The 1,095,708-nt window shown below is 39.6% G+C and overlaps 3 protein-coding genes and 5 long non-coding RNA genes across 16 annotated transcripts; 7 read left to right on the forward strand and 1 right to left on the reverse strand.

Annotated features, from left to right (window-relative positions):
* The first annotated feature begins 108,325 nt into the window (after window positions 1–108,325).
* Window positions 108,326–147,672, forward strand: KL (klotho). Its single transcript, XM_020873562.2, has 5 exons — window positions 108,326–109,220; window positions 135,360–135,870; window positions 136,866–137,134; window positions 143,725–144,826; window positions 145,372–147,672. Exons 1-5 carry the CDS (start codon window positions 108,399–108,401, stop codon window positions 145,707–145,709), a joined length of 3,042 nt encoding a protein of 1,013 aa, XP_020729221.1. The 5' UTR covers window positions 108,326–108,398; the 3' UTR covers window positions 145,710–147,672.
* A 29,710-nt stretch (window positions 147,673–177,382) lies between these two features.
* On the forward strand, window positions 177,383–181,001 carry LOC139036361 (uncharacterized). Its single transcript, XR_011489151.1, has 3 exons — window positions 177,383–177,709; window positions 178,003–178,111; window positions 180,650–181,001. It is a non-coding gene; the product is annotated as an uncharacterized lncRNA (long non-coding RNA).
* A 93-nt stretch (window positions 181,002–181,094) lies between these two features.
* Window positions 181,095–676,269, reverse strand: STARD13 (StAR related lipid transfer domain containing 13). 7 transcript variants are annotated; one of them, XM_070471789.1, is made up of 17 exons: window positions 676,173–676,269; window positions 625,586–625,662; window positions 562,290–562,425; window positions 487,402–487,435; window positions 239,122–239,193; window positions 236,345–236,426; window positions 217,585–217,648; window positions 205,501–206,891; window positions 203,264–203,437; window positions 201,967–202,183; window positions 194,188–194,386; window positions 189,903–190,113; window positions 189,186–189,300; window positions 188,135–188,356; window positions 187,200–187,417; window positions 183,492–183,668; window positions 181,095–182,775 (listed from the first exon to the last, which is right to left on the reverse strand). In XM_070471789.1, the coding sequence occupies exons 3-17, from the start codon at window positions 562,317–562,319 to the stop codon at window positions 182,658–182,660; spliced, it is 3,324 nt and encodes a 1,107-aa protein (XP_070327890.1). In that variant the 5' UTR covers window positions 562,320–562,425; window positions 625,586–625,662; window positions 676,173–676,269; the 3' UTR covers window positions 181,095–182,657. The 7 variants fall into 7 exon arrangements, with proteins under 7 accessions (XP_070327890.1, XP_070327887.1, XP_070327889.1 ...); XM_070471786.1 differs by lacking the exons at window positions 487,402–487,435; window positions 562,290–562,425; window positions 625,586–625,662; window positions 676,173–676,269 and adding an exon at window positions 402,806–403,170; XM_070471788.1 differs by lacking the exons at window positions 487,402–487,435; window positions 562,290–562,425; window positions 625,586–625,662; window positions 676,173–676,269 and adding an exon at window positions 402,806–403,169 and having other exon boundaries at window positions 201,967–202,126.
* Window positions 247,144–248,087, forward strand: LOC110124857 (uncharacterized). The gene is made up of 3 exons (XR_002309899.2): window positions 247,144–247,261; window positions 247,435–247,511; window positions 247,955–248,087. It is a non-coding gene; the product is annotated as an uncharacterized lncRNA (long non-coding RNA).
* On the forward strand, window positions 256,587–265,511 carry LOC139036360 (uncharacterized). 2 transcript variants are annotated; one of them, XR_011489150.1, is made up of 3 exons: window positions 256,587–257,014; window positions 257,111–257,165; window positions 257,281–265,511. It is a non-coding gene; the product is annotated as an uncharacterized lncRNA (long non-coding RNA). The 2 variants fall into 2 exon arrangements; XR_011489149.1 differs by having other exon boundaries at window positions 257,111–265,511.
* Window positions 278,010–286,207, forward strand: LOC139036359 (uncharacterized). Its single transcript, XR_011489148.1, has 3 exons — window positions 278,010–278,088; window positions 285,190–285,280; window positions 285,964–286,207. It is a non-coding gene; the product is annotated as an uncharacterized lncRNA (long non-coding RNA).
* Window positions 336,617–383,746, forward strand: LOC139036358 (uncharacterized). Its single transcript, XR_011489147.1, has 4 exons — window positions 336,617–336,674; window positions 348,195–348,297; window positions 377,717–377,796; window positions 380,720–383,746. It is a non-coding gene; the product is annotated as an uncharacterized lncRNA (long non-coding RNA).
* Window positions 581,669–797,024, forward strand: RFC3 (replication factor C subunit 3). Of its 2 annotated transcripts, XM_070471791.1 has the most exons (10): window positions 581,669–581,848; window positions 588,175–588,275; window positions 786,098–786,235; window positions 786,673–786,740; window positions 787,969–788,066; window positions 790,058–790,239; window positions 791,235–791,371; window positions 791,462–791,560; window positions 795,457–795,526; window positions 796,731–797,024. In XM_070471791.1, exons 3-10 carry the CDS (start codon window positions 786,167–786,169, stop codon window positions 796,920–796,922), a joined length of 915 nt encoding a protein of 304 aa, XP_070327892.1. In that variant the 5' UTR covers window positions 581,669–581,848; window positions 588,175–588,275; window positions 786,098–786,166; the 3' UTR covers window positions 796,923–797,024. The 2 variants fall into 2 exon arrangements, with proteins under 2 accessions (XP_070327892.1, XP_020729220.1); XM_020873561.2 differs by lacking the exons at window positions 581,669–581,848; window positions 588,175–588,275 and adding an exon at window positions 783,760–783,978.
* The last annotated feature ends 298,684 nt before the right edge of the window (window positions 797,025–1,095,708 follow it).

Here is a 1,095,708-nt window from a genome sequence, read left to right on the forward strand (position 1 = left end):
TGCTCCTGGTTCAGTCAGACTGCTTTAGTTCTGTTTTTTCCCCCGCCAATCATTTTTCTTTAATTTCTCTTTGCTCTTTACCACAGTGATATCCAGTAAGCTTTTCCCTTTTCTTTCATGTCCTCCCACCTTCTAGTATCTCTATCACCCTCTCCTCCTTTCTTTTTCTGCTGCTGTGTTCCAAAAGGCTTCTTTGAGTTTTGAATATTGATGTCCCTAAAATCAAATGAGAAATTTTGGGAGTCATGATCATCTGAGGTAATCACACTTAAGGATTTTACCAGCTACTGTTTGCTGTTCCAAGAGAATTTTGCAGCTATGGTCGTTCTCTGATTTCCTTATAGTATTATGCAGTCTGACTTTTAACTCTATAAACATGTTGGGTAAAAGTGGAATTTGTGAAGAAGTGCAAATTCTAGGGCATAACTGAGGTAGAGCAGTGGAGACCACTCGAGCCTGTGAATATCATTTGTTTGTTGTTGTTTACTCTCTAAGTCATGTCTGAGTCTTTGCGACCCCATGGACTGCAGCACACCAGGCTTCCCTGTCCTTTACTATATCCTGGAGTTTGCTCAGGCCGATGTCCATTGAGTTGATGATGCCACCTGACCATTGCATCCTCTTGTCGCCCGCCTTCTCCTCCTGCCCTCAATCTTTCTCAGCATAGGATCTTTTCCAATGAGTTGGCTCTTTGCATCAGGTAGTCAAAGTAATGGAGCTTCAGCATCAGACCTTCCAATGTCAGGGTTAATTTCCTTTAGGATTGATGGTTTGAGCTCCTTGCAGTCCAAGGGATTCTAAAGAGTCTTCTCCAGCACCACAGTTTGAAAACATCTGTTCTTCGGTGCTCAAGTTTCTTTGTGGTCCAACTCTCACATCCATACATGACTACCAGAAAAACCATAGTTTTGACTATGTGGACCTTTGTCAATGAAGTGATGTCTCTGCTTTTTAATACGCTGTCTAGGTTTGTCATTGCTTGCCTTTCAAGGAACAAGCATCTTTAATTTTGTGGCTGCAGTCACTGTCATTTGTTTACTACACATTTTACCAACCTCCATTGAAGAGGCATGTGAAATTTTAAAGCACTGAGCTAAGGACTATAAAGGGAGATAAATTACCTTGTGCACAAAGGTGTCATATTTGGAGCTTTTATAGAGGAGGAGCAGGCAGGAGCAGTAAAAGGAAAAATCTCCACTTACAGCAAGACATGCCCAAGGAGATATCAAGATTAAAAGTATGCTTCATCATAACTGATTCTAACCAGCTGAAGTAAACCCAAACACCAAACTTCTACTGGACCCATGTAAAGACTGGACATTAGAAATGGATTTGTGTGAACCCACCAGGGACAGACCTTTAGATTAATTTCCAGAGTGATTAATTTCCAGAATGCTGGTTTTCAAGCTTTAATCACTGTGAACTTCACTTTCTAGATTTATCGCTGACTTTCCCCCTCTCAACTCACTGTTCAGTGAATTTCTTACCTTGTGTGTGCTTCTTTTTGCCTGGCAAGTCAATAAACTGAGCTTTGTGGGTTTTATTTTATTATTTATAGTTCTGGTAATCTTCATTTTATTATTTTCCAGAATATAGGCTGCAGGAAAGTCAACTAATGCTTAACATCTGGCAGCAGCACGTACAAAATTCTGAATAGCAAGAACAACTAAAAGAAAAACAACCAAAGCAAACAGTAAACCAACAACAGCAGCAATAGCATAATTACAGCAAATCTCACTCATTGGACAGGGCCTTGCTGGAAATGAGACCCACAGTAACTTCCCAGCTCGGGTAATTTCTAACCAGGCATTGGTTTCAACTGGACTATGCCAGTTTCATCTGTGAAACTGTTCAATATCTAGACCTGAGTATTGCTTCTGGGTGTTTGTGTGGCCTCTTTGGTTTCACATTCAAAGTTTTCCAGATGATAAGGAACAAAGCCCATCATTTTAACAAAAATTACTTGCCTGCTACTTTTTAATGACTCAGCAGATATTGCTGTGAGATTTGTTTGTTTGGGTTGTACATCTTTGACTCTTGTGTATTGATACTTGTTTTTTCTCAAAAGAATCCAGAACCTGAGTTCATTTTGTTTTGCCATTTTCTTTAAGAAACTCTGGAGATTTCCAGTTGCAAGTGGTGATCTGCAGCACAACTTTCAAACTCTGAAAATTATTGGAGTCCTGTACATCATTCTTCATGAAAAGAAACAGCTGGCCTTTTCCCCATAAGTGTACTTTCCTCCTACATCAAGATGCTATTACGATTTGTTTTACACCTCATGGAATATTACTAAAGTACTACATATTTGTGAAGGGAATTTATTGAAAATGTAGCAGAATCTATTGGATGTACTCCTTGCTGTAGCCTTAAAGTGTAGTTTAGTTGCTAAGTCATGTCCAACTCTTTGTGACCCCATGGGCTGTAGGTCACAGGCTCCTTTGTCCATAAGATTTTCTAGGCAAGAGTACTGGAGTGGGTTGACATTTCCTTCTCCAGGAGATCTTCCTCACCCAGAAATCAAACCTGGGTCTCGTGCATTGCAGGCAGATTCTTTACCAACCAGGGAGCCCAATTGGTTTTCTACCTCTGGCTGTGCCTGTCTTTTAGAGGGTTTGGTCTGTGGTATAAAGTACTACATAGTGCTTTGCTTGTCCTAAATACAATGAGCACCCGATGTCTTTTATGGCGACCTTCCTTGTTCCTCCCTTACTGTCATCTTTAAATATTACTAAGTGTTTATATATGCCTACCACCCAGGGCTTTATCTTGGGCATGCATGAAATGTTTGAGTGCATTCCTTCTGAATTCTGGCCCTATTCCTCCCTCCCTTCCTTAAACATTTGTTAGCAGGCAGGAGAATGAATGTCAAAGGATCCTTGGATAATTCAGGACTCAAGTCAGAGCAAAGGCCCCACTCAAGAGTGAATACTGTGGCATGTTTCCAGAATACAGAGAGCAGGACAGTGTAAGCAGAGTGGTAGGAGGAGGTCATAGGAAGGAGGGGAAATAATAGTGATTTCTCTTCCTTTTAGAGAAACTTTCCCATGAGACATGGTTTTTTGGAGGATCTGTTATCAAATTTAATTACCACCCCAAATTTTGTGGCTTAAGACAGAAATGATTTATTAGCTATCAAAATTCTTAGGGTTGGAAATCTGGATGGTTCTCTTGCTTGTCTTGCCGTAAGAATTGAAATAGGGCCTGGAGAGTCTAGGATGGCCTCACTCACCATTAGGAGTTGATGCTGACTCTATGCTAGAATTCTATGCTGGCTCTGTTCTCTTTCACATGACCTCTTGTCCTCCACTAGATTAGAGGGGGCTTGTTCACAGAACAGTGGTCTCAGGATCCTAAGGCCTAGGCTCTGGAATTTGTACAATGTCACTTTCTACTGGTTCAAGCAGGTCCAGATTCAAGGCATGGAAAAATAGATTCCATCTTTTAATGGGAAGACCAAAGGGATATAGACCCAGGGAGACACGATTCACTGGGAACCTTTATTAAAACAACCTATCACAGCAGAAGTGGGTCAAAAGAGTGGGGATGAGGGTGGGACTGGGGAGTAGGAGGAGGCCAAATTAAGAATTAAAGATGAAGGGCTCCTCTGGTGGCTCAGTGATAGAGAATCCACCTGCCAATGCAGGAGACATGGGTTCATTCACCTGCCTGGGAAGATCCCACATGCTGCAGAGCAAGTAAGCCCATGTATGGCAACTGTTGAGTCTGTGCTCCAGAGCCTGGGAACTGCAGCTACCGAGCCTGCGTCCTGTAACTGCAGTAGCCTGTGTGCCCTAGAGTCCATGCTCTGCAGCAGGAGAAGCCATTTCAGTGAGAAGCTCTTGCATGGCAGCTGGAGAGTAGCCCTGGCTCCCCACAATGGGAGAGAAGCCCTTACAGCAGCAAAGATCCTGAATAGCCAGCGGCTGAAGACAGTCAAGACTGGAAGATGGAGTCTTCCTTGGAATCTTTATTCTTGTCTTCAGTTATGCAGTTCTCTGGGTCAGCAAAGGGTGAATTGTCCCCAGTTGTTTGTTTCTGAGGATATAGACTCAAAGGCATGTATTAGTGAACGAAAACATGATAGATGCCTGGAATTTTATGAAAATTTGGCATTTAGGGGATAATTTTATATATATATATATATGTGTGTGTGTGTGTGTGTGTGTGTGTGTGTGTGTGTGTTATATACATACACACATGTGCTTATATATATATATAAGCAGAAACAATTAGAATGTCAAGGATATGGAGGGAAACACAAGATTTTATCAAGCAGTTACATGCACATTCCAGGTTATATGTACATACTCAAACATATGAAATGCTTTCTGTTGTCAGATAACTTTAATTTTATGGTTGGAAGTTTTAAAGATGGTTTTCTTTTCTATAACCCTGTGATTAGGCTTTCACCAAGCTATGGGTGTGTGCTTTAACTGGGAGCCATGTAGGTTCTTTAAGTCAAGTCTCTTAGAGTCTTATGAATTTCTTATATATAATCAGGAAACATGCAAATCTTTATTAAAGGAATTGAACTTCAAAGCCATTTTTAGCTGATTTTTTTAAAGAAGTTGAATTTTAGAAGTAATTCTCGTAGTACAATTTTTATCCTTTTCATCAGTCTTCAACATTCCCTTTTTTCGATTTGCTCTGAAACTAATTTCCATAGTCTTTCCGAATAGTTCCTCTTTTAGTAGATACTGTTATCTTTCTGCTGGAGCCATAGGAACACTGAAGAGGTTGTTGGACTCAAAGACTGGCTTCAGTTTACCTTTTCACATACTGTGTGTCTATTTCTTTATCTACATGCAAAGTGGGAGAATGTAAAATAAAGCATGGAAATAAGATGCCACAGAGATCATAGTTGTGTCTTCATTTGCTGCTAGTTTACACTGAGTTTTGTTTTTGCGTTACTTCCTCATCTTTCTCTTCTCTTAACTTCTTGAGCTGGAATCAGCATGGCCTACAAGAAATATAGTCAGCTTAGTCTTTCCTTCCATTGTAGTAAACAGTCACGTCCTTATAAATTGCTGTAGCTTTAGGTTTCTATAGAAAATTTCCTGGTACACCTACAATAATTTTTTAAATTAAAATTTAAAAGTTTAAATTTTTATTGAAGTGTGTTTGAGACCAACAACATTTTTTGACAGTTCGAAAACTAATCTTTGAAGATTTGCATAGTGACTTACACCACATTTATCATATAAACACCATTTTTATTTCTTGAACCAAGACAGCTCAGATAAACAAACAAACACGTGAAGAACAAGAAAATAAAAATCACTTGCTTAGAGATTATCACTCTTAACTATGTCCCAAGCTGAGTTATCCTTTTGAGAAGTATTCTTTGTTGTTGTGGTTCAGTTGCTAAATTGTGTCTGACTCTTTGTGTTTGATAGCATATTAAAAAGCAGAGACATTACTTTGCCAACAAAGCTCTGTCTGGTCAAGGCTATGGTTTTCCCAGTGGTCATGTATGGATGTGAGAGTTGGACTGTGAAGAAAGCTGAGTGCCAAAAAATTGATGCTTTTGAGCTGTGGTGTTGGAGAAGACTCTTGAGAGTCCCTTGGACTGCAAGGAGATCCAACCAGTCCATCCTAAAGGAGATCAGTCCTGGGTGTTCATTGGAAGGACTGATGCTGAAGCTGAAACTCCAATACTTTGGCCACCTCATGCGAAGAGTTGACTCATTGGAAAAGACCCTGATGCTTGGAGGGATTGGGGGCAGGAGGCGAAGGGGACGACAGAGGATGAGATGGCTGGATGGCATCACTGTCTCGATGGGCATGAGTTTGAGCAAACTCCGGGAGTTTGTGATGGACAGGGAGGCCTGGCATGCTGCGATTCATGGGGTCGCAAAGAGTCGGACACGACTGAGCGACTGAACTGAACTGAACTTTGTGACGCCAAGGACTGCAGCTCACCAGGCTCCTCTGTCCTTCACTGTCTTTTGGAGTTTGCTCAGATTCATGTCCATTGAGTCAGTGATGCCATCTAACCATCTCATCCTCTGCTGCCCTCTTCTCCTTTTGCCATAAATCTTTCCCAACATCAGGGTCTTTTCCAATGAGTAGGCTCTTCTCATCAGGTAGCCAAAGTGTTAGAGAAGTATTCTAGTGTGGTTCTAGATTAGCCTACCTGATCCTTTTCCCCTTACAGTCCCTTCAAATTACTCAGACATTTGCCCTCTTCACCTCTTAACCAAAGGCAGCAGTGGCTGTTCATCTCAAGTTGTCCCCTCATTCTGCATTGGCAAGGTTTTTCTCTCCAGCTTCCTCTGTGTGGGTGTGGAGGATGCTTCTCATCTCCCACTTTTCCAGAGGGAGTCTTGGGTGTAGTCACCCTCAGCTGAATCTCAGTAAGAGAGTACAAGATCAAAAGCCCGAATTGGCCCAATACTCAAATACTGAAGTTGCTTGAGAGTGAAATTATTACTGGATGCCACATCTGGTCTTTGAGTCCCAAGGCCACAAGCAAAATGTTACAGCCTCAGAAGCCTAACAATTTCAGCATTTCATGTAGCAGCTTAAATTTTCCACAGCCTGAACTCAATTAATCTCCAGTCCACTGGGAAGGTCACCATGGAAATGCCACAAGTTTCTGCAATGGATACAATATCCTACCAGTGCTGGAGGTGTAAGAGACGCAAGTTCAATTCCTAGGTCGGGAAGTTTCCTTGAAGAGGAGGGCATGGCAAACCCCTGCAGTTCTCTTGCCTGGAGAATCTCCTGGACAGAGGACACTGGTGGGCTGCTGTCTAAAGTGTTGCAAAGAGTTGGACTTGACTGAAGTAACTTCACACACACACTCGCACCCTGTACCTGGGGTCAACTTCCACAAGCTGTGTCTGTGGGATTAGGAGTTAAGGCTGGGGGCTGGTAGCAGTTCTGGCCTCTTATCCTGAGCCTCTCTTGAGGGGCCCCACAGTCCAGAGCCTGGGAAGTCAGCCTAGCATGTCCTGTCTGCAATACTCTTCAGCCCAGTGTATGCAGAGGAAAAACTCTGGAAGGGAGAAAGGCAGCCCTAGCTTTTCAGGGGAGTTAGGAAATCTCACCAAGGCTCTGTCTCACAGAAAAAACAATCTCAAAATACAAGGGTGCTTGATAGTTTTTAGTTCTGATTTCTATCTCAGTCATTAGAAATCAAGCTTTAAAAATAAGACCCTATCCACCATGTTTTAATAATTATCACTGGGGCGTAAAGTGATTAATAGCAGAAGGCTTTTGTTTAAATATTAAACATTAATGGTTTTGTTCTGCTCTTGAGAACTGGAGGCAGACAATTGGAAATGGGTTCACAACAGGCTCTGCCCCTGGGATCTGGGTTGATGACAAAGGTGACCCTTGAGAGATGGTGCCTGTAATCAGAGGACCCTTCCAGCCCACCGTGGTCCTGGGCAGCACCTTCACCTGGGAAGTATGTGACTTCACAAAAGTCTTTTGCAAGTTTTGTTTCCCAAATGACTGATGAGTCTATTGGAGAGGAATTTTATTGTCAGTTGCTTCTTTTGTATGATGTCACATGACTACACTGAGGCTCAAAAAGCCAAATCCCTTATCTTAATAAGAATAGCTATCAACTGGCACTGAGCTGACATTTTATATGCATTATTCTATTTGAAGTTGATAGTACCCCAAGGGGTATGTAATATTATTCCTATCCTTAATAACCATGAGGATATTGAGTCTTAGAAATGTTGGATAACTTTCCAAGTACACCCAGCTTGTAAGAAAGATTTGGAAACCATCCTTGGGTGCATGCTAACCCTCTTCAGTCATGTCCAGCTCTTTGCAACCCTATGGACTGTAGCCGGCCAGGCTCCTCTATCCATCAGAGTCTCCAGGCAAAAATACTGGAGTGGGTTGCCATGCCCTTTTCCAGGGAATCTTCCTGATCCAGGGATCAAACCCACGTCTCTTGCATCTCCTGCATTGGCAGGCAGGTTCTTTACCACTAGCACCACCTGGGAAGCCCCAGAAACAATCTTTATCTGATTCCGAGTAACAGTCTTTTGCTTGCTGTAGCGCACCTAACTTAATACTATTAAATACCTAGTGCAGCTCTCTTGAGACACGACTGCCTCCCAGACCTTAGACCATCTTCTTTTCATTTTTGAGTGAGCTGCGTGTCAGGATGACTTCAGAGCATGGAAGTAGAGGCACGAATATAATAGAAGACACTGGCCCTGGCCTTTACTGAGTGCTGGACACTGTTCTGAGTACTTTGTGACACTAAATCATTGAAGCCTCACAACAACCATCAGGTATCCCTGCGCTCAACTCCTGAGTCACGGAGATTGTCAGATAACCAGCACGCAGGGGAGCAAGGACCAGGTGGCCGGCACCAAAGTAACCTGTGCTGTTACTCATAGGTGTAGGGCCACCTGGACTAAAATGGGGAGCAGGGAGATTTCAGGGCAGGATGAGGACCGGTGGCTATCAAGAGTTCTGCTTGAGCATGTTATATTTGAGGTGGAGTGTTAGGTGTCTGAGTGGAGCTATCGAGAGGGCATTTGGGTATTAATGCAGCAAACAGGTGGTATGTAAAGCCCTAGGTAAGATGAACTCACCTCTAGAAAATGTACAGGTGAGAGGAGAGGCCCATGGCCCCTTCCACATCCCAAGGGTGGGCAGAAGAGGCAGGGTTGGCAAAGGACCCAAGGACCCCTCTCTTTCTCTTACACCTTACATCCCACCCCTCAGTGGGACCTGTGGATCCTTGCCACCCCTCTCTGTGCCCTAGAATAACTCAACAGCATGGCTCACTCCTACAGTCTAGAGTCCCTGCTGACAGGATGCTCTGGTTGCCCCACCCTCCTCAGTAAGGTCTGGCCACTCCAGCCTTCTTGTTTTGGGGTGCAGGCAGGCTCCCCTCAGGGCCTCTGCACGGCTCTTCCCCTGCAGGCAGTGCGCTCCCCTAGATGGTCCCAGGGCCCATCCACTGCTTTGTCCACTTGTCGCTCAAATGCCATCTCCTCATAGGGGTCTTTCCTGACCATCTTATCCAAAAGCGTGCATTCCCCACCCCCCTTCCCCTATGACCTGCTGTAGTTTCCTTCATAGCCCTCTTTACTACCTACATTGTATTACATGCTCAGTGACAACCTCTTCTCTGTGATGGTCAATTCCATGACACTCTATTGATTCTGTGCTGTGTTCCCAATGCCCAAAAGAGTGCCTGGCCCCATGGGAAACATAACAAATATCTGTGAATGAATGAATGATTGAAAAAAAAAATTAAGCAGTGGTTGAGGAACACAAGGAGAAATGTGCTATCACTGAAGGAACTGGAGAAAGTGTTTCAAGAAGCAGAATGTCCATCCATATCTGATGGTGATGATGGTCAAAGGGATGCAGTACTGACCTTGGGTTTGGGCACTGGTGTTCCTCCCATTTCACTTTTATTGGTGTGACAGAGACTCCTCTGCAGGGATGGTCATTGTAGCCTTGAGAGTAACAGCAAAACATTGACACAAAGGAAGATGGATAGGCATCATTAACTTAATGGTTGAATACATTTTTTTTTTCATTTTTTTCTTCCAGGTTTATTGAGAAATAATTGACATATGGCATTGTGTGAGTTTAGGGTATACAGCATACTGATTTTATTTACATATATCATGGAGTAATTATCACAATAAGTTTAGTGAACATCCATCATCTCACTTGGTACAAATTTAAAGAAATAGAAAAAAATTTTTTTCTTGTGATGAGAACACTTAGGATTTACTCTTTTAGTAGCTTTCATATGTAACTTACAGCTGTTAGTTATATTTATCATGTTGTACAACACATCCCTCATACTTTTTATCTTACAAAGTTGAATATATTGTGACATTCTTACTATGGAATATTATGCAGCCATCCAAAAAGAGGGAAATGAAAGTGAAAGTTGCTCAGTCATGTCCAGCTCTTTACAACTCCGTGGACTGTATAGTCTATGGGATTTTCCAGGTCAGAATACTGGAGTGGGTAGCTGTGCCCTTCTCCAGGGGATCTTCCCAACCCAGGGATGGAACCCAGGTCTCCCACACTGCAGGCAGGTTCTTTACCAGCTGAGCCTCCAGGGAAGCATAAAAGAGGGAGCTCTGTAGCATTTTCTGGAAAGGTGTCCAGATACATAAAACGAAGAAAGCAGTTGGAATTCAGTTTGCAGTATGAGAAACTAGTTGTTAGAAAAGATATATATCTACTAAGAGAAAATGGGGATGGATAAACAACAAATTATTTCAGAAATTTTCTCTGTGGGGTTTGATACCTGGGGAGATTGTCACTTCTTATTTTATACAGCTGTTTTTTAAGTGGTAGGATTATGGGATTTTTTTTTTTCTCTTTGCAATTTGCACATATTTTCCCAGGTAATTTTAAAGACAAGAAATCCATAGGCTGGTTTTATATCTATTTAAATAATTAGATGAAAAAGAAGTGGAGGGTAAAGGTTGGAGACTCTGGGCCAGACAAGAGCCAGACGTCCCAGAAAGAGAGCTCCAGACATGAAAAGAAAGCTTTCTGCCCATCTGCCCCTGCTCTGAATACTTGAGAGGCCTCAAACAGCTGGGCTGCTGGACAGCAGTTGTCATGAAGTGTATTGGTCTTGAGCTGGTCACCCTACCTCTCCCGTAGGGAGAACTCTGTGGTATGTGCCAGTCAAGAGGCCTATGAAGAGTTCACCTAGCTTATGTTGAAACTTCGTCACTGGCACCGTCACTTATTTTACTTAAACTTTTTCTTTTTTCTCCCCAAGACACCTAGAGTCTGTGAAGTGCACTCTGGTGAGAACAGGGCATGCAGATCCAGTTCTCCCTTCTTCAGGGTGCATCGTACATCTGGCTTGCTTTGACCGCTGAGCAGAGGGAGGTACTTGGCTTGCTTCCTAGAGATGTCAAAGCAGAGCAAAATCCATGCTTTTTCAATAGGTAAATGAGAGTCAAGGTCATCCTCTAAAACAGAGTTTCTTGAAAACTAGAAACTAGTAACTGACTCCATGGATTATATATCTATGTATATTTTATAATTTTATTTATTTATTATTTTGGCTGCTGGGTCTCTGTTGCTGTATGGGCCTCTCTCTAGCTGCAGTGAACTGGGGCTCCTCTCTGTTAATAGTTGTGGTGCATGGGGTTCCCACTGCAGTGGCCTCTCCTGCTGTGGAGCACAGGCTCCAGGGTTAAGGCTCACTGGCTGTGGTTCGTGGGCTCTGCGGTTGTGGCAGCTGGGCTTTGTTATTCTGTGGCATGTGGGATCCTCCTGGACCAGAGATCAAACCCGTGTCCCCTGCATTGGCAGGAGGATCCCCCACCACTGAGCCACCAGGGAAGCCCCATTGAATATTTTTAAAAAATTAAATTCTACTTCACTAATGGGAATTGATGAAGGATGTTGATGCTCTTCCATCTTCACTTTGTTCAGGAGTCTGGATGGAGGCCAGCTGTGTGTGTTAGAGACTCAGCAAGATCTCTATCTCTTTTGCAGCCAGACTTCTTCAGAGAGGAGCCCGTATTCTCGTCCCTTCCTCACTTCTCCGTCTTCCTCAGCTCCCTGTATTATGACTCTTCCCCTGGCTTCTCACTGGTGTCTCCATCCGCTCCCTCTCCTTGGTCACCCACATGCCAGGAGACTGTCTCGTGTCTTCAGAGCCCAGCCGGGCCCTCCCTGTACAACACGCCCCAGGGCCCCAGGCTCTCACTCACCCTCTGCCTTCACCTCGGTTGTTCCTTATGCCTGGCTCACTTTCCCCTCATTTCTCCACCTTCTGTGACAAACTCCACAGTCTCTCCCTTGGAGAATCTTCACTGGCCACTTCCTCCCACCCCCGAGGATACCGGGGTCTTCCCCAGGCTGTGTCCTCACAACTGTGAGCAGACTGCAGGTACAGAGCTCCCTGTGCAGTGTCGTCATGAAGCTCACGTCTGCCTCTTTGTTAGAATGTGCGCTTCTTCATCCTTAGATCCTAATACAGTCCTTGGGGCAGGGTAGGTGCCCTGCTTGTGTTGGCTGAATAAATGAATGAATGATTCCCATGGGAATATGAAAGGCAAGCCCCGCGATTTTGCTGGGATTCATTGTCCTGAGGATAATACTAAAGGGCCACATGCACACAATCCCCCCATCCAGGTACCATCTTGACTCCCCTTCTTCCAAGTTCACATAGAAGGTGGCCCAGGAGTTTTAAATTCCATTCCCAATTCTGTTTCTGACTCACTCTAACCCTTTAAATTACTCACTTCCTGTCTGTGATGGCATTTGCTCATTTGTAAAACAAGGTGACCTTTGACAAGTAACAACTGAGAGCTTAGAAAAGATTTCAGAGCACCATGAGCTATGTGAATGCTAGATGTTGTGATGAATCAGTGAAGTGAGTGAGTGAACTGCTAAGCTCCCCATTGCATCGATAACTACCTTTGGTCAAATAAAAAGTACTAGAACCACCCCAAGGGGAGGAGAGTCTTGATAGTCACTCTTCCTCATGAGTAATTTCTTATGAGGAACAACAAAAAGGACACGAAGCCAGGATTATGGATGAAGGGGAGTGGGGTGGGAGGGGCGCTGTCTCTCTTATTCTAATTCCCATTTTCAGTGTATTTAAGTGTATGCCTATAAAGAGAAGGATGCACAAATTATTAGTGCCCTGAACGTGGTGCCTGTGAAGGGAAGAGAATTTATAAATGTTGCTATGACATTTCCTTCCGAGGGGTGCTGAGTGGATCCAAGGTCGTTGTGGATGTTTACCCCTGATTTCCCCTGCGGGGAGAAGTGTCCACTCCAGCGTCATTTATCGGCATCTTTGCAATCCCCCAGGGTGGAGGAGGGCCTTCCCTCTCTCGTCCAGTCAGGCCGGGGTGAGCAGCGAGTGCTGCTGCATCATTGGCCTCCCTCATGAGTACCTTACAGATCAGAAATAATTAGCTGATTCATTCCAGGCCAGAGGAGTGAGACAATGCCAAATGCCAATTAGCCTGGCATATAAACATGTCGCTTCCCAGCAGTCAGGTCTAATGTTGAGACAAGCACTAAAAAATGACAGGCGGTCCGGGGAGGAAGCTTCCTTTTTTAGAACGTGATTGGCTTCAGGCCTAAATGTGAGAACCTTGCTATGTTAGCTTTTCTCTTGTGCTTTCATAATAATATATGGCATGTTGCCCAATATCATGGATTTGAGTTAAGCCTTTTATCTTTCTGGTTGTAGGGGGAAATGGTCAAGTGGGGGTGGAACACTCTTGTCCCTGTCTCCCTTAAAGATGAAGATGGTGGACTTCTCCCTGTCACGCTGTTGGGTGTTCAGGGGTCCCCTTTGCACTTACAAGTGTCCTGAGAGCCTTGGGGGTGGAGCCCATGCTGGTGGCAGGGCAGGGTGGACCAACAACTCATCCTGCAGGGCTTGGTGGGCGTGAGGGAGGAACAGTCCAGCGTGTAAAGACCAGATGGTCCACAGCTGCAGGTCTGGGATCTGGACCGTGTACAGTTCTCATTCAGGGAAAAGGTTTTCATTCTCTCCTGGGAAGAGCCAGGTGTTCCCTTCCAGTGTTGAAAAAGACCAAAAAGCTATAAAGCTGTATTCAGACATTTCTAAAAAGCTCAAATATTCATATGTAGCCAAATATATAAAATATGTATCCACAGTGTATAACCATTTACAATATGTGTATATGTGTGTGTTATATTTTGTTGTTGTTCAGCTATTCAGTCATGTCGGACTCTTTTGTGACCCCATGGACAGTAGTCTGCCAGGCTCCTCTGTCCGTGGGATTTCTCAGGCAAGAATACTGGGGTGGGTAGCCATGCCCTCCCCTCGAGGGGATCTTCCCAACCCGGAGACTGAACCTGTGTCTCCTGCGTCTCCTGCATCGGCAGGCGGATTCTTTACCACTGAGCTGCCAGGGAAGTACACACACACTTACAGGTATTTATACATATTATACATATATTGATATATGTGTGTGTATTCTCATATTCTCAAGATAATACCATATCTTGAGAAGCTCTTTCTCTAACCACAGGTTTCCTGGGCAGTATGGAAATCCTTCTTAGTATCTGCTATCAAAGACTATCACATAGGAGAAAAGCAATTCTTTCCAGCTAATGGTAGCCTGCACGAAATTAAAACTGGAATAGGCCACTTGAGATTTTCACTCAATTGCTATTTCTTTGTAAAAGTTAATTTTTACTAGAGTATAGCCGCCTTACAACATTGCGCTCATTTCTGCTCTACGTCACAGTGAGTCAGCTGCCTGGCTTCCCTGATGGCTCAGCCGTGAAGACGCCGCCTGCAGCGCAGGAAACACAGGAGGCCCAGGTCTGATCCCTGGGTCGGCAAGATCCCCAGGAGGAGGGCATGGCAACCCACTCCAGTGTTCTTGCCTGGAGAATCCCATGGACAGAGGAGCCTGGTGGGCTACGGCCCATCGGGTCACAAAGGGTCCGACCCGACTGAAGCGATTGAGCACACATGCACCCATACATAGCTCCCCTCCTTTTGGGATTTCCTTCCCATTCAGACCACCACAGAGCATTGAGTAGAGTTTGCTGTGCTATACAGTAGGTTTTTACTGGGCATCTATTGTATATGTAGTAATCCCAGGGACGGGGGAGCCTGGTGGGCTGCCGTTGATGGGGTCGCACAGAGTCGGACACGACCGAAGCACTTAGCAGCAGCAGCAGCAGCAATAATGTATATATGTCAATTCCAATCTCCCAGTTCAGCACCCCTCCCCTTACTCCCTTGGTATCCATAGGTTTGTTCTCTACTTCAGTGTCTCTGTTTCTGCTTTGCAAATAAGATTGATTTATATTTCATCTTGAAACTTGTATTATATTAATATCTTGGAAAAGCAAGAGCCTGGGTTTGGTCTTCTGGCTTGGTGCTGTGATTACATTTTGGGACGCGTCTACTGACATATGAGGTGGGTTGAGGCTAATTAACTCCAAGAGACTACCACCCTCCTCTCGTATCCAGTCCAGGCTAAATGTCTGTATGTTTGTACATTCCACCTTTATGACTGCACCCCAGAACACATTGCTGAGTCCGCCATCCCTCCCCTGACAAATATCATACGCTTAAACAACCACAACTTACTGAAGCTATGTGAAGCACTAGGGGAAGATCTCAGATCTTCAGAATATTTAGGGACCTCTGTGATTGGTGACCTTAAAACACTGCCTGTTTACTTACCTTTTGCATTCTATAGGCACGATCCCAGAAGGCTGGTCCCCAAATGTAGTCTGTCCCCATATTTTAAAGGGCAACTCTTTGCTCTGACAAAATTATCAGCCTCTTAACTTCTTGGATATTCTATTTAAAATTATAATTGTTTCCTAATCTTCAAGTCTGACCTTCTAAGGGTAATATTTTACATAGCAAGTAAGATCCTTGGACATGGCTATCATATGCACAAGCACATTGTACATTGAATAACTTTGTGAACAAATATGTTAGGAATTGCATATAATTATGCGATTATATCCTACTGTCTATAGATAGTAATTGGTTAGGCTGCAGAGCTCAGGAGAATTCCTTGGTGAATGAATATAGTGAATATATTTCTATATAAACTGTTTCTAAGTTCTTTTGACAGGTAAAGCAACAATTTTTAAGGTGAGACAGAGATGTACTCTCACTGCCCTCCTTTAAATTTGTTGTTTAATGACTTGAAAACATACACACACACCAGGGACAGCAAATAGGTGTTATTCTTTTTATTTTTTATTTTTTTGGCTTCACAGAGCAGCATTTAGATCTTAGTTCCCTGACCAGGGATTGAACCTGTGCCCCCTGCAATGGAAGCAGTCTTAACCACTGAACTTCCAGGGAAGTCCCAGTAGGTGTCATTTAGGAATGCCAACTGATTGGTGGAGACCACTCTGAGTGCTGTATTTCATAGACTTGTGAAGTGGTTAATGGAAAAACATGATAGTTGATTACATATCCACTAAGGGCACGGTGAGTGGCAGGGGCTGAGGGTAATTTTCTGTATAAATGTGAGAGCTCTTTTTGTGGGGAGAAGCTAATGTAGATGAAGAATCAAATATCACGTTGACCTGGTGTTCAGTCTGTTGGTGGTATTTTTTATTTGTTTTTTTATTTTTGGCTGTGCTGGGTCTTTTTTGCTGCACGGGCTTTTCTCTAGCTGTGAGTGGGGGCTACTCTCTCGCTGCAGAGCAAGGCTGTAGGGTGCATTGGCTCAGTAGTTGTGGCTTCTGGGCTTTAGAGCACAGCCTCACTAGTTGTGGTGCATGGGCTTAGTTGCTCTGTGTCATATGGGATCCTCCCAGATCAGGATCGAACCCATGTCCCCTGCACTGGCAGGCAGATTCTTAGCCACTAAGCCACCAGGGAAGCCCCTGTCCGGTGTATTTTTATTTCATCCGAGCTTGTTAAAACAACTGCAGCAGTCATTCAGAACATAGTAATAGCCACCTCAAAACATCGAAAGTTCAACTAGAAATTGCATAGTGAGTGTAAAGCAAGTGACTCAATTTAAGGCAGGAAATGGGAAAGAAAATTGGTAAGTTCATCATAAGCTAGTTATATATGAAACAAGTTAAATTCATACACTGTCCTTAAACTCACATTTGCCATGTTTCATGAGTCCTACTATTAACCAAAACATGTTTCACAAACCTTAACCTTCACAAACACAGAAACTATGCATTTTAATTGGGTAAAGATATGCTTTGTAGTAAAATAATTTTATAAGAGGGCCCTTATCTCTTTGCTTTGTATAGCAAGGAAGAAATCTCTGACCTGCGAAGGAAAAGAGAGAAGAGCCAAATATATATTCCTTGAGACCTTTGACTCAATCTGATTAGTCCGCAAATAGTTTCCTTTTAATTGTTTAGTTCACTCGGCCATAAATTCGGCTTCCTTATCAGCACAGAGCAAGGCATTTTCTAGCACAGCATCCAGAATAAACAAAAGCTCTCTAAGCCCAAGTGATTTGCCTCATAGTTTCCCTGTGAGAGAGACTCATAATTAAAGTTGACTCTCTTCTTAAATAGAAGCTCATGTTTCTGATTTCCTAGTTCCCCCCTTTCAAGAAGGGCTTGTATTGTTCTATTCCTCCATAGAAAAAGAAAACAAATAACAAGATGCTTTTGGGCAGTGATTCTAAATGCATTTAGAAATTGCATTTGGCTGCCGGTCACACAGACCTGACTATAGTGACTTAAGCAGATTAGATTATTTTCTCTGTCATTAGAGAAGGATGGGCGTTGGCAGATGCACAGTGGCTCTGTGCACTGTCAGGGACCTGGGCTCCTCTTGACTCCGCTTCCATCTTTGGTATGCAGCTTTCCTCTCAGACTTGACTCATGGTGCAGGATACAAGGAGCTACAGCAGCCATTGCACCTCCATTCCAGGAAGGAAGTAGGAGAAGAGGTAATTGAATGTTTTTCTAGAAACCTTCCAAGAAGTCATACCTAACAGATTACTGAATTCCAGATGACTCCTCACCTCAGCCGTCTCCATGACCCTCGGCCATTGGATCAACTCTGCATTAGGCTGGACACGGCGTGCCAGCAGCTTACCTCCTGCCTGCCCGCAGTGGCTCTGGTCCCCAAGCTTCATCATTGCCACCCTGGCCCAAGGAACAGCGAGGCAGCCTGGCACCCATGCTTTTGTGACTGTGAGGGGGGAAGAGTTAGTCTTCCATGGGTGAGGCTTGACTAGGGGAGTGAGAGCTGTCAGATCGACTGGTCTTAGAAGATCTTGGCTGCTGCTCTTGTGAAGTGACTCAGGAGACTGCAGAGCTGGGACTGGAGCCCATTTCCCCAAAGCACTCAGCCATGTGGAGGAGCCTGGTTACCTGATGAAACTCACCCTTTCGGAGCCTCAGTTCATCTGTAAACTTCACGGATTGGTTGTGATGAATAAATAATGCAATGGGCATGAGATGTTAGCCACACAGTGAATGTGCTGTAAGTGGTCTTAAGAGTATTTTCCATTCCTGGACTTCGATTCTAGAACACGGATTGCTTCTGCCGTGGACGAGAGACAGTACAGAGGGAGGAGTGCAGCTGCAGCGCCGCTGCTCTTAGGGAAGGTGCTCGTTCTCTGTTTGGTGCTAAAGCTCGAGTCCTGGCTCCTTTGTCAGAGCTGCAATCAGCCATCTTCCTGCAAGGGTTCAGGGATATTTCACCACACCGGCGTTATAATTCTCTCTTTGTCAGCACTGCTACAACAGATGATACCTGGGCTGCAGAATTTAGACAGTAAATTAATGGAGGATTAGGCATGCAGACTCTGGGATCTCAATCACTACGACTGCGAGGCTCCATGAGCTGGCCTGGCAGATAAAGACCTTTCAGTTTCTGACTGCTTTCAGCATAGATCCTTGGGGACAGGGCTGCAGCTACCCAGTGACTACTCTGTTACCACCTCTGGCTTCTCCAGGTCAGGACACAGAGTGGTATGGCTAGTGGAGGAGGGTTTTTAGAGTCAGATGATCCAATCTGCAGGCTTCCCTTGTAGCTCACTCAGTAAAGAAACTGCCTGCAGTGCAGGAGACCCGGGTTTGATCCCTGGGTTGGGAAGATCCCCTGGAGAAGGAAATGGCAACCCACTCCAGTATCCTTGCCTGGAAGGTCTCATGGACAGAGGAGCCTGGTGGGCTGCAGTCCATGGGGTCGCAAAGAGTCAGGCACGACTGAGTGACTCACACTTAATCCAATCTGCATTTGAACACTGGCTCAGTCACTTGTTAGCTGTGTGTCCCTGCGGAAGTCACTGAATACCTCTTCAGCTTAGTTTACTTATTTTTTCATCTGGAAAGAAAGTGCTATGGCCCAGCTGTCATGGAACATACATTCAGTGAGCCATAACTACTATTACTATTATACAGGGTTCATCTTTGCTATACTCTCTATATATGTAACTAAGTAAGTAAAAGTAGCTTTATTCAGGTTTAATTTGGATACAATAAAAATTAATTCATTTTAAGTGTATGGTTTGAGGAGTTTTGGCAAATGTATATCCATGTAATTGCCACCACAATCAAGACATAGAACCTTTTCATCATCACCCATCCCCAAACTTTCTTTATAGTCAATTCCTGACTCCTATCCCCGGCCTCAGATAATCAGTGGTTTGCTGTAATTACAGCTTTTGCCTTTTTGAGATTACATAAAATGGAATCACATAGTATGGTCTTTTGTGTTGGGCTTATTTCTCCTTGAATAATGTTTTTTAAGTTAATTAGTTATTTATTTGGCAGCACTGGGTCTTTGTTGCTACACATGGGCTTTTTCTAGTTGTAGTGATGGGAGCTACACTCTAGTTGCATTGTGAGGGCTTCTCACTGTAGTGGCTTCTTTTGTTGCAGAGCATGGGCTCTAAAGTATGCAGGCTTCAGTGGCTGTGGCTTGCAGGCTCAGTAGTTGCGGCTCAAGGGCTCTAGTTGTGGTGCATGGGCTTAGTTGCGCATGACATGTGGAATCTTCCCAAGTCAGGGATCAAACCTGTGTCCCCTGCATTGGCAGGCAGATTCTTAACCACCAGGGAAATCCTTTGAATAATGTTTTTAAGATTTATCCGTATGGATATATTAGTAGTTTTTATTGCTAATGAGAATTTCATTTAACAGTTGTTGGACTTTTGGGATATTTTCAGTTTCAGTTCAGTTTCGTTTCAGTTCAGTTCATTTCAGTCACTCAGTCATGTCCGAATCTTTGCCACCCCATGGACTGCAGCACGCCAGACATCCCTGTCCATCACCAACTCCTGGAGTTTACTCAAACTCATGTCCATTGAGTCAGTGATACCATCCAACAATCTCATCCTCTGTCGTTCCTTTCTCCTCCCGCCTTCAATCTTTCCCAGCATCAGGGTCTTTTCCAATGAGTCAGTTCTTTACATCAGGTGGCCAAATTATTGGAGTTTCAGCTTCAGCATCTGTCCTTCCAATGAATATTCAGCTTTTAGGATGGACCGGTTGGATCTCCTTGCAGTCCAAGGGACTCTCAAGAGTCTTCTCCAACACCACAGTTCACAAGCATCAATTCTTTGGCGCTCAGCTTTCTTTATAGTCCAACTCTTACATCCATACATGACTACTGGAGAAACCATAGCCTTGGCTAGATGGACCTTTGTTGGCCAAATAATGTCTCTTTTTAATATGCTGTCACTTTTAATGAAACTTTCTAATATGGTGTCTGGGTTGGTCATAACTTCTCTTCCAAGGAGTAAGCGTCTTTTAATTTCATGGCTGCAGTCACTCTCTGCAGTGATTTTAGAGCCCCCCAAAATAAAGTCTATCATTGCTTCCACTGTTTCCCTAGCTGTTTGCCATGAAGTGATGGGATTGGATGCCAAGATATTAGTTTTCTGAATGTTGAGTTTTAAGCCAACTTTTTCACTCTCCTCTTTCACTTTCATCAAGAGGCTCTTTAGCTCTTCTTCACTTTCTGCCATAAGGGTGGTGTCATCTGCATATCTGAGGTTATTGACATTTCTCCCAGCAATCTTGATTCCAGCTTGTGCTTCATCCAGCCCAACATTTTTCATGAAGTACTCTGCATATAAGTTAAATAATCTGGGTGACAACATACAGCCTTGACGTACTTCTTTCCCAATTTTGAAAAAAAATCAGTTGTTCCATGTCTGGTTCTTTGCTTCTTGACCTGCAAACAGATATCTCTGGAGACAGGTTAGGTAGTATGGTATTTCCATCTCTTTAAGAATTTTCCACCCTTTGTTATGATCCACACAGTAAAAGGCTTTAGTCTACTCAATGAAGCAGAAGTAGATATTTTTCTGAATTCCCTTACTTTCTCCATGATCTTAAAAATGTTGGCAATTTGATCTCTGATTCCTCTGCCTCTTTAAAACCCAGCTTGTATGTCTGGAAGTTCTCAGTTCATGTACTGCTGAAGCCTGACTTGAAGGATTTTTAGTATAACCTAGCTAGCATGTGAAATGAGTGCAATTGTACAGTAGTTTGAACATTCTTTGGCATTGCCCTTCTTTGGGATTGCAATGAAAACTGACCTTTTCTAGTCCTGGCCACTGTTGAATTTTCCAAATTTGCTGACTTATTGAATACAGCACTTTATGTGCACATATGCTTTAATTTCTCTTGGGTGAATACCTAGGACTGGTGATACTAGGTCATATAGTATATTAAATTTGACTAAAATAAAATAAAAAAAGACCAACTGTCTTCCAAAGTGGCTGTACCATTTCACATTTCCACCAACACATAAGATTTAGAGTTGATTTAACTTCTCACCAGTCCTCAATATTGTTATTTCTTTTCATTTTGGCTGTTCTAGTATGTGGATAGGGATATCTCATTGTTGTTTTAATTTTTTATTTCTCTGATAAATAGTGATGGCTGAATATCTTTTCATATACTCATTGGCCATTAGTACATATTCTTTTGTGAAATGCCCAATTTTTTGGATCCATTTAAAAAATGGATTCTTTGTCTTCTTCTTGTCCTGATATCATGGGTCTATTTCTGGACTCTCTATTCTTTTCCATTCGTCTATATGCCTGTGCTTATGCCAAAGTGATACCTACTTAGGTTTATCACAAGTATGAGGTCAGATAGTGTAAGTCTTCTGTTTTTTTCTTAAAGTATTTTGGTATTTTTAGGTCTTTTGTGTTCCCAAATAAATTTTAGGACCAGTTTGTGATTTTTGACACAATGTCTGCTGGTAATTTGATTGAGATTGAATTGAGTGGATAGGTTAATTTGAGGAGAAATGGCATCTTAATGAGACTGAATCTTCCAATTCACAACATGATATACTTACCCATTTATTTAGGTCTTCTTTAATTTTTCTCAGTAATGTTTTATAGTTTGCAATATAAAGATACAGTGCAAGTTTGATTAAATGTATTCCTAAGTGTTATATTTTATTTTATTTTTTTTGATGTTTTGATGTCTATTGTTTGATGGGGCTTCCAAGGTGGCACTAATGGTAAAGAACCTGCCCACCAATGCAGGAGACTGAAGAGATGCAGGTTCAATCCCTGGGTCAGGAAGATCCCCTGGAGAAGGGCATGGCACCCCACTCCAGTATTCTTGCCTGGAGAATCCCATGGACAGAGGAGCCTGGTGGGCTACAGCCCATGGAGTTGCAAAGAGTTGGAAATAACTGAAGCAACTTAGCATGAATACATAGATTTTCCCCCTAAATTTCATTTTCTAGTTGTTTCTTGCTGGTATATAGAAATGAAATTGATCTTTTCATGTTTACCTCAATCCATGTGAACTTACTAAATTCACTTGTTAGTTCTAGTAGCAGTTTTGCAGATTATTTGGGATTTTACATACATATGATATGATTATCTTAAAAATGTAGATGATCTAATTTCTTTCCAAACCGCATGCTTTTGTTTCCTTTTCTTGTCTACTGCAGTGACTAGGACTTCCAGTAAGTCACTGAATAGAAGTAAAGGGAGCAGAAACGCTTGCCTTGTTACTGCTTTTAAGCAGAAAGCATTCAATCCTTCATTATTAAGAACAATGTCAGTTGTAGGTCTCTCATAAATTCTCTTCACCAGTTTGAGAAAATTTCCTTCTATTTCTAGTTTGCTTAAAATTTTTAACATGGATGTGTGTTTAATTTTGTCAAATAGATTACGTGCATCTTTTAAGATAATCAAGGTTTTCCTACCTTACTGGATTAATATGGTGAATTATAGTAATGATTTTCAGTTATTAAACTAACATTGCACCCCTAAAATAAAACTTACTTGATTTTAATGCATTATTCTTTATATATATTGCAGAATTCAGTTGCTAATATATTTTAAAGCATTTTTGTTTTTATATTCTTGAGTAATATTCTTTTCTTCTCCAAGCCAGGCCTCAACAGTATGTGAACTGTCAATTTCCAGATGTTCAAGCTGGATTTAGAAAAGGCAGAGGAACCAGAGATCAAATTGCCAACATCTGCTGGATCATCAAAAAGCAAGAGAGTTCCAGAAAAACATCTATTTCTATTTTATTGACTACACCAAAGCCTTTGACTGTGTGGATCACCACAAACTGTGGATAATTCTTAAAGAGATGGGAATACCAGACCACCTGACTTGCCTCCTAAGAAATCTGGAGGTATGCAGGTCAAGAAGTAATAGTTAGAACTGAACATGAAACAACAAACTGATTCCAAATTGGGAAAGGAGGACCTCAAGGCTGTATATTGTCACCCTGCTTATTTAACTTATATGCAGAGTACATCATGAAAAATGTTGGGCTGGATGAAGCACAAGCTGGAATCAAGATTGCTGGGAGAAATGTCAATAACCTCAGATATGCAGATGACACCACCCTTATGGCAGAAAGTGAAGAAGAACTAAAGAGCCTCTTGATGAAAGTGAAAGAGGAGAGTGAAAAAGTTGGCTTAAAACTCAACATTCAGAAAACTAAGATCTTGGCATCTAATCCCATCACTTCATGGCAAACAGCTAGGGAAACAGTGGAAGCAGTGATAGACTTTATTTTTGGGGCCTCTAAAATCACTTCAGGTGGTGACTGCAGCCATGAAATTAAAAGACGCTTACTCCTTGGAAGAGAAGTTAAGGATCAACCTAGACAGCATATTAAAAAGCAAAGACATTACTTTGCCAACAAAGGTCCATTTAGTCAAGGCTATGGTTTTTCCAGTAGTCATGTGTGGATGTGAGAGTTGGACTAGAAAGAAATGCTGAAGAATTGATGCTTTTGAACTGTGGTGTTGGAGAAGACTCTTGAGACTCCCTTGGACTGCAAGAAGATCCAATTAGTCCATCCTAAAGGCAATCAGTCCTGAATATTCATTGGAAGGACAGATGCTGAAGCTGAAACTCCAATAATTTGGCCATCTGATGTAAAGAACTGACTCATTGGAAAAGACCCTGATGCTGGGAAAGATTGAAGGCGGGAGGAGAAGGGGACGACAGAGGATGAGATTGTTGGATGGTATCACCGACTCAATGGACATGAGTTTGAGTAAACTCCAGGAGTTGGTGATGGACAGGGACACCTGGTGTGCTGAGGTCCATGGGGTGGCAAAGAGTCGAACATGACTGAGAGACTGATCTGAATTGAGTGTTTTTTGTAATAGTACTATAGGTTAATAAAATAAGTTGGGGAGTATGGTAAGCTAAATAAAATCCCCATGGACTATAGCCTGCCAGGATCCTCTGTCCATGGAATTCGCAAGGCAAGAATAATGGAATGGAATGAGTTCCCTTCTCCAGGGGATCTTCCTAACCCAGGGATCAAACCTGGGTCTCCTGCATTGCAGGTGGATTCTTTACTATTTGAGCCACCAGGGAATCCCAAATAAAGTCCTCAAAGATGTGCTAATCCCCAGAATCTCTGATTTGTCACCTTAAATATAAGTAGAATTTTGCTAATATGATTAAGTTGAGGGGATGGGGAAATTGTCTTGAAAAGGGAAAATTGTCTCAGATTATCAAGATGTCTCTAAATGCAATCATTAAATGTCCTTACAAGTAAGAGGCAGAGGGAGATTTCACACAGATGGAAAAGGAGAAGAGAAGGAGGCAGTGAGACCATAGAGGCATAGATTGGAGTAACAGGTCACATGCCAAGGAATGCTGATAGCTACTGGAAGCTGAAAGAGTCCAGGAAAGGGTTCTACATAGAGCCTCTGAAGGAAGCACAGTCCAACTGACACCTTGATTTTGGCCCAGTCATGCCATTTGGATTTCTGGCATCCAGAACAGTGAGGGAATAAATTTCTGTTGTTTTAAGCCAGCAAATTTATGTTAAATTGACACACCAGCCTCAAGGCAATGAATAGAGGAAGTATTCCCTTCTATATATTCTGAAAGCTTTTGTGTAGGATGGGTACTATTTCTTCTTTAAATGTTTATTAGAATTCACCTGTGAAGTTCTCCAGACATACATTTTTTAATGCAAAGAGTATAAATTATAATTTCAATTTTAAAGAATTAATATAGAATTTAGATTTTCTATTTCATCCTGAGTTAGTTTTTGCTGTTTGTGTATTTCAAAGACTTTGTTGACTTCATCTATATAGTTGGGCTTATTGGCCTAAATCTATCAGTAATATTTGCTATCATCCTTTTAATTTCTATGAGATGTGTGGTAAAGTTCTCTCTTTCATTCCTGATATTGGTAATTTATTTCTTGTCTCTTTTGTTCTTGTTCAGTGTAGGTAGGTATATATCAATTTCATGAATTTTTTCGAAGAAGTTTTGTTGATTTTCTTTATTGTTTAATTTTTATTTTTAAACTTATAATATTATTTATATTTTCCTTATTTTGGGCTTTACTTATTCTTTTATCTCTTAAAAAGGGAATTTTAGATAATTAATTTTAGGCTTTCCTTCATTTCTGTTATTAACATTTGAAACTATATTTTCCTTTAAGCGTTTCTTTCACTAAACTCCATTAAGTTTTGATATCTTATGTTTTCAGCTAAATTTAGCTCTGAATATATTCTAATTTGTTTTGTGATTTATTTCTCTGATCCTTCAATTACTTCGAAATATATTGCTTAATTTCCAAATATGTGGATATACCCAAATGCATTTCTGTTATTAAGTTCTAATTTTATTCTTTTGTGGGTCATAAAGCACATGCTATGTGAGTTCAGTCATTTTGTGTTTACTGAGATTATTTTTTTTTTGGTCTGGCATATGGTCTATCTTGATGAATGTTTCACATGCACTTGAAAATACTGCCGTTGTTAGGTGGAACATCAATAAATGTCAATTTAGTCATGTTGGTTGATAGTTTTATTCAAATTTTTCATATTTTTACTGATTTTATGTCTACCTGTTCTATCAATTACTGAGAGGACTGTGAAAATTTTGGCCCAGATTGTTGTCTATTTCAGTTTAGACAGCTCTTGCTTTATGTATCATGCTGTTCTTTTAGTAGGTGTTGTACATGTATGACTGTTATATCTTAACTTTTCTTTTTTTGTCTCTGGAAAGTTTCCTTGTCTTCAAGTCTTTCTTATCTGATATTGATAGAGTCTCTATATCTTCCTTATGCTTACTATTTGCATGATATGTCTTTTTTATTTTACTTTCAATTTATTTATACCTTTGTATTTTAAATGCTTCTGTGATAGAGCACATACAGTTGAGTGTTGTTTTTTATATGATATAAATATTTCTAATTTTAATCAGAGTATTTAGTCCATTACACTCAAAGTAATTAATCGTGTGGTTGAATTTAGGTCCACTATTTTGCCATTTTTTTCAGTTTGCATCATTTCTTTTTGTTCCTCTGTATCTCCTTGCCTGTCTTCTTTCTTTGTACATGAAATGTTTTTAGTAACATTTTGATTTAATCTACTGGCTCTTTAGGTATATTTATTTGCATTTAAGGGGGTTTCCCTGATAACTCAGTTGGTAAAGAATCCTCCTGCAATGCAGGAGACCCCAGTTTGATTCCTGGGTTGGGAAGATCTGCTGGAGAAGGGATAGGCTACCCTCTCCAGTACTCTGGCCTGGAAAATTCCATGGACTGTATTTGCATTTAGCACTTGCTCTAGGGATTACAACATGGATCTTTTATTGATCACAGCTTATTTAAATTACAATAGGGACCTTACCTCAGTACATGGATCCACACACATTTGTATTTTAATATTCTTTTTGGTTTTTATTTGATGAAATGCTGTTAATTTTTTTTTTTTATAGATGCTAGTTACATAACCAAATGATTGACCTGTTTTAAACATGAACTTACTGAGGCATTTGCCAAGAGAAAGTCTGAGGAGGAAATTAGAACGAGGTGTCAAGTGGTGTAACATCATACATATAGATTATAAGAGGCAGAGGGGCTTCAAAGAGATTGTGGCTGATGGAGAATGGGAGAGAGGAACATTGTTGCAGAAGGTAGGATAGATCTGAAGTTCAGCCATCCATGAGCTATGGCTTCTGAAAGATAAGGAAAGTTGGAGAGTGGGTGGGTGGGTGATATTTGGAAACTCAGTTGAGACACTTAGTTTTTTTTAAGATTTTTTTTATGCAGACCATAAAGACTTTTTAACAGTCTTTATTGAATTTGTTACAATACTGCTTCTGTTTTAGGTTTTGATTTTTTTGGTGGTGAGGCATATGGGATCTTATCTCCCCAGCCAGAAATTGAACTCACAGCTCTCTGCGTTGGAAGGTGAAGCCTTAACCACTGAACTGCCAGGAAAGTCCCTTGGCGCTTTTAAATCAAGAGATTAAATTAACAAAAAAATGTGTTAATATGCAAAAGTATATTTTACTAGCACCTCGACTATATACCTGAAAGTAAGCTGAGCTAGGAAAACCAGTGAAAATTCTTGAAGAAATTTTTAGAAAAAAAAAGAAAAAAGAATGAATTGAACTTGAATGCTGCCCTAATTTAGAAATCTATTTATTAGCCTCTCTTTAAAGATGAGAAAAATGACTCTTCATGTTTTTACATAGTATGTAAATTTAGGGTAAATTAACAAATTCTTTTTTTGTTGTTGTTATATATATAAAAAAATTTCCCCTGTAAAACACTATCAAGTGAATTGTATTCTACCCCGTTTTTGTCTGTATGTGTGTGTGTTTGTCTCTTCCTGAGGAAATCTTAACTATTGCACCTGTTCTGATTCTCAAAAAAGCATCTTTAATCACCCGACAGATGCGCCAGTGGCAAAGGAAAACATGAGGTCTTCAGCAGCTCATTAGATGAACCCTAGGATAGGATTGGTTACATTTAATTCCCAAAGCCCTCATATTATATTTCTCTTTAAGGACTGTTGCAATATAGTTTTTATGAGCTGGAAGGTTGTCATATCTTGGGAAATTTTAATATTTCATCTTGTCCTTTAATGTGCCTGCCAAAGTATTTAAAGAGTTGAGTAAGAATTATATGTATTAGGATGATGAAAAATGTTTTAACCACTTTAAATGATTTAAACCATTTTCCATTGGAAATAAATTCAGAAAGATAAAATTAATAAAGAGGCCCAGATATGCTGCCACGTGGTATTGACATGGTTGAAATTGGACATGATGAAACTCCAGCATTTAATGGTTGACAGTTGAGTATAATCAGCTGCCTCATGTAGATTTTCAAGACTCATCAGCCAGTGACACTCAGGGCCTTCATCTCAATATTTCATCATCTGTTGTTCTCACCTGCTTACAGAGGACCTCCCACCCTTGCAAATTCTTCTCAAAGTATGTTAGGGTGTTTCTGGGGTTTTGCGGTGTGTTCCTGATGAGTTTCTCCTAAGTTTGCCATGCTGCCTCCTCTTCTGTGTCAAAGCCTGATGTGCAGGGAGGGAAGGGGGAGTGCCGTCTTTCCGCACATAGCACACTCTGTGAGTCTTAGTGGGATGCTGGGCCGTTTGTCCTCTCCGTGTTTTTCAGAGGCTGCAGGGAAGCAGCACTTTTATATTCCTTGCAGTCCTCTCTCTTTCTGGGATGCAGTCCAGGAAGATGAACATGGGATAGTCTGTAGGACAAATACTGCTGTACTCTAAATAGCTGTTCTCAGTTTCTAAGGATTGATTACTTGGCCAAGTGGGATGTTTTCTTGCTTCTTGGCCCTTTAAGGGGTATTTCTACAGAGTTAGGTTCTCTGTTCTGGGAAGGCAGAGATCACACTTGACTTATTCCTCTCTTTGTCGCCAGAGTAGGCAAATAATAAAAACTTGTTCTCTCTCTACCTGGGGCTCTTAGGTATTTCAGCAAAGAGAATTATTTGGGGGCTGACCCCGCACTACTTTTAAAATATCTCATAAAGTATCTCATTGTAGTTACTGGGCTAAATTGCCTTCTTCTTAAAGAGCTTGGAAATTGTGACAAAATTTTATTGCCCATATTGATATCATTTCAACTCAGGTGTCTATTTCTCTTTTTTTTTTTTGTTAAATTATAGACTAATGTGGGCATTTCAACAATTTGATTATGATGAAATGATTTCCTTTTGCCTGTTAGCAAAATCTATTGGTCTAGGGTTGCCAGAGAAAACAGAAAATATTCAGTTAAATTTTAATTTCTAGTAAATATAATGAACAATTTTTTAGTATTATTAAATCCCATGCATTTTGGCAATGGAGCATAGTCTCAAATTTACCCTAGAGTTTATTTATTGTTTGTCTGAAATTCAATTTTAATTCAGTTCAGTTCAGTTGCTCAGTCGTGTCCGACTCTTTGCAATGCCATGGATTGCAGCATGCCAGGTCTCCCTGTCCATCACCAACTCCTGGAGTTTACTCAAACTCATGTCCATTGAGTTGGTGATGTCATCCAGCCATCTCATCCTCTGTTGTCCTCTTCTCCTCCTGCCTTCAATCTTTCCCAGCATCAGGGTCTTCTCCAATGAGTTGGTTCTTTGCATCAGGTAGCCAAAGTATTGGAGTTTCAGCTTCAGCATCAGTCCTTCCAAGAATATTCAGCACTGATTTCTTTTAGGATGGATTGGTTTGATCTCCTTGCAGTCCAAGGGACTCTCAAGAGTCTTCTTCAACACCACAGTTCAAAAGCATCAATTCTTCAGTGCTCAGCTTTCTTTATAGTCCAACTCTCACATCCACACATGACTACTGGAAAAACCGTAGCTTTGACTAAATGGACCTTTGTTGGCAAAGTAATGTCTCTGCTTTGTAATATGCTGTCTAGGTTGGTCCTTAACTTCTCTTCCAAGGAGTAAGCTTGGCTTACTCCTTTCATGGCTGCAGTCACCACCTGAAGTGATTTTAGAGGCCCCCAAAATAAAGTCTATCACTGCTTCCACTGTTTCCCCAACTGTTTGCCATGAAGTGATGGGATTGGATGCCAAGATCTTAGTTTTCTGAATGTTGAGTTTTAAGTCAATTTTTTCACTCTCCTCTTTCACTTTCATCAAGAGGCTCTTTAGTTCGCTTTCTGCCATAAGGGTGGTGTCATCTGCATATCTGAGGTTATTGACATTTCTCCCAGCAATCTTGATTTCAGCTTGTGCTTCATCCCGCCCAACATTTTTCATGATGTACTCTGCATATAAGTTAAATAAGCAGGATGACAATATACAGCCTTGAGGTACTCCTTTCCCCATTTGGAACCAGTCTATTATTCCATGTCCAGTTCTTCTTCTTCTTTTTTTCAAAATTTATTTTAATTGAAAGCTAATTATTTTAAAATATTGTAGTGGTTTTTGCTGTACATTGGCATGAATCAGCCGTAGATGTACATGTGTCCCCCATCCTGAACACCCCGCCCACTTCCCTCCCCACCCCATCCCTCAGGGTCATCCCAGTGCACCAGCCCTGAGCACCCTATCTCATGCATCAAACCTGGACTGGCAATCTGTTTCACATATGATAATATACATGTTTCAGTGCTATTTTCTCAAATCATCCAACCCTCGCCTTCTCCCACAGAGTCTGTGTCTCTTTTGCTGTCTCGCATATAGGGTCATTGTTACCATCTTTCTAAATTCCATATATATGCGTTAGTATACTGTGTTGGTGTTTTTCTTTCTGACTTACTTCACTCTGTATAATAGGCTCCAGTTTCATCCACCTCATTAGAACTGATTCAAATGTATTTTTTTAATGGCTGATATTCCATTGTGTATATGTACCACAACTTTCTTATCCATTCATCTGCCGATGGACATCTATGTTGCTTCCATGTCCTGACTATTATAAACAGTGCTGCAATGAACATTGGGGTACACGTGTCTCTTTCAATTCTGGTTTCCTTGGTGTGTATGCCCAACAGTATACAGGATTGCTGGGTCATGTGGCAGTTCTATTTCTAGTTTTTTAAGGCATCTCCACACTGTTCTCTATAGTGGCTGTACTAGTCTGCATTCCCACCAACAGTGTAAGAGGGTTCCCTTTTCTCCACACCCTCTCCAGCATTTATTGTTTGTAGACTTTTGGATAGCAGCCATTCTGACCAGCATGAGATGGTACCTTATTGTGGTTTTGATTTGCATTTCTCTGATAATGAGTGATGTTGAGCATCTTTTCATGTGTTTGTTAGCCATCTGTATGTCTTCTTTGGAAAATGTCTGTTTAGTTCTTTGGCCCATTTTTTGATTGAGTCGTTTATTTTTCTGAAATTAAGCTGCAGGAGTGGCTTAATTATTAATTATTTTTCAGTTGCTTTGTTTGCTATTATTTTCTCCCATTCTGAAGGCTGTCTTTTCACCTTGCTTATAGTTTCCTTCATTGTGCAAAGGCTTTTAAGTTTAATTAGGTCCCATTTGCTTATTTTTGCTTTTATTTCCATTACTCTGGGAGGTGGGTCATAGAGGATCCTGCTGTGATTTATGTCAGAGAGTGTTTTGCCTATGTTTTCCTCTAGGAGTTTTATAGTTTCTGGTCTTAAATTTAGATCTTTAATCCATTTTGAGTTTGTTTTTGTGTATAGTGTTAGAAAGTGTTCTAGTTTCATTCTTTTACAAGTGGTTGACCACTTTTCCCAGTACCACTTGTTAAAGAGATTGTCTTTTCTCCATTGTATACTCTTGCCTCCTTTGTCAAAGATAAGATGTCCTTAGGTGTGTGGATTTATCTCTGGGCTTTCTATTTTGTTCCATTGATGTATATTTCTGTCTTTGTGCCAGTACCATACTGTCCTGATGACTGTAGCTTTGTAGTATAGCCTGAAGTCAGGCAGGTTGATTCCTCCAGTTCCATTCTTCTTTCTCAAGATTGCCTCGGCTATTTGAGGTTTTTTTGTATTTCCATACAAATTGTGAAATTATTTGCTCTAGTTCTGTGAAAAATACCGTTGGTAGCTTGATAGGGATTGCATTGAATCTATAGATTGCTTTGGGTATTATACTCATTTTCACTATATTGATTCTTCTGATCCATGAACATGGTATATTTCTCCATCTATTTGTGTCATCTTTGATTTCTTTCATCAGTGTTTTATAGTTTTCTATATATAGGTCTTTTGTTTCTTTAGGTAGATTTATTCCTAAGTATTTCATTCTTTTCGTTGTGATGGTGAATGGAATTGTTTCCTTAATTTCACTTTCTGTTTTCTCATTGTTAGTGTATAGGAATGCAAGGGATTTCTGCATGTTAATTTTGTATCCTGCATCTTTACTATATTCATTGATTAACTGTAGTAATTTTCTGGTGGAGTCTTTAGGGTTTTCTATGTAGAGGATCATGTCATCTGCAAACAGTGAGAGTTTTACTTCTTCTTTTCCAATCTGGATTCCTTTTATTTCTTTTTCTTCTCTGATTGCTGTGGCTAACACTTCCAAAACTATGTGGTGAGAGTGGTCACCCTTGTCTTGTTCCTGACTTTAGGGGAAATGCTTTCAATTTTTCACCATTAAGGATAATGTTTGCTGTGGGTTTGTCATATATAGCTTTTATTATGTTGAGGTATGTTCCTTTTATTCTTGCTTTCTTGAGAGTTTTTATCATAAATGGATGTTGAATTTTGTCAAAGGCTTTTTCTGCATCTATTGAGATAATCATATGGTTTTTATCTTTCATTTTGTTAATGTGGTGTATTACATTGATTGATTTGCAGGTACTAAAGAATCCTTGCATTCCCGGGGTAAAGCCCACTTGGTCATGATGTATGATCTTTTTAATATGTTGTTGGATTCTGTTTGCTAGAATTTTGTTAAGGATTTTTGCATCTATGTTCATCAGTGATATTGGCCTGTGGTTTTCTTTTTTTGTGGCATCTTTGTCTGGTTTTGGTATTAGGGTGATGGTGGCCTCATAGAATGAGTTTGGAAGTTTATCTTCCTCTGCAATTTTCTGGAAGAGTTTGAGTAGGATAAGTGTTAGGTCTTCTCTAAATTTTTGGTAGTATTCAGCTGCGAAGTTGTCTGATCCTGGGCTTCCGTTTGCTGGCAGATTTCTGATTACAGTTTCAATTTCCGTGCTTGTGATGGGTCTGTTAAGATTTTATATTTCTTCCTGGTTCAGTTTTGGAAAGTTATACTTTTCTAAGAATTTGTCCATTTCTTCCAAGTTGTCCATTTTATTGGCATATAGTTGCTGATAGTAGTCTCTTATGATCCTTTGTATTTCTGTGTTGTCTGTTGTGATTTCTCCATTTTCATTCTTCTCCCTTTGTTTCTACATGTCCAATTCTAACTGTTGCTTCCTGACCTGCATACAAATTTCTCAATTTTATTTGGTTGTCTTCTTTTTCTTTTTTTCCCCAGAACAAATCATTTCTCTTTTCTTTGTTTCCACTTCTTCATCTACAAAATGGAGCATCAACCTGTGTACCTAATTAAACTAAAGCTTAGATAACATTAAGTACATTAATATTCTTTGTTAAGTAAGAACTTGCCATAAAAATGAGACTTTCCCAGCTGTTTGTTCAACAAATGTCTTTTGTGTATCTGATATTTGCTCTGGCTGATGTTAGCACACATTTGCTAATAGTGGATTCAAAACAAGTGGAAGACAGGTTTTGCTTTCAAGGAGTTTTCTATCTAGAAAACAAGCTCCATGATCTTTTCTTTTAAACACTACAGAAGAGGAACAAGTTAGTAAAATGTAGTGAGGACTGTGGCATAGCATCCTAGAGGATGCTGAGAACAGAGTCTTGAGTTGGATCCAAGGACCTAATGGCTTCTTGCTGAGAATGGATCCCTTGCTGGGATACTCAGCAGGCCTGTGAGTGCTCCTGTAGAATGCCAGTAACAAAGGAGGCATTTGGAAGTTCAGAAGAAAGACTTTAAAATGAGGAGGAAATTTCTCCTGTAGCATTTCAGATCTAGGTTCCAAGTTCCAGTATGAGTTAATATGTTCCTATTTTTAATTTTAATTTGAGCTTAAATAACATCTGGATGTGAGAGTTGGACTATAAAGAAAGCTGAGCGCCAAAGAATTGATGCTTTTGAACCGTGGTGTTGGAGAAGACTCTTGAGAGTCCCTTGGACTGCAAGGAGATCCAACCAGTCCATCCTAAAGGAAATCAGCCCTGAGTATTCATTGGAAGGACTGATGGCTGAAGCTGAAGCTCCAACCCTTTGGCTACCTGATGAGAAGAACTGACTCATTGGAAAAGACCCTGATGCTGGAAGAGATTGAAGGTGGGAGGTGAAGGCAACGACAGAGGATGAGATGGTTGGATGGTGTCACCGACCTGATGAACATGAGTTTGAGTAAGCTCCAGGAGTTGGTAATGGACAGGGAAGCCTGGCATGCTGTAGTCCATGGGGTTGCAAAGAGTCAGGCACAACTGAGCAACTGAACTGAACTGGGTATCTGGAAAACACACTAACGTAATTTTCTTTTCAAATGAGAAAGCCCTCTAGTATTCCATACAATCCATCTTCTAAGTACATATTCAATATGGAAGATTATTGTTTTTTAGTTCTTTTCTAATTCACTCAATAAGCACATATCAAGCATGTACTATGTAAAATAGACAGTGTGCTAGGAATATAGAGTAGAGATAAAATAAAAGGAATAATCTCATTGAGATGCTCACTTTACATGCTTCTATAAATGAACCCTGAGATCTTGTTAGAGGTTCTAGTAGAACAGATAAGCTTTGAGTGTGCCCTTGACCTAGGAACCATCTTTCTTGCTCAGAGGAATATCTTTTCCCAATGAACATGACATTTGGGTAGGATCACATGATCCAGATGAGTTGACCAACTTTGGTCTCCAAGAAAGTGAGTGAGATTATAGTCAGACAACCCCAAAGAATCTTTCTTTTTATTAATTATTTGTCTGTGCTCGTTCTTAGTGGTAGCATGTGGGATCTTTGATCTTTGTTGTGGCACGTGGGCTCTTTAGTTGTGGCCTATGAACTCTTAGTTGCTGCACGTGGGATCTAGTTCCCTGACCAGGGATTGAATCTGGGCCCCTTGCATTGAGAGTGTGGTAACTTAGCTATCGGACCTCCAGGGAAATCTCAGATGAACCTTATTTTTTAAAACAAATCAAAATCTAGTGGGGAAGACAGACATGTAATACATAGAGTTAATCGTTTCATGAGGGGAATATGTAAGGTGCTGCAGAAGCAGAGGAGAAAGTGGCAGAGAAGGGTTTCTGGTTGGCTCCTTAGAGTAGGCGGCCCTGGGCTTTAGAAGAGCTGGGAGCTCACCAGGGTGTGAACGTGGGCGAGCATTGCTGGCAGGATGAACATCTTGTGCCTCCGAATAGCATTTATCACTTTCTTCCTTATGGCTTCTGCCTTCCTGCCTCAAACTGTGGGCTCCTCCAGGCCTGATGGGGCTGTGTCTTAATTGTCTTTGCAGCCCATCATCTAGCAGTGTGTTTTTCAAATTGCTATTTTAACTTGATGGACTAAAGTTGCATCGAAAACCTTTTCAAGTAGACTCTAATGGTAAGAATGGAATATGCAGAATATTCCCTCCTCAATATGAATTGGGAAGTGGGAAGTCAAAGACGTTTTGGTTCAAACCCTGGTTTACCCCTCATTGGGTTGTATAATCTGTAGTATGACACCCTCGCTGAAACTTTTCCATATAAGAAAAATGAGAAAAATGTTATCTACTTTATATGTTGGTTTGAAAACTGAAAGAGATAATGTGTATGGTGTGATTGGCATAATCACATATTCACATATTAATTCCCCATACCCACTTATAACACGCTTCTTAAGCTGATTTTGAATTTAGTTGCTACTTTTGTTGGAAGATAAAATTTAAGGGCCTGACATACAGTCCACCAAAAAGAATAAAAATTCTACTAGTGTGAAAAAATAATTGTGTTTATAACCTCATACACTTTCATACATATTGCTACATATCCACATATTGCAAATAGATTGTGTTTAGATGATTCTTTCAGGGAAGATGCTTTAGTTGGCTGATGGTTGTATGTGAGTCCCAGATGTGCTCTGGTGAGATGGCATCTGGAAAACCAGGAGGCTATTTGCAGGATGCCATCAGCATTTTAAATGTTAAATTTAAAAATCCTGAATATACATTTTGCTGCAGAATCTTTACACATAAATAATAACCCAGGAGAAGTGTTTAAGAAAAAATTTTTTTGAGAAAAACACCTAAATATTCTCTCCATGAATCTCTGTGAATTAGGAAGAGCAGGCTGTTTGATTTCAGGAATGTGGTGTGCACCCCTGTTCCTTGTCAGCAGGGTTTGACTACCTCTGGTCTGTTAGACTGAGCAATTTCAGTGCAAACAAGTTCTAAATTAATATATATATTTCTTAAACTGATATCATTCTAAATATAGACCCAGCCTTGAGAGAGGTGGGTCATTTGGGGGAACAGTCAATTTCTGGAATAATAATAGAAGACTTAGCTTAAGCACTCAGCATGCATGTGTCACTAAGTCACTTCAGTCATGTCCAACTCTTTGCTCTGTAGTCCTCCAATCTCTTCTGTCCGTGAGATTCTCCAGCAAGAATAGTGGAGTGGGTTGTCATGCCCTCCTGCAGGGGATCTTCCCTACCCAGGGATCAAACCCACGTCTCTTATGTCTCCTGCATTGGCAGGTGGGTTCTTTACCACTATTTTTGTTGTTGTTCATTTGCTCAGTCATGTGTCCGACTCTTTGCGACACCATGGACTAAAGCATGCCGGGCTTTCCTGTCCTTCACCATCTCCTGGAGCTTGCTCAAACACATGTCCATTGAGTCAGTGATGTCATCCAACCATCTCATCCTCTGTCATCCCCTTCTCCTCCTGCCTTTGATCTTTCCCTTTTATGTGTTTCCCTTGATTAAAACACCCAGGACAGAGGGTTTTTTAAAAGTATTCATTTATTTAGCATTGGAAGCTCAGAGTCTTAACCACTGGACCACCAGGCAAGTCCCTGGACAGAGGGTTAAAATGGCTTGATCTGTATGAGAGAGTTAACACTCATGGGAAAAATTCCCATGTAAGAAGGGGTGAGTGGATCCTTTGGGACAGTCAGCTCAGTTCAGTTCAGTTGCTCAGTCATATCCGACTCTTTGCGACCCCATGAACCGCAGCACGCCAGGCCTCCCTGTCCATCTCCAACTCCCAGAGTCCACCCAAACCCATGTCCATTGAGCCAGTGATGCCATCCAGCCATCTCATCCTCTGTCGTCCCCTTCTCCTCCTGCCCTCAATCTTTCCCAGCATCAGGTTCTCTTCCAATGAGTCAGCTCTTCGCATCAGGTGGCCAAAGTATTGGAGTTTCAGCTTCAACATCAGTCCTTCCAATGAATACCCAGGACTGATCTCCCTTAGGATGGACGGGTTGGATCTCCTCGCAGTCCAAGGGACTCTCAAGGGTCTTCTCCAACACTACAGTTCAAAAGCATCTTTCTTTTGCAGAATGTTACAGCATAACTTCCAGTTTTGTCCTCTTCTCCAGCCACATCTTCTGGTACATCTCCTTTCTCCAAATACATTCCACAATGCAGACACGTTGAGCTGTTAGTGATAGATTTAGGAGGAATTCACAGAGCTGCAAAAGAGAAATACGCTGCAACATATGTTGTCTTAGCACATGCTATTGCTTTTGCCTGGAATATCCTTCACCCTGGTGTCTGCAGTAAAGCTTTTGTTCATCCTTTAAGATTCTCTTTAAATGATACTTGTTCACTGAAGTTTGCTTCAACATCCCAAAGCAGTTAGTTGATTTTTTCCCCCCTCTGGGCTCTACTGGAACATTTAATATCTCAGTCTTAGCACTTACCACACTATTTTGTAATTTACCTGTTTATCTGTCTGTCTCCTTGGGACACACTTTCTTAGCTGTCTACCAAAATCTTTACTCCATCTCTTCTCCTTCTTACTGACAGAGTCTTAATGTTGTACAGATATCCAGCTTTAAGGAAAACTAGGCTTCCTCCTCAGCTTCTGGGAGTCAATTTTGATTAGCCTAAGCCTATAATGGTAATTCTAACCTGCCTGCCAGTAACTGGTTTTAGTTTGAGTATGTGATACAATTCTGACCAAGGATGGGAAATCAGTGGTGGAGGTATATCTGAAGCTTGATTGCACGTGTGAATCGCCTGGGATTTTTCTACAAGGCAGATTTTGAGTCTATTGGTCTGGAGTGGAGCTGAGGAGCCACCTAATAAGTCCCTAGGGGCGGCAGAGCCACAAGCTTCCAGTCTGAGGACCACACTGAGTAAGTAGTAAGCTAAGGGGGCTTCTAGGTTAAGTTTCTTTTCTTAAAAAAATTTTTATCAGTATTTTTTTTATTGAAGTATAGTTGATTTGCAATGTTGTATTAATTTCTGCAGTACAGCAAAGTGATTTATATAGATATATATATATGTATATATATATATATAACATATATAACGGGCTTCCCTGCTAGCTCAGCTGGTAAAGAATCCACCTGCAATGCAGGAAACCCTGGTTTGATTCCTGGGTTGGGAAGACCTGCTGGATAGGCTACCCACTCCAGTATTCTTGGGCTTCCCTGGTTATATATGTAAATTCTCTTTAAAATATTCTTTTCCATTCTGGTTTATCATAGGATACTGAATATAGTTCTCTGTGCTATACAATAGGGCCTTGTTGTTTATCCATTCTATATTTAAGAGCTTACACCTGCTAACCTCAACCTCCTACTACATCCCTTCCCCAACCCCTTCCTCCTTGGCAGCCACAAGTCTGTTTTCCATATCTGTGATTCTTTCTGTTTCATAACTATTATCACAGGTCATTTGTGTCTTATTTTAGATTCTACATATAAGTGATATCATATTGTATTTGCTTTTCTTTTTTTATTTACTTTACTTAGTGTGACAGTCTCTAGTTGTATCAGTGTTGCTGCAAATGACATCATTTTGTTTTTTATGGCTGAGTAGCACTCCGTTACATGTATGAATTACATATTTTTACTTATTTATCTGTCAATGGACATTTAGGTTGTTTCCATGTCTTGGCTATTGTGAGCAGTGCTGCTGTGAACACAGAGGGGCATGTATCTTTTGAATTATACTTTTGTCTGGATATATGGCCAGGAGTGAGATTATTGGATCATACAGTAATTCTTAGTTTTCTGATGAACCTCCACAGTGTTTTCCATGGTATCTGCACCAGCTTATATTCCTACCAACAGTGTAGGAGGGTTCCCTTTTCTCCACACCCTCTCTAGCCATCATTAAAGAAGTCTACAAGTTTCTTTACTTCTAAAAAAAGACCTGAGAGAAAAACAGGTGCTTTGATATCCCTGAAATCAGCTGTGTGAAGTGTTTCCTGGAGCAGGTGTAGTGTGATGTCAAGGAAGTATCCAGCGTACTGAGGATGACAGAATGAAAAGATGGAGATGGGACTTCCCTGGTGGTCCAGTGGTTTAAGACTCCAGGTTTCCATAGCACAGGACACGCATTTGCTTTCTGGTTGGGGTGCTAAGGTCCATCTGCTGCCCAGTGCAACAAAAAGAAAAAAAAAAAGTAGAGAAAAACCAGTTCTTTCTTTTTCTTTCTGTAAATAAATCAGTTATTATCCTGTGCTGTTCTTAGTCACTCAGTTGGGTCCAACTCTTTGTGACCCCATGACTGTAGCCCACCAGGCTCCTCTGTCCATGGGGATTCTACAGGCAAGAATATTGGAGTGGGTTGCCATGCCCTCCTCCAGGGGATCTTCCCAACCCAGGGATCAAACCCAGATCTCCTGCATCACAGGTGGATTCTTTACCATCTGAGCCACCGGGGAAGCCCAAATTAGTTATCAGGTGTACAATATACACTATTTTTCTTGGTCATAGACTTTTTTAAATTTTATTTTTATTTTTTTAACACCAAAAACATTTTGTTTGGGGTATAGCTGATTAACAGTGTTGTAATAGTTTCAGGTGAACAGGGAAGGAACTCAGCCATACATATACCTGTATCCATTCTCCCTCAAACACTCTTCCCAAACCCAGTTCTAGAGCTGATGTTGTAAAGTCTGGAATGGAACTGCACAACTACAACACATTTTATTGTTTATGTTCCAGGAAGAGTTATTTTACAAAATGTTTATTTCAATCTTGTATATGTATATAGTATATGTATGGAGTCATGATGTAAAATATCTTTCTAACTCTGGGTCATAAAAGTTCAAAAACACTAGCCTGGTGAAAGGGCCACTTTTCCCTCTGGGGAACAAAGCATGTACTTTGCATTCCTGCAGGAGGCAAAGCTGTTCCCAGAGCCCCACCTACCAACCAGGCTTCTGTGACATCCCCTACCCATTCTGTCTCCCTGCAGTCACCAAGCCCCATGCTCAGAAGCCCAGCCTAGGAGCTGTCTCCTTTCCAAACTTTCCTGACTCTGAGGAAACAGCACTCACTGGTGGCTCAGTGGTAAAAGAATCTGCCTACCAGTGCAGGAGATGTGGGGGTTCTGTCCCTGAGTCAGGAAGATCCCCAGGAGATGGGCATGGCAACCCGCTCCAGTGTTCTTACCTGGAAAATCGCTTGGACAGAAGAGCCTGGCAGGGCTACAGGCCATGGGGTCGCAAAGAGTCGGACGCGATGGAGTGACGGAGCCCTGTGATCGCCTCGTTCAGCTGCTGCCTGTACTTGGCAGCAACTTGCCTTGTTGTGGCCTGGCCTCTTACTTGCTGGCTGGCTCCATGCCAGATCACAGAGATCCCAGACAGGGCTGTTTGACCCTTGGGTCCAGATGTCTGTGCTCTGTCCCAGTGGAAAATGGACTGGGTCAGCATTTGGGGCTCAAGGTGCTTTGACAAGTTAACCACCTGGAGTTTTGAACCAGATCTTGCTTTGTCTGCTTCTTGGAGTGCTGAGGGAGGGGCACCTTTGAAGATAGGACTTTGGTCCCGATGCTGAAGCATCACTCTGGAGACTGTTGGGAGGCACGCCAGCCCTGCAAAGCCACTCTAGGAAAGGGGATGTGGAAACTCACCTCCCCATTGCTTTTCCTCCCTTTCTGTCCCAAGCTCAATCAGCATCCCTGTCTTCACTAGCTCTGCAAATCCATGTCTGAGGTGCTAGCACGAGAAACGTTAGCACCTTTCATTTTTTCTATATACACCCAGCTCTGCATCGGGAAATCCAATCCCAACGCCAAGAGAGAGCTTTAGAAACTCCCCGTGCTATGAAAACCTTCCCAGTCTCCCTGCTGGAATTCACTCTGCTTTCCTCCAGGCCCCTCTGGGTTTTGTTTGTGCTTCTATTTGAGTGCATGTCACATGCTGCCTCACTGTAGTTATTTGGCTTTCTGTCTGTACTTCCGAGCTCCTTGAAACTGTGTTTTATTCATCTTCACTCAGCAAGCTGCTGTGCATGCAGTGGGTGCTACACACACTGTACGGCTGGTTTGCTATTGTTTTCAGGGTTAAAAGTGGTCAGTGACTTTGTGGTCAATGACAGGGGTGTCAAGACTGTTCAGTGGGGGGAACAGCAGCCTTTTCAACAAATGGTGTTGGGAAAAATGCATATCCACATGCAAAACAAATGAAGTCGGATCCTTGGTTTGGTGGTTTAGTCACTCAGTCGTGTCCAACTCTTGCAATCCCATGGACTGTAGCCCACCAGGCTCCTTGTCCATGGGATTCTCCAGACAAGAGTACTGGGGTGGGTTGCCATTTCCTTCTCCAAGTTGGATCCTTACCTTATGGTATATACAAAACTCAAAATGGGTCAAAGACCTAAATATAAAAGCTAAAGCTATAAGACTCTTTGAAGAAAACATAGGGAAAAAGCTTCATAACACTGGTGTCAGTTCAGTCAGTTCAGTCCCTCAGTTGTGTCCGACTCTTTGTGTGACTGCCTGCTAAGTCGCTTCAGTCATATCTGACTCTTTGTGACCCTATAGACGGTAGCCCACCAGACTCCTCTGTCCATAGGATTCTCCAGGCAAAAATACTGGATTGGGTTGCCATTTCCTTCTCCAAGTTGGACCCTTACCTTATGGTATATACAACTTAAAAAATGGGTCAAAGACCTAAATATAAGAGCCAAAACTATAAAACTCTTTGGAGAAAACATAGGGAAAAAACTTCGTAATATTGGTGTGCCTGCATGCTAAGTTGCTCCAGTCATGTCTGACTCTTTGTGACCCTCTGGACTGTAGCTGGCCAGACTCCTCTGTCCATAGGATTCTCCAGACAAGAATACTAGAGTGGGTTGCCATGCCCTCCTGCAGGGGATCTTCCTGACCCAGAGAGGGAACTTAAGGGGTTTCTTAAGTCTCCTACATTGGCAGGTGGGTTCTTTACCGCTGGTGCCACTTGGGAAGTCCATTTATAACATAGGATTTGGTGATAAATTCTTGGCTATGGTACCAAAGGCACAGGTAAAAAAAGAAAAAAACAGACAAATAACTCCCTCACTCTAAGAGTGTTTAACTTGCAGAATGGGAACTATGCTCCAATTAACCACAATTCCCCGCCACTGCTCCCCTCGGTCTCTGACAACCACTGTTCTATTTTCTGTTTCTACAAATTTGACGACTTTAGACACCCATAGAAGTGGAGTTCAAACCACTGTTTGTGGTTGGCTTATTTCACTTAGCATGATGTCCTCAGGTTTACCCGTGTTATAGCATAATAGCATATGTCAGAATTTCCTTCCTTTTAAGGCTGAATGTATTTTTTGGACTTTTAATGTATATTTTATGTTCTGTTTCCACCTCCCTCGCTCCCCACCCCCGCCAGTTTCAAACAGGCTTTTGTACTCTTTGTTATCTTCCTCATCTCAGGCATTTTTGCATTTGCACTACATTTTCAAGTCAAATCAAGCTGTTAATAGGCTGAAAAGTCAGTACACAAAAGTTTTCAATGAAAATTACATGAAGACACTAAAATATCATTAGTGAAAATCTATTTGTAATTCAGTTTTTTAAAAAATTTTATTTTATTGAAGTATAATTGATTTACAATGTGTACTAATTTCTGCTATACAGAAAAGTGATTCAGATATATATATATGTTATATATATGTATATGCATTCTTTTTTATATTCTTTTCCATTATGGTTTATCACAGGATGTTGAGTACAGTTCCCTGTGCTATACAGTAGGACCTTGTTGTTTATCCATTCTATACATAATAGTTTGTATCTGCATCTGCTAATCCCAAACTCCCAGTCCATCCCTCCCCTGCCTCCCACCCCCTCCTTGGCAACCGTGAGACTGTTCTCTGTGTCTTAAATATGTTTCTGTTTTGTAGATAAGTTCATTTGTGTCATATTTCCAGTTCCATATATAAGCAATATTATATGGTATTTGTCTTTCTCTCTCTGACTTCCTTCAATTAGTATGATAATCTCTAGGTCTATCCATATTGCTGCAAGTGACATTATACCATTCTTTTTTATGTTTGAGTAGTATTCCGTTCTATATATGTATCACTTTTTCTTTATCCATTCATCTGTTGATGGACATTTAGGTTGCTTCCATGTCTTTACTATTGTAAATAGTGCTGCTATGTACATAAGGATGTATGTTTCTTTTTGAATTATGACTTTGTCCAGATACATATTCAGGAATGGTGTTGCTGGATCATATGGCAACACAGTTTTTAGTTTTTTGAGGAACCTCCATACCGTTCTCCATGTGGCTATACCAATTTACATTCCCACCAACAGTGTAGGAGGGTTACCTTTTCTCCACATCTTCTCCAGCATTTTATTTGTAGACTTTTAAATTATGGCCTTTCTGACTGATGTGAGGTGATACCTCATTGTAGTTTTGATTTGCATTCCTCTAATAACTTGAGATGTTGAGCATCTTTTCATCTGCCTGTTGGCCATCTGTATATCTTCTTTGGAGAAATATCTATTTAAATCTTCCATCCATTTTTTGATTGGGTTGTTTGTTTTTTTGTTATTGAGTTATAGCAGCTGTTTGGATATTTTGGAAATTAAGGCCTTGTTGGTCACATGTGATTCAGATTCTTGAGAACAAATAACTGGTGAAACTCAAAAGAAGAACCAGTTGGAGATTATTGCTTTTGCATTTTCCTGAAATTTAAGCCATTGAAGACGTAACTTAAGACTGGTGGGGATAGAACATATTGGGGGAGACAGAAAAGAAGAGCAGTCTTGGCTGTAGCGAAGGAAAGATGACTTTCTCAGGACAGAAAGGGATGGGGATCAGAGGGTGAAGGGGCAGCAGGGACCTCAGAGGTGAGGCTATTGGAGGCTTGAGGTCTCTGGAATCCAGGACTTGGCAAAGATTCCATGCCTCACCTGTGAGGTGGAAGGCAAGAGCTTCAGTGGACTACGTGAGCTTGGATCTGAGAAAACCACAGCAACTACCCCTTGACTAAGGGTAAGCGGTCTTTGCTCCATTTTCCAGGTACTTCCCAAGCCTTCTGGGTTCTAGTGAGATAATGACTGATATTGAATTTCTTCAAATTCATTGGGATGGGTCTTAATTCCAAATTAAACTGACCTAAGTACAGTGGCATTTCCATTGTACTTGAGTTTGTGGACTGAATTTCATTTCCACTATGCTCTACAGTTTTCTTCAATCTTTCTCCTAAATGAAAAGCATTGTAATTAACTTTTGTGCATCAGAGCATAGGGGTTTATAGAACAGTGGGTTAATAGATGTGAAAACACTTTGAAAAGTTATTAACGGGGTTTATAGAACAGTGGGTTAATAGATGTGAAAACACTTCGAAAAGTTATTAACACTGAATAAATGAAAAAGGAGAAACAGTGAAGCCTGGCTCAGAGTGAAAACTTTCATTTCATTAATCCAGAAAGCTCCAGTAATCCTGAGACCTGGCAAAACTAGAACGAGTAACTCTTTTTAATAGTGTATGATCAACAATATTAGCTTGAATAGCTTACTATCTTTTATCATCCGAGGTTCCTAGAGAGCAGGAACTAGTAAGGAGACCAGCTAAATAGGTCACCACTTTTGTATTACAGTTTTTGATAAACAGAAGGGAAGAGAGGGAAGAAAGGAGAGCAAAAATTGCTCTCTCTTCGTTCTTCCTGCAGTTCTACTTTACATCTTAATAATGTAGGCACTCTTGGGATGAGTAAGCTAGGGTAAGAGTAAGCTGCTGTCAATCATTTACATTTGCACTCAGCTCTTTCACCTGACCTGAACAGACTTGCTGGGGAGAGTGAACCCTGTGAATAAGCAGAGTAAGCCCCCTGCTAGTGAATAACAAACCCCTTTCTCCAGATAGGGCGATGAGAATAGACTTGGGTGTCTTTGTAGTCTGACTGAGGACAGTCTCAAACGTACCAGACCAATCTGCTTTTGATGCAGATAGTAGTTTGATAATTTCTACAAGAAATGGTTCAGATTCTTGCCCTTCACTCCAGAGTTTCAGGCTTCAGTCTCCTAACAGTTTAATTCTTAGAGGGTCATTTTTTTGTTTGTTTTGTTTTGTTTGCTGGGAGGCATTCTATAGTTTGGCAGCCAGGTTTGCTTGAGCACAGGCAGTCCTGCACGTCGCAGTGCCCTATCCAAATGGAAAGAAGTCCAGAGGACACATTAATCAGGTGTGAATCTCACAAATGAGAGAATTGTGAGGGGTGGTGGGGTGGCGGAGGAGCAGCATCTGTCTAGTGTTTGCTAGAGCACCAAGCCCAGGAGGATGGGTTGCCTAGCAGCTCCAGTCACTTCAGCCAGTGCTAGGCAACAAGATGCAATCTGTCAGTTGCAGCCCAGCCTGGTTTTCTCTTGGTTTCTAGAAGACATGTAGGTATTTCAGAAGTGTCTAATTAGCTTCAACCTCATCCACTTTACTGTCTGCATCAGGTATCCTCTTTCTATCTCCTCTCTACCTTCCACCCCGCTTTATCTGATGTTCAAATGCTCTTCCCACTAGGAGGGGACCTAAACCTTGCAGGGAAATTTCATGCATTTCAGAGAACAGAAAAATGAGAATTTGTCACTTGAATTACATTAGGCATTTCCCCGCTTTTCATTCAGCCAACTCTCTGCGGTCATTTTCAAGGCTTCTTACTGACATGCAAATTGTTCAACACACAAATAGAAATTTGCTGATGGATACCAAGGAAACCAGGGCCTATATTTTATGATGCAAGCAGCCATTCTATTGCCTTCTTACTCCTTCACTACACGGAGAGAAGAGTTTTGTGGTGGTGCTGGATTTGTCTGATTTCTGCAGCCCATTGTCTTCAGTGTGCACTTTCTACATGTTAATCCGTGTTTTGCTGATTACTTTCATGATTATTATTATTATTTCTGCTTTGCAGTTGGGGAAACAGAGGCTTGGGAAGTTCAAGTCTCTAAGACACAAAGTCCCTTAGTGGCCCTAAGTGTCACCTGATGCCTCCATGAAGTTGTTGAGACATGATCTCTGTTCACTTGGAAAATTCTAATCTAGTTGAAAAAATTGTAGTGATTCTGAAATATATTATATATTTAAATCTGAGACCATATATAATTTAGAGGGATTCAGGCATGTGGGAGTCTGTGATGTGGCTTCTTGCAGGGGATGAGGCCCGAAAAAGGCTTCAAGGAGCGAGGAGGGGTTTCAGACTCTCCTGAATCTTCTTCCAGGGAAGCCACTAAAGGGCAAGGCATCTTTGGGTTCTGCATGCCAGTCTTTAATTTTCAGATGGCAGCACAAAAACTGGAAGCCAGGGGGAACCTAGATTGTACTCTGTTCTCTGTTTTGTTTGATCTTGAACTCACAGTTTCACAAGCCTTGTTATGCCTGGATTTTCATCACACCCACCACTGCAGACAGTCCTGGGGCTGAGCACACTGCCATGTATCCAGAAGCTGAGTTGAAAATGGGATAAAGATTAATCCTTCTTGGCACTGCAGTGCCCAGTTCCCCAAAGAGGAAACTAAAAAACAAATAGGGGAAATCAAGTGGCTCAGACAGCAGAAAGGGAAAAACGAATCAGCAAGCTTGGTTCAAGTTCAAAATAAATAAGATGACGATTTATAAATGTATGAGCTCTCCCTTCATTTTTAGAGTAGCCCACTCAAAAGTCAATTGTTTCTGGAAAGAAAAGGAGGTTTATGACATCTGAATGCTCTAATACCTAGGCACTCTCCCCACCTACACACACACACACACACACACACACACACACACACACACACACACAACGGCTTTGCTAAGTTATTGATTCTCAGACCATCTATGAAGGGTATTATGTAGGGCAATGATCTTAAACTTTAACATACATATAAATCATCTTGTTAAAATTCAGATTCCTGGTTGAGGTATGTAGATTGATGGTAGGGCCCGAGGGTTTGCATTTCTAACAAGCTCCTGAGTGGTACTGGTCCTGGGGGCCCAAGAACCTTTCTTTGAGTAGCAAGGCTGTCAGGGCTTCCCGATTCAAGTAAGACAATAGGCCAGAGCATCACACATGTCCTTTCTGGCTGTTACTTAAGATCAGAGTATGATTTAAACTGAAACTATCAAAGGTACAAAAACTGACAGACTCATTAAATTTCCCTCTCTTTGTTCTCTGAAAAATTCCCCATCAACATAACCTAATTTTCTCCCCCAGCAGCAATTAGATTTGAAGTGATTGCTTGACGTCACGGTATACCATCTCTCAGCATCTTTGCCGTAGCACTTGCAGTAGGTGTTACTACCTTTGTATTCATGGTGAGAAAGTTGATAGTAAGTGCTGAAGTCAAGGCTAGCACCTGAGATCGTTTGCCTTCAAACCCTAGAGCATACCTCTAAACCATGTATAAACACCTCACAGACCCCTGAGAAGGTGAGAGGGGGCAGGTATTTATAAACTCAGCTGTGCCCCATCTGCTGGGGTTGTCACGGATACTTTAGGGGGAGGGAGGCATGGGTTGCAGGGAGAAGGAGTGTTGGATCAGTCAGCTCTGGGAGAAGATGGGGGATTGTGTTCGGTGTGACTTTCTCTACCTGGTGCCTCCTTTCTTCCTTTTTTAAAATCTTCTCTTCCTTTTTACTCCCTCTATAGCCATACCCAGGCAGGCTGCTCTCCCTCACCTGGCCTGGTGGACCCAGAGAAATATGACTGAAACACATTTAAAAAATGGGATATATTTAATCTATCAGTTTCCTTGTTCCAGAAGTAAAGACATTAATAACAATATGCACTTCCTCCATCACCCTTTCCAGGGTGGCTAGGAAGATTTTTGAGAAGATTGTTTAACTTCAAGAATAGAATTTCTTTCTCTCTCTTCTTAAACAGGGAGGATTTCTTTTGCCTTCTTTTCTTCTTCTTCTTTTTTTAATAGTTATTTATTCAGCTGCACTGGGTCTTAGTTGAGGCACATGGGATCTTCAGTCTTTGCTGTCGCATGCAGGATCTTTTTAGTTGTGGCATGCAGGATCTTTTTAGTTGTGGCATGCAGAACCAACCAGGGATTGAACCCAGGCCCCCTGCATTGGGAGCGCACAGTCTTAGCTATTGGACCCCCAGGGAAGTCCCAAGGGCAGAATTTCTAACCATGGATTTGGAGAGATTTTCATTTGTGTGTGTGGGAGAGGGGTTAGTGATGGAGGAGAATATGGAGGAGGGGGCATCTCTGTCCACAGGTGCTCAGATCCACCCCTAGAAGTGCCAGCTGAGGTATGGGGAGAGGGCACATCCCCACTCAGTGCCACCATGTGCCATGGTTTTTAAAAGGTACTTGACACTGTTTAAAAGAAAACAAAACAAAGTCATATTAGGTGAGTTTATTCAACTGGTTTAGAAATGGCCCTGAAGTATGAACACAGGCTGTGGAGACATAAACAATGATTAATAGCAATGTCTGCTGGGCTGCTCGAGAGACCTTTATTACATTTTATCTAACAGCCTCATTAATGGTCTAGAAGAGGTAGACGCTAACAGAACTTTAATTAAATTCATGGTAGATATTAAATTGGGAGTGATTGTGAATCTCAGGAAAGGCAGAAAGGCAACCTAAGAGGACACAAGAAGGAGAAGATAAAATAAAATCCAACGTTAAGAGGTGAAGAGAAAGGCCTTCCAAATACGACTTTCATTGAAATGACAAGGGTTTTCAGGTTGGCGTGTTGTATGTCCAACACTGTCCTGGGTGCTTTGGGGGTGTTAGCTCGTTTGTTCTTTCCAGTAACCTTGGGACAGGTGCTGTTGTAGTTCTTATCTTGCAGGTAAGGAGACTGAAACCACTGAAAGTGGTTTGCACAAAGCACCAAGTGACAAGTGGTCTAGAAATTTAAAAAAAATCCCCTTGAGACTTTTTGTCTTTTATTTCTTCTAGGGTTATAAAGCAGTAGTAAAACCATGCTTTAAAAATATTTCTGTTCATGTGGTTTTAGTGGAAATGTATATTTTGTGTATTAGTTTAAGGATAACCTATTTAAAGAATTGCTTTTCAGACAGAGATGTTCATAGTATCCATCTCATTATCACCATGAATTTGGGCATCCGGTCTGCCTTCTCTGAAAGGGGCAGTGACCATGAGCTCTGCCCTTCATCAGAAAGTGTACTGTGTGGTTGGGGCCCTGATGGGCTTGCTACTGCCGTGTCACCCAGCTTCTAGATGAGAGCCTGGCACTCAGGTGATGTTCAAGAAATAATTATTAAATGCATTTCTAATAGGTCACATCAATTTTGCCCCAGCTTCCATTTCGAATTCAGAAAGCACTAGATAGTGGTTTTAATGGCAGAGAGAAGAGCCGTGGATGCTAGAGAGTGACACACTTCTCTTCTGTGCCCTTAGGGCTTTGAGCTACGGCTCAACAACTGCCATTCCTAACATGTAGCCAGAGTAAGGAACTCATCCCGGTGTCCTTGCTGGTGCTGAGGTCTCGTAGCTAGGCTCTATCTCCTGCCTTCACGGGGTTGGGAGAAGCAAACGAGAGCAGGGCTAAGAAGGTATGTGTCAACTATGAGGAACAGCATAAATGCTAGTTGCTTTCTTACAGCTAGGACCTTACCTGGTGCTTATCAAGTTTCATATATCCCCAGGCCACTGTTTGTAAAATAGTTAAGCTCGTTTAACAACTCAAATAAATTTACTGTAACTCAGAGAGGCCAGGAGAGTGTGGCTCATCTCTAAAGAACAGGTTGCAACAGACCATGCTTTCTCTCCAGGTGAATTCGGGGCTAGGGCCCAGGAATGTTGTTCTTCAAATGTTTCATGTGATTGTCGTGCTTCGCCAGGTTTGAGAATAATGACACATTCATAAGAAAAACTGTTTTCTACAGGGTTGGTAGGAAAGGGTAGGGCTGGGAGAGCAATTGGCTAGAAGGGTTGGGGAATTTGGGGGAACCTTGACTTATACAGGAGAAGAGGTCATAGGAAATAGTGTCAAAGTCAAGGTCAGGGTGAATGTAGGGCCTCCTGTTGCCCAGCTAAGAGTCAGTGGAGTGTTCAGTGTCTGTGTCGGGAGTGAGGTGAAATCAGTAATTAATAGTCCTGGCAACTGAAAATCATCTTGCCGATAGAGGGGAGTTGTTTCTAGGGTCAGCCTTCAGCCATGGATGGAACTCCTCCTTTAACTAGAGCTGCTAACTAGATCCCCTTTCCACGGTACCTTCTGACCCACCTATTTCCCGAACACCAGCAGTGGGTGAAAGTGAGAGAGAGAGAAAGTGAGCGAGAGAGATTCTCAGCTCTCTAGTCTGCTCCAGCTGCCATGGCTAAATACTGCAGACCTGGTGGCTTAAACAGCAGAAATTGATTTTCTCATGGTTCTGGAGGCTACAACCCTGAGATCAGGTTGTCAGCAGGGATGTCTTCTCCCAAGGTCCCTCTGCTTGGCTTGGAGATGGCTGTCTTCTCCCTATGTTCTCACTTGGTCTTTCCTCCGTGTGTGTCTGTGTCTGCACAGCCTCTTCTTATAGGGACACCAGTCATATCAGACCAGGGTCCACCCTTATGATCTCATTTTACATTCATCTCCTCTTTAAAGGCCCTGACTCCAAATACAGTCATATTCTAAGGTCCTGGAGTTTGGGGTTTCAACAGAGAAATTGGGGGTATGAAGCATGATTCAGTCTGTAACAGAAGTGATGGCAGATTTAGGTTTTAAAAGGCTTCTCTGGCTCCAGAGTGGAGAATGAATGAAGGCCAAGACTGAAAGCCAGAGGCCGTATGAGGCTCCCGTGATAACCCAGGTTTGGCTTATGCCTCACACTGAGACAGCTGACTCCTGTCTCTGGCGGGGTTTCCACCCTCCGTCCTGTCTCCCATCATGACTTTATTGCATTTTCATGCAGAATATTCTAATGCTATGAAAATCTAAACACTGATTTACAAGTTATATTTTTAAAAAATGGTCAAAGGAAGCACTACAAAATTTTACATTGGAGAGTACTCTGAAGATTGAGTTTTTAAAAAAGCAAAAACAAATCTAAAAAGTTCCCCAATCATTTAAAGGCAAGAGGGAATCGTTTTTGTAAATTAATTATGAAAACATCAGATAAATTAAATCATTTTATATTATCACATTTTTTGCTGAAATGTCACTTGAAATAAAAATAAATGAACAAATACTAGCGGTTCTTTAAAATGTACTTGTCTGACTTGTCAGAGTTTTAAAGAATGAAAGATGAGGGAAAATGATGTCATTTAACTATTGAAAATTCATTTTATTTTCTAGTACTTGAAAATATAAGAAAATCTGGAAGAGCAAATTAGAACAAATCAGAATCATATCCCAGTTCAAATCATCATCATCATCACATATTCACCATAAGGAAATGCTTTTTAAAGCTTTGAAAGGCAGCAGTCTTGAAGAAGCACACTGAGAAAATAAGCCATGACCTAGAATGGAGACAATGACAGATATCAGATTTGTTAGTCACTCAGCAATATGTATTTTGTACCCACTGTGTGCAGTAGATAATCTCAAATGTGGTGATGGGCTACCTGCATTAGAAACACCTGGGAAATGTGCCACAAATGCAAATTCTTGAGCCTCATTCCAGACCAAACCCAAACACATGGACAGAAGGCAGAGGCATCAACAACTTGAGGACATTATAAGTCACTTCAGGTGGTTCTTCAGCCCAGCAAAGTTCGAGGGCCGCTGTCAGAGATAAATGTATATTGTGTTACGTGGGTGGGAAAAGAGAAATCAGTTCCACATGTCTGCCCTGAGGATATTTTTTTGCTGCAACATGTGCATGTGGGATCTTATTAATAGTTCCCTGAACAGGGATCGAACCAGCGTCCCCTGCAGTGGAAGCCCAGAGTCTTAACTACTAGACCGCCTGGGAAGTCCCTGCCCTGAGAATTTATTGTTGGGTGGGGAAGTCTACTTGGAAACATGAAATCATTAGGAAACACATCATAGCACAAAATTTCTTAACTTCAAGAGAACACCGCTGTCATGTAGCCTAATCCTTTCAATTTGCAATGAGCATCTAATACTGAGAGGACTGACCCAGCCAGGCTCATGCTTGGGGCATGTGCTGGGGTGAATCCTGGCCTCTGGCTCAGTATTTTGTCTACTCTGTGGTGACACATTGACCCTTAACCAGCTCATCGCCTCTAATACATTCAGACAAATACAGATGGGGGGTTGGTTTTATTCTTTAAGGGGACACATAATCCTTGCTTGTTTTCCACTTTGAAATAATAAAATCTTGCAAGCATTCTTCAAAACATGGCTCTGGGAAAAACTCACCATCTGTGCTTGTTGTTGACTGAACATGGACTGGAGAAAAAAAAAAGGGCCACTCAGGCAGTTTTCATGCCTGTTGAGCTTCACTGATTCCAGGAATTCTGAAGTCATCTCCTGGAATTAATTTTTAACTTATCTAGGTATGTTTCTTAAAATAAAATTTTTATCTTGCTGAGGAAGAAAGTAAAGGGATCAGAGATTATTTTGTCCTAAAAGATTGATGAGGGTTTGCTATCATTGAGGAAGCAAAATGTTTTATGAAACAACCATAGAAGAAATAATTCTATTACATTGTGAGGGATATAAGCGCTAAAGAGGGGAACTACCACCAATAAGAAATTATTGCCATCCTCTTGTTGGATGGGTTTTGAAGACAAATGGATAATCCCCTCTCTTGTACTTTTCTTTCTGTTTGTTTTTTAATCCAAGGCCACGGCTTCCATCACCCTTTACATTCTAAAGCCCTCCAAATCCTGATTCCCAGCCCCTACTGCATCAAGGATGTGCTGGAGGTCTTCTCATTGCCTGTTGGTCCCTTGGCATCGGGTCCAAAGTTCCCAGATGGCAGACATGGTTGAAAGTTCCGTGAGACTCTTGCTGTGTTCACTAGCAGGTTTATTCCACTTCAAAAGCCAGAACCTGTTAACCTGCAGAGCTCAGAGATGCAGGGATAAAAAGCAGAGCTTTCCCATGTGGTAACAAGTGGGGCTACCCTGGCTCACGAGGCTTCCCAGGTGGCTCAGTGGTAAAGAATCCATCTGAAAGCAGGAGACACAGGGTCGACTCCTGGGTTGGGAAGGTTCCCCTGGAGGAGGAAATGGCTACCCGCTCCAGTATTCTTGCCTGATATATTCTAATCCCATGGACAGAGGAGCTGGCGGACTACAGTCCATAGGGTCATAAAAGAGGCCAGCATGACTTAATGACTAAACAATCCTGCTCACATCCCTTGGTTTCTGGATCCATGCCTTTTTTTTTTTTTTTCCTACTGGGGACATATCATCATCCATTGGTCACTGGTTTAGCAAGTCTACTGTGTCCTGCAGGATACACTGCATCCTAATTGGTTGTTCAACTCCTCCTCCAGCAGATAATTTTGTCCCTCTGTTAGGTCAGCAGCTTCTGGGTGATGTGATATGTAAGAGACCACAGGGTTCCCTGGTTGGGTGTTCTCCATCACGTCTCCTAGTTGTAAAGTGTGGCTGCTGATGTTTGTTTTGCAGGCAGCAGTGTTATGAGGACTGTGAGAATGTGAATCAGGCACTCTGGAGCCTTTAGACAGCAGTGCTGGCTGGGGCCCTGGGAGCAAAGGAGGTAAGTTCATATTAGGAATATGTCAGTTCTACACTACCATGAGTGACAGGATAGCTAGTGGGAAGCTGCTGCAAAGCACAGGGAGCTCAGCTCAGGGCTCTGTGATGACCTAAAGGGGTGGGATGGGGGGATGTCGGGGGGAGGCTCGAGAGGGAGGGGACATGTGTACACGGATAGACAGTTCACATTGTTGTACTACAGCAGAAACTAACACGACATTGTAAAGCAATTATACTCCAATTAAAAAAATAAATTATGATGGTATGAAATATTAAAAAAAAAAGAATATGTTAGTGCTGTCAAGAGGAATTGCACCACATGGAAGAAGTGCCATATAGTTATTCTCCCACCAATGTGCCGGTTGGTCATCTCCTTTAGGGAGGTGCCACCATGGGATTTGGTGCTAGTTAGTTTTGTTGGTGGCAAAACAAATTTTAAAATACTTATGTGTTTATTTTATTGAACCAGTAGTCATGTGAATGGAGTAGCCACAGGGCAGGGGTGGAGGCCACACAAGGGCCCAACAGCCTGGTTTTGGGCTGGTAAGAGTCAGCTCAGTTTTGTCAGAGGAAGGCCAGGTTGCTGAGCCCATGCATGGCCACCACCCCTGCCCTGCACCTACTCCATCCAAAGGACTATTGGGTCAGTACAATAAACACATAAGTATTTTAAAGTTTCCTCATTTTGGGAAACCTGGTGTGCTGCAGTCCATGGGGTCACAAAGAGTCGGACACGACTGAGTGACTGAACATTTTAATTATCAAATACAGTAAATATTTATAAATATAACTCAGAAAATCGAAAGTTCTTGGGATCGTCCATAATTTTTAAGACTGTAAGGAAGTCTTGAGGCAAGAATGTTTGAGAAGCACTGCCTTTGACCAATCACTGTGTCTCTGGCTGGTCAGAGCTTCCTCGTTGTGTGCCTATACCCACCTAAGGGTTGGACACTGTCAGTTCAGTTCAGTCACTCAGTTCAGTTCAGTCACTCAGTCGTGTCCAACTCTTTGCAACCCCATGAATCGCAGCACACTCTAGGCCTCCCTGTCCATCACCAACTCCTGGAGTTTACCCAAACTCATGTCCATCGAGTCAGTGATGCCATCCAGCCCATCTCATCCTCTGTTATCCCCTTCTCCTCCTGTCCCCAATCCCTCCCAGCATCAGGGTCTTTTCCAATCAGTCAACTCTTCGCATGAGGTGGCCAAAGTATTGAAGTATCAGCTTCAACATCAGTCCTTCCAATGAACACCTAGGACTGATCTCCTTTAGGATGGACTGGTTGGATCTTCTTGCTGTCCAAAGGACTCTCAAGAGTCTTCTTCAACACCACAGTTCAAAAGCATCAATTCTTTAGCGCTCAGCTTTCTTTATAGTCCAGCTCTCACATTCATACATGACCACTGGAAAAACCACAGCTTTGACTAGATGGACCTTTGTCGGCAAAGTAATGTCTCTGCTTTTTAATATGCTGTCTAGGTGGGTCATAGCTTTCCTGCCAAGGAACAAGCGTCTTTTAATTTCATGGCTGCAGTCACCACCTGAAGTGACTTTGGAGCCAAAGAAAATAAAGTCTGTCACTGTTTCCATTGTTTCCCCATCAATTTGCCATGAAGTGATGGAACCGGATGCCATGATCTTAGTTTTCTGAATGTTGAGTTTTAAGCCAACTTTTTCACTGTCCTCTTTCACTTTCATCAAGAGGCTTTTTAGTTTCTCCTTGCTTTCTGCCATAAGGGTGGTGTCATCTACATATCTGAGGTTATTGATATTTCTCCCAGCAATCTTGATTCCAGCTTGTGCTTCATCCAGCCCAGCATTTTTCATGATGTACTCTGCATATAAGTTAAATAAGCAGGATGATAATATACAGCCTTGAGGTACTCCTTTCCCAATTTGGAACCAGTCTGTTGTTGCATGACCATGTCTAACTGTTGCTTCTTGACCTGCATACCTCCAGATTTCTCAGGAAGCAGGTCAGGTGGTCTGGTATTCCCATCTCTTTAAGAATTTTCCACAGTTTGTTGTGATCCACACAGTCAAAGGCTTTGGTGTAGTCAATAAAGCAGAAGTAGATGTTTTTCTGGAACTCTCTTGCTTTTTCTGTGATCCAACAGATGTTGGCAATTTGACCTCTAGTTCCTCTGCCTTTTTTAAATCCAGCTTGAACATCTGGAAGTTCACAGTTCACGTACTGTTGAAGCCTGGCTTAGAGAATTTTGAGCATTGCTTTGCCAGCGTGTGAAATGAGTGCAATTGTGTGGTAGTTTGAACATTCTTTGGCATTGCCTTTCTTTGGGATTGGAATGAAAACTGACCTTTTCCAGTCCATTGTCAGGCCCCTCAAAACTCTGTAAGCCATGAATGGGGGACAAGTGGTTCCTCCGCCCCCCAAACCAAAAATAATCTAGGAGCTACTTTCCACAAACGGGAGAGTGCATATTGTGCTCCAAACCAAACAAACTGAGAAATCAGATAATCTACTGTATTAAGGATCTTGGTTTCAGTGCTTTTGATCCCTCAGAGCCTGGTACCATGTAGAACAATTTTGTTCAGTGACTGTATGACTGAATGAATGAAGAGTGGATGAGTAAATGAATGAGTGAATGAGTGAGTGAATAAAGGCTGGAGAATAGCCTAGATAACCTCTTGAGGTCTTTCCAACCCTATGGTTTTATATACCTCCTGTGAAACAGTGTTCTGAGGTCTGCCTTTGTGTGTGTGTGCGTGTGTGTGTGTGTTACATAAGCAGGAGGAGGATGGTAAGCATGACCTGGAGGTGGCAAATTTCAAGCTGCCGCAGCCAAGGGACACTCAGAAAGTCAGAGCAGCGGTAACTGGGAACCCGGAATGGATGGAAAGATGGGGCGTCAGCAGCCTGTCCACTGCCTGCCTCCTTCCCTTCCCTGTCAAGACCCAGGTGGATCAATCAGAAAGCTGAAATGCTGGTGGGAAGAACTTGGGCACCTTGATGCTTGTCTGAAGGGAGGCCCCAGTGTTTATAGGTAACAGAGAAGGTTGAATATGATATTTACAGATGACATGGCCAGTCCACAGGACAGTGAGCTGTAGGCATGCATTTGGGAGCAACTGCTATTTGGGATTGACTGGGGACACTGTTCCATGTACCCAAATATAAGACACACATTTAGGAATGTTCTTACAGGAACCTGGAAAAGAGAATGACTCATAGAGCCTCACAGAACTGGGTAGAACTAAAAGAGCTATAAGGGGGAATGTGACAGAAATACTTTTAACAGATAATTGCACTGGGGTTGCCCAGGGCTGGGAGATGCTGAAATGAATCAGAGCATCATGCCAACTTTGTTTAGAGCACGGATCATGTGAAGGCTCCAAGCCCTGTGCTCCATGCCTCATTGGTGCTGCTTGCTGCTGGAACTCTGAGAAAGTCAGCACCACCTGCCTATGGATTTCTCTTTCTTCTTAGAGAGAAGGGCCAATGGCTTGCTATCTTCCAAATGTCTAAAATTGAAATGTGTGAGATTGGGAATTGCCAACAGATTTACTGAAGCCTGGCAAAGTGTTTTGAAATTCTAGTGGGGACTTCATCACCCAGTAGAGATGAGTGACTTGTTTTTATTGTAGGGATGGCTCACATGACAGATGAACCCAAGAGGACTGGGAGTAGAGGGGGTGTCGCTGACAGAGCATGGTGTCTATATCCCATGTGGCCTGACAACCTGGGGAGCGCTGGAGCTTGATAGCCGGGATGTGCAGTGAGATAAAGAGATTTCTTTTTCCTTGATCTGTCCTCAAGGAACACATGTTTAAGAATCACCCCATGTCAGAACCTAAGAGGTATCATTCAAACAGTCTGTACGTGGCAGCCTGTAGAAACTTAATGTCTTCCAATGCTATGTCTTGGACTATTATAATTTTCTTTGGATCTGATGAGCCACACTTACCTGAATAGGAAAAGTTTAAAGTAAAAAGTGAAAGAATAAACAAGTCATAGATAGTTACTAATACCATTTTAGTGTGCATGACTTTTTTGGTGTGCATTTATATATATAAAAAATAAAATGATAATTGTAGTTTAAATAAGCAGCAAACTAACAGAAAGATGATGAGGAAATACACACAAATGCATACATCCATAAAGTGATGCTAGCTGAGAGATCAGTAGCTCATTCTAAGGGTAACTGCTTGGAGGACAAGGTCTTTGAACTGGAATTTAGATTTTCAGTATAAAAGTGTCCTAGATCCTCAAGTTATCTGTCAAAAAACCAACCCCCGCCCCCCAACAAAAGGCCTTTTCTTTAGAATGATGGGTGGACAACTTTCTGTATGTGTACAGAATGTATATTTTTAAAGGCAATAAAGTTCACAATTAAGAGTAGGGATGTATTATCTCACATGTTCGGAGTTGAGAAAGCTGAAGCCAACAGAAAAGAATTAGATGAAATAGGCTGGTGGCAGTGAATGCCGGCACCTTGACATAGGGGACAGTGAGTGAGCGAGACCATAAAGTGGAGGCTTGAGGGCAAGCACTTGTTAGAAATGCTAGGATTGAATAACCAGTGTGTGAAGAGAAAAATGGGTTAAGAAACCTAAACAGGGCCATTGTTTTTTTTAAATTGAAATATAGTTGATTTCTCCTGTGGCTCAGTTGGTAAAGAATCTGCCTATAATGCAGGAAACCCAGGTTGGATCCCTGGGTTGAGAAGATCCCCTGGAGGAGAAAATGACAACCCACTCCAGTATTCTTGCCTGGAGAATTCCATGGACAGAGGAGCCTGGCAGGCTACAGTCCATGGGGTTGCAAAGAGCTGAACAAGGCTGAGAGACTTTCACACACACACACACACACACACACACACGCACACACACAGAGCTGATTTACAATGTTGTGTTACTTTCAGCTGTACAGCACAGTGATTCAAACATATATTTGTACCTATGTGTCTATTTATTCCTTTTCATATTCTTTCCTCCTGTGCCGAGTCACTTCAGTCGTGTCCGACTCTGTGCGACCCCATAGACGGCAGCCCACCAGGCTCCCCCATCCCTGGGATTCTCCAGGCAAGAACAATGGAGTGGGTTGCCATTTCCTTCTCCAATGCATGATAGTGGAAAATGAAAGTGAAGTCGCTCAGTCGTGTCCGACTCTTAGCAAACTTATGGACTGCAGCCTGCCAGGCTCCTCTGTCCATGGGATTTTCCAGGCAAGAGTACTGGAGTGGGGTGCCATTGTGTTCTCCGTCTTTCCTCCTATAGGTTATCACAAAATATTGAGTGTAGTTCCCTGTGCTATACAGTAGGTCCTTTTTGGTTTATCTATTTTGTATGTAGGAGTGTGCATATGTTAATCTTAAACTCTCAATTTATACCTACCTCCCACCCCTTGCTTAAATAGGGCCATTGTTGGAAATGAAGAAATGAATGAAGCAGGAAGGGACAACAGAGACAATAATCGATGGTCAGTGGCCTCCTCTGCCCTGTGATTTTTACATGTGGTCCATCCTCATTAATGCTTGTTATTGTAAATAATGGCAGTATCGTTAATGATTCCACCAGGAAGAAAGAGAACACTGTCAACCCCAGGAGATGCTGCTACGGGTTGGTATCCTACCGTATTTGTGAGCATTTTCTGGTAACCCACAAACACTTGTTCTGCCATTAAAGTCTAGTTAAGGGAGTGCAGACACAGGCAATAGGATAACTATAACTTCAGGCAACATGCAATAGATACCAAGTGAAAGGTCCAGTGGGTGGTGTGAAGAAGTTCATGGTGGGAAAAGACCTTGTGGTCAATGCAGCTCAAGGCAGGGACCCAAATGCTTGGGCTCCCAAAGACAGAGGGAACCTGTGCAGAAAGACATTTTTTACAAACTAATTTTTATTGGAGTCTAGTTGATTTACAATGTTGTGTTAGTTTCTGCTGTACAGTAAAGTGAATGAGTTATGCATATTCGTATATTCTCTCTTTTTTAGAGTCTGTTCCCAAATAGATCAGTACAGAGTACTGAGTAGGGTTCCCTGTGCTATCCAGTATAGAAAGACATTTTGAAGAAGACAGATTTGGTTGCAGATTAGAGCATGAAAAAACAGAGGAAAGGCTTTGAGGCAGAGACATGAGTCAGGAGATGATGGGAAAATGCCAAACGGAAGGCACAGAGGTGGTGATGGGAGGGTTAGAAAGAAACAAGTGGAAGTATTCACAGAACCTGGTAGCTGACTGGATGCTGGAGTCCAGAGAGAAGTTGTAATCAAAGGTGGCTTCAAACCTGGGAGTCAGAGAGAACCATGCTCATCTTGGCAGAATACATGCTAGATTTAAAAATCAAGTAATGAACTTGAGATGTGGCAAGTTCCAGGTGCCAGGAGGCGTTCCAGGAGAGGCGTTTGGCAGGCATTTGGTGGTGGTGTCTGGTGATAGTTTGGAACTGAATGGTGATGTGGGGGTTGTGTGAATTTAAGTCTTTGTAATTGAAAACTGAAGGTGGGTTTGGAGAGAAAGATGACTGAAGAGAACCCCGGAGGGGTGAGCGTACAGCAGGTCTGTGAAAGGAAGCAGCAGCGGTGGTGGATATGGACAAAGAAGGTGCCGTTAGAGAGGGATGCAGACTCAGAATGGCGTGGCACAGAGAGCCAAGGGTTGCAAGGAGGGATGGGTGGGAGACATGAACTATTACAAAGAGCTCGGAGACAATCTGGACAAAATATTTCATAACTTCCTGCTTACAAATTGAGCTTCGGCCCTATTTATTACTGTTTTTAAAATATAAGTTCTTACTTTTAGAGCAGTTTTGGGGTTGAAGCAAGTAATAAACTGAAAATTTCTCAGTCGTGTCCGACTCTTGGCAACCCCATGGACTATAGTCCATGGAACTCTTCAGGCCAGAATACTGGAGTGGGTAACCTTTCCCTTCTCCAGGGGATCATCCCAACCCAAGGATCACACCCAGGTCTCCTGCACTGCAGGTGGATTCTTTACCAGCTGAGCCACAAAGGAAGCCCAAATATAGAGTTCCCGCAACCTGCCTGTCCCAACACATGCACAGCCTTGCCCACTATTAACATCCCCACCAGAGCGGCATACTTGTTATATTAGAGGAAGTTACGTTGAAGCATCATTGTCACCCAATGTCCAAAGTTTAATTATGGCTCACTCTTGGTGTTGTATGTTATATAGGTTTTCACAAATGTATAATGACATGCATCCATTGTTATAATATACAGAATAGTTATATCGCCCCGAAATCTACTGTATTCCATCTTTTCATCCCTCCTTCTCTCCTTACCCTTAGCAACCTATTGACTCCAGAATTTTACCTTTTCCAGAATGTCATATAGTCAGAATCACAGAGTATATAACCTTTTCAAGTTGGGCTTTTCCATTTAGTAATGTGCATTTAACGTTCCTCCATGTCTTTTCATAGCTTGATGCCTCATTTCTTTTTAGCACTAAATAACATTTCTTTGTTTGCTGTACCACAGTTTATTTATTAATTTACCTACTGGATGACATCTTAGTTGCTTCCAGGCTTTTTTTTTTAAAATATTTTGGGATATATACCTAAAATATAGGAATTTAGGTATTGCTAGATCATATGGTGATTCCATATGCAGTTTTTTTTTTTTGGTTTGGACATGTTTTCAATTCATTTGGGTAAATATCAAGGAGCACAATGGCTCCACCATATGGGAAGAGTATGGTTTAGTTTTGTAAGAAACTGTCAAACTGTCTTCCAAAGTTTTGCATTCCTACAGGCATCTTGCATCCCTATGGGAAGTATCGTTCTGCATTCCCGCCAGCAATGAATGAAAGTTCCTATTGCTTCTCAGCCTCGCCAGCATTTGGTGTTGTTAGTATCTTGGGTTTTTGCCATTCCAATAAGTGTAGTGATATCTCAATTGTTGTTTTAATTTGTAGTTATCTAAATGGCATATGATATTGAGCATCCTTTAATATGCTTATTTGCCATTCTTACATCTTCTTTGGTGAACTGTCTATTTAGATCTTTTTTCCACTTAAATCAGGTTGTTTATTTTCTTACTGTTTCATTTTTAAAGGTTTTCTTTTTTTAAACATTTTGGATAACAGTCCTTATATATCTTTTATTAAAAAGTCCAGATATGTCATTTACAAAAATAATATCTTTTACAAAGATTTTCTCTCACTCTATACCTTGTTTTTTTCAAATATTTTGGGATTTTCCAGCTATCTTTCGCTTTTGATTTTTAGTTTAATTCCATTGTGGTCTGAGAGCAGATATCATATGATTTCTATTCTTTTAAATTTGTTGTGTCTAATGGCCCAAAACATGGTCGGCTTGGTGAATGTTCTATGGGAGCTTGGTAAGAATGTGTGTTCTGTTGTTGTTGGATGAAGTAGTCTATAGATGTCAATTATGTCCAGTTGATGGATGGTGCTGTTGAGTTCAACTATGTCCTTACTGATTTTCTGTCTGCTGGATCTGTGCCTCTCTGTGAGAGGGGTATCGAAGTCTCCAAATGTAATAGTAAATTTACCTGTTTTTCCTTGAGTGCCTTCAGTTTTGCCTCATGTAGTTTGACACTCTGTTGTTAGGCACACACACACACATATTAAGGACTATTATATCTTTTCCAATAGAGTGCTTAGCATATAAGTCAGTTGGTTTACATTCCTGGAATGATAATTTCAACATTTCTGTCATAATCAGACTCCATCTCTGATGCTCGCCCTATCTCTTCAAGCTGCATTTTAGGATACCTTGTAATTTTTGTTGAAAGTTGGACATAATGTATTGGGTGAAAGAAGGCATCTCCAAGACATCTCCCCAAATATTCTGATTAACTAGTTTTACAGTAGGGTCCTGAAAACTGCATTTTGCAAGTTTTCAGGTGATTATGATCCATGAACCCTGTGAACCATAGTTTGGGGAAGGTTGACTCAGTCTGGTGAAGTCTCAGGCCTTGCCTTCATACAATGAGGCAGTGACACCTGCTCCATGGTTTGTGTGTGGAAAGCATCTGGCTGTGAATCTGGTCTATTGAGGGTGTTCAGAAATGTTGGCTCCTTTCCATCTAGGTATCATTGATTTCATTCAACCATGTGCATCCAGTGTCAGAGAAGAGACCAAAATCCCTAGAATGTGCTGGAAGTTGACAGAAATCAGCTAACAAATTAAGGAGCATCAAACGGCAAAGGGTAATAAGAGTCTGTGAAACACAATAGATGTGTTTTGAAGAACATAGGCTGCTAACAGAATGGATTCCCACTGCCTCCCCACAAGTCAGCCATGTATGGAAATCAAAAATTCCACTCCAATGAGCGCATTTCCCTGCTCTCAAATGCCAGAAACCATGGAGCAGCAAGCAGGGCTGTACTATTACCACTGGCAGCAAGCAGTTTTATAATGAGTTTTGGAAATTTGACTACTTGCCAGCCTCTGATTCATTAATGTAATATTAGAAGAAAATTAACAGGGGAAATTGACCTCAGAGGACATTTGGGGAGAAGGACAAGTCCATGCTGAACCGAGTCAGCTACCAAGAAAGTGAAACCGGTTTGCCCATGAGCACGGGAGCTTTCCAGGTTCTTGCTTGCCATGTGTACATTCCATCGTCTTAGCTGGTGACTGCTCCTGCTGTTGCTATAGAGTAGAACTTTGAAGCACTGATGTCTATAATAAGCTAGATGAGCTCACTTGTTAATGCTTTTTCCTTCCTGTTATACTTTTCAGTATGTTAAGCTGCTATTTAACTTTGAATTGTCACAATCTGTGGCATTATATAATGCTATAATTTCTTTGCTATATAATTGGTAAAGAACTTTGCGATACTTCTGGTTGGAGGGGGATTAAAAACTATAGAGAAACATAAGGCTGTGTTTATTTAAGAGCATAAAAAAATTCCATCAACTCTTCCCAAAATAAGTTGGGCAAAAACCATTAAGACTTCTTTATTCCTTTTTTTTATTTCATGCAAAGAGTATACTTTAAACTGAAAAAACTTCCCCCTTTTCACCCATTGTTTGTGGACATAGGATATATAGCAGCAGGGGAAGAGATGAGAAAAATCTACTGAAAGCTGGCTCTGTTTAACAGCTTAAATTCAAATTTGTTTTTAAAAAGAAAGAGTCTGTAATGTTTTATTCAGGTTCAGCAATGGCAACATTGTCAGAGTTGAAGCCTCTCTTATGGAAAGAATTTTTAAAATTATGAACTACTAAATAAAGCTTTGAAATAGAATCTGATTTGTCTATGGGGAGGGTTTGTAAAATTTTTTAAATTTTATTCTTACATTTGTTCATTCATTCAACAAACACTGGCTGCTGCCATCTGTGCTGGACAGTGGGAAGAAGGAGGGGAGACCGTTGTGTCCTTCAGTAACTCTCTGCTCTCCCTTGAGTCAGCTTCCATGGAGTTCTCTGTGTGCTCCGCCACAGCGTGTTGGATATTTTATTGAAACCAGTGATTCAGCAAATACCTGATGAATATTTCCTTTGTGTTGAGTGAGGGGCTACAGAGTTCCTGCCTACCCCATGGGGCTCTTGTGGGGATTAAGTGAGTTAATGCAGGTAATGTTTATCACCTGGAGCCTTGGAGGTGTTTAATAGATATCTGAGGAATTGAGTCAGTCAACTTAATGCCCAGTGGGAAACTGTTGCTGGGAAAAGATTGATAGTGACCCTGTGGTGTAGACTTTAGTAGGGTGAGATGATGGAGAAAGGAGTTTACTATCTTGGGGAGGCAATAATTCTGCATATCTCTGGCAGTCATGCTTTTTGACCTTCTGGTCTACCCACTTTTGCTTAGGTTTCTTTCTTTGGTTTCAGCTGCTTTGTGACTTCTTTCCTCCCTCCGTCTCCTGCTTCCTTCCTAGCATCTTTCCTTCCACCCCTCCCTCCTTCTCTCCAGGCTTCCTCATATTCATTCTATTCACACTGCTGTCATAAAACCCCACCAATATTACTCCGTACAATTTACTCAGGTTAATGAAAGAGCAGCCACTGTGGGGCAGGCTACCCAGGAGGATCCATAGGAACACTGAGTCATCGATCGGTGAGAGTTGGGGCAGGGGGCCAGGCTCAGCCTCTAGCGGTTGGGCTGACCTGAGAATGGAGTCCTATCATAGTTTAAAGTGCCTAAATACAGCTGACCCTTGAACAACCCAGGTTTGAACTGTGCGGCTCCGCTTATTTCAATAGTAAATACTATAGTGCTACACCATTTGTAAATGCAGAGGAACTGTGGATATGGAGGGCCAACTATAAACTATACTCAGATTAACCTCACCACTGTTCAAGGGTCAATTGTACATACACAGCTATTACTATTAATGTATACACCTACATATGAATCTGTCAGGTGAGTTCTTTACCATTAGCACCACCTGAGAAGCCCTGCACACATGTAAAATCTTTTTCAGGGGAGTTTTGATATTCTGAATTATGGAGCAAAAGTGGATGACTCCTCTGTTTAGGAGCACTGAGACTAGGATGAGTGCCTGGGCTATTTGAAATAAAATGAACGAGGAGTTATTGATTCTTAATAGTGGTGGTGGTGTGGGGTGTGGGGAATACCACTTGAAGAGTTCAGCTGTCATTTCCTCAGTGTTCATTTAGGTATTTTAAGTATGCAAGATTTTAGACAAAGAAAATATGTATCTTCTACACTTACAAAAAATTTTTTACACAGACCTTGTAAATAAAACCTTGTTTATTGCTTCCCAAAGGGTCAATCCCTAAACATACTCTCTGCCTTCCATAAGGGCAGTGCCTCTCCTACAGGTCAGTAAGCTCATGAGGGCAGGGCATGTTTACTTTCGGTCCCCATAAGTCCCCAGAGCCTGGTATACCGCCTGGTGCCCAAAAGTGCTCAGTCTGCATCTATCCATGTAAAATTGTCAGGTGTGTGAAGTTGTTTTGAAATGCTGCATTTTATAGCTCAGATACTCTAAATGAAAAGTGATGATTCCTCTGATGAGAAGCACTGAGACTAGGATGAGTGACTGGGATGTTTGAAATAAAAGAAATGAAGCATTATTGATGTTTCGCGGTGGTAGAGTGAGTGGGGTGCAGGGAAAACACTAAATGGGATTCTTGACCAAGTGACAAACTAGAAACCCTAGGAGAATCAGGAGAACTTATATAGCAAAGGAATAGTTCTACTAGTGGGGTTTTAAACCCTTGGTGCAAATTTCAGTAACATATCCTGCTTTCAGGTAGTAATTGTTTGAGGAACTGAGAATCTACAGGATGACACCCACACTTCTACAGCGAAATTCATGGTGGGGGCCCAAGGCTGGCTGTTACTGTGATGATGTAAACACTCACTGTATAAGTGGGTTCAGTCTTCTGACTAGGGGAGGAATCATGTATAAGGAAGATGTGAGAAAAATGAAACAAATCCTGACTTTACCTTCCAAAGAATAAGTTTATAGTTTAGCATCCACAACAATGACCAGACTTAAGCCATTTGAGTAATCCCTGGTTATATGGAACCCAAACAGGTGAACTCAGCAGGACTGGTTTATTGACTAGAATCACTACCCAGTCTGCACAATTAGTGGCAATCAGTTTTAAATGAGATCAAAATATGCATGAGGGGCAAAGAAGTTGACTCAGTGGCTTACCTAAAACATAGTCACTTTCTAGGGATGAAAAATATATGTAGTTAAGCACACAAAAAAATCAGGGTACAATGGAAAATAAAATCTCAGTATAGTATCTGTTAATGAATTATTGGATTACATTGATATACTTTTGATAAGAGCTGACAAACATTCTGATCTATTTGATGTATTTTCTTCCTTACCCACAGCAGCATTTTTCATGATATTATGTTATTAATACAGGATTCCAAACCTTCACTAACTATTAATTGCTTCCTGTGTTGAAGATAATGACTTCATATAGCAGGAAAGTTTGTTTTAGCAAACTGGCAGAGTATGTCTGCAAACAGGCAGCTGAATTGGACACAACTGAAAGATTTGGTTTTCAAATTTGCTATGGCTCATTAGGATAGTATTTGGAGCAGAGGGACAATTATTTCTTGGATCCCGGTGCTTGCATAGTTGTTTAAACAGGCCACAGAGGAATGGAACGACCATATCTTTTCCTCGAATCCATTTAACCATGCATGTATGCATATGATTATTGTCTTTGGTGCCAGTGAACCCAAACATAAGAATATTATTTCTAAATGTTGCCAATATCCTTAATGGAACTACTTATAAAATGACATTATATGAGGTAATTTTGCTATTATGTTGTTTTTAACTCTTTTTTTGTTTAGTGTCAATCTCTAGCAGTTTCCTTTATTGCTAACTACTGCTGAAATGTACTCAGAGGTGCAACTCAGAACTGTCAAACCTGGATCCAGAATCTCGACTGAAACTGTCATGAGTGCTGACCTGGTCCTAGTCTCCTCTTCTTATTCAAAACTGGTCTCTCAGTTTTGAAGACCCAAACTGGGAGGGTCTTCACTCGCAATTTTATGAGGACAATAGAAATAGCTGAGGAAGACTAAAATCATACTGTAGATTAGAATGAAAACTATACACAGTTTATCAGTAACTCAAGTAATATCATATATAATGGAATCCCTCAATGGGGGGGCCTTCCAGAGCCCAATTTATAATTAAAAAAAAATTAGGTAAATCTGCCAGCAGTTTTCCTGTATAAGCAGGAATGAGACCTAGGAGCATAAATACATGTGTGTGTGCTCAGTTGCATACGATTCTTCGCGACCCCATGGACTGTAGCCTGCCAGGCTTCTCTGGCCATGGAGTTTTCCAGGCAAGATACTGGAGTGCGTTGCCATTTCCTACTCCTGTATATATGCTGTGCTGTGCTTAGTCACTCGGTTGTGTCCAACTCTGTGACCCCATGGACTGTAACCCATCAGGCACCTCTGTCCATGGGGATTTGCCAGGCAAGAATACTGGAGCAGGTTGCCATGCCCTCCTCCAGGGGATCTTCCCAATGCAGGGATTGAATCCAGGTCTTCTGCATGGCAGGCAGATTCTTTTATTAATTTTTTAATTAATTTATTTTAATTGGAAGATAATTACTTTGCAATACTGTGATGGTTTTTGCCATACATCAACATGAATCAGCCGTGGGTGCACCTGTGTCCCCCGTCCTGAACTCCCCTCCCACCCCATCCCTCTAGGTTGTCCCAGAGCACCGGCTTTGAGTGCCCTGCTTCACGCATCCAACTTGTATTGGTCATCTGTTTCACATGTGGTAATATACATGTTTCAGTGCTATTCTCTCAAATCATCCCATCCTCGCATTCTCCCACAGAGTCCAAAAGTCTGTTCTTTACCTCTGTGTCTCTTTTGCTGCCCTGCATGTAGGATTGTCATTACCATCTTTCTAAATTCCATATATACACGTTAATACACAGTATTGGTATTTCCCTTTCTGACTTACTTCACTCTGTATAATAGGCTCCAGTTTCATCCACCTCATTAGAACTGACTCAAATGTGTTCCTTGTATAGCTGAGAAATATTCTATTGTGTATATGTACCACAGTTTCCTTACCCATTCATCTGCCTATGGACATCTAGGTTGCTTCCATGTGCAGGCAGATTCTTTACCATCTGAGCCACCAGGGAAGCCCACTCCTATATATATACATACATGTATATGTATATATATATTAAATGTGTATGTATATTATGTATATATGTAATTGTGGTAAAATATATATAACATAAAGTTTACCATTTTAATTATTATGTGTATAGTTATTGACATAAGGTACAGTCACAATGTCATACCACCATCACCATTATCAATTTCCAGAACTTTTTAATCATCTCAAGGTGAAACTCTGTATCCTTTAAGCAATAACCCCTCACCCCTTCTTCCAAACCCTGAGAAGCATCATTCTACTTTCTGTTTCTATGATTTTGAGTACTCTCGGTATCTCATGTAAGTGGAATCATACGATATTTGTCCTTTTGTGTCTGGCTGATTTCATTTAGCATAATGTTTTCAGTTTTCATCCATGGGATTATATGTATCAGAGTTTCCTTCCTCTTTAAAGCTGAATAATATTCCATTGCATATCTTACTACACTTAGTTCATCTATCAATAGACACTTGATTTGTTTATATCTTTTGTCTGTTGTGAATAGTGCTGCTTTTAACACATGTGTACAATTATCTCTCCAGGACAATGCTTTCAATTTTGGGAGTATATACACAGAAATTACTGGATCATATGGTAATTCTATTTTTAAGTTTTTAAGGAGCCTCCAAACTGCTTTCCATAGTGACTGTATTATTTTGTATTTGGAGTATGTATATATATTTTTGTATATAATTCATTTATTGGTTTTTGGTTGTGCTATGTTTTTGTGGCTGTGTGAGGGCTTTCTCTAGTTGCGGAGAGTGGGGGCTTGCTCTTGGTTGTGCTTCTCATTGTGGTGGCTTCTCTTGTGAGGCATGGGCTCTAGGCGCTCAGGCTTCAGTAGTTGCTGCATAGGGTCTCATTAGTTCTGGCTCGCAGGCTCTAGAGAAAGGGCTCAATAGCTGTGGCGCACAGGCCTTAGTTGCCCCGTACCATGTGGGATCTTCCCAGACCAGGGATCGATCTCACGTCCCCTGCATTGGCAGGTAGACTCCCATCCACTGTACCACCAGGGAAGTCCTGGAGTATATCTTTTGTGATGCAATCTCTTTTTCACATGAAAATGTAAGGCAAGCAGTTCCTCTGTCCTGGAAGAAGATGTCGGAAGTCTCTCTTCCTTTAGTGTTCAGAGCAGGGGGCAAAGAGGTGGATTAATGGGGCCTTATTGATGCAAAAGGGTCTATATCTTAGTCCCTTTATCATTTGTGTTATCCACTAGTGCTTTCTGCACTGGGCAGAAAGGGGAACACCTCGACACTTCCCATGCTGCACCGTTAAACTCTATGGCTGTAGAATCCCAGAGAGAAACTGTTAACATTTCCTATTATCCCATGGGCTCTGGTATAGAAAAGTTGGCAGGGCACAAAATTAACATCTTTTCTTGATGAAAAATAGTGTGGCAACATTAAGTTCCATATTAATGGAAGAAATACTTTGGCACTCATTGGAACAGTGCTTTGGGTATAAAAAATGACATGAGGAATAGCGTTGCATTCTGAATCCTATTTGAAACAATGATGCCACCATTTCATTTGTCTGAATGGAACCTAACATGGTAGAAAAGAGATTAGGAAGGAGATTTCTATTCATTTTTAGGTCCTTCTTTTAAAATTGAGTCATTTTATCTCTTTTAAATGAAGATCCCCATCCCAGTGCCCCCTACCCTCCCCACACACCAGAGTCTCATAAAATAGTTTTTTCTACATGAATGATTAGTTTTCTTCTCTATACAGATTTTGGGGGAATTGTCATTTTGTGCCTATGAAACAAAAGAAAATTTGATTCAGAAGATTAAAAACACATGCCTGCTCTAATTATAAAGATTAAAAGCATCGGGTCTCATCTAAACAGTGAACTTAGAGGATAAATATATGTTTGTCCAGATCTTTACCAAGCTCGAGAGAGCACATTTCATTTGTTCTAAACCCATCCACACGGAGCCTTCCACACGCTGGGTCCTGACGCCCTCATGCTGCGCCTCTGTGCTGTCTGGTTTGTGTGGAAGGACAGTGACACAACTCCAGGATGAGGGCTTTGTTGGTGTCAAGAGGCTCTAGACTTGAGCTATTTAAGTGGCACAAATAAAAAACATAACGTGTGTCTTTTTGTGAGTGTTTATGTTTGTGTTTCATTCTACTCAGATGAATGAAAGACTTCTTTTCCACAACTGAGTAAATGAAATGATCAAGCAAGAATGTGCCCCACATATGTTCAAGAGCCAAGGAAATAGCTAGCTATATTTAGGATGCTATTCACTGTAATAACACTAAAAATACTTTTTAATTGGCCCAGTTACTTCCTGATTATTGAGATCTCCTATATAGTTTTTTAATTATCTAGGTCCTCGTGATGGTTAATTTTATGTGTCTACTTGGAGGTGTTCTGGGGTGAGATTAACATCTAAATCGATGAACTTTGCATGGAACAGGTTGTCCTTCATGTTACAGGTGGGCCTCACTCACGCAGTTGAAGGCCTAAGTGGAACGAAAAGATTGATGTCCCTGGGCAAGGGGGAATTCTCTGGAAGATTGCCTTTGGACTTCATCGGCACCATCTTGGGTCTGCAGTCTGCCAGCCTACACTGCAGATTTTGGGCTTGCCAGCCTCCATAATCATGGAACTAATTTTTTTTTTATAACACATAAACCTCTCTCATTCTTTCTTTCTCTCTCCCTCTCCTACTGGTTCTGCTTCTACAGATAGCCCTGACTAGTATGCTTCCTTTCCTATATTTACATTTCCCTTCTATCCCTGAATTTCTACATTTTGTAAAGTAACTCAGATCAATATTTTATGCTTTTTCTTCTTTTAGTGGTAAACTAAGATGACTTGTTCTATATAATAAAAAAAATAGATGTAAGACTATATAGGGATAAGTAGATGAGAATGTATCAGTCAGGGTTCTAGCAAGAAATAGAATTCTACCCCAAAGAATTTAACCAAAAAATGATTATTTACAGAAGTGTAGACATGGTTAAGGGAACTATAACTAAGAATAGTGAAACCCTCAGGGAACCAACATTAGCAGGAAGTGGTTACCACCCAACAGCCTGAAGGGACAAAGGCCATGTTTCCAGAGCTCATGAGTCTTGGAGGGGCTGCCTGGCAGCAGCTGCTATCTGAGGAGGAGGTGGCCACAGTCAGACTATGACTGAAGCAAGGAGCAGAGGAAGAAATACCCTGATCTTTCTCCCATCCTTTCTCTGATCTCCTGCCACTGCCTCTTGTTGTCTGAACCCAAGCAGATGTCAATGGCCAGGAACTGGGAGATGCAGTCTAGAGAGCCCAGCCTCCTGGGGCACATGACAGTATAGAGGGGATAGGTCTGGGGAGACAAACGGGATAGCTTGCAGATCTTCAAAACAGCCCAAAAGATTTTGCTAAGGACTGAAGAATAATCACCCTTCACCTCCAGCTGACCTCCCAGCTTTGATGACTGAAGAAAGCCTCTCCCAGCTCTGTGCATGAGCTTTTTCTTTCTGGAAACTTGCTCTTTTCCAGAGGGATCAGTATGATTCTACTCACTGGATGTAACAGGAAAATTTATAAACCATGGAAAGAACTTTCTGGAACAGCTGTGAGTGATAAGACTGGATGGAATCAGCAAGAGGCCTATTTGCAGAGCATGAGAGAGGAGCCTGAGGAGCTCAGAAGTTGAGCCTGATTCTGAGGCTTCAAGTATTTAATTGAAAACAGAGCAGGCAGTCAGTGAACACAAATGAGTACAAAGGAAAGAAATGCTGATTACTTACAAAGATGCCCCGATGTCCTAAATCCCAATGTTCATCCACTCCTTTGTGTAAAAGCATCTTATTTTAAAAAGCAGGCACTTTGTGTAAGTTGCAGAAGAGTGGGTAGTACAGTTGTGTGGCCAACTCTGTCTTAGGAATTAACTGTTGAGATTATTTGCCATAAAAGAGGAGGTCGGAATTGATGAAGGTACATTTTGTATTCTTCACAGAATATTCTCCCAAGGTCCCCCAAGGTCAGCATGAGATTACAAATGCTCCAATCAGCTGGTGAGACTTGGCCTTATTTGCTTCTCAGTGTGGGACTTCATATGTAAAGCAGAGAGAAAGTAGCTGAAGAAATAATTGCTGAATGTATCCGTTCAGTCCCTATGGTTATCACCAATCACATGTCTTAGTCTGCTCAGGCTGTTATAACAAAATACTGTAGATCAGGTGATGAGATGATTAGATAGCAAAATTGAGTTTAGCTAGTGAAGTTGAGGTAAGACTGCCGATTCCATCCAATCTTATCACCCACAGCTATTCCATCACCGACTCAACAGATGTGAGTTTGAACAAACTCCAGGAGACAGTGAAGGACAGGGAAGTCTGGCATGCTTCAGTCCATGGTGTCACAGAGAGTCAGACACCACTAAGTGACTGAACACTGAACAACAAATAGATCAGGTGGCTTAGACAACAGACATTGGTTTCTCAGGATTCTTGAGGCCAGAAAGTCCAAAGTCCAGGTGCCAGTCAATCTGGTTCCTGGTGAGGACTCACTTCCTGGTTTGCATCTGACTGCCTTCTTACCATGTCCTCATGTGGTAGGAGGTCTGGTATCTCTTTCTCTTCTTCAGTTCAGTTCAGTTCAGTCACTCAGTCGTGTCTGACTCTTTGTGACCCCATGAATCGCAGCACGCCAGGCCTCCCTGTCCATCACCAACTCCCGGAGTTTACTCAAACTCATGTCCATCAAGTCGGTGATGCCATCCAGCCATGTCATCCTCTGTCATCCCCTTCTCCTCCTGCCCCCAACTCCTCCCAGCATCAGGGTCTTTTCCAATGAGTCAACTCTTCGCATCAGGTGGCCAAAGTATTGGAGTTTCAGCTTCAGCATCAGTCCTTCCAGTGAACACCCAGGACTGATCTCCTTTAGGATGGACTGGTTGGATCTCCTTGCAGTCCAAGGGACTCTCAAGAGTATTCTCCAACACCACAGTTCAAAATTATCAATTCTTTGGCTCTCAACTTTCTTCACAGTCCAACTCTCACATCCATACATGACCACTGGAAAAACCATAGCCTTGACTAGACGGAACTTTGTTGGCAAAGTAATGTCTCTGCTCTTTAATATGCTATCTAGGTTGGTCATAACTTTTCTTCTGAGGAGCAAGTGTCTCTTAATTTCATGGCTGCAGTCACCATCTGCAGTGATTTTGGAGCCCCCCAAAATAAAGTCTGACACTGTTTCCACTGTTTCCCCATCTATTTCCCATGAAGTGATGGGACCAGATGCCATGATCTTAGTTTTCTGAATGTTGAGCTTTAAACCAACTTTTTTTAAGTGAAAAAAGCCTCACTTTCATCAAGAGGCTTTTTAGTTCCTCTTCACTTTCTGCCATAAGAGTGGTGTCATCTGCATATCTGAGGTTATTGATATTTCTCCCAGCAATCTTGATTCCAGCTTGTGCTTCTTCCAGCCCAGCGTTTCTCATGATGTAATCTGCATATAAGTTAAATAAGCAGGATGACAATATACAGCCTTGATGTACTCCTTTTCCTATTTGGAACCAGTCTGTTGTTCCATGTCCAGTTCTAACTGTTGCTTCTTGACCTGCATATACAATGACACTAATCCCATCACGAAAGCCACAGCCTCATGACATCATCTTGCCCTAATTTCCTCCCAAAGGCTCCCTCTGCAAACACCATCCTGTTGGGAGTTAGGATTTGAACATATAAATTTTTGGGGAGACACTAACATTTGGTCCTTGATGAGATGGTACAAGTCAAACACTGTGAAGATGTTTGCAAAATTGCTGCTAGGAGTATTGTTAAAATGTTAGCCTTTTTCCTTCAACTTGACTTTGATCCATTATTCTAGTGTTTTAAATCATTGGTTTTACACATACAGAGATTAAATGTATTGCATCTTATTTCTCTGGCAAAGGAAGAACGTGGTCCTCCAGCTCAGTGACAGATGGCTAAAGTTTACAAAACGACTAAGAAAACATCAATGCATTAAAACAAAGTTCACTGCTAACACTGAACTGTTTCTTTTATATTTTGATCCATAAAGTAACAGCTCTCTAATCTGAAAAAAGAAAACACTGAACATTATTTGAAAAGAACCAACACCCTCTTTAGCTGTTCAGACCAGTTTCTGTTTTTGGATTAAAAGGCACTAAGAAAAATACTTCTAAGGGAACAGTTACATGAGGCAACCTTGAGGAGAAAATTGCTGACATGAATGGTATTCCACTGTATTCAGTGTGATTAAAATTGAATTATCTTCCTTATAATACTTTGTGACTAAAAATTTGCTAGGCAACATGACATTAATGAAAAATCTGGAAAAGAATTAGAAAATAATTACTGTTTATGTGAAAGCTATTCAATTATTTATGCAAGAAAATCTCTCAACTTCACTATGCTGTCATTCTCCAAAGTGAAAATGTACACTTGAATGTCTGTTGTCGGTCTATAACTCTATCCTTATATCTACATCTCTCTCCCTTATAGATGTTATTCTCATGGTTAATCAGAATGTCTCACTCAGGATTTGTAGAAGTAAGAAATCTAGGGAGAGGGACTTCCCTGGCAGTCTAGTGGTTAAGACTGGTCCCTCTTCCAGTGTGTGGGGGACAGGTTTGATCCCTGGTTGGGGAACTAAGAGAACACATGCCACATGGTGTGGCCAAAAATTTTTTTAAAAAAGAAAAATATTCTAGGGAGAAAATATCTTCCTGACATCACAATCAATTCATTTGTTTATTTACATGTAATTGATCAAAGTAAATTTTTGAGAGAGATTAAAACGATTATTCTCTGTGTCTGCAATAGGGTGATCAGAAGCTCTAGGCAGAGAACACAAGTATGTCTGTGATTCCCTTTGTACACTGTCTGACCCACTGCCACGACTGCAGGTATTTTCATTATTATAGTGAAGGTTAAGAACAAGGGCACCAAGTGAAGTGGGAGTCATGGTTCGGAGGCAAAGGAGTGGCTCTACAGAAGGGCCTGAGGGTCCACGTGAAAGAGATGAAACAAGCAACCTTTCTGGTAGACACTTCTGTCCTTGACGGAAGGCTGTGTTTCCAGAGATTGAATTGAAACCTCTACTTGGGGAATTTAAAGGCAGGAACAGATCACATTGCCTGTGAAATTTTTTAACATGATAATGACTCTTAGTACATAGAATAAGGAAATAAGAGGTCACATTGAAGTAACACAAGAATGGAGAATCAGGGAGACTAAAGCAATGAAACAGACAGACTGACATCATGCCACAGGGTATATATTCTTTCTTAAAAGTTCAAAGATGCTACAATTTCTGTGGCAGATATAACCCTCCTAATAATCCCTAAGAGGGCTTCCCAGGTACTCAGTGGTAAAGAATCTGTCTGCCAAGCAGGGAACCCAGTTTTCAGTCATTTGAATGTATCCTAAGGCAATTATGCTAGTTAGATCATATGAGGTGATTTCATATGAGAAACACACATTTGAATTAAATACAGTGATGATAACAATGATATGCATTGAATACTTAACATATGCCAGACTTTTCTAAGTACATTACTTCTATCAACTAATTTCATCAAGGAGAGAGAACAAGCATCACAAAAATATAAATTTTATTGTTGGCAAAGTAATTCACTTAAAAAATGTATCTGCTAAATAAAATAAGGTGAAAATAAAACACTGTGGTCCCATGGATCACTGGTGACACAAAGAGGTATGATATTTATAATGTCTACCTTGGACAAGGGATTAACATCTGGAATATATCAGAGAAACTTCTGCATGTCTACAACAACAAAATAATCCAATAGAAAAATGGGCAAAATGTGGAAGAGGATGTTTACACAAGAGGAAACTCTTCGAGGTAAAAAATAGATGGACAGATGCTCTAACATTATTAATAAAGGAAATGAAAATAAAATAATGAGATATCACATTGTGCCCATTAACTAGGCAATAACCAGAGAGATGGATGTTGCCTACTGTTGTGAGGATTGTGAGATTAGGAGCATCCTGGCCTTCTGGTGAGAGAGTAGATAGACCGGGCAGCCATCTGTGTGGCAGTGACACTCCTCAGCCCAGCTGAGTGCATGTCTAGCGTGTTGAGGCAGGAGGCGCCCTGATGTCCTTCATCAGAAGCAGATGGATAGAATGTGAGGGTGAACGCCCTGGAGGACCATACTGCACTAGACGCGCGGATTCAGTTTTCATGGAGGAGCATGGGTAGATCTTAAGGTTACAGCACTGAATGAACAAAGTAAGAAACAGACGAGATATATGGCATAATTGTATTGCTATAAATAAAAGATACATCCTAAACTACTTAACACTTAGAAAAAATATAATGAAAAAGCTTCCTGATATTACATTTGGCAATAATTGTTTGGCTCTGACATCAAAAACACAGGCCATGAAAGAAAACAGTTGATAACTTGGACTTCATAAAATTATAAACTTTTGTGTACCAAAGGACACTATCAAGGGAGTGAAAAGGCAACCCATGGAATGGGAGAAAATATTTGCAAATCATATATATCTGATAAGGCGTTAATACCTGGGATATGGAAAAAACTCCTACAACTCAACAACCAAAAAACAAACTACATAATTTAAAAATGGGCAAAGAAATGGAATAGACACAATGCCAAAGGAAATATGCAAATAGCCAATAATCATATTTAAAAATGCTCAATATCACTAGTTATTAGGGAAGTGCACGTTCAAACCATGGTAATAAATCACTTCACACCTATTAGGAGGGCTATTATTAAAAGAAAAACAAACCAGAAAATAGCAAGTAGTGGGGAAGATGTGGAGAAATTGGAAACCTATGTATCACTGGTGGGAATGTAAAGTGGTAGATCCATTGTGAAGAAAGAGTATGGTGGTTCTTCAGAAAATTAAACGTAGAATTGCCATTCGACTCAGCAATTCCCCTTCTGGGTATATACCACAAAGAAGTGAAAGCAGGAACCTGATCAGATATTTGTATACCTATATTCATAGCAGCATTATTCACAATAGCCAATCAGTGGAAACAATCTAAGTGTCCATCAACAGATGAATGAATGAACAGAGTGTGGTACAGACATAAAACAAAATATTACTCAGCCTTAAAAAGGAAGGAAATTCAGACTCATGCTACAATGTGGATGCACCTCAAAGATGTTATATTAAGTGAAATGTCAGTCACAAAAGAACAAATGTTGTCCGATACCACCTCACCTACGTGAAGGACCTGGAGTAGTCGGATTCATAGAGAGAGAAAGCAGTATGATGGTTGTCAGGGTTTGGAGGGAGGGGAAATGGGGAGGTATTATTTGATGAATGCAGAGTTTCACTTTGGTTTGATGGAAAAATTATGGAGATGGATGGCTGTGATACTTGCATCACAAGTATATGTATCACAGATACTCTAATTTATATTGCAAATGCATTTACTGCAACTGAACTATACACTTAAATTAGTTAAAATGGTAAATTTTAGGTTATGTATATTTTATCACAATTTGAAAAGTGAAAAATAAATTTAAAAAGACAGGAAGATTCTGCACTTCCAATTCAGGGGGCACAGGTTCAATCCCTGGTCGGAGAAGATCCCACATGACACGTGGTGTGGTCAAAAAGAAACAAAAAAATGTAGTTTTGATAGTTTCAGAGAAGAGTTTCAGGGAAGTGTTTCAGAGGTTTCAGAGAAGAGTAAAACAATTTTTTTAAGAAGATGGGAGAAAATGGGAGTTTATGTCTTACTGATATGAAGCAGTCAAAACATGTAATAATTAAGTGGTTGATGTTACACAGATTTTAAAATTAATGAATTAATTAGTTCAAGAATAATTTTTAAGAGAAAATATATATTCACACAAAAGAGCAAATACCCATTTCAAGGTATTTCTAAAACACACTAGGATGTTTGATGTGGGGAGGGGAAATGGGTTGGTTACAAGGATAAAAGGGAATAAACCAATAAATAGAAAAGGAGACTGGAAACATACTTGTAATCTCTCAACTCAATTCAGTTTAATAAATACTTATTAAGCCTCTACTTTTCCCAGACACTTTATTTGCTCTTTCTGATGGTATCCAAGCCTAAAAATGATTTATGAACATGGAGTAATGAGACTGTTTATTAATTTTAGTCAGAGAATTTCATGTGCCACAAGAATAGAGATAAAAATAAAAATTTATTACTGGAGGAAAGTTCCTTCTGAGATCTCTTATCCTTTTTATATGGAAAGATAAACTGACATATAATAAATGAGATTCTATCTTCAATGTAGCTTTTATCTCAAGCAATGATATTAAACCATTAAAAGCTAAGAAATTTAATTAAAAATAAGCCATAACATAAAAAATATGATAGATTTGGGGAAGATGAAATGTTATTTGGATTATTTGGTATCAGTCTTTTATAAAAATTAAGCCTTAGAAGTACAGTTATTTATTTCTAAGCCCAATTACTAAAAATTCAACATGCCCTAATAAAATTCATCCTTAATAATTCTCAACCATTCATTAAGTCAGAAAACATTTATTAAAATTCCTACCATGTGCCAGACACGGGGGCTCAATTACCATTCTACACCATTACTTTCAAACTTATATCTCTACCCCAGGTTTCTCTGAATTTCAAACCCATAGCACAACCTTCTTTATATGACTTAACTCTATCAAAAGAACTTTAAACCCAACATGTAAAAAAAAAATCCCTTGTTATTCAGCCCCAGGAAATGTTCTTTCAGTTATTTTTCTCTAGAAGAATAGTTCCACAATCCATCTCATTGGCACAAGCCAGAATCTTGGTGATTCTGGAATCATGATAAGTGATTATCCTGATCACTCTGTCATTTGTCTTATTCAATCAGTTACCATGTCATATTGATTTTACTTTTTGAGTATTTCCCCAATATATTCACTTTCCTCCACCTTCAGTTGCCATCACAGTCCAAGCTACATTATTATCTCTGATTTCTTGATGGGACTCTATGCCAAAAATATACCCAGCCTTCCAAATCATTTTCTACATTGAAACCAAATCTGGTCACATCACTTAAAAATCAATGTTTCTTAAATTGGAAAAAAACAGTCTTTAAGGTGACCAGTGATGCATTCATAGTATGTTCCTACCTTCTCTTTGTCCTCTCATCCTACTCTCTCCTTCATTCTCTTTGCCCTTCCACAATGGCCTTCAAGTTAAGTCCCTTGTATGCACCATGCTCCCTCCTGCCATAGGATCTGTGGATGTGATCTTCTCATAGACTGGATTATTATTCCGCTTCTTCTTTCTCCCCTTTTCCTTTTCCTTGCATAGTTCATCCACTCACTTATGAATGCTTATTGAAAACCTACTGCTTGCAGGCACTAATTCAGGTGCCCCTGACTCAGTGATAAAATAAACTCCCCACCCTCTTGAAGGTTTCATTTTAGTGAGTTGAATTTAAGACTCTGGTGTATTAACTCTGACTGAGCTCAAAATTCCTTCTTCAGAGAAGTCTGATCAAAGTCTGAACAAAGAGATCAGGTCTCTTTGTCACAAGTTCTCAAAACCCCATGTACTCCTGCTAGTACTAAGTCAACTCAAAATGCATTAAAGACTTGAAAGTAAGATCTGAATCCATTAAAAGTTCTAGAACAAGACATAAGCTCCTTGACATCAGTCTTGGCAATTATTTTTTAGAGTTCAAAGCAAAAGCAAAGGCAGAAAAGCAAAAGTAAACAAGTGGGACCACCTCAAACTAAAAAAGCTTTTGTTTAGCCAAAGAAACCATCAACCAAATAAAAAGGCAACATACTGAATGGGGTAAAATACTTGCAAATCATGTATTTGATACAGGAGTTAATATCTAAGATTCAGGACTCTTTGTTACAGGTTCTCAAAACCCCATGTACTCCTTGCTAGTACTTAAGCACAGACAGAAGGGTAACTTCCCTGGAGGATTATGGGGCCCAGAGCTCCATGGAGAGGCGGATGTGTATGGTGGTCATGCCTGGGGAGCTCTCTCTGATGGTCTCAATTTCTTTGTGAGTCATAGTCTAGACCTGCTTTGTCTAGGACAGTAGCAGCTTACCACATGGGACTACCGAGCCCTTTGAATGTGGCCAGTCTGAAGAGACAGGTTATAAGTGCAAAATTCACATCAGATTTTGAAGACTTTTAATTACAAAAAGTAATGTGATATATCTCATTTTATAAAGTTGCAGTGAACACTGCATTGTTCAATACTGAACCATTGCTTCTAGGGGAAATACTGGGTTGGGTTCCTGAGAACCTCTGGTTATGACATTTCCACCAATTGATCAACACATAATCTTGATTTATGTGTGTTCCTATGTAAAGACACTTTATTTAATATCTCTTATCTCATTAAGATTAAACTCATGGCCAACAGCACTGTAACTCATGATGAATTAAGCTTATCTAACACACATATTTTTTCCATAGGCACATCACAGTCTTCTTGTGTTCAGGAACAGTAGACAGCACTTCAAATTATGCTTAGGAGTCAGTTTAGACAAGAGACTCACCAACAAAAAAACCCCACAAATATAAAAAATGTGGCAGTGAGTAGACTGCAAAAAGGACACTGTTTATGTAGGATGAGAGCTGAGACAGAAGGCAGAGCATTGCCTTGTTTGACCTCAGTTGGCATGTGAGTCAGGTGATTCAAATTTTTTACCACTCTTCACATGCACAGAAATTGAGGTTAAAACAAATTTTAATGAGTAGGCAAATTTACAAAAACTGAATCAGTGATCCACCAAAAACTTGTTTGAATTAATAAATGATTCACTAAAGTGACAGGATGCAAAATCAATATACAGAAATTTGTTGCATTTCTATACAAATAACAAACTATCAGAAAGATAAATTAAGAAAACTAGAGTTGGACATGACAGCAATTGAACAACTATCCATTTATGATTGCATCAAAAGAATAAAATACCTAGAAATAAATGTAATCAAGTAGCTGAAAGACCCCCTACACTGAAAACTATAAAACATTGATGAAAACATTAAAGAAGATACAAATAAATGGAAAGATACTTCATGCTTATGGTTTGGAAGAGTTAATATTGTTAAATATTCATGCTACCAAAGCAATCTATAGATTCAGTACGATCTCTGTCAAAATTCCAATGACATTTTTCACAGAAGTAAAATTGATGCTTTCGAACTGTGGTGCTGGAGGTTCTTGAGAGTCTCTTGGACAGCAAGCTCAAACCAGTCAATCCTAAAGGAAATCAACTCTGAATATTCATTGGAAGGACTGATGCTGAAGCTGAAGCTCCAGTACTTCAGCCACCAGATGTGAAGAGCTGACTCATTGGAAAAGACCCTGATGCTGGGAAAGATTGAAGCCAGGAGGCGAACAGAGGATGAGATGGTTGGATGGCATCACTGAGTCAACAGACATGAGTTTGAGCAAACTCTGGGAGATGGTGAAGGACAGGGAAGCCTGGCGTGCTGGAGTCCGTGTGATCACAAAGAGTTGGACATGACTTAGCAATTGAACAACAAGAACAAAAAGTCCTAAAATTCATAGAAAACCACAAAATCCCCAAATAACCAAAGCAGTTTTGAGAAAGAAGAATAAAGCCAGAGGCATCATACTCCCTAACTTCAAGTGATATTACAAAACTACAGTAATCAAAATAGTATGATGTTGGCATAAAAACAGACACATAGATCAATGGAACAGAATAAAGAGCTCAGAAATAAACCCACACATATGTAGTCATTTAATTTATAACAAATGAACCAAGAATATATAGTGGGGAAAGAGCAGTCTCCAATAAATTGTGTTGGGAAAACTGAACAGCCCTTAGCAAAAGAATGAAACTGGACCACTATGTAACACCATAGACAAAAGAAAACTGAAAATGCATTAAAGACTTGAAAGTAAGACCTGAAATCTTTAAAAGATATAGAACAAAACATAAACTCCTTGACATCAGTCTTGGCAATTATTTTTTGGATTTCAAAGCAAAAACAAAGTCAAAAAAGCAAAAATAAACAAATGAGACCATCTCAAACTAAAAAAGCTTTTGAAAAGAACCTGTATCCACCAATGGGTGGACAAAGAAAATGTGATAAATATAGATATCAGTTAAGTTCAGTTCAGTCTCTTAGTGGTGTCCAACTCTTTGCAACCCCATGGACTGCAACATGCCAGGCTTCCCTGTTCATCACCAACTCCCAGAGCTTGCTCAAACTCATGTCCGTTGAGTCTGTGATGCCATCCAACCATCTCATCCTCTGTTGTCCCCTTCTCCTCCCGCCTTCAATCTTTCCCAGCATCAAGGTCTTTTCCAATGAGTCAGTTCTTCGCATCAGGTGGCCAGAGGATTGGTGTTTCAACTCCAGCATCAGTCCTTCCAGTGAATATTCAGGACTGATTTCCTTTAGGATTGACTGATTTGATCTCCTTGCAGTCCAAGGGATTCTCAAGAGTCTTCTCCAACACCACAGTTCAAAAGTATCAGTTCTCTGGTGCTCAACTTCCTTTATAGTCCAGCTCTCACATCCATACATGACTACTGGAAAAACCATAGTTTTAACTAGATGGACCTTTGTCGGCAAAGTAATGTCTCTGCTTTTTAATATACTGTCTAGGTTGGTCCTTAGCTTTTCTTCCAAGGAACAAGCATGTTTTAATTTCATGGCTGCAGTCACCATCTGCAGTGATTTTTGAGCCAAAGAAAATAAAGTCTGTCACTGCTTCCACTGTTTCCCCATCTATTTGCCATGAAGTGATGGAACTGGATGCCATGATCTTAGTTTTCTGAATGTTGAGTTTTAAGCTAGCTTTTTCACTGTCCTCTTTCACTTTCATCAAGAGGTTCTTTAGTTCTTCTTTGCTTTCTGCCATAAGGGTGGTGTCATATGCATATCTGAGGTTATTTATATTTCTCCTGGAAATCTTGATTCCAGCCTTTGCTTCATCCAGCCCAGCATTTTGCATGATGTACTCTATATAGAAATTAAATAAGTAGGATGATAATATACAGCCTTGATGTACTCCTTTCCCAATTTGGAACCAGTCTGTTGTTCCATGTCTGGTTCTCACTGTTGCTTCTTGACCTGCATATAGATTTCTCAGGAGGCAGGTCAGGTGGTCTGGTATTCCCATCTCTTTAAGAATTTTCCACAGTTTGTTGTGATTCACATAGTCAAAGGCTTTTGTGTAGTCAATAAAGCAGAAATAGATGTTTTTCTGGAACTCTCTTGATTTTTTGATGACCCAGTGGATGTTGGCACTATGATCTCTGGTTCCTCTGCCTTTTCAAAATTCACCTTGAACATCTAGAAGTTCTCAGTTCATGTACTATTGAAGCCTGACTTGGAGAATTTTCAGCAATACTTTGCTAGCGTGTGAGATGAGTGCAATTGTGCAATAGTTTGACCATTCTTTGGCATTGCCTTTCTTTGGGATTGGAATGAAAACTGACCTTTTCCAGTCCTGTGGCCTCTGCTGAGTTTTCCAAATTTGCTGGCATATTGAGTGCAGCACTCTCACAGCATCATCTTTCAGGATTTGAAATAGCTCAACTGGAATTCCATCACCTCCACTAGCTTTATTCATAGTGATGCTTCCTAAGGCCCACTTGACTTCACTTTCCAGGATGTCTGGCTCTAGGTGAGTGATCACACCATCATGATTATTTGGGTCATGAAGATCTTTTTAGTATAGTTCTTCTGTGTATTCTTGACACCTCATGTTAATATCTTCTTCTTCTGTTAGGCCCATACAATTTCTGTCCTTTATTGTGCCCATCTTTGCATGAAATGTTCCCTTGGTATCTCTAATTTTCTTGAAGAGATCTCTAGTCTTTCCCATCCTATTATTTTCCTCTATTTCTTTGCATTGATCGCTGAGGAAGGCCTTCTTATCTCTCCTTGCTATTCTTTGGAACTCTATATTCAAATGGGTATATCTTTTCTTCTCTCCCTGGCCTTTAGCTTGTCTTCTTTTCTCAGCTATTTGTAAGACCTCCTCAGACCATTTTGCTTTTTTGCATTTCTTTTTCTTGGGGATTGTCTTGATCACTGCCTCCTGTACAATGTCACAAACCTCCGTCCATAGTTTTTCAGGCACTCTGTCTATCAGATCTAATCCCTTGAATCTATTTGTAACTTCCATTGTATAATTGTAAGGGATTTGATTTAGGTCATACCTGAATGGTCTATTGGTTTTCTCCACTTTCTTCAATTTAAGCCTGAATTTAAATATACATATATATGGAATATTAGTCATAAAAATGAATAAAATCATTCACAACAACTTGGGTGGACCTTGAGGGCATTATATTAAGTGAAATAAGTCAGACAAATACCATATGATGTCACTTACATCTGAACTCTAAAAACAAACAAATCTCCCCCAAAACCCAAGCTCACAGATACAGAGAACAGTTTGGTAGTTGCCAGAGGCAGGACTGGATGGTGGGTGAAATGGTAAAGGGAGTTAAAAGATACAAACTTCTAGTTATATAATAAATAAGTTATGGGATGTAATGTATAGCATGGGGACTACTGTTAATAATACCATATTGCATATTTGAAAACATATGCAAATCCTAAAAGTAAATCTTAAAAGTTCTCATTGCAAGAATAAGAATTCTTCAAGTGTGGTGAGAGACATTTTGCAACATATACAAGTATCAAATCATTTTGTCATATAGTTGAAACTAACATAATGTTGTATGTTAATTGTACCTCAAAGAAAATATTTAGAAAACAGAATCAGTGGATAATAAGGGTCCAAGTTATATTGGATATATTGGACTAAACAAAAAATATTATTAAAATTAATTTCACCTGTTTCTTTGCACTTTTTAATTTGGCTGCTAGGTAACTTGAAGTTATTCAAGTAACTCACATTACATTTCTATCCGACTCACTGCACTAGATCATCTGTTAAGAGAGGGCGTCAGAAAAGGGTCTTGAGCACCTTCTTTGAAATTTTCTAAGGTCCCTTGAGTATCTGCGAATAGCCAGATACACACAAAAGGCTACAAACAAGGTCAACAGAAAGCTTAGAGTTCTGGCTGAATTTACAGAGCTTGACAAGAGTTATAGAATAAAGTCAGAGGAAAAGTATTTTTCTTATCCTACAAACTATCCTTGAAGCTTCAAGTCCATCAGGAACCATTAATAACCAGCTCTGGGTCTGGTTCATCACCCTGGGCCAAGTTCCTCCAGCTTGGCTCCAAATCCTCCAGGTACCTCAGGTGTGAGAAGGAGGTGGGGATGGATCTGTGTCCCTCCCACCTCTCAGGAGTGTTCTGAGCAAGAATTGTTTAATATATAAGGCTCCTTTTATTTATTTTAAAGCATTTTTTTTGCTTGTTTTTAGATTAATTAATTTATTCTTTGGCTACCTTGAGCCTTCATTGCTGTGTGCAGGCTTTCTCTAGTTGCAGCGAGCAAGGGTTTCTCTCTTGTGGAGCATGGGTTCTAGGCACATGGGCTCAGTAGTTGTGGCTCATGGGCTTAGTTGCTCTACGGCACGTGGAATCTTCCCAGAGCGGGAATCAAACCTGTGTCCTACGCATTGTCAGGCAGGTTCTTAACCACTCGACCACCAGGGAAGTTCTAGAAGGCACCTTTTAAGGGATGGGATTCTGCAGCTAAAATCAAGTTTGAAAGCCATTGCCCTAAGTCCTGATAGTGAAAACTGAAGAGGCATACGGGAGAGGCTGTCAGGAGGCCTGAGGTTTAGGTGGCAACCTAGGACAGCAGCAGGCCTCTTCCCCTGGGGCAAGGTGACCCTGAAAGGAACACACTTTGCATTAGGTGACTAACTCAAGTGTTTATGCCTTGGAAAAGCAGGGTAGATTTTAAGTGTGTCTGAAAATAACTGTTTTCATTATCAGCCATTAGATACTCGAGAACAGAATGAAACTTCCAAATTAGATTCCCACTCACATTTACTTCTTGACTCCCTTCAACATTGCTGGAGGTATATTCTACAGACAGAAGACTACCATATGCCGAGATGGTATTTATCTTGAGTTTGATGAGCAGAAAAGAAAATTAAAGGATAAGATTATCTGTTTTATTTTATTTTTTTTTAAGATGGCTACTTTAAAACACAGGTCGATACACAATACCAATTTCTCCATGTTATTCCCTCTTTTGGAAATACCTATTCTACCTTCCTCCAGTCCCTTTTTGGTTTGCAATGTAACATGATTTAAGGAAATTTACTTGGAATGTAAGTTGCTGAAAATTTTGTACATACTGAATAATAGTGGTCACGATTTTTATTCTTCTTTCTGTATTTGCAGAATTCTACACTTGCTATAATGAGTTTTAAATTTCCTTGTATTCTTATGTCTGTAAGTGGTTTACATTTCCATAACAATAGCCCAAATAGTGAATTTAACAAATTGTAGACTGTAAAAAGGAATTCACTTCTTACCAGACTTAAAGAAATATTCCAATTGTCTCATTGGGTACTATTGTGTTCTTTCCTGTACTAGAGGAAAATTCTATATTGCATATAATGTGAGGTGCATGCATCTTTATAAAATGTCATTCTATACCTTTTTAAGGAAACTCATCACATCCTTGCTGAATTATTATTTAATGTATACATCACAACCTTGATTTCTCAGTGCTTATTTTCTAAAAGGACACAAAATAACTATGACCCATACTCTCCTTATTTTAACACATATGGATCATGTTTAACTTAAAAGTCACTGTAAAGTTTGTTTTGCCAATGTTTTGCATGAACACTATTATTCTACAAGCCAACTTGCCTCCTTTTGTCTCTGATGCTTCGGTCAGTTCCTGCTCATTACTGCACGCAGCACTCTTTTAAGTTTTTCATAGCAATTCTCTATACTCTCTTTGTAACATGGTCTGAATGTCTTGTTAGGTTTCTGGCCAAATTTCTCTATTCGGCAGATGTCTTCATTAGCCTGCCTCCTATAGCTTTCCCTGTGAGGTTTCCGCTAATTTCAGAGCTATTGGTACACATGAATGGCTTACATCTTTTTTCCCTTACAATGAACTTCTTTGCCTTTGTGAATCTTGAGACTCATCAGGCAACAAGCCAGCCAGGAATCAGTTTTGGTGTGTGCTTTTTACCCTTAATGAACTAAGATAATGGAGGGACCCTGGCAGATTCTGACACTTCCTGGGACATGAGCTTTCTGGCTGGATTTTATGCGGATCAACCCTGCAATGCCAACACCTCTGTGTCCACTTCATGGTTTCCTCATTCAACTTGCTGACTTCTGCAGGGGTTCTCACAAGAGCAGCTCTCTGGCTATCTTGCAGGCTTGATATAGATGTTTTTAATCAACACTTTTTTCTGATGATAAACTAATAATCTAGAAAATCTGGAGATTATAAAAACATCCAAGAATTAAAATTACTTGGAATCTTACTCCACAGAGGGAATAAATATTAATATCCTGGTGCATTTCCTTTTAGTCTTTTTGTTGAAATACATACACACACACACACACACACACACACACATACACACGTGTGTATATATATGTATATTGTTGCTGTTTAGTCGCTAAGTCATGCCAGACTCTTGCAACCCGATGGACTGTAACCCACCAGGCTTCTCTGTCCATGGGATTTCCCAGGTAAGAGTACTAGAGTTCGGTTGCCATTTCCTTCTCCAGAGGATTTTTCCAACCCAGGGTTCGAACTTGCGTCTCCTGCTTTGACAGGCAGATTCTTTTTCAGTGAGCCACCTGGGAAGCTGTATGTCACAGGGTGCCACCATTGAGCCCATACTGTGTCCTTCTGAGTTAGACCTTGGAAATTGACTGGGCTTCTGACCTCTCTAGGCATAAATGTGTGTTCGATGTGCTTGAAGGCACAGCTCTCCAGAGGGGTTTAGAGAGAGGAGTGTGTTGGATTTTGTTGTGTCTCTGATGGCCCAAGTGAAGACAGAGATGAGGATCAAGGCAGCAGGGAGAAAAGTGTGGCATCTCTTTCCCACCAGGCCCTCCAGATAGACTCACAGCCTTTTGGGAGAGAGGAATTGAAATAGCAACAAGATGGCCTGCTTTTATGGACTTTTGAGTTTAGAGACACAAAAAATGTAGCTTTGGGGTATAGGCAACAACATACTGGAGCCGGAGAGAAGGCCATTGCTGTGTTTCCAGGTACTGCAATGTGATGTCTCCAGGGACAGAGCTCACCTTGGTCAGACATTGGCATTTCCTGCTGGGCATTATTAGCCCTTCATGTGGCTTCACAGCAGTGGACAGCATTAGGGGAACACACTGGATGCCAGGTAGCATCCTGTACCTGAGTGTCACATATGATCACGTGGGGGTCCCTTTTGGAGAGTCTTTTAAGGAGGAGTCCCAGTTTCTGCAGGTGGGAATGAGAACAGAAACTTTGGCATCTAAATACTAGTGTGATGCCATTTGCATTTATACTCTAGTGACGTCTGGATCTTCCAATGACATATTTGTTCCTATTAAAATTGGGATATATTCTATGCATACTTCTGTGTATCCTGCTCTCTTCCCCTTAATAGAATAATTTCATGTGCCATTAAATGCCTTTTAAAGAAAGGCTTATGCTTATAATGCAGCAGGGATATCATCTTTGTCAGCAATCTCAGTTCAGTTCAGTCGCTCAGTCGTGTCCAACTCTTTGCAACCCCATGGACTGCAGCACACCAGGCTTTCCTGTTCATTACCAACTCCCAGAGCTTGCTCAAACTCATGTCCATAGAGTCGGTGATGCTATCCAACCATCTCATCCTTGCATCCCCTTCCCCTCCTGCCTTCAATCTTTCCCAGCATCAGGGTCTTTTCCAGTGAGTCAGTTCTTCGCATCAGGTGGCCAGAGGATTGGAGTTTCAGCTTCAGCATCAGTCCTTCCAATGAATATTCAGGACTGATTTCCTTTAGGATGGACTGGTTGGATCTCCTTGCAGTCCAAGGGATTCTCAAGAGTCTTCTCCAACATCACAATTCAAAAGCATAAGTTCTTCGGTGCTCAGATTTCTTTATGGCCCAACTCTCACATCCATACATGACTACTGGAAAAACCATAGCTTTGACTGGATGGACCTTTGTTGGCAAAGTAATGTCTCTGTTTTTTAATTTGCTGTCTAGGTTGGTCATAACTTTTCTTCTGAGGAGCAAGTGTTTTAATTTCATGGCTGCAGTCACCATCTGCAGTGATTTTTGGAGACCCCCAAAATAAAGTCTGTCACTGTTTCCGTTGTTTCCCCATCTATTTGCCATGAAGTGATGGGACCAGATGCCATGATTTTAGTTTTCTGAATGTTGAGTTTTAAGCCAGCTTTTTCACTCTCCTCTTTCACTTTCATCAAGAGGTTCTTTAGTTCTTCACTTTCTGCCATAAGGGTGGTGTCATATGCATATCTGAGGTTACTGATATTTCTCCTGGAAATCTTGATTCCAGCTTGTGTTTCATACAGCAAGGCATTTCCTATGATATACTCTGCATAGAAGTTAAATAAGCAGGATGACAATATACAGCCTTGATGTACTCCTTTCCCAATTTGGAACCAGTCTGTTGTTCCATGTCTGGTTCTCACTGTTGCTTCTCGAACTGCATATAGATTTCTCAGGAGGCAGGTCAGGTGGTCTGGTATTCCCATCTCTTTAAGAATTTTCCACAGTTTGTTGTGATCCACACAGTCAAAGGCTTTGGCATAGTCAATAAAGCAGAAATAGATGTTTTTCTGGAACTCTCTTGCTTTTTTCATGACCCAACAGATGTTGGCAATTTGATCTCTGTTTCCTCTGCCTTTTCTAAACCCAGCTTGAACATATGGAACTTCTCAGTTCATGTACTGTTGAAGCCTGGCTTGGAGAATTTTGAGCAGTACTTTGCTAGCATGTGAGACAGTACAATTATGCAGTAGTTTGAGCATTCTTTGGCATTGCCTTTCTTTGGGATTGGAATGAAAACTGACCTTTTCCAGTCCTGTGGCCACTGCTGAGTTTTCCAAATTTGCTGGCATATTGAGTGCAGCACTTTCAAAGCATCATCTTTTAGGATTTGAAATAGCTCAACTGGCATTCCATCACCTCCATTAGCTTTGTTCGTAGTGATGCTTCCTAAGGCCCACCTGACTTTGCATTCCAGGATGTCTGGCTCTAGGTGAGTGATCACACCATCATGGTTATCTGGGTCATGAAGATCTTTTGTATATAGATCTGTATATTCTTGTCACCTCATGTTAATATCTTCTTCTTCTGTTAGGCCCATACAATTTCTGTCCTTTATTATGCCCATCTTTGCATGAAATGTTCCTTTGGCATCTCTAATTTTCTTGAAGAGATCTCTAGTCTTTCCCATCCTATTATTTTCCTCTATTTCTTTGCATTGATCACTGAGGAAGGCCTTCTTATCTCTCCTTGCTATTCTTTGGAACTCTATATTCAAGTGGGTATATCTTTTCTTCTCTCCCTTGCCTTTAGCTTGTCTTCTTTTCTCAGCTATTTGTAAGACCTCCTCAGACAACCATTTTGCCTTTTCCATTCCTTTTTCGTGGGGATTGTCTTGATCAATGCCTCCTGTACAATGTCATGAACCTCTGTCCATAGTTTTTCAGACACTGTGTCTACCAGATCTAATCCCTTGAATCTATTTGTCACTTCCATTATATAATCATAAGGGACTTGATTTAGGCTATACCTGAATGGTCTATTGGTTTTCTCTACTTTCTTCAATTTAAGTCTGAATTTGGCAATAAGGAGTTCATGATCTGAGCTGCAGTCAGCTCCCAGTCTTGTTTTTGCTGACTGTATAGAGCTTCTCCATCTTTGGCTGCAAAGAATATAATCAATCTGATTTCAGTGTTGACCATCTGGTGATGTCCATGTGTAGAGTCTTCTCTTGTGTTGTTTGGAAGAGGGTGTTTGCTATGACCAGTGTGTTCTCTTGGCAAAACTCTGCTAGCCTTTGCCCTGCTTCATTTCGTACTCCAAGACCAAATTTGCCTTTTACTTTAGGTATCTCTTGACTTTGAACTTTTGCATTCCAGTCCCCTATAATGAAAAGAACATTCTTTTTGGGTGTTAGTTCTAAAAGGTCTTGTAGGTCTTCATAGAACCTTTCAACTTCAGCTTCTTCAGTGTTACTGGTTGGGGCTTAGACTTGGATTACTGTGATATTGAATGGTTTGCCTTGGAAATGAACAAGATCATTCTGTTGTTCTTGAGATTGCATCCAAGTACTGCATTTCGGACTCTTTTGTTGGCTATGATGGCTACTCCAATTCTTCTAAGGGATTCTTGCCCACGGTAGTGGATATAATGGTCATCTGAGTTAAATTCACCCGTTCCAGTCCATTTTAGTTTGCTGATTCCTAAAATGTCGATGTTCACCCTTGCCATCTCCTGTTTGACCTCTTCCAATTTGCCTTAATTCATGGACCTAACATTCAGGTTCCTATGCAATATTGTTCATTATAGCATCGGACTTCACTTTCATCAGCAGTCACATACACAGCTGGGCATTGTTTTTGCTTTGGCTCCATCTCTTCATTCTTTCTGGAGTTATTTCTCCACTCTTCTCCAGTAGTATATTGGGCACCTACCGACCTGGGGAGTTCATCTTTCATTGTCATATCTTTTTGCCTTTTCATACTGTTCATGGGTTCTCAAGGCAAGAATACTGAAGTGGTTTGCCATTCCCTTCTTCAGTGGACCACCTTTTGTCAGAACTCTCCACCATGACCCGTCCATCTTGGGTGGCCCTATGTGGCATGGCTCATAGTTTCACTGAGTTAGACAAGGCTGTGGTCCATGTGATCAGTTTGATTAGTTTTCTGTAATTGTCCCAATAGACTTTCTTTAATGTAATCACACACACCACTCAGTAACTGTTATCTTCATGTTGAATGTATTGCCTTAAAAACTGATATCTTACAACTAGTGGCTGTCTGTAGTCTGATGGAACACCTTTTAAAGTCCTGGGGTCTACAGGGAAAATGCAGAAACCAATGTCCCGAGGAAATGATGAGGGTCAAGGAGGCTCCTGCCTGGCCTCTGCTTTCCTGTCATGTTACTTGTCTGTGTTCCTTTCCATTTCTCTCCTGGAGTGTCTCCTTTCACATTTTGCAGTTATGATTTGAGACATGTTCATTCTTTGAAACTCAACTTCTGCTCTTTGGAGAAATAACTAAATGCCCGAACAGAGCAGCGGTGTGGAAGGAAAGGAGGAAGGAACAAAAGCAAGAACTGTTTTGAAGAAAAAACCAACCCATTCTATCTGAACACTGTGCATCAGAGGCAAGGGAAAAGAGAAATGAAAGCTGACTCCAGGGTTTTAAGCCTGGAAAGGAAAGAGTATCCAATATCATCACCACCGAGAGAAAGAGAAATGAGCAGGAGGGTTCAATTTGAAAGCAAGATAATATTCTCATTTTTAAAGATATAGTTTAAAGCAACACATAGTCATTGTGTCCTTGTATGATAAAATATTGGGAAATAAAAAGAAAAGATAATTAGAGGTAAATTTTTGGTATACATTTTCCTGATTAGCATCAATATGTGTGTTTTAAAGTATAAATTGTATCATAATTTACCTAAAATTGTATAACCTGCTCTTTTAACACTTAACAATAAGTGGTAAACCTTCTAGGTCATTGCATGGCCTATTACAGTGACATTTTGAATAACCACATTAAAGTCCATCATGCGTATAATTTATTGTACCAACCGTCTCTTGTTGAATATTAAGGTTGTTTCAGTTTTTTCGCTACATTCAATTATTTTGCAATAGCTATTCTTGTAGCTAAATATTTGTTCATACTCATGATTTTTTCTTTATTCATTTATTTTTCAAATACATATTGTGTGTTGAACCCATGGGATCAAAACCAAATATGAAACTACCCCAATCCTCAAGATTCACACATTTTAGGGCAGGGAAACAGACAAGTAAATAGGCTTAAACTTATGAGGCAAGTGTTAGACTCTAATTCTCTGATTCCCTAGAATGTTGTATAGTTTAGAATTTAATTTAAAATGTATATCCTCAGCACTGGGTAAAATATCATGATGACTTCCTTAGGTTAATTTTTAGAAGTGAAGTTGTGATTCAACATTTCAAAGTTTTCAATCCATCTTGCTCAGTTGCTTGTGGGAAACGCATCATCAATTTTGCCCCTGGTGATGGTACAGCAGAGGTGGCTGAGTCTCTTCTGATGTCCATGCTTCCCCCTGTCTCAGGGTGATAGATCTCCTCAAGTTGCAGCTGGCACCTAGCCTTCCAGCTGCGGATTAATTTCCTAGCATCCTTGCGACTAGGTATGGCCATAAGATTTGTTCTGGCAAGTGGGATGTGCAGGGAAGGATGTGTTTGCAACTCTGGGTCCTTACTTGATAGATCTGTACTCTGGACATCCTCCTATTAATTTCCTTGTTGACGGCTGAGAAAAGGTGATAACAGGAGAACCTGGGAAACATGCTGGGGATGGCAGAGCCAGGACAGACTCTGGGGTATCTTCTCCTAGATTGTCACAGGAGTGAGAAATAAACGTCCATACTGTTTTTACATATGTGTTGGGTCGGCCAAAAAGTTTGCTTGGGTTTGCGTGACTTATTATGGAGAAATCTGAATGAACTTTTTGGCCAACCCACTATTTTTGTTGTTGTTACCTTGTGGCTCAGATGGTAAAGAATCTGCCTGCTATGTGGGGGACCTGGGTTTGATCCCTGGGTTGGGAAGATCCCCTGGAGGAGGGCATGGCAACCCACTGCAGTATTCTAGCCTGAAGAACCCCCATGGACAGAGAAGCCTGGTGGGCTACAGTCCATGGGGTCTCAAAGAGTCGGACACGACAGTGACTAAGCACACATACGCAGTGTAGCTACACCTGCACCCAGTTCATATAAGCAGCATATAGGAGAATCTCCCCCCTAAATCCTCAGCAGCACTTTGCAACCTAAGACCCAAACTCTTCTCTCTGTTAATTTGTATTTCTTTAATGACTACCCAAATTCTATCTCCTTTTATTTACATGTTTAATGGTAATAGAATTACTTTGAATTTGTTAATTGGAAGTTTAACAAGCTATTCCACGTTTTGCTTCTAATTTAACCCAATTTAACCTAATTTACCCTGAATAAGGAAATAGCAACCCAATCTAGTATCCCTGCCTGGAAAATCCCATGGACAGAGGAACCTAGTAGGCTATAGTTCATGCGGTCTCAAAGAGGCAGACATGACTGAGTGAATAACATTTTCACTTTTTCAACCTAATTTAACTCTGGAGTCACCCTTTACTTCTCTTTCTCAAAGTCACTTCTAACCGTCAAGAAATGTTTTGTCTTTACTTTCCAAATAGATTCAGAAATCTGACTCCTTACTTCCACAGCTACCAGCCATCCTGTTCCCAGCCCCCTTACCTCTCCCATCTTTTCCCAAAAGAGCAGGCAAGGTGGGGTCCTGTAGAAGCAACACGAGTTCATGTCATGTCTCTGCTCAAACCTTCCTGCTTCCCATCTCACCCAGAGCAAGAGCCAGCATTCTCTGCTGTGGCCTCAACGGCCTACTTGCTGGTCCTGAATGGGTTAGGCACACCCTGAACAAAGCCCTTTGCACTGGCTCTTCCCTCTGTCATTTATTCTCTGGCCAGATATATTCATGGCTCACTCTCACCTCCTCCAGATCTCTGCTGAAATGCTGCCTCAACAAAGCTCATCCTGACCACACTGTTTAAAACTGCAAGCAGTCTTGTCAGCCTGGCAGTCCTGTTCTCTTCGCTGTTTATTTCCCTATAGCATGTACCTTCTCCGAATATACTAAATACTAAAAAACATTTACTTAATAAGCTTGTTGTTTATTTTCTGTCTCCTTTCACTAGGATATACATGGCATGAGAATAAGGACTTTATTGCTGCTCTATGTGAAATGCATAGGACAACACCTGGCACATAGTTGGTGTTTGTGTTTCCCATCATTGCTGTAGCAAATTACCCCAAATTTGGTGGCTTAAAACAACACATTAATTATCTTACAGCTCTAATGTTAACTTGTCAGCAGAATTGTGTTCCTTCCTCTGGAGGTTCTAGGGAAAATATGTTCCCTTGCTTTTGCCCCTTCGAAAGGCTGCTGACATTCCTTGCCTCATGGCTGTGCTTCATGACAACCCCTGCTTCCATCATTACATCTTCTCTGATGATGTAATGGACATCTTCTATTCTTTTCCTCCCTATTTCCTTATAAGGACATGTGATTACATTGGGCCCACCTGGTATATTAGTTTGGGCTTACTATCTTACTCCTTGAAAGGAAAGTTATGACCAACCTAGACAGCATATTAAAAAGCAGAGACATTACTTTGTCAACAAAGGTCCATCTGGTCAAGACTATGGTTTTTCTAGTGGTCATGTATGGATGTGAGAGTTGGAATGTGAAGAAAGCTGAGCGCTGAAAAATTGATGCTTTTGAACTGTGGTGTTGGAGAAGACTCTTGAAAGTCCCTTGGACTGCAAGAGATCCAACCAGTCCATCCTAAAGGAGATCAGTCCTGGGTGTTCACTGGAAGGACTGATGCTGAAGCAGACCACTCCAATCCTTTGGTCACCTCATGCGAAGAGTTGATTTGTTGGAAAAGACCCTGATGCTGGGAGGGATTAGGGGCAGGAGGAGAAGGGGACGACAGAGGATGACATGGCTGGATGGCATCACCGACTTGATGGACATGAGTTTGAGTAAACTCCAGGAGTTTGTGATGGACAGGGAGGCCTGGCGTGCTGCGATTCATGGGGTTGCAAAGAGTTGGACATGACTGAGCGACTGAGCTGAACTGAACTGAGTAACCAAATACCTAAACTGGGTGGCTTCAACAACATAAATGAATTTTCTCCCAGGTCTGGAGGCTGGAAGTCTGAGATTAGGGTACAAGCTGGGTTGGGTTTGGGGGCTTCCCTGGTGGCTCAGTGGTAAAGAATCCACCTGCCAGTGCAGGAGATGTGGATTCGATCCCTGGGTAGGGAAGATCTGCTGGAAGAGGAAATGACAAACCACTCCAATATTCTTGCCTGGGAAATCCCATGGACAGAGGAGCCTGGGGGACTCCAGCCCATGGGGTCGCCAAGAGTTGGACCTGACTGCGCTCAGCACTGCACAGGGATGGGTTCAGGGGAGAGAACTCTCTTTCTTGTTGAATGAGTGAATAAATTCCTTGGAATATTAAATAAGTTTCAGGTTTTGGTCTGGTTGCTGTACATTTAATTTTAGATCAGGCCAGACTGACCTTGCCTCTGGCATTCTACTGGTTGTTCCCAGAGGATCTTGGTGGTGGAAGCTCACCACCCCCATTCTGATGACACAGCCCCGGGTCAGTTCCCCTGAACTCTTGCTTCAGCTCTCCTCCCGTGGAGGCTCAGTCAGCTCGTTGGATAGTGCAAACTGGTAACGGCTCCCATTTCATTCCTGTTTCTGCTTTCCAGGTTTCTCAAGCCTCAGAATGCGCTGTAGCCCATGCCACAGGATTGCCCTCTCAGCACTTCCGGTTCATCTCCTCTAACACCATCCCCAGGTCACACTTCCTACAAGGGTGCTGGGGGTCTCTCCCTTCCTTCCGCCATGGGGAGCAGGACTGGGGGGCCAGTATTTCAGTGGCCATAGGTTGGAGTTTTGTAAGGATTGGTCACAAGCTCAACTATACTATAGTTGCTACAGCGCCTAAGGGGAGATATTAAACTGCTGCTCATTTGTTTATTCATTCCACCAGTGTTTACTGAGCACTTTGCAAGGCAGCAGGGCACCAGGCTCTGCCCTTGAGAAGTCCTCTAGAGAAAATGCCACAGGAGCACAGAGAGAGAGAGAGAGAGAGAGAGACCTGTTTCCTCCAAACCACAAAGACGCTGCTGCCCTCCACCAGCGGTGTGGCTCCTGGGGACAGAGCCAGACTCTTGGGTAGGAGGTGCAGCAAGGCAGACTCTGTGGGAGGGGTGATATTTGATATGCTGTGTCTTCACAGGTAGCGATCTCCCCATCACAGTCACAGGGAATGTTTAGGCAGAAGACTGACAGGATTGGAGGAGACTCCTCCACCGGTGGGAGTTTAGATCATATGACTCCAAAGCTTTCTTCCAAGATTCCAATTTTTTTTTTTTTTTTCTGTTAGGGTGGAGTCCCAGCCTGGATAAAGCCATAAGATTAGGTATACAGGTCAGGGTCAGCATCAAACGTCAGAACCCACTCTGGCCGGTTTAAGCAGAAAAAAGATTTGTTTATGAAAGGATGTTAAGTCACTCACACAATGGTTGGGATGCTTTTCAAAACACGGTGGAGGCTGTGCTTCCAGGAACAGGAAACCACTCCCGCTCTTGTTGCCGCCAAGCACTGGGAGGTCACCAGGGGGTGATCAGTAGATGACCACAAGAATGATTGCTGAGACCTGGCTTCCCTGTCCTTCTTTCCTTCCTTCACTGCCCTTTCTCTGTCATTACCATCTGCTCCTCAAGATGCAGCTCTTTCTTTTTTTGACGTAGCCTTCAAAAGAATATGGGTTACTTGTTTGGAATTTCATTTTATCTTATAGCACAGCTTCTCCTCGCGCCCCCCCCCCCCCCCCCCCGCCCCGAACCCGGGGAGATATAGTTGAGAAAGAAAAGAATTAGGGAGAAGAAAACGCTTAAATCAGAGATCATTTCCATTCACATAGCATCAATCCTTGTTGATCACTGCACCCACAGATACTTCAAAACTGAGTTAATCCTAATGCAGTTATTTAGCTGACGTGTTCCCTTTTCTCTCTCTTCCTGTCCTTTTTCTTTCTCTTCTGGGGTAAGGGATGGAGAGTTACTATTTATAAAGTAAAGACAAAAGGAAGAAAATTCCCTCTTCTGATTCCATGTCTCAAAGGTAAGTATTTTCAACCACAAGATATTTTTTTTTTTTTTAATCTAAAATTGCAGCATAATTTATGTAACATTCTCTGGTTGGGGATTTCCGTATCATCTGCTGTTGCAAACATCACTGCAATGGGTGTGTGTGCATGTATATCTTTATGCATCTGTTGCTACTATTGCTATAAGATAGAATCCCTGAAGTGGAATTTCTGGATCAGATGGCCTGGGTATGTGTATTTTTTATTGATGATGATAAATTACCCTTTCCCAAAGTTGTAAGATTTACACAGGTTGACCAGGCTCCGGAACAACAGTTTCCCTTGAGGGCAAGCCTTGCTGAGGAGGACAGAGAGTGATTTTATTTAGAGAGTGCATTTTATTTAGTTATTAATTAAGTTTTATTGGATAGAGTTGCTTTACAAAGTTGTGTTAGGTTCTACTTTACAGTAAAATGAGTCAGCCCTCCATGTACATAAATCCCCTCCCTTTTGACTTCTGTCACCACAGTGCATTTAGTAGAGTTCCCTGTGCTATAGAGTATGTTCTCAAACCCTTTATCTCAAATCTCTAAATTTTCTTATTGACTCCTAAAACCCTATAAAATTTCTCTCAACAAAGTATATTGGATATTCCCCTGCCCCTTTTGTGTTTTATTTGTTTCCTGGAGACATTTCTCCTGAAGCCGTCTTTCCTCCTTCTCCCATCTGGAAGGAGGGAATGTGTGTTAGTTGCTCAGTTGTGTCTGACCCTTTGCGACCCCATGGACTGTAGCCCACCAGGCTCCTCTGTCCGTGGAATTTTCCAGATGGGAGTACTGGAGTGGATTGCCATATCCTTCTCCAAGGGATCTTCCACACGCAGGGATCGAACCAAGGTCTCCTGCATTGCAGGCACATTCCCTGAGCCACCAGGGAAGTCCCCCACCTCTGCCCCAATCTGGAATGCTTTGCCCTAAATTGGCTGCATCCTGAGATTTCCTTTTGCTATAATCCTACAAATTCCCTTTGTATTTATCTTGCCTTCTATTCTCTGTTTCATGCAATCTACATTTTCTCTTTTTGGGGATTTACTTCCTTGTTTTCATGGAACACATTTTTATAACTTCAGGTACCTGGAAAGCACTTTTAAAAAGACCTTTAATGTTTGAAATGTCTATTTTGCTGTCACTTGTGATTATTAGTTTGGTGGGGTACAGAATTCTAGGTTGAAAATAATTTTCCTACAGAATATTGAAGGTGTTTCTCCACTGTTCTCTAATTTTCAGTGTTTCTTTTGAGAAGTCCAAGGCTACTAGAAAATCTTTATCTTTGGGATTCTGAAGTTCTGCAATGGTGTGCCTTACTTTGGCTTCTTTAAAAAAAAAAATCATTATTGTGTTTCTCAGACCTACTTTAAGTAGAAATGCATGTCCTTAAACACCAAGACACTTTACATTTTCTCCATTCTCTCACTTGAACACCTAGAAGTTGGATGTTTGATTTCCCAAATTTTCCTTATTTTTTATTTCCTCTTTTCCAGTGCTTTATTTATTTATTTATTGTACTGGTTTCTGAGAGATTTTCTTATTTTCCAATACTTTTGCCAATTTAAAAATTTTATTTTTACTTGTTAGCATATTCTTAATTTTCAAGGGTTCTTTTTTTGGCTCTCCATTGTCCTGGGAGTTGGTGATGGACAGGGAGGCCTGGTGTGCTGCAGTCCATGGGGTCGCAAAGAGTCAAATACGACTGAGCGATTGAACTGAAATGAATTGTTCAATATTTATCCTTATCCTTTTCTTGTATCATAGGTGCAATGTTTTCTCTTGATTGAAATTATTAATGATGGCTTTTGGACTCTTCCATGAGGAGGTCCCCTTCACCTATCTGGTGCTTCCTAGTTGTGTTCTTTATATTTAAGAATGAATCACTACACTTAGGACATGGAAGCAACCTAGATGTCCCTCAACAGATGAATGGATAAAGAAGTTGTGGTATGTATATACTATGGAATATTACTCAGCCATAGAAAGGAATGAATTTGAGTTAGCTATAGTGAGGTGGATGAAACTAGAGTCTGTTATTCAGAGTGAAGTAAGTCAGAAAGAGAAAAACAAATATTGTATATTAATGCATATATATGGGATACAGAAAAACAATAATGATGAACCTATTTACAGAGAAGAGATGGAGACGCAGACATAGAGAATGGACTAGTGGACACAGCAGGGGAAGGGGAGGGTAGGACAAATTAAGAAAGTAGCATTGACAGATACACACTATCCTGTGTAAAACAGATAACTAGTGAGAAGCTGCTGTATCACACAGGGAGCCCAGCCTGGGGCTCTGTAATGACCTCGAAGGGTGGGATGGGGCCGGAGGGGGGCTCGAGAGGGAGGGGGTATGCGTACAGTTATGGTTGATTTGCATTGATGTATGGCAGAAACCAACACAACATTGGACAGCAATTATCCTCCAATAAAAAAGGAAGATATTAGTTACATTACTATATTAAATATAAATATATATTATATATTAAATAGAAAATATATTATATATTAAATATAAATATATTATATATTAAATATAAATATATTATATATTAAATATATTTAATATATAATATAAAATAAGATTTATATATTTATATATAAATATATGTATATATTTATAAACATTTATATTTAATATAAAATATTTATATTAAATATATTTATATATTATATAGAATAAATATATCTTAATATAAATGTATTTATATATTATACATATATAAAAGAATAAATCACTAAGAAGCTGTCTGGAATCTTTATGTGCACAGGCAGAGCTTGTAACAGGTGGAGTGTTACTACCCGTTACCCTGATGGAGTCGGGAACTAGCCTGGGAGAACATTGGGGGTCCCACTGCTGGCTATACAGAATTTGATTTACTTAGTTAATTTTTAGTTTCCTGTTTCACCCACGTTCTTCTCCATGCATGCTGTTCCCAAGGCAGTAGGCTCTCTGGATCCATTTCCCCAGAGAGAATAAGTTTCCTGTGGAGCTAGCAGATGCGTAGAGCCAGTCTGTGCTAAGGACGGAAAGCTGGGATCTACTGGCTCCATTTCCAGCCCTCCAGCTGCCCGTCTCTTTGCACAGTATCCCCACTCTTGATCTTTTCTGGAGCATGTTAGGTACACCATCTTGCTTCTCATGCACCTCTCCCTCGGTTAACTCATTCACCAGCCCTTCATCTTCATTTCCTTCATGTACACTAACCTCTCTCAATTTTACTGAGATGGCTATGTCTCTCCTTGTTGTACTGGGGTGGGGGGAGTTGAGGAAAAAAAGGAAGTAGAAACATTTTCACTCTAGCAGGGCAATGCCCTAAGTCCCTAATGGCCATGCTCTTTGCTTCTAGACATGAACCTGGTGTCAGCACATGTTTAGTTGGTGTAGCAAGATAGTTCCAGGCTAGAGAGGCAGTGAGTGGTGTTACTTAGGAGGATAAGGGGAGGATCTGAGCCTTCGGACTCCCTGCTCCACTCAGAAGAGTTGAAAGCGTAGATATGTCAGAAACACACAGCGCCCAAAATAGTGTCTCCAAGGTCTTCTTGAGCCCCAGGGAGCTCAATAGAGCTGCAGCTTCCTGGGAACACGTTTGCTGTTGTCTTGACGTTACAACAACAAGATCCTCCTGTATAGCACAGGGGACTGTATTCAATGTCCTGTGACAAACCATAACGAAAAAGAATTATGAAGAAGAGTGTATAAATATGTATAACTGAGTCACTGTGCTGTACGGCAGAAATTAACATTGTAAATCAAATCTACTTCAATAGCATTTTTAAATATGCATATTTTTTGCAAAAAAAAAAAAAAAAGACTTCACAGAGCTCCTTTTTGTTGCTTTTTAGTGATTTTTTTTTGTCTACCATTCCTTGTCTTTTGCTCCTTCCCCACCATTCCAGCATTCTAGGTGCACAATCTTGTTTTTCTTCTTTTCTTAATGTCTTCATGTTTAATATTTTGGGACCTTCAGTTCAGTTCAGTTCAGTTGCTCAGCCGTGTCCGACTCTGCGACCCCACGAATCGCAGCACGCCAGGCCTCCCTGTCCATCACAAACTCCTGGAGTTTACTCAAACTCATGTCCATCGAGTCAGTGATGCCATCCATCTCATCCTCTGTCGTCCCCTTCTCCTCCTGCCCCCAATCCTTCCCAGCATCAGAGTCTTTTCCAATGAGTCCACATTTCGCAAGAGGTGGCCAAAGTACTGGAGTTTCAGCTTCAGCATCAGTCCTTCCAATGAACACCCAGGACTGATCTCCTTTAGGAGGGACTGGTTGGATCTCCTTGTAGTCCAAGGGACTCTCAAGAGTCTTCTCCAACACCACAGTTCAAAAGCATCAATTTTCTGGTGCTCAACTTTCTTCACATTCCAACTCTCACATCCATACATGACCACTGGAAAAACCATAGCCTTGACCAGACGAACTTTTATTGGCAAAGTAATGTCTCTGCTTTTTAATATGCTATCTAGGTTGGTCATAACTTTCCTTCCAAGGAGTAAGCGTCTTTTAATTTCATGGCTTAAAAGCCCACAATCAGCTGCCTTAGATCACAGCTGTGACTGTACACTTATGTCATCTTTTTCCCAAAACTTCCAATTCTCCTTCTCCTTCGCCTTTACTCTTCTGTGTACAAAGGTGTGCAGGGTTTCTCATCTTGAAAATACTTCCTCTGAACTCTGAGAAACCCATCGTTTCTCATTTGCTCTCCTGGCCAGCTTGTCAGAAGATAATGTGCTTGTGGCCTTTATTTTTTCATCTCTCACAGACTCTCACTTAATGCCTTACACTGTAATCTGGCTTAAGCCCTGTTACAATCTAAAACATCTGTCTCCAAAATCTCCGAATGATCTAATTTCTAGGTCAGTTGTCTTTTCTCACCAAGTTTGATCATCTTTCCTTTTTGAAATGCTTACCTCCTTAGCTTGAAAAACCCTTTACCCTAGACTTGCGGCCCACCCTGTGGGCTCTTTTTATTCTTTTCTTTTAATTCCACCCTGTCCACTCCCTACAAATGGAGGCAAGGCTAGCCCTTGGCTTTTAGTTGTCCTTGGATTTTTTTTTCAATATATATATATATTTTTTTATGTGGACCATTTTTTAAAAGTCTTTATTGAGTCTGTTACAATATTGCTTTTGCTTTATGTTTTGGTTTTCTTGGTCAGGAGGCATGTGGGATCTTAGCACTCTCTGCAATGGGAAGTCTTAACCAGTGGACCATCAGGGAAATCTCAATTTTGATTTTTGAATGTCCTCATCCACTATCCTGGGATCAAAATTTCTGATCCTAATCTCCAATCTATAACTGCCTTCTGAGCTTCAGAGTGATAACTCCAATTATTTGCTTAATACCTGGCTTACAAATTTGACTAACACTTCAAATTTAACATATTTAGCACCGAAGTCATCTTTCATCAGATATTAATTACACCTCCTGATGTACTCAAGAACATCAATGGTGGTGTCGTTTTTATTTTCAGCTCATCTCAAAACATTTAAATCAGCATTTACTTTCCCCTCTCACCTACCTGTCACATGCAATCAGTTTTCATTTTTGGTACTGTCGCTCATCTCTCTCTCTCTCTCTTTTTTTTTTTTTTTTTGCATTTTTTTTTTTTTACCATGCTAGGCAGAAGCCTTCCTTAACTCATTATGTACTTTACTATAGTAGCTTTTAAAGTGATCTTTCAGAATCTAGTATCTCCCCCTCAATTTACTGACAAATCAATTGACTAATATTGTCCCCTTTCTTAAAATAAATTGAGGCAACTTGCTGTTTGCCCTTGTAGCTCCACTACAAAAACTTTCTGTGGCTCCTGAGTTGGCTGACCACAAAAGCCCTACAGATTTGAAATTAAGCTACTGGATTGTAAATCAAGTTTAGCTTTGTTTCAATGACAAATAAGCAGAACAAGGATAAAGCAGGTGGGAACAGAGCCTTGTTGCATTCCTAGTTCTTTAGGAAGCTGCATCTGATACTTAGTGGCTCTGAAAACCTCTGTGAAATGAAGAACTTACCTTTCCAGGTCAGAGAGCCCTAGGCTCAGTGCCTTTTCAATCTTTTGGAGCTTGTCAGAGGTGTGCCAGGGGAAGTGGGGATGTTGGCAGTTAAACTATTCCACAGTGACATTGTTTTGTGTTCTTTTTCCTATTGTAGCATCAGACTTATCTACAGTTTTAGTGGAGTGGGCCTGGGCTATTGCCCCCTGAAATACACCTAGATGCAGGATGTCAAATATGGCCTTTGCTGTGACCACTTCTCCTGCCTGTGCTAAGACAGACATTACTAATCAATCTCTTGGTTGATTAGTACACATTACTAATCAAGGCTCTTTTGTAAGCTGGGATGTGGCTCCAGAATTCTCAGCATGTGCTTCAGCCCTCTCTCTTACTAATGGTTTCATTCATTCATTCCATAAATATTAGTGTAGCAGCTATAATGGATAGACATTATTCAAGGTGTTCCAGGTACTGCAAAGAAAAAGCCCCATGCCTTTCCTCACTGGGCTTATATTCTAGTTGAAGATAAAGGAGAAAAGTAAGCCAACAAGATAATCTGGGTTAGTCCTGAGCTCGATAGGAAACAAAAACAGGACAATGTGATTGAGAGTGACTGGGGGTAACTACTCTGGACAGAGAGTTAAAGAAGGCTGCTCTCAGAATGTGACTCTTGTTCTTAGACCTGACTGAGGAGAAGCAGGTGGTTCTGAAAAGCATTCCAGAGAGAAATTGCCTTGAGGTTGGGAGCCAGTTTGGCTAGTTCCAAGGACAAGCAGGAGGTGTGTGTGGCTGGAACAGAGTAAAGAGTGGTATGACAAAAAAGCAAGGGTTGCTGGTCTGTTTTGTTAACTGTTAACTGTTGCATTCCCAGTGTCTAGAATAGTGCTCAGCACAAAACAAATATTTATTTAATGAGTAAAAGCAGCTCTGATGTGATATAATAACAAAACCTATTAAAGACTGTTTATCCCTACCTGCATTTTCAGCCCACTATTTCCTTGCACTGTCAAATAGACTTTTTTTTTTTTTTTTTTACCATGAATACACTGAGGACACTTTTTTCTTCCATAGTTTGCTTCCCCATATCCTTACATCCCAGACTTTTTGCAAATTTTACTATGTAACCCCAGATAGTACCATGTCTTATCTGTGAAACTTTTCCAACCAACTCAAAATAGAAAAATTTCTCCTTCTGAATTCTTCAAATACCTGTCATAGGTGTCATTTGTTAACACTCAATGTAATAAACTGAACAACAGTATTACCAACTTTCTTTGTCCTGTTTCTTCCAATCACTACTGTTCTTTTTAAGATTTTTTTTTTGATGTGGACCATTTATAAAGCCTTTATTGAATTTGCCACAATACTGCTTGTTTTATATTTTGAGTTTTTGGCTGTGAGGCATGTGAGATCTTACCTCCCTGACCAGGGATTGAACCTGCATCCTTTGCATTGGAAGGTGAAGTCTTAACCACTGGACTGCTAGGGAAGTCCCCATCACTACTGTTTCTGACGATGGGGTTTGTCACCTGTTTTGAAGGCTTGAACTCCTTGTGGTTGCTTTGCCCATGGTGGTTGCTGAGAGAGATTGTTTTGATGATCTCAGTATCTCCTCAGAGAAGCTAGTGTCTGTGACTGGTGAGCTGAGAGCCCCCCATTGGGTTGATGTTTTGTTTAGGCCCACGTGAGTCAGTGAACCCCTTTCTGCTCCCTTCGCAGGCAAGGGCTCTGCTGGTCCCAGGAGCAGCCAGGAGAAGGGATGGGATGAAGGATGTTGGTCACCTTGACGACTCCCTTTAGGCTGTTGAAAATCATCATCACGACAAAAGTCAGTAAGTAAATTTAAAAATCTCCTCCAATCTGTCCTCTGTACCTCAGAAAGAAAAAAAAAATCTCCTTTCCTTCGATGCATCAATAACTTTACCTTCATATTCAAAGCACAGCAAGTAATTAATCTCTTGTTTGTGGGAGAACAAAGCATTGAATGAAACCCACATTTTAGATGTGAAAGAATCAAAATAAAACTGAACAAATGCAAAGCAGCAGCAGCAATTATTTACACTCCAGGAATCCAGAATTTAATAACCATGAACAGAACCTTGATAAACAGCAAGTTCTGGAAATAAAGTTTAATTATCATGCAATCTTTATCATTGGGTTGAATTAACCATCACCTGGAAACATCCTTGCAAAAACTGAAAGCTATGATGTTCAACTGGAGATACATAGGCTTTATGTATCCCTCAGAGAGAGAACTTCAAATGTGAAGCATTTATTAGTCACCTTGGTTCTATTTTTTAATCACTGCTTTAAAAATCCATCTCTTTAAATCTCTCTCTCTCTTTCTCTCACTGTTGGTTAAATGAAAGTAGCAATAAATACAATCTGCCCTGAGCAAACAGACCATACATCAATAAGTGAACACTTAGCCTAAGCTATTTTCCATGAGACCCATGAAGCATTTCTAATTGAAACTTAACAAGCTACAAGAAGCAGACACTCTAATCATCAGTTCTAGAAGGGAAATGTGAGCCTGGGTGCAGACATAGAAGCTTTTTAATTTATCTGGAAGAGAGTGTGACTGTATGCTTGCATGGTATAATTTTTTTTTAATTGCTGGAGTGTCATTGTTTGTTATTTCACATTTATTGAAAAATGTAGATGCCACATGTAACAGAATAGTAATGTCTTGTTCCGACTTGATGGCTTAATCTTACTAAACCACGATAATATATGCTGGCTAGAGTTGGGAATATTTAATAAAACACTGGAATAAATTTGTTGTGCTTACATTTTAAGGAAATTAATAGAAGCACCTTCATCTGCAAAATTTCAAGCTTTATTGATTTTAAGTTTGTATGAAACAGCAGTGCAGGGTGATAACTAGGTAAGAACAGATGTACCTCTATGAGGATCTTAGTCCTTGATCATAGGAGCAGGTGGGCCATGGTGGAGGCACACCTGCTCTGCGTGCACATTTTTTTCATTTGAGCTTCACAAGTGTCTAAGGTGGCAGGGCAGACATGACCATCTCCATTTTATAAATAAGAATCCTAAGGCTTGGAGAGACTGTCCCGCCCAAGATCGCAAAGGAGGTGGAGCCCAGAGTGTCCAGTCCCCAGTTAGTCACAGATCAGGTCTACGCACACTCACAGTGCCTCCACAATTTGTCAAAAGGGCTCTTTGGTGACCGGAAAGGCGTCATGATTCTATTTTGTCGTAGAAGGTGCTTGGGCTAAACCCCTCCTCCCTTTTCTCTTCACTGATTAGGGATCCAGAGTCCGCCCACTCCAGCTGCAGCTGCGTGCACGGTTTGTTCAGATAAATTACTTGCCAAGCCAGAGCTGAAAGCTAAAACATGTGACTATTCAAAAAACAGATGCAAAAGGACAACAGAGGTGAATGAGAACTATTCAAAGTCCAAACCTTGGCGTTTCTCTTTCTTCTGGAAGAACAACCAACAACTGTCATTAGACATTCAACAAGTCATTCTGCACGATCCAATTAAAGAACAAGTACAGGTTTGAAATGGTTAAAAGATAACCGTAAGAGGGAGATGAAAGCAAAGTTCAAGGGAACCCATGCGTCTCCCTTGTCTTCCTCGAAGGCGTCCTAGACTGGGGCCTGCGGAAAGCGCCACTCGGGCTGCGCGCGTGGGGCGGCTCTTCACGCGAGCATCTTCCTTAGAGACCGCAATGCAAAGTCCACCTCGGGTCCTTCTCTCCCAACATTTCAAGTTCCAACCTAGCTCTCCCCACCCTGCCCTCCCAATACAATTTCGGCCAGTTCCTAATCGACTCCAGTCTCGTCAGTCGCTCTTCTCGGCCTCGAGTAGGGAGAAAAGCAGGTGCTTTTCTTGTGGGCGCACCCCGCTCCCCCAGATCCCGCGCCGAACTCGGGAAAGTTGGGGTGGCTGCCTCCCTTCCCGGGCTCGGCGGCTTCTTCCAGGAGGGGCGCGGATGTGGTGTAGAAGCTCGCAGGGAAAGTCCTGCGGCGGAAACATCCCTGGCTGCCCCTGGGCGCAGAGAGGCACAGGTGCATTTTCTCCGACGTCCGCGAGCCGCGCCCGCTGCGCCGGGCCCACGATCGCGCCCCCTGCGCGGGCTCCCGCTCGCCCTTTGCGCCCCCGTCGCCCCCGCCCTCCCCTCATCCAGGGAGGCGGGGGGAGGCGCGGGGCCACAGGTAATCATTGCCAGCGGGGCCCGCGGGGGGAAGCGGGGGAGGGCGGCGCGGCGGGGCGCGGGCATAAAGGGGCACGGCGCGGCGCCCGTGCGCCCGGCTCCCGCGCAGCATGCCCGCCCGCGCCCCGCCGCGCCGCCTGCGGGCGTTGCCTCCGCCGCCGCCGCCGCTGTGGCTGCTGCTGCTGGCCCTGGGCGGCCGCCCCCTGAGCGCCGAGCCCGGCGACGGCGCGCAGACCTGGGCCCGCTTCGCGCGCCCTCCGACCCCCGAGGCCGCGGGGCTACTCCACGACACCTTCCCCGACGGCTTCCTCTGGGCCGTGGGCAGCGCCGCCTACCAGACGGAGGGCGGCTGGCAGCAGCACGGCAAAGGCGCCTCCATCTGGGACACGTTCACCCACCGCCCCCCGGCGCCTCCAGGCGACCCCTCGGCTGCCGGCTGGCCGTCGGGCGCCCCGTCGCCGCCCCCGCCCGCCACCGGGGACGTGGCCAGCGACGGCTACAACAATGTCTTCCGAGACACGGAGGGGCTGCGCGAGCTCGGGGTCACCCATTACCGCTTCTCCATCTCCTGGGCGCGGGTGCTCCCCAATGGCAGCGCCAGCGCCCCCAACCGGGAGGGGCTGCGCTACTACCGGCGTCTGCTGGAGCGGCTGCGGGAGCTGGGCGTGCAGCCCGTGGTCACCCTGTACCACTGGGACCTGCCCCAGCGCCTGCAGGATGCCTACGGCGGCTGGGCCAACCGCGCCCTGGCCGACCACTTCAGGGATTACGCCGAGCTCTGCTTCCGCCACTTCGGCGGCCAGGTCAAGTACTGGATCACCATCGACAACCCCTACGTGGTGGCCTGGCACGGCTACGCCACCGGGCGCCTCGCCCCCGGCGTCCGGGGCAGCCCGCGACTCGGGTACCTGGTGGCGCACAACCTCCTCCTGGTGAGTGCGAGGGGGCCAGGCGGAGGGCCACGCCGGGGAGAGGGCCTCTGGAGACGCCAGGGGCAAGAGGGGTGCCAGTCAGAGGAGGCTCCACTGGAGCACACCTGTGCGGTTTCCTGGGGTTCACGCCCAGGGAGGGTGGGGGGCGCTGAGCTTCTTGGGCTTCCCAGGAAATCCTGGAGTCGGGAATGGGAGGGAAGCCCCGCCGTGGGCGCGCCAGGGGACTGTCTTTTTTGAGGCCATCGCCAAAAAGAAATGGGGATTCGTTTCTCCCATGAGAAATGGGAGCGCCTTTCTCGTGAGGGTAGAGGATTCCTAGAGGTGAAATAGGTCTAGAAACGGCCGCCAGAGCACGAGGAAAGAAGTTTGCTCGGAAGCCACACAGACAGCATTGCTCTCTGCTAGAATTTGTGGAGATGTCACGAGTTCAGTTTTAATCCAATAAGATCTGTCTTGCTTGTGGCACAAGTTCACACTGCAGCAAACTCGAAGATGTTAAAATCGCATCTCCTACAGAGCAGAGGTTCAACTGTCTTTGGAAGTTCTTTCTGTGGCAGGATTGAGAACTACATCAGCCAACCTTACTTAATCAGCAGGAGTATGAAGACCCCTTGTACAGTCTTAAACAAGATACAGAAACTACTAAAGGGCGGTATAGATTGTGTCCTACAACAACTGTATGTCTGTGATGCTGTCTTCAATTGGAAGGATTCCTCAGGGATGAGATTATTAGCCTGACAAAATTGATTTTAACACCCTTGTGCAAAAGGCTTAATACATTTTGACAGAGGAGGAATTAATGTGCCATGATGAAGTTGTCTTCCAAAGAATTCTTTCACCCTTTTCTCCTTTACTTTACTCAAGTTTAGGTTCATCAGTTTGAGGGTTCCTTTATAACATCAGTTGTTCATACACTTCGTAGTTTTGTATCATGAGAAAATATTTTAAATGTATATGTGCAAACATTTTAATAAATAGATTTAAATGTATAACATTTGGCAAAGTATTTTGGTGACTTATGCATCTACTGGAAGACCTATTTTTAAATTTAGAATTAAGCCACATATTTTGAACAAAGTCAAGATGAAGACTTGCTTCTACACACTTTTATTCGAAGCCATAGGTAATTGAGGCAGAACAGTTCCTGGGTCATCGAGTTGACTTACCACTCAGAGCTGCTGATTGTGTTGTAATAAGGGCTAATTAGATTGTGTGTCAGCTCCAAAAAGCCCTGCTTGCTACCACAGGTCATAAAAGAATGTTGAGTTTGTTTGACCAAAACTTGTGATTTTAGTGATTCCATATTGATACTTCAGTAAGATACTTTAGAGCAGTGGTAATAAACTTGTTCAGTCTGTCAGTTCTTTTAAGGAATCAGAAGACCCAAACCGCACCTGTTCATGATTAGTGATAGAAAACAATGGAAAAAACTGGTCCCTCTTTTGAAGAAAACATAGCAGATTTCAGTTCATACCAGAAACAAGAGATTTGTGGACCAACTGAAGGACCAAATAGACCATTCCTGCAAAATTACTATTGTAGATTTAAATCATATGAGTTCTATTTTTAGAATGCATGTAATAAACTCTATGAATACAAAACTCATCAATTGTTATTATAACCACTTACCCATTCATTTCATACATAAGATAAGGAACTGGGACTGCAGGAGCTTTCTGGTACTCTGGTAGATTAAATAGTCAACATGCTTTTGACTCTTGTGCCCACTTTTTGCCTTCCAATTAACTCCCCAGTTACATTTTTGTCTCCTTACCCAAAAACTTGCCAAGCACTCACCCTCCTTCCCAGTGGACTTTGTGTTCATAAGAAATTAGTAACAAGTGGACAGTTGCTTTTGCTGACGCTGCAAACATAATTACAGTTGGTGTAAAAAATTAATTTTGCTTTCACATATCTTTGGTTCAGAGTGTAGTCATTCTTGGATCTTATGAAGAAGTAAGTTGTTATGATCAAATATGATATCTTTAATTATTTCCTATGAGATATTTTCATTCTGATGTTAATATTCTTTCTTTGTGTTACAGGGAGGGGGTTATGGAAGTTTTGATCTTATTTGAAAAGATAAATCATATTCTCAGATTTTGGTAATGGAACATTTTGGTGATATTAATAGAACGTTTCAGCTAGGTTTCAGGTATTCCTGGTAGGGGCTACTGAGCCCTTAGCACATTTATTTACATTTGGGGATCTAATGCTGGTGAAGGATCAGTCTGGCCAGCACCCCTCTCCTCCCCCATTCCGTGTTTCCACTAATTTACAAGTAGACTAAGGAGACACCTTAGGGAGACTGGAAATTTGATGTTCCGCACCCCCACCCCCATCCCCTGGCACCAGATACATAAGAATCATTGTCTGATGGCCTGGAGGACAGAGGCAGACCAGACTAACTGCAGGATGAATAGTGGGATGGGGAAGCTTTGCTCAGAATGGAGGTCTTCCTGTTTTTTGTGGGGTTTTGGTACTGAGGTCCCCTAGATAAAAATAGCCTCTGTGTGTGTCGGTATGAGAGACAGAGATGGAGACTGACAGAGCCAGAACTGACAGAAGGATTTCCCTGCAGAGCCCATGGAATCCAGACTGCTTTGCTCTTCCAAATATAACCCGGAAAGAAGACGTAGCTTCTTCTCTCTGGCTTGAAGAGGGACTGCTGTGCCTTCACAGCTCTAGAAAGACGGGTCTTAACGGCCCCTGAAGAACTAGTGTTAAGGCTGGTAGTTGGAGTCCAGCTCCAACGGTGCCTGTGAGTTTTGTTCTGCCCATGGGATTCTGGGGAGGACCAGGACCAAGTTGGGACTCCCAAGGAGTCTTGCAAATGTCTGTTCAGGGAACCTGTGACAAAAAGACAACTTCTTTTTTGGGGGGCAGGGGGGATATTTATTTATTTGACAGTGTTGGGTCTTAATTGCAGCACGTGGACTCTTAGTTATGGCTTGTGGGATCTAGGTCCCCAACCAGAGGTTGAACCTGGGCCCCCTGCCTTGGAAGCACAGAGTCTTAGCCTCTGGACCACAAGGAAGTCCCAAAAGACAACTTCTTTCGCTTAAAGAGGTGGGGCTGGGAGATATTACTTTGCGCATTACATATAGTGCAGACCTGACTTGTGCTGACCATCAGTGCTCCTGTCAGCTGATCTGTCCACAGCATCTGTCCAGCCGCTCTTCTCTTTCTTGACACGCTTTCTTAGCTTGGCTTCCAGAACCCCACTGTCTCTCCCTTCTCCTCTCAGCTCACTGCAACTTCTTCCCAGTTCCCTTTGCTTATTCCTCCCTATCATGTCTCTAAATGTTGGAGTGCCGGGGGCTGCCTCCTGGGGCCTCTGCTCTAGATTCACTCCAAATGAGTTCTTTGAAGACTCTATATCCTGATGACTCCAAATTTTGGGTCTCCAACCAGAACTTCTGCCCTGAGCTCTATACTCAGAGAGAGTGTAGAACTTATCCTTTTTGATGTCAAATAGACATGTAACATTTAATATCCAAAAGCAAATTCCTGTCTTCCCCATTTCCATCATGGTAGTTTTGCTCTTTCAGTTGGTTGGACACCAAAGCTTAACTTCTTCCTTTCTTTTAAATCTTACATTCAATCCATCAACCAATCCTATAGCTCTGCTTACCTTCAAAATGTATACAGAATCCAGCCACTTCTCTCTTTATCTAAAACTCCAGGCCCAAGATTCTGCCTGGATCACTGGAACAGCCTAATGACTGATGTCCTTGCTTCTGCCGTTGCTCCTTGCAGTTTGCCATGGCAGATATTCCCAAGGATATCATTATGTATGAACAGGATAAAGTCCCCTGTTTATTAAAATCACATTTTTTCTTTAAGAACTAGCTCACATGCTCCCTTTGGCCCTACACTCAAGTGCCATCTGTTCCTTCTGTGGAACCCACAGTGCTTCTCTCTGATGCCCCCTACCGCACTTTTTTCTTTCATTTAATCATTTGCTTCCCTAGCCGGGTAGTTCCTTAAGTGAGGAAAACACGTTCACTTCCTCTATCCTAAAATGCCATCTTGCCCTTGTTAAGTGCTCAGTAAGTGACTTCTGGCTATTTAACAGCCTGACTTTGCCCTTATAAACTCATGTTCCTAGGATCTGTTCTCTTCATCAATTTTCTAGCCACTTTCTTATGGGACAGGGAGTATTAAATCCTAATCAGAGAGTAAGATCAGTAACTATAATGGTGCAGAATCTGACATTTTCAGTAAAAATTTAAGGTTCATCATCACGTGTATGATTCCACTGTAGAAGTTTCCAAACAACTGAAAACTGTTTATAATCACTATGAAACATTATGACAAAGTTTTCAGAATGGGAGATGGGGGAATGCTCCTGGCTGGTTTTAGGAGAATGTATTGGAAGTGGCTTTGTTATCTGGTTGAGCTGTCCTTCCCCAAGTAATAGTGGAGGCAATTTATTTATTAGATATATGTTTGAGTTATAAGGCTATGTACTTTTGTGAAGCACTTTACCAATTTTCCACTCATTAAAATTTTTTGGTACATTGCTGGAATAATCAACTGAGTTGAATGTTAATATATTTTATAGACTACTGAATTCAATAGTGTATTTAATCAGAAATGGTTAAAATATCTCCTGAAGAGCTTGACTCACTCTTCTTTGAATATCTGATTGAACACAATGTTTTTTGAAGGTCACAGTCAAGTCCAAGAAAAAATTTAAGAATAGGAAAGAAACTAATAAAATAATTTCAAAATCAAAGTAGTATTTAACAATGTCAATTCTTTTGAGTTGAAGAGGGAATACTAAGCATTCAAATAATGTCAATGTGCATTTCTCAAGTGCAAAATAACCAAATGCATAAGCGTGTTACCTGAATATAGTAGTTAGTCATGAAGTTTGCACACAGAAGTCTTCTGAGTTATCTTAATTTTTCAAACAATATGATGTTCCAAGCCAGAATTTTAAAATTAATTTGTACAAAAAGTATGTTTCTTTGTAATTATTTCAGCAGCATTTGACTAGATTTTCAAATCAGTTTTGAAATCATCTACTTTACATAAAACATATTACCAAATACCTTTTCTGGATGTTTAAAAAGAATGTTATCTTTTTAAGGCATAAAGGAAATTTTAGGTCTAGGAAGAGTAAAAAACAAAATTGGGAGGACAAGAAATAAAGAGAGGGTAAGTAAAAAAGTTTCTGAATCCTTCAAGATCCACATCTTAGGAAACTACAAAGTGATACTTGTAATCTCAGTTGCTCAGTTGTGTCCAGCTCTTTGCGACACCATGGACTGCAGCACTGTAGGCTTCCCTGTCCATCATCAACTCCTGGAGCTTGCTCAAACTCATGTCCATCAAGTCAGTGATCTATAAACAGATAAGCGTAATTTAAATATATAATTATGCTTTATTTATATAATTATGTATTTATGTGCTTAAAAATAATTTAAGCATATATTTAAACAGATAAGCATAATATATTTAAATAGATAAGCTTAATCTACCTTTTATATGCTCTATCTTGATATATTCTGGGTACAGAGATAAACTAAAGTATCACTATAGCTCTTCTATCTTGGAATAAACTCTTATTTATCCTTCAAAGACTTAACTCAAGTACTCCCCTTTTGCAGTAACAAGAGGCAGAGAATCATTTACTCATTTATGGCTCTTTGAGGCCACAGACTGTATACCATATTTATTTTTAAGTTTTTAGCACTTATCTCAGTCCTTGGAGCAGAGGAAATACTGATACCAGTTTTAATGAATGAATAAACACAGATGTAAAATAATCTTTACTTATTTCAGTATGTCCTTCTTTTCTTTTTTGTAAACTGAATATCTGCAATCTGCTTTCTCACCCAGTATCTGGGAAGGAGTTTTAAAAAGCGAGGAAGAACAAGGGAAACAATTTCTACCCAGACAGGAATGTGACCTTTGTGCATTTCCAAGGCAGATGATAGCTCCATTTTCATCCAGTGGATGGGGTGATAGGGAAGGAGGAGTATGTGACCTTGTGGGAGTTTCACCTGAAGGCTGCACCGTCTCTTGCACTCACCTCCCATTGACAGAATTCAGTCACGTGGTGCAAGGCGCGGAGGCGAACTGCAGCTGTGGAGCTGTGTGCTCAGCAAATCAATTGGGAACAGGTCATGAAGGACAAGCAGTGATCTCCCCTACACTGTCCACCTCTCAGATACATTGTGAGAATCAAAACAAAATCAGGTATGTCATCATGTTCTGCAAAATGTAAAGAGCTCTACAAGGGTGAGGTATGAATCTTTATAGTCAATAAAAGCAAAAGAACTTGAGAAGTGATCCTCTTGAGCTGTTTAGATGAAAGGAATTAGACAAATGCGTTAGAAATTGTTGCCTCACTTAACTTCATTCGTAACCCTCAGCATTCAGTGGAACAGTCTTTGCAGTTATTTCAGCAGCATTTGACTAGATTTTCAAATCAGTTTTGAGATGACCTGTTTTACATAAAACCTATTACCAAGTACCTTTTCTTGATGTTTAAAGGAAATTTACTAAAATTTATGACTGATATAACTTGTTATATTGACTTAAGATAAATGTTTAGTTAACCTGAATGGCCCCAGTCTGAATAGATATTTTTTTATTAATAACATTATTGTTTGCAGTATGGATGTCAGAACATCAGCCATGAACCAGTATCATTTATAGTTTGATAAAATAGTCAAGATAAACTGAAACCAGTTTTATACATTAAGCCTTTCTTGGTGGCTCAGATGGTAAAGAATCTGGCTGCAATGCAGAGATTGCAATGCAATCCCTGGGTTGGGAAGATTCCCTGGAGGAGGGAATGGCAACCTGCTTCAGTATTCTTGCCTGGAGAATCCCATGGACAGAGGAGCCTGGCGGGCTATAGTCCATGGGGTCATAAAGAGTCAGACACAACTGAGTGGCTAATGCTTTAAATATAATGGTTGAAGAGATATTATTTCCATGTCTGTGAATGCACTATTATTTGATAATTAGAATAAAAAGGCAACAGAGGAATCTTAGGTCAGATTTCTTCTCTGGACCAACTCCTTGCAGTTATCCTGGGATCCTCTGGCTTCTGCTCGACGATTTCTAGCAAAAGCAACCCAGCTTCTCACAAGTAGCCCACTTGATTTTATCTTTTATATTGATTAGAAACCTGCCTCTACAGAGGACTCACCCCTGGTTGTCTCTGCCTTCCTTGTGTCAAAAAATAAATTGCTTTTTGTGGAGACAGCTTTTCAAATATCTGAAAAGGCCACTATGTTCTTCTCAAGTATTTTCTCCTTTATTCACATTCAGGGTCACGCCTCCAAGAAGAATTAGAGGGAGCTACCATTTAGTCAGGTCTCCTTCTTGGGGAGATGCAGTGGGGCAGATAGGAAGATAGATGAATTCTGAGAAAGCAAATGTGACCCTTGAGAGGCCTCTTTATCTTCTCACCCTTGAGGAGAAGGTGGGGAGGGAGAAGGAACAGTTGACCTCTCTGTTAATATCTCCCCAGGGGGTTGTGGCTTTGAACAGTGCAGAAGAGAGTTGGCTGTCGTGGGACCTGCCCATGGCCATCGTCCTTACCAAGGGGCTGCGGATGGTGGAGATGACTGAGGATACCCGGGTTGGAAGGGTGTTCTGGGTTCTGTGTCCTGGGGGCCAGCTGTGCATCCACACCGGGTGAAGCGATGCCCAGTTCACAGGATCAGTGGCTGGAAGGGCAAAGAGAGGGACGTGGAGGCTTCTCTTAAGATTCAATGTGCAAACCAAGTTTCAGCTGCCCCCAGGATTCAGCGCATATTTCTTGTTCTGCACACTGGATCCTGGCCCTGCCGTCCAAGACTGCATTGCTGGCTTTGGCTGTCACCTTCCTGCGGACTCGGGTTGACTTGAGGTCAGCTAAAACCTCTCAGGCTTTAACATTTTTCCGTGTGTGAATTGCTCTTAAACCAGATTTTCCCTGTCATTTCCTTTTGTTTTTTATTTTTAAACTTTTAATCTTATTAAATTTCATCCTCAATATGTAAAGGTGAGAAGAGGATTATGACAGATGGTGAATACTTCTTAAAAATTGAACATCACCTAAATATATTAGGGCGAGCAGTTAAAGGAGTAGCAGTGCACAGGCATAGTGGAATAGTGTTTGGCCGTAAAAAGTTAATGTATGGTGGTTAAAAAGCTGCACATGGTATGTTATTAAGAGAAAAATGCCATTTGCTGTATTATGCTTCTTACATATCTTAGCTGCGTGAGTGTGAATGAGTAGAGAGCATTCTCCAGATGCTGCCCTTTCCCCCAGCTTTTTCCCTGACATGCCAAGCCTAGATTTGCTATCCCTGCTTTCTGCTTCATAAAATTCTGTCCTGCCCTTCTTATAATATTTCACACATTTTATTGAAATGATTTTTTTCTTGGTCTTCCCCTGCAAAGATCTCAGCTTTGTGATGCCAGGAGTCATGTTTATATCACTTGCCATTTGGGGGTATTTCTAGATAGTAGTGTTACAGGTAATTTTTTTTTTCTCTGATTGTCTGGATTTTTTCTAATTGTTCTCTAAGCAAAATGTGATACTTTTGTGGTGGAGAAGTCATAAGTAGTGTTTCTGGGAAAAGATGGCAGATTGAATTTACCCATCAAATTTTTCTCTCTTGAAACCCCATTAAACTTCAGTAACTGTTACTTGCTCAGTTGTGTCCAACTCTTTGTGACCCCATGGACTGTAGCCTGCCAGGCTCCTCTGTCCATGGGATTCTCCAGGCAAGAATACTGAAGTGGGTAGCCATTCCCTTCTCCAGGGGATCTTCCTGACCCAAGGATAGAACTTGGGTCTCCTGCATTGTAGGCAGATTCTTTACCATCTGAGCCATGAGGGAAACCCTTTAATAAGGTAACCATTAGCAAAGAAACAGTTATAGAAAGGGGAATGGGCAAGGGGAGGGAAGGAGGAAAGGAGGGAAGGGAGATGGAGGAAGACCCAGAGTGGAGAGAATAGGGTGGAAACAAAACTTTAAAAGCTGAGAAGCAGATGGTGGCGTATGCCTGACTCAGTGGATCCAAACAAGCTGACTACTAGATTGGCTGTGGGAGAAGCCAAGAACCAACCCTACGATTGCAGAATCCCAGAGAATAGCAAGACCAGGTACTCTGGAATGGGTGCTGAAGGGCGTGGGTACTAAAGTGAGAACTGGTTGAAAGCTGTGTAAGAAACTAGATTTCTGGATCTCTTCCCCATCATCCCCACTGTTGGGCGTATGCCACCTCTCCACTCAAGGAGAAAACTCAAAGTGAATTTTTTGGAGCGTATAAAATGGACAGTGTCTGGACTGAGGGACCTCAGGCATCTTTGCGGGCATGAGCACCACGCTGAAAAGAGGGACTAAGTGAGCATATAGCCTGGCTTGGAGACCCGCACCCCTTTCCCAGCCCCTCCTTTTATTCCACCCCCAGCTCTTCTTGCCCAACAGGCTCTTGGAATGTTGGCCATGTGACTTCTGCTCTCCAGATAGGGACTGGAAGTATCTTCTCCTGCGAATCTGATGAGCTCATGCAGAAAGACCTAAGATGCTGGTCCTAAAGTTTCCACAACAAAATGGCAGAGACAGATCACTCCACAGTGAAGCTTGAAGTCAACACACCCCACCCATATGCTCAGATCTTCCAGTCAGGGTTGTTGTTTCTCATTCTTAAACATGAGTAGACAATTAGGAATCAACAGGATCTGAGGAAAGTGTCTAATGTGAAAGACTGAGACCAACTTAATTAGAGAGGAAAAAAAGCAACTTTTGGGGGAGAAAACTTGGAGGAAACTGAGAATATATGTGGAGAAAAAAAGATAAAAAGAAAAAAAAAGGACAGTCAAAAGATACAGAGTTCTAGTTATACAAATAAGGAAGTCATAGGATGTAGTGTACAGCTTTGTGATTATAGCTAGTACTGTATTGTATATTTGAGAATGCTAAGGGAGGTTAATCTTAAAAGTTCTTGCAAGAAAAAAAAATCTGTAACTGTGTTTGGTGATAAATGTTGACTAGACTTATGGTGATGGTCATTTCATAATATATACAATCTATGTTGTGTACCTGAAGCTAATATAACATTATATGTGAATTATATCTCAATAAAGAAAAATAAATTTTAAGAAACCTCAGTAAACTCTTAAAGAGTTAAGAGAATATGTTGCATCTAGAAAGTAGGAATAGGATGATACAATAAAATAGGTAGGGGGAAAGAACACATGGAAATTAAATATAGCAGAATTGAAAAATTTAATAGATTGGAAAATACAGGTGATAAAATCTCTGTAAGAATAGAGCAAGAAGGCAAAAAGATGGACAATTGTAGAATAAAAGTAAGAAAATTAGTGAACCATCCAGAGGTCCAACATTGAGATAACAGGAGTTCTGGAAAGAGAAGGGTGCAATAGTGTTGTGTCTGGGGACCTCATTGAACTATGCTTCTCAGCTCTGTATACTGGCATCCCACATAGTCTATGGGCTAGAACATGTGACTTGTTTTATTCAATGGGATAGTAACAAGTGTGATGCAAGCAAAAACTTGATAACTACTTTCACACTGGAAATTTTCTCTTTCTGGATCACTCCCTCTTGAAAGTACCAGAGATAAGGGCCATCTGTAGGCCACCAATCAGACCTTCTGGCTCTCATATCTCTCCGTAAGGACCTAATACAGTATAGCAGGAACCAGTTCATGCTTCTCTTTTCATAGGAATTGGAATGCTTGAATCATTGCATCTGTAGCAGCATTCCTCCCAACTAAGACATTCCCCCTGGTTACTGCTGGTGAAATAATTAGCAATTAGGGCACCATCTTGTGATAGAGGTCAGTCTGCCCCCTTGAATATCACTCAGAATGGCATTCGCTTTGCCTTCTGGGAAGTCAAGCCTCAGTTGGGTTTAGTTGGTCTTCAGAAGCAGATGTCAAGACAGCATTAGATGTGCAGGACATTTATTAATGGCCAACAACAGTAGAGTGAAAAGGGGGAGGAGCCAGAGAAGGCAGGTGAGCCTTTAGGACATGATGGCTGTCTGACACATGAGCGTGGGAAGGAGGGGGCACGGGACGAGAAGAGTCTCAGATGGCAGTATAGGTCTAAGAACAATCCAACCAGGCCAACGAGGAGTTCTGAGCCATCATTCCAGTTGGAGGAGTCCATGGCTTGCAGGAACAGGTCTGCTTAGTACCCCTGGCTTGTTTCAGTCATAAGGGAGTAGGCATTGAGAAGCATGGCCTCGGGGCCAGTGCGGTGGAGGGTGACGGGGGTAGCAACTGGTGCAATCCGTCAATTATGCTTCTCACGGCAGGAAAACTGAGTGACACATTTTCACCGCTACCAAAAACGCCAGCGAGTTATGCCATTTAGAAGAAAGGAATGAAAATTACTTCCAACCAGAATGTATTTACCTCTACTATCAGTCATTCATGAGGGTAGAATAATGAGATTTCAAGACATCCAGTCTCAGATAATACATCTTGAACGCCTTATAGAGAAGTTATTGGAGGAAAAACTCCATGTAGCATGATACAGATGAGACGGAAGAAGACATAGAATGTTCAGAACAGTAGATATAACTTGGGGGCATGATGATGAATTGAAAATCTGCTGTGCAGCAGACCTAAGAGCAACCAGTCTGGAAGAGGGGAAGATTTCAGAAGTGTGTCTCCAGGAAAAATATTGGAGGCCAATGTGACCTTGCAGAAGTTTGTGCTGTTGGAAAGTGTGAGAAGAATTAGCCATAGGTGCAAAGAAAACCAAGGAAGTAAAAAAGCAATGCAATGATTAACTTCAAGGAAAACAAAAATAAGAATGGAAACTTAGTCTTAATTACCACATTAGAATGCCCAGCTGTGAGTCATAGTCGTGTTGGCAGAGTAACGTCAGTACTGAATATTATTCAACCAGATCCTGCTGTATAATGAAATTGCCTGTGTGAGTGAGCTAAATCTTTATCTACCCTACCAAGAAGTCAACGGATCCTGTCTAAAGTAGGGAAGTGTGGAAATGTGCTGTGTGCTTAGTCGTGTCCAACTTTTGCAACCCCGTGGACTGCAGCCCGCCAGGCTCCTCTATTCATGGGACTCTCCAGGCAAGAATCCTGGAGTGAGTTGCTGTTTCCTCCTCCAGGGGATCTTCCCGACTCAGGGATGGAAGCCATGTCTCTTCATTGGCAGGTGGGTTCTTTACCACTGAGCCACCTGGGAAGCCCCTTGGAAATGTGTGGATATCAAAAGGAAATGTCATAAAAGTCATAGATGGCTACCTCTGGGGAGGTAACTGGGGACAATGGGGTGGGGAGTAGGGCAGGAAACTATGATTATTATTTTAAGTTGCCTAAAAATTTAAAAAAGAAATATTTTTTTTACCATCACTTAATTTTGTTGTTATAGCACATATTTGCAGCGTTTCAGCCTGGAGAATTATTTTTGAATCAAGCTTTGAGATATTTCCCAACTTTCAAATTAATTCTGTCTGATTTTCATCCTTTCAATAAAATAATAAAAATGTTGAAAAGAAACAGGGCCATGAGTAAACCCTATAGGGTATTGTTAGTCACATTCTCCCAAGTGGACTGTCTCCCACTAATCATGTTTCAAACATCTATCAGTGTTTGACACCTAACAACAAATCTGTAAATTTTTGTTTAATCAATAAACACTCTTAAAATATGGCCCTTCGAGCCTTACTCATATATCTACAGTAGTATCCTTGCATATGTTCGACTTTTCTTCTTCTTGACCCCAAGAATATTCCAAGAAGATCTGACAGTTGTCAAAACTATTTACATTGAGAGCCTATTGTGTTTTCAGATAAGCTATAAAACTAAAAAAAAATTAATTGGGTGATGGTTTGGCATTTATTTTATGAATCCATGTTGCTTCCTCATTTTCCTCTCTTCCTGCACTGATGTATTTTTATTAAGCTGTTATGTAGTTTTTCTCATGGGTCTGTTGTTTCTGAAATGCATATTTTATTCCTTGTTAAAAATTAAGAACATTTTCAGTCTTCAAGCACCTTATGTTCGGTGATCCCTCAAAGTTTCATAATTTCATAGTTATAACTGCAAATCCTTTTGGTAGGTCCTTTTCGGTGATGATGAATTTGGAATGGCATGTAGTCTCCTGGAGTGCTTTCCTCCTGCTGTGATTAGGAATCCAAGTCTAGAATGTAGTCTGAGAATAGATATGATAGAAGGGCAAGAGGCAACAGAGTCAAACATGCTGGTGACAGTAGTTAAAAGGACTCTCCAGGATAGATAAAGACAATCTAAGAAAGATCTGGAAGATTAGAACAGGCCTGGTGGTCTTCAGGAGACACAACAAAGGCAGTGGATTAAGGAAGTTAGATAATTAAAATGATCAGTCAATCTCACAATGCAGTGCTGATGGCCAAATCAACTTTATTATGTTGAGGGTAATAAACTGATTTTTAGAAATAGATGTCTTTTGTGCATATAAGCTCAACCACTTGAATATTATTGTTTGTGCCTGTTGTACAAGTCATGTGCTGTATATGCAGCTTGTAATCCTAGATTTTATTTCACATAGATACAGTTCTGCTGAACAAGCTCAGAGTAACATGGGGGTTGATATCTTGATGAATTCATGCCTGGTTGGGTGACCTGCTGAGAAGTGTAATGCCTAACAGGGCAAAGAGGTTGTTTCACTCGAGTGAAGTGGGCTGATGTGGGGGAAGTTGTGGCCCTTGGGGAGTATGTACCCCAAGTAAACCTCTGTCAGGAGGGATGAGGGATGGTCCTGCGAGATTCTCTGATTGTAAAAGAAGCTAGAAATTTAGAATTTTGAGTGAAATTTCTTGATTTTTAAAGGTCATCTCAAAAAAATAAAAATAAGCATGACATGGGTTTCCCAGGTGACACAGTGGTAAAGAATCTGCCTGCCAGTGCAGGAGATGCAAGTGACTCGGGTTCGATCTCTGGGTCGGGAAGATATTCTAGAGCAGGAAATGGCAACCCACTCTAGTATGCTTGCCCAAATCCCGTGGACAGAGGAACCTGGTGGGCTGCAGTCCATGGGGTCGAGCAACTGAGCACATACACAAGTCCCTAATGAAGTGACTGACTTCCTGGTAAATCAACATAGGGGATAGCTTGTTCCCCGTAAGGTGTTCCCATGCCTATAATTTTGGCCAGTTTTTAAGTATTTTTCTCTTAAATATGAATAGATGGCAAGTCATCAAAAGATATTTAAGGAAAGTGCTCAACATGAAACAGTGAGAATAAAATAAATACCCAGAAAAACAAACCAGGAAAAAACACATTATGCAGGAAATTGAATACACACAGACTAAAAAAGGAAGAATCAGAGAATATTAAAACATTCTTGAACATCAACAAGGTGATTGCTGATATAAAATGCTTAGTAAAAAGATTGAAAGATAGAGGAAAAGAAATGCCTCCAAAGTAGTACAAAATGACCAAGAACTGGAAATATTAAAGAAAGGGGAAAAGATTTAAAATATGAAACACACAAGTCCAACGTCAAAGTAATAGGAGTTCCAGGAAGAAGATAAGGCAACGGAGAGCAGGAAATTAAGAACTAATATAGGAAAATCCTCCAGAACTGAAGAACACAAGCCTTTAGCTTTAAAGATCCTTCTGAATTCCTAGCACAATGGATGCACAGTTCTATTAGGGGTTTATAAAGCTTGTCTTCTGTGTAATCTATCCCAAGAAGCTAAGGCATGTATCAACAAAATTACAGAGTTAAATGGGGAGAAATCGGATCTAGAAAACTATGACTATCTTGAGTAAGAAATAAAGAAAAATCCTAGGATGAGAGCAGTTCTAGACAGCATCTAGTCCAGGTGAAACCAAAAGGATACAAGAGAAGGAAGAACTCTAAGTGAAAAAGCAGAATCAGTAGAATAGAGGTATGGTAGTGAATATGATGGAGAATCACAAAAACATTAAAACACATAGGAAATATTACACAGATTTAATAATGAGGTGATTATTTATTCAAGGGAAAACAAGAAGCTGTACAAAAGAAAGGGAAATGTTATAGACTCCTCTTTGGCTCTGCAGTGAACAATATTTATATGAGATCCTGGGTATGGCTATTGATTAATGATTTGAATAAGAGCAAAGATTTGGAAGAATGAGGGAAGAAAATTGAGAGGTGTGAAAGTTGGCTTTTCTATTACTATGATGAATTATTAAATGTTGGAAGAAGCATATTATTTAGAAATATGGTAGTAATTACTAAAAGAAACAGCAAAAAGTTAAATGTAGTTGTCTGCAGGGAGCAGAAGTGGGAGTTTGAGATGGGGTAGGAAAGATGTTTCCTGTTTTTCATAAGCCTCTGATTTTTAAACTACATGAATGGATTTATTAAAATGATTTTGAAAAAACCTGTACCACTGAATAATGCTTTAAAGTTTCTGAAATGCTTTTGTGTATTTTTTTTTTTGGGGGGGGCAGGTAGGTAAATGAGTTGAGAGGCTCAGAGTTTAGGGATCTAAAATACCAAGGGATTGAGTTGGAATCAGAACCCAGGTTTTCTGAACTCCTGTTTCCAGTGCTCACTGCCTTACTCCAAGACTGAGTTCCCTCCTTGTCCTCACATGCAGTGCTCAGAAATGGAGGCATCACCAATGCCTTCATTTATTTGGTTGTTTGTCTATTTTTTGGCTTGCTGGGCATCATGTGGGATCTTAAATCTGCGACAGGGGATCGAACCTGTGCCCTCTTCAGTGGAAACATGAAGTCTTAATCATGGGACCACCAGGGAAGTTCCAAGTCATCAATGTCTTTAACCTTTATTAATGTCTGGAGACTCATCACTGCTAATAACAAAACAAAACAACACTACTAACCTGTAGACAACTGTTCTCCTTACTATTGCTGTGTAATATTCCCAAACTTCTTGGCTTTAAGAAAACATTTAATTTTGTGGGTCAGAATTGGGGAAAGGTGCATCTGGGCAGTTTTTCAATGGGATGCAAGTCATTTAGGGTTTGTCCAGGCTGGGCGTCCAAAATGACCAGACGTTGCAGAGCCTTACCAACACGGTGGTCTCAGGTTAGTTTAGACTTACTGTGCGGCAGCTGGCTTCCCCCAGCAAGCATCCCCAGAGAGCTAGGAGGACGTAGTGTTGACTTTTGATTAGCCTCGATGTCATGCAGTGTCAGCTTCTGGCAGAGAAGTCATAACACCCCCTCCCCCCCGACCCCCCACCCCCTGTGAGGAGTGGCAAGGTCACAATGTTGAGAGCCATGGGGGATGTGTTATCTTCAAAAAAAACATTTTGGCTCAGCATCTCAGGCTTTCTAGCTCACTGTGATCTGCTGGGAATGCCTTTTTTCTATCTCCCCAGGACCTACACATCTTTCAATATGTGGTTTAGAAACTTCCTCCTCCATGGAGACTTCTATGATGTCCCTCAACAAGAAGCACTTTTTATTTCTCTGAATCCCTGTTGTATTTTTAATTTTTAATTTCTTTTTGATGTAGACCATTTTAAAAGTCTCCATTGAATTTGTTACAATATTGTTTCTGTTTTATGTTTTGGTGTTTTTGGCCATGGGGCACAGGGAATCTTAGCTCCCTGACCAGGAATTGAACCCACACTTCCTGCACTGATCCACCAGGGAAGTCCTTCCCTAATGTTTTTTTTTTAAATCCTTCTTATGACACTTTAATTCTGGTGTCATCATCATCACGTTGTATACCTGTGCTGCGATCTCTGTATATTCCTTGCATAATAACTTGCCTGTTGTGTAAATATTTGCTTAGTGAGATAATGATTCCATGATAATTCAAATAATAGTCATGAAAAAGCGCATTTCAATTCAGAGCTCTTTTTTTTCCCCACCATTCTCATTTCTGAAAACAGAAAGAAACCAAACAGTCTCTCAGGAGGAGTTACAGCAGGAACTGTATGTGGCTGTTTCCTGGTGTTTATTGCTACTCTGTGAGAAATAAAGAAGATGAGGGAATGAAAACCATGTCATTTACAATTTGATTAAAAAGATTTTCTTCTTTTTTTCTCTTTTCCTTTCATGTTTAAGCCCTGTGGTTTTGAATTTCCCCTTTCGTCATAGAGGAAGACAGATCAAGCAGTTAGGATTCCAGTTCCCTGTGCTGGAAGCATCCTTACTTCACAGCTGTTTAACACATCTGGCCTCAGCTCAGTTCCCTGTCCCCTCACCCACTGCTTTCCAGAGGCAGGAAGGACTTGCTCCTGTGACTTGGGGCCCTTTTATCTGGTTCTTCTCTTTGCCTGGAATGTTCTTCCCCACCACCCCACCTCCAGATCCATAGCTCCCTCACCTCCTCTAAGTCTGTGCTCAGAAACCACTTTCTCAAATGAGGCATATCCTGAACACCCCATTTAAAATGCTTCTCCCAGCACCCCAGACTTAACGGGGACCGCTTCCTGGCTCAAGAAGCGCTTCCTGGCTCAAGACGCACTTCCTGGAAACCTCGAGGAGAGAGGAGTTCATCAGCTTCGTAGGTACGGCAGATAAAATGTGTGAACATGAATTTCTTGGGTTTGGTTTTTAGCTTCAGAATAGAAGACCCTAGAAGAGCAATTAAAAACAAAACAAAAACAAATGCACAGCCTCTGGCATCATAGTGGCTATTAAGAAGGCAGGCTGCGATTCCTTATGCAGCCCCCAGAAAGAAGCTCATTCTTTGCATTTAGTAGGTGAGCAACACTGCAGGGGCAAGAGGCTTATGTGGGTTAATTAACACCCTTGATGAACATTGGTAAATGAATCTGACGAAAGCCCGAGTGGACCCGCTTTTTTTGTGTGTGATAAAGAATAATCTTTGGGGATTATTTATGATCACAAAGGGAGACTGTAAGGAACATTTTTCCTAGACTTGGAAATGGGGCAGAAGGATTACTGGTGTCCTTCTGAGCGCCTGCCCAGGTTAATCCCGTTCTCTGACTCTGCGGGTAAAGAAGAGAGTGGACCTTTGTTAGGCGTGCTATTTACTGTGGATCAGGGTATTTTAGGTTCTATAAGGTTAGATGTTTATGGAAAGGATTCTTGCCTCATAGACAATCCATATATGGATTTTGTCTTATTGAGATGGAAAATGAAAAGATTAAAACAACGGCATAGTCAATGAAAGAAAAAGGAATACTTTTGTGAGTGTCACTAAAAACAATTGCATCTCCTCTCCTTGGCACCAGGCCTCCCTTGTTTTCATACCATTTATCACCTATTTAAAAAAAATTATCTTCTTGTTTTTGGCTCTGCGGGGTCTTCATTGCGGTACGCGGGCTTTCTCTAGTTGCTGCAAGCAGGTGATACTCTTTATTGTGGTGTGCTGGTCTCTCATTGAGGAGAAGGCAGTGGCACCCCACTCCAGTACTCTCGCCTGGAAAATCCCATGGACGGAGGAGCCTGGTGGGCTGCAGTCCATGGGGTCGCTACGAGTCGGTCACGACTGAGAGACTTCACTTTCACTTTTCACTTTCATGCATTGGAGAAAATGGCAACCCACTCCAGTGTTCTTGCCTGGAGAATCCCAGGGACGGGGGAGCCTGGTGGGCTGCCGTCTATGGGGTCGCACAGAGTCGGACACGACTGGAGCGACTTAGCAGCAGCAGCAGTCTCTCATTGCGATGGCCTCTTGGGTTGTGGGCACGGCTCTAGAGCACGGGCTCAGTAGTTGCGGCGCACAGGCCCAGCTGCTCCGTGGCACTGGGATCTTCCTGGACCAGGGATCGAACCCACATCCCTTAATAGGCAGGTGGACCCCACAACCACCAAACCATCAGGCAACTCCCCACTTATCACCCTTTAACATTCTTTTTAATTCACATTTGTTATGTTTGTGGTTTGTTGTCCTTCCTCCTCCTGAAAGGGAGGCTCCATGAGGACAAATGTTTTTCTCTGACTTGTTCACTGTCGGATCCTTAACACCACCAAGCCTATAGTTGTTGCTGGTTAGTCACCAAGTCGTATCCAACGCTTTCGCCCAGTGTCCAACTCATGGACTGTAGCCTGCTAGGCTCCTCTGTCCTTGGGATTTCCCAGGCAAGAATATTGGAGTGGGTTTCCAAATAGTAGGTGCTTAATAAATACTTGCAGAAGGAAAATATTCCTTAATGTAGATCAGTGACTTTCAAACTGTTTTGACCTTGACTCCCAACAGTAAGAAAGGCATTTCACATGTTGACACATACACAACAGAGAAGTTTCACAAAGCAATACGTAGCCTTATGACGTGTGGTGTGCTTTATTTTTTTTTGTTTTTTTAAAAAAATATTTGTTTATTTTGGCTGCGCTGAGTCTTAGTTGTAGTACATGGAATTTTCAGTCTTTGTTGAGGCCTGTGGGATCTTGCATTGCAGCATCTAGGATCTTTGATTGTGGCATTTGAATTCTTAGTTGTGGCACTTGGGATCTAGGGATCAAATCCAGGCCCCCTGCATTGGGAGTGCAGAGTCTTAGCCACTGGACCACCAGGGAAGACCCCTGATGTTTTCAAATTAGTTCTATTTTATTTTCATTTTGAAAATGGTTGTGGCTACACAGAACTTGATTTCACAACTGGAATCTGTGGTATGAAAAACTTTTAACTTAAAACCGTGTAGAAACTGCAGCCACGTAAGGCAGATGGGAAAAAGAGGGGAAAGGGGGCAGGCAGATTACTTTCATTATTGGCTAAATATTTCCTATTTCTATAATCTTATCCTGTCTCACAGTATAGAAGCCCTCGTGACACATCCACATGTCACTTTTTCTTTAGGTGAAAAGTGTTCTCTCCTGCAATAAAGATTGAGTTATTTCCAAAGCAAAGAGCTAGAAATGAGCCTGGGAGCTGAGAAATTATCTTAAAGTCTCAGAGAGAGTCAGTTGGTTGGCACCTGCTGTTGATAAGTCAAAGAAGGAGAATTAGAGGAGCAGGCAGAGGTAAACATTTAGAAAGTAAAGGTGACTGTTAACGGGAAAAAAAAAACCCACTTTTCTCAACTTTGTTGAAATCAGAGAGTAGCTGTTTCATGAGGGTATTATAGGATTACTTCGGTGATTATAGTGATAGATGTTTATTGAAAAGAGCCTGGTTGACTGATGGAACTTCTGATGCTTTTGCTGATCTTGTGAATATATCCCTTATCTGAGTCCTTGATTTTCTTGTCGCTTTTTCTCATCTAGCCTAATGTCTCCCCTACCTGTTCCTTTCTCAGCTCTCATTTTGTTGCTGTTAGAAAAACAGATGCAAACACCAGGAACTGGAACTCCTCTGTGTCTCTGATAACTCTGTGATTAATGGACCAGACAGATTCTGGTCATAAGCCAGATATTTTGTTAACAACCTAGTATCAGTGATTTAGAAGGATTTGGTAGCAGCATGATTTAGTATTAAATAGAATGATTTAACTGATGTTGATTGGTTCTGTACAGATAAATTAATGAGGCAAAAAACCTAATCTCTGATTTATTGACATATTTTCCCAGAGTGAGTTATGAAATAATTTTTAACTTCATTTGAAGTAAAACAAATGAATAAGGTCTTTTCTGTAACCTACTTTGGAAAAATCCAGACAAAATGATCATAAGTAACAAAACTCCAAAACTACATCACGGTTTTAAAAAGTCTACCTTGATCTCTATCTTGTCTAGATGTAAAAGCATGCCTTTGAGTGAGTTCTTATAGACTCTCATTTGGTTACATGTATATTAAGGACTTCTATATTTGCAAATGACTAAGCCCAACTAGATCCAACCAGTCCATCCTAAAGGAGATAAGTCCTGGGTGTTCACTGGAAGGACTGATGCTGAAGCTGAAACTTCAATACTTTGGCCACCTCATGCGAAGAGTTGACTCACTGGAAAAGACTCTGATGCTGGGAGGGATTGGGGGCAGGAGGAGAAGGGGACGGCAGAGGATGAGATGGCTGGATGGCATCACTGACTCGATGGACATGAGTTTGAGTAAACTCTGGGAGTTTGTGATGGACAGGGAGGCCTGGCGTGCTGCGATTCATGGGGTGGCAAAGAGTCAGACTGAACAACTGAACTGAACTGAAGCCCAGCTAAAACTAGGTTAAAGAGGCAAAGGAACTTTATTAGAAAGATGCTGGGACGAGTCACAGAACTGAGCTCCAAAGACTTTGGAGGCTGATCTTGTAAAGTATCATTACCATCAAAGAAGTAATAACCAGGGAAAGCAGCAGTAGAGTGGCAGAGGTGATGGTGGTTTAGGTGCTAAGTTGCATCCAACTCTTGCTTTCTTGTGGTCTGTAGCTGCCAGGCTCCTCTGTCCATGGAATTTCCCAGGCAAGAATACTGGAGTGGATTACCATTTCCTTTTCTGGGGAATCTTCCTGACTCAGGGATTGAACTCAGGTCTCCTGCATTGGCAGGCAGATGCATTACCACTGAGCCGCCAGGGAAGCCCAGCAGTAAGAGTGATCAGGATTAACGAGGGACTGCTTCTGGGAAGAGGCAAGTCTAAACAGAAGGCAGAAAGGGATATAGATGTAGAGGAAAAAGTAGAATGTTGTTTCAGGATTGACAAATTGTCATCCAAGTTAGGTACAGGCCTGGATGAAGGGTGCTGAGAAACTGACCTGACTGTAACCAAAGAACCAAGTTGGGGAGTGATGAGGTATATGTTGATAGGAAAGTGTTAATTTGTGGGAGGCTGTATGTTTTGGTGATTGAGCTAGAAATTCTACTTGTTTTATTGCCTAAGAGGGCTCTCAAGTGGCTCAGATGGTAAAGACTCTGCCTGCACTGTGGGAGACTCAGGTTTGATCCCTAGGTCAGGGAGATCCCTGGGAGAAGGGAATGGCCTATGAAGTACAAAATGAAGTCAAGCCAGCTCAGATGCTTCCTATATCCATGATTTGTGTGACAAGGTGTCAGGGAGGGTGACACCCTGAGGCCCTGGGCACAGGTTAGGGCCTGGGTGATAGAAGCAGGTTCCAGGAATCTTTTGACAAACTGAACACAGAGCTACTGGCTATTTGGGGGGATAAAAGCTATAGATGGCTTTTTTGGAAATTATTTATGTGCACTATTAAATGGTTCTTTTGGGGGGAGGCTGCTTGAAATTCTATCTCAATAAACTTCAGTTTACAATCCATGAGGCTGTGCTGATAGAAGAGTAATAATTTGGTCTACAATCATGAATATTAGGCTAGTTGGTGTACTTGTATAACAGTGCAGGGTAGCTATGACTTTTAAGAAAAAGTCCTTAGCTGTGTAATTGTGATACTGTTCTTAGTAGTAAGAGGATGCCAAATGGGGGAAAAAAAATCTCCAGTGCTCTCTGAAATCTGTCTGTTCCTTTGACCTTTCTCAGAAGAGTACACCTTTATTTTAGAACCAAAACAACATCTTGAGGGCTCTTCCTGGGTAGGGAGTGGACACAAATTAGCCATCAGAATGATTTACTTTGGCCACCTGATGCGAAGAACTGACTCATTTGAAAAGACCCCTGATGCTGGGAAAGATTGAAGCCAGCAGAAGGGGACGACAGAGAATGAGATGGTTGGATGACATCACCAACTCAATGGATATGAGTTTGAGTAAACTCTGGGAGTTGGTGATGGACAGGGAGGCCTAGTGTGCTGCAGTTCATGGGGTCACAAAGAGTTGGACATGACTTAGCGACTGAACTGAACTGAATGATTTTCTGCTTATGGCCTGCATTTCAGTTATTTCACCATTGGTCTCAGTTCATTTAATTAAGATTATTTGTAGGATTAAATTAATCCTTTAAGAATTATTCCATTTCAATTTTTTAAAATTTAAAGAATGATTTTAAAAAGTGACCCATTCAGTATTACCTCTGAAGTACATTTGAGTGATTAATATCACCCATGTTTTCTCCAACTTCAGACTTATTTACCCAGCTGCCAACCAGGCATCTTCATTGAGATGAACCCATGACCTAAACAGAACTTAATTTGTTAAGTGGAACACAGGGTGCCTAAGCTGAGCCTTGGTTTAATAATAGATCAAAAGAGAAATTGAAATAGAGATGTCTGTCACCTACAGGTCCTGGAGGAAGTACGTGGACCCCTTGAGGGACCACACAGGATGACAGAGAGAGAGAGAGAGACAGGACCCTGGACACATGCCTTTAAGAGGGTCCATGTGTGAGTGCTTCGGTGTTCCTGGGCCAGATGGGTCAATTCAAATCAAAAGCGGGCTTTTGGTAAGCCCCAGGGGAGTCTCACCTCAGGGGTGCATAAGGCATGTAGGTGGTGGGAGACAGGGGAGAACTGTTGATCACAAGGGCTGGTGGGGAAGTCATATTAGGAACTCATAGTAATTTGTGACTGTGGGCTGTTATCCAGGGCATGTGCTACCTTGATGGGGCTAGTGGCCACAAGGTACCTGCAGGACACAAGGTTCAACAAAAGGGATGCCAAGGCAGAACACCAAGAAGTAGCTTAGTTAAACTCTTGACACATATTTTACCAGCACTCTGGTTGGGTCCCTTAGCCCAGTCAATCAACACATAAAACTAATCATCACACTTTCCAGTGCTACAAATTTCTACTACACTTTTCTAAGATAATTGACCACTAGAAAAACACTTTGAATTGTATCATATAATTTAATCCTTGCCACATTTCTGCAGGAGAACACATGCTATTCCCATTTGTACAAAGAAGCATGAGACAGGGTGCTCGGGGCTGGCGCGCTGGGATGACCTTGAGGGATGGGAAGGGAAGGGAGGTGGGGGGGGGGGTTCAGGATGGGGGACACATCTACACCCATGGCTGATTCATGTCAATGTATAGCAAAAACCACTACAAGATTGTAAAGTAATTAGCCTCCAATTAAAATACATTAATTAATTTAAAAAAAAAGAAAGAAATACCTGAGGCTCATACTGATAATGGGAAGAGGATTTGGGAGCCCAACCTAAGAGTCTTCTAACCCAGACTACAGGTCGTATCATGTCACTGCTATGGGCTGAATTCCTTAGCAGGTGGACTTTCCTTTGCCTTAATGTGTTTTTCTTTTTGTTCTGTTGATCCTTTAGGGAAAGAAAAAATAAGCATTCATGGAGACCCTACCGTATGGAAATTCTATTAGGTGTTTTACATGAAGTGTTTCATTTAATCCTCATTATAGCCTATGAGTGGAGAAGGAAATGGCAACCCACTCCAGTATTCTTGCCTGGAGGATCCCAGAGACAGAGGAGCCTGGTGGACTGCCATCTATGGGGTTGCACAGAGTTGGACATGACTAAAGCAACTTAGCATGCATGCATAGCCTATGAGAGACACATGAAAGTTAGTCTTACCTACTCAAGTTAGGGCATATGGTCAAAGGCACACACAGAAAGTGGTGGCACAGGAATTTTATCTGCCATCAAATACCACATATGCACTTTCCTATAGCCAAGGTCATTTGTTTCCTTGCTAAACCTCCTCTGAGCCATGTCAAAGCACTCAAGGTTAGAAGAGTGGTATGTGATTGTAGATGTTCTACTGTATGGCTCTGACTCAGCTACCTGCTGAATGGACCCAGATTGGGAAATTCTTGGCTACTCACACTTCTCCCTGGCCTTCTAACTTTCCCCATCACAGCACTTGTTCTGTGGAGGTATGTCTGTTAGGTTTAGATGACTCTCTGTAGGATTCATACCAGCCAAATTAGGAAGTCTTCTAGTCTAACATTCTGCCTACTGTAGCCTGAATTTCTCCCCTTCTGTTCTGTTTAACTCTTTAACTGATGAGATTTCTTCTCAGCTGGGAAGGGTGAGCTAGGATGATAGAGGTGAGGAAGACAGAGATGGGTGGGACAACTCACAAATCCAGCAGCATCGTACAATCAAATCCTAGTTCCTTGAATCACATGGGCAAAGGCCATTATTCTTCTGATCAATATTTTATTCTCTTTTTTCTTCTTAGCATATAGATAGCTGCCTCAGGTCATAAATAAAATATATTTCATTAAATGAAGAATAGCAGGTATTTACTAAGAAAATAAAAATGAAAGAATGCATTATTTTATTCCATTGAAATGTTTGGCTGAACCCATAAGAATGAGGATAAGGCCATTCTTGGACACTTGCACTGAAATGAACCAAGAGAAAAATATTAAAGGACAAGGAAGAGGATATTTGGCATATGAGTGCGAGAGCTTCTTCAGGGCCAGGGAGTGGAATGAAAATTGGCAAGATCATTGGGAGAATGTGAATCAAACAGAATTAGAATGGGGTTTTCTAAGAGAATATGTTAGGGGAGCAAAAGGCTGATAAATAGTTCTTGTATTTAGATACAAACAGGGGGAGTAGATCAGGAATTCAAAAGTAAGAGAAATTTAAGGAAGGAAAAAAACACTATTCTTTGTAAACAGAAAGGAAACAAATGAAAATAAGATATCAGAAGTCAGCAGGATCTTATGGGAGTCTTCAGCTGATCTTATGGAAGCAAAGCCCATTTCACTGCTGTAGGAAACTCCCAGCTAAGTGCTGACTGTGGACATCTGATTTCCTTGAAGCTGCATTTAAGTGTTTTCTGATTTTGGCTTGTGTCTTGTACTCTGCAAGGGTTGGCAATAAGCCAGCAGTGTCCCAGAGTTCTGGAGAGTGGGCCAAGGTTAGATATTGGAGTTGGTTCTTTAATTTAATGCACTGATTCTTCTTAAAGAGAAGAACAAAGATTGTGAGAACACGTGTTAGAATTTTGTTATGAGAGATGAATACAAAATATTAAATTGACTCCAACAACTTGTGTCAACTTGAAAACTCCCTGTCTCTTAGGATAAAAAAATTATAATCCTATTTAGAAATTCCTGATGTAATCACAGATGTGGAATTGGGTTCTTTTCATGAAACCTATTAATTAAAAAGTACATAATCCAAAGTCAGTTAAGTAGTAAGATATTACAAGTTCTTATTCCATTAACTTTTCAAAGTACGAATAATAACAACACATTCAATACTAGAAACTCATATTTTTTCCATGGGCTTCTGAAAACCATGACAATGATTCCAGTTATGGGAGCAGCTCACTGTGGCCTGAATCACCGCTGGAATTCTTTATTGGCTTCAGGTGACTTTTACATTGAGGGATTAGTCATTAGTTAGACTCCATGAGAAACAGGACTAGAACTGGACTTTCAAATATGTGTTGTTTTTCTGCTCACAGTCGAAGATAAATTCACCATGGTTTTTCTCTTTATAGGCTCATGCCAAAATCTGGCATCTCTACGATACTTCTTTCCGCCCCACTCAGGGAGGCCAGGTGTCCATTGCCCTAAGCTCCCACTGGATCAGTCCTCGAAGAATGACTGAACACAGCATCAAAGAATGTCAAAAATCTCTTGACTTTGTCCTGGGCTGGTTTGCCAAACCCATATTTATTGATGGAGACTATCCTGAGAGCATGAAGAATAACCTTTCATCTCTTCTGCCTGATTTTACTGAATCTGAGAAAAAGTTCATCAAGGGAACAGCCGACTTTTTTGCTCTTTCCTTTGGCCCAACCTTGAGTTTTCAACTGTTGGACCCTCAGATGAAATTCCGCCAACTGGAATCTCCCAGCCTGAGGCAACTCCTTTCCTGGATTGACCTTGAGTATAACCACCCTCAAATATTTATTGTGGAGAATGGCTGGTTTGTTTCAGGGACCACCAAGAGAGATGATGCCAAATATATGTATTACCTCAAAAAATTCATAATGGAAACCTTAAAAGGTAGGCTTGAAGATAAAATCCTAAGTTCCTGTCAAAATCCACTGGAAAAACAATCCTTAAGATGATCTTAATAAACTGTGTGAATTTATAGTTTTTAATCAGAATGTAGAAATTCATTTTGGCAATAGTAGGAATGCATTTATATAGCACCTTTCTCATCTGGGGACTTGAGGAGCTTACTTTTTAAAGTTCATTTCATAAATGAGAAATGTTATAATGTTCATATAACTATAAAGGTTATAATGTTTGAAATTAGTTGACTTTCAGAGTTACTACTCCAGATTTTTACATTATATTAAAGATTAAGTAAATCCCAAGATATCTAGCTTCCTGTACACATTTTTCTGGCTTAGATTGCTTGTACTGAATAAAACACTTTGTATTTGTTTTTTTTTTTTTAAAAAGGAATGTCAGTACTTTCTGGCAAAGAGTAAGTAGTTCATGTCTTTAAAGACTTAATTCACTTACTGCATCAAGCACAAAGGTAGGTACTTAGGATAGAAAAGTAGAACAAGAAGCCTTGGCCCAAAGAGCGCCCATTAGAAAGAAGGGAAATCCAAGTAAAAATTTTTGGAGATAAGCCTATTTTTGAGGACATTTGCAGAGTTCTCTAGGTTCTATTGGCTTCCCAGGTGGCACAGTGGTAAAGAATCTGTCTGCCAATGCAGGAGCCATGTGTTTGATCCCTGGGTCAGGAAGATCCCCTGGAGTAGGAAATAGCAACCCACGCTAGTATTCTTGCCTGGGAAATCCCATGCACAGAGGAGCCTGGAGGACTATAGCCCATGGGGGTTGCAAAGAGATGAACATGACTGAGCATGCATGCAATAGGTCCTATCAGAGCCTTTCATCAGTGAGAAAGGTCATCAGTTTACCAAACAATAAACATTATACTTAATTTATTTCCTGAAATAGTAAAATCCTCAAATGCTCTTGAATCATGTGGCAGGTGCCCATCACAGGGTCACGATGCTCTTGTCCTCTTTCCTTTGCAGCCATCAGGCTGGACGGGGTGGATGTCATTGGGTACACGGCCTGGTCACTCATGGACGGCTTCGAGTGGCACCGGGGCTACAGCATCAGACGTGGACTCTTCTACGTCGACTTTCTAAGCCAGGACAAGAAGTTGTTGCCGAAGTCTTCAGCCTTGTTCTACCAAAAGCTGATAGAGAACAATGGCTTCCCTCCTTTACCTGAAAACCAACCCCTAGAAGGGACATTTCCCTGTGACTTTGCTTGGGGAGTTGTTGACAACTGCATTCAAGTAAGTCAGCTGACAAAATCAGTCCGCAGTCTCACCAGCCCTATCTCTAGTAAGTAGTGCTTCCTTATTAGGTTGTCATGGCACGTGGTCCATTCCTCAGGCCAAACATGGTTCCGTAGTGAGTGCACGGAAGGCATCATGTGGAACACTGCACACCTCTCTCCAAAAATCTTCCTGGGTTCATCTTGCACTTTAAATCAGCTCTGAAAGGGAACAGATTTAAAATATATCCATCTTTAAGATCTGATAAGATAGTAAAAGATAAAACACTCTCTTTTAATACCGTGGTTTTCAATCCCTTTTAAAGTGGTTGTTGAGTTCTTCCATAAACAAGATGTAATACAGAATTCCACACTATCTGAGATCTCATTGGAGCTGCTGAGATGGAGGCGGGGACATTAGGCAGAGCCCTCTGACCATAACTGTGGAACCCCCAAGATTGTGGAAATATCTCTGGAATGAGAGCCCTTGCTCAGTGATGCACTGGTCAGAATGCCATTTCTAACAACAGTTTTTGAATTGAAATAGTAAGGAAGTTCTTCAAAATGGTCACCCAAATATTTATTGAGCATCCTATATGCAGTTAGCCCTCAACATCTTTCTTCATTTTTCCAGCTTCAAAAGCATCTGTTTTCTAGGTTTGATTAAATACTTTAGTGAGCACTTATTGGGAGCTTCGTGTGTATATTGTTAACTGTTGGAGGGAAGAGGGCTCAGTTGAGGGGAGTACACAGTGAGATGAGTAAGATATGATTCCTGCTTTCAGAGGAGTCTATTGAGGGGAAACGATGGGTCACAAATAGTATAAGAGTGTGAACAGAGCATGCTGGCAAGTGAGCAGGGTGGTAGGGGATGGAGGTGTTGCTGAACAGAGTCTGTGTGTGAAAATAGAGACCAAGATAGAAACGAAGTTTGGTGGCCACAGACAGACAGAGCGTTTTTAGCATGTTGGGTGCTTCTAGACAACTTGTTGGTTTTGCAGGGGAGGAAAAATAACTTCCCCTGTACCCTTATGAGTGTTTAACTGAGACCCCAGTAGTAAGAGATAGATTCACATGAGAAAAACAAACAGAAGTTTATTAGTATGTATACCTCATGTATATATGGGAGATACCCTGAGAAGAATGAGTAACTCACCAAGGTGGCTTAAAATTTCAGGCTTAAATAGCATCTTAATTGGAAAAGGGGAAAAGTAAGTGATTTTTAGGAAAGATGAATAGGCCCTTAAAAGAAGACATGAGAGCTCTGATAGCTCCTGACAAAATTTGCCTGAATGTGATGTTGACTTCGAATGCCCTCCTCTGTGATAACAGTCAGCCTTCCCTCATTGGCAAAACTCCCACAAGGGGATTTATGACAGTCCTTTTGAGTTTCTTTTGGAGGATTCATCTATAGGAAGATAAGGGGAATTCAGAGAAAGCCTTTCCCTTGGATTTGCTATTTTTTCAAGTGCCTGAAGCTCAAAATAATATACTGAAGGGGCATTTTAGGGGTGGCATGCCTTGACTTCTACAGTTGTATTTTGGGGCATCATATTCTGTTACTTTTTGGTTCAAAAGAGGTATTTGGAGAGAGTGCTTGGATCTGGGGAAAGGCATTCTAGTTGAGATGAGTTGCTGTTTCCTGGTAAATATGTAGTTGAAATCTTTGATTCATTAGGAAATAAATCAACACGATCCTTTATATTCCCCACCCCCCCCACCACTGAGTCATATTATGCTTACATCTTATTCAGACCTCCAGTTAGTTTTAAGGACAATCTTGACTTTAATCCCTTCCTTTGTTGTTGTTGTTCAGTAGCTAAATCATGTCTGACTCTGTGACCCCATGGATTGCAGCGTGCCAAGCTTCCCTGTCCTTCACTATCTCTCAGAGTTTGCTCAAACTCATTTCCTTTGAGTTGATGATGCCATCCAACCATCATAATCCCTTCCTTATGATTGTTTAAGATTTTAAAAAATATGAAGCATTTTAAAAGTCTTCAATGAATTTGTTACAATATTGCTTCTGTTTTATGTTTTGGCTATTGTGGCCATGAGACATGTGGTATCTTAGCTCCCTGACCAGATATCAAGCCCCACCCCTCGTATTGGAAGGCGAAGTCTTTTTTTTTTTTTTTTTTAATTTTTATTAGTTGGAGGCTAATTACTTTACATCATTACAGTAGTTTTTGTTATACATTGATATGAATTAGCCATGAGGGAGGTGGGAGGGGGGACTGGGATGGGGAGTACATGTAAATCCATGGAAGGCGAAGTCTTAACCACTAGACGGCCAGGGAAGTTCCCCTACCTTACATTTCAAAGGCAACCAAGAACGCTATGTTCTCAAGGATATCTGAGTCCAGTAGCTTGTCTTCATAGCTCTACCTGGTTCTGTTTGGGGTTTTCCTCACTCCTCCATCTCCCTCAGTTCAGTTCAGTAGTCGCTCAGTCGTGTCTGACTCTTTGTGACCCTATGAATCGCAGCACACCAGGCCTCCCTGTCCATCACCAACTCCCGGAGTTTACCCAAACTCATGTCCATCGAGACAGTGATGCCATCCAACCATCTCATCCTCTGTCGTCCCCTTCTCCTCCTGCCCCCAATCCTTCCCAGCATCAGGGTCTTTTCCAATGAGTCAACTCTTTGCATGAGGTGGCCAAAGTACTGGAGTTTCAGCTTCAGCATCAGTCCTTCCAATGAACACCAAGGACTGATCTCCTTTAGGAGGGACTGGTTGGATCTCCTTGCAGTCCAAGGGACTCTCAAGAGTCTTCTCCAACACCACAGTTCAAAAGCATCAATTTTTTGGCGCTCAGCTTTCTTTACATTCCAACTCTCACATCCATACATGACCCCTGGAAAAACCATAGCCTTGACTAGATGGACCTTTGTTGGCAAAGTAATGTCTATGCTTTTTAATATGCTGTCTAGGTTGGTCATAACTTTCCTTCCAGGGAGTAAGCGTCTTTTAATTTCATGGCTACAATCACCATCTGCAGTGATTTTGGAGCCCAGAAAAATAAAGTCTGACACTGTTTCCACTGTTTCCCCATCTATTTCCCATGAAGTGATGGAACCGGATGCCATGATCTTAGTTTTCTGAATGTTGAATTTTAAGCCAACTTTTTCACTCTCCTCTTTCACTTTCATGAAGAGGCTTTTTAGTTCCTCTTCACTTTCTGCCATCTGCATATCTGAGGTTATTGATATTTCTCCTGGCAATCTTGATTCCAGCTTGTGTTTCTTCCAGCCCAGTGTTTCTCATGATGTACTCTGCATGTAAGTTAAATAAGCAGGGTGACAATATACAGCCTTGACATACTCCTTTTCCTATTTGGAACCAGTCTGTTATTCCATGTCCAGTTCTAACTGTTGCTTCCTGACCTGCATACAGGTTTCTCAAGAGGCAGGTCAGGTGATCTGGTATGCCTATCTCTTTCAGAATTTTCCACTGTTGATTGTGATCCACACAGTCAAAGGCCTTGGCATAGTCAATAAAGCTAGCCCACTGCTATTTAGAAACTCCCCATTCTAACTTCTCTCCTGCAAGTGGGATCCATGGTAGGGTTCAAGTAGGATCTGAAGGGACAGAAGAGGTGCTAGTGATGGAAGAGAGAGGAGGAAGGCGATCCCGCAGTCCGTCCTGGTTGGTCCCGCATCCCTGTTCTGCCTCTCGACCTTCTGCTGAGCCCTGCTTCCTGCTGGGTCCTGGGCCACCCTAGGGCTTGTGCTCTGTCCTATCTCCAACAGCAGCCCAGCCAGGGCTGATAACTCCCAGCTTCATCCTTCGTGAGGAGAAGGCTCCACCAGTGTTTCTGTGCAGGCGGTGTAACTCGGGGAGCAGTGGGGATGTTGTGGGGAGGTCTTTTACTTCTGCTCTGTTCCCCATCCAGGGATTGTGTTTGTCTTGGGAACTGGTCAGCGGTGAGAACATTTTAAGAATACAGCCTGTTTCCTCCAGAGAGAAGAAAACTGATCAGAAGCAACAAGTATGGCAGCAAAGAGGAAGGGAGATGAGGAGAGAATTCGTTTTTCTGCTTCCTAGAAGCAGTTGTTTAGACTTTGATCCAATGCCAGCCACTCATCAGACCTGGGGCTTTGCTCTCGGGTTGCACCACCCAGGGTCGTGGCTGCCTCCACCTCGCAGAGCCGCACAGTCACCTGCTTCGCTGACCCAGCCAGACACAAACCACCGTGACCGTGAACTCCTCCAGGAGCTCTCTAGTGGAAAAAGGCTGCAGTTGCTATTTTATTCTCTCTGCTTTTCACCTTGAGTTTTGTACTGTTTTGGCAGTGTGCTTTCCAAGCTAACTTCCTAATTGACAAAGCAAAAATGAGTTTTTTTTTTAGGGAAGTTCTGATAAGTGTATGGATAAGTTTTAATTTACAAGTGGGTCTCTATACTTTTAATGCATTGTATTAGAGTTCTGAAAAGTGAATTTTAAACCATTGAAATTTATCTTTTCACTTCTGGCTAGTATTTCAAGAATTCCTAATATGAATGAGGCATGCATTTCACCTGAAAAAAATTTTAAGTTATATCTCATCTGTCTGAGATGACAGACCTGTCTGAAGTCTGATCTTAGGCTTATTCACACAGATTATCATTGCCTTTGGACCTAATTTCTCAGCTGAGAGGTTTGTTTTTCCATAACCACTAATGTTCATAGTAAATACAGAATCTGCTATGTACTGGGGACGGACAGCTTTTTTTTAACATTGGCTACTGTTAGGGAGAGATTTCTTCCATAATATATAAACACATAACATCATACCCTTCTGAAAGGTTTGACTTAATTATTTTTTATTAATAAGTAAGTCAAACAAATTAATGGAGATTCTATAGAATTTTGCCTAAACACCCATTTATAAATGACCTGTATTTTTGAGAACTAGACTTTTTGCTCAGAAATTACACCTTTGTCTCTCACATTTGTTTTCAGATGGACTGAATAAGAGCTGTTGTTTTGGAACTGTTATGGTAGAAAAGTTATGAATTTTGTCAACTCAGAGCTGTATAAAAATAATCCAGAGAATTCCTTCAAGCTATGAACAGTTTCACTTCCAAAGAGCATGCAAATATTTTTCTTGTGAAGCTGAGGAAACATGATTTGTGGGTGCATCACAGTGGAAAAATACTTCTGACAGCATTCCCACAAATTAGAGGAAATGTATGCGTGGGTGATCTACACGGGACAATTCTCCAGAAAAAGCAATTTCCCTCTGACATGCTATATTTTATTACTTTCCTTTGTAAACACAGCACTGACCCTGCTAGAGAAACAGAAGCTTATTTGCAACAGGCCTGAAAAGTGCAAGGAAACCTCTGCTAGAGATTCAAAACCAGAGTTTGACCTTTGCTTTTATACAGAGGGTCAAACCCAGGAACCAACTCTGACAGGATTATTTCTGAGGAGAAAACTGGCTTAGGTGATGGGTCCTTGGGAATAACAGCTTCCCTGATAGCTCAGTTGGTAAAGAGTCTGCCTGCAATGCAGGAGACCCTGGTTCGATTCCTGGGTTGGGAAGATCCCCTGGAGAAGGAGTAGGCTACCCACTCGAGTGTTCTTGGGCTTCTCTTGTGGCTAAACTGGTAAAGAATCCACCTGCAATGCAGGAGACCTGGGTTCGATCCCTGGGTTGGGAAGATCCCCTGGAGAAAGGAAAGGCAACGCACTCCAGTATTCTGGCCTGGAGAATTCCATGGACTATATAGTCCATGGGGTCGCAAAGAGTCAGACATGACTGAGCGACTTTCACACACACACACCTTGGGATAAACTTAAAGTTTTATTTGCAAGTGGAGGGAGGATTTTGTGATTTTGATTTTGCAGTTTGTCCAGGTTTCCTAAATACTTATTTTCATTTTGTAGTCTTACAGATCAGAGATTGAGAATCATCATTCTCATGATCATCACAGAAAAATAATTTAGAAATTTTTAAAAGCGACGTTAAAATATCCCATTATATGTGGATGACAGTATCATTTCCACATTCTCTGTCTTTTTCTACCGTCAGTCAGAGTGAATTTGCTAAATTCTGTTATGGACACTAATGCCAATAAAAGGCAATAGTTTTGCATACTTCCCATGTCCGTGACCTTTAGCAAACCTCCATTTAGAATGTGATTTTAAGAAACACAATTTAATTTTAAGTATCATTTCATTTTCTAACTCTCAGGTTTTAAGCTTTATCATTTTTTTGGTCTTTTTTTTTTTTAATTTGAAAGTCTCATATCATTGGTGAGTTCTTATTCTAAAAGAAAAATGTCCAAAATACTCTGCTTGCTTAACACAGACCAGAGATGTGTGAGGATTATTAATGCTTGTTATCTGAAGTGACCTCCAAAATTCAGATTTCTTAAAGTAACAGTTCCAGGCTTACAGAGAACTGTGGGTGAAACAAACGTGCACCGAGCAAAGTGGAATATTTTCTTCCCCAGGAACTTAACTATTTATGAAAAACAGTTTAAAAATTCAGCTAGGAAGGTTTCTACAGTATTTTTGCCCACCGTGCTGGCTGGTTTTGTTGACAGAACCAGAACCGCGCTGGACGACTTTCCAGGACGGTCCAGGCGAGGCTAACGCTTCCTCTCCTCCTGACAGGTGGACACCACCCTGTCTCAGTTCACCGACCCCAACGTCTACCTGTGGGACGTGCACCACAGCAAGAGGCTCATCAAGGTGGACGGGGCTGTGACCAAGACGAGGAAATCCTACTGCGTGGACTTCGCCGCCATCCGACCCCAGATCGCCTTACTCCAGGAAATGCATGTGACGCACTTCCACTTCTCGCTGGACTGGGCGCTGATCCTGCCGCTGGGGAACCGGTCCCAGGTCAACCTCACGGTCCTGCGGTTCTACCGCTGTGTGGCCAGCGAGCTGGTGCGCGCCAACATCACCCCAGTGGTGGCGCTTTGGCGCCCGGCCGCCCCCCACCAGGGACTGCCAGCCCCCCTGGCCCGGCAGGGCGCCTGGGAGAACCCCCACACCGCCCTGGCCTTTGCCGAGTACGCCAGCCTGTGCTTCCAAGACCTCGGCCGCCACGTCAAGTTCTGGATCACGATGAACGAGCCGTCCACGCGGAACATGACCTACAGCGCGGGGCACAACCTCCTGAAGGCGCACGCGCTGGCCTGGCGCACCTACGATGAGAGGTTCAGGCGCTCACAGAAAGGAAAAATATCCATCGCCCTGCAGGCGGACTGGATAGAACCCGCCTGCCCTTTCTCCCTGGAGGACCGCGAGGTGGCCGAGCGAGTTCTGGAATTTGACATCGGCTGGCTGGCCGAGCCCATTTTCGGCTCTGGCGATTATCCACGCGTGATGAGAGACTGGCTGAACCAGAGAAACAATTTCCTCCTCCCTTATTTCACTGATGAGGAAAAAAAGCTAATCCGGGGTTCCTTTGACTTTCTGGCGTTGAGCCATTACACCACCATCCTTGTAGACTGGGAGAAAGAAGATCCCATAAAATACAACGATTACCTGGCCGTGCAAGAAATGACCGACATCACCTGGCTCAACTCCCCTGGGCAGGTGGCCGTGGTGCCCTGGGGCTTACGCAAGGTCCTGAACTGGCTGAAGGCCAAGTACGGAGACCTCCCCATGTATATCATATCCAACGGCATCGATGATGATCCGCATGCAGCCCAGGACAGCCTGAGGGTGTATTACATGCAGAATTATGTGAACGAAGCTCTGAAAGGTAAGGCGCCCCCAGTACGGAGGTCTCTTGGGGTTTACACCACCTGAGAACCTGATCCATAGAAACTCTCAAACATATACACAGACTGTCACCCACAGAGCAAGTGCTAGCCATTCCTTGATAACACTGAAAAAGTCCAGGTCCTAGCTAGTTTCCCTGAGGAAAGAGAAGTTTGACTAAAAGTGGAAGATGAAAAAAATTCCTCAAAACTATTCTAGGTGGCTAAGAGCCCGGACCATCTCTTCTCCACATCAGATGGCTTCATAGCAGTCTCGCCTACTTCATGCACTTAAAGATTGAACCCAAGTACATCAAAGTAGGTTTAAAGTATGTAAAACCTACTACCTTAAATGTAGCTAAGTATTTGACTTGGTGGTTGCCACTTTGTCTTCCGATAAAAGGAGCTTTATGGATGAAATCTAATTTAATCAGAAGTTGTTTGAAATGGTATTGACAATTTCTCTGATACACCAGGGCTCGGTAAAGGCAAAATGTTGTGGGCAAAATATTTTAATAACTTTTCTCATGTCCTTTTGTTTTTCTAGCCTATATATTGGATGGTATCAATCTTTGTGGATACTTTGCTTATTCATTTAACGATCGCACAGCTCCGAAGTTTGGCCTCTATCGTTATGCGGCAAATCAGTTTGAGCCCAAACCGTCCGTGAAATATTACAGGAAAATTATAGACAACAATGGCTTTCCAGGTCCTGAAACTCTGGGAAGATTTTGTCCAGAAGAATTCACCCTGTGTGCAGAGTGCAGCTTTTTTCATACCCGAAAGTCTCTACTGGCTTTCATAGCTTTTCTACTTTTTGCCTTTGTTATTTCTCTTTCTCTGATTTTTTACTACTCTAAGAAAGGCAGAAGAGGTTACAAATAGTCTTGATATTTTTCTTATTTGAAATAATTATACACACACATCAGCTGTTAACATTTGCACTTCTCAGTGTTGTGAACTGTAGATTTTATATATCTGACTTCTAGAAAACCTTTTCATGCCATGTGATAGGTTTTGAAATGAGTGTGATTGTAAAATATTGAATAATGTGAATAGTGCCTGAATTTGTTCTATTTCCAGGGGAGGTATGTTAAAAAAGATTGATAAGGGCCATCGTTTCTGCACACATTCTATAACAAAGCATGAAGAATGGGAACCATCTCATAACATTTCTATATACATCAAGATTAAGAATATTTTTATCTGTGCCCATTCCTGTGTGTAATGTTTGTCTTGAAATCGTAATTGCAAGTATTGGAATCAAATGTTAAGTCCTGAATAACCATTCTGAACTGCCATGATATGCCTGATGGTCTTTGTGGAACCAAGTTTCCCTTGAAAAAGAAGATGGCAGAATATAGAATAGATGACAAGGGCCCTAGGTTGGAATGTTCTTTTTAAAAGCAAGGTTTCTATCAAATACTGTTAATATTAATTTATATATCTTTTTAATGATATTCTTAGCAGAGCAAATTACAGAATTCTGTATCTTATATAAGTATAAAATATATTTCTTTGTATTTTGAGACACTCTCTAAGCCCCAAGCCCTTGAGGGATTTGTGTCACTATTGAGGGCCTGCACATAGGGGACTTTTACTAAATGTGTGCAGAAAAATAAGCATGCATTATGCAATATTGGGTCCTTAAGAAAGCATAAACTGACTGTGAAATGCATTATTGCGCAGTGGTTGGAGGGGACAGAAAGGAGGAAAAAGTCCTTGTTATGAGCAACATTGCAATTAATTTGATTACAAACTCTTTTATTTAGAGCAGACCTTGGAATGAATGAGGTGACCTTTTCTGAAAGAATAAGAACGAAACAATAACTCATTTTATGAGGAGTGACTCCACTTTCTGTTCTTTAGAATGTGCCATCATTTCTTTGAATTGAGTTTTAAAAATTCTTAATAGGTTCAAAAGCATTTGGTCTAATAACACTGGAAGGTTTGTTTCTATAATTGCTGAGGTCCATTTTATAATTTTTGCTGCTACTTCTGTGGAGCTAGCTTAACATGAGTTTTGCTTTGAACTTTTATACTGAAACTGGCTACTGATTTTTAGAAAGGGCTAATTGGGTCTTATCCTTTAATGCCCCTTAAATAAATCTTGCTGATTTTCAAACAGGGAAGTCTATTACACTGGAGTTGAGGATGATTTTATAGATAAGCCAAAATGATATCAAGCAAGATAAACCAATATCATATCTGGCATAACTAATCTTGCTGACACAGGGTTCTAGTGAATTTAAAAAAACTGTACTGTATTATATATCATCTTTAGAGGTGATATGATTTTTTTCCATGAAAGATAAGCTTTTTGGTGGTACTCTTTTAAAAATCAGACTTACTGTTAAAATCACAAACTAGGGAATAATAGTTTATTTTATGTGTATATTTTTCTGATTATAATAGTAATATATGCTCATTGTAAAAAATTTAAAATCACAGAAACTATATGTAAAGAAAAAATATTACCTGTAATTTCACCACCTTGAGGTAGCCACTGTTAACATAGTGTATGTATGATATTTTGTATAGTCAGATCTTATTGTAAATAGTTATGTGTCTTTATTAAATTTCATTGTGTGCATTTCCTTTTTCATTAGTCTTCAAAAGCATGATTTTTAATAGTTATAGAGTAACTCCACTATGTGAATTTATCACAATTTATTTAATCATTCCTATTTGTTGGACCAGTTTCTTATTGTTAATTGCTGTGAAATAATGGATGTTGTTTAAAAATAATTTTCCTGCTACAATATTTAACTTCCTTGAGTGTAGAGAGAAGTAATCCTGTCCCTTGATAAAGTCTTGTAATAAATCTACTCTCAACTTTGTCTTCTTACATGATCAAATGACTAGATAAATTTCTTAAGTGTTTTTCTTTTGAGTTACTTAAACCACATAGAATATGATCTGAGTCGTGAAGAAGGGGGTCTGAAAACAGGAGGAGTGAACTTCGAGGCTGGAATAAGGTAAGGGTGAAGAGGGTGCCCCAGGCTAGTCCCTACGGCTGATCTGAGAGGGAATTTCAGAGCCTGAAAGAGACGCCAAAGAACCAAAGGGAAATGACCCCCCAGCACCACTCAGCCAAGTTATCAGCTGAGCATCAGGCTAACTTTGAGACCCTTTGGTCCCCAGTGGGAGACTGGTGGTTCCCCGCGGGCGGCAAAGAAGACAGGGCACTTCCCAGACGAGGCTGGAAACTGGGGGCAGTGGGAGGGGCTAGAAGGCCTTTCTGGTCCAATGGGGTGAATCCTCATCTCTTCACCGGATTCTCCAGGCCTTACATTCTTCACTGATGCTTTACTTTCATAAATACTGGGTTTTTCACCACTTTACATGTGTTTTAAAACATATATATATATATATATATAGAGAGAGAGAGAGAGACAGAGACAGAGACAGAGACCATTCTCCTGGAGCCCTGCACCCCTTAGTACTTTTTGGGGTCAGCTCTGCAGGGGCATTAGTGGCAAGCTGTGGCTCCCAAGGTCTCTGGGCTAATTTCTGTCATATTTACTTTTCCCCCATATTGCCCCTGGTTCCTTCCTTTGAACTGACAGTGGGGTGGGGAGGAAATGGAGGTAGGGGGCCCTGCACTTATGCCCCATTCATTTTGCCTTAGTTTGGAAGGATGGACTTTCAGATTCATTTAAGGTCATTTTTCATTTTATTTTTTGACTCCACAGATAGTAATTAGAATCTACTAATGCCTCAGAAGCATTTCTTTTTTCTTTTAAATTTTTTATAGAGCCCTCCAATGGAGATATAATACAGGCCACATATTTTAAATTTTCTAGTAGTCACATTAAAAATATAAAAAGACACTATTAGTTCAAAAGATATGGGAAGGAATGATGGAGTTAATGAATGAATAGAATCAGCTCTCTGATAGCACCTTTGTCCAGAGACTGATTTAGTATGGACCATCTGTCAAGAAAGAAAAACTGCTGTGTATTAGGTGACACACAGCTCAGTTCTTTGTATTCAGAGGAGCGAATGATGACTTACTTGTAATAACCTTTGATAACCTGTCTTTCTAGGTGGCAAGGCAGTAAATAGCTATCCTGTCATCACCTCTAGACTAATAACTAGTTGAGAGGATTATAGCTCTTTTCTTCATCATTCACACTGTCCCTCAATTAGTCAGTAACCTTTTTTGTTTGTAAGACTTGTTATCAGGTTAAATTCTTTATCTGTAAATAAAAATAGGGAGCTCATTTGGAAGGAATCTCTTTACATCCTCTGTGGATACTTGTAATCTCCTAGAACATGTAGCTTTTTGCTCAGACCCATTACCTTTATCAGTTTTTATAACCATTAAATACTGTTGGAGTTTTGTTTGTTATAGTGCATTTCCTAAACCATTTTTGTTTCATACCTTTGTGGTAAATACCCTTTGATATCAAGTAGAAAGAAGTCAAGAAAAACTACAAGGAACCTTGAATAAAGAGTGGAAATGCCAGTGACAAGACACCTAAAATATGGTGAAATCCCATTTCACGACATGACTGTGACATGGTGATTGATATTCAGCTCCTTTTTTGATCCAATAGGTTAGAGAAGAAAAAACACTTCAACCTACATATTAATGGAGTCAGAAATAGGGGAGTCAGCAAGACCCATGTTCAAAATTCACTGAGCTTCAGTTTCCTCATCTGTAAAATGGGAATAACCTGCTGTAGCACAGTGGTGAACATAGTAAGTATTCAGTAAATAAAGCACCTACCCTAGAAGTATTTTTTCCTAGACTAATTTCACTTACTGTTAACATGTGTGTGTTTTCTTGTTAATCAGATTTTTAGAGCTCAGTAACATAAAACCAGGGCCTATTACAGTCAAATGATACACCCAGAAGCCCTTTAGTTATTTTATTTGTGGCTTTAAATATAAATCTTCATAAAATGTCCTTGGTAAAACTAGATAAACAAAAACCAATCCCCACATTTACTTAATAATACTAGATTCTTTTCTTGGATTTGAATTTTACAAATGTTGGATTGATAGAATCCTGAAGATAATTTGGCAAAAGATGTTTCTATATCAGTTTGTTGTGCCATCTGCTCTTTTGAAATAATCTAATGACACAGGCAAAACTCTGAAATTTGTTTATTTGCTATTTAGTTGGTAATAATTGGAGGCCCATTAGCTGAATTTTTATGTGATTCAAAAATGTTTGGTGAATTTCAGATTTTGGTATAGTATTCAATATGTTTATTTATGGTAATGCTAATTAATTTTAACTGCGTTTACTTATTTGATATAAATTATTTGCAACTGAAACATTACCCCTTAATAAATTGCTGGAATAAGCCGACATTTTTTTTCTTTTGAAAGGCTCAATTGATTAGTTTGTAAAATTCATTTTTCTTTCAATATTATAGTGGTTGTCTAATTATGGCTGTAAGCATAAATGTTGCCTAAAGCATTTCAGCCTGTTTTGATCTCCATCTGTATGTGAATCAAAGCTTTAGCTAATTTAGTTTCAAGTTGTTAGATTTGAAGGTTCTATAGTGTTTCAAGGCTGTTGCTGTTTCATTTAAGACATGAAGGCTTTGTAAGTTTTTTTTTCTTTCCCCTCTTTAAATTATGGGTATTATAAGTCTCTGGCAAGTAGTCCAAATACTTCAGAATAAAACATTTCAATCGACAGGGGCAGTAGTGGTAAGCCACGGAGCGGTGAAATGGAGATATAATTAGAGCTAAAGATTGACGAGTCAGGTGAAAATATTCCATTAGCAAAGGACAACACGACCAGATTTTCTTCCAAAGTGGTACCATTCTAAAATGTCCGTATTTTATCTGACTGTCTTGGGTTTAATGAACCAACAAAACAAACACAGTGGGGGTTACTGGTCCACCTGACTGACAAGATTAGAGCTGCAAGCTCCTTGCGGCGCGGGGGTCTGGGCAGCAGTGGTTCATAGACAGGACAGGCTGAGGTGAGGGAAGCCAGGAAGCCTGGGAAGGCTTGCAGGACTGGGGAGAGCCTGTGGGTGGAGCTGGGCCTCAGAATCAAGGGGTGCGATTTCAAAATGCAGGTGACTTTTACTACAGTCCCCACTCTCTGAAGTGCCCTTGGGAAGATGGCTGCAGCACCTGAGGTCTGGCAGAGGGGCTCCCCCAAGAGAAGTGGGTGCAAGAAGGTGAGGGAGACGGAAGGAGAAAGGGACTGAGCCAGTCCCTGGAATGTCAGAACTCACTCTGAGTTTTGGGTTTGTATCAAGAGGGTCATGTGGAGAAGCAATGCCATTGGAGGTGATGTTGCCCAGAGAATGTTAGTCCAGGATACAGGGAAGGGCATTTATTTACAGAGAGGCAGGAAAGTCTGAGAATGATTTCAGTGCTTATGAGAGTGGGCCCAGTGGAGGACGGGAGGGATGCAAAACAAAGATGAAAACTGTGAGAGAGGTGACATCTCATTGTAGTTTTGATTTGCATTTCTCTAATAATGAATGATGTTGAGCATCTTTTCATGTGTTTATTAGCCATCTGTATGTCTTCTTTGGAGAAATATCTGTTTAGGTCTGTTTCCCAGTTTTTGATTGGGTAGTTTGTTTTTCTGGTATTGATTTCTATGAGCTGCTTGTATACTTTGGAAATGAATCCTTTGTCAGTTATTTCATTGGCTGTTATTTTCTCCAATTCTGAGACTTGTCTTTTCACCTTGTTTATAGTTTCTTTTGCTGTGCAAAAGCTTTTAAGTTTAATTAGGTCCCACTTGTTTATTTTTGTTTTTATTTCCATTACTCTGAGGTGGGCCACAAAGGATTTTGCTGTGGTTTATATCATAGAGTGTTCTGCCTGTGTTTTCCTCTAAGAGATATATATGGAATCTAGAAAGATGGTACTGATGAAATTATTTGCAGGGCAGCATTGGAGACACAGACATAGAGAATAGACTTATGGATATGGAGTGGGGTGAGGGGGAGGAGAGGGTGGGATGTATGGAGAGAGTAACATGGAAACATATATTACCATTTGTAAAATTGATTGTCAGTAGGAATTTGCTGTATGACTCAGGAAGCTCAAATGGGGTTCTGTAACAAGCTAGAGGGGTGGGGCAGGGAGGGAGGTGGGAGGGATGATGCAGAGGGAGGGAGCACATGTGTACCTAAGGCTGATTCATGTTGATGTTTGGCAGAAACCAACACAATACTGTAAAGCAATTATTCTTCAATAAAAAAAACAAAAACAACAACGGTGAGAGGGCATTAAGGTGTGTCCAGAAAGCCAGACCAACAAAGGTCTGTCTAGTCAAAGCTATGGTTTTTCCAGTAGTCATGTACAGATGTGAGAGTTGGCCCATAAAGAGAGCTGAGCGCCAAAGAATTGGTGCTTTTGAACTGTGTTGTTTGAGAGGACTCTTGAGAGTCCTGTGGGCTGCAAGGAGATCAAACCAATCAATCCTAAAGGAAATCAACCCTGAATATTCACTGAAAGGACTGATGCTGAAGCTGAAGCTCCAATACTTTGGCCACAGGCGCAAAGAGCTGACTCAGTGAAAAAAACCCTGATGCTGGGAAAGATTGAGGGCAAAAGGAGAAGAGGGCAACAGAGGATGAGATGTTTGGATGACGTCACAGACTCAGCTGGCATATGAGTTTGAGCTAACTCTGGGAACTTTGTGAAGGACAGGGAAGCCTCATGTGCTGCAGTCCATGGGGGTTGCAGAGAGTTGGACATGACAGCAACTGAACAAGAGCAAGAAAACGAGAACATTCCTAAGATGAGAGACAGGAGCAGGTGAATGGAGATGCCTCCGGGGAACAAGGGTCACGCCAGCTCCTCAGCTGGGAACAGAGGCCTCAGTGTGGAAGGAAAGGGCTCCAGGAGGGTGGAGGCAGCCCCAAGCCAGATTGGGATTTTCCAGTTTCTAGTCCTGCTCTTCAATTTGCTTATAACCTGGAGCAAGCCACCAAGTCCACGGAGTCTTACTGTTCTTGTATGTTTAGAGCGGGAGTTATCAGCACCCGTAGATTTCAGCCTTGGTTACACATTAGAGTCACATGGGAGCTTTAAAATATCCCAGACTGATTAAATCCGATTCTCCTGGGGTGGGATGCAGACAGCGGTATTGTTTAAAGCTCCCAGGTGATTAAAATGGAAAGTTAAAACTGTGAACCAGAAATCTCTGAGCTTGAGAATATCTCAATAGAAACCTCCAGCAAACAGGAACAGAACAAAACAACAACAGTACCCCTCCAACGTTATTATTAAAGACAAATGACTAGGGATCGTGATTACTGCAATAGAGGATTGAGATTGGGCTCAGCTCCAAATAGGTGAAGAAGGCAGGGCGTCATGGTCGTCAAGCAGAGTGGCGGGGGTCAGGGATTTTGGAATTATCAGGCCAGGAATTTAAAACAGCTACGATTAATATTCTGAGGACTCTAGCGGATAGAGAAGGCAACATACAGGGACAAATGGGCAGGGTAAGGAGCGAGATGGGAGTCTCAGAAGGAACCTAAAAGAAGTGCTAGAGATCAAAAACACTGTATCAGAAATGAAGACCGCCTTTGATGGGCTTTAAGCCTGTCTATAAAGTAGACTGGACACAGTTAAGGAAAGAATCTAAAATGATGATACAAATGATACTTGCTCTTCAAATTATGCTTTATTAAATTTAATTTTTCTATTACATTGGGGTATAGTTGATTTACAATGCTGTGTTATTTTCAGGGATACAGCAAAGTGACTCGGTTATACAGAGACGTAGATCCATTCTTTTCCAGGCTCTTTTCCCATGTAAGTTATTCCAGAATGTTGAGTAGAGTTCCTTGTGCTGTACAGTAGGGTCTTATTGCTTATCTATTTATATACAGTAGTGTATATGTGTTGCTCTCAAACTACATCCATCCCTCAAACCACCATGTGGGAACCTCCCCTCCAACATCTATTAAACCAGTTCGTAAGAATCCCAAGCTCCTAATCGATCCCCCCCGACCAATCTTTCCCCTTTGGTAACGGTAAGTTTCTGCTTAGCATCTGTGAGTCTGTTTCTGTTTTATAAATAAGTTCATTTGTATCATTTTTTTTTAGATTCCACATAAAAGTGATACAATACGATATTTGTCTTTCTCTGGCTGACTTTACTTAGTATGAAAATATCTAGGGTCATCTATTTTGTTGCAAATGGCATTATTTTACTTGTTTTTATGCGCGAGTAATATTTCATTGTATGTATTTACCACACCTTCTCTATCCATTCCTCTGTTAATGGACATTTAGGTTGCTTCCATGTCTTGGCTATTGTAAATAATGCTGCAGTGAACACCGGGGTGTATGTATTTTTTGAATTATTTTAAGTTTAATTAGGTCCTATTTGTTTATTTTTGTTTTTATTTTCATTACTCTAGGAGGTGGATTCAAAATAGAAAGTGGATCCATTCTTTCTATTTCTGTCAAGGAATGTTCTGCCTATATTTTCCTCTAAAAGTTTTATAATTATCTGGTCTTACATTTAATATGCCAGAGTGCTCTGGCATGTTTCAAAATAATTTCTTTTCTCCTATGACAGGGTCTGCCTGGAGTTTTTTGTTTGGTTGGTTAGTTTTTGGCTGCATTGTGTGGCATGATCCCGACCAAGGATCAAAGCCGTGTTCCTGCAGTGGAGGTATGGAGTCTTAACTACTGGACCGCCAGCAAGTTTTTATCTCTCAGTTGTCCACACGGAACCTCTGGCAATTCATGAATTACAGCTCAGGTCTTCTTACCCTGTATTGACTCCTGAGGTGGTTTCCGTTTATGAGCCTCTTCCTGGGAAGCCTTGATGTCCTTTGTGTGTCTGTCTTATCTCTCCAGTTGGGGGCAGCAGTGTGCCCCGTGTCCTACCTGTCTTATGGACCCCAGAACAACTATTGATTTTTCAGTCTGTTCAGCTTTTTAACCTGTTGTTAGGATGGAGCAATGACTTGCTGCCCATCATCACTAAAGAGTTAGAGAAAGAAAGGAAAGAGTCCGTGAAATGCTGTAGAGTTTATAAAGCAAACTGGGAGACCATTGTCAACTCAACTGCAGTACAATTGGAAAATACAATCCCGACCATCTCAGCAAAGATGGGCACAATTCATGCAAGATGGGCACGACTAATGACAGAAACGGTGTGCACTTAACAGAAGCAGAAGCTATTAAGAAGAGGTGGCAAGAATACACAGAAGGACTGTACAAAAAAGATCTTCATGAGCCAGATAACCATGATGGTGTGATCACTCACCTAGAGTCAGACATCCTGCGAGGTCAAGTGGGCCTTAGGAAGCATCACTATGAACAAAGCTAGTGGAGGTGATGGAATTCCAGCTGAGCTATTTTAAATCCTAAAAGATGGTGCTGTGAAAGTGCTGCACTCAAATATACCAGCAAATTTGGAAAACTCAGCAGTGGCCCCAGGACTGGAAAAGGTCAGTTTTAATTCCAATCCCAAAGAAAGTGAAAGGTGAAAAAGTCGCTCAGTCATGTCTGACTCTGCAACACTATGAGTTGTAACCCACCAGGCTCCTCTGTCCATGGAATTCTCCAGGCAAGAATACTGGAGTGGGTTGCCATTCCTTTCTCCAGGGGATCTTTCCAACCAAGGGATCAAACCCAGGCCTCAAAGGCAACACCAAAGAATGTTCAAACTACCACACTATTGTATTTATCTAACATGATAGCAAAGTAATGCTTAAAATTCTCCAAGTGAGACTTCAACAGTCTATGAACTGAGAACTTCTGGGTGTTCAAGCTGGATTTAGAAAAGGCAGAGGAACCAGAGATCAAATTGCCAACATCCATTGGATCACAGAAAAAGCAAGAGAATTCCAGAAAAACATCAACTTCTGCTTCATTGACTAAGTCAAAGACTTTGACTGTGTGGATCACAACAAATTGTGGAAAATTCTTCAAGAGCTGAGAATACCAGACCACCTTACCTGCCTCCTGAGAAATATGTATGCAGGTCAAGAAGCAACAGTTAGAATTGGACATGGAACAACAGACTGGTTCCAAATTGGGAAAGGAGTATGTCAAGGCTGTATATTGTCATCATGTTTATTTAACTTCTATGCAGAGTATATCATACAAAATGCCAGGCTGGATGAAGCGCAAGCTGGAATCAAGATTGCCAGAAGAAATACCAATAACCTCAGATATGCAGATGATACCACCTGTATGGCAGAAAGTGAAGAAGAACTAAAGAGCCTCTTGGATGAAAGTGAAAGAGAAGAGTGAAAAAGTTGGCTTAAAACTCAGCATTCAGAAAACTAAGATCATGGCATCTGGTCCCATCACTTCATAGCAAATAGATGGGGAAACAGTGGAAGCAGTAAGAGACTTTATTTTTTTGGACTCCAAAATCACAGCAGATGATAACTGCAGCCATGAAATTAAAAGACACTTGCTCCTTGGAAGAAAAGCTATGACCAACCTAGACAGCATATTAAAAAGCAGAAGACAGTACTTTGCCTATAAAGGTCCATTTACTCAAAGCTATGGTTTTTCCAGTAGTCATGTATGGATGTGAGAGTTGGACCATAAAGAAAGTTGAGCACCGAAGAACTGATGCTTTTGAACTGTGGTGTTGGAGAAGACTCTTGAGAGTCCCTTGGACTGCAAGGAGATCAAACCGGTCTTACAGGAAATCAGTCCTGAATATTCATTGGACGGACTGATGCTGAAGCTGAAACTCCAATCCTTTGGCCACCTGATGCAAAGAGCTGACTCATTTGAAAAGACCCTGATGCTGGGAAAAATGGAAGGCAGGGGGAGAGGACAGAGGATGAGATGGTTGGATGGCATCACTGACTCAATGGACATGAGTTTGAGTAAGCTCTGGGAGTTGGTGATGGACAGGGAAGCCTGGCGTGCTGCAGTCTATATGGGGTCAAAAGAGTTGTATGCCACTGAGTGACTGAACTGAACTGAACATCTCAGCAATCTCTCCAACCCTGGCAGTAAAGCACAAATCTACGAAGTCCACCAAGGATCGTAACTGTTTATATGATGGACTTCTGAACAGTTGGATCTGGTTCTCTTCAACATCCATCATCATGATTCACCCTTGTGATTTTGTTAAAGTTAAGTGGAAACTGCATATGTGATGCATGTAAAGATCACTTGTGGGCTGTCCAGGTGGCTCAGTTGTAAAAAAAATCTGCCTGCCCAGCAGGAGATGCAGGTTCGATCCTTGGATCGGGAAGATTCCCTGGAGGAGGAAATGGCAACCCACTACAGTATTCTTGCCTGGAGAATCCCATGGACAGAGAAGCCTGGTGGGCTGCAGTCCATGGGGTCACAAACAGTTGGATATGACTGAGTGACTGAGCACACAGACAAAGATGACTTGCACTGATGTCTTTAAAAGTCTTTAAGAATATTGTGCTAACATGAATTTATAGTTTTATCCACAATATTTTGGAACGCGAATGACAAGTGCATATTTTATTTCTGGATACCGTTACACAATGTCAACATCATCATAAAATGACTTTGCAAACAGTGAGTGTTCTCCATGCATTCATAGTGGATGTCTCTTGTTGGATGTCTCTGTAGCCTTCTATTCATTTTCTTTTCCTTCCAGTGAACTCTCTCTTTTGTTTTGTTTTCTCCAGTCAGCCAGTGGAGACATTCAGGTATGAAATTCTATGGATTTTTTTCATTCTGATATTTCTAGCATCCACCTTCATTTGGATACTTGCTACCATTGTCCTCTTTGAACTTTTCACTTAGATTTTTCCAGTAATCCCTAAATGGTTTCCTGGCGTGTGTCCATTTTGCACATCACTTTGATTCGGTCACTTTTCTCTTCACATACTTTTAATGTGTGTCATGATTCCCCACAGTCAGCTGACATTTGCTGCCCAGTCTCTCTTCTCGCGTCCTCTGGCTCGTTCACCCTCAACCTTGCTGAAGGTTAGAATCAGCACCTACCACCTCTTACCAGGACTTGCGCGGTTGTCTAATCACTTCCATTAGATGATAAAATGCTCTGAGGAAGGGACTGCATCTTAGTTGACTTGTTATTCCCTAGCATGTATATTAGTTGCTTAAGAAATACTTCTTACATGAATAAATACTTAATGAAAAGGGATGGAAATGCATTATAGATGGTTATTTGAAAAGAGTTCACTTTTTTTTTCAGTTACTGAGGCTCAGTTGAACTCTATTACCTGGAGTTTTGCCAATCAGACTTCTTTTTAGTAATATTTATAATGATAATTGGTGTTCGTAGTGATTACCCCAGGGCTGTACAAAATCTTGAAATGACTTCTCAGTTATTTAAAAGAAGATCATATTAAGATGTTTGTTTCTAGTTAACAGATTCATTATATGTATCATCATGGGTTATCCATTTAAAAAGAATTAAAATGCAATTAAAATTCATAATAATATCACACTGAACACTAATCTTCCTTTGATGATTAGTTCATTCAACAAATAATTAGCACACACTAAATATGTACACATTAATAGAGTTATGAAGCAGGATGTTCTACTTTAGTCAGTTTATGTGTATTGGAAATGCCTTGTGCTTCCATTGTGCTAGATAATGGTTTGCTGTAATTGATGCACAGTGCGATATCTAATCACTTTTTTCGGTAGCCATTAAACAAAATATGGCTCTGTAAAACTGTATGTTTTAGGGGCTTCCCAGGTGGCACTAGTGGTAAAGAATCCTCTTGACAATGCAGGAGATGCAAGAGACGCAGGTTTGATACCTGGGTTGGGAAGATCCCCTGGAGAATGAAATGGCAACCCACCCTAGTATTCTTGCCTGGAGAATCCCATGGACTGAGGAGCCTGGCAGGCTACAGTCTACGCGGTCACAAAGAGTCGGACATGACCAAGTGACTAAACAACAACAACATCTATTGGCATATTACCAATTACCATCTAATGTTGGTTACCCTTTCAGTACGTAGTGGTAAAGCTGAAAACACCTAACTGTGAATTTCCTTTTAAATTCAGAATTCCTTTTTACCAAACCCTGCTGTTGGCTTATGCTTGGAATACGTGACCAAATATCAGGTGTTTGAAAAGGCTCATCCCAGTTTAAAAAAAAAGAAGTCAACTTCAGAAAATGCCTGTTGTTTGTCTCTGTTTGTATCACTTCCGAGTGTTGTCCCTTTGGAACTCTGCCTATAGCTGCCACATCACCCAGTGGAGCAATCGAAGACATCAAAGAAAAGCCATCTGTGTTTCTTGGTTGTATACACGGACACTCAAAGCCTGTTTTCAAGTAAACACAGGGCTGATCACATGCAAACTCATGGTCACACACACACACACACACACACCCTCCACACCCTCAGCTGATTCTGCAGTAGCTTCTCCCAGCTGTACTTTCTGAACGACCTTCCTAAACTAGATTCTGTCTCTGCTCCCCTGTGGACTCTTTCAGAAAGTAGTAGTGAATATCCTCTATGTTTTACCAAAACTTTGTTCGTCAAAGCTAGCCCTTCTGTCCTCTTAGGAGCATCCCTGCTGCAAGCTAAGAGACTGAGCCCCGCTAATCTAGAATGAATAGTAATAATAAACACTTGTCAAGCTTTATCTCTAAAAGCATGCCATTACCCCTGTTTTATAAATGAAAGGACCGGAGCTCGCAGAGGTTAATCGCCTGCCTAAGGCTCACAGCAGGAAGGTGGAGGATTTGAACAGGCAGGATTATTCCAGAACTTGCACACCGAATTATCGTATGGACTGGATTTATTTCCATCACGTGGCAAATGGCTGGAAGAATCCAGAACTTCCCTAGGCCTGAGCTAATTAGTCTCAGGGAAAATGAGGGGCTCAGAAAGAGACAGCCACTAATTTAAGTCATTAGTGACTATTTAGAATTAGGGTTCACATTGGTTTCCTAGAAGAGGTGCCAACTGATTTACAAGAAGAGAGATGATTGCTGGCTTAGAGAGCTGCCGAAAGCCTCTAGTAGGACAGACTGTAAATGGCAGATTTATGAGACAAATTACTGACTAGATTGGCAATAAAAAGTGCATTAAACACTCCAATCCAAACCACCAGTGGGTGGAAAACCAGAAATCACCATTGCTATGTGTCTGGATTCCCGGGCAGGGCCTGTGTTGAGAAGGGCCCAGCACTTGGTTTGATGTTCTTCTGGGACTGTCTCGGAATCCCTAATATAATTTAACTTTGAACTTGTGTTTTGTGAGGAGGCTGATGGGCCAGTGCTCCACACAGGCCATGGAGATGCGCCAGGCGGCAGTGTACAGAGGTGGGTAGTTGGGGTGCAGGGAGCAGTCTGGGCTCCGCACGTTTGGCTCCGGACGCCCATGCCTGACTCGGGCAGCTCAGGGTCCCCAGGGAGTGGCCAGGTCGGCACAGGGGCCCACTTAGTGGCAGTAACAGGGGCAGCGGCAGAACTGGCAACAGGCAACTCCACAAGTCGGAGGAAATGTTAGAGGAGATATTAAAACAACACTGTAAGTCCACATTTAAAGTGAACTTCAGACTTATATGAAACACATTTGTACAGAGTGAAATTTTCTAGAAAAATCATTCCTCAACAATCAGTTCTAGATGTAACAAAATGGACATTTTGACAAATATATCAGAAATTTATCCCAATGTAATATCCCCAAATAATCCCAACAATGTTGTCACAGCCTAAAAGTTACTCTTCATAGCTCCAGTAAGAGTTGCATATGCAGAAAAGACCTCAAAATTGAAAACTGTCAGAAAGTATTTATAATCTTGTATTTGTAAGAGCAACCAATATTGCTTTCAAGTATATTTACTAAAAATTAAATTGCTGAAAATAAAGATTTTAATGATCTAGTAAATTTTACAGAAAAGTGAGCCAGAAAAAAGAAATCTTGAGATCAAAATATCACACTAATAAAGTATTATGTATTATATAAGATTATGACACCAAAATATTATTTTGAAAATTTCTAAAATTTAGTTGCTTCTCATGTATCACGATCACCACTATTATTCTTCTGAAAGTAACAAAATATTTCTAAAGGAAAAAATCCTTTTGTTTTAGTACCTTTATATTAGCACATTTCCTTGCTTTTTAAACAAGGGGATTTTATTGTCATTTTGTACTGACTCCTTCCAGCATGCAGCCCTGCTCTCAGGAGAAAGAGGTGATATTATAGAGAACAAAGAGGGTAAGGTTTTCTACCAAAAGTCCCAGGTTCCTTTTTACCCTAACAAAAAAATACAACCCAAAGCAGAGGTATTGGTCAGCTTGGGACAGGGATGAGAGTCAGTCGGAGGGACCAGGTGAACCTTCCGGCATCTGAAGGGCAAGGCCGGGCTTGGAAGCAGTCTGTGCTTTTTTTTCTTGTTGCCACAGCAGCACATTAGGTGTGGAATGACATTAAAGAGGAAGAAAGCCTGAGGAGAATGGATTGGTTTTTCTGCTTATTTCACCACTCTGGTGAAAAGTACTGGTATATTTTATGTTTATTTTTATTTTCATCTTCTTTTTCTTCTCTCCAGAATTAGAACTGGTTTACTCAGGGCTTCCCTTGTGGCTCAGCTGGTAAAGAATCCGCCTGCAATGTGGAAGACCTGGGTTCGATTCCTGGGTTGGGAAGATCCCCTGAAGAAGGGAAAGGCTACCAACTGCCGGTATTCTGATCTGGAGAATTCCATGGACTATATATCCATGGGGTCACAAAGAGTCAGACATGACTGAGTGACTTTCACTTCACTTTACTCAGAGGAGGGGGGTCACAGAAGAGCCAGGTGTCTGACCCTAGGCTTGAGATTTTTACATGAGTCCAGCTTTGCCTTTTATTGCAATGAGACCTTTACAAACCACGGAAGGCCTTCCATCCTTCAATTTTCTCATGTGTGGTGGTGAAGGGGCGATGACAGCTGATACGTTTTTGGTGACACTGCTTTGATTCCTGCTAAGGAAGCAGCCGTTTTACCTACTATTGCTTTTGTGTTTGTCAGAGCAAATGTCAATACAGGGGAAAAACACACATACCATGTTGGTATTATTATGAAAGTGCTTTGATCTTATTGATCCCCTGAGAGAGTCTCAGGGATTCCAGAGCTTGGCAGACTACCCTTTGAGAACCACTGTTCCCTGGTGTCATTTGGAGACCTCCAACAGCTGATCCTAAGGTCTAGCATTCAGAGCGGGGCCAGAAAGCTGAGAGAGGAAAATAAGGGAAACACAGGACAAGCCCTGACATGAAAGAATTAAAACTTGATCCAAAATATAGAAACATGTAAGAGTAGTCAGTCATATTTTTTAAAGACTTTCTACATGATTTGTGAATAAAATAAATGCTAATGAACAGATTGAAAGACAGCAGAAATCAGTGTTGGGACTTGACTTAGTGGCCTACAAACTCAACTGGAAGTAATATTTTTAAACATAAAAAATACAAGGAGAAAATAATCATGAGTTAAAAGAAAGACTTTTGGAGGATGTATTTGGAAGAACTAACCTGTGAATAAAAGAAGATCCAGAGAGTAGAAAAGGAACAGGAGAAGAATAGGCACTAATGAAACTAATAAAGAAGAAAACGTCCTTGAGATTAAGAATGACCTGAAGGTGCAACTTGAAACTACTCACCAAGTTCCAAGTAGAAGGGGCAAGAAAAAGAAAAAGTCCCCCAAGTTTGTCTGGAAAATTCTTCAACTACCAAGAATGAAGAGAAACCATAAACAGAGATAACCAGCTACTTAAGGAATGAAACCGCCATATCGTTTTGTATGAAATGCCTTAGCTGGAAGATGACAGAATGGCGGCAGAGACAAAAGGACTGCAACCTGGCTTCCTGTATCCACTCAAGATGTCTTTCCCCTTTCAGAACAGAGGAGTGTGTGATGTGTGACAATCCATAAAATACATCTCTTGTGCATATCAGTACCAGAGGAAACTACTAGAGGGAGGGCTATGTAACTAACCAAATAACTGTCCCATAACCAATGCTCTGCCACCCTCTACCTGCCCCACCACCAAAGACAGGAGAACATGAAGAGAAAAAAGGGAGTGCTCAGCAAGGAACGTTCGTGCATGCTCAGTCGCTAAGTCATGTCTGACTCTGTGACCCCATGGATTGCAGCCCATCAAGGTCACCTGTCCATGGAATTCTCCAAATGAGAATACTTGAGTTTGTTGCCACTTCTTCCTCCAGGGGATCTTCCTGACCCAGGGATCAAACCCGCCTCTCGCATGTTTCCTGTGTCCCCTGCATTGGCAGGCAGTTTCTTTGCCACTGTGCCACCTGGGAAGCCCCATGCACATACTGTTAAATTTACGTGGACAGTAATAGACCAGGAATGTATGCTAGCTACGCCGAAGAAGAATTCTTAAAATAGAAAGGAACTATGTAAGGGTAATTCTAATAATAATCTTGGACGAAAAGTACTGAACTATCTCAGAGAAATCTAGAAGTTAGGGGTGAATGGAGAGAAAAGTTATGAAGCAAAGTATGTGAAAGATTTTATTTTGGTCTGGATGAGGGCACATTTGAGAAGGACAGCAGTGAAAAAATTCTAAAAGTTGACCTTATTAGTTAGGCTAGCTGAGTGAAGGAAAGAAATTAAATCTTTTTTAAAAAAAAAATTACAGAAATAAGTGTTTCGTTATGAGGTCCTAGGAAGGGGATGCAAGCATTTAAGGTATAGAAAGTTACAAAACAACAGCACTAACAAAATTTAAAAAGACAGTGAAAAGAAACCCAGCCCCCCCCCCCCCCCCAAATAGCAAAAGAGAAAAGAGGAGACAACAAAGTAAACCAAAGTGAATAAAAAGTAAACATAAAATTAGAAGGAATAAAATAAACCACACAAAAAAAATAAGAGGAGTAAAAACAAGGAAAGACTGAGAAACACTAATAGCCAGGAGAAGTCTGAGGGGCATGAGAACTAAACCTAACGCTATGTCCTGGATGGCATCTTGGGAGAGCAGATGGACATTAGGAAGAAACTAAGGAAATCTGCTTTTGTTTTTCGCTTCAGCAAAAAAGTGGAATTACGAGGCTCCAGCAGGTCTCACGACCCCAAGGACTGAGGTGCAGTGGGGACTCTGATTCACTGATGTGGTCTCATGAGCCAGGGTGTTTTCTTTTCATCCATCTCTCAACTCTGCTTCTTTCTTGAATGTCTGCTTTAAGGCTCGTTGTTGTGGCAGCCTGGGTTTCCAACCACTGGGTGGAAAACTGCCAGTGATGGTTCCTGATTTTTATCTCCTCTAATTAACAGGCCATTCATTCATTCATTCAGTCAGTCATATAAGAAATATATATTGCACACTTACTATGTGCCAGGCACTTGACTGTGTTCAACTATGTTTTGAGGATAAGATAAAGCAAACATTATCCCATCCTCGTGGAGGTTACTAGATAGGAGGATATTTCTTTATTTTGTATACAAATACAAGGTAATGACAAATAAGACAACTTCCAAGAAGAAAACATTCTTTGAATTGTCAATGTTTCACAATCGAGTCTAGGGTATGAAGGAGGATTTCCTGGGGGAAATGACATAAAACTGAGACCTAACTATAAATACAAGTTACCCAGCCACTGGGGACATGTGTGGTGAACACCTTTATAAAAAGTTGAAGATGGGCAAAGGGAGAGAGGTAGAAATTTAGCCTATTTCTCCTAAGCCTATAGCTATTGTAAACAACAAGGTGGATTCAGTAAATTTCTGTTTATTAAACACAAATTTATTTATGTATTGAATCCTAAAGTACATGTAGTGTTTTAGTGTCTATATAACATTTACAAAAATAGTTGATCATGTTTTTGACCTCACAGAAAATCTTAATCTCAGTAAGGTAATTTGGAAATCTAGGTAACATCATTGATTTCCTAAGAAAATATAAATTGTTAAAATTCAGTGAAGAAGTAGAAATTTTGAATAGTTCAAGAACCATAGGAGAGATTAGAAAAGAGATTAAAAATGTATTATTGAAGAAGTTAACAGAATTTGAGAGTTACATAACAACACTATTTAATCTTAAAGGGCAAACAACTCTGATGTAATTTAAAGACTGTAGAAGAAGACAGACAAGTTCTCATTGTATTTATGAGGCCAGTCTTATTATTAATACTTTGTTGTTATTGTTTAGTCATTAAGTCATGTCTGACTCTTTGCGACTCTAGCCTGGACTCTAGCCTGCCAGGCTCCTCTGTCCTTGGGATTTCCCAGGTAAGAAAACTGGAGTGGGTTGCCATTTCCTTCTCCAGGGAATCTTCCTGATACAGGGATCAAACCTGTGTCTCCTACATTAGCAGGTGGATTCTTTACCAGCGAGCCACCAAGGAAGCTCAATCTTATTGCTATAACATGGTAAAAATAATACTGCAAAAAAAATTGATAGTACACTAGATGCAGAAAATTCTGAATATGATATTAGCTACAATAATCCAGCAATGTATTAACAGACTGATAAACTATGGCCAAGTAGCTTATTGCAAGCATGCAAGGTTGCATTAGTACCAGGAAATCAAGCAATGTGACTCATTACATCAACAGATGAAAGCAGAAAAATAAGTGAACATGTCAATAGATGTCGAAAAGTCTTGATAAACATTCAGCAGCTATCCTTAATAATAACCTTAGGAAGATACGTACAGGAGGAACTTTTGTAAATAAGATAAAGTTTATAAAACATTGGCAAGTTCAGTTCAGTCTCTTAGTCATGTCCGACTCTTTGTGACCCCATGGACTGCAGCACACCAGGCCTCCCCGTCCATCACCAACTCCTGGAGTTTACTCAAATTCATGTCCATTGAGTCAGTGATGCCATCCAACCATCTCATCCTCTGTCGTCCCCTTCGCCTCCCGCCTTCAATCTTTCCCAGCATCAGGGTCTTTTCCAATGAGTCAGTTCTTCAGTCCACCTTGTCAGGTGGACAAAGGATTGGAGTTTCAGCCTAAGCATCAGTCCTTCCAATGAATTTTCAGGACTGATTTCATTTAGGATTTACTGGCTGGATCTCCTTGCAGTCCAAGGGACTCTCAAGAGTCTTCTCCAACACCACAGTTCAAAAGTATCAATTCTTCGGAACTCAGCTTTCTTTATAGTCCAACTCTCACATCCATACATGACTACTGGAAAAATCATAGCTTTGTCTAGATGGACCTTTGTTGGCAAAGTAATGTTTATGCTTTTTAATATGCTGTCTAGGTTGGTCATAACTTTTCTTCTGAGGAGCAAGTGTCTTTTAATTTCATGGCTACAGTCACCATCTTCAGTGATTTTGGAGCCCCCCAAAATAAAGCCTGTCACTGTTTCCACTGTTTCTCCATCTATTTCCCATAAAGTGATGGGGCTTGATGCCATGATCTTAGTTTTCTGAATGTTGAGCTTTAAGCCAACTTTTTCACTCTCCTGTTTCACTTTCATCAAGAGGCTCTTTAGTTTTTTTCACTTTCTGCCATAAGGGTGGTGTCATCTACATATCTGAGGTTATTGATATTTCTTCTGGCAATCTTGATTCCAGCTTATGCTTCACCCAGTCCAGGTTTTCTCATGATGTACTCTGCATAGAAGTTAAATAAGCAGGGTGACAATATGCAGCCTTTCCTAATTTGGAACTTTTCTGTTGTTCCATGTCCAGTTCTAACTGTTGCTTCATTGACAAATGTGATTCATAGCAGACCATGAAAATCACTTTAATTATTGTCAAGAACTAGATAAGACTGCTTATTCTTGCCACTATTACTCAACGTTATTTTCAAAGTTCTAGCAAACACAGTGAGAAAAGACAGTAAATAATTTGTCTAAACATTGGAAAAGAAAGGAAAGAACTCTTTTTTTGATGATACTATATTCTTGGAAAATCCAAAAGACATAAGAAAAAACACTTGAATGGTAACATGGATAGGTATAAAATTACATACAACAATCAATAGCAAAATATGACATAAACATGAAAATGGGAAAAAAGAATCTGTGGTTATAATAAAATGAAAAGAAATACGGTAAGAGGAAAACTGTTCTGAAAACAAGACTCAAACAAATGGAAAATCATACTAAGTTCTTACGTGTATAGGCTGAAAATAACAAGTGTTAGAGTTTCTCAAATTCACTATATGCATATATATAATATTTATATATAAAATTAATTATGATATATACTGCGATTCCAATTAGAATCATATAACATTTCAAAATAATATAAAATGATCTTCAAGCTTATTTGGGAAAATAAAAAGCCCAAGAATAAAATGTATAAAAAAGACTAATGAGTGCAGATATTAATGGCTACTATTAAGTTAGTATAATCAAATAAATAAGGCATTTAAAAATTATTTTTATTGAAGTATAGTTGGATTATCATGTTGTATTAACTACTACTGTACAGCAAAGTAACTCTGTTATATATATGTGTATATATACACACACACATTATTTTTCATATTCTTTTCCATTGTGATTTATCACAGGATATTAAATATAGTTCCCTGTGCTATATGGTAGGACCTTGTCGTTTATCCATTCTGCATATACCAGTTTGTGTCTGCCAATCCCAAACTCTCACTCCTATCTTCTCCCATCCCTCTCCCTTTGGCAACCACCGGTCTATCCTGTTTGCCTCTGATTTTGTTTCTGTTTCATAGACAGGTTCATTTGTTTCATATTTTAGATTCCACATATAAGTGATATTGTATGGTATTTGTCCTTATCTTTCTGACCTTCTCTACTTTGTATGATAATCTCTAATTGCATCCATGTTGCTGCAAATAGCATTGTTTCTTTCTTTTTAATGGTTGAGTAGTATTCCATTGTATACACATGTAACATATCTTCTTTATTCATTCATCTGTTAATGCACATTTAGGTTATTTCCATGTCTTAGCTATTGTAAATAGTGCTGTTATGAACATAGGGGTGCATGTATCTTCTTGAATTACAGTTTTGTCTGACTATAAGGGTATTGGTTTTTTAAATAAATAAAGATGGTAGAGGAATTTAAAGAAAAATCCCAATCTAGATTTCACAATATACACTATTTTAATCTATTATGAAGTTGACATTTCAATTCAGTGGGAAAAGGAAGATGCAGCCTCGGCTGACCATCCATCTGGAAGAGAATGGAAGTGTACACATCTCAGCATTTGTAGAAGTAGATTCTACAGATAATTGAAGACTTTAAAGCAAATAATTAAATATAAATATAAATCAATTAACAGATAGATGAATAAATTACTAATAGAAAGAAATCTGGGAGCCTATACATACAATGTAGGGTTTGTGGAGATTGTTCTTAAGTAAGACAAAAACCCAAAAACTACAGAAAATTTAAATAAGGTCAGTGGGAAATTATAAAGTTAAAAATGTATTTGCATCACAGGTGATTAAAATAAAGCTAACATCTTGAAAATACTGAGTTCCTACTAAGGGGCAACAGATAATAGAAAATAGATATGAAAGAATAATTTATCCAAAAGTAGGTATAATGGCCATAAACATATGGACACTCAAAATTATCAGTAATCAGGAAATGCAAATTAAAGTAACAATGAATTTTTCCTTTATAACCATGTATTTAATAAAAGCATAATAGAAGGATAATACCATCACTCCCTTAAGAGGTAGGGATGCAGAGGAAAAGGGACTGTCATACTTTGCAAATTAAATGTTAGTTGCAGTATGTCAATATCTTCTGAAAATAAAAGTTCACATACAGTTGGATGTACCAGTCTCATTCCTGAGAAGCTATTCCAAAGAAATAAAAACACAATATAATTTCATAAAAATATATGGACCATGATGTTTATTAGAGCATTGTTCGTACAATTAAAGTTCTGAAACAAAGAGAATCTCCATAGAAGAGTGGCTGAATTGATCTTCAAAAGAAACTTTAGAAAAATTTCATAAAATAGTATGCAGCCATTACAAAGGATACATTTTAGCAGAGTCTATACACTTGGCTAGGATTTCTATGAAGTATTTTTGAGTGACAAAAATCTCGTTATGGAGATGTATGGTATTCTATTTCTGTAAGTAATACTAATATACAAGGAAAAATATGCATGTACATATATATGTGTGTATGTGTTTGTGAATATGGACATATGTTTACAGTACTAGGTTGTTAACCAGGACGCTTAGTGTGGTTTAGGAAGAAAGGAAGAAATAAATAAGGGTGGGGGAAGAGCTAAACTATTTAAAGAGCCAGCATGATCCCCATTTATGTTCTCTTTGTGGAATAATAGAAAGTAAAGAATGCCAGGCTCCAATAGTCGGACTTTCAGTCAGTTTTCCTAAGACCTGACTTTTCTACCTTGTTCTTGTGGCTGCTGTTGTTCTGTCAGCAATTATGCTCCAGTTGGCCCACTGGGCAGAGTTCTTTTTCATCTCTGCAGCCTAAGTAAACACGGGAGCTTCACGTTTCTTTATCGTTCCATTTGTCAGGCTGTGTTCCAGCCACAGAGAAAGACAGAGCATTGCACAGATGTTCTGTCATGCTTGACTTTTTAATGGACCTGCCAATTGTCGCCCCAACTTCATGGTATTAAATATTTTAACTAAACTAGAAATCTATACAAGGGAACTTCTGGAGAGCTAAAATTCTCTTAATTCCTGGAGTTATAGCATAGTGGGAAGAGAAGCAGGAATTGTGCCTGTAAAAGGCTTTGCATGATAACTCCTGACACTGGAAATGCCGGTAAAACCCTGAGACCAGCTCTTCAAGGCCAGCCACTCGGGTAATAAAGTGCATCGGCAGGGGGTGTTACTGACATCTCCAGGGTGGTCCTTCCGTACAGTTACTCCCTCCCTGATTTTCTCCTTCCTGTTGGGTGGTTCTTTCTTGTCTGGGGCCAGCATTATCTCCCTGGTTTCCTCGACTTTTGTCTAATGATCTTTTTGAAGACCCACCATGTCTCCTTACTGATAGATCACATGGTTAGTTTAAACCTTTTGTTATATTAACTACCCTTTAAGGCAAATGTACTTTTTAAGGACCCTTGATACAGATCTTGGAAGAGAAACTCAGGCTCTCAAAGCTAATGGATCCAGACCACACTGACTTGTGGAGGGGGGTGGGGTGGGGGTGCTCCTTTCTGCTTACGGGAAGTGCTGCGTTGTTTTCCAGGACAAATGCTCTCATAGCAGACTTGTACCTTACTCCCTCCTTGCCTGTTTGTAGCCTGAGTGTCCCGTGATGAACATCTTTTGTGTGTGTTAGAAAAAACTCATGGAATTACTTTGGTGCTCATACTAATGTGGAAAGGTGGAGGGTTAAGTCAGAATATTGGGGAATAAACCTTTCATAGTTTGTCCTAAAAAAAAAAAAACCAAAAAACAAACAAACCAAATGTCCAAAAAACAAGTTTTAGGAATTTCAGGTTTCTCAGAAACTGCACTTGACATGCTGCTTAGAACTGTTGTGTTCCTGTAGAGATGGGAAATTATGGGGAAAGTATTTCTGGGAGCATGGCCACATTAAACACCAGCAACAAAAGACTCCTTGTGGGCTTTGCTACTTTGCATGACCCGCCCCTTAATCTGAATTTCGTAGATGTTCAAATACCACCGAGAAGAATGGCTGCCTCAGTTTTAAATGTACATACAGCATGATGCTTTGAGCATCTATTCTTTGAAAACTGCCAGATTTTGAGGCTGTGGTTATGGCGGGGACTCAGTGTTTGTGAGTTCTTTGTAACTCCCAAGATGTCCACTCTTGAAGACTCTACCTTAATTTGTGGGCTCTGATTTTTGAGGATCTGTAATCATGCGAATGTCCTCCCGGAGTGGAAACAGTGATTCTCTAAAGCTTCCCGTGCCCTGCTAGGCACTGCCTGATGTCTCAGTGCTTGGATGCTGGGGGAGGCACTGGATGGAGAGGAGCCGGTGGGATGATGCTTTTGGGGACCTGGAAGCTCTTTCTCAGGGTTTTTTCCCATTCTTTCTTCTCCCCAATCCCTCTGTTCCCATTTGGAGCTGTGACTCTAATCTGAGGACCAAAACCAGCCTCCCGCACTGGGTGTGATCTCCCCCTGAGGCTCCACTTTGGGGCAGGAAAGTTGGGCACAGAACAGAATTCAGTGAGATGGGGGACGGGCTGCTGGTGGCCCGTGTGTCCTCCGGGAGAGGCCACTGGATGGGGGAGGGAGGCTCTGCAAGCCCACTGCCCCGATGCCATCTTTCCCAGGCAGGCCCATCTGATGGGCATTGCCAGAGTTCACCTCTGAACTTCCCTTTCTTTTGGTTCCAGGGCTGACCAGCTGTCCCTCTGGGCAGAACATTCCTCCTGGTTTTATAGAACTAGCTTCCAGTCACTTTGAGCCTTTTGGTTGTCTTCAGGTGTCTGTACTGTTCTGCGTGGACCCGAGTGTGTTTCTCAATGGTGTTCCCCTCATGCGTGCCTAAGATTGAAAGGTTCCCCAGAATAGACCCGGCCCCCCCGTCCCCCCGCACTCTCCCGCCTGCACCGTCTCCCACAGCACTGGAAGGAATGCTTTTGACTTTCTTCACTCCTTGTTCTTCTTAATTCAGTCTCTTGACTGTGAGGTCCCAGTGAAGATGCGTTCATTTAGTGTGTTTCCCTACTCACAGGAAGGGCTTCCCTGATAGCTCAGTGGGTAAAGAATCCACCTGCAATGCAGGAGACCCTGGTTCAACTCCTGGGTCAGGGAGATCTGATAGAGAAGGGATAGGCTGCCCACTCCAGGATTCTTGGGCTTCCCTGGTGGCTCAGCTGGTAAAGAATCCACCCGCAATGCGGGAGACCTGGGTTCGATCCCTGGGTTGGGAAGATCCCCTGGAGAAGGGAACGGCTACCCAATCCAGTATTCTGGCCTGGAGAATCCCATGGACAGTCCATGGGGTTGCAAAGAGTTGGACACGACTGAGTGACCTTAACTTTGACTTTCCTACTCACAGAATGACATGCGGAAGGGGATTTCCAGCGAGGGAGGCAAGTACAGAAACATGCTCTGTCTCACCCTTGCCCCTGCTTCTTAAACAAGTTGTCAATCCTTTGGTGATTTATAAAGGCAATAACTTACAGTTACAATTCATCCTTGGCTTTAAAATGTACCCGTCAGTAAGAAGATAGTGTTCCCACCTCTGCCCATCTTCCTCCAGGACTGGTGGGGAGTGGCCCCCAGCAGTGGGCTACCTAAAGTGGGTGGTGGGAGCACAAGCAAGTGCGGGGTCATTATTGCATCTCCTGTGGGAATTTAAAAACTGAGAGACTGACAAAAATTGGATCTTTTTATTATCACCATGAGCTGGCAGTTCTAAATAATTTTAGTGAGATATTTTATTTTTCTACGTTCTAACCAATCACCATGGTTACTGCTGAGTTTTAGTAAAATATATGTAAACTTTTAGTTAGCATATTTGATTATATATCCTTTAATAAGCCTTTTAATTTATAAGACATTTAATTCAGAGGACTCTTAGCTACAGTCAGCCCCTGACACAGGCAGACTTGGCTCCTTGGGTTTGTTCTGATAGTAAGAAAATCAGAGCAAGACCAAGTGAGAGTCTGGAATTGTTCTACCTTGCTTTGGGCATGATTCAGTTCCTGTTTCCAACCCTGTGATTGTTTGGACTGTAGATTTGAAATAAACAATGAGTGATTGTTAAAAAAAAAAAAAAGAACCAGAGCTTGAGTTAATTGAATTCTATCATTTCCTGTGATCTATTAGAACTTCTATTTTTGCTTAAAGTTTAAAACAGTGACCAACATTTAAAACTGAATGACTTCATACCCACTTAGATGGATAAAGTCCAAAAGATGGACGGGCACAAGTTGATAAAGATGTGGAGAAACTGGAATTCTTGTGTGCAGCCACTTTGGAAAATAGTTGGTAGTTTCTTAAAATGTTAAACAAAGATATACTATGTGAGCATCAATTCTAGGTAGCTAGTGAAATCACACTAGCATCTCCCCTCCCCTGTGGTTCAGCTCCTAGGGTCTACCCATGAGAAATGAATCACTCTCTGTTATTTCTATCACATCCTATTCCTTAGAAGGAGTCACGGAATACAGATCACACTCAGAGAGAGGAGAATTAAGCTCCAACTCTTGAAGGCAGGAGTCACATAATTTGTGGACGTATTTTTAAACCACCCTCTGAGCTAGGTATCGTTCTACACTTTTCAGGAGGGAGATGTTTACTGTTGGCAAGTTGATGTTGTAAGGAAGAAATATTTATGCTTTCCTTTTGTCTTCTACTGATATAACATCATCTGTGTTAAGCACAGACCTATCCTTTATTCTTTTTATTCTCTTTATTCTTTATTTATGTTCTCTTTATTCTTGCACTCAATATGCCTTCCACAAGTCTTCATTGTTACTGTTTATTTTTTGCTGTCCTCAATACATTCTGAAAATCTCCATACATGCTGGGTTTCAGACTTCCTGACACCTCTGCTAGGTGTTATACCCATCTTTTCAATCTGTTCTTGGTGTTTTGGTAATTTTCATGCCATTAGATATTATTATTACCAGGGCCCTTGAGAATGCTGAGATCTTGATCACCTCTTATGGATGTTCCTTCCCAGCAGGCTCGGAAGGCTCTCTGTGCACAGGAACAAAAGCAGAAAGGAATCAAAAGACATCTTGATTAACAGCTGTGCAAATGTCTGAGAATTATAGTCAAGAGCAAGGGCTCCCCCTTGCCTCTGAACCTAAACCTTAGGACTGAGCGGGCCCCCTCACACCACAGGGCTCGTTGGGGATCCATCCATGCATCTGGTTGCACTTATTGGGCCGGCTGCGTGCACAGAGGAGGGGGCACTGGTCTGGTACCACTTGGCTATGCTGTGACCACGTCCAAACAGGGTCACATGGCTCAGTGATCACACTCCCATCTCCCCTCCCCTGGGAGGTGCTGAGAGGGGCTGGACAGGGTGGCCTGGCTGGAGAAGGGGTGTATGTTGTCCCTACCTCACGTGCCCTTCGCCGTTTCCAAGCCTTAGTCTTAGTGGGTTGCCATTTCCTATTCCAGGGGATCTTCCCAACCCAGGGATCAAACCCACATCTCTTGTGTCTCCTGCATTGGTAGGCGACTTTTTTACCACCCACGCTACCAGGAAGCCCTCGTGATGGAGGCTATTTTCAATTATACTCAAAATGTCACTCTTTAGAAAGTCTGCTCAGCCAATCCCTCTGGGTGTTCTCACAGCCAACAGAGCTTCCTGACTTGCACGCTTGGTCCCTGAGTTCATCATCCTGTCCCAGAGGGACCCTCCTCATTAAGGGGAGAAGCAGAGCAAAGGTCAGGTCGCAAGTGTCTCAGTCCTGGCTGGGTGATTTCAGGAAGGTCTCTTGTTCTTTCTGAACCTCAACTTACTCCTGCAAAAAAGAGAGATAGTGGTATCTATTTCGTTGGGTTGTGGTGAGGTTGATGCCTACTATATTGTATATACATGTATTCATGTATGTGAGTATGTATGAAAACTCCTTGTAAACAGCAAGACCCCGATGATGCATTCAGCTGTCATTGTTTTACCACTTTTTACTTAGTGGGAAGTTTATTCCGTGTATGGTGATGATCTGAAGTAGGAAGACAAAGAGCCTATAGCATACGGGGCATCAGGAAGTTCCCCAGATGTTTGTATTTCTAGGTTTGAAGTTCTGGTTGACTGTGGTTCCCTCTCACTAGGCGTCAAAATTCCACTTGGAATTGTGTCCTGGGAATCGCCGCTGCGGGAGAGTCTTTTCCCCATTTGCGTGGCTCACAGGATGTCCCCTTGGGTCTGTTTCCAATCTCTGCACAGCATCTTGACCCTGGAATGTGGGAACATGAGGAGGTGTTTGTTTTAAACTCCCTAATCCTTGAACAAAAATTACAAAGAGTTCTGCCTTCTCAGAGAAAGACTGTCCCCATCTTGTTCTTATTCAGTTTGGAGAAGCGACAGATGTTGCTGTGTTTATGATTGGTTAAAATTCTTTCATTTCATGTAAAGGCATGCTAAATGCTTGCTTTGTGATTATCTGAACCCTGAACGGTGACTGTCTGAAAAGTAAACAAGGCAGCCAAACTACAATACTGAATCACTGCTTTAATGTTCTTTATGCTTCGTGCATACGCTGCTGGGTTTATACTGGAACACTGCAAACTGATAGAAAACTGAGAATACATCTGTTCTCCTTTGCCACTTTCAAGTGTTTTTTAAAAAATAATTTTATTTATTTATTTTTTATTTTTTGTCTTCACTGAGTCTTCGCTGCACACAGTACGTGGGCTTCTCATTGTGGAGCACAGGCTCTAGGCACTCAGACTTCAGTAGTTGCAGCCCGTGGGTTCAGTAGTTGTGGCTGCCTTGTGGCATGTGGAATCTTCCCAGATCAAGGATCAGACTTGTGTCCCCTACACTGGCAGGCGGATTCTTCATCACTGGACCACCAAGGAAGTCCTCAAGTCTTATTTGAGTTGAACGTTCAGTTTCATGCAGTTCTAGGAGAGGAACCGTATTCTGGAGTACGTGTTTCTTGTGTGTGGGGTCCCAGAGGGTGGCTCCAGTAGATCCCAGTGGTGGGCAGTCTCCTCCCCAGTAACTGCTCTTTGGAGAGCACATTTAATTTCAGACAACGGAATATTTCTCCACAATAACTCGAACTGCCTATCTCTGTGGAAGTTAGCACACTCTACCTGTGGCTCAAATAGAATCAATAGCCAAGCCTGTTTCCTTTTATTGTTCTCTGTAGATGAGGGAACCGAAGAGAAACTGGAGGACCGTGATAAAACCAATGATACCCCCATATCTCCAGTGGTCTTTTTTTTGGTCCAGTGCTCCCCTTGTCTCCTTGTCTGGCATCAGAGCCTTTCTTTCCTGTTATAAGGATTTCAGACATTAGCAGGTGGGTGGGAGCTATTTTTGGAATGGTCTTCCCTGGTGGCTTAGATGGCAAAGAATCCACCTGCAATGCAGGAGACCTGGGTTGGATCCCTGAGTTGGGAAGATCCCCTGGAGAAGGGAATGGCAATAAGGAGGAGCCTGAAATGATACTACCACATTAAAAAAAAAAAAAAAGCCTAACTCTGAAAATCATCTGATCTTGTTCTTAGATGGTTAAAGTGGGTGGACTTCCTAACCAACTCTTGTCCATTTGGAGTGTGTGAGAATCCAGCCCCCAGAAAGGCAGGGTCCCTTCTCCCTGGCTGGCACCTCAGGATATGGGTGCTTCCTTGGGTAAAAATTTCCTGACAAAGCTGTGCATTACAGGATTGAGACAAAGCGGATACTACACACCACTTTGGAAATTTCTTCAGAAGTGCTTGGAAACAAAGGAGTGGGGGGTGGGGCATCTCAGAGAAGAAAAGATGAGAGATGAGGTTTAGACAGCTTTGAAAGTAGTGGAGGGAAGAGAGACAGGGGGAAGGCAGGGGCAGGTGGGAGGAGGCTCCATGGAAGAGCCCTCCTGAATTTAGGCAGAGCTCCCACCCCTGACTGTCCAGGGGCGCAGCACCCAAGCCTCCCAGAGAAGCTGTGACCACGTGGGGGAACAATCCTGCCCGCTTTAACCATCTAAGAACACCAAGATCAGGTGGCTTTTAGGGTTAGTTTTTTTTTTTTTTAAATGTGGTAGTATCATTTCAGGCTCTTCCTTAGTGCCATTCCCTTCTCCAGGGGATCTTCCCCACTGAGGGATCCAACCTGGGTCTCCTGTATTGAAGGTGGATTCTTTACCATCTGAACCACCAGGGAAGCCCATTCCAAAAATAGTTCCCATCTACCTGCTGATACCTGAAATCCTTGTAACAGGAAAGCCCCTGATGCCAGGCAAAGAGATTAAAGTCTTCATTATGCAAATCTCCAGTGGAGCAGCTCCATCTGAAACTCATTCACATGAAAATGTCCTCAACCAGCTTTTCAGCAGATGGGGTGACTGATAACCCACGGAGATGGCAGAGGCGTCTGCCACCCTTGACTTGAGGACAGGCACGGGAAAGGGAAGGTGAGGAAGCCCTCACACAGCTCTGGCACCACTGTGCCCGCAGGAACCGCCTGTGGTTTCCCGAGGTGGCTCAGGGTTAGAGTACATCTGTGAGTCCATGGTGTCTTGATCTTCTGGGTCTTAGGGTGGAGCCATGCGGTCAGCGTGCAGATCAAGTGCTGGGTCCTCAGCTCGGTGAGTTCCTGTTTGTTGTCAGCGCTGGTTGTTCATCACACCCCAAACCTGGGGACCCGGGCGTGAGAGTGAGGCGACCTGGCATCTCTCCACCCCTTCCCTGTGGGAGGCTGAGTAAGCAGCCCCTGCGGAAGGGGAGCGCCTCTGGGGTCAGGTTTGGGTCTATGAGCGGGAACCCGAGCCCCTTGTGGCTGAAGCTTTAAGTTACATCTTACCTGGTCCTTTCCCTGGTGTGTGTGTTGTCTTAGCACAAGTGACGCCTGGTCTCAGGTGTGCTGTGGGGATTTAGGAAAGCACTTGGGCCAGCTCCGGAAGGAGGCATCAAGGGGGAGAACTGGGTCTTCTTCAGGAGAGCTCCTCCCGGATTCTCAAGCCAGTGTGGGGCCCAGCAGTGGGCTGACAGGTCACGGTCAAGGTCAGCAGGGGTGGGTGTGAGGACAGCCAAGCCTGTGAGCTCACAGGCAGGGGGCGCTCCTCTCGAGAACACCCCTAAGTATCTGGGGGACCTTGGAGACGGGCTCCGATCTGGAACTCAGAACGGGGAGGACTTGATCGTCTAGACCTGAGGACTGAGCGTTCCCGGCTGGGACAGGCAGGCGTCCAGCACGTCTGCGATGCTTGTGGGAGGCCTGCCTTCCTCCAGGGGGTGTGGGAGAAGGGGCCCACACCGAGCAAGCCTAGCTCTCAGAGGCGCCGTTTCCTCCCGTCACTGTGTTCTTTTCCTTTACAAGGAAGAGGTCTTGGCAAACTGATGAACTGATCATTCCCACCGGTGTAATTTTAGCAGCTCCGGTGGAGCCAGAGGGAAGATAATCAAACAGCGCGTCCTTTTGAGTAGTTCTTTACTCCAGGCCCTTGGTAAGTGTTTCCCTGACTATCTAATCTGTCTCCTTCCTCTAATTTTATTTTCCTCTGTGGAGCTCCCCTGGTCAATTATTTATTTGTTTCTCGGCTGTTTTCTCCTCTAGACCATAAGTTCTGTGAGGACAGGGGTTTTTTTTGTTTGTTTGTTTTTGGTCTGTTTTGTTCACTGATTTTATTCACTGTTTTATTTACTGAATGCCTAGAACAGTGTCTGGCACATCTTGAGTTCTCCACGCATACTTGCCAAATGAATGAACTAATCAAACTGTCCTATTTTCTGCAAGCAGATGTTCAGCATTTGCTAATTTCGGAAACAGCCACATTTAACTTCTTGGAAGACCAGCTCAGGTGCCATTCTCAGTGCTATAGGAGAGCTGAAGTAGCCAAATGCAAAATGTGAGTTATTTCACTAGCTTTGGAATACTCCACACTAGGTTATGACTTCCAGAATGGCTTCTGTCATCTTTATGCCCAGTTTTCAGATGCCCAGTTCATTTTAAATACTTATAGAATGGTGTAGCATAAAGTGTCCTAAGAGATAGATGGAGTTTCAGAGCCAAGACATGGTCCATGTCCCTAAGAGCTCACAGTCTAGTGGGAGAGTTAGATTTATTGCCAAATGATGTGGTTCATGCAATAAGAGTACTGTTAAGGAAGCAGGTGGATTTCAGATGGGTGGTCAGCAAAGCCCATGGAACAAATGATGCCCAAATAGGGTTCTGAGAAATTGATAGGCTATCACATGACCAACAAGATGGGGAGAAGGTCCATGCCAATTCACAAGAGATGTGGAAGAGTGGCTTGGTGTCACTGGACCATTCTGTGCTTGTCAGGAGAGGCAGGGACAGCACAACTGAAGTGAACATGGGTTGTACCTCTAGCTGTGGGTCCTGGTCACTCTCAATGTCTCAGACACGTCCTGCTGGTGGCTGGGCACCGCCACCCGGGCAGTTCAGAGTCATTGCAAGCACTGGGTGAACAGACTTACTCCACTTGGCCAGGGTCTGTTTTATCCCTTCACGTTAACTTTCTGAGAAGAAATCAGATGACTGATTTTGTGTGTGTGTGTGTGTGTGTGTGTGTGTGTGTTGCCAGATATCAAAAGACAGAAGTAGAACAGTTTCACACCAAAGAATTTCATGAGGTAGACTCAGAATGAAGTTTGAATTCATATGCTCTAGGGTCCCTGAAAGACACTGGTTGTGTGTGGCTGCTAGAATGACGACCATGTTCTTTTTTCACAAAGAGGAGGGAAATGGACAGTAGGAATTCCTCCTTTTGCCTATGAAAGCAAAACTTGCAAGTAATGGGAAAAAGCATGAAGGAGAGGAGCAGAGGGCAGAGTTTATATCATTTCTATGGGGGCATATGGTCTTTTGGGGCTGCTGTGACTTTTTTAGCCTTAGTGGAGACTGAGAGCTCCTGATTGCTTAATTAGAGGCTACCTTTGTCATCTTTTAGAAGTAAAGCTTAGAACAAGTACAGTGATCCCTCAGTGTCTGCAGGAGATTGGTTCCAGGACCCCCTTCAAGTACCAAAACCCAGGGATTGCTCTAGTTGTTTATATAAAGAGGTATTATTTTTCGTTGCTCACTCAATAATGTCCAACTTTTTGTGACCCCATGGAGTGCAGCACGCCAGGCCTCCCAGTCCTTCACTGTCTCCCAGAGTTTTAGCTCAGACTCATGTCCATTGAGTCAATGATGCCATCCAACCACCTCATCCTCTGTCGTCCCCTTCTCCTTCCACCTTCAATCTTTCCCAGCATTGGGGTTTTTCCAGTCAGTCGGCAATTTGCATCAGGTGGCCAAATTATTCGAGCTTCAGCTTCAGCATCAGTCCTTCCAATGAATATTCAGTGTTGTAGTATTTGCATATAACCTACAAACATCCTCCCATATACTTTAAATCATCTCTAGATTATTTATAATACTTAGCACAATGCAAATGATATGTAAATAGTTGTAAATACAATGGAAATGCTATGTAAATTGTTGCCAGTGCACAGCAAATTCAAGTTTCATTTGGAACTTTCTGAAATTGTTTTTCATTTTTTGGAGTATTTTTGATTCGTGGTTGGTTGAATCATTGGACACAGAACCCGCAGATATGGAGGGCTGACTGCACTGTACAAGGATGCAAAGCCAGAGGCTTAGACTCAGGTTTGGCTACTCTTCATGGTCCAGTGGTGCTGCCATAAGTTGCATCATCAAGTCTCAATTTCTTGTGCACTCAGAAAAAAGGGAATATAGCTAGAGCTCACAGAATCCTTCCTAAAATACTATAAAGGTGTTATTATAACTCCAGATTTTAGAACAGTGAAATGTAAAAGAAATCTCTACTCATCACTGTAATGGTTTAGATACAGGTTAAGACACCCATACTGCTAGTGAAGGTCTGTAGATAACAATCTATACTTTTATATAAATCTTTATATTCGGGAGAGACTTGACTACAGTACAGAGGTGTCAAACTCATGGTGAGCTTTTTTCTTTTCTTTTTTTTTATGGCATGCAATTTTATAGAGAAATCTTCCTCAGGAAGCAGGTTTTCCATTTATATGATGAAGCATGAAACTCAACATGTATTATAGAGAAAAGAGGGGTATATTTAATGTATATAAATTTATTTGCCTTGGCAATTAGTTATTTACAATTGATGATTGATACCAACAATTGAGGTAAAGATATACATGAGGTATAAATATATTATTTAAAGGCAGTATATTTTATTTCCATTGGCAAGATAACAATGCATAAAATACTGTGGTATTTGACAACAAGCTTGATGCATCTTTCTCCTCTTTTTTTGTTTTTTTTTAAGATGCACTGTGTTGTAGGCAGCAGGGGTGTACCTAGTATGTGCATAAAAAATAAAAAGGTAATTTGAAGAAAAAGGGAGTCAGAAATCAAATCACGTTGTTTTTATTCTAAGTGTCCTCTAGATCTCGGCTTCTCAGGCTGTGGTCTTTGCCCTGAAGCTGGTTCAGAATCCAGAATCTCAGGCCTGCCTGAGACTACCTGAATCAGAGGCTCATTGGAACAAGATCTCCAGGTGATCCGTGTGCTGCTAAGGCTGGAAAAGCCCTGCTCTCGGTGACCCGACACCGGTCATCCTTTGTGCCCGTCACACCTCCTGAAAACACGCGAGCCCATCTCTGGAGTGGGACCAGCATTAAGCTAAATTAAAATTCACTAACAATCCTGTCTGTAATCTGGCATGTGTGGTTAAATTTAGGATGTGGATTTGTTTTGCTCGCAGAGCAGTGCGCAAATGGAAAACTACAGGTTTGCCGCCACCTTCTTCGGTAGGCAAGGGAACAAAACAAATTCCTCGATTACAATTCAGACAGTATGATTTTACTCGTACCATCCAGAACTCATTTATAGCATTTTTATTCCTCTCAATAAAAGAATTGCACATCGCTGATAAAAGAAAACATTACATAAACATACAATATAAAAAGAAAACACTGTTTTTTTCCCCTCCAACACCAATTGCTAAATTATGATACCAATCTCTCCCTGAAATCAAACACAATAAATTATCTTCCTCTCTAGAGTTGCTGAATTACAATTAAAAAAACCCAACTTAAAATCCATCAGCAATTGGTTAAGGATAGTCAATTTGCTTAGTCCATACAATAATAAATAAGGTTCAGTCAAATGCATAGCTAGCTTGACTGACTAATGAAGAAACATGGACTTAACAAACCTGTTTATATTTTCTAAAGCTAATTGAAGAACACAGTTTTGGTCTTAATGTTAGTTTAAAACCCTGTCTTTCATATTGCGGAACTTTAACGAGTAATATCTTAAGAGCATCATACGTAGCAATATTAGAACTCCCTGAAGCTGTAAGGGTCCAGGACTCTTCAGTGACCAGCATCTCCCTTTATCTGGTGTCCAGAGTTAAATTCAGTGCAAGACGTTGGTAAGAAAATGTCAATTAACTGTGACCGTTAAATAGGCCACTGGTCAAACAGAATGACATTTAAGAACATTATGCAATGTATCTATGAAACCTCAACAAAACACAGAGGCTCCCTTTGGCTGTGAATATGCCAAGGCTATTATATTCAGCTCTAATCAGCAGGGAAATACAGGTTCTGTTTCAGTCACTGGCGCTGACTCCAGTGGTCCATGGGTGTCTGGCATTTCACTGAAACTGTATCTGCCGGCCCCATGGCAACTGGTAAGATAGTCTTAAATCTGGTAACGACTGCTCACCCACTTCTCTGCTTTAAAGAGGGCTATTATTTTCCTTGCTTTATCCAACACCCCACTTTCAGGTTTTGAATGATACAAACTGACAAGACGTGAGAACCATTTAATGTGTTTTCCTTTGGTTGGCTAATCTTTGGTAAAACATCAGGGCGGACAACTTGTTTTCACACTTTGGTGTTAGCAGCAGATTCTGCTCAGCTTACAGGGCAGTGGGGACACAGGGCCCAGAGAGACTCGGAAAGAACCATGTGGGGAAGGGACTCACCTGGTCAGATGCATTCCTTTTCAAAATACGCAATTATATATAAAGTTGATATTTTACATATATACAGTAAAGATAGAGATATACACACATATGTACATATGCTATACATACATTTATTTACAGTTAATGATAATGCTTCTTAGAAGCCTTTAAATAGCAAAATTAGCAAATGCACAAGGAATAATCCATTTAATCTTAAGTAACATAGATAAATGTTCTGATTTTTAAAAATATTATATTAGTAGGGATGTAGCCGTCTCCAGGAAGGCTAGGAAAAGTTCTCAGAAATTCTTGCATCTTTGACATTCCGACTTCTCAGTGCTTCTGCTTTTGAGCATTAACTTTGTCAATCGGTTTTCTCTCTCTCTTGCTTTCTCACTCTCACACTCTCTCCCACAATTGTTTGCTTCTGCTTCCTCTTCCCTGAGTTTGATGTCACACTTGGGAAAACTCAGATTTTAGTTTCTGGACCCTCAGCAATGAGGGGCTGAAAAGAGTTTCTAATCCTGGCAACTTCCGCCGCACACAGGTGTCCAAAGCCTTTATTGTACCATTCTGGGGAGTGACCTCTGTGGGGACAAAAACGGGGAGGGAAGTGGGAAAGCCTCTTCCACATCACAACAGTTTGTCACGGTCGACACGGCTGCGCCTGTGCCCTGCCTGTCAGTGCGCCTGCCTTCCCCGAGGGGCTGCTGCTCCGAGGATCTGAGAACCTCATTCTGTCAATGGGGGCCCGTGAAAATGCCTTCCTGGCCAAGGATTCAGTCTGTCTTTGCAGGATTCACTGGGTGCTTTCAAATGATAGCGTCCTCTCAGGGACGAGTCTGACTTAACAAGAATTTATGGAGAAAACCCAGTTTATATCCACCCAGACCAAGAACTCAGTTTAGCATCATGAATGCGTTGAAAAAGGTTGGATTTCAATTAGTTCCTTCTCATAGGAGGGCAACTGGAGGGAGCAGAAAAGAGACAGGCTGGAAAGAAACATAAGAGGACTCGTATTTACTGAGCATCCACTATGTGCCAGGCTCCAGTGCTGGCGTTTGCCCCGTGAGAGAGGCACAGGAGTACAAGTGGGACAAAATGGAAAATAAAGACGGGCATGGGACCCTCTCCTGAAAGTCAGAATTTTAGCAAGGCTAAAGGCTGGAAAGAGAAGTGAGGGGAATGATTCATAATCATCGAGACAACGTGTTAATGGTCAGGAGGAGAAAAGGACAGAGCAGTAAGGGATCAGATGGGAAAGAGGGCCCTGTGCCTGCCACCTCCAGGAGCCCACACTCACCTCAGGTCCACCCTGCAGATGTGGGTCAGCCGCGACTTGCCTGAACCACACGGCTCTATCAAGTACTGAGAGTCCATCACCACAGCCCGCACGCCGCCCATGAGCTGGGCTTCCTCGTGTTCCACGGACAGGGACACTAGGGCACACATTCCTTTGGGCAAGTCAGTCTTCCAGGTTCTGCAGCAAAACAAACCCACATGTGGGAACTATGGCCGAGAGAGAAAGGAAACCCAAGCACAGTGCTGAGGCTTACACTGACATTTTCTTGCTCAAATTCCAAGCCCAGTTACTTGGATTCAGTTAATGGTTCTCACAAGTGTGTGTAAAGTTTACACAGTGCGGTGCAAAGCAGGGTTCTCATCCCTCCGAACCAGAGGTCAGAAACGACTTTGCAGTTTTTAAGAGATTCTTTCCAAATCCCAACTGAGGCTGGAGAGACTCCTGCACATTCCTGAAGGGCTCACTGGTCCCACTATTTGGGAATCGGGACTTGCTCATTCAGTTCTTTCACCAAACATCTACTGGATGTGCCAAGCCCTATGAGAAGCCACTGAAGACACAAAGATCTAATCAGGAGGAGAAACAGACCTCCAGAGAGAACTCTAAAACACTCTGACAAGCACAGTGATAGACTGTGCAAGGAGAGTTCTGAGATCATGCACACGGGAAGGCTTCCTGGAGGAGGTGATGCTCCACTCAAGTCTGAAAGGATACATGAGCTGATGATGCTCAGTTAGAAGAAAACTAGACACATGTGGACTGCTAACTGCCTTCAAATCCTTGAGAGGCTCCTGAGTGGGAGAAGAAATAAATACAGTTGATTTGACTCCAGAAAGCAGAGATAACGAAGGCATGTTTCAATCCAGTGCAGAGAAGAACTGTCTCACAATGTGCACTCTTCAAAAATGGAATGGACTGAATAAGGAGTAGTGAGCTCACTGTTACTGGAGCTATTCAAACATAGAAGGGGGTACCATTTGGGAAAAGGTTGTAGATGGAAGTCAGGAACCATGAGAGCATCTCTGTAGCAACCATTTCTACCACAGGATATAGGTTTGATTATTATAATTTCAGTTATTATGTCACAAATCCTATCCCCTTGCTTGATAGTTATCTCATCTATAACTTCATCCTCTTCTACCACACAAGAAACATATTACCAGGAAACTTGGGAATAAACAAGCCCAACACAAATTTCTTAGCAACTTCTGCATGGGTATGACCATTCTCTTTTCATGCATGATGCTGTGACTAAGAACAAAGACTGAAAGTTGCATAGATTTGTGGGGATAAAATGGAAAAAAGGCTTCAGTGACTATCACTGGAACCTCCTGAGGAACTAGAGAAAGGGATGACATAGACATGAACATGGTAATCCTGAAAGGAGACCACCCATGGCACTTTCTACCTCTCGTATCATAACCACAAGGAATTCCTGCTGCAAGCAACATGTCTGGTTTATTATTCATCTTCTTGGGTGCTGAGTTCTCCTCCCTCAGCCTCATGGTCCACCCACCTTCTCCTTTAAGTCTTGCATCAAATATCAACACAGTGAGACTCTACTCTGACCACTATATTTGAAATTCTACCCCTTTCTATCCCTCTATCTTACATATCACCCTAAGATAAGTAACCCCTTCATGGATCACAGCTTTGTGAGAGCTAGGTGATAAGGAAGGTTGTGCACCAAAGAACTGATGTTTTTGAACTAGGGTGCTGGAAAAGACTCTTCAGAGTCCCTTGGACTATAAGGAGATCAAATCAGTCAATCCTAAAGGAACTCAACCCTGAATATTCATTGGAAGAATTGATGCTGAAACTGAAGCTCCAACACTGTGGCCATCTAATGTCAACAGCAACTCAACAGAAAAGACCCTGATGCTGAGAAAGATTGAGGGTGGGAGGAAAGGGGGTGGCAGAGGATGAGATGATTAGATAGCACCACCGACTCAATGGACATGAATCTGAGCAAACTCCACGAGACAGTGAAGGACAGGAGAGCCTAGTAAGCTGCAGTCCATGGGGTTACAGAGTTGGAAATGACTTAGCGACTGGACAACAACAGAAAAGATAAGAAATCCTAGTCCTCTTGCTTATTCTTTATTGATTCTTCCTAATAAAATAGAAATCTCAAGATAGCAGGACTGTGGTCTGTTCACAGTAGTATCTTGAGTATCCACAGTGCCTGGCACAAAGCTGGGATGGAATGAGACTCTAGAAATGGCAGGTGGGTGGCACTGCAGGAGGAGTGGAAGAAAGGCTGTTCCATTAATGGACTCTGGCCCTCAGCCTCCTCTAAGGGGAGTGGAGAGTGGGCCATGGCGGGGCTCCAACCCACCAGTTCCCAGGGCTGCCATCCTGGAACTATTTGACTTCTTGCTTGCAGCAGTGAAGGTGTAAAATTTAAGTTCCAATGAGATGAGTAATGTCCCAATAACTGTGTTAATAAGCCATGCTTACAGTTGCCCACATTCTCCACTAGGATCCCATCGTGGCTAAGATGAACACGTATACTTGGGGGGAAAAAAAAATGATGCTTGAAATTCAAAGGCACAAATAGCCCATGTGAAAAGTAATCTTTAGTTTGCTATCAAGACTAGTTTAATAAAGAAACTATTTTAAATATAGATTTGGGGATTTCACTAGTGATTTTTTTAAATACCGCTAATATATGAGAAAAGATGGTATTCACCATCAGTTATCAATAAAAAAAAGAATTTACTTAATTATATATTTTTTTGGGTTTGTCAGTATCCTCCATCCCCATTCTTTCTGATTCAGTACAGACTCACCAGCCAACACACACAGCTCCACTGTTCCATTGCCTATTGTTAGTTGAGCATCCCACTCTAAACCCTGAGAACAGGGGTCTGGAACTCAACTCACAAATCTATTAGAAGCAATATTTCAGTGGATGAGCTCAGAGTCTCAAGCCTTGTCAGGCCCTGAAATCTTTCTGGACATTCTAATGTCTCAGCATAGTTGGACCTTCAGGGCTGGGCCAAGGTTTCCATGCATGGGGATGACTTATGAACACGTGAGGGCTTCCCTGGTGGCTCAGAGAGTAAAGAATTCGCCTGCAATCCAGGAGCCCTGGATTAGATCCCTAGGTCTGGAAGATCCCCTGGAGGAGATCAAGGCAACGCACTCCAGTATTCTTGCCCGGAGAATTCCAGGGACAGAGGAGCCTGGAGGGCTACAGTCCATGGGGTTGCAAAGAATTCACACGACTGAGCGACTGAGCACACTCTGAACGTGTGAAGTTATACAGATGAATTCTGAAGTTGCACACGCTCCAGATGGAGAGCCACACCACCGAAGACTTTCGGAGAAAGTCTCCCAGGCAGAGAAAAACAAAATCAAGAGAAAAGTCAGTGAGATTCAATTTGCATAATTTGGCAGAAAGTACAGCTGGACAAACAGCAGCTCTTCTTGGGACTCTGTTCTGAGGAAATGAACGATATTTATGGCCTAATAAACCGTGTGCTCCACAATGAAAGGAGCCATAAGAGAGCGTGGCAGAACTGTAAATTGGGTGAAAGAAGCAGGAGGTCGGGCATGAATAAGGCAGTCAGTTTTCACCGAGGGAAATGAACTCAGGGCCGGCCCTAGTGTTCCCAGCGGAGGCTGAACTTAGGTGGGAGAACGCAGCGAAATGCTTCCATCTGCAGCTCTCATCCTGCTTTTGGAGCAGAGGGTCAGGCTCACCTGAGAACCACGAAGTCCCGGGAGGGGTGGGGCGCCATGCTGTTCAGCACGTACTGATAGACTTCCGTCTGTTTGTCCAGCGTTTCCACCACCTTCCACTGCACGAAGTCCTCGTCCCACAGGTGGCGCTCCCTCAGCACGCGGTTCAGAACCACCGAGGGGGGCGCCTCCACCTCCGCGGAAGCCTTCCACAGCCTCAGCGGGGGCCCGTCTCCCACCTGGGGAAAGACACCCGCAGCGGCTGAGACGTTGCTGGTGCCAGCAGAACCTACCAAGCTTCACTGCGTGTTCAAAGAGCCTCATCGACTATGGAGCTTTAAAGTGATTCTGTAACCTCAGGTGTTTCGTTCACCCTTAAGCTTAAGAGAAGAAGAGTGGTAATAAAAACGATAACCAGCAGCACACAGTGCTCCCTGTGGGCTAAGCATTGTTCTGATTTTTAGTTTTTTATTTCCCATTTTTAAAATTAATTTTTATTGGAGTATAGTTGCTTTCTAGTGTTGCCTTAGTGTTTGCAAAGTGAATCACCTATATACATGTATCTCCTCTCTCTGGATTTCCTTCCTACTTAGGTCACCACAGAGCACTGAGTTCCCTGTGCTACAGGGTTATCTCATTAGTTATCTATTTTATCCGTAGTATCCATAGTGCATATATGTTCTCTGGTGGTGGTCCTGTTATTATGTCTGTTATGCAAATGAGAACACGGAGGCACAGACAGGTGTGTGACTCGCCCAGCGTCACACAGCTCGGGGGCAGAGCCAGGCCTGGGTCCAGAAGGGTGGCTCCACAGTCTGCCACCTGATGACACAGTCAGGCTCTGGTGCAGAGCTTTGCCCAGTTCCCGTGTGTCACACACCCTGGAGACAGAGGGGCCACTTTCGGAGGCGGTCCGCTGCGGCTCCTCAGGAGTAACTTCCCAAGACCCGAGTTACCTTTCTGAAGGCCAGCTCTGTGTTGTCTGTGCTGGGACACGTGACCCATCCTCTGAACTTCTCCTTGGCTTCCTTCTGGAGGCCCTGCACGAGGTGTTCCAGGTACGTGTGGAAAGTGGCCCCGGTGTCCTCCAGCTGGGCCCCCAGCTCTTCCAGAGTTGGCGGGTGGATCTCAGCCTCCACATACGAATTATGAGACTGGGCCACCATCTCGAGCGGGACCTGAACCAACGGGTACACAGAACAGCAACACAGAAATGCTGAGACTAATAGAGAGAGTGAAGGAGCGTCACTGAAAACCACGGTACTGTTGACAGGCCGGGTGCCACGGGGCAAGAGATGTTTGTCTGAGATCAGTGACAGCGGTCGGGAGAAAGGGCTTCTGAAAGTCAGGAAACCCAGATATGTTTGAGGCTATATTTATTATTCAGAACATTGCCACGACTTCCCATTCATCCTTTCCATTTTTCTTTGATTTTACTTGTCATATATTTTTATTCAGTTTGGCAAAACTTGGACTCAGGAAACTTAAAAAGTGCACAGACTTAAGGGGAACATCAAACATGACTCAGAAAATAGCTTTACCTTTTTAGCACACTTTTCCTTTTGCAAATGCCAGTTTTGCCACAAAAAGGATGCCAGAAGTCTAGTTCACTTACTCCTTTAGCATGTCTGTGTCTGTATTCATAAGCTGTCACTGATTCAAAGTTAACAGCAATTGTTCAGTATCCCACACACATCCATTGAATCTAATCAAGTCCTGAGGTCACATCAAATATACTATAGTTGGCTGGCCTAGGACCTGGCATGGGAACTTGATGCAACCGTTTTTATAAACATTATCATCATGGTAAACCCAAGTGTCTTTAACTGTCAAAGCCTCAACTTTGGGGTTGTCTCCTCATATTTCTGGGAGGCACTATTCAGTGTACCATTGTCAAAAAAAAAAAAAAAAAACAAACCAGAAATAAGCCATAAATTCAGTAACCATTCCAAGTGTCTTATCGAGTTCCAAGAGCTATAAGGAAGGCGGTTGGAGCCTTTCACTCACCTCAAAAAGTCTGTCACATTCCATGATCATGTGGGCCAGGCCCTGAGCCGCGGCCAGATTCTCACTGAGGTCCTTTTGATCTGGCTTCCCGGCCGCATATTTTTTCTGGATGACTCTGTAATTGAAGGGGACAATCCTCAGCGGATCCCAAACCCGAGAGCATTTCACAGGACCCAGTTCACCCCTCTGCTATCTCCTCATGCCCGGATGCCATCTAGATTCCAGACTTTCTCATTTCCAAATAAAAACAGTGACCACACATCTTAGATATCCCGACACAGGTTAAGAGCCTGACAAATGAAAAACCTTGGAAAAACACAAGGGCAGGAATAACTGTTGGGGGAGAAATTAATCCATTTTTCCCCAAGTTTGAAACTACTTCACCGCAAGCTGCTGTGCTTGGGCCTGAAATCCAGTCTTTTCAAATTGAAGATTTTGTAAAATACCACCTTGTGTACTTTTTCCTTCCTTCTCACTCACAAACACACAAAACAGAACAGGATTCCAGGTTTTCCGGATCACAGAGGACACTCTTCAATGCTACCTGGGTAATTCTCTGACCCTGAGCCGCAAGAATCAGGTTCCTCCAAACATTTTCTGATTATAAATGAAGTGCTAACAGATCCCCAGGTTGAAGTGCAATGCATGTAGTTTTTTTTTAAGTAGCCCTGGGGAATACCTGGTTTAGGATTAGCATTCCTGTTGAGAAAAACCCACCTGGGGGAGCTTTCTTTCTTCAGTAAATTCAGGTGGAAGAGGGAGGGGGCCAGACACACGGCCAAGTTCATGGCCGTCATCTGATTCTCTTCCACCGCATGGACCACGTCGTTGAGGAAGCACAGCAGCGTCTGCAACACCTCTCGGCTCTCATCAGCAAGCAGCAGGATGGCCGCCTGCACTGCCTGCAGCCGCTGCTCCTTGGGGACATCTGTGAAAAAGTGGGTGCCAGGCCGTCAGAGGGCCAGCAGCAGAAGGAGCCGGCGGGGGAGGGGGAGAGTGTGCTACCTTCCTGCAAACATGCTCGGGGTCCTCGTCATCATCAACGGTGACCGTGAGGACAGCTGGGGGCACAAAGAAGTCATTGCTTTGGACCCAGCATCGGAACCCCCAGTCTCACTCCAGAACTCACGGTCTTAATGACAAGGCTGGACTCTCAAGGAGCACCCTGTGCTGGCTTTTCATATGCACCTGTCTGCCACCTCAGCTGTTTCAAACCTCTTGCCCATTTCCCTCCCTCCCCAGCTTGTGAAGTATCTCTCAGGATGCACAGGGCTTGTGGGAAGGGGAACCAGGTCCCCCCCTCCTCTCAAGCTGTTCTCCTTCTGGGTGGTCCCTGTGGTGAGGACGGTGGTGGTGGTAGTGGTGGGGGAGGGGGGCCCTGGTCATGCAGGCTTGAAAGAGAATTGGCTTGAACAGTAGGAGGTAACTAAGAGGGAAAATCCTAGAAAAATGGGTGCTCCGTGCTGCATTTTGCTGCCCCCTGGCTGTGTCTGTTAGTGATCTTTTAGGACTGCTGCTGCTGCTAAGTCGCTTCAGTCGTGTCCAACTCTGTGCAACCCCATAGACGGCAGACCACCAGGCTACCCCGGCCCTGGGATTCTCCAGGCAAGAACACTGGAGTGGGTTGCCATTTCCTTCTCCAATGCATGAAAGTGAAAAGTGAAAGTGAAGTCGCTCAGTCGTGTCCGACTCTTAGCAACCCCATGGATTGCAGCCTACCAGGCTCCTCCGTCCATGGGATTTTCCAGGCAAGAGTACTGGAGTGGGTTGCCATTGCCTTCTCCACTTTTAGGACGGACTCACTGCCTTATTCCCCTCACTGTGAAAGATACTATCAGGAACTCACTTGAGTTAAGCAGTGTGAAGTGTTAATAGCTTAGTCATGCCCTACTCTTCCTGACCCCATGGACTGTAGCCCACCAGGCTCCTCTGTCCTTGGATTTCCCAGGCAAGAATACTGGGAATGGGTTGCCATATCCTCCTCCAAGGGATCTTCCCCACCCAGGGATTGAACCCATGTCTCCTGCATTGTAGGCAGATTCTTTACTGTCTGAGCCACCTGGCAGGAGTGGCCTCTTCCCCACAGTCATTGGAAAACTCTTGACTCCAGAGTCTATCCCTGGAATGTTGTTATTTCTAGTCTGGCTACTAGAAGTCACCGCAGGTCACTCAGAGCCTCAATCAATGTGCTGGCTACCTGACCCTCCATTCCTGTCCCGTTCGGTAGCTCCTGTTCACCACTTCCGGATTCATGGATCAAATAAGCAGTTCTGATGGACACTGGCCCTGCAGCACAAGCTTGGCTGCCTGGGAAATACTTGCTCTCTCTTTCGTCTCTAAGAAAGGCCATGTTCTGTTCAGGTTTGGGCTGTATTGTGCTCAGGGAGGTTGGGCCCTTCCCTCCAACCCACACTGGCCTAAACCAAAAATGGTAACCCCGTTCTTCTCTCCAGTGATTGATTTAGGTATACATTTAGAAAAATGTATACTTTCTGGCCTGTGGGACCGAGATAACTGCTAGGTAGGTGCTTCTGTAAATTTATCTCCCTGACAGAAACAGACACATGCCTGAGGAGATCCCGTCTGCTGGCCTCTTGCCTTTGGATGTGATTTTGGGAAGACATGATAACGCTAAGTTGTGGTAAGTCCTATTGTGACCTTAAGGGGATAATCAAGAGAGGCGCACTTCAGCCATGGTGTCCCTGAATTAACCAACTCTGGAATTATTCAACTCCAGATTTTCTGTATTGTGCGATTATATAATGTCTTTATTGTTTAAACAACTGTTTGTTGGATTTTTGGGCCTGTGTTTATAGCTGAGAGCATCATAACTGGTCATCTTCCTCAACAACACCCAAAGGTTCTCCAGTGATTAATGAATCAAATATAAGCCCTCTGCTCTAATGTTCAGTGCCCTTCCTGGGTACGGGCCTCAGTCTAATTTTTGGAGTCATTTGATGCTTCACTGGACAGCTACCCTTCTGCAAGCCAGATGGAAATCCTATAATCGCCTGACACATGTGCTGTTTGCTTCACTCAGCATGTGTTCCTTGTGTATCTCAACCTTTAGTTGTCACCTCTCCATCAAGTCCTTATTCCTCATCTCAACCCCCTTGGGTGCTCTTTGTAACTTATCATGGAATGTCTCCAGTCTTGCTGTATTGCAGTTATCTATGTACGTCTTGTCTCCCTAAGTTGTAAGATGCTTAAGAGCAGAGTTAAGTCTTACTCATCCATGTGCTCTGCAGTGCTCAGCACAGTGCCCTGAACATAAGCTGAAGTCAGTAAATGTTTGCTCAGCGAAAATAAACCCTGCTTTGATCTTTTTTTTTTTTTTTGCTTGTGAGTCTCACAAAGAGCTGAAAGCATTTATCTCTTGGAAATAATCTGGCTTTAACCTTATACTAATGTCAACCATAACCCAAGAACTGATTTCATGTAAAGGCCCATATATGCTACTTCCAAACCACAAGGGAGGTTTTCCTGAAAAAACACAGCTCAACCTCTTATGAAAACCTCTTATGGCAGAAACATGAATTCCCTGTATTTAGGCTTCAGCAACGTGTATCACTAACTTGACCTATTCATTTTGACAAGATAATATTTATTTAGTGGGTCACTACTTTATCCTGTTTTAACAAGTGGTACTTGTTATAATCCTTTTTGTTTGCAATATTGCAAACTCCTAAAATACATTTAGTACAGAATTCTTAATAAGCAGGAATCTTCTTCGAGTTGGATCAGTTTCATGACAAGGTCCATTTCATGCATATGTTGCTAAAAACTCAAAAATCCACAGGCTGTGTTTTTTTCCTGAAGAAATGAGACTTGGGTCATTAAATACTTATAGCTGACCCTTGAACAACATGGTTTGACCTGCACAGGTTCACTTAACAGGCGAGTGCTTTTTCCTGATAAATACACAGTCAGCTCTTCCTATACTTGGGTCTTGAATTTGCAGATTCAATGAACTGTGAATCCTGTACTGTGTTTATGACCTGAAGTTGTCTGAATCCTTGGATGCCCAATTGAGGATACAGAAGGAAAACTGATGGTGGGACCTTAGTATCCTTGGGGAGTCCTGAAAGGAAGCCCATGCGAATGCTGTATAAACATAACAGTGCCGCTAGGAAAAAGCCACGTGTTCATTTCTCCTCCTGCCCTTAGCAACTACCTTTAGCAGGGTACGCCTTTAAATCAGTAATTGCTATTTTCAATTATTAATTATAGGGGCTTCACTGAGCATTATCAACTTCACATCACTTAAAAAGTTCTAAGTGAAAATATAAATTAGTTGAATTAAGCTTAAGCCTTGATTTGCTTTGCTTACTTATCACCAGTTAAAATGCATGGTATTAAAATACAGTTTGCCCTTGATTTCTAGTCATTTTAACACATCTGGATTTCACATATACCAAGGAAATGGTTTCTTTTGAAAAACACCTGTATGTAAAATAAGTTCTATTGTGTCCCTTTTTACTTTAAGTTTATTAAAATTACATTGAAAGTTAGTTTTTTTTTTTTTTTTAATATATCTTACACAAACCCCTATTGAGAGAAGGAAGATTTTTATGTCAAAAGGTATTTTCAAATGCATAAAATACAGCCTGGAGATTTTCATATCAAAGTGTGAACAAAGTTTACTCCTGTAACTTTTATATACTTCATGCATTGCTTGTAGGGTTTCCCTGGTGGCTCAGTGGTAAAGAGCCTGCCTGCAATGCAGGGGCCACAGGAGACGTGGGTTCGATCCTTGGGTGGGAGATTCCCTGGAGAAGGGCATGGCAACCAACTCCAGTATTTTTGTTTGGAGAATCCCATGGACAGAGGTGCCTGGTGGGCTATAATCCAAAGGGTTGCAAAGAGTCAGATACAACTGAGGCAACTTAGCACGCACGCATGTATTACCTGTAGGATTAAAATTCAATCTATGCACCTTTTTTTTTTTTTTTTTTAGGTGAATGGATGCACTTAAGAGCAGGCTGGGCACTGTACCACTTACACTGGTAGATGTGGAGGAAGGTCTCACTGAGCTTGTTGGTGAAAAGAGGCTCGGGAAGGTCCCGGAAGAACTGCTTCACCATGTCTGCTACGTCGTAAGCGGACTGGTCCTCATAGCTGACATTCTCAGGGAAGTTCTCATTCATTTGACGTAAGGCATGTATTCGAGATTTCACACCTGATTTTCGAAAAAGACCCACCTGAAACAAGCCACAAGGATGTGTCAGTGAGGCTGCCTTTGGCCCCAGATATTTTCTTCCTACGGCAAGCACCTGGAGGGTGATGGGAAGGCAGTGGGACCAGGACTCGGTGAGCTGGAATTGTGGCCAAACTAGTAAATTCTAAATTACTAATTTAGCTACTCTGGGCAGTAGCGGAACACTGACTTCCTCTCCCACAAAATGAAAATAATAATAGTACCCCACCTTACAGGGCTATGGAGAAAATAGATGTGATTGTGCTTTGTAACCTGTCAAGTTTTATAACACCACCGATGTTGTTATTGTATTCATTTAGTTAACAAGTAGTGATTAAATACCCATTATGTATCAGGCATACTTATAACTTCCTGGAGTCATCATGAGCAGACCAGACAAAATTCCCTGTCCTCTGGTTGTGTACACTTTAGTAGGGGTTTTGAAAAAGTTCCGTCAATGGAAGGTTTGATGGATACCAGATAAGTAACCATATCCAATGCCCCTTTGAGGGAAAGGTTTATTGGGAATGTGTTCATGAAACAAAATAATATCACAAGCATGTATTTTGATCGAAAAGTCTTACTTCTATGCTTTTCCTTCTCTAGAATCCTTGTGACATATATATGCTTCTCATATGACGTACCTACTACTCTAGCTGGTTAGCTGTTACGTGTGTAAGTCATGGCTCTGGTGAGAATGATTCCTGAGTGGCTTTTCTTCAGATGTCAAGACGTTGTCTTATGCCTTTTTCATTCTTAGCACTTAAGACTCCTCTGCTTGACAAATAAATGGAGCAGTAGGGCACCATGGGGATGATGCCCCAACAGGAACGAGCAAGGGGGAGCAGAGCCCCGTGGGGATGGAGGGTCCTGCAGTGGTTTCCAGGTTATGCTGTAGGCTCCCCTCGAGGGGACCTGCTGCCACCCCAAAAGAACTGAGCTTCTCTGGGAGCCCAGGCTTACAGTGCATTAGTATGTCTGTTATTTTTAAATGCCTGCAGGGCACTGAGTTTCTCAAGACTGGTTCCTCAACCCTCCATCTGCACGCTTCTCACTGCCCAAGGGCTCCCTGGTTGGCCGGCTTCCACGCTCCCAGCCGTCAGAGAGGTGGGCAGCGGCCGGACCGGGAGTCAGCGCTGGCCGCTCTTCCCCTGCTCTGGAGTCACGCCTCCCTGGCCGCTCCGTGTGCCGGGCAGGCCTCCACCCGAGCTCCCGCGTCTGAGCAGAGCTCTCAGTCGCTGCTATAAATGGAGAGCAGCCCTCACTCTTTCGAACTGCAGTAACAGCAAGGGAAGAATTCCAAGCAGTTAGGGAATACTCGGGGTTTTGTTAGACGTCAGAGGCACGGAACGCAGGGGAAATTATACACCGCTACTTTTTGTGGCAATAAAGACAGAATCCTTAGTAATCCTTCTCTGCATTCCAAGGCTTACCACCCCAATTCCACAGAATTGGATATTCAGGCAGAGTGTCACTTAAAACATTAATCGCTTTCTTTTTGATTCTTAAGGTTTGGAACGCCTAGAAAACGCAGGAACATTGCCAAGAAGAATCTAAAGAACATTTCTATTCCTCTGGCGACTACTCCAAATTTTATTAAAAGGCAAGAGAAGAAAGCATGTACTGTCAAAAGAAAAGTTCAAGGTGTCAGATAAGTGATTATCGGAGTGAGACCCGGCCTCAAAGTGTGTTTACATCTCTAGTTCTGGAAGGAGGCCCAGGACCAGGCCTCAGGGCCGTGATGCACACGAGTTCTCAGAAGCCAAGTGCCCTGGAGGTGAATTCCTCAGCGTGACTCACAAACAGGGCTCCTCCTGTGAGTTGGGAGTATTCCATCTGAGAATTCCTGTTATTATTGTTTTTGACAGTGGAGAAATACTGATCGTGTTCTATAAAAAGAATAAAGCTGACAACTGTGTGTGTGTGAGTATGTGTGTGTGTGTGTGTGTGTGTGCATGGCAGGACCAGGTTCCTCATTGTCCTCTGTGTCTCGCCGGCGTGGATTCTGGTGCATATGAGATGCAGGTACACACACATCCCAGGAACACTTTCTTTGCACTGTTCTGTCTCCAAGTTTCTTTCTAGTTTCAGCAGATACTGTTATTTTAACGATTTGAGACGTGTCTGGAGCTCCCCAGCCGCCGGGCTTTGCACTGCTCGCTCCGACTTCAGATCTCACAGGATGTCCAGAGGGTTGTCAGGTATTTATTTGTTCTGCCTCAAATTCTGACAGTAATCTTCCTGTCCCACCCTTATCTTCCAGGGGACGTGGGAAATATCTGTGGATTCTGTGGATTTTTGTTGGAAGCACCAAAGGAATTTTTTTTTCTCCTAAGTCTAGTAAAAGTAAAGGTGGTCTGAAATCAGATTCCAGATGGAGTACTGAGGATGGCAGAAGAGAGAGATGGGAAGGGCCCCTGTCTTAAAAAATGGCACTGAGCTGATGGAAGAACTGCCCTACTATCTGCCTTTTATGTGACCGTGGGAATTTTCTATTGTTTAAGCATTTGGGGGTGGGGCTTCAGGTCCCTGCAATGGACAACTCCCGGGTGAGGTAAGTAGAAGCTTTTTCTGGGACCAGAGGGAAGAGCTTTTCTTATCCATCATTGTAGAGCAGCCAGGGCTGGGGGTTCCCAGGATTGCCAACCATCACTTCCTCTTCAAAAAGCTTTCAGAACTGTGATAACATGTGTATTTCTGACTAATTTCTTTTTGCAGGTAAAAAGTGGAGGACCAAAGAAACCACTGAAAATGTGTTCCTTCTAAGGGCACCATGGTCATTGTGGCTGATGGGAGGCAACCCCAGGCCCTTCAGCTTCATTATGAAGAAGACCCAAGATGTGTGAAATGTCTCTCATTTGCTTCTGTGTCTGTTGCTGGTGGCCTGGTGACCTGGGTAGTCACATGTGGACCCACGATTAGTTTAACGCACTGTGGTCGCCATTTTGAAATTCTTCGTGATCTCCATGCACTTTTCATTTTGCACAAGACTCCACAAATTACACAGCAGGGCCTGCTTTTACATACCAGAAAGCATGGCTCCAACATCCTCTCTTAATAGGGTAGAGTAGTGGTCAGCAATGCAAAATCCATTTCATAAGCTTCTCTCTTGCACGTCATCTCTCATTTTCAGGGTAAAAGGATGAATGATGAGTGCCCCTCTGGTCTGGTTTTACTGTTCTCTCTCTTTAGTCTTCCACCTAAACACTCAGCTTTGAAAAGCAAGGACTCAACGTGTAATTTAAAAAGACAGACCCAGGAACATCACTCATTTTATGATGTTAGGTAGGCAGCAGGTTGAGGACACTTGTACTGAGTATGAAGTGTCTTCACGGCATAATTGGGCTTTTAAAACTTACTACTCCATTAGAAGGAGAGCGCGGGCATGAGTGTTACATTAGAATTCAAGTTTCATCTAAATAATGTTAAATCTCCTACTTGGCATCCTGCTTATGCTAATGCTTTCAGCACTTAATGATGTTTATCAGGACTTGTGTTTCCTCTTCTTGAGGGATGTGCACCACTAATGAAGAAAGGTTGGTTTTATCCAGAAAGAGAAAGGTGCCTGAGAGCAGTATGTAGCGGGTTCTAATGTGGAGCCTTGTAGGTTTGGCCACTCACTGCCATGACTCTATACTCATCAGGAGCTGGGTATAACCTGGGTATCATCTACCCTTCTGTGCAGCTGATTTAGGGCAGAAATAAAAGCTCAGCCAACAGAGCCTGGTTCCTTTCACATACTGCCATGTCTGAAATGATTCATAATCAAAGGTAAACATCTGTATTTCATCTCCAGCCAACTGCTCAGGTGAAAATGGATACACTGTGTTTTATCACGAAGAAGATGTTCTGTACTTGGGGATGTAGGTGGCCCTGTTTCAGGGCTCTGTCGGGCTGTCTTCAGCTGTTTGTGATGTCCTTCTGTTTGAGAAGAATGCTTAGCCTGAGGGGAAGGGGCGGAGCAGGGAGGCAGCCTCCCTCTCTGGGGTGAGAGGCTGAGCCTTGGGACAGCCCTAGAAGGTGGTTGGAGGGGACCACGTAAAAGGAGGAGCAGAGAAGTCAGTCAAGTGTGCTTCAGAAGAAGGGTATCCTAGACCCTTTGGTCCTGCACAGTCGTGGGGCTGGGGTCTCATGATCCTGTGTAGACCTGAGTCTTTGATTCAGAGGAGGTGCCGTTGGTGAAGGAAGAACACTTATCTGGCAGGTTCTCCTTCCTTGTTCTTTGGTCCCTCTTTCTTTTCTGATTCACTGGCTTTTATTTGCTTGAGTTGGCTCTTAAATCTCTAGGAGAGTCTTCCTCCTGAGCCTGGTTTTCCTATTATGTTTCTCTACGTCCCCCTTATCGCTTACTGTTGCTGCCTGCCTTCTCTGCAGGGGCCAGAGGGGGCCCTCTGTGTGCCCCCCCCACACTCTTTGCTGATGAAGGTGGGGGGTCATTGCCAGCATGGAGTGCCTCCTAAGAGAGAGCCTGGCTAAGGCAAAAGTCCCTTTGACATCTGACAGATTCTTTCTTTTGACGGAGACAAGAGAAGGGTTGACCTGTTCATTGTGTTTATATTTACAGTCAGTATCCATGTCCACGAAATGAGCCTTTTTCTTATAAAGCTTTGCCAGCATGCTGTTTTTCAGGGTGGTGTTCATCCAGATTAAAAAAGAAAGAAAGAAAATAGTTACAGGCCTGAAACGGAGACAGGGAATAAGCATGAGCCAGGGAGCAGGGGTTGAGGGGGATTTGGTTCCACTCTCCTTCTCTCCACGTGGATGACTTTTGCTTCAAACAGGAGACTGGCGTCAATAACAGCAGCAGTGCTGGTGACACATGTTTATTTGGAGTCTACAGGGGGCAGGACTGGTTTCTGTTCTACATAAAGACTATGTGGTGAGTAGAGTGGTGATATTACAATGCGTGTGTAGCCAATCTTGTTTAGGAAAGAATTCAAAGTGACTGACAGTGATCTATAAATTAAGGATCATAGATGAGACCATCAGAGCAATAGGAAAATAAAGATAGAAAAGGAGAGCAGGAAGTAGGAATGAGGTTCACACACAAAATTCACACATGCCCTCACGTTACATATATTAACTACAGGCAGAATGTGCATTTGGCCTCAATAATTCTTGCAGCCAATGTAGAGAGGAAAACATATCCAGCTGAATGAGCCTGCTGTAACTAATACAGACAGGTCAGTTTTCCCCAAAATAACAATGCTTTCAGGTGCTGGGGCCTGAGGAAGAAAAATTCTTTGGTTCTTACAGGGAAGACACCACATGATACAACGAATAGCATCATCAACACAATCCTGACACTGAATCCATCAGTGAGTTGTTTAGGGCCACTTCTCAAAGTGTCCCTCAATGCCAGAGGTGGCATCACCCCAAAAGCACTGGGGACAAGCAATTCTAACAGGTAGTAGTGAAATGCATTTGTTAAAAACTTGGACCCTGGAGAAAGATTTTCAAGCAAATGTTGGCTCCACCATTGCCACCTGGGGGCTAACCCTGCCCTGGGTGGATACGGGATTGAATGAGGCAGTGAGCGCAGGATACTTAATATCCCTGAAACATGCTGGGCACTTAAGAAAGGTTATAGTTATTGAGTGAAGATGAACTGTGGCATTTACTTTAAGCATTCCAGAACAAACCCTGTTTTCTCTTAATAGAGCATTTGCTGATAAGCACTAGAGTCAAAGACTCGAAGAGAATCAGCCAAGAGGGAAGATGGGTCTCATATACCTTTATGAAAATTGAGAAGTTTGGAAAAATGTGTCTGAATAGCAGGCTACTGTCCACATAATACAATCCTGGGTCTATACTAATAGTCCAATAAAAGTACAGTTGAAGCTTCAAAGTCCTGTGCTGAAGGGCATGGTGGCAATGCTTTCAGAACTGCAAAAGAGATTAATTAGAATGAAAAGTGGAATCACTCAGTTGTTTCCAACTCTTTGTGACCCCATGGACTGTAGCCTGCCAGGCTCCTCTGGCCATGGGATTTTCCAGGCAAGAATACTGGAGTGGGAAGCTATTTTCTTCTCCAGGGGATCTTCCTGACCCCGGAATTGAACCTGGGTCTCCCGTACCACATTGCAGGCAGACTCTTTCCCATCTGAGCCACCAGGGAATTCCCAGGGTATGGGCAAATGTTGGAGCCTACCTCTCCAAAAATTTTTCTCAATAAAATACCCATAGACCTTCTACTTTTGATTAATGTGTGCCTTTGGTTAAAAGTTCTAAAATTAAAAAAAAAATCTAATGCTTAACTATCAGCTTCATTGGATTGCTCTATTGGGATGTTACTCACAAATCAATTAATGTTGGGGCATCTGCCAAAAATGAGTGCTATTAGTTTTAGACAAGTGATCTGTTGTTTTTCTTTCTGAGAAATAACAGGGAAACCATCCAGGCCATTTCTCAAACAAAGCAGCCATCACCAACACAACGGTAACAGCAAACATGTTTACCCTCACGGTAACATCTAAATATGAAAAAATGTAGATGTGTGTATTATCTAAGTTAAGAGTGGGAAAGGAAAAGGGAATAATGCATTGAGTTCAATCAGTGATGGCACTGATTGTAGAAGTTACTCCTGTTCTTTTCCATTGAAAACTGCTATCTGATTCATCAAGAGACCATCCTGATTCTAAGTATGATCTCAGCACTGGGGTGGAGATGACACTAATTCATGAGTTTGGGCAGCTTAGCTCATTTCTGTCCACTTAGCTTAAGGCCAAGGGTAAATCAATGAAAAGTGCAAATAACCTTAGTTTGGCACAGATTCTTCACATGGTATTAAAGAGTAAGATGAATAGAATCCATTATAGGATAGTTGCCTGAAAATACCCTCACTACTCAAGGTTGCAATTGATGAAGTGGAAACATGGCTTTTATTTTGGACAGAATGTCTAATAGAGAAACTAATGAGTATTAATTTGGAGGAGCAAAGGCCTGGCCTGGTTAATCATAGACTAGGCTGCACTCTGGGCCATTCATTGTCCACCACTGTGGTGGCCCCCACAGTCCTGGAGACAGAAAATGGTCTCCAAAAATTTTGTTCACCTTGGGTTTTTTAATCAACTCCATAAGATGATGGGACATTTAACTTAGCTGATATTTTCATGTTTTACTTGCACATTTAAAAATATATAAATAAATTAAAAAATATAAACAGTTACAGTGCTGCTTCGAAAAAATTAATAACGGGAGATATAAACACCTAATTCTAGTATAAAAACAAACAAACAGGGATAAAAGAATGCTGTGAAATCAATGGTGGCATTGAGACCGTAATTAAAAGGAAACGCAGTAGATAGCTTTACTCCCAGTTTCCGGGGAACACAAATTAGCCATCACAGGTACAAATGATCAACGTTAGCTTTCTGCAGTCACTCCAGAGTGGCCTTCAAGTTGCCAGTGAGGAAACATCTTCGCATGCCTTGACGAGGATGTCACCTGGTCAAATTAAACAGTGACCTCTAAAGACGACAGTGCCTTTTCTTTCCGAGAGGCATGTCTTGTCTGACCCTGGACAGATCTGGTCTGACTGCCGCTCTGTGCTGCCTGGCCTGTGCCTGGGACTGACGACCCTACCTGATCGAGGCAGTTGCTGCGTAGATACCTCAGCGCTTGCTGGATGCTCTGTGGCAGGGGCTGCCCAGTTCTCTGGACGTGAACGATGAGGGGAACGCCAAAGACCATCTTGTCTCGATAATCGGGAACTTTCATCCTCTTCATGAACTTTGGAACTGCCCTAGAATTCACAGAAACCAGGTCATGCACGCCTCGTGGAGCACACTGCGGGGAGAGGCTGTGAAAGCAAGAGGGAAGCCAAGCTTTTGTTGGAACATCTGACAGGCACCAGGGAATTCAACATCTCCCTTGATTATTCACATTACATTGGAAGGACTGTGTGTGCCCTGTGCCTATAACTGTTAAACAGGGTGATTCACGTTAGCAGAATGGATTTATGGCCCTGCTTTCAAATCAAGTGCTTGACATTCCAGTTTAACTGTGATGGACACACTTCTAAGTGATAAACACTTTGAAGTCCCCAATAAGACAAAACAAAACAAAATTAAAAACTACATCAGGAAGAAGAAATTTGGTTGGGGTTGGGGGAGAAAGAAGAGAAGATAAAATATTATGTTAATATCTTCCCTTACTTTTCTAGACCCAGTTGTACTTTATAAAGAAAAATTTAATATACAAGCATATGTTGATTTGACCACACAATCTATAACTTTCTTATTATATTTTATAAAAGCACTGCCGATTCTTCTTTGTGCATAATATATAACACATGACAATTAGCAGCACATCTTATGTTTTTCCAAATCCATCAAATTGTCTAAAATCGGTCCACATTCAAGTTCCAACATGTGCTTTTGTGAGTTCCTTATTCCAAAGGTTTACTGCATAGTCTTGTTTTTATTAGCCAGTGAAATAAGAGCGGAACTGTATTTGAAGAGTTCGGTGCTCTCAGAATGAAGCAATGCTCTAAGTGTGGAGCTCTGCATTGGGCCAGGAGGTACAAGAAACAGATGTTTTCTTTGCAAACTGCCAGAATTACTTTATGGCAAGTTTATTTTTAATGTCTCTGTTCACAACTGATCACTCTTTACTTGGAGCCTGACTGCCTTCCCTGGAAACTGACAGAGAGCTACAAATAAAGCAATGCTTCCTGCAGGCTACATCTCATCCAGGCTTTGGCAGCCCAGAGGCAGACACTGAGGAAGAACTCTGGGCATTTTTTTTTTTTCCCCAGGAGACTGGCAGTGAAGGCAACAAACAGATTCCTCAGAACTCAGAAAGCAAACACTGAAGTGCTTGCCATCACACACTGAGCCCTGGAACGAATGGTCCCCTCCAAGGCGGATGGGCTACGCACCACGTCCAGCCATGCTTGTTGGACATGGAGTGCTTCTCCATGATGGCCGTGAGGCGGAGCAGCGAGAAGCGCTGGAGCAGGTTCAGCTGGCCGGCTGTCTGTCCGCTGATGTGGGGTGACGCCGTAGATGGCTGCGGCTGGTGTGAGAGCTGGAAGCTGTTCCACCGGAGTCGCCTTTACCGGAAAGACCATCAGAGAAGCCAGTCACAAAGGGGATGGGTTTGTCAGAAAACATGGGATGTTACCGATTTTTAAGTAGCTAATCAAAATAGTTTCCGAGCCAAGAGAATCACAGAGCAAATGGAGCAGAAAGACACAAAATGCACAGAACAAACAGAAGAAACTACTTTGAAAGAAGTCACTATCTGTTTCATTGGTGGTGTTAGTTGCTCAGTCGTGTCCAACTCTGCGACCCCATGGACTGTAGCCTGCCAGGCTCCTCTGTCCCTGGGATTCTCCAGGCCAGAATGCTGGAGTGGGTTGCCATTCCCTTCTCCAGGGAATCTTCCTGACCCAAGGATCGAACCCAGGTCTCCTGCATTGCTGGCAGATTCTTTACCATTGGAGCCACCGTTAGGAGGCTTAAATAAGTGATATAAGGTACCATTACACGCCAGTCAGGATGGCTGCTATCCAAAAGTCTACAAGCAATAAATGCTGGAGAGGGTGTGGAGAAAAGGGGACCCTCTTACACTGTTGGTGGGAATGCAAATTAGTACAGCCACTATGGAAAACAGTGTGGAGATTTCTTAAAAAGCTGGAAATAGAACTGCCATATGACCCAGCAATCCCACTTCTGGGCATACACACCGAGGAAACCAGATCTGAAAGAGACACATGCACCCCAATGTTCATCGCAGCAGTTTATCATAGCCAGGACATGGAAGCAAGCTAGATGCCCATCAGCAGACGAATGGATGAGGAAGCTGTGGTACATATACACTATGGAATATTACTCAGCCATTAAAAAGAATTCATTTGAATCAGTTCTAATGAGATGGATGAAACTGGAGCCCATTATACAGAGCGAAGTAAGCCAGAAAGATAAAGACCGTTACAGTATACTAACACATATATATGAAATTTAGAAAGATGGTAATGATAACCCTATATGCAAAACAGAAAAAGAGACTCAGATGTATAGAACAGACTTGTGGACTCTGGGAGAAGGTGAGGGTGGGATGTTTCAAGAGAACAGTATCGAAACATGTATATTTATCTAGGGTGAAACAGATCACCAGCCCAGGTTGGGTGCATGAGACAAGTGCTCGGGCCTGGTGCACTGGGAAGACCCAGAGGGATTGGGTGGAGAGGGAGGTGGGAGGGGGGCCTGGGATGGGGAATACATGTAAATCCATGGCTAATTCATTTCAGTGTATGACAAAAACCACTGCAATGATGTAAAGTAATTAGCCTCCAACTAATAAAAATAAATGGAAAAAAAAAAATAATAATAATAATTTTTTTGTGTTGGTTTATTCCTAAATCCATTCCCACAGTGTTGAAAGCACCTGAGACTGTGTGTGTAAGAGAGAGAGAGACGTTCAGATTGACAGAGGTGGAGACGGAGAGCACACACATTTAGGAGCTGGAGAGTACCGTCACACTGCCGTCCTGACTCCACACTCTTGACTTGTGACAGGTGCAGATGAAGCTCTCCTGACATGACCGCACAGCAGTGAGCCCGAGAGACATCACTGCCTCAGGAGAGACCCTACTGGTTACCCCCTTCCAGGGCCATTTATCTAAGGTGCTTGTGAAATGGTCATAGTAAAACAGCTTTTATAGTAGTAAAAGCAGCTTTGTAATCTGCATTTTAAAGTCAAAATAAACATATGAAGTACTGTATACACCGTAGATCTCAGAAATTTCTCATAGAACTTTTTAATTTAAGATTTGGCAAAAGAGATGCTCGGCAAGGTCATGGGAAGAGCCTGTGCACAGGCAATGGGCTCGTCATCAGTGCTTTGCACATAAGAAGCTCAATTATTATTATTATTTTTTTGCATAAAACCAAGATTGAATTAAAGGGTAAACACTTGGAGAAACAAATATGAGTTAACATGGATTCAATCTGTACAAAAGACATACTACTGTTCAAATAATTCCCAACCGCATACATCGCTTAGACCAGTGTTAAACATTTAGAAGGTACTCTATAAATGTTTGTTAAATAAACAGACCATAATTATTATGAAATGGATTTAAACCTCATTTCACAAAGCCATGCCACCAACCTGTTTGGCCTGGTCAGAGAGGCCCCTACTCCCGAGTCCCTCCTTTCTCTGACCCCAGCGGCCTCTGACTCAGTAAGAGACGCTCTGTCTCTTTCCACGTCACTGGGTGTGGTCCGACCTTCGGAGACAGAGTTGCCTTCAAAATCCAAGGTGATCTGATTGGGAGAGGGGAAGGGGGAGAAGCCAGCCTCTCCGGCGCTGTGTGTCTGTGGTTCGGGTAACATGTTTCTTGACCAGTCATCCACTACCTCCTGGAGCCCGTTGACATGATGGAGGATGTCATCCAGGTGAGGGAAGAGGTCATCCTTCTCCAAGTCCAGAAGGTCCCCGGTGCTGGCGTACAGGTGGGAGCCGGGGACGTTGTCGTAGATGCTGACCCGACTTGCCCTGTGGCAGGACCCCATGAGCCTGGGCTCTCTGGCCCCCGGGCTGGGCTCTCTGCCCAGGGAGATGCTCCCGGTCCTCCAGTTCGCCCCGTGGCTGTTGTCTGTTGGCGAGAGGCTCTCGATAGAGAGTGCCTTGGGGAAGGTTCCTGGCTTGTGGTCCTTGGGGACATGCACCACCAAGTTCTCTTGGGAGTGAAACTCATGCGCGTGGTGGTTTCGGTCCCCCGAGTCCCGCAGCGCTGTCCCCGAAAGCACGTCCAGGTCTTCGAGGTACATGCCCCCGCGCTTGTGGGCCTCCTGGCACCTCCGCTCCTTCAGGCCAAGCGTGCTCCCCCCAGTGCTGCTATTCTCTGAGGGGCTGCCCTCAGCACCCCACTTGGTGGGGCCAGGAAGCCCGGCAGTGCCGGTGGCGGGGGGCGAGTTCTGGAGGTGTCCGTTTGGGATCTGGACGCACTGCATGGCCTTGAAGGACTCGGGCTCCTGCTGCAGCACGGGACCGCTGATCACCAGGCCCCCGGTCCGCCCCTTGTGCCTCCCCTGCGCGCCTTTCCCTCGCAGCGTTTCCATGCGTTTCAGGAACGATTTGGCTCTGGCCCGGCTGGGCTTCTCATTCTTTGGGTGCAAAGGGTGCTGGAGCCCGTCTTTGGGGGATGGCAGGAGGCTGTGGCCCACCAGCGCGGCGTCCAGCATGACCGGGCCGTCGGCGCAGTACTGCCCGGGGCCCTCGAAGGCCTCCTGGCCGGCGCCGTGCCCGCCCAGCTGGCTGCGGCCGTCGCTCCCGCCGCTGCTTTCGCTGTGAATGGAGCAGACCTCGGGCTCGCTCAGATCCGTGAGGACGCTTTCACTGCTGGTCGTGTTTCTCATCCTAATGTCTCCCGACAACCCATTTCTGTCTCCTCCAGGAAACAGTGTGTGGAGGTCGTCCACGCGAGACCACCGGCGGCTGGTTCTTTGGAAAGTCCATTTGTTGCTGAGGCAGAGATCTTCCTCATCGGAGTCGTCACCCTGGAAAACAGCAGCAGGATGCTAATGTAAGGGTGGCAGGGGTGGAGAGGGCAGTCCAGGGAGCGTGGGCACAGCACCGCCGCCTCCCTCCCTCTCACGGGTGGACCCTTTTGCTGGTCCCTCCCCCATCTTTATTGTCCTGGATGCCCGCTTCCTTCCCAGTAGCTGGAAGATCCCTTCCCAACCCGTCCAGCGCTCTTCCCTTCAGTTTTCCTTCCCTCCTCTATAAGAAGCTTCATGGACCGATTATAGAGGATGTAATTACCATCTGGCTAGACAGGCTAAATATAAAACACCTGCAGTTCTCCCTTTTTGAGTAGAAACTTAATCTTACCATAGAAGGCACTTACTTCTTTCCATCTCTTTATGGAGCCCTAGGACCATATTTCTAGCTTTCCTCTTCTGAGCCTCAGAGTCACTAGATCTCAAAGCCAATACTCCTTAGTCTCCCAGACTTGATTCTTAGCATATGTTCCCATGCAAGTTAACAGCCAAATTATCTCCAAATTCCTGGAAGTGGAAATTTGGGAGCCATTCTAGAGATTCCTGGCGGAGGAAGGTCCCATCCCAGCCAGCACCACCAGGCCAGCCTTCTTGTTTTTAGTCAGCCCTGGATCCGAGTTCCTTCCTGGGACATGGGTATCTGGGTGCTATGGCCCCACCATTTTGCTCTGTCATACACCTCACACATTTCTCTTACGTCTGGGTTCTGCCTGAATTTGTAACCCCTGAGACAGAAGAGTCTGGGTTCCCTGAATCCAGAGATGGCTTTGTTTATCTTTGCAAATCCCTGGGCCCGGCCCAGCACAGACATATAAATAATTTCCTTTCCAGATGAACTGGATCATCCATTCCTTCCTCCTCTTCATTATGTGTATTACCAAGACCCGACTCTGACATGGTTCTCAAATCTGCTCCCTCGTTCATATCTTCACTCTTATTCCCCAGTGCGGGCCCTTGGTACCTCTGGCTGGGTTATTACAGTAAAAACCGGGCCAACATCCTCTCCATCTAAACGACTTTCCACAGTGTAATCCAAATGCAATCACAGGGTTTCCCAGTTTAGACACTTTTCGTTCCCCTTAGCTCTCTGAAGTCTGGGTATGGCATTTTCAACCTGACTTTCAACCTGAAGCTCTTTCAACCTGACTCCAATGTGCTTTTCTTATTTTAATGCTTCCTCCCCATCTTCCTGCATTCTGCTCCCTGACCTGCAACTAGGTCCAATACCCAGCTCTGTGACAGGATTAAGATCCTAAAAGGTTTATATGGTTCCCTGTCCTTCCCTGGTCCCTGACCATTCTTGGGTACTCAGCTTCATGAGTCTCTTTGATGCATTCCTGACAGCCCCAAGGCAGTGACTACGCTTCCACTGTGCTCCTGTAGCATTTAGATCTTTATTGTAACATTTATTATAATGCTATCTTAATCTCATGTCCCATGCACCTACTCTCAACTGTTACAGATAAACTCATCAGGTCCAGGGCCTGCGTTTCTGTGTCATATTCATAATTATATCCTCCCCAATGCCGAGCTGAGAGTAACTGCTCTCTTTCTCTCTCTGTGTGTATATATATATTAATTGGACTAAGTGTTATTTCACTTGACCTTGGCATCCGGTTCTCAGACCTGGTTGCCAGTGCAAGCAGTACCACTTAGACTTAGGTGACTGTCTGAAAGTTGCTTACTCTCTCCAAAGTGCATTTCTATTATTTATAAAATGGCATTTATAAAATAGGACTGAAAATTGGTTCTGCATCATAGGTTTGCTTTGGGGATTACATGAAATAATGCACTGACTAATCCTTCATTGAGGGATATTTTGGCTTATTTGTTATTTTCTCGTGTTTGTTCAGCTGCATCTGTGCTTCCTGTCTGTGTAAGATCTTATCCATCTTTCTATATATCTGGCAGCTACCTTAACTCCTCTGGACATCGCAATATATTGTCTTCAAGGAAAAATAAACAGATGCTTAGCCAGTGAATGTGGGATCCTTCCATTCTTATTCCCTGAAAATCTAGGTTCACAGGGACTAGACTACATAACAAATTTGAACTTTCAAGTATAAGGTGGAAGAAAGTAGAAAACCATGGCAATCACAGAGAATTTCATAGCTGTGGCAGCATGGTGGGAAATTAGCTTTGAATTTTAAGAAAGTTGCATAAAACTTTGGCGAAAGAGCTTAAAAAGTTGCACAAATGGAAAAAGGTCAAGACTCTAGGATGAAGACTCAAAAATATCCTTTCTTCATAGCATTTTCTACCTCCTCTTTCCCTGCGATGGATACAATAAACCCTGACATCTAAGGGCTATTTAAATATCAGGTACTGTGACAGTTTGAAGGTTGAGTTTATTGGATTTTCATGTCATATTTCAGGAAGCTAGGAGAAGTTGATATTAAGTAAACATTCTGAAAAAAACCTTTTAGCAAACAGTTTCTGAGAAGGCAAAAGAAGGATATGCTTTTAAAGAAAATACAGATTTTCAAAATAGAAACTACAACATCTAGTGTTGGCTCCAATGAGCTCTCTAAAGCAATCCCAAACTTGGTTACTGATGCTAGCAAACCACATACTAGTTGGAGAAGGACTTCTTTATGTTGGTTTAGAAAAGATGCCAAGCTGGGCACTGTGGGCTAGGGATGGAAAGCCCGCTCCTGTTTGCTGGGCTCTAAGAGCTTATTATACTGGCTCTGGGCAAAAAGAGATATTTACAACCCAACCGAAGCATGTGAAAAAGTGGTAAACTCCTGGGGAAAAAGGCAAACAGTTCAGGGAAATTTTGCAGTATTTAGATGGATTGAATCAAAACAAACAAAAATCAAAGCAATAAAAAACAAAAATAAAACAAAGAAAAAAGGAAAAGATACCTATCTTCTTTAGTATGCAATTATCAGAGTACGTCCAGAGGGTACTGACATGATTCTGTGTCTGTTTTTTCCCACTGGTGCAGGATCTTTGAAACTACTGATAGTGACATACAATAAGAAATACATTTTTTTTAGTTATAAATGGGTACTAGAGATGCAAGGTAAAACACCACAGATATAATGAACACTGTGTATGTTATATATGTAAGTTGTTAAGTGAGTAAGTCCTTAGAGCTCTCATCACAAGGAAAAACATTTTTTTTTCCTATTCTTTAGCATTGTATCTCTGGGATGATGATGATATTCACTGAACTTACTGTGGTAGTCATGATGTATGTCAGTCAAATCACACTGTACACTTTAAACTGATACAGTGCTATATGTCAATTATATCTCAATAAAACTGAGGAAGGAAAAAAGGAAGTAATACAGCACTGATAACAGTATATGGAACATACTAAATGCTCAATACATGTTAACTGCTCATAAAAAAGAAAAATTCCAGCACAACTCAAGGCACATATACAAATTACACTAAAGCTAAATAAATAAATACATAAATTTATGCTATCACAGTTATCTTTATCCTCTGATATTTTATATTCTAGTTTAGTCCGTTTCATTTTTTTTAAATGTTGTTTGCAACCCATTAGCTTCATCTGATAATCTACCAATGGGCCTTGATTCACAGCATGAAAAACACCATAGTTTTAGTTTTTTATATACTCAGGGACCAACAGATGGTCAGGGACATAGCAGACTCTCCAATAGTAAATGTAAGGTGTACTCTTTAGGAGATGATCAGATTTCATCTTTTTTTTTTTTTTTGAGGCTAGACACAAATAGTTTGTGATTATTTAGAAATGCAAAATGGAAACCTCTAGGAGTCAGATGTTTTTATGATAAAAAGACACACCAAACTAACTTTATTCTCTCAGCAATTTAGTAAACCAGGGAAATACTAGGGACACGTGTGTCTGGATTTCAGCCAGGAACTCACAAAAGGCCAAGACGCCAAACTGCTGGAGGCTACAGAGCGTTTTGTGAGTAGCTGGTTGAGTAACTCCACCAGAGAGGGTGATGGAAAGACTGAAAGCAAATGACGCAGGACGCCTCCAGGCTGTGTCCATTTTAAGAATAAGTTGAATGAGTCAGAAGGATCCATGTTTTTAAACTGAGAAGATGGCACAGATTATTCACTAGGTGCTCTTTTTGCTGTTGTTTATTTTTAATTGGAGGATGACTGCTTTACAGTGCTGTGTTAGTTCCTGCTGTGCAATGAAGTGAATCAGCTGTAAGTACACGTCTGTCTTCTCACTTCTGGACCTCCCTTCCACCCCGCCCCCATCCCATCCATTCAGGTCTCACTAAGCCATCTTAAGTAAGGCACTCACTTTGAGACTCAATTTTCTCAGCTGTAAAATGGAAATGATAACAATCCACATCCGGCATGGTTTGCCAATAGAATCAAATGAGAGTATATGGGAAAATGCCAGATAAATCTTAAGGTGCAAGATGAAACTAATTATTGATGTTAGAGAATACTGATTTGAGATGCATAACAATCTTAACAGAATTGAAGGATGGCCTGTTAATAAGATGAAATTTCATGAAGTTAAACACGAAGAACTTAACTTTACAAATCTATTGCAGGATGTGTGGGATGGAACAGTCTTTGTTCCTATCAATAGTCTTGAGAATTGTACCAGATTTAGGCTTAATGTGAGTTAACCATGTAATGTGGTAACCAAACCAAGACACTCACCTTAGGATATTTGCCCAAAAGCATGGATCTCAGCACTTGGGAGGTGCAGTCCCATTGTATTCCGCACCGGTAACACACATTAGGAGCATCAGGCCACAGCTTAAGGGGCCCGTGGAATGGGATATATTTCTAGAGTAGAGTAATCAGGTTGGCCAGTGATCTAGACATCACAACCTTCTATGAAGGATGATTGAAAGGACTAATGGTTTGGTTTAGAAAAAAGGAACTCAAGGACATTACAACTCAAAGTGTGGTCAAGGGGCTGACAGTCCCCTAACCAGTCTTAAGTGAGGTGAGTTCAGACACTGAGAGTAAGCATTAAAACCATTTGTCACTATTTGGCATGGCTGTGCTATCCAAGTTCATGATCACTGGACTTGTCTTACTAAACAGGGTTGAGACCAGTTTGTGTGCTGGGCTCACAAGGTCCATGTTACATGTGACATTTCAAGATCAGTTTATCTAACATAACCCAAAGTGTATAACGTACAGGATTCACTGTTTTACAGAAAGACTATTGTAGAAACTAGCTGGTGACTGTGGATTAGAGATGAATTTTGACAATATAGCATCACTTCATTTTGGTAAAAGTAAAAAAGAATAGCCAAAACTTTTAAAAATTACTTTAAAAACCTCTTTATTTTTATTTTTTTAATGTGTATCATTTTAAAAGTCAGTATTGAATTTGTTACAGTATTGTTTTTGTTTTATGTTTTGGTTTTTTTAGCTGCAAAGCATGTGGGATCTTAGCTTCCTGACCAGGGATCGAGCCTGAACCCCCCAATTTGGAAGGCAGAGTCTTAATCACTGGACCATCAGGTAAGACCCACTCAACATATTCTGTGGGACTGGCTTCTTTATGATGGTTAATATTAAAACAAAGAAGTATTTGAGATACCCATTTTCCCCTGTGAGTGGTTTCTGTCAATCAAACCTAAGTTAGATAACAAACAAAACTCACCATCGGGAATACTCATAGTGTTTGACCGAAATGTTGTATAGACATTTAATATGGGGAATTGATATTTCAAAGTAAACTTTTTGTTTAGTTCTGACAGCTGAACAACAGGAAAAAAGTTGCAAATGCAATCTTGATTCTTCATATTAATTGCCTAAGTGTACACTTTTAGTAAAAATATGAACAATTTTTTAAATTCTTTTCTGTTTCCTGTTATATTTGTTTCAGTTATATTTATTGGAATGCAATTTTGTATCTTCAAAGTCTAATAAAACATTTAGTCTTGTATTTTCTCTAGTACAATCATTAGAGATTATCTAATGATTGTATCATTCATATTTCTAATATCACTCATGTTTCTAATAATTGTTTTGTAATGAATTTTACAAAAGTATCTTGGTCGGTGGCAGGCTGGGAATTTTTAAAAAAATTGATCATTCACTGTAGACAGTTTAAGAAACTTTGTTCTAGATTGAACAGAGGTTAGAAAAGTTTCTGTAAAGGGCCAGATAGTAAATATTAGAACATTACAACTACTCAACTCTGCCTTTGCAGCCAAAAGAATGGGTGTGGCTTTATTCCAGTACAACTTTCTTTACCAAAGCAGGAGCAGTAGCTTGCTGAGCTCTGGTCTAGACAAAGAAGAAATCTGTATTCTGTGCCTCTCCAGAGAGAAGAGCTGGAATCAGACGGGCACGTTTACATCAAGTCAACTTTTAGCTTATTATATGGAAGACTTCCAGTGCTTAGGAAAAAATAAATTGCCTTGCATTTTAATGAACTCAAGTCTAGATGCTTATAAACAGAGGCTGAGTGAATTGTTGGATGCTCTGAAAGTAAATCCTGTGCTGCATAAGAGGTTGGAAAAGATGAGAGAAGAGCTTCTCTCACTCAAAGATCCAGGTTCGAGGATATTCACACATAACACTCTTCAATGTAAGATGTACTACTCTCCAGCCAAGGGAATGATGGAATGAAATGTAACTTCTCTCATTTGACTCTGCTGTTTGGAGCTGCCAGGTGGTGTCTTATTTGGTGGGACATTTGAGGTTATGAAAGGCAATGGCGGGGAGGGTGCAGGCAGAGGCTCAGACCAGCCCCCCTGACAACAGCTGCAGCTCCTCTGAAATGCCCACGGCATCCAGGCCAGGAGGTACTGGCTGCAACGTGGCAATTAGTCATGGTTTCTGTGTTGCTTTCCACCTTGGGGTCATGATTTCAGAGAACTTTATTAAAACTATGACTTTAACCAGGACCTTCTTTTGAAGCCGCTTGTCTTCCCTCAGGAAATCTTAGGTAGGAGTCCTGTGAATGCATCTCACTCTTTCCTCATTTAACAGAGATCCTTATTGGAGTCTTCAGTCTCTGACTTTAACTTTTAATAGAACCCACATCACACTAACACTGACTGTAATGAGAGGATTTCAGTGTCATCATAAAGCAAGTATGAATTCTGTAGGTCATAATGAAGAAACCGTTTTCTGAGAAAGAGTAGCTTTGCATGTGCCTTGGTGTTTTTAATTTAGAGGAAACTTCAAACTTCTTTTGGCTTTTTCTAAAAAAGTGAGAACATTTGTAGCTGAAATTATATATGCTTCAGAGACAAATGCCAAAAACAGACACTGGAAACAGGAGCCCATACGAGCCCACAGATGTAAGAGGTGGCTACTCCACAAGTACATGGAAATTTAGACATGTATCTCCCATTAAAGTTGACTGGAGCTGAGTGTCTGAGCCCTCCTGTTCAGAAGCAGGGCCCTGCCACTTGCAGCATTGCAAGAGGAAGAGCCTGAGGCCAGAGGTGGGCAATGGCTGGGTCCTCAGGCTCTCAGAAATGCAGGGGTTTAGTAAGTCTTTCAGTGAGATGCATGGCCAAGATTGAGGACACTCTACCTGCTTCTCATGGGGAAAGTAATCTTGAATCTTTAGAGGGCTGCTTTTCTCTTCTGCAAAGTGGCAAGGTGCGATTTCAGTTGTCCTGGTGCTTTACGAGTGAGTGGCATTTGATGTACAAGGAAGGTGCATGCCTAAGTAAGTATGAATGAGGCTTCACCACTGTCATCTATTTGTGGATTTTGTTTTGTTTTTTTTTCCCCTATCTTGGGTCAACCCACCAAATTCTTCAGAATTAAACAAAATCAGGTGAGAACCAAATTCAAAGCAGAGCAATGAAATTCATGGCTCTTTTAACCACGAGAGATCCAAAGGTAAATTTCCATGAAGACATTAAATAAATTGTGGACTTGAGTACAAAAAGCAAGAAATATCCCTCTTCTAAAACAACAATAAAAATACCTAATTGTATATATTGCTGAGGAAGCCCTTCTGGGTCTCAGGCCAAGGGCCAGAAGCTCATGACAATACATTTCTGAATCTCTCTCAAGGGCCAGGAGGGGCAGAACAGCTGGGTTCAGATCCTGACTGTGCCGTTTCTGAGTGGCTCTGGGCAAGTTACTCGGCTTCCCTGTCCTTCAATCTCTGCATCTGTGATGTGCGGTTAGTGATGAGCAGCGGTACTGGGTGTGGCACCTGCTCACCACGCCACAGAGTTCTAAGAAGCACACACAGCCTTCTGGGGCCCTGGAGGGAGAAGCATGACTGTGTTCCCAGGTGGTGAAGCCATTTGGGGATGACATTCTGGGGAATTTAACATGTCTGGGCCTCTGCAGATTAGAGGTGAACATTGTGTTTCTGTTTCTTGGATTGATTAAAATAGGGACAAACCCAGAGGAAACGCTACTGTCTTTTTTCCCCTTCTGCCAAACAAACTAATTCCACAGTTGGATGAAGCTCCTGTGGTGCTTGGCTCTCAAGTTTCACTTTCTGCTTTTGATCATTTAGCCTGGTCCTAGTCTGCATTTAGTGTTTTTTTGCAGTAAAATAAAAGATTGGCTGAAGCTCCAATACTCTGGCTACTTGATGCAAGAGCCAACTCATTGGAAAAAGACCCTGACGCTGGGAAAGACTGAAGGCAAAAGGAGAAGGGGGTGACCGAGGTTGAGTTGATTGGATGCTATCACTGACTCAATGGATGTGGGTTTGAGCAAACTCCTGGAGATAGTGAAGGACATGGAAGCCTGGTGTGCTGCAGTCCATGGTGCCATGGAGAGTCGGACACAACTGAGAGACTGAACAACAACAAAGGACTGGTCTGTGACTTTGTGTAAGGAGCAGATCACAGGGACACATGCCACCACCAGGGTCTCCTATGTAGTTGCTTAGACCACAGCCTCCAATGCGCGTCACGACTAAGATTCACAAGTGGGTGGAGACCACTCACTGGATTTATTTATTTCAAAATTCAGGCCACGAGTCCCTACATTACAATGTGGAAAGCCCTGTTTTATCCAAGTGCCTGCATCCGTGGGGCCCACAGCTAAGTAGGGACTGTAAGGGTATATACCACCATACCCAACGAAAGGCATAAATTAAGAATGTCAGAATGCCGAAGGGACCAATTTACAGAGGAGCTTCTGTGAAGGTAACACGGCCTAATGCATGTTATTCAAGCCTGTCCCACATGTGGGTTTTGAAATGCTGGTGATAAGGGAAGAATTCAATCATACCACTTGTTTGAAAACAAATCATGCTGTTAGTTTTTGGCATTTGTGTTTGTGATACATAGCAGCTAAGGATCTGCACTGGCAGCCGGACAGACCAGCCACACAGGCGTGGCTGCGCGTGGTTTAATAAGAACCATGTGTTACAACCAAAACAACATCTGACCTTCCTGCTTCAGTGTATGTACTTCTCAAGGGCTCTATTCAGCCAGACAGCTGTTGGGACGTTTATTCCCACATTTTTCATTTTTCTTTGACCCGGACAAATTGCCCATTTTTAATATATTCTCTGGATATTGTTTTTCACTATTTTACCTCCTTAGCTTGAATCTTTGGTTCCTAGCTCAAACTCCAAATTGTTTTGAAGGTGAGGTCAACCAAAATTCATTTGCGCTTCTTTTTGGGTGCTATTTTAGAGCAGAAAGTCAGGCTAAAGTTATTTTTAAAGATTTGGTTACTCGGGAGTGACTTAAAATCCATGGGTTGTAATGACTTCTCTGTGTAGGCCAGAATAAAGAACACTTTCTTACAACTCAGGGATGTTTTCTCTGCTTCTTCAAAATATAGTGAGGCTTGACTTGTTATATACTGAAGATGTGAAATGAAAAAAGTAGCTAACGATTTTAATTCTGAGTTTCCTAAAAGGATCAATTCAGTGAGAAAGAGAGGTCTTTCAGCACAGTGGTTATGGGCCTCAGTTTTGGAGTCAGACACACCTGAAGTTGAAACCCTGCTCCTCCACCATCTAATAGATCACAGGCAAGGGACTTAGTCAGTTCAGGTTTTATTTTCCTTCTCTAGAAAACAGAGACCCTCTGCCACAATGCATGAAATGCCATAACATAGCTTGTGGAAAACAGTAAGTGCTCAATAGAGTATAGCTTTGTTTCAGAACTGAAATTGCCAGCCTTACACCTACAGAGAGAAAAATGCCTGCAAAGTCCTATAAGAGAGAGGAAGTGTAGTGCCTCAGGAAACTGAAGGACGTCCCCTGTAACTAGAGAAAAGGGTAAGGGGTGAGAATGGAGAGATGGGGCGAGTTCTGAATCCTGTTGTTACCCTCTCCCTCCACCCGCTCAACCACGATGAAATGAACCAGCCTGACAATGAACACATCCTGAACTGCACTTGAAATAAAATGCCATAGGAAAGAATAAAGCAGAAGACACCTGGCATGACCCGCCCCATAGATTCTGTTCTTCATTCTCTTAATCTACAAATCACTGGAGAACTTAAGTCTAATATGGAGTGGATATTTACAGCTAAACAAACTTCTGAAAGATGATCACAAACAAGGCATTTTATGTTTGTATGCAAACCCTCTGATCAAAACTAAAGCAAAGTGAAACAGATGTTAGCCTAGGTTCCTATCAGGCTTTTTCATGATGCTTATGATAAGACGAGATATTTGGAGAATAAACACATAGATGGTCAGTCATTTCAGAATTTTGGTTAGGTTCATGTTGTTTTTAATCTGTGAATGCAGCTTGTCCTGCTGGTAGAGACATAGTCTTAGTAAGGTGTAGTAAGTTATACCTACCTTTTTCCTTTGGAAGTTCACATCAAGTTTCATTGAGGCACACTTGTTCAATGTATTTAGTCGTCTAAAAAGAAAGAAAAATGTGATCATTGCTATCACTAATGAACCTAAATCTTTCCAGTTTGATGATTCTCATTGGTTGCCAGTGAAGTTGAAAGTGCAGAAACAACCAATCACATCCCAAGAAAGGACTCTACCCAGAGATGGTGCATGATAAAGGGTTCCCTTTTGTTCTCCAGCCTCCAGACCTGAGAGGACCTTCCATGAAGCTTACCAATCCTTGCTGCTTCCCTTTCCATCATTCTTGGAACCCATGGGAAATAATTTTAAGCCATATTTTCACCAGCCCCTCATTTCATCTGCCACTTTGACCTCTCCAGTCTATCCTGCTAATCCCCAAATTTGGATCAACTCAACCATCTCTCTTTTCTCTTGCTCTTGTGTATAAATGGGAAAAGAACTCACATTATAGTGCTGAATTATATATGCCACGAACTGAATTGTGTCCTCCCCAAACTCACAGTTTGAAGCCCTAAACCCCAATGTGATTGTATTTGGAATAAGAAGTGATTAAGGTTAAATGAAGTCATAGGTAGAGCCTTAATCCAATAAAATTAATGTGTTAAAGGAAGAGACTGATTCAATGGACATGAACTTGGGCAAACTCCGGGAGATGGTGAGGGACAGGGAAGCCTGGCATGCTTCAGTCCACGGGGTTGCAAAAAGTCAGACACTACTTGGTGACTAAACAAAGGATGAGACACCAGAATACTCCCTCCCTCTCTCTCAATCAGCCATGGGAGGACACGGCAAGAAGGTGGTTGTCTGCAAGCTAGGAAGAGAGTCCTCACCAGAAACCAAACCTCACTGGCACCTTGATCTTGGACTTCCCAGCCTCCAGAACTGTGAGAAAATAAACTTCTGTTGTTTAGACACCCAGTCTGTGGTATTTTGTTCTAGCGGTCTGTGATGACTAGTACACAGCAATGCTTACATTTTGAAATTCTCCCTCAGCTGGGCTCCTCAAATTGCTAACCAGCATTTATTTCATTTTTTTCCCTCTGTTGGAATTCATTCTCAGATCATGAAAAATATCACAATTCCTCAACAGACCATTGCCAGTGAGAAAATACAGCTTAAGTCATTAATTCTTTTAACATTTCTTTCCTTCATCATAAGAAATGTTCATATTCTTTTAAAAAAATATTTTTCTTTATTTATTTGACTGTATGTCATGCAAACTCAGTCATAGCATGAGGGATCTAGTTCCCTGACTAGGGATTGAATCCAGGTTCCCAGCATTGGGAGCATGGAGTCTTAGCCACTGTACCACCAGGGAAGCCCAAGATGTTTATACTCTTTTTCAAAGCTAACCCTTTATCATGTGTTTGACTGTAACATCCACCACATCATCTGGGTTCTTTTTACTCTGCATAGGAATAAAGAGATATCAGCTCTTAAACTAGATTCTGATGACAGTTATCTTCTTTCTCTAGCCTGGACACCCCACCTGAGCTCCAGAACTACATTTGTCAGCTACTTACTAGTCTCATTCATCTGTGGGGTCCTCCTGGCCCTTCACTCACCTATGAAACTCACCTATGAAACTCACCTATGAAAACTGAACTCACTGTATTCTCTTCAAACCCTGTTTTTCCTGTTTAAAGTCTTGTCCTGATTAACAGCATCACCAGTAAGTCACCCAAGCTAGATAACAGAGTCATCTTCCTGTTAATTAGACCGCCACGATGTCTGTGAATTTTGCCTCTTCTTGGTCATACTCAGCCCCTTCTCATCTTTTACTTAGAGGCAGGAGACAGACAGCCTGTTAAACTGGTTTCACTAATGCTTCACATTGAAACTAGTTCTTTTTGTCAGCTTCATATTGCGATATTTACTTAAAGTCAGCCATCTCCAGTTTACCCACTTATTAGATATTTATCAGTGTCAACTATGACAGGCAGTTATAGACTAGAAGCTGATCACCTAGTCTGAAGCTATCTTTCCTCAGGTCCTTTGCTCCTGTACCTGATGGCCAGTTCCAAATGTGTTAAGGTCTCTACCTAACAGCTAAAAGTGTTATCTGAGGTGCATTATGTACAGTTGACCTTTGGGCAACATAGGTTTGAACAGTGTGGGTTAATTCAAACACACATTTTCATTTTCAATGAATATACTGGAGGGCCTTTCCTGGTGGTCCAGAGGCTAAGACTCCATGTTCCCAATGCAGGGGACCCGGGTTTGATCCCTGGTTAGGGAACGAGATCCCACATGTCGCAACTAAATATCCTCCATGCTGTAACTAAGATCTGATGGAGCCAAATGAAAAAACAAATAGGAAATTTTTTTCTAGATTTGCAATATTTTGAAAAAAGCTTGCAGATGAACCAACACAATACTGAAGTAGAAGAACAACGTTGGAGAATTGACACTACCAAACTTTTAGACTCACCATAAAGCTATAGTAATCAAGACAGTATGATAGTGGTGAAAGAAGAGACAAATCATCAGTGGAATAGAATAAAGAGCCCAGAAATAGACCCACACAAATATAGCTAACTAATCTTTGACAAAGGAGTAAAGGCAACACAATGGAGAAGAGATAGGTTTTCAACAAACAACGTTGAAAAAACTGTACATCCACATGCAAAAAAAAGTCAGTCTAGACACAGGTCTTATACCCATCACATAAATTAACTCAAAATGGATCACAGATCTAAATGTAAGCACAAAAGTGTAACACTTCCAGAAGATATCATAGGAGAATATCTAAAAGACCTTAGGTTTAGTGATGATTTTCTAGATACAACATCAAAGGCATAATCTACAAAATAAATACTTGACAAATTGGATTTCATTAAATTAAAAACTTCTGCTCTGTGAAAGACACTGTCCAATGTATGAAAGGATATGCCATAGGCGTGGAGAAAATATGTGTAAAGATCACATCTGATAAAGGACTCTTATCTAAAAAATACAAAAAACAACTTAAAATCAAAATAATAAAATAATCCAATTAAAAAAACAGACAAAAATTGGGATACCTCACCAAAACAAGATACACTGGTCGCAAATAAGCATATAAAAAATGTTCCACATCATATATCATTACAAAATTGCAAATTAAAACAACCGTAAGTTACCATAACATACTTATTAGAACAATAACATTCTAAAACATTGGTATTACCAAATGCAGGCCAGGATGAGGAATGACAGAAACTCTCATTCATTGCTAGTGGGAGTGCAAAATGGTACAACCCCTTTGGAAGACAGTTTGGCAGTTTCTTATAAAACTAAACATCTTCTTACTATATATTCCAGTAGTTATACTCCTAGCTGTTTACTCAAAGAGTTGAAAACTTATTGGACACAAAAACTTGCAAAGGAGTTATTTTTTAATCCATAAAGATAAATATTGTATTTCTAAAGGACACATACACTTAAAATATAAAACAATGTGACCAAACTTTTGCAGCCAACATGTCCACAATAGCAGTGGGTGTGAGGTGCTACTGCACAGGGATGTTTAGAGCAGCTTTATTCGTAATTGCCAAGACTTGGAAGTGACCAAGAGGTTCTTCAGTAGGTGAACCGATAAACTGTGGTACATCCAGACAATGGAATGTTATTCAGCGCCAAAGAAACGAGCCATCAGCCCATAAAGAGACATGGAGGAACCTTAAATGCATATTACTAAGTGAAAGAAGCCAATCTGAAAGGCTACATACTATATGATTCCAACTATATGGCATTCTGAAAGAGGCAAAACAGTAAAAAGATCAGTCAGTATAGGGACAGTAAAAAGATTAGTGATTACTATTGGTGAGGAGGGAGAGAGGAATCACAGGATGGACAGAAAGGGAAGAGGATGGTTAGAGCAGTGAAATATTCTGTATGATACTATAATGGTGGATACATGACACTATACATTTGTCAAAACCCATAAAATGTATAAGACCGGGAGTGAAGCCTAATGCAAACTACAGACTTTGGGTGACAATGATGTGTCAATATAGGTTCACAGTTGTAAGGTATCACTTGGGTGGGGGATGTTAATGGTGGGAGAGGCTGTGCATATGTGGGTACGGGTGGTAGATGAGAACTCCACATACTTTGTGCTTAATTTTGCTGTGTATCTAAAACTGCTCTAAAAATAAAACCTATTATTTAAAAACGTAATCTTTGTTTTATTCATTTAAAAGTCTTTATTTCTTGGAGTTTGAAATTACTGATGTAAAGTGATCTGCATTTCTTTTGCTCTGAATCTACTTTGTTATTAGTACTCAATTCTATCTACAAAATTGTCATGATTAAAAACATCTTAGAAATTCTGGATACAATTTCAAATATCATATGCACAACTATTCAGTTCTTCCTCTCACGACAGATACATTTATCCAATCATCATGCCATGTACTTTAAATATCTTATAATTTTATTTGTCAGTTATACCTCAATAAAACTGAAAAAACGCAACTGATTTTTTAAGCTGGGAACAAAAGACAAAGAGGGAAAACACTCTTTTTGGTGATCTGAGACTAGGCAGACATTCCCAGCATGGTGTAGCATCAGTCTGTATTTATCTTCTATAAGGTAAACAATGGCTAGACTCTCCAAGAATACAAAATGGATAAAACACACACCCTGGAGAGATGGAGGTGCCTCTTTAAGGACTGGCTGCTTCAGGTAAGAGAACATGTCATGTAACAGAAGGATTCACAGCCCTTTATCAAAACCACCATGAATTCTGCTATGACTACAGCCAGGCTGCATTTAGGACAAATATGAGCATCAGCATCTGTTTCCCTCTAACTTAATGATGGGGCTTCCTAGGTGACTCAGTGGTTAAGAATCCACCTGCCAATGCAGGAGACGCGGGTTTCATCCCTGGGTCGGGAAGATCCCCTGGAGGAAGTGGCAACCTGCTCCACGGACAGAGGTGCCTGGAGGGCTACAGTCCCTGAGATCGCAAAGAATTGGACAGACTGAGCAACTAAACAACAAACAACAAAAACCACTTAATGATAAGTAACATAAAACCCTTCAGAAAACCTCAGTTGGTCTGTCACTGGTGGCCTGGAAAACTATCCCTGCATGAACAGGAATTATAAAATGTGTTTTCTTTGCTGCATGAACAGTGTGTCTTCCACTGGATTAGAGCCTCTTTTGAGAGGAACCATAATTTATTCTTCTAATCCACCTAAAACCTAGCAGGAAATTTTATACATGATAGACTCTGTAGGTTTTTCTTTTAAACTGAACATACTTTGTTTACATTGGTCCAATCAGCGACTGACTTTAGTCACAATAGACCTTGTGTAGTCTGAAGAACAGAATTACTCTCCCCACTGAATGACAGGCTGAGAGCTGCACCTCATTTGCATCTCTAATGCCCAGCACAGGCACTGGTTCAGAGAGAATCCACTGGGTAAATATTTGCTAAGGAAATACTAGAACCTGGCAGGCTCTGGGGACCGATTGGCCTGACCTCTTTTATTTTCAAATGAAGAGACTAAGGCTCTGAGAGAAAACACTTGCTCAGGGGAACCATGCATCAGCTAGACAGCTGGACTCTGCCCCATCCAGAGATTTCTCCGCTCCAGCCTCCTCAAGGAAGATCCAGGAGGCATGGGAGATGACAGCCTATGTCCTGGACCTTGCACAGGCTGGTCAATAAATGACAGTTTCCTTCCCCTCACTACATTTTCCATGGAAAGTGGAAACACATGACGCATATTGAAGCTGTGCAGTTTGTGCTTTGGGCAAACTGGATTTAAATGTTGACATAAGCAAAGCAGTTTGACCCTTTCAGACGGACCGCCCACAATGTCCACGGCTACCAGAACCTGTTAATTTCTACTGTTGTCTTCAGAAGGCTTTAGAAGGGTTCATACATTAGTAAAGGAGAAACAGTCAGAAGTCTCATTTTAAAGTGAAACTTGAAGTTCTGGAGGGAAAGTCAACAGGAAGAGAAGAAGCTGAGATACAACCATCTGACAGTGGGCACCGCGTTCCTGAAACAAGTCGAGGGGCTGGGAATGCAGAGGTGAACCAGATGTGGTCCCTGCCCATGAGGATCTCACAGTCCTGAGTGGGATATAAATATGATGAACAAAAGGCAAAGCAATTAACTCTCAGGACGCAGAAGGACAAAGCCTCCCAGAGGAGGCAGTATTTGAGCAAGACAATGAAGGACTGAGAGAAATTCGCTGCCCAGATGAAAAGGACTATAGGCAAAGCCAGCAGTCATTAACTGGAGCTCCCTAGTCTTGGAACTGCAAGGATGTGAGCAGGAATCACTGGTGGGATGGGCAGAGGTCAGATTACGAAGAACCAAAATGAAGATGTTAGAGCAATCTGCAGCAAAGGGGAGCTACTGAAGGAGTTAGGAGAGTAATGTAATGCCACTGCATGCTGGAGACAAACCTGGGGGCAGGAAGGAGAAGGAACTGAAGAATGACTGTGGAAGACAGTTACAACAGTTTAGGTGAGAGAAGGCGAAGAGGAGCAGAAGGGGAGTAAGAGCAGATGAAGACTTGGCCACTGATGTAGAAGCGTGGGGGCAGGGGAGAAATAGAGGGTGACTTCTGGGTTTCCGGCTTTTGCCAATGTGTCAGTCAGCAGAGAAAATCGTGAGGTAGGGAGGGGCCAGGAACTGGGAGTCAGGGAGGAGACACAAGGTCATGCTGGGATGCCTTGTGACATCCAGACCCACTTCGGAATGATCAGCAAGTAGAGGATATACACAGAGGATACATAATTATTAAACCCATCTTCCAGGGAGAATTCAGTGCCCTGGAAACTCCCATGCTCAAGGCCTGGATGGAGCAGGAGGAGCTGGGCTGGGGGAAGATGTAGTCAGAAATACAGGAGGTCAAGGGAACCAGTTCAAAGTGGTCCTGGAAGCCACAGAAGGAGCATTACAGAGAGAAGGGAGCAGTTGGTTCATTGTATCAAATATTTAAGAGTAAGTGATACAAAACAAAAAATATGCCTCTTGGGTTAGCAGTCATCGCAGGCAGCAGCTTCGGAGAAGCCTGAGTAGAGGGCTGAGCTGTGAGTGATTGCCGTGAAGAAGTGTAGCTCTGGAGGAGAGAGATTTAGGGCATTTGAGGAGAAAATGAATAATTTATTGCCACACAATATCCTCTTGCAGGTAGAAGTGTTAAAATAATTCGTGAACTGACAGGTTATTTTCTTCCAGGTTCCAATGCAATTTAACAAGCATGTATTGAATTCCTGCGCAACACATGGCCACAGAGCAGTGGGAGCCCATGATGTACTGAACAAGATATGGCTCCTAGCAGTGAGCACTGTGGCACCTGGAGGGCGTCCCTCGCCTCCCCAGCTAAACACATGTGACAGTGGGGTCAGCGTGTAGCGAGCTGTGCCCGGGCTGCCCTGACTGACGAGGGGACACCCGGGAGGAGAATGAGGGAAAGGCAGGCAGGGTGCCTGCTGGGGGCGTGGGGACCAGAGGGAGATGGGGAGGGTGGTCGGGGCCCCGTCCGAGCGGTGTCCCACTCGGTCACTGTGACAGAGCCTGGGAGACACAGAGAGGCCCTCTGCACTTGGCGCATATACGGGAGCAGTGGCGCCCTTTCCTTCTCCTCTTAGATGCATATTTTACCTTTAAACTACCAGACTCTAGACTGCTCATGAGGTCTTCCATGCTGACTTAATGGTCAGTTTCCTGGGCTATTTTTCTAATATTCCTGCCAAAAGCTCAAGAGGAATAACAGGCAGGGGTGCGGGTTCATCTCTGACGTGCGATTCTGATTAAAGCTGCAGCCTGAACTTCTCACCCTCCTCGCCAGGGTCAGAGATGAAAGGTCTCCAGCCCTGTCTGCGGAGGAGTGCCCCAGGAGTGGCCCTCAGAGACGGTCAAGAGCAAGTCACCTGGTTCAGGGCCCAGAGGCGAGCGCCCCCGGGAGCGGCGGCTCCTCCTTGCGGGGCCTGGGAAAGGTCCCCTGTCTGTATGGTGGTTCACAGAACAGACTCCGCAGAGCAGGGTGGAGAGCTCTGCCACAGACACGTGTCTGGTGTGTTCTCGGCCAGGGCGAGGCCTTTCAGATACCACAGGCCATCCAGCGGGACGACTTTCTGGTGTCTGAGGGGGAAAGAAAGGTGTCATCGGAAGTCGCAAGGGGCTGTCACCAGGCCACAGCTGAGCCAGGGGAGGCCACGCCTCCCCCTTCCCGAGCTGTTCACTCTGGCTGTTCTTCTAGCAAGTGGTCCTGGGGCAGCAGAAACCCTGGCTCCTCACAAACTGGCCCTGGATATCAGTGGAGGTGTGGGAGAGGAATGGTAAAGCATGGACTGATCTTGCTATATGATGTCGTTCAAGGGGGAGGGGATGTACATGTGGCATGGCAATGTATGAGTTGCATAATATATATTTTTAATTGACTTACAGTTGACAGACAACCTCAGGTAAGTTTAAGGTGTATGACATAATGATTTGATATTTGAAATGATCATCATAATAAGTTTAATGTCCATCATCACACATAGTTACTATCTTTTTTTTTCCTGTGATGAGAATTCTTAAGACCTACTCTTTCAGCAACTTTCAACTATGCAATACAGTATTGCTAACTATAGTCACCATGCTGTACATTACATCCCCAGAAAATAATTTGAAATCAACAATAGCCTCTAATGATGAGAGGGAAGAGTGCAAGCTCCCTCCGCAAATTGATCAAGGACATTAGCCACAGTGGCCCACAAGTAAAGAGCTAAAAACAAAATAGGGGCCTCCCAGGTGGCGCTTGTGGTAAAGAATCCACCTGCCAATGCAGGAGACGCAAGAGACGTGAGTTCCATCCCTGGGTTGGGAAGATCTCCTGGAGAAGGAAATGGCAACTCACTCCAGTACTCTTGTCTGGGAAATTCCATGTACAGAGGAGCCTGGTGGGCTACAATCCACAGAGTCACAAGGAGTTGGACCCCACTGAGCAACTAAGCACACAAAAACAAAAGAACAGGTTTCCTTGGACTTCTTCAGTTTGTGGATTTCAAAGTTTAAATTCACGTACGTCTGTACTAGAGAAGTCAGACGGGGTGTCCTCAGCTTTTTAACTTTTCACAAATTGCATCTAATCCAAATAAAATTTCTCCAGTGAGAATTAGGCCGGGTTGAAGCAAGGGTCATACCAGAGATTTCTGAGAAAACTGAAAGAAAGCAAAACCCCCGGGGGGAAGCGGGTGGGAAGAAACATTCACTCCCAGGTGCGGAGGGGCGTCTCTTGGCTCCTCCCCGGCCTGCCGGATAGACGTGGGGTCCCCCTTGGTCAGCCCCGGTGCTCTTCTCCTCTCTTTACTGTCTCACTCTCAGGACCTCATACCTTCCGTGGATGACATTTCATCTCTGTCTCCAGCTGAGGACCCTGTCCAGCTCCAGACCCACATGCCCAGCCGCACACTCGACACCTTCCCGGGCACCTGCAGCTCCTCAGCGCATCACCCCTCCCCACTTCACACCCTGGCTGGACTCCTCTCGCCTCTCTCCTCGCTGTTTCCTGACTCAAGGAAAGGCATCACCGCCACACAGCTACTCAAACCTGGAGGAATCTGGTGCCCCTGAACCCCGAACAACAACAGCATAATAACAGTACCCGTTATTCATAGGTTCTGGTGAGAATAAAATGAAGTCAATGTCAAGAACATAGTATACTAGTCAGCACACAGTAAACACTCCCAAAGTGATAGCCATGGTCACCTATTTTTGATGTGGCAAAGCAAGGCATTTTTAAAAAATGTTGCTAATGTTTTTTATATAATGCAATACAAATATCTAAACACACATATGTATAGAGAGAAATGAATAAAATTAAAGATATAAACTCCTTCTTTAGCCCTGCTGTTCTACTTTGTAGCTTCTTGGGTATTCTTCCTAAAGTTATTTTGAGTAGGTGGCTGGAAAAGTTTATATAAGAAACCATTAAAAATAGAAAAATCAATTTTTATAAATTTACACATGTATATATGAAATCCCTACCTTAGACTTTTCTATATCTGTACCTGTCTTGGCTGCCCCCATTCTATATGGTCTACCTTGGGGTGAGGTTTGTGATGGAAAGTGGGGGTGGGGATGCAGATGCCTTTTCTGCACATTAAATTAGTCAAATGAAACAAAAGTGAAAGTTCAAAATAACCACATCAAAATTTCATGTGTTCTTGTCTGAGTAATGCCTACTGGCCTTTTAGGGTCATTTTTCCAGGAAGCTCTCTCTAAAACTCTCTCGCCCTTAGCTCTCCTGCACCTGTACTTATAGCGATCATACCATCTGTCCACATAAGTCATAGCTTACTCAGTTCTCCACCTAGGTACTATGGGCATCTGGGGACAGATAATTGCTTGTGTGGGGGGTACATTGTGCCTTGTGGGAGGGAGCAGCATGTCCGGCCTCCACCCATTAGACACCAGGAGCATCGCCACAGTAGTGACAAGCAAAACTATTCCCAGGCCTCGAGACAGGATCAAATGCTGCCCCCACCTCGAATTGAGAACCACAGCACTGGACTGAGACTTCAGGTGAAAATTCTGTCTTATTTGTCTCCACAGCAAAGTAAGGCCCTCAAGACACAGCCTTGATGAAGTGACCTTAAGGAAGAGATGACACAGTGCCACTACTCTCGACGTTAAATCAGTTCTAAACTCTTCACAAGAGGACTGAGTGTGCTTTAAACTCTTACTCTAATTATTATTATTTTTAAAAGTTGAGGTCCATGATGGTACAAATGCAATCAGAATTTCTAACCTTGGGACTTACAAGTTAAATTCGGAAGGATCACAAGGCAACATAGACATCTTGGGAAGAATTACCTTTAAAGGAAAAAATTAAAAACAAAACAAAAAACACTCCAAATCGTGTTTCACAAAAAGACCTAAGCTTTCTTTGGAAAATGCCAGAAGCAGCCTGTGTGGCTTTGAATCCTAGCACTGCTATTTACGAGCCATAAATGGGCAAGTTATTTCATACCTCTGTGCCTCTGTTTCCTCATTTGTAAGATGGGAATGATATTATAGTCTATTTTATAAGATTATTATGGGAATTTAATGAGTAAATATTTATAAAATGCTTAGAGGAGTGCTTGCCAAGCACTTTGTGGCTTATTTATTTATTTATACTTTGGCTGCTTTGGGTGCTTAGGCGCGAGGGCTTCTGTTGGGGAGCTCAGGCTCTAGAGCCTATGTGCCCCATAGTTACAATGCACAGGCTTAGTTGCTCTGAGGTATGTGGGATCTTAGTTTCTCCATCTGGAGTTGAACCTATCTGTTGCATTGGAAGGAAGATTCTTAACCACTGGACTACCAAGGAATTCTCCAGGACTTTGTGTTTTGAAGAAATGAAATCACTGCTTATTGGGATTTGTAGTTAACTTATAGAGTTAGAATTTCAAAGGTGGAAGTGACCGTGATTATTATGTAATCATCTATATTCTTCTCCCCATGATTTGTCTGTGGTTTCTTTCAGGTAATTGTCACAAATTATTATGTGCCATAACACAACAATATGGGCTTCCCTGGTGGCTCAGATGGTAGAGAATCTGCCTGCAATGCAAGAGACCTGAGTTCGATCCCTGGGTTGGGAAGATCTCCTGGAGAAGGGAAAGGCTACCCACTCCTGTATTCTAGGCTGGAGAATCCCCATGGACAGAGGAGCCTGGTGGGCTATGGTCCATGCGGTCACAAGGAGTCGGACACAACTAAGTGACTAAGCATAGCACAGAAACGCAATATACAGAATATTGTACATTTTGTATGATATTCTTAAAGAGAAAATTTAAAAGTATATTATCAATTTTCATAAAGATTACTATAATTTAAAATTATTAATGTTATTTAATTTACTCAAATCAAATGGTGTGCCTTTGTGTGTAGAAGTAGACTGTAAAAAGCATTTTTGTTGGCACTCTCTCCTACAGTCTCCCTGTCCCACATGATATGCATTGCCATGAGCTGTTCTTTTAAGTGCAAAGGGCAGTGACAGATGAACTGTAACCTTAGTCAATTCCACATCTTCACGAAACAGCACTGAACAAGGTGAATGCCTTTGTTTTATACATGTTATAATTACTATTTATTAACAGCATAAGTTAGGCAGATCTAATATTAAGTTAGAAATTCAGAGATCATCTTGGGCAACAAAGCTCTATGTTATTAACAGCAGTCTGAACAAATACCCCAAACCAAAATGCTAACAGAACATGCTACTTCTGGAAAGTCTCATCTGGGAGCTTTGATGTGCTGCAGTTTGCCTTAAAGGTGACAAACCTAGCAAGGTAGTGCGATACCTTGACTATGCCTACATTCTGATACTGTTACAGTTTCCATTAGCTCATCCAGCTATTTTAGATTTGCAATTAGCTTTTTATTACTCACAGGGGAAATTATTTTTCAATTAAAAATTCAATCAAAAACCATCAAAACAGAATTATAATGTGGTTGCTAAGATAACAGAGACTGCAGTACTATTCTGACTGGCAGTAACAGATATTTACAGACTCCTTCTGTGCACTGGTGCTGGCAGAGTTGCAGAAGCAATGGTGAGGGGTGATCACCCTTCCGGAGATTCACACCTTCACTAAAGACGGCAAACCCATCTGGCTTCCAAGGCCTGAAAATGGGAGCCACATACCCATGTGTGCCCAGTCAGGCGTGAACCCTCCCTGTCAGCAACATCCTTACTACCACCCACAATTTCTTCATAAATCTCTAAAAAGCTAACACTACTCAACAACTCTCAAAGTGTAAATGGGGACCCAGGACATTAACTGTCTGTCCATAGATGAGAGAAACTTTCAGAAAACTAAAGGTGAACAAAATTCTTGTGGGTAACATTTACAGTAGGAGACCTTCAGCCCTCTGGTCTCTGTTTATCTACCTGGCAGAAGCTACCTGCCCTCTGGCCATGGTTCCCTGTTCCCTTTAGGATTCTGCATTGGCTCAGCGTTTCAAATACGCATGAGGAATGTGGAGCCCACAAAGTTTTAAAACTAAAACATGAGACCAGCTCCACCACTGTGTCTGCTGTGCATGAGGAAGAAAACGAAAAAAATCACAGCCCCTTACTGCTCTCTAGGCGTCAATCATAACATACCATATAAGTGGGTGAGTGTCTAATTAACCACTCATCAAACTCAAAATTTTAAAAGTGCTGTCACTTCCCTCAGGCTGGAAGTATTCCTTCTGCCTGCTTTCAGGAAATCTGTGTCTTGAAGGAATTCATAAGTAAGGCAACGAAATTCTGTGTGTGTTCCTTTAGCCAACCTACCTCCATCTCTGCCTTCCTATTCCACTGGTATCCTTTGGTCCACCTGCTGAGAATACTCCTTTGGCCTCTGCTCTATCCACTGCTTCTATGCCCTGAGAATCTCAGCTCACACACCGCCAGAAAAACGCTTTCCTTATATCATACTAAGGACGACACAGCTGCCTAAGAATTATTCCAACGATAACAACCTCTTGCCACTCAATGCAAGCTGGGCCTTATCAAGGGCACTGTGGTATCTGGTGTTGTTGCATCCTGCTCAGTCCTTCAGTTGTGTCCGACTCTCTGTGACCCCATGGGCTGTAGCCCACCAGGCTCCTCTGTCCATGGGATTCTCCAGGCAAGAATACTGGAGTGGGTTGCCATGTCCTTCTCTGGGGAATCTTCCCGACTCAGGGATCTCCTGCATCTCCTTCATTGGCACATGGATTCTTTACCACTAGTGTCACCTGGGAAGCCCTCTATAATAGAAGGCTTTCTGATTTTTCTGGCTGACACAGCTATTATTATTCACAACTCTATATCTTGAAATGACTCCTGTACTGGCTAATCTATAACATGTCTGAAAGGCATGTTTTTTTTTAAGTAGACTTCAATGGAAAAGTCCAGAACTTAGTCAAAGGACCTTAGACCACATGCAGCAGTGAGCAGATAAGGATTTATCACCCTCATGTTTGACACTTAAAGTGTGGCCCACTCAGCCACATACATCATCAAATGAACAGAACTGCACATTTAGAAGCAAGGTTCACCCCTGCAATCCTGAGTTAAAAATATGTAGCAGAATTTTCATTCTTGGTTTATAATGTAATCTTTGATTTATATTTCACAACAAAAATTTGAGAATCTATGTGTAAATTACTAGAACTAATGAGTAATTTTAGAAAGACTGCAGAATACAAGTGAACAACAATATCATATATATATTAGCAGTGAATAATGGGAGACTGAAATGATAAAAAAAAAAACAACACCTCAAAACATAAAATAACTTAAGTACCTTCAAGTATGTATATTACCCATATGCTGAAAATGACAAGTCAGGGTTAAAAAGAAAGAAATCAAAGGAGACCTAAATAAATAGGTCTGTGTGTATGAATCAAAAGATTTGTCTGTTAAGATATCAATTCTCCCCAAATTGATCTATAGAGTCTACACAATCCAAATCAATACCCCAGAGGATTTTAAAAACAGATATCCATGAAAGGTTTCTAAATTTATATGGAAAGGCAGAGGATCTAAAATAGACAAAATAATCCTGGCAAAGAACAAAGTTGGAGGACTTACACTATCGGATTCCAAGACATACATAAAGCTAAGTAATCAAGTGCATATTGATAAAAGAATGGATACGTGGATAAATGGGACAGAATAGAAAGTCTAGAAACAGACTCATGCATAAATGGTCAATTGATTTACAATATAAGCGGAAAGCCAATTCAATGAGGAAAGTATAGGCTTTTCAACATGGTGGTCAACCAATGGCATACTGATAAGCAAAAATATGAATCTTGATCCATACTTTGTACCTTATAAAAAATTAATGGATCACCTTACACATAAAACACAAAACTGAAATTTCTAGAAGAAAAACAAAGGAGAAAATAGTGACCTTATGTGAGGCACTATTTCTTATGTGTGACATTAAAAACATGAAAAAATTAATAATTTGGACTCCAATAAAACTTAAAACTTCTTCGAAAGACATTGTTAAGATTGAAAAAACAAGCTACATGCTAGCAGGACATTTCAAAACTCAGTAAAAAAACAAACAACCAAATTTTAAAAATGGGCAAAAGACTTGAACAGACAAAAGAAGATATATGAATGACAAAGAAGCACAAGAAAAGACATTCAGCATCATTACTCATTCCAAACATGCAAGTTTAAATCGTGAAAAGGAAACACTAGACACTTATTAGAATGCTTAAAAACAGAACTAAACAAAACCAAACAATACCGAGTACCAACAAAGCTGTGGAGCAACAGGAACGCTCATACATCACTGGTGGTTATACAAAATGGTACAGTCACTTTGGAAATGTTTGGTGGGTTTCTTATGAAGTTAAAATATACTTATCATATACACCCCAAAAGCCCCATTCCTAAGAAATTACTCAAAAGAAATGAAAACTTATGTTTACACAAAAACTTGAATATGAATGTTTATAAGGGCTATATAATCACCTAGAATAAGACAGAAAGAAAGTGAAGTCGCTTAGTCGTGCCCGAATTTTGTGTAGCTCATGAGGCTCCTCCGTCCATGGGATTTTCCAGGCAAGACAACTGGAGTGGGCTGCTATTTCCTTTTCCAGGGGATCTTCCCAACCCAGGGATTGAACCCAAGTCTCCTGCATTGCAGACAGACGCTTTACCATCTGGGCCACCAGGGAAGCCCATATAATCACCCAAAGTGGTGACAACCCAAATATTCATTTGGTGAATGGACAAACTGTAGTAGGATATCCTCACAGTGGAAGACTATGATTGATACACACAGCACAGATGAATCTTAGGTGTATTAAGTAAAATGAAGCTAGACTCAAAAGGCTACATACTGTTTGATTTCACTTACATAGCATTCTAGAAAAGGCAAAACACTAGGCACAAAAGTCAGATTAGTGGTTTCTAGGGGTTGGAAGCAGGGGTAGAAGTTGATGACAAAGGTGAACCTGGGAGTATTTTAGGTGATGAAGCTGTTTTATATCTTGGTTGTGGTGGTGACTACATGATTGTAGGCATTTGTCAAAACTCAAAGAACTGAAAACAGTGAATTTTACTTTAGATATATTCAGAACACCTTGACTCAAAGAAGATATAGATTTAAAAATTCAATTGAGATGCTTTTAAATTGAATTTAAAAATTTAATTGTATAGATTTCATTTATATGTGGAACCTAAAAAACAAAAAATAATATATCTAAATAGAAACAGAGTCAAAGATACATAAAGCAAACAGGTTGCCAGATGGGAGGGGTGGAAGGAGGAGAGAAATAGGTGAGGGAGATAAAGGGGTAAAAATCTTCATTTACAAAATAAATGATCACAGGTATAAAATGTACAGTGTGGGGAACAGAGTTAATAATTATGTAATATCTTTGTATAGTGATAGATGACAACTAAACTTACTATGGTGATCATTTTGAAGTGTATAGAAATATAGAATACCAGGAACTAACATAGTGTTGTAAGGCTAATATTTCAAAGACAAACAAACAAACAAACTTACAGAAAAAAAAGAAATCAGATTTGTGGCTACCTGAGGTGGGAGGAAGGGGCAACTAAGTGAAAGTGGTCAAAAGGTACAAACTTCCAGTCATAAGATAAATAAGCAGTAGAGATGTAAAGTTCAAAATGATCAAGATAATATATACCGCTGTGTGTTTTATATCTGAAAGTTAAGGAAGTAATTCCTAAGAGTTTTCCTCACAAGGAAAAAAAGGTTTTTTTCCCTACTTCTTTAATTTTATATCTATATGAGATGATAAATGTTCACTAAAACAACTGTAAACATTTCATCATGTATGTAAGTCTAATCATGCTGTACACCTTAAACATAAACAGTGCTATATGTCAATTATATCTCAGTGAAACCAGGGGAAAAACAACAAAGGGCATAACTTGGCAATCACGTAAATATCTATAAGTATGCAAGAACATGCAATTGGGAAAAAGATAATTAATGTAATACAATTAACAATAAGAAATATTTCTTTTAAAAGTGCCAACTCATGGGCTTCTCTGGTGGTCCAGTTGTTAAGAATCCGCCTTGGCAATGTAAGGGACACGGGTTTGATCCCTGATCTGGGAAGATCCCATACGCCGTGGGGCGACTAAGCCTGTCCACCAAACCACCGAGCCCGTGCTCGAGAGCCCGCAACACAACTACTGAGCCCACAGGCTGCAACTACTGAAGCCCGAGCCCCTGGAGCCTGTGTTCCTCAACAAGAGAGGCCACCGCAATGAGAAACCTGCACACCGCAGCGAAGAGCAGCCCGCGTTCGCTGCAATTAGAGAGAAGCCCACACAGCAAGGAAGACCTAGCACAGCCAACAAATAAATAAACCTTTTTTTTTTTTAAAAATGTCAACTCATTAGTAAAAATACTCTTGGTTAAAATTAAGAGGGAAAACTCAGGATGAGCCGCTGGTGTGCATCAGACATCCTGCGGAGAAAACATTGCTTTTCCAATTCATTGCCTTTAAAGAATTACAACAAAACTATCCATTCCTCTTATAAATGCTCACAAATGGCATTTTGTGCTTGTTTATTTTCAAGTCCAAATAGCCCATCCCTGCAATTTGTGATTTGAAGAGTTCTCTTCTCGTTACCCACACAAGCAAACCCGAAGCAATGCTTTCCTTGAATATTCAGAGACCATTTCCTAATGCGACTCTATTTTCTCTTCATATAGCAACCCTCGAGAAAGCAGCTATGAACACAAAAATATAAATATACGTCTAAAGAATCATCAAGTCTATGATTATTTCACAATATTCTAACATACATTTGTCTCTCCTATCTTGACAAAAGTTTCCTCATCACTACTTTCTTCTTAAACTGCTATCTTTTGTATGTCAAATGCAGAATGTACAAGAAAGAACACTGGACTACAAGTGACAAAAACTTGTTTAAGGTCAGTTCAGCCATTACTAGCTCTGTAGCCTTGGAAAAATGACTCGCCTCCTGAAACTAATATTTATTTCCAGCTCTGACTTCTCTCCAGGGCTTTAGTTAAAAAACTTCCAAGCTAATTTCCTACAGACACACATGACCTCTTATGCACATTTAATTGTTCAGAGATATTTGATTGCATTGGCATCTTTCATTATCACTCAAATTACAATTGTTTTATTTGCTCATGTATGCTTCATTTCTTCAATTAGATTTCTTCAACCAGATTATATATTCTTTGAGGGGAGGAAATTATTAATATATACATCTTTGTCTCCTTTTATCACCTATCACATAGTGAAGGTATAAATTATTTCTGAAAGCAGATATAATTACTTGAGCTTACATATTTCAGTTTGCTGATATAATCATGTCTTAAAAAATACAGCTAAGTTTGACATACTCACAGAGTTTAACAAGGCCTTCTCTGACCACTCATACTCTGGTCCCTCATGCTTCCTCCTCCCAATAACCCACTCACACTCTATCACCGTCTATAGCCTCAGCTTGTTTTACATTTTTAAAAATAGAATTTAACACTCTGTGAGATAATCTCTTCTTCTCCTCTCTTTTTCTCTCACTCACCCTCTCTTTGACTCAATCTGTAGTCTGAAGCTTCAAACTAGAACTCAAATTCCATGAAACCAGGGACTGATCATGCTCACAGTAAGATACTTATAGCCTGGCATATAGTAGGCACTCAATAAGGACTTACTGAATTATTGTTGAACTCGCCCCTTAATACAGTGACAACTATTATAGACATTTAAAAATGGAAAGAAACAAAAATATTTCACATGATTTACCTGTAAAGAGGTTCTACAAGGTCCTTTTCAAGAAAATCATGATCGTTCTTGACAGCCACAATGTTGATGGGAAATTGCGAATCTGAAAGAGAGACAATGGAGTTTATGAGGCTTGTTTTATCTGAATCAGCAACGATATCTTCAGACCATCACATTTCTGTACTCAGGGCTAATCTTAACTGCAGTTACTCTCCACTGACGGATGTGTTGGTAATGTTTAGAGAGCAGGCTGCTTTAACCCCAATAAATGCTTTTAAGGATACAAAAAAGCATGCAATATGAAAATAACCAAGTGCTTGACCTTGGATAGGATTGCTAAATGTCTGTATTTTTATCTGTGTGTGCGTCAGTTGCTCAGCCTTATCTGATTCTTTACGACCCCACTGTCCATGGGATTTTTCAGGAAAGACTATTAGAGTGAATTGCCATTTTCCTCCTTCAGGAGATCTTCCCAATCCAGGGACTGAACCCGAGTCTCCTATGTCTTCCGTACTGCAGGTGGATTCTTTACCTGTTTGTAGCTCATCATTATCATAGACATTTGCCTGCATGGAGAACTTCTACACTCTCACCATCTACCTAAGGTGGAGGTTGCTGACTTCTCTCCTGATCAGTTCACGAGATACTGATCAGGATAGAAGTTTGGCAGATTTCTTTTTTGAAGTTTCCAAAAATACCTGAAGCTCAATGGTCTCAAGTATTTTATTTTGTAGCAAAACCTTTTTCTTTTTTTAAAAAAATTATTTATTTATTTTTGGCTGTGTTGGGTCTTAGTTGCAGTGAGTAGGCTTCTCTCTAGTTGTGGCACACAGGTTCCAGAGTGCACAGGCTCAGTAGTTGTGGTCACAGGCTTAGTTGCATGTAGGATCTTAGTTCCCGGACCAGGGATTGAACTCTTGTCCCCTGCATTGGAAGGTGGATTCGTAACCACTGGTCTACTGGTCCACCAGAGAAGTCTCTGTAGCAAAATCCTGTTCCAAACTTGTAACTTTTCTGTAAAAGTATTTGTTCTAATTTTTATTACATTTATAAAAGGCATATGAATGACTGGGATTTTAATTCTGACTCTTCCATTTTATAAGCTTGTAAAAGTCACTTAACCTTTTTGGGCCTCTCTTTCATAATCAGTGAGTTGGTAGTGGAGGGTGGGAATAATGGTTGCTTAGACCAAAACTGTAAGACCCTCCTCCTTGTCTAAAAGGCTATGATTTTATGAAAGTTTTTATCAGAAACTCTAGACCTCAAAGCACCCTCACAGATATGCTCTCCTTTATCCTCAAAGAATTTAAGAGAGAGAAGTAGGCTTTTTTAAAATAGAAAACTGAGCTTCTAGGTGAGTATGTGCAATTCACCAGTGAGTAAAAGTTAACTTTGTTGATTCTTTCCATCCTATGTGAATTTTATGCCATCAGAAACTATACTGTTTAGTGTACTAGATACGCTCTATTGAGCCCTAAAGATCCATGCTCCACTCTTCTGTAACCTGGTTTGTGCCCAGGATCAGATGTGTGGATGGCGTTCAGTGGGGTCCATGTCCACTGCCTTATTTTATTTGGCCAATGGGAAGTCTCAGCTGGAGATGGAGGGAGGAGGGAGTGTGACAACAGGGCATTGCCCTCCTGGGTCTCTCCCAGGGAGCTGTCGTCACAGCTGTGTCCTCTACTCCTAAGCCTGCTCTGAGATCCTCTCTCCTGGGTTCTGGCATCTCACCTTCTGTTTATGGCTTTGGGCCTAGGGTACAAGCTTTGGGCTGCTACAAACTTTGGGCTCCTGAACTGTTCCTCGTGGTCTCCTATGCCCTGCTCACACCTCCATCATGAACGCTTTTAGGAATAAGACCCCCACAGACTGTCCTGAATGTGCCATTGCTCACTGCTGGGATCCTGACTAATTCACTATACATTAGGACTCTTTAAGAAGGAGATGCGTTGGTTATAACTTTAGGCACAAGCAAGAAATGAGGCTTCCCAAGTGGCGTGGTGGTAAAAAAATCCACCTGCTAATGCAGGAGACACAAGAGATGTGTGTTCTATTCTTGGGTCAGGAAGATCCCGTGGAGTAAGACGTGGCAACCTGCTCCAGTATTCTTGCCTGGAAAATTTCGTGGACAGAGGAGACTGGTGGGTTACAGTCCATGGGGTTGCAAAGAGTGGGAAATCACTGAGTGACTGAGCACACAGCAGTGCATATAAGTAAGATATAGGAGAATAAGTTAATTAACTGTCAATGAAAACATCAATGGAACAAAGTATGATGCTAGCAATAAAAACACTTTACTTTTAAAATCCTGAAAAATAACATCTGATCCATGTCACGTCTTAAACATTTCCATGTAAGGTAAAAATCTCACGATAAATTAGCTTTGTTATTTCTAAGAAATTTATCAACAATTCATTTATTGTACTTTCAAGAAAACTGAGAGCAGTGATGAAAAAAACAAGAAAGAGGATAGGGAGGAAGTGCAGGAAAAAAGCTGCTGCTGGCAGAACATTGGAAGGAAAACGCAGAGTTGTGATTGGTGGTAAAGACATGAGAAGCAGAAAGTGAGAAGCAAAAGAAAAGAAAGGAGAAACAGGGAAGCGCAGAAGGTGAAGTAGTCTCAGGAAGTGACCCTCATTCCTAAACTGGCATCAGTATATGTCCTGGGCATTGCAAAGGCAGAGGGGAGGAGAAAGCCAGGAAAAAATGGTTGAGAAAAGACTTGGAAGTCAAAACACACCACAGGACAAATTTTGAATTTATTCTCTTTATAAAGAGAGGAGAAAAGCCCAACCTACCCTCGTATAGCTGAGCGTATTGCGGGAAGCCAGCAGCGCGGAGCCAGTCACATGCTTCCTTCGCCTCGATTTCTGAAAAACACAAGAAAAGGAAATGCGTTGAGTCTCAGGCCACCCACTGGCCTCTACCTCCTCAATCAGTAGGAACTGGTGGGCACTGTTGGGTTATTACAAAGCAAAATTGTTCTCCGGTAAGTCTGTACAAGTAGCCTACTCTGAAATGGGTGTAAAATGAGCAGGCATCACAAAGGTACTTGTTTCATGTCTGCTAAGATTATCTTCAATGTCAATCCATAAGTATTTGGATAATGGCAAAACCACAGACTACAGAACACAGAAGCTGAGTTTCAGGCAGGGAAAAATGTCTTATTTACACGCTAGGGAACCTGGGGACTAGGGAGAAGGAGGAAGTACTTCCTTAGGTTTTTTTTTTTTAACTTTCAAAGATAAAGCTAAGATTATTTATCCTACATTCCTTTATACTTTTACTCTGGGGATAATGAAAGAATGAATACAACTGGGCAGGCTTGTGAAAATGTATTTTCTCATGAAGAAAGGTATTACAAAAATCCAATGTTTTATTATTGCTTTAGTTTTACTAATGCTTTAATTCCAAATGCCTTGTAATAAGATGTTCATTCATCAAGCACATTTGAATGATTTCAAGCTGCAGAATGCAGCAGGCAAGAGTGAAGCTGATTATCTGGAAATGAGACAGGTGTTTGATGGGGCTGCTAGAATCTCCAAGAGCCAGCCTCAAGCAGTTGATGTGTCCTTTGGGTGACCAGTTTTGGTGTGGCCATTCCAAGAGTGCACAGGACCACCTGCCTGGAGAACTCTGGAGAGAGATGGGAGAGTCTCCAGTATGTGAACCAGGTCACTTTTTGACCTTGTGAATCCTGGATCATTTCCCAACCACAACTCGTAGATAAATACGAATGCAAGGGAAAAAGAAGTTCATCTGTCAGAAGTCCAGGTTCTCCAAACAAAATTAAACAGCTGATTATAACAGGTCTCTACCCAGGCCCCTTTCTCTGCTGTTGGGCGGGAGCCCGGTCAGGTCATTGCGTTTTCATTTACTGACGTTCACTTCTCCCTGTAGCCAAAACTGGAGAGTACAGGGTGTTCTTGGGTCACTGCGCTGAAACAATCCATGCTAGCATCAGCGGTGGGCCAGAGACTGCAGTCTACACTGAAAGCTCAATGTCCATGCAGCATGATGTTCAATGTGACAGAGCTATCTGATCTATGTTAGGAAAACAGAACAAAGGCCAGATCATCCACAGGCTCCAAAGCAAGAGCAAGTACCTACAGGCCCACTGATGTGGTTGGATATGGGTTGAGATATGTCATTAAATTCAGGGAGACACAGCCTTCTGTGGCCCCCATCCCAGAATCCCTGCTTCTTTTGGCATCCCCTAATCCCTTGCCATTAGAGAGACTGACAATTTCTAAATCTTGAGTTTTTTTCTCTGACATAAGGATTTTTTTTTAATGTAATTACTGCCAGCACTGACCAAATAGGTACACATTCCTGCCTTGTACATATTATTCAGAATTATCTGGGGCACCAAGCTGGAAACAAAAGTTCCAGAAAGCTTCTCCATGAGGGGGAGTGAGCCCCATGACTGCAGTTCAAAATGAATTGGCTGGATTGTACTGTATTGGCTAACTTGGGTTTTCCCTTTGAAAGGTACAAAGGGCAATGATTGTAAGTCTCCAAAGTTGTATTTAGGACTCATTTCAGAGACCTTGGGCTTCCCTGATGGTTCAGATGGTAAAGAATCTGCTTGCAATGCATGAGACCCAGGTTCAATCCCTGGATTGGGATGATCCCCTGGAGAAGGAGATGGCAACCCACTCCAGTATTCTTGCCTGGGAAATTTCATGGACAGAGGAGCCTGGTGGACTACAGTCCATACAGTCTGAAAGAGTCAGACACAACTTAGCAACTAACACACACTGAGAGAGTCCTTATGTGAAGGCTTTCACTTTGATAACCACACAAGTACTTCAGGGAAAGAGAAAACACACATTCTGACTGTTACACGGAGAAAACGTGAGTTACTCTTGGTCAAAGATAGGCTGCTGCCTTCTAAATTTTCAAGCTTCAGATTTGCTTTCTTCTTCAATATACTACACTACCTAGTGATGAGAAAATACCTGATTTCTAGATATGCTCTAAACAGTTATGAGTCAGCAAGTCTCAGAGAGGAAGCACAAAATTCTGTTACACCAACTAGCTGAATAGCATGCCTTTTTCTACTTTATTTTTGCTTTTACTGTCATCGAAATGCAGTGTTAAGCAGGAGAGCCCCAGAGAGACAGACCATTAAGAACAAATGGGGGAGACTTGGAAGGCAGGAGCTCTGCTACACAGGAAGCTCAAAGAGGAGCAGGAAGTGAGCTTGTAAAAGAGCACACACTCCACTGGATGCTGGGTAAGGAGGACAGGACGCTGGGTGAGAGGTGGGCAGCAGGGGTCCTAACATCACAGAAAGACACTCCTTGGGACTGAGACTCTGATTGGGCAGTGGAACAGGGCTTGGGCTAGCCCAGGAGATTTTATTTAAAAGGCTCTCTACATAACTTTGTTTTGTTTTTTCATAACAGCAACACAGATAATGAACCGAAACTCTACCCATATGTAAACATGAATAATCAAATCTTAATCAGAACCCAGTTAAATAAACTGATTTTTTTCATTGGATAGACATTTTAAGTCTTCCAGGCAAACAACATAAAACTGCAATTAGTAAATAATGAGAAGAAGCCACGTCCCAGTCATGATGGATACCTTCCCCCAACCATCAATTCCCATACCCAACTTGCTGTTCTGTATCTAGAATATCTCCCGAACACATTCCCCCTACTTTTGATATTTTCTGGGTTTTGTTTGCTTGTTTGATTTTTTGTGTGTTTTTTTAAAAAAAATATTCAGTTGTGTGCAAGGCATGTGAGATATTAGGTCCCTGACCAGAGATTGAACCCCAGATCCCTGCATTGTCAGTGTGAAGTCTTAACCACTGGACCACCAGGAAATCCCGATTCTTGATATTTCAGTTTAAGGGCATAATACACTCTTGTTTACCACCAAAGCAAACAAAACAAACAAAGTGGAGGATAATTAACACTATCAAAGGTGATTTTGCCCATCAAGTTGAGTTGGAGGAAAAAAGACATAATTTCTACTGATTCCCCACAGTGCCTTCTAACACCCATCACCAAATGCTGATGTTTTCCCCAGGGAATACCACTCTGCAGTGGCCACAGTGATTGCAGAATTAGGAAGGAATCGTTATTGACAGTTGTCACCACTTCACAAATATCTACCGAATGAGACATAAATGACATTTGAGGAGAATGTGAAGATCTCTTTTCTGCTGAGCTTTTGATAGCCAGCACAAAATTATATAGAAGCTTTAGGAGTCATTCAAATCACATTTTGACAGTTTTGTTTGTTCTCCATTTGCAACCCACACCCGGCCCTGCAGTAGCTCCAGGGCTATAAGGCAAAACACCAACCATCTCCTGCAGCAAACTTAAGTGTGGGGAGGAACCAGAGAATGCCCTTGACAGACTAGCCTATTGATCTCAGGCATGGTTACAGCATTGTTACTGCAGAAAATTCTGTTTGGCTCAGGATCATGATAGGATTTCAACAGAACTACTTCAATTATTATATGTAAAAATAATTTCCGTTTTACTCTAGAGTATTTATTTTTGCCTGCCCTACGTCCTTCCCCCTTTTTCCAATAACAGAGCCTCTTCTACTGGTTCAGGTGGGGCCGCCACTCCTGGTCCCCTCCAACCACATTCCTTGGCTCTATCACCACCACCCACATGGAGTGATCTGCTCCTTAAAAGAACACCTAATGCTGGGAAAGACTGAAGGCAGGAGGAGAAGGGGATGACAGAAGATGAGATGGTTGGATGGCATCACTGACTTGACAGACATGAATTTGAGCAAGCTCCGGGAGTTGGTGATGGGCAGGGAAGCCTGGCGTGCTGCAGTCCATGCAGAGTCGGACACCACTGAGCAACTGAACTGACTGACTGATCACCACCGCCCACATGGAATGACTTGCTCCCTAAAAGGACCCCATTCCCCAAAGTCCAAGGAGACCAAGGAGCTTTGGGATCTTACATCAACAGTTGTTTGGGGGCTGAAATCAACTGGTTGAAAAGGGAGGTATTCAGTTTTTCTATTGATAGCTTGACCTGCACAAAAACCAAGCAAATTTTTTCAGTTGATAAATCCAGAAGATGGTGTGGTGCTTGGCATGCTCTTCCATCACACATTTGTGATTCTGCTTGGGGGAAGGTTACTCACTTTGTCTCAGTTGCCTTTGCTACATGTTTAGACCCTGACAGGACCTCCGACCAGAGTCAGACGCAGCAGAGGGACGCTGTCTCACTGGCTGCCCAAGTCACTGACCATCGATGGGCATGAGCACAAAGTCACTGTGGAAACTGTTGTGGCCGGTGACACTGTTTTTGCAAAGTATTATCATGTTTCTTAGTTACACGTGTTCAGTGTTAACAACTTATCATAATACAGAAAGGCACAATGAAAGACAAAAGTCAACCCTTGCCCCATTGCTAATATATAATTAGATACATGTTATTTGTCAAAATGGTAACGATGGTAATATCTTTGGTTGACTACTTTTTGCATATAAGAAAATACACTATGAATATTTTCCCATATCACAGTGTTGTTGGTAAAAAAATTATTTTGAGAACACACTTATTTTTCAAAATACCTGATCTGTGAATACTGCCTGTTGAGCTGATGACATCAAGGTAGCCAAGAGGAAACAGTTTAGTAGGGCTTCATCAACACAGTCTGATTGTAGCGAAGGCTGGAAGTCTATGTGAGTTTAAAGAGATTTACAAGCTATTTCTTAAGGAAATATCATGTGATGTTTGCACTTTCAGGTAGACAAGGCTCTGGAGGGCCTCAGTCAAGTTAGGAGTTATACTGAGTGCAGCAGATTGACCACCCAGGTTTGTAGGCCTCCTTTCATGTCACAAGCTCATTGAATTTTTAAACTGGTGTTTCTAAAGCGCTCAGAACAGTGTGTTCTCGCAGCTAAGAATTTAAATACATTTTTTGGTTTACATTACCTCAACATAGAAAATACTTTTTCCATAGCTAACCCAAAGGGATGCTAGTCTTTCTAAATGACTAAAAATTCAAATTAGGGCCAAATTAAATGTTATTGTCATCAGAAAATTAGGTGGCTAGAAGAAACCTGGTTTACCATGGAAAGTTGAGGGCATCTGTATTGATGTTGTTCTTACAAATCTCCTGGAATGTTGGTGGACAAACTGACCTCAGTTTAAGAATGTCTTAAACATTCTTAACGTTCATTCTTAAATACTCATTAAAAGTACTGAAGACAAGTGGAGGAAAAAAGAATTCATGGCTCTCCATGCGATTTTAAAAAGTGGGCTTGAGAACAGTGGTTTTTTTTTTTTTTTTTTTTTCATTTAAATTGGCTGACAGGGTGGGCACCCTGCTTCTGAAAGATTATAGATGACTCAACCACCACAAGATGTCTGCAGTCTACACAATTATCACTATTAAAGCATATCCAAGGTATTAACGTTTCAACAGGCTCATGGCTGTTGGCTTAGGATGGTTTACATGGCTGAATTAGCTTCATTAGTAACGAACCTCTTCAGACAAATGACTCCTTTGTCTCCAGATGGAATTTCTCAAGTGAAGTCCCTATTTATTGAAGCTGGATTTATGTGGTCATAGGCTAGGCGACGGCTTCCCTGACAGCTCAGTTGGTAAAGAATTCGCCTGCAATGTGGGAGACCCTGGTTCAATTCCTGGGTCGGAAAGATCCACTGGAGAAGGGATAGGCTACTTACTCCAATATTCTTAGACTTCCCTGGTGGCTCAGCTGGTAAAGAATCTGCCTACAATGCGGGAGACTTGGGTTCGATCCCTGGGTTGGGAAGATCCCCTGGAGAAGGGAAAGGCTACCTGGCCTGGAGAATTCCATGGACTGTATTATATAGTCCATGGGTTGCAAAGAGTCAGACATGACTGAGCAACTTTCACTTCACTTTAGGCTAGGCCAGATTTGTTAAAACCAATGCCAGAGCATCCATCCCATCTATATAGAGATGTGAAAGATGCAAGTATTAATATTATATAGGATGAGGTGCAACACCACAGTCCTTCTCCTGGGAGGGCTTTATAACCCTAATCACAGGTTTAGGAGGGAACATCAAGTTTTGTAGTAGCAATAGACTTTGATTTAGATTCCCTGTCATGGCATCTAGATGCATCTTTTTGCATCCTTTGAGTTACATAATACATTTACTACAATGTGTAAAAGTCCTGAATAAGTCTTAAATGTACACCAAATTTAATTCTTTTCTAATGTGGATAACACTTTATTTCTATGAGATTCCAAGTTACTAATAGAGTTAAAATACAGGTTTTATTTAGGATAAATTTAAGATTATTCATCTCTTAATATCCAAATCGGTGAACCAAGTGATAATCACCCATTTTATCTCCCTATAATTTAAGGCAAGCTTTTTTTCTGATGTGTAGAAAAGTATCTTGCACTCAGCTAATAGATAACCTACAGGAGAAAGAAATAGGAAGATGTATATATTCTCAAGACACCTAATCGTACTCTGCTAAGATGGAGATTCATGGCTGTATTTAAGTGTACTATTTCCCTGAAAGCAAGAGTTACAGACATGCTGAGACACACTATTCCATCACCAATTTTTAACACTAGTCTTATTTCCCAGGTTGTGAAGTATCTTTGCAAGCTGGATTCACAGCAAATCTAGTCACTTAAAAGTAATTTCTATCACAGTGAAAAAGAATCAGGCAAATTCTATATCTAAATAGGAGGTCTATTCTTAGTTACTCAAAAGTTGTTTTTAATCTCTCTTTTTCAGCCTTTTTTGGGGGAAATCATATTTTATATATATATATAATTTATTGTTAATATCAAATTTTAAGATAATTACAAATTAAATTACATATTAAAATACATTTAATATAAATCACACATACAGTTTATGTAATCATAAATTTAAAATTCTAAATAAAATTCTATATCTATGTAGTTACAAATGTATAATGAAAACACACACACACACACACACACACACACACACACACATACTCTAAAATGTTCTTAATGGTCCCCTGCTCTTTCCAGCTGACAGGGAGCTTGCAGTTCTCATCTGACTGGGAAATGTGTTCTTCCCATCCCACTGACGTCTGGGTTGGCCATGTGACCCACTCTGGCCAATGAAACATGGGCAGAAATATTGAATGGGAGTTTCAAGCAAAACTCTTCAAGAGCTATACCCTAGTTCTGTCAGCTCCCCTCCCCTTCCCTTGACTTCTGTTGCTTTATGCCACTACACTTGGGGGACAACTCGTTACAGAGGCATAATCTGACTTAGCAGTTGCCAGCTGCTCCTTTTTATACATGAAGCAGAGGAATGCGCTGAGAACTATTTCAACTTGATGCTGTTCCTGGACATCCGTTAGTGCGTCAGAAATGAACATGATCAGACTCCATAAGCATTTCTGCCTGGAAGTCTGCTTCCCTGTTGATGGTGCCTGACCTCAGTTGAATGTTAAAATGTAAACAATTCTTTCATACTCATCTGTCACATGCATCCACATGTGTGTGCACACACATTACAAACATACACCTTCCCCTCACCTATACACTTACACCATAGAAAAATCAAAAGTTCAGCAACTGAACAAGGGATATAAATACTATTCCCCTGGCTCATATTCCTAAGAGTATGGGGAAAAAAAAAAAAAAGATTATACCCCTGGCCCCTGCAATCAATCTCAAAGAAAAAGAAAACAGAAAATATATCTTCTACTAGCCAAATAGTTTCTGACCAGATTGTTTGGACTTGAGTTTTCCATGAGGCAGAGTAGCTCCTTATCCTCCCCTCTCATTTGGTACAGACTGTTCCCATCCAGCACTTGTGGTATCTCTCAGAGAGGCTGCATGCATGCACAAGCATATGAACACCTCCAGCTCTGCGAGTTCGTCGAGTCACTGCCTACCACTAAATCCCAGGAGATTCTTGGGGATGGAATCAGTTATGCAACTGAAAATGCGAGGTAGGGGAACAGAGAGCGGATTCAGACAATTACAGACAGGGTTGTAATTTGCCGACCTTCGTCAAAGTGCCTCCATATTGACCCATCAAGATAACAGAATCTTGGGACAAGGGTATGGGATTCTGGAGATGGCTTCTCTCTCTTACTTGGCTTCTTTGGCTTCTCTTGGAAAGGTGGAGACTAAGAGCCCCTGGTAGCTGACCTGATGCTGGCCCTCAGGAACAGAGGCTCACATGGTAACTACCACAAGGTAAGCCCCGCTGCTGGGATCAGAAGGGGCCCTGCGGATTCTCTGTGTCACGCCTGTGCCCTTCTGTTCCGGGAAGAGTGACAGTTCTGGACAAGTCCTACCACCGCCAGGAAGTTAGGTATCCTGGCCTTGGACTGATATTTTCTATCCTATACAGCTTTAAGACAGTCTTTAAATGTTAACAAAAAAATTATTCATGTCTTTAGGGAATCAACCCCCTTCTCTTATCTATTTTCAGACATATGTGGAGGTCTATATTTATAAAGGCTTATCTGCTATTCCAGCTGCTTAGCCCAACTCTTTTATAACTGTGGGTGCTTCAATTACACCAGAAGCTTTCACGATATCAGGGAAAACTGTACCACACAGGCATCAGAAGCAGCACAGATCTGTTTGGATAAAATAACTGCAATAACCTTTTTATGTCTTTTCACTCCTTGTAGGGCTGGCACAGCAAGATACGTCACCAAAGCTTCTGACTCCCAGTTCAGGGCTTTGTGCAGCTCTGATATCTTGATCAATCACAACTAGTGTTTGCTTAATTTAATCCCAAGATCAGATGTGCACAACTCAAGTGTAATTTTACTATCTGACTATATATAAAAGCTTGATGGTGTGTGTAGGTGTGTGTATTTTATTTTTAAATATTTACTGGGATAAAATATTTCCTGAGAATTTTTCAATATATCTTTGCCAGTTTTCTGGAATGCTCTCTACTTTTATGCAGTGGCAATGGTTCTGTGAGTGATTTTCTAGACATGTATCATTTATCCCAGAAAATCAGGGCCAGATTCAAGAAATTAGGTTTTTATCAGGTCTTCAGCTATAGATTCATTTTCCTCTGTGTTCTTCAAGGCCAAATAGACCACTGAGCTTAGAGGTTCACTCTCTAAATATTGGGATTTCTATTTTGCAAATCATTAATAGACATGACATTATATACTCCTTACAGAAAGCAATTTAAAATGAATAGAGGGAGTTGAAATATTTTTACCTGATTTAAGGTGGGGGTAGATTAAGCTCCCAATTGAAGGAATTAAAAACAGCTTGTACACCAAAACTCCCTTTTTCATCAAACATAGTGATACATTATTGATTTGTGTCATGCTATAATCTACCACACAGCCTACTGATATTAAAGTCAACTGAAGAGGGACCCCCTAGTGGCCCAGTGGTGAAGAATTGCCTTCCAATGCAAGGGACGAGGGCTTGATCCCTGGTGGGGGAACTAAGATCCTGCATGCCTGAGGGCAAACAAGTGCACATACCGCAACTACTGAGCCAGTGCATCAGAACTAGAGTCTGGACACTACAAGGAAGATCCTGAATGCTACAACAAGACCAGACATAGTCAAATAAAAATAATAACAAATAAATGTTAAAGAAAAGTCAACTGAAGCATCCCATAAATATACCATGAATGCAATCAAATAGGTTTTAAAAAGTTATATAAACTATTAAAAAGCTTTAAAAGTTTAAAACATGATAAAAGTTTTAAATCCTCTAATAGTTCAATTTGTAAGTAGATAACTTCTAATTTTAAAGAACTCTTTGGTCTTTGACCAACCTAGATAGCATATTAAAAAGCAGAGACATTACTTTGCCAACAAAGGTCCGTCTGATCAAGGTTATAGGTTTTTTTCAGTGGTTTTTCCAGTTTTTCCAGTGGTCATGTATGGATGTAAGAGTTGGACTGTGAAGAAAGCTGAGCACAGAAAAATTGATGCTTTTGAACTGTGGTGTTGGAGAAGACTCTTGAGAGTCCCTTGTACTGCAAGGAGATCCAACCAGTCCATCCTAAAGGAGATCAGTCCTGGGTGTTCATTGGAAGGACTGATGCTGAAGCTGAAACTCCAATACTTTGGCCACCTCATGCGAAGAGTTGACTCATTGGAAAAGACCCTGATGCTGGGAGGGATTGGGAGCAGGAAGAGAAGGCGATGACAGAGGATGAGATGGCTGGATGGCATCACCGACTCGATGGGCATGAGTTTGAGTAAACTCTGGGAGTTGGTGATGGACAGGGAGGCCTGGTGTGCTGTGATTCATTGGGTTGCAAAGAGTTGGACATGACTGAGTGACTGAACTGAACTGACTGAGCTGAATTATTGTTACATAATCTTAATTGGACCTCTCCAGATTTTAAGAACATAGTAGGAAATGGTGGAAATATGTAGTTATGTAAACACATGACTACTTATAAACAGAAGGGGTCCAGGCAACTCTAACTCTTGTACAATATAACTGTAATTCAATTACCTGACTAGCTTTGGTGGTGATGATTTAGTCTCTAAGTTATGTCCAACTCTTGCAACCCCATGAACTGCAGTCCACCAGGCTCCTCTGTCCATGGGATTCTCCAGGTAAGAATACGGAGTGGGTTGCCATTTCCTTCTCCATGGGATCTTCCCAACCCAGGGATTGATCCTGGATCTCTAGTGCTGCAGGTGGTCTCCTGCATTGCAGGCAGATTCTTTACTGACTGAGCCACTGGGAAGCCCATAGCTTTGAGCATATAAGAATTTTTATTAATGATGGCCTTGGCAACCTGCTTGCCCCAGTACTCACTGAATTCAGGTATGAAAGGAGTATTTCCCTCAAGAACACAGTTGAATAAGAGATAAAAGCAACTTAAAATTTCCTCTTAAAGGAAATCAAACAGAAGAGTATAAAAATCTAAATCTAAGTTTTGAAACACCTGCAAGAAGGAAGGAAAAAATGAAAGAAAAATTGCTTTCATTCTACCATCTAGCGATCAAGTAACATTTTGTTGGCACATATGTAATCTCTCATTCTTTTAACATGAAGATGTGTACATGTATGCAGTAAAATTTCAATATGCTTTTTCAGTTGACAATGCCTTCTGAACCTCTTTCCATGCCAAAAGATATCCTTCTCAAACATTCTACTTCGCTGAATAAAATTCCTACTATAGCCATGAATTTAAAAGGCATCTTCTTTTATCAGTTCAAACTTCCACAATCACAGGTTAAAAATAATAGATCCAGTTCTCTGGAGGCCTTCATTCTAAATAAAGAATTTTGCCAGAATGTGCATCCTGGTGAATGTATTTCAGGACTTTTGGGTTGATATTTCTCTATTATTCTACATTCCGGATTAAGACACATCTCATATGGTTTTGATTTATATTCTCAGCAGACTTCAAAAAGGAAATTCCAAGTGGAAGTTTATTCATACACCAGAACTATGTTTAAATGATGCTACAGGGATGTCTTAAACTAACACAAGTCAGGAAGTTCAAAGTTGAGGTTAGATCCTGGACCACGTTCCCACCTCTTCCTCCTTGGTATTTGGAAAGCGGAGATTTTATGTAACAGCTGTTCTGCTTGTCGTTGACCTCCTGCATATGTATTTAGATAATTCCCAAGATGAATTTCAAAACTTTATGTAATTAGCATTTTCTAAAGGTTGTTGCTGCAGTTTCAAGGTTACACTTAAAAAACAAAACAAACTAGACTAAATAAAGAAAAACTCCCCATCTTGTTTTAATGATTAGATGAATATGTGGCATTCTATGTGACTCCTAAAATCTTTTAAATAATCAAAAGCAAAATGTGACCCAATTTATAAAACTAACAAATTCACCAAGAGTGTGTCTCTTTAGAACAAAATAGCTTTATTTTTGTGCAGGGTTAATGTTATTGCTTTAAAAGGGAGTTCAAAAAGAAGATACGTTCTGATTTCATTCTGCTCTTAACTAATAGCATATCTATTACTTAAAGAAAACAAGATTCTTTTTGTGTTCAATACACATAATTCATTTCATGAATTAACTTTTAAAAAAGATCCTGTCAATTTGTTTAGAAAACATTCCTTTATTTGAGGGCATACGCAAGCTAACTGGATATAAGAGGTAACATGGCATGCAGTGGTTAGAAGCACTCATTACCTTCAGTCTCTGGATGGATTAATTTCAGCATGCCTATAAGAGAGTCTCAGGGTCAAATACCACCCATTCCCTACATACAGATTCTTCTTACGATGAGAATCCAACAGTTCTCAACTCATTTTTTAATTCTATAGATTTCGCTAGACTCTGTTAAGTAATGTATCACATGAAGCCTTGCTTCTCACAATACAAAGCTGTTTAACAAGATGTAATGAGAATCATAGATGAAATGTGGCACTTTGAAAATGGTATTAATAGTAAGAGCCTTTACTAGCTGCTGCTTTCAGGATATGAACACCAGATTGGGGAAGACAGTCTTGTGATTATAGCCTATGATACTTCACGATTTGTTCACCAGTTAATAAGTAAAGTATTAGCAATTTAATATTAATTTAAAAAATTAGCTTGATATGTGAGGCTCTTAAGGGCAAAGATATGCTTAAACATACCAAACACATCAGAACCCTGGGAAAGAAATCTGTATAAGACACATAGTCTTCACTAAGGGATATGCTGTCAGAAGATTATTTTTCCAAGTTAAAAAAAACCAAAAAACAAAAAAACTGAACAAATAAGTAAATCTTGAGCAAGGGATATGAGCTTCCTGTGGATTAACTGCTGGGAGAAGTTGAGGGTTAATGTGGAGCCCAAGGTCATTGGCCTCAAGAGGTCACGAGTCTCCCAGATAGGCTTCCTGTCAAGGTCATTCTCACTATTAAAAACATTCCAGGTGTTTTTTCAGGGATCTATTTTGTGAGGAGTCAACTGGGAAACTAGTTCAAATACCATTCAGATACTTCAATACCCACTTATATCCAAAAGAAAAGAAATATTTTGCTCTTAGGCCTAAAATGATTATAATGGATGTTTCATGATCACTCAAATTATACCCAATGGTGAACAGAAAATTTCAAAAGCAGTCTTCTTTAAGCCTTTTGTTTTTTCAAAATAAGGAACAGTAAGTACATATTAACACACACATATTTTTTTAAACTGAGATGAAGTCTGTCTTCTTTAGGTTAATGCATGAACTGAAGGTCCTTAATCGAGAGTTTTTAGAAGGAACTGAGGTCTGGGAACTCCTTTGTATGTAAACATTTTAAAATCAGTGCTTTATTTGCTGAGGCTACATACCTTTCATGGAATTCTCAGATTCACTTATTCTACCACTAAGGAACTCCCATTTAGCCCAAGATAGGCAAAATGTTATGTACCTTAAAAGAGGGCCAGCCTTTTCCTGCTTCGTTCCCTGGGAGCAATTGATTTTTCATTTTGGAACTCAGAAAGTTAAATAATTTCTTTCTCTGTCTCCGTCTTCCTCTCTCTCTCTCTCACACACACAAACAGGCATATAGGCACACATATTAATACAGTCTATAAACATGTCACAGCTAAAACTGCAAGCATCCTCAAATAAATATATAGATTTGTGTATCCTCTTAAATTATAACATTGCAGGTACACATTACCAGATTGGAAAGCATATTTGCACGTCCAGCTCTTGGCCCAGAGCTTGGCAAATGAATGTTGACTGAAAGACTGCATGACTATACTAAGAGGAAAATATTTATAGCTTTAAATATTTACAGGCTAATAAACACCTAAAGCATTTTTCATATATTCAGGTCCCTCCAAACTCATAGGGCCTGTTGTAAATGTGGGAACATGTATTGTGACCGTACTTTGCAAACTGTAAAACTCTATGTAAAAAAAAAAAATAAGGTATTATATCCTAGAGCAGCAATGTCTGTGTAGATGTCAGTGTTTCCGATGTTTTCAGAAGGGTGGGGCATTTGGCACAGTCCCAGAATGCACTGGGAGAGTCCTTCCTGCTGGCAGCCATCCCTTTCCCTTTCCTCTGCATGGAATCCTTGGGAATTCCAAGGCCAGAGATTACTGCAAGATTTAGTCTTGGAAGAATAATGGTGAGAAAACATTTCCCTGTTTTTTTCACAAAGGAATCACTCTCCCCTTGTTAAGATCAACAAACCTGATTGGGACATATTCATTCATACCTGAGAACAATCGGACAAAACCACAGACAAAGAATGGCGTTAGGATTTTCAAATGTTTTGACCACAGTCTTTAGTGAGAAATATCCTACATATAGGCTTCCTAGGTGGCACCAGTGGTAAAGAACCTGCCTGCCAATGCAGGAGTCCTAAGAACACGGGTTCGATCCCTGGAGGAGGGCATGGTAACCCACTCTGGTATTCTTGCCTGGAGAATCCCATGGACTGAGGAGCCTGGTGGGATACAGTCCATGGGGTCGCAAAGAGTAAGACACAATTGAAGTGACTTAGCACTCATGCACACAATGTACATATAGTTTTGAGCAGGTACTCACATACCCACAGAATGAAACAAAGTTTCACAAAACAATAATTGCACTTTGTACATATGCAATGCCACATGACATTTTCTGCTCTCTTCCTTTCTATTAAAAATTGCTATGAATACCTATTAGCTGACTTCATGACCCTCAGTTTAAAGAGCACTGCCTCAGATGACTCTGTTCTGTGAGAAGCATCCAGTTAAATCAATGGATAAACTGAGTCTAGTTCTAAGAGTGTGACAGCTGGTGGTCTTCACAGACGCCTCTCCACTCATGAATTCTTTGTATTCTCAGAAATTTAACCTCAAGACCGGTTGAGTTCACCTCTTAAATGTACTTCTCAAACTCCAACCTGCCCACCTCCATTCTCTCTGCCTTAGTTTAGGGCCTCATCATGTTCCCAGACTACTGCAACAGGTCCCCCTGCTGTAGGATCACTCTCCTCAGGACTCCTCCGTGCCTCTCTGTCACCCACAGAACAAAGCCACAGCCCCGTGGCTTGGCCCACGATGCCGCCCCTGCCTCCTTCCAGGGCTCACTGCCCTCTGGGGTCAGCCGCTGCAATGGCAGGGAGTTCGCCCGCCAGCCCCATGGTGCGGTCTCATGTCCCACACAAGGGCTTGTGCTGCTGCCTCCCTTTCATCTGTCACATTCTTCCTGCTTCTTTTTCTCCTGTCTTACTCTTCTATCAAGATTCAGCTAAGACGTCACTTCCTGAATCCCAAGTTAGCTTGTCCTTTTCTGGACTTTTGTACATTTTACTCCTTACAAGTTTAGACTGAAATGCTCTTGTTAACACGTCTGTCTCCCCATTAGACTACAAGCTTTTCAAGGGCAGATGTTGCCTGATTCACTTTTTGCCTCTAGTGCCTGGCAGAGTACTTGGAACCTAGTGTGTTTCAAGTAACCATCCTTCAATAAATCTCCTGAAGGAGAGGAGCCGAGAAGTTCTGCTTCTGTTGCAGTATCCCTTGGGTACCCATATTTCACCAACATTGCTCGACACTCATCCTAAACTGGAATGGACTGTTGATCCTTTTATTTATTCATAGTAAATGACCTCCAGATACTGCTGGTCAAAGGTCTTTGGTGAAGCTACCTCTGGCCGCTGAAAAAAGCTCTCTTGCTTTCTCCTTTCTTGATTGAAGCAGGCTGAGGGGCACATGCTGGGTTGTCATACCTTCCTGTTCCATTCCATTTGAGAAGTCTGCTGCTGCTGTTGCTGGAGCTGATGGGTTGAATGCCAGCTCCAATCTTAATCAGTAACAAATCAATGACATGAGATCTCATGCAGCTTAGGTCTTCCAGATGACCTTCTAGAGAAGGAGGGCAGTTCTGGGGATGAGCAAAAAGACTTGGGTCTCCTCAGGAGCAGATCTGAGCCTAGTTCTGTCTGGACCACCCAAGATCTCCCTGGATATGTCCTGGCAAACAGCCAGCTCCCTGAGGCTTCCCTAGTTATTCCTCCAAGGGAATCATCCACTCATACCATGACGGCACTGCTAGGGAAGTGGGCATGATTTCAGTCAGAGTAAAACGATGCGTCTCCTGAAATGTAACCACACTAGAGTAATGGAGTAGAGTAATCTCCTCTGTTGAAACATGACTACAACCAGCCGTGACTATTCCGATTCTCAGGAACAGAGGAAAAATGTGTGATACACTGAGGTCACCTTCTTTTGGGCAATTGATTTAGTTGGATCTGCCTGGAAGACACTCCCCTTTATCCTGTTTAGTTAAAGCTTTTCCTTCCTTGAAAATGTGGCTTGTTGGACACCTCCTCCAGGAAGCCTTCCCTAAACCCTTACAGCACTTATGCTCTCTACCCTTGCATGATCTCTGGCTATCCTGAATTGTTATTTGACTTATTATATGGAACTGTGACTTCCATTTCTCTGTAGACTTAAAGTCTGAGAACAGTGAATTTGTAAACAGTAGGGACTCAATGTAGATTTGTGGCTGTTATGGCTACTGTTAATAACTAACAGAATAACAAGCTCATATATGGACACTGATTGATTGATTGATGATGGTGGTGATGATTTCTAGCCCTTGTTCAATTCTAGAGACAGGAAGGTAGCCAAGGGGAAAGGAATGAAATTCTTTAATGAATAAAGTAAAGGCAGGAATAGATATGGGAAAGAAGACAGCAAGTTGAGATTGACCCCCCTATCTCCACCCTGAGTGCAGCAGTAGAGAGCAGTACAGAGTATATGCTCCCTGCAGAGGGTCTTTGAACAAACTTCATTATGTGTGTAACGTTACATAAACACTTCAGAGTAGCTGGAAGCATGTGAGAGAAACTCTATAACAAGGAAGGGCATTTTGTGTACAGCTACAGTTCTGGTCCCTGGCACAAGGCTTTGGACTTTACTCTGGTTGACATTTGTTGGACAAAATGAATTATGTAAATTGACAAAGAGCAGGCACTTAAAAGTTGGAGCTATTATTATCAACTGAAATGAGTACTTTTCACATTTTCCCACTGACATACTCAAATGGCAGAAGAAAATAAACAGATGTCCTCCATGAATTATTTGCCATTTCCACCCATAGAGAGGACAGGACTGCAAAAAGCTTTCCCTTAAATTTTAAGACCAATGCTCCAAAATGCACCATCACGGACTTTCTGGGGCTCTGAAGGGACTTAGATATAAATTTAAGAGAATTTCACTTTTAGAGAGATGGTTTATCATTATTTTAAAATAATGGCTTCCCTGAACACTAGAAACTGTGGAATTTGGGCGAATTCCAACTCCATTTGAGACAGGATGACATTGCTGGACCCAGAGGTCTGACTAGAACAAACTGCAAGTCACACAGGCTTTGGGCAGCTGACGGTTAGTTTGAGCTTAGATCATAGGATGGAGGCAGAATTTCTGCTTAGCAGTATAAGATGCTGGTTTGAAAACAAAGACCTTCTTAAATACATTTCTATAAAAGAGTAGAAGAGCTCATGTTCTGAAGGCAATCTGTGCATTTTGTTCAGGAATGCAAACAACATTCTTCAAGGATAACTTCAGAGATGGAACCCAAATTTGATCCCTCGCTCTACTGCATAAAATCCTTCAGGACTCATAAATCCTTCCAAAGTAAAATGCAAACTTCTGAGGACAGCGTACAATTCTTGAGCTCAGCGACATGGTGAAGGACATGGTGTGTCCTTCTGCGTCTCAACTGGGCACATTTCCTGGACGCCAGAGGTACAATCAACTCCCTGAAACTGCCACCTCCAGCCACTCTCGTCTTCTGCTCCTGGTAGGTACTTTCCCTAAGTCTAGAAGGACTTTCTCTCACTTGATCTGACTAGCTAAGCCTTATTCTTCCTTTCTCATCTATTTCTTTAATTCTCAGCTCTAGTTACCTTCTCTGCCAAGTCCCTCTTGACCACCCGCTGCCCGCCACTTAAGTAAGTAAGGGTCTCCCGGTCGTCTCTCCTTGGCACCCTCTGTGTATCTCTGGCCCGGTACTTACCCTGGCACTGCAATTTCCGGTTTATTCTGCTTTTCTATTTCCCTCCACAGGCATGGTCTTTGTGTATCCCGTGCCAGTACAGTGTCCAACCCCCCAAAAGGGCTCGATTAATGTTTGCGTTACAAACCAAGGAAGCTTCCAGCACAGAGGCTCAAAGAAACTTAGAGCAAGGCGTAAATGATAGTCTTCTTCATGCTTCTGGCCTCTGACAGTGAGGAAGACCCTCACTGCTCCTCTGTGACCTGTGAAGCAGCAGCAAAGATTCCAAACCTCCACACTTCCTTCCCTACTGTTTTCATTCACATTAAAAAAAAAAAAAAGAAAAGAAAAAAAAGGAACATCATGGATTTGCACCACAGCCTCAAAGTACAGTCACCGGGAGAGAGGATTACCTTGGCAACAGAAAGAACCACACATTTTCTCATGAATCAAACTCTTAAACAGAACTAAAATGTAAGGTGAAGTATGTTCCACTTACTACATTTCCAACAGAGTGTTTTAGTAGTGAACAGAACTCTCTCCTCATCAAGGAAACGCTCAAGAATTATGTTAAAATTCCAATGGTTAATCTCTTCTTTGAAACTTTCAAATCTTTCTTACATGCCCTTAAAGAACCTAAGTATAGTTTTAAAACATTCCGCAGTTGACTACAAGTAGCAAAGATGATGTTTCTAAAAGACTTCCTCTTTCTTCTTACAAAAAGTACCCTTATATGTCCTGTAGGTACTCATGTTCATAACTGCTTTAAATTCTGTGCTTCTCTTCTCTGTCAAGCGTGGTTTCTATTTATAGTCTAAACAGCATATTGTTAATTACATGTTCCATAACTGTCACTTACTTCATAACACGCTAATGGTATCAGCAAATTTGAAGTTAATGGTCCCAAGACAACAACAAAAAACAAAAACAAGAACAAATCTTAGGTTCACGAGTTCTAGGTTTCAAAATTCTCTTTGGCATAACGGTTTATATTAGTAAAACCCAGACTGCACTAAATTATGAGTAAATTCTGCCTGAAACATCCCATGAAACTCTGCTCCCAGGATTTGCAATCATTCTTTTCAGGCTTCATATTGACACCTCCTTGCCTCCAATCATGCTGTGAAAATAAATGGGAAACGACTCACAGCAGTGCTTAGAGATACTCATCTGGGAAAGTGGGGGAGGCTCCTGAATGCTGATGTCACTGTCATTTCTGAAATTCCAGCCCTGGCCACTCTCCCATCTGGGCTACTTTTCTAATCTGGAATTCTCTCTCCCAGCCTTCCCTCACTACCCACTCACCTGACCCCTGGGGGAACTCTGAGTCACTTCCTGTCCTTGCAACTTGTGGCTGAAGTTCCTCTTCTGTTAACTGCCTCAAACTGGGGGATTGAGATGAAACTGGAAGGCAGACAGAGGGCAGAGGAGTCCCTCTCATCCATATTAGAGTGAGCTGCTGAGCACAGCCAGCTCTGGATTTCTTAGAAGATAAATGGTCATCATTACAGTAATGTCCTGAGTTGTGCATTTTTACTACTTGATTTACCTCTAGGGTCCTGATTTCATTCTCCACTTTTCTGCTGCTAATTTGCAACTTCAGGAAGGATGGAGGGCAGAAAAAATAAAAAGCAAATTCATCAATCTCACATTCATGAAAAGTCTGATGGTGCAAATCTGAGACCTACTCAAAAATAAGTTATTGGAAGGGCATCTGTTTCATTGAGACTAACCTCCCTATTTGTCATTAATATAAATTGGATGCAGTACAAGTCTTAGCTTTCCAAGTCAGCTTTTTACTAAGAGGACATTTTTACTATGGTAAATTTTTTTAAATTAAGAATTTAAAAATTACATTACAGCAGAGACAAGCTAAGTATTTAACAAACACACAGGTGGAAGGTGACTCCCAGCCTCCCTTGGAGGTGGTGAAGGAGGTTTGTGCAAAGGCGCAGGGGTAGACCTGCCATGTGATTTACCTCGCCCTGTCCTCCACCCACCAGTGGAAGCGCCAGTGCCCAGGAGACCTTGGAAGCTTGATGCTGCATCAGGAGAGCCACAGTTGGCCTGCATCAGGAGCAGAGTATCTTGTCCTCAAGGCAAACATACTTTTAGTTGGCTGAGACCGTAACGCTTTGAGGACTGGAACTGCAACCTTATCTGACACTGAATCCCCCCGTGATTGGAAAAGATTATCCCCTTGTGCCTGGAAAAGAGCAGGCCAGTATCTGGCCAGTGTTCATTGAATGGAATAATGAAAGTTGGATGAGTCATAAGACTATACACATGAAAAATCAAAACGCACAACAGAAAATTAATTCTGAGAAAAATTTCTGGCATGCTTTGCTCCTACATGCACATAATCAACTTCACTCTAAATATCACTAGGAAACTTTTGTCTTTTATGTCCATTTTTGCTTTCATGGAAAGCACCCAACTTTCAATATGCACCACACACTAAGATAGATTGTGAAATAATTTCTTTTGAAAAGGATTCAATTCAGTCTCTTCTCTTTGATGTACCCACCTCCCGCCACCCCTGAAAATAAACCCAATCTCCGTTGACTGAACAGATTTATTTCACTGCTCATCAGCTTTATAGAGTACGAGGCATTTAAAAAGCAATTTGGGGTTATCAAGACTTTAATGAGAGGATGCTGACTGTGGGAAGGTTTTCTGGCTTTGTGTTCTCACCATGAAGAAACTTCTTGCCCCCATCAGACTAGTCCGTGAGAATGACGCGTGGTTAAGATACTTCTGCCTTAATAACAAAACCTACAGATCCCGTACATATTTGTAATTATTTTCAGACTCAACTTGATTTCTAGGCTTAAGACTGTGAAGTGACCTCTGGTGTTTCCTTTTCAAACTAACTGTGACTGGATCCTGGGACAGATGTGTAGGGCCTGTCAAGGGGGTGCCAACAGCTCCATATCTTGTATTTATGTTTCTTTTTTAGTCATTCAAAGGGGGTTCTTCCCTGGTGGCTCAGACGGTAAAGAATCTGCCTGCAATGCAGGGGACCTGTGTTCGATACCTGGGTCAGGAAGATCCCCTGGAGAAGGGAAATGGCAACCCACTCCAGTATTCTTGCCTGGAGAATCCCACGGACAGAGGAGCATGGTGGGCTACAGGCCATAGGGTCCCAAAGAGTCAGACACGACTGAGTGACTAACACTTTTACTTTTTTTATCATTCAAAAATATTTCATTTCCTTCCTTTTTATTGTTTAGGAATTAACATCAGGAATAACATTCATAAGGAAGAGATACATATCAAGATTTTAAAAATTCCTTAGTATATTCACAAGAGGTGATAGCAGGTACATTTACAATTTGGTTGGAATCTCCAAAGTTAGTGTTATCATCTAACACTAGTATTTAGTGACTAGATATAACCAATTTTTTTTCTCTTTTTTTTGCCACAAGGCTTTTAGGATCTTAGTACCCCAACTGGGGCTCAAACTCATGCACCTTACAGTGAAATCACACAGCCTTAACCACTGGACTGTGAGGGAGTTCTTTAGCTATAACTGATTTTTAGTTATTAAAAAAATGAAGCAAGGGGCAGAGGGAGGAACGAGAAAGGAGGGAACTACAGCAATAAGCTATCTTCTGGCTGGCACCTAGATGGCGAGTCCAGCACTAGTATCTCAGCACACTGGTATTTTATGACCTGGTTGCTGTATACAAGCCTCTTTCTAACAGAGAAAGGCCCTGTTGTCTTTCCCATGTATTGGTGCCATTATTATGGATAGTATGTAGTTTATAGCTATTTCTCAAGTCATAAATTTTGACACTATTCTCAATTTTATCTTTCTAAGCATTTTTTTTTTTTTTAGCTTGGCTCAATTCTTCTCCCATCTACAGACTGGCTTTCTGTGCCCTTTGCTCCCTGTCTGCCCTGTCCGAGGTAGTATTCTGGATATCATCGACTAAAAAATGACCACCTTAAGCTTCACCTCTCTTTCAACTTCCACCCACTCTAAATCACTTTAAATACTACTGCGAAAATGATGATTCCAAATCTAACTCTAGATTTATGTTATTTTAAAATTTAGCTGCCCAACTCCCTCCAGGATAAAACAAGCTTCTCACTGTACTAGGTACCCTGTGATCACCCAGTAAGTTCACATTAACCCATGAGTAAATATTTGGCTAAAGTTCTTTGTGGCTAATGAATGCCCTGTTTGGGCTTCATTTTGCCTTGAGCTTGTTTTATTTAACAAATATTTTAAAGATTTACTGAGATAGGCATGAAAACAAAATCCCAAGTGTTTTTAAGTCTGTGGCTCTTAGCATCACCATCATGATAGACCAAAAATAGAGGATGCAGTTGTAATATTGCATTCATTTTTCAATGTGCCCAACATAAACAACATATTCTTTTAGAAAAAAATCCAAGCACTCAAAACAAACAAACACACACAAAAAACTGTGTTACTTCAATGCATTATTATACTCAAAAAGACTTTGGAATTTTGTAAACAATTTACAAGGTATATTTATTTTAATAACTTATGACTTAAATAGTTACTAAAATGAAGCCATGTTTTTTTCTTAAACCATATACATGATTTTCAACTTTTTAAGTGTATTTTTCTTTAGGAAGCTTTGATGATTGGCCCACCACTGATTAATAGATGGTGTTAGATGGTAAACTAAGTAATTCTGAAGACCTTGAATTTAACTTTAAAAAACTATTTGCTTGGTCATAGTCCATCTTGTTGTTACCAGGAGGTTTATAAAAATTTTCTTTTAATTTTTTTTTGTGGAAAAAAATGTATATATCCAGGAAATTAGAAAAAAGGAGAGAGAGAGAGAGCGCCTGTAGGAATCAAAGACTTTTATGGAATAAGTTTTTGCTCCAAAAGAGGGTCAAGAGATGCCAAATAAAATGATCAAACCGACAGCTAGTTGTGTGACCTTGGGCACAATACTGTGACCTCCCTGATCCAATCTTCTCACCAATAAAATGAAGTCTCTTTTAGGGCTCTAAAATGCTATGATTTGTAAGATGAAATGTTATGCTGACAGTATCTGAAATCAATGTCTCCTTGGTACAGTGTCACAGGACTGCAGAGAAGATAAAGCATACGTACGTTCAGACTACACGACTGTAGACTCTAGCCATAGCCCTGCTACCTGAATCCAAGAAAACCCACATAGGAAAGTTGTAGGAGAGTTAGGGTTGGTCTAACACTTTGTTGCTAGGAAACCATTGTTGACGAGCCCTAATCCAAACGTCTGTGTGATTTCATACTGTGGTCTCTGACACAGCAAGCAAAGCATCCTGAGAAACCATAGCCTCGGTGGCTGCGTCTTTGTCCTAGACATTAACCCCAACTGGTTCCTTTTTTTCAATTTTATACTTAAATGTACCATTTTTGATCTCTCTCTCTCTTGTCCTTCAATTCTAACAGAGACAAGAAGACAGACAGGATTATGACTGGGGGGAGATGAATAAAAGTGCATTTTTAAAGGCAGTCAATGATTATAAGACAGTTATTAAAATGTCTGGGTAAATGACCTCACACTGCACTCAGCTTGCAAATCCGCCAGGCAATCTGGCTCTGAGTGCGTGTGGCCCTGAACTGCCATCTCTGAAATGGAGTCACAGGAATATGTGGACTGGAGTCTCCAACTTCTCAGTCATTCCCATCACACCTGACACCATATCAGGCACATACTGCTATAGTAAAACTTGTTTGGGCAACTTACTAAATAGTTATTATTAGAAAGGACAAAAAAGAAAAAAAAAATTCTACAGCCTGTGAAGGCTTTTAGGCATTTTGTACTTTGACTGGAGATAAACATTTGCCATATTTGGAGTATTTACTAAATAGAGAATAAGCTACTTACAGGCTAACAGTATATTGGTAACTTTGCTTCCATTATTCATTAACTTGTTCATCATAATCATCCTTACTTATTATTGGAATTTGCATTCTTTGAAATAAATATTGTCACTAGAATATTACAGTGTTCAAAATGCATATTCATGAATGTTCTCCCTGATATAAATTGTTCGAGGAAGGTTTATAGGGTCCACAGCATCCACTCAATTCTGGTTTTAATTCTCTCTTATGATGCTCGAATATTGTGTTAGAAGGTATCTGCATGGTTATTGTTGACACTGGGCCAGGCATTGATGCTAAATGCTTTATGCTCTCAATACAGTGGTTCATTTCATCCTCACAACAACCTCTACAGTGGTACCATCATCCCCATCTTACACAGGAAGAAACTAATGCTCAGAGAGATTAAAAAGTGTCAAGGTCACACAGTGGAGGCACTATAAGGCAAACCACAGGTTCTGATCCAGTTTCAGTCCTCAGTCATAACTAATATAAGTTAAAAAAAGCAACCAAATGAAAGAAAAAAAATTCACTCATAATTTCTCCATTTATTTATTCATACCTTAATGGCCATTAAATGCATATGTCACCACTGCAACAGAGAAGCTGAGGTGCAGAAAAAGAGGTGATGGCACTTAAACTGATGAAAGTGAGGACTGTCAGTGACAAGAAGGAGGAGAAAAGCTGATGCGTCAGGCAATATTTTTCTAAAGGCTTCGACTCTCTTCGGAAGGTTCTAGGTGGAGACATTAGGGTTCCTGGCAGACTGAAGTCTCCAGGAGCTTAGGAAAAGGTGGGGAGCAGAAACAATGAGGGCATCATACTGACAGCATTTTTACAGGACATACACCCAGAGGAAGCACAGAAGCAGGTTTTTCGGGTGTGACCTTGCACCCTCCTGAGACTCTGAGACAGACATCACCATCGCCACTTTGGGGACCAGCAGCAGGAAAGCGTGCTCACAGCTGGGGACAGGGCCGGGATTCAGACCATCACAGCCTGAAGCCTGAAGCACTCTTCAGGATGCCTCCCTGCTCAAAGTGGTCCTGCTGCGGTGTTCTAGCAGGCGAAGGGCAAACAAGGAGACTAACAGAAGAAGACCCTAACTTGAGGGGGCAGAACAGAGAAAGTACACAGAGCTGTGAAATAAATGAGGAGGTTTATCTGACAATCTGTACTATTAATTACATTTAGCTATCTACCAGCCAAGTACTCTGCGGCTCCATGGTGATTATCAAGCCAGTCAGAATTCCTTATAGCACTGCTAACTAAGTGTGAGAGGGATTATTCTTTTTCTACCCCCTCTCAGGGCTGAGGCAAAAAGAAGTTCCTTTAAAGTCGAGGTTTTCATGTTGTTTTTTTCAATTAGTTACTAGTCCAGAATTATCCCAGAGATCTCAGGGATTGTTAGAACTTCTTTTCACTCATGTAGGGAAAAAGAAAGAAAGAATTCTTCCTAGGTAGAAGCAAGAGCACAGAAATACTTTTTTCCTGTCCCTTCTTGCCTCAGTCTGGACTTATATTCAATAGACTCAACTCAGTAGAAAAGCCACAGGAATGGGGCTATGAACACAGCCCATGCCTAATAACTTGATAAAAAAAAAAAAAAAATCAGATGATTTGTGAAACATAAATTTACTTCACTGTTTAAAAAGAGTTGAGATTGCTCAAAAACAATGCTATTACCTTAAAACTGTATGCTAAATGAACTTCTGTGAATAAATCTTAATTTAAATATGGAGGGATAGTTAGTATTTTATTTTGGGAATATTCTGCTATGAAATCCAGTTTACAAAGGAGACTAACTTTTTTCACTTTAAAAAAGTGTTTTGAATCTTAACACACAAGAACCACTCCCCCCTCCGATATATGTATCTTGTAAATGTAGATTCTTTTATGGGAAGAGTACATAAAATAGGTTAACGAGCATTTATTTTTAGGTTTGAAGGCACTTAAACATCATGTTAAGGATTCAGAATGCTACTGCTTTATTATAAATTATAATTTGTATGTTTGTTAGTACAAAACTTTTCAAACTTATAATGGTTTGTTAGTTTGGGGCAGAATATAGGACACATTTAAAATAGTTAAGAATTAAGATGAAAAGAAAAATGGTTCTCAATTCCCAGATATAGGTTTCTTCAGAGAAAGCAAAAACGGACTTTTTTAAAAATGAGAAATGAATTATAAACTGCTTTAAAAAAAAAGGATATTATATATACTGTTAGTCATTAAAAAATGACCGTAGAGACTGAGTCACATTTTTCTGGTGACACAGCCCCCTCTTGTAAAAACATATACACATACCAATATGTTATGTGAACTGCAATCTTGTAGTGACTTCAAGGAAAAACTTGTTTTTATAAAAGAACTTGTATTTTCCCATGCTTCTTCATTTCTTGTGCAAGAACTTTTATGAGATTTGAATAAACTGTGTTTTATTTATTTTCCTTTGTTCTTCCCTTCTTACTGGAAGAGAACATTATCTGGAGATAATCATGTTCAAGGAGAATAAATCATGACTTAGGAGATGATTTAAGTCAATGAACAACAATTAAAGTGTCTAATGCGGCCACCACTTTGGATATGGCAACTTAATTTTACTGGGACAACACATTTTATTCTAAGGCATTATATGAACTCACAGCAAGGGATGTTATTTCAGTAGCCTCCGATTTCATCCTTGCAGATTTAGTCTCTCTCTCTAACCCAGCTGACTGAACTTGAAGTTGTGTAGTGGTGGAAACATAGTGTGAAAATCCTTGGCCTATTTCATCAGAGTCCCTGGAGTTTTTGTTTTTCTCTCTGCTTACTACCCTGTAACTCGCCAAATCATTATTCCTATTCACTGAACTATCAGCAAGCCTGTCTGGTGTTCCAGCCACCTGGAGCTGACAAATATTTTCCTACTATGAAGGACACCATAGCAACCAGGCTTGTGGCATGGATACAAACCAGGCATAATGCTGCTACAATTTAAGCTGAGAAACACACATACAGCACCCATATCAGTATTATCCCAAAGAGTGTCTTGAGAACTCCAAATTCTTTTATTTTTTGTGACTAAGTTTTTTAGACACAAGATGGCAAATTACCTTATCCCTAAGAGAAGGAAGGAAGTGATTAAGATGGCAAAAATCTTATGTTTCAAATCTGTCCATTTCTTACAGCCAGTGCCACCTTGGACACATTAATGAACCTCTCTGAACCTCAGTTTTTTCATCTGTAAAATGGAGATAGTAGTCTTGCCTCAAAGGATGGCTGTGAGGATGAAATGAGCTTGTATCTGTACTGTGGTTGGCAGATGAGAACCATATAATAACTAATAGCTTGTGTCACTAGGTTAAGGAGAGGGGCAATGACTATTTATAGGGCATGAGGGAAATGGTCTCCAAAATAGGATGCAGATGAATACATTAGAAATTTCCATTTGTGTCTATTTTAAATATTTAAGTATTTTTTGATATTTTAAGAAAATTTTATGCCAGGATTCAATATCAGGATTTGATACAAGGCGTTAGGCTTTCCAGGTGGTACAGTTGTAAAGAATCCGCCTGCCAAGTAGGAGATGCAGGATTGATCTCTGGGTTGGGAAGATCCCCTGGAGTAGGAATGGCAATCCACTCCAGGATTCTTGCCTGGAAAACTCTATGGGCAGAGGAGCCTGGCGTTTCAGTCCATGGGGTCGCAAAGAGCTGGACATGACTGAGCACGCAGAGCACACACACCCTCACTCAAGCTGCAAGCCTGCCAGTGGATTCTGGGGGAGTGTGAGAGTCACAGCACAGAGCAGGGGTCACTGGTCATCATAAGTCCATGCACATTTCCAGTATTGCCAAGTGTCATGATGCATGGCAGCATATATGTACCTGATTGAGAAAATACGTGGAATACATTGCTTGGTGGTGGTCGTTTAGTTGCTAAGTCGTGTCCAACTCTTGCGGCCCCATGGACTGTAGCCTGTCAGGCTCCTCTGTCCATGAGATTTTCCAGGCAAGAATATTGGAGTGGGTTGCCATTTCCTTCTCCAGGGGATCTTCCTGACCCAGGAATCAAACCTGGGTCTCCTGAATTGCAAGCAGATTCTTTCCCAACTGAGCTACAAGGGAAGCCCAATACATTGCTTACTTTTAATCAAACTAACCTTCATAAAATGGAGAAGTCACTTAAAAAGATTCTTGCAGAGAAAGAATGGAGAGAAGATGATATTAATTACTAGCACAAGTATTCAACAAGAAAGTGACAAAGCTGAAATTTCCCTCCCTCCAGTACTGGGACTATAGCAATCACATCTACAAGGTAAGAACAATGAAAATATATTCAGACCTGACAAGAAGTCAACTGGAATAATTAAAATCCTCTAGAAGATTGTTTGAAATGAATATGTATGTAATTGCTGATGATCTTTGGTCTTTATGACTTGAGATAATTAATAACAGTGAACATGTATTTTTTGTAAAAAATACAGGGAGCTCCCTGGAAGTCCAGTAGTTAGAACTCTGCTTTCACTGCTATGGCCTTGAGTTCAATCCCTGATTGGGGAACTAAGATTCCACAAGCTGAGTGGTACAGCCAAAAACAAAAACAAACAAAAAAACACCCCCAAAGCAGAGATTACAGATAGCTATACAGAGAATACTGCTCAAAATCTTGTTATTAACAGGCATGTACATTCGAGAGTGTGAAGCCACTGTGCTTGGAAACATGGAGTAAAGATCCGGCATATTGGAGGGCCATCTCTGATCACATGCCTCCCAACCTTTTCTTCTCAACCTGGCCTACGCTGCATTTTTACCACACACGGGGGTGAATGACCAGGTTGCTAGAGCCAGATGGTGTCTTTGGCTACCCCAGGCCCTACTCAGCCAGCCCAAAGGCTGAGGGGATTAGTATCTTCAGCATCCCTAGACCCATTTAGAGCACACCCATATCCATGAGATGTACCTCAAAGCATGCTGATTGGAAACTCAGTTTTACAGACAAATTTAAGCAGGTCTTCCCGGGTGGCACAGCTGGTATAGAATCTGCCTGCCGAGGCAGGAGTCACAAGAGATGCAGGTTTGATCCCTGGGTCAAGAAGATCACCTGGAGGAGGAAATGGCAACCCACTCCAGTGTTCTTGCCTGGAGAATTTCATGGACAGAGGAGCCTGGAGGGTTAAAGTCTATGGGGTTGCAAAGAATCAGACATGGCTGAGTGCACACACAACACACAATTGTTGAAAATTACAACTATTTGGTTCTAATTGAATCAATTCTATACACGAGGGAAGAGTACATTTTTTGGTTTTGTTTTTGTTTTAATATGGACCTCTTAAGAATCAGCCCAGTAAAAGCTGTCTGTATTGTGAGTGGGCTTATTGTGAGAAGTTAAATATTACATTATCTCATTCTCTCCAATCTAATGGTGGTTTAGTAGCTAAGCCATGTCCGACTCTTGAGACCCCATGGACTGTAGCCTGCCAGGCTCCGCTGTACGGGATTTCCCAGGCAAGAATACTGGAGTGGGTTGCTTTTTCCTTCTCCAGGGGATCTTCCCAACCCAGAGATCGAACCTGGGTCTTCTGCACTGCAGGCAGATTCTTTACCAACTGAGCTACCAGGGAAGCCCTCTCCAATCTAATAAGGGAACAAATTCTGTATATTTAGAAATGTTCTGTCCTCTCTGTCAGTAGGCACACTCTTCTTTCATATGTTCACATTCAGTACAGCGCTAGTCACACAGTAAGTGCTAATATGTGTTTGCTGAGCAGATAAACAAGCCACAGGTAAGCTAAAAACACTGTTCATCTGTCCTTTAGTCACATGCTGTAGAGTTCTTTTCCTATTCCTCTCAGCAGCTAGATCAAACTGTGCAACTGATTACCAGTTCCCAGCCCTCATCCCATACTACTTACTGACTCATGGCTGATTTCACTTCTTCCTTTGATGAGGTCATCCAGACCACCCTACAAAACTGTCTTAACACCAAATACTTGGACCTGAGTCATTCAGTGTAAACCCATGCTCCTCCTCTCCCAAGTCCTCTTTGACCTTTTCCTTATTAACCAAACCCACCAGTCATGGAGGGATGCTTTTGTTGAAATATCTCCCTTTTTTCTCCTCCTTCTTCTGTTCAGGACTGGCTCAACTAGATAGTCATCTCTTGAGCACCCCAGACTCACCTGCACCAGAGCCTTAGCCTTTTCTCATTCCTCATTTGACATGAGGAATGCTCTTGCCTCAGAATCCACAGATGCTCTCTTCCACTCTCCTTCCTTTGCATCTTCATTTGAGTCCCTTCTTCAAAGAGACTTTCCCCAGCCACCTTTTCACAAAACTTAATCCCTCTTGCTCACATTCATACCATCTTGCCCTGTTGTACTCATTTTTCTTACCAATTGCCACTAAAATATACATTTATGTTGTTCCCTGTATGTCTCCTCCATTAGAACATAAGCTCCACGAGGGCAGGAAATATCGTTCTGCTATTTTGCTCATTGATGTATCTCCATAGCCTAAAATTGGGCCTGACGCACAACAGATCCCCAAATAATATTTGTTGATGGAATGGAGGGATATGGGCTATGGATGGACCTATATATGGTATCATCGCTTCCTCTTCAATCTACCCTTTTACCAGAACATTCCTCCCAAATTACAAGTTAAAAATCACCTAGTAAAGAATCTGCCTGCAATGCAGGAGACCCCAGTTTGATCCTTGGGTCAGGAAGATCCCCTGGAGAAGAAAATGGCAACCCACTCCAGTGTTCTTGTCTGGAAAATTCCATGGATAGAGGAACCTGACGGGCTACAGTTCATGGGGTCACAAAGACTTAGACACGACTGAGCAACAAACACTTGCACTAAAAATCAGCCTTCTCATAAATTCTCAATAACCACGTGTGACTGAGGAAATAGCATCTAAAAGCCTTCAGAGCTCTAACCCCAATTGCCTTTTCAGGCCCGTTTTCTGATGTAGCTGTCTCCTCATACCCCCTGAAGTCTAGTCATGCTGACCACTCCGGGGGACCCTGTGTCTATTCTTGAACACATACATCACTTTAAAGTCTTCATGTTTTGGGACCTCCCTGAAGGTCCAGTGGCTAAGACTCAGCACTCCCAGCGTAGGGGCCCTGGGTTTGATCCCTGGTCAGAGAACTAGATCCCACACACCACACTGAGAGTTCATGTGCCACAGCAAAGACCCAGTGCAGCCAGATAAACATAAATACTTAAAAAGTAAAGATAAACATTAAAAATAAAGTGTTCATGTCTTTTGACATATATTCTGTTATCTCTGAATGTCTGTTTTCTATCTTGCCCTAAATTAACATCTCTTGGTGTTTCCAGACTGTGCTCAAATGTCATATTGTCCATGGAGCTCTCCGATTCTTCCAGCTGATTTAAACGTGTGCTCCATAGTGTATCTCCTTATGATTCTAATTAATATAAAAGTCATTCTTCCTTGAACTGTGTCCATATTTGCCTGAAAGACGGGACTATAACATCCCTGAGCAGGCGTCACAGGTCTGTCTGCTTCTCCAAGCTCCTCACACTTAGTCAATGATCAATAGATGTTTGCTGAAATGCAATATGCAATGTTACTAGCTATGGATCGCGAGACAAGGGAAATGAAGTAAGATAGGCATTTAGATCCTTTACAGAAGAATATACCAACACCAAATCAGTGAATGTCAAGGTGACTGACAAGAAAAATAAAATTATAGCTTAAACCAACACGGAGTTGGAGACTTTGGTAGTAAACTCTAAAGCTACACATATCTTATTTCTCTCTGAGGTAATGCCTGGCACGGAGAAGTCAGTTTGGAGTTCGACACTCCACTGCAAATAAACTGCTTTTATTTAAACTGAGCACCCACTATTGTTGTTTAACCATCTTGTGGTTTTATTCAAGTACTTGCAAGACTCAAAGAACAGCAGACAGAATGCCTCCATGTTACATAAGGGTTCTTTTCATGGAATAATTTATGGTTAATTCAAGGGTATCTCGTGCGTGCTGGGTTTCTCCTCCCTAGACCTGCTCATAATGTGTATAGCAGCTCCCTGGTCAGGCCCAGTACAAACAGTCCAGCGTGCAGGATAATAAGCACATGTAGAAAGAACAGTGGTTCTCAGGAGATTGTTCTAAATCATTGTTCTCTTGCAGCAAGTACAGAACCAGTAATTCCAAGAAGCTTTTAGAGCATAATCTTCTCTGAGGCAGTAGAGTGAGCTTAAATTCTAGACCCACAGCAACAATTCAGACAGGGTCCGGCTGCCTTTTGCAGACTGTAGTAAAGTAACGGGCTCCCTCCTGTGCAGAGGCTGAAGGGGAAGGGCACTACCGCCTTGAACTCCTTCCCCCCTAGCTCGCTGGCTGCACTCACGCCCTTCCTTGGTATTTTGTCAGAGCTCCCTGGGCTGGGGATTTTAGCAGCTGGCTCTCTCATGCGCCTCTAGCTCAGACAACCAGCCTGGTTCGGCTCAGGCTACAAAACTGACCACCTTCATCTGGTGTGTGAAAGCCGCTGCCAAGGTGCAAACTACCACAGCAGCTTGTAGGCTACCATGCCAAACTACCCTGGGAAGGTGCTTGTCCTCACTCTCACAGCTTAACTAAGAAGGAGGCCACTTCAAGGAGCTTTCCTGATTATGAAGACTCAGATTTCCTCTAGGATGAGCCCCCAGGGCTCCACTTTCCCTGTTCCCTCCACCCCTGCCCTGATGCTCTGACATTTACTCCTGGGCTTGGTTGTGGCCCATGTGGGGATTTATTCGCTTGCTGATCAACTGGGTTTGTATTCATTTTTGAAGTTGGCATTCCTTCACTGTTTACACAGGGAGTGCTCTGAAGCAGGGACTTGCGTTACTTGGTGGGCAGGATGCCCAAAAGGACCATTTAGAAATGTCTTTAAAGAAGGCACACGCTTTTCTGCCCTTTTAAGACAAAGCGGCCAGGCCTGCTGGGGAAATGTCCTGCCCACCAGCAGTTCTTTGATCTGGCCTCTTTACCAAGAGCTTCAGGGAAGGGCATCATGAGTGGGGGTCCATTTCAAGGATTATCCCAAGAAGTGAAAAAATAAAACCCTTCCTCTTGAACAAAGAGGTGAGTGGTGGACAGTAGATCTCAGCAGTGAGGCCCCCGATCAATTTATCACTGAAGCTGTACAACATCTAAGTCAGATCAGGGTTCAACTGACCACAGGGCCCTGATTTGAGAGGAGATTACTTCCTGTATTCCTGCGGTTTATCCTGATATAACTTGCAGAAACTATTATGATAAAATGGATTTACTTCTGCCAGTTATTCCATGTAAAAGGAGATTAAATGAGGGATTATAAAAGGCTTCCACAATTTACATAGTTTTCTTCATAGTCATTTAACACGTAGATTCAAGTTTTCCCTTTTTAACTTCAGTTCAAGAAAAAAGTTAAACCAGTTAGAATTTCCATCTCTCTCAGTGAGTCTACTTTTTAATAAAAATGGATAAGACAGGCCTTTTAGGCCTCTCCTGATGCTAAGATTATTGTTTCTTTACAGAGTTTTAAAATTTTGGCCTCAGAGATTACCTTATTTTCAACAATTTCTAAATTAAAGAAAAAAGGGAGAGGAGTCAAATTATAAGCCTGGTAAGAAGTTGTAAACTTGATGGCTTCAAGTATATTCCTGGTTCTTTGCAAAGAGTCTAAAAAAGGCAGCATTGAAATCAATACAATTATATATCATTGATCAGTTAGCCTGTGGATTATTAAAAACTTTATTATGATTATTAAGATAATGCTAATGTCAATTTATTTGTCATTTTTCATATTATTTATGAATAATATCATGCTGTCTTTGGAAAGATTTAGCTACTGTGAATTTTTTTTTTAAACCACTTCCTTAGGATAATTTCCTAGAAGGGGATTTACTGGGTAAGAGGGTCTTCATAAATGCAGCCAAACTGCTTTTCAAGAAGATGACTATATTTTCTTTTTAAAATATATCTAGTCACAAATATATCAAGGCTCTCTCCCAACAGAGAGAATTGATGGATAGCTTTAATTTTTAGTTATGTGCTGTGTGCTCAGTCATGTCTGACTCTTTGCGGCCCCGTGGACCACAGCCCACCAGGCTCCTCTGTCTATGGAATTTTCCAGGCAAGAATACTGGAGTGGGTTGCCATTTTCTGCTCCATTGAATCTTCCCGACCCAGGGATGGAACTCACATCTCTTGCATCTCCTGTATTGGCAGGCAGATTTTTACCACTATGCTCCCTGGAAAGCCCTGTTTTTTAGTTAGCTAAGTGCAATTAGTAAGATTCAGGTAGGACTAACTTGGTTAACAGTTTGTCTACTGGTGATGACAGATACCAGCCTAAAACAGTCTATATGCTATCACACTGTAATAAGTACCCACAGATGGGTACTCAGACTCCATCCTGAGAATGTGTGATGATAGTATACCATGAACAAGATAATATCTTCAGAAAGATACCAAAAGATTGACTTGTTCATTCATTCCACAGACATTATTTGATCACCAGCACTTTTAAGAAGAGTGCCCAGAAGGATGGTTTTGTATGGAGTGTGGTGGTATTGGCAGCTGAGATTGGCAGGTTTGAGTTCTGATGCCGTTTGCACTATCCTAACTTGCTCTCATGTTTATCACTTCAAATAAAATGGCTTAAAATGAAAACACACTAACGGTTCCTATCTTTTAATATTTTATATGTTGTTGTTTAGTTGCTAAGTGTATTCAACTCTTTGTGACCCCATGGGCTGGAGCCTGCCAGGCTCCTCTGCCCACGGAATTCTCTAGGCAAGAATACTGGAATGGGTAGCCATTCCCTTTTCCAGGGGATCTTCCTGACCCAGGGATCAAATCTGGGTCTCCTGCATTGCAGGCAGATTCTTTATCATCTGAGCCACTATTTATATGCATATATATGTGTGTGTGTGTGTGTGTGTGTGTGTGTAAGTGAAAGTGAAAGTGAAGTTGCTCAGTTGTGTCCGACTCTGCGACCCCATGGACTGTAGCCCACCAGGCTCCTCTGTCCATGGGATTTTCCAGGCAAGAATACTGGAGTGGGTTGCCATTTCCTTCTCCAGGAGATTTTCCCAACCCAGGGATTGAACCCGGGTCTCCCGCATTGTAGGCAGACACTTTACCGTTTAAGCCACCAGGGTATATATATGTTAGAAAATATTAGATAACCTAGTTTGCACTATCATTTATTTCCTTGTATTAGGAATTTTAAAAATTATATATATTTAACCATACTAGACCAAAGCAGCATTGCACCAATCTTAACCCAACTTCTACAACTTCAACCTGTTTGGGAGAATGCCTGGTATTTCACAATGCCAGAAACTGTAATGAGAAAATCAAAGGATAATTCCACATAAAGAAAAAAGATCAGTACAAGTATCTTCAAGAGTAGCTGTTGCAAACAAAAGTACTACTGTGTAAAATTACAGAATCTTCTTTCCAGTGACCCAGAATTTTTCAGCTTTTCCAGTCTAAGGAAACAGAGGCTACTTCATAAATGACATATATCCTAAAAAGTAACAGAGCAAGACACATTATTAGTATCTTGCTGACATTTGAAGTGTCTCTGGAAATCAGAGATGGCTAGAAATATTCACTATATTTTAAAGCAGTGAAACAGATTTCTTAAAAGGTTAGCTATCTTCCTTAAGGTCACCAAAGTAGTCAGCATAAGGGTAGTGGCTGAAATCCAAGACTTCTGACTGTTACCTTAGTCCTTGAAATAAATTCAAAATGTCTTCACCCAGTCTGACATGGGTATTGTTAGAAACTGGCAAATATTCTTTCACAAGTTAGAAAAAGATCTGGATGTTACCCTGTCACAAGTCAGCATATGTCAGCACATGTGAACTTAGCTCTCCAGAAAATACTGGCTGGCAAAGCTGATATCCTCACACACAGATACAAGTCTATGCATCCCAAAGAGTATGTTCCAGAATTTTAGAAAGACCATCTTGCACACATCTCTAAAATCTCACTGCCTAAGCTGCGATGAGCCTAAGCAGAACTGTGTCTACTGGTATTTTCTTTCTTGCACTCCTCAAATCTAATAGGAAATAGGTTAAACTTCTGAAAAGACAGTAAGACAAATGTTCAACTTTCAGTTCCTGACTCCCCACAACGAGAAAAGACATCAATGTGGCATTTATTACGAAACGGGTGGAAAGGGCCCTGTAGAAACCATATGGTTGCTCGTAATGGCACAATCTCATTCAAAGGTGCCGGGACACTAATGAGATCAGGATGTCAGGAAAAGCAGAAATAGATCAATACTTCTCCCCCACTTGTGGTCGCCCCGCCATCAGTCACTATGCTTGCCCTATGTAAATGAAATCAATCAGCTAGGATTTCTGTAAAATGCATGAAGCAGTTGTCTTCTGGACTCTCCCAGAAGATAAATGATTCCAGACGTTGGACTGCAGCCATGTTCCCACACATGCTACAAAGTTCTGACATCCATATTGGGCCATAACACTGAGTGGTTTTGCGAGTTTACAGCCAGTGCTTCCACTTCTGGTTTGGACTAGACAGTTGGCTAACGCTGAGGCAAAATGAGCCCCTTTTGCCTGTGTGAATTGTAAGAGAACTGCCTTTTTCTAATACAGGGGCTCCTGTGATCTGACTCAAAACTTCTTGCTATTGCTCATATAAGCTTATGATTCCAAAGTGCTGCTTTAGACTGTTCGGAACTAGACAAATCTCAGCGTAACAAAACATATGACATGTGACATCAAATGCAGACTACGTAGATATAACATACAGTAACAAACACAGCACAAGTCCAACTTTGTTCTAAAACTAACACCTTTGAAAATGTATTAAACACACACAGCAGGATTGTTTCACCTAGCAGCTTATAAAGAAGATTAAGAAGTAGCCTCCTTTAAAAACTACATCAACACAATAATGCTATTAGGAAAGGCACGTAGAAGTTTAGATCACAGTTATGGCTATTAATGCAACTGATCCCAGGGAAGTAAAGATCCAATAGACAGCATTTTCTGTCAGCCTCTTAAATCTGAGAGATGGCACTTTCTCACTAAATTACCTTTGAGGAAGATTCCAGTAATTTAGCCCATAGTTCAAAAAAATAAGACAGTTCTGATATCAATATCTCTAGTCTATCTGAGATAAAAGCAATTCTCTGAGGTTAAATAGAGTAAATAAATATCTTCCTGTAACTTTCCAATGTCTTTAAAGTGAATAATCAAAATGAGACACTGATTTCCATTTTAAATCAAGTTCTTGTTAAAAGATTGTCCTTCTAGATATCAAGTATACTACAAAGAAAACTTTATGTATCAATAACAAAAACTCCCAGTACAACTAGGAAGTAACTGCTGTCTTACCCACCGCCAGGACCTCTTCTATGAAATACAGGCTCACTTTGTTTAAAACGTCCTTAAGGCTGTGCTGTACCTTTGAAACAAAACCACTCTCTTCTTCATTTTCTGCCTTCTTGAAAATCGCTTCTCTGAAACTGACAGATGGTGCGTCTGTCACTGAGTGTTTCCTCTTCGTTATCTCTGCCAGCTAATATTTCCCCTGCGCTTAGCTGTTGTCTGTGAGACTGTGTTCCACATCATTCTAGCCTGATCAATGGTATGCCTGGTTTGAGGTTGGTTTTGGCCCCGCCTCCAGCTCTAAGAGGAAAAAAAAAACCCCGAAAACTCACAGCTGGATTTCCTATAAATCCTCTCCTTCCAATCTGGCTCCGTAGCTATGGCACATATTAGAGGAGAAAGCTGCCCGTCTGTCACAAACCAAGAGGGGCGATCCTTGCCTGAGGTCCCCTCGTGCCAGTGCTTGGCGTGTAGGTTATATAACAAACCCCACGGTTAGCTGACCTGAAACTTCACAGGGCAGGGGGAAGCATTCTCACCAGGCTTAGGTTCTTCCAAGCCTAGTGAGTCTCAAAAGAAGATGCCTGTGACTCACACACACACACAAACACACACAAATGCACGTGACCGGATATTTTTTAACATGTTAAAATTATGAAAACTGATTCCAAGGAGAAAATGGAAAAAAAAATCCAAATAAAAGAGTATCAGATTGGTGTGCTTGCACTTTTCTATCCTAAAACAGAGGTCATCATTCACATTTAGATGACACTGCAACCCCTGAGAGACAGGGTCTGCTGGTACTCATGCTACTGATGAACTTGGTGAGTCAAGAGAAGGGATGGGATGCATTTCAGGTTCAAGAGAGACAGAAGACTGCTCTACCAAGTATACTTGACCATGTAACACCAGTCTGCTCTGGAATCACTAGGCCAACACTTTCAGGTTTACATACTTTGCACAGTCAAGAGTAATCAAACCTTATCGGGTAGAAAGGCTAAATGTCTATTGCAAATATCCTCATGAGTGCTGCTAAAATAAGGCTAAGGATTTGAAGATGGCACCAGGACCCAGAGTCAGAAGACCTGGATTCAAGTCACAGTTCTATTTCTTGGACAGTGGCCCCAAACAAAAAAGGCAGAGGGTAAAGATCCAGAGACCAGATGGGTGATTTAAAAATTAAGATAAGATGATAAAATATACTGTTGTTACTATTTCAACTTTTGTATTGTTCTTTTCAACAATAGAGAGAATATTAAATACTATTAATATTGAATCTGGCAAAGGATGGTACCAAACGAAATACCACTGCCTAATAATAACTCAGATTTTGAATATCTGAACTCTACAGTGAGGGCAGATGTGGTAAGTACAGGTCAGAATGGGGTTGAGTAGTAAGTCTGAAACCTTAGTAGTCCTTCTGCATTTTCACAAAAGAATCTGGGAACCATCACGTCTCATCTGTCTTTCAGTCCCTTAAGAGCAGGGACATACACAATTGGTGTTCACTGAATATGTAAATGAGTGAGAAACTGAACTAGATAAGAGCCACTCACTGTAAATGAGGAATTGCAGATGACAGTGAGAAACCCAGGCTTGCAGTTGGAAAACCAGGTTCTTCAAGGCTGAGACTCCATGTGTGTCCTTCCAGGACTGTCAAATGCGAGGTTTGTGTGGGGAAAAAAGATTTCTGGGTCACTCAAAAGAGAGAATCTTTGCTTGTGGACCCCTGATCTGATCTAGCCTTCTACACTCACCCCTAACCATCTCCCCTTCCTCACTTCTTCCCAACAGAATGCCATCTGCTGACATGAGTGTGAGTCAAGAACCAGGATGTTTACAAACATCGCTTTAATGAAAGTACATGGATTGTTAAGAGTAAATTCTTCCTAATAGGGGGTGGAAGTCCTTGTTGGCTGTGGCTGGCAAGAAGCTTTCTAAATCCAGAGGAACTCTGCTCCGTGTGGGCTGTGTCAGGGGCAGCTGTGGACCCCTCCAGGGGCAAGGAAAGGCAGATGAGTTGAGTTCCTACTCCTACTCGGCCTGCCTTCCACTGCCAGAGTGGTTTTGACTTCTTGACCAAATGCACTGGAAAGTTAACCTACTTTCATAATGGCTTCAGGTGTATGATCTCTTTCCCATAAGCTGAAGGATTATATCAATTTGGGGTAAGAGAATTTACCGAGTGTGAAGATTTAACCTAATGAGTCCTTTTTTACTTCTATGATATGCAAGGAATTCTACGAGGCTTGCAGCAGATATATGCTTGCAGCAGCAGATTTACCACAGGCAACACGAAGGATTACAATCCAAAAGAGGATATGAGAACAGCGGGGGAGGGAGAGTGCAGCTGGGGCTCAAGGGGGAGAGATCACATCGTTTGGGGAGTTGGGGGTGGGAGAAGCAGAAAACACGACTGGGGTGGTAGCATTCAAGCTTGGGGAGGATCTGCATGGGCAGAGATAAGGGAGGACACTTGAAAGAGGAGGAGTCTTCCGCAGTAAAGAATGAGCTCAAAGGCACAGAGAAAGGGACAAAGCAAGCTACGGAAACAGTGAACCATCTGGTTCTGCTGAAGCACAGGGAACATATGGGAGAATCACAGGGGTATGAGACTCCCAAGGCAAGGAGGAACCATGCTGTGGTGTGGTCTTGATACCTGGGAGGGGGCATGGCGAGTTTATACTAAGTTCAACCAGCAGTCATGGGCCTTTGGAGATCTTTGAGCATGAGTATAACATAATCTGAGCAGTGAAATCAAGAAACCCTATTTAGGACTGATTATAAAGGAGAGAGTGAGGCTTCTCCAGTGGTTCAGCAGTAAAGAATCTGCCTTCAATGTGGGAGATGCAGGTTCAGTCCCTGGGTTGGGAAGATCCCCTGGAGGAGGGCATGGCAACCCAGTCCAGTATTCTTGCCCAGAGAATCTCATGGACAGAGGAGCCTGGTAGGCTATGGTCCATAGAGTCACAAAGAGTTGGACACAACTGAAGCGACAGAGCATGCACACACGCATAAAGGAGAGAATAGGCAGACTGAAACACTTAGGAGGCTATTGTAATAATTTAAGCAACAGGTCATAAAGACTCTAATTTGAAGGATGAGGGTAAAAAAGGAAGGGTTCTATAGGCAGCTGCATAGCCAAGAGAGTCAAAGGAGATAAGTCAAAGAAAATACTACCTTGAGGGACTTCCCTGGAAGTCCAGTGGTTAAGACTCCATGCTCTCAGTGCAGGGGGCATGGGTTCAATCCCTGGCTGGAGAAATGAGGTCCCTGAATGTCGAACAGTGAGACCATAAAGAAATACTACCTTGAGAAATTTTTTTTCTGGAGATATTTGCAGGCATATGTACAAAAGAAAAAACCCCAAGTTTTAATTTCAGTATTATTTGTAATCACCAAAGACTGCAAACTACCTAAATGCCCACCAACAGGGACCTTACAAATATATTAAGGTACCTCCATAGAATGAAATTCTATATGCAGACATCTGAAATACACATGAGGCATCACCTGCAGTGCAGGAGACCCCGGTTCGATTCCTGGGTTGGGAAGACCCCCTGGAGAAGGAATAGGCAACCCACTCCAGTATTCTTGGGCTTCCCTGGTGGCTCAGATGGTAAAGAATCCACCTGCAATGTGGGAGACCTGGGTTCGATCCCTGGATTGGGAAGATCCCCTAAAGGAGGGCATGGCAACCCACTCCAGTATTCTAGCTTGGTGAATCCCCACGGATGGAGGAGCCTGATGGGCTACAGTTGATGGGGTCACAAAAATTCGGGTGTGACCGAGCGGCTGAGCACACACATCAGGAAGCTGAGGCAGATACTGGTGAGAGGCACCAGACTGCCAGTGGTCAGGAGCATGTGCAGAAGAGAAGTTGTAGGCAGAGAGTGAATTTATGGCAAAGAAAGAAAAATACTGAGGAGTCAAATGAGCACTGGGTGGGACTCAGGATTTGGATTTTGCTTTCAGATTGGCACCTGTCTTCCCTAGAACCAGGTCAACCTAGGCACTGTATGACCTAGCCACATGTATGTGTGAGTTCTGCCCACAACCATCAACTGGAAGATGCCAGAAACCTGTCTAATCCAACTCTGCCTATGTTCATGGTCAAAAGACCAATAGACATGTGTCCCAGGTAAATTAGTACTTAAAAAGGAACACTGTCCATGTTTGGGACAAAAAAATGCTTTTAAGGATCAAACCAGGTGGCAGCGTAAAGGGCATGACATGTGAAGCTTCCCATTTTTATCAAAATTCTAGGCATAAGAAGTCATCTACCTATCACAAGTAATTTCCATGCCCAAGTGTAAGTACAGGGCAAGTTCAGGTAGGAAGAATAGCAATAATGATTAGGCCTGATCTGCTGGCCCTCAGTTTTGTAATTCTTAAATACTTCAATCATCAATTCCTTTCAACAACAGGACATCTTTAGTGATCACATAGGAAAAGTAAAGTCTAGCCTCACAGGAGGGGTGTGGAACTTCAACAGCAAACCCTGGGTCTATGGCTGCTGCATGTTGTTAGAAGGGCATTGGTCCAAAAGGTAATGGATATGACTCCTTGGGGATATTGTTTTCTTCGGTGCATAGTGCCAGGCCAGACAATTAAACATTTCTCACCAGCTCTATAGAGAGGAAAATACAGTGAGGAAATGGGGACGTGACAGAGGAACACAGCACATCAATGGAAAAGCCCTTCCAACTTAACGTGTAGACAATTTGCCTTGTGTGCAGAATTTGTGCAAAGCAAATTAAGAGTAGGATTTCGCAGCTGGTGAGGGCAGTATGGCTTCATGAATTAGAGTATGTTCTGTCTTTCATGCAGCAAAAAAAATTACTTCATGTCCCAAATGCTTGGGTTTTAATCTTGAAAGTGCCAGGTACAAGCAACATGAGGATGGACAAGTGACTTGAGATTTCACCTTGTTAAATGGATAACAGTAACGCAACTCTTACGGGTGCTGTGAAGATTAAGTGGGTTAATACATGTAAAATGCTGGTATAAGAGCATGGAGCATGGTATAAGCTTTCAATAGGTGTTATCTATCATTCCAGAGGGAGAAAGTAAAAATATAGGTGATTACGACTACACTTAAAAGGCTGATTCTGATTAACTGCAATTCAAGTAACAGAACCCTCTGTAAGAAGAGCTAATTGCAGTACTCATCCGTAATGTACTTTAAAACACTTGAGCATATATGGTTGGTACTATAATACATGTGTGTTGTTTAGTTTAAGTTATAAACTAGGTGCTGTCAGCATCAGATAAAGCATTCAGAGTCTGAGACAATCTAGCTGGCCTTCTGACAAGGGAGCCTGAACTTCAGAATTGGCTGTTACAAATCCTCCTTTGTAACCATCTCCACATCAACAATCTCCAAGTAGCATTCTGAGAGTCAAAAATGGGTTTCAATTGGTGAAAATTGTTATACTGACTAGCATGCTTGGTGGAATTAAAGTGTTCAAGAAATATATGTTGGTTCAAAGTATTTCAGTGTAAAAACCCAGTAAGACCTTGATCTGAACCTCTGTTACTAATGCCCCAGTCTAAAGCCCTAAATAAGCCTAGACCTGTAATCAGTATGATTTGGTTGTAAGAGTTTGGAAAGAGTAGTAGTTGATCCTTTTTTAATTCAAAACTTGCTTCTTTGGCCGCCCTTGTTTACCAGAAAGGACCTAAGAGTTGTGCATGATCAATCTGACAATCTTAGTTCATGTCCACAACCATGACTTCTAGAAGATTCCGCTTGCCTGATGCAGACTATAAGGGTGAGACAATCTGTTTTTGGAATCTGGGTGTTTGCCTCAAGCTTCTGTTGAGTCTTTTATGTAAGGCTGTGGTTGAAGCATCTAAAATGAAAGTGAAGAAGAGCTGGAACTTCTTGAAACTTGTACACAGGTTACATGAATTGATTTATGTTGGGAGGGGTGTGTTTGCTTGTTAATAAAAGTCAATATATTTGATAGAATTTGGTCCTACATTGGATTATCAATATGACTCAGTTGTGACTTTGGGGGAAAGTAGTTGACCCTGTTTTGCCTCAAAAGTTCTTCTTTGGTTACTATTATCTGGCAAAAAAAAAATCTAAGAGTTGTGCAGGACCAATCTGATAATTTTTCTCCACTAATAAAGATGGTACAGAGCTTGGAACTCATAAGGCATTTAAGAATACCAGCAAAAGTTCAAAGTTTGCTTGACTAAAGAGCCCAGGACAAAGATGCTTCTTTTGGTCATATTTGCTTTAGATATTGAATTCTAAGTAATCCACCAATTTCTTGGCAAAAAGAAACTAGGAAAAAACACATCAGAAATGTACTACCCATTATTTGCTTTATGCTATGAATATAATTATAAATATGAAATCTTACAGGTTGTCATCCTGTAGTATATAGGTTCATTCACTATTAATAAATTTTTATTATCTTCACAGAGTAAAATCAAACACTATAATAATTTTAATAACTGATAAATACAACCTACAGATATTTTTCTTTAAAATATTTTAATTACATCAAATAATGCTCATTGTAAAATTTTAAACAAAAGTCCCCTTTTTATCCACAACTCCTAATTCTACTTCCCTTCTTAGAGTTAATCACTACGAACAGCTTAGTGTCTATTTTCTGAACTTTATATATATATATGTAATATATACATATAACTTTTTATGTATATATAACATGTACATGGGCTTCCCAGGTGGTGCAGTGGTAAAAGAATCCACCTGCCAATGCAGGAGATGCAAGAGATGAGGGTTTGATCACTGGGTCGGGAAGACCCCATGGAGGAGGAAAATGGCAACCCACTCCAATATTCTTGCCTGGGAAATCTCAGGGACAGAGGAACCTGGAGGGCTACAGACCATGGGGTCACAAAGAGACGGCCATGACTGAGCACACACACACACAACATGTATATACACATATTTTATATGTGTAAAATACACACACATTGCTACATATATGTACATACATCCATGTTGCACACCCATTAGATAATCATCTTTACATAAATAGAATCATATTATATGCATTATCCAAAGACTTATTTTGTTCACTTAGCAGTCTTAGAGATGTTCAAAAGAACAAATGTAAAAGCTACTAGCTTTACCCAACGGAATCCCAGTGATGTTTTAGTCAAAATCTGGTACCAGGGAAGCAAGACCAAAGAAGTCGCACTGCTCCAGAATGGAGTCAGAAACATGCCTGTACTTTTCTAGATGAGTCATTTGTCAGGTCTGTCTCTCCTGTTCCTCTCCAACAACTTTAAACCCTGGACAGTATGGAAGAACAGATGGATGAATGAGTGACAACACAAAACTCATATAAATAAATTAACTGAGTGGATGAATGGATAAAGAAATTGTGGAACATATATACAATGGAATATTACTCAGCCATAAAAAAGAACATTTGGGTCAGTCCTAATGAGGTAGATAAACCTACAGCCTATTATACAGAATGAAGTAAGTCAGAAAGAGAAAAGCAAATATCATATATTAACACATGTATATGGAATCTAGAAAGATGGTACTGATCAGCCTATTTGCAGGGCAGCAGTGGAGATGCGGACATAGAGGATAGACTTGTGGACTCAGTGGGCAAGGGTGGGATGCACTGAGAGAGTAGCATGGAAACATCAATTACCATACGTAAAATGGATAGCCAGTGGAAATTTGTTCTCTGACTCGGGGAACTCAAACCAGGGCTCTGTGAGAACCTAGAGGGATGGGACGGAGTGGGACAGAGGTTCAATTAGGGAGGGGACATATGTATGCCTATGGCTGATTCATGTTGATATATGGCAGAAACCAGCACAATATTATAAAGAAAGTATCCTCCAATTAAAAAAAAATACAATAATAAAAAAAAATTAGTTGAGTGGGATTTGGTTCCTGTACTTGCTGTAGGTGACAGACTATCCCTCTAGCATGCCCACAGGTATCTGGAGTCTGTCTGCCTTTTTTCTACCCCATTTTTAAGCAGAAAATAAATACCACATTCTATGGTTGAGTTTCTTTTACTTATGGCAATGAACATGTCGAGCTTCCAGATTTGGATACTGAGTTGCTTGGGTGCGTGTGCCTTTGGAACACGAGCAAGCAGAGGCATGTGCTAGCTTGCAGGGGTCCTGCGGTCAGGCACAGGTGTGCACAAAGAGGGCTCTGTGACCACCCACAGTCTCTGGGGTCATGGAACCCATTTTCAAGTTGCAACTTGTGGTTTTCAGGTTCTCAGGATACTGTGTGTGCCTCCAACACAATTTCAGTAGCAAACATTTCAGGTAATGTTGAAAACCAAACAAGCTCAAGTTTATATTGTGCTCTAAAAACAAACTCTCCCCAAATCCCTTTTCTAGCATTTAACATCCCTAAAGCTCTGTTTGGAGAAAGAAATGGCAACCCACTTCAGTACTCTTGCCTGGAGAATTCCAGGGACAGAGGAGCCTGGAGGGCTACAGTCCATGAGGTCGCCAGGTGCTGGACACTACTGAGCGAGGAACACACAAATAGGTTTAAAAAAACACAAAACTATCATATAATTCCTACTACATTTAATCCCTTTTCTTTTTCTGGTGAAAGGTTACTTTTCATTACAAAGTTACAAATTTTCTCTTTGTTGTTAGTACATATTGTTTAACAAGGAAAGTTCTGCGAAGCCTGTTATGTTTTCAGGTAGAGGCAACCTACCATAATCAAGGTAACTGGCTTGACCACTTGGATTACTGACTGATTTTTTTCTTAACTTTCTTTATCTGAAAAGATTACATAAGAAAAGTCTGACTGCACATCGGCAGCAGGAGGGCTCTGAATGAACTGAAGGCGCAATGACAGCTGTACATGGAATTCAAATGGTAAGAACTTAATTCCACATCAGGTACAGTTTAAAATGTCAGCACTGCCTTATCTATGTGATGCTCCACTGTACATGTAGGATTTCTACTTCAATACTTGTAAAATTCCAAAAGTTATAAACTTCTGGTTTACATTACATAGAGAAAAAAAAAAAAGAGTAATAGAGGCAAAGCTTGTCATAAAAAGTTAGCCGTACATTGAGAAGTCCTACTGAAAATGGAGAAAATAAAATCATGCAAGAATAACTGCATTCACAACTGTGGGCTCAGAAGAATATAAGCCATGAAAAAAAAAAAGAATATTCATCTTGGCAGTATCTCTCCTACAACTCTGAGGCTCTGGAGAGCTCGCTTGTGGTTTCTGTTGCCAAGGAATGGAACCTACTTTGGCACTCGAGTGGTAGGAAGGTATGTGGAGTTCTGGCATCCAGCAGCTGAGACCAGAGAAAGTCAACAGGTGGGCAGAAAATATAAACTACCTGCTGGGGCGACGCCAACTTCACAAATAGTACATGGGACGATTCCACAAGAATGGACTTGCCTCTTGGAAACTGGCACCAGCGTGCTTCAGGATCGTCTACCCTAATTCCATGCCTGTCTTTTCCTTTCACTCCTACTGTTAAGTAACCCTTAACCTTATTATACTGGTTTACGTTTTCAACTGGTGTTATCTTTAATTCTAGGTGGAGAAATCCACAATTCCTGGGTGTAACTCAGAGGCCCGCTTTAATTATGATGCTAATGGCGACAACCAGGGAGCCCAGTTTGGAGGAATAAAGCCTCTGGTCACATGACGGTCAGGCTGATCACTTTCTAAACTGAATTTCTTCCACTGCTTTGAAGGGTATGTCACCAGTCATCGCCTTGCTCAATTTGTTTGCAGCCCCGAGTTCGGACTTTTATTCAGGGTTACCATCAAAAATTGGATTACGGAATTTTTAATGCATGTGCATTATAATGCAATAAAATTGCAAAAAAAAAAATAAAGTCTCAGATTTCTCTTTTAAAGTTAGCTTTGAAATTTCAGGACAAAAGCAGACCTAAGTAGATTCTGAAACTATCATGAGCAGCATCTTTTTACAACCTTGCAAACCAAAAGCACATCCCTCACTTTTTTGCTAACATCTGATTGCTTTCTATCAAGTGCTCTACATGATTCGATTGAAACTGACTTCAGAACCAAACTTGGAGGCCTACTTATCTAAGAGGCTCAGGCGTACTCGGATCCTGAACTGGTTCTTCATTTTGCTGTGATGCGTGGGTGGCCATGAGCATTCCTGGCAGCTATAAGGCATTTGCTAATGTATTTGGCTTTTAAAGTTGTTAATCATACTTATCAACACAGGCAAGCAGTACTGGCCACAAAAGATTAGCTACTCTACTATAACGGTCCCAATAGTCCCAACCCAGAAACATCAGCACCAAGCGATAACTACCTCAGCCAGCTACAACCATCAATGACTTCAGAACTTATTAAAAACCTTAGCTTCTAATAAATCCCAGATTTTCTTTTCCATCACCGTAAACACACACACACACACACACACACACACACACACACCCCCTCTCCTCGCTAAGGCCATTTGCAGTGCTGTACATTGTTTGTATTTTTAAAACAGCTACAATGCACTTTAAAATACCACACATATTTTGAGTTTTAAAGTGACCTTTACTGTTAAGGGCTTTAGGTGCTACTGAACTCATATGAAGAAATGTGTATAATAATCAGGAAAGAGACTGCTTTCCAGGGAAACTAAGCCTTGTTTAAATTCTTTGGAAACATTAGTCGCTAACTGCAGTTTTTCTCCTAAGGCACACAAAACATTGTTCTATTTAGAGAACAAGAAAATGCTTCACCCAACTCAGAAGTGAGTGCATCAGAGAATTCATAAATAAAATTAGTATTGTGGGGGGGGGGAATGGATACCTAGAGCTGAGCCTGCTAGTCTCTGATTGGTGAAATCTTGTTTTCACTAAAGACTCTTCCATAAAAGACTGTGTGCTCATCAACAGACATATTTGCGCTCAAGTGCCCAAGTCTGGGCCATAGTGTTAATTCTTCCTGGCCCATCTTTATTCCACAAGGCTAATATTAGCATAACTTCTATAAAGCAAAACCAGTAAAGGTTCATTTTCTATTTCAATCCTCAGAGAAATTTCTACACAGTGACCTTGAAGTAACCTGTGACCCATCCACTTTGTAATATATCATGATTAAAAAATATATATATATATATATACCAAATCTAGTGATGCTCTATTCTGTTGACCAGGGAAAAGCCGGAGTTTGGAACCATGATGCTTGAACATGATAACAGTCCTCATATTTGATGTCAGTTTCATCAATTGGGCTTCCCTGGTAGCTCAGATGGTAAAGAATCTGCCTACAATGTGGGAGACCTGGGTTTGATCCCTGGGTTTGGAAGATCCCCTCGAGGAGGGCATGGCAACCCACTCCAATATTCTTGCCTGGAGAATCCCCATGGACAGAGGAGCCTGGTGGGCTACAGTCCATGGGGTCACAACGAATCGGACACGACTGAGCGACTTATGTTGTTATTGTGTTCATCACTTGGAGATGTGGCTACTTATGACTGAACAACTGTGGGAAAGAGAGATATCTCACTTTCTAGGTGTCTTCAAAGGAATGCAGAATACCATTTCCCTAAAGTGTCTAAATGCAGGCCGTTCCAAAAACAGAGATGGACCAGATAGCTTCTTGGGATGAAGAACATGATCAGTAATATTTGACTAGATGCTATCCAGGTGGCCCAGTGGTAAAGAATCCACTTGCTAATGCAGGAGATATCAGAGATGTGGGTTTGATCCCTAGGTCAGAAAAATCCCCTGGAGAAGGAAATGGCAACCTGCTCTAGTATTCCTGCTTGAGAAATCCCACGGACAGAGGAGCCTGGAGGGCTACAGTTCACAGGGTTGCAAAGAGTTGGAAATTACAGCTGCTGAGCAGCCATCCATCACAGCCCACAAGACAAGAGATTTGAAAAGATGCCCCCAATTTCCTGCCCAGCTCACTGCTTTTGGTGACATGTGCAAACAGTAGTGAGAAAGCATCTGCAGAGGTGAGGACCACCTGGAGACCTTCCCACTCTTAGAAATTGAGCCTTCTACCTTCTATCTCTATCATTTCAGTTCAGTTCAGTTGCTCAGTCATGTCCAACTCTTTGTGACCCCATGGACTGCAGCACGCCAGGCTTTCCTGTCCATCACCAACTCCCAGAGCTTGATCAAACTCAAGTCCATCAAGTCGGTGATGCCACTATCTATCTCTATCTATCTATTACTCTGTCACTATCTATCTCTATGGTGCCTTCAAAAACTCTCTCCATCCAGCCTGCTCCTGCCAAACGTGTCACTTGTCAGGCTGGGCAATGGGAAGAGCAAGAATCACCTATTTTCTGGACAAGAAGCCAGGTGGCTGCTCAGAGGATACAGGGACTTTTGCAAGGGATGTAGGGCCTATAGAGCCATCCAAGGACAGCGAAACCTGTCCCTCAGGGCTTCTCCATTCACTGCTGTGTTGGGTGATGGTGCCTCATCAGGCAGCTCTTTCAAAACAGGAAGATTCAAGGGAAAATCTGAGAGAGAGAGAGAAAGCAAGCAAGAGATGGCAGTGCAGTCCCAGCTGGGAAGAACGCTGCTGAGTCCTAAACAAGAAACACTTAGTTAAAAATAATTTCACAAACTTATAAGCTTTTGCACACACACACAAAAACAAAACAACACACACACACATACACACAAAACCTATAAATCAAAACAAAAAGACAACCTATGGACTGGGAGAAAATATTTGCAAAAGATGTGACCAACCAGAGCTTAACTTTCAAAATATACAAATAACTCACATAACTCAATATAAACAAACAAACAAACAAAAAACCCACCAAAAAAACAAATAACCCAATCAAAAATGGCCAGAAGACCTAAATAGACATTTCTTGAAAGAAGACATACAGATAGCCAACAGGCACACGAAAAGATGCTTAACATTGCTAATTATTAGAGAAATGCAAATCAAAACTATAATTAGGTATCACCTCACACCAGTCAGAATGAACATCATCAAAAAGTCTACAAATAAGTGTTGGAAGAACTTCCCTGGTGGACCACTGGTTAAGAATCCGCCTTGCAATGCAGGGGACGTGGGTTTAATCCCTGCTTGGAGAACTAAGATCCCACATGCTGCAGAGCAACTAAGCCCTGTGTGCCACAAATACTGAAGTCTCCATGCTCTGGAGTCCACTCGCTGCAACTACTGCGCCCAGAAGTCACAGTTAAGAGAGTCACAGTGCTGCAATGAAAGATCCTACGTGACACAACAAAGATCCTGCGTGTCAAATAAGCAAATATTTTTTGAAAATGCTGGAGGCCATGTGGAGAAGAGGGATCCCTCTATCCTGTAGATAGGAATGCAAATAAGCGCAGCAACTATGGAAAACAGTAAGGAGGCACCTCAAAAAACTAAAAATAGAGCTACCATGATCCAGCAATCCCACTCCTGGGTATATATTTGGAGAAAACTCTAATTCAAAAAGAAGATACATGCACCCTAATGTTCATAGCAGCACTATTTACATTAGCCAAGACATGGAAGCAATCTAAGAGTCCATCAACAGATGAATGGACAAAGAAGATGTGGGGGGTGTGCATGTGTGTGTGTGTGTGTGTGTGTGTGTGTGTGTGTATAAAGTGATAGAATATTACTCAGCCATTAGAAAGAATGAAATATTTCCATCTGCAGCAACATGGATGGACCTAGAAGTTATCAAATAAGTCAAAGACAAATATTATATGATTTCACTTATATGTGGAATCTAAAAAATAATATAAATGTATTCATTGACAAAATAGAAACAACACATAGACATAGAAAACAATCTCATTGTTGCCAAGGGGAAGAGGAGGAGAGATAAATTAGGAGTTTGGGATTAATAGATACACATTACTATATATAAAACGGACAACATGGATTTACTATACAGAACAAGCAACTATATTCCATATCTTGTCATAATCTATAATGGAAAAGTAACTGAAAAACTATACATATGTCTATGTGTTTAACTGAAACACTTTGCTATATACCTGAAACTAACACAAATATTGTAAATCAACTATCCTTCAATAAAAAAATTTTCAAAAGTTAACAATTTTTTTTTAATGCAGGTTTACTTAAAAATTACCAGCCCAGAAATTATGCTGGTAATTGCCCAGAGAAGATAAGATACTTTCCTTTCCATCAGGAAGCTCTCAGAGTAGCAAGGGAGGAACTGATTATTTCTAAAAAGAAAGACAAAGGATATCAACATTTATTGAGGATCCAAATTGCTATTTCCTTCTCCAGAGGATCTTCTCGACCCAAGGATCAAACCTGAGTCTCTTGCATCTCCTGCACTGGCAGGCGAATTCTTTACCTTTAGCCCCTACTGAGTGTCTACTTAATGGCAAAGCTTGGACAGCATTATTCACAGTAGTCAAAAGGTGGAATCAAGCCAAGTACTCATCAGTGGATCAGTGGATAAACAGTGTGGTATATTCATACAGTTAAACATTGTTCAGCTTTAAGATGGAAGGATATCCTGACATGTGTTACAATAGAGGCTTGAAGACATTATGCTAAGTGAAATAAGCCAGTCACAAAATGACAAATACTGCATGATTCAGCTCATTTGAGGTACCTAGAGTCGTCAAATTCATAGAGACAGAATGGTGGTTGCCAGGTGCTGGGGGGGAGGGAGAGATGGGGAGTTGTTATTTATTGCATGCAGAGTTTCAGGTCTGCAAGATGAAAAGAGGTCAGGAGATGAATGATGGTTGCGTACCAGTGTGAATGTACTGAAACATTACTGAACTCAATGTTTATTTAAAGCAATGCTTTTTTACATAGCCAATATTTCCTTATTTTATTGAATAAAATAATTAAAAAATTCTGAATTTGCATATGTCTGCAAAATTTAACATTCACTTAATACACTAAAAAGAGGTTGTGATGGTAAATGTTAAGTGTATTTTACTAAGTTAAAAAATTATTAATAATTTCAAAATGTCAACAGCATAACCTTAAACCAAGGCTGGGCCCTTCTAACATGGGGCTCTGTCATAAACTGCAGGGCAGTGTGCCCATGAAGCTGGCCCTGACCCCACGCTGTTGTTATGCTTTTAGAGTATTCACCACTGCTTGTCCGTATGGGGGATGTCCTCCCATTAAACTGTGAACTCCTTCAAAACAGTTTGATTCATTTTACATTCCTGATTTATCACACATATATTTGATGCTAGAAGGTATGTATTAAATTCTTTCAAATTAATTCATATTATAAATGAAAAATTATAGACAAATTATGTTTCATTAAAAAAAAACTTACAAGCATTCATAAATGAGGCTAATATATAACTAGCAGATACAGAATGTTTCCAGAAATACTTTTTGCTGCCTCTCCCTGCAGCATATTTAATGTCCTTTTCTACTGCGCTTCTGTGTTTCCTTTTCTTCATAGTTCTCTATGTTAGGGATGAAGAAGGAATACGATATGTATGCTAGTCATATAACATGCATATGGTAAAGTCCCAATAACATGTATATGGTAAAGCCCTTATTCCTCTGCTGTTTGAAATAAGATTTCAACCATAAGATTCCTCTTTGGCACTGCCTATCGTGGTGACCTGAAGAAACTCGGCTCTCAGTCTAACTACTATAATTCTTATTTGTTCCCAGGTTGACTCTCACTGAGACTGAATTAATTTCGTGTTGATCACTGGTCCGTAAAACAGTGATAAATTAAACGATTGGTAAATACAATGACTTTCAAAGAGAGAGAAGGGTTAGGAATCCCATTTCCCATTTGGGGGTTACTACAGAATTTCATTTCTGAAAAGAGATCACAGATTAATTTAGTTAAGAGCTGATAGTCAACTAAAAAAAGAAAAACTTTGGTGGAAGTCATCCAACTTGTCCTAGATTACCCAGCATTTATTGGCAGTTTTGAGAGTCTGGGGAGAAAGTTATTAACAGAGTTATCTGAGGACAATAGTTCAGACAATGCACTACAGGGTTAATACAGTTTTAACCTTGGTTCTGCAAGGACAGTGTTTTTTCATTACTTAGTTTATAGGTCTTTTCCATATAAATGATGCTGCCACATACTGAATTTTGGATAAATGAAGAGTCACTGTATCACTAGCTTAGAGGTTATTAAACACTTAGCATTTTCATTTCCTCAAGCGTAAGTATCTTTGATATATTTTTGTTTTATAAGATACTGTCTTGTTTTCTTCTCTTAAATCTTTCCCTTAATTAAAATAAAATCCCTTTATATCAGTACATGTCTTCCTTCTAGATTAATTTTACCAAGGTAATTTATATTTGTGAATATTTAGATCTATAGTTTAATCTTACTCCTTCCTTTATCTTTCTAGAACTAGTGGTAACATTTGATTACAAATTTAGAAAAACCACATAACTGAAGTAACACTTGTTCTCTATGACTTGCTCAAGTTCCAAATAATTTATTCTTAGAGATTAATTTTATTTGTGCTCTTTCATTCTTTTAAAAACAAATCATTCTTTCAACCCAAATAACCGTTCCAATTTCTTCATTTTTGCCTCATAAAAGTACAGAAAGTATATTAAAAGGCTACTGCCTGGCTATTGCCAAAAAGCGGTAGGACATTTAGACAGCAGTTTTCAAATTTAATTCTATTATCCAATTAAAAGAATTTAGTAAACAAACAATCAGACAATATGTGTAAATGTAATATCCAGCCTTTATTGAATAATTGATGCTCCAACTGTGGTGTTGGAGAGGACTCTTGAGAGTCCCTTGGACTGCAAGGAGATCAAACCAGTCAACCCCAAAGGAAATCAGTCCTGAATATTCATTGGAAAGACTGATGTTGAAGCTGAAGCTCCAATTTTTTGGCCACCTGATGTGAAGAACTGACTCAATGGAAAAGATCCTGATGCTGGGAAAGATTGAAGGCAGGAAGAGAAGGGGACAACAGAGGACGAGATGGCTGGATGGCATCACCGACTTGATAGACATGAGTTTGAGTAAGCTCCAGGAGTTGGTGATGGGCAGGGAAGCCTGGCATGCTGCAGTCCATGGGGTCGCAATGAGTCGGAAATGACTGAGTGACTGAATTGACTGACTAAATACTCAGCCTACCCAGGTAATGTTTAGATAAAGTCTATTACTCTGGTCCATTCTATAAAAAATACTACCTTTCATATCTTGAAATAGCAATTTTTAACCTTTTTTAGATTTCAGAAAAGTTCCATTAAAGGCATGGCATAGGTATATAATTTTTTTTCTTATAATTTCTGAAGTTTTAAAGAGATAAGAGGTCTCTAGATTAAGAACCCCAGCTCCAAAGAATAAACAAAAACAAACTAATTTGGCTCTTTCAACAAACCAAACGCCATTCCACTTTAATAGCTTTATAGGGGCTTCCCAGGTGGGGCTAGTGGTAAAGAACTCATTTGTCAGTGTAGAAGATGTAAGGGTGGTGGGTTTGATTCCTGCAGGAGACACGAGGGACATGGGCTCAATCCCTGGGTTGGGAAGAATTCTTGCCTGGAGAATCCCATGGACAGAGGGGCCTGGTAGGCTACAGGGCCTAGGGCTGCAGAGTCAGACACGACTGAAGCGACTTGGCATGCACACATAAAATACCTCAGTGACACCTCAGTGACCAGCTGCTTGTAGTCAGTCTCATCCACTACCTGTGAGCTTTGCTCAAGCCTCCGATGTGAAATCTCAAATTGTCCTTCAGCAGACAGATACCCAGAGAGTCATCCTCTCGAAAGTTTCATCCCCATTCCTTTCTGTCCTAGTTTGAGGTCTGATGGACCTTGCAGTGATGGACTCAAAAGGATCTCCCTGTCCTCATACACAGCTCGAATATGATCCTCTGTGGTTCGGCTCTACACAGATTAAAACACAGGGCTAATTTGTTCCAGAACTACATTCCATGTCAATACCTTGAAAATATTTTGCAAGTTTAACCCCAAAGGCAGTATGAAAGCCCTCTTTCAAACGAAAGAAGCTAGTCTAATTCTCAGGGAGAAGAGAGAGTCGTGACTACATATCTGGAGCTGAGGATTCCATTCCCCAAAACCACTCTCTCACCAGCAGAACTGCTTGGCACTGGGCAAAGCGATTCAAGTTCAGGATAAGGTTCACATTTCTAATACCCTGAATAAAGTACTCCAGGGCCTTAAATACACTTTAAGGGAATTCCCTTGTGGCCTAGAGGTTAAGAAACTGTCTTGAAATCCAGGGGATGTGGGTTTGTTCCCTGGTAAGGGAACCAAGATCCCATAAGCCTCAGAGCAACTGAGCCCGTGCGCAGCAACTACTGGGCCTGAGTGCTCTGGAGCCTGCGGGCCACATCTAGAGAGTGAGTCCACATGCCAAACAGAAAGATGACGTGGTGAAAATCCCACCTGTCCACAACTAAGACCTGACACAACCAAAGGAATAAATAAATATTTTAAAAACAATAAATTCATTTTACATTGGAAGAGACTGTGGAGGGGGAGCAAGAAGGGAGGTAAGACACTGGATGCAAACAGAGGTACCAAGGACAAATGTGGCATACGTCCCCAACTACCAGTTTTATCCAGGAAAAGCACTGCAAGGAACAGCTCACGAGCTGACAATCTTTACTCAGTGCAGGAACTGTGCTGGCGACAGCAGATAGAGTGAAGATGAGAAACTTTCAGAATACAGCACTGTATTAACTGATGGGGAGTTCAAGTCCCAGCAGCAGAAACTTACAGATCCTTTGCAAGTTAACTTAAAATAACAACGGAATGGACAGCTGAACATGTGATAGAAAGTAAAATTGAAGACTATAAAGGAGTTTTAATTCCCTTCTGTGGGGGTGGGGAGCGGAATTATCAATAAAAGATAGGATTTAACTTGGGTTTGTAAGGGTATGAAGAATTTCACCAGGTGGGGAGGTGGTGGAAGGGAGGAGGTACTTCTGGCAAGGGGAATGTAAGAGCGAGGCTCATGGAAAATCACTGAAGGCTGAGAGAAAACCTGGGTGGATTCTGGTCTTTGGAGAAGGTGGAGGGTTGCCTCTGAACAATATTACTTCCCACTTGTGTCTTTATGGAGGTATATTATTTCAAACTCTTTTGAGATGAAACACAAATTATTAAACTTAAAATGTCAGAGATTTCAAATTCTTTATAAAAAATGAATTTAGAGTAAAGTTGATTTAAAATTATTATTCGAAGTTAAAATTCAGGTGCTGTTACAGAGACTAAATAGACAAAGAAAGTTATTCCACTTGCTATCAGGTAGCAACTGACAACTTGATGATACCCTGTGGTTAAAGTCAGCCAAGAATTTGATTTCATCATTTTTCTTAACTTCTATGCCTTCAAATGGACTAATATATTGTTAAATTAAAAATCTGATGAAGATCATGTTTTGGGATTGCAGGTGGATTCTTTACCATCTAAGACACCAGGGAAGCCCATAAGTCACACCAGTTTCACATATTTGAATACAAGACTTCTGCAGTTACATTGCCTGTCCACTAGAGGCCTGTGAAGAGCTTCTTTCCCTGAACATAAACATAACCAAAAAGGCTAGATTTAATACCAGAAGTATTGATCAAGTACCAGTAAGACAAAGATGGAATTGATAGATAATCTCAACAATAAGCACCTTAGTGGTGGGTAAAATAATCAAAACTTTCTTTCAAAAATTCCAGGATACTGAATTGTAAAACTTAGAAAACTCCTAATGCGGAACTGGAAAGGCAGAGTTAAAAGAGGTAGGGTTTGGAAGTCTTCGCCAACAGTTCCAGAAGGTCAGCAGGCCCTGGCCAGCTCTGACGAGGTGGCCACAGGCTCCGAGCGGTGAATCAGCCATTATAATGACTGCCAGGGCCCTTGTAGGGGCTTCTGAAGAAAGAGGGCTTTCAGATCTTCAAACACACACCACATACAAAAGGCATGCGACAAAACAGGGGGCAGGTTCCTGGGTGGGAAAGCTCTGGGAAAGTAAACAAAGTAGTGATTTAAGACAGATGGGCCAGGCAGGGGCTTCCTAAACAGTGACTCCAAGGGAGCAAACAGAGGAAGACAGATGAGCGATGGTGAGAACACCGAGAGGCAGACTGAAACAGGCCGCTGGCTTCAGGGGAGAGGGGGCCACTTCAGGCAGAAAGCACACAGAACGGACTCAACGCCGGAGGACGGCAGCGCGGCTGAGCGCGCGCGGCGAAGGTGACTGGGACGGGTGGAATGCCTCGCGACAGGCCCCTTACCGTCCCGGCAAACTCAAACCAGAGCTTCACATCACGTGTCAGAAAACACAAGACAGCCAGCCACACCACACATACGTGTGCGTGCGCGTGCACACACACGCGCACAACTTCTATTTACAGAAATGGCTTGTTTTTCACAAGGTTTGGTTAATTAACAATCAGGAAAGAGTTGCACAGGGTTTGAAGAAAGAACCCTTTGTTCGGAAAAACCTGTGAAAAGATTCCCTCAGCAGCTTGTAACTTTCCCTACAGATCGCCCCGGCCCTGAGGACAGGCCCAGGTGCTGGAGGCCCCTGTGATCCCACACAGAGCACACATTCAAAGGCAGCAGCGCTCTTTGTTGTCCCCTAGGAGTTAAGCCTTAATGGGTTTACAATTCACCGGCTTTTTTGGAGAGCGGCTTGGCGGTTGCTGCCTGCTGCCAGAAATGGAGCCGAGACAAGGCCTGGTGAATCCCACAGCTGTTGTGGCCGCTCCGTTGCAGGGAAGAGCAGTTGCCCGGGGCATTTCAGAGACGTGCAAGAACGCGGGGAGACTTCATGAACATGGAAGGGAATCTGCAAGCACTGTGAGCAGATGGTCAGTCCACATGGTGGAGGAAGGATTTCGGAGCTGTGGTTCTTCACTGAAGACCATGGCAAATGGTGATTTGCCGAGTGTTCGATAAATCCCTTGTGGGGAAAAGTATTCAACTATAATGTAATACGGCTAGTTAGCTTCATACTGTCACAGTCCTGACTTCTAAACCTCAACAATCACAGTTTAGACAGGAATAAGCTGGTCCATTTTATATCTTGGTTAAAAAGAAAAATAGGTATGGCACTTCTATTGGAAACAGGGCAGCTGTTCATCCTGGTCCACTGGGTTTCGGGAGATGCCTGCCTAAACCAAGCCTCCTCCATTACTTCCTCCAGCCCTAACTTCAGGAAAATCTTCATCTTAAACTGAGACACATGGATGGTGGCACAACACTGCACGATTCTGAGAGTGGTGACTTCATGATCTTTTGCAAGCTGTACTCACTTTGTTTTCTTTCCCCATCATCCTTCTGATCAAAGGCTGCTTTTTGATACATGGAATTCTCTTTTGCTGAAATCTCAACCTATTTCCTGTTATCCTCGTGTTGACTCATCCAAGAATCACACGATCTCTCCTAAAAGGCTATTTATTTAGTCCATTATGAGATGCAGGGTCAGTCTTTACTCATTTTGTATCTGAATGACTTATTTCTTCAGGTCAAGCAAAGTACTTTCTGTAAGTACATCCCTGAGGAGCATCAGCTAGATACCACGGAGGAGATGAGGATGGCAAACTGTGAGATGCTACAAATCTGATGAAGGAAACGGAAGCACTGGGGAGAGAATTCTAATACCTGAGAAGGGCTAAGACTGAGGTGTAATCAGAAAGCTGTGGCCATATAAGGAAGACAGAAAATAATCTTTAACTCCTATTGTAGAGATTGGGACATTAGTTTTAAAGGAGACAGAATTTAAGATGGCCATATATAGGGTGATCTATCACTCCAGTCTTGGGTCGCACGAAATCCTTCAATTAAACACCCAACAATTAGAACTTACAGTTTATCTCAAGGGTGAGACAAGGTGAGGGCCAGTCTCAACAGCAGTGGGCAGGCTGCCCCAGCCCTGAAGGTGCGAACTCAGTGGCCACTGGGGCATGAGGCCTTGGGGAAGGGGGTGATGTCCTGTCAGGCAGGACGGCAGGTGCCCGCCTCTCATTGTGCACCTATTTTGTGTCCAGCACATTGCACAAGGCTCTGTGGAGACAAGGCTTGGGGCCTGGCACACAGCGGTGGCTGAGTGGCTCTCTCTAGACTGGACATATAGCTTTAGACTGGACATAAAGCCCTATAGCTTTACAATGGACCCCTGAAATGCACACAGGCTGACTTGCCCAGGCCAGCATTGCTACCCTGCAGGCGTTTTGAGAGCCCTGCGCTAAGAGTAAGGAATTGAAGGAGAAGCAGATTTGGGGAGCTGATAAGATGTTGTGGACCCTGAGTATCACCTTGAGTCGATGGTATCTAAAAAACTTAGAGTGTGCAGTTACATTTATTAGCTCACTGTCGAGCTTGACACAGACCCATGAGGTAAGAAACTTAAAGTTTGAAGATGGCCTTGGTCACACGGCTGTAAGTAGCAAAGCTGGGATTCACACTACAGATCGCTCTTTCAAGGACCAGTGGCATTTCTCTAACTTTTTAAAGTTGACTGAGTTTTCTCTGAAATTTGAGTTAAACAACCAACTGATACAGTGTCATCTGAACGTGTATACTCTGCTCAGTCATCTAGTGGCTGGATAGTATGTCAGATCACATGGACTCCAGGACCGATTGGAAAAGCAGTCACTCAATTTACAACCACTTGTCACCTCTCTTTTCCTCTAGAACCTTACAGTCATACTCAGGAAACCCCGGTAATGTAGATCAAGTGCTTAACCTACGAGGCACTGTGGACGAGACAAAGATATGTTACACTGACATACCCATGTGACTTAAAACTATGTCTCCATAGAAACCTTTGCTTGGCTGGCTGTATCTGAAAAGATTCTCTTTAAGTACCTGGCGTGGGCCCCCTCTGAAGCAGTGATTCGATCAAGCAGAAGTGGAACATCTACTCCCAAGGTGTAGGACTTTGACTATTACCTGATGCTTTTGGTTTAAAATGATTTTTTCCCCTGTCATTTTGTCCTCAAGGGGCTTTAAATTTTGTTATTCCAAGAAGATGCTCCTGAGGACACCAGCCCTGGTTATTGTCAAAGGCACCTGCCTGTCTTCCTCTCTCTATAGTTCCATGGCTTCGAACTCATCACACTGTCTTCCCTCTTTCCTTCAAATGCTTTAGAAACTCACACCCCCAAACACTTGCATGACTGGCCATGGATTTCTTATTAGTCAAACAGGACTGCTTGCTATGAACACACTTCCAAGGTTTTTGAGAAAATTAATTATGAAGCTTGAGGGAATCTGACGTGAAATAACAGGCCAGTTTCTTTTCTTTCTCTTTTTGATGTGGATCATTTTTAAAGTCTTTATTGAATTTGTTACTATATTATTTCTGTTTTATGTTTTTATCTTTTTTTTTTTTTTTTTGGCTGTGAGGCCTGTGGGATCCTAGCTCCCTAACCAGAGATTGAATCCCCATGCCCTGCACTGGAAGGTGAAGTCTTAACCACTGGACTGCCAAGGAAGTCCCAGGCCAGTTTCTTATGACTTATCATTTAAGGAAAGCTAAAATACTGTGATTTCAGCTTTCTGTCTCCACCAAATTAAGCTCTTTTTAGTCTAAGGTAAGTCACCTAATCTGATATATCAGTTCCTGTGTGTAAAGTGAAGACAGTAATCTTTACCTAGCTCACTGGGACTGCTCAGTTTAATTATGACTTAAAAATGGCTTAAAAAAAAAAAAACTCCTTTGTAAATGCGCCATAACAACAATTGCACATAATTTTAAGTAATTTTAATTTCAAAATTTACAACTCTTTTTGTGGTATCTTTATTCATTCATACATTCATTTTCTGATTCCTTCCCTACCCAATTCTGCTTTCAGAAATAAAAATAAATAATAGTAAATTTGTATGTAATTTTCTTCATTCCCTGCTTTCCAACATTTTAAGAATATTAAAGATTGTCAAAAATTAAGAAAGAGCTCAGAAAAAGATCACATGCCTTGTGATCTCTGAGTCATCAGTACGATGACTCTCAAAGTTCAGTCTTCAAACCAGCAGCAGCAGCACTTAAGACCCAGCTCCCATGGTGTCCCTGGAGGTGCCCTGGGGCACCGCAGTAAACGCACAGGGGAATCTCGAAATATTCTGACATTTCAAGGGACTCACAGCAATGCCAGGCATCTATCAGACACTGAGAAAACGAGCAGTTCAAGGTAGCTGACAAGGGCAACATGAGCTCATTTCAACATTCCTTTCCATGAGGCCACCGTTTGCGAAGCTGCTGTGCAGCAGGGTTTTCGACAGCTGCTGTGATAAAAAGCAAGTTCCTTGTTGAAAATCAATGTGGAATAGAGAATGTGGTGGTGACATCCAAACTGATTCCAAGGTGTGAGAAGCTGTGCAGTCTCCATGAGTGCACACATCCCATTATTAACTAGTTGTGGTTATTAATAATGAAATTTAAAACTTATTTTTTCCAATTTAAGGTTTTTTTTTTTTTAATGCCTAAGTTGTTAAGACATAAATACTTTTTTAAGTTGTTGGAACTGTGAGCTATTTCTTTCCTCCTAGAAATAGGGTTGCCCCATAGGTCTGGCAGCCCAACCTATGGGCACAGTGTTTTGAGAGAACCATGGACCAAGAAGATTTGAGAACTTGCTATAAATGCAAATTCTTAGGTCCCACCTCAGGCTCACTGACTCAGAAACTGTGGGGGTGGGGGGAAACCATCTGTGGTTTAATTAGGCCTCCTCATGATTCTAGTGCACACTCAAGTGTGAGAACCACCATGGCAGGGCATGTTCTAAAAGCAAAGCTATGTGGTAGGGCCTGTGGATGTTCAATTTGCAAAGTAATAATACAACAATCTCAGTTTGCATGAAAAAGTACAGAAATGGCCCAGATGGGGCAAACAAAACAAAATAAAAACCCAACATAAACCAACCTGCATAAAGACACACACACACACTGGCGTCTAGATATATACGTGTGAGCTCAGCCATGTCGGACTCTTTGCAACCCCATGAACTGTAGCCCACCAGGTCCCTCTGTCCATGGGGCTCTCTGTGCCAGAATACTGGAGTGGGTTGCCATTTCCTCCTCCAGGGGATCTTCCCAACCCAAGGATTGAACCCGTGTCTCCTGCATTGGCAGGTGGATTCTTAATCACTGAGCCACCTGGAAACCTGCCTATAATCTTTCTGCTAGTCTATAATTTTACAATAATGAAAACCTGCTGAATTGTGAATAATCTGTGGTGTTCTAGAGAGTACATAACGCCTTTTGATTCTGAAAACCGAATCATTTTATCACTGAGTGTTTCCAATGGTGGAGAATGAATCATACCGCTTCCTTCAGAGGACAAGATCTAAGGCTAGCCTTAAAGCCATGATCCAAAGTTTTTGACAGGAATTTGATTTTCATTCTCCTCTGCCTTAATAATACCCTGCAGGGCACACCTCACGCAAGCTGTCGGCATTTCTGTGGTGAAGAGTAAGGAAGAATGAGAGGCGAGGAGACCACTGGGGATGGTGAAAACACACAGCTGTTGGTGTGTTAGAGGTTTGAGTAAAACCTCCTTCACTGAGGAGCAGATCTCAGTATTTCATCCCAGTTAATCCCATTAAGCCTTTGTACATATGCAGAGATTTTCCAACTTTTGAGTACTAAAGCAGGAGCTTTCTGCAACAATCTTCCTTGGGAGCTCCCCTACTTCCTTAGCAAGATGCCCGCTGAATTAAGCAGAGGAAGAAAGCTGTCCGGAGAGTGCAGGAGAAGAGAACCTTTGTTAACTTGAATCCTCTTGTGTTGGAGTCATTTCGCTGCTTGACTTTGAGGGGATAGAAAGCAAACCCCATCAAGGATCAGCTGGGCCTCCATTCCTCGATCCCAGCGCCTCCTGCTCACAGTAGCAGCCCAACAGATATCTTCAGCATTCTTACACAATGTGTTGATTTTTAGGAATTAATTTATCACTATCTTCTGAGGTCAGCACAAATTCATTTGCTTCTCCCAAATATTTCAGTCTCCTCTTCAAAGTTTAACACTTTTTGACCACTATTTCATAACAGAAATTCTTTCCTCCCTTGGATATGCTCTTTTTAAATTAGCCTTCATTTTCTCAGCTTGGTTCTTCCTTCTCCCTCTTCTCATGCATATGCTTCTCATGGATGCATAACCTCTTCTCTTTTATTCTGACACCAGCCTTTACAGCCTCATCCACACTGAGGAATTCAGCTTTCTCCATTTGCTGATGACATCCAGACCCATCTCAACACTCTGGACTTCTCTTGAAACTCCACCTCTGTCTTCTTTACAAGTCCCAGATTTCCAACTACTACATGATTATTGAATTCACCCAGAACCAACTAAATTCATTCTCTTTCCCGGGAATTAGATCTGTCCTCTCGACAAACTCGGGATTCTTTTTTTTTTTTTTTCCATTTATTTTTATTAGTTGGAGGCTAATTACTTTACATCATTGCAGTGGTTTTTGTCATACATTGAAATGAATTAGCCATGGATTTACATGTATTCCCCATCCCGGTCCCCCCTCCCACCTCCCTCTCCACCCCATCCCTCTGGGTCTTCCCAGTGCACCAGGCCCGAGCACTTGTCTCATGCACCCAACCTGGGCTGGTGATCTGTTTCACCCTAGATATACATGTTTCGATGCTGTTCTCTTGAAACATCCTACCCTCGCCTTCTCCCACAGAGTCCACAAGTCTGTTCTATACATCTGAGTCTCTTTTTCTTTTTTTGCATATAGGGTTATCGTTACCATCTTTCTAAATTCCATATATATGTGTTAGTATACTGTAATGGTCTTTATCTTTCTGGCTTACTTCGCTCTGTATAATGGGCTCCAGTTTCATCCATCTCATTAGAACTGATTCAAATGAATTCTTTCTAATAGCTGAGTAATATTCCATGGTGTATATGTACCACAGCTTCCTCATCCATTCGTCTGCTGATGGGCATCTAGGTTGCTTCCATGTCCTGGCTATTATAAACAGTGCTGCGATGAACATTGGGGTGCACGTGTCTCTTTCAGATCTGGTTTCCTCAGTGTGTATGCCTAGAAGTGGTATTGCTGGGTCATATGGCAGATCTATTTCCAGCTTTTTAAGGAATCTCCACACTGTTTTCCATAGTGGCTGTACTAATTTGCATTCCCACCAACAGTGTAAGAGGGTTCCCTTTTCTCCACACCCTCTCCAGCATTTATTGCTTGTAGACTTTTGGATAGCAGCCATCCTGACTGGCGTATAATGGTACCTCATTGTGGTTTTGATTTGCATTTCTCTGATAATGAGCGATGTTGAGCATCTTTTCATGTGTTTGTTAGTCATCTGTATGTCTTCCTTGGAGAAATGTCTGTTTAGTTCTTTGGCCCATTTTTTGATTGGGTCATTTATTTTTCTGGAATTGAGCTGCAGGAGTTGCTTGTATATTTTTGAGATTAATCCTTTGTCTGTTGCTTCATTTGCTATTATTTTCTCCCAATCTGAGGGCTGTCTTTTCACCTTGCTTATAGTTTCCTTTGTTGTGCAAAAGCTTTTAAGTTTCATTAGGTCCCATTTGTTTATTTTTGCTTTTGTTTCTAAAATTCTGGGATGTGGGTCATAGAGGATCCTGCTGTGATTTATGTCGGAGAGTGTTTTGCCTATGTTCTCCTCTAGGAGTTTTATCATTTCTGGCCTTACATTTAGATCTTTAATCCATTTTGAGTTTATTTTTGTGTATGGTGTTAGAAAGTGTTCTAGTTTCATTCTTTTACAGGTGGTTGACCAGTTTTCCCAGCACCACTTGTTAAAGAGGTTATCTTTTTCCCATTGCCTGCTTTCCCATTCCCATTCCTTGCCTGCTTTGTCAAAGATAAGGTGACCATAGGTTCGTGGATTTATCTCTGGGCTTTCTATTCTGTTCCATTGATCTATATTTCTGTCTTTGTGCCAGTACCATACTGTCTTGATGACTATGGCTTTGTAGTATCAAACTCGGGATTCTTAACGGAACCGGCACTCTTAGCTAACTAGGTAAGAAAAGAGAAATGCATGAAGGTATCCTGTAATCCGTGTTTTTCCTTAGCTTTCACTTTCAATGCATTCATTAATGCATAAAACATCTGTATATTGAGTAGCTGCCAGATGAAGGCACTGGGTCAGTGCTGGACATTGAAGACTTAAGTCTTTCCTTTCTGGAAGGTAAATACATCTTGTTTCTTAATATCTTATTCCTCCTTTCTGTTCCCACCATTAACAAAGTTTGGAGTAGCCTCCCTTTCCATTGGGACTATTTTGATTGACTCTTGTTTTGATTTTCCTGCTTCCAGAATCTTCTCCAAGTAGCCCTATACCTTGGTGCTAGATAAATTTTACTAGGTCATAGCACTCATATCAGTGTGATCCTTTCATCAAAAACTTCCAATTTTCCCTTAACCTCTCCACCCCTGCAAAGCCCACTTGAACACCCATGTCAAATTTTTCTAGGGGAAAACCTGTTACCATCTCTCCTGATACTCTGGAAAACACTGTATCTTCTCTGAAAAGATTTTTGCCTTTAAAATAAACTCACTGGGCTGAAAAAGAGTCTTTTGTGACCCAAAATAAAATGAAACTTCCTGTCTGGCAAAAAAAGAAAAAAAAATATCAGAGTATTCCAGACTCAGAACTGCTTGAATACCAATGACAGCTTTCTCACAAAATGAGATAGATCAGATTATGTCTTTCAGAAACATATCTTATGTAAACCAAACAGAGTAATTAATCACTAGTAATTACAAACATACCAGTAGAAAGTGGAAATGCATTTTGAGACTAGCTCTTCCACTGACTAGTTGTGGGTGACCCTGGATTACTTCAAGCTTGGATATTCTAAGACCCTGTTTAAAATTGCATTCAGTTTTCTTTGATTCACTCATACACAGATATAGCACCACAAAAACCCTAGGAATTCACCAGTGAACACAACAGACACAACCAAGCTTCCTCAGAATTTTTCTTTGTTGGCCCAACTCCTGGCTAGTTTCAAAGACAAAGTCAGATGGTAAAACTGAAGATTTGCCTTGAGACTAAAGATTCATTTTTCCTGAGGCACTATAACAGACTAAGATTGGCTTTCCAAGAAATTAAAAATGGGGTCAAGTGAGGTGAAAGATTTGGGGAAAACAAATACTCAGCTCCCTAAAGATAAAGTGAGTGATAAAAAAATTCGCATTGGAAGAAGAGCAAAATTCATCTTCTTTTGGTTTGTTTAGTAAGGAACAGAATAGTGGTTTTGAATTTTGAGATCCCATGACTTTTATTTGTTTATTTTTTTGCCATGAAGGGAGAAAGTTTCAGTTTTAGGAATTAAAAAACAGTGGAAAATCCATGAGCTCTAGGGTGAGAGAACCTGACTTGAAGATCCAGTTCTATTATTCAGTAGTTGTGGAACACTGAGAAAGTCACTTATCATCCTTGGGCTTGAGTTGATTAATTTGTGGCAATAATAATAACTAACATATAAGTTCACATTATGAGTCAAGTGTTACTCTGAGCACTTTACACACATTATCTCTTTAATTCTGTAAAAGTTCAATGAGGAAGGATGACTTTTATGTGGTTAAAGAAAAAAGCACACAACATAAAATTTACAATCTTAACCATTTTTAAGTGTATAGTATTTTTAGTGTTATCTATACAAACACTGCTGTACAATAGATCTCTAGAACATTTTCATCTTGCAGAACTGAAACTCTTTAACTTATTAAACAACTCCTCATCTCCTCCTCCTCTTGGTCCTGAAATTGGCATTCTACTTTCTGTTTCTATGAGTTTGACTCTAGGTGCCTCCCATATGTGGAATCATGCAGTCTTTATCTTTTTATGACTGGCTTATTTCACTTGGTATAATGTCTTCAGTGTTCATCTATTTTGTACCATATGACAAGATTTCCTTTTATAAAACAGAATAGTATTCCACTCTATGTATGTGTCACATTTTCTTTATCTTTTCACCTGTTGGTGAACATTTAGTTTGTTTTTTTCACCTCTTTGCTATTGTGAATAATACTGCAATGAACATGGGTGTGCAAGTATCTCCTGGAGATCCATTTTCAGTTCTTTTGGTTATATGTGAAGAAGTAGAATTGCTAGATCATATGGTAATTATATTTTAATTTTTTGAGGAAATGCCATACTATTTTCCATAGCAGCTGCACTGTTTTACATCCCACCAACAGTGCATAAGTGTTCCAATTTCTCTAAATCCTTACCAACACTTGTTATTTTTTATTTTATTGTTTTGATAATGGTTATCTTAATAGGTTCAAGGTGATAATATCTCATTTTGGTTTTAACATGAATTTCGCTGATGATTAGTGCTGTTGAGCATTTTTCCATGTGCTGATTGGACATTTGTATATCTTCTTTGGAGAAATGTCTATTGAAGTCCTTTGTTACTTTTTAGTCCAGCGGGTTATTTGTTTCGTTTTGTAGTTGAGTAGTAGGAGTTTTTTATATATTTTGGATATATAGCTCAGAACATTTTACTGTTGGTTCTATGGGGAAATGTTCCTCATTTGAATCCACTCATTTATAAACTTACTTGTTAGTAAACTGATGATAATTTATCCTAAGATGCAACATGTCACTTCATAAAAGCAGATCAGACAGAAAAGACAGAACTCAGACAGAACATAATCATCATTTTCATTTACATCCTTGCAGGGACACTTACGAAAGAAAAAAAATCTCTCTTGAATGCAAAAGACAGCAGATGTGCTTCTAGAGTCTCGTGTTCCGGGAAGAGAATGACTTTCAGCCATAATTGAATCATTTGGGGCCACACTCTGTGGGCACCCTAAGGTGATTATGCTCAGAATGGAGGCTTTCAGAATGTCATTTAGCAAAAGAAAACATGGCTGGATACCAGTAATAAACTAATGCCCTTGAGCTACTCATTTTTTATTGCAACCTAATTGAAACGTACAAATTGCATAATGCTCTCTGCTTGTGAGAGGAGCAGGACTGAAATTCAGATGATTGATTCTGAAATTTAGCCACTAAGATAAGGTTTCTTCTTCAACAGAAAATATGTCAGTGATCTAATTTCCAAGCAGCCAAGATAAGTGGAACTGTCATTCTGTCCTCCGATTGGAAAGGTTCTTTGTCTTCCCATGAAAAGAAAACTGCACAGATACATTTTTGTTCCTAAAATAGATTTCTTTTCCTTCTTTCATTCATTCATTTTTTTAAAAGTTATTTAAAGAATAGATTAAATTAACTGTGTTAAACTCAAGGGGCCAGATTCTACGTTTAAAAGCACACTTGTGGTTACTGCATGCAGCAGAAGAGAGATATGGCCTAAGGACAGCAATTACATTTTATTTGCTATACAAGTGGAGATATTTGGAAGATGCAGGAAGGGGGAAGGGAAGGCCTATTATCCAGAGGAACAACACAAAAAGTAAACTCAAGCTTGGCAAATTCTTAAAAGTTATAATTTCTTTTGTGTGTATGTTGGTAGAAAGGATACTGTACTAGTAGACATAAAGGCTTTGTCTTTCTTCTGAAGCAGAAGAGAATAAATCCGGTTACAATTTAAGACAGAGCATCAACACGAATCAAGAGGAAGTGACTGAAGACAAATAAGTGTCTGTCTTATTTCACAAAAGAGAAATACAGAGGAGTTACCGTGTCAGCATTGGATAAAACATGACCTGTTCATTCACTTTGTACCTAATGCACCCAGAAACGTGCACATGGATCTCTATTCAACATTGACTGGAATGTATCAGAGATCATGAGCTCCTTATGTCTGTGTCTTTGTCTAAGTCTATATGTCTATGAGCACAAAAGCATCTCTAAAAACTGCAGATTTATTTTAACAAACACATCTGTCTAAATCAGTTTTACACCTCAATCACCACCTTTTTTAAAATTAAATTCTATTGAATACATATTTGTTGAGAATTTTCTGCGCATAATAGTGGGCCAGACAGGCTCAGCAAAGGATCCAAAGACAAAGTCTCAACCTTCACTCAGCTTATTAGACAAATAAGATAAAAATATTCATGACCATAAAAGAAAAACAGATAAGGAGAGAGAGAGAATGGAACATACAGTGGGATTTCAAAGATAAGAAAGATTATATCTGGCAAGAGAATTAAGATTGCCTCATGGGAGAAGGGCCTCGAAGGGTAGATAAAATTTCGATGAGCAATGATGAAATGATGGTGGTGTGGTTAGGCAGAGTTAGTTATAGATTGGTCCAATTTAAAGGAATGGCTGGGAAAAGGCCCAGAAGAGAAAGTGTATCATGGCTGAATTTGGCTGGAGCTGAGATGCCAGGAGGCAGAAAATTAGAACGGAAGGAAGCTTGAAGTGCAGAGTCCATCCATGCTCAAGTGAGCATGCAACAGGACAACATGAGGCATACTGTGCTCAGATGGTGGGTAAGCAGGTACAAATCCAACATGAAGCTTCCACAACCATGTTTCTAAGACAATTACTCCACATGACCAGCATCTCTCTCACTTTTTGGAGCTAGTGTTTTTATAACATTTTCCCAAGGGACTCAAGTCTTTCCTGGTGGCTCAGTCAGTAAAGAATCCACCTGAAATGCAGAAGACACAGTTTCAATCAATCACTGGGTCCAGAAGATCCCCTGGAGAAGGCATTAGCTACTCACTTCAGTATTCTTGCCTGGAAAATCCCATGGACAGAGGAGCCTGGTGGGCTAGAGTCCATGGGGTTGCGAAGAGTTGAACACGACTTATTGACTAAACCACAGCCACCACCAAGGGACACAAACGTTCTACCATATGTGTAACAGTAAGTTGCCAAACCACATGATCCCAGTTATATACACAAAGGCTATATAATCCCTTACTAGTGAGCACAAGAGCCCTGATCCACACATTTTGTTGCCATCTCCCCAAAGGCATGTTTCTCAACACTGGTTGCATTATCACATAACCCGAGGTGCCTAAAAAATAACAATAGGCAACTCCAACTCTGATCACCCCAGCCAGTGGGCCCAGACGCCCTAGGTATCAATAGCTTCCAGGTGAGTCTGATGAGCTTACAGGGTTGGGAACCACTGACTGACGCAAAGGACTTTTCACTCCGGTTGTTTACATGATATTCTGAGGGGCACTGACATCACAGCACTTCAAGACCTGACAAGGCTAAAAAAAATTAACTTGGAATAAATAGACATACAGCATTTTAAACTCAGATTTATATTTTTAGAAATACGTTTTGAGTTTCGAATGAGTCAGGGCTAAGGTCAGGAAGAAGAGGAAGACAGGAAAAAAAAAAGGAAGAAGAGAATGCAACAGTAAATTTTTAATGACAAAGGAATTGTTCAGTTCAGTTCAGTCATTCAGTCACATCTGACTCTTTACGACCCCATGGACAGCAGCACACCAGGCTTCCCTGGCCTTCACCAACTCTCAGGGCTTGGTCAAACTATGTCCATCGAGTCAGTGATGCCATCCAGCCATCTCATCCTCTGTTGACCCCTTCTCCTCCTGCCTTCAATCTTTCCCAGCATCAGGGTTTTTTCAAATGGGTCAGTTCTTCACATCAGGTGGCCAAAGGACTGGCATTTTAGCTTCAGCATCAGTCCTTCCAATGAATATTCAGGACTGATTTCCTTTAGGATGGACTGGTTTGATCTGCAGTCCAAGGGGCTCTCAAGAGTTTTCTCAACACCACAGTTCAAACCATCAATTCTTCAGAACTTGCTTTCTTTATAGTCCAAATCTCACATCCATACATGGCTACTGGAAAAACCATAGCCTTGACTAGACGGAACTTTGTTGGCAAAGTAATGTCTCTGCTTTTTAATATGCTGTCTAGGTTGGTCATAGCTTTTCTTCCAATGAGCAAGCATCTTTTAATTTCATGGCTGCAGTCACCATCTGCAGTGATTTTGGAGCCCAAAAGAATAGTCTCTCACTGTTTCCATTGTTCCACCATCTACTTGCTATTAGTGATGGGACTAGATGCCATAGATCTTTTTTTTTTTTAAGCCAGCTTTTTTACTCACCTCTTTCACTTTCATCAAAAGGCTCTTTAGTTCTTCACTTTCTGCCATAAGGGTTGTGTCATCTGCATATCTGAGGTTATTGATATTTCTCCCAGCAGTCTTGACTCTAGCTTGTGCTTCATCCAGCCTGGCATTTTGAATGATGTACTCTACACAGAAGTTAAATAAGCAGGGTGGAATATACAGTCTTGATGCATTCCTTTCCTGATTTGGAACCAGTCTGTTGTTCCATGTCTGGTTCTAACTGTTGCTTCTTGATCTGCATACAGATTTCTCAGGAGGCAGATAAGGTGGTCTGGTATTCCCATCTCTTGAAGAACTTCCCACAGTTTGTTATATGATACTAAAATTGAATGTCTATGACAATCCTGGGCATGTGAAAATGTGTTAGAGATTCATGCCCTTGTCTTCACACAATAAAACCCCTGACTTTGGTCTTTAGATATAGAATCATATCCTTTTGGGGTCAAGACTTGAATGGCAGGTTGGGAAGCAGGACCTCTGGCAAGAAGTACAGTGACCCCTATTCCACACTAATCTCACCCATTTCTCTGTTCCTCTTATTTTTTTTCTGTCTCTCTTGCTTCTTCTTCTTCTCCTCCTCCTTCTTCTTTGCATTCCTCTCTGCTTCCGCCTTTTCTTGGCCCCATATTTTGTTCTCTCTTCTTCCTTCCCTTCTTCCTTCATCTCTCCAATCACTTCATTTCTTCCTCACCAATGCCTACTTCCTTATTAACCCAGAACATCTCAATTACACAATATTTTAAATTATTAATTGTATTTAATGAACTTGCTTGACATTTCTTCGATTTTAGGGTGGGAAGTTAAACATATTATCTAGTTCTCAATTGAGGCAGTAGTTTCTGATAAAGACGAAAACATGAAACAGAACTCCTTGTCCCCTTGTAAGATATTGCTGATAAAAGAGGAGAAATGAACACTACATTTCACAGGAAGCTATCACAAGGAAATGTGCTTCATGCAAATTCTTATGATAAAGGTTTGACATTCTACATGGCATTAACATGATGGCTAGTTTTATAAATTAAAATGAGAAAAACAAGTTGATAACAATATGACACCATTCCCCAAATACAGGGAGGATTTAGGAGTAGGGAAATCAACACACACCCAGAGATTATCACCAGCCACAGACAGCTGTCAATGAATTTCAGTCTCAACAAAACACATTATCAAATGACAGCCTGGTTGACCAAAGAGAAATCACAACACCATTCCATACAAATTCTTGACCTTATATATTCATTTTGTCATTGTTTTTCTGTCTGTAATGGATTTCTTAAAATGAAGTCAATCTATGCCCAGGATTTCTTAAGAATGAATCTCAAAAAATATTTCTTCCAAAAATCCTTCCTTGACCTTCCCCCTATTTTCTTTCAATGATTTATTTTCTTGGGGTTTCCTTAGCCACCTACAATGTGCCAGACACTTTGCTGGTCAGTTTCCCAACTTTGTTCCTAATTGCTGTAACAACCTTGTGATACAGACATTTGTAGCACCAATTTATAAATGAAAGAATTAAAGCTCGAAGATGTGAAGCAAACTGTCTGTATCACAATGAACATAAGCAGAGTGGTATCCAAACTCATATGTTTAATTCTGATGCAAGTGTTCTTTCCACTTCCTGTACCAGTCTCTCATCTCTCTTCCCAATGCCATCATAAACTGATCATTTGTCATTTTAGTATTATCTTATTGTAACTTTGCATAGCCCAATTTTGTCTTCTCATTTAGACTAAAATAGTAAAAAAAAAAAATTTTTTTTCTAGAAAACCATATCCTAAACAGTGTAAGCAGTAGATATTACTAGGCATTGTTAAGGAAAATCATCTACTTTGGGATATCAATTACCCCCTGCCCCAGTTCATATATTCCAAGCTGAAAGTTCACTATTCACTGTCTAGTAATCAGTGTTGCCCATAAAACAGAAGAGTTCAGCAGAGCATTAAGGATGTGACATGGAATTAACAACACTTGTTTTACAAATAAAGGTGGTACAGATAAAGCCTAAGACTGCATCCTTTTAAAACCATTGCTTCATATTTTGGGGGTTCAAAACTCATCTGAAGCCTTTCGAAATCATGTCTTCCAATTCTGTATACATTTTGAGATAAACCTAAATAAAAACCTTAAACTTATTCCTATTTAATTTTATCTAATATTTTTGACCCATTGTTCCATCCTGCTGAAATATTTTTAAAATTCTTAGTCTGCTAATGAATACACTTACCACCCTCCCCAGGAAGCCAGCAACCCTTGTGTACGTGCCACTTCCCTAGGCCCCATCCCCCTGGGCCTCTCAACCTGTACTCTGGAAGCACGTCTGTTATTATTCAATAGACTGTCAGCTACATGAGGAAAAGGTTGTTGTCTGCCTTGTTCACTAGTGAATCCTGGGATCTAGCACATGGCCTGGCATGGTGTGGAGGCTCAGTATGTTTCGAATACATGAATGAATAAACGGGGAAAATAGGGATAGGAAAGAAAGTGAAAGTCAAAGTCGCTCAGTCGTGTCCGACTCTTTGCAATCCCACGGACTGCGGAATCGATGGAATTCTCTAGGCCAGAATACTGAAGTGGGTAGCCTTTCCCTTCTCCTGGCGATCTTCCCAACCCAGGGATTAAACACAGGTCTTCCGCATTGCAGGCGGATTCTTTACCAGCTGAGCCACAAGGGAAGCCCAAGAATACTGGAGTGAGTAGCTTATCCTTTCTCCAGTGGCTCTTCCCAACCCAGGAACTGAACCGGAGTCTCTTGCATTGCAGGCGATTCTTTACCAACTGAGCTATCAGGGAATCCCAATAAGGATAGGACTGAGACAGAAAAGGAAGTAAGGCATCCTAGAGAAAGGAGAGAGGGGAGGACGGGTTCATGGAACAGCAAGATGTAGAGTTTGGAATCTAAGGTGCTTTAGTTACAAGTTATGTCATATCTCTGAGCCTCATATGTTTAACAGTAAAATGTCATAATAGCAACCTCATGAGACTGACCTGAGAATGAAAGCAGGTGTGTGTGTGTTGTGTGTGTGTGCTCAGTTGTGTCCAACTCTTTGCGACTCCATGGACTGTAGCTCGTCAGACTCTTCTGTCCATGGGATTTCCCAGGCAAGAATACTGGAGTGGGTTGCCATTTCCTTCTCCAGAGGATCTTCCTGACCCATGGATCAAACCTGCATTTCCTGCATCAGCATATAATGGCTCATTACCTCTGAACCACCTGGGAAGCCCGAAAGGAGGTGGTGGTATGCAAATATCTAGTGTTCAGAGTGTGACCCACTGCAGGTTGACAGGCTGCCCAGGTTTCCTTGGTTCTGCTATCAGGGCTGCCATGTGATCAAACAACAAGATTATGTGACTTTGAGCCCTCTCAGGCCCCTGGAGTCTTTGGGCCTTGTCCTCTTTGTTTTGCCTCTCTTTCCAAATGAATCACTTCATCAAAATGAAAGATCTACGAACACAGTATGCAAGGTTAGGATGATTCATCCAGCCCAGCTGCGGTCATCATGAGAAAACCCTGTGCCTTCAGGTCAGTTACAAAGATTGAATAGATGCTATTTGCGGAGTTTTTGGTTTCAGTGTCATTTATTTTTTATTTTCAGAGAGGAAGTGCACAAGACATCATTATGTCAGCAATGGGCAAAAGGCTGGTAGACTCTTAATAAGTGGACATACATGTTTATGTTTCCCAAAGTTTCTCTGTCAAAAAGTCTAACTGGCTGCTGGTATCTCTAGGTTGGGTTATTTCTTCCCTTGATGGTAAGCTTAATAAAATACATTTTTTAGTTGTAGGTGGAATTTTGAAAGCCTGTTTCTGTAAACCTCAGATTTGACACCTTATTTTGCTTGTCAAATAAGGTTTCTACTTCAGGTAAATAAGTAACATCTAATCCTGGACACAGATTCAGAAGTCAATTCCCTTCATTTTCAAAATGGACCAACTATCAAAACCCTATCTCTGCAGATTTCTGATAAAGCCTAAAAATCAAAACAAGTTGTATTCATCTTGAAAGGGTATAGCCATAATAATAATAATCACATATTAAATAAAGTATTCAGATCACTGCTATATTTAATATTTCCCATATGATACATGGCCTTCCTAAAAAAGAAAATACCATCATCTCCTAATTCAATTTAGTCTGCTTAAATATATGATTTACCCAAGACTTTGAGCAGCTTTTATGTCTCAGAAGCTGCCCTTTATTTGGAATTCCCTGCCTTTAATCCCTTCTTGGTTGCCACACCCCCACGTACTGCCTATTTTTGACAAGGGGGTGATGAGAACATGGGTGAGGCTGACTGGGGTGGCCTGAGGGCCTTGAGAGGCTCCTCCGGCAGCAGCGATAAAGGAACGCTAGACATTCCATTAGGAACACGGAAATAGCTGCACAGCAGTCCCCTGTCATTTGTTTTAACCACACTGAGTGACTAAGAAGGTTTTCACTCTACGGGCTGTATTTAGTTCTCTCTTCCTCACATTTTTACATATACTAAACAGCTGGTTTCAGCTTTGAATAGTTCTCATTTCATAAGTCCTAATGTTCAAGGTCTATACACAAGGATTCTAACACACTATTGGAGCTGCCAGGAGAAAACCAATTTTGTCATTGTAAAGAGTACTGACCTAGCAGATATGTATGTATCTCACTTGGATCACAGGTGACTTGTTCAAAATCAAACAATGAAAGATCTCATCCAGAAGAACAGTGTCTTTGACTTTTCCCACATCAAACGATTTAGCAATATTTTCATCTGAAAGTACTTTTCCAATTAAACTGGATTCCACACACGTCACAGAAGTTTACAGCCCTGCCAGCATGTGGTATGATTAGGATTGTAAAGGGCAGAAATGTGTTTCCTTTGCAGAGAGCACTGGAGACTGTTGGCTTAGAGAAGCAGGTCAGTGCCTGCCAACCTGTGCCCACTCTACTCACTTAACAGAGGATTTGGCCCATCCTGTTCAAATTTTACATGACTTTAGGAACACATAAAAAGGTCACCACCAAATAGTTTTTCCATGAAGCTTAGATCACAGTGGCTTATGGTATCTCTAAGAATCAAAAAAGAATCCTACCTTTATATTCCAGAGCACCGTATTTGTGCCCTGACCACCCCATCTCCACAGTTCTGCAGAGAGCATGGCTTCTGGAGTCTTAAAAAGATGACTGTGGACAACCTGCACTCCCTAATAGATGTCTGAGACCCTAGTGGGAATATAGGTACCATATTCCTTTTTTATGCTACTATTCTTATCTCACTCCTCAACTTTCAAAATTAAAGATAGATTCTAACACAAAAATCATTTTTAAAAATACTTTAAGCTGATGGACAGCATAAACATGGTTGATCATGTCCCAGCCGGGTTAGAATGTTTCATCTGGAAAGAACAGAATTATCCCAGTGAACATACAGAGCTGAGGTGGAGTGCTAAATGAGTGCTCTGCCCACAACACGGGCCACAGGACTTATCTGTGACCATGATGTTGACCATGATGTTTGGATGTAACTGCAGTGCTGGTGGGCAAGGAAGATGCTCTCCTGAAGGATGAGAATGTGCGTCCAGCCATGAGGTCAGAGTGGTCTTCTCAGCCAGCTCTGCGGACAGGCAGCCTTGTGTGCTTCCTGGGGCCCCAGTTACGATCCACCAACTTTGCAGGTAAATTCTACTGATTTATGTCAAGTGTGTCTCTAATTTGTAAGCGTATCATCAAACTCTGGAATGAAACTTTCAAAACAGTAATAATCTGAAGATGATGTTTGGATTCCAACTAGACTGAAAGGAACAGAAATAAAGTTCTCCCTCCAGTGGAAATGGGTTTACTGAGTGATGAACAAAACACAAAGCGTTACTTGTTAACAGGTCTGCCACAGTCCTCAATGGAACTGCACACCCTGTCTAAGTGGGCTGCCACTGTGTGTGTTAGTCACTCAGTCATGTCCAGCTCTTTGTGATCCTATGGACTGTAGCCTGCAAGGCTCCTCTGTCCATGGGATTCTGCAGGCAAGAATTCTGGAGTGGGTTGCCATTTCCTTCTCCAGGGGATCTCCCTGACCCAGGGATCAAATCCCAGTCTCTGGCATTGCAGACAGATTCTTTACCATCTAAGCCACCTGGGAAGCTCCCCTGAGTTGCTAAGAAAGCACTAATTAGTGGCCCTTCTGCTTACGTTCCCCCAAAATGACATTCATAATAATGGTCTACAAGTAACATAAGGTCCTTCATAATCACCAAAGAAACAGTACATATATTTGGGTCAATTTTTATACTGTTGCTGTTGTTCAGTGGCTCAGCTGTGTCTGACTCTGTGATTCCATGAACTGTAGCACACCAGGCATTCCTGTCCTTCACCATCTCCTGGAGTTTACTCAAACTCATGTCAATTGAGTCAGTGATGCCATCCAACCATCTCATCCTCTGTCCTCTCCTCCTGCCTTCAGTCTTTCCCAGCATTAGGCTCTTTTCCAATGAGTCAGCTCTTCCCATCAGGTGGCCAAAGCATCAGTCCTTCAAATGAATATTTGAGGTTGATTTCCTTTATGATGGACTGGTTTGATCTCCTTGCAGTCCAAGGGACTTTCAAGAGTCTTCTCCAACACCACAGTTCAAAAGCATCAATTCTTAGGCACTCAGCCTTCTTTATGGTCCAACTCTCACATCTGTACATGATTACTGGAAAATAGCTTTGACTATACAGACCTTTGTTGGCAAAGTAATATGTCTATGTCTATATTTATATACTTACATATTTATTTAATTTTTACATTAAAATGTAAGTATAGACATGTAAGTTTGATTAACCTCATCTGATTACTTCTCAACTGTGTTAGCTAATTAGGCCTACAGTAATACTAAAGGAGCCGAACATCCACTCAACAAAAGCAAAAGGATTAACTTTGAAAATTAATTTTCAAACCTGGTTTCAGGGAGTGCCAAGGTCTGACTGTACCTTGGGCCTGTTTCCAGCCCTGAGCTGTAACCACTCTGGTGTTTGGACCTGAACAGGTGAGGGACCTAAGAAACTCCCCTGGGTGGATGATGTGTGTTTCATCAATGGTGCCCCTGCCTGTCCAGCCTCCCCAGGAAGGCTCCTGCTGGCCTGGGGAGGCGCCAAGGCTCCACTCAACAGCGCTTCCATCTTGTCAACAGGTTTCTTACAGATCACTGCCAGTCACCTTGGCTCCATACTCTTCATCTATTAATACAGTTTACTTACATTCCTTCTGAACCCATTAACATTTAAACCACTTTTTAAAAATGTAGGTAACATTTTCTCTTTCAGTTTTTTAAAACCTTCTACTTCTGTTCCCATGGTAACTGCAGCTTCCTATTTGAACTTTAAACCACTTCTCAACTTACAATTGTTGCTGCTTTTGCATTTACCAGACCAGAATTAGTTCAAATGACTGCAAAAATTCTCCTTAAGCTTAATCATGACAACCACATCAACAAACATGATGGCAGAAATGAAATGATCATCTCTTGATGCCAACCCATCTATCCAGGGTGATCCAGACTGAGATTTCAATAAAGAATAATTTGTTTATGTATTAAAAATTTTAACTTGAAAGTAAATAGAGCCACAATATTTCTGTATTTGAGCCACAATGTTTGCAGTGAAAATAAAGAACTCAATCCTTATGCCAATCTCAAATATATTTAGAATAAAAAATGATGGCGTTTAGAGACTTACTATAAAGCAAAAGGTTAGAGAATTTTTAAAAACATGACTCTAGAAGATGAGAAAAACAGATGAAGTGCTAAAGGTTTAAGAACAGCGCTAAAGGACAGATGAAGGAAAAGGTTCCAGACAGAAAGTTAATATCGCCAGTTATTAAACTTGTTGATTAGAAGTGACAATGATTATACAATTAGAAATGTTCATTAAGGCAATCTGAACTCTGGAGCTGGAAGAGAGGTGCAAGGTCTGACCTGCAGATGTAGATGTGGGAATCGTCCCTTTGAAATTGGAAATAAAAGCCATGAATGGGAACAAAATCTTGGGGAACACAGAACTGGGGCGAGGAATAAGATTTGCTAGCAAAGGAATCAGTAAAAATGGTCAACAGAAGCAGGGGAATACACTGCCAATACAGTGCCAAGTCAACACAAGAACTTTAATAAGTAGGCAAAGGCCAGCAAACTCAAAAGCTTTCTCTCATTTGCTCTACCATGGACTGAACGCTAAGCACTGAGGCTTACCACTGAATGTGACTAACTCCAGGGCTCTCTGGAGAGGGATAAGCCAAAGTGGGGTGGGGAGGACGGGTTGATTTGAAAAAAAAAAAAAAAAAAAAAAATGTAGATTAGCATTAATAAATAACTTGTAGGTAATTTTATAATCTATGAGCACTCCCCACAAATGATTTTACCCTTACTTTTTATGGATTGAGATTATGTCATCATGAGAGTCATAAATTATTAAGAAGGATGTTGGTTATTGCTTTCAGATTCTGATAATCTTTTTAGTTCCACACAAGAGGGCAACAGAAACAAAGCAGTGAGGCCAAATTTCAGTTTGAACATCTCTGGGAATTTGCATTTAACAGGAAAAGATCATCACTGTAAATATATTTTCCAATTTGTAACAGCTGAGACTCATAAATGGCGATGGTATGGCATATAACAGCTGACAGATTATCAGCATGTGTTGGCAAGAGCCCTTTGGCTATTAAAAGATAATTAAAACTCACTATAATCTTCTAGCTGCTTCATTTAGTCATTTTGTTTTATATGCATGTGATAAGACTGATTCATTTGAAATGAACAGCTCCCCTTCATCAGCTTCTCGGGTTAAGCTGGTGAGCGATAGTCCCTCATCTGCAAATATCCTTTCAGTGTCAAAATTTATTCAAAGCATCGTCCTCTGGCTGCAGCACTGATGGTTCCAGTTACCAAGGAGAGATGGGTTCAGCCTTCATCTGGCATAGTTAAAGCAATAACTATTAAGCAATAGCCCACCCTATTTTGTCATTGAAATAAATTCTTTCATAACCATCTTCCTAAAAAATAGATGTACCAGAGAGCAGTTGTTCTGTGTTTTCAATTAAGAAAAAATAAATAAAATAAAGAGAGCAAGTTTTTAAACTGAATTTCAATTAAACTTGGAAATAGCTTAATGACTATGAAGACCAATAATACAGAAGCACATTATCTCAAGGGACCATGAACCTTCCATCGCAGGGATTAGGAATTTTTAAAAAAGAACGTAGAGGAAGGCAGTAAAGGACAGTCTTTTCAGTATGCACTGTTTAGACTTTTTAGCTAAAAGGAGTAGGGATGGATTAGCACTGTTTCTAAGTGTGGGGTAGAATATTCTGAGAACCATTCTTGCAGGTTTCAATGAAAGATTTTCAACTTAATTCTATGTGCTCTTTTTTTTTTTTTTTTCCTACACAAGGACCAAATAAGGCACATACACTTTTACAGCCAGACTGAATTAGAGGAGGGCTCCTGTGACCGGGAATTATCTGTGCAGGGTCATTACAGAGCCACGGCGACAGATGCAGGTTTCTGCTTCCACAAGGAAAACAAGGTTTCTCCTTAATTTGATGTTCCAAGAACAGCCTGGGTTTTTGCATACCTCGAGGCACATGAGATTTTTCTTCTGTAAACTTCTTTTCTATTTTCGCCTGGGTGTCTCCTTCGGGAGTTGGTGATGGACAGGGAGGCCTGGCATGCTGTGGTTCATGGGGTCACAAAGAGTCGGACACAACTGAGCGACTGAACTGAACTGAACTCCTTCAGAAGTCAGCTGGAGCACCCCCTTGCCTGGGGAGCCTTCCCTAAGCACTCAGTGTAGACTCTGGCTCCCATGGCATCCAGCATTTATACATATGTTGTACTTGTGTCCTGGGCTGTAATTACTTATGTACAGCCTCCCTCCTCATGCCAACTACAGTGGAAGTGCCTGGAGAGCAGTGCCCTTGTCTTGTTTTGCCCAGATTATAAAAGGAGCTAAATAAAAACTAAATAAATACAGAAGGGAATGGATAAGACAAATGATCTTTTGAGGAAAAAACTAGTAAAAATTTATACTATTCTCATTTTCATAGGAGCTGATAATATCCTCTTTCTGAAAAGAGGATATTTGGAAGAAATTAAAAATTAATAGAGAAACATATTGATAAGGAGGATATCCAGGCAAGAATATTTACAGAAATGGAAAGGACCTCTTCCAAATAGGCCTCTCATCAATGTCTCCATGATTAAATTTCACGCTTGCTTTGGGGTCAGTCCCCATGACTGGATATAATCTCAACCTTGGAGAATATCTCCTTTGTCCTTATGTTATAATCCTCGATCACATGTGCATAGATGTCAGTCAAAGAGCACATGGAAAGTGGGCTGGGCACATTTTTATTAAGTCTCTGGGCTCAAGGGCAAAGGCCTCTCTATTTATAGTTAAGTCATGGCCAAGAAATCACCAAAAAGTGATGGCATTTTTGTTTGAGTTTAAAAATCATTACTGATATTCCACCAGAAAGCAAACAAAGAGCTGGTTTATCTTTGCCTATGCAGGCCCTTCCTAAGCTGCGATGGCCTTGCCAATCTCCCCTTCTCATCAGCATCAGCTCTTTAATCAATGATAAATACTACCTGACTTCATCAATACTGGCTTTACTCTGCCAAAGAAATTCCAATGGCATCTTAGCATCACAAGCAAAGTCAACTATTTTTGCTCTTTGGTTTTAAGCAACACATCTGCTCCACAGACCTACAACGGCTTCCTGGTCTTGTTCTTTTCTGTCTTTAAAATAACAGTTTTCAACCACAGGGTCACAGGCACACCAGTGTGAGGTATATGACAAGTAATATTTACTACAAGAGTGCTGCCACCCTATTTGCTAAGCACTTACATCAGGTGTTTTTGAACATCTATAGTTCTTATAGCAATCCTCTGAGGTAGCATTTATGACACTAATGTCTAAAAGGAACCTAAGGTACAGTGGAGGTAACTTGTCCAAGATCAAATAGCTAGTCCTGGTAGAGTGCCGATTTTACCCTAGGTCTTTCTGACTTTGATGGATTAAATCACAGTCTTCCACATAGTTAAAACATACACCTGATTTTAAATATAAATTTGCTTACACTCAAAACCATCACTTTTAATAGCATCTTTCACATTTGTTGAAGGAAAGAGAAAGGGCAGATTTCCAGCTAGGATACTGCCCTCCATGCTGCGGCCTCAGTGGCCAACCATTGCCAACAGGGCTGTCGTCACTGGGACTGGTTTACTCTGGTTTCATTTGTGGTCCTCCATGTTACATGGTGTGTACTCAAGTCACTGAGATGTGTCCCATTAAATGGTGTGTACTCAGTTGCTCAGTCGTGTCTGATTCTTTTTGACCCCTGTAGCCCTCCAGGCTCCTCTGCTCATGGGATTCTCCAAGGCAAGAATACTGGAGTGGGCTGCCATTTCCTCCTCCAGGGGATCTTCCCAACCTAGGGACTGAACCCAGGTCTCCTGAGGCTCCAGCATTGGCAGGCAGATTCTTTATTACCACTGTGTCCCCTGGGAAGCTTCCATGTTATATGGGGATGTTACCAAATCTGAGGCCTAGAGAGTGTAAACATCCACTTTAGTCTGTTACTACTGAAAAGAGATTGAAAACTGACTTTGAAGTCTGACAGATACGTTCCTGAGACCAAGCCTGGACACTGTCCAAGGCACAGTGCTCTGCCAGCCCATGGAACCACCAACAGCCACTAGAATTATTCAGATGCTCTCAGGTGTATGTTCTGTACCTTCGTTCACATCCCTAGACCGGAGCACTTTTCTATCTAAATTTGACAATCTTTACTTTATCAATACATTTACAGAAGAACTCACAGGTTTGGTTTTGAGATTCTCCATAGTATAAGGTCTTGATAAACAGGATTTCCCCTCAACTGAAACTAAAGGTATTTCCTGAATAAATGTGGAATCAAGAATTTCCAGGAAGTCTGGTAACTTGAATCAAAGTTAAGACTTCTTCCTCTGAACTCCCCAGTGGAATTCTGTATATTTTTATTAGAGTACATCCCTGATGTGATTGTTTAAATTAAAATTTGTCTGCCTTGCAAATCCCTATAGGGCAATGACTATGACCTCTTCATCTTTCAATGTACAGTCTTCAGAGAGGATTCTGGCACACACTAGGCACTCAAGAGATACTTGTAAAAGGAATGAACAAAAGGATGGATTCGCTCGTTTCTAGGTATTTTTAAATTTAAATCTGTGACTCTCAACCAAAGATGCTTTCTTTTGCTCCCTTAGCAACACATCACACTGTCTGAAGACACCAGACATTTCCAGTTTTGTTTCTCAAATTAGGGGGAGGACTCTTCTAGTATCTAGGGGGTAGAAACAATAGATGTCTCGACATACTACATACATACTGCTATCCCTCACTACAACACATGGGATAGATCCCATAAAAAAGGCTTATCTGGGCCCCAAATGTCAACAGTGCTGGGGCTGAGAAACCCTAAATTAGATACTGAAGATCTACAAAAATTCCATAAGCGGACAAGAGACTGTAGAAATAGGCAGGTTTCCTACTAGGAAAAATGCTGTGGCACCCAGTCAAATCACTTACAGAAAACATTCCACAGAAACATAAACCAAACTGGAGCTCACAGGTGGTCATTTTCATCTCATAGCTCATTTCTGTTCTCCCCACAGAAGCCTCAGCCCATCTTTGGACTTTCAGAAGTCAGCGTTTGTATGCTGACCCATAGCCCAGAATAACCCAAAGAACGAGACTTTCATTCAGTAACAGTGGCATTATTTTTTATTGTGGGTCACTGCTCATAATATGCAATTCAGCTAAAAGAGAGAGATATGAAACATTCGAGATGACTGGCAGGAGAAAACTCTAAAAATGCTCCAGCACAACAGTGAACTAAAATGTCACAGGAAATTTTTTTCTTGAAAATGGAGAGGCTTATGAATGCTTCATTCTTCCCAGAACAGTTAAAACACTGTGTGGGCTGGGCTGCCTGAGTTCGGAAGGCAGGCCGCTTGTCCTTTGTTCTGCTGCTCACCCGTAGAAGGCTTTCCCTGGTGAACTGGGGCCCAGGAGCAGTGAGGAGATGGGAGCAGAAGATGCTTCATCTAAGGGAAGGATCTGGGCTGAATTTATCCTCCCTTTGGAATTAAAGAGACTGCTTCAAGCTCGGGGCCAGAGACTAAGCAGAGACAGCTGTGTCTCTCACTGCAGACCATATCTGCCTGACATTTTAACTATCATCTGTTACCTGAAGACTCATTTGTCCAAGGCAGAAGAAAGCCAGCTCTCGCACTGACATGGAATGCAAAGTGATGAATGGGCCACCGGAGAGCAGGACTCACAGCCAGGCCTTGGGTGGCATTAATCAGGTGTCCCGTCTGCGGGGGGCCTGCCTCTGCCAGACTCCCTGTGCTGTTTTCTCTCCAGTTAGAGCACCGGGGCCCTAGTGGGTGGTGCTGGACCGCAGCTGCCGTTTTTAGCTTGTCTCTTAGATATGACTGGGACTCCAGAGGGATAATGAATGTTTCTTTTTTGACAATCTGTGGACGATCCAAACTTTCTGGGATTTAGATTAATTTCCTGTTCGGCATGTTTGCAGGATGAGAAAACAATTATCTTCAAAATTACAAGTAATTAGCTGTTTGCTTGTCATTGTAAGATAAGATCTTACTGCCCTCCTGCAACACAGCCAGACACACACACACACACACACACACACACACACACACACACACGCACACACACACACAGAGGTACCCTGTGCTTCAGTTTTTCAGGTGTTAAGTCTCTTTCTGGGAGGTTAGAGCACAAATGCCACCCATGCCTTATCCTACACTACAGTCTTAACCAAGCCCGTGTGGGCACTGCATCCACCTCCTGAAGGGGAAAGAAGACACAGGAGCACCATGTCCTTCACGGGATTTGTGCTTATTAGCAGAGGTGTGATGTACATCGCACTGCCCGGGGCATGAGAAAAGTAAGAACGACCACTCCCCGCTCCAAGTCCGCTCTCTCTAGGCAAGTGCTAGGTTGACTGAAGCATCAACGGGAGGTGAGAACATGAGACTGAGGATCTCAAGATGGCTGTTTAATTCTGGCTCCATCACTGACAGGTTGTGGACTCTATAGCAAGTCTGTGAGCTCCTCTGAGGCCCAGTTTCCTCATTTTTATAAGGGGGATTAGAAAAATCCCCTGTAAAGCAGAGTTTCCCAGCAGGGGCAGTATTGGCATTTGGGGCAAGATCATTCTTTGGTGTGGGAGGCTCTTCTGTGTGTTGTGGAATGTTTAGTAGCATCCCTGGCCTCTATCTATTGGAAGCTACTAGCACCTACCCCCCGCCCCCAGTTGTGATCATCAAAACTATCTCCAGATATTGCCAGTTGTCCCCGGAGGGTAAACGGTCCCTGCTTGATGACCACTGCTATAAAAAAAAAAAAAAAAAAAAGAAAGGCCATCTTCTTTAATTTCTTCAGAAAACAGCATCCAGGAACTTAAACTCTATCCCTAAGGATTCAGGGTAGCATTAAAAAAAGAAAAAGCATCATCAGCAGCAGCAGCTATGAGTAAAATGAGAGAACTCAGAGTTCTCATCTGTGGAAAACAGTTTCAGATAAAACTGAGAACCATCTGACTTCCCTTGGAGACCCTTCTCCAGCCTAACCTTGGAAATTCTGGATTTTGAATTTTAATTCTGGGCAACAAGTCGGGGTGGAAGGATATTCTCCTTTTCACAGGGTAACAGGGCTTAAACAATTTAATGTATGTACAGAACAATGCCTGTAGCTACTCATGATACAATCACAATGAAAGAATTAGTGCGATGTAGTATACACAGGAATGTCACTAAGGCAATCTCTGCACACCTGGGGGCAAAACCACAATGCATGATGACTCTAGTTATAGTACTTCTTCCAGTTGTACAATTCAGAGTAATGAATCAATCAGCCAAAGGCCAGTCACATGCCAGCAAGAACGGCAGGAACCCAGACTTTGGGCTTCCCTGGCGGCTTAGCAGTAAAGAATCCGCCTGCAATGCAGAAGCCGAAGGAGACCGGGATTCAATCCCTGGGTCAGGAAAATACCCTGGAAGAGGAAATAACAACCCACTCCAGTATTCTTGCCTGGAGAATTCCATGGACAGAGGAGCCTGGCAGGCTTCATGCTGTGGGGTTGCTAAGAGTCGGACACTACTGAAGTGGCTTAGCAGTAGCAGTAGACTTAGCCAATGTGAGTTACAAAACCTATCTGTGACTTCTTTGGCCCTCCTCCCACTGAGTAGTGTTTCCTTCCCTTGAACCTGGGCAGATCTTTATGATAGAGCCAAAGAGACCCTATACAGACTTTGACGGTCATCAAGAGAAGGCATGCACTGTTGCCTTGCTCTTCCTTGCAAGGCAGTCCCCATGCTGTGAGGAAGCCTAAGCTGCCGCCTAGAGAGGACACAAGTAGATGTTGCTGGCAGCCTCTGCTGAGGCCCCACATTTTAGGCAGTCAGTCCCGGGAGTGAAGGAGGCTTTGGATGATCCCAGTGCCCAGTCATTGAATCATCCACAGCCTACAAGTTTTTTCTAGCTAAAGTCACAATCTTAGATTGAAGGCAGGAGGAGAATGGGACGACAGAGGGTGAGATGGCTGGATGGCATCACCAACTCAATGGACATGAGTTTGAGCAAACTCCAAGAGATAGTGAAAGACAGGGAAACTCGGCCTGCTGCAGTTCATGGGTTTCAAAGAGTCAGACACAACTGAGAGAATGAACAACAACAGCAACAACAAAGGCACAATCACATGGAGCAGAGACAAACCATTTTAACTGTATCTTTTCCAAATTCCTGACCCACAGAACCTATGAGGGTAATAATGGTCATTTAATGCCACTAAGTTTCGGGTGGTTTGTTACACAGCCACAGTCACATACCTTCATGAGTTCAACCACTGCTGCTCAATGAATGTATTCATTGGCGAACTTGGGTCATGTAGGATTAGCTCAGCTGGGGACTGCACCAGAAGCAGAATAGGTTTCCATTGTGCATAGTGAGTAGCTTAAGGGCACACATTCACCAGTGCTATCTAGAAGTCTGTCCTGTGGTGTGGAAGTTGTAGAGGCTGTGATTTTCCCCATGCCATCCACGTAGATAGCAGCTTGATCAGTAAGAAAGGGGGAATTAGGTTTATGTGTAACTATCAGACAAGAATGTTAAGTGTGAACCCTGAAAGGAGGACACTCCCTTGGGAAGTCAAGAACCTTCAGGAACTGGTAATTGGGTCAGCAGTAGGCTGTCCTGGAGAATAAGCTGGCGCTGACCCAGAGTTTGAACCATGACCTCTAGTATTTGCTTCTTGGGAGAGGTCATGGGAATAAGTGTGGCCATGACCTTCTGAGAAGAGAGACTTTGCCTGACTCACCATGACCTTTTGCCCATCTTGATGTGTAGAGATAGTCATCTTGATAAAGGAGAGAAACAGACTGGACTTGAGGGAAATGGTGAAAAGTTGTTTTCTAAACAGGAGTTAAGAGAATAGATTGTGTTGAGAAAATAGAATGTGTGCTTTCTAGCAGAAAATTCAGTACCATTTGCACATTATCCAAGTAAGCACACAAACTCTGTCCCCTGGGGGCTCTTCAGGCATCTCATTTAATTGGAATTTAACCTGCGGCTAGATTCAGAATAGGAACTACAATTCAGGCAAAGAAGTAAAAATTTATATTAATAGCTCTTATAAAAAAACCTCTATATGAGTATATTTATTCAATACCAGTGGGGTGCCTGCCTGAGGTTACTATGTGCGATTTCATACTTCATAAAATATTTAAACATCTTTAAATTACTTCTAGAACAGTTCATATTTGAAATTTTTTTTTTTTATAAAATAATGACTGACTGCTTAAGAATTTGGTATAAATGAGATCACGCGCCCTATAGACCCATTTGTTTATTGGGTTCTCTACAAATTAATCTGGTTTCAAACTATTTCAGCAAATTGGCCCAATATAACTAGTGTTTTCGTTTATTCATGTTTCTAAAATCAGGCACTAAATTTTGTTTGTATTTAGGTATATAAGGCTCTTTAAAAAGCCTTTCTTTGAGAAATGAAATCATTCAAGCCAATTTGTAATGTCTAGGGGTTTGGTAGCACTTGTGGTAAACAATCCACCTGCCAATACAGGAGATGCAAGAGCGATGGGTTCAATCCCTGGATCAGGAAGATCCCCTGGAGAAGGAATGGCAACCCACTCTGGTCTTCTTGCCTGGGACATACCATGGACAGAGGAGCCTGGTGGGGCTCCAGTTCATGGGGGCCAAAAAAGTAGGACATGACTGAGCATGCACACATACACACGAGTTTAAAATTTAAATCTCTTTATTACATATATTAAATTCATTTCATATTAGTACTTAATTTTATTTATTCCTTACTAGTAAATTGTTGAAGATGTATAGTCTTATCAGATAATTCAATTAAAATCCAGGGAAACGTCCCTTGTAAGCTGACTCAGAATTTACTGAGCAAGAGTTACTGATAATATAAGTCACTTGACAAGTGTCTCCAAGTAGAATAAAAATTTCTAGTAGAAGATATAGTAATAAATTCAAACCAATGAATTCTTAACATAGCGAGTAGGGGAAAGACATGAAGAGATAAATTGGTAACTGGGAACATTAGTTTTAAGGGTATGTAAATATTCTGCTATTCTGAAAAGTTATGAAGCTAAATCCTATCTTTATCATTTCTTTATCACCACAGTTAAAATCCTCAGCCCTTGGGGTAAGGAAATCACTGTAACAACAAAACTAAACTATAATGCTTGAGCTGTGGAAGAAGATAGAGTCAGCGAGCCCTGGGTTCAAGTCCTTCTAGTTATTTGGGTTAAATGTGAACAAGTAACTTTATCCTGTCTGGGTCTCAATTATTTAGCCTTTTACTGACTCATTGGAAAAGACCCTGATGCTGGGAAAGACTGAAGGCAGAGTAAAAGGGGACAACAGAAGATGAGATGGTTGGATGGCATCACCAACTCAATGGACCTGAGTTTGAGCAAGCTCCAGGAGTTGGTGATGGACAGGGAAGCCTGGCAGGCTGTAGTTCATGGGGTCGCAACGAGTTGGACATGACTAGGCAACTGAACTGACAATTGGAACACCAACAGTACCTACTATTATGAGAATTAAATGAGACAATTATTTATCATGCCTAGACACAGTCTGGCCAAAACACATGCTCCTTATTATTCACTCTCTCCATTAATTCTGACAACTTCAAACCCACGTTCACTTACTTATCTTTCTAAACGACTGTTTACAACCAACTACTTCTCTACTCAAATTCTCTCAGTAGCACCCCATTACCTACCACAGAAATTTCAAATTCACTGAAGTCTGGCCTCAGAGTTCTTTTCCAACCTTATCATCTCATTTCCTACAACCACTCATTTCACCAGATTTAGAATACATTTTTTGTATTAAAGTATAGTTGATTAAAAATGCTGTGCTAGCTTATGGTGTACAGCAAAGCAACTCAGTTATATATTTTTTTCATATTCTTTTACATTATGGTTTATTACAAGATATTGAATATAGTTCCTGGTGCAGTACAGTAGGACAGACTATATTCTTTTTTTTTTTTTGGTAGTAGCTAATTGTCAGCTTTTTTTAAAAATAAATTTAATTTTAATTGGAGGACAATTGCTTTACAATATTGTGTTGATTTCTGCCATACATCAACATGAATCAGCCATAGGTATACATATGTCCCCTCCCCTTGAACCTCCCTCACACTTCCCACCCTTCCAAGTTGTCACAGAGCACCAGGTTTGAGCTCCCTGCACCATACAGCAAATTCCCACTGGCTGTTTTACATATGGCAGTGTATATGTTTCAATGCCACTCTCCCAATTTGTCCCACCCTCTCCTTCCCCAACTAGACAACAGGATGAGCTACATTCTTAATTACTTAAATCTTACTTTTCAATTCATTCTGCTGCCCTACTTAGAATGAGTTTCTCTGATTTTTGCCCAGTGGAAAACAGCCTTTTTCCATAGCTCAGGCCCAATAACCTTTCTTCCTTCTATTACAGCCCTGCTGACAATGCACTCAATATAAATGCCTATGTTTTGATAACCTGTTAGTCATTCTTTTGAACTGTTGGTGTTAACGATAGTTTATGCCTTAACTCACTTAACTGTAATCTCCTTGAGGACAGTGACCATGCTTTATATATTGATAATTTTCCATCACACTCAATATCAGCAAAGATTGTGCAATTGACTTTGATCAGTTATTTGTTGAAATACTGACTAGGTTAGATTCTCCATTAGTGTAACTGATGGAGAGGAAGTGATACTCATTCCCAAAATGCAGCCTCTCTTAAATATTTGTGTTAGTTATCGCAATGTTACCAAAGATGATTTGATGAGAAATTCTCCACCAACCCCGCCCTCCCAGGGGGAGCATAAATGCTAGTGTCGCAGTGTTAGCACAGGGGTAAGCTCTCTGTAAATTATGTACCCTGACTTTTTGAGAACTGAGAAGAGCAACAATGCACTTTTCACCAGAAGGGAGAGTTCCATGTTCTTGGACGAGCTGTTCACAAGGAATTAATCCACAGTGGAATGGACCACTTTCTGTTTCCATTCTGTTTCCTTTTCAGATGAACCAACGTACATTGAGCCCTGAGTAAGTGCTTGCCTCTGTGATAAGCACTTTGCATGGGTGACAACACTTCATTGCATAACAACTCCAGGCCGTGGATGCTATTATTGTTATTCCCATTTTAAATGAGGAAACAGGCATACAAAGGTCATAGAACTTGCTCAAGATCACAGAGCCAATCCATGTTGGAACTAGGATTTGAACCCAGGTCCAGGAAACACCAAAGCCCAGGTTTTCATTCACTGCACACTGCACCTGCAAACTACACAGTCTCCCAGAGCCAAAGGAAAGATGTCTGAGAAAATCCTTCTCTGATAAATCAAGGCTCTGAAGACTTCCGAAGTCCCATGTCAAGTTATCTGTATCAATCACAAGACATGATAATTTATTTAAATGGCTAATCGTTGAGCAGAGCCAGCTAGAAACAAGAAATGTGTTCTGCTAAGATAAAGGCCACAGAGAAACTTAAGAGCATCATGAATCTGGGTGGTGGTAGAGAGACACTAGTCTCATCCTCATATGCAAGACACAAATCAATAAGAACAGGCCCATAGGAGCCGTAGAAAACAAGCCCCAACTCTTCAGTCCAAACAGGTCAGTTTTGCTGGAGCAAAGGCTTTAGGAAGCCTTCACAGGCTTGGTTTATTCTCCATCAAACATGCGCCTTCCTCTTAATTCATAAAGGTGCCCCTCAAATGCCACTGTACTCAAGACATTCAGCCTTTCTAAGTAAAAACTACACATAGAGAGTATTCAACAAAAAGATTTTCACAGTGGTCTAAGCTTAGTAGTTGCTCTTCTTCTTGGAATCTAACATCATTAGCACACTCAAACACTAAAAACAAAACAAACACAAACCTGGTATCAAAACCATGGGACAACCCCCCAACATCTTAAAGGGATATGTTGATAAAGTGTGCCTGCTTTCACCTTTCTTTCCCAAGGCTATGCAGGCCAGGCTGTGCTGGGCAAGGTCCCAGGAAAGCACTGGGCACATCCTTCCTTCATCAGATAATCTGGGCATGTGACATCAGGTTCCTTCAGGCCTCTTGGACTCAGGCAGTCTGCTGGGATTATGGTTAAGATCTTTCAGGCCTCCAGCTTGACAGCCACTCCAGGCTATCCTGCCTAAGAGGACCGTCCCCACTGCGCATTAGCCTTGGCAGGGAGCCCAATTTATACTGGAGATTCTTAACATGGAAAGCATATGATCTATGACACATTGACTTGTCAAAGCCCCCCAGTCTGTCACACAGTATCTTTCACTTCAGAAGGTTTTATTCTGCTCATGGCAAAGGGAAGTTATTCTTTAAGAGTGAATTAGCTGAGTGAAAAACACGACATAAAATTCTTGACATCTCAGAAAGGCAGAAAAATAAGAGAAAGTGGCGTTTAAAATGATCCTAATTAATGATATGGATTCCCTCTCAGCACATCAAATATATAAAAAGAAAATATAAAATAAATTTAAGAATTAGTATACCTTGTCTATTTGGAAAACAACTAAAAGCAAAACAAGACCACAGAGTGGCACATTATTTTCATATCCTGGAGGGTGATATAAATTATTATTCAGGGTAGAGAAGCAAGTGTGGTGATGTTTTGTGTCTAGCTGAGGACTAAAGAGTTGGGGCTTGCTTTGTACGGCTCTTGTGTTTGGGCCCATATTCAAGCCCATAGATCCCTAACAGGTGCCCTGACATCACTTAGCCATGCCAGAACTGAGGATGACAACTTCTGTTTGAACTGATTTCACACTGATTTTTTTCTCTTGATAATATCACTGAATAGCAGGAGCTGGTATATTATTCCCATCTGATAGATGAAGAAACTGAGGCACTGACAGATTAAATAAAAGTATCCGTGGTCATCAGGTCACGACAAAGTTGTCCTAGAACCCAGCCTCCTGCCTTCCAGTTCCCTGAGCTTGCCCTACAGCCCAGGTTTTTCTTTTCACTGGAAACATCTCTATTCTACTTAAGACTCATGGTGGTCCTTTGCTCTCAAGATTCATTTTCACTGTAAAGTTTTACAGCTGCACGTAATTTGTGTGTCTGGTTGTTTTACCCATTATATAGACTGCTTGTATTGAAGAAGCAGTGCGATCTATATTATGGGTTATTTCTTTAAAAACCAATTATCTGAGAAAACCTCAAATCACATGCAATCAACTACCAAAGAATTAACCTTTTCTCCTTAAAAACTCCCTTCCCTGAGCACTCACACAAGCACAGTCAGTTCATCAATCTCTTTATGTAAATAGCAGTCATGCAACAAGGGAGGAGGTCTGTTTATTATTTTTGATCCTGTTTTTGCTTCTGGCAAAATTTCACAAACAGCAGAAGTTGGCAGAACATTGATATTTTCTTCTGACTGGCTACTGTTCTCCAGCTACAAGTGCAGAGAACAACTGCAACTATTCTGGTCTGCAGGCCTCAGCCATGACTGAGGTCAAAATTGCAAAATCTGGAGGGAAAAAAAAAACCCCATCCAGGGCTTCTGTTTGGAAATGGAGACCCTGATGTAACATAGGCTTTCCTTCCAGTAAAGAACTGGTGAGTTAGAGATCTAGAGTCTGGAGAATACCACAGGTCTGACCTAATTCCCACCTGGATTCCCACCTGAAAAGGCCCATGGTGAAGATCACATGAGCCACTGAGCTCCGGGGCCCTAAGAGCCCTGGGAAACCTGCGGGCCTACGATATGATATCCACTCTTAGCACTTTCTAGGAAGAAGGGCAGCATTTTGCAGGATCGGAAGTAGGGAAAGGAGGTTGGGGGTGGAGGAATCTGTTCTTTCCCTCTGTTATGCTTGCTCCTACCTAATCTTGCTAGATTCCTTGCCAAAGGCCAAATGCTGCTGCCGCAACGTTTACTTTGGACAAAGCGTCCATGATGAAGAGCAGCCAGCCGGCGGGAGGGCAATTAGTATGAAGGATGATCATGAGAAATTGCTGTTGGTTTTGGAGGTAAAGTCCTCCAACAACTTGAGGGACTGGTTGAGGCTGGGGCTGGGTGTGGGGGTAGAGTGGGGGGGCGTGTAGGGAACAGACGAGGTCCAAAGTGATGAAAAAAACAAAACACCCTGCTTGGATCCAGGCAGACTCGCTTACATAATTATAAGGGTGCTGGGATTTTCAGTAGTGAATGACGTGGGCTTCAGAATCACAGAGACTCGAGTTAAAAGCCCAGCTCTGCCACCTACTTCCTGGGAAACTCTGGGAAAGTTACCTAACCCTCTTTGTTTATTCATCTGAAAAATGAAGGCCTGTAAGTGTAAGGCCTTGAGTGTTAGGCCATCCTAGGTTTATTTTCTAGATGAGTAAATTTAACACTCGTGTCTTCATGAAAATTAAATAAAATAGTAATATATGTGCTAAAAACAGTCCTGGGTACATAATAGGGAACCCTCAGTAGGTATAAGTATACTGTTACTGTTATAAAATTTTTGTAAACATTTCAAGAGCTAAAATTTGAGGCATAAAATTTATAAAAAGTCAAACCATCAATCCCAGACCTGAATATTTGATCTAAATGCATAGAAACATCAATAAACTATGTTGCCTCTCCATGACAAACGCTGACTTACACTTTTCTTTTCACTTGGGTGACCCAGTGGAAAAGTTCTGCTCAGCCCAGGAGGCATGGCTCGCCTGTACCTCTGGACACAGCTGTGTCGACTCCAACAGCCAGGAGGCAGCATGACTGACAGTCAATGAGCTGAAAAGAACCTGTCTCCATTCCACGTCACTCCTGCCTTATGGAACAAAACAGGATAGAAGCTGCAGTGTCCACAGCCAGTTCCACTCAAGTAACCACGCAGAGACAAGAGAGAGAGGAGAAACCTCATGTGAAACAGAAATAGAATGGTTCCACAAGAAACAGAATTAACTGTAGAGCTGGAGGCGAGGAAGTAATTTTACTCTACGTGGAAGGGGGAAAGGAAAAAGTTGGACTCTGAAACCATCTCTATTCTACTAGTTAGTTAATGTTTTACAACCATATTGCTCACTGCCAAGTTTCCTCATTAGATCAAGTGAGTCTATATTTATCGATAGAGTCCACTCAGGGAAATGTGCTTTGCCATACAGCAACACCAAGTGAAAATTAATCTGCTTCCAAAGGAACATTGGGAAAAGGAGACTGGAAACATCTCAAAGCAGGAAAGCTGCATATGCATTTGTCAGGTGTCTGAAAGATTCTAGGGAACATGGCTTCCTAATTTGAGATGACTAGAACTATCTTATACACATATTCAAAAAGACAATGCACATGGGACTGCTCCACAAACTGTCATGCATTCTACCAGTAAACACATTACAATTATAATAGCTTTGCAGGGTTTCCAGGATGCCATATGCAGACATCAAATATTTAATCTTAGAAAACAAAGCTTCTACAAAGTTCAAGATTAACATTTTTGTTATGATATGAAAAGACTGGACTAACTAATATTTCTATTCTGTTAGTTTGGGGGTACCAAAATGGAGGAGGACCTAAGGCTACATATAATCCATAAACAAATGAAGCTAAAGAATCCATGTTGACTTAGTCCATTCAACTCTTAAGGACAAATTTCTACAAATGTTAATGATCACATTCATATGTAGTCTTTCATCGTGGAGGAATTTAACAATTATGAAGAACAGCTCTCAATGAAAAGGAATGAAAGCCTTAGATGAAATGGGCAATGAACGCCTCTTAAATAACTTGTTTGAATGAGTTTGAGAAACAGAGTGCTTAATTTTCAAATTGCCAACTGGTCATCAGCATTTCTTTTCTATGAACTCCTCTGTGCAAAGACCACTGTAATACTGAAAAGTTTCTACAAAATTAAGAAAAATCTCAGTTAACGCACAAGTGGTAAAGAACCAGCCTGCCAATACAGGAGACATAAGAGACGCAGGTTCAGTCCCTTGGTCAGGAAGATCCCCTGGCAGAAGGGCATGGCAATCTACTCCAGTATTCTTGCCTGGAGAATCCCATGGACAGAGGAGCCTGGCAGGCTACAGTCTATAGGGTTGCAAAGAGTCAGACATGACTGAAGCAACTTAGCAAGCACAGAGTTAACAGTTTAGAAAAATCACAACATGATGACAGGGGAACTCAGATATACAGTTAAAACTATCAGATATGTAGATATAACCATCTACAGACTGGCCATTGAGGCTTGTCTAGAACCTTGCTCCCACCGCTCCCCACTCCCACCCTGATAACCTCCCTGGCCTTCACTCCAGTCTAGCAAAAGCACAGCCCCCTTCCCCCAACACTGCTGCCCTCTCTCTTCACAGTTTACCACCAAGTCGGTCCCAGAGCCAGGAACATTTCCTGCCTCTTTTATTGGCGGAAGGTGGGGATCAACAGACTTTGCGATTTATCTTTATGAGTTGAAACTCAGCCTAAACCCACCACTTCAGGTCAGTTCAGGGCAACTGAGAGTGTAACTGCTGTGCCCAGGAAACCACAGCTGGGAATGACAATGTTTCTCATTATGGCTTAAGATAAAAAACAAAATAATAACAACAACCCCTCTGCCCCCCTTGACACATACACCTTTTGTTTCAGATTTTGTGGTGGACACTTTCTGAGGACACAAAAAATGGGGTAGAAGGTATGCCTGCTTTAGCAAACTCAGTATACAGGACATCATTTATTCTTCATTTGCTCATACAGTACCTTGAAGGGCCAAATGTACATGGATGTTTGCTTACTATATTTTCTTACATTGAGCCCTAATCTTTAGGTAAGAATGGTTGGAATGTGATTGTCATTGGAATTGTGAATCTTTCTTATTTCTTATAGAGATTTTAAATATTATAGGTAATTTGGGGGTAGTAAAACTTTCAGAGGAAAATGATTTTATGACTACTGTATATTTTTTTTCCAGTGTGCCCTCTGGAGAATACAAATGTGTATGAGATGCCACTGTTCACTTATAGAGATGGAATACTAATCAAAAGTTCTAGGCATCCATGTGCATGATTTTCAAAATTACCAGGAAGAGGAGAGTAGGAATGCAGGGAGAGGAGGAATGCAGGGAGAGAATGCCTTCTTCAGCTCAAGATACTGACATGTAAATTAGTTATTTGGTGACTGCCAGTTCCCTTACAACCTCCACTCTCTCCTCTACACTGTTTTAGCATAGTGTTTTATCAGAATGTTAGAGACGTGGCAATGCAAAATACTGGTATTTTAGTCAGCTCTCTCTCTGTCAGACCTCCACAATTGTTAGGATTCCTATGGTTTGTGAGGGAAGTCATTTGAGAGCCTAGCCAGACATTTGGATGTATTTCTATTGATTTCTTTTTTCTAACAGCATTAGCATGTTCTTTAATTTTAAGTCATTTTCTAACTGTTCCATTTAAATTCCTTTTGACCCTAAGCTCCTCCAAAAGAAGAGAATTCATGTCCTTTCAAACACTAGAGTATACATTTTCACAGTAATCTGTGTCTACCCTGCCCTACGCTGCACCCTTCTATGGTGATTGCCATGACCCTGTATGACTTTACGGCATAGGGATTTGGGCGACACGATATGGACTAATTCTTCATGCCTTCTGTTGTAGCCTCTTGATAGTCTGTGGATTTCTCTCAAGAAGCATCAGTCATAATGCAGATGTTAATTCGTTATTTCTTTGCCAGCAGGAGGAAAAAAGAAAACCTTAAGAATATCTGTAGTCTTCATGGAAAACTTGGTAAGTTGCTTATACAACTGGACCAAACAGATTTTACTATTAAAAATGACCTATTATCTATCAGGTCACTTTATTCTGTCTTTCTGAGTGGGACATTATGTAACCAAGGATACAACTGGACCCTGAGTCAGAAATTGACTCTGAGCCACCAGGGAGAATTTGCGACCCCTAAAGAGTTTCCTGTTTCTTTCCTGTGGGGCAGTGACTCCACTTCCCAGCAGTAATGGAATATTCTGAATTATAGCAATAATGTCGGACCCTTTTGGGATTCAACTAGGACTTCGGCTTTATTGTAGGTTAGACAGATCCAGAGCTAAAAAGCAATAATCTCTTTCTTCTGGCCCAATAGAACATATTTTGTAGGGTTACTTGAAGATTATTTGTACTATTATTACAATGATTAACTCTGTCCATATACCTACCCCTTCAGTTTTATGCTGAGGAAATGTGCAGAGGCCACCTAATCAGGTTAGGATCTTCCTTCTTATTTTCATGAAAGATATCATCCTGAGTTTACCCAGCTGATTTTTAAAGTATATGGAGTTAGTCTTATTTGAAAACAGAATACTTGCAATATTACTTTGTAAGATATAATCTCAAATTATTAATTCATGCAAGAAATATGTTCAAAGAAAATGATCTGAATGAACCACACAGCCCTGCACTTTCCTAAACCAGACTTTCTAAAATGTGTTCCTTGGGGAACATGGGTTTCACATGTGTCACTTCCTGGTATCCAGTAAAAAACGGTTTAATGATGAAATATGTGCATTTAAACAAGGTTAAATTACTTTCTGCAGGGTTTCTCTGAGCCTTTCATAAATATGAATTTCCAAGAAAGGAAAGGGAATGTAGTTTTTCTCAAAATTACTTAACCACAAAAACTTCTTCCTCCTGACTATCCATCTGTCTAAGTATCCATCCATCCATCCATCCATGTAACTAGAGTTCTCAGACACGGCGAAATTGTCTCCAGGTTCCATGCTATTTCTAGGTCAAGCTTGGGAATCAGAGGATTACATACTGAGCCTCCTTGCTGTGATCTGCCCACTCCATCCTCAAATAGTTTTACTGAATTAAAATTTATTGCTATGCCCCTACTTTCACTATAGGATGCTGTAAGGGGTTTGCTATTGAATCCACTGTAAGAATGTTAAAAAGCACCATGGGATTTTTTTATGAGAAACTGCTCCTGTATATCAAGTCCCAGAGAAAGCTGTACTGCTATGTTTTTACCTTACGGACATGGCAAATCTTCCCTGATCATGTTTTCCTCTTTTCTTAGATTAGGAAGGCTCAAGTTAAACCTGCAGCATGCTTTTAATAATTATTCAGGGCTTTACATTATAAATTTTTATATAATATCTCTATATATCTCTTTTTATCTTGTTAATTGACCTACTTAAAACTCAACGTTCAAAAAATGAAAATCATGGCATCTGGGCCCATCACTTCATGGCAAATAGATGGGGAAACAACGAAAACAGTGACAGACTTAATTTTCTTGGGCTCCAAAATCACTGCAGATGGTGACTGCAGCCATGAAATTAATAGAAGCTTACTCCTTGGAAGAAAAGCTATGACCAACCTAGATAACATATTAAAAAGCAGAGACATTATTTTACCAACAAAGGTCCACCTAGTCTAAGTTATGGTTTTTTCAGTAGTCATGTATGGATGTGAGAGTTGGACCATAAAGAAAGCTGAGTGCTGAGGAATTGATGCTTTTGAACTGTGGTGTTGGAGAAGACTCTTGAGAGTCCCTTGGACTGCAAGAAGATGCAACCTGTCAATCCTAAAAGAAAACAGTCCTGACTATTCATTGGAAGGAGTGAGGCTGAAGCTGAAGCTCCAATACTTTGGCCACATGATGTGAAGAACTGACTCACTGGAAAAGATCCTGATGCTGGGAAGGATCGAAGGCAGAAGGAGAAGGGTATGACAGAGGATGAGATGGCTGAATGGCATCACCGACTTGATGGACATGAGCTTGAGCAAGCTCCCAGAGTTAGTGATGGACAGGGAAGCCTGCCGTGCTGCAGTCCGTGGAGTTGCAAAGAGTAGGACGTGACTGAGCAACTGAACTGAACTGAACTGAATCGACCTACATTTTTCTTTTTTACCAGATTTATCTTTTTTAAAACTGACTTGCATCTTCTCTGAACTACCCCAAATCCTTTAAGAAAATGAGGTAGAATGTAAATTAAGACATAATGTCTTTACCCACACCAAAATCATATTCAGATTGCCCTGAGGAGACAAAAGATGATTTTCACATGATCCTCATTTCATTCAAAGATCAGGTGTACAATGCATGATCATCTTCTTGTATCTTCTTCCCTAGTCTCAGCACCTCATTCTCACAGCTAATGAGATGCAGGGACAGAGCACATGATCATCTGTTCCACTAAATTTCCACCAATGTATTTTCCTTTATATGGGCTCAGTGGTAAAGAATCCTGCCTGCCAATGGTTCAGTCCCTGAGTTGGGAAGATTTCCTGGAGGAAGGAATGACAACCCACTCCAGTATTCTTGCCTGAAGAATCCAATGGACTGAGAAGCCTGGTTGGCTACAGTCCATGGGGTCACAGAGAGTCAGACACAACTGAGCAAGCATGCAGTTTCCTTTATATAGGAAGTTTACTAAAACCCACTTGTTTTCTATCTAAGTAAGTCTGGGCCATCAATTGCTCAGACCACTACTGGTGATTTTCTTTCTTTTTTTTCCCCCCTAATTTGTGCTTCTAATTGGCCACGATTAGCTTGCTAGGGAAATAGGGAACCTTGTTTTAAAAGAGTTGACCAGTGTCCTAAATTCACTAGGAATTAAAGCACTGATTATGGGATGGGGCAGGAGGAGAAATGAGTAAAAAATGAATAAATGCATTCTGTTCACTTAAACTAATGTCACAAAATCTGCATCTGGGAAGGGTGTTTATAAGTTTAGAACTAATAAGCTCAGTGGAGTGCAGCTATGAAAGTCACAATTTGGTTAAAGTTAAACTCTCAAGTTTTATATGTGTACAAGCATATTGCTCTTTGATAATTTCCTTCTAGTACTTATTTCTTGACTGCTCACATTTTTACTATGTGATGATTTTTAAAATGTTATTCAAAGTTAGTTGACTTAATTCACTTAACAGATTTTCCTGTAACTTCTAGTTGAATAGTGTCCTTTCTGTATAGGCCCTCCAGCCCACCAGCACAGAATAGAAAGAGGCTCTTATTTCATGAAATGTGAATTTTTGACAATATATAATTTTTTTAAGAACTTTTGACCAGCACTCTCACATGACTGACACATTCTCACCCTGTTTTCTGTGTTCCATCTGTCTTTCTGCGGGTGTATTCATCCTCTATTTCTGAAAGTAGTTGACTAAGAGAATGCTAAGCACAGAGAAAGGGCAATCCCCCCCCCCAAAAAAAACCCCAGAGAATTATTTAATTTTGGCTTATGCTACTCATTTGGTGGAGGTCTCTTACACCAGGGATGAGCAATGCCACCACTTAGGTTGGGCAAATCCCCAAGATATCATTTGACTTGATAGAGGCATGAGAGCGAATACATCACTAATGCCCAGAGTCACTCTCTGTGAACATAAAAATGGCAGTTTATTCCACTCTAGTTGAGTTCAGGAGCTATCTCTAAAAATAGTCTCAGATAAAAAGTCAATGAAAGTGCAAGTCCAATTTTCACTAATTCTCCTATTAGTGAAATTTCTACATTCTACATTTTCTATCAAGAAAAGAGGGTTTCTTTTTTGTGAGCATGGGGGTATACCTACATTAACTCTCTGGTCCCTACAATCCTTGTAAGGGGCCAGGCATTACAATAACTCTATGGTACAGTACAGGACTCCTGAGAAAGAAAGGTTTTACAAGTTCCTTTAAAATTATAACTAACCTTTACAGTTACAGCTTATACTGACATTTAAATAGTCCACAAGACTGGACATCCTCATGTTCCTAGTAAATTGATAATGAGAGCATTAAACAGATAACAAAGAAGCATGCCTGCGTAGATGTTGAATGACACAATAAGGAAAATGTAAATAAGCATCATCTTTCTCTTAAAGTAATAACCTGTGATCACAGAATCCTAGAATTTTAGAGATGATGGGAACTTCATGCTTACTTAATTCAAACTCTTTCATTTTATGCAAGAAGAAAAGAATGGCCCAGAGAAGTTGTTACTTTCCCCAGATCACACAATTAATTAGCTTCAGAAGTATAATTAAAATCTGATTTCCATTTCACCATTTCCTTGACGAGATGTAGAAAAATTAGAAGTCATTGATCTGTTCCACATTAGATTGCTGCTTTGTTTCCCTTTTGGCTTTGTCACTCTGGATTTAAATTTCCCTGCTATACGCACTCTAGTTCAAGGAGTTACTGCCTCAACCACAGAAATATCCTGAGAACCAGAATCACAGTCTGACCATCTCATTTCCTCATCAAGAAATGTAGGCCCAGTGAAAGTCTGAAACTTGCCACAGTAAAAGAATGAGACAGTGTCTAAGGACAGCCTGCATCCCTGTCTCCTTTTTTCTTTAGAGTTCAGTGGACTTTATTGCAATCAGGTCCATTTCATGTTATTTAAAGCATTAACATATTTTTTACATATAATAGCATGATGAATTCTTTCACAAAGCAAGTAATCACATTTATATATCTGCCTCAATTTGAATTTTCCTAGTAAGGTGTGTGTGTATAGACTTAAGCATGGTACACATGTAGCCAATAAATTGTAGCCATCTAATGACATAAAGGAGAAGGAAATGGCAACCCACTCCAGTACTCTTGCCTGGAGAATCCCAGGGACGGGGGAGCCTGGTGGGCTGCCGTCTATGGGATCACACAGAGTCGGACACGACTGAAGTGACTTAGCAGCAGCAGCACTGACATAAAATCCTTATTCTCCCCTTCCATGGCCTAATACACTCTTCCTCCACCTCCTTAGCATCCTCCCTCTTGTCCATTCCAAGTGCCTGCCTGTGAGGGAAATAAGGACCATTATTATTTCCATCCTTTCTCCCTATAACAATTTCCCCATTGATTCAGCAAGATTGTGGGGTAAGGACTATGAGCAGTATGATTTATGTGATAAGTTTTTACTCTATTAAACAACACTCTATTTTAAACATTGCTTCTCTTTTTAACTGGACTTAAGACTCCAGAACTAAAGAGACAGCTAGAGAAATGGTGCATGTATATTTTGGAGCATACCCTAAGATGAGCAAGTTTAGATTCATCCTGGGTTTTAGCAACTCATTCTGATCCTATGCATCATCAAAGATTCCTTTATTTCCCTTCCTTGTTTTCCCCTCCCATGAGTGGATCTACTGTTGAATCATGTCCATGCCATTCAATGATTATCTCATTGTAATGAGGTCAGAGAGGAGCAACTTACTCCTGTTTGCACTGTTCCCAACAGCCATGAAAGACTATGTCTTCATGCCCCCAAACTGTATTAATACAATGCCCAATCTTTCTTGAAATATCTATAGCAGAGTAATGAAAACCATTTTAGTGAAGTGGCTGTCATTTCAAGATACCAATAAGTGAGCTACAAAAAATAATGATGCTATTAATTTAATATGCACTTCATAAGCATTAACTGAATGATTGTAGGTATTAGTAAAATAACCAGACGTCATGTACTATTGGGTACTAACTGCTCGAGGAAGGTAAAACACATAGCACTTTGTTCCACCAGAGAAGTAAGACCTGACTGGAAATCTCATGATGATTCTATAATATGGTTCAGCTATATCCTGAGTAGAAAAGATTGAAATATACAATTCAGAAATCAACCACAGGTTTGGTAGTTTAACCCTCACTATAAAAACTAAAAAATGGTTTAGAGTATGACTGAGCATGGTCTCTACAGATACATTCAAATACCAGTTCTTACTATGTAACTTTGGAGAAATTATTTAAACTCTATGTACTTCTGTTTTCTCACCTTTAAAATGGGTATAATAATAGTACTCACCTACAAGGATGTACTTTTTGAGGATAAAATGAATTGAAATACATAATATAAAACCCTCAGAGCAGAACATGATATATTATAAATGTTCAGTCAATATTCTCTACTATTACAGGAAACCAATGTATTCATACAGTAAACCCAGTAAAGTTGTTTTGCTTCTGCTTCCTCAAAGTCTTATGATACAATTGCACATTGTATTATTAACTCACCATCTAACTCATTATTAACAAATAACAAGCTCCTAATCATTGGACTGTTGGAATTCTTGCATGCTTTACCTATGATCGTAACTGTCACTTAATTTTTAGGCATTCATTAGCTTCAAATATTCCATTGCCCAATATAAAAAAAAAGTAAGAATGCTCAAATTTTCTAATTAGACAAAATGAAACACTGACACAGAATATACTTTCAACGATCATACATGTGTTCATAACATCTCAAGTCCTTATTGGAAAAATAATCTTCATTCCAGAAAGAACATGAATAATTTTTTATGAAATAAATCACTATAACTTCATTTAAGGAGACTGACAAAAATAGTTCAAACTATTTGTATGCAATGTTTCTAACATAACACACTTCATGAGCATGCTGAGGAACGTTTACAGAGCACAGACTATATAAGCCATCAAACTGTCACCATTTACTGAGCCCCTATGTCCATAATGATGATGATGTCTGGTAAAGCACTATTGTTAGAAATCTCTAAAACTAAAATGGAGCTGGCTTTTATTCTAAGCCTAGTGTATTTTTAAATCAAGCCACAGGGAAATGATTACTTTTGTTTCTATTCAACCAAGACCTGAACACAGAGTTTATGGAATGACATAATATCCTTCCTGAAATCAGACCGGTATGTAGGACCAGTATCCTTCACACATAACCAGTTCCTGAACCTTTAAAAACAAATCCTAATTTCCAAGGAAACAATCTCATCAAATGCTGCTCACTAGAATACATATTGTTCCTTTTGGAAACATTACAATAAGATTTTCATGATTACGAACCCCAGCTTCCCCTCTAAAATTCAATATAATCTTAAACTCATTTAAGTGGAAGTTGTATTTTTGTAATGGCTCTAGAAAATCCTGGTCGATTTATGTATCACCAATATAATAATTGAGCTATTTAGTTAGTCTGCAAGGGGCTGGTTATAAACTTCATAAACATATTGTATACGTATAGGTATGTGAGTACGTCTTTTAAATGGGCAACTGAAGTTTCTTAGGAATGCTCATCTTTCTACTCTACACAAACCTATTCTAAGATAAACAGCACCTTTTAAACTATTTCTGGAGCATAAAGAGTTTTAGTGATTTCCCCCCGCCCGCCTTGAGAATAAAAAGGGACACCTAGCAGCTTGTAATCAGTATCCTCTCCTGTCTGCCTTACAAAGCTGGTGCTTCTGTCACAAGATTTGTTTTGAGGTTAGCAGACACTTTTATCTTTTACTAGAAGAACAATATCAACAGATCAGTGGCAACTGCTGACATAAACGTACAAACAGGCAGAGAATGTGACTTTGGTTGTCAGCCCAAGGGCCTTAAGAATAGAATTTTAACTTTCTCCTGTCACTAACAGTGTTCTAAAGAATCTTGGCAGGGTGGAAGTTAGTTCTTCCCCCTCTCCCAATTAAATAAACAAGTGTCCAAGTTTTAAATGTGACAGAGTGTGAGGAACCTGCTGAAAAGCTCCTAAAATCCGTACTGAGGAAACCCCTGTCTCATTTATTCTGTAGACACACATTAAGTCTCGGAAATTGATGGTTCACTGTCCCATCCTGAAGTTTTCTGTGGACTTTACCGTTGAGTCATGTGGCAGCTAAGTGCTGTCACTGTTTGCTTAAAACGGCAGCATTTCTGAGAGGTATGCGCGGCGTGGCATAGAAATCCATGTATTGTAAAGTGAAAACAGTCATTTTTAAAAACGGGGTTAGCATGAAAGAGAGCCCACAGAAATCAGAATTAGCAACAGCCTTCCACTACCAGCGACTCACCTTGTTGAATTTTAGTCACTAGCTGATGGCGTGCTAGAATCCGGCTCATCCTGTAAGGAGAGCGTCTCGTAGTCTGATCAAATCGCAAATACATCTCCTGGCCCTCAGGTGTCATGGCATTTAGATAGTAGCAACCTGAAGCTGGGGTCCGGGGTCCCTGACTCAACATCCCGGCAGACTTTCTTCTGCCCCCTCAGTCTGCCCTTGTGGCGGTTTCCGTCTGCCTCCAGCCTCAGTCACTGAGCGAGGCACCCAGCCCGGTAGAGCTCAACAGACCCAGCGATTTTTAAAAAAAAGAAAAAAAGGAGTGCCAGGAGCCACAACTCAGAATTCCAGCCCTCGGCCCCCACGTGACCTCGCAGACCCAATCGGAGGGAGGCAGGAGCCGGGACGGGCCGCGCCCGGCCGCGAGCCCGGGAGAGGCAGGTCCTGCAGAGCCGAGAGCGGCGCGGTGGGGAAGCCCACGCGAGCGCGGCCCTGCGCTGTGGCCTCGCCCTGCCTCCGAGCTGTCGAAGCCCGGAGAAGCGGCCCTCACTGGGAGTTCAGAGGAGAAGAGACAGGGAGGAGAAAACGGCAGCAGAGGGAAAACAATGTCTGGGCACCGGAAAAATCTTTCTGGTGGTAAAGGTTAGGGAAAGCACGCTCGCCTTCTCCAGGGCAGCTGCAGCCCAGCCGGGTAGAAGATCTGGGTGTGACAAGCGACGTACGTGAAAAGCCGCTTCACATAAGCATAAAGCTCTGAGTATAAATTACCACCCTTCATTACAAAGAAATAAATAAAGTTTGTCCAGTGAAGAGTAAACTTGAAGTGCTTTAAAGCCCTGAGTAAACACACTCCAGGCCCCTGACCCTCGGCATGGGAGGTTGAGAGCTCTTACGGAGGAGACTGACAGAGGTCAGCGTCTTTGTTGAATATCTACCCCTTTAAATTTTCCACTTCCCCAATTTCTAACCACCCAGAGGCAAAATATTGATATTTTGAAAGTACCTCTCACATTTAAGACACTGCCAGGAATCATTGTAAAAATGCAGATTCATGCAAAGCTGCAGTCACCAAGCTGCTTGGGATCAATAGAGAAGTTATGCAGAAGGGCTAATACAGGCCTTACAGGAAAGGGGCCTCAAGAAGACACAAGAGCAATATTAGAGGAAGCAATATTATTTTTGACTGAGGTGATGAGAGCTGGCCACACAGAGAAAGAGACCTTTGGGTGGGATTTGGAAAAAAAAAAAAAAAATGGGTGGGATTCTGACAGGCAGAGGCTGAGGAGGGTCTGTGCCCACATGTGTGGAGATCTGGAACCAGAGTCTGTGTTTAAGGAAACTGTCAGTAATTCCACTTGGCCGTATCAGAGTGTACATATGGGAATAATTAGCGTTTTCCCTCTATTTTTTCTCTTTAATATTGTTTGATGTGAAGAGGAAAAAAAAAATCCATAGAAGACATGTTATCTAATTCTGAGCCTGGGGCTGAAGGAATAAAGTTCTTTGAAAAAGAGGCATATGGCTAAGTTGTTCTTATAGTTGGCTGGCTCAAACTTAAATATAGACTGGCCTGGGATTTCAAATCCTAATAATGAAAAACTCTCAATTTAAAGTTAAATGGGGCTTAAATTAGGGCCTCAATTCTTGCTGTGTGTGTCAGACCTAACGTCTTTTCCTGTGGAACCTTCTGCAATTCTGGGAAGCAGCTCATTTCGCATAAATATCTTACTAGGTAAAAGTGAAAGTCATTCAGTTGTGTCTGACTCTTTGTCACCTCATGGACTGTAGCCTGCCAGGCTCCTCTGTCCGTGGAATTCTCCAGGCAAGAATACTGGAGTGGGTAGCCGTTCCCTGTTCCAGGGCATCTTCCCAACCTAGGGATCAGATTGAACTCAGGTCTCCCACATTGCAGGTGATTCTTTACAGTCTGAGACACCAGAGAAGCCCTATTAGGTAAATGAACATATAGATCCCTAGGACCTTCACTGGAATATATTCTCTCTCATGGCAATTGTGAACCTCTTCCGATAATCATGCAAAGAGGAGGTAAGGGTCAGGTTTTCAAGTCAGCATTGATACAGGAAAGAAAAGGAAGCTCTCATGGGTCATGGTGTCCTTTTTCCATTTTTATTTAGGATTTGATCAGAGTTTTTCTATTCCAGGGGATCTTTTGTGGACGGTGAAAGGGATCTAATATCTAGTGCCCCATATGCAGGAAGCCTGGGCATGCATGGCAGAAAGGCTTAGCAATATTAGATTCTCCAGAGGTCTACTCTCCCAGCTCAGATCCAGCACTGGCTTCTTCTGTCTGATGGAGATGAAGATATCAGCCACCTTATGTACACCTTTTGGTTTGATAGTCTAGTGCTGAGGACACCCCTGCTGTAAATACCCGCCAGTTATTACTTTTCAATGGGAGAGTATAGAAGAGTAGAGAGAGCAAGAAGAAAGGATCTTGCAAACCTTGGATATGTCTGGAAAACCAAGCAAAGGGAAGGAAGCACAGGAAATGATATACAGTTGCTTTTTAGCTGTGGATAACACTTAAAGAAAGACTGACCATTCCCAGTGCCAACCTTGTAGTTTAATACTGATGTGGCTGCATTTTAAAAATAAATAGGAATGATTCTTACTAAAGCACTGCAGTGTATCTTGGCCAGGTTACCATTTTAAAAAATCACAATGCTTCCTTTGTACAATAATGAACACATGAATACTCAAAGTCCTGAGTTTTGTTCTGAAAACATCAAGATCATAAATATGTAGTCTTTGATATATGTAAACAGATACAAAATGTGAAACATAGTATTTCATAGAAGATGGCAATGAAGAACAGGAATTGAATGCAAATTAGAGGAAAAAAGGAATCTGAATTCCCTGATTAAAAGAAAGACAACTTAGAAGACAGCCCAATTTCTCTAAAAATCAGTCTGAGTTTTAATAAAGGGATCTATGAAGGATCATGTATAACATCTTTGTCTTCCTGTGTCACATCCAACGTATTTTTTATGGTTAAAGTGTGTGTATGCTCAGTCTCTCAGTCGTTTCTGACTCAGTGTGACCATATGGACTGTGGCCCACCAGGCTCCTCTGTCCATGGGATTTTCCCGGTCAGAATACTGGAGTGGGTTGCCATTTCCTCTTCCAGGGGATCTTCCAAACCCAGAGATTGAAATTTCTGTCTCCTGCATCTCTTGCATTGTCAGACAGATTCTTTACTGCTGCTGAAGCTCATTGGTTAGAGTAGTATCTATAAATCTATACAACTGCTCACCATGGTTTTGCCATTTTGTGTGTTTCAGAATACCATATTTAAGGCAGGTAAGTAACATTATTTTCTCATTAGCATCATTAATGTCTTGTTTTATGCTAATGTATTGCTATGAATCCTAAGCTCTTTCAATGAATTCTTTTATCATTTGGCCCGGTGTTAGAAGAATCACCACCGGGTGGGCAGTTCTGCTTGTTGTAAATGTAAAATCAAGAAACTGCTGATAATTTTCCCTGGGCTGAAATATCCTCCGTGCATCTCGTGGACAGAGGTCTTCCTCTTCACTGGTGGATGAGGACCAAAGGAATCAGAGAAGGAGAGAGTGCTGAAAACCCAGGATGCTGGATTTCCTCCTTTCCAATTCCTTCAAAAGTAAGGAAAGTGGATGGTACTAGTTTTTAGTTTTCATCTACTTTTCCTCTTTCCTAATTTGGTCATTAAGAACAATCTTCACTCAGACTATTCAGGGATGGGATAAACAGATCAATATTGGGAGCCAAGAAGAACAGTGAATAGGGGAATGGAAAAGGGGGAGTGGCTAACAAAGCTAAGCATCTACTGGGTGCTAAACCTTATGCTATTTACATGTCACATCTTTAATTAATCTCCATGGAAACTCTCTGTAGTATCCTATCGATATAATTTTGTGGAAAAGGAAATTAAGACTCAGAGGTGAACAAATGTCCCAGGTGACACAGCGACCAAGTGTAGAGCCTCTGTGTATCTCCAAGCTGATGATATTTTAACTCTTTCCACTATTACACACGAGCGACAGGAAAGGGAAAACTGTAGCACTAAAAGGGTGCTGGGGAAATTGGATAAGGGAGAAAATTTTAGGAAGAATATACTGAAAATCATCTTAATCCTATTTAATGGTATGTGATGGAAATATGGGTATAGGGTAGCTAAATTCTTGCGCTGGTTGAGATCAAGCTGTCATTAGAGTAAGATACACAGCCCAGAGCCTTTAATTAAGCCAGTGAGAACCATGGGCCGCCTCTGGAGTAACTTCGACTGAGAGCTGGAGACCCGCCCATTCCTTCCCCAGTCCTCCAGTGAAGAGGCAGCCTGATGGCCTCTGTTTAACAGCTCCTCTTCTGGAGGGTAGGCTGTTTGCCCTCTGCTTTCCACTCGTCCTCAAGGCTAACTCTTCATATTGGCTGGCCTCTTCGATGGCATTTCTTCCTAAGGCAAACACTCCAAATACAGCCAAAACTCTGAAATTTGACCTCTAAACAAAACTTTTGGTATTTAAAAATTTTAAGTCTTTTGATAGATGATCCCAGATTAGCGCTCAACAGAATGTTGTGTACATGTGGCAGAAAGTGAGGAGCGCTTTTACAGAAGCCAGGAATGTCTCACTGTGCTTTCATCTGTCTGCTTCTCCTTCTGCTCCTTCACGCACATTCCAGCCTCCTCATCAGCCTGTTCAGAGGGCGCCAAGGCAGTTCTGCCAAGTAGGAAAATGTCTGAGATACAAGTGGTTGGTGGAAAGAAAGAAGAACCAATCTGGAGGGTTGCTTTTTAAACTACTTGAATCCAAAGGTTGTGGTTTCATGTCAAAGCTTCCTGTGGGCTCTCAGGCTCATTTCAAGAATTTCTACCAGTTGATTTGTGATGTATGTGCCCCATTCTTTGTCAATAAACCTTTCCGGTATGCATACACCACATGCCCACTGACCAATGCAGGCAAGCCAGGGATATTAACACACAGCCATGACCAGAACCATGCACAAAACCTTTCATTCTCTCCTGATTCAGTTTTCCCACCTCTAGGCCATGTCTCCCACACGGAGTCCAGATCTTACTGCAAAAACTTCTGGGTGGTAATGGATTTTCTTTTTTTTTTGTCTCAGCCCTTGTTGCTCTCTTTAGTTAACTTCATCTCTGTAAGCCTTTCAGAGTGCATTCTCTTCCCTCATTCCATCCCCTGGGGATCCAGCCATCAGATCTAGTTCATATGGCCAGCGATTTGGCCTGACTTGTCCTGGGCTCACTGCCTACACCCATCCATTCCAGCCAAACCAAAATTCTTTCACTTTTATAAGTTGTTTCAAAGATCTGGAACTGTGTGATTTCCTACTCATTCACCCTGTCAAAACCTACTGCCTTCAGAAACAGTTTCATGACTAATGCAAAAACTTTAGTATTAACAGTCATGTTAATACCTGTAAATATTGGTTATGTGACTAGATTAGATTGTTACATGCTAATATGGAGTCCATTTGTTCATTTCAACTATTATGCACATAACATATCTTGGATTTGGAAAAGATATTAAAAATCTTCCAATCCAACCACCCAATTACTATACAAGTCATGGTCAGATCAATGAATGAGTGCTTTACCCAACAAATGTGAAGTATATTACCTCACTGAGGACTACGAGCTGTTTAAGAAAGTTTTTGCTTTAATTTCAATCCATTGGTTCTAATTCTGTCATTTGGAATTAGGAAAAATCTATTCCTTCTTCCATGTGCCTGTTCAGATATTTTTAGAAAACCAACCTCTTATAAGATTCTCCTTTCATAGGTTAAACATTTTCCATCAAACCACACAACTTCTAACTATTTAGCAAGCTGATTGCTGTCTTTTGGATCTGCTCCAGTCTGTCAGTATCTCTTTAAAAATACTGTTCTTTTAATCCTTAAAATACACGAACTTGATTAAATAATGTGAAACTGGGTTAAACTTAAAAAAAAAAAAAAATACTGTTCTTACCCTAAACTTAAGCTTTAGACATGGCCAAGTAGAATAGTATATGGTACAGGGTGTGGGTACCTCCTGCTCTCAGGGGATTGCACTCTTGTTGATCCAGTCTGAGATAATGAGAGGTTTTATTTTTTTAATCTATATTTACTCAATCATTAATTCAGCATGGAATTAATGTGAATTAATTAATTAATGCCTGCACAGCACTGCAGTAAGTATGAAAGATACAATGGTGAATGCGATGTATTTGTCCTTGTCTCAAGGGACAGTCTGGCAGGGAAGACAGAAAAAAAATCTCATCATTACATGAATGTTAAGTGCTATGTGGGAGGCTGTTAGAGATACCTCAGACTACGTTAGAGTCAATATAAGTGGTGTTTCTGTGTTTTCAGAAGATCTGTTGTTAAATGAGTGTTCTCTATCCTGTAATTAATAAAAGACCTTTCAAACTTAAGAGCAGGTTTTTAGCTTATTAAAATTACTATTGTGTTGTTGTTTAGTCAATAAGTCATACTCGACTCTGCAACACCATGGACTGTAGATGGCCAGGCTCCTCTGTCTGTCGAATTTTCCAGGCAAGAATACTGGAGTGGGCTGCCATCTCCTCCTCCAGGGGAATCTTCCCGACCCCAGAATCAAACCCTCATCTCTTGCATTTCTGACATTGGCAGCCAGATTCTTTACAACCAGTGTCACCTGTGAAGCCCCAAGGAATTATTGAGATATTTTTAATTCCTGATTTTCTCTTCCAACAGTTTTCAGTTCAGTTCAGTTTAATCGCTCAGGCATCTCCAGCTCTTTGCAAGCCCATGGACTGCAGCACACCAGGCCTCCCTGTCACTCACCAACTCCTGGAGTTTACTCAAACTCATGTCCATCGAGTCAGTGATGCCATCCAGCCATCTCATCCTCTGTCATACCCTTCTCCTCCTCCCTTCAATCTTTCCCAGCATCAGGGTCTTTTCAAAGGAGTCAGTTCTTCGAATCAGGTGGCCAAAGTATTGGAGTTTCAGCTTCAACATCAGTCCTTCCTATGAATATTCAGGACTGATTTCCTTTAGGATTGACTGGTTGGATCTCCTTGCAGTCCAAGGGACTCTCAAGAGTCTTCTCCAACACCACAGTTCAAAAGCATCAATTCTTCAGCACTCAGCTTTCTTTATAGTCCAACTCTCACATCCATACATGACTATTGGAAAAACCATTGCTTTGACTAGATGGACCTTTGTTGACAAAGTAATGTCTCTGCTTTTCAATATGCTGTCTAGGTTGGTCATAACTTTTCTTCCAAGGAGTAAGTGTCTTTTAATTTCATGATTGCAGTCACCATCTGCAGTGATTTTGGAGCCAAAAAAAAAAAAAGTCTGTCACTGTTTCCACATCTATTTGCCATAAAGTGACAGGAGCTTTAAGCCAACTTTTTCACTCTCTTCTTTCACTTTCATCAAGAGGCTCTTTAGTTCTTCTTCACTTTCTGCCATAAGAGTGGTGCCATCTGCATGTTTGAGGTGATTGATATTTCTCCCTGCAACCTTGATTCCAGCTTGTGCTTCATCCAGCCCAGCATTTCTCATGATGTACTCTGCATATAAGTTAAATAAGCAGGGTGACAATATACAGCCTTGACGTACTCCTTTTCCTATTTGGAACCAGTCTGTTGGTCCATGTCCAGTTCTAACCGTTGCTTCCTGACCTGCATACAGATTTCTCAAGAGGCAGGTCAGGTGGTCTGGTATTCCCAACTCTTTAAGAATTTTCCAGAGTTTGTGGTGATCCAGACAAAGGCTTTGGCATAGTCAATAAAGCAGAGATAGATGTTTTTTTCTGGAACTCTCTTGCTTTTTCGATGATCCAACGGATGTTGGCAATTTGATCTCTGGTTCCTCTGCCTTTTCTAAAACCAGCTTGAACATCTGGAAGTTCGTAGTTTATGTACTGTTGAAGCCTGGCTTGGAGAATTTTGAGCATTACTTTACTAGCGTGTGAGATGAGTGCAATTGTGCAGTAGTTTGAGCATTCTTTGGCATTGCCTTTCTTTGGGATTGGAATGAAAACTGACTTTTCCAGTCCTGTGGCCACTGCTGAGTTTTCCAAATTTACTGGTATATTGAGTGCAGCACTTTCACAGCATCATCTTTTAGGATTTGAAATAGCTCAAGTGGAATTCCATCACCTCCACTAGCTTTGTTCATAGCGATGCTTCCTAAGGCCCACTTGACTTCACATTCCAGGATGTCTGGCTCTAGGTGAGTCATCACACCATCATGATTATCTGGGTCATGGAGATCTTTTTGTTTAGTTCTTGCATGTATTCTTGCCATCTCATCCTAATATCTTCTGCTTCTGTTAGGTCCATACCATTTCTGTCCTTTATTGTGCCCATCTTTGCATGAAATGTTCCCATGGTATCTCTAATTTTCTTGAAGAGATCTCTAATTTTTCCCATCCTATTGTTTTCATGTTTTTTTTCACTGATCACTGAGGAAGGCTTTCTTATCTCTCCTTGCTATTCTTTGGAACTCTGCATTCAAATGGGTATATCTTTCCTTTTCTCCTTTGCTTTTCACTTCTGTTCTTTTCACAGCTATTTGTAAGGTCTCCTCAGACAGCTTTGTATTTCTTTTTCTTGGTGATGTTCTTGATCCCTGTTTCCTATACAATGTCATGAACCTCCATCCATAGTTCATCAGGCACTCTGTCTATCAGATCTAGTCCCTTGAATCTATTTCTCACTTCCACTGTATAATCATAGGGGATTTGATTTAGGTCATACTTGAAGTCTAGTGGTTTTCCCTACTTTCCTCAATTTAAGTCTGAACTTGGCAATAAGGAGCTCATGATCTGAGCCACAGTCAGCTCCCAGTCTTGATTTTGCTGACTCTATAGAGTTTCTCCATCTTTGGCTGCAAAGAATATAATCAATCTGATTTTGGTATGGACCATCTGGTGATGTCCATGTGTAGCGTTTTCTCTTGTGTTGTTGGAATAGGGTGTCTGCTATGACTGGTGCATTCTCTTGGCAAAACTCTATGAGCCTTTGCCCTGCTTCATTCTGTACCCCAAGGCCAAATTTGCCTGTTACTCCAGTTATTTCTTAACTTCCTACTTTGCATCCCAGTCCCCTATAATGAAAAGGACATCTTTTTTGGGTGTTAGTTCTAGAAGGTCTTGTAGGTCTTCATAGAACCATTCAACTTCAGCTTCTTCAGCATTACTGGTTGGGGTATAGACTTGAATGGTTTAATCCAACAGTTTAATCCTGCCTTGTTCTTTAAGGTAGCTAGTGAAAATACCTACATTCTAAAAGTATAAAATGAACAGTTAAGTGTGCTTGGAAAAAGGTGAAGGAAAGGTGGAAACATTAAGAAAGCCAAGTTTACAGACACACAAGTCACACATCCCTGTATATTTGCAGGAGGCGGCTGAAAATGTGGCTTAAGATTCCTAACAGACAACACAAAGAGTAAATGAGATCAATTATGAGGTTTAATATTTCCATAATATAAAAACAGGGCAGTTATTCAAGATAAGCATAGATTACCAGGTATTGAGGAACTCTAACCACACTACCAGGGAAAATTTTCCTGGGTTCTCACAAAGAATCGGCATCCTCAGTGATACTGGATATGGTTCATGGTTTCTTAACTGACACTTCAGTGTCAATAATAGTGTGATAGCAAAGCACTATTTAGGAAAATTAATTCTAGGAGGGTCCCCCTAGAAAACATGATTTTAGTATGCTAGCCTCTGTGATCTTTTAAGCTATGTGTTGAATCGTATCACTTTCCTGCTTAAAGTACTCCAAGTTTTCTACTCTATATGAAAAAATTCTGGACTTCTTACTTGGCCCATGAGGTCCTGTGCGATCTATTCCCAGCTCACCACTCCCACCTCATCACAGTCTTCTCACTCGCCATCTCTAGACTTGGCTGCCTTAGAGTCTTCTTTCTACACATGCTGCTCCTAAGCCTGGAATGTTCTTCACGGAGTCCTTCCCATTGCTGGCTCCTTCTCAGCTTGCAAGCATCAGCTTAAATGATGTAGTCTCAGATGCACCATCCCGTTCACTTTAGCTAAGTGGAAGCAGCACCCCATTTGTTGGCTCTGTGATGGTGGTGGTTGAGTTGCTAAGTCGTGTCCGACTCTTGCAATCCCACAGACTGTAGATCACCAATCTCCTCTTTCCATGGAATTCTCTAGGCAAGAATACTGGAGCAGGTTGCCAGTTCCTTTTCCAGGGGATCTTCCCGCCCCAGGAATCAAACCCGGGTTCATTGCAGGCAGATTCTTTACCAACTGAGATATAAGGAAAGCACTAGTACTTTCTAAATTTGTATTCACTGAGTTATTTGCTCATTCACCTATGCATTACTTCTTCAAGATAGATTGCTGTGTCTGGACCATGTTTATTTCACACGCATTCTATGTACCCCACTGCAAGGCCTGGCACATAGGAGAAAATCAGTAGCAATTGGTTGAATAAATGATTAAGAAACTGAATAAATGATTATCTAAATTTTGCCAAAGGTAAAATTTAGAATGTCTAGAGGAGTGAATGTATATTTTTAGGCAATCATTTTAAATATTGTTGTTGCTACAACAACTTGGATTGGATAAGAACTGGACAGCAGATAATTCAAGGTTTTTTTTTTTTCCCCCTCCAAAAGAACCTGAAACACTCATATTTTGCTTTGTTAGTTAGGGGCAGGAGAAGGCAATGGCAACCCACTCCAGTACTCTTGCCTGGAAAATCCCATGGATGGAGGAGCCTGGTAGGTCACAGTCCATGGGGTCACTAACAGTCGGACATGACTGAGCAACTTCACTTTCACTTTTCACTTTCATGCCTGGAGAAGGAAATGGCAACCCACTCCAGTGTTCTTGCCTGGAGAATCCCAGGGACGGGGGAGCCTGGTGGGCTGCTGTCTATGGGGTCGCACAGAGTCAGACACGACTGAAGCGACTTAGCAGCAGCAGTTAGGGGCAAAAGTATATGCTTTGAGCACCAAAGAGAGGACAATTTAAGGCCCCTTGTGAAAACCAGGGAGCTTGGAGGAAATGAGAAACCCTTTCTTCACAGAGAGAGGCTGAAGGGCATTTAAAAAAAATGCATTTTCATTAGCTTTGAATCAACCTCAAATTTTGTAAGCATGCCTCCTGTGCCTTCAGTAAAAAAGTTTAACACCATTGGCCCAAGTGTTCTTCTGGGACCCATTCTGCATTTGGGTTATCAACCACCTCTCTTTCTTCATGCTCATAAACATCTTTTAATAATTCTTTGAAAAATTATTGTGGAGATTTTAATTTGTTGTCTGATATTTCTAGAACTTATATATTTTGCCTTGATTGAAATTAATGTAATTGCTAATTTTGAGTATTTTTCTTTTCTTTTTTAAAAAATTGCTTATATTCTAAAATGGATCATTCAGTCCCTTAGTGGAATTTGTCTGTTATTAGAGACCTATCCTCATCTGTATCAGATTTGATTTTCTAATCTCCTTTTCTTATTTCAAACAAGAGTGGATATATTTCCTTTATGTTGACTCAAATTAGAATCTGAATATGAAAGGGAAGCTTGCTCATTAAAGAAATCCTCTGATGAATCCTTTGGTAAATTTTGTGTTGATCTTCCACCAATTCAATGGACATGAGTTTGAGTAAGGTCCATGAGTTGGTGATGGACAGGGAAGCCTGGTGTGCTATAGTCCATGGGGTTGCAGAGAGTCTGAGTGACAAACTGAACAAACTGAGGAGGAGTAAGAGTGTGAGATTAATAATGCAATTGCACTGCTTATATATTTAAGCCACATATGACTTCTTGGATAAATTCAGCTCAGTACACTAAGAATATGATAGAATGTTTTCCCTCTTTATTCCTAATGTAAGACCTTTAATCTATACTTTAAAGAATGGAAAGTGGTGCCAGGAGGAGCAATGACATTAGAACACATCCCATAAAGACAGAAGCACTAAGAATTTGAGAAGGTAGCAACATAGCTCTCTCAGTCAGTCAGTTCAGTTGCTTAGTCGTGTCTGACTCTTTGTGACCCCATGGACTACAGCACGCCAGGCCTCCCTGTCCCTCACTAACTCCCAGAGTTTACTCAAACTCATGTCCATTGAGTCGGTGATGCCATCCAACCATTTTATCCTCTGTTGTCCCCTTCTCCTCCTGCCTTCAATCTTTCCCAGCATCAGGGTCTTTTCAAATGAGTCAGCTCTTTGCATCAGGTGGCCAAAGTATTGGAGTTTCAGCTTCAACATTAGTCCTTCCAATGAATATTCAGGACTGATTATCTTTAGGATGGACTGATTGGATCTCCTTGCAGTCCAAGGGACTCTCAAGTCCAACATCACAGTTCAAAAGCATCAATTCTTCAGTGCTCAGCTTTCTTTATAGTCCAACTCTCACATCCATATATGACCCCTGGAAAAACCATAGCCTTGACTAGACAGACCTTTGCTGGCAAAGTAATGTCTCTGCTTTTTAATAAGCTGTCTAGGTTGGTCATAACTTTTCTTCCAAGGAGTAAGGGTCTTTTATTTCACGGCTGCAGTCACCATGTGCAGTGATAGCTCTCTAGAGCCCTAGATATTGGTCTCAGTAGAACTTGGAGGTGATTGGGAAGACAAATTTCAGGACTTAGCACTGGGCAACAAGAGGAGGGTCCTCTTTCAGGTTTGAAAGAATGATTTAACCAAATGTGCTTCTATGTAATAGTACAATTTAAATATGATTTTTTTCTGCTGATGTTTTGTTTGTCATAGAAACAAAGCCACTAAATAATTCACGTTACAGTTTCTTTAACTCTTTCTTAGTAAAATAGTTCTGATGTATATTTCATGCCAGGCACAGTGCCAGGCACCAAATGTCCAAAGATAAATAAGACACTGTCCCTCTTCTCAACAGTATGATTTATCACAGGAAAAGTTGAGGGTAGTTACAGTTATAGGGCTGTGTTACAGGTGCTAGGAAAGAGGTGTGCAGAAGGTGGGAAGCGAGTAGGGTCGGCTGAATCCGAACAAGAGTAGACACACACGCAGCAGAAAAAACTGTGCTAAGGCTGGCAAGATGCAGAGCTGGGTAAGAATAGGGGAAGATGATATTGGGGGGAAATACCCACAAAGAGAATAAAAAACACATAACTATTTTCCCTTGCTAAACCTTCTTCTTTAATTATTGAGAGATTAATACTGAGAGATTAATATTCCTCTTTTTTTTTTTTTTTTTTGGCTGCTCCACATGACATGTTGGATCTTAGTTCCCCAACCAGGGATCAGACCCATGAACCCTGTATTGGAAGGGTGGCGTCTTAACCACTGGACCATCAGGGAAGTCCCTATTGAGAGATTAGTATTTCAAGTTGTTGTATCATAGAGAACTTTCTGATTCTAAGACTCAAGTTGGAAGGACACACCTTTCCACCAGCACTCCTCCTGACTCGTGTCCCCTGGTCTCCACCAAAGCACTAATGTTGGGGGGATATCTCTCTGCTGCGGCTATTTCCTGGAGGTAATAGTCCTTTTAGTAGAAGGACTATGATGGATGATGGAAAGAACAAAAAGGCAAACTGAATTCAGGGGTTACAGTCTTGGGCTGAAGTTAGAGGGCTCTGCCGGGAAGGCAGTGACAGCAAGAAGTCCCGAAACTCCCCTCAGGTGGTCCTCTGGCTTGGGGAAACAAGCTATCCTTTGTCTGATCATCTTTCAAAATTGGTACAATTCTACTTTTAAAGCCAAAGCAGTTTTCTAAAACTGCATCAGTAGTAGCTTCCCTTGAAGGTTCCTTATGCTGATGTTCCTTTGAAATAAGGGAATAAAAGGGCATTGCTTGGCTTTTACGCCTGTTCTGTACGGCCTTCCTGGGGGTGTGGTGGGGTGGTTCTTTACTGTCAGAGAGTATGTGTGTGTGTGTGACTATATAGAGGTTGTTCTGAGATTTCTCATGTTATTTCTCCAGAGCCTGATGTTTATCAAAGCACACGGTGGCCTCTGGCCAACCTCCAAGAGCACATCATTATCACACTGTGTCTTATGACAGACCTGTTTAAACAGACCGGGCACAACAGAGACAGCTGGGTGTGGTTACCTTCTCTGCATGCTGCTCCACCAAGATGACTCAACTCTAATCAATCACAGGAAAATACTTACTAAGCATCAGAAATGTGTCTGCTGCACAGAAGGACAGAACATACCAAAAGCTACTCTCAATCTTTGATGAACTTAAAATACCCTCTTTTTGTTCTCTGATGTTGGGGTTTTCAAAAGCTGTCCTTGGCCTTGGCTTATTTCTCAACACGAATTACCTTAGAAAATCTAGTCCCACGGCATTTTGGTAATCAATCAAGTGTTCTGCTGTAAATCAAAAATGCAGAGCACAAAATAGTGTGGTATATGCTATGTAACAATTTAAAAAAATTTTAATGCATAGTGAAAAAAAATATTAGAAGAAAAAAGAAAGAAAAAGATTAGAAAAATGTATTTATGACCATTTTTAGAATAGTGGAATTATGGGTCATGTTTTTTAAATTTCCATTTTCTATATATTCTATCAGATGACTAATTATATTGCTTTTATAAAGAGGGGATCAAGTCTAACCAACGATTAGGAGAAGGAGCCTCAGACTGAGCTTATTTTCAGCTGCCTCTGTATCTCACAGATGGAAGACAGAGACAAGAAAAATCTGCACGGAAAAGATACTAACATGACTTGAACTTCCTTAGTGCCTCATGTGATATCAGGCAAGACCCCAGTGTTCAAAATAAGACACAAAGAGAGAGAGGAAAAAAAAGTCTATTGATTTCCTTTTCAAAAATGCCTCTCATGTCCATTCCTTCTTGCATTATTGCCCCCACCATGTAAGGACCAGTCCTCTTGCCAAGATGATTGTGACAGTTCAACTTGTGTCCTTGTCTTCCCCTGTCTCCTGAATACCATCTTGCCTGAACACCATGGAATGTTTAGCCTCTCAGGATTCCACTTCCATTGTATTTTTCTCCTGTTACAGAGCACTAAATAACATCCCAGCTCTACCACTTACTGTTTTAGTCTCTTAAAGCCTTCCTTTCCTCATCTACATGGGTTTATATGGATATATATTACTTATCTTATACACACATAAGGGGGCCAAGTACTATATGTGATTATCAGTTATCTCAACCAAATACACCAGCTGAAAAGGATTTGGTATCATACTTTCTGAAATTGCCTTTTGGGAAAAGATTCAGTGGGAGTGCTAAGAACTACCAACTACACAGACCCAGTCTCTTGGTATGGAACACTATCTTTTCAGCTATTTTAAAACTTGAGAGAAATAACATAAAATAGTTTTACAATCATTTACCAAGAGCTAATATTTACTTCAGCTTTAGAGATTCACATAAGCATACTAAAATTCTCACCACCCCCCAAAAAACAAGCAAAATCCATTTAAATGATATAGTGGTGACATTGGGAAGCAATCGGATAAAGTGATCCATTCACTTTTAACCCAAATACTTCCTGAAAACTTACTCAAATGCTATTTTTACTAGAGTACTTAAAATTCTGATTTAAAAAGAAACTACTAAAAACATTATCCTCTTCTGAGAATGGAGGAAGAGAAAGTGATTTTAAAGTTACAGAAGCAAAACAAAATAAAACTGGCCTATAATTTCTCAAATCTGAACTCAGAAGGTCCCTTGGGGGTCTGAGGTCAGGGCTCAGAAGTCATTCTGTGGTTCTCTTAAATTTTACACCAAGGCAACCCTTCCTTACTGTACTTTTATCATCCTGCTCTAAGAAATTAGGTGAATGCACCCAAGCATTTGGAATCAATTTTATTCAACAATTATTTTTTGAACTCCTACTCTGTGCCAGACAATGTTCTCAGTGCTGGGAATGAATCAACAATTAAGATAGACAATGATCTCTGTCCTAATGAAGCCTGTGTTGTAACCAATGAATATAATAGCATGGATATATTTACTTATGTGAGTCATCAAAACTGGAGTTGTTTGCAAAATTTTGTGCATATTTTCACTTTTTACCTTTTTAGAGCATAGGTCTTTGGATTTCATCAGATTTTCAAAAGATGCTGTAACTATCAAAATATTTTTTAAGTGGCTTTAAAGTATAGTTCTAGAACCCTGAGAACTGCGGCTTTGGAGTCAAATCAGCTTGTACTCAAAGTCAGGCTCTGCTATTTATTTAATATATGAAAGTGTTAGTTAGTTGTGTCCGACTCTTTGCAACCCATAGACTGTAGCCCACTAGCCTCCTCTATCCATTCTCCAGGCAAGAATTCTGGAGTGGGTTGCCATTCCCTTTTCTAGGGGATCTTCTTGACCTAGGTCTCCCACTTTAGCAGGCAGATTCTTTATCGTCTGAGTCACTAGGGAAGCCCTATTTAATATATGGGCTTGGACAAATAAAAATTAGCTCACTTTTCTGCATCTCAGTTTTCACATCTGTAAAACTGAAGTTATGCCTCATAAGGTGCCTGTGAGAGTTAAAATAGATTACGGCCATGAAGTGCTTGGCACACTGTGAAGTTAACACCCTCCTCCTGTGCTCCCATCTCACAGGTTTCGATCCAAAATATGAGTGAGAAATCTGAAGCAAGCGCAAAGTACAAAGACAGGATGGATTGCCTTTGACAGCTCGGAGGTTCTCATCCTTAGAAGATCTCAATTTCAGTGTTATCAGACATAGCGGAAACATCATAGGTTAGCAAGGAAGGTCCTAACTAAGAATTTATGATTCTGTGAAATCACCAACATTATATGTACCAAACAGATAAGATGCCTAGGCTTTTCTTTGGAGAGGATTTTATGAGCCAGTATATACAGCCAAATTTTGATTCCATGAGTGAAATACATGCTTATTATAAGCTATATGATAATGCTTGGTATAATTCTCTTCTTATAACCCAGAGGGACAATACTCATGATTAGAATTAAATTATCTTTGATTTGTTTAGAATTTGATAACTTTTAAAGATTTTAAATTATAAACTTGGGCTCTTTGTTTCACTTGATGATGGCAACAACCCTTTAAAACAATCCTTTGAAAGGACCTGCCAGGCGTGGCTTGGTTTTTCCCCCGGCTGCTCTTGCAGCCTCAACAGTCACATCCTCCTTCTTGCTCTGTGTTCCTGGGACAGTGACTTTCTTTCCAAGGTTTCTGAATGTGCAGTTCTCTCTTCTTGGCCTATAACACCAACTATTCTAGAGTGACATGAGCAACTACCGCTCAGCACACATGCCGGCAAGGATACCTTTCCTGTTGCCCTCTGGACCACCCTGTACTTCTCTGTTGTATCTTCTGTCATAGCTACATTAGCGCCATTGTGATTTTTTTTTTGGGGGGGGATTATTTGATTAATATCTGTCTATACCCCTAGTCTGTACATTCTATCAAGGCAAGGACCATGTGTATTTCTGCTCATTATTGGCACTTAGCCCAGTGCCTGGCACATTTTGGTAGAATGGAATGCCGGATGAAAGGCATATGCACAGATAGTATTTTCACCCTGCATGTGAGAAAAAGAAAGTGATTTGCATAAGGGGATCTGACTACTTGGTGAGGACAAAGCATGCGGGCTGGGGGACCTAATGATTAACTGCTACTTTATCCCTCCTCCCCAACATCATACCTTTTCTTCTGCATTGAACTCTAACTAAAGATGTCTAATATACCTTTTATGTTAGTATGTTAAGTCTAGGTTTAAAGTCAGGAGTAACCTCGGAAAATCCAAAGCTGTTGATACATGCCAAACATCACTCCCAGTCAAGTTCTTCTGCAGGGAATTTCCACCTTGAGGTTCTTTTTCTCAGAAAACCTGGACTCACCCATTTATTTTAAAATCATTCTCAGAATTGCAGCTCTTCTTTCATTCTTGTGTCTACAAGCAGAACACATCCTCAGGAAAACTTCTCACATAGTAAATGGAGGTAGAATTAGCAGGGGAAAGACTGATGCAAGCAACAGTGCAACATTAAGTCAAAGGAAAGTCATTGTACTGCCCTGTGATGGTAAGGTCAGAGAAAAGATGACACAAATGCACACCTCCGAGGAGGAAGATGATGACAACACCAGCCACACTGCCTAACTGTGATGACATTCCACGTATCTGGCGCTATACTAAGAGGCTCTCTAAAGGAAGAGCGGACTCTGATGTTAAGAGTAAACAAACACAGAATTTAAGGTCATTCACCTTCACACCTAGCTGCTTTGATAACTCAACGTTTTTTAACATTATGTGCCAGCCACCCTAAGTGTTTTACAAACTGTATCTCCTCTAGTTCTCAAAACACCTACGAGGTAGTTAGTATTTTTTCCTGCTTTAACAGATGAAGAAACTAACTACCCAACTATCTTGCTGATTCCTAACTCTTCTAGATCGAAGAGTTTCACATAGAATTTCTAAGTTTCACATACTTAGTTGCCAGAGTTATCTTTTAAAGTATTTGTTGTTGTAGTTGTTAAATCATGTCTGACTCTTTGCAGCCCCATGGACTGTAACCCACCAGGCTTCTGTGACCATGGGATTCTCCAGGCAAGAATACTGGAGTGGGTTGTCATTCCCTTCTCCAGGGGATCTTCCTGACCCTGGGATCTAACCTATGTCTCCTGCATTGGCAGGGGGATTCTTTACTGCTGAGCCACCAGGGAAGCCCCTCTAAAGTATAGCTCTGATATATTATTCCTTCCACAGTATAGTTCTGACATACTATTTATAAACATCAAGAGGTCCCCGGTTGATAAAAGGATGAAATCAAAATTCTTCAGTCTGTTATTAAAGGCTTGTCATGGTGGACTCCCTTCTTATTGCCTGAAAAAGGTCTTAAAAATTTTCATGTTTGGAAGGAAAGCAATTCTACCTCTGTCCTGGCTGTCTGTGATGCACCTCTCTTTGTTCCCACTCATGTGTCAAGACTTGGCTCAAAGGCTGCCTTCTTTGGGAAGACTTTTTGGCCATTCTTACACACAGTTTCCTGTCACTTCTGCATTACCACAAACTTATTTCTAAAATAGCCAGTGGGTACTTCACTTGGAGATGCTTTGCATTATCTAATTACTCTTATATTAAAAACTTCTTAAAGACCATAATATGCCGCGAACATGTTTGAACATTCCTCTTTCCAGTCTTATGTATGCCTCCCTCAGAGAGGCAGTGTGATGTGGCAGAAAGAGCAAAGCTTGGGACTCTAGGAAGATTTAGGAAGATTTAGAAACCTAGGAAGATTTAGGTTCAAATCTTGGCTACTCTTACTGGTTAGGTGGGCTTCCCTGGTGGCTCAGTGGTAAAGAATTTGCCTGCCAATGTAGGGGATGTGAGTTCGATCCCTGGTCCAGAAGATTCCCTGGAGAAGGAAATGGCAACCCAATTCAGTGTTCTTGCTTGGGAAATCTCATGGATAGAGGAGCCTGGTGGGCTACAGTCCATGGGGTCACAAAGAGTCAGACACAACTCAGCAACTAAACAATAACAACTGGCTAGGTGGCCCTAGACTTCACTTATATCTCTCTTAACCTCAGTATCCTCACCTGAAAATTAAAGCATAATGATGTATATCCTGGGTCAGGAAGATCCCCTGGAGAAGGGATAGGTTACCCACTCCAGTATTCTTGGGCTTCCTTGGTGGCTCAGCTGGTAAAGAATCTGCCAGCAATGCAGGAGACCTGGGTTCAATCCCTGGGTTGAGAAGATCCTCTGGAGAAGGGAAAAGCTACCAACTCTAGTATTCTGGTCTGGAGAGTTCCAAGGGGGTTGCAAAGGGTTGGACATGACTGACCGACTTTCATTTTCAACCTATGCCACTATAGGTAGTAGAGTTCAAGAAATTATTACTAGAATTTATGACTGATGGACAAAACAATAACTGTTGGCCAGATTTCTAAAGAAGCGTAAATTCACACAAGGCTTATTACATTAAGCACTGGTACTTACAATAAGTACTATGGCTATCTGGCACTTATCAGGGAGAAATGAAGGAAGAAGAGTCTACCATATGCCAAAGACATCCAGGGAAAATTACTCGTATGAGTCGAAGTGGTAAAGTAATGCAAAGCACAGGGCACATACAGTAAGAGGACTTCCAGAAGCTTTCTGTGGTTGAACCATCATTCCAGGTTATGTCTGATAACAAAGTTTTCATACTGATAACCTTGCCTAGGATCCTAAGGCAGCAGGAAGCCTCAACAGATTTCTAATTCTTTGATACTCAGAGTGGTATCAAAAACTAGCAATGAACCTGGGAGTTCGCTGGAAATGCAGAATCCCAGGCCTTGGCCCAGAGATACTAAATCAGAACCTGCATTTTAACAAAATTTGCAGGTGGTCCATGACTCATTAAAGCTTGAGAGGCATGGTTCTTTCTCATATAAGCCCCTCTTTTCATCAATAAAGAAGATCAGTTTGTGGACTTCCCCAGATTGTGAAACCTTCTAACTACAGACAGGCACAGGACGAGGGCCCTTGATTTTGAGGGTTTTGATCTTTCTGTGGAGACTCAGGTGTCTTACAAGGTTAGGTGAATATTTTAGGCAACGTATTTTTAACATGACATCACAGGAAGGAAAATTATTTTTCCCAAATATCTTATTGATTTAAATGGCCTTTAGTTCTAAAAAGGAGCTAAATTCTTCTGTTGGTACTAAAATAGTTTAAAGCCTTAAAGGAATGTGTTTTAGTACTTAACATTAATTCTATGATTAAATTCTAAAACTCCTTACTTTTAAATCTTAAGAAAAACATTTATCAGCATTCCATGTGTTTTTAACAAAATCACCTTAAAAATAACTTGTTTTCCCTGCAGACACAAAGATAAGAATGCTGTATAATTTTTAAACCCCATGTCTCTGAATCAAGGTATTCTATAACTTTGAAGTAACAGGTAAAATAAAAAAAAAAGTCAGTGCTCTCCTGAACATCTACACCTGTTGAAATTCTACCTGTCTCTTCAAGATCTACCCAAAATATTATTATTAAAATTTATAAATTTTATTTATAAAGCCATTGTGCCCCCACAACAAGACGTGATCTTGACCACAAGTGAGCCCCTAAAACATTTTGTCCTGTTTCTCTTTGGCTCCATGTTTTCTATCATAGCTATTCATTTTTCAGATTTCCTCCACAAAAACTTAAAAGGAAACATTTAAAACTTCATCAATTCAGCAAATATTTATGATAATCTACTATGTATATGAGTCTGAGAATACAGTGATGAGCAAGATTGAAATAGTTAATATCCTGCCTTCAATAAGTTTCTATTGCAGTTACATATTAAGAATGCTGACCTCAATTAGTTGACAAAATAAAGCCCAGGAGAGCTTCAAGTATTTCATCAATACACTGAAGGTGTTAGTCTCAAGCTTTCGATGTCAGATTGACCACAAGCACCACGTAGGTTTATTATCCATTTCTTCACCAAACATTTTATCAGTACCTACTGTACCCCAGTCACTAAGCCCTCAAAGAAGAGAGAGATGATATTCAGGGTGAGTTAAAGAGAAGCGTTACACATAAGCCTGGGGATAAAGTTAGGGATAGGTGGAGTCTTACATCTTCCACTTTCTGTGTCCTCTACAGTGATTAGCAGAACACCTTACACCGAGTAAACATACAATTTCTGTATCAAGAACATAAAATTTACCTTGTGGTGTAGACAGCGAATCAGCAGTGAATGTCCTCATTGGTAAAACATATCCATGTTGAATAAAATTTTACTAGTGGGAATACTCATTAACTCAAGTATTTACTCATAGTGAGTACCTATTATGTGCCATGCACTATATGCTAAGCACTGAGTTAAAGAAAGAAGATGCAGGTCTCCCCAACATGAGGGAGAAAATAAGTAACTAATGAAGGTTCTTTCTAGTAAGTATTAAATATATTAAAACACAGGATTCTACAGAAATACTCCTGCAGGCTTTGTCATCCATGAGCAATCTGGGGAGGGCTTCAGATCCAGTTTAAAGGTTGATATATATTCTTCCTATATTTATCTTAGTGGTAGATGTGCATCTACTAAAGCCTGGGATAGACATTACAGCTTCACATTTTATATTCATTTATCTGTGCTTATGCCATACCTACTACCTTTCCCTTTGGGAAGCACACATAAAAATGTAAACCTCCTTGATCACAAGCTACCACCGATTATTCATTTATAATCAAATATTTAAAACAACTGGTGAAAGAGCAATTGTGGTGCTTCTTTCTTAGGCAGTTTTATCAAAGGGATCGTTCTTTGCAGAAGTTACTGGGCAGACTTCCCTTGTTTCATTCCGACATTGGGTTTCTTGGCCTTCAACACAAAGGGACTATATTTGGAGGGACAACAGTCCTGCTCCAGAGAGCTTTATAGTAGCAACTGATTCAAGAGATCTGGCAAAACCCACTCTATTGATAGTCTCTGGAGGAAGAACAATGAAATCACAGCCATCTCCTCCCACGCAGACTGTCACTGTGTCTCTAGAATTAGTTCATTTCCCAATTAACTGTTGTTTATTTCTTCCTTTGATTATTCTAACTAAAATATTCCTGAAAATGTAAGTGAAACACAAACAGTGCATGGAGAAAATAGAGCAGGAGTCAGCTTGCTTGGAATGGATGAAGAATATAGCTTATAGTACATTAAAAAAGGTGTCAGAAAAGCATCTTTCAATTTGCACATCTGCATTTCTTGGAGGAATTAAACTTGAATCCTATCAATCATCTTTTTTTTTTTCAATTTTTAAATCAAATATCTTGGCAAAACATGATTTGTCTTGTAGGATTACCAGCTTCCTCCCACATGGCGCCTGATGGTTGTCCTCAGTCTGTGTGTTGTGAGCCTCCTTCCGGCTCTAAGGACAGCAAGACCACCAAGGATCTAACATTGGTCACTTTGCCAAACTTTCTCCAAGTACTTAATTCTGTGATTCTCTAACAAGCACAACTTCCTGCAGAGTAAGTACTGATCTCAGACAGCAATTTAAATTTAATGGGAACCACTGGTTGTGCACAGGGCTTCCCTGGTGGCTCAGACGGTAAAGAATCTGCCTTTAGCGCAAGAGACCCAGGTTTGATTCCTGGGTCAGTAAGATCCCCTGGAGGAGGACATGGCAACACACTCCAGTACCTTTGCCTGAAGAATTCCAGAGACAGGGGAGCCTGGCAGGCTACAGTCCACAGGGTCACAAAGAGTTAGACGTGACTGATTGACTAACACACACGCTGGGTGTGTATTAGACATAGTGCTGAATTTCAAGAATTCAGTCAGTTCAGTGCAGTTCAGTCGCTCTATCGTATCTGACCCTTTGTGACCCCAGACTGCAGCACGCCAGGTCTCCCTGTCCAACATCAACTCCCGGAGTTTACTCAAACTCATGTCCATTGAGTCAGTGATGGCATCCAACCATCTCATCCTCTGTCATACCCTTCTCCTCCTGCCTTCAATCTTTCCCAGCATCAGGGTCTTTTCAAATGAGTCAGCTCCTCACATCAGGCAGCCAAAGGATTGCGGTTTCAGCTTCAGCATCAGTCCTCCCAATGAATATACAGGACTGATTTCCTTTAGGATGGACTGGTTTGATCTCCTTGCAGTCCAAGGGACTCTCAAAGAGTCTTCTCCAACACCACAGTTAAAAAGCATCAATTCTTCAGCGCTCAACTTTCTTTACAGTCCAACTCTCATGTCCATACATGACTACTGGAAAAACCATAACTTTGACTAGATGGACATTTGTTGGCAAAGTAATGTCTCTGCTTTTTAATATGCTGTCTAGGTTGGTCATAACTTTTCTTCCAAGGAACAAATGTCTTTTAATTTCATGGCTGCAATCACCATCTTCAGTGATTTTGGAGCCAAAAAAAAATAAAGTCTGTTACTGTTTCCACTGATTACCCACCTATTTGCCATGAAGTGATGGGACTAGATGCCATGATCTTCGTTTTCTGAATGTTGAACTTTGAGCCAACTTTTTCACTCTCCTCTTTCACTTTCATCAAGAGGCTCTTTAGTTCTTCTTTCCTTTCTGCCATAAGGGTGGTGTCATCTGCATATCTGAGGTTACTGATACTTCTCCCAGCAGTCTTGATTCCACTTTGTGCTTCCTCCAGCCCAGCGTTTCTCATGATGTACTCTGCATACAAGTTAAATAAGCAGGGTGACAATATACAGCCTTGACGTACTCCTTTTCCTATTTGGAACCAGTTTGTTGTTCCATGTCCAGTTCTAACTGTTGCTTCCTGACCTGCATACAAATTTCTCAAGAGGCAAGTCAGGTGGTCTGGTATTCCCATCTCTTTAAGAATTTTCCAGAGTTTGTTGTGGTCAACACAGTCAAAGGCTTTGGCATAGTCAATAAAGCAGAAGTAGAATTCAATAAGCTTTCTTAATATAAAAGTTCTATTTGGGCAGTTCTGATCTAAAAGAGCCTACATTACTGTGAGTTCAGGCCTGGCCTGAACTCCATGACTGGCCTCCTCCATGACTCTTGGAATGATACACTTATCCTTCATTCTCTGAACACTTCATGAGTCTGAAGTGAGATTAGGGAGTTGTGGATTCAGGTGATGGATCAGGGGATCAGGGCCCTGGAAGAAGCTGCAGAGCTGAAGGAGGGAAGTTAGAGTCTTCACAACAGAGGCAATAGTGAGAACTGGAGTTGTGGGTCAGCTGTCATAAGGAGACATCTGACCAGAGGAAGGCAGAAGAGAAGCTGGTGCATGTCTACATTTACAAAGCACAGGCAGACACAGTGAGGCAGACAGTGGGTACAGAGGGAGGATATCTGGAGGGAACAGTCATGGTCAACTGTTGTTTCATTTGAAAACACCGAACGATGATACTAAAAAGCACGGGCAGGCAGCTGTGATGAACTGAAATAATCATCTTAGGCTTAGGACCTTTGTCAGAGTTTGCTTTAACTTTCAGAACATTGCTTTAAATTTCAGAACATTTATCAGAGTTTCTTTTAAATATGCAAGTTTTCATTGTGTGCAGTAATAGCAGAAAAGACAGCCATATGGAGGTAACAATATTCTCAACTGGGAATGGATGAGACAGGAAGAGAGTTTTTTGAGTAAAAGGTTTCCCTCTCAGGAGAGGATTGAGGATGGGGACAGTTTATACTCTTAAGCCCTGACCAAGGTAATCTTAATTTTTGTATTTTTATTCTATGCATCATCACATTTCTAGTAACTGACAAGTATTATAAATTATCTACCTCGGGTTCATTTCTTAGAACCTTCATGTGGGGTGCACTGATATTATGCTGTCCTGCAGAGAAGGAAGGGGATGTGTGTGGAGAAATAATACAGACTTGTTAAGACCTTTGACTTCCCAGTCTTTGGACAATCAGGAATACAGAACACACAGAGAACACCATCTCTGCTTGTTTCAGCTGCAAGTCTCGATGGCAGCAGACAGCTGTCACTCACTCAGTTCTTGGGGGAGCATGTTGTTGGCTGCTGGTGGTTCTTCTGGGTATAAATCAGTTAAAGAGAAGATTATATGAAAGGAAATCATTATGGGATTGCAAAAGGGAAATACAATTTAAAAAAATACCTTCCTAGTAGTACAATCGAATGCTTTGCACCCTCCAGCTTTCCTCTCTGTAAGTGAAAGTTACACATCTCTAAGCTGTAATTCAGTACATCTGTAGAGACTGATAAACAACAGTAATTACATCATCACAGGCACCCCAGGAGGGCAGGTTAGTAAAATACTGCCAGTTCTTTTGTGATATTAAACTCATATTGCTGGTTCTTTTTCTTTCATATTTATAAAGAACAGTAAACCAAATGAATATGAGCATTCATAAAATGTTATTAATATTCTGAATTTTTCAAAAATAGAATATTTCCTTATTTCATCCTGAATAAAATTAAATATATTAGATATAATCTTTCAGCTTCTATTCATTGTGTATAATACTTTTAGAGAAAGTAGGATTTAGTAGAAAGTAAATGGAACTTAACAAAGATTGGGGCTCAAATCCCAATTAAGTGACTTCATTAGCTGGGCTCTTGAGAAGCCTACTTAACCTCTCTGAGCTTTTGTTTCCTTATTTGTAAAATAGAGATATGAAGTATCTACCTCATAGCAAGATTTTGAATATTAATTCAGAGAAGGTGCTTTGCTAACTATAAATATTAATTGTAATATTACTAACATGTTTCATCACTTGTAGCCTAAAGTTACTCATTTTTTTATTCATTTAGTTTAAAAAAGTAGACTCATTTTAGGCTCTGGTATACAAACATAAAGTGGGCTCAGAAACAGTAGGCAGTCATGGTGGGAAATGAGGCCAAAGGTAGCACCAAGTCATGGTCTCAACATAGGTGAAAAATAACAGGTAAGAAACATTGATAATAATATGCTTTTCTTTCATGTGGATTATCTTATGAAGTTCTATGTAAAAGAAGATGGTGTGATTTTTTTTTTTTAACAGTCACTAAAAAACACTTTACTATGAGAAAAAAAGAAAAATGCTATGGGATTTGTCCACTATTGAATATGCAGTTACCATCAGAACAAATGATTGATGGTTTTCTTTAGAAAGTTGTGCTTGAAGCATTGCATGAAATATCCATGTTTTGCTTTACAAAATATACATAAAAGCTACAATAACATCTAATCGATAAAACATTCTTACTGCTTATCTTACAGTTTCCTTTGCTTTGACTTAAAACCTGAGGTTCCATAATTTAAGTCCATGCATTTATTAAACAGAAACAACTCATTTTTCCTTAAGGAGAAAATGCTCTTATTCCTTTTTCCCTTTTTCTTTTTCTCTGAGTGGCAATCATAGGTTCTAGATGCCACCTAGCTGGAGAACATAGTCCTTCAAGTTGGAATTCCCTTATCAAGGGCATTTTCCCCTAAATTCCTATCTGGAGAAACTGCATCCTGTCTTTCCTAATTCTTCTTTGGTTTTTGATCCTTCCCTTCCCTTCACCCCACCCTATCCTCTCATTTTCTATGACTCTACATGTCAGCATCTGTGCTTGACTCATGGTACAGGTAAAGGTAAAGAGATGGCATCATTGAACAAGAAGAAAATGAGAACCCTGTCCATTTCAGTGTTTTGGGCATGCATGTATGTTACACTTTTTTCTATGTAGACTTGTCCCTTCCAAATAAGTCAGTTTCGATAGCAATGACAATTTACTGGAGTAGACATGTGGCAACATGACTTTCCTCTACAAATCAAAACAAACAAAAACTTGGCTTGATGAGTACGTGAATGACTGTTACTGGATTCAGAGACTTAGTAGGTAAGAAACATTGTTTACACTATGCTTTCTGGATTTTATTTTGGAACATCTCATTCAGATCAATGTGACAACAAAATCTGTATAATAAACAACCAAAATTTCATGAATAGTGACCTGTTGAGCCAGATTTATTAGAATTCCATGAGAAGTCTTTTCTTAGATAATGACATTCTCCATTCTCCCTTAGCCAATTGAGGTGGGTTCCAAAATATTTAGATCCCAGTTGGTAGAGCTGAAGTTTTCAACCCAATAATTTCTTTATAATCACTTAGTAAGGCAATTATCTTTGTTGCTGAATATTTTCAAAGTACTGTAGGTTATCCAGAAACATGAACAAGTAAGAGCTGTATAGTTTAGTTCAGCTCAGTTCAGTCGCTCAGTCATGTCCGACTCTTTTTGAGACCCCATGAATCGCAGCACGCCAGGCCTCCCTGTCCATCACCAACTCCCGGAGTTTACTCAAACTCATGTCCATCAAGTCGGTGATGCCATCCAGCCATCTCATCCTCTGTCGTTCCCTTCTCCTCCTGCCCCCAACCCCTTCCAGCATCAGAGTCTTTTCCAATGAGTCAACTCTTCGCAAGAGCTGTATAATCACCTAGTAAAAATAAGTATAATTTTTAAAATTGTTAGGAAGATTTTAATTTATCATAAATTCACTGCCCTAAGTAGAGGGGTTTTGCAGGGGCAGGGATGGGTGCTGGGGCTGGAATTTTTTGTTTGTTTTTTTGTTGGTCTCTCTCTCTCTCTTTTTTAAAAAATAACCAAGGCATTTAGAATGTAGAATCTGCTACCCCAATGGGAAACTACATTACCATGTAACATAAATTAATTCTTCAGTCAGTTCAGTCACTCAGTCGTGTCCTACTCTTTGTGACCCCATGGACTGCAGAAGGCCAGGCTTCCCTGCCCATCACCAACTCTTGGAGCTTGCGCAAACTCATGTTCATCAAGTCAGTGATGCCATGCAACCATCTTATCCTCTGTTGTCCCCTTCTCCTCCTGCCTTCAATCTTTCCCAGCATCAGGGTCTTTTCAAAGGAATTAGTTCTTCACATCAGTGAAGTATTGGAGTTTCAGCTTCAGCATCAGTCCTTCCAATGAATATTTAGGACTGATTTCCTTTAGGATTGATGGGTTTGATCTTTCAGTCCAAGGGACCCTCAAGAATCTTCTCCAACACCACAGTTCAAAAGCATCAATTCTTCAGCACTCAGCTTTCTTTATAGTCCATCTCTCACGTCCATACATGACTAGTGGAAAAACCATAGCTTTGACTCGACAGACCTTTGTTGGCAAAGTAAATGTCTCTGCTTTTTAATATGCTGTCTAGGTTGGTCATAACTTTTCTTCCAAGGAGCAAGTGTCTTTTAATTTCATGGCTGCAGTTATCATCTGCAGTGATTTTGGAGCCCAAGAAAATAAAGTCTGTCACTGTTTCCATTGTTTCCCCTCTATTTGCCATGAAATGATGAGACCAGATGCCACGATCTTTGTTTTTTGAATGTTGAGTTTTAAGCCAGCTTTTTCACTCTCCTCTTCCACTTTCATCAAGAGGCAAGATCTTTAGTTCCTCTTCACTTTCTGCCATAAGAGTGGCATCGTCTGCATATCTGAGGTTATTGATATTTCTACTGGCAATCTTGATTCTAGCTTGTGCTTCATCCAGCCTGGCATTTCACATGATGTATTCTGCATATAAGTTAAATAAGCAGAGTGACAATATACAGCCTTGATGTACTCCTTTCCCTATTTGGAACCAGTCTGTTGTTCCATGTCTAGTTCTAACCGTTGCTTCCTGACCTGCATACAGATTTCTCAGGAGGCAGGAAAGGTGGTCAGATATTCCCATCTCTTTAAGAATTTTCCACAGTTTGTTGTGATCCACACAGTCAAAGGCTTTAGTGTGGTCAATAAAGCAGATGTTTTTCTGGAATTCTCTTGCTTTTTCTATGATCCAACGGATGTTGGCAATTTGATCTCTGGTTCCTCTGCCTCTTCTAAATTCAGCTTGAATATCTGGAATTTCACGGTTCATGTACTACTGAAGCCTGGCTTGGAGAATTTTGAGCTTTACTTTGCTAGCTTGTGAGATGAGTGCAATTGTGTGGTAGTTTGAACATTCTTTGGCATTGCCTTTCTTTGGGATTTGAATACAAACTCGACCTTTTCCAGTCCTGTGCTCACTGGGAGGCCCACATAATAAATTCGTACTTTTATTAATTAAAGTTCACACGAATCCAGGCAGAAGCCACCAAACCCCATTGAATATTTCCGTTTGTATGTTCCTCAGACATCTTGATTTGGGGTCAGTAATCCTAGAACCTATGCTTCCATCTTGCCATCATGCCTAAAAATCTTTGTGCATGCTGCCGATCCTTGCCAGAGCATCCTTCCCTCCTCCCATCCTTGGTGAATTTCTGCTTATTCTTAAAAATTCATTTTGATAGTCACCTGTTTTGAAGAGCATTTTGCAACCTACTCGTCCAAACTTCCACCTGCATCTAATTTGTTGGCTCCCTACAGAACACCAACCAAAATTTTCAGCTGTCCAGTAACTGGAGTCAAACCTGGGTCTGTCAGAATACCAAAGCTGGTGTACTCCTCTGATACTAGTGCTTCATTCCCATCTAATACCTGGTAATCAAGTTACAACTAGAAGTTGTTCTTTTATAATCATAGTACCTGGCAGTATACTCTGTTTAGAATGTATGTGATTACTAAGAATGTTTAGCTTATATCAATAGAATGAGACAGAGGGAGAGCCCACCCTTATACTGACATTACAAAGGTTTATGTAAAATCTGAATGATGTGTGTAATCTATAACATCCTTGGGAAGAAAGAACATAAAACACTTTATAAAATATTTTTATTAAGCTAGAACACAGTTCCCCTTGGATAACCCTCTTAGTAATGCAAATGTGAAACAAAAACTACAGAAACTTGATTTAGCATGTGAAAGCTCCTGGTAAAACTGCCCTTCTCCACTTTATCCAGTTCACCAAATCCTTCCATTCAGCTGATATCTTGCAAGAATATTCTGTATGATCTAAGCATCTGATCAACCTCCTTCAGGAGAGGTTGGGAGTCACCAACTGTGTATTTGTATGCATATACCGGTCTTCACATTTTGTATGTACAGAGACTTCCTTTAGGGACTTTTGAATGGCTGCCTGAAGCATGAGAAGAACATCCTTAAAGACTCCTATGTGTCTCAGTGATTATCTACCAATAGCAATGGCATTTCGGAGAAGGCAATGGCACCCCACTCCAGTACTCTTGCCTGGAAAATCCCATGGACAAAGGAACCTGGTAGGCTGCAGTCCATGAGGTTGCTAAGAGTCAGACACAACTGAGTGACTTCACTTTCACTTTTCACTTTCATGCCTGGAGAAGGAAATGGCAACCCACTCCAGTGTTCTTGCCTGGAGAATCCCAGGGACCGGGGAGCCTGGTGGGCTGCTGTCAATGGGGTTGCACAGAGTCGGACACGACTGAAGCGACTTAGCAGTAGCAGCAGCAGCAGCAATGGCATTTATGGACTCTTTGTGATCCCTTCATAATTAAGTGAAACACGTTTACAGATTTAAGGGACAGTGTACTTTAAGACAAATCATCCCAGATTTTGAGATTTAACAGACTGAGGGAAGGATTTTTAAAAACTGAAGTTATCTTCCTTTTAGTTTTTTGTCATTTTATTGTTTAAAAATGGCATTTTAGGGACTTCCCCGCTGGTCCAGGGGCTAAGACTCTTGCTCCCAATGTAGGGGGCCTGGGTTCAATCCCTGGTCAGGAAACTAGATCCCATGTACCACAACTAAAAGTTCCCAAGCCATAACTAAGACAAGGCACAGCCAAATAAGTAAATAAAAATAAATATTAAAAATGACATTTTAAAATCAAAAAGAAGAAAGGTCATAACCTCATAGTAAAGGAAAAATGATCAGTTGGAGGCCTCATATAACATTTTCCCCATGAAGTCATTACATTTTCATCAGACTGTCACTAAGGCACCAGTATTTTGATGGCGATGGCTGATGCGCCCAGATGGTTGTACATTTATCTTTAAAGTGAATGCCATGGGCTTCTGTGGTATCTTGAATGCTATTTACCATGTGGCTCTTGAAGTTAGTAAGTGTACCCCTTTAAAACTCAGGTTCATAGAGGCATTGAGCTTTGGTAATAAAACGGAAATAATTATCATAATGTACACAGTCCATGGGGTCACAAACAGTCGGACACAACTTAGTGACTAAACAACACAATGTTATAAAAGATCACATTTATTTTAGCATGATGTATAAGGGTCTTCACACTCTACCTTCAGCCCTTCTCTCCAGCTTGTGTCTTACTTCAGGCAACCCCTGTACACATGCGCTCTCTCTCAAATGTGGTCCCCCCGTCAGGTATATGCCATTGGACCTTCTTTCCCAAGAAAGCGTCCAGTCATCCATCAAAACACAGAAGTGAAGTGACTCCTCTTTTGTAAAGTCTTCCCAGTCATTTGGGTTACAAAGCATTAGATTTTTTTTTTTTTTTTTTTTTATGATAAGCAACATAGAATACCAGCAGCCTTGGTTTTGGTTGGTAATTTAAAAAATAATAAAAAGAATAATATAAAATTGACACTTTACAGTGTGAGTGTTGTGTGCCAGAAACTATCCCAGGATGGGTTTTTCACTATCACTAGTCTTTATATCATTGTTGTATGACAGGTATTATAATCACTGTTTTATAGATGAGGGAAAATAAAGTCTAATGACTTAACTAGTCACTTGTATAAGATCACTGAAAAAGCAGGTGATATTACTGGAGTTGAACTTGGGTGTGTCTGACTTCAAAGCTTGTGCCCTTTCCAATATGTGATCCCTCTGAATTGGATCTCAAATTACAAGCATCAATAGTGTTATTGAGCATATATTATAGCACCCATGTGAGACTTATGTAGTAGTTTCACTTCTTCACCTTCCTCTCTATCCTGAATAACTCACTCTTCCATGTTTTGGTTTCTACCACCTCAGCACACTCATTTCTTGAGGTCACCAATGACCTCCATCTTGCCAGTTCAATGACAATTTCTCAGTCCTTATCTTTCCAGACATCTCAGAAGTTTTTGACACTTTTGGTCACACCCTCCTTCCTGAAATTCTTTCTTCACTTGGCTTCTGAGATATCATACTCTCCTGGTTTAGTGCCACTTCAGTTCATCATAGGATTCTTCCCCTCCTGACCTCTGAGGCTATAGTGCCCCATTCCTTGCCCTCCTCTTCTCTGCTCACAGATACATATCCAAGAACATGGAAAACATATGTTTACACAAAAATATGGACATGGATGCTCATAGGAGCATTATTCATCATGGCCAAAAAGTGGAGACAATCCACATGCCCATCAACTGATGAACTGATAAGTAAAACGTGGTATATCCATACAATATTATTCAGTCATAAAAAAGGAATGAACACTAATCCATGCTCCAACATGGATGAACCTTGAAAATATCATGTTAAGCAAAAGAAGCCAGGCACAAAGGCACACACTATATCATTCTATTTATATGAAATATCCAGAACAGACAAATTCATAGAGACATAAAGTAGCTTAACTGTTGCTAAGGGTTGGGAGAATGAAGAAATAGATGTGACTACATATAGGCATTTTGGGGTGATGAAAATGTTCCAGAATAAGATAGTGATGATGGTTGTACAACTTGGTGAATACACTAAAAATCATACTTCATAAGCATGAATTTTATGTGAATTATATCTCAATTTTTTTCAAAGAATATGATCTTAACAGTAATTAGATTATCTCCTATGATGTTAGAAAGGCAGCACAATGGAAAGAGCACTGACTCAGGAGACCTGGGTACCTACCACGTTTCTACTACCAACATCACTATGATGGTGAGTCAATCACTTAACTTCTCTGGTCTTTAGGGAGAACTTGTAAAAGAAGAATCTGGATTCATAGATGATCTCTAAAGTTTCCTTCAGTCCCACAGTTCACTGTTTCTAAGTCTATACAAAACCCTCAACAGAGAAAAGATGCATATTCCTATGTTCCTTATTATACTTCCCCAGGATAGATGAGGTGCTACAGCCTGAACGGGGAGAGCACCCCTTTGGAGGAACCAGATATCTAAGGTGAAAGCCCTACCTGCTGGCTTGCTAACTGCCTGACCTGAGACAAGTTATTTCATCTCACTTCATCTCAGTCTCCTCCTTTGTAAAATTGTGGAATAGTAGTGCCTACTACTATAAATATTAAATGAGCTTATATTTTAGAGAGAAGTCATCATGAAGCCTAATAATAGATGTTTAAAACAAAACAAGGTGAGGATAGCTTTTGGCGACATCTAAGAGCAATTGTTGAATATCTAGATTGTAGCAAGTCATGTAGTTACTGAATCCCACCCCCCACCCACCCCCGACCTCCTGCCGCCAAATGTTCTTTCTTTTAGTCTTTTCACAAAGACTAAGGTACTGATACTTATTTAACATGAGAAAATAGAGCTGGCTCTGTTGAGTGACTTGGGCCAGGATCTCTTACTCTAGGGCATTTTTTCCCTCACAGAAGCCACCCAGGGTGGAATCAGGGCACCCAACCACCTGCGCTGGGATCAGGGCAGCACGGGTTTCTTGGAATAGTGTGTGTAGGGATTAGGGAACTAGCATGAGAAAACGGCATTCTTCTGAACGTGACCCTAGCATGTCAGGTCTTCCTCCCAGTGTTCCTCACGTGACTTTTTCAGAACCTGGAAATTCCCAAAGTATATTCATACTACACATTTAATGTATGTTTCTCCAGGTCACATTTCTACCCACAGACTTTTTAAAAATGATTAAAAGATTGATTTTCTATGTATATGATTCTAAATGGAAAACTGGACTAGTGAACTTTGAATCAAAGTGTCACACTCTCCATCATTTAGGTGAGTGAACACTCTTTAAACAATGTATTCTTCCATAAGGAACACATTGTTTAAAGGTGAGTCAGGAATTAGTTGTATTTCTAATTGTGGAGGTATAGAATAACATCTAGATTTTTAAGGACATTTAAAAGTTACACAACTTTACGGGGATCATTAAACACTGGGTGTTTAAAATAATATTTAATATATTTAATCTGCTGGAAATAACACTTCCATTGTTTAAAATGGACTGACTTATTTCTCTGCAGGCTTGTTCCTTCCTCTGTGCTTTTCCTTCCTCTGTGCTTTTTCTGTGTGCCCAACAAGGCTGATTCCTACAATTTCTATTCATGAATATAACAATAAATAATAAAGGCTTGACACTTTAAGTATTAATACTTAACCCTGTTCCATCACCATCCTCTTACGTATATTATTTAATATCTCACAACAAAATGATAATCCACCCTATTTTATAGATGATAAAATTGAGTTTGAGTGGTGGCGTTATCTTGCCTCCAGCCACACAGCTGTGAGAATGTCCTAGCAGACGCAGAACTAGGGCTCTCCTCCTCTCTGGACCTCATCATAGCCACAGGCCTTCCTCTCCAATCAAGGAAAATTTGTCTCTTTTCACAGGCCTCCTACAAACGATCTATGCTGATTGGAATTTACTTTCTTCTTTATTATTTTGGCATTTATACACTCAGTTGGTAGAGCATTCATTTGTGATTTTTGGTAATTTTTGGAATTTTTAAAAGCATCATCAAAGATATTTTGTCTATCAGGTAAACTTTTTATTTTCTTACAAAGAAGAGGCTCTGTTTTCTCTCTCTCCCTCTCTTTATTCTGCTATGACCTGTGAGCAAAAGAATATTCTCAGTAAAGTAGGTGTTCAGCAGATCCCATCAATTCACCACTCATTAATCACAATGTTGTGATTAGCATGAGTGCAGTGGCCTAACAAATATTCAGTCTCATTTTGAAATCATTTACCAATTTCATACTACTACTCACCACTTTGAAATCATTTACCAATTTCATACTACTACTCATCACTGTATCTAATAGCCTCACTTATATTATTTTTCAAATCTGATGATGACAATTAACAAGGATGGCTTATATTACTTCATAACGTACACAGTGTACAAATAAACTAAAATTAAGCCCCAAGTCTTAGTAACATGAGTCTTCAAAACAATGCAATCAGTGACACCTTGTCCGACAGGTGGAAGGAGCCCAACATCTGTGGTTTACGTTGCCCTCTGCATAGTTGGCTGAGAAGTTAAACCACCAGAGTGCATTAGAAAATGTATCTTGTATTTTCATTTCCTAAGAAATGAACCAGAAATTATATTTTGCAACTTGGAAAGGCGTGTTTTCCTCAAATAAAACTTGAACTCTTACATCTGCTCATAAAAATGTAGAGCATCTTAAAATATGAACAAATGCTAGAGTTTTAGGAATGACAGAGCAGCTGCTGCATATGCAGATGTGATGCAAAGGCTATGGAAACATTATTCAGCTATTCAGAAATAGAATCTGGAAAGCCTTCTATTTTGGTACACAAGAGTTGATTTATTTTTCCTTTCCTAAACCAGTCCTTTAACCAAAAGTAAAAAAGAAGAGACTGCCATATTTAAAACCTAAATCGATATATACCTTGATAATATAAGATAGCTCACATTTCTACTAATCTGAACTAATATTCCAGTTTTTGAAATATATACAAAGCCACTGTGGATACTAAATTAAGCTTGCCATGCCATTATGAACTAGTAGTAGTATGATTTTCTCATGAGACACAGAAAACAATTTTTTTGTTTTAAGAACCCGAGGTGGAACAGAGACAGGTAACAACTGTAACAGAAAAAGAGAATAAATTCAAAGTCCTGATTTTTTTTTTCTTTAAGAGGGAAAATGAGCATCATCAACCAGAGCCACCATGGTACACACAGAGAAAATGTGAAGGGGGTCTCCTAAGAATGTGTGATGCTGTGTTATCAATGCCCACCAGCTTTGTCCCCTACTGATTCTCTGTCTCCATCCACTCCAGGCGCCTTCTAGTTCCTGTTCTAACCCAAGTAAGTGCTTTCCTGACTCTGAGGCTTCACAGACTCTGAGGCTACTCCCACAGCCTTAAACTTTTTTTTTTTTTTGCCTTAAACGTTTTTTTTTGTTTGTTTGTTTGTTTTTCTAAAAAACACCTTTCTGCTTAGGAATTTATACTGCACTCTAGAACTTAGCTCAAACGCTGTTCCTCAAGGAAGTATTCTCCAACCCTCCAGATGCTGTCAGTCTCCTTGCCACACTGCTATAGCACCTTTCCTTCTGTACAGCACTTTCCACAACCATAATTAGATAATTAAAAGTGCTATTTGTTGTATAAAGTCATTGTATCCCTAGACGGCAGGTTTTAGGAGATCTTTGTTTTCCAACTGTACCCACAACACCCAGCAAAGTTCCCTGTCCTCAAGGAGAGTGCTCGGTATATTAACAGTCATACTCTCACCTCCAAGCACCATCTCTGATCTGCCTTCCCAGTTTCCTATACTTTCAACTTGAAACTCTGACCTTCAATTAAGTTAGTGCCAGGCAACAGACCACTGGACCCCACGAAATGGCTCTGGTGAGAAACACCCTCTTCCCTTGCTCCTTGGACCGGTCTGATTTCTCTTCTAATATTATTCCTTTTTGGTCTAGTTTCACAGTCTCTACTGAGAAGAAAGTAACAACAACCAGAGGGATTTGCTTGCATTCCCTTTGGAAACTTCATAAGGCTATTTCCACAGTTGACAATTGCTTGGACTTTGGTGGGGAGGGAAGCTTTTTTTTAAAGTGCAATATTTCACAACAGCTGAAATAATTTTCTGCCAAAGTCTGTTCTAAATTCAGCGTGTGTGTGTTTTCTCTGTATGTACAAGGCAGCCAAAGGTCTAGAGATATAATGTGATATATGAATTTAGCACTTCAATATGCAAAAACAGAACAGATATTTTTTATATACTGCTAATGATAATAACAACTACTGACTCTAAAGTAAGCAAATCTATATTTGTTTTCAAGTTAAGGTTGTTACTTGAGAATATTAGAAAACATTTGCTAAAGGGGTGTGAACAGTGTAGACTCTCATCAAAATCCATCTGTCTGAATCTATTAACTGGCATTTCCCCAGCTGGGGCATTCCTGCATAACAAAAGCTCCTTATATAGAGGGTGAGGGCTGATACCTAACTTAGACACTGGATTTATTTTATCCAGAATTAAAAGTTCTAAAAGATTTTTGTCAATGTGTGTCTTTACAACCCAACTATATCAAACACAAAAACAAAAGGTGATGTCAAATAGAGAATTCAAGTTGAAGCTTCAAAATCAAGGTATTAATCAAGACTGTTTTCTCTACTTAAAAAAAAAGAATCCTCCACAACTTGTTCACAAAAACATCTTGAAAATGCTCATGTAAACTCTTCAGGGAGAGGTATGTAGTGTTTCATCACCTTCCTATCCCCTACTGATCTGACTGCTTTCTACTTTTCACTCAATGTTTAATGAAGAGATATGTGATTTTTCAAAATGTGTTTTCAAGGGATTAACATATTTGGATTACCTAAATTAAACAAAAACAACTCTGTTTCCATTATATTAAAAAGTTCTGTTTTTATGTATCTATTGAGCACATTGAGGGTAGTAATAAATACTTGCAGATTGATCATCATAAGCCTACAATGCAGGAGACCTGAGTTTGATCCCTGGGTCCAGAAGATCCCCAGGAGAAGGGAACAGCAACTCACTTCAGTATTCTTGCCTGGAGAATTCCATGGACAGAAGAGCCTGGTAGGCTACAGCCCATGGGGTCACAAAGCATCAGACACGACTGAGCAACTAACACTCTCACTCTACTGATCTCCTATATCAATGTCAAGTTCATGCCTAACACCTTCCCTTCTGAAGAGTGGAGTGCTTTTCTAGGCTCTGCAGTAAATGTTATTCTTACTGGCTCTGGCTGGGTCTGTCTCACTGTCATTAATTTTTTTCTTCCTTGTATATCAAAAGTATATATCACATCTTTTCTCTTTGTACTAAGTAAACTGAAAGGATTCTGAACCTAACATCAAAAAGTCTGCCATTAGTTTGCTTTGAGTGTCATAGGCTACTCGTCACTCTCTGAAAACATCATGGACACAACTGAGCTTTCAGGGCAAATAGTTGTACTTCCTACTGATGCTGAATTGTGCACGTTCAACTTAATTCCTATCTCTAGCCTTTATTCAACCCTAAAAAGGCTGACATTATCGAGATATAAGGCCTCAGCAGCTCCAGAAGAGAATGGGATGAGGGCCCTTCCCAAACACTCTGCTTGCTGTCACTAAGCAACAGCTCTGCCCACAGGCGCCACCTGACTATGCTATACACAGAGAGCAAAGACAATGATTAGACAAGTCAGAATTAATACAAAATTGTGATGTGAGCTTGGATCCCTTTCTTCACAAAACCTTTTTATGTGAGGTACTTTGAAGAATTTTAATTTGAATCCCCTTCTCTTGTTATGAGCTGGACTAAACTATCCAAATGTTACATGCCAAAAGGACAGGAAAAGGAGTGGGGGAAGAGCCCAAAAATTTATACACTGCCTCCTGAATCGTCTGACACATAACTTATGAACCTTAGAAATTCATCATCAGTCCTATGAAGTTTAACATCATCTCTGTTATTGACAGCAGAGAAGTAAAGCTGGAAGAATACATAATTCATTAACTAGTGAGACGGGTAAAGGAGATTTATCCCCATCTTCCCCTCCTCCAAAAACATAAGTACTACATTTCAATGGAGTTAAATATAAGAGCTTCCTTTCAGAACAACTGTAAAAATCACAGGATGTATAAAATCATTTTAGTTGGTAAAAAGAATAAACAGGAAATCCCCTGCATCCCCACCTGGCATTACTCTAGCTGCTCCTTGTGCTGGAGGAGTCTTGAAGAGATTTATCACACCAGAGCTTCTGTAGGAGCTTTCTTTACCCAAGCACCACTTTGAACACTGAAGTTTTACAGAGGCCATCAACCTAAGAGGTTAAATGTGAAATGAAGTTTCATTTTTGTGTATTTCAGTCAAGTAGAGTAAACCACACAGTATCCTATAACTGAACTCATATCCTATGTACTGAACTTAAAGCTGCTGTCATTGGTTTTCTTCCTGTACCCAGGCATCTAGAAAAAAGAAAGGAGGTCGTATTTAGAGCATCCACTATGTGACAAAATGTTGTCTTTGAAGTGTGTCCCACAGATCTAGACCTTCACAATTTTCTGGAAAGCATCTTAAAAATGCAGGTTCCTGGATCTTCTTCTGACTTTCTTGCCAGTGGATCCCAGATTATGTAAGTTGAAAGAGCATGGGGATCTTCTCCGTGGTCCAGTGGCTGGGACTCCACACTCATAGTGCAGGGGGCCCAGGTTCAATACCTGATCAGATCTATTAATAGATCCTACATGCTGCAACTAAATGATTCTGTGTGCTACAACTAAGACCCAATGCAGACAAATAAGTAAATAAAACATTAAAAAAGAAAAAAAGGGCATCAGGTGATTCTTCTGTACTGAAACTTGTGAACTAATTAAAATGACTGTCTAAATGCTTTCACATAGGTTATCTTATTTAGTAATTTAAGAATGTATATACAAAGTAGAAATAGACCCACAAACATAGAAAACTAAATTAGGAGCTTGGGATTAACATATGCACACTACTATATATAAAACAGATAACCAATAAAGGAGGTCTTTGTCTTTAGGATAAAATAAAATAATGCTTAATAGCACAATCAATGGCACATGTGTGCATGCTAAGTTGCCTTAGTCATGCCCACTTCTTTGTGACCCTATGGACTGTAGCCCGCCAGACTCCTCTGTCCACGGGGATTCTCCAGGCAAGAATACTGGAGTGGGTAGCCATTCCCTTCTCCAGGGGATCTTCCCGACCCAGGGTTTGAACCTGGGTCTCCTGGAGCTCCTGTACTGTAGATTCTTTACCACTGAGTCTCAGTGTAGCTGTTGCCCTTTTTCCTAGAAACTCCATAGGTTATAACAAACCACTGCAATGGTTTCAACCAGAGTGGAAATTTCTTAATCATTTAGGAAGGTTGACCAGAGTTGGGGCGGGGGGAAGATAAGAGGAATGGGGTCAGGGATAAATAGGAGTTTTCTCTGTTACAATGATCTCCCTAAATTAAGCTCATAATTGCCTTGAGGTCGTAAGTACATTATTAATATTTCCCATATTCCAAATAGGGAAGTTGGGTCACAGTAAGATCTCTCAGAGGGCCAGTAAGTTATCAGTGGAGGTAGGAATCAAATTCAGCCTTGTTTTCAGTTGGGTTCTCCAGTAGTTCATTGCCTTTCATATGCAGATCATTCATTATGCAATAATTTAATTCAATGCTTTTCATAAAGAATGTCACAGAAGGGCTGCTTCATGTGTGTTACTTTGTTGTTGCCTGGTGACATTTGAGGAGCCCTTGGGCGACCATGGATATCTGAGGATTCCAGAGAGCAACTCCATGTGAACAAAAAGGGTGAGTGTTCCAATGCAGCTGTTCAATGGAGGTTCTCAAGTTGTGCACCATGAATTAGTACTTTTCTTCTGGTTTTTTTCCCCCCTCTCGCCTCTAGTCAGCATGTTAGATAAATCCAGCTTTACATGAGCTTATGCATAATCAAAGAACTCAACTATTTTTATGAAATTTTATAAAACCTTTTTAACCATTGACCTAAGACCATTCTACATATATACTAAAGGCAGAGAGTCATCAGATTTCTACAAGAATCACTAATAGTTGGAAGTTCCTTGAAAGAAAAGATTTTATCTTATTCATTTTTGTGTCCCCAGTTCCAGGCACTGCAATTTTGCATAACGTAGGACATCAATAAATGCTTTTGAATGAATAAATACAGCCTGTGAGATCTATTTCAGATCTATTTTTAAGAGGGTCCTTTTAAAGTAACTACTACCCAAAAGCCCTATGAAAAATAGATCAAGAACGCTTATTACTTTCATTGCATAAATTATAGACTATCAAGTGTCTGTAATACATATACCATGTATATTTCAGACACACAGTTTAATGTTAAATCTGAGTAACCACACTGAGACTTGGAGTGAAAAAGCCCCAATAAGTGAGGTTGGAAACTTGGGAATTCACAGGAGCTCCTGTAGGTTCTGCTAACTTAACAGAAGTCATCTTTAAGAGCCATGGAAGACCTTAGGTTCTCTGCATCACCCAGGTGAGAAAAGAGGCTCTAACCATCAATCAAGTTGTAAAGCAAGGCAACTTGGAAAAGATGGGTATAAAATCAGTAAAGGGGAGGAGGGTTTGGGGGAGAATGCATATATGTGCATGTATGGCTGAGTCCCTTTGCTGTTCACCTGAGACTATCGCAACGTTGCCTGTTAATTGGCTGTGTGTGTGTTAGTCACTTCAGCTGTGTCCGACTCTTTGCGACCCCATGGACTGTAGCCTGCCAGGCTCCTCTGTCCATGGGGATTCTCCAGGCAATAACACTGGAGTGGATTGCCATGCCCTCCTCCAGGGGATCTTCCCAACCCAGGGATCAAACCTGGGGCATTCTGCATCTTCTACATCATAGGCGGATTCTTTACTTCTGAGCCACCAGGGAAACCCTAACTGGCTATAACCCAATACAAAATCAAAAGTTAAAAAAAAAAACAACTAATATTATCAGTAAGAAAAAAGGCCTATTTTTCCATTAAAAAATCAATAAGGTAAAGTAATTAGCCTCCAACTAATAAAAATAATTGGGAAAAATAAAATAAAAAAATAAATAAAAATAAATTTAAAAAAAATCAATACGGGCTTGTTACGCTTACACCACATGCTGGTGGAGAAAGGAAAATGGATTCACAAAATCAGGAAGTTCTGGAATTAGAAAATAATTTATAGGCTGTATATCTGATACAGCAGTGGAAGTCACACATGAGATCCACAAGCTTGTCATATGCCTCTTCCCACCTCTCCAGTCTTCCCTTCACTGGTTCTCCTTCCTGACCCACGGCCCCAGCAATACTGAACAATCACTCATGCTGCTTCATGCCTCTGTTTCTTTATATTGTACTTGCTCCTCCTCTTCTTTAGGGTATAATTTCTCCTCGTAGAGAGACCTTCTCTGACCACTGGATCCAAACCAGTACTCCCTTGCATTCTCCAGGTCCCTCTTTGTAACAGTTAACATCTTATGCATTTGTTTACTATTTATTATTATCTATCTTCCCCAGTCAAATGGAAGACCAATGAGGGGGCTAAATTTGTCTGGTTTGTTCACCACTGAACAAGTAGCTGGGACAGTATTTGCTGTAGTAGATACTTAATAAATATTTGCTGAGTAAGTTGGGACGTCCCTGGTGGCTCAGTGGTAAAGAATCTGCCTGCCAATACAAGAGATGGAGGTTCGATTCCTGGGCCAGGATCCCTGGAGAAGGAAATGGCAACCCACTCCAGTATTCTTGCCTGGAAAATTCCATGGACAGAGGAGCCTGGTGGGCTACAGTCCACGGAGTTGCAAAGAGTCGGACACAACTAAGTGACTGAAGACACACAAGTAAGTTGAATGAATGAAAACCTGGAGTAGGTCTCTGTAGAAAAAATGAAAAAGCCATACGATTTGGAGGATTTCACCCCCCAAACCTATTTTCTCCAGTGTTATGATTTTTATTAATAGTCAAAAGGGAACATTTCCATCTTAAATGAAAAATTAATATTTAAATTTCAACCATGTTTTCTTCATTTTCCCCAGCCTAATATGTGATAACAACACCTGTGTTCATTTCTTTAGCTGTAAAATGAAAAATCCCAATTGCACTTTGGAAGGATGCTGGAGGACTGGAAAAGGTTGTTGTTATTGTTCAGTCACTAAGTCATGTCCAACTCTTTTGCGACCCTATGGACTATAGCCCACCAGGCCCCTCTGTCCATGAGATTCTTGAGGTAAGAATACTAGAGTGGGCTGCCATTTCCTTCTTCAGGGGATCTTCCTGACCCAGGGACAAACCCAAGTCTCCTGAACTGGCAGGTGGATTCTTTACCACTGAGCCACCAGGGAAGCCAGGGAAAGGTTTGTTGCTCAAACCCACAAAGCTGACAGGTATGCCAAACACCTTGGGGTGGGGGTTGTTCATGGTAGGGCAGGCAGAGTTTGAGGCCACCAGAGGTAAACTCAGCACTTGAGAGGGAGCAATCATATTCTTTAAATGTCCTTCAGTTATTGAGACCATGAGTCAGGGTGCCAACAAACACTTATATTTCATGGGAAAGGCTTTGCTCCTGAAGGTAAATAAGGCACCATCATTCCCTCAACAAGTTTGTATTCTAGACTAATTTCAGAAACAGGAATTTTGCTTATGAAGGGTACAGTTACATATGAATGCACTGGCAAACCCAAAAGTCACTTGCTGTGACTTGGAATCTAATCTTAAGTTTATGGCTAATGAGATGTGTGACCTGGAAGAGGTTAATTGAATCTCTTCAAGGCTCAATCAGCTTGTGTGAAATGAACAGCCTGGACAAGATAATCTGTAAGCTTTCCATGTTCTCTAACAGTTCATGATGTTTTGAGTTAAATAGAAAGAAGAGAATGTTGGCCTAAATTTGCTCAAAATATTAAAGACTTTGAATAAACAAGTATCATCTCTATCAATATCAGCCTGCCTTTTTGAATCTTGCTTGGAAACTCTAATACTTTGGCTACCTGATGCAAAGAACTGACTCACTTGAAAAGAGCCTGATGCTGGGAAAGATTGAAGGTGGAAGGAGAAGGGGACAACAGAGGATGAGATGATTGGATGGCATCACCAACTCGACTGACATGAGTTTGAGTAAGCTCTGGGAGTTGGTGATGGACAGGGAAGCCTGGCATGCTGTAGTCCATGGGGTTGCAAAGAGTCAGACATGACTGAGTGACTGACCTGAAGTGAGGAACTGATTCACAAAATAAGTAAGAAAAGGCACTCATTCTTTTATTTCTTCAACAATTCAGTTATTTTACCATGTGGATTTATAGTAAGAAGTAAAAGATTTTCCTTAATGTCAGACAGTCTCTCTCAATTCAGTTCAGTCATTCAGTCATGTCTGACTCTTTACGACCCCATGGACTGAAGCACGCCAGGCTTCCCTGTCCATCACCAACTCCCAGAGCTTACTCAAACTCATGTCTATCAAGTGGTGATGCCATCCAACCATCTCATCCTCTGTCGTCCCCCTCTCCTCCCACCTTCAATCTTTCCCAGCATCAGGGTCTTTTCAAAGGAGTCAGTTCTTTGCATCAGGTGGCCAAAGTATTGGAGTTTCAGCTTCAGCATCAGTCCTTCCAAGGAATATTCAGGACTAATGTCCTTTAGGATTGACTGCTTTGATCTCCTTGCAGTCCAAGGGACTCTCAAGAGTCTTCTCCAACACCACAGTTCAAAAGCATCAATTCTCTGGCACTCAGCTTTCTTTATAGTCCAACTCTAACTATTAAAGTTTCTCTAATATAGAACAAAAGAACTCTTGCTGGTGAGGCAAGAACCAGACAGAAAGAATTCAGCAGAGTGAATGGAAAGGCACGAACTTGAAATTGAATGAAACTGCACTTGGCTGTTTTGGCCTTGACTATGTTCCTTCACTTACCCCATCCTTAAAATGGGGATGATAACCATGACCTCAGCACGTGGCTCTGATGTTTCACAGGTTGATGGGAGAGAAGCACTGAATTGGGGCCTGACACGCAGCAGACCCTCAAGGTCCTCCCACCCACCAAAGGGCACTCAGTTATGGAAGGGGGAGATGGTGACCAGGTGGGAAGGACTTGAGGAAGTCCTTGAAAGTGAATAGGATTTAGGTAGGCAGAAGGGAGATAAAAGGATTGGGACTGGAAGACATTTGTGTGGCTTAAGGCATGGAGTCTGAAATAAACTTTAGGGCCACTTTTTAGTCACTGGTGAGAGAAGAGTGCCAGGCAGGCTGCACACACACAACGACAATGAAAATCACCTAGGAGCCTTGTTAAAAAATGCATACTACACACTCCCTCCCACCACCACCCCCACGCATGGTGGTGGTGGTTCCATCGCTAAGTTGTGTCCGGCTCTCGCGAGCCTATGGACTTTAGACTGCTAGGTTCCTTTGCCCATGGGATTCTTTAGGCAAGAATACTGGAGTGGGTTGCCATTTCCTTCTCCAGGGGATCTTCCTGACCCTGGGATTGAACCCAGCATACATATTCACATACACTGTCTCCTGGGGATGACTTTGACTGCTCAAATCTGGGAAAAGTTTTCTAAAGAGGTTTTCCAGTGATTCTGATGCTTGGTCAGGTTTGGGAGTCACTGGGTTGAATTAACAGCAACTGACTGAGCTCATAGAGCAGAGCTCACGCAGGGCAGCAGGAAAGTGAGCCCAAGGGCAAGCTCAGGGGTAGGAGCCTGGATTCAAGTAATCCCCTGGCCCTCTCTGACCTTGGAACCATGGACAGTCACACAGTATTTGCTCTGAAGCCCAGGCATCAAATAAGAAAGCACATGAAACTTTAGCATAATGCCTGGCTTACAATTTTTATCCTCATTTGTCTCATAATGTAGTAGAAATCAGTGTACCCACTCTGCCTACCTTAAAGGACTTTAGTGAGAACCTATTAATTTTAAGCCACTATTAGAACCCTTAGTGGAAAAACACTTAACTGTACAGTGTTATACAAACATTCAAGATCATCATTGATCATCATCATCATTATCATGGGGACCCTGTCTGGGATGCCAGAACACCACGGTCAGCTCCCATCTACTATATCCATTGGTAACTTTGAGGTGACACTGGGGCATGGCTGGGGAAATGGTTCTTTGTCACTACAACACCCAGAAACAGTCACCCCTTCCTAAGTGCTAGACTGTGATTGGGGTGTGGGTCTTGGAGTCATCAGAATCACAAATCTTATAATGACCTGTAGATCATTCGAAATGTGCCACTCTCATAAATCTATATAACAACAAACAGTAGTTCCTTAACCTCTCCAAGCCTGGGTTTCCTCACGCATAAAGCGGGGACCGTATCAGTACCCAGGGTCATACCGTATAGCTGGGTAAGCTGTGTGTGCCCCACACAGAGCAAGCAGCCAAAGGGGGCCAGGCAGGTGGACGTCCCAGCCCAGGGTGCACTCACCTAGCCATACGCCCATGGGGCTGAACTTTCTCAGAGAAGGCAGTTTCTAATAGTTTTCTCATTCTCGGCCCGGAGCGGAAGCTTTTTTCTAAATCACAGCAAGCTTCTCTGTGTGCTAACAGGGACCCTGGGAGTACTTGCTCTGAAGCCTGGGCATCAAATGAGAAAACACGTGAAGCCTTAGCACAATGCCTGGCTTACAATAGGGTCCAATTCAGGGTAGCTGAATCTGCCTACTTTTTTCCTATTCAGACTACGCAAACACATTCTTGTTTGAAGTAGCTCAAGAGAAAATGAAAATGCACACACTCTTCTTTTTATTCAATTGAACGAATAGTTTGCATTAAATAATGAAACTAACTTTCAAATAAAAAAACACATCTTTTTTTGTTTTTGGTTTTCTTTTTTTTTTTTTTACATCATTAAATGGGGACTTCTAGACATAGCAATGGAGGCTCTAACCTAAGCAACATTATGAGACTAGACTCCATCAACTTTAGTATTCTTCACAGAGATAGATGAACATCCTGATAAAATAAAATGTTCGTAGATATGTGCTGGGAATCCCTGGTGATAAATGATAGGCTTTATTACTACCTCTCCTAATTTCCTTTTCTTAGTAAGTAGTCCTAGGTGAACTCTAAACAGGAAACAGCCTTAATGGTTTTAATAGCAGTGGTTTGATGAATAACCTATTATGGATATTGTAAATAAAGTTTTAATTAAGAAACAGATTAACTAAGTTGTTTTCAAAAACAAGCCATGGATCGGAAAATTTAGTGTACCATGAGTGGGCAATTTGTCCCAACCTCCTATTTTACCTAAACAATGCAATATTTAAAAAAAAAACTATTAAAATATCTGCTTCAATATACATAGTAACAAAATATAATCATTATAACTCTGCAAACACCAGGGGTAAAATTACTGCCTTATTTCATAGTAATGCTGCCAGAATCAATAAACAATAAAAGAAAACAAATAACTTCTCTTTGGGGAGATCACCTTCCCAAGAGCATGGGGCACAAGAACATACGGACTGTAGACTGTAGATGTTCCAGGAAAGCTTGCAGGTTCCTTCCAGATCTAATGTTCTGTGATTTTACAAGTCAGCTTTATCTTAAATAACACCAAATCATCAATGAGAGTGAACTCACCAATCAAGACATGACTATACAAGAGACTGGCTTCTCCTGAATGCAGGATTAACTACATCATTTGCTCTACCCAGTATAAAATAAAAATGTGGGCCCTTCATTCAACAGTTATTAATAATTTCAAGACTGTAACAGTAGAGCCTTAAACCAAGCGGGGCCAGTCTGAGCACTGGGCCCTGCCTGTGTGTGGTGCAGGGAGCTTCTACTGGTGACCGCAGGCCCTGGACTCCTAGCTTGTTCTCCTCCTCGCTCCTTTCCCAATTCTGGCAGATGCAGTTCCAGTAACAGAAAGTAGCACTCCAGTAACAGAAAGTACCAAGTAAGTTGCTGCAGTTGATGGAAGTTAGGTAACCAAAGAGGCATGGGAAATGACATCGGCAGGCATCCCGGGGCATACTTCTGAGCTTTTGTCCTTTCTGAGTCTATCGAAATATCCAATGAAATCCAGACAGAAAAGGAACTAAGACTCAGGGCATTAAGCTTCCTTTAGACACACAGGCTAGTTTTATAGACTCATTGATCTTTAAAGTTAAACAGGGCCTTAGAGATTATCTAGTCCAACTTCTCTCATTTTAATTAGGCATCCATCAAATTCCATTTAGGCCAAGGACATGGGAATGAATTCTTGGTCGCACAGCTTTAAAGTTGATGGTATTTTGATGAACAAACTGTAATTGATGATCTTTCAGAAAGATAAAATGTTAGTATAATGAATGATTCATGCTATAACACTAATGGACTTGCACAAGATGCTGCCAACCATGCTGGCAATATATGTACTATTTGATTTTTAAAATTCCATTTATAGCAAACTAATCTCTTAGCTCTTGGAAATTCCTGAACATGGGATCTAGAATGGGTCCATAAGATATGGAAACAAGGCAGATGAATCTAGGTATGAAGCGAGTGGGTGGTTTAAAGCTAAAGCAAAAAGCATCTCTTGCTTATCAGAAAACATGTCTATTCTTCACAGGGGATGCATCTATGCATCTATATCCATCTGTCTATATGTATTTTTAAAAATAAACTCTTATACAATGCTAATTAAGGAGTCAGACGTTATGCTAAATGCTTTGAAAATATGAACTCATTTAATCCTCAGGATAGCCCTATGAGGTAAGTGTTATGCTTGTCCTCCTTTTTAAAGATTTAGGAACATCAAGATTATTTATCTTGCCCAAGGACCCACTGAGTAAATGGTGGAGACAGGATTGAAACCCACATAGCCTTGCTCCAGTAACTGCTCTTAACCAGTGGTCCCCAGACTTTTTGGCACCAGGGACTAGTTTTCTGGAAGACAATTTTTCCACAGATGGGGTGGGGAGAGGATGGTTCAAACAGTAATGTGAATGATGGGGAGCAGCAAATGAAGTTTTGCTTGCTCTCCAGACCAACACTCACCTCCTGCTGTGTAACCCAGATGGGGGTACTGGCCTGCAGCCCAGGAGTTGGGGTCCCCTGCTCTTAACCACTAGACCCTGATGTACACCAGTAATCTTTCATCATGCCCGAACACCACTAACCCCCGCCCTCCACTACATTGTACACAACAAAAGTAAAACTACATGCCTTCAAGATACTAGGAAATCTATGTTCCCAGCACTGTAGCCATAGCTATGCCAAACATTTATACCACCATTATGGCTGAACTGATGCTAATTTCACAGATGTTAATTACCATTACACAGCTGTGATTTTATACAAATGATGATATCTCAAATAGCTTCAATCCTTTTTCCACCACTACAGTGTTCTCTAAATGGTTAAGAGTAATTTTTTATTTGTCATTATTGCTTTGATTTAGATTCAAGAACTAGAAATCAAATACTTATCATAAAGCTGCTCTTCTTTCTTTCCAAAAAGAATAAAACAGCCTATAAGACAATGGTTGAAATATGTAAAAGCTTTTTTCCCCCCACTTATCTTCATTCTAACAATTGCTCCTCTTTAAGCCTATTGCTTATGAAATCTTTTCTTGGGACTAAAATAAGGATGTAATTTATTTCCAAGACCATGGGGACAACTCCTCTTGGCTAATATACGTGCAATCCATCATGTTTTTCAAGAGGTTTGCAATAAATGCAACTCAGCATCAGGCAAAAAAGAGAAGCCACCTTTGTGATGTCATTGTGACAAACCATACATTCTTACGCGGCAGTAGGTAAGTTCAACTTTCACAGTCACACCTTCCAGTTATTAAAATATTTGTACTTTAAGGACATTATTCTAATGGCAATTATTAAATTTCAGTGGAAAATACTTCTAAAGATCCTTCAAGAAAACTGGACATGTTTTCATTTTATCCAGATGTAGAGAGGATAAGAAGCATATAAGACTTCCAGTTAAAATCACTGCTGGTAAATGTATCACTTTTTATGAGGTTGTACTACGATCTCTGTGGTTCATTTAATTTCATATATAGGAAGGAGAAAGAAGTATTCAACGACCATGGTATGCCATGATGAAATATAGATTAAAATATGTCCCACTATACAAAATAACAGAACCATAAGGTTCTGAACATTTTATCTTAGATAAAAATGTTACTAAGGAAATATTCTGCCTGAGAAGATAAGATTGCTTGACACAGCAGGTTTGCAAATACAATATTGTGTAGTCATGGTGCATTCTATACTGTCTTTTAGCACTTTCTGGAAACCTGTTCTATTTCTGGGTAAACAGATGAGTTAAGTGATTTGGGTGGCATAATAAATAAAATTTGTGTGCTTTGCCAGGATAAAACCACAGTCCTGAATTAATATCCTGCACTACAGTCCCAACATGCTTTGACAAGGATGCTATTTCATGGCTCAATAAATACTTATTGACTAAATACAAACATGACAAAAATGTTTGTCCTTCAACTCGACTGCTTTAGGACTAAACACTCAAGGATTTTGGGGGAAAAAAAAAAAAAGCGCCAGCCCAGGAACATTGCAACACTCTTCAAACCATGCTTGTTTTCATTTTGCAATATCCCTAAACTTGCAAAATGGGCTTCCCTAGTGGCTCAGATAGTAAAGAATTCACCTGCAATTCAGGAAACCTGGGTTCAATCCCTGGGTTGGAAAGACCCCCTGGAGGAGGGCATGGCAACTTCTTCAGTATTCTTGCCTGGAAAATCCCCATGGACAAAGGAGACTGGCAGGCTACAGTACATGGGGTCGCAAAGAGCTGGACATGACTGAGCAACTAAGCAAACACAATTTGCAAAAGGGTAGAACAGAAATATACTGTTGGATAAAACCCCAAGTTGTTTGTTCAACAGAAGATTGAAAAAGAAAAAAAAGAATATATATTAATTTCATTAGATGTGCTCCGTGTCCAAGTAAGTGATCAGCTTGGTGACTAACAAAAATGGTATCAGATGGTCTTCTTAAGGAACTTTGGCCAACTGGTAGGGCTCCTGTCTCCCATTCAGAGCAACTAGCCACAAATAATGAGCATGGTCCTTTCTTTGCTCCAGCTCTAGGAGGAAACCGTTACTTCCAAGGGTTAGGCAGCATGTTGTCGATTAGGTCATATTTAAGTTATCCTCATCACAAACACAAAGACTTAAAGACTTTGTTACCTATTTTTCTCTGAGAAATTTCCCTTTAATCATCTTTATTATGGAAAGACCATAATTTGTAAAGGTCAGCAAATGGATGCAATCTTGGAAAATTCAATATAGTACAGAATCTTTCTTAAGAGCTAAACTTTGATTAGCCTATTCCTAGATATCAAGACACTGGAGAAATCACCTTTTCAATATAAACTTCTTACCCCATCACACATGGGGCCCACAAGTCACAGTAACCATAGAAGTATTCCTTCTAAGACCATTTTTATCTAATCAACTATATTTTAATTTTTATGGGGGCAACCTTAAGAAGTCTTTCTTTTAAATGCTATTTAAAACTTACTTTGCAATATCACTTTTAAATTTAAAATACATATTTTATTAATAAAGTGAGATATATTTTTATGATTATTTTTTATTCATCAACAGTCCTGGGATCAAGCAAATCTGTCACTAAAGATTATTTAATATATCACTACTATTATTCAGTCACCAGAAGACTGAGTTTAGAAACAAGGCTGTTTTTCTTATTCTCCAGAAATTTAGCACATATAGTTCATGTACATACAGAATTATGTACATACAGTTCATGTCCAAATATTGTGCTCTAAATAAAGGACACTCTAGGACTTGGTCCTTGGCATTTCCTCCTAACTATATTCTCTTCCTAAGTAACCCTATCCAGTCCAAAGGCTTTACTCTGTAACAGTCATATGCCAATAATTCTCAGATTTCTATCTCTGCATTTGACTTTTCTCCCAAAACTTTCCTTGTACATCTAAATCTTTGACTTTTACTTAGGATATCTAATGGTGACTCCCAGGTGGCACAGTGGTAAAGAATCTGTCTGCCAATGCAGGAGATGCAAGAGACATGGTTTCAGTCCCTGGGTCAGGATGATCTCCTGGAGAAGGAAATGGCAACCCACTCTGGTATTCTTTCCTGGGAAAGCCCATGGACAGAGGAGTCTGGTGGGCTACAGTCCGTGGGGTTTCAAAGAGTTGGACACAACTGAATGACTGAGCACACACACACACACTGGAATCTAATAGGCATCGTTGCCCTAATTTGGCCAAAGGAGAACTTACTCTTCATCTGGCTTATGCAAAAAAAAAAAAGTGTCTCTTGCAATTGCAAGATACAAATATGCCACTTGTCCCCATCTCAGCCCATGGCTTTACAAACCTAGGGGCTCTTGAACCCTCTCCGTCAACCTCCAACTAAAAATGTCAGCATTGTTGTCCTACTTTCAAGACATAATCGAAATCTGTCCCATTCTCTCCATTTCCATTACTATCACCCCCACCCTTGTCATTGTTTCTCTCTCACTGAGACCACTCGAGTAGTAACTTATTCAGGTCCTGTCTCTCCTCTGCTTAAAATCCTTTGCTTATTGCTCAGTCATGTCCGACTCTTTTGACCCCATGGACTGCAGCCTGCCAGGTTCCCCTGTCCATGGAATTCTCCAGACAAGAATACTGGAGTGGGTTGCCATTCCCTTCTCTAGGGGATCTTCCAAACCCAGGGATTTAACCCAGGTCTCCCACATTGCAGGCGGATTCTTTACCCTCTGAGCCATCAGGGAAGCTTGCTTATCACATGCAGAACCAAATCCAACCTCCATGCCCAGGCAACAAAGCCCAACTTGATCTTATAATTTGGCTCTGCCATACCTCTGATGTGATCTCCTACCATCTACTTGTACCACCTTTTTTCTTATGCTCCAGGAAAACTGGGTTTTTTTCCCCCTGTCCTTGTAAAACAACAAGCTCATTCCAACTTCACTTAAGCAAAACTTCTCTTAAGGACTTAGACTATGATCTTGCATCAGTACTAGACACAGACTTCTGTGAGTTATCATATGGTAGTTAACACAAGTCTGTGATTCTGAACCTGGACTGTGCACTGGAACCATCTGCAGAGCTTTAAAAAATGCTGATCCCTGGACCCTAAGTGAACTGAATCAGAGTCTCTGTGAGGCAGTGAAACATTCATGTTTCTGAAAGGCTCCAGGTCACCCTGTGGGTAGCTAAGGCTGAGAAGAACCCTGCACAAGTAATGTGCTCTCTTTCTCTGATTTTCATTGTATATTTACCTGACTCAGATTTTTTTTTTTTTTGTTACTGTTAATATAAATCAAATCTAAATGTATTCCCTTTTCAAGAGATGTTTAAAAAGTAAAAACCCAACAGAGTAGGATGGGGTGTTCTTTACAGTAAAGAGAATAAAAAGGAAAAACATATAAAACAAATGAAAAGGATCAGCTAGTATCATCCTGATCCTGTACTTCTTGCTATCATGGAACCCATTTAGATTTAATAAGGAACATTTTTATGGCCCGTGTTCTATTCTTGATCCCACTCTGCATTAAAGTCCCAATCTTATGTTTACATCACATCACAGGATGCTGCTGTTGACTTTGAGGATGAATAAACCTGTTTTAACATGACAAGAACTCACTGAAATTTGGTGGAATTAGCATTTCTAACAAAACTCAAACTTTTCAGTGCTTTAGGTTAGTTTATTTTGGGCAGCAATATAACGTCCTATGTCTAAGAGAAATGATTTAGAATGAGACAATGAAAGAGATCAAAAGACTTCAACATCAATTAGTTCACAACCTACCTAAATATTGTTATGTGAGTATAAAGGAATCAAATATATGGATTACATCTCCATCAAAATAGTTAGGTTTCAGTAAAGGAACAGAAAGCTTCAGAAAACAAACATTTGGATTTTTTTCAGACCTTAGCTTTTGAAACGTAGTTCAAGCTGCTTGCGTGCATACTTCGTCACTTTAGTTGTGTCCGACTCTGTGTGACCCTATGGACTGTAGGCCACCAGGCTCCTCTGTCTATGAGATTCTCCAGGCAAGAACACTGGAACGGGTTGCCATGCTCTCCTCCTGGGGATCTTCTTGACCCAGGGACTAAACCCCGGGCCTTCTCTGTCTTTTGCATCACAGGAGGATTCTTTACTGCTGAGCCACCAAGGAAACTGCTTACAAAGATCAAAAGCTAAAGGGTGAACTTCTGCCTAGAGAATTTAATGATCATATAAAGGTTAAGAACTGTCATCAGTGGTGGCTGATTAGGGAACTGGAGAGGCCAAAGAACCTGTCACTCATCTACCTTGAAGAAACCTGCATTGAGGCTTTATGACAACATTTCTTTCTTGTGGCCTTTGGCTTCCTGCAGCAATGGTAATGGGCAGAGCACACACATAGGGCCCCAGCAAGGCAGATATCTGGCTGTTTGTTTCAACTCTCTATGAGCCCATACACTACCCAGCCCAATAGGATGACTGGGGGGCAAGCATTTGATGCATAGGGTTCTCCTTGTCACTGCAGGAGGAAAGAGTAATTTTTCCAATTAATTTACTTACTCTTTTAAAAACTAATTGCAAATGACAGAGACTTGGAGAAAGGAGTTGAGGTCCATTTGTCTCCATAAGGCCCATGGAAAGGCAGTGTGGTATAACACAAAGTGGGCACAGGTGACCTTTGACTTCTGACAACTTGAATCAGAACACTTGTTTGAACACTAACTTTGTCATCTCGGGAATAAACAACAATTACCACCATTATTACAATGATCAATATTGAGATGACAGGTGAGAAAAACTCTCATTGACCCTTATGAGGATTAGAGTCTTAGGTAATTAAGAAGTATATGTTGGCAAAAACACCACAATCTGAGGAAATCTGGCATCTACTCCAGAACTGGAAAGCCCATGAAGAGCTCCCAGTATCAGTTCTTCTTTACCAATAACTCCTTTGTATAATTTTGTAATGAAGTGAACATATTTGAATATCATTCAGGGGGGAGAAGCTAAGATGGCGGAAGAATAGGACGGGGAGACCACTTTCTCCCCTACGAATTCATCGCAAGAACATTTGAGATGAGCAAACTGCACAGAACATCATTCAAAACCTTATCCTTCTACCAGCTTCATTATTTGTATCATTGTGATGAGCATTAGGAGACTCCTTCCTAAATATGGTCCCACCACACAGAAATCTATAGGCTTCACTATATTTAAACAGTTCTACTACTTCTTATCTTTTGTCACATTGACAAGGCAGACTTTCATGAAGAGAAAAGTGAGTTAGAATGAGGTTCTTGCCTCAGGATGTTAAAAAGCAAAAGAGAGCAACAGATACCTTCAGAATGCTCCAGACAACAAATACAAGTTCATTATAAAGCACTTTGAATAAATGTTCTATTGACTAAGTGTAATAGGAAGAAAAAACTTTTAGGTGGGACTTCCCTGGTGGTCCAGTGGCTAAGACTCCATGCTCCCAATGCAGGGGGCCAGGGTCTGATCCCTGGTCAGATCTGATTCCTGGTCAGGAAACTAGATCCCACATACCTGCCACAACTAAGACCCAGCACAGCTAAATAAGAAAATAAATACTGAAAGAAGAAAAAGAAGAAAATTTAGGGAAATTAAAGAAGTACCAACACAAAACTTTTATATGATAGAAAAAGAAAAAAAAATAATAAGGCCAGTAGCCCCATAATATCCCTTGAGGGGGCAGATTCTCTCTGGGGTACACTCATATAGTTGGTTATTATGATACTGTGAAGTAAACCATATAAAGAAGGCTTTTACAAATGAAAAACACTTTCACCTAGAATTGATGCCAACATTAATAATGTAAGTATTTCAGTGTCTCATAGCCAAAGTTCCATATTTTAGCTACCTTTGCAAGAAAACCCAAGAAAATCAATTTGCATCTAAAAGCTCCTTCATGGAGTTGGCTTGGTTTTGTGGCAGGCATCCCAGCTCGCTTAGAGAAGCAGAGGTTGAAGTCTCTTCACAGGGGATTGTTTGGTCCCAGTTGAATAACCTGCTGGCATCTGCTGTTAGCAGAGTGGTAAGCAGATTATGGGTAAGCAGATATTAATATTCTGATTAAACATTTTAAAACCTCACACCACTATTTAAAAAAAATAATTACACTACTCTGGGAGAACTCATACTTAACCATTCTGAAACCACTTTTAGTCTTAATGTCTATATTTCATTATCTTAAAAATCTCTACCTATCGCTTACTTTCCAGAATCAAAACTTTTTCTCTCCACTGCCCTAACTAAACTGCAGTGTATAAAATCAGTGTGAATATATGACTTCCCTGGAAAATCGCAATGGTTTTCAGACTTTACATTATGCTCTCTTCCTTCCCAGATCTCCTTTTTAAAAAGACAAGGCTGCAGTCATCCTTGGCCTCGGCTTCTATAAAAACCCAGCATAGCTTTGGCAGTCCTCCTGGAAAGACTTCTTGTTTCCTGAGGATCCATTGATTTAACAAACTTAACAAACTTAATAACAGAAGCTATGCAGGAGACATTTGCAGTAAGCATTCTGCAGTTATGGAGCAACAAAAGTTTACTAGAACACAATAATTTTTCTAACACCATCCATCATGTAGATTATACAATTTAGCATGATAACCAGGAAAGTTATCAGTTGTTATTAATTGAGGTCTGCAGTGAGCATACAGGTCTTAAAAATCAACAGTAAAGCTACTGGGTTACCACAACTTATTTCTGGGTTCAGACTGCAAAGTCTGTTTGTTTCTTGGGTGCTTACTAAATGGGGCCGCTGTATTGGAGAGAAACTACGGGATGACCAGTCTATGCTGACACTATTGAATGTTGAAGCCATCTATAATCCCCACTTCTAATTTGACCAGTTAGGTTGATAAAGATCCAGCTCAAGAAGACACAGACTTCGGGCATCTACTCGAGAATGCCGTCAGACTGATGGAGAGATGTGGCTGCATGGGAGAAAGGGCAGAACATCTTGCAAAGGACTTCTATAGCTCTTCAAGAGGAACGAGGGCGAGGAACCCAGAGGAGGTTAACTCTTTGATCTCACCCTTGGCAGCCCTGCCCTCTGTCCAGGTGTCACCTCTTTTCCTCACCTCTCCTCCACCCCTGTGGTCACTGGCCCACTCAGGAGATGCTGCTGGAGAGAGAGGAGGCCAGAAGATCCAGAGACCCCACTAACAGTCAGCTCAGGGGGCCCTTCCATCCACCTGCCCTCAATTCCAGAAATACCTTCCAGCTGCTAACACTTGGGGAAAGCAGTCCTAAATCCTACACTGCCTGGGGAGGGTGCTGTGGAGTAGGGCTTCCTTCCCTTATTGTGGCAAGTATGATGTGCTGACTGACCAGACCTAATGCTCCAGCAAGGACTCTGAGAAGGCTCAGACCACTTCCTACATCCCTGGCCCTATGAGGCGGTAGCTTCAAAGAGCATGCCCAGAAGAAAGACCACAGCCAGGAAGCTGGAGAAAGAGCTAAGGAGGGGACTGGCCTTCTGACCGAAGCAAGGATTCTTAAGGACCTCTTGGCTAGGAATAATCACCTCTTCTCTTCCTCTGATTCATGAGCAATGGATTCCAAAAGGGAGGCCTCTCTTTCGCAGCCCCCAAGTGAGGACAGCCTGATCCACAGCTGGACAGGGGTGGTGGTGGTGGACAGCTATCAGCCAGCACCAACCACTGTCCATCTGTCTTTCCCCAAATCCTCCTCCTCTACCCCGTAAACATCTGTCTCCCAGAGCCTTGGGTATGCTCCCTGGCCTTGTCTGACCCCTCCTCCCACACAGGCAGTGGATGCGTCCCTCGTGGAAAAGCCGAAGCTGGAAAAGGGACCACTCTCCCGGAAGGCCACTTGGGCTGGGCACTCATTCATTCACTGGGCTAGGGCGGGTGGTAGCGGCGGAGCCGGGGCCAGCCCAGGAAAAGCGGCCACTTAAGAACGACTCCCCAGGTAAACCCCACGCCGGCTCCACGCCGGGAGCGCAGCGCCCTGCCAGACTGTCAGCGCGCGCGGGGCGGAGCCCACACCCACTACCAGGTCCAGCGCGCGCAAAGACTGAGCGTGGTGAGCGTGGGCGCTCCGACCCGGTCCAGCGAGGGTGGTGCGAGCAGCCTTCTCCACCCAACCCCGGGCTCAGAAAACCTGTGTCGGGAGCCCAGAGCGGCGACGGGACGGTGGGCCAGGCGGGCGACGCGGCCCGCGCCTCCTCCTGCCCCCGCGCAGTCCCGAGTCTTGGGGGCACCGACCTGCCAGCCGTCTCTCCCGGACGTTTTTCCACAGCCGATCCCAGGCTCTGGCAGTGGAGTCCCGCAACTGCTCACTGATTGACCGCCTGAGCTGCGTTTGGAGAGGTTTCCGCTTGCCGGTCATTTTAGATCCGTCCTCATAACGACCAGCGGGCTTGCCACCGCCACCCCCGCGTGGCCCGCAGTTCAGACTCCTGGCCACTCGGGTCGCCAGACGCGGGACTCACGCTGGGGTCCCGGGACCAGCCGGGGGCGCGACATGGGACCTCCGCCTTCCGGCGCAGCGGCAGGGATGAGTCTCCACTGCGCGCGCCGCGCAAGGGCACCTCTGCGCTCCGTCCACTCCTTTACTCTGTTCCCACTTTCCCTCTCCTCCCTCCCCTCGGCTCGGCGCTCCTCCGCTCCCGTCCCCTCCCGTCCTTCCCTCCCCCCTCTCTCCGGGACGGTCTGGCGCCCCACTCCTTCCCCCAGCGAGCTTTCTCTTCCTCCCTCCCTCCCCTAAATCTGACAGCCTGGTTCGGATGGGCCCCCAGTTACGGAGTTTCCACCCCTCTTTTCACTCAGAGACCAGGGGCTGAACCATATCCCTCCCATTTCTCGATACTTTCCATTTTTCACTCCCAGAAACCGCCACCATTACAACGATTACAAAAATTTTACACTAAGCCACAGCTTGTGCCGAAAAAGCTCATCATGGTTTTCCTGAATTCAAGTCACTTGAAATGGGCTCCTCAGTTTGGCCTTTATGGAGTTAGACACTGGTGCTCTTAACAGAAGTCTTGACTGGTTTCATCAATGAAATGATTTTCAGGCTGCAATCTACAATCAAACTAAAATTATTTATTCATTGTATAGTCATTGAGTGTGAGGAAACTAACCTGTAAATATTAAGGTCAAACCATGAGAAGCCTACATAAAATAAACTTGCATATTCTGGTAAAGCATTAAAATCTGTATACAGTAAGAAAAGTAGGTATCATGAGGAAGTGAAATGTGAAAATAAAAGCATTTTAGCCAATAACATGAAGTAGGCTTATAATATAAAATTAACCCTGATTCTTGCAGGGACAAGGCAGGAAATATAGCGACTCTTTAAGAAATACCTGAGGAGGTGGTATCCAAATCATTTCCCTGGGCTCTAAAGCCTCCCTCAAAAGGTGAAGACAAGGCTAGCTCCCGCCTCAGGGTGTCCTCCTCTTCTCAAAGCTTTGCTTTTAAAGGGCTTGGAGGACCTTTAGAGAATGTAATTAAGAATCTGATGTACTCAACGATGTGAGATGTGATTAATGTCATACATCTCAAGTTTGGCTAGAGAAACTAAATTATTTCAAAACAATTTCTGAATTATTTAAACAGTAAAATTGCTTGAAAATCAACTTACAACAAATACAAAATTGCCTTTGTATCGGATGCTAAATAAGAACAAGAATTTAGTCAGCTGTTTTTTTTTTTTAATTCAGATGCTCCATGTGAAGTCTGAAAATTAAACTATCCAATTCTATCTCTATTATATAAATTGCTATTGACTTAAGGAGTAGAAATTAACAGCTTCCTAAAGTATACCATCTGCTATTCTATACTTTTAGTAAATATTCCCTCCACTAGTTTATACTGTTGGTAGAAAATGGGGGGAGAAATGATGTTAAAAACCATTTTTATTGTCTTATACTCTCTTTTTAAATATTCAAAAATGTTCTCGAGTGAAATACTTTGGAATGAGTTAGAAGGTAGTGCCTGAGCTTTTCTGTGCCATCCTAGTAAACCTTTGAAATGATCAGCTATGAAGCAATAAGTCATGGATCAGAAACAGACTTGAAACTATGGCGGCCAGTTGTAGACTAATTCACATTGCTTTCTGGACCCATGCCAAATACCCTTTTGATTACATCCTCTGTTTTGTTTGCATGTAGTAGTAAGGAAATGCTCAGCAAGAAGCAAGATTTGTGTTATCTTAAAGTGACTGCTGTACAGTATAATGACAAAACATTTCACAATTATGTTCCCAGGGAAGCGGTGTATTTAATTTTTAAAAAGGGATCTCTACTTGAGTCAAACAGAGGCAGTCGTTGTTACATTATATGCATTGGAATAGGACAGTACAAGGAGCATTCCAGCCATTTCACTGATCATTTAGCTCTAAAGATCCTGTGCCCCTACCTATTGATACTTTCTACTTTAATGCATATTTTATATTCAGATGTCATAGATTAGGGGTTTTCTTTAAGTGACTAATTTGAAGATAAATTCTGGCCTTGCAGATTTGTTTAGCTCTGTTGAGGGGCCAGGAATTCAGGACTGTCCAACAGAAGCCAAATGAAAGACTAGATGGATCTTCCCAGAACAGAACAGGTGCTACACAGCACAACCCAGTTCCCTGACTGCCCAGCTGCTGGCCCTGCTGGAGGGAAGCCTACCACTGTGCAGATGCAGCAGCCACAAATGCAAGCTTTCTGAACTCATTGGGGCTACTTGGAGACCTTTACACAGGTCCTTAGCATCCACTTCCATTTTCTAGGCGTCCTACTTCAAAGCTGAACCTTAAAGATTACCCTGCTTCCTGGGGCCTTCACCTTCACAGATGACAATACCACCTACTTTGCAGAAAAGAAATCAGGCAAATCCTTATCCCTGTTGTTGTTCAGTCGCCAAGTTGTGTCCAACTCTTTGTTACCCCTTGGACTGCAGCACACCAGGCTCTCCTGTTCTTCATCATCTTCTGGAGCTTGCTCAAACTCATGTTCATTGAGTCAGTGATGCCATCCAACCATCTCATCCTCTGTTGTCCTCTTTGCCTCCTACCTTCAACCTTTCCCAGCATCAGGGTCTTTTCCAATGAGTCAGTTCTTCCCATCAGGTGGCCAAAGTATTGGAGCTTCAGCTTCAGCATTAATCCTTCCAATGAATGTTCAGGACTGATTTCCTTTAGGATTGATTGGTTGGATCTCCTTAAAGTCCAAGGGACTCTCAAGAGTCTTCTCCTGCACTACAGTTCGAAAGCATTAATTTTTTGGCACCCTGCCTTCTTTATGGTACAACTCTCACATTCATACATCCACATGGAAAAACCATAGCTTTGACTAATATGGACCTTTGTCAGCAAAGTGATTAAAAAGTCTCTGCTTTTTAATACACTGTCTAGGTGTGTCATAGCTTTCCTTCCAAGGAGCAATCATCTTTTATTTTTTTTTAATTTTTTTTTCCATTTATTTTTATTAGTTGGAGGCTAATTACTTTACATCATTACAGTAGTTTTTGTCATACATTGAAATGAATTAGCCATGGATTTACATGTATTCCCCATCCCGGTCCCCCCTCCCACCTCCCTCTCCACCTGATCCCTCTGGGTCTTCCCAGTGCACCAGGCCCGAGCACTTGTCTCATGCACCCAACCTGGGCTGGTGATCTGTTTCACCCTAGATAATATACATGTTTCAATGCTGTTCTCTTGAAACATCCCACCCTCGCCTTCTCCCAGAGTCTACAAGTCTGTTCTATACATCTGAGTCTCTTTTTCTGTTTTGCATATAGGGTTATCATTACCATCTTTCTAAAGTCCATATATATGTGTTAGTATACTGTAATGGTCTTTATCTTTCTGGCTTACTTCGCTCTGTATAATCGGCTCCAGTTTTATCCATCTCATTAGAACTGATTCAAATGAATTCTTTTTAATGGCTGAGTAATATTCCATGGTGTATATGTACCACAGCTTCCTCATCCATTCGTCTGCTGATGGGCAACTGGGTTGCTTCCATGTCCTGGCTATTATAAACAGTGCTGCGATGAACATTGGGGTGCACGTGTCTCTTTCAGATCTGGTTTCCTTGGTGTGTATGCCCAGAAGTGGGATTGCTGGGTCATATGGCAGTTCTATTTCCAGCTTTTTAAGAAATCTCCACACTGTTTTCCATAGTGGCTGTACTAATTTGCATTCCCACCAACAGTGTAAGAGGGTTCCCTTTTCTCCATACCCTCTCCAGCATTTATTGCTTGTAGACTTTTGGATAGCAGCCATCCTGACTGGCGTATAATGGTACCTCATTGTGGTTTTGATTTGCATTTCTCTGATAATGAGTGATGTTGAGCATCTTTTCATGTGTTTGTTAGCCATCTGTATGTCTTCCTTGGAGAAATGTCTGTTTAGTTCTTTGGCCCATTTTTGGATTGGGTCATTTATTTTTCTGGAGTTGAGCTGGAGGAGTTGCTTGTATATTTTTGAGATTAATCCTTTGTCTGTTGCTTCATTTGCTATTATTTTCTCCCAATCTGAGGGCTGTCTTTTCAGGGATTGCATTGAATCTATAGATTGCTTTGGGTAGTATAGCCATTTTGACAATATTGATTCTTCCAATCCATGAACACGGTATATTTCTCCATCTGTTTGTGTCCTCTTTGATTTCTTTCATCAGTGTTTTATAGTTTTCTATGTATAGGTCTTTTGTTTCTTTAGGTAGATATACTCCTAAGTATTTTATTCTTTTTGTTGCAATGGTGAATGGTATTGTTTCCTTAATTTCTCTTTCTGTTTTCTCATTGTTAGTGTATAGGAATGCAAGAGATTTCTGTGTGTTAATTTTATATCCTGCAACTTTACTGTATTCATTGATTAGCTCTAGTAATTTTCTGGTAGAGTCTTTAGGGTTTTCTATGTAGAGGATCATGTCATCTGCAAACAGAGAGAGTTTCACTTCTTCTTTTCCTATCTGGATTCCTTTTACTTCTTTTTCTGCCCTGATTGCTGTGGCCAAAACTTCCAAAACTATGTTGAATAGTAGTGGTGAGAGTGGGCACCCTTGTCTTGTTCATGATTTCAGGGGAAATGCTTTCAATTTTTCACCATTGAGGGTGATGCTTGCTGTGGGTTTGTCATAAATAGCTTTTATTATGTTGAGGTATGTTTTGCCTATGTTCTCTTCTAGGAGTTTTATAGTTTCTGGTCTTACATTTAGATCTTTAATCCATTTTGAGTTTATTTTTGTGTATGGTGTTAGAAAGTGTTCTAGTTTCATTCTTTTACAGGTGGTTAACCAGTTTTCCCAGCACCACTTGTTAAAGAGGTTATCTTTTTTCCATTGTATATCCTTGCCTTCTTTGTTGAAGATAAGGTGACCATAGGTTCGTGGATTTATCTCTGGGCTTTCTATTCTGTTCCATTGATCTATATTTCTGTCTTTGTGCCAGTACCATACTGTCTTGATGACTGTGGCTTTGTAGTAGAGTCTGAAGTCAGGCAGATTGATTCCTCCAGTTCCATTCTTCTTTTTCAGGATTACTTTGGCTATTCGAGGTTTTTTGTATTTCCATACAAATTGTGAAATTATTTGTTCTAGTTCTGTGAAGAATACCGTTGGTAGCTTGATAGGGATTGCATTGAATCTATAGATTGCTTTGGGTAGTATAGCCATTTTGACAATATTGATTCTTCCAATCCATGAACATAGGCAAAACACTCTCCGACATAAATCACAGCAGGATCCTCTATGACCCACATCCCAGAATTTTAGAAATAAAAGCAAAAATAAACAAATGGGACCTAACGAAACTTAAAAGCTTTTGCACAGCAATCATCTTTTAATTTCAAGGCCGCAGTCACTATCCACAGTGATTCTGGAGCCCAAGAAATTAAATCTCTTATTGCTGCTACTTTTTCCCCTTTTGTTTGCCATGAAGTGATAGGGGGCAGATGCATGATCTTAGTTTTTTGAACGTTGAGTTTTAAGCCAGCTTTTTCACTGTCCTCTTTCACCCTCATCAAGAGGCTCTTATGTCATCTGGATATCTGAGGTTATTGATATTTCTCCCGGAAATGTTAATTCCAGTTTGTGATTCATCCAACCTGGCATTTCGCATGATGTACTCTGCATGTAAGTTAAATATGCAGGGTGACAATATATGGCCTTGTCGTACTCCTTTCCCAATTTTAAACCAGTCCATTTTTCCACATCCAATTCTAACTGGCTTCTTGACTCACGCACAGGTTTCTCAGGAGATGGGTAAGGTGGTCTGGTACTCCCATCCCTTTAAGAATTTTCCACAGTTTGTTTTGATCAAGACAAATACACAAAGTCAAAGATTTTAGTGCAGTCAATGAAGCAGAAGTAGATGTTTTTCTGGAACTCCTTTACTTTCTCCATGATCCAGTGAATTTGGTAATTTGCTCTCTGGTTCCTCTGCATCTTTGAAACCCAACTTGTACATCTGGAAGTTCTTGGTTCACGTACTATTGAAGCCTAGCAATTTGATCTCTGGTTCCTCTGCACATTTTTCTGTTTGTTTGTTTACAGGCAGACCTTGAGCAATGTTAGATCTGTCTGATTCAGCAGTGTATCCTCAGCATCTAGATCACTCCTTGACAGTTGTGCTCAGTGAAAACTTGCAGAATAAATGAGTGATTTTTCTCTGATGCTATATATCGTTTACTTTGCTAATGGATATTCCTGAAAATTTACCTCTAAACCTACGCTTCTGACTCTATGTCCTATGTTAGCAAAGTGATGCTACCACCCATCCAGTCTTGTGTCCAAGAGACAAGAGAGAATCTAGAAGACATTCTGAACCTTCCATCTTTCTCTGTCTCTCCATCCCCATAGTTAAATTCAGGTTTTCTCCCCCACCCCCACCCCTGAATTTCAGCATAATGAGCCTCACATTAGGAAGCTACTGCTCTCACTCAGGTCTATGTCTTTATACACTTCTTCTGCTTGAACACCTTCTGATTTTTTTCTTCACTCAACCTTTAGGAGTCAACTCAGATGTCACCTCCTCCTGGAAGCCTTCCATGAATCCTGGTGGGTAAATGTTCCTCCTCACCTGTGTTCCTACAGCACCTTAGGCCCATCTACAGAGAAGCACACGTCACAGAGCACTGTAGGGGGGCAACTGCCCACTTTCCTCACAGCCTCCCCACTAGTCCGGAGTTTCTACAGTGGGACTGATACTTTTATTTCTGAATCTCTTGCACCTTTTCTTTTTTTTCATTTATTTTTATTAGTTGGAGGCTAATTACTTTACAATATTGAAGTGGGTTTTGTCATACATTGACATGAATCAGCCATGGAGTTACATGTATTCCCCATCCCGATCACCCCTCCCATCTCCCTCTCCACCCGATTCCTTTGGGTCTTGCACCTTTTCTAGTGAACAGCACATAAAGGCTCATTTACTGACTAAATGAATTTAACATTATAGTTCTGGATGGCTGGTTATTACTAGAGTCTGTTCCTTAGTATAAATACGAATCTTAATTATGCTTGTGGCATCATTATCACTCTATTTACATAAAGTTTATTAATTTTAAGCAATACGTGTTGAAATCAGCCCTGAATATTCATTGGAAGGACTGATGCTGAAGCTGAAACTACAATACTTTGGCCACCTGATGGGAAGAGCTGACTCATTGGAAAAGACCCTGATGCTGGGAAAGATTGAAGGTGGGAGGCGAAGGGGACAACAGAGGATAAGATGGTTAGATGGCATCACCAACTTGATGGACATGAGTCTGAGCAAGCTCCAGGAATTAGTGATGGACAGGAAAGCCTGGTGTGCTGCAGTCCATGGGGTCGTAAAGAGTTGGACACGACTGGGCAACTGAACTGAACTGAATATGTATTGATGGTTATAGATTTTTAAACATAGAAAAGTATAAACAGAAACATTAAAAATATCTGTAATATTACCAGAAAGTTATAAATTTTCTTTTTCAGTTTTCTCTTTAGAACACATATGAAATCAGAATAACTTTTATACCAAATTTTGAAAATTTTCTCATTTAGCATTATATTGGGAGCATTTTCCCAATTTATTGTTGTCTTTTGAAATACAGACTTAAATGAATATATAGAATTTTGTTGGATAGACATAGCATAATTTATTTTAAAACTTTCATAATTTTGGACACTTTATTTCAAATTTCTGAAATTACAAACAATACTGTCAACAACTTTGGCAAATGGGGAAAAAATTTGTTTTTTCTTTCTCCTCTGAATGCTGTATGATCAAGGCCTGTCACCATTGTCATCCCCAACCACAAGTAATAAGCAGGTCCTGCCACCTATCCTCCTATACATGTGAAGCCAGTATCTCTGAATTCTCTTAAATTCTTATCTTTTCCACTTCTCCTCCCATGTTCAACTCATCTGTGCCATCACCCCTTATGCCTAAGAATGGAGATGTGCAGTCTACTGTTTACTTCAGTATTTGTTGTCAGAAGCTTTGTTTTAGAAAAAAAAAAAAAAAAAAAAGTCTGATTTCTAACTGTCCCAAGCCAGCAATCCTTTGCCAGGAGCCTATGGTCACAATCCATTATCTCACGTTTCTCAGCTTCTCTGTAACTGGTTGCCATGACCCACTGCTGCGCCCCCCACCACCCCCCCCCACCCCCCCCACCTCCCCCCCCCCCCCCGCATAACAGAAGGGTGAAGAGCTCATGGGCCTCTCCCCCTGCACATTCCCTCCCCAGGAGAGATGAGATATAGCAACTGTTCCTTCCATGCTCCCTTCAGGCTACATTTCAGAGTCTTGTTGATAGAGAGTTTGAAATGAAATCCCCTATTATTTATTTATGCATAAAACAAAAACAAAAACAAAAAAACTGTTGCCAAAAGATTTAGAGAAGCTGGCGTTCATTTTGGGTCCTGAGCTCACAGTCACCAATCTGTGCTTGTCCCATTAATTAAGTAAAACTTCACTGAACTTTTGTGGAAGCAATATTTAGTGTTAGCTGTAAGCTCCGATCAATATCTTTGGCTGTGTTTAATATCTTCCTGATGTAGATTAGTAAATGCCTGAAATTTTCACTGTGTTTCTAGCTGAGTCTTGTTCTTGTTGTCCACTGTGACTGTCTCACCATGTCACCACTCTCCTCAAGGCCCAGGCACACTTAAAAATTTTTTTTCTTTTGCTTTATTGTGATAAAATATACCTAATATATAATATACGTCATTTAACTCTTCATAAGTATACAATTGAGTGGTATTAAATGCACTTACAGCATTGTATAAGCATCACTACTTTCATCTCCAATAAAAACCCTGTACTCTTCTTTGTCCTCTCTGTCCCCACCCCCTGGTAACCTCTCTTCTCCTTTCTGTCTCTATGAATTTGCCTCTTCTAGGTAACTCACATAAGCCATGAACACTTTCTTCCTTCCCACCTTCATGCAAGCACTCTTCTGATGCTTCACAAAGAAAACAGAGACACTGGCAGCTCCTTGCATGCACACACCCTCTGTCTCAGGGCCTCTGCACTCCTTCCTCTGTGAGCTACACAGAGTTACAATTTCATGCCCCGTTAGACTGTGACCCCCTTGAAAGTAGGAGGTAAGCTTTTAATATCTGTATCCCCAGTGGAATACAGTGCCCAATACATGGTAAGTGCTCAATATATATTTATTGAATGAATACAAATTGGAAATTGGGGTTATAAAGTGGCCAGGGAAACTAGGTATGCCCATGTGTTATCCATTGAAATGTTGAAATATTTAGCATTAATCCATTAAAAAAGATGGAAATTGATAAATATGCACACACAGGTACCAAGTCACAACTGATAAAAGAACCAAGAATGACAGGACATTTAATAATATTATGAAGTGAAGTGAAGTCACTCAGTCGTGTCCGACTCTTTGCGACCCCATGGACTGTAGCCTACCAGGATTCTCAGTCCATGGGATTTTCCAGGCAAGAATACTGGAGTGGGTTGCCATTCCTTCTCCAGGGGATCTTCCCGACCCAGGGATGGAGCCCAGGTCTCCCGCATTGTAGGCAGACGCTTTACCGTCTGAGCTACCAGTGGATCCCTGTAATACTATAGGTAGATGTTATTAACCATTTAGAACATTTAATCAAGCTGATTAATTACTTAGGATTTTTTTCCTCCCGAATTTGAATTTTATACTTGAGGAGACTAATTTTGTCATAATTTAATGTCCTCTTTCCACCCAAACTAGGGTTGGAATCTAAAGTTTTCTGAGTTAAAATTTAATTACAGTCATCAGTGTCATAAATATACAATAGAAATGAATTGGATTGTCCTCAATAGGTAGGAGTGTTCTGTGAAGTTAACAAGCAACGTAAACATGTGACTCTCTGAATAGGACTACAGTATTGAAAAAAAAAAAATAAAACACATATCCTATCTAGGGAAAAAGATACCTTGATTGATAAAGCATACATGGTTTTAAAGGAGAATAGGATAATGGTTAAGAAAAAGAAAGAAGCTATAGAGTATGGATAAGATCAGAAGGACAGAAGTTAAATGAAACCAGAGGAACAAAAAGGGACTCCAGTAAAACACATCAAAGTGTTGGGCAGAAAGAGAAGCTGCTGGAATTAAAATTGGAAAGAAGCAACTATCTAGAGGTAAAAACCCTAAAATAAGAAACAGTTGGGTACCTTCCACGTAAGTGTGAAGTGATCACAAAACAAACTGATTTAGGTTCAACTGAGCCTCAAACAGGAAAGGAACTGAGCTCCCTGGAGAGTGAAGAGGGGGATTGATAGGAATAGCAGAGGGTCTGGGTGTTGTTGCAAACAAAAATCCACAGCCTCAAAGGATTCTAATAGAGACATCTAGAGGTTAATGGGATTTGAGAAACAGAGGTGCTGGAAAGGATTGTTCAGAGGCTTCAAATTGGGCAAGGGACACTGAACGATATAAACCCACACTTGATGCCCAGCATCACTCCATTGTTACATTGTGAAACTGTGCATTAGAATGGTTCCACATGCTGGACGACAGCACTTGGGGCTGGAGATGGGAGTCCTACCAAGGAAGTTGATGTAGGGTGGCAAGGTTGGAGACTCCATCCAACTTGACCCTTACGTGGTGCAGTCAAAACTAAACCCAGGATTTTCTAGCAGATGAAATGTCACATATTTCATCAAGGGGTTTTGTAGATAAATCATGGGAGAGCTGAATACAAAATGCAATCCCTCGACTTTCAATATCTTGAAGAATAAATTGTGTTCTCTGGAACCCTTGCTTATGAACTATAATTCACTGAAGGTCAAATGTCTTACCAGGAAAGCATTTTGCTCTGTTTTCTCTCTACTGATTATATTTTTCTTGGTATAACTAGTAAACATAATAATTTTCACTTGAGACATTAATTATCCCTGTTCACAAATCTTGTTACTTTCCTAATTTCTCTTTAATGGCTTTATGTTATTTTAGCCACTTTCATGTTCTTAAATAACATCTTTATTAAGATATTAATGGTATACCATACAATTCATCTATCAATTATTTTATCTTAAGCAAATGTTTTCTTAATACTATTAGCTGGAGATGTGCATCATAAGGTTCTATAGCTTTTATCCCTGTGTATAGCATCATAGACACAAAATAGTGTAAATTCATTCAGTAAGCAAGTGTATATATACTTTATATGCATACGTGCATCATGTGTGTGTACTCAGTTGAGTCAGACTCTTTGTGACACCATGACCTGTGACCCAAGAGGCTCCTCTGTCCATGGGATTTTCCTGGCAAGAATAGTGGAGTGGGTTGCCATTTCCTCCTCCAGGGGGATCTTCCTGACCCAGGGATTGAATCTGCATCTCTTGAGTCTCCCTTGGCTGTGATTATTAAAAATACTTGTAAATAGTATTTCCTAAGATTACATCATAGTTATCTTTAAAAAAGACAGACTAAAGGATAGAACCCTGCCACAGATACTGGAGAGATTTAATAAATACTTCTAAGACTGACAAATATGTTTGTTTTCAGATTTACAGGATTTATAGGATACAATGAATTCTTAGGGCACAGTTATCTCCAAAACTTTACTTCATTCTTCCAAAACAAGATTTCTTAGAAATAACTATTTTAATGTGATCTAACCTTAGTTCTGTTATTATTTCTGTAAGGTCATAAAAACCTAACAAGGCACCTGCTTTTGATTTTAAGTTTCTATTTTCTCCTTTAAATTTCCTAAGCACCTGCCTAAACCATCTAACCAAGCTTCCCTTCCTTCACCACCATTCATTCTTGCCATATGACGCTGTTAGGTTTTTCCTTAGTTCGCTTAGCTTTTCAAACACCTGCAGTTCAACAACAAGGATAGTATTGTCTGGCTTTTTCACTTAGCAATGAGTTGATTTACCTGTCAAGATAAACTTCACTGTACATATTACTGGCTCTCTGGATTAATGCCTTATAAAACAGCACATTTGCACTGTTCTATGCCCTTCATAAGCATTAAACACTGATTTCATTTGATAGGCCGAATATGATATCAACATTTAGTGAAAGGAGCTTATTGCTGGGGGTTCAAAGATGAACTGTTATGAAAGCGAACCTTCAAGCTAAATGTTATTTGTTACAAGGGACCTTCAGCAGTTAGGACAGGAGTTATCCATGTCCTGTAAAAGAATATTGTATAGGTATCTAGTAGTCCAAGTTTGCTTTAAAAATACATTAAAATAAATATATAGCTAAATGATTAATGACAACATTAGCAGCATGAACACTCATCACCCTCTGCCACTATGCAGATAAATATATCAAGAAAAAGGGAAATGTAAAATTTTCATCACATCAGAGATGCACTATATCATTGTCCAAATGACTTAATTTTTTACAAAATGAATGTTAGACATAAAAAATAATGTTTCCAGATCCTCTTTTATTTCTAATAAAGCAGATATATGGGTAATAATACCAAGCCGAGTTTTGAAAGCTGAAGACAGTTCTCTGCCTTAAACAGTTAATCAAACTGGCTTTGATTAACTTTGATTAACTTTGTATTGAAGCCACATACAAACTGGCTTCAATTAAATTCAGTCTAAGATAGCTGTGATCTGGTTAACAAATAACCAAACAAACAAAAAAGTTATAATTATTTCTTCCCAGTGGTGAATAACTCTTAAAAAATAAAAAGGACAAAAAATGTTTTAAACTAGTAAAAGCAATAATAAATCTTGCTTCCAATATTAAAAACTATTCTTTATGTATTAATATCCATTTGCTTAAATCTTGAGTGTTGTATTCTTAAATTTACTAATTTACTTTAACCTATTTCTGCTTTCTTCTTGGTGGGAAGAATATACCATGATGATATGGCAGCTAGCCACATATCTAATATGCTTTTACCTATTGTGCATTGGAAGCCAATTCACAATGATTTGGTGAAATACTCAACTGGCACTCACAGGACTTTTTTCCCTGACAATATTAAACATTTTAGTGGGATGTGATAAATATTTCAAATTGAACTATATTTAAGAAGGTTTGTTGTGCTATGTGAATTTCAAAATTTAGTAATCTCTCACACTGTGGGTAGTTCCTAATGAATGCATATCAACAAAGATCTGTTATTTTCAGATATATAATCATTTGGGAAAAGTGCCCAAAGGGCCCAGTAGCTGTAAGAACTCTCCTCCCCCTTCTGATAACAGGGCTTGTGATTTCCTTCCCCTTCTTCCTTCCATTACTGCTGTTTGGTATTGCTTGTGTCTCCAGTCTCCCTGGACTTCAAACACTTCTTATCTTAGGGGAGTAAACCCTATGAGTAATCCCTTTCCCCACTTCCTCAAGGCACCCCTCTGCCAGCTCTTCTCCCCAATGTGTCCTGGGCCAAGTAACATCTAACCAGTCTCCATCTCACATCCTGGCCTAGCTCTTATAATATAGGAAGACTCCTTTAATTAAGTGGTGGTATTTGTAAAAAATGTAGACAAATCTAATGGCCTCTTTGTATTAAAATATTATAATTAGTCACTCAACGAGTCATTCAGTTATTCAACAGGTACTCATTGAGTACATCCTGAATAACAGACCTCAGGCGGGGTCCATGGTGCAACTGTCTGTCCCTATTATGGGCTTTGAAAATGAGGAGAAATAATGAGAGTTTAGGAGGGGACACTTTATTCCTGTTTCCTGCATACTATTAATTAGCAGGAAAACAATAACAAAAATCTTTGTAAGCTTCAAGTTTAGTAAACATTTTATTGTGTGTGCTTAGTCACTCAGTTGTATCCTACTCTTTGAGACCCCATGGACTGTAGCCTGCCAGGTTCCTCTGTCCATGGGAATTCTCCAAGCAATAATACTGGAGTGGGTTGCCATGCCCTCCTCCAGGGGATCTTCCCACCCCAGGGATCGAACCCAGGCTTCCTACATTGCAGGCAGATTCTTTACCGTCCAAGTCACTAGAGGGCTAAACATTTTATTGGCCCTCTAATATGTTCTGGGCTATGTGCTTGGCTCTGGAAAAAGCAATATTAAGTGCAAAAGACCCTGTGCTATGGAGGGTCTTAAATAAGAGTGTGGATTAGGAGAGCTCTGAGAATGAGAATGAGTTTATGTCTTGGACAGAAATGAGGTGGTGGCTGTGGACCTGAATGCAGTTGACCAAGACCAAAGCCAGAAAAGGCATCGTAAGGAGTGAGCTCAACATTCAGAGTGTCTTTGAGGGGTTTCAGGAGGCAGGATTTTCTAGGTTCCAACTAGGGGGCGTCCTGGGGGGCCCCCCCAGTATTCATTGCTAGAGATCCCATCACAGTCTGCCCCTTCCCATCACCACAAATATCCCCTATTGGAATCTCTAACCAAGGCCTTGGGACCACCAGGGGCAGGCTTGGGAAGTGAGTGAGGCTGCCAGATTTAGAAAATAAAAGTGCAAGGTATCCAGTTAAGTTTGAATTTCAGATAAACAGCAAGTAATTTTTTAGTAGAAGTATATCCCATGCATTATCTGTATTTGTATTGTTCTGTATTTTATCTGGCAACACTAGAAATGAGCTAATTTTCTTGTCTCTGTTTAGCTGCATCAGGGTGACCCAGACACAGTTTCAGAAGTACTTTCTCCCACTTGTGATTCTCAGCTTCTCAAAGCATTGAGGCATTTAGCAGGTGTCTTTGTGGTTGTCTTTTCTGTTATGAAACAGATGAAATCCTACATATATATAATGCCCATTCCAAAAAGCCTTGTATGTTAATAAAAAATCTTTTCTAATGGATACTTATTTATCTATCCTGAGAAAAATTAATGATCCGGAAACAAGTCTAGTGGTTCAAGGCAAAAAAATAAAAAATCAACTTGAGACCATCTTTACTGAGTACATATTTGTCTTCTGATCAACTACCACTTGTTTTAAGCTTGTAAACAAAGAAGTATCTAAAAGTTTACTTTCTGTTTGTTTAAAGAACTGTGTCTATGTTCATTGATATAGACATACATAATATATTAGGTGAAGTATATTTTGAAGGCAGTTGGAAAGAAAATCTCTCTTGTTTTGGGAACCACTTATCATTAATGGAATAAAGAATCACTAGGCTTAGTAAATATTAACCAATATATTAGATAATATAAAACAATATTTTATAATAATATAATAATAAAATATAATATGAATAGTATATAAATAATATATAAAATATAAACACGTGTGCTCAGTTGCTCAGTCATGTCCAACTCTTTGTGACCCCATGGACTGTAGCCTGCCAGGCTTCTTGGTCCATGGTATTTTCCAGGCAGGAATACTGAAGTGGCATGCCATTTCCTACTCCAGGAGATCTTCCCACCCAGGGATCGAACTAGTAAACATTCAGTAATTCAAGATTTATCAGTGGATTCATAATCTTTTAATTTTTCCTGAAGCTTGTGATTTTTATATTCTAAAGATAAATGATCATGACCTCAGTTTACTAGAAATGGATATAAGTTACAGGATAAAGTGCATAATCATATTGTTCATGGCCTTTATTTAAGGTAACAGCCTTTGTCTTTTTCAATCTAGTTCAGCCACTTGTAGAACCAGTTACAGCTTCTCTTCGTTTCTGCTTTCTCATCTGTAAAATGGGGATAATAATTTCTCTACCTCACAGAACTGTAGTATTGATTAAATAAAGTCATATTTAAAAAGCATTTAGAACAGGGTCTGGGCCCATGTAATTGTCAATTACAATGAGTACTTTCAAATTAATTGATTACAGATAATTATACTTACCACTCTGACCCTCCTAGAAGAGGAAATACATTTTAGTATTTTACAAGCTACTTTTGCTGAGTTTGCTAGTTCTCATTCTTAGCTGGGTTTGTGGAATAGGGAACAATGGTTTGCATAACACAGTTTCAGAAGGACAGCAAGAAATTAATATAGAGCCAAAATCTGCTAATACCACTTAAGTTGAATTTCATTTTCACCATAGCTTTCTCATTCTTAGCTGGATTTGGGCAGTAGGAAACAACGTTTTTCACACTATAATTAGTTTCAGCAATAAGAAATTAATATACAGTGAATATCTGATAGGACCATTTTTAATATTCTAGGATTTATCTTAGTGTTTAGTTATAATTCAATAGATTTCTTGGAGTTTTATGTAGCATTCACATGAAGAATGTAATTATTAGATAGCATTAAGAAATTACTAAGAATATTAAGGAATAATTAATTTCCTTTACAAATCTCTCAAAAGGTTTAGGACCAATTTGCACCACCTCTAAATGAATGGGTGGAAGATGTGCTAACAGATTTCATATAGTCACTCTTTGTCAATAGAAAGAATTTCATTATCTGTCAGTTCTCTCCTTTAACGTCAGTGCTTCCATCATCTGAGCAAAGAGAAATTTTGTTTATCTGTCTTCACCTTCACTGGCATCACATACTGTAGAAAGGTCAGTTCTGTTTTTTTTTTTTTCTTTCTCTATAAACTTTGCTTAAACATCTGTGAAACACTATATCCTCTCTGAAGAAATATTAAGAAAGTGTTCCCTCCTTGAGTCTGTGTAGGTAGACAGTGACCATTATGTATTTCAGACTGATGTCATGGAGAATGTCACACTAGGTAGCATTTTGTAACCTTGTCAAATATATTTGCTATTTTTAGCATTCTTCTTTCAATAGTAAAGTTAGGATAAGGAAAATTTCAATATTTAATAAAGGAACAGCGTGTAGACTCCAACACTATGCATGGTTTGCTCCAGTTAAAAGGCAAGAATTGAGGAATATAGCGGTTATTAAAAGGATCAACTGAAGGAAGGCCACATGCAATAATAATAAGGATGAACTGAGTCTCATCCTGGCACTGCCTGCCGTTAAGAGCTATGCCATGTTAGGTCGGTCCCTTAACCTCACCAGTTCTCATTTGCTTCCTCATTTGTGAAGTGAGAGAAACAGAACAGATATCCTCTGAAATCTGTCTTCTAAAATCATGCAATTTCAGGTAAATGTTTGATAACCAACATATGAACTCCTCTATTGCAATTAAAGGGTTTTATATAATACCATATTGCTTTTATTCCAGAAGTGAAACTAAGAAAAGTACTCACAAAGTTCACTTCTGTTTCAATTCCAGCTAAGGCTCAGATAAATGGACTTAAAACAATAGATCTTGTAGGAACACCTGCCACATTTGAGGCTTAAGACAAACCAATCAGAAGAGGGAAAGTCCACAGATTCCCTGATCTAACCCTCTATTCCTTTTAATGTAAATAGTCAGATAAATCACTTAAAAACATGGGTTAGTGAACAAATCAACAGTAGTGCGTGTGGGGTGGGGTTAAGCACTAAATGTAAACAGTCAGAGGAAATTATGTAACCTTTATATATCTGAAAAGGCACAAAAAGTTCTTCCCAAATTGGATCGTTTATCACAGGGGTTTAGCAAATAGAGTAAATAGAGAGTTATAATGAAAGGCTAAGTATGACCCTCTTTAACTACCCACACATACTCTTTCAAGACACCTACTTATGTGCATGAATGGACCATTATTAGTTCTTACTTACGTTAATCTAGTTGTCATTGAACTATAGTTACTCTGTCCTTATGTTTTGCACCAGGAATACTAAGTGCTTGACTCATGCCTTTGAAGCTGTTTCATAATTTAGAATAAAAATGACCCCAGGAAGGCAATCTCTTATGCCTTCTTAAATGACCTTCTCTTGTCTGACCTTTTATTGTACAATATCAAGTAACCCTTTGTTGGGAGACCCCGCGAGTTACTCAGCGGGGTTTTATGTAATCCGCTCAAACTTGAACCAACCAGAACAGTCAGAATCTCCATTCAGCTACAGAGGGCACTAGGCACCAGCAGGACACAGCCAAACGCCTCAAGACAAGTGTGGGAGAAAGTTCTGGGACTGAAAATGAGTCACAGAGCAGAAAGACCAGAATGCGGGTGAGTAAAAGAGCTGGAATTGTTAATGGAGCTATTGTTAGCAAAAAAATAAACAGTAAATGCAGTTCAGAAATAATAAAGAACCTATCACTCCCTTTTTCTTTGCCATGCTACAAATATTCATCAGCTTGTCATATCAATGATGCATCTGATCACAGTAGGACCAGCAGGAGTCAGGCTTCAGGGTACATTCTGGAGTTTCATAAACACCCTTTACTTCCCTGAAAATTCATTCTTTCAGAGTAACATTCTAATTCCCAAATGTCTTTGATCATGGGACAGCTCCTACCCAAAGACAGGAGTTGAAACTTTTATATGACTGTCTCACAACTAATTTCTCATCTGTTTCCTGTCATACAACAGCAATTAATTTTCAAAGCCTCCCTAAGGAAGTGTCAAAATTCTAAATTTAAGGACAATGATGGGAAACTTTCAGAACATGAAGCTTTCTTTACATACTCTAGTAGAGTTCAAACCTGAAAATGTTCACAATTTGAAGTTCATCAATCTCATTGGATTCATCCCAGATGATTTTAAAGCAAAGTCAATTTATATTTAGTTTCATTTTATCATAAACTTAAGGGCAGTTATACATCATTAATTAAGCATCATTTATGAGTTAAGTTTAAAAATATGAATATTTATCAAACACCCTTTGAAGATACTGTAGAAGGGTTATAAAAATAGTTCACGCTATCAACAGAGTGAAAAGACAATCTATGGAATAGGAAAAATATTTGCAAATTGTGTATCTGATAAGAAGTTAATATTCAGACTATATAAAGAACTCTTACAACTCAACAACAAAAACAAAAACCAAACTTGGTTTGAAAATGAGTGTGTGTGCATGCTAAGTAACTTCAGTTGTGTCTGACTCCTTAGAACCCTATGAAGGGTAGCCTGCCAGGCTACTCTGTCCATGGGATTCTCCAGGGAAGAATACTGGAGTGGGTTGTCATGCCCTTCTCCAAGGAATCCTCTGACGCAAGGACAAACCCACGTCTCTCATGTCTCCTGCGTTATCAGGCAGGTTCTTTACCAATTGCGCCACCTGGGAAGCCCCCAAAAATGTGCAAAGGACTTAAATAGACATCTCTTTAAAAATATACACCAGTGGTGAATAAGCATATGAAAAGATGCTCAACAATCATTAGGGAAATGCATATTGAAACCACAATTTCATACCATCCCATTAGAATGGCTATTATTAGAAACAAAATCCAGGGGCTTCCCTGGTGGTCCAATGGTTAAGAATCTGTCTGCCAATGCAGAAGACACAGGTTCAATCCCTGGTCCAAGAAGATCCCACATACCACAGAGCAACTACGCCTTTGCATCACTAGTCCATGCACCTCTACTACTGAAGCTAGTATGCCTAGCGCCCATGATCTTCAACAAGAGAAGCCCCTGCCTGTAACAACTAGATGAAAGCCTGAGGGCAGCAACGAAGACCCAGCACAGCCAAAATTAAATAAAATAAATAAATAAATCTTAAAAAAAAAAAAAGCAACAAAAACCCTGGAAATAACTAGTGCTGGCAAGGATATGGAGAACCTGGAATCCTTGTGCAGTGCTGGTGGGGAAATTAAATGGTATGGCTGCTACGGAAAACAGTACAAAACTTTCTCAAAAAAATTAAAATTAAGAAACGAATTACCATAGCAATTTTACTTCAAGGAATTAAAAGCAGGGACTTGAACTGACATTTGCACATCCATGCTCATGGCTGCATTATGCACAATAACTAAAAAGTGGAAGCAACTCAACTGTCTATCATTCAATGAACAGGTAAACAAGATGTGGTCTGCACATACAATGGGATATTATCCAGCCTTAAAATAAAGGGAATTCTGGCACATGCTACAGTGCAGACAAACTTTACAGAAATTGTGCTGAATGAAATAAGCCAGAAACAAATGGACAAATACTGTATGATTCCACTTATATGAGGTACTCAAAGTTGTTGGATTCAGAGACAGAAAGTAGAGTGGTGGTTGCCAGAGTTTTAGGGGAGAAGGGAACAAAAGATTAATGTTTAATGGGTATGAGTTTCAGTTTGGGACTATAAAAAAAGTCCTGGAGACAGACAGTAGTGGTGGTTGCACAGCAATGTGAATGTGCTTAAATTCCACAGAACTATGCACCAAAAAATGGCTGAAATTTTATGTCACCATTTTTCAAATTGAAGTATATTCAATTTATAATGTTGTGTCAGCTTCAAGGGTACAGAAAAGTGATTCAGTTATACATTTATATTAATATTTTGAATTATTTTCCATTATAGGTTATAACAAGATATTGAATATAATCCCCTGTGCTGTACTGTAGGTTCTTGTGTGAATATTTTACCACAATAAAAAAAAATGGTTTGTACCTATATTGAGCTTACAATATAAGTGAGGAAATGAGTGTGCATATAAAATTAATATCTGAATACCTTTAATATAATGTAAATGAAATAATAAGACAGTAGAAATTAAATACTATGGTGTTCAGAGAATACAAAGACAGAAGTTGTTTCAGGAAGGTTTTATGGAGTATATAGTGGTTGAGGTCAACCTTTGGAAGATTAATACAATTTCATTGAGTGGAGAAGGTGGGATCAGGTAGTCTACAAAAAGAGACCAGTATAAACTAGGTATGGAAGCCAACATCTTGGGGTGTGGTTTTAAAACTGTGATTCTTCCTAGTTAGATTAAAGGGCAGAGTAGTGCTTTTCAAACTTTAATGTGTACACAGATCACTTGGGAATCTTGCTAAAATGTAGATTCTGATTTTATAAATCTAAAGGTGGGGTCCAAAATTCTTCATTTCTAATAAGCTCCCAGGTGATGCCAATGCTGCTTTGGATAGCTCAGGTCTTGAGTATATATGCCTAAAATGTAGATCAGTCCAAAGCTGAAGACTTTGAAAATTAAAAGTCTGTTTCTGTACTTACTTCAGAGTTATTGGAAAACCAGTGAAACTCTTCTGGTAGGGAAGTCCTATTATTGGAGCTGTTTCTTAGGAAGATTAATCTGTCAGCAATGTGTAGTGGGGGTAGAATGAGTAAAGACAGACACTGGGGAGACAAGTTAGGAGTCCATGAGAACTATTAGTATTAACAGGCTACTAAGAGGGCTTCCCAGGTGGTGCAGAGGTAAAGAATCCGCCTGCCAATGCAAGAGACTCAAGGGACATGGGTTCGATCCCTGTGTTGGGAAGATCCCCTGGAGCAGGAAATGTCAACCCATTCCCATATGCTGCCTGGAAAGTTCCATGGGCAGAAAAGCCTGGCAGGCTACAATCCCATGGGGTTGCAAAGAGTCAGACATGACTGAGCACAGCACAGTAAGAGGCTAGTAGTAGTAACCAGGCTAGATGTGGTTAAGCCTGAAACAGGCAAGTGGGAGTGAAGGTGCCAAGGGTGAGACATGGTGAGGGGATAGTGCAAAGGCAGATGTGTGACCTGGTGGCTGACATGCAAAGGAATATATGAGAAGGAAAAGTTTTAAAATGCCAATGGCTACAATAAGCATACAGTTAGGTTTCCCCAAGACATTCCAACTTTATGCTTGTCATCCAAGAATAATTAATAGTAGCCACTTCCACCCTAAAAATGCCCTGAAAGTGAAAGTTGCTCAGCTGTGTCTGACTTTTTGTGACCCATGGACTGTATAGTCCATGGGATTCTCCAGGCCAGAATACTGGAATGGGTAGCCTTTCCCTTCTCCAGGGGATCTTCCCAACCCAGGGATTCAACACAGGTCTCCTGCATTACAGATGGATTCTTTACCAGCTGAGCCACTAGAGAAGCCCCCCAAATGCCCTAGATTGGGTAATAAATATTATAACCACCATAGCATTATGTGCAGGTGACTGACAGAATGTAAAGGAGAGTTAGGCTGGTTTGTAGTGGGTAGAAATTGGGTGACAGTCACTCACTTATTCAGTGTTTACCCAGTGTTAACTATGTGCCAGGCATTGATCTAAGTGCTGAGGATACTTGAATTTAAGTAAAAATGATAACACCCACAAGGTCTATCCTTGTGGAGTTTATGATCTCATGGAGACCAACACAACCCAGAGGTGGGGGAGGGAAAGAAAGCAAGTTAAAGGTGCCCCCGAGACTTACACCAGGGTTAGCATCAAGCATCAAGAAAAAGGGGTTAGAATTTGAAAGGGAGGTAGATGCAGGTTTAGATATAGATATGGAAATTTATGGAGGGATGAAGCTTTGAGAGTAAGTGAGATGCCTCCCTGAAAATAGACTTAAAGAGAAAGAAGAGACTGTGGATAATGCCTATACTGAGAGGATGGACAGAAGAGTCCATGAGCCCATGGAGAAGCATTCAGAGAGGTAAAATTGAAGTTCCAGGTATAACAGAAGTTAGGGAAGTAGGGAGGTCAAGGGCCCTCTGGGTAACAATATCAAAAGTTACTGAGAGGTCAAGAAGACAAAGTCTGAGAAAGGTGGGGAAAGGGGAGGGTCTGCTTTGGGAAAGAAAGCACTATGCCCTGGGAGGCAGTCAGTGAGATGCTACATGATATTCTGCATATGAGAAAGAGCAGTCTTGAGACTCTCAAAGTGCCAATTTATTCTTAGATGATAATTTGTTGATATAATTTATGTATTTCTCACTGCCATTTTTTTTTATTGTTAATAAAAACCTTCTTGTAGTTGGTGTTTCTGAAAGTTTGGAACAAGATAAAGCAAAGCTCCAAGCATCTCACTTCTCATCAATAACTAGGGCATAATTTTTCTCACAAGATTACTCTGAGAATGGATTATAAATGGCACTTATATGCTTTAAAAATCTAAAGTAGCAAACAAGAGGCATATTCCAGTAAAAATTCAATTTTACTTTATATCTTTTTTTCTTATATGAAGGGACATTTGGGAAGAAAGGTTGAAGGTAATAAGAGGTATGTGTGTGAACCTAAGGATACTGAGTGAAAAATACTGAGCTTTCTCTGGAGGTAAAACCTAATTTATCTATCCAGAATTGTCAGTACTAAGACCATGCGTAATAATTCCAGTAGTTTTGTACTGTATAGTCCATAGGGTCGTCGCAAAGGGTTGGATATGACTGAGCAACTTTCACTTTTACTTTCACCGGACCTCTTATGGTACACTCACTCCCCTCCACCTCACTCCACCCTGCCTGCTGCTGCTGCTAAGTCACTTCAGTTGTGTCTGACTCTGTGCGACCCCATAGGTGGCAGCCCACCAGGCTCCGCCGTCCTGGGAGCCACACATCACAAACACAGTACTTGAAGAGCATGAGAATACATTCTGTTTGTGATACTTTTAAGGAAGACTCTACAATATTCCTGGATAAATTCTATCAGAATTGAAAAAACTACACTTATCTTTTTAGTTTTCTCCTTGTCCTACGCACAGTGGTTGGACTGGGACAGAGGAAAATAGAATTTGACTGAACGGGTAAATTAGTAATGACACATCTAAAAACCAAATGAATAAAATACTGTTATTAAACAATTTCCAATAGCAACACAATTCCGGCAGGGATGTGCGGTAACTTCTCAGCGGCCGAGTGACTACTTTTATAGCTCTGGATCAACGCTGGGGGTGGTTATTATTTGTCGAGTGAAGCAATTGAGTGAAGCTTTATTTTGATTGGTGGGGCGGTGGGTTACTTAGTGTCTGGCAGTACATCCCTGGGGGTGTCTGGACTTTCCTTGGCTATCCTACTTATAGTTCATGGAGTAGATTCCCCAGGGAAGAGAATGGTTACACTTAAAATTCAGGGTGCAGGCATGCATGGGTTAGCACAGCATTCCAAGCCGTCTCCACTCTTCTCAGACTTTCAGGTTTGGTTTGGCTCCCAGGACCAGCCTGAGCCTCCACCACTGCCACACGGTGAGCTCATTACCCCAAACATACCAAATGCATTCCAAACTCTGCCCATTCTCCTTCCTGACGCGTAAGTAAATCTTACCTTCTGAGGTCCACCTGAAGCTCTAAATCCTCTACTATAATTTCACCCCCTGCTCTGGTTCTCAAGGAATAATTCCATTCTCTGAAACTTGTGTTTATTATTAGACACATACATTTGACACTTAGTAATATGCTATGTCAATTGTCATTTCCTTGCATTATCACCCAGATGAAATATAAAACTAGATCAAGTCTTCCTTATAGAGTCCCCACGAGAATCGAATAAGATAACACATATTTTAAAGCATCTTGTAAAGTAGCCCAAATTAAAAATATGCCCCAGAGAATTCCCTGGAAGTCCAGTGGAGAGTGCTTCCACTGCTGGGGCCCCTGTTCAATCCCTGTTCTGGGAACCAAGATGCTGCATGCCCTGTGGTGTGGCCAAAAAATAAAAATATACCTTATAGTATTTTTTTCCCCTGACAGTTGCAGATTTTTTAAATAAAAGCTGTAAACAAAGTTTAAAAGGTGGGAAATAAATCACTTTGCAGTCAACTTTTGATTGGGCAGATTATAGTCATTACACAATGCAAATCATACTCTCCAATTTGCTTACGTAACTCACTATTGACATGACTGACTCTCATCTCTGATTTGCCATTTCATTGAATTTAGAAGGGTAGCGGTTTTCTCTTTGTTTGACTCATCTGATGGTCTGTTTTCTCACCGAGAAGGCATGAGAAAAACACTCAATAAAATGAAAATAGTATAGATGCAGAAACAGATATAAACTGCAGACTGAGATTTAATAACAGTCCTAGAAGGTAAGAAACATTAACATACCCTTTCCTAAGATAACAAAGTGAAGAACAAAATGGTTTAGTATCTGGCCCAAGGTCACACAACTGGTGAGGCGCTAGGATTGAAATCAAGCATTTTGGTCTGAGTTCATACCTTTTGTCATTTTGCTGTGACAATCTTTACAACAGCAGGGGTGATAGCAAGGAATTGAGTGGTCAATTTCATTTAATTTAAACATCATCCTTTGGGCATTTATGAGCTATACTTAATAAGTGCTAAGAATGAAAAATGAATATACTAAGGTCTCTGGGCTCAAGGACAGTGCAATGTGATGACTCATAGAAACCCATAACTTTAATACTTTATGCAGTAATAAGTGCAACAATCAATGTATTGCATTGTTGCAACAATCAAGACAGAAAAGTTGTGCTTCTCACCATGTGCTTTAGTTGCTCAGTCATGTCCAACTTTTTGCAACACCAGGGACTGTAGCCCCAGGCTCCTCTGTTCATGGGGATTCTCTAGGCAAGAATACTGGTGTGGGTTGCCATACTCTCCTCCAGGGGAATCTTCCCAACCCAGGGATTGAACCCAGGTCTCCCACATTTCCAGACGGATTCTTTACCATCTGAGACACCATGGAAGCCCACTTCTCACCATATAGATGCTTTATATTTGGTGACTTATTTGTTTTAGTTAAAATGTAGAGAATATCCTTAGCAAAAACAAACATGCAGACAAATTCAAGAGCATAAAATCAGCATGGGCATTTCATTTGTTTGCTGGCTGCTCTGTTAGGTAATTCTGTATATACAAACCTGAGCATTGTCTCTGTCCTGCCTTGAAGCAAGAAATATAGTTGGGAAGGCAGGAGGCAGGAAATGGTCAGAGGAGGCAGCAATTGTTGTTGTTTAGTCGCTAAGTCATCCAACTCTTTGCGACCCCATAAATTGCAGCACACCAGGCTTCCCTTGAGCAAGTTCTGGGAGTTGGTGATGGACATGGAGGCCTGGTGTGCTGCAGTCCATGGGGTTACAAAGAGTCAGACACGACTGAGCGACTGAACTGAACTGAGGCTTCCCTGTCCTCCACTATCTCCCGCAGTTTGCTCAAACTGACATCCATTGAGTCAGTGATGCCATCCAACCATCTAATCCTCTGTCACCTCCTTCTCATCTTGCCCTCAATCTTTCCTAGCATCAGGGTCTTTTCCAATGAGTCCACTCTTTGCATCAGGTGACCAAAGTATTGGAGCTTCAGCTTCAACACCAGTACCTCTAATGAATATTCAGGGTTGATTTCCTTTAGGATTGACTGATTTGATCTCCTTGCTGTCCAAGGGACTCTCCTGAGTCTTCTCCAGAACCACAGCTAGAAAGCATCAGTTGTCTCATGCTCAGCCTTCTTAATGGATGTGAGAGTCGGACCATTAAGAAGGCTGAGGCAGGAAATGGTCAGATAAATAGGTAAATGAAAATATAATAGTGTGAATGCTACAACAAGAGAAAGAACAAAGTTCCCAGGCAAGATACTAGAACCTGAACTAGATATCGAAGAATAAATGGGCCCTTGACAATCAGAAGTGGGAATGGGGCAGAGGGAAGTTGACAGTGGGAGCTGAGGGCTTTCCAAGCAGAGAGGAATGTATGAGGTACAGACTAGGGAAAGGGAGGCATGCTCAGAATAAGGGAGAAGTTCAGTGTGGCCAGCGTATGTAGTACATTGGCAAGCAGTCAAAAAGTGGAATAGAGAACTGGGCTGGACCCAGATGTTGAATGGCCTTATAGGTTCAGCTCAGAATTGTAGATGTAATTGCAAAATCAGTGAATTGGCAACAAATTCTAGAACCAAAAATACAATGACTTTTTCCTAATTTTAGATTACCTACATGAGAACATAGGAATATTAGGTTCTGAGGAATGTGTAGTGTTTCTAGAGAGAAAAAAAGGTCTCCTCCAGTGAAATGTTTGGGAGATAACAAGTACTATATTACCTCACAATAATTTTATAATTTGCATTAATACAAACTTATTACACATAGGATGCCTACTTAACTTTGTTTAATCCAACTTTTGTTAAACTTAATCACCAAACTCTTTTGATTCTTGTTCCCATAGAATGCCTATGAAACACCTCACAGTTGACCTATAGTCAATAAAGATGGGCCCCAGCAATGGCTGTATGTGTACAGGTTACATATCACTTTTTCAGAGAAGCATTCATCACAGAACTCTCAGATAATTTTAGAAATCATAATTCCTCAATTATTCAATATTAAGGCTCTCTTTTAAAATTATCTCAAACATTTTCAACATTATTTTCATGGAATATAAGTAATTTATTTCTGGATATGGTTTTATCTAATGATACATCAAGATCAAAGTAGGGGACACAGCTGTCCTCTCTCGGGTTTATCCTGTTTCCTGTACAGAGAGACCTGCCTTGTCTATGACCACAGAGGATGGTAGCGGTCACATCGAATTCTGTAAGTGTGCAGACTTTCCCAGCCCCCGTGCAAATGCAGAGGCCAGGCTGCACTGCAGGATCATAAATGTAGCAGGTCATATGCTATGGGCACTAAGCCCTGTGGAATAGAATGCCCTTAGCAGACTTATCTGAAGTTCCAGGTTCTCTTGGGTAACTGTAGGTCATTTACCTTAAATTTTAATTTTTAGTTCTTCTGAGAAAATCACATTTCAAGTTAAATTCATCCGGATAAAGAAACTGAGCCCTTGCTCCCTGGGCTTTCACAGAGCTGTCTCCTACCCTCTCCCAACTACCTCTCTTTCACCTCCTCTCTCCCCACAGGCAACTCCTATTCTGGCTTCAGCTGAAATGTCACTTTTCCGACCACCCTCCCCAGACTGTTAACTCTTGGAATACTATTTGTCTTTTCATATTTTGCATTGACCCAAGCTCTAATTGTATAAATTGGCTACAACCTAGACCTCATTTTTAGAATTTAGGCTGGCTTAGATCTCATATTATAGAGAAATGCTAATTCACTGATAGCTTGTTGATATAATAGCTTAATCTTTCTATTTGTGAATAAATAGTTGCTATTAACATTACTGTTGGAGAACAATCTAAATTACCTGCCTTTAATTGTATTCCATGATGTCTAGCTTCTAAGTAATACTCTATATGTGTAATACAATTCTTAGTGATGGCACTTATACACTTCAGTACTTTTAGCCTCATGTCTTATACTCACTATCACTTAACCACACTACACATAGTTTTTTTCTTTGATTTATTCCATAAATCACTCTTCCTATTCCTTTTATTATTCCTGTGGATCTCTTCAAACTTCCTTCAATTTATCAGTCCCTCTGTCACTCTGGAGGATTAAACCAAAGCCACAACTCTGTGTGTTTAGAACTCAGTGGTCTGAGCTGGGCTGAAAGGTGAGATCTAGCTGGATCTTCTACAATGAAAACAATATTAAAAAAAAAAAAAACAAACTCAGGACATCAAACATTCAGAACACATTTAGGTTTCTTCATAAGACATGTAATATTTCTCCCACCATTTCCCCTGTGGTTGCCCCGAGAAATGCCACACGCTTAGTGAATGTTTCCTTTGAGGTTGAGTTCCCATGGAATACTACCTTACATGGAGACGAATCTGGCAAAGACAAGTGGAAATCTCACGTGGTTAGAGTTTCATTTGAAAAACAAAACTAGAAAGCCCTCTTTCTAGTCATACCCCTGTTCCACTTGCCTGGTCCCTCTGTCTTTCATGAGTTTGTTTTCCTACAAGATTTCTCCCAATGGAGGTGGAGGGGTGTGCAGTTTGGACAATTAAAGTATGCAGCAAGCAGTTTGTTCAAGGGCATATCGTTAGATGATTAATATGACCTGATGGGCCAAGACAACTTAGAGGCTAGAATTCAAACTTTGACTGTGTGGTTATATTTAATGTATCACCTGCAAGATAAATTAGCCCTGGGAGAGCAAGTTGGCTGGCGAGCCTAGCTTTAAAGCTGAGATAATTAGTGTCTTAAGAACACTGCCCTGCATGATGTAGTCCAATCATAGACCATGATCAGATGAAAGGAACAGTGAGATTGACTTCATACAAAAAACATTTTGAATCTGACAACCAGTAATCACAACTAGATGGCCCTTCCTCAAGCTTTGATCCCTGCTGTTTACCATTTTGTGATGATGGAAGGGAAATAATTTTCTTCAGTTTTCTGAACCAATGACTAAAGCAATGCAGTGTTGTCAGCCAAGCCAAGAATCAGGGAGTGTGTGTGTGTGTGTGTGTGTGTGAGAGAGAGAGAGAGAGAGAGAGCGAGAGAGAGAGAATGTTAAATCAAATCACATAAGACCACTCAATATGGCTTGTTAAGCACTGACCAATCAATACTTCAATGCCCCTTAAGAGTATGTAGAGTCTACAGGCCAGAGAAAGCAAATGCTTTTGAATCAAGTGAATTAATACTAATAAGCTCCTAACAACTTAAAAAATCTACCAGTAAGTAGCACAAGAGTAAGCAAACCTGTAAGTACAACAGTATAATAGTGATTTACCACAAAAATAGATGTTCAGTTCAGTTCAGTTCAGTCGCTCAGTCGTGTCTGACTCTTTGCGACCCTATGAACTGCAGCACGCCAGGCCTCCCTGTCCATCACCAACTCCCGTAGTTTACTCAAACCCATGTCCATCAAGTCGGTGATGCCATCCAATCATCTCATCCTCTGTCGTCCCCTTCTCCTCCTGCCCTCAATCCATCCCAGCATCAGGGTCTTTTCCAATGAGTCAGCTCTTCGCATGAGATGGCCAAAGTACTGGAGTTTCAGCTTCAACATCAGTCCTTCCAATAAACACCCAGGACTGATCTCCTTTAGGATGGACTGGTTGGATCTCCTTGCAGTCCAAGGGACTCTCAAGAGTCTTCTCCAACACCATAGTTCAAAAGCATTAATTTTTCTGCACTCAGCTTTCTTCACAGTCCAAATCTCACATCCATACACGACCACTGGAAAAACCATAGCCTTGACCAGATGGACCTTTTTTGGCAAAGTAATGTCTCTGCTTTTTAATATGCTATCCAGGTTGGTCATAACTTTCCTTCCAGGAAATTTTCTATAAGGATGAAGTCCTCAAATTCTTGAATCCTTTCATCTCCTGTGGCACCTATATCCTGCCCTCTCCTTAATCCTTTCTCCAGACACCTCTACCCAGAAAGAGTCTTCTGGGCTGAGGGAAGACTTGATTTAGCTGTCAAGTCCTTTCTGACTCTTGCAATTTCATGGACTGTAGCCCACCAGGCTCCTCTGTCCATGGGATTTTTCAGGCAAGAACATTTGAGTGGGTTGCCATTTCCTTCTCCAGGGGATCTTCCCCACCCAGGGGTTGAATCCATGTCTCCTGCATTGCAGATGGTCTCTTGCATTGCAGGCAGATCCTTTACCACTGAGTTACCAGGGATGGCACTCAAATCCTGTCCTCTTCTTAAGCCTTACAACAGCCACCTCTACCCCAAAGAGTCTCTGGGCTGAGGGAAGATAGAGGTGTTCTATGGGAAGACCCAAGATTATGATCTGTCGCAGAGGGCAGGTGACCTACATAAAGAATCAAAATGAAGTCAGAAGAGAAAGAGGCTCATCCCAAACATTGTTGGCTTTATAACAAGTCCTCTCTACTGATGAGAGCTGCCTTCCTTACTCTTCAATATCAACCCTTTTAAAATTTTGAGGTCGGAGATGGGCTGAGAATAGAATGGGATTTTGTTTACTATCTTCTCTGCAAATCCTCTCGGACATGGGGTAGCTCCTCTCGGGCGCCGCCCCTGACCTCGGACGTGGGGTAGCTCCTCTCAGCTGCGCTTGTGCACCATCGCAGCTGCCACACTTGCATAGCAAGGAAACCCCATGTCCAAGGTCATGGGCAGCGGCCGAGAGGAGCTACCCCACATCCAAGGTAAGGAGCAGCGGCTGCGCTTTGCTGGAGCAGCTGTGAAGAGATACCCCACATCCAAGGTAAGAGAAACCCAAGCAAGACGGTAGGCACTGAGAGAGGGCATCAGAGGGAAGACAGACTGAAACCACAATCACAGACAACTAGCCAATCTGATCACAGGAACCACAGCCTTGTCTAACTCAATGAAACTAAGCCATGCCATGTGGGGCCACCCAAGATGGACAGGTCATGGTGGAGAGGTCTGACAGAATGTGATCCACTGGAGAAGGGAATGGCAAACCACTTCAGTATTCTTGCCTTGAGAACCCCATAAACAGTACAGAAAGGCAAAAAGATAGGACACTGAAAGATGAACTCCGCAGGTCAGTAGGTGCACAATATGCTACTGGAGATCAGTAGAGAAATAACTCCAGAAAGAATGAAGGGATGGACCCAAAGCAAAAACAACACCCAGTTGTGGATGGGACTGGTGATAGAAGCAAGGTTCATTGCTGTAAAGAGCAATATTGCCTAGGAACCTGGAATGTTAGGTCCACGAATCAAGGCAAATTGGAAGTGGTCAAACAGGAGATGACAAGAGTAAACATCGACATTCTAGGAATCAGCGAACTAAGATGGACTGGAATGGGTGAATTTAACTCAGATGACCATTATATCTACTACTGTGGGCAGGAATCCCTTAGAAGAAATGGAGTAGCCATCATGGTCAACAAAAGAGTCCGAAATGCAGTACTTGGATGCAATCTCAAAAATGACAGAATGATCTCTGTTCATTTCCAAGGCAAACCATTCAATATCACGGTAATCCAAGTCTATGCCCCGACCAGTAATGTTGAAGAAGCTGAAGTTGAACAGTTCTATAAAGACCTACAAGACCTTCTAGAACTAACACCCAAAAAAGATGTCCTTTTCATTATAGGGGACTGGAATGCAAAAGTAGGAAGTCAAGAAACACTTTGAATAACAGGCAAATTTGGCCTTGGCGTACAGAATGAAGCAGGTCAAAGGCTAATAGAGTTCTGCCAAGGGAACGCACTGGTCATAGCAAACACCTCTTCCAACAACACAAGAGAAAACTCAACACATGGACATCACCAGATGGTCAACACAGAAATAAGACTGATTATATTCTTTGCAGCCAAAGATGGAGAAGCTCTATACAGTCAGCAAAAACAAGACTGGGATCTGACTGTGGCTCAGATCATGAACTCCTTATTGCCAAATTCAGACTGAAATTGAAGAAAGTGGAGAAAACCACTAGACCATTCAGGTATGACCTAAATCAAATCCCTTATGACTATACAGTGGAAGTGAGAAATAGGTTTAAGGGACTAGATCTGATGGACAGAGTGCCTGATGAACTATGGACAGAGGTTCGTGACATTGTACAGGAGATAGGAATGAAGACCATCCCCAAGAAAAAGAAATGCAAAAAAGAAAAATGGCTGTCTGAGGAGGCCTTACAAATAGCTGTGAAATGAAGGGAAATGAAAAGCAAAGGAGAAAAGGAAAGATATACCCATTTGAATTCAGAGTTCCAAAGAATAGCAAGGAGAGATAAGAAAGCCTTCCTCAGTGATCAGTGCAAAGAAATAGAGGAAAACAATAGAATGGGAAAGACTAGAGATCTCTTCAAGAAAATTAAGGATACCAAGGGAGCATTTCATGCAAAGATGGACTCGATAAAGGACAGAAATGGTATGGACCTACCAGAAGCAGAAGATATTAAGAAGAGGTGGCAAGAATACACAGAAGAACTGTACAAAAAAGATCTTCATGACCCAGATAATCACAGTGGTGTGATGACTCACCTAGAGCCAGACATCCTGGAATGTGAAGTCAAGTGGGCCTTAGGAAGCATCACTATGAAGAAAGCTAGTGGAGGTGATGGAATTCCAGCTGAGCTATTTCTAATGACAAGAGATGATGCTGTGAAAGTGCTGCACTCAATATGCCAGCAAATTTGGAAATTCAGCAGTGGCCACAGGGCTGGAAAAGGTCAGTTTTCATTCCAATCCCTAAGAAAGGCAATGCCAAATAATGCTCCAACTACCACACGATTGCACTCATCTCACATGCTAGTAAAGTGATGCTAAAAATTCTCCAAGCCAGGCTTCAGCAATACATGAACCATGAACTTCCAGATGTTCAAGCTGGTTTTAGAAAAGGCAGAGGAACCAGAGATCAAATTTTCAACATCCGCTGGATCAACGAAAAATCAAGAGAGTTCCAGAAAGACATCTATTTCTGTTTTATTGACTATGCCAAAGCCTTTGACTGTGTGGATCACAACGAACTGTGGAAAATTCCTCAAGAGATGGGAATACCAGACCACCTGAACTGCCTCTTGAGAAACTTGTATGCAGGTCAGGAAGCAACAGTTAGAACTGGACATGGAACAACAGACCAGTTCAAAATAGGAAAAGGAATATGTCAAGGCTGTATATTGTCAGCTTATTTAACTTATATGCAGAGTACATCATGAGAAACACTGGGCTGGAAGAAGTACAAGCTGGAATCAAGATTGCCGGAAGAAATATCAATAACCTCAGATATGCAGATGACACCACGCTTATGGCAGAAAGCAAAGAAGAACTAAAGAGCCTCTTGATGAAAGTGAAAAAGTTGGCTTAAAGTTCAACATTCAGAAAACTAAGATCATGGCATCTGGTCCCATCACTTCATGGCAAATAGATGGGGAAACAGTGGAAACAGTGGCTGACTTTATTTTTCTGAGCTCCAATATCACTGCAGATGGTGATTGCAGCCATGAAATTAAAAGACGCTTACTCCTTGGAAGGAAGGTTATGACCAACCTAGACAGCATATTAAAAAGCAGAGATATTACTTTGTCAACAAAGTTCCGTCTAGTCAAGGCTATGGTTTTTCCTGTGGTCATTTATGGATGTGAGAGTTGAACTATAAAGAAAGCTGAGCACTGAAGAATTGATGCTTTTGAATTGTGGTGCTGGAGAAGACTCTTGAGTGTCCCTTGGACTGCAAGGAGATCCAACCAGTACATCCTCAAGATCAGTCCTGGGTGTTTATTGGAAGGACTGATGTTGAAGTTGCAACTCCAATACTTTGGCTACCTGATGGGAAGAGTTGACTCATTTGAAAAGACCCTGAAGTTGGGAAAGATTGAGGACAGGAGGAGTTGGGGACGGCAGAGGATGAGATGGCTGGATGGCATCACTGACTCAATGGACATTGGTTTGCATGGACTCTGGGAGTTGGTGATGGACAGCGAGGCCTGGCATGCTGCAGTTCATGGGATTGCAAAGAGTCAGACACGACTGAGCCACTGAACTGAACTGCAAATCCTTCTAGTATCTTGGTTTGGAATTGGGGTGAGGGGTGAAGGGACCTAATGTTTTGACCTCTATAGGATAGAATCTTGGCTGAAACTGATTACAAGGGTTCTGCATTATCACGGGGTTACAATGAGCAGAAACATCTAGTCAGTGCCCATGTTATGGTGGAGATTCAAAATGAAAAGACATGGTCATCTGTCTTGAGGAGCTGGCAGTGGAGGAAGCACTACCCTCTCTATTCAAGTGGTCTTTGCTCTCTAAGCACTCGAATGTGTCCTGAACTGTGAAGCTGGAAAAGGGAAAGGCACATGCGTGAAGAGTCTGAGGGGTTAGAGTTTAAATGGTGTGTTTCTGTAAGGCTGGGACTGTGATGAGTTTCTCTTGCCCGACCAAGAGAGATGCCAAAATCGGGAGGTGAGCAGAGCCAATGGGAGGTGGAAGTCAGGGACCAAGAAGGCTCAAAGGATATCTACTGGGTTGTAGAACGGTAGGAACTGGAAATAACTATCAAGGCTGGGGGTTTGAGAACTAAAGGAAAACTGAGCAAAATTAGTTGAGTTTAGAGTAAATGGGCTGAGACCAAGAGTGATGGGCTAGAACAGGCCATTGTTTGGGGCTTGCCCTAACTTGCCAGCAGGGGTGTAATATTGGAGTGGGTGGCCAGAGTTAAGGGGCAAGTGTAACCATAGGGCTTGTCTTGCATGAGGAACACTGTGTAGGCTGGGCTGGGGGAGCTCTTGAGCCAATGTGGTTGTTACTTGAAGCCTTTAGAGATGGGACACAGGCTGAGATCCTCAGTGGGGGAAGCTGCTTAAGAGGACTCAGAGACTACTGGTGAGATTCCTGTTTTCCTTCTGGGTTGCTTTATTTAATTCCACCTTTTCCTCAGAACTAAATCAGCAACATCTTTTCTAGAACCTCGCTGTGATGTCTGTTTCCTCAGAACTCTTACAGGAGTTCGGAGATTAGTAACATGCCGCCCTGCAGTGCCAATTTACCTTTGTAAACACACCCTTTCCTTTGACTTTCTGAAACATAAGGACCTGAAATAACCCCCATGGTTCTCTGCCCTGTAGCCTGGCAGCTGTACTGACATTACTCACACTGGCAGGCTGAGATCTGCCACAGCCTCGGAGATCAATCCTCATATCAATTGCCTTCCAACAGATGTTTAGCATTGTGCTGGTCTTGCTACTGGTTATGCTGTGTCCCAAGCTCCCAGTATCTTACTAACTCTTTACATTTTTGTCCATATTATCAGTCCTTCAGAAGGAAGAGACTCTGATAAAATAATCCCTGCTACATGAAGTGCATACAACTGGTATATAAGTAAAAATGACCCCACTGGTTAAACAGTTCTGGAGGGAAAAGAGATCTTTTCCCCTCTTCAGCCACTACAGAGAACTACAGTAGAAGGAACTTCAGTGGAGATAGGCTGAGGAGCCTTCTGATGAATGAGACAGGAAGGTTAGTGGAGCCAGGGCAGATACGGATTGCTCCTCACCACATCATCTCCATCACCTACCATCCCTAGCTCTTCACATTCTCATTATATTATAATAAAGTGAAGTGAAAGTCATACAGTCATGTCCGACTCTTTGCAGCCCCATGGACTAAACAGTCCATGGAATTTTCCAGGCCAGAATACTGGAGTGGGTAGCCTTTCCTTTCTCCAGGAGATCTTCCCAATCCAGGGATCGAACCTAAGTCTCCTGCATTCCAGGCAGATTCTTTACCAATTGAGCTATCATGGAAGCCCCTTACTATAATCAAATGGGTATGCAAATCCTTTATTTATCATAAACTATGGAGAATAACAACAATGAAACACTTCATTAATTCCCTTGAGAAATAAATCATTCTCTAATATTCAAATCATATGTTGACATTTAATTACTTAGAGTTATAAATGAAAATTAAAAAGTATTTCCATTAAAGTTATGTTACATGTCATATAGTTGAATAGTCATATCAATTGTAGGTAAAATCCATTTCTATATTAATCTCATTTTATCTTCATTTTTATTGTTCAAGTGTAAAACAACCTGGAATTCATGGTTAGGAAGCAAGAATGTCCTGTAATTTTGACCTCAATATTTTTAGAAATTTGGAAATAATTCAAAAGGATGTTTAAAGTTACATTGTTAAATATTTGAGTTATTTCCAGGTCTTATTTTTAAAGATCAATTAAAGAACCAGAAACAACAGTGATATACCCTTCTGTTGTACAAGAATAAATAAGGGTATGGAGGTCACTTTCAATAGCATATATTTCAAACTGTGAATGGCTCCTGTGAAATCCAGATAGAAAGGAAGGTGTTAGAGGCTAGAGAAGGCAAAACACTCAGAAAAATCAATAAAAAACATGTCTGAAGAGCTTACTTTATGAACAGCACTTCACAAGCTATGGCTAACAAGCACAAAAGAAAAAGAAGACACAATCTCTGGGTCTGACAATTTTATTATAAAAGGTAAAAGAATTGCTGAGCTCAATTTCATCTCCAAAATCAGAGCCAAAAAGCATAACCTGGCTTTGGTCACGCGGTTGCTTTGTCCAGCATTAGCTCCAGAATGACTGACAGAGATCAACTGCAGCAAGGTTTGTTTTACTGTCAACCACGTGCTTCAGAAGAACTCAAGTTTTGCTATTGAACGCCCTGTCCAACTGACTTGGTTAGAACAAGTTGAGGATTCCGAAGGTGCCGGTTTTATCCCTTTTTACAGCATAAGCCTTATTCTGTTTTACAATGACAAATGGCACTTGCATATACAGTTCAGTTCAGTTGATCAGTTGTGTCTGACTCTTTGTGACCCCATGAATCGCAGCACGCCAGGCCTCCCTGTCCATCACCAAATCCTGGAGTCCACTCAAACCCATGTCCATCGAGTCAGTGATGCCATCCAGCCATCTCATCCTCTGTTGTCCCCTTCTCCTCCTGCCCCCAACCTTTTCATAAATTTGTCACAAAGCAGAAACAAGAGGTTAAGATGGATCAAGGTAAATCTATTATTGAAAATAGAAATCAAGGCACACACTTTGCTTGTGCCAGGAATGCTATGTTCGAGAATGAGGAGGGGGTTATTATTTCTGGCCCAAGAGGTGAGGGAGTTTCTGTTTCAAGCACTTTAGAGAATAAACCAGACTAAACCATACAGCTTTCGCTCTGGTGAAAATTATGCTGGTGGCTAGGAAATCCTATCACCAAGATGCAAGAGTTCTTTACATTTTATATGCAACTTTAAGTGCATATTGAAAATCCTAAATGAGTATATATAGAATATTTTCAGGTGTAGTTGCACAAATGAGTCTCTTCTGTATTTCTTTTCTAGGATGTATCCATTTCAAATGACATATCATTTGAATTCTTTAAAGCAGTCAGCAGGGTATGTTTTTAGTTCATGTGTGTGTTTGTGTATGTGTCACAGAAAAGTAGATTTTAACCCCTCTCAGTGATAAGAGAATATCAGAGTCTAGGTTATAATAAAAATACAACTAGAAAACATCATTAATAATGGTTAAGAACATTTACAAGGAAAATTCACTATTTCATTTTATGCTCAAATAAACTGCTCTATCTTAAGATGTGGAAAACAATTGAGATGCATTTTAACATTTTTATTGCTTGCCTAGGTAAGGAAAATCAGAACCAACAACATGCACAATTGGCAAAATTATTTTACTAAAATATTGACTGATTGAATTTTGTACAATTTACTTTAAAGTCAGACTCAAGGTTTTGTTTCCTTTGTTTTAGGAGCTGGAACACTATTGTAAATCAATGTTGCAGCAGTAGTGACTCTTTAGCAAGCTAAGTGTGTAGAGTACTTACAGGATTGATACACAGGCCAAGCACTCTCTGTATTCTTTAATACACAATTTGGAAATATTTCTTAAAAACCTCAACACATCTAGGAAGGTTATTATAGATGTGATGGTGGTGGCGGTTCAGTGGCTCAGTCATGTCCGACTCTGCCACCTCTTGGACTGTAGTCTCCTGGGCTCCTCTGTCCATGGGATTCTCCAGGCAAGAATACTGGAGTGGGTTGCCATTTCCTTCTCCAATAGATGTGATAGAATTAATTATAAATGACTTTTAGCTGGACTTCACAAATGACAGAACAGGGAATATTTTGGTAAAAATGCCCAGGACAGCTCAGGAATCAGCATGGAGCACATAGCCTATGTTGTCAATGTTGGGTCAATATTTACTGACTGTCCACCGCCAACATCTCTATCCTGAACTGGGCTGTAGGAATCACTCAGTGAGACTGCCAACAGCTTTTCAGAGCACCACCTACCCACCATGGGAGAAGGACTTCTTGGCAAGATACCAAAGAAAAATCTCAATGCTAGTATGATATTTTGGAAAGAATCCAGCCAACTATAAAATAACTAACTTCTGAAAAACTTCATAATGTAATGTCTTAGAACACTACTGCTCTAAGGGGTCTTAGCACATGTTCCATTAGACAATGTTCTAGGATGAGCCAGTTTTGGAATAATGTCACCAAACACAGTATCAACGGGATTCTGCTGCGTGAATTTTTTTCTCAATGTTTTGTATTGCAGGAGGAGAAAAAAGAGAAACTGAGTTGCTCATGATTACATAGACATCTCTATAGACCAGTAGTCTAATTCATTATTATTTGTCAAAAAAGTAAAATGCATAGAGGGTCCTTAAGCATCTTGTTATATGCTCTGCTTCTCCATCCTGTTATTCTTATTCCACCTCAGTTGTGTTTGTTGACACACATTCTTTGCTCAGTGCTTATACCCAGGGACTCCATGCCAAGCAGGCTGGAAGTGTGGACAGGAAATTATTACACAAAGTAAAGGACTCACAATGCCTTTGAATGTGAAGGATCCCAATGCTCATTCAGCCTATCACCATGTTTGGTCTCATGTGGTAGAATGAATGCAGTAATCGAGTTTTGCATTTACTTAACCACATTATTATATTCTGCTTAATTAAGAGAAATCAAGTCTTACTGTCACCTAATATGCACAGGCAGGAACACTTTTTTGAGTACTGATTGGGAGTCTAATCCTTTAAGTCTCAAATGGGCTACCTTTCCAGTGACTTCCATTCATATTTTGCTGGCATGATAACACAGGATAGAGTCCTGAGTAAACAAAATGTAGAAATCAGGCTTTGTTTAATTATTCCAAAGCCCTTTGTCTCTGACTTGTAAGGTACAAAATGGCAAAGGCTCTTGGCAGATGCCTAAGAGCTTTTATAACTGATGTTGAGATCAGCTGAAACAAAGACTCATTTGTTGAGCTCTAACTTCAGATGCTGGCCTGGCTTTTCAGAGGTAAACCTTAAGTGTTTGCTCTAGGATATGGATAAGAGTTTTTTTTTTTTTTTTAATTGATTTGCCGATTCTTTTGCAAGGCACTACTGCATATTATGAAACATTTCTTACCTAACACATGAGAAACAAATTTAAAACATAACAGCAACATATGCCTGGAAAGAGAGGCAACCCTAGGGAGAGGATATTCCTGGGAAGCAGGAAGACTTGCTAAAATCCAGATTAGAGTAAGCATTTGGAGATAGAAGAAATGAATTAATTAGCATCTATAAAAAGGTGGCAAGGTGATCACCAATAAGGAAGGCAGCATGGCGTAGTAAGCCGTGCACAGGCTTTGCAGTCTGTAGGCAGTTCTGCCTTTTGGTGCTTGGCCAAGTTGATTAAACTCTCCGAACCTCATTTTTCTTTTATAAAGTGAGTCTACCTACCTGCCTTGAATATCTACCTGCCTCTTAGGTGAAGAGTCAAATGAGATTATGTTCTGAAAGTGCTTTGTCGACTATAAACATCTATACAAATGAGAATGCTAATAGAATAATATCTGATAAGATAATAACTATCAGAGTAACAATATTTGCTAACATTTAAATGCTGCTGTGCTATGTCACTCAGTCATGTCCGACTCTTTGCAACCCCATGGGCTGCAGCCCACCAGGCTCTTTTGTCCATGGGGATTCTCCAGGCAAGAATATTGGAGTTGCCACACCCTCCTCCAGGGGATCTTGCCAACTCAGGGACTGAATCCAGGTCTCCCGCATTGCAGGCGGATTCATTATCATCTGAGCTACCTTATTTCATATCAGGCACTGCTTTACATGAATTATCTCAGTGGGCTGCATTTTATTTTTATCCTCATCATTTTATAGAAAGGAAATGGAAGTTTGGACAGGTTGAATAACTTAACCAAGGTCTACTTGGACTCCACATTTGTGCTTTAACATCCATTCTGAATTGCCTTCTCTACAATAACCATTATGAATGCTAACTGAATTTATTTAGGGATGATTTCTGTGTTTTCATATTTTCCATTAAAGTGATCTTTTTTGTCTGACCTTTAATTGACTAGCCCAACTATGAACTCAATGGCATCTAATATATGTTTTCTATATGCAGGACACTCATAAAGGTGTAAGGAAATAATTAGCAAAATAGAAAGTTTGGATTTATATTCTAGAGTGACAGACCTTTGCATGCAAAGAGAAAGTTGTATAACATTTTAAAATCGGTATAAAAACCAGTGCAAAATTATGTGGGCTGGATTGTATATAATTAAATCCTAAAGAGTGGAGAAATAATCCTTGTAATCTTACAATCCTAGTAGTGCCTTAATTTTTATGACCAGTTATTTATTTGAAAAAATTGTTTTCTTACACTATTAAGAGCCTAATCCCTGGGATGATAGTCCTATGTGTTGGTCTCTAGTGCTCTGAGGATCTGGAACTGTCCTCTCCATTATGGAAGCCACTAGCTACATGTGGTTATTTAAAGTAAATTTAAACTAGTTAAAATACGACTTGAAAATTTCATTTTCTCTATCTCACTCAGTTCAGTTCAGTTCTGTTCAGTTGCTCAGTCATACCCGACTCTTTGCGACCCCATGGACTGTAGCACACGAGGCTTCCCTGTCCATCATCAACTCCCAGAGCTTGCTCACTAGCCATATGTCAAATACTCAGTAGCTACATGTGGCTAGTGGTTATGGTACTGGACAGTGCAGATGAGTCTCCACCATGGAAAAAAGTTGTACTGAGCATCACTGCTCAAGAACATACAATCAGTAAGTATCTTTCTCTACCTTGGTCTGGTGGAGCCTACAGAAATTTCAAGTTATCTATGTAACCACACCAGAGGATTTTTAGGTACATTTAGTTGTGGAAACTCTTGGAAAGAGGTGGGACTTAGTGTTGATCAACAGGATGGAAAATTGAGACATCAAGGTTGGAGAATTATCTGAGTTCAACTCTTCTATGCTCCTTAGTAAAGTGCAAGACTCACCAGTGACATGTTTATATCACCTGTGCAGAGGTGAGAAAGAGATGAGAAGAGTGAGCAAACAACACTGGCCAGAGTGGTCAGAGCTGTACAGAGAAGGCTTTTTGGACAGTTGTATGGCCCAAACAAAGACATGGAAACTTGAATAGCCTTCTGACCTGGTTATGGTATAAAGTGATTTCAGTATGGTAGAATCTCTAAGTGAGACAATAGCAGAAAGCAGTGTTGAGATTACAACTAGGTTCAAATCATAAGGGACCTATATTCCCTCAAATGTTTTGACATTACCTATTTGGCTGTAAGGATCTGTCATATGTCTTCAAGCTGTGGAGTGACATGACTGGCACAACTTCATTTTGTAGGAAAATAACTATGGCAGAGGTGAGGAGGGTGTTTAGGTTACAGGTTGAGAAACAGCTTCTGGGTTTCCCCTTAGTAGTGTTATTGTGCCTAATCACCAGTTATAATACCTCATGGTTCAAAATAAGAATGACTTTAAAATTAGCTACAAATTTTTTTTATATTAAACAATAATGACACTAAAAGGACAAATCAGTGCTTTGTTAAATACATACTGGTAAGATGGATCATTAGCATGACCTGGAAAATTCAGTCTCCTATTGAATAAATGAGAAAGATTTAAAAAGCAGCTTAAATCCATTCTTGGTTAATGGATTTATATTTATAATGTTCTAAATTGGTTTTAAAAGATTATGAAATGAAAGAGTTGAAATAATGGACAATTATCAGGCTGGAAAGAAAATGAGATGGATAAAATATGAAAGATGAGAAAAGATGAGAGCAAAGCCTGAGCACTCTCATTATGCCAGTGTTTGGTTCATTTGGGGAAATAATTTGGTAAACTGAGTAATACACTCTTCCTTCAATTTTTCCTGATCTACTGACTCAGTTCTGAGTTGTCAAAATAGTGAGGCTATCCTGAAAACGACCTCTCCTCTGATCAAACCTCAGCCTGAACCCTTGGTTTATGGATTATGAATCATTGTGTCCAGCCCCAGGATATGGGTGTCCAATCCCCTAACTAGAAGGAGGAAGCCACCAGTCTTGGTAATCAGTCTGAGACCAGAGGTCTTGATTTATGAAGGAAGGAAGAGATACTTCTGTTCAGGCCTAAAACATTTACTATTATGTACATTAGAGCATCAAAGAAGTCAATCTGACACTTTCCCGAAGGTTTAGATGAATTGCCTTTTCAAACAAAGGGGAGGGAGCAGCCATTAAGGTCTTTGTAATGCCTCCCTCCTAACTATATTACTTGAGTAGCCTTGGTGCAGACAGCTTGACCCTGTCCAGTTAAGTTCAGTTCAATTCAGTTCAGTCACTCAGTCATGTCTGACACTTTGCGACTCCATGGACTGCAGCACGCTAGGCTTTCCTCTCCATCACCAACTCCTGGAGCTTACTCAAACTCATGTCCATTGAGTCGGTGATGCCATCCAACCATCTCATCCTCTGTCATCCCCTTCTCCTCTCACCGTCAATCTTTCCCAGCATCAGGGTCTTTTCCAATAAGTCAGTTCTTCTCATTCAGGTGGCCAAAGTGCTGGAGTTTCAGCTTCAGCATCAGTCCTTCCAATGAATATTCAGGACTGATTTTCTTTAGGATAGACTGGTTTGATCTCCTTGCAGTCCAAGGGACTCTCAAGAGTCTTCTCCAACACCACTGTTCAAAAGCATCAATTCTCTGGCACTCAACTTTCTTTGTGGTCCAACTCTCACATCCATACATTACTATTGGAAAAACCATAGCTTTGACTAGACAGATTTTTGTTGGCAAAGTAATGTCTCTGTTTTTAATATGCTGTCTAGGTTGGTCATAGCTTTTCTTCCAAGGAGCAAGTGTCTTTTAATTTCATGGCTGGCAGTCACCATCTGCAGTGATTTTGGAGCCAAGAAAAATAAAGTCAGCCACTGTTTCCACTGTTTCCCCATCTATTTGCCATGAAGTGATGGGACCGGATGCCATGATCTTAGTTTTCTAAATGTTGTTTTAAGCCAACTTTTTCACTCTCTTCTTTCACTTTCATCAAGAGGCTCTTTAGTTCTTCTCTGCTTTCTGCCATAAGGGTGGTGTCATCTGCATATCTGAGGTTATTGATATTTCTCCCAGCAATCTTGATTCTGGCTTGTGCCTCAACCAGCCTGGCATTTTGCATGATGTACTCTGAATATAAGTTAAATATGCAGGGTGACAATATATAGCCTTGATGTTCTCTTTTCCTGATTTGGAACTAGCCTGTTGTTCCATGTCCAGTCCTAACTGTTGCTTCTTGACCTGCATACAGATTTCTCAGGAAGCAGATCAGGTGGTCTGGTATTCCCTTCTCTTTAAGAATTTTCCAGTTTGTTGTGATCCACACAGTCAAAGGCTTTGGCATAGTCAATGAAGCAGAAGTAGATGTTTTTTTGGAACTCCCTTGCTTTTTTGATGATCCAACAGATGTTGGCAATTTGATCTCTGGTTCCTCTGCCTTTTCTAAATCTAGTTGGAACATCTGGCAGTTCACGGTTCACGTACTTTTGAAGCCTGGCTTGGAGAATCTTGAGCATTACTTTGCTAGCATGTGAGATGAATGCAATTGTGTGGTAGTTTGAACATTCTTTGGCATTGCCTTTCTTAGGGATTGGAATGAAAACTGACCTTTTCCAGTCCTGTGGCCACTGCTGAGTTTTCCAAATTTGCTGGCATATTGAGTGCAGCACTTTCACAGCAACATCTTCTAGGATTTGAAATAACTCAAGTGGAATTCCATCACCTCTACTAGCTTTGTTCATAGTGGTGCTTCCTAAGGCCCACTTGACTTCTCATTGCAGGCTGTCTGGCTCTAGGTGAGTGATCACACCATCGTGGTTATCTGGGTCATGAAGATCTTTTTTGTACAGTTCTTCTGTGTCTTCTTGCCACCTCTTCTTAATATCTTCTGCTTCTGGTAGGTCCATACCATTTCTGTCCTTTATTGTGCCCATCTTTGCATGAAATGTTCCCTTGGTATCTCTAATTTTCTTGAAGAGATCTCTAGTCTTTCCCATTTTATTGTTTTCCTCTATTTTTTTTTTGCATTGATCACTGAGGAAGGTTTTCTTATCTCTCCTTGCTATTCTTTGGAACTCTGCATTCATGGGTATATCTTTATTTTTCTCCTTTGCCTTTAGCTTCCCTTTAGTTGACCCTATTAACATCCCTAAAAGGCCTCTTTAGACTGTATCTCTGCGTCAGAAAAGTATCAATATAATGTTCTGTTATTCTGTCCCAGTTTACGTATGCAATTAGTTTTAGCTTTATGCAAAAATATATGCAACTTAAAGCTTACTTATTTTTGAAGTCTGTTCCATAAATTGTTGAAAATAAACAAACAAACTAAAAATTAGGGATATCTGCCTTTATCATGCTGAGGTAACTGGTACTGGGTTTATTATCTCATTGTAAACAAGGAAAATTGGACAAAATTTTTAAAATCAGTGTTTCAGACAATACAGAAGAAATAGTGTAAGCTTGCAGTCCCCGAGAGAACGGAACTAGGTAAGTTGAGCTCTACAATCACTCACAGTTTTCTTCTTGGAAATACTTTAAGGCTTGTTCAGCTTCAACAATTAGTACTAATATTCATCCTGAAACAACTACATATCCATATGGGAAAAAATTAACCTTTTCATTACCTCATGATATTCACAAAAATGAATACAATATAACACTTTTAGAAGACAACATAACTATAACACTTTTAGAAGACAACATAAAATCAAGATTTTTTTAGGATAGGAAAGGAATCTTAGAACACAAAAACATGAACTGTATGAAAACTGAATAACTAAATTTCATCATCAAAATTAAATTCCTCTTCTCTGAAACACAGTGTTAAAAAAATACAAGCCACTGAGTGAAAAAATATTCAAGGTATCTATTTCTGAAAATACATATGCAGAATATATAAGAACTACTTAACTCACTAATTAAAAAGACGAGAATCCAATTTAAAATGGACAAAATATTTGAAAAAACACATCACAAAAAGGATTATTATTGCAAATAATCACTTAGCACATTAAAAAATGTTCAATATCACAGGTATCAGGAAATTGCAAACTAAAATCACAAAAAGATACCAGTGCACACAAATGTTAGTGATGATGTGCAGCAACTGAAATGATCATGTGTTGCAGTGAAGATATAAAAGAACACAAACACTCTATAAAGTGCCCGGGTAGTTTTCATATACCCTTAAAATATAACTCAGCAGTTTCACTCTTTGATATTTACCCAAGAGAAATGAAAACATATATCCTTGCAAAGACATTTAAATGAATGTTCAGAGCAGATTTATTCATAATAGTCTCAAATAGGGAACTCAAAATTCCCTTGGCAGGTGAGTGGATACACAAGCTGAAGAGGATGTATAGAAGGAAATACTTCTCAAGAAAGAAAAAGGAACACCTTACAAATGAAAAAAACACAACTGATCTCCAGAACATTATGTAAGAAAGCCAGAAGCAGGACAGAACATTCTATGTGATTTTGCATATATAAAACTCTAGAATAGGTGTAATTAATTTACAGTAGAACAGGGCAGATTACTGATTGCCTGGGGCAGCAACTGAAGGGGGGAAAATATCTGCAAAATGGTGCCAGGCAACTTTTTGGATGGCTATTCTTGATTTTGATGGTGGTTACATGGGAGATACAGTTGTCAAAGCTCATCAAGATGTATACTAAAGTGGGTGCTTTTCAGTACATGTAAATAGTACTTCAGTAAAGTTGATTTAAAAAGAAAAGACACACAGGTTAAAAAATAAGATTAACATGTTCTATCAAAATGACTCAGAACCAATCTTAATCATAACACACACACAGACACACACAAAGCTTGGGTGGCTCTACCAAGCTTTCCCAGCTCCCCTTCCCCCATTTTTTCTCATGGGACTTTTCTTCTATAACATCCTTGCAAGTTTAATTTCATCTTGATGTCAGTTTCTTGGAGAACCTTAACAAAAACACAATCCAATATTTGATCATCTTATATAGCAATCAACACCCACTGATGACTTCTCTGTGCTTATATTTATCCCTATTAAATTTCATCATATTGGTTTATGGCCCATTGTTCCAACACATCAAGATATTTATGGATCATGATTTAATCATTTTTTTACATCTGTTATATTTTTCCACCTTTCTGATGTTCAAAAATCAGTGAGTAGTTAACATGACTTCTTTGAATTCTGAATAAAAGTATTGGACTGGAATAGTCAAATGACAGATTTTTCAGTCATGCAATCAAAATCTTTAATAAGCCTAACAGTACAAAGAGGTTCATATTTTTATAAATTGAATAAATATTAGAAAACTATAGGAATAGTAAATTATATGTAGCTATAAGGTAGATAGTATCCTTATACTCAAATTGTACATCTTCTCCTATAGCATTTTGCACACAGAAGGTGTTTATAATCATTACCAACAAGATAGCAATGGCATCAAAAAATGTAAAAAATAATATTTGAAACAACTGATCTTTTGTAGTTCGCTTTAGAAACAAATTGTTTCTAAATTTTAGGGTAGAGAGCACAGCATAAAAATTTTAGTTCTTAAAACAGCAATAGCTACCTATTAAATGAAATAAATTTTAAAAGCAATATAATTGAATTCCCTGAAATAAGGATTTAGTGATTTGCTTCATTGTGTATTGTGATTGTTAAAAAAAAAATAAAAGCACTTAGCTTTTTCTTTCGTAATAATGGCAAATTTTGTTTGTGTTTAGATTAGAAATGATTGTGTGGGAGTTATGTGTTTTCTAAACTAATTGTTTTAAGGATAATTTGTTCAGAGGCCAAGGGAATGCCTGGCAAGCAAGCAAGAGAATAAACTATTCTGAAAATTCTTTTTTATCATGGATATCCATCCTCATAGTAAAAATACTTTTTATACCACATACTTCAGAGGATTTATCTTTCATTAGCTCATAGATTCCATGGGTTTTTTTTTTTTTTTTAAAGAAATGTAACAGGCCAGAAATAAACATTTTGTGATAAGCTTTGTCATTGATAGAAACTGAATCTAGACATGATTGCAAGTGTGTGCACTGTCATGGTGAAAACAGTCATCATGCTGAAGGTCGCTGTCCCTCAACAAAGTTTCAGTCTAGTTGGGTATCAAACTACAGGATACAGACTGCTGTTTTCTACTCTACACTTTTAGAATTCATGAACATATTAAATATTTCATAAGGGGAACCAAAGCATCCATTAATCTCTATTTGCTATATGGATAAGAAAATCATACCAGCTCAGTGGTTCAATTTTCTATGTAAATTCTGGTTAAAACTTTTCTCCTTTTGCTCCCTTGCATTCTACAGTTACTCTAAGTGTGATTAATAGGGATATTCTATTACATGTTTCTTTTCAGACCTCTTGAGTCATAAACAAACTTTCATCTTTAATTAGTTTAATAGCTAGTGTTATTGATGAGCAGTAATAATCAGAAGAGACTGGTGATTGCTGGGTTTTCATAGCTGAAATAGATAATAATGAGGTACGTTTTTCCTGGATAGAAGAAAATACATCTTAATAGCTCCTGTGATACACATGAATAAACTATACAAAAGTATATTTTTATATACAAAAGTACTATAAAAGACGTCTTGGTAAGTAGCAGATTCAAACAGGATTAAAAGGAACTGGATATCAGCTGACATAATTCTTTCCTCAACTGAATTATTTCTTTTTAAAGTCTTTTTTTTTTTAAGAAAAGCAAAAGTCCAAAAAAGGATGTGTTTTCCCATAAACAAAGAAGACTGAAGTAAAGTTCTCTTCTGTTATTCAGTTGACAGAGACAAAGACGGACCAACTGTCTGACAGAAAAAATCAAGAGCCTTAGGCAGAAATGGTACAATGTTTTTACACTGGCATAAGTACTTCTGATGTTTGGAATCCATGGGTCAGGTGACTGGACTAGGTAGTGATCCAGAAAGAGAATCTGAGATATGTCCCTTGAGCCACCTGAAGGCATGACTAAAAACAAGTCACTCTAAACAATAAAGTGAGCATGAGGGCTAAGAAAACACCAGATGTGGGCACTGAGCTAGAACTGAACATTTTGTGAAATGTCAAGGTGTGTGCTTCCCTCTAACCAGGCACAGAAGTGAGAAGAAAATGTTGCACCCTGCTGAGGGGCTGGGAGGACGTCAGAATCACTGCCGGGACATTTTTCAAGCTACATTTTTGCCTCAGAGAAATTCTGGCAACCTCCATCTCTCTCTCTATCTTTCTCTCTCTCATTCTCACACACACACACACACACACACACACACACACACACACTACTCAAATTCTATGGATTTGACTTTCACTTCTGTGAATGTGACAACTTACTGTGAGTGGAATCATTCAGTATCTGTCTTTTGTGTCTCACTTACTTCTCTTAACATAATGTTGTCAAGGTTTTCTATGTTGTAGCATGTGTCACAGTTTCCTTTATTTTTAAGGCTGAATGTATACACCACATTTTGTTTATCTATTCATCTGTCGACGGACACTTGGGTTAATTCCACTTACTCCTTTGCTTTAAAGTAACTAATATCTAGTGAAACCAAAGGATGACAACATATACCCTTGGAAAGGAGTTTACTGTTATGGTCTATTTTTAAAAATTTTTATTTATTTATTTATTTTAGGCTGCACGGGGTCTTCGTTGCTGTGTGAGGCTTTTTCTTCAGTTGCAGTGAGCAGAGTTTACTCCTTAATTGTGGTGCACGGGTGGTACCATGTGGTGGTTTTCACTGTTTCAGAGCATGGGATCTAGGGCATGTGGGCTTCAGTAGTTGCAGCACATGGGCTTAGTAATTGCAGTTTCCAGGTTTTAGAGCACAGGCTCAGCTGTTATGGCACAGAGACTTAGTTGCTCCACCGTACGTGGGATCTTCCTGAACCAGGGATGGAATCTGAGTCTCCTGCATTGGCAGGCAAATTTTTTACCACTGACTCACCAGGGAAGCCCTTATGCTCTCTTTAAACTTAGGGATTAAGCCTATTTCCTGGAACTAGATTATTTGATCATGGCTTATATGATCTTAGACTGTTTTATCTCTCTCCTCATCCCCCACTTCACTCATCTTCTCTGGCTGTTTTTGCTCTTCATCTAATAGGCCAAATTCACTCTTATCTCCAGGCCTTCACCAGTGTTGTTCCCTCTGCTTGGAATGTTTCCTCTCCTCAAGTTTCTGGATAGCTCTCTCCTTTTCCTCAAATCTCTGCTAAAATGTCACCTAATCCAAAAGACTTCCTTTGACCATCCTCTCTACCAGCAGCAACCAGCCCTACATTCCCTGTCTCTTTTTTGCCTGTTATTTCCATAATAGCCATCACTCTAACTCATATATTGCCTTCTTTTTAATCACCTACTTTCCCTACTAGAAAGAAAGTTCTGTGAGGTCAGGAATTTGTTGTTGGGTTGTTTTTTTTTTTTTTTTTTTATACTGTATCTCCATACCTAGGTCTGTGTCTGGCAAATAACAGGCTCTTTTATTTATTTGCAGGCATTATTTATACATTTCTCACTAAGTGCCAGGCTCTAAGTCCTTTACAAATGTTAACTCATTTCATCTTTATAATCATCCTAAGAGGTAGGTGCTGGGACTGTCTATATTTTACAGGTAAGGAAACTGAGGACATAGAGATATCAAGTAACTTATCCAAGGTCACCCAGCTGGTATATGATGGAGCCACAGTACAAATTCAAACAGCATGGCTCTTTACCACAATTCTGTGAGTGAAGGAATAGAGAAAGTGACCCTTAAATTACAAAATAAGAGGGAAGGGGTTGCAAATTTTCTCCTTTCCATTACGTGTCTTCATGTACTTTCTAGATGACAAAGCTATACTGTGAAAAATAGATTCTACGGGGCAGAGGATGGACTAAGCAAATTTCTTTACTGCCTTTCTCTTCTGCTAGCAGAGAAAAGCCTTGGCACATGAAGTTCCATTTTTCTCAGCTCTTGGTATGACGTTCAGTGCTTGGTTATGGGCAGCGGAAGTTAGCACAGTGCTCGCCTGAATAACCAAGAGTCAAATTTGTTTCAGTACCTAGAGGTTGGGACATACTAATACCCTTCTGGTAAGATTTAATCATTTATATTAATATCTACCAGTCTTAATTGGAAATGCAAATACCTTAACAAGAAAGGAAGACACTTTGGAATTTCAAATTCCCTTTATGTTATACACCAATATCAACCTTTGGAACCACGTTTTTTTCAGTTTATTCTCCTTACAATTGAATTGTTCGCGTTTTTCTCATTCAGTGTACTTTCTCCTCTCTTCCCTGCTGTGTCCTTCACCATGTAGCATTTATATGATATAGTGTCTCGGAATTTCCCTAACGTGCCACTTCAGTTGAACCTGGAAAACACTGAGGTGATTACTAATTCATTGCTGTCTTCTGCTAAGTGCTTAATGTAAGCTTAATAAAAATCAATAGCTGTGTGTGCCTTCCCCTGTAGGAATGTTCCTGTGATTTATGACTAGGTTCAGTAGTTGTCAGATGATTTATTGAAAATATTCTAAGATAATCTACCCCCTCCATTTTACTGGTGTCATGGATGATGTTAATGGTCAGATGAGAGGAAGTAGAAGCAGGGAGCAGCCGGAGAAGTGCAGGTACTATACACCCCTTCAAAAGGCTTGTGTGTGTGAGCAAAGAGCTAACGATGTGGAATAAGGACATCTCGCCTGATGTGAATAACATCCCAAGAAAATTAGAATTAGGATGCTAAATACATGTCTAAACACAAGGCCAAGAATGTAAGCTTATGTAGCCATCTGGCTTTATCTCCTACCTGAAAACTCCTCATTTCTGATAATAAAGAAGGACTTGTCATGGACCTCCCCATCTGAAGCACCACCCAGAATGCTTGACCTTCTGCCCCCTCTGTATTGGAGGAGAGCCTTGCTCTACAGAGGGAGACCTCTGAGCAGGATGTATAAACCTCTCTTTGTGCTGAGACAGAACTGCTGCTGCTGCTGCTGCCAAGTCACTTCAGTCGTGTCCGACTCTGTGTGGCCCCATAGATGGCAGCCCACTAGGCTCCCCCGTCCCTGGGATTCTCCAGGCAAGAACACTGGAGTGGGTTGCCATTTCCTTCTCCAATGCATGAAAGTGAAAACTGAAAGTGAAGTCGCTCAGTCATGTCCAACTCTTAGCGACCCCATGGACTGCAGCCTACCAGGCTCCTCCGTCCATGGGATTTTCCAGGCAAAAGTACTGGAGTGGGGTGCCATTGCCTTCTCCAAGACAGAACTATATCCTTCCAATAAAATAATTTCAACTTTCTGTTTTCAACTATCCTCACAAACAGTAGTGGCAAATTGCCTGAGCTCAATTTTTCTAGATCCACACAGAACACTTCACTCCTCTGGCACAGAACCTCTGCAGTCCAAGTACTACATGGGACTTTGCAGGAGGTGGCATCTCCCAGCCTCTGTTCACCACACCAGCAGGACATTCTGCTATGCTAAAGGAAGAATACAGTTCATTTTCTTTACAACTTCTAGAAACGTGACGTTTCTTTCTAGCCAGGCTTCCCCAACTCCAGCTGCTCTGAGTATCAAAACTGCCTGTAAACATTTAGTGTTCGACAAGGTTTTTTAAAGGCAAAACTCTTTCATTTTCTATTATCACTACAATACCTACATCTTCAATTAGTTCATGGCAACATCTGACTCAAAATATTTGAATTCTTCAAAATATGGGGACATAGGAGTATATATTATATTATTTGTTTGATTAGAGATAACTTGAGTAAACTGTAACTTTTAAGTTCAGGAAATTCCCAAACAGTATCCTCCTATCATTCTCCAGAATAGAAGGCACAAGGATGACAGATAGCAGGCCAAGACCTGCCATCATCACCGTCATGCTTTTCCCATTTGTTTTCCTATTTGTCAGAGCTGGACTGATTCACTTTAGATGCCATGCTTTTTACTTGGATTTCAGCAGCATGTTTACTCTCCAAAGACAGCACCTTTCCTCCCCCAATAATGCACTTCTGCTGTAATATACTCCTCTTGATCCTTGTAAGGTCTAAGCGTTCTGGCAGTGACCAGGCTGATGTTCTGAAGAAATGCAGGGGAGGTGGGAAGAGCCTCCCACTCAGAGACAAGCTAAGAGAGCTCTTTGTTGAATCACAGGCACAGAAAGTGATATGTTTCACTGGAAAGACATTTTTTTTTTTTTTTAAATAAAGAAGCACTATCCTTTGTGAGTGTTAAGTGAAGAATCATTCTGATTCTTCTCTATATTCTTTAAAGCAGGAGGCAGCTGCTAGCCTCATTGGTGCCTTAAAAATTCCTTGGTCCAATTTTGCATTCTTTACTGTTTTAGGTGACTTACAAAGCAGTTGGCAAATGGTTAAGGCCATTCCATGGGTCCTATATGACTGAGGACACCACCTGTACAGCCAGATTCAGGTTAGACTCTCTTCAGGTTTCACTAGAGCACAGATGGATAAACCAATCATTTGATTCTCAGCACAATTTTTTCAGTCAAGTGATAATAATCTACATGCTGTTTGTAACAACAGTTTCCCTGGAGGTCAGCTGAGGATGCTGGAGAGCTTTAGGAAAAATCTCAGTGGGCGAGGGTGTGGTGAAAATAATAACAGGGGCCAAGTGTTAATAGATCTTTAACTTCTGATAGACTTCGGTGGTGTGAGTGGGCTTCACTTATAAATTCTGAAGAAATAACTCCACCCAAAGCTTGATTCTGAATTTCCAAGTATGCACTCACTTTCCTGCAGGATCACCTCTTACTGGGTATTCTGACTCACCTTAACTGAAAGTATGTCTGGAGGAGTCTGCACTAAGCCCAACACGTGAGTGCTCCCCCAAGAGCAGGGAGGGGAAGGTAAGCAAGAGCACTCGAGCAGGATGAAGAGTCTGGGAGACGGGCGTCTTGTCCGGGCTCTACCACTAACCGCTCGTTTGTGACAGTGACTCTGGGCAAGTCACCCAAGCAAGGTTTCAGCTTCCTTGTCCATAGGGCGAAAAGAATGGACTAACAATCTTTTATCCAGCTCCAGCATTCTCTGAATCTAAATAATTGATGATCAATGAAATTATCTTTCCGAGGATTTCTGTGAATTTTATATTTGCATCTCTAAGAGGGAAACAGAGAAAGCCTACGAGTTTGGGAAGCAAAACAAGTCAGTGATTTGCCTCCAGTTTTATCCATTTATGTGGAATCTTGTAGAAATAACACTGGAGTGTTATAATACAAATTGGAGTCATAATATTTAGTATTTTGAAAAACCAATATTCTGACATTGCTCTTAAAAATGCCAAGATAACTTTATATTAAAGATAGCACAATATATAGAAAACTGTAATTAATCTTAACTATAAACACAGGTGCAAAAAACTAAAATTTAAAGGTAGCAGATATTCAGCAATATATTACAAAATATTTTATGTTAAAACAAAAAAGGAAAGCATATAAGAACAAGAAGAAAACATGAGTGAATTATGCTGTAATTTAGGTATGTGGACCTGTTTTCTACATTTGATCCAAACTTCCGATGCAATATAAGAAAAGACAGATTCAACTCAAAGTAAAGCATCACAAGTGAAACAAACTTTTACATGGCAAAAACTCCGTGATGAAAGACAGGTGACAATCAGGGGGAAAATATTGTTAATATATATTATAGATAGAGGGTTAATATACTTAATATATTGGAAACTTTCAAAATTCAAGAGTAGAAAAAGACCAAAAATTGACAAAAAGATGGGCAAAGGATAAGAATAATAATTCCTAAAGACATACAAAACACAAAACAATCATTATACATATGAAGACACTTATCTTCATTCACAATAAGAGAAATGTAAATTTAAAGTTCACTGAGATATCACTTTCACCTACCAGACTGGCAAAATTAAAAGCTTGAGAATATATTCACCTGGTGAGGCTGTGGGACCAAGCACTTTTACATATTGCTGGTGTGAATGTAAATAAATACAAGCCTTTTGACCAAGCAAAATTATTCTAATTTCAAAATTCAGACTTACATTGAAGGAAGTAGGGAAAACCACTAGACCATTCAGGTATGACCTAAATCAAATCCCTTGTGATTATACAGTGGAAGGGACAAATAGATTCAAGGGATTAGATCTGATAGACAGAGTGCCTGAAGAATTATGGACGGAGGTTCCTGACATTTTAAAGGAGGCAGTGATCAAGACCATCCCCAAAGAAAAGTAATGCAAAAAGGCAAAGTGGTTGTCCAAGGAGGCCTTACAAATAGCTGAGAAAAGAAGAGAGGCTAAAGGCTAAGGAGAAAAGGAAAGATAGTTCCATTTGAATGCAGAGTTCCAAAGAATAGCAAGGATAAACAAGAAAGCCTTCCTCAGTGATCAATGCAAAGAAATAGATTAAACAATAGAATGGAAAAGACTAGATCTCTTCAAGAAAATTAGAGATACCAAGGGAACATTTCATGTAAAGATGGGCACAATAAAGGACAGAAATGATATGGACCTACCAGAAGCAGAGGATATTAAGAAGAGGTGGCAAGAAGACACAGAAGAACTATACAAAAAAGATCTTCATGACCCAGATAACCACTATGGTGTGATCACTCACCTAGAGCCAGACAACCTGGAATGCAAAGTCAAGTGGGCCTTAGGAAGCATCACTATGAAGAAAGCTAGTGGAGGTGATGGAATTCCAGTTGAGCTATTTCTAATGACAAAAGATGATGCTGTGAAAGTGCTGCACTCAGTATGCCAGCAAATTTGGAAAACTCAGCAGTGGCCACAGGACTGGAATAGGCCAGTTTTCATTTCAGTCCCAAAGAAAGGCAATGCCAAAGAATGTTCAAACTACTACACAGTTGTACTCAACTCACACACGCTAGCAAAGTATGCTCAAAATTCTCCAAGCCAGGCTTCAAAAGTACATGAACCATGAACTTCTAGATGTTCAAGCTAGATTTAGAAAAGGCAGAGGAATCAGAGATCAAATTGCCAACATCTGTTGGATCATCAAAAACGCAAGAGAGTTCCAGAAAAACATCTACTTCTGCTTCATTGACTATGCCAAAGTCTTTGACTGTGTGGATCACAACAAACTGGAAAATTCTTAAAGAGAAGGGAATACCAGATCATCTGACCTGCCTCTTGAGAAATCTGTATGCAGGTCAAGAAGCAAGTTAGAAGTGGACATGGAACAACAGACTGGTTCCAAATAGGGAAAGAAGTACGTCAAGGCTGTATATTGTCACCCTGCTTATTTAACTTATATTCAGAGTATATCATGGGAAATGCCGGACTGAATGAAGCACAAGCCAGAATCAAGATTGCTGGGAGAAATATCAATAACCTCAGATATGCAGTTGACACAACCCTTATGGCAGAAAGTGAAGAACTATAGAGCCTCTTGATGAAAGTGAAAGACGAGAGTAAAAAACGTGGCTTAAAACTCAACATTCAGAAAACTAACATCATGGCATCTGGTCCCATCACTTCATGGCAAATAGACAGGGAAACGATGGAAACAGTGACCCGCTTTATTTTGGGGGGCTCCAAAATCACTGCAGATGGTGACTGCCAGCCATGAAATTAAGACACTTAGTCCTTGGAAGACAAGTTATGACCAACCTAGGCAGCATATTAAAAAGCAGAGACGTTATTTTGCCAACAAAGGTCCATCTAGTCAAAGCTATGGTTTTTCCAGTAGTCATGTATGGATGTGAGAGTTGGACTATAAAGAAAGCTGAGTGTAGAAGAACTGATGCTTTTGAATTGTGGTGTTGGAGAAGACTCTTGGACTGCAAAGAGATCAAGTCAGTCTATCTTAAAGGAAATCAGGCCTGAGTATTCTGGAAGGACTGAAGCTGAAGCTGAAACTCTAATGATTTGGCCACCTGATGCAAAGAAATGATTCATTGGTAAAGACCCTGATGCTGAGAAAGATTGAAGGCTGGAGGAGAAGGGGACAACAGAGGATGAGGTGGTTGAATGGCATCACCGACTCGATGGACATGAGTTTGAGCAGGCTCCCAGAGTTGGTGATGGATAGGGAAGCCTGGGGTGCTGCAGTCCATGATATCGCAAAAAGTTGGACATGACTGAGTGGTGAACTGAATCCTGAATTTGATCAAGCAACAAGCAATCCTATTTCTGGAAAGTAACCTTTATACACTTTTGCTATATGAAAACACATATGTGTAATATCATACTTTTCAGCATTACTTATATTTGCAAAATGTTGGAAAGTACCTAACAGCCCAAACATAAGAGATAAGTTTGTTAAACTGTGGTTCATGCACACAATGGAGTGCTATGTAGCTACTTAAAAAAAATAAATTAATAAAGAATCTTAAACTGATAAGAAGCGCTCTCCAGGATATACTGTTATGTGACACATGAAAATGCAATAGAGCAAAACTAGAATGCTAATTTTGTGGGAAAAAAAGAAGTCAAAAAGTTAACATGTATTTGCTTCATCTGGCAGAAATAAAGGGTGAGTTAACCAGTGAAAGTGTAAATGATAAAGCAAATGGAACAAAATTTTTATAAAAATGATAAAATGTTAAAAATTAGTAAGTCTAGGTAATGGTTATGTAGTAAATCTGTCAAAGAGTACACATGCTTTTTTGGACAATTTTTGAAAATTTCCTTTAAGTTAGAAATGTATTTCAAAAAGAAGAATATTAATAATAGCATAATAATCACAACACATTACCACCAGTGAAACTATTTCTCAGAATGCAGAAATGCCTTAAATTAGGAAGTCTACTTTTAAAAATGATAAAACTAAAGGAGTAGCTAAGATGGTGGAGATGGACACTAAGATAGACAGGGAGACCACTTTCTCACCCACAAATTCATGGAAAGAACATTTGAACCCTGAGCAGACTACACAAAACAACTTCTGATCACTAGCAGAGGACATCAGGCACCCAGAAAAGCAGCCCATTGTCTTCCAAAGGAGGTAGGACAAAATATAAAAGATAAAAAGTGAGACAAAAGAGTTAGGGACAGAGATCCGTCCTGGGAAGGGAGTCTTAATAGAGGAAGTTTCCAAACACCAGGAAATCGTCTCACTGGCGGGTCTGGGGGAAGTTTTCAAATCTCAGAGGGCAACCTAACCGGGAGGGAAAATAAATAAAACCCACAGATTACATGCCTAAAAGCAACTCCCAGCAGAAAAGTACCCCAGACGCTCACATCTGCCACCAGCAAGTAGGGGCTGAACGGAGAGGAGTGGGCAGCATTTCTTGGGGTAAGGACCGGGCCTGAATGCCCTGAGGGCAATCAGAGGGAGGTAACGTGAGATAGCAACTTAAACTGTGGGATAGCAAGAGAGAGAGAGAGAGAGAGAGAGAGAGAGAGAGAGAGAGAGAGAGAGAGAGAGAGAGAGAGAGAGAGAGAGAGAGAGAGAGAGAGAGAATTAACCTTCGAAAAGCCCTGACCTAAGGCACAGCCGGCCCGTTCTCAGAACAAAGGACTGAGCAATACCAGAGAAGAGCTAGCCGGCTGCGAACCGGCCCATGCCCCACCGAGAGGTGGGCACCGGCCAGAGCCAGAAAGGGGCAAACTCGGCCCCAGAAAGGGCATCCTCTACCAAACTGCAAACAGGCTTCCAACTTCTAACCAAAGACTTCCTGAGATTCTGGATGGTTGATATCCATTGGGAGGGTCACAGCCAGAGATCAGCTCCCCAGAAGAGACACAAGGCGCACCGGACCGGCGCGCCTGGAAACTGAGGCTGGGACGGGGAGGGGATAAGGTGCGCTGCACCTGAAGAGAGTGCGCTCGTCAAGCTCCTGGCTGCCCGAGCTGCTCTGACCGAGGAAGGCACAAAACGCAGGCCCAACCGAGCCTGCGCCTTTGTGGAGTACCCGAGAACCTGAACCTGAGCAGCTTCGGCCTGGGAAGTGCACGCAACTCAGGGCTCGCTCCCTGTAGAGCAGCCTGGAGCCTGAGCAGTGTAGACGGGGAAAGCACACACGCCGTGAGCGGGGGCAAACCCAGTGTGGCCAGGACACTGCGAGTGCTCCTCACACACGCCAGTGATACTTGTTAGCAGCGCCCCTCCCTCCCCACAGCATGATTGAACAAGCGAACCTAAACAAGAGACCACCTCCGCTCACTTGCGTCAGGGCAGAAATTAGACACTGTGGAGACCTGCAAACAGAAGCCAAATTAACAAAGGGAACTGCTTTAGAAGTGACAGGTGTAACAGATTAAAATCCCTGTAGTTAACACCGACTACACTGGAAAGGGCCTATAGATATCGAGAAGTATAAGCTGGAAAAAGGAACTATCTGAAACTGAACTGAACCCACACTGCCCACAACAGCTCCAGAGAAATTCCTAGATATATTTTTACTATTATTATTTTAATTAATTTTTTTTCTTTTTTAAAAAAGTCCTCTATTACTCCTTAATTTTCATTTTTATAACTCTCTATAACCTTGCAAAAAAAAAAGGACCTTATTTTTAAAGTGAACTTCATATATATTTCTTAAATTTTTGTGTTTTTGTTTTTTTTTAATATCGTATTTTTAAGAGTCTAACCTCTACTCTAAATTTTTAATCTTTGATTTTTAGTATTTGATATCAATTTTGGACATTTAAGAATCCAATCTTCAGTACCCATTTTTACTCAGGATGTGATTACTGGTTTGATCACTGTCTCCCCCTTTTGATTCTCCTTTTTCTCCCCCAGATCACCTCTATTTCCTCCCTCTCCCTTCTCTTCTCAATCCAATTCTGTGAATCTCTGTGGGTGTTCTGGGCTTCGGAGAACACTTAGAGAACAGAGTACTGCCTAGATCTGTCTCTCTCCTCTTGAGTGCCCGTTTTCTCCTCCTGCTCACCTCTATCTCCTTCTTCCCTCTTCTCTTCATCATGTAACTCTGTGAACCTCTCTGGGTGTCCCTCACTGTGGAGAATCTTTTCACCATTAACCTACAAGTTTTATTATCAGTGCTTGTATGGATGGAGAAGTCTTGAGGCTACTGGAAGAATAAGACTGAAATCCAGAGGCAGGAGGCTTAAGCCCAAAACCTGAGAATACCAGAGAACTCCTGACTGCAGGGAACATTAATTAAAAGGAGATCATCCAAAAGCCTCCATACATACACTGAAACCAACCACCACCCAAGAGCCAATAAGTTCCAGAGTAAGACATACCACGCAAATTCTCCAGCAACGCAGGAACATAGCCCTGAGACTCAAATACACAGGCTGCCCAAAGCCACACCAAACCCACAGACCCATCTAAAAACTCACTACTCGACACTCCATTGCACTCCAGAGAGAAGAAATCCAGCTCCACCCACCAGAACACCGACACAAGCTTCCCTAACCAGGAAAACTTGACTAAGCCAATCGTCCAACCCCACCCACTGGGAGAAACCTCCACAATAAAAAGGACTACCAGAATACAGAAAGGCCACCCCAAACACAGCAACCTAAATAAGATGAAAAGGCAGAGACATACCCAGCAGGTAAAGGAACATGAAAAATGCCCACCAAGGCAAACAAAAGAGGAGGAGATAGGGAATCTACCTGAAAAAGAATTTAGAATAATGATAATAAAAATGATCCAAAAGCTTGAAAACAAAATGGAGTTACAGATAAATAACCTGGAGACAAGGATTAAGAAGATGCAAGAAATGTTTAACAAGGACCTAGAAGAAATAAAAAAGAGTCAATTAAAAATGAATAGTGCAATAAATGAGATAAAAACCACTCTGGAGGGAACCAACAGTAGAATAACAGAGGCAGAAGATAGGATAAGTGAGTTAGAAGATAAAATGGTGGAAATAAATGAAGCAGAGAGGAAAAAAGAAAAAAGAATGAAAAGAAATGAGGACAACCTCAGGGACCTCTGGGACAATGTGAAATGCCCAACATTCAAATAATAGGAGTCCCAGAAAAAGAAGATAAAAAGAAAGGTCATGAGAAAATACTAGAGGAGATAACAGCTGAAAACGTCCCCAAAATGGGGAAGGAAATAGTCACACAAGTCCAAGAAACCCAGAGTCCCAAACAGGATAAAACCAAGATGAAACACCCCAAGACACATATTAATCAAATTAACAAAGATCAAACACAAAGAACAAATATTAAAAGCAGCAAGGGAGAAACAACAAATAACACACAAGGGGATTCCCATAAGGATAACAGCTGATCTTTCAATAGAAACTCTTCAGGCCAGAAGGGAATGGCAGGACATACTTAAAGTAATGAAAGAGAATAACCTACAACCTAGATTACTGTACCCAGCAAGGATCTCATTCAGATATGAAGGAGAATTCAAAAGCTTTACAGACAAGCAGAAGCTGAGAGAATTCAGCACCACCAAACCAGCTCTTCAACAAATGCTAAAGGATCTTCTCTTTAGGAAGATCCTTTAGGAAACACAGAAAGGTTGTATAAACATGAACCCAAAACAACAAAGTAAATGGCAAGGGGACCATAATTATCAATAATTACCTTAAATGTAAATGGGTTGAATGCCCCAACCAACTGGCTGAATGGATACAAAAGCAAGACCCCTATATATGCTGTCTACAAGAGACTCACCTCAAAACAAGAGACACATACAGACTGAAAGTGAAGGGCTGGAAAAAAATATTTCATGCAAATGGAGACTAAAAGAAAGCAGGAGTCGCAATACTCATATCAGATAAAATAGACTTTAAAATAAAGGCTGTGAAAAGAGACAAAGAAGGATACTACATGATGATCAAAGGATCAATCCAAGAAGATATAACAATTATAAATATATATGCACCCCACAGAGGAGCACTGCAATATGTAAGGCAAATGCTAACAAGTATGAAAGGGGAAATTAACAATAACACAATAATAGTGGGAGACTTTAATACCCCACTCACACCTATGGACAGATCTACTAAACAGAAAATTAACAGGGAAACACAAACTTTAAATGACACAATGGGCCAGCTAGACCTAATCATAGGACATTTCACCCCAAAACAATCAATTTCAACTTTTTCTCAAGTGCACACGGAACATTCTCCAGAATAGATCACATCCTGGGCCATAAATCTAGCCTTGGTAAATTAAAAAAAATTGAAATCATTCCAGTCACCTTTTCTGACCACAATGCAGTAAGATTAGATCTTAATTACAGGAAAAAAACTGTTAGAAATTCCAACATATTGAGGCTAAATAACACACTTCTGAATAGCCAACAAATCATAGGAGGAATAAAAAAAGAAATAAAAATATGCATAGAAATGAATGAAAATGAAAACACAACACCGCAAAACCTATGGGACACTGTAAAAGGAGTGCTGAGGGGAAGGTTCATAGCAATACAGGCTTACCTCAAGAAGCAAGAAAAAAGTCAAATAAATAGCCTAACCCTACACCTAAAGCAACTAGAGAAGGAAGAAATGAAGAACCCCAGGGTTAGCAGAAGGAAAGAAATCTTAAAAATGAGGGCAGAAATAAATGCAAAAGAAACAAAAGAGAATATAGCAAAAATCAACAAAGCTAAAAGCTGGTTTTTTGAAAAGATAAATAAAATCGACAAACTGTTAGCCAGACTCATCAAGAAACAAAGGGAGAAGAAAAATAACAAAATTAGAAATGAAAATGGAGAGATCACAACAGACAACACTGAAATACAAAGGATCATAAGAGACTACTACCAGCAACTCTATGCTAATAAAATGGACAACTTGAAAGAAATGGACAAATTCTCAGAAAAGTATAAGTTTCCTAAACTGAACCAGGAAGAAATAGAAGATCTTAACAGACCCATCACAAGCATGGAGATCAAAACCGTAATCAGAAATCTTCAAGCAAACAAAAGCCCAGGACCAGATGGCTTCACAGCTGAATTCTACCAAAAATTTAGATAAGAGCTAACACCAATCTTACTCAAACTCTTCTAGAAAATTGCAGAAGAAGGTAAACTTCCAAACTCATTCTATGAAGCCACCATCACCCTAATTCCAAAACCAGACAAAGATGCCACAAAAAAAGAAAACTACAGGCCAATATCACTGATGAACATAGATGCAAAAATCCTTAACAAAATTCTAGCAAACAGAATCCAACAACATATTAAAAAGATCATACATCATGACCAAGTGGGCTTTATCCCAGGAATGCAAGGATTCTTTAATATCCACAAATCAATCAATGTAATACACCACATTAACAAATTGAAAGATAAGAACCATATGATTATCTCAATAGATGCAGAAAAAGCCTTTGACAAAATTCAACATCCATTTATGATAAAAACTCTCCAGAAAGCAGGAATAGAAGGAACATACCTCAACATAATAAAAGCTATATATGACAAACCCACAGCAAACATTATCCTCAATGGGGAAAAACTGAAAGCATTTCCCCTAAATTCAGGAACGAGACAAGGGTGCCCACTCTCATCACTACCATTCAACATAGTTTTGGAAGTTTTGGCCACAGCAATCAGAGCACAAAAAGAAATAAAATGAATCCAGATAGGAAAAGAAGAAGTAAAACTCTCACTGTTTGCAGATGACATGATCCTCTACATAGAAAACCCTAAAGACTCTAGCAGAAAATTACTAGAGCTAATCAATGAATATAGTAAAGTTGCAGGATATAAAATTAACACACAGAAATCCCTTGCATTCCTATACACTAACAATGAGAAAACAGAAAGAGAAATTAAGGAAACAATACCATTCACCATTGCAACAAAAAGAATAAAATACTTAGGAGTATATCTACCTAAAGAAACAAAAGACCTATATATAGAAAACTATAAAACACTGATGAAAGAAATCAAAGAGGGCACAAATAGATGGAGAAATATACCGTGTTAATGGACTGAAAGAATCAATATTGTGAAAATGAGTATACTACCCAAGACAATCTATAGATTCAATGAAATCCCTATCAAGCTACCAACGGTATTCTTCACAGAACTAGAACAAATAATTTCACAATTTGTATGGAAATACAAAAAACCTCGAATAGCCAAAGCAATCTTGAGAAAGAAGAATGGAATTGGAGGAATCAACCTGCCTGACTTCAGGCTCTACTACAAAGCCACAGTCATCAAGACAGTATGGTACTGGCACAAAGACAGAAATATAGATCAATGGAACAAAATAGAAAGCCCAGAGATAAATCCACATACTTATGGACACCTTATCTTTGACAAAGGAGGCAAAAATATACAATGGAAAAAAGACAACCTCTTTAACAAGTGGTGCTGGGAAAACTGGTCAACCACTTGTAAAAGAATGAAACTAGAACACTTTCTAACACCATATGCAAAAATAAACTCAAAATGGATTAAAGACCTAAATGTAAGACCAGAAACTAAAACCCTTCTAGAGAAGAACATAGGCAAAACACACTCCGACATAAATCACAGCAGGATCCTCTATGTCCCACCTCCCAGAAAATTGGAAATAAAAGCAAAAATAAACAAATGGGACCTAATGAAACTTAAAAGCTTTTGCACAACAAAGGAAACTATAAGCAAGGTGAAAAGACAGCCTTCAGAATGGGAGAAAAGAATAACAGATGAAGCAACAGGCAAAGAATTAATCTCAAAAATATATAAGCAACTCCTGCAGCTCAATTCCAGAAAAATAAATGACCCAATCAAAACATGGGCCAAAGATCTAAACAGACATTTCTCCAAAGAAGACATACAGATGGCTAACAAACACATGAGAAGATGCTCAATATCACTCATTATCAGAGAAATGCAAGTCAAAACCACAATGAGGTACCATTACATGCCAGTCAGAATGGCTGCTACCCAAAAGTCTACAAGCAATAAATGTTGGAGAGAATGTGGAGAAAAGGGAACCCTATTACACTGTTGGTGGGAATACAAACTAGTACAGCTGCTATGGAGAACAGTGTGGAGATTCCTTAAAAAACTGGAAATAGAACTGCCATATGACCCAGCAATCCCACTGCTGGGCATACACACTGAGGAAACCAGATCTGAAAGAGACACGTGCACCCCAATGTTCATCGCAGCACTGTTTATAACAGCCAGGACATGGAAGCAACCTAGATGCCCATCAGCAGACGAAGAGATAAGAAAGCTGTGGTATATATACACAATGGAATATTACTCAGCCATTAAAAAGAATACATTTGAATCAGTTCTAATGAGATGGATGCAACTGGAGCCCATTATATACAGTGAAGTAAGCCAGAAAGATAAACACCAATACAGTATACTAATGCATATATATGGAATTTAGAAAGATGGTAACAATAACCCTACATGCAAGACAGAAAGAGACACATGTATAGAACAGACTTTCGGACTCTATGGGAGGAGGCGAGGGTGAGATGATCTGAGAGAATAGTATTGAAACATATATTATCAAATTGAAACAGATTGCCATTCCAGGTTGGATGCATGAGACAAATGCTCAGGGCTGGTGCACTGGGATGACCCAGAGGGATGGGATGGGGAGGGAGGTGGGAGGGGGGTTTCAGGATGGGAACACATGTAAATCCATGGCTGATTCATGTCAATGTATGGCAAAAAGCACTACAATATTGTAAACTAATTAGTCTCCAACTAATAAACATAAAGGAAAAAAATAAAAAAAAAAAGCTGAACATTCAGAAAACTAAGATCATGGCATCTGGTCCCATCACTTCATGGGAAATAGATGGGAAAAAGTTGAAACAGTGGCTGACTTTATTTTTGGGGGCTCCAAAATCACTGCAGATGGTGATTGCAGCCATGAAATTAAGACGCTTACTCTTTGGAAGGCATGTTATGACCAACCTAGGTAGCATATTAAAAAGCAGAGACATAACTTTGCCAACAAAGGTCCGTCTGGTCAAGGCTAGGGTTTTTCCAGTAGTCATGTATGGATGTGAGAGTTGGACTGTGAAGAAAGCTGAGCACCAAAGAATTGATGCTTTTGAACTGTGGTGTTGAAGAAGACTCTTGAGAGTCCCTTGGACTGCAAGGAGATCTAACCAGTCCATCCTAAAGGAGATCAGTCCTGGGTGTTCATTGGAAGGACTGATGTCGAAGCTGAAACTCCAATACTTTGGCCACCTCATGCGAAGAGTTGACTCAGTGGAAAAGACCCTGATGCTGGGAGGGATTGAGGGCAGGAGGAGAAGGGGATGACAGAGGACGAGATGGCTGGATGGCATCACTGTCTCGATGCATATGAGTTTGAATAAACTCCTGGAGTTGGTGATGGACAGGGAGGCCTGGCATGCTGTGATTCATGGGGTCGCAAAGAGTCAGACACATCTGAGAGACTGAACTGAACTGAAGTGATGACAGCTATCATGGCTGTGTGTATTACCTAGCTCCTCTCACAGTAGACCTTGGTTGCTGATGGTAAAGCTTTTCTACAAAAAAAAAAACAAAAACAAAAAACAAAACAACAACAAAAAATGATAAAACTGACAAATTAAAAAGGAAATTAACATTAATATGAAAAAGTCATTCAATAAAATAAGACTATGCAACTATTAAATTAAAATGCTATGATAAGAACAGAAAAAGAGACACAGATGTACACAACAGACTTTTGGACTCTGTGGGAGAAGGCGAGGGTGGGATGTTCTGAGAGAATAGCATTGAAACAAGTATACTATCAAGGTTGAAACAGATCACCAGCCCAGGTTGGATCCATGAGACAAGTGCTCAGGGCTGGTGCACTGGGAAGACCCAGAGGGATGGGATGAGGAGGGATGCAGGAGGGGGGATAGGGATGGGGAACACATGTAAATCCATGGCTGATTCATGTCAATATATGGCAAAAAAAAAAAAAAAAAAAAAACTGCACTATTGTAAAGTAATTAGTCTCCAACTAATAAAAATAAATGAAAAACAAAAAACAAACAAACAAAATGCTATGATAATAATAAGAAAGATTAAAATTTCATGAAGAATATTTATTGAAACTTAACAGATTTACTCTAGAAACTGAAACACATTTAAACCATTGCAATCAAGTCAGAAAATGCAGTAAGTCAGAAAAATAAAATACCTAGTATAAATATTGAGGGAAGGGAGATAAAACTAGCCATTTCCCCCCAGATACTGTGGGTTTTATCTGCCTGTAAGAGAAAAAGACTTTACTTTCAATAAAATAAAATGACTGAATAGTATAGAGTTAACTGAACTAGACCAAGCCCTCCTCAGAGCAAGTCTGGAAAGAAACACATCAGTTCTCAGCTTGGGCTATCTTATGTACATGAGGCCCAGAAGGTTCAGTGGGCAGAGGTTGGGAGTAAAGGATCATTAAAATGTAATTTAAAAAAAGAGGAGAGAAAAAATTCACCAAAATCATATATAAATGTGTGTGTGTGAGAATGTGCTATATCGCTTCAGTCGTGTCCAACTCTTTGTGACCCCATAGACTGTAGCCCATCAGGCTCCTCTGTCCATGGGATTCTCCAGGTAAGAATGCTGGAGCCAGTTGCCATGCCCTCCTACAGGGGATCTTCCTAACCCAGGGATCGAACCCGAGCCTTTTTAGTCTCTTGCATTGCCAGGCAGTTTATCTCTAGCACCACCTGGGAAGCCCACATATGAGTGTGGGTAATATGCATAAAGAAACTAGAAGGTGACAGCTGGAATTAGAGCTTTATGATCTTGAGTATGTCTATAACATATTCTTAGGAAGAAGAGTTTATAGTAATACATTACTATGCATTCATTTCATCTAGACCAAACCACACACAAAGCAGGTTTGAATGTCGGGTAGACTGCAAAGATGGCTGGTAATAATCCCACCTCACCTCTTTTGGGGTAATCTGTCACACAACAATAGATATCTGAAATATGTTTAAAGGTATGTGAATGCTTAAAGAGAAAAGAGAATATTCTGACTAACAATTTAACTATCAAAATTGGTTGCTTTGCAGTGGCAGTAAGAATGAAAAAGGGGATGATTTACTTTTACTTTATATATCTTATATTACTTCACCAGCTTGCACAAGCATATATTAATTTCTAATTTGAAATAGATCAATTAAAGAAAATTTCTACAAGAAGAAATAAAGCATTCGATTTAGGTTTCTTCTATTTGTTTTCTTTTTTTTTTTCTTAGAATTAGGCCTGGAAAAGAGTCTTCCTTTTATTTTATGGTTATTTACTGTTATTTGCTGCAGCATTACACAGACCTTAGTTTCCAATAGTTGTGTGTAATATTGGTTCCATAAACAACTTTATAAATCAATTATCTTTTAAAATAAGAGCAACTGCATGTGCATGGAAAATAGCCGTGGACTGGCAACTAAAATATTCTTAATCTTTTGAAAATATGCTATAAAAACTATGCAAGAGATATTAACAAAATTGATTGAAGAATATTTTCAGTAATGCAATCTGTAAAATACATTTTTAAAGTGCATTAGCTCACAAAATATTTTATCAACCTGTAAAATTTTTACTAGCTTTCTCTATTCTTAACAGTGATATAGCAACAATAAGTCTGCAGGAAATTTATCAGAAGCATGAAAAATGATGCTTTCACTGTGGGTTGCAGTTTTCATTTTATTAACTTTTATATTTATTGAACTCTTGATATCTTTAGGATCTTCCTGGATTTCTTAGAGGCCCTAAAATTCCTAGCCAAGGCTATGTTCATTAATTCATTTCAACAGATTTAAACTTATAGTGTCTATAATATGCTGGACACTGTGCCAGGTGCTTGGAGAAAGAGAATTATAGTTTTCTTTAAAGCAGAAGAATTGTCAATAACTAGATAATGATCCAGTATGACAAGTAAAACATTTAGAAAAACTAATAATGTGCTGCAGGTAAAGCCACAACAACTAGACAAGGTAGATTCCATTTAAGCTGGTATTCAAGATAGCAGACAAAATGGGAAGCTGCATTCAAGACAGACAGCAAGAATGGATGTGTGGAAGAGCATGGTATGATTGAAGAAAAGGTAGTTTATAAGGACAAAAAAACCTGATGGACAGAGAGTAGAGATGACAGACATAGCACAGTACTGCAATTAAGTACATAGGCTCTTTTTCAGCAAGGGTGTCAATTCAGTAGGGGAAAGATAGTTTTTTCAGCAAGTAATGCTGGAACAATTGGATATCCACATAGGAAAGTCTGGAGTTAGACTCCTTCCTTAGACCACACACAAAAAATTCCAAGTGATCACAGGCCTAAACGCAAGTGCTAACACCACAAGACTTTTAGAAGAAAACATAGGAGTAAATTTTCATGAACTTGGGTTAGGTTAGGCAAAGCTTTCTTAGACATAAGCAACATAACAAACAGAAGCAATGAAATAAAAAATAAACTGGAATTCATCAAAGCTTTAAAAATTTGTATTTCAAAGATCATCATTAAGAACATGAAAAGACACCTCACAAAATGGGAGAAAATATTTGTAAATCATATACCTGATAATGTCTTGTACACAAGAGTATATTTAAAAACTCCAAAACTCAACACTTTAAAAGGCAATAACCCAACTTAAAAATGGGCTTAGGGACCTCCCTGGTGGTCCTGGAGTTAGTGAGTGAGTGAAGTTCTGGGGTTAAGACTCTGCAATTCTACTACAGGGGACACAGGTTGAATCCCTGGTTGGGGAACTAAGATCCTACATGCCACATGGTGTGGTCAAAAATAAATTTTAAAAATTAAAAAAAAATTTAATGGGCTTAGGCATCATGGTCAACAAAAGAGTCTGAAATGCAGTACTTGGATGCAGTCTCTAAAATGACAGAATGATTTCTGTTCGTTTCCAAGGCAAACCATTCAATATCATGGTAATCCAAGCCTATACCCCAACCAGTAACGTTGAAGAAGCTGAAGTTGAATGGTTCTATGAAGACCTACAAGACCTTTTAGAACTAACACCCAAAAAAGATGTCCTTTTCATTATAGGGGACTTGAATGCAAAAGTAGGAAGTCAAGAAACACTTTGAATAACAGGCAGATTTGGCCTTGGAGTATGGAATGAAGCAGAGCAAATGTTAATAGAGTCTTACCAAGAGAATGCTCTGGTCATAGCAAACACCCTCTTCCAACAACACAAGAAAAGACTCTACACATGGACATCACCAGATGGTCAACACAGAAATCAGACTGATTATATTCTTTGCAGCCAAAGATGGAGAAGCTCTATACAGTCAGCAAAAACAAGACTGGGAGCTGACTGTGGCTCAGATCATGAACTCCTTATTGCCAAATTCAGACTGAAATTGAAGAAAGTGTAGAAAACCACTAGACCATTCAGGTATGACCTAAATCAAATCCCTTATGACTATACAGTGGAAGTGAGAAATAGGTTTAAGGGACTAGACATGATGGACAGAGTGCCTGATGAACTATGGACAGATGTTGGTGACATTGTACAGGAGATAGGGATCAAGACCATTCCCATGGAAAAGAAATGCAAAAAGGCAAAATGGTTGTCTGAGAAGGCCTTACAAATAACTGTGAAAAGAAGAGAAGCGAAAAGCAAAGGAGAAAGGGAGAGATATTCCCTACTGAATGCAGAGTTCCAAAAAATAGCAAGGAGAGATAAGAAAGCCTTCCTCAGAGATCAATGCAAAGAAATAGAGGGAAACAACAGAATGGGAAAGACTAGAGATCTCTTCAAGAAAATTAGAGATACCAAGGGAACATTTCAGGCAAAGATGAGTTCGATAAAGTACAGAAATGGTATGGACCTAAAAGAAGCAGAAGATATTAAGATGAGGTGGCAAGAAGACACAGAAGAACTGTACAAAAAAGATCTTCATGACCCAGATAATCACGATGGTGTGATCACTCACCCAGAGCCAGACATCCTGGAATGTGAAGTCAAGTGGGCCTTAGGAAGCATTACTATGAACAAAGCTAGCAGAGGTGACAGAATTCCAGTTGAGCTATTTCAAATCCTGAAAGATGATTCTGGGAAAGTGCTGCACTCAATATATCAGCAAATTTGGAAAACTCAGCAGTGGCCACAGGACTGGAAAAGATCAGTTTTCATTCCAATCCCAAAGAAAGGCAATCCCAAAGAATGCTCAAACTACTGCACAATTGTACTCATCTCACTTGCTAGTAAAGTAATGCTCAAAATTCTCCAAGTCAGGCTTCAGCAATATGTGAACTGTGAACTTCCAGATGTTCAAGCTGGTTTTAGAAAAGGCAGAGGAACCAGAGATCAAATTGCCAACATCTGCTGGATCATTGAAAAAGCAAGAGAGTTCCAGAAAAAGATCTATTTCTGCTTTATTGACTATGCCAAAGCCTTTGACTGTGTGGATCACAACGAACTGTGGAAAATTCTGAAAGAGATTGGCATACCAGACCACCCGACCTGACTCTTGAGAAACCTATATGCAAGTCAGGAAGCAATGGTTAGAACTGGACATGGAACAACAGACTGGTTCCAAATAGGAAAAGGAGTATGTCAAGGCTGTATACTGTCACCCTGCTTATTTAACTTATATGCAGAGTACATCATGAAAAACATTGGGCTGGAAGAAGCACAAGCTGGAATCAAGATTGCTGGGAGAATTATCAATCATCTCAGACATGCAGATGACACCACCCTTATGGCAGAAAGTCAAGAGGAACTAAAAAGCCTCTTGATGAAAGTGAAAGAGGAGAGTGAAAAAGTTGGCTTAAAGCTCAACATTCAGAAAACTAAGATCATGGCTTCCGGTCCCATCACTTCATGGGAAATAGATGGGGAAACAATAGACTTAATTTTTTTTGGCTCCAAAATCACTGAAGATGGTGATTGCAGCCATGAAATTAAAACACACTTACTCCTTGGCAGGAAACTTATGACCAACCTAGACAGCATATTAAAAAGCAGAGACATTACTTTGTCAACAAAGGTCCGTCTAGTCAAGGCTATGGTTTTTCCAGTGGTCGTGTATGGATGTGAGAGTTGGACTGTGAAGAAAGCTGAGCACCAAAGAATTGCTGCTTTTGAACTGTGGTGTTGAAGAAGACTCTTGAGAGTCCCTTGGACTGCAAGGAGATCCAACCAGTCCATCCTAAAGGAGATCAGTCCTAGGTGTTCATTGGAAGGACTGATGTCGAAGCTGAAACTCCAATACTTTGGCCACCTCATGCGAAGAGTTGACTCAGTGGAAAAGACCCTGATGCTGGGAGGGATTGAGGGCTGGAGCAGAAGGGGATGACAGAGGATGAGATGGTTGGATGGCATCACCAACTCCATGGACATGAGTTTGAGTAAACTCTGGGATTTGGTGATGGACAGGGAGGCCTGGCATGCTGTGATTCATGGGGTCGCAAAGAGTCAGACACGACCGAGCGACTGAACTGAACTGAACTGAAGTGAACTAAAAAATAATTTTAAAAATCTTAACAGACATTTCTTCAAGGAAGATAATGCAAGTGGCCAACAGTCATGTGAAAAGGTGTACAACATCATTAGTCATTAGGGAAATACATATTAAACTACAATTTCATACCCACTAGGATGGCTATAAAGTCAGATAATAATAAGCATTGGTGAGGATGTGGAGAAATTGAAACCCTCACACATTGTTGGTAAGATTTTAAACTGGTACAGTCACTTTGGAAAACAGTTTGGCAGTTCCTCAAAATGTTTAACACAGAGTTACCATACGACCCAGCAATTATAAATATGTATGCAAGAATAATAAATACATGCATACATGTTCAGTTGCTTAGTTGTGTCTGACTCTTTGCGACCCCATGGACTATAACTTGCCAGGCTCCTCTGTCCATAGGATTCTCCAGGCAAGAATACTGGAGTAGGTTGCTATTTCCTCCTCCAGGGCATCTTCCCAACCCAGGGATCGAACCTGTGTCTTCTGCATCTCTTGCATTGGCAGGTGAATTCTTTACCACTGAGCCACCTGGGAAGACCTAGAAACATATGTTCACACAAAAACATGTAGATGAAGATTTATAATAATATTAATCATAAGCCAACAGGTGGGAAGAATCCAAATGTCTGTAAACTAATGAACAGATAGATTAAGTAAGGTTTATCCATACAACAGAATATTACTCAGCAATAAAGAGAAATGAAGTACTGATACAGTGTGGATGAACCTTGAGGGCATCATTGGAAAAGAGTAACAAGGCATAGAAGACCACATATTTTATGAGTCCATTTATATGCAATGTCCAGAATAGGCATCTCTGTAGAGACAGAAAGTAGATTAACAGTGGCTGGCGACTAGAGGGGAAGACTGAGGGGAAATGCAAAGTGACTGCTAATAAGTGTGGGGGGATTGTTTCTGGAGTAATGAGAACATTCTCAAACTGATTGTGGTGATGGCTGCACACCTTTGTGATTACGGCATAAACCACTGAGTTGTACACTTTTTTTTTTCTATTTGAGTTGTACATTTTGAATGGGTGAAACATTTGGTACACAAATTACATCTCCAGTTATTCAGTTATTTTTAAAAAATCTATATCCTGTTAAAAAATAAAAATAAAAACACACACTCTAGTGCCAGATCACTTAGGCTGGAATCTATGCTTTACACTGAACCAGTAATGAAGCCCCAAGCTACTTAGTTTCTCTGTATCCAGTATCTTCATCTGTAAATGAGTGCATACTTTCAGTTAAGGTCTCAAGGGAAATTTTCACAGAGATAGAATTTGGCCTGGCCTCATAGACAGTGTTTTTATAGATTTTGAGATAAAGACCTTTAAAAGGAGGAGAGAGGGACTCACAGCTCTGGAGGACCCACTGTGTGCTAGGGTCTGTGCTAAGCATTGTGTACGTTACATCATTTAATGCCCTCTGCTTTGTACTTAAGAAAAAAGCTGACTTTGAAAGTGAAGTGATTACATGACAAAGTAGGGATTCAACTACAGGCCCAGAAGCAACTGTGTCTGGCCTGAATGATGTTTGTGAAGAGAGAAATACAGACAGCTAGAAGAGGGATTAAGGTGTTGTCTGACAGCGTGGGAAGGGAGTAGGCGTAAGTTGCAGTCAGACTGTTAAGGAACTTTGATGGCCAGACAAGTTTTCTGGATTGCATCCTATGGGTGATAAGGAACACAGAATTGTTTAGTTTTTAAAAAAGGCCATAAGGAGTAAGGATGTGGATGTATTTTACATGTAAAAATATAAATTCATCTTGTATGTTATTATATAATTTAATTGTGCCTTTCAGAAATGTTACAATATAACTCAAAATAGACATAGTCTGACAAGCATGCGTTTACTGAATTTTCCAGAAGAGAAGCTGGTTTGCTTCCACAATTGGAAGATGACTTTTATAGATGAATTAAAATCCTATCCAAGGCTCAGTTTGTTAATTTGAGCTGCTGATTGTTATCAAATGTCAGATTGATTTTGATGTGAGTTTTAGAGCTAAGAACAGATAGAACAGAGCTAAGAACAGAAGTTTTAAAACTCACTGAAATGCTCAAAAGATGAAAAAAAGTTGTGGTCTCACTTTATACAGGAGTTCAGTGAAAAGGAAAACCACCATATATATAACTATTCAAATGGAATAGCAGATTTGCACCATATACTCATTTATTCAGAAGTGTTACTTTTTGACTAGAAGCATGAAGTTTGGCCTATGCCTCCTACTTGGAAAAAGATTCTTTCAAGGCCATGAATTTAAGCAGGGTGTCCAGCAAGCATCTGAAGTATCTAGGGACTGTTAGAACTGGCATGCCACAATTGGCACCAGGCAGTTGAAGGAACAAGTTGCAAAATGCACTCTCAGTCCCAGTCTAGGTGGTATCCCAACCTCAAGTCATGCTGCTAGATTCGTGCCTGCATGTGGAAAGTCAAATGCACTGATGTGCTTTCTCTCCAAGCCAATGATTCTTAGTAGAGATCTTACATTTCCTAGAAGGGTGCATTTGGGGAAGAAAATGAAGGAATGCATTTTTGTTTACTCCAAAAATTAGGAGTTTCTAATCAAATTTAGTGACTATCCTGAAGGTCGTGGGACAGGCAGGCCCAGTGAACTTTCCTGCATTCTACATGACTTTCAGATCTCTTGCCACATACATTTTTATCTGAGATTCTCTGAGACTAGACGTTAACTCCATTACACATACAAATAGAAAGTAGTTTTCACATGGCTTTAATATGCACTGAATTTGAGCAGGCTCCGGGAGTTGGTGATGGACAGGGTTGCAAAGAGTTGGACATGACTGAGCAACTGAGCTGAACTTAACTGAAATATGACCATCTATGTTTAAAGCATTTATTTTTTAATTACCTCGGTTTCTCATTACTGTTTCCATACATCAATTACACAATTTCTCTATAACCTCTTGTGCTAAGCTTTCTTTTCTAATCCATTCTCACTTTCTGTTGCTCACGGAACGAAATGCTCTCTAATGGCTTCCTAAATGTGAGCCTGGTTGAATGCATTGCCATGGGTGGTGGAATTTCAAGAAAGGAGATAGATTTTGTTCTCTGTTTCATATATAGCAAAGGAGATTAATTATTGTGACATTATACATGAACAAAGCTCAGCTCATTTACAAGAAATCAAACTTTCTTATTTTTCTCTACATGAGTTGACAATTTGTCTTGACATCTAATCTTTACTTTAATTAAGGTTATTTTCTCCTGCCTTTTATCATACACATAAGTCTGTTATTACTCATCTCAACCCTGGTTTTATTCTAATTTCATCCTTATCTCCACTCCTTCATATTCCTATACCTCTTCCATCAAGTGGCTTCTCATATTCTTACCTCTTTTTTAAATCCAAACCTACTCATTATAAGTATCAGATTGCTTCATTATATCTTTTATTTTTTTTTGTTTGTAACAGCCATTTATTTATTATTCATAATAGTTCAAAAGCAAACATCCATCAACTTACGAAAGGATGAATAAAATATGGAATACCCATACAATATTATTTGGCAAAGGAATGGAGCACTGATACTTGCTACAACATGGATGAACCTTGAAAACATTACACTCAGTAAGAGAAGCCAGTCATAAAAGACTACATATTACATGATTCAAAGTTCAGCACAGACAAATCTACAGAGACAGAAAATAAATTAATGGAGGAGGAGATTTAAGGATATGGGGAGTAATTGCTAAAGGGTCTCTCTTCAGGGTGATGAAAATGTTCTGGAATTAGTGGTGATGGTCACACAACTCTGTGACTACACCAAAACCCACGGACTGTACACTTGAAGTAGGGTAGCTGTATGGTATGCTAATTGTATCTTAACAAAACTGTTACCAAAAAAGCAGAAGTGGGGAAGATGGCATCTATTTCTCCTCCTACTGAACCTGGCCAGCCTTTGAGCAACAGGATACAGGGTTAGGCAGTGCCAATTATCAAGCTGAACATTATAAATTAAGTACACAATCATTTAGCTTTCTTTTTGGTTTTATTTATTATAGTTAAGTTATCTAGTTGATTTTTGAAATTATATGAATCTCTCATCCATAAATATCCTTTCAGAGCAGTAGGCTGGGTATACTTATTCATTATGAAATTTATTATAATTGTTACACTAAGTGGTCATAGTACTTCATTACTGAAACAAAACACTTCTCACATTTTATATCTGAGAAAACAGAATGTGACTTATTCAAGATAACTAGTAAAGAATGAGCTTTGATATCTTAAAAGTTAGAACATCTTGACTTCTCCTTCTATTTTCAATTTATAGCCTTGTGTCCACTGTTAAAATGCTTTATCATGCATCATTTGGGTACTCAGTAAACATAAGTTATAGTTGGAGGTGATTATGGGAACTTTGAACAGATCTAACTATTATTAATAATAATAAGGCAAGTAGTTGCCACTATGCACTGACCAAACTCAGTACTCTCTATCTGTTATCCATATAACCCCCATAAAAATTATGCCAGATATGTATATTAGTAAAATGAGGCTTATTTCAGTAACTGAGGTTCAGTCAGTTCAGTCACTCAGCTGTGTTTGACACTTTGCAACCCCATGGACTGCAGCTTGACAGGCTTCCTTGTCCATCACCAACTCCTGGATCTTGCTCAAACTCATGTCCATTGAGTCGATGATGCCATCCAACCATCTTATCCTCTGTTGTCCCCTTCTCCTCTGGCCTTCAATCTTTCCTAGCATCAAGGTCTGTTACACTGAGTCAGTTCTTCAAATCAGGTGGCCAAAGGATTAGAGCTTCAGGATCAGTCCTTCCAATGAACACCTAGGACTGATCTCCTTTAGGATTGACTGGTTGGATCTCCTTGCAGTCCAAGAGACTCTCAAGAGTCTTCTCCAACACCACAGTTCAAAAGCATCAATTCTTCGGGGCTCAGCTTTCTTTATAGTCCAACTCTCATATCCATACATGACAACTGGAAAAACCATAGCTTTGACCAGATAGACCTTTGTTGGCAAAGTAATCTCTCTGCTTTATAAGTGATTTTTTTTTAATGCTGTCTAGGTTGGTCATAGCTTTTTTTCCAAGGAGCAAGCGTCTCTTAATTTCATGGTTGGCAGTCACCATCTGCAGTGATTTTGAAGCCCAAGAAAATAAAGTCTCTCACTGTTTCCACTGTTTCCCCATCTATTTACCATGAAATGATGGGACCAGATGCCATGATCTTAGTTTTTTGAATGTTGAGTTTTAATCCAACATTTTCACTCTCCTCTTTCATTTTCATCAAGAGGCTCTCTAGTTCTTTGCTTTCTGCCATAAGGGCGATGCCATGTAGGACCACCCAAGATGGATGGGTCATGGTGGAGAGTTCTGACAAAACGTGGTCCACTGGAGAAAGGAATGGCAAACCACTTCAGTATTCTTGCCTTGAGAACCCCATGAACAGTATGAACTGAGGTTAATAGACATTAAAATAATTTGCTACAGCATATGCCTCTATTCTATTAACTGACAAAAAGATTGAAACTTTTTTCAAATAATTTGTCTGGAATACTATATTGCTTACCTCAAAGGATTGTTACAAACATAAAAATGCACAATTATTTCATTCATTCATTCATTTGACAAAAATTTATCAAGAATCCAGGATGTGCATGTACCAAGGAACAAAAAATGATAAATCTTGGTCTGATCTCAAGGACCTTGCAGTAGAATTAACTGACTGTTATAGGAGCCATGACAGGGAGCATCATAACTTGTCATTGTGCTGGGTTTACTCTGCTTGGGGGAGTAAGGGAAAGTTCAACAGAGGGATTAGCCTCTGATCTGCCTCTTGAATGTAAGGAGGAATTTAGTAGGTGGAGAGGTCAGGGAGCAGCTTCTTGTTTCTCCAAGGAGTGAGAGAGCAGAGTGTGCTCAGTGAACAACATGGTAGATTAAGGTGCTGACCAGAAAAGGAGCAGAGGAGCTACCATGTTTCCAGGTTGGAAGGTTCTAATGCGGGGTGAGAGGAACCACAATTGCCAGCTCTTGGTGATGGTGCCCATACACTAATGTGATTTTGGAATCTCTGTTCCTCTCTTAGAGGAGGATGTTAACAAAAGACATACACATAAATTTGAGGGCTGTAACTGAATAGTATTCAATGATTAAATTCTGTAAAAAGTAATATGGGGCAAAATATTGTTCTTTTAAAGAATATGTTCAACTTTTTGGATTAGGACAATGTTCCATAAAAGGTCCCATATTTTCAAATGGATAATTTCAGGGCTGCCTAGGGGAAGGGGCAGCTTCACAAAACAACTGGAGCCTACAAGAAATCATTTAGACCTACCAGTATTTCTAAAGACTGAATAATGGCTAGAGATAAATATACATCAAAGTTATTCATCTGTAGTAATGCTGCAGTCAATATGATTGAAAATTTTCCATGGGACTATATTTATTTATAATAAAAGTGCAATGAAAATAATGGTGTGTGAAAGATGCTTTCAAGAGTATATATTTGAATACAGCATACTTATATAAGGCAATTTCAAAAGCAAAAGTTATGGCTGCCTTTTAACTCTGGTATTTTCCTTAATGCCCTATTTACAGAGATTGCAGTTTCAAGAATAATAAATATAAACATTGACTAATCTCAAATCTATTTATAAGATGTGGGTATATTGTAAAACTGCAAAATGAAATAATACTTTATTTTCAACATTAACTTTATGTAAGAAACCAACATGCTATGCATAAAAGTAGAGAGGTCCATTTTTATTAAAGGTAGCAAATAAAAACATAAAATCATGCCATTATTGAACAGAAATTTTTTATGTTTTCCTTTCAGTTCATGAAACAAATAGGACATAAGGTGAAAAGGATAGGTTTTGGCTTAGTTCTATTACTTGCAAGAAATGGTACTGAAAAACAAAATGCATTAATACTTCAATGCTCCTGATGGAAGAAATTATCCAGAACAAAGAAAGATTCTCTTAACAAGATATTATTCTTTCCCTGTTGCCAACAAATAAGCTTCCAAGTGCTGTAACTGCTCTTCTGCCTTCTGGTCGTGGTCTCACCTATTCCAAGTCTTTTACCCTCTAAAAGAATAGGCCTAATTTTCAAAGAAACAACAAAGCGGAGAAATCAGGTACTGATTTGACTTTTATCATTTAGGATTTGCTCAAGTCTGGCTTCTTCCAAGGCACTCTGGAAGCAACAACAGGGTCTTCCTTGGTGGTCCAGTGGTTAAGACTCCAACACTTTCATTGCAGGTGGCGCAGGTTTCATTCCTGGTTGGGGAACTAAGATCCCACACACTGCATGGTGCAGTCAAAAAAAAAAAAAAGAAGCAACAACAGCAGCCCTAAGATCAAACCTCTTGGTTTGCTTCAATTTTGGTCTCCAGAACTCATTTTATTATAAATGATTACTATTACTATTTATGAGGGAATTTTTAAATAAAATTTCATTAAAGTATTTGCAACAGTAATTTTTCTTAGATTTTAAGGATCCTGCTGTGTCCTTGCCATGTTTATATTCTAAATTGCAGAAATATAAATATAACAGAAAATATCCACATGTTTTGATCACTTTATGCATTGTTTATTTTCTTCCCCATTAACTTTAAGCTCCTTGACGGAAGGCACTGTCTTGTACTTCTTTGTATTTATTATGTAATGAATCATAATGCTTATGCAGATTAACTCAATAAATTTATGAGTACATAAAATACAGTGGTTGAGTTTATGGATGGACAAGCAGTAGCAACTAACAACCCCCAGTGCCCACCCCCACCCCACTATACTCCTTGAGAAGTATTTGTTTAGTGAAAAACATGGACAGAAGAGCCTGGAGGGCTATAGTCCATGAGGTTGCAAGGAATTGGACTTGACTGAGAGACTAACTCTTTGATTTACTTTTTTTTACGTGAGCTTAAAAATCAAATAGAATCAAGTTTAAATTCCAACTTTGATACTCATTGAAAAATTTAATCTCATTGATCCTTATTTTTTATATGTAAAAACTGAGGACAATACCCCTTATGATATAGGGCTTCTTGAGGATTGAATGAGTGAATATTCATAGATAATCTATCATAATCTGGAACACAGTAGGCACTCAATAAACACGATCCTCTATTTTCCCCTAATATCTAGGCTTAATATCCCAGTTCTTCAAACTGGGTACCTAGCAATGTGCCAAGAGTGTCACAAAGCAGCTGGATAATCACGATGATTTTCCTCCTGCATATATGTTTTTCTATGGATGGTACATAACTATATTAATATAAAACAATTGTTCAGGGATACTTCTACTCATCAAATGTTTTTGAGCACCTGTTATATAGCAGCAGTCAGCTGAGCACAAGGGCTAAAACAATTAATAAGACATAGGCCACCTAGTCTAATGGAAAGAAAGAAAGGAAGGAAGGATGGAAGGAAGAAATTAAATTCTGACAAGTGCTATGAGGGAAACAAAGAGACTACAGAGATTAAAACTGGGGTTGGGGGAGCCAACCTCTTCAGATAGAGTGGTCAAGGAAGAGTTTTAAAAGCAGCGGATGTAAGCTGGATGACGAGGAGAAGACAGCCATGCTAAGTACTGGGGGACAAACATTTCAAGTGGAGGGAATAGGAACACAAAAGTCACCTGAATTTTTCAGGTAAAACAAATTTCATCTTTGCTGGTTTGATGGTTTCCCTGACTTCCTGCTATATGGGACTCTTTCAGATACTTAGGAAGCTGCCCTGGAGAAGACTTTGAACACCAGCTGCAAGAGGTAGGAATGGTGGATAAAAACTACTCTCCTTTCCCTCTGTATTTAAGTTGGCAGCTTACAAGGGCTATAACTAAGCATCCAGAATAAGCTGGCACAACTCAAATATGGAGGGAAAGAATGCGAACTACATTTACATAGCTCTTAAGCTTTATGTGGCACTTGCATTTCATGATAGAGATTCATACAAATTAATATAAAATAAAACCAAATTTCCTCTCAGCAGACGCTGGATGCTTTCCTTTTGCCTCATGTGGGCATATTGCCACAAATGGTAATGGCTTCTCTTTATGTAGCCATAGGAAATCACAATTTGAAAAAATACTAAATGATCGTAACTTTCACTAGTCACACATTTACTGACAAGCTCTGGTTTCGCTAAAGTAATCTTATGAGAAGGGGATTCAAGTTGGGTAAGTTTCTTGAAGGAGGGATAATTTTATCTCATTTGTCCTTGTGTTGCTAAGACCTTGCACAGTGCTAGGGACATAGTAGATGTTCATCACTCTGAATTAAAATGAAGCTAATTTTCAGTTGAGATTGGTGAGGGGCACTGGGGATTTCTCGCTCTTGGGCATTTGTCACTACAGTTAAATTCCAGTGAAATGGAAGAACGTGAACATTCCGTAGCATATGCTTCTGTTCAGTCATTGGATTTGGCTGCACTTTTGACTACCTGCATATTCTGCATCTCTAAAACCTGGGAAAATTCTTCTTGAGACAGAGTCTTCATACGCTTGATAATGGGTCTAACAAAATGCCATAACACATGAAGCTGAGGGGGCAGAAAGTAATTAAGTGCTTTCAAGAAGGAGGAATACTTAGGGCCATGAAAATCCCTCTGAGACTGTGCTTAGAGGAGCTGTCCCTGCTACACTAACGAAATTACGGAGAAAAAAATGTAAGCAATTTCTTCAGATGTGACCTTATTTTCCTTAGGTTTTCAAATCATTTTCTAAATGGAAGGGAATTTCTTTTCTTTTTTACAATCTGGAAGCAAAAATATATGTTGTATGAGAAAACCAGTGTGCCAGTGCAAGATTCAAAATTGTTGATAGTGAGCAACACTGGAATTTGGTCTCCTACTTACAAATTTGAAGAAAGAAAAAACACGTCCCATGAGAAAACTGAATTTAAGGACAGATTAAGTCAACCATAACTATATGGGTTAGCATTGAAACATTTATATTAACTTCAAAATGAAAAGTCATTAGGGAAGTCATACCATGGTATGTACCATTCATTTCCATTTTGACTTTTTGTCTCACAAAGGTCACAGTATGACAGGCACAAATTCAGAATTTACTCCATTGTTATCATAGCAAACATTTCTTCTATTACTAGGCTAAAATATTCTGTCCTGTTGGACAGTTTTAACTCCTTTAAAAAGAGTGTAGTTACTTAGTGACACTATCTCTTAATTTATTAGTGAATGTAACAAAACTGACTGGCCTTTAGACCACCACCTCCTTGTGCCTCAGCTTCTATTACACTGGGTTCCCCATTTACCCCTCTCCAGTGACTGAGACCAAAGGAAAATGTAGATCATACCATTTTAACACACAAGAAAGAATCATAAGGAATCACCTTACAAGGACAAACAGTGAGGTTGAGTCATGGCATGTCCTTCTATATCATGTTATATCTATGTCCCTATATACTGAATAGTCTATTCTGTCTGACCTCCATATTGCATCTTTGGTAAAGAATACAGATAGAAGCTCTTGAAACCTCCAGTCAAGGAGCAATGATGGGAAGCCAAAAACGAGGGGAGCTGACTTCACATTTTACAAACAGCAGGAAAGAATGACCACTAAAAATTTAAATTGTTAAAATAATTTAATTTGAAAAATGAGATTTAAAAAAAGACGGCAGCTGTAATAGAAAAGCCCAAACTTATGGACAGTTTCACATTTTCATGGAAATCTGAATTAGGCTTCAAAAATTCTCCTCTGATTTATGTGTGCAGAAAAATTGTCCTCAGACACCCTTCACCAATACTTCCTATTCCCAGAGCACTTTGTATAAATATTTATGTGAAAACTGATTTGACTCTTTTCTAGGTTCTGCTGGCCTGCTTGCCAATGCCAATGCTTTTTTTTTTAAATGTCAAGATGAAACACTAGCTGGCAGAGTAGATAAGCAGCTAAAAACTGAGGAGTCTCTGGTAGACTGAAACCCCACTGCATGATACCTGGATACTTGAGGATAAGCTGGTACTTTTATACCAGATCAGAGCCATCAAAGCTGAAATTCCTCATTGGAGATTTGTTAGAAAAGTATTTGTCTATTCTGACTAGAAGTTAGTGGCAGTTGTTTCTTATTTACTCTCTTGACAGTAATTTTGTATGATGGAAAATATCCTTTAACTATAACAAGTTGGGTTTGCTTATGATAAAAAGAAAATAAATCTATCACATTTTAATTAAAATCTTAGCACGCTGCTTATTTGTGTAAATCCCCATTTGGTGATTTCTGGAGTGAAACACAGTCTTTGCTGACGTAAATCCAAGATCGACCCCTTGAGCTTGAGTTGGAATTTCAACAGAAAGTGATGAAGCACAGAGGGTTCTACTTAGGGCATAGTTTACAGTTTGGGACACATTCATAAGATTTTAAAAACAGGTGTCACTTATATCCCACTCAGGTGTCAGGTGGTTGAGGGTTATGTACCATTAAGGTCTCAAATATAAAAATGCATGCATGCATGCTAAGTCACTTCAGTCGTGTCTGACTCTTTGCGATTCCACAAACTGTAGCCCGCCAGCTCCTCTGTCTATGGGATTCTCCAGGCAGGAATACTGGAGTGGGTTGCCATGTCCTTCTCCAAATATAAAAATGGATATGGACAGAATTGTGCATGCTTGATGCTACAAGCACTTCACAGAATGTCAGGAGTAACTCTGTTTGGTGATTCTCGGTACAGTTGGTGGGGCCAGCACATTGTCAAGGATAATTTTGTGATGCATTTCCAGCCAGTCACTTTGCTTGGTGGTCCAGTGTGAACGTCCCCTTGCAAGTCTCCCCAAGAGATAGAGCAGTAGATGACTATATCTAGAGACCTTTGCAAAGCTGATGCTAATTTGAACTGAAGCTGAGATCTTGGGTTTTTGAGTAGGAACTAAAAGTTTTCTCCAACAGATTAAAGAAAAAGAGGCCATTGAAAACAAAAACAATGATGGTTACCAAAAAACAGGGCAGCATTACAGTATTATTTTTAGTGGCATTATTTGACAAGTTCATTTCAAAAAAGGCCCTAAAGATATTAACTCAGACAGAGAAAAGAAGTTTTAATTTTTTCATTGAACTTTTCCAGAAACATATTATCTTCAATATGTGAAGAATGTGGATAATGGAATTACACGAAGTTTTTGAAGTGGTTTCCTTTCAAGTGTAAACATTTAAATGACCATATGAAGTAAGGACAAATGAGAAGATTCAGAATGATGTGTCCACAATGACTGGTCAAATAAAGAACTGTTCAAATAAAACAACAGTTGCTAAACAGATGGTAAGAAGTGATGATTCCAGGGAGTTATTCTTATTTTATGTAGTTATTGAAATAAGAAATTCAATAAATTAAGATGCAAAATATTTTGATTTATGTATAAAATTTCCAAATATAGCAGATAAAACAATAAAAATTGCTACTTTTTTTTATTGTCAAGAGAATTTAGCAGTTGTTTTGGTACAGCTGTTATTTTCTTACTATTTTTTCTATAGTATACATTTCAAGACAAAGTCTGATTATGCAAAGGAATTTCTTTTTTAAATTGCCTTAATTTTTTTCACATATAATCGTATAGTATTAATAGCTTCAGATGTATAATGATTATTTTGTTATATATATATTTGTATATATAGCAAAGTGACTACCAAAACAGATCTAGTTATGTGAAGTAATTTCTGCGTGTATGAACTAAACCCACTATATGCCTGCATGAAGACAAGGGAAAAACTAAGTGAACTGATCCAGTATTCAAGATGTAGAATACACTCAGATTTAACATCATACTGTGACTATCAATTACTCTGCAAGACATGTGGTATGCTTAAATTTATAGCAACTAGGCAAGGCTCTTTAAACAACTTTCACAAAGAGTAAAACAGATTTCCTCAAAGAGACTTACCTGCTCTCTCTTTGCTTCGTCTGTCAGAGAGCACCTGTGTTAAAAAAAAAAAAATCAAGACTCTCTTAATATCTCAAATTTATGCTGCCGTCATTAAGAATATCATCGAGTTTGAAAAAAATCAGACTGTAAAATTAGAACTGAATGACCTTCAGAAATGAAAGTAAAATGCCAATTAGGGTAATGCAATTGCATGATGTTAGTGTGCACAAAGAATCTGGAATAATAAAAGCAATACTCAATGACAAGGAAGATGCCTGAATCTTTTTTCTCAGATGTATGTACTTTTCTCAGGCTTATGTCAAGATTTACACTATACTCTGCATCCATTTAGCAACTAGAAGACTGGCATCTAGTTTTGGTCCTGTACTCTGCTGCCCTCATGTCACCAATAACCTCCTCAGTGCTAACCAGCAACACTACAGCAACTCTGGCAGCTGGGCACTCCTCCCATCAGAAACTTGATCCTTCTGGGGTCCTGTGCTCCCACAGTCCCTGCTTGTACATCTCTAATCTGTCCTTCTCATATTCTAGGTGGATTCCCTTCTTGCATATTGATTTAATTTACTTTTGTTTTATTTTGTTTTTCAGACATGTTGCAGGGCTGGCTTCTCTTCTTACTTTGCACTTTTTCCAGGGTGATCTCATCTACTTTCCATCCATACTCTGATAACCTCCAGATTTATATCTCTAGCCCGCATCTCTTAATTTGAGCTTCAGGCCAATACAGGAAACTGTTTACTGGACATCTGCATTTGGAGATTTCAGACACCACAAACCGTGTGTTCGAAGCTCAACATTATCCACCCCCTCACATACATACCCAACGCCCAAACCAATTCTTTTTCTGTGTTCCCATCTTAGTGGAAGGCATCATGAACTGAACGTACGTATCCCTCCCCAGATTCAGTTGTTGAAGCCTAATCCCCAGTGTGATGGCATTTGGAGGTGGAGCTCCGGGAAGTAATTTGGTTTGGATGAGGTCATGTGGTTGGGTCCCCCACAATGGAGTTGGTGCCCTTGTAAATGGATGAAGAGCTCAGAGTTCTGTATCATGTGAGGACTCAGTGATGAAAATGGTCATTTGCAAAGCAGGAAATGAGTTTTCACCAGATACCAAATCTGTCAATACCCTGATCTTGGACTTGAAGACTCCAGAACTATGAGAAATAAATATCTGTTGTTTAAGCCACCAAGTCTATGGTATATTTGTCGTAACAGCTCCAACTGATGAAAACAATCAGTCTACCTGGTTGCCCAAATGGGAAACCCAAGGATCATCTTTGACTCTTTCCTGTCCTTCTTGTTAAATTCTGTTGATGCCTACTCTCAAATCTTGCTTGAATCCATCTACCTATTTTCATTTCTACTTTCACTCCTGGGCAACATTCAGGTCATGCTTAGATAATTGCAATAGCTTTCTAACTTCTAGCCTGACTCTAGTCTTATCTTCCTCCAATATATTCAGCATCTAGTGTGATGTTTCTAAAATACAATTTGATCATGTCACTTTTCTACTTGGAACTATCCAATTGTTACCCAATACCCCAAGAATAAATAGAGTTTAGAGGTTAAGATCTTACAACTAGCTGCATGACCTTCAGAAAGTTATGCAATTTCTCTGAGTCTCATTCTCTCATCAGGCAAATGGGGTTGCTTTGAGGAGTAAGTAAAATAATTTGTGTGATGTGCTGAGCAACAAGTGTGGCATAGAAGAAACATACAGTAAATATTTATTGATTATTTTGAAGGAACTTCTCAAAAACAAAGACTTACATTTTATTAACTCTTTCAAAGCATAATGATAATTTGAATAATACTCTATGAGAGTCAAGGATGAAAGAGGCAAAATGCTGATGCAGTTAGAGCTTTTTCTTCAATGTCACAGTTCGTCCCACCCCATTCTTATTCTCTCTCATCTTATTTTATGTCTCTGGTCATACTTACACTGGGTAAGAGCAAATTCACAAGAAGATTGATGACTGACAATGAGAAGAGTCAATTTTTCCAAGGATATTCACATTTTAAAGGGCACCATCTGATGACAAACATCAAGTACTGAATCTCTAATGATAAAACTTGAGATAGTGTGAGACAGAGGAGGAGAAAGCTCTCTCCACATTTCTCAAATAATATCAAGTAGGTGACTACTTCCTGCTCTAAAGAGAACTCAATCGATGAGAATAGTGCATCATATTTAAGTGGGTCTCACTTGATTTGGAAGCAAATATATCTAATGACTATTTGACTTGGAATAGCAAGTAAAATAAAATTAGAAAGTAAGATAAGTTTTGTTACATGAACATAAGAAAGCATTAATAATTATTTAAAATATCATAATAATGTTTTAATAACCATTCAACATAGAAATAACCCAGCAGGATTCTTCAAGATCAACTGTTTACAAATTCTCAGTTATGAGCTAAGAGTAATTCCTGCAGAGAAATGTCAGCTTGAAGGCTTAAAAAGTAAACAAAATACAGTAAGTAGACTTTCTCATCCAGTCCTTGAGATTGAGTGCTAGCAGAGCTACTCACACATTAATAATGACAATAATAATAATAATTGACAGAAGAAACTAAAAGTCAGATTACTTGATTCCAAAATAGATAAATGCAATAGGGATTTCCAGATAAACAGAAGTGCTCGACAAATGTGTAGTCAAGTATCATTTAGTTCTAAATGCAGAATGATGCATTAAAAGATGCAGAGCTTGAATCTGGTAAATATATGTGCTTGTGTGCTTGCTAGGTCACTTTAGTCGTGTCCAACTCTTCGGATCCTATGGACTGTAGCCTGTCAGGCTCCTCTGTCCATGAGATTCTCCAGGCAAGGGTACTGGAGTGAGTTGCCATGCCCTTCTCCAGGGGATCTCCCTGACCCAGGGACCGAATCTGTATCTCTCATGTCTCCTGCATTGGCAAGTGGGTCCTTTATCACTGGTGCCATCTGGGAAGCGAAATTAATTAATTTTAATTAATATTAAAAATACTAATGTTGTCATGATGAGAAAAAAGTAGAAATTAAATGTCTAAAATTAAAGTAACAAAAATTAGTGTTTTTGAAAAATTAAAAAATGAAAAATATTACTAAATTTTAAAGACATTGGAGATGTTCGAAAATGAATCCCTAATGCATGTTAACCATTTCAATAGTACATGACAAATTAGATGCAGAAGTATAGCTATGGACACTCCTTTCCCAGGAAAGATAATGAAACAAATATTCAATATACATATATATATGTATTTTAGAGCTATGTCAGCTCTAAAAAATTTATAAATGTGATGGTGAATACATTTCTTTATGGATATTCAACAATATTTTCCCATAATAATTTTCATTAAAACTCATTAGGTGACGGGGATGGGAGGAGGAAGGAATGGGGAGCTGCTGTTTAGTGGGTATAGTTTTAAGATGAAAAGAGTCTTGGGGATGGAGGATTGCACAACAATGTGAATGTACTTATGCCACTAAAGTGTACACTTCAGTGGTTAAGATAATAAAGTTTATGTTTTATGTATTTTTCCACAATTAAAAACACACAAAGAAATCTCTAGATGCACATAGTCTGTTTCTACTTGCTATGTTTAAACTCCCACTTCTATGCAGATGACACCACCCTTACGGCAGAAAGTGAAGAGGAACTAAAAAACCTCTTGATGAAAGTGAAAGAGGAGAGTAAAAAAGTTGGCTTAAAGCTTAACATTCAGAAAACTAAAATCATGGCATCTGGTCCCATCACCTCATGGGAAATAGATGGGGAGACAGTGGAAACAGTGTCAAACTTTATTTTTTGGGCTCCAAAATCACTGCTGATGGTGATTGCAGCCATGAAATTAAAAGACGCTTACTCCTTGGCAGGAAACTTATGACAAACCTAGATAGCATATTAAAAAGCAAAGACATTACTTTGCCAACAAAGTCCATCTGGTCAAGGCTATGGTTTTTCCAGTGTTTATGTATGGATGTGAGAGTTGGACTGTGAAGAAAGCTGAGCACCAAAGAATTGATGCTTTTGAACTGTGGTGTTGGAGAAGACTCTTGAGAGTCCCTTGGACTGCAAGGAGATCCAACCAGTCCATCCTAAAGGAGATCAGTCCTGGGCGTTCATTGGAAGGACTGATGCTGAAGCTGAAACTCCAGTACTTTGGCCACCTCATGCGAAGAATTGATTCATTGGAAAAGACCCTGATGCTGGGGGGGATTGGGGGCAGGAGGAGAAGGGGACGACAGAGGATGAGATGACTGGATGGCATCACCAACTTGATGGACATGAGTTTAAGCAAGCTCTGGGAGTTGGTGATGGGACAGGGAAGCTGGTGTGCTGCAGTCCATGGGGTCGCTTAGAGTTGGACATGACTGAGTGACTGAACTTACTGGGAATAGTTACAATTATTTCATGGATAAATCCTAGTAAAGTTCTTTGAAGTATGTTTGAGTCACTTGCCTCATCTGGTGAGATCCCTAGAAGGTGTTAAGCTTTAATACTGGTGAAGCCATAGTAATTACAAAGCCACGTTCACACAGACAGTCTAAGAATAACACAATTTTAGGAATGGGTTTTATGAACATGTTATTTAGTAGACAATTGTTTTTGGAACAAATGTATGAAATCTGGATGAAATGCAGATATGCATCCCTTGTCACATAGAAAAATATGCAGATTAAATGAATAGAACAACTCTGCTGCTGCTGCTAAGTTGCTTCAGTCGTGTCCGACTCTGTGCGACCCCATAGATGGCAGCCCACCAGGCTCCTCCATCCCTGGGATTCTCCAGGCAAGAATACTGGAGTGGGTTGCCATTTCCTTCTCCAAGAACAACTCTAGACAACCATAAAAACATGCAGATAATTTTTATTGGGAAGCAATGGCCCTTGGGACTTGTGATGATCAAAGTCAATAAATACATTGACTATTATTGTCCAAGTGAAACCAAAAAGCTGTTTCATCACCTGCTGTTCCTGAAATACAAAAGGCCCATTTGTTCCTAGTGCCCTTGTAGTAAGCCTTTAAAACTAAAAGCAGGAGATAAAATCCTAAAGTAAATAAACTCTTACGAAAACATGTAAGCCATTTTACTATTTGTTCTTTACTTTGTCCAGAATACACCTGCTGGTTTCAAACTCAGTAAACCATATTTTGCAGTGACCCTGATTTAAACATTACAGAATAATGTCTAAGTAGAAATGAGCTGATAAAGCTAATCACCAGATTACCACTGGAAAGCTGCTTTCTTTAGACAAGTATAAGGGATATATTATACACTGACTTTGGCCCAAATAACTTAAGACTCACTGACTGTGATATAGGTGCTTTTATATCTCAAAAAAAAAAACAAAAAACCTTTTTCTAATCTCCCTCATGTTAGCGTCTTAAAAGTTCATGCACAAACTATATGTAAAAATGAAAAAGAAGAACAAATATTTTAAAGTATTATAATCTGCGATTTCAGAGCTATTTCAAGGAGACCTAAAAGTTTCAATGACAGTATCAGTTCATGAAGAAATAAGATGAAAATTTAATGTTCTTTAATTACCATACTAAATTTTCATTATTGACTTTAATTTTGATTTCAAAATATTCAAAACATGGCCTTGTAGAGAAGTTTCCAAAACTTTTGATTTCTGTAAAAATTCTTTATAGTGATTCCTACCGAAATGTCAAAGTTATTCCTCCCCTGACTCAGGCTGGGAAAAGGCTGTAGTAATTCTTAGTGGGACTGTGGGGAGAAATAGAAACCAACAGATTTCCTCACAAATAACTGCACTATGAAAGCCAAAGAAAAAGCTGCTAAAAAGGCTAGAGAGAATGTATAATATAATTTAATATTTACTCTTTGTTTTCATTTGATCTTCACTCATTTCTTTTACACCTAAGATACAGAAAGTAATTCTTGTTTTAGTGCCATATGAAAATTTCAATACATCTAAAACATAAGAGTCAAATGAAAATCTACTTTTGTGGATTGAAAAATATTTTGATTCAGCCCATGATGTATAAATCTTTCTATTTCTAAATGTAAATTTTGGTATATGTACAATAGGATTCAGATACTTGAACAGAAGTAGTAGGCAATGCATAATTTCAGACATTTAACCTAAATGCAAAAAAAAAAAAAAACAACAACCTTTACTAGTTCAGTGAGTATAAAATATTGCTATTTAATAAAACTATGGCATTTTAATAAGCATGCCTGACATCTGGTGCTGATAACAAGGATTTTATATTTTATAGTTAACATTTAAAAAAAAACATAACTGTAGTTTTGCTATTTATCACAGACCACAGATGGCATAGGTCACATTTGGGTGGCTTCATTTCCTTTTTGAATAGTTTATATAAAGACGCCACTTGTTTTCTCTCTTTCTGTGAATGCTTTATATAAGGTTTGGATCAAGTCCCAGAAATGAATAAATGAAGGAAGAAAGGAATGCATCAAATGAAAACGAAGTTTCTTAATAACAAAACTGATTATAGAATTTTCCTGGAACAAGTTTAGTTAATAAAGTTCATTCTAAAACAATGATCCAAGGAATTTGCATCTGGATAAATATTTGAAGTAACTGCAAAAACCCATAAGAACCTTTAAAAGTTCCATCTTTTGAACAACTGTATTTGCTCTAGGCAAAGTGGACTAATCCTTTGATTCAAGGCAGGTTTGCCAGGAGCCTATGGAAGCAGCAGCTGAGCCTGATCCTGTTGAGCCAGTCAAGATGCTCTGGAGTTGTCCAGATGCTCTCCTTGTCTCTGGAGCATGCGTCTTCTTGTCCCGCTTTCTCAGACTTCATGTGTTCCACCCTTTAGATCCTTTGCTGAGTGTCCTGTTCCAACTTGGACACTGAATAGTGGTGTCCCTGACTCTTGACCCCAACACACCAGCTCTTGATCCTTTCCTCTAGAATATGTCACAGGCATCTGGTCCCATCATTTCATGGAAAATATGTGGAGAAAAGTGGAAGCAGTGACGGATTTTATTTTCTTAAGCTCCAAAATCACTGCAGGTGACTGCAGCCATAAAATGAGAAGAAGCTTGCTCCTTGGAAGAAAAGTTGTGACAAACCTAGACAGCGTATTAAACGACAGAAACATCACTTTGCTGACAAACGTCCATCTAGTCAAAGCTATGGTTTTTCGGATGTGAGAGTTGGACCATAAAGAAGAGTGAGTGCTAAAGAACTGATGCTTTTGAATTGTGGTGCTGGAGAAGACTCTTTTTTTAATTTCCATTTATTTTTATTAGTTGGAGGCGAATTACTTTACAATATTGTAGTGGTTTTTGTCATACATTGACATGAATCAGCCATGGATTTACATGTATTCCCCATCTCAATCCCCCCTCCCACCTCCCTCTCCACCCGATTCCTCTGGGTCTTCTCAGTGCACCAGGCCCGAGCACTTGTATCATGCATCCAGCCTGGGCTGGTGATCTGTTTCACCATAGATAATATACATGTTTCGATGCTGTTCTCTCAGAACATCCCACCCTTGCCTTCTCCCACAGAGTCCCAAAGTCTATGGGACTTTGTACATCTGTGTCTCTTTTTCTGTTTTGCATATAGGGTTATCGTTACCATCTTTTTAAGTTCCATATATATGCATTAGTATACTGTATTGGTCTTTATCTTTCTGGCTTACTTCACTCTGTATAATGGGCTCCAGTTTCATCCATCTCATTAGAACTGATTCAAATGAATTATTTTTAATGGCTGAGTAATATTCCATGGTGTATATGTACCACAGCTTTCTTATCTGTTCGTCTGCTGATGGGCATCTAGGTTGCTTCCATGTCCTGGCTATTATAATCAGTGCTGCGATGAACACTGGGGTGCACGTGTCTCTTTCAGATCTGGTTTCCTTGGTGTGTGTGCCCAGGAGTGGGATTGCTGGGTCATATGGCAGTTCTATTGCCAGTTTTTTAAGGAATCTCCACACTGTTCTCCACAGTGGCTGTACTAGTTTGCATTCCCACCGACAGTGTAAGAAAGTTCCCTTTTCTCCACACCCTCTCCAGCATTTATTGCTTGTAGACTTTTGGATAGCAGCCATCCTGACTGGTGTGTAATGGTACCTCGTTGTGGTTCTGATTTGCATTTCTCTGACAATGAGTGATGTTGAGCATCTTTTCATGTGTTTGTTAGCCATCAGTATGTCTTCTTTGGAGAAATGTCTGTTTAGTTCTTTGGCCCATTTTTTGATTGGGTCATTTATTTTTCTGGAATTGAGCTGCAGGAGTTGCTTGTATATTTTTGAGATTAATTCTTTGTCTGTTGCTTTGTTTGCTATCATTTTATCCCAATCTGAGGGCTGTCTTTTCACCTTGCTTATAGTTTCCTTTGTTGTGCAAAAGCTTTTAAGTTTCATTAGGTCCCATTTGTTTATTTTTGCTTTTATTTCCAATATTCTGGGAGGTGGGTCATAGAGGATCCTGCTGTGATTTATGTCAGAGAGTGTTTTGCCTATGTTCTCCTCTAGGAGTTTTATAGTTTCTGGCCTTACATTTAGATCTTTAATCCATTTTGAGTTTATTTTTGTGTATGGTGTTAAAAAGTATTCTAGTTTCATTCTTTTACAAGTGGTTGACCAGTTTTCCCAGCACCACTTGTTAAAGAGGTTGTCTTTTTTCCATTGTATATTCTTGCCTCCTTTGTCGAAGATAAGGTGTCCATAGGTATGTGGATTTATCTCTGGGCTTTCTATTCTGTTCCACTGACCTATATTTCTGTCTTTGTGCCAGTACCATATTGTCTTGATGACTGTGGCTTTGTAGTAGAGCCTGAAGTCAGGCAGGTTGATTCCTCCAGTTCCATTCTTCTTTCTCAAGATTACTTTGGCTATTCGAGGTTTTTTGTATTTCCATACAAATTGTGAAATTATTTGTTCTAGTTCTGTGAAGAATACCGATGGTAGCTTGATAGGGATTGCATTGAATCTATAGATTGTTTTGGGTAGTAGAGCCATTTTGACAATATTGATTCTTCCAATCCATGAACACGGTATATTTGGAGAAGACTCTTAAGAGTTCCTTGGACAGCAAGGAGATCAAACCAGTCAATCCTAAAGGAAATCAGCCCTGAATATTCATTGGAAGGACTGATGCTGAAGCTGAAGCTCCAATCCTTTGGCCACCTGATACGAAGTGCCGACTCATTGGAAAAGACTCTGATGTTGGGAAAGATTGAAGGCAAAAGAAGAAGAGGGTGGCAGAGGATGAGATGGTTAGATAGCATCACTGACTCAATGGACATGAATTTGAGCAAGCTCCGGGAGATAGTGGAGGACAGAGGAGACTGGCATGCAACTGTCTACAGGGTTGCAAAGAGTCAGACACGACTTAGTGACTATTATAACAGCAACAAATCAGTGTAGTAGCATAAAACATACATCATATAATTTTTCATTAAATTTTGTTATAATAATTGAAAATCAATGAATACACTTACACAAGCATTTATCAGATGATAATGACAGAAATATTATGTTATGAGACATTCAAAGTGACAAATAGAAGCTCTGAATGCAAAGTCAGTGGACTAACCTGTAAGAACTGGGAGTGTGAATTAATTAGCTTAAAATCAAACATTTTTTTCTCCTTATTTGGTTCAGAATTCTTGTAATCATAAAAAATGTTTGGTTTCATGATTTACCTTTGAATTTCCTAGCCCAGTAACAATATCACAGGCCTAGTAAAATTACTTGCAATATCTTGATCTGGTTATCTAGATTTACAAGAGGCATGATCCACCCTAAGATAATTGGTAAAAGTAAAAGACTCCAAGATTTTATAATCTAGAAGAGTAGGCAAGGTGTATATATGTGTGTGTGTGTGTGTGTGTATATATATATATACATATATATATATATACACACACCAATAGAAAGCTATTCAATGAAAAATAAGTATGACAAAGAATGAACTGATTTCAATAAGTGCAAGTAACACTACCTTATATATATCTTACAGATATTAGTGAAAGAAAATTCATTACATTTTCATGTGCTGTTGAAAATCCAGCTGGATGATGATGAAATGGAGTTCTCTACTCTGAATGAGATCACAGTCTAGAGCAGAAGACAGCCCCAAAGGGAAAAGATTGTGATCATTTGAAACAAACATACCAGTAGAGGTGACTGTAAGAAATGATGGTTGCTCAGAGAAAGGTTCTCATATAAAGAATCAGGGAGAGGTTTGTGTAGAGGGTAGTATTTAAGATCATTCTTAATGAATAATTTCACTGGGAAAATAAGAGGGAGAGGGGAATTCCAGACAGAAGGGACAACATGTACAAAGAAAAGGGGCAGGGGCGGGGAGGCATGAGTCTTTGGGGAAATGCTGTAAACTAATTATAGGGAAGAGTGTAAAACAATGGGGTGAGAAAGATAAGATGGGTAGATAATAGAGGACTTTGTATACTATATGAAGGCCTGTGGGTGATAAGGACTCCAAAATTATAGGCTTTATAATGGTAATTCCCAAGTGACATGAGGGATGGATTGGGGAAGGAAGAGTTTGGACACAAGCTCACAAAACCAAGACCTGCTGAAACAGAAGGACATGAAATAGACTATCTGTGATGACGTGGTCATTATGAGTAAAATTTACGAGGAGATGAAGAGCAAGAGGAGAGAGAGGGAGGGAGAGAGGTATCTTGGGTAGTTTTCAGGTTTTGACGTAGGTAAGATGGTTCACAGAGGTGTCATGCTGATGAAGATGAGCAATACGGGAGGCGGTCAGGGGTTTGGAATATAAGGTAAGGAATTCTACTTTTAGACACATTGAATTTGAAAAGACTGAGGGACATGCAGTGGGGGCTGTATAAAGAAGCTGGAGTCCAGGAAAGTGGTCTGGACTGAATGAATACAGAATATCTATGAGAATTCCAGCTCTGAAAGATGAGCTGGTTAGGGAAAGCATGCTTATAATCAAGAATAGGAGAGGCGGAGACAAGAGTCTGGGGGCATCTAGTATTTACGACGCTGAAGGAAATGAGGAGAAAAGGGTGATAAAGAGTTTGACAAAAACAGGAATATTTTAACCAGGAGGAGTAGGTTAACAGAAAAAGACTGAAAATTAACAATCCAGAAGATTCTAAAACTTGGTAATTATGAAGTGATCTTGGCTAGATCCAGGGGATAGAAATTCGAACAGGATAAATTAAGGAATACAGGGGAAATAAAGTAATCTAATCCCAAGAAGCTTGATTTAGAAAGGTTGAAGGATGAAAAAGGTGCTAGTCGTGGAAGGCAGTTTCTTGGAGGGCGTTTGTAAATTTGAAGAGATTTTAGTACCTTCAGGGCCTGAGAAGAAGGAACTCAGTGAAGACTGCGGTTGCAGTTATAAGGGAGCAGAGATCCTGAGGAGAGAGCGGGCAGGCAAGAGAGAGGGATAGGAGTGCAGGGCCTGATGGGGAGAAGACAAGGAGGGTGGGTACTGAGAGCTTGGCTGAGGTGGACCAGCACGGTGACAGCTGATGAAGTCAGGGCAGGGAGCAGTGGCATATCTGAGGGCCTGCAGGTTCTTGGGGGATGTGAAGGTCAGGATGAGGGAGGTCTGGAGCTGAAGCGGGGGCACAGGGGAAATCTATTTACCAATGGAGTATTTCCTTCTTGCAGTCCTCAGACTACAGTCTCATACTCAAATATATTTATACTTCATATAAATATAAAACTATGCTGTAGTTATTTCACAAATTTATCTCTCTTCTCAAGCAAATGGTGGATAGTGGAAAATTACGGTGCACCTTTCTTTTTCTTTGGAGGTATTATGGTATTGTATATCAGAAAAACCTGGGGTTTTGAGGTAGACACATTGAGTTTGAGTCTTGAACCCAACGGTGACTAGTTATATGGTTTTAGGCTACTTTTCTCCCCTGGCTGAGACTTAGTTTGCTTAATTGTATAATGGAGATAGTAACACAGTCCTCATAAGGACACAAGGGTTAAATTTAAAACTTGTGTGCCATCTCTCATCCATGGCATCCAGGACCAGATTGGACACATAGTAAGCTTCATTTGTGCCTTCTATATATATGAGGAACCTGCAACACCTATGTGCATCTACATGAAATTATCCTTCTCTTTCAATTACTGTATTCACTTTCATCTCTAACTTTAAAAATACTGCCTTCCATTAAAGAAAGTATGGAAAAGCTGCCTCTCTATCACACCTTCATTCTGTCCTTTGGTGATCATACCTTCCTCCTGACTGTTAGGTGTGCTTAAGTAAGGAATCCAGATCAAGAGTTTGGTTTGGCTCTTACCACGTGGCAGGCCTCCTTCGGCAACATCCCCCCCCAGGTTTGACTGCTTTGTAGGCCTATTTGCCTTGGCTTTCAGGCTTGTTTTTATAGACCAGTCCTGCCAACTTTTAAGATTACACAAGATTATAGTGGCATATTTTATTTAATGCTTCATTTTCTTTAGAAGAGTGGTTTTTGGTTTTTTAAAAAAATAAAACGCCTCATAAGCCTGATGACTTGCTCAACTGAATATAGGCCAACTGAGAAGAATTGGGTCACCAAGTTCTAGATACACAGCCCTGGAAAATGTCAGGAGTTGGATGGTCTACTCCTTTGTCTGGACCTAGCTCAAGTAGCTTCCTGAATGAAACCTAAGTGCTTTAAGAAATAAAAGCACTCTTAAGAACTTGTTTTCTTCTAAGTATGGAAGAAGCACTGGTGATACTGGTTTGGGGGGAACATCCTTTTCATTTTGAATTTGAAAACCACAGGAAAATCAGTAGTTTAAGGAAATGCCAATAAAAGGTGAAGTATAGGAGATAATAATAATTTAATAATAAAATATAAATAAATAAATAATAAAATATTGCTATTTTATCTGTGTTAATGGAGATCTGGGACTTTAAAACTGTCTACCAAAATCTAATTTGACATCATCTTTAGATATAAATAACTGTATAGACAGTTTGCTGTATGCTATAATTTAAATATTAATAAGAAAAGAAAAGCATTTCCAAAAAATGAAAAGTTAGAAAAACAAAGATGAGGGAGGTCATATTTTTGGTCCAGCACTTTGGTCCTCAACAGCAGGAAAAAAAAAATGACCTGACTCCTTGCTTCTCTGTTCCTGCCAACCTCTGTGTAAAGGTGCTCATGAGAAGTGAAAAGAACAAAAGGAATGTAGCAGGAAGAAGAAACTTAAAAAGCAAGGCTGGTGAGTTAATGACATGAAACCCACATGCTAAATAGATAGTCCTTTTTTTTTAAATTTTTAAAAAAATTTTTTTCCATTTATTTTTATTAGTTGGAGGCTATTTACTTTACATCATTGCAGTGGTTTTGGTCATACATTGAAATGAATTAGCCATGGATTTACATGTATTCCCCATCCCGGTCCCCCCTCCCACCTCCCTCTCCACCCGATCCCTCTGGGTCTTCCCAGTGCACCAGGCCCGAGCACTTGTCTCATGTCCTTAAATAACTGACAGCTGACTTTTTTTTCTCGTATTGACTTAATGCCTGGTCTCCTAACTTTAAGGGTTTCTGACTTGTGGTGGCTGGAAATGTGCTGGTTGGATCTTCTGCTCAGGAAGCAATAGCTCCTCTAGATCCACCACCTTCTTGGTGTTGAGGCCACACTTTCTGCAGGCTGCTCCCACCCAGTGAGTGAAGCTGGTGGGGGTACTAACACAGCCCTTTCTAGTCAGAGGCAGGACACTCCCTATGCACGACTTTGTTACAGGACTTCCCACTGGTCTGGCCAAGCCTTTCTCGGAACTGCACTTGGTCTGCAACCCCTCCTTCCTGCTCTCCTTCTGTAAGTGCCAGACCTCCAACATAGTAGGGAGGCTACTCCCAGCTTTCTCTGCTCCTGTTCTCAACAAACACCTTACATGGTTAGTCCTACCTTGGCATCTGCCTCTTAGCAGACATGAATTAACACATTCATCCAATATCTTGTATTTGTTTTATACTCACAAATAGGCATATACATAGAGAAAAGCTGAAGCAAATAAAGATTTAATAAACTGCCAAAGGAGGTATGATAACTCAAAGACAAATCTCAGCTCCATCTTAGGGCCTGAGGCTCCTGATGCCCCACGGTCTTTCACTTAACCAACATTTACTGAATGCCTCCTATATGCCTCCTACGGCTCTGGACCCTATCCTAAGAAAAAAGGACTCCTTTGAGTGGCATGCTCAGATTTGTGATATAATAAGATAATTCTGTTGTAAAGCATAGAAGTAACTCAAGGGAACAATGCCAGAGGAGAGGAGGCCAGTTTGGAGGCTGATGTAGTCATCCAGAGAGAAAATGGTAGCACATGTGAGAAGAGCCCCAGCATAGATACAAGAGGTGGGGAGATTTACCTGGAAATTTTAGTGATTCAACATATATTTACTCCAGATCAGCCCTGCCCTTGGCTACACTCTGGGAAGACAGGAAACAACAGACACATTCCCAACTGTTCAGAAGCATTTGAATGACTTCCGGTCAGAGATGTGTGTGTGTGTGTGTGTGTGTGTGTGTAAGAAAATGGCCTTGTGCCTAAACCACAGACTATGACACACAGAAGTCAATTACAGTGGGAAGCTCTGCCAGAACGAGGGTGCTGAGAGTGGCCCCAAACCTCAGACTCTGAACAGGATGCAGACTTCTCCAAAAATAAATGTCACAATAGTAGAAGGTCTGGCTAGTGACCCTCGGATTAGGACTAGTGCTAGAAGTTTGGGAGAAGTGAGGAGTGCCTCGCGTGATGTGCCCTACGGACACCCTGGTCTGGACTTCCCTTGGAAGAGCCCCTCTGAGCACTGAACTGCGTGCACAGCATGTTTATTACAATTATTCTTAATCTTGTGACTTTTTCATTTTTACAGCTTTACTGAGGTATAAATGACCCAGAAAAAACTGCATAGATTTAAAGCATACAATGTAGTAACTTTGGACATATGCATGTATCTGGGAAAACATCATCACAATCAAGATGCTAACCATCTACTCTCCAAAGTTTCCTTGTGCCCCTTTGTAATCATCTTTCACACCCTCTCTTGCCTCTCACGTCCAGTTGCAGACAACCTGTGATCTGCCTTCTCTCACTATAGATTAGTCTGAATTCTTAAGAATTTGATATAAATGGAATCATGCAGCATTTACTCTGTTTTTCCTAGCTTCTTTCATTTAACAGAATGCATTTGAGTTCCAGTCTCTTTAATTTTAGCCATTCTATTAGGTATATAAGGTTCTTTAATTTTTTGTGGTTTAAATTTTCATTTCCCCAATAACTAATAATATTAAGTCGCTTTTTCATATGGTTATTTGCCACCTGCATACTTACTTTGAAGACATTTCTTTTGAATCATCTGCCCATTTTTTAAATGGTTGATCATTTTTTCATCATTGCCTTTAGAGTTCTTCATATATTACATATACAAGTCTTTTATCAGATAAGTGATTGGCGAAGATTTCTTTTAGTCTGTGGCTTCTCTTTTCATTCTAGAAGTTCTTAATATTGAAAATGTCCAATTCTGTAATGGATTATTTATGGTTTCAATCTAAGAAATACTTGCTTTACCCAAGGTCAGAAAGATTTTTCATCTGTGTTTTATTCTAGAAGTTTTGCAGTTTTAGATTTTACATTTGTTCATGATCCCTTTTGAGATAATTTTTGTTAGTAGTAAGAAGTCTGAACCAAGGTTCCTTTTTTCACACATGAATATCCCATCATCTCAGTACTATCTGCTGAAGAAACTGTCTTTTCTCCACTGAATTGCCTTTACCCCTTTGTCTGTCTTCTTTTGCATTACTTTATATATTTTATGGTGCCATTTAACCTCCTTAATTGGTTTATAAGCTGTAACTGAATTTTGTAGTTGTTGTTGATTAGGTTCTTAGTCCTTAGATTGGAGTTTACAGTTTACATCTTTGACTTATTGGTCTACTTTCAAGTAGTATTACATCACTTCATGCATGGTACATAAAACTTACAACACCTCTCCTCCATATTTCTCCTTCCTTAGGACTGTTACTTTCATACATTTTATGTCCACATCTGTTATAAACCTCCAAATATAATGCTGCTGTATTTGCTTTAAACAATTATTTTTAAAGAGATGGAGTGAGTGATAGTTGCTCAGTCATGCCTGACTCTTTGCAACCCCATGGACTGTAGCCTGCCAGGTTCCTCTGTCCATAGAATTCTCCAGGCAAGAATGTTGGAGTAGGTTGCCATTTCCTTCTCCAAAAGAGATGGAAAATAGTTTTAATTGCACTTGCCTTCATAACCATCATTTCCCACACTTCATTCCTTTGTACAGATCCAGATTTTCATCTGGTATCATTTTCCTTTAACCTGGGGACTTCCTGTAACATCTCTTATAGTATAACTCTGCTGGTAATGAATTCTCTGATTTTTAATGTAAAATATAGTTATTATTTTACCTTTATTTGAAAAGATATTTTTTCTGGGTATAGAATTCTACTTTAAATATATTATGCCATTGACTTGCATTGTTTCCAAACAAAATCTGAGGTCATTTTTATTTATTCCTTTATATTAAATGTATGTTTTTTCCTCTCTGATGGCTTTTAAGATTATCTTTTTATCATTGGCTTTAAATAATTTCATTGTAATGTGTTAGTGTAGCTTTCAACTTTTTATGTTTGGAGTTTTCTGTTAGTTTTGTGGGTCTGAAGTTTTCATTAAATTTGGAAAAATTAAGGACATCTCTGGTGGTCCAGTGGTTAAGACTCTGTGCTCCCAACAGTAGCTAAGACTGAGCTCCCAATGAATGAGGCCTGGGTTCGATCATTGGTCAGGGAACTAGATTCCACCTGCTACAACTAAGAGTTTGCATGCCACAACAAAAGATCCTGCATGCCACAATGAAGATAGAAGATCCCAAGTGCCACAACTAAGACCCTACACAACCAAATAAATAGACATTTTTTTCAATCTGGAAAAGTTAAGCCATTCTTTTTGCAAATATTTTGTTTCCCCCCTTTTCACTTCCAATTACATGCATGTTAAGCTGCCTAAAGTTATCTTGTAGCTGATTGATTTTTAAAAGAATATATTTTATTTTTTTAAAGCAATTTTAGGTGTATAGCAAAACTGAGTGGAAGATACAGAGTTTTCATATACTGTCTACATAAACACAACTTCCCCCACTATTGACATCTTCCACCAGAATGGCACATGTATTAAAACTGATGAATTTACACTGACACAACATTATCACACAAAGTCCATAGTTTACCTTAGAGTTCAAACCTCGTATTGTACATTCTATGGGTTTAAATGTATGACATGTATCCAACATTAGAGTATCATAAGAGCAGTTTCACTGTCCTAAAAATCTTCTCTGTTCTGCCCATTCATTCTCCCCACTACCCTAAACCCTGTTAACCACCAATTTTTCAGTTTGCTTGTTTTTGCCTTTTCCAAAATGCCACATAATACTGTAGAGCTTTTTCAGCTTTACACATTCAAATTTCCACCATGTTTTTTCATAGCTTGATAGCTCATCTCCTTTTAGCATTGAGTAATATCCCATTGTCTGGATGTATCACAGTTTACTTATCTATTCATCTATTTTTTCCATCTACTGAAAGATATCTTCAGTTCAGTTCAGTTCAGTTGCTCAGTCGTATCCAACTCTTTGCGACCTTATGGACTGCAGCACTCTGGTCCTCCCTGTCCATCACCAACTCCCAGAGATTACTCAGACTCATGTCCATTGAGTCGGTGATGCCATCCAACTATATCTTAATTACTTCCAAGTGAATAAAGGTGTTTTAAACTTTCAGGTGCAGGATTTTCTGTGACATAAGTTTTTAACCCTTTTGGATAAATACCAAGGACCTTGATTGCTGGATCATATGATGAGAGCATGTTTAGGTTGTAAGGAACTTCCAAACTGCCTTTCAAAGTGGCTGTACAATTTTCCATTCTCACAAGCAATGAATAAGGGCTCCTGTGGCTCCATTTCCTTGTCAGCATTTGCTATTGTCAGTGTTTTGAATTTTGGCCACTCTAATTAGCATGTATTTCATCATTGTTTTAATTTGCATTTCCCTGATGATGTCTGATGTAGAGCGGTTCATATGCTTTTGCCACATGTAGATCTTCTTTGGTGAGGTGTGCCCCCTCCTTCTCCACACTCTTTTCTCTTTGAGTTTCACTTTTGATAGCTTTTATGTTTTCAGTTTCACTCACTGATCTTTTCCTCTGTAGGGTTTCAACTCTTAGTCCAATGCAGTGCATTTTTTTTTTCACCTCACATATTCATTTCTAGAAGTTCATTTTATAAATATATATTTTATGTCTCTGCTTAACATATTCAATCTTTCTTCTAGCTTCTTGAACACATGCAATGTGGTTATAATAGAAATTTTAATGTCCTTGTCTAAGAATGCTATCATCTGTGACATTTCTGAGTTTGTTTCTATTTATTAGTTTCTCCTTATTATGAGTCACATTTTCCTACATCCGTGATAATTTTTAATTGGATGCCAGTCTTTGTAAATTTTTCCCTGTTGAGAGTTGAATATTTCTGTATTCCTATAAATACTCTTGAACTTTGTTCTGGGATACAGCTAGATTAGTTGGGAATGATTTAATTACTTGTTTTTATGCTTTGCTGTGTGGCATCGGAGTAATAGCCTTTACTCTGAGGCTGGTTTTTCACCAATACTTAAGTGATTCCCTTTGAGTACCCTACTCAATATCCTGTAAATTACAAGGAGTTTTTTTTCTCTTTGGCTGAAGAGAACACAAACTATTCTGAACCCTGGGTAACTCTGAGATTGCTATCTTTATCATTGTTGATGGTTCTTCCGCGGTCCTTGGGTGGTTTCTTCACCTGCATGTGCTGATCAGTACTCAGCTGCAGATTTGGGAGTAGTAGAGAAACCCTCTACAGCCTCTCGGAGCCCTTTCCCTCTATGAAGCTATTCCTCAGTGTTCTGCCTTAAATTCTAGCTGACCTGGCCTCTCTGTGGTACCAACATTTTCTTACAAGTCAGGGAGATAGTCAAGCTCCTACTTGAGTTCCCCTTCCCTACACTGCAGCCTAGAAATTTTCCTTGGACAGTAAGCAGGGGCAACTGTAAGGCTCATCGCGTTTGTTTCCCATTTTCCAGGGTTCACTTTCCTGTGCTGCCTAATGTCCAATATCTGAAAATCCTTCTTTTATATGTGTCATCTGTTTCTTTAGTTGCTTCCAGCAGGAGGGTATATCTGTTTCCTGTTATTCTATTGTATCTGGAAGTGGAAGTCTCAAATTGTTTTTGTAAAATTAGTTTCTATCTTCTATCTATCTATCTATCTGTTAAGAGATTTATGAAAGGAAGGTCAACAGTGTTAGCAAAGGTTGGTTCCAGGTCATGGGCTCGGGATAATATTTTACTTCTTTGTTTGTGTTTTTCTTTTCCTTTTTATTTTTTTTTTTTATTTTTTTATTTTTTTTTAATTTTTATTAGTTGGAGGCTAATTACTTTACATCATTACAGTAGTTTTTGTTATACATTGATATGAATTAGCCATAATGTTGACATACATAGCTTTTACTTTTTAAAATAGCCCAGGCCCATTTCTGCAAATAGAGAGCATTTCCTACCCCAGATGTTTTTTTAAAGGCACTAACATGTATTCTCCCCTAGATTCTAAAGCACTATGCAGAATAAACAATTTTAAAATATTGAAGAAAAAGAACAGTTGGCAACCAAAATTGCCAATTCTATCCTTGAAAACCATGTTCTATTACACCATGTGTGCATGCTAAGTCACTTCAGTTGTGTCTGACTCTATGTGATCCTCTGGACTGTAGCCCATCAGACTCCTCTGTCCATGTGGATTCTCTAGACAAGAATATTGGGTTACCATTCCTTCCTCCAGGGGACCTTTCCAACCCAGAGGTCAAAACCATGTCTCCTGCATTGGCAGGCAGATTCTTAACTGCTGAGTCACCTGGGAAGCATATGTTAAAACTTATCAAATTTATATTTTAAATATGTGCAGTGTATTGTATGTTAATTATACTTCAATAATAGCCAGGACATGGAAGCAACCCAGATGCCCATCAGCAGACGAATGGATGAGGAAGCTGTGGTACATATACACCATGGAATATTACTCAGCCATTAAAAAGAATTCACTTGAATCAGTTCTAATGAGATGGATGAAACTGGAGCCCATTATACAGAGCGAAGTAAGCCAGAAAGATAAAGACCATTACAGTATACTAACACATATATATGGAATTTAGAAAGATGGTAACGATAACCCTATATGCAAAACAGAAAAAGAGACTCAGATGTATAGAACAGACTTGTGGACTCTGGGAGAAGGAGAGGGTGGGATGTTTCAAGAGAACAGCATTGAAACATGTATATTATCTAGGGTGAAACAGATCACCAGCCCAGGTTGGGTGCATGAGACAAGTGCTCGGGCCTGGTGCACTGGGAAGACCCAGAGGGATCGGGTGGAGAGGGAGGTGGGAGGGGGGACTAGGATGGGGAATACATGTAAATCCATGGCTAATTCATTTCAATGTATGACAAAAACTACTGTAATGATGTAAAGTAATTAGCCTCCAACTAATAAAAATAAATGGAAAAAAAAATAATGCTGATTAGGAAAAAAAAATTTATTTTAAAATTTAAAAAGTCTGTGACATACATCTCATAAATTCAGAGAAGAGAAGAAATTAAACATATTGAGGGCCTGCTCTGTGCTAGATGGTGCTAAATGCTTTCACTAGGATTTGTCATTCAATCATCACACCAACCCAGTGAAGCTGGCATTACAATTCCCATATTGGCTGTATATTTTCACCCTGCTTATTTAACTTATATGCAGAGTACATCATGAGAAACGCTGGACTAGAGGAAGCACAAGCTAGAATCAAGATTGCCGGGAGAAACATCAACCACCTCAGATGTGCAGATGACACCACCCTTATGGCAGAGAGTGAAGAACTAAAGAGCCTCTTGATGAAAGTGAAAGAGGAGAGTGAAAAAGTTGGCTTAAAGCTCAACATTCAGAAAACTAAGATCGTGGCATCCGGTCCCATCACTTCATGGCAAACAGATGGGGAAACAGTGGCTGACTTTATTTTTGGGGGCTCCAAAATCACTGCAGATGGTGACTGCAGCCATGAAATTAAAAGACGCTTACTCCTTGGAAGGAAAGTTATGACCAACCTAGACAGCATATTCAAAAGCAGAGACATTACTTTGCTAACAAAGGTTCGTCTAGTCAAGGCTATGGTTTTTCCAGTGGTCATGTATGGATGTGAGAGTTGGACTGTGAAGAAACCTGAGCGCAGAAGAATTGATGCTTTTGAACTGTGGTGTTGGAGAAGACTCTTGAGAGTCCCTTGGGCTGCAAAGAGATCCAACCAGTCCATCCTAAAGGAGATCAGTCCTGGGTGTTCATTGGAGGGACTGATGTTGAAGCTGAAACTCCAATCCTTTGGCCACCTGATGTGGAGGGCTGACTTATTTGAAAGACCCTGATGCTGGGAGGGATTGAGGGCAGGAGGAGAAGGGGACGACAGAGGATGAGATGGTTGGATGCCATCACAGACTTGATGGACATGGGTTTTGGTGGACTCCGGGAGTTGGTGATGTACAGGGAGGCATGGTGTGCTGTGGTTCATGGGGTCACAAAGAGTCGGACACAACTGAGTGACTGAACTGAACTGAACTGAGTGACTGAACTGAACAAGTGAGGAAACCCAGGCTCAGGGAGATTAAGCGTCCCTCAGTGGGAACACTGAAATTTAAATTTTTATTTCAGATTTGTGCCTTCTCTACAGTGGTACTACATACAGTCGATAGAGTCACTAAGAGTTGGACACTACTGAAGTGACTTAACATGCACGCACATGCCTCTTAGGGCATTTTTGCCTGTTAGGACTCCTAAGTGTTACTTACACATGCAATTTGTAACAGTAATCTTCCTTACTATGTTCTTTCATTTAAAAAAGTTGGATTATAGGTTAGGCTCTTTATTCTAGATGATTTTTACATCTCAAGATTGAGATGAAATATTTGAATTTGTAATACTGGCTTTTGTTTGCTTCTATTTGTCATCATACACATGTTTATTTAAAAGTTAAAACTTAAGATAAATACATTGTAGAAATGCAAGTAGAACCAGAAATAAATATATCACTTAGAGAATGCAACATGTCCATCCTCTGTTAAAGTTCAGAACACTGTAATTAGTAGCAATCTCCATGGGATAGACTTTGTCATAAAATAGAACTACCTGTTCTCCTCTCTGATGCTTTCTTTGTATTGCAAACATATGACAAAAAAGACAAATTTCACTATTACCTCTCTCTATATTCATACTTCCTAGCCTGCCTTCCATGCTTCTCCTTCACAAACCGTGCCCTCTTCCCTGTCTGTTCCATCACACACTTCTCTAACCACATATTCTGCCTTTTGCTTCTAAACTCTTATTTATGTTCCTCTTTCTTCCTAGAATGAAGTCCATCTTAAAAACCTCAACATTCTTTAAAGAGTTGTTTAAAGCCTCCCTCAGCCTGGAGTTTTTCCTGTTCATCCTGACCAGAAATGATTAATTCCATTTTCTCAATTCTTGGAATATTTATTGTCTATTCCATTCACTTACTCTTATAGATCATGTACCGCCTTATTCATCTATACACTCACTACTTTAACTCTTTAGCATTTTACTTTATTTAATTAAAAAAAGTTTTTTGCTACATAGTAGGATCTTGCTATTTATTTTATATATAGCAGTGCATATCTGTTAATCCCAAGCTTCTAATTTAGCCCTCCCCTTTTCCCCCTCTGGTAACCATAAGCTTGTTTTCTATGTCTGCAAGTCTGTTTCTGTTCTGCAGAAAATGTTCATTTGCATCATTTTTAAAACTCCACATATAAGTGATATATGATATTTAGAGAAAGCAGGGCTGATATGCATAGAACTCATTATATTACCATTCAGAGATGTGGGCTGTGCTAACATCCACCTAGATGTACAAAGCAGGACAAACAGAAAAGTGTACGTGTATGTTTTGTTGTTGGATCCTCATGCAACCTGGTGAGAAGCAGAGTTTTATCCTTTTGGGGCTTAAAATAAAGAAGGTCAATGGTTACTGAAATATCTATGGATCAAACGGTGTGATGTCTGGGACTTACTTCAAAATAAGCTGGTAAGGGGCTGGGAGAGAATATTGATTTAAAAAAAAAAGCTAGATTGTTGGTAATTACTGAAGCAGTGGGATGGATACATGAGGTTTTATTACACTAGTCTTTATAGTTGTCTATATTAGAACATTTCAATAAAAAACTTTAAAATGTTTATGTTAGAGCAGTAGGACACATACAATGAAGCACAAAATATTCTCTTACACAAAAAGTAGATTAGTTTTATACCCATGTGCCTTCAAAACTTATTTGATCAAAGACCACAGTTGGGAAGAATGTGTTTCCATGGAATACTGGAACCCTGTGTCGGTCATATGCTATTTCTGCATAATGGTACTACCTACTCCTTTATTCAGTTAAAAACATGTTGAATGCCTACCATGTGATAAATATCATGTTTGGCACTATGGTGCCCTGCCTATGAGATGCTCTGGTCTAGCAGGGCTCAGATTATAGAAAATCAATAAAATCGTGAATTTTCCAATTTTATATAAGCACAGCCTTACATCAAAATTTTGATAGTTATCCTTAACTCCTTACCTTCCCTGGTTTCATCTATTTGATGTATTATTAAGTCCTGTCTACTCTAATTTCTCTAACATACCAATTTTCCTCTTCTATTCTTATTTCTACCACTTTCTTTTCTCTTTATTTCTACCAGTCATCATGATCTGTTGCCTGGAATACAGCAGTATCCTAATTGGTCTTCTTGCTTCTATTTTTGTATTCCTACCACTCATCTTGCAAGAGTAATGCTAAAAAAAACATATGCTTCAGATAATGTTCCTCCCTATGGCCTAAAAATCTCTAATAGGTTTCCATTGCATTAAGGATGGCATTTATAGGATCTGGCCTCTCTGATCTATACTCTCAACACTCTCCTTTTCACTCTGCAGACCTGCTGGGCTGCCTCAAGAAATGACTTGCGCTCCACTGCAGATGTGTTCCTGGTTAGTTGGGAAATGAAATCTGTTGATTATGCTGTATACTACATATTATCTTTCCTAAAGAAATACAGTAGTGTATAACTGGCATTGCCATAACCAGATTACTATCAGATGTCAGGTTAATGTTACTGATATAAGAATAAAATATAACTACAAAATTTCGCTATGCTCCTAGCAAGAAATTATAAAGTATTTCAGACTTACAACCTCAACATTATACCATGAAATGACTGTGCATATTTATTTATACTTTATATCTCACTAAGCTTTCATAATTTTTGCATACTAATATCCCATTAAAGTTTAAAGGCTGGATAGCAGTTAAATAAAAATCTCTAAGTGAAAACAGTAACCTATAAACAAGAAACCAACAAACAAGGTCACTAACCTAGAAAAGTAACATGATATTATATCATTAGTTGATATTTCTAAACTGCTTTCAAATCAGAAAATGCAACATAAAGTACTCTAGGGACCAGAAAAAGGCTTCAGTGAACTGGAAAGTCTTTTAAAGACCTAAATACAAATTTAAGACAATCCAAACAGAAACACATACTTGGCATTTCTTCCTGACCCCTGGTCTACATAACAACAAAAATAAAAATTTCCCCAAGGGTAAAACTAGTATATAGTCGGACAGCAGATACTTTTATTTTCCAAGAGGATACTGAACAGAAGGGGCATCTCCTCCAGAAAGCTCTCTGTTTAGTGGATAACTGGAAGGACTCAATTACGGGGTTGATGGTGAAGTTGGAGTCACTTAAGAATAGTACAGAAAGTTTCTTCTCAGTGTGAAATGAGGGCACTTATTAAATCTGTCTCAGGTTGGAAGTCTTTGGGTTATATCAATACATTTAGGCTAAGGGCACAGTAATAATGATGAAAACCATTTGGAAGTAGGTAAGTAGAATGGTAAAACTTACCATGTGCCAGACACTTAGAGACCCTTAACCTATGCCAACTATTTTAATCTTCACAGAAACTCGATTAGGTAGATGTTATTATATCTTCACTTTATAGATGGTAATGGAAACCCATTCCAGTGTTCTTGCCTGGGAAATCTCATGGACAGAGGAGTCTTGTGGGCTACAGTCCATGGGGTCACAAGAGTTGGACATGACTTAGCGATTAAACCACTATATCTAAATTATAATGTCTTGGCTTCCTCAGTCTCTGAGACTGATACAAGGGCATCTATGCCTTGCTGTTCAAGAGGATGGTCATTAAGATCTTTACATTCCAGTTACCTCTTGGAAAATTCAAGTGAGTTATAAGAATTTTGCTATGTATATAAATGTCAGAGCAAAGCTGGTGGCAAAGGTATCAGAAATAGGGAAGTAAAAATTGAGGCATCACTTTTATTAATTGCATTTGTTCACAAGGATATAATCATGGATTCTATGTGAATGACTCCCAAAGAAGCTATCACTACCCTGAAATTTTGCCTCCAGCTCTAATCCTACATCTCCAAATTCCCAAAAGACTTTTCCAAGTGTATATTCTTCTGTACATCTAACTCATTATTTTAAATTAGAATTCATAATTTCTCTTCCCATCCTACTTACCCACACTAGTGCCTAATTTATGTTAAAGACTTTAACAGGCATCTGAAACATTTTATTCCTCAGCTTTTATCTCTTATTGCACTCTCCATTCAATTAATCCAATGACATTTCTTTTACTATGGGCCAACTATCTGTCCTTTTCTCTTTGTGAGTAATTCTCACCAAGGGAATAAGAGCAGAAGGGATATGGCAACTTTCTGGCCAAGTACTTCACTATCCTTTTCTTCCCAATATTCCATAAAGGTGAGCCACCTGCTAACCAAGAACATATTCCTCACACTAATGTGTTAAGTCACCATTTATTTGAGGGATCTATCTGTTATCGCTGCTAGCCCACCCTAAACACATGCTTACTACATGTTAGGCATTGTGTTAAGCACTTTATATGGATTATCTCATTTAATCCTCAGAATAATACTATGAGGAACATATTATTACTATTTCTTTTTTTATATAGAAACTGAAACTGAAGTTTATGTGGTTCAGGCAACCTATGCTTCATGAGTAAGACTCAGAACCAGGAGTCAGCCCTGAATTGCCAGATCCAAGGCTCATTTATTTTTTTTTTTTCCATTTATTTTTATTAGTTGGAGGCTAATTACTTTACAATATTGTAGTGGGTTTTGTCATACATTGACATGAATCAGCCATGGATTTACATGTATTCCCCATCCCGATCCCCCCTCCCACCTCCCTCTCTACCTGATCCCTCTGGGTCTTCCCAGTGCACCAGGCCCAAGCACTTGTCTCATGCATCCAACCTGGGCTGGTGATCTGTTTCACCCTAGATAATATACATGTTTTGATGCTGTTCTCTCAAAACATCCCAACCTCGCCAAGGCTCATTTCTTAACCAATACAACAGGATCTTTCTCACTTATAAAAATATAAACTCCAACTAATATGACATTGTAAATCAACTGCATTTCAATAAAATAAAATTTAAAAATTCCAGTAATATTAAGAATTAAGAGTTACAATGCCATGGTTTCTGTGTCGTTGGACCTTTTTAAGAGATGTTCAAGAGATTTTGGCCCATCAGCTTAGTTCAGTTCAGTCGCTCAGTTGTGTCCGACTGTTTGTGACCCCATGAACCACAGCACGCCAGGCCTCCCTGTCCATCACCAACTCCCGGAGTCCACCCAAACCCAAGTCCATTGAGTCAGTGATGCCATCCAACCATCTCATCCTCTGTCGTCCCCTTCTCCTCCTGCCCTCAATCTTTACCAGCATCAGGGTCTTTTCCAATGAGTCAGCTCTCCGCATCAGGTGGCCGAAGTATTGGAGTTTCAGCTTCAACATCAGTCCCTCCAATGAACACCCAGGACTGATCTCCTTTAGGATGGACTGGTTGGATCTCCTTGCAGTCCAAGGGACTCTCAAGTATTCTCCAACACCACAGTTCAAAAGCATCAATTCTTCTGCGTTCAGCTTCCTTTATAGTCCAAATCTCACATCCATACTACTGGAAAAACCATAGCCTTGACTAGATGGGCTTTTCTTGGCAAAGTAATACCTCTGCTTTTTTGGCCGATGGACTCATTGAAATACTGGCTAACATGGAGTCTCCTTCACTTTCAGTATTGATAGGAATAATTATAAAACTGGAATAACTTACATTTCATTCAACAAATGTTTAAGGAATGGCATTTACTAGGTATTTCTATAGACATTACATTCATGATTGTAAAGTGGAAACACTGGTGAAGAGATGATACTAGAGGAGAGGGGACAGAAAATACCTAATAGAAGTTTATTAGTTGCACATGAGACTCTGTGTGATAGTAAAGGCAGAGATTTTTATCCCCCTTTACATAGGAGGAAATTGAGATATCTGTTTTAAGATTAGTCTAATCCTTTACAAGGAGCTAATGACAGAGCCAAAAATAGGACTCTGGTCACCTGGCCACAAGCATCCCAAATAATCTATTCCAAGCAAGATGGAAATGAAGGGAGATGATATTCATAAGACACCAGTTATACTGTTTTTAACAAGTCAGTGTTAGGTTGATCTAAAAATATACAGAAAGTGTTTCTGTTTTTCCACAGGAAAAAAAGTATGAAACTGCCCTCAGCCTATAGTCACACACAGAGAGGCAGAGATCTGTCTTCAGTGATGTGTTACAAAGATCCTTCTGTGTGATGCAAAAATAGAAACCAGCCATGCAGGGCAGCAGCCACTGATTCCTCAAAATGCATGACAGTGATGGCTGAATCACAATATTTCATCCTTAGCTTCTAAGTACACAGATCAATTTAAGAAAACTCTCAATTCCTTTTTTATTTGCTGGGTTCACAATGCAAGGTCTGCTTCTAGAATGAGGAGGGATATCTCCCTCAGAAGGTTCTTTCCATTCTAAAATATAACATGTGTACAACTGTGTTTTAGAAGTGGTTGATTACTAGAGTGAATACATTCACCACTCAGTCACATTAGCTCCCTGCTTTTTTGGGCTCTGTGGGGAAAAAGGCATGTGACCATCTGATTTTATGCCTATCTGTAATGAAAACATATTTTCATTTTTTAAGGTAAAACAAAATGACCTTCCTCAGAAATATTCAAGGATTTTTTCGAAACAGAAACAAATCTTTGTGGCATTAATAAGCCAAGCAGCATTAGAGACACTTCTAACCCAAATTTACTGTTTTCTACATAACTGAAATAGGAAATGAGGTTAACTATACAAAAAGAATTGTCTTTTATTGTGAGTTCTTTACATAAAGCCAATTTTCAGAGAAATATTCAATATTCTATATTGATGAATTCATTTTTAAAACAAAAGGCCAGAAAATGAATGTATATAACATACTCACCTTTCATCAAATTATAAAACAGATCATGTCTTTCTTTTTTAACCTGTAATCTTAGTGGATTGAGCCAGTCTTTTTTGTTGTTGTTTTTGTTTACTTTTTATAACAAGTCTTTTTTATTTAGAACTTTGCCATCAGCTTGTAATTATTTTTCTAAAATTCAATCATTAAAAAAGAAAAACACATGCCAGAATTTCCCAGCCTTGGCACTATTGACATTTGAGGCTGCAACTATTTTGTCATAGTGGTGGGTTGGGGTGAGGAACTGTCCTGAGCATTGTAGATGTTTAGCAGCATCCCTTGTCCCTATCAACCAGATGCTGGTAGTACCTTCCCTTGAACTGTGACTTGTATCAATACAAGCCAAAATGTTTCCAGGCATTGCCAACTGTCCTCTAGCAGGAAGAGAGGAGCAAAATCACTCAGTTGAGAACCTCAGTGCAGCTTTATCGCTCAGTACTGAAAACCAAGACATGAAATAATTCATCATGCAGCAAAAATGCATCCAGGAGATGCCCTCAGCAGCTCAGCTTTCTAGTTCATTTAGGATAGTGTAGAATCACGTGTATGTGAAGGAGGGAGCTGGGCTCTTTAAGTGAGAAGTTGATCTAACACTGCAGAGAGTAAGTGTAAACAAATAATTCACCCTGTGGTTTCCCTACAGTCTTGGGGTTCAATTTAGTCCTGGCCAAGTCCATATCTTTTTCGTAATGCTAACTTCTATTCCTTTTTTATAGTTTATCTTGTCATTATATGATTGTAAAATGTCGCCTGTCTCAGACTGAATTAAGAGCTCTGTGCTCTAGCAACCAATGCTTGCATACCTCTGTCATAGCAAAAATAGCAAAGTACTGACTACATTTGTTTACCTGGTATAGCTTTTCTTAGTTCCTAGAGGGTGGGGATCATATCTTATCTTTGAATCTCTATATTTAGCATAGTGCCTGATGAATATAATATAAGCCCATAATATACATAGAGGCATACTATTAAATGAATGAATGGCATTCCAAACATCATTATACTAGCATGTAATAGCTTCTTTAGATTCTTATGTAGGCTGTGAGAAGGAAGTAGAAAAATCAGAGGGAGGTAATTTGATCCTAAACAATTCATAGTCTGGTAAGGCAATCTACACCTTTGTTTTGCTAACAACCTAAGCAGTATGAAAATACTTATGGTCTATTTTATTGTAAACACATTGACATTATCACTTAATCTTCATAATGACCCAAAGTGGAAGGTATATTATTGTCTCCATATATTGTTTATGGTGAAACTGAGACTCAAAGAGGTCTGTAACTTGCCTGTAGTGACTGACAGAGTTAGAACTTCACCCTTTTACACTACAAAGTCACATCATCTTTCCTGATACCTGACAGATTCTTGTTCTGTGAGTGCCAAACTACTGAAACTATTGATGAGGACCTAAAACTTTCAAATATTGTTCCTCGGGTACCTCATCAGAAACTCCTAAAAGAATTTTGAAAAAAATTATATGATACTACATGAGTTTGAGCAGGCTCCAAGAGTCGGGATGGACAGGGGAGTCGGGAGTGGTCCATGGGGTAGCAAAGAGTTGGACATGACTGAGTGACTGAACTGAACTAATACTTTCTAAAGCTGCATATCTAAAAATTTTCACTATACATTTAAATAGCAGTGAAGGATATAAGTCCTGCAATATCGTAAATAGGGCTCCCCCAGTGGCTCAGTGGTAAAGAATTCACCTGCAATGCAGGAGATGCAGGAAAAGTGTGCTTGATCTGGATTGGGAAGATTCCCCTGGAGGAAAAAATAGCAACCCACTCCCCAGTATTCTTGCTGGGAAAATCCCACAGACAGAGGAGCCTGGTGGGCAAGAAGCCATAGGGTCACAGAGTCGGACATGACTGAGCTGAGCATGCATGCCCACACATATTGTAAATACTATATAATGAAATTGTGACATCACTCTTCAATGCGCCCAGTGGAATCTATATTCCATAACAATTCGATCTCTACCATTGCTCACTTTTAAGAAATGAAGTAAAATAAAAGGTCAAATAACAAATTGGGAAAATAATATTTGTGGCATATCATATTCAAAGGGTTAATATCTAATTAGGTGCCTCTGGGACTTCCCTGGCAGTCCAGTGGTTAATACTTTGCCTTTCAATGCAAGGGAAGCGGGTCTGATCCCTGATCCAGGAGCTAGGTCCCCACATGCCTCAGCCTCCCCCCCAAATACTCAAAACATAAAACAGAAGCAATATTGTAACAAATTCAATAAACAGCTTAAAAATGGTCCACATCAAAAAAATCTTTAAAAAGGAAAATATTAGGTGCCTTCTAATGGAGGAAGACAATGCAATCTATAAGGTAATCTCACCAAAAAGACTGAACCACAATCTAGTTCCTAGATCCAACTACCTACCAATTTACAGGAAATACAGAGAACAAAGGGATATGTTAAATGCAATCATCAAAGTCTAGTCTGTATGAAGCTCTACAGAACACAATTTTTTTCAACAATAATTTGATAAGGAAAAAGTTGAGAGAAAAAAAATAGGGGAAGATAGAATCTATATTTTAAGAGACTTAAGAGCTAGAAAACCAATTTTACTGTGTAGACTTTATTTGGTTTCTGATTTAAACAAACTTAAAAAAAATTCTGTATCGGAAATATAACCACTTACTGGGTATTTGATGACACTAAAAATTATTGATAATTTTAGGGGTGATAATGACATTGTGTTTATGGGTTTTTAAAGTCCTTATTGATTAGAGATATATATTAAAATATTTACTGATGAGTTGACACAGAAGTCTTAAATTTGCTTCAGAATAATATACCTTGGCGAAATGTGTGCCAGATTATAGATGAAACAGGATTGGCATGAGTTAGCTGGAAGACAGTTTCATAAGGGTTTATTTTTACTCTTTCTACTTTTTTATAGGTTTGAAAATTTTCAAAATTAAGAGTTGAAAACATACATCAGCTGGAAATATTACAGTGTTTCTTTTCTTTGAGATCTACCCCACCTACCCATCCTAATTGTATCTTAATGTAAAGAGAGATCAATAGAAAGCTTTTTATTGAACACATTCATATTTCTGAAGCAAAAATAAATATACAAACACAGGTTTTTAAGTTTTAAAATTTTCCTTTTAAAATTTCTCTTACAGTGATACTGATGGTATTAAAAGTATCTCCTAGGTTTTTAAAATTATTGACAGTATGCAATTGATTAAAATTTAAAAATGAATATTAAAAACATTGATGAATAACTGTCAAAGATAAAAGTAAAATTTTATTTAAATTCATCTTTTCATATGATGAGTGAGGATAGTTTTTAGAGACTTGGTTAAGGAAGGCTTTGTATTTTTAAATGTCCCATTGTTTGGTGCACCAGACAAAATTCAAGCAGAATCCATTTTGAAGTCTTGCAATACTCTAATAAAGAAAGGCTTCAGATAAAAATTTGCCCACTAGTTTGTATTTTTAAATTTTCTTTTTCTTTTCTTTTTTTGGGGGTTAAGCAAATGGTAAGAAATTAAATAATCAAACAAGAAGAAATAAAATGCTAACCTTACAGCTGACCAAAGGGTGTACATTGATTTCGGGATATTCTTGACCACTATCCTGACTAGAGTCTGGATTTGGATTAGATAAGAAAGCCTTCTGGATGCATATTCTTTTTTTTTTCTTACTTTACAATATTGTATTGGTTTTGCCATACATTGACTTGAACCCGCATATTCCTATAGAACCGTCCCAAGGGATCCTTCCTGGCAGGTAAGTCACAGGATTCTGAAGCAAGTCAAGGTTGTGAAGTCCTTGGTTGGAGGGCTCAATGATGATCCAGAATCAACCAGAACTACCTAGAGGATTTTTAGTAATAATATGATTTTGGAATGAATTTTAACTGTGGATGAAAATCTAGAACAACTGTGGTTTCCTAAGACTGTCTGGTCCAGACTAGAAGCCAGTTAAAATTAAAACATGACATATATATTAAGTGCCAGGGCCAAATAAATAAGTGAGCAATCAGAAAGAGAGAGAGATGAATAAAATTAGAGCTTAAAAAATTGATAACTAACTTTGATCATATCTTAGAATGTTTAAAAATTACTCTAAATTATAGCTATACATAAAGTACATGTGTTTCCTTAGTAAAATGGAGTGAGACATTTACTTAAATAAAGGCAATTCTAAATATTTTAGAGTTACATGATGTATACAAATTATTATTAAAAAAAATCCAACATGGCAAATTCCACATTCCTTAGGATGTAGTCATTTCCAAGTATGGGGGTTGGGAGTCAGGGAAGAAAAAAGTCAATAAATAAAGATAATTAGCCTCATAAGGTAATACTTACTAGATCCAAATTTATTCAAAGCATAAATTTCACTTAAACCTCAAAAAATCGGTTAAGGCAGACACTTTCCTCCAACTCTGGTTTTATCCCTTTTTATTCTTTTTACTATTATAACTTTTGAGACAAGTAGAAGTAAATTATTTCAATATAGGAAGTAGAAAATGGCAGATCCACATATTGAAGAAGATCTCTATTATTTTGAATGAATTATTATGAGACATTTGTATATTAAAACTATGGATATTTACCCCTTAACTCTGACTTGGTAAGTTGCAAATGCAACTAGGGAAAATGCATTCAGATTGCCTTAAATTAAATGAATGCCAAAAATAAACAGATGACTAATAATTTTATTACTGTTTAGTTCTTCTGAAATTCAAAGGCATTTTTAATTACCAAAGTGAAATGGTCCATGATGTTACAAAATGCAAGTGAGATGAGTTTGAAAAATAAAACATGTTTGTGTTAGAATACTTCTGACTTTCAAAAAAGGCTCCAGGAAATTAGAAAATTATGTCATTAGGTATAACATAGCCACAATATTTAGTTCTGAAACATAAAAATAATGCCTTGTTGGCATAAATTCATTTTAAAAAGAAATAAGAATTAACGCTTTGAAAGGAAAACAACATAGATTATAAAGTCCTGGAAATTTTTTTGTGCTGTACGATAGTATTATAGAAATGGCTGAGTCTCACTAATTTCCTTAAAGAGAGCTCAGAAATTTGTCCTCTAAGGGCACAGAATCCCCATTATTCATTTAAACTGAGATCAAATGAGGTAATAGATATGCAATCACTTTGAATATTAAGAATGTCTATACAAATATAAGTTACTATCATTATTACTAATAGTTAAATTCTCATACAATCTTTCAATTTCAAATTACTGCAAGGATAAAGAAGGTCCTTGCAGAGATGTGAGAAGGAAACAAAGGTGACAGTAAAATAAAATGAATTAATTATCAGGTATATTTTGGTGAGTCAGAACTAATAAAATGTGGAAACATAGAAAAGTGTTCAGTTTAGACTGCTAAAGATGAAAACCATTCATCATGGGCCCTTGACTGCAACATTATAAATCATAATCAAAGTGTTCTTCGATGATTTCACTCGAACTTTAAGATCAATCCTGATCTAGAGCAGTGCTAGGGACAGAGCTCTTCCTCAAAATTTGGACCCAGAGACTCCTGACCTCAAGGGCCACTAACAGAAGGTGAAGGGGTTTTGCAGTTTAAGTGTAGTTGCCAGGCAATGAATGCAAAAGGGCTAAGGTAGGACCCAGAAGACCAGCAGCTGCTTAACTGGAAGGACAAATTCTTTCTTTCGTACATAATAAACTCTTTGCATCTTTCCTTATCAACATTTGTTTACAGGTATGTGATCTGCCTGGCTTATGTCTTCTACGATTCTGTCTACTGACACATTTCTTTACCTCATTATAGCCACTCCTCTCTCCCCTACCAACTCTTCTTCCAAAGTATATTCTCATGTGTTTTAATACTGCCTGCTTCCTGTCTGCCAGAAGAAGGGGGAATGCATTCAGATCCGTATCTCCGCAATGTCCTTTTTTGGCTGAAATAGGATAAGCAGTTCATTTTTGACCTTGTAGTGCTGTCTGCTCTATTGCACCATTGGAAACCTGACTTTTTCTGTGAGGGAACCAGCTATTCAAAGGCATTTTTCTAAACTTACCACTAGCCTGGAATAAACATTTATTATTAAAACAATAACCTTTAAAAAGTACAGTATCAGTCTCTGTCATATCATTTTGTGCAAGTGCATGATAAGTCGCTTCAGTCATGTCCAACTCTTTGCAACCCTATGGACCATTGCCTGCCAGGCTCATCTGTCCATGGGTTTCTCTAGGTAAGGATACTGGAGTGGGTTGCCAAGCCCTCCTCTAGGGCCATGTCATTTTACCACTCATAAACTCTGTGACCTTGGACAACTTAGCCTCCCTAAATATGGTTTCTACATCTGTAAAATGAAGACCTTAGTAGTCCCTGCCTCGTACCACTGTGGGGGGATTCAATGAGATAATCCATTGAAAGCTCTTAGCACTGTTCTAGCACAAAGTAAGAGATCTTAGCAGTAGCTGCTATTGCTGTAGTTATAGTAGTAGTGGTTGCTTTCTATTTTGTTGTTATCATTATATATATAATAGATATGCTTTTTAAAAGCTCCTGGAATCTAGTTAGTCCAACTCCCACAATAATAATTTCATATATATATATATATATATATACACAAATAATTTTTGTGTATATATGGATACACGAAAAATAATTTAAATGTTAAAAATCTATGAAGTTACTTTGGCTACATGCCTTATAAACAAAAGGAGAAATTAACATATTTCAAATAGCCCATAAAAAGGAATGAAAGACATTTCAAAACATGAACCTAGGGTAAATACTATAAAAGGGGGAGAGAAATTCCCCAGATTATAGGATATAGGGAGTGAGCATCTTGTGAAACGTTTCATGAGATGTTGGTGTACACATACCCCTAGAATGCTCTTAATTTGGGCACCTTTATAACCCTTTCTCAGAGAAGGCAATGGCACCCCACTCCAGTACTCTTGCCTGGAAAATCCCATGGATGGAGGAACCTGGTAGGCTGTGGTCCATGTGGTCACTAAGAGTCGGACACGACTGAGCCACTTCACTTTCACTTTTCACTTTCACACATTGGAGAAGGAAATGGCAACCCACTCCAGTGTTCTTGCTTGGAGAATCCCAGGGATGGGGAAGCCTGGTGGGCTGCGGTCTATGGGATCACACAGAGTCGGACATGACTGAAGTGACTTAGCAGCAGCAGCAGCATAACCCTTTTCTTGCTCATAGGTGTTAACCTTGGTCTATTGTGATACCCTTGCCCTCTTTAATATATAGCTCTTCCTTTCAATTGCCTTTCATGGTGGCTCAGATGATAAAGCATCTGCTTGCAATGCGGGAGACCCAGGTTTGCTTCCTGGATTAGGAAGATCACCTGGAGGAAATGGCAACCCACTCCAGTACTCTTGCCTGAAAAATTTCACAGACAGAGGGGCCTGGTGGACTACAGTCCATGGGATCACAGAAAGTCAGACACAACTGAGCGACTTCACTTTCACTTTTCTTTCAATTAATGTCTTGCCCTGCTTCACCATAGCCACTTTCCTCAATTTACATACTTCTCAAAGTATATACTTGCTACTTGTTATTCATCTGACACTCACCTTTTGTAATCTGGCTTTTGACTGCATCACTCATTGAAAATATTCTCTCCATGACCTCTCAGATATATCCTCCTATTTGCCAAACCCCAAGGTCTCATCTCAGTTCTAGTCACCCAGGAATGCTTTAAAATGTCTACCTCTCCTTCCCCTTTAGTCATAGCTTCTTCCTTGGCTTCCATGCTACTGCCCTCTCTGGGCTTCTACTGTGTCTCTGGTCAGTCCTCTTCTTCCCCTAGCTTCCCTTGCCCTCCTCTTCAATGTAGAAATGTCCTAAAGTTCTATCATTAGTCTTCCTCTTTCTCATTACTCTTTCCTATAATTACAGTAATCTCTGTTTTAAAGACCCAAACTACCCAATCTCCACCTCCATCACTACAACTCCAGAGTGGCATGCCTACTGCCTCCTTAGGGCATCCCTCCACTTAAGGATGACCCCCTCTGTACTTTATTTTCACTATTCGCGCCTGCATTAACCTTAGCCTTCCAAAATAGATATATCAATATTATATTTGATTTGCACTTATATCCCAACCCCATATAAATTCAGCCACCAAACCCAATTACTTCCATGTCTGCAATATTTCATTTCCAGTATCTGGTTCTTTCTCCCTCAAAAATCTTCAAAGGATCTCAACTGCCTCTAGAGAACAGAACGAAAATTCTTTAGAGTAAGATTAAAAGATTACCAGTACTTGGCAGGAATCTTTCTTTTTTTACTTCAATCCCCATTATCTTTCTTTGTGAATTCTTTGCTTTTTCTAAGACGATTTCCTGATAACATCAATCATTTTCAAGCTTTTGAATCTTTGCTCATGAGGTTGCCTCAACTTGGAATATCCTTTCCTTCTTTCCATCTACCAAAATCCAAATATCTTTCATGTTCAGATATCAACTTGGCTCTGTATTCCTCTCTGATACTGACTCACAGAATTAATCATTTTTTACCCTATGATCATAAAGGATTTTGTGTTAACATGTATTTAAAACTTCAGGTCATGCTTCCTTAAAATATTCTCTACTTGAATTTCAGACTCGCATTTAATTGCCCAATAATTATCTCACTGCATTCACCCTCAAGTCCTTCAAATTTAATCCACTGCCACTTGAACACGCCCTTCCTGACTGGACTTGGTGTTCTTCCTTTGCTGGATGTCATCCTTGATTCTTCCATCTCTCCTAACCTCTCACCTTATGTAATTGATAAATGTAGATATCTGAAAACAACTAACCCATTAAAACTTCTCTTTACACTTTTTTAATGAAGTATTTAAATTTTAGTTGAAAGTACCAAGTAATTTACTTACTCATCATCTTCTAGGGCCAAAATTTAATGTGTTGATTTTATTAATCTGAACAACACTGGCTTTGCATTTAAAAGATTCAAGAAACAGCCAAGGGTCATGGGGCTAATCACTTCAACTTATTTTTCTTTCCTAATATCTACCCACTTTGCTAGTTTTCCTTATTTGCATGAGGCTTCCCAGAGAATTATCAGATCAAAAATATGACCTACCACATCCCTTCCTTTTTGAGGGATGAAAAGAATTTTTGAGGTCATTCTTGAAATTGGAACATTGCTGAAAAGAAAAAACCAAATGGATTGATAATTTTAAGCTTAAGGAGAAACTCTGTGTTAAGCAAAACATGGATGTGTCATGAAATAGCAATATTGCTCATTAAACATCCTGTTTTAAAACTTTCACTTAAAATTATCATAGCACGGTATTTTTCACAAAACTAGAACAAATAATTTCACAATTTCACAATTTGTATGGAAATACAAAAAACCTCAAATAGCCAAAGCAATCTTGAGAAAGAAGAATGGAACTGGAGGAATCAACCTGCCTGACTTCAGGCTCTACTACAAAGCCACAGTCATCAAGACAGTATGGTACTGGCACAAAGACAGAAATATAGATCAATGGAACAGAATAGAAAGCCCAGAGATAAATCCACATACCTATGGACACCTTATCTTCAACAAAGTAGGCAAGAATATACAATGGATAAAAGACAACCTCTTTAACAAGTGGTGCTGGGAAAACTGGTCAACCACCTGTAAAAGAATAAAACTAGAACACTTTCTAACACCATACACAAAAATAAACTCAAAATGGATTGAAGATCTAAATATAAGGCCAGAAACTATAAAACTCCTAGAGGAGAACATAGGCAAAACCCTCTCCGACATAAATCACAGCAGGATCCTCTATGACCCACCTCCCAAAATATTGGAAATAAAAGCAAAAATAAACAAATGGGACCTAATGAAACTTAAAAGCTTTTGCACAACAAAGGAAACTATAAGCAAGGTGAAAAGACAGCCCTCAGATTGGGATAAAATGATAGCAAACAAAGCAACAGACAAAGGATTAATCTCAAAAATATACAAGCAACTCCTCCAGCTCAACTCCAGAAAAATAAATGACCCAATCAAAAAATGGGCCAAAGAACTAAACAGACATTTCTCCAAAGAAGACATACTGATGGCTAACAAACACATGAAAAGATGCTCAACATCACTCATTATCAGAGAAATGCAAATCAAAACCACAACGAGGTACCATTACACGCCAGTCAGGATGGCTGCTATCCAAAAGTCTACAAGCAATAAATGCTGGAGAGGGTGTGGAGAAAAGGGAATCCTATTACACTGTTGGTGGGAATGCAAACTAGTACAGCCACTGTGGAGAACAGCATGGAGATTCCTTAAAAAACTGGCAATAGAACTGCCATATGACGCAGCAATCCCACTTCTGGGCACACACACCAAGGAAACCAGATCTGAAAGAGACACGTGCACCCCAATGTTCATCGCAGCACTGTTTATAATAGCCAGGACATGGAAGCAACCTAGATGCCCATCAGCAGACGAATGGATAAGGAAGCTGTGGTACATATACACCATGGAATATTACTCAGCCATTAAAAAGAATACATTTGAATCAGTTCTAATGAGATGGATGAAACTGGAGCCCATTATACAGAGCGAAGTAAGCCAGAAAGATAAAGACCAATACAGTATACTAACGCATATATATGGAACTTAAAAAGATGGTAACGATAACCCTATATGCAACACAGAAAAAGAGACACAGACGGACAGAACAGACTTTGGGACTCTGTGGGAGAAGGCGAGGGTGGGATGTTCTGAGAGAATAGCATTGAAACAAGTATACTATCAAGGGTGAAACAGATCACCAGCCCAGGTTGGATGCATGAGACAAATGCTCAGGTCTGGTGCACTGGGAAGACCCAGAGGGATCGGATGGGGAAGGAGGTTGGAGGGGGGATCGGGATAGGGAACACATGTAAACCCATGGCTGATTCATGTCAATGTATGGCAAAAACCACTACAATATTGTAAAGTAATTAGCTTCCAACTAATAAAAATAAATAAAAAGAAAAAATAAATAAAATTATCATAGCAAAAATTTTATCTGAGATATAAATCGTAACTTAAACTTCAACTTTAATTATAATTGACTGTAATGATGACAGTGTGCAACCTTATTTCAAAAGTTTGGGGTTTTTTTTGTTGTTGTTGGAATTTGAAATAAGGAATTTCAAATGCACATTTTGCTCTGGATTAATAATCTGAAGTCACATGCTGGTAGATGCTAGTTGGTATTAACTATGCCACATGGACAGGTGACATGCTTATGACATATTGGAAAATTTGCCAATGGCAGATGGGCAGGCTGTTTTGAGTAAAAGATTAAAATGAAAGCTCTAAGCTGAGGCTGACTAGTGACAGAAACAGACCTTGGACATTTCTCCATTGTGTGCCTGGTGTCTGTCACTACATGAGGCACTCAACAAGTATTTTTGAATAAATGAATGAGAGAAGGTTGGGTCAGCTTAGGGAACATCAATAAGACACTGGAAATAGTAGTGCTTTGATTAACTAAGATCTGAGGAGTTCAAATAATTTATTAGGAAAAATCCAAGAATTTATTAGAAGAGGAGATGTTTTAATCTAGAGAAATGTTAAGTTTGTTTTACTTTTTAAAATCCAATGAAAGGGTTTAGCAAAAGTTTCCAAGAGAATGAATTGTATGGTATGTGTAATCAGTGAACTGTGAGTTATATTTCTATGTTGAAGTTTACTTTGGAAGTTTAAGAGAAGAGTTTAAAGAATCTGCCTGCAATGCAGGACACCTGGGTTCGATCCCTGGGTTGGGAAGATCCCCTGGAGAATGGAAAGGCTACTCATTCCAGTATTCTGGCCTGGAGAATTCCATGGACTCTATAGCCCATGGGGTCGCAAAGAGTCAGAGACGACTGAGCAACTTTCACTTTAACCGATGTAAGAAAGCTAGCCCTACTCTGTAGTAGACTGTACTCACCAGGACATCACACTACTAGGGTTAGCTGCTTTGAGGGTTAGAGACGTCAAAGGTCTCTTTACAACTGGGACAGGAAGAGCTACAGTTCTTTTCAGAACTCCAGCCCATAGCACAGATACATAGCAGACATTTCCTCCCCATACAGACTCAGACACTGCCTTCTCAGTGTGGCATTCACCAACCACCCAACCTAGAATTGCAAACTCTCCACTTCCCCTAGCTCCCTACTGTTTCTCTCTCTCTCTCTTTTTTCTTCCCCAGTGTACTTACTGCCATTTGACATACTACATATTTTACTCAACCTTGTTTGCTGCTTTCTCACTCCATTAGTGTGTACTAGGAGGGCCGAGATTTTTTTCCTGTTGTATTCCAGTCTCTAGAAAAGTACCTGGCATTCAGTATGCCTCCTGCATATATTCGTTGAATTGAATGACTGAACTAGTACTTGGAAGTCAGTCAGTCAGTTCAGTCACTCAGTCATGTCCGACTCTTTGCAACACCATGTACTACAGCACACCAGGCTTCCCTATCCATCACCAACTCCTGGAGGTTGCTCAAACTCATGTCCATCGAGTTGGTGATGCCATCCAACCATCTCATCCTCTGTTCTCCCCTTCTCCTCCTGCCTTCAATCTTTCACAGCATCAGGGTCTTTTCCATTGAGTCAGTTCTTCGCATCCAGTGGCCAAAGGACTGGAACTTCAGTTTCAGCATCAGTCCTTCCAATGAATATTCAGGACTGATTTCTTTTAGGATTGACTGGTTTGATCTCCTTGCAGTCCAAGGGACTCTTAAGAGTATTCTCCAACACCACAGTTCAAAAGCATCAATTCTTTGGCACTCAACTTTCTTTATAGTCCAACTCTCACATCCATACATGGCTACTGGAAAAACCATGGCTTTGACTAGATGGACCTTTGTCAGCAAAGTAATGTCTCTGTTTTTTAATATGCTGTCCAGGTTGGTCATAGCTTTTCTTCCAAGGAGCAAGCATCTTTTAATTTCTTGGCTGCAGTCACAATCTGCAATGATTTTGGAGCCTCCCTACAAAAAACTTGGGAGAACAAGGTACTTTGAACACAGTACTTGGAAGAACAGGGTCTAAATAGGAAGGTACGCCAGATACCGAGGTTATGGGGAGCTGAGCAGTAATAACCCTGGTAGAAGTAAATGTCAGAGTGCATGGAAAGAACTTATAAACCAAACTGTTAGAATTTAAGGCCTTCCTGCTCTATCTCCCCTGGCCTTTGCACTAGTTTTCTCAAAGTATTTTTTTGTTTCAATGTATTTTCAACACATTGCATTGGGTCATTGTCTCCTACCAGTAAAAAGGGCTGAAGCTAGACAGTGGCCAACAGGAATGAATGGTAGGGTTGTAATCACAGTAAAACTGGCTAAAAGTTTGCACAAAATAGCTTTTTGGTTGAACTGGAGACCTAGCTTGGCTTTTTCTCTCTATAGTTAGCAAAATAAGGGTGACCAGTTGGCCGCTTAGGACAGCTGCCAAATACAGAACTTATGTGACACGCTGCACAGCGGTTAGCTACATTTCAGTTTTTTCTGCTCCTACGCCGAAAAGAGAATCATCATCCCCAGCCACTTAAATACAGTAGGAAACAGAAAAACAAATGCACCCCAAGAGGGTAAGGACTCTCCTTAGGGTTCCCACGACGCATCTTCCAAAATCAACAGTGTGGTTTAGCTGAATGTTATCAAAGCTCACTAGCCATACATTCCCAAGACATGACTCAGTGATTCTCTATTTCCTGCCTAAACTTCCTTCAGCTCTGGACCTCACCGTGAGCTGGCTTTCATGTGTAGCAGTGCTGATACTTCTAGCTCAGCTCATGTAAACTATAAACGCTGTTCCGAGAATGAATATACAACATGTGAGGCTAAAATCAGAAGTCAATTTCCCAACTTTCTCCACTCTTGTCATTGTACCTGTTAATTAAAAAAAAAAAATTCGAGACTCTATCACTTCAGGTTTTCTTTGATTATCACTTAAAACTTTGGAAAGAAGTATTTGTGTTTTATATTAGAGAACTGCTATGAAAATGCTAACTCTAATATTAGTTGCTCTATACGTGGTACTATTTGAGAAACCCTCAATGATAAATGATAAACATTTACAAGGGCAACAAGAGCTAATATTAAAGAACTGAAAAACTTGAACACTTTCTTCCTGTGACTCTCTTACTTTCTTGTTAGTCTTGAGTAAAATATTTAAATATTTATGTCTCAGTTTTCCCATCTTCTAAACAGGATAGAACAGCTTGCTGTGTATATATTACTTTTGAATAAATCTGATAGAAAGGAGGAGAAGGTTATGGATGGTTTTGAATTGTTTTGTATTATTTTGTCTTCTACCCTCCTCCTGTAATAGATGATTTAAATCATTTTTCATCTCAGACTAAGAATGTTTTTACATTTAATATGTTTTATTATTTATTTTAGGCAAGGATATCTTTGAAGCAATTTTTAAAATAATAAGTAAGCCAGAAAGATAAAGACCATTACAGTATACTAACACATATATATGGAATTTAGAAAGATGGTAATGATAACCCTATATGCAAAACAGAAAAAGAGACACAGATGTACAGAACAGACTTTTGGACTCTGTGGGAGAAGGCGAGGGTGGGATGTTTCGAGAGAACAGCATCGAAACAGGTATATTATCAAGGGTGAAACAGATCACCAGCCCAGGTTGGATGCATGAGACAAGTACTCGGGCCTGGTGCACTGGGAAGACCCAGAGGGATCGGGTAGAGAGGGAGATGGGAGGGGGGATTGGGATGAGGAATACATGTAAATTCATGGCTGATTCATGTCAATGTATGGCAAAAACCACTACAATATTGTAAAGTAATTAGCCTCAAACTAATAAAAATAAATGAAAAAAAATTACAATAACATAGTAAATGTACATCCATTTAAAACAGCGCATTATTATTGTCACTAACATGTGTGCGTGTATGTGCTTAGTCACTCAGTCGTGTCAAACTCTTGCGACCCCATAGACTGTAGCCTGCCAGGCTCCTCTGTCCATGGGATTAACAATGATAATTATTATTATTAAATTACTTAGAATAGGCAGTTCCTAAAATATATTCATGGTATAAATTTCCTTTGGGTCTCATTTTTAACATGCAAATCTCTCCGTAACATATCCTACTTGATTATACAATTTCCCTTCTTCTCATATACAATGTTAATATTATTATTCAAGTATTTATTCATGTCAGACACTTGCTGCTGCTGCTAAGTCACTTCAGTCATGTCCAACTCTGTGCAACCCCATAGACAACAGCCCACCAGGCTCCTCTGTCCCTGGGATTCTCCAGGCAAGAATACTGGAGTGGGTTGCCATTTCCTTCTCCAATGCATGCATGCATGCATGCTAAGTCGCTTCAGTTGTGTCCGACTCTGTGTGACCCTATAGACAGCAGCCCCACCAGGCTCCTCTGTCCACAGGATTCTCTAGGCAAGAATACTGGAATGGGTTGCCATTTCCTTCTCCAGTCAGATACTTGAGTCATGTTAATTCCTTTTGTGAATCATCTGTATGCCCAGACACATATGATATGGTTTTGTTAACTCTTTTTGTACAATACCTAGGACAGTACCAAATACAGAAAAGTGCTTTAAAATTTCATAACTCTGTTGCTGCTAATATAGTTTCTGCAGAGTCATTACTGTTTTTAAATATAGAATAAGTGTGAGTCATTTTGTCTCAATATCAAATGCCAAGTTTCAAATTCTATTATATCTTTTGATTTTTTATAACTAGATGTAGTCTCATTTCAGGATAAATTTTGGTCATGTGATAATCAACCATGTTTAGCTGCTATTATCCTACAAGTATCATTTTTCTCAAATAATCTATATAAGAAATAGATGTCTTCTGGGAGAAATCTGTTTAGGCTTATTTTCACTCCAGACTTCCACTGTGGTTATTCTTTTATGATGGGAAAAATAAATGTTGGCTTTCCTTAGAGATTCTGAGAATAAAAAAAAATTATGCTTAGCTTAATTTGAATGACCTCAAATGAGTCCCATCATATTCTAAGACTTATAAGCTTCCAAAAGCATTCATCTAACTGCTGTCCTTGAAAAATTGATCTAGGGCACTCTTTCATGCCCATATATAGTTGCTGATGTTATGGGCTGGAAACTCAGATATAACCAAAAACATACAGTCTGCTTCCTTTCCGTGAGGACTAAATGTGTGGTTTGTTTTCTGATAAATGTCAGTCGTCTTGAGGAGTCCCTACAGGACTGTTATCAGTCTGACATTTCATTTCCACTGTTAGCCAACAGTGCAGCTGCCACTGTGGCAACGAGCATCCCACCCCCAACTCCAGCTATGCCTGGGCTTTATGTCTATTACCTTGGGCCATCTCCATCTTGAGAAAGAAGTGTGAAAAGTTTTCCAAGATCAAAAAAATATTTAGAAAACAGGTGGGGATACTAGTTTGTAGTGTTACATCACAGCTAAATCACAAAGTCACCCCTCCTATCTATCTTTACATCTATTTATTTACCTTGTCTCTTCAATAGGAAAACATTTCAAATTCATTCAGTGGTCAACTTAGTTGATGTATTTGTTTTATGTATTCTCAGTTGTAAAGCCCTACTCTATTTAGAGTAATTACCATATTTCACATCCATCAAGTATGCCAGGTATTGCTGTATCTTCTCACAGACCTATGAGCCCCACTCACTATGAAGAGGATTAAGCATGATGAAGGTGGAATTAAAAGTGTGAGGGTTCCTGGAGTGTATAATGCTTCAAACTCTGAAATTATAAATGATTTGGAAGATACACAATTATTTTTGTGGTTCTAGTATGTTACTTTGGTACCATGGGAGTTCATAAAAACAGATATACAAGGCTCTATAATATGAAATGATAAGTCCTTTTCCCATGTGCATCAATAACAACCAACTTTTTACTAGAATAATATATATGTCATTAAAATACTGTCCAATAAAAAAGAGGTATGGAAACAACAGACTGATTTCAGTAAAACCAACTAGAATGCCACTGTTACTTCCATGTATTGTAACTGAAGTTTTAAAAGGATATATTTCTCTGTAAACAGAAAAAATATCACATATACTGAGTCTGGAGTCAACATAAAATATTTACAAGCACACCATGACAACTGATATGCTTCAATTGTGGGAATTTAGAATTCTCCTCTGCTATGTTTGTGCTGGGGAATGAAATGTTCTCTCCATGTTGATGAAAAGTTATAATGGAAATGATATGGGTGGGAGTTACATTAGAGATTCTTATAGTCTCTTTATTTCAGCATATTGCTATGTGTAATGAACCCCAAATTTAAAAATACTTGCATTTTTGTGGTAGTTAAGAGATAAGGTAATAGGACTTCTATTATACTGAGAAAAAGGTTAGACTTGCTTCAGGTATAAAAGATAAGCAGTAAGATTGAATGAATCTAAATGCTTTCTAAGAAAGAAATTTTAATAACACACATAAAATGATAATTTCAAATAAAATCTTTGTAAGATGAAAGACAGATAATTCTCATATTAAATAAAAATGCTGAAAATTACAGAGAAAGCAAGAGGAATTAAAAGTAATGACTACATGTAGCTGTGACCTAAAAGTTATAATAAAAATGGTGTGGAGGATATTTATGGTGCTTCCTGCACATTTTCATATGCAGTGCTTTGGAAATACTAATTAACTGAGAGGAAATTTGTAATAGTTCTGATTTCTCCCACCACAACTAAACTATTTGAAATTGTATATTGCAGTTCAAACCCTGGCACATGAATTACAAATTATTTTGTCCAATACTGTTATTTTTATGAATGAAAGAAGTGAGGCTAAGAGAAGTTGAGAGATTTGAATGAGTTTACAAATTTTTGATGAGTGAAAATAAGGACATGGCTGAGGCTTCTTAAAACCTTGGCCAGTCATCTCTGCAGACCAAGTGATTAGTTTATGCAAATTTATATTATTTAAAATTTACAATTATTTATGCTGCAATTTAAAAAAATCAAGATAAAATAAGCATTTGAAAACCACTTGAGAAAGGAAACAAAATGGACTATTTTCCATAGTACTGTATGAAATGCATATGTATGAAATTTTTTCTACGCTGTCTGGGGTCCAATTCATATTATTTAGCTATGTGTTTTTAAAATTATCAAACTTAATAGCACCTGAACAGAAGATTTTAGAGATGATCAATGAAAAATTCTGCTTGCTGTTAAATAAATCCATTCTGGGTGCTCTTTGGCTCGTTTATTTCTTTAGAAACGATCGATTGAGTGCTTAATGAATGCCTCAGACTGTGATGACTTCTTCCAACATTTTTTAAAAATATATTTATCAGTAAAAGGAATCAAGTGCTGCCAAGGATTAACAAAGTAGAACTGACTACAGCAGGGGTTCTATCACGAGCGCAGCATCACTCACGACAAAGTTAAGCAGTGAGAAGGAAAATTCTAACCATAATTCTAGTTTCTAACTTCATGATATGAAGATACTGATTTTTTAACAGTTAAACTTATAGAATGAGAATAATGAACTTGTTTAATGTTATTAAGTGATGCTTCAGTATGAATGTTATAATTATAGGATGCTTGCTCTTTAAGGAACACTGTATTTACTACTGGAAAAAACAGTACTATGTTATTAATATTACACTAAAAAAATAACAAGAACGTTACCACATCACACTTCCTTCTTCTACTTAATTCCTTTCCAAAGTTTCCATATATTCTCTTAGAAGACAAATTGTATCAGGAGGACAGCAGTAAGAGCTGTTCTATTTGAGATATTGCTAGAAAGGTCCTACTTCTGTGAGAAAGCCCTTCGATTACAGCCTGCATCTTGGTCTGCCTCAAAGAAAGCTTGCTTCTCAAATCTGGCTCATGACAGCAGGGGTGTTCAAACCGAACACAGGAAAACCAACACTCCCCTCTTAACCAATGTGAATCTACAATCAATGCTTGTTGCTCTTGTAAGTGTGGAAAGAAAAGAGGAAACGAATATCGAGTGCCCCCTATATGGCAAGTGGAGCATTGTTTCACATTTATTATACCATTGTACCTTTCGTACAAAATGTCCCCAGTTTTCCATGAATAGAGAAGCCAAGTTAAAAATCCAACATCAGTTAGTTGGCAAATTGTATTATAGCTGGAATCCAAACCTGGGGTTTCTCTATTTCTAAAAAAAAAAAAAAAATTCCCTTTGTAGTTAAATAAAAATCTAAAAATTCATACTGAATTAATTCACAATTCTTTTTTTACAAAAGCCACAGTCATTTCATAAAGATGCAATCTCATACACAGTAGGACAAAATTATTACAAACCAGAAAAATTATTTATGGTTTTGCATACTTACAAAAATAATACCCAAATATTACTATCCCTTAAAATTATTCTTAAGGCAATTTAGCAGAGTAGAATGGGGTGGGAGGTGGGAGGGATGATCAAGTGGGAGGGGACATAAGTATACTTATGGCTGATTCACATTGTTGTATGGCAGAAACCAAAACAGCAATGAAAAGCAATTATCCTCCAATTAAAAATAAATTAAAAATTATTGCTAAGGAACAAAACATTTTAAATCAAAGTAAGACAATTTTTAAATTTTTCTGGCAAACAAGTTTCCCAAGGATCAATATTTCCTGACTCTGTTAAATTGACACTTCCCCCACAACTGTCTACGGAAATGCAGAATATTTCAAGTCTAGTTTGACATGTATCACCAAAAATGACACAGGGAATTTCCCAGTGGTTAGAATTCTGTGCTTCCACTGCCGAGGGCATAGGTTCAGCCCTTGTTCGAGGAACTAAGATCCCGTGAGCCATGAGGTGTGACCAAAAAAAAAAAAAAGAAAGACAAAAATGGCAAATAAAAATCAGCGGATGAGCCAAAACAGCAGCTCAATCTCATGGTTCTTTTACAGTTGATCTAAAAAATGTCTTTATTTCAATTCTTACAAGGCTGAAGTTTTCAAAGTGTGGTCCACAGATTCCCTCTGATCTCTGAGATGGCTCAGGAGGTCTGTGAAGTCAAAACTATTTTTTTGTCTAATGATAAGATATTATTTGCCCTTTTCACTATGTTGATACTTGTACAGATAGATGGTGCAAAACACTAAGTTAAACTGTTGATATCTACAGACTCCGTACACGTCAATGGTATGGACAAGCTGGGGAAAAATACCATGCAAGTTTCACTTAAGGATAGCCTTGATGAAACAAAAAAATTTTATTAAATCTCAACCCTGAGTATATATCTTTTTAATATTCCCTGTGACAATATAGGGCTTCCTATAGATAGGTGGTGCTAGTGGTAAAAAACCCACCTGCCAATGCAGGAGAAACAAGAGATGCAGGTCCGATTCCTGGGTTGGGAAGATTCCCTGGAGAAGGGCACAGAAACCCACTCAAGTGTTCTTGCCTGGAAAGTCCCATGGACAGAGGAGCCAAGTGGGTTACAGTCCATGTGGTTGCAAAGAGTTGGACATGATGGAGCATAAATGCATGCATGCATGCATATTTGAAATTAGAACACAAATTTTTAATTATTTTTGTAAATTTATTTCAAATATAGAAAATTTCTAATTTATAATATAGTAGATATCTATAGCTATAACCCATATAAACAAAAGCTCTGGTCCTTGATAACTGTTTTAAGAGCCAAAGGGTCCTGAGACAAAAATATTTGAGATTCACTGTGCTATAGAAATAATATGGGCTTAATGATTGTATGATGATATCTAACTAAGAATGAATTGGGTTTAGTATTTGCCTTTTTTCCTTTAAGGTGGCTTAACCAATGTAGGGCACATAGGCATTAAAAATTATTTTTTATTAAGCTATACATGTTCAGTTCAGTTCAGTCGCTCAGTCACAGCCAATTCTTTTTTTTTTTTCCATTTATTTTTATTAGTTGGAGGCTAATTACTTTACAACATTGCAGTGGTTTTTGTCATACATTGAAATGAATTAGCCATGGATTTACATGTATTCCCCATCCCTGTCCCCTCTCCCACCTCCCTCTCCACCCGATCCCTCTGGGTTTTCCCAGTGCACCAGGCCCGAGCACTTGTCTCATGCATCCAACCTGGGCTGGTGATCTGTTTCACCATAGATAATATACATGTTTTGATGCTGTTCTCTTGAAACATCCCACCCTCGCCTTCTCCCACAGAGTCCACAAGTCTGTTCTATACATCTGAGTCTCTTTTTCTGTGTTGCATATAGGGTTATCGTTACCATCTTTCTAAATTCCATATATATGTGTTAGTATACTGTAACGGTCTTTATCTTTCTGGCTTACTTCGCTCTGTATAATGGGTTCCAGTTTCATCCATCTCATTAGAACTGATTCAAGTGAATTCTTTTTAATGGCTGAGTAATATTCCATGGTGTATATATACCACAGCTTCCTTATCCATTCATCTGCTGATGGGCATCTAGGTTGCTTCCATGTCCTGGCTATTATTAACAGTGCTGTGATGAACATTGGGGTGCACGTGTCTCTTTCAGATCTGGTTTCCTTGGTGTGTATGCCCAGAAGTGGGATTGCTGGGTCATATGGCAGTTCTATTGCCAGCTTTTTAAGAAATCTCCACACTGTTTTCATAGTGGCTTACTAATTTGCATTCCCACCAACAGTGTAAGAGGGTTCCCTTTTCTCCACACCCTCTCCAGCATTTATTGCTTGTAGACTTTTGGATAGCAGCCATCCTGACTGGCGTGTAATGGTACCTTGCTGTGGTTTTGATTTACATTTCTCTGATAATGAGTGATGTTGAGCATCTTTTCATGTGTTTTTTTGCCATCTGTATGTCTTCCTTGGAGAAATGTCTGTTTAGTTCTTTGGCCCATTTTTTGATTGGGTCATTTATTTTCTGGAGTTGAGCTGCAGGAGTTGCTTGTATATTTTTGAGATTAATCCTTTGTCTGTTGCTTTGTTTGCTATCATTTTATCCCAATCTGAGGGCTGTCTTTTCACCTTGCTTATAGTTTCCTTTGTTGTGCAAAAGCTTTTAAGTTTCATTAGGTCCCATTTGTTTATTTTTGCTTTTATTTCCAATATTCTGGGAGGTGGGTCATAGAGGATCCTGCTGTGATTTATGTCGGAGAGTGTTTTGCCTATGTTCTCCTCTAGGAGTTTTATAGTTTCTGGTCTTACGTTTAGATCTTTAATCCATTTTGAGTTTATTTTTGTGTATGGTGTTAGAAAGTGTTCTAGCTTCATTCTTTTACAGGTGGTTGACCAGTTTTCCCAGCACCACTTGTTAAAGAGGTTGTCTTTTTTCCATTGTATATCCTTGCCTCCTTTGTCGAAGATAAGGTGACCATAGGTTCGTGGATTTATCTCTGGGCTTTCTATTCTGTTCCATTGATCTATATTTCTGTCTTTGTGCCAGTACCATACTGTCTTGATGATTGAGTCACAGCCAATTCTTTGCAACCCCATGGACTGCAGCACATCAAGCTTCCCTGTCTATCACCAACTCCAAGAGCTTGCTCAAACATATGTCTGTAGAGTCAGTGATGCCATCAAAACATCTTATCCTCTGTCATCCCCTTCTCCTCCTGCTTCATTCTTTCCCAGCATCAGGGTCTTTTCCAGTGAGTCAGTTCTATGCATCAGGTGGCCAAAGGATTGGAGTTTCAGCTTCAGCATCAGTCATTCCAATATTCCAACACAACAGTTCAAAAGCATCAATTCTTCAGTGCTCAATTTTCTTTATGGTCCAACTCTCACATCCATACATGACTACTGGAAAAACCATAGCTTTGACTAGATGGACCACTGTCAGCAAAGTAATGTCTCTGCTTTTTAATATGCTGCCTAGGTTGGTCATAGCTTTTCTTCCAAGGAGCAAGTGTCTTTTAATTTCATAGCTACAGTCACCATCTGCAGTGATTTTGGAGCCCAAGTAAATAAAGTCTCTCACTGTTTCCTTTGTTTCCCATCTATATGCCATGAAATGACGGGATCAGATGACATGGTCTTCGTTTTTTGAATGTTCAGTTTTAAGTCAACTTTTTCATTTCTTCTTTCACTTCATCAAGAGGCTCTTTCAGTTCAGTTCAGTCGCTCAGTCATGTCCGACTCTTTGCAACCCCATGAACTGCAGCACGCCAGGCCTCCCTGTCCATCACCAACTCCCGGAGTCTACCCAAACTCATGTCCATTGAGTCAGTAATGCCATCTAATCATCTCATCCTCTGTCATCCCCTTCTCCTCCTGCCTTCAATCTTTCCCAACTTCAGGGTCTTTTCAAATGAGTCAGCTCTTCATATCAGGTGGCCAAAATATTGGAGTTTCAGTTTCAACATTAGTCCTTCCAATGAACATCCAGGACTGATCTCCTTTAGGATGGGCTGGTTGGATCTCCTTTGGTCCAAGGGACTCTCAAGAGTCTTCTCCAATACCACAGTTCAAAAGCATCAATTCTTTGGTGCTCAACTTTCTTTATAGTCCAACTCTCACATCTATACATGATCACTGGAAAAACCACAGCCTTGACTAGACGGACCTTTGTTGACAAAGTAATGTCTCTGCTTTGTCATATACTGTCTAGTTATGCTCTCATAACTTTCCTGCCAAGGAGTAAGCGTCTTTTAATTTCATGGTTGCAATCACCATCTGCAGTGATCTTGAAGCCCAAAAAAGTAAAGTCAGCCACTGTTTCCACTGTTTCCCCATCTATTTGCCATGAAGTGATGGGATTGGATGCCATGATGTTAGTTTTCTGAATGTTGAGCTTTAAGCCAACTTTTTCACTCTCCCCTTTCACTTTCATCAAGAGGCTCTCTAGTTCTTCCTCACTTTCTTCCATAAGGGTGGTGTCATCTGCATATCTGAGGTTATTGATATTTCTCCTGGCAATCTTGCTTCCAGCTTGTGCTTCATCCAGCCCAATGTTTCTCATGATGTACTCTGCATATAAGTTAAATAAGGAGGGTGACAATATACAGCCTTGACATACTCCTTTTCCTATTTGGAACCAGTCTGTTGTTCCATGTCCAGTTCTAACTGTTGCTTCCTGACCTGCATACAGGTTTCTCAAGAGGCAGGTCAGGTGGTCTCATATTCCCATCTCTTGAGGAATTTTCCACAGTTTATTGTGATCCACACAGTCAAAGGCTTTGGCATAGTCAATAAAGCAGAAGTAGATGTTTTTCTGGAACTCTCTTGCTTTTTCAATGTCCCAGCGGATGTTGGCAATTTGATCTCTGCTTCCTCTGCCTTTTCTAAAACCAGCTTGAACATCTAGAAGTTTATGGTTCACATATTGCTGAAGCCTGGTTTGGAGAATTTTGAGCCTTTATTTACTAGCGTGTGAGATGAGTACAACTGTGTGGTAGCTTGAGCATTCTTATCATTGCCTTTCTTTGGTACTGGAATGAAAACTGACCCTTTCCAGTCCTGTGGCCACTGCTGAGTTTTCCAAATTTGTGGACATACTGAATGCAACACTTTCACAGCATCATCTTTTAGGATTTGAAATAGCTCAACTGGAATTCCATCACCTCGTTCTTCGCTTTCTGCCATAAGGGTGGTGTCATCTGCATATCTGAGGTTATTGATATTTCTCCTGGCAATCTTGATGCCAAGATGCATGTATACATGTAACATTGTACAACTTTAAGGTGTACAAGTGTGCTGGTTACATATGTTAATATATTGCAGTTTGACTACTACCATAGCATTAAGTAACATATCTATCATGTCACATGATTTTCATTTCTTTTTTGTGGTAAGAACCCTACCACAGAGCAGTAGGATCCCATGATGACAGTGTACTGCTTCCCAGTTTGAGGTCCACATGGCTTAGGGGAGGGGCAGACTGCTGAGAGGAAGAATTCACAAGGGCTGAAACCTGACTTATGGGCTTGACTCTGGAAAAAACCTATCTATGGAGAATTCAGGAAATAAAGAGAACAAGTCTGTCAGGAGAGGCAGTGGCATTGCCAGAGAAAAGTCTGGGTTCACCAAATAGCCCTGAGAAAGCCCACCTTGAAAGGCAATTCCAGCCCCCAAACCTGCACTAAGTAGAAGGGAGGAACTAAAATGTTACAGCTTTTAAAATAAAAGCCTCCCCAATGTCCATCTGCCATGAAGCTATGCAGGACAATGGAGAAGGGAGTTCCTCCCAGAAAGGAGGGAGAGACCAGCTAGATTCTTGAACAAAGAACTCCATCTACTACCAGGCCATGTGCAGCATGAGATGATTGAGATGAACCTGAGATCACTATTTAGGCGTTACCCTTTTTTTCCCCTTTTCAAATCAAAGTTTTATTGCAGCAAGTGTTTTTCTTTTCTGCCACAGCCAATTGGTAGTATTAAATGTATCATTTAGCCAAAGGATGACAAGCCATGAAGAGCTACATTTAGACACAATCAAGAAAAATGCTGTGATTTAAGAGATTTCACAATCAATGTTGAAAGTGGTAACCAGATGAGTCTAAGAGTTGTCTTCCATTCAAGTGGAAGAAAAGACAACGTTCCTGGTAGAGGTACACTTGCATTGTATTATCGAGGGTCATCTTGAGAATTTTAAAATGGGAAAGAAGGTATATATGGATGATGGTCAGACAAGGGAAGGAAACATAACGGGGGGTGTAGTTAACTTGGGTTTATCCTGCCTATAATCTGTTTGGGAACAATCTCTTCCCCATTCTGAATGCAGGTGGTTTGAGTGGGGCCAATCACACCTCTGGGCTTCCCTAGTGGCTCAGATGGGAAAGAATCCACCTGCAATGCAGAAGACCTGGGTCTGATCCCTCAGTCAGAAAGATCCCTGGAGAAGGAAATGGCAATCCACTCCAGTATTCTTGCCTGGACCATTCAATGGGGTTGCAAAGAGTTGGACATGACTGAGTGACAAATACTACTAGCACTGCTAATCACACCTCCTGGTTCTACGAGTAGGTGCATCCTAGGAGTCTGACCAGTTAAGTACTAAATTTATTCAACCATACTGACTAAGTCTAAGGATGGTCACATGATCTCAGTTCAGTTCAGTCGCTCAGTTGTGTCTGACTCTTTGCGACTCCATGAATCTCAGCACGCCAGGACTCCCTGTCCATCACCAACTCTCAGAGTTTACTCAAACTCATGTCCATCGAGTCGGTGATGCCATCCAGTCATCTCATCCTCTGTCGTCCCCTTCTCCTGCCCCCAATCCCTCCCAGCATCACGGTCTTTTCCAATGAGTCAACTCTTCGCATGAGGTGGCCAAAGTATTGGAGCTTCAGCTTCAGTGTCAGTCCTTCCAATGAACACCTAGGACTGATCTCCCCCAGGATGGACTGGTTGGATCTCCTTGCAGTCCAAGGGACTCTCAAGAGTCTTCTTCAACACCACAGTTCAAAAGCATCAATTCTTTGGTGCTCAGCTTTCTTCGCAGTCCAACTCTCACATCAATACATGATCACTGGAAAAACCATAGCCTTGACCAGACAGACCTTTGTTGGCAAAGTAATGTCTTTGCTTTTTAATATGCTATCTAGGTTGGTAAAGAGTCGGACACAACTGAGCGACTGAACTGAACTGAACTGAAGGTTGGTCATAACTTTCCTTCCAAGGAGTAAGCGTCTTTTAATTTCATGGCTGCAATCACCATCTGCAGTGATTTTGGAGCCCAGAAAAATAAAGTCAGCCACTGCCTCCACAGTTTCCCCATCTATTTGCCATGAAGTGATGGGACCAGATGCCATGATCTTAGTTTTCTGATTGTTGAGCTTTAAGCCAACTTTTTCACTCTCCTCCTTCACTTTCATCAAGAGGCTCTTTAGTTCTTCATCAGTTTCTGCCATAAGGGTGGTGACATCTGCATATCTGAGGTGATTGATATTTCTCCCGGCAATCTTGATTCCAGTTTGGGCTTCTTCCAGCCCAGCGTTTCTCATGTACTCTGCATATAAGTTAAATAAGCAGGGTGACAATATACAGCCTTAACATACTCCTTTTCCTATTTGGAACCAGTCTGTTGTTCCATGTCCAGTTCTAACTGTCACATGATCTAAGCCAGGCCAATAAAGCTCTCCTTGGGACTTTTTGATTTTTTTCATTAGGAATGCCAGCTGCCAGTACACAATTTAAAAAAAGTATTTACATAATTTGTTACAATATTGTTTCTATTTTATGTTTTGGTTTTTTGGCCACAAGGCATATGGGATCCTAGCTCCCTGATGTGAGATCAAACCATACCTCATGAATTGGATGGTGAAGTCTTAGCCACCGGACTGCCAGGGAAGTCCCTAGAACACAACCGTTGCTAGTCATTTTTCCTACATTGTGGGGAGTATCTCCCCAATAATAAAGCCAAAACCTAATTTGGTAAAGCAGAGAGAGAAGTGAGGCTTATTTTGAGCTCTTGGATCTAACCATATACCTAAAGCTAGACAGATAAGTTCTGGCTTTTCAAATTATTTGAGTCAGGAGATTCCTTTTTATGTTTACATGGTTAAGCTTCTGACAGTTTCAAGCGAGGAACAATCCTAACGAACACAACTAAATAAAATGATTTAAACATTTTTTTTCATTCTTTCAAAGAGAGATAATTGAACTAAAAAAATTTCCTTTTTTAAAAAAAACTGATATACTTCTGCATTCCAATATGTATTTGTTACTTTAACAAATCTAGCATCTCAGAAGAGAAACCACTGATTAAGGAATCTGTAGAAGAAAAAAAAATTGCTGTAACTTGAGATGGTATTCAGTTCGGTTCAGTTCAGTCACTCAGTTGGGTCCAACTCTGCAATCCCATGGACTACAGCATGCCAGTCCTTCCTTTCTATCACCAGCTCACAGTGCTTGCTCAAACTCATGTCCATCAAGTCAGTGATGACATCTAACCATCTCATCCTCTGTCATTCTCTTCTCCTCCTGACTTCAATCTTTCCTAGCATCACAGTCTTTTCCAATGAGTCAGTTCTTCGCATCAGGTGGCCAAAGGATTGGAGTTTCAGTCTCAGCATCAGTCCTTCCAATGAATATTCAGGACTGATTTCCTTTAGGATTGACTGGTTTGATTTCCTTGCAGTCCAAGGGACTCTCAAGAGTTTTCTTCAATACCACAGTTCAAAATTAGGTTACTAAGGTCATAAAAATTTCTATTAGAGGATAATCTGCTTGGACAAAGTGATGAGTGCCAAGTCATTTTTTATATCCCACTTACATTCAGAAAAACTTTGTGTGTCTTTGCAACAAAAGGCACTATGTAATAAAACCACCAAAGCATACTGATAACAAAAAGATCCAAACTACAAAGTGAAAAAGGAAATAGTTGAACTGAAAATCCCAGGTTGAGCTTCTCCACTGGAATCAAGTGCACGACTTGAATCTGAGCCTCTGAAGAGGCAAAGCAAAGTGAATCTTGAAAAGTTTAATGCCATGTCTTAAAGGAAACAGTTCATCAGAGAGAAATTATCTTATTTCTAGTGCTAAAGCCTAAAAATAACTTATTAGTTTTTCAGAGACTGGCACCAAATAATACAATTGAATCTTTAACAGGAGTGTCATAAAAGATACAGGAATTCTCCAGGGGATCTTCCCAACCCAGGGATTGAACCCAGGTCTCCAGCATTGCAGACAGATGCTTTACCGTCTGAGCCACCAGGGAAGCCCTATTCTTCTATGGCTATTGGAGAAAAAGAGAAAGTCACTCAGTCCTGTCCAACTGTTTGCAACCCCATGGACTATATAGTCCATGGAATTCTCCAGGTCAGAATATTGGAGTGGGTAGCCTTTCTGTTCTCTAGGGGATCTTCTCAACCCAGGGATTGAACCCAGGTCTCCCGCATTGCAGGAGGATTCTTTACCAGCTGAGCCACCAGGGAAGCCCACTGGAGAAAAAAAACTGACCCTTAATTAAAGCTCAGATGCCATAGTTAAATCACAAATTTATGAAGGCAATTCAAGAGGGAGGTAAAAAAAAAAAGATGACGTATATATATTGTCTTATCATATGGGTTGATATTTGAGTAGATTTTATCAAGTATTGATATTATATGGAAAGGCAGGTGAGGGTGGCATGTCTTTTAAGACCACCCCCTCCAACAATCAGCAGTTGGTTCATAAAAGCTTGGAATAAAGTTATACAGCAAACCACTAGAAACTAAAGACTAAGATCAATCAAAAAAATTATAAGAAATCATAAGAAATTAAGGGCCTAAAGCAGATTGCTAACTAAAAGGATTATCTACATAAACAAGTTTTACAATGAAAATCAAAACCTTAACTTGCATTTCTTCTAAAATGAAGAGTAAGAAATATTCTAAGAACATATAATAAAGAGGTTTCAAAAAAGACAAGAATTAGTCTTTAGAACAGAGATTGTTTTCTACTTAACACTTTCTTTTCACTCTACAACCATAGCTGAAATCAGGTTCTTGTAAACTCAATTTAGACTTCTGCATTACCTTTCTCTCCAGGTTTCCTACTTGTGAATTTAGTTGAATTACTCTTTGTCATTAAATTACTTTGACCATGTTGATCAGTTTCTTATAAGACCTACTGTGTTTTCTAAATGCTATAAACTGAAGACTGTATGTTACACTTGCAAATATTTCTAATTTTTAAAATTTTTCTGCTTATTCCTTTTTTTCCCTCTTATTTTTGGCCTGCTTTTTAAATTCCATCATCCTTGTTAATGCCTCCCTTTCTTCCTGGAATATAATCTGCTTCCAAGCTAGCCACAGTCCTTTGGGCTATATAATATGGATATTTATTATCCCGTTGCTAATATTTCCACAGAGAGCAGGGAACTCCTCCTCACCCCTCTGGAGGGATTAGGACTGGAGGAACACTTTGTTCCCTCCTTTTCTTCCTCACTTAATCCTCCCCTCTAGAGAAGGAGTGTCTTATCTCAGAAGCTGGTAAACTACAGCCCAGGGCCTGTTTTTGTATAGTTCACATATATTTTCATATTGTAAATGGTTGGGAAAAAATAAGAAGAGTATTTCATGCCACATAACATGTATATAAAATACAACATTGTATCTCCTTCAGATTTATATGTTGAAGTCCTAACTCCTGTTTCTTCAAAATGTGGCCTTAATCTATATGGGAATTGAGTGGGCCCCCTGATCCAATTTAACTGGTGTCCTTATAAAAAAGGGGAAATCTGGACAGGTATATGTATACAGGGATTAGGTAAAGATGAAGGCACAGATCAGGGAGATGCTTCTACAAATTAGGGAACACCAAAGATTGTCACCAAATCAACAGAAGACAGAACCAAGGCACACAGCAGATTCTCCCCTTCACAGCCCTCAGGAACCCACTCTCTCTACACTTTGACCTCAGATTTTCAGCCTCTAGAACTGAAAGACAATACGTTTCTGTTGCTCAAGGCACACATTCTGCAGTACTTTGAAGTCTTAACAAATGAACACAACTGCCATTCTCACTTATCTACACATTGTCTATGGCTGTCCCCTGCAACAATAGCAGAGCTGAGTAGCTGCAGCAAAGACTGTAAGGCCTCAAAATCTAAAATGTTTACTATCTGGGCCTTTATGGTAAAAGTTTGCTGATTCTTGGATTTATCTGATTGATGAGGCAGGGGAAAGGGTCACTACGCATATGCAGCCCATTCTCCTTGTTTCTCTTGAGAACTGACTGGTGACCCTTCCTCAGTCCTTCTCTCTTCAGCACAGGAGGTCTGTGAATGTCCTGGGAATGTCCAGCTGATCTATCTGGGACCAACAAGTGAGTTCCATTCAGGATAAAAGGAAGATGGAAATAGGAAAGCAATTTTAGGCCTAAGATATGGTCTCCAATTTAGATTTATCAGTGACAACATTTTTATTATAATCTCTTTCTGACACCTGTATATATTTCTCAGGTGATTTCAAATCTGGAGGAGAGAATTATAATGGTTCATTAGTCCCAACCAAACCTCAGCTTCTTCCTCCTCATAGCAAGAGTGTTGGAAATCTCATTTCCTTCTTGGAGTTTCTCCAAAAAGGAAGTGAGTGTTGATTTATTTTTTAACCTGGCCATATGCTCTCTGAATATGCAATTCTCATGACTATTCTTAAACTCTAAACCACATAAAACCACTTGCATTAATGGTCACACAAAGTTTAGATGACTTTTATTTTTTAACACTAAGACACTATGTATTTATGTGAGTGTCTGCATGTCCCTTTACAGATCTAAATTACTCTAACCTTCCTCAGATTATGAGCTCTTGAGCAGGTTTTGTTTAACTTGAGGTCTGGGTTGATTAATAACCAACACAGTGTTCTGTTAATTAATGTGGTTTCCCTCAATAATAAAAAAGACCCTAACAATCCCTTGCCAACAATGTTATTATACAGATTCATAAGGAAAAGATGGAAAAGATGCTGATGATAAATATGAGCTACACATTTTGAAAAATAATTTTTTAAGCAAAAATAAAAAAAATCTAGATATATGTCTGAGAAAGAAAAATCAGTCACCAATCTGTCATCCAGAGCTTATTAATTTACTCAATTAACCCACTGATAATTGTAGAAAATGCCTATTACATACAAACTGTCTCTGATGTCCTGGGGCATGAAAAATAAGCTAAAATGAACAATTGGTGAAGGATCCTGACATTCAGGCAGAAAAATCTGATTTCGATCTGATAGATATTCATAAAGAGTACTGAGAAAATGGAGTGTTTGGAAAAATCATTTTAGCAGTTATGAATGTAGAGACCTCAGCTTGATAATCTAAACTGTGGACTTGTCTGCCCAGTGGGAAGGAAGGGCAGGGTAGGCCCCACAGAGCCTGTTGGCTGGAGGATCTAAGGGTATTCAGGGAGATAACTCATTCAAAGGCAAGACAGCTTTGCTTGAACTCTGTGGGGGCTTGTTACCTGGATGTTTCTCTGGTTTAGCACTTAGGGACCTCCAGGGACAGGGGGATACAAAAAGGGAGTGAAAAAAAAAGAGCAGTTTCCTTAAAGACTCTGTTGAGGGCAGTGTTTAATAGCATTTGTAACAATGGACGCTGGGGGGTGGGGCAAAGGTCACTCTCCCACTCAAGGGGTGATCTTTCAGCTGGAACCCTGAGCCACATTAGGGAATAGCCTAGAGTTAGACCAGACAAGTGAGAGAGCACAGTGCTTGGGCAGTCTCAGTACCTTCAGAGAGTTTCAGCTGCTCCACAACATGGGCATGATAGTTGACATCATGGATTCCAAATTGGATCATAGAATAATAAAAACGGTACCTGCCACCACCGTGTAGCCAACAAGTCAAGTGCCAAACATACGTGAGCTTCTACTCCTCCCAACCCGTACCCCCACCAAGATTTCTAGGGTAAAAAAGACCCTAAGACTCGTTGGCAGAAGTTGTAGAGGTGGAATTACAATGGGAGCCTCAAAAAAGCTCACTTTGAGTGTGGTATGTATGAGTGGCTACAATGAGTATGTTGCTTCCAGGTTGCATGGCCTGGAAAACACAACTTACAAAAAGGAGGAGGCGATGTGGGACTGGAGTGCTGGTTGTATTAAATATCAGCTGTGTGACCTTGGCCAAGTCATCAAAGATTCTGAACTTCAGGTCCTGCATCAGAAACATGGAATCATTCAAATGCTCTGACAAGGTTGTGGTGAAGCTCAAATGGACTTATGTGAGAGCAAACCCTATTGTTTATTTAAAGTGCTATAATTATCATTACAGGGAGTATTTGCAGAACAGGCTATTTATAAAAGGGTTCTGAGTGAACTGATTTCCAGCTGTCACCTGATATAAAGTGCTTTTGTGTCTTCCAAAGCCATTTTGCAAATAATTTTTCTCATGCAATTGTCTCGGCAAAACCTAGAGGCACTTGAAATGACTGCTTTTAGGGTATGTCTGTGTACCCCTAGGGAACACAACTGGGAAAACACAGCTGTAGCTGGCACAGAAGAAATGAAGCACAGAAAAGCCTTCGGGGCAGCAGAAAGTGGGGACCATAAAAATCTTGGCCTTATTTTAACATTTCTCAGAGTACATGGGAGTCAGTAGGTGATCTTGTTGGTAGTGATGTGTCTGCTGGGAAATCTTAACTTTAAATTGCCTGCCAATCTCTATTTTGTGTGTCCAAGAAGAGCCATTTATCACTTTTATGAAGCCACTGAAAGCCCACATTGAGGGGGAGAAAAAATAATTATGAAGTAGTATATGCCCTCACACTAAATACATAATGAGAGTAATGGGCTGAAGTTTCTAAGGATGGGCAATAAATGTTTTGATAAAACAAATCTAAGATTGCCCCCAACAGAAAGTTAGCCCTCCCTTACCTCTACTAACTCTCTGCCACCTGCCCAGGGGAGCAAGTTTCCAAGATTTAATGATGCGCTGGGATGATGGATTTTCCATTAGATGTTCCTAATAACTCTTCTCCACAGAACAGTCCTTTCTCTGGCCAATAACAATAAGCCATGTCTGTATGTGAGTTTCACAATTAACAAAGCACTTCATACAGATACAATTTACTTTATTGCAGAAAGGAGATTTGGGGGTTCACTTAACCTCAGGGAAGCAGTTATACATTTTACCTTTAGGACACTGAATCCCCTTCTTTGTTAGGTTTACATGTTCATGGGGTTTTTAAGAGTTATCACCTTCGGAGTTCACCTTTACTTTCACTCTGTTCCAGGGCAGAGCTGTTTTTCTCACTTAGCTTAAGGAAATCAAGATCACTGTTGAATGAACTCCAGGTTCATCCTGCAATTCAAGATAAACCCTGACCCCTTTATATCTACCTGAAGTCTAACTCAGTAAATTCTACCCTAGTCACATAAATCTTCCTTAACCAATCTATTTCTTGAAGATAACTGTCCAAAGTTAGGTAATTCTCTTAATTATTTTGTCTCATTATTTTGTTAATGCTCTAACTTAGATGTAATAAGAACTTTTACTTATTTGTAACAATTCATTTATAAAGAAATAAATGAAGTGATTCAGATCACCATCATGTCTTTCCTCCTGGCTATTTCATATAGCTCCTCTATCCACCAGATCTCTTGGAGTGTGACTGGTCCGAATGGAGACACACTGCCAATGTAAAATCTAGAGCAGATTTAAAGGTCTTAGACTTAAGAAGGAAAGTAACATCTCAGGGTAATTTTTGTACATTGATTATGCATCAAAATGACAACATTTTAATATACTGGTTTCAATAAAACATATTATTAAATGAATTAATTTCATTTGTTCCTTTTACTGTTTTTTTTTTTTTTTTGTTGTTGTTGTTTTTTAAGAGGCTGGAAAACTTAAAGTTATATATGTGGATCAAATTATACTTCTATGGGCAGCACTGACCTAGAGCTTTTAACTTTACATTCTAGGTCTTTATCCTTTATCGTTCTTCCCCTCCTCCTCCCTCATGCTTAATGAAAGCCCAAATCTCCTGGCTCATTTTCCTTTTCTATGACATTAACACTCCCACTGAAGTAACAACTCTGTTTGATTACCTCTATCTTAGCCAAAGAAGAGTTTCTCAGCCCACATGTGATAGATAGATTTAAGTACTCACTACCTCTCATAGCAAGTATGCTGGCCCTAAAGTTATTCCACTAGAAAAAAAATTTTTTCCCCTCATTATGAAAATAATGTCCGGAGACTTAAAACAAAGTAGGCAGAACAATGGCAGAATAGTCACAGGTATTCCTACTGGTCTTGGAGAGCAGAACTGACTTCCTAGAAAATTACATCCAGTAAGACAGTTCCATAGGGGGTGAAACAAATTTAGTCCTGATATTCAAGGGAATGCACAAAGATTCCTCTGAGAATGTGGAGTTAATAAAAATGGATGGTGAAACTGGAAACTGGTTGTGCTTTTCTTGAAGGAAGTTCACAGGCAGTATCAATCCAGCCCAAGAGAGCAATGGGGCTAAATATTTTCCAAGTGCTTGATATAAAGAGCAAAGCTTATTTTCTCCATTGTGGTCTATCATTATTTTTACACTTCTGATGTTTTTACAGCCAAATCAATCCACACACAGACATGTTTATAATAAACCATTATAAAACCCTGATGTTTTCTAACTTACAATGACCAGAATATAGGAAGAACCACTTGTCCTATCTTCATGTCCTCTCCACCTTCTGCTTCCTACCAGTCATTCTTTCTTTCTCCAGCCTTAAGTTCTGCCTGGGATCCATTAAGAAAACACTTAAGGCTTTGAGAAAATCAGTAAAAAGGCTGGGGGAAAGCAGGAACCATTTAAGGGGCTGGTCTCCAGAGTTCTGTATCCCTCACCCATCTTTGAAATAGCTTTCTGTGCATTGCTGGATTGTTTTTATCCCACTGTGTTATACTGTCAGAATTACACCCCCACCACCCTCACAGATTTATACAGATTTATTTGGGTTAAGAAAGCATCTTTTTTTTAAGATAACACCTCTTTATTTTATTTATTTTGGCGGCGCCATGTGGCATGTGAGATTTTAGTTCTCCAGTCACTAATCCAACTGGAGGCCCCTGCAGTGGGAGCATGGAGTCTTAACCTCTGGACTGCCAGGGAAGTCCCAAGAGAGAATCTTTTAAAAATGCAAATATTCCTAAGAGTGTTGAAGGACTTTCAGATTTTTACCTATTGTTGTTAATTATTCAAACAAATTGCCTCTCTGCTCCCTCACCCCCACAAGTGATCAGCAGCCTTCTCACTGCTGGTCTTCCTCAGTGATAAGCACAGAAATCTAATTTCAAAATTAGGGAACATAAAACTGCTTACATGTGGCTCCTCCTTAAATCTGCCAAGATATTGATATTATAGCAGTTAAAAGAGCCATGTCAAGTCTTTCAAAACACTTTATGGCCAATTCACAGTGTTCTTTCTTGCAGTGGAATTGTCTCTTGAATTTCCTCCAGTAAAATATTGTGAAAACTAGGAAACTTCATCTTTGCTTCATGAAAGTAGGAGGCAGTATGGGACGCCAAGGTATGGTCCTATGATCTTAACTGTGCAGAAGGAAATTTCATCTTTGGTTGTACCTATTTAGAGAGGGTAGGTGATGGCCTAGTTCACTAACTTATCACCCGTTCACTTTCCAGGAATAGTTTTGCAGTTACTAAAGAATGTGTACCTCAGGACAAACTGACATTTCTGACCAGAAAGTCACAGTCACTTCTACACTCTGTGTATCTTTATGGAGACTTTCCTGGGCGTTTAAAGTCCTTCGGACCTTTCTATGTTGTTTATGGACCAAATCTATCTAGATCACCTAATCAATGGCTGTGCCAACAGATGCTGTCTTTCATGGGTCACTTCACACATGCCCTACTCAAAAAGCCACAGAAAACGTATCCTTGATGATCGAAATGTTTTTAATCTCTGTTCCAAGTTCATAACACAGAAAATCAAAAGTGGAGAAACCTTTAAAAACTTAGGAAATCGTTATTTTTTCCAGTTTTATAGGAGATGATGTATTAGTAACACTTCTAAGCCCTACATCCAGGCTGCCCAACACCAAAACAGCAACCCTCACAAGGTTCTACACAGAGTAGGCACTGAATAATATTTGTCAACTGACTCATTCCATATACTTTTAAAATCGCTACTGTGAAATGCACATCCTGTCTTACTTGTAAATGTATTTTCTCTAAATACCATCTTACCATAGATATCAACTCATTTTCAGTTGCCATCTGGTGTGCAACTCTGACCCAGGTGTATACATGACACAGGTCTGCAGAGGGAAGGATTTATTACCACAGCCCATGCTGCTATCCATTCAAGCCATAGAGGAAATGTGTGTAATCAGTAAAAGCTATAAAACAAACCAAACGAAAGCCATGAATTTTTCAGATACGTCATGTTTTAAAATACTTTTCAATAATTCAGAGGAGAAATATGTTTGGTTGGTAGCTGGGGTGATCTCATGGGCAGACACATCTAGCCCGGGCTTTAGGAATGCAGTGGCCACATGAGGCTTGTGACTGCATATTTTCAACTCCACAATTGGGCTGTGGTCCTGAAACAGATGTCATTTTACACAGATGTGGCTCTGTATGTACTAGCTCCAGTAAATACTTTCTAAATCCACAGGGGATAAAAAGGAAGGACCTAGAATAGTTAGTCATACTTAATCATGAAATACAACATAAACACTAGTGTCTTATTCTCTAGGGTGTTACTTTTTTAAGAACAATAATGAGCATCTACTGTATATCTGCTAGACCACTATTTACATACAGAAAGTCCTTGGGAATTACTACCTTAGTCTGGTGGCCAAAATAACTCTGCATCCCCATAGCTTCTGCTATGAGGCTATGTTTCACATGTCCTTCTCATCATTCCTTTGACCATGCAAAAATCTTCTGAACTTCCCCACTGTGGACCAAAGCAAAGATCCATGGAGGAGTTAAGCTAGAAATGATGGCAGAGAGGAAGGAAGGAGAGGCTGGATATCTCCTGTAGCATCATCAACTGAGGCTTCTCCTTACTTCCATTTCTATTGCTATGTCTCCTCCAACTAAGGTACAGGATCATGTCAAATCTCTAGCCCCTATTCCATCCCAGCTCTTACACAGACCCCAGCTATTTCTTAATTCTTTCTTAGCTTGTTAGCTTTCAGGAAATTCACCAAATACAGGTGACCTCCAAAGTATAGATAAACATTATATGAGACCCACCACCTGTCTTATCTCCTTCCAGCATTCTTCTCGGAAAAATAAAAAGTATTCATAGGAGGATTTTATGTGGAGCCCCTTTGCTCATTACCTCACAACTTCCAAAGGAAACCCTTAGAAAACTTGCAAGAGTCATCCTTGCAAAATACTTTCTCATTTGTCAAGGACTGAAAGATTTAACAGTTGAAAATAAAGAAGGTGGCAGTGGAAAAGGTAGCATGATACCCAAACCCCAGTTCTCTCAGAGGGAAAAAAAGAGGGGGTGACCAGAAATCTGACCTGGCTGGAAAAAAATTCCTCTAGAAATGTCTCCTAGATTGAAAGTCTTCACCATGACAACGCTTCAATTTTTAACACCCTGAAACCCAAAACTTTTTGTGGTGTGAATGTATATACATCTTCCTTTCTAGTATTAAAACTTTGCCAAAACACTAGCCTAAATGTATCCGAGTAGCAACTCCTCCTATTACTCCACAGTAGAAAAGAGACCCTACTGAAATAACTAGCATATACTACAATATGAACATTTAATGAATGCCTATAATTTTCAGTTACTGTGCTAAGCACTTAGGTTACTGAGATAAGTGACACAGGCTGGACTTCAAACTGCTTCAAGGTTGGTGAAAGGAAAAACAAAGAAATATATAAGTAACATTAATGTGACAACTGCTAGAAGAACAGGACTCTTCCAATAGACTGAGTATTGAGAACCTAGCAAAGGGAATCAATGTGATGAAGACAGAATTTTAAGTTAAAGGCATGAATGATTCAAAAAGAATCCCAAAGTAATTTGATGTGGCATGAATACTGAGTAAAAGATGGAGTAGACAAAAAAGAGAGAGACATGAGAAGTGGGCAGGGCTAAATCATGAACAGCTTTGTCTAACATGCACAGAAATTTGAGTTTCTACCCCCCCCACTCCACCCCCCCCAAAAAAAACTGAAGACACAGAGGATTTTCCCAAAGAACAGAGACATAATCAGATTTAAATTTTTAAAAGGTCACTCTGTTTGCATTTTAGACAATGGATGAGGGGTATTTGATACCAAAGACCAATTCATATGCATATTAAATCGCTTCAGTCATATCCAACTCTTTGAGACCCTATGGACCATAGCCCACCAGGCTCCTCTGTCCATGGGATTCTCGAGGCAAGAATGCTGGAGTGGGTTGCCATGCCCTCCTCCAGGGAATCTTTCCAACCCAGGAATCAAACCCACATCTCTTGAGTTTCCTGCATTAGCAGGCGGGTTCTTTACCACTAGTGCCACCTGGGAAGCCCCCAAAGATTAGCTAGTAGGCTGCATTTCAGATGAGAGATGGCTGACTCAGAGCAGTAGCATTAGGGATGCAAAGGAGATGAGTTAACATTTCATTAGAAATGCAGGCTGGAGAGGACACGGTGACAATGCATGTGAATTTAAGAGAGAAGAATAAGACTAGGGTCACTCCAGGTTTCTGGCTGAATGATGAGTTGACTGAAAGTGTCTTTCACTATGATATTAATAGGAGAAGATGGTAAAATTCAAGACTGAGTTTGAGGTGCACTGGAACGTGCAGTTTAAGATGCCAAGACATCCAGTCAGGCACAAGTGTCTGGGGCTCAGGAGGGAGATGAGGATATAGATACTGGTTATGGAGAACAGACCCAATGGAGCTGGCTAGACCATACCCCACCCCACACATACTTTCCTGCCCAGAATATAACTCCTTGCATCACCCTGTCCTGTCCCTTCCACCCACCCACAAGTCTGGGAATTAAGCATAAATCAGAAGCTGCTTATGAGTCACTGGCTTCAGAAATGGACTTGACCTGCTCATGTAAGGTGAGAACAGAGATCCAGAATAGCCCCAGAATTTCAACTGGTTGCTTTGCTTTCTTTTAAATACCATTCTTAGCCTTGGCAACCTGGCTATCTGAATTTATAATCTGGTCCCTGGATTTTCTGCCAACCAAACCTAGACTGTCCCCTTAGTCAGGTCACAGTCTGCACTAGCCTATATGATGTTTTCATAAAAACTAGGAAAAAAATATCCTCTTTGGCTGGCATTCACCATCTCAAGGACTCACAAATTGGGGAGCAAAAGATACCTTTGTGCCAATTAAAAAAGGTGACACTTGCACAGGGCATATCATCTGTATGTGCATCTCTGACCCAACTTCAGACTGAGATATCTGACTCTTTGTCGAGGAGGTTTATGCTCAGTTTAAGCCCTGAGCAGTTCTGGTGTCTCACTTATACTGGCAGCTACCATGAACAGCTTTCTTCACTTTCTCCCTAGGCAAATGACATGTGAGATGAGTAGACAGAAATAGTCCGATGAAGGTAGAGGCCCATATTCCAAACTTTGGAAATGTTCTACTAAAAGTATATAGAGGTCTTGACAAGCAATAAAGGGTTAGACATCTTGATCCTTCATCCTTTGCACAGCCTTGTGGGAAACCTGCCTCGGGCTGGCAGAGGCCTTGCCCTTAGTATTTGGAAGCCAGGGCTACATTTAGAAATGAGGACACGTTCCTCAGACATATTCCATAGGGTAGTGAATCTGGCACATTTTTATGAGTCAAACTGTGTTTTGCAGCCCAGCCTGAGAAAGTAAGAAGATGACAGTAAGTCAGATGAATGAATGTCCATTGCATTGACATAAATCTGTGTGGAAAGATTTGTCTCCTATCTTGGAAAAGATCTAGCCAGTGGCAAACTCCCTCTATTACAGGGGCCTCTGAGTTCATGACATATTCAGAGGAAATAGAAGTGAGTTGGTTCTTTAGAAAGTATTCCCTAGAACAGAAAAACAGCAGAGAAAGTGTTCAGAAACTTGTTTATCTGCTCAAAGATTCACAGGTAGAATAGCAAAAAAAGTTCTTCTGCCCAGCTGACCCGTTTGCATGCTGCCTGCTTATATATGAACTTGGAAGGAATGCCTATGGCACATATTGATGGTGAACAAAAGAAAACAGAGAAAGATTTTTCAGAGGCAATATAAATCCCAGTATTAATATCTGAGGCTATATATTCCTTTTCTCCACGATCTATGTCAGTGAGAACTGGCTGAGGACTCAAATTATATATTGTTCTGAATGGGCCAAAATACGAAATAATTTCAGATTTCTTACTTAATATCTTATAAAGTTATCCTGTCCCTGTCCTAAATGAGCTAATGGAAATAAATTACCTGTCCTGGGATAATTAAGAGCTTACTGTAAAAACAAAGTAACCAGAATGGAAAAAAAAGAAAAAGAAAGAAACATTAGAAAATCAGCTAAGATGGGTCCCAAATGCCTCTTTAATAAATTACATTCCCTTAAAAGGCAACAACCCAATGGATTATACCATCACATTAAAGATAATGGCTTTCTCCTGTTTAATGTCCATTGTTAATCTTAAAAAAAGAAAATCAATAGATTTGTAATAAATCCTTTCTTCTTGGGCTGAGAAAAGCTCTAAGAAAGCCTTGAGAAAGAGTTTGATATTCTCTATCAGTCATTCTTCATCAAAACGAAATGAAATGTGGATCACAGTAAACATAATTAAAGATGTGCTATATTTTTCTTTTCTTTTTTAAATTAAAATTATTAAAAATATATTTTTTTCAAGCAGTTTTAGGTTCACAGAAAACTGTGTAGAAAGGACAGAGATGGGCTCACTGATGGAGCCCACACACATATACAGTCTCCCCATCAGAGGGGTACCTTTATTACACTAGAACTGGCATCGACACATTGGGGCTTCCCAGGTGGCACAATGATAATCTGCCTGTCAGTGCAGGAGATGCAAGAGACGCAGGTTTGATTCCTGGGTCCTACTCCAGGGAAGATCCCCTGGAGAAGAAAATGGCAACTCACATCAGTATTCTTGCCTGGAAAATCCCATGGAGAAAGGAGCCTGGTGGGTTACAGTCCCTGGTGTTGCAAAGAGTTGGACACGGCTGAGTGACTGAGCACACACCACACACACACACACACACACACACACACACACACACACACTGACACATCATCATCTAAAGTCCATAGTTTATCTTAGAGTTCACTCTTGCTATAAATTTTATGGGTTTTGAGAAATGTAAAATGACATGTATCTACCATTATAGTATCGTACAGAATAGTTCCACTGCCCTAAAGATCCTCTGTGCTCTGCCTATTCACCCCTCCCTCCTCCCTAACCCCTGGAAACAACTGATCTTTTTACAGTCTCCATAGTTGTGCCTATTCCAGAATGTCATGTTGTTGAAATTATACAGTATGCGGCTTTTTCAGATTGGCTTCTTTCACTCAGTAATATGCATTTTTTCCCCAAAGGCATTACAAAATTCCCAAGGCAATGAATGATGTGGCAGAAAGGCAAAGAGCATGAAAACTCAGACTCAGGTATTGGTTTTGCCCCTTGGTTAAGTTATTTACTTTTCCAAGACCTTGGTTTGCTCATCTGTGAAACGAGGATAACATTAATACCTATCCCACAGACTTCTATGAGTTGTTGTGAAAATCAGATTTCTTTCCTAAAAAAATGGAGGTAATAATGCCTACGTTGTAGGGTTGCCATATGGATTAAAAAGGCAATGTGTGTGAAAAGGTTAGCACCGTGACTGGAACATATTACAAATTTAATAATAGTAGCTGACAAATCTCATTTTAATGTGTGCTGAATACTTTCTCTTTGACCTTCTAAATCACTCTCTGCACATTTCCGTCTTCCCTTTGTGGGGCACAATTGCTTAAGAACACATTAAGTGAGTGCCCTTCCCTCCTGGTTTCCTGATGAGTTCAATATAGGAAGAAAAAAGGTAGAAGCTGGGAGGGAGAGAGACGGATGTTTTCTCCCTCTGCCTATTCTCTGTCAAGCTGGACTCTGGCTGTGGCTGCAATCCTCTTCAAAGACCAAAGATTATGCTGGGCAACCATCTTACAGTTGCTCAGTTCAGTTCAGTCGCTCAGTTGTATCCAACTCTTTGCGATCCCATGAAACACACCACGCCAGGTCTCCCTGTCCATCACCAACTCTCAGAGTTCAACCAAACTCACGTCCATTGAGTCGGTGATGCAATACAACCATCTCATCCTCTGTTGCCCCCTTCTCCTCGTGCCCTCAACCTTTCTGAGCATCAGGGTCTTTTCAAATGGGTCAGCTCTTCGCATCAGGTGGCCAAAGTATTGGAGCTTCAGTTTCAATATCAGTCCTACCAATGAACACCTAGCACTGATCTCCTTTAGGATGGACTGGTTGGATCTCCTTGCAGTCCAAGGGACTCTCAAGAGTCTTCTCCAACACCACAGTTCAAAAGCATCAATTTTTTGGCGCTCAGCTTTCTTCACAGTCCAACTCTCACATCCATACATGACTACTGGAAAAACCATAGCCTTGACTAGATGGACCTGTGTTGACAAAGTAATGTCTCTGCTTTTTAATATGCTGTCTAGGGTGGTCATAACTTCCCTTCCAAGGAGTAAGCGTCTTTTAATTTCATGGCTGCAATCACCATCTGCAGTGATTTTGGAGCCCCCCAAATATAAAGTCAGTCACTGTTTCCACTGTTTCCCCATCTATTTGCCATGAAGTGATGGGGCCAGATGCCATGGTCTTAGTTTTCTGAATGTTGAGCTTTAAGCCAACTTTTTCACTCTCCTTTTTCACTTTCATCAAGAGGCTCTTTAGTTCTTCTTCACTTTCTGCCATAAGGGTGGTGTCATCTGCATATCTGAGGTTATTGATACTTCTCCTGGAAATCTTGATTCCAGCTTGTGCTTCTTCCAGCCCAGCATTTCTCATGATGTACTCTGCATATAAGTTAAATAAGCAGGGTGACAATATACAGCCTTGACATACTCCTTTGCCTATTTGGAACCAGTCTGTTGTTCCACGTCCAGTTCTAACTGTTGCTTCCTGACCTGCATATACGTTTCTCAAGAAGCAGGTCAGGCGGTCTGGTATTCCTATCTCTTGAGGAATTTTCCACAGTTTATTGTGATCCACACAGTCAAAGGCTTTGGCATAGTCAATAAAGCAGAAGATAGATGTCTTTCTGGAACTCTCTTGCTTTTTCAATGATCCAACAGATGTTGGCAATTTGATCTCTGGTTCCTCTGCCTTTCTAAAACCAGCTTCAACACCTGGAAGTTCACGGTTCACATATTGCTGAAGCAATTGTGAGAATTGCTCGGAGAATTTTTAGCATTACTTTACTAGCATGTGAGATGAGTGCAATTGTGTGGTAGTTTGAGCATTCTTTGGAGAAGGTAATGGCAACCCACTCCAGTACTCTTGCCTGGAAAATTCCATGGACAGTGGAGTCCATGGGGTCGCAGAGAGTTGGACATGACTCAGCGACTTCACTTTGACTTTCACTTTGAGCATTCTTTGGCATTGCCTTTCTTTGAGCCTGGAATGAAAAGTGACATTTTCCAGTCCTGTGGCCACTGCTGAGTCTTCCAAATTTGCTGACACATTGAGTGCAGCACTTTTACAGCATCATCTTTTCAGATTTGAAATAGCTCAACTGGAGTTTCATCACCTCCACTAGCTTTGTTCGTAGTGATGCTTCCTAAGGCCTACTTGACTTCACATTCCAGGATGTCTGGCTCTAGGTGAGTGATCACACCATCGGGATTATCTGGGTCATGAAGATCTTTTTGTATAGTTCTTCTGTGTATTCTAGCCACCTCTTATTAATATCTTCCGCTTCTGTTAGGTCCATACCATTTCTGTCCTTTATCGAGCCCATCTTTGCATGAAATGTTCCCTTGGTATCTCTAATTTTCTTGAAGAGATCTCTAATCTTTCCCATTCTGTTGTTTTCCTCTACTTCTTTGCACTGATTGCTGAGGAAGGCTTTATTAACACTCCTTGCTATTCTTTGGAACTCTGCATTCAGATGCTTGTATCTTTCCTTTTCTCCTTTGCTTTTCACTTCTCTTGTTTTCACAGCTATTTGTAAAGCCTCTTCAGACAGCCTTTTTTCCTTTTTGCATTTCTCTTTCTTGGGGATGGTTTTGATCCCTGTCTCCTGTACAATGTCATGAACCTCTGTCCATAGTTCATCAGGCACTCTATTAGATCTAATCTCTTAAATCTATTTCTCACTTCCACTGTACAACCATAAGGGATTTGATTTAGGCCATACCTGAATGGTCTAGTGGTTTTCTCCACTTTCTTCAATTTCAGTCTGAATTTGGCAATAAGGAGTTCATGATCTGAGCCATAGTCAGCTCCCAGTCTTGTGTCTGCTGACTGTATAGAGCTTCTCCATCTTTGGCTGCAAAGAATATAATCAATCTGATTTCGGGGTTGATCATCTGGTGAAGTCCATGTGTAGAGTCTTTTCTTGTGTTGTTGGAAGAGGCTATTTGCTATGACCAGTGCATTCTCGTGGCAAAACTCTATTAGCATTTGCCCTGCTTCATTCTGTACTCCAAAGCCAAATTTGCCTGTTACTCCAGGTATTTCTTGACTTCCTACTGTTCAACTTCAGCTTCTTCAGAGTTACTGGTCGGGGCATAGACTTGGATTACTGTGATATTGAATGGCTTGCCTTGGAAATGAACAGAGATCATTCTGTCATTTTTGAGATTGCAACCAAGTACTGCATTTCGGACTCTTTTGTTGACCATGATGGCTACTCCATTTCTTCTAAGGGATTCCTGACCACAGTAGTAGATATAATGGTCATCTGAGTTAAATTCACCCATTCCAGGCCATTTTAGTTCGTTGATTCCTAGAATGTCAACGTTCACTCTTGCCATCTCCTATTTGACCACTTCCAATTTGCCTTGATTCATGGACCTAACATTCTAGGTTCCTATGCCATATTGCTCTTTATAGCATTGGACCTTGCTTCCATCACCAGTCACACCCACAACTGGGTACTGATTTTGCTTTCGCTCCATACCTTCATTCTTTCTGGAGTTATATCTCCAGTGATCTCCAGTAGCATATTGGGCATCTACCAACCTGGGGAGTTCATCTCTCTGTGTCCTATCTAACCCTGACCAGACTTTTGTAATTAATCTCTTAAATTATCTCTTTTGCGAAAATTTAAAAATTTCTGCTGCTTCCTGTCAGACACATATTTTCCTTGCATGTTTACTTGCAAAATTATTGTTACTCTTTTACTTTGTAAAGCAGCCAGTGAATCATAAAATCCAAAACCATAAACAACCCTATAAACTCTTACATGTTATCCCTAATATCCCTCTATATCCCAATACTGGTCAGAATTTTATGAAGACCTACTTTTGGATTCAAATAGAAAATGAGAAAAAAGTTTAGAAATTTAAGTTATAAAGACTAAAAACTGTAAAATATCTATAAAAAAGGCTAGTCAATTTTTTTACTTATTAAAAGTATACCAAACACAACAGCAAAAACAAATTCCTGGGTATTATTTAGCTTGGTAGAGCAATGACAATTATTTAAATAAAGTGAACTTAGTGTTCATAAGTGATGTTTTACAGATGTATTCCCCAATCTGATGCCTCTTTGCGGGAATGCTGATCAGAGATGTGTACTATCCTAATAGGGAAAAGCTTTATAACAGTAGTTCAAAGAAAGCTTCAACTGCATCAGAAACTTTCATTAATAATTAAGCAATTAATTGAAGTGTATACAATCCACTGCTATAACTGTACATATCACAGTGGACTACCGATTTTATCTTAAAATCACAGAATGCAGTTTTTGCAATTTTATCAATATTAACTATATACGTTTTTCATTACAAATCATGTTACAATAAAAAGAAAGTCAATCTTAATGTTTAACTTAAAACACAAAAAGTAACAGAGAATGTTCAAGTATGGCACTCTCTTCACTTCATGAGTGGGGCATGGCACTACACCCGGAATATTCTGTAAAAAGCTACTCACTTGAGTTTTTGGCCGAGCTCCAGTTGACATTTGGTTTGGCACACCATCAAGATTCTAAATGTTTCCAGTTTTATTTCCACAAATTCCCTCCTTCTGATGATTTTTCTAAAAGATTATTCTTCAGGTTTATAGAATTCTGTAGAAAACATTTTAAAACAAGTTTTACACATATAAACAATTATTCTTAGGAATACTTCAAGTGAATTATTTAATAAAAATACATTAAAAAAAAATCAGGATTTTTGAAAGCTAACATAAAATGTGAGAATATTCCTAAATAGTAATCATTTTTCCAGAGGTATTTATACTTAGGCTCAGTAAGATCAACCCTGGTAAAGTCTGTGAACTTGTAAATATAAGTTTATAAGTAAATATGTTTAAACTACCAAGGTAATACATAGTAGTATATTGCCATATTTTTAAACTTTTTGAAAAACAAAACCAAAAGTTTGTTAAAACTTGAAATAAGAGGTGGCTCAATTTGAGCCACAGTATTCTTTTAAGCTTTAAGATCTCAATTTGTATATTTTTTAATGAAAGTCAAAATGTTAGTCACTCAGTCGTGTCTGACTCTTTGTGAGGCAATGGACTATGTAGCCCACTAGGCTTCTCTGTTCATGGAATTCTCCAGGCAAGAATACTGAAGTGGCTTGCCATTTCCTTCTCCAGGGATTGAACCTGGGTGTTCTGAGTTGTAGACAGACTCTTCACTGGCTGAGCCACTAGAGAAGACTTATATTTTATAACTGCCGCTGCTAAGTCACTTCAGTTGTGTCCGACTCTGTGTGACCCCATCCCTGGGATTCTCCAGGCAAGAACACTGGAGTGGGTTGCCATTTCCTTCTCCAATGCATAAAAGTGAAAAGTGTAAGTGAAGTCGCTCAATCATGTCTGACTCTTCGTGACTCCATGGACTGCAACATACCAGGCTCCTCTGTCCATGGGATTTTCCAGGCAAGAGTACTGGAGTGGGGTGCCATTGCCTTCTCCATTTTTTGTAACAGTAGGGAACAAATTATAAAATTTTATTTCTAAAGGTTAGATGTAGAAGTAAAATCAGTGGAGTAAAGTCGTCAGCATAAAGAGAATCCTAAACTTTTCAAATACAGAATAAGTTCTTTTTCCAAAATGTTAGATCAATTCTTATTGGAGTCAAGTTTTCCTTCACAAATTCTTTCCATCACCTGGAAGTCTGCCACATCTCTCCGTGTCCATGTGCCTTATGTCAGTTACCTAGAAGCCTCTACTGCAGTGTCCTGTCCTGGTTTATTGCTTCTGAAAAAAAGGACCAATGTTTTCAGAAGAAGAAAAGGTTGGAAATGTGAAATTTTCACTTAACTAAAAGTTTAGTCACTGCTCATTAGGTTGTTCTTCAGGGTGGGAAATAATATATCTAGAATACACTGGCTTATGTGTAAATCTAGCACTGTCAAATACTGACTATATAAACTTTGACTTAATTTCAATAATATGGTTTACATATTTACATTTTGGGAAGAATTCCCCATTTGATCTTTTGAACAGAAATTTACAAACTCAAAACTGTCTGAGAAGAGTTTAAAGGACACAGAAAGAGTGTGTACACATTCTGCCCTTGAGAAAAGACCATGAAGGATCTAATGGGGTCTTGTCTTAATTCACATGCACAGTGATTTTAAAAGGTATGAAAGTTATTAAATTGGGGGAAAAACACTGACAAATTAGAACACATTGGACAGGCAGTCAAGGATGCTGGCCATACAGTGAGTTGACCAATGAGTTGGCCAATAAGCACTATACTCTTCTACTGATAATGTCTATTTCTGCTGGCAGGTGTGGACAGTTTGACAGGTACCTAGAGAATAACCACCGTGGGTTAATTTACAAAGCGAGGATGATGCTGGCACCTGTTTCAATAGGGCGTTGCACGCCACACGAAAGCCCCTTCAGTACTGTTACGGTGGCTGTTGTAACACAGCCTCTTTTTCCTTGAGAAGTTAGGGACTGCATTTTACTCAGGAAAACCGAACATCTGATGACAGAATATTAAGCACAACAGCCTGTGTATGATACTTTCATATGGATTACCTCATTTTTTTCTTCTCAGTAATTCTGTGAGGTGGGCCCTTGTTGGTTGAGTTTTATAAAAATAATTCCTAAAGAGAACAAGTTGCTTGACTAGGATCACACAGCAACTGAGAGTGCTAAGATCTCTTAATTCTTCTCAGTTACTTCTTTCTTCCTCCATATTTCTCTTTGTATCTTGGCCCAGTCTCACTTCCACAACCTCTCCAGTCTAAATCTTAGCAAGGGTCTGTTCTATCACAGTCTTTGGTCAGCTGGATAATGGGTTTGGGCTCCTATTAGCCCTACTGAAGACAGATACCTGTGAAGACAAGGAAATGGGGTTCTAACTGCAGGAAGGAATTAACCACTACAACCCAGCAATTTTGCAGGGTTCCTGTGGCCCAGACATGGCCACTTACAGCACTTATTGAAAGTATGCTAGTCACTTTATAATTTTGAAGCTTGTTATAAATAAGATTCTTTCATAAAATTACATTTTCTAAGTCCTGTTACTTGTATATAGTAATTCAGTTAATTTTTTAAATTGATGTTGTTTCCATAAATATTTGTAAGCCTTCTGATCAGTTTTATATATTTTGGAGGGACTGTCTTTGTACTCTTACACAGGGGACAAATGTTAATTTTGTTTCTTTAACATTCCTCATACTTTCCTTTCTTTTATTTTCCTTATAAATCAGCTAGGCCTCCAGTCAGGGGTGGAAAGAGAAGACATTCTGCCTGATTCTTTCTGATTTTAAGGAGAGTGCTTCCAGTATTTCATCATTTAACCATGATGCTGACCGTACTGGGTTTTATTTTTCTAAGTCAGGTAGTTTTTCTTTTGATAAAAAATTTTTTATATGAAAGGATGCTGAATTTTACTGAATGCATTTTCTCATGGATTAAGATGATCAAATTTTTCTTCTTTAATCTCTTAATTTATAAATTACATTAATCTTACCATGTTAAACCAACTATGCACTTCTGTATTATATTATCAAAGTACCCTTCCACTTTTTAAGATTATTTATCATAATAAAGGTTGGAATTTGTCAAATGCCCTTTCGATAACTAGTCTTATCAATGAACTGAAGTAATAGATTCGTAATTATTAAACTATCCTTATATTCTTGAGACCAACTGCACATGGTTGTGGGAAGCAGTTCCTTTTAATTTCGTTGATTTTCATTTTGGGAAGAATTTCTTTGGTCTTTTTGAATCCATATTCAATTTTTTGTCCTAGTTTGTGTCAAGAAAACATTAAAGTTTCATAAAATACATATGGAAGTTGTGCATCTTTGTAAATAAGATATAGAAAATATATATTGCATGAAAATTATCCATTTTTTGAAAATCTCAAAGAACCCATAGACAAAACTGTTTGACCCTTAGAGGTGGTTTGATAACTTTAAAGATTTCTCCTATTGGTTTATGGTCTATTTTGATAAGTGACTACTGAGTGAATTTTGACAAAAAATGTTATTCCATTGTCTATTACATGAAGTTTTTCAAATTTATTAGCAGACCTACGTAGAATCTTGAACTTTGAAAATCATACTGTATGATACTATAGCCCTCTTGTTTCTGTTCTATTTATATCGTCTAGATGAAAGAGCCTAGAATTTACGTTAGACAGACTCAAGGTAGATAAACCAACTCACTTGTTAAATATCAGCTTAATCACCACTGCCTCTGTGAAGACCTTCATCACTCCTGGCAGATGTTTCTGTGAATTCCTATATTTCCTCTAGCAAAACATTTGTCTTGCATAATTATTGTAATTTGTTTAATGAGCAGCTTCTATGTTAAACTGTAAGCTCTAGCAGGGTAAAGAGGAGGTCTGTTTAATTTCCCACCAAATACCTAGCACAGTGTTTGAATCAGAATGAATATTCAATAAATCTTTGTTGAATGAACAATACTTTTCCCCATATACTTCTCTGCTTGTCTATTTCATAAGATCATAGTTATAATGGGTTTTTATAGCTATCATATCAAGAGAGGAGAAAAGTGATTAAAATGCAAGCTCTAGAGCTAGAGTAATGGGTTCAAAGTCAGGCTGTGCCACTCACTAGCTGTGGGACTATAAATAAATATTTCTTCTTTGTATTTCGGTTGCCTCATCTGTAAAACCAGAAATAAATAATTTTGTACTCATTAGATTGTAGGGAGTTTATATGTGTGAAACACTTGAAAGTGTGTCTGGTACATAGCAAGTTGTGAATTAATGTTAGCTATTGTTACGTTAGTACATCACAGGTAAATGAATGGATAAAAGAATAAAACTGCAAAAACAGAGAAAATACAATACGTGCTCTGCCTCTGGGCTGTTCTGAGGATCAAGTGATGTGAGTTTTAAATAATGACAAGCATTTGAGCTGTTTTATTAATATCATTACAAATGGGAAGCCCTAGTGGCTAGAGGAACAGAACTGTTTTCTTCTTTGGAAAAAATGGATGAAGGCAGAGAAATACTTAATTAGGTTTTGCTCCTTACTGGAATTTAATTTTATCCTCTACTACAATACAACTGCAATACTTTAAATACATAGTTTTAGAAATTTAATTTAATATTTTTGTAACTACAACATAACCAAACAAGAATTTTTCCTGAGACTTGGCTTTTGGAGAAATAATACCTGGCTTTGAAATATTTTTTTCCTGGGTCTTTATCCATTACTTACTTTTTAGAGTTCACATTTTACTTAAACAATGTCTCTTTGTTTTTCCTACTTCAACAAGAAAACTTTTAAATGCTATTCTTGTAGCTATTTTCAAAGGTTCCTATGTATAGGTATTAGCCCTAGAATGCTAAACCTCATCGATGTAATAATCATTGAATTTTTTCTGCTACATACAACTAAGCCATGACACAGGATTGCAAAAAAAAAAAAAACCAAATAATAAAATTATCTTCCTAATCTTTGTTTGAATTTCACATAAAGAGAGCTTAGGAAAAAATTCCTAAAATAAGACATTTACACTTATGCAAATATAGCAAGAAATGAGGTGGTTCACTGCTGTTGATTGTTCAAACTGGTATAGCATGCCATCCTTTAATTTCTTTATTTGCAAAGAAGACTCCCACTAGCTAACTGACTTAGAGATTGAAGATAATTAATTTGACCTTTTTTGGAGGAAAGCACAACATTTATAAAGAAACATCCATTTTAAAAACAACTAAAATATTTTAAAACACTTAAACTATTAATATCTAGTTGCAACAACACGTATAAATCATGTAACATAAATTTTGATCTCAAATATAAATGGTCAAAGCTATGCATAGACTTAAAGTTGCCCTTGCCATTTATTTTTTAAGTAATAGATTAGTTCTGTATCTCAAAAAAGCGTGTGTAATTAACTTTCAAGGAACACCAAGAATACAAAGAAGAAATTTAAGCACGTGTAAAAAATTTCCCAAGCTCTGTAATTTGTATTAAATTTATTTTTGACAATTTTTCTAATCTGTTCTTCCCGTAACTGAGACTAATTAACTTATCCTGCTAAATGAACAAGAAAGACATTTGATTCCAGATCTATCTGAGAAATGAGAGGCCTTTGTTTTTCATATTCCTAAAGCTGGACACAAAGAGTCCCTTTCTCCATCAGAATAATGATAACTATCATTTATTTAGTGCTTGTATTCAGTGTAGTGAAAGCAGGCTGCTGGCTAAATTCAGGTCCTGATTTCTGTGCTTACTGTGGTGACTTGAGCAAGTTACTTAATTCTCTATGCCTCTGCTGTCTCATTGGATTAAAATGGGAATATTAATAAGATCTACTCATAAAGTTTTATTTATTACTTCCCATTTAATTTTTTGGCCCATATTTTACCCAGAATACTGTCACAGCTTCAAGATGCCAGAGTTTTAACTGCATTGTATTCTCTGTGAGAGCTATGACTATACCCTTTCTGATCAATCACCACAAAACATCACCAACATGAACAGACTAAGAAGAAAGCACCATACTAGTTGAAGAACTAATACATCTCTTTTAAATCCTGCGATATGATCCATCCATTAAAAGTGACAGAATAAAACATGAGATGTGTGAACACAGAAGACTCACATGATGCACAGTGCTACTTAACATAGTGACATACAAGACAAGCATTTGTAGTCTCATGGCCGTTTGTTTTTCCACTTGTACATAGCTGATTAAGTAACTGCATCTTTTCCCTGCACCCAAAGGCTTTCTTAGGCAAAGTATCTTTGGAGCTAATCAATTTCCTGTCTCTTCTCATTCATTCACTCATATGCCAAGCACTGTCCAAGTGCAGTGAAAACAAAATAAATACAACATATTTTCTTTAAGAGCTCTAGTCTACAGAGAAAAGGTCATGTAGACAGATAATATTACAGGGATTTAAGACAAAGTATCATATAAAATGATATAAGAACACAGACAAAAGAGTAAATAATTCTGCCTGGGGAAAAGGAAGAGTTTATGGAGGAAATAACCTTTAACTGAGCTTTAAAGGAATAATACTAGTATTTCAGAGGAAGGGAATCCCAAGGGCATGAAAACACAAAAAGAATACAGCATACTCAAACAATAGTGAGGATTTTTATCTGACTCCATCTGTTGATGCCTAGGGGATAATGGAAGCAAATGATGTATGAAAATGAAATGTGGTCCTCAGATAAAATGCTACATATTAAGGAATTTGACTTTTGTCTGTAGGTAACGGGAATCTTGTGGATTTTTGTTTTTGTATTATATTTTAAAACTGAGATTTATGTTAAGAAATATAAGGAGATTATATAAATATCAAAGGATTTTAAAAATGCATTATAGACATCAGTATCTCAACATTTCTCATTGGAGTTTAACTCTCCCTTGCCTCTCTGCTCCCTTCTCTCTGTGACCCATTTTTCAGAATATTTTTATTGTGGAAGAAAGTACAAATATAGAAAAGTACACAAAACAGATGTACAGCTTAATGAATTGCTCAAAGGTGAACAATCTAACCACCATAGGGTCAAGAAGTAAAAGTGTCCCTGAACTTCCCCTCCACAATGCAAAACACCTCTAAATACTCCACACCAATTGCAATCCCATTCTTCCTTCTATAAGGAATCATTATTTGTTTACAGTAATTATTTCCTTGCATTTTCCAGTTTCACCAGTCAAATATGTACCCTATAATGCTAGTCTTGCTCCTTTATATATTTTTTGGTATGTCTTTTAAGCCTCCTTTAAGCCAAAACTTATTTTTGCTACAAGTTATCTGTTGAAAAACCTGAGTTTTTCTGCATAGTTTTCCAGTCTCAATTTTACAAACTGTATGTTTTTCTGGTCATGTGATTACCTGAAGTTGATTCTCTAGTAGATTTCTTCAGAAAGGGCTAATGAGCCCCTGTGCCCTTTTTACCTGTAAGTCAATTTGCTAGATACAAAATGCTTGATTCATTTTCTTTCCTTGAGAGTATTAATAAGATAAACTTATTTTCTTTGAGCATAAAGTGTTGCTCTTGAAGTCTGATAATTATCTAATTGAAATGTCTTGTAAATCATGTGTTCTTCTCTTCTTTCTAGATAGTCAAATATTTTATTTTTCTTTAAACCCAGTACACTACAATATCTTGGTGTTAGTCATTGTGGATCAATATTCTTAAGTACAATAAGTAACTTCAAATCCTTATTTTAGAAAAAATTTCCTGAATTATAGTTTTCAGCATTTCTTCTAGTCCCTTCAGTTTTCTTCTTCTTTGATATCTTGCTCTTTTTCTCAGTCCCTTTTTAAAAGTTACCCAAAGTCCTTTAAAAATTACCCAAAGTGGCTTAGCCAGTAAAGGACCTGCTTGTAATGCAGGAGACACACAGGAGACATCTATTCGATACCTGGGTTGGTAAGATCCCCTGGAGAAGGAAATGGCAACCAACTCCAGTATTCTTGCCTGGGAAATCCCATGGACAGAAGAGTCTGGCAGGCTACAGTCTATGGGGTTGCAAAAGAGTCAGACATCACTTAGCAACTAACCAACAACAAAAGTCATAAAAAACTTTCTAAAAGTTTTAAAACTTTGACTTTTACACTTGAGTGCTCTTAATGAACCTGCAATTGAGTTTTGTGTATAGTGAGTTTTCTTTTCCTGAAAACACAGGATAAAAGTTTGTTTTTTGGGGGGTTACAAAAAAAAAGCTGTGCTTCTGAGAAATCGTGTATTTGTATCTCATGAAATTATGGATTAATGGATTAGTGAAATTAATTGGATTGATTAAATGGATTAATGAAATTATGGATTAATTTGATTTATACATGGTGTCTGACTCAGACCTGAGATATGTAAAAGTGTAGCAGTGGCCATATCAGCTTAAGGCAGCAGAGCAGAGAGAAAGAGCCATATTAGGAGCTCTTTTACACACAAGCAGGCCAAGGAAAGACAAGTGGTCTTACTAACCATATGAACACTGATCAGACAGAGAGATAAGCCAAAATATCTTTAGAAAGTGGAAGTGTTAGTCGCTTAGTCACGTCCGACTCTTTGTGACCCCATGGACTCCACGGGGTCCCCTCAGGGGATCTTCCTAACCCAGAGACTGAACCCAGGTCTCCCACATTGCAGGTGGATTGTTTATCATCTGAGTCACCAGGGAATCTGGAGACGGCAATGGCGGCCCACTCCAGTGCTCTTGCCTGGAAAATCCCATGGACAGGGGAGCCTGGTGGGCTGCAGTCCATGGGGTCGCCAAGAGTCAGACACGACTGTGCGACTTCACTTCACTCACTTCATACTTTATCACTGGAGAAGGAAATGGCAACCCACTCCAGCATTCTTGCCTGGAGAATCACGTGGACAGAGCGGCCTGGTGGGCCATGGTCCACGGGGTCGCAGAGTCGGGCACAACTGAAGTGACTGAGCATGCACACGCACGCACCAGGGAAGCAAATGTCTTTTGAAAGAGACTAATTTACCCAAGAGATACACCTAAAGGAGAAAGCCACTTGAAAGGGCATGGGGGTTTCAACAGAAAGGATCTTGGTGGGGTGAAATCTGAAGTCTACGACTAAGTGTTGGTTGAACTCCTCAGTGGTCACTCAGGAAAAAGGACAATATTTGAATACTGTAGTTGGAAATTCCAGGCAGAAGAATCTAAAGAGCCTTCTCTTTAGATATCAGAATCCCCAGACTGTCAGTTCCAGATTGTCACAACAGTGGCCATGTAAACCTGAGTCTTTTTCTCCAATCCTTTTAACAGTGGTCCAGCCCTGGAGGATCAGACCCCAGAGCTTGCACACTGCGTGAGGAACCAGTAGAATGAGAAAGAAACAAAGGAGAACCCAAACGCTGCAAGTCTCTCAGCCTGAAACACTCTCAACACTGAGGATAAGCTTCAAATAAGCTAAGACTATGGAGTTGTGAGATTACGCATGGCCTGGAGATTCAGAATATTTAAGTGACACTTCTTGTGCCCAAAGGTGACCAAAGGATGTTTTTGTTTTTAATAATGATTGGAAAAGCTGAGACCCACCATAGAAATCATTTAAAAAGTGAAGAAATAGTCCATTCTATAAAGTTGAAAGTAGACAGAAAGAAAAAATAAGGCTTTCTTTTCACCTTACAAAGCTATTTCCATTCAGTAAAAGATTACATTTAGTAAAAAAAAAAAAATTAGTTTTTGCTGACAAAGATTGAAAAAGGTCAGGAATAACAAGTTTAAGTTAGCTTAAAACCTTGACTCTTGTTTACAACTGGAAAGTTTGATGTCAATCAAAGCTTCAAACTCCTGAGTAAACTTGACCTGTTCCATGGAAAAGCCATCCTGATCTGACTATAAGGACTATTAGAGATGGTGTGTAGACAACTCTCGGCATACTAAGCCCTTAACAAATGATGGCTCTTCTCTTCCTGCTCTTCTTTGCTGTTGCAGTCGAGAAACACCACCTCATACTTGATCATAAGGTATTTCCCATTGGGTGAGTGTCTTTTTTTCCTCCAAGTGATATCAAAATTATTAGAATACTGGTTAGAACTTTGCATCTAGAATTTTTCAATAATAATTGATGACTGATCAATAAGTAGAAGAGTTAGGACATCACAACAGAAATGTTTTGGGTTAGACCAGGGAAACCAATAAGCAGCCCTAAAATTGCCGCCTTGTGTTAGTCAACTTTTCACTTTTTCTGTCTCAAATTTCTCATTATTAATCGAATGTCTCTTTATTTTATGCCTTGAAGTCTCCTACCATTAAACATCAGGACTTTAAAAATTATGTTATTTTGTGGTATCAGACTTTTGGAATAAGATTATCTTCTTTGGAATGGTACCCAAGTTCGGTGAGAGCTGTATGAATTAACTGGATAACAAAACTTCTGTCTGTGTAAAGTTGCCTCTAAGCAATATACGAATATTCTGCACAAAGCATGGGAAAAGTTGGTGAAGAAGTAGAAAGTTACAACAGAAAAGAAGGGCATTTTCTCTTTGGATTTAAATGTAATTCTATATGTAGACTTTTGATTTCAATGTTTTTGAAAGGTCTCTTCTTTTCAATTACTTTAGTTATGTAACCTTTGTTTTAAAGATGCTTAAAACTGGAAGTTTCACTTTTTTTTCATACCATATTTTGTGATTGTGTACAATGTTAAATAGAAGAAAAAGAAAATGGGGATCTTCCCGACCCAGGGATCAGGCCTACATCTTAGTCTCCTGCCGTAGCAGGCAGATTCTTTACCACTGTGCCACCTGGGAAGCCCAACATTTTCTTTTCTAATATATTTCCTTTTGACAGAGAATTCACTGCTGAAACACTGCTAAAAATGGTTATAGAACATCTACATGCTCTTTGGATATATTTTCCTTTTTAATCTAGTCACTAAGTGCCTACTACAAGCACCATGAGGGTAGGATTTGGATCGTTTTCACATTACTTTATAAAAACAATCTTGTTTCATTATTCCATAAGCTATGGCCTTCTATTATGCAAACTATTCATTACATGTGAAACATTAACCCCAAAGATAGTAGGGAAAACTAAAATGAACTGTTTTCTTGATGAAAGAAGACATCATCACTTTCTCATCTAGTAACTTTTTCAAATTCTGCACAGAATACAAGAAAAAGCAAAAATCAGTTTCCATTATTGCATATAAATCTGAATATGAGTAGCCAAAAGTTTTTTAACAAGTAAAAAATATAACTGGAAATTTTAGCTCCAAGTATTCCTTTAAATGTTCATATTGGTGACTTAAAAGCAGTGTAGGATAGATGATTAAGTATTTAATCATGATAAAGATTAAATACTGACAATTAAAATAAGTTTAGGAAGTAAAATTTATTTTTGAACTGTAACAATTCCACATTAATACATCTATGTAAAAATAATTTGCATTTTAAATTTTATCAGAGAAAATTTTAGGCAATAAATTAAGGATATAAGCTTTTGCAAAATTTAAAATTAAAGCTTCAAGAGGTAAATAAACTGAGAGAAAATGTCAATTACTTTGATTTTTAAAATAACTCAAATATATGGTAAAAGGATATGACAAAGGTGTTCTTCAAAGTGTGTGTGTTTGGGAGGTAGTTTTTAGAATATATCATGTTGTTTTGTACTAATGTCAACTTTATCTTGAATATATAAAACATTTTTTTTCTTACCACAAAAACTAAAGTAAATACATTTCATCCTCAATATGACTATTTGTGCTTTGGGGATAAAGGAAATTTTGAACCCTTATTTATGACTTATTATTTATCTACAATAATCCCATTCAGGGAAATGAAGGGCACATTTGTTTTACTGATCCCATCTAAGCATATTATAAAAGGCTAGATGATGGCCAGAAAATCTATACTTAAATTATTGGAATGCAACAGGACTGAGAAAGCCCTTATAGAACACATAGAGATCAGATCTGACACTCTAGCTCGACCTAATCAGGATCTGGAATAAAAGTATTTAGTGATTTTTAAGACATTAATAGAGCAGGGTTATGGGAAAGCTAGTCTAGATTTGGCATTTCATTTTCTGTGTGCGTGTAGCTGAACTAAACATATGACCGTTCCAAAGGAAATACAAATAAGTTTACCAATTATAGAATAGATACAATTAAAAAGAGGAAACCACAGTGATACAATTAAATAACAGCAAATTCAAACATGGAAAACAAAATGGTGCAGTATGATAGAAATGGTCAATAAGATGATGAAATTGTATTGCCATTACTTCTTTGCATATTTTTAAAGTAATTAAATTAGAAAACTTAATCTGTGTGACTAATTTGGATAATTTTATGATCATAACTATGAGAATTTTTAAAAATCTGTTCCAAGCTACATTTGTTTATTCTACTACTAGGAAAATGAAAACAAACCACTAAATAATAAAGCAAATCAGCTTCAGAAAACAGAATATTCAATTTTGAAAGATGATTTCTTATCATGTGAGAATCTCCTACTGGATATGAGGATGTTATGAAATTACTCAGTCCATTCTTACTGTACAACTATTATGCTCCCTGGCAGGACAGGAATTAGGTACACATTAGGGATGGGTATGAGCAGACATGATAAATATTAAAGACAAGGCTCTGTATTCAAGCAGTTTACCACAGTCTGACAAGGCTCTGTATTCAAGGAGCTTACAATTTCACTCATAGTTCAGTTGGTAAAGAATCTGCAGCAATGCAGGAGACCTGGGTTAAATTCCTGGGTCGGGAAGATCCCCTGGAGAAGGAAATGGAAACCCACTCCAACATTCTTGCCTGGAGAATCCCGTGGACAGAGAAGCCTGGCAGGCTATAGTCCATGGGTGGTAAGAGTTGAACACGACTTAGTGACTAAATCACCACCACCACCACAACTGTCTGAACTAGAATGATTTAAAGAGCAGAGTTAAAAGGGAAAAGCTGGAAGATAATTATTTTAGTGAACATTCAACTACAAAACAACTAGTTTTCCTCTTTAAAGTAAGTCCTCCACCAGCATGCTGAACAGAACTTCCCTCCATTGTTTGATAACAGCCTATTCTCTAATCTCTCTGGATCAATCAAGCTAATTATTAGTACACTAGAGCAGAATTCAGGTTCTATTTTATGGCACTGCTTCAGTTCAGTTCAGTTCAGTTGCTCAGCCGTGTCCGACTCTTTGTGATCCTATGAACCGCAGCACACCAGGCCTCCCTGTCCATCACCAACTCCCGGAGTCCACCCAAACCCATGTTATCCAACCACCTCATCCTCTGTCATCCCCTTCTCCTCCTGCCCTCAATCTTTCCCAGCATCAGGGTTTTTTCAAATGAATCAGCTCTTCACATAAGGAGACCAAAGTACTGGAGTTTCAGCTTCAACATCAGTCCCTCCAATGAACACCCAGGACTGATCTCCTTTAGGATGGACTGGTTGGATCTCCTTGCAGTCCAAGGGACTCTCAAGAGTCTTCTCCAACACCACAGTTCAAAAGCATCAATTCTTTGGTGCTCAGCTTCCTTTATAGTCCAACTCTCACATCCATACATGACCACTGGTAAAACCATAGCCTAGACTAGACGAAACTTTGTTGGCAAAGTAATGTCTCTGCTTTTTAATATGCTGTCTAGGTTGGTCATAACTTTCCTTCCAAGGAGTAAGGTCTTTTAATTTCATGGCTGCAATCACCATCTGCAGTGATTTTGGAGCCCCCAAAAATAAAGTCAGCCACTGTTTCCACAGTTTCCCCATCTATTTGCCATGAAGTGATGGGATCAGATGCCACGATCTTAGTTTTCTGAATGTTGAGCTTTAAGCCAACTTTTTCACTCTATTCTTTCACTTTCATCAAGAGGCTCTTTAGTTCTTCTTCACTTTCTGCCATAAGGGTGGTGTCATCTGCATATCTGAGGTTATTGATATTTCTCCCGGCAATCAGTACACTGGTTTATTGGTTTGTTAGTAACAAAAGTCCCTTGGAAGTCACTCATATTAGAGTGTCTTTAAACCAAATTTTACTCTAGGTTATTATAGTAAGTTTCATTCTAGGTAACAAATACTATTTCAGGATTTGTTAAATAGCAGCAAGAGAATGAAACAACAAAGTCTTCCATTTGAACACTAAGTAAAAGTAAAACTGTTTCAAATGAACAGTTCTGTCTTTCAATAAAATTGAAAGGCTATAACTACACAGCTGGGAGGAAAGTTATTCCACTGTTTTTGCATCCCAGTGTACTGGTGCAGTGCTCAGTATTTAATAGAGGTTCAATCAATGTTTGCTGAATAAAATAAACTATGTGATGAGCAAAAATCTGCAAATATTATGGATTCTTAAAACACAGCTGCCACATGGGGAAGTTATGGCTTACCACTTCCCCCTGAAGTTAAAATTACCTTTCTCCAGAAAAAAATTTTATCGGTAATAATAGAACCTATCATATATCAGACATTACAAGCAGTATCTTTTTTTAAGCCCATCTTTTTTTTTTACCCTGGAAAGCAGACATCTTCTTGGTTTTCAAATTAGGGAAACTGAACCTTAGAAAACTTAACTTGCTCAATTTCACCCATGGAAGAAGTGGTAGGATCTGGGTTAAAGTCTGGTCATTCTGGCCTTTCTATAGCACAAACTGGAGGGCAATGTATATAATTATGACTTGAAATTACAGTAAGAAATCAAATCCATTCTATGTTAGGGAGCATATATACATATGTGTGTGTGTGTGTGTGTGTATTACTAATTATCCATAAAATAGTATGCACTTCTTCCTGCCTGACTGTAACATGTATTTGTATTGTGAAAGCACCAATGGAGAGAGACTGAATTTACAGCTATAGCATAGTAATGTTTGGTTTGGATAGAAGTAGAACCATCATAGTTCCTCATTGGAAGGAGGCCAGAGCACAAGACAGAGTCAGGCAAACCCTAAAGAGTTAAGGGTATTCCTTAGGAAGCCATCTGTGGCAAGAGGCTATTACTTCTAGGAGGCCCTAGAGACACCTCCAGAAGCAAGAAAGCAAGCCACTGGTGTGTCTTTTGGGTTGTTTCTGATGTGTGGGGACAAGAAGTGATGACACCGGTACAGAAAAAAAGAGTACTACCTTTATTAGCATCATTGAGACTCTCAGAATAAAGACATTTATTTCTGCCAGTAATAGACTTAAAAAAAAATAGTATCACCCCTATAAACTGTGAACTAGAAAAGCTGGGTAAAATATAAACAATATCTTTTTGATAGCATCTTGAAAGGACAAGATCCTAAGGAGAAGGTGCATAGAAGTCTGCCTATGTTCAACTCTGTTTTTCCCCTTGACTCATTTGCTAATTTGAAAGTTGTTCCAGAGGCTGATAAATCACTCAGAAAGAGTGATTTAGAAGCAGGCAGCTTAGAAGCAGGGAAGCCAAGAGCTTTCAGGAGTCCCATAGTTCTGAGAAAATACAAATTGGACTTCAGAGGCAACTAGGAAGGAAGAGCCTTTGAAAACACCTCAGGCTTTCAGTTGGGACAGAAAAAGGGCCACCCTAGGAGTAAGAATGAAGCTGAAATAGGCTAGACCTAACAGACTGAAAGCCATTTAGGCTAAGGTGTTTTGCTCTGAGCCTAGTTTCCTAACAGAAGCAAAAGTAAAATCTTCTCTGGAAATAAAAAAAAACATGACTCAGAGCATCACATTTTTCACAAACAAAGACAGCATTCCAAATTAAGAATTTCTGGGCATACTAGGAAACAAAAATAAGAAAAGGGAATAGAAATAAGATCCATAGATGACCTAAATGTTGAAGCTATTAGGCCCAGGTCAGAATGTCACTAGAGAACAATAATCTACAAATAAGAATCACATACGAACTCTGAAGTTGAAAAATATGACTCAATAAACTAAAAGTGGAATTTAAAATACATTTATAATACATTTAAAAATTTGTTTATAATAAAAGACATGAAATACTTAAGAATAAATTTAACAATATATGTGCAAGACTCCTACGCTGAAAATTACAAAGACAAATATCAAAATAAATAAATGGAGAGATATGACACAATCATAGATAGCAAAATTCAGTATTTTTAAAATGTCAATTCTTCCCAAACTGATCAACAGATTCGCCAGAATTCCAACCAAAATCCCAACAGACTTTTTAGAAATTGAAACACTAATTGTAAAATTTATATTAAAATGCAAAAAAAAAAAAAAAAAAAAACCCCACAAAAACTTGGAATGGCCAAAACAATAATGGAAAAAAAAAAAAAGTTGGGTAAGTTGGCACATGGATACTTCATGCTTATCAAGGGAAGTGAATAGACTCAGAAAATTAGTTGATTTTTGACCAAGATGCAAAGGTGATATACAGTAGAGGAAAGGAGAATCTTTTCAACAAATGCTGTTGGAATAACTGGATTCTTATTTTTTAAAAATAAAGGTATCACCCCCTATTGTTATATTAATACTATATAGAAAAATTAAGCTTCAGTGCATTCTAGGCCTAAATGTAATATACTGTGAATATTAAAAAGATAGTAAGAGGGCTTTATTTACAACTTTATGCTAGGGAACTTTAGTATTTGGACAATATGTATAAATTCCTAGAAAAATACAACCTACAACAACTTTTCTTCAAAATGTTATTAAGAAAATAAAAGACAGGTTACAAACTGGAATAAAAATATTCACAACACACATTTTGACCAAAAAAAAAAAAAAGTATACAGAGGAAGGAGAATGGAGAGGTATTATTCAAAGGGTACAAAGTTTGCTAAACACAATCACTATGTCTTAGAACTCTATTGTACAGTATAGTCCCTACAGTTAACAATGCTATATGAAAATTTGCTAAGAGGGTAGAGCTTATGCTAAGTGTTTTTATAAAAATAATAAAAATTGAAAGCAGGAGGAAATTTTTAGAGGTGATGGGTCTATTTATGACATACATTGTGGAGAGTTTTGTGGATGTATACTTAACTCCAAACTTATTAAGTTCTATACATATATGTGTATACATATAGGTGTTTACATAAACACTACAGCTTTGTTTGCCAATCATATCTCAACAAAGCAAAAAGATGTGTATGTAGTATGCAAGTAACTCCTAAAACTTAATTACAAGGAAACAAACTCAAATTTTAAAATGGGCAAAGTTTTTAACATACTTCACAAATATGACACTACATATCCATTCAAATGGCTAAAACTAATCTCAACTGTTGCCATATGATTGACAGATTCACCATTCTGTGAAACTAAAGGAAAGATAAAGAGGCAGAAGCAAGTAGACGAATTGGTGGGAAGATGAGAGAATTCTTGGCGAGGCTCACAATTCTTTTTCCAGTAAGGATGAGGCAAAGTCACTAGTTGAGGAGAAAGTTAAGTGATTCCAAAAGTGTAGAGAAAGAATGAGATACTTCGTTTAAAGCGAGCAAAATAACTACAGAAAACAGTAGGAGAGATCATTTGATGAGGTCACATTAGTCCACCCAATTATTAAGCTGCCTGGGTGTAAGTACACAAAAGATAAACATGTGAATTCATTTATGATCTAGGCTTTGCCAGGAAAGCAGAAGTCAGAGACAAAGAGTTGAGGGTATTCACAGGGAACTGGCTTTAATGCCACTATTTGTGAATATATACATATAGCCAGAATTAATTAATAATTCTTTACTATGAAGCACTATGCTAGGGCAAGTTACTAGTATAATGGCAGCAAAACTAAGCATCATCTCAATTTAAAGTTGGTTATATATGAGACACAGGGACGACTGGAATGTACCAAAAGTTAAAATAAGCAGCTAAATGCAATATTTCCAAAACTGAACCACAGAATGAACTTACTCCTTATTCTACACATTCCATTTGAGGTCTAAAATCTATTTTCCTGTCTTCCTAATTAGGTTTTCCACATTTATTTGCTTTAGCTCTGACGTTTTTGTGGTCTTTATCTAATTTATCTAAAGGAAGGCTAATGTTTAAATATTAAGTGTTTCCATTACTTCCCACTCCATCTTGCCTCCTTCTCACAGTATTAGTGATGAGTCTTCAATGATTCTGTGGTATTGCCCATTTTTTGGAAAAAAAATTTTTTGGACTTTTTACATAGATATATTATCAAGGTACTCCTCAACCCACAACTGCTCTCTACAACACCTACAAACAAAACCATGAAAAGGTTTTATCCAAAAACCGTAAAATGCAGGCTATCTTTCTTGTATTCCCCAATCTGTTTCTCTCAGTATAACTGCTGAAAAGTCTCTATTGCTCTGGCTTGCACAAGTACTTAGTTTTTATGTAGGCTGCAGACTGGGAAGAATTCTGAAATACAAAGTTAAAAGTGTTTACCAAAGCTGAAGAAATTTCTTGGAAGAACTGAGTGCCTTGCATCTGACACTTTCAGAAACAGTCTAAAATTAAAATTGGGTGGGTACAGTTTCACACAGATTTTATTTTTGCAACCTACTTGGTTGTTTCCATGTTGCATCACAAAACAAAGGCAGTGAACTCTCACGAGTTTACCACGGTCCGTCTATTAAGTGGTTTCTATTAAGTGGAACTCTGACTTGTAATGCTATTCCTTTCAAACACTTTGCACGGACAGCCTTACTTTAGCTAAAATTTGATAAAGACCAAGACCACACCATAAAAAACAGAATATAAAGTGTTTCCGACAGAAAGGGAAAAATTAAGCTGATTAACTCCTTAAATTTTTAAGCACTGCTAAAAGACCAAAAGACATGCTTCTTTACATAAGAAGCACTTTTATGTTCCTCACGAACAGTGTATCTGCCTGCGTTCGTTTTTCTTAGTGACACCCCTACCGCATCAGGACTGGTGCTTAAAGACACAGTGGGTGGGTCAAGCCGGTTCAGGAAGACATTTAAAAGGAAAGGCTGGGCCCATCCCAGCATTGGGACAGCGCCCAGCAGGCATTTGGCTCACATAATACTCAAGAGGAAAATACAGCTCGAGTTTTTACCTCATATACCACTAATTTTCCACAAAGATTTCCAGAAACCTGACTCACAGCCAGAAACTCAAACCCTGTGGGCGGGAAGAAAAAAACAAAAAACAAAAAACCTACTACGCCACCATTTCCGCCTTGCCGGGCCAGCAAACGTGCAAAGATGGAGAAAGACGTACGCGCTGCGCGTACGTCCCCACAATGCGCAAGCGCACGGCGAGGCCCCCCCCCCCCCCCCCCCCCGCGCTCCCGGCGAGGCGCGCGCACCAGAAATCAGCCCCCACTAGCGCCGCCCGGGGCTTCCGCCCCGAGGCCTGACGGTCGCCGTTCGGTTCCGGTTCTAACCCCGCCCTCACGCGGGAACCCTCCAGAAGTCTTAATATCCGGGACCAGAGGCTGGCGCCAGCGCGCACTTCCGGCGACGGACGCAGAGGAAAGAATCTGGTGACGCTTCTTCCCTTCTACCATGCCTCCCAGGCTCCGGCTCTCGGTGCGGCAGCGCCATCTGGTGTTGAATCTCTCGCTGCTCGCAGAGGGGGCGCGCGCCTTTCTCCCGGAACCTTCCAGAGAAAATGTGGGCTGGGCTTTCGTCACTCGCCCTCGCAAAGGGAGAGACCCGAGGTTTCGCCCTGCCGAGTTCTCACACAGGAGGTACTTTGTAGGACTTCGTAGCGGAAGCGACTTGTACGTGTTAGCTATAAATACCCAAGATGGAGAGGAAGCTGAGTTCTTTTTCTAGTTTTAAGTCCAGAAAAACAAAACAAAACTTTTTTTTGTTTCCTCATGACTTGTTCCTGAATGCCTCTCAGGCATTTTTCTCAGTTATCAAATTATTAGTCCCAAGAAACAAGAATCCACTATTTCTCTCTTGGGTGGGAAGATGGCACAGACCTTGTGGCTTAGACTGCTCTGTGCTATAAAAGCTTTTGCTTCCTTTAGGTTATTAAAGCTGTGTTGTAAAAACATGCAGGATGTGTCTGGAGCCCTTGAGGAAGTGGGGAATTTGGTGGGTAATTTGCTATAAAAACAGGCTAAAGAGATTTCAGAAAGGTAGTTTCAGGAACACCCATGGTGTATGTAGGTTTGTTTACATGGCGTGTTTCTATGAGATTAACCAGAGAGAAAAGGTCATTTCTCCCAAATCAGGAAAATCAACGTAAGTTCTCCCTGGATAATGCTTGGAAACCTCGATTTTTCTGGAAGTCTGTAGGCTTGATGTATATATGTAGCTAGTATTGGGTGGTTCTTACTGCTTTATTGGAGTGGTGTGGTAACCGAGTATGGGAGTACTAGTGAAAGCTAGTGAAGTAAGTTTCCTATGGACTCCAGCTCCCACTGACTAGACTGCTCCATTGGGCCTTTCTCCTACTCGTGGTCTCAAGCTCGAGCACCCATTAGATGTCCCTGGAAGGCTTATTAAACCAGATTGGCCTTAAGACCAAAGTTTTTAACTGGGAACGTCAGGGAGTAGAATTCTATTGGGTTGTTGAAAATGTTCCTTCCTGTTTTCCATTAAGATGTTAAGGAAAACTCTGAATGAATTTTCTTGCCAATCTAATATGATTATAACTCTGATAAATTCTCTGGTGATACTTAATACTTAGATCCTTGGTACTAGGATCACACTTGGAATAATTTGGAGTTCAGGGTTACTTTGTCAGCACATGCAGTCATGCTCTTGTTGGATGCTAATGATACGGAAACCGGAGAAATCCATTGTTGAAAAGTAATGAACTAAGCACTAGATCCAGAAAATTCCACATAAATGAATAGTCACAGTTAAAGCGCTGCTGCACATAAATGTGTTCTGTAAATTATAATGTGATAGAGGGTGCTGTGATACCAAGTATATTAAATATTTCAATGATTTTTGGTGGAATTTCTGCCCTTCCCATTAGCTATTAAAAGTCAGTAAATAAGAAATGACTAGAATTAAGGACACAGTTGCTATACCCTAATGTTCTCATTTTACTTTTTGGTAGACACCTGGCTTTTGCAAAGTCCTTTTGCATCTTTTCAGATTCTTTTGTTTTTCTAAATCCTCTACCAACCCTATTCCACCTATATTGTGCTGTTTATTCAATACAAATGTACACAGTGTGTTCATTTGTAAACATGGTCATCTCATTTGTGAAAATGGCTTACTTAATCTTGTTTGCAGGCTTTTTCTCTTTGGTTAATTCTGTCAAATCCTGACTATGTCACTGCATTTACTTTCAGTGAAAAAAGTGTGCTGTGCACTGTGAGGTTTATCTTTGCACATAATTGAAGTACAAGTATTTTTGGAGAGGTTTTTATGTTCATGGCTGAAATTATTTCTAAAACTTTAAAAAAGTTTAGAATGTTTGCTCTGATGTAACTGACCTTATTATGAAAAATAACTGATATACCCTTGATGTGCAAATTAATATTGATTAAATATCAATGATTAAAGATTTTTAATTTTGGTTAAAGATCAATAAGGACTTCCCTGGTGACTCCGATGGTAAAGGATCTGCCTGCAATGCTGGAGACCCAGGTTGGATCCCTGAATTGGAAAGATCCTCTGTAGAAGGGAATGGCAACCCACTCAAGTATTCTTGCCTGGAGAATCCTGTGAATAGAGGAGCCTGGCCAGCTACTGTCCATGGGGTCTCAAAGAGTGGGACAGGACTGAGTGACTAACATTTTCTCTTGAAAAGATCAGTGAAGACAACTGAAATGCTACTTTGGCAATAATTAAGTATAGTTTTTATGAGTCAAAAGCTATTTTAATAATGGCCTTGAAGTAAATAAAGGAATAAATTCATTGTGAGCACACTGCATAGAAAACTTATTGATACAGCATAGTTTCATGAAAAAGGACTAAGGCTATTGCTCTGGAGTAGACTGGTGAGGAGAAGGAAATGGCAACCCACTCCAATGTTCTTGCCTGGAAAATTCCATGGACAGAGGAGGCTATTCTAATACTAAGAATTCAACAAGACTTAAAATGTTTTAATATATATTGTACTGTACAACTGTTAGTCTGTCTTCAGTTACACAAAAAACAAATGATGACCCTTAGGGTTTTAAAAACATAGTTTAAATGATAGCTAACTCAAATAAATTTTCCAAAGCAGAACCAACATTTTCATACCATGAAATAGCCAGTAAATCTCAAAATGTAGATCCCAGCATGACTTCAGCATCACTTGGGAATTTATTAGAAATAAAAATTCTGGAACTGAACCTCGACCCTAATGAATCTGAAACTGAGGGGAGAGCCCAAGTTTTTTTTGTTTTTTTTTTTTTTTAGAGCCCAAGTTTTAAAATGTAAAAATCAGTGTTTTTCTTCCTAAGTTCTTCAAGCTAGCCTGATGGGTGTCAAAATCTGAGAACCACAGAATTAGATAAGATATTGAAAGTTTAAACAAAAATTCAAGCCTCTTGGAATTAAGAAATAACCATAGTGTCTAAAAGGGAACAAAGACTACAGAAACAGATTTCTCTGAATGTTATCAAATACTGTGAAACTCCTCTGTGCTAGACTCTTGAGGATTATTAGTGAACAAAGGGGTGAAATACAGTTCTCACTGAGTTTTCATTTTAATGGAATTATATAATGCTGCTCTAAAAATATTCTAGCTAGATTTTTTTATTCTATGAGCCAGACTTTTATTAAATAACTTAGAAAATGAAAAAGGAGAAATCAAAAGGAAGACTACAGTAAAGATAAAAGCAATAATAGTAAAAGTGTTAGAAAATGCGGAGGAAAAGGTAAAGAAAGCACAAAATAGTAAATGTGGAACATCCCATAAAGATTAAGTGATGGAGGAGTTGTAGAAAACATGTTAAATGTGTACATATAATTTATCACTATCAAATTTGAAAATAATGAAGTGTATGATTTCTAGGAAAATAAAAAACTACTTAAAAATCTAATGGTATTCTACCAATAACATAAAAAAATTTTTTAAAGTTATCCAGGTAATTACTTCCCCCAGCAAAAGATCCAGTTCTAGGTACTACTGGTGAAACCTTTTATCCTTAAGAGAAATAAGTAGAACCACATATAGAACAAAAGAAAAAAAGCTACCCATTTCATTTTTTTTACTTTTAAAAAATTTTTAATTGAAAGATAATTGCTTTACAGAATTTTTTTTTTTCTGTCAAGCATCAACATAAATCAGCCATAGCTGATTATACATATGTCCCCTTCCTCTTGAACCTCCCTCTCATCTCCCTCCCCTTCCCACCTCCCCATTTCATTTTACTAAGCAAATAAAATCAGCCTACTAAATCCTTGGGAAAAAAGCATGGAAATTATATACCTGCTCTCACTTACGATTATATATATACATAATGTATTAGCACATAGATTTAGTAGTTTATTAAAAGAATAATTTACCATGCCTGAAAGGGTCTGTTGTTTGACAGTTTGTGTTACTTTTCACAAATATTCATTCTCTGTTCCCCACACTACTGAAGGAGTTTATTTCTATACCTCATTGATGCTGTGCTTAACCACGTGACTTGCTTTGGCCAGTGGAATCTGAATGGTTGTCAGATTTGCCATTTTCAAGCGCAAGCATTAAGAACAGTTGCATGATTCACTCAGTCTCTCTGTATTACCCCCTCTGCTGTGATTACTGTTGCTCCTTCAGCCTGGACACAGGGAGAAAACAGTGGAGCATACCTACAGTCAGCCTGCAGGCTGTAACAGAGCTTGCAGTCCACTGCCTTAATATAATGTGGTTTGGGTTGTTTTTTTGTTGTTGTTACTGTAGCAGAAACTAATAAAGATGCTTCAGTATCAAGAAATGTATTGATATCACATTGTATCAATAGGTAAAATGAGAAAATCCTGTATAATTGTATTCATTATGTTTACAAAAGTCATTTGGAAAAATTCCATACTTAATTCTTAAATATTTTTCCAAAAGCATAACTTAGAAGGCTAATTCCTTTGTATGTTAGGATGTCTATTTCAAACCAACACCCATTTTAACTTTGTTTAAAAGTAAAATACTGTCATTCCCTTTAAAAGTGGGATACATAGGGAATTCTGCTCTCACCAATTTTACATTGAAATGTCCTGCAAATTCAAGAGAATGTAATAGGAATGTAGTGGTTGAAAGAAAGTATTATTAACAGAAGATATGCTAGTTTAACTTGGAAGTTGAAATGACTTACTGAAGATGGTTCATGATGCCTGTTGGGAGAACACACTCTTGCTGCTATTTACTAACTGAGGGACTCTGGGCAAAACTAATCCTCTCCTTTCTTTACTATCTTCACTTAAAAACTTGAGAGAGGAAATAGAACTGCCATATGACCCAGCAATCCCACTTCTGGGCATACACACCAAGGATACTAGGTCTTAATATCGGAATTCAGATAAAGGGTTTTGTTGACTGTGATACTCTGTCTTTAGTTAATATTAGGTTCATTTTTATAGTCTGACTTATTTCTGAAGCCCCATATTTGGAGATAACCATGTTTCTTCCTCAGAAATGTACATGACACAACTGTGGCTGTGGAACTTTCCCAGACACAGGCTTCTTAACTAGTGAAGGAAGAGCCATCAAAAGTGATAACAAATGAAGGGTAATACTGTCATATTTGCAGTGAAGACTGGCATTTTGCACAATATAACGGACTTTCAGTATATCAGATTTCTTATAGGGAAATTCATAAAGAAATGGAAGTTGTAAAATCAAGATGATGCTTTCTTGTTCTTGTGGAATAATAATGGTTAGGTATTCGTAAAGGATGCTGTCAATGTTTATTCATCCCCTTCTTGCCTCCCTTATCTTTTTCTTTCTGTACTTTTTATTTCTCACTTATTTGTTCCCATTATGGAAATTTCTTACAAAAATAATTTTAAATATTCTGGGTTTATGGGTCTGTCAACTTCCACATGCTTACATCATATTGCTTGGTAATGAGTTAGATATTTTAGAGTCCTGCTTCTTACTTGAAGTAGACATTTGGTGATTGATCATGTGAGAAGAGAAACAGACTTATCAAAGCAACACCCAGCTAGATGAAATCATCCTACCTCTCATTCAGGTCTGTAAGGCACCACTGAGTACATAAGTTAACATGAGATAAGATATCTTGTGTAAATAAATCCTTAATGTTGCTCCTTTAGCCATAGATATCAGTGTATACATTAAGATACTATGTTGCTCTTTTAGAACCTTAAATAATCTGAACTTGATATTTTAAAATTCAGACTTGACTTTAGGCATTTTACTGACTTGTGATTATTTCCAAGAAATGATTATTTCCAAGTAGCATAGTAATTCTCTACAAATCCGAGGGGGAAAAATCTCCTTTTGAAATTTCACATAATATTCTACAAAAATGTTTTGAGACCTGTAGCCATTAGTTTTATGATGAGCTTATTCAAGGAAGTGATTTCTTGCTTTTTTGAAGCTTATGAATTCAAATTCTTTGTAAGATTTACTATTTTATTATTTGGTGTACTTTTTTCAGCATGGTCATTGTCTCATTTATCTTCATAATCCTAGTACTGGCCCTGTGTCTACTATATCCTGGGTGCTCTGGAAATATTTTTTTGAACTGCTATTATGTTCTTATTAGAAACTCAAAATGGGATGCTTTGGGAAGATTCTTTATACCGTTATGTCTTATTTCCCCCAAAGAGCACCTACATTTCTCAGCTGAAAGAACTCATTTAAGCACAAAGTATGACATTCAGATACACCTTAAATTTGGCAGGATTTGGGTATAATTGGAATACAGTAAAGCTAGAGAATAGAGGAGTTAAGGTACTTCAGAATATCATGTAATTGGTGTTATGGACTAACTGTGTTCTCCGTGAAATCATATGCTGGAGCACTAACACCCAGTGTGAGTGTTAGGTGGTGAGGCCTTTGGGAGGTAATTAGGTTTAGATGAGGTCATGATGGTGGAGTCCCCATAATGGGATTATTGCACATAAAAAAAAAGATGAAGAGACACCAGAGCCTCTTCTCTCTGCCATACAGGGACACAGGAAGAAGAAAAACTTTTATGAACATAGAAGAGAGCCCTCACCAAGAACCAAACCTGCTGGTGCCTTAATCTTGGACTTCCAGCCTCCAGAACTGTGAGAAATTCATGTCTGTTGTTTAAACCACCCAGTCTATGGTATTTTATTCTATAAGCCTGAGTTATATGTGGGTATTATTTTCATGTTCTGGGAGCCTGATATAAACTATTAAAAAGACAATCACTGACATTGTAGGCAATATCCTGAGATGGTATATATTTATTTACATGTCTACTCAACTGCATCATAATGTAACATTTTTGAAAGTATTTTATATATAATTTTTTTCTCTAACAGAACTTTACCTTGGTTTACAAACTTAAATTCAAATTTATCTTTAAAAATGTCAGAACAGTGTCTCTATAGACTGTTTCAAAGCATAGTATCTTAGGGAAACAGAGGAAATTATTTTAAAGGGAAAAGGATTAGCCTTCAAAAGAAGAAAGGCCTGGGTTGGTTTGTTTTTTCCACGGAACCTAGTTGACTGAAAAAAATGGGAAATGCCACCTGAAAATGTGGGAGAATTGTACATAATAAATCTTGGGAATATTGGACCACAAGAAAGGGGTCCTTTCAGGCATCATAAAAATTTTTGCCAGGTGAAACTGAACAAATCATGGCAGAAACAACCCTGAGAGAACCAACCCTTTTAGAGAGTATGTAAGTAAAGAATCATTTTGTGTACACACACTATCCACCATTTAAAAATTCTTAAAATCCCTGATTACTGGTCTTAAATATCAATGTATATGTATTTCAGAATCGGTAATATTATCAGGTAAGTTTTAGCTTTTTATTTTTACCGCCCTTTGGTTAGAATGAAAAGATTTGGAAATACCAAATCAGAGTCCTTCAAGTAAAGCCCCACACGATTTAAAGCAGCTCCTGTTTGGTTTGAGTTCTTCCCGTCTCTCTTGCAGCCTGTTGATAACAGTCCCACAGGCTTGCACTCTCTGTGTGGATGGCATATTCTTCTCAGGGCCTTCAGTGCAGGCATCAGTAAGCTTTGGAAAAGTGTTATTTCTCTTCAAGGCCACTGTTGATGCCACTGCATTAAAAAGTGCTTAAGAATCTTGTCTTTGTGTTACCTTCTTACCTCCTTAACCTTTTTCAGTTTCTTCTTTTGAGTTTGCTGTAGAAGTTCATAGGTTTGTAAAGTTATTAATCCAAATAAACTTGGAAGGATTTACTTTGGGGGAGGGGTCTGGATTTCTGACAGATGTTAGCTTTGCACAAGGAATAAATCCTGAATGTTGTTAATTTAGATTAAAAAAGAAAAAATGATCTATAGTATTTAGAGTTCAAAGTGAAAAGTGAAAGTCGCTCAGTCCTGTCCGACTCTTTGTGACCCCATGGACTGTAGTCCATGGAATTCTCCAGGCCAGAATACTGGAGTGGGTAGCCTATCCCTTCTCCAGGGGATCTTCCCAACCCAGGGATCGAACCGAGGTCTCCCACATTGCAGGCGGATTCTTTACCAGCTGAGCCACAAAAGCCTTTGCAAAAAACCTGAACATTTTTTTGACACACTGATAAAAGATTATTTACTGAATTCTTTTGTTTGTTCTACAATTGTTTGCTCCCAAATCGAAGGTGTTTTCCTTTGAGAATGTGTATGTAGTCCTTGTGATTACTGCCAGAAATACTCTTGTCTCTATATCTATTATAGAATGTACCACAATTCTTACACCTCCTCTTAACTGCCTGGATAGAGACTAAGTACAAGAGATTATAGTACAGGTTAAGCCACTAGCAGTTTCTGTCATTTCTGAAGACCTGTATAAGAAAAGATTTTCCCCTTTCAGTATAATCATATCATTTCATTTTATGACAAACATTCTGTCCTTTGTTTTAAGGTGGCTCTCACTTTCATTTCTGTGGAACCTGCAAAGGAGAGCTGTGGAAGCTCATATTATCAAAGGCATGGTGAATAGAGCCAGAACTCCCATGCCTCATGAGAATTTATTTTTTATTTTTTTTTCATTTATTTTTATTAGTTGGAGGCTAATTACTTTACGCCTCATGAGAATTATTAGTCAAAGTAACCTAGGAGAGGTGAGAAATTTGCCAGGTCAGTGACACCTGGTTTCCCAACTGGACGTCATTAATACAGTTAAGCAGTAGAAGGGGCACTGCCCTCAGGTACTACCTGTTACTAGGCAATCCTTACAGTATCCGAAATTCCATCCACCCACCGTCTGTTTCTCATCTCCTGTAGCTTATAGCAGGCCTACAGTCACTTACCATATTTTATAGGTTCTAGCCTGTACACTGAATAATTTTGCATTTTGTTTTCAGTTTTCAGCTACTTCTCAGTTGTCTAATTTGATGGTTCAGTAGTTTCTTATTCTTCTACATCTGAAGTAAGCCATTGAGTGCCCTTCCAGTATTCCCACAGTGCATTTCTTGTGCTTTACTGCACTAATCAGCTTTTCCCCAAACTTTATTTAAGTGTCACTTGGTCATCATTTAAAGATTTATTGCTGAAGCAGAATGCTTACACCCTGCCTGCTACCTACACCAACCACTAATATTTTTTGCTCCAAGAAATAAGTACAAAGACTTAACTTTTAAATAAAACTCCTAACAAATATTCTGGTAAGAATAATAAACACAAAATAAGATTGAAAATGGCTAAATTGTAACTGGAGAGCACAGTGAAAAATGAGGACATCTTTGTGAAAACCATGATTAGTGACCCAGGGAAAATCAGATGAGTGTAAATAATAAACAGTGTAGCAAAATACTATACAAAAAAGATGTTCATGACTCAGATCACCATGATGGTGTGATCACTTACCTAGAGCCAGACCTCCTGGAATGCAAAGTCAAGTGGGCCTTAGGAAGTGTCACTACTAACAAAGCTAGTGGAGGTGATGTATTTCCAGTTGAGCTATTTCGAATCCTAAAAGATGATGCTGTGAAAGTGCTGCCCTCAATAGGCCAGCAAATTTGGAAAACAGCAGTGGCCACAGGACTGGAAAAGATCAGTTTTCATTCCAGTACCAAAGAAAGGCAGTGCCAAAGAATGCTCAAGCTACTGCACAATTGCACTTGTTTCACATACTAGCAAAGTAATGCTCAAAATTCTCCAAGCCAGGTTTCAACAGTACATGAACCATGAAATTCTAGGTGTTCAAACTGTATTTATAAAAGGCAGAGGAACCAGAGATCAAATTGCTAACATCCATTGGATCATCGAAAAAGCAAGAAAAACATCTATTTCTGCTTTATTAGCTTTGCCAAAGGCTTTGACTGAATAGATCACAATAAACTCTGGAGAATTCCTCAAGAGATGGAAATACCAGACCACGTTACCTGTCTCCTGAGAAATCTGTATTCAGGTCAAGAAGCAACAATTAGAACTGGACATGGAACAACAGACTGGTTCCAAATTGGGGAAGGAGTATGTCAAAGCTGTATATTGTTACCCTGCTTATTTAACGTCTATGTGGAGTACATCATGAGAAATGCTGGGCTGGATGAAGCACAAGCTGGAATCAAGATTGCCAGGAGAAATATCAATTACCTCAGATACACAGATGACACCACCCTCATGGCAGAAAGTGAAGAAACTAAAGAGCCTCTTGATGAAAGTGAAAGAGGAGAGTGAAAGAGTTGGCTTAAAACCCAGCATTCAGAAAACTAAGATCATGGCATCCGGTCCCATCACTTCATGGCAAATAGATGGGGAAACAATGGAAGCAATGAGAGGCTTTATTTTTGGGGGTTCCAAAATCACTGCAGATGGTGACCGCAGCCATGAAATTAAAAGACGTTTGCCCCTTGGAAGAAAAGTTACGACCAACCTAGACAGCATGTCAAAAAGCAGAGACATTACTTTGTGCCAACAAAGATTCATCTAGTCAAAGCTATGGTTTTCCAGTAGTCATGAATGGATGTGAGAGTTGGACTATAGAGAAAGCTGAGCTCCAAAGAACTGATGCTTTTGAACTGTGGTGTTAGAGAAGACTCGAGAGTCCCTTGGACTGCAAGGAGATCCAAGCAGATAATCCTAAAGTAAATCAGTCCTGAATATTCTTTGGAAGGACTGATGCTAAAGCTGAAACTCCAGTACTTTGGCCACCTCATGGGAAGACCCTGATGCTGGGAAAGATTGAAGGTGGGAGAAGAAGGGAACAACAGAGGATGAGTTGGTTGGATGGCATCACCAACTCAATGGACATGAGTTTGAGCAAACTCCGGGAGTTGGTGATGGACAGGAAAGACTGGTGTGCTGCAGTCCATGGGGTTGCAAAGAGTTGGACACGACTGAGCAACTGAACTGAACTATGGCAAAATATAACCTAAGTGACAGTAGGTAAAACTTCATGAGGTGGAATCAGCTACAGACTATAAATCAACAGGAGAATTAAAGCTTGGTAATACTTAGATTAAAGAATATGGAATTTCATAGAAATAGTGGTCAAAAGGGAAAATGACCAAGCTATAATTGATAAAACTTAATATGGACAAATCCAGGAATCAGATCTTCATTTAATTTATATAGAAAAGTGATAGCAATAGATCATTTCAGAAAAACTGAAATGAAAAAGGAGAAAAGTGAAAATGGCTAATTGCATTGTGTAGAGAATTGATCTGTTGGCTAAATTAGCTTAATAAAATTTTCTCTGACATATTTTTTCATCAAAATCAGCATACTTCTGACTGAAATACTTGTACTTACTAACACAGGGTCAAAACATCCCCAGTGTCAGACTAGCTGGGTCAAACGCTCTGTGCACATTTCATGTTGGGAGTCCCTCTTCTCTTGAAATTACTGATGCTTCTCTTAGAAGTGTGTGTATAGGGCCATGCATCACTAACTGTTAATGAAATGTTAAAATGTGTTTATGAGTTTGCATTTCTTTAGGAAATGAGATTATTTTTAAAGATATTGTTATTTAGGAATTTTCTGATTTGCCCGTAACTTGAATGAATATTTGAGATATTTTAAAGCATAAGGTGTTAGGAAGAAAATGCTTGGGAAACTAAACCAACTTTGTTGAACAGACATTATTATATAATATATTAATTATACTATTAATATATTAACAGTATATTATAACAGAGGCGTTATTCCTGAGTAGTTGTTCCCAGTCTCTTTGCAGTATGGAATCTTTTATCATGATGTGTGTTTTTATGGGAACTCCTGCCATCTTGCTTTCATACTTATAGTAAATGGTTATAAAGACAAAGAGAGGAATCTTGGGCTTGCAGAAAGGGTAGTAAATAGGTATGAAAAACCTTGGTTGAACTTTAGAAATGCCAGTGTTGAGTGAGGGCTTAATTTGGTATCAGTGATAGGTAAACTACCATGTGTCTCACTAGGGCCAAATGACTTTTGTAAAGTTCTGTAAGGTAATTCGCACACTTCTGGGACAATTATTTGTAATAAAACTCTAGAAAAAAGAGCTTTGAAGCTTTTCTTGAATATTTCCTAGGGATAGCAAGCATTTAATAGAAGTAGTATATACCAGACGTAAGCTATCAACTAATTTCACTTGTTATCCAGTCTAATTTTGGTGTGGTGTCCCCTGTCTGAACAGGGCTGCTATCCAGCAGCAGGTACTAAATGATTAAGAATTCGTTTCTTGGGTTATTGAATATATCAGAAAGTCCCAGCATATGAATAGGGAGATTAAAGAGTGAATACACTAAATCTGTCAGTTCAGTTCAGTCGCTCACTTGTGTTCAACTCTTTGTAACCCCATGGTCTGCAGCATGCCAGGATTCCATGTCCATCACCAACTCCTGAAGCTTGGTCAAGCTCCTGTTTGTCGAGTCAGTGATGGGATCCAACCATCTCATCCTCTTTTGTCCCCTTCTGTTTAGTATATTTGTAAGGCCTGAACATAATTTATAGAATTTATATGTAGCTATATATTTATCCAAGGGAGATTTGTTAACATATTTCAAAAATATTTATTAATATATATATATACATACAGTTATACATATATGTGTGTGTGTGTTTGTTTATCCACCTAGTGATGATGCATTGTTCCCTAATTACAGTATAGTTGCTTTCATATATGTCTGTATAAAATTCAGAATAAACTGAAGAAGAAATATATTTGAGCTTTACTTTTGGACAGAATTATTCTAATGACTTAAGCTGAGGAATTGAGTTTTCCTATATATCTACCTTATTGTTGCTTTAACTACCAATAACCATTACTGTGTTAATAGAAATCGTCTTAATAGAAATCACAGTTATAACTGGGTAAGAGAAAGTGAATATGGGAACTTCCCTTTTGGTAAACTAGCCATTCTGGTTTAACTGAGTGTAAACAGCACCAGGCACTAATAATTGAGTAAGAGTTAGTTTCTTGAGTTGTTGAATATATCAGAAAGCTCCTGAAAGACCTAAGAACCTCGGCTTCTAAGAATAAAAGAAAACAACAAAAACTCATGCTTCATGAAAAAGCTCATGGGTGAACAGATCAGGAACATAAGCTATTAGTAATACTAGCTTAACTATCTAAAGGACTTAGAAAAAGCAGCCCTGGGTGGACAACCCAAAAAGGCTGCTGAAGCATCCAATGTGTCAGGTAAAGAGACAGTATCTGAAGGTAACACAGCAGGTCTTCCCACCCAACAGGTCCCAAAGTCAGTTACTTACGAATCTTGATCTCCTCTGTTTGACAGAAGAATGCTTGCCTTTTCATCTCAGATCCTAATCCTCATTGTTGTGCATGCAAATAAATCTGTTTTACATTATTTAGAAAAGCAGCTTATTTAGCATTAGGTCTAGAAATTTTACATATTGAGGGTGGGGAGAATATTAAGTTATATACATGATGTATTAAATGGCTGACAAATAAATGATCTTGTATATGATGTTATGTCAATATTATTCTTTGTCAAAAAGCAAGAAGAGCAAGGTAAGCTTTAGTGCTGCTTCCCAGTCATATCTCACTGATAAAATGTAAAATGGTCAAATACTTTGAAGAACAGTTTGACAGTATTAAATAGGACCACAATGTGTGCATGCGTGCTAAGTCGCATCAGCCGTGTTTGATTCTTTGCAACCCCATGGACTGTATCTCACCAGTTGCCTCTGTCCGTGGGATTCTCCAGGCAAGAATACTGGAACAGATTGCCATTTCCCCTTCCAGAGGATCTTTCAGACCCTGGGATTGAACCCACATCTCTTGCATCTCCTGCACTGGCAGGTGGATTCTTTACTACTGACATCACCTGGGAAGCCCTAAATATGACCATTCAGTTCAGTTCAGTGTCTCAGTTGTGTCCAACTCTTTGCAACCCCATGGACTGCAGCACGCCAGGCCTTCCTGTCCATCACCAACTCCCAGAGTTTACTCAAACTCATGTCCATTGAGTTGGTGATGCCATCCAACCATCTCATCCTCTGTCATCCCCTTCTCCTCCTGCCCTCAGTCTTTCCCAACATCAGGGACTTTTCCAGCGAGTCAGTTCTTCACATGAGGTGGTCAGAGTGTTAGAGTTTCAGCTTCAGCATCAGTCCTTCCAATGACCGTAAATATATATAAATGTCATGACATGAGGAGCTTATGCAAATTAATAAGAAAAACACCATTTCCAGGAAGCCTTCCCTGAATCCCCTGTCTGGGCTGATTAGGTAAATTATTTATGATTAAAGAAGAGTCTATGTTTAAAAATAGGAGGACATTTTGAGGATTTAATACCTTTACATGATAATTAAGTCATGAAGTTAGAGGAAAGTGGCATTAAATGAGAAAGTGAATAGAAGGCAATTTCAACATATAGAGGTAACATCTCAATTAGAAGAGGAAGATTTTAAGAAAGTCTGCATCAGTCAGGAAATGATAATTACAGCAAATATTTCATCACAAATTTAAAATTTAATGGATTTACATTATTTGACTTTCGAACTATAATATACAGTACGCATTATACCAATTATTTTTGTGCTGTATTTATTTTGGTTATGATAAAATGGGAACAATAAATTATCAACTAAACTTTGAGGCAGAAATATTAATTTTCCTTTTGATTTAAGACATTCAAATACAGATAAATAAATAGAGTTACTCTTCTTTATGTTAAAAATTTGCTATGCAAAGGAAAAAAAAAAGCATGTGGCTGGTTTTTTCTAAGCACAAGTTTAATGTAAAGAATATTCTGTTTTATTGGCTCTTTAAGCTAGGCTTCCCTCTAGCTGCATCAAGAAAGAGATTTGTGAAAGAGTATGGGACAGGAAGTGACAGTTTCTAAAATCCAGCTATCTATTCTCAAGTGGATGTTATATTATTTGAGGATATGATTTTTCTATCAATTGGACGGTAATACCTTTGATCTTGGCACAAAATAAGTAAAATTTTGGATTGTATCAAGATACCAATAGATTTAAACTTATAGCTAATGTTACCAATTTTATGTCCATATAAAAGCTTACTAATGACCTCTCCTTCACTTTTCTGAACCAGAGTATTATAAGAGGGAATGTAGAGGAGCCATACTTCAAACACTTATAAGAAGCATTCCTATGTAATTATGTAATAACTCACCACTAGATGAATTATTTTTTCTTCACTTTTGCCCTTATCTAATTTGTTTCCAAAATGTTTACTGAAATCCCTTCATGATGCATATCTTTCTTCCTTATTAAACCATAGGCTGTCGACTTAACTTAAGGGAACGCTCCTGACTTAGATTCCTATAGAAGAGTTTCATAGAGGGGCAGTTGTGGGAAAACATAACCCCAGATCTTCCTCCTCCCGCACTTTGAGAATCTGTTACCTCACACATACTGAGTCCTCCATTAAAAGCAAGGGTTATAAAGTCATGGTTGAAAAACAAAACAAAACATCATGCTGGGTTTTGTTCAGGATTGTTTTGGAATTTTCTTTGAAGCTTTAATTGAAAGATCTTTAGAGAGACATGGCTCAAGGGAGGATATATAAATACTGTCTGCTACTGCTTCTGTGGTAGTAAATGATGTGCTCCCATTAGATTCTGCTTAACATCATTCATGATGCTCCCCCAGGCGTCTAGAGATTTGGAGGCATTGCACTGCACCTTGCTCTTGGTATCCCTAAGGGGGAATCCTTTGGTAGAGGTTCCAGTCCCCACAGATTGGCAGAATTTCCAGTCTGGTGTCTGATAGCTCCTTCTGTGCACTTTTTGAAGTTTCTGGGCATTTAACAGATACATAAGGGAAGACATCTGCTTCTCTCTGGAGAGCTGAGATTCCATTCTGATGAGTATTATGCATTAAGGAATGACAAGTAGAATTACCTTCATTTTTGGTTGGCTTGGCAATTAAAATTCATATTACATCCCGTCACAATTACCCAGGTGAGAAACTCTTCACAAAACAAATTCTTTCAACCCCTTAAGTTTTTATCACAAATTCAATTTATTTTAGGGTTATTTTGCTTTTGAGAATGAACAAAATTTCTAATGTATTGGTAGTTAAAAATTAAGTGTGGTAGCTGTCTGTAGTGCTTGTATCTTTCTGCATATTTTATATTATTTATTAGTTACACAACTCAGATACTGAGCTTGCTCCCCAGTCAGAGAGACCTGGGCTGTGCTCCTTGTTTATACTGTACCACATTCTTGCCCACTGTTGCCAGCAGTAATTTTGTGTTCAGGTTCACTAACTCTCAAACAGAAACTTAGATTAGAAATAGATTCTAATGCAGGGAGTGGTACGTTATACCCTTTCCCTCTTTTCATGAGAGAAAGATGCTATGCAGGAGTCCAGAAATGAGACTGGTCTATAGCATGTGCCTTCCAGCCACAGAAATAATCCGCTCACCTTTTGCAGTGTGACTGTGTTGTGAGAAGGATAAAATTTAAGAAGACCTAGAAATATTCTTCTGGGAATTAAGAGCATGGGAACTTAGGAGAACAGGGAAGGTAAAAAAAACCCAGTGCATAAATGGTAGAAAAAGAAAATAACAAGAGGGAATATTAGACCATTGATTGGATGGTCTTAAGTCAGCAGCCTGCTGGGATACCTCACAGCCTAGGAAATATTAATTAAATTTAACAGCATAAACAGATAAATTTTTGTATATTTGCTCAAATAAACAAGCAAAGTGAAATATCTCATTTTTGCTTCCCTTGCCTGCAGAGTAATATCCTAATCTTCAGTTTTCAGTTGCCCCTAGCTTATCTTTCTGGATGCTAGGTTTCTTTCATATAATGCAACTTCTTCAAATGGCTCTGGGTTATAAACTGCTTCTCTAAATACCTTCTCTACTATTTTCTAAGTGTAAACTTTAATGTACTAAATGACCCAGGACATATATTCCATTTCTACATTATTGTAACAAAGAATCATGGCTTTGTAGCTTCTGTTCTCTATTCCTGTAGGTCTCTATAGTGAAAAGTGATGGTTATGGGGGTTCCAGTTCTAATTACAAGAATAATCTAGGCTACTACAGCCCCAGTCAACCCTTGAGAAGCCTAAATAATGCATTTATTTAAGAAACAACTCATTAACCATAAATGTTAAAAGTATAAAGTACAATCTGTATCTATATATAAAAAAAAGTGTTAACATTTAAATTCACATAAAAATTAGAGTTCTCTGGGAAATGTGTGCTTAAGTGAAGTATCTGCTACTGTACCTGCCAACCTATTTACTTATAAATCTTAAGTGAATGTCTGGGAGGTCAGTACTTCATTGGATCCATGCTTTATATACACAGTAAGTCCTAAAGAGGAGTTTCCCAGGTGGCAGTAGTGGTAAAGCATCTGCCTGCCAATGCACAAGATGCAGGAGACATGGGTTCGATCCCTGGGTCAGAAATATGACCTGGAGAAGCAAATGACACTCCACTCCAGGATTCTTGCCTGAAAAATTCCACGGACAGAGGAGCCTGGCAGGCCACAGACCCACGGGGCCACAAAGAGTCAGACACGACTGAGTGAGTGGGCACAGAGCACAAGTTCTAAGGGGAGCTTACTGGTCAATTTATTCTATTAAATAAATAGTGTGTATTTTAAGAGTTTCAAAAATACCTTGAGATATATTTTGTTTTCCTTTATTTTTCATATTTTTTCTAAGGGAATTTTTTCTTTTGTCCCCTATAATAAAAATCTTGTAGACAAAGTATCTATTCAGATAAGCAACTTTAGCCTCTCTTTCTAAGGTAACACCAAATTAAATGGAAAATTTTGCCTCTTGATCCTTTGCCTATGTTTTTGCTTCATGGTCAGAATGCCCTGCAGTAGCACAACAGAAAGAAAAAAAAAAAAAACTGAAGGGATCTGAACCTAGAAGGATTTTAGATAGCACTTATCAAACAGCTACAAAAATATGTAACACCTTGTAGAATTTTTATATGAAAAAGAAAACCAACAGGATGAAAGGATTCTAATGCTAACTTTTGAACTAACATGAAATAAATTCAGTTTCATGGAATTACAAACCATTTCCACAATTAAATAGGTTGCACTTAGTTTTGGTTCACGTTTCTTAATTTTCTCTCCCCATCTAGTCTGGAAAAGCTTTGAAGGGAGGAACCTTATTTTATAAAAGATAAAGATTCCAAATAATGAAATTAATTTATATATGTGGCAAGTGGAAATCTGTTACATTATAATTATGCATCGTATAGTTTATCTTGAGGTAAGCAAACAAAACAACACATACATGAGCTAATTCTACTCAGTAATAGCAATTTTATTTCACCAAAACAACAGGTTAAACTCGGGTTTCCCCTGAGCCCTTCAGGAAAAAATAGTGTATTTATTCCACTATAAAAATTACAAAACTAAAGTCCCTGTAAGACTAGTGGCTGAAAAATCTGTGCTGTCTTCATGTATACAAAAACCCTTGGTTTTCCTGCTCTTCATGTACACAAAAACCCTTGGTTTTCCTGAAAGTCACTACATGTCTCTGATAACAATTATGGCAACAGATATTAAGGTTTTGTTGGGCATGCTTTGAAGTAAATAGGTATTCTGAGACATCTGGAGTAAAAGAAGATAGATAATCTATGAATTGTGTATTATGAGAATATTAAATATAACTGAAGTATATTGTTCTTTTATTAGTTCAACTTAGGAAACTGGATTCAGAAAATACCTATATTTAGGACACCCTCTGGCCTGGCTTTTTACCTTTCTCTTACACCAGTGTTCTGGAACCCTGCTCTTAGGCATCTGTTTCCCAAAGCATATTGTATATAACATTGGTGGGCAAGAACAATAGTTTTATTATATATCTAATCACAAACTGGAATCAAGATTGCTGGGAGAAATAGCAACAACCTCAGATATACAGATGAAACAACTCGAATGGCAGAAAGCGAAGAGGAACTAAAGAGCCTCTTGATGAGGGTACAAGAAGAGAGTGAAAAAGCTGGCTTAAAACTCAACGTTCAAAAAACTAAGATCATGGCATCTGGTCCCATCACTTAAAGGCAAATAGAAGGGGAAAAGGTGGAGACAGTTACAGATTTCCTTTGCTTGGGCTCTAGAGTCATGTGGGATGGTGACTGCAGCCATGAAATTAGAAGATGACTGCTTCTTAGAGGAAAACTGACAAACCTAGACCCTGTGTTAAAAAGCAAAGACATTAAAAAAAAAAAAAAAGACATCACTTTGCCAACAAAAGTCCATATAGTCAAGGCTCTGATCTTTCCAGTAGTCACATACTGTTGCGAGAGCTGGGCAATAAAGAAGGCAGAGAGGCAAAGAACTGGTGCTTTCGAACTGTGGTGTTGAAGACTTGAGAGTGCCTGGGACAGCAAGGAGATGAAACCAGTCAATCTTACAGGAAATCAACCCTGAATGCTCATTGGAAGGATGGATGCTGAAGCTGAAACTTCAGTGCTTTGGCCACATTATGTGAACAGCAACTCATTGGAAAAAACCCTGATGCTGGGCAAGATTGAAGGCAAAAGGAAAAGAGGGATGAGATGGTTGGATGGCATTAGTGATGCAACGGTCATGAACTTGAGCAAACTGCAGGAGATGGTGAGTGACAGGGAGGCCTGGTATGCTGCAGCTCATGGGATCATGAAGAGTCGGACACTACCTGATGACTGCATAACAACAAAATATGCCTTAGAGTAACAAACTTCAGCACAGCTTGATGGAATTTGGTTGAATCTTTTTCTTTAAAGGCATTTATAAAAAGCATTTTAATGATTTTATTATCTTTTAATGCTTTAATAGCTGATTTGAAACCATTAGCTGTCTGATGGCACCTAGATGTACTGATCTTTAAATTAGTTCTTTCAAGTTCTCACTTCAGTTCAGTCTCTCAGTCGTGTCTGACTTTTTGCCACCCCATGGATTGAAACACACCAGACTTCCCTGTCCATCACCAACTCCCAGAGCTTGCTCAGACTCATGTCCATCAAGTCGGTGATACCATCCAATCATATCATCCTCTCTTGTCCCCTTCTCTTCCTCCCTTCAGTCTTTCCCAGCATCAGGGTCTTTTGCTGTGAATCAGTTTTTTGCATCAGGTGGCCAAAGGATTGGAGCTTCAGCTTCATCATCAGTCCTGCCAATGAATATTCAGGACTGGTTTCCTTTAGGGTTGACTGGTTTGATCTCCTTGTTGTCCAAGGGACCCTCAAGAGTCTTCTCCAATACTTGCAGTTTAAAAGCTTCCAAGTTCTATTATTCAAAGCAACACCTAGCGTCTCTGAAGGATTTAACATTTTACAAAAGTCCTTTCAAATATATTTTATCATTAATTCTTATCACAGTCCTGACTAGTATGCATAATTATTTCCATTTCTTTAATTGCAGACACTGATTCTTGATTAACTGATTTGCATAAAGTATGACAAGTGTATGCAGCACAGACCTTGGATTCAAACTAAACTGAACCAAGTCCACCTACAGGATATTTGGTCATGACCCTGGCAATCAGGATGGTGACAGCCTCTACGGGAAAATAAGCTCAAAGTAAGATGGGCAGAGATCTTGTCAAGAAAATTAGACATACCAAGGGAACATTTCATGCAAAGATGGGCTCAATAAAGGACAGAAATGGTATGGACCTAATAGAAGCAGAAGATGCTAAGAAGATGTAGCAAGAATACACAGAAGAACTGTACAAAAAAGATCTTCATGACCCAGATAATCAGGATGGTGTGATCACCAACCTAGAGCCAGACATCCTGGAATGCTAAGTCAAGTGGGCCTTAGGAAGCATCACTATAAACAAAGCTAGTGGAGGTAATGGAATTCCAGTTGAGCTATTTCAAATCCTAAAAGATGATGTTGTGAAAGTGCACTCAATATGTCAGCAAATTTGGAAAACTCAGCAGTGGCCACAGGACTAGAAAAGGTCAGTTTTCATTCCAGTCCCAAAGAAAGGCAATGCCAAAGAATGCTCAAACTATTCCACAATTGCACTTATCTCACACACTAGTAAAGTAATGCTCAAAATTCTCCAAACCAGGCTTCAATAGTACGTGAACTGTGAACTTCCAGATGTTCAAATGGATTTAGAAAAGGCAGAAGAATCAGAGATCAAATTTCCAACATCCATTGGATCATCGAAAAATCCAGAGAGTTCCAGAAAAATATCTACTTCTGCTTTATTGACTATGCCAAAGTTTTTGACTGTGTGGATCGCCGCAAACTGTGGAAAATTCTTCAAGAGATGGGAAAACCAGACCACCTGACCTGCCTCTTGAGAAATCTGTATGCAGGTCAAGAAGCAACAGTTAGAACTGGACATGGATCAGCAGACTGGTTCCAAATCGGGACCAGCATGTCAAGGAAAGGAAAAGAAGTACGGGAAAGGAGTATGTCAAGGCTGTATATTGTCACTCTGCTTATTTAACTTCTATGTGGAGTACATCATGAGAAACGCTGGGCTGGATGAAGCACAAGCTGGAATCAAGATTGCCAGGAGAAATATCAATAACCTCAGATACACAGATGACACCACCCTCGTGGCAGAAAGCGAAGAAGAACTAAAGAGCCTCTTGATGAAAGTGAAAGAGGAGGGTGAAAAAGTTGGCTTAAAACTCAACATTCAGAAAACTAAGATCATGGCATCTGGTGCCATCTCTCCATGGCAAATAGATGGGGAAACAGTTAGAGACTTTATTTTTGGGGGCTCCAAAATCACTGCATGGTGATTGCAGCCATGAAATTAAAAGACGCTTGCTCCTCAGAAGAAAGGTTATGACCAACCTAGACAGCATATTAAAAAGCAGAGACATTATTTTGCCAAAAAAGATCCATCTAGTCAAAGCTATAGTTTTTCCAGTAGTTATGTATGGGTGTGAGAGTTGAACTATAAAGAAAGCTGAGACCCGAAGTACTGATGCTTTTGAACTGTGATGTTGGAGAAGACTCTTTGAGAGTCCCTTGGACTGCAAGGAGATCCAACCAGTCCATCCTAAAGGAAATCAGTCCTGAATATTCATTGGAAGGACTGATGCTAAAGCTGAAACTCCAGTACTTTGGCCACCTGCTGCATAGAACTGACTCATTTGAGAAGACCCTGATGCTGGGAAAGATTGAAGGCAGGAGGAGAAGGGGACGACAAAGGGTGAGATGGTTGGATGGCATCACCGACTCAATGGGCATGAGTTTGAGTAAACTCCGGGAGTTGGCGATTGACAGGGAGGCCTGGGGTTCTGCAGTCCATGGGCTCGCAAAGAGTCGGACACAACTAAGCAACTGAACTGGAGATGAGCTTTCAGTTTTTAAAAGGTTTTTCCCTCATAAATATTACATTATAAAATATCAGCTGTTTAATATTGTTGTACTTAAAAAATCAAGAGGCTCATCAGATATGAGAAGGGAAGGAGTCTGCGTGTTTTCCTGTATCTAAATTTTACCTGAATAAAACAAGAATGGAATTATTAATAACAAATAATGCAATGAAGCAAAAGGATATAAATAATCACAATTATTGATAATAACATAAGCTCCAAAGTAGAGAACCCAGAAAAGACTCACACAGATTTAATCAACTGATTTTTGACAAGGGAACACAAGCAATTCAATGGAGAAATGATGGTCTTCTCAACAAATGGTGCTGGAACAGTTGGACATCTGCATGGAAAAAATATATACATCTAGAAATAAACTTTACAGCTTTTGCAAATATTAACTCAAGAAGGATCATAGACATAAATTTAAAACACAGACCTATAAAACTCCTAGAGAGTAACATATAAGAAAATCTAGATGACCTTGAGTTTGATGATGACTTTTTAGACATAACACCAAAAGCATAATCCAGGAAAAAATAGGTAAAAATTCAAAACTTCTGCTCTGTGAATGACACTGTTAAGAGAATGAAAAGATAAGCTAAAAATAACCTGGAAAATATATATCTGATGAAAGACTGATATTTAAAATAGTCAGAGAACCTTAGCACTCAACAGTAAGAAGAAAACAACCCAATTTTAAAATGTCCAAAGAACTTGGACACCAAAGAAGATATACCTTGACAAATTTTCATAAATACATGAAAAGATACCCAACATTATCTTCCAAGGGGATCACAAATTAAGCAAATGGTGACATGCAACTACATACCTGTTAGAATGGCTAAAATTCAAAATATTGACAGTACTAAATGGTGATGAGGATATGAAGAAAGAAGAATTCTTATCCATTAATGGTGAGAATGCAAAATGGTAAAGCTTTGGAAGATAGTTTGACAATTTCTTAAAAAATGAAAATACTCTTACCATATAATCTTGCAGTTGTGCTCCTCCGTATTTACCCTGATGGAAAACTTATGTCCGCACAGCAATCTGCACGCAAATGTTTATTTCAGCTTTGTTCATAATTGCCAGAACTTGGAAGCAACCAAGATATACTTCAGTAGGTGAATGAAATAAGCTGTGGTGCATCCAGACAGTGGAATATTATACAGCATTTAAAAGAAATGAGCTGCCAAGTCATAAAAGGACATGTAGGAAACATACATGTAGTGCTAAAGGGAAAGAAGGCAATTTGAGAAGGCTACATACTGTATGGTTCCAGCTATATGACATCCTGGAAAAAACAAAACAATGGAGACAATGAAAAGATAAGTGGTTGCCAGGAATTCTGGGGGAAAGATAGAGCCGTGAAGTGGTGGAGCCCAGGGGATTTTCAGAGCAGTGAAACTATTCTGTATGACACTATAATGTGGATATATACCATGAAATTTTTGTTAAAATCCATGGAATGTACAACATAAAGAGTGAACCCCTAATGTAAACTGTGGATTTCAGTTGATGTATTAATAGTGACTGATCAATTGTAACAAATGCACCACATTAATGAAAGATGTTGATGATAGGGGAAATAATGTTGGAATGGGGAAAGAGGGAGACATGGGGTATTTGGGAACTCTGTCCTTTCCACCCAGTTTTTCTGTAAACCTAAAATTGGACTAAAAATAAAGCCCATTAATTTAAAAATTCTTTTTAAAAACCACAAGTAAACTAAAAAAAAAAAAAAAAAAGAAGAGCTCCACATTTATAAAAAAATAAATGTGAAGGAGGTAGATGAGTTGTAATAATTGAAGGATATCAGTTTGATTCAAGGCCAGTATGGCCCCAACTTTTACCTCCAGAAGCAAGATAGACTGTTGTATCATGACCTTAGAAAATACACACACACATAAAAAATATCCAACTCCCAGGGGAATACAAAAATTATCAAAACTATCATAATTGAATGAATACTTCTTAAGCCCAACTCTTAAGAAGATCAACTTTAATATTCATTCAAAAACTACAATTGCAGTGGCCTTAGGGACATATTAACATTCTCCTGTTTAATTTTGAACTTGCTAACCAAGTTTAAATAAGTTAGAATTTGATTTATTAAAATACATCATAAACAGAAGTGAGAAAATTTTCTAGACAATCTTTAAATTAGCCTTTTCATCATGCCCATTTTCCCTGTAATTTAGCTTTTGAGAACAGGCTATTTGTCAGACTATTTCAGTACTTATCACTCCTTCATTAGACTTTCCATCCCAAAATATAATGGTTATAGAAAAAAATTTTCTGAGGATTGTCACCCAAACCTTTCCCCACCATAATCCTGTCAGATTTGAAAAAAATTTGAAAAACTTTCTAATCAGTGTATTTTTTAGGGTATCGTTTGATTCTCAGTGGACCCAAGATTAACTCTATAGTTGTTTTGGTAGTTAGTTATTGTAAATAGGGTAACCCTGTAACAGATTACAAAAAAATAAAAGTTTACCAAAAATATCCTTTTGAAATTGTTAGGTCTCAGTGAGAATTTTATTTCTGTTGCATTATCAAGGTATATCAGTTGATGTACTTTTCATACCATTTTACATATACAGTACATAATTTCAAACCATGAATATTTATAATACCAAGTAACTGACTTATGGAAGGAGGAATTAATTATTAATTATTACTAAGTAACTCAGAAGAAATTATTTTTAAAGCTATAGCACTTCATGGTAAAGATAATAACATTGAAAATGAATGATTTGACAAATAACTGCATTTGATTACAACAGTGCTAGCTACATATACAAATAGGTATTTGAAGAATGGAAGACTGAATAGAGTGAACAAATATGTACTCCTAAGTAGGAGTGGCTGAGAGGAGCTACCCCATGTCCAAAGTCAGGGGTGGCAGCAGAGAGGAGCTACCCCACGTCCAAGGTAAGAAGCATTGGCTGCACTTTGCTGGAGCAGCCATGAAGACATACCCCACGTCCAAGGTAAGGGAAACCCAAATAAGACAGTAGGCACTGAGAGAGGGCATCAGAGGGCAGACAGACTGAAACCGCAATCACAGGAAACTAGCTAATCTGATCACACGGACCACAGCTTGTCTAACTCAATGAAGCCATACCGTCTGGGGCCACCCAAGATGGACGGGTCATGGTGTAGAGGTCTGATAGAATATGGTCCACTGGAGAAGGGAATGGCAAACCACTTCACTATTTTTGCCTTCAGTATGAAAAGGCAAAAAGATAGGACACTGAAAGATGAACTTCCCAGGTCAGTAGGTGCCCAATATGATACTGGAGATCAGTGGAGAAATAACTCCAGAAAGAATGAAGGGATGGAGCCAAGGAAAAATCACCACCCAGCTGTGGATGTGACTGGTGATAGAAGCAAGGTGCGATGCTGTAAAGAGCAATATTGTATAGGAACCTGGAATGTTAGGTCCATGAATCAAGGCAAATTGGAAGTGGTCAAACAGGAGGAGGCAAGAGTGAATGTCAGCATGCTAGGAATCAGCGAACTAAGATGGTCTGGAATGGGTGAATTTAACTCAGATGACCATTATATCTACTACTGTGGGCAGGAATCCCTTAGGAGAAATGGAGTAGCCATCATAGTCAACAAAAGAGTCCAAAATGCAGTAGTTGGATGCAATCTTAAAGAAAGAATGATCTCTCTTCGTTTCCAATGTAAACCATTCAATATCATGGTAATCCAAGTCTATGCCCTGACCAGTAACACTGAAGAAGCTGAACAGTTCTATGAAGACCTACAAGACCTTCTAGAACTAGCACCCCCAAAAGATGTCCTTTTCATTATAGGGAACTGGAATGCAAAAGTAGGAAGTCAAGAAACACCTGGAGTAACAGGCAAATTTGGCCTTGGAGTACAGAATGAAGCAGGGCAAAGGCTAATAGAGTTTTGCCAAGAGAATGCACTGGTCATAGCAAACTCCCTCTTCCAACAACACAAGAGAAGATTCTACATGTGGACAAAACCAGATGGTCAACACTGAAATCAGATTGATTATATTCTTTGCAGCCAAAGATGAAGAAGCTCTATACAGTCAGCAAAAACAAGCTGACTGTGGCTCAGATCATGAACTCCTTATTGCCAAATTCAGACTTAAATTGGAGAAAGTGGGGAAAACCACTAGACCATTCAGATATTACCTAAATCAAATCCCTTATGATTATACAGTGGAAGTAACAAATAGATTTAAGGGACTAGAGTGCCTGATGAACTATGGACAGAGGTTTGTGACATTGTTCAGGAGACAGGGTTCAAGACCATCCCCAAGAAAATGAAATGCAAAAAGCAAAATGGCTGCCTGAGGAGGCATTACAAATAGCTGTGAAAAGAAGAGACGCAAAAAGCAAAGGAGAAAAGGAAAGATATACCCATTTGAATTCAGAGTTCCAAAGACTAGCAAGGAGAGATAGGAAAGCCTTCTTCAGTGATGTGCAAAGAAATAGAGGAAAACAATAAAATGGGAAAGACTAGAGATCTCTTCAAGAAAATTAGAGATACCAAGGGAACATTTCATGCACAGATGGGCTCAATAAAGGACAGAAATGATATGGACCTAACAGAAGCAGAAGATACTAAGAAGAGGTGGCAAGAATACACAGAAGAACTATACAAAAAAGATCTTCATGACCAAGATAATCACGATGGTGTGATCATCAGCCTAGAGCCAGACATCCAGGAATGTGAAGTCAAGTGGGCCTTAGAAGGACCACTACGAACAAAACTAGTGGAGGTGATGGAATTCCAGTTGAGCTATTTCAAGTCCAAAAAAATGCTGTGAAAGTGCTGCACTCAATATGCCAGCAAATGTGGAAAACTCAGCAGTGGCCACAGGACTGGAAAAGGTGAGTTTTCATTCCAGTCCCAAAGGTAATGCCAAAGAATGCTCAAACTACCACACAATTGCACTCATCTCACATGCTAGTTAAGTAATGCTCAATATTCTCCAAGCCAAACTTCAGCAATACGTGAACCATAAACTTCCAGATGTTCAAGCTAGTTTTAGAAAAAACAGAGGAACCAGAGATCAAATTTCCAAGATCCGTTGGATCATCAAAAAAGCAAGAGAGTTCCAGAAAAACATCTACTTCTGCTTTATTGACTATGCCAAAGCCTTTGACTGTGTGGATCACAATAAACTGTGGAAAATTCTGAAAGAGACAGGAATACCAGACGACGTCACCTGCCTCTTGGGAAACCTGTATGCAGGTCAGGAAGCAACAGTTAGAACTGGACATGGAACAACAGACTGGTTCCAAATAGGAAAAGGAGTATGTCAAGGCTGTATATTGTCACCATGCTTATTTAACTTATATGCAGAATACATCATGAGAAACACTGGGCTGGAGGAAGTACAAGCTGGAATCAAGATTGCTGTGAGAAATATCAATAACCTCAGATATGCAGATGACACCACCCTTATGGCAGAAAGTGAAGAAGAATTAAAGAGCCTCTTGATGAAAGTGAAAGAGGAGAGTGAAAATGTTGGCTTAAAGCTCAGCATTCAGAAAACTGAGATCATGGCATCTGGTCCCATCACTTCATGGCAAATAGATGAGGAAACAGTGGCTGAGTTTATTTTTTTGGGCTCCAAAATCACTGCAGATGGTGATTGCAGCCATGAAATTAAAAGATGCTTACTCCTTGGAAGAAAAGTTATGACCAACCTAGATAGCATATTAAAAAGCAGAGACATTACTTTGTCAACAAAAGTCCGTCTAGTCAAGGCTGTGGTTTTTCCAGTGGTCATGTATGGATGTGAGATTTGGACTATAAAGGAAGCTGAGCACCAAAGAATTGATGCTTTTGAACTGTGATGTTGGAGAAGACTCTTGAAAGTCCCTTGGACTGCAAGGAGATCCAACAAGTCCATCCTAAAGGAAATCAGTCCTGGGTGTTCATTGGAAAGACTGATGTTGAAGCTGAAACTCCAATATTTTGGCCACCTCATGTGAGGATCTGACTCATTTGAGAGACCCTGATGTTGGGAAAGATTGAAGGCAGGAAGATATGGGGACGACAGAGGATGAGATGGTTGGATGGCATCACCAACTCAATGGACGTGAGTTTGTGTAAACTCCAGGAGTTGTTGATGGACAGGGAGGCCTGGTGTGCTGTGGTTCATGGGGTCGCAAAGAGTCAGACACAACTGAGCGACTCAACTGAACTGAAACTTAAGAAAACAAGGGAAGATTACTGACATTTATTGAGTATCTACTAGGCAGAGGCATTCTTTGTACATTATCATGAAACAGCACATCCAGTTATTCTCATACAAACAATTACAGATGAGAAAACTGAGACTGAGAAAGATTAAGCAGATTGTTCAAGGTTACACAGCTATTCAACAGCAAGGTGGAAAGCAAACTTGGAAGTGTTTTTGACCCTTATTCTCATATTTTATATGTCCCATATTGCCTTAGAGAGTTGAATAAGGAGATGTGAACATTTATGAATGAATGAATTAGGAATTTGTGAATGAATGAACATTTATGAATTCTCAAATATGGGTTAAAAAACGCCTTTTCTTCTCCAAGTTTTGACCTCTGCTCTTTGCCCAGTTCAAAAAGAAGGTTGAATTAAGAATATGCTAAGTGTCCTTACAAGACCTCAGAGAGCCCTGACTTCTCCCTGGTTCCATACAGCATATGGATGCCAGTGTCCAGAGTGCCCTGAGATGGGCCCCCAACCTAACTTCTTTCTCAAGGAAGTTTCTAAATAAGCTATGAGAAACAATTTCATTTTCAAAGAGAAACTTGTTAACCTACATCTATTTCTAACTGATGTAAAACAAGAACTGTGATCACATTTCTCATATCTCTTAGGTAGTTTCAGCCTCCACCAATTCAAACTTTTCCTGGAAAGGTCAGTACAGTGGGGATGAGCAGACTTTTTTCAGCATCACTGCATCTAATCCACTCCTTTTTGCCCTGAAGGTTTTCTGTGAACTCTCTGTTTTGAGATGCTGTTCAAATTTCGTTAATTTTATAGACCTACTGACACCAGAAAGATTGTTTCAGTTGCTTTGTGTTTTCTTTTGCTACTTGAAGTCAGTAGAATTTACTTTACAAAAACTGTTACTGTTAGTCAACTTTAATAATTCATAAACCTAGTGATAGTTGCAGATCTATTATAATCCAAATGGGCACATGGAAACAAACATTATTATTGGTGTGAACCTTTGAACCCTGACTAACTCATACACATTAAGAGTTGACATTATATGAAGAAATTATCAATGAAATGACTGTCTTACTGAAGATACTATAGCTGACATTCCCATTTAGGTCCAAAATGTGCCGTATTTCCCACTTTTCTTTCAGCACTGGGTGCTTAAGTGGCTTCTTAGTCTTGCACAGCTTTATCTCGGACCTTTGATGGCTCTAATAGTTGAATCTCTACTTTGCTTACATTTTGATAGACAGGCTTTTCTCTGTTTTTATACTTCAGCGTCAGTCAGCCCCTAACCATGCTAAGTAATTATTTGTATGCTCCTTGTTCTCTTTCCTGATGTTTAGGAAAAGGCACCACTAACCCTTGACGTCCAAGAAAATACACCAATGCATCTATTTCCCTGTTCCAGCCCCACTACAGTGAATTTCAGCAACTTGTATCTTCAAACCATATGCCACTGCACCCAAATGTGGATTAACAAAATGTGGCACATACATAGGATGGAAGATTATTTCACCTTAAAATGAACAAAAGTCTGGTATACACTACACAGTGGATGAGCCCTGAAGACATTATACTAAATGAAATAAGCCTGACTCAAAAGGACTAAATACTGTAGGATTCCAATTTTATGAGGTATTTGGGTGACCGGATTCATAGAAGATAGAATGGTGATTGTCAGAGTTTGGAGGAACAGAGTGAAGGAGCTAGTGTTTAATGAGTATGGTTTCAGTTTGGGAAGATAAAAAATTTTTAGAAATGAGTGGTGGTGATGGTTGCACAATAATGTGAATGTATTTAATGCTACAAACTGTACACCTAAAAATGGTTAACATGGTAAATTTTATGTTGTATGTTTCTACCACAATAAAAAGTAAAAATTTGAAAAAACCAAATAAAAATAGAACTGGAAATACCTAAAGAAATTTAAGAACATATATTTAAGAAAAGCACTTTTGTTACTCAATTAATAAATATGCTATTTTTTTTAAATAAGAAAGGGAAGAGATTCACATATTAAATCTTATTTTAATAGGTCAGAGTGAGGCCACAAGAGGTTAAAATTCTGAGTTAAGAAAACAGTATGGCAGAGCTACGACTAGAACTCCCTGATCCTGTGACTCCCAAACCAGAACCTCTCTATTCCCACAGAATTAATTCCCTTGCTTTTTGTAATACTTGATATTTTTGATACATAGTCCTTAGAAGAAAGGAGGGATGGCTAAAACTTCTAGCAAAAATGTTAGTAGGTTTCCTCAATATTGCATTACTTACAGCTGAATAATATTCCCAGACATGCTGACCTCTTTTGATAGAATAAGGCATCTTGACTAACATGCCATTCAGTGGAAGAGCCAGATGTTAGATGAGCACACAGACCAGTTATCTGGTCCTTTTAGTCTTGTTAATTAGTTGGTAAATCAGACATCCAAAGTTGTGCAACATGGTTTGGTGAGGGAAGGCCACAGTATACTTACGAACGTCCTGTATGAATTCTAGCATCTGCACTGACCTCTGAGGGAATTTCCCCTCTCCCATCCTACCTTGGGTGAACTTGCTCTGACATTATTTCTCACTTGAGACTTCTGTCAGTCACCCAGAATCTGTGCTTGTGACAGCAGTGATGCTCTCCACTTCTCCTTATTTGATTAATTTCAATATGGTATCAAACACGTTCCTTGTAGTTAAAATCTTGCAGCACTAGAGTCTTCATCTGACTCTTGATCATCAGTAATGGAGTTATATAAAACTGCCATGTCCAGAAGCCAAGCCATCATGTGAATTGCTTTATCATCCTGCTCTAATCCTAATGTCAGCCCTGCAAAATGGGCTGGATTATTTTCATTTTGAAGATTATAAAACTCTCGGATTAAAATGGTTTTATCTGATTCCTTTTAAACAACTACCTATATATCCATGAATTCTTCTGCTTCGCACTCATTATATTCATTGCTGGTTCTTAAACATTTCTTTAGTGCTCTTAACTCCCAGTTATCATTCAGATCTTTCTCTACACTACACCTGCCTAGACTAATGCTTCTCAAATTTTAATGTGAACCTATAGTATTACCTGCATATCTGGCTAAAATGAAGATTTTTATTCAGTAGGTCTAGGGTGGAACCTGAAGTCTTGCCTGTCTAATGTTTTTTCAGATGCTGCCAATGAGACTGATCCTCATATCATAGTTTGAGAAGCAAGATTCTAAAGCTGTGCTTCCCAGTATGGAAGCCTTTAACTACATATGGCTGTCAAGCATTTGCAGTGTGCTAGTCTGAAGTGATCACTTTCGTGTGTGCGCGCTCAGTCATGTCTGACTGTTTGCAACCCTATGTACTGTAGACACCCCCAGGCTCCTCGTCCATGGAATTTTCCAGGCAAGAATACGAGAGTGGTTTACCATTTCCTTCTTCAGGGGATCTTCCTGACCTAGGGACTGAACTTGCATCTTCTGCATTGGGCAGATTCTTTACCACTGAGCCATCAGGGAAACCCAGTCTGAACTGAGATATGCAGCAGATGTACACACTGGATTTTGAAGACTTAGTCTAAAACAAAGAGTTGCTCAAGGCTACATGCCTATATCTTGCTGGCTAGGCAGTGAGTTCCTGAAATTCCAAGCTTATAAATCATTACTTATTATATTAGATTGTATCTTATTCCTCTTTGCTTTGACAACCCCTAGAAAAGAACCTACCTTCTAATAGATTCTCAGTAGTGGCCGCTGAATAATTTATGAGCCCTAAAAATCTTCTGTGACTTTGTATGTCTTCAAGTGCTTAGCACTATGCATTTAAAAAAGAAAGGCCTAAATTAAAGTGTGGATCAGTTCCAGCCAACCTCAATGCAATCATCACTGTGTTCTTGGAGCTGCCTGACCTGCTGTCCTCTCTGCTAAGAGAATTCTCAATAACCGTAATAGAAACCTAATCAAAACATAATTAGGAAGGCAAACTACTGTAAAAAGCCATCATATAATGCATTCCAACAAGAGATTGGGGGATTATCTGCACCACTGGTTTCCTGTTTTAGGATAATTAAAAGTTGATTGGAAGAGAATTGCTTAAAAATAAAGAAGGTGACTGCTTCTCTTCAGTACCATTGTCATAATTGAAATGAGGAATTTGAGAAGGCCCTTGGCTAAAAGTAAGGGACATATTCCAAATGTTATGTCAGACAGGATTTAAGAAGCATTTACTCATCCTCAGTTTGAGGTCCAAGGATCATTGCCTTCTAATGTACTTCCTGGTAAGCATTCATTCATTCATCATTCAAACACTATCTCACTTACTTATTTACCCCTTCACTTAACCCACAGGCTTACTTCTTCAACCAGCAATTATGGAGCACCTACAGTAAGTCAGGTACTGGTGAACCGGGATGCATGAGGCAGTACAGTGCAAGAGACAGACACCCATAACATCTTAAATAAAAATGAGCTTTCAGATGATTCTCTTTCCCTGCTAATTTCTGAACTAGATCTGGTACCTTATTTAATTTTCTGACCAACCATTCATACCCCAGTATTACTATGCAGTTTGGAAAAAAATAATTTTATGTCCTCAAAGCATTCTGAAGGGGGCATTAAACATATCTAGTCCCAAAAATGCTTTGAGGACCTACTATTTTTTTTTCCAGACTACATTTTTTTTTAAAAGGTCCTTGGCACTTGTATAACAGAGCAATATTATGGAAAAATAGTCCCTTTATACTTTTGTGTTCATTTTGTTTTTAAGACATGCCTGATTCCTGTCAAAAGCATCCTCCTCCAAGAGCTTTCTGCCTGCTCTGGCCTCAGTTGCCATAGAGCTCAGAGGTTCATCTGCCCCTGTAAGGCAAGGGCAGATCAATTAGTGAGAATCTGCATCTCAGAGAACTCCACCTGTCATTCACTGCATCCATCCACCCTAACTTCTGGGTGTAAGGCCCAGCTAATCGTATCTGAAGTGATGTTGTAGACTACTAAAGAAAATTCTCACTGTTGGAACTTTATTTATAATATTAGAAAAGGAAAGAAATGCCAGTTTGAGAACTAATTTTCCATTAAAAAATGCTTATTTGCCTGTGTTATATGCATGTATCAGTGGATGAGACTGTATGACCTCTATTAGAATATAAGTTCTTGCAGGGCAGGAGTCTTGTGTTTTTCTACATGTAGTGCTCAGTAAGGTTTTACACAGTGTGCTCAGAATGGTTTTATAAATTAAAACAATATCTATGACAACATAAGCTAGGTATGATGAAAGGGAAAGGCATTAATATTTCTGAGTCTCATTTCACCACTGTCATTAGGACAAATTTAATAATTCTTCTTTCCCTGAAAAAAATAATCTATTTGATATCCCACTATAATCATATTCTTTGAGAAAAATGATTCTGTTCATTTTTCAGAAGCTACACATGTCTGTGTACTTGAGGAGCTCCCTGTAGCCAGGCTTCACATGACAGTCATTAATCCAGTGATGACTTTGGAACAGGAAAAAATTAATTTCTTGCCCTGAGATAGATGGAGAAAGAAGAGAAACATAAAAATCTATTATTTGGACAGCTTTAAGCTCTGACCTACTTAAGAAAGCTAATGCAATAGTGATGTTCATTCATTCATTAAAATTCTTTCAGCATGCATTTTCTATTAATCGTGTATTTTATATTCATATTATGCATCAGGCTTGGATGTCCATATTACTAACATTGGTAATTAAAGATCTGCCAGAAGCCTGCTTTTTAGCAATGTGGTTTGGAATCATAGGAAGCCAATATATTATATGGCATATAATTTGTTATCTATGCTGAAGATTTTTCCCTCACCCAAATTTAATCAGAATCAGTTCACTTTATTTTAGTTAAAAGCAATGAAGCCAAATGGTTTGAGACCAGTGGACAGATTTTTAAAATTCAGCTTTAAAAGATTCTTTTTTTAGTTATTCATGCAAATAAATCTTCTTTGGTGTTCAAAATATGAAAATAATTATTAAAATTTGTACCAGTTTTCAAGCCATTGTTTTATACCCTATATGTTTAATTCAGGGTTTTTTTGGCCATAATTTATCCCCAGATCCAAAATGTTTTATTTCAGAACTGAGATCAGGAGGGAGTCATAAGATGATTAGAAAGAAATATAGTATGGCTTTAGACTGATGATGGGATAGAACCCTAAGGCTTCATGCCCTTGCCAGGGATTAACTATTTACAGGAAATGGGAGATTCCAGGCATCAGAGGTTTAGTTGTGAACCCTGATAATCCAACACTTTGGAACAAGGATGTCTTTTGAGGACTTAAAAGAATCATTTTATAAGGAGAGCAAAAAAGAAATACTTTGTTTAAGATCATACGGCTTGTTAATAGCTAGCTCCTGATTCCTTCCCAGGCCACCTTTTTGGCACCAGGGTATGCTGAAAACTTGAGAAAACCTAATGCATTGAAAAAGTTTTGTTTGTTGAGAAAATTTTTAACAAAATTCAACAGGTGCTTATTTAGTACTTGCTACCAAGTGGAACTAATACAGCCCTAACACCGAACCCTTTAAAAAAATTCTGCCCTGTATGGGCTGGAGTGTATTGGAAAGAGATAGAAGGACTAGATTGGGAATGGTTGGGCTCAGAACATTATCGGGAGAAAATGGAAAGCCAGTGGGACTACGGAATGGTGCCAGGCAGCTGATAGAGGAATGGGAAGATTCCTGAGATGCTTGGCAGCACAAGGGGTCAATATTCCAGGGCTAAGGATCTGCTTGTGTGTCTAAACCATGACAAGGACATTCACCAAATTATGGAGTGGAAGATGTTAACTTTCCTTAAGCTCTCAAGACCTAACCTCAGCTCTTCCACTCCCTCTACATCCAGGGCTTACCTGGTGACTCAGACAGTAAAAAGCCTGCCTCCAGTGTGGGAGACCCTGGTTCTATCCCTGGGTTGGGAAGATCCCCTGGAGAAGGAAATGGTAACCCACTCCAGTATTCTTGCCTAAAAAAGCCCATGGCCGGAGGAGCCTGGTGGGCTACAGATAATTAAATGAGATAATTATCTCATTTCTGGTTACATCATGAGATCCCACAAAAGGTAAAATAACTTCTAGAGTATAATTTGCTTAAACAATAAAGTTTTCCAGCAGACCTTGCTAAAATATTAGGATTATTTTTAAATCATTTAATTTTTTAAAATTATAAAATATAAATAAAATTTAATATTTTATCCATTTTAAGTGTCTAGTTTAGTGGCACTAAATACATTAATATTGTTGTGCAACCATCACCACCATCCATCTCCAAAACTTATCTTCCCAAACTGAAATTCCATACCCATTAAACACTAATTCGCCCAGCCCCTGGCAACCACCATTCTACTCTCTGTCTCTATGAATTTGACTGCTCTGTGAGTCGCATATGAGTGGAATCATATAGTGTTTTTGTATTTATGACTTAGTTCACTTAACATAATGTCTGCAATCCATGTCGTAAAAGGTAACAATTTCCTTCATTAGTAAAGATGAATAATATTTCATCACATGTATAGTCCATGTTTTGTTTATCCATTCATCTGTTGGTGGTCACTTGGGTTGCTTCCACCTTTTTGCTGTTGTGTGTGATGTTGCTAGGAATATGGGTGTACAAATGTGTGTCAAAGTGCATGCTTTCAGTTTTTTTGAGTGTATACCCAGAAATGAACTTGCTAGATTTTATGGTGATTCTATGTTTAATTTTTTGAGGAACCTTCATATTATTTTAGAATTACTTTAAAAATCTGACATTGAGCAAGAACATCTTGCCACTGTCTCCTCTTTATATTAACATATATATGTATGTATATATATATATATAAAATAAAATCTTCAATCAACATAAATGAGATATGCATATATAGATGAACTCTAAACAAATGACTTAATATGTGTCCTAAAGAACAGATTCACTCAGGGGAGCTAAATACCAATTAAAGTTTATTGCAAAATAATAAAGCAGTGATTTGGAAAAGTTTTGTTGTGTCAGCATGACACAGATTTTAGCAATTATGGAGTGGCCAGATTTAAATCCCAGTGATTTAATCATACCCTAAAATACTCTCCTACAAATTTTTGCAAGACAGCTCCTCTAAAACCAACAAACACAGCTTTTAACTGGGTTTCTACAAATTATGTTGAAACTTAAATGTTAGAACAGCCAATTCTTTATTCATGTGCTCTTTAGATTGTATTTCTCTCTGGGATTTGTAACCTGAGTTTGAAATCAGATGCTCTTCCAAATACTACCAAATTGACTCAAGTTCACAGACCATCAGCAAATCATATAATGTGTGAATTGATAGTGTGTTCTAAGCTATGATTTATTAAGTTGATGGCTACTGTCATTATTAGGGGTTGCCTGAACATGGAAACAGCGTATATTTATCATAAAAATTAAAAGTTATATTTGTTTCAGTCATCTTGCTTTAAAGGCTAACTGTTGGTCTCTTCATCATGATTTATGCCATGAACCCACACAGTGATATAAATGGCATATATGTCATTACTGACCATTGCTATGATCCTGTGTTTCTATATATTGATTAAGAGAATTATCAAGACTCTTCCCATTTAGTCACACTATCTTTATTCCACTGCGTGGTGGTAGAGCAGTAGGCATTGGTGAAATGTAGATAAATAAGATGTGATCCTTGCCTTCAGGAAGCTCAAACTCTAATCTGAAATTGGATTAATGTTAATGGCTATTAGTTGTTAGATTTAAACTGTGACATGTCTTATTGACAGAAAAATGAATGAGTGAATACTGCTGTTTATTCTACAACTTTTCCTCAATAATGTGCCTATTAGTCATGACATCTTTACCACTGAAACCCAGTCTCCAGGGCACTCCTAACATGGCCATCAAGGAGCCCCTAATGTTTTCTCCCTGCATTGACATTAGTGTTTTTGTTGTTTTTTTGTTGTTGTTTTCTGAAAACATCAGTTATTTTATTAAAGTTCTGCCCAGTTGGAAACACAGCTATCTCTGCTCCCACTTCTTGGAGAACAGGAGCAGGCAGGCAGAGGGGAGACCAGGGTCTTCCATGAGGAAATGAGGAGTCTCAATTTCTTCCTGCTAAGCTGTTTCTTCTACTGCCAGAGAACCTACTCACACAGCTTGCTTTGAACTCAGTCCTCCCTAGAACTATCAAATAGAAAAACATGGTTTGATGCGTGTCAAATTTCCTTAAGAACTTTTGATTTTAGGATAGAAACAAAAGGATAAAGGGAAGAGGTCCAAATTTTATATCAAGCTCTATCCACAAATGTCTTTGAAGGAAAATCTCATAGCTGTATCCTTAGGCTCCTAGTCAAACTCAAATGATTTTAGCCCATTTTTTTAATGTCTTTTTGTTCATTCATCTATCCCACTAAAACTGTATTGTATTATAATGATTTGCTTATGCATTTATTACCCCTGGTTAAAACCAAGGTCCTCAAGTATAGAAATAATGCTGGTATCGTATAATGTGAGAGAAGAAATCATAACTTTTTCATAATTTCCATCAGTAACTTCTCCTTTTTTTTGATATGAACATAACTAATGTTTTCTCAGTCTTATGTAAAGAATGAGTAAAGACATCTTCAAAAAAACTTTGTCAGTTTTTTAATTGACCTAAAACATATAATCTAAGTAAAAAACAAAACGAAAACAAACTTCACCAGAAGTGCAAATATAGCTTCATAACAAATCTCTTAGCTCCAAAATTTCATTCTTTAAATTCTAGATAGAGATTCTGGAGGTGCCATCAGTCAGGGAATGGGTCTTTTTCATCTTTGGGTCACCAACTTGTAAATCCATGCCAAGAAAATAGTAACTCTCCTTAATGTTTCCTGAGTGATTCATGATCATTAGAAATCTGGATCTCAAGAGCTTTCTTTCCTTTATAACAAGCTAAGGAAATATTCATAAACTATCATGATGTAAGAAAGTTTCTGGCAGTGATATCTGCAAGGATGGAGTTTCAAAAGGTAGAAACTTCAGAAAAACACCATCCAGTTGTTTTTCTTTCAACTTAGCTTGAGAAACAGCCCCATCTTCGTCCTCTTGTGCTTGTTTTTATTTCAGACATCCTGACCTAAACTAAGTTTATGTTTTGCTCTCATTAATTTATTTGAAGGACCTTCCCAGGTGGCACAGGGTTAAGAATCCACCTGTCAATGCAGAAGATGCCAGAGATGTGGGTTTGATTCCTGGGTTGGGAAGATCCCCTGGAGTAGGAAATGGCAACCTACTCCGGTATTCTTGTCTGGAAAATTCCTTAGAGCCTGGCAGGCTACAGTTCATGGGGTCACAGAGTTGGACACAACTGAAACACACACACACACACACACACACACACACTATTTGAAAAGCAGCAATTAAAGAAACATTGCATGTCAGCCTTGAAACATTTCACATGTTCTGTGAACTCCTTCTGCAATGATTACACTCATAGCACTGGAACTAGACCCTTTCCTTTAAGGAGCCCAAAAACTTCCAAAGAAAAACACCTCGAACTCTTTTCTTTAGCTTGGTAATCAGGTGAGAAGTTTGAGAATTTCAGTAACACTCTTAAGAAAAATTCCTATCCTTTTTTTCCTTTTATATATACTTCTCTATTTTCATTAGTTACTTAATAAGCTTGTTCATCAGTTTCCTTATTAATAAGTAAAATCTTCATTCCTGGAAGCTCAGATGAAGATAATTGGCTCTACCCTCCTCATTAAGCCTTTGGAAGACACCGTGGACAAATAATCTTAAATTACTGTGCCTTGCCAACTGAACATTTCCTACAAGCAGGTCTTTTTATGGAGGAATTTTTATCAAAGACAGCATTTTAAAAAGGCAGTGCACAGTGTCTACTGAACTAGCAATGAGAGAGACAGACACAGAAAACCACTGAGAGAGAGAGACAGACTCATCTTTTAAACAGAATACCAGCTTATAAATGTGAAAGGAGTGGAAAAAAATGTGAAAGGAATGGATAGAACTAAGGAAATCACCAATTTGCAACTGTCGGTATTAATACATGATTCTGGCAAGATCAGGATCAGCAATAGATGCTAAAACCATTGGCTTAAAAGTTAATGTGGAACTAAATCATGTAATCTCAAAGTTTCACAATTAACATTACTTAAAAATATCACAAGTGAAAAATGTACTTTTATAATGAAGAGCTCTGGTAATCACCATTGAAACTAGGTGATTAAACAGCCTTACCAGTAGGGAAACCACTTGATTTTGTTATCACCTGATTTTGTTTAATGGGATATAATAAGTGTACAAGATCACTTATGTAATTTTCTTGGTAAAAATGTTTAGCCTATATCATTTTATGAAGAAATACAAATTTAGGATGTGGCACTTTCCAGAAAATACTATTCTGGACTCAAAAAAAGTCAGTGTCATGAAAAACAGACTAGAGAGAGGACTATTACAGATAAAAGTGATCAAAAAGACCAAAACCAAACCAAAAAAAGGAAGATAAAAAAACATGTATAGTGCAAATCTTAATTGGATCCAATATGTTAAACATCTGTGAAAGAGTATTAAGACAATTGGAGAAATTTAGGAGACACAGACATAACAGACTTTTGGACCCAGTAGGGGAAGAAGAGGGTGGGATTACTTGAGAGAATAGCATTGAATCCTATACATTACATTATGTAAAATAAATAGCCAGTGGGAATTTTCTGTATGACAGAGGAAACCCAAAGCTGGTGCTCTGTGACAACCTATTGGCTTAAAAGTGGGATGGGGAGGGAGGTGGGAGGGGGACTCAAAAGGGAGGGGACAGATGTATGCCTATGGCCTATTCATGTTGATGCATGGCAGAAACCATCACAATATTGTAATTATCCTCTAATTAAAAATAAAAATTAAGACAATTAGAGAAATTTAAATATAGGCTGTATTAGATGATAGTCAATTAATTTTCATGGGTAGTTAATAGCATTTTGGGTGTAATATATATAATATATAATATAAAGTATTTGTGAGTTGCTGTTTCTCAAGTAACTAAATATTGTTGTTGTTGTTTAGTTGAAAAGTCATGTCTGACTCTTTGTAACCCCATGGACTGTAGCCCTCCAGGCTCCTTGGTCCATGGGATTTTTCATGCAAGAATATTGCAGTGGGTTGCCATTTCCTTGCTTCCCTGGTAGCTCAGAGGTTAAAGCGTCTGCCTGCAGTGCAGGAGACCTGAGTTCGAGTCCTGGGTTGGGAAGATCCCCTGGAGAAGGAAATGGCAACCCACTCCAGTATTCTTGTCTGGAGAATCCCATGGAAAGAGAAGCCTGGTGGGCTACAGTCCATGGGGTCGCAAAGAGTTGGACACGACTGAGCAACTTCACTTACTTACTTACTTCTTCAGGGGATATTCCCAACCCAGGGATTGAACTTCTGTCTCCTGCTTGGAAGGTGAATTCTTTACCTCAAGCTACTTGGGAAGCCCAAGTAACTAAATAGTTCAGCCTAAAAATGCATATACACATACATACAAAAAAGGAAATGGATAAAATGTTAATTTGTGAATCTAGGTGAAGTCTATATGCTATTCATAATCTATTTTTTCTCTAGGCTTAAATATTTTTGAAGTGAAAACTAGGGAGAAACAAGGAAACTATAAATAAACCCTTGACCAAATCATTATAATAAGTTAATACTGTAATAAAAATTATAAATCAGTCTTTTAAAAAACTATTTTATCCCCTGGATCTTCCATGTAGCAGGCCTGAGAACTTAAATGAATTGCTTAACCTCTGAGTGAATTTTATAAAATGGAGACATGATGCTCATTAAAAAAAAAAAATAAAGAGACCAATGCTATCCCTCAACTTGTGTTTGAATATTTTCTTTCATGTACTATGTTATGAAAGAAGAAAATGTTCCCATTATTATTATTCTCCTCTCATTTATTTCCTTTCTCAAATAAAACTTGGATCACCAAAAGAAAAAAAAAGTAACTAGCACCTTTCAGTAAAGTGGAAATTCTACTTTTGTGTTTTAGTAGACGATTGCCATGTTGCAGCTCAGGAGATAGTGGAAGATTGAGGGTAAAGAAACTGGAAAATTATTGTTGCCCTGAAGATCACTTCTATTTGTTGCATCATGATAAAGAGTAAGGATTAAACTCAATTAACCATCTTTTCCCATGTTTGAAAGGACGTTTTTTACTCTGTTGTAGCTAGTGGACCTTGATTTCTGTTGCTGGGAAACGTGGATGACTCTTTTAGTCCTCATGGAAATTGTACTTAATGTAATCACTTTGGCCGAGTCCTTATTGGCTGTTGGCTAGCTGCCAGCTCAAGGAAAGTTCACCTCAAACCCTTGCAAGGTAGACTGGTAGTGGAAGCTGTCCTAGCCGAGGGGGCATGGTGGAAATGCTTCAGGGGCTTCCTGGGGGTGGGAAAGAGTGGGGCAAGGGCAGTACCACTTTCTTCTTCAACAGAATTATTCCACATTGATCTGCTTCAATGTTAGACTCCATTTGAAAAAAAAAATGCTTCACTGGAAGAGAGAGCAAATTTATCTATAAAAAAAGCCCTAACCAATTTACCCCCCAAAAATTTGAATCTCTGAGAAGTGACTTGTCCAAAGTTGCACAGCTCATAAATACCAAGGCTGTGGATTAAGCTGCTGCTTCTGACTAAATTGCTTTCCATTATCTCACACTTCCTGTTACTAGGACTGAACACACAATATAGCCACACATACAATAGCAGTGTTTAAAGATAATATGAGATATCGTGAACAATGATCCATGGTAATGGATTTGTGAAGTTTGACAAATGGATGATTTCGTAAAACAGTGCTAGCACAGTATAGTCAGCTAACTGGTCAGTGAGCTATTTGTTACCAGCCTGCAATGAAGTAAGCACAGAAATTGAGAGTATGTGCTTAGAAGTCAAGAAAGTATTTTCTATATGGCTGCAACATACAAACACATAATTTTGTGTTTCATGAAAGTTTTGGTCTGTGATGAATTAGAAAACCATAACTTAACAAACTCAAGACTATGGTCTTTCCAGTAGTCACATACAGTTATGAGAGCCGGATCATAAAGAAGGCAGTGCCAAAGAATTGATGCTTTTGAACTGTGGTGCTGAAGAAGACTCTTGAGAGTCCCTTGGACAGTAAGGAGATCAAACCAGTCAATCTTAAAGGAAATCAACCCTGAATACTCACTGGAAGGACTAATGCTAAAGCTGAAGCTCCAATACTTTGGCCACCTGATGCAAAGAGCAGACTCATTGGAAAAGACCCTGATGCTGGGAAAGATTGAAGTCAGAAGGAGAAGAGGGTGACAGGATGAAATGGATGGATGGCATCACCAATGCAATGAACATGAACTTGGGCAAGCTCTGGGAGAAGGTGAGGGACAGGGAAACCTGGTGTGCTGCAGTCCATGGGGTTGTGAAGAGTTGGACACAACTTGGCGACTGAACAGCAACAACAATTTAACAAAACGGATGCAATGAGAAAATCTAAACAGATCTATAGCCACTTATGAAAATGGATCGATGGATCAAAATCTAACTCCCTTAAAAATCCTCCAGTCTAAAATAGTTTATATGCATATTCTCCCAAATTTCCACTGAATGGATCATATCTATTTTATATTGTGTAAACTCTTCCAGAGATCAGAACAAGAAAAGTAACAACTCATTTTATGAAGTCAATGTAATCTCATGCCTAAACTATCATGGACCATTCATAGAAAGAAAACAATAGGCTGATCTTACTCATGACCATAGAAACAAAAATTCTAAATAAAATATTAGAAAATTAAACATGTAATATATGAAAATATATAAAATATATGAAAATCCTACATATATTATGGTTAATTATTAAATTTTGAAATTATATTAACATGTTACAGCATTAACAGATGAAAGGTAAAAGTAATAAATGATTACTTTGATGGAAGAGAAGGAATTGCAGAAAAAACAAAAAATGAAAAAAAATTACTAACTCATTACAAGTTATTTTAAATTCATTACATCAACATTAAAAATAAAACAAAAGCATGCTCTAAAACCAGAAATGAGAAAGTTTTCTAGCTATCATTGTTTCTTTTCTCTTGGCGCAAACTGAAAGTGGGGGTGGGAACACAGCTATACTTACTAGAAAGGCATAACAAAACTTTCATCATTGATATGATTGTCCACACGGGATAGTCTGAAACTTAAATAAATTATTGGAACAAATAAGGAATTTTGGATTTTATCAAGATACTGTATAGAATATGAAAATATCATTTTCTTTACTGTGAGCAACAAATAATTAAATAGTAAAAGATGCAATTTATATTAATAACTAAATTGATAAGCTGTCTAGAAATAAATCTTAACAAAAATGTTCAAATTTATAAAGAAAACATTTGTGAAAGTTTATTGAAAGATATAAATGAAGACCTTGTTAAAATCCATGTTTTTGTGTATGAAAAGATTATAAAGACATCAATTTTCTCCAAATTAATTAATAAATTAAACATGATTGCAGTCATATTCTCACCAGGATTTTCTGAAGAACTGGACAAGCTGATTTGAAATTTTATGGAAGAGTAAAAGGTCAACAAAAGCCAGGAAAATCTGGAAGAAAGAAAAGTAGGGGAAGGAAAAAAAGATAAAGATAAAAATTACTTATACTAAGACTTTTAACAAAACAATTGTAATTTTAAAAGTATAGTACTGGTTTAGAGATAGAAAAAGGGATCATTGAGAGCATGAAGACATTAAAAACATGCCCTAGAATAAACTTGGGATATGACAGGCAATGTTATAAATCAGTGGGGAAAGTATAGAATTTTCAAAAAATCGTGTGGGCCAATTGATTACATATGGAAAAAAATAACATTAAACTACTTTTTCATGACATACAAATTCACATTTCCCAAGTGGCTTAAAGACAAAAAAAAAATTAGAAAAAACATGGAAGATGTATTTACTCAAAGACTTAGGTTCATGGGAGTAGAGGGTGTAATAAATATGTTAATAATTTAAAGAGAGAAAACACAGAAGAAATTTCAGTATATAAACCTAGAATTCTTTTTTTATAAAATCACAGAATACCAGTAAATTATAGAGAGAAAGATTAATACATCTAACTACTTTAGAAAACAAATTTAAACTACATTAAAAGTTATGAGAAACCATAAACAAAGTGAAAAGGAAAATCACTGGGAAAATCTATGGGAACTACATATAAACCCCAAATTTATAAAAAAAATCTCTACTGGGAATTCCCTGGCTCTCCAGTAGTTAAGACTTCACCTTCCAGTACAGGGGAATGATGGGTTTGATCCCTGTTCAAGGAACTAAGGTCTCACATTCCAACTGGCATGAGAAAAAATTTTTTTAGTAGGAATATAATTCTTGTAAATTCTTATTTGATGAAAAATTAGAACTTAAATATTCAAATATATATATATAAAGAACCTCTACAATAACACAGTAGAAATGTGGCTAAGGGGCTTCCTGGGTGGTGCTAGTGGTAAAGAATCTGCCTAATGAAGCAGGAGACATAGGAAATGGGAGTTGGATCCCTGGGTCAGGAAGATGCCCTGGAGGAGAGCATGGCAACCCACTCCAGTATTCTTGCCTAGAGAATCCCATGGACAGAGGCGCCTATTGGGCTACAGTCCATAGGGTCACATAGAGTCGGATGTGACTGAAGCAATTTAGCATGCAGGCAGTGTAGCTAAAAACTTATGAAGAGGCAGTTTAAAAGCAAGAAACACACATGAGCAATTGCATATGAAAAATGAAAATACGCTCAACTTCACTAGTTGAGATCAAGTTTACTAGTTACCAGGAAATTGAAAAATGAAACAGTGAGCTGCCATTTGAGGCTATCAGATTAGCAAAACATAACCTATTGACATCAAGTTTTGGTGAATACATTACACATTTCTGGAGGGTTTGTAAATTAGTACAACCTCTTGGAGAACAATTTTGCCATCATTTGGTAAAGTTAACTGTGGTTCAGCAAATGTACTTCTAATTTATTGTTTACTTAAGTACTAGATACACATGCTAGAATCAATGTGCAAGAGTGTTGATTGTATTCTTTGTGATAAAGTGGGGAAAATGCATGCCCTTGAATAGAAGGCTAGATTTAATTTATTTTTTTAATTTGAGGGAATATTACATAATCTTAAGGCTAAATTTACCAGTACTTGAAATAATAAACTTCAAAAACATTAGTTTCAGTGCAAAAGTTAATCTTAAAAGATAACTGTATTATTCATGTAAGTTTAAAAAACACACAAGATCTTTTTATGTAAAATTTTATGAATAAAAACATATGTGATAAAAGTCCTAAAAACCACCTGGGAACAATCCATGTCAACTTCAAGTGGTACCTCCTAGGTAGGGAAGGATGAAGATGGGGATTTACTGTATCTTAAAAGTTATGTTTCTTTCAGAAAACAAAATGGAATAAAACAGATCTCTTTCAAATAATAGTAATACATAGAAATCTTGAATGATGATTACATGAGTGTCATATGATTCATTGTATAGTTTGGCTTTATTATTCATTTGAAACAGAATTATTCATTTGATTTTGGTTCTTAAAAAGGAAGAAACAGGGAGTGAAAAATCATTTACACTCAAGGACATAGCCCTCATCATGAGCCTGAACTGAGCTCAGGTTTTTCACCAGAGGACCAGCCTGAGCCTGGCCATTGGCTGATGAAGTCTGTCAGGAAGCTGCATGGAGAAGGCCTACTGAGGGGACTACTGAACCCTCTGCCTCTGCCCCTGGCAGCTGAGCTCTGCCCTTCTCCTCTGGGGAGCTCTGGAAGGCCTGATACCAGAGTGAATGCTAGGACACGGTGGTGGCACAAAGATTTGTGGGCAGATACCAGGACACACAGGAAGTTACAAGAGAAAAGCATTCTGTTTCAACTCCACCCATTGACCTTTGGTGGGTGAGTTTTCAGTGAAACAGCAACATCTTCTGAATGCTCTGAGGGAAGGCTTTATAACCTGGGGGTAAGACGCAGTTTCTAAACACAATTGATGTGGCTTTCCTGCCTTCATTCAGGGTATCCATTTTCCACCACATAATCGTCCCATTGTCCACACTGATTCCTGTTTGCTTTGGCAGGGTTAACTGCTGGCAGGCCTCCTCCGTGCTGAGCTCCTTATCCTCCACTGTGCAGGGGTTATTGAAGCAAGAGCAAGCTTTCCCTCACTCCCCGGAACAGGAGCCAAGTGTGACACAAATTGTGAAACTTGTTCCTGGTTACCAGGAAAACTTAAAGAAATCCTAATGAAGCAAAAAGTTGACAAAAATCTTTCCAACGTTTGAACAAAAAATGTATTTTTCAGGTCTTAGATTTATGGAAGTCAGTTCACCAAACCCAGCCAGACTTTCAAACCTCCTATTCTTTGCACTATGTTATTTAAATACACTGTAAATACCCTCAGTTGCTCTAATACCAGGTCCATATTGTGCAAGACTACCATGGTCTGAAGACCTTGTTGAATTTGAAAGAGGCAGAAGTTCCGTTTCTGGCGCATAAACTTGAATCAGGACTAGGATAAGAGTGCCAAAGAAGTCCACACTCTGACAGCTAGACAAGCAAGCCATTTATTTGGAAAGACTTTGAATCCCTTCCCAGAGCAAAATGCAGCCCTTTATACTCAGCAGGTTTGGAATAAAATTGTCTTAACTGACTTGATCAGTGTCCTGAATTTTAGGTTGTAGGAAAATGCATCTGATAACTTGGAAATGGAGAAAGGGTGGAAAACTAGGTCCTGAAAAGATTATTTCCTCATGGGGTTTCCTGCCATATTTTCTAACTTGTGTGTTGGGTGAGGATTTATATTGTTTGTTGAAAGTACTATCTCTGTGACAAAACCTGAAGTTTGGGAGGAAAACATAAAAGGAATGAAGAAAAAATGGAAAATATGAAACCTCCTGATAAAACTTATAAAACCCACATGCATCAGTCAAACAACCAGATTTACTGAATAAATATTGTATTTCACGTCCTGTAAATATATATTACCAAAATAAATATGACTAAGACACAGTCCTTGTCTTTGAAGAGTTGCAGGGAGAGTGGAGGTGCAGGCTAGATGATTAAGGAATAGTGCTGATCCAATATGTGTGTATCCCAACAGGTGGTGAAGACACTTGACTTTTTTGGCAGAAACTTGCAACAACAACAAAAAGTCACAAATTTAGTATGTGAATATCTTCCTATGTGTACCGTTGTTCAGTGTACAACTGAAATAGCTCGACATGGTGATCCAGCACCACAAGATGGAAAAGAAGCTGAATCAGAGGAAATCAGGCACAGCTTCTCTTGAAATGTCCCTGCATCAACCAAGCCTTGGTATTTGAATGCAGAAACCAGATCATCCTTTAAAATTTCTCCATGGAGCATCACTCCAGGGAGCCCATTTTCTTATTCTCCTATCTAACCCCCTTCGGAGGGGCTTTCCAGGTGGCGCTAGTGGTAAAGAACCTGGCTGCCAATGCAGGAGACATAAGAGAGGTGGATTCGATCCCTGGGTTGGGAAGATCCCCTGGTGGAGGACATTGGCAACCTACTCCAGTATTCTTGCCTGGAGAATCCCATGGACAGAGGAGCCTGGTGGGAAGCATATTGTACACTATGGCCATCAAACAAACCTATACATGTCTTAATTCAAATGTCTCATTCAAGTTCTCTCTTAAAGAGAGAACTGGGGGCTGGGAGCTCCCAGTTGGGGGCTGGGAGCTCCCCAACTCCTGGGGGCTGGACTTCTAAGAAATCTGAGAGACCCAGCATGGTCCTAACTTCACAGCAGCCCTGTCAGGGTCTCATCTGGACCTATCCCCAGTTAATCTGTCATGCAAATTTACTGCTTTCAATTAATAAATAGCCTAATAACTTCTCTTTCATTCTCCCTCCTCCCTCAAGCCTGCCCAGATCTGAAAGAACTTTTCTGGGTGACTTGAAAGTTCAAGTTGAGACACAATCAGAATGAATCCTTTCTCCTTTTCTCAGAGTTTTGTTGAAATGAATGAACTCTGCTACATAGGCACAGGGCTAAGAGGCAGGTACAAAGATAGATAGAAATAGTCCCAGCCCTCAAGCAGCAAATAAGAACACATCACATTTATAGCTTCCAAATTATTTTCATATGTATCAATATTTACAACCTTGAGAGGTCAGTATTATTCTATATATTTTTGTAGGTAAAGAGGCTGAAGCTCTGAGAGAGAAGTCCACAAACTTGCACAAGTAGTATGTTTTGACGTGGGACCTACAACAGACTCCTCTGCTCTAAGTCTCATCTCTCTCTACAAGTGCTGGCTACGTCTCTAGTCCAGAGAGGAAAATAGCATGATTTACGTCACAATAATGGTGCAAACAGAGTTGTGGGCACAGGGGGAGAGGGATATATGTCCCAGAAGGCAAGGTGAGGTGGGGGTGCAGAATGGGAAACCTAAGGGAGCACAGATGGTGTTTCCACTGGCAAGTTCACGTGAAAAGGCAAGTAATTAGCCTCCAACTAATAAAAATAAATGGAAAAAAAAATAAATAAAAAACAAAACAAACAAAAAAAGGCAAGTCAATATGAGGAATGCCCTAGGACAACCATATATGAGAAGGGAGAATTTTAGGTCTGGTTGGAAAATCTCAAGTGAATAGTTGGGCACAGCTGGTTTAGATTCTGTGCAGGCTGCAGAGACAGGGAAGGAAGAATGAAGTAAGGGCAGTGGTCACAGGCCAGGCTGCTGAGTGCACCATGAACTCAGTAGCACCAGGAGCCACAGGGGAGGGGCAGCTCAGATGTGGGCTTGGAAGGAGAGATGTTAATTCAAGCATAGGGTGAAGAAGGGATTACCAGATGGGACAGAAGATACTTCCAGATACTGTCAGGGCCAGGTAAAAGAATGAGGGGGTCTCAGCAAGAGCTGCGCCAGTGGCACCAAATGGCAGTGAGTAGCATGCGATGACTCGAAATGCCCCCATCTGTTTTCTGAGGTTTTCAAGTCAGTTCAGTCGCTCAGTCATGTCTGACTCTTTGAGACCCTGTGGACTGCAGCACACCAGGCTTCCCTGTCCATCACCAACTCCCGGACTTTACTCAAACTCATGTCCATTGAGTTGGGGATGCCATCCAACCATCTCATCCTCCACTGTCCCTTTCTCCCCATGCCTTCAATCTTTCCCAGAATCAGGGTCTTTTCCAAGGAGTCGGTTCTTCACATCAGGTGGCCAAAGGATTGGAGTTTCAGCTTCAGTGTCAGTCCTTCCAATGAATATTCAGGACTGATTTTCTTTAGGATCTGAGGTTTTAAATGCACATAAACATATATATTAAGCAGTCCCTTAATTCTTTTTTAGTGGTGAATCCTATTTATCAGATATCCATTCTTGTGGAAGCCAATTATATATATATTTTTAAAAAGCATATTAAAGCAGAGTTGCTCTGGCAACAGAGAGGTGCTTGGGAGCCCAGTGTACCAGCTTCCCCAGGTGCGCCTGGGCTTAGCTTGAAAATCGGGTCTCAGGTGGAGTTTAAGTGCTGCCCAAATGCACATTATCTCTTTGAACACATTGTCTCAGTTTTTGTTTCATTTTGTTTTTTTGAAAATTGAACTTAGATTCTTTTATACTGTCTGTGACTGATCCTAACCAGATATTGCTCTGTAAGAGTTTTGAAATCTCAGGACTCAGGAAGATGCCTGGTCCCATTGAGGCAGATGTTGGTCTTAGCTTCATTTCCAGCCAGTCAGTCAATCACACTTCTACATGCTAGGGTGCAGCAGTGACCGTTGACAGTCAGTCTCAAGGAGTTTATAAACTAGTGGGGAGATACATAAGTTCACAAGAGCAAATAATACTTTTAGATATTTAATCAAGTTCTGTGAAAAAAATCAAAATGATATAATTGAGAACAAAGGAGACTGGGAAATCTGAAGAGATGGTGTTTAAACAGTGGTGTGAAAGACGTGAAGGAGGAAGTCCCATGTAGACCTGAGAGGTGCGTTTTAAACAGCAGGTCCAGCAGGTGCCAAGCCGATTAGCCTAGAATCACTTGGTATGTTGAATATCTCTGTGGCCTTACAAAACCTTTGTGGTTGGATAGTGCCTAGTGAGTAGGAAACAAGTAGCATATGGGGTTCTCCTTTGGCAGGAGCAGAACAGCAGATCTTATTTCATTCTAAGTATTCTAGGAGGCTGTCAGGGCATGAATATTCTGGTGTGCATTGTTACCCAGGCTGCTGGAAAATTCAGCAATGGACTTTGAAGGAACTAGAGTGGAAGGAGAGAAGCCAGTTCAGCAAGAGAGGATGCTGTAGGCATCAGAACTTACTAGTCAACAGAACTGACTGGTGAATTTCAGTGGGACATTATAAATCAAGAGTAATCCATAAGAACCCTATGTTTTTTCTTAAGGAACTTGGTAGACGGTGGTGCCCTTTGCAGAGCTGAAGAGGACCTGGGGTAGAAGTTGATTTAGCCTATGGCATGGGTTGGAGAGTGTATAGGAATCAATAGTTCTGCTTTGGCTACTGAGTAGCAGAGATTCAAGAAGAGGTGTTGAGGGGGCAGTTAGAGGCTGGTGCTCAGCGTAAAACTGGGCTGGAGATACTGATTTTTAGACTTAAAAGATCAATCAGTAGTAGTATCAGTGTGGAAAAGTTGGCTTAAAACTCAACATTCAGAAAACTAAAATCATGGCATCCAGTCCCATCACTTCATGGCAAATAGATAGGTAAACAGTGGAAACAGTGACAGACTTTATTTTGCGGGCCTCCAAAATCACTGCAGATGGTGACTGCAGCCATGAAATTAAAAGATGCTTGCTCCTTGGAAGAAAAGTTATGGCCAACGTAGACAGCTTATTAAAAAGCAGAGACATTACTTTGCCAACAAAGGTCCGTCTAGTCAAAGCTATGGTTTTTTCAGTAGTCGTGTATGGATGTGAGAGCTGGACTATAAAGAAAGTTGAGCGCCAGAGAATTGATGCTTTTGAACTGTGGTGTTGGAGAAGACTCTTGAGAGTCCCTTGGACTGCAAGGAGATCCAATCAGTCCATCCTAAAGGAAATCAGTCCTGAATATTCATTGGAAGGAGTGATGCTGAAGTTGAAACTCCAATACTTTGGCCACCTAATGTGAAGAGCTGACTCATTGGAAAAGACCCTGATGCTGGAAAGATTGAGGGCAGGAGGAGAAGGGGACGACAGAGGATGAGATGGTTGTATGGCATCACCGACTCAATGGACAGGAGTTTCAGTAAACTCCAGGAGTTGGTGATGGACAGGGTAGCCTGGTGTGCTGCAGCCCACAGGGTTGCACATAGTTGGACAAGACTGGGCGACTAAAATGAACTGATGAGTGCTTACTCTGTGCTAGGCACCATTGGAAGAAGCATACTTTCCATTGTCTGAAAAGTGCTTCTCCTCTTAGAACTGGTTCCTGGGACAGTACAGAGCTAATGCAGGCAGGACTTCACCTTTGGGCGGGATAGTATGATGCAGCACCCACCTGGTTTCTGAGAAGAAATTTTCCAAGGTAACCATTTGGCATCCTTTGTGGAGTGCCAGGTCTTTGGCACAATTCTGATTTTAAAACACCACCACAATCGGGCTTCTGTGAAGCACAGTGCTGTGTAAATCTATGGTGTTAAGAGATATCATCTTGACATTTAGGTACTGTTCCAACAGCATCACACTGCACCCAAACAAAGAGGTCTTTCAGTGTGGTCTGTGTTAAACCTGAGATGGAAATAGCTGTGTGGGAAAACAAATTTCTCATGGGTTGTAAGTACTACTCAGACCAGTTAATACGTACTGTGTATCTATGGAATCTCCAGGTGTTTAATTTCTTTGAACCAACACTTGTTGCTGCCAGTCCTTGAATGAACCAGTTTAATGTTAACACTGTAGTACTATTTGTTATTTATGTTATTTGTATTATTTATGTTGTGTTGTATTATTTAACATTTCTAACTCCACAGAAGCAGCTGTGCCAAGCATATTAAAAATACATTTCTTGCCAGAATTAGATTTGCCTTTTAAAAAAAGGAAGGCAGGATGGCAAGAAAGAGAAGGAAGGAAGGAAGGGGAGGGAAAAGAGGGGGAGAGAGGGAGGGAGGGAGAGAGAGAGGAGGGAAGGAAGGAAGGAAAGAAGAAACTCACTTAAAGGTGAGGTCTATTGGGACAGGTAGTCTGCTGGTGGTTTTAATAATCAGCACCAAAATATATTATACAATAGAAACATTCTGCTCTTTCTTCTATATATCTATCATTCTTGGGATGCCAGTCTCAGAAATCTAGACTAGGGGAGTTTTGAGAATTGTTCATATATCTATTCATCATTCTATTAAGTCATCAAAAAGGGAATATTTCAGTAATGGTGGATCGGGGCATAGGAAGAGCCTATGATATGCCAATAGGCACTGTCCTAGATACTGAGGTATTTGTTTATTCTCTCAGCAAATATTTATGTATGCCTACTGTGAGCCAAATACTGTGTGAGGCATTGATGATACACTTATGAAGGAGAGATATGGTATCTGCCCTTAAATTAGTTTGTGCATGCTAAGTTACTTCGGTCATGTCCAACTCTTAGTTCTTACTTTAGTAGCTAAATAAGTTAATACCTGGATATTAGTAGGCAATAAAATGTATAAATACAGGAAATGTTCATTAATTGTAGCAATGCTACAAAGTACAGTCATTTTTCAGTATATGTGGGTGATTAACTCCAGGACTCCTGAGGATACTAAAGACTGGGGATGCTCAAGTCCTTTATATAAAATGGCATAGCATGTGCATGCTCAGTCACTAAATTGTGTCTGACTCTGTGACCTCATGAACTGTTGCCTGCCAGTCTCCTTTGTCCATGGGATTTCCCAGGCAAGAATACTGGAATGGGTTGCCATTTCCTCTTCTAGGAGATCTTCCTAACCCAGGGATCAAACCCATGTCTCCTGTGTCTCCTGCATTGGCAGGTGGATTCTTTACCACTGAGCCACCTGGGAAGCCCCAAATGATATAGTATTTGCATCTGCATTTGTATTCACATACAACCTATGCACATCTTCCTGTATACTTTAAGTCACCTATAGATTACTTACAATACCTAAAGCAGTGTTAATGCTATGTAAATAATTGCCAGGACATGGCTAAATTATGTGGTTGGTTGAATCTGGGGATATGGAACCCGAAGGTTCCAGTGGTGAATTTGGGGATGTGGAACCCGAAGGTACAATGGTTGATAAGATTGTGTAACAAAAGGACCTCACCTGGGATGGGACAAAATGCAGGTGGGGAAAGTTTCATTGAGGAAATGATGTTTCATTTGAGACCTGGATGATAAGCAAAATGGAACCAGGGAAAAGGGCACTGGGCAAGGACTAAGAGGACATAGTCCTAAAGGAACCTTAGATTTAGATGTGGAAAAAGGACACATCCATTAGTAAGTGCATTATGACCTGATGTTATCAGTGTCATAAAATGGAACTATAGACATGAAGTTCTTTTATTCTTAGTTTACACTACTCCATTCTTGGTTTTTTGTTTTGTTTCTATTTTACTTTTGTTTTTTTAATTTAGGCCACCTGAGGTTGACTATAAGCTCCATCGCCTAGGTGTGTGAACTTGGGTTGATACAATAGCATTGTAAGATTCTTGTGAGGATTGAATGAGACAGTCATGCCCAGCACAGTGTCCAGTGCGTGTTAGGTACTCGGTGGGTTTGGTCCTATTCTCCTTGCACATAAGCAATCAGTATACCCTCCATGCTTGTAAATTACATAGGAGAAGGGTGGTATCAGAGGACACTTAAGAGATGAAGAAGCATCTGCCTTAGCCTTGAATTGATGACAGGTTTTCAAACAGTGTCAACGATGCAGGAAATTGAGGGGAGGGCAGATGAGGAGAGCCATTATATTATAATGAAAGGTACAGGAGCAGGATGGTATGTACAGGGAATATTCCACTTATACCACAGTGCAAGGTAAATGGAGGGTCAAGTGAAAAATGAGGCTATACGAGTATTTTAGAACAAGATTTTTTGAACTTTGAACAATAAGCTAAAAGAACATTTACTTTATCTTATAAGCAATAGAAGTCCTTTAAGAGTTTTAAATAGGAAGAAAAAATGGTCTTAGTGTGATGGTAGGGAAAAGAGAGTTTTGAGGCATTGAGAACATTTAGGAGACTTTATTTGGGCACGACTTAAGGGTGAGTGTAGCAAGAAAGAACAGACGGGAAGAAATTACAAGCCAAGAGCTGGATGTATCTGATAATGGAGTCTATATGAGGGCTGAGAGAGGAAAGGGTTATCTATACATCTAAAGATGAAGCCCAAGTAGAACAGTGAACTCTGGTGGAGATGTCAACGAGAGCTATTGCTTTCAAGGTCTGTCCTTTCCTACTCCCCAGAAAGAGTTGAGGTAGGCTTTGGCTTCAGAAATCTTATCTTAAAGAGTTATGACATACTGAGAAAAAATGCATAACAGTATGCTGAAATAAAGAGCTAAAACTTGGCTAATAGATTTGGGCTACCTAAAAGATGAATTTGACCATCATCCACATGAAATTAATGGTTGAAAAAGATTTCACTGTTATGAAAACAAAGTTGGTTTTTTTCCCTGAAGAATTTGAGATGGCATGATGATGGTCTTGTTTTGATATTGTCAAATGCTTTATGGAAATGAAGGATAGTGAGAGCTTCATAAAGGCCAGTAAATAAGGGGTGTATAATATGAAAGTGGAGTTTTCAGATGACTCAGTGGTAAAGAATCCACCTGCCAAGCAGGGGATGCACGCTCAATCCTTGGGTCAGGAGGATCCCCTAGAGAAGGAAATGGCAACCTAGTCTAGTATTCTTGCCTGGAGAATCCCATGGACAGAGGAGCCTAGCAGGCTACAGTCCAGAGGGTCAAAAAGACCTGAACATGTCTTAGCGATCAAATGACAACAATATAAAAGCATTAGTGTGAGAGAAGCTGTAGGTGTGATGGTTCTGTTTTAGATCATGGAGGACTTCCCTGAAATGGTGAAATTTGAATTGAGTTCTAAATGGCATAAGGAGCTATGTCCATGAAGAGCAAGGAGATGGTTCTAGATAGATAGAATGGCAAACCTTTCTAAGTCAGGAGCAAGTCTGGCACACGTATTGAACAGTAAAAAGGTTGGTATAGCTGGAATGAATATTACATTTGACAGGTCATAATGATAGCATGTTCTAAAATGACCCTTTCCCCAAAACATTAACTATCCATTGATGGATTTTATACCTCTCAACTTAATTTAAGTTGTTAAATAAAGTTGTTAAACAAAAATTGCCTTTGTGTAAATTGTCTCAACAGACCATTTCACTTCTGACATGCCTTCGGTTGCAGGCTGGGTCCCCAAGTCAACTCCTCTTTCAATTCAGGCTACCACAACTGTGATGGCCAAATACCACATTAAAGCAGTGTCTATGCCTAGAAGTGCAGTCCACTTCTGATTGTACTTCACTGGTATTAATACAACAGTAAAGTCAGTTCATTGGCAAATTTATACAGAGTCAACTTTTTTGCAGCTTTATTAAGGTATAACTGACATATAAAATTGTAAATAATGAACATTTTCACTGGAAGGAAATGGCAACCCACTCCAGTACTCTTGCCTGGAAAATCCCATGGACGGAGTAGCCTACTAGGCTACAGTCCATGGGATCGCAAAGAGTCAAACATGACTGAGCGACTTCATTTTCTTTCACTGGAAGTTGCTAGTCATTTCAAATGTGTTCTGAAAGAGGGGTATAGGTGTGTATCCATTTAAACTAATAAGAAATTTGCTATATGCTGCTCTTAACTGTTTTTTTTGGAAGTGAAACAATGCTACCAGTCAGAAGTTTTTGTGTGTTCCAGCTTGTTTGTTAGAGATGTCTAAGCAGAAGCCAAATTTGTGGCTTGGCCTGAACGTAAACATTCACATAGTTCATGATGATTTTTATTGGGCTTTCACTTTGTCAAAGTCTAGAAACTAATACACATATGTTTTAGGGAAACACTACAGTTTCTAGGTTAAATCTACTTTAAACACTACAGTTTCTAGGTTAAATCTACTTTAAATTAGCTAAATGACATATATGAGAATTATGGGTGACACTTGATGGCATTTTTTGGTATAAGTTTATACCCTTTAAGCTGGCACCTTCATATGGGTAAGAATATAAAACAAACAGAAAAGAAATACTGCTGAGTTTTAACATCATTTTTTGAACTCTCAAGAGCCAAGGAATTGCTGGGCAAAAAATCAATATTGTCTCATTGCCTTTCTGCCTGGCCCCATTCTATCAGGAACAGTGTCTTGTGTTGTAAATCTTTTATTTGCTTCTAATGTGGCAACAATCTCAGAAGGTTTGCAAAGTCTTTTAGATAAGTAATAAAGCTCAGTATCATTTGGTTTATGAATATAAAAGGAATAAAATACATGTCAAAGGCAAATGAAAGCCTTTTATTGAATCAAGTATAATCTACGTAATATATTCCAACAGTCCTTGTTCTTGTTTCATGTTTATATAATTTTTGTGTACTTGCAAGTTTTCAAGCTTGCTTTTATTATCTGTTACTCACAGCTGCCTCATGAGGTAAGACTGAGTAGCTTGCTTAAAAGACAAGGTGCCAGAGGAATAGAGAGATGAAGTCAGTTTCCCAGAGCGGCCCAGCAAAGAAGTAGCTGATCCAGATTGCAAATTCTTGGTCCCTTGGTCCCTTACTCATTAGTCACTAAGTCCCAGCTCCTCTCATTTCTTCACATCCTCAGAATTTCTTACTCCCTGCTTGTTTTAATGAGGCCCATGAGACTTTCTCTTGGTTGACTTTCACATACTATTCCTACCACACCACCACTTCCCTACCCCTAAGAAAGATTTACTCTAAAGCCTACAGGAAAGTTAATTTGCTGATACTTATTCCAAATTGGCCTGTTCCAGCCACTGAGTATTGCTTTTCCCCCCAGAGGTGTAGATTATGGACATTTCTTACAGAGATTCAACATACCTGGTCTCCAAGATGCAGTCTTAGGTCCTGAATAGCATTTCTACAAGTCCCTCATGAACTTTATCCTCCTCTTTGACTTGCTAATAGAGCCTTATCCAAGGACAAAGTATGGAAAAAAATAGAGGCAGGATTTATGTAAACACCCAAGTCTGTGGAATTTTATCTTGTCTTCACAGTACAAGATATGCTCTAGCTCATATCACTACCTGCTGAAACACATGTTTTCTTGTACATATTCTGTCCTGAAACTCCCTGAGTGCCACAGCCCTAATCTTTCTTCACCTTCTCTCTTTACTTCTTGGCAATAATATGGTAACCATATTAACACCCCTTGCATCCTTACTGCTAAAGATAATATGGTGCTAGACTCCTGAGGTAGAAAGATTCAGATCTTCTTAGGCAAAAATGAATTCAGTTGACATTCATTATGAATCCCTTTGAGATATAAACCTGAATTTAAAAAAAAAGATGTTCTCATCTTTGTAATTAGATGCCAAGTCCCTGCTGTCATCCCAATGTGTGTAATATATACTGGTGGAAATGATCAGTAGTTGGTCCAGGACAGGGCAGTATTACATAAATCACACTGATTTTATGAGCTTGGAGTTGTACTTACTTGGTAATCTCTTGCACAGTAATCTTTGGCCAGCATAAGCAGTAGAGATTTATAATACTACATGATCATCCAAAATATATCACCTTCCTATTAAGGCAGTGCCAGGTTATATCCATCTATCCAAAACCATTAATTGAGTTATCAAAATAGCCAGGTGTTATGCAAAATTAAAACCACAATTATCTCAAGTGTCTGTAAAATCAGAGAGATATTAAACAGAGTTTGATTTCAACTTTATCTTCTAAAAGCACATAGAATATCCTCGTCATGTTCTTATGCTGTTGATAAGTGTATAAAAATACATACATATAAGTGTATATAAGTGTATGTTGATAGTGTATAAAAGATATGCTTTTATCTTGTTGATGATTGAGGAAGTGCTAGCATTTCATGTCATAATGCTGACTCCCCTGCATCATTGTACAAGATATGTGGATATAGCTGGGAGGTTTGGATTAAAAAAGTGCTGAAGCTAGGGACACTTGTATTTTTTGTTTATTTTAATCAAATCTAAATGGAAGCTCTATTTTTTGCATTTTGATTAATTTAAGATTTAGATTTCTAGCGTAGAATGGTAATTAGAATGCTATAGACTACTAATTCTTACTTTATATCCTGAAATATCTATGTAAATATGAACACTTCCGGTATTCAAAATGCCATACTCAGAGATTAGGTTTAAATTTTTCATGATGTCTAGTAAGCAGATAAAGGTAATTTGTGGTAGAAATTATGGTTATAATAGTGGAAAGAAAGAATGTGATCATAACTCATTTTCACTAGATTTGAAGTAAAAGGAAAACCACCCATCACAAAAGCCTAAATAGATTTTATTAGGTAATAGTCACAGTGAAAATTCCTGATTACAGTGTGCAACACTGGTCATTTTTGTCATTATAATAAAATCATGACTATTTGCATTTGCCCCATAATTTATCAAATGGCACTCATTGATGCAGGTTGATTGTGATGCTATCATTCTGTAACTAACACACACAATCAACCAACTGTAGGTAAAGGACACAGGAATTATTGAGGCTAGGCTGAGACATCAACTTTTGAGCTTTGCATGGTCACATCTGGGCCAATTCCATTGCTTGCTCACTTTGGAATGTGTTCCTGCACCTTCTAATGTTAAGCACTGCTTTGACCAGATACATTATGTAGAACCTTGTAAATTAGTCTGTGGCATCCTGTCAGAATTATATTTTGATTACAATATAATTGTGAATCATATTCAGAAAATCATTGGTAGTAGCTTCTGTTTCACTGTATGTTTTTATACCTTCATTTTTATATTAATTTTGAGGTATTTATGAAGCAGTTTTACTCCAAAGTGAAAGTAATTTATCTGAAGTCCAGAAAAATGGATCAAAATCAAAGTGGGAGCTAAAGCTTTTGTTGCTTTTGCAGAAAAAAAACCATAATATTGGCAGAATAATTAGCAATTTTATTATTTCTCTTCTGGTATGTATTTTATTTTTAAGCCTTATTACTTATGGCTTCACTCTGCTAGAAAAATACATGCTAGAGGGAAATAAGTCTATCAGGTCCCTACTTTTCTACAAGAATAAAGTCTTACTGTTTTCTCTGTATCAGTCACTATGTCATGATATCCTATATGCTATGTTTTTCATTTCTATTTAAGAGACAACAAGCAAGATATAATGTGTTTCAAGAGCACAATGATCATTCACAGAACTGAATAATGATCAATGAAATGATATCCCAAAACCTGAATAAACATAGCATTAGTGCTGGAAAATGTCAGTCTTCTTGCTTCAAAAGGGCAAAAGTGTCCCTGGACCCAAGCTGGTGTTTTTCATTTTGTTTGATGGACTTATTCTGAAATTTGCCAAGATCATTTATTTTAATTCCTATTGAGAGGTGTATGTTGAATTGTAAATGACATCAATGATGTAATAGTGCTCGATAATAACAGCTATATTCAGCCATTTCATTCGTTCTATTTAACCCTCTGGGTTTAAAAAGTCCTTATCTTATCCTTCTTGGTATCAAATGCTGCCCAATGCTATTTACCAAAGGATTTGATGGTTACCTTTAATCATACGATACCCTCTTTTTTATGGCACACAAATGGAAGTCCTAAATGACTACTGGCAGATTCTCATAAACAGAATCATAGATCACAACCCATCTACCTTATTTATAAGATGGATTCGAGGTGTACTTAATACAAAGAAACAAAGTATACTGAAATATATATCCAATAATATATTTTTCATATGTATTCCTTAGTACCCAGTTTGTGTGTGTACTCAGCTGCTCAGTCATGTTCAACTCTTTGCTACCCCATGGATTGTAGCCTGCCAGGCTCCTCTGTCCATGGAATTTTTTAGGCAAGAACACTGGAGCAGGTTGCCATTTCCATTTCCAGGGGATCTTCCTGACCCAGGGATCAAACCCACATCTCCTGCATTGGCAAGTGGATTTTTTTTACCACTGTGCCACCTAGGAAGCATGTGTCCAGTTTAATGGACATTAAATTGTGAAAAAGATGAACGAAAAGTACGATCTTCCTTAAATGTCCTTCATAGGACACTGAGCTGCCTCCTATTTAATACCCTGTTGAGCTCCACATGAATGATTGGCACAACTTATAAAGTGTAATCACTGCACAGAACAGCCAGGGGTTATTTGATTGCATCTTCAGAATAATGTTTAAGAGGGAAAAAAGCATATGGTTCTAAGTTTCATTATTCAGCCATTTTCTGTAAAAGCCAATCGCAGAATGGAAGAATTTAGCCTGGCATACAAGGTCATGTGGAGCAGGTGATGTAATCTGGGACCAGCACTGAGCCCTGCCTCTCCGCCCAGGGCGGTGTTGGTAAGTGAGCTGCTTAGTGAAGAGCTCATTCTCACTGCTGACCGCCCTTGTGGGGATCCCTATCTGAACTCTGTGCACAGGGCCTCAGGAGGATCCAGAGATGACAAGACCACATTTGTTTTCAGCTTTCAACCAAATGGGTTCTTCAGATGGTCCAAACACTACTCCTTTGTCTATCAGAGGACAAAACTACGTTTGATAACTTAATGATAGTTTTTAATAGATTGAGAAGAATTTTTGTCAAAAATGGCCACCATATAAATATGATTTGTTTAAGTAACCTCATTTCCCTCCTATTTTATGTCAGAAAGTTAGCCTTCTAATGTACCTTATTCATGCTACAGCCTGATCTAATATCCCTGGGCTAAGAACTCTGAGTGGCATCAATCCATAGCATCTGAAAGCTTTTGCCAAAGACGTGTCAGAACTCCTTTAAGGAACATATCACCCCATGAATTCTAGACTTACACAACACCAGTGACCTCACAGTTGAAGTATGCCTTAATGATCCAATGGGAGAATCTGTTCTGTATATACACGGAATAGTTCTTATTGTTATTAGTGGGAGTTTCCTAGAACTTCTGAACTGTTTCTAAACCCACAGCCCCATGGTGTTTTCAAGGTTTGATTTACAAAAGAAATAGGCACCTAAAAGATTTTCTCTTCCAAACCTTTTTTTTAAAAAAAGAAAATTAGATCTGAATAGATACCTCAAAGCCACTTTGTGTCACCAGAATCCTTTCTCTAGGTCTAAAATCCTGAAAGGAGCTATTACAGGTAAATCAATTCACTGCACTGCTTCTACTTGGAACAAACCTAAGTGATCTAAGTCACTGTTGCTTTTCTTTAAACACACACACACACACACACACACACACACACACACACACTTCCTTTGTCCTATTTCTCTTTCACATAGCTGGACTACCTCTCTGATGGAGAGGAAAACAATGATCATTGGCCCCCAGGGAAAGTTGTGTAGCTGCAAATGAAGGGTGGAGTGAGGTGGTGAAACGAGGGTGTGCTTGTGTTGGCCTTCATTTCCTCCATGATTCCTGTGATTTCTGCTGCCAGAGCCTGGTGCATGGCAGACCTTCAGTAGGAGATAGGGGAATGGCAGCTGTGTGCCAGCTCTCCCTCAGAGATATTACCAAAGAGGGCAGGACATTTGAGACACATTTTTTTTCTTCTACCATAAATTATGAAACGAAAGAGGATATGTACCTCAAGAATTGAGCCAAATTCTTCCCTTCACTTTAGAAAATTCTCCCCTGCGGTCGGAGAAACCTTTTTACAGAACCCACTTGGTGAACTCTTCACTCCATGCACATGATACATGAAGGAGGAGCACAGCAGAGCAGAGCCCAGTCTGTGGAGCCACACTCCCCTGCTTCAAATTCTGACACCTGCCATATACTTTGTATCCCTGCTTTAATCTTCTTACCTGATGAATGTAAAGTAAATACTTCATTGAGATTATTCCAATTGTTTTGTTGTTTAGTCACCAAGTCATATCGGACTCTTTGCTACCCCATTTACTGCAGCCCGCCAGGCTCCTCTGTCTGTGAAATTTCCCAGGCAAGAATACTAGAGTGGGTTGCCATTCCCTTCACCAGGGGACCTTCCCAACCCAGGGATTGAACCCTAATCTCCTGCACTGGCAAGCAGATTCTTTACCACTGAGCCACCCAGGAAGCCTGTACAACTGCTCAATACACAGTAGTAAATATGATTATGATGATACTTTTATGCCCTGACAAACACTTTCTCCTTAGTCCTATGTTTTAAAGAACATGAGAAATAGAATTTTTACTTATTTTTCCTGGAAAGGAAGTTTTGTAGATTCTGTAACTTCTCTTGTCATTACTTTTGTTGAGATTGCACTTTGGGTAGAGAAATCACAAAACTCACCATCCAAATTGGGACACCAAGGCAACAGGCATAAACTAGTGCTGTTCCTGGAAAACTGAGAGTTTGGTGTCCTAATTTTGGGACTATTCAGGAAGCTAAGGTCCTAAACCTTCTTGTTTCAAGGTCTGAAACACAACTGAAGGAAAAGGTGCTAATTTTCTCAAAAGTTTATTCTTGCTTGAAGAAGGTTAGGGAATAATTGCACCTGCTATTTTATTCAGCAACTCCATTTAAAAAAAAGACACAACTGAGTCAAAATCACAAAGGATGATTGCTTTGTGATTTAATATGCCATGGCATTTAACATGCCATACTGCTTTAATATGCCATGTCCAAAACACTGGCTAGGAGCTCATCAGGACCCCTGGGTTTTTGTCCCACCCAGCAGCTAATTGGCTGTGTTATCACAGCCCAGGTCCCAGTTATGCCATCTGTACAATCAGGGAGTTGGATCAAGGGACCTCTGGTATCTCTGACAGTTTCAAACTGTTTCTAATCTTGTGTAGTATTAGCACTGAATAACAATTTTGGTAATATTATCTTTTCTAAACTCAGCTTTTGCATTCTTCTTGAAAGTAGTTTTCAATTTAAGTTCTGAGCAGCATGTTACTCCTGAAAGCACCATGAAGGAATAAAACAATACTCTTTTTTTTTTTTATCTTTACTGGGAGTGTTTTATGTGCCAGACACCATTGTTTTATTTAAATACCTATCTCTATGAGGTAGGTGTTTAATTTTCATTTCTCATGTAAGAAAATTAAACCAAGGATACAGAGCAGTGTAGGGCAAAAGTCAAATTTGAACCCAGAAAGTCTGGCTCCATGGTCTGTGCTCTGCTCTGCAATATACCCTTTCATACAGCCTGTGCATTTAAACCCTGCAACAAACCTCTGTAGTAGGTACCACCATCATCTATTAAGAGGGGAACCTGAGACGGAGAAGTAACTAACCCATTGCAAGGTCTCACCAGTCTATGCTGAACCAACATGCATGACATTTTCCACCAGGCTTCTTAAGAAGCAGATCATGCTTATTGTTTAATGGCTCACTCAGGGGCTTTGACATCACTCTGCCAAAGATCAAAAGACAGTTTCTAATTGACACACAAATTTTATCACTTGGAAAGAAATTGAAGGAAGCTACAACTTACTAACCCAGATAATTTGCTTCCAGGAAGTACTTTAAAAACCTGAGCTAGATTGATTTGAATTATACTGTTACATAAGATTCATATGAAACCTGAAGAGGTGTTTGAGTTTTTATTCTTGCAGAGTCCATTTTTTAATAGGTGAAAAAATATTCTTGGAGCATCAGGTATGGGACTCAGTTTTCCGTACACCTTTAAATAGGAATTTGATTTACCTTAATCATAGTGTTAATACTATCTTTTGTTTTACTTTTGCATGTTGTGTTGTCACTTTTCAACTTTTAACCAAATTGTGTTTCTATTTATTTGTTTTATTTAGCTAACCTTTTGAGGGCATCTGATGACTTCTTTCCATATTTCCTCTTACCATATTCTTTTGACAGTTTCTCCTGTGATGAATAAATAATTTATATGGGTTACCCTGTTTCAAACTCTGAATTTGGAAACTCAGTGTAAGATAGATGGTGCTGGTTATCTGCTCCAAAATTTTTATGACAAATCAATTTGGAAATACCATATACATAGACAGGCCTTATTTTCTAAAATATAGTAGCAACTCATTTACTTGAATTATTAGGAAAATAAATAATTCAGATCAGCAGAATTTATATTGGATTTACATTTCTATAATAATTCAAGTTATAGATTCTATCCAACTTGATTTTATTGTTACCACTAACTCTATACCTAAGTGTCCTTCTATAACATTACTCTGTCAAAAAATCAGGCAAGGGTAGAACAGTAGGGATAATGAGATAGATAATAATAATGTAAAATTGTTATATATCGAAAATGTAAGACTGAAGTACAGAAGGGCTACCATGGTCAACTGAATGATGAGGGCATTGGCAGTAAGTGCATGCCGTACAGACTATTTCCAGCAGGGCGAGCATTGCAGGAAGTCATCATCAACTCTCTGAAGACATTTGTCTTTAGACATTTGGGGACGTTGGCTGTTTCCCAAGTATTTTGTGAAAGGGAACCACTTTTCCTTTTACTAAACTCAGAGATTATAGACTATGGGTGAACTACCTAAGCCTTTTAAGTCAGTTAGAATCACTGATTCAAAAACATTTGTGTATCAGCCATTTTTTCTAAATGTTGAAGATAAAGTAACAAATGAAACCTATAAGCTCCCTGCCCTCAAGCCTAAGGGGAAAATAAAGTAAACAAGAAACAGGTGATCAGCTAAGACTGCCAAATGATGGCAGATGCTAAGAACAGATAAGATGGATGATATGGAGAAGAGGCGAGAGTGACTTGGAGGGGGATACTTAGGGTAGGTGGTCAGAGAAGCCTCACTGAAGAGGCGCTAAGAGTGGAGATCAGTCACAGGGATACTTGGGCAAAAGACCATGTGGGCTGAGGGAGAAGCAGTACTGAGACCTTGAAAGTCAGCTGTGTGCCAGGATTGTGGTGGAGATGGGGGGCTTTGCTCTCATGAAGTTCACTACTCTAATATGAAAATAAGATTTCTGCCTACAAGAAACTCATGAATGACACAGAAAACAAACAAACAAGCCATTGCAGTATAGCAAAGGTCCCCTCCTCTGGCTGTCATGGCAGCAGAAGAAAGAAAATGATCCAGTCTCCTTGGACAGAGCAACAAGTCAGAGGAAACCTCCCAGGGGAATTTGCCTAGGGCCTCCCAGGTAGGTCATCAGTGGCAAAGCCAGATTTCTCACATGGGTTTCCCAGTCGTTATCCAGTGTTCTCTGTCGTTTGAATTTCATAGTATTCCCAGGGGACAGAGAAAACCGACTGAAAGTGAGAAGGCTAAGAAAAAATCCCCCAGATAAAGCCAGAGAAGCACCTACATGATTTTAGAGATGGCACAGTTTATATTTATTGAGCCTAATACTATAATAAACTTGTAAAAAAAAAAAATTGAACATCATATATGGTGCTTCTGTATCGAAGAACAATGCTTTCTATGAAAAAGCAGTTATTCAGTACAGTTATAAGTCCAAAAATCTTTTTCCCTAAGACAAAAGGATTTTTCACATGTTTAATTTTTTCCCATATGAGTATCATCTGTAGTACAAAAGATCATCTTTCCAGATGGTAAGGATCTTCCTCCTTATCTGGAGGAAGGTGTTCAAGGATGGGTGTTGGGTTATGTGGCCGGTCCCTAAAGCTGTGTACCATCTACCATGAGTTGGTTTTTTCCCGTTACAGTGAGAAATACCTCTTTCTTTGTGCTGCTGCCTGGTTTTTCCCTAACAGATCCACAAGGGTCAGTGCTTTCTGTTTCTTAGGCACCACTTTTCATTTTGTTTTCTACATTCTGGGGCCTGTTGTGCCCAGAGGTCCTGACCCACTGCCCATTTCTTTCTTCTTAAACCACAATCCTCTCATGAAAACGAATGAGCTTCCCCCCCACCCCCAAAAGCATGTAATTAGAATATAAATGCAATATTCAAATAGCCTGTAATTAGAATATAAATGATATTCTAATAGCTCATGCAAATGAGAATGTTATGTATTATGAGTCTAGGAGGGAAAGCTTCCAACCTGGCAAATCTGTTTAATGTTTCACTGGAAACAGACTGCCCTTCTTTCTCTAAGACAGGAGAGCTGGAGTCTTTGCCATTTAACGATAGATTTGGCACATGGCTTTGTTATTTGTCAAATAACTCTTATTTTGACAATTACTCATGAGACCCTTTAGACTGCAGATCCTTAGGTTCCTTAGGTTGTAAATGTCCCGCTCAAAATTTGATTTGAGGAAGATTCTTGAGGCAGTGGGAGGAGGTCAGTACATCAGTGCCCTGGTTGGGACTGATCCCAATCTCACATCGAGAAGAAAAGAGTAGGAAGCACACACTTCTTGGCTCCTTGATGGTAAATGGAAAAAGGGAGCTGTTTTTCTTTTCTCTTTGCTGATTAAGGAAAGCAGGGAGAGCAAACTTTACTGAATGCCTACTGTATTCTTAGAATGATGCTGGGTGTTTGTTTTCTCTTTTGATTTTCAGAAAAAAACCTGTGAGATACTGATTATTATTCTCATTTGTAGAGATCAGCAAACTGAATTTAACAAAATTGAGTCATTCAATCTTGTAATTTTTTGGCGTAAAAACCTACTCTGTCCCAGAAAAACTATCAGAATAGGGGAAAAAAAACACAGGATTGTGATGTGATGTTTTTGTTATGCTAATATGAAAAGGAAAAAGGCACACAGACTTTAAGAGTTAATTTCAAGATAAACTATCACATATCCATGACAGATTCTTGTGTCATCCAACAATGCAGTACTCCTGCTAGGCTCTAGGCTCCAAGAAGACAGTAGTTTGTTTTTTCATTTTTGTGTCTTCCGATCTTTCCTTTTTCATGATCCGGCTGAACAAGTTGATATCAATACAGAGTACTCACAGGAGGGTAGTTGAAGGAATGACTGAATTCATAAATTAATGAGGGTTATTGAGACGATCTTAATTTTTATGGTTATGCAAGAGAGAAGGATAACAGTCTGGAGAGTCAGACTTGGGAAGTGAGTTGTGGATTTAGAAAATATCATGGGGAGGGAGGTATGATTAGCAATGCAGGGAGAAGGCTATGTATAACCGCCAACTTGAGAAAGGGCTTCCCCGATGGCTCAGTGGATAAAGAATCTGCCTGCAATGCAAGAGACATAGGAGATGCAGTTTTGATCCCGGGGTCGGGAAGAACCCTTCGAGAAGGAAAATGGCAACCTACTCCAGTATTCTTGCCTGAAAAATCCCATGGACAGGGTAGCCCGGTGGGCTACAGTCCAAAGGGTCTCAAAGAGACAACTGAACAACTATGCATACACACAGCAGAGGCATTTAAAGAAACAGGGAGGATCTGGAGAAGGGAATGGCAACCCACTCCTGTATTCTTGGCCTGGAGAATTCCATGGACAGAGGAGCCTGGGGAGCTATAGTCCATAGGGTCGCAAAGAGTCAGACATGACTGAGCAAATAACAAGCACAAAAAACTGAGAAGACCTGAGTACAAGTCTGGGGCCCGGAAGGAGCCCCGTGAGGAAGGGAGTCATGGGTGGGAACAGGCAGGTGGCTGCCCTGATAGGCTACTGAAAGAACTGTGCTCTCCCCGTGCTCTTTTCCTGGTTTGCTTAAGCCTTACAGACAACTCTGAGGTGACTGTTGAGAGCTGCATTTACAAGTTAATCAGCAGAAGCTCAGAGACTGTAAGGAACCTTCCCTGAGTCACACAGCTATTAAATGACACAGGTGGGATTTGGTAACATCTGGCTCACACCAGAGTCCCTGGTCTGTCAACTGCTTTTTTACATGACGGTGGGGGCTGTGGGATCCCCCAGATACTGCAGAGGGGCCAAGAACTCTGGGAACAAACAAACAAACATCAACTCCTTCCTTCCTTAAGAATAAATAAAGCTGAGATCAAGGAAGATCAGATTTGGACTGAGGCATGAGGTCAGGGTGAACTCACACACAAGGACAGAGTTATTGAAAAGAATAAACATTTATTAAGCAATTGCCCTGAGCCCAGGGCCTGGAAGAGATGGATTACTGCCTTAAGACTAAGGCCTTAGGAAGGAAAGACCTCTGATTTTATTACTATATGTGCATGTGTAGATCTATTCCTTGAGATTCTTTTGCATTCCAGTAAATTGACTTGGGTAATTAGTGCATACACACATACATACATGCTCATGCACACACATAGAAACACACATACACATGCAAAGGATGTTTAGGAAAAACTGAGCATCTTCTGTGTCTGGCTCTGAGCCCAGTTCAGGAAGGCTAATCCTCGCACAGATGCCTCTGATCAGTCCTCAGAGCTGCAGGGAATGCTGACTGTCTCCTTCTTTGCCTGAAATCTCCGTAGGGGAAGTTTCCTGCCCACTGTAGCTGCTGAAGGGAAAGCCTTCAGGCCTTGTCTTCAGTCCCATCTGCCCTGGACACCGCTGGCTGGATGAAAGCTAGGGCCCTTGGTACAAGCAGTCAATCCATGTCTGGCTAGAGACTTACAATGCGGTCTAGAACAAAGGCAGGCTTAACAATCAGGATTCTCTTTGGGGAATGAAAATTGAGGAATAGATCCTTGAAATCCATTTATGCATGAGGTTCAAGAAAGGAAATAGCTTTATTATTTTTTCTCTAACCAGTGCCTTCAAATACCTTCCTGTGGATTTCCCGTCCGTGCCTCTCTTTCTGGCTGATTCCTCAGGCAAATATCATAGGTTTCCATTACCTTTCAGTTATTAACAAGATGGCCTTATTTCCTTACTTTAGAGATTAAAATTCACTTTAATGTATTGAGAAGTGCAACACAATTCAGTTTTAAAATTTCAACCTCACACCTAATTCAAAGCTGTCATGTACCCTCCACACCCCAGCTGGGGACTAACTCCAGGCAAAGGCTCCACACGGGGAAGGGAAGCCTGGTCCGTTTACATTCACTGTTGCTACATCTCCTGTTCTGTCTTCTTCTCCTTCTGCCCTTGATGTGTCAGGGGCCTCAGAGCAGCACCAGAGGAGGAGAGCAAACATCTTTTACTTGATTGATGCTGCCGTAATTCAGTTATTAACATCAGCTGTGCAGCGGTTTTTTAATGTTACTTCCCCCAAAGGACACATGTGTGGGTTCTTCACAGGGCCTGTTTCTGCCGCAGTACATACAGCACACACTGGAAGGTGTGTGGGTGGGGGGGTCTCAGTTCCCTGCCCCCCCGCCCCACTCAGCTGGGATGCGGGCTGCTCTGCTGCTGCCTCCCTGCTCACTTGTGCTTTCCGGCTTTTGTAGTCAGCCTCTGCCTTAAGTCTTCAGGCCAGGAGCATCGACCAGGCACCACATGCTCGAGCGCCCAAACTCTCAGGGACTCCCACCCAGCTTTCTCAGAAACTCTGCTGCATGGCACCACAGTCCCTGAGCTGTCATGGACCTTTGATTCTGCAGTTCAGTGGCTTCCAGCTGGGGAGGGACATGACAGTCTCTCTTGGGGGCAGGAATCTTCCTTTTCACTTGGAGTCTTCCATTTCTCTTGAACTTGATTTAAGGTGGGGCTGAGCAGCTCACACTATACATATTTTTCTACACTTCTGCAGCAACTTACCTGATTCAGACTACTCATTTACATCAGCGAACTCTCTGCTGCCTGCCGCCCTCCCCCACCCCCAGTATATTCTGATTTTTTCTTTAGAGAGGCAGATGAAGCAGGGGATGGGGAGTTAGGGTCGAAAGACCACTCTGTTCACCTCTTATTAATGGTTGGAGGGTGGAAGTTTCTGGCCACTTTTCTGCATTCTCTCTAAAGATCAGAGATTCTTAGTACCTGCTAGCTTCAGTGTTGCAGCTTTAGCTAAAATCCTGAACAAGGAAATTAATAAACAGAGAAATTAATCATCAGTAACCTTTTACATAATGATAGGAATGGAACCTAAAAGTCTGAGAAGCTAGAGGGACAATGATGGATCACCCATGTACAAAACAGGGCTTTGGAGGAGGGCTTAAGACAGTTAAAAAGCATGAGCTCCAGAGACACAGTACTGGATTTGGCCCCAGTTTAGCTAGGGTGTGTGACAATCTTAGGATAAGATCAGTATCTTTGTAGCCCAAATTTCTTTATTCATAAAATGGAAAAAGTAATGCTACGTGCCATTGAGTTGTAAGGATTAAATCAAGTAATTGTCGTAAAGCATTCATTAATTGTACCATGCCTGGTACGTAGTAAGTGCTCAGTAAATATTAATTCCTATGAGTGAGGAAAAGTATGTCTTGGAGGAAAGTCCCTGCTCCTCGGGGTCCCTTTGCATGGGCTATAATGTGAATGGTGCCCATGTGGGTGCACAATATGGAGGTACTCAAGGGTGTCTGAGACACCAGAGGATAAACAGTAGACAGAGAAAAACAGATAACATGACGGAGAGAGAGAGGGACACTGGAGTGGGGAGGGGTGAAATGAGAGAGTATCAGGCCATAAAAGACGGGAGAAGTCAGTTTCCCCAGCTGGCTGCTGATAGCTTCCCAGTTCTTGCCATTCTACCTTTCCAAACTGATGATTGACAAAACAAGACAAGATCCAGTTAGCAACTACTGGAGTCAACTTTGGTGAGTCTCTGTTCCAAAACAATGAGGGTGCCTCCTGGAACACTTCACTCCCTCCCAGGGAACCTCTCAGGTCAGATCTGAGGACAGCCATTGTCTGCAATACTTAGGGCTAATGGAAGCAACCAGAACTCTGGAGAATTCCCTATCCAGGTGCCTGAGCTGTTTCTGACGCCAGACTCTAAAAATATATATATATCTTCCAAAGAAATAAGAGAAAGAAGTTATTTTCTGACCAAAAGGTTATTTTAAGATACTGATAATGTCTGTGAAACTGCCTGGACATCAAATTATTTTAGAGAATGTACAGTATTCTCTATCATGTGCATAGCAACTTAAATACGGGCTTTTCTAGAAATAATGGTACTCAAATATTCAGATGGCTTCATTGCAATAATATGCCTGTGGTAAATTTGCATTTGCATCATTGGAGAACAAAACCCTTAAGTCAGAAACAGTAAATTAAAACACATGGAAATTTTCTTTCTGGAGGGAATCTTGCCACCGCTTTATTGCAAGTTCTTTGCTGCTAGCTTCTGGCAATAGGTTGCTTGCAAAGATGGACACAGCAGTCCTTTCCAATGTGACCTTTCTATTCCCTCCATCAAGAGGTGAAGTTTATTTATCCTTCCTCTTGCCTCTTGTCTGGCCTCAGGACTTTTGTTGACCAATAGAATATGGCAGAAACTAAGTCTTATGATCTGTCAGCCTCTGCTTCAAGAGGCCTTGCACCTTCCACTTTCTCCCCCTTTGCCACCTGAGACCTTTATTTTTGGTTAGCCTCCTTGAGGCTGGAGGACCCCAGGGAGAGAGTGGCCTCACTGACAGCCAGTGCTAACCGCCAGGCAGTGAGACCATCACTACCGGAGGACTGTATATATAGGTGACCTCAGGCAAGACCAAGCAGCAGAAGAATCACCCAGCTGACCTTGGGGCAAGAATCCACCCAACTGCTGACCCACAGAATTGTTAGCAAATAAATAGCATGTTCAAGCTGCCAAATTGTAGGGTGTTTTGTTACGAAGAAATTGATCATTGATGCGAGGATATACCATTTTCCTCCCTGTGAGCAGGGACTCTCTTAACGCTGTGCAGCAGGAAGTAGGATGGTCCATTAACATCACTAACCAATAGTAGAATTGAGGAAACCTCAGTCTAAGAGGGTTGTCTTGTTGGGAGATTATTATCATAAAAAACCATTTTGTTGTTAAACAATGTGAAGAGCAGGAGCTCTACACCTCCTAGAACTGGAGGGAAGTGGCATTTCAGTCGGTGGCAGTACTCGCTCTCTGAGTGGTGTTTGATATGTGGAAAGGTTGCCAACAGAAATGCCTAGGGGAGGGAGGGCATTCTTTTTTAAGTAAGGGTATCATCTAGGATGAATCTTATTTGCATATATCAGCCACGACCTCACAGAGGGATTTCCCCTTTTCTTTCCCATCTGCCAACTGTAGCAACTAATTGGGAATTCTGTGACTTTTCCAGCTGGAGGGTATTACACAGAGCACACATCTGAACAATAACTGACACCAGCTGTTGTCAGAGAGCTGATAATAATTTTTTTAATGGAGAAAAAGTTTATCAAAGCCAGTGTAAAATTGGTTTACCAGTTAAGGCCAATTGTAAGAATAGGACCACATGTGCTGACTTTTCAAACAGAAATTGAGTATGTTCCTGGTCCACAGCCTGTTCTTTTCTCATTGATGAGCTACAGTGGAATGCAGCTAGTCTTGATCCAACTAATTTTTCCTCCTTGACTGAGAAGAATAATTGTTGTGCTACTCATATAAAATCTTAAAATGCAGCATGGTGAAATAAATACCATGTTCTTTTTCTTGTATCTTTCTATCAGTGGCCTCCTTGTCAGGAAGATATTCTGCCCCTGCACCTATCATGTGTGAAAAGAGTATGTTAAGCATTTGTGGAGTCAATATAAAGACATTCAAGGGCTCCAGAAATTTCTGCCCGAGAATCTTTCAAACTCCCACACATCTTGGCCATGAGCTTCTTGGCACCTGCATTGGCCCTGGAAGACCTGGGTGATGGGAAAAGTCAGGCAGGGTGTCTCTAGGGATTAAAATGCTAGTGCTTAGTTTATTTTGTCATGAAAAAGATTTTGCCTTAGCAAAAGGAATTAGAGCCTTTTATCATTTTGCACCATTGACATCATACTGAAGTTCAGTTTAAAAAAAATTAAATATAGATCAACTCTAACCAGTCCAAAATTCTAGCCAAAGGGCAAGGGCAGGAGTTGAAATGTTATATGTAAGTCCTTAAAAAAAGTAAAAAGTACCATATAATACAGCAATTTTATTTGTTGACTTTTAAATAAAACTTTTTAAAAGTAATTTCTTGGGCAAATAACAAATTTAATGATAAATTTTAACGATATGAAAGTTCTTCATACACAAGCAGGTTGTTCTTTTGAATTTAATAATTATATAAAGAAGTATACAACACATTCAAAATATAAAATGAATGAATTCAGAGCAAAATGTAACCTGAAGTAAGAGGCTTTCACTATTCTGAAAAATTAATTTAAAATATATCTGCATTTTATTGATGTTGAAACAGTTTCTCTATACCTCTGATGTACATAGTTGTAAAAGGGCCTGGCTTGTGTCTGCCCTTAGAAGAATGCAAAGGGATTTGGTCTCTTTAGAAGAAGGTGGGAATCATGTAGAAATTCAAAGTACTTTTTTCTTTTTATTCACATTTCATGAGACTCAAAAAAAATTATCTCAAAAAATATTTATTTCAGTTATACTAGTAATTCCCCTGATTTACTCTGTTTGGAGAAAAATATATATTCAACATTTAGTTAACAAACAGCTCTCATAGTGTGCTTATTCCAATTATGCACATGGTCCAGGGGGAGAATCTACTACTTTAGGTCAACAGAGGTCATTCAATAGCACTGCTTGCTACCCTGCTCTTCCTATTCCAGTGCATTACCTGAATCATGCACTGTAGTTTGGCTTTCTATGTTTTTATTTATCAAATTATTTAAATACTTAGCCGAATCCTGTTTTTGTTTGTCTTTTAATTCTAACAATGACAATCCTATTAGGTGGAAACTGTCTTGAAGGACCTTGAGCAACAAGTCTGACATATCTAAGTTACTGAATCCCTGTCTCATTATGTGATTTTTTAAAATTCAAGATGGTATAAATGGGAAAGATCTAGCATATATTTTGTTCCCATAGAATTAGGCCTTACCATTTGAAAAATAGTATCAAAAATCTTTTTCTGACTTATGTGGAAAATAAGATGATGTTTTTCGTCATTATTTTCATTTTATTGTCTATTTCACCAGGTACTCAGTGAATATATTCATTTTTTAGAAACATTGTTATCTCATATGGGGTAACGGTGAGAGGACTGCCGATGTAAAAAACTTAAGATCTGGTTCCATCTGCTGCGCAACCTTAGGGAAATAAAATGAAGACATCTGCCATTTATTAAAGGCTTACTCTGTCCAAAGAGCTAAGAGAGTACTTTATCAGCCAAGTTTTATGTTAATCTTTTCAACACACCATTTGGTAGATGATATTAATTTTATTTCCAAATGCAAAAACTGAGTCTCACAGTGGTTAAGTAATTTTCCCAGGCTCATTAGCTGATGAATGGATTTGAATCCAAGTCTTTTAGACTCCAAAGTCCATGCTCTTACCTGCTTCAGGTGAGTTGTAGAGTCAGCAACTCTGGGAGCAAATCTCAGCTCTGCTACTTATTAGCTAGGCAGACCTGAGAAGTTACTTAACGTCTGTGTGCTTTCATTTCCCATTTGTAATATAGGAAGGATACTATTTAGTCCAGAATACTGGGAGGGTTAATTAAGACATGTTAACAAAACAGTAAAAACATCTATTTCTGCTTTATTGACTATGCCAAAGCCTTTGACTGTGTGGATCACAATAAACTGTGGAAAATTCCTCAAGAGATGGGAATACCAGACCACCTGACCTGCCTATTGAGAAACCTGTATGCAGGTCAGGAAGCAACAGTTAGAAGTGGACATGGCACAACAAACTGGTTCCAAATAGGAAAAGGAGTACGTCAAGGCTGTATATTGTCACTACTTATTTAACTTATATGCAGAGTACATCATGAGAAATGCTGGGCTGGAAGAAGCACAAGCTGGAATCAAGATTGCTAGGAGAAATATCAATAACCTCAGATATGCAGATGACACCACCCTTATGGCAGAGAGTGAAGAGGAACTAAAAAGCCTCTTGATGAAAGTGAAAGAGGAGAGTGAAAAAGTTGGCTTAAAGCTCAACATTCAGAAAACTAAGATCATGGCATCTGGTCCCATCACTTCATGGTAAATAGATGGGGGAACAGTGGAAACAATGTCAGACTTTATTTTGGGGGGCTCCAAAATCACTGCGGATGGTGACTGCAGCCATGAAATTAAAAGACGCTTACTCCTTGGAAGGGAAGTTATGACCAACCTAGACAGCATATTAAAAAGCAGAGACATTACTTTTCCAACAAAGGTCTGTCTAGTCAAGGCTATGGTTTTTCCAGTGGTCATGTATGGATGTGAGAGTTGGACTGTGAAGAAAGCTGAGCACCAAAAAATTGATGGCTTTTGAACTGTGGTGTTGGAGAAGACTCTTGAGAATCCCTTGGACTGCAAGGGGATCCAACCAGTCCATCCTAAAGGAGATCAGTCCTGGGTGTTCATTGGAAGGACTGATGTTGAAGCTGAAACTCCAGTACTTTGGCCACCTCATGCTAAGGGTTGATTCATTGGAAAAGACCCTGATGCTGGGAGGGGTTGGGGGCAGGAGGAGAAGGGGACGACAGAGGATGAGATGGCTGGATGGCATCACCGACTCGATGGGCGTGAGTTTGAGTGGACTCCGGGAGTTGGTGATGCACAGGGAAGCCTGACGTGCTGCGATTCATGGGGTTGCAAAGAGTTGGACACGACTGAGTGACTGAACTGAACTGAACTGAACAAAACAGTTTCCCATGTAGTAGTCCGTAATCCACAATAAAAGTTCATTCCTTCATTTTCCTCCTTCCCTGAGCCTCATTTCCCCCCTCTATGTTTTAAGGAGCGCCTTAGAGGTGTATAAACTTCAGAAAGCAGCTGGTACAGTCTCTTCAGTGTATAGGTAAGGAAACTAGAGAAGAAGCAACTTGCCCCAAATCACAGTTTGTTAGTTAATAGTTAGTGTTCTTATAGCAACAGTTTTTATTTTGTTATTGGAATGAGACTTGGACTTAATTTGACCAAATTACCTAAACCTGGGTAATCTAGCGTCTATATAATTAGCAAAATTCTAGTTTTTGTCTTTTGTTTTTGAGTTTTGGCCCAGGCTCCTTTACACAGTTATTGCAAATATACTACATTTAAAAGACCTATCTAGTTATTGTTTGGCAGAGTTGTCAAGTAACCCAGCAATTCTATTCCTGAGTATATAAACAAGAGAAATGAAAACATATGTTCATGCAAAAATGTGTACATGAATGTTCATAATGGTCAAAAAGTGGAAGCAATATAAATGCTCTTTAGCTGATGAAATTAATAAAAAGTGATATATCCATACAATGGAATTATTATACTATAACAATGGAATGAAGTACTAATATGTACTATTACACAAATGAAACTTGAAAACATTATGCTATATGAAAGGAGCCATACACAAAAGTTGTGTATCATGTGATTCCATTTATATTAAATGTCCAGACTAGGTAATTTTGTGGATACTGAAAGTAAATTTGTGATTGCGAGGAGATAAGGAAGGAGAAAATGGAAAATGCCTGCTGATGGGTATAGGTTTCTTTCTGGAGTGATGGAAATGCTCTGGAATTAGCGGTGATGACTTAGTGTTGGCAGTGTACTACACTCACTGAATTGTGCACCTTAAAAGGGTAAAGATTATGGTATGTGAACTAGACCTCAAAAAACCTGAATAACATAAAGAAAAGGGTTGAAATACAATTTGGTGAAAATTAAAACAGGTAAATATCTAAGAAGTATTCTGCCCATGGTGCAAAAACTGTTAGATTAATTCCTGATTTTACCTTGGTTAGTCAGATATGGAAAGTTTTGGAAATACTTCTGCCTGGTTTTTACATACCTCCAAATCTTCTGTAGCTGACTAAACTGAAGGAGTCTTTAATCAAAATAATAATCCTCCAGAATCAGACTCTGTGGCTTCTTACTTTGCTTCTCCAATGCCAGCCCCTGTGGCCTTTGAGAGGCCACACCTCCTGGAGGAGCTCATTTCTTTCTCTTGTGAAAGAGTCTGCTTGCCCTGTCTCTAGGTCTGCTGGACGAATGCTGAGAAATGGGTGCACAAAATAACAGCATGACATTTTACAGTTTTGAATGCGGTAGAAACACAAGTTAATAATAGGAATTTGTCTTTCTTACAGTTAACTTTATTGGACAAGCAGACCTAATCCCTAATGCCTTTCCAAATACAGAATATAATTATTAGTGAGAACTTAACTCAAATTTAAATGTTACTTTATAGTTAAGTGGGCATAAACAACACTAATGAACCTTAATAAACTTTTATTTTGAATAACATGAGCTAAAATCCTGCCTAAATATTATGCAGCTGAAATCAGACCTCCAGCAATGAATAGTTCTTTCAGACAATAAATATGTTTATTGGCAAGAAATGATATTTTTCTATGACTGTCTGTAATATATCAACCCAGGAAGCTAATATGTTACAGTCAACATTTAATGACATATAAATCTGTAATAAATAGAGACTTTATTAACCACTACTATGCTCTCAAATTGAGATATTGTTATTTTCTCTCCCTCCCAACTCATTTCAAGTCTGATCATCCCAGGTAGAAGTGATCCTCTTGTATGTATATCCTCTTGTATATCCTTTATTGCATCTATTTATGTTTACATTTGTTTCTCAGTATTAGATGCAAGCCTGTGAACAGCATCAACTGTGGTTCCTCATCTTTGATTCCTAGCATTAAATATAGTGATTGGTACATAGTAGATATTTCACAAATGAATGAATGAGTGAACTAACCAATGTAAATTGTTGGTAAATTTCCATATGAGTGTGGTGTAGGCAACAGCCAGTGGAAGGTCAGGAATTGGTTCCTGGGACTGCTGCCATGTACAGCTCAGGTTTCAAGTCCTGAGGGAAATGCTGCTGCTTTTCAAGTCCTGAGGGAAATGTTTGATGAAAGTGAAAGAGGAGAGTGAAAATGTTGGCTTAAAACTCAACATTCAGAAAACTAAGATTATGGCATCTGGTCCCATCACTTCATGGCAAATAGATGGGGAATCAGTGGAAACAGTGACAGACTTTATTTTTTTGGGCTCCAAAATCACTACAGATGGTGAGTGCAGCCATGAAATTAAAAGATGCTTGCTCCTTGGAAGAAAAGTTATGACCAACCTAGACAGCTTATTAAAAAAAATACATTTGAGTCAGTTCTAATGGGTGGATGAAACTGGAGCCTATTATACAGAGTGAAATAAGCCAGAAAGAAAAACACCAATACAGTATAATAATGCATATATATGGAATTTAGAAAGATGGTAACGATAACCCTGTATGCGAGACAGCAAAAGAGACACAGATGTATAGAACAGTCTTTTGGACTTTGTGGGAGAGGGCGAGGGTGGGATGATTTGGGAGAATGGCATTGAAACATGTATATTACCATATGTGAAATGAACCACCAGTCCAGGTTCAATGCATGATACAGGATGCTTGGGGCTGGTGAACTGTGATGACCCAGAGGGATGGGATGGGGAGGGAAGTGGGAGAAGGGGTTCAGGATGGGGAACACATGTACACCCATGGAGGATTCATGTCAATGTATGGCAAAACCAATACAATATTGTAAAGTAATTAGCCTCCAATTAAAATAAATTTATATTAAAAAAATAAAAAATAAATAAAATTTTTTAAAAAGCAGAGACATTACTTTGCCAACAAAGGTCCATCTAGTCAAAGCTATGGTTTTTCCAATAGTCATGTATGGATGTGAGAGTGGACTATAAAGAAAGCTGAGCGCCGAAGAATTGATGCTTTTGAAGTATGGTGTTGGAGAAGACTCTTGAGAGTCCCATGGACAGCAAGGAGATCTAACCAGTCCATCCTAAAGGAAATCAGTCCTGAATATTCATTGGAGGACTGATGCTAAAGCTGAAACTGCAATACTTTGGCCATCTGATGCGAAGAACTGACTCAGTGGAAAAGACCCTGATGCTGGGAAAGATTGAAGGCAGGAGGAGAAGGGGACGGTGGAGGATGAGATCGACAGAGAGAGGATGGCATCACCAACTCAATGGACATGAGTTTGAGTAAACTCCGGGAGGCCTGGAGTGGCTGCAGTCCATGGGGTCCCAAAGAGTCAGACCCAACTGAGCGACTGAACTGAACTGAACAGAACTGGGCTTCTAGAGAGACTTGAAGTGCTGATGCTTGAAAATGGGAAACTTACTGGAAGCAGAGATTTTTAATGCAGAAGAATTTAAGAAAGTTAACAATGCCATCCACTCGTAGTCCATGCTGTCACACTCCCATCCTACCTTTGCATTTACTGTTTTCCCCCACTCTTCTGTTTAATTTGCCGCACCTTCTCCCACCCCTTTCCACTTTCCTGCTTTATTTTTCTCCATAGCAATGGTCACCGCGTGTTCTAGTTTTTTATTCACTGCTTGTCTCCCCTTCTGCCCCACCAGAATCTGAATTCTGATCTTATATAGCCTGCTTTTTTCCTGCTCTATATTTAGTGCTAAAAACAGTCCTTGGAAATAGTAGCTGCTCAGTAAATGTTATGGGAGGAAGGTGTGAAGGAAGAAAGGAAAGGGAAGGGAAGGAGGGAAGAGAGAGAGTAAAGGGAGGAAGGGGAGAGGGGGCTTGGAAGGAAAAATGATGTTAGGAAAGAAGAATGGAAGGAAAAAAGGGAAGCCTATCCTAAAAAATACCTGAACTCCTGGCAAGCTTTTCAATACATTCAGGTAAACTCGTGGATGACTTACAGATTTATTTTTCTTGGTTCACCAAAAAATTTTTTTATTTAAAAAAAACTGAAAAATTTCCATAGAATATCAGATTATAAACTTTTCTCAAACAATCAGGTCTGGTTAACTGGGTCTGTGCTCCTATACCATGCCAGTCATCTAGACGTGGGGACTTAATAGCCCAGAGAATTTAGGGATGGAAGCTGATATCTCTCCTGGATTTCCTGAATGGCTTGGAGCATCTCACTATGGATGTGTAGCCCAGGAAGTCCTCAGAATAATTTATATTTTTATGGAAACCTGTATTTCCAGAGGGCTTTCAATGAACAGATCATGCCCAGGACTTTAAGTCCTGGTTCACTCAGACCAGAGACCCCTGGGACTTACCTGAGAGGAGCACGTGTGCCCAGACATACCCTCCTCTGTCCCAAGAATTTTCCCTGGAGAACCTGAACGCTGCAGCCCTCTAGTGAGGATGTCAGTGTAGATATGTTAAGACATGTTCACCCACTGCAGTGATATATGATTCCACCCCCATACATCTGTTCATTCATTCAACAAATACATATTGCACACCTACTAGGCCGTGTGCTAGGTACTGTGTATTCAAGTGTTGAAGAAGACACATGATCCCTACCCTCACAGACCTCAGAGTATTGTCAGGAAAGAGAAACAGGTAAATAATAAGTGATAGCATATTGCACAAGATAGTATCAAAACACAGCAGAGGCTCTGAAACTGTGGACTTAAAGTTCAACATGTAGAAAATATGCAGATGTTCAAAGCTTTTTCCTAAACTGCTTGGGGGTAAGTTCTAGGGAAAATTAACTCATTTTTAAATTTATTCTTATAGGATACTTACAACATATATAAGCTTTCTCTGGAGTCCTTAATTTATTTTGAAATTTTTAGATGTAATTGTCTAAAGGCCACTTTGTCTCACTTTACCTACATAAATATATGAAAATATTTTTGTGTTAGTAGCTGAGCCCACCCTTTTGCATAAATCTGATCAATCTGAACACTTTCTCCAACCTACCTAAATTATTGCTATTTTCATTACCAATACTACTTACACCAGTAAATCTACTATCATTTCTAGTTATTATTTTATTCTATAAATTGTTTTTATTTTATAGTGTATACAGTAGTAAATATTATTTATTGTGGTAAATATATAAAACACAAAATATTAACTATTTTTAAATGTACAGTCAAGTATATTCACATTTTTATGTAACCATCACCACCACCCAGAACATTTCATCATCCCAAGCTGAAAATCTATACCCTCTAAACAATAATTCCCCATTCCATTCTCCCCCAACCCCTGGTAATCACTTTTGTTTCTGTCTCTATGCATTTGTCTATTCTAGGTACTTCATATAAGTGAAATCATACAGTGTTTGTTCTTCTGTGATTGGTTTATTCTGCTTAGCATAATGTCTTTAAGTTTGGTCTGTACTGTAGCATGTATCAGAATTTTATTCCTTCTTAAGGCTGAATGGTATTTAGTTGTACATATATACCACATTTTGGTTATCCGTTTATCAGCTGATGGACATTAGAATTGGCTATTGTGAATCATGCTGCTATAAACATAGGTGTGCCGCTGCTGCTGCTGCTGCTAAGTCGCTTCAGTCGTGTCCGACCCTGTACGACCCCACAGATGGCAGCCCACCAGACTCCCCTGTCCCTGGGATTCTCCAGGCAAGAACACTGGAGTGGGTTGCCATTTCCTTCTCCAATGAATGAAAGTGAAAACTGAAAGTGAAGTTGCTCAGTCGTGTCCGACTCTTCGCAACCCCATGGACTGCAGCCTACCAGGCTCCTCCATCCATGGGGTTTTCCAGGCAAGAGTACCGGAGTAGGTTGCCATTGCCTTCTCCGATAAACATAGGTGTACATATGCTTATTATGTTCATGTAGTGCTCTTAATTTTTCAAAGTACTTTTGTGTCTACAGCTCATAAACTCTGTGGGAGATAGAGTAGTTAGTATTTTCCTCTTTTGGCAAATAAGAAGTCCAAATTATTGAAAAATTAAGTCACTTATTAATACAGGGACAGTTTCTGACTCAGCCTAGAGAATCTTTTTCTTATCATACTTTTTATTATTCACTCCAGTAATCCCTTCACCAGCAGGGATGCAAAAGGAAAAATATCCTCCTTGAGTTGCAATTGTAGGGCAGAACAAAAGTCTTCTTTTAGTTGGACATGCTAAATGAAGTCAGTAGGCCCGCAGTTTGGGGGAAAAAATCAGTTTTAAAAATTTATCTTTGAAATATCAGTGACAGCTATTTTTTTTAGCAAAATGACTTTCTGGGCTAGCTAATCCAGACCTAGCCTTCTCTCTTCCCCCTCAACTGCACCATCACTCATAAAATACAGATTTCCCATGCACTTGAATCTGGAAAGTATGTCTATAACCCAAATAAAATATCTAAATCTTGATTACTCATGGGTTTAAATCATACCTGATATAGTTTCACATTCTGTTCTTGGATAACAATCTTCGTTAAATTCCAGAGATACCAATGCTCTGTTTGAACAGAGCTTTTGAAAAGTTGAGAGGTGCTCAGATGACCTTTGAGGGAGGAGAGTGGAGGCTGAGTACATATGCGTGGCAGAGCCCGTGGTGCTGTGTCCCTGATGCTGCCCTTCCCAGCGAGGGTCCAGCTGATTTGTTCTGGAGCAGTCTGTCTAAACTAAATTCATATGTTCCTTTATGTCAATATTATTAGGCTAGATTTAGTTTTTTTGAAATAGTGCTATTATTTGTACAACTTCTTATAGTTTCTATTGGTTTAAAAAGATATTTCTAACAGTTAAAACTGCTCAAAGTAACACTTGTGTTAATTTGATTATGTATAGACACACTATGGCATATATAAAATATTAAAATTTGCTTTGTCTTGAAAATTTTGAGATTTAAAGACTACTGGAAACTATGGCAAAGACTGTTTGAAATCATCAATACTCTTCTTAAACAAACATAGAATTCCAGTCAGTCTGTGGCTGGTCAAGGGAACAGGATACCCTTAATTTGCTCTCTGGTCCCCAGCAAATCAAACCAAGTACCTTCACTTTACAATCTTGTCACCAACCCCCCCTCCCCCCGACTTTATCTTAAGTCGAGAAGTCAAGTGTTTTTTTAATACCTTAACATGGTCCAAGATCAGGCTGTTGTTCTCCATTGAGGGTACAAAAAAGAGGATGAAATGCCTGTCCTTGGGGACTTTCCAATCCAGTTTTGTTGAGAAAAACCTCCCCCTCTTTACCAGATGTGACTCCTAGGTTTGTAGCTGTTTTCTGAGGAAACAAAGAAATAGAAATCTGTGGAAGTCAATGGCATGCTGTGCTCTAGCCCTTGTAGTTGTCTCAGAAGAGATCACAAAGGGTTAAGATTAATGTTTAAAGGTCATACCCATTAATTTGAAAACAGCCACAACCCCATTACTCACATGGGTAAAGAGACATAAAATCTTCCCAGAGAGGAAATATAAAAAGCTGATGAAAATCTGAAAAAAAAATTTTGGTCTCAATGGCAATAAACAATAATAATACAAATTAAAATGAGACACTGTTTTCTCCATATACTTCATAAGGTTTGGAGAATATTAAATTCAGTGTTGGTGGGAGTGAGGTGAAGTGTTTATTCTCATTAACTGCTGGTAGTAGTTTGAATTAGAACTATACTTCTAGAAAATAATTTTCTAGTATCACACAATATTGCTTTTAATGATAGAAATCTTAGAACTAGTCTCAGTAAGTGATCAAGATACTTTATGGACAGAAAATTGATAGCATTTAAAAAAATAGAAAAGTTGTAAACAAACTAAATGTATAGTTGCTTGGGTATAGTTTATTATTTTTTATGTACACAAAAATGAATTATTATGCATAAAATATTCACATGAATCTTTTTATTATTAATTTTTAAAACATGGAGAAATATCTTTGTCATATTTTAATTAACAAAGAATAATTGTATTACAAAGAGTAATACAAATTATATATAGTTTGGGATCAGTTATTTTGGAATAGTAGAAAAAGAACTACAGAGAAATATATAAAATTTTAACATCGGTTATCTATAGGAGAGTGTTTATAAGTGATTTTTTTCTTTCATTTTTAACCTTTTATATATTACACAAGTATTCTATAGCAGTCAGAAAAAAATATGTAAAATAAGTGGTTAGAAAAAGAAAAAAAAAAAGGTGGTCATGTGGATGGATATCCAGAACATGGTTCTAAGAATAGAGACTGTGAAAATACTGTTGACTTATTTATTCTTCCTGTCTACTATCTGTATGACTTTGGGATAAATCACATAATTTATGAAGCATGTATTTTCTCATCTATATAATATCATATTAAACCTCCTCCCAAGTTTGTTAGGAGAATCATTTGAAGTGACAAATATGAAAAATACTTTCAAAATTATAAAATACTAAGAAAAATCTAAAAGATGAATTGAGGTTGACCTTATGACATATTTCTGTGTGGTGAATATCAAGTGTGAGGGTATAGGCTGAGGCCATACAACATAAAGAAACCACAAGGCTTAACTCAGGGCAAATTCATAACTTACTAGGTGCCTATTCTAGGGCCTTTCTTTGTGTGGGTTACCGCCCGTAGCATTGGCTATCTGGGAAAGTGGTGGTAAGGGACGGGGGATATAAAGTTTGGTTGGCAATGCAGGCCAGGCCATGAAGGGATTTAAAAGTCAGGCTGAAGACTTTACAGATTTATCATCACTGGTTAGGATGGAGGCATATTAGGTGTTTCATTTGCTTTGAGCCTGAGTGTTACAGAGGCACCTGGTTTGGGGATAATGGTGGCTCAGACAGTAAAGAATCTGCCTGCAATGAGGGAGACCTGAGTTGATCCCTGGATTGGGATGATCCCCTGGAGGAGGGCATGGCAATCCACTCCAGTATCCTCGCCTGGAGAATCCCTATGAACAGAGGAGCTTGGTACAGTACAGTCCATGGGGTCGCAAAAAGTTGGACACAACTGAGCGACTAAGCACAGCACAGGACAGCCTAAGAGTGGCCAATTTGCTGGATAGACTTAATGGTCAGGGGAGTGGAGGAAGGAGTCTGGCTATGTCAGGGTTTTGGCAGTTCCCGAGATGATGTTCTCAACAAGAACTTGGTGGGAGGAAAAGAGTAAATGTCAGAGAGATTTCTCAAGGAGAGAATTTGTGATAGATGGAACACAGAGGGTAAAGGAAAGAAAGACTCAAAGATATCACTGATGTGTCTTCTCTGGGAGGTGGGAAAGGGGCTGCATTCCTTATCAATCCTGCCTAAGGGACTGAATGTACAAGCCGACAATGGCTAGACCAAATGTAACAACCGAGCTCTGAGGCCAGCCTCTGGGCAGTCAGCTCATCAGAGTCAGGACTTGGCAAGAGATGGTCAGATTCCCTGTTCTATTTTAATCCCTGCTTCCAACTCAAGAGTTAATTAGCCAAAAAAGAAAAAAAAAAAAAAAAAGAAAGAAAGAAATGCTCTCCTAACCAATTATATAGGATGCTGCACTTCTAGCTAGCCCTCCTCCTGCTTTTGCCAGCAGTGTCCAGAAAGATCACACCTTTTCTCACCTTCCCTTTTTCCACTATAATAGGTGTCATGTTCCTCTACCTTCGAGTCCCTGAAGTACATGTGATGGTGCCTGACTCCCTTGTTACAGTAAACTCTAAATAAATCACCTCCGTTTGTTCTCATTTGGATGGTCTTTATTTGTTTCTGCTCTCCTGCATCTATCCTCAGCTCAGTCACTCTTCACAGTAGTATTATCTGGCAGACAATTTGATGATTTGGGAGAAAGCATCACTAGGAATCACTTCTGTCCCTCAAACTAACTCTGTAACTTTGGACCATCTGTTAACCCGTTGAACTCCCATTTCCTGAATCTGTAAAATGAAATGTGTCTATCACAAGGTGATGAAATTCTGTGTCCTGGTGTTCAGAAGACATAGTCTGTCACACTGTAGACTAGAAGTCCAAAGATCCTTAACTATCTACACATATATTTCCCTGCCTATAATTTTCAGAAGGAGAAAGAGAGAAGGAAGAGGGAGGAAGGAGAGCAGGCGGTGGGGAGGCAGATGGGCTCTCTCAGATCTGATCCAGTTTAAAGCTTCTCTTAACAGGGAAATGAGAGGCTCACGGTTGCCAAACTCCCTTGAATGAGGAGACCAGTGTCTGTTTTACTTGCCTAAACCTGACGCTGCAGCACCTGTTCCTCCTCCAGTCTGAGCAGTGATAAAGTCTGACCTCACCGCTCTGAAGAGGGCCTGGCAACCTGTAACAGGAAGGGACGTGTCCAAGTGCAGCCTCTGCAGGAGAGGGGAATGAGAATTAGGCTGTACAGACACCAGTGGGGACTAGTTTCTGTTCTGTCCTCACTGCTCCAGAGATGAAACAGACATTTATTTGACCCTAGCGATTACACGTCCTTTCCAATTAGAACTCAGGACCTGGGAGGGAAAATGTAGGAGTGCTGAAGAGGCACTAATTTTTCAGCATCACATTCTATTCTACTTGGTACCTTTTTCACCACAAGAAACTACCCATGCAGGTTTTCTTGATTCTACATATTCCTGTGGTTCATTGTCACTCATCACACACATTAAATAAGGATTCAGTCACATATGCATTCAATTAGTTTTCACAGTCATTGAGTCTTTGGTATCATAGTGAGAAAGAACAAATCAACATTTGGGGTTCAACATAAATAGTACATTTCTTCTGAGGTTTTCTTCTCTGAGGAAGCACAGAGCTACAATGACTTTGAAATTCAGTTAAAAGTTTGAGGCATTCACAGCTTGCTGCATGTGATGGACTTACTAATACTCTTTCTCACCTGGAGGAAATAAGTTGCTTGCTTTGAATTTCAGTTATCAAATTTAAAAGCCTTACTCCTCTGGACCAAAAGGATACAGTGAGACAGTGTGGGAGAAACTGTTTATAAACTATGTTGTAAATGTCACAATGATGAGAGAACAGGAGGCCAGAGGAGATGGGAGTCCCTGTTACTAGGCCACCCAGTGAAGCATCCAACAACACAACTCAGGTTCCTTAAAGGCAAGTCACTGCTCCTTATTCAAGGTAATTCTTGATCATGTTTTAACCTGTGACTCATTGTATATGAAAATCAGAATAGGAGAACACCTGAACCCTTTCACATCTTATGCAGTTTATGAAAATCTTCAAGAAAGCACCCCTGTGGCATTTTTCAGATTCTCAAGGTATATATGATTCCCCATGCCCACCCCCACAAAAGATAGGGGAAAAAAAAACATTAAGAACTCTTAATCTACTGCTATAAAACATGGAGCAGGATATCAAGTTAAGGACAAAAAATAAGAAAATAATCCATGGATACTACTTAATCTTATCATGGTCTAGAAGTAATGGTTACTTTTGTACCTCTAAATAAGTAATAAGAACATTCAAATTATTCCTTTTGACCAGCAGCTCAAGTGAAACGATGCTTTTTCCACCAGCTCCCTTCACCCAGTTCCTTTGTACTGTTTAATTTTGATGGAAAGACAATGCCTAATAGGATCATTTCAGAATATGGAGTAATCACTACCTAGGATATTTTTTCTCTTGCAAGGGAAAGTGCTTGTATATTTTGGCTTTCCCATGTTTCTCCCAATAATGAGGCTAAGTAATGTTGTTGAACTAGAGTCTGGCTGGCTTTCAGAAGCAGCCATTGAGAATGGACTGATCTGAAATGAGAGAAGAGGGAACCATTAAGCTAAAAATAAAATGAATGCCAAGCTTTGACTCTCTCCAGGGTTCTCATATGTGTCATAACTTATGCTTCATGAAGGTCCCAAGGGGGCTGGTCATAAGTCAATGTCACTTGGCTGATTCAGTGCAGGCCATTGGGCTCAATGTGTCAGTATACTCTGCCCCTGCCCACAGGGGTCTGGGATAAACCAAGACATAAAATAACCCGACTTGCCCCTGAAGGAAGAGAAGCTTGCTGCTAAAATGAGACTTGGCCTTTTAGTAAGGTCTACACATCCCTTTGACCCCAGGCCTTTTGGCAGAATTTTTGGGACTGGCATGCCACAGCTTCTTAATCTCTAAACAGCAGAAAATTTATACACCACCTCCATGGATCTCAGAAGAAATGGCCAACGATTCTCTGAATGCATGCTGTTTAAATGTTACAGATATATGGTTCAGGACTCACTATACAGAATCATAGCATTTATGGGTAGCATTATGGACAGAATCTTAGATGCCATTTTAGTCTAGGAATTACACACAAGCTAGAGAGAAGACTCCTTGGCAATGTTAATTGAACACAGTGGTTACAAGCTGAGACACCTTGTATCCAGTTGCTTGGTTTTGAATGTCAGTTCCATCTCTGCACTGCTCTACCTCAGTGTCAGCATGTGAAAACTAGGAATAATTCAAGTTTCTACATCATAGGGGGCTCTGAAGAGTAAATCAGGTAATAATATATTTAAAGTGTTTGGGGTATCTGTACTAAGCTAAGTACTATATAATGTTTGCTCATATTGTTGAAGAATTTCACACAGTGCTACATAACATTTATTATACAGTTTTTAGTTCTTATTAACCACAAAAGAACCTACATGTATTTGAGAAGTGGTAAATCATGTATATGGGATACATTATCTATTCAGTTTACACAGTGTTTAGGGTATATTTTTGGACCAGTTTCGGTTACTAGAAGTAAATTCTCTTTCCCAGGGTATATACAGGGTTGGAATGGAGGCTAATTAAAAGCAAAAACAATAGGAATTAAAAACTTTATTGAATGTTCTAGTCGCCATGCTAGGTGGTTTACCAGGCGTGACTTTATTTCATTCTCCTGACAGCCCTATCAGGTTAATACTATTATGATCTCTATTTTTACCCATGAGGAAACATACTGATAACCCTTACATGCCTTTCCCAAAGCTGGCATGTTGCAGGGTCTAGCTCTAAATCTTAGGCTGTGCTGTAAGTCACACTATGTACTGACTTCTTTCCAGTGACTCAAGATTAAGAGCAATGGAAATCATAGGTTTCTGAGAATCACTCGCAGACCTGGAATAAAGACTCAGCCTCAAGCCAATAGTCAACAGATGCAGATGGGTAAACAGGAGCACAGACACAGGAAAGCAACCCTTGTAGAAACAAATGGAAAGGAATGCAGAAGTCTCTACCATGTAAACACAATCCTAGCAGTGGCACAGGGAAAAGAGGTCAGCTCATCAGTGCTTTCCCCTCTCTCCTGAGTCTTTCATTTCAGAGTGAATTCATGCATTTTCCAGCCCCTCATGCCTTGGCTCAGCTGGTGTGTTCCACACTGTCTCCTGGATCTCAGATGGTCCTTGTCCTTTGAGGCTTCCACAGCTTGTTCGACTGCATCTGAAATCTTTCCCCTGGTTGCTAACACAATGTGAAGACTGTTTTCTTACCTGACCCTGTCCTACAGGGTCCTGACTGTCCAACTATACTTTGTTACAAAATTTAACCATTATTCTTAATCTTCTAGAGACTTAGAGATTTCCCCTGCCCTTCTGGGCTAACTACTACCCTCCTCTCTATATTCACCCACAGATGACTTAGTAACATTGAAATGAAAAGATCTTTTGGAATAGGAAGTCTTAAAGTCATCATATTAATTGACCAATAATTTGGACTATAGGATTCAAGGGTAGTTCAAGGATGGAATGTATACTCACAAGCAACAGAAGTCACACGGATTGGGCTGTAACTAAAGGCTTTCGCTATAGGTAGCACAAGTCTCTGCATATAGCTAGCATGTCCCATGCATACTCCTCCATTATGTTTCTAACAATGTCACCAAAGGCCACATTGCCTCGTCTACACTGTATAGAATTTATTACTATCAACCAAAATTGCAAAGTTTTATTTCACAACTACAAGTTCTTCCAACTGGTATTTGTACATTTACACTTAAAAACCAAGTAAATAATCTTATATTTATCATTGCTGTAAAGATCTAGGAAGATTCAGATCATTATTCCAACATGTTAAGATCTGTTTGGATTTTGATGGTGTCAAAGCAATAATATATTAAGAAATTTGTTAAACATACATTTATCTAAAACATTGATGAAAATATTAGGATAAGACCAGTAACAGTTTTTTTTTTTTTATAAGCCAATACCAGTCAGCTCCCCCTATCCCCTGTTGCTAAGAAGTATCTCTAAGTATGTTCATTCAACCAGTTATTAATCTTCCTGATTGCATTAGCTCAGCTCATATTTCTTAATCTTGTCTCCAATAACATCATGAAAGAATTACACAATGCCCCATTGAAGTTCATGTGGTAAGTAGTATTTCATCTATTGCATTTCCTTGAACAATGCTTCCCACTAATTTGGCCAGATTTAATTTAGCTAAAAGCAATTTGACAAAAAACAATTTCATCAATAAGACAGTTTTGTCAAAACAATAATCTAGTTAAAACAGAATAATGCCAATCGGCGTTTTTTCAAAGTTGGTCATTTTTTGTATACTCTGGACAGAATTGTGACCCATTTTGCACCTTATATATTTTTGTTCATATTTTGCCTTTTCTCAATAGTTTAATTTCTTAAATTTCTAGCTCATTTCCAGTTAGTTATTCCTATTAAGCCTTACTTATAATGTAGAATGAAACAGTCTGACTATTCAGCAATTAATTAGAAGAATGTAAATGTCTATCAACTGATGGATTATTTTTAAAAAATATACTAGATTTCAAATGCCATATGGTAAGTAAAATATCATGTGTTAGCCATTGGAAACACATGTTAAAGGCTATCATACTTTAATGTGAAATCATTGGTTAGCCCTATTTGAATGTCATTATGTTAAACAGTTTTTTCTGGTTTGTATCTATAATTTTCCCCTAATGAGCATGTGTTTGCTTAAAAAGTCTAAAATAATACATAAATCACAGTGATAGTCTATTGTTTAATTACTTTATTAGCTTCAAATAATTAGCTCCTTTTGCTTGATACTTAGCTTTTCTTGAGCAATTCCTTAATTGTTCAAACTTTTTACAATAAAGACAAAGTAATTGAAGATAAAGGATATACATAGTGATATAAATAAAAAGTTCTGAAAAGTGTAAAATAATGTTTACAGATACTTACAGCTTTATAAAGCTGTCCTATGTTTTATCACCCATAATGGAACATATAATGATGGAAGATCTTCATTTTCAATTAATTTATTGTGTTGACCAATTTGCTTTAGACCAAATTGCCTTTGGCTATATGCTTTTACATGCTGTCTACCAAGCTAATAATACATTTGAGAAAAGAAATGTGACCATCAAGTTGATTTTTTTTTTTTTTTTTTTTTAGTAAATCCATTCTGATTCTAGGGATCCACTAGTATCTCTTTCAGTTGTTCCACAAACCACTCCTTTAACAAACCATTTTTGAATCTTGCCAGTTTGCGAAAATTAAGCAATATGTCTAAGTTCCTCTTGAAACTGTCTAAAGACGGCAATGGGGAGTAGCCTCCTACTTAAAATAAGTGCCGGCTAACGTGGCTAGGATGATGCCCAGGCACTTTATTCCAAGTATTTTCTCAAGGAAATTGCTCAACTTCTCCACCATCTGGCATTTCTACAGAATCACATCAAGCATATGACGTATATTTAATATTCTCCCACCCTATAGGTATCCCGATGCTATTTTTCCGTTGACCCATCTTACTGTTACTACTGTGATTTTAAAAACCAGTGTGGTTCCAGGGCCATGATTGCTGCTTGACCCTGTTCTTACCTCCTGGTCTACATTTAGGGCTGTCTGAGAGGGCAGGTGTGTAGGAGTCACCAGAAGCTCCTGGAAATTGCCAGCCATGTCTCCCTGAGCCCTGTCGTGCTGCTACCAGCTACCTAGGTGATAGGTTGCACTTTCTGTTATTTTGCCTAACACACCAAATTACATAGATAAAATATTTAAATTATCTTCCATCTTGTCTGTGAAAGGATACAGTCAGGTTACTAACTTCTAAGTCATAGTCCTCATTTTCCTAGAGCTTTTAAAAAATAAATGGTCTAACCATGTCTCTCAGGGTTTTTGTTTACCTAGATTTGCATGCCGGGTAATCTCAGTAAAAACTGGTAGAATGATTGAAGGAATGTGCTTCACATGGGATGTGAAATTGTAGAAGATAAATTCAGCTATTCCTCAGCCTTCCATTCATTCAATAAAAAGTGAAAAAAATAACAAAAGGAAACTATTAGCTCTAGAGGCAAATGAGATTCTTTAAATATGAGTTCTGTAATGGTGGTGATTTCAACAGGGTTTGGTTTTTAACAGTGACAGAGAATTCTTAGTCTTATAATTCTAGTGCTTTTGTCTACCTTTTGGGAAATTCCCTCAAACATTGCGATGCTGAGAAATCAGAGTCTGAATACAGCTATGAGGAAAAGACTCAAGATTTTCAAAGATAAAAACACAAGAACTTCAGTGAATCAATAGAGGAGATGTCATCCTTAGATAAAGAGAGAAATCTTGAAAAAAAAATTATGATCCCTTATTAGGCAGTTTTTCCTGAACTGACATAGGCAATATATTTCACCTTTATTCCTCCTGCAACTCTTTTTTTTTTCCCTTCTGCTTTTAATTTTACTAAAATAAGAAAAGGAATTCCTAAGAATGGCTGTGATGTAGTGTCTGGTTAACAAAGCTAACACATTGCCTAAATATTTATTCTCACGTACAGGGTATTTGGATTGCAGATGTGCAGAAATATTGTCAGGTTAAAAATAACTCTTTCCACAAGGCAGAGGTGGGCTGGAATGCTAATCCAGGCCCACTGCTTCTCCTTGTGAGCCTTGCATCCTGGGTGTCCTAGCTGAACAAAGTAAACAGCCCCAGCCTCCTTTCCTTAGGAACCTCACCTTTTCCCTTGAGTCATTTAAAAAATAAAAAAAAAATTGTGCCGAGACTAGCAAGAAACAGGGCAGCGAGAAAAGGAGAAAAATTCTCAGAGAGCCACTCTCTGTTCTCCCACATTCTTTATTGTGTGCCTGGTGAGGGAATTTTCTTCTCTTCAGGCCAAAGGTAGCTTAGACATTCTAATCCATAAGAATGAGTAAGTACTTTGCTTAAACCATGTGCAGCTTATCAGTAATGTGGTTCAAAGGGTAGGCTCATGGAAATACCTGGGGCCAGGTTAGGCAGCTCAATCCTGGAAGGGAGAAAGCCTGGAGGAAGGCAGATGGCGTCCAGGTCAGGTCCCACCTGTACTGCCAATTCATACTTTAGGCAGGGTGCACTCGCCCCTCTGGGGTTCACCTTCTCAGCCTGAAAACTGAAAGCGACTTGTATCACAAGAATGTGCCCTGGAGGCAGTATAACAACATAGACCACAAGTCATGGGGAGAAAGACAATAATGAGCAAGAATCTAATTGATCTGTGTGGATGCAGGTTGGTGCTGTCCATGAAAAAGGCACAAAAAGAGGCCTGGAAATCTCAGGGAAAGTTTAAGATACTGACAGTTAGTCCTCATGGAAGTGCCAAAGGCAAAGTAGGAGAGAAGAGGCACAGGTTTAAGAGAAAAGAAGGAGCATGAATATAGGTGTAGGTCTTCTCCTTTACGGCCTACAGAGCACAGACAGAAGATTCAGCATCTTATCGTCCCCTCCAACAGAGAGAGATTTTACAGTGATGGTCTCTTAGATCATTTGGATACCTGAAAGTATCCAGTATTCCACCCTTGGAGTCCAAACTTGAATGAAATCATTAAAAGCACCTATAAATTTCTACAGAAAGACTGGGATTTTTGTTAACAGCATCAGACAAGTAACTGCTTTACATGCATACTGTCAAACTTGTTCTGCAGCATCTTTTGTCTGACAAGCCTCTGCCTTTTAGTCTGCATTAGAGTAACTTCTAGCCTCCCAACTTCATTTGCCACAATCACAAGGAACTGGCCTGCACACAGCAACACCTGATCCTAGCAGTTTCCACATCTTGCAGAGCAGTGCCAACACCACTGTAACAGCAGGGTTTCACTAATTCCCCTCCCATGCTTAAATTAAACAGGCACCCAGCGACACTTAAGATACAGACCCTCAGACCTGGACTGACATTTGGTTACAATTCCATTGGGATTTTCTCTCTACAGCACTAGTCTTGCATACAGACCCATTTTCAAGTGGCAAAGATAATTTGATCACATTTTAAAGGATACTGATTACACTGAGAACAGAGAAAAAGCCTGGTCTATCCTGGGAACATTCACACAAGTTTAAAAGTATAACATAGCAATGTGACTATTTCATTTTGGAAGAATTTTTTTTAAAGCAATGGGTTTGTGTGGTGGTTTTTTGGTTTTTTTTTGTCTTTTAAAATCAGCTGTATGTGCATGTTTGACAGTGAGCTGTTATTCTTAAAGACAGCAGGAGAAGGCAGCATGTTAAAGTTTCACATTAAACAAAAAAGAGTTTTAAGAAACGTTCTCAAATTACATTCATGGTTTGAAAGTTCAAGAATTGTGGCTGAGCCCTGCTTACCTTACAGTTTCAGGTCCCAAGGGGTCTTTAAGTTTAAAGCAGTACATCAACTGCGCAGGACTGATTTTCTTGCATAAAAGTCTAATCTGTCATAGCACCCAGCTCAACGGGAGGAGCCAGCCTCCTGTTCCCGAGCACCAATGAGGGAACCAAAGGAGCACATGTGGGAAGTGGCTTCCTTGAAAGCCTGTCACAGTCTGCACATGCTCTCTGTGACGGAGGTGCTAAATCAACCTTGGCTGGAAGCTCACAAAGCACCTCATTGTGAGTCCCGGACATCTCTCTGGGGAGAAGAAAAGGTTATTTAAGAAAAAAAAAAAGGCTCTAGTCAATCTGAAGTTTTCATGCTTATGTTGGAATGGGCCTCTCATTCATTAAAAATATAGAGGAGCTATTTTCTGTTAATCAGCTTCCTGGGGAACAAGTATAACTGATAACAATACGTCTATATATTGAGATAAGAGGGGAAGCTTATCTTTTAGAATTCTGCTACTTACTGGTCCTGGCTGGTGTGAAGGAGGGCTCCATCTCATTACTTAGAAAAGAGTCTACTCCATAAGAACTGACTAGATGCTTTATTGGAACAAAGCTCACATTTATGATTATGAGTGTGACAATAATGTTTATTAGCTTGGACCCACCAGGCACAAGGGTAAAATGAAAATCTACCGTATCTCTGTTATAAAATCATCAGTGACACTGACATAATGTTTCAACTGGACTCTCCCCATCAAGTTAACTAGAAGTCATTGTGAGAAGGAATTGCACATCTTCTCATGGAACAAAGATGTACAATGACCAGAAAAACATTTGCCTGTGACCTTCATAGACACCTCCTTTAATGTGCTACAGAAAAGCGTTATTGAATGAGGGGAAAAAAGTCAAAATTACTCAAACCTCTTTAAAATCCAAATGTTAAAGTCTTGATCCATGACTGCCCTTTGCTTGGAGTTTGATATTCAGTCCTTCTGCCATCTTTGCTCAGACACTAGCCTGAAACAGTTTATCACAATGAGCATGTAGCTATGGATGTAAATAAGGTAGAAAAGCAGCACCATGAGTGGAGCAAGGAGACCCATGTTCAAGTTCCGGCTCTGTTTGTATCGTCAACTCTAAGCCCAGGAAAATCCTGAGGTCTCTCTGGGTCTCATTTTTTTGTTTTTTCCTGTAAAGTGAGGGAGTTAAACTAGTCCAGAAATGGAAAAGAGAATGCATGCAGTCTCTGAGTGCAGTTCACTGGGTAGGGGCTAAAGTGAGATGGAAACATGAGTCTGTATTCAAGGGTAGCTTTTCCTCCCATAATAACTGAGCCAAATTGAAATGTACACTGAATTAGGCTAAATCCACTAATTTTTAAAAAGAAGCTTGATATTCAGATATTTTAAAAATGTGAAGTCTAAGTTATTATATATGTGAGTAACTTATTCAAAATGTTTAAAAATACTGTGAATACCAAATAAAATCTATCTGCTGGTTAAATTTGCCCTTCAGGCTATCAGTTTAAGATTTGGCAACTGGTGATTTTAAACCTTATCCTGCTGGAAAATAAATAATCCAGAGAAATTAGTCTCTAAAAGAAACTGTCTTTCAGCATGGTTAGCAGTCAAAGTAGGACTTAAAGAAAAGGCTTCCTAGTAATTTGGGGTGAAATTAGGGACCTTTGCTGCCCTGCTTTATGATGGTAACCACATGATCCATGACCACTGGACCTCATGCATCCAGTTTTCCATGGAACAGGCTGGAGTAGGACCTAAGGGATCATTAACACTCTAAGAATCTGATGAAGGAAAGGAGGCAGGAGAACCTACACAGGGGAGGAAAGAAAAGATCATTCCAGTAATATAAAAACCAACTGAATGCAGGCTACCAGTCTTATCTCAAGATTGGAATACCAGAATTAAAAGTTCCAGTAGGGTTCACATTAAGTAGCTAAATTCAGAAATTGAGAGGAAGAGAAGATTTCTTGATTTGACGAATAAAAGAGATGTTGGGCGGCTGAGTGGGGTGGAGATGCATGCAAAGCAAAGTTGACTAAATAAGCATTTTCTACATCAAAAGGCAAAGTTTAACAGTGAGATTACTCAGTTCTCAGGGTCTGAGCCATCTGAGCAACGCCGTCCTTCGTGAGCCACTGGATGAGCTCTAACTGGGTGGAGAAGGCCACATTATGAGTGCTGACTCATCCTTATGAGGGAGAGGGTGCTGACTCAGCAAGGACCCAGGCCAAAGTCCTGCAAACATGCTCAGTAGACATTTGTCCTGCCTGATGGACCCTGGCCAGGAGACTAGACCAAAGACCAAGACAGGGAAGAGGTGGTTTAGTCTCTAAGTCATGTCTGACTCTTGTGATCCCATGGACTCCTCTGTCCATGGAATTCTCTAGGCAAGAATACTGGAGTGGGTTGCTATCTCCTTCTCCAGGGGATCTTCTGGACCCAGGAATCGAACCCAGGTCTCTTGCATTGCAGGAAGATTCTTTACCAACTGAGCTACCAGGGAAGTCTAATCCTTCAAGACTCAGCTGTAATCTCAATCATTTTATTCCAGGAAATCCCTCTCTTAACCTCTTAGGCAGCCTTTCTTATAAAACATCTTTTATTTTATTTTATCTTGGTATAGTACTTAAAGTGGATTTTAAATTTTATTTTATTGTCTACTTCTCTGTCTACTACATTAAGCTATGGATTGGTTGAGGTAGGAATATCATTCTCATATTTCTTTAATCCAGGAATTTAGAATAGTCTGTGTCTAGCTCATGTAAGTAACTAGATAAATATTAGTTGAATGAATTAGTAAATAGAAGTTAGTAACTGGGAGAAATACTGTGCATTATAAATGCAGTGAAATTAAAGTTATAAGGCAAATATTTGAGAGAAAATTAAGTTTAGATGAATTTTCTCCTATGAGAATTATTTTTTCTCAAAAGTATAGTCAATTTTTTTTTTTTAGTTTCATGCTGTTGTGGCTTCTTATTTTGTATTTGTTCAATATAACATTCCTTATTACCATGTTTATGCCTTTGCCATAACTCAAACTTTCTAAGCCTTCTTATTTATGCTTCCTATGACCATCTATGGGAATGTTTTGGTCAACAATGAATGTACAACTGAGAGTTCACATAAATTGGCCACCTTCAAATCTCATGTTGCTCTCACAATTACCACAGAGGGAATGGAGGTAATTTATTCAGCTCTGAAGTGTTACATGGCAACCAATGACAGCAGCAGCTTATACTGCCACCAGTGTTTGGGGACCAAAGAGTGGTGGATAGAATCATTCTTTCACACACAGGTTTGGAACTAACTAGAGAGAGCCTCCACTGTAAATTTTAAAAATATGAGATTAATTATTCAAGATTTCAAGTGAATTAAATTTATTCTGACCACAAGAGTCTATGACTATTTGAGAAACTGATAAATACAAATAATAAAAGAATGAAGGAAAAGTTATATAGATGATTGTTTTTGTTATTCACAACTGAATAGCAAATTATCCCCCAAACATAGTAGCTTAAAGCATTTATCTTATTATCTCTATGGTTATATAAATTGATTGGGCCTAACTGAATTATTCTTCTGCTCCTAAGCTGCAGTTATATGGGGTTAGATAACTGGTTATCTCTTGTCTTTCTTGATAATAGACATACTAAAGGTGTGAAATGATATCTCATTGTGATTTTGATTTGAGTTTCTCTAATGTGGTGAGAAGGAAATGGCAATCCACCCCAGTATTCTTGCCTGGAAAATCCCATGGACAGAGGAGCCTGGTGGGCTACAGTCCATGAGGTTGCAAAGTGTCAGACTTGACTGAGTGTGTGTACGCACACACACACACACACAAATGATTAGTGATATTGATAACCTTATCCTGTACCTTTGTATTTCCTCTTCAGAGAAACTCTATTCAGATTCTTTGACTTATTTTAATTGGGTTAATTGGGTTTTTTCTTTTTTGCTATTGAATTCTGTGAGTTCCTTTTATCAGTTAATGTAATAATTTATTAATTTAATTTAATTATTTTGTTAATTTTGTTTACCTTTCCAAAAAATAGATCTGAGTTTCATTGAATTTTTTCTATTGTTTTTCTGGTATTTATTTATTTTCTGCTCTGGTTATTGTTATATCCTTCCTTCTGATAATTTTGAGCTCTGTTTGTATTCTAATAACTTACATTGTACAGTTGGGTTTCTTATTTGAGATCATTCTGTTTCCTTAATGTCAGTAGGCATTTATCACTATAAACTTTTTTCTTAGTACTGCTTTTGCTGCATCCCATAAGTTTTGGTATGGTGTGTTTCCATATTCATTTTCCTCAATATTCAAAAAATTTTTTTCTCTTTTGATTTCTTCTTTGGCCCATTGATGGTTTAGAAGCATGTTGTTTAATCTTTATATACTTGGGAATTTTCCAGTTTTCTTGTAATTGATTTCTAGTTTTATATCATTGTGGGTGGAAGAGATACTTGATATGATTTCAGTCTTATATTTATTAAGACAGTTTTTGGTAGCCTAACATATATATTTACCTTTACCACTGTGCTGTATATTTTCTTATTCAGTTCAGTTCAGTCACTCAGTCGTGTCCGACTCTTTGGGACCACATGAACTGCAGCACGCCAGGCCTTCCTGTGCATCACCAATGCCCAGAGTTTACCCAAACTCATGTCCATTGAGTCAGTGATGCCATCCAACTATCTAATCCTCTGTCATTCCCTTCTCCTCCTGCCCTCAATCTTCCCCAGCATCAGGGTCTTTTCAAATGAGTCAGCTCTTCACATTGGGTGGCCAAAGTATTGGAGTTTCAGCTTCAACATCAGTCCTTCAACACGAGGACTGATATCCTTTGGGATGGACTGGTTGGATCTCCTTGCAGTCCAAGGGACTCTCAAGAGTCTTCTCCAACACCACAGTTCAAAAGCATCAATTCTTCTGCACTCAGCTTTCTTTATAGTCCAACTCTCACATCCATACATGACTACTGGAAAAATCATAGCCTTGACTAGACGGACCTTTGTTGACAAAGTAATGTCTCTGCTTTTTAATGATCTGTCTAGGTTGGTCATAACCTTTCTTCCAAGGAGTAAGCGTCTTTTAATTTCATGGTTGCAATCACCATCAGCAGTGATTTTGGAGCCCCCAAAAATAAAGTCAGCCACTGTTTCCACAGTTTCCCCATCTATTTGCTGTGAAGTGATGGGACCAGATGCCATGATCTTAGTTTTCTGAATGTTGAGCTTTAAGCCAGCTTTTTCGCTCTCCTCTTTCACTTTCATCAAGAGGCTCTTTAGTTCTTCACTTTCTGCCATAAGGGTGGTGTCATCTGCACATCTGAGGTGATTGATATTTCTCCCGGCAATCTTGATTCCAGCTTGTGCTTCATCCGGCCCAGTGTTTCTCATGATGTACTCTGCATATGAGTTAAATAAGCAGGGTGACAATATACAGCCTTGACGTACTCCTTTTCCTATTTGGAACCAGTCTGTTGTTCCATGTCCAGTTCTAACTGTTGCTTCCTGACCTGCATACAGGTTTCTCAATATTTTTATGTTATTAGTGTTCTTTCATTTCAGCTCAAGGAACTCCCTTTCACTTTTTTTTTTTTTTTTTTTGGTAAAGCTAAGCTAGTGATGATTAATTCCTACAGCTTTTCTTTGGAAAACTGTTTCTTCTTCAATTTTGAAGGACACCTTTTCCAGATAGAGTATTCTTGGTTGGCAGATTTTTTTTTTCTTTCAGTACTTTAAATATATCATCTTACTCCCTTTTGGCCTGCAAAGTTTCTACTGAAAACTGTGCTGATAGTCTAATGGGGGTTTCCTTGTACATCACCAGCTTTGCTCTTGCTGCTTTTAAGACTTTCTTTGTCTTCAACCCTTGGCACTTTAATTATAGTGCATCTCAGTGTGGGTCTCTTTAGGAGTCATCTTTTTAGGTACTTCCTGGATCTGGTTTCTGTTTCTTGCCTTAGCTTAGGGAAGTTTCAGTCATTATTTCTATGAATAAGCTTTCTTTCTGTCTTCTCCTTTTAAGATCTATATAATGTGTACATTTTTCTGTTTGATGGTCTCCCACGAGTCCCAAAAGATATCTTCATTCTTTTTTCTTTTTATTCCTCTAATTGGTTGAATTCCACAGTCCTGTCTTTGAGTTTACTGATCCTTTCTGTTGCTTGATCTAGTCTGTTCTTGAACCTCTCTATTGAATTTTTCAGCTCAATTGTTGTACTCTTTAGCTCTATGATTTTTGTTTAATACTTTAAAAAATATTTTAAAAATAGTTTCTCTCTGTTGAAATTCTTACTTTGTTCATTCATTGCTCTTCTGACCTTGCTAAGCATCTTTGTGAGTGTTATTTTGAACTCTCTATTGGATAAATGACTTAGCTCCATTTTCCTTTACTCTCTGCCTCAGTTTTTATTCATTAGATAAAACAATCACCTCTTTAAGACAAACTCATCTTATGTAATAGGTGATCCTTGTCAAAAACCCAGCCTCAGCTTCTGATTGCCCCTCAAACCTTTATATTCCACCATCTTTTTCTTACTGGTTCTCAGTAGTTGAGGCTGTGCCCAGATTCATCAGTGTTCCAAAAGTGAAGATCACAGTCAGCACCTAGATGCAGGCTGGTTAGAAGCTAAACCCTTAGAAGCAGCTGGGAAAGTGTAATTTAAACCCCTTGCAGGGAGACGCTGGGATATGAATGTTTTGCCTGTTCCCTCTGTACTTTACACAGGTTAGGGTTAGGGTGGGAGTTGCTTCCATGCCTGTTTAAAAGCTACTTCTTTGTTTGCTATGATCTTGTGAGATTCACAAAAATAAACCCTCCTGGCTATACAGCTGGGTGATTTAGGGGCCCATATCTCAGGTGGCAGCCGTAAGAGTTTGGGCACTAGATGTGGGCACAGTCTGATTCCAAGTAGATACTAATGACTTGATTTTAATGCTTGAATGAGTTAGGGATAGAAGGTAGGTAAAGTGGCCACTGGTTCTTTTGGATTCTAGAGAAGATCACAATGAGCACCTAAATGCAAGCTAGTTAGAAACTGGACATTCAAGCAGCATCTTGTAACATAATCAGTCAGACTCCTTTTTGGAAAAGAAAGACTGGGAGTGGGTATTTTTGCCTGGTCCCTCTGCACTGAGCCCAGGGAGGATAGCCACAATGAGTGTTTGCACACCCATTAAGAACTGCTCCTTTGATGCAAATTGTATATAAGGGATGAATATCCAAAATATAAAAAGGACTTATACAACTCAGTAACACACAGACACAAAATTTTTTTAAGTTTTTTTTTTTTAAAAAATAAAAGCTGGGTAGAGGAACTGAGTAGATATGTTTCCAAAGAAGGCATGCATGTAATTAAGAAGTACATGAAAAGATGCTTCACGTCAGAGAAATGCAAATGAAACCTCATGAGTTACCACCTCAAGTCTGTTAGGGATGTCTGTTATCAAAACGATAAGAGGTAAGTGTTGGCAAGGATTCAGACAAAAGAGAACTCTTGTACACTGTTGATGGGAATGTAAATTGATGCAGCCACTATGGAAAACAGTTCATCAGGAAATTCAAAATAGGACTACCATATGATCCAGCAGTTTCACTCTTTTGGGGACGTATTTGAAGGAAACACAAGCACTATCTTGAAAAGATATCTATACCTCTATTTTCACTGCAGCATTATTTATAATAGCCAAGACATGGAAGCAACCTACATGCCCATGATAGATGAATAAAGATGTGAGATATATATACATATATATATATTTATATATGTGTATATATATATGATTTGCTATAAAAGATATATATGTTTATATGTATATATGATATACTATTAAAGATATATATATGTATTTATAATACATATGATAAAATAAGAAAATTCTGCCATTTGCAGTAACATAGATGGACCTTAAAGGTATTATGCTAAGTGAAATATCAGACACAGAAAGACAAATATCATACAATCTCACTTATATGTGGAATCCAAGAAAACCAAGCTCATAGACACAGAGAATAGATTGGAGGTTGCTAGAGCTTGGACACAACTGAAGTGACTTAGCAGCAGCAGCAGCAGAGCTGGGGGTGGGTAAAATGAGTGAAGGTAGGTGAAATGGGTAAAGGTGGTTGAAAGATATAAACTTCATATAAGATAAAGTAAGTCCTGGGGATGTAATGTACAGAATGGTGACTGTAGTTAATAATACTATATCATGTATTTAAAAGTTGCTGAAAGTAAATCTTGAAAATTCTCACAAGAAAAATATTATAACTGTGAGATGATGGATATTAACTAAACTTACTGTAATCATTTCTCAATATATACATATATTGAGTCATCATGGTATACACTAAAACCAGTACAGTGTTATATGTCAATTATGTCACAGTAAAAGTAGCAGGGGAAAGAACTGCCTCTTTGCTGTAGTTTGTGATACATGTGAATGCAAGCCCTATTGGCTTTCAGAGCTCGATGTTTTGGGATCCCACACCTCAGTGGGAGTCTTAAAAGTTTGGGTGCTAGATGTGTGGTCCAAATTCTTTGCTCTTCAAGGAGAAGTTGGAAGTTGGGGGTTCCGTCCCAACTGTATGGGCTTGTGCCAGGGATGGGGTTTATGTGAGACTGTGCCTCAGCGTTCCTACCCGTTTTGACGGTGTGAGTATTCTCTTATTTGCTTAATGTGTAGGAGTCACCAAGTAGTTTCTGAATTTCTCTCAAAGGAACTTGCTGCTTGTATAGCTGTACACTCAGGTGTCCATGGAAGAAGGAAGGTTCAGGAACCCTCTCTGTTGCCGTCTTGATCCACATTGGGATGATTCCCAATCTTGATAGAAAGTGAACATTCCAGGGAAGGTATATCAGGTATAGGGTAGAGAAGGCAAATGGGAAGTTAGTTTGGTATCACATCAGTAATATTTGAAAATAGTCCTAGTTCCATCTTTCACAGGCTAAATCTATTGTTTGATGGGGGAGGATAAGAAGGAGGACATGAGGGGATGCATTTTGTAGGATAAATAAGAAATAACCCATACCTGACATAAAAATCTAGGGTTCAAATCTGGACTCTCTCAGCAACTAACTGTGTCATCTTTTTCAAGTTACTTTATTTCTCTAAGTTTCTGTTTCTTCATTATTAAAGCCATGATAATAGTACCTGCCTGTGGCAATATTTTTTAAAGGACCAAAAATTCTTTGATACTCTTCCTAAGGAAAGATGGGATCTACATGCCCTACTCTTGAATCTGAGTGTGTTTGCAACTCCTTCAACCTGTTGAGTGTGGCAGAGTCAGTGCTGTGTGGTTCCTAAGGGTAGGTCATGAAAGGTCTTGCAGTTTCTACCTGTTACTCTTGGAACACTTGCTCTCTGACGTCTTTCATAGGTACACTACCTCTTAGAACCCAGGTGTCATGCACTGAGAAGCACTCATCACCTGAGGAGTTACACAGAGGTTGTACCAGTCAACAGTCCTACCCAAACCCAGCATTTTAAGTTGTAGCTCGGGTGCCAGACATGTGTGTGAAGAAGTTTTTGGTTGACATCAGTTCCTGTTTGTCTCACCCCTAGACATTGTGAAAAACAGTTACCCCTGCTATATCTCTGCTGTGTCCATTTCCAAGTCAGTATTAATGTGTGTCATAAAGTGGTTGTTGTTTGATGTTGGTAAGTTTGGAATAGTTTGTTCTGAAGCAGTAGATAACCAGTACACTACATTGCAGGGATGTGAGGGTTGAATGACACAGCATCTAGAACTACCAGGCATACAATTGAATTAAATAAATACTGACTTTAAGACACATGAGGGACATCTGGATAGGTGTTTCAAATTGTGCAATAGTAGCAGTAATAGTTGTAGTAGTATTAGCAATACCCACTAACATTTTCAAGTACATCCGATGGGCCCAGTACTGTCCTAAGTGCTTTACCTACAGTAACACACAGTCTTCAAGTAACTAGACAAGGAAGGCACTCTTAGTGTTGCCATTTCGCTGAGGAGAACACTGAGGCCCGTAGAGAGGTTAAATCTCTTGTATAATTCACACAGCCAGCACGTCAGTTGGACCAGGTTTCAAACCCAGGCAGTCTGACTGCAGGGCACCTGCTTTTAGCCACACTGTCCTGTGAAGAAGAGTGAGCTGGGCTGGAGATGGGGACCTGGGGGCTACTGACCCCAAAGCATCGAGAGTGGATTTTCTCAAGAATGGATATAGGGTGATAAGAAAAGAGAGAGAAATGTGGGCCCTGAGAAATCCAACTAGCAAAGGGATGGGCTTAGAAGATGGAGCAAGAGTGCTCACCAGTGGAAAGGGTGTGTGGCAGGAGTGTAAGGGGGGAGCAGCCTTGGAAAGTCTGGAAAACAAACCCATCCCTGTCCTAAGGGGCCCAGTCTTCAGGGTCAGGGAGGAGGTGAAGTACCCCACTCAGGAGTTTGACTGTGGACACTGAAGGTGTAGACCTCAGTATTACTATATCTAAACCCGTAGCTGAAACATGAAAATTTTGCTGGTGTATCTGATTAACACCTCTCCTTCTCATTAAAGCTCTTCTGGGAGAGCTCTCAAATTTATTTGCAACAGGGAAAGGTCTAATTGTTTCTAAAAATTGTAACACCCTATTAACGCCTGAGACATGCCAGGCACAGAAAAGCCAATTTGCTTACCCCTTCATCCCTCTGGAGTGATGACCCTGGGAAAGCTCCCTCTAGAGATACAGTGAGCTGTGCTGACAAGTTGACACTAGGAGCCTCCCCCTTACTTCCTGACACACAGTCTACTCCAGGATTAGTTATACAAACTGGGTCATGTGGTTGGAAATTAAAGAATGATATATATTTTCATCTTATAGGTATAATCTTTTTATGTATATTATTAAGGGTTGTGTCCATGACTTGAGTCCTTCAGTTATAAAAGAAAGCGTTGAAACAGTGACATTGAGCTACAAGTGGAGGTGACGTTCTGAAGGGACTTTTGGCCCAGGAGGGGAGAGAACTTGCCACCCATTCCGTGGCAGACAGAGTTTATCAGGAAAGGACTTATGAGATTTCTGGGTGTGGGAATACCAGAGGTTAGAGGTGGGCAGGATCTGATTTTAAAACAGAAAATTCATTTTTCTAAATGAAAGTAGTCCTACCCATTGCTTTTCTTTTAAAATACACAGTCTAGTGGGATCATTCATTTTAAACATTTTCTTTGAGGTCAACGACCTGGCAATGCAGTGGTCTCAGACCTTTCCCCTGGGGCTGTTCTTTCTCCCCAAGCAGTTTCCTCTCAAAAACTGTAAATTCTTAGGCTTTTCTGTCTCCCTGACAGCTCATTAGCTATCACAAGAAGATAGATTTTCATCTGCAGGCTGCCAGGGCAGAGAAAATGTTTATTAATAGATTTCTCCTCAGGACATAAGCTCTAATTGGCTCTCAGATTTGTTGCTTTAGCTCTCGCATTCAACAGCCTGAATGAAGGCTGCCCTCAAGTGTTTTAAAGGCCCTAGTTTTGGGGGTGGTATGGTTGAAGGATGTTGTACAGTTAGTCAGACTTGAGTTTTCACCCTTGCACAGGCAAGTTTTTTTTTTTTTTTTAACCCATCTAGACCTCTGCTTCCTCATCAGCAAGACAAGACAATAAACATGTACCCTACCAGACCCTTGTAAGAATTCAGCACAATGATGTCAATTAAGGATCCAGCACTATGCCTGACAAAGATAGGGAACTCAATTCCTAAATTCCTTTACCTGCCACTGTCCATTCTCCAGATCTTTCTTCTTCAACCTTCCTTCTCTTATTTCTTTCTTCCTGACATTAAAAGGACCAATTTCTGATTGTTCCTTCTTGAAACAAATGAGCTATGCATGGAGAAGTAGGATGGTCCTATGGGACAGAATATAAAGGAGCATCAACCAGCCCCTCTCATGATTCTCCTAGAGTGGCCCCAGCTAACTCAGTCCCTGGACAGATGACGTAGCGAGATTTTGTGAATTAGCATGTCCCCTAGCTGTTGGCCTGAAGGGGTTACCTCACCAGTGTCCCATTTCTATGATACATGGTTCTTTTGCTGTTGAAGCAAACTTGATTCCTGTCTGCCTTTTAACTTCAGAGTAGCTGAGTGAATTTGTATGCTTTCCTCTCTGTGGTCATCTTCCGGACACCCTGGGGAGACTTACTCGCCCTGAGAGAGACTGTGATAGGTTCTCCCTGTGGCTCTTTAGTGTGTCTTCACGTGGCCGGCCACTAAGACACAGAATCAAGAGGCAGGTTGCCATCGTTTCTTTTTCATTGTCTAATGAAACAAGAGTAGGCATGTTGGCTCAGATTCAGTAGGATTCCCACATGGCAAGATACAGCTCCCGTATGTACAGACAATGAAAACTCATTGTAGGTTTCTAACCAACTTGATTTATCCTAAGGTGACTTTCGGAGAAGGCAATGGCACACCACTCCAGTACTCTTGCCTGGAAAATCCCATGGACGGAGGAGCCTGGTAGACTGTGGTCCATGGGGTCACTAAGAGTCAGACACAACTGAGTGTCATCACTTTCACTTTTCACTTTCATTCATTGGAGAAGGAAATGGCAACCCACTCCAGTGTTCTTGCCTGGAGAATCCCAGGGACGGGGGAGCCTCGAGGGCTGCCATCTACGGTGTCACACAGAGTTGGACACGACTGAGGTGACTTAGCAGCAGCAGCAGCAGCAAGGTGACTTTAAAACCCATGTTGTTTTTCTATCACAAGGAGAGGTTTGATGAGGAACATGTGTTTGTAAATCTGGAAGATATTTCCCACAGGTTTTGAATTAAGAAAATTAGAAAACTATGGGTACCATGGATTTTTCTGTTGGGTTGGTCACAGCCCCACCCAACAATTTTGGAAAGCCAGTGTTATGATATCTGATTCTAGTTTTCACTTTCAACGTTACATCTCAGCCAGTTAAAAATGTTTATTTTTATACAAAGCATGATATGTTCCACATGTTCTATAGAGTTTGCTTCTCTAGGTAAATTCCATTCAATCTAAACTTAGTCACTGGTATGATCAGCCTCAAATCTATTAATATATTGCTTTTTATTTAAGATCTATTATTTGTTTTTAATTTTCATGTAGAACTAACTTCCTCAAAGAGTTGTCTTTATCTTATTCAGTTGATTGTACCTGAGATTTAACACATAGTAAAAAAGTGAATTTTTGACTTCTTAGTCTGAAGGGTGACAGCAAGAAAGTGCCCTGGGCTACAATTCAGAATTAAACTTATTTATTCAAAAAATAAATGTAGCTTTTACACTTTATACTTTTCCCTCAGTAGTGAATTAATCTCTCTCTCCTCTCTCTGTTCTACGTGCTTTATGAATATTAAGTCATTTAATTCTAGTAATAACTCCATGTAGAGAGACTATCATTGCCCCCATTTTACAGATGGGAAGCTGAGGCAGAGACTAAGTAATTTACCCACTATCGTATAGCTAATAAGTGGCAAAGCCTGGATAGTCTCTTGTTCTTATTTATTTTAGTTCTGTTTCTATTTGTTTTCACTAGTCAGACCCTAACTTTCAGTATGATATAATTCATTCCCATAACAAGATGTCCCTCACATGTGAGTGGATCAAGCCTCACTTTCTAGGAAAGCATGAACTTAGAGCTGTGCTGATCCATTTCACAAGATCCTCTGGTGACCAGAAGTAAGCATTTGCAAGGGTGCAGGAAGAGATCCAAGCCGACAGGCCCCCAGGAGTCAAACATGGAGCCTCTCAAGTGCTGTGGGCTCCGCCACTGAGCACCTAAGCTGCGCAGCCGCATGTGTCCTTGCTCATAGCAAAGTTTAGGTGATTTCTCTCCATTTTGTTCCTGTGTCTAACTCCATGTCGCTTTTTCTGCTAAGCTGTATTTTATCTTCTGTGCTTTGTCACTCAGCTCTGAACCCAAGTGCTTTCTGCTCTCACTCACCCTTGCCTATTTAGGAGCAAACTCCCTCTGTCCCATTTGCCAGCCGAGAGCACTCCAGTGGAGAGAACACTTCTGGGCATTCTGCCTGGTGCGAGGCCAGAATGTGCTACTTGAAGAGGAGTTTCCTCTAATGCTCAGAAAACAACCTTTCTGGCCCTTTCATGCAGCCCCTGCCCTGTTTTTAGTTCAACCGGTAAGAAAAGAAAGACATATACATTTGGAACTGAGATAATAGAATCACTGGGCTGCTGGAACACCATATATCCTGATTATTTAATCTGGCCTGTTTCTGGATGATGGATCCTTGAGTATATCAGCCCTAAAATCATGAGATTCTGTCCTATTTGAAAAGACTCTCATGTGAGGACTGAGGACATATGGGAAATGTCTTTCCTATATCCTCAGTTTTGCTGTGAACCTTAAATTGCTCTAAAAAAACCCACAAAGTCTCAGTACACACATACACATACACACACACACACACACACACACACACACACACGACGACGACCAATATGGCTAGAATAGAGGGAATAGAAAACATTTCCTAGAAAATAAAGCCAAAGAATTGTGTAGAGAAAAAGGCTCTGAGAAGAGGAATTCCTTTGTTTTTCATGTGACAGACATCTTTTATATTTGCTGGGCTGAACCTTAGTCTTTTCTTTATCTAGCTTTGACTCATTTATCAGATCTCAGTAGAATCATAAATTCCTAAGAAAACCTTCAGATCTCCATGTAGTTTAATGGCCAAGTCAAGCACTCATTATACTCTGTACTCTTTCATTACACTCAACATGAATAAAATAGAATGATTAATTTGAAATCGTTTGCTTAACCCTGAGTTCCTCCAAATCAAATAAGTTCCAGAAGATCAGAGCTGCCTCTCTCATGCTCATCATCTACGTCCCAACACCTCTTCCTGTGCCTGACACTCATGAGTTGCTAGAAAAGTACTTGTCAGCAGAACATTAAGTTCAGTAGATTGAGGAGAAAGAAAGTGAAGCGTTTAGCTGATCTTATGCTGGTTCTCACACAAAGATATTAATGATCAGTTCCTTTCTCCCCTATCTCAGGAAGATACCTGGCCCAGAATAAATATATGGGTAAACTCAGTACTTAACCCTTCTCACAAAGTGTTCCCTCACTGTGAGTGGCTTCTTCTCAGGCTGAGTTTCTCAGACAAAGAATGACTCTCCAGTGGTCAGCGACCCTCAGTGAAGAAAAGTTCAGTAGGTGGTCACCACTTCATGACTCTGGAGGTCCAGGTACCATAGAAGCAGCCATTTTAGATCAGTTTGTTGCCCCTATTCTAGTTTTTACAAACCTAAAACAGTGATAAACTTTATTTTGGGGGCTCCAAAATAACTGCAGATGGTGACTGCAGCCATGAAATTAAAAGACACTTCCTCCTTGGAAGAAAACTTATGACCAACCTAGACAGCATATTAAAAAGCAGAGACATTACTTTGCCAACAAGGTCCATGTAGTCAAAGCTATGGTTTTTCCAGTAGTAATGTATGGGTGTGAGAATTGGACTATAAAGAAAACTGAGCACCAAAGAATTGATGCTTTTGAACTGTGGTGTTGGAGAAGACTCTTGAGAGTCCCTTGGACTGCAAGGAGATCCAACCAGTCAGTCCTAAAGGAGATCAATCCTGAGTGTTCATTGGAAGGACTGATGCTGAAGCTGAAACTCCAATACTTTGACCACCTGATGTGAAGAACTGACCCATTGGAAAAGACCCTGATGCTATGAAAGATTGAAGGCAGAAAGAGAAGGGGATGACAGAGGATGAGATGGTTGGATGGTATCACCGACTCAATAGACATGAGTTTGAGTAGGCTGCAGGAGTTGGTGATGGACAGGGAAACCTGGCGTGCTACAGTCCATAGGGTCACAAAGAGTCAGACACGATTGAGTGACTGAACTGAACTGAACTGAAATTTGTCTTGTTGGTCTTCTCTGATCAAACTCTGCCTGTTGTAGTAATGTTTGATAACAGTGACTGTAGTATTTTATTGTTTCAGTTCAGTTCAGTCACTTTGTTGTGTTTAACTCTTTGCCACCCTATAGACTGCAACAGGCCAGGCTTCCTTGTCCATCACCAACTCCCAGAGCTTGCACAAACTCATGTCCATTGAGTTGGTGATGCCATCCAATCATCATCCTCTGTCATCCCCTTCTCCTGCCCTCAATCTTCCCCAGCATCAGGGTCTTTTCCAATGGGTCAGTTCGTCACATCAGGTGGCCAAAGTATTGGAGCTTCAGCTTCAGCATCAGTCCTTCCAATGAATATTCAGGACTGATCTCCTTTAAGATGGACTGGTTGGATCTCCTTGCAGTCCAAGGAACTCTCAAGAGTCTTCTCCAACACCACAGTTCAAAAGCATCAGTTCTTCAGTGCTCAGCTTTCTTTATAGTCCAAATGTCACATCCATACATGACTACTGGAAGAACCATAGCTTTCACTAGACAGACCTTTGTCAGCAAAGTAATGTCTCTGCTTTTTAATATGCTGTCTAGGTTGGTCATAGCCTTTCTTCCAAGGAGCAAGCATCTTTTATTGTTTAATCTCCTCTAATTATAGAGTTCTCTTTTGTACTGGTCATTTCAAAAATCTGATTAAGGTAGATTTAGCAGTTAATTGCTATGATAACATTCAATCTGATGATTTTTAAAAGCAGTCAGCTATGGAATATTGCTTGTTTCCATGCTTAGAAGCTTGGTCTGTGTTCTAATGTGTACTTTTCAACTTATTCTCAGTGTTTTTATGATGTTTGATTTTTGTTCTGGAAGTTTTATGAAGGGCTTTTGGCCAAGAGTGAAGCTTCTGACCATGGCATTTTTGGGTCTGGATAAATTGTGGTTTCTCTCCTTGAAGATGAAAGGTAAAGGTAACCTTGTTCCCTCTTCAGAAGAATTTAGGAGATTACTACACATTCACCAGGCTTTATGAAATCTATTGTATTTCCTTTCATATATCTAGAGTCTTCACCTTCAAAGAAAGCAAGTTTACATCATTTCATAAGAAAAAAGAAATTCACCTCTGATCTGATAAATTATTGTCATCTTAGTATTTTCTACCATATTACCTTTTCCATGGAGATCTTAAGGAGCAAACATGAACTCTGTGGCTTTGGGTACAAAAAGTGGTCTAAACCACTCATAAATGTGTGATGCCTCCCACTCACAAGAATAAGAAATGGACAAGGACAAAATCCAGTCATATATACACTCAAGTCTCCTGGAAAATAGTAAATTCCTATTCACCACGACTCCAAAAGTATTGTGTGTATCTCTACTTAGAAATAGCTATAGTCTATCTCTCAGGAAACTGGAAAACAAACCTCACTCATTTTGAACAGTGTAAGGGGTAGAGAGGGGCAGGAAGTCATCTTTCACAAAATGGACAGAAAGCGCTCAGAAATCTGTCTGATCAAGTCCCATCAGAAGCACAGACCCTCTGTGTTTGGAGCACACATTTTCTATCTTTTCCAAATAAGAGTATTTGATGTGCCTTAGTAGGTGAGGGGGGAAAGTGGAGAGGAATTCAAGGCAGGTCCCAGCTCTCCTGGACTGTTTATGATCTAAGACATGTTCCCAATGGGGGCTTTTCTATTTCTGAGCCTTACATGCTTCAAAATATACATATCAAAAGCATCACATATTCCCTGTAGCAAAACTTGAAGCTAAAAGTCTCCCTTAAATTGAGGCTTTTCACCTCTGACACAAGAAACTGTTAAATCCCTCACAGCTGCCTGTGTGTAATGGAGTATTCCATCTGCCCTGGCTCCATGAATGATAACACAAATCACCCACACTCAGCTCTAGCTTTTCCCAAGGAAACATTAATTCAGACTTTTCCCTTACGTCTTGTAAAGAACCCATAAAGCTGCCTTGACCAAGCAACAAAGAGATGTTCAAAAGCAAAGAAAATGATACTAAAATCGTATTTGTTTTCTTTTCCTTTTTCTGTAGTTTTTTTTAAGCCTCTTTTCAATGCTCACCTCCCCTCCTCTGAGCTATTTTCCTGAATTATCTCAAGTAAGAACGCTCTGTCCTGGCTTCGAACATTTTTCATCAAAAGGGAAACATTTTCAAAAAGGGAAGTCATAAATATTCTCCTAGACATAAAATAGGCACTTTTGAAAAGTGAAAGACAGACTGAGTTTTTACAAATGAGTTTGCTCTGTATGTTAGAATCCTTCTCAAAGTAAGTTGTTCAAGAGACCATAGCTGCATTCCCACCCCAGTAATTCAATGATCTTCTCAACAGCGTTTAAGCAACAGGATAAATGCAGGATTCCTGGCCTTGGAGACTCACATCTGAGACTATTCTTGTGAAAAATTGCATTTTCTTTGCTTTCAGAGAGTCAAAGAGTGTGATTAGGACTTCAACTGTTTCTTGCCCAATGATTTTGAAGTATAATTTTTGTCAGTGTGTGTATAGGTAGTATATAGTGTTTATTAAACTTCACTTTATTGCACTTTACAGATGATTAGCATTTTTATTAGCAGGAAGTATTTTTAAATTAAGATATGTACAATTTTAATTCATAATGCTATTGCAAATGTAATAGAGTATAGTGTAGTGTAAACATAGCTGTTCTATGCACTGGGAAGCCAAAAAACTCATGTGACTTGCTTCATTGTGATATTCACTTTATTACAGTGGTCTGGAACCAAATCTGCAGTATCTCAGAGTGTCTGTATAAAATTGGTGTTCACATATGTACTGTAGATGTGTAACATTCAGAGTTGTGTTTTGTTTCTACCATGCTTTTCTGTTTAATATGTCCTTTTTAAGCATCCCTTTGTCTGATATCTCAGAAAATGAAGGATGCCATTAAATTCATTAAAGGACAACGTGGTGCATGACAGAAATTGCCCAGACAACACATTGGGACTTGTGGCAAGAGTAGGTTTGGCATCAAATAGAAATAGATTTGAACCAAATCTTAACCCTTTTCTAGTGCTATGTTCTAGAGGCAATTTTTTTAACCTCTATGAGCCTCAGTGTATGTATTTACAAAGTAAAGCTAGTAATTCTGCATGTATCATAGAATTTTTACAAAAATTAGACTACATATTTCTAAAATACCCTGATTAATGGCTGACATATGTGAGCTCACTAAAATAGTAGTTTGACTTAATACTAATAATCATAGTGGCCCAACAGGAGTGTTGCAAGAATGAGTATGAAGCTTTGGTGAGTATGAACCTGTGAGAGCCACAGCTCCTAAGCATCTCATCCAAACTCTGATCTTCCACATCCTTGAGGACAGGAGGATGTCCACCCACCACAGGGAGGCAGAGTGGTCTTGTGGCAGCCATGACACGCGCTGAAGCTAGCAAGTGGTAGAGCACTTGTGAATAGAAAACAGGTGTGGTACCTGCTGGTTTGCAAGCTCAGAGGAAGGCCTATTAGTCCCTACTATAGCCTTAACCTAAGCCTCCAAGAACTCAGATCCAAAAGCACATTCTTAACTATGTCATTTCCCAAGAGAGACTCTTACGTTACCTCCCAGAAGTGTCTGACTTTACATGCTCAGGCACTTGACAAATGCTCCAAGTTTCCTATCATGTATCCTCCACTATGCATAAGGCACATGCACAAATTGATCCCAGCCATTACACTGGGCTTCCAACCAGCTGAAGATGAGTTCTAAATTCAAATAGCAACTTTGGATAAATGCCACTATTTGAGTATCCTATGGGATTAAATCATGCTGATTGTCACCTTAAGTCTTATCATCCAACCAGTCAGTTGATCAATACATACCACCACCTGACTGCACCAGGAGCATCACCTTGCACAAAGATGTTTTCTGAGTGTAAGCATTCTCTATTCATTCCAGATCTTGACCCAGTACTTACTCTGCATTCCACAGCCCATGGGTCCATCTATCCTAGAGACCTTCTAAGGCTTTAGCTAAAACATAACCCACTTAGAGGGCTGTGATACTCATTCTAACCATTTTAGATCCTTCCCAGAGGTAGATACCATAGTCTCTTCTCTCAGTCACTGCCTAGAATCTGGATGTAAATGCAGATATCCCAGAACCACAACCTAGTATTTATTTCATTGTCCACAGTCTCTGTATCTTGTATATTAGATTGGAATTCCTAGTATGGATAGTTCTTGAAATAATATCTACTGTTTGGATATAATTTTGTCCTGAGTTTCAGCTCTGTCTTACAAGGGGTGGGTTTGTAGATGGGGAAAAAAAAAATGGAAACAGTGACAGACTTTATTTTCTTGGGCTCCAAAATCACTGCAGATGGTTACTGCGGCCATGAAAGTAAAAGGTGCCTTCTCCTTGGAAGAAAAGCTATGACAAACCTAGACAACATATTAAAAGCAGAGACATTACTTTGCCAACAAAGTTCTGTCTAGTCAAAGCTATGGTTTTTCCTGTAGTCATGTATGGATGTGACAGTTGGACCATAAAGAAAGCTGAGCACTGAAGAATTGATGCTTTTGAACTGTGGTGTTGGAGAAGACTCTTGAGAGTCCCTTGGACCACAAGGAGATCCAACCAGTCCATCCTAAAGGAAATCACTTCTGAATATTCATTGGAAGGACTGATGCTGAAGCTGAAGCTCCAATACTTTGGCCACCTGGTGTGAAGAACTGACTCATTGGAAAAGACCTTGATGCTGTGAAAGATTGAAGGTGGGAGGAGAAGTGGACAACAGAGGATGAGATGGTTGGATGGCACTAGCGACTCGATGGACATGAGTTTGTGCAATCTCCGGAAGGTGGTGATGGTCAGGGAAGCCTGCTGTGCTGCAGTCTATGGGGTTGTAGAGAGTCAGACACTACTGAGCAACTGAACTGAACTTGTTCCCCCAAAGCACACACCTTGATTTTGTGAGCAGAACTTTTCCTGAGCTCAGCTCATTAGGCCCTTGCACTGGTCTGCGGTCCCTATCTGTCCCCAGTATGTCTAAATCTGTCTTATTATTATACCAGACAAGTTAGATATCTTTTTAACCAGCTCTAGATAAAAATTCTAACCACATGATCATTGCATGTAATGTTTGGCTTACAAACTCCAGTTAGCTTTCCCTAATCACCAAATGTCACATCTTCAATGAGTTAAGTCAGCATCATATTTTATATCCATCTTAACTGCAGCTCTTTGTTTTATCATTAATTAGTGAGTAATTCCACTTAGAGTGTGAGTTCCTGGAGCATAGGCACAGTGTCTAAATTGCTTTTATATCTCCAGTTCTATTCTAACACATAGTAGGTGCCTAATGGATGTTCATTAAACAAATGGATGAATAAGGTGCTCTTAAATTTCATAATTGTAGAATCTGTTAAATAACTCATTTAATTCTGAAGTCAGTAATTGCCAAAAGGTAGAGAAAGAGATTGCATATGCTGTCTCTGTTTTCCTCATGCTCATTCCATAACAATGAGTTGTTGCTCTGTCTTTTATGAATTTTAAAAACAAAAACAGAATAGGTGCAGCTGCCATTTATTGAGTACTTGATGTTAGCCATGTACCACACGGAGGGATTAGATATATCAGCTCAGTTAATTGTCCTTCACATCATGCCTTATTTCCATGTTAAGGAATAGGAAACAGTGATGCTTCTGTTCTATCCATGCCTGAGAACCAGGGCTTATTGAGTGAGGGAGAAATACTCTCTTTTCCAAGCATCAATGTGTCAAACTTCTTTTTCATTTGGTACTCTGGGCAGGGTTCAATCCCTGAGCACACTAAACTTGTACTATTCTCTCTTCTTAGACCAGAAGCAAACAAGAATCAAGAGGTGAAACCAAGATATGAATCTGACTTTCTAACTTTATTTCAGGATAAGACTTCTGACCCTACTAGTGTGTCATAGCTAAAACTATTATACTTTGACTTTCATCAGGGATGAAATGGGTTTCAGTCCGTTTCCTTAGTGTCAAAGCTATCAGACCTCTTTGATCAGTGGCCATGTGAGTGCTCAGGAAGAAAGAAGTTAACCATTCAGTTAGATCATCTAGATCAACCATGGCAATCAGTAATATGGCAAATATTGTAGACTGGTCAACCATTAAGCATAGTCTGCTGCCTGAGTTAGAAGACTGGATTTCCCTTGTGTGGATAAGAAATAATCTGGCTCTTAACTTTGATCTTAATATACTTTACAAGGGAGAGTTCAGAGTCTTCAGACCAAAAATATTACATACCAACTCTTAGATCTCATACCTGGAGTCCTAATGCAATTTTCTACCATGCAGAAGTAACATATTAGAAAACAAAATACAGTTTGCCAGGAATAGCTCAAATGTTAGTAATACAAGATCTCATATTTGTGTAAAGTTAGCACATTGGCTCTTTCCTTTAGTTTTGAATTTGACTTTGAAACCATACTTACGTACTTGCAAGCACAAAATCCATAAAGAATATAATAACAAGCTGAGTCTAGGCTGGAAAGAGTCTAGCAACAGTATCCTTTCCCCTGACAGCAAGCCAGAACAGGTAGCTCCAGTGAGGTTGTGGAGTGAAATGGACCAGTGTTGGATAGCGACAAATAGCTTAATTTTGCTGTTCCTTGGATTTCTGAAACCATGAAAAATCTTGGCAGCTTTGCTATTGGCAAAGAATGAGAATCTTGTTCCACTAAAACAGCTTTTCACACAGCAGGCTCCAGGAGCTTTTCTGTGGAGCGTAACTCATCTCTGCAGAGTGGGGCGAGAGCAGGCAGAAGAGGATTATCAGATGAGATGACTGCGTTCAGCTGTCTTCTAAATAAAATACCTGTGCTCTTCAGCCCTAGGAAAAGCCCCAGGCTCCAAAACCTTAACTTTGTTTTCAGTCTTGGACATCAAACTTGTAGTCTTTGTTCGTCATTTACACATTTTTCCCCAAACGATTAGACTTTGGATCAGAGAATTCCCTGCCCCTTTACTACGTCAGTGCTCATAACCCATCCATCAGTTTAAATCAGGAAAGGGCCTCGACTGTCAAAAATAATATGTGAAAATGGGGAAAAAAATGCATCCATATTACAATACTAGTAATTATGTATTTCAAAATATCTCATAAGCACCAGATGAGCTTCAGTAGTCATCAGCTACAGCCAAAATTTGAATCACATTGACCATTGCATATGTAATGTTTAGTCTACAAATTGCAATGACCAAGAGTTGCTAAAACCCCTTCCCCACCCCACCACATATCTTATTACCAGTTGTCACGCAAAAGCCATGAGTAAATGACACTGAGTGCTTCTTCATTTTCCCCACTTTAGTTTTGTTTTCTGATTAAAAGAAGCCAGAAACACTAACCATCTGATTTACCACAAATCCAAATATGATGTATGCTGCTGCTGCTGCTGCTGTTAAGTCACTTCAGTCGTGTCTGACTCTGTGCGACCCTATAGATGGCAGCCCCACCAGGCTCCTCTGTCCCTGGGATTCTCCAGGCAAGAATACTGGAGTGGGTTGCCATTTCCTTCTCCAATGCACGCATGCATGGTAAGTCGCTTCAGTCAGGTCCAACTCTGTGCGACCCCATAGACGGCAGCCCACCAGGATCCTCTGTCCACAGGATTCTCTAGGCAAGAATACTGGAATGGGTTGCTGTTTCCTTCTCCACTAATATGATGTATAAGTACATTTAATGAACTTATGTTTATGAACACACTTTCTTACAATATGAAAAATAATAAGCTAAAATAGATTCATGTAAACATTGCAGTTGTCTTTCATTTGGAGTAAATGTTTGGCCAAGCCTATAAAATCTATATTAAAAGAGTTAGCTAGATGTGGTAAATAACCTGAGCAAAAGAAACTTTGCTTATTATTAATAAAACTAGAAAGGAGACAGACTCAAAATTGAGTGAGATTTGTATTCTCTCGGCAACATGGCAACATTTTAAACAAGATAATCCCATTTTTTCCCCTTCAGTAAACAACTACCAGTTCATGAGTCACTCTGTAAGCCTTTTACAACTGGGCTCATAAATACCATCCATCATGTGTTGCCCAAACTTATGAAATCCTTGCCAACATCACTTTAGGACTGAAATTTCTACTTTTTATTTTCTTCCCTTAGAAGAAAACTAAACAATAAAATTCCTGCATAGACTTGTAGAATTTTATAACAGGGACAAAAACAAGCAAACATTTTTATGCTAATTTGTTCTCAGCAGTTACATTAAATAATGTTTTTCTGATTAATGATAATGCTTTTCCAAAGGAAAACCACAAAGAATCTTTTTTAGCCCAAGTTTAACTGAAATTATTCTTTATCTGAGGTAACTCCAGATGATTCATTTAGAATTACCAAGATTGTCAATATATGCACACATATATAGTTATATATATAATATATATACACACATGAATGTGTATGTGTATATGTATTGTGTGTATATATATATATATGTATATATATATATATATGTATATATATATATACATATATATATATAATGTATATATACAACTGCTTTTCCTACTGTTCTTTACTGGCTGTAGCTATTCCTGAATATATATAAATCTTTTCCACACACGTCTATTCATCTTTGCTTTTCTATTTTTTCTTTTCTCTCTCTCTTTATTTCTTAAATCCTCTTCTCCACCTTTCCTTTTATCTTTTCCCTCCCTTCTCTTTCTTTTCTCTCTCTCTGTTTTTATTCTCCCCCTTTCCCTTCACTCTTTCTTCTTTCACAAAGTAAGTTAAATTGTTGTGCTCTCTATGCTATATTCCCCAATTGGCCTTCTGCTCATGCTCAAATTTTCAGATTGAGCATTAGCTAACTCTGCTTTCAATTTGTTGATATCACCTCTGGTTTCCCTTGCTCACCAAGTCAGTCTCCTGAACTCTTTTCTTTAGAACGCTTTGGTTATAACTGTATATGTGGAAGTGTGTGTGTGTATGTCCCAGTATTTATGTAATATCTACTTTATCTCTTACCACTAGAACACAGGCACAAGTCACCCCCAACAAGAAATCAACACAAACCACCCAACCAACATTTCCCTCCAAGGGCAAAAATCAAAAGGAAGAAGTAATACAACCCTAAAGCTTGGGAAAAGGAGACCTCAAGTGGAGCAAGCTAGAAAAAAAACGATGATGAAAAGACAGAAAAATACAACACAAATGAAAGAGCAAGGTAGAAACTCACAAGACCAAATAAACAAAGAGGAAAAATAAGTAATCTTTAAAGAGAATTCAGAATAATGATAGTAAAGATGCTCTGAAAACTTGAAAATAGGAATGGAAAAAATGCAAGAAGCATTTAACACAGCTAATACAATCACCAAGGACATAAAAGAAATAAACAATAAGTAGACAGAGATGAATAACACAATTACTGAAACTAAAAATACTCTGAGAGTGTGAAAGTGAAAGTCAGTCAGTCATGTCTGACTCTTTATGACCCCAAGGACTATACATACAGTCCAGGGAATTTTCCAGGCCAGAATACTGGAGTGGGTAGCCTTAAAAATACTCTAGAAGGAACAAATAGCAGAATAACTGAGGCAGAGGAATGGATAGGTGAGTTGGAGAATAGAATGATGGAAATAACAGCTGAAGAGAAGAATAAAGGGAAAGGAATGAAAAGAATTGAGGAAGCCTCAGAGACCTTTGGGGCAATATTAAACACACCAGTATTTAAATTATAGGGATCCCAGAGGAAGGAGAAAAAAAGAAAGGCACTGAGAACATTGTTTAAGAAATTATAGTTGAAAACTTCCCCAACATGGGAAAGGAAATAGTCAATCAAGTCTAAGAAGCACAGAGAGTCCCCCACAGGTTAAACTCAAGAAGAAACACATTGAGACACACATTAATCAAGCTAACAGAGATTAAGCACAAAGAAAGAATATTAAAAGCAGTAAGGGAAAAGCAACAAGTAACATATATGGTAAATCCCACAAGATTAACAGTGGATCTTTCAGCAGAAATTCTACAGGCCAGAAGGGAATGGCAGGATAAGTGTAACGTACTGAAAGAGAAAACCTACAACCACGATTACTATACCTGGCAAAGATCTCATTCAAATTTGAAGGAGAAATCAAAAGCTTCACAGACAAGCAGAAATTAAGAGAATTCAGCAACACCAAACCTGCCTTGCAACAAATACTAAAGGGACTTACATAGCCAGTAGACACAAAAGAAAGGAAAGACCTACAAAAGCAAATCCAAAACAACCAAGAAAATGCCAGCAGGAACATGTGTATCAATAATTACCTTAAATGTAAATGGATTAAATGCACCAACAAAAAAATACAGATGGACTGAATGAATACAAAAACAAGACCCATATATATGCTGCCTATAGGAGATCCACTTCAGACCTAGAGACACATACAGACTGAAAGTAAAAGGTTGGAAAAAGATATTCCATGTGAATGGAAACCAAAAGAAAGCTGGAGTGGCAATCCTTATATCAGACAAAACAGACCTTAAAATAAAGAATATAATAAGAGACAAAGAAGGACACTACAGAATTATCAAGGGATCAATCCAAGAAGATGTAACAATTGTAAATGTCTATGCACCCAACATAGGAACACCTCAATACATGAGGCAAACACTGACAGGCATAAGCGGAGAAATCAACAGCAACACAATAATAATAGGGGACTTTAACACCCTACTGTTATCAATGGACAAATTGTCAAAACAGAGAATCAATAAGGAAATACAAACCTTAAATGAAACATTAGACCAAATGGACCTAATTGATATCTTTAGGACTTTCCATCCAAATGCAGAAGAATACACTTTCTTTTCAAGTGCACATGGAACATTCTCCAGGATAGACCACATCTTGGGCCACAAATCAAGCCTCAGTAAATTTAAGAAAATTGATATTGTATCAAGTATCTTCTCTGACCACAACGCCATGAGACTAAATATCAACTACAGGGAAAAACAGCAAAAAACACAAACTCATGGAGATTAAACAATAGATTACTAGATAACACAGAGGTTACCAAAGAAATAAAAAAAAGAAATCAAAAGATTCCTAGAAACAAATGACAATGAAAATACGATGACCCAAAACCTATGGGACTCAGCAAAAGCAGTTCTAAGAGGGAGGTTTATAGCAATACAGTCATACCTGAAGAAGCAAGAAAAGTATCAAATAGATAGCTTAACTCTACATCTAAAGCAGCTGGAAAAAGAAGAGCAAAAAAAAACCCAAAGTCAGCAGAAGGAAGGAGATCATAAAAATCAGAGCAGAAATAAATGAAAAATAAATGAAGGAAACAATATCAAAGATTAATTAAACTAAAAGCTGGTTCTTTGAGAAGGCTCACAAAATTGACAAACCACCAGCCAGACTCATCAAGAAAAAAAGGGAGAAAAATCAAATCAATAAAATTAGAAATGAGAAAGGAGAGGTTACAACAGACAACACAGAAATACAAAGGATCATAAGAGAATATTATGAGCAACTATATGCTAACAAAATGGATGACCTAGAGGAAATGGACAGATAGCTATAAAAGATCAGCCTCCCAAGACTGAACCAGGAAGAAATAGAAATTATGAAAAACCCAATTACAAACACTGAAATTGAAACAGTGACCAAAAATCTTCCCAGAAATAAAAGTCCAGAGCCAGATGGCTTCACAGGGAAATTCTATCAAACATTCAGAGAAGAGCTAATGCATATTTTTCTGAAACTCTTCCAAAAAATTGCAGAGGAAGGAATACTTCCAAACTCATTCTATGAGACCACAATCACACTGATACCAAAACCAGGGAAAGACAACAAGAAACAAGAAAATTACAGACCAATGTCACTGATGAATATAGATGCAAAAATCCTCAACGAAATTCTAGCAAACAGAATCCAACAACACATTAAAAAGCTCATAAATCATAATCAAGTCAGGTTTATTCCAGGGATACAAGGATTCTTCAATATATGCAAATCAATCAATGTGATACACCACATCAACAAATTGAAAGATAAAAACCATATGATCATCTCAATAGATGCAGAAAAAGCCTTCACAAAATCCAGCATCCATTTATGATAAAAATGCTTCAAAAAATGGTCATAGAAGGAACCTACCTCAACATAGTAAAGGCCATATTTGAAAAGCCCACAGCAAACATTATTCTCAATGGTGAAAAGCTAAAAGCTTTCCCTCTAAGATCAGGAACAAGACAATAGTGTCCACTCTCACTACTATTATTCAACATACTTTTGAAAGTCCTAGCTACAGAAATTAGAGAAGAAAAAAAATAAAAGGAATCCAGATCAGAAAAGAAGAAATAACACTCACTGTTTGCAGATATGATAATATACATAGAAAAGCCAAAAGAAACTATCAGAAAATTGCTAGAGTTAGCAAATTCAGCAAAGTCGCAGGATACAAGGTCAATACACAGAGATCACTTGCACTCCTATATACTAATAATGAAAAATGAGAAATAGAAATTAAGGGATCAATACCATTCACCATTGCAACAGAAAGAATAAAATATCTAGGAATAAACCCACCTAAAGAAACAAAAGACCTGTATATGGAAAACTATAAGACACTGATGAAACAAATCAAAGATGGCATAAACAGATGGAGGATATTCCATGTTCCTGGGTGGGAAGAATCAATATTGTGAAAATGACTATACTACCAAATGCAATCAATGTGATTCAATGTGATCCCTATCAAATTACAAATGGTTTTTTTCACACAACTAGAACAAAAAATTTCACAATTCATATGAAAACACAAAAGACCAAAAGACTGCCAAAGCAGTCTTGAGAAAGAAGAATGGAGCTACAGGAATCAACCTTCCTGACTTCAGACTATACTACAAAGCTACAGTCATCAAGACAGTATGGTACTGGCACAAAAACAGAAATATAGACCAATGGAACAAGATAGAGAACCCAGAGATAAACCCACACACCTATGGGTACCTTATTTTTGACAAAGGAGGCAAGAATATACAATGGGCAAAGACAGCCTCTTCAATAAGTGGTTCTGGGAAAACTGGACAGCTACGTGCAAAAGAATGAAATTAGCTCACTACTTAACATCATACACAAAGATAAACTCAAAATGGATTAAAGACATAAATGTAAGACCAGAAACTATTAAACTCTTAGAGGAGAACATAAGCAGAACTCTTGATGACATAAATCAAAGTAAGATCTTCTATGACCCGCCTCCTAGAGCAATGGAAATAAAAACAAAAATAAACAAGTGGGACCTAATTAAACTTAAAAGCTTTTGCACAGCAAAAGAAACTACAAACAAGGTGAAAAGGCAACACTCAGGATGAGAGAAAATAATAGCAAGGGGAACAACTGATAAAGAATTAATTTCCAAAATATACAAGCAGCTTACACAACTCAATATCAAAAAAGCAAACAACCCAATGAAAAAGTGGGAAAGGGACCCAAAGAGACGTTTCTCCAAAGAAGACATACAGATGACTAACAAGCACATGAAAAGATGCTCACCATCACTCATTATCAGAGAAATGCAAATCAAAACTGCAATAAGATACCACCTCACACAAGTCAGAATGGCCATCATCAAAAAGTCTACAAACAACAACAACAAAAAGTCTACAAACAAAAAATGCTGCAGAGGGTGTGGAGAAAGGGGAACACTCTTGCATTGCTAGTGGGAATGTAAACTAATACAGCCACTAAGGAAGATGGTATATAGACTCCTTAAAAAGCTAGGAATAAAACCATGATATGACCCAGCAATCCCACTCCTAAGCATATATCCTGAGGAAATAAAAACTGAAAGAGACACATGTACCCCAGTGTTCACTGCAGCTCTAGTTACAATAGCTAGAACATGGAAGCAACCTAGATGTCCATCAAAAGATGAATGGATAAAGAAGCTGTGGTACATATATGCAATGGAATACTACTCAACCACAAAAAGGAACACATTTGAATCTGTTCTAATGAGATGGACAAAACTAGAACCCATTATACAGAGTGAAGTGAGTCAGAAAGAGAAATACAAATATCATGTAATGACACATGTATATGGAATCTGAAGAGATGGCACTGATGAATTTATTTTCAGGGCTGCAGTGGAGAAACAGACATAGAGAACAGACCTATGGACAAGGTGGGAGGAGAGGAGGGAGAAGGGGGGACATATGGAGAGAGTAACATAGAAATTTACAATACCACTTGTAAAACAGATAGCCAGTGGGAATTTGCTGTGTGACTCAGGGAACTCAAAGAGGAGCTCTGCAGTAGGCTGAAGGGTGAGGTGGGAAGGGCGATGGGAGGGAGGTCTGGGAGGGAGGGTACTGATGGCTGATTCTCGTTGATGTATGATAGAAAACCACAAAATTCTGCAAAGCAGTTATCCTTCAATTAAAAAATTAAAAGCAAAATCAGAAGGTTATTTCTTTTTATTGGTGAGTTGTATTCTATTGTAGAAATGTGCTACAATTTATCTCTTTTCCAGCTAAGGGATACCTGGGATGTTTTCATTTTGTAGTGATAATGAATAAACATGCTAAAAAGCTTTCATATACAAGTTACTGAATGACTGTAGGTTTTCATTTCTTTTCAAGTGAATATTTAGGAGTAAGACTACTGGGTCAGGAGGTAAGTATATGCATGTGCTTTTAATAAACTGCAAAACTGTTTTTTAAGGTGGTGAAACCATTTTTCATTCCCATCAACAAAGTATAAGAATTCCAGTTGCTCTAAATCCTGACTAGCCATTAATATTATCAATGAAAGTCTATATTTTTAATAAAAATATCCATGACTCCACCAACTCAAGGTCTTTGATTTTTAGTGCAAAGAAAAGATTAAATCTCAGCAGAAACCAACTTGACTTGCTCCCTAGTTGACAATTTTGCCTTGAGCTAACTTTTTAAGTTTCTGCAATTTTGCTTAATTTGAAACATTATCCTGATTACATTTCTCCTCTATACAATAGCCTAAGGATCTCTAGCAATTGAAACACAGAGTCCTTTCCTGTCCCTAAAACTAAAACAGAAACTGCAAATACAAAGCATTGAAAGGCACTCATACTATTCAAAACATCACATGGTTTATACCAATTATCCAGAAAATTGTTTCTTTTCCTTTTTTTTGTTTTTGTTTTGCTTTACCCAACAGAGATCGAGCTAATAAATGACTTTTTCCTGTCCCAGTTTCCCTATTGAAAATGAGGACACTGGTACTTCTTTCTTACTTATCTCAAGGGACTAAGGCTATGTTTGAGAAAAATGAGATATTTTATGTCTAAACTTCTAAAAAGAGACAGTGTGGAGAGCCCTGAGTGTCAGTAGTGCAGGGGGGGAATCTCCATAGCATGTGAAATGCATATTCTGATAAATAAAGAACACACTAATTTTTTCAAATACAACAAAAATATATGAGAACACTATGCTGCAGAGAGGAGGATTAATCAGCTTCTCTATCCTACATGTCAACACAGAATCTGCTTGGAACCAGGCATTTAGGACCATCACAAAATCTTGCCCTTTGTGTGACTTCTGCAAGTTGGCAAATCATTGCAAAGTCTCCTCTCTGCTCTCCTAAGGAAATGCTTATAGCCCTGTGATTGAAAACATCATCGTTTAAGGAAGAAACTCCTTGGTCTTACTTTTGAAGATGCATAAATACCATATAATGGTTAGATCTACAACTTCTTATAGGATAAGAACAAGTATAAATCTCTATATTTTTATTTGTATCTTTAAACAAAGAGCCAATGGTGAAATGATCCATTTTAGGACTGATTTGATTAATAAGGAAACTGGAAGACTGAAAGCTCTATATTGTCACTGTTATGTTTTTATGTCACTTCTCTTGTTTCCAAGCAATTGAAACCATAACAGAGATCATGAGTCAGAAAAATGAAAATATAGCTGGTACATAGTGAGGAGACATTTATGATTTTTATATGCTTTGTCATTTCACTTTAGATCTTGAATTCCCCTGAATTACTCTGGGGAAAAGTTGCTGTGAACAACACAAAGCAGAACTTTTTTACATTAGGTATATCTCGTAGTCATATGATCTATAAAAAGAACAGCAGAAGAAAAATATTCTAATAATGAGTTTCACTTAGGTCAAGAAGGTCACTTAATGTAAAACTATTTGGGGGACAACACAGAGGGTTAAGTCAGTTCTTTGCCCCATCCTTAGAAATGAATGGGCTTGTTTTGAAAAGCATAACTTTTATTGGTAATTCTAGTGACCTGAATTTATTTTTGGCCCTAACTCCTTAGAAATATTATTGGGATTTAATTTGTAAGTCTATTGACTATTTCCAATTATTAAATTTAAATTGGTTTAGGAAATATGTAATCTATTTACTAACTTATCTGGCTTAATGTCAAATATTCACTGCATTTTGGTTTTAATATCACTTCTTTGGGGTCTGTCACCTTTAGATGTCATGGTTCCTTCTCTCTCAGATACTTATTTATATGTCAAAGAAAACTAGAATTGTCTTCAAGCACAAAAGAAGAAGTATTTCTTGTCCTTGCAGCCCTCTCTGGCTTTATTTTCTGTTATCCAAGGAGCAAGCCATCAAAAATTAATGTTGAGAGATGACAAGTATCTTGGCCATTCAAGTCAGTAGCAAAAATAATATTTTTTTCATGGACTTTGTACTTCCATAAGTGTGAATTATTCATGAAGTGACAGTTTGGGTAAAAGTCAGTTCAATGATAGATTTGAGCCAGCGCTAGAAAATTTGCTAAGGAAAGCTACAGTATCATAGGGCTTCAACATTTAGTCATGCAGTTAAAATGTACCTCTATTCTTTCACTCTTGAACTCAACTTCTTAAAGTTTGTAAGTTAAAATTTCATCAAGAACCAATCATTTTCTAAACTAGAATTGACCTTTAGTATTGAATTATTAAAGATGATAACCCCTAGGGGTCTACCAAGAAAAAAGAACAGCATTTTGCCTAAGAATCACTTAACTTATTTTCCATGTCCTAAGAAAAGAGACAGAAATTACAAGCTAGTGCCTACTTAGCCCTCCAAGATGTACATCTAGCTTGAGCCCCAGAAAAAAAAGGAAAGGAATAACCAAGGCCACAGTGGTTGATCTTGTGCCTTCGGAGAACAAAGAAAGGTCAGTCATTCATACTGTCCTCCGGAGAATTCCCTCCACCGAGTGTACTCTCATTTGTCTCAAGGTAACAAATATTCAGCTAAACCTAGCTTTGGTCTTGGTCCAAGCCCCTGAAAAGAAACTAGCCACCATTAAGTCACACGACTTGTTTATGCTTTTCCAAGTGATTTCTTAGAGATAAGCTGAATTTCTTTGATCTGTCTCCAGTAAAGTACTTTTAAGCAGTTCAGCATTAAAATGATCAGAAACTAGTAAGAGAGGATTCAGTAAGGTACCTCAAAACAAGGCTTATTGAATGGTGGAGGTGAGAAGGTACAACCAGAAACACTAGAAGGAAAATTCAAGTGAATGAAAGGGAAATCAGTTGGAGAAAGTTCATTATAGGTTTTCAACTTGGAGAAAGTTCATTACAGGGTTTCCACAGACATTAAGAAATAACCCAGAAAAACCTTGTTTTTGTATGTGAAGTGAAGTGAAAGTCGCTCAGTTGTGTTCGACTCTTTGTATGGTCCTTGGAATTCTCCAGGCCAGAATTCTGGAGTGGGTAGCCTTTCCCTCTCCAGGGTATCTTCCCAACCCAGGGATCAAACCCAGGTCTCCTGCATTTCAGGTGATTCTTTACCAACTAAGGCACAAGAGAAGCCTATTTTTGTATAGTTCAACAAATGATGTGGGAATGGGGACTGTCATAAAATATTTCAAAATGTATGACAAAAACCATCACAATTTTGTAATTATCCTCTAATTAAAATAAATTAATTTTTTAAAATGCAGGAATGTCTTGTATGAAACACATTATGCAAACCAAATTTAAGAAGCTAAACTGATATCTGTTCTGTCAGTGTGTCTTTTCTTAGTGCTTATTTTCCCTTATTATTTTAGGGAAAATTGCTTTGAAATGGAATTTTCCAAATTGCCTTGACCTTCGGAATCATGCTTGAGGATAAGCCTTAAAGGAAAAAAGCTGAAAATACATAGTTATTCTAATGCTTTGGATTGTCTTTCATGCTGTTTATATTCTCTTCTGGGAATAAATGTAGATGGCTCAATCAAGAGGCTTTTTCTCCCAGTACATCTAAGAAGTTAAAAGACATTTGGGGCATCACTAGAAAAGTATAAATTAACTGTATTTTCACTTCTGTGTGAAACCGTGATTCTATGTACCTTTACCTCAACCACAATCCAAAGAAAGCCCAGAAGAGGACAGTAATAGGAAGACAATAGGGAGAAAGCCATATGGCATAAACCAAAACAAAATAAGTCAGAATGTGATTGGATTCAGTTTCGTCACAATTGGTGATTTGAACAAGGGGGAATGGGATGCAATATTCTTAATGCAAAAGTTTACATCAAAGACCCTCTACCAGCCCGTTAGCATACTTTCAATTTCCTTGTTATCTAGCCCTTTCTTCCCTCTGTAGGCACCAGGGTTCTCTTTCTTCACCTTCTGTCTCCGATCCCACTTCCACCGTACCTAAGCTCTAGCTGTCTTGACCTTTCTGTGCTCCATGTGTGTTATACTCTCCCCAGACTTTAATAGTATCATCTCAGTCAATTCTCAGTGCCAATTCTCAGTCACTTGCTCTTTCATCTAGAACACTAGCCTTGTGCACAAGATATCCCTTAAAGTCGTCCTAATTTAAGGTGTCTTCTTAGCTTGTGTGGGTGTATGAGTCAAATTAGGCCATTCATATTCTCTTCTGGGAATTTGGTTTGGAATCTAAGGTAATAGTCCATCTCAGTTCTTATTGGAAATTGGAAGAGAGGTAGACTCTGGGCTTCCAGTGTGGGGCATTCATATTCTGCCATGTGTATGTAGACATAACAATGGTGATGACAACGCTAAAATCCAGGCAGCAGAGAGTGAAAAAGGTGCCCCGAAAGAAGCAAATATGCTAGATCATGGGATTTCAGGAAGATAGAGGAGAAGAACCGACTGCCTTTCTTCCTGACAGCTCTACTTCCTACCCTTTGGGTTTCCCAAGGATTACCTCTACCCATATGTTAAATAACCAATTTTTGCTACTCTCGGTAGGTTCCTGTTACTTGCAACCAAATAATTCTTGACTCAGACAGTCCACCTGTGTGTGCTTATAGCACTCTGACCTTTCTCTACCATTATAGATGCTACTACTTTGCATTAGCTTGCTTATTGACCTAAAATTTTCACTGAGCTATGTCTCCATAGGACAGGACTAAATGTGTCAGGGTCATAAAATCTATCATGGATGCATTTTAAATATAAGAAAATAAACATTGTTGAATGAATGATTTCTTACAAAACCTATCTTGATGCTACTTGGCTTGGGCATACCATGGGGCATTCTCAATTTTCTTTCTTATGTGGCTGCCTAAGGTTTCAAGAGGCTTTCCAGGTGGTTCTAGTGGTAAAGAACCCGCCTGCCAATGCAGGAGACATAAGTGACATGGCTTTGATCCCTGGGTAGCAAAGATCTCCTGGAGTAGGAAATAACAACCCATTCTAGTATTCTTGCCAGGAGAATCCCAGGGACAGAGGAGCCAGGGAGACTACAGTCCATGGGGTCACAAAGAGTCGGTCATGACTGAAGCAACTTAGCACGCCCAAAGTTTCAAGTCAAGTCATAGCCCTTGAATCCAAACATCGTTCCAGTGTATAACAAGAAGAAAGCATTATGTAAATAAGAGTACTGTCTAAGAATTATTCATGAATTTGTGGAGGTAAGATTAGAGGGCTATACAGGCTTTTGTGTTTTGTCCCCAATTTAAAATAGTGAAAATATAGAAGTGTTGTCAATATATTGTCAAATGTTGTCAAAAAAGAACATGAAGTTTTTTAAAAGAAATACAGTCTTTTTGTCTTAGTCACTTACCTGATTCAATATCAGAATCACCTGGAGAGCATTTTAAAAATACAGATTTTGGATTCTACCACAATTTCAATGAAAATTGTTATAAAGCTTTTTGAATGATTCTGAGTTCCAGGGAATTTTCTTGCCTACATCATGCTGAGCTGCTCTTAGATCAAGTTGGAAAAAAACATCTTTAGGAGTTATAGACATCCACAGTGTAAAAACATATAACTTAGACCTTACAGTAACTGCTATCACCTATTCAATTCATTCATAAATAATTTATCAAACATTTCCTCTATCTACTTCAGGAGTCTTTTTTTTTTTTAGGAGTCTTCTTAAGAACATGTTCAAGGTAGAATTGGAGTTTTGGGGTCAACCTAAGAACAGTATAATTGTAAGGAAACAACAGCAATTCTTAAACAATCTTCTTTATACCCGTAACTCATCAAATTTCTGCAGTGAATACTTGTCTGAATATGAAATTGTACTATTGCTATTTAGATCATTACAAAATCCCTCAACGTTTAACCCACCCCAAATGCCATTCTCAATTTTGTCTCTATAGAAATGTTTTGGATTGAAAAGAGCTCCAACTGAAAAGGGGAGCCAGTGGGTCCTTAAAGTTCCTGGGTCTCTGAAATAAATGTAAAACATAAAACTATAAAACTTGTAGAAACCAAAATGAGAGAAAATCTTCAGCATCTAGGGCTAGATGAAGATTTTCTAGTCTTGCCATTAAAAGCAGAATCTGTAAGAGGGGAAATTGATAAATTGGACCTAATCAGAATTAAAACTTTTGCTTTATGAAGCTGATGAGAAGATGGTGGGTAAAAAACAAACTGCAGACTGGGAGAAAATACTTGTAAACCACATGTGCAACAAAGAACTTATATCTAGACCATATAAGTTTTTCAAATTCAACAGTAAAAAATATAAATCAAACAATCCAATTAGAAAATGGACAAAAGATGTGAATAGCCATTTCATTAAAGAGACTGCAAAGAAGCATGTGGAAAGATGTTCAACATCATTAATTGTTAACGACATATAAATTTAAAGCCCCAATGAGATACAACTACACATCTGTCAGAATTTCAGCTCAGTTCAGTTCAGTTCAGTCGCTCAGTCATGTCCGACTCTTTGCAACCCCATGAACCGCAGCACACCAGGCCTCCCTGTCCATCACTAACTCCCGGAGTCCACCCAAACCCATGTCCATTGTGTCGGTGATGCCATCCAACCATCTCATCCTCTGTCACCTTCTCCTCCTGCCCTCAATCTTTCCCAGCATCAGGGTCTCTTCAGATGAGTCAGCTCTCCACATCAGGTGGCCAAAGTATTAGAGTTTCAGCTTCAACATCAGTCCTTCCAATGAACACCAAGGATTGATCTCCTTTAGGATGGACTGGTTGGATCTTTTTCACTTTCATCAAGAGGCTTTTTAGTTCTTCTTTGCTTTCTGCCATAAGGATGGTGTCATCTGCATATCTGAGGTTATTGATGTCAGAATGGCCACAGTAAAATGGGTGATAACAGCAAATGCTCATGAGGATGCAGAGGGCACAGCCTCTGTGGAAAGTGGTTTGGCAGTTTCTAATAAAACTGAACTTGCCGTATGACTCAGCAATTGTACTCCTGGGCGTTTACCACAGAAAAATGAAAAGGAGTGTGTGTTACATGAAGTCATTACAAGAACTTTCACAGCATCTATATTAATAATAGTCCAAAACTGGAAACAATTCAAAAGTCCTTCCATGGATGAATTGTTAAGTACCATGATATACCCATGCTGTGGAATACTATTGAGCAATACAGAGGAACAAACTATTGGTATATACAATCTGGTGGACAGAAAAATGCCCCCCCCCAAAAATTGTATACTCTCTGATCTCTGGAACCAGTGAATAATATTACGTGGCAAAGGGACTTTGCAGGTATAAAGTTACAGACCTTAAAATAGGGAGATTCTTTTGGATTATTTGAGTGGGTCCAATCTAATCACAAGAACTCTTAAAAGAATTTTCTCTGGCTGGAGTGGAAGTGATATGTCAGAAATCATAAAGATTCCAAGTGTGAGAGGGACTCATCTGTTATTGCTGGGGGAGGGCCAAATGGAAAGTATACAAAGGATGCAGGCAGGCTCTCAAGCGAAGACTTCTCCCAGCCGACAGCCAGCATGGAAATTGGGACCTGTGTCCTACAAGTGCCAGAAACTGAATTTGATCAACAACTTGCATGCACTTGGAACCACTTTATCCCCAGAGACTTACAGAAAGGCGCATAGCCTTGATTTATGCCTTGTCAGATTCTGAGCAGAGGTCCAGTTGAGCTGTTCTTGGACTTTTGACCTTCAGCAATGTGAGATAAAAGGTGTTTGTTGCTTAAAGTGCCTGAATTTGTGGTAATTTGGTACCGCAACAGTAAAAAACTAGTATAGTAATAACTTGGGTGGGTCCCAAGGGAAGTTTGCTGAGTGGGAAAAAAAGCCAGTCTCTGACAAAATTATGGAGATAGAAAACAGATAGCTGGTTGCTAAATGTTAGAAGGAAGTGGGGAGGGAGGTGGAGGTGACTGTAGCTAGCATGATATATTCTCGTGATAACGAGATCATTCTGTAATCTGACTGCAGTTACACAAATCTACACAAGTGATACAGTCTCCACACAAATCTACACAAGTGATAAAATTGCATGCAATGAGTACATACACGCTCATGAATGCATGTAAAATTGGTGAAACCTAAATAAGGTCAGTGGGCTGTTTTGATGTCAATATCCCAGTTATGATATTACCCTTCTAAGGGATTCTTGCCCACAGTAGCAGATATAATGGTCATCTGAATTAAATTCCCCCTTTCCTGTCCATTTTAGTTCACTGACTCCTAAGACGTCGATGTTCACTCTTGCAATCTCCTGTTTGATCCTGTCCAATTTACCTTGATTCATGAACCTAACCTTCCAGATTCCTATGCAGTATTATTCTTTATAGCATCGCACTTTATTTTCAGCACCAGACTCATTCACAACTAAGCTTTATTTCTGCTTTGCTCTTTCTGGAGCTATTAGTAATGGCCCCCTGTTCTTCCCTAGTAGCCTCCCAGACAGCTTCTGACCTGGGGGGCTCATCTTCCAGTGTCATATCTTTTTTTGTTTTCATGCTGTTCATGGAGTTCTTACGGCAACAATATTACCTTATAGTTATGATGGTGCCATTGAGGGAAACTGGATTAAGGGTACATGGGATCTCTCTGTATTATTTCTTATAATTGCATGTGAATATACAATTATTTCAACTTTAAAAGGCTGATTAAAAATTATTTAATAGATATAAAATACATATGTTAAAAGTAATATGTTATTACTCTCTATATATTAATGATATAAAGCCACTATCTTCACTTAAAAATTAATATAGTGAAAACAATAAAATTAAGTACATTAGAACATCACTCTTTTCACTTTAAAATGAGCTGAGGAGAATAGTGAAGTTCAGTCCTGCCAATGTCTTGTTTAGTTGTATTTGCAATATTAGAGTTGTCTTTCAGCATCACTTTTTCTGCAGAAATCTCTTTAGAGGACATTTGCCCTTTTGGGGACAAATAGTTTAGTTAAAACTAGATCATAGGATTCACAAATCCACTTAACATAAAAAGTTAGCTTTTTGTTGTGACTGTAACAAATTACTACACATGTAGTGGCTTGAACACCCCACTCCAGTACTCTTGCCTGGAAAATCCCATGGACGGAGGAGCCTGGTAGGCTGCAGTCCATGGGGTCACTAAGAGTCGGACACGACTGAGTGGCTTCACTTTCACTTTTCACTTTCATGCACTGGAGAAGGAAATGGCAACCCACTCCAGTGTTCTTGCCTGGAGAATCCCAGGGACGGGGGAGCCTGGTGGGCTGCCATCTCTGGGGTCGCACAGAGTCGGACACGACTGAAGCGACTTAGCAGCAGCAGCAGTGGCTTGAATAATACAAACTTACTACTTATTATGTTTTGGAGGTCGGAAACCGAAAATGGGTCTCACTGAGCTGATATCAAAGTGTCAGTAGGAACGTGTTCTTCATGGAGACTACAAGGACTATCCTGTTTCCCTGACTGTTCCAGCTTCCAGAGGCCACCACGTTCCTTGGCCTGTGGCCCCTTCCAGCAGTCACATCACTCTGACCTCTTGTCACATCTTTCACTGAGATGCTCCTGCTTCCCCAGTTCATTTACTATGAGGACCTTGGTGATTACATTGGGTCCACCCAAGTAATGGAGATACTCTCCCCATCTCAAGTCTTATTCAGCTTGACAAAGTTCCTTTTGTCAAGTGAGGTAATCTGTTCACAGGCGCCAGGGGTTCCTGGACAGGTGTGGGAGTCGGCATTGTTTTGCCAGCCACAAAGGACACTCACGAAGTGCCGCGTGTGCGGGGTGCGGATGGTGTACAGAGGTGTGAGAGCTCCTCTGTCCCCAGGTTGTTGTGGTACCAGCATGCCCCTCAGAATATCTCACTGCTAAGTTCCATGACCATTGCAGACACAGACTAGAGAAAGCATCAATTTAATTCCTGTATTAAATATTGCAAAGGCTTAATATCTTTTTTTTAATTTACACATTTTATACATAGACAGACATTCCAACATTCTCTCTCCAGGCCTCACCTGATTGCCATGGACCCCTGAGATCGAGGGCTCCAGTTGGAGGCCACTGCCCTAAATAACCAGTATCTAACATTTCCTCATATCTGTGCAGCAACACTCAATTTACACACTGTGATCATGGTGTTTCACTCTGTGGCATTGTTAATTCCACAAAAACAACAATGAGAAGCAGATAAATTTTACACTTTATAGGTGGAGATTTTTAAGTTCAGGGAAGTTCAGGAACTTGATGAAGGACAAAGCTACTTTAGCTTCACTGCTAGGTGAAGAACCGCACTTCATACCAAAGCTCCCAGCTCCTTCACAATACTGAGAATGGATTCTGGGTAAAGAAGGAACAGATTTTCAGTATTCAGGGAGAGCATCCTAAACCTTCGGAAGGCAGCAGTAGTAACAGCAGCAAAAGTGGACATTCTGGTTTAAAATGCAGAGTAATTTCCCATTAATTACTGAGATGGCAACTGATTTCTTGATGCACAGAACTTCTATATGACTGGGATCAAGTCCAGTAACAAAATCATTGGGGCTGAAAGAAGCTGGGACTGTGCAATAAAGAAAAGCTGTATTATTTTGAGCATATTTTCTTCTTTTGTATTTTATTAGGTCACAAATAGTTCTCAAGTTTTTTTTCTGTGGCTGTCTTTTGGAGAGGACATTACAAATGATAGTGATTCCATGACAGACATTCTTTCTTTCTAAATGGCTCAGAGAACTCCAGAGGACACAAGGCTATTTTTATTCACTGGAGCATGGGCGTCAGTAAGACAGAACTGCTGGGCTGGTGTCCTTCTGATAAAGGGAACAAATGCATTTATAAGCCTTCTTGAAAGCATAAAACAAGCTCATGGAAAATCAGGGAGAAGCAGATGTAATTATACAGAGAATCACAAGACACAGACTTAGAGATAATTCGGAACAGTGTGACTGAGCAGCAGTGGAATATGGAAATTTATAACTGATAAACAACAGATAAATGTGTGCATGCATGCTCAGTAGCTCATTTGTGGCTGACTCTTTGCAACCCCATGGTCTGTAGCCTGCCAGGCTCCTCTGTCCATGGAATTTTTCAGGCAAGAATACTGGAATGGGTTGCCATTTCCTACTCCAGGGGATCATCCTGACCCAGGGATCGAACCCTCGTCTCCTGCCTTGGTAGGCAGATTCTTTAACACTGCACCATCTGGGAAGATAAATAGTTGTCAGTTCAGTGCTCCATCGTGTCCGACTCTTTACTACCCCATGGACTACAGCACGCCAGGCTTCTCTGTCTATCACCAACTCCCGGAGCTTGCTCAAACTCATGTCCATCAAGGTGGTGATGCCGTCCCACTGTCTTATCCTCTGTCATCCCCTTCTGCTCCTGCCTTCAATCTTTCCCAGCATCAGGGTCTTTTCCAATGAGTCAATTCTTCGCATCAGGTGGCCAAAGGAATGGCATTTCAGCTTCAGCATCAGTCCTTCCAATGAATATTCAGGACTGATCTCCTTTAGGATTAACTGGTTTGATCTCCTTGCAGTCCAAGGGTCTCTCAAGAGTCTTCTCCAACACCACAGTTCAAAAACATCAATTCTTCAGCACTCAGCTTTCTTTATAGTTCAACTCTCACATCCATATATGACTACTGGAAAAACCATAGCTTGACTAGATGGACCTTTGTCAGCAAAGTACTGTCTCTGCTTTTTAATATGCTGTTTAGGTTGGTCATAGCTTTTCTTCGAAGGAGCAAGCGTCTTTTAATTTCATGTCTGCAGTTACCATCTGCAGTGATTTTGGAGCCCAAGAAAATAAAGTGTCTCACTGCTTCCACTGTTTCTCCCATCTATTTGCCATGAAGTGATGGTACCAGATGCCATGATCTTAATTTTGAATGTTGAGTTTTAAGCCAACTTTTTCACACTCCTCTTTCACTTTGATCAAAGGCTCTTTAGCTCTTCTTCACTTTCTGCCATAAGGATGGTGTCATCTGCATATCTGTTATTGATATTTCTCCCAGCAATCTTGATTCCAACTTGTGCTTCAGTTATAGCTGGGCTGAATTTTGAGAGGTAGTTTGAAAGATCTAATCGACAGGTTATCTACATGGTATTTAATGGAGTTTAGCTCCTACATTGACTTGTTTGTTATTCTTTTTAATTAAAAAATGAAAAAAAAATTTGAGCTGCACTGTGTAGCATGTGAAATGTTAGTTCCCCAACCAAGGATTGAACCCATGCCCCCTGCATTGGAAGCATGGAGTCTTAACCACTGGGCCACCAGAGAAGTCCCTGACTTACTTTAATATTTAACTAAATGCTAATTAGTTAAATTAGCATTTTATATATTCAATGCATCATTTTATATATTCAATCCATGGGTTGGAAACACTGATCTTCAGATTGCTGAAGAGCAAACTAATTAGACCTGTAAATGGTTTTTAAGCTACAAGTAATAAGAACTAAATATAAGAAAGTGGTGCTAAGACTACAGCTTGTAAACAGTGTATAGGTTTCTGTTTGCTGGAATAATTACCCATATGCAAGAGTTGCATATGCAAGCCAAATCTCCTAATCGATTTACTTTGAAAATAACAGTGAGGTCACATTACATTAGCAAGGGGAAATGGAAAGCAGAATTAATTATCTCGATACCATAAACTAGAGTAAACAAATGTTGCTTCAATTATCTGATTCTTTCACTTGGGATGGGAATGATCTGAATTGCATTGTTCCTGAATTTCACATTGCTGAATTAGACAGTCTGAAAGACTCAGAAAACTAAATTTTCCTGGGGGACTTTTTGTGAGTGACTCCCATACACTTGAATTTGCTAGGACATGACTTACAAATAAGCTTATATACTGGCCAAGAATGTGGCCAGCTTCTTGACTTACTAGATTATAAGAATGCAAAGTGAAATTGTCAAAATACTATTTTCCTAACTGTCAACCAATTCTGAGTTACCATTATAGGAAAATAAAATAGCCTTTAGGAAGCAGGGTGAACATATCCGCTGTTATTAGATTTTTACCACAGTAATAGTTCTGTACCTTCCAATTTCACAGGTATGAAAAATTTAAAAAACACTTAATTTTAGATCCATATACAACAGATTGCTCAAAAGGCTGGGGATACAAGTGAAGAGGAAATCACTTTGGACCTGCTGAAGTTTACTTTTATTTTTCAAGGGCTTTTGTGTTAAAGATGACTGAAAGTGTTAAAGCCAGATGGAATTAGAGTTACTTAATCTAGTGGTGCTTACTCACCAGTCATTAGAGTAAGTGGGCTGCTTGCCTATGAATTTCTATCTAATTTCTCTATCTTCAGATAGGAAAAAAAGCTTTCCAGGGTTTAGGGGACTCTAGTTTTTATTTTTCAAGTGTAATTTCTAGACCCTGCCCTGGATTTTCTGATTAAACAATTCTGTAGTATGATCCTTCAATCTGTACTTTTTAAAAAAGCTTCTCACTTGAACCAACTATTTGTGGAAACCAGGGATACTCACAGAGTCTCTTTACTTTGGAGGTGCTGAATCTGGAGACTCCTAATCCAGGGCCAGGTCAGATGAGGGAGGGAAGATGATCCAAGCTCCCTGATTTCTAGTCTCTTTTTGATCCTCACTAACCAGTCTGCTGACAAAATCCTTTCTATCCCATGTGAATGTGTATGTGGAGTGAGAGGAGTAGGAGGAGGTGTGGATTCGCAATCCCTATCTTCACAGAGGGGAGACTATTGACAGTAGGGATCGGTAATTTACCTTTTCCTCTTCCCCAGGAAATTTTAAAACCGAGGGAAAAGTTTAACTGGCTGATAATTTAATAAATGATCTTATGAGAAAATAGTGAAATGGATTAAATAGTATCTTAATGTCTCTTTTAGCCCTAATGTTCTATGCTTCTATAATTTAGCAACAAAGGAATCCACTGGCACTTTCACTTTCTTTTGTTCAGCTGGTTTCCCCTAGAAGCTTCCTCAACTGAAAGAAACTTAGATTCCTCCTCTTTCTTTCTACTTCGCTTTTCTCATCTGAGAGGATAACTACCAGGTAAACACTAAACATATGCAAAACCTTTCTCTCCCCGCCTTCGGCACTTGCTTAACACGTTCCAATTGAAATCTGCAGATAACGTCAGCGGCCGGCCTGCAGCTGGTTTAGCATAAATGCAATAGCACCACCTTGTGTTGTGTTCCTGGGAAAATTTACCTCCAACAGGACAAAAGCCTGGGTGAGGAGGGGTGGAGCAGAATGTAGCAAGGAGACCCCAGTTTTCTCTACTGAAAACAGTACTGCGTTAATCCCCTAGAAAAACTTTTGCCCACTGTGTGCATGCCATGTTGCTTCAGTCGTATCCTACTCTTTGCGATCCCATGGACTGTAGCCCGCCAGGCTCCTCTGTCCATGGGAATCTCCAGGCAAGAATACTGGAGTGAGTTGCCACACCCTCCCACAGGGGATCTTCCCGACCCAGGGTTTGTCCACTACCAACCTATAATAATTTTCTCCTATTTTATATATATATATACACATATACATTAAATATATCTCTATATTAAATATCATATATATATATATAAAATCTAAAAGATGGTTGGGAATTGGAAGAGCAGAAATAAGCATGTATTAATACAAGTTTAGGCAAGCATAATGTCTTAGCCTATATTTTAGAGGAAAAATTATAGTCAGTTTTAATTCCAGAATGCTTGATAGTAAATCCACAGTTAATACCAATTTTTTTTCTAAAGATTCTCCCATATTCAGAGAGGTAACTTTTGAATAATGCATTTGTCTGGATAGCATTTTTAGAAGCAGAGACATTACTTTGCCAACAAAGGTCCGTCTAGTCAAGGCTATGGTTTTTCCAGTACTCATGTATGGATGTGAGAGTTGGACTGTGAAGAAAGCTGAGCACTGAAGAATTTGATGCTTTTGAACTGTAGTGTTGGAGAAGACTCTTGAGAGTCCTTTGCACTGCACAGAGATCCAACCAGTCCGTCCTAAAGGAGATCAGTCCTGGGTGTTCATTGGAAGGACTGATGTTGAAGCTGAAACTCCAGTACTTTGGCCACCTGATGGGAAGAGTTGACTCATTGGAAAAGCCCTGATGCTGGGAAGGATTGGGGGCAGGAGGAGAAGGGGACGACAGAGGATGAGATGGCTGGATGGCATCACCGACTCGATGGACATGGGTTTGGGTAGACTCCGGGAGTTGGTAATGGACAGGGAGGCCTGGCGTGCTGTGATTCATGGGGTCGCAAAGAGTCGGACATGACTGAGCGACTGAACTGAACTGAAGTGAAATATTAATCAGAGGAAAGGATTTTTCACAAAACCTCTGTCATAATAGTTCTGTCATGGGTAAAATAGGTCTGTTATGGGTAAAATCTTTATTTCCCAAGTAGAGTTGTAGAGTATTATTTATATTTGAATCCTCTATGGGATAAACAGAAATTTATATGTCTCTCTATATATAGATATGTATATATCACCATGGGACTGAAGGACTGTACTAAAAAAGACACCAAAACAGAAATATTGCCCCACTAAATATGCTACTCTTGTATGATTTTTTTTTTCACCAAAAACAACATAGTTAATTAAGGAAAACTGTTTTCAATTACAATTCAAAATGTCAAGATTGGTATAACAAATTAGCAATTCTTTGTCCCTGAAGTCATCTGGAAAATTGAGTCTGAGTGCTTACAACCTACTCATGATTATAGGATGGAAAGTTACAGGATTAGAAAGCAGAAAACTACAGAGCCTTGCTGAGATTTGTCACACAAAGTACCTTACCCCAGAAAGTCTTGCAGAAGGCTCAGCAATGCTAATTTTAGTTGCAAAAGGAGGATTTTGTTTTCTAAGTTTATATGTTACTGTTGATAGTCTGCAGAGTATAAATTTACTGTGCTGAGATAATAACTTTGAATGAAGACTACAAATAAGAAGGAAAGAAAAGAAAACCCTCCCTTAATTGACCATACTGTTTCTGGTGAAATGATCACACAAGCAGAATATTTGATTGGGCAATATTTCTATTGTTTGGATAAAAGTTTTTATATACTCCAATTAAATTACAACCTGATGTATAAAAACTGTAAATTTATGGTTAAAAACATGTAATGTTCAAGTGTTAATTGTAAACTTGGTGGGCATTCAGCATGTATCAGTTGACAAATATGATGAAAATGCTCTTCTTCAAGCAAAGATATTCTAAAAAACCTCCAAGATCTCTTCATTGGCCTGCTGATCTCAGCCTCTTGACTTGTCTTTCTAACCAATGTTGTTTTCCTGCACAAAGCCTCTACCCCTTTCCCCAAACCTGCACTCAGGGTGACTCCCCACCAATGGGCAACTACCTAGGACAGAATGGGGAATTTATATTTGCTCCAAACCTTCTTTGCCTTCCATTAGACTTCCACTGAAATTTATCTCATTCAAATGGCTTCCCTCCTTAGCAGAGAATTACTCCTCACAAAATCCAAATGCAGTCAGCCCTTAGTCTTCACAAACGAACTCTCCGTCTTGTCCATCACCCGCGGAAGCCAGGCTTATTTCTCCACTCCCAGGGCCTATGGCTCAGTACCTTCAGTGCATTTTAAATTAATTCAAATGAAACATTAATAGGAAAAGGGAGAATTTTTAATTTCTGAAAATGTTTTTATTTTTACTCTGACATTTGATTGATTGGTAATAATAACCCCCTCAGAGTTTTAGGGACATTGCCCCACCATCCTTTAGATGCTGGTAAGTCTGATGCCTGCTTCCTTGTATCTGATCTATTCACTATTATTATTACAGATCTTTTGTACTCTCTTAAAAACTAAGATTTTCTCATTATCTCTGCTGTTTTGAAACTTAATAATAATTGGCATTGTTAGGAAATCTCCTTGTAAAAAATCTATAATGCATCCCAAAGCAAAAGAGAATTAAAAAAAGATGTTAGTTGAATTATATTATTTGTTGTCTTTATCATGGCCATAAACTGTTCTATTTTTATCAAATATATATTGAAAATATTGAGAGAAGTCTAATTTGTGTCCTAAGGAGATTACGGACAATTTTTAGTTTCTCTACTGCCAGCTATGTGTCTTCCTCTTCAGGGGGCAAGGCATGACTATTTGCTGATAGTGAAATAATACTTTTTTTTTAAATAATACTTTTTTAGAACGGTGGACCAATTTTAGAGAAACTGTTAAGGTTTACTAATGGTGGTGGGTTAGTCTGCTTGAACTACTATAAAAAAATACCACAGATTGAATGACTTAACAGAAATTAGTGTTTTCACAACCCAAGATCAAAGTGCCAGCAGGAATGGTTTCTTGTGAGGCTGTCTTCCTGGCTTGCAGATAGTCACCTTCTCACATGTGTCCTCACATAGCCTTTGTGCATACACAGAAAGAGAGAGTTCCCTGGTGTCTCTTCTTAAAACAACACCAGTCCTACTATATTTTGACTTTAGCTTATGAATTTCTGGAAGCACAATTCAGTCCATAACATTTCACCCTCTGAACTCCCCAAATTTGTGTCCTTTTCATATACAAAACAAATTCAACCCATCCCAGGAGCCCTAAAATTCTTAACAACATCAATTCCAAGTTCAAAGTCTCATCTCAATAGCATCTAAATCGTAGATAGATGAGATTTGAGGTGTTATTCATCTTTAGGCAGGATGGAAATGTCTTTCCAACTGTGAACCTATGAAACCAGACAAGCTATGTACTTCCAAAATACAGTGGTAGGACAGGCATAGGTTAGTTAATCCCACTCCAAAATGTAGAAATTGTAGACAAGAAAAGGGCAAAGAGTCCTAAGCAAGTCCAAAACCTAGAAAGGTGAATTCCATCAATCTTAAGACTTGAGAATATTCTTTTTTTGGCCCAGTGATCTGCCTGCAGGGTTGCTGGGCAGCAGAAGCACATTGAACAGTTTCTAGAATATAGCAGACTCCTAATACCACCTTACCCTCTTTCTTCCTAAGTTTAATAGAAAGAACACAGTTTTCCATTGTCTGAAATCTCTAATTCTAGAAACAAATAGACCTGTATTTAAATTGCTTGCTCAGTCATGCTGATTCTTTGCAACCCCACGGAATGTAACCTGCCAGGCTCCTCTGTCCATAAAATTTCCCAGGCAAGAATACTGTAGTGGGTTGCCATCCCTCCTCCAGGGGATCTTCCAACCCAGGGTTCTAACCTGAATCTCCAGTCTCCTCCATTGGCAGGTGGATTCCTTACCACTGAGACACTTGGGAATCCCATATTTAAGTTAGGGTAGTTCAAATGTGCATTTAGTAGAGTTTGGTGTGAACTTGTTGACTTCTTATTTTAATAGAGAACATGCCACCCACTCTGTAGTGAGCTGATGATTTAAATGACTTATTATATAGTTGTTTGATTCAATCAATGACTGGAACTCTGAAAACAAATCCAAGCAAATCAAGGAGATTGTGGCAAAGCCTTAAATTCTCTATAGTTTGACCAGTGAATTAATATCTACAACATTCTTTGGAATGCTCAGATAACTTTGAAGTACATCAAGATCATTAGCAAGTTGGCTAGAGACAAGTCAACCTCTTCAGTTTTGGCCCTGAAGTTTCGATCTACTTTTCTCTGTACCTAAAGGCATTTAAAAAAATAAATATTGAAAAAATTTAAATAGCAAACATTTCACATTTAAATATATTTTTTTTCATAATCTTGACAAAATAGTAAAATCTTCTACCTGCGTTGGTAGTGGGAGTGATAAATGTGGTTGATGCATATATAACCCATACCCCATGCCAGAAACCATAACAGTTGGATCTGTGTAGTGTGACCTTGGCAAATATACTCTGTTTTGTCATTGGTGTATATAGGGTAGAAAAATATTAAAACCAAGGCAAATGACTACATCATTGAAAATATGATAAAAGCAATGAAGAAAAACACTCAGTTGAAGGCACTGTAATACAGGTTGCTGTATATGCTGAGCACAGCACAGAACATCTTCTTTCCAAGGGTTTGACTGCTTTAAATTACATTCCTGGAGTACTCTGAGGAAGGCATCGACACTACAGGAGATGATGAAGGACAAGTTAGGAGAAAATATTGACAGACTATCCTTACTCTCAATGTAAATTGTGGGGGGAAAAATCCTTTACAAAAATTCCCGTAGCCTAAGCTCCACTGTTGAAGCAGACCACAGATCCATGGCAAGCTTTCACAGAGTACAGATTGAAAATTCTTGTGTAGAAGAATAGTCTGCTTGTTTTCAGAAGAAAGGCGGGGAAAGTGCCTGCAACCACACCCACAAATGATATCACTATTTTCCAAAAGACTTGTCCATAAAATGGTGCCTGCTTGACTGGACAGAGAAAGCCCAGTCGCAGCCCCACTTCTGATGTGAGCCCTGTGCCAGGACCATGGAGAACCTTAATACTACTTTACAGGGTGGATTTCAGTCCTCCCACTTCCCTCCTCACAGTCCAAACTCAAATGCTAGCTTTGACCTTTCTTTCTGCTCCTGCTGTCAACACACTCCAACGCTGCCGCAAAAGAAAGCTGAATTTTTTTCCAGGAATAGCTTCGGTTTCACCCAGATGAAAGGCACGATGCCAGAGTGAGGCAGTCTTGTTATTAATCAACCTTGATTTGCAGAAGATGACACAGTTGCAGGGGCTGTGCTTTAAGTACCCTTTCAACCATGATGAAAGTCAAGCACTATTCAGCCAGGTTCTAAGTGGCCACTTTAAATCAATCTGAAGGCTGTATCATTTCAGTGCTAGAGGCAGGAACTGAAAACAAATAATGTGCTATTGGTAAACTACAGTGAACTCTGTGATTTTGAACCCTGAGCACCTATTCATGCTTATAAAGCTGAGAGTTCATGCCAGGGAAGCTTGGAGCTATTGGAATATAGCAGAGCTGATTCTGTCCAATTTGACTTCATGAGCATTTAAGTGAAAATTTACTTTAAATAGTCAAGGCTGAGGAGATAAAAGATCCTGGAAATCTATACATCCAATCCTTTGGGAAACATTTCCAGCTTAACTAGTAAAGTGCATTGCTTATTTTAGAGAAGCAAGTGCATAAATTATCCTTCCAGGCCATCTGAGTTCCAGCTCTTTACAAAGCCTTCACCAATGCTGTTGGTTTGCAGTTGGTGCCCTTTTTTCTGTCCTGAGCACCCATAGCACTCATTTTCTGCTCAGTATTTTATTTAATTTGTGTTCCCTTGAGAAATGAAAAGATCATGGGCTATAGTGTCAGGTGGATCAGGATTTAGACGCCAGTTTGGGCACTTCTGAGCCATTTGCTTAACCTATTTCAACTTCAGTTTTCCTCATTTGTAAAATGGAACAATTATGATAGTACCTTGCACAAGGTAAGGATTTAATGTGATAAGATATGCCAGCTGCCTAGCACAGTGCATCCAAAGTACTTGCTACATGGTGACCACCTAGCAGAAGTAGCAGCAATAGTGGCAGCAGAAATATTATGCATTGTATGTTGTCTTTCTCCTTGAAAAACACCATTCTTGAGAAAATAATCACACCATATACTTGTGCAATATCTCTCAGCATTGCTAGCGTGAAATGCAAGTGACATTGCATAAGTACCAGTTGAAACATACTGACACGAATGAGTTGGGTATCAGTACATTTGCCCAGTTAGGATAACAGGACAAGAGGCGTGACACCTGTTACACAAAAACAGGGCTTCATTTTACATATAAAAATAAGAATGTCCTCTTTCATAAAGTGTTTGAGTTACTTTAGGGTATGGAGAAGAGGAAAAAGAAAAGATTGAGAAGGAAATGAAGTAGAAAAGGAGAAATCATATTTAAAATCATAGGAACTAAGAGAAGAGAACCTGTATTTGTTGAGCACTATATGTTAGCACTTTGCACAAAATCCTCACTCTGTGCTGAAATTTAAATCCGGATAATCTCAGAGAGCTTAAATAAACTTGTCCAAGGTCCCTCAGCCTATATATATATATATATGTAGAACTTATACTCCAGGCTGTCTTCCTTCAAATGTGGGTTCACTCACAGCTCTGTGCTGCTACCCTCTTGGACCAGAGATTTAAGAATTGCTCTATGCCAATTTATCTGCTAACTTTCACCCTGCTCTTCACATTGAGTGATATATAACTTATCATTCAAAGCAGGTCAGGTTTGAGAGTAAAGGAGGGGACTATTGATAATTTCTCCAGGACAAGAGCCCAAATGTGAACTGTCTTGGATAAAACTTGACATTTGGCCACAACAGTTCTGAAGTGTTGTCTACCCTCTGAGCTTCCTTAGCACTTAAAGACTCATGCTATTATACAATTTATACTATTTGCTCTCTGAATGGCTCTTGGGAAGATCATTAGAGATTCCTCCTTCCTGTCCTGCCATCCCTAAATCACAAGATATTTTTAGTCCTCATTTCATTTGACCTCTCATTATATTTTATTCTCATGGTGATTTCCTCTCTAATACTTTTTATCCTCTTGGCTCATGGGATACAGTACCCTACTAGTCATTCTCCTGTAGCTCTAGCTCCTCTGACATGTTATCTTCTACCCCACTTTTAAATACTGGCATACCCTAAGGGTTGGTCAGAGACCCTATTTTTTAAGATCTAATTTCTTTTTATGTACTCTTCTTACCCTGATAGCTTCATATAACCTCTTTAATTACCACCGGATTTATATTCCCAGTCCAGATCTTTCTTCTGAGCCTCAAGCCAGTGGTTTACTCAACAGTGACACTTGGATATTTAATAGGTACTTCAGCCTCAATAAGCGCAAGCCTCATTTCTATCTTCCACTCCCAGAAACTCAGTTTTTCCTTAATGATCGCTAGTTAAGTGAATGACACTGTCATCTGTCCAAAAGTGTAAGTTGGAAACATCCTTCTCTTCTTCACCCACTCTATGCAGGCAGTTGACCATCAGTGTTGAGTGTGCCTTCTAAATGTTCACCTCTCCTCATCTCTTCTGTCACCATCCTAGTCCAAACCAACATTGGTTCTGTCCTCAGTTATTATAATGGCTTCTAGACACTCCACATCCATGCTTGCTTCTAATTGTCACTCTCCAGCATCTGAAACTCTCTTGCTTTAACTCAACCCTCTTCCCCCATCAACTAAAAAATATAGTCACAACCTGAAAGTAGAGAGTTATTTTATTTGGTGGGAATAACTAAAATTTATTTATTTTAATAATAAAATGTTATTATTTTTATAGGGAGACAGCATCTCAGTAGCTCTGAGAATACTGCTCCAAGGAGGCAGGAGAGTCAGGCTGTATACAAGCTTGCAACAAAGGGAGCAGGCAGTCTGAACATCAAAGACCAGGTATCAAGTTAAGGAATTCAGCATTCTGTGTATCGGAACATGCAAGCCTCTGGGCTCACTGAATTCATTTCCTTTCATAGGCACCTCAGCTATCTGGGGCCAATCCTGTTTCCTTGTTCTCCTATAGATGACTGCTTCTTGCACTCCCTTAGCTCCTCAGCAGTCACCATAGGTAGTGGCAGCATCCACTGGGTCACAGTTTTGGGAGCCCTCATTCACATTTGGAGGCCAGAAATCACAGAGGGCTGTGACATTTCTTATGTATATCATATATCTTGATATGGCAAATCTTGATAATTTATATCATATTTCTTTTATCATATCTTGATATGGCAGGAGATACTTTCATTTCACACCCCTTTCTCTTCCACCCTACTAATCTATTGGATCCTCAAACATTCCATGATCCTTCTTGCTTTATAAGCTTAGAATGTTCTCTTTCTCCACCCTCGATAGCTTATTTATTTCCCAGGTCTCAGATTAGAAGTTTTTTCCTCAGAGGAGCTTTTTAGAGATCCTGGACTAGGGTATACCACCCTGTCAGACATTTTTGTGGCTCCCTGTAATCTTCTTTTGAGGCATTTCTAAAATGCCTCAAAGACTGTCCCAATCATGCCTCATAGCACAACATAATTTGTTAGATATTAGGGTTATTCTAATGGTCTTGGGCAGGTTCCACAACATCACTTAAGAGCTGTTATTAACATCCAATGGCCAGGATGGACCAGAGGCTCATGATCTTGCAATTCCATTGGTTCACTCACTTTGAATTTCATGTATGAGACACTGATTTGTAGTGAGGCAGTTTGGTGATCTGACATGGAACAAGAGCCAAATAAAAATGTAATGAGAAGCCCTCTAAATTCTAATCATAAGCTCTTTCCTTGGTCAAATAAAAAAGAGGCAGACAGACCCAGAGTGCTGGTCAGACAATGAAGAAACCAGAAAAGACACAGATAAAGTCAGGAGAACTGTGAAATGGCAATGCCTTATACAAAAATGGATGATGACATGTATGAAGAGGTCACAGAGCTGGTTGTTGATCCCGAATCTTCTGTATATACATGGTTGCAGGACCCTGCACCATCCATAATGATGCTGCTAAATATAAAAGGTGACAATGTGCTAATAAAAGATGTAACCTTGAATCTAATTTCTTTAATTGGCACAGTTTGTGGAAATTTGTCTTAATACCACATAGTTACTCTTCATATAGTTATTGCCATTTAAATTAAGTATTAGTTTTAGCAGGATAATTTATCTAATCACTTGCATTTAATGTTCTTGATACTGCTAAGTACTTTAAAAACTCATTTGTGGGCAATTAAAATGCACTTTTATATTTCTAAATTATATATTCTATTAAAAAGCACTTTAATCTAGATGTAGTGATATGCCATAAAAATTCTATTTGCCTGTCAGGTTTACATCTATCAAAAATTGCTATGATGATTAAATTGACTTTGCATTTATGCCAGTGTTCTTTTCCTCAGAGTTTATTCTTCTTGGATATCCAGCAATGTGAGAGTTTCTGTCAAAACTGCACTGATATTCTCTCTGAAAGAGGCTTTTAGCTTTGGAGCCGGAGTGAGATGGAGGTGGACAGAGGTTTCAAAGTGAAAGATTCAGTTCTCGGCAGATTTGAGGAAAGTGTTGAGAAAGCATGGTGAAAGGTGAAGGAAAGATGGGTTCCAGGAGGAGGTGATTGCAGATGACCACGGGAGATCAAGTGTGGAGATTATTCCCTAACTTGTCTTTACATTGAACCCAGTGTTTGGTGGAGGGTAGAGAGCAGTTAGTGGGTTTATCAGATTCAAACCCAGCTGGACAGCTAACCTGATAACTGAGGCAAAGAGACTCTGAAGAAAACTACAATTCATTTTATAACTATGGAACTGGAAATAACTGTAGAGGTCATTTTGTTCAGATTTTCTTAGATTACATATTTTAAAACCACAGCCAAGATGTAGGCATTTTCTGGGATCTTGATAAAAGCAGAGAAAGGTGTTTTTCTGGAGATCCTCAAAGATGACGAAACACTCAGTTAAAGGAATGGATGTTATTTAAACAGACAAAGAGAAAATTGAGAGATGATCTCATCATGATTAAAATAGTGATCCCAATAATTAAGTCAATAATTAATGACACATGTAACATGTAACTATTATATTGAACAAGCTTGATTTAAGAGGATATAGGCCAATCTTATTCCCTATCGCTCTTCTCTTTTAATCTTTCTGTGTTGAATAGTTCTTTACCTATCCCTTGATGAAATTTTAGGAAATTGTCATACTTCCAGTCCAGGCCAGTCCAGTGTAATAATCATAAAATTTAAAACTCTCTTCCAATGTAAAATATTGCTCCCTTTCCAGTGCATGTTGTCCTAGGCCACTTCTTCCCTCTCTTCTTTCTGCACCTCTCCAGAGTTAGCAGAGCTAGAGACTAGGGCAGCTGAGGCATAGCATGGTCTAGCTTGGCTGACATAGTTGTCATCTGGTTTGGATGCTTTCTGAATATGGCAGATTCTAAATTTGGATTCTTTCTTTCTGATGTGCTTGTTTGGTTCTCTGGAGAGACCCTCTTCCCCATGACCGGTGTCCTCCCTCCTATAGTTACATAAAACTTGTGTGCTCAAAATTTTCTCTTTCCTTGTTCATTTTTCTTGCTAAGGACTGTGCTTCCTGTGGCCTCCTTCATATTGTCTATCTGGTGGAGCACTGTACTAGGGGTAGAGAAAGGATGGAAAGGATGTTCTTTGCTAGAAATTTGACTGCAACTTCTCAGGAAGAAAAGAGCTGGAATTTCATGGAAAGGTCAATGAACTGTGGAAGTCTTCCCTGAAAAACAGTTTATCTGAGAAATGTTCACTTCAGTTCAGTCATTCAGTTGTGTCTGACTGTTTGCGGCCCCATGAATTGCAGCATGCCAGACCTCCCTGTCCATCACCAACTCCCAGGGTTCACCAAAACCTATGTCCATTGAGTCGGTGATGCCATCCAACCATCTTTGTCGTCCCCTTCTCCTCCTGCCCTCAATCTTTCCCAGCATCAGGGTCTTTTCAAATGAGCCAGCTCTTTGCATCAGGTGGCCAAAGTATTGGAGCTTCAACTTCAACACCAGTCCTTCCAATGAACACACAGGACTGATCTCCTTTAGGATGGACTGGTTGGATCTCCTTGCAGTCTAAGGGACTCTCAAGAGTCTTCTCCAACACCACAGTTCAAAAGCATCAATTCTTCAGTGCTCAGCTTTTTTTATAGTCCAATTCTCACATCTATACATGACCACTGGAAAAACCATAGCCTTGACGAGATGGACCTGTGTTGACAAAATAATGTCTCTGCTTTTTAAAATATGCTGTCTAGGTTGGTCATAACTTTCCTTCCAGGGAGTAAGCGTCTTTTAATTTCATGGCTGCAATCACCATCTGCAGTGATTTTGGAGCCCAGAAAAATAAAGTCAGCCACCGTTTCCACTGTTTCCCCATCTATTTGCCATGAAGTGATGGGACCAGATGCCATGATCTTAGTTTTCTGAATGTTGAGCTTTAAGCCAACTTTTTCACTCTCCTCTTTCACTTTCATCAAGAGGCTCTTTAGTTCTTCACTCTCTGCCATAAGGGTGGTGTCATCTGCATATCTGAGGTGATTGATATTTCTCCCAGCAATCTTGATTCCAGCTTGTACTTCCTCCAGCCCAGTACATCCTTTCTCATGATGTACTCTGCATATAAGTTAAATAAGCAGGGTGACAATATACAGCCTTGACAGACTCCTTTTCCTATTTGGAACCAGTCTGTTGTTCCATGTCCAGTTCTAACTTTTGCTTCCTGACCTGCATACAGGTTTCTCAAGAGGCAAGTCAGGTGGTCTGGTATTCCCATCTCTTTCAGAATTTTCCACAGTTTATTGTGATCCACACAGTCAAAGGCTTTGGCATAGTCAATAAAGCAGAAATAGATGTTTTTCTGGAACTCTCTTGCTTTTTTGATGATCCAGTGCATGTTGGCAATTTGATCTCTGGTTCCTCTGCCATTTCTAAAACCAGCTTGAACATCTGGAAGTTCATGGTTCACGTATTGCTGAAGCCTGGCTTAGAGAATTTTGAGCATCGCTTTACTAGGGTGTGAGATGAGTGCAATTGTGCAGTAGTTTGAGCATTCTTTGGCATTGCCTTTCTTTGGGATTGGAATGAAAACGGACCTTTTCCAGTCCTGTGGCCACTGCTGAGTTTTTCACATTTGCTGGCATATTGAGTGCAACACTTTCACAGCATCATCTTTCAGGATTTGAAATAGCTCAACTGGAAATCCATCACCTCCACTAGCTTTGTTTGTAGTGATGCTTCCTAAGGCCCACTTGACTTCATATTCCAGGATGTCTGGCTCTAGGTGAGTGATCACCCCATTGTGATTATCTGGGTCGTGTAGATCTTTTTTGTACAGTTCTTCTGTGTATTGTTGCCACCTCTTCTTAATATCTTCTGCTTCTGTGGGGCCCATACCATTTCTGTCCTTTATTGAGCCCATCTTTGCATGAAATGTTCCCTTGGTATCTCTAACTTTCTAGAAGAGATCTCTAGTTTTTCCCATTCTATTGTTTTCCTGTATTTCTTTGCATTGGTTGCTGAAGAAGGCCTTCATATCTCTCCTTGCTATTCTTTGGAACTCTGCTTTCAAATGGGTATATCTTTCCTTTTCTGCTTTGCTTTTCGCTTCTCTTTTCACAGCTATTTGTAAGGCTATTTCAGACAGCCATTTTGCTTTTTTGCATTTCTTTTTCTTGGGGATGGTCTTGATTCCTGTCTCCTGTACAATGTCAGGAAACTCCATCCATAGTTCATCAGGAACTCTGTCTATCAGATCTAATCCCTTAAATCTATTTCTCACTTCCACTGTATAGTCATAAGGCATTTGATTTAGGTCATACCTGAATGGTCTAGTGGTTTTCTCCACTTTCTTCAATTTCAGTCTGAATTTGGCAATAAGGAGTTCATGATCTGAGCCACAGTCAGCTCCCAGTCTTGTTTATGCTGACTGTATAGAGCTTCTCCATTGCTTGCATTGATTGCAAAGAATACAATCAATCTGATTTCCATGTCGACCATCTGGTGATGTCCATGTGTAGAGTCTTTTCTTGTGTTGTTGAAAGAGGCTGTTTGCTATGACCAGCGTGTTCTCTTGGCAAAACTCTATTAGCCTTTGCCCTGCCTCATACTGTACCCCAAGGCCAAATTTGCCTGTATTCCAGGTGTGTCCTGACTCTCTATATGCAGTCCTGACTGCATTCCAGTTCCCTATAATGAAAAGGACATCTTTTTTGCATGTTAGTTCCAGATGGTCTTTTAGGTCTTCACAGAACTGTTCAACTTTAGCTTCTTCAGTGTTACTGGTCACTTCAGTGTTACTGGTTACTGGTTACTTCAGTGTTATATAGGCTTGGATTACCATGATACTGAATGGTTTGCCTTGGAAACGAACAGAGATCATTCTGTCATTTTTGAGATTGCATCCAAGTACTGCATTTCTGAGAAATGACCACTTGACTAAACTGTTCTTCACACTGTGCTACCCAATCTGAGACCCTTAAACCAAGCCCTGGTGGCACTGTAGGCAAAAATGACCTTTTCACCTGAAAACCATGGGATGTGACCTTTCTGGAAGTATCACACCTGATGCATGTGTCTTATGAGCCTCTGTCATGTATGTGGGGAAGCACAGCTATCTTTATTCTCTTTGAAGATCTGGTTCCCTCTGTTGGGGACTAGACTCCATACTGCCTGAGGAGCAGGCTAGGCAGTTTTTACTTGCTCAGACATCAGTGAGTATTTGATGATAAGCCAGTTTGACTGAAAAGAGACAACCTTGTCAAAACTTTCTTAGTTTCTGCTTTGGGGATACTTGATAACCCTGAATTGCCCCCCACCTCCTGCCACTCCAGGTAAGATGCCTAGAAGTGCAGACATAGATTATGAAGGAACCAAAAGTAGCCAGGAAGCTAAAACTTAGTTCTTTAAACACAAAATATAAGCACTTCAAAAGAAAATATATGAGGGTTACCTTATTGCTAATCTCCTGTTAACAACATAAAGTGACACTTATTAAAACCCCATGAAAGGCATGGGAACTGGACAATTCTCTTTTCAGTTTGCATCTGGAAGGAAGGCTGCTTTCATAGCTACACCAAAAATGTGTGTACCTAGGCTGTCTGTAGCTTCCAAATCTTAACACTCCTGAAATTTAAGTACAAAGACATTAAGTACAAAGTACATTACAAAGTAATGGAAAATATTGAGAAAATGGAGGGTATTAGCTGAAAATGTTAAGGAAAAAGAAGCCCAAAGAATACAGCTTGCAAATAAAAGTCAGAATGGGAGTGAAAAGAACATTATCACATTTGATTCATCTTCCACTGTATCATTCAATGATTATAATTTGGCCACCCATGTCGTGAAGTCTCCACAAGGAGCCTTTATAGAAAATGAAGATGGAAACAATGAAGTAATCCTGCCTTCTTGCCTTTATAATTTAAGGTTGTTTCCCCAAATTGTGTTATTGAGTGTCATGCCCACCAAAATTTCCTATGACTCAAACTATGGGATTATTACTGCTTCCTCTGGGAAGCACTTTATAGAATAATAGCCTTTATTATTAGGAATGCTTTTTTGAAGATCAGCCAAATTTTCTCATTGTCCAAGTGAATCCAAGATTTTGGCTATAATTTCCCTGACCACCCCCAAACAAGTGCTTCCTTTCAATCCATGTGGATAATACTTTAAGTTTCATCTAGTACTTGAAACAGTGTAAGTTCCAAAGAAATACCGATTGAATGAATATTTCTAGATGAATGGATGGATGAATAGTTGAATTATTTTTTACTCCATGTCTTGAATCCTCAGTCTGCTTTCTAAAGGTCTTTGATAGGGATAAATTTTAGGGGGTGAATGAGGTGAAGAAAGGCATCTTCATGCCCACTGCCCTTCAGGATGGATCCCACTATCCATCAGATTTGGGACAGGGATGGTGCATGGGTTTGCTAAGGCTGTCATAACAACATACCACAAACTGGGCAGTTCAAAAAGTAAAAACCTGTTATCTCTCCATTCTGGGAGGCTAAAATTCCAAGAGCAAGGGACTGACAGAGTCCTACTGTCTGAGGGCTGTGAGAATCTGCTCCACACCTGTTACTAAATGATAAGTATGTTTGTTGACAATCTTTTGGCATTCTTTGGGTTATAGATGTGTTGCCCCAATCTCTGCCTTAATATTCACATGGCATTCTCCTTCTGTACATATCTGTGTTCAGATTTTCCCTTTATAAGGATATTAGTCATATTGGATTAAGGGCCTACCCTATTTCAGTAAAATTTCATTGTAGTTTAAACTAGTTATCTGCAACTCTATCCCAAATAATATCACATTCTGTGGTTCTGTGGATTAGAAATTCAGCATATTAATTTGGGGGTGGGGCACAATTTAATCATAACAGATAGAAACCATTCTTGATACCTCCTTTTCCCCTACTATCCCATGTCTGGGCACCAAAACAATATATTTTACCTCCTAGTTATTTTAGTATTAAATACTTTTCTCATTTCCCTAGTCCAAGTTACTATAGTATCTTGATGACTCCAGTATTCCCCTACGTCATCACTCTGCTTTCAGTTTTGCCATGTTTCAGTCTACTTGCCATGCTCTATACAAAGTGATCTTTTTAAAAGGCATGTTTGATCATGCCACTCATCTTCGAAATCTCTCTATGGGTTTGTGTTGGCTTTACAAGCCAGTTCCTACCATCTTCACCAATCTGCTTTCTTGCCCTGCACTGTTCACTTTCTCTTTCCAGTCATACTGGATCATCTTTGAGTTTCTCCAATATACTAAACTCCAGCCTGCCTCAGGGCCCTTGCTACATGCTCCTCCCCTGCCTGGAATACTCCTTTTCTCTCTTTCTTTTGGGTAACTTCTTCATATTCGTCCAGTGTCAGCTTATATGTCACTTCTGTATAGAGGCCTTTCCTGTGCCCCATGAAATGCTGAGGTGCATTGTTTGCTTTGACAGCACACTGACGTCACCTTTTAGTCCTTACTGAAATGTAATCAATTGGATTCCTAGTAAATACTTGTTTAATTAATCTCTCTGCTGTAGATCAAATGTTTGTATCTCCCCAACCCTGAAATTCGTGTGTTAAAACATAACCCCTACTGTGATGGTATTTGGAGATGGGGACTTTGGGAACTGATTAAGCCATGAGGCTGGAACCCTCATGAATGGGATTAGTGCCCTCATAAAACAGACCTCAGAAAATTTTAAAATAGATCAAAAAAAAAAAAACAAATAAAAAGCAAAAAGAGACCCCAGAAGTTTTCTTTGCCTCATGTGAGAACACAGCAAGAAGATGGCCATCTGATAACAAAGAATTAAGCTCTCACCAGACACCAAATCTGCTGGGGCTTTATCTTGGACCTTCCAGCCTCCAGAACTGTGAGAAGTAAATTTTTGTTGTTTATAAGCCACTCAGTCTATGATAGTTGGTTATATGAATAGGGAAAGACACTCTCCTATTAGACTTTAAACTCTTCTTCCCACATAAAAAGGATACAGAATGAAATGTGTGTGTGTGTTAGTCGCTCAGTAGTGTCTGACTCTTTGCGACCACATGGATGGTATCCTGCCAGGCTTCTCTGTCCATGGGATTTTCCAGGCAAGAATACTGGAGTGCATTGCCATTTCCTTCTCTGCAGAATGACATGTGGCCCTTCAGAAAAGATGTGAACTCTGGACAAGTCACTGATTCTTGCTGATACAGCTTCCTCATCTTTATCTGCCTCAAAGGATTAGTATGGGGTCAGTCAGTGGAAAAGAAGTGAGCTATGGTTAATCAGCTGCTTAGAGAGAGGCAGAGGAAGTGGGGTGAAATCCTGAAGCACCTCCAGGAGGACTGAGGCAGGAAGTGGGTGGGGAACAGCGCAGCTGTGTAGAACAAGGAATTCCCCGAGGGTAGGGGAAATGCTACAACTTCCAGTTGGAAGGATCCACAACAAAGCAGATTATTTCCAGATTTTTCTACTTATAAACTAAAACAACCAACCAAACAATGGGGGCATTCTTGCAAAACTTCAGTTTTCTTTAAAGAAGGAATAAATACTTTCTATGTTCCAAAAAGTGTTGTTGCTTCCAAATGGATGCCCGAAACAGAGATCTCTCCACTGGCCAGTGTGTGTACAGCCACTGCCTCTGCTGGTGAGACTGTTGGATAGAAAACCCTTATTTTTTTTTTTTTAAAGAAATTCAATCTTTGTACTTTTTACTGATCCACAAAAATGTACATTCAGAACTGTTGTCTCCTTCCCAAGAGGGTATCCCAGGAGTCAGCAGCTGTGTAAACACACACAGTTCAGTTAAGCAATATTGGGGATTGATGATACGAGCTACATGTGCATTTTTAATTTTGTTTAAAAAACAAAACAAAGCATACGTATAAAGAACTGTGATGAGCCACACAACTGCAGGGAACATGGTGACCCAGCATGACAGAAATGAGGTACTCTTGCACAATGGCGGGTTGGCGGCCTCCATGGAGGAGAGCTTTTCAAAGATGTGGCTGGAAGAGAGTCCATTGTTATCATTTCACATAAAGGATACTGGTAGCTGGCCATTAAAAAAAGGAAAATTACCATTCTATTGTTCCTGTATGTAGGCACAAACCATTTGTTACAAATTTAGCCAACCTCACTGCCAGCCTGCTCGGCAGCGCCAAGTCAGAATGAGCTTCAACAGTCCAAGGCATTCATTTGAATAAACTTGCTCCTGTGACTGATGGCCTCAAACTTGCTCACCACACATTTTATACAACCTCCACCCTCTTTAAATCAGCTTCTCCTTAAATGCCATTTCTTCATTTTTTTGGATGCTTGGTGCTTTTTAGTTGCCTTCTCTTGACTTAAGTTTCTTGAGGGCAGGGGCCACTTCATATCTACCTTTATAGCCAAACACATAGCACGTCCTTGTTACAAACAGGTGCTCATTTTGAGAAACAATTTCTCACTAAATGTTCCCATTTAACAAGAGCACATGTAATGCAACAATGCTCTTCTCTGAGTTATTGATGTCAAATTACCAAAGACTGTGAGTGAATAAAGTTGCTCAGTTGTGTCTGACTCTTAGCGACTCCATGGATTGTAGCCTACCACGGTCCTCCATCCATTGGAATTTTCCAGGCAAGAGTACTGGAGTGGGTTGCCGTTTCCTTCTCCAGGGGATCTTCCTAACCCAGGGATTGAACCCAGGTCTCCTGCATTGCAGGCAGATGCTTTACTGTCTGAGCCAGCAGGGAAGCTACTATACACAGTGATCAGAGCAGCTTTGGCAGTGTGGGACGGTATCACCTGTCCACAGAGCAGTTTAAAAATTAGCTTACTCTTAAACTAGGAGTTCTAAAATTTATCCTAAAGGATAGGATAAATCACGGATTTGTTCTAAGACTTAGCTACAAATAAATTCAATGCAACATTGCTTATCTTATTTGAAAACTGAAACTAAATTGAATATCAAACATTTAGAGATTTGTAAGCTAAAATTATGTATGTGTGCTAAGTCATTTCAGTTGTGTCAGACTCTTTGTGACCCTGTGGACCGAGCCTGCCAGGCTCATCTGTTCATGAGATTCTCTAGGCAAGGGTGCTGGAGTGGGTTGCCAGGTTGTAAACATTTTAGATGAGACCAAGCATGTTTGAAATCTTTGCAAATCGATTTTTTAAAATGACCCCCCCCCTGACCAACAACATTGCCATGGGTTCATTCTAGAATGTTCAATGTTACCTAGTTGAGAATGATCATCTTTTATTTTTTGTCAAACCATTTAATCATATTGTTCTTTGCCTATCTACAAGCAGCCTGCCATTTTAGGCTTTCTGCCCATACCTTTATTATAAGCAGCAATGCCTAGCACATCACTGCTTTGTTATCTTCCCAATGTCCTAAATAGTTTTCATGTAATAAATTAGATTCTCAAGCAAGTACAGTATTTTACAGCATACTCCTACCTAGTTTAAGAAGATTAGCTCAAGCAGGTGAAAGGATGTTATTCTGTGTCTGAGACCCTGGAATCCAGTCTTGCCTTTACCAGGGCCTGGCTGTGTGTTCCTATCCAAGGATTTATGCTTTTCTGAGACTCCTTTTCCTAATCTATAAAACCAGGAAGTTGTCACAAGATGATCTCTTCAGGCTCCTTTCAGCTTTCAAAGCCTTTGCAGTGAAATTATATGGAAACTGTCATGTGGAATAATTCTTCATCATTTTTCAAAGATTTGGGGTATAGATCATGGCATCAAGTGACAGCAATCTCCAGGAGGAAAAGTCACTCAGTGTAAATTTCACTTGTCCATTCTGCCTCCCAGAGGCCAAGAGACAGAACTCATGTAGCTTTCTTCAGTTTCCTTAGCAGAACATGTGGATAAATGCATCAACTCATAAAATAAAATGCAAAGGATTTGAAATGAGCACTTTCCACAAATCACAATTTATCAAACTACCCAAATGGAATGGTAGTTTTTTCTCCCAACACTCCCCCACTGCCCCTGCCTCCCCCCACCTTTTTTCTTTCAGCAAGTTGTAAATTCAAGACCACTTGCAGTGCCTGTATTTGGCCTGGGAGTTTCTCCTCCAATAACTCAGCCCCTGTGATGTATCTCCTAGGTGCAGCTTTTGCAGAAATTACTTAATAAATCGGTGGTTGACATACATTTTTATTCCCCCTGGGATTGTACACTAAGCATTTTCTACAACCTTTGGGTTTATTTCGCTTGAAGACGTTGATCTTAGAGAAGGGATTACTTTCAATTCAGTCTTCAGTTGCTCAGTCATGTCCGACTGATTGTGACCCCATGGACTGCAGTATGCCAAGCTTCCCTGTCCATCACCAACTCCTGCAGCTTGCTCAAACTCATGTCCATTAAGTCGGTGATGCCATCCAGCCATCTCATCCTCTGTCATCCCCTTCTCCTCCTGCCCTCAATATTTCCCAGCATCGGGGTCTTTTCCAATGAGTCAGTTCACATCAGGTGATCAAAGTATTGGCGTTTCAGCTTCAGCATCAGTCCTTCCAATGAATATTCAGGACTGATTTCCTTTAAATTTAAATAGGCATCAATTTGATGCTTTTACATAGATAAGGAAATCTATGCATGTTATATTTGGAGTTTTCCAATATATTGCAGGACAGTGTTACTTTCTTTAGAAGGCACTGCCATAGTCTTGTTCTTTCCACCACAGTCCCTAGATAAGGGTTCATCTGCCTTTGCTGTATGTACTTTAGCAGATGTCAGACTTAAGCGAGGGACCTCTAATTATGTTTTTAGAGATTTAGCACTTATAATGTTCCAAATCTGCTAACTTCAACAAAGAATATAATGTTAAGCTCTTTGAAGATTCCTTCAAAACTAGTTCCCCCAATCCTTTTTGAAAACATTGGATGAAACTTTCAAAATAATATATTGTACATGTAGAACAGGCTTTCCAGATGGCGCTAGTGGTAAAGAACCTGCCTGCCAATGCAAGAGATGCAGGAGACTCTCTCCTGGAGGAGGGCATGGCAACCCACTCTGGTATAGACAGAGGAGCCTGGTGGGCTATGGCCCATAGAGTCTCAGAGTCAGACATGGCTGAAGCAACTTAGCATACACATGTAGAACATGATCTTAACATGTTTAAGTGAAAAATATTATAGAATTAGTCTCCATGTCAATTTGAAGAGATAAAGAATTAACATCATTATTTTATAAAATTCAAACTGAGTTATAGAAGTTGTCTAGTATGTTACTAGGTTTGAAGTAAATTAGGAAAAATACCAAGTCCTATTGGTTGCAGTGAATATTCTTATTCTTTTATTTGGCATTTTGTTTCTGTGTAGTTTGCCCATCCATCAATCCCTCCAGCCGCTATCTATTCAACACCCACTAGTATGTGACACTATAATAACGAGGATTCTGTACCCAATTCCAGGATTTTTCCCCCCTACACCAAGCAGTTCTCCATTACCAGCTGAATGCCTTATAATTCAACTCTATTATGTCACTGCCTACCTGGAAATAGCATCAGATCACACAGCCTAAAGGGCTCAGTCCTACAACACTGCCCACCCCTTTTCCAGACGCTAGTGATTCCGAGCAATCTACCATATGCTGGAAGTTCTCAAGACCCCTGCCCCGAGTTTGATTAATTTGCTACACTGACTCACAGAACGCAAACATTTTACTTACTAGATCGCCAGTTTGTTGTAAAAGAATATAACTCAGGAGCATCCAGGTGGGAGAGCAAGATATGGGGGAAAGGGCACAGAGCTTCTGTGCCCTCTCTGAGCCTGCCACTTGCCCAGCACCTCCACATGCTCACCAACCTCAAGCTCTTGGATCCTGTCCTTTAGAGATCCTATGGAGGCTTCATAACATAGGCTTAATTGATGAAATCATTGGCCATTGGTGATTGAACCCATGGTTGAACCAGCCGCTCTCCTTTCCCCTGAGGTCAAGGATAGAGCTGAAAGTTCCTACCCTCTAATCACACAGTTAGCTAGCTTCACTGGCAACCAGCCTGTCCTTAGTTGCTTTCCAAAGTCACCTCATTAGCATAACAAAAGACACTTTAATTTCTCTCTTCAGGGGAAACTTCAAGGGTTTTAGGAACTCTGTGCCAGGACAGGAACAAAACTCAAATATACATTTCTTATTATAAATCACAGTATCACAATAACCAATATCTATTGAGTATGTCTAGTGTTCAAGGCACCAGGATATTAGCTGGTTGATAGCACAATCTTTTGAGGTACTGCTGCTAATAATACTATTCTAATTTTAGAGGTAAAGAAACTGAAACATACTGATTTTGGGTAGCTTACTCAAGAGTGTCCCTCTGGTAAATGCTGCTGCTGCTGCTAAGTCGCTTCAGTCGTGTCCGACGCTGTGCGACCCCATAGACGGCAGCCCACCAGGCTCCCGGTCCCTGGGATTCTTCAGGCAAGAATACTGGAGTGGGTTGCCATTTCCTTCTCCAGTGCATGAAAATGAAAGTGAAAGCGAAGTCGCTTAGTCATGTCTGACTCTTAGCGACCCCATGGACTGCAGCCTACCAGGTTCCTCTGCCCATGGGATTTTCCAGGCAAGAGTACTGGAGTGGGGTGCCATCGCCTTCTCTTCTGGTAAATGACAAGAACTGAATTTGAAGTCAGGTAGTCTGAGTCCATAGTCTATGCTCATAGTCACTCCCCATACCCCCTGCCAACCACCGTGTGTGTTCCTGAGAATGTGCAGCACAGTGACTTGTGTCTATATATTTAAAACTCGAACCTGAACTCTGACAATGTCATGGTAGAGGTGAAATCCAAGTTCTATGAATGTGCAAAGGAAGGAGAGATAAAGAAATGATAGTTATGTGATGACTATTGATTGTAATATTATGGAAAATTGGTTTTATTTTTTTTAGTCTCTAAATAAACTCAGGTATTAACTGAATTTGTATTTTATAGTATTTATGTGTGGATACAAAAATATTATTACTGTGCCAGTTAAAAATAGATAGTCTAGTCTCTGAAGAAACTTTGAAAGAGTGTTCTTCAGAGCTACATGAGCTTATTAATAATAAATCATCTTGCTCCACTGTTAATTGTATTTTTCCCTAAATGACCTAATTTTTCCATTAATAAAATGACTGCATCTTCATTTTGATTTGTAATTAAAAATTCTGCAAGCGCTCTAAACTCCTCTTGAATCTACCAGATCTAGCCTAGTAAAAGCCATCTTCAATGACTTATGTGAATACCTGTCAGAATTAATTGGATTGTTACTGAAAGTTCATGAAATGCCATTCATTGCCTATTAAAATATTCATAATTTCAAGTTTACATCTTGATGACTCTTGTCTCCTCCTTCAAGTTATCTTTTTCCAGAGGTAACTCTTACCTCTCTGAATTCCTATGCCTCTTTCAGTAAGTGCTTCTGGCATTCATCATATCTTGTATTACATGTTCTCTGGCATTACATTGAGAGGCATTATGTCTTTCTATTTAGTTTGTCATCATCTTGAGTGTGAGGAAGTAAAAATATCTTCTATTTCTTAGCTATTTCCAATATAGTCAGCTTCTGCTAGCTTTGGCCATGTGGAAGTGTGAATGAATGAGTGCCATGAACCTGACTTGTCAGTGCTGGTCAGTGATCTGTTGATACTCTTAGGCTAAAATTCAGTTTGGTGGTTAGGCCCCTGGGCTGGAAATCAAGAGACTCAGATTTTATTTCCTATTTTCTATGACTTTTGATGGCTCATTTAAGCTCTCATTCCCTCCCCTGCACCAATAACTTGAGGTAAGAATCTCTGTCTAGACCAGTGGTTCTCAGCCTTGACTGCACCTTGAAACCACACAGTCATGGACTTCTACCTCCAGAGATTCTGATTTAGGGGTCTTGCCATTGGAGTTCTGGACAGCTCCCCAGATGATTCTGTTGAGAAGCTGAGGTGCAAAACTTGTTTAGAGAACTTCAGAAATGTTAATACATGCTGATACACTAGTGGAATGCTTGCCATCATCCCACATATGCTTTCTTCCAGGTTCTGCTGATTTGCCTGTTACATCTCTCTGAGTCCATCCATCTCCTCCTCCTCATTTCATATGGTACTGTCCAGCAATTTTTTTAAACTTCCTTTTATTCTTCTCAGATCCTTCTTTTGACACAAATGCAGCTTTCCTGAAGCAAATATAAACATATCCCTTTCATGCTAAAACTCCTCACTGTAGAGTTGAGTACTTGCTCCTTAGAATGTCGTACAAGTCCTACATAATATACGCCTGGCTGCCTCTCTAACCACACACACAAACAAATCCCCCCTTAAACACTGTCTCCATCTGTGATGTTCCATGTCTCTGTTCTTGTGTACCTGCTGTTCCAGCTATAGAGGGTGATACCCTCTTCCTCTTTCCCCAGCATTCACTCATTAATCACCTACTACTCTAAGACTTTTGGACTTCTATCAGCAGACATGGTCCTCCCTCTTCTATGTCACTTATATATTTTATACATACATCTTTATTCTTCTCATACTGTAATTATTTAAATGCATGTCTAAAGTTTGAGGATAGAAATAGTGTCTAATTTATCATGTTTTCTTAATGCAAAGCATGGAAACTTTAACAGAGTGGGAACTCAACAGAATTACTTGAATTAAGTTAATTTATATTAATAAGGAGTTTAGAATTTCTTAAAAACAAGTACAAATATACTTGGCTTTAAAAAAAAAGAAAGAGTCTACTCAACAGGAAGACTTCTCAGATCAAAATTTTGTAATTTATGTACATCTGATACATGCACTATAAGAAATTTGTAAAGTTAATTGAATTCCTATTTTTGCTTTTATAGAAACCCAAGTTATTAATTGAACAGATATTCATTTGATTTCATTGTATGTGCTATGACATTTGCTGCCCTCAAGGAACTCAGAGACACACAGACAGGTCCAAGAGAATTACAGTTGTAGAATGATGCAATGCTATGACAGAGGTAGGCACAGACTTACCTCTGGGGTCAGCCAACCTTGTCTCTATAATGGCTGAAAATTTACCCCTTTTTCTTTCTCACTCAAGAAAGCATAATCAAATACAAATCATATAAAAAGAATATTATAGGGACAATCTTGCATACACTCAAACTTTGACTTTTGATACACTGAAAAACAAGAGGGTTTTTCTAGGTGAATAATTCACAAACCTTGACACTTTAGCTATTATAGTAACACATTCCTTGTGACATATCCTATTAATAGAATTAACTGCAACATACAAGTTTATCGTGCTACCTATTTTGGGTGGGGGGAGGAGGGGAACCATTTCCTTAATGTATTTTTAATAATTTAGTCTTATAAAAATTTAGATTTAAGTATATACTCTTTTAGGAATATATCCATGCATATTGTAACCAAGGTCATTTAGTGCTGGCAAGAACTCAGATTTAACTGGTATCACCAATGTAAGATGAGTGAATAGTTATCAGTTTACTTCTTTGATGCCAATTCTATCTCCTCCCTTCAGTTCTTTTAGTCAATCTGACTTTCTGAGAAAGAGATCTCTCTACCATTAAATACATAAGACCTCTAATTTCAGACTCTAATTTCAGACCTCTAATTTCCTTTATCAACTTTGAACCTTAAGACATTTTGTTTTATTTCCCCAAAACAGTGTTAGTGATTGATGGGCCAAGATATGGTGATAATGTAACATATATATACTAAAATAAATGAAAATAGCTACATTACTCAGAACACGGAAGATTGGAATAAGCTGAGGTCCAGGTTCGATCCTTGGGTCGGAAAGATCCCCTGGAGAAGGAAATGGCAATCCTCTCCGGTATTCTTGCCTGGAGAATTCCACGGACAGGAGAACCTGGTAGGCTCAGTCCTTCGGTTGCAAATTTGGACATGACTGAGCAATTATCACTTTCACTTTCAAGGTCATTACACAGAGATGATTTCCCTTAATCTTAAGGTACATCTGGTGTGTCCTCTTGATTCTACCTGACCCTATTACAAATATTTCATTAGGCTGAAGGCAGTAACTCTACTTCATATTCTATAACCCTCTATAACCCTAAAATCTACACTGTGCTATACCACTAATTCTTTCTGCAACATCAATTGCTAGAAAGAACATATATATATGTGTGTGTGTGTATATATATATATAAAAGAACATATATATATATACATACATACATGTATATATGTATATATACATACACACACATATATATGCAAATATTTCCCATGCCTCTCTTGACCCATCTATGAAAACAGATTAAATTATTTGTTTTGACCAAAAACATTAGACAGACTGCTCAACCATCTTGTTGACACCAAAAACATTCTGAAAATAAAACGTTAGTTTGCATTTATAGGGTAAAAACCCAGTTTTCTTTTTTTACAGTAACAAATGTTTTAATGACATGTTCCTCATGATAATAGAATATAATCTTGAGATGAAGGACCATTTCTTTTATTTCTCAACCCTATGTGTTATCTTATTCAAAATACTTGGTGACTTTTTGGCAACATAGATAAGCACAGCAAAGGTCTACTATTACTGTTGTGAATCTAAAGGATTAGACTATGATTGGAATTCTGTAGGATATAATCTTAAAACAGATATTTTGTTGACTTGAGGTTTATTATTTGAAGTTCTGCATTACATTTATGTTTTCTTTTGTGCCTCATTTTCTCATTGTCATTCTGTCAATGCATTGAGCCCTGACTTGCACATATGTTTGGCGCCTACCTGAAAGCAGTGTTTTACGTGAGCCATCTTGGTATCAGACCTATAAAGCAGTATTTAATTACCATTTAGGGGGAAAATGGATATGTCAACTTATTTCATACCACAAATGTAAAATTGAATTTTAATACTTTAAGTCCAACTCAATATTTACTTTTAGATGAGAATTGACATTAAACCAGGTCCTAGGAGAGAAAGAAGAGTGAGCTATTACTTACCCATTTTTGACCAAGTGAATTTTGGCCCTCTTATGGCACTGAGTCCCAGTTTTTCTCCCTGAAGACCATGGTCTCCCTGTTACAGTCATTTGTAACTAGCATGTAGGACGGACAGTGAATAAGTCCAAAAGTCTCTTACCACAGGCCACGTGCGTTTCTGTTCAGTGCGTATTTAGCTCTGGGGATCACTCATTGCTGGCAATGAGTAAGCCCCCCACCCCTTCCTCACTTACTTAGCTCTTGCATTGTACCGGGCCTGTGCTAGGTGTGTGCCTGTGATAGTAAGCAAAAGAAGACAGGGCTCCTACTCTCAGGAAGCTTATAGTCAGGTGTGAAAAAGACATTAATCAAACAATCAGACAAGTAAGTAATGCATTGTGACAAGTCCTAAGAAAGTAAGTATTTGGTTCAATGATAACAATGCTATAAAATCTGACTTCACTTAGGAAGTCAGTTAACCACAAGGTTAAACAGAAATAGAAAACCAGGCAATTGAGACCAGAACTCTTTATCTCCACTCAGAAATCTTACTTTTATTATCAGGGTAATTGAAACAAAAGATTCTGAAGGGTCATTACTAAACTGAAAACTTGCCACAATATTTAGAGCCTGAGCTTCTTCACCCAAATGTGCTTGCCGACAAAAAGGAACAAAACTACAAAAATATAACAGATGACGTTCAAGCTTATGACACAGAGGTCACCCTTAGTTATCACATTTTTGTGTTTGCTCTTTAGATAAGGTCCAACCTGCCCAGTTCGTTTTCAGGCAACTTCTGTTCTAGCCCATGAACCCATGAACGCCACCGGGAGCAGCGGGATCTGCAGCACCCCAGTGCACTCTTGCTCAGCTGAAATCATCTTTAGTTCACTGGCTCCAGTCACACATGGCCTGCGGCTTAATTGCCATGGCTCTTCAGCAGCCTTTTAAATCACCTTCTACCCCAAAGTGATCTTTCAGTACTGCGGCACTGTGGAGTGATGCCATAGCCAATTCTGTGTTTTGCTGTTTTGTTAATTTTTCATTATTATTCAAGTTGGGTTTGCTTAAGGAAACACTGTGCCCGTGGTTTAGTTCACAAAAACAGGACCGAAGCCAGTGGATTGTTAGAACCCGAGTGCATCGAGGGCTAATGTTGCCAATGCATTTTCCTTTCCTTTGTACCCAGCCCTCTGGTGCCCGAGGCAGGTGGCAGAGGCCAGCAGTGACCAATCCTTTCAGAGATGCTTGAAAAGATTGAGCAGAGCTCAACAGGCCAGAAATAATAAAAGGCATAAGACCAAGACTCCTAAAAGAGGGAACGTTGCAGGTTTAGATGCGTCACTAGATGGCAGTGTTACTGAAGTTCCTTCTGAAGAGGCCATGCTTGGTATTATCATTGCTGTTTTCTTGAAAAGTCGGAGTAACAAATAATAGCTAGTATTTGTCGAAGTCTGATGTACCAAGTAACGCAGTAAATGCTATGTTCACATGAACATGACAATATAGGCAAAATGATGATCCTCTTTTCACAAATAAGAGAGTGGAGTTTTAAAATAGTTAAATAAGAGCAGTAGGAACCAGGAACCTAAGTATTTTTCAGAGTATATATAGTTTAGCTCCCAACTGCCTTATCCTGTAGGTGTTCATGAAGCTTTCAGCTTGAAGATGATGAAATCGAGGAGAAAAGGTGCTAGCTAGGTTTCTTGCTTGAGGTCACACAGCTGGAAAATGAACCAGGATCTGAACCAGGTTGGTCTAACTCTAGAACTTACACTCTTAAACATTCCCTCCTCCCTTTTGCTGGTGAAAGAAAAAGGTTAAATTTACACATTATTCTTTCTGCCCTGCCTGGGCATTAGATACTTTTAGAGTATAAATAACTTGTGAATCTCAATTTATTTTTGTGATGGTACTGGGGGAAATGATCAAAAAAAAGAAGGCTCTTATCCTAAAAATTAACTCACAACATTTCTTGAGGATTCAAGTCAATTTCCTCAGAATTTGAAAATAAAACCCTTCATACTTTAATAGAATGGCTTCAAAAAACTCATCTCCTCCATGAAAGAAGAACATACTGATCTTCCTTTCATTTCAAACTTGAAATTGGTAAGAAGCCTATGCCCTCTGTTCTTGTGCAAGTTTGTAAGCCCAAATCAAATTTCCCAGAATTGGGCAATGAAGAACTGCTGCTGCCATCCTGATGAAACCTTAAAGACTTCTGATCCTCTTTAACAACATACTGTTGGCCAGTGTTTAAAATTATTCATCATAACCTAATAATTATAAAGCCACACAGTCCATGCATTTTGGAGTTTTGTTTTTGTTTTTAGAGTCTCTCAGTGCAAGGTAGTTAACTGACATTTTGTTCAGTATGGTGAACACTTACAGGGCAATGCATTTATGGTAAGACAAGTTGCTTTTAGAATACAATATAAAAATATAATTTAATGTTTAAGATCTTGGAGAAAGGATTGAAAGAGGATGGTAAGGCAATAAAAGAAATTTACCCACTTTGATCCAGTAGGTGTCAATTTTAATAGAAACGCTTATGCTCATATTACAAATTTTACTTTTCTCAGATATTTCTTATTTAAGACAATTTTTTATTACTTTTTTTTTCTGGAGGGTTGATTCTTTTGTAGTACCTGCCTGCAGTCATCCCTCTGTTCCAGATAACTATTAAAAGAAGCAAAGAAACTAAATCCAAGAAACCACTTCAAAATATAGCCTTTACCAGTACCTAATTCAAGATATCTAGAGCCTTCCAGATTGTATAATAAATTAGCTCACACCACCTGCCAGATAAGAATGATGACCAAAGTTCTAGTCAACTAGATGACAAAGGGGAGGAATGATTCAAAACTTCTCACCACTTCTTTAAAATATCACTCCCTAACTGAGCCTTCTCCCAGTCTTTGAACCAAAGAGGATGGTTTAGTAGTAATTCGAAGTCATTAAAATTTGTTACTTCTTGGATTCCTTTTGTGTGACACTGTCTCACTAAAGCAATTCTCTAAATCTAGTTAATTTTGATCCAGCATAAAAATAAACTTAGAAGAGATGCTTCACTTAAAAGGGTTTATTTCTGAGCAACTGCGATGATGGAAGTGAGGTATTAGAAATTCTGAGATGAAGGAGAATGCTTTCCTTACACTAATAATAGTTTCTTGGAGAATCACTGGTTGCCTCTGAAAGCCTATTAGAAATAGCAGAGGAGTTGATAACTCTGGGAAGCCTGGTGTGCTGCAGCCCATCGGAGTCGCAAAGAGTCAGACATGAGAGACTGAACTGAACTGATAACTCTACTTAGGTTTTTCTCTTCTACCAGGATAGGCTCTGCATTTCTTTCTTTTTGGCATAAGGTGGATTTTTTGAAAACTTTAATTATAACACTTAATCAATAAGATGGTCAAATCAAAGAAGGGAGCTCCAGTCAAGGGCAAGAAAATACTTTTCCAAAGTATACATGATATATGGGTAATTTTTTTTCCATTTATTTTTATTAGTTGTAGGCTAATTACTTTACAATATTGTAGTGGTTTTTGCCATACCTTGACATGAATCAGCCATGGATTTACATGTGTTCCCCATCCTGATCCTCCCTCCCACCTCCCTCTCCACCCCATCCCTCTGGGTCATCCCAGTGCACCAGCCCCGAGCACTTGTCTCATGCATCCAACCTGGAGTGGCGATCTGTTGCACACTTGATAATATACATGTTTCAATGCTGTTCTCTCAGATCATCCCACCCTCACCTTCTCCCATAGAGTCTAAAAGTCTGTTCTATACATCTGTGTCTCTTTTTCTGTCTTGCATATAGGGTTACCGTTACCATCTTTCTAAATTCCATATATATGTATTAGTATACTGTAATGGTCTTTATCTTTCTGGCTTACTTCACTGTGTATAATGGGCTCCAGTTTCATCCATCTCATTAGAACTGATTCAAATGAATTCTTTTTAATGGCTGAGTAATATTCCATGGTGTATATATACCACAGCTTCCTTATCCATTCGTCTGCTGATGGGCATCTAGGTTGCTTCCATGTCCCGGCTATTATAAACAGTGCTGCGATGAACATTGGGGTACACATGTCTCTTTCAGATCTGGTTTCCTCGGTGTGTATGCCCAGGAGAGGGATTGCTGGGTCATATGGCAGTTCTATTTCCAGTTTTTTAAGGAGTCTCCACACTATTCTCCACAGTGGCTGTACTAGTTTGCATTCCCACCAACAGTGTAAGAGGGTTCCCTTTTCTCCACACCCTCTCCAGCATTTATTGCTTGTAGACTTTTGGATAGCAGCCATCCTGACTGGCGTATAATGGTACCTCATTGTGGTTTTGATTTGCATTTCTCTGATAATGAGTGATGTTGAGCATCTTTTCATGTGTTTGTTAGCCATCTGTATGTCTTCTTTGGAGAAATGTCTGTTTAGATCTTTGGCCCATTTTTTGATTGGGTCGTTTATTTTTCTGGCATTGAGCTGCAGGAGTTGCTTGTATGTTTTTGAGATTAATCCTTTGTCTGTTGCTTCATTTGCTATTCTTTTCTCCCATTCTGAAGGCTGTCTTTTCACCTTGCTTATAGTTTCCTTTGTTGTGCAAAATCTTTTAAGTTTCATTAGGTCCCATTTGTTTATTTTTTCTTTTATTTCCAATATTCTGAGAGGTGGGTCATAGAGGATCCTGCTGTGATTTATGTCGGAGAGTGTTTTGCCTATGTTCTCCTCTAGGAGTTTTATAGTTTCTGGTCTTATGTTTAGATCTTTAATCCATTTTGAGTTTATTTTTGTGTACGGTGTTAGAAAGTGTTCTAGTTTCATTCTTTTACAAGTGGTTGACCAGTTTTCCCAGCACCACTTGTTAAACAGGTTGTCTTTTTTCTATTGTATATTCTTGCCTCCTTTGTCGAAGATAAGGTGTCCATATGTATGTGGATTTATCTCTGGGCTTTCTATTTTGTTCCATTGATATATATTTCTGTCTTTGTGCCAGTACCATACTGTCTAATATGGGTAATTTTTAATTCAGTGATAGAGTGTAAGTTTCCTCCTCAGCTACCTTGGACATTAAGGCTCTGCGTCATTCTAATATGTACGAGCGAGCTCAGACGTTCAATCACATCTGACTTTGTAACCGCATAGACCATAGCCCGCCAGGCTCCTCTGTCCATGGAATTTTCCAGGCAAGAATACTGGAGTGTGTTACCATTTCCTACTCCAGGGGACCTTCCTAACCCTGGAATCGAATCTGTCTCCTGCATTGGCAGGCGTATTTTTTATCACTGTGCCACCTGGGAAGCCTTACTTCTAATATGTATAACCATAAGAAATATATAAGAAAAAGTGACCCTCTATATGTGACCCCTGTAAACCGAACTACTGGTAGAATAGCTTTGTGTGCAAAAAACAACAGATATTTGTTGCATGCAATAATTTTTCTTCTTGCTGAGGAGCAGTTCACAGGGTATATATGTGTATATGAATATTGTAGGTGTTTAGTAACTTCATGGACCATAACACTTTAGGAAAAAAGGATGATTTTGGGGGGTCATCTTCAGAAGGCTGTGACAAATAAATCTTGGAGAAAGCCAGAATACTTTTCTTCTTAAGTATCTCATTTATTGAATTTAGCTACTAGTTCTCTTCAAGAATGTTTGACAAGTGAGCCTGTGGCTAGAGTTTACTTGGGCTCCTTCACCAACTAGTTCTGGCCTAACCAGCTGCTCTTTTATCTGTTCCTTCCTTCCTGTCGTCTCTTCCAACTAACTGCTTCAAATGCAAATATATTACGTGTCTCCTTCTCTAAATACATGCTTCCTAAGCGCAAGTCCTACCTGTTTGGAGCCCTGTAGTAAACCACGGAAATGCCTCATACTCAAGGCTAGCCCCCAGCTTTCTTTGCACTTACTGCCTCTTAAAACGACACCCAATCTGTTAAGTATATGTGTCCATTTGCATGTTTGAAAAAGCTTAGTGAGTCATCTTGTCTTGGCAAGGTATAATTTTAATTTTTAAAAAGTATTTTATGAAATTATCTTTCATAGTGAAAAAATTTCAACAATATAGATGACCATAATGTGGAGAAGTACAAATTGACTAGTAATACTTCTAAATCAAAGCTAACAATTTTAGTTTGTAGCATTTCTGGTGATCACTTCTATTAATATCAGGTATATGCAAACATCTTGAAATCTTGTTTAAAAAATTCTCAGCAGCATCTCTTGTCTCACTGATGTGAAAGAAGAATTAGTTTTACTACCCCATCTCTTCTGCTTGCCCAGAATTTGATGGTTACAAGAGTTTTGATTCTTCTGGAGGTTTTCTTCAAAGTAATTCAGGTAAACCTCTCTTCCTTGACTGGATAACTTTCTTTGCTTGCAGATTGAAGGTGAAGATGTTTTTGATCCTTGTACTTCCTTCTAGTTTCTGACTATTTCTCTCCCACTCCAGTTTCTTCAAGCTATATTGTTATTTTCTTTGTTAAGACAGGCCAGATCTGATGGCTAGTCACTCAGGTTTTCTACCTTTTTTCTCTTGCTCTAGATTTTAGAAGATTTCTGAAAGGGCATTTCTCAGAGCTTCTACTGATTTTTTCATTTTGGAAATCACATTTTTTAGTTATCAAGAAATATCTTTTTCTATGACTGCTTCTTTTTCATGGCAGCCTATGGCTTGTTTTATGGTTTCAATATCTTTTCATATTTCTCTGAGGATATGGAAGAGAAATTTTGAAACTCTCTTCTATCCCTGAATTACAAGCTTTCTCTGAAGTTAGTTGTTCACTTATTCCTCTTTGTGTTTTTCATTTGCGTAAATTTATTCTCTCAAATATCTACTGATTACTTTTTTGCCTGAGCTTATTTGTGAACCCTGGCTCAGAGGATAAAGCATCTGCCTGCAATGCAGGAGACCTGGGTTCGATCCGTGGGTTGGGAAGATCCCCTGGAGAAGGAAATGGCAACCCACTCCAGTATCCTTGCCTGGAGAATCCCATGGAGAGAGGAGCCTGGCGGGCTACAGTCCACAGGGTCGCAAAGAGTTGGACACAACTGAGCGACTTCACTTTTCACTTTCCTATTTGTGAATCCTAAGTAACTTCTCTGAGATCTTTTTGTCTATGTTTTTGTCCTTCAAGACACAGGTCCCTTTTTCAAACATTGATTGTCTCTGCTGTGATGTTGTGCTTGCCTAAGTATCCAGTGATCTGACGTGGACTTCTTTGTATATTCTAGAAGCAATACTTGTATCCACACTGGTACTATGGATAAAGGTTCTAGGGAGGTCTGTTTTGGCTCCAATATGGAAGAACTTCCTCACTTGACCACAACAGACTGAGAAAAATGTGTTTACCTAACTTTGTTTACCTAGTTTTACATAAAACTAGATTAATTTGATTTATAACTTAGTCCTTTATTCTGAGCTCATGTCCTTTGTTTTTCTTGGTATTAGAATCTCCTTCCTTTTATGAATTATAGTGTTGGTGAAAACAGTCATCTTTTAAATGTCCTTTCTTGGCAAAATAAAGGGTGGAAACACATTGTTTGAAGTTTTATAGGCTTAGACATCCATGTAATGTGGAACTCTAGTTTTCCTAACTTCTAAATTATGTTCCAACTGTCAAAATATGTCAGGTTTTCAAGTTGTTTATCTTGTCAAAGGATAAGAAGGAAAAGTTCATTCGAATTAAATCAGAGGGTTATTTGTATATGTAGATTTTTACTGTCTGTATTATTTTGGATATTTTATCTTTTGTAAGAGGACACCGAGTGAATGAACTGATGTGATAGAATAAATTAGGAGACCTAGAATCAAATTCCCAACTGTGCAGCTAACTAGAGGTATTTGCTTATTATGGTTCTTAATTCTTATAGTTTAAAAATTAGGTAATGAGCAAGTAGTAAGACTCATTTTGGTAATAAAATTCAGTTTAATTTAAAATATATCTATAATATATATAGTTGAGTCACTTTTCTGTACACCTGAAACTGACACAACATTGTAAATCACTTAAAAAAAACAGGAAAAAATGTTGAAAACTATGTATAGATAGAATGTATGTATGTGTACATGCATATGTGTGATTATATGTGTCTATGTGTGTACATGTATACATATACATTTGTATACACACGTATACCTGTATGAATATACACATGTGTATATTGAATTTTGTGAGAAATTTATCATTTTTACTAGTAATAGAATAATTTTCAATCATTGTTTATAACTGAAAAGTTTATGGAAGATTTAAAAATCCAGGAGTGAGTTTTTAGCAGGGAAAGCTCCCAAACTTTGGAAATTTAATGAATATACACGAATACTGCCAATATTTGAAAAGTGAAAAGAAATTGAACTATATGGGATGACTGGAAATTTTTATGAACACCAATTTGCTGATGGGCTAATAAGCATTTACTTTGCTGATCTTGTAGTTAGCTACCTAATTACTCAATCTGGGCATGCAAATGCAACCGTTTGTGTATAAGTGTATGCAGGTACAAATCTGCGTTAGTAGTATTAGGATCTCACTTAAAACTTGGTCATGATCTTTCATTTCTTTATACTTGAAACGTCAAGATCCCAGTTTTCAAAAATAGTTCCTGAAACAAGAAGTGAGATCTGTATGGGCAAGATCATGTTTTTAGTGCAATTTCCCTCCCTAGATATCTATATTCAAATCTTCTAAAGCTATTGTCTTGCAACAAGATTTCTAACTAATTGATAATAGTTTTAAAAAATGATGTGTTACATTTTATTGCCCACATGAATTCTTAAGAATTTTGGGGATCTTAGAGACCCCAAATAAAAAATGTAAGAATATGATTAAATACAGTGAGGAAACCAATTTGACAATGCAGTTATACATGATTCAGTTCAGTTCAGTCACTCAGTTGTGTCTGACTCTTTGCGACTCCATGAACTGCAGCACACAAAGCCTCCCTGTCCATCACCAACTCCTGGAGTTTACTCAAACTCATGTCCATTGAGTTGGTGATGCCATCCAACCATCTTGTCCTCTGTCGTCCCCTTCTCCTCCTGCCCTCAATCTTTCCCAGCATCAGGGTCTTTACAAATGAGTCAGCTCTTCACATCAGATGGCCAAAGTATTGGACAATTATATGCATATAATTGGAGAAGGAAATGGCAACCCACTCCAGTACTCTTGCCTGGAAAATCCCATGGACAGAGGAGCATGGTAGGCTACAGTCTATGGGGTCTCAAAGAGTCGGACACGACTGATTGACTTCACTTCATTTCACTTCATATGCATATAATTACACGCAAATTAGATTTCTTAGATTTTTGTTGTTGTTGTAGTATGCTGTATTGTTAAGCTATATTATTTACAAGTCACTCAGTAGTCACTGTTTGGAAAGACTTTGAGGGGAAAGTAAAACGTATGCTTTAAGATTCAGCAGTTTTAATAATATCTAACTATTGTATGACTCGATGGACATGAGTTTGAGTAAACTCCGGGAGTTGGTGATGGACAGGGAGGCCTAGCGTGCTGCGATTCATGGGATCGCAAAGAGTCGGACACGACTGAGCGACTGAACTGAACTGAACTGAACTGTTGTATAGGACTTTGAAACTTAAAGAACATTTTCCCACATATATTACCTTGCTTGATCCTGTAATACTTCCACAGGCTAACCTTCATTTTAGAATTAAGAAAACTGAGGCTAACAAAATAAACTTAATGCCATGATTTCACAACTATTAATTCACATAGCAAGATTTTAAACATGGAATACTTTATATGATGACAGATTGTTATTACATTTATTGTGATGATCATTTTATAATGTATAAAGCATCGAATCCCTCTGCTGTTAACCTATTAATATAGTAAATCAATTATGCTTCCGTAAGAAATAAATGAATAAATAAGTTAATTGACTCTGGGCTTTTTCAGTAACACCACAATGCTTTAATTCTGTTGTTTGTTCTTGGTTTTGCATATTTATTTCTGCAACCCACTCCCTTCCTTAACGTTATAGAATTCTTGATCTCAAAGAGCATAATTTCCTTTTCAGCATTTTTCATGGTACTTAGCACAGTTTTGTACATAAAATTAGATACCTTCAAAATACCTGTTTATTGTTTATTACTGAGGAGGTAGAGTGCTGGTGGCTAAACAATGAAGTTCATTTTGTGAATTGATCTTAGGGAAGCTGGTGCTGGAGCTCAGCTTTCACCAGCTCTCAGCTCATGAGGCCTCATGCTCTCAGCCTCTGCATGTGAGGACAGTGTGAAAACCGTGCCCCAGGATGTGGTGAGGAAGAGCTGGTGGGGATAGCACAAGGTATGCATTTTGGCATTGCAGAATGTACTCAAGACATGACAAGTCCTTTTCATTTCTGTGTCAGGTACCCAGGTACCTCTAATTTATCAGACTGGCATGTTTTTCAAAGTAGAACTTATGGAAGTTATCGCAGTAAAAACTCCAGAGTAATCTCATATATAACAGATTTTCATTCACGAGTAAACATTCAATTCTATTGAAACAGGGGCCTGAGGCAGTTTCATTTCTCTAAAGAAATTCTTCATTCTTTGGAGATCAGCTCTGAAATTCCCATTTGGGCACTTTTACCTCAACATCTAATTTTCTTCTAAGATGCAAGATTGAGTAAATAGCTCAGGTTGTTTAAGAAACTATTTCTGGAGGGAATAAACATTCTCAGATCTTGCTAATAAAGCTATTTTCATTATATTCTGTGGACTTAACAGTTATGGCTTTACCACATGCATCTGCAGAGGGCAGTATATGGGAGCAGCCTAAGGATTCCGGCCCCAGATTCCCAATGTAAGCATGCTACTGGGATGGGGGAGACCTCAATTTCTGTACACACAAAATCGGGATTTTATGAGAACATCTGTCTCACCTTCTGGGATGCTTTGCTTAATCATTTGGGCACCCAAGAGAATTCCTACTGAAGGCAGGTGACAGGGTACAATGGGAATAGGGTCCTATCTTTAGGACCCTTTTGTTTTCTCTCCTGAGTATATCTCAAGGCTTCCAGGGGTGCTATTTGCTCCTCAATATCCACACTACTTGCCAGTGAGCTTAGTTGAAAGGATTTACAATGAGACAGTTTATTTATCCCATTGACACTACAGCAATATTATCTTTAGGTGACTGTCAATAAAGAAAGGTATAATGACAGCCGCAGTTACTGTGTTCTGACATGTTACATTCCAGACACTGTGGTAAGTTCTTGTTATTTAATTCTCACAGAAACCATAATGCAGGAAGGAAAACAGAAACTTCAAGGTTTGAGTAACTTGCCAGGAGTATCCACAAAGTATTGGCAGGATTTGTACTCACTCCTGATGCCAAGTCAATGCTCTAACCTCTAGGTCACACTGACCTGGAGTTTGGTTGAAAGCCTTCTTTGGGGAAAGAAATGTACTTATTTGGGGAAAAAAAAATCTGCTGTTAATATTGGGTAGCCTTTTCTATGACTATCTATGACCAACCTAGACAGCATACTAACTAGCAGAGACATTACTTTGCCGACGAAGGTCCGTCTGGTCAAAGCTAAGTCTCTTCCAGTAGTCATGTATGGATGTGAGAGTTGAACTATAAAGAAAGCTGAGCATCGAAGAATTGATGCTTTTGAACTGTGGTGTTGGAGAAGACTCTTGAGAGTCCCTTGGACTGCAAGGAGATCCAACCAGTCAGTCATAAAGGAAATCAGTCCTGAATATTTATTGGAAGGACTGAGGCTGAAGCTGAAACTCCAATACTTTGGTCACCTAATGTGAAGAACTGACTCATTGGAAGAGACCCTGATGCTGGGAAAGATTGAAGGCAGGAGCAGAAGGGGATAACAGAGGATGAGATGGTTGATGGCATCACCAACTCGATGGACATGAGTTTGAGCAAGGTCTGGGAGTTGGTGATGGATAGAGAAGCCTGGTGTGCTGCAGTCCATGGGGTCACAAAGAGTCAGACTCGACTGAGCAACTGAACTGAACTGAGCCTTTTCTATCTGATAGGTGTAGTTCAAATGGATAAACTTCAGAGAATGTTCAAAAAGGAAAGGGAAAGCATCTGGCTACTTTCAAAGATCTGAATAGACCAAGGTGCCTGGGTCCTCATGACTTCTGTGTCACCTCCCACTTCCTCACGACAGATCTCCACACCCTCTTCCTTTCTACTTCAGCAGCCTCTAATTGCTTCTGCTCATAGCTCTGTGGCTCTGCTGTATCACTCCTTCTTCCCAGAGTGCAGCCCTCCAGTTCTTTAGCATGAGAATTACTATCAATTCTTCAAAGTCCAGTTCTGACATCGCTGCTGGGGCAGTCTCCTCTGACCACTCCATGTAGATGAGAACCCTCTCTGCCCTCCACCTAGTGCTCTTTTCTATTTCTTATAGCCACACTTGTCATTGCATTTATCACACCGTGTTGTCATTTCTTCCTTGTCTATCTCTCATATCTCCCTAACTGTAAAAGAAAATGCACAGGAACTGTGCTAAGTGTTATTCACCTCTGTATCTTTGCTGCACAGCCTGCAAACAAAGGTGCTTAATGAATGTGGTAGAACTACTTGAAAACTTTTCCATACTAGAGGCGTGAGCTACTTCAATAGTATTTCAAGATGAATGAGGTTAGAATCTTGAAAGCAGTGCACTGTGCTTTTTTCTTCTTCAGTTGTAAGTGTATTAAGGATGAAAGATGTGTGTGTACTACTGCAAATGTTTCTGGAAATAGCCCAGAAAGGAAGAATAAGACACATAACCCACAGCTCACCATTACAGAGGCCTTTGGGTTGGGAATTAATTATATGAAAAGCAGCTGCATCAGATTGTTGCAAAAATCACCTGTTTCCTTCCATGTTGTCATTAAGAATTGTGGGTGTGTGGCTTTTATTTTTTATTTATTTATTTTTTTGCAACAGGCAAAGAATTTAATGCTACAAAATGATGTATGGTTTGTAGTTGCTTGAGCAGGTAAGCGTTGTTTGCCTCAACCACTGTGAACTTATTTGTTCATCAATCATTTTAACAGTGTACTACAAACAAGGAAATACGTGGTTTAAAAAAGAATAATACCTTGACAGAATCTGCCCAGAGCCTTCTGATGTTTGTAAACCTCTGACTGCCTAGTTTATAGACTAGCTTAAAGAGAAAGTTCACAGAATTCAATCATTTAAGACAAGGGATAGATATATATTTTTTAGTTTCATAAAATTCTCGCCAATAATTAAGACATTTTTATCTATCAGTTCAGTTCAGTTGCTCAGTCATGTCTGACTCTTTGTGACTCCATGGACTGCAGTACACTGGGTCTTCCTGTCCATCACCAACTCCCAGAGCTTGCTCAAACTCATGTCCATTGAGTCGGTGATGCCATCCAACCATCTCATCCTCTGTTTTCCCCTTCTGCTCCTGCCTACAATCTTTCCCAGCACTGGGGTCTTTTTCAGTGAGTCAGTTCTTAGCATCAGGTGGCCAAAGTATTGGAGCTTCAGCTTCAGCATCAGTCCTTCCAATAAATATTCAGGACTGATTTCCTTTAGGATTGACTGGTTTGATTTCCTTGCAGTCCAAGGAACTCTCAAGAGTCTTCTCCAACACCACAGTTCAAAAGCATCGATTCTTTGGTGCTCAGCTTTCTTTATGGTACAACTGTCACATCCATACATGACTACTGAAAAAACCATAGCTTTGACTAGACCGACCTTTGTCAGCAAAGTGATGACTCTGCTTTTTAATATGCTGTCTGGGTTGGTCATAGCTTTTCTTCCAAGGAACAAGCATCTTTTAATTTCTTGGCTGCAGTCACCATCTGCCGTGATTTTGGAGCCCAAGAAAATAAATAATCTTTCTCTATTAGCCCTTATCCTTTTTCCCAGGAGAGACAAGTGGAGCCGCAGGAAACCAGTTTGAATTTGCACCTATAGAGAAACAGTGAACTAACCAGCAAGTCTAGGTAGAGCTTAGGCCCTTTACCTCCTCGGTGACATTGGGCAATTACTGTCACCTCTTGGAACCTCTGTCCACGGTTGCAACTTTGGGATAATACGTGTCATGATTGTATCTCAGAGAAAAATGAGTTTCTGAAGACTGTGACCTTGAAGTCCTTGAAGTTGCAAATTTGACTTTCAACACTTCACATCTGAGACATCTGCTCTCAGGCTGTTCGGAACAAACCAGAAGAACCTGGGGAGAGTGTCTGTCTCCTGATGAGTGGAAGAGGAGAGGTGTGTTGAAAGCCACTTGCAATTCACACATATTTAAAAAGCATAGTACCGAACTTCATGGCAGAGTGATGGTAGACAGAAAAACTTGATTTAAAACCATCCCCAACTTAAACGCTTTTCTTTGGTTCTGTATTTCTGGCTTTGCAAGACCTTGATTATCTCTATTATTGGATATCTCCAAATCAAAGGCTGATAAAGGCCACAGATACAGGTCATATGTGTTGAGGTGTGTAGCTATCAATCTATGTTTGCCCGGTTGGACTCATGGCTTGGGTACAGCATTCATCACTGCAGACAGTAGCAGCTCAGTATCCTGAGCTGACTCTTTGACTCTTACTCTCCCTGCTGATCTCCAGGTTACAAAGGTAGTTGACCAGTTACCTGCATAGCCAGGTCATGTTAAGTGCTACAAAAACTGCCTTTCAGGATGCTTTTAGGATATCTCTTTCTCCTGCCCTCTACTCCATTCATTTATGGACAGCATCTCTCCTCATTTTCTTCCAAAGTTTTAGAGAAGGAAAAAGGCAGAAAGAAAACCACAAGTGTTGAGGATAAGCTACGTATGAAAGAAACACTGGAATCATATACAGTGACCATATTTCCTAAAATAAGAATTGTAATTTGTGATCTGACAATAGAATAGGATATTTAAAATCCAAACTCAATTAGAAGACGAGAACACATGGTTTTCTTATTGAACACAACTTCAGTAAGATGTCAATATATTTTCAAGGAGTAAAATATGGTAGGGTCATTTACAAAGTTGGATAATTTATTGTCAGAGAGCATTAATGGAATAGGTAGGAAGATGGACTTTCTGAGGTTTATTCTAACAAATTCATTGATTCCTTCATACGTACACTCATTCAACAAGCACTTATTGAATATCTACCATATGCCACGGACTGCTGGAAACAATGTTAAAATTAAGGTGAATTTTAGAAAACAAAAGTTACATCTTTTGCACCCTGAATTTGTGGACCTTGTTACATATTTATTACCGATCTTGGCTGTGAAGAGCCACTTACTTATTCTGCTTCCACGGAAGGTTGTGCCAAGTTTGATTTCCAAATTTTAAATCAGATATTTTGGAAATGATAACAAATTTTCTAGACTAGGACAAGAATGATAATTGAAGGAAAGTAGGATTCATGAAGACGTCACCAAGGCATTAACGATAGAAGTAATGGTGAAAGGAACTGCTGTTTACCAAGCACCTACTCTGTGCCTGTCACACACTAGGCACTTCTTGGATATGGTGTCGTATTTCAATGGCTGCCAGAGAGGGCAAGACAAAACATAATAGTAACCATGCCATGCTTTCTTAAAACCTCTAAAAGGCATCTAGCAAGTCATGAGGAAGGAATCTCGCTGATTTGTTAAAGCTAGCTACCTAAAATCAGTAGATCCAACTAAAAACCAGATAGTCCAACAAGTAGAATGCTCTAAGAAGTCCTGTACCAGTCTAGTACAGTACCAGTCTAGTACACACACACCACCTGATGGTTGGAGTAGACACTGGTGATGGACTTTGTCTCCTAGTTTTTCCAGTAAACTGATTTTCCAAACTTGACCTTCCACATCTCCTCATCACTGACCCTAAAATTTATCAATAGAAAAGCTGAACTACCAGCTACTCAGTCTATAATTTCACACCTCTCTGACTTAACTTGCTCATCTTGCCCCCCACCCCCAGCTATGAACTTCTTTAATGATCTGGTTCAGTGTTGCCTCCTTAAGTTGCCTCCTTGGCTTCTTCAATGGTAGGAAGTCTCTTTCCTCAGAGTTCTATAGCACTTATCTTGTCCTTCTCTTACAACAAGGACCCTGTTCCTCTTTGAATTTCAGTTGCATGTTGTACTTGGTTTCCTCTCTATTCTCAGGACAATTGTTAGCCATCATCAAGCAATTAAATCCTTCTTTCTACACCACAGAGTCCATATGGGAAACAGATCTGTCACAAACCAATATCTGCAATTTGGAACATCTGCCCTGATGACTTACGCTTTGGGACATAGGTTTGAAATCTCTCTGTATCAGTGATTTTAGTATTTCTCTCTCCATTAAAGGGAGATGTCTGTGATATCAGTTGGGGTTCTTTGGTTGAAAGCAGCAGAGATGGATATTGGATGGATTTTTTTGTTCGTTTAAGTCTTTATTAAATAAAGACTACACAGAATCCCAAGGAAGGCAGAAGAACCAAATATAAAGCAGAAACCAGGGACCTGCCACAGGTATCACTGCCAGGAGAGGCAGGTCATTCTCACTCAAAATCTATTACTGGGATGAGCCAAGACCAGTCATTTATTGTAATTAGCTTTTATCACTCTGGTTGAGATTCCAAGTCTTGAGAGAGAGAGGCTGATTGGCCAGTCTTGGTTTACTTGCCTGCCTCTGGCTATTCTTACAGGTTGAGAGGACCCTTCAGCATCTGTTGTGAGAGGGTTTGATCCCTTGATTTGCCATAAAGCAGCTGTTTTCTACTCCATGCCACTTTTGGACCGTTAGTCCTTCAGTCTCATGTTAAAAATTATGTCTTCTTAAAGCCTATACCCCTTCTGAGAGATATAAGCTCTTGACTGTCATCTACACTTGATGGTTCTTATTTTTGTGTTATTAAAATAGCTCTTCACACTGTTGACAGCTCCCTCCTTTTTCGCAACATCTTCCCAACCCAGCAGGAGCTGGGTCCTATTGCTTTTCTACCCAGTCTTTCAAACTTCAAAGCTCTGGCTTCTCCTTATCTACTCACTCACACACACCTGCATTTCTCAGTATCGTGGACATGGAGCCATGCTGCCCAGGTCGCCTGAGAGAGGGACTTGCTGTCATAGCAGCTGTGAGTACAGACAAGAGACAGCTTTCAGCTCAGCCTGGTGTGGCCTCGACTGTCTCTCACATAGGATCCGTGCCCTTTCCAGGACGCATACCCAATGACTGACTAAGGCAGGATACAAAGGGCTGGTTATTGTGGCCGAATAAAGGACAATTCCGATAGGTTTTCCACCTAGAGAGACCCTCTTGGGGCGGCACTGCAGCTCACCTTCTCCCTTTGCTTAACCCTGCTTCCTCACTCCTTCTGCAGGGGTGCATTCCAAGTGCACGCCTTCCTCAGTGAACATCTTGAGCACACAGCTCTGTCTCAGAGGCCACACCCTGGAAAACCCAAACTCCAGCATGTGGGGTTTTTTTCTTTATTGCCTCTCTTTTCACACTATGTAGTTTTCCCTGCTCATCTCATCCCCTGTGGCAAAGTCAATTCTCTGTTACACTGAAGTCTGTATCTCCTGTCTAGATCTTTGTGAATGCTGGATGTGCATATTTAAGCTTTTTCTTTACATTTCTACTTGGATGGCCCATAAACATAAACATCTTAGATTCAAGGCAACCAAGACTGAATTAGTTTTTGTTTTGTTTTTTTCAATATGTTCATTCATGGGGTTCTCAGAAGACAAGAATACTGAAGTGGCTTGCCATTCCCTTCTCCAATATTTTGGTCCCCTGATGTGAAGAGCTGACTCATTGGAAAAGACCGTGATGCTGGGAAAAATTGAAGGCAAGAGGAAAAGGGGGGCACCAGAGGATGAGATGTTTGGATGGCATCACTGACTCAATGGACACGAGTTTGAGCAAACTCTGGGAGATGGTGAAGGACAGGGAAGCCTAGTATGCTGCAGTTCAATGGGTTGCAAAGAGTCAGACACAATTTATTGACTGAACAACAACAACAACAATTCTTCCTTTGAATCTTCATGATACTTTTTCTCTGATTTCTTGGGGCAAATATCGTTCTCTGTAGAGGACAGGGGTTTGGATCACTCAAGTGGTAGCATGATACTTCACAGGGAGATAGGCAGAGCATGCTTGTTGGTGATATTATAGCCTCCTCATTGGCCAATATCGAGAAATTGCTTTCTCATCCACCAAAAGCAGCAGTAGCAATTTAGGTCAAATCTTCTGTGCCTTGACTGCATGTAAATAAGCTTAAATCTGTTACAACATTTTTTCCTTTTTTAAATATAAATTTTAAAGATTACTTTCCCCCATTACAGCATTTTTTTTTTTTTTTTGGAAATGTATAAGCAGCATAGTTTGGTAAAATGTTTAATCACTGTGACATTGATCTAGGTGTTACTGTAATCGCTGGCCAAATATGCATGTTTTGGGAAGGTTCTGTCTTTGTAAAAGATTCACCCCGTTTTCAGATCTTCTCTCTTATGACATTTGTACTGGTAGCATTTGTGTTGTGAAAAAGAGTACAAATAAACACATATGTAACAAACTAGAATTTGTTAGCGTGACCTCAGCAACTAAAGGCAGCTGTACTTCATTGAAAAAAACAGTATCAGCAGCCCTCTATGATGCAGGTAAAATTCTGAGTTTCTCTAGAACTTGATGATACTGAAAACCATTTCCTGGACAACTGTGAAGGGGAATGGTAATATAAGACATAGCTAAGAGAACTGCCTGAATCTGCAGCTCGATGGGTTCTTTTTATCCTGGGACCCTCCTATCTAGCAGATCCTCCAAAATAACCATCACTGCCCTCTCCCAGCCCAGCCTTTGAAGAGAAAACCTGATTATCTCATGGTTTCCCTGTGTCATCCACACAGTTTATGTCCTGTCAAAATTTTTCCATTGGCAGGTGTCCAATTATGAAAAGTTTTACATTTTGATGGCTCTTAAAAGTGTTTTATGGGCACAAACAATGATGATTTAAAACTTTTGGTATCTAAAGAAGTACCAATAGACACATGCCCTTTATTTTTAATCTCACCACTCTCAGACGCATGCCATTTTGAAGCATCTTGAAGACACTTGCAGTCTTGAAAAAGCTAATTAAACTTGCATTATCTTTGTACTTAAAGGCAAAGTCCTGTTTCTAATGTAGGCGGTTTGCATTTATAAGTTCTGACAAGCTGTTTGGTACCAGACAGCCAAAAGTGATGAACAGTCTCAGCAGATTAAAATGTAAATTTGATTGAAGAAAACAATCTACAAAAATTTATGCTTCTGTATGATCTATGTGATTAAATGTTACTTGTTTCAAAGCTAGTGTTTCTGACACTTCCAATTACAGCTTTTGGAAGTTTTATTCCACACCATTTAATCTATTTTAAATGACTCTCCCTTTTAGGCTCTACACATAGTAATGCAGGTTTAGCATGAATCTCCAATACAAATTTAGAAATAATCTTTGTCCAGTCTGCACCAAGACTCATTCTATAAGGACATAACAAGCTTTAAAAGCTAAACATGCAATCCTCTTTCTTATACTGGATCCCAGTATAGCTAGAATTGTCCTTTTTTAAAATTGTGGTAAAACACACAGCATAGCATTTATTCTCCTAACCACTTTTAAGTGTACAGCTCACTGGTGTTAACTATAGTCACATTGTTGTGCAGTTACATTTCTAGAATTTTTTTATTTTGAAAAACTGAAATTCTATATCCCTTGAACAGTAGCTCCCATTCTCCACTCCATCCAGCCCCTGGCAACAACCCTTCCAGTTTATATTTCTGTGACTTTGGCCATATTAGATACCTCATATATGGGAACTCCTGCAGTATTTGTCTTTTTGTAACTGAATTATTTCACTTAGCATAATATATTCAAAATTTGTGAAGCAGGATTTGTAGCATTTATAAGATGTTTTCTTTAAGGCTGGATGATATTCTGTTGTATGTATATGCTACTCTGTTTAACAATTCATCTGTCTATGGCCATTGGGGTTGCATCTCTTGGCTACTGTGAACAATGCTATATTGAACATGGGTGTGCAAATATCTCTTCGATTCCTGCTTTCAGTCCCTTTGGCTATACCCAAAAGTGGAATAGCTGGATCATATGGTAATTTTATTTTTAATTTTTGAAGAAAACCCCATACTGTTTTCCATAGAGGCTGCAGCATTTTATATTCCCTCAGGGCTATTGTCCCTTTTATTACAGACTACAATAACTAAATATTGAGTGATGTTAGTAATTATTAAATAATAGTAAAATGCTGATAAGATTATTATGCTATCATATAACTGAATTTTCAGTGCTTTGCATTAGTTTGAAACAGTAAATTTAGTGGTATGCCATTTTGCCATGCTTTAGTTTTGTTTTGTTTTTGTTCTTGGATTTGGACTCTCAGAGCACTGCTCTACGATGTGCTGTGTGCTGTGCTTAGTCACCGAGTCGTGTCCAGCTCTTTGCAACCCTGTGGACTGTAGCCCGCCAGGCTTCTCTGTCCATGGGATTCTCCAGGCAAGAATACTGGAGTGAGTTGCCATACTGTCCTCCAGGGGATCTTCCCAACCCAGGGATCGAACCCAGGTCTCCCGCATTGCAGGCAGATTCTTTACCATCTGAGCTACCAGGGAAGTCCTGCTCTACCATAAACTGTTATAAATGAGACTTCCATGTAATTCAAAGAAAATTATAAGCCAAGGTAAAGAAAGAAAATTTCCATTTCCAATGGTTATCTTAGTCTGAGGAAAATTCGCTGTGAGCTGCTAGGGTAGAATTTGCCTGATAAAGCCCCATCAAGTGAGCAGGGTCACCTTTTGGCATTGTTATACTGACATCTTACCTGGGATGTGACATTGCATCCCTGCCTGGTACTTCTGGGTCACTTCTGTTGCAAAAAGCTTCCTGGATTCATGAAGCTGTGGCTTCACTTGGTGGGGACACCCAAATGTCGTTGGAATTTACTTGTGTGTGTGTGTTGTCATTGTCAGAAGTTTACCATGGTTTTCCAGAAGATAAAATGATTTCACATATATAAAAACACGTTTAACTCCAAATTGATCTGTACAGTTAGTGCCATTCCTATTAAAATTCAGCAAGATTTTTTATAGACACAGATAACCTTCTAAAATTCACATGTAAAAGGCACAGAATATAGAATAGATAAAATAGTTTTGAAAAAGAAGAATCAAGTTGTAGAAATTACCTGATTTTAAGTCTTACTACATAGAGTCAAGATAATTGGCAGAGGGTAAGTACATAGATCAATGGAACAAAACAGAGAACCCAGAAGAAAACCCATACAATACACCCAACTGATTATCAAAAGCACTCTAATAAAGAAAAGCCCTGTATTATCACAAAATCCTATTTTTATTGATTTCAGCCTCTCTGCCTCTGGATTTTTATTTGTATCATCCACTTCAATTTGCAGTGCCACCTTCCCAGATTGAATGCTTCTCCCCACCTTCAGAGAAACCTTCCCTGATCATTCCGGCCTGAAATAGTATTTTTACTTCCAACTTTAGGAAGAAGCATTTAGAATTTCTGGTCAAGGGTCTAAAATGGGAAATTAAAAGATATTATAGTATCAAAGATTAAAGCAAAAGACTAAAGTAGAGTAAAACTTAACTGCAGAGATTGCTGTGGCCTGATTTTTTCTGCCAAGTTTTAAAACTCTTCTGAAGAGGGCCAGTAAACTTATTGAGGCAAAGAGCTATTTCTGTCTTATTCACTGCTAAATGTATCTCTTTATTTGGCACATGAATTTGAGCATTGTGCCTACTAGGCATCTAGGTAGGCCCTGAGCCCAAAAAGGCAAGCAAAGGCCAAACACAACTCTTGAACTTCTGTGTTTTCACTACACCATCTAGCTCTCAAATCAATACCCTCAGGAAGTATTTGTTGACAGACTGAATGGCTAAATTGAGGTTACAGAATGAGGGAAGCAATAGTAGCCACCCCATAAAGACCAAGAGACATTGCATAACGGGGTATTTTCTACCTAACATTTGTCTAGCTTCGACTTCCCAGAGGCATAGCATGCATGTTTCAGCCAAAGCTTCTCTTTGAAATAAAAACAGGTCTCTGGCTACTAAGCAGTCCCAGCCTCAAGGCTCAGGTCTCCAGTAAAATGGCGATAAGACTAAAACAGAGAAATCTCTTTTCCTTGAGGTTTCCATGTGGCTTGACACCTGCCAGTCCCTAAATGGCTTTCCTACTGAGTGGGGTCAGACACAGAGTGGATGTGTCAAGTAGCCAGTGTACTGTAGCTAATTTTAAAATGCACAAGTGCCTTGAAGAATGCCAAAGGTGGAAACGTACTGCCTCAGGATACATCAGATAGAATCATAAACACTCAAACATCCAGAGCAGTGCCAAACCCGGTCTCAGCCTGAAGCCCTGAAAGGGAGTGTGGGGCGTAGTTTCCTTAGTTGCTATTGTTCAGTCACTACGTCGTGTCCGACTTTTTGTGGCCCCCATAGACTGCAGCCTGCTAGGCTCTTCTGTTCATGGAAAATTTCAGGCAAAAATCCTGGAGTTGGTTGCCATTTCCTACTCCAGGGGATCTTCCCAATGGAGGGATTGAACCCCTGTCTCTTACATCTCCTGCACTGGCAGGCAGATTCTTTGCCACTGCGCCACCTGGGAAACCGCATGTAAATTATACCTGAACATAATTGATTTTTTAAAAAGAAGAATGAGAACCAAAAAAAAGAAAAGAAAAACAGCAATGAAAGTGACCATTGGTTTGGTCTTGAATAGAATCCAAAGCTTGACTTCCAATACAAATTAAAAATCTGACCATAACTTCAAGATAGGTATTCTGCTGGGCTGTTCTATCCAGGTGCAGCACCCAGAGACTGGGATAATACATTGGAAAGCTTTTTTTTTGCTTCTCTACCAAAAATTAGACTGTTTTAAATCCTCCTCCTCCTTTTAAGCTTTTTCAGGTCAATTTCTCCAAGCCCTAGGGACCACAGAGGTTTGCTCATGAACAACTCTGTGCTGACTGTAGATCAGGAAAAGGCAGACTGGAGAAAGGGTTCCCAAGGATTTCAGTTTGAGCCCTTACTTACTGCTCTTCACTGCTAATACTGTGCTGCTAATATTCCCAGAATCTACAGAGTAAAAATGCATCTGGGCATAGGACCACAGGCCTGGGTCTGGAATGCTTTCCTGCTGGTTTATGGCCAGACATATAATATGTTTTCTGGCCATACACACTAGATCTATGCTGAATCATCAGCTTGGAAACATTTTCTACTTTCAAATCCTGTCCTGAAGCATTTGGCATCATTTCTTTTCCTTTAGAATTTTTGTGCTCATTGTGAGAGTGAATGAATTTGGTCTTGCTAATAACAATGCCTGATAACAAAGGACTAATGCTAATAACAAAGGACTGATGCTGAAGCTGAAGCTCCAGTACTTTGACCACCTGATGCTAAGAAGTGACCCCTTAGAAAAGACCCTGATGCTGGGAAAGATTGAAGGCAGGAGGAGACGGGGATGACAGAGGATGAGATGGTTGGACGGCATCATTGACTCGATGGACATGTGTTTGAGCAAGCTCTGAGAGTTGGTGATGGGCAGGGAAGCCTGATGTGTTGCAGTCCATGGGGTTGCAAAGAGTTGGACATGACTTTGCGACTGAACTGAACTGAATAAAAATGCCAGCCATTTCAGCAATATTAAAAGCACCTTTTCATTCTTTAGTGTCAATTCCAACACCATCTCCTGAGGGAGGGCCCCCCTGATTACTTTAGTTAACGCAGACATCTCTCTGCTTACATCCTTGTGTCACCCTCAATCACTTTGCCATGTGTGATTGTCTTTACGGTGCTCATCAATATCTGAAATGATCCTGGTCTTACTTATTGGCTGTCTCCTCCTTGTTAGAATGTCATCCTGTGAAAAACGGGACCAAGTCTACCTGTTCACAATATCCTGAAACAGTGCTCAACTCAGAGCAGGTACATAATGAATATTTTGGAATGAATTCAGCTGTACAATATGGGGAGACATTTAAACAGTTATGTAGAATCTACATTTGAATTCCCTCAAATATCTCTGTTTATATTCTTCAACTGTAAACATTGTTAAAAATTTAAAGTTAGATTTCAAGTTGTTTGTCACCTACTGATGAGAGATCTGTAGACAATAGTTGACAAAATGCAAATTGCTTTTTAAAGCACTTTAATTCCCTTATAAAGATCTTTTAAGTTCTTAAAGTAAAACTAAAGTTTGGTCTCAGTGAATGTACTTAATATTATTAAGCTATTAAGCAGATATGCATATTTGCTTTATGTAGATATCAAAGAACTTCAGTTGATTTTTTGCCCTTTTCATGGTTCAGAGAGTCCTATTTCAAAAGTGTAAATAAAAGTTAACTGAAAATATGGAAATGTCCAGAGTAAATTCACCTAGTGAATAAAATTGCAATAAAGCGAGGAAAAGGTATGCAAACAAAGCAGGCAATGTTCTGTTTTTCTTTGATTTATTGCTGAAGGAAAAGAAAAAAGTAATGATGATTCAACACTTCCAAAAACCTTCCTCATTTTAAACTATTTAATGAAAAAATTACAGTATAAAAATGCAGCATGAAGAAAAATATAAAAACAGGAATTTCCATCAGCTTAAAGAAGAAGTCTGAATGGAGAGTACAAAAGAGCACTTTATTTTGAATAGAGATTTGTTTCTTTTCTTAAGTGCATGAGTTTGAACACTTACCCCGAGTTTCGGTCTCATTGTCTTTGGCCTCCTCGACATCACAAAAACTTGTTTTTCCGCCTGGGATTGGTTGCTGTAGTGGATTGAATTGAAAATTATATCCATGTTGTAATCCTTAGTACTTGCACATGTGACTTTATTTGGAAATAGGGTATTTATTTAATTTATTGAATGGAAGATACTTCAAATTCTGTAGTGGCTGATAATTTTCAGAAGCTTCATATATGTGATTCCACATAACCTCATAATGACCCTCTCTCCCTGTCTACCTCTATGCTGTCCCTCCCTCCCCACCGGTAACCACCAGTCTGTCCTCTGTATCCTGAGTCTGCGAGACTGTTTCTTCTTTGTTTTATTCACTATTTTGTGGTTTTCTTTTAGATTCCACATATAAGTGTGGAATACATACAGTATTTGTCTTTCTCTGTATGACTTATTACAGCTTATCACGGTTCCCTCCGAATGTTTCAGTTTTGCTGCAAATGGCAAACGAAATAGGGCCTTTACAGATAAAATTAAGTTAAAGGTTTCCAGATGAGATGATCCTGGATTTTGGGTAACCCCTAAATCCAATAATTAGTGTTCTTATGAGAAAAAGAAGAGGGAGATTTGAGACCTACTGACAGAGGAGAAAAACCAGAGAGAAAAAACAGGGGCAGCAATTGGAATGATGTATTTAAAACCAAGGAATGCTAAGGATTGCCAGAAGAGAAGCTAGGGGAGAGGCATGCCGTAAATTCTCCCTCTGAACCTCCAGAGAGAACCAACCCTGCCGACAACTTGATTTCAGACTTCTGGCCAACAGTGAAAACTTACGTTTCTGTTGTTTCATGCCACCAATTTTGTGGTAATTTGTTACAGCAGCCCCAGGAAATAAACACAGTTGTACACAGCACACCTCATTTTATTGCACTTTGCAGGCACTGCATTTTTTTACAAATTGAAGGTTTATGGCTACCCTACCTCTCGAGCAAGTCTGTGCTTCGTCTCTCAGTCATGTTCGATTCTTTGTGACCCCACGGACTGTAGCCCGCCAGGCTCCTCTGTCTACAGGGATTCTCCAGGCAAGGATACTGGAGTGGGTTGTCATGCCCTCCTCCAGGGGCTCTTCCCAACTCAGGGATTGAAGCCAGGTTTCGCCCACTACAGGCGGATTCTTTACCGTCTGAGCCACCGGGGAAGCCCATGAATACTGGAGTGGGTAGCCTATCCCTTCTCCAGGGGAACTTCCCAACCTAAGAATCGAACTGGGGTCTCCTGCATTGCAGGTGGACTCTTTACCAGTTGAGCTACCAGGAAAGCCCAGTTTGTGTCATTTTTCCAACAGGACTTGCTCACTTCATGTCTCTGTGTCACATTTTATCAATTCTAACAATATTTCAGAGCCTCCCCCAGCAAAAAAGACTGTGACTCGATGAAGGCTCAGATGAGGGTTAGCATTTTTTTTTTTTGGCAATAAGGTATTTGTAGATTAAGGTATGTACAGGTTTAAGATCTAATGCTATTGCACACTTAATAGACTATGGTATAGTGTAAACATAACCTTTATATGCACTGTGCTGTGCTTAGTCACTCAGTCATGTCCAACTCTTTGTGCCCTGCCAGGCAACTTGGTCCATGGGGGTTCTCCAGGCCAGAATACTGGAGGGAGTTGCCATGCCCTCCTCCAGGGGATCTTCCCAACCCAGGGATTGAACCTAGGTCTCCTGCATTGCAGGCAGATTCTTCACTGTCTGAGAAACCCCCAAATTCAATGACTTGCTTTATTGCTATATTGGCTTTATTTCAGTGGAACTCAACCTGCAAGATCTCCAAGGTGTGTCTATTATGACTTAAGTAAAGCGTCTTTTTTTATGTCTAAAAGTTTGCAGAACAAGTCATCTTGTTACTTTGTAGACCACCGTGGGGCACTGTAATCTGCATCTCTGGGAAGCAGCTTTTGAACCGTCCTTAACGAAAGCTTCTGTAGGCTCTGCTGCATTCTAGAATTTACTTGGGGAACAACAGTGACGATTTTAAGACTCAGGAAAAAGAATCTCAACCACCTGGGGGCCAATTGAAAGCTCACTTTTCCACTTAGTAACACTTAACATTCTTAGGGGACAAAAATCATTTAGTAACAACATCCCTAGGAAGTAAAAGCAAGTTTTCCTTGAAATGATTGCTTGGCAGGGTTATTCTTTATTCTATAATATTTAGTTTGTCATATGAAAAATGTATTTCAAATTGCTAATAACAAAAGTAAAAGTAGAGGAGGGGTGAAGATGAAGGTCTGCATTCTTCAGTGTGTTTACTACATTCACCAAGGGCTTGGGCTATATAATATTACATTTATAATTTTATTGTTGTTTTGTTGCTAAGTTGTATCCAGCTCTTTTGTGACCCCATGGACTGTATCCTGCCAGGCTTTTCAGCCCATTTTCCAGGCGAGACTACTGGAGGAGTGGGTTGCCATTTTCTTCTTCAGGGGATCTTCCCTACCCAGGGATCAAACCCACATCTTCCGCACTGGCAGGTGGATTCTTTACCACTGAGCCACCAGGGAAGCCCGACTTTATAATAGATAAAAATTTAGAGCAGTTCTATTTATTTAAAATGCATTTGAACTTTCAAAGCTCATAACTTTACCATTGCCTAGTTACTTAAACAAGAAATTTTAGAAACATTGTTGACAACTCTTCTCTCTATCCCCAAATTCCCCAAGTATTTTCTAAATACTTGTCGTTTGTTGAACTGTCTTAAAAATGGCTCATATCATATCGAGACTAGACGTTCATAGCATCTTTCTAACCGGTCTCCCAGCCTCATTATCTATTTATTCCGAATCCTACTTATTATTATAAATAATCTATTATTCTATTTAATCCACCATCCATACTATTTCTTGGGTTATATTCTTTTTCTATAACAAGTCACATGATGTGAATACAAATTCCTCAGCACGATACAAAATACCTTTTCTTTTCTGGCAGTCGTCAATCTGTGCACACAGAAGTATGAATTCTGTGTAGACAGAATAATAATTCTGAACTAACATTAAACTCTTTTAATGGAGATACAGGCTAGTGTTTCTCAAACTTTAATGTGTATAAAAATCACCTAAGGATCTTATTAAAAAAAAGACAAGAAGGATGGGTGGGGCTTGAGCGTCTGTGTTTCTAATTAGCTCCTAGGCATTCCAGACGTTGCTAATTCATGTATCAACCTTTGAGGGGCAAGGATAGAGTGAAGCCTTAAGCTAAATGTCTAAGTAAACACTTCTCTTTCTGAATACAAATGTGGATCCTCTTCCATTTCCTTTTTGGTTCTCTGCCAGCGTCTTCTATGAAAGCCCAGGTAATAGAGTAAAGTCCTTGAAGACAAAGACCACAACTCCTTCCTCCTTGGTTCTTTACTCCAGGGTCTAGCACAACATTCTGACATACTGACACATAACAATCGTTCTACAAGCTGTCTGCAACTATAATAACAGTTAGTAGATTAATTTATCACAAGAACTTCACAGACAGTGCTGAGGGGCTGCAGACAGGAGCTTGAAAGAGGGGGACTGTTTTTCCAGTTTCAGTTTGAGTCAGGTGTGGGTTAGCCGCTGAGTCTAGCCAACGGGATGTGCCATATGCCGCTCCTGACCCTGGCCCACAGAAACTTTCCACGTGTGGTCCTGCATGGTCTGTTCCTCCATGGGCTTGATGCAGACCTGCGCAGTGGCTGTGGAAGCCAGCTGGTGAAGGTGGCAGAGACAAAAGAGGGAAGGAGTCTGTGACCTGGTATTACTGATTGGAAGAGAGCCACCTGCCGTTCAGGACCACTCATTTTTGGTCTTTCATAACTGAAAAAGAAAAGTCTTGTCTTTTTTGAGCCTTTATAGATTTGAGGGTCTGTTTTTATGGTAGATTGCTTATCCTACTTGAAGCAGTTGGAATTTTGTAATTTGGCAGAATGATGCATGATATTAGTGTCAGATCAGTGTTGTTTTTAAACTGGTTATGGTTTTCAATTTCGAGGGGAGGGATGCTTGTAAATATAAATTCCTGTTAAATTAGCGTTCTTTTTATATACCCACTTAAAAAGGTATTTGAACCAGGCTAGTTGTATACCATTAAAACCATGTTCTTATTTGAATAGTTACTGTTTTATTTAAAATTTAAAAAAACCCACTTTATTTAGAATGTGTAAAACTGTATCTAGTTAAAATGTATCTAGTTTTACCAGTGAAGTGCAACATAGAAATTGCAGATCTAATGTTTTTGTTACAATAATTAGTAGCAAAATTATGAGTAAATTTGAGATACTAATGGTTCCTAGGGAAATTTCTAAAATAGAGATGTTTTCAAACATGTAACCCATGAATAAACAGAACTGCTTTTTGAAACTATATTCTAATGACTAATATTAGAGAGCACCATGATAATTCAAAGTCACCTCTCTGTGTAAACAGCTCCTATAAAATGCAATCATTCCTCCAAGTTGGAAGTAGGAAGGATGAGGAATATAGCAGAATGTTTGAATAAAAATGTCAGAGACATAAAAAAGTATAAGAAATATAAGGAAAATCAAAAGTGTTCTGTTACAAGTTATTACTAATCCTTGCAATTTCACTTATATAATCACATTATTTATAATAAAAGCCCTTTATAATTATTGGCAGTAACATATATTGTCCAACTCTTCGAATAAATGAAACCGAAGGGATTTCTGAGCCTTTTCATTCCAAAAATGGAACATAGAAACTGATTTCCATATAACAGGTTTTTGTGGAAATAAATAACTAAATGGTCAGATATGCTTTGCCTTACATCTGTGAGTATCATTTGTGGACAGGTTATTATTTATAGAAAATGTGATTTGTCTTAAAATATGAAAAACATAGGTAAGTGTGTTTTCTTATATTATACATTTCTGCAAAACAAACAAGGAAAACTCCATTAACCTATTGAACCAGAGTGATAGTCTTTCAGATAATAGTTATCAGTTGCCAGGAATTCCTGATACTCTGAGGCAGAGGATGTTGGCATCAGTGGCCATCAAACAGGCCCCTCCTTTCTTTTAGTCAAATGTTTCTGTCTGTGCCTTCACCAGAGTTTTCTCTCCCAGATCAAGCAGGGGGAAATAAGTCAGATACTGCTGTGATTTGAGTTTTGAATTTATTTCTTCTCTTTCTGAGGTTTGAACAAAATGTTACAAGGTATAAGCAGAGTTTGCAAGCCAAGGAGGCAGGCTGAATCTTGCCTGTAGATGAGTTCTGTTGGCCTGGACAGTGTCCTTGTTTTTCTCAGGAGATTGTACAAAATCACTGTGGATGGTGATTGCAGCCACGAAATTAAAAGATGCTTGCTCCTTGGAAGGAAAGTTACGACCAACCTAGATAGCATATTTAAAAAGTAGAGACATTACTTTGCCAACAAAGGTCCATCTAGTCAAGGCTATGGTTTTTCCAGTGGTCATGTATGGATGTAGGAGTTGGACTGTGAAGAAAGCTGAACACCGAAGAATTGATGCTTCTGAACTGTGGTGTTGGAGAAGACTCTTGAGAGTCCCTTGAACTGCAAGGAGATCCAACCAGTCCATCCTAAAGGAGATCAGTCCTGGGTGTTCATTGGAAGGACTGATGTTGAAGCTGAAACTCCAATACTCTGGCCACCTGATATGGAGAACTGACTCATTGGAAAAGACCCTGATGCTGGGAAAGATTGAGGACAGGAAGAGAAGGGGATGACAGAGGATGAGATGGTTGGATGGCATCACTGACACAATGGACATGGGTTTGGGTGGACTCCGGGAGTTGTTGATGGACAGGGAGGCCTGGTGTGCTGCGGTTCATGGGGTTGCAAAGAGTTGGACACGACTGAGTGACTGGACTGAACTGAACTGAACTGTACAGAAAAGAAATATGGACTTGGAGCTTCTTTCAAAACACTTGAAGTTCTATCACTAGTGGTTCAAGATCCTGCTTGTGGGTGATCAAGTGAAGCTGAGGGCCTGCCATCCCCTTTTGGTGGGAAGAAACTTTCTGCCTTCTCCCCCTGTTTTATTCTCCCAAAGCTTAGATCTTGCATTTAGCTGTCTATACCATGCTAGCATTTTGGTTTGTAACTCCTATAAAGAGGAATGTAGAGGATATATGGAAATCAGGAAGAACACATCAAATAATATCAGTTAATGAGCTACTGTGATTACAGGAAAAGCATAATAATGTTGTTAAATTATTTTATCTAGTTAATAAAATATAATAATTTCTGAGAGAAAAAAACAAATCTATATTTTCCAAAAATTGTTGCAATAAACTGATCTAAAGCTATCATAACAGACTGGCAGGCATCCTAGACTATCATCTCCACGTTCCAGTTGCTAAAACCAACATTCCCTGGTATGCTGTTCCATTTTGTAGAAATATCTCAAAAACTGGGACATTTAGGAGCTGATAAAGATTATGGTAAAAGAAGGAGTTTCACACAAAAATGTGAATTATTTAAAGACAGGGAATTCTTCCTTTCGGCAAAAATACAGAGAAAAGTGGAAGGTGAAAAGAGTGTTAGGGCTTGCAGGGCCCTTAGGAGTTATGTAGCCCAGGCTTTAATTTTGCGGTTGAGTCCATTCACCCAGAATCAAACTAGGAGCTAAGGTGAAGTCAGGGGTGAGGTGAAGTCATGCCCGGATGCCCAGCAGAGAGCTTTTCATCACTGCGAAAATCCCTGGGGAGACTGCCCAGGGTTTTAGAACCATTTGGATGTTTGAGTTGAGAATAACCAGTTTAATCCTATTACCTTACCTGTGAGGAGGTAACTGGAGATGATTCAGGACATAGGCCAGAAAGATCCTCATTAAAACCAGGAGGACTACTCAGCGTAGTCTCTTTCTTGGCCTGTTCAGCCTCTTCTCATGCCTTTTTCCTCCATGTTCACTCCTCTTTGGCCGAACAAGTATTTCAGTATGACCCTGGAAGCTTCCCTATTCAGGGCCCAAGCAAGTCTTAGTCCTTTATTCTAAAATACTCTTCTTCTCCCTTTCTGACTCATTCCACTGCTCAAGCTTCATCCTAAATGTTACTTTCCCAAAGAAACCTTTCCTGACCTACCTGATTAGGTGGGTCTCCCTAGAAGTCCCTTTCAAAACTATTAGCAAAAGAAATAACTTCACTTTGTGTGGCATTAGAGGCCAGTACATTCTTTGGGTTCACTTTGTTTTAATCACTGTATTGACTTAAACTTTACTTTTCAAATTACATAGTGAAAATGTTAAGGGTTCCATAGTGCTTGTTATGCAAAATAGGATCCCTGTTCCTGATCTCTGCTCAACCACCTTATTTCTGCTTCCCAGAAAAAAACACTTTCAACTCTTTGTGTGTGTGTGTGCATGTGTGTGTGTGTGTATTGGTGTTAACTCTATATTTCTTAATAATACATACTGAGGTTTCTTGATTTTGAAAATTTAGCTGCTGATTGCCTACTATAGAAAGTGAAGTCATATCTCTTTTACATCCCTCCCTTCTCACACCTAGACACACTTCCCCTCCCAGTACATTTATATCGTAATTCCTGGTTAGATAAGTATATGGTGTTCTTACTATTCTGAATACGTGTTATGCACAACTGAGCCACATGATAAAATGCTATAACATTTCCTTTTTTTAGATACTACATATTCCTTTTATATAAATTTTATGTTCCCGACTCTTGGTAACTGCCCTGTTTTCTCTTTGGTTAGCTTTTAGTGTACCTCTTGCTAATTTATTCCCAGACTCTCTTGCATATGTATAAATCTCATCTCAGGATGTGTGAGCACATCAGATACTAATTTCCTCTTCTGGAGATAGCCATCCTCCTGCTGCAGGCTAAACAGCTCGTCTGCCACACTGGCTCTGCCACTGTTGCCTGGGACTTTCCTGCGCTGTTGTGTACAATGCCCTCTTGCTCTCTTCTACCGTGGGATATCCTGATTTCTAGGTCCCTTTCTCAGAGGTTACAGACTACTCATTTCTAAAACATTAGGATGAAGTAATATCAGAACAAGAGCCATAGAACCTCAAAGGAATAGAGGCACTGCCTTCTTTTTATACCAGATATTTAATCACATTTTGTGTTTTTAAAGTTGTGCTTGGTTTTTTATGCCATTTCATGTAAAATAAATCCTCCCTTTTAACAGCTATGAGTGACTATTTTTAGTTTTAATATATTACCTTTCAGGAAGGTAGCAAGGGCAATTGAAGATATGTTAAATATATATCACCGTTAAATCATGCGGATAAAAGTGCTTTTTCACTTTTGAAATTACAGCTTCATATATAAAGGATTGAGTAAAATGGGTGACAGGTTTGTAATGTGCTCAAGTGGGACCATTTATATTTTATGATACCTAAGATCAAAGAGATGAAATGTACAGTATTCAAATATGGGCTTAAATACTTGTAACTAGCAATCCCAAATGGAATCTTAGTTAAGATTTTTAAAACAATATGCACTAAACATCTTTTCAAAACAATACACCCTAAGTGTTAGTTACTTAGTCGTGTCCGACTCTTTGCGACCCGTTGGACTGTAGCCTACCAGGCTCTTCTGTCCATGGGATTCTCCAGGCAAGAATACTGGAGTGGGTTGCCATTTCCTCCTCCAATACGCATTAAACTACAGTAAAATTAAGAACTTCTGTTCATTAAAAGAAATCATTAAGAGAGTTCAAAGCCAAGTTACACATAGAAAAAGATATCTATAATACATATGTTTGAAAAGAAACAAGTCATTAAGAAAGAGACATACTAGTAAAAAAACGCAAAACCTTGAATAGCATTTTATAAAAGAATATTCTGATATCCAGTAGGCACGTGATAAAATGCTCAACACCATTAGGTATTCTTCCATGAACCCACCAGAATGGCAAAAATTAAAAAGGCTTACTGGTTGATGAGGATGTGGAGGTACTATAACCTCAGTGTATTGCTGGTGGGAACATAAAATGACACAACTGTCATGAAAAACACTGAGGGAGCTACTCAACAAATTAAACATGGAATTACCATATACTGTAGCAATTCCACTTATGGCCATTTGCCCCAGAGAATCTGGAATCAGAAGCTTGAACAGATATTTGCACACTAATGTTCATAGTAGTATCATTCACAGAAGCCAAAAGATTAAAACAACCCAAATGTCTATTGATGGATAAGTAGATAAACAAATTATGGTATATACCTACAATGGAATGTTATTCAGCCTTGAAAGAAATGAAATTCTGATATATGTTACAACATTGATGAACTTTAAAGGCATTAAAGTACCTAAAATAAACCAAACATGCAAAGATAAATACTATATGGCTCCACTTATAAAGGTACCCCGATTAGTCAAATTTATAGAGGACAGAAAGTAGAATGCTGGTTGTCATAGCCTGGGGATTACCAGCACTGGGAGTTACTTTTAATATGTGCAGAACTGCAGTTTGGGATGAAGAAAAGTTTCTGGAGACAGATAACAGTGATGATTGTACAACAATGTGAATAAATGTACTTAATGCTACTGAATTGTACACTTAAAAATAGCTCAAGCTCATTAATACCTGTGTTCTTGGAGCATAAGTGGATGAGAAAACAGATGATGGATAAGAAAAAAATGGTCAGATTCTTGTCCTTTGACAACATGGGCACAAGCAGGGTCCTACTTAGTACACAGGCCCAGTATAGAACTGTGTGTTGTGAATTATCATCCTCAGGGGAGCAAACCTCAACCAGTAGGGTATAAGAACTTCTCCCCAGCCCTCCTAAATAGATGATTCAAAGATATACTCTATACATTCCTCAAAAAGTCCCCAGAGGGGTCAAGCCCCAGTTGCCCCTGGAAGTGATCTTGATAATACAGGGTGCTCTGGCTTTATGTAATCCTCTGTTTTACTTTTCTCAATCTCTCACTGATGATTCATTTGATCTTTTCCCGCATAAACTACCCACTTTGTTTGGGGGAGAGGGTGGATCACTCTGGCCTAAGATGCAGAAACTTGGTTTCCTACTATCAAGGGCCTCAACTGTCCCCGAGAGCCTCAAAACCCTCCTCTGGATTTTCTGCATCTAACTGGCCAATGAACAGAGAAAGTATGCAGGAGAACCCAGGAGTTTAAATTGGATAGGAATGGAGATAGGATTCATCGTTACAGACCTACTTTCTATTGGCCAGGACTCAGTCACATAATTCCACTAATTACTGAGGAAGCTGGAGAAAGCATCCTTGTCCCCGGGAGGAACAGGAAAGAGGTTTGGTGAATACAGAGCATTGTCTCTGCCATAATTTACTATGAATTTACCATTCATAATCTCTTCAAAATTTTCTCTAACTTAGTATTTAATTTTATTTCTAAAGTGCAGAAAGGGATCTGCCTATTAGTCCTGTGTTAAATGAGGGAATGGGATTATAACTGATGCTTTATTATAAGTTATATTTACCAATTATAATTGATCATTGACAATCAGAGAACAAATTATAAGAAAAAGGGTCAGAACTTTCTCATTTTTATTGAATAAATAGAGGCCGGGATACCAGCAAATTTTTCTGGGTATGCTCTCTGAAAAAGAAGGTCCAAATCTGTCCAAGTATATGAAAAGAGAAGAAAACTCATTAGCACAGGGGTAAAGCCAAAGTTACATATATCCTTTTATGACCTTAACTGGTCTCTCAGCTTCTTGCAACCATGAAATTTCTTCCTCTTCAAAGAAACAAAATTAGATCCAGCCTGAAGAAGAACCTTACTCCTGATTCTGGCAAGAACCAGTTACAGGTTTGCCCCAGAGAAGTGCACTGGGATGAAATCCTAAGTGGAAAGGTCTTAAGGTAGAGGTCTACCAGGTTGTTTCAAAAGTTCTTTGGGAATAAAGACTGTGTCTTTTATTTGATGTTGTTATTAATTGTGCCGAGTAATTTCCTGCACATATGAATAATTCAGTAAATTATGATGATTCAGAGAATACAATAAATTCTTGTGTCATAAGTGAATGAGGGAGGGACCTTGATAGAAGGTTACACATATTGTAAATTAATTCCTGACCCGTTGCAGTATTTAGGATTCTGAACAATATGTAAAGTAAAAGGGTAAGTTAAACACGTAATTAAAATTACATACATGGAGAGAAGTGCATTTAAGAGGTGCAGTTTGAGTGGTCACATTTCTGTAGCTTTTTCGCGACCTTTCAGATTCCTTAGCTTTAAACTCAGTAAGAATCTTGAGAAATGGAGGTCAGGAAAGGTAATGAAGATTAGATCTTAATTTTAGCTGTTTACTCAATAGAGCTTGTTTTGGTCCCTGCCACGTGAGACAAGTCCCAAGCCGATATATTCTGGTGCCAAATATAGAACTCCACAATGTAAATAGTTGGTAGGTTTCAGTGGAAGGAACGAGTGAATGAATGAACGAATGAAGCGAGTTCAGAAGGGCGGTTTCTCTGAAGTACTCTAGGATTTGACTCCTAGAGTATCAGAGCCAATTTTCCAGTTTTGCTTAATAATTCCTGTACTATGATAAGGGTGAGAGCAAAGAGTAAATTATTAAATGAAACAATGAACATTAATAAGTAGGCGGTTCCGACATTGAGACCAATTCTGTCCAAACTAGGCTTCCGTAGTCTTTCCGTCCCTAACTACGGGAACAAGCCGGTAGTGATGTCGCGAGATTTGGAGATCGCGGGAAAACTTGTTTGCGAGTGTATTGGGGGGACACACATCGCGCCCGCGCGGGACATTCGAGCCTCTGACCCTCGGAACTCGGGCTGGAATGAGCCTCTGGGTGGACAAATACCGGCCTTGCTCCTTGGGACAGCTGGACTATCACAAGGAGCAGGCGGCCCAGCTGCGCAACCTGGTGAGTCGGCGGGACGGGGCGGAGAGAGCCGGGGGAGGGGAGGTGCGCCCCTCTGGGGTCTCGCGCCCCTCACGAGCGGAGCTTCGCTCTCCGGCTTTAGAAAGTGTCAGGTGCTGTGCAGAAAAGTAAAACAGGGACCGGGACAGACTGTGGGGCCGGGGACTGTGCTTGCAAACAAAGTCTCCCTGAGGACTCTCCTCTTTGATTTTCTTAACCATGGGATATGTTTTATTTTCTTTGTCCCGTTTTTTATTGTATAGGATTTGGAATAAATATTTGGGCAGAGATTTAGTATGTTAGTCTTGAGTTAATAGATTAAAGCACTCACCTGTTTACGTTTTAATTTTCAACTTAATAAAACTGTGAAACACTTGCAGCATAACTTTTATTTTTGCTGAGTTCGAAATTTAAAAAATGAAGGCTGTATTTGTGGAGCACCTCCTTTTTCCATGCACTGTATTAGGTGAATAGTTCCTTTCCTTGACACTTTTTTCTTTCAGTGCCAGCGATAGATAAGTTTGTAAAATATTAAAGTTCACTTAACAGCACTTCTGTTGATATTTATTTTTAAATGGTTATTTATAAAGTTACACTCCACAAGATTTTATGCATCTGAAGTTAAGGTCTGTGTTCTTGTCATCTTTATAAGCTTCACAGCACTGATCCCCAGGCCTGACTGAGCATCAGAATCACCTGTGAACATATTTAAAACACATAGTCTTGTTCTGTGATATAGAATTGTTAGCGGCCTACTCCATTCTCTTGCTCTTAACTTGTGAGATTACGCAGACCTGATTTCCAGCTCCCAGCATCTGCACTTGCTGGAGGCTTTTTCTTGCTGATACCTCTAAGCAGACTTGAAATGCCAGGGAATTAACGCCTTCTCCCCCGTTTTCTTTCCCAAGCTAGCAAAGGTTTGAGGAGAGGTAGTGTTCAGAATCACTGCAGATGGTGATTGCAACCATGAAATTAAAAGACGCTTACTCCTTGGAAGGAAAGTTATGATCAACCTAGATAGCATTAAAAAGCATAGACATTACTTTGCCAACAAAGGTCCGTCTAGTCAAGGCTATGGTTTTTCCAGTAGTCATGTATGGATGTGGGAGTTGGACTGTGAAGAAAGCTGAGCACCAAAGAATTGATGCTTTTGAACTGTGGTGTTGGAGAAGACTCTTGAGAGTCCCTTGGACTGCAAGGAGATCCAACCAGTCCATCCTAAAGGAGATCAGTCCTGGGTGTTCATTGGAAGGACTGCTGCTGAAGCTCAGTCCAATACTTTGGCGGCCACCTGATGGGATGAGTTGACTCATTGGAAAAGACCTTGATGCTGGGAAGGATTGGGGGCAGGAGGAGAAGGGGACGACAGAGGATGAGATGGCTGGATGGCATCACTGACTCAATGGACATAAGTTTGGGTAAATTCCGGAAGCTGGTGATGGACAGGGAGGCCTGGCGTGCTGCGATTCATGGAGTCGCAAAGAGTCGGACACAGCTGGGTGACTGAACTGAACTGAATGTATCATACTCCAGCTTCCCCATTCCTTGGGTGGTTTAATACTGTAATGTATTTTCACACTGGCTTCAGGTGTATCCCCAGCAGGATCAAGCTCCAGATGTCCAGAGTGGTATTTAAGTTGATAACACTTGTTGGCTGCCTTTCCCCCCTTTGCTTTCCTTCTCCCCTACAAAATTTTCCTTTACCTTCCGAATAAAACCAAATGCACTCATTTCCTATCAAAGGGACTCTTTGTAGAAGTGCAAACTACGGCAGGCATCACAGTCTCCATTACTGAATCTTAATCTTGTAGATGGAGTCCTGGAATCAGTCTTTTATTAAAAGTTTTTTTTAGCACATCTGATAGCCAGGTTTGGGATTTCTTGCTTTCTAGCATATAGTGTTGTATCTTACATGTACTGTGCTAGATATATAAGTTATATAGCATTAATCCCAGGGGAATATCGATTTCATAGTTAAAGATATGTCTGTCTCTATGTTCATTCACACACACATATTTTCAAACTTTCGTAGAGACACAAAATATTTCATACATAAAAAGTAGTTTCTACACATAGGAGCAATGGCTTCTTTAGGGAAAATGCCTTCTCCTTTTTATTCCAGGTGCAATGTGGTGACTTTCCTCATCTGTTAGTGTATGGACCATCAGGTGCTGGAAAGAAGACAAGAATTATGTGTATTCTACGTGAACTTTATGGTGTTGGAGTGGAAAAATTGAGAATTGAACATCAGACCATCACAGTAAGCATTTCACTTTGAAACAGAGAGAAATATATATATATGATTACCTCTTTTAAAAACAATTTTTATAAGAAACTATACAATAATGTGTTATTAATAGTATGTGTTTATTTTTTGTGTATTATTGTGGAGCAGGCTGTGAAAGGACATATGCAGATTGTTTATAATGATGATCTGCTAATAACTGGGGATGGTTGGAGGTTTCTGGAGGTAAAGGATAAAAGTGATCCACTAGAAACAGGATGTGCGATATGACCTAATGTATATAAAAACGTATGTCTACCTGTGCATTAAGAATAGGGCTAACATTAGTGGTGATTATCTAAAGTTTTATTTTTATAGTAAACATAAAGTGTTTATATAATTAGAAAAACAGTGAAATACAGATAATAGGAGAAATAGCCAATAAACATTAAAACTATTATCTTTGTCCACAGACTCCATCTAAAAAGAAAATTGAAATTAGCACTATTGCAAGCAATTACCACCTTGAAGTTAATCCTAGGTAAGTGGCTACTACGTAGAAATAAGCATTTTTAGAATAGTGGTGTTCAGACATTTTTAAAGAGTAGAATGCTTTTTTGATACGAAAATCATGTATGGAGAGACAAAATATAAAACAGATAAAAATGAAGCTGCCCTGTGTGAAATAGGGAGCCTAGAACCTTTCCACTTTCCCTTCTCTCTGAGACCCCTCCTCCAAGTCAAATATTTTTGATAATTAAGTTTTCCTGCTCTATAGAGCTCTGTGTGTTACACAAAGTACTTTGAATAGTCAGTAAGTTTTTCTTATATTGACTTATTCAGAACTGGTGAGCAAAGTATGTCTAAAAAGTTTGTAAATGCATGAGAAAATATTTTACAAAGTGGATTAGGATTACTAGTTCATTTTTTCCATTTTTGTTCAGTTTTTTGATTAGAGGGTATATTGATCTAATAATATTGAGAAAGACTTGATGGCTGTTTGGGAAAATAAACTAAAGCTGATTTCTTTGCCCTCTTTTCCTCATTAAGAGTTCTTTGTAGCACGAATAGTCAATTGGAGATTAAGCTTTTTGTTTTTCAGGTGTTTGGAATTGACATTCAGCCTAAATTAACCAGGTGACTTATTTTGGTTTGTGAGGTGCAGGGCTTAAGTGTTAAAGCAATGATATTGATATAAATGACTTGTAATGCCTATAAGTCAACAGCTTACAGAGTTCTGTTTTGTATCCTGAACTCCATTTGCTTATCCCATCCCCTTTCTAAGACCTTGAATCTGCTGGTACTGGAACAACTTGTCTAGGCTTGTTCTCACACCTTTGCTGTTTTGGGGATGGAGAAGAAGAATACAGATCAAGTTTGTTTTAACAAGTTATTTTTATATTTTGAATAGTTGTAGATAGCTAAGAAATTAGCTGTGACTAGGTATTAACTATAGTGGTTATAGTGGATACAGAAGTGTCAAAGTATTTGATACTGTTAATAGCTGTAGTTCTTTTTAAGTGGCAATAAACTTAATATTAAGAACATGCTTGGTGTTTTCAGTTTTTAATCAAATTGTAGTAGAGTATAGGAGTATGTTTAGTGATCCTAAAACATTTCACTTTTAGTTTTGTGAATGTAGTGTCACTCAGTTTGCTTAAAATTTTAATCACTGAAGATCTTCAACATTTTTCTTAGCTTACGAATAATAGCTAGTACTTATTAAATATTTACGTGTATATATTTACCACTATTTTTATTTTGTGTAGTGATGCTGGAAATAGTGATCGGGTTGTAATTCAGGAGATGTTGAAAACAGTGGCACAGTCACAGCAACTTGAAACAAGCTCTCAAAAAGATTTTAAAGGTATGTGATAATTTTTTTTTTTTTGGATGACGCAGACACTTAAATTATAAGCAGTGGGTATAAGAGGAAAATGTAATGAGGAATGTAAATTCCAACCATTTAGCAAATATTTATTAATCTGTTCTATGCCAACCACTATGCCACCTTTTTTTTTTTTTAAATATGTAAAAGTGAAGAAGAGAAACATAATCTCTGTGCTCCTACGAGTTTATAGTCTAATGAAGTTGACTTGTGGCAGAAAGAGAACTATTTGTGCCACCTGTTTGTTATTTTAGAATTAGTAAAATAGAATTAGTAAAATATTTAGATGAGTAATGGAAAAACACTTTAAAATAGGGAATTGCATGATTTAAAAATAATGATTCTTTGAACCAAAGTTATATGTTCATTATAAAATATTTAGCTAAACAAAAGAAAATTCAAATCAGCTATAATCCCACCATCCAGAGACCGTTACTGTTAACATTTCCAGTATTATGTGCATAACACCATATATTTTTACAACAGGTTTTTTGATAGATATGCCAATATTTAATGCTTTTGATATATTTTGCCAAATTCTTCATTTGAAAAAAGATAGAGATTTGTGCTACTGCCAGCAGTGTTTAAGAATGCCCATTTTAACATTTATCAATACTGGATAATTATTTTTAATCCTTGTCAGTTTTAGTGGAGAAAGTAAGCTGTACTTTTTCTTTAGTGAATGTGATAATTTTATCTCTTTTTTCATTGGTCATTTTACTGTTTTGTGAATCATCTTACGTATTCCAGCTTATTTCTTTTCCGCTTAATCTCTACATTTCAAAATAGAAATTTTTTTTTATTTTCAAATATTCTTCTGTACCCATGAATGTGGTCATGTAATTTTTCTCCTTAGTTCTCATTATTATCTTACTGGATCGTCTAATGAAACTGCTTTGTATTTCTGGAATAAACCTCACTACAGTTTTTAAAATATTTTGCTGTTTCCTGCTTAGCAGTGATTTAGGTTTGCATTATTTTTTTACTGCTATCCTTGTCAGATATTGTGATCGATTTCCTTGTCTTTATATTCCTATTCTAGTCAGTTTGGGTTCGATTTCCAGAACTTGTCATTGGGAAGCATTGTCTTGGAAGAGAGCTTCATTTTGTTATTTTCAGTCTGCTGCTCTGTCAGATCTTATTGCATCAAGGTCCCTTAGCTCTTGTCCATGAATTGAACACTATGGATGCTGTTCTCAGATTGACCCATATATCCAGTGTGCTTTTGTGGGTGATTTAAGGTTCTACTGTTCTGAAGATATCAAAAAGCTGGTGGATCCTAGCCACTTCCTCCCACACGTAGTTTCTTGTTCTCACTTACTTATATTTAGGGTTCTTGGGGACAGCTTGTCACCTAGTTTCGATGTAAATGTTGTCTTAGATCTTGGAATCTGTTCTTTTATAGGAGAGATTCAAATGCTGCACTGCTACCACTGTCATCTTCTTGAAGTAATTTAATACAATGCAACAGTTGGATTCAGTCCCTGTAGACTGAATTTCTTAAACACTTTAAGGCCAATCCTTGATTATGACCAGGTAGAATCTTATTATACAAGTAACCAGATATCTTTATCCCTTATTTGCCACATCTCTTGTGACAGTGTTTTCCAAAGTATATTCCTTAGAATGCTAAGATTTTCTACAGAAATACACTCCTGAGTGAAATATTTTGGGTGAATGCAGCACAATATATCCTTGTTTTGGTGATTTTTATTGCATATAAGTATAATAAAGACTGCAGTAGATTCTGCAACAAAATAACTTCTTTAACTTCATTAGCCTAGTGTTTCTTAGGCTTGTTTGATCTTAGAATTTTTTTAAATAAAAATAAATTACTCCCACCATACCTATAACTTTTGTATGTCTTCTCCAAAGGGAAAAGTAGTATATTAGGCTTACTATTTAGGATTTCACTCTGAATAATGAGAAAGATAAATACTCAAAGTTTGTTTTGTTTCTCCTTGACTCAGTTGTGTTATTGACAGAAGTTGACAAACTTACTAAAGATGCTCAACATGCTTTGCGCAGAACCATGGAAAAGTATATGTCCACCTGCAGATTGATCTTGTGTTGCAATTCTACATCTAAAGTGATACCACCTATTCGTAGTAGGTGCCTTGCAGTTCGTGTGCCTGCTCCCAGCATTGAAGATGTAAGTCAAGTTAAATTTTTCAGAAGAATTCAGTTCAGATTCCATGCATATTGTGTGTACATCCCTACTGTGTTTGTCTTTGCAAAAACATAGTGAACTATGTCAGCAGTTCAGAAATGGCTGTGGCCTAGGTGCTGACTCAAACCATTATCTGTATAGTAGTAAACACCAGATACCAGTACATAGAAAACGTTCTCTTCTTTAAATCATCTTTTACTTTAAATAGGTAGTAATTGTGGATTTTATGAAACTAAGGAAAAGCAAGTTATGTAGTAGCTTCTACCTCAGCCTGACTTAATTGGCTTATAGAAGAGACTTGAATATTCAGGAAATAGATTTTGTAAGAAGATGATTTAGGAATTCCTAGTCCCTAGTTCAGAGACCAAAGTTAGTCTGAATCACCATAACGTGTATTTTTTTTCCTTTATCGCTCTTAATAGCTATCAGTAAAAATGCCAGTTTCTCACAATAAGTGAGTTTCTGCTGTTAATAGGTTTGGGGTGGTTTGATGCAAAATAGGGATAATACGTGACACTGTATATTGTGAATTTCACTTGTAAAGATTTTGAGAGTGATAGAGTTTAAAATGTCTATAAAGCAGCAGGACCACCAGGTTACGTCTCTCCTATGAGTACCATTCACATCTTAGTGCCTGAGTTGTGTCCAGTTAGGCTTGTGCAGCTCAACTTGGCAGCCTTGTGAGCAGTGTCTTTGCCACCAACCTGAGGCCCTGTGTCTCCAACTTCCTGCTGCCTCGAGGAGGTTGACAGGCATGGAACTGGGACCAGATCTTTCTCCAGGTGCCCATCTAGTTGCTGACTCTACCTGATAGCTAAGTTTAGACTCCTGGCTTCCTGCTGAAGGAACAGTGGATTAAGGTAGGGTAGTGACCAAAAAAAAGAAAAGTTGGGGTTCTGTAACAATATTCTTAACAGAAATCGTCTCAGCATGTAGTTTGATAGATTGTTCATTTATGTTAATTATTTTATTTGTAGATTTGCCATGTGTTATCTACTGTGTGTAAGAAGGAGGGTCTAAATCTTCCTCCACAACTGGCTCATAGACTTGCAGAGAAGTCCTGCAGAAATCTCAGAAAAGCTCTGCTTATGTGTGAAGCCTGCAGAGTGCAACAGTGAGTAAAAAGGGTCAGTTACCACAGGAATCATGTTGTGATATCAGCCCACTTTCATTTAATTTACTGTGTTCTCTTTTTGTCATGTAGATATCCTTTTACTGCAGATCAAGAAATCCCTGAAACAGATTGGGAGGTGTATCTGAGGGAGACTGCCAATGCTATTGTCAGTCAACAAACTCCACAGAGGTAACCACTATAAAAGATCACCATAAAAGTTTGATCACTGAGATAGTACAGATATTCTAAGTTCCAGATTAGCTGTTTTATACTGATACCATGCCATTTGGCATTATAATTAAATTATAAAATACTATACTTCTAAAGAAAAAGTAGGATTTTAGACATTTAATGTTTCAGAATAGTTGGTGTATGATATCATGGCTTTTAAAAAGCTACTGGCATGTAAGTATGGAACTTACACATAAATTGAAACAAATTTTGGAAGTTTAAGGCTTTTTTTTTCCCCTCAGAATCTTGGGTGATTTAATATTAATGCATAGCATGATGTGTCTAGCTTTCTAATATTGAAGATGACAGTGTATAACTTTGTAATTGATGTGTTATAGAAAGACACTAGACCTTGGGTAGACTTCTAGTTCTACTAATTTTTAGCTAAGTGTCCTTAAGCAGGTAACTTTATAAATTTAGAGCTTCAGCTTTTTTATTTGTATAATGAAGAGAGATTGTGTGATAGTGGTTTGGGAACTAGAAGACCCCGTGCTCATATGTGATGACAGGCTCTGTTAAGAATAACACTATGTATGCGCCGCCAGTGTGTAGGAAGTGTTCTGTGCATATTTGCTGCACAGATGTTTCTGTTTATTCTTGGGTCTCTTACTCAGTAGTAGACTATATGAACGCACTTCAACCACAGCCTGTTGGAATTGGTATGACTTTGATTGAGGAGGGCAGTTGGCTCTTCTCCAAATCAAGAATGACAGTCTTAAGGCTTGGTACTTTTGGAAAGTCTGGTGATGGTCCCATATGCTCACTGAGACACAGTCTCCTACTTTTTTTGCCTGTCTGAAATGAGAAACCATCTTTGGACTTTAGAGAGGGTTATTCATTATTTTAGGAAACAGACTAGACTGAGTGCAACCACTGAAATGTAAGCTTCCCTGGTTTACGTGAACATAATTGGGAGAAGGAATATACTGTGTTTCTCCTCTTGGGTGGTATATCTGAGAATTGTTATTTTTATAAGAAATTCTTCAAAGGAAGTTACAATATGTACTGTAGGATGACCATAGTAGATTAGAGGAGGTGAATGGTTATAGGAAATTGGTACTTAATATTTTATCAAAGTTTGCATTGAATTCCTCTTCATTTATTTTAGTTGAAATAGTTTTTGAAAAGTGCCAGATGTTTTAAGTAGATTCTTAAGAAACCTTAATTTTAGGAAAAAGTGTGCATTCCATTTTGTAAATGTCAGGTAGTGAAGAAATCTCAAGTTTTAAGGAAATAAAATTCAAATGAAGCATGTCTTAGGAGCTTTTTACTGTCATAAAATATTTCCACACCAAAGGTGACCTTTCTTGTTTTTGTTCTGATTTTGAAGAAGAAAAATAGCTGATAATAGTTGAACTTTCCCACTCTTAAAGAGATTTAGGTACAGATGTTGCAATATTTGACATTATTAAATGTATTTTTAAGACTTGATTATTACTTTTCTTAATTCTGCTGCTGCTGCCTGTTCCTCCAGTTTCCAAACAAATTTTGACAGCTCATAAATGAGTTTGTCCGAGAAGAAGTGCTGCTGTTCCCTATTTAGATTAACAGATTTGGATTTGATGCCATTGTGTGTCTAAAACAAAATATTCCTCTTCATTTCCGAAAGCCTTGAAGCTGTCCAGAAGTACTAGGATGGCCAGTGTCGTTTTGAGCATTGGTCCGCACAGTACCAGTGACTCCTGATTTTTTTACCTTGTAGTCTCATTATAATATTTATAGTCTTACATCTTAGAAAATTTCTTATTTTCTAATGTGATATGTGTCTGTGATATGTGCTCCGTGGTGTCCGACTCTTTTTGACCCTGTAGACTGTAGCCCTGCAAGCTTCTCTGTCTGTGGAATTTTCTAGGCAAGAATACTGGAGTGAGTTGCCATTTTCTTCTCCGGGGATCTTCCGACCCAGGGATCCGAACCTACATCTCTTGCATCTCCTGCCTTTGCAGGCAGGTTCTCTGCTCCACCTTTCTCATGTGAATAGCAGCTTATATCTGATGAGCAGTTATTATGCTGACATTTACACTATTTCATTTAATTCGTATAACAGTCCTATGAAGAATGCATTTTTACCATCTTACAGATAGAAAACTGATTCTTTGGGAGATTGTTGCTTTTTTCAGGGACATTTGGTTAGTAAGAGGCAGAGGCAGTTCTAGAATACCATGTTTCTCTGACAGAATAATTTGTACTCATTATCACTTGTAACCTCCAAGAGATAATCATTACTACTTGTAACCTCCAAGAGATAATGACAGGCTTAATAATGTAGAATATATTAATTTTTTAGAAATGAAATCATATTAGAAATGAACTCAGACTAAGAGAAGCATGAGAACATGTGTGAAATGCACACAGTATTGTTATAGTACAGTTTTATAGGTAAATATATTGTGAATCAGCTTTTCAGATATAAGCTATATGCATCATTATTAAAATAATTTCATACCATCTGTCATTTATATGTTAAGAATCAGATTTGGGGTGTATACTGCCATGTCCAAGAGACATTAAGGCCTTTGGAATCAGACTTCAGGTAATGCTGCTTCAACTACATAAGTTTTGCTGGAAGCTTAACCTCTGTGAACCTCATGTTCTCTTCAGTGAAAGAGACTTGTGTTTGTGAGAAATAGTGTACTGCAGTGAACCTCATACAGATAAAGAGATTAAATAGATGCTTTGGCAGACACTGGAAGGGTATGGGCTAAGACAGATCTGTGCTTATATCATGGCTCTGCTGTGGTCAACTTTGTCAGTTTATTTAAACCATCCAGGCCTTAGTTTTTTCTTTAAAAAAAAAATGGAGATAATGCCTCACCATAGTTGGTGTGGTGACTGAGTTAAATTATTGTCATAGTGTCTTGTGCATAGCAGTTGCTTAAAAAATGCTAGTCTTTTTTTTCACTTACCTCATTTAGTTTCATTGTGGCACAACTTCATACTCCTGGAATCTCAGGAAGAGGGTCTTAACTTCTACTTTGAAGAGATCTTTTAAAAATCACTTCCCTGATTGATCTGAAATATAGAACATAGTGTGATCTTATTTTGGTAAAGATTCAGAATGATTTTTTCTTTAGGGGTAGGTAATTATATTTTGAAAGATTAAGTTACTTTTGTATATATACTTAAAATTTGTCACTTCTTGCTGTTGTAATATTTTACATGTATATTTCCCTCATTAACCCTTTTTCTTCCTGAAAATGTTATGAGAAGGGCCTAGAATTGTGAGCTTACAGAGCCCTCCAACAAATGGCCATATTCACTTAGCCAGCCTGGTTTGTGCCCACCTCTACCCTCTTGTTACTGCCCCTTCTGTGACAAAACAGCTTTGTTTCTCTGCCATAATTTTTTTTTTTTTTTACTTTGCAGTTGAGATGTTATATGTTATATGCATTATGTTATATTCATGTTATATTTTCTACTGTAATAGACATTATTTAATATTTTCATAACCATTTTCTCATTTCTTACGTATCATCTATCTGGAGAAGGAAAGAAAAATATTACTTGATGTATCATTAATACATCAAAAATTCGTGGTGTGAATAAGCTCAACCCTTACTATGCGTGAAGCCTTTTCTGTACATTCAGTGTATACATATAAATACTGTGTGGATGTGTGTGTGTGTGTGTATGTAAATGAATATAAATGTTGTCTGACTTTAAGACAGTTCTATAATTTTATTTTAGAAAAATGAACTAAAGTTAGGAAAAGCTCCCATATATGTATCTTAAATATGATAAGCCATTGAAGAAAACATTTGTATTGGGATGTTTAATTCTTAAAGGTGGCACAGTAGGTACTTGGAAAAATGATCTCCTGTTTTCATCACAAAGTATTGTTTTGTTTTGTTCAGGCTCCTTGAAGTTCGTGGAAGACTGTATGAGCTTCTAACTCATTGTATTCCTCCTGAAATAATAATGAAGGTATTCTGATTTCAAATCTGAAACTGTCTATAACCATACAGTTTGGGCTTTGATTATGTGGTATCATGGCTTTTGCTGCACAAAGATATATTGTCAGTTCTTTCTGCCCATCTCATTAGTTCAGCAGATACTCAAAGTCCAAATTGTGTGGAGCTTGTAAGGTGTGCCAGTCACCATTAGGGGTGTGTTGAAGGAAACAAGGTGGGCCTTCTTCAGAGAAGTTATATTTTGGTGAAATGGAATGGGAAACAAGAAGCAAGAGGTTTTCAGAATGGTTTAAGTACTACAAAGGCAGTGACCAGGTGAAATGATAAAATGGAGGGCTGAGTTATGGAAGGTCAGTGATGGCTTCTGTGGAAGGTATGTTTAATCTGAAACTTGAAGGATTGAAAGGTGGGTCCATGCAAGAAGTCAGGGAATAGTATTAATATTTTAGACAGCAAGCCTCAGTGCACTTGAAAATTGAGGTTAAAGAAGGTGGTAGTGATTTGTGAGGGACAGCTTTAGGTCTGGTCTAAACCTAATCAACTCTAGCTAGAAAGATATTGAAGATTGACGGTTACATATTAGGCAATACAGGACTTTTTGTTTATTTGTGTTTATTAAAATTACATGAAAAGATTCAAATGATACTAAATATATGAAGTGAAAAGTAAAGGTTTCCCCTTCTGTTTTCATAAGACCTCTTTTCAAGTCACATTGAATTGAGTCCATATATGTATGTTTCACAAAGCTTTAGTGTCTTTTACACTATTTTGCTTTTTAAATTAAGTAGTGTAGTATGAATGCTGTTTCATGACAGTAGAGATTTGCCTCATTCGTTTTGGTACATGACTGGGATTTCATTGTATGACTATACAGGTTTTTTGGATATAACCCCTGTGTTACAACCTGAAGTGTTAGACTTCAGGTTGTCTATAGATTACTATAATTAATAATGCTACAGTAAGCATCTTTGTACTTAAATCTTTGCACCCTTGTACATTTAAGTATTTGAGGTTGAAATATGATAGATAACTATCACATTTTTACTCTATAGAATAGTATGTTCTTTTGGATGAAGTCTCCTGGTCCATCAAAAATAAAAAAAGAGAACATATCAGTATTTAAGTTTCACTTCCGTTTTGAATGAGAAAAGTAAAGCACGTTTAGCTAATATTTTTTAAATTATTACTTTGTAAAGTTGCTATTTATCTTTCTTTAGGGCCTTCTCTCAGAACTTTTACATAATTGCGATGGACAACTGAAAGGAGAAGTGGCCCAGATGGCAGCTTACTATGAGCATCGTCTGCAACTGGGTAGCAAAGCCATTTATCACTTGGAAGCATTTGTGGCCAAATTTATGGCACTTTATAAGAAGTTCATGGAGGATGGATTGGAAGGCATGATATTCTGACATCTCTCAGTAATTCTTCCTAATGTATCTCAGTATCATCATTTACGTTCAGTTTATATTGGAAGAGCTGCAGGTAAAATAAACTAACATTATTTAATTATGTGTTATTTGTGTTGTTTTTTTTTTTTGGAGGGGGAAGGTAGTAATTCCTCTGAATTATTAATCATTATTCTCTGAGTTAACTGCTCCTGTACTATTGAAGTGTATTGAAAGGATACAACTGGAAACTGTAGAGTCTAGGAACGTGATTTTAATTTACTTTAAAAGTATGTTTTCCAGGTATGCAGTATTAATCCTCCCATTTCCATCCACTCTCTCCCCTGCTGAAGGAAATTTACCTAAAAAAATCAGTTTTTGTTTTCTGACCTCCAGATGACCATTTTTGGCCACAGGTACATAAATTTTTGCTTGGCAAGTCATTATCTTTAATCATATTTTCCCTCAACCAAGAATTTTATTTTTGCAGCATATATAGGAATTAATTTTGAATTATCATAGCATGGGTATAGAGAAAATTGCATGGACCATATCTGTTAAAACTGTAGAAATCCAGCTTTTACTTCAGTGATTCAGATTTGGTCTAAGGTTGACTATTAAAAAATAAAGATCTTTTCATTAATACTTGAGCGTCCTGAAGAATATCCATCATATAGTTCTGAAGCAAAGGTATATTAGTATTGAAAGTATTCTTTGAACAAGTATGCTGTGGTATTGTTGGTCCTGTCCTTTGGAACACTTTTATTCAGAAATTTGGTTCATGGAACAAAGGGTTTGCTTGACAAAAGTCTATGACTGTTTGAAGTCTGTAAGTCTAAGTCTGTATAAGAATATTGGGAAGACCTGCTTTTGTAGCAGTTGGTGCCAAGCAATCAGGAAGTGTTTAGTTGGCAAAGACACAGCTACACACTCACTGAAAACCTAAACCTGGAAAACTGTTCAGGTTAAGAGGAACGATGGTGGCCTTTTTATGGGAGCAAGTGATATTAATCTGGCCCCAACTGGAAGTCTGTCTTCATGTTAGGAGGGATATTGATATTGTAACAGAAGAACTGGGAAAGTGAGGTTTGGGAAAGCTAAGACTGTTCTAATTTGTGGGGGCCGGGGGCTGGGGCGGGGGGGTGGGTGGGGGAAGGGAAGTCAAAAGTTTGTCCCAGAGATTGAATGCTCCAGAGATCAATGAAGCCTGTATCCTGAGTCACCAGAACTCATTGTCTTCCAGCCCTATGTGAGCTCTGATAATTATTCAGTTTAGTTTCCAGCAGGTCTTTCCCCAGTTGTATTGTGTTGTTTGCTTGTTTTTTTCTCTTTGGAGAAATGCTCAAAGTGAGGTTTTACTCAATGTATTTGCACTTTAATAATTAGCCAAAGATGCAAGGCATCCATTATGCAGATTTCTGTTGAACTTTTCTATGTAACTCGCCTCTTTCCACATTTCTGCCATGCATATTCAGCCATCCCAGCGTCTGAATTCTCTTTTTCCCTCAACTCTTCGATGTCACAGTTGTGTGAAGGCATTGGTTTCTGGGTGTAAATCACTGATCTTACATAGTTCTTTAAAATGAACAGAACTAGAAGTTTAGCAAATGTTGATAGCAACACTGTTTACATTAGCCAAGACGTGGAAATGCAGTGAATGACTGAGCATGATTCCTCTCGGGTCCCTTGGTTTATGGTGCTGGATTCCACAGCTTTCTCAAAGGCATTTCTGCCCATGGGTCGACGCCAAATCTTGTTGGCAAGCAGACAAAAATGAGGTGCATCTTAAGTTGCCGTGATGTTGATGTCACTCCCCTTTAGTTTTATGTTTTTATAATTCAAATTTTTGTACATAAAATATTAAAAGTTGTGCAATATGCATCACACACAACCTCTTGCTATGTTTTTTTCCTTAAGTACTGTTTTTTACTTTGAATTATAGCAGCTCTGAGTAATAGGAATTTAAATGTTATTTCCAAATTATAGCACTCCAAATCATGAAACACATTTCTTAAAAATTAGAAAATCAACCCTTGGCAGCAGTTTTCCTTGTACCTAGTTCTCAGGAAAGTCATATCATGTTTTTTAGATTGATGAGCTAGATTTTACTAGCAGTTTGCTCTTTGGTTTCTTTCCTGTTTACAGTTCCTATGGAAATTTGTAGAAGTTTGAAATGTTATCATGAGGTGTTCTTTTATCAGGTGATTGTAGTGTGCAGACTTAAAAATAAGTTGCTTTCCTCTCAGTAAAGGAAAAGTGATCCTTAAAAACTTTAACTCATGTTTAAATTACAGCCTAATGCTGGTTACAAACACTGTAGGGTACGTTTGTGGCTTGGTACTTTCTGAGCCTGTTTCAGCTCTTTTGATGCTGATTGCCTACTGAAGTTACTTTCTCTGTTAGATAGCAGCATAAGAAACTCTAGCAGCTTCCTGAAGTGCAGCCGTGCACAATAATTTACAGCAGTAGGCATGGAAAGAGCTTCACAGTCTTTCCAGAATAACATTAAGTACCTTCATATGAGGCGCTGTGTTAGATTCTTTACGGGCATTCTGTTATTTAGTTCTCTTAACCTTGAAGTTGTCCTTTATTATCCTGTTTTGTAGGTGAAGAAACTGGGTCTAGGCACGTGAGCACAGACTCCCCTCTAATACACTCACAGCCACCAACCAAGAAATAGGCCCTTAATACTGCCCAGCAAACTCAACGTTTCTCTGATCAAGTCTCTAATGCCCTTCCCAAAACTTCATTTAGAGCAGATAACCTTATCTCCTTATCAGCCAACTACCAAAACTGTATTACCATATGTTTATTTGTATGTGTCCTATTTACTCTGTGCATTCGTATTTTCTCTTGATAGAGAAGCAGCTCATCTGTTTGTAATCCTGTGCCTTGGATTTTACTGATTTTCACCTGTCTGTAGAAACCTACAGTGTCTTCTATCCTTGTCTCTCTTGTCCTACGACCCTCTCTCAAAATTGGATTCTTGCTTTGGTTTTTATTTTCCTTAATATCATCTTATTAAAGTTTCCAACATAACAAAAAACTGGAAAAAAAATTGACAAAATTCATACCAGTATTTAACAGTGGACGTGTAACTGCATTTGCTTTATCACATATCTATCCATCCCTCCATTCTTTAGTCATTTATATTTTTGCTGCATTTCAAGTAATTACATTTTTCTCCCAAGCCTTTTAGCCTGTATATAACTAGTCAGTTTAATAAGGCAAGAAAAATAAATAACAGGCATAAGGAAACAAAAGGATGGAGGAAAATTGTTTTTTTAGCAGGTGAAATTATTGTTTACCTAAAAAACTTAAACAGTTCCTTTAACAAATAAGTGAATTTAGCAGGCTTACAAGATGTAAAGTCAATATATAGAAACTAATTGTATTTTTATGTAATTGAAGTAAATTACTGGAACATAAGGTTTAAATAATTGCATTTATAATACATCAAAAAATCATAAAATACTTAGTAATAAATTAATAAACTGCCCAAGACCTATACATTGAAAATAAATGCTTGTTAACATGTGTATAAATGTAATGCTATATCTTATGAATAAGTTGAGTGCATAACACAGGTATCTGCTGTCTTTACACAAAGGTTAGGTGAAAATGACATTTGAATTATTGGAAGAAGTCAACTTCCTCATATTATAAAGGAAAATTTGTTCTTAATTTTTCCCCACTGCTTGTCTCCTGCTTTGCAAATATTGAATTCTTTAGTTGATAATAAAATGCATCTAACCATTAAATATTTTTGTGTAAGGTCATTCTTAAGCCATTTACACATATGCTTCAAGCACTTATTCCTATTGAAGTTGAGTCTTTGGGAAATTAGTTGGTAGGTAATAATCTGGCCTATAGTCTTGTGGGAGATCAATTTTCAGACATTTAAATAACAGACCTACTATGAATACATTCCCCAAATTGTGGAATTGAAGACTGAATTCCAGAATTGACTTTCTGATATCAAATTTCATGAAAATGAATTAACATTGATATTGTGAAACACTGATATTTGGAGTGGGATTTATTAAACTGTAATGCAATATGGTACTAAAAACTAAATATGAGAATATTATCCTATCAAAATTCACAAATATCTTGAGAAAAATTGCTCTCAGTATGAAAACCAGTGAGCAGAGAATTTAACCTTGTTTCCAGGCATTGTTACCTGGGAATAATTATCCCCCATTTCTGATATTTCCTTCCTGTGAAGTAAGATGTATTAATGTTATTTGAGATCTCTTTCTATCCTTTATTCATCCAGCTCTTAGAGAGACAGGTGTCTTATTTGATTCTTCTTTGGGAAGAATAAATAAACCTGCTTGACTTAGCTCCAACTTTTTTCATTTTTGGAATGAATGTGTGTGTTCTTGGTTATAAACCTTAATTAGTCAGGCTTCCTGCATACATACAGGAGGATCTATCTATGTCTAGCATTGGACATCCTTAGCCCCTAACAAACTGTATCCTGCAGCCTGACCTCTATCAGTAAGGGTGATATTTGACCTCCTACCTTTCGGTTTTATTGTACTTTTCAACTTGTTTTAAGCTGAAAATAGATTAAGGGTGTTATTTATTAGGGAGGGGCCCTCAGAGATCTCCAAATTTGGTTTATTCACCAGCAACGTTGAGAAACAAAGGTAAGAAAATTTTGAGGGAGAAAATAGGGGGAGAAGATTGTGCCTCTGGGGCCCACATTGCCAATGGGTCTTGGACTTTAAAAAAATTTCCTGGTTTATAGAAGCTTATTTTAGGCCAAATGTGTTTTTTATACTTTTGTACTTGGCTTTGAACTTCTATAGTCTGAGAATCTTTAGCTGTCATGAGGTATTTTGAGCTTAACAGGTGACTGTAACTTATGACTTACTCAACTTACTGCATAGGCCTCACTTTTCCTTGATTGAGGTGAAGATTCCACTGTAGACAAGAGTTTTGCAACTCTTAGGCACATTTATGGCTAGAAGAGTATCTGCCACTTATAAACCTCAAGGCAACTGAGTTCTGCCTGTGAACAGAACACCAGAGATGCTCTAGCTTTATACAGTTAATACCAAGGCTATTTAGATGATCTCGACTGGAATTTCTATGTTCTCTTTCTACTTCAGGATCAAGGAGGGCCCTCTGGAGGAACTGACAAAGCTTGATTTCATGTGATACTTCCTCCAACTTTTAAGACTTGCTGTCCTATCACAGAATCTCAAGTTGGCTCTATGTTACTGTCATAACTTGGAATCCTGGCTTGATAGCTGAGACCCAAATTGGCACTTCACTCTTGTCCCTGTATTTGATGGAATGAACAAATATGGGACGTGAGCCCTTATTAGAAAATACCATCCCCTTAAAATAGAAAAATCAACTAAAGGACTTGATTACAAACCCAAAGGTAGAGAGAAACAAAGATTCTCTGTGCCTGAAACTGTTTGCCTCTTAATTCATTTGCTTAGGAAAACAGGAGAAGCAGCAGTGGCTTCAAAAGTGTACTTTAGTTTTATTATCAAACTCAGAAGCAGTGAAAGATTAAAAAAACAAAGGAACACAGACCAATTAAGCTGGAGGAAGAAATTTTAAAATTTATTTTAAAGAAGAGTAAAGAAGAAAATGGCATCTTAAAAATGAGGTTAGGCCAATATAAAAGGGGATTGAAACTACTCAAATTTCCACTGCTCGAAAAGAAGAAAAGATGTTATTAAATCAGAAATGATCACTACAACTCAAACGAATCTAACAGCAGACCTGAGTTATTCCCCCAAGAAAGGCCAACTCACTGAGGGGTGACTTCTGAAAGCAACAGGTCCTGACTTGGAGCAGTTGGCGAATTACTCCTTAAAAGAGTAGGACAGCTATACCAAGTGGTTATAAAAACAAAAATTGGGGGCAGAATTGAGGGAGGAAATCCTTGTGAAATATTCAAAACATTTTTCAGGTGGGTTTCCATAGAAAAATGGATGATGATGTGTTGAAACAGGGTGGCAGAAATTCCCATTACTCTGAGGGAACTTACTTACCTTGGTCAATATATTTTTGAAATGAGGATTTGAAAAGAAAGTAGAGAAAAAATGTGATGAAGTCTAGATGTGAGAATCAGAGAGCAAGTCCAGGATTTGATTAAATGTCATCTGATGGAAGAATTTTTCTAGGTAGAAATTACCCAGCTCATTGAGAGTAAGGTAGACAAAATTTGCACAGTGAACCCAGAACTTGGTGATTTCTTCTCCGACGATGATGATGGTGAAGAATTCAGAGTAGTTTTAAAAATAGCTGTCTGGACCACAAAGATGAAATAAATAGAAGAGAGGTTGCCAAGTTTCAGCAAGCAGCATTAGTTCCCACATGGATTAGAGAAGGAAAGTGGCCACTTTAAGAAGTAGATTAAATTGTTAAGAAACTCGAAAAGCATTCCTCAAACAAGTAGGGAAATAGCAGAGGGAAATTCAATACCAATGGTATGTCCCAGTGTTTGAGAAAAAGATGTAGTTGAACAAAAAAGCTACTCAGACACTGAGACATTCAAAACTGGTTTCCCCAGGGGCACAGCTTCAGAAGCATCAGAATCACTCAGTGCAGGAATCTGTTCAGGGTGGATCTTCAGCCAAAACAAATCAGGAATGTAGGGGACCTTTTCTCTAGGGGTGACTTTCATTGCCCATGCAGTCCCAGAGCCAGAGGCAGTGAGACAGCCACTGTGGCACAGGACCAAAAAAACCTTTTTATGAGACATGGTACTCTTGTGTCACTACACAGAACCTGTCCTTGGGGCAGTGTTAGGGGCCCAAGGCTTAACGGGAAAATAGAATTAAGAGGTGCTGGATGTGAAAGAAAAGTACTTGAAGTCCTATTATTAGAGCTGCTCCCATTACAGTTAATCTAAATGTGCAAGGAGGCAGAGATGCCTCAGATGACACTCTGAGGATTGAGGAAGCATAGATAGGTTTTTTTTTCCCCTCACAAAAATGTAAATGTAGGGAAATGTAAATACAAATGAAAGTGCTAAATGAAAGTGTAGTCTCAAAATAGCTTCTTGTTGGGAGAATTTTCCTCCTTTGGCTTAAATAAACAGGTCATAGAATCCAGACAGTGAGTCTAGAAGACAGACTTCCTAGTAGGTTGAATCCAAGAATATTTTCTTTTTTTCTCAGACATCATCAGATTTTTCTTAGAGTCTTGGTAGCCCTTGTTCTGGGAATGTAATTTTGTAATTGAACTAAGGGTAGGAGATTGCTTCCCAAATTAGATGGATCTGAAAAAAGCCTGTCATCATTTTCTGTGTCCTGTTAACTCTTAGGGATTCCCTGGTGGCTCAGACAGTAAAGAGTCTTCCTGCAATGCCAGAGACCCAGGTTCGATCCCTGGGTCAGGAAGATCCCCTGGAGAAGGGAAAGGCTACCCACTCCAGTATTCTGGCCTGGAGAATTCCACGGACTGTATAGTCTGTGGGGTCACAAAGAGTCTGAATGACTGGGCGACTTAGGGATCTTTAGAAGTGAGGCTCCTGAGGGTCTAGGAGCTATTCATAGTAATTGAATTACTATGACTTCTGGGACTTTGGAAACCCCAAATCCATTCCAGAGAGAAACTATTATAGTTGCTTGATGGACCCCACTCTACCTAGGCAGAAAAATACCCTTTGCTGAGCCTCAGTACAATATCAAGTCGGAATGGTTTTTGTTTTGTAGTTGAACTTTAACACACAAGAATTTAATTTTAGACTTTAGTTTCCTTGGATTTGCCTTTGAATTTCAAGTTGTAAAAGAATTTAGTCTTTGGACTTTAATTTCTTTCTTGGAATGTAATAATAGAAAGGAAATTGCACTCAAAATTGAAGCATTACTTGATAGGCATTTTATTATCAGAGTATCTTCAAAATAGGATTTAATCTCTGCAGAACCTTTGTCATGCTACATTGGACAGCATATATGGATGTAATTTGGGGCCGAAAATAGAATAGAGGATACATTTTCAACTTGTGGTATGGAGTGGCTTCTAAGTTGATTCTAAGTTGAATGTGTAAATCTGACCCATTGCAGATTCTTGAGGGGACAACTTTTAAGCTGCCTGCCACTAGATCCAGGATGAAACCCAAAAGAACAGAGACTGGTGTAGAGTTTGGTCTCATGAGGGTGGCCACATGAAAGGTCTCTTGAGAGAGATAGCTACAATTGCTGACCAAGGTTTCTTTGATGGAAGAAATTTCCACATATTGAGGTATGAGGAAATCATTTTGGGCTTATAACATGATTTGGCTTGAACTTTATGCTGACTTAAAACAGCTTGTCTTACAGCCCATCAAACATACATGTTCATTTACTTTAACCATTAAAGAAAAGAGTGTTGGTCATCATGCAGTCACACAAAAGGTTAAATCACAACCCACTGCAGTCACCCCACTGACAGTTTGCCCTGAGGGAAATTCAGGAATGGAAAAGAACAAGAAAAAAACAAACAGGTTGAAGCACTCTGTCCTTTGGATATATTGGAGCTCCTAAAAAGTTAAGATCCATCTTTAAGGAAAAATTTAAATGACCCCAGATGCTTGCATCTTTCTATACCTAGAAAAATACTAAATCACTAAGTTGAGATATCTGTTCTTTGTGATTAGCAGTGATTTTTCACCAAGATAGATATTTGACTACGTGTATTTCCCAGCCAAAAACTCTATGTGTGTACTGACTCTACTGCCTCTTCAGAGCAGTCCCCTCAGTTTCTGAGAAGCTTGTAGTCCTCAGTTTGGCTTGCGTAAAGCTCTCTCCTATTCCTATTATAGATTTTTAAGTGATTATTTGTATCCACATCTTCATGCTCAAGCCCTGCGAGTTAAGGGAATCCAAATCTGGGGATTGTGCCTCATCCCTACTCCCAGTGCTTTGTTCTTGTGAGAGGAGCTCAAGTGGTTTAAGTTCTGGGCTCCCCTCTACCCCATCAATCACCCTGCCTCCGAGAAGATTCTTAGCCTAGGAGTCCATTTTGGAGGAATATGGGCATGCTCAGCTCAGGTCCTGCCTTTCTCCTCTTGAAATGAGCATGCCTGCTCCTCTGTTATTCCATATGGGGAGTCCTTCCTTGGTCCAGTGCTTCTATGCCTCACTGAGTAAGTCTGCCCGATTCTGGACTTCATTGTTAGTGAGTCCCAAGATATGAGCCGGATCTTCCAACTTGACCTCTATCAGATATAAAACTGATACTTTGGTTTCATTTTTTGACTTACAGTGTAAACTTTGGTTTTCTTTGCTCTGTTAATACCTAGTTTGATTACTTTTTCAAAGTCCTTAATTTCCTAATCAGAAATGCAAGTCAACTCAATAGTTAGTTATTCAGCACCTACTATATATTACTGTGCTGGACACCAGGAATACAGAAATAAACAATATTGCATTAGATGGTTACTACTTATTTACATATATTAATATTAGAAATATATATATAAAATAAAGTTAGTACAAAGGGCTTCCTTGATAGCTCAGTTGGTAAAGAATTCACCTGCAATGCAGGAGACCCAGTTTCGATTCCTGGGTTGGGAAGATCCATTAAAGAAGGGATAGGCTACCCACTCCAGTATTCTTGGGCTTCCCTTGTGGCTCAGCTGGTAAAGAATCTGCCTGCAGTGCAGAAAACCTGGGTTCAATCCCTGGGTTGGGAAGATCCCCTGGAGAAGGGAAGGGCGAGCCACTTGAGTATTCTGGCCTGGAGAATTCCTTGGACTCTATAGTCCCTGGGGTCTCAAAGAGTCAGACACAACTGAAGGACTTTCACTTTCACTTTTCAGTACAAAGGAAGAAGCAGTCAGTCTGCCTGGTAGTTGGAAAGTAGGCAGCTTTCATGGAGAAGGAGATTTCTGACCAAAATGGCTAAGCAGAGGAAGCATGTTTTTAACAGAACAGTACAAAATAACCACATGGGCTTAATGATGTACCTGTTGTAAAAGATACTGAAATTATTTGGTAATTCCTGAACATAGTTTCTCTGGAAATCAGGATGGAGAGGTAGAAAAGACTGACTGGATCTTGACCATTTGAGAAGCTTAAATTAGGAAAAAATCTTGTCAGGAGGAGCCTTTGAACAGTCTTACCCAAGAGAATGATTGGTTTACAAAACAGACCAAAAGGCTTCTAGGTGTCTTTTTACCTTTACATTTATCTGATTTGTGTTTTGGACCTTGTTGTAAATTTAGAAAGCTTCTCAGCTATCCTAAATCAACTCCTTACCATATTGTATTAGGATTAGATAGGATTAGGTTTGGTTGCATGTACAGCCAAAAATAAAATAATAATAATGGGTTAAACATGACAATTTATTTCTCTGAAGTAAAAGCAATTTAGTAGGCTAGCCTTGTGGCTTTAAACAATTATTGATAGTCAGGATACTTCCCACTCTTCATTCTATTAATATAAGCCCTAGAGTACGAACTTTGTCCTTGCATTTCAAGATGGCAGCTGGAGATCTGGACATCATGGTCATATTCTAGGATGGCAGCAGAAAGAAGGAAACTTTAAAGAAGATTTCCTAGAGGTAACTCCTGTACTTTTACTTCTCAGCGTTTGGAATTTATTTCTGTTGGTCACATCTTGGGTTGGAGAAAAACCAGGCATGTGACTGCAACTGAGTAATTCTTTTTTTTTTTTTAATCAGAAAAAGTGAAAAATGAATATCAAGACAGGCAGTTAGCTGTCTCTTTTCCAATCATGGAAAAAAGAGGTATCTCTTTACCTATTTAAGTGGAAATAAAAAATTAAAAACAGTAAGCTATTAGATACAGAGGAGAAAGTGTTGTTCACAGAATTTATTTTTCCAGTATTAGTTCTTAGTCCTACCTTTTTCTTTAAACCATGGCATCACAGCCTCTGAATTTGAAACTCCATTTATAACACACATAATATATGTCCTCAAATGCTGAATGCATGCTTGGCAATGGGTGGCCATGTCATCCTCTCTCTAACTCCTGGCACTTTGGATAAGCTCTTTTCTTTTCCTGGGGTACTTTTCCTTTCCTTAGGTCTACTAATTCTGAGTCACTGCTGTTTTTCTAGAAGAGTAGGTTAGGACTCCTCCCTTGTCACAGGGACCACAGTAACTTGTTGTCATAGCTTCTTCATTGTCAGTCTTCCTAGTTGGAAATCAGTAAAGACTGAGAACAGCTCTGTTTTTTTTTCTGCTTTAGCTGTCTAGTACAGTGCCTCAAAAATAATAGGTGCTCAATCAATTTGTTGAATAAATAAATGATAAAATATTAAATGATTGAACCCAACTTGAAAGGGTATTGTCATTCAAAGTTATCATTGCTATGAAGTTGTTTACTATGGTATTAATTATGTAGTAGTGACAAATTTGGGTGTCCTAAATATAATAATTTTCCTCCAACTTAAATTAACATTGACTTTGAACTTCTCATTCCACTTGGAAATTTATTCTCAGCCAGTTCATGGTAGACTCATCCAAATTATGGCTTTCTCAGTCAATTCAGAATTCCCCCACCCTGAATTAATTCAGGATTCCCCCTCTGAGATTGCACTTCAGTTGTGGGGAAGTTCCATTGCCTCGAAGCACGGAGAAGAGACTGCACTTGGTATGTTCCAGCCTGGCACTTAGCAAGATGCATCATTCTACCTGTTATTACCTGGGCTCCATGACTGTCCCAGTGTGAATGCTGCTGAGGCACTGGGGTTCCCATTGTTCTCTAGTTACTGTTCTCCATTTCTCACCCTTCAGCCACTGGGATGTGATGAGGGTGTATGTTCTCTTTTAGTGACCCCCCCACCCCGCCCCTCCTCTCAAGGAGGCACATGCAAAATTTTGCTCTGTGGAATTTTCTCAGGTGCCTTTCATGCTATCATCTCTACCCACTGTCACCTCGCCGTGGTGATAAAGGTGATAAAGGGAACCCGTTACGGCTTACGTCTTGCATAGTCTCTATTGGAACTGGGCACTGGTCTCTATGCTCAGATCCCCAAACCTATCTGGGATGCTTTCCCCTCACCCCCTACCAAGAGTTTTGGCCCTGGTGATAATGTTTAGAATCTGTTTTCAGAGACCTGTGCCATCTAACTCTCTAGCTTTCCTCTTATACTTCACACTTCTTTCCTCCTTGTAAATTGTTATCCCTTCTAAATTACTTTGCCTAATTTCACATACTTTCAAGTTTATTGTTCATGACATAAATGCAGTGTCACAAATACATTATGGTTTTATTTGCTACTCAGAAGTCAGGCTTTTGAGACTAAAAAAATAGGTTTTTTTTTTTTTTTTCCCTGCAAGTTTCAAAAGTCTGCTTTAAAACTCGGAAGCTAAGGGTGAACTATTTTCACCTACCCTCTCATCCTTTCCCTGAGACGTCCTTTCCCTGAAACAGTCCTTTCCCCATAGGCCTAAAAGAGAGGGTCATGAGGCAAAAAAGAATTTTGAGGGGAAAAAAATAGATGGATTAATAACAAATTAATCCAACATATTTATATGTGTGTTAGTTGCTCAGTCATTTTCGACTCTTTGTGATACAATGGATTGTAGCCCGACAGGCTCCTCTGTCCATGAAATTCTCCAAGCAAAAATACTGGAGTGGGTTGCCATTTCCTTCTCCAGGGGATCTTCCTGACCGAGGGATTGAACCCATGTTTCCTGCATTGGCAGGCAGATGCTTTAGCATCTGAGCTACTAGAAAAGCCCTAATGTATTTATAATAGGGATAATTATAATATATTTATAATAGGGATAATTATAAATGCTCCAAAAAAATAGACTAGGAAAATAATATAATGTAAAACTATAAAATTATTGAATATTTAGAAGTATTTTTATAACACAAAAATCTTCATGTTTTAATGAGAAGAGCAACTGTGAAAAAAAATAATAAAAGCAACTGTGTGCAAAGATCACAGTTTTATTAAAATACTGGGGGATAAAAGTCATGAGGAAAATAAGCACAATTTTAGCAGTGACTAGGTAGTAAGACTATACATAATTCCTGTATTTTACATTTTCTAACTTTTCCCTATAAGGAACATGAAATATGTTTATAATCAAAACATTATATATATGATATATATACATATTGTGCATGTATATATTTATGGTATGAAATAAGTAATAAAATCTCCTATAGACAGGCCAAGGAAACACCATCCCTTGTATAATGATGGCTGAATAAGACTAGGTCTCTATTTCTATATATTTTTGTACATCTATTTGTATGTATATTTTTTGGATGAAGGAAAAGAGCCAAGGGAGAAACCTGAAGTAACTAAGTCCCCCACAGGAAAATCAGGGAATGTGGAGGAGGAGGACAGAAGTTTGTGGCTGCTTGCATTTGGGCTGGGGTTTGTCCTCAGACACTTGCTTAGATGCAGATGTATGTTGTTTTTTGCTACCACACAAACTTTTTAAGACGTATTCTATATTACAGAGCTCTAAATATTGAAATTAGTTTTTGTAATTCTTGATTGTCTTTCTCTCCAAACTAGACATTCCCAGGTACTGCAGGTTTTCATCCTGTGACTTGATCTCCAGACTGCTTGTCCTGCTGGTTGCCTGTCTCTGGATGTGCACCTCGTTATCCCTCAGCATCGTAAAGTGACACTTGACTCCATATGTGGTCCAGGCAGCTCTGAGGATAGAGAAACTGCTTGCTCTTTCCCTCTAGGCTCCAGCAAGGAGAGAAGAAAGAGAAATGAGCTGTGTTATGTTTCTGTCTGTGGCATGATTTGCCTGTCACGATTTGCCTCAAATCAGGGGGAGGTTACTTTGGCAACAACCATTTTACAGCTCTTTAAATAACCTCTTCCTCGTTAGTGATACTTCATTTTCATAAAATAAATAAGCCCTGCAGTGGCTTATTAAAGTAGCCAATCCCTTTTCTTCTCTCTCTCATTATTTGAGAAACATATTCAAGCAAATCATATGCTATTTAAAAACATATTGCTGTGTAAGTGAAATAGAGCAGTTAAAGACTATATGTTAATTTCAAGATTTGTTAGAGCAGTAATAAATAAGCTTGATTTTAACATAGCATTGAATTAATAATATCAGTAAAGTGGTCTCTTTTTTAACAAGCATGTTAATTATTGCTGATTGCAGGATGGCTTTGCAAAGGGAAGAATGAACGTTTCTATATGTTTGAAATAAACGTAGAAACATTGTAGTTCATTGCTATGGAAGCAATTCATCTTGTAAGGACAAACAAAACTGCTTTTAGAAGCTCCAAAAGTGATTTTTCACTTAACAGTCTGTTGCCAACTCCAACTGTGCCATACAAAATACTGCAACCAATTACAGTTGGTGACCTTTACAGTAAAAGTAACCCTGAAAATGTAAGAAATTGTTTTTTACGAGAAGTAGAAATGCTTATTCTAAAGGCTCTAAAAAACATTAAGTTTTACTTTAGATGTAGAAAAATGTCTGCAAAAATATACTTCTTGCTATTTCACGTGTTATAATATGAAAAGATACTCCACAGGATTACTGGAGAAGTGCTGTCAAACAGTGTTATAGATTTATTTAGTTCTATGTATCTCACCCTTGGACATTCTAAGATGAAGTGCTTGTCCTTTTAATTAATCAAAAATGCTGTTACCTTCCAGTTAGCCAGGTCACTCGGATCTCTGTTCAGTCAGCATTTTCCCCCAGTCCTTTGGCTTACTTCTACTACTGAAGAAGTAGTTCTGGTAATTAAATCCAATATCAGCAGAGTTTTTCAGGAAGTTTATTTAGGTTCCATGCAAAATGGAATCCCTTAGGGAGAGAGAATTAATATATTGTGAAATATAATTGCAGAGAAATATATTGAAGTTATTTTTGAAAAAAGAGCTTAGAGACTTCCCTTGACTTAATTCAGCTTCAGTATCTTTATGCAAATCTTTTCATTTATAGCTCCCATCCTTTATAATTAGATGTGTTCTTATATTTTCTGCTGACTTTCTGCATCAATAAGCTGCTTTTGTCAAAGATTTTATATAAATCAGTATGTCTCCCACTGATTCATGTACACACGTAAACATATGTCAATATGCCTTGATATTTTAAATATTTTAAAAATGAGACAATTGTAAATATAAAAAAGTTAGAATGTATATATAAATATATAATGCATAATACTTGTAGTTATGTCATATATGTTTATGCACTTTTAACATTTTGTATTTTGATATGTATATATTTTGATTCATACTTTCGATAGTTGTGTCTTAAATTTCTGAATACTTTTATCTGTTTTTGCAACTGGCAGTTTAATGTCCTGAAATTAGATAGGGAGTAGGAAAATCACGGTCCAAAGATATAATGAGGGTTGCTGTTTTGAAGTCACTTCTAAGGTCATCTTACTTAGTTCATTCCTCAAGTTTCCAGCTGCACAATTTCATCATAGAATGGAATTTACAAATTACTTCCCAATGCTGTCAGATTCTCTTATTTATAATAAATTCTTAAATGGATTTTTCAAGAAGGGTTGTGAAAATGACTTCCTGGAGGTCCTTAAGAGTAATGTTTCCCACAGAGAACTTTGGTTTGTTTTGTCTGTTAGTTGGTTTTGATTTTGTATGTAGGAGTATTTAGAATGATGTTCCTTCCAACCAAAAACTCCTTTTTCAGTTCAGTTCAGTTCAGTCACTCAGTCGTGTCTGACTCTTTGCAACCCCATGGACTGCAGCACGCCAGGCCTCCCTGTCCATCTCCAACTTCTGGAGCTTACTCAAACTTATGTCCATCGAGTTGGTGATGCCATCCAACCATCTCATCCTCTGTCATACCCTTCTGCTCCTGCCTTCAATCTTTCACAGCATCAGGGTCTTTTCCAAGGAGTCAGTTCTTCTCATCACATGGCCAAAGTATTGGAGTTTCAGCTTGAGCATCAGTCCTTCCAGTGAATATTCAGGACTGATTTCCTTTAGGATGGACTGGCTTGATCTCCTTGTGGTCCAAGGGACTCTCAAGAGTCTTCTTAAACACCACAGTTCAAAACCATCAATTCTTTGGTGCTCAGCTTTCTTTATGGGCTTCCCTGGTGGCTCAGAGGTTAAAGTGTCTGCCTGCAATGTGGGAGACTTGGGTTCGATCCCTGGGTTGGGAAGATCCCCTGGAGAAGGAAATGGCTAACCCACTCCAGTATTCTTGCCTGGGAAATCCATGGACGGAGGAGCCTGGTGGCCTACAGTCCATGGGGTTGCAAAGAGTTGGACACGACTGAGCGATTACACTACACTATACTTTCTTTATAGTCCAACTATAACATCTATACATGACTAACAAACTCCTTTTTACTGACGTGATATTGTCATGATATTTATAACCACGTTGTTATGGGCTGAATGTTTGTGTTCCCCCCTCCCCCAGATTCATATGTTGAAATCTAATCCCCTATGTGACAATATTTTGGAGGTGGGTCTTTGGGGAGGTGATTTGGTCATAAAGGTAGAGCACTGAGGAATGGGATTAGTGTCCTTTCAAAAGAGATCTCGGGGAGCTCCCTTGCCCCTTCTTTCATGTGAAGACACAGGGAGAAGACTGTCATCAATGAACCAGGAAGCGAGACCTCACTTCTCCACCTTCAGAAATGTCAGAAATACATTTCTGTTGTTGATAAGCCACCCAGTCTATGGTATTATGTTATAACAGCCAGTGGACTAAGACATACATTGGTGACCTGTGGCTGAAAAAATTTTATATATACACATACACATAATACATGTATGCAGATAAGAATCTCAAACATAAAATCAGATGGTTAAAAATAACTGTTTTTTGTAACTCAGTTTAGTTTCCGTTCATGGTTCATACTCTGCTAGGTAGTAGATGTTACATCTTCATAGCACCCATCTCCTCCCCAACCCAGGCTGTGTTCATGGGAGGAGAGAGGGATTTGGAAGAAGGCAGAGAGGCTTTGTGATGCTCAGGCATTGAGAAGGGCTATATGCTGTGTGAATCTTTGTCATCAAGCCATTTTGGCTTCTGTTGAGACAGCCTTATTCCCATTGGTTTCGGGTCATTTCACACAGGCAGTTACTGTGTCTTCCTTGTTCCTGCTTTCTCAGTCACAGAGGAGATGTCAATGCTGAGTCCGCTTGGTCATGCTATTTGCTTCTTTAGTGCAGGGGAATAATTCTTTTGTTTGACACTGAATGTGCATCACAGCCCTCTATGAGACCACCTAAGGCTCCTGTTTCAGATTTCTCACTTCATTGCTGTATCGACTCTGTTCTCCCATGTATGCTGAGATTGGGAACCCTGGGATCTTGCAAATATTCATGGTTCTACTGGGTACATGGCACAGATTTCCTTTGTTCTGTGTCTTTCAGACGTATATCTCCAGGTTTTTATAGTTTTCTCCCCTTCTCACTCCTGTGACTTAGCCAGGAAAGTAGCTTGCTAAGCCTCAGTTCCTCTATCCATGACCTCATAAACATCTAATTGTTGAAATCTCTCCCTCTGTAGTTTTTTTCCCCCTTGATGTATCCTTTAGTTCTTGGATTATTTACTTAGGCCAGCTGAAAGGGAGGAATGGTAGTTACAAGATGGAGGTAATAACATATCATAGATGATAAACTGAATTCAAGAAGAGTAAATGTAAGTAATAGAAGTTGCCTATGGGGAGGCACCTTGCTTTGGGGAGTATGGGTGGTGGGTCAAAGGGTCAACTAGAGATCTGCTTACAGAGTGGTGGGGCTGGGGAAAGACTGAGTGGATCACTGATAGCCTGAAGTTTATAGAATTTTTTTTTTCCCTCAGAGCAGTGGGAAGCCTTTGAAAAGCAGAAAATTATTTAATCAAAGAAATGGGATAGATTCTAGAGAATTTACAGAAATATTGGAAAGGAATTGGCATAGATGGGATAGTGAATGCAGGAGAATAACTCAAATATGACTCCAAGAACCCAGCCTAGATGATGTGAACTTGTTTTGTTGGAAGACATGGAATACCAAAGATAGAGGTATTCTTTTTCAGTGGCAACTTTGAAATGTCTGGCATGTAGTTGGAAATGTGGGGTTGGAGTTCAGAAGAGATAAAACCTAGGCATGTGGTTATAGATGAAAACAAAAACATCAGTAATTGATTGCAGTTGAAACTGAAAAGAGATAAGAAGATAGAGAAGAGAAAAGATCATTTTCAATGGTGAAGAATGTTCAGACACTAAAGAAGAGAGGCAAAATTTGGAGAATGAAAGCACATATGGAAGGAGGGGGATTTTCAAAAGAAGAGAATGATTACTGGCATCAAATGTTATAGGAGAATTTTCCAGAAATATGGTGGCTTTGCTGTCCAGAGTAATCCTCTCAGTTCAGAATACCTGAAAATTCTGTGAAAAATGTGCAAAAATATTTCTATAAGCATCATTGACTTCAGAGGGTACCTTTCCTTGAGGAGGTTGCCTTGTGGGAAGCAGTTCTTCCCTCTGCACTCACCCACCTCTCTCAGCCTGGAACCAGAGTGCATGCTGTGAGTGTGGGTGGTGGAAGAGTGGGAGCTTGGGAAATTGCAAAGGCAAATCTAGGAGTGGAAGGTAATGTTAAGAAAAGAATTGCATGTCTTTGCTAGTTCATATCAGGCAAATCTGCAGGGAAATTAATTTGAGGAAGCCCTATCAAGGAGAGGAGAGCATAATTACAAATCAGACTGGATTTATCAATGCAAGCCCACACTTCAGAGATTCTGTATCTTGTTGCTGGACCAAATGACTAAAAATAGTTTTAAACCACTTGGCTGGTTGAATGAAAGTGGTTTCACAGAGATCTGGAGTAGTAAGCTTGATCTATCAGAAAATACTTGGTCTAATGTAGCCTACGTCTACCAAAGATAGAAGTGCTTGAGTGAATTAAACAAGTATGACTCCAATCATGGTGCCCTCCTCGGGGTTTCAGATGAAACTGTCTTCACCATGGTCTTGAGTGATGTGTCAATGAGGTGAGTACTTCTGAGAAGTGGTTCAGGGGTTCTTTTCTGTAGGCTGAAATGGCAATGGGCTTCCCTGATAGCTCAGTTGGTAGAGAATCTACCTGCAATGCAGGAGACCCTGGTTTGATTCCTGGGTCAGGAAAATCTGCTGGAGAAGGGATAGGCTACCCACTCCAGGCTTCTTGGGCTTCCCTTGTGGCTCAGCTGGTAAAGAATCTGCCTGCAATGTGAGAGACCTGGGTTCGATTCCTGGGCTGGGAAGATCCCCTGGAGAAGGGAACGGCTACCCACTCCAGTACTCTGGCCTAGAGAATTCCATGGACAGTATAATCCGTGGGGTCGCAAAAAGGTTTTGCCAGAGTTGTGGTCTCATAAACTCAGTGGGATTGGGAAGCACCTAGATGCCCAAGCCAAGTAATGGCACTTAACTGGCAGAAGAAAAGTGACATCATTACCTTCATGGGCAATTGGAATAATAGTTGGAAGAGTGTGACCCATACAGATTTTGGAGGTGGGTAATCAATCATGGTATTCCTAATTAGAAGCTCTCTTTGGTCCTTCTTGATGTATTAAAATAAAAAGGACAACTATCTCTAGGTGTGGTGAAAGGGGCCTGACTTGAGCTCTTCTGATAGGAAGCCATAGCTCCTCACCTAGTTCCAGCCCCGAGTCACATCTCAGACCTGATGGAGCCCCTTGAATGAAGGCAGATCAAGCATCCTTCAGAAAGAGGATGCTAGAGAGTTATAAGTGTGTACTCTTTACAACTGGTATGTTACACACTAGTTGAGTAGGGTGTATAGCTATTTGCCATGGTAAATGGCCCCAGACATTCCAGGGAAGGTTTCACAGTGGTCCTAACTCAAGTGACCCAAATTTCACTGAGGTCCACCAAGAAGAACGGGGATTTTAAGATGTCAGATAATAGAGCTTTGACCCAAGTCTACCTCACAGTAGATCCAATAGGTTTCTAAACATGGTTATTTACCTAGCTCCTGTAAGTTTAGATGCATATATATGAAAAGATAAATACATGTATTATATACAGTCAGAATAGCTATCCTGAGTAATTAGCAGGTATCTTCATCAGTTTCTTGACTGAAGAACTGACGTAAGGACTATTATGGTAGGAAAGGCCAACTGGAAGTTAAGCTACAGTAAAATAAAACAATGGTTGATGCCCACAGGGTTAAGTGGATTTATATCTTTTTCACTAGAAACAGTGAGCTTTATAGAATGGTGCAGTGGACTATGCAATACTCAATTTTACTGCCAATACCTTGTGAAGTTGGATACTGTCGTACAAAACTCAGAATGCACTCTGAACCAGTAACTGAAACATAATGCTCTTTCTTCTGCAGTTAGAATGTGCATGTCCAGGAGGAATAAACTGGAAGTGAGGTGCTGCTTTCTGTCCCTGTGTCTTGAGTGGATGCTGTTAGTAATTTTAGTGTCCTGGGAACAAATGCTTTTTCCAGAGGGCATACAATGGTTGAATTGGAAGCTAAGCTTAACCATTTATTATTTTTTTTAGTTTTTAAATGTATTTTTAGTTGACAAATAATTGCTTTATAATGTAATGCTTGTTTCTGGCATTCAACAACATGAATCAACTGTAAGTATACATATATCCTCTCCTTCTTGAACCTCCCTCACACCCTGCCCCAGCATTCCACACTTGTAGGTTGTCACAGAGCCCTGAATTGAGCTCCCTCATCCGCATTATACAGCAAGCTTCCCACTAGCTATCTGTTTTACACATGGTAATGTATATGTTTCAGTGCTACTGTCTCAATTCATCCCATACCCTCATCTTCCTCTGCCCTGTCTACAAGTCTGTTCTCTGTGTCTTAAGCTTAACCACGTAGATGACTCATACTTCTGTGAGAACGGGAAAAGGAGGATCATGGTGCTAACTGGGATGATGGATTCTGACTCTCCAGAAGAAATGAGGTTTCATTTATTCAAAAGAGAAAGAGATAAGCTTAGATAATTCCCCAGGCAGCATCCTGTTATCACTCTATTGAGCGGTACGTTAATATAAAAATGCAGCAGACCCTTCTGGGTTAACTCACAAGGGCTGCGATCCCCCAGGTGGGAAGGAAGGTTTGTGTTGTCCATGTGACTAAAGACCCCATGACAGTTACAGTGCTCACTTAAGAATCTGCAGCAGAGGAGAGAACCAGTAACTATCAGCTACAGCCTGTGTCTAGTATCTCCTTTCTTGCCACGTGATGTGTAGATTTGTATGTGTTAGTTGCTAAGTCATGTCGGACTCTTCTGTGACACCATAGACTGTAGCCCACTAGACTCCTCTGCCCATGGGATTTTGCAGGCAAGAATACTAGAGTGGGTTGCCATTTCCTTCTCCAGGGGATCTTCCTGACCCAGGGATCAAATCCACGTCTCCTGTATTACAGGCAGATTCTTTACCTGTTGAGCTATTGTATAGTCTAACTAATTTTCTTTTTCTTCCATACCTCTTTCTCAAACCACTTTAAAATAAGTTTAGTTGGTTAAATTTACATTTAAGGTCGTATGCCTGCAGAACATTAAACAGACACCTAGCAGAAATGGAGGAAAAAAAGAACATGACTCAGATGTTAGACTTGGAACTAAAGACAGTAACTGGCAAGGCTAAAGGTTGCCTGCCTTTGTTGGGAGGAGCTGAAGGTGTCTGAATTGTTTGAGGAGCATTGCATTAGTGTATGAGGTAGGAGCATTTTCCAGTGAAGAGTGTATGTAGATATCAGATAGGAAGAGGACTGGGCTGTGCTAGGCCCATTGCTATTGTTTGGCTACCAGCATCCAAGCACTGTTGGTCTGTGGGAAATCCTTCAGAGAGTGAATCTTGGTGGAGGGAAGGCCTTACTTTCTGAATCTGATTTTCACAGAATCTGAAATGGCCAGCCATTGCTCCCTGGTTCTTGGTGTAGGGGTAGGACTCCATTACCTGGCTTGAGTATTTCAGTGTTCCTGGGAGAATGGCACAAAATTCCATGCCAATGAAAAATATTCCTTGATGCTAGTTCAGTAATGACAGTGAGCTGAGCAGGGGCAGTGGTTAGTGTCAAAGTTCTAGAGGCAATGACATGAAGTGTCTGGTGGTGGCAACCTTGAGTTGTTTTGGTGGTGGTAACCAGTAGTGGCCTCCTGACACCCTGCTGTTCATTCTACTCTGGTCCTGTCCATTTTCTCAGCCCAGTCTCTCTAGGCTTCCTGTTGATGGAGTTAACAACACAATATCCCTTCAATAAATGCCTTTCTGCTTCATGAACTTAGTGATATTTGGTCTCTGCTACTTGTAACCCAAAGCCTTGACCTTTACAAGACTGGTTCAAATATAACATTTGATTTCTATCTAGGGACAATGAGCCACAAAAAATTAAGTGTTATGTGGAAAACACTGCAGATTCTTAAAAATTTTTGTATGATTGTTTTCTTTACTCACCTACTTTCTCACATAACAAAGTAAAAAGTAGGAAAAATATGTAGAATAACTTCCACTCATAGAAAATTAAACCCTTTGCAGGGAGATAAATTTTTATCTACAGAGAAGAATACTGTTGAATTTCTCTCATGTTTAGTGGCAGCAGAGTTCTGCGTTTATGCCTCCCATGTGGGTTAGTTGCCCTTTTCTTCATCTAGTTCCACTGCTGGATGGAGCTGATCTGCAGGCTCAGGAGAAGGTGAAGTGGGTACTTCAGGTCCTGCAGGTAAAGTAAGCAGAGAGAACAGGACTTCGTTATCGTCTGGCCTTCAGGAGGAGTATTGCAAAGATCAGCACTTTCCACACTGTGAAGTTTCACTGTCCCCCAGCATATCTCTTATATATTAATATGCTAAAATAGTTTCTATCACTCTTTAAAGCTGAATTTTAGAAGGCTTCCATTTTATTATTCAAAGTTCCAAAGTCTCAAGATTTCTCAAAATGGTCCTTAATAAAAAACAGACAAGCCACCCTCTGTAAGTCTGAGAGAAAGGAGTATACCTCTCTCTTATCCTTATGCTTTCTAGCTTCACAAGGAAAGGAGCCGTCTTTTAAGTCAACAAAATACAGTCAACGCTCTCATATCAGAGTGGCTAAATACGTGGAATTTGGTTCTTAAAAGTATGCTCAGAATATTTTGATTTTGGTGAAAATGTTCCTCAGCAAATCCAGCAAGTTAAAAGCAATTAACAGCCCAATTTCAGTCAAAAATTCCTCTGCACAGGGCTAGTGAAGGTTAACGCATTGCCTGGCTGTTTTCCTGAGCCCACTTCCAGCGCCAGGTGCCTGGGTGGACTTACGTATTCTGAAGAAGATAAACACAGATAAAATGGTAGGATTCCTTTAATCCATTTAGTCTTTTATGTATTGAGAATGGAGAGTGGTACAAAGACCTATTTTGTTCAAAAAGCCAAGTCATACAACATCTCAAAGATGGCAAAATAAGAAAGAGCTGACATCATGTTTCTAAATATAAGACATTGTGCAGCAACTACCTGGAGCAAAAGCAGAAAGGTTTTGAAGGCCAAATAATGACTTTTAGTTGCTGGAAGGCATCCATGTTCAACAGTCTGTCAGGAAGAGACAGGTGGGGCTGGCTCACCACCTGGGGTGCAGGCTGGTACAGGGCTTTTATTAAAATTACTGCACAGGAGCGGAGAAGATAAACACTCAGTGGGTGTAGTGAAACTGCCAGACCATATGTTTGGCCAGAACTGAAAGTCTCCTTCTCCAAAATAAACCTACCTAAGGCAGGCACCATCTTTAAAAAAGAAAATCTTGGGTACCAGGCAAATGCATTCCAGGATTTAAAGATATAATTTGTATGCTGCTGTGTCTTCAGTGCCAATGTCTATGATTTATGATCTCACTGTACAGTTGCCTAAGGTTATGTGACAGCAGGGAGAATGTAAACTGAATTTTAGATACTATCTGAGGACGAGAAAGATGTTAATTTCAGTGGTTCTGCGTGCTTAGCATCATGTCCATCATAGACTTTCAAAGCTAGACAGGACTTGAGAATTAGCAGAGTGAAACGTTATGGTGTAGGGTAAGTGAATGTCCTGAGAGGTAGTATGATTTGTTTGCAGTCCCACAGCTAGCACTAGCAAATATAAAACCACAACCAGAATCTTCTGACCCTCAGTCCTTTGCTCTCTTTAGTAGAGACCATAACTTCTCATAGTATTAGTTTCACATGGCTGCTATAGCAAATTATCACAAACTTAGTGGCTTAAAACAACACATATTTATCATCTAGCTGTTATGAAGATCAAAATAAGTCTCACAGGGCTAAAGTCAAGGTGCCAGCAAAGGAGACCGGGTTCTTCCGCAGGCTCTGAGGAAGATCCATTTCTGTGCCTTTATGGCTTCTAGAAATTTCCTGCCTTCCTTGTCCTGTGGCCCCTTCCTTGCATCACTCCAAATTTTTGCTTTGGTTATTCCATCTTCTATTGTTCGCTCTGATTTTCCTGTCCCTTCTTATAAGGACATTTAATGATGACATTGATTCCAGCCAGCTAATCCAGGATTAACTTCCATCTCCAGATACTAAATCACATCTGCACAATTTGTTTCTAAGGTTTTGCGCCATGTAAGGTGCCATGCTGGCAGGTTTCAGAGATTAGGATGTAGACATCTTTAGGGGCATTATTTTGCCTGCCACTCCACTCTACCTTTCATTATCCTCTCTCCAGCTCTCTGAAACCAAACAATATAGAAGGCAGAAGAGATTCCCGAGGCCAACCTCATGGAGCATCGGAGTGGTTCTCTTCACTTATAGCACTTTTGCCTCCATGTCAGTTTCCCTCACCCCTGGATGAGTGGGGAAGGGGTAATATCACTATTTTACACATTAGTAAAAGAGGGAACAGTTAAGAGGTTTTTTTCAATTAGAGGTCAGTCCCTAAGGCTTACTTGCTTGTACCAAAAAATATTTAAGAGCACTCAGTGTTTACATCAGTATTCAAAGTTCTTAGGTTTCTAATTTTTTGTTAACACTCAGAACAGGTGACTTCATTCATTCCTTTAATTTTTTTTTCCATCAAGAGATGAGAGAACATTAACCTAGTATCTGTGTTACATGCTTGGACAGAATATGTGGTAAATAACACATGTTCATAACCTTAACTATGTTAAGTGGCTGGATCTGAACATAGAGGTACCCGTTTTCAAAGCAGTGGAGTGAGGGAGACAGGGGAGAGGGTGAGGCCTCACTGGGGAGGGGAGTCATCACCTTGAAGAGTGATTTCTGTACTAGTCACAAACGGATTAAGTTTGTCACTCTGAATTTCTTGGGGATTTATTGGGAAGAAAATAAAAATATTTAAAATTTATATGAACCATCCCAATTTCCAAATAATCTGAACACTTGGTATTTTATTTTATTAAAACAAATATAGTAGGTGATCAGTAAATGTTTTTGGTGTGTTGAATGAGTGAAGCTCATCATTGGGTGATGGAATTTGCCTGAAAAATAAATGAAGGATGTTTTCATCTGGGCTTGTTTGCTTCCTCTACTCAGTGATGACTTAAAGGAGTCATTTGACTCTTAAATTTGAGTTAAACAAACATAGACCTGTGGTCAGAAAAGTGCCAGGTTTGGTTTGCCTAGGAGACAAAGTTGAGGGAAAATATTTTGCTGGACTCATTGGGGCCTTCAACAGTGTTCAATATAGTCACAAAGTAGTTCCTTCTATCCACCCACTGTCTCAGTGTAACCCCTTACACCCAAGTTTCTTACATGGGGGCAGGGGAGCATCAACAGTTACAGAGGGTACTGTGTACCCCAAGGGCAATTGTGGAATCAGAGCCAACATATGTGCGAACACCCACAGGCCTTTTCAGCCCCAGGCCTTTTCAAATAAATTGTTACATTATACTCTCTCCACAAACTTGTGAAGCTGCTCCCATTGCACAGATAAGAAAAACTTGATAGAGGTTAAGTGATCTGATAGGATGGAAGATCCAAGTTTCACTGACCTTGTTTTCCAACTCCAATTCCAGTGCTATTTGTCTTCACTCTGGCTTATCCTACCAGAAATTTCTATTAGAGATAAGACTGAGGAAACATTGATAGAAGGTCTGCAAAGAAGTGAGGTCATAAATTTAACATATCTTCAAAAGGAGGATTAAGGGTGACAAATGACAGAAAGCCAGGATTGAACTTTTCGTTTTGCTTTGCAAAAGCAGAAGCCCTAGCATCTTGAATCTTGGGTCCACCATTTGCTTACTGTGAGACTTTGAACAAGATCCTTACTCCACCTTTGCTCTATCTCCTCATCTTTAAGATGAAGTTAGGGATGACACCTATTCACACAGTGGTGGTGGTTATGAGGGTAAATACAATAATTCATGCAAATCCAGTTTATGGTACACAGGAAATGTTTCAATAAGTGCCAATGATGGTTATTTGAGGGAAATCAAAGATGTCTACAGTGTTTTATTCATTTTTATAAGAACTAGTCTTTCTTTAAGCTTCATTCCTTGTTCCATGGTGCAAGATTTTGAAGTTTTAGATTATTATTTTCAGGATGAATATCCTGGTCTGTCAAAATTTAATGCTTTTGCATGTAAAATTTTCCACTTTAATTTCTCTGTTCAGTTCAGTTCAGTTCAGTTCAGTCACTCAGTTGTGTCTGACTCTTTGCGAACCCATGAATCACAGCACGCCAGGCCTCCCTGTCTATCAAAAACTCCCAGAGTTTACTCAAACTCATGCCCATCGAGTCAGTGATGGCATCCAGCCATCTCATCCTCTGTCATCCCCTTCTCCTCCTGCCCCCAATCCCTCCCAGCATCAGGGTCTTTTCCAATGTGTCAACTCTTCGCATGAGGTGGCCAAAGTATTGGAGCTTCAGCTTCAGCATCAGTCCTTCCAATGAACACCCAGGACTTATCTCCTTTAGGATGGACTGGCTGGATCTCCTTGCAGTCCAAGGGACTCTCAAGAGTCTTCTCCAACACCACAGTTCAAAAGCATCTATTTTTCGGTGCTCAGCTTTCTTCATAGTCCAACTCTCACATCCATACATGACTACTGGAAAAACCATAGCCTTGACCAGACGGACCTTTGTTGGCAAAGTAATGTCTCTGCTTTTTAATGTGCTATCTAGGTTGGTCATAACTTTTCTTCCAAGGAGTAAGTGTCTTTTAATTTCATGGCTGCAGTCACCATCTGCAGTGATTTTGGAGCCCCCAAAAATTAAGTCTGACACTGTTTCCACTGTCTCCCCATCTATTTGCCATGAGGTGATGGGACCAGATGCCATGATCTTAGTTTTCTGAATGTTAAGCTTTAAGCCAACTTTTTCACTCTCCACTTTCATCAAGAGGCTTTTTAGTTTCTCTTCACTTTCTGCCATAAGGGTGGTGTCATCTGCATATCTGAGGTTATTATTTCTCCTGGCAATCTTGATTCCAGCTTGTGTTTCTTCCAGCCCAGCATTTCTCTGTAGAGCTTTAATATTATTACTCTTTTTCTGCAACATTTTCAAGATGTCCCATTAGGGGTATTATTTTATTTTATGTGCCACCACCCTCTTCTGGACTGTTTATAGAGAAATTATGTACTAAATATGATGAACTGATAAAAAAAAAAAAACCATCATCACTCACCCCACAGAACACTAGCTAATCATTATTTAAAAATGAAAGTGTTACCCAGTCGTGTCTGACTCTTTGCAACTCCATAAGCTGCAGCCCATCAGACTCCTCTATCCATGGAATTCTCCAGGCAAGAATACTGGAATGGGTTGCCATTTCCTCCTCCAGGAGATCTTCCCGACCCAGGGATCAAACCTGAGTCTCTTGCATTGCAGGCAGATTCTTCACCATCTGAGCCACCAGGGACTCTTTCAAAGACTGTTTAATTACTAAGACACACAGCCGGGGTTTAGTAGGGGTTAGACCCTGGACCGGCAACCAGGTGGTTCGGGCTCTAGCCTGGCAATGCCACTTACTAGCTGGGTGCCTTTTCTCTGAAATATTGCCCTCTTCTTCCATCTGAGGTGTAGTGGTTCTAAGAAGGTCGTGAATCTTTAACTGGGAATGACTCAGTCTGTGAGAAAATATGGGTCTGGTTAATGTCCTTCCAGATGGCAAACCTGAGTAAAATCTTTTGCTTCAAAAATGGAAGCAGGCAAGACAACTGATTTGTCAGATTTGAGTGTTCTTTCACTTTTATTTACAACCTTACTCTCAGGATTATTCCCTTCCCGTTATTTCTCCTGCTTTGTGTCAACTAAGGATAGAAAACCTTGACCTGGCAGGAGGGATCTCACTTTTACTTTCATTTCCTCCAGTGCTGGAACAGGAATTATGAGTGCCCACCTGTGCTTTTGGTATTGAAAACACAGCAGGGTATTATGACTTTACCGGAGTCTTCTAAAAGACCACAAGATGGGGATGTTACTCCACAAACTTAGATCTTTTCACAAATAATAATCTTGAGTACCTACTAAGTGCTTGGCATTGTGCCAGGCCCTGGGATTACAGTGATGAATAAAAGCAGACCTTGTTCAGTGGGGTTTGCAGTCCCTTGGAGAAAGCAAATATTTGAATGTGAATTTCGCAGTCCACTTAGTGCTGTAGTAACAGAAATGCAGGGGGCTGTAGGCATGCCTGGAAAGGACCCTAAATACAATTTGAGAAGATCTGAATGGAGCTCTTGGAGGCTCCTTGGAGGAAACAGTGTCCGAGCTGAAACCTGCAGGAGGACTAAGCGTTACCTCAGAACAAAGTTCTAATCTAGGCAGAAGAATGGTGTGCTCAGAGACTCAGCAGGAAAAGTGAAGTTGGTTTTCTGACACAAGTGAAAAACATCAAATTACAGTTGAATATTTGGAGTGGAGAGTGGGGAGAGTTGGAGTTGGGCTTATCATAAAGGAACTTGGCCACATACAATTTTTAGGACAATGGGAAAGCAGGTCCTCTTATACTGATTTATCCACTTGGAAGGTCTTTCTTATTCTTCTCTAACATAAGCCCTGTGTAGGTGTACATGTTGTGTTCTCTAGGAAATGGTCCCTGATCCACCAAGACTGGGCTAGGATCCTCGCTCGTGGGCCATGTTGCATGCTGTGTGCTTTCCATCCGTCATTTATACGATGGTTGTCACTGAACTCAGCTGACTGGGATTTGAGTCCTACCTCTCCTGCTTTCTGGTAAGCTTCTGGCTTCAGATTTCTTGTTTAGAAAATAAGGCCAGTAATAGCAGTCATCACATAGGGTTTTGTGAAACAATCTGGAAGCTCTTGGCAGATTGCCCGGTACATAATATGTGTTGAATAAATATTAGCTGTTGATACTGATCATCCTAAACATTAGTTGTTGATGTCCATTATCCTGGACTGAAATTTCTTAATCTCTTGTCTGCTTATCATTTTATCTCCCAAGATTCTTAAGGACAAGAATCATATCTTATTTTACTATTACAGCTCCAGCTCCTACCACCACTCCTGGAAGAGGAAGTGCTCAATCAATAGTTATCCAATGAATGAGAATATTCATTGTCTTTTCAAAATAAACCTGTGTCACAGTTGAAGCTGTCAGCTGCATGGTGATACTGTTGAAGACTGTGTGTAGTGAGTCCCTCTGTGATCTGTTCCCTTAGGAAATGGTATTTCCCTGAGGGCAGAAAACATGTCTGACTCAGGGTTTGAGAATCCTTATATTCAAGTTCTGCTGAAATCCTTCCTTTAATCAATGTCCACTGCTTTCTGAATTTAATGATCACTTTTATAAAACTCATTTAACCTTAAAAACTTTTAACTCAACAAGAATACTCATGTAAAGAGTACTCTTTTTTTAAGCAATATAGACATGTATTCAATAGCATATAAATTTACTTTTACTTGATTTTAAAACAGCTATAGATAGTTTACTTACTATAATTAGTTGAACACTTGGGGATAATATGGCTAGTGATTTATTTTAGAATTTCTTACATATGAAATTGTGCTTAACTGACTTCTAAAAAAGGTGTGCATTTCTCAGTAGCTGAAAGAGAATCAGATTATAAACTAGAGATCTAAATTCTACTCTTGGATCTGCCTCAGACAAGCTTTGCAACCTTGGGAAGTCAATTTTCCTTTTATGAACCTATATTTCATCTCGAAACTTGGCCAAATTGAGCTGAATTTTAGCTAAGGTTCTCTCTACATTCCCAACTCCTGTGATTTGATATCTTTCTGTTCAGACCACAAACCAGTTGAGCTTCTGACTAAAGAGACTGGTTTGGATTAAAAGCAGGCATTGATTTCTCTTTTTACTATAAAACTTTTACTGCAACTCTGCTTTTCTGGAGAAAAGCTAAATGCTGAAAGTTAATATTTATTGAGTTCCAACTAAATTATGTGAAGTAATTTACATGTACTATCCAATTAAATTCCATTGTAACTCCAAATGAATATTATATTATTAGACATATTTTACATGCAAGGGAGGAGGTTCAGAGAGGTTGGGTAATTTAGCCAAAGTCACACAGCTAGTAGTAGTAGCAATGGATTAATTCTAGAGCCCACTCTCTTATTAGCCATTTTGCTATAAGAAGCCATGACTGCTTTTAGAGAGGATCTACTATTTGTTAGGCACTGTGGTGGTGGTGGTTTAGTCGCTAAGTCATGTCCGACTCTTGCCATCCTGTGGACTGGGAACCTACCAGGCTTCTCCGTCCATGGGATTCTCCAGATAAGAATACGGGAATGGGTTGCCATTTCCTTCTCCAGGATGGTAGGCAACAAATAGCCATTCCTTCATTTAATGCTCACAATTTTGTATATTTTCTTTGTAAGAGGTACTAGAAATTATAAGACAAATGTATATTAGGGAGAAAGAAAATCCACAAACATAAATAGAAAGAACCTGAGACGTTGATACAGAAGATGCCTAAGGAATAAAAATAGTTTTAAAGTCTCAAGTTTTTCTCTTAGACTTTATCATTGTCTACAAAACTAGCTGCTATTTTATTTGAAATTATTTTATTCTGGAATTAATGGAAAATAAATTCAATTATAGACTTTGCTGTCAAGAATCTTGGGTTTATACTCTACTTAGGAATGTGAGACCAGGGCAGCTTAGTTCTATCTCAGCCTCAGTTTTCTCTTCCATAAAATGAGCATAATTCCTATCTTGTAGGGCTATTATAATTATTAGGGACAATGTATGCAATAATTTGGAACAATGTCTAGAATATAGAAGATGCTCAATAAATGATAACTGCAGTTGTTTGTATTATTTTATAATTATTGTTTCCTTTCCCCCTCAATTTTAAACTCTTAGATATCAGGGGTAGTGTCTTTCCACAGTGATTTTCAGATAGGAAGTATGCAAAAATATTTGTAAATAAAAAAAATTAGGTGATGCCCTATAAATCCTTTTCATTGTTATAAATAGTTATAAATCCTTTTCATTGACCTAATTGTTTAGAAGAACAGAATTGAACTTAGATGAGAACCAGCAAGTTTAATGGATGCTCTAGAAATAGATATGGAGGAAACATGTTCACCAGAGAGATACAAAAGAGGAAGAATTGTAAGAATTTGGTCAGAAAGTGTAATGATGAGGGTGGAGGTAGTGAGCCTCTGAATAATTGAACTTCCAAGCTTTAATGAGTCAGGGAAAATGTGAGAAGCAAGTTTAGGGTGGAGAAGAATTTAAATAGTTAAGTTTGAGACATGTTAAGTTTAAAGTGTGTGTTAGGTAGCTAGAGTTGTTTAGTCACCTGTCAGGCTCCTCTGTTCATAGTATTTCCCAGGCAAGAATACTGGAGTGGGTTGCCATTTTCTTCTCCAGGGGATCTTCTCAACCCAGGGATCAAACTCAAATCTCCTGCACTGACAGGTGGATTCTTTACCCCTGAGCCACCAGGGAAGCCCAAGGTAGCAAGATACATAATTCTAAATAGATGGCATGTAGAGTGTTTCAGAGGCTCTTGAGGGAGTGAACAAAGGAAGTTCAGAGCTTTTGGCAAGTATATTAAGAATAAGAAGTTTTCAAGTAGATTTTTAGGCCTCATTAAATCATAGTTTTTTAATGGGTCATATGAGAACTCTAAGCTGTACTTTAGAAAAAACCCCAAGAATTTCCTCCCACCTCAAATGCACTAGACCTACTTTTCTATTTTGATACTAACATGCAAAATTTTACTAGCTTTTTGTTTTGAGAAGCACATTGAATTTTTTAAAACTGACAAAATGGAAAATAAAATCTCATCTGATAACATTAAATCCCAGTAATTTAACACAATAGAAAAATTATCTTAGTGCTATTATAAATAGAATTGTGCATATTTTTCTAATGTTCTTAAAGAGTATATCATTTCTTTGCCCTTTTCATAAAACAAAATAGATTAGCTAATTGTATCCTCCGTGATGAGGACTTGAGTGTCATTTTCAGGCAAACAACCACTCTGCGTTAGCGGCTCTCTTCATGGGGGCTTAGCTAAAGGTCTGTTCTCTTCCTCTGCCCAAATTTGCACTCCCGCCTACAAAATTCTGGCTCAACTGGCCAATTAGGAAACCTCAGTGTCTTAGGGGAAAAAAAACTTCTGAGAGCCGAAGAACCACTGCTTTTTTTTTTTTTTAATTCTTCTTCCCCACAACTACCAAAGAAGAAATTTAAAAATTATAAGTTGTATCAATTAAACTGAGTTTTAGGAAACTTCTATATGAGGTTCCTCTTATTCCTGTGAGGCTTCTCTGGTGTCTCGGCGGTAAAGAATTCACCTCCCAGTGCAGGAGATATGAGTTCAGTCCTTGGGTTGGAAAGATCCCCTGGAGAAGGAAATGACAACCCGCTCCAGTATTCTTGCCTGGAGAATCCCATGGACAGAAGAGCCTGGTGGGCTACACTCTATGGGATTGCAAAGAGCTGGAGGTGACTTAGCAACTAAACAGCAACGACAACAATTGCTGCTGTAACTAATTACAACAAACTTAGTAGCTAAAAACAACACAATTTTGTCATTTTATAACTCTGGAGTTTAAAAGTCCAAAATCACTCTGAGCAGATTAAAATCAAAGTGTTGGTAGGTCTTCAGTTCTTTTTGGATCGTCTATGGGGGAATCCGTTTGCTTGCCCTTTCCAGCTTCCAGAGGTTGCCTGCAGTCCTTGACTAGTGGCCTGCTTCTATCTTCACAGCCAGCAATTGCCAATCAAATCTTTTTGCTCTGCATAGTTCTGACACTGACTTTTAAAATCTCTCTTTCTTCTATTTCTAAGGATTCTGGTAAGGACCTGGATGATTCAGAATAGTCTCTTCATCTCAGGATCAACTGATAAGCAAACTTTATCCACTCCTTTAATTCCTCTTTTTCATGTAACTGGTATTCACATGTTGTGGTGATTCATATGTGGGCATTTTAGGGGGGGACACTGTTATTCTACCTATTGTAACTCTTAACCATATTAAACATGTACCATGGGATATTAATAGCATAACCATAAAATTTGATACATTTGTATTAAAGACATCAGAGTTCCAATATAATTGAATTCCACCTGGTTGTGCTAAAAAATAGCCTAATTGATGTTGCTATCTTTATTTTGATGACAGTGGCCCATCTGAGGTATGGAATGCTGCATCTTTTAAGATAACGTGATTGGTTGTGAAAGACACAGGGAAGACAAATTAGTGAGTCATTGTGTGTTGCTTCTGGCAACACCATACATTAGAACTTTGGGAGATGATGGAAATGTTCTCCATCTGCACTGTCTAGTACACTAGTCATTAGCCATACTTAGCTAACTGAGCCCTTGGAAAGTGACTAGAGCAACTTGGAACTGAATTTAAATTTTATTTAAATTAAATTTAGATGTCAATAGTCATATGAGGCTGCTGCTGCTGCTGCTGTCTCTTCAGTCGTGTCTGACTCTGTGTGATCCCATAGACGGCAGCCCACCAGGCTCCCCTGTCCCTGGGATTCTCCAGGCAAGAACACTGGAGTGGGTTGCCATTGTTACCATATTGGACAGCACAGCTCTAGAACCAAGACATGGCAGACCAACTTTGAGTGCTTCCTTACAGTTTTAATTCTCTGCATAGAAGAGTGTCTATGTGTGTGAGTGTGTGCATATAGGTATGAGAAAGTGATAGAATCAGAAATCAATGGGGCAAATGTTCCTTCATAATATATGACACTTAAACAAAAATTAACAAATATTTTACTTTCTCTAAGTCAATTGAGAAATGATGTACTTCTTAAATGGAACTTAATAGTCATTTTGGTGTCATGTTGATCAACCAAAACTACTACCTCATGGAAAATAGGTACTAAATAAGGTTCATTGACTGTTTCAGATTCTCAAGGCATAAGAACATTCATTCATTAGTTCAGCAAATATCAGTGGAGCGCCAAGTCCAAGGTGTTATCGCAAGCCCTGTGGAAAAAGCAAAGAGAGGTAAAACATAGTCATTATTTCTAGGAAGTTTATCCTAGTAGGAGAGATTAAGCTTCATCTTCCTGTCTGTTTCATCGTTCTGACTCCCTCAAATATCCAGGGAGGACCACTCATTTGACTCCCTAGCCTTGCAGTTCCTTGATCAGCTTTCACTCACTGACTTTTACTTCCAATAGCATATGGCCACTCACCTTCTTTCCATTTCTAGAATCTGTCATTGTCAGGAATTATTCCATCTCGGAATCAGGCATCTGGTCCACAGTCCACAACCTCCTGGTATATCAGCCTGTTCCCTCTGTCCCTGATCTCGGCCCCCTCAAGCTTCAGTGCTCTTGTCTCTCCGCTTTCCCTGATTCCCCAGTCTTTAGTGATTTGTACTTCTTTTTCTTGCTCTTGTTTATTTCATGACTTAGAACATGTTGTCCCATCCACCTGGACAACCTTCACTAATCACCTGGATCTTTACCTTCTCAAGCTAAACACATAGCTAATAGATATAAAAGACCCAGAATTTGGAGTCAGCAGTCCTGGTGTTTAAGTCTCAACTTGGCATTTTCACTGACTCAAAAGCTTTTTAAAATAAGGGCAAGTTATCTAGTCTGTCTGAATCTTAGTTTATGTCTCTGTAAATGGGGGAACCCACTATTTTGTTTCCATTTTGCTTTATTTTGAAATAATTTTAGACTCACAGTTACAGTTCAGTTGCTCAGTCGTGTCTGACTTTTTGCAACCCCATGAACCGCAGCACGCCAGGCCTCCCTGTCCATCACCAATTCCTGGAGTCTACCTAAACCCGTGTCCATTGAGTCAGTGATGCCATCCAACCATCTCATCCTCTGTCATCCCCTTCTCCTCCTGCCCTTAATCTTTCCCAGCATCAGGGTCTTTTCCAATGAGTCAACTCTTCCCATGAGGTGGCCAAAGTATTGGAGTTTCAGCTTCAGCATCAGTCCTGCCAATGAACACCCAGGATTGCTCTCCTTTAGGATGGACTGGATGGATTTCCTTGCAGTCCTAGGGACTCTCAAGAGTCTTCTCCAACACCACAGTTCAAAAGCATCGTTTCTTCGGGGCTCAGGTTTCTTTATAGTCCAACTCTCACATCCATACATGACTACTGGAAAAACCATAGCCTTGACTAGACAGAACTTTGTTGGCAAAGTATTGTCTCTGCTTTTTAATATGTTGTCTAGCATGGTCATAACTTTCCTTCCAGGGAGTAAGCGTCTTTTAATTTCATGGCTGCAATCACCATCTGCAGTGATTTTGGAGCCCCCCCAAAATAAAGTCAGTCACTGTTCCCACTGTTTCCCCATCTATTTGCCATGAAGTGATGGGACCAGATGCCATGATTTTAGTTTTCTGAATGTTGAGCTTTAAGCCAACTTTTTCACTTTCTTCTTTCACTTTCATCAAGAGGCGCTTTAATTCTTCTTCACTTTCTGCCATAAGGGTGGTGTCATCTGCATATCTGAGGTTATTGATATTTCTTCCGGCAATCTTGATTTTATTCTGTGCTTCCTCCAGCCCTGCGTTTCTCATGATGTACTCTGCATATAAGTTAAATAAGCAGGGTGACAATATACAGCCTTAACATACTCCTTTTCCTATTTGGAACCAGTCTGTTTTTCCATGTCCAGTTCTAACAGTTGCTTCCTGACCTGCATATAGGTTTCTCAAGAGGCAAGTCAGGTGGTCTGGTATTCCCATCTCTTTCAGAATTTTCCACAGTTTTTTGTGATCCACAGAGTCAAAGGTTTTGGCATAGTCAATAAAGCAGAAATAGATGTTTTTCCGGAACTCTCTTGCTTTTTTAATGATCCAGCGGATGTTAGCAATTTGATCTCTGATTCATCTGCCTTTTCTAAAACCAGCTTGAACATCTGGAAGTTCACGGTTCATGTATTGCTGAAGCCTGGCTTGGAGAATTTTGAGCATTACTTTACTGTGTGTGAGATGAGTGCAATTGTGCAGTAGTTTGAACATTCTTTGGCATTGCCTTTCTTTGGGATTGGAATGAAAACAGACCTTTTCCAGTTCTGTTGCTCCTGCTTAGATTTCCAAACTTTCTGACATATTGAGTGCAGCACTTTCACAGCATCATCTTTTAGGATTTGAAATAGTTCAACTGGAATTCCATCACCTCCACTATCTTTGTTCATAGTGATGCTTCCTAAGGCCCACTTGACTTCACATTCCTGGATCTCACAAGAAGTTGTAAAATTAGTGCAGAGAGTTGTGTAGATTTCCCCCAGCTTCCTTCAATGATAGCTTCTCATGTAACCATAAGACATTATTAGAGCCATATTATTGGCATGGGCATAATTCTATTAACTAATGTGAAAAAGTGAAAGTATTAGTTGCTCAGTCATGTTCGACTCCTTACAACCCCATGGAGTGTAGCCCACCAGACTCCTCTGTCATGAATTTCTCTAGGTAAGAATACTGGAATGGGTTGCCATTCCTTTCTCCAGGGCATCTTCCTTACTGCAGGCAGATTCTTTACTGTCTGAGCCATCAGGGAACTACACATCTGACTCAAATTTAATCTTTGGTTTCATGCAGGTTTTTTTGAGAGGGATATATGATTTTTAAAATTTTATCATGTGTGTAGATTTGTATAACTTCTACCAAAGTGAGGATACATAAGTGTTCCATCGTTATGAAGAAAGTCCATTGTTCTACTCCTTTATAGTCATACATTCTTCCCAATCCTAACCTCTGGTAACACTGATGTATTTTCTATCACTATAATTTTATTATTTTGAGACTGTTTTATAAATAAGATCATGCAAGATGTGTTTTTGATCTACTTTTTTTTTTCACTCTGCCCCTTAAGATCCATTCAAGTTGTTGTGTGTATCAATGTTCATTCCTTTTTATTGCTGAGTAGTATTCCTTTGTATGGATGCACCACAGTTTATTTATCTGTTTACCCACTGAAGGATATTTGGGTTGTTTCTAGCTTTTTGTTCTTACAGAAAAAGCTGCTGTGAATATTCAGATAGAGGTTTTTGGGAGGACATAAATGTCCTTTTGTCTAGCATAAATGTCCAGACACATAATTGATGGACCATGTATTTCATAGTGGAAATGATTATTAACAACTGAATGTATATATATATTTTTAAAATTAAAATGATCAAGTATGCTTAGCTTTATAAAAAGCCACAAATTTTTCTTTGTTTTTGTCATTTTGCCACCAATGCATAAAAATTTCATTGTGAATAGTAATCAAAGTTTTTTTTCTTTTTTTTTAGTTCTTATAGTTATTATAAAATACTCCATATTTTATTCCTTTTGTGTACAGTATATCCTTGTAGCTTATTTTATACCTAATAGTCTGTACTTATTACTTGCCTGCCTCTGTATTACTCCTCTCCCCTTTGGTGACCACCGATTGGTTCTCTGTATCTGTGAGTCTGCTTCCTTTTTGTTATATTCACTAGTTTTTTTGTATTTTCTAAATTCCACCTGTAGGTGGTATTATGCAGCAATTTTCTTTCTCTGCCTGACCTATTTCACTTGGCATAATGCCCTCCAAGTACATCCATGTTGCTACAAGGATGTAGCTAAGTAGTATTCCATTGATATATGTACCATATTTTCTGAATCCATTCATCTGTTGATGGACATTTGGGTTGCCTTCATATCTTGTCTATTATAAATAATGCTTCTTTTAACAATGGGGTACATGCATATTTTTAAATTAGTGGGTTTTTTTTTCTTTTTTTGGATATACATCCAGGAGTAGAATTGCTGGGTTATATGATAGTTTTGTTTTCAGTTTATTGAGAAATCTGAAAATTGTTTTCCACAGTAGCTACACTGATTTAGATTCTTGCCAGTGGTATGCAAGTGTTCCCTTTTCTCCACATCCTCACCAACATTTGTTATTTATGTTCTTTTTGATAGTCATTCTGACAAGTGTGAGGTGATATCTTAGTGCGGTTTTGATTTGCATTTCCCTGATGACTAGTGATGTTGAACATCTTTTCATGTGTCTGTTGAACATCTGAGTTTCTTTCCTCTTTGGAAAAATGTTTATTCAGGTCTTCTGCCCATTTTTTAATCAGGTTGTTTGTTTTTTGGTGTGGAGTTGTTGTTTCTGTATTTTGAATATTAACCCCTTATCTGTTATATCAATTGCAAATATTTTCTCCCATTCAGTTAGGTGTCTCTTTATTTTGTCGATGGTTTCCTTTGCTGTGTAAAAGCTTCTGAAGCACTTTTTTGGAAGCAACTACATAATACTCTTCTTGATCAAAGCATATAGAACAGTTTACAACTCAGAAACATGACATTCCACCACCTTTTCGGGTTCACTCTTTGGAAAAATACATGATGCCGTCTTAGAGAAACCCTGTCAGTGACCTTTCCTGTTCATTAGATGCATGCTGCAGGGTCCGGCCTGCATGGATCTGCCTTGACCAAAGCCTGCTCATTTGGGGGAAATTCTATTTTTACTTGTTTGCTAACTAATTCTTCATGTTGGAAAGTGAGGTCAAGTAAACAATTGGTCAGTCCTAAATTATAGCTATATAACTGAAAGCTGTTTAGAACCTAGCCTGATTTAGAGGAGCTGTCTTTGAAAGCCCCAGAAGGAAATGACCCAGTTACTCTGGTTTCTACTATATCTTCAAAAGCACCATTTTTTGAATTGTCCCTGACTGTCAGAATATGCTGGAGATAAGCCTTGTAAGGGTGCCAAGCCTCTTTTGTTCGTAAAGAATTTCTCCCTGCAATCCATCCAGCTGAACCTTGTAATTATAGCCAGAGCCTCACTCACCATGGTGACCACGGCTGCTGTTATCGAATATTAAATCTATTGATCTGGAGCATAGAGCACATCTCAGAGTTTTCAAATGGCCCATGCAGTTCTTTCTCCAGGGTTGAAGTCTGTTTTAGCTTCTTGTGGGCTTCTAAAGGCCTATCTTATCTCTTGGCATAATATGGTCTTTTGATTTGCAGATTTTGTTACTCCCTAGGTGCTGATGCAAACCAGGGGACAGAAGAAGAAGATAGCCCAAGGAATGCAGAGTTCTTGCATTTCAAGCCACCTTTCCTGTGCCCTGTAGCCCTCACAACTAGGTCATTTCCTGAACTCCTCTAATCTTAAAGTTAAAGCCAATTCTTTTATTCTCTTAGGCTGTGTTGGGAAGATAGTGGTCTCCTTTAAGCCTTTAATGAATAATCCCTATAGGCTTCTTCATCTATCCTTAGGCAAAACTGGTCAGTTTGAAATATGGCAGAGATTAACTATTACACTGTTATAGGGCCAAACTGTTTTATACTATATGTAATTAAAGTACTATATCATTATATTACCATGTCATATCATACTATGAAAATATACACATTTGAGAACATCATACATTAGATAATTTTGATATTTTTTCAGGTGACACGAGAAAAACTGTATGTATTATCGGATTGTGATGGTGTTTCTTGATAATGTGTGTTGTGCTTAGTCACTCAGTCAGGTCTGACTCTTCGTGTCTTTATGGACTGTAGTCTGACAGGCTCCTCTGTCCATGGGATTCTCCAGGCAAGAATACTGGAGTGGGTTGCCTTGCCCTCCTCCAGGGGATCTTCCTAGCCCAGGGATTGAACCCAGGTGTCCCACATTGCAAGTGTTTTCTTTACCATCTGAGCTACCAATATTATCATATGAATCAGTAGACTGAATAAAGCAGGTTACCCTCCCCAATGCAGGTGGCCCTTATCAGTCACTTGAAGGTCTGGATAGGAAAAAAAAAAGGGGCAGATCTTCCCCAGTGAAAGGGACTCCTGCCTGACTGTTGAGTTTAGACATTAGTCTTTTCCTGCCTTTGGACTCAAACTGAAACACAGGCTTTTCTTGGGATTGCAAGCACACTGGCTTTTGTATTGGGTCCTATGTTATCAGCTCTCCTGCTTCTCAACCCTTTGGACTCGGACTGAAACTATATCATTGGTTCTGGAGTTCTCTGCTTACTTACTGCAGATTTTGGGTCTTAGCCTCTGTAATTGCATAAGTCAATTCCTTGTAAAATCTCTCTCTCTTTCTCTTGATAGGTAGGTAGATAGATAGACAGATTAGTTCTATTAGTTTCTGGAGAACCTAAGAGTCAAATCACAACAAGCCTTCTAGATTAGTAAGCACCCAGTGAGCCACTTCAGAAAACAGAGAGAATGGTAGCTCTTCTGGGTCTCAAGTGAGCATTTCCTGAAACTCCAGTCTCCAAACCACAAAAGCCTTCTCTCTGGTTCCTTAGTGTCATGGAGCAGTTTCTGAAACTCTTCCCTCCAAGTCTACAATGTGTTTCTCACTTTTAAGATTTTTCAGCAGACTCTCATGTAAAACAAATGCCAAACTGGTCAATTTACCTTTTATTTTTTGAAGAAAAATGCAGTGCAATTCATAAATCTTCTTAATGGAAATATTTTGGAGAGTTCTTTAAGTAGTTTAATACTTGATAATTTTACCCTTTCTGAATTTTAGTGGGTCCAGAAAGAGAATGAAATTTTATTATCTATAATTTTTTAATTCCAAATACATTGGAGACTCTATTACACAAATTGTCAGGGAGAAAGTGACATAGAACATGTAGAACATGCATATGCTATGAGAAAGAAAAATAATTTAAAAAAAAATTATGGTCTGATTCCCAAATACTTTTCAAAGGTATCTAAAAGGGTTTGACTTTAATATAGGATTTGGCAGAAGAATTATTTCTGATTACATGCTTTTCTGCTTTGTAAAAAGATTTAAATTGGATCACTGATTTAAAATATTCATTTTGAGAATTATTTCATAAAAAAAATTTAAGAAGATTAAATAGTTGATGCTTTTAACTGTGGTCTTTGAAGACAGCCAGATTCTGTTAAAAGCTCATTCTTCATTGTGTTTTTGTTACAAATAATCTCTATTGGGATGATTATTGCTAATATTTAAATTAGCAAAAGCAATTACTTCTATTCTTATTAAATTAGAATGAATTATATCTATATGAATTTTTTCATTCTAAAATTTTACATAAAAATTAAATGATGTCTCCTCCACTAAAGAAGTGTTTTTGGTTGAAGATTTAAGTGTAATTTTAAAGATGAGCTGCACTCACAATTTTTCATCAGTTGTATTTGTCTTGGAGAGATTTAATTTTTGATACATAATAACTTAGGACAGTTAGATATGTCTCAGGACTTATTATTTCTTAATAAAAAATAGCAGATGTAGCAATCCCTAGATTTCTGGTCCAGGTTTAGGGATAATAAAGATATTAGATTTAAGCAAAGCATAGAGTTTCTAAATAATCTTCATTTTCATAGAATGGAAATATACTACCCAAAGTCTTTACCTCATAAATAGTTAAGATAATTCAATAAGTAACTAACAAGGACTTTGAGCTTTGTTGCTACTGTGGACAACAGAAAAATAGAGATCACAAGTGAACCAAGGAGTAGCCCTTTCAGAAAAGGAAAGGTACGCAAATAAAAATGACTGCCAACAGTAAGAAAGACTGACTATATAATTAAAGACTTACATTTCCACAGAAAGTGATGATCAGGGCATACAGTGTCTACATGAGACTGAGAAGTCCAAGTTTGATCGTATGTATTGAGTTGGCTAAAAAGTTCATTCAGGTTTTTATGTAAGATGTTACAGGAAAACCCAGATGAACTTTTGTCCAACCCGATAGAACCTGGGTGTCTCCTAGTGTTTTATTTCCAATGTATGTCTGCTATTGGAACTACTACTAGGCAAATCAACACTTGAAGGTCAGTAAACACAGATATTGGAGATTTCCTTCTGTATCAGTTTACTCATCTTTCAGTCTCTCTTGATTTACTGACCCAGAGCCAAGTAAATATAATTAAGAATTACATATTGCAGAACAGTTTCCAATTTGATGTCATGGTAGGATTTTAAGGCCCTATGGTGATATAAACCGCTGTGTCACAGCCAAAACCCTGTATTTTGAGGATGTGATCAGCGTGTCACATAACACAAACAGAATCATTAATCAAACAACAGATTAAGTAACACTATATACATATCATTATATATACAACAACAAAACATAAGCCACAGTCCCTTAAGAACATCATTATTTTGATATTGAGAACAGAAGTAATTAGCAGCATACCCAACTAAGCAAAGCAGAGTTAGCAGAAGGGCAAGACCACCTTGAGTTTAAAAGTCCTAGTAGCTTTTTCCCATTGGCACATGAGTGCAGATTGCCTTCTCAGGCCAAATACTAGTGAAGTAAGCTTTCCAGTCTTTGTTCCTAGTTTTTTTTTTTTTTTTGATGTTCAGATTTGGTGAATAATGTTAGTGGGTCATTTGAGTTGAATATTAACAGTTACTGGAAACCCAGTCAACAATATTTACACCAAGTTTTCTATTTTAACGGCCATATTTACAATCTACTTTGACCATAATGAGGGACTAAATCAAGGGAATCTGCCTCAGCCACAAAGATCCCTTTAAATGTAAATGTAAATATTGTTTAAAAGTTATGGATAATATTTTTTCTTGCCATTTAGATTTTTATTTTGTACTTAATAAAGCAGGTCTTTCACACCCAGGTTTTTGTCAGTTGTCATTCATGCCTGCAAAAAAAGGAGGACATAAGTAAAAGAAGTTGGTTGACAGGTTTTTCAGGTAAAGACAACTGCATTACAATTGTCATTGACTCTCAGCAACTGTAATACCATCCTGATTTCAGATGTTAAAATGCAACAAACTATATATATAAATAATATACAAACAGTTCACTCATGTACTTGCTACCTTGCTTGAAATGCAGAGCAATTCTTAATATCACTAAAATCCCTTGTACACACCTCTCTCCTTTCCACAGAGGAGAACTACTAACCTGAATTTCGTATTCATCATTCCCTTGTTTTTCTAAAGTTTTATCAAATATATACCGTACATATATATGTGTGTGTGTGTGTGTATATATATATATATAGTTTGGACATATTTTTCAAAACAGTTTGGCTCTGAGAAGTCCTACCAAGCTCAACTTAGGCCAGCATTGCCACCCCCACTTATTTGGCTGTGGAAAATATGTTCAATGTAGTATCTATTAATTTCTGAGGAAGTAGTGTTCTGAGGAATTCACATGGGAAACATCGGCATGTCAAATGTAGAAGGATTTGCTGAGAGGAAATGGTGGGTAGGCAGATTGAGGCCAGATTGTAGAATGGCCTGAATGGCACTTGAGGGAATTTGGATTTTATCCTGATGGTGTCACAGCCATCTGGCCTGTTTGAAAGGACATGGCATGATCTGACCTGTGCTTCAGGAGGGTTCCTCTGGCAGCAGGAGGATGGATGAAAGTGGAGAGAGACTGGAGGGAGGAAAACTAATTTGAAGACAGTTAACAGAAGCCCAGTGAAAGGTGATGAGGGTGTGAGCTAGGCCATAGAAAGCAGTTCAAAAAGATAAAAACGAGTAGAAGAAGGACACTTCAGCTACATTTACCAGTTTTGGTTGGAGAGCAGGAGTGAGGAGATGGATGCTTAACAGACAACTCAGAGTGTTTGAGCATAGGTGACGAAAAAATAATTGGTGACTTTAGGGAAAAAAGGCAGGAAGAATTAACTTTTTAGAAAAAGTTTAGCCATAGAACAAGGTACAATCATCCAATCATTAATTTTTTTTTTTTTTTAAACCGACAACTAACATGGCTGACTAAAATATCTCTTGTTTGTATCTCCATAAACAACAATTTGGTATTCACCCACAGACCAGAGTCCCTTTGTGGAAGCTGTGGGATCCAGCACTTAGGCCAAGAGACCCAGGAGGAGCCTAATGCATCTATGCATCAGTCTGTAGGCATGTAGACTTGGTCCTGGCTGTGGATGCCGTATCTATCCATCTTTCTTCATTACTACTGACCATCTCCCTAGTCTATGCCTAGAAAGTATTTCCTGATGTCTCCCCAATTTCTCTTACATTCCTGTGAACTTCCTCACAATTCAAATCCTGTATATTTGGGACATAGAACTTTAAGCAAATTTATATGATGCAAAATTCCAGTATAATACAAAAACTAAATATTCAGATACTTCCAAGTACATATATTCTGTGTGTATGTATGTACACATATGTATATATGTTGTGCTTATATATATAGATTTGACATTGTAGAAATAGAGCATCTGGTATTTTCATCCAGATATTTATGTTATGTAGTGACTGTAGTCAGTTATGTGCTTTAGGTCACAATTTTTTTTTCTTTTTTTGTTCATTGATGGGTGTAACACGCAGATAATCAAAAGATTTGCTGCAATCAAGATGGAGTAGATCTATCATTTCTTCTTGATCTACCATATTAGATTAGCTTAAAAGGATTTGGTTAAGTAGAACACATTAGTCATTATCCACTAAGTACCTTCTTGTCTTCAAGTTATTTGCAAATTGATTGTATCAGGGTTTCTGCCAGTATTTTCTTAAGTATCCAAGTGAAGGTTACTTGTCTGTTCTGCTTGTTATATGACTCGTGACTTCATTTAGTCCTCTACTGGTGACAGATTTCCCTGTTAACACTTCAAGATAAAACCCTTAGGGAGCCCAATATATGAATAAAAAGAATACATTAAAACCAAGGTTGTGGAGTGGTTTCTATTATTAGAGTTCCCACGTATGAAATTCTGCCAGTATTTCAAATGCATATACGATGCTTAAAAATACCATTGCCATTCTTAGTTGTGTATTTAATATCAGGCTTAGCAAGCAAGATTGTGAAAAAGCCTTAGTTTGTTAATTTTTACAACCACGGAACATGATAGACTCTTCAGTTTTGTTAAGTGATCGTGACCTAGAAGGAAAAAAAATTTGAATCGAAAATTTTAATTTTTAGGTTTTTCACTTTACTATATATAATAGAAAGTCAATGTTATTTCAAGAACTGTATGATTGATAAGCAATAGTATTCTGTTCCTATGGATAAGTATCTGCATTTAAAAAGTTTTAATTTTACATATTGATATATCTAGAAGAAAGCATGGTATAAAATTAATAGAAATGGATTTAGGAGTCCCATAAACCTGGCTTAAGTCTCAGCTGGCCCACCTACAATCTGTGTGACCTTGGGCAAGGAACGCAAGCTCTTGAAGGCTCAGTTTCATCATCAGGAAGTTGATGGTGGTAGGGTATTTCCTATATCAACAGTTTGTAACGGTCTTAAAGGATAGAATATAATTAAGCTCAGTACAAACATCTGACATGTAGTAACTGATAACTAAATACTAGTGTTCCAAAAATTCATAACTTTTCTGAAGAGAAATGGGAACTATAATGGGAAAATCTGCTGAACTATTTTGAGACAATCACTTTGCTCATGTCATCAGCACAGGCACAATACAATGGCATCTGAATCACCATTGTGTGGTTTCCAGAATAGACTCAGGTCTAGTTTGAAGCCAGATTAACATTATATTGGTTTTCAGATTAGACAGAACTGTCCATTTAAGGCTGCTATACCACATGCATGAGCTATGAGATTACTTTTAGACATGGACTGAATAGTATTCAGATCATAGAGACAAATAGAAAATTGGTATAGGCTCTAACCAAATCCATAATCTATAAATTAGCATCTTTCCCTACATGCCAGCTATATAAAGAGTAACACATTACTAAGAATTGCACTAGCAATGAGTCAAATCAAAGCTAGGACCCTGCTCACCCCACCCAGCTTAAAAAGTGACCCCAAACACTCTCTGGGACCTTTTTGTCAAGATGTTGTAGGATTACTCCTCATCCTCAAAATTGTCACTATCATTATTATCAACATGTGAATAAATATATAAGGTCCATGAAGTTAGGGTACTTGAATATATTGAGCACCAATATATCCTTAGATCTTAGACATCTAATTTAGAGTATGCTATCAAATAGTATTTGTTGATTAATAATCTTGAATAATAACCAGCCTGCAGAGTAAATTGAACTGAAGTTTTTCTGGCTGAGGGTTAAAGAGTAGCCTAGCCCTCTGTTGGTTAATGCTTATGATTTCTAAATGTTTTTCTAAATGTCTATATATAATTTCTTGCCTTACTAAGCACAGTCTAGTGAACGTAATTGCAATCTCTCAATGATATGATGTATCATTACAGCCTCAGGATTATCATGCTAAATCCAGTCTCTTCTTTCAGCTACAGGTATAGATATACGATGAGTAAGAGCTGGGATGAAGAAAGTGTGGCCCTGAAACATAAATTTAAGATTTTCATTAAAATAAATACCTACTATGAATAAATATTTTGTCACGTATCATGTTCTAAAATCCATATAGAGAAAAGTGTCAATATTTTGTAGGCTTCTGCTATACAGGATCTGGAAAATTTTTACCATGGTGAAAATTCTGTTATCATTCAATAGTGAAGTTTTGTTTTATTCCAGAAACTGTGAGTACCTGTTGTATACTATTGTATACCAGGAAAATCAATGTGCTAGCTGCTAGGAATAAATGATAGGGCATTGGCTTCTGCACTTGAGAATAGACTCCTTGACATTTAACCACAATTTAATATATGATAAACATTTCTATATATCTCCACAAGAGATATATGAGATATTTCTACATATCTCTGTAATAATACGTAATTATAAGATACTGTGTTTGACCAGAAGTGATTATTCTGAGTATAAGAACTTCCCAGAAGAGGCAGTATTTGAGATAAGTCTTAAAGGATGAGTAAGAGTTCACCAAGGCCAAGGTCATCATGTTATACAACTCCAAGGAGCACCATCATGGTGCATCCTCAATGATGATCCCTGAGCTTGTGCTCCTGGGGAAGAAACTCTTCTTTGTATATGAGTAAAGATTACTTCAGATATAAATAAACGGAATGTTAGCGAAAGTGACTTACATAGTAAGAGGTTTTATGTTCTCAAAATCCAAAGGAATGTGACCCTAGGGACGTTCAGGTGTGTGGATGTGTGAGCCAGGATCTTCCCTCGTTTCACTCTGTTGTCCTCAGCTTGGTGGCTTCTGTCCTTGGGTTTATCACCCATGGTCCTAAGATGGTTTCTAAAGCTCTTGGAAATCATTCAAATACAGGGGGAAAAAAGTGAAGCAGGTGAGAAAACTCTCCTTGAAGTTCTCATTTATTTTTTTTTTTTAAGGGAGGAAAATCCTTCATAAACGTTACCCAGCAGATTTATCCCTATGTTTCAGATAAAACTTATCCTATGACCATTACTATTAATAGCTACAAAGGAGATTGAGAAAGCAAGGAAATAATATTTTTAACCTCTATTGTGTGAAACAGTCTCTACTAAGAGAAAAAATAAGGGAAGAAAATTTCTCGACACATTCTGAGGACAATGTAGAATTATACACTATTTATTGTTGTTTAGTTGCTAAGTCATGTCTGACTTTTTTTTCTGCAACCCCATGGACGGTAGCTCACTAGGCTCGTTTGTCCATAGGACTTCCCAGGAAAGAATACTGGAGAGGGTAGCCATTTCGTACTCCAGGTGATTTTCCCAACTCAGGGATTGACCCTATATCTCCTGCATTGCAGGCAGATTCTTTACCACTGAGCCACCAGAGAAATTCATATACTATTTATTAGGAGAATGAAAATATTAGATTTGTATTTTAGAAATATCCAGTTGCAGTGCAGTGATTGAATGGATAGCCCAGGCCAAGAGTGGGTGCAGGAATATCAGTAGGGGACTTTTAAAATTTTTTAACCATGCTGTATGGCTGATAGGATCTTAGTTCCCCAACTAAGGGTTGAATCTGGGGCCCTTGGCAGTGAAAGCCTGGAATCTTAACCATTGGACCACCAGGGAATTCTCAGTAGGGGACTTTTATAATAACCAAGGCAAGACATATTGCTAGCCTGGGGATGGAAATAAGTGGAAGGACGACAGTGGTGACTGGCCTGGTAATTGACGGACATGTGAGTGGATAAGGCAGAGGAATCCCAGACGAATTGCACGCAACAGGCTCTGCAGATCAGTCCCCCATCTGACAGTGCCACTCACAAGCAGGGGGGAGTGGACTAAGGACAATTTGGGGGTATAGAATGAGTCAAAAAGAAATAGAAGTGAGTTTAGTTTTGGACCCATTTGAGTTTGAAATTCTTGTAGATCACCCAAGTGAATGCTGTCTAGCATAAACCAGGTAAGTGAAAATGTCAGTTAATGTACAGAAGCTTAATGACTAGTTAATTTCCTAAAACATTTCCTGGGAAAGTCATAAAACTCCCTGGACAAGGACATTTGCTATCTATGCTAGACTCTGGGGGTTTCTAAGCACCCAGGACAGTCCCCATAGGCCTTAAACTGAGCCCAAAGTTCTGAGCCAGGTAACTTGCAGGAGAACAAGGAACATCTCAAAGAATCTAGAGGAGGAAGCTGGAGACACTTTTAAATCTCTTCCTCATTATTAATCCATATGAAGTTTTTCTGAATGCACCAAGCTGCCCAAGTAGTAAATGAACTAATTTTGTGATCAGCTTGAAGGACATAGCGGTTAAGAATATGGGCTTTTGAGCAGATAACTCTGGTTTAGAATTCTAACTGTGTCATTTATGCTATGAAATTAATCTTTCTAAGCCTCAATTTCTTTATCTATAAATGGGATAAAAGTACCCAGTTAAGTATAAAAATACTAAGCTTGTCAAATTGTGGTAAGGATTGAGTGAAATAATGTATGTAAAGTTTCAGCAAGTTGCAGCATCTGGCAGAGTGGATCCCTCTGGTAGTCACTGTAGCCGTGGTTGTTATGACACATCCAAGGAAAGCAGATCTCCACCTCCCCCTCTTTCCTACAGCAACGGGAAGTCAAAGGAGCACACAACCACACCCGTTCACACAGATATATGCAGAGCATGTGACTATGTATTTATTTGTAATAACAGAAGACTTCATTATTTTCTTGCTTTAAAGCGTAACCATGTTGTTTCATGAGGATATGGAAAAGAAGTGCATCCTGTCGCTAAGTGACATGCTCATGTAATTACTGGGGAAACAGATGGCCAATCAATAGTAGACAGGTAATTGCCTCAGAGATGAATTTAGTTAAAGATTGGAAATGATGATAAAGTATACTGTTCTTATGATAGTGGTATTAAGGCAGTTCATGGTCAATTATAATAAAAAATCACATGAAAAGAGCATCTTATTTCTACTTTAAAGCTGATAGGAAGCCAGCATTTGCTCTATTATTGAGCCGAGCTTTAGAAGAAATAGAATCACTTATTGTGTTAGACAAACATATTGTTCTAGGCTACTTTTCCTTCCAAGGAAGGAGTTGACTATTGAAAAAGTCCAGTTGTCTATTCATTCATTCAACCAACACTTATTGAATACCCACTATTATTCTTTTATGTACTTTGGCCACTAGATGCGAAGAACCGACTCATTGGAAAAGACCCTGATGCTTGGAAAGACTGAAGGCAGGAGGAGAAGGGGACAACAGAGGATGAGATTGTTGGATGGCATCACCGACACGATGGACATGAGTTTGAGTTGGCTCCAGGAGTTGGTGATGGACAGGGAAGCCTGGCGTGCTGCAGTCCCTGGGGTCGCAAGGAGTTGGACACGACTGAGTGACTGAACTAAACTTCTTCCCTACTCTATATGTTCTTCCTCCACTTTGCCCTGACATACTCCCAAACAACACTCAGGTTTAGAAATGGGTACCTTCCACATACATGTGGCTGCTAGCAGGGTAAATTGGAATAGCCACTTAAGAAAGCAGTATGTGTGTAGAAGTCAGGCACAAAAATAATATGGAATTTTAGCCAACAATTTTACTTCCTTGAAAATTTACTTGAAGAAAATAATTCAGCAAAAGTTGGGGGGGGGGAGCTGTTTCTGTGAAGACATTTATTGTAACATTATCTGTAATAATAAAAGAATTGGAAAAATTTAATGTTCAATACTAAATAACAGTTAAGAATGGAATCCTACATTAATTCTATATAATGTTATGCAGGTATTTGTAATATTTGTAGAGTCTCCTTTGAAATCAGTACACAGTGATCTCTTAAATAAATTAGTTTGCAGGAATTCTCCTGTTCTGTGTTTAAAGCTATATGAAAGATGAGCATGAACTACAAAAATGACCGGGAAAGAGCAAACAAAAATGAAAATAGTATGTTAGGAGAGTGGAATTTTTTTTCCAATGGTAAAATTTTATTTTAAATTTATTTTAATATTATTTAATACTAAAAATAAATACTACAAAGAATTGTTTTGTACATGGTCAAAATTCTAAGATGGCATCTTGAAAGTGGCAGATAAAAAGACTTCACTACTTTTTGTATTCAAATAATATGAGAGAAATAAATAGTTCTATTTCTTCGTGTTTTATCTCTCTTGTTTTCTACTGTGAGCAGCATTTCCAAGTATATTGAATTTCTCTTGCTTATGAATTCAACTGCTGCTGCTTTTCTACAAACAGCCTTAATCCTTTGTTTGGCTGTCATAGTTGCTACTGCCGGAATTATGATGCTGCCAACAGAGAATGCAAGAGCTAAAATGAAGAGGTTTTTAAAATGTCATTGCATACTTCCCCCCTTTTCTGGATATTATATGTGTGTGTGTGTGTGTATAATATATATACATTAATGTAGGATTGCCATCCTTTATATATATAAATATTCTATAAAATATTTGTACATATATTAATTCTATATAATAATAATATATATAAACTCCTGTTAAATGTTAACCTTGTTCAGAGTTGGCCTAGAGCAGAAACAATAAAGTTTACTTAATCTGAAAACATGCTCTTTATGCTATGTTTATTATTACACAATAAAATAAATATATTCACTACCTAGTTTATCAGCTAGCAATGAAGAGAGAAAGTGGAAATGCTGGCTTTCCTGGGAGTAGATTTCCATAGTTTTCCTCATGTTCATGCTAAGATTTTCTTTCTTTTTTTTCCCCCCAACTTACTAGATTCTAATTTTTAATCACTCAGGATAGTTTCCCAATCAGTGTCAGGGAAGGAGAGACTAAAGTTGTCTACTTTCACAACTATATCACTATTATTTACTGATTGTGTGATTAAATAAAGAAATCAATGACTAAGATTATTCTTAATGGTTGATTTTAAAATTTAGAGAGGATAACTCTATCTCTAAATGAGAGAGCTTCATTTAGGCTTAAAACTTGTAAGGAAAATGCTCACTTGCCAGAGATGCCAAGTTGCAGGTGTCTCCTATTTCCGAGCTGCCGAGGGCACATGTGACCCTCCGGAGTATCTTCCCAGCCACCTGCTACATACTGAAAGGGATAATTCCAAAAAACTTCTCCTTGAGATGCAGAATTGAAAAGAAAATATTTGAAAATATGTTTAAAGACAGGAAAAAAATAGCAAGCAATGGGCTTCCTGCTTGCATATTATTCTACTCAGAACTCACCCTAAACAAAGATCACTGCTGTCCTTTGGTGACAGAAGCAGATGTCTCAAAGAGGTACGAATCACACAAAGTCAGACTTTGCCTGGGGAGGCAGGGGGAAGCAATCTTCATTGACAGCCATCTGGATTTTGACTAGATGAAATGTGATAATGCAAAATATTGCCTTGTAGTCTCCATGGAGGTTTGGCTAATAGTACCAGTGATGACTTCACCAAGGCCATTCATGGGGAGCAATTGCATTTATATGTATGTATATATGTGTATATATGTACGTGTAAGCACACGTGTGTGTGTATGTGTGTGTAAAAATTTTTCATTTCATTTGCCCAGTGCTTTTTTGGCTTATAATACTTTCCTTACCTACAAGATTACTGACAAAGTTTAACACCAAAAGTCAAAATTGTTATTTTGATTTTTTTTTTCAAAATTAAAAATATAACTTCCAAGTGAGTGCAGGGGACTTTGAGACATTAATCTATTAAATTTCAAGGCCCTGAAATTTTAAAACTCTGAAGAGAAGGGAAAGATACTGGATACATACCCCAGTTTTGGGGTGCTGGCAATGTGAGTGGATTTGCAGAGAAAATAGTGGTCCACATTTCCCCTGTGCAGTCCTGGAGTTAAAATACACGATTACAGGCCAAAGCAGTTTCTTGTCAGCCCCTTCCTTTCACAGAACACAGATGTGGTCCTGGATAGGTAACTCTATGTGCAAGACAGGAGAGGCTAGGCTTCTGTGGGCCTCTTTATTGTAAACAGATTTTTAAATGAAACAGAACCTTTATTTCCAGAAAGATAATCACAGGCAAGGAAAGGAAGTTTAGCCTAAAGTGCAGGAAGCAGCCCGCAGGTCTAATTTTAGGACTGTGAATCTCAGCAGCATCCTTTAAATATTGCAGAACACTCTGCTGTTTCTAGGGCCTCTTCAGGATCTATTTGAGTATATTAGGATAAAAGAGCCCTCCTGTTTCCTTAGAGTTAAGCAAGCGCTGCCAGTGGTCCTATTTTAGCTGCTTTAGTTGTGTTCTGTGCACCATACATGGCTCTTTCTACAACCTCCGCACTCCAGGCCAACCACAATTCAGTGGTCATGACTCAAACACTGTTTAATTTCTTCCTCAAACCGTCTTGTTTCATATAAGTTGATCTTTACATGACTCTAAAATTTCCTCATTAAAAAAAAAATAATGACAGGATCCCTGGGATTAGAAACCTCACCTGCTAACGCTGTTATAAAAGTATCAGGATAAGATTTCCCTCACTTAAAAGTGAAATGAAAGCCCTGATCAACTCCACTGGGAGGATTCGGAGCATACAGACAATCCATTTGTATTTTTCTAGAAAATCTTTGTTTCTTGGAGCAGCTGGTAGAACGGGGTTCAGAGATGGATCTGAAAGATTTCTGATTTTAAGAAGCTCAAAATAATTATGGACTCCACTCTCAGAGTGCCCCTTGCCCGTAAAGCATTTAACATATGCCACTGCTGGTATTACCCATAGCTCTGCAGGGTGCATATTACAGTTAGGGACACTTGGATTCAGAAAGGTCCAGAAGCTTGTTCAAGATCATCCGGCAGTTGAGTTTCAGAGCTGGGATTTAAACCCGGGTCCCTGGACTCCGTTCTTTCTATTGCATTGTTCTCTCAGGACAAATAACTCTTGAAAAAAGAAATGCCACATAGACATGCTGCAGACACATTAGTTTGTGTGAATACATTCCATTAGCAGTATCTATTTGGTCTGGAATCCTAGCAACTTCAAACCTCTGCAACTGGAGTAGCATAATTATTACCGAACCAGTCCTGAGCCAGGAAGCTGAGATTGAAACCTTCACATTTATTTGGCCACTGGGCTGTGTGATTTGGGGCTGTTACTTTCCTGGGATTAGATTTCTTGAGTTTTAAAATGTGGACAATAACATTTTCTTCATAGGACTATTGTGACAATTAAATGAGAAAATGCTTGCAAAGTGCTTTTGAGTAATCAATTCAAGGTAACTATTGTCGCCAAAACTTGGAAATATTTTTGTTTCTCTCACCCTGTGTATATGGGGGAAATTTTTTTACAGAAGAACGGTTTTGGAGCTAATTATCTTGTGACTTGTTACACAACCTCAAATAACTACCAAATAAATAAAGAAGGCTGATGCACAAACTTCGCCAGTGGCGAAGGGCACCGCAACAGAGCATTTACTGGTGGATGGGAAAGGCAGAGGCTGTCACATCCCATTACTTCATAGGCTAACTCTGTGCTGACTCAGCCAAAGGCAGGCAGTAATCACAGCCAAGTTTATATGTTGGAGAATTGATGTGGTCATATTTCCATATTCTCGAAAGCAAAGTCAAGAGAAAAGGGTGATCAGAAAGTTTTTATGACTTTAATCATGATGCTGACAGCTCCAGCTTACTGGTTTACTTTTAGTTCACCTCTGTAATTTGGAGTGGGCTGCCTGGTCAAAACTGTAGGTGGAGCAGGGGAATTCCCCCCTGTCTTTTGACTATTTCGGAACAAAGAATGTGTCAGTTCTTATTTATCTTGTAGAGGATAATTGATTTGGGATGGTGGTAAGTGTTCAAATGGGATTTCTAGAGGACATCTATCTTAGCACACAACCCACCCCCCCCACCCCACACAATCAATACTGGTTATGCTAAAGATGTGATCACCCCACAACTTCAGAAATTCTGAAGAGCATGTGCGGGAGCAGTCACAGTGTAGTATTCAGATATCTCTTTGTATTTCTAATAGTGGAAATAAATTAGAAGACCCATGTATTTGACTATTGTTCTGAACTGACAAATCCATTGTTTTCTTGTTAAATGGTACTAATTGTGGTTGTCATGGAAACCCTGAGGTACTTAGGCTAAATTGTCCAATCTATTTTTTTTTTCCTCTGTGAGAGATTATTTCTTTGGCTGACATTGAAGTTCCCCCTCTAGAAAGCTATTATATATATACTCACAAGACACTGCTGTATGTTAAAGATCCTCAATAAATCTGTTATATTAATTTTACTTGTACAGTGGTTATGAGAATCAATTTGCTTCAAATATGAACTGAATACTCAGAAAAATTAATAAAATCAGTTGGCAGAATTTTTTTTTTTTGCCAAAAATTTTGATGTAAAACTGGATGATTTTGTAAAAAAAAAAATCTACTTGCTTTAAAATGCTTGTATTATTTTATTTCTATATAAACATTTTAAAAAACACCATTTTGCAGTAACCTTTTAAGAAAATAGAAAAATTATTTTAAAGAATCCTGTCTGCTTCATATTAATCCCATGGGCACATTTCATGGAGAAAAGATAAATATTTATGCAGTATATATGTGGAGAGTAAGAAATCTCTGTGGAGTCTAACGGTCTTAGGGAAAATATTAGACCCACCAGCTGCTAGTTGTAGGTACTTTACCTGGGTTTCAGTATCCTCATGTGTAAAATGAAAGTCATGACTTTGTTGGATTGCCATAAATTTGAAGCATAGCAATACATGTCATACTCCTGGTGAATGCCTGACAGATAGCAAACACTCAAGAAATGTCACTGCTGTTCCAGTCTATCACATATTTTGTTCATATTATGAATCTTATTTATTTTAATAGAAGTGAACATAGAGAGTAAACAAAATTTCCCACTGTATTTGGTATGTACTTCAATTAATAGCATATGCATATACTTACCATATGACATTGTCAGTCACTTGTTAGTCACTCAGTCGTGTCTGACTCTTTGTGACCCCATGGACTGTAGGAACCCTCCAGGTTCCTCTGTCCATGGGATTCTCCAGGCAAGAATACTGGAGTGGGTTGCTATTCCCTTCTCCAGGGGATCTTCCCAACCCAGGGATCAAACCCAGGTCTCCTGCATTGCAGGCAGATTCTTTTTTTTTTTAAATTATTTTGGTTTGTTTTTTCCATTTATTTTTATTAGTTGGAGGCTAATTACTTTACATCATTACAGTAGTTTTTGTCATACATTGAAATGAATTAGCCATGGATTTACATGTATTCCCCATCCCGGTCCCCCCTCCCACCTCCCTCTCCACCCCATCCCTCTGGGTCTTCCCAGTGCACCAGGCCCGAGCACTTGTCTCATGCACCCAACCTGGGCTGGTGATCTGTTTCACCCTAGATAATATACATGTTTCGATGCTGTTCTCTTGAAACATCCCACCCTCGCCTTCTCCCAGAGTCCACAAGTCTGTTCTATACATCTGAGTCTCTTTTTCTGTTTTGCATATAGGGTTATCGTTACCATCTTTCTAAATTCCATATATATGTGTTAGTATACTGTAATGGTTTATAGTATGAATCTTTACCATATGACATTACCATTGTTTAAATATCTTTATCCCCACAGACTGAATAATTTACAGATAGGGACTGCAGTCTGTAAAACAAAGATAACAAAATGAAACAACCTTGAAATCTTCAGCCCCAAGTAAAGTTAGGCTACTCAGTGATGATTTCCTGGGTACCTCCTGTTTCCCCTGCCCTGCGTTAGCTGTAGGGAACCAGCAGTGAGCGCGGAGGATGAGCGTCTTCCCTCCTCGGGCATTGCGGATGCACCTACAAGGAGACACCAAGTGCCCTGAGCAGCAGACCACAGGCTCTCAGAGCACACGGCGGCTTCCTTACCCATGTGAAAAAGCATGGAGCAGAACCAAAGCAGTATTCCCCCAAAACAATGACTTCGAAGCAGAGAAATGTAGATGTGCAGCTTGGATGAAAATTGGAGAGAATATTCCAAACAGAAGGAAATGCAGTTGTAAGCATTTGAAGGTCAGAAGCCAAAAGACAGTTTCCTGAGTTTCTGTAGCTGCAAGGTCCTAGGAAAGAATCTCAAGCTTGTACAAATTCCACACTAGTGAGATTGATCCGCTGGTTTTTTTAGGAGACTGCATTTTTTTAATCAACTGCAGGATCACCTCTGCAGATCTGTGTCATAGGCTGAGGTTATGCCTCTGATAGGCCCTGATTGTGTGGCCTTTCAAGATGACTTTGGAGCAACACACCACCCTCCCAATTCACCCTTGGGTGAAGAACAAAGGCAAAATCCAGGCAAAATCCAGGGTTTCTTTGGGATTTCAGCTTGTTTATCTGTTACTCTAAACTTCAAACACAGTTTCTCATGAGGCTGCTCACTCCTATGCTAGTTAGGCAAGGATTTGAACTAATTGTTTGATATTTTAAATAAGGTATTATAAGGCTGCCCAGAATTAAGGAAATTGTAGAATCCAGCACTTTGTTGGAGTCCAGGCAGAGAATTCTGGATTTGCCTCCTGGGTCCTGCTCTTCATATTTAGGAAACCTCCAGTGCTTTTCCCTTCTTCTGTCTGTCAGGGTTAGGAAAACCTACCCAGAAGACTGCTGTGAGGACTAAGTGAGGTGACCTTCATTGCCTGTTTAACACGGTTTCATTAGCAACTGATACTTAATAGAGTAATTTTTTAAAGCCTCAGCAACATTTTCTCTTTTTTCTTGCATGTTTTCTTTTTTATATACCTTTACTAGAATATAACTTATATACTATAACATCCATTTAAAATGTAAAACTCTGAATTTTAGCATATGCAGAATTGTACAGTCAGCATCACAGTCACATTTTAGGATATTTCCATCATCCCAGAAAGAATACTTTTGAATTTCTCTTGTGTCTGTGGATTCCTAATTGTGTTCAGGAAATTGTATTTAAGGATCCAGGATAACCATTATATTTACTAAATAACCACAGGTTGTCATTTTGCAATTTATCATTTGTGATATTAATTCTTCCAGCTATACACCCTTGATACACTTCAGAATAACCATTTGCATTTTACTTATATGCCCAAGTATTTTGGTATTTTTTAGTAATTTAATGTATTTTAAAGAATATGTCCTCTGATAACTTCCTTCCAGGGTCTCTTTATATATGAGTGAAGGGAATGTAACTCATAATACTTGTTGATATTATTAAGAAATATTGAAATAGTCTTCAACATTTTGTACAAAGAATATTTCATTATTATTGGTGGTACTTACTCAAATAAACAAGGTAGAAAAATAACAACAAATACTGTCATGAAACCTCTGTGAAAAATGTGTTTTTTTATTGTTTTATTATGAAAATGTAGTCACTGAAATCATCTTGTTACTAGAAACTCTTTGAAAAAGGGCAGACACTTGTAGAATGGTGGTATGCTGTGGATTCAGGCATGTATCCAGACTCTGGTTCAAACTGAATCTTACCAGTTAATGCTGTGCTTAGTCGCTCAGTCATGTCTGACTCTTTGTGACAGTGACCCCATGGTCTATATCCCACCAGGCTCCTCTGTCATGGGATTCTCCAGACAAGAATACTGGAGTGGGTTGCCATTCCCTTCTCCAGGGGATCTTCCCAACCCAGGGATCAAACCGAGGTCTCCCACATTGCAGGCAGAATTTTTTTTTCCATTTGAGCCACCAAGGAAGCCTCACCAGTTAGTAGCTGTGGGATTTTATACCAAGTTCCTTAGCTCTTTGGGCCATAGCCTTCTCATTTATAAAATAGAGGCAATAGTAGAGTTGTGGGAATTAAGCTATCATATGTAAATCAGTTTGGTACAGTGCCTGGCATATAGTAAGACTTCAAAAAATGGCCACTGTAATTTTATTGAGCTGTAGACTACTAGGGTATTGATAAAGGAATTATTTACCAAGTTTAAGAATACAGGGAAATTATAAATGTGGATGAAGAAATTTCTTTTATCTTCAGTTGGGAATCAAAAGTCTCCCCCTCTGACTGGGAAATGACAGTTATTCAAAAACTTGCGCTTGTTCTCAGTCACTTCAGTCGTGTCCGACTCTTTGCAACCCTATGGACTGTAGCCCACCAGGCTCCTCTGTCCCTGGGATTCCCCAGGCCAGAATACTGGAGTGGGTTGCCATGCCCTCCTCCAGGGGTTCTTCCCCACCTAGGGATCGAACCTGTGTCTCCTCCATCTCCTGCATTGCAGGTGAATTCTTTACCACTGAGCCTCTGAGGAAGCCCCATTGAAGAACTAAAGATAAATGCTGGTGTTAACTTCTCCATGGCACAGTGAGAGAATTATTGAATCATAACCTGATTTTGTTCCTTAGTTATGAAGGAGGAGGCAAGACTTCAGTATTTCCCAAGACAGACTGGCAAATCACACACTTGACTCAGTAGCAGAAAAGACTACTGGAGAAGCAAGTAGTACTCAAAAATGGGAGATAAGGTTTTGTATTTACACACGGAAATTCATGACTGTAAATATTATCAATAATAACTGTTACAAAAGTTAGCCCTGTCCAAGCCGTTTGATGGTGACAAGATTGGTCTTCTGTCATGAACCAACAGTCAGAGACTTAGGGAGTGTTTGCTTGGAGGGCTTGCCCATGCTCCAAATTAGACATGCATAGGTATGGTAAGTTGGGCACATTAAGGTGTGTTAAATACGCTGCTTATTAAATTTAAGGTGTTTTCTGTATCCTGTCATGTTATCAGCTCACCTGTACTTCACCCCAGCTCTGCCAGGAGGATGGGTCTGGAGCTTGGCCACGTCTCTGGTCTTGTCGGCTCTGTAGGCTGATGGCCCAGGGCTCCCGGGACCACCTGTTGTCCTTCCCCCGCTTTACCTGTGTTGCACCTGTACCCTCATCCTTAACGCCAGCTCCACCAGTCACTTACTTATGCTTAAACTTGTACAGGATGGATTAGTTTTATGTTGTTGCTATTGTTCAGTTGCTGAGTGGTGTCTGATTCTTTGCAAGGCCATGGACTGCAGCACGCCAGGCCTCCCTGTCCATCACCAACTCCCAGAGCTTACTCAAACTCATGTTCATTGAGTCAATGATGCCATCCAACCATCTTGTCCTCTGTCATCCCCTTTCCTCCCACCTTCAATCTTTCCCAGCATCAGGGGCTTTTCTAGTGAGTCAGCTCTTCGCATCAGGTGGCCAAAGTATCGGTGCTTCAGTTAGTTGTATGTCATCCACTCAATTAGGCAGGAACATGTTTTGTATCATGTTTGAATGAAAACTAAGTGTCTGGGAGGAAATTGAACTCTATCTGCTATGGACTGCTACCTTAGGAAACAGAGTTGTTCTTTGTAATTGAACATGCCTATCTTTGGTCCTGATTTAGGATTACAGCTAAAATAAAAATTTTAAGAGTATTTTGCAGGAAAATTTTCAAAATCTATTTGTCCTTGCCTATTCTGAAATGGGTGTATAGAGTTTATAGTTTTTTTCAGAATCTGAAACCTTGAACTGAAAGATATTAAAGGAGGGCTTGTTCAGTTGCCCCGTCATATCTGACTCTTTGCTACCTCAAGGACTGCAGCATGCCAGGGCTTCCTTGTCTCTCACCATCTCCCAAAGTTTGCCCAAATTCATGTCCATTGCATCGGTGATGCCATCTAACCTTTGACACCCTCTTCTCCTTCCGCCCTCAGTGGTTCCCTGCATCAGGGACTTCTCCAATGAGTTGGATGTTCACATCAGATGACCAAAAAGGAAGGTACCTAATTGTTAATAAAATATGATATTGTATTTATTGTATTTGATATTTTAAAATCACCAAGAAAAGTAGGAGAAGAGAGAAGAACATTCCAAATTTGGGAGAAATCATCTTACAGGATTGGGTGGTGGTGAGAAAAGCAGAGGGTACTATGATGGATAGGAAAATACTGCTGGAGTGCTAATATACCTCTCTTCTCCAAACACAGCCAGTAAACTTATGGGTTTACTTTTTTCTCCCCCCAAATATTTAATTATATATGATAGGAGAATTTTTCCATATAAACAAATCTCTGACTTTATATCATAAGCCAGTGTTTACTTACTTTACAGATTTAATTAATGCTAAACTTAATGGAATAATTATGTCATTAACGCTTATTAAAGGTTATCCTGATTTGTAGTTCTTGAGAAAGATCACATAGTCTTAAATATTTCTCAAATATTCCAAATGTGGTTTTCATGAAGTAGCCTTAATCCCTCTTAAATATCATTCCTAATAGAAACTTTGGGGAATGTAGCAAAGTGAAAGAAAAAAAAATTACTCATAATCTTCATTCATCCATGAATAATATTAACATTTTGATTTATGCATATACTTACTAAATTAAAATATTTGAACACATACTCAATTCTTTATCTTAGTTTTTTCATAAAGAAGTTTTTAACTATTTATTATAATTTGACAATTAGATTATTTTCAATTTGTGTTATTGTTAATAGCATCAAGGTAAACATCTTTTAGGCTTCCCAGGTGGTGCTAGTGGTAAAGAACCTGCCTGCCAATCCAGGAGACATAAGAGATGTGGGTTCGATCTCTGGGTTGGGAAGATCCCCTGGAGAAGGGCATGGCAACCCACTCCAGTATTCTTGCCTGGAGAATCCCATGGACAGAGGAAGCTGGTGGGCTACAGTCCATAGAATTGCAAAGAATCAGACACAACTGAAGCAACTTGGCACAAACATCTTTTGGTCTAAGTCTTTGTCCATATTCCTATTCATTTCTTTAGAATTGTGAACTGGAAGGAATTTCTGAGTCAGAGTCAGCACTTTGAAATTCTTAATGTAGCTTGCCAAATTGCCTTTTAGAATGTTTATGATAATTTAAACTCTTAGCATTGAGCATTTTCTTCTAATATTTGACAATGTTATAAATAAAAACTGAATTATATAGGTTTAGTTTCCTGTTGTTCACTACTAAAGAGGCTGGCTACTTTCACATTCATGAATGAGCTTTTTAAATTTTCTCTCTGTGATGTATCAGTTTGTGATCTTTAGTCGCTTTCCCCTTGAGGATTTGGGAATTATCTTACAAGTCATATATATTTTCATGGAGTCTTAGTGGAGATAAAGTAAACTTTGGAGAAAGGGTGCACATGGATATCTCAAACCTGTCTTCCAGCATGATCCCTGCCTTCCTCACCTCCTTTATTTCTTCTGGAAAATGATCACTATCATTTAGCATCATCTGTCATTTCTTCATGCATTTCTAATGCTACCAAGTGATATCTTGCCTTCTCTCTCTCTCTTTTATCTTCAAGTGTTCTTTAGTGGTCATTTAAAATTGTGATGAATTTAAAGTTGGACTACTTAAGGATTTAGGTGTTGTTGTTCTCCACATCTTTGATTTGTGAATTCTGGATCGTGAACATATTGTACTGTGAAAACTTCCTGGGTGCCAGCATGATCAGACTATCCTGATAAAAAGAAATTTTTCAAGAGCTGATTGGCTGAATGGCCTGGTACAGGAGAATATGATCACTGGGTAGAAAAATGATACCTGCTGTTCATAATGGTAATGAAAGTGGAGTTGACTCAAGAAGCACTTGTGGATTCAGTTGTATTGTGGATGGTGGTTTGTTTCATCGGAGCCAGTGGTTTCCAGTCTTTAGCCTGCATCGGCATCCTGAGCACAGGTGCTGGGTCCCCCCAGAGTTCCTGATTCAGTGGGTCCTGTGGGGGTCAGGTGATGCTGCTGCTGCTGGAGAACTCCTGATCTAAGCTGAGAGCAGAGCATAAGCTTTCTGTGGTGCTGATCCATGAAAGAGGTCTACCAGTGCTCCTAAGTCTTTGCCAACTGAACTGGTGTCCTCCAGGAGGCCAGAACTACTGGGAGTGTGCTGTGGTCCCGCAGAAATACCATGTAGCTCACCTCTATGGGATGCCATTCCCACGAGAATGACAGTTTCTACAGTTACGTGGGGCATACATATGTGGCCATACTCAGGAACGCTGAATACTGACATTGGAAATGATTTCTCCTTTATGATATCTGACGTTGCTTTTAAAACTGAAAGTCTTCCTCTCCTCCAAGAGGCTCCCCCAAGCCCAATCCAAAGATCAAATTTATATTCATTATTTTTTTTCTAGTTTTTTGAATGGATTTTCTTTTTTTACTTTGTAATTATAGATGAAGTCAGTATCTTTTCATGCTTTCTGTGAGGTGAAGATTAAAATAGTATATTGTTTCTCCAAATGGCAATTTTTCTCAACAAGTTTTGAATAAAATACCTGTTTTTCACTGGTTTATCATTTTGTCTTTCTCAGATGCTATATATGTATTTATATTCCAATACTATTTATATTGCCTTGACTTTGCTAGCTCATTTATTCTATGAATGTTTGCTATGTTTCAGGCACTATGGAGACATCAGGATAAATAAAACAGTCTTAAATAAAACACATGAGGACTCTGCCTGCAGGCAGTGTACTATCTCAATAGTCTGTTCTGTTCTCTCTATATTCTCGCACAGTTAGCATGCTGGGTTTAATTGTTGTAGCTGCGGAACGTAGTTTAATTTGTTCCTCCTTATTAGCTTATTTAAAAAAAAAAAAACCGTAGTGATCTTTGTCTGTCTACTCTTCTAAATATATCTTAGAATCATTTTGTAAAGTTTCAAAAAAGAGAAGTAAACTCCTTGTGACTCTGATTGGAATTATCTTATAGTGTATATTTATTTGGGAAAACCTGATATCTTCTGTAATATAGTATTTCCCTCTCAAAACAGTATTGTTCTCTCCCACTTATTAGGGTCTTCTTTCACATTTCCTGTGTTATAACATGCAAGTACTAAAATATGTTAGTTAGGTTTACTTTATAAATATATTTTGTCAATGACACAAGAGATTTCAAGAAGCTTAAGAACTGGGTCCCAGGAAGGAAAGAGAATGGAGGCTGTCGAATGGAGAAGGAAAAGTATAGAGAAAGGATTGCCCGAACAAGCATGGTCAGCAAATTCTTACATCATCAAGATAATGGTGTAAAATAGTGTGTGATCCACAGTGTCCAAACTGATATAAAATATCTGTCTACATCTAGTCTTCTAGATATATTTTCCTAATATTCATAAGTATCTCTGTACATAGAGGGATATCTCTCTTCATATCTCTCTTTATGAATGCTTATAAAGTACACTGCAATGTAATGTTTCAGTAGTGGCCCCTGATGTCATGTAATGTTTCAGTAGTGGCCCCTGATGTCATGTAATGTTTCAGTAGTGGCCCCTGATGTCATGTAATGTTTCAGGAGTGGCCCCTGATGTCATGTAATGTTTCAGGAGTGGCCCCTGATGTCATGTAATGTTTCAGTAGTGGCCCTTGATGTCATGTAATGTTTCAGTAGTGGCCCCTGATGTCTTGTAATGTTTCAGGAGTGGCCCCTGATGTCATGTAATGTTTCAGGAGTGGCCCCTGATGTCATGTAATGTTTCAGGAGTGGCCCCTGATGTCATGTAATGTTTCAGTAGTGGCCCCTGATGTCATGTAATGTTTCAGGAGTGGCCCCTGATGTCATGTAATGTTTCAGGAGTGGCCCCTGATGTCTTGTAATGTTTCAGGAGTGGCCCCTGATGTCATGTAATGTTTCAGTAGTGGCCCCTGATGTCATGTAATGTTTCAGTAGTGGCCCCTGATATCATGTAATGTTTCAGGAGTGGCCCCTGATGTCATGTAATGTTTCAGTAGTGGCCCCTGATGTCATGTAATGTTTCAGTGTGGCCCCTGGGGGATTTTCCTGGTATCGGGACAATACCACTGGCTTTTGCTGTGCAGATTTGCAAACATTGGTTGAGACTTGCAGACTGACAACTTTAAAGGACAATATGTCCACAGTCTGTGTGCCAACTGGCACATGCTGATAATGTCTGACAGGCCTCTCTTGTCAAAGTTTTGAACACCTAGTAAATATGATTGTACTCTCTTTACCCTTTGAAAAATCAGAGATACTCGTTTTCCCCCTTTAGGCTACAGATGGTGATATCCTAAGAGCTTTGAGCCAGCTGCTCAGCCTACTGATGCAAGTGCTTATGGCAGACAATAAATTCTTCAAATCTGGGGTTGTTTTTCTTTTTCCTTTTCCAGCTTCCTAATACCATACTGATTGCAGAGGATATAAACCTCAGTAGTAATTTCAATATTAGAGATTAGAAAACCCATGGAGAGCTGGGCGAACAATGAAGAATGTGCAATAATCGCATTAAACCTGTCCTGCATCATTTGGAAATGATGTCTCATTGTGTTAAAATGAACTGCTGGTCAGTGCCAAGGAAACAATGTATTCTGAGAACTTATTATTGGTTTAGTGATTGCTTTTTATTACCATGGCTTCTATGGCTACTGCTATTATTGGGCTAGATGCTCATCTCTTTTAACTGTGATGTTCAAAGAAACCTAGCTGCGGTGAATATAATTGTTACCATTTATAACAGCCGGCCAGGTCATATTCTCATCTTTATCTGTGGTGTAACAAAGAAATAGTAAATCAATGCGATGGTAAAATTTAATAATGCATGAAGAACTTCATTGTTGGTGACGTTTTTTTAAATGATGGCTTAGGGAATTTGAAAACAAGTAGGGAAAAATTTCTTTTTCTTGTTAAGAATCACTGACCCTCTTGGGGGGCGGGGGAGAATCTTCCAAAGTTAGGTGAATAGAAAGGGAAATAATTTGTTTGCTTGTATCTTTTTAAAAGAGAGAAAGAAATATAAAAATTTCTCATTTTCTTTTATAAAAGTTAACATTTGGGGTTTTAAAGCTTCACTGAACTGTTATATTCAATTTAAGAAAAAATATGTCATTTAATACAATGGGCAACAAGAGACTCCAGAATGGAGGAAAGGAAAGAAAGGAAAATCATGTAGCAGAGAAAGGAAGTGAACTGACAGAGGAGACAGTGAGAGAGGCAGGCGGACCAGCATCGAAGGGCAGGCGGACGGGGTGAAGAGAAAACAATGGGAAGAGAAATAGGACAGAAAAATTAAATCTTTAAAAACAGAGCAGAGACACGAAGAAAAGAATGTGTAAGAAAATAGTGAACAGGGGGGAAGCCAGAAGGAAATGTGATGAGGAGGCAAGAAGAAGAAGACAGCAATGGCCAGTGAGGAGGGAAAATGAAGAGGGTGCTCTCACTGAGTTCTGGGATCAACCGTGCATTCTGGCCTGGATCCCAGCTGTTTTCTTGGACATCAGAATCAATAACCACCAAATCCTCTGACAACCTCTGAGCCTCTCCTCTTTATGTGTATAGCTGGTGCCACTGGACTACTGGCTGCTTACTCCTCACAGCCTTGGCCTTTATGATGCATAGAGAAGTGATAGTGAAAGTCGCTCAGTCGTGTCTCTCTTTGTAAATCCACGGACTATAGTCAGCCATTCTCCTCTATCCATGCAATTCTCCAGGCCAGAATACTGAAGTGGGTAGCTATTCCATTCTCCAGGGGATCTTCCCAACCCAGGGATTGAACACAGGTCTCCCGCATTGTAGGCAGATTCTTTACCATCTGAACCACCAGGGAAGCCCTTATGATCCATGCTCACCCTAATTCGACTCCTTATCAATCTTCCAACAGGTTTATCCATTTTATTTATATTTAACAGTATCTTTCAGTGTTTTTTATTTTCTCTATTGAATTAATCGTGTCTTATTTTATTAATTTCCAATTTGACATTTCCTTCCTACTTCCTTAATCTTGGGGAGAGGCATTAGTTTGTTCAGTTTTTCTATAAGGTCTTGAGTTGAATTCTTAGACCATTGATTTTCAGCATTTCTTTACATCTCTTTCTAAGGATGGCTTTAACTGCATTCCACAAGTTTTATTATGTCTTATACTTACTATCATTAAGTTCAAAATATTTAAAAATTTTTCATTGTGATTTCTTCTTGATCCATGAATTAATTTAGAACTATATTATTTAATTTCCAAACAAAAGTGCATTATCTCAGCCAGAGAATATTCTCTGTATGGTTTTAATTTTTGGAAAATATATTCAGAAATGCTTTATAGCCCAGCATATGGCCAATTTTGGTAAATACTGCATTTGCATGTGAAAAGCATACATATACAGCAATTAATGTGGGCGCTATTTTATATGAAATGCATCAAGTTTGTTAGTCATGTTTTTCTCATATTCATCATTTTACTATACTATCTTCTTTTTGAGTAATAGAACACTTCTATTTTTCATTTTAATCTGTTACTTTTGTCTATTATGCTTTCATTTATTATTATTTAATGCTTACCCTTGATTTATTGCAGTCTAATATAAAAATATTACTTTTGTCCAATTCTTTGATTGTGCTGAAACCTTAGAATACTTTAACTCCATCTATTCCAATTTTACTTTTCACATTATTGTATCATATAGTTTTGGTAAATTTTTAATTCTGCAGCCCATTGCTATTATTGTTTTGTACAATCAAATTTGATTTATATTTATCCCGTTATTTACCACTTTCTGCCACCATTCAGTCCAGTTCAGTTGCTCAGTCGTGTTCAACTCTTTGCCACCCCATGTACTACAGTACTCCAGGCCTTGCTAACCTTCTCCAACTCCCAGAATGTACTCAAACTCATATCCATAGAGTCAGTGATGCCATCCAACCATCTCATCGTCTGTCGTCCCCTTCTCCTCCCACCTTCAATCTTTCCCAGCATCAGGGTCTCTTCAGATGAGTCAGTTCTTTGCATCAGGTGGCCAAAGGATTAGAGTTTCAGCTTCAGCATCAGTCCTTTCAATGAATATTCAGGACTGATATCCTTTAGGATGGACTGGTTGGATCTCCTTGCTGTCCAAGGGACTCTCAAGAGTCTTCTCCAACAGCATAGTTCAAAAGCATCAGTTCTTCCGCCACCCTTTATTCCTTCTTAAATTTTATGTTTCTATTTAGAATTGTTTTCTCTTGCTTGAGGAATTTCTTTTAGAATCATTTTAGAAAAGTCAACTGGTGATGAGTTTTTCCATCTTGTTTGTCTCAAAATGTCTCTATTTTACCCTCATTTCTGAAGAATATTTTCATCAATTGTTTAATTCTAGTTTGACACTTTATTTTTGACACTATATATATCCTTTGATTATCTTCTGGCTGTCATCTTTTTTGTTAAAAATTTAGCCCAATCTTATTTTTTCTTTTTTGAAGAACACAACTGTTTTCTGTGGCTATCTTTAAGATTTTTCTGTTTCTTTAGCATTTATCACTTTTACCATGGGATAGGACGAAGTGTGAATTTATTATATTTTATGTCTTGAATATGTAGGTTGATGGTCTTTATTTGTTATTGAAGATTATAGGCCTTTAATACCTAATTTAATATTGTTCCCGCCTCATTCTGTGTTATAATTTTAGAACCTGATTACATGAATCAATTTTTAATCTCACCTATAGATTTCTTATATTGTTTTCTGAATTTTCATAATTTTTTCATGCTTTAATCTGCATATTTTCTATCTTTCTGTTCAGTAAAATAATCATTTCAACTGAGCCCAATCTACTGATGAACTTATCTCTCCAGTTGTTTATTTCAGTTGTATTTTTTAGTTATAGAATTTCTATTTGATTCTTAAAAATACATTCTACTTTTATTCCATAATTCTCTTATCATCACTTTTTAGACATATTAATCACAGCTACTTTTTTTATTTTTATTTTTTCCCAATTATTTTTATTAGTTGGAGGCTAATTACTTTACACTATTGTAGTGGTTTTTGCCATATCTTGACATGAATCAGCCATGGATTTACATGTGTTCCCCATCCTGATCCCCCCTCCCACCTCCCTCCCCATCCCATCCCTCTGGGTCATCCCAGTGCACCAGCCCCAAGCACTTGTCTCATGCATCCAACCTGGGCTGGCGATCTGTTTCACACTTGATAATGTACATGTTTCAGTGCTATTCTCTCAGATCATCCCACCTTCGCCTTCTCCCATAGAGTCCAAAAGTCTGTTTTATACATCTGTGTCTCTTTTTCTGTCTTGTATACAGGGTTATCATTACCATCTTTCTAAATTCCATATATATGTGTTAGTATACTGTATTGGTGTTTATCTTTCTGGCTTACTTCACTCTGTATAATGGGCTCCAGTTTCATCCATCTCATTAGACCTGATTCAAATGTATTCTTTTAATGACTGAGTAATATTCAATTGTGTATATGTACCACAGATTTCTTATCCATTCGTCTGCTGATGGGCATCTAGGTTGCTTCCATGTCCTGGCTATTATAAACAGTGCTGCGATGAACACATGTTCATCATGTGCACATGTCTCTTTCAGATCTTGTTTCCTCGGTGTGTATGCCCAGAAGTGGGATTGCTGGGTCATATGGCAGTTCTATTTCCAGTTTTTTAAGGAATGTCCACACTGTTTTCCATAGTGGCTGTACTAGTTTGCATTCCCACCAACAGTGTAAGAGGGTTCCCTTTTCTCCACACCCTCTCCAGCATTTATTGCTTGTAGACTTCTGGGTAGCAGCCATTCTGACCTGCGTGAAATGGTACCTCATTGTGGTTTTGATTTTCATTCCTCTGATAATAAGTGATGTGGAGCATCTTTTCATGTGTTTGTTAGCCATCTGTATGTCTTCTTTGGAGAAATGTCTGTTTAGTTCTTTGGCCCATTTTTTGATTGGATCATTTATTTTTCTGGAATTGAGCTGCAGGAGTTGCTTGTATATTTTTGAGATTAATCCTTTGTCTGTTGCTTTATTTGCTATTATTTTCTCCCATTCTGAAGGCTGTCTTTTCACCTTGCTTATAGTTTCCTTTGTTGTGCAAAAGCTTTTCATTTTAATTAGGTCCCATTTGTTTATTTTTGCTTTTATTTCCAGTATTCTGGGAGGTGGGTCATAGAGGATCCTGCTGTGATTTATGTCGGAGAGTGTTTTGCCTATGTTTTCCTCTAGGAGTTTTATAGTTTCTGGTCTTACGTTTAGATCTTTAATCCATTTTGAGTTTATTTTTGTGTATGGTGTTAGAAAGTGTTCTAGTTTCATTTTTTTTTGCAAGTCATTGACCAGTTTTCCCAGCACCAATCTTGAGAAAGAAGAATGGAACTGGATTGCAGCATTTTTCAAAGCCTTGAGTATGTTCAGTTTACTCTCAGGCTGTTGCCCTTCAGAAGTTGCATCTGAAAGCTAGGGTACTCATGGTGACTTCACCTCTTTGATGAGTCCTGAAATTCAATTTTTGTCTCCAGAACACAATGAGATTGCTTATCGCTCTCTCTTTTAGCTGACACTTTGTTCTGGACTTCTTTGCCTGTATTCTTACACTGTTCCTGATTCAGCAAATGTTTCAAAGGGAAAAGCAGAACTTATTTTTGGTTTTACTTCTCTGCCCTTCCCTTCTCTCTGGAATTTTTGACCTTCAAGTTCTGGCTTCTTGGTCTGATGCTTTCAATTGACTTTAAAATTTTTATACAGTCTTCCTAGTTGTACTCGAAGGAGTGTTGATCTGCTGCAAGTTAGTGTCTGCACAGCCAGAAATTATGTTCCAAAGTCTTTTTATGATGTTAATCATACCTATGACTTCTGGTAGCATTTTGTGCTTTTTCTAACTCCAGCTTGTTTGTTCACATTATTATTATTATTTAAATGATGTAGCAAATAAATGTCATGTGTGATACTGTTGTGTAATGTATTTTACTGTTTATGTTGCATATGGACTTACTTTGTTTTATTTTGCTTGGCTTTATTATGATTCACAGATACTGCATTTTTTAAAGATTAAAGGTTCGTGGCAGCCTTGCATGCAGCAAGTCTATCGGCACCATTTTCCCAACAGCATTGGCTCAGGTCATGTCTCTGTGGTGCATTTTGGTGATTCTCACAATATTTCAAACTTTTCATTATATTTGTTATGGCGATCTGTGATCTGTGATCTTTAATCATACTTCTATCTGAGCCCTGAAGGCTCAGATGATGGTCAGTGGGGACAAATGTCACCAGACCAACAAACAGTCCATGACTGGTACAAAACAACTCAGAAAGCTCGACAGCACTTAACTCAGCTCCTCAGAGAGAGCAAGTCACTGTCAGTGAGCTTTAAGTTTCCCTGAGCATAACATATTCTGGTCTTGTTATTCTTCTCTTCTGTCTTCTTAGGCATCTTTCTTCCCCATATACTAGCTTAATTCACACTTAGCCTTGTTTGCACCTTCCATGATTAGATTCCTCACATTTCTCTGTCTTGTTGATTAACATTCTACTTCCAAATGCCATCTAAAAGTGCTCCTCGCCCCCTGAACTTTGCCTCCTAGACTCCTCTTCTATACTCCCTATTTTCATCTAAACTGTTCTTTTCTAATCCTATAATGTGAAAGAGGCAACGACTGATAAGAAAGACATGGTATAAAAATAGAGCCATAGAGTATTCATCCTTACCACTTTCCATATTCATGTAATACTTAGCACTTCATAAATGTTAACTAATGAGACTTCAAAATTTCCTTACAAGCAAATTCTTAGATACAGTTTCAAAGTAAGAAAGAGAGTTAGAGGGGGAAAAAACCATGTGATAGGGTACAAGTAACTGCTGGGTCCTTGGCTTGAGCACACAGCCTCCAGAAACTCCAGGCAATTGAAAATGCCTGCCATCGTTCACTTAGCCTTGATGGTGAAGCTGCATACTAACTCTTCACCATAAAGTTAAAACATTGTAATGTTTTATTTCTCAGGTGATACTGAAAAATAGATCCACAGACCCCTTCTGATCTCTTGGAAGCAGAGACTGAAGAATGTTAAGACTATATCCATTTAGGTATCTATGGTACTTCAGAATACCTGTGAGATCTCAACACTTTCCAAGGCTGGGAATCTTGGAGTCGTCTTTACCTCTTTTCCTGTATCTCATACCTATCTGATAGAGAGTCTTATTATTCTTTCATGTTTTTGATATATATATTTTGCTCTCTAGTTTTATTATCATAATTTAAGCCCAGATGTTTCATATTCCATGTCGGGAGTGCTGCTCCTGGCATGTAGGATGTGCCTCTGACTCTGGTTGTCTCCACTGACATAATCTGCATGAAGTTTCACGGGGAATATTTTGGAAATGATCAGTGTAAATATCACTGTCTGTGGAGTACAAATGCTGTGCTTGCCTGTCCAGCTTCACTATTCCCTTATTCTCTCAATAACACTCTGCATTTAAAACAGAGGCTGCTATCACAGCACTGCCTTCTCCTATAAAAAGAGCTGTTCCCATGATCCAAACTATGCTAGTCATTGTCAAGGCACATAAATATTTTAAAATGCATAAATGGTTTCTAAAGCAAAAAATGTGAGAAGAATTTTACTGCTTTACATTTTTATAAATATCTTTAGTATTTGGCTTAATAGGCAAACTTTGTTCTGCATGCAACCTGTATAATATATTGTTATAGTTAAATGTATATGTTGTCATATAAAGAAAATATGACCTCTGATATATACGTAGTTGGAAAAGGGATAATTATTTTAATAACCCTTTTAATTATTATGGATATTTTTCTTTGATGCTGTACTAAAACTTGACAAGTGGTAGTTTCTTAAAGGTTAGTTGCAATGTGGAATCTGAAACCATATCAATGACCTTTTTGTACTCAGTTTTAATAAATTGCACTGATCTATTATGTCCTTTGAATATTTTTTACCTATATGTGATTTTATAATATCATGTGTTGATCATTTGGAAAATTTGAGTTCACTGAGATTTGCAAACATTGACATACGGCATTATAAGAAGCCAAAAAGCCACATTCCAGCAACATCACCAGTGACCTCATCATTGTGTCATACTCACAATGGCACACACACGCTCTAAAACTCAAATTTTATCATCTGCAGTAAACGCTGTCCAGAAAATGTCAAATCTTAATAACCACAGTTTATCTATCTGTTGTTTCGTAAGTTAAAATAGTATTCTGTGCAAATGTGGTTAGTCCTGCTCACAGCTCAAACATGTGCCCAGGTACTTTTCCTTACCACTTGACTATATTTCGGTGAGAAGCAACAGTGTCTTGCATACACTTCTTATTTTGTTACACAGAATATTAAAAACTTGTGTTCTCAAGAGTTGAGATTTAATAAAAATTGATTAATTTTACTATTTTCCTCAATAGCAATTGTTAAATAAAAGTGGCTTTAGTTTTTTTTTTTTTTTTTCTATGACCATGTGGCAATAAGCAAGTGACTTATTAGTACAATTTAGAGCCTCTGGTTAAGACACCAGCAATTTTAGCCAACATTGCACTTGCATCATTAGAGCAAATATCAACACAATAAAATAGGAAAATAATATCTTAGTATTATTACGAAAGTCGTTTTGACCTTGTAGATCCCTAAAAATGCCTTATGAACCCTCTGGGCATCTGTGAATCATACTTTAAAAAATGCTGGTATAGGAGAAGGAAATGGCAATCCACTCCAGTATTCTTGCCTGGAAAATCCTATGGACACGGACAGAGGAGCCTGGCAGGTTGCAGTCCATGAGGTTGCAAAAAAAAAAAAAAATGCTGGTATAAAGAAATGCTTTTTTCACTGAAATTGCTAAGCTTGTAACCAGATATTTTGAGCTTGCCCCTAGCCATGTTCCTGGGCAACATGGAAGAAGGCTTCTAGAGTTTGAAAGCTCAGGGAAGCTGAGCTGAGAGGAGACAGCTCTGACAGTATCTTTCCCCATCCAGGATTTAGCCTAGCCAGAAGATCTGAACTTCTGGTTAACACAGACAGTATATTTTCTTTTTAGCCTAAGAAAGTTTGAGTTGGAGTTCTGTTCCTTTTAGGCAAAAGGTCACCATTAGTTGGCCCTGATTATGCATCTGGTTTCTTCTGCTAACTTAGTCCAAGGTCCACACCCACATGTTTATTCCTACATTTACCTCTTAGGCATGTGCATATTCTTCAGGATACCTCTCATCTGCGCCATTCAAGTCCTGGGGCTACCAGTGTTCTTGAAGACTTCTGCTGATAGCTCCCTTTCTGAAATCTATCAAGCTACTATCAGTATAATAATTTTTAGTAGTAACTTACTCTCTGATTCTTGCATGAGTTTTGATCTTACCAATCTAATTATAATGTTAGTTTCCTGATGACAGAGGTCTTGTTTTAAGTTCCATTTATGTGCTTAAGGCACATCACTGTGGGTACTATAAATAATGCTTTTTAGTAAAAATCCAAAAAAAAATTTTAACATCTTAGTCAAATAATTGGAGCAGTTTCCATCAGAAAACTGCCTGCTGTCAACCTTCTGGAACAAAAACAGGTATATAGTGAAACATCTAACTACTGGCAAAATCTTTTTATAGTTTCAAATTCATACAGGTACCTAAATATCATCAGAAGCTGACAAAGTGAGGATGATTGTGCATGCTCAGTCATGTCCAACTCTTTGAGACCCCATGGACTGTAGCCCACCAGGCTCCTCTGTATATGGGATTTTTCCAGGTATGAACACGAGTGGGGTTCCATTTCCTTCTCCAGGGGATCTTTATGACCCAAGGATCAAAACAGCATCTCCTGTGTCTCCTGCATTGGCAGGTGGATTCTTCACCACTAAGCCACCTGGGAAACCCAAAGGATAGTAATAGCTACTGTTTACTAAGTGCCTTCTACGTGATAAGTGATAGCCTCAGTATTTTATGTAAGTTATCTTTGATCCTCACAATAACCCAGAAAGGTAGATGTTACAGTTAATATCTTACATATGAGGAGTTAGATTCAGAGAGATTAAATAAATTTTCCATGTAGCACAGCTTATCAGTGGGGTAGCCAAGATTCACAAAGTCACTGGCTTTAAGTCAAGTAATGTGTTACTAACACGCATAAACACTCCCAAGAATAACATTAGATTTAACTGAACATTTATTTGTTGAGTGCCTCTAGTAGAAAGCACTATGCTTGGTGTAGTAGAAGATTGCAAAACAAGAAAGGAACCTCTGGCCTAGCCTAGTGGTGTTCATTGTTTATGTGTAGAGAGCAGTTTGCTCAGCAAGCAGTTAGACTTGAACACATATAATACACAATCCTTGTTAAAATATAGACATTTCCCAAGGAACAAAAGTGAATGGCATATGCCTTGAGGATGCATCTTGTATTGAAAAGTCAGTTGGAAGCAGTTCTCTTTAAATCTCTTTCTAAAATTGGTCTCGAAGACAAGTGATTATAGAAGTAATTACAGAGAACAGGTAAAGAAGCTGCTATTACTGTGGAAGTAATATCCACTCTCCTGTGCATGGACATTTAGGTTGCTCCCATGTTTTGGTTATAGTACATGGTACTGTTATGAACATGGGGTGCATGCACCTTTTCAAATTAGAGCTTTCTCTGGATTTATGCCTGGGAGTGAGATTGCTAGATAATATGGCAACTCTGTTTTTTGTTTTTTGAGGAATTTCCATACTGTTTTCCGCAGTGGCTGCACAAATTTACATTCCTACCAACAACATAGGAGGACTCTCTTTTCTCCACACCTTCTGCAGCATTTGTTATTTGTAGATTTTTTTTAATGATGGCCATGCTGACCAGCATGAGGTCATTGTAGTTTTGATTTGCGTTTCTCTAATAATTAGAGATGTTGAGAGTCTTTTCATGTGCCTACTGGACATCTATATGTTGAGAAGGAAATATTCTTTTATTGCCCTGACCAGATACCTAAACCTATTCCCACTGTCCCCTAACTAGTCATTACCTAGCCTCACAGAAACACTGATTTTGCTCAACATAATCAGAACCTAGTAAGATTTTTTTAATCTTAAAATTAACTGGTTATTTTAAGCATAAGATTGTGATTGAACTTAAATATAAATGGACTGCTGCTTAAAGTATGTCCTCTGATTAACATGGGTTATCCTAAATATATATCTTTTTTTTAAATAGCTTCATGACACTGGGCTAAAAAAAATTAAATCCCCTGCAACTCCCAGTGGTGTCTTGGAGGCATAGAAGGTTCACAAACACTGTTATTCTCCCAGCATGATGGAGTACATGGTATCTCTCAAATATTTGCTATTACAACCCCAGTTTTCAGAGAGCTTACTGAGGTCTGTGGTCTACAAAATTTTAACTCCTGGTGAGTTTTTCAAAAAATAAACACTATTTCTCCAACTAGAAAAAACAGCAAAGTTTAACAACTGTATCATTCACCAGTAATCTACTATTTCTCCTCTTTTTGTTGACCTATGTGCTTTCCCTTCAACTCCATGAAAAAAGACAGACTTCTCTTTGAGTTCCCACCAGTGGGTAAAAAAAGCCCCTGCTTACCTACTTCTTCTGGGAAAAACAAAAAGGAGAAGAAATTGAAGTATATTTTCTTTCCCTGAACTGGGATTAATTAAAAATACATCAAGAATATTGAAAGAAAAGTCAGATCAGTATGTGGAAATTAGCAGTTGGATTTCTAGGGAGAATGGCCTAATGGACCAAGTGTTATTTAGTTCAGTCTCAGAAGTAGTACAGAGTGGTGATTTCTGGGCTCAAGTGGTGTCGAGTATTTCCTGATGACAGTTTGTGAGTACAGATGAACACAGCAAACTGGGTACCGTCTCAGGATTACTAAAGCCAAGACTAATACATTTCCTTAAATTCTGCTGAACCAGCATATTAGAAACTCTGCAGAAATTTTTCTGACTTAAAAAATATATCAAAAACTATTTTGGGTACCCATACCTTAAATCAATGATCGTATAAAGATAAAAGATTTTGTTTCTTAGAAGAGCTTCTGCATCAAGAACATATAATAGAGAGTGTGGAGTCATAGAGAATGAATTGGCATCCCAGGAGGCTCTTCCATACTTAAATGTGTGACCCTGAACAAAGCACTAAATAGCTATCTAGTCTGTGTCCTTGTTTGTAAAATGGGAAAATAACTCCTGCCGTAACTATCCATGGGTATGTCCTAACAATCACGTCAGAAAATTTGTTACATGGTAATAAACTGTAGAGTTCTATATGTATGTTGGTTACTAATGACATATAATCTTGTGCTCCCTCTTCCTTCCTTTCTTTCTGTGTATGTATCACGAGGTGCAGAGCTGTGCAGATTTATCATATACATCTCTTTCTCCCATCCAAGTATTAACCAGGCCCGACCCTGCTTAGCTTCTGAGATCAGACGAGATCGGGCACGTTCAGGGTGGTATGGCCGTAGACCATCTGTTTCTATATATCTATTTGCCTTCCCTCCCTCTCTCCCTTCCTTCCTTTTCTTTTTTTCTTTAAAATTGTCCTTTATTACTATACTTCTATATATAAACAAGTGTTTTGGTAACTCTTTTCCAGTGTTGAAAGATGTTGGTAGGTTATTACATTCTTCCTCTTTTCCAGTTTTTGGAGATGTAGGTAGATTATTTTATTCTTCCTTTTAATATCATGCAGCTTCCCAAGATTTTGTTTAAAAAAATCATGTTGAAAAGCTGAAGAGAGTAATTCATTTGCATCAGTTTTTCCAGAGCCCCATTGAACAACCGAACCTATATTTCTTCTTTGCAAGTCGTGAAACTGAGGAGAAAAGCCTAACTGGTAAGCCCTGAGATAAGGGAGGGGTGGGCCGTTGACCTGTAGCGGCAAGGTGAAGCTTTGGGCTTGATAAAGACTCGCGAGCAGTAGGAAAGCAGGAGGAAGAAGAGCTCTGAAAATATTTGCACCTCCTTTCAGCTTTTATGATAATGTAGAGCTTTTCAAACTGGATGTTTCAGTATTTTCACAATTAGCATGGGTTGTATGACAGAAAACTGGATGGTATCAGCCTTGAGAATTGGTGTTTTCCTAAACTCGCTTTGGAAACAACTGCAGAGGGCCTTCTAGACCTTTCTGCCATCCATTCTGTTTAGTTAGTATTCATTCATTACTGGCTATTAAGTATTTTGAATATCAGTTTTCTTAATTCTGTAGACCTATTTAAAAAAAAAGTGTTCAAATATGTTTAGACATAAAGAGAGAGATGTAACAGTCAGTGTCGCCAAACATGCTTAGGAGCCTCTTTTCCCCCCGAGTAGCAGCTTATGGGCCCAGAGATTCACAGAATTAACTTCAGAAGCACTCCTGATCTGTTTCAATGATCCTACTTGTCTTCTGGTCTTAAATTCCTCCTCTTTGTAATCATCTGCCTCCTGCTGCCTTAGCTTACTTTCTAAAACACAGTTATGAAGGGGTTATTCTTCTGCTTACAAATTTGATAACTTCTCATGTCTGCAGAATACAGGCCAAACTCCTAATCAGAGCTTCCAGGATTCTTTGCCCACTGCTACCTACCCACTTGCTTACACTTGTCACCCTCAATCTTTCCTACAAGGTCCGTGTGTGACCTTGACACATGATGACTTTGAACACAACACAGGTGTCATAGCTCCTCTCTCATCCTTGCCATCAGCCCCAGTCCTGTAGAGCCCAGTGCAGATTGCATTCTTTCCATGAAGCGCTTCTCAGTGTCCTCACTCAAGATGAGTCTCTCCACCCTCCTCTCAGCTCTCATGGCAATCAGTCTACTGGTAGAGGATGTCCCAGGCCACACCGTAGTTTTGTTGGGCAGTGGTGTCCATTTCCATCTCCTCCATCTGACAGCAAGCTCTACTGCAGGCACGTTGCTCATTCCCTAATAGTCCATCTGCCCTCTCCCGGCTGCCTAATGTCTGCCTTCACACCTCACTCTGAAGTTTGCTATAATTTCTTTCAACAACCAAGGATAACGAGAAAACAAATCATGTCATTGAAAAGCCCTGGATCAAAAGATCTATGCTCAGGACCCGCTGTTAGCCCTGAATAGCCATGGAGGCTGGGCAAGTTGTTTAAGATTAGAGGCTCTGTTTCTCCAAACGATGAATGAAGAGTCCAGCCCAAGTCCAGCTTCTCTGATGTCTGTCTAATCTAGTATGTATGAAGATCCATTGGAATATATTTTATTTTTAATTTGTGTCGTCACACCCATCTGACACTCTCAGAAGAGTTAATCTCCTTTCCTTCTATTGTAAGCGCATTCTCTAGGGATAAAGTATGGGTGTCTTTAGTCTAAGCTTTCTGGCCACTTTGGGGCTATAACAAAGGTGTTCTAGGAAGCTCTTTCTGTAAATGAACTGTCAGAACGACATGGTAGAAGTCAGTACACAGACAGGGAGTGACAGCAAGAAATCCCACTGCCTTGAGTCCCACAAAATTCCTCCTCACTCAATCACCTTAACAGCCTGGCTACCTTCTTTCAAGCCTCACATCCAGGCACAGGCGGTCTTTAACACATAAATATGATCATTACTACCTGCCTTAAATCTTCTAATGATCACTTTTAAGATCATGTTTAAATGACTGGCCGAGTGACTCTTCGTGATCTGATCCCTGCCCCTCTCTTTTGGCCACTTGTTTAGTCACTTCTTACTGCTATCCATAAAATCACTAGCTGTCCCTATAAAATATGGGACTACAAATTAAATTTTAGTTTCAGATAAAAAAAATGTTGTAGGTCAAGTATGTTTCCAATATTGAATGAACGTATGAAAATATTATTTTTTATTTACCTGAAATTCAAATTTCACTGGGCAGCTTGCATTTTTGTTTGATAAATACGGCAGCTCTACCTGTTACACTGTGTGGTCTCAAGGGAGCCTGCCTTCCCCGTGGTGTCATTTCTCCCGAACACTCTCTGCTCTTCCCTCACACCCACTGCTCATTTAGGACTCCCCCCATTTCCTCTGAAGGGTCTCCATCACCCCCCATTTTAATTTAGATACTTCTTTGTGGTACCCTGGGTCCATTTCTAATATGTACTTATAAAAACTTGTTGCAACGCTTATTTGTATATTTATCTGACTCACTAAACTAGACATTTCTCAAGGACAGAATCTGTGGTCTATTCTGCATATCTCTAGAAATTAACAGTGTCTGGCACACAGTAAGTCTTTAATAACGTTTGTTTGACAAGCCAAATGGTGCCATTTTACTAGCGTTTTAAATCACAGAGAGAGAAACACATGGCCAGAGGCCTAGGTTTCCTGGTGGAAGGAGAAGAGGGTGCCAGATGTGAAAGCTGCTAACTAGTTTCCAGATGGTCACCCTCCCAGGGCCTTTCAGGGGACAGAAGTGAGGATGCAGACCACAGACAGAGCAGGAGGGCCATTCAGGAAGGCAGAGTCAAGAAGATCATAGCCAACCAGCAGAGACTTAGAACGCAGGCATGAGACAGGGGACAATGCAGTCGGGAAGCCTTTCATCTCAGTCCTCACAGAACAAGTCAGAATAATGAGAACTCAACAGTAAGGGAAAATTGGAGTGCTTAGCTGATAAACACGGGCTAGCCATGAAACTCTTTCCTCTCTAAGAATTTCAGCAGAAGAAAGGGATTGGTATCTGGCCACACCTGTTTTAACAAAGCTCAGAACACAATAGGCATGAACAAGCAACTTTAGGGCTCACAGCAAGCCCTCCTGCTGCGGAAACTAGGAGAGTGGTGAATACTTTTAAAGGCAGGTGGCAGCTTTCCTATTTTACTCTGTGAATTAGCAAGAGAAGTGAGGAGGGTTGTGAAGGTAGAGACCTGGTGAAGCTGCCACGAAAGGAAAAAAGGAACACTGGCTGTCAATGTTTACCAGTGTCTTAGGATCCCAGCTCACCCTTGGTTTAACTCATTTCTTAATCAGAAGCTTTCTCCCGCATTTCTGTCATGTTCTCTCCTTTTTCTTCTCATCAGTGTATTTCTACCCTTCATCCCTACTCCCCAAGTGAATGGATTTTAGTTTAGTGGACCTTTAATAATATATATGCTACTGTCCTAAACTTTCAGAATGAATATTAACAGCCTGAAAAATATTCATAGCTTTCACAGCATACTTGTTCTAGGAATTATCCTAAGGAAATAATCAGAGGCTTAAAGAACATAAAGATTTATGTTCAGTGACACTCATTACAATATTGTTAAAACAGATAAATCTGAGACATTCATGCAATGAAATACCAAGGACTCATTAAAATAATATAAGCATAGTTAATGGTAGAGGGAAATGCTTGTGATTGTTATCATAATGAGAGAATAAAAAACACATATAACATACATATTACACACATGTGTATATATGCATATGTTTACATACAACAAATACAGTGCAAAATACATGGTAAATGATTTGCGTGAATAAGAAACAATAATGCATGGAGTTAGGAGCATTTGGCTTAGAATCACAAAGATTTAGGTGTACCACTTTTTACCTAAGATCCTGGGAATTTATTGGGGATTAGGATGTCATTGTAAAATGAGAGAAATAGTAATTATCTTACAGAGTTATTTTGTGTGTTTATATGAGAAATCATTTGTTAAATGCTTAGTATAGGTAGTAATTATCTTACAGAGTTATTTTGTGTGTTTATATGAGAAATCATTTGTTAAATGCTTAGTATAGACTCATCATATCAGTTCAGTTCAGTACAGTCACTCAGTCGTGTTTGACTCTGCAACCCCATGGACTGCTGCGTGCCAGGTCTCCCTGTCCATCACCATCTCCTGGAGTTTACTGAAACTCATGTCCATCAAGTCAGTGATGCAATCCAACCATCTCATCCTCTGTTGTCCCATTCTCCTACTGTCTTCAATCTTTCCCAGCATCAGGGTCTTTTCCAAGGAGTCAGTTCTTCATATCAGGTGCCCAAAGAATTGGAGTTTCAGCTTGAGTATCAGTCCTTCCAATGAATATTCAGGACTGATTTCCTTTAGGATTGACTAGATGAATCTCCTTGCAGTCCAAGGGACTCTCAAGAGTCTCCTCCAAAACCACAGTTCAAAAGCATCAACTCTTTGGTGCTCAACTTTTTCTATAGTTGAACTCTCACATCCATACATGACAATTGAAAAAACCATACCTTTGATGAGACAGACCTTTGTTAGCAAAGTAATATCTCTACTTTTTAATGTGCTGTCTAGGTTGGTCATGGCTTTTCTTCCAAAGAGCAGGCGTCCTTTAACTTTGTGGCTGCAATCATCATCTGCAGTGCTTTTGGAGCCCAAAAAGAAAGTCTGTCACTGTTTCCATTGTTTCCGCATCTATTTCCCATGAAGTGATGGGACTGAATGCCATGATCTTCATTTTTTGAATTTTGAGTTTGAAGTCTGCTTTTTCATGCTCCTCTTTCACTTCCATCAAAGAGGCTTTTTAGTTCCTCTTCACTTTCTGCCATAATGGTGGTGTCATCTGCATATCTAAGATGATTGATAATTCTCCCAGATCTCTTGATTCCAGTTTGTGCTTCATCCAGCCCAGCATTTCAAATGATGCACTCTGCATATAAGTTAAATAAGCAAGGTGACAATATATAGCCTTGATGTACTCCTTTCCCAATTTGGAACCAGTCTGTTGTTTCACGTCCAGTTCTAACTGTTGCTTCCTGACCTGCATACAGACTTCTCAGGAGGCAGGTAAGGTGGTCAGGTATTTCCATCTCTTGAAGAATTTTACACAGTTTGCTGTGATCCACACATTCAAAGGCTTTGGCATAGTCAATAAAGCAGAAGGAGATGTTTTTCTGGAACTCTCTTGTTTTTTCGATGATGCATCGGATGTTGGCAATTTGATCTCTGGTTCCTCTGCCCTTTCTAAATCCAGCTTGAATATCTGGAAGTTCACGGTTCATGTCCTGTTGAAGCCTGGCTTGGAGAATTTTGAGCATTACTTTGCTAGCATGTGAGATGATTGCAACTGTGCAGTACTTTGAACATTCTTTGGCATTGCCTTTCTTTGGGATTGGAATGAAAACTGACCTTTTCCAGTCCTGTGGCCTCTGCTGAGTTTTCCAAATTTGCTGGCATATTGAGTGAAACACTTTCATAGCATCATCTTTTAGGATTTGAAATAGCTCAACTGGAATTCCATCACCTCCACTAGCTTTGTTCCTAGTGATGTTTCCTAAGGCCCACCTGACTTTGCCTTCCAGGATGTCTGACTCTAAGTGGGTGATCACACCATTGTGGTTAACTGAATCATAAGGACCTTTTTGTATAGCTCTTCTGTGTATTCTTGCCACCTCTTCTTAATATCTTCTGCTTCCATTAGGTCCATACAACTTCTGTCCTTTATTGCGCCCATCTTAGGATAGTAGTCTTTCCCATTCTATTGCTTTCCTCTATTTCTTTGCACTGATTACTGAGGGAGGCTTTCTTATCTCTCCTTGCTATTCTTTGGAACTCTGCATTCAAATGGGTACATCTTTCCTTTTCTCCTTTGCCTTTCATTTCCCTTCTTTTCTCAGGAATTTGTAAGGCCTCCTCAGACAACCATTTTTCCTTTTTGTATTTCTTTTTCTTCGGGATTGTCTTGATCACTGCCCCCTCTATAATGTCATGAACTTCCATCTATAGTTCTTCAGGTACTCTATCAGATCTAATCCCTTGAATCTATTTGTCACTTCCACTGTATAATCATAAGGGATTTAATTTAGGTCATACAAGAATAGTTTAGTGGTTCTCCTTACTTTCTTCAATTTCAGTCTGAATTTTGAAATATGTAGTTCATGATCTGAGCCACAGTCAGCCCCCAGCCTTGTTTTTGCTGACTGTATAGAGCTTCTCTATCTTTGGTTGCAAAGAATATAATCAATCTGATTTCGGTGTTGACCATTTGGTGATGTCCATATGTAGAGTCTTCTCTTGTGTTGTTGGAAGAGGGTGTTTGTTATGACCAGTGCATTCTCTTAGCAAAACTCTGTTAGCCTTTGTCTTGCTTCATTCTGTACTCCAAGGCCAAATTTGCCTGTTACTCCAGGTATCTCTTAACTTCCTACTTTTGCATTCCAGTCCCCTATGATGAAAAGGACATCTTTTTTGGGTGTTAGTTCTAGAAGGTCTTGTAAGTCTTCATAGAACAGTTCAACTTCAGCTTCTTCAGCACTACTGGTTGGGGCATAGACATGGATTACTGTGATATTGAATGGTTTGCCTTGGAAACAAACAGATATCATTCTGTTGTTTTTGAGATTGTACTCAAGTACTGCATTCAGACTCTTGTTGACTATGATGTCTACTCCATTTCTTTTAAGGGATTCTTGCCTACACTAGTAGATACAATGGTAATCTGAATTAAATTCGCCCACTCCAGTCCATTTTAGTTCACTGATGTCTAAACTGTCAATGTTCACTCTTGCCATCTCCTGTTTAACCATGGACCTAACATTCCAGGTTCCTATGCAATGTTGTTCTTTACAGCATTGGACTTTACTTCCATCACCAGTCACATCCACAACTGGGCATTGTTTTTTCTTTGGCTCCATCTCTTCCTTCTTTCTGGAGTTATTTTTCCATTCTTCTCCAGTAGCATATTGGGCACCTACAGACCTGGGGACTTCATCTTTCAGTGTCATATCTTTTTGCCTTTTCATACTGTTCATGGGTTTCTCAAGGCAAGAACACTGACGTGGTTTGCCATTGCCTTCTCTAGTAGACCACGTTCTGTCAGAACTCTTCACCATGACCTTTCTGTCTTGGTTGGCCCTACAGGGCATGGGTCATAGTTTCATTGAGTTAGACAAGGCTGTGGTCCATGTGATCAGTTTGATTAGTTTTCTATGATTGTGGTTTTCATTCTATCTGTCCTCTGATGGATAAGGATAAGAGGCTTATGGAAGCTTCCTGATGGGGGAGGCTGACTGTGAGGGAAACTGAGTCTCGTTCTGATGGGCAAGGCCATGTTCAGTACATCTATCATCCAATTTTCTGTTGATTGTAGGCTGTGTTCCCTGTTGTTTGACCTGAGACCAAACTATGGTTGTGGTAATGAAGATAAAGGCGACCTCCTTCAAAAGGTCCATGCACACACAGCTGCCCTCAGTGCCCCCGATCCTGCAACAGGACACCACTGACCACACCTCCGCCAGAGACTCCTGGACACTCACGGGCAAGTCTGGGTCAGTCTCTTGTGGGTCCTGGTGGGCCCAGGTCCTTTCTCCTGGGTCCTGGTGTGCAGACGGTTTGTTTGTGCCCTCCCAGAGTCTTTCCCTCCAATCCTCTGAAAGTTCTGTAATCAAATCCCACTGGCCTCCAACGTCAAATTCCCTGGGAGTTCTCAGTCCCTTCGCTAGATCCCCAGGTTCAGAAATCTGTTGTGAGCCCTACAACTTTCCTAACAGTGTGAGACTTTCTTTGGTATAATTGTTCTGCAGTTTGTGGGTCATCTGCTCAGGGGCTCTATAGTGGGGTTATGGCAACCTCCTCCAAGAGGGCTTATGCCACAGGCTGTGTGACCAGCCTTATCACACAGGAATTCAATAAATGCCATTTTTATTAAAAAACATGAAGTCCAAAATATTACCCTATATATACCAAACTATTGATGTGTTATCCCTAGATAATTATATTACATGTTTCAATTTGTTCTCCATGCATTTTCATTCTTAAAACTACCCATAGTGAATATGTATTTCTTTCATATTATAATTAAGCTATTATAGTAAATAAGTTGGCATAAAGCTTGCAACAGCTAAGATATTTCTTCAGCAATAAAAAGTGCTTTGTTTTCTTTTATCTTTAGAGACATGGTGGAAAAAATCTTAGGGATACTTCAAAAATATGGCATGATCAAATAGGGATCCTGTGTAAGTCAGTAGTTCCTGGCAGAATGTGAAAATTCAAAATGGCTCTAGCCGCCTTAAGCAAAACCTTAACTCCGAAAGCCAGTCTACAGGCTTTGTGTGTGTGTGTGTGTTACGCTTGTAAAGTTTAATTAGGATGACCATACAGTGAGATCGTGTAGTTTCTGAGAATCACACTCAACAGCAAGGCCACCAAATTAATTATGTCTGATGAATGACGGTGTGAGTGCGAGCCATACTTAGTAATGCAGGACAGGATGGATCTTTCTCTAGTTACATACCTGATTAAATCCTTGAACAGCCTCATAGAGCAACCTGACTCATTAGGGGTATTTTCAGCTTGCTTGTTGATGCTTTCTCCACCCTCTGTTGCTATCATGGACTTCTGGGTTTAGCAAACTTGTGGTATCTGTTCTTCTGCACTCATTTCTCTCTGAGGAATGACAGTTAATAATGAGAAAATGAGTGTGTTGTCACAAACAACATTGAGATTGAGTAGGGAACTGACAGCGTAGCTGAAATTTTACCAACAGGAATACCACTCTCAAACAAAGACAATTTTATTTGTCCACTGTGACAACGGTTACTACTACTTAGTTTATAATAAACTCTAGGTCCACGTCTAGTGTGATGAAATGACAGAGCATCTTAGTCTAGAAATATTTTCACAGTGAGATGCGATTTTTGTTATCAGTTATACAAGTAGTAAGAACAGAGACTGAAGTATTTTCTGACAGGTGCCCTCCTGCCAGCTATGAAAAGACTGCTTCTTTCTGTCCTCTGCCCTCAGCCATCATGCTAGTCTTAACATCGTCCTAGTCTATTAATTCACAGAGTCACTGCCCTCTCTCTAGAATTGTTTGTTCTGCTGTTGGCCTCTCTCTATTAGAACCAGCAATTCTGCTGAGGTTCAACTATGTTATATGTTCATGACCTTAGTTACAGTTTATAATTTAGACAATGTGATAACTCAGGAAGCATTAATGAGTAGAATGTATATTAGAAAGGAGGCAATATCATTATCCCAGAAGGAGGTGACTATATGCTTAGAGAACTCATGAGACATAGGAGAGACCCAAGGTAATATTCTAAACCTAGAGCTTTTAGCAATAATCCATTATAACTGTAATAAAAAAAGGTATGATTTGCAACAGTTGTTCTTCAATGAACCAGATGGATGTATATTCCATTCAGATGGGGGAATGACATGTTCCCAAAACCCTCCCCTCATTTTGAGCACTGGGCCTCTAAACCATTCAGGCTCGTTCAGAGTTTCACAGTGTGGATTTTGAAGAGGTTCACATTATTGTGTAGACACAGAATTTCATCACAGTGGATGAAATACATAAGGAAATAAACAGCATAAAATCTTCCCCATCCTCCTCATCTCCTCCCAAGAAAAAATATTCTCCTCGAATGTTACCTGGACTGGTTGCCTCCAGGTAGACCATCTTTTACATTCTCACCTCAGGGCAGTTTTAGTTTCTTTGGCCACTTCACTACCTGGAAATTATAATGTTTTGTTTAGCAGGATTGTAGTGAGTTGAATGATAGCCTTCTCAAAGGATATGTTCCTATCCTGTTCTCTAGAACAGGTGAATGTGAACTTATTTGGACAAAGGACTTTTGTAGATGTGATTAAGTTAGGGATCTTGAGATAAGATCATCCTTGATTATACCAGTGAGCCCTTAACCTAAGGGCAAGTATTCTTATTAGAGACACACAGCAGAGACAGACAAAAGAGGAGGCAGTGTGCCCACCAAGGCAGAGAGAGGAGTGATATAGCCCCAAGCCAAAGAATGTGACCAGAGCGGGAGTGGGCAAGGAGAGGAGTCTCCTCTAGAGCCTCTGGATCGAGCGCAGCCTTGCTGATACCTTGAGTGTGGATTTCTGGCCTCTGGAAGTGTGAGAGAGTAAGTTTTGTTTTTATAAACCACCTAGTTTGTGGAAATCTGTCACAGCAGCCACAGGAAACTAGAAGAAGCAGGTTCCAGAGTTAGCTAACCAAGGTTCCATTCCTGGACCTGCTATGACCTTGGGGATGTTGTAAATCTCTCTACAATTCTTATCTATAAAGTGGTGATGATAATAATAGTATATCATTCAGGGGACTACTGTGACGAATAAGCTGTCTATACATTATTATTACTGCATCTGCATAATTAAAAGGTCAATGAAGGGGGCTTGCCATTGTTGAGATATAAAATAAAGCATCTTAAAAATGTTGACTTGTTTTGAACAATACACGATTTCAGTCTGACGATGCCAAACAGGAAGTGGTTAAGAGCATTTCTCTGGCAGGAGATCTGAGAAAATATTTAGAGACGGTATGGAAGCAGAGTAAGGAATTATATGATTGGCTACAGCTTAAAGCCTAGTTGACTGTTCATGATGGGTTTTCCTCTGTTTCAGTTTCATAACCTTGAGGCATTTACAGGCTTAGAGTTTGGTTTGCTTACAGAGCTGCCATGGCATTAGAGCCTCCTTAGTCTAATGGGATCCTTATTTAACTAATTTAACAGCCTGTAGGAGAGAAGGGTGTCTCTAAACAGGTATTGGAGTCACCGCCTCGTACCAAACAGAAACTCCTTTGTCATTTAAAAGTCAGCTTTGCTTCAGCTTCTACTCAACCCATTTTCAAATATCCTGGAGTGTGAGTTTCACGTGAGCTCCCCAGACAGAATTTTGCTGGCACTCCTCTTGGCCTACAGCCTCACTTTGACAGACTAAAGGGACTGACCTTGTTTCCTGATGATCTCTTATCAGCTGGATGCTCTTTAGTAGAGCTGAATACTTATTTGCCTTGGCCTCATTCATTCATAGCTTGCTATAGACTGTACATTTTATTAAAGTATATTATATATTTTTATATCCTTTATAGAATTTGATACATAATAAATAATTGAATGCATATGAATGCCTCTCACAGGCACAAAACGAAGAATCAAGAATATGTGACAGCTCAGTTGGTAAAGAATCTGCCTGCAATGCAGGAGACCCCAGTTAAATTCTTGGGTTTGGAGGATTCGCTGGAGAAGGGATAGGCTACCCACTCCAGTATTCTTGGGCTTCCCTTGTGGCTCAACTGGTAAAGAATCTGCCTGTAATGTGGGAGACCTGGGTTGGATCCCTGGGTTGGGAAGATCCCCTGGACAAGGGAAAGGCTGCCCACTCCAGTATTCTGGCCTAGAGAAGTCCTTGGGGTCACAAAGAGTTGGACACAAGTGAGAAACTTTCACTTTCTCTCATGCTTTTTAGCATTTGAATGTGTGCACGTACTTTCCATTTTGCTTGGATATGCTGACTTCTACTCTTCCTGTCTGTGGCTCAGATCATAAACTCCTCGTTGCAAAATTCAGAATTAAATTGAAGTAAGGAGGGAAAACCACTAGACCATTCAGGTATGACCTAAATCAAATTCCTTATGATTATACAGTGGAAGTGACACATAGATTCAGGGATTAGATCTCATAGACAGAGTGCCTGAAGAACTATGGATGGAAGTTCATGACATTGTACAGGAGGCAGTGATCAAGATCATTCCCAAGAAAAAGAAATACAAAAAGAAAAAATGGTTATCTGAGGAGGCCTTACAAATAGCTGAAAAAAGAAGGGAAATGAAAGGCAAAGGAGAAAAGGAAAGATGTACCCATTTGAATGCAGAGTTCCAAAGAATAGCAAGGAGAGATAAGAAAGCCTTACTCAGAAGTAAGCCAGAAAGATAAAGACCATTACAGTATACTAACACATATATATGGAATTTAGAAAGATGGTAACGATAACCCTATATGCAAAACAGAAAAAGAGACACAGATGTATAGAACAGAATTTTGGACTCTGTGGGAGAAGGCAAGGGTGGGATGTTTCAACAGAACAGCATCGAAACATGTATATTATCTAGGGTGAAACAGATCACCAGCCCAGGTTGGATGCATGAGACAAGTGCTTGGACCTGGTGAACTGGGAAGACCCAGAGGGATCGGGTGGAGAGGGAGGTGGGACGGGGGATTGGGATGGGGAACACATGTAAATCCATGGCTGATTCATGTCAATGTATGACAAAACCCACTACAATATTGTAAAGTAATTAGCCTCCAACTAATTAAAAAATAAATAAATAAATAAATAAATGCCCCCCCCCCCCAAAAGAAAGCCTTACTCAGTGATCAATGCAAAGAAATAGAGGAAAACAATAGAATGGGAAAGACTAGAGATGTCTTCTTGAAAATTAGAGATAACCCAAGGGAACATTTCATGCAAAGATGGGCACAATAAAGGACAGAAATGGAAGGGACCTAACAGAAGCAGAAGATATTAAGAAGAGGTGGCAAGAATACACAGAAGAACTGTACAAAAAAAGATCTTCATGACCCAGATAATCACAGTGGTGTGGTCATTCACCTAGAGCCAGACGTCCTGGAATGTGAAGTCAGGTGGGCCTTAGGAAGCATCACTAGGAACAAAGCTAGTGGAGGTGATGGAATTCCACTTGAGCTATTTCAAATCCTAAAAGATGATGCTGTGAAAGTGCTTCACTCAATAGGCCAGCAAATTTGGAAAACTCAGCAGAGGCCACAGGACTGGAAAAGGTCAGTTTTCATTCCAATCCCAAAGAAAGACAATGCCAAAGAATGTTCAAAGTACTGCACAATTGCAATCATCTCACATGCTAGCAAAGTAATGCTCAAAATTCTCCAAGCCAGGCTTCAACAGGACATGAACCGTGAACTTCCAGATATTCAAGCTGGATTTAGAAAAGGCAGGGGAACCAGAGATCAAATTGCCAACATCCACTGGATCATTGAAAAAGCAAGAGAGTACAAAAAATATACTTACATCTGCTTTATTGACTATGCCAATGCCTTTGACTGTGGATCACAACAAACTGTGGAAAATTCTTCAAGAGATGGGAATACCAGACCACCTGACCTGCCTTTTGAGAAATCTGTATGCAGGTCAAGAAGCAACAGTCAGAACTGGACATGGAACAACAGAGTGGTTCCAAATCGGGAAAGGAGTATGTCCTGGCTGTATACAGGACATATATATTGTCACCCTGATTATTTAATTTATATGCAGAGTATTATTATTATCATTAACGTCACTCAGTCATGTCCGACTCTTTGCGACTCCATGGACTATACAGTCCACGGAATTCTCCAGGCCAGAATAATAGATTGGGTAGCCTTTCCCTTGTCCAGGGGATCTTCCCAACCCAGGGGTTGAACGCAGGTCTCCAGAATTGCAGGCAGAATCTTTACCAACTGAGCCACCAGGGAAGACCAAGAATACTGGAGTGGGTAGCCTATCCCTTCTCCAGAGGATCTTCCCTACCCAGGAAACAAACCCAGGGTCTCCTGCATTGCAGGCAGATTCTTTACCAACTGAGCTATGAGGGAAGCTCCCATACATCACACAAAATGTCGGGCTGGATGAAGCACAAGCTGGAATCAAGATTGCCAGGAGAAGTATCAATAACCTCAGATATGCAGATGACACCACCGTTATGGCAGAAAGTGAAGAGGAACTAAAGAGCCTCTTGATGAAAGTGAAAGAGGAGTGTGAAAAAGCAGACTTTAAACTCAACATTCTAAAAATGAAGATCATGGCATCCAGTCCCATCCCTTCATGGTAAATAAATGGGGAAACAATGGAAACAGTGAGAGACTTTATTTTCTTCAGCTCCAAAATCACTGCAGATGGTGACTGCAGCCACAAAATTAAAAGATGCTTGCTCCTTGGAAGAAAAGTCATGATCATCCTAGACAGCATATTAAAAAGTGGAGACATTACTTTGCCAACAAAGGTCCGTCTAGTCAAAGCTATGGTTTTTCCAGTGGTCAGGTATGGATGTGAGAGTTGGACTATAAAGAAAGCTGAGCGCAGAAGAATTGATGCTTTTGAATTGTGGTGTTGGAGAGGACTCCTGAGAGTTCCTTAAACTGCACAGAGATCAAATCAGAGTCAATCCTAAAGGAAATCAGTCCTGAATATTCACTGGAAGGACTGATGCTGAAGCTGAAACTCCAATCCTTTGGCCACCTGATATGAAGAACTGACTCCTTGGAAAAGATTCTGGTGCTGGGAAAGATTGAAGGCGGGAGGAGAAGGCGACAGCAGAGGATGAGATGGTTAGATGGCATCACTGACTCAATGGACATGAGTTTGAGTAAACTCTGGGAGTTGGTGATGGACAGGGAAGCCTGGTGTGCTGAAGTCCATGGTGTTCCAAAGAGTCAGACATGACTGAGCGACTGAACTGACTGCCTGACTCTTCCTGTAGCTCTGGCTTCAGAGGCTCCACCTGCTAATCATATCCACAAAACCCTCTACCTCTCCTTCAAAACACCCATCTCAGTTTAACTTGTGTCTTTTTCAGACGACTATAAGCTCCATTAATTGGGGTCAGAAAGGTTTATTCTCGCAGGGATTCCCACATCTAGCTCTACTTCTGGTCCTTAGTCAGTCAGTCAGTCCAGTTGCTCAAGTCATATCCGACTGTTTGCGATCCATGGACTGCAGCAAGCCAGTCCTCTGTGTCCATCACCAACTCCTGGACCTTACTCAAACTCACATCCATTGAGTCGGTGTTGCCATCCAACCATCTCATCCTCTGTCATCCCCTTCTCCTCCCACTTTCAATATTTCCCAGCATCAGGGCCTTTTCCAAGGAGTCAGTTCTTTGCATCAGGTGGCCAAAGGATTAGAGTTTCAGCTTCAGCATCAGCCCTTCCAATGAATATTCAGGACTGATTTCCTTTAGGATGGACTGGTTGGATATCCTTACAGTCCAAGGGACTCTCAAGAGTCTTCTCCAACACCACAATTAAAAAAGCATCAATTCTTTGGCACTCAGCCTTTTTTATATTCCAACTCTCACATCCATACATGATTACTGGAAAAACCATAGCTTTGACTAGATGGACCTTTGTTGGCAAGGTAATGTCTCTGCTTTTTAATATGCTGTGTAGGTTGGTCATATCTTTTCTTCCAAGGAGTAAGCATCTTTTAATTTCATGGTTGCAGTCACCATCTGCAGTGATTTTGGAGCTGAAGAAAATAAAGTCTTTCACTGTTTCCACTGTTTCCCCGTCAATTTGCCATGAAGTGATGGAACCAGATGCCATGATATTAGTCAGTTGTCCTGTATTTAATAAATAGATGTTGAATAGATATTAGAATAGATATTGTGTCAGCATGTAACAAAATTAATACTGTTGTTTTCTCTTCTTTATCTTTGATCTGGTATTTGTCTCATGAATATACTTTTTCTATGCATGTTATTTTGTCAAGAGTGAAGTATATGACATGTTTATTATGCTTTTATTAAGGATTTAGGGACTTAATGAACCTAATGGAAAATACTACATTCATAAATTAACACTTTGAGTTCTTAGTCCTTCTTTTGGATAATTTGTAGCCCTGTAGCTCTAGCATGAATTTCAGGGACAGCAAAGATATAAGGTCTTAGTTTTCTGATAAACCAATATGCAATTAAATTTGTTTTCCAGGAGAATTTTTCCAGGAATAAGACATAAGGAATGAGCTAAAGTTACCCTGTGATGGACAGGGAAGCCTGGCGTGCTGCAGTCCAAGGGGTCACGAAGAGTTGGACACGACTGAGCAACTGAACTAAACTGAACTGAAAGTTACAAATTGTATTGGCATAGTGATGAGATAAATGCAAGAGAAGAAATAAAATTTCATTCCCTTCAAATACTTTGGTAGAATTTCCAATCCTGTATGCTGAGAACCCAGTCCCTTGAGGTGATCCATGAAAAAGAGCTTACTAAGTAAATTAGTTTCAGAAATACTATTATTTATAATCCCCCTTTGGAAAGTATAATATGTACTAGCATATTAAAAGCTCTGCAGTGTCCTAATGTTAAGAAGTCAACTTAGTTTAAGCCAGTGATTCCTAAACTGTTCAAACAAGGTGTTCTCAAACTTACATGATCACCAACTTTTTGTGTGTGACAAGTCAACCTATCAGCCTTCTGAGGGAATCATGCTCTTTAAAACACACTTAAAGAAATTCTGTAGTAGTGTAATGATAATGGGTGTAAAAATTTTTAATTATAAGATAAATGTATAACAATTATTACCATGCTTGATTTGGTTGTACCTCCTAACTATTGTGTAGGGTCAACACCTTACCTCTAAAATCACACACTTAATCTTATCAAATGTGGCCAAGCACCTATACACTGGGTGATAATTTAACTATCTAACCATAGAGTAAGTTTATAGAATGAAGAACAGCCACACATTTGTCTAAAGCTTAAATTATTTTGTCTTCAATCACAATTAAGTTTTTCTAAGTACTTTCTATGTATAGATTACTAATAATCAGTAGAAAGATTAATATCCAGCACTGTCAGAAATGTCCTCAAATTCATAAAATTGTTATGAAGATCAAGCTAGCAAGATTAAGAGATGACAGTTTGTAAATTGCAAAGTACTTCAGTAAGTGTTTGACCACTATATTTGGTGCAGACCTTTCCACAAGGAAGATCATCATCAATATCCTTAAAATTACATCTCACGTTGTCTTGAAGTTCTGGTTATTAGAGAGAAGAGACACAGAACAAGGCCCTGAAATTTTATCTTGACAAATTGGGCTACATAGCAGCTTGTTCATGGGACCTGAAATTTCAGCTGAATACTAATGCTGGTATTGTGTTGACTTTACCAAGTCAAGCTTGAACACTCAGGCTTGCAGTTCACCCACCGTACAAATTTTCTTCATTACCACCATGTCCTCACATTCTAAAAGTCTTCCTTGCAAGAAATTACAGGCATCTGAACACAATCAACAAATGAGATCTGACAAGTAAACATTTTGCAGCAATGGGATTTGAAATCTGGACTTTGATTGCCTTCAACTCCTGATGGTATCATATCCAGATTCCTCATGTGATGTATTAAAAGTGTCCTTCCTCCTTGAAAAGCTATGGGGAATCAATATGGAGTGAGAATTTTTAATAAGCTGCAGCACCTCAAAGCTGAAGCACTTAGTTGAAGCTTGGCACACCACCTCTCTCAAGGTGAACGCTGAAAACTGTGAAAAGCAATCTGCTCTAAGAAGTCTGTTTCACCTGCCATTTTCCTACAGAGACTGTTAGTGACTCCCAAAGAGTAGTCTAGATAAGCATTTTCACCAGCTGGCACTCAGGAAAATCCTAGAATTGTCTTTAACATGCATAAGACAAAGGCCCCTCCCAACACCCCAGTGACCATTTTCAGGGAGTTACAGTAAAATCACAGTGCATCCTTTGTTACAGACTTGAGCGCTCATAACTTCCATTTATATGGTAGAACTGGAGGCCTGAGAATGATGTTCTCAAGTGGTGCAGCACCATAGAGAGGTTCAAATTTAAAGTCAAAAGACATCTCTAAGTCCAAATTCTTTCTTTTTTTTTTTTCATTTATTTATATTAGTTGGAGGCTAATTACTCTACGATATTGTAGTGGTTTTTGCCATACATTGACATGAATCAGCCATGGATTTACATGTGTTCCCCATCCTGAGCTCCCCTCCCACCTCTCTCCCCATCCCATCCCTCTGGGTCATCCCAGTGCACCAGCCCTGAGCACTTGTCTCATGCATCCAACCTGGGCTGGCGGTCTGTTTTACAATTGATAATATACATGTTTAAATGCTATTCTCTCATATCATCCCACCCTCGCCTTCTCCCACAGAGTCCAAAAGTCTGTTCTATACATCTGTGTCTCTTTTTCTGTCCTGCATACAGGGTTATCGTTACCATCTTTCTAAATTCCATATATATGCATTAGTATACTGTATTGGTGTTTTTCTTTCTGGTTTACTTCACTCTGTATAATGGGCTCCAGTTTCACCCACCTCATTAGAATTGATTCAAATGAATTATTTTTAATGGCTGAGTAATATTCCATGGTGTATACGTACCACAGCTTCCTTATCCATCCATCTGCTGATGGGCATCTAGGTTGCTTCCATGTCCTGGCTGTTATAAACAGTGCTGTGATGAACATTGGGGTACACGTGTCTCTTTCAGATCTGGTTTCCTCAGTGTGTATGCCCAGGAGTGGGATTGCTGGGTCATATGGCAGTTCTGTTTCCAGTTTTTTAAGGAATGTCCACACTGTTCTCCATAGTGGCTGTACTAGTTTGCATTCCCACCAACAGTGTAAGAGGGTTCCCTTTTCTCCACACCCTCCAAATTGTTTCTGTTACTAGCTAGGGACTCTGGTTATCATTGGTGGTGGTGGTAGGAGATTAAACTTTCCTGGGTCTTAGTTTTTTTCCCAGTAAAATAGGAAAAAATGCTCTGTCCAACCTACTTCACAAAAGATATAGCAACAGTAGAAAATACATGTGTGCTCATTCTGTGAGTATAAATGGTTGTCTTAGTTTAAATTCTCCTAGAACCAAATCCTGAGATAAGAATTTGGGGTGCAGTAAGCTCCTTGGAAGGAAAGCTATGACAAACCTAGAAAGCATATTAAAAAGCAGAGACATCACTTTGCTGACCAAGGTTCGTACAGTTAAAGCTGTGGTTTTTCCCGTGGTCATGTACAGATGTGAGAGCTGCACCGTAAAGAAGGATGAGTGCTGAAGAACTGATGCTTTAAAGTGGTGGTGCTGGAGAAGACTCTTGAGAGTCCCTTGGACAGCAAGGAGATCCAACCAGTCAATTCTAAGGGAAATCAATCCTGAATATTCATTGGAAGGACTGATGCTGAAGCTGAAGCTCCAATACTTTGGCCACCTGATGCTAAGAACAGACTCATTGGAAAAAACCCTGATGCTAGAAAAGATTGAGGGCAAAAGGAGAAGGGGGCGGCAGAGGAAGGGATGGTTAGATAGCATCACTGACTCAATGGACATGCATCTGAGCAAACTCTGGGAGACAGTGGAGCATAGGAGTCTGGCGTGCTATAGTCCGTGAGGTCACGAAGAGTCAGACATGGTTTAGTGACTGAACAACAACAATGACAACAATTTATTTGGAAGATAATTCCAAGAAATAATAGTAGAGGAAAGGGAAAAGAGACAGTAGTGGACTTGGCTTCCATTAAATTATCATTGTGCACAACTGACTTAATCTCACTCGGGAACTCTAGGAAGCCGTGTAAGACACATCTCAAGAGTTGTCTCACCTGGGACCTGGTGCTTCTGTGTGCTTACAGACCAGCTCTGTTCAGCCATTAAGGAAGGCTGTCCTAGGGGAGGGGAAATTAATTCTTGACACTTCAGCCTGTCAAATGCATGAATTGAGTGGTTTCAGAGGAATCCAGGGAAAGCCCTTAGGCAAAGAGCTGTTGGTCCTAGTGTTTGGAAGTAGCCTAAAGTGCACTTAAATGGAGAGGGCCAGGGAATATGAGCTGCATATTGACATTATACATGAAAAGGCCCTCATGTACAGCTGAATTCATCTTTGCAATCTTCTTAGAACTTTTTCCTCCTATTCCTCAGAATTTGAGCCACCATCTTGATGTTGATGAAACATTTCACCTTTGAATTTATATAAAATTTTTCAAAAAATACCTATGACCAACTTATAGTACTGTGATGCTTATTTTGCAATTTAATGGGAATGGTACAAATGGTATATATCATTCTGAATTACTAATTTTTGTTCAACAATTACCTTTGAAATCTATTCATGTTGAAACATTTAGCATTTTCAGTTGTTTGTAGCAAGAATCAGCAACTGTTGTCTGTAAAGGGCCAGATAGTAAATATTTTAGGCCTTGAAAGTCATATAGTCTGTCATACAAGCATTTTAAGTTTTAATGTAATTAACCAACAATTTGTTTCATGTTATGTTTTTGAGGATTTTATAATTTATAACCCTCAAGGTGGTGTGAAAATTTTTTCAATCTTTTGTTCTGGTAGGAGAGTCCCTTCCAGGGCCTCATGTTTACGGACGGAGTCCAACTGCAGCTTCACATTTAGCTCGGAGCCTATAACCCTTACTTTCAGTCCTATGTGGGCATTGAAATCTACTGTCTGAAATGCATACCCAGCCCTCAAATTTAAGACAAACATTTATCTTAACTGTAGTTCTCAATTTAGCTATTATATATAATCATTTGTTTTATGTTTTAGATTCCACACATAAGTGCTAACATATAGTATTTGTCTTTGACTTATTTCACTAAGCTTACTACTCTATAGATCCGTCTGTGTTGTTGTAAATGGCAGAATTTCATTCTTTTTTATGGCTGAGTAATATTGCATTGCATATACATTCCACATCTTTATCCACTCATCTGTTAATGGATATATAGGTTGCTTCCATGTCTTAGCTATTGTAAATAATGCAGCATGTATGTCTTTGAATTAGTGTTTTTTTTTCCCCCTTTGGATATACACTGAAAAGTGGAATTCCTGGATCATATGGTAGTTCTATTTCTTTAGAATTAATTAGCCTAATCCTGTAAACTTCCTGTGGCATCTGTTTTTCTGTTCTTGCTTCTACATTTCCCATTAAAGTCGCCAGAGCTGTCATTTAAGCTCTTACTATTCTCGCCTGAATTTTTTAAGTGGCCTCTTTGTTTTCAGTCTATTTTTCCTTCAGTCCATCTTTCTCTGATATGAGTGGAATTTTTAAAAAATTAAATCATTTCATGCTTAACCTCCTTCAGGAGGAGATTATAGAGTAGTCATGCTTCTATCTTAGGACCTAAAATCATCACCTAATTTCTACTTGCTGCATCTGTGAAGATGCTACACCTATGGGCATGTTTCCTCTGTTCTTCCCTTCTTCCTCACCTAGCCTTCTTAACCACCCACACTTTATTTATTTTTCTTTGCTCTATAATACCATAGCATTTCTACATACCTTTATCATAGCTTTTACCAAAGTAATGTATAATTAACCATGTGCTTATTTCAATCTTCATTAGACTGTAAGCACCTTGAAGTCAGAAAGATATATTTTTTGACTTTATATCCTCATTAATTAGCTCAGTGCCTGATATTCGGTCAGCACTTAAATTGGATGACACAAATAGGCAGCTTATTTCTTTAAAAACATGTCATATGTGGTATAAGTTATCACCTCCACTTACCTACTTCAAAAAGTCTTGATTTTCTTTTTTCTGTAGGAAATTGTTTGCAACTAAAGAGTTTTTATTCAGTCAGCAAGCCAGTAATAGTGAAAGGAAAGAGAAATGAGTTCACACTGCAGCCAGTAGAGAAATTGATATTATGGGTGGCCATTAATACAATTTCTTAGCCAATTCCCAGAATTTTAATCAAATTGTATAAGTAGGGACAAAGGAAAAGGGTGGTTTTGCTCTCAATATTAAAACTAAGTAAGGGCAAAGAGTTCAGATTCAGAAGAGGCCAACAAGCAGCAGCTGTCTGGGAATAAAAAAAGGTGGGAAGAGGTCAAAATCTAGGAGAAAAAGAAGATGATTTTCATTTTAGGCAGAAGCCTTTAATTTTAATGATCTTTATTTATTAAAAAGATCACCTGTGGTCTTTTTAAGTAGAGTATATGCCACTATGATTGACAGGGAGAGAAGGAAACTATAAGAGGGAATGACTTGGCTAAAGAAAATTTCAAGAGTTAAAGGTGAACTTTGAACTGGTTATTTAAAGTATTAGGGTTGAGTAAGGTTGTTATTCATAATTCTTAAAAATTTATTGAAAAACAAATTATTTAGATGATGAAAAGAGCAGTTAGTATATTATCAAAAATCTGTCTGGTAGCACTTGAAACACTTTGTATGGTATAAGAAGTATTACATTCATTATAACTACTGATGTTATTAAAAATGAAAGTCCACGTACTAGACAAATAAGTACTAGGATGCAATGTACAGCATGATGATGCAGTTAACACTACTGTGTGGCATACAGGAAAGTTGTTAAGGGAATATATCCTAAGAATCCTCACCACAAGGAGAATTTTATTTTTTTAATTGTATCTAAACTTAACAAAACAATAGAGACAATGGATGTTTACTAAACCTATTGCGGTCATTCCACAGTATATGTAAGTCAAACCATCATGTACATCTTCGAATTATACAGTGATACATGTTAATAATTATTTCACAATGAATGTGGAAAAAATAACATAAAAGCCTACCATGAACATTATAGTGTATCAAGCAGAACAAAAAAATCCATGAAAAGATACACATCAAATAAGTTATCAAGACCTAGAAGAGTTAATGGTACTAGATTGCAGCTACAATATATATATATGACATAGCAAATACTTTGTTTCTTTCTTCAGAGAATATTTTGTGTCAGACATCTCATTTCCCACCTCTAGCAAAGAGGCCAATCACATCAACAAAGAGAAAAGACCATGAATTATACAGTTTAGAGAAAAGCTTTCATGTTAACCACACAGGACATTATTGTCTATGAATTCAGAAAATAAAGGTTAACCCTTTTAATTCTTTTAATGTATACTGAAAGATGATTTAAATGACAATGAAATAGACTGAGATGGCCCTCATCCTTCATTTGTTTAGTCAACAAATGTATATTGAGTATGTTCCACACAAAATAGACCCTCAAGCCCTAGTCTCTGCCCTTTCAGAGCACATTCTCTAGTCAGAGGGGAGGGGGTTCGGGAAACAAGGAATCTGAAACAAGCGAAGCACGTCCAGTTCACGTCCAAGCAGCCCTTCTCCCCTCAGCGCGGATGTCCCCACGTGCCGCGGGCAGCCCTTGAGGCTCTCGTGTGGAGGCTCACCCCAGAGCCTGCTCTGTCTGCACAGGTGGGAGGCCAGGCATTTCTGGGAGCAGCTCTCAATAAACGGAAGAAAATTACTTGTAAAATATCCCAGCTATGTTGACTCTCAGGTGGGATAACTCCGAAGGATGTGTTCTCCCAAGGTTTTCCAGAGTGACTCACTTGACGGGGCTCCCCTTACTGCCTCCTGTCCTTTGCAGTCTCACCCATTCCCCGCTTCTTGCCTGTGTTTCTTTGTATCACCTCCCAAGCAACCTGTTCACACTGGATTCTTTGTCTTAGAATTTCCTAAGGTAAGCCAAACAAATCAGAAAGACATAGGTTAAGAAAAAAAAGCAAGCAGGGAAGGGAGACATGGAGAATCGTCACTGTATGTCCTGGTCTTATTGATGTTCTAACTGTCTGGGCGCTGTGTTCCCAAATATTCCCCACCTTAATTTTAGTTTCCCCCAAAGCAATTCTAAGACAAGGATTTGATGTGAGTTATTTACTTGAGAAGTAGTTAAAGGAAGCACAGGAAAGGGAAGGAAAAACAGAAGGGAAAGAGCAATTCAGAAGGAAGGAGAGTCACTAAAAGTTATGTTACTTAGAGTGTTAGGTGCTCTCTGGGCACCTTAGGCTCTATGACTGAGGAATGGGGTAGAGCATGCTTCAGATAATAGTGGGAAAGCCACTCTGGCAGCAATGGGACTGGAATTTGAATGAGGAAATGCAAATACGGATACTATTTATGTGACTATTGCGCAAATACAGGTGTGATAAGATCTTGAACCACAGTAGCGATCAGTAAGCATCACTGAGTTTGAGGATAAAAGACTCCAATTGATGAAACTCAGTGCCTATAAGTACTTAGAGCCGAAGGAGAGAGACACTGAAGATTCCTCCCAGATTTCTGATAAGGTATGTGGGAGAGCCAATTGCTGATATAGAGAAGTCAGTTTGCTGGGTTGTGGGTGGTGGTGATGAGCTCATGTCGGACTTACTGAATTGGACATGTAGAAATACAACCCATCCAAGTGTGAAGGCCTTTCCCCTCTTATCTATGAAAGAAAAAAAAAAAAAATGGGGGAGCAGTTGATAAATTTGAAGAAAATTATCAATAGCTTTATTGCTTTAGAGGGAAGTCCTGTTACCATTAAAACAAACAAAATATATTCCAGGATAAATCCTATGAACTTGATAATATTTGACTGTTTTTGATCTACATAAAATATCCATTTCATATGCTCTATCAAATATTCGTAGTTCACCAGCTTTGGGAAAGAACCTTACAAGGGATCTTCCTTAGATTTCACTAAGGAAATAAAGATTATTGTGTTGAAAATAACCTTCCAAGGGAAATAAAAATTGGCGACAGAAAATTTATCAAGCCAAAATATCTTCTTTTTATCACTTCCCTTTCCTGTCTGGACAGGCCTGGGTAAGACCTGGGAGGTAAGTGGTAGTGATGGGGGGCTCTTATCGGAACTCTACTCTCAAGAACTCTGCTGGAGAAACTGGGTTTTCTGTAGAAACCAGTATTCTATAGCATTTCCCCCATGGAGCAGCATCTCTTGGAACTTTAAAGACGTAAGGCTTCGTGAAAATATCATTTATCTTTCATGTAAGTTAAGCTGAAGAATTCTTCTTTGTTAGTGAAAGGGAAGAGTAAAACATTCTTGGATTTTTCAAATAGAAGGGGAAAAAATAGGTGGAGAAATGATATTTTCCTTGGTGACTGATGCCACGAACATTTTGTTTTGATAAGTTCAATTCTGCCACCATTATATTAGAGTCAAAATAGAGTTTTTGACTGAATTATGTATTTCTCTTCTAAGCTGCTCCTGCTGTCTGGAACTGAGATACTTCCAGTTCAAGATTATTTCTGCCTTTCAGATTTACACTGACATTAGTATAAACCAAATGAAGAAAAATGAAAATATATTCATGCAGCTGTTTCTGCATATCACCTTTAATCTTCCATGTACTTTAAAATATGTGCTTCTCAGAGGAAGAGAGAGATCTATTTTTGCTTTATGTGAGTATAAAAGTAATTTGTTACCATGGCGATATATATTTTTTCCATCCTGTATTTTCCAAACACAGTCTTTGCTTCAAGTTTTGGGTAAACAGTCGCTCTCTCTGTCCTCCATTTATAGTACCATGCCCCACTGACCACTTCAGGTCAAGCGCAAGCTAGTCTACAAGATCAAGTACACATTTGACAGAGATTTTCATTTTTTGGTGTTTGTGTCAATATGAGCCTGTTGACAGAGTCAGGAAGAGGGCATTTTAAATTCTGAGACCCTTGATTTGGCAAGTGCTCAAGTTTAGTGTTCCGATTTCCATGACTTTTTTCCCCTCCTAAAAAAGAATCACTGCCTATAGTGAAGTGAAGTGAAGTTGCTCAGTCATGTCCGATTCTTTGTGACCCCATGGACTATAGCCCACAGGCTCCTCGGTCCACGGGATTTTCCAGGCATGAATACTGGAGTGGGTTGCTATTTCCTTCTCCAGGGGAATCTTTCCGACCCAGGGATCGAACCCAGGTCTCCTGCATTGTAGTCAGATGCTTTTACTGTCTGAGCTACCAAGGAAGCCTATTTGCCTATTTTAACCCTATATAATCCCGAGTCCAACCCAGTCAGCATTCAGCTATCATTACATTCACCAGGTTGGCCATCTTTAGTGGCTGTTTTTTCTGTTAATTCTGTAAAGTGTTAGGAACTGGCAACCTTTTAGTTGTTTTGAAAGCAAAAAAAAATCAGAGGCCTAATTATTTTCAACCTAAGGAAGTGGCAGTAGAAGAAATAAAGTAAATAGAACCTGGTGAGTCAATTTATAGGCTCAAAGGAATTAAATAAATCAACAAAAAAGAAAATTGCCTTAAAGACAAGACAGATAAGGGAAGATGGAGAAAGAGATGTGAGACCAGAGAACCCTTTTTAGCCTAAGTTCTGAGTATATGCTGCCCGTATGGTGGTGAGGGGAGGTGGGAGAGGCGGATCTGAAGGGGGACATAGAAGAGAAGTGTGTGAGGAGGCAAGGCGTCAGAGGAAGGGCACTGAGGTGGGAGGGCAGTTTTGGTTCTGGTATTTGTTACAGTAACAAACCAAATATCAGTGAGTCAAAGTGTGATAGCCCCAAACAAAATCAAGCACCACCTGTAAATTTGTCCACATAGCCTGCTTTGGATGCGACAAAAGGCAAAACACAGGAATAGATCATTTATGTATAAGTTAAATGTTTGTTGAATGTCTACCTGGGTGAGGCATCAGGTAAGCCTTGACAGAAGTAAACAGAAGTAGAGTAATGTAAAGACGGAATAGACTGAGGCAGGCAGTTTCATGTAAACACATAGAAACTGGTGAATAATTCAAAAGCCGTATGAGCTGTATACCTGTGCTCAGTCGCCCAGTCGTGTCTGACTCCTTGCAGTCTCGTGGACTGTAGCCCCGCCAGGCTTCTCTGTCCCTGGGATTTTCTAGGCAAGAATACTGGAGTGGGTTGCCACTTCCCACTGCAGGGCTTCTAGATAGCTCAGGTTCACTGCGCTTTGGAGGCAGTGGAATTTCCTTCCACTGTGGGGGATCGCAGACCAAGATTAGAACCAGCTTTTGAAGAACGGGCTGACGGTAGAGAGGTGCAAAGAAGAGGGAAAGGAACCCCCCCTTCTCCTCTGGGGACTGATGATAGAGCACACATATGAAGGAGATTGTTGATGGAACAGGATGGGTTGGACACCACGTCTCAGAATCAAGGATGAAACAGGTTTCATACCCTCTTCTCTGAATTTCGACACTAATACCCACAGAGATCCCACTGGGCTTGAAGTACAGACTCAGAACCTTCACACCCAACCAGCTGGATAAATGAGGACCTCAAGATTGCTATAAACACCCATTTGGAGACAGAAAATAGAGTAATTAGCGCAAGTGAAGACATAGTGTATGTTTGACACAGTGCAGAATAAGCAAAAGGAAATGTGATATATGTTCTGGCTTTTGGCACCACCAGCAGAACCACCAAAAAAAAAAAAAAAAAAAAAAAGAATGTATTTCAACAGATGCTGATTTCTAACAAAATTCACCACTGCCCTTTCCTTTATGCAGAGTATGGGCATCAGAGATGCTGCATTTTACCTTCAGTATTCTCCTAGATAGACAGCAAAGATTTGGGGTTTTATTCTTAATAGATGCAAGTAGAAACAAAAGAAAAAGGGAGCATATATTCCCTCTCTCCCCTCAGGCCTGCCCAAAGCCAAACACTGTGGCAGTTTCTTTCCGTGTTCCACATAACTTCACAATAATCCAGTGATGTAGGTATAGTTGACCCCATTATACAGATTCTGTATTCCTGACCATTCATTGGAAGGACTGAATCTTGACTTCATTGGAAGAACTGATGCTGAAGCTGAAACTCCAATATTTTGGCCACCTGATGCGAAGAACTGACTCATTGGGAAAAACCCTGATGCTGGGAAAGATTGAGGGCAGGAGGAGAAGGGGATGACAGAGGATGAGATTGTTGGATGGCATCACTGACTCAATGAACATGAGTTTGAGCAAGCTCCGAGAGTTGGTGATGGACAGGGAAGCCTGATGTGCTATAGTCCATGGGGTCGCAAAGAGTCAGACATGACTGAGTGACTGAACTGAACTGAACTGATTATGCAGATAAATAAACTGAAACTTCAGGATTAAGATAAAGGAATTTAGCCAAGGTCAAATAACAAATAAGTGAGCAGACCCGAGATCTGAATCCCTATCCATAACTCCAAAGCCCACATTCTATACATACATACAAATTACAGTCATCCAACTGAAGTTAGGCAACATATTGGAAACTATGAGAGGTTAATCTACAAAAGATCATGGCAAGGCTAAGAAATTAAATTTATTTTCAGGCAACCCAGAGCTTTTGGAACATTTCGTTTGATCAAGGAAGTTGCACAACATGGCGTAATTTAATTTGGGGTAAGATTCAGCTTAGAATGTATATAATAATGTGAAAATAAGCAACTTGGCATTGAAAAGTTTTTTTGAATAAACAAAGGATATTCACTACTGTAGGTTGACAAGAGGTGGCTGATTCAGGCTGGGCTTGGCTGGATCGTTCTTCTTCAGACTGAGGCTCCTGACACCTCTGTTTCTTACTGTACATCTGTAGGCTGAGGTAGGATGGCTCTGTTCCATGTGTTTCTCATCCTTTTTGTACCAGTGGTTTAGACAAGAAATGTTGTTCTCATTGTGATGGGCGTGGTTCAAGGCAGCAAGCAGAAACCCACTGGCCTCTTAAGGTGCAGATCTGACTCACACATCACTGACACTTCACTCTATTGGATAAAGCCAGTTTAACCCAGCTTAACTCAAAGCCAGAGGGCAGGGAAATATATTCCACCCTTTTCCTGGGAGAAACTTAAAGGTCACATGGCCAAGGGTGTGAATGTAAGGAGGACTGAAGAACTGAGCAGATAATGAAATCATCCCCATCCGATAATCATTATGAATCCCCAGTGTGTAAGTACTGGGTAAGTTCTCAGTTTATAGCTTCTATTAGAGAGATTGTTACTTTCAGTTAAACTCAATGTTAATAATAGAACAAGAATAGTAAAATCCAATTTTCTGCACCTGGGTCTTGATTTTATATCCTCAACTGTAAAACAAAAAGGTTTGGCAACCTCTGTGGTCGCTTCTAACTCTGTGATTCTAGGTTTTTATTATTCTCCGTCATCCTGTTGCTTTAATTTATAACAAATACAAGTGTAGTCAAATGAAATTTCTACTCCAATGTATATTCTATAACAAATTAACAGAGAAATACTTCAGAAATTTTTCAGTACTGTAATATTAAAAAACTCCAAAGATATGCTCAAATTTCATTTTGATTTGAAAATTTGAGCTGTACTCGTCACAGAATAATCACAGCTAAAACCTTTGAGTCACCTGTGTCTAATACATATTTAATATCTTCTTTATGTGGAGGAAAAAATACAGATGGAATATCATTATTACAAAGCCCAACAGTTCAAAAGTTCTCTTTTAACAAATGTGGAGAGACCTTTTGAGCATTACTTGAAATAGCAGAATGCTGAGAAAATACATTTGGGCAACCTCAGTATGAGTCTTTTTACATCTCTGGATTCCTTCCTCCTCCCAAGCCCTCTCCTTTGCAGCAAGGATTAGCTTTTCTTGGGATGTTTCTGACATGTGGGGACACAGAAGCAATGGATAGAAGCCAGGGGCAGGGCTTGTGAGGGAAGTGATTGGCAGTTGTTGCTTCATGAGGCTTCAGTGACAGGGAGGGCTGAAACAACTGTCTACCGCCTGCCCCACTTCTTGTTCCAGCTCCTAAGTCCCTTCAAGGCTGCTCCCCTATTTTCTTCCATTTTCTCTTAATTTTTACTTACTTGGTTGGTAATATGGCATTTCACTTGAGCTCTCATGAATGGATATTTTGCTCATATATCACCTTCTTATATGTTACCCAAGTCCTTTAGCTTTCTGGGGTTACTATATCCTTTGAGGTTGAATTAAAACTGATTCACACCCATAACATACATGGGGGAACCCAGCATAATTGCACCACCTCCAGGGGCTCATGGGGTTCTGATTTCCCCCCAGCCACTCTGGCTTTGAGTCTCCACTGCCACTGAACCTTCGAGCTCCTTGAGCCCCCACCTCTAGGATGTGCCTTCCTTTCCACACCGTGTCGACCTGCTGACCGTCCCTCTGTCCTTCTCTCCTCCCCGAATCTCCACAGACACAAGGACGGGGGTTAAGTAAACTTTGCAAATGCTGGGAAGATGGAGGAAAAACTCTGTAATTATAAGTCCCTCAGCCGTCCTCTGTGACCAGGCCTTTCTCATGGGGAATATTTCCACTCCACCTCCTGGTTCTCTCATGAAGCTCCTCTCTGCAGTGTACCTTGGCTGCCTCTCGGAAGACAGCAGTAGGCTCCTGGCTACTACACGGAACGACTGTCAGTAGTCCTTACCCTACACCAAATTCCAAGGGACTCTATGTACACACAGACCATAAAGTACTTTACTAAACCGAAGTTTTTTCTTCTAGAACGATTCATACCTATTTCAGCAGCACAAAGCCTTGATGAGGCAGTATTTCCTTAACCTTGGTTGACTTGAATGCTTTGGTGGGACTGTCTTCTTTGAGTATGGACACTGTCAATGCTACCAATAGCCAGTCCTCACCCCACACCAACGTTCACAGCAGGAGTGGCTGCAGTCATTTTGTTTTCATTATTGTTTCGAAAAAAAGTTTTTGTTTCTTATACAAATTAATATGACACCTAAGATACAGAAAAAATTGGTGAAAGGCATTCCAGGTGAGTGGAACAAGTTGCCATAGTCCAGTAGAGGCAGGGATGCTGGGGTAATGCTACAGAAGCAATCCAGTGTTTGTAGGAGCTCATGGCCTGCAGATGATGAGGGTGAGAAGAGTCTGGACGTGTACTCTGGATCTGGCTAAGGGAAGCCTGGATGAAAGGCATTTGGGCTTTTCTTTGTGAATGATTCCTGTCACTCACAAAACCAGTGATCACTCAAGCCAATGATAATTTTTCAGTAGAAGCTTTGATCTTTACCATTTTGCCTTAGGGAAATATTTCATGAATAGGATGGAGTCAACGGTGGTGGCCAAGTGGGAAAAGAGAGACAGAAAAATCCATAAAAAGACTGTTGCAGACATTTCTTTGTATGCATTGTGTGTATAATAAATACAGTTTCTTTTAATACATCAGTTATGTGCTGGGCATCTATAAAGGACGTGGAGCCTTTTGGTTTATTGTTTATTGTTTCAGTGAATATCCTGTGGGTTGAAAAAGTCAGTGTGATTATTTTGGGTGGTAATTCTCAAAGAAAACCTGATAAGAAATTTAGCAGTTAGAGAGTTTTTCTACTCATATATGGCAATCAAAATACTTTGGTATTTTCTATGCAGTATTAAATTTGACTTCAACAGAAGTAAGGTGCACATTTGCAAGTGTTTGTATCACAGTTACAGTGTGGGTATCTGAGCCCCTCAAGGTGCGCCCAGCCAAAACAAAGATCAGAACCGACTTTCCTTTAGAACCATCTCCCAACAAACACTGTAACCTTGAGTTTTGTGAATAGCTAGATTGTCTTCCAGAGGAATGGAATTTGATTAATTCAGAGTCATCAATTCCATCTAGAAGTCAGCCTCCAAATCCATCATGCATGTACATGCGGTCTGCAGTTTGGGGAGAAGGGGAGTGGCAGAGGATTATAGAATGTGTACACTTTCTACTTCACACTTTTCTGTAATTGTTTTCATTTCTTCACATGCATAAATTGATTTTATAGTAAACATAATATCAAAATAAATAAGCAAAGCAAGTCATCCCAGGGTACAATGTTATTCCTACTGCTTAATGGTGACTTGACTGGGGCATCTAAAATTAAGTTGAGAAACTAAAGTGTAACAGCTGTTTCAGACTTCTGGTTCAGTTCTGTTGAACTATCTGAAAGTAGAGTGGAGGTTAGTAAGAATTAAGGGAAATTACATCTAATACAGCATGTGGAGCTTCAGTCTATATTCTTAGGTCTATTTCATTTCTCTAAAGAGACTACCTGCTAAGATAAATCAACTTTAGTAGTTTAATACAATTAGGATGAAGTCAGAGTTTGAGCTGCCTTGTAACAAATTCTCCTTTAGCATTAGAGTGTTGAATCTACATGTTGGGTTCTGGCCCACACAGAGAACCCTAGAAAAAAGGAAAAAGTTAGCGGCATAGTTACTAGATATTAGTGAGGGATTTATTACATACTTGCTTCTATCCAAGCCCTGCGATTGGCTTTACTTATGTGAACAAATTAGTACTCACTGATATTTGTTGTATAGATAAAGAACTGAGTACAGAGAGGTTGGGTTATTTGTCAGAAATCATGGGCTAAGTGATGGAGTCATTTCTTAGAAAGCTTTTTGTTTCTGAAGTCTTGCTTTCACCCCATACAATATGTTCCTCCTGATTAAGGTATAATTAATCCCTTGTGATTTATCTGAAGTAACTGAGTGTGTATAGCCCAGAAAAGGCAGAGCCAGGATGGTGGGCACTGCATCCCTTTCCTGCCAAAGTTCAACTTGGCAACATTATTCCTAGAGTTTGGACTTCAGGATGATAAAGCAGTCACCAAGTGAGGTTTATTTATTTACTTTTAATGAAATGGTGCAATTGCTCAGACTGATCAGTAAGTAAACATCCTGCCAGAGAGAGATGCAGACAGAGAGAAGCAATGAAAACAAATTCCTAGTTCCTTTAAAATTGCTTGATGTGATTTTGGTTGGCAACCCTGGGAGGAAGCCCTTTTCTGGTCAAGTTCTGATTATGATTACTATGCAGTTGTTTGCCCACCTTTCTTGCAGTGCTCGCTGCTCTTTGGGTTCAGAAGTAATCACTCTGCTGCATTTAAAGTGAGGAGAATGACTACCAGAAAAATTCCATATGAATGAATATAAGTGAATACATTCTATCAGCAAAACAGGAGTGTTGAATTGGTGACTTTCAAATGAAAGACAAGCAAATCAACGTGGTGGGCAGAGTAGCCATCCAGACCTAATCCTCAACAAGAATGTGCTTTCCTCCTGAGTCCCTTCTGCTCACAGCCTTCATCCCATGTTGCCTGGATGATGACTGACTCAGCCTTGGTCCCACAATGGCCTGGTCTCTGTGGCCCGGGCAGAGATTTGCAGCAATCATTGTACCTCAACAGAATGGAGATGGAAGTGTTTTTTCCCCTAAATTACTTGGAAAATTGCCTCTATTTCCTTTTTCATTTTTGCTAGAGCAGGGCTGGCCCTTAGCTGCAAGGGTCTAACCCACCTAGGCCATTACTGGGTGACTTCTGCAGGGCTATTTCTAAAAGGTTATTTTGTAGTCACTGCTGCCTAGTTTAGCTGCTGGAATATTACAGCTTTGAACTTTCTTAGTTTTCTTCTCACTGAAAGCCCAAGCTACTTGTCAGATTTCAAAAGGATTCAGCATATGCCAAAAGGTAAATGGGGAGCATGATGAAAAAATTAGCTGCTCCATATTTACAAACTTGAATATGCTCAGTTCATATGTGTTTTTCATGTTATGTCTTCTGTGAAGAGAGTCCTTGACCCCCTTAAATAAAGGGTCCTCCCTAAGGAGAGCAGGCTAAGCTTTCAGGTAAGATCCCCTTGAAGCTATTGATATTGATTCAGTTGTTACATATGCAAATTTCTAAAGATCTAACACATTGACTGTAATATATATTGAGTGCCTACTTTGTTCCACATGCTCTACTTATTTCACTAAATTTTGAAAGGAATCTTATGGTCAGACATTTTCCTTATGGTTTTGTAGATGCCTAACTCTGGATCATATCTTTATTGATGCCGAGATGGTACCCAGTTTATTCACATCTTTATTTCCAGGAGAAAACACAGATCTTGCTTAGGACAAGTAGTTAATGAATGTTCGATGAATAAACTCTGACCCTCAGTGGATGTTTGTTAACCGTTGAGCTGAACTACAGTACTTGAAACTGAGGATTGGACAAGTCAAGTGTCACACCTAGACCACAGAGTCATTAAATAGTGGGTCAAAATTCAAACCAATCCTGAACCCTTGTTTAAGAACCATCTATTCAGGCCTGAACTGTCAAGAAGCCCTCTCACAGATCATTCATCTTGCTTCTCTCAGTACCTCTGTGAGGAGGACGATTATCGATGGATTACCAAGCCTGTATGTATTCTCTGGGACACACTGCCTCCCGACTCACAAATCTGCTTCTCCCTGGTGCCAAAGCCGGAACAATTCCCAATCTGGGGACCCTCGCAGAAGTGACTGATTCATTTTATTTCTGACAGATCAGAGGTAGGGAAGAACACTTATCTTCTGTGACAGAGGGACAGTTGACCACCGTGTTCTCCCTTCCTTGCCGTTGGCAGACAAAACAATGTGACAGCGCTGAGTATACAGAAAGTTGATCCATGGTGGGGTGGAGGCCTTGACTGGGATTAGCTAAAATGTTCTCCTTGGAAGGAAACTGTATCCTTAAGTCCCAGTGAAAGGGGAGCTGAGCTGTGCATTTGTTTAGGTATTTGATCAAGAAGTGGAGAACAGACTAGCCAGGGAGAAAGTCAGTAAGTGACAAAGGCTACAGGAATTTTGGCTCACAAGAAAATTTGGTAGGAAATGCAAATGCCTGAAACAAACAGCTTCCAAGGCAAGAAAAAAAATTAAGAATGAGGAGGAATGTGGAAGATTAGGGAGTGACTGAAAAAGTCAATGTTAGTCAGTAGAGTTTTGTGATAGACAGATTGTCCTATGATTTTCAGACTTAGGTCCTGATTTATCCAAGTCGATATATATGACTCTTGGAATGTTTAATTCTTCTAATGAATTGATTTTATTTAAAACATATATGAAAGTGAAAGTTGCATCCAACTCTTTGTAACCCCATGGACTATACAGTCCATGGAATTCTCCAGGCCAGAATACTGGAGTGGATGGCCATTCCCTTCTCCAGGGGATCTTTCCAAACCAGGAATTGAACCAGGGTCTCCTGCATTGCAGGCAGATTCTTACCAACTGAACTATCAGGGAAGCTATATACATATATAATATTGAGGAGAAAATAGAGCTAATCAGTTAAGCTTTTTTACTCTAATATTTGGTTTCTAATCACTGGACCAAAAGTCCCGTGTTTTAGTTCAAAATTTTCCCTTGCTTATAGAAGGTCTTTTGGTCTCTGAATTCAGCTCAGCTCCTGAGATGGTGGTGCAGCACCCTGGAGCCTGTGTCTCTGGGTTCTTAACTTGCCTCTAAGCACCATCTGTCTGTCTGACCTTGGGCATGATTCTTAGCTTTTTTTCTGTGCCTTGGGCTCCCTGTTTCTAAAATGAAAAGGATAGTGGTAGCTACCTCATTATTTATCTGTAAGAATGTCATGTGTCACAACACATAAAGCATGTTGATCAGAGCACAGTGCAACAAATGTGTCACAATGGGGAGACGAGAGCTCACATTGCTCCATCCCCTAGTTGTTGTGAGGATCAATCAACTGAAAGAATGCATTTTGAGAACATTCAGTGTGTGTATATAATGCGCACATGTGCTTAAGTAAATGAGAAGCATTCTTGTCATTATCAAGTAATTTTGCTTTTTTTTTTTGGTCTGCTTGCTGATTTTCCTCAAATTGCTTGATGAATGTGCAATTCTCCCTAAAGAAACAGGGCCCTCATGTCAGGATCTCTGTTTAGAATTTCTTTTGTATTCTTTAACATCATTTGACAATGTTTGTAACATTGGGCTGTTTTCAAAGCCCTTTCGGAGACATCTCCATTGCTGCACTGGAAATGTTGCATGCTACATTTCTCCCTTCGCAGATGAAGGAACTGCGGCTCAAGGAAGTGAATTTTCCTGCAGCCCAAGGAGGGAAGGGGGTGTGTAACAGGCAGATCTATGTTATGAACCTAGCTTTCCATGCCATGGCCCATGTTGTCTCCACCTTAACTGGGCCTCTTGTCAGTGATTACCTACCCCATCCCTCAGTCCTTTGAGTCTAGACTGCTCACTGGGCTCATGTGCTGTTTCCAGGGCACTTCTCAGCCAGGCAGGAGTCTAGACCCACCTTGTGACTAACTGGGGGAGTCTCCCCGAGCCCCCCATTCCTCACCCGCCTATTTCCCTCCAGTGGGGGCTGACCCTGGTGTTCAGCTCCCCAGGCGCTGTGCACGGTCACGTGGGGCCGCCCGGGAAAGACCGAGGACTCAGAGCAGCAGGTCCATCAACCTCTTTTTAAAGCGCCGCCTTTGCGGAATGATTGCAATGATTGCACCGCCATCTCGGCGGTGTGAAGTTGCCCTCCCAGGGCAGCAGGTCAGCAGCTAATCAGCTGTCCTCTGCCCCTCGGAGGCATTTGAGCAACCTGCCGCGGCAGCGTTCAGCTGCCTGCACGCGGGGCGCGGACCCATGTCCGCATCTGTATTCCCAGCCGGGCGCGCGCAGCTCCGTGGAGGTGAGGGTCAGGACGCTCCCGCGCTCTCAAAACACAGCACACAGCAATACTCTTTATAGATCCTATTATTGTCAGTAGAAAACAAGTTTGAGGCCTGTATGTGATCAGGGCATATGGCCAGCTGGAGGCATTTGAAGAAAATATCTTTTTACATTTCCTTTTATTGAATTCGGAGAATTTGTGGTTTAATGCCGTTTCATACTGCATTTCAATATAGCAAAACTTGGCCGAGAGATTTTTTTGTAAAGCTACAGATGGATTGTGTAACGCTTTGATTAAATAGTTGTTAGTGAGTCACATTTCCCTGAACTCATCCAGGGCTTTTCTCTTACGATGGTAATTCTCACCTTTGATTTCATTATTTTATGAAGGAAGACAGAAGGGAAATGAAATACAATTTAACGAGTTTTTTTTTTAACTCATCCAATATGCAAAAAGAGAAACCTAGAGGAAGTACAAAAAAATCAGCTGGCTTACTGCCAAGCTTTCTAGGCATGAGGTTTTTAAAAATAAGATTAAAATCACTGGTTATAAAATTAATACATTGATTTTCTGATTAAAATGTAACCAACCTTCAAAACCATTTCTCCTCTTTATCCCTAAGACACTCTTTCATTCTGTGTGCATAAGGCAATGTATCAGGAACTTGTCAGTTATAGCATGTTGCTTCCCTTGTTCTTCTAATGAAAGGATATTTAATGTATTGTTGTATCACTTTTATTGTGTTTATGATTTTGCTTTCTCTTTTCTGGAAACTCAACTGCACAGCCCTGGAGAGCAGAGATCATGTGTTTGGCATCTTCCATATTCCCTCTACTTTGTAACAGGACTGTATCTCATAGGTAGGAGGCAGGAGATAGGCAGAGGTGTTCTAAGTCCAGAAAGGCTCTACCACACAAAGTGCAAAACTATGTGACTTGTACTGAAACACAGCTATTTAGTACTTTAAGATACCAGATGAGTACTGTATAAGGTTTTTGAAACAGGAAATGGAAAAAAAAAATGTGGAGAAAGAGGGTCTATTTTTTTCCTATGGCATCCCCAGAGACATTTGATCTAGATGGTATTTCTTCCCATCTGTGGTGAGACTGCTAGCTACTTACCAAAATCTATTTCCTCTCCTTCCCAGCACTCAGCCAGAACTCATTTTCCAGTTGCCCTTACAGTTTGGTGTGGCCAAATTATGTTCATAGTGAATGGAATATGAGGAGAAGTGACATTTATCCTATCCTGTCCTGTCCCTGCCTAAAGCCTGGCATAAAAATCTCCTACACATGTTCTTCCATATTCTCCCCATTTTTTGCTGACTTTGAAAGACATCTGTCAGAAATGACAGTCATTACTAGCCTGGTGCCCTGAATGTCTGTGTGGAACAGATTGCCCCCCACTGACCTGAACCACTCTGAGACGCCCTAACTGTCATGAATGAGAAGTTTCTGTTATTTGGAGGCATTACATGCTGGGCCTATTTGTTACTGCAGTTTCACATACTCTAATACACTTGCACCTGTTGGGTCAGGATAAATGCTACATCTAGCTGAAAAATGAGAGCTCAATGGAATTAGATTCTCAGTAACATTGGTAGAACATATCCAGAGAGACAGATCAGATAATGCTGATATGATACTACAGGTTCTGCCCTACATAACTAATAAGAACCTTCTATATAGCACAGGAAACTTCTACTCAATACTCTGTAATGACATATATAGGAATAAAATCCAAAAACGAGTGGCTATATGTATAACTGATTCACTTTGCCGTACAGCAGAAACTAGCACAACATTATAAATCAGCTACACTCTAATAAAAACGAATTAAACAAAATAAGGTTCTACCTTTACTGTAGCATTTTGCAAAGTGCTATTCAACAAACATCCAGAACAAACTCATTGGGCCATCAGCTCAGTTCAGTCGCTCAGTCGTGTCTGACTCTGCGACCCCATGAACTGCAGCACGCCAGACCTCCCTGTCCATAACCAACTCCCGGAGTTTACTCAAACTCATGTCCATTGACTCGGTGATGCCATCCAACCATCGACTGCCAAATACTCGCTGCCAAATTAATGATGATGGTTGAAAAAAGCAACACTCTAGACTTCAACAAGAAGAACAAAATGGCTCCCAAATGAATACATGCACCATCTGGGATACTGCGTGGGAATAGGAAAGGATTTTAGGAGGCTCAGAACATCTCTGACACTTCTGTGTGTATATGTGTCAGTGTTTGAGTGTAGGTATATGTATACTCAAAGCCTTAGACTTCTTTCCCTTACTTTTCTTACCATTGCTTTTGATATCAGCCCTCTGTGATGGCCTTCTCCCAAGTAGGTATGCCTAAGGGAAGCAAGGGTTGCATATTAACTATAATAATACATCCAGTAAAAGCAGAAGGTAGGACACAAGAAGTTATGTGCAGCCATTTTTTGTTGTTGTGGAGGATGTGGAATTTGCATGCCTCAGATGGTCTTCCTGGGTAGCTCAGTGCTAAAGAATCTGCCTGCCAATGCAGGAGATGTAGGAGACGCGGGTTCAATCCTTGGGTTCGATCCTTCCATCCTTGGGTCAGGACAACCCCCTGGAAGAGGAAATGGCAACCCACTCCAGTGTTTTTGCCTGAAAAATCCCATGGACAGAGGAGCCTGATGGGCTATAGTCTATGGGGTTACAAAGAATCAAATAGGAGTGAGCACTTAGCACCTAAGATTTATTTAGTGCATTTGTTTGTTTTTTCTAAAAACATCTGAAGTTTTCTGCTTTCTAACTTTGTACTTTTAACCTAGAGAATTATAGTTTTCACCCAAAGCCCAAAATAATGATTCACTGTCATATCTAGGTTTATTTGGCTAGTTATGAGATCTAGAGGCAATTCAAGATTTTCATTTTTATCGCTATACATAAAAATCTGATTAGCAAGTACTTTTCAGTGATCTCATTGTCTTTCAGAATCACCTCTGCTTTCCTACATTTGAAATTATGCACTAAGTTTTAAAGGAGCCTGCTTTTTTGGGGTCTCTTTCAAGCTCTCTGTTGGTCTATTGATGGGAAATTCCCAGGAATTTTTTTTTTCTTTGCTTCTGATTGGCTAAAGAAATGAGTCAGGGTTTCTGATATGCACACATGTTAATCTTAAGCTTTATTGTTTAATTTGAAAGTTAAAGTTAAAAACAATGCCAAGCAAGTGTTTCTTTTTTCTTTTTAACTGGGGTTAAGTCTTTAAAAGAGAGGGAGGCTCAAGAGGCAGGGGATTTATGTACACATGGGGCTGATTCATATTGTTTTACAGTGGAAAATAACACAACATTGTAAAGCAATTATACTCCAATAAAAAATACTATATCCTTCAAAAACCATAATGAACTATCTGGCAGCACCACACTCACTTTTGGTCCTGCAGTATTTGGATCGGAGTAGTGGTTGATTCCTTGGAAGACTGGTGAGCTTCTCTGACAGGGAGCCTGCCACTTGTTCACTGTGCATAGAGGCACTTACATAGGTTGCTTCATTTATGTATGATATTTTTTTGGTCTGTGTACATATTAGAGTTTGCAACCTTGGATTTAATTGTTAAACTGTGACTCTGCCTTTGTATTTCAAAATGTATATAATTGAGAAACCAATTAGAATAAATCTGTATATCTGAAGATTTTAGTCTGTTATTCATATATTCTAGGTGGTTCAGCACCAGAAAAAAAGCTCTATGCCATTCATTTATGGAAGAGAGTATAAAAACTCAAAATAAAATATTAACCATGTTTTAAAAGACCAAGAAGTGTTTAGTCAAGCATTGCAAGAAGCATTAACATGGGAAATATATCATTGTAATTCATTATATTGACAGATGAAAAGAGGAAAAATAACCCTAATCATTTTAATAGTTACTGAAAAGGAATTTGACAAAATTTAATACCTATTCATGATTTCAAAAAACAAAAAAAAAGATTATTCTCATTTTAATATAGAATAAAATTTCTTTAAGTCCAGAAAAAATATGTACCAGAAATCCAGAACTGATAGCACCTTAAATGTTGAAATGATAGGTGTGTTCTTCTTAGGTTCAAAAGTAAGATAAGGAAGCCTGTTGTCACTGTCAGTAGTCAAAATTGTGTGAAAAGTCCTAGCTATGCAATGAAATATGGAAGAGGATGAATCTGCACAAATATTGGCAAGAAGGAAAAAAACACATTGAATGGCTGTACTGTCTACCTAGAAAAAGAATAAAATCAATTAGCAGCCTCTTAACATTATATTTAGTAAGGTGGCCAGACACATCAGTGGATAATGGGTTCATTAGCTATACTTACGTGCTTAGTTACTCAGTCGCTCAGTCGCGTCTGACTCTGCGACCCTTTGGACTGTAGTACATGAGGCTTCTCATGTGCATAGGATTCTTCAGGCAAGAATACTGGAGTGGGTTGCCATGCCCTCCTCCAGGGGACCTTCCCAACTCAAGGATCAAGCCCACGTCTCCTGTGTCTCTGGCATTGCAGATGGACTCTTTACCTGCTGAGACACTGGGAAAGCCCATCAGTTATGCATATATAATGTGTAATAAAACTTTAGTTAAAACCCTTGAACAATTTGAACAATGAGATTAGAGAGCTTCTGGATTGGTGAATGCATGGATGTCCTAGGACGGTGGCATCCAGAGGGAACATGGAAGCTCTATGTCTCCTTTCCTCCCCCTTACCACACCTATACATGTCTTTCATTTGACTATTCCTGAATTATATATTTTATAACTAAAATGTAATCAAATGTACAATGCTTTCCTAAATTCTGTGAGTCATTCTAGTAAATTCTCAGACATGGAGGGCTTAGTTGGATGTTGTTCAGTGGTTTAGTCATGTCTGACTCTTTGCGACCTGATGGACTGTCACATGCTAGGCTTCCCTGTCCTTCACTATCTCCTGCAGTTTGCTCAAACTCAGTCCACTGAGTCAATGATGCCATCTGAACGTAGTCAACTGGGCAGAAGTGTGAAGGCATAGAGGTTGCATTCCCAGTTGGTGGCATGGAACAAAGCCCTTGATCTATGGGATGCATGCTAACTCCAGGTAGTTAGTGTTAGAAGTGATACAGATTATAGCACACCCAGCTGGTGTCCAGAGAACTCGAGAACTGGTTGGTTGTTGGAAAGACATAGTAATGGTTAACAAAAAATAGTAAAAATCTTGTAGAGGAAAAAAAATGTTAAATTGTCATATGTAAAAAATTGAGCACACTTACAGGCCTGCAAAAATTAAAAAAAAAAAGTTTGAGTTTGAAACAGCTATCATCAAGAGTTCCATCTGAATGTCACAATCAAACTATCATGTGTTCAGTTTTGCAGCCATTATACTGTCCTCGTCAAGGTCATTTGTGAGTGCAGAAGGCAGCATGTTTTTTTATCTTTGAGAGATGTGTTCCAAGAAACTTATTTTATTATTTATTTCATGAAAGAAATCCTATCTCCATAAAAGATTACTGCTATATGCTTATGAAGAATTAAGTCAGAGCTTGTTAGCATCTAACTGCTGAGGAGAATACATTATAAAGAAGAAAAGAAAAAAAAAAAGAAGAAGAAGAAGAAAAGGGAACTTCCCTGGTGGTCCAATGGTTAAGACCTCACCTTCCAATGCAGGAGGTGCAGGTTTGATCTCTGGCTGGGGACCTAAGATTCCACATGCCTTTTGGCCAAAAAGCCAAAACATAAAACAGAAGCAATACTGTAAAAAAATTCAATAAAGACTTTAAAAGGGTCCACATTAAAAAGAAATATTTAAAAAGAAAGAAGAAAAGGAATCATTATAACTAGAAAAAATTATTAACTGAAATGCTACAATAATATGTAAATATTGTCTGGAATAAATATAAAGAATAAATGCACACGAGCATATCCAATCTTCACTCATGTGCATGTACACATGAGCAAAGAATCACTCTGGAAAAGGACTCACAGAGATGCAATGGCTATTGGAGTCAGGAAGGTAGAACAGTAAAGCAGAAAAGTAGGAGAAACACATCTTTCCTGTATCCTTATGTACCATTTGATTTTTTTCCCACTTTATCATGTGCAGGTATTACCTTAAAATTAAATAAAATAGAGAAAAATTAAAGCCATATTGTTACTCATATTTTGCAAATGAGGAAACTGGAATTTTAAGTAATTTGGGGCTTACTTATAAAACCAGGTTAGATAAATCCTCATCCAGAGCTCCTGCTATACTTTCCAGCATGAAAATCATAAATCGTTCATATCAAAGCTCAGGACCATCACAGAAACATATGTATTTTAGATAACAAATAGCAACATGAAGTCTTGATACCTTTCTATGCTATTAGGAGCGCTTAGGATCATGAGACTGTTCTCTCAGCCTGATGAAGAGAAAATGAAACTGTATCATCACATACGTCCATAGAATAATAATTCTTCTTAATAAATAGCCTGGGTTTTGGTTCCAGTGCATGGAATCCTGAAGAGAAAGATCTGGTGGTTTTCATGCAGCATTTTGGGAGTCTGAATGTAGCCTTTGAGAGGGGAGATCCTTTTTGCCTTTTCTATGGATGAGTACTGGATGAACACACAACATTTGAACTTGTCTTTCCTGTTTCCATAAAATGCAATAGAGTGCCAGGTGCCAGGCTAAAAGTGTTTGTGTTTGAAAATACTCTTACTCTTTTGACAATAAAGATCAGGTAAAAACAAAAGTAGCTGTATTAATTATGCCTTGCAGCAGGTGAACCAAAAATTGTGTAGGTGGCACATTTCCATCCCTGGGGTATTTTATGACAGGTATAAAGCTATAAAAGGACTGATTTGCAAAGGAAACACTGACAAGCTTTCAGAATAGTGGTGCAATGACACCACAAAGATTACAGCTGTATGACATGTTTTCTTCTCATAAAATTTAAAAGTTTCAATTAAAAGAAAAAAACCAAAACAACCACCACTTTCATTTCTTTACTTGGGGTGCTGAGGAGATTCCCACCAGAGCTTGAAATGCAGAAAATAAGTAAACCGCCACTATGATAAGTGATTAACAAAGAACAACAACAACATCAGCAACAAAAAATCCCCACCACAGCGATCTATGTACACAGCTAGAAGTGAACAATCACTGGACTCAAACCATTTGCCCATGCCAACATCTCCTGATTTCCCCCGCTGTGTAACTGTTCACCTTCCCCCAGCCTGTCTGCCGAACCCCCTCCCACGTATGCCTCAGTGTGAAAAACTTGCGACAAATTATTTTTTGGGAAAGAAAAAAGCAAAAACAAAAAACTGGGCCCTTAGGTGCTTTCCAACAAGAGTTCCACAAACAGGACAATATTACATCTTAAACCCCAAAGCTTTCTCATCAGATAGCCTTCTTCACCTGTTCTTCACCGTCAGGGCAGGTCATGTTGAATACCCACTGCCTGCATTCATGCTGGGGAATTTGCAGTGAGGATAAGTCTTTTGGTTCTAAAGAAGTAACCAGCAGCACTTGACCAAATAAAAATCTGCACATTGCTGTTTTCTATTTTATGATGTTCTTGTTGTTGTTGAGTCATTCAGTCGTGTCCAGCTCTGCGATCTCAGGGATTGCAGCACACCAGGCTTGCCTGTTCTTCACCATCTCCCAGAGCTTGCTCAAACTCATGTCCATTGAGTCAGTGATGCCATCCAACCATCTCATCCTCTGTTGTCCCCTTTTCCTGCCTTCAATCTTTCCCAGCATCAGGGTCTTTTCCAAGGAGTCAGTTCTTTGTATCAGGTGGCCAAAGTATTGGAGCTTCAGGTTTGGCATCAGTTATCCTAATGAATATTCAAGATTGATTTCCTTTAGGATTGCCTGGTTTGATCTTCTTGCAGTCCAAGGGACTCTCAAGAGTCTTCTCCAAAACCACAGTCAAAACATCAATTCTTTAGCGCTTCTATATCTGTTCCTGTAATCCCACTCTCCCCAGGGAGCCCATGCTGGAAGTGGGGAGACCTGATAAGGAGCTTCTGCCGACCTCCCAAGGAGCACGGCTTGAATTAGGAGAGTGATGTTAGAGCAAGGAGATGGGCCAATAGATATTCATGAGGTAGAATGGCCAGGTGTTTCTAATGATCATCATAGGGAAGGAATCCAGAAAGCAGACAAAAGGCAAATATAAGGTCTCAATTTCTGGTTTGGACAAAGGCATGTTGGACAGGCAGTTCAATGTCCTGTGATACTGGGTAAGAAACTCACAGGAAAGAGTAGGCTGAAGCTGAAGGAAAAGAGACTATTTCAGCTTAGAAAAGAATACATATGTGGTGGGTAATGGTAGATTGATCAAGTTTCAAGTGTAAGGGTGAAATGATCAAGCTCACTTTGTTTACTGAAAAGGAAGGAAGTGGCTTCCTCCTTAACTCCCCCCTCCTCAGGGTGTCTCCTTGAAAATAGCAGGAATCCTTATTAAACTTCTGACCTTGAATTTCACAAGACAAGGTCAGGAGCCTTCTGACCTTGGAACCCTTAAACACAACCTCTAATATGAACTTGGAAGTCTCTCAGAAGGGAGTGTGTCCTCTTATCTCCAATGGAGATGGGAAAAGTTGTTACTGTTTTTCTTTTTTATAAATGAAATTATGTGAAATTCTGTTCAGACTTAGAAGCACATTCCAGCTACCTTTTTATGAGTGTAAAACTGATAACACTCAATTTTAAATTGTTTTCTCTCCCATTTCTATATTGTTATGGAGGGGTCTGGTGTTGGTAGGATCTTTTTATTTCTCCAGCAAGTAGTCATGAAATACATGAGTGCAGATGCCCAGAAACATTTGATTATATGGACATGACATTATTAACTTATAAAATGTCAGAAATTATCCCCAGAATATAAAGAAAAGGAGAGTGGGATTGGATCCCCGAGGATAGGATCAGGCCAGGATACGATGCTCACAGAAAACACGCAGGATTTCATTGAGGAGGAGAAAGTGAGAAGGTCTTGCACCTTTTGTTCACTGTGCTTAGACACACAGTAATGTTTGATGAATGAATAATGAACATTGTCAGCCATCTCCCTGGCTTGAAGGTGGGAGAACACATTGATCTTTGGTAGAGAAACATTTTACTAAGGCTTGGTTTGGTTGTTTTCCATAGCTCAAGCTATCACCTTTCCCTATTAGCCAAGATCTTTTGTCATTTCTATGTCAGAGAGACAGAGGAAAGATGACACCAGTGCAATAGAAACTCCATTGTCTGATAGTAGCTTTTTTCACCTTTACAGGATCCAGTCCAGAATGGAAAGTTAACTTTAGCTGATTATATCTTTTTGTTTTCCTTTATCCAGCAATGATTCCTCAGACTTTGTTTATCTTTGGTGATGTAGGTGCTTTTTAAATATTAGGCCAGATATCTTACAGAGTGTCACTTGATTTGGGTTTGATGATAGTTCATGATTTTCACTGGAATGTAACCCAGGTGAGATTTTGTCCATCCTGGGATATTATATTCAGAGACACAGAATATCTGATTGCTCCTTATTGGTGATGCTAATTTTGATCATTTGTTTAAGGTATTGTATAGTTGCTCCATTGAACACTTATTAATTTCCCTTTGATGATTATTAAGTTCTTCGTAGGGGTACTTTTGACAACTGTGTTTTTCCATTAGATTTAGAAGCTATTGAGGATTCTTACCTTAGTTTTAATTATGATGTTTGCAATGTAGTGATTTGTTTATAATTCTATCATTTCTCCAGTATTTATTAGGCAGCATTATCCTATAAGAAAGAGTTTTCCATTTTCTCTCTCATTAGTTGATTCATTCATTATCAGTACCATCTCATTGGTTCTTATTTTATCCATTGGCTTATAATTTGCCACCATTTCCCACATTTGGTCAGAGGAACCTCCTAAATCTTTCTTTTGTTTCTCTTTTTATTAAGGAATTTATGTGCACACAATAGAATTCTCCCATTTAATTTATACAGGGTATTTGTCACCACAATTAAGATTAGAACAGTTTACTTATCCTAAAACATTTTTGTGCCCATCATGGCTGATTCCTTCCTACCAGCTCCAACTCCTGGCAACCACTGATACCTTGCCTTTTTTTGGAAGTACGAGTAAATGAAATAAACTTGAATCCAATTTGGTAAAGATTTTTTAAAAATACCCATTGCTGAATTTGCTAGCATTTTGTGTAGGATTTATATATGTATATTCATAAATGAGATTGTATTTACATTTTCTTTCTCATTCTGTCTTTGCCGAGTTTGAGATTCAAGTTATCGTGGCCTCATAAAATTATTTGGAAAATATCACTTTTTATAATTTTCCAAAGAATGTATAAGATATAGGAATGATCCATTCCTTGAAATGTACATAGAACACACCTGTCCAAGCTTGCTGTCTTCCCTTGTGAGAAGATTTTCAACTACTCTTTCAGTTTGTTCAATTATTGTAAGACTCTTCAGGCTTTTTATTTCTTTCTGAGTTAGAATTGGTCAATTATTTCTAGGTCTCTGACCCAGTATGAAAGCTTTAAGATTAATGACACGAAGTTATTCATAGCATTCTCTTTGAATTTTGTAATCTGTGCTTTATCTGTAATTATGCTCTCTTTTAAAAATTCCCAATGTAGCTTATTCATACCAATTTCTCTGATGAAAGTTTGTCAGAGGCTTATAATTTTTACAGAGTGTGTGTTTTAAGAACCAGATATTGAATGTGTTAATCGTCTCTATTGTATGTCTGTTTTCCTTTTGAAACCATAGTGGAGAGAATAAAGATTCTTTAAAGGATCTCTTCTCTGGCAGGTAGATTTTTTTCTGGCCCATTTTTTACAATAATATAGTCATCTTCATGCTCCTGACCTCATGTCACAGCCCACCTTCAGCTTCGCCACTTTGAGTGGTTCTAAGGTTTTGTTCGATTCTAAGTTATCTTCACAACTCTCCTTTGGCCCCCAGGACAGACAGATTCTGGGTTAAGAGGTTATTTCTCTCATTTGCTTTCAACTCATTTTTTCCCTGGTAGGTGTTTTACATACTGTCCTGCAAGCTCATCAGTGAATTTTAAAATGTGCTTGTTATAATTTATCCAAAGGATATTATAAGCAGAGCGCTTTTAAAGATAACTAGCCTGCACGCACTTAGGAGCTGAGAAGTCCCTTTAATTAAAGACAAATTTAAGCTGAAATTAAAAGTAGAAAAGAAAAAAGTGATTCTGTGTAGCAGTGTTGTCCAATAGAACTACAATGTGAGCCACATACGTGATTTTCAGTTTTCTGGTAGCTACCTTAAAAAATGGGAAATAGGTGGAGTTAATTTTTAAAATAGATCTTATTTGACTTGGTAATATAAAAATATTACTATTTCAACACAATCAGTATAAAATTATTAATTAAATAGTTTACATGATTTTGCACGAAGTCTTCAAAACATGTGTATTTTTACACTTGTAGCACAGTTCAGTTTGGACTAGTCACATTTCAAGTACTCAGGGTCGTAGTGGCTACAATACTTGATTGTGCCATACATGGTGTCTTCACCATGTTTTTATTATACCTATCTAGATTTTCTTTATATATACTTAATCTCTCAAGTCTTCTAAATCTTCTTTGCCTTTTCCTCTAGAAAATAATGCTCATATTCTCTATATGTAAAGAGAAAAACTTTTCAGAGCTTTTTGGGCTTAACAAATTTAATTCATATAAGACCTTCATATTGTCAAAATATTTTTCATTGGTCTTGACAACTATGCCTTGTTAAAAGCTACTGCATACCAAGAATGGAAGTAACATTTCAGTTTTGGAGTTTAAGGCTTTGGAATAAAAAAAAAAACCCAGCCATTTGATATGTTTAGAATTTGTATCCATTATGGTAAAATGGGGAAGCAAAATACCTCAGAATATTAGTGAGTGTTCTATTTTAGGAGCAGAGAGATCATGCTAATGAATTTAAGAGACACCTTCAATACTTCTTATCACATTGAGTATTTCACTGGACGTTTAAAAAGCAAATGACCTATCACATATAATACCTGCCATGTACTCGGCTGTGTTTTAGGGAAATGAAAGTAGGAATAATTCATTCCTGATGTTGTGGAACGTCTCACAGTGGTGAGATGTATTGTGGTTCCAAGTATTGCAATGAACATAATTAATATTATTATTTATATGTTTATTATTAATGTGTGACACTCCTAGGTAGACATGAAATAGAAGGTGTACAATTTTGCCTATGTATACTGAAAATTTGGGAGAAATTTTCCTAGAGAGGCTGTACTTGATCCAGGTCTTGAATAATGTTCTAAGTCATAACTGTACATTGACAATTTTGTCAATGACCACTGAATAAGTTTAATGTTTGGAGGCTGAGTGGTATTCCTAATGCAACCATTTAATTATAGCTTAATTTTTAAAATATTTACTTATTTGCTTCAGTTTCTTTTTTAGATACAGTCATGATCATCAAGCAAGCCAAGTAAAACATTTTAGAGTGATGAAAAATGTGCCTTTCTTGACAGAAATTTATAATAGTTTAAACAAGCAGTTTTCCCCCCGGAGGAAAGACACTGATTTTAATAGTATGATGACTAAAAATAATTGACTCAAGATTTTTGGAATAGCAACACTATGAATTATCTGTCTTTGTGTACGAGGGTTGTTTCCTAGAGCAAGAAACTTAATTTTTTCTTCTTAATTTTTCTATTTCTTCTGAAATAAAGTTGATATAGAATTAAAATCTTTCTTTGGAATTTATGGACAGTCTTTTTTCTTCCTTCTTTTCTTTCCTCCAACTAAAAACCAAATGTTGTCCCTTAGTGTATGGATTGCAGCTCCTTAAGTGGAACAGGCATGTCTCAGTAATAGTACTGGTGAGAAAAGGCAAGTTACAAACATTTTCATCAGAATGGAAAAACGCATGAGAATAAAGCAAGTTGCTTGTCATTGACCTTCAGTCATTTTTAAGAGTCAAAGAAGGTGGTTAGTATTTCAATTAACACCTTCAGAAACTGCCACTGATGAATGAGTAGCACAGAGGTGAATGAAGGTAAATCTTCCTCGGCATATCCTGTGCAAAGCAATCTTTTGTCAAGGAAAATCAAAAGCTACCAAAAATCTCAGAGCAGAGAGGACAGGAGACTATCACATCAAGGCATTTCAAATGCCCGAGTAAAGGCACAGTGGAGTCATTTCAAAGGCATTGAAATCCTTTGATCTGACTGTGATGAGGACCAAAGTGTCATTCGGCCAGTGGGTAAGGAGATCACTGCCATGGGTCTGTGCAAGATAGCAGCTCTTTGGAGTGAGAAGAATAGAAAAGCAAACTATTCCCTCTCTGCTAATGGTGCTCAAAAGGAAAGACTGTATGTCACTTCAGGTGGAGTCATAGAGCCCTAACAGTGGTTTGATATTGGATTTTAAATGCTCTCTAACTATATATTTACAATGAAAAGTCTAATGATAAATAATCATTAGGCATACAACTTTCCTAAATGATTATTGAAGAGATAAATGCATAGCAAGATGCAACTCTACTAAAGCCAAAATACATAATTATCTCTTTACCCTCTTCACTAAAGAAGCCATGTGTCTCACAGCATGAACTTAGAAAGAGCCCCAAGTCCAGTAGGGTGTGCCTGGAAGGTGCTGACCTTTATCTCCAGCATAGTGCTGGGTGTGGGCAGGAATTCAGTGGAGGGCAGGATAGAAATGCCGAGCAGTTTTCCAGCTCCTTTGAAGTCAAGTCTTGGCAGTACGACTTCATTAGTTTTATTAGAGCATCATCTATTCCCTAAATGGCACATGGATCTCAATTCAAATATAAGCAAAGAAATATAATACAAAGACAAACATAACTTGTTTGGTGATTATCCAGTGTTTATAAATATTCACACCCTGGCTCTCCTCCAGGGAAAATGAGAGCATGGAAAGCTAATTGTATGATTCATGTTTCTCAGTTCTGAGAAAATCATTAATCTGCTGTGGACTAAATTTCCTTATGTTAAAAAAGTGGGAGGAGCATTAAGTTTTGTATTAGATTGCCCTCTTCTGAAAAGTTCTGTTGAGTTAAGCTCTGTGACTCTAATGAATTAATATCTCAGGGATATCTCAGATGTCAAAATGATTCACCAGACCAGGTCTTGGACATTTTGGCTATTCCAGTAGCTAAACATGGTTTGGTTCTGTTTTCTTCATGCCCTAGCTGCTGATATAATTGATCTTCTGATAGAACTACTATCCGTTCAGTTCAGTTCAGTTGTTCAGTGGTGTCCCGACCCTTTGCGACCTCGTGGACTGTGGCATGCCAGGCTTCCCTGTCCATCACCAACTTCCAGAGCTTACTCAAACTCATGTCCATTGATTTGGTGATGCCATCCAACCATCTCATCCTCTGTCATTCCCTTCTCCTCCCACCTTCAATCTTTCCCAGCATCAGGGTCTTTTCAAATGAGTCAGTCCTTCACATCAGGTGGCCAAAGTATTGGAGTTTCAGCTTCAGCATCAGTCCTTCCAATGAACATTCAGGACCGATTTCCTTTAGGATGGACTGGTTGGATCTCCTTGCAGTCCAAGGGACTCTCAAGAGTCTTCTCCAACACCACAGTTCAAAAGCGTCGATTCTTTGGCGCTCAGCAACTCGTCTCATTTACTTTATTGTGCTCAGTCATGTCCAATTCTGCAACCCTATGGACTGCAGCCTACCAGGGTCCTCTATTCATGGAATTCTCCAGGCAAGATTACTGGAGTGGTTTGCCATTTCCTACTCCAGGGGATCTTCCCAACCCAGGGATTGAACCCACATCTCTTGAGTCTTTTGCATTGGCAGATGGATTTTTTTTGTTTTTTTAACCACTGAGTCAGCTGGGAAGCCCAAACTGAAACTGTACCTGTTAAACACTAGTGCAGAGTACCTGCATGCTCAGTCATGTCTGAATGTCCTAATCTGTCCTTAACACTTGCAACACTTGCAATGTCCTTAATATTTTCCAAAGCATATACTCTAGAACCCTAATCCTGTGAGTTATTTGGTGAGGAGAAAAACAAAAGGTTTCTATAGTGAAATAAGTGGGAAAAGTTACATATCCCCTTTCTTGGAGAAACAAAACAAAGATGAACAAATTAAAGATTCTGAGAAGTTTAAGTATGATTGAATAGTTTAAATATGCTGAACCCATCATTTTCTCAAATTTACTTGACCAGAAATCATTTTAAGTCATTAACTCTTAATATGCCAATGTTCCTAGGAAGATTCTTTGCAAACATTGTGCTACATTTTTGTTTGTGATCACTCTAAGGTATAAATTCAACTGTAGTATAATTGCACTTAAACTGTGGTTTTTCATTTCCCATAGGGTCAAGTTCAAAACTACCCAGCAGTGTACAAGGCTCTTTCCTGGTTACCTCTTGAGCTCATTTCTAAACACTCCCTGATATACTTCCCCCATTTTCAGAGTATGCTCTGCCCTCTGACACCTCGCTCCTGTGCTCTGCTCTTTGTTTAGATTCCCCTTCCTTTCATATCCTGATAGAAAATTCCTAGACAGCCTTTATTTCTAGCTCAAGCAGGGCCTTCTCATAGACTTCCTTGGCCATCACCCCACCCATCCCATAACCAGCAGGCTTTCTGTGCTCCTTCTCCCTGCTTCTAGGACACCCTGTGTATAATTTCTACTTGTATAGATGCTTCATGTTGCAGTTGTTTTTTTGCACCTGTCTCTTCCACGGTGGTTCAAACTTCTTGACAGCAGGTGTATTTGTAGTAATATTTTTTAAAAGTAGGTTAAAGTTAGATTTCAGTGAAGTTTGTTAAAAGAACAAATTAATATATGAGGAAATTGTCAAATAATTGTAATGATAAATGGAATTTCCAAAAGAGAGTTAGAATTCTCTTGAATCCTCCTTGGGAAGGAGAATGTAGAAACTGTCTTTATTTTTATTTTTTTTTTGAGCTATTTGTTTTATTTCCTGCTTTAAAGCAGTAATTCATATTCTTGAAAGCAGACCCTATCTGGTGATTTTGTGAAAATTTTACGTAAGTTGGAAAATACCTCACAGATCTCCCAGTCCACTTATTCAGACATATGAACAATTGCAGCAGACTCTGGTAAGGTCTATTATAGTCTTTGTATGGATATTTAGGGAGCCCAGAAGATCACTATATAGCTATTTTTTTGTGGTGTGTAGGTGGTGTAGTGTTCAAGACAGCATGCAATAGACTGTAATATTAAGTATAACCACAGGGAAGATTCAATTCACCATGCTTAGAAACAAATGCAAGAGCTGAAGGGAAATTTGAATTTTAGGAGAATGCTGGAATGCAATATTGGAAGTAAGATCAATGTTTCCATTAGTACAGAATCGTCAAGTAGAGACAAAGCAAAAACCAAAATATAACTTTGCTACATCATAATGGGGTATCTTTGCTCAACACCCTATTTATTTTCCTGCATTAAAGTGATAAATGAATTTCTAACTGCCTTTGAGATTTCATAGCTCTCAGAAGCAGTGCTTTTCTCTTTTGAGATAATTTCAAAGGAAAAATCAAATATTGCAAAAACATGCAGGCAATGCTTAGAATGTGTGGGCAAACAAATGAATCTCTTTACAATTAGTTATAAAAGAAAAAAGTAACTTCACCTTCTTTCTGTTCTTCCTCCAATATTTTTCTTTTTCTTCAGAAAACTGAGCATGGTTCAATAAGGATATCACCTTAAAGAAACATTTCCCAGTGATGACAGTGTTTGATACTATGTGATTCAAGCCCTCCTGATTGGTGAAATATGCTGCTTTTAGACTCAGAGATGATGTTGGTGTATCATGTCACTAGTCAGTCATGTACTTTAAGTCCCTTCCTAGCCATCTGCCCGCATGCTTTCAGGAAAAACAACGCTCATTAATTTTTCTCTTCAATAAGAATGCATTGAGCTCTGCTTTGTGTTAAGCATTGCATCAAGGATACAAGATGAATGAAAATTGTTATCAATATCATAGTGGGGAAAGAAAAAAATAAGTAGCTTTTGCAATGCAATGGTATAGTTTTGTTCTAGGCATAAGAGTAAGATGCTATGAGAGTGCAAGTGAAGATATTGGAATGGGAAATATTCATCCAGAAAACACACATCAGAATAGCTTGCTGACTAGCTGGGTTACATGTCCAGTTTGCGACTGGGTCACATAGTCCTCTATTAAGCTGTTCAGCAACTCGATCTTGTTAGAATGATGCTAAACAGGCCCCACTGTGGGATGTTGTTTCTTACTTTGATAGAAAGTATCCAGTTAGAGTTGCATCTATTTATGAAACCAGCCTTTTTTCTTTCATGGCCAAAGAAATCTATATTTTACCACTTTTTTATGAGAAACAAAGAAGAATAGGAAACTTGAGATTGATGGATATGTGTATTATCTTAACTATGTGATAGTTTCACAGGTATATACAAACATCAAAACTTATCAAACTGTGCCCTTTAAATGTTTGCAGTTTACTGTGTGTTTATTATGCCTCAAAAATCTGTAAAAAGTAATATGCTAGGTACACCATCACTAGACAAATCTAGTAGATCACTGATATTTTAATAAACAATTTCCACTCATCAGAGACTTAAACTTACTGGGTACCCTATCTCTCAATCTCAAGGGCTGCACTAGATTGGATTTCAGACCTCCTCTGGACAGAGAGAAAGACACTGTTCATTGGGGTTCCTGTGATGGAGGGGGCATTACTTTGAGTTGGGGGGGGATGTGGCAGATGGTGAATTGCAACTAATTCCTTGGAAGACTTTTAGAACTGGGAGGCCAGTACACGATTTGAAGGCTGTTTCAAGCTGAGATTAATTCTCAGTAAGGTATCAGGGCTCAAGGCCAGGGATGGAGAGATAGCTAGATTGGAATAATGGAGCTGGAGCCCCTAGGAAGGTGTTAGTTCAGCAGGGGCTAGTTTTGCCTTCTTAATCATTTAAGCACATCATTGCAGCACAAGGAAATAAATCAGTGTGGGATGAGGGATGTAGATGAGTACAGGTTGAGACCTCCTCATATCCTTTCTAATCCTCGGAGACCTAATGACTCAGAGACTAGGGGTGGGGAAGAAAACAAATAAACCAGCATGCAAAAGAAGCAAAAGTTCCTGTAGCTTTCCATTCTTGTCACCAGAATTGTTCCTTAGTGCCTCAGTGACTCTAGCCTAATAAAGCAGGATGCTCTCATGACATCAGGGAACTTTTGTGCACACGCTGATGGAGTACTTGATATCTGTGAGGCACCAAGTGGGGAAGGGCTTCTCTGACACCTGTCACAGATGTTTCTCCTTCCTTCCCTATACACTTTGTGGCCATCATTCCACTACTTTGTTAGGCAGAGGCTATAACTCTGGCCTACCTCAAGCTGGACTGGAGTCAACTCACCCCCTTTGCTCACCCCTCTCAGAGTTCTTCTCATTCTGGATATAAGTGCCTATTTTCTTGTCTACATTCTCCATGAGGTATGTGCTTGCTCGGAGGAGGGACCAAGTTTACTTTGCACCCTGCTGTGTCCTTAGCATAGTGTTAGATATGCAGTAGGTACTCAGTTAATATTGCTAAATGAATGGATGGATGGATGGATAAATGGAGGGATGGGTGGGTAAAATCTTTCTTTTATATCCTTTGCTGTATATCCAAACATGTGGATTGACTTTCCAGTGTTTCACCAACATTACATTTCACCAACATAACAGTAAAAATCAATAAACAGAACTAAACAACTCAGTTGGCAGAAATGTCTTCAGCCCTTTGAGATTTGTGTAAGATCTCTAGACCCAATCTCAGCAGCTAAAGGGACTCCAAAGCAGGGAAGCCAGTAGTCACCCCAAAAATTCCACTCATGAAGATGTATCCTGTGTTCCCCTTGACGATGGAAAGTTTCCTAAACCCACTCTTAGTAATTTAGTTCAAGGAAATTTAATATCATCTGAACCCAATAAGATTTTAATTTATAGACTAGTTTTAAATTATTAACAGAAACACTTCAAAGTTTAAGGGTAACTTTAGTTCTTTCAGAGATGTGTCTGTCTTTAAAGATGAGATCCAGGTACATTTGTTTCTTTCCTGAAGTTAATAAAGGATAAAGGGTGAACTTAATAGTTATACATCAAATACTGGAAAGGATCTTTGGAGAAATCAGGATATTTTGGTGGAGGACATTGCTATAACAGATATTCTGCACTCATTTCCCTGACTCTAGGCTTCAAGAATGTCCTCCAGCCCCTTCCAAAACCTTAAACTCATCTCTTACAACTCAGCTTAAGAATCCTTTCTCTAAGAATCCTTTCCAGACACTGACCCTCTTTTTACCCAACATGACCTTGTAACTGAAATCTCTTCTTTGTGCTTCTGCTTTTTCTTGTCCAAATGTCAACCTTAGCAGCAGTAACATATAGTGTACATCTCCCTACAAGACCATAAGTCAAACCCTTAAGTGTGGTAATAAAATTTTATTTGATATTGCGTTGTCAGCATTTCCAACAACATTCAGCACATTAAAGGTGCTTAATAGTGCATTTGAAATGATTCTCTTTAGTCCTCCCTACCCACCAGTCAGTAATGTACTCTTTTTATTTGAAATATTTTAAAATTTTTAAATACTTTTATTTTGAAATAATTTTAGATTTAAAGAAAGTGGCAAAACTAGTATGGGGCTTCCCAGGTGGCTCGGCATTAAAGAGACTGCCATTGTAGGAGACATGGATTCAATCCCTGGGTCTGGAAGATCCCCTGGAGGAGGAAATGGCAACCTGCTCTAGTATTCTTGCCTGGAAAATTCCTAGTACAGCAGAGCCCAGAGGGCTGCAGTCCATGGGGTCGCAAAGAGTCAGACACAACTGAGTGACTGAGCATGCATGCATGCACACAAAGCTAGTATAGACACTATCTGTGGTCCATTCGTTCAGCGTCTCCTGATGTTCACATCTTCCATGTCCATGATACCATTACCAACATTAAGAAATTAACAATACCCTTGGTGCAATACCTTTTATTAGAGTATAGGTTGTATTTGTATTATCTATGCAAATTATATTTTATGCATCTGTGTCAGAAGTTTCTATCACTTAGAAAACTACAAGGTTTTAGGAGCTTCATGTCAGGAACCAGAGGCAGAGATCAACTTACATTTTTTCTATTATTCCATGTCTAATGCATGCGTGCTCAGTCACGTCCGACTCTTTGCAACCCAATGGGCTGTAGCTGACCAAGTTCGTCTGCCCATGGGATTCTCCAGGTGAGAATACTGAAGTGGGTTACCATTTCCTTCTCCAGGGGATCTTCCCAATCCAGGGATCAAACCTGGGTCTCCTGCATTGCTGGCAGACTCTTTACCACCTGAACCACCAGGGAAGCCTACTTCATGTCTACTTAGGACAAAAACATAGAGCTATTTCCTTAATGCAACACAGCCTCCATTCCCTTGCATAAAAAGATGCCTGCCCGTGGGCTTTTAGTCAAAAGGTATCCATGAAGTTATCAGTGACATCACTTGCCTTGGGACAAGCAGAATCATGATTTATAAAGAATGAAGAAAAAGTGTGCTTATTTTGTAAAAATGTGCCCGTTAAACTCCTAAAAAAATAGAGAAGACTGAATGGTTGTGTGTTTTGGCTTTGAGTGGTTTGGGCCACAGGTCTGCCCCCAGCAGGATTTTCTTACTTCTATTAGATTAGTCCATTAGATTGAAATTGCACAATGGGGTCTTATCACTCTAGTGCATCTAGACGACCAAGGGTTGGTTCTAAATGATGATTCTGAATCAGGGCTGTTCTGGGGTTCCCTGCTTCCCTGCTCGTTCTTCTTAGGAGGCGTCACTGGTGCTAACACCTGACCTCTTTTTACCTTCAGTCTATTACTTCAGTCTCCCTGAGTGTGTGCTCAGTAGCCCAGTCATGTTGAACTCTTTGCGCCCTCTTGGACTGCAGCCCACCAGGCTCCTCGGTCCACGGAATTTTCCAGGCAAGTATACTGGAGTGGGTTGCCATTACTCCATCAATCTCCTTAGATGTGCCCAAAACAGAGATGTCAAGTTATGCCAAGGGGGAAAAGAATTTACCCCTCAATTACATCAAGAGAGAGGGAGAGGACCAAAAAAACAAAAACAAAAACAAACTTGATGAAATAAAAATTTAAGGCTGCAGATTCAGAAAGGTTTACTAGAAAGTGTACAGTGAATTCAAAGCATTTCAGCCAAAGGCAGGACGTATATGCCTCCAGGTGGAACTCATACTGCACCTCAGCTTGATCTCTGGCAGTGGCAAATCCATACCTGTTGGAAGCAGCAGGGAGCCCCAGTTCAGGGGCGCAGCCTTCTCTTACTCAGAGCTAAAGTAAGAGCTTGGGAAGAATATACAATAACTCTCAACCACGAATTTGCATCAGAATTTTTAAAAATCAACTAGAAAAGCAAACAGAAGTGTTTCCGCATCTGGATGAACAAAGGGTGTAGTCTTGTAGGGAAATATGTTATTTGCATGATATACAAGCCCTGTAGTAAATTCTTTGTTCAAACCTCTATGGAGAACAACTGAGCAAATAGACAGACGCAAAATAGGAAATGAAATGCTTCGGTTGCATCCGTTCTTTAAAGAATATGTTAATTCCTTAGATATTGGGCAAAATTTCAGAAGGCTTCTGGAAGAAACAACATAGTGCCTGGAGGTTGTTTTCCTGGGATCAGAAGCTGGGTAAAGTCATTGATCTTGGTCCAAGGGGGCTGGCAGCACTATCCCCACAGGCACTGTCTATGGTCACTGGGAGAGGCATCCAGCCACCCACTGGAGTCAGTGCTTTCATGGTCTCTTTGAGATTCATGCATTCCTCACTCTTCAGAAGATTTTTTTTTTTTTTAAATCTATAGGCAGAGTGTTTCTCAAGGATAATGGCCTGGTCCTATTTGTTTTCTAGAAGTGCCACTTAATAGGGGTATGATTTTACACAAGTCATAATCTCTCTCACTGCCTCAGTTTTTTCAAGTATTAAATAGTGATAAATATACATATTGTAAGAGAAAGAATGAGAATATATGTGATCTAGCATGTGAAAGGAGAAGGAAATGGCACCCCACTCCAGTATTCTTGCCTGGAAAATTCCATGGATGGAGAAGCCTGGTGGGCTGTAGTCCATGGGGTCGCTAAAAGTCAGACATGACTGAGTGACTTCACTTTCACTTTTCACTTTCATGCATTGGAGAAGGAACTGGCAACCCACTCCAGTATTCTCGCCTGGAGAATCCCAGGGACAGAGGAGCCTGGTGGGCTGCCGTCTATGGGGTCCCGTAGAGTCAGACACGACTGAAGTGACTTAGCAGCAGCAGCATGTGAACGAGTCCAGTAGAGTGTCTGGAATAAACTGGCACTTTTTCAATTTCCATTGTATAAAGAAGAAAGAATGCCTAAGTATTGAAAAGGGACTGATTATTTCCCAAGTAATAATTGTGATCCACTAATACAAATATCAGATGGGAGAACTATTTTTAAATTAGATCAATGACATCTTGAAAACAAAATCTAGAACAAAATGCTCCATACATACCTAATACATTTTAATGTTTATGAAAAGCAGACACTGCATTTTGCTACTTCTTTTCCAGGATTTAACAGAAATGAAAATTATATAATTAATCTTTCAAGTTCAAGGCTAGTCTAGCCATTCCTGCTTCCCATTGTTTCACTTCTGGGAGGCCAAAGTTGCTAGGATTTAGACAACCAGGACTGATTATTTTTTAGGCAAGATATTCAATGCCAAGTATGCATTTCATTTTTAGTTTCTATTGTTATTTTAAAACTTAATTTAGAGAACAGATAAAAAATTGAAGGGAGTGCATTTTCAATAAGCTTTTAGACTCTTGAGAAAATTTCATAACAAAATTAACAAGGCCAATTGGATAGAGAGTTGGCACCAAACAAACTCATAACAGGAAATGTGTCTGTGTGCTATTGTGTTTATTTTTAGAAAAATGGAGCCACTAATGTTGACTTCTGCTCAAGAAAATGAGTTTCCATTTACTGTGATTCATACATTGAAACTAAGAGTTTCCATTTGTAGAACTGTCATTGTCAAGCTTTATGTAATTCATCTCATTTGATCCTCACCACAAACTTTTTATTATCCCCATTTGACAGATGAAATCATATCTCATAGCTTGTGGCTCCTGGGATGAGTTCAAGTAGAAAAGTAGAGACCTAAGATAGTAATAAGGAATTGAGTAGGATAAGCATAAATTTGTTAATATTGGGGTGCTATTTTAGCTTTTTATTGAGTAAAGTAAAAATTATAGGTTGTTCCCCTGAGAGAAAAATTTTGAAAAGAATAAATTTAAAACATTAGAGTTTGGGACATCTGCCTTCATCCACAAAGGATTAAGTGCTATGAGCTTTGCTCTTCCACCATAACAACTAGAAAAAAAAGTAAAATATAGAAAATAACTACCTTCACACCTTGAATAACAGACAGTGTGATCCTAATACAAGGGAAGTAAATGAGATGAACCCTATAATTGCTCCAGTTAGGAGGCAGTTTCAAGGTATAACACAAACAGCAGGACTCAAACAAAGTCCAGAGTTCTTACTGAATTGAAGAGACAGACATCAGAAACCAGGCAGCTAAACTGCAAGGGAAAAAAGCAGAGCAAATAGATGCAGAGATAGATAGAGACAGGGATAGAGAAACCAAAAGAGAAGGAGAGAGAATGCTGGAAATTTTTGGCGCATCTTTTGGAATCTTTGACTAAATATCAACAAGTGCATGCAAATGTTGAAGTTCTATGAGGCTAGGAGGGAAAACAGTAGACAGAATAATGCCTGGAGTTCACAAAGAATCCATAATATCAGAACACCTTCCTGAATAGCTAGAACATTCAGGAAGATGTTGCCTCAGTAACTGGACTAAAGTAGCCCTAGACTAAAGGTTGCTCTGAAAGTGAAAAGTGAAAGTGAAAGTTGCATAGTCGTGTCCAACTCTTAGGGATCCCAATGGACTATACAGTCCATGGAATTCTCCAGGCCAGATTACTGCAGTGGGTAGCCTTTCCCTTCTCCAGGGGATCTTCCCAACCCAGGGATTGAACCCAGGTCTCCCACATTGCAGACAGATTCTTTACCAATTGAGCCACAAGGGAAGCCCAAGAATACTGGAGTGGGTAGCCTATCCCTTCTCCAGCAGATCTTTCCGACCCAGGAATTGAACTGGGGTCTCCTGCGTTGAAGGTGGATTCTTTACCAACTGAGCTACCAGGGAAGCCCAAAGCTTGCCCTAGACTTGCCTTAATCGAGCTTAAAGCAAGTGTTGAAAGAAACAAACTGATCTCAAGGAAATTAACTACATGCCAAAAAGTTCAATAATATAAAATCTGCAATATTTAACATTCAATAAAAATTAGCAGAAAAGTATAAAAGCAGGAAAATATGACCCATTATCAATCAAAAGTAACAGAGTTAGAAATGGCAAAGATGATGTTATTAGCAGACAACTGCCTTAAATTTTAAGGCTTGAAAGAGCTATCCTAAGTGTGTTCTATATGCTCAAGGTGTAGTGGTTTATTCGCTAAGTCATGTCCGACTCTTGCAATGCCATGGAAAGTAGCCTGCTAGGCTCCTCTGTCCATGAGATTCTCCAGGCAAGAATACTGGAGTGGGTTGCTGTTTCCTTCTCCAGGGTATCTTCCTGACCCAGGAATAGAACCCAGGTCTCCTGCCTTGCAGGCAGATTCTTTACCAACTGTGTTGAGAAACATGAACATGCTGAGAGGAGAAATGGAATACATTAAAAAAAAAAAAAACCAAATAGAAACTCTGGATATGAAAAATACAATATCCAAAATGAAAAAAAAATCGCTGGGTGGGACTAAGTAGATGAGATGCTGCAGCAGAAAAAATCAATTAATTTGATTACATAGCAATAGAAAGTATCCAACATTAAATACAGAAAGATAAAAAGATTGGAAAAAATAAATGAACAGAGTATCAGTGATCCTTTGGGACCATATTAAGAAGACTATTGTGAAATTTGAGTCCAGGAATGGTGAGGAGTGTATTTCATAATTAAGATACAGATGGGATTTATTGACACATAAAATCAGGAGGTGGACCTTCAGGCTTACTATATTTAAGTGCTCAAATGACGTCAGGAATATGTCTATTTCTTCTCTTATTTCTACTTTCTCCTGAATCTTGGCTTCAACTGTAAGAAGGTTCTCCTCCTGAGACAGGAAATGGCCTTTCACAAGCCTGTGTCTATTCTCGTCCCATTTTCCCATCCCAGGGGAGAAGGGCTACTCTTTCCCAGGACTTTCCCAGTCCTTCCCAGAAATCCAAGGAATGCCTCTGATTGGCCCAAGGTGATCTAGGTGCCCACTTGGACCAATTCTTATTGTCAGAGGGTGAAGAACCCTGACTGACACATCCTAGATCAGGTGCCTTACTGTGCAGAACTCCTACTGGACAGCCTGCAAGACCATGGGAATGGGGAGAGGAAATTTCTCCAAAAATTAGAAGGGTGCTAAGTGAATAAAAACAACAGATGTTCATAATGCCATTCTTTAGATTCAGCTCACCCAAGAAGGGCTTTTTATTCACTCTGTTTCCCTCTGAAATACTGCAGCACTGAATTTGGCAATTTGTTTCCTAAGGCTTTGTGCCATTACGTGTGTCTTTGTGCTGAATCCGTAAGTGAGCTCATATAAACATTTCCCTCCAGCTAGATATTAAGTGCCTTGAGAGCAGTGACCATGTCTTATATATTTTTAATCTTTCCCAGTGGTCGGCAGAGTGTCTCTCAAATGACAGCAGAATGAATGTTTACTTTGATGAATTTATTGCAGGGACTAGTCAAATGCTCCCATTAAGCTGAGGAGAAATTAGATTGGGTAAATACCCTCAGCCTTGTATTATCATGAAAGAAGAATAAATTGTTCATTAAAAACTAATTGGTAAGCAATTTGCAAATGAAAAACTGGTTTCTTTCTTTTCTCTCTCTCTTGTGGGGATCACCAGAGCTGTAATGAAAATGCCAGGAGCAAAGAGGTAGATTCTTACATTTCCATTTGACATTTCTTGCTACCCAGAATCTTTGGGCTCAGACAGAGTGTGTGGACACCTACGTGATGGGATCTGATGGATACTAATATGCTCTTGCTCTAATATGTCCTTCCAGATGTCCTGAAGATCCCTCAATTCAAAGGCAAATGTTTTGAATTAAGATATTGTGTGTCTTCCAGAGCTCTTTAAAAATGCACACACTCAAGGAGAAAGAATATTATTATCTATTAACATCTCTGCCTGAATTTGTTTCTCCAGGGTAGCTTTGGCCACCTAACAGAGCCCTGAGAATATGGGAGAAGGTCAGGGAAGTACTCTGGGAATAATGGGGGAGGGCTGGGCTGTAGTGCTGCGGCAGTTTGGGGGGATGGTGGAACCCCAGTGGTCTGAAGAGCAGATTAGACATCTGAGAAGACATATATTTAAAAGCAACATGAAAGGTAACCAAGTGTGAAATATGAAACCCCCTCCCGAGGAGAGAAAACATAGCACCGCCATTTTGAGTAAAACCCCCTCCCGAGGAGAGAAAAGGAAACTTTAAGACAAAGAAACTCAACGAGCCAATCAGGGGAGGACAGGAAGTCCCTCACCTCCCTTACTCTAACCCACCAGTCAGTAGCAAACAAGACACCCTTAGTTGAAGAATTAACCAATCCCCTTAAGCTTCCCTTTCCCGCGCCCTCTGCTATACAGTATAAAAATGATTCGCCGCCTTTACGGGGGTGGGGGCTCGTTCGCCATTGTGTGAAGAGAGTGCCTGCTCGAGCTTGTAATAAAGTTCCTCACTGCTTCCGCATCGACCCGCGGCTCCTGTGGTGTTTGGTGGGATTCCGCGATCCGGGTACAACAGAAGAAAGTGCCCCTAATGCCCTCTCTTGTGTTGACGAAGACCTTTTTCATCTCACTACAGCTCTTAGGGGGAAACAAAACTAGGATGAAGCAAACACAAAGCAAAAGGACAAATGTGTGCCTAGTTCCCTGACTCTAAGACAGCTACCTTCAGGTCACAAAAGACTGCAGGCCCCACCTCCTTGGCCTCCGCTTGTCTTGGATACGCAGCCCTGAACACTCTTCCTAACTACTTCATCCATTGTAGCCTTAGGGGCTGGAGGCAGAGTTTCAACCCAAGTCATCCAAGATAACCTACTTACTCATTCCCTCCTCTTAAGAGAAAAGAACTGGAAATTACTCCATCAATTCTAAGACCCATCTCAGTTTCATGGGGTTCTTCATGGGGTTCACTGACTCAATGGACATGAGTCTGAGTCAACTCCAGGAGATCCTGAGGGACAGGGAAGCCTGCCATGCTGTAGTCCATGGGGTTGCAAACACTTGGACGCGACTTAGCAACTGAGCAACAACAACTCAATTTCAGAGGCTTTAAGCTGGAAAAAGTACATCTCAGAGTTAAGAAAGCACAGTAGTAAGTAACAGTAGGAGGAAATGGGCTGGTGGCCCTTACTGGGTAGATAACACAATCTTTTGGGACGAAGAACTCTGCTATTTTCACCCATAGGTCAGGCACACAGCAGCTCCCCTCTGCCCAAGGATAACAGACCGTTCACTCAGAGGTTGCTGAAAGCAAAGCGCTCACCACACTCTGTGTTTGGGTCACACCAGATTTCTGGGACTCAGAGGCTCAGGCTGTCTGGATTCAGTATAGAGCCTGTAACTCAGAGCTTTCATTAGCACATCTTCAAAGCTGGGACCCGGGAACATTTAAAGAAAGACAGTACCTCCCCAACGTGATGATTAGTTTAACCTACAAAGAGGAGAGGCGTCGAGGCCCCTCTGTCTCTTCCCTCTGGGCTGGCTCCCTGCCAGATGAGGAATATATATCAGAATATTTAATTTATTGTATATTTAATATTTAAATTATATATTTAATTTAATATTTAATTATATATCATATTTATATAACTAATTAGTATATAACTAGTTATATTAATATGTTAGTATAAGTGATCCCATTCCATCTTAATCATCTATCTGGGGACATTGCCTACCGCAATCCTCATGATTTCTGGAATGTCTTTTGCCCTCATTTGTAAATAACTTTCAGAAACCTGAAGTGAAATTGCATCTACTTATCCTCTCCTTCCATCAGTCTGAGTCAGCTTCACTTTGGAGTCAACTGTGGACTTCTGGCCCCTTTAAAGAATCATTACTTTCATGGAGGGAGAAAAACGATCACTTTGCCGGATATCTTGGATTGTCAGGGAACTCAGCAGGAAGGCAAGAGAGAAGCCACTGTCCCCACCTTCCTCAGCAAGCTCATGTCCTCCATTCCGTTTAGTTATAAAAACATGCACCAGCTCGTCTGCCTTAGATTAAAATGCTTGCATATGATTTCCTCACACACGTTTTAATCTGGTTAGTACCGGCCTAGCAGAGGGCCCTTTTCTTTCCCTGCTATTAACGTGTAATAGCTGCACTCCCTAAACTGTTTCCGCCCGACACTGCCCTTGCACAATTTTAGCTCAGGACAAAGGGAAGGAAATCACCGAGGTAACCCTGGCTGCCCACTCTGCCGTTTTGTTTGGTTTTTAATAGAAATAACAAGCAGATAGGTTGTTTTCTCTTAATGTCTCTAACAGGTTCAGAGTGTCCGAGCTTCTTGTTTTTCTTTTTTTTTTAAATTTTTTTTTCCATTTATTTTTATTAGTTGGAGGCTAATTACTTTACATCATTACAGTAGTTTTTGTCATACATTGAAATGAATTAGTCATGGATTTACATGTATTCCTCATCCCGGTCCCCCCTCCCACCTCCCTCTCCACCCGATCGCTCTGGGTCTTCCCAGTGCACCAGGCCCGAGCACTTGTCTTGAGAGAAAATTGAACTTGAGCTACAAGGAAGGAGGTGTCGTTTGGGTGTGAATGACCAAGGAGAAACCCACTCCTCGGCAGCAGGACCTCACAGGAGCTGTGTGAAGCTAGCAGAAGGCCGCTGTAATGTGGATCTCAGTTCTCCACAGGTCTCAGGTCCTCTCACATGGAGTTATTCAGCCAATGTTTTTACATAGACGGCATGTTGGGAATATTTTCAAATCTCTGTTTTAGGTACCTGACCACAAGGCGTTTGTTTATTGAGTTTATTGAATTGGAGCTGACCTGAGATATAGAAGGCAACAGTCGCTTCTGCTCTGGTTCCTTGTAGGAACAACACTGCCATTTTGCTCTTGTGCCTTGCCAGGTTCTCAGCGTCTTTCTGTCTCTACTTGTCCTGGACCTGGTTTTACTGAGAGTCCTTGCCTCTGCCTTCCACACTTCTATCCAGATAGACTCACCTGATGGATGTCCCATTCTCTCAATGCCTTGATTTCCCCTTTTTTAAGTAACCAAAGTAACAACCATACTCCTCGGTAGCTAAATACAATTAGCTCAGATAGGGAAGTATTGCCATGACAGAACTTGGAACTTAGGGAATTCCTAAGAATTTACAGGCTGGTGTGTGGAAAGAATGTATCACTAAGGTTCAGAAGAACTAGAATAAAATCCTGATATTGCTAACGGGGTGTATAAGTCTGAAGAAGTAAATTAACTAATTTGAGCCTCAGTTTATTCATCTTCATAAGGTGTTTATTAATTTGAATCTCATAGGGATGCTGTAAAAATTAGGTTATTTTTGCAAATTTTCTATTTTCAGGACTTGGTACAAAGTTACTACTTTACATTAATATTGGAGACAAGCTAGTCGCCTGGCTTCCTAAGCTTGTACCAGTCACAGTTTCCTAAAATGTTATTTCAAATGCCATTACAGGTTTCAAATGTTTTAAAAATGATAAAATATAAAACTATAAAATAATACAGAATGTTTAGGTTAAAATAAGATTGAATTATTATTTAATTATCAAAACAAATAACTATAAGTCATTTAAAAAAAATTCTTTCCTTATTTCACACCCAACATCTAATCCATTAGTGAGACCCATTAGCTTTAATTCAGCATACATCCCTCAGGTATTTGCATCTTTTATTTCCACTGCTGTCACCCCAGGCTAAGCCACTCTAACTGCTCTTATGGGTCTCTGGGTACTCTAGACCAGCACTGCTTTGCAGACACTATTTGGGGAAGATATTTGTGTTCACAGACAAATGCAATTCTCACAGATCCACCTCCTTGAGAACATAGAAGCCATCTGATCAGTCTTGCTCTCCATAGCTGAGAGCAATACCAACCACATGGAGGGCATCCACAAGGATTTTGTGAATGAATTACACTTACTAATGTTTTCTAATAACAACTCCATGGGCCAGGTATTATTAATCCATTTTACAAATAAGAAATCCAAGTATCTTTATGTAAAGGATTAGTCTTTGCATAAGAGTGGAGATTGGTTGGATCAGTGCATTTTGGAGGAGTTTCATGAAGCAGAGCTTCACTTAAAAAGAAGAATAAATCAAACAAACACGGCTCCACTCTGCCCTCAAGGGCAACATTGCCATTCCCAAATTCTCTTCCTTTTATATTTCACTGAAAATGTCTACTGGATTTTCTCTTAAATATTTTTAATCTTACTTTTCCTCTACTAAATTTCAGTGGTGATGGATGGAATTTTTATTTTGTATAGATATACAAAATAATTAATCAAACTGTTTATTTTCAAAATTCTAAAAGGCCAGTGTATTTCCCACTCTGCTAATATTCTGAAGATAAACCCAAACAGGTTATGTTATGTGATTTTAACTGAAGAGATTTGTTGTATACACCTTTAACCACGAGTGACATTATATTAGCAATTTTTATTTCCATTGTCAGTGTTCTCAACAGCAGCAACAATTTTCATTTGCACCTACTTTCCACTAACATTGTGTTACATTAATATGGTATTTATTGTATCAGAGTATGTATTTAGAAGCTGAGCAGGCATTCAAGTAGGGTACTTCAATTAGATGGCAGATTTTGTAACCATTAAAACATCTTAGAAAATCAAATATTTGTGTTTGAACTCTCCAGTTATTATTTTCTCTGTCATCCAAATGATCAGCATAAATGACCATTAGGACACATGAATCAAAATCAATGCAACATTAACTTGCCAGAGCAGAGTACTACTCAAACTGAGTAGCTGATGTGATAGGTAAATGGGAAATGTGTGAGAAGTCACCCAGATACATTGAGGTTATTCTCTACCCTCACCCTCATTCCCCAGATGCTCAACATGGTAACTCGAGGTTTTTTTCTTATGTGGAAGAAGAACTGGTAGCTCTAAGAGCTATCCACCCTGGATCGTTGGACAAATTCGAAATTCAGCTAAGGCTCATTGGGTCAGATTCCAAACAATAAGATGACCATGAATGCCCTTGATGAGAAGGTCACAGTGGGGTGGCTTAAATTCAGTTTCCTAGTAGACAACATTTGCAGGAATGTGGAGAGGTACTGATGTATGGATGTGAGAGTTGGACTGTGAAGAAAGCTGAGCACCAAAAAATTGATGCTTTTGAACTATGGTGTTGGAGAAGACTCTTAAGAGTCCCTGGGACTGCAAGGAGATCCAACCAGTCCATCCTGAAGGAGATCAGCCCTGGGTGTTCATTGGCAGGACTGATGCTGAAGCTGAAACTTCAATACTTTGGCCACCTCATGTGAAGAGTTGACTCATTGGAAAAGACCCTGATACTGGGAGGGATTGGGGGCAGGAGGAGAAGGGGACGGCAGAGGATGAGATGTCTGGATGGCATCACCGACTCGATGGACATGAGTTTGAGTAAACTCCGGGAGTTAGTGATGGACAGGGAGGCCTGGCGTGCTGCGATTAATGGGGTCACAAAGAGTTGGACATGACTGAGTGACTGAACTGAACTGAACTGAGCTGATGTATGAAAGGGATGCTCATGTTTGAATATACACTATGACTACCCACTACCCATGCCTGAAAGACGGTATGATATGGCTTTGCTAATATTCTCATCTGTAATTTTCTGCTTTAATAGAACATAGATGTTTGTTTATACCAAAGACTGTGACTGTGAGATCATTAGCTGTTTTATGTTTTTAAGTTTACACAATGAGCATGAATTACACTGATAATTGAAAAGCAAAGCAGTGTATTATTTAACATTTTAAAACTAGTTTTTTTATGTCTTAGCCATAAATTATTTCAATAAACTTGTTTCCATCAAGAATCCAAGAAGCACAATGATAACAGAAGTAAACATCTAAACTGATTTTTTATAAGCTAATCATATATTTTATGAATGCCAGGCTATTCTCTTTTTTAATATTTAAAATTAAAGTATAATTTAGCCACAGTGAAATATGCCAATTTAATAATGCAGTTTTATCATTTGAACAATGTACATGCTAATGTACCTACAAGCCTATCAAGACAGAATATTTCCAACTTCTTAGCACTAGATAATCACATCAACCCCATCAAGCAACCACTAATCTGATTTCTATCTCTGATTTCTAGGTTAGTGCTGCCTACCTAAAGAGTGTGGCTTCTTTCCCTCAGCATGATGTTTTTGAAATTTACTGATATACTTGTGTGTACTAGTAGTTCTTTTTTATTGCTGAGTAGCATTCCATGGTGTGTATATACCACAATTTATTCCATTACCTGGTCTCTTAAAGACAAAGTAGCTAGTAATTTTCAGCAAAATCTTCAGACTTTTAGTTCTACCCTCAAGTAAAGTGAAATTCTAAACAATTAAAAGTGGTTTTGAACTTAATAAACCTGATAATTACTTATAAGTTTCTCCTCATTTTGCAAATATGGTTGAAGTCAATTATCTTTGCATTTCAAAGTTGAGAGTCACCTTAGAGATCATAAAGTTGAGCCCTTTATTTTATAGATGAAAATACTGATGCTTAGAAAAGTTCATTTAGTGGCAGAAGAAAAATACAAATCAGATTTCTCCCTTAGTCTCTTTCCTCTACTACCAATTATAAATATATATTATTTTAAGCTTCCTTAAAACTAATTAATTTATTCCAAAAGTAAATGTAAAATGTGATTGTTTTATACATACCAAAATAGAATTTTGTTGTATAGAAAGCTCATTTTAAACCAATTTAAAATCTGATACCATTTTCAAATGTATGTTTTCACACAATATCTAGGAATATCCATTTTTAAAAATAAAATTGAAGTATCAGAGAATTCAGGAAAGATACTGCTTATTTTTTCCTTGATCAAAGTGGCTGAGTGTGATAATTAGCATAAGCATTTTCAGATTTAGGCTGCTCAAATGCCTTCTTCTTTTTCAGTAGTTGCTATTGAAATAGCAAATAGTTGCTATTGAAATAGTTGCTATTAGTATTTTTCCTGAAAAACAAACTTTTTCTAAAAATTTGTGGTACAGTAAGATTGGGAGGAGTATGAATCAAAGGTGACTTACTCTTCTTATGCTGGTTTCAGGGGAATTACAGTTGTTTTTGTGCAAGTCATCTTTGAGGGAATTCAGTGATGTTTTCAGCATTTGCTCATTTCCATGGTATAGTGACCCCATGGACTATACAGTCCATGGAATTCTCCGGGAGTTGGCAGCCTTTCCCTTCTCCAGGGGATCTTCCCAACCCAGAAATCAAACCCAGGTCTCCTGCATTGCAGGCAAATTATTTACCGGCTGAGCCACAAGGGAAGCCCAAGAATACTGGAGTGGGTAGTCTGTCCCTTCTTCAGCAGATCTTCCCAATCCAGGAAACAAACCCAGGGTCTCCTGCATTGTAGGCAGATTCTTTACCAACTGAGCTATCAGGGGAGCCCATAAATACCACCATGGCCAATAGCTTCCCACCATGGCCAATATCAAGCTATCAACATGATATCAAATGGTTCGTAAAATCTCTGAAAATTTAACCATCAGCTTTCACAAGGCTCTTAGAAAAGAACTTGCTAGAGGAAGCAAAGTGGTTAGCTATGTTCAGCTCTCAACCTCTAGGAGTTGAAAAAGGAAGGAAAGACAGAGGGAGGGAAAACTAAAGTAAAGGAAAAAGAAAAGAAAGAAAAGCTATCATAGAAGCGAGTTGCATTTCCTTAAAGTATGGCCAAGAAAGTCCTTTTTAGAAACTCATTAAGAATTGAAGAAGGAAATGCACCCCTCTGCCTCCCCCCAGCCCCACACCATGACCTCATCTGGGAAGACCCAAATGGCTGGAGGCTGGGATGACTGGGGTTGGAAGATCTCCTTCCAAGGTGTCTTTTCACTTGCCTGTCTGGTCCCTGGGCTAGGATGGCTAAACACAGGCTTAGCAGGGACTCTGAGACTGTTAATCAGCTTCATGTTACTTCTTCATGTGGCATGAGCTTCTCATGGCATGGAAACTGACATCTCAGAAGAAATATTTTGAAAGAGACCCTCACGAGAGTGAATGATCAGAGATGACCAGGCAGAAGTGGCATAGTATAAATAAGGTGGGTCACTTCCACCTTACTCTGTTGATCAAAGCAATTCCAGACTCCCTCCGATGCAGAGGGAGGGGGCATAGTCTTCAAGGGGAGGAGCTTCAAATAATTTGCAGCTGTTTTTTCTTTTTTTTTTTAACTTCTGTGCATAGTGGATTTATGGATAGTGTGGCAGAATTAGATAATCTATCACTTGTTTAGAGAAAACTTGTGGAAGAAAGCAGTTGAAATGCATGGTGTTTGCATGATTGAGTGGAATAGCCTAAATGGCAAAAATAAGACATTCTAATGCACAGGAAAGGGCTACCATCAGGAGTGGAGATGGTAAGGGAGTCGTATACAGCAGGGAGAGAAGTGAGGCTGGGTGGTCAGGAAGACCTCCACATAGTCATGGACCGGAAGCCAGTTTTCTACATTGAATAGCAGCATGACTTGTCCACCCCGGAAAGTGATTTCCCCATGGTGCTGATCCATTGTTGCACCTTTTTTTTTTACAGAAACAGACGACAGAGGTTAGTGGGATGACAGCTGAATTTAGGAGGTTGGGCAAAATGCATAGTTTTCTCAAAGGTACAGTTAGGGCTGCAGTGTTCATCAGGTTTGAGGCAGGCAGAATACTGCTTCTTCCCTCCCCACAGATGTCTACATCCTAATACATAGAACCTGTGAATATGTTAGGTTCCATGACTGGGGAATTAGGGTTGCATATACAGTAAAGTTTGTTGTCCTGGGCTGAATAATGTTTCCTGGCCCCCGAATTCACACCCACTTGGAACATGTAAACATGACCTTATTTGGAAATAGGATCTTTGTAGATGTAATCTACAAATTAGGAGGGTCCTTAATCCAGGATGACTGGTATTTTTATGAGAAGAGGGAAATGTGGGTATGGAGACCCACACAGATTGAGAAGGCTAAGTGTAGATGGAGACAGAGATTGAAGTGATGCATCTGCAAGAAAAGAATCCCAGAGACTGTCCTCTACCACCAGGAGCTAGGAAGAAGCAAGGGCAGATGCCCCTCTACAGTCTTCAGAGAGAGCTTCGCCCTGCTAACCCTCTGAGTTCGGACTTCCAGTCTCCACAAAAATGATAGACTGCAGTTTTGTTGTTTTAAACCATCCAGTTTGTGGTCATTTGTTATGGCAGTCCTAGAAAACAAATACAGTTTCTAGTCAGTCCAATGTAGTGACAAGGGTCCTTATAAATGGACGAGGTAGGCAGAAGAAAGAGTTAGAAGGATAGCAGTGAGAAAAGGACTTGACTTGATGTGGGTGGCTTTGGAAATGAGGAAGGGGCTATGAGCCAGCAAATACGTGCACCTCTTCTAGAAGCTGGAAAAGGCAAGGAAATGGATTCTCTCCTAGAACCTTCAGAGGAACACTGCCCTGATGACTTCTTGATTTTAGCCCAGTGAGATCCGTTTTTGACTTCCGACCTCCAGAACTATAAGATAATAGATGTGGTAGTTTAAGTCTCTAAGTTTACAGTGATATGTTATAGCCAAAATAAGTAACTAATATAAAGTTAGTTGATACTTTGTCTCTAAGGAGATGATCAGGCTAATTTTGGTGGGAAGAGTCTTGACAACATCAGTCACTGGGAGTGGAGCCAGAGTAGGAATAAAGGTAGGCAAGTGGGTCAGAATCTAAAATTTATGATCCTCAGAAGGTGATCATATTTAGAACAGGGCCTTGAAAGAGGTAATTAAGATAAAATTAAGTCACATAAATGAGCCTTAATGCAATATGGCAGATGTCATTACAAAAAGACAACGCACAGGGAAAAGGCCCCATGAAGACAAAGTGCTAAAAGGAGTCATCTATGAACCAAGGAGAGAGGTCTCAGAACAAACTAACCCTGCTGACACCTTAGTCTTGAACACTTAAGCTCCAGATCTGTGAGAAAATTAATTTCTATTGTTTAAGTCTCCCAGTCTGTGGTGCATGCTTATGGCAGCCCTAGTGAACCAACATATGCCCCCAGTGGCTCACTCCCCTCATTTTCTAGATCAGGACACTAAGACTCAGTGTAAGAAAAATGAATGACTCACAGAATCAGTGGCTCTGTTGGGGCTGGAATCTGTGGTGCTTGGTGGTGATACAGGGACTAATGAGCACCCTGGGGCACCCACACTGTTTTAGGTGAGATTTTGCACTGCTGCAACCTGTTTTTTAATCCCTCACCTCTGAACATTCAGAACTCAATGTGTTTATGTTTTCAGTCATTTCCTCCTAGATGAATAAAGTTCAACTGGTTAAAAAAAACTAACTGAAAATGAATATGTTCAGGTGGTCACAAAATTTGAACCTGAGAAAGAAAATGTTCATTGGATATGTCAGATATGATTTTCTTCACAATAGTCCTTTATGAAAAAAAAAAGTACTTTCTCACATATATTGTTGATCTGTTTTTAAAAGTGCCTTTACCTAAGGATGACAGTTTGCAGAAGAATGGACCAATTAATGGTAAACATGTGTGTACAATATGACAGTTCAAGGTAACTCAAAATAATTGCTTTGTGTAGTTAACTTCATAACAAGGGCATCATTCACACGAAACCTATACAGTGGATTTCACTGGCAACCACTTCTTTGCTTTGTCTTGTCATCCTAATACACTGCAAGACATGGATATATTTACGTATTTAATCCAATTGCAAATAGAAATTAATAATAGATATTGCCAAATAAATTACTGCATGGCAAATTAATGGGAATTGGGTTTTTTCATCTCAGTTTATTCAAATAAATACCCTAAGCCTCAGATCTTCTACGAAGAGTAAGTGTTGCCTTCCATTCTGGGTATAAGAGAGTAATTCTAAGCAGACTGTAAATTATTTAAGTTGGTCACTTTGCTCTAATACATTTTAAGTAGCTCTTTAAATCATTAATGAGGGCATCAGATCCTGCAATCTGGGTGGCAAATTAAAAAAGAAATCTATGCTGCCTTTAATTACTTTTAAAAGAGTATAATCAGACCCTTATCTTATTAAAATCAGATCACCATAACCTAGAGCAAGAAAAAAGATTAGGTTTTATACTATCCAAAGTTCCAAAACTTTAACCCATAATATACTGGTTCATGTAATGCCTGTAGTATCTCCTTTGTTCCTGTAATTTTCTACATTTATTCTGTTAGTACTGGTAACAGTATTGCAGGTATTTGTTGTTATACCTCCATTACAGATGAGGAAACTCATTTAAAGATTTAAATAACTTGCTCAGCTTTTAAGTCTCTGAACTGAGATTCATTCTTTGGTTTATTTGATGACAAAGCCCATGCACTTTCCACCATATCATGCTGATTTTTATTTCATGGCTTACCAAGAGCTTTCAAAAATACTATTCTATTTGAGGCTCCAAAAGCCCTATGAGGTAATTTCCTATTTTATGGTTAAGAAAGCTGAGCATTCTAGCAACTGGCCCCACATAACATAAAGGCCTTTGAGTGCTTTCTTCTCTACCCCAAGCCATGCATACTTATGTACCCACACATTTCCACACATGTGTAGAGGAGGAAAAAAAATATTCTTTCTATTTTTCTAGGTTCTTGACTGAGACTCCAGATATAAAAGACAGACTAACAGGAAAAAAATAAACAGGATGTATTAACTTGTATATTTCCTTCATGCATGGAAGAAACTCAGACAAGAGTAAACTCAAAAGAGGTGGCTAGAAATTGAGCTTAAATACCACCTTCAGTTACGACAAAGGAAGATGGGTGTGGGGGAAACAAGTTACTGGAAGGTGACCAGGAAAAGTGGGCCAAACAACTGTTTGTTATGCAGATTTAACTCACAGCCTTCTCCATTGATAAAGATTCTCTTGTGACTTAGAGTCATCCTTCTCTTCCTGGTAGAGGGAGGTAGATGTTTTTACAAATGGTGATTTCCTTTATGAAAATGTAATGCATGCTCTATTTCCAGTGCTTCTCCTATATCTGCTATTTCCCAAAATAGTCCACTCCAAAAATCCTTATGCCAAAGACAAATATTTGGGTTGACATTCTCTGGTCTCCTACATGTACATATACATATAAGTAGTTCACACCCAGCACTGTCTCTTCTTCAGGACACGGAGTTAAGTAACTTGGAAACCCATGGTGAGAAAAGAGATGGAAACAGTCTAGTACTTCACCTCCAAAGCCACTTATTTGTAAATCATTTCATTAGTAATGAAGGCTATGGTAGAAATACTCACTAGTTTCTATTACTTCATAGAAAAAATATATGTGTTTGTACTGAATTGATTTAAATTTCAGAGTTTTCTCCTGGCCATTCTCTCCACTGTCCCTGGGTTTAGAGCTGCCACATTTTTATGTTTTACTCTGTTAAATTTGGATTTCAAATAAACAGTGAATATTTTTTGAAGTATATCCTAAATATTGCCTGGGACACACTTGTACTTAAAAAAGAAACAAGTTGTTTACCTGAAATTCAAATTTAATATTTCTATTGGCTAAATCTGGCAGACAGTAAAAGAGGAAGGAGGAATACTACTGGAGGAGAGAGGATGCGACCATGGGGTGTAAGAAGTCTCTAATCCACAGATCAAAATGTTGAGAACCTTCTTAACAAGAAGAACCCCACTTACCACTTGCCACTGTTATCTGGCAAATCACATTCAATGCACTTGCAAAGCATTTGAATTATGCTGTAATTCTCATGGAAAGTAGTAGCCACAGCTCTATCTATATAGCTAAAGAAGAAAAGGAAGACAGAAAGTTTTGGTTAAGAAACCAAACAAACAGAAAATCAATCACAGAAATAACTCATATTATTGTAGAGATGATAGAATTTCTAATACTATAGAAATTAGTCAGCTTTTATTCTCTAAATCAGTGACTCTGAAACCTTAACAAGCATCAGAATTACCTGGACAGCTTGATAAAACATAGATTGAAGGGCCCATTCGTAGCATTTCTGGTTCAGTAGTGGTGAGAAGGGTGAGAATTTGTATTTCAAAGGAGTTCCTACTTGACCCTGATGCCGCTGGTATGGAAATTAAACTTCCTCCAACTGTACTCAAATTAGTGATGAAGTCACCCATAGCTAATTGAATTTGACTGGTATCTGGCTGGATGCTAAGGCAGGGGTTCTTAATACCCGATCCAAACTTCTTTGGGGCACGTTTATTGTTAGTAAGTGGCAATGTAATAAATCCAGAAGAAAAACTAGCTTTATACCCCTCTTCCTTGCCCGTTCTTAAATTCTGAGCCAAGGGAAAGATATGCCTGCTGGTGAGCACATATTCATTCATTGTCTTTTATTATCACTTGAGGCTATGCTTATTATGCTGCAGAATCACAACCTGAATAAAAGCCAGGAAACACTATCCAGAACGTCCTCTTCCTATAAGTCTAGACTCTTTAAGCAATTGTGTAGGAAACGCAAAAGTATTTCCTAGAATTAAGTTTTCCACAAATATTTCTTCCTGTTTTCTCAGCAAATCTGCTGAAGTGGTCTACTCCCACTTAACATTTTGAAGGTGGCATGTTTGGATGCAAAGTTGGTACTCTTGATAACGCTCTTGGCATTTTCCTGTTATTCTTCTGTACTTTTCCTGTCTGCCTTCTTCCCCCTTCTTCTTTCTTCTGACATTTTAATGCCTTACAAGAAAACATGTACCAAGAGAATATGGTAAGAGAGCATCTCATAGAAGTGTGTTTGCATTGTAGTTCCGAGACACAGTCTTAGAGCTAGCAAGTTAAAACACTAACATGAATGGGACATCTTTAAGTAATTCACATATGTGAATTTTCCAGATAAAAGGAGTTTGCTTTTTTAAGCATCAGTGCCTCCCCCCTACTTTTGAAAATATAAACATTAAAAAAATGGTTGTGTACTATTCTTCCCTCTTCAACTGAATATACTAAATTATGTAATGTCTCGTTGATTTAAGGTCATTGTAATATATCTGGTATTTGTACTTGACTTTGATAGTTTTGCCTGCAAGGACAACTAAAGTATGATGGTTGATGGTGGATAATGGGGATTGGGGACTGTGGGGGACTGTTATCCAATGGTTTTTGGAGTTCCTGGTATGTATGTCTTTCTACTTCTGCTGTCACCTTATTTTCTGGTCAATTGTTCCTTCTACTATTGTTAGTTTCTACTAATTTTTTAAATTTCTCATGTTAATTTACACAGTAGTATTTAAATCATCTTGAAAATTGGTCAGGTCTTTAAGAAGAAAGATATATTTGGGCTTGGTGACTTTTTTGGTTAATTTCTGAATTTCAAGCTCTTCTTCAAGGACTAAACATGTGACCTCTGATAAATCATGTTCAGTGGCATAAGTTCTTTACATGTGAAACAAATGCTGCCAACCCACTTCTAGGAAAGCAGAGAATTCAAGTGTTTTGCCAGCCTCAGGAATGTTTTACCACTGAAACAGTCACCTTCTTCTATGTAAGGGTAAGAGTATGGAATACTGAAAAAATAATGGGCTGAAAAGATAATACTGTTGAGTAAATAAATGTTTTTCTCTACAGCCCCAGGCTCCTTTTTAATAAATTTTCCCAACTAGGAGTTACCAGACTAAATATTTATAAGAATCTCAGTTCCATTTGAAATTCAGATAAATGCCTGATATTTTAAAAAATACAGATACCAAATATTGAGTGGTACATACTTATACTAGAAAACATTTTTTTGTTTATCTGCAATTCAAATTTAACAGAGAATGCTGTATTTTGATTTGTTAAATCTGCCCCAACCCCAAATCACATTAGCTATTTTCTTTCTCCTCTACCAAGCCTGCTTCTAAAGGAAGATTGGAAAAGTTATTCAAACAAAGGCATAAAATGATAGATAAGATTGTGGTGATCATGATTATGTTCAGTTAATAAAAGTAGGATGTCATAGAGGAGAATTATCAATGGAGTGGTACCCAGGGGTCCTGGGAATGCTCCTGGTGAATTTTAAGGTTCTTTCTTTGTCACAAAAGCTAAGCAGGAAGGTTAAGAAAGTAAAGTGAGAGTTTACTTAAGCAAAAATGCAGTCTCAGAGAAAGAGTGGGCAGCCAGGTGAGGTGCTGCTGCCTTGGGTTCCTTTGGAAACCAGTTATGGGGGAACACACAAACAAAGGGGCAGAATGTTCACTGGGGAAGGAGGAGTTTGGGGGTCATACTCTGATTTTCATCTCTATTTCCTGAGGGGAGGTGGGATCTTTGGCCTTATTTAGCTTAGATCAGAAGTGTTGTGGTGTTGGTATGTGATGGATACATCTCATCTGTAAGGCTAACTTTGTTGTAATGACAGCATAGTGAGCAACATGTTACATTCCCACACAGAGATTCCTGCCTTTCCCCATCTTTCTTTCTTTGCTTCCAGGACATTTATCACCCCAAATCTGTAGTTTTCTGTTAGTCTGGAGAATCCTGTTTTTCTGTGTCTATGTGATTTCCTGCCAGGGGATCCCTTGCCCCCTTTCTCTTCTCATACATAGCTGCCTGTATGCTGCAGTTCAGTTCAGTCGCTCAGTTGTATCTGATTCTTAGCAGCCGCATGGACTGCAACCTGCCAGGCCTCCCTGTCCATCACCAACTCCTGGAGCTTGCTAAAACTCATGTCCATCAAGTCAGTGATGCCATCGAACCAGCTCATCTTCTGTCATCCCCTTCTCCTCCTACCTTCAATCTGTACCAGCATCAGGGTCTTTTCAAATGAGTCAGTTCTTTCCATCACGTGGCCAAAGTATTGAAGTTTCTTGAGCATCAGTCCTTCCAAAGATTATTCAGGACTGATTTCCTTTTGGATGGACTGGTTGGATCTCCTTGCAGTCCAAGAGACTTTCAAGAGTCTTCTCCAATACCATAGTTCAAAAACATCAATTCTTTGACACCCAGCTTTCTTTATACCCCAACTCTCACATCCATACACGACTGCTGGAAAAACCATAGCTTTGGCTAAATAGATCTTTGTCGGCAAAGCAATGTCTCTGCTTTTTAGTATGCTATCTAGATTGGTCAGAGCTTTTCTTCCAAGGAGCAAGGATCTTTTAATTTCTTGGCTGCAGTCACCATCTGCAGTGATTTTCGAGCCCAAGAAAATAAAGTCTCTCACTGTTTCCATTGTTTCCCCATCTATTTGCCATGAAGTGATGGGACCGGATGCCATGATCTTAGTTTTCTGAATGTTGAGCTTTAAGCCAAATTTTTCACTCTCCTCTTTCACTTTCATCAAGACCTCTTTAGTTCTTCTTCACTTTCTGCCATAAGGGTGGTGTCATCTGCATATCTGAGGTGATTGATATTTCTCCTGGCAATCTTGATTCCAGCTTGTGTTTCATCCAGCTTGATATTTCACATGATGTACTCTGCATATAAGTTAAATAAGCAGGGTGACAATATACAGCTTTGATGTACTACTTTTCTGATTTGGAACCAGTCTGTTGTTCCATGTCCAGTTCTAGCTGTTTCCTCTTGACCTGCACACAGATTTATCAGGAGGCAGGTAAAGTGGTCTGGTATTTCCATCTCTTGAAGAATTTCCCACAGTTTGTTGTGATCCACACAGTCAAATTCTTTGATGTAGTCAAGAAAGCAGAGGTAGATGTTTTTCTGCAACTCTCTTGCTTTTTTGATGATCAATGGATTTTGGCAATTTGATCTCTGGTTCCTCTGCCTTTTCTAAATCCTTCTTGAACATCTGGAAGTTCATATTACATGTACTGTTGAAGTCTGGCTTGGAGAATTTTGAGCATTAATTTGCTAGCATGTGCAGTGAGTACAATTGTGCAGTAGTTTGAGCATTCTTTGGTATTGCCTTTCTTTGGGATTGGAATGAAAACTGACCTTTTCCAGTCCTGTGGCCACTGCTGAGTTTTCCAAATTTGCTGGTCTATTGAGTGAAGCACTTTCACAGCATCGTCTTTTAGGATTTGAAATACCTCAAGTGGAATTCCATCACCTCCACTAGCTTTGTTCATAGTGATGCTTCCTAAGGCCCACTTGACTTTGCATTGCAGGATATCTGGCTCTAGATGAGTGATCATACCATCGTGGTTATCTGGGTCATGAAGATCTTTTTTGTATAGTTCTGTGTATTCTTGCCACCTCTTCTTAATATCTTCTGCTTCTGTTAGGTCCATGCCATTTCTGTCCTTTATTGTGCCTGTCTTTGCATGAAATGTTCCCTTGGTATCTCTAATTTTCTTGAAGAGATCTCTAGTCCCAGTATGCTATGGGAGATCAGTGGAGAAATAACTCCAGAAAGAATGAAGAGACAGAGCCAAAGCAAAAACACCCAGTTGTAGACGTGACAGGTGATGGAAGTAAAGTCCAAAAGAAAAGAGCAACGTTGCATAGGAACCTGTAATGTTAGGTCCATGAATCAAGGCAATTTGAAAGGGGTCGAATAGGAGATGGCAAGAGTGAGCATCGACATTTTAGGCATCAGTAAAATGGACTGGAATGGGTGAATTTAACTCAGATGACCATTATATCTGCTACTGTGGGCAAGAATTCCTTAGAAGAAATGGAGTAGCCATCGTAGTCAATAAAAGAGTTGACTGCATTACTTGGATGCAGTACTTGGATGCAGTCTCAAAAATGACAGAATGATATCTCTTCGTTTCCAAGGCAAACCATTCAATATCACAGTAATCCAAGTCTATGCCCTGACCAGTAATGTTGAAGAAGCTGAAGATGAATGGTTCTATGAAGGCCTACAAGACTTTCTAGAACTAACACCCAAAAAAGATGTCCTTTTCATCATAGGGGACTGGAATGCAAAAGTAGGAAATTAAGAGATACCTGGAGTAACAGGCAAATTTGGCCTGGTAGTACAGAATGAAGCAAGTCAAAGGCTAACACTATTCATAGCAAACACCCTCTTCCAACAACACAAGAGAAGCCTCTATACATGGACATCACCAGAATTCTGAAGGGCTTCGTTTGCATTTCACTATGCCAGAAGAAACACATACCATTGTTTTTGCAAGAAATGGTGGCAAGTGTAATTGAAGCAATTAAGAATCATCAGGTATTTGCATCAAGTTAGTTAACATATTTTCCCCATATTTTAGGTATATGGAGGAGGAATAAGAAGCCACAGTTAATTAATCAAGTTTGAAGAAGCATTACCTTGAGGAAAAAGAAAAGATCCGTTGCTGTGAAAGTCTCAGGGTCTTCTGAGACTTCCTCCTTGGGAGGAAGGTCAGAAGCTTTGTTGATCAAGAAAAATGCAGTTGTTTTAGGTAAAGCTGATTTTTCTCCTGACACTGAAGCTTGTCAAATTGTGGTCTGTGTTATTAGGGGCTACCCTTGGAGATCTAGTGAGAGTCTGGCAGCTGGTGTTAGAAATACAGAGTCTGTTTCATCAGGAGACTTTATTGACTTTTAGAAGCTTCCTGGGGACAGTCCCAGATGGCCCACTTAGCAGGAAACTCATTTATTTGTAGCTCCAAACACTTTCTAGAATCCCTGATGGCCTTATGAATAGGACCCGAAGCTCGCAGTTGCTCCCTCGTGGTCAATCTGCAAGCCACATTAACTATTTCAGGCGAAAAGAGTACCTTTAGGAATCATGTGGCTCATATTGCTTATTATAAATTCACTGGGTTGGATTTTAAATTAATGAAATTAATTCAGTGGGGAAGCTGGCTTAACAAGATGAGAAGCTGTGAGTCAAGGGCTTCTTAGGCTGGGTCGTGTTCTGCCTGGTGTGGGGTCTACCCCAGCCAGACCTACTCTTCCAGATATTCTGATGTCTAAATAGAAGAGGTTATAATTCTATGAGGTTAGAGGATAAAACTGGATGGGAACTGTTAGAAAATGTGAACTATTCTGAGAGAGGCTGGGGTTCATGGGAGGAGTTGGAGGTTTTGTGGAGAATGAGGAGTGGCTTGAACACTAGAATGAAAGGGAGGATAAAGCACATGTGACAAAGTGGAAAGAATGCAGTATCTGTGACTTGGATCATATTTAACTACTTTTATTTTTATTCTATTTGTTAGTTAGTGAGATGCTCAGTTTCACTCAACCATAGATTTCCTGGGCATCATGTGGGAACGGTATTGGACAGAAGCCTTAACAGGTAGGCAAGATCCAGATCACAGAAGTCCTTGTAAGCTTACCTAAAGAGTTTTTCTCTGTTTTCTTTTTCATTCCTTCCTTTTTATTTTGGCAGGCAATGGGAAGTAAGTAGAAGTCTTTAAAGAGGGCAATAGAATCAATAGGTCTTCTGTACGTGAAGCACACAATGATGACGGCAATAGATCAAGAGACACAGCCTGTTGCTAAAGAAATGAGAAGCTGATGCAATAGCCCTGACGGAAGACTCTGTGGGATAGACCATGGCAGTAAGAATGGAGAAGAGAGGCCATTCATTCATTAATTCAACAGATATTTGTGGGATGCCTATTATGTGCTAAGTGCTTATATTAGGAACACAGAGGTGAATAAAACAGACCAGTTACTTGATTTCAAGGAGTTTATATTCTAGTGTGAAAGACAACAATAACTGCCCAAATAAATGATAAGATTCTTTCAGCTTGAGAGAAGCATTTAAAATAAAACTGGGTGTCACAGGAAAGTGACTGACTTAGGGGGGACTCTAGAAAGAAGTAACATTAGATCTAGGATATGATTGTCAAGAAGAAATGAGTCATGTGCTCTAGGGGAGGAGCATTCTGGGGAGAGGTGCAGCCAGTGTAAAGAGTCTAAGGATCTAGACATGTGGTGGGAAGAATCAGAGGGGCTGGACCGGGTGATGGAGGAAGAAAAATGGAAGGGGATAGGGCTGAAGAGAAGATTTTAAAGCTATTAATGAATTTAGAGTCTAAGGAATGGGATATAATATATATTAATATATATATAATATATATAATATAATATAATATATAATCTGGCTTATATCTTTAGAACATCACTGATTGCTGTGTGGAAGCACAGAGGCCAGTTCTGAGGCTACTGCAGTAGCCCAGGTGAGAGATACTGGTGGCTTAGATCAAGGTGGTAATTGTGAAGATAGAAATGTTGAAAGTCAGGATATGAGAGATACTACAAACCCTCAGTTTTTGAAAGAAAGATATTCAGAGAATTCTTCACAAATTCTTCAGTATGAAAATATCACTCTAGCATATGATTTATCCCAAAATCAAACAAACAATATGAAAATCACATAACTCTTTTAGTCCCTTAAAACAATTGCTTCTTATGCCACGTTGAGTAGAGAACAATAAAACCCCAGTGGAATATGTCTGCCCAAGACCAACACAGATGACTGTACATGTGCTTAACATAAAACATTATTTACAATCACAGTTACCTTTGAAAGAGAGTGTTTACTGTAAAGGAAGAATCTTGTTTCCTAGGCTCCTTGATGGCTTTGATTGGAAAAATCTTCACTTAGGATAACTTATCTCATGGCAGAATAGTTGAGAGTCAACCCTCCCTGTTACTTCCTAGCTCTCAGTATTTTACGAGTGATGTTACAGGATATATTTTAATTAATTTTTTTTATTGGAGTGTAAGTTTATTTACAGGGTTATATTAGTTTCTGCTGTACAGCCAAGTGAATCCATTATATATCCACATACATCCATTCATGTTTAGATTCTTTTCCCATACAGGTAATTACAGAATATTGAATAAAGTTCCCTAGCAGGTCCTTATTAGTGATCTATTTTATGTATAGGAGTGCACATATGTCAGTCCCAAGCTCTCAATTTATCCTCCCCTCCCCTCTCCTCTCTGGTAACCATAATTTTGTTTTTACATCTGTGACTATTTCTGTTTTGTGAATAACTTCATTTGTACTTTCTTTTTTTTCAGATTCCATATATAAGTGATATTTTGGGGAGGAAAAACTTTCTCTCTACCAACTTAATTCTGGTTATTGGGTGAAGGATGCAAACTAACTGGCAGGAGACATACTACCAGGAGAAAAGTTTATTATGTGTATTGAGAACATTCAGCTTAAGAGGCTCCTTGAAGAGATGGAAATAAGGGTTTATAGGAGAGAGAGAATTAATAGGAGAGAGACTTAATAGGAGAGAGAGAATGAGGAGAAACAGCTTCTATGGAAAAACAAATAAGCTTTCAGAAAGACAAATGCACCTTTATGGAAGGTATGACAGTTGGTGATGTTTTTGCAGCCTCTCTATCCCAGTGGGAGTAGTTATGTCCTTATTGGAGAGGGGATGCATGGCAACCTCCAGGAAGATTCTCCCTTTAGTCAGATAAGAGAAGCCCTGACAAAGCTTCTTTTTGCATCTGCTGTATCTCAAATGTCTTCAGTTTAAAATAATCTTCAAACCAACCCTAAGACCTGAGTGGCTTCCTGGACTTTAGTTTAATGATCAGTGAGGAAATGAAGAAACTCAATGTCTCATTTTGATCTATACGTATGAGACCAAGATCAGATGTGCAAAATCAGAGATCTAGGAGCAGAGGTGGCCCTGGGTGTATGATCCTTCTAGAATTGCTTGAAAAATCTGTTTGATTCGGACTTTCTAGGGAGATGGAGTTGAAGCCTTAACCCAACCTTCTAGACAGTAAGGAGCACAGAGAGAGCCCTTTCTGATTGCTGACATTAATACCTCTGCCCTCAACTAATTTAACAAAATTTATCTAAGTACTTAAGAGTACCAAGTTCTACAGGGGTGAGTAAAGACATAAGATAAAGTATGGAGTGATTGTCTTGTGATTTATAACCTGATTCAGCCACTTACATGTGATCTTCAAGAAATTAATCCACCTCTCTGAGCCTCCATTGTCTATACAAAAAGAGACAACATAATTCCTACTTTTGAGAGCTTATGAGGTATTAGACATATATACATTTATGTATATATCTGTATATATATATATATAATTCATTTGTTCTTTTGGTAATGTTATTATGGAGATACTGTGACACTTGTTAACACTTAAAAAATCTCTAAGAGATTAAGAAAGTTATTTATGATCACATAAATGGAAAGTGACTAAGGCAGAAATAGAATCCAATTATGTCAGATTCCAGATTCTGTCTCTTTACTAGCTTATACCACCTTAATTTATGCTATACTTTATTCTATACATTGCTATACTTTATTGCATATTATAGATGCCATTCAACAAATGGTAGTTGCTTCATGATGCTTCATGACTATTTAATCATAAAGAATAAGATAATCTCTATGAGGTTTTTTTTCCTAGTGGTCTTTGTGACATGTAACATTTTGGAGATTAAATCACGTAACATGAATTACACACACACACACACACACACACACACACATAATGAATTAAATGAAAAGCACACATTATATGGGCTTCCCAGGTGGCTCAGTGGCAAATAATTTGTCTGTCAATGCAGGAGGTACCACTTTGATCCCTGGGTCTGGGAAGATTTCCTGGAGAAGGAAATGACAACCCACTCCAGTATTCTTGCTGGGGAAATCTCACAGACAGAGAAGCCTGGCAGGCCACATATAGTCCATAGGATCACAAACAAGTGAGCAACAGAGCACCCAGGCAGGCACACGTTGTTCGCTTATAATGAGCTTCCTTCTTGAAGTGAAGTGAAAGTCGCTCAGTCATGTCCGTCTCTTTGCGACCCCAGGAACCACACAGTCCATGAAATTCTCCAAGCTGGAATACTGGAGTGGGTAGCCTTTCCCTTCTCCAGGGGATCTTCCCAACCCAGGGATTGAGCCCAGGTCTTCCGCACTGCGGGCGGATACTTTACCAGCTGAGCCACAAGGGACGCTCTTTCTTGAAGGAGATAGAAACTGATCTGGGGAGAATTTGCGTGGTGCTTAAATGGTTAATACAATTTCCCCGTGTACTTCATTTACAATAGAGATTAGTTTAGACACTTGGGTGAATATGACTCATTTAAATGCTCCAAATCATGAATCATTCAGAGTAGCATTGTGGGTAATTTTAATGAAACATCTTTAAGGTCTTCATTCCTTTGTTAACTGCTTCTATTGAATTTAAACAAAAGTCCCATTTCATTCCAAATTTAAATCCAAAAGAGATTTGATCTTTTCTTCCTGCCATTTTGCAACCAATGTAATTTCTAACAAGTGCCTGGAATTAAGATGTGAGTCAGATCAGAAAACTGCATTTGAAACTAAATGGAATACCAAAGCTGAATGGGAATGAAGGGGAGATTTTAGAGGGACATAGCCAGTTGAAACCATTTGAGCTGAACTTCCTAAATTCCTAAGACCTCCTATACCCCCAGGGACTTGCAGGACCACTAATGTTCCACTGCTTGGGACATTAACTGTGAAGTTAGAAAAAAAAAAAAATCGAAACATCAAAAGTGGCTCATCCATGAAGAACAGTATGTAAACATTAATATCAGAGTTATTCATAAAGTTCCAAACTGGAATCCATCCAAATATCTATCCACTGGTAAATGAATATAAACGTTGTGGTACATCCACAATGTAAGGCCACACAGACAGCAATTAAAGGAAAAATCTGCTGATATCAGTAACAGCAAGATTGAGGCCCCAAAGCTTAACATCAAATCTAGCACAAAAGACCATTGCATGCTATATGATTCCATTTATATGATATTCTGAAAAAGGAAAAGTATAAGGGCAGAAGTCAGTTCAGTTGTTACCAGGGATTGGATTAAGAATTGATAGGAAAGAGGGAGAGGGAATTTTGGGGGTTGGAAATTGTATCACAGTTGTCCCTTGAATAACACAGGTTTGAATGTCAAGGGTCCTCTTATCAGTGAGTTCAGTTCAGTCACTCAGTCATGTCTAACTCTTTGCAACCCCATGAACCGCAGCATACCAGGCCTCCCTGTCCATCACCAACTCCCGGAGTCCACCCCAACCCATGTCCATTGAGTTGGTGATGCCATTCAACCATCTCATCCTCTGTCGTTCCCTTCTCCTCCTGTCCTCAATCTTTCCCAGCATCGGGGTCTTTTCTAGTGAGTCAGTTTTTTGCATCAGGTGGCCAAAGTATTGGAGTTTCAGCTTCAACACGAGTCCTTCCAATGAACACCCAGGACTTATCTCCTTTAGGATGGACTGGTTGGATCTCCTTGCAGTCCAAGGGACTCTTAAGAGTCTTCTCCAACACCATAGTTCAAAAGCATCAATTCTTTGGTGCTCAGCTTTCTTTATAGTCCAACTCTCACATCCGTACATGACCACTGGGAAAACCATAGCCTTGACTAGACTGGCCTTTGTTGACAAAGTAATGTCTCTGCTTTTTAATATGTTGTCTAAGTTGTTATTTTACATATATATGTATATATATACATATATATATATATAAAGTGAATATATATATCTTTCATATATATATATGAAGTGAATGTGTTAGTTGCTCAGTCGTGTCCAACTCCTAGCTACCCCTGCAAGGCTCCTCTGTCCACAGGTTTCTCTAGGCAAGAATACTGGAGTGGGTTGCCATTCCCTTCTCCACAGGATCTTCCCAACCCAGTAACTGAGCCCAGGTCTCCTGCATTGTAGGTGGATTCTTTACCATCTGAGCTACCAGGGAAGCCCTTATGTATACACACTCACGCCCTGTGCATGCTAAGTATCTCTTGCACTGCAGACAGATTCCTTTACTGCTGAGTCACCAGGGAAGTTTATACATATAATAACTCACAGATAAGTTCAGACCTGTGTTGTTCAAGGCCCAACTGTGATACATATGTTTATGTATATAGGGCTTCTCCACCGGCTCAGTGGTAAAAGAATCCATGGACAGAGGAGCCTGGCAGGCTATAGTCCCCGGGGTCAGAAGAGTCGGGACACAGCTGAGCAACAGTATTTCTTTAGTTGGCAGTTGTCCTCCCTATAAGGAACAATGCTCCTCCTTCCTATTTCTCAAAATTTTTCTCTTATTTCTTCCTGGTTAACACATTCATTCTACTTGCTGCTAACTCTAACACACACACACACACACACACACACACACACACACACACATAGTCCACATACAGTTTGTTAGGAAGAAAAAACTTCTCCCTCTATTCTTAGGTTCAGTGCCTGGCATCTATGAATTAAACTGACAAAAGACATATTAATAGAAGAAAAAGTTTATTCATATGCACATGAAAGCTAAAATATAAGAAACTAGCTAGTTAAATGGCTAAAGTTGAATTCTTGCTAATACATACTTGATAGGAGTAAGAGAGGAGGGGAGAAATAGATTCCATATGAAAAAAAAATAGGTTTCATTAGGAAAGAAAACTGGGTATTTATGTTACTGGTCCAGCTTCTTGCTGCTTGAAAATCAATACCCATTACTAAAGGGGAAGCTAGGGAAGAGATCTGGTCATCTATTAATTACTTATTCTTCATTTATACTTCTTTAAGGAAAAATGAAAAGGTTAGGCATGACATTGAGTGCACTGAGTGGAGAGCAAGTCAGAAGTTTGGTTAAACTACTTAACAAACTAAGTTTGAATACCTGGTGATCTCATTTCTGTAATTAGGTTCTTCTAAGGTTAGAGGAAACAGAGATAGGCAAATAGTGAAAGGGCAAAGGAGCTGCTTTCATTTAGAAGAACAAATGAGAGATAAGAACTTTCTGATAATGTTTGTCTAGGAAGGTATGATTTTTCCATCTTCTTTGGGCCCATGAAATTCCTCAAAGAGAAGGGATTTATGATAGGTTTACTCTTGGTTTCTCTCCTGGGAGGTGATGCCTCCTCAAAGAGAAATTTTGCCAGCCCTCGTTTGTGAGCAGTTTCTGCTTTTAGCCTGATAAGGGGAGCTGGGAGGCTTTCCCCTGCATTGCATCTGCTGACTCTCAGCTGTCTTCAACTTGAAGACTCTGTACCACCTCTGAAGTTCTGAGTGGATCTCCACAGCGCATACTGCTGTTTCTTGCCTCAGCACTCTTTTCCTCCAGTCTCTGCTGGAATGTCCTTTTCTCCTCTTTCTCTGGCCAAATCCTAGTTAGTACTTAAACCCCAGCTTTCTCTGACATCCCAGCCTACTCTCACTGCCAAGCTGACTTAAGTGCCTCCTCCTGGAATCCCCAACACCCTGGGCAGAGTTTCCCCAGTACACGACCACTGTTTGATTACTATCTACTTATACGTGTTTAGATAGAACTCTTGGGAGAGTATAGCTGATGTCTCTTCCCACCTCTGACATCAGCTCCAAGCTTGACTCTTCTTGAGAGCCGTCTCTGACTGTGCTCATCCTTCCCTTTTTCTGCCTCAAGTTCTCCTGAAGATCTGAAAGGAATGTTCTGGAAAACTCCCCACTGATAGGAGAAGGGAGTCAGTGAATGAAAGCTTTTCCCTTCCTCTCACATTCTCTGCTTCCCACATTCCCTCTGCTTCTCTTTAGATGGTCTGAGAGACATTCTATAGACAACACTGTTAAAAGGAATTGACATATTTCTTCATAAAAATGAATAGGAATTTGCAAAGTCAAGCCCGGATTATCTACAATAGCAAACTTCATGAACACAGTCATATTGGTTTTCCTCCTTTTCTGTGTCACTCGCTTTTCCCTCTTAAAAGCCTCAAATCCTACAATCCTGACATCAGGCCTCAGATCAATACTCCACCCAGGTCATTGTTTCTGGCTCTGTTTTGGGCGGAACCTGAACTGAGACAAATATTTATTCACTCGTTTGTTTACTTTTGTGATAGCAATTTCCTTTTATTCCTCTTTATTTTGAAATAATTCCAAGCTTATAGAAAAGTTGTACTAAAAGAATTGTGCAGAATACTGTTTACAATAGCTAGGACATGGAAGCAATCTAGATGCCCATCTACAGATGAATGGATGAAGAAGTTGTGGTACATATATATAATGGAATATTACTCAGCCATAAAAAAGAACACATTTGAGTCTGTTCTAATGTGGTAGATGAAACTAGAGCCAATATTACACAGACTGAAGTAAGTCAGAAAGAGAAAAACAAATATCATATATTAACACAAATAAATGGGATCTAGAAAGATGGTCCTGATGAACCTATTTGCAGGGCAGCAGTGGAGATGCAGACATAAAGAACAGGCTTGGGGACACAGTGGGGAAAGGAGTGAAAAGTGAAAGTGAAGTCGCTCAGTCGTGTCTGACTCTTTGCGATTCCACGGACCTTCCATCCATGGAATTTTCCAGGCAAGAATACTGGAGTGGGCTGCGATTTCCTTCTCCAGGGGATCTTCCCAACCCAGGGATTGAACCAGGGTCTCCAGCATTGCAAGTAGACGATTTTACCATCTGAGCCACAAATTGAGAGAGTAACATTGAAACATACACATCACCGTATGCAAAATAGATAGCTGGTGGGAATTTGCTGAGAGCTCAAACCTAGGGGGGTAGGATGTGGTGGAGGTGGAAAGGAGGTTCAAGATGGAGGGGGCATATGTATACCTGTGGCTGATTCATGTTGATGTATGACAGAAACCAACACAATATTGCAAAGCAATTATCCTCCACTTAAAAAAACTGCTGCAGAATAACTCCCACATTCTCTTCTCATTCAGTCATATTCCCAGGTCAGGCAAGGATTTAACTGATAGGCTCTTCAATGTGTTCTTTCTGAACTAGACCTTGTTAACAGTAATCAAAACTTCTGGACCACCTGTCATGTTAATTTGTTACAGTCCAGAAAATGGTCCCTTCTTGTTGCTTCTTCCCATATCTAGAGTTATACTAATATGATCATTGATCTCATATGAATATTATATCTGGTCAATCATTTCAAGTCACTTAATCATCATTAATTTTACTTGAGGCTCAGTCACATGTTTGGTAATGCAAGAAACAATAGTCTTGTAAAACAGGCAAAATACAAGTAACATAGTAACATTAATAAGGTTCTAAATGAGATGGCTGGATGGCATCACCGACTTGATGGGCATGAGTTTGAGTAAACTCCAGGAGCTGGTGATGGACAGGGAGGCCTGGCGTGCTGCGATTCATGGGGTCGCAAAGAGTCAGACATGACTGAGTGACTGAACTGACTGACTGACTGAAATATTTAAGCTAAGAACTTACATTAGGTGTAACCAGGTATTTCCCAAGGTCATATGACTAGTCTGTTCTGCACCAATCTCTATCTTTAAGGGAAATGATTTCTTAGCATTGTATATTAAAATCACCAAAGATGTCTACAGTACAATGCAAGTGGTGAGTCATCATGAATCCTTCAGGATTAAGAAAGAAATGCTGTCTTTTAAGGAGTTACATGGCTGGCACTGGAAGGAGAAAAACTGATCTTTATGGTTCAGTGGGTATTTCTGCTCTTCGGGGAGTCTGGTTAACACATAATGAAGATGCCCAATGCACATTAGAGAGATGGGGAGAGGCCAAAGGGCAAAGAAAAAGTTTTATGTTTATGCTTTTCTGTCTTGCTTTAAAATGTGAACTTTTATTTCATCAGACAGATTCTGCAGTGCAATTGTTGTCTAGGTGAGGAGGCAGATTTCTGATGCTTCTCATTCCATTGATTTCCTAGTATCCAGGAGTATATATTTTCAATCTTACAAATAGATTCATTGATTCTTTGTCAGGCCCTAGGGTTATGAAAAAACAAAGTTCTCTCTTATAATCAGATAATTATTAAATAATGTGTTGCATATCCTAATTGTCCTACGCATGAAGTATTGTGTGCTTGAGAGGCCCAGGACCAGGCTATCCTTCCTGCCTGCAGTACCCAGGCATCACTAATCCATCCAAGCTCTCTTTCACCCAGAGGCCCAAATGGTTTTTTGGAATCATTTCCATCACAATGCTGCAGTTATCCACTACCAAATACACCACAGTTTTCATTCTAACTTTGAAGTGTTAAAATTAAGCTTTCTAAAGGACTAGGGTCCTTTGAAACTACAAATCAGAAATTATAGTACAAGAGATGTTATTCTTTGTTCTTCCTGCCTGGGTAGGCTCCCCTCCTCCTCTGCTTAGCTTTCTTTTACTTTTGTGCATCTTTAACTGTGACTGCTTTGAGGTGCCTGAAACTTTTAATGATAACTGGAAGATTCCTTGTAAATCTTGCTCTAGCATGAGAAACTACTCACTCCAGCTTCTTGCTTGCAAGTCGCTGTTGAACAGCTTTTACTCAAGGAAATAAAATTTCAGCAGTCCTTTCCTCCATGTGTGGTTAGATAGCATCACCGATTCAACGGACATGAATTTGAGCAAACTCTGGGAAACAGTGGAGGACAGAGAAATCTGGCGTGCTAGAGTCCATGGGGTCGCAGTCAACAGGACTGAGCAACTGAACAATAGCATAGCTCAAATGATTGCTGTTTAAGCCTATTGTTCTCCACACCCAGAGACAAATACTCCATATGTTAGCTTAACGTCGTGCCGTGTTTCTGTACAATTCTTCACATTGTGAAACCTGATAATTTCACTAACTGTCCTTCAACTGAGATAGGAAAGATTACACCATCATTTCACGTTGTTCCTTTGATTTGTCACATTGGCCGTGAGAAATTCTTTTGGGGATAAAAAAAAAAGAAGCAAAATTGTTTCACTTATCAAAAGAAAAATCTTGTTTAAGAAAATGAAATACTTCCTTACAAAAACAGATAGAAATAGGCAGCTGTCTCAGAGATAGTAACCTCTCCTGAGATTTGCTGGCTCCCCTTCTCAAGCCGAAAGGGGCATGTAGACAGGTGTGGAACCCATTGCTGTTGTTATGAGGAGTGAAAGCAGAGGTTTGAGATTCAAGATTCCCCTGCCTCTTACTTAATTCCACTGGCTGGGGACCAGTTCCTGGGAACTCAGACTCCAGCTTAGAGAGAGCTGGAGTGATGCTGGTGAGGGGCGAGGGGACCATCTTACACTGTAGCCACTGAGAGGAGGGGAAGTCTTGCTAAATGCTACGAGCTTTACAGACTTTGTTTCTCTGTCCTTTTAACAATTCTACAAACTTTATTTCTCTCTGTTCTTTTAACAAGCCTACAAAAAAAAAAAAGGTTTTTTTTTCCAGGTATGGAAATTGAGACTCAGAAAGATTGAGGAATTATTCAGATATTCTGAAGCTCAATAGAGGTTGTGTTGGAATTAAAATGTCCAGATCATAGGTAAATACTGCTTCAGTTAAAATATTTTGCATGAATCCTGCAATCTCTTGGAGATATCCATCCTGAAATGATTATTCCTGACTAATCTTAGGTTAGCATAATATCCCCCATGTTTCTCCATTTGTGCTCATAGCCTAACTGTAGATTACAATGTCAAGTGCTGGGATCCCCTTCCCCAATCCCTACAATCCAGTCATCCAGGTGAGAATGGGCTTTAGTGGCATCTAATGTTTTAAAGAAGGCAAAAGGAGATGGGGGCAGCAGAGGATGAAACGGTTAAATAGCATCATTGACTCAATGGACATGAATTTGAGCAAACTCTGAAAGACAGTGGAAGACAGAGGAGCCTGGCGTGCTACAGTCCAGTGGTATTCTCCAGACCACAGGGTTGCAAAAAGTCAAACATGACATAGTAACTGAACAACAACAACAGAGTATTAAAGAGCTTGGGGGTTAGGAAGGGGTCTGCTCAATTCTCTTAGACCAGCTTAGGAAAGAAAGGAGTCAGATGTCAAGGTCACATTCTTCACTTTCTTCTAGTATCTCCCATGACTTATTTCATTAGCCACTGCCATCTTTTCCTTCCAGAAAAAAAAGAAGATCCACTCATCTGTATTGAAAATGGAGGACATTGGGGACGGGCTAGGAGTCTGAAGCAGGAAGAATGAGATATTCTAAATAAAGAGACAGCAGGGCAGGACTCCTGAGAGAAGTGGCAAAGCTAGTCTTCACTGTCTGCCTTCAGTTCAAAGTCACTGTGCTCCGCGTCTCTCCCAGGCCTTCCTAATGCCCCAGACACAGGGGGCAAATAGGCGTGAATCATCTGTGTGATGACTAAATATTTCCATTATCCAGGATAGGACAAAGAAGGACTTTATGTAAATAAAGGCTGAAGGGAAGTGCTGACGTGGCTCAGAAATGGCACCTTTAGTGACTTTCCAGTGACTGACCAAGGACACTCTAAGTCCCCTTTCTGTAAAGCATGTTGTAATCAGTCTCAGAGGCAGTAAACACAACAAAATGAAAAAGATGACAAGCAGCTGGCTAGTACCATCTAGTGGCAGCAGAGAATCAAGAACTTTTTAATGACCTTTTTAAGGGGGGGAAGTGAAGTGAAGTGAAAGTCATTCAGTGGTGTCTGAATCTTTGCTTCCCCATGGACTACACAGTCCATGGAATTCTCCAGGCCAGAATACTGGAGTGGGTAGCCTTTCCCTTCTCCAAGGGATCCTCCCAACCCAGGGATCAAACACAGGTCTGCAGCAATACAGGTAGTGGGTGAAGGTGATACTGAAACTTCGGCTTCCTTTCTGGACCACTGGCGGTTTATCTCAAGGTGCTGAGCTTGTGCCTTCTCTCCACAGGAGATGGAGAAAGTCCAGTTCCCAGGGCACTTGTTTGAGAGACCAGAGTGAAGAGATTAAGATGCACTTCAAGATAAACTCACTTCAGTGCTGTTCTGGAAGAGGGGCACACTGGGATTTCTACAAACAGCTCATTTTCTGTTTAGATATTTCTGGTGGTTGCTGATGGTGTTGCTGATCTCTGTGGAGAGCTAGAGGTTTCCTGAAAACCAGCTGCTTTGCATACACGCCTTGTCAATCCAAATCCAAGTCTTGGATGAGATTCTGGCCATAACGATTGGTTTTAGGGCCTCTATTGCTCTAGCACCTGCCTCTTTGTCTCACAGGCAGACTGTCAGAGCAGTAAATGCTCTCATCACACTTCTTCAAAGGTTTTTAGCTAATGCAGCTGCATTCTGCTCAGGAAAGAATCATAGTTACCGCAGTTTACTCAACCCCTACTGTGTGCCAGCAACCATGCTACTCACCACGCAGGTATTCTTGATCTCCCTGCATATGAGGAATGAAGCTCAGGGAAATCACATGACTTGCCCAAGGTAACCAAGTTCACAGAGGGAGCTTGTATCCTACTGGACACGGTGAAGGATAAACTCATAGCTGAAAGCATTGTCTCTGTCCGCAGAAAGCTTATGGCATTTTGAGGAAGGCAAGACACTTGCCAGAACAGGCATATACCATGAGAGTGTCTGCAGAATGCATGTATTTCTGGAGACTGCTGACTGACAGACAAGGCTAGACAGGCTGACATATCATTCCTCCTTTCTCCATTAAAATATCCTCATTCTATGGCCAAGAGGCCCAGAAATGTTCTCAGTCTGCCCCTCCTCATTCAGTGGCCATCATTTAAATGCACCCAGCTTGTTGATAACCAGTGAGTTCACAGCAGGGTGGAATAAGGAAATGCAGTTTGTGGTAAGATTAATCTGGTGCCGGGGCAGCAGTCGGGGTGATCAGGAAGAAGCTGTGATCATCAGGATGATGACAGATGAGTCTAGACTGAAGGGAAGTCTGTGAAAATGTCAATAGGACAGATGTTGCAAAGCAACCAGAGAGAAATTGGGGATGGATTGTTTGTAAGAGAAGAGGAAGGAGAATGACTGCTGATAGGAGGAAAAGGGGCGTGTGTGTGTGTGTGTGTGTCTATGTGTATGGAGTCTATGTTAAAAAAAAAAAGGTCCCACAGGGTCCCTACATTAGTTATTGGAACAGGACATAACTTACCCTCTCTAAACTATCCTTATGGGTTGATCCGATGGAGCTCTGATGAAGTTGGTTTAATAAAGTTTGTTAAATATTTTTAATCTCCTAAGTGGGTAAATTTTTACTATACTTATAGACTCAAGATCATATTTTTCCCCATTTTCTTTGTCTCATTTTGATATCCAGATCTCAAAATACCTTTCAACACTTTTTAAAGCATTATATGCATCCAGTAAGTCCATATTGAATATAGTTCTCAAGATATGAGGGGAAAGTTTTATGTTCTAAGTAGTACAAAATGTCTGTATCTGTTTTCATGTAAAGGTAGTGGATAGAGAGAAAAAAATAAAACTGTTTCCCATAGTCCTTTTGCCCTGCTGCATCCCTCCAATTCTAAGACAGAATGATCTCAATTCAAGACAGTCCTCCTGTGGATTCAGGAGGCTGGTGGTGGACATGATGTGGGGCGGAGTAGAGCTGAAGAGCAAGTAGGATGTTCACCAACTATAAGGGTTCCATTTTGACCCGGGTTGAGTCTTCTTATAGTGCACACACAGTCACACATACACATGTACACACACAAACACAAGGGGCACATACATAAGCAGACACATATTCAAACACAAATGCATACACGTGCCTACAAGCATACATGTATAAAAACACTCAGGGTAGTGCTCACTCAGTATTACAGCAGCAAGAGGCATTTTAATTCTCACTTGATACATACTTAAAAGGTGGTCAGAAAAACAAGTATGACATTATTATTAGTTCAATTTTCAAAATCTTGCTGGAGGGTACAAAATTTAGTAATACAAAAAATTGAAATTATTTTATGACCAGTTCTTTCTGATCTCTACAAAGCAATTAATTTACTCAGACCCAAATATTCTAAGTTAAAATATTTTAAGTGTAACTTTCATTTCCTTTTCCCAAGGTGAGATGATGCAAAAATATCCTTTAGAAAACTCTCCACACAAAGAATAAATGGTGATCCATTGCTGTGCATATTGAATTTGAGGGGACAATGGGACAGGCTGGAGTTTGAAATGACCTCCGCGGAGCAGGCCAGAGTGTAGCTTGGGTGAGAATCAGGGCTAGAAATAGAAACTTAGAAGTGAGCAGCACAGAATATTTCCATTAGGCCTTGGAAGAACTCAGAGGTATTTCAGAAAAACATTACCTTAGGGAATGTCAGGTGATATCATTAAGTAAATATCACTCAAAGAATGTCAGTTTTTAATGAAGACCCCTGGATGTGCTTTTATTAGATTTTTTGAGTGATATACTCAAGGGGCTCTGTGTTTGTTGATTTAAGTTTGGTTTTTAGTCACTTGGAAATAAACTCTCCCTCATTCATGAGACATGCCTTTAGAGAAAGGCTATATTGATATGACCCCAAACTACCAAGTCACAATTAATTTGGTGCTTGCAGTAGGCCCAGCAGTGATATAAATTGCTCTGGAATTGAATTATAAATAGAAATCAAATATAGGCAAGCAAGGGGAAAGGTGAAGATTGAGGCAGGAAAAAGAGACATTTGTTATTATGCCTTGGCTGACTTCATCATGCTGTGAAGATATAAGCTCCTTTGGAATCATTAATAGTTAATTAATGAGTCTCTTCTAAGCTCTTGGGTTCTAGAGGCAGGTTTTTGCACTAGGGAGAGTTACAATATGTGCCTGGACTTTAGAGTCAAAAAGATATTGTTATCTTAAAACCTGCAACAATTTGACCTTAAGTTTATCATTGAAACACCTGAGCTTTGGTTTTCTTACTTTTCCAGGGAGGTTTTCCTATATATACTAGAAGATTATAATGAGGACTGAATGAGATGCAGATATAAGAAACATAATGAATGTTGACTTCTTCTGCCATACCAAGCTACCCTCGGAGATGGCATCGCAGACAGGTTTATCCAAGGACCTGGGCTTGTGCAGGTTGGAGTAGCTTAGATTTAAGTTCACACTGGTTCTAACAAGAGACAGCACCAAGGTTATCCATCACACCTGGGTTAGGCCCAGTGTAACCTAGACCTCACATCTTGGCCTCACATCTTGGATTGGGTCCGTTGGACTTGAGGATGGAGCAAACTGAGAAGATGACTTACTTTCTGGAAAGGAATGAGGCAGTGACTGGGAGCAAGCTCATGCCAGTCCTTTTTGAATTCCCTATTCTTCCCCCTAATTTTGTCTCCGAATCTCCCCAGTCCTTTTATTGATCCTCTCCTCATTTGAAACTCTTCTGGGAGACAATAGAGGCCTGCTGTCACATCCAGTTGTTCCTTCTTAATCCTCATGCCATTTCATCTGTCACATTTGATGCTGTGGACTTTTTCAATTGTGAAGTGTTTCTCCCTTGATTTCTCCAGAACTTCTCTGATGGGTTGTTTCCTTCCTCTCCTCTTGCTTTTAAACATCTTTTGTTTTGGTCTGACTCTGTGCTTTCCTTTGTATAATTGTAGGGGGTCATCTGTTCCTGTGAGTGCGACTATCATCCTCTAGTTTCTTCCTTCCAATCCATGTTCCATACAATGCAGTGATTTTATTTTTAAAGTCATTCACTGGTACTGCCAGAGTACACGTGTGTATCAGAGATGGCTTGAGAGGTAGGCAGGGATGAAATCGCCAAGCTTCTTGTACACTTATTCAGTCTTGATCAGAACAAGTCTTGATCCTTGTACACTTGATAAGTCTCAGTAGGGTCAGAGAAGTTTTATGCTGGCATAAAAACAACCTGGCAACCTCACTGGCTTAACAAGAACTTGCTCACATCAAACTTCTTCCATGGATCAGCTTCAAGCCCTGTTTCACATCATCCCCACTTGGTCTCAGGCTGCTGAAGTGGTCTTCATCTAGAGCATTGCCTACTGCCTAAGCAGACAGAGAGGACAGATTGCATGATGGCTCTTAAAACACCTACCTAGAAAACACAGCACTAATGACCAAATTTAATTGACTAGGATGGGTCATTTGACCACATCCAACTTCAAGATTGCAGAGCAATTGTTCTCCTAGCTTATGCTGCTGTCCATAGGGTCGCACAGAGTTGGACATGACTGAAGCGCCTTAGCATGCATGTATGCATTGGAGAAGGAAATGGCAGCCCACTCTGGTATTCTTGCCTGGAGAATCCCAGAGACAGAGGAAACTGGTGGGCTGCTATCTATAGGGTTGCACAGAGTTGGACACGATTGAAGCAACTTAGCAGCAGCAGCAGCATATGCCTGAGCGGAGCTGGAAATATCTGGTGGACAACCCTGATGACTACATAGTTCTGTCCCACAGCACACAGTCAGTTCAGTTTCCTTCAGTCATAAGATTAAAAAAAAAAAAAGTGCCCTCTTTATAAGGGATTATAGACCAAAAGTTTAACCAAGCCACTAAATCTCCAAATCCACTTTGGTCCCAACTTGTCTCCTCTTATTGCAGAGATCTAAAAACTAATAAGGTCAGTTGTCTGTCCCCCATACCCAGTCTACAACAGCATAACCGGGGTGGGGTAGCCTGAACAGCACTAAGGTGGAGGGAGAATGAACTGCTGCAACTCTGACATGGCCCTGGGTGGATGTTGCAGCAACCCCTGACCCTGCGAACAGAGAATGTTCTACAGGATTAGGGCGCATCCCATCCCTTGGGAAGGGCTCATTGGTATCATTTTCTACAGCTGTTGGCTCTTCCTTCAATTAAGTTTCTCTACTCTTCCTGGATATTGTTCAAATATTCTTCCTTAGGACATCATTTTCTCAGCTCACTCACAGACCACTGATGTCTGAGGGCTTATGGATCATTTTAAGTTGCAAAAAATCAAAGTATTTTTTAGTCTAGGCTGGTAATTCTCTTATGTGTGATTCTTTCAAAATCTTAGATTCTTATCTTTTCTCTTCTAGTCAGTTTTAGGTACCAATGACAACACACACAGTCCTCAAGGCTCAAATCTTAGTTGTCATGTGTGTGCATGCTAAATCACTTCTGTTGTGTCCAACTCTTTGCGACCCGTGGACTCTAACCTGCCAGGCTCCTCTGTCCCTGAGATTCTCCAGGCAAGAACACTAGAATGGGTTCGAACTCGCATCTCTTACGTCTCCTGCATCGGCAGGTGGTTCCTTCACTACTAGTGCCACTTGGATTACTTAGTTTTCATATCACGTGTATTTCTTTACTCTGGTGTTCTCATGATCTACCATGGCAAACCCTCCTTGAGTTAACTGCATCTTCTTCAGACTATCAGACACAGGTGGAAAAGCCACCTTTAGGTTCTTTTCCCCGAGCCATCTTAACCAACTGAAAATATTTATTAGATACTACATCTTAATTTTATATTTGCCCAGATGTTCTTTAAATTGTCCAGCAATCTTCATAATGGGTCTAAAGACAAATCCTTAATTTGGACCAAGTACAATGTTCAGTTTCAGTGAGTCTTCTTTACTCAAAGTCCTTCTCATTTTCTTTCATTTGAGCATAAGCAGTTGCCTCTTTGATGTCAAATGTCTCTGAATTTCTAGGCCCTCTCCCTCAGCTCCCTTTTTTTCCTTCACGTTTTGCTTGCAAACTGGTCATTGCTTTTTTTCAGCTCATTTCTTTCTTAGAGTATCATGTCAGATACAGTCAACTCCAGTCAACATACACTTCTGATTCTGTGTTTCAATCATTTCCTATATTGCTACAGGTTCATTATATTCATAACCTGACTAAAAAGTTAGTTTAGGTTAGGGTTTTCTATCAGTCTTTTTCTACTGTTTAGCATGAGTTACCATATCCGTGTTCTTCATTATGTTTCCTCACCACTACCATTCAGCCCTTCAACTAATTGCCACATCTTTTAATTTTCTTTATTAGGAATCATCTCATTTCTGGTAGCAATATCTGTATCTGTCAAAATAGGCAAGATTCTGCTGAAGTTAAAAACCAAACAGAACATTCTATGTCTTTATACAAGTTTCCCAACATCCACTACAGACCTGGACAAAATAATAATTCACTAGCAGGCAAAATAATAATTATAGTTCATGTTCAGTGAGCACTTAACGTGTGCTAATTAGTTCTCATATATTATTCAATTTAGTCTACACAGTACCTCCACAAGGTAGGTCTTATTATAACCATTTTATACATGTGAGGAAAGTGAGGCTTTTGTTTAGGCAACTGGCCCCCAGTCATAAAGCTAGCAAGTGGTAGGTTAGCCAATTTAGGTCAGTGAAGATCCAATGTCTGTGGTCTTAACCACTACGCAGGCTCCTCATGATGGGATCTCAGTGTCCTGCATGTGTCTTCTTGCATCATGCTTTTCAGGGCGTGCTGTGCTGGGCATTTTCTGCCCCTCTCCTTCTCCAACTGCAGACTCCTCCACTGCAGATGTTATGTATTATACTCCATGCCAAGCAGGGGGCATGGTATTTGGAGGCATTAAGGAAATATCTGTTGAATGAATGGATGAAAGAGTGGGTGAATTCCTGAGTTAAATTAAGATTCTGTAACAAATGTTTACATTGGGTCCCTGTATTAGTTTTCTGTTGCTGTGAAAAGAATTATCATATGCTTACAGCTTAAAATGGCATATAATTTTTATTTCTCAATTTATGTGACATCAGGAGTCTAGGCATGGCTTAACAGGTCCTCTGCTGAGGGTCACACAAGGCAGCAGTCGGGTTGTCAGCCAGTCTGCAGTCTTTTCCTGAGTTTGGGGTCCTCCTGGTAGCTCAGACAGTAAAGAATCTGCCTGCAATGCAGGAGACCCAGGTTCGATCCTGAGTCAGAAAGATCCCCTGGAGAAGGAAATGGCAACCCACTCCAGTATTCTTGCCTAGAAAACCCCATGGATGGAGGAGCCTGGCAGGCTACATACCACAGGGTCACAAAGAGTCGGACACGATTGAGTGACTTCACTTTCTTTTCTGAGCTGATGTGGTTGCTGACAGGATTCAGTTCCTTGTACTTGTAGGACTAAGGATCTAATTTCTCGCTCATCAGAGGTCCACTCTTATGTTCTGGAGGCCTCCACACTTCTCTGTCACATGACCCTTTCACGGGGCCACTTAACAACAGAGCAGCTGACTTCTTCAGAGCCAGCAAGGAAATTCTTGCTCAGATCTACTGAGATGGAGTATTGTCTATGTTAAGAAAGTTACCGGAGTGACTGTACCATCACTTTTGCCATATACTGTTGGCCAGAATCAAGTTGAAGTTTTTCCCACATTCAAGGGGAGGAATTGTACAAAAGATATGATTCACTGGGGGTTATCTTAGCATTCTGCCATGATAGTTCCTTTTTTTTTTTTTCTGAGTTTATTCATTTTTCTTTAGAGACAATCTTCCCATTCTCTTTTACTCAACCAGCTTTCCCTGGTTCATTCTTTCTTTATTTTTTTTCATAGATTTTAAGAACTATTTGAACACTTTCCAGATTGCATTGGTATAATAAAGCTTTCTAGGTCCCCTTAACAGTGAGACATAGCTATTGTTAATACAGTGCTATAAATTCATAATGCCACTCACTATTTATATATAATATATAGAAAATCACAACTGTGTAATTTTAAGCAAAAATTGGTTCTACTTCCATCTTGCTTTACAATTTACTTCTTCACTTAACAATATATGATGAACATTCCAATGCCATTCAATATTCTTTTATAGTATAATTTGTAATTGCTTTATAGGATTGTATCACACAGACACCTTATGACTTATTTAACTGGCTTACTCTTGTTTCCAATATTTTGCTATTATGAAAGTTTTAAAATAAACTTTCCCATATTTGGCTTCCCTTGTTGCTCAGCTGGTGAATAATCCGCCTGCAATGCAGGAGACCTGGGCTCAATACCAGGCTGGGAAGATCCCCTGGAGAAGGGAAAGGCCACCCACTCCAGTACTCTAGCCTGGAAAATTCCATGGGCCGTATAGTCCATGGGGTTGCAAAGAGCTGGACATGGCTGAACGATGTTCACTTTCACTTTCCCAAAGTTATATTTGCCTATAACTATAACTAGTGTTGATGGGGTAAATTTCTAGAAGTAAATTTTTGTGCATCAAAGAATATGTGCACTTAAGATATTTTAATTACCAGATTTCACTCCAGAAATTTACAGTTTAACCAGCAGTGTATAAGGTGGCCCAATACGGAGAATTCTTTCTGTGTGTGTGTGTGCATGTAATTTTCCTATTACTTTTCTAGAATATTGCTATTTTTCAAGTTACATAACTAATACATATTGTTTTAAACAGGAAATGTCAAAAATCTCTCATACAGAATTAATTTACTCTTTATTCTTCTAATTTCATCTCTCTGAGGTAGCCAATATTAATAATTTTCTGTGAATACTTATAAACCATCCTCAGTGGAGTGTCTATGTCATTTCTAATTGAATAGTTGAAAACTGGTATCTCATCATTGCTTTATTTCCCAGACTTACTGGTGAGACTAAACTCTTGTAATTTGCATTTTTCTTTTCCTAGTTGCCAGTTCATTTCTTTCCACTGGTCTTTAATCATGGTGTCAAGCATTCTTTACGTTTAGATGATTCAATTCCAATATTGTTCAACATAACCTTTACATGTGAGTTGACTACCCTTTGCTGTGCAAAATATCCTACTAGTACATTGGTTCATAGCACTTAAATGTAAATTAGAGGAATAAAAACTACTTTAATATAGATCAAAGACCATTCCCAAAATATATTTTAATTGCAAAATATTTCAATTCCCAAGTGATGACTCATGTATTTAAAGTAAAATTCTGTATCACTTAATTCCAATACACTGAAATTGTTTAAGATATAGCCAATATTATTGTAGTAAGAGTCTATCTATATTAAAAAAATTCATAAAACAATGTTCAAAAGACAATACCATAATTGTACTTTTGCATGTTTCTTCTCTTGGATATCTCACACATCTGTTATATTCTTTAACCCCGAAGACTCAATCTTTGACTAGTATTTAAGCCTGAGAGAGTTTGTGTACTTCCTAAAATTGCTCAGGCGTAAAACTAGAAATAAAATGTAGACAGTGTAAGGTTGACATATTTCTTATTAGCATAGTAACAACGCAAATGTAAGAAGGCATAGTGAATTTTCAGAGAGTGGATTTCCCTGTTGGCTTTGAAACATAAAACTCCAAAGTGCCTCTGTGAAGAGCTTCACAGTTAGAGAAAAAGATGAAAGGCAACAGGCCGAGCTTAGTAGAGTCAGCTTTCAAAGAAGTTTTTGTTGTGCTTTTCCTTTTCCCTGGAAATGAGTTACAGAATCCAATTTACAATTTTATAAATCTGCGCTGAAGACAAGGAAATAAGGGCTAGCCTGTTCTTTACTGATCACACTGTCTCTTCACTGCTGCCTGAATCTACACCAGGGTTTCCCCTCGTTTTCCAGTTTTGTGTAGAGTCCATCAGCATACCTTCTTTCTAACACTTTTATTTTAGAGAGCAAGACTGCTAATTATCAATAAGAGTTATTGATTTTAAATCTAAGGATGATAGTGCCTAGGAGATATGGTAAATTAGGCATGGAGAGAAATGGGATCACAGATCTCAGTGCTTCAAACAACCAAGAAGAAAGCTGGGAGAACAGATTGTGTTCAGCTTTAGAAATTAAGAAATCTGCGCATGGTGACTGAGAACACTAGAGCCTCTGAATAGGAGGAAGCAACCGCCATCTCAAACAGATTTGTTAAATGCAGCATGGAGGTACACAGGTCCTGTGAGATTTGTGTGTACAAATACTGTTTGCATATCTATATCTATAGGAGTCTTTTAAATGTGTATAGAGAAAAAGAGAAAGAAAATATAGATAATGCTGTTCTCCCGACAGTAACCTTCAGTGACAGGACATCTCCTTGATCACCTCTTCTGAATAGTAACTGCCCTCTTAGGGCTCTCATTCTCCCCTCTTCTCACAAATCCAGCTTTCCTTAGACGTCACACCAGAGGACCAGCTCAGTATAACTACAGGTGAGAAAATTAATTAGGGCATGTTGAAAGTTGAATGAAAACTGGGCCAACCCTAAAGGTAACCATCACCCCAGAGGAATGAGGAGAGAGAATCAGAGTGGTTAAAAAGTAGACTAGACCAAGGAATGGGATAAAATACTCTAGTTCCTTGGAACACAACCCCCGCCATCAGCCTGTGTCTCAGGCAGAAAAGTGATCTCGTTTCAGTCAGCGTGTGGGTGTTTTTCCCTCTTCTACTGGAAAGGGAATGACTAATCTTCTGGGCAATATTCATCTGACTGTGCAAGATGTTTTAATTGGGATATAGAAAATATGACATTTCTTATGGCAATCATTAAGTATCATTACTTCATGGACTTAATACTTAAATGTTTTTAAATATCCTGCTGTATGCTTTTGATGTTCAAAGAAAATCTTAGCCTACCCAGTGTTTACTCATAGATGTTCCATGGGTTTAGCTTTATGGTTAGGTCTATATTCTGTACTGAATTAATTTTAATGTATGGTGTGATGTTAGAACATATGTTTTGTTTATTTTTTCCCAACTGAATATCAAGTTGTCTCACAATCATTTGTTGAAAAGTCTGTTTATTTTCCCCATGGAGCTACCTTGGCACCATTGTTGGAAATCTATTGACTATAAGTGTGGGTCTATTTCTAGACTCAATTTTGTTCATTGATACATATGTTCATTCTTATTGCATCAGAGTGAAAAAAATCTGCCAAATGAATGACACTATTAAGAAAATGGAAACATAAGCCACAGACTAGGAGAAAACTTTTCACAATACATATATATGACAAAGGATGTATGATATTTCTTCTTCAAATATGATAAAGAAATCTCATAATTCAGTAGTAAGAGGTAAATAACTCAATAAAAATGGACAAAGATTTTAACAGAAATATCACAACAGAAGTTATGGAAGTTTAGTAAGCACATGAAAAAATGCTCAGTATCATTAGTCATTAGAGAAATGCAAATAAAAACCAGAATGTGATACCACTGCACACCCACTAGAATAACTAAAGTTGAAAATATCAGTAATAGCAGATACTGATGAGGATGTATGTTGAGTTTTGTGTATTGATCTTCATTAATTTTGTTTTGAATGCATACACATAGTGTTGTGGATGAGAAGACAGATTTGCCTTATTGTTCCATAATACCAACTATACCAGGTCTCCTTGCCACATGAATTACCCCTGAAGCAATGAGATGAAAGTCAGATGGAAAAATCTCCTATACAAGTGCACCTACACCCCAAAGGCAAGAGACCAAGAAACATGGACTTTAAAAAAAATTAATTTATTTAATTGGAGGCTAATTACTTTACAATATTGCAGTGGTTTTTGCCATACATTGACATGAATCAGCCATAGGTGTACATGTGTTCCTCATCCTGAACACCCCTCCCACCTCCCTCTTTTCTCTGTTTATGAAGAGAAAAAAGGGTCAGCTCCTGCCTCCTCCCTTCCCAGAGGAAGCTTTTCTCCTTGGAATCGGGATAGAAAGACACTTGGGTTCTCATTCTAACTTTTTAAAATACAAATGCATCTCCTTAATGACCAGAGAAGCAACTTCGCCTCCAACTTTTATTGATTTAGAGATGTCTCCAAAGTCAGAGATCTCATTTCCCCCTGAATAGTAAACATATTTGTCCAAAATTAGGTAATTCGGTAGTTCTCTTACTACCCACACATTGGTGAATTAACTTCCCAAAGCTGGTTCTTAGCTCAGCATCTCATATTTTTAGCTCCAACAGAAACATAAAAGTGTTTCTCTACATCCCATAATGTGAAACAATTGGAACTTATATACTGATGGTGGGAATATAAAATGACACAACTAATTTGGATACAATTTTGGCAGAATATTTATTTATTCAGTAAGATTAAATATATAAGTAACATATATCCCTTCAATTTCACTCCTGAGTATTTGCTCAAGAGGAATGGAAGTATATCTGTGCAAAGACTTACATACAAATATTGTAACACTTTTACTTACAGTAGCCAAAAACTGGAAACAACTCAAATATTCAGCAGCAGGTCAGAGGGTAAATATTTTGGGTATATCCATGGGAATACTACTACCCAACAAAAAAAAGGAATGAAGTACTCAGGCACTGAATATCTATGAATCTCAAAACAAATTTGCTGAGGAAAAGAAGGCAGACACAGAAGAGAATGTATTTTTATGACTCCACCATATGTAAACCTAGAAAAGGCAGTACTAGCTGATAGTGACAGAGCACTCAGTGGTACTCTGAGGCTGGGGTGAGAGTTGAGTCGACTACAAAGAGGCTGAAGGAAATTATTGAATTGATTGAAACGTTTTACATCTTAATTATGCTAGTGACGGCATTTGTCAATGAGTGTTTACATTTGTGAAAACTCATTGAATTCTACACTTTAAATATATGCATTTTATTGTTTGTGAATTTACCTCAATAAGATTGCTAAATTAGTGATTTATTTTTATATTGCATTGACTTAGTTTATTTTGGAATATGTGTTTTTAAGTAAACATGGGGTAACATAGTTACCAAGCTGCATCTCATAAAGTTGTATTTAATGGGTTACATAATGTATTGTTAAGTTAGGCAATGAATGGTCAAGATAATAAATTAGTTTTAATGTGCTAAAGAATCACTGGATCTCAAGTGGCTATTTTGAGTCTTAGATTTAATTACAAAAAATAAAAATTCTGCTACTGAGAATGTGATGAACTCTAGTGGTAGTTCGAATTTCAAATATATAAGTATCATGTATACAAAGAAAGAAACTTTTAATATTGTAGATTTTGTTATCAAACCCAGAGTTGTAGTGCCTTTCTGTTTGGCTACTATTTAGGTGAGAGTTTTGTGACACTTGGCAGTGGAATGCAATACTATGGTTAGAGAGTAAATGAAAGACATTTTAGCAGAAATAAGAACTGTTGTAGTTATGCAGTTGTTAAGTCGAGTCTGACTGTTTGGCACCCCATGAATTGCAGCACACCAGCCTTTCCTGTCCTCTCCTGTCTCCTGGAGTTTTTTCAAATTCATGTCCACTGACATGGCAACATAAATTTGCATATCATGAAGACACAGGAGAAAATGCCCAATATTGATAGCAACTTTAAAAAAAGCCAAGTGAATGTTAATTTTTAAGCCATGACAGTTATAAACAGCTTGATTGCTGATACTTAGGTTTCTGCTAGGAAATTTATAATACAGGAAAGGGGCCAGGTAAATCGATGTCCTTACCTTCATTTTCCCATAAAGCCACTTATGTGATTCAAAGGAGCCTCTTCTCATATGGCGCAGTGGTAAAAGAATCCACCTGTGGAGGCAGGAGTTGCAGGAGACCCCAGTTCGACTCCTGGGTTGGGAAGATGCCGTGGAGAAGGAAAAGGTAACCCACGCCATATTCTTGCCTGGAGAATCCCCATGGACACAGGAGCCTGGCAGGCTTCAGTCCATCAGTCACTTCGGTTCAGTTCAGTCACTCAGTTGTGTCCAACTCTGCAACCCCATGGACTGCAGCATCCCAGGCCTCCCTGTCCATCACCAACTCCCAGAGTTTACTCAAACTCATGTCCATTGAGTCGGTGATGCCATCTAACCTCTGTCATCCCCTTCTCCTCTCGCTCTCAATCTTTCCCAGCATCAGGGTCTTCTCAAATGAGTCAGATTTTCGCATCAGGTGGCCAAAGTATTGGAGTTTCAGCTTCAACATGAGAACTTCAAATGAACACTCAGGACTGATCTCCTTTAGGATGGACTAGTTGGAGCTCCTTGCAGTCCAAAGGACTCTCGAGAGTCTTCTCCAACACCACAGTTCAAAAGCATCAATTCTTTGACACTCAGCTTTCTTCACAGTCCAACTCTTACATCCATACATGACCACTGGAAAAACCATAGCCTTGACTAGACGGACCTTTGTTGGCAAAGTAATGTCTCTGTTTTAATATGCTGTCTAGGTGGGTCATAACTTTCCTGCCAAGGAGTAAGCATTTTTTAATTTCATGGTTGCAATCACCATCTGCAGTGATTTTGGAGCCCTCCCCCCCAAAAGTCTGACACCGCATCCACTGTTTCCCCATCTATTTCCCATGAAGTGATGGGACCAGATGCCATGATCTTAGTTTTCTGAATGTTGAGCTTTAAGCAAACTTTTTCACTCTCCTCTTTCAGTTTCTTCAAGAGGCTCTTTACCTCATGCCATATACAAATGTTCACTCAAAATATATCAAAGATGTGAACGAAAAGTTAAAACTATAAGACTTTTAGAAGAAAACTAAAAGGCCTACATATTTATGACCTTAGGACTTGGAAATGACTTTTTATTATGACACGAAAGCCTCAAGCAACAACACAACATAATTATAGATAAACTGGACTTCATATTTAAAGAAAAATTGAAAGGGCACTCTTTAAGAAAGTGAAAAGATAACACACAGAATAGGATTAAATATTTGGGAGTCATATTTGATAAAGGGCTTGTCTCTGGAATATATAAAGAACTTGTATTGAAAAGTTGTCTGCTCATGTAGCACACAATCAAATGCTCCCCTGATTGCCAGGAAAACAAAAAGCAAATACTGTATCAAGAATGCCAACATGGTGCCACATGGCAATAGACCCTAGACTTGGCCAAGATCTGGAGGAACTATATAGTCAACCAACCATCGAAAGGTCACAGGAAGCCTGCAAACCTGGCCTGTTACATAGTTTCACCAATGCAACTTCAGATCATCACTAGGAATGAAAATTCCAACCTGGCACAGAGCTCCTGACCCGTCATCTGGAGATGATGCTGAGTGAGGGGCAGCAGCGCACCCAAGCTGCTCCTGGACAGTGAGTGCAAACAGGGCCCCCCCAATCAGGGGAGACAGAATAAACAGTTTAGGGCAGCCCTGAGGCTCAGTTCTAAACCACAGGACCCAGCTTCCGACTGCTGAGAAATAGCAGAAGCCAACAGAGGAGGCATCTGTGAGGAGGAAGGAGCTACCGCTGAACAAAGGCTTCAGACTGGGTCAGGTCTGAGCGGCCAGCTCTCAAACACCTGTGGGCTCAGCAAACAGGATTTACAACTATGAATCAAAGCTCTGCCTCCTTGTGGGCAGAGCATGGGGAGAAATGCTCTTGCCTTGTCTTTTCAACTGCACATGCACACATCGCTAGAGTCACCTCGGGCATGATTTTGATGTCTTTAATATTTTCTTTTGCCACAGGGTATGACATTAATGATTTCTTCAGATGTATTAAGAAAATTTTTTTTTAAACTAAGGGGATTTCCAAAAGGTCCACCGTAGCATTTATCTACCTGCAATGTGTACTAGATACTGTTTTGCAAAGAGAAATTTTCTAATAATTAAAAAATTGAGAAATTGGACACCTCTTGATAAAGATATCACTTTGAAAATTGCTCTAAGAATGGTGAATATAATTATTTGATAATTATACACCAGGAAGAAATCATGGATTTCTTTTTTTTTTTTTTAAGACTCAGGTTAGCATTTTGAAAACAAGTAAAATACTGTGATATCCAATTTAGGTCCAGGTATTTATTTCTTTTCTACAGATATTTCCATTATATGGACTGTTTTATTGAAAAATTATTTGAGTTTTCCTAGAGGCCACTGAAAAGATCAAGCAGTCATCTATACAGGTTATCATGTCCTGAACAGAAATAATTACCTAATCACTATTGAGCCTTGATTTCTCGCCTACTAGCTGGTTTCTTTCTTTCTTTCTTTTTTTTTTTGTGGAGCACATTTTTCCCAGATGAACTGAATGAGAGGAAAAATTAAAAGATCCGAGTCTCACAATGACTTTAGTAGAGTCTGTCCTGTTTCCCTTTCTGAACTGCTTGACCATCTCAATCACTAAACAGGAATGGATTTAATGAAGAGAAGGCTTTTATTCGCCACTCCACTAAATGTTCTTTGTCAAAGAACATCTTTCTTTCCATGAGGAGGGAGTACTGAGGCAATTATCCTGAGAATTTTGGCCCTAAACTCACTTCTGCAAAAGTCAAAATTTCCCAAGAGAAGTTGTCTTTCCACATTCTAGTGCTACTTATCTTTCTATGATGAATTTTGCACAGGCAAAGTGGATAAGAGAATCAGAGCACTTAATTATTCTTCAGGGGGAAAAAGCAGTCTTTTCTCTTTGATAATTGTCCCAGTGTTCAAGTTAATTTTGACAATGGGGACTTGGTCTCAGGCAGAAATTTTAATATAAAGTTGGAGAGTTTTACTAGAAATGTAAAAATCCTTGCTACTAAGTTCAGGCTATTTCAAAGATAATTATTTGTCAGATAGCTCCCATGCTAATTTGGAAAGTTATAATGTTTTATTTCTATCCATTAATATACATACATAATTTTAAAGAGGAAACAGTACTACTGAATTGAACACAAGAAAGATCCATTGGCTCCCGGTCCTGTCTCTCTTCATGACTGATTTCTATTCCTCAGAGACAACCACTTTCAACTTGTTAGCTTCTTTGGGCACTTTATTACCTTTATAAAAATGATTGTCCTGTTTCCTGAATTTTAGTTGCTTTGGATATTATTCATTAACTTTCTTCCTTGGTTAGAATTTAACTTTCTTATATGTACCTCCTCCACCTCCTCCAAGAACTTATATGCTCTTGTACTTTCAATATAGTTTTATCACAAATTTCACTAAATTAGTCATACCCTGCCACATGGTGTTCATGATTATATTTTCTCTCTAGTAAAACTTTTTTATTTCCTTGACACTGATGATTACCTTTTTGTTTTAAAAGAATACCTTAGAAGTATTTCATCTTTGCTAGAGGTGTAACTCTCCTCTCAGCAGGTTCATTGAGCAAGTAATGTAGCCCCACATTGTGTGTGCATGTGAATTTTATTATCCTGTATTCTTGAAGACATAACTCCTGTAGTCTTCTATTCTTCAGCATGGATTTGTAATGGTTGCTCCTTAAGCTTACAAGGTTTATATATCGTCATCACTGGGATTCCCTTCTTTCTCCTGTGTTACACTGTGTACATCCTGAAACTCAATTTTCCATTTACTTATTTAGGACTCCTCCCATATTTTCAGGAAGTACATCCTTCAGTAACCTCATAAGGAAAAACATCTCAATGATAAAATCTTTTGAAATATTAAGTGTCTGAAAATGTTTTTATTATACCTACACCTTGATTGATAGTTTTCCCCAGATACATGATTCTAAGCTGAATATTGTTTTTCCTCTGATTTTTGAAGGACTCGCTCCACTGTCTTCTAATTTTTATTATTGCTTTGGGGAAGTATGTCATTTTTATTCGTGACTCTTTCAGTTCAGTTCAGTTGCTCAGTCGTGTCTGACTCTTTGCAACCCCATGAACCATGGCATGCCAGGCCTCCCTGTCCATCACCAATTCCCGGAGTTTACTCAAAATCATGTCCATAGAGTCGGTGATGCCATCCAGCCATCTCAACTTCTGTCGTCCCCTTCTCCTCCTGCCCCCAATCCCTCCCAGCATCAAGGTCTTTTCCAATGAGTCAACACTTCGCATGAGGTAGCCAAAGTATTGGAGTTTCAGCTTCAGCATCAGTCCGTCCAATGAACACCCAGGACTGATCTCCTTTAGGATGGACTGGTTGGATCTCCTTGCAGTCCAAGGGACTCTCAAGAGTCTTCTCCAACACCATCACAGTTCAAAAACATCAATTCTTCGGCACTCAGCTTTCTTCACAGTCCAACTTCACATCATACATGACCACTGGAAAAACCATAGCTGTGACCAGACGGAACATTGTTGGCAAAGTAACATCTCTGCTTTTTAATATGCTGTCTAGGTTGGTCATAACTTTCCTGTCAAGGAGTAAGCGTCTTTTAATTTCATGGCTGCAATCACCATCTGCAGTGATTTGGAGTACCCCCCCCCCAAAAGTGACACTGTATCCACTGTTTTCCCATCTATTTGCCATGAAGTGATGGGACTGGATGCCATGATCTTAGTTTTCTGAATGTTGAGCTTTAAGCCAACTTTTTCACTCTCTTCTTTCACTTTCATCAAGAGGCTCTTTAGTTCCTCTTCACTTTCTGCGATAAGGGTGGTGTCAACTGCATATCTGAGGTTATTGATATTTCTCCTGGCAATCTTGATTCCAGTTTGTGCTTCTTCCAGCCTAGCATTTCTCATGATGTACTCTGCATATAAGTTAGATAAGCAGGGTGACCACATACAGCCTTGATGTACTCCTTTTCCTATTTAGAACCAGTTCATTGTTCCATGTCTGGTTCTAACTGTTGCTTCTTGAACTGCATACAGGTTTCTCAAGAGGCAGGTCAGGTGGTCTAGTATTCCCATCTCTTTCAGAATTTTCCACAGTATATTGTGATCCACACAGTCAAAGGCTTTGGCATAGTCAATAAAGCAGAAATAGATGTTTTTCTGGAACTCTCTTGCTTTTTCAATGATCCAGCAGATGTTGGCAATTTGATCTCTGGTTCCTCTGCCTTTTCTAAAACCAGCTTTAACATCTGGAAGTTCATGGTTCAGGTATTGCTGAAGCCTGGCTTGGAGAATTTTGAGCATTACTTTACTAGTGTGTGAGATGAGTGCAATTGTGTGGTAGTTTGAGCATTCTTTGGCATTGCCTTTCTTTGGGATTGGAATGAAAACTGACCTTTTCCAGTCCTGTGGCCACTGCTGAGTTTCCCAAATTTGCTGGCATATTGAGTGCAGCACATTCACGGCATCATCTTTCAGGATTTGAAATAGCTCAACTGGAACTCCATCACCTCCACTAGCTTTGTTTGTAGTGATGCTTCCTAAGGCCCACTTGACTTCACATTCCAGGATGTCTGGCTCTAGGTGAGTGATCACACCGTCATGATTATCTGGGTCATGAAGATCTTTTTTTGTACAGTTCTTCTGTGCATTCTTGCCACCTCTTCCTAATATCTTCTGCTTCTGTTAGGTTCATACCATTTCTGTCCTTTATTGTGCCCATCTTTGCATGAAATGTTCCCTTGGTATCTCTCCCTTTCTTGAAAAGATCTCTAGTCATTCCCATTCTGTTGTTTTCCTCTATTCCTTTGCATGATCACTGAGGAAGGCTTTCTTATCTCTCCTTGCTATTCTTTGGAACTCTGCATTCAAATGGGAATATCTTTCCTTTTCTCCTTTGCTTTTCACTTCTCTTCTTTCCACAGCTGTTTGTAAGGCCTCCTTAGACAGCCATTTTGCTTTTTTGCATTTCTTTTCCATGGGGATGGTCTTGATCCCTGTCTCCTATACAATGTCATGAACTTCCGTCCATAGTTCATCAGGCTCTCTGTCTATCGGATCTAGTCCCTTAAATCTATTTCTCACTCCCACTGTATAATCATAAGGGATTTGATTTAGGTCATACCTGAATGGTCTCGTGATTTTCCCTACTTTCCTCAATTTAAGTCTGAATTTGGCAATAAGGAGTTCATGATCTAAGCCACAGTCAGCTCCTGGTCTTGTTTTTGCTGACTGTATAGAACTTCTCCATCTTTGGCTGCAAAGAATATAATCAATCTGATTTCGGTATTGACCATCTGGTGATGTCCATGTGCAGAGTGTTCTCTTGTGTTGTTGGAAGAGTGTGTTTGCTATGACCAGTGTGTTCTCTTGGCAGAACTCTATTAGCCTTTGCCCTGCTTCATTCCATATTCCAAGGCCAAATTTGCCTGTTACTCCAGGTGTTTCTTGACTTCCTACTTGTGCATTCCAGTTCCCTATAATGAAACGGATATCTTTTTTGGGTGTTAGTTCTAAAAGATCTTGTAGGTATTCATAGAATGCTTCAACTTCATCTTCTTCAGCGTTACTGGTTGGGGCATAGGCTTGGATTACTGTGGTTTTGAATGGTTTGCCTTGGAAATGAACAGAGATTATTCTGTCATTTTTGATATTGCATCTAAGTACTGCATTTCATGACTCTTAAAGTATAACCTATTTTTTCCTTTAGAAACTTTTAGTATTTTATTTTTGTCTAGTATTGTGAAATTTCATGAAGACATGCACTTTCAGGGAGATAGGTCTGTTTAATTTTATTGTCCTTAGCCCTTTCAATTGAAAATTTGTTTTATTCAATCCGAAGGAGTTTTTCTTGGAATGTTTTTAAATCATTTCCTTCCCTCTCTTTTCATTCTTTTCACCTTCTGGAGTTCCTACTAGTCTAGTACTCAAAGGCCTAATCCACTAACTTTTTTCTTTCTGTATTTTATATCTTTTTGTTAATTTTTTATTCTTTTTAGGATATTTATTAAGTAGCAGCTTTCAGCTCTTCTGCTGATTTTTTGCCTTCTAATTTTATTTCCCAAGAACTCTTTATTCTCTGAATATCCCTGTTTTTAAGAGTATCTTTTCCAGAATGTAATATCTTTTCTTAAATGAATATTATGGTTTTAAAAAGTTTTTTTTTTCTGTTATATTTGTTGTTTTGGAGTTTTCCTATTTAGTTGGCTTTGTTCTTTCCAATGATTAGGTTGAAAAGACACAAACAATATACTTGGAAGTTTATGTTTGTGGGAGCACCTTGTCAACTATGGACCTTCGGTACCTTGGTAGCAGCCCACGTATTTTATTGCAGGACCCTCAGTTGTGTCTCTGAAGGTCCTTTCCAACAGACAATTCATATTTTTCAATTTTGTGCTTAAGGGGCATAGATATCCTGCTTTCTAACTTTCTGGAAGCTGAGTTTTGAAGGTTGCCAAATACGTCAGTGCGTCAGCATTCACGCAACTTTCCTCTTTTAGTATAGTCACTCGTCTTTGCCATCAGCAGTATGTCTTATGAGCAGCATCAGATTCTTTCCAGTTTCTCCAGAGAAGAAATCTCTAGGTGTCAGCTGTATTGAGAAAAAGATAATTGCAACAGCGAAGGTCAATTTTCCCTTTAAAAATTTATTTGCTCCTTCAACTCATCTTCCTATTTCAGCCTCTGCTCCTGCCCTTTAAGAAGAACTTCTTACGGCCATTTCCAGAGAATTTCAAAGGGCAGCAAGGTGGATATCAACTTGCTCCGTGTTAGATTCCGTTCAGTAGACTTAAGATTGTTTTCTCAGGCATCGGAGGTCAGTTACCATTCAATCTTCCAGCTTCTTGATTTTGTTTCTGTCTCATGTTCTATCTCTGTTTCCATTCTTTTTGTCTTTGTGGGTTCTCTTCTTTTTTTGTTTCTTTACTTTTTTAAAAAAAATGTTATTTAAAAAGTGGAAGGATAGACTCTGTATTCAGTTTGCCTGCTTACCCTGAAGGCCTGGCCTGTGAGAACAGCAAGTGTTGCTTCTTGAAAAATGTAAACTTTTTGGGAATTCTCTCCTTAGGCAACATGGAGATAGTTTCATGTATCCAAGAAAAAATAATTTTGTGTTAAGTTGGAGATTAAATTAAAAAACACGGCAAATTAATGACTAATAATAAAGAGGCAGATTCACAGATGTAGAGAACAGTATGTAGAGATGTATGTAGAGAACATATGTATGTAGAGAATGTATGTATGTATGTAGAGAACAGATGTAGAGAACCAGTGAGGAAGTGGGAAAAGGGGAGGGGCCACATACAGGTAGGGATTTAAGAGGTGCAATCTATTATGTATGAAATAAACTATAAGGATATATTGTACAACACAGGGAGTATAGCCAATTTTTTATAATAATGCAGTGGAGCATAACCTTTAAAATTGTAAATTACTATATTGTACACCTGTAACATATAGTACTGCATATTAAATCTGCTACTGCTTCTGCTGCTAAGTCACTTCAGTCGTGTCCAACTCTTTGCAACCCCATGGACTGTAGCCCACCAGGCTCCTCTGTCCATGGGATTCTCCAGGCAAGAGTACTGGAGTGGGTTGCTATGTCCTCCTTTAGGGGATCTTCCTGACCCAGGAATTGAACCTGCATCTCTCACATCTCCTGCATTGACAGGCAGGTTCTTTACCACTAGCGCTACCTGGGAAGCCTGCACATTAATTGTATGTCCTTTTTTTAAAAAAGAATAAATGGAAGAGAGCCCATTTCACATGGGGTCTTGTAGGCCATGGGAAAATCTTTGGATTTTATTCTGGATGAGATAAAAAGCCATTAGAAGACCTTGTGGAATAGAGTCACATGAAGTGCTTTACCATTTAACTGATGGCTGCTGATTGGTGGTGGGGGAATGAAAGCAGAATCAAGGACACAGATGAGATGCTTAGGCAATGGTCCATGTGAGTAATGAAGGTGTTTTGTGGGAAGGAGGGTGGCAAGAGAAACTGGAAAATAGAAAGCATTCCGTCAGTGTCAGCTCTTGTGTCATCATTGCCTTTATATCTTAGATTGCTGATCCCCAATTATATACCTAAGGACTGCTGGGGGGTGCTTGCTTGAAGTAAAGAACAAAGCTCCCCCCGCCACCCCCGGGAAAGTGATTTAATATGCTTGAGGGTAGAGTGGTAGAATATGCATCTTCCTTTTAAATGGTGAACTGATAATTCTGATTCAGGATAAAAATAACTACCTATATTCCCTTTTTTATTGTTATTTTTCACAAACACAAAGTAAATGTGACAAGAAGAATGCGCCCCGCCCTCACACCCTATGCACACACCCATACTCACAAACACATGGGAATTCCTGAATCCATTCTCCAGTCATGTCTGACATGCCTACGGAGAAAGGGATGGTTCTGTTGGGAAGAAAATAGGGGCAGGACGGCAGAGGGGAGTACCGCCCCACCTCACTCTCCCCACTTTCTACAAAGAAAGAGCAGAGTGGTAGGGATAGACTTAAATTTTCCCCTGATTTTCCCTGGTAACTCTATGAATTCGGGCCTCCAAATGTGCCTCTGTTTTAAATAAACTTCAGAGGTGTCTTGAGAAAATTACCAATATAGGTATTGAAAACCAGAATTATGTTTCTTTCATGTAGTCTTGACAAAGCGGCAGATTGTGTCTGACATGTTGCTAGTGACACAAAAGTTTGAAATATGGCTTAGACATATGATAAACATATATCACTTAGATATCACATATCACTTAGACATGTGATAAACTAGGCATGCTGCTTGGACCGCTCGTTCTTACCGATAAGATGAATGAATTGGACCTCACTCAAGTCAGTGATGTTTGTGTTTGACCTTTCCAGTGTATGTATGTGTGTGTTTGGGGAAGGAAATTTTGGTTATTTAAATAAAAGCACTTTAGTTCAACATCACATGATACTTTAGAAATTACTAAATTAGAAATCACACCATCATTTCCCTAATCCATCCCCATTTCATGTTATATTTAAATTTTGCTCTTTAATCTCTAAGTCGTGTCCTACTGTTTTCAGCCCCATGGACAGCCCACCAGGCTCCTCTGTCCATGGGATTTCCCAGGCAGGAATACTGGAATGGGTTGCCATTTCCTTTTCCAGGGGGTCTTCCTGACCCAGGTATAGAACCTGCATCTCCTGCTTGACAGGTGAATTCATCACCACTGAGCCACTTGGGAAACCCCATAACTCCCTATAACACTTTCCAAATTATTTTAAAATTGTCTTTTATAATCAAAAATTTTAAGAATAAGAAGTATGTTTCACCCACTCTATGATACCAGTCCCACTCTTTATAGGTAACTAATATCAAGTTTTTGTGTATCCTCCTAGAAATTTTCCATATGTGTACAATTTCTTGATTCAAATAGAAGCATGATATACATTGTTTTATACTGCACATTTTTTCTATATTATTTTTCCCTTAGAACAGTTAAATACATTTTTCTTTGAATAAGAAAACACATTTTAAAGTGACTCAAATATCACAAAAGGTGAAGCAGTGTAAAGTAAGGCTCCCTCCTACCATTATCCTGAATTGCCAGGTCCCCTCTCTAGAAGGAGCCACTTGTTATCCAGTTCTTGTGTACCCTTTTAGAGCTGGTCCATGCATGTACATGTATGTCATCCTTTAGGTTATGTGCTGTATTTTAAAAATCGTTTGACACTTCTGTGCAACTAGGTCAGAAGCACTATTTGTAAGTAAAGGTGAGGGACCTCTCTGTTTGCCCAAAAGAGAAACAATGGACCTGGGTTTAGGAGAACTGATGATCAAACAAGAATCCAAGCATATGAGCTCCCCAGACATGTGCAAGGAGGTGGGGGAAGTTTTTAGTTTAGCAGAAGCTTGGCCAGAAGAAGTGGAGATGAAAGGAAATCTCTATGACCTTATCCTAGATCAGAAATAGATTAATATGCAAGAAATCATTCTCCTTATTGAAATTCTAGAACAAAAATGGACTGTCACCTGTAACCAGATAGAAGGTCTGGTCTCCTAGGCCAGTTCCATTTGACTTTGCTTGCAATTACTGGTGGTGTACAGGTGGTGCCCAAACAAAAACCACATGGCAGCCTTTCTGAATGTAATAAAAACTTGGCTAGTCTTTTTAAGTTAGATGGAAACAATTTTATTATGACTTGTAAGATACTTAGCAGAAAGAGAGCAATATTTTAATGAGGACAACATTTCAAGAAACAGCCTTTAAAAGTTTAACCAGAATGAAAGCAACAGGTGTGTGACACTGCTGTTCTATGAATAAAATTCTGAGATTACAAGTCTCAATGGAGCATACTTTTGGAGTTCATTCTTCCCTTGCCAGTACTCAGGTTATTGTTCATTTTTATGGGCAATAAAAGCTTAGGGTGTGGGGGGTTCCTATTTATATACATCATCAAATACATTCTGTATTTGATGAAACAATGTATTTGATGAAAATACAGAAACTGATGCCACATCAAAATACTGTAAATACCTTGAATTCTAAGAGCTTACGTTCCAACAGTGCCCTGTTGCCTTGTAATTGTAGGTAATCACTGTAAGAAAATAGGATTTGAAAATGACAAAGAGAAGTCCTTGATGGAAGCTTGAATTGTAATTGCTTCCTGGATCAGACAATTTTCCTAACAGGATTGTCTAAAGAGGTTATTGACTTACTTTTCTAACTTTTCAAACCAGCCCATAAATCATAGGGAAGAATATATACAGAGTTTATTTCTTAAGCCCAAGAGTGAGTGAGAAAGAGAGAGAAAGGTTAAAACATCAGTTATTGATTTTTTGGCAGGCAAAATTAATGGTGGTTTCTCCTCCTCTACATTTAAACCCATGTCCTAAGTATAACCTTTCTTTCGTTGTAAAGCCTGAGAAACACATGCAGAACCTTGGGACTACTTCTTTGATTGATCCAGTTAAGTCAAAATATTATTCTTCATAGGCGATTGGCTTGGTATTTGGACTGCTGCTGTGAAGTTTTCCATCTTGACTGTTCCCTTTGGGAGCTCTAGTTCAGCTGAGAGTCACCGCCCTTCTCTCCTCAGGGAACCAGTTTTAGAAAGAAACCTGATTAGAATAGACAAACTGGCTGGTGAAGTTCACAGACACCTTCTAAGTTTTAATATGTGACATATATGATATTTGATAACTTTTGCCCCAATATGCTTACTAGAAGTGATGCATATGCCTGATACAATTTTCCTTATATGCATTTACATTAACGGGCACAGGGAAAAGACTTTGACATACATTCCATTGTTTCAAAGTCACTTTTATGGAGGACTTTGTTGTTTTGCTATTTATGTTTTCTCTTTCAGAAGATTTGTGAAAATGTGTTGATGTTTATGTGAGGTAGTGCTTGGAAAGCAGACCTGTTTATAGCAATAAAATGAAAAAGAAGGGTCTGTGTCCAGTTGCCCACATATTCTGTGCTAGTGATCTTGTTCCTATAGTTGCTCACCTGTTACACTCATTCTTTTCAAGTACTTTCTGTCCTTTGTCTTTAAGTTTAAGCAAGCAGATTTAGATTTGATATAAAGATGCATTCAGACATCTAATAGGCATTATTCTCACTGGGATGATTCATAGGTAAAACATTGGTGGTATCTGGAACAAGCTTTGGGCCAAATATAAGCCAGAAGAGCAACCCACTATCTTTTTTCTGGCCCCATTCAACTTCTTAAGCAGTTTCTCCACATTCCTGAGATACCAAACCAATTGTGAAAGTCAAGATCTTAGACCCAGTTGTCCTTGGCTAAAGTTGTTTGTGTGTCCAACTGGTGTTTTAGGCTGTGGTTTAGTAGACAGCTAGAGTGAGCACCTTGGAAATACCTACCACTTGACTTTCAGTGCTGCAGCTCCTCTAAGCTAAACAGCGAAATATGAGCCCCCTCTGTTTGGAGCTGGCTTTTACTATGGCCAGTGTTTGGCCAAATCGCTCATGTACTGTATGTACTACGCAGATCTCAGTCATGAGCTAAACTAAACTCATCTCCCTCCTGGAGTGGAAATAAGCCCATTACTGTTAGGTCATGCCCAGCATCATGGTTCTTGCTAACTTGACCAAATTCGGAGATGTTCAGCATATCTACCTTTCATATGCCAGCTCCTGTGCTGGGAAATTTGGTGTCTTTGTTTTTATCAATAGCAATAAATAATTTCTAGTATTATTTATTCTATAGTAAAATAATTTCTCTATTTAAAAATAATTCCACTGGATCATCAAAAAAGCAAGAGAGTTCCAGAAAAACATCTACTTCTGTTTTATTGACTATGCCAAAGCCTTTCACTGTATGGATCACAATAAACTGTGGAAAATTCTGAAAGAGATGGGAATACCAGATCACCTGACATGCCTCCAGAAAAATCTGTATGCAGATCAAGAAGTAACAGTTAGAACTGGACATGGAACAACAGACTGATTCCATATTGGGAAAGGAGTACGTCAAGTCCATATATTGTTACCCTGCTTATTTAACTTATATGCAGAGTACATCATGAGAAATGCTGGATTGGATGAAGCACAAGCTGGAATCAAATTGCTGGAAGAAATATCAATAACCTCAGATATGCAGATGACACCACCCTTATGGCAGAAAGTGAAGAAGAACTAAAGAGCCTCTCGATGAAAGTGAAAGAGGAGAGTGAAAAAGTTGGCTTAAAACTCGACATTCAGAAAACTAAGATGGCATTTAGTCCCATCACTTCATGGCAAATAAATGGGGAAACAGTGGAAACAGTAGCTTACTTTATTTTTCTGGGCTCCAAAATCACTGCAGATGGCGACTGTAGTGATTAAAAGGTGTTTGTTCCTTGGAAGAAAAATTATGACCAACCTAGACAGCATATTAAAAAGCAGAGACATTATTTTGCTGACAAAGGTCCATTTAGTCAAAGCTATGGTTTTTCCAGTAGTCATGTATGGATGTGAGAGTTGAACCATAAAGAAAGCTGAGCACTGAAGAATTGATGCTTTGGAGATATGGTGTTGAGGAAGACTCTTGAGAATCCCTTGGACTGCAAGGAGATCCAACCAGTCCATCCTAAAGGAAATCAGTCCTGAATATTCATTAGATGGACTGATGCTGAAGCTGAAACTCCAATACTTTGGCCACCTGATGCAAAGAATTGACTTATTGGAAAAGACCCTGATGCTGGGAAAGATTGAAGGCGGGAGAAGAAGGGGATGACAGAGAATGAGATGGTTGGATTGCATCACCAGCTCGATGGACATGAGTTTGGGTAAACTCTGGGAGTTGGTGATGGACAGGGAGGCCTGGCATCCTGCAGTCCATGGGGTCACAAAGAGTTAGACACAGCTGAGCAACTGAACTGAACTGAAAATAATTTCTAGTAAATATCCAGACCTGTTTTATTAATAGATGTTTCCTCTGAAATAGAATATCAGTTTCATTATTGCCAGCATATTTATTTTATTGACATTGATCTTTTTGTAATTTTCATTGATCCTATATTTTTTTCACATGTTTTGCTATGCAGTTCATCCTGTCCAGTTATAATCTTTGCCTTTGTTTCTGCTCTAGTTGAGATCTAAATTATTGATTGTTTCACATTAATTCCTTAAAATAGTTAAGTTAAAAAATTCTCATTCACTTTCACATTGGATACTCCATCATATATGCTTCCTGAAGACATTCTGTAAATGATGCTTAATATTTATAAAATATGTTTTGCTTTGGTTCAAATATGAGACTTTTGAAATAAGAAACACCCTTAGGTATATTGTCAGAGCATCAGTATCTTAGTTGAGTTTCAAATACTGATCTGTGTCTCAAACCTTGTCTTATTTCTGGGCTTTCAGTTGACTGTGTGCCTTTGGATTTACATGTGATTCTTCTTATGTAGTGGAAGAGTAAATCATATTCCCTGGTCTTTCTGCCTTTCATACCCTCTGTGTCACTTCTAGGCACTGACAGATATCAGCTGTTGAAATGAGAGGAAGAAAAAAGGCGATCTAGACATTTATTTGTGACTATGGGACCCAGTGGTATCAATGCACAATTGTACCTTGACTTGCCTTTCAGTCTAGATACTGGGGTTGTTGCTGAGTCTTCTCCTTTCTTCATTGTCACCTCATCCTAATGATTATTTCCTTTAAAATGCCTCTGATATCCTTTTTTCCCTCCATTTCTGCTATCACTCCAGTGGTCAGAGATCTATTCACCATATGTCTTAAATATTTCAATTGCCTCTTATTCATTTAAAAACATTTTTTCTGAATGCCTTCTAGTGTCAGGTCCAGATCTCTGGGGATACAAATATATGGAAGACAGTACATGTTTGGAAAGAGCTCCCAGTCTATGGTGATGGTAAACATGAAAACAGAAAGCATAATACAGTTTGGTTTAGGAATGGCTACCCACTGCAGTGTTCTTGCCTGGAGAATTCCATAGATGGGGAGCCTGATGGGCTACAGTCGATGGCATTGCAATGAGTCAGACACCACTGAGCAACTGAAACACACACACAGGCACTTTATAAATAGTACTGTAACTGTTACTATTATTAAGTAATATCAATAGTATTAACAGCATTAATAATAGTAATATTTTTCTCTACTATAAATTCTGTTATCATCATAGGAAAACTCAGTGTCCATATGATGGACTAATAATTGAAATATTTACCCTTCCTTGAGTTTGAATTCCAGTTGCCTTCATCTCCATTCTGTTTGATCAATCATTGTCATTATCATGCTCTGTGTTTTTGTCCTTATCTAGAATTTTCACATTGTAGTAATTGCCAACTCAAATATTCACTCTACCACTTAACCAACTAAGCAACTTTCTTCTATTCTTTTCTCTTCCATCCTTCTGTTCTTCCACCATCTCATTCTTTCTTACCTTTATCCTTCCATTTTTTTCTTCCTCCCAATTCCAATCGTTCTTTATCATTGCTCAGTTATACTTTTATTTTTTCCTTACCCGTCTCCCTTTCACAGCTCTCCTCATAATCTAGGGTTACTAGTTTTCATACATCCCTTCCTCCACAGCTTTGCCATTCTCAACATGTGGCCACTTTGATTTAAGAATAGAGAGCCCATTAGGAAATAATTACTTCTTACATACTCACCCTCGCTCTTTAAAATCAGAGAAAATCTGTTTCTCTTCCTCTGCAAAGCTAACCTCTTTGTGTCATTTCTTCCTGAGTCCTCTTATTTCCAATACTTTTAACTACTACATGTTCATCATTGTTTTTTTTTTTCTCAGATATATCTCTTAGTCGATCTGGGCTGCTAAATCAAAATACCACAGACTGGGTAACTTCTGAAGAACAGAAGTTTATTTCGCATGGCTTTGGAGGCTGGGAAGTCCAAGCATGGTTAGGCTCTGGTGAAGGCCCTCCTCCGGTTTACAGACTGCTGACTCCTTACTGTGCCCTCACATGGCTGAAGGGGTTAGGGAGTTCTCTGCAGTCTCCTTTTTAAGAACATTAATTCCATTTGTGAGGACTCTATCTTCATGAGCTAAGCACCTTCCAAAGGTCCCCTTCCTCAAACCATCACACAGAGCCTTAGAATTTCAACATACAAGTTACCAGGTGGGACTGTGGTGGACCCAAATATTCAAACCGTGGCAGTGCATTAACCATCATTGCTGTGAAACAGATTGTCTCCAAACTTCAGACATGAAGTGGATTATCTCACAATTTGTGTGGGTTAGGAATTTGGATGTAGTTTTAGGTTACTCGGAAAGCTGAATTAGGTGTCACACACAGGTGAGATGGTCTCATCTGAGGCCAAGGGACAGACATTTCCCAAGTTCCCACCTCAGAGTGGACCTTAGGTCCTCATGGCCTGTTGGACTTAGGATCTTAGCTGCTCATCACACAGGCTTCACCACAGGGTGATTTACAAGCTGGCAGGAGACTTAGCCCCAGAGCAAATGAAGGAGAGAGAACAAGCAAGATGAAGGAAGTCGTAGGTTTTTTATAACCTAATTGAGAATTGACATCCGTCACTTTACCATGTTCTGTTCATTAGAAACAGGTCATTAGGTTCAGCTCACGTCAGAAGAAAGAATATCACACAGGGAGTGTGGGGTCCAGGAGGGGGATCATCAAGGGCCACTTGAGAAGCTGGCTTCTGCAAGGTCACACGTGATGACACGTGTTTACTACAGCGTGACACATGCCTTCTTGGCTGAACTTCTTTTAACCAAGTTCTTTCAGTCCAAGCCCACTGTTTCCAATTCTTCCTCACCCTGCTTCTGTCTCTACTGCTATTTTTATGTGGCTCCACTAAAGTCACCAATGACTACCTCGTTGCCAGACCCAAGAAGGAGTATTTTTGTCCTTAGGTTATTCTGATTTTCTGCGGAATCTGACAATTTGATATGACCTCTCCTTCCTTCTCTAACCTCTTCCCTCTCGGTTAACTCATTTCCTAGTCTTCTCCGCCTCCATCATCGTCTTCCATGAGAAGATCGCTCAGGGTTTGTTCTCAGCCCTCTTTCTACCCTTCCTGAGAAACCACCTTTCACATCCTCGGCTTCACTGCCCTACACATGCTGATGACTCCAGCCCAAACTTCTCTTTTCTCCTGAAGGCACGCATATTCTAACAAACTGCTCAGTGACTGCCCCAGCCTCGACACTGCAGATTTAGCATGTCTCCATAGCTTAGCCCCCACACCCATCCTCCCGTCTTTCTCTCTTGATGGACTGCACTCTCGCCAATTCTGTCTCTCCAGCCGTGATTTTGGGAGTCAGTCTACACCTCTCTCTCACTTCCACAGCAATGTACTGAAGCCATCCACTCCACACTCTCTGCGTTACCTTATCTGGCTCCCTGCTCCCTGTCTCCACTGCTGTTCATGCCTGTTCAGCCCCTTATCATTTCTCTTCTGGGTTATCAATCCATCTCTCCACCCTCCAACCCCTCCCTTCCAATCTATCCTTGACACAACTGTCTAAGTGATCTTCCTAAGATGCGAGTATGATCACATCATTGCCCTGCTTTAAAAGCCTCTCCGTCTTCTTGGATCAAATCTGGCTGCCATAGCATACAGTGATTTGGCCTCTGTGTCACTCCTACTTTCCCACTCCTAGTCTACCGTAAGTACCCTATTCTCCAGCTGTACTGAGCTACTTGTGATTCCCCCACCACACCTTGTGTTTTCTTACCTTTTTTCTTGGGCACATGCTCCTCCTTTTGTATTAAATCACCTTCCCTGATGAGACTAGCTAACTCCTACTCTTCTGGAGGCCCAGCTTAACAGTCACCTCCAGGAGCCCTTCTTGGAGATGTTTCTGCCAGCCAAACTCATTTTACTTCCCTCATTTTATGTTCCCATCACCTCTATGCAAACCCAAATTACAGTGCTATCCCACTAGCTTATAAACACTGATTTCCGGAGTGTGAGCATGTAAACTCCTTCCAGGCAGGTACAGATGTTTTACCTCTGAGCCTTCCACAATGCCTGGTACATAGAAGACATTGAATAAATGTTTGATGAGTGAATAAATATTCATTCAAAGCCCTCAAGCCAAACTGACATTCCCTCTGTACCCACCATACCTTTCTATCTTCTTCCCTGAATTCTAACTTTTTTCCACCCCCACACTGGAAATTAGGAGTAACTTGTAAACAGAGGTGCTTTTGGTAGGGAAAAGCATTACGATATTTAAGTTGGAAAAAACAGTTGTTTCAGTTGCTGTTGCTTTTGTTTTAATACATGCAGGACAAAAGAGAAACTAAAATTTAAATTTCTGCTTTGGCAATGAAAGTATATACATGTATAGTTAATGTATTTTATATGCATATATAAAAAATAATAAGTCATCAGTCAGTGGACAATACAGAATAGTTTGGAAGTCCCCTAAGAGGGGAGAGAGGTCAGCACTGGTCATCATTACTAGACAACCACAGAGGTGAAATACTATCTTGGCTGAGCATTGACCACTGGGTCTGGCTGGTAAAGAGAGAGGACATGATGTTTGTGGGTGAGACTGAGGGCGATGGGCCTTTCAGAAAGGGTTTGTTTTAGGGGTGGACTAAAATAAGGTCATATGAAAGAGAGGTGTGACTTGCCTTATTCAAATTTTGACTTGATCATGTAGTTAAAAGAAAAGCTGTTGAAGTGTATGAACTGAAACACAATAGTATGCTTCAAAGTACTATTGTAATCTTCTCTGGCAGGGTCAGGGAGCCAAATATGTTCATAGAGTCATGGTTGCTTCATTTCTATTTTTGAAAAATTTACAAATACTACTTTATAAATTTAATATGTAACGAGTAGAACTCAGGTTAAACCCAATGCTGTTGTAGTGAACCAGAATTGGGGAAATACTGTGTAAAATAAGCATCAACCCAACTGCATCCAGTTGTACTTTTTGTATGAAAATATTCTAAAATAATTCCCTTTTATCAATTAAAATTTTTGTCTCCTACTTATTTTTATTCTATTTGACATAGCACTTAGTCATAGAGTGATTTTTTTTTTTGTAATGAATATATCTGTTGAATTATCTAATTTTAAATGAATGGTAATCTATTTCTTCCCACTCCAATTCTTTTTGCCTACTGGAGGAAAAAACCAGTTTAATTTTGATAACATTTAAAAAAATAAAAAATTGGAAATTAATAAAGGTTTTCTTTCAAGCCCATTATTAACTTGTTTTTCTTATATTAGATAATTGGTCTAATAAAGTATGTTGAATATTTTATCCCCTAAATATATAAATATACTATGCTTGTAGACTTAAAAATTTACTTATTTTTCTTCACTTTTTTATGTCTAACTTGATTATCTTGCCCTCAAAATACCTTTAACACTCTTCTTCATCATTATATGCATCTAATATATCCATATTGAATGTAGCTTTAAAGAAAGGAGAGAAATTTTGTGTTTATATTCAATACAATGTACCTATATCTTTGCTTTAATTTAAGGGACAAAGGACCTTGGATTACTTTTCAAAAATAGCAACCTCGGATAGTCATTTTTTTCAATAGAACTCTATTATATCATTTTCATTTTTCAATTGAGTTTCTGTTGAGTTTTATAGCATTAATTACCAACCTGTGTGAGTTGGAGTCATTAAAAAAAAACTCTAGGTACATATCTGACAAGTTATATACATTAATCTTCGGCTTTATTTCTTTTAAACCACTGGTATAGGTGGGAAACCTCTAAATATTGATTGCCCCTTGGGAAATGGAAAGAGTCAATTAGCTTTTATAACTTCTCTTCAATTAAAATAAAAATAGAATTCTTTGGGGATAAATCTAACCAGGAAGATCACTTCACTGTAAATAGACCAGTCAATTTTATAGAAAAAAGCCTCTAGCACCTAGCATTCATTCTCGTATCTATTGATTTATTTATTCAACCAATATTTGCTGAGTATTTATGATGTCCAAGCCATATTGTGTCCATCAATTAAATTTTATAGACGCAGTGTTATGAATGAGTTTTGGCAACAGAGCAAGTAAAACAAGAACTAGTAATAGTACTACTACTACCAGCAACAACCATCAATGTCTGTGAATCTCTAATATGCCAGGCATTACTCTAGGATCCTCATTGTCAAGACTGCTTTCACCAGTGTGGCAAGAGAGAGATTCATTTCCATTTTACAGATGAAGTATTGAGACAGTTTGTTTACCATGAGGCCGTCAAATGTGTATGTAGTGTTATTAAAAAATAAAAACACAATTGGTTAAAGTTTTCATTTCCTGTTCAGAGAGATGTCGTTATCAAAGTAATGATAAACAAAGAGAGGAATTGAAAAAACCTAAATTAAGAGTATCCTTATTCTCAAAACCCAAAGAAAATGAAAACTAGAGCAAAAGTCAGGGTTACATCAACAGTTAGTTTTTGCCTTTTACCTTCAAAACAGATTCGTTGTTAGTGGGAAAGAGGTAAGTAGAAGTGAGATGAAAAATGAAGAAAAAAATGATGTTGGGTTCTAACCTGCTTCTCTTTGGTTTTAATTTTACAATGTTTTCTTCATTTTTTATTTTAGTTTTAAATATCATGCATTTACCCCCTAACAGGACTTAATTTTCTTTCTCCAACAACACACATATACACTTTCTATACCTCAGAGTCATAATGCATTTATACTATGTGTTTGGTTTTTATATTTTTATGACTATAGATATTTCTTACAGCCAAGTCACAGAATGTATTATAATAAAATTTATTTCCAGTAATTAAAAATTTCTTTGTAGTAGTTGCAATTGTTTCTTTTGCTTTGTATGTGCCTATTGCTTAATTGTTCCCAAATTCTCTGGGAAGTAAAAAAAAAAAAATTTCTACATATTTCAGTTCAGTTCAGTCACTCAGTTGTGCCCAACTCTTTGCGACCCCATGGACTGCAGCACACCAGGCTTCCCTGTCCATCACCAACTCCCGGATGCTACACAAACTCATGTCCATTGAGCCGGGGATGCCATCCAGCCATCTAATCCTTTGTCGTCCCCTTCTCCTCCGGCCTTCAATCTTCCCTAGCATCAGGGTCTTTTCCAATAAGTCAGTTCTTTGCATCAGGTAGCCAAAGTATTGGAGTTTTGGCTTCAGCATCAGTCCTTCCAATGAATATTCAGGACTGATTTCCTTTAGGATGGACTGGTTTGATCTCCTTGCAGTCCAAGGGACTCTCAAGAGTCTTCTCCAACACCACAGTTCCGAAGCATCAATTCTTCAGTTTTTTTTATAGTCCAACTCTCACATCCATACATGACTACTGGAAAAACCATAGCTTTGACTAGACAGACCTTTGTCGGCAAAGTAATATCTCTGCTTTTTAATATGCTGTCTAGGTTGGTCATAGCTTTTCTCCCAAGAAGCAAGCATCTTTTAATTTCATGGCTACAGTCACCATCTGCAGTGATTTTGGAGCCCCCCAAAATAAAGTCTCTCACTGTTTCCATTGTTTCCCCATCTATTCACCATGAAGTGATGGGGCCAGATGCCATGATCTTACTTTTTTCAATGTCGAGTTTTAAGCCAACTTTTTCACTTTCCTCTTTCACTTTCCTCAAGAGACTCTTTAGTTCTTCTTAGCTTTCTGAATGCTGTAAGTGTGGTGTCATCTATATATCTGAGGTTATTGATATTTCTCCTGGCAATCTTGATTCCAACTTGTGCTTTATCCAGCCCAGCATTTTGCATGATGTACTTGGCATAAGTTAAATAAGCAGGGTGACAATATACAGCCTTGATGTACTCCTTTCCCACTTTGAAACCTGTCGTTGTTCCATGTTTGGTTTTAACTGTTGCTTCTTGAACTGCATAGAGATTTCTTGGGATGCAGGTAAGATAGTCTGGTATTCTCATCTTTTGAAGAATTTTCCACAGTTTCTTGTGATCCACACAGTGAAAGGATTTGGCATAGTCAATAATGCAGAAGTAGATGTTTTTCTGGAACTCTCTAGCTTTTTCGATGATCCAACGGATGTTGGCAATTTGATATCTGGTTCCTCTGCCTTTTCTAAATCCAGTTTGAACGTTTGGAAGTTCTTGGTTCATGTACCGTTGAAGCCTGGCTTGGGGAATTTTACAAACCATGTAAACTGGTTCTACCTGTACCTACTCTGGATGCATCTAGAAATTTCTATTTGTCTCCAATGTTGAAATTTAAAACAAATATCACTTAGTGTAAGACATTTCCCAGCCTTTGGGTTGAGCACTTAGTAAATTCATTAAGTCAGAAAATCACAATCCTGCATTTTGAGCATTTACTATTACTTGTCCTCCTGTGTTTTCTCTCTGTTCTCTCTTCTGAGATTTTTATTTTTATGTTGTTCTGACTGTGCTGACCCTTTATTTTTTTATTTTTATATTCTATTTTCCATCACTTTATCTTTTCCTTCTAGTTTCTTGAAGATTGTATTCCACCATTTTATAGGGTTTTGTATTTCTGCTGTCATGAATGGCTAAAACGATTTATACTTCTATCAACAATCTATGAGAATTTCCCTTGTCCCATACTTTTACCAATGATTGGTACTGTGTAAAAATCTTTTTTATTCTAATTTCATCAGTGTAAAGGGATCTCTAATTATTTTAGTTTACATTTACCTAATGATTAATGAGGATAACATCTATATTTTTAGCCATTGAGATTTTACTATCATGTTTTTAATTGTCTTAATGTTTTATTTTTGTTCTTTTAAATTTTCCTTTCATAGTTTTTTACATAAATAGTATATCTTTAGGAGACCAATATGGGTAACTTTTGAAGTATTAATGTGCTCTCAGCATTCTCTATTTTCTTCATAAATGTTAGAGAAAAATAACTAAGAATATTAACATATATATATATATATATATATATATGAAATCTAGAAGACTGATGAACCTATTTGCAGGGCAGGAATAGAGATGCAGACATAAAGAACAGATTTTTAGACAGGATGGGACAAATTGACAGAGTAACATTGAAACATATACATTATCATTTGTATGGTAATAGACAGCAAAATAGATAGCTAATGGGAAGTTGCCGTGTAACACAGGGAGCTCAGCATGGTGCTCTGCGAGAGCCTAAAGGAGTGGGACGGGGTGAGGGATGGCGTGGGGGTTCAAGAGAGGGAGGGCACATGTATCCTTCTGGCTGATTCACGTTGTTGTATGGCAGAAACCTACACAATATTGTAAAGCAATTATCCTCCAATTAAAAATAAATTTTTAAAAAGTAACTGGAAAGTATAGACCTTTTCAAACAGCACTTACCTTGCCTCGTCCCCAAGTTCTCTAGCCCCATATGTCATTTCTTCAAAGTGCATGTGACTTCCTAACATTGCATTTGTTATTTGTTTACAGCATTCTTTTAAACTAAAACTCTTACTGAAATTCACTTCCCTTGAGGGTGGAAGACTTTTACTGTCTTACTCACTTTTGTATTTCAGTGCCTAGAAAACAGTGACAAAGTACTTGATAGGTGAGCAGATAATCTTTATTAAGTAAATACATGACGGAATAAGTGAAGAAAACTGTAAAGTCTTATTTGAGAACATAACACAAAACTTGAATCAATGAGATGGCAGATTGTGTTCTTATTTGGGAACGCTGACACATTTTAAGGTCATTTTTCCTACCATATTGAAAGAAGGAAGGAAGCTCCAAAAATAGAATATGGATATCATTTTTAGGCTGTTGAAGTCATCTTAGACAGTGTAAAATCAGGACTAAGGTAGTAGTAGAGATACAAAGTGAAAATGTCAGGCAAAGAGCTATTTTAGCAAGAAAATCCAGCAAGACTTGCTGTGTTGTATTGCATAGCATACATTCATAATTTTATTTTATTAAAAAATTATTTGTGTTTTTCCTAATGAGGGATATCTAGGTTACCTTCAACTGCCTACCTCTGTAAGTAATGCTATGTTGATAATCTTTAGGTAGGACCCCTCATAGTCTTGTGGGATAGTATCTCTGAGTTGCTAATACTGAAATATGAGCTAAAATATATCTGAATATATAAATACATGTGAATTTTTTCTGAGGCTAAAACTGTTTATACTTCTATCAGCAATCTATCAGAATTCCCATTGTCCCATACACTTACAAATGTTTGGCACTGTGTAACAATCATTTTTATTCTAATTTCATTGGTATAAAGAGATCTATTATTTTAGTTTACATTTACCCAATGATTAGTGAGGATAAACATTTCTATATTTTTAGCCATTGAGATTTCCCTCAGCTTACTCATATCCTTTTGCATGTTTCTGTTTGATTATCTACCTTTGTCTTGTTGATTTTGGAAGTTGTTTGTAAGGTTAAAATTGTATCTTGTTTTCTGGTATCTTTCAGTCTATCACATATCTGTTAATTTCGCCCATGATTTCCTCTGTACAAAAAAAAATTAAAATCTTTTCATTCCTGAATTCAATAGAAATAATGGAATCTCGGCTGGCAGGTGACAGTATTTAATCACTAAAAGTAAGATGGACAGGTTACCATAATGGATGGCAGAACAAAAGCGTCATCACAGTGGTTTTAACCCACAGAGAGCGTCAACATTAACTGCTTGTGTTGTTCCTAGACTGGATTACTTGAGCAGTGTATTTAGTTTCTTAAGGCTGCTGTAACAAAGTACCACAAGCTATGTGGCTTTAAACAACAGAAACTTATTCTCTCACAGTTCCAAGGTCTAGAATCTGATGTGAGGATGGAGACAGCTCCATGTTCTCTCTTGAGGGGAGAATCTGTTCCATGCCTTTTTCTTAGCTTCTGGTGTTGCCAGCAATCAATCTGGCCATTTCTTGGCATGTTGATGCATCATTCTAATCTCTGCCTCTATCATCCTATAGCGTTTTCCCTGTATTTCTGGGTCTCCCCCTTCCTTTCCTTTTGGCCACACTGTGCGGCAGGGAGGTTCTTGGTTCCCCAGCTAGGGACTGAATCCATGCCCTCTGCAGTGGAAACTCAGAGACTGAACCACTGAAGCCTCAGGAAAGTCCCTCTTCTTTCCTTTTAAAAGACTATCATTTATATTAGATTAAGGACCTATGCCACTCCAGTATGACTTCATCTTAACTAAATCTTACTTAAACAGCAACAACCTTATGTCCAAAAAACAAGTCACATTCATATATATCAGAGGTTCGGTCTTCAGTAGATATTTTTGCAGGATACCACACTCAGTGCAGAACTGACAGCTTATTAAAGTCTTGTTTGATATATGTAAGAAGCTAAGAAGCTCCAAGTGTGTTATAAGAAGCCTGACTTGAATCACCACAGGGAGTTGTGGTTCTTTAATCAATTCCAACACTTAAGCCAACTGACAAATCTAGAGTCTTAAATGAAGGGAAGGTGACATCCTCTTGAGAAGGAACCCTTCTACAAAGCCAAAAATGGATGCTTCTTCTCAGCTGTCACTAAAGGGACTTGTGGCCAATTGCCAGGATAGGGTCATCATGTATCGAGGAAGGGGAAAAAATCATGCTCAACTGTCATAGGAAACAGCTGAAAATCTTCAGATCTGAATTACGAATGGTTCTGCATTATTTGTTGGCACCAACTGAAAATGGATGGCTGTAGCCCTAGAGCCCCATTCAGATGGCCTTGAAGGACAGTGGTGAAGAATTCTCCCATTTGTTTAAACTTTGAGCTGTGTATTTTATTGTTACATTTTTCTTAAAGGAGAGATGGCCAAAGTACATATATACATATTTTCATGGCTGTGACCAATGGTTTAGCTTGGTGGTTGGAGACTTAGAAGGATTAAAAACATTTGTGAGAAGGTCTAGGGAAGAGAGATGTGGACTTGTATCTCCTATTAGGTACTAAGTGTGAAGATACTTCTGTCTCACAGGAATGCTCAGCAAAGGGCACTCAGAATAGAAGGCTCTTAATACATAAGTGGACAAGATGACTTGTTTTGTTGATATCAATCAGCCTCTTTTCCTATTCGACCTAGAAACTGAAACTGCTACCTGGCCTCTTTGAGCTCTTAATGACTTTGAATAAATAGGCAAAACATGATGACTTTAGAGGCTGGAGTGATTGATCCTGACAACGGAAGGGAAATCATATTGCCTTCATGCAAAGAAGAGCTCATCTGTAATTCCAGAGGTTCTCTGGTCTGGCCCTCGGGCCTCCCATGTCCTTTGATAAAAGCCAGTGAATCCACAGACACTTGTTTATGATTGTTCACAGTAGTATTATTCATGGTAGCCAAAGGAGGGACAAACTGCATGTCCATCAGCTGCTGAACAGATAAAATATAGAGATTGTTTGTTTGTGGCATATTGTGATACATTTCATACTGAATGAAATAGTATTTAAGCATAAAAAGGAATGGGGTACTAATGCATGTTACAACGTGGATGAAACTTGAAAACATCATGTTAAGTTAAAAAAAAACAGACACACAAAAATCCCACCTATTATATGACTTCATTTATATGAAATGTCCAGAATAGGTAAATCTATAGACATATAGGGAGTATATTAGTGGTTACCTAGGACTGGGTGACTTAGGGTAAGTGGGAGTGACTACTAGGAGGTATAAGGTTTCTTTTCAGGGTGATGAATATATTATAAAATTGTGTAGTGTACAGTTGTGTGAATATACTAAAAACCATTGAGTTGAACATTATAAATGGGTGAATTTTATGTTATGTGAATTATATCTCAATAAAACTATTTCCCCAAAAAAGTCAATGGAAAAACTATAATTCAGCTGAGATGAGAGACTGTTAATAGCTCAGGCTCTTTAAAGTGGAAACCTGGGGTCTCCTTATCAGGCAAGGGACTATGGCCAGCCAGTATTATTGCTTTATGGTAAAAAATACATGGTATTTTATTTTGTGGCTCAAACTGTTTCCCTTTTGGCCATTGTAATTGTCCCATGCCTCCATCCTTTTGTCTTCTGAGCACTGCTTCACTTTCTGACTCTAGACGACGCTCGGGTTCTTCTTGTATGATTTTCAGTGCCATTTTCATTTGATCTAATTATGGCTATAATTGAGTTTATAGCTATTATATTGATATTTGCTTTCTATTTTCTCATCTGTTTTGTGTCATTCATTATCTATTTCTTGCTTGCTTTTGGGTTTAGCAAGTATTTTTTTATTATTTCATTTTCTCCTCTATTAGCTCTTCAGTTATATAATCTGTTATGATTTTATTGGTTGCACTTGAAATTACAATATGTATCTTTGATTCACTGTAGTCTGCTTTAGATTAGTATTTTATCATTCCTCACAGAGTAAGAAACTTACAAAAATTCAAGTTCAAATTTCTCCTTCCCTCCCCTGTGCTATTTTTGTTATATGTTACTTTTACATATGGTATAAATCTCATAAAATTGTTGTTTTAAGGAGTCAATATTTATTTCTATTTGTCATATATCGATTCAGGTATACTTCATTCTTTCTTACAGTTCCTTGTTTCTATTTGGTAACATTTTTCTGAAAATTTTTCTTTATTATTTCTTGTGTGTATACCTCCTGGCAACAGATGCCTTGAGGTGTTTTTTTTTTTTAATAGTTTCTTTCTTTATACACTTGAAAACATCTTTCTTTTAAGATGTTTAAGTTTTGAAAGATACATCCATTTAATATAAAACTGTAGGCTGACAGATTTTTAAAGTTTCAGTGTTATAAAAATGTCATCCTACTGTCTTCTGACTTCCATGATATTTTTTTGTGTGTACTTTTTTCCTTTCTCAAAGATTATGTCTGGAGAGTTTAATAATATTCTTGACCAGCTGTTATAGTTGTTTATAAAGAACCCCAACTCTCCCATGATAAACATAACTGGAACTGATCTCTTCTTGGCTTTTGCGTTAATCATGACATAAGCCATTTATGTACTGTAATGCAACTTTGGCTTGCTCTCGAAAGGTTAAAAAGGATTGTATTTGAAACGCCTCCATTAAGTATCAGTTCAGTTTAGTCACTCAGTCGTGTTATACTCTTTGTGACCCCATGGATTACAGCATGCCAGACTTCCCTGTCCATCACCAACTCCCAGAGCTTGCTCAAACTAATATCCATCGAGTTGGTGATGCCATCCAACCATCTCATCCTCTGTTGTCCCCTTCTCCTCCTGCCCTCAATCTTTCCCAGCATCAGGGTCTTTTCCAATGAGTCAGTTCTTTGCATCAGGTGGCCAAAGTATTAGAGCTTCAGCTTCAGCATCAGTCCTTCCAATGAATATTCAGGACTGATTTTCTTTAGAATTGACTGGTTTAAATCTCCTTGCTGTCCAAGGGACTCTCAAGAGTCTTCTCCAAGAACTCTCTATAAAGCTGAAGAAAATTCCTTCTATTCTTTTCTATCAGAGAATTATTTTTAATCATAATTGGATGTTAAAATCTTTCATTCACCTTTTCCAAATCTGCAGAGATGTTATCATATGTGGTTTTTCTCATATGTTGTTTATTTCATTGTTAATAGTAATTTCCACTTATTGATTTCATAGAGTTCAGCATTCTTTGCATTCCTCAGATTAGCCAGCTGATAAATCCTGTTGATCATGACATGTTCATTTTTAGAGCTTAATTTTTGGGTTATATTTACCTGGTATATTTTTTCCATTATTTATTCTTATAATTTATGTATCTTTTGTTTATGTATGTCTCTAATAAACAACATATTACTGGCTTTTTTAAAGTCCAATCTGGAAAACTGTTAATCTTATATTTTGAATATTGGGAGAATATCTTTTTTGTTTTCATAACTCCTGGAAAATATGTGAGCTCTACTCTTCCCAGTGAAGTCTGTAGGTCCTGATGACCCAAAATCTTAGCAAACTAAGAAATCTTCATTCTGATCCTCAGTGAAAAGATTCCCCTGAGGCTTCAATACACACTTCCTTCCCCTTGAAAGTCAGGGGGAAATTATATCTCAGACCCACTTTTCTTTGTCATAGAGAAACTGCTCGTGGGGTCACAAAGAGTTGGACATGACTTAGGGACTAAACAACAACAAAGTAATGAACATCCCATCAGCATTACTGCATGACTATAGTGATACTTCACATTGTAAGACATATTCCAATTGTAGAGATGCTACAATGTGAAAAAGAGTCTGTTAAAGTTGATGAAAAACAGTTATTTAAATTGAAAAGCTGCAAGTAGACTAGAAAGCTACTAAGTCTTTCTATCTTTATCTTTTTATCGATTTATCCTTCTGTTTTGTATGTAAATAGAAAAATGACTCAATAATATTGTATTGGTAAAATTTGAATGGTTTTAACTTTCTTTACATTTTTAGCACACTGTAATTTTTAAATAATGAGTATATATTATATACTACTAATAAAGTTATTGTTCTTAAAAGCACAGCAATCAGAAAGCAAGCAAAAGCTTTAATAGCAGTAAGGTGAGAGGGAGGCTACTGAAATTTGAGTAAATTATTTTGGACTTTATACTACTCTTGTGTTTATAAAGTAGACACTTAGGAAATGTACTTTACACTTTTGATCCATAGAAAACTATTCCTCTACCTTTATCAAAGTAGAAAAAACAAAATAAAACAAAGTAGAGTCCATGTCGTTAGATGGTCATTTAACATTTATAAAGATGCAAACACAAACAGCCAAAGAATATGTTTGAGGATTTAGGAAATGTGGAGAAGGAAGAGGAGACTAACGTACGAAAACCACAAAATATTAATGAAACTGCTCTGAAATACTGAAACACATAAAACAGGAAGTTGAAAGATACAGGTCAGAGGGCAAATGTGGGAAGTTGGGACAAGATTCTCCTCAGTTTATTAAACAAACAATTGATTCTTGAAGTAAAAAAAAAAAAAAATCAGGGAATTAAAAAAACACATTCTAATTAGTATTTTCAGAGAGATACCATAGTTATTGGTGGATTTTCCTCTACTTATTTACTATCCCTCAGTCTTCTAATCTTGAGAAGAAAAATATTGTTAACAACAAAAACAAACTTTCTTCTCTCTCTCATAAATTCTCTCACACTACCACCCTCCCCCACTCCTGACTACATTTCCCCTCACCCCCACACAAACTCTACCAGCCCATCTTCCTCGTCTTCCACAGGGCTTCTTTTCCTGCTAAGATTCTGATTTTTTCTCTGTCGTATAATGTCATAAGGAACATTTCTCATGAAAAGCTCTAAAATATGAGTTCTTTGGGTATCTATTTAGATTTGGTTTGGCAAAAGCAGTTTCTTTCTATTTTCTCTCCCATAGATCTAAGGAAGGTAGCTTTATGTCTCCACTGAGGGACTATGTACAAATATTTATATAGCATAACATTAAATTTGAAAACACTGAGTGCATGTATATCACTGATATGTGCCAAGCACAGTGCTAATTAAGTCCTTCATTTACTTTGTAGGAGTAGAAAACAGACCTAGACAGATTTAAACAAACACACTAGCCCCATGTGGCAGAAACTCTTATATTGTGTCCATGTGCTCATGTATATTTTCCCAGCCTCCATTGCAGTTACCTTGGACGTGTTGTCTGATGAAAGGCGACTAGTTCTGGGCAATGGTTACACATCCAAAGGGCCTTCCATCCACAAGCCCTCTTCCCCTTTGTCTGCCAGGAGGAGGAGGAGGGGGCATCCTTACAGCCGTAAGATGGGAGCGGCCCGGGCCCCTAGTCGTCGGTTGGAGAGCAGCCGCTCTAGTGCACTTCTCTGTGGTGACAGCGAGAAACAAGCCGTTACTGCACACAGACCCTGAGATTTAGGGCAGGGTTATGTCGCCAAAACTAAGTTAACGACTGTGACTAATGTACCCACCGCTGCACAGCTACTGTCTATAGAGGATGCAGGACTTGAGACTGCTCCAGGTTCATTGTCTATGCTGAGAGAAAGATAAACAGGAGAGGAAGGAAGGCACTGACTTGTCTCGAAAATAAAGACAAGCAGCCCCATCTTACTGGAATGGCAGTAAGATGCAGTAGTTAAGACAAACCTGACGTGCCTACCACTTACTAGTGTGTTATCACAGGCAACTTACTTACTTTTCTGAGTCTGACATCCTGCACAATGAAGACAGTAAGCACAGGGAGTGGCATACAGTAGATAATTTAGCAGTCAAATATTATTTATTATGATTATCTACCCTTACCCTTGATAGAATAAGAAGAAAATCAATGATTATAAATAGAGAAATGTCATGCTTAGTAGCCACACATTGATGTTTGTTTTGTAGTGCATAAGAAAATGACTAAAAATTGTATGTGAAAATTAATGTTAAAAAAAAGCATAATTGAGAGAAATGGGAACATTTTGTGTCTTTTACCAGAGGCTACATAAAGCCTTGTAATATCTACACAAATTGAGATAATGTAATAAAATGAATGCATCTCACACTGGAATAATTGCGAATCGTTATTTTCAAAAGCAATAGGGCAATTATCAAATGGGAAAAAAATCTTAAAATTATCCTGCTACTCTATTGTAATATCAATATGGAATTTATGAAACACAGCCTTTTTAGGCAGCAGTGGAACATTTGGAAATGTGGCTGTCACAGTGGAGGACTTTTTAAGAGAGGCTTGAAAGAATTAGAATTCCAGAGATGTGTTCAAAATGAACATTAATTACTTGATATTCAACTTGTATTACCTTATGTTCATAATAAGAAGTGATTTGGAGTTCTGGAATACAAAGGTGCTTCATGAAATCTCATTTTATTTTCTAACTAATCACAGCAAGCCTGAAGCAATTTATTCTTCTTTTTACTTACGCAACCTCTGCTTCCCTGGCCGCCACTGCAGGACTGCAGTGTTTCGAAAGGGAGGGCGAGGAGGGCTGTGGAGGTGCTGTTGTGGGAAGCTTGGTCTCAGCCACAGAGAACTCTTGATCAGTGCAGCCTGCTTAGATGACATGGCCTCAGATTCTAACTATGGCCTTTATGACCTTCCCGAGTGACTCTCTAGCCCAGTTGACACCACTTAATCCCAGTGAATTTACTCTTGATGTTAAGGATTTGATGACTGTGTCATCTGCATCAAAAATGGGAACCCTGGATTTCCCCTGTGTACATTCTTAGGAGAACAATGAACTACAGTATCTGAAATGTCACAATCCTGGAAAATCTATCAATTATAGTCTCCTGAGGGATGATTAAGTATTTTCTCTGTATTCACAACCTGTGGTCTGTTGGGTTTGTGTTTTCCTGTGTCAGGACTTGGCCCTCAGTAAGCAGAGCTTACTACTACTTACTTCATCAAAGTATCCTGGGCGGACAGAACTTACTATTTCCAAGAAAGTGATATCTTGAAATATGTGGTTTTGATCTTTGTTATTATTCTGAACTTTTCTCAGTGTTAGGGTCCTCATTTGTAAACTGAGGGTACAAATACCAGTCACAAAATTTGCACACTGCACATTGGGAGTACAGAAAAAGTAAATTTCTCTGTTTTCCAAATCTAATTTTATCTTGCTCTGGATGCTCCCATCCTATTGCTTGCAAAAATAAATCAATAAATAGACAACAAAACACCACCCCCAAATCCTAAACTTTCTCATTAATGATAAATTCATCTCTTCCAAGCTAAAATAATTTCTCTCCAACTAACAAGTCTCTTTTGGATATTGGCTCTATCCAAAATTTCAATCTTCCAGAAGAGCTGTTCCTCTTCTTTTGTGTTTTCCCTCACCTTTCTTCTTTACAAGGTATCACTTAGGTGACAGGGGGCATTTGTGTGCTCTGAGAGACTGACTATACATGGCAAGACCATGTATTAAATAGACCATGTAAAAATAGAACTCTGACCTAAAACCTGCAGTGGCCTGCCCAAGAGACCAACTGGGTTGGTTTACTGTAGCAGTTTATCTGCAGTAAACCGCTCAGAGGACAGCCTGCTGTTAAGCCACACCTGAAGGAAGCCTAGTTGTTATTCATAGTAACAGCCCAAGAAGCTAAACAATATTTTCTAACAATCCACTCACATGGCCAGGACTTGATTTATAACTGACATCTTCCTTAATTTTTGTCCCTGCTTCAAATTTAGGATCAACTAAAGAAATCCAAGTATGCACCTAACCAACCACAAAGGATGCCCCACTGCAGTTAGCGTCATTACAGAACACCCAAGCCAACGGCCTCTGTCTAATCAGGGCACACGCAAAGCCTTCCCTTTCCCCCACTATGAAGCTTTCCTACTTCTTTACCAGGTGTTGTTCAGTTCAGTTCAGTCACTCAGTCATGTCCAACTCTTTGTGACCCTATGGACTGTAGCATGCCAGGATCCCTGTCCATAACCAACTCCTGGAGCTTGCTCAAACTCATGTCCATCAAGTCGGTGATGCCATCCATCCATCTCATCCTCTGTTGTCCCCTTCTCCTCCAGCCTTCAATCTTATCCAGCATCAGGGTCTTTTCTAATGAGTCAGTTCTTCACATCAGGTGGCCAAAGGACTGGAGTGTCAGCTTCAGCATCAGTCCTTCCAATGAATATTCAGGACTGATTTCCTTTCGGATTGACTGGTTTTATCTCCTTGGAGTCCAAGAGATTCTCAAGAGTCTTCTCCAACACCACAGTTCAAAACATCAACTCTTCGGTACTCAGTTTTCTTTATGGTCTAACTCTCACATCCATACATGACTACTGGAAAAACCATAGCTTTGACTAGACAGACCTTTGTCGGCAAAGTAATGTCTGCTTTTTAGTATGGTGTCTAAGGTGGTCATAGCTTTTCTTCCAAGGAGCAAGCGTCTTTTAATTTCATTGGCTGCAGACACCATATGCAGTGATTTTGGAGCCCCCCAGAAAAAGTCTCCCTCTGTTTCCATTGTTTCCACATCTATTAGCCATGAAGTGATGGGACCAGATGTCATGATCTTAGTTTTCTGAATGTTGAGTTTTAAGCCTGCTTTTGCGCTTTCCTCTTTCACTTCCATCAAGAAGCTCTTTAGTTCTTCTTCACTTTCTGCCATAAGGGTAGTGTCATCTGTGTATCTGAGGTTATTGATATTTCTCCCAGCAATCTTGATTCCAGCTTGTGCTTCATCCAGCCCAGCATTTCACATCACGTACTCTGCATATAAGTTAAATAAGCAGGGTGACAATATACCAGGTGTTAAATAAGCAGTTAAATATACCAGGTGTTAAATATACCAGGCTTTAAATATACCTGGTGTAAAATATACCAGTTGTTAAATATACCTGGTGGTAAATATACCAGTTAAATATACGAGGTGTTAAATTAGCAGGGTGATAATATACCAGGTGTTGAGACCCTGTCAAAATGCATATGACAGTGGGTGGCTGACTCCCTTGCTAGCGCAAGCTCTGAACAAATAGTAGTTGATTTTCCCATTGAGTTAGCCTTTGTTTATTCCCACAGCTCCCACAGCATCAGTGAGGAGGAGTGACCAATCTCCTGCCATCCTTTCTGCTGGGCACCCACTTCCCTCCTGCTAAGACATATTGGAAGTCTCTGGACATTACCCTCTCCCTTGCTGCCTCTGCCTATGCTGGTGTACTTGGAGGTCTGTGCATTCAGCATGTGGGGAGCAGCTGAGTTGGCCTCGCCCTGGCTCTTTGGTGCACACATCTCTGGATTTGTAGTGAACGACCCTGTCTAGTGTCTGGCTAAGCTGTGCGCCCCACAGTCTCTGCCGTGGACTCTCTCACCCCTCGCCTCAGTTAGGGTCCCAACTCTCAGCTACCTAACCACAACCCCTAGCGTGTATGCCTGTCACATAAGAACTGTGAAGGATGGCGGGACCTTCTCCTGACCTCTCTCTGCTGAAGTATGCCACACTACTGTTTTATTCTGCTATGTTTGCACGCTGGCTTGAAGGCACCCTGCTAAGCAGTTTTTGAACAGGAAGCGAGAAAAGGTCCCCTTTACTTTTGTTGCTTCTTTGTACTATCTGGGCTTCTTCTTTTTCATTTGTTTTCATTCCAAGGATCAGGTCCAGGGAGGTTGATGACCTACTTTCCAAGTCCTGGTTATACCCTGTCCTTTGTGGCTTGCAAATCTCTTCTCTCCCTTGCACAATCAGCCTAAGACGACCTTCCCCCTGTGTTACAGCCTCATTTTTCAGCCTGTGAACTTCTCACCTCTATGTGGTTCATTCACTTCTCTTCCTTGAGGGCAATAAGCCTGTGATTAGCGTTAATAAGGGAAGGCATGCAGGCAAATAAACTTGTGTACAGGTAAGGGATACTATACCAGGAAATATTATAAAGATCTTATCTCAACACTTCTCTTCTGTTTATTCCGTAGTGTGGTAGTGAAGATCAACTGTGGTCAAGTATGAGGAAATACTTTGCAGCTATAAAGGGAAGGCAAACATGAATTTGCTGTTATTATTTGAATCAGAACTTAGTCACTTGTTCTTGTCATTAAAAGGCTTGCCTCCTTGTTTATTGAAAAAGGATTCCTGCTTATTTCTATCATTTTTAAAGAGAAAGAGTTCAATTTAAACCTAGACTTTTTCTTTTTCCCCCTCTGTGCTGGTCAAAGGTGTGAATTTATATCAGTTTTCTTGAATTCAGCAGTTTCTCACGGTCATTTTCATTTTCACCAATAGAAACAAAAATGTGAGTTCCAAAGATTTTCACTGGATATTTTTTCCTGGTAGGTTAAAGATAGAAAAAGTCCTCAGGGTAGTCAGAGAAAATCTCATCTGCTAGCTGGCAGTATTTCCTCACAAGGTCTGGAACTGAGGTTAAACCTTGAGGATGTTGACTGTGCTTGTCCACAAATATACAGAAAAGGAAGAATATTTCATGGTCCTTAAAGAGGGTCCAAGAGAACTCTCAAAGCTGAATTCCTCCCAATAAGTGAGGACAGTCTGCAGATGATGAATAAAAACTAGAACTGATATTTACATAATACTGTGTACAGTTTTTATTTGCTATGTCTTATTTGAGCAAATAAAAATCTTCTGAGAGCAATATTATTATCCTTCCCACTTTATTGATGCAGCCAGACTCATCCTAATTTGTTATATTTTGACTATTATTATAGTTCAATGTGATCTTTTTTTTTAGCCAGTTTCTTTACTTTTAAATGTGTGCATCCAGGGGAATGCCAACTCTGCTCATCTTGAAATAGAGAAGGTGGGAGAATTTCATGTTCCACCTGAAACCCTTCAACATGGGGCAGCTGTGGCGATGAATAGGATTCCTATCACCTTCCATCATCAAAGCTCACAACATGTGAAAAACTAATTTATAGTCAACATATCCACCAATAAAATCCATAAATACATAATTTGGAGATAATGTTTCTATGGCAATGTAGTATTTACCCAAGCAGTAATTATGGCAGTGCAAATGCGCTAAACGGCTGGTTAGAGAAATCACACCTGCTACTAAGTGGGTTGCAGTTACTTACTATCTTTTCTTTGCCAAAATATTGCTCAGATTATATGCTCTTTGTGGGTGAATTCATCATCACCACTTTTATCATTCATTATTTACTGAGTGCATGTAATGGGTAAAGGGGGTGATTTCTGTCAGGTTTTAATTGAAAGGAAAAAAATATTGGCTTTGGGAGTGGAAAATTTTGCCAAACACAAGGGCTGGTGTGGACAAAGGAGACATGAGGCTGGATTGTATGGAGCAAATGAAGAAACTGAAAAGAGTGATTTTATGTGAAATGTCACTGGGAAAGAAACTTCTTGTGTAGTTGGGAGTAGAAAAGAAATGAAGTAGGAAGTAGTATAAAGGGAGTAGGAAGTAATATAAAGGGAGTAAGAAGTAGTATAAAAGGAGTAGGAAGTAGTGTAAAGTAAGTAGGAAGTAGTATAAAGGGAGTAGGAAGTAGAATAAAGGAAGTAGGAAGAGGTATAAAGGAAGAAGCATGAACTAGGAAAAGGAAAAAAGGGAGACCAAAACAGAATATGAGACAGAGATCATTCAACCATTCACTAATTAAACAAGAACCGAAAATCTGCTATGAATCTGGGAACTCTGAGAAGTTAATATCTTTTGGTGGGGAAACTGAGATCCAGGAAGTTTAAATGAGTTCACAGACACTAAACTGCTGACATTAACTTTGAATCACAGCTTCATTTCTGAGATTTGTGTTCTTTCTACCATGCCTCATGGAGGCCTTGTTTTTATCATTTTTCTTATAGGTTTTTACATTTCCTGAATTGAAAAAAAATTAAAAAGAAGTAGATATATGGAGTTCTACACGCTAGAGGGGTTGAAAATGTTGCTAAACTTGGTTGGAATGAAATCATACTGAGAATAACTTTTGGGCAATTATTTCACAATGTATATGTATGTCAAATCATTACATTGCACAATTATATTTTTCAAGTATATTTCAGTGAAGCTGGAAATAAAAAAAGAAGATAATTTTCAACACCAAGTGGTGGAAGTGTTAGAAAGAGTGTTGGGATGTGTTGAAGACAACCTTGAATGACTGAACAAGATAATCCAGACACCTGATTATCATTTTGTTTTGTTTTCTTCTCCTTTGATTAATTTGTAGATATGTTGGCTTTTGAAGAAAATTCTTACTAGCTGCATATTTTGATTTAATAATTATTTTGCTTTCAATCATTTGGTATGAGGATGGCTTGTTAAATCACAAAGCTGATACTAAGTATTTGCATGAGATAACTCTTGACAAAGTATTATCTGAATACAAGTCATTTTGTAAGTTGATGAAATGTTCTCCCAAAGAAAGTGTTCTCAACCTTAATACAGTGTGCCAACCTGACAAATTAACAGAACACATCAAATAATAAAACACTGAAAGCGCCAATTTGATCTTCACAGCAAATTGTCCAAAAAGATTTGGTGATTTTTAACACAAGTCAGTATGTTCTATATTCTATAAATGACCTTACAGCAGAAATAAACTTTCCATCTGAACTTCCTTAAGTAATTTTAAGAACAGTTCAGAAAGGGCCTAATAGCAAAATGAAATGGGAAGGCATTTATCTAAACAAATCAGCTCCATTTCTCTTATATTTTTATAAATAAAGAGAAAGTATTGTCTGCTCAATTTACATTATCTGTGTGTGTATCATTATTTTATTGTGTATGACAATCCTATGCTGATCAGAAGCAAAGCTCAACTCCCTTGATGTGCCTTATACATAGTGGCTCCTTTGCACATGAACACTTGGGGATCCTTTATCAATTATGATTATGGATAATCATTAAAAATATGTACATTTCCAAGTAATTCTCCACATTTTGTGTTTGGTTGCTAGTGTCTTTTTAACAGTAAGAAAAGTTAACTAGATGTTGCAGAGGTATTTTTGTCCCAGATGCAAAATTTTCTTCAACGCATTACACACTTAAGTATCTTCTATGCATTTGGTGCTGTGCATCCTCAGGTTGGAAATCCACGGGATATTATTTTTAATTGCTTAAGGAAGATTTACAGTCTCATTTAGGAGGTGCATCCAAAGAAAAGGAAACAAAGAGGTAATTGTTCAATCAACATGTATTCAAATGCTAAACTGTGTGACTCAGACAGTATGCACCCCAGAGATCAGAGGAAGGGGAAGTCAAGTTGAATTCCACTGATCTATGAAGTGAGCCTTAAAGAATTCTGAGCAGTAAATTTAGGACATGCTAATGGGCTTAATGAATATTAGTTGAATGAATGGATAAAGTAGGAACAAGGAGCAATGGTGGGAAGGGCAAGAGCAGCCCCAGGAAGGTGCCTTCCTTTCAATGCTGACTGAGTGTCAGTATGTGGATTTTCACTGCTCAGGAATCTTTATTTCTTCCAAATAATTGCTGTCTGCTTTTTTATTTCCAACAAATTTGCAAGCCTCCTACCTCCTGCTCAAAAGCCCTCCAATTATTCCCATATGTCTAGTGGTTTAACTTTTAGGATTCCCCTCTATGTGCTCTCCCTTTCCTTCACAAGGACTAAACTTGTAAAACACAGTGATTATCCCAGCTCCGCAGAGAAGGAAATTGAAACTCAGATGTAAGGAAGCCAGCTGGGAAGTCTCTGCACCGACTGTGCCCACATCTCCAAATTATTATTTTTTAGTGGAAGATCACTGAAAAAAAGTTGTTTCTGCAGTAAAATAAGTTTGAGAACCACTGCATACTCTCATCAGTATAGGTTTTATAAAGCACATTCCTGTGTTACAGGCTCTGAGACACTCTGTCATAAAGAGTTCTGTTAAAATGTGTTTAATGCAGCATTTATGATGACACATCTTTTCATCCCGTCATCAATTATCATTGTTTCCCAGAACACCTGAGAATATATTTCAACTTTCTTCACCTTTAAACATGGGCTCTAGCATGTCTTCAAATCCTAGCCTTCACCCTCCTTTCCTATCATTTTTTAAATTATAGACACGCCTCTTTTTTTTTTTTTCTGCTACACTAGGTCTTCACTGTGGTGCCCAGGCTTTCTCTAGGCAGTGCTCAGGGTTTCAAGCACAGGCTCATTCGTTGTGGTGCACAGGCCTTGGTTGCCCCACAGCCCATGGAATCCTCCTGGACCAGGGATCAAACCCATGTCCCCTGCACTGGCAGATGGACTTCCAACCACTGAACCATCAGGGAAGTCCAGACACTCCTGTCTTAAAAGTGCTCTCTCCTGTGCTAATATATCTGACTCCTTTTCTAATATATAACGGGGTGAATTGTGCCCTCTCAAAATTTATATGTTGAAGTTCTAGCCCCCAGTACCTCAGAATGTGACCTTATTTGAAAATGGGGTCACTGCAGATATAAGTGGTTACATTCAGATGAGCTCATTTTGGAGTCGGGGGCCCTAACCCCCAATATGAGTGGATCCTTATTTAAAGGGGAAATGTGGACACAGAAGTGCAAACAGGAAGAATGCCACATGGAAATGAAGGCAGAGACTGGGGTGATGTTTTTGCAAACCAGCTTTCATCAGAGCTCAGTTGGTAAAGAATCTGCCTGCAATGCAGGAGTCCCCGATTCAATCCCTGGGTCAGGAAGATCTACTGGAGAAGGGATGGGCTACCCACTCCAGTATTCTTGGGCTTCCCTGGAGGCTCAGCTGGTAAAGAATCTGCCTGCAATGGGGGAGACCCCGGTTCCATCCCTGGGTCAGGAAGATCCCCTGGAGAAGGGATGGGCTACCCACTCCAGTATTCTGGCCTGGAGAAGTCCATGGACTGGGGTCGCAAAGAGTCGGACAGGACTGAGCGACTTTCACTTTATAAACTAAGAAACTGCAACAGTGGCGGCAAATCACTGGACGTTAGGAGAGTTTCAGAACAGATGCTCCCTCAGAGCCCCATGGGAATCAACCCTGCCTGCCCAACACCTTGATCTCAGGCTTCGGGCCTCCAGAACTGCAAGACAGTCAGTTTCAGTTATTTAACCTCCTCCCAATTTGAGGTGTTTTTACAGCAGTCTGAGGATGCTCTACATGCGGTGTTTTTCATGCTCTCTTCTCCAGAACTTTCCTCTCTTCTTTTCCATTCCTCCACTCTGAACCCTTGAATTCCCTAGGCCTTAGCACCAACGTCCGTTCCTCACTGATGCTTCCCTTGACTTCCCCAGAGCAACACATTGCCCTCCAGCCTGTATTCCTAAAGCACTGTGTTTATTTCTCTATTGGTTTGTAACTCCCTTGGAAATGGTCTTTTTCCTCTTTGTATTCACAGCACTAAACAGAATGACAGTCACCCTTAGTTAGGCTCCCAGTATGTATGTTTGAGGGAACAGCTGAATGACGAATGAGTCGTGGTGCCTGTTCTCCTGACTTACTGTGCGTCATAAAGCAGTGGAGTGGTGGTCACGATGGTCTGGTCTGAGATCGCACAAATAGCTTTTGATGGAGTAAATCCAAGTGTAGGGTAAAGTGGTCATTAGCATCTCTTCTCAATGCTTTGCTAGAGGCTCAGATGAGATCAGCATGTTATCAGCACCTTATGATGTGGTTCTCCTGTGGGTGCCATTAGGTCCAAGGATCCTGGCTCCCAGAATGAAGCTTCAATTTCATACTGATGCCTGGGTGGATGAAGCTGTGTATTGTGGGGCAAATAGTTCACGATTTTAATTGGAACATTCAGGACCCTTAATACCTGTGATGGCTCTGTGAGATGTAGGAAGTTTTAATTAAAACCTTTGCTATCTCCTTCCCACCAAAATAGGGGAAAAAATCCTGGTTTTCATAGCTATATTGAAAGGAAATTTATCAAAATTTTATTGTTACTATATCAGAAATGGATTTCTGATTAGAACATTGAAGATTTATGTGTAATTGTGTCTTGTTATTTTACTCTGATATTCATGCCTATTTTGTTTTTGAGAAGTATATTTTGCCAAATTTGTAAATTTACAAAACAAAGCACCCATTTTGTTTGAGGATACTACATTTTACTCCTAGGGTAACTGCCTGTCATCATTTACTGAGGATGGTCCACATTAGTGTGGAAATCCCTACATCCCTCAGCAGTGGGTAGTCTTGCATAGTTGGTTGCTCTGTCTGCACTCCAAATTTTGAATTTTTGTGTAGCTTAGCTACAGCTTCAATTCAAAAGTATGTGTGAGAACTTCTATTGCACTGTACACTGAGAGAGAGAGAGAGAGATGAAATGCAAATGTTACTTTTAAGCTTCAAATCTAGTGAGTATAATGTTGACCACATACACTGAAAGTCATAAGAGAAACATGGCACACAACTGGACCAAGAAAGAAATAGCTTTCTGATAGGTTGTGACTATTATTTTTTAACTGACAATATGTTATCCCCATTCTATATAAGGTAAATGAGGCTCAGAGTGGATTTGACTTTGAATGTGCAGAACCAGAGCCAGCGTGATTGCTGCATACTGAGGCGTTCTTATTTCCACCTCTGATTCCTAAGGAGCACATGTGACCTCAAACAAATGCTTTTGATATTAAGATTTCCTAAATAAACAAATTATAACTAAGGTGTTTATAAAAATCACAACATTTAGGGGGTAAAGTTTACATATAGATGTATGTATATATATATAAAATTTGCAAATGCATATATAACAAGATGTGTGTTTCTGTAAATTTTCAGCCTATTAGGGTCTCTGGACTTTGCTTTATAACCTTGAACAGGATAGTTCATTCTCCCCATGTGATTTTCCTCATCTGTAAAATGGGGATAAAAATACCTGACTTGTTCAGTTGTTGTAATATAACTGAATTGATCTTTGTGATGTTGCTGGCACAATGCCTGGAACATCATATATATTCAATAAATACTAGTTATCTTCCCTTCACTCCAGGCTATCAGGGCATAAAAGAAAATGGAAAAAAAGTATTTGAGTATGGGCTATGAGCTATAAGGGCTTTCCTGGTAGCTCAGCTGGCATAGAATCCACCTGCAATGCAGGAGACCTGGGTTTGATTCCTGGGTTGGGAAGACCCCCTGGAGAAGGGATAGGCTACCCACTCCAGTATTCTTGGGTTTCCCTGGTGGCTCAGCTGATAAAGAATCCACCTGCAATGAGGAAGACCTGGCTTCCATCCGTGGGTTGGAAAGATTCCCTGGAGGAGGGCATGGCAACCCACTCCAGTATTCTTGCCTGGAGAATCCCATGGACAGAGGATTCTGGCGGGCTACAGTCCATGGGGTTGCAAAGAGTTGGACACGACTGAGCGACTCAGTACACTCACAGAAGCTGTAAAGATCATTGCAAATTTAACTTGTTCTTATTATAAAACCAGATTATTCAGAGTCAAAAATGCAAAAATTTAATTATTCTGAGAACAATAAGATGCAGCTTTCAATTATCCAGGATGATGAGGTAAAGGTTTACATGGATAATCCAAAACAAAAGACTAGTAGTTAACAGAATAAGGAAGTTAGACTGCATTATATTCATATATTATTATCCTTTTTAACTCCGATAATCACCAATTAACATACAGTTTGTTTCCAGAGAGGAGACGACAGAGAACAGTGAGCAAACAGATGATGTCTTCTCAGATGAAACAGCCATCTGAAGCAAACAGATGAAGCTCCTCCTCTCTGCCCAGAGGTGCCTTCCAGCTCACTCACACTGAGGGGTGTAGAGGGTGACCGGGTTGACTGCTCTTTGGGGTCTTCCCATGGAGAAAGTGAAAGTGAAAGTCGCTCAGTCGTGCCCGACTCTTTGCGATCCCATGGACTATACAGTTCATGGAATTCTCCAGGCCAGAATACTGGAGTGAGTAGCCTTTCCCTTCTCCAGGGAATCTTTGCAACCCAAGGATCGAACCCAGGTCTCCCGCATTGAGGCGGATTCTTTACCGGCTGAGCCACAAGGGGAGCCCAAGAATACTGGGGCGGGTAGCCTATCCTTTCTCCAGCAGGTCTTCCTGACCCAGGAATCGAACCGGGGTCTCCCGCATTGTGGGCAGATTCTTAACCAACTGAGCTCTGAGGGAAGCCCTCCCACGGAGAGGTTTCAGCTTAACTCACAGCCAGCTGTGTCAGCCCAGCGGAAACTGGTGGGGCGCTGGCTTGCTTGCCCTCCTTTAGCTCCTTCCCCCCTTTGGCCCTGTTCTGCTCTGTACTATAGGGAACAACGTTTCCAGGCTCCCCAGATTACTTGGCTTCCAGGTGACCTCGACTAGTGAGACCAGTGGAGTCACTGAAGACGCTGGAGGTGGAAGGAGGGGGAAAGTGAGAGTACCCCTGTTCCCCTCTGCCTCGGGTGGGTCTCCAGAGTCGGCAGCAGCTGCATCTTCCTCACAGTTCCTATTCCTGCCAGGAGGGCCTCTCTCAGCTCCCAGACGCCACCCTCACCCACGCTTCTATTTCCTGTAGGCAGCCAGCCTGCACTTGGACCCTGAAAACACCAACCCTGCCTATTGTCACTCCAGTCTTCAGGGGTCACAGGAATTTCTTGATGCTGCTGTTTCAAGTTTTATCACAGTCCCCGGTCTGTCTTCTCAACTTTTCATCACCTTTGTAACCAGTTTCCTGTATTCAGTTCCCTTTGTTGAAGGACCCGGAGAGGATTCTGTGCTCCGACTGGATCCCATGAAATGCGTCTGCTGATATTCTGGGAGAGACCCCCTTATACTAGTGGGAAGTGAATGGTCGGGGTCAGCATGTCATTCGCACACCAGCTCCCACCGCGCCTTCTTCACTTTACCCTACAGGGCCCCGTTCTCCCCCCAGCTCTGGGAGATGTTATGTTCCTTTCTGCTGGGTGGGTATAGAACAAATATGTCCATTTCATTTTTAAAAATCACCAACAGCTGGCCATGCTGCACGAACAGCAGAAGGCTGAGTATTAATAATAGAATTTAGGGAAGTAATCACATTAAACTTACAGCAAAATGAATGTGCTATGTATTAATGTTATGCAGAAATATCACTGCCCTGCTCTGGGGACTGGTCGGGCATATGACTGCTTAGAAATGGCTGCTGGCTAACTGACACTACTTCTTTTGCTTTCACAAAAGCTAGCCAGTATTTTCCAGGGTTTTAGTTTTCTGGCCTTCATAAAACAGCATTGATGCTTACATTTGGTCCTTAATTCACTGTCTGTTTTTGTTTTTGTTACAGACAGACACTCACTCAGGACACTGTGTTGGTGCTGACACACTCTACCTTGTATTTTTCTTCTCCACCTGTAAGAAGGGCCCTCAAGCACAGGGGAGCAGCCACCACGTCAGAGTTCCTGCCGGGCTTAGAGAAAGCCACATTTAGGCTATTGATGTCACAGGCATTATCTCACTTAATCTTCACAATAGTCTTGCAAAGCAGGTAATATTAGTATGTCTAGCTTAAACTGAATCTCTGAGAGGTTAGGTAATAACCTTACCCAAAATCATATATCCTCAATGCAGGTGAAAGTTACAAAGTTACATAAAAGATAGTTTCCAGATAAAATAAAAAGAATCTAAGAAAGAGTGGGTATATGTATACATACAACCGATTTACTTTGCTGTACGCCTGAAACTAATACAATATTTTAAATCAACTGTATACCAACAAAATTTTTTAAAAAATAGCCAAAATTTGTAAACTACCCATCCCTTCCCAACCTGAAAAACAAAACAAAACAAAACAGCTCTTTTCCTTTTATTGTCCCTGTCAAATATCCTCCCCAAGTCTTACTCTCCCAAGTGATCCCGACAGATACAGTACCACTTAGCACTGAAATCAGAGAATTAACATCCATCTCTATGTGCAATTACTTCCTCCAATGAAGTGGAGGGTGCATGATAATATACTTCGGGTGGAAAGCAATTCTTCGTGAACTGTATCCGATTCCGCACCTCTGTGGTAGATACAACCGTATTTCTGACTTTCTCTTTGCTTGTCCTTTTCAGAAGCAATCTCCCAGGGAGGGGCGCGCTGTCAGCAGACCCACGCTGTTCAGCTATTCTCAGAATCCATTACTGAAGTCAGACTCTGTCCTCGTTCCTATTCAGAGGCTTGCCTGCTAATTCTAAAGAGGAGAAGGTGGAGGGCTATGAATCCCTTCAATTACTTGCTTCTGGGTGAACACGGTTCATGGAATGCTAATAGTACCTTCTTTAAATACCCTTTCCAGGAGACAGCTTGAACAAAAGTCTGAATTCTCGTCCTCAGGGGCTCCAGTCATGCTTGCCAAAGTGTAGATTCAAAGGACACCCTCCCCCAACACCTGCAGAGCTGTCCCCCCATCTCGAGTTCAGCTCTATTGTCCATAAAGACTTTTTCCCAAGCTAAAAGAGTTTTCTTTATTGATGTGTTTTTCTCTCACCTCTTTTTCTAACTGTTTCTGCAACATGATAAAATGTGCATGTGACGAAAATCTTGTTCTCTAGGGTTACAGTTATTTTTCCTTTTTAGTCCATCAATAAAATAAGATTAAAAAGCAAAATTATATTATTTAAAGTCAGTTAGTGAGGCAGTTCTCTTAGAAATACATGTTTTCCCCATTCCAACTTTAAACTGCTGAATATACTTCTGGGATTCTACTTAAATTTTGGTTTTTAATCCAGAAATCTTAAATTTGTAGAATTTGGGGTGGGAGATCATTTCTGAGAGAGATGGGCCTTTTCCCTTAAGTATCAGAATGAAACTGCAAAACATCTTCCTTGAAGAGGAGACAGGGAAGTCAGTATTAGCTTTTCCTCCTTTTTATTTCTCTTTCCTTCATTTTTATATCTGTCTTATTTCCTTTTCCTTTCCATGTTTATTCCCCTCCCCTTTCTATAGTACTTGATCACATTCTGCAAGGACATTATTAATTAAAACACTTTTAAGAGGACAAATGGCATATAGCAGCAAATCTGTCACATATGACTATTAAATTATGATTCTTTAAGTATAATTTCACAATAATGTATTTGTAAGACTGGATGAATCAAAAGTAGCCTCTTATTAGGACAAATTTTAAAAAATATTAAATCATAACACAGGTCAAACTTTAAAAGTTTAAGCAATCACTTACATAACCCATAGAAAACTTGGTAGAACAAGTATGTGCAGCTGAGTTTAAGGCAGGGGAGTGGTGGGTTTCAACAAACATTTCTCTGTGTTTCAAAATCTGGTGTGTCTTATGAAGAACTGAGTTTCCTTGTGATAGTATTCCCATATGTTTTCCTTGAAAACATTCTTTTCTGTTTCATTTGGTTAATAAATAGGTACCTCCTGGCTGGTGAAAAACAGTAAAGATTCTTGACAGCTGGCCATCCTTCAAGTAATTAGTGTCCTTATACTGCAGATGAATTGTCTACTTGGAATATGGAGGTGGGAGTCTGCCCACCGGGGACTGTCACTCATTTCTTTGACAGGTTTTGCATGTAGATTGAGTCCCAGTCCTGGTTCTATACCCTTATCTAGTTTCCTTCATGTGAGTCAGCCATCAGCAGAACCAACATACCACCCGGGGCTGCTCCAGTAGTGATATGGCACATTGAATGAGCCTGTGAGAACTGGAACTGATTTAGACATGGGCAGAATATTTCGGCAGCCACCCTTCCTTCTGAGTGCCCTTCTTCTCCCCATTTTACAGACCCAGGGTGTCTGTATTTATTTTCTCCAGTTTGAACTCTTCTAGGTAATATCCTTCTCCTCTCATCAATCCAAATTCATTTGACCTAGGAACCACGTCTCAGGGACCTTATTGGGAATCTATGAAGTCAACTGAGTCTGTGAATTGACAATAATATTACCCCCTGCAAATAACACAATTTGCCTTTGATATTTAACCAAATATTTATTGACACCTACTGTGTATCAGACAGTGTGCTAAAATTGAATATAGCAATAACTCAGAAGATATGGGCTCTGACCTCATGGATCCGAAGTCAAGGGTGAACAGGAAACATGGAATACAGATGATGTGAAAAGAGTTCTGATAAGGGATAGTGGCCAGAGTGTATGATTAGTGGACCCAGGCCTGTGGAGTCAAGAGGGCTTCCTGGAGGCAACATCTTCTGAGTCCTGGAGTGGGCACTCAGGCAAGCATAGAAGAGGCCTCAGAGGAGAGACTGAATAAAAGGGAGCAGAGTGCACAGGAGGAGCCAAGAAATCTGATGTTACTGCACAGTAGAATGGGAAGACAGTGGTGAGAGCAGATGCAAAGATGGGCCTTTCTTATCATCTGCATTAACCAAGGGAACTCTTTCAGTGGTGGGTGCAAGACCTAGTCACAGCCAGTGGGGGACAAATTTGGGAAGAAGTGCATCTTCTGTGGCCCCTCCATCCCCCAATATGTAAGTGACCCTTTGTTCTAACCTAGGTATCAGCAGGTTCTGACTTAGACTCTCTGAGGGCTGTTTAGTTATCACATTCATGCATCTCTCAACCCAGGTGTCAGTAAGTTTCAACACATACCATTCACAGATGATCAGCCAGAGAGGACTTCCCAGATCACAGGTAACTTCGCTAGACATAGGAAATACCTCTCTTTCCCCTGGTCTTAGAGATTCAGTTTGATCTCTTCCTCCTACAACTCTTTAGAAAGAAGCTGTCCCATTCATGGGCATAGCTTGCTTCCTTCTTATGTTCTGAGCTAAGCAACCCTGCCTGTGGTTCAGAGCTGTGCAGCTGATGGAAGGGAAACCAACCACAGGTTAACTCATGCAGCATGGCACAAAAAATGATCTGGTACAATGAGATTCTTGCTTTCTGTAACCTGAGCTGAGATATGCAGAGACTGGATAATGGAATTAAAGGTGAAAATAAGCTAGTGTTTTAGTCCAGATTGTAATAAGACCACTTCATATTCAAGTCAGAGTTCACGGCAGTTGTTCCAAGGATCAAGTAAATTAACATATGTGAAATACTGAGAATAGTGCCCGGCATACAGAATATACTCAATAACGGTTAGCAATTACTATTTTCTATCTTGATGCTGGCAAGATGGTGGGAAATAGCCTTTCGGTAGAAAGAGGCATGTGGAACAAGCAGATTCATGGAGAGAAACTGAAATGCCATGAGGGAGAGGCCAGACACAGGCCTGATGCCAATTTAGTTTCAATTTCAAATCACATGCATCCCTTATATAGATACCCTGTCCCTTAAGGTAGCTTGGGAGAGATGCTGTCCTTTACAGCTAAATAAACCCACTACGAAACTCCCTAGTCAAGGGAATGGATTGCCAAAACGAGTTACTGTTCCTAAACTGATTTGTAGTGTTTGGGTACATAATGTCATGTCAAAATAATGAGCTAGTCTAAAGTCCTAAAGCTCCAGAGCATTTTTTTCACCCAAGTATATGTTAATCTATCAATTAATGTAATAACTTCAGTACCTTCCTCAGTACACAGAAGAGTTGATACAATTTGGCCTGTGAATTTTCAGATTCTGCTTTGTAAAAGGTTGGAATAATGAACTAATTGAAAACTTTCCCCCAGAGGCCAATTCTGTTGCAAATCCCTTTGGCAGCCCAGCTCCTGGAGAGGCAAAAGGAATATTCCATGGTATGAGACACTAACAATAGGTTAAATCATTTGAAACTTCCAATTAAAGAGGAATAAAGTAAGCAGGGAAATAATAATGATTCCAGCACTGTGAAATACTTTGTTATGAATGGAAATACAAACATTATTTTCTTAAAACTGAAATGAGTATTATGTTCTCAGATGAGAGTCAGAATGAGGTGGTGAAACAGGGTAAGCAACCCACTTGGCAGCAGCAGAGGAGGGCCAGATAAATAGAGAAATAATTGAGACTTATGTTTCAGTCAGAATTGTCTGCCTCTGCCTCTAAAGCATGAATTATGCCCTTGAGCAATGCAATCAATCTTTTGGTGTCTGAACTCTGTCTTCCTTCTGAGGTTTATCTTCATTCGAATCACCATGCTATAGTTAAACTTTTCCTTATTTCATGAGGATGTTCCTGTTTTCCTGTGGCTGGTGATTATCATCTTAAATGGACTTCTCTGTTAAAGAGTTCAGGGTGAGGCTGTCATCATAGTTCTTAGAAAGGGGTTTCTTCACTTGTGCCGAGACTGATTTAGCCACTACTCTTTTTCTGTGGAGGTTTTCGAAAGGAAATTTTCACAAACATTCACAAAGGAAGAGCGGCCCCAGCAATGACCTCCCAGTTATCTGCTGCATGACTCAACCTCAGATAACATTTTGCCAACACTGCCTGATCTGTTTCCCCAACTTATTGACTCACTTGTTCATTTTTGCTTGAGTGTTATAAGCAGATCCCAGACATCTCACTCCCTTCATAAATACTTCGTATGCATAAAAGGCATCAAATGGCTTTTTAAAAGCAGAAAGGAAATGTTGAAAAATATTGGCCTTGAAGTATCCAAATTTTACTCCTCTCTCAAGGCCTGCATCTGGCTTATAAGTCTCCTTCTCGTAGCATGTGTTAAAGTGACTAGATGCAACATTACATTTTGTATTTTCATTTAACTTTTCAGGAGTTTATGTTGTTTCCCAAACTAGAATGAGGAAGCAATGTGGGATAAAGGAAAACTCGCAGACTTAGAAAATCCCAGGTTCTGATTGAGATTCCGTCATTTTACGTAAGTCTTCTGCACCTCAATTTCCACAGCTGTAAAATGGAGATGAAACCAGCCCTGTTACATAGGAGACCCATATTGTTACCCACACTTTCAGTTCAGTTCAGTCGCTCAATCATGTCCGACTCTTTGCGACCTCATGAACTGCAGCATGTGAGGCCTCCCTGTCCATCACCAACTCCCATGTCCATTGAGTCGGTGATGCCATCCAACCATCTCATCCTCTGTCATTGCCTTCTCCTCCTGCCCTCAATCTTTCCCAGCATCAGTGTCTTTTCGAATGAGTCAGCTCTTTGTATCAGGTGGCCAAAGTACTGGAGTTTCAGCCTCAACATCACTCATACCAATGAACACTCAGGACTGATCTCCTTTAGGATGGACTGGTTGGATCTCCTTGCAGTCCAAGGGACTCTCAAGAGTCTTCTCCAACACCACAGTTCAAAAGCATCAATTCTTTGGTGTTCAGCTTTCTTTATAGTCCAACTCTCACATCCATACATGAATACTGGAAAAATCATAGCCTTGACTAGACAGACATTTGTTGACAAAGTAAAGACTCTGCTTTTTAATATGCTGTCTAGGTTGGTCATAACTTTCCTTCCAAGGAGTAAGCGTCTTTTAATTTCATGGCTGCAATTACAATCTGCAGTGATTTTGGAGCCAGAAAAATAAAGTCAGCTACTGTTTCCACTGTTTCCCCATCTATTTGCCATGAAGTGATGGGACCAGATGCTATGATCTTAGTTTTCTGAATGTTGAGCTTTAAGCCAACTTTTTTACTCTCGTCTTTCACTTTCATCAAGAGGCTCTTTAGTTCTTCACTTTCTGCTATAAGGGTGGTGTCATCTGCATATCTGAGGTTATTGATATTTCTCCCGGCAATCTTGATTCCAGCTTGTGCTTCATCCAGCCTGGCATTTCTCATGATGAACTCTGCATATAAGTTAAATAAGCAGGGTGACAGTATACAGCCTTGACATACTCCTTTTCCTATTTGGAACCTGTCTGTTGTTCCATGTCCGGTTCTAACTGTTGCTTCCTGACCTGCATACAGGTTTCTCAAGAGGCAGGTCAGGTGGTCTGGTATTCCCATCTCTTTCAGAATTTTCCACCGTTTATTGTGATCCACACAGTCAAAGGCTTTGGCACAGTCAATAAAGCAGAAATAGATGTTTTTCTGGAATTCTCTTGCTTTTTTGACCCACACTTTACTTTAATATGTACTTATTTTAATAACCTGATTTTTTAAAAAATTGTTCAGGTTTTTTGGCTGTGCTGGGTCTTTGTTGCTGAACACAGGCTTTCTCTAGTTGCAGCGAGCTGGGACTTCTCTTCCTTGTGGTCATGGGCTTCCTTGCGGTGGCTTCTCCTGTGTGACTTGGGCTCTAGAGTGTGCAGGCGTCAGTAGTTGGGGCCCACTGGCTTAGTTACAACCACAAGTGTTGTTACACCACAACATTTGGACTCTTCCCGGATCAGGAATCAAACCTATGTCCCCTGCATTGGCAGGTGGATTGTTAACCACTGGACCACCAAGAAAGTTCATAACCTAATGCTTAAATCTGGGATCAATTGTATTTAAAATATGTAATACAGACAAGCTTCCTGAATATATTTCAGCAAGATTGGAAGCATTGACTGTGATTTTTAAAAATTCTTTATTAAATTTGCTACGATACTGCTTCTGTGTTCTGTTTTGGTTTTTGACTGTGAGGTGTGTGGCTCCCTGACCAGGGATTGAACCACATCCCCTGCACTGGAAGGTGAAGTCTTAACCACTAGACCACCAGGGAAGTCCCCTTGACTGTGATTTTTTAATGCAATAAAATAGCATAAATCACATACACACATATACACATACAAACACACACCAGATTCCTGTGAAGATTAAGTGATTAATGAGATAATAAATGTGAAATGCTTGGTTCATAACAGATTGCAATAAATGGGACCTAATATTATTAGTTTATGACCTTCTCACTAGAAGAAGAGCCCATGTCCTACAAAACTTTCTTCTTTCTCATCCCCACCCCCCACAGGATTTAATCCTGTGAATTGCACACAATTGGGATAAGCTCAACTAATATTTGGTCTTTTGATTTGTTGATATACCAGGTAGACTAGTGTTTAAAAATTAGAGAGAAAAAAAAGAACTTTACATATGGAGTATTTTCTATGGTATGTGGCAAAAGGTTTTGACATGATTTAGAGTCACAGATAAAAGGATGAGACAGAATGTGTCCTGAGTGTCGGGTGTGAATCATATTCCAGCCACACAAACAAGGATTTTGAAACTTGCCTCAGGCCACAGAAAAGGGCCTCACAGCTGTAACTCAGCTCATGGTTATAACATTCTGATTTCTCTTTTCTCTAACCTCTTGAAGCTATGAAAGAATCTACTGGGTAATTTGGCAGAAAACATAGACAACCTTACCAAAATTCTTGCATTGTGTTAATCCTCCTTCAAACATGCTAGCAGTTTCCCAAGTCCCGCCTCATTGGATTCATCTAGTTTCAGTACAAACCTCTTAGAAAGACTTGGGAACCAGAACAGGGATTCGAATGATCTCTTAGGCCAGTGTGTTTTGCATGCATGTGTGCTACCTAGAGACATGTGACCACAGCCCCAGAGAGCCCTGCGAGGTAACTGGAGATTACCTCTGTTTCCAACAGAAGAATGCACCTGAGGAAAAGGTGTTCAGAGGCTCAGGCATGTCCAACTCTTTGCGAAGGAAAATGTAAACAGGTTTAATTGTCAGCAGTAAGTCTCAGCTTCTCTGACCTTCCATGCACTTTATCCTCCCCCTGGGACCCAGAACTCTGTGCTGTTTCTCCAAGAGCTGCCAGGAGGGGCCACTGGTATGCCCTGGGGTCTATTAGTTCAGTTCAGTTCAGTTCAGTTCAGTTCAGTTCAGTTCAGTCACTCACTCATGTCCGACTCTTTGCGATCCCATGGACTGCAGCACGCCAGGCTTCCCTGTCCATCACCAACTCCCAGAGCTTGCTCAAACTCAAGTCCATCATTTTGGTGATGCCATCCAACCATCTCATCCTCTGTCATTCCCTTCTCCTCCTGACTGCAATCTTTCCCAGCATCAGGGACTTTTCCAGTTAGTCAGTTCTTCATATCAGGTGGCCAAAGTACTGGAGCTTCAGCTTCAGCATCAGTCCTTCCAATGAATATTCAGGACTGATTTTCTTTAGGATGGCCTGGTTTGATTTCCTTGCAGTCCAAGGGACTCTCAAGAGTCTCCAACATCACAGTTCAAGAGCATCAATTCTTTGGCATTCAGCTTTCTTTAAAGCCCAACTGTCACGTCCATACATGACGGCTGGAAAAACTATAGCTTTGGTGTCTCTGGCTGGTGACAAATCCCTGTTCTGTATTATTAACCAGTATTAGTTGAGATTAGCAAAACTTCTCTCCTTCGGTCTGCCCTCTCGCCTGTCAATATTTATTGATTTTCTGTAGTGTTCATGGCTGCATTTAAATTTGCATTTCCCCTTTCTCAACCTCTCCCTGTTAACAGGGTTATCCTCCAACTCTGGGTTGAACAAACGGAAAGACAAGACTCTGGATCCTCTTCTCCCTTTGTTACATTGTTGTAATGTATTGAGAGCTACTGCACATTTGGCCCCTGAAGGCAAGATACTCAAAGAACAGAGAAGGGAGGAGCTTGGCAGAAAACAATCCTTAGCTTGAAATTCATTAAAGCTCTTAAATCCAAAGTTGGGTGGCTCAGACGGTAAAGAATCTGCCTACAATGCAGGAGACCTGGGTTCAATCCCTGGGTCAGGAAGATCCCCTGGAGAAGGAAATGGCTACCCACTCCAACATTCTTGCCTGGAGAATTCCATGGACAGAGGAGCCTGACAGGCTACAGTCCACAGGGTCTGAAAGAGTCAGACAGGACTGAGTGACTAATACTTTCAATTTCTTTCAGGGATGACAGCTCCTCCTTAGTGTTTCTTCCTAGAAGCAGGTGTATGGTGTCCAGCATTACTTTGGGGCCTCAGTAAGCACTCGCCAAGAGGTAATGTGAATGAACTCTAAACAGAGAGACGTGGGAGTAGGTGGGGATGAATCAGAGTCACAGTGAGTTGTGAATTGGCCCTTTCCTGATGTGACTCACCTCCCTTCCAGCTCACCTGCCGCCCAGATTCACTGCAGGCTTGTTGGTTTCTAAGGAGACCACTGAGCGCTAGGCAGTAGCAGACTGTGTGGACACCGTGCTTCTGTGGTTGTGGATCCCATTATCCAGTGATCCACACATATGAACCTGTTGGCTGGGGGCTTCCCAGGAAAGCCTTCATGTCTTTGAACAGCATTAGAGCAAGAACACAGAAAAAGAAATATTTCTAAGTTTATTCGCAGACTCACATACCTGCTTGCAGTGAAATCTTTTGTCTGCTCATAATAGACACTTGATTTATGTTCTGGCCACAGAACTGTGCTGAACATCAGACGCATTTAGAATAACTGGGTTGAAGGCACGGAGAAAGGATGCATCAATAAATAGAAAGAAATGAAGAATATTCCAGAAGGAAATGCAGGTCTATGGCACAGCAGTACGTAATACTGGCTCGTGTGTCTAGTGCTTACTATGTGACAGATTCTGAGAATAATAAGATCAGTAAACCTGGTCCCTCCTCTTGCAGAGTTAGTGGGTTTGGAGGCGGTGACCTTCACAGAGAGCAACTCTTCTACTCCTCACAGCAGCCAAGACAGCGGGAAGGTGGATCAGCCCAAAGTGAAACCCAGCATCCATATCACATGGACAGCATCTGAAGGAGCCTTTCCACTCTGCCAGGCTGCAGAGAATCTACATTAGCCTCCTAAACCAAGTGGTAGGTCCTCATCCAACTTGATTGCTTGAAAGAGCAAATTTAAGAAAAATTTTAATATTGTCTGCCAGTAGAGGGATGCTTCCAGAATACTTCAGAAGTTTCTTCCCTTAAAGAATGAGCTCTTTCCCCCCGTACCTTTTGTACGTACTAATAACTTCAAAATACTTTATCATGGGAAAGGAAACCATCAACAGAGTCAGTGTCAAAATTATCATACATTCTAAACTAGTGGATTTTAAATTTTAATGAGTTTTTATTAAGTATTTCGTTCTCTTAATTTTTTATGCCACTGCTACTTTTCATCAAAAGGGCATGGAAACACTGTATATTTTTAAAGGGTAGGAAAATCTGAGGAACTAACTTTCCATTTAACCTTAAGTTCAGGAGACTTAAATCTTTGCAAAGGAAGTATTTAATTCTACCATCAAAATCAACCTTTCACAGATTCAGAAGTTTTCAGATGGTGTAAAGTAACCTGATCACCTTAAAATGAATTTATGAGAAACAGTAATTCCTGCCTCCCCCCGGGGCCATTTTTAAAATACGACTTGATGTTACAGTTGTATGAACTTCTTATATTCATTGCCTTTCCTTTTCCTCAGAAATTACCCCTTATTGAACAAGTCTATTGTGTGTAAAGGATGCCTTGCCCCTTCTCTAGGCCTGGGAGGCAGCAGAAATGGAACTTTGAATTGGATTGTAACTGCTCCCCTGCTTTCTTCCTTTATTCCTCACTCCCTTCCTCCCATTAGGAAGCAGTTTTGAACTCCACAGTTGACCACTTATTTAGACTTCTATGTTTACTCTAGGTTTCTTTGTAAGGTGTGAATAAAAATGGGATCATAAGATCCTACCAGAGTCAAGGCAGCGAGGATCCTCCATAAATGAGTGGGGGATAACTGAGGACTGGAGAGAGATGCATTCCTATTCTTCATCTTTTTACAAGGATCACCAACCTAGGAGCTGAGAGATCATACATTTACAAAGTGGGTAATTACCCTCGGGGGTATGGCATGGCAGGATGGTGGGAACCAGGCAGAGGAGTCTCAAGAACTGCCTACAGTTGGGCAAAATCATCTAACCCAATGGTTGTTTTATAACAAAGTGTTGAATAGCTCATGTAAGCTACTGAATCCTGTTCTGAAAGTGAAAAATAGAACGGTTGTGTGGGTTCAGAATGGTGGCAACCATATTGTGTTGACTCTCCTCATAGTATGGCTGATTGGGAGCTGCTGATGCCACCGTCCAGTCTCACAGGAGAGTATTGGATTGTGTTATCAGTAGCCCAGGAAAAGACTCAAATTCAATTTTCAAACTGTGGTTTTAGCTCTGTGATAAAGTTGAAAAATCTCTAAGTTGAACAATCATCATAAGTTGGGACTATCTGTAGTTTCCAAGAAACAGTAAATAGTTAACTCCAGTTGAAAATGTAGGTTGTGTTGGGAGGTTACAGCAAAGTGGTGAGAGACAAGGATGAAAATGCAGAGGGCAGGAAGTGATATATCCTGAACGAGGCCGGCAAAGGGCGATGGAGAGCCATTCGTTTCTATTTTGAGGGGGCAGGGGAGGGTAGAGTGAGGAGAGGATATGCAGGCAGAGTCCAGCATCAAATATCTATTTTCTTTTATTTTTAACTTTTTTTTTTTCATTTTGATGTGGACTATTTTTAAAGTTTTTATGAAATTTGTTATAATATAGCTTCTGTTTTATGTTTTGGTTTTTTGGACACGAGACAAGTGGGATCTTAGCCACCGGACACCCTTTGCATTGGAAAATGAAGTCCTAACCACTGGCCTACCTGGGAAGTCCCACAAATATCTACTTTTAGCTACCTTTCACAGGCATGTGGAAGATGATGTGAGGGAGAACTCTTGATCCTTGAACTCTAGCTCCCTGTTGTAGGTTGGTCCCCAGAAGCAGCTTCAGAGATGGAGACTCACAGGCAGAAGTTTGGGGGGGCTTGCCCTCAGGATGCACTCCTATGAGGGGATGATGGCAGCAGGATTAGGCAAAGAGAGAAGTGTTGCTGCCTTCAGGACAAAGGCCTCAGTTTATCCAGAGGGAGTCCCAGAGCTGGGTGGCTATTTAGAATTGAATCATATTTGGCCAACGGAGTCAGGCTTTATCCCTGTATCAGTAAGTCATCCAACAAAGTAGGGAGTGTGACCTTGTTCAGCTGAAGCCAATCAGCTGGGGGAGTGAGTGTTTCAGTTCAACCCCATCCCCAGTCCATCCAATCTCTAGAAAATGGCACCACAAATTGCCTCATTAATCATGCCAAAGCCTGGGGATTTCCTTGACTTCTCTCTTTTATTTTTACATCACATCCACTCCATTAGTAAATCCTTTTCCTGTCAGCTCTTCCTTTAAGGTGGTTATAGTCAGAGTACATTCGTCATAGTCCTCACCCCCTCATGGTCCACTGGGGCTCTTATGATAGACTCTCAAATGGTCTCCCTGCCTCCGTTCTTCCTTGTTTGCAATCTCTTCTCTCTGTGTCATTATATCAATGCCTGGAACCTAGTGATTACTCAATATATGTTAAATGAATGCATAAATGACCTCAGAAGGTAGTGATCTGTTTAGCTATGAAGGAACCACTGTTATGGTAAAATGGAGAATTTGCTAGTCCATGGGTAGTGTAAGGAGGAAAATGAGAAGAAATTAAATTTTTTATATTAAAGAATTTTTAAAGGGTAAAATCCCATAAATATCAACACATGTCAAACATATTTCAAAGATTTTAGTTAATTTAATAACTAAGAACCAGTAAGAAGTCATAACCAGTTCAAAGATGAATTCAAAGTAACACAAATATAAACAATAAACAATGTTGAAATGATATAAACAGTTGTAAAATGGGCTTATTGGAAAGGATGCAGGAGGAAATCTATTGTATTTCCATCTTTTTAAAAACTTTTATCTCTGCAGACAAGAGGCATTTACATTTCTACCTGTTACATGTAACTCAGAGGGAAATATAATAGTTCAAAGACAGTGAAATTTGTGAAGACCCTATAAAATCAGCTAATCTGGAAGGGTGTTTAGGAAACAATTCTTCATTGAAGATACCCAATAATGTTTCTGGGTCATTTCAAAATCTTTCACATTTTTTTTTTCTTTCATGGGTAAGAAGAAAGAAAGAGGGGGAAAATTTAAAAAGGAAATTTCTTAGACAGTTTTGTCTTATGCCTATTCTCCTGGAGAAAATATTAACAGCAAGATTTTTATTCTCAAAAATGCTCTGGTTTGGAAGGCAAGATATGTAGTTACCCCATTTGAAAATACCTTTAATTTTGTTATTATTCACTTAAGACCACTTGATGGAATTCCTTGGTGGTCCAATGGTTAAGATACCGTGCTCTCACTGCCAAGGGCCTAGGTTTGATTCCTCATGGGGGAACTAAGATCCTGCAAGCCCAGGGGAAAAAAAAAAATATCTTAAAAAAATACCAGCAGATTCCAATCACTTAACTTATTCACCTGATAGAAGTCAGGTAATGCTTCCCTGGTGGTTCAGATGGCAAAGTGTCTGCCTACAAGGCAGGAGACCTGGGTTCGATCCCTGGGTCGGGAAGATCCTCTGGAGAAGGAAGTGGCAACCCACTCCAGTACTCGTGCCTGGAAAATCCCATGGATGGAGGAGCCTGGTAGGCTACAGTCTATGGGGTCACAAAGAGTCGGACACAACTGAGCAACTTCACTTTCTTTCTTTAAGCCCGCTTAAACAACAAAACAATGTCACTGAGATAGAGCTACACTGTGAAGGATTAACAACAAGTCAGTTAGTATTTTATATCTAAGTGGAAGTTATGGCAACGAGTCAATGATGTGAGTTCTGAAATGGGTAGAGTTTAGAGCAGCCATAGTGCTGTCAGCTGTCTCTTGACTGGGAACCCTGATCCATTCATCTGGATAGATTCCTTTAGTCCTAGGACCTTCTCATTCTGGGTGGTAGTCAAAAGCTTGGACACCTTCCTTTATAAAACAGTGGGGATTTTGTGCTTTTTCATTTAACACTCCAAAGTAAAAACCCATAATAATGTTGTCAGAAAAACTAATACAAGGTATTAGTATCCTATGGCTATCCTATTCTGAATTCATTATTTCTCAAGCTAGACAAGCTGAACGAATGTCTGATGGACTAATTGCTTTAGATTTTGTTTGTTTTTAAAATATTATGAAATATTTTCTTGTTTCTATAGACTGACAGTTCTAAGAATCTTTTCTCTCCTCTCTTCCCTCTGGTTTACCTTTTGGAGGGGTTTTCGAGTTCTGTCACCTCTGCCTTCTCCTTTGTGGCTTCATGCTGGCAAGCAAGCAGCTTAATCACGCTCCCAGAATTTTTAAGAAAGCTCATGAAATAGAAAGTGCTTTCCTCTAAATGTTAGAGGATTTGCTTATTTTTTTTTTCTTTTTCAAAGTAGGAAGTCACATTGTGAACCATAAAAGGAACTCATTCCCAAAGGGATTAAGGCTAAACTTAGAACCAACTATTTATGAGCTGTCTGTAAATGGAATCACGTTTGAATCTGTTCTATGAACAATAGTAAGAATAAATGTAAACATAGCTACTAAAAAGTTTGCCATTTGCAGGCTCTAATCAGAGTGTCCTTTATACTGAGGGGCAAATGAGGACTCTGTAGGAGGTTTTGGCTCACCATTGGGAAGCACTCCTTGAAATGTAAGGTCAGAGGGAAAGTCCTACTGTGGGACAGGACATGAGTGTTTGCCTCAAGTATCACGGAATTCTAACTGAGCCTCTGACTTCTATGTGGCGAGAATCCCCCTTAGAAATATTTTTGAATCATTGACATTTACAGATCAAGTCATTTTCCAGGGAGGGCAGGCCTCTGAAGTGTGTTCTCAAAGAGAAAGGGAAACAATTCGTGCAGCACCAACCCAGCTGTACTGAACTCACCTTCTCAAATGGGAATGTTCGTGCCCCAACCACTTTGTAAAAGATTTCTCTGCATAGTAATATTATAACTAACATTTCCCTTGCCCTTTAGGGTTTGCAAAGTGCTTCCCACCCAAGATGTCATTTCAGAAGCTCTCAGCCTGGATCTTAACAATATCACCTTGGAGGGCATGGAAAGATGGCTCAGCAAGACTACCATTTCCAGCTACCCTATTCCTAACCTGTCTGCTAGCGAGTCCCCAGGGATAAGATTCTCCTGGAAAGGGTTATAAACTGTGGTTGTTATTACTCTTCAGAGTTCTTCCCTTTCAGGTTATTGTTATACATAAGTACTCATTGCGTTATTATGTTAGAACCAGTTTCAAAGAGTAAGTGCTAATTAAACTTGAAGCTGTCTTTTAAAACATCACAAAATAGCCAGGGATCTATACTTAATTTGGTTTCACATTCAGATCAGTGCTAAGATGGGTCAGACTTTCAAGCAAACAATCAGACTTCTCTAAATTCTGAAAATAGATATTTCATTTAAACATTCAGTGAATATTTAGTACCTAGCCCACCATTGCCTCCCATTTTTAGAATATACAAAGATGAGTAGAGACTCTGCCCTCCATCAGCTTACAGTCTATTAGAGGAGAGAAGATAGGCACACAACTCAGGGCAAAAAGTCAAAAGTCTACAAAGATGAATTAGAATCTACTTCTGAATGAGTATAATTAGAGGAATCCTCAAAAGTTGTGCTTGAATTGGGCCTTGATGAATGGTAGGCTTTCTAAAGATGGATGAGAAAAGATACACCAAGGGGAGGAAACAGCAAGAAGGGAAAATATGGGATGTGTATCAATTATGGTGGGAGCACAAATGTTGATAAAGAACCCCCCGAATGGACAACATTCTTGTGCAGCTCTGTCAAAAATTTTCTGTGCACAGCCAGGAAGAACAATAGTTGCAGATAAAATGAAAACTTAAACCTATACCACATATTGATGTGAAGTCATAGTCACACATATATTAATAGATAAATATTTATTAATAACTCTAATAATCCATAATTATGTATGCACACAACTGACACACATACTTATTTTTGTAGTTTTAATTTTCCTCTTTTTTTCTTCAGAGAAAAGAAAAATGGTTTTCATATTATAAAAGTAATGCCTTTTCTTATTAAGCAAAAAAGAATAAAACAAACAGCCAATCTTATCACCCAAAACAATCACTGTCCACATTGTATGTATATTCTTTTTTTTTTTTTTTTTGCATAGGCATTTATTTATTTTTTTTTGTTTTGTTTTGTTTGTTTTAATTTTTTTTTTTAATTTTTATTAGTTGGAGGCTAATTACTTTACATCATTACAGTAGTTTTTGTTATACATTGATATGAATTAGCCATGGATTTACATGTATTCCCTGTATGTATATTCTTACTACCTACCTTATATACATATTTCACATATACAATACATATGAAACACTTTTCCTGTCCTTAAGCTTTCTCTACAAGTATTTCTTTTGCTACATGATATTCTATTATATAGTAGTACTATGATTTTGTAACTTATTTATAATTGTTAGATATCTGGGTGGTTTATGGTTTTTCTCTTAAAATATAGACAGTATTGCAGTGAACGGCTTTTCAATTAAACCTTTGCAACAAACTTGAGTATTTCCTTAGGATAAATACCTAAAAGCCTAGAAGTGAGATCTCTGTTTCTGGAGCATGTGTGTGTGTGTGTGTGTGTGTGTGTGTGTGTGTGTATGTATGCACACATGCGTGTGTAGTCAAATTCTATTCCAGAAAACTTGTACCTTTCTTTTCTTGACTCTCACCTGCAGCAAAGCTATATTACTTCTGAAAGAAAATGACATAATCCCTTAGGAAGATGAGATAGTCTGGAGCACAGTGTGATGTTTACATTTGGGCAGAGACATTAAATCACTAAGACCTGGGTATAGGGACTCCTCCAGCTAATTTATCTCTCACCCAGAGAACCCCTCCTTTATCCACGAATAAGCATCAGTTGCTATTCTCTGCATCATGGATTCCTCTTCGTTACCACCTCAGCCTTGAAAACACTTCTATCCACTCCTGATATAAGCCATCTGAAAAGCTAAGCTTTGCTGCTATTTTTCATTATGCTCAGCCTGATCACAGAGGCATACCGTGGCAATCATGAGTTCTAACCAGGCGGTAAGTATGGGAGATTTCATTACAAGTGCACACTTGCATTGCATAACTCCTTAATCTCTGTTACTACACCCCCAAGTAGCACATGCCCTCAGTTTGGACTGTGACGATACTTTCTTTATCAGAGGAATGATGCTGAGAGAGTCAGAGAAGCTGCTATTGCCAGGAGCCTGTTCCCTGGCACCCGAGGCAAAGGCCATTTGAAAATCCCATGTGCACTTACACTTGCGCCATTGGCACAAGCAGACTTACTCAAAAGAGCCGTGTTAATGCAGGTTATGGGCCCATCCAGCTCACTGGCTTTGTATTTCCATTGCCTCTGGATGTTTAATGAAGCTTCTCTTCTACCCTTCTCTCCTGGTTGTATTAAGGCTGAGGGTACAGTGGAAAAATGCCCTGAGACCTAAGTCATCTGAAAGGCCTGCTTGCTATACTCTGATTCTTTTCAAAGCATCTATTAGCCTGGAGTCATGATTATTGAGCAAGGATCATAAATTAAATTAAATTGAATCACATGTAGGAAACGTCTGACCTGTCTGAAATATAGCCAAATGGAAATTCCTGAATGTGAGCGATAAGGAAATCAATTCCATGGCTGCTAGTTTATTAAACCCAACTTCAAGGTATTTCCCTGATATCCAGCTGCCTGATATAGTATTAATATTTACAGAGAATCCCTAAGCAAGATGGGCTATCAATGGGTAATGCGCCAAGTATTGTGAATGTTCTTCAAAACTGTGTTAGTCTAATAATGCTTTGAGTGGGATGCTTCTTTGTGGCAGGTGTGTGCTGATGGATAAAAGTAGAGCCATTAGTTACAGGAGGTTACCTACACTGGATAAAAATGCATAAAACAGTGGTCCCACAACACTTATGGGCAGGAGTGTTGTACAAAGTATTTCACATCCAAAATAGCAAAGCCATCAGCCAATCAATGGACACTGTGCCAGTGGATACTGGCACAGTCAGAACGTGTGGTTATAAAGAACTGATACTTGTGCTGACACGCACTGCCCAGGTCTCAGCCCTCATGACGTAGCAGCTGTAAGAGCGGTATAGTAGTAGTTTCAGTAGTAGTAACAGTAATAACGATCACTTGTTGAGGGCTCACTAGGCACTGCTTGTGGATAAGTGTGCAGACACCAAAGCAACACTGTCAATGAGTACCTACCATGAGCTATTACCGGGGATACACTGGACATTGCTTATACTGATTTGACTTAATCTTTCCAACAACTCTATAAAGAAGGCATTATCAACCAGATTTCAAAGACCAGGTAACTGAAGCTCTGGGATATTAAGTACTTATTTCAAGTCTGCTCAGTTGGCCATTACCAAAGCATTCTCTCTCCAGCAGCCCATGTTCTCTTGGCTATGTATGTTGTTGCGTCTCCTTGGAAAACAGCACTGGTCTTTATTCTGCCGCCAGTTGACCACTTAATCTCTCTACTGTCAATATCATTATCATAAAATTAGGATAATATGTCTCCCTTAACTATTGCATAGATTTTTTTTAAAAGAGGAAATAGGATCATGTAAATGAAAGCACTAGATAGTAAGGTTCTCCATGATAGGAACCTCTTCTTGTCATCATGTCCTCATGTTGAATACCACCTCTGCACAGAGTAACTTACTAATATATTTTAAATCCATGGTTAAGAGTCTTAAGTCCATGTGATTTATTATTAAACCCTGGTATCTTTTGTACCTTAGTTGGTGAGAGAGGATTTATATATTGTCAGGATAATATTCCAAGGTAACATATGCTAAGTTTCAAATAAGTTGATACAGGTATCAAGTGGGGGGCAATGATTTTTTGACGTGGGTGATTTGAGCATTGAATAAAACAGATTTTAGGTAGGGCTTCTCTTGCTTCTTGGGGCAGGTGTGCAGGTAGACCAAAGCTGTGGATATGTGGGGGGAAAAGAGGTAATGGCATTTCAGAAAAAGAGAAAGAGATGATTGAAGACATAGGAGTCAGAATGTTAAATGTGTTTGGAGATAAATAAATCTCTTTGACTATATCAGAATAGGTATTTTTCAATAGCACAGAACACCAGGAGGGACAAACATCAGAGAGTCATGGAAACAGTATCACTCAAAGCAAATATGCTCATATTACCAAAGTTGGTGCTTCCATAATATCATAAAGGTATCAAATAATGCCTCTTATCCTTGTCTTAAACTATGTTCTTTAATGTGAATATACTTAACATTATTGAACTGTATTTTAAAATCATTATGATGGTCAAAATAAAAGGCAGAAGCCCTACAATACTCTTCAGAGATGTGTCCAGAGTGCCCGAAACTCTATAATGATATCAATTACAACACTTATCACCCTGCATTTTAATTGGTCGTTTTCTTTCCCCTCTCCTGCATTAGCCTGTAATTTCTTTCTTATTGGTCTTTGTATCTCTAGGATTTAGTGCCTGGCAAATAGTATATATTCAATAGTAAGTGAATTAAGAGCTTCAAGTAAGAAAAGATTTGATTGAAGTAAATTGCGTTTAGCTCAAAACATTCAAACCTTCCTAAACACTATTCAGAATGAAGCTGAGGAATAGTCACATTAGTGAGGGTACACAATCCACTTGCTGGGCCTGATATGGTTACACAGCAGAGTCCCAAAGCTACTGCAGCCCCTGGGACATTCTGAATATTCATCAGAGGAAGTACAGTAGCACAGTCAATAATTTCTGTGCAGATAAGGAGACTTTTTTCCAAGTGAATTCAATCTCAAAACTGTTCTATTCTAGGCAAAAAAGAAAAAAAAGCACAAAGATATCTACATAATTTTCACCTTCATTTCAGCTGAAAGAGCGCAGAGAATAAGGCAAGCAGAGAAACAGAAGCAGACAGGCCTCCCCAGGTGAAAGGCAACAGACTCACTGAATGTCTTAGCATTAAATTAGTCTATTCTGCAGCCAGCTAAAAACAAAAGGGAGTACAAGCGAAAGACATAGAGACATAGACATAGAATTGATGAAGACACTGCTCTCATAGGAGAAAGAGAATTCCCTACACTGCATGGAAAGAAGAGAATATTTCAAAGCAAACCAGCTCACGCCATGGAAGAAAAGAGACTCAAAACTGAGAACCCAAAGGGATTGCCATCAGCCATGTTTGGTCAAGTGATGCACCAATTTCTTAGGAGGAGTATTAGGTTAATATTAGAGCCAAATATGAGAATATGCATAAACGCTCAGAAACATTTGCCTCCTTTGTTTACATTCAAAGCATAAGTTCTGCAAGATCTCACCAAATTCTCCTGTGATCTTTAGTAGATCCTCAGTTAAAATAACCCATGCAGGGATTGTTATATTGGTTTTCAGGCTTATATCTGATTCTCTGTACCTTTTTCTCTGGCCCATCCTTAACTTTGCTTTGAAAGATCCTTGAAAGCACAGAGGAAGCCTCAAAGGTATACTTATTAATCACTAAGCACACTGATCAATGATTTCAAAATACTTCGTAGAAATCTCTCTGAGGTAAAGGGTCTTTGGCTGGATCGAAGATGATCTGAGAGGGGTTCATCCCGGGGTGTTTCCTGAGCCCCTTTCTTGCAGCAGGGATGGAGGCAGCAGTTGGCTTCTGTTTCCTCTACTGCACAGCTCATAACAGAGATTTTACTCTCCTTCCATCTCTGCCTCCCAAAAGAGGCTGCAGTAATCACCCACACAGAATGACCCAGCAGGCAAGGGCATTGGGAGGTTGTGCATGACATGCTTTTCCTAGAGATGGAAACCAGTGGTCCATTCACTCATTCATTCAGATTTTAATCCATTTGACAATGACAGTCTGAATGAATTCCATCATGTTTGGTGCTAAAGAGACACTGATGAAAAGAATAGATTTGGTCTCTGCCCTTATCATACTGACAGCCCAGCAGTGAGATAGAATCACAGTTAAACAGGAATAAAAGTAAATGTGGGAAGTGCTTTAGTAGGGGGAAAGTGGGATACTATGAAACACACAGCAGGAAAATAATGTATTGGGGATTTTGGAGTAGGAATTGGGGATTAGGGAACTTTTTACAGGAAGTGACTTTTATACCAATACCAAAGGCCGTTAAAAAGTGTTGGGGTGTAGCAAGGAAAGAAGAGACCTGGAAGCTAGAGAATGTGATTTTTATGAATTCTGTTGGTAAGTTTCAACTCTTATTCTCAGAAAGTCACACAACCACACCCTCATAATTACTGTTAGATAAAAACTTGACCCAGAGCTCTGTATACTGATATGCCCCTGATTTATAATCTAATAGGTGGACTGTAGAAGTACCCAAAAAGAAGTAATGGGAGTCAAAGGAAATTAAAAAACTCAACTCATTGATTGAGCAAACTCTTAGTGAGGTCCTCCTATATGCCGGGCACTCCTCCAGCCCTGAACACACAGCAGAGAACAAAGTGAAGCTCTTGTTCTCATGCGCTTATGTTCTAAAGAGAGAGAGAGAATAAATAAATACAGATGCCAAGTGGCGACCATGGCTACAGAGAAAAATAAAATAGTAGAGCAGAGAGAAAAGGAAGGGAGTTACGGAGGCCAGGATGACCACAGAAGGCTTTTCTGTTAAGTTTGATAAATATGATAAATTTGACATTTGATAAATTTGAAAACCTTTCTGAATTGTGTGATGGTAGTCCTGCCTGAAGGAAGAGCATTTGAAGCTGAGGGAATAGTGATCCTGAGGCAAAATTGTGCTTGGCCTGTTTGCTAAACTGCAAGGAGGAGAGTGATGTGGGCTGAGGGATGGAAACAGTCCAGAGCCCTGGAGAAGAAGCCCAGGACCAGATTACACAGGTTCAGTGCACCAGAGACAGGACGATATTAAGGGAATGAGCAGACCTCACTTAGATTTAACTAAAAGAATCACTGCGGCTGCTGTGTGGACAATAGAGAGTTGAGAGCAAAGATATAAACACAAAGATCCTTTAGAAGGTCGTTAAAATCATCCACAGTCATGTTATGGTAGCCTGTTAGTAGGGAAGGTGCTGAAATGTGGTTGGATCCTTACAAATGTAACACCTGAGGATTTTCAGAAGACTGATAATGAATTGAGGGAAAGGGAAGAGTCAAAGATGACACCACGGATCAGGAAGTAGCCATCTGCCAAGGTAGGGGATTGCTATGTCAGGCCATGTGAGCACTTTTAAGTCTTTCACTATGCATTGCCAAAGCATTCTCAAGACAAGTTATACTTGGTTGGTTCTAAGACCATCCTATGTGGAAACCCCTTCTAGATTAGTGTAAATCTGCAACTTTAAGGAGTAGCTCTGATGTTTGAAGTTTTTATTTGAACTAGGGTTGTGCTCCTCTTTTGTCAGGAGGTAGAGAGACACATGGTGAAGAATTATTTAGCATAAATAATAGACACTCTATTTACATTAACTGAGATACTGAGAAATAAAGAAAGGGACAGATAAATATACATGATATTCCTTGTTGAGATTTGCTGCTCCCTTCTACCCAGATGACCTTAGCCATTCTGTGTGTTCCACTCTTCACTTTTTCACCCCTTCTCGCCTTTCTTCAGAGCCACTGTTCTGGGATTTCAGGCCAAGAATCCCTCTTTCAGAAAGACCATGTCAGATAGCCAACTTCTGTTACTTTGAGGAGTCGGAAGGTAGAAGGGGGAGAAAAGGGTAACACAAACATAAATAGCAGAGAAAAGAGGGCTGAAGGGTTGGCATACATACAGATTCAGCTGGACATGGTCTGAACTAAGAATGAAAAGAAGACAGAACCTTCAGAGCTTAATGAGCACCATCTGATAACATGTAGCACAAACTGAAAAGTAAGCACTGGGAAATGAATCCAGTCTGACCCCCAAGAGTGTGATCCAGTCCTCATATTGGTTTTAGCCTCAGTTAGACCCAAGGGTTAGCATCTTATAGGGCATCACCAGAACCTATGGCATTCCTAAGAGACTAAGAACTTACCAGCAGTTCAGCATAGATCTTCCAAACATCAAATTTGTCTCAAACTAAACCAATAAGCTATTACACAAGTCTAACCACATTCAGGCACCCATGTTGGCTCAGATGGTAAAGAATTTGCCCGTAATGAGGGAGACAACCCAGGTTCAATCCCTGGGTTGGGAAGATCCCCTGGAGAAAGGAATGGCATCCCACTCCAGTAAGCTGGCTTAAAGCTCAGCATTCAAATAGCTAAAATCATTGCATCCAGGCCCATCACGTCATGGCAAATAGATGGGGAAAAAATTAAAATAGTGGCAGATTTTATTTTCTTGGGGCTCCAAAATCACTGCAGACAGTGACTGCAGCCATAAAATTAAAAGATACTTGCTCCTTGGAAGAAAAGCTATGACTAACCTAGCATATTAAAAAGTAGAGACATCACTTTGCTGACAAATGCCCCCTGATCCATATAGTTAAAGCTAGGGCTTCCTTGGTAGCTCAGCTGGTAAAGAACACTCCTGCAATGCAGGAGACCCCAGTTTGATTCCTGAGTCAGGAAGGTCCCCTGGAGAAGGAATAGGCTACCCACTCCAGGATTTTTTCCTGGAGAATATCCATGGACTGAGGAGCCTGATGGACTGCAGTCCATGGGGTCACAAAGAGTCAGACACGACTGAGTATTAACTAAGCACAGCACACACAGTCAAGGCTATGGTTTTTCCAGTAGTCAGATACGGGTGTGAGAGCTGGACGATAAAGAAGGCTGAGCACCAAAGAATTGATGTTTTCGAACTGTGGTGCTGGGGAAGACACTTGAGAGTCCCTTGGACTACAAGGAGATCCAACCAGTCAATTGTAAGGGAAATCAATCCTGAATACTCATTGGAAGGACTGATGCTGAAACTGAAGCTCCAGTACTTTGGCCACATGATGCAAAGAGCCAGCTCATTGGAAAAGACCCTGATGCTGGGAAAGATTAAGGGCAAAAGGAGAAAGGGGCAACACAGGATGAGATGGTTGGATAGCATCACCTATTCAATGGGCATGAGTTTGAGCAAACTCTGGGAAATAGAAAAGGACAGGTAAGTCTGGCATGCTGCAATCTGCAAAGAGTCCAATACAACTTAGCAATTGAACAACAACAACGGCAATTATTCCAAAATAATTAATTAATAATTAACCATTATTCCAAAACTACAGCTACATATAGGAGTAAAGACTCTGAGATCTGAATCTTCCATAGTCACAGTGAAACTTTTCAAAGATTATTAAAAAAACTACTTCTAAGTTTCCAGTTCAATACTTAATACCATATCAGAATACTGAGTCTAAACTAGGCCTTTGTTCATCATTCTCACCATTGGTAACTATTTTATTTATTCATTCACTAGTGTTTGTCTGTCATACCCACTAGAGGGTAACCCAGAGGAGGCTAGGGACCACGTGAATCCTATTCACCATCAACTCCCCAGTGTGTAAGACATAGTAGACACTCAATAAATGGTTATTGGATGCTGAATGAATGCACTGTTCATCCATAACAGAGGTTTGGGGCAAAACTGAGGACAATCTTTTAGCTGCATGGAAGACCACAATGATATTATTTGACATAGCATTACTCATTTAAGATTTACACTGTACTTACTTCCAAACTAGAGATTAAAATATACTATAACACCTTTATCTGCAGGATGTAAGTCAGCATATAAAGATGAACATTTTAAGACATTATTTTATGAATATTTAGCTGAGCAGTGCTCTAGTTTAGTTTTTTTTTTTTTTTAAGGAATGCATGCAATTTGCATATGTTATTTTCTAAGTCATCTTCCAGCTCATGCCCCTCAGAAGTAAAGATGTTTATTTGAGTTGCAGTGGCTTCATCTTTTCATCATAAAATGCAAGTGACACATTCATTAGAGTTTTGAAGTCTTTGTGGCAAAAATACTGGGTTCATGAATTTACATTTCACTGTATTTCAGAAATATATTCATATACATGGAATTGATAGCAGACAACACCCTATCGTTTAAATCCAAGGTCTCCTAATAAGCATTGGAAAATATCAGATTAACATGTAGATTATAATGATGTTTGGCCTCCCGTGTCAACATTCAACATTCATTGGTTATTCTGAGGTTAATAACTGTTGGTTATTTATTCCAGAATAAGTCAAACTATCAGAAAGTCTGGAATCTTTTTGTGAAATCTGTTGACCTTTTCTTCAGATACCACTTAACCATTTTTAAGGAATGAAAAACAATAATTGAATGAGCAAATTTATATTCAGCATAATGCCTATCAGTGGGCATTACCACGAAGAACTTATGATAGAAATATCTATTAAATTATGACATTCTTGATTGACTCTTTTTAGAGATGGTTCTTCATGGTTCCCGTTAGCATGGATGCACTTAGCAACAACCCTAGCTAGACACCCTTTGTTTACAGCAAAGGCCTTCTAGCTGTTCTGCTGTCTAAGGTCCTGCCTCTGTACCATAGGACTGGCTCTCAATCCCAGGCAACCTGCAACTGAAGAGCCCCTTCACCTCAGTTCTGCTCCCAAAGTGGGCTCTGGCCCTTAACTGCCTGTACATCACTTCTTTGGCACTGAGTTCCATTACCTGGAGGTTCTTAGGGTAGAAATTTGTCTGGAGGGATCTACATGTTTTTCTTTCTTGCAGTTTAGTTGTCAGGTTGTGTCTGACTCTTTGCAACCCTGTCTGTCACCCACCAGTCTCCTCTGTTCATGGGATTTCCCAGGCCTGGAATGGATTGCCATTTTCTTCTCCAAGGGATCTTCCTGATCCAGGGATCGAACCCAAGTCTCCTTCTTGGCAGGCAGATTCTTTACCACTGAGTCACCTGGGAAGCCTGATCTACATACTTTTTGCTAACTCATCTCCATGTCTCTCCATTTTTCAAATGTTTTATTTCAAAGCACATATTGAAAAGGGTAATGCTCTGTAATTTTGTCTGCCTTTTTAAAATCAGACATCATTTTATGAATTTTTTTTCCTGTCATTAAGTGTCTTCCATAAACTACTTTTAAGTGGCAGGATATACTGTAATTAAACCATCTCCTATTGTTGTGTGCATGTGAGTGTGTTTTATATATATATATATATATATATATATGTATATATATATAGTTGTAATGAACTTTTTTACACTTTTTATTTTTTTGAAGTTTTAAATTTTTTTCAAGATTTCTTAAAAGGATGATTGTTGGCTACAAAGTTAGGAACTTTCCTGAGCTACTTGATAGATTATGAGCTTTCAGAATTATGACTTTTCAGAAATGTGAACTCTCACTTTCACCACACCCTTGAATATTGATGGTCACCTTGTAGAAAGTTTTGTCAGTTTAATAAATGAAAATGCTGTTTTATTTTGATGCAAATTGAGAAAAAAATGTACATTTCACAGATGTTAAGTTACACACATTTAAAGAGGTTCGGACTCTTTAATAACCTATATATTATAACCCGGAGGTCACGTCTGAGCTGCTGACCTTTATGTGGTCTTCATGTCCCATTAAGTGCTCTGATACTTAAAGCCTCAGGTCACTTTCAGTCTTAATTGTATTTTATTATTCTCCATTGTTACAGAATGTTTCGGTCAATTTAGCCAGAGGGTCTCTCTTCACCTTTTCTTCACTGGTTCATTTCCAGTTATAACAATGACAGATTTCCTGAGAGGTTGTATTAATTTTATTATCATCACAGTGATTATTTTTACCCAAATGAAAGTAGGAGTACAATGTTAGGCTTAGAGGAGAAAGAGTTTCTGTTGTTCACTGAAGAGGTATATATTCTTTTTATAACTTTGAGTGAAAAGTGCTTGGGCAGAAACTAAAGGTCAGGGATTCTCAAGTTTAGCAACAATTGTGTTTGCATTCTGTATCATGTCAAAAAATAAATAGAAGGTAATAAAACATCAAATTTCTCTGATATTTGCTGAGGGGGTGTCTGCTGCACTATTTTAAATTAAAGATCAGTCACCAAAATGCCTACTGCTTCATCACCACTCATGTTCAGGAGGAGACATGTCTTTAGTACCCAGATTCTCCTTTTCCCCCTTCAGCGGGACCCCAACTTGTGAGAAGGACGCTTGGCTGCTTCATATTCTCTCTGCTTGTATTAGAATTGACTTTTGGTCAAGTTCTGAAAAAATCATTTTATATTAAGATGTTGCCTCCATCAGAATTATGTGTTTTCCAATAGTATGAACACTTCTCAGGTATCCATGAGTAAACACACTCTTCAGGTAAATATTTAGTCATAGCCAACTTTCCAAGTACCATCCAACATTTTGTGAGCCATGGAATGAATGACAAGTCTGTACTTGTTGAAGTTTTTTTGCAGTAGAAGCTATTATTCTCTCTATGGGAGGAGCCTCCGTGACACTACTGTGACAGTAGCTGCCATATGTTGAATGTTGAGCAGGTGCCAAGCACTGTTCGTATTATATTTAAGCCTCCCAACAACCTACATGTAACAGATGAGGAAACTGAAGCTCCAAGGAACTAAACAAGTTCAACTTTCAGGTGGGAGAGCAGAGATTTGAGCCCCCATCTGAGAGTGGCTCAGATGGTAAAGCGTCTGCCTGCAACGCAGGAGACCTGGGTTCAATCCCTAGCTCAGGGAGATCCCTAGAGAAGGAAATGGCAACCCACTGCAGCACTCCTGCCTGGAAAATTCCATGGACAGAGCCTGGTAAGCTACAGTCCATGGGATCTCAAAGAGCCAGACACGACTGAGCGGCTTCATTTTTCTTCACTCTCTGACTCAAAGGGCTATTCTTCACTATTATGCCCTTTGATGCTGTCAACTGAATGGTAGACAAGACATTTGACAGTCCTTCTTGTCCCACACACTCTTCTGCCTGTGCCCTTGCCAATATTCCTTAAAAGTTAGAGTATATATCCTCTCTCCCCAATTCTGAACTGGTCCTGTAGCTGATAAATAGAATGTGCAAAAGTGATTCTGCATAACTTCCAAGAGTGACCTTAAGAGATCTCCAGCTTCTGCTGTGGTGTTCTGGAACCCCTGGTATCCAGTTGCCATAAAGTTAGAAGACCAGCATGGAGGAGAACAAAGATTCCCCCAACCCTAGGAGAGGAGACCCACATCCAGGGCCTAGCCACATCCTTGGCAGGGTCCAGTGCAAAATCACAATGTGGTCCCCAGCCAGGGTCAGAGTCAGTCTCCTTCCCTCACGTCCAACACCCTTTAAAGGAAGAAAAAGTTTTCTTTAACCCCTTTAGGGTCCTTGGCTGGGTCTGAATATTAAGCTGATAAACACAGATTAGCAAGACAAAAACTTACAAATACTATTAAATTTTTACTATTTAATAATAGTACTTTATTATTTTTACTATTTAAATTTTAAATATTTGTGGAAGACTTCACAAGGGAATGAAGACTTGAAGTAACCAGAGTAGGAAGCTTTTACACCTTTTAGACAAAGAAATAATACATTTGTGAAGAATTAGCAAAACAAAGAGGTCTGAGCTAGGGTAGTAAATGGTGAAGTAAATAGAAAGATAAAAGTTAGTATAACAAGGTTTGTTTGTAGAAATTCCCTGGCACCCATCCCCCATCTCTGGTGATAAGAATATCTCCCTTCCTCTGATCCAGGCAGGGTATCTTTCACCTGGGAGTTTTTAGACCTGTTTCAGGGGAAGGTGAAGAAGAGATAGGTCAGAGTGACCTTTCTGCTTTCACCATTAAAAAAGAATTCCTTCAGGTTAAGATATTTAACTCTTAAGAGTCCCTTGGACAGCAAGGAGATCAGGAAGGAAATCCTAAGGGAAATCAGTCCTGGATATTCGTTGGAAGGACTGATGCTGAAGCTGAAACTCCAATACTTTGGCCACCTGATGCAAAGAACTGACTCACTGGAAAAGACCCTGATGCTGGGAAAGATTGAAGGTGGGAGGAGAAGGAGATGACAGAGGATGAGATGGTTGGATGGCATCACTGACTCAGTGGACATGAGTTTGAGTAAACTCTGGGATTGGTGATGGACAGGGAGGCCTGGCATGCTGCGTTCCATGGGGTCACAAAGAGTCAGACATGACTGAGTACCTGAACTGAACTGAACTGAAGATATTTAATATGCCAAGGTGCCATATTTGTGGGTAGCAAGTCCTAAACTCTACTAGGCCCAATGGACAGTGATTGGGTCATACCAAAGGACTGCTATCTCCACAGTGAGGCGTGTTCAAAACCTGGACTAGCAGTGGTCAAGAGTTGTCTACCAAACTCTCCATGGTCCTGCCATTCCAGGTGGGACTGAAGCCTTCCTGGGGTGCCCCAAGATGTTGCATGACCCAAGACGACAGCACCTTGGGCTTCCCCAAGTCTGTTCCTGGGCTCCTGCCAGGAGCAGAGGGCAACAGCAGAACCCTGGCATTCCTCTCACAGATGTGACAGGGCAGAGGGCGAGGTTTGTTGGGGGCAGGAATGAGAAGGAGGAGACAGGAGTGGGAGCATACAGACAGCCAAGAAACCATCCTGGAGCTTCAGGGAGATAGTGAGAAATGAGACTGCACGTGAGCCAAGTCTCCCACCCCGGGACACGTGTACTCAATATCCCTTCCTTCTTCATGTACCAGATAGAAATGAAAAAAAAAAAAAATATGAATTTCAAGATGGCAACCATGGATCAATAAACCCCAAATGTGGAACCCTTCTGATCATGGGACCTTCCGTGATGCAGAGATCAGACACATACCCAGTTAAGCTGGCCCCACCATCAACTGCCAACCTGTGAGCTGGGACATTTCGGTCCTCTAAGTCTTCCCAGAGTCCTAGGTAGAAAGCCACCCAGTCAACCCACAGAACCATGGGAGGTAATAAACAGTTGAGACTTTAAGACACTGTTTTCGAGGTGGTTTATTATACACACTTGATAACCCAAACAGCTGCCTTCATCATCCTAGGCATTTATGGAGTCACTGAGAAGTACAAGATACGATTTCTACTCTCAAAAACTTGGTATAATTAGCTAGAAAAGGACACATAAAAGGATTATTGGCTAATAATAGACAGCGTATGATCAAGTAAGAAGGAGAAAATTGGAAAAAGTAAAGACAGTCTGGGACTTCGCTAGTGGTGAAGAATCAGCCTGCTAATGCAGGAGACAAGGATTTGATCCCTGGGTTGGGAAGACCCCCAGGGGAGGAAATGGCTGCCCACTCCAGTATTCTTGCCTGGAAAATCCCTTGGACAGAGGAGCCTGGTGGGCTACAGCCCCAGAGGTTGCAGAGAGTCGGACACAACTTAGTGACTAAACAACAGCAACAACAATGACAGTTTAAATCAGGAAGTGCCTGGAGAAAGGTAAGTTAGCATATTCAGAGAAAGGCTGCCCCCTCAAAACCCCAAGCCAGACCTTGAAGCCTGTGTAGCATCTGGATGGTCGACTGCGGGGGACCCTGCCTGACTGACTGCTCCAGTCACCAGAAGGCAACCTGAACACACATTTAAACACGTAAAATCCATTTCCTGGAGTAGAAGCCTGAACAGTCCAGCTTCCCAGACCTCATCCTTACCTCCTCCCTTCTTTCTGCCTCTTGACCAAAGCATGATTTTTTGCCTCTGGCTTTCAGTCTGATGCACAAATCAATTTCTGTCAGCCTCTGATCTTGTTTTAGCTTGCTGCTCACAGGTCTTTCTTTTCTCCGCAGCTGAGAGACTTAAAACCTCTGAGATCCTCCTCTGCTAGAGCTATCCTACCTCTAGGACCCTATCTAGTATAAATAGTTTCTCCAGTGTATACACAGATTTGAAGCTCATTAGTTTATCAACTAAATGTGGAGGATTTACAAAAGCAACATTTTCCACATTTATTTGTCCATGGAAACATTTTTTCCCAGATCGTATTTCAGTTCTTCAGGTTATTCAGGAAATGCTGCTTTAGACTAAACTTCTACAAGTTGACTTGTAGCATTTGTGTTTTTAGCAAACTCCCCAGATGATTCAGATGTGCGCCAAAATCTGAGAAACACTGCTTTAGAAATAAGTGGAATTGAAGTTACAATAATCCTTCCATAACTTTTGATCAGTCTCACTCACTCATTCTTTGAGACTCAGATATAAAAGCTCAAAACTCCATAACCTTTCATAACTACAACTGAATTTCTTTGATACTTGACAGTTATTGTAATTTAAATCTGAGGCATATAATCTTTGCTTAAACATTTTACATATTGGAGCTTTATTTCCCCTGCCTCTGCATGGCACTGGGATTCATGAAATATGAATTATTTTAAGGCTATTCAACTAAGTAGTTTGACTTGTTTTTGTAATATGTTTTCTAACATTCAATGCAAACAGCCCAATATAGTAGATTTTGGAATGAGACTGGCCTGGGTTTTAAATCTTGGTTGCAGCACCTACTGACTGTATGGCATTGGGCAAATAATTTAAGATTTCTAGGCCTCAGGTTACCTGAATGAAAATAAAAATCATAATATCTACTTTGAACAAACTCCGGGAAATAATGAGGGACAGGGAGGCCTGGCGTGCTGCAGTCAATGGGGTTGCAAAGAGTCAGACACAACTTAGTGACTCAACAACAACAACAACATATCTACTTCACAGGCTAGTTTTGCAAATTAAAAGAAATTCAATTTATAGCTAATAAAAATACCGGTACTTCAATAAACACCAGTTTGCTCTGTCTTCTCTCTTAGATGCCTTGGTCCCATGAAGGGCAAAAGTGGCTAATAATATTGTTTTACCTGTCTGTCAGGGAGTCATATAAATAAATAAAATTTCATGGGTTGAAAAATGCTTTGAAAAAGTTAAAGCCATGTTATAAATGGAGGTAACAGTATTTTCCACTGATGAGATCTGAAGCTTCTTGAGGGAGAATTATTTCCATTTTAAAAATAGATAACAGTTTGGTTTCAACTTGAAACCAAAATAAAACATATAAATGGTGTATGCATCTGTATATTCATTAAATATTTATTAGTGATGGTGCTAAATTAAAAGAAAGTTGTTAGCTCTAGACTAATACATTGCTGTACTGGTTTTGTGTATGTTTTCCACTTTTAATCTTTTGTATAAATTTTCAACAAATCTATGACTACCCTTCCCCTGCACCCTACACACATACAGGAAGTTTTTCACAGTCTCACTGCCAGTTTTAATGGAGGGTAAGGTTTACATGTATATCTCATCTCCTTTCTCGGTTTTTGCAAGGTTAGGGCAGTAAATATTGAAGGGAAATGGAAAATGAAACTCTTGGTTATGGTCAATTTGTTTAATATAAATGACCCCCATGTATTTTTATTTGAATTTAAATCATACCAGCATGGGCTTAGCATTCATAAAGTTCATTTATAATTCTCACAGATTTCGTTAAGTGAATACAGAATCCCACAAAGACAAAATAATACTATTATTAAAATTGATAACCAAGGACTAAAAATTTCATTACCCCAATATATCACCTAATGTTGAAAAACATAATGCAGGTTCTCTGAGTAAGATTGTATTGACTGAGTATATAATTTGATCTATTAGTATGCTCCATTATTTTGAATTTGTTAAATCCTTGAATAAAAATCTCTGTGTTAGCAGTTCTTGGCTAAATTATAAAAAGTAATAACAGCTGCATTATCACCTCCTAGGGAGAAGAAGGTTTGTCACAATGAGTAATGTTCTTCCTACTGAGGCGCTATCAAGCACTCTTTACACATCCCCAGCATCAGGCACTGATTTGATTTTCCTTGAACAGACGATATATATTATCTTCAGCTTCTGCTGAGAAAAGGAATGTGGTCAATGACTTCATTTATTAAGTTGAATTCAGGGTCTGTGTGCCCTGCCAATCTATTAACAGTTAAACATGTGGAGACATGCCTCACTCTAAGAAGAGAGGCTCTAGTACTTTTCCATACTCAGTCTAATAAAAAAAATATATATTATTTATGTTTACAGGTGGGAGATCAGAGATAAGCCAGTGGGAAAGGCACACAGCTACAAGTTTGTCTAGATTTCTTTCCTCTGATGCGGGGGGAATGACTGGGAGAACTCTTGGTCCTGGGTGGTTACCTGAAGTGGAGCTAGTGAAAGCAAACTGCTGGTGCACAACTTGACACATTTGCCAAGAAACATCATGTTTAATGGGACCCTCATGTCTGAGTGGGCAGGTCGGGTGATGCTGCAGGGAGCTCAGTCAAGAATGTCTTGGAGTGGGGAGGCAGACGTAGTTTGCATTTCACCTAGGGAACTCTCATTTTAGGGAACTCTGCCAGGTGATCTCTCTGCATGATCACCCTCAAGGCCTCTTGGGAGAAAGGAACTCAAAAAACTTAAGACTGAGACTCAGGTCCTGGGACATCGGTACTAGAATTTTCTTTTTAAATTCTGGTGAGCATACTTAACCTAAGATCTGCACCCTCAGATCTCAGGGCACAGATCTTTAAGTGCACAATATCGTATTGGTAGTTATAGTGCACTGTTGTACAGCTAATCTCTAGAACTCATTCAGCTTATATAATTGAAACTTTATACCCATTAAAAAGCAACTTCCCATTTTCTCCCTTCTGTCCCTAGCCCTTGACAACCACCATTCTACCTTCTGTTTCTATGTGTGTGAATATTTTAGGTACCTCATATAAATGCAATCATGCAGTATTTGTACTTCTATGGCTAACTCTACTTTTCATAATGCCTTCCAGGTCTGCATATGTTGTCATAAAGGTCAAGATTTTCTTCCTTTTCTTTCAGGCTGAATAATATCTGTGTTTGTATATGGCACATTTTATTTACCCAATCAGGACTTCCCTCATAGCTCAGTTGGTAAGGAATCTGTCTGCAATGCAGGAAGACCCGGTTTGGTCCCTGGGTCGGGAAGATCCCCTGGAGAAGGGATAGGCTACCCAATCCAGTGTTCTTGGGCTTCCCCTGTGGCTCAGCTGGTAAAGAATCCGCCCGCACTGTGGGAGACCTGGGTTCGATCCCTGGGTTGGGAAGATCGCCTGGAGAAGGGAAAGGCTACTCACTCCAGTTTTCTGGCCTGGAGAATTCCATGGACTATATAGTCCATTGGATTGCAAAGAGTCGGACATGACCGAGTGACTTAAAAAAAAAATCCAATCATATGTTGATGGACATGTAGGTGGTTTCCCTATCATGTTGTTGTTGTTCAGTCACTAAGTCGTGTCCAACTAACTCTTTGTGACCCATGGACTGCAGCACGTCAGGCTCCTCTGTCCTTCAGGATCTCCCAGAGTTTGCTGAAATTCATGTCCATTGAGTTAGTGATGCTATCTAACCATCTCATCCTCTGCTGCCCCCTTCTCCTTTGGCCTTCAATCTTTCCTGGCATCAAGGTCTTTCCCTATGAGCTGGCTCTTTGCATCAGATGGCCAAATTATTGGATTGTAGGTTTTCATGCTACTGTTTTAGCCAACCTTTTGTTTCAACAGAAGAGCTTCCTTTAACATTTCTTGTAAAACAGGTCTAGAGATGATGGATTTCCTCTTTATCTTTTGCCATGGAAAGTCTTTATCTCTCATTTTTGAAGGCAAGTTTATTGTTATTCTTGGTTGATAGTTTTTTTCTTTTAGCACATTTTATATATTATTCTACTCCCTTCTGTCATGCAAAGTTTCTGGTAAGAAACTAAAGACCCTGCATGCCACAAGATCGAAGATCCCAAGTACGGCAACTAAGGCCAGGCACAGCCAAAAAAATAAAGGTCCAGAAGGCAAAAGGTGGAAATACTTGATTTCATGTTCCCACTTGGCATGCGTGTGTACTCAGTCAGTAAACTGTGTCCCACTCTTTGCTACCCCATGGATTGTAGCCTGCCAGGCGTCTCTGACCATGGGATTTTCCAGGCAAGAATGCTGGAGTGGGTTGCCATTTCCTCCTCCAGGGGATCTTGCCGATCGAACCTGAGTCTCCTGCATCTCCAGCATTGGCAGGCAGATTCTTTACCACTGAGCCACCAGGGGAGCCCTTCCCACTTGGCAGCACAGTAGTGACCTCTGACTTATGCTCTGTCAAAGCTCTGATAGATTATGTTCTAAGTTGCTAAAAATGGAAATGATAAGGAAGTTGAAACGCCAGGCTTTGTTTTATGACGTTAAATAAAAGAGAGTTAAAGATGAATATGGATGGAAAAGCTTCCTATATTACACTAGGATAAACAGATTTAACTCTGAGGTAATGAAATTAGATAAACCCCTGCTGTTGTTAGTGGTGGAAGAAGCACCTGTCATATAAAGGAACAATGGCGAGGCAAGGCATTTGGAACCAGTGGAAAAAATGCAGTGGCCACTGTGGGGAGACTCGTAAGTGGAGGGCTTGGGTTTGCTGTCAAGTAGCCCTGTGATAGGCAGATATCACTGGGCCACACAATTAGTCTTCCCAGTTCTGTTGTCTCGAGAAAGTGAAAGTGTTAGTTGCCCAGTCATGTCTGACTCTTCGCAACCCCATGAACTGTAGCTCTCCAGGCTCCTCTGTCCATGGGACAGAGCCACCAGGACCCACGCTTTGTAACTGCTCTATTGGGCACCCTGATCTTGATTCCTCTTCTCCCCCCGCTGTCTCCAACACTGGTGTGGCCTAGGATCTAAGACTTCTGTGGATGAGCCCACGTGAGCCCCTTTGGGGAAGCAGAGCCAGAAATTCATTCTCTACAAGGATGGTGTTTAAAAAAATTAATGCACATTTGGTCAGCAAGAGAGCTGACCAAAATTGGAGTTTCTCCCCTACAGAACTCTGACTAACAAACACATTTTTCACACTGCTTCAGGCCAACTTCTGTCATATATCCATGGTCACAGCTACATGCCCAGCCAAGGCACTACTCCAAACCTGTCCACACTGGTTACCAAAGGCTGTCAAACGAGAAAACAACAATCGATGGCTTTACAAGTTTTTGCTGAAAGCCCTGTCCATAATGATCTTTATTCTCTAAACCCTAGAGCACAAATAAAACCTATCAGATATAACTTGACCTTTAATCATATTCTATCTAGTAGATAAAACAGCACAATAGCTGGCGTTGTAGTCAGAACTGGATATTAATTTTATTTAGATCAATGTGTGTGTGACCTTGAGTGAGTTTCTCAAACTTTGCGTCTCTGGTCAACAAGTATATTATAAGGGAAGGTACACATTTAGTGAAATACTGTATATTAAGAATGTAGCTGAATGTCTAGCATATGGTAGGAACTTAAACATTATTTACTATCATCATTATTATTCATATTTGTTCTTATTTCCCCCACTTAGATTATGAATGCTTAGAAGGCAGGGTCATGCTAAACAGTTTTTTTAATGACAATCACAGCATCAGAAATAGCACTACTGTGCTGCCAAATGCCATACTTCATAAAATGAAGTATGTCTACATTTTGGGGGATATTTTTAAAGGTCATACTCCACCTGGAAGTGGCAATATTGATCTCATGGCCAGTCCTTTATTTCTGCTTTCAGTCCATTGCCTTCTGCTTCCCCAGGGACATTGATCCATCAGTGTTCTACCCCTCTAAACTATTGAAACTCAGTCTCTGCAAGCCCCTCCCCTTCCATTTAGAATGGATTCATCTCTCCTCTATATCAAAAACGTCATCTTATAGTCCTTTTCCCCATGGCATCATTTCATTTCCCTCTTTACTGTGTCCTCGTATATGATGGAAGATTGTTCCACAGGTGTTGCTATCATATTTGCCCCATTCAATCACTTTTTAATTCTGTTACATAAAAATTTCCCTACCCCCCATACTGAAAATACTTGCTCATCTTTTACAAGTAACCTCTGACTTATCCAATTCAAAGTCTTCTTTCCAATCCTCTTTCTCTATGAACTCAAAGTGTGATACTGTTGATTTTTATTTCTATCTTTTGATTTTCATCTCCATCTTTTGATTTTCATCTTGTTTTTTTCTAAGCCAAAGTATTCTCTATATCCTTCTTGAGTTTCATGGAATATTTCTTCCAGGGTCACATACCTAATAAATGGTAAATAATTCTTTCCTCAGGAAACTTCTGCTTTCTCTAAACATTTCTCTAATTCTACAGTTTACTTTATATCAATGCAGATAATTCTATTATAAAATCAGTGTTTAACACCTTATTTGTGGTTGTAATTGCAGTTATCAGTATTCTAGCATATTGTGCTAACTTGGTACCAAAATATTGATATTTTTGTTGTTTTTATGCCATTATTTTGGCATTTTAAAAATCTGAGTTTTTTATGCTTTAAAATATGCTCATAGAGCTACATGCTGCATTAAATTTTGAATTAAAGAAGAACTGATTTTATTTATTTATTTATTTACTTTTCATTTATTTTTATTAGTTGGAGGCTAATTACTTTACAATATTGTAGTGGTTTTTGCCATACATTGACATGAATCAGCCATGGGAAGAGGAACTGATTTTAAAAGCATGCTGACATCACTGATTATGCTTAAAACTGGCTTACGCTATTTCATTATTTTTATTCCAGTTTCTCAGGTTATTTGTAAAGTTTGACATCTTTTCTTACGTATTTTGATCACTTAAGTTTTACCCACAATCAGGATACAACCATTCTATGTCCAGAGGTCCCTCATGAAATTGTCTTAAAATGGGCAAGTATGAAGTTATACCAAAGTAGAAGGTATAGGGAGAAAATAGAGAGGGAAAAAAAGGAGGCCCAATTCTTCTCCTGGATTCTGATCATGTTCTGTCCCCAGGAAAAGAATCTCTCCATGCCATAAAACCATGGCCACTGGTGATATTAAAGACATTCATTTTGCAGTTGGATTTTAATGATGTCCCCCAAATAAAAGTAAGTGCAATGTCCCCTCTAGTCCCATCCTCAAGTTCTGGGCACAGAGCAGCTACTTCTGCTATAATATGAGGACATATCTGCAGCTCCACACCACTTTTCTTTTCCCTCCATAGTAATATCCATCCTCGAAGGGCTTCTCTAGTCCTCTCTTACATTCGTTTATTTTAAACAGGATGTTCTTTCCCAATCAAGCTACTTACTAAGAATCAAACTAGAAGGAACAAGACCTTCGCCTTGGGTCTGGTCTCTAGACCTCTTTCTGCAGGATCAGAGAACAAGTATTGAAGATATCTCCCTTGTGAAAGTAAGTTTCACAAGCTTACTGTAGACCGACTGCACTATCCACTGTTGAAGTGTGTGCAATTCCCCTCTCGGTTTCAGCTCTTGTACCCTGAGCTTTGTGGTGAAGCCCTGTTACTTGTTTTGGTATTCTGAGGTCCATCAGGTGCTCTACTGATTTCTTATGTTTTCTTCTGTGCAGATGCTGGTATCATACAAGTATGTAGCTGTCAGTGGTTGGGCCCCACCTGCTTGGCTTTCTGGGTTCATGAGTACACTTCATCATCTGGATTTTTGTAGATATTGGCTATAGATTTTGGATTTTGTTATCCTAGCTCTCTATATTTATGTGGAGATTTGAGGAGATTTAAAAACCATGCTAATGCTGCCATCTTTTCTAAAATTCAAAAAAATTTTAAACCATGTAAACATAGCACCTCTTAAAAATTTATGTTAAGCTACTTATAAACAAGATAAAGGAGTCTTCTATCCTTGAATATACACAAATTCTATTCTCTTACATTATTTTATTTTCTTCATAGTCTATCATTGCCTAAAATTAGAATTTTTCTTTGTCTTTTCCTATGATATTAATTTCATGATTAGAGGAGATTTTTCTCCTATATTTACTTAACTTGTATACTTACCTAACTACACATGTAATATACTATCTTCTCAGTAGACTAACTGGCAGACAGTACACCATCCAAATAACCAAGTGTTAGGACAATGGATACATCACACAGATCCTAGTATTGTACATCAAGGATACTGTATCATTTCTGTATTATTCCTCCCAAAACATGCTGAATTTGAATTAGAAGACATCAAACAAATCCAAATAAAGGGGCATTCTATAAACTAACTGGCTAAACTCCAAAAATGTTTAAATGTCATGAAAGATAGAGAAACTGACTTATATTAAAGGAAACTAAAAAACCAGGATTAAAAGATGCAGTATGTGATGAGGAAATAGACCAGAAAAGAGAATATTTTAATTGCGTAATAATGGACATCAGTGAGACCAATGGAGAAATCTGAATCAGATCAGCAGATTATATAATAGCACTCTATCAATTGCAATGATTTGATTTTGATAATTGTGCTGTGGGTGTGTGAGGAAAGGTCCATAATTTTAGGAAGTACACACTGAAGTATTAAAAATAAATTGATGTTATGGCTGTAAATTATACTTGTTATTCACAGTAGTTATGTTCTATAAAGCTTTCATAAACACTGAATTGGTAAATACTTAGCATTGCTCCTAGAGATATTAACATGTTCTATTTCTACAAGCCTCTGATTACAACATTTCCATCAAGCGGCCAGCATATGATCTGATTTTAAGTCAGTTTCTGTTTAAAGATTATTTAATATATACAGTATACACTATGGGCTTCCCAGGTGGTTCAGTGGTGAAGAATCTGCCTACCAATACAGGAGATATGGGTTCAGTCCCTGGGTTGGGAAGATCTCCTGGAGAAGGAAATGGAAATCCATTCAGGTATTCTTGCCTGGAAAATCCCATAGACAGAGGAGCCTGGCGGGACAGTTCATGGTGTCCCAAAGTAGCTCATGACTGAGCTACTGAGCAAGCGTGCTCACACACATGTATATACTATGTATATTATAAATATATTCTATATATAATGTAAGATATATATGGTATACTATATAACATATGTATGATACTATATAGTATATAACATATGTTAAACATATAATAATATCTATATATTTTTATTGACTCATTAGCACTGAACAATGCCAACAGCACTATACTTCATGCCTTTTTTTTCTCATTTATTTATATTAGTTGGAGGCTAATTACTTTACAATATTGTAGTGGTTTTTGCCACACATTGATATGAATCAGCCATGGATTTACATGTGTTCCCCATCCCGATCCCCCCTCTCTCCCTCCCCATCCCATCCCTCTGGGTCTTCCCAGTGCACCAGCCCTGAGCACTTGTCTTATGCATCCAACCTGGACTGGTGATCTGTTTCACAATTGATAATGCACATGTTTCAATGCTATTCTCTCAGATCATCCCCGCCTCACCTTCTCCCACAGAGTCCAAAAGTCTCTTCTATACATCTGTGCCTCTTTTTCTGTCTTGCATATAGGGTTTTTGTTACCATCTTTCTAAATTCCATATATATGTGTTAGTATACTGTATTGGTGTTTTTCTTTCTGGCTTACTTCACTCTGTATAATGGGCTCTAGTTTCATCCACCTCATTAGAACTGACTCTACTACAAAGCCACAGTCATCAAGACAGTATGGTACTGGCACAAAGACAGAAATATAGATCAATGGAACAAAATAGAAAGCCCAGAGATAAATCCACATACATATGGACCCCTTATCTTCGACAAAGGAGACAAGAATATACAATGGAGAAAAGACAACCTCTTTAACAAGTGGTACTGGGAAAACTGGTCAACCACATGTAAAAGAATGAAACTAGTATACTTTCTAACATCATACACAAAAATAAACTCAAAATGGATTAAAGATCTAAATGTAAGGCCAGAAATGATAAAACTCCTAGAGGAGAACATAGGCAAAACACTCTCCGACATAAATCACAGCAAGATCCTCTATGACCCACCTCCCAGAATATTGGAAATAAAAGCAAAAATAAACAAATGGGACCTAATGAAACTTAAAAGCTTTTGCACAACAAAGGAAACTATAAGCAAGGTGAAAAGACAGCCTTCAGAATGGGAGAAAATAATAGCAAATGAAGCAACAGACAAAGAATTATTCTCAAAAATATAAAAACAACTCCTGCAGCTCAATTCCAGAAAAAGAAACAACCTAATCAAAAAATGGGCCAAAGATCTAAATAGACATTTCTCCAAAGAAGACATACAGATGGCTAACAAACACATGAAAAGATGCTCAACATCACTCATTATTCAGTTCAGTTCAGTTCAGTCGCTCAGCCATGTCCGACTCTTTGTGACCTCATGAATCACAGCACGCCAGGCCTCCCTGTCCATCACCAACTCCCAGAGTTTACTCAAACTCATGTCCATCGAGTCGGTGATGTCATCCAGCCATCTCATCCACTGTTGGCTCCTTCCCCTCCTGGCCCCAATCCCTCCCAGCGTCAGGGTCTTTTCCAATGAGTCAACTCTTCTCGTGAGGTCACTCATTATTAGAGAAATGCAAATCAAAACCACAATGAGGTACCATTTCACACCAGTCAGAAAGGCTGCTATCCAAAAGTCTATAAGCAATAAATGCTGGAGAGGATGTGGAAAAAATAGAACCCTTTTACACTGTTGGTGGGAATGCAAAATAGTACAGCCACTATGGAGAACAGTGTGGAGATTCCTTAAAAAACTGGAAATAGAACTGCCATATGACCCAGCAATCCCACTCCTGGGCATACACACCAAGGAAACCAGATCTGAAAGAGACACGTGCACCCCAATGTTCATCACAGCACTGTTTATAATAGCCAAGACATGGAAGCAGATGTAGGACATAGATGCCCATCAGCAGACGAATGGATAAGAAAGCTGTGGTACATATACACAATGGAGTATTACCTCATGCCTGAATAAATTGTATCTAGCAAAAGTATTTTCTCCCTAAAACATAAATATTTATATATTCACATACACACATATATATGCATTATCATTCTACCTCTCTATATGTTACTATACATTACTTATATAGACATATTTTATTTATTTCAATAAATACTTGTATAAAATAAGTTCATATAAAGTATGCATAATATTATATATAAATATATCTGTAAAGAGCGAGAAAGAGAGAATGATGATGCACTTGTGATAAATATTAACATTTAGTACTCTGGTTGAAAGTATACAAGAGAATTCTTTGTACTAACTTTCCAACTTTCCTATAATTCTGAAATTATTTGAAAATTAACCATTCTTTCAATTGAAATTTTATTCCTCTTTCTTGTCAATATAACCCAAGCATCTAGTAGAGGACTTGATGTATGCTCAATAAATACTTCTTTAAAGAAAAAAGATTAATATCAAGCAAGTCAGGGTTAGGAATGCTAGAAAGTTAGGAATACTCTCCATAAAATGATGGGAGTACATGGGAGTCAGTGATCTCTGTACTTGAGGACAAGTGTAGAGAAAGGCTGATTTAGCATTGTTGTTTTCATCATTGATTAGAAAAATGTTATACTCTCCATCCTCTCATCTTCCCCTACAGAGATAAATTATGATTAGTATATTCTTTCTAGACAATCCCATGGACAGAGGAGCCTGGCAGGCTGTAGTCCATAGTGTTGCACAGAGTTGGACACGACTGAAGTGACTAAGCAGCCACAGATTAATTTTAGTAATAGTCTTGTATATCAATTACTGTTACTGACCTGAGCTTCCTTGAAATTGCAACTTTTTCAATTATTTATTACATGTTGTGGCATCCGCATGACCTTTGTTTGATCTCAGATACAACTTGTGATAGCTCCAGGTCTGAGATGAACTTGCCCCAGGGTTTTACTTACTCAATGCAAGTCATTTAGTATTCTGCCCATCTAAGCATTTTATTTTAGAACCAACCATATGGAATTTTGATGCCAAGGCTTATCTTAATTCTGAGGTATCTGATAGCATGGTAATTACTACAAAGCCATCAAGTACTAGCAAACAATTTGCATCTCCTTAGGGACGAATTTTCCTACAGGACAAATAGCAGTTGTCAAAGGACTAAGAATAATTTTGTTTACAAGCACAGATTTAGAAGCCACTAAACAAGTATGAACATGCACTGGAGATGTGACTTTCACTCTTAAGTATCTGACTTTAAATCATTAAGTTTTAAATGCTCGTAATGAAAAAAAATAGCATTTCAGCTCTTCTGATGAGCAGAAGGAAATTAGGCCTCTGTGATTCTTCTTGACCCATTAATTGGAATGCATTTTTAGGACCTCTTATTTGTTCTCACCAGCTTGGTTATAAAAGTACTCAAGACTAGGAAGAGAACACTTTCTTCCTTGAATTAATTCATTTTAGTTCAAACAAATTCTGTAAACATGAATCAATCACTTTTTTGTTCAAGACTCCATGCATACAGGCTTAAAAATATTCTTCTTTCTTTCAGAATACTTTGATTTTCACTGCCTCTGATGCAGCCTTAGTCTGAAGCAGCTATGTGTGCCCCTTGGAACTGCTAATATTTACTCAACTGCCTGGTTGCTCTTTCTCAAGTGAGATACTTTAGTTTTTTAAAAAATTCAGTTTATTGCTTGAAAATTTTATTCCATCCCAAACACCAACGTTGTTGTTCTGTTTGACTGTGTAGAAATAATTTTTGCTATAATAAACATTATGAGTTTGTCCATTAATAAATTACCCTACTGGAAAGAGCAGAGACTGTTATGTTGCTGAAGCTGTACACTCATTGTATAATTTCCTACCCTAGAATTACTTTCAAAAATAAAATAAATTTGTATTTGAATTATGCATGGCATACAATGTTTTGATGTTTCAAATCATAGAGAGACCTAATGTTCATAAGATTATTAAACAAAAATTTTAAAGTTAGTCTAGGTACCTGCTAGTCATTGAATTTTTTAATTGACCACTTTTTTTCTTTTGGCTTACAACATTAATTAAAACACACTCATGCTGAGGTTTTTGCCTCCCTCTGTGACTTTTCCTGAAATTGATGTGTTTTGACAGACAGGGGCTATATTGCAGTCATTATAGAAGTAAAGTTGAATTAGCTATGTTCATATTCCCTGAAAATTTTCAATATCTATACACTATCTGAGCTTACACGATGGCTTACACAAAGAATTGCCTTATCATTAGAGCTGATACCTTGCTAACTCATCTGTTTTATTAATAGCATCAAGCTATATCTAATGAAGTGAAGGTATCATATTTTATAGCTCCAAGGCTAGTAGTAAATGATCACATAGAATAAGGATTTGTAAACACAGTATCAAATAGAGATGTGCTAGTTATTCAGATATGTGAATAATTTTAAGTATTAAGAATCTGCATGAGAGCAGTAATTTGCTAAAATAAGCGATCATAATTTTTTATTTTGTTAACACATTTTTGTAATAAGGCAAATATTTGTAATAAGGCAATATTTGTAATAAGAGTAAGACTGGACTTTAAAGTAACAAAACCTTCTTAGCAAGGTGGCAAGTTTATCTAGTTTCATGATTGCTGTGGTTATCAACTGCACCAGAATTTCCATCAACTGTGAAAATATCTCCAAAAGAATGAATGGGTCATGACACTATCCATTCACTTACTGTATTAAGACCTAGTTAAGACAAATGCCAGCATTTTTCCTCACTATCTCCAATTTGTCAGTGTGAAGAGAAATGTTTCTCTTCATTATGAATTAGGTTTCTGGAGCTTTATGGTACATAAAATTGTATGTATCCTTTCCCTTATCCTTTATTGTTTGATCCCAAATCTCCAGATATTGATTATACTGCTTCATAATCATTCTCCCTAAGATTTGGGCCCTGCTACTAAACTTGCTATTCACCAAATCATCACTTAATGGTAAGAACAAACTGATATAGTTTCAGTTATCTGTAAAAACACCTTGAAGGGCAAAACCATACAGGAATGTGCTAATCTGAATATTCATACTTGGTGTATGATTTGAAAACTATTTGTTTATATATTTTTGTAGATGGAAAGCATTCTCTCAAAGGTATTATTTTCAGATAATTACAAAATTCAAGGATTTTAGAGGAAAATAGAAAAGCAGTTAATTAAGTAGCTCCCATGGAAACCAGCAGAAAACATTAACGGAACAGAGTAGGGTAGATCAGATAGGACTGGATTTACCACGTTTAAGCTCCACTCTTGCCTTTGAACGAGCATATTTTTCTGCATGCTTAGCTATATAATACATAGCTTGAATTTGCTTAAAATGATCTACTGCATCATTTAAAGGGATGTGGAAGTAGTTTAAGTGTAAAGTTTGTTCTTCCTGGCATAGATATTAAAAATAGGTAAAGAAAAAGTGATGGGATGGAAGGCTGTGTTTTCTGAAACATGGCAGTTGTTTTGCTGGGAAAAAAATACGAGGTCAAAGAACACTGTGTCTACTCCCTTATTTAATAAACATAAGTCCTCTTTGAATGGCCGCCAGAGCAGTCTACAGAAATGTCGGCCAGTCTAAGTGTAGAGAAGTACCCGTCCCATGAATTATTTCTGCATCGCTTCAAAATATTGATGTTTCTGCAGTCTTTTTCTCTGAGTTCCAAAGCTGACAAGAAGAGCTCATTCACATCATTTCTTGAGCAATGGTAGGATGCTGCAGAAAATAGTCAGTAATTGTCTTTGGCACGTGAACATCCAAGGTGACTCTAGATATAACAGCCCAAAGAGCCATGTAGTCTCTGGGATCCTTATTGAAACTTTCTCCATAGCCCCCCTTTTTTTTGTTAATGGCAAGACTTCCCTCTCCTCCACTTTCTTCCTTCTTTTATTCTTTTCCTTCCTCTCTTTCTTCCTCTTTCCTTTCTTTCCTTTCTTCCTTCCTTCCTCTTGTTCATATTGAAAATATGGGAATAAATTATGTTATTGGCTTTACAACTCTTTATAATAGAGAGGAAAAGGGTGACTATCAGTTAATCTCTTCTTTCACTTGCATCCCGGTGGCCCTGAGGGAGAGGAGGGCCTTACCTGGCTGATGCAAGCTTACCTGAGTGTGGGCGCAGCACACCCACAGCTGTAAGATGTGACCCTGTGCGGAGCAGGCCTGGTTTCAAGGTGAATCCAAGAGGGATACAGCGGAGAATTTTCTTTCTTTTGAAGTTTTAAAGTCAAATCTCCAGATGGCAAAGGGAAGAATTAGGCAGATGAATAATAACAATAAATGTTTACGGCTGTGCTAATAAAGCTGCTTTCTGTTGGTACGTATCAATACTTCATGCACCAGGAGAGTGGAGCTAAGATTCCAGGAATTCAAGAACAAAAATAGAACCTCTCTCATTTGCTGACTAGCATTTGAAGATAGGACTTTTAATTCTGCTGTTGAGGCTAAGGCATGACCGACGGATAGTACTGAGAAGGAAAACATGTGGCTATTACAAATTATTCATGTCTGATCCTTTCTTAATGGCAAATTTTGAGATTACAAGAATAGTTGGTCTGGGGACAGGGGTTCCCAAAAAAGAAGAAAGCCTAAAAACTAATGTCAGAGAGCTTGGTAGGTTGATGGAAATTCTCTTAAAAGTTTAGCCTGTGAATAAATGAAACTTTTTACAAATCAAATGTATATGACATTCCATGCAGTAAAACATTATCACTCTAGTGTTTTACTAGGACAAGGTTAAGAGAGAGATGATTTATCAGGAATAACCACCTATTAAAATAGTAATGGCAGTGGAATTGCCTTTATTAAAATGTACTCTAAAGCTGCCAATTAAAAATGGTTACTGTGACACTGATTCTAGAATTGACAGACAGAGAAGTGGAAGTAAATAACAGTTTAGAAACAGCTCTTAGTATATATAAAAATGTACTACGTGAGGAATGAGCTACTAAATATCCAAAAGGAAAAATTAGCTTATCTAGTCCTGAGATAGTTAATATATGAGAAATAATTTGAGGAAAACTCTTGTTACAAAACATAGGTGAAACAACAAACATCCTCTGAAATGTATAGTAGAATTCCCAAGTAGGTAAGGGAGATCTCTAGATGTTCAAAATAAAGCAAAAGCTAACAAATGAAGGATGAGACAGGATTGACTGCAGATATTCTGCTTGAAATTTTCCTTCTTTTTTTTTTTTTTCTTAATCAGACTTCTTCTCAACCTTGAATCTTTAGTTTTAAGGAAACATTCCTCCTTTATTCTATTTACTTATATCTTAGCTCTTAAAGTTTTATTGAAATGATCTTTTTATACATATTTGTCGTCACTAGACAGTAAGATCCTCAAGGATCCTACTTTTTAAAAATCCTTGCATTCCTAGAAGCTCACAGAAGATATGAATAGAGCAGGTGCTCAAGACATGTTTGACAAAGTACAGATGAGTTTCAAAATACAAGTAGAAATCTTAGATTTGATAAATGTCTCTATCTGGTGTAACCCTCAGTTGGACACTATTAGCCCCTCTATATTTATGGTTGGTGTTCTAACCATTTTTTTTTAGCTGCTTAATTTTTTCACTTATTTACTTTTTTCAGCTTTATTGATATATAATTGAATAGAGCACTGTATATGTTCAAGGTGTACAGCATAATGATTTGACTTACATATATTATGAAATGATTATCATAATAAGTTTAACATTCATCATCATATATAGACAAAAAACACTTTTTCTTTGTGATGAGAACTCTTAAGATCTATTCTCTTAACAACTTTCAAATATATGATCTGCAGTGTTGAATACAGTCACCATGTTGTACATTATATCCTGTACTTATTTACCTTAGAGCTGGAAGTTTTTACCTTTTTACCACCTTCATCTGATTCCCCCTTCTTGTCCTTCTACCCTTAGGTAACTGCAAGTGATTTCTTTTTCTATGAAATCTTTTCTTAGGTGGCTTTATAGCTCTGAAAAATCTTTCTTTGATGGGTCCAGTCTCTTTTCCTCAACTCCTACCACAGGTCCCAGTCCTGCCTTCTGGACCCATGGCATACGGTCTCTCTTCTACTACGGAATAATGTCTCCATTAGGAAAAGTTGGTCCCCACTTAGTCTCCTCATTGGCAGGTCCAATGTACTTCACTTGTCCATTTCTTTTTGACATCCTGTCTCAACTTTCCACACCCACGTCATTGTCTCTATTGGTCAGCGTTGTATCTAGGCTGCCATGACAGAAAACATGACAAAAGTGGTGTACACAGAATAGCTGCTTATTTTTCTGTCACATGGAAAACTCAGAAATTGGCAGTGCCATCAGAGACCCAGGCTTCTCTAGTTATCCTTAGCACGTGGACTTTGTCTTCATGCTTGATGCTATCTCGTGATTACTTCATGGCTGCTCCACCTTTAGGACAGCATCTCTATTCCAAACCAGAAGAGGGAGGGGTGGGGAAATAAAAGGATTGTGGCTGTGGGATGTGTGCTCTTAACAGGCCTTTCTCAGGAGGCTCATAGTCTCACAAAAGTCTGATTGACAGTAATTGTATCATGTAGTTGCAAGGGATGCTGGGAAGAATAATAATTCAGCTGGGCACATTTTCTCCTTCTGACTGATAGTCTTGAGACAGGCATTAAACTAGATACTCATTCTGGAGAGATTTTTTTTCTGTACTTGTTTTTTAAATTTATAACTGCCTTTTTATTCCAACAATAGTTAAGTTAAAAAAATACATAAGACTAAATAATTCGAGCTCTTCCTTCTTCTGGACCATGTGATCTGACTGCCTTCAGATGTGATGGTAATATGTCCCACTTTCTAGGACTCTGAATTTCAAATCATGTACCTTGTGGCTGCTCAAAGTAGTCTCAGACTTGTCAGTCCATGTATCCTGATTTCTGTTCTAGAAAATGTAGCTGGTAGACCTCTGATTACATCCTTATTCTCTTGTGGGAGATGCTCTGATGGTTCTTCAGCTCTTTCTTATCAAGAGAGATATCAGATCTTCAATGAGAATTATGGAGTCAGAGAACATTATGCTTGCCATTCTATTTAATGACAATGAGAAATTCCAGTAATGAAAGGGGTAAGCAATAGCACAGTCTGTAAACTTGTATTTTTAGCCTGTGTACAAGAAGCTCACAACCTTAATTTTCACAGCAACATAAATATTATGACTATAATTAACCATGAATATTTGATGAAGTTGGAGAGCATTATCTACACTTGCTTAATATCACTGGGTGTCGTTCTAAATTTTGGATGCTTTTTAAGTATGGAAATGTTCTCTGTGTGCTGCCAAATTTCTAAACAAATGCCTGGTGGAAAATTACACCTTAGCCAGAACAATAACCCAAGTAAATAGGTAATAATGGGTATGTATTTTGCACATTTAGCTCAACACACAGCATTAAAATGTCCCAGGACATTAAAGACTGATTTTTTATAAAGAGGATTAAAATAAGCATAATAGCCATGCTTAACTGAGAGATTGATGCATTGTAGAGAAGTACTCTTTTTTTTTTGCGTGTGAAAAAGAAAGTGGTGCCTTGTTAAAACGCCAGGGACTCTTAAATTGGTAAAGGGTGTTTAGTCACTCAGTTGTGTCCGACTCCATGGAGCCCAGCAGGCTCCTCTGATAATACAAATACTGACTCCTATATATATTAAGAGTATGTGTTTTTCCCATATATACATGCGTGTTAGTTGCTTCGTTGTGTCCAACTCTGAAACCCCATGGACTGTACCCAGTCAGGGCCCTCTGTCCCTGGAATTCCCCAGGAAAGTACTGGAGAGGGGACCACCCCCTTTTCCAGGGGGTCTTCCAAGGGATTGAACCTGGGGGTCTCCTGCATTGCAGGTAGATTCTTTACTGTCTGAGCCACCTGGGGGCGTCTTTGATAGGCACCAATTTGCAGGTGGCATTTGAGTGTTTAAAGGTGATCTAGAGATCCAAACTCTGGTAATCTATGTTCCTAAGGCAATTTACAGCCGAAAGGCCTCTTTCAGGAAAAAGAAGCATGTGTGTTCACTAGATTTTTTTTTCTTAATTTTGCCTGTTTAAAAATTAGAAAAACATTTTCTTCAAAATGCAAATTTTCTTTATTTTACAGTAAAACTGTAAATTGCAGTGAAGAGGATTTCTGACATCATGTATTTAAAATATTAAGGCAAATATAGCCAGGTGCACTATAGCAGGTTCTCTTAGTCCTCAGAGGCGATTTCCCTCATGGTATAAGTAATTATTTTACATTCTTAAGCCTGTTGGGTAGCACTTGGCACTTCTGGGGTCATCAGCACTGAAGATTGGCGGGCATGGGTAAACATGGCAGATTCAAGATGGCTCTACGTTATTTGCTACTTGTCCCATTGAGAGGAGGAGTCTAATCGCCTCCATCAGAATACACACTAACCTTTGACTTGCTTGATTGATACACATGGAGGAAGTGATACCTCGTTGGTTCTGAGGCTAGCATTTTCCAGAAAAAAAAAATAAGGCAAATAAAAAGGTTTCGTGATTTCAAATGCAATGTGGCTGAGTCCTTTCTCAGCTGTATCCTGTGTAGCCTGCATTCATTAAAACTCCCCAAAGTTTCTCTAAATGTAGCACATTATTGACCAGAGTTGTATTAATACATCTTTTGTTACTCAAGCATTATTGACCAGAGATGTATCAATACTGTTTTAGAGAGTGACACAAGTAATATCACTGTGTGAAGTTGTTAGAGCTTAAAATTGATCAAGGTTCATTATACAGCTAATAATTGTCATTATTCTTTACATTTACATTGTCATTATCATTTATCATTTACATTTTGCTCCATTATATTTTTGTTCCAAACTTGTGTATATTATAAACATAGAATTTTCAAAAATTTTTCAAACATTGCAGAATTTTCAGTGAAGAAGATTTTTTTGGTGAACTTTATGTAGATACTTCCTCTGATTATCCGAGCATCATATATACTAGTGTCTCAGAAAATGACAGTCCTTTGGAATATAGTTCTGACTCAGAAGATGTGAATATTAGGCTAACAAAAAGATAAAAGTGATTTGTTCTGACACGGAAAGTGAAAATGAAATTCTTGGCGCTGGGGAATGAGCTGTTCCTTCTATAGAAAAGTGGATTGAAGACATTTCATGAAAATTAAAAGACTTTACAGGTATGTCAGGTGTAACTATTGAATATAATAACTTGCAAAGTCTTAGTGAAACAACAGAATTAATTTTTGACTAGCCAAAAGAAAAATTACTGGCCACAGGCATTAGTTTCTGCAAAAATCCCCTGGTTAATAATGAGGTAACAGTGAAAGGAATGACAAATGAGTACTAACTAAACGCTAACTAAACTCAGGACAACTAGTTTGGGAAATGAAGCAAGAGTTCTTTGGCAGTTTGGACTTTAACCACACCTCTCAGCTTTGAGGGTCAATAGTACACAGTCCTAAGTCAGTGGCTGAGAATGCTTTCCAGTATCTGCGGTTTGCAGTATGGTGTGGTATGTGTGTGTGTCTGAGAGGGAAGGGGAGCGGTGCTGAGTGTGGTTGGCTTGTCCCCAGGCCCTGCCTCTTGTCCCCCTGCTCTCTGCCCTCTTTCCATGCCCTTTTTGTGCTGAGACCCAAGACCAGGGTGGTGGCCTAGGGTTCAGCAGTCAAAATGAGAGAAAGTCAGGGCCCTCAACATGGCTTGAGGAAAGATGAGCGATATGGAGAGAACAGAACACAAGGACAGAATGTTTTCCTGTGTTTCTCTACATTTTGGAAAAACAAAGACTACTGACAAAAACAGAATTCCAACTGAGCTGTTTCAAATCCTAAAAGATGATGCTGTTAAAGTGCTGCATTCAGTATGCCAGCAAATTTGGAAAACTCAGCAGTGGCCACAGGACTAGAAAGGTCTGTTTTCATTCCAATCCCAAAGAAGAGCAGTGCCAAAGGATGTTCAAACTACCATACAACTGTGCTCATTTCACATGCTAGTAAGGTTATGCTTAAAATCTCTCAAGCCTAGACTTCAACAGTACATAAACTGAGAACTTCCAGATGTACAAACTGGGTTTAGAAAAGGCAGAGGAACAAGAGATCAAACTGCCAACATTCATTGGATTATGGAGAAAGCAATGGAGTTCCAGAAAAACATCTACTTCGGCTTCATTGACTACGCTAAAACCTTTGATTGTGTGAGTCACAACAGACAGTGGAAAATTCTTAGAGACAGGAGTACCAGACCACCTTACTTGTCTCCTGAGAAACCTGTATGTGGCCAAGAAGCAACAGTGAGAACCAGACATGCAACAACTGACTGGTTCAAAATTGGGAAAGGAGTACATCAAGGCTGTGTATTGTTACCTGGCTCATTGAACTTACATGCAGAGTACATCATGCAAAATGCAGGGCTGGATCAATCACAAGCTGGAATAAAGTTTGCCAGGAGAAATATCAACAACCTCAGATATGCAGATGATACCACTCTAAGGTCTGTGAAGAAGAATGAAAGAGCTTTTCCATAAGGGTAAAAGAGAAGAGTGAAAAAGCTGGCTTGAAAATTGGCATTGAGAAAACTAAGATCATGGCATCCAGTCCCATCACCAAATGGCAAATAGAAGGGGTAAAAGTGGAAGTAGTTGCAGATTTTAGTTTTTGGGGCTCCAACATCACTGCAGGTGGTGACTGCAGCCATGAAATTAAAAGATGCTTGCTCCTTGGAAGGAAAGCTATGGCAAACCTAAGCAGCATATTAAAAAGCAGAGACATCATTGGAAAGGACCCTGATGCTGGAAAAGATTGAGGGCAGGAGAAGAAAGGGAAGGTAGAGGATGAGATAGCTAGATAGCATCACCGGCTCAATGAAAATGAATTTGAACAAACTCCGGGAGATGGTGGAGGACGAAGAGACAGGTGTACTGCGGTCCGTGAAGTTGCAAAGGGTGGGACTGGACTTAGCCACTGAACAATGGCAACAACTGACTAATAACAAGTGCCCTAACAGCGCACATAGCACAGTAAAACACAAATCTCTGGCTCCATTTTTCTTTCATTCAGCCTCTGTCAGCAAAATTGTTTTGGGTTGAAGGTGCACATGAGAAATATTCCAACTGAACGATTTGCCTGCCTTGAGCCCTCTCAGGACTCCCTGGCCATCCAAATGTATTTCTGATGTTTCCCAGGAGGCCAATGATTTACACAACACATCTTTCCCCAGACCCCAAAGCCAAACACTGACATATTCCAGCACTCATTTCACATTGCCTTCATCCAGGAAGTTTTCTCTGTGCACTGAACTCGAAGAATCTCTCCAAGCGCCCTCAGATAAACTTGGGCTCCTCAGTACTCTTGGTTTTAGACGTGTGCTGTGGAACGGAAGTGTTCTGCTGATGCTTAGCATGACATAAAGCTGTTTCTGCAATTTCCCGTCATACATTTCTCCTGTCTTGAGCTCAGCATCTCTGCGCTGTGGGGAGAGGTACCACACAAGCACAGATGGAGTGGGAGCGGAGGGAGATTTCTCTGGGGCTCAAAACTCATTCTGCCATATGCTCTTCTCTCTCCTTCCGGATTCTGTCAGCCACACTGGCCACTGGCTGGCGTAGAGTGACAAAGATGGAGAGGCTTTAATCACTGGACAGGCTTCCATTTCTAGCCATCTCAATAACTTCTTTCCGTGAAAAAGACAAGGGCCAATTAGTTATTTATTAGGGGGGAAAAGCGTATTTCTCTCTACTGTAAATTAATTTTTCCAGGAATTCTGTGTGATCCCAGAAAAGCACTTTAAATTAGCCTGTTTTATGTAATAGAGAAATGACTTTAAAATCCCTGACAGATTAAGATATAGTTTATTATCTGTCAGTCTTCCTTTCCTTGAATGTCTCAGTGAACATAACATTCTTTATGCATCCCTGCACAACTCAAATTATAGGCTTGCTTATTTTTTATTTTAAACATAAATAAAATTTACTATCACCAGAGCAGTCATGAGTCTCAGCTTTTTATACTATCAGACCTGTAGAGTGTGAAAGAAATTCTGTTGTTATGCCTCTGGTAGCTTTACAAAATGTTCAAGCCCATCTTCAGTTTTTGTTGCTTCTTTATTTCCTCCTATTTTTTTCCCCCAATTTGTGTTAAAATACAATAAAAATGCCCAAATTATCTTAATTCAATATCCCTGTCTTTAATACTTGTTTCCAGATAAATTACAGTTTGATGAATCTTAAGGAATCAACTTTTAAGTTTCAAATGGCACCCCACTCCTGTCAAGTTAGTGTTATTAACATGGCAAATAAAAGATTTTTCCAGACAAAAAAGGCAGCTCATCCAAGTATCTCTTACTGGATGTCTTCCTTCAGCTTGGGGACCACAACGTGAGTTGACTCCTACAATCATAGAAGCAACCATTTTGGCCAAGAGTAGTGACTAGGCTATTGAATAAAAATGGCCCAAGAGGGGTTTTGTGGAACTAGGCAGTGATTGTTCCCCATGTCTACTTTAAGAGATGAGAGGTATCCCACATGATGTTACTTTATACTGTCTAAAAAACTTACCTGAAGGTTAGACATTGATGAAGAAGTCACTGGGTGTTCTTTCTGGTCTTGACGCTCTATTGGGGAGGTTACTTTGCAACTCTCAGGGACAAGATCAACTGGTAGGCTTTTGTCCAATAGAAATGCAAATAATCTCTGTCCAGTGGACCAGATATCCATCAGATTATGGCTGATCACTCTCCAAGTCATTAATCAGGTTTCTGTTTAACCCAGCACTAACCTTATCCTAACAGTTTCAGGTTCTCTAGGGCTGTGTGGACTGGGATTTGCATTATGTTGTCTCCCTCTTTAATAAGTTAAATATAATATTTGACACATTTTTATTTTACATCTGTATGACAGTCACAGTTTCACCTTTTTAAAACTTACACTTTAATAATTTCTTTATCCCATCATGAATTCAATATCCATCGATTTATTTTGGCATTCCCTCTAATCTATTTATATGCCTTTGTTTGGTCTGTTCTCTAAATTCTTGTTTTATTTTTATGTAAATTCTGTGCATCTTGCTTATCATTGTATTACCTTTTTAAATTTTAAAAAATGTTTCAAAATTCTGCTTTTCTGATAGTGTTCTATTTAATTCATATCATATGCTATACCAGACTCAATCTTTAATGTCAGAAGAGTGCTAGATGTGTTTAGTTTGACACCATTAGGAGCTACCTCTCTTTTTTCTAACTGCTTTTCTCTGCGCTTTTCTAAGCTTTGATATGTCTTTATAAAAGTTGGGTGAAGAGAACTTTTTTTTGTGTCTGGATGTAGTCAAGAGCAAAATTATCAGAGGGGGAAAAGTGGAAGAATTTTCACACTGTACTAGATGCTTGACATACTTAACTTGACATAATCATCAGTCCACCCAGTGAATTATATGTACTATCACCATTTACAATTGAAGTAATGGAGACTTAAGCCAGTACATCTGGTGAGTGGTAGACCCTAAATCCAATCCTAATTCTCTCCAAAGCCCATATACTTTCTGTGATTCAATATCACTTAGATGAACTTGACATTCTCATTGCAATTAACACTGTGGGTGCAGTAGGATGAGGGGCCCCGTGTGGGCAGAACGGCACACTGGAAGCGCTGACTGGTTCAGTTCGGTCACTCAGTCATGTCCAACTCTGCCCCCCATGGACCGCAGCATGCCAGGCCTCCCTGTCCATCACCAACTGTGGACCGCAGCACGCCAGGCCTCCCTGTCCATCACCAACTGTGGACCGCAGCACGCCAGGCCTCCCTGTCCATCACCAACTGGGGACCGCAGCACACCAGGCCTCCCTGTCCATCACCAACTGGGGACCACAGCACACCAGGCCTCCCTGTCCATCACCAACTGTGGACTGCAGCACACCAGGCCTCCCTGTCCATCACCAATGCCGGGAGTCTACCCAAACTCATGTCCATCGGTGATGCCATCCAATCATCTCATCCTCTGTTGTCCCCTTCTCTTCCAAACTTCAATCTTTCCCAGCATCAGGGTCTTCTCCAATGAGTCAGCTCTTCACATCACATGTCCAAAGTATTGGAGTTTCAGCATCCATCCTTCCAATGAACACTCAGGACTGATTTCCTTTAGGATGGACTCTTTGAATCTCTTTGCGGTCCAAGGGACTCTCAAGAGTCTTCTCCAACACCACAGTTCAAAAGCATCAATTCTTCAGTGCTCAGCTTTCTTTATAGTCCAACTCTCACATCCATACATGACTACTGGATAAACCATAGCTTTGATTAGATGGACCTTTGTTGGCAACATAATGTCTCTGCTTTTTAATATGCTGTTTAGGAATGTGCTGACCTGGTGTCAAAATCACATGAAGTTCAGGATTGTATCTTTAGGGTTAATAGGCTTGGGAAGCAGCAAGCTCTGCTATTCCTTTTTTCTTGATTTAGCCTTGATAACTTTTGATGTGTTCATAAGCCTTCAAGATTACATACATGGATGGGCCCAAGTATTGCTGCAATTTGAAGGACTCATACAGTGGTAAAAATTGGGCATTAATAGATGTTGGTGAATTAAAACCGGGCAGTCCCAACAAATAAGTTGGTTTGTACATGGGAGAAGTATCAAGAAAACGAAATGAGGTGTCCAGATTTACTAGATACAGTAAGATGTTTGGAAGAGTAATAAAAAAAATAGCACCATTCATAATCATTATTTGCATGTGCCTCTAGTTTGTGGATCTGATTGGATATCTTAATTTCCCTGTTGTTTCTTTTTTATGGGAGGCAATCTTTAATTGCTGGAAGAGCCCCTGCAGACCTAACTGGTGATGTATTAATTTGTTTCCTTCAGTATCACCCATAATAAAAGAGATCACTTTGCTCTTCCTCTATTTTATACAAATATAGTTGTTAAATTATATACATATATATATGTTCTTATACATATTATATATGAACAAACTATATACATATATATGTATACATATATTTTTTTATACACACACACATATATATATATTATATATGAACAAATCTAGTGGAGGTGATGGAATTCCAGTTGAGCTATTTCAAATCCTGAAAGATGACGCTGTGAAAGTGCTGCACTCAATATGCCAGCAAATTTGGAAAACTCAGCCATGGCCACAGGACTGGAAAAGGTCAGTTTTCATTCTAATCCCTAAGAAAGGCAATGCCAAAGAATGCTCAAACTACTTGACAATTGCACTCATCTCATATGCTAGTAAAATAATGCTTAAAATTCTCCAAGCCAGGCTTCAGCAATATGTGAACCATGAACTTCCAGATGTTTAAGGTGGTTTTAGAAAAGGCAGAGGAACCAGAGATCAAATTGCCAACATCCACTGGATCATCGAAAAAGCAAGAGTTCCAGAAAAACATCTACTTCTGCTTTATTGACTATGTCAAAGCCTTTGACTGTGTGGATCACAATATACTGTGGAAAATTCTGAAAGAGATGGGAATACCAGACCACCTGACCTGCCTCTTGAGAAACCTGTATGCAGGTCAGGAAGCAACAGTTAGAACTGGACATGGAACAACAGACTGGTTCCAAATAGGAAAAGGAGTATGTCAAGGCTGTATATTGTCACCCTGCTTATTTAACTTATATGCAGAGTACATCATGAGAAACGGTGGGCTGGATGAAGCACAAGCTGGAATCAAGATTGCCAAGAGAAATATCAATAACCTCAGATATGCAGATGACACCACCCTTATGGCAGAAAGTGAAGAACTAAAGAGCCTCTTGATGAAAGTGAAAGAGGAGAGTGAAAAAGTTGGCTTAAAGCTCAACATTCAGAAAACTAAGATCATGGCATCTGGTCCCATCAGTTCATGGAAAATAGATGGGGAAACAGTGGGAACAATGGCTGACTTTATTTTTCTGGGCTCCAAAATCACTGCAGATGGTGATTGCAGCCATGAAATTTTAAGATGCTTACTCCTTGGAAGGAAAGTTATGACCAACCTAGATAGCATATTAAAAAGCAGAGACCTTACGTTGCCAAAAAAGGTCCGTCTAATCAAGGCTATGGTTTTTCCAGTGGTCATGTATGGGTGTGAGAGTTGGACTGTGAAGAAAGCTGAGCACTGAAGAATTGATGCTTTTGAACTGTGGTGTTGGAGAAGACTCTTGAGAATCCCTTGGACTGCAAGGAGATCCAACCAGTCCACCCTAAAGGAGATCAGTCCTGGGTGTTCATTGGAAGGACTGATGTTGAAGCTGAAACTCCAATACTTTGGCCACGTGATGTGAAGAGCTGACTCATTTGAGAAGACCCTGGTGCTGGGAAAGATTGAGGGCAGGAGGAGAAGGGGATGACAGAGGATGAGATGGTTGGATGGCATCACCGATTCGACGGACATGGGTTTGGGTGGACTCTGGGAGTTGGTGATGAACATGGAGGCCTGGCATGCTGTGGTTCATGGGGTCGCAAAGAGCCAGACATGACTGAATGACTGAACTGACTGTCTGAACTGCTAAATTATGGAATTAGCAAACAAAAGTAATTAGATTAAAGAATGTAAAGAACACAATGTGTTATTGAATATACGTCAATATCTGTGCTTTTAAAGAATTCGAGTGAAGTTCTAAAACCAAATGTCCTTTCAAATTCACATTTTTGCCTTTCCACCCAATTTTATTTGCTGGGTTATAAAAAAGAAAAGACTTACACACTAAGGACAATAAAGTAGAGATAATGTGCAAATTTTCTTCTTTCATGGGATGTGAATGGATGAATATGTGTTTCTAATTTTCAGAATAAATGTGTTTCTTTTCCAAGACTCTTAGTAGTTACAAACCTTGCAACTTTGCTTAGAAAAGATATTCAGGGCAAAAATATTTCTATGAGATTCATGGAAGAGAAAAATGATGAATCATCTCAATTCTAATGTGGAAATGATTTTTCTCTAGCTTTCCTTGTACTGTGAAGAGAGAGCTCTACACCTGCCGCAAACTATATTTTATCTTGTGTTTAAGAGAATAGAAAAGATGCTGCTATTTATTCCTGAAAATAGGACTTTTGCATTCACATCCCTCTCCCTAACAGAAATTCAGCCCAGTCTGAAATGAAGGTCACATCAAGAACCAAAGATATTTCAATTCTAAAGACGGATAATCACAACAGGTTTTTTTATTTCAGTTATAGAAAAGTTTTGCATGAAATCATGCACTCAAATCTTGTACTGGAGAGGAAGCCTAATATTTGCCATCAGGGTTTAGGAAATATTGATATCTTGAGAGGATTAATATCTTAAGATCTTGCTATCTTAAAATCTTCAGCTAATTAATAAAAATGTAGTGATGTTAAATTACTTGACACTAACAGAAAATAAGACTCCCTATGTAAAATACAGGGAATTATTTGATCTAGATTCTGACAAATGGGTGAAGAAGCTAAAGTGTGTAACTGGAACATAGCCCACATGGAGAGGTTGACTATACTGTCCTCATTTTTATGTAGACCAGTTCATCCAGGTTGCCAGAACAACCAAATCTGGGCAGACTTAATTTAATTAGTATTTGAAGACATTTATTAAACATCCATCATCCAAGAGATACAGTGGTTCCCCCCTATCTATAGGGTATACATTTCAAGATCCCCAGGGGATGCCTGAAACTGTGGATAGCACCGATTCCTGTGTATATTAAGAGTATGTTTGTTCTTATACATACTTACCTGTGTTAAAGTGAAATTTCTAAATTAGGCACAGTAAGGGAACATCTGAATTGCCAGCATCACTACCCTCACTCTTGAGGGCCATTATGAAGCAAAATAAGGGGCTTGAACACAGCACTGTGATGCTGAGACAGCGGCTCTGATAACCAAGACGGCTACTAAGTGATAATGGGTAGGATGTGCCAGGCGAAGGGATGTCTCATGTCCAGGTGGGATGGAGTGGAATGGTGGGCGAGTCATCATGCTCCTCTGAATGGTGCTCATATGAATTGTCTATCTCTGGAATTTCCATTTAATATTTCTGGACTGAAGTTAACTGCAGATCAGGAGGGACTATATTATACTTCTCATTGCATGAAGATCACTAGTCAGCTTCTTTGCTGTGACTCGCAAGGACTGACACGTCTGTTGCCTGCTGACCTTTATCTTTGAATCTCTCACTTGCTCTGTTGCAATCACATAACCTCTGTCCTTGAATATACCAAATTTTTTTCCCCACTTAAGAATACTCATACTTGCTGCTTCTTTGCCTGGAGCCCTCTTCCCAGTTCATGGCTGACATGTTTTTATCATTTAGGTTGAGCTTAAAACATCTCTCCAGAGAGCCATTCCTTAGCCAATGAAATTGGACTCTCCACCCCATCTACAGTCATCCTTTATTCCCTTCCTCTATTTAATTCTATTCTTAGGAGTTGGCAGTATTCAAATTAGTCTAGTTTACTTATTATGGATAGTTTGTTTCCAAACTAAGATGAAATTTCCAGGAAAAAAGGAATCTTATAGATCATGTTCACTAGGCATCTAAGACTATGTCTCACTCAAAATGTGCTCACAAAGAACCCCGGAAAGACACAGTTGAGAGCTTATAAATTTAGAACAAGAGAGGCAAACAGACATTTATCCTAAAAAGTAGAAAGTTTTGCAGGAGAATAGAATGCCAGTGGGGATTTCTGTGAGGAAATAATTATTTCCAATTGTAGAATCAGGTATCTTCACCAAAAAGAGCAGGATTTCAAGTGTGCCGTGAAAGGGATATATTTGAACATACGGATAGAAGGGAAGGGTGGTCTAAGTCTTTTCAGACAAGCTATGGTATGAAGTGAACCAAGATTTGAGAAAAAGAGTGAGCTTATTCAGGGAAAGAAAGATACTTGAGTTGTAAATGAGCAAGTGACTTCAGATGGAGACAGAAATGTCTTACATCTTGGCTCCTGCATCCCACATGTGGATTACTATTATAAACTCAACTGTGTCTCTTCCCCCAAATTCATATGTTGAAGCCCCTTGACCCTAGTACCTCAGAATGTGACTGCATTTGGGGACAAAGCCTTTAAAGAGGAGGCGCAGTCCAGGTGGAATTCTTGGAGTAGATTCTAACTCGTATGTTTGGTGTCCTTATAAGAAGAGGAGATTGGAACACAGACATGCACAGAGCAGAAGAAAGACCTTGTGAGGACTCAGCAAGAACACACCATCTGTGAGCCAAGGAGAGAGGCCCCAAGAGAAGCCCAACCTGCCGATACCTTGATCTGAGACTTCCAGCCAGTAGAACTGTGAGAAAATAATGTCTTATTGAAGTCTCCCAGTCGGTGGTGTTTTATTATGGCAGACCCAGCAAACTAAAACTGTCACCTTGAGAATTTTAACCTCTCTCTGTTCTGTTGCCTGCAAAATATTGGTAACACTGCAGAGATAGTGAAAAAATAAAATAAGATAAGAATCATTAAAGCTTTTTTAAAACTAGAATAAATTTAGAGCCAGAAGATAGCTTGAAAATAGTCACAGTAGCTGGTGCTAGGTTCTCTTGCTTTTTTCCCTTTGACTTCAATAGTCACAAGAACTATGGGGTTAGTCTAGTTTAAGACATTTGTAACACAGTTGACAGTCCCAAGGCTTTCCCTGGAAGGAGACGTATCTACACCAGAAAAAGGCTGGAGGAAACAGAAGGAAAAAACAGCTCTTGGGTCTGCTTTGTTTCTGCTCTAACTTCTTCCACAACCACAGACCCGGGTTTACGTTGACCAGAGACCAACAGTATTGCCTTCTGACTGGCCCTCTCACCAGGCTTGAACTTTAGTTTTTAATGTTAATTTTTTTTATTGGAGTATAGTTGATTAACAAAGTTGTGTTAGTTTGAGGTATACAGCAAAGTGATTCAATTATATATACATATGTTTCTATTCTTTTTCAAATTCTTTTCCCATTTAGGTTATTACAGAATATTGAGCAGAGTTCTCTGTGCTATACAGTAGGTCCTTGTTGACTATCTGTTTTAAATATAGCAGTGTGTACATGTCAGTCCCAACTGCCAGTTTATCTCTCCCCCAACCCCAAACTCCCGCTCTCGTCACAGGAAGTTCGTTCTCAAAGTCAGCTCCCTAAGGAGGCGCTATTGAAACCTCCAGCATCTGTGCCTGGCTCAAGGCTGACCCTCAATCAGTCCTTTAGTGAATGTCACTGAAGTATTTGCATTGCCTTTTTTTACCATTTGTTATCACAAGAGACAGTGTAAAAAGTGGAAATTGGAGTCAAACTCAGGCCTGACTTGGATTCAGACTTTCCCAACCTTGTGACCTTGTGTATTTGCAGGCCCTGTTGGAGATCTGGTTTTCTCCTTTTGGCAATGTGAGATAGTAATGGCCACCTCATCGTTGGTTTTAAAGATTAATATCCACGATACATGTAAAGTATGCAGTACAGCACTAGCACTTAGCTGATGTTGAATGTTATATTTATTATTGCTGTTCTGTATTTATTATTGTTGTCTACTCTCTTTGTACCAATGTGGTCTGCTACCACACCAGCTCTGCAAGGGTGGGGTCCATACTGTTCTATTTTATCTGTACTGTGAAACCAGCACTCATCATTGATTAGTTGATCTTTTTATCAAGCAGACTAGTAATGAGGACTGCTGAGAGCTCATTTCTCCTTGTAAATAAATCCATAGGTAATCGGGAGCTCAGAGCCTATTTGGTAAGAAAGCTTTCCTTGATCAAAGACACTTATCAGATTTGCAATGGCAACCAATGCTTCTGCTTTTCTTTATGGTTCTTTGATTCTTTATATATAATTTGCATGAACTAAACCAGACAGCCAGATCACAGTGAATTTTGCTTAATTGCAGGCAGGCTTTTCACTTCTACGTTTTAGTCTGTTGAGACAATCCAGAAGCTACCCTGGGGAACCTATTTGCTTATTCCTCTAATTAAGCAAAGCTGGCTGTAGCCTAGAATGCCAGCCTCAAACGGGGGTTCTGTTTCTGTGGCGGTGACCTCTGCCCAACCCCGCAGCACATTACGGCATTTGCATTGTGGGTGGAAACTGCTGCTGCATTGTGCATGCTCCAGGCTGTGTTTCTGGACGGTCACGTCGCCCGGGCAGTCAGGCTCATTTATCATCCCTGCCAGGCGCTTGCAGGGCTGCCTGAACAGAAAAATTTCAGGAAGCAGGGAGTGATGAAGCCACAGAAGAGTCAGGAGGAAGGGACGGAAAGGAGGCGTGGGGGCGGAAGTGCGGAAACAGGAGCGTCTGAATGCCCAGAAGGACAGGCCCTGAGTCATACTTCTGTTTCTGATGAGACGGCGTCACGGTGACAAATCTGGGCCTCCTGGATCCCCATGTATCTTAGAATCTATTTGAACACACAGAATGTTGCAGTTACGCCCCACATTTGTTCACTCACCCCCATATACCTGCCCTTAGTAATCCCTCCCACTCTCAGGGGATGGTAGTAACTGGGGTGTAAGCAGAAACTTGGAAAGCATTTGTGCTTTGGGGTGTGCCCTCTTACTGCTCTTGGAACTCCGAGACTGTCGTGTGAAAAGGCCTGGGATAAACTCCACATGGAGACAGACCCTTGTCAACCCAGTTGTCCCATCCAAGGCCTCTGTAAACTAACCGGCCTCAACTGGCCCAGCAGACACCTCAATGAGTCCAGTTAAAAAGAGTCAAGCCTGCCTCCAGACCAGGAAAGCCCAGCTGAGCTCAGTCCAGAGTACTGACCTGCAGGAAGTTTGTTACACAGCAAAAGATAACTGATCAAAGCTCTGATGCTTGACTTATCTGCCCAAGCCAGGAATCATCTTAGTTCAGTGATTCATGAGGGTTTTTAAGACTCCAGTTGAAAAATTCCATTCTAAAATAAGAAAGCAGTTTAAAAAAAAAAAAAATAGGGCAACCAAGTATATTATCATCATTTGATAAGGGCATTTTCCAGAATAGTCTCTCCTTGTGACTTTCAGAGACATCCATGAGGTGAGATGGGTATGGGGGAAAGACTTAAAATAACAGTGCTAAAAGGAAGCGGCATTGCTGTAGCACAGTGGCATTTTGAAACCAGAGAATCTTGAAATACCGCAGCTAAGTGGATCACAAACGTGACGGCAGGGACACTTGCACCGCTGCAGGATAATCAACCCTGACTCTCTTGCCTCCCAAATATAATGTTTAAAGGAACTCCATTTCAAATTCCTGGCTCCTTTCTCATGCTCCCCATGTTTTAAGTTTGAGCTGAGTTGGTGAATGTGGATGAAAGCAAGAAAAACATATTATTTCTTATTTGCACTTTAGGGTTTGTTCATTCAACTCATTCATTTGCTCAGCAAATACTTTGTGAACCTCTGGTTTCTGCCAGGCTCTGTGCTGCTTTGGAAATCTTGCGATAACTTCACAGGATGGGCCGAGAAAATAGCTATCAGAAAACTGTTCGCAGCTGCTGGCAAACAACCTGCCAGCCACTTCAACTTCATAATTAATTAAAATAAGAGTATTTTGCATATTTTCTGACAGTCCTTCCTAGGGAGGACTGCCCTAAGGAGCAGGTGATCCTGGATAAGGGAACTGGCCAGGGCCTTTTCCTCTCCTAATGTATTGATATTCACGTGAAATAACAATGTATGAGTAAGCATTTAGACAGCATGTACCATGTGGCTCTGCACTGTTCTGACACTTTACCCCTCCTAGGTGAACACGGAGGTACCTTCAATCAATGAAGCCCTATGAGGGGACACACCAGGTGGTACTAGAGAGAGGAGACCCATGTGGTATCACAGGGCTGCCCACGAAGTGACCTTGGAGAAAGATGAGTGATGCTGTGACTGCTGGTTCCCAGGAAGCTTCTCCAAGTGTGTCTTAAGATGTCTAAACAAATATCCAATTATCTTCTAGGGCAGACTGACCCTGAAGCCTGATTCAAAACAGCCACATTTTTATGGCTTACAAAGCTTCATCTGAGAATTACCGATCCTGTTTCTTTTCCCCCATAACATGACGTTAGAGCCTTTAGTACGCATATCTAGAAGTGAGAAGACAATGACACTTGTTACTTGTTGGGGAGGGAGGTGACTCATTTTTAATGCATTTTAGAATTTATATGTGTTATTACATATTTCCATCCATATGTATCAAAGAGTTCCTGTAAAAATAAGGGAACCATGTAGGGCCAGGAGACATGACCTCAGCTATCCTTCCCCTTCTTACTTGAGAACAAGGGCACAAGAAAATCTCCCTCCTCTTGTTCATTTTATGTGTCAAACTTGACTGGGCCACAAGGTGGCCAGACACTGGTCAGACGTTATTTTGGTGTGTCTGTGAGAACGTTTCTGGAGAAGATGGCCATGTCATCTGTGATTTCCCTGGCAAGAATACTGGAGTGAGTTGCCATTTCCTTCTCCAGGGGATCTTCTCAACTCAGGGACTGAAACTTCATCTCCCTCATCTCCTGCATTTTGGGTGGATTCTTTACAACTGAGCTACTGGGGAAGCCCATGTGAGCCATGCTTTTATAATAAATCCATATACATTTTCATGTATATAGAATATACTATACATATATACACACATGTATATATATATACACACTTAATGTGTGCATAGCATATAATACATAATTTACATACATACGTGTACTTATACATACACACACCACATCGTGTTGGTTCTGTTTCTCTGAAGAACCCTGACTAACACACTCCTTTTCCTCAGAGGAATCTGACTTCTGAGCTCCCTCACTTCCTCCTTGCCTTCTGTAGGTGTTCTGTTGCTCACACTTCTTTCTGCCCACTCCCTTGGACCTTTGCCTTGCAGCCCCTCCTGCCCTCATATGAGGGCACTCATGGCCACACACCCAGGCCTGCTCTCTGCTTCCTCTGAGATCACAGCCTGGCTCAAGCCCAGGGTCTTTCTGAGCCCAGGAGGGGAGGGCGCACAGCAATAGAATTGAAGCTAAACCCCAGGGAACAGGGGCAGAGCCCAGAGTGAGCGGTTCTGGTACGCGGGCAATGATGTGTCTATGCCCCACCAAAGGGAAAACAAAATCTCTCTGAACCATTTGCTTATTTCTCTAGCAAAATCCTTTCTTACAATTATCACAAGGGTGTATGGCATTGTATTTTAGCCACATCAGATTCTGAATAGGTAGAATTAAGATTGATGGAGCTTTGATGTCACATACGAGCTGTATATTAGAGGACAATGCCACAGGATTGGCTGAACTTCAATTTATGTTACCATGAATATAGGTACTGGTATATATTGCATTCTGAAATATATGTACTTACCAGTTTGCATGTTTATTATGGATTTTCAAGCTAAATTTTCCCCCTGGAATAGGGATTATCATCCCCACCATATTCCCCTTTATGGGATGTCAACCACCACAGGGATGACTTGACAATAACTATTCTTCATCATATCAGTGGCATCATTATCAATATCATACTCAGAATAACCAAGCGGTATAAGTTCAGAAGTCATACTTCCTGGGTTTGAATCCTGGCTTTGTCTTGGGGCCATGTAACAATAGACAATGACTATATTCAATCTGAGCTTTCACATGCACAAAATATGGATGCAACTAATATTGTACCTAGGTTATCGTAAGGAATAAGCAAGATAAAATGCAAATGGGTCAGCAGAGTGTCTGATATGTGATAAACATTCAATAAATATTAGCTGCTATTTTTATCATTACTGAAATTTATATTTACATAATGCTTTACAATATAACCCATTCACATTTAATAATTGTTGATATAATTGGTATATTTGATTTCTCTTTTTTTGATATGTATTTGTTCTTTGATTTCCTCTTTTTTGCTTTTTGGGTCTATCAAATATTTTTTAGAATTCCATTTTGTCTCTTGTATGGAATTTCCATATTCCTTTGTGTTCATTTAATTTTTACTAGTTCTTCTAGAGACTACAATACTCAGCTTCAACTTTTCACATTCAAATATTAAACTATTTCATAAACACCATAAAATCTTACAACAGTTTAATTCCATTTTCTCCCTGCTCTTACACTTTTCTTGTTTCATAATTAACTTCTGTACATACTATAAAACTAAGAATATTTTATTAATATTGCTTTAAATTTAAAAAAACCTCTTAAAATATTTACCTATGTATATGTAATTATGGCATGTATATAAAGTTTTTAAAATATTTCAATAGCTGTTATAAACAATTTTAAAATAAATTTTCATGATTTTCCTCATATTCGCCCTTTTTGGTTCTCTGCATTTCTTAATACAGACCTGGACATTCTTTTGGTGTCATTTTCCCTTTCTGTTATAAAGTTTCTTAGGTATTTCTTTAGGGCAGTTTTTCTGGCAAAGGATTTTTTGGTTGTTTATTTAAAGAAAATTATGGTTTGGGATTTTGTTGTTTTGTTGTTGTTTTGGCTGCATTGGGTCTTACTTGCGGCATGCAGGATCTTTGTTGCATCACGCAGGATTTTTCATTGCAGTGCTAGGGCTTTCTAGTTATGATATGCAAACTTAGTTGCTCTGTGGTACATTTGGATTTTAGTTCCCAGTCAGGGATCGAACCCGTGTCCCCGACATTGAAAGGTGGATTCTTAACCACTGGACCACCAGGGAAGTCCCTGAAATTATTTTATTTTTTTTGCACAGTTTGCTGTGCTGCTGCTAAGTCACTTCAGTCGTGTCCAACTCTGCAACCCCATGGACTGTAGCCTGCCAGCTCCTCTGTCCATGGGATTCTCTAGGTAAGAACACTGGAGTGGGTTGCCATGTCCGTCTCCAGGGGATCTTCCCAAACCAGGGATCAAAACTGAGTCTCCTGAGGCTCCTGCATTGAAGGCAGATTCTTTACTGCTGAGACACCGGAGAAGCTGAAATTATGTTTATTTTCATTTAATTTTTAAATATAATTGCACTGATATAAAATTCTAGGTTGACATTTTTTCCCCAGCATTTTAGAGATGTTCCATTATCTTCAGGCCTCCATTGTTTCTGAGAAATCAGTTCTGAATCTTATTTTTGTTCCTTTGAAGGTGGTAGATCTTATCCTGACTGCTCTTAAGATATTTTCTTTATCTTTGATTTTCAGCATTTTAACTATGATATTCCAGTGTGTGGTGATTTTCTTTTCTTTCTTTTTTTAACTCAAGATTCACTGAACTTGTTGGGTCTGTGGTTTATGTCTTTTATCAATTTGGGAAAATTCTTGGCCATTATCTGTTCAAAATTGCTTCACCCTACTTTCTCTCTCATCTGCTTCTGGGACACACATTACTCGTGTGATAGACCATTTGCTATTATCCCATATATCTCAGATCTATGCTCTTTCTTCTTATTCTTTTCACTCTGTGTCTTTCAGTTTGGATAATTTCCAATTCTTCAAGTTACTAAAATTTACTTTTGCTTGACCAGTGTGTTGTGAAGACCATTCAATGAATTCTACATTTATGATATATTTTCTATCTAGAATTTTCATTAACTTTTTAAAACTACTTCCTCTCTGCTAAAATTCCAATTTCAGTATGTTCATTTTATTCACTACATCTTTGAACATTCTTATTATAGTTATTTTAAAGTCCTTTCTGATCATTGCAATCATCCATCTTGAGTCTATTAAAACTATTTAACTATTTACTCTTCTGATCATGATTCTCACTTTCTTGCTCCTATTTGTATAATATCTTATATTGAATACATAACATTGTATATAAAAGAAAAATTGTAAAATGACATTTACCCTAGAAAAAGAGCATATAAAGAGTTGACAAGCCACTAGTATGTGTGAGGAAGGGATAGTGTAAGGTCAATTTAATCTGTAATTAGGCTGGGTCTGCTGCAGGTTTAGTTGAATGCAGTTTACTACATTTTCCAATCTTTTGAAGGGAAGATCAGTGGTTCCACTTCAGAAAGGCTTGGAATCTGAGAACCGGCAGGATTCTAGTGGGTTTTGTTTTTGTTTTTTTTTTTTTTTTGCTTTCCAGCCCAACTGTCAACTTTTTGGGTTGCTGGTGACTCTTTTTTTTCCTCTCTCCAGGCTTCTGCACCTTTTGAGACCTCTTCCTGCCTGGCTTGATTTCCTGCTCTTGCTTCTGGAAGGTCACTGTAGTGCTTAATGCAGATCTGGACTGCCTGAGGGCTTCTCTCCTGCCCACCCCTGCCTGCCCTGTGCCTTTGGCCCCTACTCCCAGCCCCCCAGTTGGCTGTGTGTTAAAACCTCATCTGTGGCTAGGACTCCTTGGAATTTTAATCTTGATGCCAGCCCCCATGCAGTCATTAAAAGTTTGACAAAGTTCCACCTGGCTTCCCCGCATCTCCTTCTATGAGGAATCCTTCCTCTTCTCATCTCACTGCCAACAAGGAAAGCAGCTACAGATCTCTTCTTCTTTAGGAAGAGTTTGTCACTTCCTGGAATGTAGTTCATTTAGGTTTTTTTTTCTTTATTCTTTTTCACATTCAGCCATCTGGTGATTTTTTAAAAGCCCTGGTTTTGTAAATTAACTGGCTTTTCTAGCTGTTAGCCTGATATTTTTTTATACTCACAATCTCCTGGTAGATATATGAGACTATTTCTCATATAAAACACAAAGGCTTGCAATACTTTTTTAAGTGAATAATGAGTGAATGAATGGATGATACACAAATCGAATGAGTGAACAGATAAATTAAGAAAAGACCACATTAGTTCCCCAAATCAGGGGTTTTAGAATAGAAAGAATATTTCCACTGTAAGTCCTTCCCCTAAAATACAACAAAGTATCATGAAGAGTGCAAAGGTCAACTGCCACCTTCTTACCAGGCATGGCCACCCTTGCAATCAGACTTGTCAGGCCTATTCCAGAGTCGTTGCCCAAGAATTTGGTCTCCCTGCAGGGCAAGCACTGAGTACGTGATTATGTGTTGGAAGGGATACCTCAACCACAACAGAAAAAGAGTGTGTGGTCAATATTAGAATATTTATACACTTTTGGGGCAGATGTGTGCTTGTAAACTAGGATCATCTCTATATTTCTAATATTCAACAATAGTTCATAATGTTCCAGTGATAAAATTCTCACCCTATGATGAGGAAGGCAAGATTCAGAGGGGCCACACAGCCAGTATGATGCATAACTGGGAGTCAGATCTTTGCTTTTCTTGCCAAGTCTCATGAATGCAAGTTATCCTAAGTTTAATTCCTGATGTGTAGCTAACCACAAGCATTTTTAAAAAACACTGTCCAGTGGATTTGCAG

Source organism: Odocoileus virginianus, chromosome 8, assembly GCF_023699985.2.
Source record: "Odocoileus virginianus isolate 20LAN1187 ecotype Illinois chromosome 8, Ovbor_1.2, whole genome shotgun sequence".
NCBI lineage: Eukaryota > Metazoa > Chordata > Mammalia > Artiodactyla > Cervidae > Odocoileus > Odocoileus virginianus.

What these genes read in the sequence shown, in the direction of transcription:
- KL (XM_020873562.2), top strand. Translation starts at nt 108,399, where the DNA reads ATGCCCGCCCGCGCCCCGCCGCGCCGCCTGCGGGCGTTGCCTCCGCCG. An exon ending in CATAATGGAAACCTTAAAAG is followed by an intron (nt 135,871 to 136,865) that starts GTAGGCTTGAAG and finishes TTTCCTTTGCAG; the next exon opens with CCATCAGGCTGGACGGGGTG. An exon ending in TGTGAACGAAGCTCTGAAAG is followed by an intron (nt 144,827 to 145,371) that starts GTAAGGCGCCCC and finishes TTGTTTTTCTAG; the next exon opens with CCTATATATTGGATGGTATC.
- STARD13 (XM_020873558.2), bottom strand. Translation starts at nt 344,838, where the DNA reads ATGTTGAGTCAGGGACCCCGGACCCCAGCTTCAGGTTGCTACTATCTA. An exon ending in ATACGCTCAGCTATACGAGG is followed by an intron (nt 236,427 to 239,121) that starts GTAGGTTGGGCT and finishes TCTCTCTTTCAG; the next exon opens with ATTCGCAATTTCCCATCAAC. An exon ending in TGAACTTCCAAAGGAAAAAG is followed by an intron (nt 206,892 to 217,584) that starts GTAGGTATAACT and finishes GCTGTTTTCCAG; the next exon opens with GGTGACGACTCCGATGAGGA.
- RFC3 (XM_020873561.2), top strand. Translation starts at nt 783,892, where the DNA reads ATGAGCCTCTGGGTGGACAAATACCGGCCTTGCTCCTTGGGACAGCTG. An exon ending in AGTCAACAAACTCCACAGAG is followed by an intron (nt 791,561 to 795,456) that starts GTAACCACTATA and finishes TGTTTTGTTCAG; the next exon opens with GCTCCTTGAAGTTCGTGGAA. An exon ending in CTCCTGAAATAATAATGAAG is followed by an intron (nt 795,527 to 796,730) that starts GTATTCTGATTT and finishes ATCTTTCTTTAG; the next exon opens with GGCCTTCTCTCAGAACTTTT.